At 51.3% G+C, this 1,153,433-nt stretch overlaps 1 protein-coding gene across 1 annotated transcript; it reads right to left on the bottom strand.

The window, feature by feature from the left end:
* Positions 1-5,777: 5,777 nt before the first annotated feature.
* On the bottom strand, positions 5,778-495,923 carry LOC140405389 (activin receptor type-1-like). Its single transcript, XM_072493730.1, has 12 exons — positions 495,778-495,923; positions 327,252-327,416; positions 103,302-103,375; positions 99,274-99,495; positions 94,273-94,506; positions 83,026-83,228; positions 81,203-81,302; positions 77,240-77,386; positions 75,592-75,867; positions 56,412-56,609; positions 16,183-16,313; positions 5,778-6,277 (listed from the first exon to the last, which is right to left on the bottom strand). Exons 2-12 carry the CDS (start codon positions 327,260-327,262, stop codon positions 6,134-6,136), a joined length of 1,740 nt encoding a protein of 579 aa, XP_072349831.1. The 5' UTR covers positions 327,263-327,416; positions 495,778-495,923; the 3' UTR covers positions 5,778-6,133.
* Between the last annotated feature and the right edge of the window lie 657,510 nt (positions 495,924-1,153,433).

The following is a 1,153,433-nucleotide window of genomic DNA, read 5'->3' on the forward strand; positions in this document are numbered from 1 at the left end:
TGAGGCAGAGCAGACAGGGAGAAGTTGCTGAACACAGCGGGTCTGGTGGCCTGAAGTGCATATGTTTTAATGCAAGAAGTATTACGGGTAAGGCAGATGAACTTAGAGCTTGGATTAGTACTTGGAACTATGATGTTGTTGCCATTACAGAGACCTGGTTGAGGGAAGGGCAGGATTGGCAGCTAAACGTTCCAGGATTTAGATGTTTCAGGCGGGATAGCGGGGGATGTAAAAGGGGAGGCGGAGTTGCGCTATTGGTTAGGGAGAATATCACAGCTGTACTGCGGGAGGACACCTCAGAGGGCAGTGAGGCTATATGGGTAGAGATCAGGAATAAGAAGGGTGCAGTCACAATGTTGGGGGTTTACTACAGGCCTCCCAACAGCCAGCGGGAGATAGAGGAGCAGATAGGTAGACAGATTTTGGAAAAGAGTAAAAACAACAGGGTTGTGGTGATGGGAGACTTCAACTTCCCCAATATTGACTGGGACTCACTTAGTGCCAGGGGCTTAGACGGGGCGGTGTTTGTAAGGAGCATCCAGGAGGGCTTGTTAAAACAATATGTGGACAGTCCAACTAGGGAAGGGGCGGTACTGGACCTGGTATTGGGGAATGAGCCCGGCCAGGTGGTAGATGTTTCAATAGGGGAGCATTTCGGGAACAGTGACCACAATTCAGTAAGTTTTAAAGTGCTGGTGGACAAGGATAAGAGTGGTCCTAGGATGAATGTGCTAAATTGGGGGAAGGCTAATTATAACAATATTAGGCGGGAACTGAAGAACATTGATTGGGGGCGGATGTTTGAGGGCAAATCAACATCTGACATGTGGGAGGCTTTCAAGTGTCAATTGAAAGGAATTCAGGACCGGCATGTTCCTGTGAGGAAGAAGGATAAATACGGCAATTTTCGGGAACCTTGGATAACGAGAGATATTGTAGGCCTCGTCAAAAAGAAAAAGGAGGCATTTGTCAGGGCTAAAAGGCTGGGAACAGACGAAGCCTGTGTGGAATATAAGGAAAGTAGGAAGGAACTTAAGCAAGGAGTCAGGAGGGCTAGAAGGGGTCACGAAAAGACATTGGCAAATAGGGTTAAGGAAAATCCCAAGGCTTTTTACACGTACATAAAAAGCAAGAGGGTAGCCAGGGAAAGGGTTGGCCCACTGAAGGATAGGCAAGGGAATCTATGTGTGGAACCAGAGGAAATGGGCGAGGTACTAAATGAATACTTTGCATCAGTATTCACCAAAGAGAAGAAATTGGTAGATGTTGAGTCTGGAGAAGGGGGTGTAGATAGCCTGGGTCACATTGAGATCGAAAAGACGAGGTGTTGGGTGTCTGAAAAAATATTAAGGTAGATAAGTCCCCAGGGCCTGATGGGATCTACCCCAGAATACTGAAGGAGGCTGGAGAGGAAATTGCTGAGGCCTTGACAGAAATCTTTGGATCCTCACTGTCTTCAGGGGATGTCCCGGAGGACTGGAGAATAGCCAATGTTGTTCCTCTGTTTAAGAAGGGTCGCAAGGATAATCCAGGGAACTATAGGTCGGTGAGCCTTACTTCAGTGGTAGGGAAATTACTGGAGAGAATTCTTCGAGACAGGATCTACTCCCATTTGGAAGCAAATGGACGTATTAGTGAGAGGCAGCATGGTTTTGTGAAGGGGAGGTCGTGTCTCACTAACTTGATAGAGTTTTTCGAGGAGGTCACTAAGATGATTGATGCAGGTAGGACAGTGGATGTTGTCTATATGGACTTCAGTAAGGCCTTTGACAAGGTCCCTCATGGTAGACTAGTACAAAAGGTGAAGTCACGCGGGATCAGGGGTGAGCTGGCAAGGTGGATACAGAACTGGCTAGGTCATAGAAGGCAGAGAGTAGCAATGGAAGGGTGCTTTTCTAATTGGAGGGCTGTGATCAGTGGTGTTCCACAGGGATCAGTGCTGGGACCTTTGCTCTTTGTAGTATATATAAATGATTTGGAGGAAAATGTAACTGGTCTGATTAGTAAGTTTGCAGACGACACAAAGGTTGGTGGAATTGCGGATAGCGATGAGGACTGTCAGAGGATACAGCAGGATTTAGATTGTTTGGAGACTTGGGCGGCGAGATGGCAGATGGAGTTTAATCCGGACAAATGTGAGGTAATGCATTTTGGAAGTTCTAATGCAGGTAGGGAATATACAGTGAATGGTAGAACCCTCAAGAGTATTGAAAGTCAAAGAGATCTAGGAGTACAGGTCCACAGGTCACTGAAAGGAGCAACACAGGTGGAGAAGGTAGTCAAGAAGGTATACGGCATGCTTGCCTTCATTGGCCGGGGCATTGAGTATAAGAATTGGCAAGTCATGTTGCAGCTGTATAGAACCTTAGTTAGGCCACACTTGGAGTATCGTGTTCAATTCTGGTCGCCACACTGCCAGAAGGATGTGTGGACTAATGTGTGGGCTTTAGAGAGGGTGAAGAAGAGATTTACCAGAATGTTGCCTGGTATGGAGGGCATTAGCTATGAGGAGCGGTTGAATAAACTCGGTTTGTTCTCACTGGAACGAAGGAGGTTGAGGGGCGACCTGATAGAGGACTACAAAATTATGAGGGGCATAGACAGAGTGGATAGTCAGAGGCTTTTCCCCATGGTAGAGGGGTCAATTACTAGGGGGCATAGGTTTAAGGTGAGAGGGGCAAGGTTTAGAGTAGATGTACGAGGCAAGTTTTGTACGCAGAGGGTAGTGGGTGCCTGGAACTCGCTACCGGAGGAGGTGGTGGAAGCAGGGACGATAATGCCATTTAAGGGGCATCTTGACAAATACATGAATAGGATGGGAATAGAGGGATACGGACCCAGGAAGTGTAGAAGACTGTAGTTTAGTCGGGCAGCATGGTCGGCACTGGCTTGGAGGGCCGAAGGGCCTGTTCCTGTGCTGTACTTTTCTTTGTTCTTTGTTTGTTCTTGTTCACACACTCTATCTCACACACCCACTCTCTCTCTCACACACTATCTCACACACCCACTCTCTCTCTCACACACTATCTCACACACCCACTCTCTCTCTCACACACTATCTCACACACCCACTCTCTCTCTCTCACACACACACTCTCTCATACACACTCGCCCGCTTACACAGCCACTCACACACACACACATACATATACCCTCTCACACACACTCACTCACACTCTCTCTCACAGGCTCTCTTGCACATACATTCTCTCTCTCACACACACCCACTCACATGCACACACTCTCATACACACCCACTCCCACACATTCACACACATATACCCACACACTGACTCATTCACACACTCTCTTTCACGTACACTCTCTCTCACACACAACCTCACAAACACACACTCTCTCACATACACACCGCCTCATAAACACACACACACACCCACTCTCTCACACACTCTCACATACCCACTCTCTCTCTCTCACACACACACACACACACTCTCTCACACACACCCACTCTCACTCTCTCCCACACACACCCACTCTCTCACACTCTCTCACATAACCACTCTCTCTCTCTCACACACACACACTCTCCCACACACACACACTCTCTCACACACTCTCACATACCCACTCTCTCTCACACACACACACACACACACTCTCTCACACACACACTCTCTCCCACACACACCCACTCTCTCACATAACCACTCTCTCTCTCTCACACACACACACTCTCCCACACACACCCACTCTCACTCTCTCCCACACACACCCACTCTCACACTCTCTCTCACACACCCACTCTCTCTCTCTCACACACACACCCACTCGCCCTCTCTCTTACACACACACACCCACTCTCTCTCACATCCACTCTCTCTCTCACACCCACTCTCTCTCTCTCACATACACTCTCTCTCACACACACTCTCTCTCACACACCCACTCTCCCTCACACACCCACTCTCCCTCACACACCCACTCTCTCTCACACACCCACTCTCCCTCACACACCCACTCTCCCTCACACATCCACTCTCCCTCACACACCCACTCTCCCTCACACTCACACACACTTTCACACACACCCACTCTCTCTCTCTCACATACTCTCTCTCACACACCCACTCCCTCGCTCTCTCACACACACACTCTCTCTCACATACTCTCTCTCACACACCCACTCCCTCTCTCTCACACACTCTCTCACACACACACACTCTCTCACACACACACTCTCTCACACACACACTCTCTCACACACACACTCTCTCACACACACACTCTCTCACACACACACTCTCTCACACACACACTCTCTCACACACACACTCTCTCACACACACACTCTCTCACACCCACTCTCACACACCCACTCTCTCTCTCTCACACACACATTCTCTCTCTCTCTCTCACACACACACACCCTCCCTCTCACACACACACACACTCTCTCTCACACACAGACACCGCACACACACACTAACTCGCACACACTCACCCACTTACACAGCCACTCACACACACACATACATATACTCTCTCACACACACTCACACACTCTCTCTCTCTCACCGGCTCTCTTACACAAACACTCTCTCACAGACACACTCTCTTTCACACACACTCTCACACACTCTCTCTCTCACGCACACGCTCTCTTATACATACACTCTCACTCTCTCCCACACACACCCACTCTCACTCTCTCCCACAACACACCAACTCTCTCTCTCTCTCTCTCACACACACACACACACACACACTCTCCCTCTCTCTTACACACACACACCCACTCTCTCTCACATCCACTCTCTCACACACCCACTCTCTCTCTCTCACACACCCACTCTCTCTCTCTCACACACCCACTCTCTCTCACACACACCCACTCTCTCTCTCTCTCTCACACACACCCACTCTCTCTCACACACCCACTCTCCCTCACACACTCTCACACATATACCCCACACAAACCCACACACTGACACATTCACACACTCTCACGTACACTCTCTCACACACCCACTCTCCCTCACACACTCTCACACATATACCCCACACAAACCCACACACTGACACATTCACACACTCTCTTTCACGTACACTCTCTCACACACACAGTCTCACAAACACACAGTCTCACACACACTCTCTCTCTCACGTATACACACTCTCACACTCACACATTCACACCCATGCACACACACTCACACACATGGAAGGGGGTCACTGGATAGCAATCAGGAGGAGTTTCCTTGGCTGCTTTCTTCATCCCTTCACTCCTAAAAAGCCATTTGTAGCACCCCCCAAACTGCTATTCTAGCTCCAACCAGCTAAATCTGCAGTCCACAAATCGAATCTGAGTGACCTTTTGATCTGTATGGCTGAGGGCCATACCAAGTTTTGCCATTCCCTACGCCACTGGGGGAAACCCTGAGTAATCCTGTCCATCTTTCGAAATACGTTTCCGTGACGATGTGAGCATTCTGCTTTTCTTATCTTTTTCCTATTTCTTTGCCTTAATCTTCTCCTGGAGGCAGAGTCCCACAATGAGCTCCAAATGGACTCTCACGAGGGTACGCCTGGTAACCGTGGACCAGACTTGGGCATCAGTGCCCCCAGGTAGAGGAGGAGAGGAACGTTGAGGAAAAACACCTGCCTCCTGAAACAAGAAAGGCGGGGAAACGCTGAGGAAAGCTTGGCCAGTGTCTACCCGTGGGGCTGGCTGTTCACAGGTCCAAGATGGACATTGTCCATGTGGGAGAGAGAGAGGTGGGTGGGGGGGGTGGGGGGGGGGGGGGGGGGGGTGCTACGTTTAACTACCTTTGTTGCACACGGACTGCTCTCATTTCCTAAAGGGCACAAAAGCAGGGCCATCATTTATCTAGTCCTCTCTCACTCAACATCTCTTGTGATAAGATGTGAAGCAAGTTCCAAAGACTTTCCTTTATCCTGACATACTGAGCAGTTCACCGATCCTGTTGAGGTCAATTCGAAGCGGAATCCACAAGGAGATAAAGCCAAGCACTGTAGAGCAGACGCCTCAAGGAGTGTTTGTATTGTAAGTTTAAAAAGGACATGAGACAGAGTGGATTAACTGGCAGCTGCCAGCCGAGAAGATTTAAGAGCTTTTTGTTATTTGTTTGAGAGGTCGAGTTTCGAGGAGCTAGCAGTCTGGTTTGAGTTTGTGGAACAAGTTGTCCGAGTTGGACAGAGCGCCCAGGGTCTTTTTGATGCGAAGAGCAGTCAGCCTGGCAGATGGGTTCTGGTACCAGGATTCCTTCATCAGCTTGACAAGGGGGAACAGAATCTAAAGAAAACCAAACAAACAAAACCATGAGTTCAAGGACAGACAAGGAGACGGAAATTAATAAATTGCCTTTAACGTTGTCCGCAGGTGGTTTCTTTCGATACAGAATCAAAACAATGTTGGGAAAGATAGTCCGGAGGATTACTGCACTCAGCCACATAGTGGCCAGAAACTGCAACTGCACTGTGAGTTGACAGCAGCTCGCAACAAAAGGGCGAGATTTTCCGGCCCCCTTATTTTTCGGTGGCGCAGGCCACCATTGGCCACTGCGGAATATTCCAGATCCGCTGATGTCTACACTCTTACGGGATTTTGCGTTCGCACCCTCTGCCGTTGGGTAACGTGCTCAGGGGTCAGCCATCGGCGGGGCCGTAAGATGTCGCCGGCAGGAAGGACCTGAAAACTCCGGCCAGAGACTTAGAAGAACAAAGAACAAAGAACAAAGAAGAAAATTCCAGCGCAGGAACAGGCCCTACGTCCCTCCAAGCCTGCGCCGATCCAGATCCTTTATCTACATGGCTTGCATTCATGTAGCGCCGTTCACAAGCTAATGGGGCGCTTTTAAAATGGGGTCACTGCTAAAACGTGAGCAAATGGGGCAGCGAATCTGCGCACGGCAAGCTCCCACAATCAAAAAAAAAAGAAATAATTTTTAGGTGTTGGCTGGAACGGTTGACTCAAAAGTATGAGAGAGTGTGAGCGTGGCAAGGGAATATACAATAAACGGCAGGATACCAAATGTGTTGGTTGAAACACATGGAGTGAATGTCCAAATCCCGGAGGGTGGCTGAAGAGATGGATAATGTGGTTAAGAAGGTAAGGACTCCGCTGTCTGTGCGGAGTCTGCACGTTCTCCCCGTGTGTGCGTGGGTTTCCTCCGGGTGCTCCGGTTTCCTCCCACAGTCCAAAGATGTGCGGGTTAGGTGGATTGGCCATGATAAATTGCCCTTAGTGTCCAAAATTGCCCTTAGTGTTGGGTGGGGTTACTGGGTTATGGGGATAGGGTGGGGGTGTGGATCTTGGGTAGGGTGCTCTTTCCAAGAGCCGGTGCAGACTCGATGGGCTGAATGGCCTCCTTCTGCACTGTAAATTCTATGATAATCTCTGAAATAAAGGGAAAAACGTTCTTTTATTGGCCAAATAAGAGTCAAGGAGATTATGCTAGAGCTGTATAAAACATCACTTAGAGTATTACATAAGGTGCCAGACACCAAATAATAATAATCTTTATTGGTGTCATTAACACTGCAATGAAGTTACTGTGAAAAGCCCCTAGTCGCCACATTCCGGCGCCTGTTCAGGTACACAGGGGGAGAATTCAGAATGTCCAATTCACCGAACAGCACGTTTTTGGGACTTGTGGGAGGAAACCGGAGCACCCGGAGGAAACCCACGCACACACGGGGAGAACGTGCAGACTCCGCACAGACAGTGACCCAAGCAGTGGGCAGCACGGTAGCATTGTGGTTAGCACAATTGCTTCGCAGCGCCAGGGTCCCAGGTTCGATTCCCGGCTTGGGTCACTGTCTGTGCGGAGTTTGCACATTCTCCCTGTGTTTCCTCCGGGTGCTCCGGTTTCCTCCCACAGTCCAAAGATGTGCAGGGTAGGTGGATTGGCCGCGCTAAATTGCCCCTGAATTGGAAAAAATTAATTGGGTACTCTAAAATTTTTTTTAAATGTTTGCATTTCTGTCTGGCATTCTCAGTTTAATTTGGTGTCAGTCAGTCGGAACACACTCTCACTTCTGGGTCAGCAGGCTGTGTGTTCAAGTCCCACTCCTGAGCTCAAGCACAAAATCCCGCCTGACACTCCAGTGCTGGGAGCGCTGCACTGTCGGAAGTGTCGGGCGGTATTCACCCCCCCCCGCCCCCCCGGCCGGGTGGGAGAATCGCCGGGGTGCCGCGCGAATCGTGCCACGCCGCCCCGACCCCCGCACGCGATTCTCCCACCTCCGAGACCAGCGTCGCGCGAATCGCGGCGGGCCGCTTGGAGAATCGCCGCAAACGGCGAGCGGCGATTCTCTGGCCCGGATGGGCTGAGCAGCCACGCGTAAACGGCCTGGTCACTGCCGGCGGGTACTCGTCGCGAAGGCTTGGGGGGCGGCCTGTGAGGGGGGCGGCCTGTGGGAGGGGGGCGGCTCCGTTCCCGGGTGGGGGCTCCGGAGTGGTCTGGTACACGATCGGGACGAACCGATCGGCGGGCCGGCCTCTCTGTCGGCGGGCCTCCTTTCTTCCGCCGTCAAGCCTGGATCCATCCGCCATGTCTGTGCGGGGAGGACGGCCACCGCGCATGCGCTAGTTGGCGTCGGTCCAACTGGGCATGCGCAGGACCCAAGGTGCCGCGTCTTTTACGTGGCGCCGGGTCTCTGACGCCGCGCTGAGGCCCCGCCCCCATAAATCGCGCGACGCCCCTGCTAGCCCCACAGAGGGGGGAGAATAGGGGTCTCGGAACGGGCGCTGATGCCGGAGTAAAACTCTCCAGTTTTTACTCCGGGGTCGGCACTTAGACTCCCATTGGGAGAATCCCGCCCGTCATCTTTGGGATGAGATGTTAAGCAGTAACCCCTGACTTCCCTCTCAGGCAGATATGAAAGACCCCATGGCGCTATTCAAGAAGAGCAGGGAATGTTCCCGGAAGGAGCGACCACAATATGGTGGAATTTAAAATACAGATGGAGGGTGAGAAGGTAAAATCAAGCACTAGAGTTTTGTGCTTAAACAAAGGAGATTACAATGGGATGAGAGAAGAACTAGCTAAGGTAGACTGGGAGCAAAGACTTTATGGTGAAACAGTTGAGGAACAGTGGAGAACCTTCCAAGTGATTTTTCACAGTGCTCAGCAAAGGTTTATACCAACAAAAAGGAAGGACGGTAAAAAGAGGGAAAATCGACCGTGGATATCTAAGGAAATAAGGGAGAGTATCAAATTGAAGGAAAAAGCATACAAAGTGGCAAAGGTTAGTGGGAGACGAGAGGACTGGGAAATCTTTAGGGGGCAACAGAAAGCTACTAAAAAAGCTATAAAGAAGAGTAAGATAGATTATAAGAGTAAATTTGCTCAGAATATAAAAACATACAGTAAAAGTTTCTCCAAATATATAAAACAAAAAAGAATGGCTAAGGTAAATATTGGTCCTTTAGAGGATGAGAAGGGAGATTTAATAATGAGAGATGAGGAAATGGCTGAGGAACTGAACAGGTTTTTTGGGTCAGTCTTGACAGTGGAAGACACAAATAACATGCCAGTGACTGATAGAAATGAGGCTATGACAGGTGAGGACCTTGAGAGGATTGTTATCACTAAGGAGGTAGTGATGGGCAAGTTAATGGGGCTAAAGGTAGACAAGTCTCCTGGCCCTAATGGAATGCATCCCAGAGTGCTAAAAGAGATGGCTAGGGAAATAGCAAATGCACTCGTTATAATTTACCAAAATTCACTAGACTCTGGGGTGGTCCCGGCGGATTGGAAATTAGCAAACGTGACACCACTGTTTTAAAAAGGAGGTAGGCAGAAAGCGGGTAATTATAGGCCAGTTAGCTTAATTTCGGTAGCAGGGAAGATGCTGGAATCTATCATCAAGGAAGAAATAGCGAGGCATCTGGATGGAAATTGTCCCATTGGGCAGACGCAGCATGGGTTCATAAAGGGCAGGTCGTGCCTAACTAATTTAGTGGAATTTTATGAGGACATTAACAGTGCGGTAGATAACGGGGAGCCAATGGATGTGGTATATCTGGATTTCCAGAAAGCCTTTGACAAGGTGCCACACAAAAGGTTGCTGCATAAGATAAAGGTGCATGGCATTAAGGGCAAAGTAGTAGCATGGATAGAGGATTGGTTAATTAATAGAAAGCAAAGAGTGGGGATTAATGGGTGTTTCTCTGGTTGGCAATCAGTAGCTAGTGGTGTCCCTCAGGGATCAGTGTTGGGCCCACAACTGTTCACAATTTACATAGATGATTTGGAGTTGGGGACCAAGGGCAATGTGTCCAAGTTTGCAGACGACACTAAGATGAGTGGTAAAGCAAAAAGTGCAGAGGATACCGGAAGTCTGCAGAGGGATTTGGATAGTTTAAGTGAATGGGCTAGGATCTGGCAGATGGAATACAATGTTGACAAATATGAGGTTATCCATTTTGGTAGGAATAACAGCAAAAGGGATTATTATTTAAATGATAGAATATTAAAACATGCTGCTGTGCAGAGAGACCTGGGTGTGCTAGTGCATGAGTCGCAAAAAGTTGGTTTCCAGGTGCAACAGGTGATTAAGAAGGCAAATGGAATTTTGTCCTTCATTGCTAGAGGGATGGAGTTTAAGACTAGGGAGGTTCTGATGCAATTGTATAAGGTGTTAGTGAGGCCACACCTGGAGTATTGTGTTCAGTTTTGGTCTCTTTACCTGAGAAAGGACGTACTGGCACTGGAGGGTGTGCAGAGGAGATTCACTAGGTTAATCCCAGAGTTGAGGGGGTTGGATTACGAGGAGAGGTTGAGTAGACTGGGACTGTACTCGTTGGAATTTAGAAGGATGAGGGGGGATCTTATAGAAACATATAAGATTATGAAGGGAATAGATAGGATAGATGCGGGCAGGTTGTTTCCACTGGCGGGTGAAAGCAGAACTAGGGAGCATCGCCTCAAAATAAGGGGAGGTAGATTTAGGACTGAGTTTAGGAGGAACTTCTTCACCCAAAGGGTTGTGAATCTATGGAATTCCTTGCCCAGTGAAGCAGTAGAGGCTCCTTCATTAAATGTTTTTAAGATAAAGATAGATAGTTTTTTGAAGAATAAAGGGATTAAGGGTTATGGTGTTCGGGCCGGAAAGTGGAGCTGAGTCCACAAAAGATCAGCCATGATCTCATTGAATGGTGGAGCAGGCTCGAGGGGCCAGATGGCGTACTCCTGCTCCTAGTTCTTATGTTCTTATGTTCTTATGTGCAGCGTGCAGGATAGGTGGATTGGCCACACTAAATTGCCCCTTAATTGGGAAAAATGAATTGGGTCCTCTAAATTTATTTAAACAGTAAATAAAAAATATGTGGAAGCTTGCTGTGCATTAATTGGCTGCTGCGTTTCCTACATTACAACAGTGACTACACTTCAAAAGTACTTCATTGGTTGTTAACTATTTTGGGGCATCCAGGGCAGCACTGTGGCGCAGTGGTTAGCACTGCTGCCTCACGGCGCCGAGGTCCCAGGTTCGATCCCGGCTCTGGGTCACTGTCCGTGTGGAGTTTGCACATTCTCCCTTTGTCTGCGTGGGTTTCGCCCCCACAACCCAATGATGTGCAGAGTAGGTGGATTGGCCACGCTAAATTGTCCCCTTAATTGGAAAAAATTAATTGGGTACTCTAAATATATTTTTAAAAAGTATTTTGGGGCTTCCTAAGGCCATGGAAGGTACTATAGAAATGCGCATCTTAATTTTAGTTAGCGGATAGCATTTCAACGGATTCCCCGTTCTCCCAGCCGCACGCCCGCCGGTCACTGGTGGCGGGATTCGACCTGGATTTCCCATTGAAAACAAACAACGTCGCCGGAAACCCGCAAGCGGGGGCGCGCTGTCGGCGGGAAAAGAGAATCCCAATGGGAGAATTCCGGCCAGTATGTCCAGGACAGTTTGGTGACACAAAGACTGTGAGGCCGACTGTTCTCAAGCTCACCATCCTCCTAGATCATGCAACTCCACGTCCTCTCCATCAGCAAGGCCACCTATTTCCAACACCATAACATCAGCCACCTCTGCCCCTTGCAGCTTATCTACTGCTGAAACCCTCATTCATAAAATCACAGAATCCCTACAATGCAGAAGGAGGCCATTCGGCCCACCGAGTCTGCACCAGCCCTCTGAAAGAGTACCCTAACCAGGCTCCCGCCCTATTCCAGCAACCCTGTAACCACACTTAACCTGCACTAAGGGGCTATTTTTTTTAGCATGGCCAATCCACCTCACCTGCACACCTTTGGACTGTGGAAGGAAACCCAAGCATCCGGAGGAATCCCACGCAGACGTGAGGAGAACATAAAAACATAGAAAATAGAAGCAGGAGGAGGCCCTTCGGCCACACTGCAATGATGTTACTGTGAAAATCCTCTCGTTATAGAATCATAGAATTTACAGTGCAGAAGGAGGCCATTCGGCCCATTGAGTCTGCACCGGCTCTTGGAAAGAGCACCCTACCGAAGCCCACACCTCCACCCAACACTAAGGGCAATTTTGGACTCAGGGCAATTTATCATTAGCCAATCCACCTAACCTGCACATCTTTGGACTGTGGGAGGAAACCGGAGCACCCGGAGGAAACCCACGCAGACACGGGGAGGATGTGCAGACTCCACACAGACAGTGACCCAAGCCGGAATCGAACCTGGGACCCTGGAGCTGTGAAGCAATTGTGCTAACCACAATGCTGCCGTGCGGCCCTTAAGAACAAATTAATCTACACTATATCATTTTACCGTAATCCATGTACCTATCCAACAGCTGCTTGAAGGTCCCTAATGTTTCCGACTCAACTACTTCCACAGGCAGTGCCCCCACTACTCTCTGGGTAAAGAACATACCTCTGATATCCCTCCTACATCTTCCACATATCACCTTAAATTTATGTCCCCTTGTAATGGTTTGTTCCACCCGGGGAAAAAGTCTCTGACTGTCTACTCTATCTATTCCCCTGATCATCTTATAAACCTCGATCAAGTCGCCCCTTATCCTTCTCCGTTCTAATGAGAAAAGGCCCAGCACCCTCAACCTTTCCTCGTAAGACCTACTCTCCATTCCAGGCAACATCCTGGTAAATCTCCTTTGCACCTTTTCCAAAGCTTCCACATCCTTCCTAAAATGAGGCGACCAGAACTGTACACAGTACTCCAAATGTGGCCTTACCAAAGTTTTGTGCAGCTGCATCATCACCTCACGGCTCTTAAATTCAATCCCTCTGTTAATGAACGCGAGCACACCATAGGCCTTCTTCACAGCTCTATCCACTTGAGTGGCAACTTTCAAAGATGTATGAACATAGACCCCAAGATCTCTCTGCTCCTCCACATTGCCAAGAACTCTACCGTTAACCCTGTATTCCGCATTCATATTTGTCCTTCCAAAATGGACAACCTCACACTTTTCAGGGTTAAACTCCATCTGCCACTTCTCAGCCCAGCTCTGCATCCTATCTATGTCTCTTTGCAGCCGACAACAGCCCTCCTCACTATCCACAACTCCACCAATCTTCGTATCGTCTGCAAATTTACTGACCCACCCTTCAACTCCCTCATCCAAGTCATTAATGAAAATCACAAACAGCAGAGGACCCAGAACTGATCCCTGCGGTACGCCACTGGTAACTGGGATCCAGGCTGAATATTTGCCATCCACCACCACTCTCTGACTTCTATCGGTTAGCCAGTTCGTTATCCAACTGGCCAAATTTCCCACTATCCCATGCCTCCTTACTTTCTGCATAAGCCTACCATGGGGAACCTTATCAAATGCCTTACTAAAATACATGTATACTACATCCACTGCTTTACCTTCATCCACATGCTTGGTCACCTCCTCAAAGAATTCAATAAGATTTGTAAGGCAAGACCTACCCCTCACAAATCCGTGCTGACTATCCCTAATCAAGCAGTGTCTTTCCAGATGCTCAGAAATCCTATCCTTCAGTACCCTTTCCATTACTTTGCCTACCACCGAAGTAAGACTAACTGGCCTGTAATTCCCAGGGTTATCCCTAGTCCCTTTTTTGAACAGGGGCACGACATTCGCCACTCTCCAATCCCCTGGTACCACCCCTGTTGACAGTGAGGACGAAAAGATCATTGCCAACGGCTCTGCAATTTCATCTCTTGTTTCCCATAGAATCCTTGGATATATCCCGTCACGCCCGGGGGACTTGTCTATCCTCAAGTTTTTCAAAATGCCCAACACATCGTCCTTCCTAACAAGTATTTCCTCGAGCTTACCAGTCTGTTTCACACTGTCCTCTCCAACAATATGGCCCCTCTCATTTGTAAATACAGAAGAAAAGTACTCGTTCAAGACCTCGCCTATCTCTTCAGACTCAATACACAATCTCCCGCTACTGTCCTTGATCGGACCTACCCTCGCTCTAGTCATTCTCATGTGACTGTGGGAGGAAACCGGAGCACCCGGAGGAAACCCACGCAGACACGGGGAGAACATGCAGACTCCGCACAGACAGTGACCCAAGCCAGGAATCGAACCTGGGACCCTGGAGCTGTGAAGCAACAGTGCTAACCACTGTGTTACTGTGCCGCCCATATCCCTGATCCCTTTAGCCCTAAGAACTGTATCTAATTCCTTCTCAAAATTACACAATGTTTTGGCCTCAACTACTTTCTGTGGTAGTGAATTCCACAGATTCACCACTCTCTGGGTGAAGAAATTTCTCCTCACCTCAGTCCTAAAAGGTTACCCCTTATCCTCAAACTATGCCCCCTAGTTCTGGACTCCCCCACCATCGGGAACATTCTTTCTGAATCTCCCCTGTTAGAAATTTGTAAGTTTCTGTGAGATCCCCTCTCACTCTTCTAAACTCCAATGAATATAATCCTAACCCAGTTAGTCTTTCCTCATATGACAGTCCTGCCATCCCAGGAATCAGTCTGGTAAACCTTCGCTGCACTCCCTCCATAGCAAGAACATCCTTCCTCAGACACGGACACCAGAACTGCTCACAATATTCCAGGTGTGGCCTCACCAACGCCCTGTATAATTGTAGAACAAAGAAAAGTACAGCACAGGAACAGGCCCTTCGGCCCTCTAAACTTGTACCGATCATGATGCCCTAACTAAAAACAAACCCTGCTGCCCTAACTCGGTCCGTATCCCTCTATTTCCTCCCTATTCATGGACCCATCCATGTGCCTCTTAAATGTTGCTAATGTGCTGTTTCCACCACATCCTCTGGCAGCGGGTTCCAGGCACCCACCACTCTCTGCGTGAAAAACTTACCCTGCACATCTCTCTTAAACTTTCCCCCTCTCACCTTGAACCTGTGCCCCCTTGTAATTGACACCTCCACCCTTGGAAAAAGCCTCTGACTGTCCATCCTGTCTATGCCTCGCATAATTTTGTAGACCTCTATCAGGTCTCCCCTCAGCCTCCGCTTTTCCAGTGAAAAGAATCCTAGTTTATTCAAACTCTCCTCACAGCCAACACCCTCGAGACCAGGCAACATCCTGGTGAACCTTCTTTGCACTCTCTCCAAAGCTTCCACATCCTTCTGATAACATGGTGACCACAACTGCAATACTCCAAATGCGGCCTAACCAAGGTTTCTCAACTCCTGTACTCAATGCCCCGGCTGATGAAGGCAAGCATGCCATATGCCTTCTTAATCACCTTGGCACCTGTGTTGCCACTTTTCGGGAACTGTGGACCCGCACGCCCAGAACCTTTGATTTATAAAATTCCCCTCATGTGCAAATCTCTCCTTGGCCTCTCACCTCTCCCTACCTCTGTGGTCTCCTCCAGGCCCATAACCCTCCGAAATCTCTGTGCTTCTCTAATTTTGGCCTCTTGAGCATCTCAGATTTGAAGCATTGACGGCTGTGCCTTCAGCTTCCTGGGCCCTATGAACTCTGGAATTCCCTCCCTAAACCTCTTCATCTCTTTTTCTTCCTTTAAAACCTTCCTCTTTGACCAAGCTTTTGGTCACCCGTCCTACTATCTCCTCGGCCCAGGGTCAGATTTGCATTTGGTAATCACTCCTGCGAAGGGCCTCGGCATGTCGTGCCACGTTAAGGGTGCTACATAAATGCAATTGTTGTGTCAGTGCAGCACCAGTTGTGTCATTGCATACTGTCTGCAAGCTGGACTTCATCAAGGTGACGAGGCCCCTTTTCAAAACAGGGAATACAAGAATAACCAGGTACATACCGGGTCGGAGAGCCATCTGTTGGGAATGTTGGGTCTCTGGTGATCAGTGCAGACAACTTTCCTCATGTCCTCGAAGCTGGGGTCAGCGGGAACCACATCATAAAATGGTGGCTTGTACTCTTCTGTGACTCCTGTATTCAACACAAGGAACAATTAGAGTGGCTTTGGTCAACTCCTGGACGCTGGTCACTACTGTCTCTCGTCCTGTGAAGGATATGTTGCATCAGCAATATTCAGCAAACCCGCGAGCCGTGAATTCAGTAGCACGCTACCTCACTAAATGCAGTAACCCTCACAAGAACACCAGCAAGATCCCACAAACAGCCTTGCGATCATGACTGAATGATCTGTTTTCGTGATGTTGATTGAGGGATAAATATCAGCCAGGACAGCGGGGAGAACTCTTCCCCCTGTTCTTCTTCCAAATAGTGCCACAGGATCTTTGACACACAATTGAAAGGGGCAGACTTGGCATCACTGAAGGGTGCACCTTTGACAGTACAGCACCCCCTCAGTACTGCACTGGAGTGTCAATCTGGATTACGAGCTTTTGTTTCTGGAGTAAGGACTTGAACAACAACCTTGTGACTCAGAGCGAGTGGGCACAGGTGAGACGCTTGCTGATGTACTCCAGGCCCCAAAACAATGTCCCCTTCTTATCCCAGCCTCTCTGTGAAACACAACTCTCCCTGATGCACCTCATCCTCTGTGTTGAGTGACCTGTTAGCCTTCCATGAGCTTATCTCAGTTGGTAGTATTCCTTGAACCCCACGCTAGGTCTTGAACCCACATAATCCAGATTGCAGCATTAAGAAAGTTCTGTATGGGCAGAGGTGCCATCGTTCAGCTGATATTTTGAATTGTGGCTCTGTCTGTGTGATTCAAGTTGGTTTTTAAAAATCCCATGGAACTCTGTAGATCAGGGAGTTATCCTGTTGTTCTAGTTGTTGTATATTTTCTATATCTCAGAGCTACGCAGAGATGATCCTAGTTTTAGGGCGGCACGATAGCACAGTGGTTAGCACTGTTACTTCACAGCACCAGGTTCTATTCCCGGCTTGGGTCACTGTCTGTGCGGAGTCTGCACGTTCTCCCCGTGTCTGCGTGGGTTTCCTCCGGATGCTCCGGTTTCCTCCCACAAGTCCCGAAAGATGTGCTGTTGGGTGAATTGGACATTCTGAATTCTCCCTCTGTGACCCGAACAGGTGCCGGAATGTGGCAACTAGGGACTTTTCACAGTAACTTCATTGCAGTGTTAATGTAAGCCTGCTTGTGACAATAATATAAATTATTATTATTCTAAGTGGGCAACAGGCTTAGATCATAGAATTTACAGTGCAGAAGGAGGCCATTTGGCCCATCGAGTCTGCACCGGCTCTTGGAAAGAGCACCCTACCCAAGGTCAACACCTCCACCCTATCCCCATAACCCAGCAACCCCACCCAACACTAAGGGCAATTTATCATGGCCAAACCACCTAACCTGCACATCTTTGGACTGTGGGAGGAAACCGGAGCACCCGGAGGAAACCCACGGGGAGGATGTGCAGACTCCGCACAGACAGTGACCCAAGCAGGAATTGAACCTGGGACCCTGGAGCTGTGAAGCAATTGTGCTATCCACAATGCTACCATGCTGCCCATACAGAGAAAGAAGAGACTTATTAACAAGAGTTTGAAAATATCTTCCGCACTCAATGTTGATCCCAGCTCAGCTTCTTGTAGCTTCTGTAGTGTCTGGTTACTTTGCTCTGAGTCCACACTCAGGCTTAACCAATCAAGCATAGATCAGGCACCACACTCTCAATTAAATGCAGAACAATTAAACACTACATGTTGCGCAGATGGAACAGGAGCAGTGGTGTTAGAAGTGCCCACCATGCTTCGAGGCTAGAGCGAAGGACAATCAGCCTTTTCAGAGCTATGCAGAGATGATACTAGTTGATCCTGCCTTTAGTGTTTGGCTGAGACCTGGATGCCCCTCAGCAGCAATGCCCCCCATGGTTGAATATCCTCCTATCGCTCCCTGAAATGAAACGAAAATCGCTTATTGTCACAAGTAGGCTTCAAATGAAGTTACTGTGAAAAGCCCCTAGTCGCCACATTCTGGCGCCTGTTCGGGGAGGCTGGTACGTCACTGGCTGTCACTTGAGGGCGGGACCTTACCTACCCCAGTATTCAATGAACGCCTTTGGGAGAGAAAGAAGAGATGCACACTGGAGGAATGAGGAAAAAACCCCAACCAAGAACACATTGCAAACACTCCTGGATTCCCAGGAATCTTAACAATCCTTGAATAAGGAATCGCTGTCAGGAAACTCGCAGCTTCCGTACCACTCCCTGTTTGCCTGAATAACTCGGATGTCTGGATTCTTACGTGAAGAATTGTCATTTGAATAAGGTATCAGAGGTCAATGGCAACACATGTTTGGAGACAGCAGTGGTTAGCGCTGCTGCCTCACGCGCCAAGAACCTGGGTTAGATCCCGGCTCTGGGTCACTGTCCGTGTGGAGTTTGCACATGTCTGCGTGGGTCTCACCCCCACAACCCACCAAAGATGTGCAGGTTAGGTGGATTGGCCACATCAAAGTGACCCTTAAGAACTCTAAATTTAAAATAAAATAAAAAAAAATGTCTGGAGAAGACATGAGGGCACTTGCTCATCTACCTCCTCTATGTGGTAGATAATAATAATCCTTCATTGTCACAAGTATGAAGTTACTGTGAAAAGCCCCCAGTCGCCACATTCCAGCGCCTGTTCGGGGAGGCTGGTACGGGAATTGAACCCATGCTGCTGGCCTTGCTCTGCATTACAAACCGGCCATCTAGCCCACTGAGCTAAACGAGCCCTATGTACCCGTGTCTGTCTTGTGACCTAAACCCCGCTATCAGCCAGCAGTGTCTCTTATATCAGCGGTTCCAGGATTCACAGCCCTTTACACACCTCCCCCCCCCCAAAATCTATTGAATTTCAGGCCTTCACATTGGATATAGAGCGGGCGTCAAACATCTACCAAAGCATCTTACTTTACCTTTAACCTTTGCTCCCTTGCCCTGTCATCCATGCAAGGCAGTTCCCTCAACAATTTTGAAATTGCTTACCGATTGAACTGAATGCTTAAAGAACAACAAGGTGTATCAATATAACACCTTCAATGTGCTACGGCACTTCACAGGAACTTTAAAAACAAAGTTTGATACTGAGCCACATGAGGAGATATTAGGACAGGTGAGCGAAGGCCTGATCAAAGAGTTGATTTGAAGCAGTGTGAGGGGGCGGAGAGGTGTAGGGAGGACATTCCAGAGCTAAGGGCCGAGGCAGCTGAAAGCAAATCAACACAAAAGATGGCTCTCAGCCAGAAGCAGTTAAAGAGATTCCTGTAGCAGTTTGGCAACAAGCTGACTTGTGTGACATTTGCCAGTGGCTTCATCTGAAAGCTAGGCAGAGAGCGCCACCCCATGGCTTAGTTGGCAAATGCTTTGTTCCCTGTGGGATTGAGCCACACAGACCCACAGGTTTACTGAAGATCTGGGCCTGGATTTTTATCACCGAGGCGGCCAGGGGTTCCCGACTCAGGAGAAAGTGCCTTCAAAGGCGGGATTTTCATTTTTGGGAGGGGCTGGTGCCAGTTGTGGTTGGGCCATATGATCTGGGCAAGAGTTTGGAGGCAGGCGGTTTATAAGGCTCACCATGGCAATCCAGGGTGATGTAGTACTGGGGTGAGGGGGAGGTGTTGGGGGGGGTGGGGGTGGGGGGTAGGAAGGGAAGCCAAGGCAACCTGGGAGGGTAACGACCTTCGGGAGGGCCCTCCGATTGGCTGGGGGGAACCCTGCTGGGCGTGGCTGCTTGGCATGGACTTGTCTTGCTGCAGGTTAGATGGTAAAATTGAAGTGGGGAGAGGAACATGCAGGGTAGGCAGGCTGCCTGCTGGATTTAATGAAGACCCTGTCCTCTGCCCGAAATCCAGCTCAGAGAAGCTACGGGATTGTCGTCTAAACCCATCTGGTTCACGAATGTCCTTCGGGGAAGGAAATCTGCCATCGTGGCCCAGTCTGACCGAGATGTGAGCAAGCCACTCGGTTCAGGAAAATCAGGAATGGGCAGTAAATGCTGGCTTCACCCACGAGTCAATTAAAAATAATCAAATCTCATCTTCTCACACAGCTGCAGCTCCTTAAATATCGTCCTGGCAGTTTCAAGGACATCCCGAATTTGAATGACCACATTTGAAAATGCACTAAACTGGACGGGCCTTTGTTTGGTTGATAGCTTTGGGAACAGCCAGCAAGATGTCCAATAATTGCGTCAAATTTAACCCAGGCCAAGCATAAAGCTCCTTAAAACTGGCGATGGAATTGTTGGACCCACCTGCTCTCAGCAAGTTCCCAGAAACAGCAATGAGATTGACAACCTGTTTTGAAATTTTTTTCCCCAAAATTTAGAATACCCAATTCATTTTTTCCAATTAAGGGGCAATTTAACGTGGCCAATCCACCTACCCTGCACATCTTTGGGTTGTGGGGGTGAGACCCACGCAGACACAGGGAGAATGTGCAAACTCCACACGGACAGTGACCCAGGGCCGGGATCGAACCTGGGACCTCAGCGCCGTGAGGCAGCAGTGCTAACCACTGCGCCACCGTGCTGCACACCTGAGAGGTTTAACATGTTAACCAAACGATAGCATTTCTGACAGTGTAGCATTGCACTGGAGGGTCAGCCTGATTATGTGTTTAACTGGCAGGGCTTCCTGATGCAGAAGGGCAAATGCCCCGTTCCCAGCGGATTAACAGCTAATTTAGTCCCTGATCACCATCATTGATACTGGCCAGAATTCTACTGCCATTCGCTGGCAATGGGATTCTCTGGTTCCACCAGCAGTGCACCCCCAGCCGTGAGTTTACTGGCGGTGGGGGTGGCTTCAATGAGAATTCCCATTGGCAGCGGTGGGAGCATAAAATCGCACCGCCAGCGAACGGTATGGGCCTCTTGCTGCCGAAAACCACGCCCACTATATTTTTATTTCAAGATTGATCTACTTAACAGCTATGATGGTGGGATTTCCTCTGGATGAGGAAACTATAGACCGGTTAGCTTGACCTCTGTGGTGGGGAAGTTCCTGGAATCAATCTTTCGGGAGGAAATGACTGAACATTTGGAAAGACAAAGCTCAATCCACCATTGTCAGTCTGGTTTTATGAAGGTAAGTCATGCTTCACAAACTTCCTGGAGTTCTTTGAGGATGTAACCAGCAAGGTGGATAATGGGAAACCTGTAGATGTGGTATATCTAGACTTCCAGAAGGCGTTTGACAAGGTGCCACATAAAAGACTGATCCAGAAGGTGAGATCTCAGGGGATTGAGGATTGGCTGACTGACAGAAAGCAGAGGGTTGGGATAAATGGGTCGTTCTCTGGCTGGCGAACCGTAACTAGTGAGGTGCCGCAGGGTCAGTCCTCGGACCTCAACTGTTTACAATTTATATCAATGATCTGCAAGCAGGGTCAGAGTGTAACATAGCAACATTTGCGGATGATTCTAAAATAGATGGGGAAGCAGGCAGTGAAGAGGAGATACAGATTTTACAGACGGAAATAGATAGACTAGGAGATTGGGCCAAAATGTGGCAGATGGAGTTTAATGTAGATAAGTGTGAGGTTGTCCATTTTGGCCAGAACAATAGTCAGGTAAATTATGTAAATGGAAAATACATCTGGACAGAGAGATCTGGGTGTCTTTGTTCATGAATCACAGAAAGTCGGTTTGCCGGAACAGCCGGTAATTAAAAAGGAAAATGGAATGTTAGCATTTATTGCAAAAGGACTGGAGTGTAAAAGTAGAGAAGTGTTGTTGCAGTTGTACAGGGTGTTGGTGAGACCACATCTGGAGCATTGTGTCCCGTTTTAGTCTCCTTATTTGAGGAAGGATGTGGTGGCTTTGGAGGCAGTTCAGAGGAGGGTCACCAGATTGATTCCGGGGGTGAAAGGGTTGCTGCAAGAGGAGCGATTAAACAGTTTGGGTCTATACTCGCTGGAGTTTAGAAGGATGAGAGGGGATCTGATTGAGGTGTACAAGATATTAAAAGGGATTGATGAAGTAAACGTAGACCAAATGTTCCCCCTTGTGAGGTAATCTAGAACCAGAGGTCACAGATATAGGTTGAGAGTCAATAGATTTAGAACTGAGATGAGGAGGAACTACTTCTCGCAGAGGGTGGTGAATTTGTGGAACGGTGGAATCAGAGTCATTAAATAGTTTCAAGGAGATAGATATATTTCTGATAAAAGAAACAGGTTAAAGGGATATGGGGAACAGGCGGGAAGGTGGATTTGAGGAAGAGATCAGCCAGGATCTGATTGAATGGCGGAGCGGGCTCCAAGGGCTGAATTGCCGACTTCTGCTCCTAGTTCTTATGTTTCTATTCGTAGTCCAGGTCTCTACATCACTAGTCCCCTAACAGGCCAGGCTAATCTGAAAATGCCCAATCCTGTCTGGTCTTAGAATCTGAGCTGACTTTGTTGCTACTCAGATGGGAGACAGCCTGGGAATACCGGGTTCAATAGGAAATACTGGGGTACCAGAGGGCAGCACGGTGGCGCAGTGGGTTAGCACTGCAGTCTCACGGCACCGAGGTCCCGGGTTCGATCCCGGCCCCGGGTCACTGTCCGTGTGGAGTTTGCACATTCTCCCCGTGTTTGCGTGGGTTTCACCCCCACAACCCAAAGATGTGCAGGGTAGGTGGATTGGCCACGCTAAATTGCCCCTTAATTGGAAAAATTTAATTGGGTACACTAAATTTAAAAAAAAAAGAAATACCGGGGGACCACGCTCTGCCCACACAGTGATGCAAGAAGACACAGGACCCAGACCTAGGATCAGTGTGTTGAGCAGGGATGTGTTAACACATGGAAATGGAGATAGCTCCGTGCCTGTACCCATCACTGTATACATGTATATAGTTACAGATAGTTAATAAAGACTTGATGTTAACAAAAGAAAACAGAACCTGTGTACTACCATTCCCTGAATTAGAGTAGAGCTTTCAGGAGATCTTATTATTTAAATGATAAAATTTTTGGGATGATTATTTAAATGATAAAATATTAAAACATGCTGCTGTGTCGAGAGACCTGGGTGTGCTAGTGCATGAGTCGCAAAAAGTTGGTTTACAGGTGCAACAGGTGATTAAGAAGGCAAATGGAATTTTGTCCTTCATTGCTAGAGGGATGAAGTTTAAGACTAGGGAGGTTCTGCTGCAATTGTATAAGGTGTTAGTGAGGCCACACCTGGAGTATTGTGTTCAGTTTTGGTCTCCTTACTTGAGAAAGGATGTACTGGCACTGGAGGGTGTGCAGAGGAGATTCACTGGGTTAATCCCAGAGCTGAAGGGGTTGGATTACGAGGAGAGGTTGAGTAGACTGGGACTGTACTCGTTGGAATTTAGAAGGATGAGGGGGGATCTTATTGAAACATATAAAATTATGAAGGGAATAGATCAGATAGATGCGGGCAGGTTGTTTCCACTGGCGGGTGAAAGCAGAACTAGGGGGCATAGCCTCAAAATAAGGGGAAGTAGATTTAGGACTGAGTTTCAGAGGAACTTCTTCACCCAAAGGGTTGTGAATCTATGGAATTCCTTGTCCAGTGAAGCAGTAGAGGCTCCTTCATTAAATGTTTTTAAGATAAAGATAGATAGTTTTTTGAAGAATGAAGGGATTAAGGGTTCTGGTGTTCGGGCCGGAAAGTGGAGCTGAGTCCACAAAAGATCAGCCATGATCTCATTGAATGGTGGAGCAGGCTCGAGGGGCCAGATGGCCTACTCCTGCTCCTAGTTCTTATGTTCTTATATTGTTACAAGCAGCAGAACCCATGCAGTCAAAAGTAACACAAGAAAAAACCGCTTTATATTCCCTGAGCTCCAGAATGCCCTCCCTAAATCTCTCCACCTCAATATTTCTCCATCTTCCTTTAAGACACTCCTGTGAAATAAATATTTCGGGAAGAATAGCTTAGAATTTAGATTGCAACCTTTAAACGTTTCCCTTCAAAGGAGCTAAAAAGAAGCATCTTTGCAGAAGTTGTACTTGAATATTGCTGAATAGAGAGACATATTGCTGAAGTTTTTCATTTTGCATTCATCAGGACAAGCCCCAAAATGCCAAATTTCGAACAATCACAATTTATACACAGGAGAAAAGGCTGCCGATTGGTTGGCAAGTAACGTTTGAAGGTTATTGTGATTGTGCACATCTTTGGGTTGTGGGGGTGAGACCCACGTAGACATGGGGAGAATGTGCAACCTTCACATGGACAGTGACCCGGGGCATGTCCAACAGCAGCATTACCCACACTTGCAACTTGCTACATTAAGAAGGCAGCCCATCGTGAAACCATTTCCTTTTCTATTCCCACAGGGTGAGGATAAAGTGCCAGGGACCAGTGAGATTGCCACCATTCGAGCAGTTCACAGTAGGTTGTGTCACACACTCCCAAGCACCAAGGAGCCCAGAGCATTTTGTGAGTTTGTGGAACGAGGTCGAAGTGAAGTGTCAGTCAAAAGTGACACTTGTCACTATGGGCGGCACAGTGACAGTGGTTAGCACTGTTGCCTCACAGCGCCAGGGACCCGGGTTCAATTTCAGCTTCGGGTGACTGTGCGGAATCTACACGTCCTCCCCGTGTCTGCGTGGGTTTCCTCCGGGTGCCCCGGTTTCCTCCCACAGTACAAAGACGTGCGCAGATTTGGTGGATTGACCATGATAAATTGCCCTTAGTGTCCAAAAGGTTAGGTGGGGTTATGGGGACAGGGTGCAGGCGTGGGCTTAAGTAGGATGCTCTTTCCAAGGGCCGGAGCAGACTCGATGGGCCGAATGGCCTCCTTCTGCACTGTAGGGATTCTGTGACAAGTTGGAAGTGGAAGTAGCAGCTGAAGAACAGGAAACAGCTGCTTGTGGCTCCAGCCAGAGGTCCCACCAACGCTCTCCACTGAACCTGAGGGAGTTGAGCGAAAGACCTTCAGGATATCTTCAAGACATTGCAGTGTCAACTGTGGCTGAGTCGGCAACACTCTTGTCTCTGTGTCAGAAAGCTTCCAGATTCAAGTCCCACTCTAGAGACTTGAGAGAAAATTCTAGACTCTTGCTCCCAGCACTGTCAGGGGTGATGTCTTTCGGATGTGACGTTAAACCTTGTCTGCCCTCTCTGGCGGTTGGAAAACATTCTGTGACACTATGCTTCCCCCCCTTGCATCCTGGCCAATATTTACCCTTCAACCAGTATCACAAAAAAAACCAACAGATTATCTGGTCATAATCACATTGCTCTTTGTGGGATCTTTGTGGGATCTTGCTGTGCAAAACTTTAGGAAAGTGCTTTGGGATGCCCTACTATCGCTAGAGATGCTAACCTGTTTTGAAGCCGTGCTGAACACCCCAGGTAGGTTGTTGGAGCATCTCCAACCTCACCATAGCAATGCAGGAGGGATTTACACATGGAACCTGGAGCACCTGGCCACTTCACGACCATCTGCAAGGTGGTTCTATTGGACCGAGACTACTCGCCTCCCTCCTGGCTGCCGTGGTTGAGACCTCCGGTTATGTCTCAGGATTGGCTTTGACAGGCTGGGGGATGACCTCAGTTGAAGATTGAAGACAGGCTTTCCCACTTGTGCCTGATTCTCACCGCCGATCATCTTGCTAGAAGGGCATGAGACAAGGCAGTAGAAGGGACGGTCATGGCAGCTCCTGTTGTTGAGGGTTTCTTACGGGGTGATCCGATCGAAAGATATAAAATCCTTAGGGGACTTGGCAGGATGGATGCTGAGAGCATGGGTGGGATTCTCCGATTGCTGACGGCTAAATCGCGTTTGGCGATCGGCCGGAGAATCCCTTTTTACGCCGAAATCGGGGGCGGTGCCATTTTTCCGATGCTCCGCCCCCTCAAAAATGGCATACTCCCAGGCAGCATGGTGGCGCAGTGGTTAGCACTGCTGCCTCACAGCGCCGAGGTCCCAGGTTCGATCCCAGCTCTGGGTCACTGTCCGTGCAGAGTTTGCACATTCTCCCCGTGTCCGCGTGGGTTTCACCCCCACACCCCAAAGATGTGCAGGGTAGATTGGCCACGCTAAATTGCCCCGTAACTGGAAACAATGAATTGGATACTGTAAATTTTGTTTTCTTAAAATGGCGTACTCGAGAAGTACGCCGTACGCTGTTGGGACGGCCTCAAGGATGTCACCTGAGTCTGTCCCTGTTGCTCAGAAGGGAAGGGGGGGAGAGGAGTAGAGCATTAGTCATTGGAGACTCCATAGTTAGGGGGATAGATAGGAAATTCTGTGGGAACGAGACAGACTCGTGGTTGGTGTGTTGCCTCCCAGGTGCCAGGGTGCGTGATGTCTCGGATCGTGTTTTCGGGATCCTTAAGGGGGAGGGGGAGCAGCCCCAAGTCGTGGTCCACATAGGCACCAAGACATAGGTAGGAAAAGGGATGGGGATGTAAGGCACGTATTGAGGGAGCTAGGGTGGAAACTTAGATCTCTGGGTTGTTACCCGTGCCACATGATAGCGAGACGAGGAATAGGGAGAGAGAGGAGTTGAACACGTGGCTACAGGGATGGTGCAGGAGGGAGGGATTCAGATTTCTGGATAATTGGGGCTCATTCTGGGGTCGGTGGGACCTCTACAAACGGGATGGTCTACACCTGGACCAGAGGGGTACCAATATCCTGGGGGGGGAAATTTGCTAATGCTCTTCGGGAGGGTTTAAACTAGTTCAGCAGGGGCTTGGGAACCTGAATTGTAGCTCCAGTATACAGGAGGTTGAGAGTAGTGAGGTCATGAGTAAGGTTTCAAAGTTGCAGGAGTGTACCGGCAGGCAGGAAGGTGGTTTGAAGTGTGTCTACTTCAACACCAGGAGCATCCGGAATAAGGTGGGTGAACTTGCAGCGTGGGTTGGTACCTGGGACCTCGATGTTGTGGCCATTTCGGAGACATGGATAGAGCAGGGACAGGAATGGTTGTTGCAGGTGCCGGGGTTTAGATATTTCAGTAAGCTCAGGGAAGGTGGTAAAAGAGGGGGAGGGATGGCATTGTCAGTCAAGGACAGTATTACGGTGGCAGAAAGGACGTTTGATGAGGACTCTTCTACTGAGGGAGTATGGGCTGAGGTTAGAAACAGGAAAGGAGAGGTCACCCTGTTAGGGGTTTTCTATAGGCCTCCGAAAAGTTCCAGAGACGTAGAGGAAAGGATTGCAAAGATGATTCTGGATAGGAGCGAACGTAACAGGGTAGTTGTTATGGGGGACTTTAACTTTCCAAATATTGACTGGAAACGCTATAGTTTGAGTACTTTAGATGGGTTAGTTTTTGTCTAATGTGTGCAGGCGGGTTTCCTGACACAGTATGTAGATAGGCCAACGAGAGGCGAGGCCATATTGGATTTGGTACTGGGTAATGAACCAGGACAGGTGTTAGATTTGGAGGTAGGTGAGCACTTTGATGACAGTGACCACAATTCGATTACGTTTACTTTAGCGATGGAAAGGGATAGGTATATACCGCAGGGCAAGAGTTATAGCTGGGGGAAAGGCAATTATAATGCGATGAGGCAAGACTTAGGATGCATAGAATGGGGAAGGAAACTGCAGGGGATGGACACAATGGAAATGTGGAGTTTGTTCAAGGAACAGCTACTGCGTGTCCTTGATAAGTATGTACCTGTCAGGCAGGGAGGAAGTGGTCGAGCGAGGGAACTGTGGTTTACTAAAGTAGTTGAATCACTTGTCAAGAAGAAGAAGGAGGCTTATGTAAAGATGAGACATGAAGGTTCAGTTAGGGCGCTCGGGAGTTACAAGTTAGCCAGGAAGGACCTAAAGAGAGAGCTGAGAAGAGCCTGGAGGGGACATGAGAAGTCTTTGGCAGGTAGGATCAAGGAAAACTCTAAAGCTTTCTATCGGTATTTCAGGAATAAAAGAATGACTAGGGTAAGAGTAGGGCCAGTCAAGGACAGTAGTGGGACGTTGTGCTTGGAGTCCGAGGAGCTAGGAGAGGTGCTGAATGAATATGTTTCGTCAGTATTCACACAGGAAAAAGACAATGTTGTCGAGCAGAATACTGAGATTCAGGCTACTAGACTAGAAGGGCTTGAGGTTCATAAGGAGGAGGTGTTAACAATTCTGGAAAGTGTGAAAATAGATAAGTCCCCTGGGCCGGATGGGATTTATCCTAGGATTCTCTGGGAAGCTAGGGAGGAGATTGCTGAGCCTTTGGCTTTGATCTTTATGTCGTCATTGTCTACAGGAATAGTGCCAGAAGACTGGAGGATAGCAAATGTGATCCCCTTGTTCAAGAAGGGGAGTAGAGACAACCCCGGTAACTATAGTCCATTGAGCCTTACTTCTGTTGTGGGCAAAGTCTTGGAAAGGATTATAAGAGATAGGATTTATAATCATCTAGAAAGGAATAATTTGATTAGGGATAGTCAACACGGTTTTGTGAAGGGTAGGTCGTGTCTCACAAACCTTATTGAGTTCTTTGAGAAGGTGACCAAACAGGTGGATGAGGGTAAAGCAGTTGATGTGGTGTATATGGATTTCAGTAAAGCTTTTGATAAGGTTCCCCATGGTAGGCTATTGCAGAAAATACGGAGGCATGGGATTGAGGGTGATTTAGCGGTAATGATCAGAAATTGGCTAGCTGTAAGAAGACAGAGGGTGGTGGTTGATGGGAAATGTTCAGCCTGGAGTTCAGTTATTCGTGGTGTACCACAAGGATCTGTTTTGGGGCCACTGCTGTTTGTTAATTTTTATAAATGACCTGGAGGAGGGCGTAGAAGATGGGTGAGTAAATTTGCGGATGACACTAAAGTCGGTGGAGTTGTGGACAGTGCAGAAGGATGTTGCAGGTTACAGAGGGACACAGATAAGCTGCAGAGCTGGGCTGAGAAGTGGCAAATGGAGTTTAATGCAGAAAAGTGTGAGGTGATTCATTTTGGAAGGAATAACAGGAAGACAGAGTACTGGGCTAATGGTAAGATACTTGGTAGTGTGGATGAGCAGAGAGATCTCGGTGTCCATGTACATAGATCCCTGAAAGTTGCCACCCAGGTTGAGAGGGTTGTTAAGAAGGCGTACGGTGTGTTAGCTTTTATTGGTAGAGGGATTGAGTTTCGGAGCCATGAGGTCATGTTGCAGCTGTACAAAACTCTGGTACGGCCGCATTTGGATTATTGCGTGCAGTTCTGGTCGCCGCACTATAGGAAGGACGTGGAAGCATTGGAAAGGGTGCAGAGGAGATTTACCAGAATGTTGCCTGGTTTGGAGGGAAGATCTTATGAGGGAAGGCTGAGGGACTTGAGGCTGTTTTCGTTAGAGAGAAGAAGGTTAAGAGGTGACTTAATAGAGGCATACAAGATGATCAGAGGATTGGATAGGGTGGACAGTGAGAGCCTTTTTCCTCGGATGGTGATGTCTAGCACGAGGGGACATAGCTTTAAATTGAGGGGCGATAGATATAAGACAGGTGTCAGAGGTAGGTTCTTTACTCAGAGAGTAGTAAGGGTGTGGAATGCCCTGCCTGCAACAGTAGTGGACTCGCCAACACTAAGGACATTCAAATGGTCATTGGATAGACATATGGACGATAAGGGAATAGTGTAGATGGGCTTTAGAGTGGTTTCACAGGTCGGCGCAACATCGAGGGCCGAAGGGCCTGTACCGCACTGTAATGTGCTATGTTTTAAGGGGACACCAGGGGTCCCCCATTTAAGACAAAAGATGAGGGGCCATTTTTTTCTCTGAGCATTGGTAGTCTGTGGAATTCTCTGTATCAGAGAGCAGGGGAGTCTGGGTCATTGAATGTGCTCAGGGCTGAGTTAGTTAGATTTTTGATTGACTGCCTCACAACGCCGAGGGCCAAGGATCAATCCTGACCCCAGGTCACTGCATGGGTTCCGCCCCCACAACCCAAATATGTGCAGGGTAGGTGGATTGGCCACGCTAAATTGCCCCTTCATTGGAAAAAAAATAAATTGGGTACTCTTGAGTTTTGATTGACGAGGGAGTTGCGGAGCACAGGAAAATGGAGTTGAGTCCACAATCAGGTCAGCCATGATGTTATTGAATGGTGGAGCAGGCTCGAGGGGCCGAATGGTTCATATATTTACTCAGAAACTCCTAATTCAGGACTGCAGAGGGTGACAGTTTCAACTTGTGGAAGGCAGGTGGCAAAAACAAAAGCAGGTTTCCTCCGACATTGCATCAAATGTACAGAAACAGATCATCTCTAATATTTGTAACATCCAGGAATGAAAAAATACTCTTTTTGACGCCTGGTTGCTTCCAGCAGTGTCCAAGATATTCATCATTAATTCCTGGACAGGACTAAGCATCACATGTACTAAATAGTGAGAAGCAGGAATTCTGGTTGATATTTGGCAGTGTGTTTTTCATTGGCCCTTTTGGTTTCTCCACACCAGTATTGACCCACACTTAGGGCGCGATCTACCTGCCATGTTACGCTCGAAATGCAGCGTGGTGTGAAGCGGCCGGGAGAGGCCGGGAGGTGACGCGGCCGGGAGGTGACGAGGCCGGGAGAGGCCGGGAGGTGACGAGGCCGGGAGAGGCCGAGAGGTGACACGGCCGGGAGAGGCCGAGAGGTGACACGGCCGGGAGAGGCCGGGAGGTGACAAGGCCGGGAGAGGCCGAGAGGTGACACGGCCGGGAGAGGCCGGGAGAGGCCGGGAGGTGACGCGGCCGGGAGAGGCCGGGAGGTGACGAGGCCGGGAGAGGCCGGGAGGTGACGAGGCCGGGAGAGGCCGGGAGGTGACGAGGCCGGGAGAGGCCGGGAGGTGACGCGGCCGGGAGAGGCCGAGAGGTGACGAGGCCGGGAGAGGCCGGGAGGTGACGAGGCCGGGAGAGGCCGGGAGGTGACGAGGCCGGGAGAGGCCGGGAGAGGCCGGGAGAGGCCGGGAGGTGACGAGGCCGGGAGAGGCCGGGAGAGGCCGGGAGGTGACGCGGCCGGGAGAGGCCGGGAGGTGACGAGGCCGGGAGAGGCCGGGAGAGGCCGGGAGGTGACGCGGCCGGGAGAGGCCGGGAGGTGACGAGGCCGGGAGAGGCCGGGAGGTGACGAGGCCGGGAGAGGCCGGGAGGTGACGAGGCCGGGAGAGGCCGGGAGGTGACGCGGCCGGGAGAGGCCGGGAGAGGCCGGGAGGTGACACGGCCGGGAGAGGCCGGGAGAGGCCGGGAGGTGACGCGGCCGGGAGGTGACGAGGCCGGGAGAGGCCGGGAGGTGACGAGGCCGGGAGAGGCCGGGAGATGACGCGGCCGGGAGAGGCCGGGAGGTGACACGGCCGGGAGAGGCCGGGAGAGGCCGGGAGGTGACGAGGCCGGGAGAGGCCGGGAGGTGAAGAGGCCGGGAGAGGCCGGGAGGTGACGAGGCCGGGAGAGGCCGGGAGGTGACGAGGCCGGGAGAGGCCGGGAGGTGACGCGGCCGGGAGAGGCCGGGAGGTGACGAGGCCGGGAGAGGCCGGGAGATGACGCGGCCGGGAGAGGCCGGGAGAGGCCGGGAGGTGACGAGGCCGGGAGAGGCCGGGAGGTGACGAGGCCGGGAGAGGCCGGGAGGTGACACAGCCGGGAGAGGCCGGGAGAGGCCGGGAGGTGACGCGGCCGGGAGAGGCCGGGAGGTGACGCGGCCGGGAGAGGCCGGGAGGTGACGCGGCCGGGAGAGGCCGGGACGTGACGAGGCCGGGAGAGGCCGGGAGAGGCTGGGAGGTGACGCGGCCGGGAGAGGCCGGGAGGTGACGAGGCCGGGAGAGGCCGGGAGGTGACGCGGCCGGGAGAGGCCGGGAGGTGACGCGGCCGGGAGAGGCCGGGAGGTGACGCGGCCGGGAGAGGCCGGGAGGTGACGCGGCCGGGAGAGGCCGGGAGAGGCTGGGAGAGGCCGAGAGGTGACGCGGCCGGGAGAGGCCGGGAGGTGACGAGGCCGGGAGAGGCCGGGAGATGACGCGGCCGGGAGAGGCCGGGAGAGGCCGGGAGAGGCTGGGAGGTGACACGGCCGGGAGAGGCCGGGAGGTGACGCGGCCGGGAGAGGCCGAGAGGTGACGCGGCCGGGAGAGGCCGGGAGAGACCGAGAGGTGACGCGGCCGGGAGAGGCCGGGAGGTGACGAGGCCGGGAGATGACGCGGCCGGGAGAGGCCGGGAGAGGCCGGGAGGTGACGCGGCCGGGAGAGGCCGGGAGGTGACACAGCCGGGAGAGGCCGGGAGAGGCCGGGAGGTGACACGGCCGGGAGAGGCCGGGAGGAGACGCGGCCGGGAGAGGCCGGGAGAGGCCGGGAGAGGCCGGGAGAGGCCGGGAGGTGACACAGCCGGGAGAGGCCGGGAGAGGCCGGGAGGTGACGCGGCCGGGAGAGGCCGGGAGGAGACGCGGCCGGGAGAGGCCGGGAGAGGCCGGGAGAGGCCGAGAGGTGACGCGGCCGGGAGAGGCCGGGAGGTGACGCGGCCGGGAGAGGCCGGGAGGAGACGCGGCCGGGAGAGGCCGGGAGAGGCCGGGAGAGGCCGGGAGAGGCCGAGAGGTGACGCGGCCGGGAGAGGCCGGGAGGTGACGCGGCCGGTAGAGGCCGGGAGAGGTCGGGAGGTGACGAGGCCGGGAGAGGCCGGGAGAGGCCGGGAGAGGCCGAGAGGTGACGCGGCCGGGAGAGGCCGGGAGAGGCCGGGAGGTGACACGGCCGGGAGAGGCCGGGAGAGGCCGGGAGGTGACGCGGCCGGGAGAGGCCGGGAGAGGCCGGGAGAGGCCGGGAGGTGACACGGCCGGGAGAGGCCGGGAGAGGCCGGGAGAGGCCGAGAGGTGACGCGGCCGGGAGAGGCCGGGAGAGGCCGGGAGGTGACGCGGCCGGGAGAGGCCGGGAGAGGCCGGGAGGTGACACGGCCGGGAGAGGCCGGGAGGTGACGCGGCCGGGAGAGGCCGGGAGAGGCCGGGAGGTGACGCGGCCGGGAGAGGCCGAGAGGTGACGCGGCCGGGAGAGGCCGGGAGAGGCCGGGAGGTGACGCGGCCGGGAGAGGCCGGGAGAGGCCGAGAGGTGACGCGGCCGGGAGAGGCCGGGAGAGGCCGGGAGGTGACACGGCCGGGAGAGGCCGGGAGAGGCCGGTAGAGGCCGGTAGATCACTCTACGTGGCTCATCACGGCTCGCAAGATCTAACGTGATCTCATGAGACGTCGCGATGTGAATCCTGCCCATTATGTTTTAGCCGTGGATCTCGTTTTAGCAAATCTGCATATTAGAGTGAGACAGCTAGTCGCACTCTTGTATGCACCTCCGTGATCTAACCCCTTCGCCTTGGAGATCTCGGGCAAATGCCATTGATTGCTGGTCTCCACAAACGGGGACAGACGGAAAGGCACTTGGGGAAGTCTCCTAGTGGATCGGAGGCCTCCAGGCGGTCGGGCCCGTGGATGCCCGGCACGGTGCGGGGAGCCCAAGGACCCCTTTATACGTCCTGATCTCCTTCTGCGCTGAGGAGTGCCGGCGAGCGGAGCTCCTCAGTGCAGAGAACGGGACTAAGTGTGGCTTCGTCGGGGAGTTCCCCCCTGAGGCCCCGAATGGGAACGATAGTGTGGGATTTTGGGGTGGGGGGGGGGGGGGAGCTGAACTCGCTGGCCAGACACACTCCTCGGAGAACAGGCCGCCATTTTGATAGGGTGCCCTGATCTCTAAGTGAGCTTGAAGGTCCCTCACAGTCACCCCCCTGCACACATGAGCATTATCTTACCCCCCTGTCAAGTGAGGACGCCCCGCTATAGGGTCGCTCAGGGCCTCCCCGTGCCTTTTTTGGTGCCCTCCCCGTTTTCAGGACCCCCACCCTTTACCTCCTCAACCTTTAGGAGGCACCTTCATACCCACCCTTCACCCCTCACCCTTCCTAGTCCCCCCTCATCGCCCCATTCATGAGCATGACCCCCCTCAGGCCCAATCCTGGGCACGCTGGCCCTATCACCCTGACACATTGGCAGTGCCAGATGGAGAGCCAGGGTGCCACCCAACCCTGTCCTTATCACCCAGGAGTCTCCAATGGTCTGGGAGACCCCCCCCCCCCAGGTGCCGTTACGCCTGGTCCATGTTTCTGTGGACCAGTGCTAAACGTCGCCATGGCGAGGTCTCCCAGGTGAGGGTGTTCCTTCCCGGGTCTCGGGAGAATCATGGGGGAAACATATTTCAAGGTGCCGAATGGCTCATTTATACATAAGAACATAAGAACATAAGAACATAAGAACTAGGAGCAGGAGTAGGCCATCTGGCCCCTCGAGCCTGCTCCACCATTCAATGAGATCATGGCTGATCTTTTGTGGACTCGGCTCCACTTTCCGGCCCGAACACCATAACCCTTAATCCCTTTATTCTTCAAAAAACTATCTATCTTTATCTTAAAAACATTTAATGAAGGAGCCTCCACTGCTTCACTGGGCAAGGAATTCCATAGATTCACAACCCTTTGGGTGAAGAAGTTCCTCCTAAACTCAGTCCTAAATCTACTTCCCCTTATTTTGAGGCTATGCCCCCTAGTTCTGCTTTCACCCGCCAGTGGAAACAACCTGCCCGCATCTATCCTATCTATTCCCTTCATAATTTTATATGTTTCTATAAGATCCCCCCTCATCCTTCTATATTCCAACGAGTACAGTCCCAGTCTACTCAACCTCTCCTCGTAATCCAACCCCTTCAGCTCTGGGATTAACCTAGTGAATCTCCTCTGCACACCCTCCAGTGCCAGTACGTCCTTTCTCAAGTAAGGAGACCAAAACTGAACACAATACTCCAGGTGTGGCCTCACTAACACCTTATATAATTGCAGCATTACCTCCCTAGTCTTAAACTCCATCCCTCTAGCAATGAAGGACAAAATTCCATTTGCCTTCTTAATCACCTGTTGCACCTGAAAACCAACTTTCTGCGACTCATGCACGAGCACACCCAGGTCTCTCTGCACAGCAGCATGTTTTAATATTTTATCATTTAAATAATAATCCCTTTTGCTGTTATTCTTACCAAAATGGATAACCTCACATTTGTCAACATTGTATTCCATCTGCCAGACCCTAGCCCATTCACTTAGCCTATCCAAATCCCTCTGCAGACTTCCAGTATCCTCTGCACTTTTTGCTTTACCACTTATCTTAGTGTCGTCTGCAAACTTGGACACATTGCCCTTGGTCCCCAACTCCAAATCATCTATGTGAATATTTAAATATGTATATCTGTGTCTTGCCTTCGCTGGGCGAGTTCCATCTTGCGAGATCCCGTTAGATCACGCCCATTTTCTCCCTCACTTCCATCACACAGTGAGGACAAAGTAATTATAGCACAGAAACAGGCCATTCAGCCCGTATGGTGTATGCTAGCCTTTATGCTCCCCACGAGTCTCCGCTTCATCTCACGCCATCAACATAATCTTTTATTCCTTTCTCGCTCGTGTTTATCTAACTTCCCCTTTAATGTTATTCACCTCAACCAATTTCTGGGTAAAGATGTTAAATTCCTTATTGGACTTATTCGTGACTATTTGCTCCGTCCCCGACCGGCCGAGTTCCCGACATGGGTCGCGTGTGGTCTCACCCCTCGGGAACTCAGCGTGGCGGCTGCGGACTCAGTCCAGCGCTGCCACAGTCGGGGGAGGGCCGATCCATGGGCGGGGGGGGGGCATTGTTCGGGGCTGGGGGCACTGTGGGGGTTGGTCCAGGGCATGCGAGCCGGCCAAAGGGGGGGTCAGAATTCCGCGGGCCGGGTCCGCGGTCGGCGGCTGCCATGTAGCACGGCCACTGCAGGCCGTAGCCGTGCACATGCACGGCCACGGACCCGGCAATTCTCCGGGGCGTATCGGCAGCTCGAGCCGGCTGCTCCACGCGGTCTTCCTGCTAGCCCCCAGCAAAACAGGGAATCCGTGGCCCTTTTGCACCAGTTTTCCTGGCGTAAAATGCCATAATTTCACGCCGGCGTGGGGGCATAGTCTCCAAATCAGAGAATCCAGCTCCCTGGCTTTACCTGCCGATACGTATGCAGAATGGCTGAATCCATGCCCGTGCATGTCGGCGAACTGCGTCGGCCCCACCGTACAATATGGCGCCAGCCGAGCGTGGACCCGGCCTCCCAAAAACTGCCAACCTGTAACCCTCAGACCACCCTCCACCAGTCCCCCCAGCCCCCGTCGAAGCCCCCCCTGCCAGCGGAACGGCTCCCCCACGACTGGCGGTGCTGGACACCGAGCCACCACGCGAGATCCCCGAAAAGTGAGGACACGTGACTGACGCCGTCGGGGACTCGGCCCATCGGGGGCGGAGCATCGGTGGAGGGCCTCAGGTGATGTCCTGAGGCCGGCCCGACGGTGTGCGGTGTACTCCTCGAGTACGCCGTTTTTGAGGGGGCGGAGCATCGGAAAAATGGCACCGCCACCGGTGCTAGGAGTGAACTTGAAAAGCCATCCAGTAGTACCTAGAATGGGGCACCATGATAGCTCAGTGGTTCGCCCTGCTGCCTCATGGCGCCGAGGTCCCAGGTTCGATCCCGGCTCTGGGTCACTGTCCATGTGGAGTTTGCACATTCTCCCCGTGTCTGCGTGGGTTTCACCCCCACAACCCAAAGATGTGCAGGGAAGGTGGATTGGCCACGCTAAATTGCCCCTTCATTGGGAAAACTGAATTGGGTACTCTAAATGTTTTTTTAAAAGTACCTAGAATGTTTTTTTTTAACCGCAATCGAGCTTTTCATGACATTCAATGGCACATAGTAAATGTTTTAAAGAGGATCGTGGTTTTACGTGGACCTGAGAGGGGAGGGGCTCAATCTCTCTTGACAGGTCCCACTCCTCAGATTGGGGCGCCCCCCATTGGATCGCTGGAAGTCCTTCCCTTCAGCCCTCTCCCCAGTCTTCCCCCCCGCAGCACCCCACTTCAGCACCTGGCCTTTCCAGGAAGCTCATCAGAACAAAAAAAAAAGCTGTGGTTAGAAAAAAAACTGATCCTCTGAGTTAGTGGACCCCTGTAGAGCTGTATAAATAAACAACAGTTCGCCTTCCTTTGAAACTGCCTGGACCTGTCAATCAAAAGGCAATGGTCTGTGGAATTGAATGTAAACAACGCAGTTCAAATCTTTTAGGCTTCTCAGCTTAATTAATAATCTTTGTTGTCACAAGTAGGCTTACATTAACATTGCAATAAGACCATAAGACCACTCGGCCCATCGAGTCTGCTCTGCCATTCAATTATGGCTGATATTTTCTCATCTCCATTCTCCTGCCTTCTCCCCATAACCCCCGATCCCCTTATTAATCAAGAACCTATCTATCTCTGTCTTAAAGACACTCAGTGATTTGGCCTCCACAGCCTTCTGCGGCAAAGAGTTCCACAGATTCACCACCCTCTGGCTAAAGAAATTCCTCCTCATCTCTGTTTTAAAGGATCGTCCCTTCAGTCTGAGATTGTGTCCTCTGGTTCTAGTTTTTCCTATAAGTGGAAACATTCTCTCCACGTCCACTCTATCCAGGCCTCGCAGTATCCTGTAAGTTTCAATAAGATACCCCCTCATCCTTCTAAACTCCAACGAGTACAGCCCCAGAGTCCTCAACCGTTCCTCATACGACAAGTTCTTCATTCCAGGGATCATTCTTGTGAACCTCCTCTGGACCCTTTCCAAGGCCAGCACATCCTTCCTTAGATACGGGACCCAAAACTGCTCACAATACTCCAAATGGGGTCTGACCAGAGCCTTATACAGCCTCAGAAGTACATCCCTATTGTAGCCCTCTTGACATGAATGCTAACATTGCATTTGCCTTCTTAACTGCCGACTGAAACTACAAGTTAACCTTAAGAGAATCGTGAACAATGACTCCCAAGTCCCTCTGTGCTTCTGATTTCCTGAGCATTTCCCCATTTAGAAAATAGCCTGTGCCTAAATTCCTCCTTCCAACTGCATAACCTCACACTTTTATTCATTTGCCACTTCATTGCCCACACTCCTAGCTTGTCCAAATCCTTCTGCAGCTCCCTTATTTCATCAATACTTCCTGTCCCTCTACAGATCTTTTTATCATCTGCAAAAGTAAGAACAGTGCCTTCAGTACCTTCTTCCAGGTCAATAATGTATATTGTGAATATTGTATATTGTACTGTCAAAATTCCACCAGCACATCTCCTGTCCCACCAGGGGCGACAACACTCTTGACCACTGCTACTCAAAAATCAAGGGCGCCTACCGTTCCATCCCCCGACCGCACTTTGGGAAATCAGACCATAAGACGGTGCTCCTTCTCCTGGAATACAAGCAGAAACTCAAGCGGGAGAATCCAGCTAAGAAGGTTGTGCAGTGCTGGTCCGAGGAGACAGAAGAGCTCTTACGTGACTACTTAGAGACAGTGGACTGGTCCATATTTAGGAACTCAGCAACCAAATTAAATGAGTATGCCACCACCGTCACAGACTTCATCAGCAAATGTGTGGACGACTGCGTGCCAAAGAAAGCAGTACGTGCGTTCCCCAACCGGAAACCATGGCTCAATCGCGAGACTGACTCCCTACTGAAGGACAGATCTGAGGCGTTCAAGACAGACGATCCTGACCTATACAAGAAATCCAGGTACGACCTCCGCAAAGCCATCCGGAATGCCAAGAGAGAATATCAAACCAAGCTAGAGTCACAGACAGACTCTCGGTGGTTGTGGCAAGGCCTAAACAACATAACGGGCTACAAAGCGAAGCCGAACAGTATCTCTGGCAGCAGCGCACCCCTCCCCGATGAACTCAATGCATTCTATGTTCGGTTCGAACAGGTAACCAACAATCCGCTGTCGAGTACCCCAGCAGCCCATAATTCACCCATACCCACCATCACAGCTTCCGAAGTCAGATTGGCCTTCCTGAAAGTGAACCCTCGGAAGGCGACGGGCCCGGACGGGATCCCTGGTCGTGCACTCAGAGCCTGCACGGACCAGCTGGCAGAGGTATTCACGGACATCCCTGAAAACAAGGACTCCTACATTAGACTCCTATTTATTGACTACAGCTCTGCCTTCAACACCATAATCCCAGCCAAGCTCATATCAAAGCTCCAAAACCTAGGACTTGGCTCCTCACTCTGCAACTGGATCCTCGATTTTCTGACCAACAGACCACAATCAGTAAGAATGAACAACAACACCTCCTCCACAATAGTCCTCAATACCGGGGACCCGCAAGGCTGCGTACTTAGCCCCCTACTCTACTCCCTGTACACACACGACTGCGTGGCAAAACTTGGTTCCAACTCCATCTACAAGTTTGCTGACGATACGACCATAGTGGGCCGGATCTCAAATAACGATGAGTCAGAATACAGGCGGGAGATAGAGAACCTAGTGGAGTTTTAGCGACAACAATCTCTCCCTCAATGCCAGCAAAACTAAAGAGTTGGTCATTGACTTCAGGAAGCAAAGTACTGTAGACACCCCTGTCAGCATCAACTGGGCCGAGGTGGAGATGGTTAGCAGTTTCAAATTCCTAGGGGTTCACATCTCCAAAAATCTGTCCTGGTCCACCCACGTCGACGCTACCATCAAGAAAGCACAACAGCGCCTATACTTCCTCAGGAAACTAAGGAAGTTTGGCATGTCCACATTAACCCTTACCAACTTTTACAGATGCACCATAGAAAGCATCCTATCGGGCTGCATCACAGCCTGGTATGGCAACTGCTCGGCCAGGACCGCAAGAAACTTCAGAGAGTCGTGAACACAGCCCAGTCCATCACACGAACCTGCCTCCCATCCATTGACTCCATCTACACCTCCCGCTGCCTGGGGAAAGCGGGCAGTATAATCAAAGATCCCTCCCACCCGGCTTACTCACTCTTCCAACTTCTTCCATTGGGCAGGAGATACAGAAGTCTGAGAACACGCACGAACAGAGTCAAAAACAGCTTCTTCCCCGCTGTCACCAGACTCCTAAATGACCCTCTTATGGACTGACCTCATTAACACTACACCCTGTATGCTTCACCCGATGCCAGTGCTTATGTAGTTACATTGTATATGTTGTGTTGCCCTATTATGTATTTTCTTTTATTCCCTTTTCTTCCCATGTACTTAATGATCTGTTGAGCTGCTCGCAGAAAAATACAATAAACATGTCCAATCCAATCCATGTTGTGGTCCCACCACTAGTCACCGGCTGCCATCCTGAAAAAGACCCCTTTATCCCCACTCTCTGCCTTCTGCCAGTCAGCCAATCCTCTATCCATGCCAGAATGTTACCCTTAACACCATGGGCTCTTAACTTATTTAACAGTCCCCTATGCGGCACCTTGTCAAAGGCCTTCTGGAAATCTAAATAAATCACATCCACTGGTTCTCCTTTGTCTAATTTCCTTGTTACCTCCTCAAAGAACTCTAACAGATTTGTCAGACACGACCTCCCCTTGACAAAGCCGTGCTGACTCAGTCCTATTTTACCATGCGCTTCCAAGTACTCCACGATCTCATCTTTAATAACAGATTCTAAAATCTTACCAATGACCGAAGTCAGGCTAACCGGCCTATAATTTCCTGTCTTCTGCCTCCCTCCCTTCTTAAACAGGGGTGTTACATTAGCCACGTTCCAGTCTTCTGGGACCCTTCCTGCTTCCAGTGATTCCTGAAAGATCATCACCAATGCCTCCACAATTTCGTCAGCTATCTCTTTTAGAACCCTGGGGTGTAGTCCATCCGGTCCAGGTGATTTATCCACCTTCAGACCTTTCAGTTTCCCCAGAACCTTCTCCTTAGTAATGGTCACTGCACTCACCTCTGCCCCCTGGTTCTCCTGGAGCTCTGGCATCCCACTGGTGTCTTCCACCATGAAGACTGATGCAAAGTAACTATTCAGTTCCTCTGCCATTTCTTTGTTCCCTATTATTACTTCTCCAGCCACATTTTCCAGTGGTCCAATGTCTATTTTTGCCTCTCTCTTACCATTTATATATTGAAGGAAACTCTTCCTATCTTTCTTTATATTACTAGCTAGCTTGCACTCATACTCCATCTTCTCCCCCCTTATTGCTTTTTTAGTTGTCCTCTGCTCGCTTTTAAATGATTCCCAATCCTCTGGCTTCCCGCTAACCCTCGCCACTTTGTATGCAATGAAGTTACTGTGAAAATCCCCTCGTCACTACTTTCCAGCGCCTGTTCGGGTCACAGAGGGAGAATTCAGAATGTCCAATTCACCTGACAGCATGTCTTTCGGGACTTGTGGGAGGAAACCGGAGCACCCGGAGGAAACCCACGCAGACACGGGGAGAACGTGCAGACTCCACACAGACAGTGATCCCAGCGGGAATCGAACCCGGGTCCCTGGAGTTGTGAAGCAACAGTGCTAACCACTGTGCAACCGTGCCATCGATTGTGTAATCTTTTTAAGAGGCTTCAGTGAGTTAAAAGGCTATGAAAATGCCTGTGAAATAACAGCTTCAAAGGTTTCCACCACATTACCTTTCTCACAGATCTCTGAACTTGGCAAGCTGACAGACAGTTTAAAGGGTTTAAAAGCTGTAGATGGGAAGACTTTCACTCTTCTCAGATCTTTAATTTTGACATGCTGACAGTTTAAAGGGGCTGTATATGGGAAGAGCAGACAAACAACCTGCATCACAGGAAAGGCCCCTGACCAGAACCCTTCCAGCCCAGCCATTACGGTTTAGCTACAACCTCAATCCAGGGTGGGATGACATCCACAACTCAAATAAAATTCACAAATGTGTCTGGGGATTGAGGTCTGTGACGGTGTGTTGGCTTTTATTGGTAGAGGGATTGAGTTCTGGGGTCATGAGGTCATGTTGCAGCTGTACAAAACTCTGGTACAGCCACATTTGGAGTATTGCGGGCAATTCTGGTCACCGCATTGTAGGAAGGACGTGGAGGCTTTGGAGTGGGTGCAGCGGAGATTTACCAGGATGTTGCCTGGTATGGAGGGAAGATCTTATGAGGGAAGGCTGAGGGACTTGAGGTTGTTTTCGTTAGAGAGAAGAAGGTTAAGAGGTGACTTAATTGAGGCATACAAGATGATCAGAGGATTGGATAGGGTGGACAGTGAGAGCCTTTTTCCTCGGATGGTGATGTCTAGCATGAGGGGACATAGCTTTAAATTGAGGGGAGATAGATATAAGACAGATGTCAGAGGTAGGTTCTTTACTCAGAGAGTAGTAAGGGGCGTGGAATGCCCTGCCTGCAACAGTAGTGAACTCGCCAACACTAAGGGCATTTAAATGGTCATTGGATAGACATATGGATGATAAGGGAATAGTGTAGATGGGCTTTAGAGTGGTTTCACAGGTCTACTGTGTATGATTGTGCTGTCCAAACATTTGTGGCATAGGATTTCCACTGATATTTATTTTTTACAAGTCAGCGGAGACCATTCAGCAAAGCTAAGGAGCTGGTCATTGACTTCAGGAAACAAAGTATCATACATATCCCTGTCTGCATCAACGGGGCCGAGGTGGAGATGGTTGACAGCTTCACACTCCTAGGTGTGCACATCTTCAACAATCTGTCCTGGTCCACTCACGTCGACGCTATGGCGAAGAAAGCACAATAGTGCCCATACATCCTCAGGAAACCAAGGAAATTCGGCATGTCCACATTGACTCATACCAATTTTTACAGATGCATCATAGAAATTATCCTATCTGGCTGCATCACAGCCTGGTATGGCAACTGCTCGTCCCAGGACCCTAAGCAACTTCAGAGAGTCGTGAACACTGCCCAGTCCATCACACGAACCTGCCTCCCATCCATTGACTCTGTCTACACCTCCTGCTGCCTGGGGAAAGCGGGCAGCAGAATCAAAGATCCCTCCCACCCGGCTTACTCACTCTTCCAACTTCTTCCATCGGGCAGGAGATACAGAAGTCTGAGAACACGCACGAACAGACTCAAAAACAGCTTCTTCCCCGCTGTCACCAGACTCCTAAATGACCCTCTTATGGATTGAACTGATCTCATAGAATCATAGAATTTATAGTGCAGAAGGAGGCCATTCGGTCCATCAAGTCTGCACCGGCTCTTGGAAAGAGCATCCTGCTTAAGCCCACACCTCCACCCTATCCCCGGAACCCAGTAACCCCACATAACCTATTTGCCACTAAGGGACAATTTATCATGGCCAATCCACCTAACCTGCACATCTTTGGACTGTGGGAGGAAACTGGAGCACCCGGAGGAAACCTATGCAGATGTGGGGAGAAAATGCAAACTCCACAGACAGTCACCCAAGGCCGGAATTGAACCCGGGACCCTGGAGCTGTGAGGCCGCAGTGCTAACCACTGTGCCACCGAGCAGTACTACACTCTGTATGCTTCACCCGATGTCTGTGTCTATGTATTTACTTTGTGTATTTATGTATGCCCTATGTTTTTCATTTATGGAATGATCTGTCTGGATTGTACGCAGAACAATACTTCTCACTGTACCTTGGTGACAATAAAACAAATCCAATCCAAGTTCCGGAGAGGATGCAGTGGAGATTGGCCAGAATGGCACTGGGATGGGGCCATCACTGGCTGGGCCAGCATTTGTTGTCCATCCCTAATTTCCCTTCCACTGAATGGCTCGCTCTGCCATTTCAGTTATGAGTCAACCACATTGCCGTGGGTCTGGAGTCACATGTAGGCCAGACCGGGTAAGGATGCCCTGAAGGGGCATTACTGAACCAGATGGGTTTTTATAACATATTAATGATAGTTTCATGGCCGCCATTACAGAAACTGGCTTTATATTCCAGATTTAGTAGTGAAATTTAAATCCCAGAGCATTAGCCTAGGCCACTGATGACATGACCGGCCCTTGGAAAGAGCACCCTAACCCAAGCCCACACCCTGGGCAGCACGGTAGCACAAATGGTTAGCACTGTGCCTTCACAGCGCCAGGGTCCCAGGTTCGATTCCCCTCTGGGTCACTGTCTGTGCGGAGTCTGCACGTTCTCCCCGTGTCTGCGTGGGTTTCCTCCGGGTGCTCTGGTTTCCTCCCACAAGTCCCGAAAGACGTGCAGGTTAGGTGAATTGGCCATGATAAATTGCCCTTAATGACCAAAAAAGGTTCGATGGGGTTATTGGGTTACAGGGATACGGTGGAAGTGAGGACTTAAGTGGGTCAGTGCAGACTCAATGGGCTGAATGGCCTCCTTCTGCACTGTATGTTCTATGACCACTGTACCACCATCTCACCTTTTATACATGGAGAGACTAGAGAAGCTTCTCTTTAGAGCAGAGAAGGTCAAGGGGAGATTTAACAGAGGCATTCAAAGTCATCAGAGGTTTTGATAGAGTAGATGTTGCTTCCACTAGCAGGAGTCTTGGTAACCAGAGGAGACAGATTTAACATAATTGGCAAAGAAACCAGAGGGGGAGATGAGATGACTTTTTTGAATGACGCAATTTCTTGGCTAATATCTGCCTTCCGCACCATTTAGGTTAGTATCTGTGTTCTTCGGCAGTTGACTGTTTCAAGATGGTTCACGCCTCATAAAAAATCATTTCTGATCTTTCCCATGTTGAGATGTCCCTAAGCAGAGCATCAAATTCCTGTCGGCACAGGAAGCTCTTTGGCATTTGGGAACCCTGTAACTAAACAGGCGCCGGAATGTGGCGACTAGGGGCTTTTCACAGTAACTTCATTGCAGTGTTAATGTAAGCCTACTTGTGACAATAAAGATTATTATTATTAAAGTGACTCCCCATGTATGATTTCTTTTTGGAAACAAGGGCGGCACGTTAGCACAGTTGCTTCACAGCTCCAGTGTCCCGGGTTCGATTCCCGGCTTGGGTCACTGTCTGTGCGGAGTCTGCACGTCCTCCCCGTGTCTGCGTGGGTTTCCTCCGGGTGCTCCGGTTTCCTCCCACAGTCCAAAGATGTGCAGGTTAGGTGGATGGGCCATGATCAATTGCCCTTAGTGTCCAAAAAGTTTGGGTGGGGTTACTGGGTTACAGAGATTGGGTGGAGGTGTTGACCTTGGGTAGGGTGCTCTTTCAAAGGGCCGGTGCAGACTCGGTGGGCCGAATAGCCTCTTTCTGCACTGTGAATTCTATGTTCTATGGCATGTAAAACTCCATTGGGGTGTCACTCGTTCACTGCGATCAGAGGACATGGAACAACCCCTCCCCGCATCTGATTTTTAAAAATAAAATGGTCCCAAGCAGGACGATTAAACATGAGAAATTTATGACAGCTCGCCAACCCACATAGAATTACTGGTTTTCTTTGGGGGAAGAAAAAACTTGCAAATAACTTTAAGTCATTCCAGACCCACAAACCCGAATAAACACAGATAACTTTAACCTGACCTGTTTGTTTGAATGACTGCTAATGAACCAAATCTTTTCTGTGGTATTCAGAATCATTGGCAGACAAGGGAACCTCATTGAGTCCCTTCTGTGACCTCTTCCCCACACTCTTCTATATATCCTCCATAAGAACGGCTCGATAAGATTAGGACGGTCTGGCAGCCACGTCTGCTTGGCTTGTCGCTGATTTTCTAATCAAGAGGAATACGTTCACAAGGCTCATTACTCTCCCTATGCCCCAAACTGGGTGCTGACATGAAGATTACACTGTTTTCAATCAGTGATAATTTTGCATGAAATAAACACAAGATTGTGGAACTCTGGCCGAATGGAGAGAACTGATGACAGGAGCCCATTTCTTCCAACGATGTGGAAGTAAATGATAAATTTCCTGTGGTCATTATCGTAGCAGTTGTGGAAATTTCTATGAAACCTCATTTTAATGCATCGAACTTACAGCACAGAATCAGGCCAACTAGTCCACGTCAGTGTTTATACTTCCCACAAACCTCCTCCCAACCAACTCTATCTCACCCCATTGGGAGGGACAAAGACCTCACCTTACATAAAATATCGAAAGATATGCTCATTGCTATCTCCAAATTTTTCAAACTGAACAAAAACCTAAAAAGGCTCAGGCTCAGGCGGGATTCTCCGCCGCAAGTCCGCCCTGCTCCCGCTGCGAGCAGGGCGGAGACTCTGGCGCACCATTCGCTAGCGGCAGGATTCTCTAATCCCGCCCCTTGTCTTCCAATGGGCTTCCTATTGAAGCCACCCCACACTGCTGGGTAACCCACGGGGGGTAGGGGGGGGGGGTGCACTGCTGGTGGGACCAGAGAATCCCGCTGCCAGCGAACAGCTAGAGAATCCTGCCCTGAATCTATGTCTGTCTGTGAGCCCCGAACAAAAGAAGTTACCTGGCAGTATCGGAGAAACTCGCACCTCGTGATCTCTGAAGAGACACTAATGACCCACTGTGGGTCAAAGAGAGTTCGACAAGGACAACTTGCATTTCATAACCCAAGCTGGCCAACAGGAGTCTGCCTGTCTGCTAAGGTCCCTTCAACTTTGCTTTCAGTTTTTAAAAATATAAATTTAGAGTACCCAATTAATTGTTTCCAATTAAGGGGCAATTTAGCGTGGCCAATCCACCTACTCTGCACGTCTTTAGGTTTGTCGAGGTGAGATCCACGCAGACACGGGGAGAATGTGCAAACTCCACACGGACAGTGACCCAGAGCCGGGATCGAACCTGGGACCTCGGCGCCGTGAGGCAGCAGTGCTAACCACTGCGCCACCCTGCTGCCCGCTTTCAATTTTTAATGGTTGAGACTTTTTACAATCTTGGGAACCCATACAAGGGATACACAAAGGCCTTGTGGAGAGGTGGGAGTCATATGACATACACTGCTGTCTTGTGGAACCAGTAATATTGCCTTGCTTATTCTGCTTTTTTAGCATTTGACTAGCAGCCTCAAAGACAAAGAGCTCTGGCCCAGGTTCAACACCTAGCCTCCATCTACGCCTGGAAATTCTGTGTAATCGCCTCCAAGACTAATCGATTCCACATACCTATCTAATCGTGTGCAGTTAACACCACCGGAAAGGTGAATTATCCACCGGCCTCCGTGATACCTCATTGAACTTTGATTCTGGACTTTGGAAGCCACGTGGACCAATATTTATTTTCTCTGTGGTCTCTGTACTTCCTTTCTCTTTTAGTGTGTGAATGCAAGGGAGGCAATGTCGGGGCCTCTTCCCGTGTCTTCAGTGTATGAAAATAAACTAACCCAAAAAAGGAAACCCAATGATGAAGGAGACGACGCACAAAATGCAGCAGACCATCGAAAGCCTGGAAAGGGAAATGAAGGCACAGAAAGAAACGATTCTGGAGTTGGAGACGGCCGCCTCGGACCAGAGTGACAAGGTCATAACCCTAGAAGCCGAGGTCAAAAGGTTAGTAATGGCCCAGGGGGAGCCTAAGAGGGAAAGTGGAGGACCAGGAAAATAGGCCCAGACAGCAGAACATTAAAGTAGTGGGTCTGCCAGAGGGGATAGAGGGCAGAGACTACATGAGGCTACATCACCCAAATGATGGGAAAGCTAGTGGGAAAGGAGGTATTCCCAAACCCACCAGAAACAGGTCGCTCCAACCCAAGCCCAAAGCCGGGCCAGCCCAGAGCGATTGTCGAAAGGCTGCACCGGTTCCAAGACAGCGAGAAAATCCTAAAGTGGGCCCGGCAAACGAGACAGAGCACGTAGGAAGGGAAGACCATAACGGCGTAGCAGGACATTGGGGCGGACCTGGCCAAAAAAAAGGGCTGAATTCAACAAGGCGAATCAGCACTGCACAAAAGCAAGGTCTGAGAAGTGGCAGATGGAGTTTAACCCTGAAAAGTGTGAGGTTGTCCATTTTGGAAGGACAAATATGAATGCGGAATACAGGGTTAACGGTAGAGTTCTTGGCAATGTGGAGGAGCAGAGAGATCTTGGGGTCTATGTTCATACATCTTTGAAAGTTGCCACTCAAGTGGATAGACCTGTGAAGAAGGCCTATGGTGTGCTCGCGTTCATTAACAGAGGGATTGAATTTAAGAGCCGTGAGGTGATGATGCAGCTGTACAAAACTTTGGTAAGGCCACATTTGGAGTACTGTGTACAGTTCTGGTCGCCTCATTTTAGGAAGGATGTGGAAGCTTTGGAAAAGGTGCAAAGGAGATTTACCAGGATGTTGCCTGGAATGGAGAGTAGGTCTTACGAGGAAAGGTTGAGGGTGCTAGGCCTTTTCTCATTAGAACGGAGAAGGATGAGGGGTGACTTGATAGAGGTTTATAAGATGATCAGGGGAATAGATAGAGTAGACAGTCAGAGACTTTTTCCCCGGGTGGAACAAACCATTACAAGGGGACATAAATTTAAGGTGAAAGGTGGAAGATATAGGAGGGATATCAGAGGTAGGTTCTTTACCCAGAGAGTAGTGGGGGCATGGAATGCACTGCCTGTGGAAGTAGTTGAGTCGGAAACATTAGGGACCTTCAAGCAGCTATTGGATAGGTACATGGATTACGGTAAAATGATATAGTGTAGATTTATTTGTTCTTAAGGGCAGCACGGTAGCATTGTGGATAGCACAATTGCTTCACAGCTCCAGGGTCCCAGGTTCGATTCCGGCTTGGGTCACTGTCTGTGCGGAGTCTGCATGTCCTCCCCGTGTCTGCGTGGGTTTCCTCCGGGTGCTCCGGTTTCCTCCCACAGTCCAAAGATGTGCGGGTTAGGTGAATTGGCCAATGATAAATTGCCCTTAATGTCCAAATTGCCCTTGGTGTTGGGTGGAGGTGTTGAGTTTGGGTAGGGTGCTCTTTCCAAGAGCCGGTGCAGACTCAAAGGGCCGAATGGCCTCCTTCTGCACTGTAAATTCTGTGATAATCTATGATTAATCTAGGACAAAGGTTCGGCACAACATCGTGGGCCGAAGGGCCTGTTCTGTGCTGTATTTATTATGTTCTAAATTTGGGATGTTATTCCCGGCCAAACTCTGGGTAACGTTTGAGGGGAAAGAGCTGTATTTTAACACCCCAGCGGCGGCTGATGTGTTTGTTGGAGCAAACAAACTGGGGGAGGAGCAGATGCAACCGCAATGAAGGACATGGGGACGGAAAAGGAAAACCAGACCAAAGAGCGGAGGACAGACCGCAAACAAGGACGATGGGATCATGAACTGTGCACGTGTGTTATGCCTTGTGCTGGACTGTGCGGCCTCATTTCAGGGCTTGTCTCCTCTCTCAATGCAATGGGGGGGGGGGGGGGGGGGAGTGGAGCGAGGGAAATGCAGACAGGAGGGCGAGACAAGGGCTAGTAGGAGGAAGATTGAGTAGCGCCAGAACTGGGTGAATACTGTGAGGAGGGCCACGTAACTAGCGAGGAGGGCCAGCACGGGAGGGCAGGAAGGAAGGAGGGCCGCAGCGTGCCTCTCAGGGGAGGGGGGGGGGGGGGGGGGCAGAAGGGGGGGGGGGGGAGAACGCAGGGGGGGGGGAACAAATGTACAGGGGCTGGGGGGGGGGGGGAGTCAGGGGGAGAGCGCAGAACAAAAAATAAGCAAAGAGAAGGGTGAGATAGTGAAGCAGTACAGGCATAGGCCTCGGCAGGCAGGGAGCAGGGCGAGGAACCAAGAGGGCGCCGCAAACAGCCACTTGGGAGGGCATCAGGTTGGAGGGAGACCCCGGAGCGCAGGGGCGTACCCACGTAGCGTACACAGAGCTGGTGGCCATATTGGGTGCCCCCTGGGCAAAGGGAAATCCCGGAATGCTGGTGCCTGACCCCCATGGTGAGAGCAGTGACCCTGGCCATTCTGGATGGCACCCTAGCAAAGGGAAACCCCGGAGTGCAGGGGCACGGCCACCAGGTAAGTATGGGTGATCCCACAGGACCGGGGGGGTCAGAAACCCCCCACCAGGATTGTTACCTGGAAAGTAAGGGGACTCAACGGCCCAGTGAAAAGATCCAGAGTCTTCGCCCACCTAAGAAGCCGAAAAGCCGACATAATCTACCTACAAGAGACCACCTGAGGGAGAAGGACCGACTTACCACTCATGCTACGGGACGAGGGCCAGCAATATTAATTAGCAAGAGGACGAGGTTTACGGAAACCAAGGCAGTTACGGACCCGAGGGAAGGTACGTCATGGTCAGCGGTGTCCTGGAAGGGGCACCGGCCATACTGGTAAATGTGTACGCTCCCAACTGGGACGACACAGAATTCATAAAGAAGACCATGGCAGAAATCCCCAACCTTGACACACACCGACTGATCATGGGGGGGCAACATTAACTGCGTGCTGGACCCACTGACCGACCGATCAAACTCCAGAACGGGGATAACGTCTGGCATGGCTAGGGAGCTAGGGGCCTTCATGGAACAGATGGGGGCGGTGAACCCATGGAGGTTCCTGCACCCGGGAGAAAAGGAGTCCTTGTTCTTTTCGCAGGTGCACGATGTATGTGTTCCTCTGTTTAAGAAGGGTAGCAAGGATAATCCCGGGAACTACAGGCCGGTGAGCCTTACTTCAGTGGCAGGGAAATTACTGGAGAGAATTCTTCGAGACAGGATCTACTCCCATTTGGAAGCAAATGGACGTATTAGTGAGAGGCAGCATGGTTTTGTGAAGGGGAGGTCGTGTCTCACTAACTTGATAGAGTTTTTCGAGGAGGTCACTAAGATGATTGATGCAGGTAGGGCAGTGGATGTTGTCTATATGGACTTCAGTAAGGCCTTTGACAAGGTCCCTCATGGTAGACTAGTACAAAAGGTGAAGTCACACGGGATCAGGGGGGAGCTGGCAAGGTGGATACAGAACTGGCTAGGTCATAGAAGGCAGAGAGTAGCAATGGAAGGATGCTTTTCTAATTGGAGGGCTGTGACCAGTGGTGTTCCACAGGGATCAGTGCTGGGACCTTTGCTCTTTGTAGTATATATAAATGATTTGGAGGAAAATGTAACTGGTCTGATTAGTAAGTTTGCAGACGACACAAAGGTTGGTGGAATTGCGGATAGCGATGAGGACTGTCAGAGGATACAGCAGGATTTAGATTGTTTGGAGACTTGGGCGGAGAGATGGCAGATGGAGTTTAATCCGGACAAATGTGAGGTAATGCATTTTGGAAGGTCTAATGCAGGTAGGGAATATACAGTGAATGGTAGAACCCTCAAGTGTATTGAAAGTCAAAGAGATCTAGGAGTACAGGTCCACAGGTCACTGAAAGGGGCAACACAGGTGGAGAAGGTAGTCAAGAAGGCATACGGCATGCTTGCCTTCATTGGCCAGGGCATTGAGTATAAGAATTGGCAAGTCATGTTGCAGCTGTATAGAACCTTAGTTAGGCCACACTTGGAGTATAGTGTTCAATTCTGGTCGCCACACTACCAGAAGGAAGGATGTGGAGGCTTTAGAGGGTGCAGAAGAGATTTACCAGAATGTTGCCTGGTCTGGAGGGCATTAGCTATGAGGAGCGATTGAATAAACTCGGTTTGTTCTCACTGGAATGAAGGAGGCTGAGGGGCGACCTGATGGAGGTCTACAAAATGATGAGGGGCATAGACAGAGTGGATAGTCAGAGGCTTTTCCCCGGGTAGAGGGGTCAATTACTAGGGGGCATAGGTTTAAGATGCGAGGGGCAAGGTTTAGAGTAGATGTACGAGGCAAGTTTTTTATACACAGAGGGTTGTGGGTGCCTGGAGCTCGCTACCGGAGGAGGTGGTGGAAGCAGGGACGATAGTGACGTTTAAGGGGCATCTTGACAAATACATGAATAGGATGGGAATAGAGGGATACGGACCCAGGAAGTGTAGAAGATTGTAGTTTAGTCGGGCAGCATGGTCGGCACGGGCTTGGAGGGCCGAAGGGCCTGTTCTTGTGCTGTACATTTCTTTGTTCTTGTTCTTTGTATACATCCGTATCGACTTCTTTGCAGTGGGGAAATCGGTGTTTCCAGGGATCACGGGAACGGAGTACTCCGCGATCGTTATCTCCGACCACACTCCACACTATATGGATGTGAGGTTGGAGACAGGCCGTGCCCAGCGCCCCACATGGAGGCTGGACACGGACCTCCTGGCCGACAAGGCCTTCTGTCAGAAAACATTGCGGGCCGTAGGCGACTACGTGAGTAACAACCAAAACGGGGAGGTCTCACCCTCCACGTTCTGGGAGGCACTGAAGGCCGTGATTAGAGGAGAGATCATAGCCTACAAGGCAAGCAGAGATAGGGAAGAGAGGGTGGCCAGGCAACAACTGGTGGACTCCATCCTGGAGGTCAACAGAAAATACTCCGAGGCCCCGACCATAGGGCTGCTGGCGGAGAGGAAAAAGCTGCAAATGGACTTTAACCTGCTATCTACTAGGAAAGCAGTGTACCAGCTCTGTCAGACACAGGGGACCTTCTACGAACACGGAGACAAGGCTGGTCGCCTATTGGCTCACCAGCTGAGAAAGCAGGCAGCCACAAGAGAAATAGCGCAGGTAAAGGATAGCAGGGGCAGGCTGGTAACAGAACCAAAGGAGGTCAATCGGGCATTCGAGACCTTCTACCGGGGACTGTACACCTCTGAGCCCCTCAACGGGGACGCGGGGATGAAACTGTTCCTAGACGGACTGGAACGACCAGTTGTGGGGGAAGACAGACAGGCGGAGCTGGAAGCACCAATAGACCTGGGAGAAATCATGGAGAGCATCAGCTCCATGCAGGCGGGGAAGGCACCGGGACCCGATGGGTTCCCGGCAGACTTCCACAGAAAATTCGCCCAGTCCTGGCCCCACACCTCAGGGACATGTTCGCGGACTCACTGGCAAGGGGCACCCTGCCCCAATGCTAGCTCAGGCCACAATTTCACTGATACCCAAAAAAGATAAAGACCTGACGGAGTGCGGATCATACAGACCCATTTCACTGCTGAACGTGGACCCGAAAATACTCGCAAAGGTCCTGGCCAAAAGGCTGGGGGGCTGTGTACCAGAGGTGGTCGCAGAGGACCAATCCGGCTTTGTCAAGGGTAGGCAGCTCACAGCGAACATCAGGCGGCTGCTGAACGTAATAATAACCCCCTCTGGGGGGAGAACTCCAGAGGTGATCGTCTCCCTGGACGCAGAAAAGGCCTTCGACAGAGTCAAATGGAAATACCTCCTCGAGGTACTGGAACGGTTTGGGCTAGGAGCGGGATTCACCGCCTGGGTGAGGCTCCTGTACAACGCTCCCAAAGCGAGTGTTCGAACTAACACCACCAGCTCTGAATACTTCCAGCTGCAGAGGGGAACAAGACAGGGCTGCCCCCTGCCCCACTCTTGTTCGCTCTAGCCATTGAACCCCAGGCGATAGCCCTGCGGGACGCGAAAAGCTGGAAGGGAATCCGGAGCGGAGACAGAGAGCACAGAGTCTCACTCTATGCAGCCGACCTGCTCCTCTATGTCGCGAAGCCACAGGAGGGACTGAAGGCAATACTACAAATACTGAAAGGGTTTGGAACCTGCTCGGGCTACAAACCTAACCTGGGCAAAAGCGAGACATTCCCAGTGAACCCAAACGGGGGAGGGGCAGAGCTGGAGGGGCTCCCGTTCAAAACGGCCCAGAACAGATTCCGTTACCTGGGGATCCAAATAGCCAGAGACTGGACACAGATCCACAAGTGGAACCCGACCAGCCTGGTGGAGGAAGTTAAAAAGTACCTACAAAGGTGGGGCTCACTCCCACTCTCCCTGGCGGGAAGAGTGCAGAGGGTCAAGATGAACGTACTGCCAAGGTTCCTCTTCCTGTTTAGATCCATCCTGATCTTCATCCCCAAGGCCTTTTTCCAAAACATAGACAGGCTAATCATGATGTTTGTGGGGGGGGGGCAAGAACCCGAGAATTCCCAAACCGACATTGCAAAGAGGGAAAGTCAGAGGGGGCCTGGCTCTACCGAACCTACAATACTACCACTGGGCAGCAACAGCAGAAAGAGTGAGGGGGTGGGTACAAGAACCCGACACAGATTGGGTACAAATGGAGGAGGCATCCTGTAAAAGAACGACCCTCCGGGCCCTGGCTACAGCAGCACTCCCGTCCTCCTCAACAAGGTACACAACGAGCCCAGTGGTAGCGGCTACGCCGAGAACGTGGACCCAGTTGAGACAGCACTTCGGGATAACCAAAATGTCCCCCATGGCCCCCATCTGCGGCAATCACAGATTCCCCCCAGCCATGCTAGATACCACCTTCAAAAGATGGAGGCGGGACAGGGGCACATTGACGGTCGGGGAAATCTATGTAGGTCGCCAGTCTGGACGAACTGATGAGGAAGTGGAAACTAGCAAAAGGACAGGAATTGGGGCAGCACGGTGGCGCAGTGGTTAGCATTGCAGCCTCACGGCGCTGAGGTCCCAGGTTCGATCCCGGCTCTGGGTCACTGTCCATGTGGAGTTTGCACATTCTCCCCGTGTTTGTGTAGGTTTCGCCCCCACAACACAAAGATGTGCAGGTAGGTGGATTGAACAAGCTAAAATTGCCCTAAATTGGGTACTCTAAAATGTATAAAAAAAAGAAGAAAAAAAAAGGACAGGAATTGAGACACCTCCAAATAAAGCACTTCCTGCACAAAGAGACAGTGGGGTACCCCGGGGCCCCAGAAACCACACTACTAGAGGACCTGATAGGCACAAGCAGCGAGAAGGGGGGGCTATGTGGGAAACTATACGGACAGCTACTGGACAGAGCCCGGACTCCACTGGACGAGACCAGACAAAAATGGGAGGACGAACTGGGGACAGAGGTAGGATGGGGACTCTGGAGCGAAGCACTGAGCAGGGTGAGCTCCACCTCCTCCTGCGCAAGGCTAAGCCTAATGCAGCTCAAAGTGGTGCACAGAGCACACCTGACCAGAACCCGAATGAGCAGGTTCTTCCCGGAGGCGGAGGACAAAGGTGAGCGGTGCCAGAGGGGCCCGGCCAACCGCACCCACATGTTTTGGGCTTGCCCCAAGCTTGCTGGGTTCTGGACAGCCTTCTCCGAGGCAATGTCCAAGGTTGTGGGGATGAGGGTGAAGCCATGCCCAATAGTGGCAATCTTCGGGGTATCGGAGCAGCCCGAGCTACACATAGGGAAGGGGTCCAACGCCCTTGCTTTCGCTTCCCTAATTGCACGCCGGAGAATCCTGCTCGGCTGGCGATCGGCAGCACCACCCACAGCTGCAGACTGGCTCGCTGACCTCTCGGAATTTCTCCACCTGGAGAAGATTAAGTACGTCACCCGAGGGTCAGAGGAAGGCTTCCTGGATACTTGGGGGTGGTTCGTCGAGGCCAGCAACGAGGAGTAAGCCAGGAAAAAAAAGATGAAGAACCAAAAGACTGTGCAACCTGGGGGGAGGGGGGGGGTGCGGAGAGGAAAATGGGGAAACCAAAAGAGAAGAGGAAGGGTGCTGAAACCAATGGGAGGTGGGGGGGGTGTGGGGGGAGGAAGGGGGATATCATAGACTGATCCAGAGGGCAGCAAAATGTACGTACAGTTAGTCAAATGAAGGACAAAACAAACCTCTCTGTAAAATAAAGCAAATTAGCGCGGGCAAGAAAAATGTAATGTATATAAGCAACAACTGTTTATAAATATGAGAAAAGCCAATAAAAAGATTTTAGAAAAAAATAAAATAAACTAACCCTGTGAGTTCATTCAACCTCAAGTCTGCTGTGGGATTGAATGGAAAATTGGATTGAATGGCAGAAAGGGTCAAGAGGCTGAATGGCTTCCCCCTGTTGTTAAGCCACTGGATCTCAAAAACTGTTTGTGCAGCACTCTTGCAGCTTCTAGAACAGGCGATGTTCAGGGAGATATTAAACACCTCTCAATTAAAGTATATTCCTGAGAGGAAAAGAAATGTAAAAGGAAGAAAAATGTTCCATGGCTAAACAAGGAAGTCAAGGAAGACCTAAAGGCAGAAACTAGGACATACCATACTGCAAAAGCTAGTGGTAAACTGGAGGATTGGGAGAACTTTAGGGGTCAGCAAAAGGCTACTAAAAGTAAAATCAAAAGAGCTAACATGAACTACAAAAGGAAACCAGCAGAAAACATAAATCTTTCCCCAGGGCGGAAATGGCTGTCACGAGGGGACATAATTTTAAGGTGATTGGAGGAAGGTATAGGGGAGATGTCAGAGGTTCTTTACACAGAGTAGTGAGTGTGTGGAATGCACTGCCAGCAGAGGGGGTGGAGTCAGAGTCATTCGGGACATTTAAGCGACTCTTAGACAGGCACATGGACAGCAGTAAATTGAAGGGGTGTAGGTTAGGTTGATCTTAGATTATGATAAATGGTCGGCACAACATTGTGGGCTGAAGGGCCTGTACTGTGCTGCACTGTTCTATGTTCTGTGTACTTACCATTGATCAATGTTCTCCTTGCAATCTCCCACAATACAAGACCAAATGCCCAGATGTCTGTCGATTTGTATGACTCAAATCTGTTGGTGCAGATTGTCTCATCCAGGACCTCCGGAGCCATGTAACGCTTAGTCCCGACTTTGGGGTTGTTTCCAATGTCCGGGAAGTCGTTATTCTGAGAGTGTATGACAGCCAAACCTGCAGTGTAGTGAAGGAGAAAGGTTGCAATGATTCAGACAGCATCAAGGCACAAAATTATTGAAGAGAGATAAACATACTGGATCAATGTTTATAATTCTAGGATGGTGTACTCCAGGTACAGAACACCAAAAGCGGCAACCTCGAGACCAGGGATTTTGCATCCCGTCTGATCTCGGATCAGGTGATTCGGAACAGGGATGATTCAGGTCAAGGTGGTTCGGTGGAGTCAAGGGTCACTTGGAGGCAAGAATAGACCGGCAAAGGGGATAACTAGTCAGGCGCCATACTGTGCCAATGCACCACCTGGCCTAATTGTCCAGGTAAATTATTTTATTCTATTAAGTTATTATTCATGAGAATTCAAACCAGGTGACAATTTTGAAGAAAATCTTGGCAATTAACCGTTTCCTGCTACATTCCCCATGGCAACACCTCCACCAATCAACATTGTCTTCCAATGCAGTATAAATTGTTATAAAAGACGGAAAATGCTGGATAAACTCAGCAGGTCTGACAGCATCTGTGGAGAGAGAAACAGAGTTAACGTTTTGGATGTAAATGACCCTGTTCCCTTTACTGTTGATAATTTCTTGCAAGCTGTGCTCAGATGAAAAGCTTTGATCGCATGGTTCTTTTTTCAGAAATACTCAAGTTCAGTACTCCCAAACAACTTTGTTTATTTTAATGTTATTGTTCTCCGGCTGTCGGGATTGTCGCTGGCACACGCCCGCGCCTGTGGGTTTCCCAGCTACGTGGGGTGATTATACCTCGCCTGGATTTGGCACCTCTTCACCTGCTCCGATGCAGTTTCAGATTCGGACAGCTCCCTCCTCTGCATTCCTCCCACCCAACCAACACCCCGCCCCCTTCCTCACCACCCCAGCATCCCGCTCCCCTCACATCACATCACCTTCCCCTGTATCCCAATACTGTACCTACAGGCAACCTGCTGCTGCTGATTGGCTATTGTTTACATACAGCCAACTTGCTGCTGATTGGCCACTGATTGTGAACAGGCAACTTACTGCTGATTGGCTACTGATTATGAACAGGCATCTTGCTGCTGATTGGCTACGGATTGTGAACAGGCAACTTGCTGCTGATTGGCTACTGATTGTGAACAGGCAACTTGCCGCTGATTGGCTACTGATTGTGAACAGGCATCTTACTGCTGATTGGCTACTGATTGCGTACAGGCAACTTGCTGCTGATTGGCTACTGATTGTGAACAGGCATCTTGCTGCTGATTGGCTACTGATTGCGTACAGGAAACTTGCTGCTGATTGGCTACTGATTGTGAACAGGCAACTTGCTGCTGATTGGCTACTGATTGCGTACAGGCAACTTGCTGCTGATTGGCTACTGATTGTGAACAGGCAACTTGCTGCTGATTGGCTACTGATTGTGAACAGGCATCTTGCTGCTGATTGGCTACTGATTGTGAACAGACAACTTACTGCTGATTGGCTACTGATTGTGAACAGGCACCTTGCTGCTGATTGGCTACTGATTGCGTACAGGCAACTTGCTGCTGATTGGCCACTGATTGTGAACAGGCATCTTGCTGCTGATTGGCTACTGATTGTGAACAGGCATCTTGCTGCTGATTGGCTACTGATTGTGAACAGGCAACTTGCTGCTGATTGGCTACTGATTGCGTACAGGCAACTTGCTGCTGATTGGCTTCTGATTGTGAACAGGCAACTTGCTGCTGATTGGCTACTGATTGTGAACAGGCAACGTACTGCTGATTGGCTACTGATTGTGAACAGGCAACTTGCTGCTGATTGGCTACTGATTGCGTACAGGCAACTTACTGCTGATTGGCTACTGATTGTGAACAGGCATCTTGCTGCTTATTGGCTACTGATTGTGAACAGGCAACTTGCTGCAGATTGGCTACTGATTGCGTACAGGCAACTTGCTACTGATTGTGAACAGGCATTTTGCTGCTGATCGGCTACTGATTGTGAACAGGCAACTTACTGCTTATTGGCTACTGATTGCGTACAGGCATCTTGCTGCTGATTGGCTACTGATTGTGAACAGGCATCTTGCTGCTGATTGGCTACTGATTGTGAACAGACAACTTACTGATCGGCTACTGATTGTGAACAGGCAACTTACTGCTGATTGGCTACTGATTGCGTACAGGCAACTTGCTGCTGATTGGCTACTGATTGTGAACAGGCATCTTGCTGCAGATTGGCTACTGATTGCGTACAGGCAACTTGCTACTGATTGTGAACAGGCATTTTGCTGCTGATTGGCTACTGTTTGTGAACAGGCATCTTGCTGCTGATTGGCTACTGTTTGTGAACAGGCATCTTGCTGCTGATTGGCTACTGATTGTGAACAGGCATCTTGCTGCAGATTGACTACTGATTGCGTACAGGAAACTTGCTACTGATTGTGAACAGGCATTTTGCTGCTGATCGGCTACTGATTGTGAACAGGCAACTTACTGCTTATTGGCTACTGATTGCGTACAGGCAACTTGCTGCTGATTGGCTACTGATTGTGAACAGGCATCTTGCTGCTGATTGGCTACTGATTGTGAACAGACAACTTACTGCTGATCGGCTACTGATTGTGAACAGGCAACTTACTGCTGATTGGCTACTGATTGCGTACAGGCAACTTGCTGCTGATTGGCTACTGATTGTGAACAGGCATTTTGCTGCAGATTGGCTACTGATTGCGTACAGGCAACTTGCTACTGATTGTGAACAGGCATTTTGCTGCTGATTGGCTACTGTTTGTGAACAGGCATCTTGCTGCTGATTGACTACTGTTTGTGAACAGGCATCTTGCTGCTGATTGGCTACTGATTGTGAACAGGCATTTTGCTGCTGATCGGCTACTGATTGCGTACAGGCAACTTACTGCTGATTGGCTACTGATTGCGTACAGGCATCTTGCTGCTGATTGGCTACTGATTGCGTACAGGCAACTTACTGCTGATTGGCTACTGATTGTGAACAGGCAACTTACTGCTGATTGGCTACTGATTGCGTACAGGCATTTTGCTGCTGATCGGCTACTGATTGTGAACAGGCAACTTACTGCTGATTGGCTACTGATTGCGTACAGGCAACTTACTGCTTATTGGCTACTGATTGCGTACAGGCAACTTGCTGCTGATTGGCTACTGATTGTGAACAGACAACTTACTGCTGATCGGCTACTGATTGTGAACAGGCAACTTACTGCTTATTGGCTACTGATTGCGTACAGGCATCTTGCTGCTGATTGGCTACTGATTGTGAACAGGCAACTTACTGCTGACTGGCAACTGATTGCGTACAGGCAACTTACTGCTGATTTTCTATGATTGCGTACAGGCAACTTACTGCTGATTGTCTATGATTTCGTACAGGCAACTTGCTGCTGATTGGCTGATTGTGAACAGGCATCTTGCTGCTGATCGGCTACTGATTGTGAACAGGCATTTTGCTGCTGATCGGCTACTGATTGTGAACAGGCAACTTATTGCTGATTGGTTACTGATTGTGAACAGGCATCTTGCTGTTGATTGGCTACTGATTGTGAACAGGCATCTTGCTGCTGATTGTCTATGATTGCGTACAGGCATCTTGCTGCTGATCGGCTACTGATTGTGAACAGGCATTTTGCTGCTGATCGGCTACTGATTGTGAACAGGCAACTTACTGCTGATTGGTTACTGATTGTGAACAGGCATCTTGCTGCTGATTGGCTACTGATTGCATACAGGCAACTTACTGCTGATTGTCTATGATTGCGTACAGGCAACTTGCTGCTGATTGGCTACTGATTGCGTACAGGCAACTTACTGCTGATTGTCTATGATTGCGTACAGGCAACTTACTGCTGATTGGCTACTGATTGTGAACAGGCAACTTACTGCTGATCGGCTACTGATTGCGTACAGGCAACTTGCTGCTGATTGGCTACTGATTGCGTACAGGCAACTTGCTGCTGATTGGCTACTGATTGCGTACAGGCAACCTGCTGCTGATTGGCTACTGATTGCGTACAGGCAACTTGCGACTGATTGTGAACAGGCATTTTGCTGCTGATCGGCTACTGATTGTGAACAGGCAACTTACTGCTGATTGGCTCCTGATTGCGGACAGGCAACTTACTGCTGATTGGCGACTGATTGCGTACAGGCAACTTGCTGCTGATTGGCTACTGATTGTGAACAGGCAACTTACTGCTTATTGGCTACAGATTGCGTACAGGCATCTTGCTGCTGATTGGCTACTGATTGTGAACAGGCAACTTACTGCTGATTGTCTATGATTGCGTACAGGCAACTTGCTGCTGATTGGCTACTGATTGTGAACAGCCAACTGACTGCTGATTGGCTACTGATTGTGAACAGGCAACTTACTGCTGATTGGCTACTGATTGTGTACAGGCAACTTGCTGCTGATTGGCTACTGATTGTGAACAGGCATTTTGCTGCAGATTGGCTACTGATTGCGTACAGGCAACTTGCTACTGATTGTGAACAGGCATTTTGCTGCTGATTGGCTACTGTTTGTGAACAGGCATCTTGCTGCTGATTGACTACTGTTTGTGAACAGGCATCTTGCTGCTGATTGGCTACTGATTGTGAACAGGCATTTTGCTGCTGATCGGCTACTGATTGCGTACAGGCAACTTACTGCTGATTGGCTACTGATTGCGTACAGGCATCTTGCTGCTGATTGGCTACTGATTGCGTACAGGCAACTTACTGCTGATTGGCTACTGATTGTGAACAGGCAACTTACTGCTGATTGGCTACTGATTGCGTACAGGCATTTTGCTGCTGATCGGCTACTGATTGTGAACAGGCAACTTACTGCTGATTGGCTACTGATTGCGTACAGGCAACTTACTGCTTATTGGCTACTGATTGCGTACAGGCAACTTGCTGCTGATTGGCTACTGATTGTGAACAGACAACTTACTGCTGATCGGCTACTGATTGTGAACAGGCAACTTACTGCTTATTGGCTACTGATTGCGTACAGGCATCTTGCTGCTGATTGGCTACTGATTGTGAACAGGCAACTTACTGCTGACTGGCAACTGATTGCGTACAGGCAACTTACTGCTGATTTTCTATGATTGCGTACAGGCAACTTACTGCTGATTGTCTATGATTTCGTACAGGCAACTTGCTGCTGATTGGCTGATTGTGAACAGGCATCTTGCTGCTGATCGGCTACTGATTGTGAACAGGCATTTTGCTGCTGATCGGCTACTGATTGTGAACAGGCAACTTATTGCTGATTGGTTACTGATTGTGAACAGGCATCTTGCTGTTGATTGGCTACTGATTGTGAACAGGCATCTTGCTGCTGATTGTCTATGATTGCGTACAGGCATCTTGCTGCTGATCGGCTACTGATTGTGAACAGGCATTTTGCTGCTGATCGGCTACTGATTGTGAACAGGCAACTTACTGCTGATTGGTTACTGATTGTGAACAGGCATCTTGCTGCTGATTGGCTACTGATTGCATACAGGCAACTTACTGCTGATTGTCTATGATTGCGTACAGGCAACTTGCTGCTGATTGGCTACTGATTGCGTACAGGCAACTTACTGCTGATTGTCTATGATTGCGTACAGGCAACTTACTGCTGATTGGCTACTGATTGTGAACAGGCAACTTACTGCTGATCGGCTACTGATTGCGTACAGGCAACTTGCTGCTGATTGGCTACTGATTGCGTACAGGCAACTTGCTGCTGATTGGCTACTGATTGCGTACAGGCAACCTGCTGCTGATTGGCTACTGATTGCGTACAGGCAACTTGCGACTGATTGTGAACAGGCATTTTGCTGCTGATCGGCTACTGATTGTGAACAGGCAACTTACTGCTGATTGGCTCCTGATTGCGGACAGGCAACTTACTGCTGATTGGCGACTGATTGCGTACAGGCAACTTGCTGCTGATTGGCTACTGATTGTGAACAGGCAACTTACTGCTTATTGGCTACAGATTGCGTACAGGCATCTTGCTGCTGATTGGCTACTGATTGTGAACAGGCAACTTACTGCTGATTGTCTATGATTGCGTACAGGCAACTTGCTGCTGATTGGCTACTGATTGTGAACAGGCATCTTGCTGCAGATTGGCTACTGATTGCGTACAGGCAACTTGCTACTGATTGTGAACAGGCATCTTGCTGCTGACTGGCTACTGATTGTGAACAAGCAACTTACTGCTGATTGGCTACTGATTGCGTACAGGCAACTTACTGCTGATTGTCTATGATTGCGTACAGGCAACTTGCTGCTGATTGGGTACTGATTGTGAACAGGCATCTTGCTGCTGATTGGCTACTCATTGCGTACAGGCAACTTGCTACTGATTATGAACAGGCATCTTGCTGCTGATTGGCTACTGATTGTGAACAGGCAACTTACTGCTCATTGACTACTGATTGCGTACAGGCAACTTACTGCCGATTGCGTACAGGCAACTTGCTACTGATTGTGAACAGGCATTTTGCTGCTGATTGGCTACTGTTTGTGAACAGGCATCTTGCTGCTGATTGACTACTGTTTGTGAACAGGCATCTTGCTGCTGATTGGCTACTGATTGTGAACAGGCATTTTGCTGCTGATCGGCTACTGATTGCGTACAGGCAACTTACTGCTGATTGGCTACTGATTGCGTACAGGCATCTTGCTGCTGATTGGCTACTGATTGCGTACAGGCAACTTACTGCTGATTGGCTACTGATTGTGAACAGGCAACTTACTGCTGATTGGCTACTGATTGCGTACAGGCATTTTGCTGCTGATCGGCTACTGATTGTGAACAGGCAACTTACTGCTGATTGGCTACTGATTGCGTACAGGCAACTTACTGCTTATTGGCTACTGATTGCGTACAGGCAACTTGCTGCTGATTGGCTACTGATTGTGAACAGACAACTTACTGCTGATCGGCTACTGATTGTGAACAGGCAACTTACTGCTTATTGGCTACTGATTGCGTACAGGCATCTTGCTGCTGATTGGCTACTGATTGTGAACAGGCAACTTACTGCTGACTGGCAACTGATTGCGTACAGGCAACTTACTGCTGATTTTCTATGATTGCGTACAGGCAACTTACTGCTGATTGTCTATGATTTCGTACAGGCAACTTGCTGCTGATTGGCTGATTGTGAACAGGCATCTTGCTGCTGATCGGCTACTGATTGTGAACAGGCATTTTGCTGCTGATCGGCTACTGATTGTGAACAGGCAACTTATTGCTGATTGGTTACTGATTGTGAACAGGCATCTTGCTGTTGATTGGCTACTGATTGTGAACAGGCATCTTGCTGCTGATTGTCTATGATTGCGTACAGGCATCTTGCTGCTGATCGGCTACTGATTGTGAACAGGCATTTTGCTGCTGATCGGCTACTGATTGTGAACAGGCAACTTACTGCTGATTGGTTACTGATTGTGAACAGGCATCTTGCTGCTGATTGGCTACTGATTGCATACAGGCAACTTACTGCTGATTGTCTATGATTGCGTACAGGCAACTTGCTGCTGATTGGCTACTGATTGCGTACAGGCAACTTACTGCTGATTGTCTATGATTGCGTACAGGCAACTTACTGCTGATTGGCTACTGATTGTGAACAGGCAACTTACTGCTGATCGGCTACTGATTGCGTACAGGCAACTTGCTGCTGATTGGCTACTGATTGCGTACAGGCAACTTGCTGCTGATTGGCTACTGATTGCGTACAGGCAACCTGCTGCTGATTGGCTACTGATTGCGTACAGGCAACTTGCGACTGATTGTGAACAGGCATTTTGCTGCTGATCGGCTACTGATTGTGAACAGGCAACTTACTGCTGATTGGCTCCTGATTGCGGACAGGCAACTTACTGCTGATTGGCGACTGATTGCGTACAGGCAACTTGCTGCTGATTGGCTACTGATTGTGAACAGGCAACTTACTGCTTATTGGCTACAGATTGCGTACAGGCATCTTGCTGCTGATTGGCTACTGATTGTGAACAGGCAACTTACTGCTGATTGTCTATGATTGCGTACAGGCAACTTGCTGCTGATTGGCTACTGATTGTGAACAGGCATCTTGCTGCAGATTGGCTACTGATTGCGTACAGGCAACTTGCTACTGATTGTGAACAGGCATCTTGCTGCTGACTGGCTACTGATTGTGAACAAGCAACTTACTGCTGATTGGCTACTGATTGCGTACAGGCAACTTACTGCTGATTGTCTATGATTGCGTACAGGCAACTTGCTGCTGATTGGGTACTGATTGTGAACAGGCATCTTGCTGCTGATTGGCTACTCATTGCGTACAGGCAACTTGCTACTGATTATGAACAGGCATCTTGCTGCTGATTGGCTACTGATTGTGAACAGGCAACTTACTGCTCATTGACTACTGATTGCGTACAGGCAACTTACTGCCGATTGCGTACAGGCAACTTGCTACTGATTGTGAACAGGCATTTTGCTGCTGATTGGCTACTGTTTGTGAACAGGCATCTTGCTGCTGATTGACTACTGTTTGTGAACAGGCATCTTGCTGCTGATTGGCTACTGATTGTGAACAGGCATTTTGCTGCTGATCGGCTACTGATTGCGTACAGGCAACTTACTGCTGATTGGCTACTGATTGCGTACAGGCATCTTGCTGCTGATTGGCTACTGATTGCGTACAGGCAACTTACTGCTGATTGGCTACTGATTGTGAACAGGCAACTTACTGCTGATTGGCTACTGATTGCGTACAGGCATTTTGCTGCTGATCGGCTACTGATTGTGAACAGGCAACTTACTGCTGATTGGCTACTGATTGCGTACAGGCAACTTACTGCTTATTGGCTACTGATTGCGTACAGGCAACTTGCTGCTGATCGGCTACTGATTGTGAACAGGCAACTTACTGCTTATTGGCTACTGATTGCGTACAGGCATCTTGCTGCTGATTGGCTACTGATTGTGAACAGGCAACTTACTGCTGACTGGCAACTGATTGCGTACAGGCAACTTACTGCTGATTTTCTATGATTGCGTACAGGCAACTTACTGCTGATTGTCTATGATTTCGTACAGGCAACTTGCTGCTGATTGGCTGATTGTGAACAGGCATCTTGCTGCTGATCGGCTACTGATTGTGAACAGGCATTTTGCTGCTGATCGGCTACTGATTGTGAACAGGCAACTTATTGCTGATTGGTTACTGATTGTGAACAGGCATCTTGCTGTTGATTGGCTACTGATTGTGAACAGGCATCTTGCTGCTGATTGTCTATGATTGCGTACAGGCATCTTGCTGCTGATCGGCTACTGATTGTGAACAGGCATTTTGCTGCTGATCGGCTACTGATTGTGAACAGGCAACTTACTGCTGATTGGTTACTGATTGTGAACAGGCATCTTGCTGCTGATTGGCTACTGATTGCATACAGGCAACTTACTGCTGATTGTCTATGATTGCGTACAGGCAACTTGCTGCTGATTGGCTACTGATTGCGTACAGGCAACTTACTGCTGATTGTCTATGATTGCGTACAGGCAACTTACTGCTGATTGGCTACTGATTGTGAACAGGCAACTTACTGCTGATCGGCTACTGATTGCGTACAGGCAACTTGCTGCTGATTGGCTACTGATTGCGTACAGGCAACTTGCTGCTGATTGGCTACTGATTGCGTACAGGCAACCTGCTGCTGATTGGCTACTGATTGCGTACAGGCAACTTGCGACTGATTGTGAACAGGCATTTTGCTGCTGATCGGCTACTGATTGTGAACAGGCAACTTACTGCTGATTGGCTCCTGATTGCGGACAGGCAACTTACTGCTGATTGGCGACTGATTGCGTACAGGCAACTTGCTGCTGATTGGCTACTGATTGTGAACAGGCAACTTACTGCTTATTGGCTACAGATTGCGTACAGGCATCTTGCTGCTGATTGGCTACTGATTGTGAACAGGCAACTTACTGCTGATTGTCTATGATTGCGTACAGGCAACTTGCTGCTGATTGGCTACTGATTGTGAACAGGCATCTTGCTGCAGATTGGCTACTGATTGCGTACAGGCAACTTGCTACTGATTGTGAACAGGCATCTTGCTGCTGACTGGCTACTGATTGTGAACAAGCAACTTACTGCTGATTGGCTACTGATTGCGTACAGGCAACTTACTGCTGATTGTCTATGATTGCGTACAGGCAACTTGCTGCTGATTGGGTACTGATTGTGAACAGGCATCTTGCTGCTGATTGGCTACTCATTGCGTACAGGCAACTTGCTACTGATTATGAACAGGCATCTTGCTGCTGATTGGCTACTGATTGTGAACAGGCAACTTACTGCTCATTGACTACTGATTGCGTACAGGCAACTTACTGCCGATTGCGTACAGGCAACTTGCTACTGATTGTGAACAGGCATTTTGCTGCTGATTGGCTACTGTTTGTGAACAGGCATCTTGCTGCTGATTGACTACTGTTTGTGAACAGGCATCTTGCTGCTGATTGGCTACTGATTGTGAACAGGCATTTTGCTGCTGATCGGCTACTGATTGCGTACAGGCAACTTACTGCTGATTGGCTACTGATTGCGTACAGGCATCTTGCTGCTGATTGGCTACTGATTGCGTACAGGCAACTTACTGCTGATTGGCTACTGATTGTGAACAGGCAACTTACTGCTGATTGGCTACTGATTGCGTACAGGCATTTTGCTGCTGATCGGCTACTGATTGTGAACAGGCAACTTACTGCTGATTGGCTACTGATTGCGTACAGGCAACTTACTGCTTATTGGCTACTGATTGCGTACAGGCAACTTGCTGCTGATTGGCTACTGATTGTGAACAGACAACTTACTGCTGATCGGCTACTGATTGTGAACAGGCAACTTACTGCTTATTGGCTACTGATTGCGTACAGGCATCTTGCTGCTGATTGGCTACTGATTGTGAACAGGCAACTTACTGCTGACTGGCAACTGATTGCGTACAGGCAACTTACTGCTGATTTTCTATGATTGCGTACAGGCAACTTACTGCTGATTGTCTATGATTTCGTACAGGCAACTTGCTGCTGATTGGCTGATTGTGAACAGGCATCTTGCTGCTGATCGGCTACTGATTGTGAACAGGCATTTTGCTGCTGATCGGCTACTGATTGTGAACAGGCAACTTATTGCTGATTGGTTACTGATTGTGAACAGGCATCTTGCTGTTGATTGGCTACTGATTGTGAACAGGCATCTTGCTGCTGATTGTCTATGATTGCGTACAGGCATCTTGCTGCTGATCGGCTACTGATTGTGAACAGGCATTTTGCTGCTGATCGGCTACTGATTGTGAACAGGCAACTTACTGCTGATTGGTTACTGATTGTGAACAGGCATCTTGCTGCTGATTGGCTACTGATTGCATACAGGCAACTTACTGCTGATTGTCTATGATTGCGTACAGGCAACTTGCTGCTGATTGGCTACTGATTGCGTACAGGCAACTTACTGCTGATTGTCTATGATTGCGTACAGGCAACTTACTGCTGATTGGCTACTGATTGTGAACAGGCAACTTACTGCTGATCGGCTACTGATTGCGTACAGGCAACTTGCTGCTGATTGGCTACTGATTGCGTACAGGCAACTTGCTGCTGATTGGCTACTGATTGCGTACAGGCAACCTGCTGCTGATTGGCTACTGATTGCGTACAGGCAACTTGCGACTGATTGTGAACAGGCATTTTGCTGCTGATCGGCTACTGATTGTGAACAGGCAACTTACTGCTGATTGGCTCCTGATTGCGGACAGGCAACTTACTGCTGATTGGCGACTGATTGCGTACAGGCAACTTGCTGCTGATTGGCTACTGATTGTGAACAGGCAACTTACTGCTTATTGGCTACAGATTGCGTACAGGCATCTTGCTGCTGATTGGCTACTGATTGTGAACAGGCAACTTACTGCTGATTGTCTATGATTGCGTACAGGCAACTTGCTGCTGATTGGCTACTGATTGTGAACAGGCATCTTGCTGCAGATTGGCTACTGATTGCGTACAGGCAACTTGCTACTGATTGTGAACAGGCATCTTGCTGCTGACTGGCTACTGATTGTGAACAAGCAACTTACTGCTGATTGGCTACTGATTGCGTACAGGCAACTTACTGCTGATTGTCTATGATTGCGTACAGGCAACTTGCTGCTGATTGGGTACTGATTGTGAACAGGCATCTTGCTGCTGATTGGCTACTCATTGCGTACAGGCAACTTGCTACTGATTATGAACAGGCATCTTGCTGCTGATTGGCTACTGATTGTGAACAGGCAACTTACTGCTCATTGACTACTGATTGCGTACAGGCAACTTACTGCCGATTGCGTACAGGCAACTTGCTACTGATTGTGAACAGGCATTTTGCTGCTGATTGGCTACTGTTTGTGAACAGGCATCTTGCTGCTGATTGACTACTGTTTGTGAACAGGCATCTTGCTGCTGATTGGCTACTGATTGTGAACAGGCATTTTGCTGCTGATCGGCTACTGATTGCGTACAGGCAACTTACTGCTGATTGGCTACTGATTGCGTACAGGCATCTTGCTGCTGATTGGCTACTGATTGCGTACAGGCAACTTACTGCTGATTGGCTACTGATTGTGAACAGGCAACTTACTGCTGATTGGCTACTGATTGCGTACAGGCATTTTGCTGCTGATCGGCTACTGATTGTGAACAGGCAACTTACTGCTGATTGGCTACTGATTGCGTACAGGCAACTTACTGCTTATTGGCTACTGATTGCGTACAGGCAACTTGCTGCTGATTGGCTACTGATTGTGAACAGACAACTTACTGCTGATCGGCTACTGATTGTGAACAGGCAACTTACTGCTTATTGGCTACTGATTGCGTACAGGCATCTTGCTGCTGATTGGCTACTGATTGTGAACAGGCAACTTACTGCTGACTGGCAACTGATTGCGTACAGGCAACTTACTGCTGATTTTCTATGATTGTGAACAGGCATCCTGCTGCTGATTGGCTACTGATTGTGAACAGGCAACTTACTGCTGATTGGCTACTGATTGTGAACAGACATCTTGCTGCTGATTGGCTACTGTTTGCGTACAGGCAACTTGCTGCTGATTGGCTACTGATTGTGAACAGGCAACTTGCTGCTGATTGGCTACTGTTTGCGTACAGGCAACTTGCTGCCGATTGGCTACTGATTGTGAACAGGCAACTTGCTGCTGATTGGCTACTGATTGCGTACAGGCAACTTGCTGCTGATTGGCTACTGATTGTGAACAGGCATCTTGCTGCTGATTGGCTACTGATTGCGAACAGGCAACTTGCTGCTGATTGGCTACTGATTGCATACAGGCAACTTGCTGCTGATTGGCTACTGTTTGTGAACAGGCATCTTGCTGCTGAATGGCTACTGATTGCGTACAGGCATCTTGCTGCTGATTGGCTACTGATTGTGAACAGGCAACTTACTGCTGATTGGCTACTGATTGTGAACAGGCAACTTGCTGCTGATTGGCTACTGATTGTGAACAGGCAACTTGCTGCTGATTGGCTACTGATTGTGCACAGGCAACTTGCTGCTGATTGGCTACTGATTGTGAACAGGCAACTTACTGCTGATTGGCTACTGATTGTGAACAGGCAACTTGCTGCTGATTGGCTACTGATTGTGAACAGGCAACTTGCTGCTGATTGGCTACTGATTGTGAACAGGCAACTTACTGCTGATTGTCTATGATTGCGTACAGGCAACTTGCTGCTGATTGGCTACTGATTGTTAACAGGCATCTTTCTGATGATTGGCTACTGATTGCGTACAGGCAACTTACTGCTGATTGGCTACTGATTGTGAACAGGCAACTTGCTGCTGATTGGCTACTGATTGTGAACAGGCAACTTGCTGCTGATTGGCTACTGTTTGTGAACAGGCAACTTACTGCTGATTGGCTACTGATTGTGAACAGGCAACTTGCTGCTGATTGGCTACTGATTGTGAACAGGCAGCGTACTGCTGATTGGCTACTGATTGCGTACAGGCAACTTGCTGCTGATTGGCTACTGATTGCGAACAGACAACTTGCTGCAGTTTGGCAACTGATTGTGAACAGGCAACTTACTGCTGATTGGCTACTGATTGTGAACAGGCAGCTTGCTGCAGTTTGGCAACTGATTGTGAACAGGCAACTTGCTGCTGATTGGCTACTGATTGTGAACAGGCAGCTTGCTGCTGATTGGCTACTGATTGTGAACAGGCAACTTGCTGCTGATTGGCTACTGATTGTGAACAGGCAACTTACTGCTGATTGGCTACTGATTGTGAACAGGCAGCTTGCTGCTGATTGGCTACTGATTGTGAACAGGCAACCTGCTGCTGATTGGCTACTGATTGTGAACAAGCAACTTACTGCTGATTGGCTACTGATTGTGAACAGACAACTTGCTGCTGATTGGCTACTGATTGCGTACAGGCAACTTGTTGCTGATTGGCTACTGATTGTGAACAGGCAACTTACTGCTGATTGGCTACTGTTTGTGAACAGGCAACTTGCTGCTGATTGGCTACTGATTGCGAACAGGCAACTTACTGCTGATTGTCTACTGATTGTGAACAGGCAACTTGCTGCTGATAGCGTACAGGCAACTTGCTGCTGATTGGCTACTGATTGTGAACAGGCAACTTGCTGCTGATTGGCTACTGATTGTGAACAGGCATCTTGCTGCTGATTGGCTACTGATTGTGCACAGGCAACTTACTGCTGATTGTCTACTGATTGTGAACAGGCATCTTACTGCTGATTGTCTACTGATTGTGAACAGGCAACTTACTGCTGATTGGCTACTGATTGTGAACAGGCAACTTGCTGCTGATTGGCTACTGATTGTGCACAGGCATCTTGCTGCTGATTGGCTACTGATTGTGAACAGGCAACTTACTGCTGATTGCCTGTTCACAAACAGTAGCCAATCAGCAGTAAGTTGCCTGTTCACAATCAGTAGCCAATCAGCAGCAAGATGCCTGTGCACAATCAGTAGCCAATCAGCAGCAAGTTGCCTGTTCACAAACAGTAGCCAACTTGCTGCTGATTGGCTACTGATTGTGAACAGCCAACTGACTGCTGATTGGCTACTGATTGTGAACAGGCAACTTACTGCTGATTGGCTACTGATTGTGAACAGGCAACTTGCTGCTGATTGGCTACTGATTGCGTACAGGCAACTTGCTGCTGATTGGCTACTGATTGTGAACAGGCAACTTGCTGCTGATTGGCTACTGATTGTGCACAGGCATCTTGCTGCTGATTGTCTACTGATTGTGAACAGGCAACTTACTGCTGATTGTCTACTGATTGTGAACAGGCAACTTGCTGCTGATTGGCTACTGATTGTGAACAGGCAACTTGCTGCTGATTGGCTACTGATTGTGAACAGGCAACTTACTGCTGATTGGCTACTGATTGTGAACAGGCAACTTACTGCTGATTGGCTACTGATTGTGAACAGACAACTTGCTGCTGATTGGCTACTGATTGTGAACATGCAACTTGCTGCTGATTGGCTACTGATTGTGCACAGGCATCTTGCTGCTGATTGGCTACTGATTGTGAACAGGCAACTTACTGCTGATTGGCTACTGATTGTGAACAGGCAACTTACTGCTGATTGGCTACTGATTGTGAACAGGCAACCTGCTGCTGATTGGCTACTGTTTGCGTACAGGCAACTTGCTGCTGATTGGCTACTGATTGCGTACAGGCATCTTGCTGCTGATTGGCTACTGATTGTGAACAGGCAACTTGCTGCTGATTGGCTACTGATTGTGAACAGGCAACTTACTGCTGATTGGCTACTGATTGTGAACAGGCATCTTACTGCTGATTGGCTACTGATTGTGAACAGGCAACTTGCTGCTGATTGGCTACTGATTGTGAACAGGCAACTTGCTGCTGATTGGCTACTGATTGTGAACAGACAACTTACTGCTGATTGGCTACTGATTGTGAACAGGCATCTTACTGCTGATTGGCTACTGATTGTGAACAGGCAACTTGCTGCTGATTGGCTACTGATTCTGAACAGGCAACTTACTGCTGATTGGCTACTGATTGTGAACAGGCATCTTACTGCTGATTGGCTACTGATCGTGAACAGGCAACTTGCTGCTGATTGGCTACTGATTGTGAACAGGCAACTTGCTGCTGATTGGCTACTGATTGTGAACAGGCAACTTGCTGCTGATTGGCTACTTTTTCATACAGGCAACCTATTGCTGATTGACTATTGGTTGCGTAGACATCCTGCTGCTGATTGGCAACTAGTTGTGTTCAGGGAGTCGCTGCTGATTGGCTACTGATTATTTACAGGCAACCTGCTGATTGGTTATTGATTGTGCTGCTTATTCTTTTCCTGATGTTTGTACTACACAGCTGGCTACATACTTACCCACAAATACACATCAGGCGAGGGAAGCTGCAGTCAAAGCATTATCCTATCATCTGGGTAATAAGATTACAAAAGACCCTGCATTTCAAAAGCACCTCACCATATTTCTCAGAATAGTCAATAATTTGCCATAAATTACTATGAACTGCAGTAATGATATCTGGACAAACGGGCAGCACGGTAGCACAGTGGTTAGCACTGTTGCTTCACAGTGCCGGGGTCCCGGGTTAGATTCCCGGCTTGGGTCACTGTCTGTGCGGAGTCTGCACGTTCTCCCCGTGTCTGCGTGGGTTTCCTCCGGGTGCTCCGGGTTCCTCCCACAAGTCCCGAAAGACGTGCTGTTAGGTGAATTGGACATTCTGAATTCTCCCTCAGTGTACCCGAACAGGTGCTGGAATGTGGCGACTAGGGGATTTTCACAGTAACTTCATTGCAGTGTTAATGTCAACCTACTTGTGACAATAAAGATTATAAAGAGCGGGTCAGCACCTTGAATTTACAAATCTTTCAAAAGATGGCCACTCTGATAGTCCAGCGCTCGGTACTGAACTGGATTATGTGCCCAAGTGTTGGAGTGGGTTTGAATTCATAACCTTCTGACTTTGAGCTAAACGATTGAACCAAGAAAGCACTGAATGCAAAGCTGAAGGGCATGGGCACACGTGTGATGTGTCTGTGTGGTGTCTATTGCCATCATATAGTTGGCAGTTGTGGCCAGAGTAAGAAGCCTTTAAATAATTTGAAGACTGTGTTTGGGACAGAGAGGAAGTGAATAAGGAAATTTAAAACCACAAAACCAAAATGTATTTGTTTGAAGTGGGATGCTGTCATGCTGGACATTATTAAGAAAACTGTGGTATCATTGGGTTTTCCTTTGTTCACATGTTTGTAAAATTCCACTGCAGTTAACTGTGCAGACCAGTAGGCCCCAGGTTTTTGAGTTTGGCTGAAGAAAAGGCTACAATCAGTCTTTCGCGGTCCTAGAAGGGTGTGGGGGAGGGGAAGAAATTGATTCTGTCCCTGACCATTCTTGCTGGGATAGTGTGCAAACTGGTGCGTACAGAATCCGCTTGCCAACACTCACTTTCTTTCGAGGTAGATGATGGCACCTGTGCAACAATTTTGTCCGACGGAGGGAGGCAATAGGAAGGGAAAGCAGGCAACACAACAGGATGGCAATGCCTTGTTGATCGGAAGATGAAACTAAGATCAGCATGCAGTCCTCTTTCCATGTAACAGTTCTGTGAATAATGATCAGCAATAGGCAGGGGAGTTCCAATCATAAGAAGCAGAAATAAAAATAGAGGGATGAGATTCACCTGAGAAAGGAGGCAGGGCAGGCGGGAAGGAAGGGTTGGAGACTAGAATTGATCCTGTCAGACAGCATTAGTGGGATTCTCCGGACCGCAAGACCTGGGGTGGGATTCTCTGATCGTGGGGCTAAGTGTTGCTGCCGTCGTAAACGCCGGAGTGTTTTACAACAGTGTCAACAGGCCCCTCGGATCAGTGATCCTGCACCGCACAAGGGGCTGGCAGGGCACTGGAGAGCCTCACGCTGCTCCAGCTGCCAGCACGGCCGGCGCGAGTCCGTGCATGCGCGTGGGTTGCCTTCTCCACGCCGGCCCCGACGCAACATGGCGGAGACCTACAGGAGCCCAGCGCGGAGGAACGTAGGCCCCCACCAGGATAAGCCCACTCGCCGATCGGTAGGCCCCGATCGTGGGCCAGGCCACCGTGGAGGCCCTCCCTGGGGTCGGATCCCCCCTCCTCCATCAGGCCGCCCCCCCGCAGCATGAAACCCGAGGTCCCGCCGGGTAGGACCACATGTGAACGGTCCCGGCAGGACTCAGCCTATCGCGGCAGGCACTTGGCCCATCGCACGCGGAGAATCGCCGAGGGAGGGCCGTGTAGAGCGGCCCCCGACCGGTGCCGTGCTGGCGCCAATGGCGCGATTCTCGGGTCACCGTGAATCGCCCCCCCCCCCCGGCGATTCTCCGACCTGGCCTGGGGTCGAAGAATCCCACCCCCGTTTTCCGCCGCGGCGCACCCCCACCGGCAGCGTGATTCTCCGATCCCGCTAGCCGGCCAATGGAGTTACCCATTGTGGCTGCCCCCACGCCATCAGGAAACCCTCGGATGTGGGTGAGCAGCTGGCGAAGCGGAGGTTCCCGCCGACGGAGAATTCCGCAGCATATGTTTTGTCTCCCCATATCCATGTCAAGAAGCGGAAGAGACAGGCTGAAATAATCTCCGAGGTACGGTAAGAGCACTAACATTTCAGGCCTTCTCGAGAGTTGTTAAGGTGAGGGAAAGGTGGCACAAGACACAGACATGAATTCCATGGAGACAGCTTTCGAAGGCAAGTGGGAGTTGAAATGGGAAGATCGAGAGTGAGGTGAAGGAAGTCGAGGAACGGGGAGGTAAACAGACTGTTGCTTGTTTGTCAGTCTTAGCTACAGGATATCAAGGCGGCCTCGAGAAGAGCCAATCTGCTTAGTCGCTGTTACCTAAGTCTGCTATGCAGCATTGCTGGTTTTTCTTGACGAGAATATTTCGGCTTTTCAAATCCCGATGAGCGATGGCTGCTTTTCCTGGTGTGCCGATGATTTCTGCGTGCAAGTGGACAAGGCCGCTGATGATGGACAGGGCGAGTTTCAGACAGCCCTCTGTGTCTACTGTGTTACACTGCAGGTAGTCGTACAGCGAGCCATTCTCGTGGTAGCGCGTTATGAGCCAGAGCTGGGTGCTCGAATTCCGCGATGTCATGTCTGAGGCGATGAAGCCTGGAGAGGGAGTAGGTAAGGACAACAGGTTAGAACATATCAGGGTACAATGCAGACAGGCTAAAGATTCACACTCGATCGATCAAGCCCAGGGAATAAAAGGAAAATCAGGTGGAGAGGATGACAGAAGAGCAAAGGAACCTGCCACAGAATGACATTGGATTTTACAGCATAGAAATAGGTCATTCAGTCCATCTGATCCATGCTCCATGTGAGCCTCTTCCCACTCTTCATCAACCCATCAATCTATCCGTTTCTTTCCCCCTTCTGTTTTTACCTAGCTTCCTTGTAAAAGCACAGACAGCATGGTGGCACAGTGGTTAGCGCTGCTGCCTCACAGCACGAAGGACCCGGGTTCGATTCCGGCCTCAAGTGACTGTCTGTGTGGAGTCTGCACGTTCTCCCCGTGTCTGTGTGGGTTTCCTCCGGGTGCTCCGGTTTCCTCCCACAGTCCAAAGATGTGCAGGTTAGGTGGATTGGCCATGATATATTGCCCCTTAGTATCCAAAGATGTGCAGGTTAGGTGGATTGGCTGTGCTAAATTGTCCCTTTGTGTCCAAAGATGTACAGGTTAGGTGGATTGGTCATGCTAAATTGTCCCTTAGTGTCCAAAGATGTGCTGGTTAGGTGGATTGGCCGTGCTAAATTGTCCCTTAGTGTCCAAAGATGTGCTGGTTAGGTGGATTGGACATGTTAAATTGTCTCTTTGTGTCCAAAGATGTGCAGGTTAGGTGGATTGACCATGCTAAATTGTCCCTTAGTGTCCAAAGATGTGCTGGTTAGGTGGATTGGACATGTTAAATTGTCTCTTTGTGTCCAAAGATGTGCAGGTTAGGTGGATTGGACATGCTAAATTGTCCCTTAGTGTCCAAAGATGTGCTGGTTAGGTGGATTGGACATGTTAAATTGTCTCTTTGTGTCCAAAGATGTGCAGGTTAGGTAGAGTTAGGAGGATAGGGTAGGGGGAGTGGGCAGATATGATGGATGAATGGCCTCCTTAGCACTTTAGGAATTCTATGTTCTACAAGAAAGTTAGGAACATTAATTTCCTTCATCAAAATGGCTAATCTGTATCTTAATTGCATTGACTCTCCTTAGTTCCATACTCTTCAATAATCTTATCCAATACCAAACAGGTGGATGGTATTGAGCATTGAGCAATAACAGTCAACACCTTCAGGAGCAGAGGGGGAAAATAACGGAATAAATTTGACAACTATTATGAGAGGGATTTGCTCTCTTGTCAAGAAAATATCTCAGGGTCTACCTGGAGGGGCTTAGTGCAGCGACTGTAATACAATTACAAAATAAATCAAACTGGATCTCTTCAGCCCTCCATCAGCACGTCTTGCGAGGATTCTGCCACACTTACCTAAGATGTTATCGTGCCTCAGTAAGACTGTGTTGTAGATCTCCGTCTCTCGAAACCAGGACTGCTCGTCTCTGGAGGAAAAGATCTTGATGGCCACGTTTTCCCCCTGCCACACGCCTCGCCACACTTCCCCATACCGTCCTTTTCCTAAGCAAGACACAAAAGAGTTAGAACAAGGGAAGCACGCTCCTCCAATCGTCTAATGGAGGTAAATCCGCTCTTTGATATGGAATGGGGCTCTACGCAGGAGAAGGAATCCAACTTTGATCAGCTGCTCTGAACTTAAACAGAGTTAGTTGATTTGAAGTGAGGCTTCTGGGACATCATAATAATATAATAATAATCTTTATTAGTATCACAAGTAGGCTCACATTGAGACTACAATGAAGTTACTGTGAAAACCCCTGGGCTGGATTCTCTGCACCCCAACGGCCAAATCGCATTCAGCGACAGGGCGGAGAATCCAGTTTCCCGCACAAACTCGAGACCGGCGCCGGTTCCGCGATTCTCCGCCCCCCGAAAAGCGGCGTACTCTGGGAGTAGGGCACGATGAGTATCCACCTCCTGAGGCCATTTCCTGAGGCCCGCCCCGCTATTCTCCGCCCCCAAGCGGCCAAATTCCCGACGGCGTATTTCTTTAAAAAAAATTTTTTTTAAATTAATTTAGTGTGCCCAATTACATTTTTTCCAATTAAGGGGCAATTTAGCGTGGCCAATCCACGTATCCTGTATATCTTTGGGTTGTGGGGGTGAAACCCACGCAAACACGGGGAGAATGTGCAAACTCCACACGGACAGTGACCCAGAGCCGGGATCGAACCTGGGACCTCGGCGCTGTGAGGCAGCAGTGCTAACCACTGCGCCACCGTGCTGCCCTTTGACAGTGTATTTCTAATCTGGTCCTGTCACTCGGGAAACACACTTGTCTGCTGCGGACTCAGTCCGCGGCCGCCACAGTCGGAGGAGGGCTGATTGGAGGGCAGGGGGGCCTCATTCGGGACTGGGGGCTATGTGTGCGGGTGGTCCGGTTCGGGCGAGCAGCCGATGTGGGGCACTATTTCCGCGGTTCAGGTCAGCGGGCTGAGTCCGCCATGGAGCACGGCACGGCCGCTGGAGGCCACCATGTGCAAGCGCGACCTCTGACCCGGAAGTGTGGGGAGCCGTATCGGCAGCTAGAGCTGCGAGCTCTATGACAGCTGCCTGCTAGCCCCCTGCAAGACGGTGAATCTGTGGCCTTTTGACACCAGTTTTCCTGGCGTAAAAGACCACAGTTTTCACGCAGGTGGGAGAACGTAGTCCCAAAAACGGAGAATCCAGCCCCCTCGTCACTACATTCCGGCGCCTGTTCGGGTACACTGAGGGAGAATTCAGAATGTCCAATTCACCCAACAGCACGTCTTTCGGGACTTGTGGGAGGAAACCGGAGCACCCGGAAGAAACCCACGCAGACACGGGGAGAACGTGCAGACTCCGCACAGACAGTGACCCAGCGGGGAATCGAACCTGGGACCCTGCCGCTGTGAAGCAACAGTGCTAAGCACTGTGCTACCACGCCGCCTCATTTGGCCAAAGTGCCTCTGAACCTAAAGGAGGGGGAAGAAAACAGGCCAAGGCTCATCACTGTTCAATAACCCCCTGCCAGAAAAGGATGCACCACGAGGATTGGGGCTTGACTGTGATGCCCTCCATGGGCAAATAGTTTTCCGAAAGTTGTCGTTCACACACATGGAATGGCAACGTGGGAAGGAGGAAAATTGCAAATTAAAATAAAGAGAATAATTAGGAGGGGAGTGGAAGAAGGATTGTCCAGTTGGAAACATTTGTCATCTGGCCTATGGAACGCAGGTTCAAACCCAAGCAATGGAGGAGGGATATTTCCTCTCTACCCAGCACAGGAAAGACTGACTTTTCACACATGTGGAAGAGCAAAGGTACCAAAGGACTGAAACTCCTGGGATCCTTCATTCCATTTGATGCAGAGAATCTCTCCTCTTACTGAAGCTGGTGCCAAGTGAAATCAGTTTGATTATCTCTGTCCAGATTCCAACGGGCATGAGCTCATGATTCAAAAACTCTGGAATTTGGGCTAGAACTGGAGTAACTGAGTCCGGATGCAAGAATAGAGAGGGGGCTGGAAGGGCGGGTATTATTTTTTCGGCACAAACCAAGTGACCAGGAACATAGTGCCACATAAACAATAAGATAATATTGGTGACAAGAATCTAAAAATAGTTTGTGGTCTAATAGATGACTCTTCTTGCCTCTGACCTGGGCAAGGACCACAAAGGAGGAAAGTAGCAGAGGAGAGGGATCGAATGGCCTCGTCGCGCCCGACTCGGTGACGCAACCGGGGCCGTCAAAGCTTGCGCGAGGCCTCTTGTGACATTTACAACACTCGGAACACCTCGCGAGATCTACTGAGATCTCGTGAGATGTCACGATTCGATATCGCCCTCGCTGGGCGATATCCAGATTAACATATTTAAGTCAGCGCAAATTGTTTGTGCTTCAGCTGTTTTTTTGGATGGTTGTGTAATGTTTTTATGTTATGTTTGGATTAAAATCTATTTTTTTTTTTAAGTTGAAGCGAGCCTTGAGTGCATTTAAATATGTTGCCACCCGATTCTCCCGAGCCCTGGAACTACCCACCGCGCCTGGGAGACCTCGCCATGTGCTGTTTAACACTGGTCCACACAAACGTGGGGCAGGCATGTGGGCAGCACAGTAGCACAGTGGTTAGCACAATTGCTTCACAGCTCCAGGGTCCCAGGTTCGATTCCCGGCTTGGGTCACTGTCTGTGCGGAGTCTGCACATCCTCCCCGTGTGTGCGTGGGTTTCCTCCGGGAGCTCCGGTTTCCTCCCACAGTCCAAAGATGTGCCGGTTAGGTGGATTGGCCATGATAAATTGCCCTTAGTGTCCAAAATTGCCCTTAGTGTTGGGTGGGGTTACTGGGTTATGGGGATAGGGTGGAGGTGTTGGTCTTGGGTAGGGTGCTCTTTCCAAGAGCCGGTTCAGACTCGATGGGCCGAATGGCCTCCTTCTGCACTGTAAATTCTATGATCATCTATGATAACAGCACCTGAGGGTGTCTCCCAGAGCATTGGAGTCCCCGGGTGGTCGGGCCTTGGGCAGGGTGGTACCCTGGCATTCCCGCTGCCACTTGAGTGCCTTGGCACTGTCTGCCTGGCACCTTGGCACTGCCACCCAGGCACCCTGGCACTGAGCCTTGCACTGCCAGGATGCTCAGGTGGCACTGCCAGGGTGCCAGGCTGGCAGTGGCAAGGTGCCCGAGGAAGACTCTGCTATATGTGCCCAAAACAGGACTCTTTTTTGAGCATTAAATCGTGCCTATTGTTACAGTTTCCACATCCAAAATGGCAACACACCAGGGGTCCTGCTGATTACACTTCCCAGAGAAATGCATTCCCCCCACAGGCCACAAAAGTTCAGTTTCAAAGAAGAGTCTGCCAGTTCTCCCCGGTGTCCTGGGACCAATATTTATCCCTGAACCAACACCGCCAAAAGGTTTATCTGATCATTGCCGCATCGGTGTTTGTGGGGGCTTGCTGTGCACAATTTGGCTGCTACATTTCTCATATTCAGATACTTGAGTGACTGTGAAGCATTTGGGGGCATTCTGAGGTTGTGAAAGGTGCTATATAAATGCAATTTTTCCCCCCGGCCATTTAACAGCACAAGACAAGGCCGTTTGGCCCATTGAGACTTTGCTAGCTTTTGGCTCGAGCAATCCAAATGGAATCGTGGTCTCTCCAAAGCTCTGGATCTTTCTGTGTTTCAAACATTTATTCAAACCCTCCACTCCTCTCCTTACACAGCAATTCGATTAACAGAGATAACTTGAGGTAGGTTTGCAATTGAAATGTTATACTCGATTCATTCAATCTCTTAAGAGGATGAACATGGGTTCATTACAAAGGTGTACTAAATGGTTTGCACTGACCTACGCACTCCACCAGTGTAATTTGCCGTGCCACTGTCCTCTGGACAAGGAACGGGAGTCCAGATCCACTACCAGAGGTGCAGGAGTGATCAAACAGGTTCTAAAATGAGTCACAAAAAGAAGCCTTTGTTATTTTTATGAAGGATAAGAACAGCTATTAGTAGGAACTCACAAGTACATTACTGCTCTCTACCTGTTAAAGTGGGCTTTTAAATTCTTAACGATTGCTGGAAGCGAGGACAGTACTGCTTGTGAGTAGTGTTATGGGCCAGGGTTTAGAAAACACCAAAGTATATTATGGAGTTCACCTGACCTATAACTGTTTATTGATTTTGGTTACGATGAGCGCGAGAGCCTCCCTTGCAGGTGTTATTCAACAGACTTTGGCGCTTTTAATCAAAAAACAAGCTTTATTCTAAGAATTTAGTTAACATTTGTATAAACACACACAGTAAGAATTTTTATCAAGTACAAACATAAAAGCCCCCACACAGCTGCAGTAATCTATGTAAATGCCTTAATGAATTCCCCCTTAACTGTTCTAATTCAATAACAAAATCCAATCAAAACCAGAAACCCCTTTTCAAAGGTATGGCCCAGCACACGGCATTCTCACTGGTGTAAGACTTGTTAGTGATACTCTGTTCCCCTTTTCAAACAGGTTTGAATTCCTTCCAGGAAGCAATTATCTCTTTTAAGTTATCAAGCAGTCTGGAAACAGCTTTTAAAATGAAGATAGCGAAACCCTTCTTTCAACCTGTGCAGTTCAAAACCAGTCCAAAACTCAAAGCGAAAGTAAAACTCAGAGCCACAGCCCAGCTCCACCCACACAATAACATCACTGAAGCCATGTGATAAGACAAAAACCTTTCTTAAAGGGACACTCACATGACAGTACAGTGTCCACCTCCCCATTGAGACTGCCTGTTCCTGGCCCTGGCTGCAAACTAGGGATTCAGGAAAGCAGGCGGAGCTCAGCTGAGGGTGCAATCGGGCTTGACAATGATGCTCACCAGTCGAGCCACCTGTTGCTGGCGTGGCTATTCGACGGGCTGTGCCAGAGATACCCACACCACTGGTGCTGCCCCCCCTCCCCTCCATTGTGAGGGAACCATTGACTTCGACAAGACCGGAAGATCCGACCAGCTGAAGGGGCCGGAAAATTCTGGCCTTTTGTCATTCAGTGTTTCCCAAACATTTTTCCAGCCCAAACCCATTTTAATGGCCTCGGACATGATATTAATTCTGAGTGAATATCTGGGAGTGACGAGGTTTGTCGAGCAGGGGAGGCTTTGTTGCTTGAAACAGGTGGGGGGTTACAGATCTTGAGTGGGGTTGTTGAGGGGGCGGGAGCTTTAGTTCTTGACTAGGGGTGGGGAAGCAGTCCATTCGGCCACAGGGGGATTTAAAGGGACCTTGCAGCTATCAGGAATAAATTCAAGCTCCATGGCAGCCATTATGACCCCAAAATCTCACAACCCCACTGGGGATTGTGGCCCACAATTTGAGATGCTCTGGTATAATTTCTTCTAACCTTCCTGTTTACATACCAGCATTGGACCTCAGTCCATGCCCTCCTTTGCTGATTCATTGACCAGTGGTAATAACCTTTCCCTATTTACCCTGTTGAAACATTTTCAAATTTTGTTTGCCTCTTTCAAACCTCCCTTTCGCCATCTCTGCTTCAGCGAGTCGAACCTTAGTTCCTCAGAACTCTCACCAGTAACTATATACTCTCATCCCTCCGCTCATCATCATGAAGCTATGCTGTCCTTATGTAATGGCTCTACTCTTCGGCTGGTGAGGAAGAATGGAAAACTTACAGAGAGAGTGTTGTCTCCAAGCTCGATTACTCTCAACACCTGTGCCTTGCTGTGCTCTTCATTCTTATCGAGAAATGGATCCATTTGGTATCTGCAGAACCTCTGGTAAAACAGCAGCAACAAGGCCACCAGGACACCGAGCACCAGAATTAGGATCACCATCACAATCACGATCTTGAGATTATTGGTTCGATTCGGAGAGACTGAGGAAACAAACAATTGCAGGAGGTGATGAGCAGAAAGAGGAGACTGTCACCATCTTCAGACTTCAGGGGTGGTAGACATACTTCAGAGCACTGGAGCAGGAGAGGCCATTCAACCCCTCAAGCCTGTTCTGCCATCCAGTAAGATTACGGGTGATCTGTACCAGAAGCCTTCCTTGGTTTTATAATCTTTAGTACCCTTGCCTGATTTAAATCTATCAACTTCAATTTTTGAAATTTTCAATTGCCCCCAGCCTAATGAAGATTATTTTTTTTGGGGGGGCGGGGAAGAGTCCCAGATTCCCATTCCCCTTCAAGTGAAGAATTGCTTCTGGCCCCGTTGTGGCTGGGGTGGCTGGGTGGGGGGTGGCGGGGGAGGATGCAGTGAACCGTTCAAAAGTCCATTGACTTCAACAGGACTGGAAGATCCGACCAGCTGAAGGGGCCGGAAAATTCTGGCCGTTTGTCATTCAGTGTTTCCCAAACATTTTCCCGGCCTGAACCCATTTTAACGGCCTCGGACGTCATGTTAACTCCGAGTGAATATCTGGGAGTGACGAGGTTTGTTGGGCAGGGGAGGGTTGGGGAGGCTTTGTCGCTTGAAACAGGTGGGGGAGGCTGACGGTTTCTGACAAAACTTTGAAGATGGATTTGAGATGCAGTATGTTAGGAACTATACACTGATGTGGGACTCGAATAATTCTTGGACTCCTGTGGTACTCGATGTTTGTAAAATGTATGCCGTAAACCCATACCTCGGGCATTCAGCATTTTTTGGTGCATGATTTTTGTTATCTTCTTCAGCAGCTTCCATTCTGCCTCCTCTTCAGCCACCTATTTTATGGCAATTTATATTTTCAGTTCCGACATTATCCCTGAACGACCCGGCTCTGATTTTAAGGTTATGTCCCCTTGTTCTGGAACTCCCCCCACCAAAGGAAAATGGTTTATCTTTATCTACCCTATTAAATCTTATAATCAACTTAAAACGGGGCGGCACGGTGGCACAGTGGTTAGCCCTGCTGCCTCACGGTGCCAAGGCCCCAGGTTCAATCCCGGCCCTGGGTCACTGTCCGTGTGGAGTTTGCACATTCTCCCCGTGTCTGTGTGAGTCTCACCCCCACAACCCAAAGATGTGCAGGGTAGGTGGATTGGTCACGCTAAATTGCCCCTTAATTGGAAAAATTTAAAGATCACCCTTTAATCTTGGTTTAACATAATGTACCACCATCATATCAGAGTGAAGGGTAACAATGAGATCCCTCACTTTGATCACGCCTAGTAATCTTCAACCACTGAAGCTATCTAAACAGGGCTGAGAGGTTGTTTGACAGAGTGCAGTGGACAGAGTTATTTGCTTGGGTGATATTCGTTTACTCAAGGACTACAGTGAAAGAAATTCCAAAGGTGATTGTAAACCTGTAAATGATTATAAGGTAACTGAAAAATCGAGCGTCAAGCAAAGATTTCAAAATAAGTCAGCATTCCTCCAGCATTCCCCTCGAACATTCTCAATTGTACCAACTACTCGGACATGACTCCAGCAATCGTACAGGGGACTCCAATATTATTCCAAATCTTGTATTGGGCACACACTTCCTGTCCACACATATTTCCTCCCAATCTCACGATTTTTGCTCATTTTTCCCCTGTCAAGTACCGTTTATCATTGCCAAGATTTTCAATATTCCAATGTCCACACTGACTCTTATCATGTTTTACAGATGCACCATAGAAAGCATCCTATCGGGCTGCATCACAGCCTGGTATGGCAACTGCTCGGCCCAGGACCGCAAGAAATTTCAGAGAGTCTTGAACACAGCCCAGTCCATCACACGAACCTGCCTCCCATCCATTGACTCCATCTACACCTCCCGCTGCCTGGGGAAAGCGGGCAGTATAATCAAAGATCCCTCCCACCCGGCTTACTCACTCTTCCAACTTCGTCCATCGGGCAGGAGATACAGAAGTCTGAGAACACGCACGAACAGACTCAAAAACAGCTTCTTCCCCGCTGTCACCAGACTCCTGAATGACCCTCTTATGGACTGAACTGATCTCTTCACACATCTTCTCTACTGAGCAGTACTGCAATCCGTATGCTCACCCGATGCCTGTGTCTATGTATTTACATTGTGTGTTTATCGTATGTCCTATGTATTTTCATGTATGCAATGATCTTTGGGCAGCACAGTAGCATTGTGGTTAGCACAATTGCTTCACAGCTCCAGCGTCCCAGGTTCGATTCCCGACTTGGGTCACTGTCTGTGCGGAGTCTGCACGTCCTCCCCGTGTGTGCGTGGGTTTCCTCCGGGTGCTCCGGTTTCCTCCCACAGTCCAAAGATGTGCAGGTTAGGTGGATTGGCCATGATAAATTGCCCTGAGTATCCAAAATTGCCCTTAGTGTTGGGTGGAGGTTTTGACCTTGGGTGGGGTGCTCTTTCCAAGAGCCGGTGCAGACTCGATGGGCCGAATGGCCTCCTTCTGCACTGCAAATTCTATGATTCTACGATCTGCCTGGACTTCACGCAGAACAATACTTTTCACTGTACCTTGGTCCACGTGACAATAAACCCAAATCTAAATCTACCTCCTATCCACTGGATGGCTCCACAGAGTGACCTTCTGCAGTCCATCTACATTTAAGGCTGGGATAGAGGGAGTTTTGGGTTCCTTAGGAAATCCAGGAATATAGGGAGTGGCCAGGAACATGGAGTTGAAGCTCAAAATCAGCCACGATCGTATTGAATGGGAGAGCAGGCTCCATAGACCAGTGGATTTACTCCTACCTATTGTGTTCTTGTGTCTCCCAGCTTATTTTCATCAACTGACGATGAGGAATGCCTTGGGAAATGTTCTGGAATCTACTGTTACTTGATTCCTAATAGGAATATAACAACAGGAGTACATAGATACATAGAAGATAGGAGCAGGAGGAGGCCTTTTGGCCCTTCGAGCCTGCCCCGCCATTCATCACCATCATGGCTGATCATCCAACTCAATAGCCTAATCCTGCTTTCTCCCCGTAGCCTTTGATCCCATTCTCCCCAAGTGCTAGATCCAGCCGCCTCTTCAATATATTCAAAGTTTTAGCATCAACTACTTCCTGTGGTAATGAATTCCACAGGCTCACCACTCTTTGTGAGGAAATGTCTCCTTATCTCTGTCCGAAATGTGTTACCCTGAATCCTCAGGCTGTGACCCCTGGTTCTGGACACACCCATCATTGGTAATATCTTCCCTGCATCTACCCTGTCTAGTCCTGTTAGAATTTTATAAGTCTCTGAGATTCCCCCCTCATTCTTCTGAACTCCAGCGAGAACAATCCCAACCCAGTCAATCTCGCCTCATATGACAGTCCCGCCATCCTGGAATCAGTCTGGTGAACCTTCGCTGCACACCCTCGAGAGCAAGAACATCCTTCCTCAGAGAAGGAGACCAAAACTGCACACAATACTCCAGGTGTGGCCTCACCAAGGCCCTGTACAATTGCAGCAACACATCCCTGCTTCTGTACCCGAAACCTCTTGCAATGAAGGCCAACGTACCATTAGCCTTCTTTACCGCCTGCTGCACCTGCATGCTTACCTTCAGTGACTGGTGCACAAGGACACCCAGGTCCCGCTGCACACTCCCCTCTCCCAATTTACAACCATTCAGGTAGTAATCTGCCTTCCTGCTTTTGCTTCCAAAGTGAATAACCTCACACTTATCCAAATTATACTGCATCTGCCATTGGTTTGGCCACTAGCCCAACCTGTCCAGATCTTGCTGAAGGATCCCTACATCCTCGTCACAATTCACCCTCCCACCTAATTTGGTATTGTCTGCAAACTTTGAGATGTTACATTTTGTTCCTTCATCCAAATCATTAATATATATTGTGAATAGCTGGGGTCCCAGCACCGATCCCTGTGGTACCCCACTAGTTACTGCCTGCCAATTTGAAAAGGACCCATTAATCCCTACTCTTTGTTTCCTCTCTGCCAACCAGTTTTCTATCCACCTCAATACATTTCCCCCAATCCCATGCGCTTTAATATTGCACAATAATCTCTTGTGCATGACTTTGTCAAACGCCTTCTGAAAGCCCAAATATACCACATCGACTGGCTCCCCCTTGTCAGCTGTAGTGTTTACATCTTCAAAGAATTCCAACAGATTTGTCAAGCATGATTTTCCCTTCATAAATCCATGCTGACTCTGACTGATCCTGCCACTGCTTTCTAAATGTTCTGCTATAAAGTCCTTGACAATGGATCAAGCATTTTCCCCACTACCGATGTTAGGCTTACTGGACTATAATTCCCTGCTTTCTCTCTACCTCCCTTTTTTAATATCGGAGTGAGGTGAGCTACCCTCCAATCTGCAGGGACAGTTCCAGAGTCTATAGAATCCCGGAAGATGACCACCAATGCATCCACTATTTCCAGAGCCACCTCCTTAAGCACTCTGGGATGCAGATTCTCAGGCCCTGGGGATTTATCCGCCTTCAATCCCATCAGTTTTCCCAGCACCACTTCTCTACTAATGTTGACCTCCCTCAGTTCTTCCCTATCACTAAACCTTTCATTCTCCAACATTTCTGGGATCTGATTTGTGTCCTCATTTGTGAAGACAGAACTAAAGTATGTATTCAATTGCTCAGCCATGTCTATGTCCCTTACTATGCATTCCCCTGTTTCTGTCTGTGGGGGGCCTACATTTCTCTTTACCAATCTCTTTCTCTTCACATATCTATAGAAACTCTTAGTGTCAGTCTTTATGTTCCCTGCAAGCTTCCTTTCGTACTGTACTTTCCCCTTCTTAATCAATCCCTTTGTCCTTCTTTGCTGAATTCTAAACTGCTCCCAATCCTCAGACCTATTATTTTTCTTGGCCAATCTGTATGCTTCTTCCTTGTATCGGATACTATTTCTAATTTCCTTTGAAAGCCATGGATTGGCCCTCTTACCCCCTTTGCCTTTCTGCCAGACAGGAATGAACAGTTGCTGTAGTTCCCCCATGCGTTCCTTGAATGTTTGTCATTGTCTATCCACTGTCATCCCTTTAAGTAACTCTCCCCAATCTATCAAGGCCAACTCGCGCCTCATATCCTCATAGTTCCCTTCATTAAGATTCAGCACCCTAGTCTCCGAATCAACTACTTCACTCTCCATCTTGATAGAAAATTCCATCATGTTATGGTCGCTCATCCCCAAGGGGTCTCGTACAGCCAGATTGGCAATGATTCCCTTCTCATTACACAGTACCCAGTCTAAGATGGCCTGCTCTCTAGTTGGTTCCTCCACATATTGGTCAAGAAAACCATCCCATATACACTCCAGGAATTCCTCCTCTACGGCATTGTGGCTAAATTGATTTGCCCAATCTATGTGAAGATTAAAATCACCCATGATCACCGATATTCCCTTGTTACATGCATCTCTAATTTCTTGTTCAATGCCATTCCCATCCTCACCACGGCAGTTTGGGGGTCTATATTTGACACCCACTAATGTTTTTTGTCCCTTGGTATTTCTCAACTCTACCCATACAGATTCCACATTTTCAGAGCTAATATCCTTTCTCACTATTGTGTTAATTTCCTCTTTAACCAGCAGTGCCACGTCACCACCTTTTCTTTATGCCGGTCCTTCCTAAATACTGAGAACCCTGGGACATTCAGTTCCCATCCCTGGTCACCCTGCAGCCATGTCTCCGAAATCCCAATTATATCAGACCCATTTATATCTATCTGTGCGATTAGTTCATCCACGTTATTGCCAACGCTCCGTGCATTAAGGCACAGAGCCTTTACGTTTGTATTTTTCACAATGTTTGTCTTGCTCCCAATATTTTTCTCTCCTGCCCTGTTTGAATTTTGCCCTTGATTTCTCCACCGATCACTTTTCTTCTTCACTTTTCTACCTTTTGTTTTTGTCCTTGCTCCCTCTTTCTCTGTCTCCTTGCAGAGGTTCCTATTCCCCTGGCATTTTAGTTTAAACCCTCCCCAACTGCTCGAGCAAATAGCCCCCCTAGGACATCAGTTCCAGTCCTGCCCAGGTGTAACCCGTCCAGTTTGTAAAGGTCCCACCTCCCCAGAACCGGTCCCAATGCCCCAGGAATCTGAAACCCTCCCCCTGACACCATCTCTTCAGCCACGTATTCATCCTATATATCCTGTCATTTCTACTCTGACTAGCACGTGGCACCGATAGTAATCCTGAGATCACTACCTTCGAGGTCCGATTTCCTTCCGAGCTCCCTGTATTCTGCCTTTATGACCTCATCCCGTTTTTAAATCCATGTCGTTTGTACCGATGTGACCACGGCCACTGGCTGTTCACCCTCCTCCAGAATAGACTGTTGACCTATTTTATCAATGACATCATAGCTGATCTGTATCGCAACTCCATTTAGCAGCCTTTGCTCCATATTTCTTGATATCCTGACCAAATCTAGGGGGAAGTTTTCCAGTCCCGGCTGCCACAGGAATTGTAGCGGGGGGACAGACAATTTGACAGACAAGTGAAAGGTCTCAGGCGTGAATTTCTGGTCCCGGGGCATGTGGGAGCAGAACGTCTCGCCCTTAGTTTTGAAACTTCAATTCAGTGTGACATTGAAACTACTGGACACGTGCAAGATTCATCCATACTCTGGTACCCTAAAGTCACATCTCGGTTCTGGCTATGCCTATTACCCGACGGTGTCAGCTGACTTCCATGGGTTGTCTCAGAGCACACGTTAATGATGGCTGGAACGAAATGATGGCCCACGCTGCGAATTCTGCCTTGGGTTGGTCACAATCAACAGTGCATTGCTCCCAGATGCAAAAAAATACCCCAAACTACATCGTACAATGTTGCACCATGTCTCTGCATGTCTGCAACCTCAGTTATATCGCAGGGGAATTAGATAAAGGAAGAGGGGCCTTGGGTTTATATGGTATCTTTCGGGCAGCCATGGTAGCACAGTGGTTGGGCTGCACAGTAGCACAGTGGTTAGCACTGTTGCTCCACAGCGCCAGTGTCCCAGGTTCGATTCCCGGCTTGGGTCACTGTCTGTGCGGAGTCTGCACGTTCTCCCAGTGTCTGCGTGGGTTTCCTCCGGGTGCTCCGGTTTCCTCCCCTAAGTCCCGAAAGACGTGCTGTTAGGTGAATTGGACATTCTGAATTCTCCCTCCGTGTACCTGAACAGGCGCCAGAATGTGGCGACTAGGGGATTTTCACAGTAACTTCATTGCAGTGTTAATGTAAGCCTACTTGTGACAATAAAGATTATTATCATACATGGCCTCAGGACGTCCCACAGCAGTTCACAGCCAATGGTGAACGATGTTGGTTGAGGGATAAATGTTGGCCCAGGGCATCAGGCAGAACTCCCTTGCTCTTCCTCAAAATGGAGGCCATGGGATCTTTAATTCCACGTGAGGGTGCAGACAGTGCCTCAGTTTAACATCTCAACCAAAAGACACTCCCTTAGTACGGCACTGGAGGATCAACATAGATTCCATGGTCAAGCCACATGGAGTGGACCTTGGCCCTCCTGACTCAGAAGCTAAAAAACTCCCAATTCAGGTAAAGCTGATCAAAGATCAAAGCTTTCTGACCTGGCAATGCACCTTCGGGAAATACAAATTCATAATAACTCCATTTATTTGGAGTATTGCGTACAGTTCTGGTCACCGCATTATAGGAAGGACGTGGAGGCTTTGGAGCGGGTGCAGAGGAGATTTACCAGGATGTTGCCTGGTATGGAGGGAAAATCTTATGAGGAAAGGCTGATGGACTTGAGGTTGTTTTCGTTAGAGAGAAGAAGGTTAAGAGGAGACTTAATGGAGGCATACAAAATGATCAGGGGGTTGGATAGGGTGGACAGCGAGAGCCCTCTCCCGCGGATGGAAATGGCTAGCACGAGGGGACATAGCCTTAAACTGAGGGGTAATAGATATAGGACAGAGGTCAGAGGTAGGTTCTTTATGCAAAGAGTGGTGAGGCCGTGGAATGCCCTACCTGCTACAGTAGTGAACTCGCCAACATTGAGGGCATTTAAAAGTTTATTGGATAAACATATGGATGATAATAGCATAGTGTAGGTTAGATGGCTTTTGTTTCGGTGCAACATCGTGGGCCGAAGGGCCTGTACTGCGCTGTATTGTTCTATGTTCTATGTTCTAAACAAATGTCCTTGAGCATGAAATGATGATAAATGGCAGGTCCATTGAAATAGAGGGTAACTCTGTAATGCTAAACCCTTTAATAATCTTAATCGTCACAAGTTTGCTTTCGCCGAGTTGGCGATCTTCCAACAACAGTTGATGTTTGTCTCGGTGTGTCCCCCTGGGAACAGCCCATAGGGCACAGAGTCCTGCGTCACGGAGCTGCTCGGGATGAAACTCGACAAAAAACACTGCATTTCTCTCCAGATCTGCTTTTCAAAGGCCTAGGCCTCAAAATTACATCTTGGTACCAATGACATACATGTTAAATAGGCCTACGCCTTGGGAGTCTCATCCTTGGCCCAAACCACTACCGTTAACAATAATCTTTATTGTCACAAGCAGGCTTACATTAACACTGCAATGAAGTTACTGTGAAAATCCCCTAGTCGCCACATTCCGGCGCCTGTCCGGGTCACAGAGGGAGAATTCAGAATGTCCTAATTACCTAACAGCATGTCTTTCGGGACTTGTGGGAGGAAACCGGAGCACCCGGAGGAAACCCACGCAGACACGGGGAGAACGTGCAGACTCCGCACAGACAGTGACCCAAGCCGGGAATAGAACCTGGGACCCTGGAGCTGTGAAGCAACTGTGCTAACCACTGTGCTACCATGCCGCCAATAGTTCTTACTTTCAAAAAAGCTTAAAAAAAACAGTGGCCCTGAAAATCAGCAGGGGTCTGCTAATGTCCTGCTGTACTGGCTGGAGACTTCAGAAACCCAAACAAAACTTGCCAGGGTCCCACTTATGGAGGCCTCTAATCTTTCTGCGATGCTCTGCCATTGGCCGGATGGACTACATCCCAGGGTTCTAAAAGAGATAGCTGAGGAGATTGTGGAGGCATTGGTGATGTTCTTTCAGGAATCACTGGAGGCAGGAGGGGTCCCAGAGGACTGGAAAGTGGCTGATGTAACACCACTGCATAAGAAGGGTGGCCATGATGTGGAGATGCGGGCGTTGGACTGGGGTGAGCACAGTAAGACGTCTTACAACACCAGGTTAGAGTCCAACAGGTTTGCTTCGAATCACTAGCTTTCGGAGCACTGCTGATTCATCTGAGGAAGGAGCAGCGCTCCGAAAGCTAGTGATTCGAAACAAACCTGTTGGACGTTAACCTGGTGTTGTAAGACTTCTTACTAAGAAGGGAGGGAGACAGAAGACGGGAAATTATAGTCCGGTTAGCCTGACTTTGGTCATTGGTAAGATTTTAGAGTCCGTTATTAAAGATGAGATCGCGGAGTACTTGGAAGTGCATGGTAAAATAGGACTGAGTCAGGCCGGCTTTGTCAAGGGGAGGTCGTGTCTGACAAATCTGTTAGAGTTCTTTCAGCAGCTAACAAGGAAGGTAGACAAAGGAGAACCAGTGGACGTGATTTATTTAGATTTCCAGAAGGCCTTTGACAAGGTGCCGCATAGGAGACTGTTAAATAAGTTAAAAGCCCATGGTGTTAAGGGTAAGATCCTGGCATGGATAGAGGATTGGCTGACTGGCAGAAGGCAGAGTGAGTGGGGATAAAGGGGTCTTTTTCAGTCTGGCAGCCGGTGACTAGTGGTGTACCTCAAGGATCGGTGCTGGGACCACAACTTTTCACAATATACATTAATGATCTGGAAGAAGGAACTGAAGGCACTGTTACTAAGTTTGCAGATTATACAAAGATCTGTGGAGGGACAGGTAGTATTGAGGAAGCAAGGGGGCGGCAGAAGGATTTGGACAGGCTAGGAGAGTGGGCAAAGAGGTGGCAGATGAAATACAATGTGGAAAAGTGTGAGGTTTGCACTTTGGAAGGGGGAATTTAGGCACAGACTATTTTCTAAATGGGGAAATGCTTCGGAAATCAGAAGCACAAAGGGACTTGGGAGTCCTTGTTCACGATTCTCTTAAGGTTAACGTGCAGGTTCAGTTGGCAGTTAAGAAGGCAAATGCAATATTAACATTCATGTCAAGAGGGCTAGAATACAAGACCAGGGATGTACTTCTGAGGCTGTATAAGGCTCTGGTCAGACCCCATTTGTAGTATTGTGAGCAGTTTTGGGCCCCGTATCTAAGGAAGGATGTGCTGGCCTTGGAAAGGATCCAGAGGGGGTTCACAAGAATGATTCCTGGAATGAAGAGCTTGTCGTATGAGGAACAGTTGAGGACTCTGGGTCTGTACTCGTTGGAGTTTAAAAGGATGAGGGGGTATCTTATTGAAACTTACAGGATACTGTGAGGCCTGGATAGAGTGGACGTGGAGAGGATGTTTCCACTTGCAGGAAAAACTAGAAGCAGAGGACACCATCTCAGACTAAAGGGACGGTCCTTTAAAACAGAGATGATGAGGAATTTCTTCAGCCAGAGGGTGGTGAATCTGTGGAACTCTTTGCCGCAGAAGGCTGTGGAGGCCAAATCACTGAGTGTCTTTAAGACAGAGATCGCTAGGTTCTTGATTAATAAGGGAATCAGGGGTTATGGGGAGAAGGCAGGAGAATGGGGATGAGAAAATATCAGCCATGATTGAATGGCGGAGCAGACTCGATGGGCCGAGTGGCCGAATTCTGCTCCTATGTCTCATGGTTCAGCAGGTAAAATACTCTGTCTGCTCCATTACAAGGACAATGTTGCAAGGGTAGAACTCCCGATGCCAGGAGTTTCAATTCCTTTGGCTCATTTGGGACCCAGACCAACACTTCCCACCTTCCCACCCCTCCTTCCCTCTGCCTCACCATCCCCAAGCTGGATATCACCATGCTAAGGCGGCGCCTTTGCAAACTCTGGCAAATGGTGAGTGTTGAAGACTATCAACAGGGTTGATCCCCCAACAGAAGGGTTGGCGAGTAAATCTGGAAACGTGCATTTACCTATTTCCGCTGTAATATTGTAGTTACAGAAGTTTCCTTTGCAACACACCATTCGGGAAACGGCACTTGATTGGTTACAGGGAATATCTTTGAGATGGTGACAACCCTTTGAGACTGCATCAGGGTGTTCGCTGTCCATGGAAACAAAACACTGGTAACCAATGCACGTCTTCGTGTCACAATATCCTCCCTCGCAAACACAGTCAAACTTCTCGAGCTTCTTCTCAACTACAACTGGTGGGAATAAGCAAATCATGATGTTACCAATGGCTAGTGTTTATTGCTGGTACATATTTGGTACCTACACAAACCCTCAGTTAACCCATTTGACATGCATCAATCCACCATTTTAGTGCAGGCGTCCTTTGAATTTTATTTGCAAACCACTCACCGCCCCCTTCCCTCACACATGCCCCCGCCCCCCCCCCCCCCCCCCGCCCCCCCCTCCCCCCATCCCATCAATAGGTAAGTAGAGAAGGATTAGACTCCAAAACTTCAAGGTTTTGTCCTGTCCCAGTGATATTTGGGGTGGCACGGTAGCACAATGGTTATACACTGTTGCTTCACAGCACTCGGGTCCCAGGTTCGATTCCCGGCTTGGGTCACTGTCTGTGCGGAGTCTGCACGTTCTCCCCGTTTCTGCGTGGGTTTCCTCCGGGTGCTCCGGTTTCCTCCCACGGTCCAAAGACGTGCTGTGAGGTGAATTGGACATTCTGAATTCTCCCTCTGTGACCCGAACAGGCGCCGGAATGTGGCGACTAGGGGCTTTTCACAGTAACTTCATTGCAGTGTTAATGTAAGCCTACTTGTGACAATAATTGAGATTATTATTAACGGCAGTGGTCTGGGCCTATTTAACATGTATGTCATTGGTACCGAGATATAATTTTAAGGTCTTGGCCTTTGAAAAGCAGATCTGGAGAGAAATGCAGTGTCGGACCATGCCCCACACTGGGTGGATTAACGGGTGAGCAATGAGGGGGGTCAGCGCCTGCAATGGAGATTGGATGTAGGACTGTTAGCGGATGAGGGAGTGTGCGGGTGGGTGAGGGGGGCTATCCAGAATTATTTGGAGATAAATGACACGGGGGAGATTTCGGCAGCAACGGTGTGGGAGGCGCTGAAGGCAGTGGTTAGGGGGAAGAGCTAATTTCAATACGGGTTCATAGGGAGAAGGTGGAGTGGGTAGAGATGGATAGGCTGGTTAGGGAGATTCTTCAGGTGTACAGAAGGTATTCTAAAGCCCCGAAGGCGGGGTTGTTGAAGGAGCGGCAGAAGCTGCAGGTGGAGTTTGGTCTGATATCCCCAGGGAAGGCGGTGGAGCAGTTGATAAAGGCGAGGGAGGCGATATATGAATATGGTGAGAAGGCCAGTAGGATGCTAGCACACCAGCTCAGGAAAAGGGAGGCGGCCAGGGAGATAGGAAGGACAGAGGGGGAACACGGTCTTGGACCCAGCGGGGGTGAATGGGATGTTCAAGGAGTTTTACAGTCGGCTGTCTGAGTCGGAGCCCCCAGCTGGGGTGGAGGGGATGAGGCAGTTTTAGGAAGGGTTGGAGTTTCCGAAGGTGGAGGAAGGGTTGGAGGAGGGGTTGGGAGCACCGATCGGGATTGTAGGAGTAGTAGAGGGATTGAAGGCCATGCAGTCGGGTAAGGCCCTGGGACCAGACGGCTACCCAGTGGAATTTTACAAGAGGTTTTCTGTGATGCTGGGCCCGCTGATGGTGAGGGTATTTAATGAGGAAAGGGGGCGGGGTGTCCTTCCCCCAACAATGTCACAGGCTTCGATATCATTGATCCTGAAGCGGGAGAAGGACCCAGAGCAATGCGGGTCATACAGACCAATCTCCCGACTGAATGTTGATGCCTAATTGCTGGCCAAAATTCTGGCCTCGAGGAGAGAGGACTGTGTTCCAGGGGTGATAGGGGAGGACCAGGCGGGGTTTGTTAAGGGTAGGCAGCTAACGGCCAATGTTAGAGGGCTCTTGAATGTAATCATGATGCCCTCCGAGGGGAGGGAGGCAGAGGTGGTGGTCGCGATGGACGCGGAGAAGGCCTTTGACCGGGTGGAGTGGAATTATCTGTGGGAGGCCCTGGGACGGTTTGGGTTTGGACAGGGTTTTGTTGACTGGGTGCGGTTGCTGTACCAGGCACCGGTGGAGAGTGTGCGAACGAACCGGGTGAGTTTGGACTACTTTAGACTGCACCGGGGGACAATGCAGGATTGTCCCCTCCCCCACTGTTGTTTGCCTTGGCTGTAGAGCTATTGGCGATGGCGCTGAGAGCGTCAAAGGACTGGAAAGGACTAGTCCAGAGGAGGAGGGGGCGCGTGGAACACAGGGTCTCGTTATATGCAGACGACCTACTCCTGTATATTTCTGACCCGTTAGGGGGGGATGGGGGAGATTATACAAATCTTTGGGAAATTTGGCAGGTTCTCGGGGTACAAATTGAATATGGGTAAGAGTGAGGTTTTTGTGATCCAGGTGAGGGGGCAGGAGAGGACAGTTGCTGTTTACAGCGGTGGGGGGGGGGGGGGGGGGGGGTTTCGTCACCTGGATATTCAGGTGGCTCGGGGATGGGAGCAGCTACACAAATTAAATGTGGCCCGGTTAGTTGAGCAGATGAAGGAGGACTTCTGGAGGTGGGACACGCTCCCGCTGTCACTGGCGGGAAGGGTACAGACCGTAAAAATGACGGTTCTCCTGAGATTTTTGTTTGTTTTCCAGTGCCTCCCTATTTTTATACCAAAGGCCTTTTTTAAGCGGGTGAATGCGGTGATCTCTGGGTTTGTGTGGGTGGGTAAAACCGGTAAAACCCCGGAAGTAAACAAAGTGCTGGGGGGGGGGGGAGCTGGCACTGCCGAACTTTAGGAACTGTTACTGGGCGGCATATATAGCCATGATAAGGAAGTGGGTAGTTGGGGGGGAGGGGCGCGCGGTGTGGGAGTGGGAGCAGGTATAGGTGGCCTCATGTATAGGCACAAGTTTAGGGGCACTGGTAATGGCTCCTCTGCCGTTCTCGCCGGCCCAGTACTCCACAAGCCCAGTGGTAGTGGCGGCCCTGAGAGTATGGGGACAGTGGCGGAATGGGAGTGGAGGGAGCGTAGGTGTGGGCTCCGATCTGGGGTAATCACCAGTTTGTGCCTTGCAGGTTAGACGGGGGTTTCGGAGGTGGCAGAGAGCAGGTATTGAGAGGCTGAGAGATCTGTTTACTGATGGGAGCTTTCCTTGTTTGCAGGATCTGGAGGAGGAGTTTGAATTGCCGGGGGAGAATGGGTTCAATATCTGCAGGTGAGGGATTTTGTGCGAAGGCAGGTTTTGACCTTTCCGCTTCACCGCCACAGGGGATACAGGACAGGGTAGTCTCTGGAATGGGGGTGGGGGAGGGGGAGGTATCGGAAATCTATAAAGAACTTATGGAGTGGGAGGAAACCCAGATAGGTGTGCTAAAGTGTAAATGGGAAGGTGAGTTGGGAAAGGAGTTCGAGGCGGGTCTGTGGGAGGATGCCCTCAGAGTCAACGTGATCTCATCATGTGCCAGGCTCAGCCTGATACAATTCAAGGTGTTTCACCGGATGAGCAGGTTTTTTTGGGTTGAGGACAGGTGTGTGAGGTGTGCAGGAGGGCCCGCAAATCATGTCCACATGTTCTGGGCATGTCCGAAGCTCAGGGGACTCTGGCAGGGATTTGCACATGTCATGTTCATGGTACTAAAAACAAGGGTGGCGCCGAGTCTAGAGGTGGCGATTTTTCGAGTGTCGGAAGAACCGGGAGTCCAGGGGGCGAGAGAGACCAACGTTTTGGCCTTTGCCTCCTTGGTAGCCCGGAGACGGATATTGCTAGCATGGAGGGACTCGGAGCCCCCGAAATCAGGGGTATACTCCAAGGTTCTATACAGCTGCAACATGACTTGCCAATTTTTATACTCAATGCCCCGGCCAATGAAGGCAAGCATGCCGTATGCCTTCTTGACTACCTTCTCCACCTGTGTCGCCCCTTTCAGTGACCTGTGGACCTGTACACCTAGATCTCTCTGACTTTCAATACTCTTGAGGGTTCTACCATTCACTGTATATTCCCGACCTGCATTAGTTCCTTCGGAGGTGTCAGCCGTTTATCAACTTCTTTGGTGGAAAACTAAACTGTTAGCAGATTCAATTGGTGGGGGGGGGGGTTAGTGTGTAAGGGGGGGCAGGGGAAGTTAGGTTATTTTTGTTTGGCTTAGGCGGGAACAGTGAGAGATGGAGGGGGGTGTTACGCACTGAATTATGTTTACATTTGTATTTGTATCTTTTGTTATAAAACCATAAATGCCTGAATAAAATGTTTGTTAAAAAAGAAATAACTGTAATTTGAAGGTTTCTGCATGGGTAGTTGTCTGTTGCCCGGCAACATTGAAAAAATGGGAGGAGTCAACTGGTCAGAAGAGGCCTGGGGACGATAGATTGCAAAAGAACGTGAAGTGACATGAGGAAAACATTTTTACACAAGGGTGGTTAGGATCTGGAATGCTCTGCCTGAGAGTAAGGTGGAGGCAGGTTCAATGGTGGCTTTCAAAAGGATCATTATCTGAAGAGAACCATTTGCAGGGTTATGGGGAAAAGGGCAGGAGAGTGGGACTAGTTGAGTAGTTCTCACAGACAGACGTGATGGGCTGAATGGCCTCTTTTTCTGTGCTCCCATGTTATGAAACTTCCCTGCTCCTTGATGTTCTTGTGAGCCAGGTGGAGCTGGAATGAAACCCCTGTGTAGACCCTCAGAGAGACCTTGGGCCTTCCCAATCTGCAGACGTCCAGGGACCTTCCCACTTCTCATCCAGTTGTGCTCAACGACCCACTCCCATCCGCCAGCCAGGTGGTCAATCTGTTCGCCCAATTTAAAACAAAAGTGAGGCTAAACTCTGCCAAGGTACAATGCTTGAGATGTTTTAAACTGTTATTCTGTAATATCTACCTCTGCAAGACCAAATATTCAGCCACATACTCAATAGGTTGGCATACCTTCAGTGGGCATTTGCATGGAATTGGCATTGCAAAGGAAACTGTTGCAGCATTCTGTTACCCCTTTAGTTGATAGTTGGATGCAACTCTCGTTACTTAAGCAGCCTTTTTGATGGACCAATAGTCCATTATTGGCACTGTGTGTCTGAAAGCACAACTTCCCAATGCATCGGTCTCCCATGCAATCAGCTCCTTCACAAACACACTGAATGGTGGCTGTACCTGTGAAGGGAAATGACATTTTCTTGTCAAACCTCTTTGTCAAACCTGTGCAATTATGTGTAGCAGTGAGGAATGAGTCTGTAAAAGAACTATGAAATAGAACAAAGAACAAAGAAAAGTACAGCACAGGAACAGGCCCTTCGGCCCTCCAAGCCCGTGCCGACCATGCTGCCCGACTAAACTACAATCTTCTACACTTCCTGGGTCCGTATCCCTCTATTCCCATCCTATTCATGTATTTGTCAAGATGCCCCTTAAATGTCACTATCGTCCCTGCTTCCACCACCTCCTCCGGCAGCGAGTTCCAGGCACCCACTACCCTTTGCGTAAAAAACTTGCCTCGTACATCTACTCTAAACCTTGCCCCTCTCACCTTAAACCTATGCCCCCTAGTAATTGACCCCTCTACCCCGGGGAAAAGCCTCTGACTATCCACTCTGTCTATGCCCCTCATCATTTTGTAGACCTCTATCAGGTCGCCCCTCAACCTCCTTCGTTCCAGTGAGAACAAACCGAGTTTATTCAACCGCTCCTCATAGCTAATGCCCTCCATACCAGGCAACATTCTGGTAAATCTCTTCTGCACCCTCTCTAAAGCCTCCACATCCTTCTGGTAGTGTGGCGACCAGAATTGAACACTATACTCCAAGTGTGGCCTAACTAAGGTTCTATACAGCTGCAACATGACTTGCCAATTCTTATACTCAATGCCCCGGCCAATGAAGGCAAGCATGCCGTATGCCTTCTTGACTACCTTCTCCACCTGTGTTGCCCCTTTCAGTGACCTGTGGACCTGTACTCCTAGATCTCTTTGACTTTCAATACTCTTGAGGGTTCTACCATTCACTGTATATTCCCTACCTGCATTAGACCTTCCAAAATGCATTACCTCACATTTGTCCGGATTAAACTCCATCTGCCATCTCTCTGCCCAAGTCTTCAAACAATCTAAATCCTGTTGTATCCTCTGACAGTCCTCATCAGTACTAATCTACCTCTTGCTCCCTCGGTCCTTCTTAGCTAAACTGATGACCATCCAAAGTACCCTCTTGGTTCCCATGTTAGCCAATATTGTTCACGGTTCTCTCTCTTCAGAAGTTGTCTTTCGCCCCTTTAAATCTGCTGTTATCATCCCTTTCCTCAAGGAACCACCCCTTATTCCCTCTGTCATTGTAAACTACCGCCTCACCTCCAACCGTCCTTTCCTCTCCCAAGGCCTTGAATATGTTGTCACTTTCCAAATCCGCTCCCATCTTTCCCAAAGCTCCATGCTTTTGAATCCCTCCAATCAGGATTCTTCCCCTGATACCGAAACAGCACTGATCAAAGTCACAGTTGAGATGCTGTGTGACTGGGACAAAGGGAAACTTTCCTCCTTGTCCTTCTCTCCCTGTCCGCAGCCTTTGACACAGGCTGACCACCCCATCCTCCTCCAACAGCCTCTCCACTTTCGTCCAGCTGGGTGGGGACGGCTCCCACCTGCTTCCATTCTGATCTATCGAATCGTAGTCTGAGAATCACCGTGAGGTACCCTCAATAACGAAGCTTAGAGATTAAACTGTAAAGAAGGCTTTATTAGACTAAGAACTATGTTAGAGCTGAGACAAGTGCTGACTGCTACACAGCCCATGAGGCAGCCCTTTATATATGGCTCCCAGATGGGCGGAGCCAGAGGCGGAGTCCCCAGGGTTCCAAGCCCGGTCTTAAAGGGGACATCACCTTACATGATGATAAGGCAGTAACCGTTCATCACACACCGGCAATGGCTTCTCTTCCTGTTCCCGCACTCTTACCTCTGGTGCCCCCCCCCCCCCCCCCGCAAGGATCTATCCCTGACCCCCTCCTATTTCACATCGACGTGCTGTCCTTCAGTGACATCATTGGAAAGCACAGCGTTAGTTTTCACACTGAGGACAGCCAGCTCTACCTCACCCCCACCTCTCTCGCCCCCCCCCCCCCCCCCCCCCTCCCCCCCCCACTGTCTCGAAATGATCAGACTGCTTATCCCACATCCAGTACCGGATGAGCAGAAATTCCCTCCAACTAAATATTGAGAAGTCTGAAGTCATTCATCTTTGGTCTCTGTCACAAGCTTTGTTTCCTAGCTATCAACTGCACCCACAAGAGTTTGAGATTAAACCAGACTGTTCGCAAACTTGTGTCACATTTGACCCCAAGATTAACTTCTGACCACATATCTAGACCATCACTAATACCACCTATTTCCATCTCCTTAGCATCATCTGACTTGGCCCCTGTCTCAGTTGATTTGCTGCTGAAACCCTCATCCATATCTTTGTTACCTCCAGACTTGACTATTCCCTCACTCTCCTGGCTGCCCCCCCATATTCTACCCTCTGTAAACCAGAGATCACCCATAACCCTGCTGCCCTGTGTCCTAACTCACAGCCAGTCCCGTTTCCCTCTCACCCTCCGTGTGCTCGCTGACCTACACCGGCTCCCGATCAATCAACGTCCTGATTTTAAAATTCTCATCCTTGTTTTCAAATCCCATCAAGTCCTCTCCCCCTCCCTATCTCTGGAATCTCCTCCAGCCCCACAACCCCCCCGAGATCTCTGTGCTCCTCTAATTCTGGCCTCTCGAGCAACTCCGATTTTAATTGCTCCGCCATTGTTCCCCGCTCCTTCAGCTGCCAGGGCTCCAAGCTCTGGAATTCCATCCCCAAACCTCTCCATCCCCCCTCTTTACATCACTTTCCACCTTTAAGACACTCCTTAAAATCGACCTCAATGACCAAGATTTGGGTTATCTGATGCGGCTTCACACTTTGTTTTATAATCACTCCTGTGAAGCACCTTGGGATATTTTATGAAATGAAAGGTGTAAATGTAACTTATGCTTGGTGTTTGTGTGGTGGGAAGAAAATCTGCCAATATTACCCGATCTGACCTCAATATGACACACATGGTATCTTAAAGGGGACAACTTATGAGCACCTTGCACATATCGACAGGGTTGCCATACAGCCATGTGTGTCTGCAATTTACAGGGCATATTGCTCTTAACTACCCTTCTTGCCTACATGCAAGAAATGGCTGAAGGCACTGGATACTGCAAAGGCGATAGACCCTGACAATATTCCAGCAATAATACTGAAGACTTGGGCTCCAGAACTTGCCACGCCCATATCCAAAGGTAGTAATCCAGGAGGCGGGAAGATGAAGGCTATACAGGATTGTTTTAACTCGAATGCCATAGCGTACAACACAAATGTTCCAGCCTGGGATTATCGGAACTTCCACTCCGAGTCTGGGAGCATTTAAATGGCTCATGTGTCCCATCTGGATGGACCACCACCCGCTACCATGGGAACCCATACTCCACGAGCCCCATGGGGAGATCGATAAGTAGGGTCATCACACCAAGCTGTTCCAGTACAGCTACAACACTGGCATCTACCCGGCAATGTGGAAAATTGCCCAGGTGTGTCCTGTACACAAGAAACAGGACAAATCCAACCCAGCCCAATCCCGCCCTATCAGTCTGCTCTCCATCATCAGCAAAGTGATGGAAGGAGTCATCAACAGAGCTGTCAAGCGGCACTTACTCAGCAATAACCTGCTCACGGACGCTCAGTTTGGGTTCCGCCAGGGTCACTCAGCTCCTGACCTCATTACAGCCTTGGTTCAAACATGGACAAAAGAGCTGAATGCCAGAGGTGAGGGGAGAGTGGCTGCCCCTGACATCAAAGTAGCATTTGACCGAGTGTGACATCGAGGAGCCCGAGAAAAGAGAGCGCAAGGTGGTGGACTAATAGCTGTGCATGGCCTGTTTTACATCTTACCTTCTGCAAGGGGTCGTGAACAGACCAGACCCGCCAGGATAGTGATAAGAAGTGCTTTCATTGTCACAGGAGACCTGGAACATAAGGGAGAGATGTGTTTCATTCAATACAGTTGCATATAATTTTTAACACTATCGAGTAAAAATGTTCCCCGATATTACCACCACCACCACCCACCCCCACCCACCCCCAAAAACTATCTGAAACCAACCATGATATAAATCCTCAAGGATTCCCAGTAATTCTGAGTAGATCCCGGTTACTCCATAGATCAAAGGTTATCTATTTTCATTCACCTTTCTACAGCTCAAGGTTCACATATGATGAAAAACTGAGTGAATGAAAACAGCCACAACAAGGAGGAAATATTCATTTGAAAGAGAGTGGGGCAAATTTGAGTTTATCAAAATTAAGGGAGTTACTGATAGGAAATGGCACATTGTTTGACTTCTTTTCCTACTCCCAGCATCGAACATTCCCCGGACAGGTACAGCACGGGATTCGATACGGAGTAAATCTCCCTCTACACAGTCCCCATCAAACACTCCCAGGACAGGTACAGCACGGGGTTAGATACAGAGTAAAACTCCCTCGACACTGTCCCCATCAAACACTCCCAGGACAGGTACAGCACGGGGTTAGATACAGAGTAAAGCTCCCTCTACACTGTCCCCATCAAACACTCCCAGGACAGGTACAGCACGGGGTTAGAAACAGAGTAAAGCTCCCTCTACACAGTCCCCATCAAACACTCCCAGGACAGGTACAGCACGGGGTTAGATACAGAGTAAAGCTCCCTCTACACTTTCCCCATCAAACACTCCCAGGACAGGTACAGCACGGGGTTAGATACAGAGTAAAGCTCCCTCGACACTGTCCCCATCAAACACTCCCAGGACAGGTACAGCACGGGGTTAGATACAGAGTAAAGCTCCCTCTACACTGTCCCCATCAAACACTCCCCGGGCAGGTACAGCACGGGGTTAGATACAGAGTAAAGCTCCCTCTACACTGTCCCCATCAAACACTCCCAGGACAGGTACAGCACGGGTTAGATACAGAGTAAAGCTCCCTCCACACTCTTCCCATCAAACACTCCCAGGTCAGTTACAGCACGGGGATAGATACAGAGTAAAGCTCCCTCTACACTGTCGCCATCAAACACTCCCAGGACAGGTACAGCACGTGGTTAGATACAGAGTAAAGCTCCCTCTAAACTGTCCCCATCAAACACTCCCAGGACAGGGACAGCACGGGGTTAGATACAGAGTAAAGCTCCCTCTACACTGTCCCCATCAAATACTCCCAGGACAGGTACAGCACGGGGTTAGATACAGAGTAAAGCTCCCTCTACACTGTCCCCATCAAACACTCCCAGGACAGGTACAGTACGGGGTTAGATACAGAGTAAAGCTCCCTCTACATTGTCCCCATCAAACACTCCCAGGACAGGTACAGCACGGGGTTAGAAACAGAGTAAAGCTCCCTCTACACTGTCCCCATCAAACACTCCCAGGACAGGTACAGCACGGGGTTAGATACAGAGTAAAGCTCCCTCTACACTTTCCCCATCAAACACTCCCAGGACAGGTACAGCACGGGGTTAGATACAGAGTAAAGCTCCCTCGACACTGTCCCCATCAAACACTCCCAGGACAGGTACAGCACGGGGTTAGATACAGAGTAAAGCTCCCTCTACACTGTCCCCATCAAACACTCCCCGGGCAGGTACAGCACGGGGTTAGATACAGAGTAAAGCTCCCTCTACACTGTCCCCATCAAACACTCCCAGGACAGGTACAGCACGGGTTAGATACAGAGAAAAGCTCCCTCTACACTGTCCCCATCAAACACTCCCAGGGCAAGTACAGCACGGGGTTAGATACAGAGTAAAGATCCCTCTACACTGTCCCCATCAAATACTCACACGACAGGTACAGCACTGGGTTAGATACAGAGTAAAGCTCCCTCTACACTGCCCCCATCAAACACTCCCAGGACAGGTACACAACGGGGTTGGATACAGAGTAAAGCTCCCTCTACACTGTCCCCATCAAACACTCCCAGGACAGGTACAGCACGGGGTTAGATACAGAGTAAAGCTCCCTCTACACTGTCCCCATCGAACACTCCGAGGACAGGTACAGCACGGGGTTAGATACAGAGTAAAGCTCCCTCTACACTGTCCCCATCAAATACTCCCACGACAGGTAAAGCACTGGGTTACATACAGACTAAAGCTCCCTCGACACTGTCCCCATCAAACACTCCCAGGACAGGTACAGCACAGGGTTAGATACAGAGTAAAGCTCACTCTACACTGTCCCCATCAAACACTCCCAGGACATGTACAGCACGGGGTTAGATACAGAGTAAAGCTCCCTCTACACTGTCCCCATCAAATACTCCCACGACAGGTACAGCACTGGGTTAGCTACAGACTAAAGCTCCCTCTACACTGTCCCCATTAAACACTCCCAGGACAGGTACAGCACGGGGTTAGATACAGAGTAAAGCTCCCTCTACACTGTCCCCATCAAACACTCCCAGGATAGATAAAGCACGGGGTTAGATACAGAGTAAAGCTCCCTCTGCACTGTCCCCATCAAACACTCCCAGGACTGGTACAGCACGGGATTCGATACAGAGTAAAGCTCCCTCTACACTGTCCCCATCAAACACTCCCAGGACAGGTACAGCACGGGATTCGATACAGAGTAAAGCTCCCTCTACACTGTCCCCATCAAACACTCCCAGGACAGGTACAGCACGGGGTTAGATACAGAGTAAAGCTCCCTGTACACTGTCCCCATCAAACACTCCCAGGACAGGTACAGCACGGGGTTAGATACAGAGTAAAGCTCCCTCCACACTGTCCCCATCAAACACTCCCAGGACAGGTACAGCACGGGGATAGATACAGAATAAAGCTCCTGTACATTGCCATCAAACACTCCCAGGACAGGTACAGCACAGGATTCGATACAGAGTAAAGCTCCCTCTACACTGTCCCCATCAAACACTCCCAATACAGGTACAGCATGGGGTTAGATACAGAGTAAAGCTCCCTCTACACTGTCCCCATCAAAAACTCCCAGGACAGGTAAAGCACGGGGTTGGATACAAAGTAAAGCTCCCTCTACACTGTCCCCATCAAACACTCCCAGGACAGATACAGCACAGGGTTAGATACAGAGTAAAGCTCCCCCTACACTGTCCCCATCAAACACTCCCAGGACAGGTACAGCACGGGGTTAGATACAGAGTAAAGCTCCCCCTGCACTGTCCGCATGAAACACTCCCAGGACAGGTACAGCACGGGGTTAGATACAGAGGAAAGCTCCCCCTACCCTGTCCCCATCAAGCACTCCCAGGACAGGTACAGCACAGGGTTAGATAAAGAGTAAAGCTCCCCTACACTGTCCCCATCAAACACTCCCAGGACAGATACAGCACGGGGATAGATACCGAGTAAAGCTCCCCCTAGACTGTCCCCATCAAGCACTCCCAGGACAGCGACAGCACGGGGTTAGATAGAGAGGAAAGCTCCTCCGACACTGTCCCCATCAAACACTCCCAGGACAGGTACAGTACGGGGTTAGATACAGAGTAAAGCTCCCCCTACACTGTCCCCATCAAACACTCCCAGGACAGGTACAGCACGGGGTTAGATACAGAGTAAAACTCCCTCTACACTGTCCCCATCAAACACTCCCAGGACAGGTACAGCACAGGGTTAGATACAGAGTAAAGCGCCCTCTACACTGTCCCCATCAAACACTCCCAGGACGGGTACAGCACGGGGTTAGATACAGAGTAAAGTTCCCTCTACACTGTCCCCATCAAACACTCCCAGGACAGGTACAGCACGGGGTTAGATACAGAGTAAAGCTCCCTCTACAGTGTCCCCATCAAACACTCCCAGGACAGGTACAGCACGGGGTTAGATACAGAGTAAAGCTTCCTCCACACTCTCCCCATCAAACACTACCAGGTCAGTTACAGCACGGGGATAGATACAGAGTAAAGCTCCCTCTACACTGTCCCCATCAAACACTCCCACGACAGGTACAGCACGTGGTTAGATACAGAGTAAAACTCCCTCTAAACTGTCCCCATCAAACACTCCCAGGACAGGGACAGCACGGGGTTAGATACAGAGTAAAGCTCCCTCTACACTGTCCCCATCAAACACTCCCAGGACAGGCACAGCACGGGGTTAGATACAGAGTAAAGCTGGCTCTACACTGTCCCCCATCAAACACTCCCAGGCCAGGTACAGCACGATGTTCGATGCAGAGTAAAGCTCCCTCTGCACTGTCCCCATCAAACACTCCCAGGGCTGGTACAGCGCGGGATTCGATACAGAGTAAAGCTCCCTCTACACTGTCCCCATCAAACACTCCCAGGAATGGTACAGCACGGGGTTAGATACAGAGTAAAGCTCCCCCTACACTGCCCACATCAAACACTCCCAGGACAGGTACAGCACGGGGTTAGATACAGAGTAAAGCTCCCTCTACACTGTCCCCATCAAACACTTCCAGGACAGGTACAGCACGGGGATAGATACAGAGTAAAGCTCCCTGTACACTGTCCCCATCAAACACTCCCAGGACAGGTACACAACGGGGTTAGATACAGAGTAAAGCTCCCTCTACACTGTCCCCATCAAACACTCCCAGGACAGGTACAGCACGGGGTTAGATACAGAGTAAAGCTCCCTCTACACTATCCCCCAACAAACACTCCCAGGACAGGTACAGCACGGGGATAGATACAGAATAAAGCTCCCTCTACACTGTCCCCATCAAACACTCCCAGGACAGGTACAGCACGGGGTTAGATACAGAGTAAAGCTCCCTCCACACTGTCCCCATCAAACACTCCCAGGACAGGTACAGCACGGGGATAGATACAGAATAAAGCTCCCTCTACACTGTCCCCATCAAACACTCCCAGGACAGGTACAGCACGGGGTTAGATACAGAGTAAAGCTCCCTGTACATTGCCATCAAACACTCCCAGGACAGGTACAGAACAGGATTCGATACAGAGTAAAGCTCCCTCTACACTGTCCCCATCAAACACTCCCAATACAGGTACAGCATGGGGTTAGATACAGAGTAAAGCTCCCTCTACACTGTCCCCATCAAAAACTCCCAGGACAGGTAAAGCACGGGGTTGGATACAGAGTAAAGCTCCCTCTACACTGTCCCCATCAAACACTCCCAGGACAGATACAGCACAGGGTTAGATACAGAGTAAAGCTCCCCTACACTGTCCCCATCAAACACTCCCAGGACAGGTACAGCACGGGGTTAGATACAGAGTAAAGCTCCCCCTGCACTGTCCGCATGAAACACTCCCAGGACAGGTACAGCACGGGGTTAGATACAGAGGAAAGCTCCCCCTACCCTGTCCCCATCAAGCACTCCCAGGACAGGTACAGCACAGGGTTAGATAAAGAGTAAAGCTCCCCTACACTGTCCCCATCAAACACTCCCAGGACAGATACAGCACGGGGATAGATACCGAGTAAAGCTCCCCCTAGACTGTCCCCATCAAGCACTCCCAGGACAGCGACAGCACGGGGTTAGATAGAGAGGAAAGCTCCTCCGACACTGTCCCCATCAAACACTCCCAGGACAGGTACAGTACGGGGCTGGATACAGAGTAAAGCTCCCCCTACACTGTCCCCATCAAACACTCCCAGGACAGGTACAGTACGGGGTTAGATACAGAGTAAAGCTCCCCCTACACTGTCCCCATCAAACACTCCCAGGACAGGTACAGCACGGGGTTAGATACAGAGTAAAACTCCCTCTACACTGTCCCCATCAAACACTCCCAGGACAGGTACAGCACAGGGTTAGATACAGAGTAAAGCGCCCTCTACACTGTCCCCATCAAACACTCCCAGGACGGGTACAGCATGGGGTTAGATACAGAGTAAAGTTCCCTCTACACTGTCCCCATCAAACACTCCCAGGACAGGTACAGCACGGGGTTAGATACAGAGTAAAGCTCCCTCTACAGTGTCCCCATCAAACACTCCCAGGACAGGTACAGCACGGGGTTAGATACAGAGTAAAGCTTCCTCCACACTCTCCCCATCAAACACTACCAGGTCAGTTACAGCACGGGGATAGATACAGAGTAAAGCTCCCTCTACACTGTCCCCATCAAACACTCCCAGGACAGGTACAGCACGTGGTTAGATACAGAGTAAAGCTCCCTCTAAACTGTCCCCATCAAACACTCCCAGGACAGAGACAGCACGGGGTTAGATACAGAGTAAAGCTGGCTCTACACTGTCCCCCATCAAACACTCCCAGGCCAGGTACAGCACGGTGTTCGATGCAGAGTAAAGCTCCCTCTGCACTGTCCCCATCAAACACTCCCAGGGCTGGTACAGCGCGGGATTCGATACAGAGTAAAGCTCCCTCTACACTGTCCCCATCAAACACTCCCAGGACAGGTACAGCACGGGGTTAGATACAGAGTAAAGCTCCCCCTACACTGCCCACATCAAACACTCCCAGGACAGGTACAGCACGGGGTTAGATACAGAGTAAAGCTCCCTCTACACTGTCCCCATCAAACACTTCCAGGACAGGTACAGCACGGGGATAGATACAGAGTAAAGCTCCCTGTACACTGCCCCCATCAAACACTCCCAGGACAGGTACACAACGGGGTTAGATACAGAGTAAAGCTCCCTCTACACTGTCCCCATCATACACTCCCAGGACAGGTACAGCACGGGGTTAGATACAGAGTAAAGCTCCCTCTACACTATCCCCCAACAAACACTCCCAGGACAGGTACAGCACGGGGATAGATACAGAATAAAGCTCCCTCTACACTGTCCCCATCAAACACTCCCAGGACAGGTACAGCACGGGGTTAGATACAGAGTAAAGCTCCCTGTACATTGCCATCAAACACTTGCAGGACAGGTCAAGCACGGGATTCGATACAGAGTAAAGCTCCCTCTACACTGTCCCCAACAAACACTCCCAGGACAGGTACAGCACGGGGTTCGATACAGAGTAAAGCTCCCTCTACACTGTCCCCATCAAACACTCCCAGGACAAGTACAGCACGGGGTTAGATACAGAGTAAAGCTCCCTCTACACTGTCCCCATCAAATACTCCCACGACAGGTACAGCACTGGGTTAGATACAGAGTAAAGCTCCCTCTACACTGCCCCCATCAAACACTCCCAGGACAGGTACACAACGGGGTTGGATACAGAGTAAAGCTCCCTCTACACTGTCCCCATCAAACACTCCCAGGACAGGTACAGCACGGGGTTAGATACAGAGTAAAGCTCCCTCTACACTGTCCCCATCAAACACTCCGAGGACAGGTACAGCACGGGGTTAGATACAGAGTAAAGCTCCCTCTACACTGTCCCCATCAAATACTCCCACGACAGGTACAGCACTGGGTTAGCTACAGACTAAAGCTCCCTCTACACTGTCCCCATCAAACACTCCCAGGACAGGTACAGCACGGGGTTAGATACAGAGGAAAGCTCCCTCTACACTGTCCCCATCAAACACTCCCAGGACAGATAAAGCACGGGGTTAGATACAGAGTAAAGCTCCCTCTGCACTGTCCCCATCAAACACTCCCAGGACTGGTACAGCACGGGATTCGATACAGAGTAAAGCTCCCTCTACACTGTCCCCATCAAACACTCCCAGGACAGGTACAGCACGGGATTCGATACAGAGTAAAGCTCCCCCTACACTGTCCACATCAAACACTCCCTGGACAGGTACAGCACGGGGTTAGATACAGAGTAAAGCTCTCTCTACACTGTCCCCATCAAACACTCCCAGGACAGGTACAGCACGGGGTTAGATACAGAGTAAAGCTCCCTGTACACTGTCCCCATCAAACACTCCCAGGACAGGTACAGCACGGGGTTAGATACAGAGTAAAGCTCCCTCCACACTGTCCCCATCAAATACTCCCAGGACAGGTACAGCACGGGGATAGATACAGAGTAAAGCTCCCTCTACACTGTCCCCATCAAACACTTCCAGGACAGGTACAGCACGGGGATAGATACAGAATAAAGCTCCCTCTACACTGTCCCCATCAAACACTCCCAGGACAGGTACAGCACGGGGTTAGATACAGAGTAAAGCTCCCTGTACATTGCCATCAAACACTCCCAGGACAGGTCCAGCACAGGATTCGATACAGAGTAAAGCACCCTCTACACTGTCCCCAACAAACACTCCCAGGACAGGGACAGCACGGGGTTCGACAGAGAGTAAAGCTCCCTCTACACTGTCCCCATCAAACACTCCCAATACAGGTACAGCATGGGGTTAGATACAGAGTAAAGCTCCCTCTACACTGTCCCCATCAAACACTCCCAGGACAGGTACAGCACGGGGTTAGATACAGAGTAAAGCTCCCTCTACACTGTCCCCATCAAACACTCCCAGGACAGGTAGAGCACGGGGTTGGATACAGAGTAAAGCTCCCTCTACACTGTCCCCATCAAACACTCCCAGGACAGATACAGCACAGGGTTAGATACAGAGTAAAGCTCCCCCTACACTGTCCCCATCAAACACTCCCAGGACAGGTACAGCACGGGGTTAGATACAGAGTAAAGCTCCCCCTGCACTGTCCCCATGAAACACTCCGAGGACAGGTACAGCACTGGGTTACATACAGACTAAAGCTCCCTCGACACTGTCCCCATCAAACACTCCCAGGACAGGTACAGCACAGGGTTAGATACAGAGTAAAGCTCACTCTACACTGTCCCCATCAAACACTCCCTGGACATGTACAGCACGGGGTTAGATACAGAGTAAAGCTCCCTCTACACTGTCCCCATCAAATACTCCCACGACAGGTACAGCACTGGGTTAGCTATAGACTAAAGCTCCCTCTACACTGTCCCCATCAAACACTCCCAGGACAGGTACAGCACGGGGTTAGATACAGAGTAAAGCTCCCTCTGCACTGTCCCCATCAAACACTCCCAGGACTGGTACAGCACGGGATTCGATACAGAGTAAAGCTCCCTCTACACTGTCCCCATCAAACACTCCCAGGACAGGTACAGCACGGGATTCGATACAGAGTAAAGCTCCCTCTACACTGTCCCCATCAAACACTCCCAGGACAGGTACAGCACGGGGTTAGATACAGAGTAAAGCTCCCTGTACACTGTCCCCATCAAACACTCCCAGGACAGGTACAGCACGGGGTTAGATACAGAGTAAAGCTCCCTCCACACTGTCCCCATCAAACACTCCCAGGACAGGTACAGCACGGGGATAGATACAGAATAAAGCTCCCTCTACACTGTCCCCATCAAACACTCCCAGGACAGGTACAGCACGGGGTTAGATACAGAGTAAATCTCCCTGTACATTGCCATCAAACACTCCCAGGACAGGTACAGCACAGGATTCGATACAGAGTAAAGCTCCCTCTACACTGTCCCCATCAAACACTCCCAATACAGGTACAGCATGGGGTTAGATACAGAGTAAAGCTCCCTCTACACTGTCCCCATCAAAAACTCCCAGGACAGGTAAAGCACGGGGTTGGATACAGAGTAAAGCTCCCTCTACACTGTCCCCATCAAACACTCCCAGGACAGATACAGCACAGGGTTAGATACAGAGTAAAGCTCCCTCTACACTGTCCCCATCAAGCACTCCCAGGACAGGTAAAGCACGGGGTTGGATACAGAGTAAAGCTCCCTCTACACTGTCCCCATCAAACACTCCCAGGACAGATACAGCACAGGGTTAGATGCAGAGTAAAGCTCCCCCTACACTGTCCCCATCAAACACTCCCAGGACAGGTACAGCACGGGGTTAGATACAGAGTAAAGCTCCCCCTGCACTGTCCCCATGAAACACTCCCAGGACAGGTACAGCACGGGGTTAGATACAGAGGAAAGCTCCCCCTACCCTGTCCCCATCAAGCACTCCCAGGACAGGTACAGCACTGGGTTAGATAAAGAGTAAAGCTCCCCTACACTGTCCCCATCAAAAACTCCCAGGACAGATACAGCACTGGGATAGATACCGAGTAAAGCTCCCCCTAGACTGTCCCCATCAAGCACTCCCAGGACAGCGACAGCACGGGGTTAGATACAGAGGAAAGCTCCTCCGACACTGTCCCCATCAAACACTCCCAGGACAGGTACAGTACGGGGTTAGATACAGAGTAAAGCTCCCCCTACACTGTCCCCATCAAACACTCCCAGGACAGGTACAGCACGGGGTTAGATACAGAGTAAAGCTCCCTCTACACTGTCCCCATTAAACATTCCCAGGACTGGTACAGCACGGGGTTAGATACAGAGTAAAACTCCCTCTACACTGTCCCCATCAAACACTCCCAGGACAGGTACAGCACAGGGTTAGATACAGAGTAAAGCGCCCTCTACACTGTCCCCATCAAACACTCCCAGGACGGGTACAGCACGGGGTTAGATACAGAGTAAAGTTCCCTCTACACTGTCCCCATCAAACACTCCCAGGACAGGTACAGCACGGGGTTAGATACAGAGTAAAGCTCCCTCTAAACTGTCCCCATCAAACACTCCCAGGACAGGGACAGCACGGGGTTAGATACAGAGTAAAGCTCCCTCTACACTGTCCCCATCAAACACTCCCAGGACAGGTACAGCACGGGGTTAGATACAGAGTAAAGCTCCCTCTACACTGTCCCCATCGAACACTCCGAGGACAGGTACAGCACGGGGTTAGATACAGAGTAAAGCTCCCTCTACACTGTCCCCATCAAATACTCCCACGACAGGTAAAGCACTGGGTTACATACAGACTAAAGCTCCCTCGACACTGTCCCCATCAAACACTCCCAGGACAGGTACAGCACAGGGTTAGATACAGAGTAAAGCTCACTCTACACTGTCCCCATCAAACACTCCCAGGACATGTACAGCACGGGGTTAGATACAGAGTAAAGCTCCCTCTACACTGTCCCCATCAAATACTCCCACGACAGGTACAGCACTGGGTTAGCTACAGACTAAAGCTCCCTCTACACTGTCCCCATTAAACACTCCCAGGACAGGTACAGCACGGGGTTAGATACAGAGTAAAGCTCCCTCTACACTGTCCCCATCAAACACTCCCAGGATAGATAAAGCACGGGGTTAGATACAGAGGAAAGCTCCCTCTGCACTGTCCCCATCAAACACTCCCAGGACTGGTACAGCACGGGATTCGATACAGAGTAAAGCTCCCTCTACACTGTCCCCATCAAACACTCCCAGGACAGGTACAGCACGGGATTCGATACAGAGTAAAGCTCCCTCTACACTGTCCCCATCAAACACTCCCAGGACAGGTACAGCACGGGGTTAGATACAGAGTAAAGCTCCCTGTACACTGTCCCCATCAAACACTCCCAGGACAGGTACAGCACGGGGTTAGATACAGAGTAAAGCTCCCTCCACACTGTCCCCATCAAACACTCCCAGGACAGGTACAGCACGGGGATAGATACAGAATAAAGCTCCCTCTACACTGTCCCCATCAAACACTCCCAGGACAGGTACAGCACGGGGATAGATACAGAGTAAAGCTCCCTGTACATTGCCATCAAACACTCCCAGGACAGGTACAGCACAGGATTCGATACAGAGTAAAGCTCCCTCTACACTGTCCCCATCAAACACTCCCAATACAGGTACAGCATGGGGTTAGATACAGAGTAAAGCTCCCTCTACATTGTCCCCATCAAAAACTCCCAGGACAGGTAAAGCACGGGGTTGGATACAGAGTAAAGCTCCCTCTACACTGTCCCCATCAAACACTCCCAGGACAGATACAGCACAGGGTTAGATACAGAGTAAAGCTCCCTCTACACTGTCCCCATCAAGCACTCCCAGGACAGGTAAAGCACGGGGTTGGATACAGAGTAAAGCTCCCTCTACACTGTCCCCATCAAACACACCCAGGACAGATACAGCACAGGGTTAGATACAGAGTAAAGCTCCCCCTACACTGTCCCCATCAAACACTCCCAGGCCAGGTACAGCACGGTGTTCGATGCAGAGTAAAGCTCCCTCTGCACTGTCCCCATCAAACACTCCCAGGGCTGGTACAGCGCGGGATTCGATACAGAGTAAAGCTCCCTCTACACTGTCCCCATCAAACACTCCCAGGACAGGTACAGCACGGGGTTAGATACAGAGTAAAGCTCCCCCTACACTGACCACATCAAACACTCCCAGGACAGGTACAGCACGGGGTTAGATACAGAGTAAAGCTCCCTCTACACTGTCCCCATCAAACACTTCCAGGACAGGTACAGCACGGGGATAGATACAGAGTAAAGCTCCCTGTACACTGTCCCCATCAAACACTCCCAGGACAGGTACACAACGGGGTTAGATACAGAGTAAAGCTCCCTCTACACTGTCCCCATCAAACACTCCCAGGACAGGTACAGCACGGGGTTAGATACAGAGTAAAGCTCCCTCTACACTATCCCCCAACAAACACTCCCAGGACAGGTACAGCACGGGGATAGATACAGAATAAAGCTCCCTCTACACTGTCCCCATCAAACACTCCCAGGACAGGTACAGCACGGGGTTAGATACAGAGTAAAGCTCCCTGTACATTGCCATCAAACACTCGCAGGACAGGTCAAGCACGGGATTCGATACAGAGTAAAGCTCCCTCTACACTGTCCCCAACAAACACTCCCAGGACAGGTACAGCACGGGGTTCGATACAGAGTAAAGCTCCCTCTACACTGTCCCCATCAAACACTCCCAGGACAAGTACAGCACGGGGTTAGATACAGAGTAAAGCTCCCTCTACACTGTCCCCATCAAATACTCCCACGACAGGTACAGCACTGGGTTAGATACAGAGTAAAGCTCCCTCTACACTGCCCCCATCAAACACTCCCAGGACAGGTACACAACGGGGTTGGATACAGAGTAAAGCTCCCTCTACACTGTCCCCATCAAACACTCCCAGGACAGGTACAGCACGGGGTTAGATACAGAGTAAAGCTCCCTCTACACTGTCCCCATCAAACACTCCGAGGACAGGTACAGCACGGGGTTAGATACAGAGTAAAGCTCCCTCTACACTGTCCCCATCAAATACTCCCACGACAGGTAAAGGACTGGGTTAGATACAGACTAAAGCTCCCTCTACACTGTCCCCATCAAACACTCCCAGGACAGGTACAGCACAGGGTTAGATACAGAGTAAAGCTCACTCTACACTGTCCCCATCAAACACTCCCACGACAGGTACAGCACTGGGTTAGCTGCAGACTAAAGCTCCCTCTACACTGTCCCCATCAAACACTCCCAGGACAGGTACAGCACGGGGTTAGATACAGAGGAAAGCTCCCTCTACACTGTCCCCATCAAACACTCCCAGGACAGATAAAGCACGGGGTTAGATACAGAGTAAAGCTCCCTCTGCACTGTCCCCATCAAACACTCCCAGGACTGGTACAGCACGGGATTCGATACAGAGTAAAGCTCCCTCTACACTGTCCCCATCAAACACTCCCAGGACAGGTACAGCACGGGGTGAGATACAGAGTAAAGCTCCCCCTACACTGTCCACATCAAACACTCCCTGGACAGGTACAGCACGGGGTTAGATACAGAGTAAAGCTCTCTCTACACTGTCCCCATCAAACACTCCCAGGACAGGTACAGCACGGGGTTAGATACAGAGTAAAGCTCCCTGTACACTGTCCCCATCAAACACTCCCAGGACAGGTACAGCACGGGGTTAGATACAGAGTAAAGCTCCCTCCACACTGTCCCCATCAAACGCTCCCAGGACAGGTACAGCACGGGGATAGATACAGAGTAAAGCTCCCTCTACACTGTCCCCATCAAACACTCCCAGGACAGGTACAGCACGGGGTTAGATACAGAGTAAAGCTCCCTGTACATTGCCATCAAACACTCCCAGGACAGGTCCAGCACAGGATTCGATACAGAGTAAAGCACCCTCTACACTGTCCCCAACAAACACTCCCAGGACAGGGACAGCACGGGGTTCGACAGAGAGTAAAGCTCCCTCTACACTGTCCCCATCAAACACTCCCAATACAGGTACAGCATGGGGTTAGATACAGAGTAAAGCTCCCTCTACACTGTCCCCATCAAACACTCCCAGGACAGGTACAGCACGGGGTTAGATACAGAGTAAAGCTCCCTCTACACTGTCCCCATCAAACACTCCCAGGACAGGTAGAGCACGGGGTTGGATACAGAGTAAAGCTCCCTCTACACTGTCCCCATCAAACACTCCCAGGACAGATACAGCACAGGGTTAGATACAGAGTAAAGCTCCCTCTACACTGTCCCCATCAAACACTCCCAGGACAGGTACAGCACGGGGTTAGATACAGAGTAAAGCTCCCCCTGCACTGTCCCCATGAAACACTCCGAGGACAGGTACAGCACGGGGTTAGATACAGAGTAAAGCTCCCTCTACACTGTCCCCATCAAATACTCCCACGACAGGTAAAGCACTGGGTTACATACAGACTAAAGCTCCCTCGACACTGTCCCCATCAAACACTCCCAGGACAGGTACAGCACAGGGTTAGATACAGAGTAAAGCTCACTCTACACTGTCCCCATCAAACACTCCCTGGACATGTACAGCACGGGGTTAGATACAGAGTAAATCTCCCTCTACACTGTCCCCATCAAATACTCCCACGACAGGTACAGCACTGGGTTAGCTATAGACTAAAGCTCCCTCTACACTGTCCCCATCAAACAATCCCAGGACAGGTACAGCACGGGGTTAGATACAGAGTAAAGCTCCCTCTACACTGTCCCCATCAAACACTCCCAGGATAGATAAAGCACGGGGTTAGATACAGAGTAAAGCTCCCTCTGCACTGTCCCCATCAAACACTCCCAGGACTGGTACAGCACGGGATTCGATACAGAGTAAAGCTCCCTCTACACTGTCCCCATCAAACACTCCCAGGACAGGTACAGCACGGGATTCGATACAGAGTAAAGCTCCCTCTACACTGTCCCCATCAAACACTCCCAGGACAGGTACAGCACGGGGTTAGATACAGAGTAAAGCTCCCTGTACACTGTCCCCATCAAACACTCCCAGGACAGGTACAGCACGGGGTTAGATACAGAGTAAAGCTCCCTCTACACTGTCCCCATCAAACACTCCCAGGACAGGTACAGCACAGGGTTAGATACAGAGTAAAGCGCCCTCTACACTGTCCCCATCAAACACTCCCAGGACAGCGACAGCACGGGGTTAGATACAGAGGAAAGCTCCTCCGACACTGTCCCCATCAAACACTCCCAGGACAGGTACAGTACGGGGTTAGATACAGAGTAAAGCTCCCCCTACACTGTCCCCATCAAACACTCCCAGGACAGGTACAGCACGGGGTTAGATACAGAGTAAAGCTCCCTCTACACTGTCCCCATTAAACATTCCCAGGACTGGTACAGCACGGGGTTAGATACAGAGTAAAACTCCCTCTACACTGTCCCCATCAAACACTCCCAGGACAGGTACAGCACAGGGTTAGATACAGAGTAAAGCGCCCTCTACACTGTCCCCATCAAACACTCCCAGGACGGGTACAGCACGGGGTTAGATACAGAGTAAAGTTCCCTCTACACTGTCCCCATCAAACACTCCCAGGACAGGTACAGCACGGGGTTAGATACAGAGTAAAGCTCCCTCTAAACTGTCCCCATCAAACACTCCCAGGACAGGGACAGCACGGGGTTAGATACAGAGTAAAGCTCCCTCTACACTGTCCCCATCAAACACTCCCAGGACAGGTACAGCACGGGGTTAGATACAGAGTAAAGCTCCCTCTACACTGTCCCCATCGAACACTCCGAGGACAGGTACAGCACGGGGTTAGATACAGAGTAAAGCTCCCTCTACACTGTCCCCATCAAATACTCCCACGACAGGTAAAGCACTGGGTTACATACAGACTAAAGCTCCCTCGACACTGTCCCCATCAAACACTCCCAGGACAGGTACAGCACAGGGTTAGATACAGAGTAAAGCTCACTCTACACTGTCCCCATCAAACACTCCCAGGACATGTACAGCACGGGGTTAGATACAGAGTAAAGCTCCCTCTACACTGTCCCCATCAAATACTCCCACGACAGGTACAGCACTGGGTTAGCTACAGACTAAAGCTCCCTCTACACTGTCCCCATTAAACACTCCCAGGACAGGTACAGCACGGGGTTAGATACAGAGTAAAGCTCCCTCTACACTGTCCCCATCAAACACTCCCAGGATAGATAAAGCACGGGGTTAGATACAGAGGAAAGCTCCCTCTGCACTGTCCCCATCAAACACTCCCAGGACTGGTACAGCACGGGATTCGATACAGAGTAAAGCTCCCTCTACACTGTCCCCATCAAACACTCCCAGGACAGGTACAGCACGGGATTCGATACAGAGTAAAGCTCCCTCTACACTGTCCCCATCAAACACTCCCAGGACAGGTACAGCACGGGGTTAGATACAGAGTAAAGCTCCCTGTACACTGTCCCCATCAAACACTCCCAGGACAGGTACAGCACGGGGTTAGATACAGAGTAAAGCTCCCTCCACACTGTCCCCATCAAACACTCCCAGGACAGGTACAGCACGGGGATAGATACAGAATAAAGCTCCCTCTACACTGTCCCCATCAAACACTCCCAGGACAGGTACAGCACGGGGATAGATACAGAGTAAAGCTCCCTGTACATTGCCATCAAACACTCCCAGGACAGGTACAGCACAGGATTCGATACAGAGTAAAGCTCCCTCTACACTGTCCCCATCAAACACTCCCAATACAGGTACAGCATGGGGTTAGATACAGAGTAAAGCTCCCTCTACATTGTCCCCATCAAAAACTCCCAGGACAGGTAAAGCACGGGGTTGGATACAGAGTAAAGCTCCCTCTACACTGTCCCCATCAAACACTCCCAGGACAGATACAGCACAGGGTTAGATACAGAGTAAAGCTCCCTCTACACTGTCCCCATCAAGCACTCCCAGGACAGGTAAAGCACGGGGTTGGATACAGAGTAAAGCTCCCTCTACACTGTCCCCATCAAACACTCCCAGGACAGATACAGCACAGGGTTAGATACAGAGTAAAGCTCCCCCTACACTGTCCCCATCAAACACTCCCAGGCCAGGTACAGCACGGTGTTCGATGCAGAGTAAAGCTCCCTCTGCACTGTCCCCATCAAACACTCCCAGGGCTGGTACAGCGCGGGATTCGATACAGAGTAAAGCTCCCTCTACACTGTCCCCATCAAACACTCCCAGGACAGGTACAGCACGGGGTTAGATACAGAGTAAAGCTCCCCCTACACTGACCACATCAAACACTCCCAGGACAGGTACAGCACGGGGTTAGATACAGAGTAAAGCTCCCTCTACACTGTCCCCATCAAACACTTCCAGGACAGGTACAGCACGGGGATAGATACAGAGTAAAGCTCCCTGTACACTGTCCCCATCAAACACTCCCAGGACAGGTACACAACGGGGTTAGATACAGAGTAAAGCTCCCTCTACACTGTCCCCATCAAACACTCCCAGGACAGGTACAGCACGGGGTTAGATACAGAGTAAAGCTCCCTCTACACTATCCCCCAACAAACACTCCCAGGACAGGTACAGCACGGGGATAGATACAGAATAAAGCTCCCTCTACACTGTCCCCATCAAACACTCCCAGGACAGGTACAGCACGGGGTTAGATACAGAGTAAAGCTCCCTGTACATTGCCATCAAACACTCGCAGGACAGGTCAAGCACGGGATTCGATACAGAGTAAAGCTCCCTCTACACTGTCCCCAACAAACACTCCCAGGACAGGTACAGCACGGGGTTCGATACAGAGTAAAGCTCCCTCTACACTGTCCCCATCAAACACTCCCAGGACAAGTACAGCACGGGGTTAGATACAGAGTAAAGCTCCCTCTACACTGTCCCCATCAAATACTCCCACGACAGGTACAGCACTGGGTTAGATACAGAGTAAAGCTCCATCTACACTGCCCCCATCAAACACTCCCAGGACAGGTACACAACGGGGTTGGATACAGAGTAAAGCTCCCTCTACACTGTCCCCATCAAACACTCCCAGGACAGGTACAGCACGGGGTTAGATACAGAGTAAAGCTCCCTCTACACTGTCCCCATCAAACACTCCGAGGACAGGTACAGCACGGGGTTAGATACAGAGTAAAGCTCCCTCTACACTGTCCCCATCAAATACTCCCACGACAGGTAAAGGACTGGGTTAGATACAGACTAAAGCTCCCTCTACACTGTCCCCATCAAACACTCCCAGGACAGGTACAGCACAGGGTTAGATACAGAGTAAAGCTCACTCTACACTGTCCCCATCAAACACTCCCACGACAGGTACAGCACTGGGTTAGCTGCAGACTAAAGCTCCCTCTACACTGTCCCCATCAAACACTCCCAGGACAGGTACAGCACGGGGTTAGATACAGAGGAAAGCTCCCTCTACACTGTCCCCATCAAACACTCCCAGGACAGATAAAGCACGGGGTTAGATACAGAGTAAAGCTCCCTCTGCACTGTCCCCATCAAACACTCCCAGGACTGGTACAGCACGGGATTCGATACAGAGTAAAGCTCCCTCTACACTGTCCCCATCAAACACTCCCAGGACAGGTACAGCACGGGGTGAGATACAGAGTAAAGCTCCCCCTACACTGTCCACATCAAACACTCCCTGGACAGGTACAGCACGGGGTTAGATACAGAGTAAAGCTCTCTCTACACTGTCCCCATCAAACACTCCCAGGACAGGTACAGCACGGGGTTAGATACAGAGTAAAGCTCCCTGTACACTGTCCCCATCAAACACTCCCAGGACAGGTACAGCACGGGGTTAGATACAGAGTAAAGCTCCCTCCACACTGTCCCCATCAAACGCTCCCAGGACAGGTACAGCACGGGGATAGATACAGAGTAAAGCTCCCTCTACACTGTCCCCATCAAACACTCCCAGGACAGGTACAGCACGGGGTTAGATACAGAGTAAAGCTCCCTGTACATTGCCATCAAACACTCCCAGGACAGGTCCAGCACAGGATTCGATACAGAGTAAAGCACCCTCTACACTGTCCCCAACAAACACTCCCAGGACAGGGACAGCACGGGTTTCGACAGAGAGTAAAGCTCCCTCTACACTGTCCCCATCAAACACTCCCAATACAGGTACAGCATGGGGTTAGATACAGAGTAAAGCTCCCTCTACACTGTCCCCATCAAACACTCCCAGGACAGGTACAGCACGGGGTTAGATACAGAGTAAAGCTCCCTCTACACTGTCCCCATCAAACACTCCCAGGACAGGTAGAGCACGGGGTTGGATACAGAGTAAAGCTCCCTCTACACTGTCCCCATCAAACACTCCCAGGACAGATACAGCACAGGGTTAGATACAGAGTAAAGCTCCCTCTACACTGTCCCCATCAAACACTCCCAGGACAGGTACAGCACGGGGTTAGATACAGAGTAAAGCTCCCCCTGCACTGTCCCCATGAAACACTCCGAGGACAGGTACAGCACGGGGTTAGATACAGAGTAAAGCTCCCTCTACACTGTCCCCATCAAATACTCCCACGACAGGTAAAGCACTGGGTTACATACAGACTAAAGCTCCCTCGACACTGTCCCCATCAAACACTCCCAGGACAGGTACAGCACAGGGTTAGATACAGAGTAAAGCTCACTCTACACTGTCCCCATCATACACTCCCTGGACATGTACAGCACGGGGTTAGATACAGAGTAAATCTCCCTCTACACTGTCCCCATCAAATACTCCCACGACAGGTACAGCACTGGGTTAGCTATAGACTAAAGCTCCCTCTACACTGTCCCCATCAAACAATCCCAGGACAGGTACAGCACGGGGTTAGATACAGAGTAAAGCTCCCTCTACACTGTCCCCATCAAACACTCCCAGGATAGATAAAGCACGGGGTTAGATACAGAGTAAAGCTCCCTCTGCACTGTCCCCATCAAACACTCCCAGGACTGGTACAGCACGGGATTCGATACAGAGTAAAGCTCCCTCTACACTGTCCCCATCAAACACTCCCAGGACAGGTACAGCACGGGATTCGATACAGAGTAAAGCTCCCTCTACACTGTCCCCATCAAACACTCCCAGGACAGGTACAGCACGGGGTTAGATACAGAGTAAAGCTCCCTGTACACTGTCCCCATCAAACACTCCCAGGACAGGTACAGCACGGGGTTAGATACAGAGTAAAGCTCCCTCCACACTGTCCCCATCAAACACTCCCAGGACAGGTACAGCACGGGGATAGATACAGAATAAAGCTCCCTCTACACTGTCCCCATCAAACACTCCCAGGACAGGTACAGCACGGGGTTAGATACAGAGTAAAGCTCCCTGTACATTGCCATCAAACACTCCCAGGACAGGTACAGCACAGGATTCGATACAGAGTAAAGCTCCCTCTACACTGTCCCCATCAAACACTCCCAATACAGGTACAGCATGGGGTTAGATACAGAGTAAAGCTCCCTCTACACTGTCCCCATCAAAAACTCCCAGGACAGGTAAAGCACGGGGTTGGATACAGAGTAAAGCTCCCTCTACACTGTCCCCATCAAACACTCCCAGGACAGATACAGCACAGGTTTAGATACAGAGTAAAGCTTCCTCTACACTGTCCCCATCAAGCACTCCCAGGACAGGTAAAGCACGGGGTTGGATACAGAGTAAAGCTCCCTCTACACTGTCCCCATCAAACACTCCCAGGACACATACAGCACAGGGTTAGATACAGAGTAAAGCTCCCCCTACACTGTCCCCATCAAACACTCCCAGGACAGGTACAGCACGGGGTTAGATACAGAGTAAAGCTCCCCCTGCACTGTCCCCATGAAACACTCCCAGGACAGGTACAGCACGGGGTTAGATACAGAGGAAAGCTCCCCCTACCCTGTCCCCATCAAGCACTCCCAGGACAGGTACAGCACAGGGTTAGATAAAGAGTAAAGCTCCCCTACACTGTCCCCATCAAACACTCCCAATACAGGTACAGCATGGGGTTAGATACAGAGTAAAGCTCCCTCTACACTGTCCCCATCAAAAACTCCCAGGACAGGTAAAGCACGGGGTTGGATACAGAGTAAAGCTCCCTCTACACTGTCCCCATCAAACACTCCCAGGACAGATACAGCACAGGGTTAGATACAGAGTAAAGCTCCCTCTACACTGTCCCCATCAAGCACTCCCAGGACAGGTAAAGCACGGGGTTGGATACAGAGTAAAGCTCCCTCTACACTGTCCCCATCAAACACTCCCAGGACAGATACAGCACAGGGTTAGATACAGAGTAAAGCTCCCCCTACACTGTCCCCATCAAACACTCCCAGGCCAGGTACAGCACGGTGTTCGATGCAGAGTAAAGCTCCCTCTGCACTGTCCCCATCAAACACTCCCAGGGCTGTTACAGCGCGGGATTCGATACAGAGTAAAGCTCCCTCTACACTGTCCCCATCAAACACTCCCAGGACAGGTACAGCACGGGGTTAGATACAGAGTAAAGCTCCCCCTACACTGACCACATCAAACACTCCCAGGACAGGTACAGCACGGGGTTAGATACAGAGTAAAGCTCCCTCTACACTGTCCCCATCAAACACTTCCAGGACAGGTACAGCACGGGGATAGATACAGAGTAAAGCTCCCTGTACACTGTCCCCATCAAACACTCCCAGGACAGGTACACAACGGGGTTAGATACAGAGTAAAGCTCCCTCTACACTGTCCCCATCAAACACTCCCAGGACAGGTACAGCACGGGGTTAGATACAGAGTAAAGCTCCCTCTACACTATCCCCCAACAAACACTCCCAGGACAGGTACAGCACGGGGATAGATACAGAATAAAGCTCCCTCTACACTGTCCCCATCAAACACTCCCAGGACAGGTACAGCACGGGGTTAGATACAGAGTAAAGCTCCCTCTACACTGTCCCCAACAAACACTCCCAGGACAGGTACAGCACGGGGTTCGATACAGAGTAAAGCTCCCTCTACACTGTCCCCATCAAACACTCCCAGGACAAGTACAGCACGGGGTTAGATACAGAGTAAAGCTCCCTCTACACTGTCCCCATCAAATACTCCCACGACAGGTACAGCACTGGGTTAGATACAGAGTAAAGCTCCCTCTACACTGCCCCCATCAAACACTCCCAGGACAGGTACACAACGGGGTTGGATACAGAGTAAAGCTCCCTCTACACTGTCCCCATCAAACACTCCCAGGACAGGTACAGCACGGGGTTAGATACAGAGTAAAGCTCCCTCTACACTGTCCCCATCAAACACTCCGAGGACAGGTACAGCACGGGGTTAGATACAGAGTAAAGCTCCCTCTACACTGTCCCCATCAAATACTCCCACGACAGGTAAAGCACTGGGTTAGATACAGACTAAAGCTCCCTCTACACTGTCCCCATCAAACACTCCCAGGACAGGTACAGCACAGGGTTAGATACAGAGTAAAGCTCACTCTACACTGTCCCCATCAAACACTCCCACGACAGGTACAGCACTGGGTTAGCTGCAGACTAAAGCTCCCTCTACACTGTCCCCATCAAACACTCCCAGGACAGGTACAGCACGGGGTTAGATACAGAGGAAAGCTCCCTCTACACTGTCCCCATCAAACACTCCCAGGACAGATAAAGCACGGGGTTAGATACAGAGTAAAGCTCCCTCTGCACTGTCCCCATCAAACACTCCCAGGACTGGTACAGCACGGGATTCGATACAGAGTAAAGCTCCCTCTACACTGTCCCCATCAAACACTCCCAGGACAGGTACAGCACGGGATTCGATACAGAGTAAAGCTCCCTCTACACTGTCCCCATCAAACACTCCCAGGACAGGTACAGCACGGGGTGAGATACAGAGTAAAGCTCCCCCTACACTGTCCACATCAAACACTCCCTGGACAGGTACAGCACGGGGTTAGATACAGAGTAAAGCTCTCTCTACACTGTCCCCATCAAACACTCCCAGGACAGGTACAGCACGGGGTTAGATACAGAGTAAAGCTCCCTGTACACTGTCCCCATCAAACACTCCCAGGACAGGTACAGCACGGGGTTAGATACAGAGTAAAGCTCCCTCCACACTGTCCCCATCAAACACTCCCAGGACAGGTACAGCACGGGGATAGATACAGAGTAAAGCTCCCTCTACACTGTCCCCATCAAACACTCCCAGGACAGGTACAGCACGGGGTTAGATACAGAGTAAAGCTCCCTGTACATTGCCATCAAACACTCCCAGGACAGGTCCAGCACAGGATTCGATACAGAGTAAAGCACCCTCTACACTGTCCCCAACAAACACTCCCAGGACAGGGACAGCACGGGGTTCGACAGAGAGTAAAGCTCCCTCTACACTGTCCCCATCAAACACTCCCAATACAGGTACAGCATGGGGTTAGATACAGAGTAAAGCTCCCTCTACACTGTCCCCATCAAACACTCCCAGGACAGGTACAGCACGGGGTTAGATACAGAGTAAAGCTCCCTCTACACTGTCCCCATCAAACACTCCCAGGACAGGTAGAGCACGGGGTTGGATACAGAGTAAAGCTCCCTCTACACTGTCCCCATCAAACACTCCCAGGACAGATACAGCACAGGGTTAGATACAGAGTAAAGCTCCCTCTACACTGTCCCCATCAAACACTCCCAGGACAGGTACAGCACGGGGTTAGATACAGAGTAAAGCTCCCCCTGCACTGTCCCCATGAAACACTCCGAGGACAGGTACAGCACGGGGTTAGATACAGAGTAAAGCTCCCTCTACACTGTCCCCATCAAATACTCCCACGACAGGTAAAGCACTGGGTTACATACAGACTAAAGCTCCCTCGACACTGTCCCCATCAAACACTCCCAGGACAGGTACAGCACAGGGTTAGATACAGAGTAAAGCTCACTCTACACTGTCCCCATCAAACACTCCCTGGACATGTACAGCACGGGGTTAGATACAGAGTAAAGCTCCCTCTACACTGTCCCCATCAAATACTCCCACGACAGGTACAGCACTGGGTTAGCTATAGACTAAAGCTCCCTCTACACTGTCCCCATCAAACAATCCCAGGACAGGTACAGCACGGGGTTAGATACAGAGTAAAGCTCCCTCTACACTGTCCCCATCAAACACTCCCAGGATAGATAAAGCACGGGGTTAGATACAGAGTAAAGCTCCCTCTGCACTGTCCCCATCAAACACTCCCAGGACTGGTACAGCACGGGATTCGATACAGAGTAAAGCTCCCTCTACACTGTCCCCATCAAACACTCCCAGGACAGGTACAGCACGGGATTCGATACAGAGTAAAGCTCCCTCTACACTGTCCCCATCAAACACTCCCAGGACAGGTACAGCACGGGGTTAGATACAGAGTAAAGCTCCCTGTACACTGTCCCCATCAAACACTCCCAGGACAGGTACAGCACGGGGTTAGATACAGAGTAAAGCTCCCTCCACACTGTCCCCATCAAACACTCCCAGGACAGGTACAGCACGGGGATAGATACAGAATAAAGCTCCCTCTACACTGTCCCCATCAAACACTCCCAGGACAGGTACAGCACGGGGTTAGATACAGAGTAAATCTCCCTGTACATTGCCATCAAACACTCCCAGGACAGGTACAGCACAGGATTCGATACAGAGTAAAGCTCCCTCTACACTGTCCCCATCAAACACTCCCAATACAGGTACAGCATGGGGTTAGATACAGAGTAAAGCTCCCTCTACACTGTCCCCATCAAAAACTCCCAGGACAGGTAAAGCATGGGGTTGGATACAGAGTAAAGCTCCCTCTACACTGTCCCCATCAAACACTCCCAGGACAGATACAGCACAGGGTTAGATACAGAGTAAAGCTTCCTCTACACTGTCCCCATCAAGCACTCCCAGGACAGGTAAAGCACGGGGTTGGATACAGAGTAAAGCTCCCTCTACACTGTCCCCATCAAACACTCCCAGGACAGATACAGCACAGGGTTAGATACAGAGTAAAGCTCCCCCTACACTGTCCCCATCAAACACTCCCAGGACAGGTACAGCACGGGGTTAGATACAGAGTAAAGCTCCCCCTGCACTGTCCCCATGAAACACTCCCAGGACAGGTACAGCACGGGGTTAGATACAGAGGAAAGCTCCCCCTACCCTGTCCCCATCAAGCACTCCCAGGACAGGTACAGCACAGGGTTAGATAAAGAGTAAAGCTCCCCTACACTGTCCCCATCAAACACTCCCAATACAGGTACAGCATGGGGTTAGATACAGAGTAAAGCTCCCTCTACACTGTCCCCATCAAAAACTCCCAGGACAGGTAAAGCACGGGGTTGGATACAGAGTAAAGCTCCCTCTACACTGTCCCCATCAAACACTCCCAGGACAGATACAGCACAGGGTTAGATACAGAGTAAAGCTCCCTCTACACTGTCCCCATCAAACACTCCCAGGACAGGTACAGCACGGGGTGAGATACAGAGTAAAGCTCCCCCTACACTGTCCACATCAAACACTCCCTGGACAGGTACAGCACGGGGTTAGATACAGAGTAAAGCTCTCTCTACACTGTCCCCATCAAACACTCCCAGGACAGGTACAGCACGGGGTTAGATACAGAGTAAAGCTCCCTGTACACTGTCCCCATCAAACACTCCCAGGACAGGTACAGCACGGGGTTAGATACAGAGTAAAGCTCCCTCCACACTGTCCCCATCAAACACTCCCAGGACAGGTACAGCACGGGGATAGATACAGAGTAAAGCTCCCTCTACACTGTCCCCATCAAACACTCCCAGGACAGGTACAGCACGGGGTTAGATACAGAGTAAAGCTCCCTGTACATTGCCATCAAACACTCCCAGGACAGGTCCAGCACAGGATTCGATACAGAGTAAAGCACCCTCTACACTGTCCCCAACAAACACTCCCAGGACAGGGACAGCACGGGGTTCGACAGAGAGTAAAGCTCCCTCTACACTGTCCCCATCAAACACTCCCAATACAGGTACAGCATGGGGTTAGATACAGAGTAAAGCTCCCTCTACACTGTCCCCATCAAACACTCCCAGGACAGGTACAGCACGGGGTTAGATACAGAGTAAAGCTCCCTCTACACTGTCCCCATCAAACACTCCCAGGACAGGTAGAGCACGGGGTTGGATACAGAGTAAAGCTCCCTCTACACTGTCCCCATCAAACACTCCCAGGACAGATACAGCACAGGGTTAGATACAGAGTAAAGCTCCCTCTACACTGTCCCCATCAAACACTCCCAGGACAGGTACAGCACGGGGTTAGATACAGAGTAAAGCTCCCCCTGCACTGTCCCCATGAAACACTCCGAGGACAGGTACAGCACGGGGTTAGATACAGAGTAAAGCTCCCTCTACACTGTCCCCATCAAATACTCCCACGACAGGTAAAGCACTGGGTTACATACAGACTAAAGCTCCCTCGACACTGTCCCCATCAAACACTCCCAGGACAGGTACAGCACAGGGTTAGATACAGAGTAAAGCTCACTCTACACTGTCCCCATCAAACACTCCCTGGACATGTACAGCACGGGGTTAGATACAGAGTAAAGCTCCCTCTACACTGTCCCCATCAAATACTCCCACGACAGGTACAGCACTGGGTTAGCTATAGACTAAAGCTCCCTCTACACTGTCCCCATCAAACAATCCCAGGACAGGTACAGCACGGGGTTAGATACAGAGTAAAGCTCCCTCTACACTGTCCCCATCAAACACTCCCAGGATAGATAAAGCACGGGGTTAGATACAGAGTAAAGCTCCCTCTGCACTGTCCCCATCAAACACTCCCAGGACTGGTACAGCACGGGATTCGATACAGAGTAAAGCTCCCTCTACACTGTCCCCATCAAACACTCCCAGGACAGATACAGCACGGGATTCGATACAGAGTAAAGCTCCCTCTACACTGTCCCCATCAAACACTCCCAGGACAGGTACAGCACGGGGTTAGATACAGAGTAAAGCTCCCTGTACACTGTCCCCATCAAACACTCCCAGGACAGGTACAGCACGGGGTTAGATACAGAGTAAAGCTCCCTCCACACTGTCCCCATCAAACACTCCCAGGACAGGTACAGCACGGGGATAGATACAGAATAAAGCTCCCTCTACACTGTCCCCATCAAACACTCCCAGGACAGGTACAGCACGGGGTTAGATACAGAGTAAAGCTCCCTGTACATTGCCATCAAACACTCCCAGGACAGGTACAGCACAGGATTCGATACAGAGTAAAGCTCCCTCTACACTGTCCCCATCAAACACTCCCAATACAGGTACAGCATGGGGTTAGATACAGAGTAAAGCTCCCTCTACACTGTCCCCATCAAAAACTCCCAGGACAGGTAAAGCACGGGGTTGGATACAGAGTAAAGCTCCCTCTACACTGTCCCCATCAAACACTCCCAGGACAGATACAGCACAGGGTTAGATACAGAGTAAAGCTTCCTCTACACTGTCCCCATCAAGCACTCCCAGGACAGGTAAAGCACGGGGTTGGATACAGAGTAAAGCTCCCTCTACACTGCCCCATCAAACACTCCCAGGACAGATACAGCACAGGGTTAGATACAGAGTAAAGCTCCCCCTACACTGTCCCCATCAAACACTCCCAGGACAGGTACAGCACGGGGTTAGATACAGAGTAAAGCTCCCCCTGCACTGTCCCCATGAAACACTCCCAGGACAGGTACAGCACGGGGTTAGATACAGAGGAAAGCTCCCCCTACCCTGTCCCCATCAAGCACTCCCAGGACAGGTACAGCACAGGGTTAGATAAAGAGTAAAGCTCCCCTACACTGTCCCCATCAAACACTCCCAGGACAGATACAGCACGGGGATAGATACCGAGTAAAGCTCCCCCTAGACTGTCCCCATCAAGCACTCCCAGGACAGCGACAGCACGGGGTTAGATACAGAGGAAAGCTCCTCCGACACTGTCCCCATCAAACACTCCCAGGACAGGTACAGTACGGGGTTAGATACAGAGTAAAGCTCCCCCTACACTGTCCCCATCAAACACTCCCAGGACAGGTACAGCACGGGGTTAGATACAGAGTAAAGCTCCCTCTACACTGTCCCCATCAAACATTCCCAGGACTGGTACAGCACGGGGTTAGATACAGAGTAAAAGTCCCTCTACACTGTCCCCATCAAACACTCCCAGGACAGGTACAGCACAGGGTTAGATACAGAGTAAAGCGCCCTCTACACTGTCCCCATCAAACACTCCCAGGACGGGTACAGCACGGGGTTAGATACAGAGTAAAGTTCCCTCTACACTGTCCCCATCAAACACTCCCAGGACAGGTACAGCACGGGGTTAGATACAGAGTAAAGCTCCCTCTACAGTGTCCCCATCAAACACTCCCAGGACAGGTACAGCACGGGGTTAGATACAGAGTAAAGCTTCCTCCACACTCTCCCCATCAAACACTACCAGGTCAGTTACAGCACGGGGATAGATACAGAGTAAAGCTCCCTCTACACTGTCGCCATCAAACACTCCCAGGACAGGTACAGCACGTGGTTAGATACAGAGTAAAGCTCCCTCTAAACTGTCCCCATCAAACACTCCCAGGACAGGGACAGCACGGGGTTAGATACAGAGTAAAGCTCCCTCTACACTGTCCCCATCAAACACTCCCAGGACAGGTACAGCACGGGGTAAGATACAGAGTAAAGCTCCCTCTACACTGTCCCCATCAAACACTCCCAGGACAGGCACAGCACGGGGTTAGATACAGAGTAAAGCTGGCTCTACACTGTCCCCCATCAAACACTCCCAGGCCAGGTACAGCACGGTGTTCGATGCAGAGTAAAGCTCCCTCTGCACTGTCCCCATCAAACACTCCCAGGGCTGGTACAGCACGGGATTCGATACAGAGTAAAGCTCCCTCTACACTGTCCCCATCAAACACTCCCAGGACAGATACAGCACGGGGATAGATACCGAGTAAAGCTCCCCCTAGACTGTCCCCATCAAGCACTCCCAGGACAGCGACAGCACGGGGTTAGATACAGAGGAAAGCTCCTCCGACACTGTCCCCATCAAACACTCCCAGGACAGGTACAGTACGGGGTTAGATACAGAGTAAAGCTCCCCCTACACTGTCCCCATCAAACACTCCAAGGACAGGTACAGCACGGGGTTAGATACAGAGTAAAACTCCCTCTACACTGTCCCCATCAAACACTCCCAGGACAGGTACAGCACAGTGTTAGATACAGAGTAAAGCGCCCTCTACACTGTCCCCATCAAACACTCCCAGGACGGGTACAGCACGGGGTTAGATGCAGAGTAAAGTTCCCTCTACACTGTCCCCATCAAACACTCCCAGGACAGGTACAGCACGGGGTTAGATACAGAGTAAAGCTCCCTCTACAGTGTCCCCATCAAACACTCCCAGGACAGGTACAGCACGGGGTTAGATACAGAGTAAAGCTTCCTCCACACTCTCCCCATCAAACACTACCAGGTCAGTTACAGCACGGGGATAGATACAGAGTAAAGCTCCCTCTACACTGTCGCCATCAAACACTCCCAGGACAGGTACAGCACGTGGTTAGATAAAGAGTAAAGCTCCCTCTAAACTGTCCCCATCAAACACTCCCAGGACAGGGACAGCACGGGGTTAGATACAGAGTAAAGCTCCCTCTACACTGTCCCCATCAAACACTCCCAGGACAGGTACAGCACGGGGTTAGATACAGAGTAAAGCTCCCTCTACACTGTCCCCATCAAACACTCCCAGGACAGGCACAGCACGGGGTTAGATACAGAGTAAAGCTGGCTCTACACTGTCCCCCATCAAACACTCCCAGGCCAGGTACAGCACGGTGTTCGATGCAGAGTAAAGCTCCCTCTGCACTGTCCCCATCAAACACTCCCAGGGCTGGTACAGCACGGGATTCGATACAGAGTAAAGCTCCCTCTACACTGTCCCCATCAAACACTCCCAGGACAGGTACAGCACGGGGTTAGATACAGAGTAAAGCTCCCCCTACACTGCCCACATCAAACACTCCCAGGACAGGTACAGCACGGGGTTAGATACAGAGTAAACCTCCCTCTACACTGTCCCCATCAAACACTTCCAGGACAGGTACAGCACGGGGATAGATACAGAGTAAAGCTCCCTGTACACTGTCCCCATCAAACACTCCCAGGACAGGTACATAACGGGGTTAGATACAGAGTAAAGCTCCCTCTACACTGTCCCCATCAAACACTCCCAGGACAGGTAGAGCACGGGGTTGGATACAGAGTAAAGCTCCCTCTACACTGTCCCCATCAAACACTCCCAGGACAGATACAGCACAGGGTTAGATACAGAGTAAAGCTCCCCCTACACTGTCCCCATCAAACACTCCCAGGACAGGTACAGCACGGGGTTAGATACAGAGTAAAGCTCCCCCTGCACTGTCCCCATGAAACACTCCGAGGACAGGTACAGCACGGGGTTAGATACAGAGTAAAGCTCCCTCTACACTGTCCCCATCAAATACTCCCACGACAGGTAAAGCACTGGGTTACATACAGACTAAAGCTCCCTCGACACTGTCCCCATCAAACACTCCCAGGACAGGTACAGCACAGGGTTAGATACAGAGTAAAGCTCACTCTACACTGTCCCCATCAAACACTCCCTGGACATGTACAGCACGGGGTTAGATACAGAGTAAAGCTCCCTCTACACTGTCCCCATCAAATACTCCCACGACAGGTACAGCACTGGGTTAGCTATAGACTAAAGCTCCCTCTACACTGTCCCCATCAAACAATCCCAGGACAGGTACAGCACGGGGTTAGATACAGAGTAAAGCTCCCTCTACACTGTCCCCATCAAACACTCCCAGGATAGATAAAGCACGGGGTTAGATACAGAGTAAAGCTCCCTCTGCACTGTCCCCATCAAACACTCCCAGGACTGGTACAGCACGGGATTCGATACAGAGTAAAGCTCCCTCTACACTGTCCCCATCAAACACTCCCAGGACAGGTACAGCACGGGATTCGATACAGAGTAAAGCTCCCTCTACACTGTCCCCATCAAACACTCCCAGGACAGGTACAGCACGGGGTTAGATACAGAGTAAAGCTCCCTGTACACTGTCCCCATCAAACACTCCCAGGACAGGTACAGCACGGGGTTAGATACAGAGTAAAGCTCCCTCCACACTGTCCCCATCAAACACTCCCAGGACAGGTACAGCACGGGGATAGACACAGAATAAAGCTCCCTCTACACTGTCCCCATCAAACACTCCCAGGACAGGTACAGCACGGGGTTAGATACAGAGTAAAGCTCCCTGTACATTGCCATCAAACACTCCCAGGACAGGTACAGCACAGGATTCGATACAGAGTAAAGCTCCCTCTACACTGTCCCCATCAAACACTCCCAATACAGGTACAGCATGGGGTTAGATACAGAGTAAAGCTCCCTCTACACTGTCCCCATCAAAAACTCCCAGGACAGGTAAAGCACGGGGTTGGATACAGAGTAAAACTCCCTCTACACTGTCCCCATCAAACACTCCCAGGACAGATACAGCACAGGGTTAGATACAGAGTAAAGCTCCCTCTACACTGTCCCCATCAAGCACTCCCAGGACAGGTAAAGCACGGGGTTGGATACAGAGTAAAGCTCCATCGACACTGTCCCCATCAAACACTCCCAGGACAGATACAGCACAGGGTTAGATACAGAGTAAAGCTCCCCCTACACTGTCCCCATCAAACACTCCCAGGACAGGTACAGCACGGGGTTAGATACAGAGTAAAGCTCCCCCTGCACTGTCCCCATGAAACACTCCCAGGACAGGTACAGCACGGGGTTAGATACAGAGGAAAGCTCCCCCTACCCTGTCCCCATCAAGCACTCCCAGGACAGGTACAGCACAGGGTTAGATAAAGAGTAAAGCTCCCCTACACTGTCCCCATCAAACACTCCCAGGACAGATACAGCACGGGGATAGATACCGAGTAAAGCTCCCCCTAGACTGTCCCCATCAAGCACTCCCAGGACAGCGACAGCACGGGGTTAGATACAGAGGAAAGCTCCTCCGACACTGTCCCCATCAAACACTCCCAGGACAGGTACAGTACGGGGTTAGATACAGAGTAAAGCTCCCCCTACACTGTCCCCATCAAACACTCCCAGGACAGGTACAGCACGGGGTTAGATACAGAGTAAAGCTCCCTCTACACTGTCCCCATCAAACATTCCCAGGACTGGTACAGCACGGGGTTAGATACAGAGTAAAACTCCCTCTACACTGTCCCCATCAAACACTCCCAGGACAGGTACAGCACAGGGTTAGATACAGAGTAAAGCGCCCTCTACACTGTCCCCATCAAACACTCCCAGGACGGGTACAGCACGGGGTTAGATACAGAGTAAAGTTCCCTCTACACTGTCCCCATCAAACACTCCCAGGACAGGTACAGCACGGGGTTAGATACAGAGTAAAGCTCCCTCTACAGTGTCCCCATCAAACACTCCCAGGACAGGTACAGCACGGGGTTAGATTCAGAGTAAAGCTTCCTCCACACTCTCCCCATCAAACACTACCAGGTCAGTTACAGCACGGGGATAGATACAGTGTAAAGCTCCCTCTACACTGTCGCCATCAAACACTCCCAGGACAGGTACAGCACGTGGTTAGATACAGAGTAAAGCTCCCTCTAAACTGTCCCCATCAAACACTCCCAGGACAGGGACAGCACGGGGTTAGATACAGAGTAAAGCTCCCTCTACACTGTCCCCATCAAACACTCCCAGGACAGGTACAGCACGGGGTTAGATACAGAGTAAAGCTCCCTCTACACTGTCCCCATCAAACACTCCCAGGACAGGCACAGCACGGGGTTAGATACAGAGTAAAGCTGGCTCTACACTGTCCCCCATCAAACACTCCCAGGCCAGGTACAGCACGGTGTTCGATGCAGAGTAAAGCTCCCTCTGCACTGTCCCCATCAAACACTCCCAGGGCTGGTACAGCACGGGATTCGATACAGAGTAAAGCTCCCTCTACACTGTCCCCATCAAACACTCCCAGGACAGATACAGCACGGGGATAGATACCGAGTAAAGCTCCCCCTAGACTGTCCCCATCAAGCACTCCCAGGACAGCGACAGCACGGGGTTAGATACAGAGGAAAGCTCCTCCGACACTGTCCCCATCAAACACTCCCAGGACAGGTACAGTACGGGGTTAGATACAGAGTAAAGCTCCCCCTACACTGTCCCCATCAAACACTCCCAGGACAGGTACAGCACGGGGTTAGATACAGAGTAAAACTCCCTCTACACTGTCCCCATCAAACACTCCCAGGACAGGTACAGCACAGTGTTAGATACAGAGTAAAGCGCCCTCTACACTGTCCCCATCAAACACTCCCAGGACGGGTACAGCACGGGGTTAGATACAGAGTAAAGTTCCCTCTACACTGTCCCCATCAAACACTCCCAGGACAGGTACAGCACGGGGTTAGATACAGAGTAAAGCTCCCTCTACAGTGTCCCCATCAAACACTCCCAGGACAGGTACAGCACGGGGTTAGATACAGAGTAAAGCTTCCTCCACACTCTCCCCATCAAACACTACCAGGTCAGTTACAGCACGGGGATAGATACAGAGTAAAGCTCCCTCTACACTGTCGCCATCAAACACTCCCAGGACAGGTACAGCACGTGGTTAGATACAGAGTAAAGCTCCCTCTAAACTGTCCCCATCAAACACTCCCAGGACAGGGACAGCACGGGGTTAGATACAGAGTAAAGCTCCCTCTACACTGTCCCCATCAAACACTCCCAGGACAGGTACAGCACGGGGTTAGATACAGAGTAAAGCTCCCTCTACACTGTCCCCATCAAACACTCCCAGGACAGGCACAGCACGGGGTTAGATACAGAGTAAAGCTGGCTCTACACTGTCCCCCATCAAACACTCCCAGGCCAGGTACAGCACGGTGTTCGATGCAGAGTAAAGCTCCCTCTGCACTGTCCCCATCAAACACTCCCAGGGCTGGTACAGCACGGGATTCGATACAGAGTAAAGCTCCCTCTACACTGTCCCCATCAAACACTCCCAGGACAGGTACAGCACGGGGTTAGATACAGAGTAAAGCTCCCCCTACACTGCCCACATCAAACACTCCCAGGACAGGTACAGCACGGGGTTAGATACAGAGTAAACCTCCCTCTACACTGTCCCCATCAAACACTTCCAGGACAGGTACAGCACGGGGATAGATACAGAGTAAAGCTCCCTGTACACTGTCCCCATCAAACACTCCCAGGACAGGTACATAACGGGGTTAGATACAGAGTAAAGCTCCCTCTACACTGTCCCCATCAAACACTCCCAGGACAGGTACAGCACGGGGTTAGATACAGAGTAAAGCTCCCTCTACACTATCCCCCAACAAACACTCCCAGGACAGGTACAGCACGGGGATAGATACAGAATAAAGCTCCCTCTACACTGTCCCCATCAAACACTCCCAGGACAGGTACAGCACGGGGTTAGATACAGAGTAAAGCTCCCTGTACATTGCCATCAAACACTCGCAGGACAGGTCAAGCACGGGATTCGATACAGAGTAAAGCTCCCTCTACACTGTCCCCAACAAACAGTCCCAGGACAGGTACAGCACGGGGTTCGATACAGAGTAAAGCTCCCTCTACACTGTCCCCATCAAACACTCCCAGGACAAGTACAGCACGGGGTTAGATACAGAGTAAAGCTCCCTCTACACTGTCCCCATCAAATACTCCCACGACAGGTACAGCACTGGGTTAGATACAGAGTAAAGCTCCCTCTACACTGCCCCCATCAAACACTCCCAGGACAGGTACACAACGGGGTTGGATACAGAGTAAAGCTCCCTCTACACTGTCCCCATCAAACACTCCCAGGACAGGTACAGCACGGGGTTAGATACAGAGTAAAGCTCCCTCTACACTGTCCCCATCAAACACTCCGAGGACAGGTACAGCACGGGGTTAGATACAGAGTAAAGCTCCCTCTACACTGTCCCCATCAAATACTCCCACGACAGGTAAAGCACTGGGTTAGATACAGACTAAAGCTCCCTCTACACTGTCCCCATCAAACACTCCCAGGACAGGTACAGCACAGGGTTAGATACAGAGTAAAGCTCACTCTACACTGTCCCCATCAAACACTCCCACGACAGGTACAGCACTGGGTTAGCTACAGACTAAAGCTCCCTCTACACTGTCCCCATCAAACACTCCCAGGACAGGTACAGCACGGGGTTAGATACAGAGGAAAGCTCCCTCTACACTGTCCCCATCAAACACTCCCAGGACAGATAAAGCACGGGGTTAGATACAGAGTAAAGCTCCCTCTGCACTGTCCCCATCAAACACTCCCAGGACTGGTACAGCACGGGATTCGATACAGAGTAAAGCTCCCACTACACTGTCCCCATCAAACACTCCCAGGACAGGTACAGCACGGGATTCGATACAGAGTAAAGCTCCCTCTACACTGTCCCCATCAAACACTCCCAGGACAGGTACAGCACGGGGTGAGATACAGAGTAAAGCTCCCCCTACACTGTCCACATCAAACACTCCCTGGACAGGTACAGCACGGGGTTAGATACAGAGTAAAGCTCTCTCTACACTGTCCCCATCAAACACTCCCAGGACAGGTACAGCACGGGGTTAGATACAGAGTAAAGCTCCCTGTACACTGTCCCCATCAAACACTCCCAGGACAGGTACAGCACGGGGTAAGATACAGAGTAAAGCTCCCTCCACACTGTCCCCATCAAACACTCCCAGGACAGGTACAGCACGGGGATAGATACAGAGTAAAGCTCCCTCTACACTGTCCCCATCAAACACTTCCAGGACAGGTACAGCACGGGGATAGATACAGAATAAAGCTCCCTCTACACTGTCCCCATCAAACACTGCCAGGACAGGTACAGCACGGGGTTAGATACAGAGTAAAGCTCCCTGTACATTGCCATCAAACACTCCCAGGACAGGTCCAGCACAGGATTCGATACAGAGTAAAGCACCCTCTACACTGTCCCCATCAAACACTCCCAGGACAGGTACAGCACGGGGTTAGATACAGAGTAAAGCTCCCCCTACACTGCCCACATCAAACACTCCCAGGACAGGTACAGCACGGGGTTAGATACAGAGTAAACCTCCCTCTACACTGTCCCCATCAAACACTTCCAGGACAGGTACAGCACGGGGATAGATACAGAGTAAAGCTCCCTGTACACTGTCCCCATCAAACACTCCCAGGACAGGTACATAACGGGGTTAGATACAGAGTAAAGCTCCCTCTACACTGTCCCCATCAAACACTCCCAGGACAGGTAGAGCACGGGGTTGGATACAGAGTAAAGCTCCCTCTACACTGTCCCCATCAAACACTCCCAGGACAGATACAGCACAGGGTTAGATACAGAGTAAAGCTCCCCCTACACTGTCCCCATCAAACACTCCCAGGACAGGTACAGCACGGGGTTAGATACAGAGTAAAGCTCCCCCTGCACTGTCCCCATGAAACACTCCGAGGACAGGTACAGCACGGGGTTAGATACAGAGTAAAGCTCCCTCTACACTGTCCCCATCAAATACTCCCACGACAGGTAAAGCACTGGGTTACATACAGACTAAAGCTCCCTCGACACTGTCCCCATCAAACACTCCCAGGACAGGTACAGCACAGGGTTAGATACAGAGTAAAGCTCACTCTACACTGTCCCCATCAAACACTCCCTGGACATGTACAGCACGGGGTTAGATACAGAGTAAAGCTCCCTCTACACTGTCCCCATCAAATACTCCCACGACAGGTACAGCACTGGGTTAGCTATAGACTAAAGCTCCCTCTACACTGTCCCCATCAAACAATCCCAGGACAGGTACAGCACGGGGTTAGATACAGAGTAAAGCTCCCTCTACACTGTCCCCATCAAACACTCCCAGGATAGATAAAGCACGGGGTTAGATACAGAGTAAAGCTCCCTCTGCACTGTCCCCATCAAACACTCCCAGGACAGGTACAGCACGGGGTTAGATACAGAGTAAAGCTCCCTCTACACTGTCCCCATCAAACACTCCCAGGACAGGCACAGCACGGGGTTAGATACAGAGTAAAGCTGGCTCTACACTGTCCCCCATCAAACACTCCCAGGCCAGGTACAGCACGGTGTTCGATGCAGAGTAAAGCTCCCTCTGCACTGTCCCCATCAAACACTCCCAGGGCTGGTACAGCACGGGATTCGATACAGAGTAAAGCTCCCTCTACACTGTCCCCATCAAACACTCCCAGGACAGGTACAGCACGGGGTTAGATACAGAGTAAAGCTCCCCCTACACTGCCCACATCAAACACTCCCAGGACAGGTACAGCACGGGGTTAGATACAGAGTAAACCTCCCTCTACACTGTCCCCATCAAACACTTCCAGGACAGGTACAGCACGGGGATAGATACAGAGTAAAGCTCCCTGTACACTGTCCCCATCAAACACTCCCAGGACAGGTACATAACGGGGTTAGATACAGAGTAAAGCTCCCTCTACACTGTCCCCATCAAACACTCCCAGGACAGGTAGAGCACGGGGTTGGATACAGAGTAAAGCTCCCTCTACACTGTCCCCATCAAACACTCCCAGGACAGATACAGCACAGGGTTAGATACAGAGTAAAGCTCCCCCTACACTGTCCCCATCAAACACTCCCAGGACAGGTACAGCACGGGGTTAGATACAGAGTAAAGCTCCCCCTGCACTGTCCCCATGAAACACTCCGAGGACAGGTACAGCACGGGGTTAGATACAGAGTAAAGCTCCCTCTACACTGTCCCCATCAAATACTCCCACGACAGGTAAAGCACTGGGTTACATACAGACTAAAGCTCCCTCGACACTGTCCCCATCAAACACTCCCAGGACAGGTACAGCACAGGGTTAGATACAGAGTAAAGCTCACTCCACACTGTCCCCATCAAACACTCCCTGGACATGTACAGCACGGGGTTAGATACAGAGTAAAGCTCCCTCTACACTGTCCCCATCAAATACTCCCACGACAGGTACAGCACTGGGTTAGCTATAGACTAAAGCTCCCTCTACACTGTCCCCATCAAACAATCCCAGGACAGGTACAGCACGGGGTTAGATACAGAGTAAAGCTCCCTCTACACTGTCCCCATCAAACACTCCCAGGATAGATAAAGCACGGGGTTAGATACAGAGTAAAGCTCCCTCTGCACTGTCCCCATCAAACACTCCCAGGACTGGTACAGCACGGGATTCGATACAGAGTAAAGCTCCCTCTACACTGTCCCCATCAAACACTCCCAGGACAGGTACAGCACGGGATTCGATACAGAGTAAAGCTCCCTCTACACTGTCCCCATCAAACACTCCCAGGACAGGTACAGCACGGGGTTAGATACAGAGTAAAGCTCCCTGTACACTGTCCCCATCAAACACTCCCAGGACAGGTACAGCACGGGGTTAGATACAGAGTAAAGCTCCCTCCACACTGTCCCCATCAAACACTCCCAGGACAGGTACAGCACGGGGATAGACACAGAATAAAGCTCCCTCTACACTGTCCCCATCAAACACTCCCAGGACAGGTACAGCACGGGGTTAGATACAGAGTAAAGCTCCCTGTACATTGCCATCAAACACTCCCAGGACAGGTACAGCACAGGATTCGATACAGAGTAAAGCTCCCTCTACACTGTCCCCATCAAACACTCCCAATACAGGTACAGCATGGGGTTAGATACAGAGTAAAGCTCCCTCTACACTGTCCCCATCAAAAACTCCCAGGACAGGTAAAGCACGGGGTTGGATACAGAGTAAAGCTCCCTCTACACTGTCCCCATCAAACACTCCCAGGACAGATACAGCACAGGGTTAGATACAGAGTAAAGCTCCCTCTACACTGTCCCCATCAAGCACTCCCAGGACAGGTAAAGCACGGGGTTGGATACAGAGTAAAGCTCCATCTACACTGTCCCCATCAAACACTCCCAGGACAGATACAGCACAGGGTTAGATACAGAGTAAAGCTCCCCCTACACTGTCCCCATCAAACACTCCCAGGACAGGTACAGCACGGGGTTAGATACAGAGTAAAGCTCCCCCTGCACTGTCCCCATGAAACACTCCCAGGACAGGTACAGCACGGGGTTAGATACAGAGGAAAGCTCCCCCTACCCTGTCCCCATCAAGCACTCCCAGGACAGGTACAGCACAGGGTTAGATAAAGAGTAAAGCTCCCCTACACTGTCCCCATCAAACACTCCCAGGACAGATACAGCACGGGGATAGATACCGAGTAAAGCTCCCCCTAGACTGTCCCCATCAAGCACTCCCAGGACAGCGACAGCACGGGGTTAGATACAGAGGAAAGCTCCTCCGACACTGTCCCCATCAAACACTCCCAGCACAGGTACAGTACGGGGTTAGATACAGAGTAAAGCTCCCCCTGCACTGTCCCCATCAAACACTCCCAGGACAGGTACAGCACGGGGTTAGATACAGAGTAAAGCTCCCTCTACACTGTCCCCATCAAACATTCCCAGGACTGGTACAGCACGGGGTTAGATACAGAGTAAAACTCCCTCTACACTGTCCCCATCAAACACTCCCAGGACAGGTACAGCACAGGGTTAGATACAGAGTAAAGCGCCCTCTACACTGTCCCCATCAAACACTCCCAGGACGGGTACAGCACGGGGTTAGATACAGAGTAAAGTTCCCTCTACACTGTCCCCATCAAACACTCCCAGGACAGGTACAGCACGGGGTTAGATACAGAGTAAAGCTCCCTCTACAGTGTCCCCATCAAACACTCCCAGGACAGGTACAGCACGGGGTTAGATTCAGAGTAAAGCTTCCTCCACACTCTCCCCATCAAACACTACCAGGTCAGTTCCAGCACGGGGATAGATACAGTGTAAAGCTCCCTCTACACTGTCGCCATCAAACACTGCCAGGACAGGTACAGCACGTGGTTAGATACAGAGTAAAGCTCCCTCTAAACTGTCCCCATCAAACACTCCCAGGACAGGGACAGCACGGGGTTAGATACAGAGTAAAGCTCCCTCTACACTGTCCCCATCAAACACTCCCAGGACAGGTACAGCACGGGGTTAGATACAGAGTAAAGCTCCCTCTACACTGTCCCCATCAAACACTCCCAGGACAGGCACAGCACGGGGTTAGATACAGAGTAAAGCTGGCTCTACACTGTCCCCCATCAAACACTCCCAGGCCAGGTACAGCACGGTGTTCGATGCAGAGTAAAGCTCCCTCTGCACTGTCCCCATCAAACACTCCCAGGGCTGGTACAGCACGGGATTCGATACAGAGTAAAGCTCCCTCTACACTGTCCCCATCAAACACTCCCAGGACAGATACAGCACGGGGATAGATACCGAGTAAAGCTCCCCCTAGACTGTCCCCATCAAGCACTCCCAGGACAGCGACAGCACGGGGTTAGATACAGAGGAAAGCTCCTCCGACACTGTCCCCATCAAACACTCCCAGGACAGGTACAGTACGGGGTTAGATACAGAGTAAAGCTCCCCCTACACTGTCCCCATCAAACACTCCCAGGACAGGTACAGCACGGGGTTAGATACAGAGTAAAACTCCCTCTACACTGTCCCCATCAAACACTCCCAGGACAGGTACAGCACAGTGTTAGATACAGAGTAAAGCGCCCTCTACACTGTCCCCATCAAACACTCCCAGGACGGGTACAGCACGGGGTTAGATACAGAGTAAAGTTCCCTCTACACTGTCCCCATCAAACACTCCCAGGACAGGTACAGCACGGGGTTAGATACAGAGTAAAGCTCCCTCTACAGTGTCCCCATCAAACACTCCCAGGACAGGTACAGCACGGGGTTAGATACAGAGTAAAGCTTCCTCCACACTCTCCCCATCAAACACTACCAGGTCAGTTACAGCACGGGGATAGATACAGAGTAAAGCTCCCTCTACACTGTCGCCATCAAACACTCCCAGGACAGGTACAGCACGTGGTTAGATACAGAGTAAAGCTCCCTCTAAACTGTCCCCATAAAACACTCCCAGGACAGGGACAGCACGGGGTTAGATACAGAGTAAAGCTCCCTCTACACTGTCCCCATCAAACACTCCCAGGACAGGTACAGCACGGGGTTAGATACAGAGTAAAGCTCCCTCTACACTGTCCCCATCAAACACTCCCAGGACAGGCACAGCACGGGGTTAGATACAGAGTAAAGCTGGCTCTACACTGTCCCCCATCAAACACTCCCAGGCCAGGTACAGCACGGTGTTCGATGCAGAGTAAAGCTCCCTCTGCACTGTCCCCATCAAACACTCCCAGGGCTGGTACAGCACGGGATTCGATACAGAGTAAAGCTCCCTCTACACTGTCCCCATCAAACACTCCCAGGACAGGTACAGCACGGGGTTAGATACAGAGTAAAGCTCCCCCTACACTGCCCACATCAAACACTCCCAGGACAGGTACAGCACGGGGTTAGATACAGAGTAAACCTCCCTCTACACTGTCCCCATCAAACACTTCCAGGACAGGTACAGCACGGGGATAGATACAGAGTAAAGCTCCCTGTACACTGTCCCCATCAAACACTCCCAGGACAGGTACATAACGGGGTTAGATACAGAGTAAAGCTCCCTCTACACTGTCCCCATCAAACACTCCCAGGACAGGTACAGCACGGGGTTAGATACAGAGTAAAGCTCCCTCTACACTATCCCCCAACAAACACTCCCAGGACAGGTACAGCACGGGGATAGATACAGAATAAAGCTCCCTCTACACTGTCCCCATCAAACACTCCCAGGACAGGTACAGCACGGGGTTAGATACAGAGTAAAGCTCCCTGTACATTGCCATCAAACACTCGCAGGACAGGTCAAGCACGGGATTCGATACAGAGTAAAGCTCCCTCTACACTGTCCCCAACAAACAGTCCCAGGACAGGTACAGCACGGGGTTCGATACAGAGTAAAGCTCCCTCTACACTGTCCCCATCAAACACTCCCAGGACAAGTACAGCGCGGGGTTAGATACAGAGTAAAGCTCCCTCTACACTGTCCCCATCAAATACTCCCACGACAGGTACAGCACTGGGTTAGATACAGAGTAAAGCTCCCTCTACACTGCCCCCATCAAACACTCCCAGGACAGGTACACAACGGGGTTGGATACAGAGTAAAGCTCCCTCTACACTGTCCCCATCAAACACTCCCAGGACAGGTACAGCACGGGGTTAGATACAGAGTAAAGCTCCCTCTACACTGTCCCCATCAAACACTCCGAGGACAGGTACAGCACGGGGTTAGATACAGAGTAAAGCTCCCTCTACACTGTCCCCATCAAATACTCCCACGACAGGTAAAGCACTGGGTTAGATACAGACTAAAGCTCCCTCTACACTGTCCCCATCAAACACTCCCAGGACAGGTACAGCACAGGGTTAGATACAGAGTAAAGCTCACTCTACACTGTCCCCATCAAACACTCCCACGACAGGTACAGCACTGGGTTAGCTACAGACTAAAGCTCCCTCTACACTGTCCCCATCAAACACTCCCAGGACAGGTACAGCACGGGGTTAGATACAGAGGAAAGCTCCCTCTACACTGTCCCCATCAAACACTCCCAGGACAGATAAAGCACGGGGTTAGATACAGAGTAAAGCTCCCTCTGCACTGTCCCCATCAAACACTCCCAGGACTGGTACAGCACGGGATTCGATACAGAGTAAAGCTCCCACTACACTGTCCCCATCAAACACTCCCAGGACAGGTACAGCACGGGATTCGATACAGAGTAAAGCTCCCTCTACACTGTCCCCATCAAACACTCCCAGGACAGGTACAGCACGGGGTGAGATACAGAGTAAAGCTCCCCCTACACTGTCCACATCAAACACTCCCTGGACAGGTACAGCACGGGGTTAGATACAGAGTAAAGCTCTCTCTACACTGTCCCCATCAAACACTCCCAGGACAGGTACAGCACGGGGTTAGATACAGAGTAAAGCTCCCTGTACACTGTCCCCATCAAACACTCCCAGGACAGGTACAGCACGGGGTTAGATACAGAGTAAAGCTCCCTCCACACTGTCCCCATCAAACACTCCCAGGACAGGTACAGCACGGGGATAGATACAGAGTAAAGCTCCCTCTACACTGTCCCCATCAAACACTTCCAGGACAGGTACAGCACGGGGATAGATACAGAATAAAGCTCCCTCTACACTGTCCCCATCAAACACTGCCAGGACAGGTACAGCACGGGGTTAGATACAGAGTAAAGCTCCCTGTACATTGCCATCAAACACTCCCAGGACAGGTCCAGCACAGGATTCGATACAGAGTAAAGCACCCTCTACACTGTCCCCAACAAACACTCCCAGGACAGGGACAGCACGGGGTTCGACACAGAGTAAAGCTCCCTCTACACTGTCCCCATCAAACACTCCCAATACAGGTACAGCATGGGGTTAGATACAGAGTAAAGCTCCCTCTACACGGTCCCCATCAAACACTCCCAGGACAGGTACAGCACGGGGTTAGATACAGAGTAAAGCTCCCTCTACACTGTCCCCATCAAACACTCCCAGGACAGGTAGAGCACGGGGTTGGATACAGAGTAAAGCTCCCTCTACACTGTCCCCATCAAACACTCCCAGGACAGATACAGCACAGGGTTAGATACAGAGTAAAGCTCCCCCTACACTGTCCCCATCAAACACTCCCAGGACAGGTACAGCACGGGGTTAGATAAAGAGTAAAGCTCCCCCTGCACTGTTCCCATGAAACACTCCCAGGACAGGTACAGCACGGGGTTAGATACAGAGGAAAGCTCCCCCTACCCTGTCCCCATCAAGCACTCCCAGGACAGGTACAGCACAGGGTTAGATAAAGAGTAAAGCTCCCCCTACACTGTCCCCATCAAACACTCCCAGGACAGGTACAGCACGGGGATAGATATCGAGTAAAGCTCCCCCTAGACTGTCCCCATCAAACACTCCCAGGACAGCTACAGCACGGGGTTAGATACAGAGGAAAGCTCCTCCTACACTGTCCCCATCAAACACTCCCAGGACATGTACAGCACGGGCTTAGATACAGAGTAAAGCTCCCTCTACACTGTCCCCATCAAATACTCCCACGACAGGTACAGCACTGGGTTAGCTACAGACTAAAGCTCCCTCTACACTGTCCCCATCAAACACTCCCAGGACAGGTACAGCACGGGGTTAGATACAGAGTAAAGCTCCCTCTGCACTGTCCCCATCAAACACTCCCAGGACAGATAAAGCACGGGGTTAGATACAGAGTAAAGCTCCCTCTGCACTGTCCCCATCAAACACTCCCAGGACTGGTACAGCACGGGATTCGATACAGAGTATAGCTCCCCCTACACTGTCCCCATCAAACACTCCCAGGACAGGTAGAGCACGGGGTTAGATACAGAGGAAAGCTCCCTCTACACTATCCCCCAACAAACTCTCCCAGGACAGGTACAGCACGGGGTTAGATACAGAGTAAAGCTCCCTCGACACTGTCCCCATCAAACATTCCCAGGACTGGTACAGCACGGGGTGAGATACAGAGTAAAACTCCCTCTACACTGTCCCCATCAAATACTCCCAGGACAGGTACAGCACGGGGTTAGATACAGAGTAAAGCTCCCTCTCCACTGTCCCCATCAAACACTCCCAGGACAGGTACAGCACAGGGTTAGATACAGAGTAAAGCTCCCTCTGCCCTGTCCCCATCAAACACTCCCAGGACAGGTACAGCACGGGGTTAGACATAAAGTAAAGCTCCCTCCACACTATCCCCATCAAACACTCCCAGGACAGGTACAGCATGGGGTTAGATACAGAGTAAAGCTCCCTCTACACTGTCCCCATCAAACACTCCCAGGCCAGGTACAGCACGGGGTTAGATACAGATTAAAGCTCCCTCTGCACTGTCCCCATCAAACACTCCCAGGACAGGGACTGCACGGGGTTAGATACAGAGAAAAGCTCCCTCTACTCTGTCCCCATCAAACACTCCCAGCACAGCTACATCATGGGGTTAGACACAGAGTAAAGCTCCCTCTACACTGTCCCCATCAAACACTCCCAGGGCAGGAACAAAACGGGGTGAGATACAGAGTAAAGCTCCCTCTGCACTGTCTCCATCGAACACATCCAGGACATGTACAGCACGGCGTTAGATACAGAGTAACGCTCCCTCTACACTGTCCCCATCAAACACTCCCAGGACAGGTACACACCGGGTTAGATACAGAGTAAAGCTCCCTCTGCCCTGTCCCCATGAAACACTCCCAGGACAGGTACAGCACGGGGTTAGATATAAAGTAAAGCTCCCTCCACACTATCCCCATCAAACACTCCCAGGACAGGTACAGCATGGGGTTAGATACAGAGTAAAGCTCCCTCTACACTGTCCCCATCAAACACTCCCAGGCCAGGTACAGCACGGGGTTAGAGACAGAGTAAAGCTCCCTCTGCACAGTCCCCATCAAACACTCCCAGGACAGGAACAGCACGGGGATACATACAGAGTAAAACTCCCTCTGCACTGTCCCCATCAGACACTCCCAGGACAGGTACAGCACGCGGTTAGATACAGAGTAACGCTCCCTCTACACTGTCCCCATCAAACACTCCCAGGACAGGCACAGCACGGGGTTAGATACAGAGTAAAGCTCCCTCTACACTGTCCCCATCAAACACTCCCAGGACAGGTACACACCGGGTTAGATACAAAGTAAAGCTCCCCCACACTGTCCACATCAAATACTCCCAGGACAGGAACAGAACGGGGTTACATACAGAGTAAAACTCCCTCTGCACTGTCCCCATCAGACACTCCCAGGACAGGTACTGCACGTGGTTAGATACAGAGTAACGCTCCCTCTACACTGTCCCCATCAAACACGCCCAGGACAGGTACAGCACGGGGTTAGATACAGAGTAAAGCTCCCTCTACACTGTCCCCATCAAACACTCCCAGGACAGGTACAGCAGGGGGTTAGATACAGAGTAAAGCTCCCTCTACACTGTCCCCATCAAACACTCCCTGGACAGGTACAGCACGGTGTCAGATACAGAGTAAAGCTCCCTCTACACTGTCCCCATCAAACACTCCCAGGACAGGTACAGCACGGGGTTAGATACAGAGTAACGCTCCCTCTACACTGTCCCCATCAAACACTCCCAGGACAGGTACACACCGGGTTAGATACAGAGTAAAGCTCCCTCTGCCCTGTCCCCATGAAACACTCCCAGGACAGGTACAGCACGGGGTTAGATATAAAGTAAAGCTCCCTCCACACTATCCCCATCAAACACTCCCAGGACAGGTACAGCACGGGGTTAGATACAGAGTAAAGCTCCCTCTACACTGTCCCCATCAAACACTCCCAGGACAGGTACAGTACGGTGTTAGATACAGAGTAAAGCTCCCCCTACACTGTCCTCATCAAACACTCCCAGGACAGGCACAGCACGGGGTTAGATACAGAGTAAAGCTCCCTCTACACTGTCCCCATCAAACACTCCCAGGACAGGTACAGCACGGGGTTAGATACAGAGTAAAGCTCCCTCGAAACTGTCCCCATCAAACACTCCCAGGACAGGTACAGCACAGTGTTAGATACAGAGTAAAGCTCCCTCTACACTGTCCCCATCAAACACTCCCAGGACATGTACAGCACAGCGTTAGATACAGAGTAACGCTCCCTCTACACTGTCCCCATCAAACACTCCCAGGACAGGTACACACCGGGTTAAATACAGAGTAAAGCTCCCTCTGCCCTGTCCCCATCAAACACTCCCAGGACAGGTACAGCACGGGGTTAGATATAAAGTAAAGCTCCCTCCACACTATCCCCATCAAACACTCCCAGGACAGGTACAGCATGGGGTTAGATACAGAGTAAAGCTCCCTCTACACTCTCCCCATCAAACACTCCCAGGCCAGGTACAGCACGGGGTTAGATACAGATTAAAGCTCCCTCTGCACTGTCCCCATCAAACACTCCCATGACAGGTACAGCACGGGGTTAGATACAGAGTAAAGCTCCCTCTACACAGTCCCCATCAAACACCCCCAGGACATGTCCAGCACGGGGTTAGATACAGAGTAAAGCTCCCTCTACACTGTCCCCATCAAACACTCCCAGGACAGGTACAGCACGGGGTTAGATACAGAGTAAAGCTCCCTGTACATTGCCATCAAACACTCGCAGGACAGGTCAAGCACGGGATTCGATACAGAGTAAAGCTCCCTCTACACTGTCCCCAACAAACAGTCCCAGGACAGGTACAGCACGGGGTGAGATACAGAGTAAAGCTCCCTCTGCACTGTCTACATCGAACACATCCAGGACATGTACAACACGGCGTTAGATACAGAGTAACGCTCCCTCTACACTGTCCCCATCAAACACTCCCAGGACAGGTACACACCGGGCTAGATACAAAGTAAAGCTCCCTCTACACTGTCCCCATCAAACACTCCCAGGACAGGTACACACCGGGTTAGATACAGAGTAAAGCTCCCTCTGCCCTGTCCCCATGAAACACTCCCAGGACAGGTACAGCACGGGGTTAGATATAAAGTAAAGCTCCCTCCACACTATCCCCATCAAACACTCCCAGGACAGGTACAGCATGGGGTTAGATACAGAGTAAAGCTCCCTCTACACTGTCCCCATCAAACACTCCCAGGACAGGTACAGCACGGGGTTAGAGACAGAGTAAAGCTCCCTCTACACAGTCTCCATCAAACACTCCCAGGACAGGTACAGCACGGGGTTAGATACAGAGTAAAGCTCCCTCTTCACTGTCCCCATCAAACACTCCCAGGACAGGTACAGCATGGGGTTAGATACAGAGTAAAGCTCCCTCTACACTGTCCCCATCAAACATTCCCAGGACAGTTTCAGCACGGGATTAGATACAGAGTAAAGCTCCCTCTACATAGTCCCCATCAAACACTCCCAGGACAGGTACAGCACGGGGTTAGATACAGAGTAAAGCTCCCTCTTCACTGTCCCCATCAAACACTCCCAGGACAGGTACAGCATGGGGTTAGATACAGAGTAAAGCTCCCTCTACACTGTCCCCATCAAACACTCCCAGGACAGGTACAGTAGGGGGTTAGATACAAAGTAACGCTCCCTCTACAATGTCCCAATCAAACACTCCCAGGACAGATACACACCGGGTTAGATACAGAGTAAAGCTCCCTCACCACTGTCCCCATCAAACACTCCCAGGACAGGTACAGCACGGGGTTAGATACAGAGTAAAGCTCCCTCTACACTGTCCCCATCAAACACTCCCAGGACAGGTACAGCACGGGGTTAGATACAGAGTAAAGCTCCCTCTACACTGTCCCCATCAAACACTCCCAGGACAGGTACAGCACGGGGTTAGATACAGAGTAAAGCTCCCTCGACACTGTCCCCATCAAACACTCCCAGGACAGGTACAGCACGGTGTTAGATACAGAGTAAAGCTCCCTCTACACTGTCCCCATCAAACACTCCCAGGACATGTACAGCACGGCGTTAGATACAGAGTAACGCTCCCTCCAGACTGTCCCCATCAAACACTCCCAGGACAGGTACACACCGGTATAGATACAGAGTAAAGCTCCCTCTGCCCTGTCCCCATCAAACACTCCCAGGACAGGTACAGCACGGGGTTAGACATAAAGTAAAGCTCCCTCCACACTATCCCCATCAAACACTCCCAGGACAGGTACAGCATGGGGTTAGATACAGAGTAAAGCTCCCTCTACACTGTCCCCATCAAACACTCCCAGGCCAGGTACAGCACGGGGTTAGATACAGATTAAAGCTCCCTCTGCACTGTCCCCATCAAACACTCCCAGGACAGGGACTGCACGGGGTTAGATACAGAGAAAAGCTCCCTCTACTCTGTCCCCATCAAACACTCCCAGCACAGCTACAGCATGGGGTTAGACACAGAGTAAAGCTCCCTCTACACTGTCCCCATCAAACACTCCCAGGGCAGGAACAAAACGGGGTGAGATACAGAGTAAAGCTCCCTCTGCACTGTCTCCATCGAACACATCCAGGACATGTACAGCACGGCGTTAGATACAGAGTAACGCTCCCTCTACACTGTCCCCATCAAACACTCCCAGGACAGGTACACACCAGGTTAGATACAGAGTAAAGCTCCCTCTGCCCTGTCCCCATGAAACACTCCCAGGACAGGTACAGCACGGGGTTAGATATAAAGTAAAGCTCCCTCCACACTATCCCCATCAAACACTCCCAGGACAGGTACAGCATGGGGTTAGATACAGAGTAAAGCTCCCTCTACACTGTCCCCATCAAACACTCCCAGGCCAGGTACAGCACGGGGTTAGAGACAGAGTAAAGCTCCCTCTGCACAGTCCCCATCAAACACTCCCAGGACAGGAACAGCACGGGGATATATACAGAGTAAAACTCCCTCTGCACTGTCCCCATCAGACACTCCCAGGACAGGTACAGCACGCGGTTAGATACAGAGTAACGCTCCCTCTACACTGTCCCCATCAAACACTCCCAGGACAGGCACAGCACGGGGTTAGATACAGAGTAAAGCTCCCTCTACACTGTCCCCATCAAACACTCCCAGGACAGGTACACACCGGGTTAGATACAAAGTAAAGCTCCCCCCACACTGTCCACATCAAATACTCCCAGGACAGGAACAGCACGGGGTTACATACAGAGTAAAACTCCCTCTGCACTGTCCCCATCAGACACTCCCAGGACAGGTACAGCACGTGGTTAGATACAGAGTAACGCTCCCTCTACACTGTCCCCATCAAACACGCCCAGGACAGGTACAGCACGGGGTTAGATACAGAGTAAAGCTCCCTCTACACTGTCCCCATCAAACACTCCCAGGACAGGTACAGCAGGGGGTTAGATACAGAGTAAAGCTCCCTCTACACTGTCCCCATCAAACACTCCCTGGACAGGTACAGCACGGTGTCAGATACAGAGTAAAGCTCCCTCTACACTGTCCCCATCAAACACTCCCAGGACAGGTACAGCACGGGGTTAGATACAGAGTAACGCTCCCTCTACACTGTCCCCATCAAACACTCCCAGGACAGGTACACACCGGGTTAGATACAGAGTAAAGCTCCCTCTGCCCTGTCCCCATGAAACACTCCCAGGACAGGTACAGCACGGGGTTAGATATAAAGTAAAGCTCCCTCCACACTATCCCCATCAAACACTCCCAGGACAGGTACAGCATGGGGTTAGATACAGAGTAAAGCTCCCTCTAAACTGTCCCCATCAAACACTCCCAGGCCAGGTACAGCACGGGGTTAGAGACAGAGTAAAGCTCCCTCTGCACAGTCCCCATCAAACACTCCCAGGACAGGTACAGCATGGGGTTAGATACAGAGTAAAGCTCCCTCTACACTGTCCCCATCAAACACTCCCAGGACAGGTACAGTAGGGGGTTAGATACAAAGTAACGCTCCCTCTACAATGTCCCAATCAAACACTCCCAGGACAGATACACACCGGGTTAGATACAGAGTAAAGCTCCCTCACCACTGTCCCCATCAAACACTCCCAGGACAGGTACAGCACGGGGTTAGATACAGAGTAAAGCTCCCTCTACACTGTCCCCATCAAACACTCCCAGGACAGGTACAGCACGGGGTTAGATACAGAGTAAAGCTCCCTCTACACTGTCCCCATCAAACACTCCCAGGACAGGTACAGCACGGGGTTAGATACAGAGTAAAGCTCCCTCGACACTGTCCCCATCAAACACTCCCAGGACAGGTACAGCACGGTGTTAGATACAGAGTAAAGCTCCCTCTACACTGTCCCCATCAAACACTCCCAGGACATGTACAGCACGGCGTTAGATACAGAGTAACGCTCCCTCCAGACTGTCCCCATCAAACACTCCCAGGACAGGTACACACCGGTATAGATACAGAGTAAAGCTCCCTCTGCCCTGTCCCCATCAAACACTCCCAGGACAGGTACAGCACGGGGTTAGACATAAAGTAAAGCTCCCTCCACACTATCCCCATCAAACACTCCCAGGACAGGTACAGCATGGGGTTAGATACAGAGTAAAGCTCCCTCTACACTGTCCCCATCAAACACTCCCAGGCCAGGTACAGCACGGGGTTAGATACAGATTAAAGCTCCCTCTGCACTGTCCCCATCAAACACTCCCAGGACAGGGACTGCACGGGGTTAGATACAGAGAAAAGCTCCCTCTACTCTGTCCCCATCAAACACTCCCAGCACAGCTACAGCATGGGGTTAGACACAGAGTAAAGCTCCCTCTACACTGTCCCCATCAAACACTCCCAGGGCAGGAACAAAACGGGGTGAGATACAGAGTAAAGCTCCCTCTGCACTGTCTCCATCGAACACATCCAGGACATGTACAGCACGGCGTTAGATACAGAGTAACGCTCCCTCTACACTGTCCCCATCAAACACTCCCAGGACAGGTACACACCAGGTTAGATACAGAGTAAAGCTCCCTCTGCCCTGTCCCCATGAAACACTCCCAGGACAGGTACAGCACGGGGTTAGATATAAAGTAAAGCTCCCTCCACACTATCCCCATCAAACACTCCCAGGACAGGTACAGCATGGGGTTAGATACAGAGTAAAGCTCCCTCTACACTGTCCCCATCAAACACTCCCAGGCCAGGTACAGCACGGGGTTAGAGACAGAGTAAAGCTCCCTCTGCACAGTCCCCATCAAACACTCCCAGGACAGGAACAGCACGGGGATATATACAGAGTAAAACTCCCTCTGCACTGTCCCCATCAGACACTCCCAGGACAGGTACAGCACGCGGTTAGATACAGAGTAACGCTCCCTCTACACTGTCCCCATCAAACACTCCCAGGACAGGCACAGCACGGGGTTAGATACAGAGTAAAGCTCCCTCTACACTGTCCCCATCAAACACTCCCAGGACAGGTACACACCGGGTTAGATACAAAGTAAAGCTCCCCCCACACTGTCCACATCAAATACTCCCAGGACAGGAACAGCACGGGGTTACATACAGAGTAAAACTCCCTCTGCACTGTCCCCATCAGACACTCCCAGGACAGGTACAGCACGTGGTTAGATACAGAGTAACGCTCCCTCTACACTGTCCCCATCAAACACGCCCAGGACAGGTACAGCACGGGGTTAGATACAGAGTAAAGCTCCCTCTACACTGTCCCCATCAAACACTCCCAGGACAGGTACAGCAGGGGGTTAGATACAGAGTAAAGCTCCCTCTACACTGTCCCCATCAAACACTCCCTGGACAGGTACAGCACGGTGTCAGATACAGAGTAAAGCTCCCTCTACACTGTCCCCATCAAACACTCCCAGGACAGGTACAGCACGGGGTTAGATACAGAGTAACGCTCCCTCTACACTGTCCCCATCAAACACTCCCAGGACAGGTACACACCGGGTTAGATACAGAGTAAAGCTCCCTCTGCCCTGTCCCCATGAAACACTCCCAGGACAGGTACAGCACGGGGTTAGATATAAAGTAAAGCTCCCTCCACACTATCCCCATCAAACACTCCCAGGACAGGTACAGCATGGGGTTAGATACAGAGTAAAGCTCCCTCTAAACTGTCCCCATCAAACACTCCCAGGCCAGGTACAGCACGGGGTTAGAGACAGAGTAAAGCTCCCTCTGCACAGTCCCCATCAAACACTCCCAGTACAGGAACAGCACGGGGTTAGATATAAAGTAAAGCTCCCTCCACACTATCCCCATCAAACACTCCCAGGACAGGTACAGCATGGGGTTAGATACTGAGTAAAGCTCCCTCTACACTGTCCCCATCAAACACTCCCAGGCCAGGTACAGCACGGGGTTAGAGACAGAGTAAAGCTCCCTCTACACTGTCCCCATCAAACACTCCCAGGACAGGTACAGCATGGGGTTAGATACAGAGTAAAGCTCCCTCTACACTGTCCCCATCAAACACTCCCAGGACAGGTACACACTGGGTTCGATACAAAGTAAAGCTCCCTCTACACTGTCCCCATCAAACACTCCCAGGACAGTTACAGCAGGGGGTTAGATACAAAGTAACGCTCCCTCTACAATGTCCCAATCAAACACTCCCAGGACAGATACACACAGGGTTAGATACAGAGTAAAGCTCCCTCACCACTGTCCCCATCAAACACTCCCAGGACAGGTACAGCACGGGGTTAGATACAGAGTAAAGCTCCCTCTACACTGTCCCCATCAAACACTCCCAGGACAGGTACAGCACGGGGTTAGATACAGAGTAAAGCTCCCTCTACACTGTCCCCATCAAACACTCCCAGGACAGGTACAGTATGGGGTTAGTGACAGAGTAAAGCTCCACCTACACTGTCCTCATCAAACACTCCCAGGACAGGTACAGCACGGGGTTAGATACAGAGTAAAGCTCCCTCTACACTGTCCCCATCAAACACTCCCAGGACAGGTACAGCACGGGGTTAGATACAGAGTAAAGCTCCCTCGACACTGTCCCCATCAAACACTCCCAGGACAGGTACAGCACGGTGTTAGATACAGAGTAAAGCTCCCTCTACACTGTCCCCATCAAACACTCCCAGGACATGTACAGCACGGCGTTAGATACAGAGTAACGCTCCCTCTACACTGTCCCCATCAAACACTCCCAGGACAGGTACACACCGGGTTAGATACAGAGTAAAGCTCCCTCTGCCCTGTCCCCATCAAACACTCCCAGGACAGGTACAGCACGGGGTTAGATATAAAGTAAAGCTCCCTCCACACTATCCCCATCAAACACTCCCAGGACAGGTACAGCATGGGGTTAGATACAGAGTAAAGCTCCCTCTACACTGTCCCCATCAAACACTCCCAGGCCAGGTACAGCACGGGGTTAGATACAGATTAAAGCTCCCTCTGCACTGTCCCCATCAAACACTCCCAGGACAGGTACAGCACGGGGTTAGATACAGAGTAAAGCTCCCTCTACACAGTCCCCATCAAACACCCCCAGGACATGTCCAGCACGGGGTTAGATACAGAGTAAAGCTCCCTCTACACTGTCCCCATCAAACACTCCCAGGACAGGTACAGCACGGGGTTAGATACAGAGTAAAGCTCCCTCTGCACTGTCCCCATCAAACACTCCCAGGACAGGTACAGCACGGGGTTAGATACAGAGTAAAGCTCCCTCTACACAGTCCCCATCAAACACCCCCAGGACATGTCCAGCACGGGGTTAGATACAGAGTAAAGCTCCCTCTACACTGTCCCCATCAAACACTCCCAGGACAGGTACAGCATGGGGTTAGATACAGAGTAAAGCTCCCTCTACTCTGTCCCCATCAAACACTCCCAGGACAGGTACACACTGGGTTCGATACAAAGTAAAGCTCCCTCTACACTGTCCCCATCAAACACTCCCAGGACAGTTACAGTAGGGGGTTAGATACAAAGTAACGCTCCCTCTACAATGTCCCAATCAAACACTCCCAGGACAGATACACACCGGGTTAGATACAGAGTAAAGCTCCCTCACCACTGTCCCCATCAAACACTCCCAGGACAGGTACAGCACGGGGTTAGATACAGAGTAAAGCTCCCTCTACACTGTCCCCATCAAACACTCCCAGGACAGGTACAGCACGGGGTTAGATACAGAGTAAAGCTCCCTCTACACTGTCCCCATCAAACACTCCCAGGACAGGTACAGTATGGGGTTAGTGACAGAGTTAAGCTCCACCTACACTGTCCTCATCAAACACTCCCAGGACAGGTACAGCACGGGGTTAGATACAGAGTAAAGCTCCCTCTACACTGTCCCCATCAAACACTCCCAGGACAGGTACAGCACGGGGTTAGATACAGAGTAAAGCTCCCTCGACACTGTCCCCATCAAACACTCCCAGGACAGGTACAGCACGGTGTTAGATACAGAGTAAAGCTCCCTCTACACTGTCCCCATCAAACACTCCCAGGACATGTACAGCACGGCGTTAGATACAGAGTAACGCTCCCTCTACACTGTCCCCATCAAACACTCCCAGGACAGGTACACACCGGGTTAGATACAGAGTAAAGCTCCCTCTGCCCTGTCCCCATCAAACACTCCCAGGACAGGTACAGCACGGGGTTAGATATAAAGTAAAGCTCCCTCCACACTATCCCCATCAAACACTCCCAGGACAGGTACAGCATGGGGTTAGATACAGAGTAAAGCTCCCTCTACACTGTCCCCATCAAACACTCCCAGGCCAGGTACAGCACGGGGTTAGATACAGATTAAAGCTCCCTCTGCACTGTCCCCATCAAACACTCCCAGGACAGGTACAGCACGGGGTTAGATACAGAGTAAAGCTCCCTCTACACAGTCCCCATCAAACACCCCCAGGACATGTCCAGCACGGGGTTAGATACAGAGTAAAGCTCCCTCTACACTGTCCCCATCAAACACTCCCAGGACAGGTACAGCACGGGGTTAGATACAGAGTAAAGCTCCCTCTGCACTGTCCCCATCAAACACTCCCAGGACAGGTACAGCACGGATTTAGATACAGAGAAAAGCTCCCTCTACTCTGTCCCCATCAAACACTCCCAGCACAGCTACAGCATGGGGTTAGACACAGAGTAAAGCTCCCTCTACACTGTCCCCATCAAACACTCCCAGGGCAGGAACAAAACGGGGTGAGATACAGAGTAAAGCTCCCTCTGCACTGTCTCCATCGAACACATCCAGGACATGTACAGCACGGCGTTAGATACAGAGTAACGCTCCCTCTACACTGTCCCCATCAAACACTCCCAGGACAGGTACACACCGGGCTAGATACAAAGTAAAGCTCCCTCTACACTGTCCCCATCAAACACTCCCAGGACAGGTACACACCGGGTTAGATACAGAGTAAAGCTCCCTCTGCCCTGTCCCCATGATACACTCCCAGGACAGGTACAGCACGGGGTTAGATATAAAGTAAAGCTCCCTCCACACTATCCCCATCAAACACTCCCAGGACAGGTACAGCATGGGGTTAGATACAGAGTAAAGCTCCCTCTACACTGTCCCCATCAAACACTCACAGGCCAGGTACAGCACGGGGTTAGAGACAGAGTAAAGCTCCCTCTGCACAGTCCCCATCAAACACTCCCAGGACAGGAACAGAACGGGGTTACATACAGAGTAAAACTCCCTCTGCACTGTCCCTATCAGACACTCCCAGGACAGGTACAGCACGCGGTTAGATACAGAGTAACGCTCCCTCTGCACTGTCCCCATTAAACACTCCCAGGACAGGCACAGCACGGGGTTAGATACAGAGTAAAGCTCCCTCTACACTGTCCCCATCAAACACTCCCAGGACAGGTACAGACCGGGTTAGATACAAAGTAAAGCTCCCCCCACACTGTCCCCATCAAACACTCCCAGGACAGGAACAGCACGGGGTTACATACAGAGTAAAACTCCCTCTGCACTGTCCCTATCAGACACTCCCAGGACAGGTACAGCACGCGGTTAGATACAGAGTAACGCTCCCTCTGCACTGTCCCCATTAAACACTCCCAGGACAGGCACAGCACGGGGTTAGATACAGAGTAAAGCTCCCTCTACACTGTCACCACCAAACACTCCCAGGACATGTACAGCACGTCGTTAGATACTGAGTAACGCTCCCTCTACACTGTCCCCATGAAACACTCCCAGGACAGATACACACCGTGCTAGATACAAAGGAAAGCTCACTCTACACTGTCCCCATCAAACACTCCCAGGACAGGTACACACCGGGTTAGATACAGAGTAAAGCTCCCTCTGCCCTGTCCCCATCAAACAGTCCCAGGACATGTACAGCACGGGGTTAGATATTAAGTAAAGCTCCCTCCACACTATCCCCATCAAACACTCCCAGGACAGGTACAGCATGGGGTTAGACACAGAGTAAAGCTCCCTCTACACTGTCCCCATCAAACACTCCCAGGACAGGTACAGCACGGGGTTAGACACAGAGTAAAGCTCCCTCTACACTGTCCCCATCAAACACTCCCAGGCCAGGTACAGCACGGGGTTAGATACAGAGTAAAGCTCCCTCTGCACTGTCCCCATCAAACACTCCCAGGACAGGTACAGCACGGGGTTAGATACAGAGTAAAACTCCCTCTACACTGTCCACATCAAACACTCCCAGGACATGTACAGCACGGCGTTAGATACAGAGTAACGCTCCCTCTACACTGTCCCCATCAAACACTCCCAGGACAGGTTAACACCCTGCTAGATACAAAGTAAAGCTCCCTCTACACTGTCCCCAACAAACACTCCCAGGACAGGTACAGCACGGGGTTAGATACAGAGTAAAGCTCCCTCTACACTGTCCCCATCAAACACTCCCAGGACAGGTACAGCACGGCGTTAGATACAGAGTAAAGCTCCCTCTACACTGTCCCCATCAAACACTCCCTGGACAGGTACAGCACGGGGTTAGATACAGAGTAAAGCTCCCTCTACACTGTCCCCATCAAACACTCCCAGGACAGGTACAGTACGGGGTTAGATACAGAGTATAGCTCCCCCTACAGTGTCCCCATCAAACACTCCCAGGACAGGTACAGCACGGGGTTAGATACAGAGTAAAGCTCCCTCTACACTGTCCCCATCAAACACTCCCAGGACATGTACAGCACGGCGTTAGATACAGAGTAACGCTCCCTCTACACTGTCCCCATCAAACACTCCCAGGCCAGGTACAGCACGGGGTTAGATAGAGAGTAAAGCTCCCTCTGCACTGTCCCCATCAAACACTCCCAGGACAGGTACAGCACGGGGTTAGATACAGAGTAAAGCTCCCTCTACACTGTCCCCATCAAACACTACCAGGACATGTACAGCACGGCGTTAGATACAGAGTAACGCTCCCTCTACACTGTCCCCATCAAACACTCCCAGGACAGGTACAGCACGGGGTTAGATACAGAGTAAAGCTCCCTCTACACTGTCCCCATCAAACACTCCCAGGCCAGGTACAGCACGGGGTTAGATACAGATTAAAGCTCCCTCTGCACTGTCCCCATCAAACACTCCCAGGACAGGGACTGCACGGGGTTAGATACAGAGAAAAGCTCCCTCTACTCTGTCCCCATCAAACACTCCCAGCACAGCTACAGCATGGGGTTAGACACAGAGTAAAGCTCCCTCTACACTGTCCCCATCAAACACTCCCAGGGCAGGAACAAAACGGGGTGAGATACAGAGTAAAGCTCCCTCTGCACTGTCTCCATCGAACACATCCAGGACATGTACAGCACGGCGTTAGATACAGAGTAACGCTCCCTCTACACTGTCCCCATCAAACACTCCCAGGACAGGTACACACCGGGTTAGATACAGAGTAAAGCTCCCTCTGCCCTGTCCCCATGAAACACTCCCAGGACAGGTACAGCACGGGGTTAGATATAAAGTAAAGCTCCCTCCACACTATCCCCATCAAACACTCCCAGGACAGGTACAGCATGGGGTTAGATACAGAGTAAAGCTCCCTCTACACTGTCCCCATCAAACACTCCCAGGCCAGGTACAGCACGGGGTTAGAGACAGAGTAAAGCTCCCTCTGCACAGTCCCCATCAAACACTCCCAGGACAGGAACAGCACGGGGATACATACAGAGTAAAACTCCCTCTGCACTGTCCCCATCAGACACTCCCAGGACAGGTACAGCACGCGGTTAGATACAGAGTAACGCTCCCTCTACACTGTCCCCATCAAACACTCCCAGGACAGGCACAGCACGGGGTTAGATACAGAGTAAAGCTCCCTCTACACTGTCCCCATCAAACACTCCCAGGACAGGTACACACCGGGTTAGATACAAAGTAAAGCTCCCCCCACACTGTCCACATCAAATACTCCCAGGACAGGAACAGCACGGGGTTACATACAGAGTAAAACATCCTCTGCACTGTCCCCATCAGACACTCCCAGGACAGGTACAGCACGTGGTTAGATACAGAGTAACGCTCCCTCTACACTGTCCCCATCAAACACGCCCAGGACAGGTACAGCACGGGGTTAGATACAGAGTAAAGCTCCCTCTACACTGTCCCCATCAAACACTCCCAGGACAGGTACAGCAGGGGGTTAGATACAGAGTAAAGCTCCCTCTACACTGTCCCCATCAAACACTCCCTGGACAGGTACAGCACGGTGTCAGATACAGAGTAAAGCTCCCTCTACACTGTCCCCATCAAACACTCCCAGGACAGGTACAGCACGGGGTTAGATACAGAGTAACGCTCCCTCTACACTGTCCCCATCAAACACTCCCAGGACAGGTACACACCGGGTTAGATACAGAGTAAAGCTCCCTCTGCCCTGTCCCCATGAAACACTCCCAGGACAGGTACAGCACGGGGTTAGATATAAAGTAAAGCTCCCTCCACACTATCCCCATCAAACACTCCCAGGACAGGTACAGCATGGGGTTAGATACAGAGTAAAGCTCCCTCTAAACTGTCCCCATCAAACACTCCCAGGCCAGGTACAGCACGGGGTTAGAGACAGAGTAAAGCTCCCTCTGCACAGTCCCCATCAAACACTCCCAGTACAGGAACAGCACGGGGTTAGATATAAAGTAAAGCTCCCTCCACACTATCCCCATCAAACACTCCCAGGACAGGTACAGCATGGGGTTAGATACTGAGTAAAGCTCCCTCTACACTGTCCCCATCAAACACTCCCAGGCCAGGTACAGCACGGGGTTAGAGACAGAGTAAAGCTCCCTCTACACTGTCCCCATCAAACACTCCCAGGACAGGTACAGCATGGGGTTAGATACAGAGTAAAGCTCCCTCTACACTGTCCCCATCAAACACTCCCAGGACAGGTACACACTGGGTTCGATACAAAGTAAAGCTCCCTCTACACTGTCCCCATCAAACACTCCCAGGACAGTTACAGCAGGGGGTTAGATACAAAGTAACGCTCCCTCTACAATGTCCCAATCAAACACTCCCAGGACAGATACACACAGGGTTAGATACAGAGTAAAGCTCCCTCACCACTGTCCGCATCAAACACTCCCAGGACAGGTACAGCACGGGGTTAGATACAGAGTAAAGCTCCCTCTACACTGTCCCCATCAAACACTCCCAGGACAGGTACAGCACGGGGTTAGATACAGAGTAAAGCTCCCTCTACACTGTCCCCATCAAACACTCCCAGGACAGGTACAGTATGGGGTTAGTGACAGAGTAAAGCTCCACCTACACTGTCCTCATCAAACACTCCCAGGACAGGTACAGCACGGGGTTAGATACAGAGTAAAGCTCCCTCTACACTGTCCCCATCAAACACTCCCAGGACAGGTACAGCAAGGGGTTAGATACAGAGTAAAGCTCCCTCGACACTGTCCCCATCAAACACTCCCAGGACAGGTACAGCACGGTGTTAGATACAGAGTAAAGCTCCCTCTACACTGTCCCCATCAAACACTCCCAGGACATGTACAGCACGGCGTTAGATACAGAGTAACGCTCCCTCTACACTGTCCCCATCAAACACTCCCAGGACAGGTACACACCGGGTTAGATACAGAGTAAAGCTCCCTCTGCCCTGTCCCCATCAAACACTCCCAGGACAGGTACAGCACGGGGTTAGATATAAAGTAAAGCTCCCTCCACACTATCCCCATCAAACACTCCCAGGACAGGTACAGCACGCGGTTAGATACAGAGTAACGCTCCCTCTGCACTGTCCCCATTAAACACTCCCAGGACAGGCACAGCACGGGGTTAGATACAGAGTAAAGCTCCCTCTACACTGTCCCCATCAAACACTCCCAGGACAGGTACACACCGGGTTAGATACAAAGTAAAGCTCCCCCCACACTGTCCCCATCAAACACTCCCAGGACAGGAACAGCACGGGGTTACATACAGAGTAAAACTCCCTCTGCACTGTCCCTATCAGACACTCCCAGGACAGGTACAGCACGCGGTTAGATACAGAGTAACGCTCCCTCTGCACTGTCCCCATTAAACACTCCCAGGACAGGCACAGCACGGGGTTAGATACAGAGTAAAGCTCCCTCTACACTGTCACCACCAAACACTCCCAGGACATGTACAGCACGTCGTTAGATACTGAGTAACGCTCCCTCTACACTGTCCCCATCAAACACTCCCAGGACAGATACACACCGTGCTAGATACAAAGGAAAGCTCACTCTACACTGTCCCCATCAAACACTCCCAGGACAGGTACACACCGGGTTAGATACAGAGTAAAGCTCCCTCTGCCCTGTCCCCATCAAACAGTCCCAGGACATGTACAGCACGGGGTTAGATATTAAGTAAAGCTCCCTCCACACTATCCCCATCAAACACTCCCAGGACAGGTACAGCATGGGGTTAGACACAGAGTAAAGCTCCCTCTACACTGTCCCCATCAAACACTCCCAGGACAGGTACAGCACGGGGTTAGACACAGAGTAAAGCTCCCTCTACACTGTCCCCATCAAACACTCCCAGGCCAGGTACAGCACGGGGTTAGATACAGAGTAAAGCTCCCTCTGCACTGTCCCCATCAAACACTCCCAGGACAGGTACAGCACGGGGTTAGATACAGAGTAAAACTCCCTCTACACTGTCCACATCAAACACTCCCAGGACATGTACAGCACGGCGTTAGATACAGAGTAACGCTCCCTCTACACTGTCCCCATCAAACACTCCCAGGACAGGTACACACCCTGCTAGATACAAAGTAAAGCTCCCTCTACACTGTCCCCAACAAACACTCCCAGGACAGGTACAGCACGGGGTTAGATACAGAGTAAAGCTCCCTCTACACTGTCCCCATCAAACACTCCCAGGACAGGTACAGCACGGCGTTAGATACAGAGTAAAGCTCCCTCTACACTGTCCCCATCAAACACTCCCTGGACAGGTACAGCACGGGGTTAGATACAGAGTAAAGCTCCCTCTACACTGTCCCCATCAAACACTCCCAGGACAGGTACAGTACGGGGTTAGATACAGAGTATAGCTCCCCCTACACTGTCCCCATCAAACACTCCCAGGACAGGTACAGCACGGGGTTAGATACAGAGTAAAGCTCCCTCTACACTGTCCCCATCAAACACTCCCAGGACATGTACAGCACGGCGTTAGATACAGAGTAACGCTCCCTCTACACTGTCCCCATCAAACACTCCCAGGCCAGGTACAGCACGGGGTTAGATAGAGAGTAAAGCTCCCTCTGCACTGTCCCCATCAAACACTCCCAGGACAGGTACAGCACGGGGTTAGATACAGAGTAAAGCTCCCTCTACACTGTCCCCATCAAACACTACCAGGACATGTACAGCACGGCGTTAGATACAGAGTAACGCTCCCTCTACACTGTCCCCATCAAACACTCCCAGGACAGGTACAGCACGGGGTTAGATACAGAGTAAAGCTCCCTCTACACTGTCCCCATCAAACACAACCAGGACATGTACAGCACGGCGTTAGATACAGAGTAACGCTCCCTCTACACTGTCCCCATCAAACACTCCCAGGACAGGTACACACCGTGCTAGATACAAAGTAAAGCTCCCTCTTCACTGTCCCCATCAAACACTCCCAGGACAGGTACACACCGAGTTAGATACAGAGTAAAGCTCCCTCTGCCCTGTCCCCATCAAACAGTCCCAGGACAGGTACAGCACAGGGTTACATATAAAGTAAAGCTCCCTCCACACTATCCCCATCAAACACTCCCAGGACAGGTACAGCATGGGGTTAGACACAGAGTAAAGCTCCCTCTACACTGTCCCCATCAAACACTCCCAGGCCAGGTACAGCACGGGGTTAGATACAGAGTAAAGCTCCCTCTGCACTGTCCCCATCAAACACTCCCAGGACAGGTACAGCACGGGGTTAGATACAGAGTAAAGCTCCCTCTACACTGTCCCCATCAAACACTACCAGGACATGTACAGCACGGCGTTAGATACAGAGTAACGCTCCCTCTACACTGTCCCCATCAAACACTCCCAGGACAGGTACACACCGTGCTAGATACAGAGTAAAGCTCCCTCTACACTGTCCCCATCAAACACTCCCAGGCCAGGTACAGCACGGGGTTAGATACAGAGTAAAGCTCCCTCTGCCCTGTCCCCATTAAACACTCCCAGGACAGGTACAGCACGGGGTTATATATAAAGTAAAGCTCCCTCCACACTATCCCCATCAAACTCTCCCAGGACAGGTACAGCATGGGGTTAGATACAGAGTAAAGCTCCCTCTACACTGTCCCCATCAAACACTCCCAGGCCAGGTACAGCACGGGGTTAGAGACAGAGTAAAGCTCCCTCTACACTGTCCCCATCAAACACTCCCAGGACAGGTTCAGCACGGGATTAGATACAGAGTAAAGCTCCCTCTACACAGTCCCCATCAAACACTCCCAGGACAGGTACAGCACGGGGTTAGATACAGAGTAAAGCTCCCTCTTCACTGTCCCTATCAAACACTCCCAGGACAGGTACAGCATGGGGTTAGATACAGAGTAAAGCTCCCTCTACACTGTCCCCATCAAACACTCCCAGGACAGGTACACACTGGGTTAGATAAAAAGTAAAGCTCCCTCTACACTGTCCCCATCAAACACTCCCAGGACAGTTACAGTAGGGGGTTAGATACAGAGTAACGCTCCCTCTACAATGTCCCAATCAAACACTCCCAGGACAGATACACACCGGGTTAGATACAAAGTAAAGCTCCCTCTACACTGTCCCCATCAAACACTCCCAGGACAGGTACAGCATGGGGTTAGACACAGAGTAAAGCTCCCTCTACACTGTCCCCATCAAACACTCCCAGGCCAGGTACAGCACGGGGTTAGATACAGAGTAAAGCTCCCTCTGCACTGTCCCCATCAAACACTCCCAGGACAGGTACAGCACGGGGTTAGATACAGAGTAAAGCTCCCTCTACACTGTCCCCATCAAACACTACCAGGACATGTACAGCACGGCGTTAGACACAGAGTAACGCTCCCTCTACACTGTCCCCATCAAACACTCCCAGGACAGGTACACACCGTGCTAGATACAAAGTAAAGCTCCCTCTACACTGTCCCCATCAAACACTCCCAGGACAGGTACACACCGGGTTAGATACAGAGTAAAGCTCCCTCTGCCCTGTCCCCATCAAACACTCCCAGGACAGGTACAGCACGGGGTTAGATATAAAGTAAAGCTCCCTCCACACTATCCCCATCAAACTCTCCCAGGACAGGTACAGCATGGGGTTAGATACAGAGTAAAGCTCCCTCTACACTGTCCCCATCAAACACTCCCAGGCCAGGTACAGCACGGGGTTAGAGACAGAGTAAAGCTCCCTCTACACTGTCCCCATCAAACACTCCCAGGACATGTTCAGCACGGGATTAGATACAGAGTAAAGCTCCCTCTACACAGTCCCCATCAAACACTCCCAGGACAGGTACAGCACGGGGTTAGATACAGAGTAAAGCTCCCTCTTCACTGTCCCTATCAAACACTCCCAGGACAGGTACAGCATGGTGTTAGATACAGAGTAAAGCTCCCTCTACACTGTCCCCATCAAACACTCCCAGGACAGGTACACACCGGGTTAGATACAGAGTAAAGCTCCCTCTGCCCTGTCCCCATCAAACAGTCCCAGGACAGGTACAGCACGGGGTTACATATAAAGTAAAGCTCCCTCCACACTATCCCCATCAAACACTCCCTGGACAGGTACAGCACGGGGTTAGATACAGAGTAAAGCTCCCTCTACACTGTCCCCATCAAACACTCCCAGGACAGGTACAGCACGGGGTTAGATACAGAGTAAAGCTCCCTCTACACTGTCCCCATCAAACACTCCCTGGACAGGTACAGCACGGGGTTAGATACAGAGTAAAGCTCCCTCTACACTGTCCCCATCAAACACTCCCAGGACAGGTACAGTACGGGGTTAGATACAGAGTATAGCTTCCCCTACACTGTCCCCATCAAACACTCCCAGGACAGGTACAGCACGGGGTTAGATACAGAGTAAAGCTCCCTCTACACTGTCCCCATCAAACACTCCCAGGACAGCCACAGTATGGGGTTAAATACAGAGTAAAGGTCCCTCTACACTGTCCCCATCAAACACTCCCAGGACAGGTACACACCGGGTTAGATACAGAGTAAAGCTCCCTCTGCCCTGTCCCCATCAAACACTCCCAGGACAGGTACAGCACGGGGTTAGATATAAAGTAAAGCTCCCTCCACACTATCCCCATCAAACACTCCCAGGACAGGTACAGCATGGGGTTAGATACAGAGTAAAGCTCCCTCTACACTGTCCCCATCAAACACTCCCAGGCCAGGTACAGCACGGGGTTAGATACAGATTAAAGCTCCCTCTGCACTGTCCCCATCAAACACTCCCAGGACAGGTACAGCACGGGGTTAGATACAGAGTAAAGCTCCCTCTACACAGTCCCCATCAAACACCCCCAGGACATGTCCAGCACGGGGTTAGATACAGAGTAAAGCTCCCTCTACACTGTCCCCATCAAACACTCCCAGAACAGGTACAGCACGGGGTTAGATACAGAGTAAAGCTCCCTCTGCACTGTCCCCATCAAACACTCCCAGGACAGGTACAGCACGGATTTAGATACAGAGAAAAGCTCCCTCTACTCTGTCCCCATCAAACACTCCCAGCACAGCTACAGCATGGGGTTAGACACAGAGCAAAGCTCCCTCTACACTGTCCCCATCAAACACTCCCAGGGCAGGAACAAAACGGGGTGAGATACAGAGTAAAGCTCCCTCTGCACTGTCTCCATCGAACACATCCAGGACATGTACAGCACGGCGTTAGATACAGAGTAACGCTCCCTCTACACTGTCCCCATCAAACACTCCCAGGACAGGTACACACCGGGCTAGATACAAAGTAAAGCTCCCTCTACACTGTCCCCATCAAACACTCCCAGGACAGGTACACACCGGGTTAGATACAGAGTAAAGCTCCCTCTGCCCTGTCCCCATGATACACTCCCAGGACATGTACAGCACGGGGTTAGATATAAAGTAAAGCTCCCTCCACACTATCCCCATCAAACACTCCCAGGACAGGTACAGCATGGGGTTAGATACAGAGTAAAGCTCCCTCTACACTGTCCCCATCAAACACTCACAGGCCAGCTACAGCACGGGGTTAGAGACAGAGTAAAGCTCCCTCTGCACAGTCCCCATCAAACACTCCCAGGACAGGAACAGCACGGGGTTACATACAGAGTAAAACTCCCTCTGCACTGTCCCTATCAGACACTCCCAGGACAGGTACAGCACGCGGTTAGATACAGAGTAACGCTCCCTCTGCACTGTCCCCATTAAACACTCCCAGGACAGGCACAGCACGGGGTTAGATACAGAGTAAAGCTCCCTCTACACTGTCCCCATCAAACACTCCCAGGACAGGTACACACCGGGTTAGATACAAAGTAAAGCTCCCCCCACACTGTCCCCATCAAACACTCCCAGGACAGGAACAGCACGGGGTTACATACAGAGTAAAACTCCCTTTGCACTGTCCCTATCAGACACTCCCAGGACAGGTACAGCACGCGGTTAGATACAGAGTAACGCTCCCTCTGCACTGTCCCCATTAAACACTCCCAGGACAGGCACAGCACGGGGTTAGATACAGAGTAACGCTCCCTCTACACTGTCCCCATCAAACACTCCCAGGACAGATACACACCGTGCTAGATACAAAGGAAAGCTCACTCTACACTGTCCCCATCAAACACTCCCAGGACAGGTACACACCGGGTTAGATACAGAGTAAAGCTCCCTCTGCCCTGTCCCCATCAAACAGTCCCAGGACATGTACAGCACGGGGTTAGATATTAAGTAAAGCTCCCTCCACACTATCCCCATCAAACACTCCCAGGACAGGTACAGCATGGGGTTAGACACAGAGTAAAGCTCCCTCTACACTGTCCCCATCAAACACTCCCAGGACAGGTACAGCACGGGGTTAGACACAGAGTAAAGCTCCCTCTACACTGTCCCCATCAAACACTCCCAGGCCAGGTACAGCACGGGGTTAGATACAGAGTAAAGCTCCCTCTGCACTGTCCCCATCAAACACTCCCAGGACAGGTACAGCACGGGGTTAGATACAGAGTAAAACTCCCTCTACACTGTCCACATCAAACACTCCCAGGACATGTACAGCACGGCGTTAGATACAGAGTAACGCTCCCTCTACACTGTCCCCATCAAAGACTCCCAGGACAGGTACACACCCTGCTAGATACAAAGTAAAGCTCCCTCTACACTGTCCCCAACAAACACTCCCAGGACAGGTACAGCACGGGGTTAGATACAGAGTAAAGCTCCCTCTACACTGTCCCCATCAAACACTCCCAGGACAGGTACAGCACGGCGTTAGATACAGAGTAAAGCTCCCTCTACACTGTCCCCATCAAACACTCCCTGGACAGGTACAGCACGGGGTTAGATACAGAGTAAAGCTCCCTCTACACTGTCCCCATCAAACACTCCCAGGACAGGTACAGTACGGGGTTAGATACAGAGTATAGCTCCCCCTACACTGTCCCCATCAAACACTCCCAGGACAGGTACAGCACGGGGTTAGATACAGAGTAAAGCTCCCTCTACACTGTCCCCATCAAACACTCCCAGGACATGTACAGCACGGCGTTAGATACAGAGTAACGCTCCCTCTACACTGTCCCCATCAAACACTCCCAGGCCAGGTACAGCACGGGGTTAGATAGAGAGTAAAGCTCCCTCTGCACTGTCCCCATCAAACACTCCCAGGACAGGTACAGCACGGGGTTAGATACAGAGTAAAGCTCCCTCTACACTGTCCCCATCAAACACTACCAGGACATGTACAGCACGGCGTTAGATACAGAGTAACACTCCCTCTACACTGTCCCCATCAAACACTCCCAGGACAGGTACAGCACGGGGTTAGATACAGAGTAAAGCTCCCTCTACACTGTCCCCATCAAACACTACCAGGACATGTACAGCACGGCGTTAGATACAGAGTAACGCTCCCTCTACACTGTCCCCATCAAACACTCCCAGGACAGGTACACACCGTGCTAGATACAAAGTAAAGCTCCCTCTTCACTGTCCCCATCAAACACTCCCAGGACAGGTACACACCGAGTTAGATACAGAGTAAAGCTCCCTCTGCCCTGTCCCCATCAAACAGTCCCAGGACAGGTACAGCACAGGGTTACATATAAAGTAAAGCTCCCTCCACACTATCCCCATCAAACACTCCCAGGACAGGTACAGCATGGGGTTAGACACAGAGTAAAGCTCCCTCTACACTGTCCCCATCAAACACTCCCAGGCCAGGTACAGCACGGGGTTAGATACAGAGTAAAGCTCCCTCTGCACTGTCCCCATCAAACACTCCCAGGACAGGTACAGCACGGGGTTAGATACAGAGTAAAGCTCCCTCTACACTGTCCCCATCAAACACTACCAGGACATGTACAGCACGGCGTTAGATACAGAGTAACGCTCCCTCTACACTGTCCCCATCAAACACTCCCAGGACAGGTACACACCGTGCTAGATACAGAGTAAAGCTCCCTCTACACTGTCCCCATCAAACACTCCCAGGCCAGGTACAGCACGGGGTTAGATACAGAGTAAAGCTCCCTCTGCCCTGTCCCCATTAAACACTCCCAGGACAGGTACAGCACGGGGTTAGATATAAAGTAAAGCTCCCTCCACACTATCCCCATCAAACTCTCCCAGGACAGGTACAGCATGGGGTTAGATACAGAGTAAAGCTCCCTCTACACTGTCCCCATCAAACACTCCCAGGCCAGGTACAGCACGGGGTTAGAGACAGAGTAAAGCTCCCTCTACACTGTCCCCATCAAACACTCCCAGGACAGGTTCAGCACGGGATTAGATACAGAGTAAAGCTCCCTCTACACAGTCCCCATCAAACACTCCCAGGACAGGTACAGCACGGGGTTAGATACAGAGTAAAGCTCCCTCTTCACTGTCCCTATCAAACACTCCCAGGACATAAACAGCATGGGGTTAGATACAGAGTAAAGCTCCCTCTACACTGTCCCCATCAAACACTCCCAGGACAGGTACACACTGGGTTAGATAAAAAGTAAAGCTCCCTCTACACTGTCCCCATCAAACACTCCCAGGACAGTTACAGTAGGGGGTTAGATACAGAGTAACGCTCCCTCTACAATGTCCCAATCAAACACTCCCAGGACAGATACACACCGGGTTAGATACAAAGTAAAGCTCCCTCTACACTGTCCCCATCAAACACTCCCAGGACAGGTACAGCATGGGGTTAGACACAGAGTAAAGCTCCCTCTACACTGTCCCCATCAAACACTCCCAGGCCAGGTACAGCACGGGGTTAGATACAGAGTAAAGCTCCCTCTGCACTGTCCCCATCAAACACTCCCAGGACAGGTACAGCACGGGGTTAGATACAGAGTAAAGCTCCCTCTACACTGTCCCCATCAAACACTACCAGGACATGTACAGCACGGCGTTAGACACAGAGTAACGCTCCCTCTACACTGTCCCCATCAAACACTCCCAGGACAGGTACACACCGTGCTAGATACAAAGTAAAGCTCCCTCTACACTGTCCCCATCAAACACTCCCAGGACAGGTACACACCGGGTTAGATACAGAGTAAAGCTCCCTCTGCCCTGTCCCCATCAAACACTCCCAGGACAGGTACAGCACGGGGTTAGATATAAAGTAAAGCTCCCTCCACACTATCCCCATCAAACTCTCCCAGGACAGGTACAGCATGGGGTTAGATACAGAGTAAAGCTCCCTCTACACTGTCCCCATCAAACACTCCCAGGCCAGGTACAGCACGGGGTTAGAGACAGAGTAAAGCTCCCTCTACACTGTCCCCATCAAACACTCCCAGGACATGTTCAGCACGGGATTAGATACAGAGTAAAGCTCCCTCTACACAGTCCCCATCAAACACTCCCAGGACAGGTACAGCACGGGGTTAGATACAGAGTAAAGCTCCCTCTTCACTGTCCCTATCAAACACTCCCAGGACAGGTACAGCATGGGGTTAGATACAGAGTAAAGCTCCCTCTACACTGTCCCCATCAAACACTCCCAGGACAGGTACACACAGGGTTAGATACAGAGTAAAGCTCCCTCTGCCCTGTCCCCATCAAACAGTCCCAGGACAGGTACAGCACGGGGTTACATATAAAGTAAAGCTCCCTCCACACTATCCCCATCAAACACTCCCTGGACAGGTACAGCACGGGGTTAGATACAGAGTAAAGCTCCCTCTACACTGTCCCCATCAAACACTCCCAGGACAGGTACAGCACGGGGTTAGATACAGAGTAAAGCTCCCTCTACACTGTCCCCATCAAACACTCCCTGGACAGGTACAGCACGGGGTTAGATACAGAGTAAAGCTCCCTCTACACTGTCCCCATCAAACACTCCCAGGACAGGTACAGTACGGGGTTAGATACAGAGTATAGCTCCCCCTACACTGTCCCAATCAAACACTCCCAGGACAGGTACAGCACGGGGTTAGATACAGAGTAAAGCTCCCTCTACACTGTCCCCATCAAACACTCCCAGGACAGCCACAGTATGGGGTTAAATACAGAGTAAAGGTCCCTCTACACTGTCACCATCAAACACTCCCAGGACATGTACAGCACGGCGTTAGATACAGAGTAACGCTCCCTCTACACTGTCCCCATCAAACACTCCCAGGACAGGTACACACCGTGCTAGATACAAAGTAAAGCTCCCTCTACACTGTCCCCATCAAACACTCCCAGGACAGGTACACACCGGGTTAGATACAGAGTAAAGCTCCCTCTGCCCTGTCCCCATCAAACAGTCCCAGGACAGGTACAGCACGGGGTTACATATAAAGTAAAGCTCCCTCCACACTATCCCCATCAAACACTCCCAGGACAGGTACAGCATGGGGTTAGACACAGAGTAAAGCTCCCTCTACACTGTCCCCATCAAACACTCCCAGGCCAGGTACAGCACGGGGTTAGATAGAGAGTAAAGCTCCCTCTGCACTGTCCCCATCAAACACTCCCAGGACAGGTACAGCACGGGGTTAGATACAGAGTAAAGCTCCCTCTACACTGTCCCCATCAAACACTACCAGGACATGTACAGCACGGCGTTAGATACAGAGTAACGCTCCCTCTACACTGTCCCCATCAAACACTCCCAGGACAGGTACACACCGTGCTAGATACAAAGTAAAGCTCCCTCTACACTGTCCCCATCAAACACTCCCAGGACAGGTACACACCGGGTTAGATACAGAGTAAAGCTCCCTCTGCCCTGTCCCCATCAAACAGTCCCAGGACAGGTACAGCACGGGGTTACATATAAAGTAAAGCTCCCTCCACACTATCCCCATCAAACACTCCCAGGACAGGTACAGCATGGGGTTAGACACAGAGTAAAGCTCCCTCTACACTGTCCCCATCAATCACTCCCAGGCCAGGTACAGCACGGGGTTAGATACAGAGTAAAGCTCCCTCTGCACGGTCCCCATCAAACACTCCCAGGACAGGTACAGCACGGGGTTAGATACAGAGTAAAGCTCCCTCTACACTGTCCCCATCAAACACTACCAGGACATGTACAGCACGGCGTTAGATACAGAGTAACGCTCCCTCTACACTGTCCCCATCAAACACTCCCAGGACAGGTACACACCGAGCTAGATACAAAGTAAAGCTCCCTCTACACTGTCCCCATCAAACACTCCCAGGACAGGTACAGCACGGGGTTAGAGACAGAGTAAAGCTCCCTCTACACTGTCCCCATCAAACACTCCCAGGACAGGTTCAGCACGGGATTAGATACAGAGTAAAGCTCCCTCTACACAGTCCCCATCAAACACTCCCAGGACAGGTACAGCACGGGGTTAGATACAGAGTAAAGCTCCCTCTTCACTGTCCCTATCAAACACTCCCAGGACAGGTACAGCATGGGGTTAGATACAGAGTAAAGCTCCCTCTACACTGTCCCCATCAAACACTCCCAGGACAGTTACAGTAGGGGGTTAGATACAGAGTAACGCTCCCTCTACAATGTCCCAATCAAACACTCCCAGGACAGATACACACCGGGTTAGATACAAAGTAAAGCTCCCTCTACACTGTCCCCATCAAACACTCCCAGGACAGGTACAGCAGGGGGTTAGATACAGAGTAAAGCTCCCTCTACACTGTCCCCATCAAACACTCCCAGGACAGGTACACACCGGGTTAGATACAGAGTAAAGCTCCCTCTACACTGTCCCCATCAAACACTCCCAGGACAGGTAACCACCGGGTTAGATACAAAGTAAAGCTCCGTCCAAACTTTCCCCATCAAACACTCCCAGGACAGGTACAGCAGGGGGTTAGATACAGATTAAAGCTCCCACTGCACTGTCCCCATCCAATACTCCCAGGACAGGTACAGCACAGGGTTAGATACAGAGTAAACCTCCCACTGCACTGTCCCCATCAAACACTCCCAGGACAGGTACAGCACGGGGTTAGATACAGAGTAAAGCTCCCACTGCATTGTCCCCATCAAACACTCCCAGGACAGGTACAGCACGGGGTTAGATACAGAGTAAACCTCCCTCTACACTTTCCCCATCAAACACTCGCAGGACAGGGACAGCACGGGGTTAGATACAGAGTAAAGCTCCCTCCACACTATCCCCATCAAACACTCCCAGGACAGGTACAGCACGGGGTTACATAGAGTAAAGCTCCCTCTACACTGTCCCCATCAAACACTCCCAGGACAGGTACAGCACGGGGTTAGATACAGAGTAACGCTCCCTCTACAATGTCCCAATCAAACACTCCCAGGACAGATACACACCGGGTTAGATACAAAGTAAAGCTCCCTCTACACTGTCCCCATCAAACACTCCCAGGACAGGTACAGCATGGGGTTAGACACAGAGTAAAGCTCCCTCTACACTGTCCCCATCAAACACTCCCAGGCCAGGTACAGCACGGGGTTAGATACAGAGTAAAGCTCCCTCTGCACTGTCCCCATCAAACACTCCCAGGACAGGTACAGCACGGGGTTAGATACAGAGTAAAGCTCCCTCTACACTGTCCCCATCAAACACTACCAGGACATGTACAGCACGGCGTTAGACACAGAGTAACGCTCCCTCTACACTGTCCCCATCAAACACTCCCAGGACAGGTACACACCGTGCTAGATACAAAGTAAAGCTCCCTCTACACTGTCCCCATCAAACACTCCCAGGACAGGTACACACCGGGTTAGATACAGAGTAAAGCTCCCTCTGCCCTGTCCCCATCAAACACTCCCAGGACAGGTACAGCACGGGGTTAGATATAAAGTAAAGCTCCCTCCACACTATCCCCATCAAACTCTCCCAGGACAGGTACAGCATGGGGTTAGATACAGAGTAAAGCTCCCTCTACACTGTCCCCATCAAACACTCCCAGGCCAGGTACAGCACGGGGTTAGAGACAGAGTAAAGCTCCCTCTACACTGTCCCCATCAAACACTCCCAGGACATGTTCAGCACGGGATTAGATACAGAGTAAAGCTCCCTCTACACAGTCCCCATCAAACACTCCCAGGACAGGTACAGCACGGGGTTAGATACAGAGTAAAGCTCCCTCTTCACTGTCCCTATCAAACACTCCCAGGACAGGTACAGCATGGGGTTAGATACAGAGTAAAGCTCCCTCTACACTGTCCCCATCAAACACTCCCAGGACAGGTACACACCGGGTTAGATACAGAGTAAAGCTCCCTCTGCCCTGTCCCCATCAAACAGTCCCAGGACAGGTACAGCACGGGGTTACATATAAAGTAAAGCTCCCTCCACACTATCCCCATCAAACACTCCCTGGACAGGTACAGCACGGGGTTAGATACAGAGTAAAGCTCCCTCTACACTGTCCCCATCAAACACTCCCTGGACAGGTACAGCACGGGGTTAGATACAGAGTAAAGCTCCCTCTACACTGTCCCCATCAAACACTCCCAGGACAGGTACAGTACGGGGTTAGATACAGAGTATAGCTCCCCCTACACTGTCCCAATCAAACACTCCCAGGACAGGTACAGCACGGGGTTAGATACAGAGTAAAGCTCCCTCTACACTGTCCCCATCAAACACTCCCAGGACAGCCACAGTATGGGGTTAAATACAGAGTAAAGGTCCCTCTACACTGTCACCATCAAACACTCCCAGGACATGTACAGCACGGCGTTAGATACAGAGTAACGCTCCCTCTACACTGTCCCCATCAAACACTCCCAGGACAGGTACACACCGTGCTAGATACAAAGTAAAGCTCCCTCTACACTGTCCCAATCAAACACTCCCAGGACAGGTACACACCGGGTTAGATACAGAGTAAAGCTCCCTCTGCCCTGTCCCCATCAAACTGTCCCAGGACAGGTACAGCACGGGGTTACATATAAAGTAAAGCTCCCTCCACACTATCCCCATCAAACACTCCCAGGACAGGTACAGCATGGGGTTAGACACAGAGTAAAGCTCCCTCTACACTGTCCCCATCAAACACTCCCAGGCCAGGTACAGCACGGGGTTAGATAGAGAGTAAAGCTCCCTCTGCACTGTCCCCATCAAACACTCCCAGGACAGGTACAGCACGGGGTTAGATACAGAGTAAAGCTCCCTCTACACTGTCCCCATCAAACACTACCAGGACATGTACAGCACGGCGTTAGATACAGAGTAACGCTCCCTCTACACTGTCCCCATCAAACACTCCCAGGACAGGTACACACCGTGCTAGATACAAAGTAAAGCTCCCTCTACACTGTCCCCATCAAACACTCCCAGGACAGGTACACACCGCGTTAGATACAGAGTAAAGCTCCCTCTGCCCTGTCCCCATCAAACAGTCCCAGGACAGGTACAGCACGGGGTTACATATAAAGTAAAGCTCCCTCCACACTATCCCCATCAAACACTCCCAGGACAGGTACAGCATGGGGTTAGACACAGAGTAAAGCTCCCTCTCCACTGTCCCCATCAAACACTCCCAGGCCAGGTACAGCACGGGGTTAGATACAGAGTAAAGCTCCCTCTGCACTGTCCCCATCAAACACTCCCAGGACAGGTACAGCACGGGGTTAGATACAGAGTAAAGCTCCCTCTACACTGTCCCCATCAAACACTACCAGGACATGTACAGCACGGCGTTAGATACAGAGTAACGCTCCCTCTACACTGTCCCCATCAAACACTCCCAGGACAGGTACACACCGAGCTAGATACAAAGTAAAGCTCCCTCTACACTGTCCCCATCAAACACTCCCAGGACAGGTACAGCACGGGGTTAGAGACAGAGTAAAGCTCCCTCTACACTGTCCCCATCAAACACTCCCAGGACAGGTTCAGCACGGGATTAGATACAGAGTAAAGCTCCCTCTACACAGTCCCCATCAAACACTCCCAGGACAGGTACAGCACGGGGTTAGATACAGAGTAAAGCTCCCTCTTCACTGTCCCTATCAAACACTCCCAGGACAGGTACAGCATGGGGTTAGATACAGAGTAAAGCTCCCTCTACACTGTCCCCATCAAACACTCCCAGGACAGTTACAGTAGGGGGTTAGATACAGAGTAACGCTCCCTCTACAATGTCCCAATCAAACACTCCCAGGACAGATACACACCGGGTTAGATACAAAGTAAAGCTCCCTCTACACTGTCCCCATCAAACACTCCCAGGACAGGTACAGCAGGGGGTTAGATACAGAGTAAAGCTCCCTCTACACTGTCCCCATCAAACACTCCCAGGACAGGTACACACCGGGTTAGATACAGAGTAAAGCTCCCTCTACACTGTCCCCATCAAACACTCCCAGGACAGGTAACCACCGGGTTAGATACAAAGTAAAGCTCCGTCCAAACTTTCCCCATCAAACACTCCCAGGACAGGTACAGCAGGGGGTTAGATACAGATTAAAGCTCCCACTGCACTGTCCCCATCCAACACTCCCAGGACAGGTACAGCACAGGGTTAGATACAGAGTAAACCTCCCACTGCACTGTCCCCATCAAACACTCCCAGGACAGGTACAGCACGGGGTTAGATACAGAGTAAAGCTCCCACTGCATTGTCCCCATCAAACACTCCCAGGACAGGTACAGCACGGGGTTAGATACAGAGTAAACCTCCCTCTACACTTTCCCCATCAAACACTCGCAGGACAGGGACAGCACGGGGTTAGATACAGAGTAAAGCTCCCTCCACACTATCCCCATCAAACACTCCCAGGACAGGTACAGCACGGGGTTACATAGAGTAAAGCTCCCTCTACACTGTCCCCATCAAACACTCCCAGGACAGGTACAGCACAGGGTTAGATACAGAGTAAAGCTCCCTCTACACTGTCCCCATCAAACACTCCCAGGAAAGGTACAGCACGGGGTTAGATACAGAGTAAAGCTCCCTCTACACTGTCCCCATCAAGCACTCCCAGTACAGGTACAGCACGTGGTTATATACAGAGTAAAGCTCCCTCTACACTGTCCCCATCAAACACTCCCAGGACAGGTACAGCGCGGGGTTAGATACAGAGTAAAGCTCCCTCTACACTGTCCCCATCAAGCACTCCCAGGACAGGATCAGCACGTGGTTATATACAGAGTAAAGCTCCCTCTACACTGTCCCCATCAAACACTCCCAGGACAGGTACAGCGCGGGGTTAGATACAGAGTAAAGCTCCCTCTACACTGTCCCCATCAAACACTCCCAGGACAGGGACAGCACGGGGTTAGATACAGAGTAAAGCTCCCTCTACACTGTCCCCATCAAACACTCCCAGGACAGGTACAGCACGGCGTTAGATACAGAGTAAATCTCCCTCTACACTGTCCCCATCAAACACTCCCTGGACAGGTACAGCACGGGGTTAGATACAGAGTAAAGCTCCCTCTACACTGTCCCCATCAAACACTCCCAGGACAGGTACAGTACGGGGTTAGATACAGAGTATAGCTCCCCCTACACTGTCCCCATCAAACACTCCCAGGACAGGTACAGCACGGGGTTAGACACAGAGTAAAGCTCCCTCTACACTCTCCCCATCAAACACTCCCAGGACATGTACAGCACGGCGTTAGATACAGAGTAACGCTCCCTCTACACTGTCCCCATCAAACACTCCCAGGCCAGGTACAGCACGGGGTTAGATAGAGAGTAAAGCTCCCTCTGCACTGTCCCCATCAAACACTCCCAGGACAGGTACAGCACGGGGTTAGATACAGAGTAAAGCTCCCTCTACACTGTCCCCATCAAACACTACCAGGACATGTACAGCACGGCGTTAGATACAGAGTAACGCTCCCTCTACACTGTCCCCATCAAACACTCCCAGGACAGGTACAGCACGGGATTAGATACAGAGTAAAGCTCCCTCTACACTGTCCCCATCAAACACTACCAGGACATGTACAGCACGGCGTTAGATACAGAGTAACGCTCCCTCTACACTGTCCCCATCAAACACTCCCAGGACAGGTACACACCGTGCTAGGTACAAAGTAAAGCTCCCTCTTCACTGTCCCCATCAAACACTCCCAGGACAGGTACACACCGAGTTAGATACAGAGTAAAGCTCCCTCTGCCCTGTCCCCATTAAACAGTCCCAGGACAGGTACAGCACAGGGTTACATATAAAGTAAAGCTCCCTCCACACTATCCCCATCAAACACTCCCAGGACAGGTACAGCATGGGGTTAGACACAGAGTAAAGCTCCCTCTACACTGTCCCCATCAAACACTCCCAGGCCAGGTACAGCACGGGGTTAGATACAGAGTAAAGCTCCCTCTGCACTGTCCCCATCAAACACTCCCAGGACAGGTACAGCACGGGGTTAGATACAGAGTAAAGCTCCCTCTACACTGTCCCCATCAAACACTACCAGGACATGTACAGCACGGCGTTAGATACAGAGTAACGCTCCCTCTACACTGTCCCCATCAAACACTCCCAGGACAGGTACACACCGTGCTAGATACAGAGTAAAGCTCCCTCTACACTGTCCCCATCAAACACTCCCAGGCCAGGTACAGCACGGGGTTACATAGAGTAAAGCTCCCTCTACACTGTCCCCATCAAGCACTCCCAGGACAGGTACAGCACGTGGTTATATACAGAGTAAAGCTCCCTCTACACTGTCCCCATCAAACACTCCCAGGACAGGTACAGCGCGGGGTTAGATACAGAGTAAAGCTCCCTCTACACTGTCCCCATCAAGCACTCCCAGGACAGGATCAGCACGTGGTTATATACAGAGTAAAGCTCCCTCTACACTGTCCCCATCAAACACTCCCAGGACAGGTACAGCGCGGGGTTAGATACAGAGTAAAGCTCCCTCTACACTGTCCCCATCAAACACTCCCAGGACAGGTACAGCACGGGGTTAGATACAGAGTAAAGCTCCCTCTACACTGTCCCCATCAAACACTCCCAGGACAGGTACAGCACGGCGTTAGATACAGAGTAAAGCTCCCTCTACACTGTCCCCATCAAACACTCCCTGGACAGGTACAGTACGGGGTTAGATACAGAGTAAAGCTCCCTCTACACTGTCCCCATCAAACACTCCCAGGACAGGTACAGTACGGGGTTAGATACAGAGTATAGCTCCCCCTACACTGTCCCCATCAAACACTCCCAGGACAGGTACAGCACGGGGTTAGACACAGAGTAAAGCTCCCTCTACACTCTCCCCATCAAACACTCCCAGGACATGTACAGCACGGCGTTAGATACAGAGTAACGCTCCCTCTACACTGTCCCCATCAAACACTCCCAGGCCAGGTACAGCACGGGGTTAGATAGAGAGTAAAGCTCCCTCTGCACTGTCCCCATCAAACACTCCCAGGACAGGTACAGCACGGGGTTAGATACAGAGTAAAGCTCCCTCTACACTGTCCCCATCAAACACTACCAGGACATGTACAGCACGGCGTTAGATACAGAGTAACGCTCCCTCTACACTGTCCCCATCAAACACTCCCAGGACAGGTACAGCACGGGGTTAGATACAGAGTAAAGCTCCCTCTACACTGTCCCCATCAAACACTACCAGGACATGTACAGCACGGCGTTAGATACAGAGTAACGCTCCCTCTACACTGTCCCCATCAAACACTCCCAGGACAGGTACACACCGTGCTAGATACAAAGTAAAGCTCCCTCTTCACTGTCCCCATCAAACACTCCCAGGACAGGTACACACCGAGTTAGATACAGAGTAAAGCTCCCTCTGCCCTGTCCCCATTAAACAGTCCCAGGACAGGTACAGCACAGGGTTACATATAAAGTAAAGCTCCCTCCACACTATCCCCATCAAACACTCCCAGGACAGGTACAGCATGGGGTTAGACACAGAGTAAAGCTCCCTCTACACTGTCCCCATCAAACACTCCCAGGCCAGGTACAGCACGGGGTTAGATACAGAGTAAAGCTCCCTCTGCACTGTCCCCATCAAACACTCCCAGGACAGGTACAGCACGGGGTTAGATACAGAGTAAAGCTCCCTCTACAGTGTCCCCATCAAACACTACCAGGACATGTACAGCACGGCGTTAGATACAGAGTAACGCTCCCTCTACACTGTCCCCATCAAACACTCCCAGGACAGGTACACACCGTGCTAGATACAGAGTAAAGCTCCCTCTACACTGTCCCCATCAAACACTCCCAGGCCAGGTACAGCACGGGGTTAGATACAGAGTAAAGCTCCCTCTGCCCTGTCCCCATCAAACACTCCCAGGACAGGTACAGCACGGGGTTAGATATAAAGTAAAGCTCCCTCCACACTATCCCCATCAAACTCTCCCAGGACAGGTACAGCATGGGGTTAGATACAGAGTAAAGCTCCCTCTACACTGTCCCCATCAAACACTCCCAGGCCAGGTACAGCACGGGGTTAGAGACAGAGTAAAGCTCCCTCTACACTGTCCCCATCAAACACTCCCAGGACAGGTTCAGCACGGGATTAGATACAGAGTAAAGCTCCCTCTACACAGTCCCCATCAAACACTCCCATGACAGGTACAGCACGGGGTTAGATACAGAGTAAAGCTCCCTCTTCACTGTCCCTATCAAACACTCCCAGGACAGGTACAGCATGGGGTTAGATACAGAGTAAAGCTCCCTCTACACTGTCCCCATCAAACACTCCCAGGACAGGTACACACTGGGTTAGATAAAAAGTAAAGCTCCCTCTACACTGTCCCCATCAAACACTCCCAGGACAGGTACAGCACGGGGTTAGATACAGAGTAAAGCTCCCTCTACACTGTCCCCATCAAACACTACCAGGACATGTACAGCACGGCGTTAGATACAGAGTAACGCTCCCTCTACACTGTCCCCATCAAACACTCCCAGGACAGGTACACACCGTGCTAGATACAGAGTAAAGCTCCCTCTACACTGTCCCCATCAAACACTCCCAGGCCAGGTACAGCACGGGGTTAGATACAGAGTAAAGCTCCCTCTGCCCTGTCCCCATCAAACACTCCCAGGACAGGTACAGCACGGGGTTAGATATAAAGTAAAGCTCCCTCCACACTATCCCCATCAAACTCTCCCAGGACAGGTACAGCATGGGGTTAGATACAGAGTAAAGCTCCCTCTACACTGTCCCCATCAAACACTCCCAGGCCAGGTACAGCACGGGGTTAGAGACAGAGTAAAGCTCCCTCTACACTGTCCCCATCAAACACTCCCAGGACAGGTTCAGCACGGGATTAGATACAGAGTAAAGCTCCCTCTACACAGTCCCCATCAAACACTCCCAGGACAGGTACAGCACGGGGTTAGATACAGAGTAAAGCTCCCTCTTCACTGTCCCTATCAAACACTCCCAGGACAGGTACAGCATGGGGTTAGATACAGAGTAAAGCTCCCTCTACACTGTCCCCATCAAACACTCCCAGGACAGGTACACACTGGGTTAGATAAAAAGTAAAGCTCCCTCTACACTGTCCCCATCAAACACTGCCAGGACAGTTACAGTAGGGGGTTAGATACAGAGTAACGCTCCCTCTACAATGTCCCAATCAAACACTCCCAGGACAGATACACACCGGGTTAGATACAAAGTAAAGCTCCCTCTACACTGTCCCCATCAAACACTCCCAGGACAGGTACAGCATGGGGTTAGACACAGAGTAAAGCTCCCTCTACACTGTCCCCATCAAACACTCCCAGGCCAGGTACAGCACGGGGTTAGATACAGAGTAAAGCTCCCTCTGCACTGTCCCCATCAAACACTCCCAGGACAGGTACAGCACGGGGTTAGATACAGAGTAAAGCTCCCTCTACACTGTCCCCATCAAACACTACCAGGACATGTACAGCACGGCGTTAGACACAGAGTAACGCTCCCTCTACACTGTCCCCATCAAACACTCCCAGGACAGGTACACACCGTGCTAGATACAAAGTAAAGCTCCCTCTACACTGTCCCCATCAAACACTCCCAGGACAGGTACACACCGGGTTAGATACAGAGTAAAGCTCCCTCTGCCCTGTCCCCATCAAACACTCCCAGGACAGGTACAGCACGGGGTTAGATATAAAGTAAAGCTCCCTCCACACTATCCCCATCAAACTCTCCCAGGACAGGTACAGCATGGGGTTAGATACAGAGTAAAGCTCCCTCTACACTGTCCCCATCAAACACTCCCAGGCCAGGTACAGCACGGGGTTAGAGTCAGAGTAAAGCTCCCTCTACACTGTCCCCATCAAACACTCGCAGGACATGTTCAGCACGGGATTAGATATAGAGTAAAGCTCCCTCTACACAGTCCCCATCAAACACTCCCAGGACAGGTACAGCACGGGGTTAGATACAGAGTAAAGCTCCCTCTTCACTGTCCCTATCAAACACTCCCAGGACAGGTACAGCATGGGGTTAGATACAGAGTAAAGCTCCCTCTACACTGTCCCCATCAAACACTCCCAGGACAGGTACACACCGGGTTAGATACAGAGTAAAGCTCCCTCTGCCCAGTCCCCATCAAACAGTCCCAGGACAGGTACAGCACGGGGTTACATATAAAGTAAAGCTCCCTCCACACTATCCCCATCAAACACTCCCTGGACAGGTACAGCACGGGGTTAGATACAGAGTAAAGCTCCCTCTACACTGTCCCCATCAAACACTCCCAGGACAGGTACAGCACGGGGTTAGATACAGAGTAAAGCTCCCTCTACACTGTCCCCATCAAACACTCCCTGGACAGGTACAGCACGGGGTTAGATACAGAGTAAAGCTCCCTCTACACTGTCCCCATCAAACACTCCCAGGACAGGTACAGTACGGGGTTAGATACAGAGTATAGCTCCCCCTACACTGTCCCCATCAAACACTCCCAGGACAGGTACAGCACGGGGTTAGATACAGAGTAAAGCTCCCTCTACACTGTCCCCATCAAACACTCCCAGGACAGCCACAGTATGGGGTTAAATACAGAGTAAAGGTCCCTCTACACTGTCACCATCAAACACTCCCAGGACATGTACAGCACGGCGTTAGATACAGAGTAACGCTCCCTCTACACTGTCCCCATCAAACACTCCCAGGTCAGGTACACACCGTGCTAGATACAAAGTAAAGCTCCCTCTACACTGTCCCCATCAAACACTCCCAGGACAGGTACACACCGGGTTAGATACAGAGTAAAGCTCCCTCTGCCCTGTCCCCATCAAACAGTCCCAGGACAGGTACAGCACGGGGTTACATATAAAGTAAAGCTCCCTCCACACTATCCCCATCAAACACTCCCAGGACAGGTACAGCATGGGGTTAGACACAGAGTAAAGCTCCCTCTACACTGTCCCCATCAAACACTCCCAGGCCAGGTACAGCACGGGGTTAGATAGAGAGTAAAGCTCCCTCTGCACTGTCCCCATCAAACACTCCCAGGACAGGTACAGCACGGGGTTAGATACAGAGTAAAGCTCCCTCTACACTGTCCCCATCAAACACTCCCAGGCCAGGTACAGCACGGGGTTAGATACAGAGTAAAGCTCCCTCAGCACTGTCCCCATCAAACACTCCCAGGACAGGTACAGCACGGGGTTAGATACAGAGTAAAGCTCCCTCTACACTGTCCCCATCAAACACTCCCAGGACAGCCACAGTATGGGGTTAAATACAGAGTAAAGGTCCCTCTACACTGTCACCATCAAACACTCCCAGGACATGTACAGCACGGCGTTAGATACAGAGTAACGCTCCCTCTACACTGTCCCCATCAAACACTCCCAGGACAGGTACACACCGTGCTAGATACAAAGTAAAGCTCCCTCTACACTGTCCCCATCAAACACTCCCAGGCCAGGTACAGCACGGGGTTAGATAGAGAGTAAAGCTCCCTCTGCCCTGTCCCCATCAAACACTCCCAGGACAGGTACAGCACGGGATTAGATATAAAGTAAAGCTCCCTCCACACTATCCCCATCAAACTCTCCCAGGACAGGTACAGCATGGGGTTAGATACAGAGTAAAGCTCCCTCGACACTGTCCCCATCAAACACTCCCAGGCCAGGTACAGCACGGGGTTAGAGACAGAGTAAAGCTCCCTCTACACTGTCCCCATCAAACACTCCCAGGACATGTTCAGCACGGGATTAGATACAGAGTAAAGCTCCCTCTACACAGTCCCCATCAAACACTCCCAGGACAGGTACAGCACGGGGTTAGATACAGAGTAAAGCTCCCTCTTCACTGTCCCTATCAAACACTCCCAGGACAGGTACAGCATGGGGTTAGATACAGAGTAAAGCTCCCTCTACACTGTCCCCATCAAACACTCCCAGGACAGGTACACACCGGGTTAGATACAGAGTAAAGCTCCCTCTGCCCTGTCCCCATCAAACACTCCCAGGACAGGGACAGCACGGTGTTAGATACAGAGTAAAGCTCCCTCTACACTGTCCCCATCAAGCACTCCCAGGACAGGTACAGCACGGGGTTACATATAAAGTAAAGCTCCCTCCACACTATCCCCATCAAACACTCCCTGGACAGGTACAGCACGGGGTTAGATACAGAGTAAAGCTCCCTCTACACTGTCCCCATCAAACACTCCCAGGACAGGTACAGCACGGGGTTAGATACAGAGTAAAGCTCCCTCTACACTGTCCCCATCAAACACTCCCTGGACAGGTACAGCACGGGGTTAGATACAGAGTAAAGCTCCCTCTACACTGTCCCCATCAAACACTCCCAGGACAGGTACAGTACGGGGTTAGATACAGAGTATAGCTCCCCCTACACTGTCCCCATCAAACACTCCCAGGACAGGTACAGCACGGGGTTAGATACAGAGTAAAGCTCCCTCTACACTGTCCCCATCAAACACTCCCAGGACAGCCACAGTATGGGGTTAAATACAGAGTAAAGGTCCCTCTACACTGTCACCATCAAACACTCCCAGGACATGTACAGCACGGCGTTAGATACAGAGTAACGCTCCCTCTACACTGTCCCCATCAAACACTCCCAGGACAGGTACACACCGTGCTAGATACAAAGTAAAGCTCCCTCTACACTGTCCCCATCAAACACTCCCAGGACAGGTACACACCGGGTTAGACACAGAGTAAAGCTCCCTCTACACTGTCCCCATCAAACACTCCCAGGCCAGGTACAGCACGGGGTTAGATAGAGAGTAAAGCTCCCTCTGCACTGTCCCCATCAAACACTCCCAGGACAGGTACAGCACGGGGTTAGATACAGAGTAAAGCTCCCTCTACACTGTCCCCATCAAACACTCCCAGGCCAGGTACAGCACGGGGTTAGATACAGAGTAAAGCTCCCTCAGCACTGTCCCCATCAAACACTCCCAGGACAGGTACAGCACGGGGTTAGATACAGAGTAAAGCTCCCTCTACACTGTCCCCATCAAACACTCCCAGGACAGCCACAGTATGGGGTTAAATACAGAGTAAAGGTCCCTCTACACTGTCACCATCAAACACTCCCAGGACATGTACAGCACGGCGTTAGATACAGAGTAACGCTCCCTCTACACTGTCCCCATCAAACACTCCCAGGACAGGTACACACCGTGCTAGATACAAAGTAAAGCTCCCTCTACACTGTCCCCATCAAACACTCCCAGGCCAGGTACAGCACGGGGTTAGATAGAGAGTAAAGCTCCCTCTGCCCTGTCCCCATCAAACACTCCCAGGACAGGTACAGCACGGGGTTAGATATAAAGTAAAGCTCCCTCCACACTATCCCCATCAAACTCTCCCAGGACAGGTACAGCATGGGGTTAGATACAGAGTAAAGCTCCCTCTACACTGTCCCCATCAAACACTCCCAGGCCAGGTACAGCACGGGGTTAGAGACAGAGTAAAGCTCCCTCTACACTGTCCCCATCAAACACTCCCAGGACATGTTCAGCACGGGATTAGATACAGAGTAAAGCTCCCTCTACACAGTCCCCATCAAACACTCCCAGGACAGGTACAGCACGGGGTTAGATACAGAGTAAAGCTCCCTCTGCCCTGTCCCCATCAAACACTCCCAGGACAGGGACAGCACGGTGTTAGATACAGAGTAAAGCTCCCTCTACACTGTCCCCATCAAGCACTCCCAGGACAGGTACAGCACGGGGTTACATATAAAGTAAAGCTCCCTCCACACTATCCCCATCAAACACTCCCTGGACAGGTACAGCACGGGGTTAGATACAGAGTAAAGCTCCCTCTACACTGTCCCCATCAAACACTCCCAGGACAGGTACAGCACGGGGTTAGATACAGAGTAAAGCTCCCTCTACACTGTCCCCATCAAACACTCCCTGGACAGGTACAGCACGGGGTTAGATACAGAGTAAAGCTCCCTCTACACTGTCCCCATCAAACACTCCCAGGACAGGTACAGTACGGGGTTAGATACAGAGTATAGCTCCCCCTACACTGTCCCCATCAAACACTCCCAGGACAGGTACAGCACGGGGTTAGATACAGAGTAAAGCTCCCTCTACACTGTCCCCATCAAACACTCCCAGGACAGCCACAGTATGGGGTTAAATACAGAGTAAAGGTCCCTCTACACTGTCACCATCAAACACTCCCAGGACATGTACAGCACGGCGTTAGATACAGAGTAACGCTCCCTCTACACTGTCCCCATCAAACACTCCCAGGACAGGTACACACCGTGCTAGATACAAAGTAAAGCTCCCTCTACACTGTCCCCATCAAACACTCCCAGGACAGGTACACACCGGGTTAGATACAGAGTAAAGCTCCCTCTGCCCTGTCCCCATCAAACAGTCCCAGGACAGGTACAGCACGGGGTTACATATAAAGTAAAGCTCCCTCCACACTATCCCCATCAAACACTCCCAGGACAGGTACAGCATGGGGTTAGACACAGAGTAAAGCTCCCTCTACACTGTCCCCATCAAACACTCCCAGGCCAGGTACAGCACGGGGTTAGATACAGAGTAAAGCTCCCTCTGCACTGTCCCCATCAAACACTCCCAGGACAGGTACAGCACGGGGTTAGATACAGAGTAAAGCTCCCTCTACACTGTCCCCATCAAACACTACCAGGACATGTACAGCACGGCGTTAGATACAGAGTAACGCTCCCTCTACACTGTCCCCATCAAACACTCCCAGGACAGGTACACACCGTGCTAGATACAAAGTAAAGCTCCCTCTACACTGTCCCCATCAAACACTCCCAGGACAGGTACACACCGGGTCAGATACAGAGTAAAGCTCCCTCTGCCCTGTCCCCATCAAACACTCCCAGGACAGGTACAGCACGGGGTTAGATATAAAGTAAAGCTCCCTCCACACTATCCCCATCAAACTCTCCCAGGACAGGTACAGCATGGGGTTAGATACAGAGTAAAGCTCCCTCTACACTGTCCCCATCAAACACTCCCAGGCCAGGTACAGCACGGGGTTAGAGACAGAGTAAAGCTCCCTCTACACTGTCCCCATCAAACACTCCCAGGACAGGTTCAGCACGGGATTAGATACAGAGTAAAGCTCCCTCTACACAGTCCCCATCAAACACTCCCAGGACAGGTACAGCACGGGGTTAGATACAGAGTAAAGCTCCCTCTTCACTGTCGCTATCAAACACTCCCAGGACAGGTACAGCATGGGGTTAGATACAGAGTAAAGCTCCCTCTACACTGTCCCCATCAAACACTCCCAGGAAAGTTACAGTAGGGGGTTAGATACAGAGTAACGCTCCCTCTACAATGTCCCAATCAAACACTCCCAGGACAGATACACACCGGGTTAGATATAAAGTAAAGCTCCCTCTACACTGTCCCCATCAAACACTCCCAGGACAGGTACAGCAGGGGGTTAGATACAGAGTAAAGCTCCCTCTACACTGTCCCCATCAAACACTCCCAGGACAGGTACACACCGGGTTAGATACAGAGTAAAGCTCCCTCTACACTGTCCCCATCAAACACTCCCAGGACAGGTAACCACCGGGTTAGATACAAAGTAAAGTTCCGTCCACACTTTCCCCATCAAACACTCCCAGGACAGGTACAGCAGGGGGTTAGATACAGAGTAAAGCTCCCACTGCACTGTCCCCATCCAACACTCCCAGGACAGGTACAGCACAGGGTTAGATACAGAGTAAACCTCCCACTGCACTGTCCCCATCAAACACTCCCAGGACAGGTACAGCACGGGGTTAGATACAGAGTAAAGCTCCCACTGCATTGTCCCCATCAAACACTCCCAGGACAGGTACAGCACGGGGTTAGATACAGAGTAAACCTCCCTCTACACTTTCCCCATCAAACACTCGCAGGACAGGGACAGCACGGGGTTAGATACAGAGTAAAGCTCCCTCCACACTATCCCCATCAAACACTCCCAGGACAGGTACAGCACGGGGTTACATAGAGTAAAGCTCCCTCTACACTGTCCCCATCAAACACTCCCAGGACAGGTACAGCACGGGGTTAGATACAGAGTAAAGCTCCCTCTACACTGTCCCCATCAAACACTCCCAGGACAGGTACAGCACGGGGTTAGATACAGAGTAAAGCTCCCTCTACACTGTCCCCATCAAGCACTCCCAGGACAGGTACAGCACGTGGTTATATACAGAGTAAAGCTCCCTCTACACTGTCCCCATCAAACACTCCCAGGACAGGTACAGTACGGGGTTAGATACAGAGTATAGCTCCGCCTACACTGTCCCCATCAAACACTCCCAGGACAGGTACAGCACGGGGTTAGATACAGAGTAAAGCTCCCTCTACACTGTCCCCATCAAACACTCCCAGGACAGCCACTGTATGGGGTTAAATACAGAGTAAAGGTCCCTCTACACTGTCACCATCAAACACTCCCAGGACATGTACAGCACGGCGTTAGATACAGAGTAACGCTCCCTCTACACTGTCCCCATCAAACACTCCCAGGACAGGTACACACCGTGCTAGATACAAAGTAAAGCTCCCTCTACACTGTCCCCATCAAACACTCCCAGGACAGGTACACACCGGGTTAGATACAGAGTAAAGCTCCCTCTGCCCTGTCCCCATCAAACAGTCCCAGGACAGGTACAGCACGGGGTTACATATAAAGTAAAGCTCCCTCCACACTATCCCCATCAAACACTCCCAGGACAGGTACAGCATGGGGTTAGACACAGAGTAAAGCTCCCTCTACACTGTCCCCATCAAACACTCCCAGGCCAGGTACAGCACGGGGTTAGATAGAGAGTAAAGCTCCCTATGCACTGTCCCCATCAAACACTCCCAGGACAGGTACAGCACGGGGTTAGATACAGAGTAAAGCTCCCTCTACACTGTCCCCATCAAACACTACCAGGACATGTACAGCACGGCGTTAGATACAGAGTAACGCTCCCTCTACACTGTCCCCATCAAACACTCCCAGGACAGGTACACACCGTGCTAGATACAAAGTAAAGCTCCCTCTACACTGTCCCCATCAAACACTCCCAGGACAGGTACACACCGGGTTAGATACAGAGTAAAGCTCCCTCTGCCCTGTCCCCATCAAACAGTCCCAGGACAGGTACAGCACGGGGTTACATATAAAGTAAAGCTCCCTCCACACTATCCCCATCAAACTCTCCCAGGACAGGTACAGCATGGGGTTAGATACAGAGTAAAGCTCCCTCTACACTGTCCCCATCAAACACTCCCAGGCCAGGTACAGCACGGGGTTAGAGACAGAGTAAAGCTCCCTCTACACTGTCCCCATCAAACACTCCCAGGACAGGTTCAGCACGGGATTAGATACAGAGTAAAGCTCCCTCCACACAGTCCCCATCAAACACTCCCAGGACAGGTACAGCACGGGGTTAGATACAGAGTAAAGCTCCCTCTTCACTGTCCCTATCAAACACTCCCAGGACAGGTACAGCATGGGGTTAGATACAGAGTAAAGCTCCCTCTACACTGTCCCCATCAAACACTCCCAGGACAGTTACAGTAGGGGGTTAGATACAGAGTAACGCTCCCTCTACAATGTCCCAATCAAACACTCCCAGGACAGATACACACCGGGTTAGATACAAAGTAAAGCTCCCTCTACACTGTCCCCATCAAACACTCCCAGGACAGGTACAGCAGGGGGTTAGATACAGAGTAAAGCTCCCTCTACACTGTCCCCATCAAACACTCCCAGGACAGGTACACACCGGGTTAGATACAGAGTAAAGCTCCCTCTACACTGTCCCCATCAAACACTCCCAGGACAGGTAACCACCGGGTTAGATACAAAGTAAAGCTCCGTCCACACTTTCCCCATCAAACACTCCCAAGACAGGTACAGCAGGGGGTTAGATACAGAGTAAAGCTCCCACTGCACTGTCCCCATCCAACACTCCCAGGACAGGTACAGCACAGGGTTAGATACAGAGTAAACCTCCCACTGCACTGTCCCCATCAAACACTCCCAGGACAGGTACAGCACGGGGTTAGATACAGAGTAAAGCTCCCACTGCATTGTCCCCATCAAACACTCCCAGGACAGGTACAGCACGGGGTTAGATACAGAGTAAACCTCCCTCTACACTTTCCCCATCAAACACTCGCAGGACAGGGACAGCACGGGGTTAGATACAGAGTAAAGCTCCCTCCACACTATCCCCATCAAACACTCCCAGGACAGGTACAGCACGGGGTTACATAGAGTAAAGCTCCCTCTACACTGTCCCCATCAAACACTCCCAGGACAGGTACAGCACGGGGTTAGATACAGAGTAAAGCTCCCTCTACACTGTCCCCATCAAACACTCCCAGGACAGGTACAGCACGGGGTTAGATACAGAGTAAAGCTCCCTCTACACTGTCCCCATCAAGCACTCCCAGGACAGGTACAGCGCGAGGTTAGATAAAGCGTAAAGCTCCCACCACACTGTCCTCATCAAACACTCCCAGGACAGGTACAGCACGGGGTTACATAGAGTAAAGCTCCCTCTACACTGTCCCCATCAAACACTCCCAGGACAGGTACAGCACGGGGTTAGATACAGAGTAAAGCTCCCTCTACACTGTCCCCATCAAACACTCCCAGGAAAGGTGCAGCACGGGGTTAGATACAGTGTAAAGCTCCCTCTACACTGTCCCCATCAAGCACTCCCAGGACAGGTACAGCACGTGGTTATATACAGAGTAAAGCTCCCTCTACACTGTCCCCATCAAACACTCCCAGGACAGGTACAGCGCGGGGTTAGATACAGAGTAAAGCTCCCTCTACACTGTCCCCATCAAGCACTCCCAGGACAGGGACAGCACGTGGTTATATACAGAGTAAAGCTCCCTCTACACTGTCCCCATCAAACACTCCCAGGACAGGTACAGCGCGGGGTTAGATACAGAGTAAAGCTCCCTCTACACTGTCCCCATCAAACACTCCCAGGACAGGTACAGCACGGGGTTAGATACAGAGTAAAGCTCCCTCTACACTGTCCCCATCAAACACTCCCAGGACAGGTACAGCACGGGGTTAGATACAGAGTAAAGCTCCCTCTACACTGTCCCCATCAAACACTCCTAGGACAGGTACAGCGCGAGGTTAGATAAAGCGTAAAGCTCCCACCACACTGTCCTCATCAAACACTCCCAGGACAGGTACAGCACGGGGTTAGACACAGAGTAAAGCTCAGTCTACACTGTCCCCATCTGACACTCCCAGGACAGGTACAGCACGTGGTTAGATACAGAGTTACCCTCCCACTACACTGTCCCCATCAAACACTCCCAGGACAGGTACAGCACGGGGTTAGATACAGAGTAAAGCTCCCGCTACACTGTCCCCCATCAAACACTCCCAGGACAGGTACAGCATGGGGTTAGATACAGAGTAAAGCTCCCTCTACACTGTCCCCATCAAACACTCCCAGGACAGGTATAGCACGGGGTTAGATACAGAGTAACGCTCCCTCTACACTGTCCCCATCAAACACTCCCAGGACAGCCACAGCGCGGGGTTAGATACAGAGTAAAGCTCCCTCTACTCTGTCCCCATCAAACACTCCCAGGACAGCTACAGCATGGGGTTAGACACAGAGTAAAGCTCCCTCTACACTGTCCCCATCAAACACTCCCAGGGCAGGAACAACACGGGGTTAGATACAGAGTAAAGCTCCCTCTGCACTGTCCCCATCAGACACTCCTAGGACAGGTACAGCACGGCGTTAGATACAGAGTAAAGCTCCCTCTGCCCTGTCCCCATCAAACACTCCCAGGACAGGTACAGCACGGGGTTAGATATAAAGTAAAGCTCCCTCCACACTATCCCCATCAAACACTCCCAGGACAGTTACAGCATGGGGTTAGATACAGAGGAAAGCTCCCTCTACACTGTCCCCATCAAACACTCCCAGGCCAGGTACAGCACGGGGTTCGAGACAGAGTAAAGCTCCCTCTACACTGTCCCCATCAAACACTGCCAGGACAGGTTCAGCACGGGATTAGATACAGAGCAAAGCTCCCTCTGCACTGTCCCCATCAAACACTCCCAGGACAGGTACAGCACGGGGTTAGATACAGAGTAAAGCTCCCTCTTCACTGTCCCCATCAAACACTCCCAGGACAGGTACAGCATGGGGTTAGATACAGAGTAAAGCTCCCTCTACACTGTCCCCATCAAACACTCCCAGGACAGTTACAGACCGGGTTAGATACAAAGTAAAGCTCCCTCTACACTGTCCCCATCAAACACTCCCAGGACAGGTAACCAACGGGTTAGATACAAAGTAAAGCTCCCCCCACACTGTCCCCATCAAACACTCCCAGGACAGGTACAGCAGGGGGTTAGATACAGAGTAAAGATCCCTCAACACTGTCCCCATCAAACACTCGCAGGACAGCTACAGCACGGGGTTAGATACAGAGTAAAGCTCCCTCCACACTATCCCCATCAAACACTCCCAGGACAGGTACAGCACGGGATTACATACAGAGTAAAGCTCCCTCTACACTGTCCCCATCAAACACTCCCAGGACAGGTACAGCATGGGGTTAGATACAGAGTAAAGCTCCCTCTACACTGTCCCCATCAAGCACTCCCAGGACAGGTACAGCACGGGTTTAGATACAGAGTAAAGCTCCCTCTACACTGTCCCCATCAAACACTCCCTGGACAGGTACAGCACGGGGTTAGATACAGAGTAAAGCTCCCTCTACACTGTCCCCATCAAACACTCCCAGGACAGGTACAGTACGGGGTTAGATACAGAGTATAGCTCCCCCTACACTGTCCCCATCAAACACTCCCAGGACAGGTACAGCACGGGGTTAGATACAGAGTAAAGCTCCCTCTACACTGTCCCCATCAAACACTCCCAGGACAGCCACAGTATGGGGTTAAATACAGAGTAAAGGTCCCTCTACACTGTCACCATCAAACACTCCCAGGACATGTACAGCACGGCGTTAGATACAGAGTAACGCTCCCTCTACACTGTCCCCATCAAACACTCCCAGGTCAGGTACAGACCGTGCTAGATACAAAGTAAAGCTCCCTCTACACTGTCCCCATCAAACACTCCCAGGACAGGTACACACCGGGTTAGATACAGAGTAAAGCTCCCTCTGCCCTGTCCCCATCAAACAGTCCCAGGACAGGTACAGCACGGGGTTACATATAAAGTAAAGCTCCCTCCACACTATCCCCATCAAACACTCCCAGGACAGGTACAGCATGGGGTTAGACACAGAGTAAAGCTCCCTCTACACTGTCCCCATCAAACACTCCCAGGCCAGGTACAGCACGGGGTTAGATAGAGAGTAAAGCTCCCTCTGCACTGTCCCCATCAAACACTCCCAGGACAGGTACAGCACGGGGTTAGATACAGAGTAAAGCTCCCTCTACACTGTCCCCATCAAACACTCCCAGGCCAGGTACAGCACGGGGTTAGATACAGAGTAAAGCTCCCTCTGCACTGTCCCCATCAAACACTCCCAGGACAGGTACAGCACGGGGTTAGATACAGAGTAAAGCTCCCTCTACACTGTCCCCATCAAACACTCCCAGGACAGCCACAGTATGGGGTTAAATACAGAGTAAAGGTCCCTCTACACTGTCACCATCAAACACTCCCAGGACATGTACAGCACGGCGTTAGATACAGAGTAACGCTCCCTCTACACTGTCCCCATCAAACACTCCCAGGACAGGTACACACCGTGCTAGATACAAAGTAAAGCTCCCTCTACACTGTCCCCATCAAACACTCCCAGGCCAGGTACAGCACGGGGTTAGATAGAGAGTAAAGCTCCCTCTGCCCTGTCCCCATCAAACACTCCCAGGACAGGTACAGCACGGGGTTAGATATAAAGTAAAGCTCCCTCCACACTATCCCCATCAAACTCTCCCAGGACAGGTACAGCATGGGGTTAGATACAGAGTAAAGCTCCCTCTACACTGTCCCCATCAAACACTCCCAGGCCAGGTACAGCACGGGGTTAGAGACAGAGTAAAGCTCCCTCTACACTGTCCCCATCAAACACTCCCAGGACATGTTCAGCACGGGATTAGATACAGAGTAAAGCTCCCTCTACACAGTCCCCATCAAACACTCCCAGGACAGGTACAGCACGGGGTTAGATACAGAGTAAAGCTCCCTCTTCACTGTCCCTATCAAACACTCCCAGGACAGGTACAGCATGGGGTTAGATACAGAGTAAAGCTCCCTCTACACTGTCCCCATCAAACACTCCCAGGACAGGTACACACCGGGTTAGATACAGAGTAAAGCTCCCTCTGCCCTGTCCCCATCAAACACTCCCAGGACAGGGACAGCACGGTGTTAGATACAGAGTAAAGCTCCCTCTACACTGTCCCCATCAAGCACTCCCAGGACAGGTACAGCACGGGGTTACATATAAAGTAAAGCTCCCTCCACACTATCCCCATCAAACACTCCCTGGACAGGTACAGCACGGGGTTAGATACAGAGTAAAGCTCCCTCTACACTGTCCCCATCAAACACTCCCAGGACAGGTACAGCACGGGGTTAGATACAGAGTAAAGCTCCCTCGACACTGTCCCCATCAAACACTCCCTGGACAGGTACAGTACGGGGTTAGATACAGAGTAAAGCTCCCTCTACACTGTCCCCATCAAACACTCCCAGGACAGGTACAGTACGGGGTTAGATACAGAGTATAGCTCCCCCTACACTGTCCCCATCAAACACTCCCAGGACAGGTACAGCACGGGGTTAGATACAGAGTAAAGCTCCCTCTACACTGTCCCCATCAAACACTCCCAGGACAGCCACAGTATGGGGTTAAATACAGAGTAAAGGTCCCTCTACACTGTCACCATCAAACACTCCCAGGACATGTACAGCACGGCGTTAGATACAGAGTAACGCTCCCTCTACACTGTCCCCATCAAACACTCCCAGGACAGGTACACACCGTGCTAGATACAAAGTAAAGCTCCCTCTACACTGTCCCCATCAAACACTCCCAGGCCAGGTACAGCACGGGGTTAGAGACAGAGTAAAGCTCCCTCTACACTGTCCCCATCAAACACTCCCAGGACATGTTCAGCACGGGATTAGATACAGAGTAAAGCTCCCTCTACACAGTCCCCATCAAACACTCCCAGGACAGGTACAGCACGGGGTTAGATACAGAGTAAAGCTCCCTCTTCACTGTCCCTATCAAACACTCCCAGGACAGGTACAGCATGGGGTTAGATACAGAGTAAAGCTCCCTCTACACTGTCCCCATCAAACACTCCCAGGACAGGTACACACCGGGTTAGATACAGAGTAAAGCTCCCTCTGCCCTGTCCCCATCAAACACTCCCAGGACAGGGACAGCACGGTGTTAGATACAGAGTAAAGCTCCCTCTACACTGTCCCCATCAAGCACTCCCAGGACAGGTACAGCACGGGGTTACATATAAAATAAAGCTCCCTCCACACTATCCCCATCAAACACTCCCTGGACAGGTACAGCACGGGGTTAGATACAGAGTAAAGCTCCCTCTACACTGTCCCCATCAAACACTCCCAGGACAGGTACAGCACGGGGTTAGATACAGAGTAAAGCTCCCTCTACACTGTCCCCATCAAACACTCCCTGGACAGGTACAGCACGGGGTTAGATACAGAGTAAAGCTCCCTCTACACTGTCCCCATCAAACACTCCCAGGACAGGTACAGTACGGGGTTAGATACAGAGTATAGCTCCCCCTACACTGTCCCCATCAAACACTCCCAGGACAGGTACAGCACGGGGTTAGATACAGAGTAAAGCTCCCTCTACACTGTCCCCATCAAACACTCCCAGGACAGCCACAGTATGGGGTTAAATACAGAGTAAAGGTCCCTCTACACTGTCACCATCAAACACTCCCAGGACATGTACAGCACGGCGTTAGATACAGAGTAACGCTCCCTCTACACTGTCCCCATCAAACACTCCCAGGACAGGTACACACCGTGCTAGATACAAAGTAAAGCTCCCTCTACACTGTCCCCATCAAACACTCCCAGGACAGGTACACACCGGGTTAGATACAGAGTAAAGCTCCCTCTGCCCTGTCCCCATCAAACAGTCCCAGGACAGGTACAGCACGGGGCTACATATAAAGTAAAGCTCCCTCCACACTATCCCCATCAAACACTCCCAGGACAGGTACAGCATGGGGTTAGACACAGAGTAAAGCTCCCTCTACACTGTCCCCATCAAACACTCCCAGGCCAGGTACAGCACGGGGTTAGATAGAGAGTAAAGCTCCCTCTGCACTGTCCCCATCAAACACTCCCAGGACAGGTACAGCACGGGGTTAGATACAGAGTAAAGCTCCCTCTACACTGTCCCCATCAAACACTACCAGGACATGTACAGCACGGCGTTAGATACAGAGTAACGCTCCCTCTACACTGTCCCCATCAAACACTCCCAGGACAGGTACACACCGTGCTAGATACAAAGTAAAGCTCCCTCTACACTGTCCCCATCAAACACTCCCAGGACAGGTACACACCGGGTTAGATACAGAGTAAAGCTCCCTCTGCCCTGTCCCCATCAAACCGTCCCAGGACAGGTACAGCACGGGGTTACATATAAAGTAAAGCTCCCTCCACACTATCCCCATCAAACACTCCCAGGACAGGTACAGCATGGGGTTAGACACAGAGTAAAGCTCCCTCTACACTGTCCCCATCAAACACTCCCAGGCCAGGTACAGCACGGGGTTAGATACAGAGTAAAGCTCCCTCTGCACTGTCCCCATCAAACACTCCCAGGACAGGTACAGCACGGGGTTAGATACAGAGTAAAGCTCCCTCTACACTGTCCCCATCAAACACTACCAGGACATGTACAGCACGGCGTTAGATACAGAGTAACGCTCCCTCTACACTGTCCCCATCAAACACTCCCAGGACAGGTACACACCGTGCTAGATACAAAGTAAAGCTCCCTCTACACTGTCCCCATCAAACACTCCCAGGACAGGTACACACCGGGTTAGGTACAGAGTAAAGCTCCCTCTGCCCTGTCCCCATCAAACACTCCCAGGACAGGTACAGCACGGGGTTAGATATAAAGTAAAGCTCCCTCCACACTATCCCCATCAAACTCTCCCAGGACAGGTACAGCATGGGGTTAGATACAGAGTAAAGCTCCCTCTACACTGTCCCCATCAAACACTCGCAGGCCAGGTACAGCACGGGGTTAGAGACAGAGTAAAGCTCCCTCTACACTGTCCCCATCAAACACTCCCAGGACAGGTTCAGCACGGGATTAGATACAGAGTAAAGCTCCCTCTACACAGTCCCCATCAAACACTCCCAGGACAGGTACAGCACGGGGTTAGATACAGAGTAAAGCTCCCTCTTCACTGTCCCTATCAAACACTCCCAGGACAGGTACAGCATGGGGTTAGATACAGAGTAAAGCTCCCTCTACACTGTCCCCATCAAACACTCCCAGGACAGTTACAGTAGGGGGTTAGATACAGAGTAACGCTCCCTCTACAATGTCCCAATCAAACACTCCCAGGACAGATACACACCGGGTTAGATACAAAGTAAAGCTCCCTCTACACTGTCCCCATCAAACACTCCCAGGACAGGTACAGCAGGGGGTTAGATACAGAGTAAAGCTCCCTCTACACTGTCCCCATCAAACACTCCCAGGACAGGTACACACCGGGTTAGATACAGAGTAAAGCTCCCTCTACACTGTCCCCATCAAACACTCCCAGGACAGGTAACCACCGGGTTAGATACAAAGTAAAGTTCCGTCCACACTTTCCCCATCAAACACTCCCAGGACAGGTACAGCAGGGGGTTAGATACAGAGTAAAGCTCCCACTGCACTGTCCCCATCCAACACTCCCAGGACAGGTACAGCACAGGGTTAGATACAGAGTAAACCTCCCACTGCACTGTACCCATCAAACACTCCCAGGACAGGTACAGCACGGGGTTAGATACAGAGTAAATCTCCCACTGCATTGTCCCCATCAAACACTCCCAGGACAGGTACAGCACGGGGTTAGATACAGAGTAAACCTCCCTCTACACTTTCCCCATCAAACACTCGCAGGACAGGGACAGCACGGGGTTAGATACAGAGTAAAGCTCCCTCCACACTATCCCCATCAAACACTCCCAGGACAGGTACAGCACGGGGTTACATAGAGTAAAGCTCCCTCTACACTGTCCCCATCAAACACTCCCAGGACAGGTACAGCACGGGGTTAGATACAGAGTAAAGCTCCCTCTACACTGTCCCCATCAAACACTCCCAGGACAGGTACAGCACGGGGTTAGATACAGAGTAAAGCTCCCTCTACACTGTCCCCATCAAGCACTCCCAGGACAGGTACAGCACGTGGTTATATACAGAGTAAAGCTCCCTCTACACTGTCCCCATCAAACACTCCCAGGACAGGTACAGTACGGGGTTAGATACAGAGTATAGCTCCCCCGACACTGTCCCCATCAAACACTCCCAGGACAGGTACAGCACGGGGTTAGATACAGAGTAAAGCTCCCTCTACACTGTCCCCATCAAACACTCCCAGGACAGCCACAGTATGGGGTTAAATACAGAGTAAAGGTCCCTCTACACTGTCACCATCAAACACTCCCAGGACATGTACAGCACGGCGTTAGATACAGAGTAACGCTCCCTCTACACTGTCCCCATCAAACACTCCCAGGACAGGTACACACCGTGCTAGATACAAAGTAAAGCTCCCTCTACACTGTCCCCATCAAACACTCCCAGGACAGGTACACACCGGGTTAGATACAGAGTAAAGCTCCCTCTGCCCTGTCCCCATCAAACAGTCCCAGGACAGGTACAGCACGGGGTTACATATAAAGTAAAGCTCCCTCCACACTATCCCCATCAGACACTCCTAGGACAGGTACAGCACGGCGTTAGATACAGAGTAAAGCTCCCTCTACACTGTCCCCATCAAACACTCCCAGGACAGGTACAGCACGGGGTTAGATATAAAGTAAAGCTCCCTCCACACTATCCCCATCAAACTCTCCCAGGACAGGTACAGCATGGGGTTAGATACAGAGTAAAGCTCCCTCTACACTGTCCCCATCAAACACTCGCAGGCCAGGTACAGCACGGGGTTAGAGACAGAGTAAAGCTCCCTCTACACTGTCCCCATCAAACACTCCCAGGACAGGTTCAGCACGGGATTAGATACAGAGTAAAGCTCCCTCTACACAGTCCCCATCAAACACTCCCAGGACAGGTACAGCACGGGGTTAGATACAGAGTAAAGCTCCCTCTTCACTGTCCCTATCAAACACTCCCAGGACAGGTACAGCATGGGGTTAGATACAGAGTAAAGCTCCCTCTACACTGTCCCCATCAAACACTCCCAGGACAGTTACAGTAGGGGGTTAGATACAGAGTAACGCTCCCTCTACAATGTCCCAATCAAACACTCCCAGGACAGATACACACCGGGTTAGATACAAAGTAAAGCTCCCTCTACACTGTCCCCATCAAACACTCCCAGGACAGGTACAGCAGGGGGTTAGATACAGAGTAAAGCTCCCTCTACACTGTCCCCATCAAACACTCCCAGGACAGGTACACACCGGGTTAGATACAGAGTAAAGCTCCCTCTACACTGTCCCCATCAAACACTCCCAGGACAGGTAACCACCGGGTTAGATACAAAGTAAAGTTCCGTCCACACTTTCCCCATCAAACACTCCCAGGACAGGTACAGCAGGGGGTTAGATACAGAGTAAAGCTCCCACTGCACTGTCCCCATCCAACACTCCCAGGACAGGTACAGCACAGGGTTAGATACAGAGTAAACCTCCCACTGCACTGTACCCATCAAACACTCCCAGGACAGGTACAGCACGGGGTTAGATACAGAGTAAATCTCCCACTGCATTGTCCCCATCAAACACTCCCAGGACAGGTACAGCACGGGGTTAGATACAGAGTAAACCTCCCTCTACACTTTCCCCATCAAACACTCGCAGGACAGGGACAGCACGGGGTTAGATACAGAGTAAAGCTCCCTCCACACTATCCCCATCAAACACTCCCAGGACAGGTACAGCACGGGGTTACATAGAGTAAAGCTCCCTCTACACTGTCCCCATCAAACACTCCCAGGACAGGTACAGCACGGGGTTAGATACAGAGTAAAGCTCCCTCTACACTGTCCCCATCAAACACTCCCAGGACAGGTACAGCACGGGGTTAGATACAGAGTAAAGCTCCCTCTACACTGTCCCCATCAAGCACTCCCAGGACAGGTACAGCACGTGGTTATATACAGAGTAAAGCTCCCTCTACACTGTCCCCATCAAACACTCCCAGGACAGGTACAGTACGGGGTTAGATACAGAGTATAGCTCCCCCTACACTGTCCCCATCAAACACTCCCAGGACAGGTACAGCACGGGGTTAGATACAGAGTAAAGCTCCCTCTACACTGTCCCCATCAAACACTCCCAGGACAGCCACAGTATGGGGTTAAATACAGAGTAAAGGTCCCTCTACACTGTCACCATCAAACACTCCCAGGACATGTACAGCACGGCGTTAGATACAGAGTAACGCTCCCTCTACACTGTCCCCATCAAACACTCCCAGGACAGGTACACACCGTGCTAGATACAAAGTAAAGCTCCCTCTACACTGTCCCCATCAAACACTCCCAGGACAGGTACACACCGGGTTAGATACAGAGTAAAGCTCCCTCTGCCCTGTCCCCATCAAACAGTCCCAGGACAGGTACAGCACGGGGTTACATATAAAGTAAAGCTCCCTCCACACTATCCCCATCAAACACTCCCAGGACAGGTACAGCATGGGGTTAGACACAGAGTAAAGCTCCCTCTACACTGTCCCCATCAAACACTCCCAGGCCAGGTACAGCACGGGGTTAGATAGAGAGTAAAGCTCCCTCTGCACTGTCCCCATCAAACACTCCCAGGACAGGTACAGCACGGGGTTAGATCCAGAGTAAAGCTCCCTCTACACTGTCCCCATCAAACACTACCAGGACATGTACAGCACGGCGTTAGATACAGAGTAACGCTCCCTCTACACTGTCCCCTTCAAACACTCCCAGGACAGGTACACACCGTGCTAGATACAAAGTAAAGCTCCCTCTACACTGTCCCCATCAAACACTCCCAGGACAGGTACACACCGGGTTAGATACAGAGTAAAGCTCCCTCTGCCCTGTCCCCATCAAACAGTCCCAGGACAGGTACAGCACGGGGTTACATATAAAGTAAAGCTCCCTCCACACTATCCCCATCAAACTCTCCCAGGACAGGTACAGCATGGGGTTAGATACAGAGTAAAGCTCCCTCTACACTGTCCCCATCAAACACTCCCAGGCCAGGTACAGCATGGGGTTAGAGACAGAGTAAAGCTCCCTCTACACTGTCCCCATCAAACACTCCCAGGACAGGTTCAGCACGGGATTAGATACAGAGTAAAGCTCCCTCCACACAGTCCCCATCAAACACTCCCAGGACAGGTACAGCACGGGGTTAGATACAGAGTAAAGCTCCCTCTTCACTGTCCCTATCAAACACTCCCAGGACAGGTACAGCATGGGGTTAGATACAGAGTAAAGCTCCCTCTACACTGTCCCCATCAAACACTCCCAGGACAGTTACAGTAGGGGGTTAGATACAGAGTAACGCTCCCTCTACAATGTCCCAATCAAACACTCCCAGGACAGATACACACCGGGTTAGATACAAAGTAAAGCTCCCTCTACACTGTCCCCATCAAACACTCCCAGGACAGGTACAGCAGGGGGTTAGATACAGAGTAAAGCTCCCTCTACACTGTCCCCATCAAACACTCCCAGGACAGGTACACACCGGGTTAGATACAGAGTAAAGCTCCCTCTACACTGTCCCCATCAAACACTCCCAGGACAGGTAACCACCGGGTTAGATACAAAGTAAAGCTCCGTCCACACTTTCCCCATCAAACACTCCCAAGACAGGTACAGCAGGGGGTTAGATACAGAGTCAAGCTCCCACTGCACTGTCCCCATCCAACACTCCCAGGACAGGTACAGCACAGGGTTAGATACAGAGTAAACCTCCCACTGCACTGTCCCCATCAAACACTCCCACGACAGGTACAGCACGGGGTTAGATACAGAGTAAAGCTCCCACTGCATTGTCCCCATCAAACACTCCCAGGACAGGTACAGCACGGGGTTAGATACAGAGTAAACCTCCCTCTACACTTTCCCCATCAAACACTCGCAGGACAGGGACAGCACGGGGTTAGATACAGAGTAAAGCTCCCTCCACACTATCCCCATCAAACACTCCCAGGACAGGTACAGCACGGGGTTACATAGAGTAAAGCTCCCTCTACACTGTCCCCATCAAACACTCCCAGGACAGGTACAGCACGGGGTTAGATACAGAGTAAAGCTCCCTCTACACTGTCCCCATCAAACACTCCCAGGACAGGTACAGCACGGGGTTAGATACAGAGTAAAGCTCCCTCTACACTGTCCCCATCAAGCACTCCCAGGACAGGTACAGCACGTGGTTATATACAGAGTAAAGCTCCCTCTACACTGTCCCCATCAAACACTCCCAGGACAGGTACAGCGCGGGGTTAGATACAGAGTAAAGCTCCGTCTACACTGTCCCCATCAAGCACTCCCAGGACAGGGACAGCACGTGGTTATATACAGAGTAAAGCTCCCTCTACACTGTCCCCATCAAACACTCCCAGGACAGGTACAGCGCGGGGTTAGATACAGAGTAAAGCTCCCTCTACACTGTCCCCATCAAACACTCCCAGGACAGGTACAGCACGGGGTTAGATACAGAGTAAAGCTCAGTCTACACTGTCCCCATCTGACACTCCCAGGACAGGTACAGCACGTGGTTAGATACAGAGTAAAGCTCCCTCTACACTGTCCCCATCAAACACTCCCAGGACAGGTACAGCACGGGGTTAGATACAGAGTAAAGCTCCCTCTACACTGTCCCCATCAAGCACTCCCAGGACAAGTACAGCACGTGGTTATATACAGAGTAAAGCTCCCTCTACACTGTCCCCATCAAACACTCCCAGGACAGGTACAGTACGGGGTTAGATACAGAGTATAGCTCCCCCTACACTGTCCCCATCAAACACTCCCAGGACAGCTACAGCACGGGGTTAGATACAGAGTAAAGCTCCCTCTACACTGTCCCCATCAAACACTCCCAGGACAGCCACAGTATGGGGTTAAATACAGAGTAAAGGTCCCTCTACACTGTCACCATCAAACACTCCCAGGACATGTACAGCACGGCGTTAGATACAGAGTAACGCTCCCTCTACACTGTCCCCATCAAACACTCCCAGGACAGGTACACACCGTGCTAGATACAAAGTAAAGCTCCCTCTACACTGTCCCCATCAAACACTCCCAGGACAGGTACACACCGGGTTAGATACAGAGTAAAGCTCCCTCTGCCCTGTCCCCATCAAACAGTCCCAGGACAGGTACAGCACGGGGTTACATATAAAGTAAAGCTCCCTCCACACTATCCCCATCAAACACTCCCAGGACAGGTACAGCATGGGGTTAGACACAGAGTAAAGCTCCCTCTACACTGTCCCCATCAAACACTCCCAGGCCAGGTACAGCACGGGGTTAGATAGAGAGTAAAGCTCCCTCTGCACTGTCCCCATCAAACACTCCCAGGACAGGTACAGCACGGGGTTAGATACAGAGTAAAGCTCCCTCTACACTGTCCCCATCAAACACTACCAGGACATGTACAGCACGGCGTTAGATACAGAGTAACGCTCCCTCTACACTGTCCCCTTCAAACACTCCCAGGACAGGTACACACCGTGCTAGATACAAAGTAAAGCTCCCTCTACACTGTCCCCATCAAACACTCCCAGGACAGGTACACACCGGGTTAGATACAGAGTAAAGCTCCCTCTGCCCTGTCCCCATCAAACAGTCCCAGGACAGGTACAGCACGGGGTTACATATAAAGTAAAGCTCCCTCCACACTATCCCCATCAAACTCTCCCAGGACAGGTACAGCATGGGGTTAGATACAGAGTAAAGCTCCCTCTACACTGTCCCCATCAAACACTCCCAGGCCAGGTACAGCACGGGGTTAGAGACAGAGTAAAGCTCCCTCTACACTGTCCCCATCAAACACTCCCAGGACAGGTTCAGCACGGGATTAGATACAGAGTTAAGCTCCCTCCACACAGTCCCCATCAAACACTCCCAGGACAGGTACAGCACGGGGTTAGATACAGAGTAAAGCTCCCTCTTCACTGTCCCTATCAAACACTCCCAGGACAGGTACAGCATGGGGTTAGATACAGAGTAAAGCTCCCTCTACACTGTCCCCATCAAACACTCCCAGGACAGTTACAGTAGGGGGTTAGATACAGAGTAACGCTCCCTCTACAATGTCCCAATCAAACACTCCCAGGACAGATACACACCGGGTTAGATACAAAGTAAAGCTCCCTCTACACTGTCCCCATCAAACACTCCCAGGACAGGTACAGCAGGGGGTTAGATACAGAGTAAAGCTCCCTCTACACTGTCCCCATCAAACACTCCCAGGACAGGTACACACCGGGTTAGATACAGAGTAAAGCTCCCTCTACACTGTCCCCATCAAACACTCCCAGGACAGGTAACCACCGGGTTAGATACAAAGTAAAGCTCCGTCCACACTTTCCCCATCAAACACTCCCAAGACAGGTACAGCACGGGGTTAGATACAGAGTAAAGCTCCCACTGCACTGTCCCCATCCAACACTCCCAGGACAGGTACAGCACAGGGTTAGATACAGAGTAAACCTCCCACTGCACTGTCCCCATCAAACACTCCCAGGACAGGTACAGCACGGGGTTAGATACAGAGTAAAGCTCCCACTGCATTGTCCCCATCAAACACTCCCAGGACAGGTACAGCACGGGGTTAGATACAGAGTAAACCTCCCTCTACACTTTCCCCATCAAACACTCGCAGGACAGGGACAGAACGGGGTTAGATACAGAGTAAAGCTCCCTCCACACTATCCCCATCAAACACTCCCAGGACAGGTACAGCACGGGGTTACATAGAGTAAAGCTCCCTCTACACTGTCCCCATCAAACACTCCCAGGACAGGTACAGCACGGGGTTAGATACAGAGTAAAGCTCCCTCTACACTGTCCCCATCAAACACTCCCAGGACAGGTACAGCACGGGGTTAGATACAGAGTAAAGCTCCCTCTACACTGTCCCCATCAAGCACTCCCAGGACAGGTACAGCACGTGGTTATATACAGAGTAAAGCTCCCTCTACACTGTCCCCATCAAACACTCCCAGGACAGGTACAGCGCGGGGTTAGATACAGAGTAAAGCTCCGTCTACACTGTCCCCATCAAGCACTCCCAGGACAGGGACAGCACGTGGTTATATACAGAGTAAAGCTCCCTCTACACTGTCCCCATCAAACACTCCCAGGACAGGTACAGCGCGGGGTTAGATACAGAGTAAAGCTCCCTCTACACTGTCCCCATCAAACACTCCCAGGACAGGTACAGCACGGGGTTAGATACAGAGTAAAGCTCAGTCTACACTGTCCCCATCTGACACTCCCAGGACAGGTACAGCACGTGGTTAGATACAGAGTTACCCTCCCACTACACTGTCCCCATCAAACACTCCCAGGACAGGTACAGCACGGGGTTAGATACAGAGTAAAGCTCCCGCTACACTGTCCCCCATCAAACACTCCCAGGACAGGTACAGCATGGGGTTAGATACAGAGTAAAGCTCCCTCTACACTGTCCCAATCAAACACTCCCAGGACAGGTATCGCACGGGGTTAGATACAGAGTAACGCTCCCTCTACACTGTCCCCATCAAACACTCCCAGGACAGCCACAGCGCGGGGTTAGATACAGAGTAAAGCTCCCTCTACTCTGTCCCCATCAAACACTCCCAGGACAGCTACAGCATGGGTTTAGACACAGAGTAAAGCTCCCTCTACACTGTCCCCATCAAACACTCCCAGGGCAGGAACAACACGGGGTTAGATACAGAGTAAAGCTCCCTCTGCACTGTCCCCATCAGACACTCCTAGGACAGGTACAGCACGGCGTTAGATACAGAGTAAAGCTCCCTCTACACTGTCCCCATCAAACACTCCCAGGACAGGTACACACCGGGTTAGATACAGAGTAAAGCTCCCTCTGCCCTGTCCCCATCAAACACTCCCAGGACAGGTACAGCACGGGGTTAGATATAAAGTAAAGCTCCCTCCACACTATCCCCATCAAACACTCCCAGGACAGTTACAGCATGGGGTTAGATACAGAGTAAAGCTCCCTCTACACTGTCCCCATCAAACACTCCCAGGCCAGGTACAGCACGGGGTTCGAGACAGAGTAAAGCTCCCTCTACACTGTCCCCATCAAACACTCCCAGGACAGGTTCAGCACGGGATTAGATACAGAGCAAAGCTCCCTCTGCACTGTCCCCATCAAACACTCCCAGGACAGGTACAGCACGGGGTTAGATACAGAGTAAAGCTCCCTCTTCACTGTCCCCATCAAACACTCCCAGGACAGGTACAGCATGGGGTTAGATACAGAGTAAAGCTCCCTCTACACTGTCCCCATCAAACACTCCCAGGACAGTTACAGACCGGGTTAGATACAAAGTAAAGCTCCCTCTACACTGTCCCCATCAAACACTCCCAGGACAGGTAACCAACGGGTTAGATACAAAGTAAAGCTCCCCCCACACTGTCCCCATCAAACACTCCCAGGACAGGTACAGCAGGGGGTTAGATACAGAGTAAAGATCCCTCAACACTGTCCCCATCAAACACTCGCAGGACAGCTACAGCACGGGGTTAGATACAGAGTAAAGCTCCCTCCACACTATCCCCATCAAACACTCCCAGGACAGGTACAGCACGGGATTACATACAGAGTAAAGCTCCCTCTACACTGTCCCCATCAAACACTCCCAGGACAGGTACAGCATGGGGTTAGATACAGAGTAATGCTCCCTCTACACTGTCCCCATCAAACACTCCCTGGACAGGTACAGCACGGGGTTAGATACAGAGTAAAGCTCCCTCTACACTGTCCCCATCAAACACTCCCAGGACAGGTACAGTACGGGGTTAGATACAGAGTATAGCTCCCCCTACACTGTCCCCATCAAACACTCCCAGGACAGGTACAGCACGGGGTTAGATACAGAGTAAAGCTCCCTCTACACTGTCCCCATCAAACACTCCCAGGACAGCCACAGTATGGGGTTAAATACAGAGTAAAGGTCCCTCTACACTGTCACCATCAAACACTCCCAGGACATGTACAGCACGGCGTTAGATACAGAGTAACGCTCCCTCTACACTGTCCCCATCAAACACTCCCAGGACAGGTACACACCGTGCTAGATACAAAGTAAAGCTCCCTCGACACTGTCCCCATCAAACACTCCCAGGACAGGTACACACCGGGTTAGATACAGAGTAAAGCTCCCTCTGCCCTGTCCCCATCAAACAGTCCCAGGACAGGTACAGCACGGGGTTACATATAAAGTAAAGCTCCCTCCACACTATCCCCATCAAACACTCCCAGGACAGGTACAGCATGGGGTTAGACACAGAGTAAAGCTCCCTCTCCACTGTCCCCATCAAACACTCCCAGGCCAGGTACAGCACGGGGTTAGATACAGAGTAAAGCTCCCTCTGCACTGTCCCCATCAAACACTCCCAGGACAGGTACAGCACGGGGTTAGATACAGAGTAAAGCTCCCTCTACACTGTCCCCATCAAACACTACCAGGACATGTACAGCACGGCGTTAGATACAGAGTAACGCTCCCTCTACACTGTCCCCATCAAACACTCCCAGGACAGGTACACACCGTGCTAGATACAAAGTAAAGCTCCCTCTACACTGTCCCCATCAAACACTCCCAGGACAGGTACACACCGGGTTAGATACAGTGTAAAGCTCCCTCTGCCCTGTCCCCATCAAACACTCCCAGGACAGGTACAGCACGGGGTTAGATATAAAGTAAAGCTCCCTCCACACTATCCCCATCAAACTCTCCCAGGACAGGTACAGCATGGGGTTAGATACAGAGTAAAGCTCCCTCTACACTGTCCCCATCAAACACTCCCAGGCCAGGTTCAGCACGGGATTAGATACAGAGTAAAGCTCCCTCTACACAGTCCCCATCAAACACTCCCAGGACAGGTACAGCACGGGGTTAGATACAGAGTAAAACTCCCTCTTCACTGTCCCTATCAAACACTCCCAGGACAGGTACAGCATGGGGTTAGATACAGAGTAAAGCTCCCTCTACACTGTCACCATCAAACACTCCCAGGACAGTTACAGTAGGGGGTTAGATATAGAGTAACGCTCCCTCTACAATGTCCCAATCAAACACTCCCAGGACAGATACACACCGGGTTAGATACAAAGTAAAGCTCCCTCTACACTGTCCCCATCAAACACTCCCAGGACAGGTACAGCAGGGGGTTAGATACAGAGTAAAGCTCCCTCTACACTGTCCCCATCAAACACTCCCAGGACAGGTACACACCGGGTTAGATACAGAGTAAAGCTCCCTCTACACTGTCCCCATCAAACACTCCCAGGACAGGTAACCACCGGGTTAGATACAAAGTAAAGCTCCGTCCACACTTTCCCCATCAAACACTCCCAGGACAGGTACAGCAGGGGGTTAGATACAGAGTAAAGCTCCCACTGCACTGTCCCCATCCAACACTCCCAGGACAGGTACAGCACAGGGTTAGATACAGAGTAAACCTCCCACTGCACTGTCCCCATCAAACACTCCCAGGACAGGTACAGCACGGGGTTAGATACAGAGTAAAGCTCCCACTGCATTGTCCCCATCAAACACTCCCAGGACAGGTACAGCACGGGGTTAGATACAGAGTAAACCTCCCTCTACACTTTCCCCATCAAACACTCGCAGGACAGGGACAGCACTGGGTTAGATACAGAGTAAAGCTCCCTCCACACTATCCCGATCAAACACTCCCAGGACAGGTACAGCACGGGGTTACATAGAGTAAAGCTCCCTCTACACTGTCCCCATCAAACACTCCCAGGACAGGTACAGCACGGGGTTAGATACAGAGTAAAGCTCCCTCTACACTGTCCCCATCAAGCACTCCCAGGACAGGTACAGCACGTGGTTATATACAGAGTAAAGCTCCCTCTACACTGTCCCCATCAAACACTCCCAGGACAGGTACAGCGCGGGGTTAGATACAGAGTAAAGCTCCCTCTACACTGTCCCCATCAAGCACTCCCAGGACAGGGACAGCACGTGGTTATATATAGAGTAAAGCTCCCTCTACACTGTCCCCATCAAACACTCCCAGGACAGGTACAGCGCGGGGTTAGATACAGAGTAAAGCTCCCTCTACACTGTCCCCATCAAACACTCCCAGGACAGGTACAGCACGGGGTTAGATACAGAGTAAAGCTCCCTCTACACTGTCCCCATCAAACACTCCCAGGACAGGTACAGCACGGGGTTAGATACAGAGTAAAGCTCCCTCTACACTGTCCCCATCAAACACTCCTAGGACAGGTACAGCGCGAGGTTAGATAAAGCGTAAAGCTCCCACCACACTGTCCCCATCAAACACTCCCAGGACAGGTACAGCACGGGGTTAGACACAGAGTAAAGCTCAGTCTACACTGTCCCCATCTGACACTCCCAGGACAGGTACAGCACGTGGTTAGATACAGAGTTACCCTCCCACTGCACTGTCCCCATCAAACACTCCCAGGACAGGTACAGCACGGGGTTAGATACAGAGTAAAGCTCCCGCTACACTGTCCCCCATCAAACACTCCCAGGACAGGTACAGCATGGGGTTAGATACAGAGTAAAGCTCCCTCTACACTGTCCCCATCAAACACTCCCAGGACAGGTATAGCACGGGGTTAGATACAGAGTAACGCTCCCTCTACACTGTCCCCATCAAACACTCCCAGGACAGCCACAGCGCGGGGTTAGATACAGAGGAAGGTTCCTCTACTCTGTCCCCATCAAACACTCCCAGGACAGCTACAGCATGGGGTTAGACACAGAGTAAAGCTCCCTCTACACTGTCCCCATCAAACACTCCCAGGGCAGGAACAACACGGGGTTAGATACAGAGTAAAGCTCCCTCTGCACTGTCCCCATCAGACACTCCTAGGACAGGTACAGCACGGCGTTAGATACAGAGTAAAGCTCCCTCTGCACTGTCCCCATCAAACACTCCCAGGACTGGTACAGCACGGCGTTAGATACAGAGTAACGCTCCCTCTACACTGTCCCCATCAAACACTCCCAGGACAGGTACACACCGGGTTAGATACAGAGTAAAGCTCCCTCTGCCCTGTCCCCATCAAACACTCCCAGGACAGTTACAGCATGGGGTTAGATACAGAGTAAAGCTCCCTCTACACTGTCCCCATCAAACACTCCCAGGCCAGGTACAGCACGGGGTTCGAGACAGAGTAAAGCTCCCTCTACACTGTCCCCATCAAACACTCCCAGGACAGGTTCAGCACGGGATTAGATACAGAGCAAAGCTCCCTCTGCACTGTCCCCATCAAACACTCCCAGGACAGGTACAGCACGGGGTTAGATACAGAGTAAAGCTCCCTCTTCACTGTCCCCATCAAACACTCCCAGGACAGGTACAGCATGGGGTTAGATACAGAGTAAAGCTCCCTCTACACTGTCCCCATCAAACACTCCCAGGACAGGTACACACTGGGTTAGATACAAAGTAAAGCTCCCTCTACACTGTCCCCATCAAACACTCCCAGGGCAGGTACAGCATGGGGTTAGATACAGAGTAAAGCTCCCTCTACACTGTCCCCATCAAACACTCCCAGGACAGGTACACACTGGGTTAGATACAAAGTAAAGCTCCCTCTACACTGTCCCCATCAAACACTCCCAGGACAGTTACAGCAGGGGGTTAGATACAGAGTGACGCTCCCTCTACACTGTCCCCATCAAACACTCCCAGGACAGTTACAGCATGGGGTTAGATACAGAGTAAAGCTCCCTCTACACTGTCCCCATCAAACACTCCCAGGCCAGGTACAGCACGGGGTTCGAGACAGAGTAAAGCTCCCTCTACACTGTCCCCATCAAACACTCCCAGGACAGGTTCAGCACGGGATTAGATACAGAGCAAAGCTCCCTCTGCACTGTCCCCATCAAACACTCCCAGGACAGGTACAGCACGGGGTTAGATACAGAGTAAAGCTCCCTCTTCACTGTCCCCATCAAACACTCCCAGGACAGGTACAGCATGGGGTTAGATACAGAGCAAAGCTCCCTCTACACTGTCCCCATCAAACACTCCCAGGACAGGTACACACTGGGTTAGATACAAAGTAAAGCTCCCTCTACACTGTCCCCATCAAACACTCCCAGGGCAGGTACAGCATGGGGTTAGATACAGAGTAAAGCTCCCTCTACACTGTCCCCATCAAACACTCCCAGGACAGGTACACACTGGGTTAGATACAAAGTAAAGCTCCCTCTACACTGTCCCCATCAAACACTCCCAGGACAGTTACAGCAGGGGGTTAGATACAGAGTGACGCTCCCTCTACACTGTCCCCATCAAACACTCCCAGGACAGTTACAGACCGGGTTAGATACAAAGTAAAGCTCCCTCTACACTGTCCCCATCAAACACTCCCAGGACAGGTAACCAACGGGTTAGATACAAAGTAAAGCTCCCCCCACACTGTCCCCATCAAACACTCCCAGGACAGGTACAGCAGGGGGTTAGATACAGAGTAAAGATCCCTCAACACTGTCCCCATCAAACACTCGCAGGACAGCTACAGCACGGGGTTAGATACAGAGTAAAGCTCCCTCCACACTATCCCCATCAAACACTCCCAGGACAGGTACAGCACGGGATTACATACAGAGTAAAGCTCCCTCTACACTGTCCCCATCAAACACTCCCAGGACAGGTACAGCATGGGTTTAGATACAGAGTAAAGCTCCCTCTACACTGTCCCCATCAAGCACTCCCAGGACAGGTACAGCACGGGTTTAGATACAGAGTAAAGCTCCCTCTACACTGTCCCCATCAAACATTCCCAGGACAGGTACAGCGCGGGGTTAGATACAGCGTAAAGCTCCGTCTACACTGTCCCCATCAAACACTCCCAGGACAGCAGCAGCACGGTAGCCTTGTGGATAGCACAATTTCTTCACAGCTCCAGGGTCCCAGGTTCGATTCCGGCTTGGGTCACTGTCTGTGCGGAGTCTGCACATCCTCCCCGTGTGTGCGTGGGTTTCCTCCGGGTGCTCCGGTTTCCTCCCACAGTCCAAAGATGTGCAGGTTAGGTGGATTGGCCATGATAAATTGCCCTTAGGGTCCAAAATTGCCCTTAGTGTTGGGTGGGGTTACTGGGTTATGGGGATAGGGTGGCGGTGTTGACCTTGGGTAGGGTGCTCTTTCCAAGAGCTGGTGCAGACTCGATGGGCCAAATGGCCTCCTTCTGCTCTGTAAATTCTATGATAATCTATGACAGGTACAGCACGGGGTTAGATACAGAGTAAAGCTCCCTCTACACTGTCCCCATCAAACACTCCTAGGACAGGTACAGCGCGAGGTTAGATAAAGCGTAAAGCTCCCACCACACTGTCCCCATCAAACACTCCCAGGACAGGTACAGCACGGGGTTAGACACAGAGTAAAGCTCAGTCTACACTGTCCCCATCTGACACTCCCAGGACAGGTACAGCACGTGGTTAGATACAGAGTTACCCTCCCACTACACTGTCCCCATCAAACACTCCCAGGACAGGTACAGCACGGGGTTAGATACAGAGTAAAGCTCCCTCTACACTGTCCCCATCAAACACTCCCAGGACAGGTACACACCGGGTTAGATACAGAGTAAAGCTCCCTCTGCCCTGTCCCCATCAAACACTCCCAGGACAGGTACAGCACGGGGTTAGATATAAAGTAAAGCTCCCTCCACACTATCCCCATCAAACACTCCCAGGACAGTTACAGCATGGGGTTAGATACAGAGTAAAGCTCCCTCTACACTGTCCCCATCAAACACTCCCAGGCCAGGTACAGCACGGGGTTCGAGACAGAGTAAAGCTCCCTCTACACTGTCCCCATCAAACACTCCCAGGACAGGTTCAGCACGGGATTAGATACAGAGCAAAGCTCCCTCTGCACTGTCCCCATCAAACACTCCCAGGACAGGTACAGCACGGGGTTAGATACAGAGTAAAGCTCCCTCTTCACTGTCCCCATCAAACACTCCCAGGACAGGTACAGCATGGGGTTAGATACAGAGTAAAGCTCCCTCTACACTGTCCCCATCAAACACTCCCAGGACAGTTACAGACCGGGTTAGATACAAAGTAAAGCTCCCTCTACACTGTCCCCATCAAACACTCCCAGGACAGGTAACCAACGGGTTAGATACAAAGTAAAGCTCCCCCCACACTGTCCCCATCAAACACTCCCAGGACAGGTACAGCAAGGGGTTAGATACAGAGTAAAGATCCCTCAACACTGTCCCCATCAAACACTCGCAGGACAGCTACAGCACGGGGTTAGATACAGAGTAAAGCTCCCTCCACACTATCCCCATCAAACACTCCCAGGACAGGTACAGCACGGGATTACATACAGAGTAAAGCTCCCTCTACACTGTCCCCATCAAACACTCCCAGGACAGGTACAGCATGGGGTTTGATACAGAGTAAAGCTCCCTCTACACTGTCCCCATCAAGCACTCCCAGGACAGGTACAGCACGGGTTTAGGTACAGAGTAAAGCTCCCTCTACACTGTCCCCATCAAACACTCCCTGGACAGGTACAGCACGGGGTTAGATACAGAGTAAAGCTCCCTCTACACTGTCCCCATCAAACACTCCCAGGACAGGTACAGTACGGGGTTAGATACAGAGTATAGCTCCCCTACACTGTCCCCATCAAACACTCCCAGGACAGGTACAGCACGGGGTTAGATACAGAGTAAAGCTCCCTCTACACTGTCCCCATCAAACACTCCCAGGACAGCCACAGTATGGGGTTAAATATAGAGTAAAGGTCCCTCTACACTGTCACCATCAAACACTCCCAGGACATGTACAGCACGGCGTTAGATACAGAGTAACGCTCCCTCTACACTGTCCCCATCAAACACTCCCAGGACAGGTACACACCGTGCTAGATACAAAGTAAAGCTCCCTCTACACTGTCCCCATCAAACACTCCCAGGACAGGTACACACCGGGTTAGATACAGAGTAAAGCTCCCTCTGCCCTGTCCCCATCAAACACTCCCAGGACAGGTACAGCATGGGGTTAGACACAGAGTAAAGCTCCCTCTACACTGTCCCCATCAAACACTCCCAGGCCAGGTACAGCACGGGGTTAGATACAGAGTAAAGCTCCCTCTGCACTGTCCCCATCAAACACTACCAGGACATGTACAGCACGGCGTTAGATACAGAGTAACGCTCCCTCTACACTGTCCCCATCAAACACTCCCAGGACAGGTACACACCGTGCTAGATACAAAGTAAAGCTCCCTCTACACTGTCCCCATCAAACACTCCCAGGACAGGTACACACCGGGTTAGATACAGAGTAAAGCTCCCTCTGCCCTGTCCCCATCAAACACTCCCAGGACAGGTACAGCACGGGGTTAGAGACAGAGTAAAGCTCCCTCTACACTGTCCCCATCAAACACTCCCAGGACAGGTACAGCACGGGGTTAGAGACAGAGTAAAGCTCCCTCCACACTATCCCCATCAAACACTCCCAGGACAGGTACAGCATGGGGTTAGATACAGAGTAAAGTTCCCTCTACACTGTCCCCATCAAACACTCCCAGGACAGGTACAGCACGGGGTTAGATACAGAGTAAAGCTCCCTCTACACTGTCCCCATCAAACACTCCCAGGCCAGGTTCAGCACGGGATTAGATACAGAGTAAAGCTCCCTCTACACAGTCCCCATCAAACACTCCCAGGACAGGTACAGCACGGGGTTAGATACAGAGTAAAACTCCCTCTTCACTGTCCCTATCAAACACTCCCAGGACAGGTACAGCATGGGGTTAGATACAGAGTAAAGCTCCCTCTACACTGTCCCCATCAAACACTCCCAGGACAGTTACAGTAGGGGGTTAGATATAGAGTAAAGCTCCGTCTGCACTGTCCCCATCAAACACTCCCAGGACAGGTACACACCGGGTTAGATACAGAGTAAAGCTCCCTCTACACTGTCCCCATCAAACACTCCCAGGACAGGTACAGCATGGGGTTAGATACAGAGTAAAGCTCCCTCTACAATGTCCCAATCAAACACTCCCAGGACAGATACACACCGGGTTAGATACAAAGTAAAGCTCCCTCTACACTGTCCCCATCAAACACTCCCAGGACAGGTACAGCAGGGGGTTAGATACAGAGTAAAGCTCCCTCTACACTGTCCCCATCAAACACTCCCAGGACAGGTACACACCGGGTTAGATACAGAGTAAAGCTCCCTCTACACTGTCCCCATTAAACACTCCCAGGACAGGTAACCACCGGGTTAGATACAAAGTAAAGCTCCGTCCACACTTTCCCCATCAAACACTCCCAGGACAGGTACAGCAGGGGGTTAGATACAGAGTAAAGCTCCCACTGCACTGTCCCCATCCAACACTCCCAGGACAGGTACAGCACAGGGTTAGATACAGAGTAAACCTCCCACTGCACTGTCCCCATCAAACACTCCCAGGACAGGTACAGCACGGGGTTAGATACAGAGTAAAGCTCCCACTGCATTGTCCCCATCAAACACTCCCAGGACAGGTACAGCACGGGGTTAGATACAGAGTAAAGCTCCCTCCACACTATCCCGATCAAACACTCCCAGGACAGGTACAGCACGGGGTTACATAGAGTAAAGCTCCCTCTACACTGTCCCCATCAAACACTCCCAGGACAGGTACAGCACGGGGTTAGATACAGAGTAAAGCTCCCTCTACACTGTCCCCATCAAGCACTCCCAGGACAGGTACAGCACGTGGTTATATACAGAGTAAAGCTCCCTCTACACTGTCCCCATCAAACACTCCCAGGACAGGTACAGCGCGGGGTTAGATACAGAGTAAAGCTCCCTCTACACTGTCCCCATCAAGCACTCCCAGGACAGGGACAGCACGTGGTTATATATAGAGTAAAGCTCCCTCTACACTGTCCCCATCAAACACTCCCAGGACAGGTACAGCGCGGGGTTAGATACAGAGTAAAGCTCCCTCTACACTGTCCCCATCAAACACTCCCAGGACAGGTACAGCATGGGGTTAGATACAGAGTAAAGCTCCCTCTACACTGTCCCCATCAAACACTCCCAGGACAGGTACAGCACGGGGTTAGATACAGAGTAAAGCTCCCTCTACACTGTCCCCATCAAACACTCCTAGGACAGGTACAGCGCGAGGTTAGATAAAGCGTAAAGCTCCCACCACACTGTCCCCATCAAACACTCCCAGGACAGGTACAGCACGGGGTTAGACACAGAGTAAAGCTCAGTCTACACTGTCCCCATCTGACACTCCCAGGACAGGTACAGCACGTGGTTAGATACAGAGTTACCCTCCCACTACACTGTCCCCATCAAACACTCCCAGGACAGGTACAGCACGGGGTTAGATACAGAGTAAAGCTCCCGCTACACTGTCCCCCATCAAACACTCCCAGGACAGGTACAGCATGGGGTTAGATACAGAGTAAAGCTCCCTCTACACTGTCCCCATCAAACACTCCCAGGACAGGTATAGCACGGGGTTAGATACAGAGTAACGCTCCCTCTACACTGTCCCCATCAAACACTCCCAGGACAGCCACAGCGCGGGGTTAGATACAGAGTAAAGCTCCCTCTACTCTGTCCCCATCAAACACTCCCAGGACAGCTACAGCATGGGGTTAGACACAGAGTAAAGCTCCCTCTACACTGTCCCCATCAAACACTCCCAGGGCAGGAACAACACGGGGTTAGATACAGAGTAAAGCTCCCTCTGCACTGTCCCCATCAGACACTCCTAGGACAGGTACAGCACGGCGTTAGATACAGAGTAAAGCTCCCTCTGCACTGTCCCCATCAAACACTCCCAGGACTGGTACAGCACGGCGTTAGATACAGAGTAACGCTCCCTCTACACTGTCCCCATCAAACACTCCCAGGACAGGTACACACCGGGTTAGATACAGAGTAAAGCTCCCGCTACACTGTCCCCCATCAAACACTCCCAGGACAGGTACAGCATGGGGTTAGATACAGAGTAAAGCTCCCTCTACACTGTCCCCATCAAACACTCCCAGGACAGGTATAGCACGGGGTTAGATACAGAGTAACGCTCCCTCTACACTGTCCCCATCAAACACTCCCAGGACAGCCACAGCGCGGGGTTAGATACAGAGTAAAGCTCCCTCTACTCTGTCCCCATCAAACACTCCCAGGACAGCTACAGCATGGGGTTAGACACAGAGTAAAGCTCCCTCTACACTGTCCCCATCAAACACTCCCAGGGCAGGAACAACACGGGGTTAGATACAGAGTAAAGCTCCCTCTGCACTGTCCCCATCAGACACTCCTAGGACAGGTACAGCACGGCGTTAGATACAGAGTAAAGCTCCCTCTGCACTGTCCCCATCAAACACTCCCAGGACTGGTACAGCACGGCGTTAGATACAGAGTAACGCTCCCTCTACACTGTCCCCATCAAACACTCCCAGGACAGGTACACACCGGGTTAGATACAGAGTAAAGCTCCCTCTGCCCTGTCCCCATCAAACACTCCCAGGACAGGTACAGCACGGGGTTAGATATAAAGTAAAGCTCCCTCCACACTATCCCCATCAAACACTCCCAGGACAGTTACAGCATGGGGTTAGATACAGAGTAAAGCTCCCTCTACACTGTCCCGATCAAACACTCCCAGGCCAGGTACAGCACGGGGTTCGAGACAGAGTAAAGCTCCCTCTACACTGTCCCCATCAAACACTCCCAGGACAGGTTCAGCACGGGATTAGATACAGAGCAAAGCTCCCTCTGCACTGTCCCCATCAAACACTCCCAGGACAGGTACAGCACGGGGTTAGATACAGAGTAAAGCTCCCTCTTCACTGTCCCCATCAAACACTCCCAGGACAGGTACAGCATGGGGTTAGATACAGAGTAAAGCTCCCTCTACACTGTCCCCATCAAACACTCCCAGGACAGGTACACACTGGGTTAGATACAAAGTAAAGCTCCCTCTACACTGTCCCCATCAAACACTCCCAGGGCAGGTACAGCATGGGGTTAGATACAGAGTAAAGCTCCCTCTACACTGTCCCCATCAAACACTCCCAGGACAGGTACACACTGGGTTAGATACAAAGTAAAGCTCCCTCTACACTGTCCCCATCAAACACTCCCAGGACAGTTACAGCAGGGGGTTAGATACAGAGTGACGCTCCCTCTACACTGTCCCCATCAAACACTCCCAGGACAGTTACAGACCGGGTTAGATACAAAGTAAAGCTCCCTCTACACTGTCCCCATCAAACACTCCCAGGACAGGTAACCAACGGGTTAGATACAAAGTAAAGCTCCCCCCACACTGTCCCCATCAAACACTCCCAGGACAGGTACAGCAGGGGGTTAGATACAGAGTAAAGATCCCTCAACACTGTCCCCATCAAACACTCGCAGGACAGCTACAGCACGGGGTTAGATACAGAGTAAAGCTCCCTCCACACTATCCCCATCAAACACTCCCAGGACAGGTACAGCACGGGATTACATACAGAGTAAAGCTCCCTCTACACTGTCCCCATCAAACACTCCCAGGACAGGTACAGCATGGGGTTAGATACAGAGTAAAGCTCCCTCTACACTGTCCCCATCAAGCACTCCCAGGACAGGTACAGCACGGGTTTAGATACAGAGTAAAGCTCCCTCTACACTGTCCCCATCAAACATTCCCAGGACAGGTACAGCGCGGGGTTAGATACAGCGTAAAGCTCCGTCTACACTGTCCCCATCAAACACTCCCAGGACAGCAGCAGCACGGTAGCCTTGTGGATAGCACAATTTCTTCACAGCTCCAGGGTCCCAGGTTCGATTCCGGCTTGGGTCACTGTCTGTGCGGAGTCTGCACATCCTCCCCGTGTGTGCGTGGGTTTCCTCCGGGTGCTCCGGTTTCCTCCCACAGTCCAAAGATGTGCAGGTTAGGTGGATTGGCCATGATAAATTGCCCTTAGGGTCCAAAATTGCCCTTAGTGTTGGGTGGGGTTACTGGGTTATGGGGATAGGGTGGCGGTGTTGACCTTGGGTAGGGTGCTCTTTCCAAGAGCTGGTGCAGACTCGATGGGCCAAATGGCCTCCTTCTGCTCTGTAAATTCTATGATAATCTATGACAGGTACAGCACGGGGTTAGATACAGAGTAAAGCTCCCTCTACACTGTCCCCATCAAACACTCCTAGGACAGGTACAGCGCGAGGTTAGATAAAGCGTAAAGCTCCCACCACACTGTCCCCATCAAACACTCCCAGGACAGGTACAGCACGGGGTTAGACACAGAGTAAAGCTCAGTCTACACTGTCCCCATCTGACACTCCCAGGACAGGTACAGCACGTGGTTAGATACAGAGTTACCCTCCCACTACACTGTCCCCATCAAACACTCCCAGGACAGGTACAGCACGGGGTTAGATACAGAGTAAAGCTCCCGCTACACTGTCCCCCATCAAACACTCCCAGGACAGGTACAGCATGGGGTTAGATACAGAGTAAAGCTCCCTCTACACTGTCCCCATCAAACACTCCCAGGACAGGCATAGCACGGGGTTAGATACAGAGTAAAGCTCCCTCCACACTATCCCCATCAAACACTCCCAGGACAGGTACAGCATGGGGTTAGACACAGAGTAAAGCTCCCTCTACACTGTCCCCATCAAACACTCCCAGGCCAGGTACAGCACGGGGTTAGATACAGAGTAAAGCTCCCTCTGCACAGTCCCCATCAAACACTCCCAGGACAGGTACAGCACGGGGTTAGATACAGAGTAAAGCTCCCTCTACACTGTCCCCATCAAACACTACCAGGACATGTACAGCACGGCGTTAGATACAGAGTAACGCTCCCTCTACACTGTCCCCATCAAACACTCCCAGGACAGGTACACACCGTGCTAGATACAAAGTAAAGCTCCCTCTACACTGTCCCCATCAAACACTCCCAGGACAGGTACACACCGGGTTAGATACAGAGTAAAGCTCCTCTGCCCTGTCCCCATCAAACACTCCTAGGACAGGTACAGCACGGGGTTAGATATAAAGTAAAGCTCCCTCCACACTATCCCCATCAAACTCTCCCAGGACAGGTACAGCATGGGGTTAGATACAGAGTAAAGCTCCCTCTACACTGTCCCCATCAAACACTCCCAGGCCAGGTACAGCACGGGGTTAGAGACAGAGTAAAGCTCCCTCTACACTGTCCCCATCAAACACTCCCAGGACAGGTTCAGCACGGGATTAGATACAGAGTAAAGCTCCCTCTACACAGTCCCCATCAAACACTCCCAGGACAGGTACAGCACGGGGTTAGATACAGAGTAAAGCTCCCTCTTCACTGTCCCTATCAAACACTCCCAGGACAGGTACAGCATGGGGTTAGATACAGAGTAAAGCTCCCTCTACACTGTCCCCATCAAACACTCCCAGGACAGTTACAGTAGGGGGTTAGATACAGAGTAACGCTCCCTCTACAATGTCCCAATCAAACACTCCCAGGACAGATACACACCGGGTTAGATACAAAGTAAAGCTCCCTCTACACTGTCCCCATCAAACACTCCCAGGACAGGTAACCACCGGGTTAGATACAAAGTAAAGCTCCGTCCACACTTTCCCCATCAAACACTCCCAGGACAGGTACAGCAGGGGGTTAGATACAGAGTAAAGCTCCCACTGCACTGTCCCCATCCAACACTCCCAGGACAGGTTACAGCACAGGGTTAGATACAGAGTAAACCTCCCACTGCACTGTCCCCATCAAACACTCCCAGGACAGGTACAGCACGGGGTTAGATACAGAGTAAAGCTCCCACTGCATTGTCCCCATCAAACACTCCCAGGACAGGTACAGCACGGGGTTAGATACAGAGTAAACCTCCCTCTACACTTTCCCCATCAAACACTCGCAGGACAGGGACAGCACGGGGTTAGATACAGAGTAAATCTCCCTCCACACTATCCCCATCAAACACTCCCAGGACAGGTACAGCACGGGGTTACATAGAGTAAAGCTCCCTCTACACTGTCCCCATCAAACACTCCCAGGACAGGTACAGCACGGGGTTAGATACAGAGTAAAGCTCCCTCTACACTGTCCCCATCAAACACTCCCAGGACAGGTACAGCACGGGGTTAGATACAGAGTAAAGCTCCCTCTACACTGTCCCCATCAAGCACTCCCAGGACAGGGACAGCACGTGGTTATATACAGAGTAAAGCTCCCTCTACACTGTCCCCATCAAACACTCCCAGGACAGGTACAGCGCGGGGTTAGATACAGAGTAAAGCTCCCTCTACACTGTCCCCATCAAACACTCCCAGGACAGGTACAGCACGGGGTTAGATACAGAGTAAAGCTCCCTCTACACTGTCCCCATCAAACACTCCCAGGACAGGTACAGCACGGGGTTAGATACAGAGTAAAGCTCCCTCTACACTGTCCCCATCAAACACTCCTAGGACAGGTACAGCGCGAGGTTAGATAAAGCGTAAAGCTCCCACCACACTGTCCCCATCAAACACTCCCAGGACAGGTACAGCACGGGGTTAGACACAGAGTAAAGCTCAGTCTACACTGTCCCCATCTGACACTCCCAGGACAGGTACAGCACGTGGTTAGATACAGAGTTACCCTCCCACTACACTGTCCCCATCAAACACTCCCAGGACAGGTACAGCACGGGGTTAGATACAGAGTAAAGCTCCCGCTACACTGTCCCCCATCAAACACTCCCAGGACAGGTACAGCATGGGGTTAGATACAGAGTAAAGCTCCCTCTACACTGTCCCCATCAAACACTCCCAGGACAGGTATAGCACGGGGTTAGATACAGAGTAACGCTCCCTCTACACTGTCCCCATCAAACACTCCCAGGACAGCCACAGCGCGGGGTTAGATACAGAGTAAAGCTCCCTCTACTCTGTCCCCATCAAACACTCCCAGGACAGCTACAGCATGGGGTTAGACACAGAGTAAAGCTCCCTCTACACTGTCCCCATCAAACACTCCCAGGGCAGGAACAACACGGGGTTAGATACAGAGTAAAGCTCCCTCTGCACTGTCCCCATCAGACACTCCTAGGACAGGTACAGCACGGCGTTAGATACAGAGTAAAGCTCCCTCTGCACTGTCCCCATCAAACACTCCCAGGACTGGTACAGCACGGCGTTAGATACAGAGTAACGCTCCCTCTACACTGTCCCCATCAAACACTCCCAGGACAGGTACACACCGGGTTAGATACAGAGTAAAGCTCCCTCTGCCCTGTCCCCATCAAACACTCCCAGGACAGGTACAGCACGGGGTTAGATATAAAGTAAAGCTCCCTCCACACTATCCCCATCAAACACTCCCAGGACAGTTACAGCATGGGGTTAGATACAGAGTAAAGCTCCCTCTACACTGTCCCCATCAAACACTCCCAGGCCAGGTACAGCACGGGGCTCGAGACAGAGTAAAGCTCCCTCTACACTGTCCCCATCAAACACTCCCAGGACAGGTTCAGCACGGGATTAGATACAGAGCAAAGCTCCCTCTGCACTGTCCCCATCAAACACTCCCAGGACAGGTACAGCACGGGGTTAGATACAGAGTAAAGCTCCCTCTTCACTGTCCCCATCAAACACTCCCAGGACAGGTACAGCATGGGGTTAGATACAGAGTAAAGCTCCCTCTACACTGTCCCCATCAAACACACCCAGGACAGGTACACACTGGGTTAGGTACAAAGTAAAGCTCCCTCTACACTGTCCCCATCAAACACTCCCAGGGCAGGTACTGCATGGGGTTAGATACAGAGTAAAGCTCCCTCTACACTGTCCCCATCAAACACTCCCAGGACAGGTACACACTGGGTTAGATACAAAGTAAAGCTCCCTCTACACTGTCCCCATCAAACACTCCCAGGACAGGTAACCAACGGGTTAGATACAAAGTAAAGCTCCCCCCACACTGTCCCCATCAAACACTCCCAGGACAGGTACAGCAGGGGGTTAGATACAGAGTAAAGATCCCTCAACACTGTCCCCATCAAACACTCGCAGGACAGCTACAGCACGGGGTTAGATACAGAGTAAAGCTCCCTCCACACTATCCCCATCAAACACTCCCAGGACAGGTACAGCACGGGATTACATACAGAGTGACGCTCCCTCTACACTGTCCCCATCAAACACTCCCAGGACAGTTACAGACCGGGTTAGATACAAAGTAAAGCTCCCTCTACACTGTCCCCATCAAACACTCCCAGGACAGGTAACCAACGGGTTAGATACAAAGTAAAGCTCCCCCCACACTGTCCCCATCAAACACTCCCAGGACAGGTACAGCAGGGGGTTAGATACAGAGTAAAGATCCCTCAACACTGTCCCCATCAAACACTCGCAGGACAGCTACAGCACGGGGTTAGATACAGAGTAAAGCTCCCTCCACACTATCCCCATCAAACACTCCCAGGACAGGTACAGCACGGGATTACATACAGAGTAAAGCTCCCTCTACACTGTCCCCATCAAACACTCCCAGGACAGGTACAGCATGGGGTTAGATACAGAGTAAAGCTCCCTCTACACTGTCCCCATCAAGCACTCCCAGGACAGGTACAGCACGGGTTTAGATACAGAGTAAAGCTCCCTCTACACTGTCCCCATCAAACACTCCCAGGACAGCAGCAGCACGGTAGCCTTGTGGATAGCACAATTTCTTCACAGCTCCAGGGTCCCAGGTTCGATTCCGGCTTGGGTCACTGTCTGTGCGGAGTCTGCACATCCTCCCCGTGTGTGCGTGGGTTTCCTCCGGTGCTCCGGTTTCCTCCCACAGTCCAAAGATGTGCAGGTTAGGTGGATTGGCCATGATAAATTGCCCTTAGGGTCCAAAATTGCCCTTAGTGTTGGGTGGGGTTACTGGGTTATGGGGATAGGGTGGCGGTGTTGACCTTGGGTAGGGTGCTCTTTCCAAGAGCTGGTGCAGACTCGATGGGCCAAATGGCCTCCTTCTGCTCTGTAAATTCTATGATAATCTATGACAGGCACAGCACGGGGTTAGATACAGAGTAAAGCTCCCTCTACACTGTTCCACCCATGGTCCTTCATCTCAAAGTCAGAATCTGGCAATCTTAATCAATTTTCAGCATACAAATGCTATTTTGTTCAAGGTTGGGAATTGAAGATCCCCCATCTGTGAAGGAACTACCTCATATTGCATCCTCAGTTCCCTGTTTACTTTGAAGTTTTGGGAATAGTAACCTTGATTATCATCTGAGGCGGGAATCCCCAATATGGGTCCAAAGTGGGTGGCTTTTTGTCTCTCTCAGCACTGACACCCAGGGGCGCGATGTCCGCCGACCGGCGCCAAAAACGGCGCAAATCAGTCGGGCATCGCGCCGCCCCAAGTGTGCGGAATCCTCCGCATCTTGGGGGGCCGAGCACGAACGTTGAGGGGCTAGCCCCGCGCCGGACTGATTTCCGCCCCGCCAGCTGGCACGGAAAATGACATTGCCGGGCGGCGCATGTGCGGGAGCGTTAGCGGCCGCTCACGGCACCCCGCGCATTCGCAGTGGATCGGTGGGCCCCAATTGTGGGCTAGGCCACCGTGGGGGCACCCCCTAGCGCCAGATCGCCCCGCGCCCCCCCCAGGACCCCGGAGCCCGCCCGCGCCGCCATGTCCCGCCGTCCCAAAGGTGGTTCAATCCACGCCGGCTGGCGTGGGTTGACAGCGGCGGGACTTCGGCCCATCGCGGGCCGGAGAATCGCCGGGGGGTGGGATCGCCAAACGGCGCGGCGCGATTCCCGCCCCCGCCGAATCACCGGTGCCGGAGAATTCGGCAACCAGCGGGGGCGGGATTCACGCCAGCCCCCGGCGATTCTCCGACCCGGCGGGGGGTCGGAGAATCCCGCCCATGATGCCCGGGAGGACCCGGTGGCACAAATTGGGCAACATACAACAAAGGCTCTACTTGAAAACAGAAACCCAGTGGATGTGAGGAAGCCTTTTCCATGGGAAGGAATTGGACCATTCAGCCCCTCAAGCCTGGTCTGGCAGATGATGGCCAGGTGTTTACAGCATCGCCATGGCATAGTCCCGCCAATGGATGTGGCAACCATTAAAATTCCGGTTTACTTCAGTAACATCCCACCAGGTGGGTGTGGCTGTAAAATCCTGGCCCATTACGGCCCTGGGTAGCACGGTAGCACAGTGGTTAGCACTGTGGCTTCACAGCTCCAGGGTCCCAGGTTCGATTCCGGCTTGGGTCACTGTCTGTGCGGATTCTGCACGTTCTCCCCGTGTGTGCGTGGGTTTCCTCCGGGTGCTCCGGTTTCCTCCCACAATCCAAAGATGTGCAGGGTAGGTGGATTGGCCATGATCAATTGCCCTTAGTGACCAAAAAGGGTAGGAGGGGTTATTGGGTTACGGGGATAGGGAGGAAGTGAGGGCTTAAGTGCAGACCCGAGGGGCCGAATGGCCTCCTTCTGCACTGTATGTTCTATATCTTAACTACATTCCATTTCCATTAATACCCTTCCTCCTTCAGGCACCATGCTACCATAGACTTTGATTGGATTGGTCCATGATTAATATCATCTTTATTATCACAAGTAGGCTTCCATTAGCATCGCCAGTCGATTTCAGCGGGAGCGGTGCGCAAGTGATTTCTGGGAGGTGAATTTATCCTTTTAAAAAACACTTATCTTTTCTGTTTTATTTTTTTTCGACCCACGGACTTCTGGGAAGCCCCCCCCCCAACCAATAAATTCTGGTGGAGAGGAAACCCGAGACACTACACGTGTAGTGTCTCCCACCCGCCCTCCTCCTCTAACCTAATAATAAGACCCATTGGTGTGAGGTAAGTGCCAATTATTATTAGCATTGTGCAGGTCAAGGTTCGGAGGAGGAGGAGCAGTCTCTGTCAGGGAGAGAACCTGAGAACATCTAAGACACTCAGAAGGTAAGAAGGTAAGTAAGTGATTTTTACTCATTTTTACTTTTATACTTTTTCAAATTGTGTGTGTCGGGGGGAAACTGAAGTGACATCACAGAAAAGCTGTGGCCTGAGTGGCTGGTTGGGAATCTACACTAAATTTAAAAAATTAAGCATTGGTAACTAATTAAACATAATTACTTAATTATAATTTAGAGGGGTATCTAAGCCAGAGAGCAGAGAGTACTATATTTCGCTTTCGCATTTCTATTAGAAATCTAGTGCTAGGAAACAGATAGTTAACAGTAACTTTGAAATTCTTTTAAAAATACATTAACATTTTTTTTTTTAAATTTTAATTTTAATTAATTGACGCAATGTCAGTTAGAGGGGTGCAGTGCTCTGACTGTGAGATGTGGCAGGTCCGGGAGGCTTCCAGCGTCCCGGATGGCTTCATCTGCAGAAAGTGCACCCAACTGGAGCTCCTCACAGACCGCATGGTTCGGTTGGAGCAGCAATTGGATGCACTTAGGAGCATGCAGGTGGCAGAAAGCGTCATAGATCGCAGTTATGTAAATGTAGTCACACCCAAGGTGCAGGCAGAGAAATGGGTGACCACCAGAAAGGGCAGGCAGTCAGTGCAGGAATCCCCTGTGGTTGTCCCCCTCTCGAACAGGTATACCCCTTTGGATACTGTCGGGGGGGATAGCCTATCAGGGGAAAACAGCAGCAGCCAGAGCAGTGGCACCACGGCTGGCTCTGATGTTCAGAAGGGAGGGTCAAAGCGCAGAAGAGTAATAGTAATAGGGGACTCTATAGTCAGGGGCACAGATAGGCGTTTCTGTGGACGTGAAAGCGACTCCAGGATGGTATGTTGCCTCCCTGGTGCCAGGGTCCAGGATGTCTCCGAACGGGTAGAGGGCATCCTGAAGGGGGAGGGCAAACAGGCAGAGGTCATTGTACATATTGGTACTAACGACATAGGCAGGAAGGGGCATGAGGTCCTGCAGCAGGAGTTCAGGGAGCTCGGCAGAAAGTTAAAAGACAGGACCTCGAGGGTTGTAATCTCGGGATTACTCCCTGTGCCACATGCCAATGAGGCTAGAAATAGGAAGATAGAGCAGCTAAACACGTGGCTAAACAGCTGGTGTAGGAGGGAGGGTTTCCGTTTTCTGGACCACTGGGAGCTCTTCCGGGGCAGGTGTGACCTATATAAGAAGGACGGGTTGCATCTAAACCGGAGAGGCATAAATATCCTGGCCGCAAGGTTTGCTAGTGTCACACGGGAGGGTTTAAACTAGTATGGCAGGGGGGTGGGCACGGGAGCAATAGGTCAGAAGGTGAGAGCATTGAGGGAGAACTAGGAAATAGGGACAGTGGGGCTCTGAGGCAGAGCAGACAGGGAGAAGTTGCTGAACACAGCGGGTCTGGTGGCCTGAAGTGCATATGTTTTAATGCAAGAAGTATTAGGGTAAGGCAGATGAACTTAGGGCTTGGATTAGTACTTGGAACTATGATGTTGTTGCCATTACAGGGACCTGGTTGAGGGAAGGGCAGGATTGGCAGCTAAACGTTCCAGGATTTAGATGTTTCAGGTGGGATAGAGGGGGATATAAAAGGGGAGGCGGAGTTGCGCTACTGGTTCGGGAGAATATCACAGCTGTACTGCGGGAGGACACCCCAGAGGGCAGTGAGGCTATATGGGTAGAGGTCAGGAATAAGAAGAGTGCAGTCACAATGTTGGGGGTTTACTACAGGCCTCCCAACAGCCAGCGGGAGATAGAGGAGCAGATAGGTAGACAGATTTTGGAAAAGAGTAAAAACAACAGGGTTGTGGTGATGGGAGACTTCAACTTCCCCAATATTGACTGGGACTCACTTAGTGCCAGGGGCTTAGACGGGGCGGAGTTTGTAAGGAGCATCCAGGAGGGCTTCTTAAAACAATATGTAGACAGTCCAACTAGGGAACAAAGAACAAAGAACAAAGAAATGTACAGCACAGGAAAAGGCCCTTCGGCCCTCCAAGCCCGTGCCGACCATACTGCCCGACTAAACTACAATCTTCTACACTTCCTGGGTCCGTATCCTTCTATTCCCATCCTATTCATATATTTGTCAAGATGCCCCTTAAATGACCCTATCGTCCCTGCTTCCACTACCTCCTCCGGTAGTGAGTTCCAGGCACCCACTACCCTCTGCGTAAAAAACTTGCCTCGTACATCTACTCTAAACCTTGCCCCTCTCACCTTAAACCTATGCCCCCTAGTAATTGACCCCTCTACCCTGGGGAAAAGCCTCTGACTATCCACTCTGTCTATGCCCCTCATAATTTTGTATACCTCTATCAGGTCGCCCCTCAACCTCCTTCGTTCCAGTGAGAACAAACCGAGTTTATTCAATCGCTCCTCATAGCTTATGCCCTCCATACCAGGCAACATTCTGGTAAATCTCTTCTGCACCCTCTCTAAAGCCTCCACATCCTTCTGGTAGTGTGGCGACCAGAATTGAACACTATACTCCAAGTGTGGCCTAACTAAGGTTCTGGACCTGGTATTGGGGAATGAGCCCGGCCAGGTGGTAGATGTTTGAGTAGGGGAGCATTTCGGTAACAGTGACCACAATTCAGTAAGTTTTAAAGTACTGGTGGACAAGGATAAGAGTGGTCCTAGGATGAATGTGCTAAATTGGGGGAAGGCTAATTATAACAATATTAGGTGGGAACTGAAGAACATAGATTGGGGGCGGATGTTTGAGGGCAAATCAACATCTGACATGTGGGAGGCTTTCAAGTGGCAGTTGAAAGGAATTCAGGACCGGCATGTTCCTGTGAGGAAGAAGGATAAATACGGCAATTTTCGGGAACCTTGGATAACGAGAGATATTGTCGGCCTCGACAAAAAGAAAAAGAGGCATTTGTCAGGGCTAAAAGGCTGGGAACAGACGAAGCCTGCATGGAATATAAGGAAAGTAGGGCTAGAAGGGGTCACGAAAAGTCATTGGCAAATAGGGTTAAGGAAAATCCCAAGGCTTTTTACACGTACATAAAAAGCAAGAGGGTAGCCAGGGAAAGGGTTGGCCCACTGAAGGATAGGCAAGGGAATCTATGTGTGGAGCCAGAGGAAATGGGCGAGGTACTAAATGAATACTTTGCATCAGTATTCACCAAAGAGAAGAAATTGGTAGATGTTGAGTCTGGAGAAGGGTGTGTAGATAGCCTGGGTCACATTGAGATCCAAAAAGACGAGGTGTTGGGTGTCTTAAAAAATATTAAGGTAGATAAGTCCCCAGGACCTGATGGGATCTACCCCAGAATACTGAAGGAGGCTGGAGAGGAAATTGCTGAGGCCTTGACAGAAATCTTTGGATCCTCACTGTCTTCAGGGGATGTCCCGGAGGACTGGAGAATAGCCAATGTTGTTCCTCTGTTTAAGAAGGGTAGCAAGGATAATCCAGGGAACTACAGGCCGGTGAGCCTTACTTCAGTGGTAGGGAAATTACTGGAGAGAATTCTTCGAGACAGGATCTACTCCCATTTGGAAGCAAATGGACATATTAGTGAGAGGCAGCATGGTTTTGTGAAGGGGAGGTCGTGTCTCACTAACTTGATAGAGTTTTTCGAGGAGGTCACTAAGATGATTGATGCAGGTAGGGCAGTGGATGTTCTCTATATGGACTTCAGTAAGGCCTTTGACAAGGTCCCTCATGGTAGACTAGTACAAAAGGTGAAGTCACACGGGATCAGGGGTGAGCTGGCAAGGTGGATACAGAACTGGCTAGGTCATAGAAGGCAGAGAGTAGCAATGGAAGGATGCTTTTCTAATTGGAGGGCTGTGACCAGTGGTGTTCCACAGGGATCAGTGCTGGGACCTTTGCTCTTTGTAGTATATATAAATGATTTGGAGGAAAATGTAACTGGTCTGATTAGTAACTTTGCAGACGACACAAAGGTTGGTGGAATTGCGGATAGCGATGAGGACTGTCAGAGGATACAGCAGGATTTAGATTGTTTGGAGACTTGGGCGGAGAGATGGCAGATGGAGTTTAATCCGGACAAATGTGAGGTAATGCATTTTGGAAGGTCTAATGCAGGTAGGGAATATACAGTGAATGGTAGAACCCTCAAGAGTATTGAAAGTCAAAGAGATCTAGGAGTACAGGTCCACAGGTCATTGAAAGGGGCAACACAGGTGGAGAAGGTAGTCAAGAAGGCATACGGCATGCTTGCCTTCATTGGCCGGGGCATTGAGTATAAGAATTGGCAAGTCATGTTGCAGCTGTAGAGAACCTTAGTTAGGCCACACTTGGAGTATAGTGTTCAATTCTGGTCGCCACACTACCAGAAGGATGTGGAGGCTTTAGAGAGGGTGCAGAAGGGATTTACCAGAATGTTGCCTGGTATGGAGGGCATTAGCTATGAGGAGCGGTTGAATAAACTCGGTTTGTTCTCACTGGAACGACGGAGGTTGAGGGGCGACCTGATAGAGGTCTACAAAATTATGAGGGGCATAGACAGAGTGGATAGTCAGAGGCTTTTCCCCAGGGTAGAGGGGTCAATTACTAGGGGGCATAGGTTTAAGGTGAGAGGGGCAAGGTTTAGAGTAGATGTACGAGGCAAGTTTTTTACGCAGAGGGTAGTGGGTGCCTGGAACTCGCTGCCGGAGGAGGTGGTGGAAGCAGGGACGATAGTGACATTTAAGGGGCATCTTGACAAATACATGAATAGGCTGGGAATAGAGGGATACGGACCCAGGAAGTGTAGAAGATTGTAGTTTAGTCGGGCAGCATGGTCGGCACGGGCTTGGAGGGCCGAAGGGCCTGTTCCTGTGCTGTACATTTCTTTGTTCTTTGTTCTCTTTGTTCTTTGTATTAACACTGCAATGAAGTTACTGTGAAAATTCCCTAGTCGCCACATTCGGCGCCTGTTCGGGTACACTTTGTAAAGATAAATTTAGAATACCCAATTATTTTTTTTAAATTAGGGGGCAATTCCGTGTGGCCAGTCCACCTACCCTGCACATCTTTGGGTTGTGGGGGTGAAGCAACAGTGCTAACCACTGTGCAACTGTGCAATTAGGCTGACTAGGAAAATTTCCAAGTATTACTGTCTTGGAAGACTTTACAGGCTGGTAATCAATGTGTATGGATGGCACGGTAGTACAGTGGTTAGCACTGTTGCTTCACAGCTCCAGGGTCCCAGGTTCAATTCCCGGCTTGGGTCACTGTCTGCACGTTCTCCCCGTGTCTGCGTGGGTTTCCTCCGGGTGCTCCGGTTTCCTCCCACAGTCCTGAAAGACGTGCTGTTAGGTGAATTGGACATTCTGAATTCTCCCTCTGTGACCTGAACAGGCGCCAGAATGTGGCGACTGGGGGATTCTCACAGTAACTTCATTGTGGTGTTAATGTAACCCTACTCGTGACAATAATAAAGATTATTATTATTTAGCCACGTTTTAACGCGCCTTCTGTCGCCATCAAGTCTGGAAGTGGGGCTAGAAGCAAAGGCAGGCTTGTTACTTGCTGTCTACCTGCTGTGGCACAGGATCGCCTCAATTCCTCCATCTGACAAAAATCTTTCAGTTTTACCATTTCCAATTGACTCCGCAGCCTCAGAGCTTTTTTGGAAGAATTCCAGATTTTCTATCCTCTGTATGAAGATGTGCTTCCTGACATTACCTCTGAAAGGCTTTGCTCTAATTTTAAGGTCTGCCCCCTTGTCTAGTCGAACCACCAGCCCCACACCTACCCCAACGCCAGCAGAAAATAGTTTCTCCCTCTCTACCCTTCAGTCATTTATATTTTCTCGATTCAAAAGGAATTAAAACCATCGGCTGGATTCTCCGTTTTTGGGACTACGTTCTCCCACCTGCGTGAAAACTGTGGTCTTTTACGCCAGGAAAACTGGTGTCAAAAGGCCACAGATTCACCGTCTTGCTGGGGGCTAGCAGGCAGCGGTCATAGAGCTCGCAGCTCTAGCTGCCGATACGGCTCCCCGCACTTCCGGGTCAGAGGTCGCGCTTGCACATGGTGGCCTCCAGCGGCCGTGCCGTGCTCCATGGCGGACTCAGCCCGCTGACCTGAACCGCGGAAATAGTGCCCCACATCGGCTGCTCGCCCGAACCGGACCACCCGCACACATAGCCCCCAGTCCCGAATGAGGCCCCCCTGCCCTCCAATCAGCCCTCCTCCGACTGTGGCGGCCGTGGACTGAGTCCGCAGCAGACAAGTGTGTTTCCCGAGTGACAGGACCAGATTAGAACCACGCTGCCGGGAATTCGACCGGTCAAGGACGGAGAATAGCGGAACCGGCGCCTGTCCCAATGCGGGAAAAGGGGATTTCGGCGTCGGGATGCAGAGAATCCAACCCCTTGTCTATGCAACCTGTCTTCAGAGTTGAACCCTTTTTGCCCCAGTATCATTCCAGTGAATCTGTTGCTGTCCTCCAGAACAGAACACAGTTACTCCAGATGTAGTCACCCCGGAACTCTGCGCACCTTTCACAGGGACAGTCTGAAGACACCACAGGTGCACACCATGTATGAAGCTATAGACTTCATACATGGACTAAAGTCCTTAACACAGGCAGGGCCAACCCCCCTTTCCCTCCCCCAGGATATGCCAAGTGTGAACTGACGGGGACATCGCCTGGCTGGGAATGAGTTAAAATCTCCCCTCCAAATCCATGGGCTACATCTGCAGGTGAAGCCATCGGCAGAGGTGCATGGTTTGAATACGACTTCAAACAGGAAACAGATGCTTTGCGATTAAGAGACAAGAGATAACATAATAACAGGAAGTTCTGGTAGGGCTTTGCGTGCGATCACCAGCTGCTTTCCAGTCCCATTGTTTGATTACTGGGAAGGTCCACACCTCTTGGAAGCAGCAATGCACCGCTGGTCACTCACATATCAGACTGTGGTGCAATATTTCAGTGTTGAAAATAAGCTGATATGATGTATCAGGGTATTGTGTGCTTCCTGATAACACACTACCAAAAGGAACATCAGAAATCAGATCATGCAATGTTTGGAACTGCTGGTCTTACTTAATGCTCGCGCTAAGGGTTCAGTTGCACTGGCAGCTGTAATTGGCGCTGAGTTTGAAGCGATTTTCTTGTCGCAGTGGGTTGGGTATTGATCATTGATTCAGGGAGGCTTCAGGGGAAACCTGTCCGTTGCACTGCTGCACCCACTCCAGCAAACTCAATGGGGGACTTCACCCTGTCCAAGTCACAATGGTAGGTCAGGTAGGGTTGCCAACCCTTCAGGAATTGCCCCAAAGTCTCTGCTGGGAGGGCAGCACGGTGGCGCAGTGGTTAGCACTGCTGCCTCACAGCGCCGAGGTTCCGGGTTCGATCCCAGCCCCAGGTCACTGTCCATGTGGAGTTTGCACATTCTCCCCGTGTCTGTGTGTGTCTCACCCCCACAACCCAAAGATGTGCAGGGTAGGTGGATTGGCCATGCCTTAATTGGAAAATTTAAAAACGTTTGTGTTCCCAGTACAGTGAGGAGTTAGTTTGATGAGCTTTAACCAAAGTGCCAAGATATATTGAGATCTCAGGGCCAGGTGAATTCAAGCTTGTATTTTAAAAGCCCTATTGTCAACTGTTGTGATTGAGTGGGTAAGACAGGTGCCTCTGAGGAAGAAGATTGTTGGTTTAAGCCCCGCTCCAGACACTTGAGCACAAAATCCAGTGCAGTACTGAGGGAGTTCTGTGCTGTCAGAAGTGCTGTCTTTCTGATTGAACCATTAAACAAATCCCTGTTCAGTGTCATAATATACACATCAGTATATGATGGTGCAAAGACACACACTGACTGACACACTGCAAGACCAATCAACACACACAACACAGCAGCCAATCACCAGTTAGGGCACGGTCACTATAAAGACAGAGGGCACTAGTTTTACCGCTCATTCGGGATGCAGCCTCTGAGAGAGACAGAGCTCGCAGTCAGTAGCACAAACATCCACCAATTGCTAGCAGTATAGGCTGGTCAGGTTAGGCATAGGTCTTCAGCCAATCTAACATCGCGTCGACCCACAGTGCAAGTATGTTTAACAGCTCTTAGTTCAATAAAATAGAGTTGTACTATTACAAGTGTAGCCTGTCTATGTTACTGCTAAGGTAAACGCAGTCTCCACAGATCCAGAGTTCCCAACACATCAGTAACAATGAAGCTCCCAAGACACTATTGAAACAAAACGGGAGTTCTCCCTGGAGAACTGGCCAATATTTATCCCATAATCAATTGCAATGGCCAAATATCTCATTGCTGTTTGTGGGAGCTTGTAATAAGAATAATAATCTTTATTATTGTCACAAGTAGGCTTACACTGCGATGAAGTTACTGTGAAAATCCCCTCGTCGCCACATTCCGGCGCCTGTTCAGGTCACAGAGGGAGAATCCAGAATGTCCAATTCACCTCACAGCACGTCTTTCGGGACTTGTGGGAGGAAACCGGAGCGCCCGGAGGAAACCCACGCAGACATGGGGAGAACGTGCAGACTCCGCGCAGACAGTGACCCAAGCTGGGAATCGAACCTGGTACCCTGGCGCAATTCGACCACATTGACCAGAGGATTAACCTTCCTCATAGATTATCATAGAATTTACAGTGCAGAAGGAGGCCACTCGGCCCATCGAGTCTGTACCGGCTCTTGGAAAGAGCACCCTACACAACGCCTCCACCCTATCCCCATAACCCAGTAACCCCATCCAACACGAAGGGCAATTTATCATGGCCAATCCACCTAACCTGCACATCTTTGGACTGTGGGAGGAAACCGGAGCACCCGGAGGAAACCCACGCACACACGGGGAGGATGTGCAGACTCTGCACAGACAGTGACCCAAGTCGGAATCGAACCTGGGACCCTGGAGCTGTAAAGCAATTGTGCTAACCACCATGCTACCGTGCTGCCCTGTGCAAATGATAGCCATGATGTTGGAGAGCATTTTGCAGTGCGTCTCTGAAGCTCTGTTTCCGCTTGAATACCCATTTCATGATTTTCCCAAGCTTATCTCACTTTCTGACAGGGGGTGTTAAATCCCCTTTCTAGGACTGTGAAGGGATTATGTGGGATCAGCGCCTGTGGTGCCTTCCCAGTTGGCTGGCTTTACGGAGGATAACATCAGATATCCTCCAAACTGCCTGAGACTATATCCAAGAGTCAGTTCTCCATGGAGACATCACCCCTCAGTATTCAATACGCTCTTCAGTTGCTTGTGATGACCTGACTCCTCTTCTTGCGAGTTGTCACTGGTGTCCCCTTGACCCTGAGACTACTGATATGAAAGAATCGCCTGAGGAAATAAGAGACAAGATTTTGCTTCTTTCATAGCGGACACTGACTAAACACAGGATGATTTGGAAGAATATTGGTCATTGAAGATGTTGGACATGTGGTTAAAAAACCTAACTGAGACATGCTGTCGAAGCTTTTCACCTTGCACTCATCAGAACAGATTTGAAAGAATACCATAATAAAGGGAACAACAATTTATACTGCACAAGAAGAGACTGCTCATTGGTTTCAAGTGTACTCTGATTAGTCAGGGCGTTGCATGGAGAATGCACCAGGGGTCAGTTAACTGCCGAGCTTTTGTTTAATTCCAAACCAAGCAGGTCGACACTGATTGGGAAAATGCTTAGGAAATCTGAAGTACAAAGGGACTTGGGAGTCCTTGTTCGCGATTCTCTTAAGGTTTTTTAAAATATAAATTTACAGTGCCCAATTCATTTTTCCAATTAAGGGGCAATTTAGCGTGGCCAATCCACCTAGCCTGCACATCTTTGGGTTGTGGGGGCGAAACCCACGCAAACACGGGGAGAATGTGCAAACTCCACACGGACAGTGACCCAGAGCCGGGATCGAACCTGGGACCTCGGCGCCGTGAGGCAGCAGTGCTACTCACTGCGCCACCGTGCTGCCCTACGATTCTCTTAAGGTTAATGTGCAGGTTCAGTCGGCAGTTAAGAAGGCAAATGCAATGTTAGCATTCATGTCAAGAGGGCTAGAATACAAGACTAGGGATGTACTTCTGAGGCTGTATAAGGCTCTGGTCAGACCCCATTTGGAGTATTGTGAGCAGTTTTGGGCCCCGTATCTAAGGAAGGATGTGCTGGCCTTGGAAAGGGTCCAGAGGAGATTCACAAGAATGACCCTGGAATGAAGGGCTTGTCGTATGAGGAACAGTTGAGGACTCTGGGTCTGTACTTGTTGGAGTTTAGAACGATGAGGGGGGGATCTTATTGAAACTTACAGGATACTGTGAGGCCTGGATAGAGTGGACGTGGAGAGGATGTTTCCACTTGCAGGAAAAACTAGAAGCAGAGGACACCATCTCAGACTAAAGGGACGGTCCTTTAAAACAGAGATGAGGAGGAATTTCTTCAGCCAGAGGGTGGTGAATCTGTGGAACTCTTTGCCGCAGAAGGCTGTGGAGGCCAAATCACTGAGTGTCTTTAAGACAGAGATCGCTAGGTTCTTGATTAATAAGGGGATCAGGGGTTATGGGGAGAAGGCAGGAGAATGGGGATGAGAAAATATCAGCCATGATTGAATGGCGGAGCAGACTCAATGGGCCGAGTGGCCGAATTCTGCTCCTATGTCTTATAGAACATAGAACATAGAAAATACAGCACAGAACAGGTCCTTCGGCCCACGATGTTGTGCCGAACCTTTGTCCTAGATTAATCATAGATTATCATAGAATTTACAGTGCAGAAGGAGGCCATTCGGCCCCCTGAGTCTGCACCGGCTCTTGGAAAGAGCACCCTACCCAAACTCAACACCTCCACCCAACACCAAGGGCAATTTTGGACACGAAGGGCAATTTATCACGGCCCATCCACCTAACCTGCACATCCTTTGGACTGTGGGAGGAAACCGGAGCGCCCGGAGGAAACCCACGCAGACACGGGGAGGATGTGCAGACTCCACACAGACAGTGACCCAAGCCGGAATCAAACCTGGGACCCTGCAGCTGTGAAGCCATTGTGCTATCCACAATGCTACCGTGCTGCCCTTAAGAACAAATAAGAACAAATTATGGTCTTATGATTGGTCAAGGCAGTGCCATCGGGAGTAAAAACATTCAATCTGCTTTGAAGGATTTGCTATTTCAATGCATCAGATACAATGGGCGGCATTTTCTGGCCTTACCTGCCAGCGGGTTCTTCCAGTCCTGCCGACGGCGACCCCTCGAAACCCTGTTGACAGCGGCGGGACCGGAAGATCCCGCCACTGGCAGGCCGCCACAAATCACGCCACGGGGAAGGTGGGTGGAAATGTTTAATGATGAAAGCTGAAACAGTTACGTGTGAAAAGAGCAAGGATTCAGTGAAATCAGACAAGATCCATTGAGTCAAATTTGTTCACCTCTCTTTGGCTTTTATTGATGCTTCTCCCTTTGGGGAAGTCAATACCCTGGGGAAGGGCACTTTTTCTCTAATTCTAACTTCAAGTTGTTCAACCACTTTCACGTGGCAACTGTCAATCTTTGCTCTCTTCTCTTCGTAACCCTTTTCAAAATAAGGGTCAAGAATCTTTAATCTCTATGTGGAAGCAACATCGAACGTGCCTCGGTGAGATAATTCATGTATTTTTATGAGCAATTCTTCCCTCCGATATTGTACACTAGGAATTTCAACTAGGGTTGCCAACCCTCCCGAATTAGCCTGGAGTCTCCAGGAATTGAAGGTCAATCTCCAGGACAACCTTGGAGAAAAATCTTTGGGACATTCAAAAAATATTTATTTGTTATCATTTTCTTTGAACATTTTTCTTCACCAGATGTTAAAATATTGAAAGTTGGCGGAATAAAGGCTGTTCTGCTGACAGTCAAGCATCATCCAATTGGGTACCGAGTCTTTTTGTTTTCTAATTGGTGTTGGAAGGTCATTGGGTCACAAGGATGGGTGTGTTGGCTGACTAATAGAACAGAATATAGAAAATACATGGAACATAGAAAATACAGCACGGAACAGGCCCTTCGGCCCACAATGTTGCGCCAAAATTTTGTCCGAGATTAAGAACAAATAAATCTACACTATATCATGTTACCGTAATCCATGTACCTATCCAATAGCTGCTTGAAGGTCCCTAATGTTTCCGACTCAACTACTTCCACAGGCAGTGCATTCCATGCCCCCACTACTCTCTGGGTAAAGAACCTACCTCTGATATCCCTCCTATATCTTCCACCTTTCACCTTAAATTTATGTCCCCTTGTAATGGTTTGTTCCACCCGGGGAAAAAGTCTCTGACTGTCTACTCTATCTATTCCCCTGATCATCTTATAAACCTCGATCAAGTCGCCCCTCATCCTTCTCCGTTCTAATGAGAAAAGGCCTAGCACCCTCAACCTTTCCTCGTAAGACCTACTCTCCATTCCGGGCAACATCCTGGTAAATCTCCTTTGCACCTTTTCCAAAGCTTCCACATCCTTCCTAACATGAGGCGACCAGAACTGCACACAGTACTCCAAATGTGGCCTGACCAAGGTTCTGTACAGCTGCATCATCACCTCACGGCTCTTAAATTCAATCCCTCTGTTAATGAACGCGAGCACACCATAGGCCTTCTTCACAGCTCTATCCACTTGAGTGGCAACTTTCAAAGATCTATGAACATAGACCCCAAGATCTCTCTGCTCCTCCACATTGCCAAGAACTCTACCGTTAACCCTGTATTCCACATTCATATTTGTCCTTCCAAATGGACAACCTCACACTTTTCAGGGTTAAACTCCATCTGCCACTTCTCAGCCCAGCTCTGCATCCTAGCTATGCCTCTTTGCAGCCGACAACAGCCCTCCTCACTATCCACAACTCCACCAATCTTCGTATCGTCTGCAAATTTACTGACCCACCCTTCAACTCCCTCATCCAAGTCATTAATGAAAATCATAAACAGCAGAGGACCCAGAACTGATCCCTGCGGTACGCCACTGGTAACTGGGCTCCAGGCTGAATATTTGCCATCCACCACCATTCTCTGACTTCTATCGGTTAGCCAGTTCGTTATCCAACTGGCCACATTTCCCACTATCCCATGCCTCCTTACTTTCTGCATAAGCCTACCATGGAGAACCTTATCAAATGCCTTACTAAAATCCATGTACACTACATCCACTGCTTTACCTTCATCCACGTGCTTGGTCACCTCCTCAAAGAATTCAATAAGAGTTGTGAGGCAAGACCTACCCCTCACAAATCCGTGCTGACTATCCCTAATCAAGCAGTGTCTTTCCAGATGCTCAGAAATCCTATCCCTCAGTACCCTTTCCATTACTTTGCCTACCACCGAAGTAAGACTAACTGGCCTGTAATTCCCAGGGTTATCCCTAGTCCCTTTTTTGAACAGGGGCACGACATTCCCCACTCTCCAATCCCCTGGTACCACCCCTGTTGACAGAGAGGACGAAAAGATCATTGCCAACGGCTCTGCAATTTCATCTCTTGCTTCCCATAGAATCCTTGGATATATCCCGTCAGGCCCGGGGGACTTGTCTATCCTCAAGTTTTTCAAAATGCCCAACACATCTTCCTTCCTAACAAGTATCTCCTCGAGCTTACCAGTCTGTTTCACACTGTCCTCGCCAACAATATGGCCCCTCTCATTCGTAAATACAGAAGAAAAGTACTCGTTCAAGACCTCTCCTATCTCTTCAGACTCAATACACAATCTCCCGCTACTGTCCTTGATTGGACCTACCCTCGCTCTAGTTTTTCTCATATTTCTCATGTATGTGTGAAAGGCCTTGGGGTTTTCCTTGATCCTACCCGCCAAAGATTTTTCATGCCCTCTCTTAGCTCTCCTAATCCCTTTCTTCAGTTCCCTCCTGGCTATCTTGTATCCCTCCAGCGCCCTGTCTGAACCTTATTTCCTCAGCCTTACATTTAGGAATAACAGCAAAAGGGATTATTATTTAAATGATAAAATATTAAAACATGCTGCAGTGCAGAGAGACCTGGATGTGCTAGTGCATGAGTCATAAAAGGTTGGTTTACAGGTGCAACAGGTGATTAAGAAGGCGAATGGAATTTTGTCCTTCATTGCTAGAGGGATGGAGTTTAAGACTAGGGAGGTTATGCTGCAATTGTATAAGGTGTTAGTGAGGCCACACCTGGAGTATTGTGTTCAGTTTTGGTCTCCTTACTTGAGAAAGGACGTACTGGCACTGGAGGGTGTGCAGAGGAGATTCACTAGGTTAATCCCAGAGCTGAAGGGGTTGGATTACGAGGAGAGGTTGAGTAGACTGGGACTGTACTCGTTGGAATTTAGAAGGATGAGGGGGGATCTTATAGAAACATATAAAATTATGAAGGGAATAGATAGGATAGATGCGGGCAGGTTGTTTCCACTGGCGGGTGAAAGCAGAACTAGGGGGCATAGCCTCAAAATAAGGGGAAGTAGATTTAGGACTGAGTTTAGGAGGAACTTCTTCACCCAAAGGGTTGTGAATCTATGGAATTCCTTGCCCAGAGAAGCAGTAAAGGCTCCTTCATTCAATGTTTTTAAGATAAAGATAGATAGTTTTTTGAAGAATAAAGGGATTAAGGGTTATGGTGTTCGGGCCGGAAAATGGAGCCGAGTCCACAAAAGATCAGCCATGATCTCATTGAATGGTGGAGCAGGCTCGAGGGGTCAGATGGCCTACTCCTGCTCCTAGTTCTTATGTTCTTATGTACCCTTCTTCCTCTTCACAAGACATTCAACCTCTCTTGTCAATCATGGTTTCCTCACTCGACCATCTCTTTCCTGCCTGACAGGGACATACATATCAAGGACACGTAGTACCTGTTCCTTGAACAAGTTCCACATTTCACTTGTGTCCTTCCCTGACAGCCTATGTTCCCAAATTATGCATTTCAATTCTTGTCTGACAACATCGTATTTACCCTTCCCCCAATTGTAAACCTTGCCCTGTTGCACGCACCTATCCCTCTCCATTACTAAAGTGAAAGTCACAGAATTGTGGTCACTATCTCCAAAATGCTCCCCCACTAACAAATCTATCACTTGCCCTGGTTCGTTACCAAGTACTAAATCCAATATTGCCCCTCCTCCGGTCGGACAATCTACATACTGTGTTAGAAAAACTTCCTGGACACACTGCACAAACACCACCCCATCCAAACTATTTGATCTAAAGAGTTTCCACTCAATATTTGGGAAGTTGAAGTCACCCATGACGACTACCCTGTGACTTCTGCACCTTTCCAAAATCTGTTTCCCAATCTGTTCCTCCACATCTCTGCTGCTATTGGGGGGCCTATAGAAAACTCCCAACAAGGTGACTGCTCCTTTCCTATTTCTGACTTCAACCCATACTACCTCAGTAGGCAGATCCTCCTCGAACTGCCTTTCTGCAGCTGTTATACTATCTCTAATTAACAATGCAACCCCCCCACCTCTTTTACCACCCTCCCTAATCTTATTGAAACATCTATAACCAGGAACCTCCAACAACCATTTCTGCCCCTCTTCTATCCAAGTTTCCGTGATGGCCACCACACCGTAGTCCGAAGTACCGATCCATGCCTTAAGTTCACCCACCTTATTCCTGATGCTTCTTGCGTTGAAGTATACACACTTCAACCCATCTCCGTGCCTGCAAGTACTCTCCTTTGTCAGTGTTCCCTTCCCCACTGCCTTACTACACGCTTTGGCGTCCTGAATATCGGCTACCTTAGTTGCTGGACTACAAATCCGGTTCCCATTCCCCTGCCAAATTAGTTTAAACCCTCCCGAAGAGTACTAGAAAACCTCCCTCCCAGGATATTGGTTCCCCTCTGGTTCAGATGCAACCCGGCCTGCTTGTACAGATCCCACCTTCCCCAGAATGCGCTCCAATTATCCAAATACCTGAAGCCCTCCCTCCTACACCATTCCTGCAGCCACGTGTTCAGCTGCACTCTCTCCCTATTCCTAGCATCGCTATCACGTGGCACCGGCAACAAACCAGAGATGACAACTCTGTCTGTCCTGGCTTTTAACTTCCAGCCTAACTCCCTAAACTCGTTTATTACATCCATACCCCTTTTCCTACCTACGTCGTTAGTACCAATGTGCACCAAGACTTCTGGCTGCTCCCCCTCTCCCTTAATGGTGTGTGTGTGAGGTAAAGTCATGTGATGAAATCTCAAGGAATAGATTTAACCACAGTTGGCAACCCTAATTTCAGTTTCGGAGTGAATGCACCTCAGTAAATCACTTGGTAAAGAGAATTTTATAGACATTGTGGGCGACTTGGCTTTCTGCTGTGCTTTGCTTCAATGCTACTTTCTTGCCAAACTCAAACAGTCCGTGAAGTAACCTGTTTAATGCCGTCCGTTAATATACCAAAACAAAAGGATTTCTTTATTCTTTACCATTGGAATTCATTCTCAGCCAATGAAATTTCTCGATTTATTGTGGCAGATAATATGGCAGTCTCTCAAATCCACTCAAGTGTTTTTTTTCGCATCACCACCTGGAAACGACCCCCCCCACAATTTGAAGTTACTTGACCAACAACAACTTTATATTGCTCCGTTCTCCAAGAAAACATCCCACAGCACTTCACAAAAGTGTTGTCAAACAAAACGTCACAGCATTTTTTAAATATAAATTACCTAAAGTACCTAATTAATTTTTTATTCCCAATTAAGGGGCAATTTAGCGTGGCCAATCCACCTAACCTGCACATCTTTGGGTTGTGGGGGTGAGACCCACGCAAACACGGGGAGAATGTGCAAACTCCACACCGACAGTGACCCAGAGCCGGGATCGAACCTGGGACCTCGGCGCCGTGAGGCAGCTGTGCTAACCACTGCACCACCGTGCTGCCCGGCTGCACGTACACTTGACATCAAGCGTCTTGTACGTGCTTTTGGCATTAAATTTTCCAGCTGCTGGAAAGATGACTGCGAAAATGGATCATTTTCTTAAAAGCAAGAGACTGCCAGAGACTCAACTAGGCAGTGTACCTACTGGCCAGGATCTCACAACAGAATTTGCTGGAGAGAGCTGCTTAGGAGAGTCCAGGGCAGGACAGAGCAGTGCTAGTGTTAGCTCTGTACAGAGCTTCTGGGCCTCTGGTTAACAGCCTACAAAGAAGAAACTTAACTCAGGAACAAAGCAGGATAAAGGTGATTTCTTGAGGTATGGTTTTGTCCTCCCACAGTCCAAAGATGTGCAGGTTAGGTGGATTGGCCATGATAAATTGTCCCTTAGTGTCCAAAAGGTTCGGTGGGGTTACTGGGTTACGGGGATAGGGTGAAGGCATGGGCTTAAGTAGGGTACTCTTTCCAAGGGCCGGTGCAGACTCAATGGGCTGAATGGCCTCCTTCCGCACTGTAAATTCTATGATTCTATCTTTGGGTTTGTGGCTTTCACAGTGTTTACAAAATCCTATGCTCAATTGGGACGGTCCAAGGAGCACTGATTCCGGACCTCATGATAACATAAATGGGGCTGCAGCCGGAAATTAATGCTCCAATTTCCGAGTAAGTGATTGGGTTGGATCGCAGGGATCTAAAGGAGGAATGGGTGTGCGGGCCTTGGGGTCTGCGATTGGGCGTTCGTTAGGGGATTGGGCATGAAGATTGCAGGCCATGGGGGAGCTGACTGTTGGCAGGGGTTGCAAATATTCTTGAGTGGAGAGCAAACAGGTTGGATCAGAAAGGGTTGGGGGTTGGAGTTAGGAGTGAGGTCAGAGATCCTCAAACCAGGAATGGCGGTTATAAGTACCGATTCTTTGTTCCCCACTTGTGTGGTGTTTAGTGATGGTTTCTGTGCTGAGTGTCATGGGAAATCAGGGACCAGAAGCAGGGGATAGGCCCCTAATTTGCATGTCCAAATTGATGAACACCTGCTTCAGACCTGAGCAAAGGACACCTCTGGTTTGTCCTTCATCAAGATTGAAGCTAAGTAATTCACAGCAGAAGCTTGCATGTGCGTATCAGGTGCCATTTTGCATCCATTGCACCCACACAAGTAATAACAATAATAATAACCATCTTTATTAGTGTCACAAGTAGGGTTACATTAACACTGCAATGAAGTTACTGTGAAAATCCCCTCGTCGTCACACTCCGGCACCTGTTCGGGTCACAGAGGGAGAATTCAGAATGTCCAATTCACCCAACCTGCACGTCTTTCAGGATAACCCCTCCTAACCTTTTTGGTCACTAAGGGCAATTTATCATGGCCAATCCACCTACCCTGCACATCTTTGGACTGTGGGAGGAAACCGGAGCACCCGGAGGAAACCCACGCAGACATGGGGAGAATGTGCAGACTCCGCACAGACAGTGACCCAGCGGGGTATCAAACCTGGGACCCCGGCACTGTGAAGCCACCAATCCTAAGTTTGTGCCTTAATGCCTGTAGCCTGGCTGCTTGATAGTCGCTAGAAGGTGTCTGAAATGTGAAGGCCTTTCATTTGCCAATGCTGATCAACCATTCTCGCTAAGCACTGAGATTCTACTTTTCCCCGCTGTTGCAAATAATATGGCCTTGTTGCCGTGGAATGCTCCAATCAGTTGGACCGTGCCATATGACCTATCCCTTGTGTAAACGTCTGTCCAGAACAAAACCTTTGACCACAAGCTCATCAGGCAGTGGTTTGCATGGAACCTCCTCGAGGCCCTATGGGGAAAGGAGATGGTGGAACCTGTCAAAAGGCACATCATCCTGACTTGGAAATATATTGCCCATTCTTTCGCTGTTGCTGGGTCAAAATCCTGGAAATCCCACCCTAACAGCACTGTGGGTATACCTACACTACATGGACTGCAGCGGTTCAAGGTGGCTATTGCATTTATGAAGCTGTTCGCTGCCCCCTCGTGTTGTTTTATGAGTTCTTTCGCTGTCTCGATGAGCAGACCTTGCGACCTGAATATTGAACCGTTTATTGTTAACCTCCAACCAGCTCCAGGTCCAAGGTCTGGTCATGCAGTGCTTGCAGAATCCTGCTTCAAGATTGTTCTGCCAGAGTTTCTTTCTCTGTGACTCTATGCATCATACTGTGGGTAGTGCTATTCTCCAGGCCCATGTTAACCCTTGCTCTACTGAGCACAGTTACATTACAATGCATGCAGGCACATAACAGCGATTCACCGCTAGCAAGAGCAATTAGGATGGGCAACAAATGCTGGCCTATCCCCTGATACCCACATCGCGGGAAATATTTTTTGGTTGAAAATTGCCGTGAGTTAAGTGAAATCCATTTTAAGAGCATTAACTTTCCAGCCATCGGTGTGAACAACCCAGATTTCTAAACTGCAATTTATCCCCATTTCCTCCTTTCGTCTTGATACCTCAGTGAACTCAGCAGTGGAAAACGCAGTGAGGTGACTTCAAGAGTCTTGCAGCAAGCAGCAGTGCGCATGGACACAAAAGTGGTCATTCCTCCAGTCAGTCATCAGGTCAGAAAGACTGCAAGCGAGTGACGGAACAGATCGCACTGCCTCTGGCACTCATTGGCTGGCACTGAGTGCTTGCAGATGTCCCCACCACAATATCAGAGTGTGGGCGGGCACAAGAACAGGAGAATGCTATGCAGCCTCAGAAACCCGTTTCGCAATTCAGTTAGATCGTAGAATTATAGAATCCCTAGAGTGCAGAAGTAGGCCGTTCGGCCATCGAATCTGCACCAATCCTCCGAAAGATCACCCTATTGAGGATCATTCCCCAGCCCTATCCCCGTAACCACACCTAACCTTTGGACACTAAGGGACAATTTAGCACGGCCAATCCACCTAACCTGCACATCTTTGGACACGAAGGGACAATTTAACACGGCCAATCCACCTAACCTGCACATCTTTGGACACTAAGGGACAATTTAACAAGGCCAATCCACCTAACCTGTACATCTTTGGACACTAAGGGACAATTTAGCACGGCCAATCCACCTAACCTGTACATCTTTGGACACTAAGGGACAATTTAGCACGGCCAATCCACCTAACCTGTACATCTTTGGACACTAAGGGACAATTTAGCATGGCCAATCCACCTAACCTGTACATCTTTGGACACTAAGGGACAATTTAACACGGCCAATCCACCTAACCTACAGATCTTTGGAAACTAAGGGACAATTTAACATGGCCAATCCACCTAACCTGCACATCTTTGGACACTAAGGGCCAATTTAACATGGCCAATCCACCTAACCTGCACATCTTTGGACACTAAGGGCCAATTTAACATGGCCAATCCACCTAACCTGTACATCTTTGGAAACTAAGGGACAATTTAACATGGCCAATCCACCTAACCTGCACATCTTTGGACACTAAGGGCCAATTTAACATGGCCAATCCACCTAACCTGTACATCTTTGGACACTAAGAGACGATTTAGCACGGCCAATCCACCTAACCTGTACATCTTTGGACACTAAGGGACAATTTAGCATGGCCAATCCACCTAACCTGTACATCTTTGGACACTAAGGGACAATTTAACACGGCCAATCCACCTAACCTGCACATCTTTGGACACTAAGGGACAATTTAGCACGGCCAATCCACCTAACCTGTACATCTTTGGACACTAAGGGACAATTTAGCACGGCCAATCCACCTAACCTGTACATCTTTGGACACTAAGGGACAATTTAGCATGGCCAATCCACCTAACCTGTACATCTTTGGACACTAAGGGACAATTTAACACGGCCAATCCACCTAACCTGCACATCTTTGGACACTAAGGGACAATTTAACACGGCCAATCCACCTAACCTACAGATCTTTGGACACTAAGGGACAATTTAGCATGGCCAATCCACCTAACCTGTACATCTTTGGACACTAAGGGACAATTTAGCATGGCCAATCCACCTAACCTGCAGATCTTTGGACACTAAGGGGCAATTTATCATGGCCAATCCACCTAACCTTTGGACACTAAGGGGCAATTTATCATGGCCAATCCACCTAACCTTTGGACACTAAGGGGCAATTTAGCATGGCCAATCCACCTAACCTGCAGATCTTTGGACACTAAGGGACAATTTATCATGGCCAATCCACCTAACCTGTACATCTTTGGACACTAAGGGGCAATTTAGCATGGCCAATCCACCTAACCTGCACATCTTTGGACACTAAGGGACAATTTAGCACGGCCAATCCACCTAACCTGCACATCTTTGGACACTAAGGGACAATTTAGCACGGCCAATCCATCTAACCTGCACATCTTTGGACACTAAGGGACAATTTAGCACAGCCAATCTACATAACCTGCACATCTTTGGACACTAAGGGGCAATTTAGCACGGCCAATCCACCTGACCTGCACATCTTTGGACACTAAGGGACAATTTAGCATGGCCAATCCATCTAACCTGCACATCTTTGGACACTAAGGGACAATTTAGCACGGCCAATCCATCTAACCTGCACATCTTTGGACACTAAGGGACAATTTAGCACGGCCAATCCACCTAACCTGCACATCTTTGGACACTAAGGGGCAATTTAGCAAGACCAATCCACCTAACCTGTACATCTTTGGACACTAAGGGACAATTTAGCACGGCCAATCCACCTAACCTGCAGATCTTTGGACACTAAGGGACAATTTAGCATGGTCAATCCACCTAACCTGCACATCTTTGGACACTAAGGGACAATTTAACATGGCCAATCCACCTAACCTGCAGATCTTTGGACACTAAGGGACAATTTAGCATGGTCAATCCACCTAACCTGCACATCTTTGGACACTAAGGGACAATTTAACATGGCCAATCCACCTAACCTGCAGATCTTTGGACACTAAGGGGCAATTTAGCACGGCCAATCCACCTAACCCGCACATCTTTGGACACGAAGGGACAATTGATCATGGCCAATCCACCTAACCTGCACATCTTTGAACACTCAGGGACAATTTATCATGGCCAATCCACCTAACCTGCAGATCTTTGGACACTAAGGGACAATTTAGCACGGCCAATCCACCTAACCTGCACATCTTTGGACACTAAGGGACAATTTAGCACGGCCGATCCATCTAACTTGCACATCTTTGGACACTAAGGGGCAATTTAGCAAGACCAATCCACCTAACCTGCACATCTTTGGACACTAAGGGACAATTTAGCATGGCCAATCCACATAACCTGCACATCTCTGGACACTAAGGGGTCAATTTAACATGGCCAATCCACCTAACCTGCACATCTTTGGACACTAAGGGGTCAATTTAACATGGCCAATCCACCTAACCTGCACATCTTTGGACACTAAGGGACAATTTAGCATGGCCAATCCACCTAACCTGCACATCTTTGGACACTAAGGGACAATTTAACATGGCCAATCCACCTAATCTGCACATCTTTGGACACTAAGGGACAATTTAACATGGCCAGTCCACCTAATCTGCACATCTTTGGACTGTGGGAGGAAACCGGAGCACCCGGAGGAAACCCACACAGACATGGGGAGAACGTGCAGACTCCGCACAGACAGTCACCCAAGCCGGAATTGAACCCAGGTCCCTGGCGCTATGAGGCAGAAGTGCTAACCACTGTGCCACCGTGACGCCCCACTGAGCTGATCCATGTGGCTTGGTAGCATTTGTTACATTGAATGCAACACTGTAGGCAGGATTTATCCTGTAGCCTTTGATACCCCGATGTCGGTGTCAAATGGGGGTCACAACCCCACACTGGGGAAAACACTTACCCGGCTGTGACTTTCCCTGAATTGGCCAATTAGTAATCAGAGGGCAGGCTCGGTGTCCAGTTAAGGATAATAATCATAATAATCTTTATTATTGTCACAAGTAGGTTTACATTAACACTGCAATGAAGTTACTGTGAAAAGCCCCTAGTCACCACATTCCGGCGCCTGTTTGGGTCACTGTGGTGATACACCACTGTACCTCCCTACCATTGTACATAGTATATAATAGTTGTGCGTAACGTGGCCCTGTAATACTGTGTATTGTACTGTAACTCTGCAGAGGTTCGGTCACTGGTAGGTAACCCGACCTGGCCACGGAGAGCTCCGCCTTAGCCACTCCCCCGGGAGTCAGTATAAGAACCTCTTCTGGGACAGCCCCCATTCTGTCTGGGGTCGTCTGTGTCGGGTAAGCCTCCCATGTAGTATATTAAAGCCTGAGTTAAAGTCTCACATGTCTTTGTGGTTCTTGACGCTTAGCGCATCAGTCACAAAGGGAGAATTCAGAATGTCCAATTCACCCAACAGCACATCTTTCAGGACAAAGAACAAAGAACAAAGAAATGTACAGCACAGGAACAGGCCCTTCGGCCCTCCAAGCCCGTGCCGACCATGCTGCCCGACTAAACTACAGTCTTCTACACTTCCTGGGTCCGTATCCCTCTATTCCCATCCTATTCATGTATTTGTCAAGATGCCCCTTAAATGTCACTATCGTCCCTGCTTCCACCACCTCCTCCGGTAGCGAGTTCCAGGCACCCACTACCCTCTGCGTACAAAACTTGCCTCGTACATCTCCTCTAAACTTTGCCCCTTGCACTTGTGGGAGGAAACCGGAGCACCCGGAGGAAACCCACGCAGATACGGGGAGAACGTGCAGACTCCGCACAGACAGTGACCCAAGCTGGGAATCGAACCTGGGACCCTGGAGCTGTGAAGCAACAGTGCTAACCACTGTGCTACCTTGCAGGCTATCGGAGCTGCAGGAACTTCCTGCTCTGAGGAAGCAGCAGCCTGCCTTTTCAGGTAAGAGAGAGAGGTTGTCCCTCAAGATGGAGTTGTCCTCTCTCCAACTGTACATTATTTCCTGATGCCTCCGAGAATCTAGAGAGCAACTGGAAAATTCCTGCTCCAACAATAGACTTTTAATATAAGCCTTTATGGAATCTTAGTAGGCTGCCTGTCTTCCGTTACTCTCCCAGCAGAATGGCTTGGGGACGGGAAGGTGCCAGGAAACTGGCAGGCTGGCATGTGGCCTAAAGATTTGCGCCCACCTGCCTCTGAGCCCGAACCGGCTAAAGACCCTCCCCTATTTCTGTACAACTGCAAAAATTGATAGTTTTTTGGTAGGGAAAGGGATAAAAGGTTCAAGAATCAAGGCCGGTTCCAGGTTCGATTCCCAGCTTGGGTCACTGTCTGTGTGGAGTCTGCACATCCTCCCCGTGTGTGCGCGGGTTTCCTCCGGGTGCTCCGGTTTCCTCCCACAGTCCAAAGGATGTGCAGGTTAGGTGGATTAGAATCATAGAATCATAGAAGTTTACAGCATGGAAACAGGCCCTTCGGCCCAACCAGTCCATGCCGCCCAGTTTTTACCATTAAGCTAGTCCCAGTTGCCCGCACTTGGCCCATAACCCTCTATACCCATCTTACCCATGTAACCATCTAAATGCTTTTTGAAAGACACAATTGTACCCGCCTCTACTACTACCTCTGGCAGCCCATTCCAGACACTCACTACCCTCTGAGTGAAGAAATTGCCCCTCTGGGCCCTTCTGAATCTCTCCCCTCTCACCTTAAACCTATGCCCTCTAGTTTTAGACTCCCCTACCTTTGGGAAAAGATGTTGACTATCTACCTTATCTATGCCCCTCATTATTTTATAGACCTCTATAAGATCACCCCTCAGCCTCCTACGCTCCAGGGAAAAAAGTCCCAGTCTATCCAGCCTCTCCTTATAACTCAAACCATCAAGTCCCGGCAACATCCTAGTAAATCTTTTCTGCATTCTTTCTAGTTTAATAATATCCTTTCTATAATAGGGTGACCAGAACTGCACACAGTATTCCAAGTGTGGCCGTACCAATGTCTTGTACAACTTCAACAAGACGTCCCAACTCCTATATTCAATGTTCTGACCAATGAAACCAAGCATGCCGAATGCCTTCTTCACCACCCTGTCCACCTGCGACTCCACCTTCAAGGAGCTATGAACCTGTACTCCTAGATCTCTTTGTTCTATAACTCTCCCCAACGCCATACCATTAACTGAGTAGGTCCTGGCCTGATTCGATCTGCCAAAATGCATCACCTCACATTTATCTAAATTAAATTCCATCTGCCATTCGTCGGCCCACTGGCCTAATTGATCAAGATCCCGTTGCAATCCTAGGTAACCTTCTTCACTATCCACTGTGCCACCAATCTTGGTGTCATCTGCAAACTTACTAACCATGCCTCCTAAATTCTCATCCAAATCATTAATATAAATCACAAATAACAGTGGACCCAGCACCGATCCCTGAGGCACACCACTGGTCACAGGCCTCCAGTTTGAAAAACAACCCTCTACAACCACCCTCTGCCTTCTGTCGTCCAGCCAATTTTGAATCCAATTGGCAACCTCACCCTGGATCCCGTGAGCTTTAACCTTCTGCAACAACCTACCATGCGGTACCTTGTCAAAGGCTTTGCTAAAGTCCATGTAGACAACGTCTACTGCACTGCCCTCATCTACCTTCTTGGTCACTCCCTCAAAAAACTCAATCAAATTTGTGAGACATGATTTTCCACGCACAAAGCCATGCTGACTGCCCCGAATCAGTCCTTGCCTCTCTAAATGCTTGTAGATCCTGTCTCTCAGAATACCTTCTAGCAACTTACCTACTACAGACGTTAGGCTCACCGGTCTGTAGTTCCCAGGCTTTTCCCTGCTGCCCTTCTTAAACAAGGGCACAACATTCGCCACTCTCCAATCTTCAGGCACCTCACCTGTGGCTGCCGATGATTCAAATATCTCGGTTAGGGGACCCGCAATTTCCTCCCTAGCCTCCCACAACATCCTGGGATACATTTCATCAGGTCCCGGGGATTTATCTACCTTGATGCGCTTTAAGACTTCCAGCACCTCCTCCTCTGTAATATGCACACTTCTCAAGACATCACTATTTATTTCCCTTAGTTTCCTAACATCCATGCCTTTCTCCACCGTGAATACCGATGAGAAATATTCATTCAGGATCTCACCCAACTCTTGTGGCTCTGCACATAGATGCCCTTGTTGATCCTTAAGAGGCCCTACTCTGTCCCTAGTTACTCTTTTCCCCTTTATGTATCTGTAGAATCTCTTTGGATTCACCCTTGCATTATTTGCCAAAGCAATTTCATGTCCCCTTTTTGCCCTCCTGATTTCCCTCTTAACTCTATTTCGACAATCTCTATACTCTTCAAGGGATCTACTTGATCCCAGTTGCTTATGTACGTCATATGCCTCCTTCTTCTTTTTGACCAGAGTCTCAATATCTCGAGTCATCCAGGGTTCCCTACTTCTACCAGCCTTGCCCTTCACTCTAAAGGGAATGTGCTTACCCTGCACCCTGGTTAACACATTTTTAAAAGCCTCCCATTTACCAGCCGTCCCTTTGTCTGCCAATAGTCTCCCCCAATCTACCTCTGCAAGTTCCTGTCTGATACCATCAAAATTGGCCTTGCCCCAATTAAGAATTTTAACTCTTGGGCCAGACCTATCATTCTCCATAGCTATCTTAAAACTAATGGAATTATGGTCACTTGTCCCAAAGTGATCCCTCACTAGCACTTCTATCACTTGCCCTTCCTTATTTCCCAAGACGAGGTCAAGTTTTGCCCCCTCTCTAGTCGGTCCATCCACATACTGAATGAGAAATTCCTCCTGAATACACTCAACAAATTTCCCTCCATCCAAACCCCTAATGCTATGGCTGTCCCAGTCAATGTTGGGAAAGTTAAAGTCCCCTACTACTACCACCCTATTATTCTTGCAGCTATCTGTAATCTCCTTACATATTTGCTCCTCAATTTCCCGCTGACTATTTGGGGGCCTGTAGTACAGTCCTACCAAGGTGATCTCTCCCTTCTTATTTTTCAGTTCCACCCATATAGACTCAGTGGGCGAACCCTCGGATATATCCCCTCTAAGTACTGCTGTGATGTTCTCCCTAATCAAAAACGCCACTCCCCCTCCTCTCTTACCTCCTGTTCTATCCTTTCTATAGCATCTGTACCCCGGAACATTGAGCTGCCAGTCCTGCCCCTCCCTTAGCCATGTTTCAGTCATAGCTATAATATCCCAGTCCCATGTGCCCGTCCATGCCCTGAGTTCATCCGCTTTGCCCGTCAGGCCCCTTGCATTGAAATAAATGCAGTTTAATGTAGACATTGTAATGTAGATTGGCCATGATAAATCGCCCTTAGTGTCCAAAATTGCCCTTCGTGTTGGGTGGGGTTACTGGGTTATGGGGATAGGGTGGAGGTGTGGGTTTGGGTAGGATGCGCTTTCCTAGGGCCGGTGCAGACTCGATGGGCCGAATGGCCTCCTTCCGCACTGTAAATTCTATGATTTTATGATTCTATGATACAGATCAGCCATGGTCAAATTGAGTGGTTCAAGGGACTAAGTGCCCTCCTATTCCCATAATTCAAACCCGTGCACTTCCAGAAGGTTGAAAAACAATAAGGAAATGACGGGCATCTCATCTCGTGGCTCCTCAGTTTAATTGAACAGATTGGAGACCCATCTTGTATTGCCAAAAAATAGCTTTTGAAAGGAATAAAGAACATGAAATAAGAGGATAGTGAACGTAATGGTAATGTTCTTTAAAAGATGGCTTGATGGTGAACCTGCTTTTGAACCTTGTTCCAAAAATTAGGAGGAAATTAGAAAACAAAGCCTTCAAAGCCATTTGATGGGTGAGATTCCTAACAGCGCCAAGGCCACGTCACACTGTCGCTGGCCACGTCCTATGGTCTAGACATTGCGTGAGTCTTTCGTTTCTTCAGTAAAGCTCTGGAGCAAACAATCTTCACTTTGAGCCACAAAGTAATAGAGAGGGTTTCCGTGACAAAGCAGAGACTAATTTCAGGACAAAGGACATGATAGTTTATATCCAGGAAGCAGACAGAGTAATATTTACATTCCTTGAGCCTTGTGGCAGGAGAATAACACAATTCAGTCACTGCTTATTTGCTAACGAGACTAGGCCGAGAGACGAGGCTGAGAAAGAATCTGCCTCTCAGCTATACATTTCTTCACAAAAGTGACCCTCCACCCTCCTCACCTTTCTCCACCCTCAACCTCGCCTTTCCAATAGCCTAGTAATGGCCAAGGGAAACAGATGGAATAAGGTAGCCAGAACAGGGGACTGTTAGACTGGGGGCACTTGTATCGCTGGCAACCGTCATGCAGAAGTCCAGCCATGGTCATTTTTCTTTGTACAATTGTTTCAAGCTGTTTCCCTCCTTGTTCTCCAGAGTAACTTTATTCCACATGTCCTTATCAGTGAGTTTTCAAGTGCACATTTTGTTTTTGTTGAAGGAACTCAGCCATCTTGTGTTAAGCCGTCTGGTTTTATTGAAATGTGTCTGCTGCTTTTTGTTGGCCCCATATATTAGTGCATTTTATTCAATTCCTGTGGGTTGTCAAATGTCTTGAAAATAGCCCAGACAGAAATTTGATGGGAGATTTCCAAGGAATGCGTTCAAAATAATGATAATAATCTTTATTGTCACAAGTAGGCTTACATTAACACTGCGATGTGAAAATCCCCTAGTTGCCACATTCCGGCGCCTGTTCGGGTCACAGAGGGAGAATTCAGAATGTCCAATACACCTAACAACGCGTCTTCCGGGACTTGTGGGAGGAAACCGGAGCACCCGGAGGAAACCCACGCAGACACGGGGAGAATGGGCAGACTCCGCACAGACAGTGACCCAAGTCGGGAATCGAACCTGGGTCCCTGACGCTGTGAAGCAACGGTGCTAACCACTATGCTACCGTGCCGCACAATGGGCACAGATGAATTTTGACTGGCTAGCTGGTTAACTGGACTCTGTGGTGCAATGGCGTACACATCTGTCATTGCAAATGTAATAATAATAATAATCGCTTATTGTCACAAGTAGGCTTCAATGAAGTTACTGTGAAAAGCCCCTAGTCGCCACATTCCGGCGCCTGTTCGGGGAGGCCGGTATGGGAATTGAACCAGCGCTGCTGGCATTGTTCTGCATTACTAGGCCAGCTGTTTAGCCCACTGTGCTAAACCAGCCCCTGGACCTGGTTTCAAAGCTGGGGATAGAAACATTGAAAATAGAAACAGGAGGAGGCCATTCGGCCCTTTGGGCCTGCTCCGCCATTCATTATCATGGCTAATCATCAGGTTCAATACCCCGATCCCGCCTTCCCCCCATAGCCCTGATCCCTTTTGCCCTAAGAGCTACATCTAATTCCTTCTTGAAATCACACCACGTTTTGGCCTCAACGACTTTCTGTGGTTGTGAATTCCACAGATTCACCACTCCAATGAATATAATCCTAACCGATTTAATCTTTCCTCATATGACAGTCCTGCCATCCCAGGAATCAGTCTGGTAAACCTTCGCTGCACTCCCTCCATAGCAAGAACATCCTTCCTCAGACACGGACACCAGAACTGCTCACAATACTCCGGGTGTGGCCTCACCAATACCCTACACAATGGTTGGAGATCTCCTTTCTGGGTTAGCCTTAAGAGACTGGTCTGAAAGGGGTGAGGAAAGAGCATTGAAGTCCAGTGCAATAAAGGTCTGGCAGAGGCGGGCAGGCTGTGGAGATTTGGAGTTAGATGGAGCAGTAAGGTTGACAGTGGGGTGTGAGTCAAGTGTCTTCGCACAGGGCTAAATCGCTGGCTTTGAAAGCAGACCAAGGCAGGCCAGCAGCACGGTTCAATTCTCATATCAGCCTCCCCGAACAGGCGCCGGAATGTGGCGACTAGGGGCTTTTCACAGTAACTTCATTTGAAGCCTAATTGTGACAATAAGCGATTTTCATTTCATTTCATTCATTCCTGCCCTGCTCAAAAGATCACCGCTCTCACTGATTTTACCGAGTTTTCCTTCATTGATCAGGAATATGCCATTTATTTCCAATAATTCATTTTGGGGACTGCAGTCTGAAATTTAGATTTAACTTATAGAATTGAGGGGTAGCAATGCAAGGTCAGTTTGTCTTGCCCTATCAATTCCAACTCTGACTTGTCTCACACGTAATGGGGTGGCATGGCAGCACAGTGGTTAGCACTGTTGCTTCACAGCACCAGGGATCCCAGTTCTATTCCCGGCCCCGGGTTACTGTCCGTGCGGAGTCTGCACGTTCTCCCCGTGTCTGCGTGGGTTTCCTCCGGGTGCTCCGGTTTCCTCCCACAAGTCCCGAAAGACGTGCTGTTAGGTGAATTGGACATTCTCAATTCTTCCTGTGTACCCGAACAGGCGCCGGAGTGTGGCGACTAGGGGATCTGAAATGGCCACCCGCAAAGGATAATGGGAATTATGGTCAGGTCGGGACCCAGACGGTACACAGCCCCTGTGTATTGTGCAGAGGGAAACCAGACCTAACAGAAACTCACACCTGCTAAAGGCCAATCACCGATTTCCCCAGGACAATGGGACTCAGATCGGAATGTAGCAACAGTATCAGACTCAGGGGCGCCTATTTACCATATATGGGAGTGCTTACGTGCCTTGGACAATAGCACCCAGCCATCGATGTACCCGCCCCTAATTGGCCAGAATCGATTAGGCTGATCCAAACCCTTTCGATCCATTGGATCCCGAGTTGGGACCGACTTCTGCTCCGACCAACTGCAGAATATCGACCAGCCAAGTTCAAGGACCCGCGATCGCTACCTGAAGGACGAGCCGCAGCCGAGACAAACCTCAAGACTTCCAGCCAACACATGTGAGGATCCAGATAAAGGCCTTATCTAACCTGCACACAGCCGGTCACTTGGAAGTTCAGTAAAGGTCATTTTAGTTGTTAGGTGTAGTTTAATAAGCAGCCGCGTGTAGATTATTACGCATAGAACCAAGCCTGTGTTTAATAATAATTTATAGTTGAACTAACATACTGGTTGTGTGGTCATTTGTCCAATATACGAAACGTACTCGCGTCTGGTGGTTCAGGTAAAAGAGCAACATTTACTGGCGACTCTGGTGGGACTTGACTAGAAGTGACTTTGTTACTCCGAGAATATCCTAGAACTTTGAGTTAGAATTGGAAAATGGAAAACGAACCACCAGCGCAAGTTTTGTATGGGCCAAATAGCCGAATTTCGGAAGTGTGCACTAACCGCATGCGAACTAACAGGGAAGGATAGGGTAAACTCTGCAGACTTGCATGCAAATCCAGAGGGATTGTGAACCGGAATATAGCCATAAGCCATATCCATTGTTCGATCGACTCCCCATTCCCCCTGTTCCAAATTAAATTAGTGAAGAGATGGCAGCGCAATTGTTAGAGAGGTAGATGAATCCGCAACTGCAAACCGAAGTTACAGTAGTTGACAAGTCAGAGCAGTGTCCCGTATGGGAGGATGTGTTGAGAAAGTACTTGAAGGGGAAAGGATGGCCCCTTTGGGCGAACTTTTGTGCGAACACCGAGTCAGGTCCAGGGACGATAGGACAAGCTTGGTGGGAAGAATTGTGCAACATTTACAAGAAAAATGCGACAAAGTTTAAGAAGCCAATGGCCATAGTGAGCTGCTTGGCTCAGTAAAGAGGAACTGAGGAGGCCGTGGAGGTGTTCCGCGGTCAGTTAGAGAGAAGGAGGAGGACAATAGGAAAAATGATGAGAAACTCCGGGAGAGGTTAGCCAACAAGGATAGGGAAATCGCAGATATTAAACAAACCCACCAGCCCAATATAATCCATCTTTGCAGCTTCCAGACCCAGTACAACAAGGCCTACCAGGACACACAACGTGCGGTCTTGGTAAGGGAGGAGACCGAACAAGAGGTCACTCAGCTAACAGATAAATGTGCCAATTGACAGGCAGCTTTAAGAGCGCTCTAACAGTCCACTAAGCAGCAAAGGCAAAGTCCCACTGACCAAGTACCAGCGAGAGATAGAGAGATTACAGGCACTACGTTTGGTTCAAAATGGATTATGTGTACCTTCGGGACAGCAGGGACAGAGGAGGAAGAGATGGCTGATTGGGAACAGTTACGGGAAAGCATGTAGAAAGAACTGAAAGTCGAAAGCAACTGCCACCCATCCCAGCAAGAACTGCCCCAGCCGCAGCAGCAACCGCGGTTATACAGGTCACCCAACCCCAGCGAGGAGTGAAACAGCCCCGGCACCCATGCATCTGGTCACTGCGGAGAGAAGAATAGGGAATACTCCAGGCCCCGCTATTACCTACACCACCCCACTCACAGTAACCCAGTTACGGGACGCACACAGTAAAATCACCACATTCGAGCCCAGTGCAGACCCACACAGCTTCTTTGAGGAAGTGCGCCAACAGAAGGTTACGGAAGGTCTAGATGAAAGGGAAGAGGTCAAATTAATAGTGATGAGCCTTGGCCAATCCGTACGATCAGCTCCACCTGGACCCCAAAATGTAGGAGGGGGGACCCGAGACGAAATGAAGGACGCCATACTAGCCGCTATCGGATACAATAAAGGGGAGCCAGTAGAGGGTTTGAATAAATGTAGACAGAGGAAAGGTTAAAATCCGACTGCCTTTGCTGGTCCCCTCTGGATACATTTTAAAGCAGTATTCGGAGATTTAAACCGCGCTAACCTCGATGCTGAGGACACTACTAAATGGTCCCACACTTTAGTTTCACATGCCACAGAAGCAGGTGGAAAGGCTTGCTCAAACTACGACCCAGCAGAGCAGACGCCTAATGAAGCAGGGACTCAGACATCTATGTAGGGCATGGGAACAGTCGCTGCAGGAACAAATACAACGGAATGGTTTAGCAGGTACCATGCACCCAGTGAGGACTAGTCAGGAACCCGCATGGATAAATGAGGACAGAGGAGAGGTACAACATCCAAGGGAACAATACCCCAGAGAGCAATACACCAGAGCACCAGGTCATCCCCACGCGCCCCGAGGATCATGTTATAATTGTGGGCAATCGGGACACTTTGCCCGTGAATGTAGACAGAGTCCGGCACCATATAACCGATACCAGAGACTACAGGAACACCCTAACCCCCCCCCCCGCCAAGGAACAATAGGCCCGAACACGATCGCCAACCACGCCAGCTAGAAAGCAACGCTCGCTCCATGCATACCGTAAACGCCCGCGCAGATAATCTTGCATATAACTCCATCGACTGACGATGTCTGGCCTCTCCAACGTGGGTCTGTGATACACGCTGGGATAATGTCGGGAGGCCGGTAATCACAGGCAAATTTCGGGGTCAGTCGGTCGATTTTCTCTGGGACACAGGAGGCTCCTGGGCCACGATAACTTTGTCCAGCCTGTTCCTCGAAACCCCCTGGCCAATTACAAACACCATCACACTCAGCGGATTTACTGGGCCTATGTAGGAAGGATACATTACAGCCCCTATACCTGTCCATGTTGGAACCGTAGCCACGATGCACCCTGTCGTTCTAGTCGAGCTACCCCCAACCGCAGAGCACATTGTAGGAATGGATTTCATGAACGCTAATAATCTCTCATTTGACCCCGTAAATAGGTGTGCATAACAGATGTCTACAATAACAAGGGCCCCTGTAACACTATCAGTAGGTGATTATGTAAATAGGATCTGTTCAGTGGTTGCTCAGTATAGGTTCAATCCTTCAGCAATGAGCGCTGACACGATATCTGCTGAAAGGGTTTGCTCCGGGCTGCTACCTCTATGGTATATGGCAAGTCAGGGTCAGGAACTTGTAAAGCAGGGGCTGTTTCTAAGGTGCGCTTTAAATCGTTTATGCCGTCTGTGTGCCGTGAAAGCCAATTCCAGGGGGCGTTCTTTTTTAAGAATTCTGAGAGTGGGGCGGCTTTGGTGGCGAAACCATCAATGTGATTCCTGCAGTATCCCACCAAACCTGGGAATGAACGGAGACCACTTACATTATGGGGCAGGGGCAATTTTACAATGGTGTCAACGTACTTCTGCTCAATCTCCCTTTTGCCGCGGGTGATAATTGTCTCTAAATAGAGTACCTTCTCCCTCATTATTTGGGCTTTCTTAGGATTTAGCTTACATCTGATGGAATGGAGCAGGGCTAGCAGGCTAGCAGAGCCACGTGCTCGTCCTTGGTGCCTGTTTGCAGGAGCAGGTCGTCTACACATTGTACTAGGCATTTAGGAGGGGAGAATTTAGAGAGACCAGCAGCTAATTGTCTGTGGGGGAGTTGTGGAAACCTTTTGGGAGACACGTCCCCATGTACTGCTGACCTTGGAACGTAAAAGCAAATTTATATTGGCAAGCCCGGTCTAGAGGAATGGACCAGAAACCATTGTTAATGTCTAGAACAGTGAAGTATTTTGCTTGCACTCCCTGTTTAAGCATGGCCGCGGGACTCGTGGCAATGGTGGGGGCTGTTAAAGGGGTGACAGACACAGACATCAGGGGATAGACACTACTATTGCCCATTTAGAAACTTTGTGCTGGTGGCCTGAATTGATGAGCAACGTCACCCATTATGTTGAGAACTGCCTCATTTGTGCCCAAACCAACCCCGATCATTATGCAAAGAAGGGACAATTAAGACACACCCGTCCAGTAAAGGGCCACTGGACGAACCCGCAGAATCACTTACATTGGCCCCCCCCCCCCCCCCCCCCTCTGCAGAAATGGTTTCAAATATGTTCTGGTCATTTGTATTTTTAAAAAAACTATTCTTTTCTTTGGTATGTTTGGGTGTGCCCTTCTCTTCTATATATGTGTATATATATATGTTTCTTATCCTGTGTACATAGCAGTAAATATACTTTGTTCAAAAACCCAATAAAAAACATTTATAAAAAAAAATTATTGATACATTTACTAAATGGGTCGAAGCCTTTTCCACTCGTGCCAACTCAGCAAAAGCTACAGCTAAAATCCTGACCCATCAAATATTCACACGCTGGGGTCTTCCATGCAGCACTGAGTTAGACCAAGGCACCCACTTCACCGGCAGTGTAATGCAAAATGTAATGGCTATCTTTGGGATAAAACAGAATTTTCACATAGCATACCACCCGCAGTGCAGTGGCAGCATCGAGCGCATGAACTGCACTTTAAAATCAATAGTAATAATAATAATAATTGGGAAAACGGTGCAGCAGAACAACACCACTTGGGACACAGTACTTCCCTTCACCCTCATGTTCATTAGGAACACGATTTCCAGCTCCACAGGCTTTACTCCCCACACACGTATGACTGGCAGGTCCATGAAAGGAATTGAATATTTACTGGAACTATTTGGCCAATCCCGCATTAACCGCCCTCACCCACGAAAAGCAGTGCAACAGATTACAGAGAACATTAAAGCAGCACAACTGGCTGCTGCTGGCCGACTAGAAAAAGGCAGAGTAAAGCCTACTTTGACAAAAAGGTCCACCCCATAGAATATACAGTCGGCTAGCAAGTTATGATCTCGCTGTACAACCCAAGCTCCTTTCTATCCCCTAAATTCGCAGGACCCTACGTCATTTCAGACAAAGTAAGCCGTTCCGTTTACAAGATAGCGTACCCTAACGGTAAGACTGGTTGGTTCCGACTTCCGGTGGCGGCCATGGAGTAAACGGTCGCACATTCAGCAGCTGTCGCCCTTAGTGTTTTTTTTAATGGTGTTTAAGCTGGAGTTTTCAGAAAGTCTCTCAACATAAGTTGATCGAAGGGAGAGGAAAAGGAGGTGACCTTCAAGTTGTGGAATCGTGTCCAAATAAGAGTCAAAAAAGGAGAAACCAAAAGATGAGTGAAAGCAAGAATCAGAGGTCATCGAGCTCAATGGTAACGAGGCAAAGCTCACGCCCGCTCACTGGTCGATGGAGCAATGGGTTAAACACCTGGATGAGAAGTTCGCCCAGCATCGCACGGAGGGTACAGAAGATGTAACCCAGATGATAGCCTCGATTAAGGAGATGGTTGACCGGGTGGAGGAGAAAATGATGACCCAGGGAGAGGAGATTCTAAAGCTGCAGGAGCTGGCGACTGAACGAGAGGAGGAGCCCACTGCAATGGCTTTGGAAATTAGCATACTACAGGCCAGCCAGAAATGATTGCTAGATAAAGTGGAAGACTTGGAGGCAAAATATCCGAATCGTCGGGCTGCCAGAGGGGAAGGAGGGATCAGATGCGGGAGCGTATATGGGGAAGATGTTGGAGGAGATGGTCGGGGCCGATGTGTTTGACAAGCTGCTGGAGACGGACCGGGTGCACAGGGTGCTCGTACGTAAGCCCCAGGGTCGTGAGCCCCCGAGAGCCATGGTGGTGAGGCTACATCGATTCCTCGACAAGGAGCGTATCATGAAGTGGGCCAGGCAGATGAAACGGTACATGTGGGAAGAATCAGAGATCCAGGTGTACCAAGACTGGGGACCAGAACTCGCAAAGAGGAGAGCAAGTTAAGGCGGCCCTGTTTGAGAAAGACATTAAATTCAGACTGTTATACCCGGCGCGTCTTTGGGTGACCTACGAGAACCGTGAGCTGTACTTTAATTCTCCAGAAGAGGTGGTTACTTTCATGAAAGACAATAACCTGGCCTAAGGACTCTTAAATTCTAACTGTGTGTGGTGAATGTATTATATTAATAATCCACCATTTGTATCTGTGCTATGCTGTTGCCCTTGTGAGCTCCACCTATGGGCCATTATCCATAAGGTAACACATTGGGGCCTGTATGGGCTCTGCCCATGGCTCCTCCCCTTGAAGGGAGGTATAAAGAGCAGGCGACCTGTAGGCGGTTCTCAGTGTTAGATCAGTCGCAGGCAGGCACTGTTCTAGTTGATTAAAGCCACAGTTTATTTCTACTCTTGTCTCGAGTGAATTGATGGTCGCATCAATTTAATCAACTACAACGCAACTATGGAATCGGCCCTCAAACCTGACCGACTGGAACTCGATCCACAGGCCGCGGAGGCGAAGTAAATTTTTTGCACTGGCTCCGCTGTTTCAAGGCCTATCTCGCCGCCTCCTCCACGCCTTCCGTCACCGACGAACAGAAGCTGAGCCTCCTCCACGCACGGGTGAGCCATCGAATCTCTGTTCAACTCCTCCTACGCAGACGCCCTCGCGATGCTCGAACGCCTCTATGTACGGCCCGTGAACGAGGTCTACGCGCGACACATCCTCACCACTCGCTGCCAGGTCCCCCTCTCTGGAAGTAGCGTTCCAGAGACTTAACGTGTTCCCGTCTGACCACGCAACCCCCTCGTGGACTCCCGACCAAAGACTACCCCGCCCACCATGGGGGGGCTCCCTGCTATTTCTGCAGCCAGTCACAACACCCCCGGCAGCACTGCCCGGCCGCAACGCGAACTGCAGCAGCTGCGGGAGAAAAAGACATTTCGCCAAAGTTTGTCTGGCCGGGTCCAGGAACTCTAAACCGCAGGCCCGACCCTCAGACTCACAGGCCCGCAGACCCCGCAGTGTGGCAGCGTGTCTGCCGACTCCGACCCCTGTAGGCGCGTCATCAGCCTCGTGCTATCCGTGGGGGCAGCCGTCTTCCAGCCCACACAGCACGTGCGCCTCACGGGGGCCGCCATCTTGGACGCCATCTTCCTCACCGCCCGCCACGCTTGACCAACAGGGGCCGCCATCTTGGCCACCATCTGCTACGGCGCTCGACACGTGCGACCAACATGGGCAGCCATCGTGAAACCGCCCCAGCGCCTCCGACCACGCCGGCTACCCGCAACTCAGCGCAGTCACCCTGGACCAGTCGCAACCCAAGCACCTCTGGAGCTCCATGATGACCGTCCGGGTTAACGGGCACGAGACGCCTTGCCTCTTCGACTCCAGAAGCACGGAGAGCTTCATTCACCCGGACATGGTAAGACGCTGCTCGCTCCCAATCTTCCCGGCGCACCAAACCATCTCCCTCGCCTCTGGATCGCACTCGGTGGAAATCCAAGGGCGCGCTACCGCAACCCGAGCAATACAGGGCGCCGAGTATGCAAACTTTAAATTATATGTGCTCCAAGACCTCTGCGCTCCTCTCCTATTGGGACTAGATTTCCAATGCAACCTCAGGAGCCTAACCCTGAAGTTCAGGGGGACCCTACCCCCACTCACCCTATGTAGCCTCGCGACCCTAAAGGTCGACCCTCCCTCACTCTTCGCAAACCTCACCGCCGATTGCAAACCAGTCGCCACCAAAAGCAGGCGGCATAGCATACAGGACAGGACTTTTATCAGGTCCGAGGTCCAGCGTCTCTTGCGGGAGGGAGACATCGAGGCCAGCAATAGCCCCCAGAGAGCTCAGGTGGTGGTCGTCAAGACCGGGGAAAAGAACCGGATGGTTGTAGATTACAGCCAAACCATAAACCGGTACACGCAACTCGATGCGTACCCCCTTCCCCGGATTGCAGACATGGTAAACCAGATCGCACGCTACCGCGTGTTCTCCACGGTGGACCTGAAGTCTGCATACCACCAGCTCCCAATCCGCCCGGAGGACCGCCACTACACGGCTTTTGAGGCAGACGGCCGCCTTTTCCACTTCCTCCCTTTGGCGTCACGAACGGGGTCTCGGTGTTCCAAAGAACAATGGACCGAATGGTGGACCAGGACGGGCTGCGGGCCACATTTCCGTACTTGGACAATGTCACCATCTGCGGCCATGATCAGCAGGACCACAACACCAACCTCCACCGATTTCTCCAAACCGCCCAGACCCTCAATCTCACCTACAACAAGGAGAAATGCGTTTTCCGCACAACCAGATTAGCCATCCTCGGCTACGTCGTGGAAAACGGGGTTCTAGGACCTGACCCTGACCGTATGCGCCCCCTCCTGCAACTCCCTCTCCCTCGCTGCCCCAAGGCCCTGAAGAGGTGCCTCGGGTTCTTTTCATATTACGCCCAGCGGGTCCCCAACTATGCGGACAAAGCCCACTAATCAAGGCCACCATCTTCCCACTGACGGCTGAGGCCCGCTCGGCCTTCAGCTGCATCAAGGCGGACATCGCCAAAGCCGCGATGCGCGCGGTGGACGAGTCCGTCCCCTTCCAGGTGGAGAGCGACGCATCAGAGGACGCTCTCGCCGCTACCCTCAATCAAGCAGGCAGGCCGGTAGCGTTCTTTTCACGCACCCTCACCACCTCCGAAATTCGGCACTCCTCAGCCGAAAAGGAGGTCCAAGCCGTACAGCATCATGGAACCCGTACGGCACTGGAGGCACTACCTCGCTGGTAGGAGGTTTACCCTCGTCACCGACCAACGATCGGTAGCCTTCATGTTTGATAATAGGCAGCGGGGCAAGATCAAGAACGATAAGATCTTGAGGTGGAGGATCGAACTCTCCACCTATGATTACGATATAGTATATCGTCCTGGGAAGCTCAACGAGCCCCCAGATACCCTGTCCCGCGGCACATGCGCCAACGGGCAAGATGACCGACTACGTGCTATCGGGCAATTAAACACGTGGCTACAGGGATGGTGCAGGCGGGAGGGATTCAGATTTCTGGATAACTGGGGCTCTTTCTGGGGAAGGTGGGACCTCTACAGACAGGATGGTCTACATCTGAACCTGAGGGGCACAAATATCCTGGGGGGAAGATTTGTTAGTGCTCTTTGGGGGGGTTTAAACTAATGCAGCAGGGGCATGGGAACCTGGATTGTAGTTTTAGGGTAAGGGAGAATGAGAGTATAGAGGTCAGGAGCTCAGATGTGACGTCGCAGGAGGGGGTTCAGTGTTCAGGTAGGTGGTTTGAACTGTGTCTACTTCAATGCCAGGAGTATACGAAATAAGGTAGGGGAACTGGCAGCATGGGTTGGTACCTGGGACTTCGATGTTGTGGCCATTTCGGAGACATGGATAGAGCAGGGACAGGAATGGTTGTTGCAGGTTCCGGGGTTTAGGTGTTTTAGTAAGCTCAGAGAAGGAGGCAAAAGAGGGGGAGGTGTGGCGCTGCTAGTCAGGAGCAGTATTACGGTGGCGGAGAGGATGCTAGATGGGGACTCATCTTCCGAGGTAGTATGGGCTGAGGTTAGAAACAGGAAAGGAGAGGTCACCCTGTTGGGAGTTTTCTATAGGCCTCCAAATAGTTCTAGGGATGTAGAGCAAAGGATGGCGAAGATGATTCTGGATAAGAGCGAAAGTAACAGGGTAGTTATTATGGGAGACTTTAACTTTCCAAATATTGACTGGAAAAGATATAGTTCGAGTACATTAGATGGGTCATTTTTTGTACAATGTGTGCAGGAGGGTTTCCTGACACAATATGTTGACAGGCCAACAAGAGGAGAGGCCACATTGGATTTGGTTTTGGGTAATGAACCAGGCCAGGTGTTAGATTTGGAGGTAGGTGAGCACTTTGGGGACAGTGACCACAATTCGGTGACGTTTACGTTAGTGATGGAAAGGGATAAGTATACACCGCAGGGCAAGAGTTATAGCTGGGGGAAGGGCAATTATGATGCCATTAGACATGACTTGGGGGGGATAGATTGGAGAAGTAGGCTGCAAGTGTTGGGCACACTGGATATGTGGAGCTTGTTCAAGGAACAGCTACTGCGTGTTCCTGATAAGTACGTACCGGTCAGGCAGGGAGGAAGGCGTCGAGCGAGGGAACCGTGGTTTACCAAAGAAGTGGAATCTCTTGTTAAGAGGAAGAAGGAGGCCTATGTGAAGATGAGGTGTGAAGTTTCAGTTGGGGCGATGGATAGTTACAAGGTAGCGAGGAAGGATCTAAAGAGAGAGCTAAGACGAGCAAGGAGGTGACATGAGAAGTATTTGGCAGGTAGGATCAAGGAAAACCCAAAAGCTTTCTATAGGTATGTCAGGAATAAAAGAATGACTAGGGTAAGAGTAGGGCCAGTCAAGGACAGGGATGGGAAGTTGTGTGTGGAGTCTGAAGAGATAGGCGAGATACTGAATGAATATTTTTCGTCAGTATTCACTCAGGAAAAAGATAATGTTGTGGAGGAGAATGCTGAGCCCCAGGCTATTAGAATAGATGGCATTGAGGTACGTAGGGAAGAGGTGTTGGCAATTCTGGACAGGCTGAAAATAGATAAGTCCCCGGGGCCTGATAGGATTTATCCTAGGATTCTCTGGGAGGCCAGGGAAGAGATTGCTGGGCCTTTGGCTTTGATTTTTATGTCATCATTGGCTACAGGAATAGTACCAGAGGACTGGAGGATAGCAAATGTGGTCCCTTTGTTCAAGAAGGGGAGTAGAGACAACCCTGGCAACTATTGACCGGTGAGCCTCACGTCTGTTGTGGGTAAAGTCTTGGAGGGGATTATAAGAGACAAGATTTATAATCATCTAGATAGGAATAATATGATTAGGGGTAGTCAGCATGGCTTTGTGAAGGGTAGGTCATGCCTCACAAACCTTATCGAGTTCTTTGAGAAGGTGACTGAAAAGGTAGACGAGGGTAGAGCAGTTGATGTGGTGTATATGGATTTCAGTAAAGCATTTGATAAGGTTCCCCACGGTAGGCTATTGCAGAAAATACGGAGGCTAGGGATTGAGGGTGATTTAGAGATGTGGATCAGAAATTGGCTAGCTGAAAGAAGACAGAGGGTAGTGGTTGATGGGAAATGTTCAGAATGGAGTTCAGTTACAAGTGGCGTACCACAAGGATCTGTTCTGGGGCCGTTGCTGTTTGTCATTTTTATCAATGACCGAGAGGAAGGCGCAGAAGGGTGGGTGAGTAAATTTGCAGACGATACTAAAGTCGGTGGTGTTGTCGATAGTGTGGAAGGATGTAGCAGGTTACAGAGGGATATAGATAAGCTGCAGAGCTGGGCTGAGAGGTGGCAAATGGAGTTTAATGTAGAGAAGTGTGAGGTGATTCACTTTGGAAGGAATAACAGGAATGCGGAATATTTGGCTAATGGTAAAGTTCTTGGAAGTGTGGATGAGCAGAGGGATCTAGGTGTCCATGTACATAGTTCCCTGAAAGTTGCCACCCAGGTTGATAGGGTTGTGAAGAAGGCCTATGGAGTGTTGGCCTTTATTGGTAGAGGGATTGAGTTCCGGAGTCAGGAGGTCATGTTGCAGCTGTACAGAACTCTGGTACGGCCACATTTGGAGTATTGCGTACAGTTCTGGTCACCGCATTATAGGAAGGACGTGGAAGCTTTGGAGCGGGTGCAGAGGAGATTTACCAGGATGTTGCCTGGTATGGAAGGAAAATCTTATGAGGAAAGGCTGATGGACTTGAGGTTGTTTTCGTTAGAGAGAAGAAGGTTAAGAGGAGACTTAATAGAGGTATACAAAATGATCAGGGGGTTAGATAGGGTGGACAGTGAGAGCCTTCTCCCGCGGATGGAAATGGCTAGCACGAGGGGACATAGCCTTAAACTGAGGGGTAACAGATATAGGACAGAGGTCAGAGGTAGGTTCTTTACGCAAAGAGTAGTGAGGCCGTGGAATGCCCTACCTGCTACAGTAGTGAACTCGCCAACATTGAGGGCATTTAAAAGTTTATTGGACAAGCATATGGATGATAATGGCATAGTGTAGGTTAGATGGCTTTTGTTTCGGTGCAACATCGTGGGCCGAAGGGCCTGTACTGCGCTGTATCGTTCTATGTCTATGTCTAGTAGGTGGGAACTGAAGAACCTGGGGCGAAATTCTCCGTTATCGGCGGAAAGTCCGCCGATCGGCGCAAAAAACGGCGCAAATCCGACTTGCGTCACGTCGGAAAATTGGGTCGAAAGTCTCCGGACCGAAATGGGCTAGCAGCGACGTAACGGGATCCGCGCTTGCGCAGTGGTTCACGCCATGCAGCGTCATACGCGCTGCACGGCGTGACGGCTCATAAGGCCGCGCTGCTCCCCCCCACCCGACCGGAACACCCAACCGGAACACCCGACTGGATGGCTGGCCGCCGCTCAGCCCCGAGGTTCCAGTCACGGGATGTGGAGGCGCTCCTGGACGCGGTGGAGCAGAGGAGGGACGGCCTGTATCCCGGGCACGGCCGCAGAGTTGCCCCACGCCACAGCCGGCGTCTGTGGAGGGAAGTGGCAGAGGCCGTCACCGCTGCGGCCCTGACACCGCGGACAGGCACCCAGTGCCACAAGAAGGTGAACGACCTTGTCAGAGCAGGCAGGGTGAGCCTCCCCATATCCCCCCTCCCCATATCCTCCCCTCCCCCATATCCCCCATATCCCCCCTCCCCCATATCCCCCTCCCCCATATCCCCCCTCCCCCATATCCCCCCTCCCCATGTCCCCCCTCCCCATGTCCCCCCTCCCCATGTCCCCCCTCCCCATGTCCCCCCTCCCCATATCCCCCCCTCCCCCATATCCCCCCTCCCCATATCCCCAATATCCCCCCTCCCCCATATCCACCCCTCCCCCATATCCCCCATATCCCCTCTCCCCCATATCCCCCATATCCCCCCTCCCCCCATATCCCCCCTCCCCCATATCCCCCCCTCCCCAATATCCCCCCTCCCCCATATCCCCCCTCCCCTCATATTCCCCCCTTTCCCCATATCCCCCCTCCCCTATACCCCCCCTCCCCATATCCCCCCTCCCCCATATCCCCCATATCACCCCCTCCCCCATATCCCCCCTCCCCCATATCCCCCTCCCCCATATCCCCCCTCCCCATATCCCCCTCCCCCATATCCCCCCTTCCCCCATATCCCCCCTCCCCTATATCCCCCCTCCCCCATATCCCCCCTCCCCCATATCCCCCTCCCCATATCCCCCCTTCCCCCATATCCCCCCTCCCCATATCCCCCCTCCCCATATCCCCCCTCCCCCATATCCCCCCTCCCCATATCCCCCATATCTCCCCTCCCCCAGATCCCCCATATCCCCCCTCCCCCATATCCACCCCTCCCCATATCCCCTCTCCCCCATATCCCCCCTCCCCCATATCCCCCATATCCCCCCTCCCCCATATCCCCCTCCCCCATATCCCCCCTCCCCCATATCCCCCCTCCCCCATATCCCTCATATCCCCCCTCCCCCATATCCCCCCTCCCCATATCCCCCTCCCCCATATCCCCCCTCCCCCATATCCCCCCTCCCCATATCCCCCCTCCCCCATTTCCCCTCTCCCCCATTTCCCCTCTCCCCCATATCCCCCCCTCCCCCATATCCCCCATATCCCCAAGTGAATCCAGCCCTAACCTTAACCTCTGCAATGCACGCGCAACCGATGGCGTGCATTCATAGACCTGCCTAACACTGTTGCCTTTTACCCCTGCCACCCCACCCCACAGAAGAAGCGCGCACACAACAATAGGGAGCATGTGAGGACTAGAGGAGGCCCCGCTGATGAAAGGCCACTGACCGAACACGAGGAAAGGGCCCTGGAACTGGCTGGCGGACCTGACGACCGGGAGGTTGCTAATGCAGAGGTCGGGGGCGTAGTAGCAAGTGAGCACCGACAGCCCGTCCCCATATCCCCCCTCCCCTATATCCCCCCTCCCCCATATCACCTGATCACTGCCTGATGTCTAACCATGCATGCTTCATTGTGTATCGCAGGACCAAACGTCCAGGCACCCATCCCCGCAGATGCAGACCGCCCGCAGGATGCCCTCGCACACCACGGGAGACGGAGAGACCCGGACCCTCCAGCATGCGACGCCCGCAGGATGCCCTCGCACACCACGGGAGACGGAGAGACCCGGACCCTCCAGCATGCGACGCCCGCAGGATGCCCCTCGCACACCACGGGAGACGGAGAGACCCGGACCCTCCAGCATGCGACGCCCGCAGGATGCCCCTCGCACACCACGGGAGACGGAGAGACCCGGACCCTCCAGCATGCGACGCCCGCAGGATGCCCCTCGCACACCACGGGAGACGGAGAGACCTGGAGCAACAGGGAGACGACACCTCCGTCACGTGCGGGAGCGACCACCCAGCGACGAGGGGGGCAGCCACAGGCCCCCGGTCACATCCGAGCCAGGACACCACTACCCGGGACACCACTACCCAGGACACCACTACCCAGGACACCACTACCCGGGACACCACTACCCGGGACACCACTACCCGGGACACACCACTACCCGGGACAGCACTGCCCAGGACACCCCTACCCGGGACAGCACTACCCAGGAAGACGAAATACCGGACAGTGACTCAGAGTGGATGGGTGGAGACGAACCCCCACCCCAAAGTGCCATGGACTCAGAGTGGGACGAAGAGCACGACACAACGCCACTGCTGTCACCAACACCCTCCACCATCGCAGAAACACTCACCTCGGTTGGGCACTTTAGTGATGAGGTGTCTGGAACACTCACTGGTGCGCACAACACAGCTGTCCCGGTACAGCAGGTGGAGGTAGGAGCAGCAGAGGGGCCGGGCGGTCGGAGGGCAGCCCCAGCCCAAGCGAACATCTGCCGCCCAGATGGATCCCGGGTTCCTGGAGTTTCCACACCCACACATAGATCCGATGCAACCACCGACCCGGAGACGAGCGAAGAGGGTGACGGCCGGCTTGCGGCGGCTGCAGTCGCAGGTGGAGGAGTCCACCCGCGTCCAGGAGCTGGGAGTGGTGCCGGTCATGCGTGCCACCCAAGCTGACACCGCACGGGTGGCTTCCGCGGTGGAGGCAATGGGTGCGACGGTGTCAGACATGGGGAACGGTTTGCGAGGCCTGGGGCTTTCCGTGCAGGCGGCGTCTGTGGCCCAGGAAATGGCTGCCCTCTCACAGGAGGCCATGAGCCAATGCCAGCGCCAGATGGCAGAGGCGCTCAACGCCATAGCCCAGTCTCTGCAGGCCATGGCCCAGTCTCAGCAGGCCATAGCCCAGTCTCTGCAGGCCATGGCCCAGTCTCTGCAGGCCATGGCCCAGTCTCTGCAGGCCATGGCCCAGTCTCAGCAGGCCATGGCCCAGTCTCAGCAGGCCATAGCCCAGTCTCTGCAGGCCATGGCCCAGTCTCAGCAGGCCATGGCCCAGTCTCAGCAGGCCATAGCCCAGTCTCTGCAGGCCATGGCCCAGTCTCAGCAGGCCATGGCCCAGTCTCTGCAGGCCATGGCCCAGTCTCAGCAGGCCATGGCCCAGTCTCAGCAGGCCATGGCCCAGTCTCAGCAGGCCATCGCTGAGGGCATCGGCGCCAGTGGCCATGTGCGAGCCGGCGTCGCACTGTCACAGACAGGGTTTGCCAACCCCCTGGGCTCCATGGCTGCAAACCTGCAGACCCCTGTCGGTACCAGCACGGGCCTCCAGCACTGGCAGCGCCAGATGTCGGGGGGGCGTCGGATGGCCAGTCCGTTCGCATCCCCCACCGATGTAGAGGCCTGGGGCCACCGGGCACCCCGAGGGAAGAGGAGGTGGTGTGGTCCGTCCCGGCTCCCCTTGTAGGGGAGGTCCCGGTACACCGCGACACCTCGGACTCCCCCCCTTCCGTCCCAGGTGCATCGGGTGGGCAACGGGCAGGACAGGCTGGCAGCTCGCCATCCCAGTCGCCCGGGGCCGCAGCCTGGCCCATCTAGGCCAGGACGCCCCAGGAAACGGCCGCCAAAGGGATCCAGTGTCAGAGGGCAGGAATCACAGGAGTCCACCTCCAGTTCTGCTGTACGGAACCACGTAGACGTAGTCAAAGGGCCCGTAAGGCCAAACAATTAGACACTGAGTAAGTTGGCACGGGTGCAGGGCACAGATGAGTTTTAGGGGCTAGGGCACGTGCATGAACTCCTTTGGTTATTAAAGTCAATGTTACACCTACCGAAGCTGCCTTTGTGCTCTGTCCAAAGCGTGCGGGGTGTCATGTACGTTGAGCGCAAGTGTGTGTGTGAGGGGTGGTCTTACCTCAGCCCCAGGTGAGTCTGCCCCGTTCCCCCTGGGCCGCCATCAACATCCCCCCCCCCGGGCAGAGGACGGGACCGTGCGCTGCAGTGTCACAGCCGCATGCAGGGATGGTCCGGGTGGATGGTGGTACTGTGGCCATGGGTCAGACATAGTCCAACGATGTAGAGCCAGGAGCTCACCGCAGGGCGGGTTGTCATCATCCTCCATGGCCTGCAATAGACACGCGTCCACCCACAACTGTGTGAGCCCGGCCCGTTGTGCCGCAGGTGGATCGGCAAGGGGGGGGGGGGTGCATGCGGGTGGGGTGGGTGGGGTTGGGGAGGGGGTGAGGGTGCTGGGTGGGGTGGATGGGTGGGGGGTGTGGGTGGGCGGCTGTTGCCATGGTGTGCGGTCTGTGGCCATACTACCCGATTCCCACGCCCATCTAGTCAGTGAAGCGGGCGGCTATCAGTCTGTCCCGTGCCCGCTGGGCCAGCCGGTAACGGGTGGACAGCCACCCGCCTGTGTCTACCCCGTCTGCCCTGACCATTACCCCCATCCCCCTCATCTGGGGAGGACTGCGCCTCTTCCTGCTGCTCCTCCACTCTGCCCTCCTCTGCCTGCGGCACATCGCCCCTCTGCTGGGCTACGTTGTGCAGGACGCAGCACACCACAATGATGCGGCCGACCCTATCTGACCGATACTGGAGGGCGCCCCAGAGAGGTCCAGGCACCTGAAACGCATCTTCAGCACGCCAAAGCACCTCTCTATCACTCCCCTTGTCGCTACATGGGCATCATTGTAGCGGTTCTCCCGCCTCATTGCGTGGCCTCCGTATAGGCGTCATCAGCCACGATCGCAATGGGTAGCCCCTTTCGCCCAGCAACCAGCCCCTCAGCCGGGATGGCGTCCCTCGTACATGCCGGGGATGGATGACCGCGACAACACGTATGAGTCGTGTACACTGCCTGGGTAACGGGCGCAGACGTGCAGGATCATCATGCGGTGGTCGCTGACCACCTGTATGTTCATCGACGAGGTCCCCTTCCTATTAGTGAACACGGCCCTGTTATCTGCAGGTGGCCACACGGCGACGTGCATCCCATCGATCACGCCCTGGACCATGGGGAACCCGGCCACGGCAGAGAAGCCCACGGCCCGGGCATCTTGGCTGGCCCGGTCCACGGGGAAGCGGATGTAGCGGTGCGCCATGGCATATAGGGCATCTGTCACTGCCCGGATGCACCGATGCACCGATGTCTGCGATATGCCGGACAGGTCCCCACTCGGTGGCCTGGAATGACCCCGTTGCATAAAAGTTCAGGGCCACCGTAACCTTGACGGACACGGGGAGAGGGTGTCCCCCGCCAGTGCCACGCGGTGACAGGTGTGCCAGCAGGTGGCAGATGTGTGCCACGTTTCCCGCCTCACCCGAGTCTCCTCCTGCATTCCCGGTCCGTGAGGTCCTGGTATGACTGCCGGGGCCGGTACACACGGGGCGCCCTCGGGTGCCTCCGTTGCCGTGGGGCCGCGACGTCCTCCTCCCCCTCCTCGTCCTGTCGGTCAGGTGTCCCTCCAGCCTGGGCGGCTGCCGCCTGTCCCTCTGCGGCAGCCTGCGCCACCTCTCTGGCACGCTCCTCCTCCTCCTCCTCCTCCTCATCCAGGGCAACATAGACATGAGCAGCTGCCGCCACGGCGGCCAACATCGCTGGATGATCGGAAAACATGACGGCCTGGTGGGGGGGGGGGGGGGGGGGGGGGGGGGGGGGGGGGGGGGGGGGGGGGAGGGGAACGACGACATGTCATCATTGCCCATATCCCCTCCTTCCCCCCAGCCTGGTGGCATGGACCGCATGGGTCCAACTGTTGGAGGCTGGCACTTGGCCAGGTGGACCAACTCACTTGCCCTCGCACCCCCCCTCCCCGGCACGGACCCCCTCCCCAACCACCAGCCCGGCACGGACCCCCCATCCCCATCCCCGGCACGGACCCCCTCCCCAACCTCCAGCCCGGCACGGACCCCCCATCCCCATCCCCGGCACGGACCCCACCCACCCTCCACCCTGGCACGGACCCCCCATCACCCTCCCCGGCACGGACCCCCCCAACCTCCACCCCGGCACGGACCCCCCCCCCAACCTCCACCCCGGCACGGACCCCCCATCCCCCTCCCCGGCACGGACCCCCCCCAGTAGAGCGTCTGTAGAGCGTAACAGACATCTACAGACGTTGAAAGATGCCCTCGTACGAACGGGATATGGCACTCGACTCATCGATCGACAGTTCCAACGCGCCACAGCGAAAAACCGGACCGACCTCCTCAGAAGACAAACATGGGACACAATCGACAGAATACCCTTCGTCGTCCAGTACTTCCCCGGAGCGGAGAAACTACGTCATCTTCTTCACAGCCTTCAACACGTCATTGATGACGATGAACATCTTGCCAAGGTCATCCCCACACCCCCACTACTTGCCTTCAAACAACCGCGCAACCTCAAACGAACCATTGTTTGCAGCAAACTACCCAGCCTTCAGAACAGTGACCACGACACCACACAACCCTGCCATGGCAATCTCTGCAAGACGTGCCAGATCATTGACACGGATACCACTATTACACGTGAGAACACCACCCACCAGGTACGCGGTACATACTCGTGCGACTCGGCCAACGTTGTCTACCTCATACGCTGCAGGAAAGGATGTCCCGAAGCGTGGTACATTGGCGAGACCACGCAGACGCTGCGACAACGAATGAACGGACATCGCGCAACAATCACCAGGCAGGAATGTTCCCTTCCAGTCGGGGAACACTTCAGCAGTCAAGGGCATTCAGCCTCTGATCTCCGGGTAAGCGTTCTCCAAGGCGGCCTTCAGGACGCGCGACAACGCAGAATCGCCGAGCAGAAACTTATAGCCAAGTTCCGCACACATGAGTGCGGCCTCAACCGGGACCTGGGATTTATGTTGCATTTCATTCACCCCCCACCATCTGGCCTGCGAAATCCTACCAACTGTCCTGGCTTGACACAATTCACACCTCTTTAACCTGGATCTGTAAAGATTTAATCACCTGCTAATGCTCGCATTCCAAGCACTGTTTGGCATCTTTGAATTTGTCTATATATGTGTTTCTGGAACAGACCTCTTCATTCACCTGAGGAAGGAGCAGCGCTCCGAAAGCTAGTGACATCGAAACAAACCTGTTTGACTTTAACCTGGTGTTGTAAGACTTCGTACGTAGGTCATAGAAGGCAGAGAGTAGCAATGGAAGGATGCTTTTCTAATTGGAGGGCTGTGACCAGTGGTGTTCCGCAGGGATCAGAGCTGGGACCTTTGCTGTTTGTAGTATACATAAATGATTTGGAGGAAAATGTAACTGGTCTGATTAGTAAGTTTGCAGACGACACAAATGTTGGTGGAATTGCGGATAGCGATGAGGACTGTCAGAGGATACAGCAGGATTTAGATTGTTTGGAGACTTGGGCGGAGAGATGGCAGATGGAGTTTAATCCGGACAAATGTGAGGTAATGCATTTTGGAAGGTCTAATGCAGGTAGGGAATATACAGTGAATGGTAGAACCCTCAAGAGTATTGAAAGTCAAAGAGATCTAGGAGTACAGGTCCACAGGTCATTGAAAGGGGCAACACAGGTGGAGAAGGAGGTCAAGAAGGCATACGGCATGCTTGCCTTCATTGGCCGGGGCATTGAGTATAAGAATTGGCAAGTCATGTTGCAGCTGTATAGAACCTTAGTTAGGCCACACTTGGAGTATAGTGTTCAATTCTGGTCGCCACACTACCAGAAGGATGTGGAGGCTTTAGAGAGTTTTGTGAGGGCCATGAAGAATCCAGCACGAGTTTCAAGGATACAAAGAAATAACATTTATTTCCAATAACATATATATACAACAGCAGCAACCTCACTTGCTGCTTAGTCCTTCCTGCTGGTTCCAAACTGGCCAGCTTTATTTATACAGGGAGTCTGCTAATGATTTCTCCGCCGCCCTCATTGGGGAAGCTCATTCTCCCACAGGATTGTGGGATTGTTATTAGTCCCCAGCCAATGGTAAGCAGGCAGGTTATAAAACCCTTCCCCCCCAAAGTCCAAGGAATCCACCGAAGACCCTGGCGAAGGAGGGCGTTGGAATCGTTTTGCCGCAGGCCGGACACCATTTGCACGCGGCGCTGGATCAGGCGTCGTGTAACGAGACGGAGACCGGCGCTTCCGTGATGAACGGCGTAACGGTTGTACATCCACGGCCCGTGGTCCCGAGGATTCCCCTCTGATGCGTCCTGTGTCTCCATCTCGGAGTCAGAGTCTGCTGCCTCTGTCATCTCGGCGTCTCTATCTCCATTCGGTTCTGTAACGACCTACGCAGGCTTTGAGTGAGGCACCAGAGGAAGATTGTGAGGACTGATGCGCAATCAATTAATCTCGAGACAAGGTGAGTCTTAACTAATAGGCTTTAATCTGCTAGAACTCTTCCCCAGCAGCTTCGATACAGAAAGTGAAGGCTGCTGGGATGGCATCGGTACTTATACTCCGCCTCTCAGGGCGGAGCTATGTACATCAGCCAATGGTAGACTCCTGGGTCTAGCCAATGGTCATCCACCTCTCAGGTACAGCAATAATTGGTGTTACCACATTCACCCCCTGATAAAAAGAACCCAACGGGGTGATGGCCAGCGTTAATAGTCGCCTTTCGCATGGTATGACCTAACCACTCGCTGTGTGACCCTGCCTCCACCACACTCTCAGACAGTGCGTCCCAGATCCTAACCACTCGCTGTGTGAATCTGTCTCCACCACACTCCCAGACAGTGCATCCCAGACCCTAACCACTCGCTGTGTGACCCTGCCTCCACCACACTCTCAGACAGTGCGTCCCAGATCCTAACCACTCGCTGTGTGAATCTGTCTCCACCACACTCCCAGACAGTGCATTCCAGATCCTAACCACTCGCTGTGTGAATCTGTCTCCACCACACTCACAGACAGAACATCCCGGATCCTAACCACTCGCTGTGTGAATCTGACTCCACCACACGCTCAGACAGTGCACCCCAGATCCTAACCACTCGCTGTGTGAACCTGCCTCCACCACACTCTCAGACAGTGCATCCCACATCCTAACCACTCGCTGTGTGAACCTGCATCCACCACATTCTCCAGCAGTGCGTCCCAAACCCTAACCACTCGCTGTGTGAACCTGCCTCCACCACACGCTCAGACAGTACATTCCAGACCCTAACCACTCGCTGTGTGAATCTGCCTCCACCACACTCTCAGACAGTGCATTCCAGACCAGAGCCACTCCGTGTGAACCTGCCTCCACCACACGCACAGACAGTGCATCCCAGATCCTAACCACTCACTGTGTGAATCTGAGTCCACCACACTCACAGACAGTGCATCCCAGATCCTAACCACTCGCTGTGTGAATCTGAGTCCACCACACTCACAGACAGTGCATTGCAGACGCTAGCCACTCCCTGTGTGAACCTGCCTCCACCAAACGCTCAGACAGTGCATTCCAGACCAGAGCCACTCCCTGTGTGAACCTGCCTCCACCACACGCACAGACAGTGCATTCCAGATCCTAACCACTCGCTGTGTGAACTTGCCTCCACCACACTCTCAGACAGTGCCTCCCAGATCCTAACCACTCACTGTGTGAACCTGCCTCCACCAAACTCTGAGACAGTGCATCCCAGATCCTAACCACTCGCTGTGTGACCCTGCCTCCACCACACTCACAGACAGTGCATCCAACATTCTAACCACTCGCTGTGTGAACCTGCCTCCACTACACTCTCAGACAGTGCGTCCCAGATGCAACCACTCGCTGTGTGAACCTGCCTCCACCACACTCCCAGACAGTACATTCCAGATCCTAACCACTCGCTGTGTGACCCTGCCTCCACCACACACTCAGACAGTACATTCCAGATCCTAACCACTCGCTGTGTGACCCTGCCTCCACCACACTCCCAGACAGTGCATCCCAGATCCTAACCACTCGCTGTGTGAACCTGCCTCCACCACACTCTCAGACAGTGCATCCCAGATCCTAACCACTCGCTGTGTGAACCTGCCTCCACCACACTCTCAGACAGTACATTCCAGATCCTAACCACTCGCTGTGTGAATCTGTCTCCACCACACTCTCAGACAGTACATTCCAGATCCTAACCATTGCTGTGTGATTCTGCCTCCACCACACTCACAGACAGTGCATTCCAGACCCTAGCCACTCGCTGTGTGAATCTGCCACCACCACACTCCCAGACAGTACATCCCAGATACTAACCACTCGCTGTGTGAACCTGCCTCCACCACACTCTCCGGCAGTGCATTCCAGATCCTAACCATTCGCTGTGTGACCCTGTCTCCGCCACACTCTCAGACAGTGCGTCGCAGATACTAACCACTCGCTGTGTGAATCTGCCTCCACCACACCGTCAGACAGTGCATTCCAGTCCCCAGCCACTTGCTGTGTGAACCTGCCTCCACCACACTCTCAGACTGTACATTCCAGATCCTAACCACTTGCTGTGTGAACCTGCCTCCACCTCATTCTCCAGCAGTGCGTCCCAGACCCTAACCACGCTCTGTGTGAATCTGCCTCCACCACACGCTCAGACAGTGCATTCCAGATCCTAACCACTCGCTGTGTGAACCTGCCTCCACCACACTCTTAGACAGTGCATCCCAGATCCTAATCACTCGCTGTGTGAATTTGCCTCCACCACACTCTTAGACAGTGCATCCCAGATCCTAACCACTCACTGTGTGAACCTGCCTCCACCACACTCTTAGACAGTGCATCCCAGATCCTAACCACTCGCTGTGTGAATTTGCCTCCACCACACTCTTAGACAGTGCATTCCAGATCCTAACCTCTCGCTGTGTGAACCTGCCTCCACCACACTCTTAGGCAGTGCATCCAAGATCCTAACCACTCGCTGTGTGAACCTGCCTCCACCACACTTGAAGACAGTGCGTCCCAAATCCTAACCACTCGCTGTGTGACACTGCCTCCACTACACTCTCCGCCAGTGCATCCCAGATTCTAACGATTCACTGCGGGAAGCTGCCTCCACCACACTCACAGACAGTGAACCAGAGCCTAACCACTCGCTGTGTGAACCTACCTCCACCACACTCACAGACAGTGCATCCCAGATCCTAACCACTTGCTGTGTGACCCTGCCTCCACCACACTCACAGACAGTGCATCCCAGATCCTAACCACTCGCTGTGTGAATCTGCCTCCACCACACTCTCAGACAGTGCATCCCAGATACTACCCACTCGCTGTGTGAATCTGCCTCGACCACACTCTCAGACCGTGCATTCCAGTCCCCAGCCACTCGTTGTGTGAACCTGCCTCCACCACATTCTCCAGCAGTGTGTCACAGACCCTAACCACTCCCTGTGTGAACCTGCCTCCACCACACGCACAGACAGTGCATCCCAGATCCTAACCACTCGCTGTGTGAATCTGCCTCCACCACACTCACAGACAGTGCATCACAGATCCTAACCACTCGCTGTGTGAATCTGCCTCCACCACACTCTCAGACAGTGCATCCCACATCCTAACCACTCGCTGTGTGAATCTGCCTCCAACACACTCTCAGACAGTGCATCCCAGATCCTAACCACTCGCTGTGTGAACCTGCCTCCACCACACTCCCAGACAGTGCATCCCAGATCCTAACCACTCGCTGTGTGAACCTGCCTCCACCATACTCCCAGACAGTGCATCCCAGATCCGAACCACTCGCTGTGTGAATCTGCCTCCACCACACTCTCAGACAGTGCATCCCAGATACTAACCACTCGCTGTGTGAACCTTCCTCCACGACCCTCTCAGACATTGCATTCCAGACCCTAGCCACTCGCTGTGTGACCCTGCCTCCACCACACTCTCAGACAGTGCGTCCCAGATCCTAACCACTCGCTGTGTGAATCTGCCTCCACCACACCGTCAGACAGTGCATTCCAGTCCCCAGCCACTTGCTGTGTGAACCTGCCTCCACCACACTCACAGACTGTACATTCCAGATCCTAACCACTCGCTGTGTGAACCTGCCTCCACCACACTCGCAGACAGTGCATCCCAGATACTAACCACTCGCTGTGTGAATTTGCCTCCACCACACCGTCAGACAGTGCATTCCAGTCCCCAGCCACTTGCTGTGTGAACCTGCCTCCACCACACTCACAGACTGTACATTCCAGATCCTAACCACTCGCTGTGTGACCCTGCCTCCACCACACTCACAGACAGTGCATCCAACATTCTAACCACTCGCTGTGTGAACCTGCCTCCACTACACTCTCAGACAGTGCGTCCCAGATGCAACCACTCGCTGTGTGAACCTGCCTCCACCACACTCCCAGACAGTACATTCCAGATCCTAACCACTCGCTGTGTGACCCTGCCTCCACCACACACTCAGACAGTACATTCCAGATCCTAACCACTCGCTGTGTGACCCTGCCTCCACCACACTCCCAGACAGTGCATCCCAGATCCTAACCACTCGCTGTGTGAACCTGCCTCCACCACACTCTCAGACAGTGCATCCCAGATCCTAACCACTCGCTGTGTGAACCTGCCTCCACCACACTCTCAGACAGTACATTCCAGATCCTAACCACTCGCTGTGTGAATCTGTCTCCACCACACTCTCAGACAGTACATTCCAGATCCTAACCATTGCTGTGTGATTCTGCCTCCACCACACTCACAGACAGTGCATTCCAGACCCTAGCCACTCGCTGTGTGAATCTGCCACCACCACACTCCCAGACAGTACATCCCAGATACTAACCACTCGCTGTGTGAACCTGCCTCCACCACACTCTCCGGCAGTGCATTCCAGATCCTAACCATTCGCTGTGTGACCCTGTCTCCGCCACACTCTCAGACAGTGCGTCGCAGATACTAACCACTCGCTGTGTGAATCTGCCTCCACCACACCGTCAGACAGTGCATTCCAGTCCCCAGCCACTTGCTGTGTGAACCTGCCTCCACCACACTCTCAGACTGTACATTCCAGATCCTAACCACTTGCTGTGTGAACCTGCCTCCACCTCATTCTCCAGCAGTGCGTCCCAGACCCTAACCACGCTCTGTGTGAATCTGCCTCCACCACACGCTCAGACAGTGCATTCCAGATCCTAACCACTCGCTGTGTGAACCTGCCTCCACCACACTCTGAGACAGTGCATCCCAGATCCAAATCACTCGCTGTGTGAATTTGCCTCCACCACACTCTTAGACAGTGCATCCCAGATCCTAACCACTCACTGTGTGAACCTGCCTCCACCACACTCTTAGACAGTGCATCCCAGATCCTAACCACTCGCTGTGTGAATTTGCCTCCACCACACTCTTAGACAGTGCATTCCAGATCCTAACCTCTCGCTGTGTGAACCTGCCTCCACCACACTCTTAGGCAGTGCATCCAAGATCCTAACCACTCGCTGTGTGAACCTGCCTCCACCACACTTGAAGACAGTGCGTCCCAAATCCTAACCACTCGCTGTGTGACACTGCCTCCACTACACTCTCCGCCAGTGCATCCCAGATTCTAACGATTCACTGCGGGAAGCTGCCTCCACCACACTCACAGACAGTGAACCAGAGCCTAACCACTCGCTGTGTGAACCTACCTCCACCACACTCACAGACAGTGCATCCCAGATCCTAACCACTTGCTGTGTGACCCTGCCTCCACCACACTCACAGACAGTGCATCCCAGATCCTAACCACTCGCTGTGTGAATCTGCCTCCACCACACTCTCAGACAGTGCATCCCAGATACTACCCACTCGCTGTGTGAATCTGCCTCGACCACACTCTCAGACCGTGCATTCCAGTCCCCAGCCACTCGTTGTGTGAACCTGCCTCCACCACATTCTCCAGCAGTGTGTCACAGACCCTAACCACTCCCTGTGTGAACCTGCCTCCACCACACGCACAGACAGTGCATCCCAGATCCTAACCACTCGCTGTGTGAATCTGCCTCCACCACACTCACAGACAGTGCATCACAGATCCTAACCACTCGCTGTGTGAATCTGCCTCCACCACACTCTCAGACAGTGCATCCCACATCCTAACCACTCGCTGTGTGAATCTGCCTCCAACACACTCTCAGACAGTGCATCCCAGATCCTAACCACTCGCTGTGTGAACCTGCCTCCACCACACTCCCAGACAGTGCATCCCAGATCCTAACCACTCGCTGTGTGAACCTGCCTCCACCATACTCCCAGACAGTGCATCCCAGATCCGAACCACTCGCTGTGTGAATCTGCCTCCACCACACTCTCAGACAGTGCATCCCAGATACTAACCACTCGCTGTGTGAACCTTCCTCCACGACCCTCTCAGACATTGCATTCCAGACCCTAGCCACTCGCTGTGTGACCCTGCCTCCACCACACTCTCAGACAGTGCGTCCCAGATCCTAACCACTCGCTGTGTGAATCTGCCTCCACCACACCGTCAGACAGTGCATTCCAGTCCCCAGCCACTTGCTGTGTGAACCTGCCTCCACCACACTCACAGACTGTACATTCCAGATCCTAACCACTCGCTGTGTGAACCTGCCTCCACCACACTCGCAGACAGTGCATCCCAGATACTAACCACTCGCTGTGTGAACCTGCCTCTACCACACGCTCAGACATTGCATTCCAGACCCTAGCCACTCGCTGTGTGACCCTGCCTCCACCACACTCGCAGACAGTGCATTCCAGTCCCCAGCCACTTGCTGTGTGAACCTGCCTCCACCACACTCTCAGACAGTACATTCCAGATCCTAACCACTCGCTGTGTCAACCTGCCTCCACCACACTCACATACAGTGCATTCCAGTCCCCAGCCACTTGCTGTGTGAACCTGCCTCCACCACACGATCAGACAGTACATTCCAGATCCTAACCACTCCCTGTGTGAATCTGTCTCCACCACACTCTCAGAAAGTGCATCCCAGACCCAAGCCACTCGCTGCGTGAACCTGCCTCCACCACACACTCGGACAGGGCATTCCAGATCCTAACCACTCGCTGTGTGACCCTGCCTCCACCACACACTCCGGCAGTGCAATCCTGATCCTAACCACTCGCTGTGTGAACCTGCCTCCACCACACTCTCCGGCAGTACATCCCAGATTCTAACGACTCACTGCGGGAAGGTGCCTCCACCACACTCACAGACAGTGCCCCAGATCCTAACCACTCGCTCTGTGAACCTACCTACACCACACTCTCGGACAGTGCATCCCAGATCCTAACCACTCGCTGTGTGAACCTGCCTCCACCGCACTCTCAGACAGTGCATTCCAGACCCGAGCCACTCCCTGTGTGAACCTGCCTCCACCACATTCTCAGACAGTGCATCCCAGATACTACCCACTCACTGAGTGAACCTGCCTCCACCACACTCTCCGGCAGTACATCCCAGATTCTAACGACTCACTGCGGGAAGGTGCCTCCACCACACTCACAGACAGTGCCCAGGATCCTAACCACTCGCTCTGTGAACCTACCTACACCACACTCTCAGACAGTGCATCCCAGATCCTAACCACTCGCTGTGTGAACCTGCCTCCACCACACTCTCAGACAGTGCATCCCAGATCCTAACCACTCGCTGTGTGAACCTGCCTGCACCACACTCACAGACAGTGCATCCCAGATACTAACCACTCGCTGTGTGAACCTGCCTCCACCACACCCGCAGACAGTGCGTCCCAGATCCTAACCACTTGCTGTGTGAATCTGCCTCCAACACACTCATAGACAGAACATCCCGGATTCTAACCACTCGCTGTGTGTATCTGCCTCCACCACATGCTCAGACAGTGCATTCCAGATCCTAACCACTCGCTGTGTGAATCTGCCTCCACCACACTCTCAGACAGAACATTCCAGATCCTAACCAATCGCTGTGTCAACCTGCCTCCACCACACTCTCAGACAGTGCATCCCAGATCCTAACCAATTACTGTGTGAATCTGCCTCCACCACACTCTCAGATAGTGCATTCCAGACCCGAGCCACTCCCTGTGTGAACCTGCCTCCACCAAACGGTCAGACAATCCATCCAGATACGAACCACTCGCTGTGTGAACCTGCCTCCACCACATTCTCAGACAGTGCATCCCAGATACTACCCACTCACTGAGTGAACCTGCCTCCACCACACTCTCAGACAGTGCGTCCCAGATGCAACCACTCGCTGTGTGAACCTGCCTCCACCACACTCACAGACAGAACATTACAGACCCCAACCACTCGCTGTGTGAACCTGCCTCCACCACACTCTCAGACAGTGCATTCCAGACCCTAACCATTCGCTGTGTGAATCTGCCTCCACCACACTCTCAGACATTGCATTCCAGATCCTAACCACTCGCTGTGTGAACCTGCCTCCACCACACTCGCAGACAATGCGTCGCAGATCCTAACCACGCTCTGTGTGAATCTGCCTCCACGACACGCTCAGACAGTGCATTCCAGATCCTAACCACTCGCTGTGTGACCCTGCCTCCACCACACTCGCAGAAAATGCGTCCCAGACCCGACAACTCGCTGTATGAATCTGTCTCCACCACATCCTCAGACAGTCCATTCCAGTCCCTAGCCACTCGCTGTGTGAACCTGCCTCCACCACACGCTTAGACAGTGCATTCCAGATTCTAACCACTCGCTGTGTGAACCTGCCTCCACCACACGCTCAGACAGTGCATTCCAGATCCTAACCACTCCCTGTGTGAATCTGTCTCACCGAACTCTCAGAAAGTGCACCCAAATCCTAACCACTCGCTGTGTCAACCTGCCTCCACCACACTCACAGACAGTGCATTCCAGATCCTAACCACTCGCTGTGTGAATCTGCCTCCACCACACTCTCAGACAGTGCATCCCAGATCCTAACCACTCACTGTGTGAACCTGCCTCCACCACACGCTCAGACAGTGCATCTCACATTCTAACCACTTGCTGTGTGAACCTGCCTCCACCACATGCTCCAACAGTGCGTCCCAGACCCTAACCACTCACTGTGTGAACCTCCCTCCACCACACTCTCAGACAGTGCATCCCAGATCCTAACCACTCGCTGTGTGAACCTGCTTCCACCACACTCTCCGGCAGTGCATTCCAGATCCTAACCACTCGCTGTGTGAACCTGCCTCCACCACACTCTCAGACAGTGCATCCCACATTCTAACCACTTGCTGTGTGAACCTGCCTCCACCACATTCTCCAACAGTGCGTCCCAGACCCTAACCACTCACTGTGCGAACCTGCCCCCACCACACTCTCAGACAGTGAGTCCCAGATGCAACCACTCGCTGTGTGAACCTGCCTCCACCACACTCCCTGACAGTGCATTACAGACCCTAACCACTCACTGTGTGAATCTGCCTCCACCACACTCTCAGACAGTGCATTCCAGACCAGAGCCACTCCCTGTGTGAACCTGCCTCCACCACACACTCAGACAGTGCATCCCAGATCCTAACCACGCTCTGTGTGATTCTGCCTCCACCACACTCGCAGACAGTGCGTCCCAGACCCTAACAACTCGCTGTATGAATCTGTCTCCACCACATCCTCAGACAATGCATTCCAGTCCCTAACCACTCGCTGTGTGAACCTGCCTCCACCACACGCTCAGACAGTGCATTCCAGATCCTAACCACTCGCAGTGTGAACCTGCCTCCACCACCCTCTCCGGCAGTGCATTCCAGATCCTAACCACTCGCTGTGTGAACCTGCCTCCACCACACTCTCAGACAGTGCATCCCACATTCTAACCACTTGCTGTGTGAACCTGCCTCCACCACATTCTCCATCAGTGCGTCCCAGACCCTAACCACTCACTGTGCGAACCTGCCTCCACCACACTCTCAGACAGTGCGTCCCAGATGCAACCACTCGCTGTGTGAACCTGCCTCCACCACACTCTCTGACAGTGCATCCCAGATCCTAACCACCCGCTGTGTGAATCTGCCTCCACCACACTCACAGACTTTGCACCCCAGACCGTAACCACTTGCTGTGCGAACCTGTCTCCACCACACTCCCAGACAGTGCATCCCAGATCCTAAACACTCACTGTGTGACCCTGCCTCCACCACACTCTCAGACAGTGCATCCCAGATTCTAACCACTCGCTGTGTGAACCTGCCTCCACCACACTCTCAGACAGTGCATCCCACATTCTAACCACTTGCTGTGTGAACCTGCCTCCACCACATTCTCCAACAGTGCGTCCCAGACCCTAACCACTCACTGTGTGAACCTCCCTCCACCACACTCTCAGACAGTGCATCCCAGATCCTAACCACTCGCTGTGTGAACCTGCTTCCACCACACTCTCCGGCAGTGCATTCCAGATCCTAACCACTCGCTGTGTGAACCTGCCTCCACCACACTCTCAGACAGTGCATCCCACATTCTAACCACTTGCTGTGTGAACCTGCCTCCACCACATTCTCCAACAGTGCGTCCCAGACCCTAACCACTCACTGTGCGAACCTGCCCCCACCACACTCTCAGACAGTGAGTCCCAGATGCAACCACTCGCTGTGTGAACCTGCCTCCACCACACTCTCTGACAGTGCATTACAGACCCTAACCACTCACTGTGTGAATCTGCCTCCACCACACTCTCAGACAGTGCATTCCAGACCAGAGCCACTCCCTGTGTGAACCTGCCTCCACCACGCACTCAGACAGTGCATCCCAGATCCTAACCACGCTCTGTGTGATTCTGCCTCCACCACACACTCAGACAGTGCATCTCAGATCCTAACCACGCTCTGTGTGATTCTGCCTCCACCACACTCGCAGACAGTGCGTCCCAGACCCTAACAACTCGCTGTATGAATCTGTCTCCACCACATCCTCAGACAATGCATTCCAGTCCCTAACCACTCGCTGTGTGAACCTGCCTCCACCACACGCTCAGACAGTGCATTCCAGATCCTAACCACTCGCAGTGTGAATCTGCCTCCACCACCCTCTCCGGCAGTGCATTCCAGATCCTAACCACTCGCTGTGTGAACCTGCCTCCACCACACTCTCAGACAGTGCATCCCACATTCTAACCACTTGCTGTGTGAACCTGCCTCCACCACATTCTCCATCAGTGCGTCCCAGACCCTAACCACTCACTGTGCGAACCTGCCTCCACCACACTCTCAGACAGTGCATCCCAGATGCAACCACTCGCTGTGTGAACCTGCCTCCACCACACTCTCTGACAGTGCATCCCAGATCCTAACCACCCGCTGTGTGAATCTGCCTCCACCACACTCACAGACTTTGCACCCCAGACCGTAACCACTTGCTGTGCGAACCTGTCTCCACCACACTCCCAGACAGTGCATCCCAGATCCTAAACACTCACTGTGTGACCCTGCCTCCACCACACTCTCAGACAGTGCATCCCAGATTCTAACCACTCGCTGTGTGAACCTGCCTCCACCACACTCTCAGACAGTGCATCCCACATTCTAACCACTTGCTGTGTGAACCTGCCTCCACCACATTCTCCAACAGTGCGTCCCAGACCCTAACCACTCACTGTGTGAACCTCCCTCCACCACACTCTCAGACAGTGCATCCCAGATCCTAACCACTCGCTGTGTGAACCTGCTTCCACCACACTCTCCGGCAGTGCATTCCAGATCCTAACCACTCGCTGTGTGAACCTGCCTCCACCACACTCTCAGACAGTGCATCCCACATTCTAACCACTTGCTGTGTGAACCTGCCTCCACCACATTCTCCAACAGTGCGTCCCAGACCCTAACCACTCACTGTGCGAACCTGCCCCCACCACACTCTCAGACAGTGAGTCCCAGATGCAACCACTCGCTGTGTGAACCTGCCTCCACCACACTCTCTGACAGTGCATTACAGACCCTAACCACTCACTGTGTGAATCTGCCTCCACCACACTCTCAGACAGTGCATTCCAGACCAGAGCCACTCCCTGTGTGAACCTACCTCCACCACACACTCAGACAGTGCATCCCAGATCCTAACCACGCTCTGTGTGATTCTGCCTCCACCACACGCTCAGACAGTGCATTCCAGATCCTAACCACACGCTGTGTGGCCCTGCCTCCACCACACTCGCAGACAGTGCGTCCCAGACCCTAACAACTCGCTGTATGAATCTGTCTCCACCACATCCTCAGACAATGCATTCCAGTCCCTAACCACTCGCTGTGTGAACCTGCCTCCACCACACGCTCAGACAGTGCATCCCAGATCCTAACCACTCGCTGTGTGAACCTGCTTCCACCACACTCTCCGGCAGTGCATTCCAGATCCTAACCACTCGCTGTGTGAACCTGCCTCCACCACACTCTCAGACAGTGCATCCCACATTCTAACCACTTGCTGTGTGAACCTGCCTCCACCACATTCTCCAACAGTGCGTCCCAGACCCTAACCACTCACTGTGCGAACCTGCCCCCACCACACTCTCAGACAGTGAGTCCCAGATGCAACCACTCGCTGTGTGAATCTGCCTCCACCACACTCTCTGACAGTGCATTACAGACCCTAACCACTCACTGTGTGAATCTGCCTCCACCACACTCTCAGACAGTGCATTCCAGACCAGAGCCACTCCCTGTGTGAACCTGCCTCCACCACACACTCAGACAGTGCATCCCAGATCCTAACCACGCTCTGTGTGATTCTGCCTCCACCACACACTCAGACAGTGCATCCCAGATCCTAACCACGCTCTGTGTGATTCTGCCTCCACCACACTCGCAGACAGTGCGTCCCAGACCCTAACAACTCGCTGTATGAATCTGTCTCCACCACATCCTCAGACAATGCATTCCAGTCCCTAACCACTCGCTGTGTGAACCTGCCTCCACCACACGCTCAGACAGTGCATTCCAGATCCTAACCACTCGCAGTGTGAACCTGCCTCCACCACCCTCTCCGGCAGTGCATTCCAGATCCTAACCACTCGCTGTGTGAACCTGCCTCCACCACACTCTCAGACAGTGCATCCCACATTCTAACCACTTGCTGTGTGAACCTGCCTCCACCACATTCTCCATCAGTGCGTCCCAGACCCTAACCACTCACTGTGCGAACCTGCCTCCACCACACTCTCAGACAGTGCGTCCCAGATGCAACCACTCGCTGTGTGAACCTGCCTCCACCACACTCTCTGACAGTGCATCCCAGATCCTAACCACCCGCTGTGTGAATCTGCCTCCACCACACTCACAGACTTTGCACCCCAGACCGTAACCACTTGCTGTGCGAACCTGTCTCCACCACACTCCCAGACAGTGCATCCCAGATCCTAAACACTCACTGTGTGACCCTGCCTCCACCACACTCTCAGACAGTGCATCCCAGATTCTAACCACTCGCTGTGTGAACCTGCCTCCACCACATTCTCCAACAGTGCGTCCCAGAACCTAACCACTCACTGTGTGAACCTCCCTCCACCACACTCTCAGACAGTGCATCCCAGATCCTAACCACTCGCTGTGTGAACCTGCTTCCACCACACTCTCCGGCAGTGCATTCCAGATCCTAACCACTCGCTGTGTGAACCTGCCTCCACCACACTCTCAGACAGTGCATCCCACATTCTAACCACTTGCTGTGTGAACCTGCCTCCACCACATTCTCCAACAGTGCGTCCCAGACCCTAACCACTCACTGTGCGAACCTGCCCCCACCACACTCTCAGACAGTGAGTCCCAGATGCAACCACTCGCTGTGTGAACCTGCCTCCACCACACTCTCTGACAGTGCATTACAGACCCTAACCACTCACTGTGTGAATCTGCCTCCACCACACTCTCAGACAGTGCATTCCAGACCAGAGCCACTCCCTGTGTGAACCTGCCTCCACCACACACTCAGACAGTGCATCCCAGATCCTAACCACGCTCTGTGTGATTCTGCCTCCACCACACGCTCAGACAGTGCATTCCAGATCCTAACCACACGCTGTGTGGCCCTGCCTCCACCACACTCGCAGACAGTGCGTCCCAGACCCTAACAACTCGCTGTATGAATCTGTCTCCACCACATCCTCAGACAATGCATTCCAGTCCCTAACCACTCGCTGTGTGAACCTGCCTCCACCACACGCTCAGACAGTGCATTCCAGATCCTAACCACTCGCTGTGTGAACCTGCCTCCACCACACTCTCAGACAGTGCATCCCACATTCTAACCACTTGCTGTGTGAACCTGCCTCCACCACATTCTCCATCAGTGCGTCCCAGACCCTAACCACTCATTGTGCGAACCTGCCTCCACCACACTCTCAGACAGTGCGTCCCAGATGCAACCACTCGCTGTGTGAACCTGCCTCCACCACACTCTCTGACAGTGCATCCCAGATCCTAACCACCCGCTGTGTGAATCTGCCTCCACCACACTCACAGACTTTGCACCCCAGACCGTAACCACTTGCTGTGCGAACCTGTCTCCACCACACTCCCAGACAGTGCATCCCAGATCCTAACCACTCGCTGTGTGAACCTGCTTCCACCACACTCTCCGGCAGTGCATTCCAGATCCTAACCACTCGCTGTGTGAACCTGCCTCCACCACACTCTCAGACAGTGCATCCCACATTCTAACCACTTGCTGTGTGAACCTGCCTCCACCACATTCTCCAACAGTGCGTCCCAGACCCTAACCACTCACTGTGCGAACCTGCCCCCACCACACTCTCAGACAGTGAGACCCAGATGCAACCACTCGCTGTGTGAACCTGCCTCCACCACACTCTCAGACAGTGCATCCCACATTCTAACCACTTGCTGTGTGAACCTGCCTCCACCACATTCTCCAACAGTGCGTCCCAGACCCTAACCACTCACTGTGCTTACCTGCCTCCACCACACTCTCAGACAGTGCGTCCCAGATGCAACCACTCGCTGTGTGAACCTGCCTCCACCACACGCTCAGACAGTGCATCCCAGATCCGAACCACTCGCTGAGTGAATCTACATCCACCACACTCACAGACAGTGCATTCCAGACCCTAGCCACTCCCTGTGTGAACCTGCCTCCACCACACTCTCAGACAGTGCGTCCCTGATCCAAACCACTCGCTGTGTGAACCTGCCTCCACCACATTCTCCATCAGTGCGTCCCAGACCCTAACCACTCACTGTGCGAACCTGCCTCCACCACACTCTCAGACAGTGCGTCCCAGATGCAACCACTCGCTGTGTGAACCTGCCTCCACCACACTCTCTGACAGTGCATCCCAGATCCTAACCACCCGCTGTGTGAATCTGCCTCCACCACACTCACAGACTTTGCACCCCAGACCGTAACCACTTGCTGTGCGAACCTGTCTCCACCACACTCCCAGACAGTGCATCCCAGATCCTAACCACTCGCTGTGTGAACCTGCTTCCACCACACTCTCCGGCAGTGCATTCCAGATCCTAACCACTCGCTGTGTGAACCTGCCTCCACCACACTCTCAGACAGTGCATCCCACATTCTAACCACTTGCTGTGTGAACCTGCCTCCACCACATTCTCCAACAGTGCGTCCCAGACCCTAACCACTCACTGTGCGAACCTGCCCCCACCACACTCTCAGACAGTGAGACCCAGATGCAACCACTCGCTGTGTGAACCTGCCTCCACCACACTCTCAGACAGTGCATCCCACATTCTAACCACTTGCTGTGTGAACCTGCCTCCACCACATTCTCCAACAGTGCGTCCCAGACCCTAACCACTCACTGTGCTTACCTGCCTCCACCACACTCTCAGACAGTGCGTCCCAGATGCAACCACTCGCTGTGTGAACCTGCCTCCACCACACGCTCAGACAGTGCATCCCAGATCCGAACCACTCGCTGAGTGAATCTACATCCACCACACTCACAGACAGTGCATTCCAGACCCTAGCCACTCCCTGTGTGAACCTGCCTCCACCACACTCTCAGACAGTGCGTCCCTGATCCAAACCACTCGCTGTGTGAATCTGCCTCCACCACACTTACAGACAGTGCATTCCAGACCAGAGCCACTCCCTGTGTGAACCTGCCTCCACCAAATGCTCAGACAGTTCATTCCAGATCCTAACCACTCGCAGTGTGAATCTGCCTCCACCACACTCTCAGACAGTGCATCCCAGATCCTAACCACTCGCTGTGTGAACCTGCCTCCACCACACTCACAGACAGTGCATTCCAGACCCTAACCACTTGCTGTGTGAACCTGTCTCCACCACACTCCCAGACAGTGCATCCCAAATCCTACCCACTCGATGTGTGAACCTGCCTCCACCACACTCGCAGACAGTGCATCCCAGATACTAACCACTCGCTGTGTGAACCTGCCTCCACCACACTCACAGTCAGTGCATCCCAGATCCTAACCACTTGCTGTGTGACCCTGCCTCCACCACACTCGCAGACAGTGCGTCCCAGATCCTAACCACTCGCTGTGTGAACCTGCCACCACCACACTCTCAGACAGTGCATCCCAGATACTAACCACTCGCAAGGTGAACCTGCCTCCGCCACACTCCCAGACAGTGCATTCCAGATCCTAACCACTCGCTGTGTGAACCTGCCTCCACCAGACTCACAGACAGTGCATTCCAGACCCCAAACCACTCGCTGTGTGACCCTGCCTCCACCACACTCACAGACAGTGCGTCCCAGATGCAACCACTCACTGTGTGAATCTGCCTCCACCACACTCTCAGACAGTGCGTCCCAGATGCAACCACTCACTGTGTGAACATGCCTCCACCACACTCGCAGACAGTGCATTCCAGACCAGAGCCACTCCCTGTGTGAACCTGCCTCAACCACACGCTCAGACAGTGCATCCCAGATGCAACCACTCCCTGTGTGAACCTGCCTCAACCACACGCTCAGACAGTGCATCCCAGATCCTAACCACTCGCTGAGTGAATCTACCTCCACCACACTCGCAGACAGTGCATTCCAGTCCCCAGCCACTTGCTGTGTGAATCTGCCTCCACCACACGCTCAGACAGTACATTCCAGATCCTAACCACTCCCTGTGCGAATCTGTCACCACCACACTCTCAGAAAGTGCATCCCAGATCCTAACCACTCGCTGTGTGAACCTGCCTCCACGACACACTCGGACAGTGCATTCCAGACACTAACCACTCGCTGTGTGAACCTGCCTCCACCACACTCACAAACAGAACATCCCAGACCCTAACCACTCGCTGTGTGAACCTGCCTCCACCACACTCACAGACAGTGCATTCCTAGATCCTAACCACTTGCTGTGTGAACCTGCCTCCACCACACTCACAGACAGTACATTCCATATCCTAACAACTCGCTGTGTGAACCTGCCTCCACCAAACTCTCAGACAGGGCATTCCAGATCCTAACAACTCGCTGTGTGAACCTGCCTCCACCAAACTCTCAGACAGTGCATCCCAGATACTAACCACTCGCTGTGTGAAACTGCCTCCACCACACGCTCAGACATTGCATTCCAGACCCTAGCCACTCGCTGTGTGAACCTGCCTCCACCACACTCTCAGACAGTGCATCCCACATTCTAGCCACTTGCTGTGTGAACCTGCCTCCACCACATTCTCCAACAGTGCGTCCCAGACCCTAACCACTCACTGTGCTTACCTGCCTCCACCACACTCTCAGACAGTGCGTCCCAGATGCAACCACTCGCTGTGTGAACCTGCCTCCACCACACGCTCAGACAGTGCATCCCAGATCCGAACCACTCGCTGAGTGAATCTACATCCACCACACTCACAGACAGTGCATTCCAGACCCTAGCCACTCCCTGTGTGAACCTGCCTCCACCACACTCTCAGACAGTGCGTCCCTGATCCAAACCACTCGCTGTGTGAATCTGCCTCCACCACACTTACAGACAGTGCATTCCAGACCAGAGCCACTCCCTGTGTGAACCTGCCTCCACCAAATGCTCAGACAGTTCATTCCAGATCCTAACCACTCGCAGTGTGAATCTGCCTCCACCACACTCTCAGACAGTGCATCCCAGATCCTAACCACTCGCTGTGTGAACCTGCCTCCACCACACTCACAGACAGTGCATTCCAGACCCTAACCACTTGCTGTGTGAACCTGTCTCCACAACACTCCCAGATAGTGCATCCCAGATCCTACCCACTCGATGTGTGAACCTGCCTCCACCACACTCACAGACAGTGCATCCCATATCCTAACCACTTGCTGTGTGACCCTTCCTCCACCACACTCGCAGACAGTGCATCCCAGATACTAACCACTCGCTGTGTGAACCTGCCTCCACCACACTAACAGTCAGTGCATCCCAGATCCTAACCCCTTGCTGTGTGACCCTGCCTCCACCACACTCGCAGACAGTGCGTCCCAGATCCTAACCACTCGCTGTGTGAACCTGCCACCACCACACTCTCAGACAGTGCATCCCAGATACTAACCACTCGCTGGGTGAACCTGCCTCCGCCACACTCCCAGACAGTGCATTCCAGATCCTGACCACTCGCTGTGTGAACCTGCCTCCACCAGACTCACAGACAGTGCATTCCAGACCCTAACCACTCGCTGTGTGACCCTGCCTCCACCACACTCACAGACAGTGCGTCCCAGATGCAACCACTCACTGTGTGAATCTGCCTCCACCACACTCTCAGACAGTGCGTCCCAGATGCAACCACTCCCTGTGTGAACCTGCCTCAACCACACGCTCAGACAGTGCATCCCAGATCCTAACCACTCGCTGAGTGAATCTACCTCCACCACACTCGCAGACAGTGCATTCCAGTCCCCAGCCACTTGCTGTGTGAATCTGCCTCCACCACACGCTCAGACAGTACATTCCAGATCCTAACCACTCCCTGTGTGAATCTGTCTCCACCACACTCTCAGAAAGTGCATCCCAGATCCTAACCACTCGCTGTGTGAACCTGCCTCCACGACGCACTCGGACAGTGCATTCCAGACCCTAACCACTCGCTGTGTGAACCTGCCTCCACCACACTCACAAACAGAACATCCCAGACCCTAACCACTCGCTGTGTGAACCTGCCTCCACCACACTCACAGACAGTACATTCCATATCCTAACAACTCGCTGTGTGAAACTGCCTCCACCAAACTCTCAGACAGTGCATCCCAGATACTAACCACTCGCTGTGTGAACCTGCCTCCACCACACTCGCAGACAGTGCATCCCAGATACTAACCACTCGCTGTGTGAACCTGCCTCCACCACACGCTCAGACATTGCATTCCAGACCCTAACCACTCGCTGTGTGACCCTGCCTCCACCACACTCGCAGACAGTGCATTCCAGTCCCCAGCCACTTGCTGTGTGAACCTGCCTCCACCACACGCTCAGACAGTGCATTCCAGATCCTAACCACTCGCTGTGTGAATCTGTCTCCACCACACTCTCAGAAAGTGCATCCCAGACCCAAGCCACTTGCTGCGTGAACCTGCCTCCACCACACACTCGGACAGTGCATTCCAGACCCTAACCACTCGCTGTGTGAACCTGCCTCCACCACACTCACAGACAGTGCATTCCTAGATCCTAACGACTCGCTGTGTGAACCTGCCTCCACAACACTCACAGACAGTACATTCCATATCCTAACCACTCGCTGTGTGAACCTGCCTCCACCGCACTCACAGACAGTGCGTCCCAGACCCTAACCACTCGCTGTGTGAACCTACCTCCACGACACTCACAGACAGGGCATTCCAGATCCTAACCACTCGCTGTGTGAACATGCCTCCACCACACTCTCCGGCAGTGCATTCCTGATCCTAACCACTCGCTGTGTGAACCTGCCTCCACCATACTCTCCGGCAGTACATCCCTGTATCTAACGACTCACTGCGGGAAGCTGGCTCCACCACACTCACAGACAGGCCCCAGATCCTAACCACTCGCTCTGTGAACCTGCCTACACCACACTCGCAGACAGTGCATCCCAGATCCCAGCCACTCGCTGTGTGAACCTGCCTCCACCACACTCTCAGACAGTGCATGCCGGATCCTAAACACTCGCTGTGTGAATCTGCCTCCACCACACTCTCAGACAGTGCATCGCAGATCATAACCACTTGCTGTGTGAATCTGCCTCCAACAAATTCATAGACAGAACATCCCGGATCCTAACCACTCGCTGTGTGTATCTGCCTCCACCACACGCTCAGACAGTGCATTCCAGATCCTTACCACTCGCTGTGTGAATCTGCCTCCACCACACTCTCAGACAGAACATTCCAGATCCTAACCACTCGCTGTGTCAACCTGCCTCCACCACAGTCTCAGACAGTGCATCCCAGATCCTAACCAATTGCTGTGTGAATCTGCCTCCACCACACTCTCAGACAGTGCATTCCAGACCCTAGCCACTCCCTGTGTGAACCTGCCTCCACCAAACGGTCAGACAGTGCATCCCAGATACTAACCACTCGCTGTGTGAACCTGCCTCCACCACATTCTCAGACAGTGCATCCCAGATACTACCCACTCGCTGAGTGAACCTGCCTCCACCACACTCTCAGACAGTGCGTCGCAGATGCAACCACTCGCTGTGTGAACCTGCCTCCACCACACTCTCTGACAGTGCATTACAGACCCTAACCACTCACTGTGTGAATCTGCCTCCACCACACTCTCAGACGGTGCATTCCAGACCAGAGCCACTCCCTGTGTGAACCTGCCTCCACCACACGCTCAGACAGTGCATCCCAGATCCTAACCACGCTCTGTGTGAATCTGCCTCCACCACATGCTCAGACAGTGCATTCCAGATCCTAACCAGTCGCTGTGTGAACCTGCCTCCACCACACGCTCAGACAGTGCATTGCAGATTCTAACCACTTGCTGTGTGAACCTGCCTCCACCACACGCTCAGACAGTGCATTCCAGATCCTAACCAGTCGCTGTGTGAACCTGCCTCCACCACACGCTCAGACAGTGCATTGCAGATTCTAACCACTTGCTGTGTGAACCTGCCTCCACCACACGCTCAGACAGTGCATTCCAGATCCTAACCACTCCCTGTGCGAATCTGTCTCACCACACTCTCAGAAAGTGCATCCCAAATCCTAACCACTCGCTGTGTCAACCTGCCTCCACCACACTCACAGACAGTGCATTCCAGATCCTAACCACTCGCTGTGTGAATCTGCCTCCACCACACTCTCAGACAGTGCATCCCAGATCCTAACCACTCGCTGTGTGAACCTGCCTCCTCCACACTCTCAGACAGTGCATCCCACATTCTAACCACTTGCTGTGTGAACCTGCCTCCACCACACGCTCAGAAAGTGCATTCCAGATTCTAACCACTCGCTGTTTCAACCTGCCTCCACCACACTCTCCGGCAGTGCATTCCAGATCCTAACCACTCGCTGTGTGAACCTGCCTCCACCACACTCACAGACAGTGCATTCCAGACCCCAAACCACTTGCTGTGTGAACCTGCCTCCACCACACTCATAGACAGTGCATCCCACATTCTAACCACTTGCTGTGTGAACCTGCCTCCACCAGATTCTTCAACAGTGCATCCCAGACCCTAACCACTCACTGTGCGAACCTGCCTCCACCACACTCTCAGACAGTGCGTCCCAGATGCAACCATGCGCTGTGTGAACCTGCCTCCACCACACACTCAGACAGTACATTACAGACCCTAACCACTCACTGTCTGAATCTGCCTCCACCACACTCTCAGACAGTGCATTCCAGACCAGAGCCACTCCCTGTGTGAACCTGCCTCAACCACACACTCAGACAGTGCATCCCAGATCCTAAACACTCGCTGAGTGAATCTACCTCCACCACACGCTCAGACAGTGCGTCCCTGATCCAAACCACTCGCTGTGTGAATCTGCCTCCACCACACTCACAGACAGTGCATTCCAGACCAGAGCCACACCCTGTGTGACCTGCCTCCACCAAACGCTCAGACAGTTCATTCCAGATCCTAACCACTCGCTGTGTGAATCTGCCTCCACCACACTCTCAGACAGTGCATCCCAGATCCTAACCACTCGCTGTGTGAACCTGCCTCCACCACACTCACAGACAGTGCATCCCATATCCTAACCACTTGCTGTGTGACCCTGCCTCCACCACACTCGCAGACAGTGCGTCCCAGATCCTAACCACTCGCTGTGTGAACCTGCCACCACCACACTCTCAGACAGTGCATCCCAGATACTAACCACTCGGTGTGTGAATCTGCCTCCACCACACTCACAGTCAGTGCATCCCAGATCCTAACCACTTGCTGTGTGACCCTGCCTCCACCACACTCGCAGACAGTGCGTCCCAGATCCAAACCACTCGCTGTGTGAACCTGCCACCACCACACTCTCAGACAGTGCATCCCAGATACTAACCACTCGGTGTGTGAATCTGCCTCCACCACACTCACAGTCAGTGCATCCCAGATCCTAACCACTTGCTGTGTGACCCTGCCTCCACCACACTCGCAGACAGTGCGTCCCAGATCCAAACCAATCGCTGCGTGAACCTGCCACCACCACACTCTCAGACAGTGCATTCCAGATCCTAACCACTCGCTGTGTGAACCTGCCTCCACCACACTCACAGACAGTTCTTTCCAGATCCTAACCACTCGCTGTGTGAACCTGCCTCCACCAGAATCACAGACAGTGCATCCCAGATCCTAACCACTCACTGTGTGACCCTGCCTCCACCACACTCTCCGCCAGTGCATCCCAGGTTCTAACGACTCACTGCAGGAAGCTGTCTCTACCACACTCACAGACAGTGCCCCAGATCCTAACCACTCGCTGTGTGAACCTACCTCCACCACACTCACAGACAGTGCATCCCAAATACTACCCACTCGCTGTGTGAACCTGCCTCCACCACACTCTCAGACAGTGCATCCCAAATACTACTCACTCGCTGTGTGAATCTGTCTCCACCACACTCTCAGACAGTGCATTCCAGACCCTAACCACTCGCTGTGTGAAGCTGCCTCCACCACACTCTCAGAAAGTGCATCCCAGATCCTAACCACTCGATGTGTGACCCTGCCTCCACCACACTCTCAGACAGTGCGTCGCAGATCCGAACTACTCGCTGTGTGAATCTGCCTCCACCACATTCTCCAGCAGTGCTTCCCAGACCCTAACCACTCCCTGTGTGAACCTGCCTCCACCACACGCACAGACAGTGCATCCCAAATCCTAACCACTCGCTGTGTGAATCTGCCTCCACCACACTCACAGACAGTGCATTCCAGACCAGAGCCACTCCCTGTGTGAACCTGCCTCCACCACACTCCCAGAAAGTGCATCACAGATTCTAACCACTCGCTGTGTGAACCTGCCTCCACCACACTCGCAGACAGTGCATCCCACATTCTAACCACTTGCTGTGTGAACCTGCCTCCACCACATTTACCAACAGTGCGTCCCAGACCCTAACCACTCACTGTGTGAACCTGCCACCACCACACTCTCAGACAGTGCATCCCAGATCCTAACCACTCGCTGTGTGAACCTGCCTCCACCACACTCGCAGACAGTGCATCCCACATTCTAACCACTTGCTGTGTGAACCTGCCTCCACCACATTCTCCAACAGTGCGTCCCAGACCCTAACCACTCACTGTTCGAACCTGCCTCCACCACACTCTCAGACAGTGCCCCAGATCCTAACCACTCGCTGTGTGAATCTGCCTCCACCACACTCTCAGACAGTGCATCCCAGATCCTAACCACTCGCTGTGTGAACCTGCCTCCACCACACTCACAGACAGTGCATCCCATATCCTAACCACTTGCTGTGTGACCCTGCCTCCACCACACTCGCAGACAGTGCGTCCCAGATCCTAACCACTCGCTGTGTGAACCTGCCACCACCACACTCTCAGACAGTGCATCCCAGATACTAACCACTCGCTGTGTGAATCTGCCTCCACCACACTCACAGTCAGTGCATCCCAGATCCTAACCACTTGCTGTGTGACCCTGCCTCCACCACACTCGCAGACAGTGCGTCCCAGATCCAAACCACTCGCTGTGTGAACCTGCCACCACCACACTCTCAGACAGTGCATCCCAGATACTAACCACTCGCCGGGTGAACCTGGCTCCGCCACACTCTCCGGCAGTGCATTCCAGATCCTAACCACTCGCTGTGTGAACCTGCCTCCACCACACTCACAGACAGTGCATCCCAGATCCTAACCACTCACTGTGTGAACCTGCCTCCACCACACTCTCAGACAGTGCATCCCAGATCCTAACCACTCGCTGTGTGAACCTGCCTCCACCACACTCTCCGGCAGTGCATTCCAGATCCTAACCACTCGCTGTGTGAACCTGCCTCCACCACACTCACAAACAGTGCATTCCAGACCCCAAACCACTCGCTGTGTGAACCTGCCTCCACCACACTCTCAGACAGTGCATCCCACATTCTAACCACTTGCTGTGTGAACCTGCCTCCACCAGATTCTCCAACAGTGCGTCCCAGACCCTAACCACTCACTGTGCGAACCTGCCTCCACCACACTCTCAGACAGTGCGTCCCAGATGCAACCACGCGCTGTGTGAACCTGCCTCCACCACACACTCAGACAGTACATTACAGATCCTAACCACTCACTGTGTGAATCTGCCTCCACCACACGCTCAGACAGTGCATCCCAGATCCTAAACACTCGCTGAGTGAATCTACCTCCACCACACGCTCAGACAGTGCGTCCCTGATCCAAACCACTCGCTGTGTGAATCTGCCTCCACCACACTCACAGACAGTGCATTCCAGACCAGAGCCACACCCTGTGTGAACCTGCCTCCACCAAACGCTCAGACAGTTCATTCCAGATCCTAACCACTCGCTGTGTGAATCTGCCTCCACCACACTCTCAGACAGTGCATCCCAGATCCTAACCACTCGCTGTGTGAACCTGCCTCCACCACACTCACAGACAGTGCATCCCATATCCTAACCACTTGCTGTGTGACCCTGCCTCCACCACACTCGCAGACAGTGCGTCCCAGATCCTAACCACTCGCTGTGTGAACCTGCCACCACCACACTCTCAGACAGTGCATTCCAGACCAGAGCCACACCCTGTGTGAACCTGCCTCCACCAAACGCTCAGACAGTTCATTCCAGATCCTAACCACTCGCTGTGTGAATCTGCCTCCACCACACTCTCAGACAGTGCATCCCAGATCCTAACCACTCGCTGTGTGAACCTGCCTCCACCACACTCACAGACAGTGCATCCCATATCCTAACCACTTGCTGTGTGACCCTGCCTCCACCACACTCGCAGACAGTGCGTCCCAGATCCTAACCACTCGCTGTGTGAACCTGCCACCACCACACTCTCAGACAGTGCATCCCAGATACTAACCACTCGCTGTGTGAATCTGCCTCCACCACACTCACAGTCAGTGCATCCCAGATCCTAACCACTTGCTGTGTGACCCTGCCTCCACCACACTCGCAGACAGTGCGTCCCAGATCCAAACCACTCGCTGTGTGAACCTGCCACCACCACACTCTCAGACAGTGCATCCCAGATACTAACCACTCGCCGGGTGAACCTGGCTCCGCCACACTCTCCGGCAGTGCATTCCAGATCCTAACCACTCGCTGTGTGAACCTGCCTCCACCAAACTCACAGACAGTTCATTCCAGATCCTAACCACTCGCTGTGTGAACCTGCCTCCACCAGAATCACAGACAGTGCATTCCAGACCCCAAACCACACCCTGTGTGACCCTGCCTCCACCACACTCTCCGCCAGTGCATCCCAGGTTCTAACGACTCACTGCAGGAAGCTGTCTCCACCACACTCACAGACAGTGCCCCTGATCCTAACCACTCGCTGTGTGAACCTACCTCCACCACACTCACAGACAGTGCATCCCAAATACTACCCACTCGCTGTGTGAACCTGCCTCCACCACACTCTCAGACAGTGCATCCCAAATACTACTCACTCGCTGTGTGAATCTGTCTCCACCACACTCTCAGACAGTGCATTCCAGACCCTAACCATTCGCTGTGTGAAGCTGCCTCCACCACACTCTCAGAAAGTGCATCCCAGATCCTAACCACTCGCTGTGTGACCCTGCCTCCACCACACTCTCAGACAGTGCGTCGCAGATCCGAACTACTCGCTGTGTGAATCTGCCTCCACCACATTCTCCAGCAGTGCTTCACAGACCCTAACCACTCCCTGTGTGAACCTGCCTCCACCACAAGCACAGACAGTGCATCCCAGATCCTAACCACTCGCTGTGTGAATCTGCCTCCACCACACTCACAGACAGTGCATTCCAGACCAGAGCCACTCCCTGTGTGAACCTGCCTCCACCACACTCCCAGACAGTGCATCCCAGATCCTAACCACTCGCTGTGTGAACCTGCCTCCACCACACTCGCAGACAGTGCATCCCACATTCTAACCACTTGCTGTGTGAACCTGCCTCCACCACATTTACCAACAGTGCGTCCCAGACCCTGACCACTCACTGTGTGAACCTGCCACCACCACACTCACAGACAGTGCATCCCATATCCTAACCACTTGCTGTGTGAACCTGCCTCCACCACACTCGCAGACAGTGCGTCCCAGATCCTAACCACTCGCTGTGTGAACCTGCCACCACCACACTCTCAGACAGTGCATCCCAGATACTAACCACTCGCTGTGTGAATCTGCCTCCACCACACTCACAGTCAGTGCATCCCAGATCCTAACCACTTGCTGTGTGACCCTGCCTCCACCACACTCGCAGGCAGTGCGTCCCAGATCCAAACCACTCGCTGTGTGAACCTGCCACCACCACACTCTCAGACAGTGCATCCCAGATACTAACCACTCGCCGGGTGAACCTGCCTCCACCACACTCTCCGGCAGTGCATTCCAGATCCTAACCACTCGCTGTGTGAACCTGCCTCCACCACACTCACAGACAGTTCATTCCAGATCCTAACCACTCCCTGTGTGACCCTGCCTCCACCACACTCTCCGCCAGTGCATCCCAGGTTCTAACGACTCACTGCAGGAAGCTGTCTCCACCACACTCACAGACAGTGCCCCAGATCCTAACCACTCGCTGTGTGAACCTACCTCCACCACACTCACAGACAGTGCATCCCAAATACTACCCACTCGCTGTGTGAACCTGCCTCCACCACACTCTCAGACAGTGCATCCCAAATACTACTCACTCGCTGTGTGAATCTGCCTCCACCACACTCTCAGACAGTGCATTCCAGACCCTAACCACTCGCTGTGTGAAGCTGCCTCCACCACACTCTCAGAAAGTGCATCCCAGATCCTAACCACTCGCTGTGTGACCCTGCCTCCACCACACTCTCAGACAGTGCGTCGCAGATCCGAACTACTCGCTGTGTGAATCTGCCTCCACCACATTCTTCTGCAGTGCTTCCCAGACCCTAACCACTCCCTGTGTGAACCTGCCTCCACCACACGCACAGACAGTGCATCCCAGATCCTAACCACTCGCTGTGTGAATCTGCCTCCACCACACTCACAGACAGTGCATTCCAGACCAGAGCCACTCCCTGTGTGAACCTGCCTCCACCACACTCCCAGACAGTGCATCCCAGATCCTAACCACTCGCTGTGTGAACCTGCCTCCACCACACTCGCAGACAGTGCATCCCACATTCTAACCACTTGCTGTGTGAACCTGCCTCCACCACATTTACCAACAGTGCGTCCCAGACCCTAACCACTCACTGTGTGAACCTGCCACCACCACACTCTCAGACAGTGCATCCCAGATCCTAACCACTCGCTGTGTGAACCTGCCTCCACCAGACTCACAGACAGTGCATTCCAGATCCTAACCACTCGCTGTGTGAACCTGCCTCCACCACACTCTCAGCAGTGCATCCCACATTCTAACCACTTGCTGTGTGAACCTGCCTCCACCACATTCTCCAACAGTGCGTCCCAGACCCTAACCACTCACTGTGCGAACCTGCCTCCACCACACTCTCAGACAGTGCCCCAGATCCTAACCACTCGCTGTGTGAACCTGCCTCCACCACACTCGCAGACAGTGCATCCCAGATCCTAACCACTCGCTGTGCGAACCTGCCTCCTCCACACTCTCAGACAGTGCATCCCACATTCTAACCACTTGCTGTGTGAATCTGCCTCCACCACACTCTCAGACAGTGCATTCCAGACCAGAGCCACTCCCTGTGTGAACCTGCCTCCACCACACTCTCAGACAGTGCATCCCAGATCCTAACCACTCGCTGAGTGAATCTACCTCCACCACACTCACAGACAGTGCATTCCAGAACCTAGCCACTTCCTGTGTGAACCAGCCTCCACCACACTCTCAGACAGTGCGTCCCTGATCCAAACCACTCGCTGTGTGAATCTGCCTCCACCACACTTACAGACAGTGCATTCCAGACCAGAGCCACACCCTGTGTGAACCTGCCTCCACCAAACGCTCAGACAGTTCATTCCAGATCCTAACCACTCGCTGTGTGAATCTGCCTCCACCAGACTCTCAGACAGTGCATCTCAGATCCTAACCACTCGGTCTGTGAACCTGCCTCCACCACACTCTCAGACAGTGCATCCCAGATCCTAACCAATTGCTGTGTGAATCTGCCTCCACCACACTCTCAGACAGTGCATTCCAGACCTTAGCCACTCCCTGTGTGAACCTGCCTCCATCAAACGGTCAGACAGTGCATCCCAGATACTAATCACTCGCTGTGTGAACCTGCCTCCATCACATTCTCAGACAGTGCATCCCAGATACTACCCACTCGCTGAGTGAACCTGCCTCCACCACACTCTCAGACAGTGCGTCCCAGATGCAACCACTCGCTGTGTGAACCTGCCACCACCACACTCTCAGACGGTGCATTCCAGACCAGAGCCACTCCCTGTGTGAACCTGCCTCCACCACACGCTCAGACACTGCATCCCAGATCCTAACCACGCTCTGTGTGAACCTGCCTCCACCACACTCTCAAACAGTGCATCCCAGATCCTAACCACTCACTGTGTAAATCTGCCTCCACCAAACTCTCAGACAGTGCATCCCAGATCATAACCACTTGCTGTGTGAATCTGCCTCCAACACACTCATAGACAGAACATCCCGGATCCTAACCACTCGCTGTGTGAACCTGCCTCCACCAAACGGTCAGACAGTGCATCCCAGATACGAACCACTCGCTGAGTGAACCAGCCTCCACCACACTCTCAGACAGTGCGTCCCAGATGCAACCACTCGCTGTGTGAACCTGCCTCCACCACTCTCTCAGACGGTGCATTCCAAACCAGAGCCACTCCGTGTGAACCTGCCTCCACCACACGCTCAGACAGTGCATCCCAGATCCTAACCACGCTCTGTGTGAATCTGCCTCCACCACACGCTTAGACAGTGCATTCCAGATCCTAACCACTCGCTGTGTGACCCTGCCTCCACCACACTCGCAGACAGTGCGTCCCAGACACTAACAACTCGCTGTATGAATCTGTCTCCACCACATCCTCAGACAATGCATTCCAGTCCCTAACCACTCGCTGTGTGAACCTGCCTCCACCACACGCTCAGACATTGCATTCCAGATTCTAACCACTCGCTGTGTGAACCTGCCTCCACCACACGCTCAGACAGTGCATTCCAGATCCTAACCACTCGCTGTGTGAACCTGCCTCCACCACACTCACAGACAGTGCATTCCAGATCCTAACCACTCGCTGTGTGAATCTGTCTCACCACACTCTCAGAAAGTGCATCCCAAATCCTAACCACTCGCTGTGTCAACCTGCCTCCACCACACTCACAGACAGTGCATTCCAGATCCTAACCACTCGCTGTGTGAACCTACCTCCACCACACTCACAGACAGTGCATCCCAAATACTACCCACTCGCTGTGTGAACCTGCCTCCACCACACTCTCAGACAGTGCATCCCAAATACTACTCACTCGCTGTGTGAATCTGCCTCCACCACACTCTCAGACAGTGCATTCCAGACCCTAACCACTCGCTGTGTGAAGCTGCCTCCACCACACTCTCAGAAAGTGCATCCCAGATCCTAACCACTCGCTGTGTGACCCTGCCTCCACCACACTCTCAGACAGTGCGTCGCAGATCCGAACTACTCGCTGTGTGAATCTGCCTCCACCACATTCTTCTGCAGTGCTTCCCAGACCCTAACCACTCCCTGTGTGAACCTGCCTCCACCACACGCACAGACAGTGCATCCCAGATCCTAACCACTCGCTGTGTGAATCTGCCTCCACCACACTCACAGACAGTGCATTCCAGACCAGAGCCACTCCCTGTGTGAACCTGCCTCCACCACACTCCCAGACAGTGCATCCCAGATCCTAACCACTCGCTGTGTGAACCTGCCTCCACCACACTCGCAGACAGTGCATCCCACATTCTAACCACTTGCTGTGTGAACCTGCCTCCACCACATTTACCAACAGTGCGTCCCAGACCCTAACCACTCACTGTGTGAACCTGCCACCACCACACTCTCAGACAGTGCATCCCAGATCCTAACCACTCGCTGTGTGAACCTGCCTCCACCAGACTCACAGACAGTGCATTCCAGATCCTAACCACTCGCTGTGTGAACCTGCCTCCACCACACTCTCAGCAGTGCATCCCACATTCTAACCACTTGCTGTGTGAACCTGCCTCCACCACATTCTCCAACAGTGCGTCCCAGACCCTAACCACTCACTGTGCGAACCTGCCTCCACCACACTCTCAGACAGTGCCCCAGATCCTAACCACTCGCTGTGTGAACCTGCCTCCACCACACTCGCAGACAGTGCATCCCAGATCCTAACCACTCGCTGTGCGAACCTGCCTCCTCCACACTCTCAGACAGTGCATCCCACATTCTAACCACTTGCTGTGTGAATCTGCCTCCACCACACTCTCAGACAGTGCATTCCAGACCAGAGCCACTCCCTGTGTGAACCTGCCTCCACCACACTCTCAGACAGTGCATCCCAGATCCTAACCACTCGCTGAGTGAATCTACCTCCACCACACTCACAGACAGTGCATTCCAGAACCTAGCCACTTCCTGTGTGAACCAGCCTCCACCACACTCTCAGACAGTGCGTCCCTGATCCAAACCACTCGCTGTGTGAATCTGCCTCCACCACACTCACAGACAGTGCATTCCAGACCAGAGCCACACCCTGTGTGAACCTGCCTCCACCAAACGCTCAGACAGTTCATTCCAGATCCTAACCACTCGCTGTGTGAATCTGCCTCCACCAGACTCTCAGACAGTGCATCTCAGATCCTAACCACTCGGTCTGTGAACCTGCCTCCACCACACTCTCAGACAGTGCATCCCAGATCCTAACCAATTGCTGTGTGAATCTGCCTCCACCACACTCTCAGACAGTGCATTCCAGACCTTAGCCACTCCCTGTGTGAACCTGCCTCCATCAAACGGTCAGACAGTGCATCCCAGATACTAATCACTCGCTGTGTGAACCTGCCTCCATCACATTCTCAGACAGTGCATCCCAGATACTACCCACTCGCTGAGTGAACCTGCCTCCACCACACTCTCAGACAGTGCGTCCCAGATGCAACCACTCGCTGTGTGAACCTGCCACCACCACACTCTCAGACGGTGCATTCCAGACCAGAGCCACTCCCTGTGTGAACCTGCCTCCACCACACGCTCAGACACTGCATCCCAGATCCTAACCACGCTCTGTGTGAACCTGCCTCCACCACACTCTCAAACAGTGCATCCCAGATCCTAACCACTCACTGTGTAAATCTGCCTCCACCAAACTCTCAGACAGTGCATCCCAGATCATAACCACTTGCTGTGTGAATCTGCCTCCAACACACTCATAGACAGAACATCCCGGATCCTAACCACTCGCTGTGTGAACCTGCCTCCACCAAACGGTCAGACAGTGCATCCCAGATACGAACCACTCGCTGAGTGAACCAGCCTCCACCACACTCTCAGACAGTGCGTCCCAGATGCAACCACTCGCTGTGTGAACCTGCCTCCACCACTCTCTCAGACGGTGCATTCCAAACCAGAGCCACTCCGTGTGAACCTGCCTCCACCACACGCTCAGACAGTGCATCCCAGATCCTAACCACGCTCTGTGTGAATCTGCCTCCACCACACGCTTAGACAGTGCATTCCAGATCCTAACCACTCGCTGTGTGACCCTGCCTCCACCACACTCGCAGACAGTGCGTCCCAGACACTAACAACTCGCTGTATGAATCTGTCTCCACCACATCCTCAGACAATGCATTCCAGTCCCTAACCACTCGCTGTGTGAACCTGCCTCCACCACACGCTCAGACATTGCATTCCAGATTCTAACCACTCGCTGTGTGAACCTGCCTCCACCACACGCTCAGACAGTGCATTCCAGATCCTAACCACTCGCTGTGTGAACCTGCCTCCACCACACTCACAGACAGTGCATTCCAGATCCTAACCACTCGCTGTGTGAATCTGTCTCACCACACTCTCAGAAAGTGCATCCCAAATCCTAACCACTCGCTGTGTCAACCTGCCTCCACCACACTCACAGACAGTGCATTCCAGATCCTAACCACTCGCTGTGTGAATCTGCCTCCACCGCACTCTCAGACAGTGTATTCCAGATCCTAACCACTTGCTGTGTGAATCTGCCTCCACCACACTCTCAGACAGTGCATCCCAGATCCTAACCACTCGCTGTGTGAATCTGCCTCCACCACACTCTCAGACAGTGCATTCCAGATCCTAACCACTCGCTGTGTGCACCTGCCTCCTCAACACTCTCAGACAGTGCATTCCAGATCCAAACCACTCGCTGTGTGAACCTGCCTCCTCCACACTCTCAGACAGTGCATCCCAGATCCTAACCACTCGCTCTGTGAACCTGTCTCCACCACACTCTCAGACAGTGCATCCCAGATCCTAACCACTCGCTGTGTGAACCTGCCTCCTCCACACTCTCAGACAGTGCATCCCACATTCTAACCACTTGCTGTGTGAACCTGCCTCCACAACATTTACCAACAGTGCGTCCCAGACCCTAACCACTCACTGTGCGAACCTGCCTCCACCACACTCTACGGCAGTGCATCCCAGTTCCTAACCACTTGCTGTGTGAACCTGCCTCCACCACATTTACCAACAGTGCGTCCCAGACCCTGACCACTCACTGTGTGAACCTGCCACCACCACACTCTCAGACAGTGCATCCCAGATCCTAACCACTCGCTGTGTGAACCTGCCTCCACCACACTCGCAGACAGTGCATCCCACATTCTAACCACTTGCTGTGTGAACCTGCCTCCACCACATTCTCCAACAGTGCGTCCCAGACCCTAACCACTCACTGTGCGAACCTGCCTCCACCACACTCTCAGACAGTGCCCCAGATCCTAACCACTCGCTGTGTGAATCTGCCTCCACCACACTCTCAGACAGTGCATCCCAGATCCTAACCACTCGCTGTGTGAACCTGCCTCCACCACACTCACAGACAGTGCATCCCATATCCTAACCACTTGCTGTGTGACCCTGCCTCCACCACACTCGCAGACAGTGCGTCCCAGATCCTAACCACTCGCTGTGTGAACCTGCCACCACCACACTCTCAGACAGTGCATCCCAGATACTAACCACTCGTTGTGTGACCCTGCCTCCACCACACTCTCCGCCAGTGCATCCCAGGTTCTAACGACTCACTGCAGGAAGCTGTCTCCACCACACTCACAGACAGTGCCCCAGATCCTAACCACTTGCTGTGTGAACCTACCTCCACCACACTCACAGACAGTGCATCCCAAATACTACCCACTCGCTGTGTGAACCTGCCTCCACCACACTCTCAGACAGTGCATCCCAAATACTACTCACTCGCTGTGTGAATCTGCCTCCACCACACTCTCAGACAGTGCATTCCAGACCCTAACCACTCGCTGTGTGAAGCTGCCTCCACCACACTCTCAGAAAGTGCATCCCAGATCCTAACCAATCGCTGTGTGACCCTGCCTCCACCACACTCTCAGACAGTGCGTCGCAGATCCGAACTACTCGCTGTGTGAATCTGCCTCCACCACATTCTTCTGCAGTGCTTCCCAGACCCTAACCACTCCCTGTGTGAACCTGCCTCCACCACACGCACAGACAGTGCATCCCAGATCCTAACCACTCGCTGTGTGAATCTGCCTCCACCACACTCACAGACAGTGCATTCCAGACCAGAGCCACTCCCTGTGTGAACCTGCCTCCACCACACTCCCAGACAGTGCATCCCAGATCCTAACCACTCGCTGTGTGAACCTGCCTCCACCACACTCGCAGACAGTGCATCCCACATTCTAACCACTTGCTGTGTGAACCTGCCTCCACCACATTTACCAACAGTGCGTCCCAGACCCTAACCACTCACTGTGTGAACCTGCCACCACCACACTCTCAGACAGTGCCCCAGATCCTAACCACTCGCTGTGTGAACCTGCCTCCACCACACTCGCAGACAGTGCATCCCAGATCCTAACCACTCGCTGTGCGAACCTGCCTCCTCCACACTCTCAGACAGTGCATCCCACATTCTAACCACTTGCTGTGTGAATCTGCCTCCACCACACTCTCAGACAGTGCATTCCAGACCAGAGCCACTCCCTGTGTGAACCTGCCTCCACCACACTCTCAGACAGTGCATCCCAGATCCTAACCACTCGCTGAGTGAATCTACCTCCACCACACTCACAGACAGTGCATTGCAGAACCTAGCCACTTCCTGTGTGAACCAGCCTCCACCACACTCTCAGACAATGCGTCCCTGATCCAAACCACTCGCTGTGTGAATCTGCCTCCACCACACTCACAGACAGTGCATTCCAGACCAGAGCCACACCCTGTGTGAACCTGCCTCCACCAAACGCTCAGACAGTTCATTCCAGATCCTAACCACTCGCTGTGTGAATCTGCCTCCACCAGACTCTCAGACAGTGCATCTCAGATCCTAACCACTCGGTCTGTGAACCTGCCTCCACCACACTCTCAGACAGTGCATCCCAGATCCTAACCAATTGCTGTGTGAATCTGCCTCCACCACACTCTCAGACAGTGCATTCCAGACCTTAGCCACTCCCTGTGTGAACCTGCCTCCATCAAACGGTCAGACAGTGCATCCCAGATACTAATCACTCGCTGTGTGAACCTGCCTCCATCACATTCTCAGACAGTGCATCCCAGATACTACCCACTCGCTGAGTGAACCTGCCTCCACCACACTCTCAGACAGTGCGTCCCAGATGCAACCACTCGCTGTGTGAACCTGCCACCACCACACTCTCAGACGGTGCATTCCAGACCAGAGCCACTCCCTGTGTGAACCTGCCTCCACCACACGCTCAGACACTGCATCCCAGATCTTAACCACGCTCTGTGTGAACCTGCCTCCACCACACTCTCAAACAGTGCATCCCAGATCCTAACCACTCAATGTGTAAATCTGCCTCCACCACACTCTCAGACAGTGCATCCCAGATCATAACCACTTGCTGTGTGAATCTGCCTCCAACACACTCATAGACAGAACATCCCGGATCCTAACCACTCGCTGTGTGAACCTGCCTCCACCACATTCCCAGACAGTGCATCCCAGATACTACCCACTCGCTGAGTGAACCTGCCTCCACCACACTCTCAGACAGTGCGTCCCAGATGCAACCACTCGCTGTGTGAACCTGCCTCCACCACTCTCTCAGACGGTGCATTCCAAACCAGAGCCACTCCGTGTGAACCTGCCTCCACCACACGCTCAGACAGTGCATCCCAGATCCTAACCACGCTCTGTGTGAATCTGCCTCCACCACACGCTTAGACAGTGCATTCCAGATCCTAACCACTCGCTGTGTGACCCTGCCTCCACCACACTCGCAGACAGTGCGTCCCAGACACTAACAACTCGCTGTATGAATCTGTCTCCACCACATCCTCAGACAATGCATTCCAGTCCCTAACCACTCGCTGTGTGAACCTGCCTCCACCACACGCTCAGACATTGCATTCCAGATTCTAACCACTCGCTGTGTGAACCTGCCTCCACCACACGCTCAGACAGTGCATTCCAGATCCTAACCACTCGCTGTGTGAACCTGCCTCCACCACACTCACAGACAGTGCATTCCAGATCCTAACCACTCGCTGTGTGAATCTGTCTCACCACACTCTCAGAAAGTGCATCCCAAATCCTAACCACTCGCTGTGTCAACCTGCCTCCACCACACTCACACAGTGCATTCCAGATCCTAACCACTCGCTGTGTGAATCTGCCTCCACCGCACTCTCAGACAGTGTATTCCAGATCCTAACCACTTGCTGTGTGAATCTGCCTCCACCACACTCTCAGACAGTGCATCCCAGATCCTAACCACTCGCTGTGTGAATCTGCCTCCACCACACTCTCAGACAGTGCATTCCAGATCCTAACCACTCGCTGTGTGCACCTGCCTCCTCAACACTCTCAGACAGTGCATTCCAGATCCAAACCACTCGCTGTGTGAACCTGCCTCCTCCACACTCTCAGACAGTGCATCCCAGATCCTAACCACTCGCTCTGTGAACCTGTCTCCACCACACTCTCAGACAGTGCATCCTAGATCCTAACCACTCGCTGTGTGAACCTGCCTCCTCCACACTCTCAGACAGTGCATCCCACATTCTAACCACTTGCTGTGTGAACCTGCCTCCACAACATTTACCAACAGTGCGTCCCAGACCCTAACCACTCACTGTGCGAACCTGCCTCCACCACACTCTACGGCAGTGCATCCCAGTTCCTAACCACTCGCTGTGTGAACCTGCCTCCACCACACTCCCAGACAGTGCATTCCAGATCCTAACCACTCGCTGTGTGAACCTGCCTCCACCACATTCTCCAACAGTGCGTCCCAGACCCTAACCACTCACTGTGCGAACCTGCCTCCACCACACTCTCAGACAGTGCATCCCAGATGCAACCACGCGCTGTGTGAACCTGCATCCACCACACACTCAGACAGTACATTACAGACCCTAACCACTCACTGTGTGAATCTGCCTCCACCACACTCTCAGACAGTGCATTCCAGACCAGAGCCACTCCCTGTGTGAACCTGCCTCAACCACACACTCAGACAGTGCATCCCAGATCCTAACCACTCGCTGAGTGAATCTACCTCAACCACACGCTCAGACAGTGCATCCCAGATCCTAACCACTTGCTGAGTGAACCTGCCTCCACCGCACTCACAGACAGTACATTCCAGACCCTAACCACTCGCTGTGTGAACCTGCCTCCACCACACTCTTAGACAGTGCATCCCAGATCCTAACCACGTGCTGTGTGAACCTGCCTCCACCACACTCCCAGACAGTGCATCCCAGATCCTAACCACTCGCTGTGTGAACCTGCCTCCACCACACTCCCAGACAGTGCATCCCAGATCCGAACCACTCGCTGTGTGAACCTGCCTCCACCACACTCCCAGACAGTGCATCCCAGATCCGAACCACTTGCTGTGTGAATCTGCCTCCACCACACTCACAGACAGTGCATCCCAGATCCTAACTACTCGCTGTGTGAATCTGCCTCCACCACGCTCCCAGACAGTGCATCCCAGATCCTAACCACTCGCTGTGTGAACCTGCCTCCACCACACTCACAGACAATACATTCCAGACCCTAACCACTCGCTGTTTGAACCTGCCTCCACCACAATCTTAGACAGTGCATCCCAGATCCTAACCACTCGCTGTGTGAACCTGCCTCCACCACACTCGAAGACAGTGCATTCCAGATCCTAACCACTCGCTGTGTGAACCTGCCTCCACCACACTCACAGACAGTGCGTCCCAAATCCTAACCACTCGCTGTGTGAACCTGCCTCCACCACACTCACAGACAGTGCATTCCAGATCCTAACCACTCGCTGTGTGAACCTGCCTCCACCACACTCAAAGACAGTGCGTCCCAAATCGTAACTACTCGCTGTGTGAACCTGCCTCCACCACACTCTCAGACAGTGCATTCCAGACCCGAACCACTCGCTGTGTGAACCTGCCTCCACCACACTCTCAGACAGTGCGTCCCAGATGCTAAACACTCACTGTGTGAACCTGCCTCCACCACACTCTCAGACAGTGCATCCCAGATCCTAACCACTCGCTGTGTGAACCTGCCTCCACCACAATCTCCGGCAGTGCATCCCAGATCCTAACCACTCGCTTTGTGAACCTACCTCCACCACACTCACAGACAGTGCATTCCAGATCCTAACCACTCGCTGTGTGAACCTGCCTCCACCACACTCGAAGACAGTGCGTCCCAAATCCTAACTACTCGCTGTGTGAACCTGCCTCCACCACACTCTCAGACAGTGCATTCCAGACCCGAACCACTCGCTGTGTGAACCTGCCTCCACCACACTCTCAGACAGTGCGTACCAGATGATAAACACTCACTGTGTGAACCTGCCTCCACCACACTCACAGACAGTGCACTCCAGACCCCAAACCACTTGCTGTGTGAATCTGCCTCCACCACACTCACAGACAGTGCACTCCAGACCCCAAACCACTCGCTGTCTGAATCTGCCTCCACCAGACTCACAGACAGTGCACTCCAGACCCCAAACCACTTGCTGTGTGAACCTGCCTCCACCGCACTCACAGACAGTACATTCCAGATCCTAACCACTCGCTGTGTGAACCTGCCTCCACCACACTCACAGACAGTACATTCCAGATCCTAACCACTCGCTGTGTGAACCTGCCTCCACCACACTCATTAACAGTGCGTCCCAGATGCTAACCACTCGCTGAGTGAACCTGCCTCCACCACACTCTCAGACAGTGCATCACAAATCCTAACCACTCGCTGTGTGAACCTCCCTCCACCACACTCCCAGACAGTGCATCCCAGATTCTAATCACTCGCTGTGTGAACCTGCCTCCACCACACTCACAGACAGTACATTCCAGATCCTAACCACTCGCTGTGTGAATCTGCCTCCACCACACTCACAGACAGAGCGTCCCAGATTCTAACCACTCGCTGTGTGAACCTGCCTCCACCACACTCTCAGAAGTGCATCCCAGACCCTACCCACTCGCTGTGTGAACCTGTCTCCACCACACTCTCAGACAGTGCAACCCAGATTCTAACCACTCGCTGTGTGAACCTGCCTCCACCACACTCTCAGACAGTGCATCCCAGACCCTACCCACTCGCTGTGTGAAGCTGCCTCCACCACACACACAGACAGTGCATCCCAAATCCTAACCACTCGCTGTGTGAACCTGCCTCCACCACACTCTCAGACAGTGCGTCCCAGATCCTACCCACTCGCTGTGTCAATCTGCCTCCACCACACGCTCAGACAGTGCATCCCAGATTCTAGCCACTCGCTGTGTGAACCTGCCTCCACGACACTCACAGACAGTACATCCAGATCCTAAACACTCGCTGTGTGAACCTGCCTCCACCACACTCTCACAGTACATTCCAGACCCTAACCACTGGCTGTGTTAATCTGTTTCCACCACACTCTCAAACAGTGCATCCCAGATCCTAACCACTTGCTGTGTGAATCTGCCTCCACCACACTCTCAGACAGTGCATCCCAGATCCTAACCACTTTCTGTGTGAAACTGCGTCCACCACACGCTCAGACAGTGTATTCCAGACCCTAACCACTCGCTGTGTGACCCTGCCTCCACCACACTCTCAGACAGTGCGTCCCAGATCCTACCCACTCGCTGTGTCAATCTGCCTCCACCACACTCACAGACAGTGCATCCCAGATCCTAACCACTTGCTGTGTGAACCTGCCTCCACCACACTCTCAGACAGTGCATCCCAGATCCTAACCACTTGCTGTGTGAATCTGCCTCCACCACACTCACAGACAGTGCATCCCAGATCCTAACCACTCACTGTGTGAACCTGAATCCACCCCACTCTCAGACAGTGAATCCCAGACCCTAACAAGTCGCTGTGTGAACCTACCTCCACCACACTCACAGACAGAAGATTCCAGATCCAAACCACTCGCTCTGTGAACCTGCCTCCACCACACTCTCAGACAGTGCATCCCAGATCCTAATCACTCCTGTGTGAACCTGCCTCCACCACACTCACAGACAGAAGATTCCAGATCCTAACCACTCGCTGTGTGAATCTGCCTCCACCACACTCTCAGACAGTACATTCCAGATCCTAACCACTCGCTGTGTGAACCTGCCTCCACCACACTCTCAGACAGTGCATTCCAGATCCTAATCACTCGCTGTGTGAACCTGCCTCCACCACACTCTCAGACAGTGCATCCCAGATCCTAACCACTCGCTGTGTGAACCTGCCTCCACCACACTCACAGACAGAAGATTCCAGATCCAAACCACTCGCTGTGTGAACCTGCCTCCACCACACTCACAGACAGTGCATTCCAGATCCTAACCACTCGCTGTGTGAACCTGCCTCCACCACACTCGAAGACAGTGCGTCCCAAATCCTAACTACTCGCTGTGTGAACCTGCCTCCACCACACTCTCAGACAGTGCATTCCAGACCCGAACCACTCGCTGTGTGAACCTGCCTCCACCACACTCTCAGACAGTGCGTACCAGATGATAAACACTCACTGTGTGAACCTGCCTCCACCACACTCACAGACAGTGCACTCCAGACCCCAAACCACTTGCTGTGTGAATCTGCCTCCACCACACTCACAGACAGTGCACTCCAGACCCCAAACCACTCGCTGTCTGAATCTGCCTCCACCAGACTCACAGACAGTGCACTCCAGACCCCAAACCACTTGCTGTGTGAACCTGCCTCCACCGCACTCACAGACAGTACATTCCAGATCCTAACCACTCGCTGTGTGAACCTGCCTCCACCACACTCACAGACAGTACATTCCAGATCCTAACCACTCGCTGTGTGAACCTGCCTCCACCACACTCATTAACAGTGCGTCCCAGATGCTAACCACTCGCTGAGTGAACCTGCCTCCACCACACTCTCAGACAGTGCATCACAAATCCTAACCACTCGCTGTGTGAACCTCCCTCCACCACACTCCCAGACAGTGCATCCCAGATTCTAATCACTCGCTGTGTGAACCTGCCTCCACCACACTCACAGACAGTACATTCCAGATCCTAACCACTCGCTGTGTGAATCTGCCTCCACCACACTCACAGACAGAGCGTCCCAGATTCTAACCACTCGCTGTGTGAACCTGCCTCCACCACACTCTCAGAAGTGCATCCCAGACCCTACCCACTCGCTGTGTGAACCTGTCTCCACCACACTCTCAGACAGTGCAACCCAGATTCTAACCACTCGCTGTGTGAACCTGCCTCCACCACACTCTCAGACAGTGCATCCCAGACCCTACCCACTCGCTGTGTGAAGCTGCCTCCACCACACACACAGACAGTGCATCCCAAATCCTAACCACTCGCTGTGTGAACCTGCCTCCACCACACTCTCAGACAGTGCGTCCCAGATCCTACCCACTCGCTGTGTCAATCTGCCTCCACCACACGCTCAGACAGTGCATCCCAGATTCTAGCCACTCGCTGTGTGAACCTGCCTCCACGACACTCACAGACAGTACATCCAGATCCTAAACACTCGCTGTGTGAACCTGCCTCCACCACACTCTCACAGTACATTCCAGACCCTAACCACTGGCTGTGTTAATCTGTTTCCACCACACTCTCAAACAGTGCATCCCAGATCCTAACCACTTGCTGTGTGAATCTGCCTCCACCACACTCTCAGACAGTGCATCCCAGATCCTAACCACTTTCTGTGTGAAACTGCGTCCACCACACGCTCAGACAGTGTATTCCAGACCCTAACCACTCGCTGTGTGACCCTGCCTCCACCACACTCTCAGACAGTGCGTCCCAGATCCTACCCACTCGCTGTGTCAATCTGCCTCCACCACACTCACAGACAGTGCATCCCAGATCCTAACCACTTGCTGTGTGAACCTGCCTCCACCACACTCTCAGACAGTGCATCCCAGATCCTAACCACTTGCTGTGTGAATCTGCCTCCACCACACTCACAGACAGTGCATCCCAGATCCTAACCACTCACTGTGTGAACCTGAATCCACCCCACTCTCAGACAGTGAATCCCAGACCCTAACAAGTCGCTGTGTGAACCTACCTCCACCACACTCACAGACAGAAGATTCCAGATCCAAACCACTCGCTCTGTGAACCTGCCTCCACCACACTCTCAGACAGTGCATCCCAGATCCTAATCACTCGCTGTGTGAACCTGCCTCCACCACACTCACAGACAGAAGATTCCAGATCCTAACCACTCGCTGTGTGAATCTGCCTCCACCACACTCTCAGACAGTACATTCCAGATCCTAACCACTCGCTGTGTGAACCTGCCTCCACCACACTCTCAGACAGTGCATTCCAGATCCTAATCACTCGCTGTGTGAATCTGTCTCCACCACACTCACAGACAGAACATTCCAGATCCTAACCACTCGCTGTGTGAATCTGCCTCCACCACACTCTCAGACAGTGCATCCCAGATCCTAACCACTCGCTGTGTGAACCTGCCTCCACCACACTCTCAGACAGTGCATCCCAGATCCTAACCACTCGCTGTGTGAACCTGCCTCCACCACACTCACAGACAGAAGATTCCAGATCCAAACCACTCGCTGTGTGAACCTGCCTCCACCACACTCTCAGACAGTGCATCCCAGATCCTAACCACTCGCTGTGTGAACCTGCCTCCACCACACTCACAGACAGATGATTCCAGATCCTAACCACTCGCTGTGTGAATCTGCCTCCACCACACTCCCAGACAGTGCTTCCCAGATCCTAACCACTCGCTGTGTGAATCTGCCTCCACCACACTCTCAGACAGTGCGTCCCTGATCCTAAACACTTGCTGTTTGAACCTGCCTCCACCACATTCTCCAGCAGTGCATTCCAGATCCGAACCACTTGCTGTGTGAACCTGCCTCCAGCACACTCACAGACAGTGCATCCCGGATCCTAACCACTCGCTGTGTGAATCTGCCCCCACCACACTCTCAGACAGTGCGTCCCTGATCCTAAACACTTGCTGTTTGAACCTGCCTCCACCACATTCTCCAGCAGTGCTTTCCAGATCCAAACCATTCGCTGTGTGAACCTGCCTCCACCACACTCACAGACAGTGCATTCCAGACCCCAAACCACTTGCTGTGTGAACCTGCCTCCACCACACTCACAGACAGTGCGCCCCAGATCCTAACCACTCGCTGTGTGAATCTGCCTCCACCACACTCACAGACAGTGCGCCCCAGATCCTAACCACTCACTGTGTGAATCTGCCTCCACCACACTCTCAGACAGTGCATCCCAGATCCTAACCACTCGCTGTGTGAACCTGCCTCCACCACACTCACAGACAGTGCGTCTCAGATCCTACCCACTCGCTGTGTGAATCTGCCTCCACCACTCACAGATCGTGCATTCCAGACCCCAAACCACTTGCTGTGTGATTCTGCCTCCACCACACTCTCAGACAGTGCATTACAGATCCGAACCACTTGCTGTGTGAACCTGCCTCCACCACACTCACATGCAGTGCATCCCAGATCCTAACCACTCGCTGTGTGAATCTGCCTCCACCACACTCTCAGACAGTACATTCCAGATCCTAACCACTCGCTGTGTGAACCTGCTTCCACCACACTCACAGACAGTGCATCCCAGATCCTACCCACTCACTGTGTGACCCTGCCTCCACCACACTCAGAGACAGTGCATCCCAGATGCTACCCACTCACTGTGTGACCCTGCCTCCACCACACTCACAGACAGTGCATCCCAGATCCTAACCACTCGCTGTGTGAACCTGCCTCCACCACACTCACAGACAGTACATCACAGATCCTAATCACTCGCTGTGTGAATCTGCCTCCACCACACTCACAGACAGTGCATCCCAGATCCTAACCTCTCGCTGTGTGAACCTGCCTCCACCATACTCTCAGACAGTACATTCCAGATCCTAATCACTCGCTGTGTGAATCTGTCTCCACCGCACTCTCAGACAGTACATTCCAGATCCTAATCACTCGCTGTGTGAATCTGCCTCCACCACACTCACAGACAGTGCATCCCAGATCCTAACCACTCGCTGTGTGAACCTGCCTCCACCACACTCACAGACAGTACATTCCAGATCCTAACCACTCGCTGTGTGACTCTGCCTCCACCACACTCGCAGACACTGCGTCCCAGATCCTAACCACCCGCTGTGTGAATCTGCCTCCACCACACTCACAGACAGTGCATCCCAGATCCTAACCACTCGCTGTGTTAACCTGCCTCCACCGCACTCACAGACAGTGCATTCCAGATCGTAACCACTCGCTGTGTGAACCTGCCTCCACCACACTCACAGACAGTGCATCCCAGATCCTAACCACTCGCTGTGTGAACCTGCCTCCACCACACTCTCAGACAGTACATTCCAGATCCTAACCACTCGCTGTGTGATCTGCCTCCACCACACTCTCAGACAGTACATTCCAGATCCTAACCACACACTGTGTGAATCTGCCTTCACCACACTCACAGACAGTGCATCCCAGATCCTAACCACTCGCTGTGTAAACCTGCCTCCACCGCACTCACAGACAGTGCATTCCAGATCCTAACCACTCGCTGTGTGAACCTGCCTCCACCGCACTCACAGACAGTGCATCCCAGATCCTAACCACCCGCTGTGTGAACCTGCCTCCACCGCACTCACAGACAGTGCATTCCAGATCCTAACCACTCGCTGTGTGAACCTGCCTCCACCACACTCACAGACAGTGCATCCCAGATCCTAACCACTCGCTGTGTGAACCTGCCACCACCACACTCTCAGACAGTGCATCCCAGATCCTAACCACTCGCTGTGTGAACCTGCCTCCACCACACTCTCAGACAGTGCATCCCAGATCCTAACCACTCGCTGTGTGAACCTGCCACCACCACACTCTCAGACAGTACATTCCAGATCCTAACCACTCGCTGTGTGAACCTGCCACCACCACACTCTCAGACAGTACATTCCAGATCCTAACCACTCGCTGTGTGAACCTGCCACCACCACACTCACAGACAGTACATTCCAGATCCTAACCACTCGCTGTGTGAACCTGCCTCCACCACACTCACAGACAGTACATTCCAGATCCTAACCACTCGCTGTGTGTACCTGCCTCCACCACACTCTCAGACAGTACATTCCAGATCCTAACCACTCGCTGTGTGAACCTGCCTCCACCACACTCACAGACAGTGCATCCCAGATCCTAACCACTCGCTGTGTGAATCTGCCTCCACCACACTCTCAGACAGTGCACCCCAGATCCTAACCACTCGCTGTGTGAACCTGCCTCCACCACACTCACAGACAGTGCATCCCAGATCCTAACCACTCGCTGTGTGAACCTGCCTCCACCACACTCTCAGACAGTACATTCCAGATCCTAACCACTCGCTGTGTGAACCTGCCTCCACCACACTCCCAGACAGTGCATCCCAGATCCTAACCACTCGCTGTGTGACCCTGCCTCCACCACACTCTCAGACAGAACATTCCAGATCCTAACCACTCACTGTGTGAACCTGTCTCCACCACACACCCAGACAGTGCATCCCAGATCCTAACTACTCGCTGTGTGAACCTGCCTCCACCGCACTCTCAGACAGTACATTCCAGATCCTAACCACTCGCTGTGTGAACCTGCCTCCACCACACTCCCAGACAGAACATTCCAGATCCTAACCACTCGCTGTGTGACCCTGTCTCCACCACACTCTCAGACAGTGCATCCCAGACCGTAACCACTCGCTGTGTGAACCTGCCTCCACCACACTCTCAGACAGTACATTCCAGATCCTAACCACTCGCTGTGTGAACCTGCCTCCACCACACTCCCAGACAGAACATTCCAGATCCTAACCACTCGCTGTGTGACCCTGTCTCCACCACACTCTCAGACAGTGCATCCCAGACCGTAACCACTCGCTGTGTGAACCTGCCTCCACCACACTCTCAGACAGTACATTCCAGATCCTAACCACTCGCTGTGTGAACCTGCCTCCACCACACTCACAGACAGTGCATCCCAGATCCTAACCACTCCCTACGTGAAGAGGGTTTCCCTCATGTCTCCATTGCTTCTTCTGCCAATTCCTCAAATTAGTGTTCTGTGATTCTCAATCCTTCCTCCAATGAGAACACAGTTTCTCCCTGTCGATTCTGTCCAGACCCCTCACGATTTTGAACAGCTCGATCAAATTGCTTCTCAGCTTTCTCATCTCTGAGAAAGGCCACTCGGCCCATCGACAACGAGCCTACAATCATCGTCTCATCAACAGCACGGTGAGGAGTTGAGACTGTGCAGGTTTCACTTGCCTGGTTGCCATGGTGAATCGTGTTGGAGACTTTGGCAGGTCTCAGCTGCTCCCTACTGCCAGAGTGTTCCGGTTGGTTGTCCCGTGGCGGGAATGGTGCTGTCCACAGTTCCAGTTTCCAAAGGGCTACATTCCTCTTAAACTGCTCCCTCTTCAGTGCAACAACCTTGTTGGTGTTGGTGGGGAAGTGTGGGATGAGGGGTGGGGTGCGGCAAGAGAAAAACAAAGAAATACTGTAAGATTCAAAATATAATCCAAAGTGCAGTATTCATTTTTTTAACTTATTCCCTCGTTCAAAGACACTCAATGCCTGATGGAGAGACCAAGAACAGGGAGAGCGTCTGCTGAGGGCACTCTCCTGCCTGTGCTACCGACCGTACCTCCCTCCCCCCTGCACTCTGCGCCCACTCTCCCATCAGTCACCCGGGTCCTGGGCCCATCAGAGATCCTCAGCCTTGGGTAGGCGTAGTACCGGCAGCAGCCACTGCCTCCTCAGTGGCACTGCTGAGCAGCAAAGAGCTGTTGGCCTCTGATTGGCAGGAACCTCCGCTCTCCAGTGTCCTGAGCAGCACCCACCGTTGCCCAGTGAAGTGCCTGATTGGCACTTTGTTTGGCAGGCCTTCTCAAAAAAGAGGCTGGATCCCTGGCGCCTCCATTGAACACCAACTGGCCCTTGTGGTAGATTGCCTGGCGTCTTTCTGGGTGTATAGTGGTAGGATTTTGTGGTGTGTGAATCTGCAGTTGAAGTGGTTCATAAGCTAAGGCAAGGCCCACAAGACGGGATATTCGATGGCTCAGCACGTTTACCCAGTGAGGAGCTGAGATGGCATCACAACACAAGAAGGCATCAGGAGGCTTTATATGAATCAGCAGGCCTCAACTGGCAAACCGTGGGAGGCCCTAACAATTCCCTTCAGCCCTCGAGCCAGGGAGGGGAAACATTGATTCAGGGCTTCCTGATCGTTATCCATGAGGATAGGAATGAGGGCACGATTAAACCTCACCCCAGTGAGAGTTGGCACCTTCACGAGTGGGAGAGGGGAGAGATCAGGCCAAGAAGAAATTCATTGAAAACAAGATGTTAATGGAGACATAAAGAAAGCCCCGGGCATGATTCAGCCTGAAGTGAAACCTGCCTTTGTCTGACTAACGCTCGATTGGAATCGCTCTGCATCCTCTCCCTCCACCCTTTCCTCTGCCTCCCTGCCCCCACCACCCCACAGCAATCCACATCCTCCTTCTGTGAAGAAAGGAACTGACCCAGAGAACTTTCGAAAGGAATTTAGAAACCGCAGACAAAAGGCTGGATCCTAATGCATTTAACCTTTCTGATAATCTGAAATCAGATCACAGGAGGTTGGATTTATACTTTGGAAAATCGATAGAAGCTGAAAACCCATCACTGTTAACAATTTGGCTAAATAATTGGTTGACTGCTTTGCCAGGGTGGCACTGATACTTGCAGATTTGAGTTTCATTTTCGCCCCCTTTCCCATCCGCTCCTGAAGGTGCAAAGGCTCCAGTTCCGGGAGCACCGCCACCCAATAGATAGCTTGCCCAAGTGGCCTAACTTCAAGGGTGTGTGGGCTGTTTGGTCACAGAGGGCATCGCAGTTAACCCTGATGCTGTAATCGTCTGGCCGCTGAACGAATTATCTTCCCGGCGGGATCAACAATTAGAGGCGAGATCGGAGAACCAACAAGGTGTTTACCTACTTCGATTTGTCAAGGAGTGCTCGTCTCACTGGAACGTATAAAATCTTAGACATAGTAGATGCTGAGAGGCTGTTTCCCCTGGATAGGGAGCCTGAAGATAAGGGTCATAATTTCAGAATAAAGGTCCAATCACTTGGCATTGAGATGACGAGAAATAGAAACAGAAAATAGGAGAACCAGGCGGCCATTCAGCCCTCGTCCCCCATTTATTATGATCATGGCTGATCATCCAACTTGAGCAACCTGTTCCCGCTTTTCCTTTGATCCCTTTAGCCCCAAGAGCTATATCTAACTCCTGGATTCTCTGTTCCCCTAGCCGCGTGTTTCTCGGAGACGCACCGATCGCTGGCGGTGGGAATCTCTATTCCTGCTCCTTGTCAATGGGATTTCCTATTGAAGCCACCTCACGCTGCCAGGAAACCCACGAGTGGAGGTGCACTGCCAGCGGGAACACAGAATCCCAACGGTCAGAGAATTCCGGCCACAATGTTTTGGCCTCAACTGTTTTCTGTGGTAGTGAATTCCACAGGCTCACCACTCTCTGCGTGAAGGAACCTTCTCCTCACCTCAGTCCTAAATGGTTTGTCCCGTATCCTCAGACTGTGACCCCTGGTTCTGGGCTCCCCCCAACATCAGGAACATCCTTCCTGTATCGACCCTGTCCAGTCCTGGTAGAATTTTCACTTTGTGAATCTGGGTAGCTTCACGACTGAAGCGACAGATTTTTGGTCTCTAAGGGAAGCAAGGGATACGGGGAACAGGCGGGAAAATGTGCTTGAGGCAGAACATCAGCCATGGTCGCGTTGAATGGTGAAGCAGGCTCGAGGGGCCGAATGGCCTACCCATGCTCCTGTTTCTTATGTTCACTGTAGACCTGTTGGATTGTGTTGTGCAACAGGGGTCTCTGATTGAAGACCGGTGCTGATACCTAGGACTAGTTCCTCACCATTCACATGACAAGACCTGAAGGTTGATTTCTCGAGCAAGGTTTTCAGGGGCCCACAGTACGATTGGTACTTTGTGGGCCGGGCCTGTCATAGAATCCCTACAGTGCAGAAGGAGGCCATTCGGCCCATTGAGTCTGCATCGACCCTTCGAAAGACCACCCCACCTAAGCCCAATCCCCCACCCTATCCACGTAACCCCACATAATCTTTGGACGCTAAGAGGCAATTTATCATGGCCAGTCCACCTAACCTGCACATCTTTGGACTGTGGGAGGAAACCGGAGCACCCGGAGGAAACCCACGCAGACACGGGGAGAACGTGCAAACTCTACACAGACAATCACCGAGGGCCGGAACTGAACCCGTGTCCCTGGCGCTGTGAGGCAGCAGTGCTAACCACCGTGCCGCCCCCATGTTCCTGTTTCAGTACTATTAAGAAAGATTTCTTTGTAACTTAGCAAGATTGCTTAATGGTACCCAATCAGTGCACATCACTAGTAGCGACAATGTAACAGATCCTATATTTAAGGGTGCACCTAATTGCAGGGCACTTTCTTGAAGGAGGGAATCTCGCGGTGTCTTGGCCAACACTCGGCCAACATCACCAAAAACGGATTTAACTTATGTCAGTTAGTGGGAGCTTAGTGCGCGCAAATTTCCTGCTGCGTTTCCCTTCAGGGCAGCAGTGGCGACACTTTGATAGTCACTCATGAGTCACAAAACCTCCTGAGGCTGTGAAAGGCGCGATCTGGATGTAGGTTCACATTCTGTCTAGAATATATTAAGTACGTAGCCTTCTGTTAGTTGTAGCACAACCCTGATCCAAGCATCAAATTTGTTGCAATTGGTTAGTATTGCTGATAGTGCTGTGCTTTCTTCCAGGTCCAAGCATAACATAGAATTTACAGTGTAGAAGGAGGCCATTCGGCCCAACGAGTCTACACTGGCCCTCGATTAAGCTCCCAGCTCTCAAGATATCATTAATCTATTGTTTCATCTCAACTCACGACAGCTGATGTTCTAGTCTTAACCTTTCTTTTGAAAGATCATTTTCTCCAATGTTCTCCCCACCCCCACATTTCAGAAGGGAATGACGCTTGCTGGGCAAGCACCAATCACATTCCACTAACTTGCTCATATGGCCACTCATAAATGGGGGGGGGAGGAGGAAATTCCATGAGGCACAGGGTGCCCAAACAGGAGGGCTCCCTTGAGCCCCCTGGCAGGCCCACTTGCCTGCGACCCCTCCCCCGCTGTTTGTACTCAACAGTGGCAGTGGGATGAGGCCTTAAAGTGGCATATTTGACCACCTCAGGGTCTAGGAGCAGGAAGGCCTCACTTGAACTTCCCTGCACCTGACTTAATCGGGGGGAAGTCAGGAAGGTAAGGACCTCTCCACCATGTGTCTTCCTACCGACGAAACAGACTCCTATTTCCCAGGCCGCTCCACTATATCTCTTCATGTAGATAGCGAGTGACGGCAGGCAATTCAACCAGGGGAGTGGGATAAATCACATCTCAGCCTCATTCAGCCCTTGCCTTACATACTTATGCGCGCATTTTCGAATAGTCATTGGACTGTGATGAAGAGAACGAACCCGGGATAAATGTCCCCCAGAAATGCTGTGCTCAACCGTAGTGGATCATCAACTCAGGCAGCACAAATCAGAGACCTTCCCTTATCTACATTTGCAGTTGTTTAACTCTGATTCTCGACAGTATACATAGCACCACTGCAGTATTCTATCAGCAAATATTCACCCCGGACCATTCACACCCTTTCCTCCAGATCGGAATCTTCCCTGATTGTTCTGGCTCAGCAGCTTTCAAAAGATAACTGCATCATTGCCTGAGGAAAAAGGATTTGCAGGGTGAGGGGAGGGTGAGGGCGGAGTGGGCTCTTGCAGACAGCTGGCACAGACAAGAGGGGATGAATGATCACCGCTGTAGTGATTCTATCCTAAGTCATGACACGCAAATTGGTGAAGCATTCCATATTTGTGTGGCACTGTAGCACAGTGGTTAGCACTGTGCTTCACAGCGCCAGGATCGCAGGTTCGATTCCGGCTTGGGTGACTGTGCGGAGTCTGCACGTTCTCCCCGTGTCCGCGTGGGTTTCCTCCGGGTGCTCCGGTTTCCTCCCACAAGTCCCGAAAGACGTGAATTGGACATTCTGAATTCTCCCTCTGTGACCTGAACAGGCGCCGGAATGTGGCGACTAGGGGCTTTTCACAGTAACTTCGTTGCATGTTGTGACAATAATAAAAATTGTTGATTGTTAATTGTTTCCTATTGTGGCTTCTATCCAACTTGTTTGAAGGGACGTTCTTAAAAATTTCACCCAGTGACCAAAGAGTCACCCATAGTGCCTTCCTGTGCCGTCACCTGTATTTTCAACCCTATTTGACTATTTTCTGTTGATCATTCCAAGCACTGACAATTATCAGCCAAAGCTGAACTGTCTCGTTCCCTCCTCTCTCTCATATGTTGGGTTCCCAACCACCTTCTGCTATCGAGCTCAAGCGTAAACTAAGACAATAAATGTCAGCAAAGCAGTCAATCGTGGGAGAGGTCACAGCCAAGTTCAAATGTAGTACTGGACATAACGTTGGTCTGGGATGGAACCGAATTGAAGCTCATTCGACCAGAAGAGGCAGAGCTTTTGTACTCGAGCGAGTTTATTGTCTTGTTCAGTCTCACGCAGTGTCCTAGCCGTCCCCTATTTATACTCTTCTAAAATAGAACACAAATATCAATAAATTAAACTAAAATAACAGGGGGGAGCAGGGCACAGGTGACAGCCCCTCGTTGAGCACTGGAACTAAAATAAAATCTCAAAGATGTGGTGCTATCTCATTTATCATGGCCAATCCACCTAAATTGGATGGTGTTTGACCTCCAACCAGCAGGTGGCGGTACTGACACCATGTGGTCTCTGGACAAAGGTCATGTGACCCGTGACTCCAATATAAGGGGAGGCACATCCGGCCATCTTCAGAAGAAGATTGAGAGGGCAATAAGGCATACATGTGAATGGTCAGTGCTGGGTGCAAGTTCCAGAGGAGTAGTTAGCAGACTCCATGATAACATGCTCTGTATCAGATTGCTATCTTACCACACAAAACTCAATAAAAGATTCTAGTTTGGACAAGTCAAAGTGTTTGGTGGATTCCTTCGTAAGGTACAAAGGACCAAACACAACAAAAGGTAATTTGACTAAGATGATGTACCCCAGCCCTTGTAGCAACCACGGGCCATGGAAGGCCTGAACTGTGCCAGTGTCCCCTATTTATAGGCTTTTTATAAAACAATCAAACAAATAAACTAATGAACAAGTTGAAATTGCCTCGAAAGGGCATTGTAACAGAAAGGCAAAACTTGCAAAGAAAACTTAGCAAATTCAATTAAAATGTTGTTCCCTATTTCTACTCTTTTGAATAAAATGAAAAATCAGTAAAATTAACAAAAATGAGAGGGGTGACCGCCCCTTGTGGAGCACTGTAACTAAAACAAAATGTCAAATGAAGCTTAATTAACTGACCCAAAATATCATTCCCGGGGTTGATGATGCATGCCAGCCCCAACGGAGCTTACGGTCACAGAAGGCCTGAAGTGTGTTGGTGTCCCCTATTTATACGGGCTCAAAGACAATTAATACCCATCACCTGTTTCTCTTCACGTTAACAATGTAATTGACATTAACAAACCACAGAAATGTAATTGACAAAGCATTAACGACCTGAAGTATTTTGGTAAATGAAACCAAGTTGTACAAAAGGCTTTATTAGTGAGTATTTCATGTCCTTTCAAGTATCAACCTGCTTCCAGCCCTCTATCAGGTCCTCAATTGCACCTGAAATGACATTTATCGGAAATTCCTGTCTCTGCTGGAATAAGCTGGTCATTTTAAATGAGTTCTCATTTCCGCTGGGATAATGGAGAGGAATTTCACACACAATGAAAGAAAGGACTTCCCTCCTCTATTGGGGGGGATTCTCCGTCCCGCCAGACCTGTTTTCCGGCGCGGCGCGCCCCCACCGGCAGTGGGAATCTCCTTTCCTGCAGACGGCCAATGGGGTTTTCCATTTTGGGCAGCCCCACGCCGTCGGGAAACGTGGCGCGAGTGCACTGCCGGCAAAGCGGAGGATCCCGCAGATTGTCTTTCAGCCAATGATATCTTGTTGAAGTGTTGGCCAGGATCCTGTGCTCAAGTCTCTGGAGGTAGGAGTTGAACCCACAACCTTTTGATTCAGAGTGCACCCCACTGAACCTAGGTTTAAAAAAAAAAAAATTTAGAATACCCAATTCTTTTTTTTCCCAATTAAGGGCAATTTAGCGTGGCCAATCCACCTAGCCTGCACATCTTTGGGTTGTGGGGGCAAAACCCACGCAGACACGGGGAGAATGTGAAAACTCCACACGGACAGTGACCCAGAGCCGGGATCGAACCTGGGACCTCGGCGCTGTGTGGCAGCAATGCTAACCCACTGTGCCACCGTGCTGCCCTTACTGAGTCAGGGTTGATACCTCTGATGCATGTGTACACTTTTCCAACCTGTGCACCCACTGCCCGCATCAAATTCTCCGAGAGGCCTCTAATCACGTATGCCATGGGAGCTGGTTGGTTGGAACCATATCCATGTCGCTGGTGGAAAGTAACCAACCAGGACTGAAAATACAGATGTTGAAGTATTTTGGTCACATTACAGGTGACTGAGCATCAGGGAACATTTTTTTAAGAACATCCCTTCAGAAGATCAAACAAATTGAATAGAAGCCACAATAAGACACATAAGTCTGAGGAAAGAGTGACTTAAGAATCATTGATTCAGAGAATGGATCCAACACAGAAAGCAACTATTCGGCTTGTCACGTCTGGCCTGCTCTGTGCAAATGCAACTCACCTAATCCCACTCACCCACCTTTTCCCTGTAGCCCTGCAAATCCTTTTTCTTTGGACAATTACCCCTGTCAGAAGCCTCAACTGATCCTGCCAACACCATATTGTCAGGCAGCCCATTCCAGATCCCAACCACTCGCTGTGTGAAAGATGTTTCTCTTCAAGTTGCTGTTGCTTCTTTTGGCAATTGCCTAAAACAGGTATTCCTCTAATTCTCAAGCCCATCGGCAATGGGAATAATTGTTCTCTATCTTCTCGCTGTCCTGTCTGGACTGCTTATGATTTTGAATATCAAACCCCTCTCAACTTGCTCCTGTTGAAAGGGAACATCCCAAGCCTCTCCAATTAATCCACATTAAAGTTAGGAGTCATCAACTGAGCTGTCAAGCAGCAGTTACTCAGCAAAAAATGTGCACGGACGCTCAGTTTGGGTTCCGCCAGGGCCACTCAACTCCTGACCTCATTACAGCCTTGGTTTAAACATGGATAAAAGCACTGAATATCAGAGGTGAGGTGAGAGTGACTGCCCTTGACATCAAGGCAGCATTTGACCGAGTGTGACATCAAGGAGCCCTCGCTAAACTGGAGTCAATGGGAATCGAGGGGGAAACTCCCCGCTGGTTGAAGTCAGACCCGGCACAAAGGAAGATGGTTGTCGTGGTTGGAGGTCAGACATCTCAGCTCCAGGACATCTACAGGAGTTCCTCAGGACAGTGTCCTCGGCCCAGCCATCTTCAGCTGCTTCATCAATGACCTTCCTTCCATCATAAGGTCAGAAGTGGGGATGTTTGCGGGTGACTGCACAATGTTCAGCACCATTCGCGACTCCTCAGATAATGAAGCAGTCCCCGTCCAAATGCAGCAAGACCCGGACAATATCCAGACTTGGGCTGACAAGTGGCAAGTTATATTCGCACCACACAAGCGCCAGGTAATGACCATCTCCTACAACAGAGGATCTAATCACCACTCCTTGACATTCAATGGCATTACCATCGCTGAATCCCCCACAATTAACATCCTGGGGGTTACCATTGATCATGTATACCATCTACAAGATGCACTGCAGTAACTCACCAAGGTTCCTTAGACGGCACCTTCCAGAAACCTCGACCTCTAGAATCCAAAGGACAAGGGCAGCAGATATCTGGGAACCCCACCACCTGGAAGTTCCCCTCCAAGTCACTCACCACCCTGTAGCCACCTAAATTGGCCAACTCCCGATTTAAAATGGCGAACAGCAAAGGCTGATGGGAAAGTCAGCCAACACAGGCAGAAACCAGCAGGTGCAGGTTTACTGTGTATTTAACTCTGCAAAAGCCCAGACAGCATCGATACCAGCGACCATCAGCACAACAATGTAGCAGCCATCTACATACTGATGAGCAATCCCCGGGAACAATGGCAACATTTGGGACACTCAAAACTAAGCCAGACTCCCCGGCGCCAGCAGGAGCCAACACAAAGGAGGTGAACGAACACCTCAAGACCGCCCATCGATCAGGGAACCGCTCCAGTATTGGAGAAATCGAACCAAGCGATTGGAACAAAGTCCAATCACCTAGAACCAGGTACAGGGTCCGCCCCGAAAGGCGGGAAGCCCCTGGGGACTTTAAGAGTTGAGCCCCAAGTTCAACTCGCTCTCTTCGTCCTGCCCGGGTCACCCAGCAACGCGAACCAACCTTGACCGTGACCGGTGCAGTGACCACCGAATGAAGTAATTCTTAATTCAACGCACGCTACGAGATAGGCGCTCCTAGCTACCAATCCGTACCAACTTCGAATCCCGCAGCCTCAGAACCCGAATGAAAGGCCATTTGTTCCCCTGACCTGGTGGGCCAGTCCAAAGTTAAGTATTGGCCTGTTAGTTGTAGAAGTAGCTTAGATGTAGAATTTGTGCATGAGTAGCGATTACTGTGTAGAATAAATGTGCTTTGATTTGAATCTTACCAATCGGTGTATTGAGTTATTGACCATTTCTTGGACTTGAACCTCGTGGCGGTATCATAAACATACCTGGCGACTCGAGAGCAAAGGTAATAAAACAGCCAATTGAACCAACCGGAAAGTTAGCAACAACCCTGACTTAGAAATATATTGGCCGTTCTTTCACTGTTGCTGGGGCAAAATCCTGGATCGCCGTTCCTAACAGCACAGTGGATGTACCTACACCTCAAGGACTGCAGTGCTTCAAGAAGCCAGCTTCTGAAGGGCAACTAGGAATCGGCAATAAATATTGACCTAACAGGGCAGCACGGCGGCGCAGTGGTTAGCGTTGCTGGCTCACGACGACGAGGTCCCAGGTTCAATCCTGGCCCCGGGTCACTGACCGTGTGGAGTTTGCAATTTCTCCCCGTGTTTGCGTGGGTCTCACCCCCACAACCCAAAGATGTGCAGGGTAGGTGGATTGGCCTCGCTAAATTGCCCCTTAATTGGAAAAAATGAATTTGGTACTCTAAATTTAAAATAAATAAATAAATGTTGGCCTAACCAGCGACATACATAGAACATAGAAAATACAGCACAGAACAGGCCCTTCGGCCCACGATGTTGTGCCGAACCTTTGTCCTAGATTAATCATAGATTATCATTGAATTTACAGTGCAGAAGGAGGCCATTCGGCCCCCTGAGTCTGCACCGGCTCTTGGAAAGAGCACCCTACCCAAACTCAACACCTCCACCCAACACCAAGGGCAATTTTGGACACTAAGGGCAATTTATCATGGCCAATCCACCTAACCTGCACATCTTTGGACTGTGGGAGGAAACCGGAGCACCCGGAGGAAACCCACGCAGACACGGGGAGGACGTGCAGACTCCGCACAGACAGTGACCCAAGCCGGAATCAAACCTGGGACCCTGGAGCTGTGAAGCAATTGTGCTATCCACAATGCTACCGTGCTGCCCTTAAGAACAAGTAAATCTACACTATATCATTTTACCGTAATCCATGTACCTATCCAATAGCTGCTTGAAGGTCCCTAATGTTTCCGACTCAACTACTTCCACAGGCAGTGCATTCCATGCCCCCCACTACTCTCTGGGTAAAGAACCTACCTCTGATATCCCTCCTATATCTTCCACCTTTCACCTTAAATTTATGTCCCCTTGTAATGGTTTGTTCCACCCGGGGAAAAAGCCTCTGACTGTCTACTCTATCTATTCCCCTGATCATCTTATAAACCTCTATCAAGTCGCCCCTCATCCTTCTCCGTTCTAATGAGAAAAGGCCTAGCACCCTCAACCTTTCCTCGTAAGACCTACTCTCCATTCCAGGTAACATCCTGGTAAATCTTCTTTGCACCTTTTCCAAAGCTTCCACATCCTTCCTAAAATGAGGTGACCAGAACTGTACACAGTACTCCAAATGTAGCCTTACCAAAGTTTTGTACAGCTGCATCATCACCTCACGGCTCTTAAATTCAATCCCTCTGTTAATGAACGCGAGCACACCATAGGCCTTCTTCACAGCTCTATCCACTTGAGTGGCAACTTTCAAAGATGTATGAACATAGACCCCAAGATCTCTCTGCTCCTCCACATTGCCAAGAACTCTACCGTTAACCCTGTATTCCGCATTCATATTTGTCCTTCCAAAATGGACAACCTCACACTTTTCAGGGTTAAACACCATCTGCCACTTCTCAGCCCAGCTCTGCATCCTATCTATGTCTCTTTGCAGCCGACAACAGCCCTCCTTACTATCCACAACTCCACCAATCTTCGTATCGTCTGCAAATTTACTGACCCACCCTTCAACTCCCTCATCCAAGTCATTAATGAAAATCACAAACAGCAGAGGACCCAGAACTGATCCCTGCGGTACGCCACTGGTAACTGGGATCCAGGCTGAATATTTGCCATCCACCACCACTCTCTGACTTCTATCGGTTAGCCAGTTCGTTATCCAACTGGCCAAATTTCCCACTATCCCAGCCTCCTTACTTTCTGCAGAAGCCTACCATGGGGAACCTTATCAAATGCCTTACTAAAATCCATGTACACTACATCCACTGCTTTACCTTCATCCACATGCTTGGTCACCTCCTCAAAGAATTCAATAAGATTTGTAAGGCAAGACCTACCCCTCACAAATCCGTGCTGACTATCCCTAATCAAGCAGTGTCTTTCCAGATGCTCAGAAATCCTATCCTTCAGTACCCTTTCCATTACTTTGCCTACCACCGAAGTAAGACTAACTGGCCTGTAATTCCCAGGGTTATCCCTAGTCCCTTTTTTGAACAGGGGCACGACATTCGCCACTCTCCAATCCCCTGGTGCCACCCCTGTTGACAGTGAGGACGAAAAGATCATTGCCAACGGCTCTGCAATTTCATCTCTTGCTTCCCATAGAATCCTTGGATATATCCCGTCAGGCCCGGGGGACTTGTCTATCCTCAAGTTTTTCAAAATGCCCAACACATCTTCCTTCCTAACAAGTATTTCCTCGAGCTTACCAATCTGTTTCACACTGTCCTCTCCAACAATATGGCCCCTCTCATTTGTAAATACAGAAGAAAAGTACTCGTTCAAGACCTCTCCTATCTCTTCAGACTCAATACACAATCTCCCGCTACTGTCCTTGATCGGACCTACCCTCGCTCTAGTCATTCTCATATTTCTCACATATGCAGGCGACGCCCACACCCTGTAAATGAATGGGAAAAAAACGAGCATTTATCATTACAGGAGATGTCAGGAGGATTTATTATTATATGGTAGAATTTTGAAATCCAAAATCCCGAATAACTTTTGAATGCATCATTTCATTTTGCTCCCTTTCGAAACAATAATCTTAATGCTGGGGAACTGTTTACCTGGAGCCTGAAACTGTTATTAATGGTGGCTGACAGAAGACTAACAGAAGACTATTATATCAAAAGATAAATTAAATTTAAAATAATAGATTTAAGGTTTCTACATGAAGATTGATTTTAGAGCGAGTGCATTTTTGCAAAGAAGTTTTTAAAAGGGCTTCCCTGCACTCATGTTAAAGTCCATTGCGGTAACTTGCGGACCCCACCGATATTTTTAGCTGTCTATCTAAAATGGTAGCCTGTTACAATAATCTTTGCTCAGTTTTTAAATTAAGCTGTAAGTCAATTAAAATGACAAGTTTTGCCCAGAATTTGCAGATTTCTAAATATTATGGTTTTGTGAATTTTAGATTAGAATTTGAAATGCTTTGGATTCCCCAAATTACATGTTTCTTCTTTTCTTCACACAGCCACACTTCAGGAACGATATATTGATCTTGGAGGAGGACGGTAAACATTTAGCAGAATGATCAGGGTGGCACGGTGGTGCAGTGGTTAGCACTGCTGCCTCACAGTTGTAAATTACGAGGACAGGTTACAAAGACTAAACCTGCATTTCCTCAATTATGGGTGGTACGGTAGCCCTGTGGTTAGCACAGTTGCTTCACAGCGCCAGAGTCCCAGGTTCGATTCCCGGCTTGGGTCACCGTCTGTGCGGAGTCTGCACGTTCTCCGTGTGTGCGTGGGTTTCCTCCGGGTGCTCCGGTTTCCTCCCTCAGTCCAAAGATGTGAAGGTTAAGTGGACTGGCCGTGCTAAATTGCCCCTTAGGGTGGGGTTTCAGGAATAGGACAGGGGTTTGGGCCTAGGTAGGGTGGCCAAAAGTTTGGTGCGGACTCGATGGGCTGAATAGAACATAGAACATAGAACATTACAGCGCAGTACAGGCCCTTCGGCCCTCGCTGTTGCGCCGACCTGTGAAACCACTCTAAAGCCCATCTACACTATTCCCTTATCGTCCATATGTCTATCCAATGACCATTTGAATGCCCTTAGTGTTGGCGAGTCCACTACTGTTGCAGGCAGGGCATTCCACGCCCTTACTATTCTCTGAGTAAAGAACCTACCTCTGACATCTGTCTTATATCTATCTCCCCTCAACTTAAAGCTATGTCCCCTCGTGCTAGACATCACAATCCGAGGAAAAAGGCTCTCACTGTCCACCCTATCCAATCCTCTGATCATCTTGTCTGCCTCAATTAAGTCACCTCTTAACCTTCTACTCTCTAACAAAAACAGCCTCAAGTCCCTCAGCCTTTCCTCATAAGATCTTCCCTCCATACCAGGCAACATTCTGGTAAATCTCCTCTGCACCCTTTCCAATGCTTCCACATCCTTCCTATAATGCGGTGACCAGAATTGCACACAATACTCCAAATGCGGCCGCACCAGAGTTTTGTACAGCTGCAACATGACCTCATGGTTCCTAAACTCAATCCCTCTACCAATAAAAGCTAACACACCGTACGCCTTCTTAACAACCCTCTCAACCTGGGTGGCAACTTTCAGAGATCTATGTACATGGACACCGAGATCTCTCTGCTCACCCACACTGCCAAGAATCTTACCATTAGCCCAGTACACTGTCTTCCTGTTATTCCGTCCAAAATGAATCACCTCACACTTTTCTGCATTAAACTCCATTTGCCACCTCTCAGCCCAGCGCTGCAGCTTATCTATGTCCCTCTGTAACTTGTAACATCCTTCCACACTGTCCACAACTCCACCAACTTTAGTGTCATCTGCAAATTTACTCACCCATCCTTCTATGCCCTCCTCCAGGTCATTTATAAAAATGACAAACAGCAGTGGCCCCAAAACAGATCCTTGTGGTACACCACTAGTAACTGGACTCCAGTCTGAACATTTCCCATCAACCACCACCCTTTGTCTTATTTCAGCTAGCCAATTTCTGATCCAAACTGCTAAATCACCCTGAATCCCATGCCTCCGTATTTTCTGCAGCAGCCTACCATGGGGAACCTTATCAAATGCTTTACTGAAATCCATATACACCACATCAACTGCTTTACCCTCATCCACCTGTTTGGTCACCTTCTCAAAGAACTCTATAAGGTTTGTGTGGCACGACCTACCCTTCACAAAACCGTGTTGACTATCTCTAATCAAATCATTCCTTTCCAGATGATTTCCATCCTATCTCTTATAAACCTTTCCAAGATTTTTCCCACAACAGGAGTAAAGCTCACTGGTCTATAGTTACCGGGGTTATCTCTACTCCCCTTCTTGAACAAGGGGACAACATTTGCTATCCTCCAGTCTTCTGGCACTATTCCTGTAGACAAAGATGACTTAAAGATCAAGGCCAAAGGCTCAGCAATCTCCTCCCTAGCTTCCCAGAGAATCCTAGGCCTCCTTCTGCACTGTAGGGAGACTGTGATTCATTCTCTGATACCAGGGCTAGAAGTGTTAAATTATGAGGACAGGTTACAAGTATCTGAGATTAAGTGGTGATTGAATTGAGCTGTTTAAGATGATCCAAGGAACTGATAGGGTACGTAGAAAAAGTGAGGTGTGAGAGTCCAGAACAAAGAGGCAAAACTGTCGAGCTAGATTGTTCAAGGATGCCAGGAAACATGTCTTCACACAGAGTGGAGTGGAAATCTGGAACTCTCTCCATCCAAAAAACCCTTGAGGCTGGGGCTCAATTGAAAAATTCAAAATTGATAGTAAGGGTGTTAAGGAACATGGAACAAAGGCAAGCAAATGGAGTTAAGTCATGATCTAATTGAATGGTGGAACATATGAATTAGGAGCAGAAGAAGGCCACTCGGCCCCTCGAGTCTGCTCCACCATTCAATAAGATCGTGGCTGACCTGATTGTCACCTTGACCCCATATTCCTGCCGACCCCCCGATAACCTTTCACCCTCTTGTTAATCACAAACCTCCTTCTGCCTTAAAAATATTCAACGATTCTGCTTCCACTGCCTCCTGAAGAAGAAAGTTCCAGAAACTCACCCCCCTCTGAGAGAAAATAATTCTCCTCACCTCCATTTTAAATGGGCAACCCTTATTTTTAAACAGTGACCCCGAGTTCTAGATTCTCCCACAAGAGGAAACATCCTCTCCACATCCACCCTGTCAACATCCCTCAGGATCTTAAAGGTTTCGGTCAAGTTGCCTCTTACTCTTCTAAACTCCAGCGGATACAAACCCAACCTCTCCAACCTTTCCTCAGACAACCCGCCCATTCCTGGTATTTGTCTGGTAAACCGTCTCTGAAATGCTTCCAACACATTTATACCCTTCCTTAAATAAGGAGACCAATACTGGACACAGATTTGAGGGGCTAAATGGCCTCCTCCTGCCCCGATGTTCCAACTTATCAGCTTTCTTTCCTTTACTCAGATTGTTGCATCCTTTGAAAGAGGCAAGGGGGATATTAAAAACATTGGCTCCAAAATCTCTCTCTCAGGCTCAGGATAGAATGGTTAATTGCACAGAGCAACATATGGCCTTGGAAGTTAATAAGACCATAAGACATAGGAGCAGAATTAGGCCATTCGGCCCATCGAGTCTGCTCCACCATTCAATCATGGCTGATATTTTCTCATCCCCATAACCATAGGGGCTGGTTTAGCACAGTGGGTTAAACAGCTGGCTTGCAATGCAGAGCAATGCCAGCAGCGCGGGTTCAATTCCCGTACCGGCCTCCCCGAACAGGCGCCGGAATGTGGCGACTAGGGGCTTTTCACAGTAACTTAATTGACGCCTACTTGTGACAATCAGCGATTATTATTATTATTAACCCCTGATCCCCTTATTAATCAAGAACCTATCTATCTCTGTCTTAAAGACACTCTGTGATTTGGCCTCCACAGCCTCCTGCGGCAAAGAGTTCCACAGATTCACCACCCTCTGGCTGAAGAAATTCCTCCTCATCGCTGTTTTAAAGGACCGTCCCTTTAGTCTGAGATGGTGTCCTCTGGTTCTAGTTTTTCCTACAAGTGGAAACATCCTCTCCACGTCCACTCTATCCAGGCCTCACAGTATCCTGTAAGTTTCAATAAGATCCCCCCCTCATCCTTCTAAACTCCAACGAGTACAGACCCAGAGTCCTCAACCGTTCCTCATACGACAAGCTCTTCATTCCAGGGTAATAGAGATGTAATGATTGAGTACCTAATAGAGTCAGGTAACATTTCAACAACACCTTTCATGAAGTATAGTGTACCAAGAGCTTCACAGGAGTGATTATCGAACAACGTTTGACACGGGGACATGTCAGAAGATGTTAGCACAGGTGACCAAAATCTTTGCAAAGGGGTCACAGAGTCATTGCGGCACAGGAGGTGGCCATTCACCCCGATGCTACCATTAAAGGCATGTCTCCAAAGAGGAGAGAGAGGTTGAGGGAGAGATTTGCTGAGCCTACTAGACAGTTGAAGACACAGCCGCCAATGGAGAGATTCAAATCAGGAATTCACAAGATCGAACTGGAGGAACAAGGAGATTTTGGAGGGTTGTAGGGCTGGAAGAGATTACAGAGATAGGGAGGGGAGAGGCCAGGGAGGGATTTGAAAACAAGGATGAGGATTTTAAAGCTGAGGTGTTGACGGACATGATGGCAGTGTAGATCAGCGAGCGCAGCAGTGCTAAAATGGTTAATCGAATTATCTGTATCCCACTCAGAGAAGGCACAGAGGAATGTCAAACAAGCACTTTGGTATGAACAAGGCTTTGTACGCTGATGTTGCCAAGTGGTTCCTGAGTTATACTTTTCTCAAATTATTCTCTTGATCAATTTGGTGTTAATTGACGCTACATCGGATATTGTCATCTTCCCAGCCCTCCCCCACCTCACATAATGTGACTCATTCAGAGATCTGATGACACATATTCACATGCACCAGTCAATATTTTAGTATCAGGTTTCTGACACACATCTTTCAGTTCCTTCTTCCTGCTGTCCATGTACAGTGCTCATGCACAGGGCATCAGGAGGTACTGAATAAAACCTTCCAAAACAAAATAAAATCCACCCTTTCTCGGATTACGCCGCGCATCATGGGATGTTATAGGTTGACTTATTTTTGGCCAACCCTTACCTTGTCTCGAAACGCTGAGGCTTGTGGGAAAGCCCAAACCCTCCATTCAAAGCTGCTGCGCCTTTCACAAATTGAAAGGAAGAAAGTTGTTCCCTCAAAGCTTTCTCTTTCAGGCGTAAGTCAGCAGAGTTTGCACATGGTGCGGCCTCGCCTTGGCTGGAGTTGAGCTGAGCGGTGTCCCCTCTACCTGCCGTGCCGACAACTTGCTGCGCCCATCCTCTCGACCTCTGCTCCTGGATCTGTCAACGTGGGCGAGAATGCAGCCTCAGCAACTGTGAATGGCCTTTGGCCTCCTCAGGCTGTTCTCCTGCCTGAAGGGCTGCTAAATAATCCCTGCACTTCCTCTTAATAAATTCTGAAGCGCAGGACGCAGCGATGACAATTCCTGCTCGAAAGCTGGCAAGTTATCTGTTGCTTTTTTCACTCTGTGTGTTTTTAAGAGGCAGTTGTTTTTTGTCCCTCTCATATTTCCAGTCAGTGTGAGAGTAAATTGAAAACAGAGGTTCAATTCAAGCAGTTCCATCTCGGCTCTACACACTTTGTATGAGATATAAAAACAAAAGTAAAACAAAATCGAGAGTGAAGTCTTTGGGAGAAACATCAGGAACAGGAGGAGACCATTCAGCATCCTTGGGCGCGATTCTCCGAGCCTCCGCAACAAAATCGCGAGGAGAATGGGCGTTGATGCCGAAAACTGTTGCGCCGCTGCTCCTGCTCGGAGAACCGGCGAGAATCACGCGTGCACGGTGTACGCGGCGTGGGTAGAGGGCCATTGACAGAGGTGATTCTCCAAGTGTAACTGGCTGAGTTCCCGATGCCCGCGGGATCATCGTCACACCGGTTGGGGCCGTTGAAAGCGGCCCCCACGGTGATTCTCCGGGCCTCAACGGGCCAAGTGCCCGGCGAGATCGGTCGAGTCCCACCAGCGTGAGTTACGTATGGTCCCACCCGGCGGGACCTCGGAGTTCTGGCTGTGAGAGCCGTCCTGGTAGGGGGGCGGGGGGATCCGACCCCAGGGGGGCCTCCACGATGGCCTGGCCCGCGATTGGGGCCTACCGATCGGCGGGCGGGCCAGTTGCATGGGGGGCATATGTTCCTCCGCGCCGGGCCCCTGTCGGGCTCCGCCATATTGCCTGGGGACCGGAGACGGGTACTCATGCGCATGCGCGGACTCGCGCCGACCGTGGTGCACCGGCTTTTGGGCGCCGGAGCTGCGGACACCTTTCCGGCGCCATACTAGCTCCCTCGGATGGGGTGCATACCTGCCACTTGAGGCCCATTGATGCCCGAGTGGCTCGCGTCGCTTTTCACGCCGGCGTTAGAACTTGGCCACGGGATTGGAGAATCCCGGCCAGGGTCTCTCCCTATCTACCTTATTGAATAGGTGTTCAAAATCATGAGACGCCTACCAAGAGTAGCTGGGGGAGTGGGGGCGGGGGGGGGCTGTTCCCACTGTTGGAAGGATCGAGAAGGAGAGGGCACTGATTTAAAATAATTGGCAAAAAAAGATGTTCCACGAGGAGAAACTTTTTTTAACGCAGTAATTCGGGTTTGCGATATCACAGAGTGTGGTGGAGGAAAGCACCATTGAGGCTCTCAAGATGGAATTGGATCATTGCGACCTTTATTTAATGTCTCGTTAGAAAGATGAGATTCCCTCAATCCCGTGGCCAAGTTCTAACGCCGGCGTGAAAAGCGACGCGAGCCACTCCGGCATCAATGGGCCTCAAGTGGCAGGTATGCACCCCATCCGAGGGAGCTAGTATGGAGGATCAGCTGAGATTTTGGTGGTTAAACTTGGACTGACGTTGATTGGCGAGAACTGGCTTAAAAATTTGCATTAGAACATATGAAGTAGGAGGAGGCCACCTCAGCCTCTCGGGCCTGTTTTGTCATTCAATAAGATCATGAGTTGTCACCTCAACTCCACATTCTCGCCTACCACCGATAACCTTTCACCCCCTTGTTAGTCAAGAATCTATATAGGCGAGATCGACTGACCATGTTGCATCTGAAAAGCAGCGCGGCTGGTAGATGCCGGGAGATCCCTCTTCTGGGATCTACCCAGCTTGCTACACCTCATGAGATCCAACGTGATCTCGCGAGATGTCGCGATGTGAATCCCAGCTAGTCTCACTCTAATATGCATTTCCACGATGTACCCAAGACGTGGGATCTAACTCCCTTGCTTTGGAGATCTTGGGCAAGTGCTGTTCAGGTGCTTGTCCTCTGGGCAGGGTGGCAGCCGGTCTCGGCTGCATGTTCCCCACTGAGCCCCCGATCTCTGGGGAAGCGAGTTCCTAACACTCACGGCCCTCTGAGAGAAAACATTTCTCCTCATCTCCGACTTAAATGGGAGATCACTTATTTTTAAATGGCGTTCCCTCGTTCTAGACTCCCCCACAAGGGGAAACATCCTCTCAGTGTCCACCCTGTCAAATCCCCTCAGGATCTCACATGTTTCAAAAAGATCACCTCTCAATATTCTAAACCCCAATAGGTACAGGCCCAGCCTGTCCAACTTTGCCTACTCAGATAACACCCCCATACTAGGTATCAATCAAGTGAACCTTCTCTGAACTGCTTCCAATAAATATACTGTGCAATTGTTTATTTCCTTTTATTTTCAGAAAGTGAGATGCCAACAGGGGCAGGGCAACATTGTCCAGGCCCAGATCATTACTTAGTCAACGTGGCTGGCAAGGCTGCATGTGAGGACTTAAATGTTCGCAGTCCGTTCAAGGCCTCAATCTCTGTCTCCCGGCTCCCGGGATTCATCGGACCCACTGGCAAGGCCTCACGCTGGTGTGATTAGTACTGGCCTCCAGAAATGGAAACCAAACCCGATGGCCATGCCAGGTGGTCGAGGACAGGGCATTAGGTTAGTACTGTCAGGGTGCCAGGTTGGCATTGCACAGGTGCCGGGGACACTGCCAATGGGTGCGGCGTGAGGGGGCAGGTGGGAAGGTGATGGGCGCAGGGTATGAAGGGTGGGATATGAAGGGGCATTATGAAGGTTAGGTGGGGTGAACAGGGGTCTGAAATTGGGGGACTGAGGGGGGGCCTTAAAGGTGGGAGGCCCTCAGTGACTCCATAGCAGGATATGCTCACTTGGGGGAGGGTGGATGGCGGTGCCCCGATGCCCACGAGGATGGATAGGCATGGGGCCGGGTCACCCACATGCCTGGGTGGTATCAGAGGGGGATGGCCACATGGACCTTTGGTGATGGGGGGGTGGAGGGGGATGGTTGTCTCGCCAGGATTAAGAGTGATGTGGAGATGCCGGCGTTGGACTGGGGTGAGCACAGTACGAAGTCTTACAACACCAGGTTAAAGTCCAACAGGTTTGTTTCAATGTCACTAGCTTTCGGAGCGCTGCTCCTTCCTCAGGTGAATGAAGAGGTATGTTCCAGAAACATGTATATCGACAGATTCAAAGATGCCAAAAACCAGGATTAAGAGGTGAGGGATTGCCCATCCTTGCAGGGGGTTCAAATCTCTGTGGGGGGGGGGGGGGGGGTCAAACAAAGAACAAAGAACAAAGAAAAGTACAGCACAGGAACAGGCCCTTCGGCCCTCCAAGCCCGTGCCGACCGTGCTGCCCGACTAAACTACAATCTTCCACACTTCCTGGGTCCGTATCCCTCTATTCCCATCCTATTCATGTATTTGTCAAGATGCCCCTTAAACGTCACTATCGTCCCTGCTTCCACCACCTCCTCCGGTAGCGAGTTCCAGGCACCCACTACACTCTGTGTAAAAAACTTGCCTCGTACATCTACTCTAAACCTTGCCCCTCTCACCTTAAACCTATGCCCCCTAGTAATTGACCCCTCTACCCTGGGGAAAAGCCTCTGACTATCCACTCTGTCTATGCCCCTCATTGGCTCCTCATAGCTAATGCCCTCCATACAAGGCAACATTCTGGTAAATCTCTTCTGCACCCTCTCTAAAGCCTCCACATCCTTCTGGTAGTGTGGTGACCAGAATGGAACACAATACTCCCAAGTGCGCCCTAATTAAGGTTCTATACAACTGCAACATGACTTGCCAATTCTTATACTCAATGCCCCAGCCAATGAAGGCAAGCATGACGTATGCCTTCTTGACTACCTTCTCCACCTGTGTTGCCCCTTTCAGTGACCTGTGGACCTGTATACCTAGATCTCTTTGACTTTCAATACTCTTGAGGGTTCTACCATTCACTGTATATTCCCTACCTGCATTAGACCTTCCAAAATGCATTACCTCACATTTGTCCGGATTAAACTCCATCTGCCATCTCTCCGCCCAAGTCTCCAAACAATCTAAATCCTGCTGTATCCTCTGACAGTCCTCATCGCTATCCGCAATTCCACCAAACTTTGTGTCATCTGCAAACTCACTAATCAGACCAGTTACATTTTCCTCCAAATCATTTATGTATACTACGAACAGCAAAGGTCTCAGCACTGATCCCTGTGGAACACCACTGGTCACAGCCCTCCAATTAGAAAAGCATCCTTCCATTGCTACTCTCTGCCTTCTATGACCTAGCCAGTTCTGTATCCACCTTGCCAGCTCACCCCTGATCCCGTGTGACTTCACCTTTTGTACTCGTCTACCATGAGGGACCTTGTCAAAGGCCTAACTGAAGTCCATATAGACAACATCCACTGCCCTACCTGCATCAATCATCTTAGTGACCTCCTCAAAAAACTCTGTCAAGTTAGTGAGACATGACCTCCCCTTCACAAAACCATGCTGCCTCTCACTAATACGTCCATTTGATTCCAAATGGGATTAGATCCTGTCTCGAAGAATTCTCTCCAGTAATTTCCCTACCACTGACGTAAGGCTCACCGGCCTGTAGTTCCCTGGATTATCCTTGCTACCCTTCTTAAACAGAGGAACAACATTGGCTATTCTCCAGTCCTCCGGGACATCACCTGAAGACAGTGAGGATCCCCCCACCTAACTTTGAGATCTGGACAGCTTTAAAAATGGCGCCCTGACCTCTTCCTGACTTTCCTATGGTAAGTGCCATATTATATTATTATTATATTATTAGCATTGTGCAGGTCAAGGTTCGGAGGTGGAGGAGCAGTCTCTGTCAGCGAGAGAACCTGAGAACATCTAAGACACGCAGAAGGTAAGAAGGTAAGTAAGTGATTTTTACTTATTTTTACTTTTATACCTTTTTTCAAATTGTGTGTGTCGGGGGGAAACTGAAGTGACATCACAGAAAAGCTGTGGCCAGAGTGGCTGGTTGGGATTCTAACCTAAATTTTTAAAAAAATTGAGTATTTGGTAACTAATTAAACATAATAACTTAATTATAATTTAGAGGATATCTAAGCCAGAGATCGGAGAGTATTATAGTTAGCTATCGCATTTCTATTAGAAATCTAGTGCTAGGAAACAGATAGTTGACAGTAACTTTGAAATTTAAAAAAAAGTATTGAAAAAAAAGACAAATTTTAATTTTAATTTTAATTAATTGACGCAATGTCAGTTAGAGGGGTGCTGTGCTCTGACTGTGAGATGTGGCAGGTCCGGGAGGCTTCCAGCGTCCCGGATGGCTTCATCTGCAGAAAGTGCACCCAACTGGAGCTCCTCACAGACCGCATGGTTCGGTTGGAGCAGCAATTGGATGCACTTAGGAGCATGCAGGTGGCGGAAAGCGTCATAGATCGCAGTTATGTAAATATGGTCACACCCAAGGTGCAGGCAGAGAAATGGGTGACCACCAGAAAGGGCAGGCAGTCAATGCAGGAATCCCCTGTGGTTGTCCCCCTCTCGAGCAGATATACCCCTTTGGATACTGTCGGGGGGGATAGCCTATCAGGGGAAAACAGCAGCAGCCAGAGCAGTGGCACCACGGCTGGCTCTGATGTTCAGAAGGGAGGGTCAAAGCGCAGAAGAGTAATAGTAATAGGGGACTCTATAGTCAGGGGCACAGATAGGCGCTTCTGTGGACGTGAAAGAGACTCCAGGATGGGATGTTGCCTCCCTGGTGCCAGGGTCCAGGATGTCTCCGAACGGGTAGAGGGAATCCTGAAGGGGGAGGGCAAACAGGCAGAGGTCGTTGTACATATTGGTACTAACGACGTAGGCAGGAAGGGGCATGAGGTCCTGCAGCAGGAGTTCAGGGAGCTAGGCAGAAAATTAAAAGACAGGACCTCGAGGGTTGTAATCTCGGGATTACTCCCTGTGCCACGTGCCAGGGAGGCTAGAAATAGGGAGATAGAGCAGATAAACACGTGGCTAAACAGCTGGTGTAGGAGGGAGGGTTTCCGTTATCTGGACCACTGGGAGCTCTTCCGGGGCAGGTGTGACCTGTATAAGATGGACGGGTTGCATCTAAACCGGAGAGGCATAAATATCCTGGCCGCGAGGTTTGCTAGTGTCACACGGGAGGGTTTAAACTAGTATGGCAGGGGGGTGGGCACGGGAGCAATAGGTCAGAAGGTGAGAGCATTGAGGGAGAACTAGGGAATAGGGACAGTGTGGCTCTGAGGCAGAGCAGACGGGGAGAAGTTGCTGAATACAGCGGGTCTGGTGGCCTGAAGTGCATATGTTTTAATGCAAGGAGCATTACCGGTAAGGCAGATGAACTTAGAGCTTGGATTAGTACTTGGAACTATGGTGTTGTTGCCATTACAGAGACCTGGTTGAGGGAAGGGCAGGATTGGCAGCTAAACGTTCCAGGATTTAGATGTTTCAGGCGGGATAGAGGGGGATGTAAAAGGGGAGGCGGAGTTGCGCTACTTGTTCGGGAGAATTTCACAGCTATACTGCGAGAGGACACCTCAGAGGGCAGTGAGGCTATATGGGTAGAGATCAGGAATAAGAAGGGTGCAGTCACAATGTTGGGGGTATACTACAGGCCTCCCAACAGCCAGCGGGAGATAGAGGAGCAGATAGGTAGACAGATTTTGGAAAAGAGTAAAAACAACAGGGTTGTGGTGATGGGAGACTTCAACTTCCCCAATATTGACTGGGACTCACTTAGTGCCAGGGGCTTAGACGGGGCGGAGTTTGTAAGGAGCATCCAGGAGGGCTTCTTAAAACAATATGTAAACAGTCCAACTAGGGAAGGGGCGGTACTGGACCTGGTATTGGGGAATGAGCCCGGCCAGGTGGTAGATGTTTCAGTAGGGGAGCATTTCGGTAACAGTGACCACAATTCAGTAAGTTTTAAAGTGCTGGTGGACAAGGATAAGAGTGGTCCGAGGATGAATGTGCTAAACTGGGGGAAGGCTAATTATAACAATATTAGGTGGGAACTGAAGAACGTAGATTGGGGGCGGATGTTTGAGGGCAAATCAACATCTGACATATGGGAGGCTTTCAAGTGTCAGTTGAAAGGAATACAGGACCGGCATGTTCCTGTGAGGAAGAAAGATAAATACGGCAATTTTCGGGAACCTTGGATGACGAGTGATATTGTAGGCCTCGTCAAAAAGAAAAAGGAGGCATTTGTCAGGGCTAAAAGGCTGGGAACAGACGAAGCCTGTGTGGCATATAAGGAAAGTAGGAAGGAACTTAAGCAAGGAGTCAGGAGGGCTAGAAGGGGTCACGAAAAGTCATTGGCAAATAGGGTTAAGGAAAATCCCAAGGCTTTTTACACGTACATAAAAAGCAAGAGGGTAGCCAGGGAAAGGGTTGGCCCACTGAAGGATAGGCAAGGGAATCTATGTGTGGAGCCAGAGGAAATGGGCGAGGTACTAAATGAATACTTTGCATCAGTATTCACCAAAGAGAAGGAATTGGTAGATGTTGTGTCTGGAGAAGGGGGTGTAGATAGCCTGGGTCACATTGTGATCCAAAAAGACGAGGTGTTGGGTGTCTTAAAAAATATTAAGTTAGCTAAGTCCCCAGGGCCTGATGGGATCTACCCCAGAATACTGAAGGAGGCTGGAGAGGAAATTGCTGAGGCCTTGACAGAAATCTTTGGATCCTCGCTGTCTTCAGGGGATGTCCCGGAGGACTGGAGAATAGCCAATGTTGTTCCTCTGTTTAAGAAGGGTAGCAAGGATAATCCCGGGAACTACAGGCCGGTGAGCCTTACTTCAGTGGTAGGGAAATTACTGGAGAGAATTCTTTGAGACAGGATCTACTCCCATTTGGAAGCAAATGGACGTATTAGTGAGAGGCAGCACGGTTTTGTGAAGGGGAGGTCGTGTCTCACTAACTTGATAGAGTTTTTCGAGGAGGTCACTAAGATGATTGATGCAGGTAGGGCAGTAGATGTTGTCTATATGGACTTCAGTCAGGCCTTTGACAAGGTCCCTCATGGTAGACTAGTACAAAAGGTGAAGTCACACGGGATCAGGGGTGAACTGGCAAGGTGGATACAGAACTGGCTAGGCCATAGAAGGCAGAGGGTAGCAATGGAGGGATGCTTTTCTAATTGGAGGGCTGTGACCAGTGGTGTTCCACAGGGATCAGTGCTGGGACCTTTGCTCTTTGTAGTATATATACATGATTTGGAGGAAAATGTAACTGGTCTGATTAGTAAGTTTGCAGACGACACAAAGGTTGGTGGAATTGCGGATAGCGATGAGGACTGTCGGAGGATACAGCAGGATTTAGATTGTCTGGAGACTTGGGCGGAGAGATGGCAGATGGAGTTTAATCCGGACAAATGTGAGGTAATGCATTTTGGAAGGTCTAATGCAGGCAGGGAATATACAGTGAATGGTAGAACCCTCAAGAGTATTGAAAGTCAAAGAGATCTAGGAGTACAGGTCCACAGGTCATTGAAAGGGGCAACACAGGTGGAGAAGGTAGTCAAGAAGGCATACGGCATGCTTGCCTTCATTGGCCGGGGCATTGAGTATAAGAATTGGCAAGTCATGTTGCAGCTGTATAGAACCTTAGTTAGGCCACACTTGGAGTATAGTGTTCAATTCTGGTCGCCACACTACCAGAAGGATGTGGAGGCTTTAGAGAGGGTGCAGAAGAGATTTACCAGAATGTTGCCTGGTATGGAGGGCATAAGCTATGAGGAGCGGTTGAATAAACTCGGTTTGTTCTCACTGGAACGAAGGAGGTTGAGGGGCGACCTGATAGAGGTATACAAAATTATGAGGGGCATAGACAGAGTGGATAGTCAGAGGCTTTTCCCCAGGGTAGAGGGGTCAATTACTAGGGGGCATAGGTTTAAGGTGAGAGGGGCAAGGTTTAGAGTAGATGTACGAGGCAAGTTTTTTACACAGAGGGTAGTGGGTGCCTGGAACTCGCTACCGGAGGAGGTAGTGGAAGCAGGGACGATCGGGACATTTAAGGGGCATCTTGACAAATACATGAATAGGATGGGAATAGAGGGATACGGACCCAGGAAGTGTAGAAGATTGTAGTTTAGTCGGGCAGTATGGTCGGCACGGGCTTGGAGGGCCGAAGGGCCTGTTCCTGTGCTGTACATTTCTTTGTTCTTTGTTCTTTGTTCCTGCACCGAGGAGATTCGCCCGTTGGACCTCGCTAGTACAGGAAATGACGCTGTGCGGCCTTGGGGGAGTGGGGCGTTCCCCACCGAGGCCCAAAATAGCAACACAAACCCGGGAACGACCCCGCTAATCCCCCCCCCCCCGCCAGAATGGACTCTGATTGTTCTGATCACATCGCGCCCGAGAACATAGAACATTACAGCGCAGTACAGGCCCTTCAGCCCTCGATGTTGCGCCGACCTTTGAAACCACTCTAAAGCCCATCTACACTATTCCCTTATCGTCCATATGTCTATCCAATGACTATTTAAATACCCTTAGTGTTGGCGAGTCCACTACTGTTGCAGGCAGGGCATTCCACGCCCTTACTACTCTCTGAGTAAAGAACCTACCTCTGACATCTGTCCTATATCTGTCTCCCCTCAATTGAAAGGTATGTCCCCTCGTTCTAGACATCACCATCTGTGGAAAAAGGCTCTCACTGTCCACCCTATCCAATCCTCTGATCATCTTGTATGCCTCAATTAAGTCACTTCTTAACCTTCTTCTCTCTAACGAAAACAGCCTCAAGTCCCTCAACCTTCCCTCATAAGATCTTCCCTCCATACCAGGCAACATTCTGGTAAATCTCCTCTGCACCCTTTCCAATGCTTCCACATTCTTCCTATAATGCGGCGACCAGAATTGCACGCAATACTCCAAATGCGGCCGCACCAGAGTTTTGTACAGCTGCAACATGACCTCATGGCTCCGAAACTCAATCCCTCTACCAATAAAAGCTAACACACCGTACGCCTTCTTAACAACCCCCTCAACCTGGGTGGCAACTTTCAGGGATCTATGTACATAGACACCGAGATCTCTCTGTTCATCCGCACTACCAACAATCTAACCATTAGCCCAGTACTCTGTCTTCCTGTTATTCCTTCCAAAATGAATCACCTCACACTTTTCTGCATTAAACTCCATTTGCTACCTCTCAGCCCAGCACTGCAGCTTATCTATGTCCCTCTGTAACTTGTAACATCCTTCTGCACTGTCCACAACTCCACCGACTTTAGTTTCATCTGCAAATTTACTCACCCATCCTTCTACGCCCTCCTCCAGGTCATTTATAAAAATGACAAACAGCAGTGGCCCCAAAACAGATCCTTGTGGTACACCACTAGTAACTGGACTCCAGTCTGAACATTTCCCATCAACCACCACCCTTTGTCTCCTTCCAGCTAGCCAATTTCTGATCCAAACTGCTAAATCTCCCTGAATCCCATGCCTCCGTATTTTCTCCAGTAGCCGACCATGGGGAACCTTGTCAAACGCTTTACTGAAATCCATATACACCACATCAACTGCTTTGCCCTCATCCACCTGTTTGGTCACCTTCTCAAAGAACTCAATAAGGTTTGTGAGGCACGACCTACCCTTCACAAAACCGTGTTGACTATCTCTAATCAAATTATTCCCTTCCAGATGATTATACATCCTATCTCTTATAAACCTTTCCAAGACTTTGCCCACAACAGAAGTGTGGGATCCTCAGTGAGAAACTCCCCAAGCTTCCCCAAAATATGGCCAAGTGTGCGTGAAAACAGATCTGGATCGAACCCAAACATCAGACGGGAATCACTCCGTGAAACCTGCCCAGAGAAGTTTTTTGGGAGAATTGCGGCAATTGACTCAATTTGTCTCTCAACGGATGCCGAGCACTTCCTGCATTTTGTGTTTTGATTTCAGATTTCCAGTATCTGTCGTAGCTTATCTTTGCATTAATAGACTATTGTTGTGTCAAAGTATCAAGTCAGTGCTGTAGTGGAGAAATAGAGTTGATGTATATGATCTAAGTGAATGGTGGAATCGGCTCGGGGAGTTAAATAGCCTGCCTCTGTTCCAAACGGTGCTATTAATTAGAAAGGTGGATTCACCCAGTCACTGCTATGAGTACAATTGCCATCCATAACTCCTCAGCTACTGAAGCTGTCTCTGTTGACATGTAACAAGAACAGGACACCATTCACACTTGGGCTGATAAGTGACAAGTAACATTTGCACCAAATAAAGGCCAGACTATGACCACCTTCAACAAAGGAGAATTCAACCATCATCACTTAGCATTGCCATAAAACCATAAGACATAGGAGCAGAATGGGATTCAGTCCATTGAATCTGCTCCGCCATTCAATGAGATCCTGGCTGATTTGATATAGAACATACAGTGCAGAAGGAGGCCATTCGGCCCATCGAGTCTGCATCGACCCAATTTAAGCCCTCACTTCCACCCTACCCCTGTAACCCAATAACCCCTCCTAACCTTTTTGGACACTAAGGGCAATTTATCGTGGCCAATCCACCTAACCTGCACGTCTTTGGACTGTGGGAGGAAACCGGAGCACCCGGAGGAAACCCACGCAGACATGGGGAGAACGTGCAGACTCCACACAGACAGTGACCCAAGCCGGGAATCAAACCCGGGACCCTGGCGCTGTGAAGCCACAGTGCTAACCACTGTGCTACCGTGCTGCCCATATGATAATCCCCAACTCCACTTTTCCACCTTATCCCCATAACCCTCGATTCCCTGACTAATTAAAAATCTGTCTCTCTCAGCCTTGAACACACTTAACGATCCAGCCTCTACAGCTCTCTGCGGTAAAGAATTCCACAGATTCACTCCCCTCTGAGAGAAGAAATTCCTCCTCATCTCTGTCTGAAATGGGCGACCCCTCACTCTGAGATGATGCCCTCTGGTCCGAGACTCTCCCACAAGGGGAAACAACTTCTCAGCATCGACCCTGTCAAGCCCCCTGAGAATCCGATATATCTCAATAAGGTCGCCTCTCATTCTTCTAAACCCCAATAAGGACAGGCCCAACCTACTCAACCTCTCCTCATAAGAAAATCCCTCCCTACCCGGGATCAATCTTGTCTGGACTGCCTCCAATGACAGTATATCTTTCCTGAGATAAGGGGACCTAAACTGTTCACCATATTATTATTACCATCACTGAGTTCCAGCTATCAACATCCTGGAGGTTACCAGAAACTGAACTGGACCAAGCATATAAATACTGTCGCTCCAAGAGTAGGTTCACAAGCGTATTCTGCAGCGAGGAACTCACCTCCTGGTTCTCACCATCTACAAGGCACAAGTCAGGAGTGTGATGGAATCCTCTCCACTTGCCTGGATGAGCGCAGCTCCAACAACACTCAAGAAGCTCAACACCATCCAGGACAAAGCAGCCGCGCTTGATTGCTCCCCCTTCCACAAACATTCACTCCCTCCACCACCGACGCACAGTGGCAGACGTGTGTACCATCTACAAGATGCATTGCAGCAACTCACCAAGGTTTCTTCGACACCACCTTCCAAACTCTTGCCCACTACCGTCTAGAAGGACAAAGGTCAGCAGATACCTGGGAACACCATCACCTGGAAGTTCCCCTCCAACTCACTCACCACAATGACTTATAATAATAATCTTTATTATTGTCACAAGTAGGCTTACATTAACACTGCAATGAAGTTACTGTGAAAATCCCCTCGTCGCCACATTCCGGCCTGTTCGGGTCACTGAGGGAGAATTCAGAATGTCCAATTCCCCCAACAGCACGTCTTTCGGGACTTGTGGGAGGAAACCGGAGCACCCAGAGGAAACCCACGCAGACACGGGGAGAATGTGCACACTCCGCACAGACAGTGACCCAGCGGGGAATCGAACCTGGGACCCTGGCGCTGTGAAGCAACAGTGCTAACCATAGAATTATCATAGAATTTACGGTGCAGAAGGCGGCCATTCGGCCTTTTGGAAAGAGCACCCTACCTAAGCCCACGCCTCCACCCTATCCCAGTAGCCCCACCCAACACTTTGGACACAAAGGGGCAATTGATCATGGCCAATCCACCTAACCTGCACATCTTTGGACACTAAGGGGCAATTTAGCACGGCCAATCCACCTAACCCGCACATCTTTGGACACTAAGGGACAATTTAACATGGCCAATCCACCTAACCTGTACATCTTTGGACACTAAGGGACAATTTAACACGGCCAATCCACCTAACCTGTACATCTTTGGACACTAAGGGACAATTTAACATGGCCAATCCACCTAACCTGCACATCTTTGGACACTAAGGGGCAATTTAGCATGGCCAATCCACCTAACCTGCACATATTTGGACACTAAGGGACAATTTAGCATGGCCAATCCACCTAACCTGCACATCTTTGGACACTAAGGGGCAATTTAGCATGGCCAATCCACCTAACCTGCACATATTTGGACACTAAGGGGCAATTTAACAAGGCCAATCCACCTAACCTGCACATCTTTGGACACTAAGGGGCAATTTATCACGGCCAATCCACCTAACTTGCACATCTTTGGACACTCAGGGGCAATTTATCACGGCCAATCCACCTAACCTGCACATCTTTGGACTGTGGGAGGAAACCGGAGCACCCGGAGGAAACCCACGCAGACAAGGGGAGAATGTGCAGACTCCGCACAGTCACCCAAAGCCGAAATTGAACTTGGAGCTGTGAGTCAGCAGTGCTAACCATTATGCCACCGTGCCGCCCTCGGAAATCCTTCACTGTGGCTGGATCAAAATCCTGGAACTTCCTCCCGAACAGCACTGTGGGTATACCTACACCACATGGACTGCAGCGGCTCAAGAAGGCGGCTCACCACCACCTTCTGAAGGGTTATTTAGGGATGGGCAATAAATGCTGACCGAGCCAGCGAGCTTCAATCCCAGTTATTATTCAAACAAGGAAGGAAGGTAGGGTGTGAATGGAAAGGATCTGATGCATTGCAAGTGATTAGAATATGGAAGAATCAACTACATACTGATCCTGTTACAACTCTATAGCCCAGCTATTGGGATGGAGAAGCCTTTGTACTAATTCGAATTGGAAACAAGAAGCGACACCAGCAATTGTGTACACTGGAATTCATCAAGAGTGATTTTTTCTCCTGGAATTCTAGAATGGGAATTAATTAGCGAGAGTAAACATGAGCGGTTTGATCCTTTGGAACTATGTACAGGGAGAGGCAATAAGGTTAATCTCATCCCGAGATCATGGCTGTGATTCTGTCCCGTGGAACTGTGGGGAATGAAGGTCAATAGAAATGAATTAGGTACAAGAGAAGGTTAATGGAATGCGATCCTTTACTATGAGAGGAATGGAACATAAAAATAAGCATGTTTTGCTTCAGTTATACACGGAATAGGTGAAACCATGGGGTGGATTCTCCATTGTCCGACATTGGTATCGGAATTCCCGATTGGGCAGAGAATGGAGAGTTGATGGAAAAACGGTTCCGATACTCTGATTCCCCTGCTGGCGGCCTCGCTGCGCTACCCACCCCGCACCGGCGGGAGGATCCATTTCCATTTGATTAAAGGGCTGGAAGTCCGATTCATCCACGTTATGTACCGACCCCCCACAGCGGGAAATCCTCCGGGTGGGCTTCGGTACAGGTTTTCCCAAGTGTGGCCCTGGTGCGGTGGACCCCGAGGTGGGTCAAGGGAGTGAGTACATAAATGAGGTTCCCCCCAAAATCCATGGGAAGGCCCCCTTCCCTCCCATAATGCATTCCTGCCCCCGCCGACAAGTAGGGGCATCGTCCCCCCCCCCTCCCCCCACCACATGGATAACAGGTCACCCCCCACAGCACACATACATGAGGGTGAACCAACCCCCACCCCACCAAACCCCCCCATTAGAACTTCCATCAGACAGCCCCATTAGGGACCCCCAACAGAGAACGCCAACAGTCACCCCTGCCTGAAAACCGAAGAGCAGTCCAGGCAGAGGAGTGAAAAATCACTGCATTGTCACTCACCCTTCCCTAACATCTGCTGCCTCAGGCAAAAGTGTTTAAAACACTTCAAAGGGCAGACCCAATGGGCCAAATAGCCTCCTGCAATGTAGGGATTCCATCATCCTGGACAGTCTTGTCAAGGTGGATGTGGAAAGGATGTTTCCTCTTGTGGGTGGGTCCAGAACGAGGGGACACTGCTTTAAAATGAGGAGTCACCCTTTTAGGACAGAAATTAGGAGAATGTTTTTCTCCCAGAGGGCGACTCTGGAATTCTCTGTCTCAGAAGGCGGGGCAGACGGGGTCACTGAATACCTTTAGGTGGAGGTAGATAGAGTGTTGTTAGGCGAGGGGGTCAAATGTTACCGGAGTTAGATGGAGATGTGGAGTTTGAAACTTTTGTGAGGGCCACGAAGAATCCAGCACGAGTTTTAAGGATACAACGTAATAACATTTATTTACAATAACATATATACATAACAGCAGCAGCAACTTCCCTTGCTGCACAATCCTTCCTGGCTGGTTCCAAACTGGCCAGCTTTATTTATACTAGGAGTTTACTAATGGTTTCTCCGCCTCCCTCATTGGGGAAGCTCATACTCCCACAGGATTGTGGGATTGTCATTAGTCCCCAGCCAATGGTAAGCAGGCAGATTATAACATCCCTCCCCCCTAAAGTCCAAGGAATCCACCGAAGACCCTGGCGAAGGAAGGCGTCAAACTCGTTTGGCCGCAGGCCAGACACCATTTGCACGCGGCGCTGGATCAGGCGGCATATAACGAGACGGAGACCGCGCTTCCGTGATGAACAACTTAACGGTTGTACATCCACGGCCCGTGGGCCCGAGGATTCCCCCTCTGATGCGTCCTGTGTCTCCATCTCGGAGTCAGAGTCTGCTGCCTCCGTCATGTCAGCGTCTCTATCTCCATTCAGTCGATTTCGGTGGCGTGAGAGCAGCTGGTTAGTCAATTTCAGCGGGAGCATTGCGGAAGGAGGTTGCTGGGAGGTAAGTCAACCTTTAAAAGCACTTCTCTTTGCAGGGGCAGGCCAGTCGATTTCGGCGGGAGAACAGCTGGTGAGTGGTGAGTCAGTTTCAGCGGGAGCATTGCGGAAGGAGGTTGCTGGGAGGTAAGTCAACCTTTAAAAGCACTTCTCTTTGCAGGGGCAGGCCAGTCGATTTCGGTGGCGTGAGAGCAGCTGGTTAGTCAATTTCAGCGGGAGCATTGCGGAAGGAGGTTGCTGGGAGGTAAGTCAACCTTTAAAAGCACTTCTCTTTGCAGGGGCAGGCCAGTCGATTTCGGTGGCGTGAGAGCAGCTGGTTAGTCAATTTCAGCGGGAGCATTGCGGAAGGAGGTTGCTGGGAGGTAAGTCAACCTTTAAAAGCACTTCTCTTTGCAGGGGCAGGCCAGTCGATTTCGGTGGCGTGAGAGCAGCTGGTTAGTCAATTTCAGCGGGAGCATTGCGGAAGGAGGTTGCTGGGAGGTAAGTCAACCTTTAAAAGCACTTGTCTTTGCAGGGGCAGGCCAGTCGATTTCGGCGGGAGTGGAGCTGGCTGGTTAGTCAATTTCAGCAGGAGCTGAGAATTTTTCTTTTTTTTAAAATTAGTTTTTTAGGCGGGATCAGGAAGTCGACCCGCGGACGTCTGGGAAGACCCTCACCAATAAATTCTGGTGGAGAGGAAACCCGAGACACTACACGTGTAGTGTCTCCCACCCGCCCTCCTCCTCTAACCTAATAATAAAACCCATTGGTCTGAGGTAAGTACCATATTTTTATTATATTATTATTATTTATTATAAGAATTTAGTTTAGTTGTTAGCCAGATCTTGGTAGAAAGTTAGAGGAATGGCAGGGAAGGGAGTGCAATGTTCCTCCTGCAGGATGTTTGAGGTGAGGGATGCAGTTAGTGTCCCTGCTGATTTTACCTGCAGGAAGTGCTGCCATCTCCAGCTCCTCCAAGACCGAGTTAGGGAACTGGAGCTGGAGTTGGAAGAACTTCGGATCATTCGGGAGGCAGAAGGGGTCATAGATAGCAGCTTCAGGGAATTAGTTACACCAAAGATTGGAGATAGGTGGGTAACTGTAAGAGGGACTGGGAAAAAACAGTCAGTGCAGGGATCCCCTGCGGTCGTTCCCCTGAGAAACAAGTATACCGCTTTGGATACTTGTGGGGGGGGGGACTTACCAGGGGTAAGCCATGGGGTACGGGCCTCTGGCACGGAGTCTGTCCCTGTTGCTCAGAAGGGAAGGGGGGAGAGGAGCAGAGCATTAGTAATTGGGGACTCTATAGTCAGGGGCACAGATAGGAGATTTTGTGGGAGCGTGAGAGACTCACGTTTGGTATGTTGCCTCCCAGGTGCAAGGGTACGTGATGTCTCGGATCGTGTTTTCCGGGTCCTTAGGGGGGAGGGGGAGCAGCCCCAAGTCGTGGTCCACATTGGCACCAACGACATAGGTAGGAAAGGGGACAAGGATGTCAGGCAGGCTTTCAGGGAGCTAGGATGGAAGCTCAGAACTAGAACAAACAGAGTTGTTATCTCTGGGTTGTTGCCCGTGCCACGTGATAGTGAGATGAGGAATAGGGAGAGAGAGCATTTAAACACGTGGCTACAGGGATGGTGCAGGCGGGAGGGTTTCAGATTTTTGGATAACTGGGGCTCTTTCTGGGGAAGGTGGGACCTCTACAGACAGGATGGTCTACATCTGAACCTGAGGGGCACAAATATCCTGGGGGGGAGATTTGTTAGTGCTCTTTGGGGGGGTTTAAACTAATGCAGCAGGGGCATGGGAACCTGGATTGTAGTTTTAGGGTAAGGGAGAATGAGAGTATAGAGGTCAGGAGCACAGATTTGACGTCGCAGGAGGGGGCCAGCGTTCAGGTAGGTGGTTTGAAGTGTGTCTACTTCAATGCCAGGAGTATACGAAACAAGGTAGGGGAACTGGCAGCGTGGGTTGGTACCTGGGACTTCGATGTTGTGGCCATTTCGGAGACATGGATAGAGCAGGGACAGGAATGGATGTTGCAGGTTCCGGGGTTTAGGTGTTTTAGTAAGCTCAGAGAAGGAGGCAAAAGAGGGGGAGGTGTGGCGCTGCTAGTCAAGAGCAGTATTACGGTGGCGGAGAGGATGCTAGATGGGGACTCTTCTTCCGAGGTAGTATTGGCTGAAGTTAGAAACAGGAAAGGAGAGGTCACCCTGTTGGGAGTTTTTTATAGGCCTCCTAATAGTTCTAGGGATGTAGAGGAAAGGATGGCGAAGATGATTCTGGATATGAGCGAAAGTAACAGGGTAGTTATTATGGGAGACTTTAACTTTCCAAATATTGACTGGAAAATATATAGTTCGAGTACAATAGATGGGTCGTTTTTTGTACAGTGTGTGCAGGAGGGTTTCCTGAAACAATATGTTGACAGGCCAACAAGAGGCGAGGCCACGTTGGATTTGGTTTTGGGTAATGAACCAGGCCAGGTGTTGGATTTGGAGGTAGGAGAGCACTTTGGGGACAGTGACCACAATTCGGTGACGTTTACGTTAATGATGGAAAGGGATAAGTATACACCGCAGGGCAAGAGTTATAGCTGGGGGAAGGGCAATTATGATGCCATTAGACGTGACTTGGGGGGGATAAGGTGGAGAAGTAGGCTGCAAGTGTTGGGCACACTGGATAAGTGGGGCTTGTTCAAGGATCAGCTACTGCGTGTTCTTGATAAGTATGTACCGGTCAGACAGGGAGGAAGGCGTCGAGCGAGGGAACCGTGGTTTACCAAGGAAGTGGAATCTCTTGTTAAGAGGAAGAAGAAGGCCTATGTGAAGATGAAGTGTGAAGTTTCGGTTGGGGCGATGGATAGTTACAAGGTAGCGAGGAAGGATCTAAAGAGAGAGCTAAGACGAGCAAGGAGGGGACATGAGAAGTATTTGGCAGGAAGGATCAAGGAAAACCCAAAAGCTTTCTATAGGTATGTCAGGAATAAGCGAATGACTAGGGAAAGAGTAGGACCAGTCAAGGACAGGGATGGGAAATTGTGTGTGGAGTCTGAAGAGATAGGCGAGATACTAAATGAATATTTTTCGTCAGTATTCACTCAGGAAAAAGATAATGTTGTGGAGGAGAATGCTGAGCCCCAGGCTAATAGAATAGATGGCATTGAGGTACGTAGGGAAGAGGTGTTGGCAATTCTGGACAGGCTGAAAATAGATAAGTCCCCGGGACCTGATGGGATTTATCCTAGGATTCTATGGGAGGCCAGGGAAGAGATTGCTGGACCTTTGGCTTTGATTTTTATGTCATCATTGGCTACAGGAATAGTGCCAGAGGACTGGAGGACAGCAAATGTGGTCCCTTTGTTCAAAAAGGGGAGCAGAGACAACCCCGGCAACTATAGACCGGTGAGCCTCACGTCTGTAGTGGGTAAAGTCTTGGAGGGGATTATAAGGGACAAGATTTATAATCATCTAGATAGGAATAATATGATCAGGGATAGTCAGCATGGCTTTGTGAAGGGTAGGTCATGCCTCACAAACCTTATTGAGTTCTTTGAGAAGGTGACTGAACAGGTAGACGAGGGTAGAGCAGTTGATGTGGTGTATATGGATTTCAGCAAAGCGTTTGATAAGGTTCCCCACGGTAGGCTATTGCAAAAAATACGGAGGCTGGGGATTGAGGGTGATTTAGAGATGTGGATCAGAAATTGGCTAGCTGAAAGAAGACAGAGGGTGGTGGTTGATGGGAAATGTTCAGAATGGAGTACAGTCACAAGTGGAGTACCACAAGGATCTGTTCTGGGGCCGTTGCTGTTTGTCATTTTTATCAATGACCTAGAGGAAGGCGCAGAAGGGTGGGTGAGTAAATTTGCAGACGATACTAAAGTCGGTGGTGTTGTCGATAGTGTGGAAGGATGTAGCAGGTTACAGAGGGATATAGATAAGCTGCAGAGCTGGGCTGAGAGGTGGCAAATGGAGTTTAATGTAGAGAAGTGTGAGGTGATTCACTTTGGAAGGAATAACAGAAATGCGAAATATTTGGCTAATGGAAAAGTTCTTGAAAGTGTGGATGAGCAGAGGGATCTAGGTGTCCATGTACATAGATCCCTGAAAGTTGCCACCCAGGTTGATAGGGTGGTGAAGAAGGCCTATGGAGTGTTGGCCTTTATTGGTAGAGGGATTGAGTTCCGGAGTCGGGAGGTCATGTTGCAGCTGTACAAAACTCTGGTACGGCCGCATTTGGAGTATTGCGTACAGTTCTGGTCACCGCATTATAGGAAGGACGTGGAGGCTTTGGAGCGGGTGCAGAGGAGATTTACCAGGATGTTGCCTGGTATGGAGGGAAAATCTTATGAGGAAAGGCTGACGGACTTGAGGTTGTTTTCGTTGGAGAGAAGAAGGTTAAGAGGAGACTTAATAGAGGCATACAAAATGATCAGGGGGTTGGATAGGGTGGACAGTGAGAGCCTTCTCCCGCGGATGGATATGGCTGGCACGAGGGGACATAACTTTAAACTGAGGGGTAATAGATATAGGACAGAGGTCAGAGGTAGGTTCTTTACGCAAAGAGTAGTGAGGCCGTGGAATGCCCTACCTGCTACAGTAGTGAACTCGCCAACATTGAGGGCATTTAAAAGTTTATTGGATAAACATATGGATGATAATGGCATAGTGTAGGTTAGATGGCTTTTGTTTCGGTGCAACATCGTGGGCCGAAGGGCCTGTACTGCGCTGTATTGTTCTATGTTCTATGTTCTATTCGGTCCCGTAACGACCTGCGCAGGCTTCGAGTGAGGCACCAGTGGAAGATTGTGAGGACTACCTTCCCTTGTCTCTGGTCTCTGCGGCTGTAGAAATGAGCTCCGGGGGCGGGGAATCTTTTGAGGGGATGATCTTCTGGACCGGACGTGGTCTACATGTTTGCGCTGGCGACGACCCTGGGCTTGCACCTGGTAAGATATAGGGCCCGTTTGGCGAAAGATTACGCCAGGGACCCACTGGGTACCACCAGCAAAATTCCGCACGAATACTGGGTCACCGGGCGCAAACTGCCGAATCGGCCGATGCCGAGAAAATCCTTGTCCCTGTCGTTCTTGTGTGCGGCGTACCTTTGCGCCAATGTCCGGGAAAACCATACTAAGGCGGGTGCGAAGTATTTGGCCCATTAGGAGTTCTGCGGGAGCTACCCCAGTCACTGCATGAGGGGGTGGTACTGTACGTAAACAAAAAGCGAGCCAGTCTCGTGTCCATTGATCCGGAAGACTGCTTCTTTAGACCTCTTTTGAATGCCTGCACTGCGCGCTCTGCCAACCCATTTGAAGCCGGGTGGTAAGGGGCAGAGCGGATATGGCGTATGCCGTTCATCTTTATGAACCTCGCAAACTCCTCTCTCGTGAATGGAGTGCCGTTATCCGTGACCAGCACCTTGGGGAGGCCATGCGTACTAAAAGACAAACGCATCTTTTCAATTGTTGCGCAGGACGTTGTCCCCTGCATCTTATGCACCTCCAGCCATTTGGACTGGGCGTCGATTAAGAGAAGGAAAATGGATCCTTGAAAAGGGCCTGCGAAATCTGCATGCAAGCGTGCCCAAGGCCGCCCTGGCCATTCCCAGTGATGTAGGGGCACGGCCGGCGGAAGCTTCTGATGCTCCTGGCAAATGGAGCAGTTTTGGGCCACCTTCTCAATGTCGGTGTCGAGGCCTGGCCACCAGACATAACTCCGGGCCAACATTTTCATTTTGGTCACACCTGGATGCCCATTGTGCAAATCTCTTAGTATCAGCTCCTGGCCTTTTTCCGGGACAATCACACGCGTCCCCCACAAGAGGATGCCGTCTTCCACGCTGAATTCTGACAGCTTGGAGGAAAATGCCCGCAACTCGCCTGGGAGCTGTCTATGCTGCCCACCATACAGGACTATGTGCCGAACCTTTGACAGGACTGGCTCCGTCTGGGTCCACTCACGGATCTGTGATGCCGTGACAGGCAAGGTGTCCATAAAATTTAGGGTTGCAACCAGCTCACCGGTCGTGGGGGTCGACATGGGGCCGGTCGACAAAGGCAATCGGCTCAGTGCGTCGGCATTCGCTATCTGTGTACCTGGTTTGTGCTCCAGAGAATACTCGTATGCAGCAAGCAACAAAGCCCAGCGCTGGATCCGTGCGGAAGATTTTAAAAGATCGCGGCCTAGTTTCGGGAGCCGTTCGGAGGAGGAGGAGCAGTCTCTGTCAGGGAGAGAACCTGAGAACATCTAAGACACTCAGAAGGTAAGAAGGTAAGTAAGTGATTTTTACTCATTTTTACTTTTATACCTTTTTCAAATTGTGTGTTTGTCCCCCTCTCGAACAGGTATACCCCTTTGGATACTGTCGGAGGGGATAGCCTATCAGGGGAAAACAGCAGCAGCCAGAGCAGTGGCACCACGGCTGGCTCTGATGTTCAGAAGGGAGGGTCAAAGCGCAGAAGAGCAATAGTAATAGGGGACTCTATAGTCAGGGGCACAGATAGGCGTTTCTGTGGACGTGAAAGAGACTCCAGGATGGTATGTTGCCTCCCTGGTGCCAGGGTCCAGGATGTCTCCGAACGGGTAGAGGGCATCCTGAAGGGGGAGGGCAAACAGGCAGAGGTCGTTGTACATATTGGTACTAAGGGGCATGAGGTCCTGCAGCAGGAGTTCAGGGAGCTAGGCAGAAAGTTAAAAGACAGGACCTCTAGGGTTGTAATCTCGGGATTACTCCCTGTGCCACGTGCCAGTGAGGCTAGAAATAGGAAGATAGAGCAGCTAAACACGTGGCTAAACAGCTGGTGTAGGAGGGAGGGTTTCCGTTATCTGGACCACTGGGAGCTCTTAGGGGGCAGGTGTGACCTATATAAGAAGGACGGGTTGCATCTAAACTGGAGAGGCATAAATATCCTGGTCACAAGGTTTGCTAGTGTCACACGGGAGGGTTTAAACTAGTATGGCAGGGGGGTGGGCACGGGAGCAATATGTCAGAAGGTGAGAGCATTGAGGGAGAACTAGGGAATAGGGACAGTGGGGCTCTGAGGCAGAGCAGACAGGGAGAAGTTGCTGAACACAGCGGGTCTGGTGGCCTGAAGTGCATATGTTTTAATGCAAGAAGTATTACGGGTAGGGCAGATGAACTTAGAGCTTGGATTAGAACTTGGAACTATGATGTTGTTGCCATTACAGAGACCTGGTTGAGGGAAGGGCAGGATTGGCAGCTAAACGTTCCAGGATTTAGATGTTTCAGGCGGGATAGAGGGGGATGTAAAAGGGGTGGCGGAGTTGCGCTACTGGTTAGGGAGAATATCACAGCTGTACTGCGGGAGGACACCTCAGAGGGCAGTGAGGCTATATGGGTAGAGATCAGGAATAAGAAGGGTGCAGTCACAATGTTGGGGGTTTACTACAGGCCTCCCAACAGCCAGCGGGAGATAGAGGAGCAGATAGGTAGACAGATTTTGGAAAAGAGTAAAAACAACAGGGTTGTGGTGATGGGAGACTTCAACTTCCCCAATATTGCCTGGGACTCACTTAGTGCCAGGGGCTTAGACGGGGCGGAGTTTGTAAGGAGCATCCAGGAGGGCTTCTTAAAACAATATGTGGACAGTCCAACTAGGGAAGGGGCGGTACTGGACCTAGTATTGGGGAATGAGCCCGGCCAGGTGGTAGATGTTTCAGTAGGGGAGCATTTCGGGAACAGTGACCACAATTCAGTAAGTTTTAATGTGCTGGTGGACAAGGATAAGAGTGGTCCTAGGATGAATGTGCTAAATTGGGGGAAGGCTAATTATAATAATATTAGGCGGGAACTGAAGAACATAGATTGGGGGCGGATGTTTGAGGGCAAATCAACATCTGACATGTGGGAGGCTTTCAAGTGTCAGTTGAAAGGAATTCAGGACCGGCATGTTCCTGTCAGGAAGAAGGATAAATACGGCAATTTTCGGGAACCTTGGATAACGAGAGATATTGTAGGCCTCGTCAAAAAGAAAAAGGAGGCATTTGTCAGGGCTAAAAGCCAGGGAAAGGGTTGGCCCACTGACGGATAGGCAAGGGAATCTATGTGTGGAGCCAGAGGAAATGGGCGAGGTACTAAATGAATACTTTGCATCAGTATTCACCAAAGAGAAGAAATTGGTAGATGTTGAGTCTGGAGAAGGGTGTGTAGATAGCCTGGGTCACATTGAGATCCAAAAAGACGAGGTGTTGGGTGTCTTAAAAATATTAAGGTAGATAAGTCCCCAGGGCCTGATGGGATCTACCCCAGAATACTGAAGGAGGCTGGAGAGGAAATTGCTGAGGCCTTGACAGAAATCTTTGGATCCTCACTGTCTTCAGGTGATGTCCCGGAGGACTGGAGACAAGCCAATGTTGTTCCTCTGTTTAAGAAGGGTAGCAAGGATAATCCAGGGAACTACTGGCCGGTGAGCCTTACGTCAGTGGTAGGGAAATTACTGGAGAGAATTCTTTGAGACAGGATCTACTCCCATTTGGAAGCAAATGGACGTATTAGTGAGAGGCAGCATGGTTTTGTGAAGGGGAGGTCGTGTCTCACTAACTTGATAGAGTTTTTCGAGGAGGTCACTAAGATGATTGATGCAGGTAGGGCAGTGGATGTTGTCGATATGGACTTCAGTAAGGCCTTTGACAAGGCCCATCATGGTAGACTAGTACAAAAGGTGAAGTCACACGGGATCAGGGGTGAGCTGGCAAGGTGGATACAGAACTGGCTAGGCCATAGAAGGCAGAGAGTAACAATGGAAGGATGCTTTTCTAATTGGAGGGCTGTGACCAGTGGTGTTCCGCAGGGATCAGTGCTGGGACCTTTGCTCTTTGTAGTATATATAAATGAGACTTCCGGTGATGGCGGGCGGGAGGCGGTCGCACAATGGAGGGCTCCCGGTCGGCAACGGCATTTTCGGGGCTTTAAGCCCGGCCCCAGGGCCCGCGGAGGTGGCAGAAGAAGGGAGAAGGCACGGAGGAGGCACAGTGAAGACACAGGAGGAAAAAAATGTTGAGGGTGAGCAAGAAAACGGCCGAAAAAAAAACAGCTGGATGTCCGTCGGGGAGTGGAAAGGTCACCGCGGGGTCACCAAGGAAAATGGAGGCTGGAGCACCAGGGAAGGCCGCACTGCTTATGGCTGAAGAAATAACTACGGTGATGGCTGCGGAATTTGAAAAGCAGTTGGCGCAGATTGCGAAATGCATGGAGACGGTGAGGAAGGAGATGAGGGAGGTTTTGAGTGTGCTGGTGGAGGAGGCGGTTTCCCCGGTGAGGACGGAGGTGGCGAGCGCAGTGGCGGAGGTGCGAGAGCAAGGGGGGGCGCTGAAGGAAGTGGAGGAGACGTTATTGCAGCACGGTGATCAACTTGCCTCGATGGGAAGGAGATGCGGAAGGTGATGGATACTAACAAGGATCTGCGAGGAAAAATGGAAGACCTGGAAAACAGATCCAGGCGACAGAATTTGAGGATTGTGGGGCTGCCCGAAGGAGTTGAAGGACCGAAGCCGACTGAGTATTTTGCCGCGGTGCTGACAAAACTATTGGGGGAGGGGGAGGATCCCTCCCGATATGAACTGGATCGGGCTCATCGGTCGTGGAGGCCTGTACCAAAGGCGAGTGAACCGCCAAGAGCAGTGACTCTGTGCTTCCGTAGGTACAGTGTGAAGGAGAAGGTCCTGAGCTGGGCCAAGCAGAAGCGGGTGGTGCAGTGGGCTGGAGCTGGTATACGTGTATACCAGGACTTTACGGTGGAGCTGGCGAGGAGGCGGGCTGTCTTCAACCGGGTGAAGAGGGCACTGTAAATTAGCAAGGTGCAGTGCGGCATTGTATATCCAGCGAAGCTGAGGGTGACTTACAAGCTCAGGGACTTTTATTTTGGAACGGCGGAAGCAGCGGAGGAGTTTGCGAAGGCAGAAGGACTGTGGCAGAACTGACAAATTGAGGAATGGCCATGTGCCGATGTAACCTCATGACTGTATTTTCTTCTTTTTTGTATCACTGCGCGCGATGTAGAGACTAAAGGAGCCAATGTGGTATATATTTGGACAAGGGAAGGGACGGGACTTTCACTCGAAATGAGGGTTCTTTGGGGTGTAGGTGGATAGGCGGGGTTTGTGTGCTGAAAGGGGATCTTTGGGCTTTCCTAGGGCCGGGCAAGTGGGAAAGGGACCCGGGCGGGGGCCTCCACGCTGGCTGGTTTAAACCGGCCAGTGAACGGGAGTGAGGTGGGGGGGGGGGGGGGGGGGGAGGGGGGGGGGAAACAGCGGCCATCGGAGCCTGGCAGAACAGGGTCCGAGTGGTCTAGCCGGGGTGGAAAGTTGGGGGGAAGGAACCGAGGTTGGGAGGAGGAGTTTTACAAGAGGCAGTGGACGGGAGGAGCTGGAGACCTGGGGTGGGGTGTGGGGGTGGGTGGGGGGGGGGGGGGGTGTGGGGGTGGGTGGGGGGAGGGGGGCTGTGTAGATTAAGGGTGACTACGGGTAATCCCTGATTCCTTTTTGCCATTTGTTTATGTAAACATGCGGGTTGAGGTTTGGGGGTTGGTGGGCGGATGGGATCGTTGTTATTATGGGGACTGACATATCTTGCTGATTATTGCTTATTGTTGATGGGTGTAAATGTGGGAGAAAATGTGAAAATGGAGGAGAATTTAAAAAATTTTTTTTAAAAAAAGTATACATAAATGATTTGGAGGAAAATGTAACTGGTCTGATTAGTAAGTTTGCAGACGACACAAAGGTTAGTGGAATTGCGGATAGCGATGAGGACTGGCAGAGGATACAGCAGGATTTAGATTGTTTGGAGACTTGGGCGGAGAGATGGCAGATGGAGTTTAATCCGGACAAATGTGAGGTAATGCATTTTGGAAGGTCTAATGCAGGTAGGGAATGTACAGTGAATGGTAGAACCCTCAAGAGTATTGAAAGTCAAAGAGATCTAGGAGTACAGGTCCACAGGTCATTGAAAGGGGCAACACAGGTGGAGAAGGAGGTCAAGAAGGCATACGGCATGCTTGCCTTCATTGGCCGGGGCATTGAGTATAAGAATTGGCAAGTCATGTTGCAGCTGTATGGAACTTTAGTTAGGCCACACTTGGAGTACAGTGTTCAATTCTGGTCGCCACACTACCAGAAGGATGTGGAGGCTTTAGAGAGGGTGCAGAAGAGATTTACCAGAATGTTGCCTGGTATGGAGGGCATTAGCTATGAGGAGCGGTTGAATAAACTCGGTTTGTTCTCACTGGAACGAAGGAGGTTGAGGGGAGACCTGATAGAGGTCTACAAAATTATGAGGGGCATAGACAGAGTGGATAGTCAGAGGCTTTTCCCCGGGGTAGAGGGGTCAATTACTAGGGGGCATAGGTTTAAGGTGAGAGGGGCAAGGTTTAGAGTAGATGTACGAGGCAGGTTTTTTACGCAGAGGGTAGTGGGTGCCTGGAACTCGCTACCGGAGGAGGTGGTGGAAGCAGGGACGATAGTGACATTTAAGGGGCATCTTGACAAATACATGAATAGGATGGGAATAGAGGGATACGGACCCAGGAAGTGTAGAAGATTGTAGTTTAGTCGGGCAGCATGGTCAGCACGGGCATGGAGGGCCGAAGGGCCTGTTCCTGTGCTGTACATTTCTTTGTTCTTTGTTCTTTGTTCAATGGGCGGTATTGGCTTATCCTCTCTGAAAAGTCCCAACAGAGACTTATGATCAGTCACGATAGTGAAATGGCGGCCATACACGTACTGGTGGAAGCGTTTCACCGCAAAAATCACTGCCAGGACCTCCTTCTCGATCTGCGCGTACTTTTTCTCCGCTGCAGTCAATGTGCGGGAGGCGAAAGCTATCGGTCGCTCGGCCCCGTTCTTCATCCTGTGGGACAGGACGGCCCCAATACCATACGGGGATGCATCACATGTGACGAGCAAAGGCTTTCCAGGATCATAGTGGGTTAGTAACCCAGACGACGACAATTGTTGCTTTACCCGCCGGAAAGCGGTTTCTTGCGGCTGACCCCAAACCCAGGTGTGATTTTTCTTTAGCAGAAGGTGCAACGGGGCCAGCGTAGTTGCCAGATTGGGGAGGAACTTCCCGTAACAGTTTACGAGGCCGAGAAAAGCACCTTCTCTGCGACGGGGTGCAAACCTTCGCGGTCCACCCGATAACCCAGGTAGACTACTTCCTTTGCCTGAAATACGCACTTTGTGCGACGTAAACGGACTCCAGCCTCCGAAAAGCGTCGAAGGACAGCCTCCAGATTTTCCAAATGTTCCTGCTCCGACGTCCCTGTAATCAAAACGTCATCTAAGTAGACAGCAACACGTGGTAAACCTCTCAAAATGTCCTCCATAACACGTTGAAAAATACCGCAGGCAGAGGATACTCCAAAGGGCAACCGTGTATATTCATACAGGCCCCGGTGTGTGTTAATTGTTACATATGGTCGGGAGGCAGGGCCCAGCTCCAACTGTAGGTAGGCGTGACTCATATCTAATTTTGTGAAGGAGAGTCCGCCTGCAAGCTTCGCGTAGAGATCCTCTATGCGAGGCATTGGATATCGGTCGAGTCGGGAAGCCGTATTCACTGTAAGTGTATAGTCGCCACACAAGCGAACTGTGGCATCTGGCTTCATTACAGGTACAATTGGTGCTGCCCAGTCAGCGAAACGGACGGGCCTGATAATACCTAAACTCTCCAAACGAGTGAGCTCCCCTTCTACCTTCTTGAGCAAGGCGTAAGGCACCGGGCGCGCCCGGAAATAGCGCGGCGTGGCTCCTGGTTCGACTTGGATACGGGCTACGGCCCCTTTTATTTTCCCAAAACCAGGCTGGAATACATCTGGGTATCGTCCTAGCACCTCAGTCAACCCTTCAGAAACTGTTTGGAGGATGTGCTGCCATTGCAACCGCAAATGGCGCAACCAGTCCCGACCCAACAGGCTGGGCCCATGGCTGCGCACCATGATCAGTGGAAAACGCCCCTCCTGGCATCCATAGACAACAGGGGTCATTGTAGTTCCTGCAATGTCCAGTGGTTCCCCCGTGTAGGTGGGCAACCTGGCCTGTGAGTCGGTTAATGTAAGGCCCTGTATACCCTGCTTGATGCGGTCGAATGTCCTCTGGGCGATCACGGAGACCGCTGCGCCAGTGTCCAACTCCATCTCAAGCGGGTGACCATTGACCCGTACTGTCACCTTAATGGGGGCCACACGGGGAGCTGCCACACAATGCAGCTGCAGGCAGCCGTCCTCCGTCTCCACGTCCTCAGGAGTAGTCGCCGCAGGTTCATCCACATGGAAGGTACGGCCCCTGGGCTGGTCCCAGTTTCGGTCGGAACGACGGTGCCTCTGGCGCCCCCAGGACCGGCGTCCGCGACGGGGTCGGCGCCTACAAGTCTGACACGGACATGGCTCCTCATCCATTGGTTCTGGAGAAGGCTCCCTTCGGGGAGGAATGTCCGACGGCCACTGGCATCGATCCGGACGTCGCCTCGCCCAAGGTACCGCAGGAGTGCGGGGGGACGTTTTCGGACAGAAGGGGTTGCGCCCCAAGGCATGCACTTCCATTCCCTGTAGCTCCTGCACTCCTCGTTCTGCGCTCTCTCGGGACAATACTATTTGAATGGCCTGTTGAAAAGTCAATGTTGGCTCCGCGAACAACTTTCTCTGGGTGGCTGCATTGTTAATACCACAAACCAAACGGTCGCGTAATATATCTGACAAGGTCTCACCATAGTCACAGTACTCCGCAATCCTGCGTAGCCTGGATAGAAAGTCGGCAAGGGATTCTCCAGGGGTCCTCTCAGCGGTATTAAACCGGTAACGCTGGACTATCGTGGATGGGGTTGGGTTAAAGTGTTGCCCCACTATATTCGCAAGTTCATCAAACGTTTTGGTGTCCGGCGCAGCTGGGTACGTAAGGCTCCTAATCACCCCAAACGTATGCGGGCCGCAGGCGGTGAGCAATATGACCACCTGGCGCTCATTTTCGGTGATATTGTTTGCCCGGAAATAGTAACGCATCCGTTGTGTGTACTGGTTCCAGCTTTCCAGCGCAGCATCAAAAACATCCAAACGTCCGTACAGAGGCATGGTATAATAGAAAACAACTTCCAACCTGGATCCAACAAAAATCCAGGGAGGTGGCTTCAACAGTGTAGACAGCTATTCACTTTAACCCTCGTTGCCAGTTTTGTAAAGGCCACGAAGAATCCAGCACGAGTTTTAAGGATACAAAGTAATAACATTTATTTACAATGACATATCTGTATAACAGCAGCAACAACTTCCCTTGCTGCACACTCCTTCCTGCTGGTTCCTAAACTGGCCAGCTTTATTTATACATGGGGTTTACTAATGGTTTCTCCGCCCCCCCCCCCCCCCCCCCCCCCCCTCATTGGGGAAGCTCATACTCCCACAGGATTATGGGATTGTCATTAGTCCCCAGCCAATGGTAAACAGGCAGATTATAACAGGAACACAAACAGTTCAGCCATGATCTTACTGAATGGCGGAGCAGGCTAGAGGGGCCGAATGGTCTACCTTTGCTCCTAATTCGTATGTTCCGATGGTCCATTGGAGTTTAATGTAATGAGAGACAATGGGAATGATTCCGTCTCATGGAAGTAGACACAATGGAAATTAGTTGATCCCTTAGAATTTATTCAATGCAATGTGTGACTAATTTAGTTCATAGGAATTCTCGAGAGTAAGAGTGATTGGCATATTGAATGAAGTGGGAGTTAAAGGGAAGTTATCTGGGAATGGGGTTGCTATATAATGGCCACAGATGGGAAATAATTCATCACGCTGGGACTTATGATCTACAACGGCAGCAGGGATGTTTTCTCAGATATTTCAGAACATAATAAAATAATGGGGAACACATGGACCGTGCAGTTGTTTGTAACAATTTCAAAACTGGGATCTTTTATTATTGTTGGACTGGTTATAGAACGCAGATATCAGTAACCAGATAACGTAATGGTCCCATAAGTCACATGGAATGCTTAACCCTTCAAGGTCATTTCTCGTCCTAACATTAGGGGGTGCAACTTTCCACCCCGGTTTGGCACAGGTACAAATCCCACTGTGGCCGGAAAGCCTGGCGAGAGGGCCAGAACGGGATTTCCAATGGGGATATCTCGGATATCCTGCCACATGCCAGCAGTGTAACCGGAGAGGGCACAAAACTGATTATCATTAAATTAAATACATTTTATTATTCAAAATTGGATTAACGCCGAATCTTCCGAGAACGTCACCCACCAGCGTGACGTCCTGCCAGCAATAATCACTACTGGCCTCCAAAAATGTGATGACCACGCCTGGGGGCTCGTAGGCCAGTGTAGCCCCTGTGTGGGCAGGGACATGGCACGTCGGTGCCCTGGCACTGCCAGGTTGGCGCTGTCAGGTTGGCACTTCCGGGGGTGGGGCCTGAAGGACCCGAGGGAGCTTTTTCGAGTCGCTGTTATAACAAAGAACAGGCTGTCCCCGAATCAAAACCACCAGCCGCTGTCGGTGCACAGGTTTGATCCAGACAACGAGTGGTGTGCCACCCTGACAGTCACCTGGACACTGGTGCTTCCGCTAATCTCCTAGCGTGGTCAGACTTTCAGACCCTTGGGATCAAACCAACCATTCTTCCATCGACCTGCCAACTAGTGGACTACAATGGCAACGTCATTCCTGCTACCGGTTCATGCCAACTCGAAGTGACGCACAACTCGCGAAAAGCCATCCTTCCCTTCGAGATCGTGGGCTCCTCAAAGGGCTCTCTGCTAGGCGCACAGGCATGCAAACTCCTAAACCTCGTTCAACAAGTACACTCTCTCTCTCCATAGGATACGTCTGCCTTCCAGGATGCGGACTTCAGGGCGCAACTCAATGCCATCATCGACCAGCACCGCGACGTTTTCGAAGGCATGGGCACGCTTCCATACACTTACAAAATCCTGCTCAAACAAGACGCCACGCCTGTGGTTCATGCACCTCGCAGAGTCCCAGCACTCCTCAAGGACCGCCTCAAGCAGCAGCTGCAGGACCTCCAGGACCAAGGCGTGCTCTCCAGAGTTACGGAACTAACCGACTGGGTCAGTTCCATGGTGTGCGTAAAGAAGCCTTCCAGCGAGCTCCGGATCTGCATTGACCCAAAGGATCTGAATCGCAACATAATGAGGGAGCATTACCCTATCCCCAAGCGTGAGGAGATCACGTGCGAGATGGCTCGGGCCAACATCGTCACCAAACTTGACGCCTCAAAAGGATTCTGGCAAATTCAACTAGACAGATTTGGCAGATACTGCTACAACAGGATGCTGTTTGGGATTATATCGGCATCAGAAGTATTCCACCGGATCATGGAGCAAATGCACGTCGATGTTGACGACATCATCATTTGATCAGCAGGAGCATATCAGTCGCCTCCAGCGCGTTTTCAAACAAATACGGGACCAAGGCCTTCGCCTCAACAGAGCCAAATGTTCCTTCGGCCAGACGGAACTCAAGTTCCTGGGGGACCACATCTCCCGGTTGGGTGTGCGGCTGGATGCGGACAAGGTGGCAGCCATCACGGCCATGCAGAAGCCAGTGGATAAGAAGGCGGTCCTCCGATTTTTGGGCATGGTCAACTTCCTGGGGAAGTTCATCCCCAACCTCGTCAGGAAGACGACAGACTTCCAATGGCTTCCCGCCCACGAGCACGAATGGGAGGAGCTTAAGACCAAGCTTACCACGGCCCCAGTATTGGCATTTTTTGATCCCACGAAGGAAACAAAAATTTCAACGGATGCCAGCCAATCCGGCATTGGGGCGGTGCTCCTGCAACGCGATGAGGCCTCATCATGGGCCCCCGTTGCATATGTGTCATGTGCCATGACCCCCACGGAACAGCACTATGCGCAGATCGAAAAGGAGTGCCTGGGCCTGTTGACTGGGGTTGACAAATTTCATGATTACGTGTACGGCCTCCCCCAATTCACTGTCGAGATCGACCATTGCCCGCTGGTCAACATTATACAAAAAGACCTGAATGAAAGACCTCCAGCGCATTCTGCTTAAACTCCGGTGGTACGATTTCCAGCTCCTATACACCCCGGGCTAGGACCTGATCATAGCCGACGCTCTGTCCAGGGCTGTCAACACCCCGTGTGACCCAGAGGGGTTCATCTGCCAGGTTGACGCCCATGTGGCCTTCACGGCCTCCAATCTGCCGGCCACGGATGAACGCCTTATCCACATTCGCCGCGAGACTGCGGCTGACCCTCTACTACAGCGTGTCATGCGCCACATGACGGACGGGTGGCCGCAGTTCTACAATATCAGAGACGATCTGGCAGTAGTCGATGGTGTCCTCCTGAAGCTGGACCGCAACGTGATCCCGCACAGCATGCGCCAGCTCGTCTTGGAACAGCTACACGAGGGCCATCTTGGTGTGGAGAAGTGCCGACGGAGGGCCCGAGAGGCTGTGCACTGGCCCGGCATCAATGACGACATCGCCAACACAGTGCTCAACTGCCCCACCAGTCAGCGGTTCCAGCCGGCCCAACCACGTGAGACCCTACAGCCCCATGATTGGTCACGTCCCCTTGGTCTAAGGTAGGCGTTGACCTGTTCCACGCGCTGGGCAGGGACTATGTTCAGATTGTAGACTATTTGTCGAACTACCCGGAGGTTGTACGCCTGCACGACATCACATGGTCTGCAGTCATCCGTGCCTGCAAGGAGACCTTTGCTCGTCACGGCATCCCACTCACTGTGATGTCAGACAATGGCCCCTGCTTCGCGAGCCAGGAATGGTCCAACTTCGCCAGCAGGTACAACTTTGTGCATGTGACATCCAGTCCCCTGCACCCCCAATCCAATGGCAAAGCGGAAAAGGGCGTCCACATCGTCAAACGGCTCCTCTGCAAGGCTGCCGATGCAGGATCCGACTTCTACCTCGCCCTGCTGGCCTATCGTTCGGCCCCACTGTCCACTGGCCTATCGCCAGCCCAGCTGCTCATGGTCGCATCCTCAGGACCACGGTGCCGTCCATTCACGTCCCAGACCTCGACCACGTTCCGGTCCTTCAGCGGATGCAACAGTCTCGTGCACAACACAAGGCGGCGCATGACGCTCGGGCGACTGATCTCCCTGCTCTGGCCCCGGATGACAACGTCCGCATCCATCTTCCGGAGGGTGGCTGGTCTGCGACTGCTGTGGTTCTTCGGCAGGTGTCTCCCCGCTCGTTCCTGGTTCGTCTGCCAGATGGTTCCATTCGCCGCCGCAATCGGCGTTTCCCTTCGTCTCGTTCCACGCTCGCTACGTGATCCTCCACCGGTGCCACGCCCTCCTGTTGTCCCCAACCTGGACTATGTGGAGATTCCAAATACTCTGCATCCTCCTCACTCTGCCGTGGCCCAGCCCGTTCCTCAGCCGGTGGCTCCTGACCCACCCTTGAGGCGGTCAACCAGAATTCGGCGCCCACCTCAGAGACTTGACTTATGAGGTTTACAATGTTGGAGTCTTTGATCTGTTCTGTTATCCTGTTTCATTGTTCCAGTAGTTTGTATATAATGTTCATTTCGTTGTTGGTGTGACACCCTGTTTCTCTGCACCAGGCACCTTCCCGTGTAAATAGATTAGTCTCATGTACATAGTCATGTAAATAACACGCACACACATAGTCAGGTACATTCACTACACAATATTTATTGTCACGCAGGCACATGTTCTTTACATAAAAGGGGGGATGTCATAATATTCACCAGTATATCATGGTGCAGACACACCCACACATACTGATGGACATGCAGTGGGACCAATCAGCATTCACAACACCGCAGCCAATCACCAGTAAGAGCACACGCACTAAAACGACAGGGGACAGGAGAGTTCCCGCTCATTCTAGTAGCAGCCAGCTCGGAGCACAGAGCTCACAGCCTGCAACACAGACATTCACCATGTGCTGAGTGCATCACCTGGCTAGGACTAGGCAAGGGTCAACAGTTAAAGCTGGTATTACATTTACCCACAGTTCAAGTATGTTAATATAATTCACCTTTTAATAAAATAGAGTTGCACCACTTCCAGTGTTGGTGACCTGTTTGTGATCCAGAACGCCCAACACATCAGGGAGGGTTTAAACTAATGTGGCAGGGGGGATGGGAATCGATGCAGGAAGTCGGAGGGAAGTAAAACGGGGCCAGAAATCAAAAAGCAGTAAGGGGGTAAGTGTAAGGCAGAGAAGCCATTGACAAAAATCAAAAAGGGCCACAGTACAGGGTACAGTGACTGAGGAGAGCGTAACAAGGGAGGTGATCAATGCAGGATTGAGGGTGTTGTACCTAAATGCACGTAGTATACGGAACAAGGTAAATGAGCTTGTTGCGCACATTGAAATTGGCCGGTACGATGTTGTGGGCATCACAGAGACGTGGCTGCAAGGGGATCAGGGCTGGGATCTAAATATCCAAGGATATGTGTCCTATCGAAAGGACAGGCAAATGGGCAAAGGGAGCGGGGTTGCATTGTTAGTAAGGAATGAAGTTAAATCGATAGCAAGGAGCAATATAGGATCAGAAGGTATAGAATCTCTGTGGGTAGAGTTGAGGAATCGCAAAGGTAAAAAGACCCTGATGGGAGTTATGTACAGGCCCCCTAGCAGTGGTCAGGATGTGGGGCAGAAAATAAATCAGGAGATAGAGAAAGCATGTAAACAAAGCAATATTACAATAATCATGGGTCGTTCAATATGCAGGTGGACTGGGGAAATCAGGTTGGTAGTGGATCCCAAGAAATGGAATTTGTGCAATGTCTAAGAGATGGTTTTTTGGAGCAGCTTGTGACAGAGCCTACGAGGGAACAGGAAATTCTGGATTTGGTGATGTGTAATGAGGCAGACTTGATTAGGGAACTTAAGGTGAAGGAACCCTTAGGGAGCAGTGACCACAATATGATAGAATTCACCCTGCAGTTTGAGAGGGAGAAGCTGCAATCAGATCATAGATCATAGAATTTACAGTGCAGAAGGAGGCCACTCGGCCCATTGAGTCTGCACCGGCTCTTGGAAAGAGCACCCTACCCAAGGTCAACACCCCCACCCTCTCCCCATAACCCAGTAACCCCACCCAACACTAAGAGCAATTTTGGACACTAAGAGCAATTTATCACGGCCAATCCACCTGACCTGCACATCTATTACTTGGAAGTGCATGGTAAAATAGGACTGAGTCAGCACGGCTTTGTCAAAGGGAGGTCGTGTCTGACAAATCTGTTAGAGTTCTTTGAGGAGGTAACAAGGAAATTAGACAAAGAAGAACCAGTGGATGTGACTTATTTAGATTTCCAGAAGGCCTTTGACAAGGTGCCGCATCGGAGACTGTTGAATAAGTGAAGAGCCCATGGTGTTAAGGGTAAGATCCTGGCATGGATAGAGGATTGGCTGACTGGCAGAAGGCAGAGAGTGGGGATAAAGGGGTCTTTTTCAGGATGGCAGCCGGTGACTAGTGGTGTACCTCAAGGATCGGTGCTGGGACCACAACTTTTCACAATATACATTAATGGTCTGGAAGAAGGAACTGAAGGCACTGTTGCTAAGTTTGCAGATTATACAAAGATCTGTGGAGGGACAGGTAGTATTGAGGAAGCAGGGGGGGCTGCAGAAGGATTTGGACAGGCTAGGAGAGTGGGCAATGAAGTGGCAGATGAAATACAGTGTGGAAAAGTGTGAGGTTATGCACTTTGGAAGGCGAAATGGAGGCACAGACTATTTTCTAAATGGGGAAATGCTTCGGAAAGCAGAACCACAAAGGGACTTGGGAGTCCTTGTTCACGATTCTCTTAAGGTTAACGTGCAGGTTCAGTCGGCAGTTAAGAAGGCAAATGCAATGTTAGCATTCATGTCGTGAGGGCTAGAATACAAGACCGTGGAGGTACTTCTGAGGCTGTATAAGGCTCTGGTCAGACCCCATTTGGAGTATTGTGAGCAGTTTTGGGCCCCGTATCTCAGGAAGGGTGTGCTGGCCTTGGAAAGGGTCCAGAGGAGGTTCACAAGAATGATTCCTGGAATGAAGGGCCTGTCGTATGAGGAACAGTTGAGGACTCTGGGTTTGTACTCGGAGTTTAGAAGGATGAGGGGGGATCTTATTGAAACTTACAGGATACTGCGAGGCCGGGATAGAGTGGACGTGGAGAGGATATTTCCACTTGTAGGAGAAACTAGAAGCAGAGGACACCATCTCAGACTAAAGGGACGATCCTTTAAAACAGAGATGAGGAGCAATTTCTTCAGCCAGAGGGGGGTGAATCTGTGGAACTCTTTGCCGCAGAAGGCTGTGGAGGCCAAATCACTGAGTGTCTTTGAGACAGAGATAGATAGGTTCTTGATCAATAAGGGGATCAGGGGTTATGGGGAGAAGGCAGGAGAATGGGGATGAGAAAAATATCAGCCATGATTGAAATATTAGCCATGATAGAATTAGCACATTGGTCTAAACAGCTGGCTTGTAATGCAGAACAAGGCGGCAGCATGGGTTCAATTCCCGTACCGGCCTCCCCAAACAGGCGCCGGAATGTGGCGACAAGCCTACTTGTGACAATAAGCTATTATTATTATTATTATTATTATTAATATTATTATGAATAGATAAACTGCAGCGCTGGGCTGAGAGGTGGCAAATGGAGTTTAATGCAGAAAAGGTGTGAGGTGATTCATTTTGGAAGGAATAACAGGAAGACAGAGTATCGGGCTAATGGTAAGATTCTTGGCAGTGTGGATGAGCAGAGAGATCTCGGTGTCCATGTACATAGATCCCTGAATGTTGCCACCCAGGTTGAGAGGGTTGTTAATAAGGTGTACGGTGTGTTAGCTTTTATTGGTAGAGGGATTGAGTTTCGGAGCCATGAGGTCATGTTGCAGCTGTACAAAACTCTGGTGCGGCCGCATTTGGAGTATTGCGTGCAATTCTGGTCGCTGCATTATAGGAAGGATGTGGAAGCATTGGAAAGGGTGCAGAGGAGATTCACCAGAATGTTGCCTGGTATGGAGGGAAGATCTTATGAGGAAAGGCTGAGGGACTTGAGGCTGTTTTCGTTAGAGAGAAGAAGGTTAAGAGGTGACTTAATTGAGGCATACAAGATGATCAGAGGATTGGATAGGGTGGACAGTGAGAGCCTTTTTCCTCGGATTGTGATGTCTAGCACGAGGGGACATAGCTTTAAATTGAGGGGAGATAGATATAGGACAGATGTCAGAGGTAGGTTCTTTACTCAGAGTAGTAAGGGCGTGGACTGCCCTGTCTGCAACAGTAGTGGACTCGCCAACACTAAGGGCATTCAAATGGTCATTGGATAGACATATGGACAATAAGGGAATAGTGTAGATGGGCTTTAGAGTGGTTTCACAGGTCGGCGCAACATCGAGGGTCGAAGGGCCTGTACTGCGCTGTAATGTTCTATCATAGAATTCACAGTGCAGAAGGAGGCCATTCAGCCCATCGAGTCTGCACCGGCTCTTGGAAAGAGCACCCTACCCAAGGTCAACACCTCCATCCTATCCCCACAACCCAGTAACCCCATCCAACACTAAGGGCAATTTTGGACACTAAGGGCAATTTATCATGGCCAATCCACCTAACCTGCACATCTTTGGACTGTGGGAGGAAACCGGAGCACCCGGAGGAAACCCACGCACACACGGGGAGGATGTGCAGACTCCGCACAGACAGTGACCCAAGCCGGAATCGAACCTGGGACCCTGGAGCTGTGAACCAATTGTGCTATCCATAATGCTACCGAGCTGCCCTCTATGTTCTATATTCTGTGGTGCAGCAGTCTCGATGGGCCAAGAGGCCTATTTCTGCTCCTACGTCTTATGGCCTTATGATTGGAGATTCTAAAATTAGGGGCATTTGTCGAAACATTAATGCTACACCGTTCACGAGAGATGTTCGGAAGAACTTCGTCACTCAAACGGTGATAGAACGTAAGGAACTCTTGGATTAAATCCCGAAGACCCAATGTCAACAGGTGGGGGGGCTGCAGGGGGGCCGATGCTGGCGATGATGGGGGACGGTGGGTCTTTAACCAGGATTTGAGATCGGGGTATTATTTAGAAAGGGCACCGCAATCTCTGTGGAGCCGGACTTGCCAGTGTCTTTAGACCCCACCACGCACATTGCCGGCACAACACATGAGGAGGGAGTGAGGCCCTGGTGTGTGTCAGTATTTGTGAGGAGGGAGTGAGGCCCTGGTGTGAGTCAGTATTTGTGAGGAGGGAGTGAGGCCCTGGTGTGAGTCAGTATTTGTGAGGAGGGAGGGAGGCCCTGGTGTGAGTCAGTATTTGTGAGGAGGGAGTGAGGGCCTGGTGTGTGTCAGTATTTGTGAGGAGGGAGGGAGGCCCTGGTGTGAGTCAGTATTTGTGAGGAGGGAGTGACGCCCTGGTGTGAGTCAGTATTTGTGAGGAGGGAGTGGGGCCCTGGTGTGAGTCAGTATTTGTGAGGAGGGAGTGAGGCCCTGGTGTGAGTCAGTATTTGTGAGGAGCGAGTCAGGCCCTGGTGTGTGTCAGTATTTGTGAGGGTGGAGTGAGGCCCTGGTGTGAGTCAGTATTTGTGAGGAGGGAGTGAGGCCCTGGTGTGAGTCAGTATTTGTGAGGGTCGAGTCAGGGCCTGGTGTGTGTCAGTATTTGTGAGGAGGGAGTGAGGCCATGGTGTGAGTCAGTATTTGTGAGGAGGGAGTGAGACCCTGGTGTGAGTCAGTATTTGTGAGGAGGGAGTGAGGCCCTGGTGTGAGTCAGTATTTGTGAGGGTGGAGTGAGGCCCTGGTGTGAGTCAGTATTTGTGAGGAGGGAGTGAGGCCCTGGTGTGTGTCAGTATTTGTGAGGAGGGAGTGAGGCCCTGGTGTGTCAGCATTTGTGAGGAGGGATTGAGGCCCTGGTGTGTGTCAGTATTTGTGAGGAGGGAGTGAGGCCCTGGTGTGAGTCAGTATTTGTGAGGAGGTAGTGAGGCCCTGGTGTGAGTCAGTATTTGTGAGGGTGGAGTGAGGCCCTGGTGTGAGTCAGTATTTGTGAGGAGGGAGTGAGGCCCTGGTGTGTGTCAGTATTTGTGAGGAGGGAGTGAGGCCCTGGTGTGAGTCAGTATTTGTGAGGAGGGAGTGAGGCCCTGGTGTGAGTCAGTATTTGTGAGGGTGGAGTGAGGCCCTGGTGTGAGTCAGTATTTGTGAGGAGGGAGTGAGGCCCTGGTGTGTGTCAGTATTTGTGAGGAGGGAGTGAGGCCCTGGTGTGTGTCAGTATTTGTGAGGAGGAAGTGAGGCCCTGGTCTGAGTCAGTATTTGTGAGGAAGGAGTGAGGCCCTGGTGTGTGTCAGTATTTGTGAGGAAGGAGTGAGGCCCTGGTGTGTGTCAGTATTTGTGAGGAGGGAGTGGGGCACTGGTGTGTGTCAGTATTTGCGAGAAGGGAGGGAGGCCATGGTGTGAGTCAGTATTTGTGAGGAGGGAGTGAGGCCCTGGTGTGAGTCAGTATTTGTGAGGAGGGAGTGAGGCCCTGGTGTGTGTCAGTATTTGTGAGGAGGGAGTGGGGCCCTGGTGTGTGTCAGTATTTGTGAGGAGGGAGTGAGGCCCTGGTGTGAGACAGTATTTGTGAGGAGGGAGTGAGGCCCTGGTGTGAGTCAGTATTTGTGAGGAGGGAATGAGGCCCTGGTGTGAGTCAGTGTTTGTGAGGAGAGAGTGAGGCCCTGGTGTGAGTCAGTATTTGTGAGGAGGGAGTGAGGACCTGGTGTGTGTCAGTATTTGTGAGGAGGGAGTGAGGCCCTGGTGTGTGTCAGCATTTGTGAGGGGAGAGTGAGGCCTTGGTGTGAGTCAGTATTTGTGAGGAGGGAGTGAGGCCCTGGTGTGTGTCAGTATTTGTGAGGAGGGAGTGAGGCCCTGGTGTGAGTCAGTATTTGTGAGGAGAGAGTGAGGCCTTGGTGTGAGTCAGTATTTGTGCGGGTGGAGTGAGGCCCTGGTGTGTGTCAGTATTTGTGAGTGTGGAGTGAGGCCCTGGTGTGTGTCAGTATTTGTGAGGAGAGAGTGAGGCCCTGGTGTGAGTCAGTATTTGTGAGGAGGGAGTGAGGCCCTGGTGTGAGTCAGTATTTGTGAGGAGGGAGTGAGGCCCTGGTCTGAGTCAGTATTTGTGAGGAGGGAGTGAGGCCCTGGTGTGAGTCAGTATTTGTGAGGAGGGAGTGAGGCCCTGGTGTGAGTCAGTATTTGTGAGGAGGGAGTGAGGCCCTGGTGTGAGTCAGTATTTGTGAGGAGGGAGTGAGGCCCTGGTGTGAGTCAGTATTTGTGAGGGTGGAGTGAGGCCCTGGTGTGAGTCCGTATTTGTGAGGAGGGAGTGAGGCCCTGGTGTGAGTCAGTATTTGTGAGGGTGGAGTGAGGCCCTGGTGTGAGTCAGTATTTGTGAGGAGGGAGTGAGGCCCTGGTGTGAGTCAGTATTTGTGAGGGTGGAGTGAGGCCCTGGTGTGAGTCAGTATTTGTGAGGAGGGAGTGAGGCCCTGCTGTGAGTCAGTATTTGAGAGGAGGGAGTGAGGCCCTGGTGTGAGTCAGTATTTGTGAGGAGGGAGTGAGGCCCTGGTGTGAGTCAGTATTTGTGAGGAGGGAGTGAGGCCCTGGTGTTAGTCAGTATTTGTGAGGAGGGAGTGAGGCCCTGGTGTGAGTCAGTATTTGCGAGGAGGGAGTGAGGCCCTGGTGTGAGTCAGTGTTTGTGAGGAGGGAGTGAGGCCCTGGTGTGAGTCAGTATTTGTGAGGGTTGAGTGAGGCCTTGGTGTGAGTCAGTATTTGTGAGGAGGGAGGGAGGCCCTGGTGTGAGTCAGTGTTTATGAGGAGGGAGTGAGGCCCTGGTGTGAGTCAGTATTTGTGAGGAGGGAGTGAGGCCCTGGTGTGAGTCAGTATTTGTGAGGAGGGAGGGAGGCCCTGGTGTGAGTCAGTATTTGTGAGGAGGGAGTGAGGCCCTGGAGTGTGTCAGTATTTGTGAGGGTTGAGTGAGACCCTGGTGTGAGTCAGTATTTGTGAGGAGGGAGTGAGGCCCTGGTGTGAGTCAGTATTGGATTGAGACCCTGGTGTGAGTATTTCTAATGGTTGAGTGAGGCCCTGGTGTGAGTCAGTATTTGTGAGGAGGGAGTGAGGCCCTGGTGTGTGTCAGTATTTGTGAGGAGGGAGGGAGGCCCTGGTGTGAGTCAGTATTTGTGAGGAGGGAGTGAGGCCCTGGTGTGAGTCAGTATTTGTGAGGAGGGAGTGAGGCCCTGGTGTGAGTCAGTATTTGTGAGGAGGGAGTGAGGCCCTGGTGTGAGTCAGTATTTGTGAGGAGGGAGTGAGGCCCTGGTGTGTGTCAGTATTTGTGAGGGTTGAGTGAGACCCTGGTGTGAGTCAGTATTTGTGAGGAGGGAGTGAGGCGCTGGTGTGAGTCAGTATTTGTGAGGAGGGAGTGAGGCCCTGGTGTGAGTCAGTATTTGTGAGGAGGGAGTGAGGCCCTGGTGTGTGTCAGTATTTGTGAGGGTGGAGTGAGGCCCTGGTGTGAGTCAGTATTTGTGAGGAGGGAGTGAGGCCCTGGTGTGAGTCAGTATTTGTGAGGGTGGAGTCAGGGCCTGGTGTGTGTCAGTATTTGTGAGGAGGGAGTGAGGCCATGGTGTGAGTCAGTATTTGTGAGGAGGGAGTGAGGCCCTGGTGTGAGTCAGTATTTGTGAGGAGGGAGTGAGGCCCTGGTGTGAGTCAGTATTTGTGAGGGTGGAGTGAGGCCCTGGTGTGAGTCAGTATTTGTGAGGAGGGAGTGAGGCCCTGGTGTGTGTCAGTATTTGTGAGGAGGGAGTGAGGCCCTGGTGTGTCAGCATTTGTGAGGAGGGATTGAGGCCCTGGTGTGTGTCAGTATTTGTGAGGAGGGAGTGAGGCCCTGGTGTGAGTCAGTATTTGTGAGGAGGTAGTGAGGCCCTGGTGTGAGTCAGTATTTGTGAGGGTGGAGTGAGGCCCTGGTGTGAGTCAGTATTTGTGAGGAGGGAGTGAGGCCCTGGTGTGTGTCAGTATTTGTGAGGAGGGAGTGAGGCCCTGGTGTGAGTCAGTATTTGTGAGGAGGGAGTGAGGCCCTGGTGTGAGTCAGTATTTGTGAGGGTGGAGTGAGGCCCTGGTGTGAGTCAGTATTTGTGAGGAGGGAGTGAGGCCCTGGTGTGTGTCAGTATTTGTGAGGAGGGAGTGGGGCCCTGGTGTGTGTCAGTATTTGTGAGGAGGGAGTGAGGCCCTGGTGTGAGACAGTATTTGTGAGGAGGGAGTGAGGCCCTGGTGTGAGTCAGTATTTGTGAGGAGGGAATGATGCCCTGGTGTGAGTCAGTGTTTGTGAGGAGAGAGTGAGGCCCTGGTGTGAGTCAGTATTTGTGAGGAGGGAGTGAGGACCTGGTGTGTGTCAGTATTTGTGAGGAGGGAGTGAGGCCCTGGTGTGTGTCAGCATTTGTGAGGGGAGAGTGAGGCCTTGGTGTGAGTCAGTATTTGTGAGGAGGGAGTGAGGCCCTGGTGTGTGTCAGTATTTGTGAGGAGGGAGTGAGGCCCTGGTGTGAGTCAGTATTTGTGGGGAGAGAGTGAGGCCTTGGTGTGAGTCAGTATTTGTGCGGGTGGAGTGAGGCCCTGGTGTGTGTCAGTATTTGTGAGGAGAGAGTGAGGCCCTGGTGTGAGTCAGTATTTGTGAGGAGGGAGTGAGGCCCTGGTGTGAGTCAGTATTTGTGAGGAGGGAGTGAGGCCCTGGTGTGAGTCAGTATTTGTGAGGAGGGAGTGAGGCCCTGGTGTGAGTCAGTATTTGTGAGGGTGGAGTGAGGCCCTGGTGTGAGTCCGTATTTGTGAGGAGGGAGTGAGGCCCTGGTGTGAGTCAGTATTTGTGAGGGTGGAGTGAGGCCCTGGTGTGAGTCAGTATTTGTGAGGAGGGAGTGAGGCCCTGGTGTGAGTCAGTCTTTGTGAGGGTGGAGTGAGGCCCTGGTGTGAGTCAGTATTTGTGAGGAGGGAGTGAGGCCCTGCTGTGAGTCAGTATTTGAGAGGAGGGAGTGAGGCCCTGGTGTGAGTCAGTATTTGTGAGGAGGGAGTGAGGCCCTGGTGTGAGTCAGTATTTGTGAGGAGGGAGTGAGGCCCTGGTGTTAGTCAGTATTTGTGAGGAGGGAGTGAGGCCCTGGTGTGAGTCAGTATTTGCGAGGAGGGAGTGAGGCCCTGGTGTGAGTCAGTGTTTGTGAGGAGGGAGTGAGGCCCTGGTGTGAGTCAGTATTTGTGAGGGTTGAGTGAGGCCTTGGTGTGAGTCAGTATTTGTGAGGAGGGAGGGAGGCCCTGGTGTGAGTCAGTGTTTGTGAGGAGGGAGTGAGGCCCTGGTGTGAGTCAGTATTTGTGAGGAGGGAGTGAGGCCCTGGTGTGAGTCAGTATTTGTGAGGAGGGAGGGAGGCCCTGGTGTGAGTCAGTATTTGTGAGGAGGGAGTGAGGCCCTGGAGTGTGTCAGTATTTGTGAGGGTTGAGTGAGACCCTGGTGTGAGTCAGTATTTGTGAGGAGGGAGTGAGGCCCTGGTGTGAGTCAGTATTGGATTGAGACCCTGGTGTGAGTATTTCTAATGGTTGAGTGAGGCCCTGGTGTGAGTCAGTATTTGTGAGGAGGGAGTGAGGCCCTGGTGTGTGTCAGTATTTGTGAGGAGGGAGGGAGGCCCTGGTGTGAGTCAGTATTTGTGAGGAGGGAGTGAGGCCCTGGTGTGAGTCAGTATTTGTGAGGAGGGAGTGAGGCCCTGGTGTGAGTCAGTATTTGTGAGGAGGGAGTGAGGCCCTGGTGTGAGTCAGTATTTGTGAGGAGGGAGTGAGGCCCTGGTGTGTGTCAGTATTTGTGAGGGTTGAGTGAGACCCTGGTGTGAGTCAGTATTTGTGAGGAGGGAGTGAGGCGCTGGTGTGAGTCAGTATTTGTGAGGAGGGAGTGAGGCCCTGGTGTGAGTCAGTATTTGTGAGGAGGGAGTGAGGCCCTGGTGTGAGTCAGTATTTGTGAGGGTTGAGTGAGGCCTTGGTGTGAGTCAGTATTTGTGAGGAGGGAGGGAGGCCCTGGTGTGAGTCAGTGTTTGTGAGGAGGGAGTGAGGCCCTGGTGTGAGTCAGTATTTGTGAGGAGGGAGTGAGGCCCTGGTGTGAGTCAGTATTTGTGAGGAGGGAGGGAGGCCCTGGTGTGAGTCAGTATTTGTGAGGAGGGAGTGAGGCCCTGGAGTGTGTCAGTATTTGTGAGGGTTGAGTGAGACCCTGGTGTGAGTCAGTATTTGTGAGGAGGGAGTGAGGCCCTGGTGTGAGTTAGTATTGGATTGAGACCCTGGTGTGAGTATTTCTGATGGTTGAGTGAGGCCCTGGTGTGAGTCAGTATTTGTGAGGAGGGAGTGAGGCCCTGGTGTGTGTCAGTATTTGTGAGGAGGGAGGGAGGCCCTGGTGTGAGTCAGTATTTGTGAGGAGGGAGTGAGGCCCTGGTGTGAGTCAGTATTTGTGAGGAGGGAGTGAGGCCCTGGTGTGAGTCAGTATTTGTGAGGAGGGAGTGAGGCCCTGGTGTGAGTCAGTATTTGTGAGGAGGGAGTGAGGCCCTGGTGTGTGTCAGTATTTGTGAGGGTTGAGTGAGACCCTGGTGTGAGTCAGTATTTGTGAGGAGGGAGTGAGGCGCTGGTGTGAGTCAGTATTTGTGAGGAGGGAGTGAGGCCCTGGTGTGAGTCAGTATTTGTGAGGAGGGAGTGAGGCCCTGGTGTGAGTCAGTATTTGTGAGGAGGGAGTGAGGCCCTGGTGTGAGTCAGTATTTGAGAAGGTTGAGTGAGACCCTGGTGTGTGTCAGTATTTGTGAGGAGGGAGTGAGGCCCTGGTGTGAGTCAGTATTTGTGAGGGTTGAGTGAGACCCTGGTGTGAGTCAGTATTTGTGAGGAGGGAGTGAGGCCCTGGTGTGAGTCAGTATTTGTGAGGAGGGAGTGAGGCCCTGGTGTGAGTCAGTGTTTGTGAGGAGGGAGTGAGGCCCTGGTGTGAGTCAGTATTTGTGAGGAGGGAGTGAGGCCCTGGAGTGAGTCAGTATTTGTGAGGAGGGAGTGAGGCCCTGGTGTGAGTCAGTATTTGTGAGGAGGGAGTGAGGCCCTGGTGTGAGCCAGTGTTTGTGACAGTTGAGTGAGGCCCTAGTGTGAGAAAGTATTTGTGAGGTGGGAGTGAGGCCCTGCTGTGAGTCAGTATTTGTGAGGGTGGAGTGAGGCCCTGGTGTGAGTCAGTATTTGTGAGGAGGGAGTGAGGCCCTGGTGTGAGTCAGTATTTGTGAGGAAGGAGTGAGGCCCTGGTGTGAGTCAGTATTTGTGAGGAGGGAGTGAGACCCTGGTGTGAGTCAGTATTTGTGAGGAGGGAGTGAGGCCCTGGTGTGAGTCAGTATTTGTGAGGAGGGAGTGAGGCCCTGGTGTGAGTCAGTATTTGTGAGGAGGGAGTGAGGCCCTGGTGTGAGTCAGTATTTGTGAGGAGGGAGTGAGGCCCTGATGTGAGCCAGTGTTTGTGACAGTTGAGTGAGGCCCTGGTGTGAGAAAGTATTTGTGAGGAGGGAGTGAGGCCCTGCTGTGAGTCAGTATTTGTGAGGGTGGAGTGAGGCCCTAGTGTGAGTCAGTATTCCTGAGGAGGGAGTGAGGCCCTGGTGTGAGTCAGTATTTGTGAGGAGGGAGTGAGGCCCTGGTGTGAGTCAGTATTTGTGAGGAGGGAGTGAGGCCCTGGTGTGAGTCAGTATTTGTGAGGAGGGAGTGAGGCCCTGGTGTGAGTCAGTATTTGTGAGGATGGAGTGAGGCCCTGGTGTGAGTCAGTATTTGTGAGGAGGGAGTGAGGCCCTGGTGTGAGTCAGTATTTGTGAGGAGGGAGTGAGGCCCTGGTGTGAGTCAGTATTTGTGAGGGTGGAGTGAGGCCCTGGTGTGAGTCAGTATTTGTGAGGAGGGAGTGAGGCCCTGGTGTGTGTCAGTATTTGTGAGGAGGGAGTGAGGCCCTGGTGTGAGTCAGTATTTGTGAGGAGGGAGTGAGGCCCTGGTGTGAGTCAGTATTTGTGAGGAGGGAGTGAGGCCCTGGTGTGAGTCAGTATTTGTGAAGGTGGAGTGAGAGCCTGGTGTGAGTCAGTATTTGTGAGGAGGGAGTTAGGCCCTGGTGTGTGTCAGCATTTGTGAGGAGGGAGTGAGGCCCTGGTGTGAAGTCAGTATTTGTGAGGGTGGAGTGAGGCCCTGGTGTGTGTCAGTATTTGTGAGGAGGGAGTGTGGCCCTGGTGTGAGTCAGTATTTGTGAGGAGGGAGTGAGGCCCTGGTGTGAGTCAGTATTTGTGAGGAGGGAGTGAGGCCCTGGTGTGAGTCAGTATTTGTGAGGAGGGAGGGAGGCCCTGGTGTGAGTCAGTATTTGTGAGGAGGAAGTGAGGCCCTGGAGTGTGTCAGTATTTGTGAGGGTTGAGTGAGACCCTGGTGTGAGTCAGTATATGTGAGGAGGGAGTGAGGCCCTGGTGTGATTCAGTATTGGATTGAGACCCTGGTGTGAGTATTTCTGATGGTTGAGTGAGGCCCTGGTGTGAGTCAGTATTTGTGAGGAGGGAGTGAGGCCCTGGTGTGTGTCAGTATTTGTGAGGAGGGAGGGAGGCCCTGGTGTGAGTCAGTTTTTGTGAGGAGGGAGTGAGGCCCTGGTGTGAGTCAGTATTTGTGAGGAGGGAGTGAGGCCCTGGTGTGAGTCAGTATTTGTGAGGAGGGAGTGAGGCCCTTGTGTGAGTCAGTATTTGTGAGGAGGGAGTGAGGCCCTGGTGTGTGTCAGTATTTGTGCGGGTTGAGTGAGACCCTGGTGTGAGTCAGTATTTGTGAGGAGGGAGTGAGGCGCTGGTGTGAGTCAGTATTTGTGAGGGTTGAGTGAGGCCTTGGTGTGAGTCAGTATTTGTGAGGAGGGAGGGAGGCCCTGGTGTGAGTCAGTATTTGTGAGGGTTGAGTGAGGCCTTGGTGTGAGTCAGTATTTGTGAGGAGGGAGGGAGGCCCTGGTGTGAGTCAGTGTTTGTGAGGAGGGAGTGAGGCCCTGGTGTGAGTCAGTATTTGTGAGGAGGGAGTGAGGCCCTGGTGTGAGTCAGTATTTGTGAGGAGGGAGGGAGGCCCTGGTGTGAGTCAGTATTTGTGAGGAGGGAGTGAGGCCCTGGAGTGTGTCAGTATTTGTGAGGGTTGAGTGAGACCCTGGTGTGAGTCAGTATTTGTGAGGAGGGAGTGAGGCCCTGGTGTGAGTCAGTATTGGATTGAGACACTGGTGTGAGTATTTCTGATGGTTGAGTGAGGCCCTGGTGTGAGTCAGTATTTGTGAGGAGGGAGTGAGGCCCTGGTGTGTGTCAGTATTTGTGAGGAGGGAGGGAGGCCCTGGTGTGAGTCAGTATTTGTGAGGAGGGAGTGAGGCCCTGGTGTGAGTCAGTATTTGTGAGGAGGGAGTGAGGCCCTGGTGTGAGTCAGTATTTGTGAGGAGGGAGTGAGGCCCTGGTGTGAGTCAGTATTTGTGAGGAGGGAGTGAGGCCCTGGTGTGTGTCAGTATTTGTGAGGGTTGAGTGAGACCCTGGTGTGAGTCAGTATTTGTGAGGAGGGAGTGAGGCGCTGGTGTGAGTCAGTATTTGTGAGGAGGGAGTGAGGCCCTGGTGTGAGTCAGTATTTGTGAGGAGGGAGTGAGGCCCTGGTGTGAGTCAGTATTTGTGAGGAGGGAGTGAGGCCCTGGTGTGAGTCAGTATTTGTGAGGGTTGAGTGAGACCCTGGTGTGAGTCAGTATTTGTGAGGAGGGAGTGAGGCCCTGGTGTGAGTCAGTATTTGTGAGGGTTGAGTGAGACCCTGGTGTGAGTCAGTATTTGTGAGGAGGGAGTGAGGCCCTGGTGTGAAGTCAGTATTTGTGAGGGTGGAGTGAGGCCCTGGTGTGTGTCAGTATTTGTGAGGAGGGAGTGTGGCCCTGGTGTGAGTCAGTATTTGTGAGGAGGGAGTGAGGCCCTGGTGTGAGTCAGTATTTGTGAGGAGGGAGTGAGGCCCTGGTGTGAGTCAGTATTTGTGAGGAGGGAGGGAGGCCCTGGTGTGAGTCAGTATTTGTGAGGAGGAAGTGAGGCCCTGGAGTGTGTCAGTATTTGTGAGGGTTGAGTGAGACCCTGGTGTGAGTCAGTATATGTGAGGAGGGAGTGAGGCCCTGGTGTGAGTCAGTATTGGATTGAGACCCTGGTGTGAGTATTTCTGATGGTTGAGTGAGGCCCTGGTGTGAGTCAGTATTTGTGAGGAGGGAGTGAGGCCCTGGTGTGTGTCAGTATTTGTGAGGAGGGAGAGAGGCCCTGGTGTGAGTCAGTTTTTGTGAGGAGGGAGTGAGGCCCTGGTGTGAGTCAGTATTTGTGAGGAGGGAGTGAGGCCCTGGTGTGAGTCAGTATTTGTGAGGAGGGAGTGAGGCCCTTGTGTGAGTCAGTATTTGTGAGGAGGGAGTGAGGCCCTGGTGTGTGTCAGTATTTGTGCGGGTTGAGTGAGACCCTGGTGTGAGTCAGTATTTGTGAGGAGGGAGTGAGGCGCTGGTGTGAGTCAGTATTTGTGAGGGTTGAGTGAGGCCTTGGTGTGAGTCAGTATTTGTGAGGAGGGAGGGAGGCCCTGGTGTGAGTCAGTATTTGTGAGGGTTGAGTGAGGCCTTGGTGTGAGTCAGTATTTGTGAGGAGGGAGGGAGGCCCTGGTGTGAGTCAGTGTTTGTGAGGAGGGAGTGAGGCCCTGGTGTGAGTCAGTATTTGTGAGGAGGGAGTGAGGCCCTGGTGTGAGTCAGTATTTGTGAGGAGGGAGGGAGGCCCTGGTGTGAGTCAGTATTTGTGAGGAGGGAGTGAGGCCCTGGAGTGTGTCAGTATTTGTGAGGGTTGAGTGAGACCCTGGTGTGAGTCAGTATTTGTGAGGAGGGAGTGAGGCCCTGGTGTGAGTCAGTATTGGATTGAGACACTGGTGTGAGTATTTCTGATGGTTGAGTGAGGCCCTGGTGTGAGTCAGTATTTGTGAGGAGGGAGTGAGGCCCTGGTGTGTGTCAGTATTTGTGAGGAGGGAGGGAGGCCCTGGTGTGAGTCAGTATTTGTGAGGAGGGAGTGAGGCCCTGGTGTGAGTCAGTATTTGTGAGGAGGGAGTGAGGCCCTGGTGTGAGTCAGTATTTGTGAGGAGGGAGTGAGGCCCTGGTGTGAGTCAGTATTTGTGAGGAGGGAGTGAGGCCCTGGTGTGTGTCAGTATTTGTGAGGGTTGAGTGAGACCCTGGTGTGAGTCAGTATTTGTGAGGAGGGAGTGAGGCGCTGGTGTGAGTCAGTATTTGTGAGGAGGGAGTGAGGCCCTGGTGTGAGTCAGTATTTGTGAGGAGGGAGTGAGGCCCTGGTGTGAGTCAGTATTTGTGAGGAGGGAGTGAGGCCCTGGTGTGAGTCAGTATTTGTGAGGGTTGAGTGAGACCCTGGTGTGAGTCAGTATTTGTGAGGAGGGAGTGAGGCCCTGGTGTGAGTCAGTATTTGTGAGGGTTGAGTGAGACCCTGGTGTGAGTCAGTATTTGTGAGGAGGGAGTGAGGCCCTGGTGTGAGTCAGTATTTGTGAGGAGGGAGTGAGGCCCTGGTGTGAGTCAGTATTTGTGAGGAGGGAGTGAGGCCCTGGTGTGAGTCAGTGTTTGTGAGGAGGGAGTGAGGCCCTGGTGTGAGTCAGTATTTGTGAGGAGGGAGTGAGGCCCTGGTGTGAGTCAGTATTTGTGAGGAGGGAGTGAGGCCCTGGTGTGAGTCAGTATTTGTGAGGAGGGAGTGAGGCCCTGGTGTGAGCCAGTGTTTGTGACAGTTGAGTGAGGCCCTAGTGTGAGAAAGTATTTGTGAGGAGGGAGTGAGGCCCTGCTGTGAGTCAGTATTTGTGAGGGTGGAGTGAGGCCCTGGTGTGAGTCTGTATTTGTGAGGAGGGAGTGAGGCCCTGGTGTGAGTCAGTATTTGTGAGGAAGGAGTGAGGCCCTGGTGTGAGTCAGTATTTGTGAGGAGGGAGTGAGGCCCTGGTGTGAGTCAGTATTTGTGAGGAGGGAGTGAGGCCCTGGTGTGAGTCAGTATTTGTGAGGAGGGAGTGAGGCCCTGGTGTGAGTCAGTATTTGTGAGAAGGGAGTGAGGCCCTGATGTGAGCCAGTGTTTGTGACAGTTGAGTGAGGCCCTGGTGTGAGAAAGTTTTTGTGAGGAGGGAGTGAGGCCCTGCTGTGAGTCAGTATTTGTGAGGGTGGAGTGAGGCCCTAGTGTGAGTCAGTATTCCTGAGGAGGGAGTGAGGCCCTGGTGTGAGTCAGTATTTGTGAGGAGGGAGTGAGGCCCTGGTGTGAGTCAGTATTTGTGAGGAGGGAGTGAGGCCCTGGTGTGAGTCAGTATTTGTGAGGAGGGAGTGAGGCCCTGGTGTGAGTCAGTATTTGTGAGGAGGGAGTGAGGCCCTGGTGTGAGTCAGTATTTGTGAGGAGGGAGTGAGGCCCTGGTGTGAGTCAGTATTTGTGAGGGTGGAGTGAGGCCCTGGTGTGAGTCAGTATTTGTGAGGAGGGAGTGAGGCCCTGGTGTGAGTCAGTATTTGTGAGGAGGGAGTGAGGCCCTGGTGTGTGTCAGTATTTGTGAGGAGGGAGTGAGGCCCTGGTGTGAGTCAGTATTTGTGAGGAGGGAGTGAGGCCCTGGTGTGAGTCAGTATTTGTGAGGAGGGAGTGAGGCCCTGGTGTGAGTCAGTATTTGTGAAGGTGGAGTGAGAGCCTGGTGTGAGTCAGTATTTGTGAGGAGGGAGTTAGGCCCTGGTGTGTGTCAGCATTTGTGAGGAGGGAGTGAGGCCCTGGTGTGAGTCAGTATTTGTGAGGGTGGAGTGAGGCCCTGGTGTGTGTCAGTATTTGTGAGGAGGGAGTGAGGCCCTGGTGTGAGTCAGTATTTGTGAGGAGGGAGTGAGGCCCTGGTGTGAGTCAGTATTTGTGAGCAGGGAGTGAGGCCCTGGTGTGAGTCAGTATTTGTGAGGAGGGAGTGAGGCCCTGGTGTGAGTCAGTATTTGTGAGGAGGGAGTGAGGCCCTGGTGTGAGTCAGTATTTGTGAGGAGGGAGTGAGGCCCTGGTGTGAGTCAGTATTTGTGAGGGTGGAGTGAGGCCCTGGTGTGAGTCAGTATTTGTGAGGAGGGAGTGAGGCCCTGGTGTGTGTCAGTATTTGTGAGGAGGGAGTGAAGCCCTGGTGTGAGTCATTATTTGTGAGGAGGGAGTGAGGCCCTGGTGTGAGTCAGTATTTGTGAGGAGGGAGTGAGGCCCTGGTGTGAGTCAGTATTTGTGAAGGTGGAGTGAGAGCCTGGTGTGAGTCAGTATTTGTGAGGAGGGAGTTAGGCCTGGTGTGTGTCAGCATTTGTGAGGAGGGAGTGAGGCCCTGGTGTGAGTCAGTATTTGTGAGGGTGGAGTGAGGCCCTGGTGTGTGTCAGTATTTGTGAGGAGGGAGTGAGGCCCTGGTGTGAGTCAGTATTTGTGAGGAGGGAGTGAGGCCCTGGTGTGAGTCAGTCTTTGTGAGGAGGGAGTGAGGCCCTGGTGTGAGTCAGTGTTTGTGAGGAGGGAGAGAGGCCATGGTGTGAGTCAGTATTTGTGAGGGTGGTGTGAGGCCCTGGTGTGTGTCAGCATTTGTGAGGAGGGAGTGAGGCCCTGGTGTGAGTCAGTATTTGTGAGGAAGGAGTGAGGCCCTGGTGTGAGTCAGTATTTGTGAGGAGGGAGTGAGACCCTGGTGTGAGTCAGTATTTGTGAGGAGGGAGTGAGGCCCTGGTGTGAGTCAGTATTTGTGAGGAGGGAGTGAGGCCCTGGTGTGAGTCAGTATTTGTGAGGAGGGAGTGAGGCCCTGGTGTGAGTCAGTATTTGTGAGAAGGGAGTGAGGCCCTGATGTGAGCCAGTGTTTGTGACAGTTGAGTGAGGCCCTGGTGTGAGAAAGTTTTTGTGAGGAGGGAGTGAGGCCCTGCTGTGAGTCAGTATTTGTGAGGGTGGAGTGAGGCCCTAGTGTGAGTCAGTATTCCTGAGGAGGGAGTGAGGCCCTGGTGTGAGTCAGTATTTGTGAGGAGGGAGTGAGGCCCTGGTGTGAGTCAGTATTTGTGAGGGTGGAGTGAGGCCCTGGTGTGAGTCAGTATTTGTGAGGAGGGAGTGAGGCCCTGGTGTGAGTCAGTATTTGTGAGGAGGGAGTGAGGCCCTGGTGTGTGTCAGTATTTGTGAGGAGGGAGTGAGGCCCTGGTGTGAGTCAGTATTTGTGAGGAGGGAGTGAGGCCCTGGTGTGAGTCAGTATTTGTGAGGAGGGAGTGAGGCCCTGGTGTGAGTCAGTATTTGTGAAGGTGGAGTGAGAGCCTGGTGTGAGTCAGTATTTGTGAGGAGGGAGTTAGGCCCTGGTGTGTGTCAGCATTTGTGAGGAGGGAGTGAGGCCCTGGTGTGAGTCAGTATTTGTGAGGGTGGAGTGAGGCCCTGGTGTGTGTCAGTATTTGTGAGGAGGGAGTGAGGCCCTGGTGTGAGTCAGTATTTGTGAGGAGGGAGTGAGGCCCTGGTGTGAGTCAGTATTTGTGAGCAGGGAGTGAGGCCCTGGTGTGAGTCAGTATTTGTGAGGAGGGAGTGAGGCCCTGGTGTGAGTCAGTATTTGTGAGGAGGGAGTGAGGCCCTGGTGTGAGTCAGTATTTGTGAGGAGGGAGTGAGGCCCTGGTGTGAGTCAGTATTTGTGAGGGTGGAGTGAGGCCCTGGTGTGAGTCAGTATTTGTGAGGAGGGAGTGAGGCCCTGGTGTGTGTCAGTATTTGTGAGGAGGGAGTGAAGCCCTGGTGTGAGTCATTATTTGTGAGGAGGGAGTGAGGCCCTGGTGTGAGTCAGTATTTGTGAGGAGGGAGTGAGGCCCTGGTGTGAGTCAGTATTTGTGAAGGTGGAGTGAGAGCCTGGTGTGAGTCAGTATTTGTGAGGAGGGAGTTAGGCCTGGTGTGTGTCAGCATTTGTGAGGAGGGAGTGAGGCCCTGGTGTGAGTCAGTATTTGTGAGGGTGGAGTGAGGCCCTGGTGTGTGTCAGTATTTGTGAGGAGGGAGTGAGGCCCTGGTGTGAGTCAGTATTTGTGAGGAGGGAGTGAGGCCCTGGTGTGAGTCAGTCTTTGTGAGGAGGGAGTGAGGCCCTGGTGTGAGTCAGTGTTTGTGAGGAGGGAGAGAGGCCATGGTGTGAGTCAGTATTTGTGAGGGTGGTGTGAGGCCCTGGTGTGTGTCAGCATTTGTGAGGAGGGAGTGAGGCCCTGGTGTGAGTCAGTATTTGTGAGGAAGGAGTGAGGCCCTGGTGTGAGTCAGTATTTGTGAGGAGGGAGTGAGGCCCTGATGTGAGCCAGTGTTTGTGACAGTTGAGTGAGGCCCTGGTGTGAGAAAGTATTTGTGAGGAGGGAGTGAGGCCCTGCTGTGAGTCAGTATTTGTGAGGGTGGAGTGAGGCCCTAGTGTGAGTCAGTATTTCTGAGGAGGGAGTGAGGCCCTGGTGTGAGTCAGTATTTGTGAGGAGGGAGTGAGGCCCTGGTGTGAGTCACTATTTGTGAGGAGGGAGTGAGGCCCTGGTGTGAGTCAGTATTTGTGAGGAGGGAGTGAGGCCCTGGTGTGAGTCAGTATTTGTGAGGAGGGAGTGAGGCCCTGGTGTGAGTCAGTATTTGTGAGGAGGGAGTGAGGCCCTGGTGTGAGTCAGTATTTGTGAGGAGGGAGTGAGGCCCTGGTGTGAGTCAGTATTTGTGAGGGTGGAGTGAGGCCCTGGTGTGAGTCAGTATTTGTGAGGAGGGAGTGAGGCCCTGGTGTGTGTCAGTATTTGTGAGGAGGGAGTGAGGCCCTGGTGTGAGTCAGTATTTGTGAGGAGGGAGTGAGGCCCTGGTGTGAGTCAGTATTTGTGAGGAGGGAGTGAGGCCATGGTGTGAGTCAGTATTTGTGAAGGTGGAGTGAGAGCCTGGTGTGAGTCAGTATTTGTGAGGAGGGAGTTAGGCCCTGGTGTGTGTCAGCATTTGTGAGGAGGGAGTGAGGCCCTGGTGTGAGTCAGTATTTGTGAGGGTGGAGTGAGGCCCTGGTGTGTGTCAGTATTTGTGAGGAGGGAGTGAGGCCCTGGTGTGAGTCAGTATTTGTGAGGAGGGAGTGAGGCCCTGGTGTGAGTCAGTATTTGTGAGGAGGGAGTGAGGCCCTGGTGTGAGTCAGTGTTTGTGAGGAGGGAGAGAGGCCATGGTGTGAGTCAGTATTTGTGAGGGTGGTGTGAGGCCCTGGTGTGTGTCAGCATTTGTGAGGAGGGAGTGAGGCCCTGGTGTGAGTCAGTATTTGTGAGGAAGGAGTGAGGCCCTGGTGTGTGTCAGCATTTGTGAGGAGGGAGTGAGGCCCTGGTGTGAGTCAGTATTGTGAGGAGGGAGTGAGGCCCTGGTGTGAGTCAGTATTTGTGAGGAGGGAGTGAGGCCCTGATATGAGCCAGTGTTTGTGACAGTTGAGTGAGGCCCTGGTGTGAGAAAGTATTTGTGAGGAGGAAGTGAGGCCCTGCTGTGAGTCAGTATTTGTGAGGGTGGAGTGAGGCCCTAGTGTGAGTCAGTATTCCTGAGGAGGGAGTGAGGCCCTGGTGTGAGTCAGTATTTGTGAGGAGGGAGTGAGGCCCTGGTGTGAGTCAGTATTTGTGAGGAGGGAGTGAGGCCCTGGTGTGAGTCAGTATTTGTGAGGAGGAGTGAGGCCCTGGTGTGAGTCAGTATTTGTGAGGAGGGAGTGAGGCCCTGGTGTGAGTCAGTATTTGTGAGGAGGGAGTGAGGCCCTGGTGTGAGTCAGTATTTGTGAGGAGGGAGTGAGGCCCTGGTGTGAGTAAGTATTTGTGAGGGTGGAGTGAGGCCCTGGTGTGAGTCAGTATTTGTGAGGAGGGAGTGAGGCCCTGGTGTGTGTCAGTATTTGTGAGGAGGGAGTGAGGCCCTGGTGTGAGTCAGTATTTGTGAGGAGGGAGTGAGGCCCTGGTGTGAGTCAGTATTTGTGAGGAGGGAGTGAGGCCCTGGTGTGAGTCAGTATTTGTGAAGGTGGAGTGAGAGCCTGGTGTGAGTCAGTATTTGTGAGGAGGGAGTTAGGCCCTGGTGTGTGTCAGCATTTGTGAGGAGGGAGTGAGGCCCTGGTGTGAGTCAGTATTTGTGAGGGTGGAGTGAGGCCCTGGTGTGTGTCAGTATTTGTGAGGAGGGAGTGAGGCCCTGGTGTGAGTCAGTATTTGTGAGGAGGGAGTGAGGCCCTGGTGTGAGTCAGTATTTGTGAGGAGGGAGTGAGGCCCTGGTGTGCGTCAGTATTTGTGAGGAGGGATTGAGGCCCTGGTGTGAGTCAGTATTTGTGAGGAGGGAGTGAGGCCCTGGTGTGAGTCAGTATTTGTGACAGTTGAGTGAGGCCCTGGTGTGAGTCAGTATTTGTGAGGAGGGAGTGAGGCCCTGGTGCGAGCCAGTGTTTGTGACAGTTGAGTGAGGCCCTGGTGTGAGTCAGTATTTGTGAGGGTGGAGTGAGTCCCTGGTGTGAGTCAGTATTTCTGAGGGTGGAGTGAGGCCCTGATGTGTGTCAGCATTTGTGAGGAGGGAGTGAGGCCCTGGTGTGCGTCAGTATTTGTGAGGAGGGATTGAGGCCCTGGTGTGAGTCAGTATTTGTGAGGGTGGAGTGAGGCCCTGGTGTGAGTCAATATTTGTGAGGTTGGAGTGTGGCCCTGGTGTGAGTCAGTATTTGTGAGGGTGGAGTGAGGCCCTGGTGTGAGTCAGTATTTGTGAGGGTGGAGTGAGGCCCTGGTGTGAGTCAGTATTTGTGAGGGTGGAGTGAGGCCCTGGTGTGAGTCAGTATTTGTGAGGGTGGAGTGAGGCCCTGGTGTGAGTCAGTATTTGTGAGGAGGGAGTGAGGCCCTGGTGTGAGTCAGTATTTGTGAGGAGGGAGTGAGGCCCTGGTGTGTGTCAGTATTTGTGAGCAGGGAGTGAGGCCCTGGTGTGTGTCAGTATTTGTGAGGAGGGAGGGAGGCCCTGGTGTGAGTCAGTATTTGTGAGGGTGGAGTGAGGCCCTGGTGTGAGTCAGTAATTATGAGGAGGGAGTGAGGCCCTGGTGTGTGTCAGTATTTGTGAGGAGGGAGTGAGGCCCTGGTGTGTGTCAGTATTTGTGAGGAGGGAGTGAGGCCCTGGTGTGAGTCAGTATTTGTGAGGGTGGAGTGAGGCCCTGGTGTGAGTCAGTAATTATGAGGAGGGAGTGAGGCCCTGGTGTGTGTCAGTATTTGTGAGGAGGGAGTGAGGCCCTGGTGTGTGTCAGTATTTGTGAGGAGGGAGGGAGGCCATGGTGTGAGTCAGTATTTGTGAGGAGGGAGTGAGGCCCTGGTGTGAGTCAGTATTTGTGAGCAGGGAGTGAGGCCCTGGTGTGAGTCAGTATTTGGGAGGGTGGAGTGGGGCCCTGGTGCGAGCCAGTGTTTGTAACAGTTGAGTGAGGCCCTGGTGTGAGTCAGTATTTGTGAGGGTGGAGTGAGGCCCTGATGTGTGTCAGCATTTGTGAGGAGGGAGTGAGGCCCTGGTGTGCGTCAGTATTTGTGAGGAGGGAGTGAGGTCCTGGTGTGAGTCAGTATTTGTGAGGAGGGAGTGAGGCCCTGGTGTGAGTCAGTATTTGTGAGGAGGGAGTGAGGCCCTGGTGTGAGTCAGTATTTGTGAGGAGGGAGTGGGGCCCTGGTGTGTGTCAGCATTTGTGAGGAGGGAGTGAGGCCCTGGTGTGAGTCAGTATTTGTGAGGAAGGAGTGAGGCCCTGGTGTGAGTCAGTATTTGTGAGGAGGGAGTGAGGCCCTGATGTGAGCCAGTGTTTGTGACAGTTGAGTGAGGCCCTGGTGTGAGAAAGTATTTGTGAGGAGGGAGTGAGGCCCTGCTGTGAGTCAGTATTTGTGAGGGTGGAGTGAGGCCCTAGTGTGAGTCAGTATTTCTGAGGAGGGAGTGAGGCCCTGGTGTGAGTCAGTATTTGTGAGGAGGGAGTGAGGCCCTGGTGTGAGTCACTATTTGTGAGGAGGGAGTGAGGCCCTGGTGTGAGTCAGTATTTGTGAGGAGGGAGTGAGGCCCTGGTGTGAGTCAGTATTTGTGAGGAGGGAGTGAGGCCCTGGTGTGAGTCAGTATTTGTGAGGAGGGAGTGAGGCCCTGGTGTGAGTCAGTATTTGTGAGGAGGGAGTGAGGCCCTGGTGTGAGTCAGTATTTGTGAGGGTGGAGTGAGGCCCTGGTGTGAGTCAGTATTTGTGAGGAGGGAGTGAGGCCCTGGTGTGTGTCAGTATTTGTGAGGAGGGAGTGAGGCCCTGGTGTGAGTCAGTATTTGTGAGGAGGGAGTGAGGCCCGGTGTGAGTCAGTATTTGTGAGGAGGGAGTGAGGCCATGGTGTGAGTCAGTATTTGTGAAGGTGGAGTGAGAGCCTGGTGTGAGTCAGTATTTGTGAGGAGGGAGTTAGGCCCTGGTGTGTGTCAGCATTTGTGAGGAGGGAGTGAGGCCCTGGTGTGAGTCAGTATTTGTGAGGGTGGAGTGAGGCCCTGGTGTGTGTCAGTATTTGTGAGGAGGGAGTGAGGCCCTGGTGTGAGTCAGTATTTGTGAGGAGGGAGTGAGGCCCTGGTGTGAGTCAGTATTTGTGAGGAGGGAGTGAGGCCCTGGTGTGAGTCAGTGTTTGTGAGGAGGGAGAGAGGCCATGGTGTGAGTCAGTATTTGTGAGGGTGGTGTGAGGCCCTGGTGTGTGTCAGCATTTGTGAGGAGGGAGTGAGGCCCTGGTGTGAGTCAGTATTTGTGAGGAAGGAGTGAGGCCCTGGTGTGTGTCAGCATTTGTGAGGAGGGAGTGAGGCCCTGGTGTGAGTCAGTATTGTGAGGAGGGAGTGAGGCCCTGGTGTGAGTCAGTATTTGTGAGGAGGGAGTGAGGCCCTGATGTGAGCCAGTGTTTGTGACAGTTGAGTGAGGCCCTGGTGTGAGAAAGTATTTGTGAGGAGGAAGTGAGGCCCTGCTGTGAGTCAGTATTTGTGAGGGTGGAGTGAGGCCCTAGTGTGAGTCAGTATTCCTGAGGAGGGAGTGAGGCCCTGGTGTGAGTCAGTATTTGTGAGGAGGGAGTGAGGCCCTGGTGTGAGTCAGTATTTGTGAGGAGGGAGTGACGCCCTGGTGTGAGTCAGTATTTGTGAGGAGGAGTGAGGCCCTGGTGTGAGTCAGTATTTGTGAGGAGGGAGTGAGGCCCTGGTGTGAGTCAGTATTTGTGAGGAGGGAGTGAGGCCCTGGTGTGAGTCAGTATTTGTGAGGAGGGAGTGAGGCCCTGGTGTGAGTAAGTATTTGTGAGGGTGGAGTGAGGCCCTGGTGTGAGTCAGTATTTGTGAGGAGGGAGTGAGGCCCTGGTGTGTGTCAGTATTTGTGAGGAGGGAGTGAGGCCCTGGTGTGAGTCAGTATTTGTGAGGAGGGAGTGAGGCCCTGGTGTGAGTCAGTATTTGTGAGGAGGGAGTGAGGCCCTGGTGTGAGTCAGTATTTGTGAAGGTGGAGTGAGAGCCTGGTGTGAGTCAGTATTTGTGAGGAGGGAGTTAGGCCCTGGTGTGTGTCAGCATTTGTGAGGAGGGAGTGAGGCCCTGGTGTGAGTCAGTATTTGTGAGGGTGGAGTGAGGTCCTGGTGTGTGTCAGTATTTGTGAGGAGGGAGTGAGGCCCTGGTGTGAGTCAGTATTTGTGAGGAGGGAGTGAGGCCCTGGTGTGAGTCAGTATTTGTGAGGAGGGAGTGAGGCCCTGGTGTGCGTCAGTATTTGTGAGGAGGGATTGAGGCCCTGGTGTGAGTCAGTATTTGTGAGGAGGGAGTGAGGCCCTGGTGTGAGTCAGTATTTGTGACAGTTGAGTGAGGCCCTGGTGTGAGTCAGTATTTGTGAGGAGGGTGTGAGGCACTGGTGCGAGCCAGTGTTTGTGACAGTTGAGTGAGGCCCTGGTGTGAGTCAGTATTTGTGAGGGTGGAGTGAGTCCCTGGTGTGAGTCAGTATTTCTGAGGGTGGAGTGAGGCCCTGATGTGTGTCAGCATTTGTGAGGAGGGAGTGAGGCCCTGGTGTGCGTCAGTATTTGTGAGGAGGGATTGAGGCCCTGGTGTGAGTCAGTATTTGTGAGGGTGGAGTGAGGCCCTGGTGTGAGTCAATATTTGTGAGGGTGGAGTGTGGCCCTGGTGTGAGTCAGTATTTGTGAGGGTGGAGTGAGGCCCTGGTGTGAGTCAGTATTTGTGAGGGTGGAGTGAGGCCCTGGTGTGAGTCAGTATTTGTGAGGGTGGAGTGAGGCCCTGGTGTGAGTCAGTATTTGTGAGGGTGGAGTGAGGCCCTGGTGTGAGTCAGTAATTATGAGGAGGGAGTGAGGCCCTGGTGTGAGTCAGTATTTGTGAGGAGGGAGTGAGGCCCTGGTGTGTGTCAGTATTTGTGAGCAGGGAGTGAGGCCCTGGTGTGAGTCAGTATTTGTGAGGAGGGAGTGAGGCCATGGTGTGAGTCCGTATTTGTGAGGAGGGAGTGAGGCCCTGGTGTGAGTCAGTAATTATGAGGAGGGAGTGAGGCCCTGGTGTGTGTCAGTATTTGTGAGGAGGGAGTGAGGCCCTGGTGTGTGTCAGTATTTGTGAGGAGGGAGTGAGGCCCTGGTGTGAGTCAGTATTTGTGAGGAGGGAGTGAGGCCCTGGTGTGTGTCAGTATTTGTGAGGAGGGAGTGGGGCCCTGGTGTGTGTCAGTATTTGTGAGGAGGGAGGGAGGCCCTGGTGTGAGTCAGTATTTGTGAGGAGGGAGTGAGGCCCTGGTGTGAGTCAGTATTTGTGAGGAGGGAGTGAGGCCCTGGTGTGTGTCAGTATTTGAGAGGAGGGAGTGAGGCCCAGGTGTGAGTCAGTATTTGTGAGGAGGGAGTGAGGCCCTGGTGTGAGTCAGTATTTGTGAGGAGGGAGTGAGGTCCTGGTGTGAGTCAGTATTTGTGAGGAGGGAGTGAGGCCCTGGTGTGAGTCAGTATTTGTGAGGAGGGAGTGAGGCCCTGGTGTGAGTCAGTATTTGTGAGGAGGGAGTGAGGCCCTGGTGTGAGTCAGTATTCGTGAGGAGAGAGTGAGGCCCTGGTGTGAGTCAGTATTTATGAGGAGGGAGTGAGGCCCTGGTTTGAGTCAGTATTTGTGAGGAGGGAGTGAGGCCCTGGTGTGAGTCAGTATTTGTGAGGAGGTAGTGAGGCCCTGGTGTGAGTCAGTATTTGTGAGGAGGGAGTGAGGCCCTGGTGTGAGTCAGTATTTGTGAGAGTGTAGTGAGGCCCTGGTGTGTGTCAGCATTTGTGAGAGGAGAGTGAGGCCTTGGTGTGAATCAGTATTTGTGAGGAGGGAGTGAGGCCCTGGTGTATGTCAGTATTTGTGAGGAGGGAGTGAGGCCCTGGTGTGAGTCAGTATTTGTGATGAGACAGTGAGGCCTTGGTGTGAGTCAGTATTTGTGCGGGTGGAGTGAGGCCCTGGTGTGTGTCAGTATTTGTGAGGGTGGAGTGAGGCCCTGGTGTGTGTCAGTATTTGTGAGGAGAGAGTGACGCCCTGGTGTGAGTCAGTATTTGTGAGGAGGGAGTGAGGCCCTGGTGTGAGTCAGTATTTGTGAGGAGGGAGTGAGGCCCTGGTCTGAGTCAGTATTTGTGAGGAGGGAGTGAGGCCCTGGTGTGAGACAGTATTTGTGAGGAGGGAGTGAGGCCCTGGTGTGAGTCAGTATTTGTGAGGGTGGAGTGAGGCCCTGGTGTGAGTCAGTATTTGTGAGGAGGGACTGAGGCCCTGGTGTGAGTCAGTATTTGGGAGGGTGGAGTGAGGCCCTGGTGTGAGTCAGTATTTGTGAGGAGGGAGTGAGGCCCTGGTGTGAGTCAGTATTTGTGAGGAGGGAGTGAGGCCCTGTTGTGTCAGTATTTGTGAGGAGGGAGTGAGGCCCTGGTGTGAGTCAGTATTTGTGAGGAGAGAGTGAGGCTCTGGGGTGAGCCAGTGTTTGTGACAGTTGAGTGAGACCCTGGTGTGAGTCATTTTTGTGAGGAGGGAGTGAGGCCCTGGTGTATGTCAGTATTTGTGAGGAGGGAGTGAGGCCCTGGTGTGAGTCAGTATTTGTGATGAGACCGTGAGGCCTTGGTGTGAGTCAGTATTTGTGCGGGTGGAGTGAGGCCCTGGTGTGTGTCAGTATTTGTGAGGGTGGAGTGAGGCCCTGGTGTGTGTCAGTATTTGTGAGGAGAGAGTGACGCCCTGGTGTGAGTCAGTATTTGTGAGGAGGGAGTGAGGCCCTGGTGTGAGTCAGTATTTGTGAGGAGGGAGTGAGGCCCTGGTCTGAGTCAGTATTTGTGAGGAGGGAGTGAGGCCCTGGTGTGAGACAGTATTTGTGAGGAGGGAGTGAGGCCCTGGTGTGAGTCAGTATTTGTGAGGGTGGAGTGAGGCCCTGGTGTGAGTCAGTATTTGTGAGGAGGGACTGAGGCCCTGGTGTGAGTCAGTATTTGGGAGGGTGGAGTGAGGCCCTGGTGTGAGTCAGTATTTGTGAGGAGGGAGTGAGGCCCTGGTGTGAGTCAGTATTTGTGAGGAGGGAGTGAGGCCCTGTTGTGTCAGTATTTGTGAGGAGGGAGTGAGGCCCTGGTGTGAGTCAGTATTTGTGAGGAGAGAGTGAGGCCCTGGGGTGAGCCAGTGTTTGTGACAGTTGAGTGAGACCCTGGTGTGAGTCAGTATTTGTGAGGAGGGAGTGAGGCCCTGGTGTGAGTCAGTATTTGTGAGGGTGGAGTGAGGCCCTGGTGTGAGTCAGTATTTGTGAGGAGGGAGTGAGGCCCTGGTGTGAGTCAGTATTTGTGAGGAGGGAGTGAGGCCCTGGTGTGAGTCAGTATTTGTGAGGAGGGAGTGAGACCCTGGTGTGAGTATTTGTGATGGTTGAGTGAGGCCCTGGTGTGAGTCAATATTTGTGAGGAGGGAGTGAGGCCCTGGTGTGTGTCAGCATTTGTGAGGAGGGAGTGAGGCCCCGGTATGTGTCAGTATTTGTGAGGAGGGAGGGAGGCCATGGTGTGAGTCAGTATTTGTGAGGAGGGAGTGAGGCCCTGGTCTGAGTCAGTATTTGTGAGGAGGGAGTGAGGCCCTGGTGTGAGTCAGTATTTGTGAGGAGGGAGTGAGGCCCTGGTGTGAGTCAGTATTTGTGAGGATGGAGTGAGGCCCTGGTGTGAGTCAGTATTTGTGAGGAGGGAGTGAGGCCCTGGTGTGTGTCAGTATTTGTGAGGAGGGAGTGAGGCCCTGGTGTGAGTCAGTATTTGTGAGGGTGGAGTGAGGCCCTGGTGTGAGTCAGTAATTATGAGGAGGGAGTGAGGCCCTGGTGTGAGTCAGTAATTATGAGGAGGGAGTGAGGCCCTGGTGTGTGTCAGTATTTGTGAGGAGGGAGTGAGGCCCAGGTGTGTGTCAGTATTTGTGAGGAGGGAGTGAGGCCATGGTGTGAGTCCGTATTTGTGAGGAGGGAGTGAGGCCCTGGTGTGTGTCAGTATTTGTGAGGAGGGAGTGGGGCACTGGTGTGTGTCAGTATTTGTGAGGAGGGAGGGAGGCCATGGTGTGAGTCAGTATTTGTGAGGAGGGAGTGAGGCCCTGGTGTGAGTCAGTATTTGTGAGGAGGGAGTGAGGCCCTGGTGTGTGTCAGTATTTGTGAGGAGGGAGTGGGGCCCTGGTGTGTGTCAGTATTTGTGAGGAGGGAGGGAGGCCCTGGTGTGAGTCAGTATTTGTGATGAGACAGTGAGGCCCTGGTGTGAGTCAGTATTTGTGAGGAGGGAGTGAGGCCCTGGTGTGTGTCAGTATTTGTGAGGAGGGAGTGGGGCCCTGGTGTGTGTCAGTATTTGAGAGGAGGGTGTGAGGCCCAGGTGTGAGTCAGTATTTGTGAGGAGGGAGTGAGGCCCTGGTGTGAGTCAGTATTTGTGAGGAGGGAGTGAGGTCCTGGTGTGAGTCAGTATTTGTGAGGAGGGAGTGAGGCCCTGGTGTGAGTCAGTATTTGTGAGGAGGGAGTGAGGCCCTGGTGTGAGTCAGTATTTGTGAGGAGGGAGTGAGGCCCTGGTGTGAGTCAGTATTCGTGAGGAGAGAGTGAGGCCCTGGTGTGAGTCAGTATTTATGAGGAGGGAGTGAGGCCCTGGTTTGAGTCAGTATTTGTGAGGAGGGAGTGAGGCCCTGGTGTGAGTCAGTATTTGTGAGGAGGGAGTGAGGCCCTGGTGTGAGTCAGTATTTGTGAGGAGGGAGTGAGGCCCTGGTGTGAGTCAGTATTTGTGAGGGTGTAGTGAGGCCCTGGTGTGTGTCAGCATTTGTGAGAGGAGAGTGAGGCCTTGGTGTGAATCAGTATTTGTGAGGAGGGAGTGAGGCCCTGGTGTATGTCAGTATTTGTGAGGAGGGAGTGAGGCCCTGGTGTGAGTCAGTATTTGTGCTGAGACAGTGAGGCCTTGGTGTGAGTCAGTATTTGTGCGGGTGGAGTGAGGCCCTGGTGTGTGTCAGTATTTGTGAGGGTGGAGTGAGGCCCTGGTGTGTGTCAGTATTTGTGAGGAGAGAGTGACGCCCTGGTGTGAGTCAGTATTTGTGAGGAGGGAGTGAGGCCCTGGTGTGAGTCAGTATTTGTGAGGAGGGAGTGGGGCACTGGTGTGTGTCAGTATTTGTGAGGAGGGAGGGAGGCCATGGTGTGAGTCAGTATTTGTGAGGAGGGAGTGAGGCCCTGGTGTGAGTCAGTATTTGTGAGGAGGGAGTGAGGCCCTGGTGTGTGTCAGTATTTGTGAGGAGGGAGTGGGGCCCTGGTGTGTGTCAGTATTTATGAGGAGGGAGGGAGGCCCTGGTGTGAGTCAGTATTTGTGAGGAGGGAGTGAGGCCCTGGTGTGAGTCAGTATTTGTGAGGAGGGAGTGAGGCCCTGGTGTGTGTCAGTATTTGTGAGGAGGGAGTGGGGCCCTGGTGTGTGTCAGTATTTGAGAGGAGGGTGTGAGGCCCAGGTGTGAGTCAGTATTTGTGAGGAGGGAGTGAGGCCCTGGTGTGAGTCAGTATTTGTGAGGAGGGAGTGAGGTCCTGGTGTGAGTCAGTATTTGTGAGGAGGGAGTGAGGCCCTGGTGTGAGTCAGTATTTGTGAGGAGGGAGTGAGGCCCTGGTGTGAGTCAGTATTTGTGAGGAGGGAGTGAGGCCCTGGTGTGAGTCAGTATTCGTGAGGAGAGAGTGAGGCCCTGGTGTGAGTCAGTATTTATGAGGAGGGAGTGAGGCCCTGGTTTGAGTCAGTATTTGTGAGGAGGGAGTGAGGCCCTGGTGTGAGTCAGTATTTGTGAGGAGGGAGTGAGGCCCTGGTGTGAGTCAGTATTTGTGAGGAGGGAGTGAGGCCCTGGTGTGAGTCAGTATTTGTGAGGGTGTAGTGAGGCCCTGGTGTGTGTCAGCATTTGTGAGAGGAGAGTGAGGCCTTGGTGTGAATCAGTATTTGTGAGGAGGGAGTGAGGCCCTGGTGTATGTCACTATTTGTGAGGAGGGAGTGAGGCCCTGGTGTGAGTCAGTATTTGTGATGAGACAGTGAGGCCTTGGTGTGAGTCAGTATTTGTGCGGGTGGAGTGAGGCCCTGGTGTGTGTCAGTATTTGTGAGGGTGGAGTGAGGCCCTGGTGTGTGTCAGTATTTGTGAGGAGAGAGTGACGCCCTGGTGTGAGTCAGTATTTGTGAGGAGGGAGTGAGGCCCTGGTGTGAGTCAGTATTTGTGAGGAGGGAGTGAGGCCCTGGTCTGAGTCAGTATTTGTGAGGAGGGAGTGAGGCCCTGGTGTGAGACAGTATTTGTGAGGAGGGAGTGAGGCCCTGGTGTGAGTCAGTATTTGTGAGGGTGGAGCGAGGCCCTGGTGTGAGTCAGTATTTGTGAGGAGGGACTGAGGCCCTGGTGTGAGTCAGTATTTGTGAGGGTGGAGTGAGGCCCTGGTGTGAGTCAGTATTTGTGAGGAGGGAGTGAGGCCCTGGTGTGAGTCAGTATTTGTGAGGAGGGAGTGAGGCCCTGGTGTGAGTCAGTGTTTGTGAGGAGGGGGTGAGGCCCTGGTGTGAGTCAGTATTTGTGAGGAGGGAGTGGGGCCCTGGTGTGTATCAGTATTTGTGAGGAGGGAGTGAGGCCCTGGTGTGAGTCAGTATTCGTGAGGAGAGAGTGAGGCCCTGGTGTGAGTCAGTATTTATGAGGAGGGAGTGAGGCCCTGGTTTGAGTCAGTATTTGTGAGGAGGGAGTGAGGCCCTGGTGTGAGTCAGTATTTGTGAGGAGGGAGTGAGGCCCTGGTGTGAGTCAGTATTTGTGAGGAGGGAGTGAGGCCCTGGTGTGAGTCAGTATTTGTGAGGGTGTAGTGAGGCCCTGGTGTGTGTCAGCATTTGTGAGAGGAGAGTGAGGCCTTGGTGTGAATCAGTATTTGTGAGGAGGGAGTGAGGCCCTGGTGTATGTCAGTATTTGTGAGGAGGGAGTGAGGCCCTGGTGTGAGTCAGTATTTGTGCTGAGACAGTGAGGCCTTGGTGTGAGTCAGTATTTGTGCGGGTGGAGTGAGGCCCTGGTGTGTGTCAGTATTTGTGAGGGTGGAGTGAGGCCCTGGTGTGTGTCAGTATTTGTGAGGAGAGAGTGACGCCCTGGTGTGAGTCAGTATTTGTGAGGAGGGAGTGAGGCCCTGGTGTGAGTCAGTATTTGTGAGGAGGGAGTGGGGCACTGGTGTGTGTCAGTATTTGTGAGGAGGGAGGGAGGCCATGGTGTGAGTCAGTATTTGTGAGGAGGGAGTGAGGCCCTGGTGTGAGTCAGTATTTGTGAGGAGGGAGTGAGGCCCTGGTGTGTGTCAGTATTTGTGAGGAGGGAGTGGGGCCCTGGTGTGTGTCAGTATTTATGAGGAGGGAGGGAGGCCCTGGTGTGAGTCAGTATTTGTGAGGAGGGAGTGAGGCCCTGGTGTGAGTCAGTATTTGTGAGGAGGGAGTGAGGCCCTGGTGTGTGTCAGTATTTGTGAGGAGGGAGTGGGGCCCTGGTGTGTGTCAGTATTTGAGAGGAGGGTGTGAGGCCCAGGTGTGAGTCAGTATTTGTGAGGAGGGAGTGAGGCCCTGGTGTGAGTCAGTATTTGTGAGGAGGGAGTGAGGTCCTGGTGTGAGTCAGTATTTGTGAGGAGGGAGTGAGGCCCTGGTGTGAGTCAGTATTTGTGAGGAGGGAGTGAGGCCCTGGTGTGAGTCAGTATTTGTGAGGAGGGAGTGAGGCCCTGGTGTGAGTCAGTATTCGTGAGGAGAGAGTGAGGCCCTGGTGTGAGTCAGTATTTATGAGGAGGGAGTGAGGCCCTGGTTTGAGTCAGTATTTGTGAGGAGGGAGTGAGGCCCTGGTGTGAGTCAGTATTTGTGAGGAGGGAGTGAGGCCCTGGTGTGAGTCAGTATTTGTGAGGAGGGAGTGAGGCCCTGGTGTGAGTCAGTATTTGTGAGGGTGTAGTGAGGCCCTGGTGTGTGTCAGCATTTGTGAGAGGAGAGTGAGGCCTTGGTGTGAATCAGTATTTGTGAGGAGGGAGTGAGGCCCTGGTGTATGTCACTATTTGTGAGGAGGGAGTGAGGCCCTGGTGTGAGTCAGTATTTGTGATGAGACAGTGAGGCCTTGGTGTGAGTCAGTATTTGTGCGGGTGGAGTGAGGCCCTGGTGTGTGTCAGTATTTGTGAGGGTGGAGTGAGGCCCTGGTGTGTGTCAGTATTTGTGAGGAGAGAGTGACGCCCTGGTGTGAGTCAGTATTTGTGAGGAGGGAGTGAGGCCCTGGTGTGAGTCAGTATTTGTGAGGAGGGAGTGAGGCCCTGGTCTGAGTCAGTATTTGTGAGGAGGGAGTGAGGCCCTGGTGTGAGACAGTATTTGTGAGGAGGGAGTGAGGCCCTGGTGTGAGTCAGTATTTGTGAGGGTGGAGTGAGGCCCTGGTGTGAGTCAGTATTTGTGAGGAGGGACTGAGGCCCTGGTGTGAGTCAGTATTTGTGAGGGTGGAGTGAGGCCCTGGTGTGAGTCAGTATTTGTGAGGAGGGAGTGAGGCCCTGGTGTGAGTCAGTATTTGTGAGGAGGGAGTGAGGCCCTGGTGTGAGTCAGTGTTTGTGAGGAGTGGGTGAGGCCCTGGTGTGAGTCAGTATTTGTGAGGAGGGAGTGGGGCCCTGGTGTGTATCAGTATTTGTGAGGAGGGAGGGAGGCCCTGGTGTGAGTCAGTATTTGTGAGGAGGGAGTGAGGCCCTGGTGTGAGTCAGTATTTGTGAGGAGGGAGTGAGGCCCTGGTGTGTGTCAGTATTTGTGAGGAGGGAGTGGGGCCCTGGTGTGTGTCAGTATTTGAGAGGAGGGAGTGAGGCCCAGGTGTGAGTCAGTATTTGTGAGGAGGGAGTGAGGCCCTGGTGTGAGTCAGTATTTGTGAGGAGGGAGTGAGGTCCTGGTGTGAGTCAGTATTTGTGAGGAGGGAGTGAGGCCCTGGTGTGAGTCAGTATTTGTGAGGAGGGAGTGAGGCCCTGGTGTGAGTCAGTATTTGTGAGGAGGGAGTGAGGCCCTGGTGTGAGTCAGTATTCGTGAGGAGAGAGTGAGGCCCTGGTGTGAGTCAGTATTTATGAGGAGGGAGTGAGGCCCTGGTTTGAGTCAGTATTTGTGAGGAGGGAGTGAGGCCCTGGTGTGAGTCAGTATTTGTGAGGAGGGAGTGAGGCCCTGGTGTGAGTCAGTATTTGTGAGGAGGGAGTGAGGCCCTGGTGTGAGTCAGTATTTGTGAGGGTGTAGTGAGGCCCTGGTGTGTGTCAGCATTTGTGAGAGGAGAGTGAGGCCTTGGTGTGAATCAGTATTTGTGAGGAGGGAGTGAGGCCCTGGTGTATGTCAGTATTTGTGAGGAGGGAGTGAGGCCCTGGTGTGAGTCAGTATTTGTGATGAGACAGTGAGGCCTTGGTGTGAGTCAGTATTTGTGCGGGTGGAGGGAGGCCCTGGTGTGAGTCAGTATTTGTGAGGGTGGAGTGAGGCCCTGGTGTGTGTCAGTATTTGTGAGGAGAGAGTGACGCCCTGGTGTGAGTCAGTATTTGTGAGGAGGGAGTGAGGCCCTGGTGTGAGTCAGTATTTGTGAGGAGGGAGTGAGGCCCTGGTCTGAGTCAGTATTTGTGAGGAGGTAGTGAGGCCCTGGTGTGAGACAGTATTTGTGAGGAGGGAGTGAGGCCCTGGTGTGAGTCAGTATTTGTGAGGGTGGAGTGAGGCCCTGGTGTGAGTCAGTATTTGTGAGGAGGGACTGAGGCCCTGGTGTGAGTCAGTATTTGTGAGGGTGGAGTGAGGCCCTGGTGTGAGTCAGTATTTGTGAGGAGGGAGTGAGGCCCTGGTGTGAGTCAGTATTTGTGAGGAGGGAGTGAGGCCCTGTTGTGTCAGTATTTGTGAGGAGGGAGTGAGGCCCTGGTGTGAGTCAGTATTTGTGAGGAGAGAGTGAGGCCCTGGGGTGAGCCAGTGTTTGTGACAGTTGAGTGAGACCCTGGTGTGAGTCAGTATTTGTGAGGAGGGAGTGAGGCCCTGGTGTGAGTCAGTATTTGTGAGGAGGGAGTGAGGCCCTGGTGTGAGTCAGTGGTTGTGAGGAGGGAGTGAGACCCTGGTGTGAGTATTTGTGATGGTTGAGTGAGGCCCTGGTGTGAGTCAATATTTGTGAGGAGGGAGTGAGGCCCTGGTGTGTGTCAGCATTTGTGAGGAGGGAGTGAGGCCCTGGTGTGAGTCAGTATTTGTGAGGAGGGAGTGAGGCCCTGGTGTGAGTCAGTGTTTCTGAGGAGGGAGAGAGGCCATGGTGTGAGTCAGTATTTGTGAGGGTGGAGTGAGGCCCTGGTGTGTCAGTATTTGTGAGGAGGGAGTGAGGCCCTGGTGTGTGTCAGTATTTGTGAGGAGGGAGTGAGGCCCTGGTGTGAGTCAGTATTTGTGAGGAGGGAGTGAGGCCCTGGTGTGAGTCAGTATTTGTGAGGAGGGAGTGAGGCCCTGGTGTGAGTCAGTATTTGTGAGGAGGGAGTGAGGCCCTGGTGTGAGTCAGTATTTGTGAGGAGGGAGTGAGGCCCTGGTGTCAGTCAGTATTTGTGAGGAGGGAGTGAGGCCCTGGTCTGAGTCAGTATTTGTGAGGAGGGAGTGAGGCCCTGGTGTGTGTCAGCATTTGTGAGGAGGCAGTGAGGCCCTGGTGTGAGTCAGTGTTTGTGAGGAGGGGGTGAGGCCCTGGTGTGAGTCAGTATTTGTGAGGAGGGAGTGAGGCCCTGGTGTGTGTCAGTATTTGTGAGGAGGGAGTGAGACCCTGGTGTGAGTCAGTATTTGTGAGGAGGGAGTGAGGCCCTGGTGTGAGTCAGTATTTGTGAGGAGGGAGTGAGGCCCTGTTGTGTCAGTATTTGTGAGGAGGGAGTGAGGCCCTGGTGTGAGTCAGTATTTGTGAGGAGAGAGTGAGGCCCTGGTGTGCGTCAGTATTTGTGAGGAGGGATTGAGGCCCTGGTGTGAGTCAGTATTTGTGAGGAGGGAGTGAGGCCCTGGTGTGAGTCAGTATTTGTGACAGTTGAGTGAGGCCCTGGTGTGAGTCAGTATTTGTGAGGAGGGAGTGAGGCCCTGGTGCGAGCCAGTGTTTGTGACAGTTGAGTGAGGCCCTGGTGTGAGTCAGTATTTGTGAGGGTGGAGTGAGGCCCTGGTGTGAGTCAGTATTTGTGAGGGTGGAGTGAGGCCCTGATGTGTGTCAGCATTTGTGAGGAGGGAGTGAGGCCCTGGTGTGCGTCAGTATTTGTGAGGAGGGATTGAGGCCCTGGTGTGAGTCAGTATTTGTGAGGGTGGAGTGAGGCCCTGGTGTGAGTCAATATTTGTGAGGGTGGAGTGTGGCCCTGGTGTGAGTCAGTATTTGTGAGGGTGGAGTGAGGCCCTGGTGTGAGTCAGTATTTGTGAGGGTGGAGTGAGGCCCTGGTGTGAGTCAGTATTTGTGAGGGTGGAGTGAGGCCCTGGTGTGAGTCAGTATTTGTGAGGGTGGAGTGAGGCCCTGGTGTGAGTCAGTATTTGTGAGGAGGGAGTGAGGCCCTGGTGTGAGTCAGTATTTGTGAGGAGGGAGTGAGGCCCTGGTGTGTGTCAGTATTTGTGAGCAGGGAGTGAGGCCCTGGTGTGTGTCAGTATTTGTGAGGAGGGAGGGAGGCCCTGGTGTGAGTCAGTATTTGTGAGGGTGGAGTGAGGCCCTGGTGTGAGTCAGTAATTATGAGGAGGGAGTGAGGCCCTGGTGTGTGTCAGTATTTGTGAGGAGGGAGTGAGGCCCTGGTGTGTGTCAGTATTTGTGAGGAGGGAGTGAGGCCCTGGTGTGAGTCAGTATTTGTGAGGGTGGAGTGAGGCCCTGGTGTGAGTCAGTAATTATGAGGAGGGAGTGAGGCCCTGGTGTGTGTCAGTATTTGTGAGGAGGGAGTGAGGCCCTGGTGTGTGTCAGTATTTGTGAGGAGGGAGGGAGGCCATGGTGTGAGTCAGTATTTGTGAGGAGGGAGTGAGGCCCTGGTGTGAGTCAGAATTTGTGAGGAGGGAGTGAGGCCCTGGTGTGAGTCAGTATTTGGGAGGGTGGAGTGGGGCCCTGGTGCGAGCCAGTGTTTGTGACAGTGGAGTGAGGCCCTGGTGTGAGTCAGTATTTGTGAGGGTGGAGTGAGGCCCTGATGTGTGTCAGCATTTGTGAGGAGGGAGTGAGGCCCTGGTGTGCGTCAGTATTTGTGAGGAGGGATTGAGGCCCTGGTGTGAGTCAGTATTTGTGAGGGTGGAGTGAGGCCCTGGTGTGAGTCAATATTTGTGAGGGTGGAGTGAGGCCCTGGTGTGAGTCAGTATTTGTGAGGGTGGAGTGAGGCCCTGGTGTGAGTCAGTATTTGTGAGGGTGGAGTGAGGCCCTGGTGTGAGTCAGTATTTGTGAGGGTGGAGTGAGGCCCTGGTGTGAGTCAGTATTTGTGAGGGTGGAGTGAGGCCCTGGTGTGAGTTAGTATTTGTGAGGAGGGAGTGAGGCCCTGGTGTGAGTCAGTATTTGTGAGGAGGGAGTGAGGCCCTGGTGTGTGTCAGTATTTGTGAGCAGGGAGTGAGGCCCTGGTGTGTGTCAGTATTTGTGAGGAGGGAGGGAGGCCATGGTGTGAGTCCGTATTTGTGAGGAGGGAGTGAGGCCCTGGTGTGAGTCAGTATTTGTGAGGGTGGAGTGAGGCCCTAGTGTGAGTCAGTAATTATGAGGAGGGAGTGAGGCCCTGGTGTGTGTCAGTATTTGTGAGGAGGGAGTGAGACCCTGGTATGTGTCAGTATTTGTGAGGAGGGAGGGAGGCCATGGTGTGAGTCAGTATTTGTGAGGAGGGAGTGAGGCCCTGGTCTGAGTCAGTATTTGTGAGGAGGGAGTGAGGCCCTGGTGTGAGTCAGTATTTGTGAGGAGGGAGTGAGCCCCTGGTGTGAGTCAGTATTTGTGAGGATGGAGTGAGGCCCTGGTGTGAGTCAGTATTTGTGAGGAGGGAGTGAGGCCCTGGTGTGTGTCAGTATTTGTGAGGAGGGAGTGAGGCCCTGGTGTGTGTCAGTATTTGTGAGGAGGGAGTGAGGCCCTGGTGTGAGTCAGTATTTGTGAGGGTGGAGTGAGGCCCTGGTGTGAGTCAGTAATTATGAGGAGGGAGTGAGGCCCTGGTGTGAGTCAGTAATTATGAGGAGGGAGTGAGGCCCTGGTGTGTGTCAGTATTTGTGAGGAGGGAGTGAGGCCCAGGTGTGAGTCAGTATTTGTGAGGAGGGAGTGAGGCCATGGTGTGAGTCCGTATTTTTGAGGAGGGAGTGAGGCCCTGGTGTGTGTCAGTATTTGTGAGGAGGGAGTGGGGCACTGGTGTGTGTCAGTATTTGTGAGGAGGGAGGGAGGCCATGGTGTGAGTCAGTATTTGTGAGGAGGGAGTGAGGCCCTGGTGTGAGTCAGTATTTGTGAGGAGGGAGTGAGGCCCTGGTGTGTGTCAGTATTTGTGAGGAGGGAGTGGGGCCCTGGTGTGTGTCAGTATTTGTGAGGAGGGAGTGAGATCCTGGTGTGAGTCAGTATTTGTGAGGAGGGAGTGAGGCCCTGGTGTGAGTCAGTATTTGTGAGGAGGGAGTGAGGCCCTGGTGTGAGTCAGTATTTGTGAGGAGGGAGTGAGGCCCTGGTGTGAGTCAGTATTCGTGAGGAGAGAGTGAGGCCCTGGTGTGAGTCAGTATTTATGAGGAGGGAGTGAGGCCCTGGTTTGAGTCAGTATTTGTGAGGAGGGAGTGAGGCCCTGGTGTGAGTCAGTATTTGTGAGGAGGGAGTGAGGCCCTGGTGTGAGTCAGTATTTGTGAGGAGGGAGTGAGGCCCTGGTGTGAGTCAGTATTTGTGAGGGTGTAGTGAGGCCCTGGTGTGTGTCAGCATTTGTGAGAGGAGAGTGAGGCCTTGGTGTGAATCAGTATTTGTGAGGAGGGAGTGAGGCCCTGGTGTATGTCAGTATTTGTGAGGAGGGAGTGAGGCCCTGGTGTGAGTCAGTATTTGTGATGAGACAGTGAGGCCTTGGTGTGAGTCAGTATTTGTGCGGGTGGAGTGAGGCCCTGGTGTGTGTCAGTATTTGTGAGGGTGGAGTGAGGCCCTGGTGTGTGTCAGTATTTGTGAGGAGAGAGTGACGCCCTGGTGTGAGTCAGTATTTGTGAGGAGGGAGTGAGGCCCTGGTGTGAGTCACTATTTGTGAGGAGGGAGTAAGGCCCTGGTCTGAGTCAGTATTTGTGAGGAGGCAGTGAGGCCCTGGTGTGAGTCAGTATTTGGGAGGGTGGAGTGGGGCCCTGGTGCGAGCCAGTGTTTGTGACAGTGGAGTGAGGCCCTGGTGTGAGTCAGTATTTGTGAGGGTGGAGTGAGGCCCTGATGTGTGTCAGCATTTGTGAGGAGGGAGTGAGGCCCTGGTGTGCGTCAGTATTTGTGAGGAGGGATTGAGGCCCTGGTGTGAGTCAGTATTTGTGAGGGTGGAGTGAGGCCCTGGTGTGAGTCAATATTTGTGAGGGTGGAGTGAGGCCCTGGTGTGAGTCAGTATTTGTGAGGGTGGAGTGAGGCCCTGGTGTGAGTCAGTATTTGTGAGGAGGGAGTGAGGCCCTGGTGTGAGTCAGTATTTGTGAGGGTGGAGTGAGGCCCTGGTGTGAGTCAGTATTTGTGAGAGGAGAGTGAGGCCTTGGTGTGAATCAGTATTTGTGAGGAGGGAGTGAGGCCCTGGTGTATGTCACTATTTGTGAGGAGGGAGTGAGGCCCTGGTGTGAGTCAGTATTTGTGATGAGACAGTGAGGCCTTGGTGTGAGTCAGTATTTGTGCGGGTGGAGTGAGGCCCTGGTGTGTGTCAGTATTTGTGAGGGTGGAGTGAGGCCCTGGTGTGTGTCAGTATTTGTGAGGAGAGAGTGACGCCCTGGTGTGAGTCAGTATTTGTGAGGAGGGAGTGAGGCCCTGGTGTGAGTCAGTATTTGTGAGGAGGGAGTGAGGCCCTGGTCTGAGTCAGTATTTGTGAGGAGGGAGTGAGGCCCTGGTGTGAGACAGTATTTGTGAGGAGGGAGTGAGGCCCTGGTGTGAGTCAGTATTTGTGAGGGTGGAGTGAGGCCCTGGTGTGAGTCAGTATTTGTGAGGAGGGACTGAGGCCCTGGTGTGAGTCAGTATTTGTGAGGGTGGAGTGAGGCCCTGGTGTGAGTCAGTATTTGTGAGGAGGGAGTGAGGCCCTGGTGTGAGTCAGTATTTGTGAGGAGGGAGTGAGGCCCTGGTGTGAGTCAGTGTTTGTGAGGAGTGGGTGAGGCCCTGGTGTGAGTCAGTATTTGTGAGGAGGGAGTGGGGCCCTGGTGTGTATCAGTATTTGTGAGGAGGGAGGGAGGCCCTGGTGTGAGTCAGTATTTGTGAGGAGGGAGTGAGGCCCTGGTGTGAGTCAGTATTTGTGAGGAGGGAGTGAGGCCCTGGTGTGTGTCAGTATTTGTGAGGAGGGAGTGGGGCCCTGGTGTGTGTCAGTATTTGAGAGGAGGGAGTGAGGCCCAGGTGTGAGTCAGTATTTGTGAGGAGGGAGTGAGGCCCTGGTGTGAGTCAGTATTTGTGAGGAGGGAGTGAGGTCCTGGTGTGAGTCAGTATTTGTGAGGAGGGAGTGAGGCCCTGGTGTGAGTCAGTATTTGTGAGGAGGGAGTGAGGCCCTGGTGTGAGTCAGTATTTGTGAGGAGGGAGTGAGGCCCTGGTGTGAGTCAGTATTCGTGAGGAGAGAGTGAGGCCCTGGTGTGAGTCAGTATTTATGAGGAGGGAGTGAGGCCCTGGTTTGAGTCAGTATTTGTGAGGAGGGAGTGAGGCCCTGGTGTGAGTCAGTATTTGTGAGGAGGGAGTGAGGCCCTGGTGTGAGTCAGTATTTGTGAGGAGGGAGTGAGGCCCTGGTGTGAGTCAGTATTTGTGAGGGTGTAGTGAGGCCCTGGTGTGTGTCAGCATTTGTGAGAGGAGAGTGAGGCCTTGGTGTGAATCAGTATTTGTGAGGAGGGAGTGAGGCCCTGGTGTATGTCAGTATTTGTGAGGAGGGAGTGAGGCCCTGGTGTGAGTCAGTATTTGTGATGAGACAGTGAGGCCTTGGTGTGAGTCAGTATTTGTGCGGGTGGAGGGAGGCCCTGGTGTGAGTCAGTATTTGTGAGGGTGGAGTGAGGCCCTGGTGTGTGTCAGTATTTGTGAGGAGAGAGTGACGCCCTGGTGTGAGTCAGTATTTGTGAGGAGGGAGTGAGGCCCTGGTGTGAGTCAGTATTTGTGAGGAGGGAGTGAGGCCCTGGTCTGAGTCAGTATTTGTGAGGAGGTAGTGAGGCCCTGGTGTGAGACAGTATTTGTGAGGAGGGAGTGAGGCCCTGGTGTGAGTCAGTATTTGTGAGGGTGGAGTGAGGCCCTGGTGTGAGTCAGTATTTGTGAGGAGGGACTGAGGCCCTGGTGTGAGTCAGTATTTGTGAGGGTGGAGTGAGGCCCTGGTGTGAGTCAGTATTTGTGAGGAGGGAGTGAGGCCCTGGTGTGAGTCAGTATTTGTGAGGAGGGAGTGAGGCCCTGTTGTGTCAGTATTTGTGAGGAGGGAGTGAGGCCCTGGTGTGAGTCAGTATTTGTGAGGAGAGAGTGAGGCCCTGGGGTGAGCCAGTGTTTGTGACAGTTGAGTGAGACCCTGGTGTGAGTCAGTATTTGTGAGGAGGGAGTGAGGCCCTGGTGTGAGTCAGTATTTGTGAGGAGGGAGTGAGGCCCTGGTGTGAGTCAGTGGTTGTGAGGAGGGAGTGAGACCCTGGTGTGAGTATTTGTGATGGTTGAGTGAGGCCCTGGTGTGAGTCAATATTTGTGAGGAGGGAGTGAGGCCCTGGTGTGTGTCAGCATTTGTGAGGAGGGAGTGAGGCCCTGGTGTGAGTCAGTATTTGTGAGGAGGGAGTGAGGCCCTGGTGTGAGTCAGTGTTTCTGAGGAGGGAGAGAGGCCATGGTGTGAGTCAGTATTTGTGAGGGTGGAGTGAGGCCCTGGTGTGTCAGTATTTGTGAGGAGGGAGTGAGGCCCTGGTGTGTGTCAGTATTTGTGAGGAGGGAGTGAGGCCCTGGTGTGAGTCAGTATTTGTGAGGAGGGAGTGAGGCCCTGGTGTGAGTCAGTATTTGTGAGGAGGGAGTGAGGCCCTGGTGTGAGTCAGTATTTGTGAGGAGGGAGTGAGGCCCTGGTGTGAGTCAGTATTTGTGAGGAGGGAGTGAGGCCCTGGTGTCAGTCAGTATTTGTGAGGAGGGAGTGAGGCCCTGGTCTGAGTCAGTATTTGTGAGGAGGGAGTGAGGCCCTGGTGTGTGTCAGCATTTGTGAGGAGGCAGTGAGGCCCTGGTGTGAGTCAGTGTTTGTGAGGAGGGGGTGAGGCCCTGGTGTGAGTCAGTATTTGTGAGGAGGGAGTGAGGCCCTGGTGTGTGTCAGTATTTGTGAGGAGGGAGTGAGACCCTGGTGTGAGTCAGTATTTGTGAGGAGGGAGTGAGGCCCTGGTGTGAGTCAGTATTTGTGAGGAGGGAGTGAGGCCCTGTTGTGTCAGTATTTGTGAGGAGGGAGTGAGGCCCTGGTGTGAGTCAGTATTTGTGAGGAGAGAGTGAGGCCCTGGTGTGCGTCAGTATTTGTGAGGAGGGATTGAGGCCCTGGTGTGAGTCAGTATTTGTGAGGAGGGAGTGAGGCCCTGGTGTGAGTCAGTATTTGTGACAGTTGAGTGAGGCCCTGGTGTGAGTCAGTATTTGTGAGGAGGGAGTGAGGCCCTGGTGCGAGCCAGTGTTTGTGACAGTTGAGTGAGGCCCTGGTGTGAGTCAGTATTTGTGAGGGTGGAGTGAGGCCCTGGTGTGAGTCAGTATTTGTGAGGGTGGAGTGAGGCCCTGATGTGTGTCAGCATTTGTGAGGAGGGAGTGAGGCCCTGGTGTGCGTCAGTATTTGTGAGGAGGGATTGAGGCCCTGGTGTGAGTCAGTATTTGTGAGGGTGGAGTGAGGCCCTGGTGTGAGTCAATATTTGTGAGGGTGGAGTGTGGCCCTGGTGTGAGTCAGTATTTGTGAGGGTGGAGTGAGGCCCTGGTGTGAGTCAGTATTTGTGAGGGTGGAGTGAGGCCCTGGTGTGAGTCAGTATTTGTGAGGGTGGAGTGAGGCCCTGGTGTGAGTCAGTATTTGTGAGGGTGGAGTGAGGCCCTGGTGTGAGTCAGTATTTGTGAGGAGGGAGTGAGGCCCTGGTGTGAGTCAGTATTTGTGAGGAGGGAGTGAGGCCCTGGTGTGTGTCAGTATTTGTGAGCAGGGAGTGAGGCCCTGGTGTGTGTCAGTATTTGTGAGGAGGGAGGGAGGCCCTGGTGTGAGTCAGTATTTGTGAGGGTGGAGTGAGGCCCTGGTGTGAGTCAGTAATTATGAGGAGGGAGTGAGGCCCTGGTGTGTGTCAGTATTTGTGAGGAGGGAGTGAGGCCCTGGTGTGTGTCAGTATTTGTGAGGAGGGAGTGAGGCCCTGGTGTGAGTCAGTATTTGTGAGGGTGGAGTGAGGCCCTGGTGTGAGTCAGTAATTATGAGGAGGGAGTGAGGCCCTGGTGTGTGTCAGTATTTGTGAGGAGGGAGTGAGGCCCTGGTGTGTGTCAGTATTTGTGAGGAGGGAGGGAGGCCATGGTGTGAGTCAGTATTTGTGAGGAGGGAGTGAGGCCCTGGTGTGAGTCAGAATTTGTGAGGAGGGAGTGAGGCCCTGGTGTGAGTCAGTATTTGGGAGGGTGGAGTGGGGCCCTGGTGCGAGCCAGTGTTTGTGACAGTGGAGTGAGGCCCTGGTGTGAGTCAGTATTTGTGAGGGTGGAGTGAGGCCCTGATGTGTGTCAGCATTTGTGAGGAGGGAGTGAGGCCCTGGTGTGCGTCAGTATTTGTGAGGAGGGATTGAGGCCCTGGTGTGAGTCAGTATTTGTGAGGGTGGAGTGAGGCCCTGGTGTGAGTCAATATTTGTGAGGGTGGAGTGAGGCCCTGGTGTGAGTCAGTATTTGTGAGGGTGGAGTGAGGCCCTGGTGTGAGTCAGTATTTGTGAGGGTGGAGTGAGGCCCTGGTGTGAGTCAGTATTTGTGAGGGTGGAGTGAGGCCCTGGTGTGAGTCAGTATTTGTGAGGGTGGAGTGAGGCCCTGGTGTGAGTTAGTATTTGTGAGGAGGGAGTGAGGCCCTGGTGTGAGTCAGTATTTGTGAGGAGGGAGTGAGGCCCTGGTGTGTGTCAGTATTTGTGAGCAGGGAGTGAGGCCCTGGTGTGTGTCAGTATTTGTGAGGAGGGAGGGAGGCCATGGTGTGAGTCCGTATTTGTGAGGAGGGAGTGAGGCCCTGGTGTGAGTCAGTATTTGTGAGGGTGGAGTGAGGCCCTAGTGTGAGTCAGTAATTATGAGGAGGGAGTGAGGCCCTGGTGTGTGTCAGTATTTGTGAGGAGGGAGTGAGACCCTGGTATGTGTCAGTATTTGTGAGGAGGGAGGGAGGCCATGGTGTGAGTCAGTATTTGTGAGGAGGGAGTGAGGCCCTGGTCTGAGTCAGTATTTGTGAGGAGGGAGTGAGGCCCTGGTGTGAGTCAGTATTTGTGAGGAGGGAGTGAGCCCCTGGTGTGAGTCAGTATTTGTGAGGATGGAGTGAGGCCCTGGTGTGAGTCAGTATTTGTGAGGAGGGAGTGAGGCCCTGGTGTGTGTCAGTATTTGTGAGGAGGGAGTGAGGCCCTGGTGTGTGTCAGTATTTGTGAGGAGGGAGTGAGGCCCTGGTGTGAGTCAGTATTTGTGAGGGTGGAGTGAGGCCCTGGTGTGAGTCAGTAATTATGAGGAGGGAGTGAGGCCCTGGTGTGAGTCAGTAATTATGAGGAGGGAGTGAGGCCCTGGTGTGTGTCAGTATTTGTGAGGAGGGAGTGAGGCCCAGGTGTGAGTCAGTATTTGTGAGGAGGGAGTGAGGCCATGGTGTGAGTCCGTATTTTTGAGGAGGGAGTGAGGCCCTGGTGTGTGTCAGTATTTGTGAGGAGGGAGTGGGGCACTGGTGTGTGTCAGTATTTGTGAGGAGGGAGGGAGGCCATGGTGTGAGTCAGTATTTGTGAGGAGGGAGTGAGGCCCTGGTGTGAGTCAGTATTTGTGAGGAGGGAGTGAGGCCCTGGTGTGTGTCAGTATTTGTGAGGAGGGAGTGGGGCCCTGGTGTGTGTCAGTATTTGTGAGGAGGGAGTGAGATCCTGGTGTGAGTCAGTATTTGTGAGGAGGGAGTGAGGCCCTGGTGTGAGTCAGTATTTGTGAGGAGGGAGTGAGGCCCTGGTGTGAGTCAGTATTTGTGAGGAGGGAGTGAGGCCCTGGTGTGAGTCAGTATTCGTGAGGAGAGAGTGAGGCCCTGGTGTGAGTCAGTATTTATGAGGAGGGAGTGAGGCCCTGGTTTGAGTCAGTATTTGTGAGGAGGGAGTGAGGCCCTGGTGTGAGTCAGTATTTGTGAGGAGGGAGTGAGGCCCTGGTGTGAGTCAGTATTTGTGAGGAGGGAGTGAGGCCCTGGTGTGAGTCAGTATTTGTGAGGGTGTAGTGAGGCCCTGGTGTGTGTCAGCATTTGTGAGAGGAGAGTGAGGCCTTGGTGTGAATCAGTATTTGTGAGGAGGGAGTGAGGCCCTGGTGTATGTCAGTATTTGTGAGGAGGGAGTGAGGCCCTGGTGTGAGTCAGTATTTGTGATGAGACAGTGAGGCCTTGGTGTGAGTCAGTATTTGTGCGGGTGGAGTGAGGCCCTGGTGTGTGTCAGTATTTGTGAGGGTGGAGTGAGGCCCTGGTGTGTGTCAGTATTTGTGAGGAGAGAGTGACGCCCTGGTGTGAGTCAGTATTTGTGAGGAGGGAGTGAGGCCCTGGTGTGAGTCACTATTTGTGAGGAGGGAGTAAGGCCCTGGTCTGAGTCAGTATTTGTGAGGAGGCAGTGAGGCCCTGGTGTGAGTCAGTATTTGGGAGGGTGGAGTGGGGCCCTGGTGCGAGCCAGTGTTTGTGACAGTGGAGTGAGGCCCTGGTGTGAGTCAGTATTTGTGAGGGTGGAGTGAGGCCCTGATGTGTGTCAGCATTTGTGAGGAGGGAGTGAGGCCCTGGTGTGCGTCAGTATTTGTGAGGAGGGATTGAGGCCCTGGTGTGAGTCAGTATTTGTGAGGGTGGAGTGAGGCCCTGGTGTGAGTCAATATTTGTGAGGGTGGAGTGAGGCCCTGGTGTGAGTCAGTATTTGTGAGGGTGGAGTGAGGCCCTGGTGTGAGTCAGTATTTGTGAGGGTGGAGTGAGGCCCTGGTGTGAGTCAGTATTTGTGAGGGTGGAGTGAGGCCCTGGTGTGAGTCAGTATTTGTGAGGGTGGAGTGAGGCCCTGGTGTGAGTTAGTATTTGTGAGGAGGGAGTGAGGCCCTGGTGTGAGTCAGTATTTGTGAGGAGGGAGTGAGGCCCTGGTGTGTGTCAGTATTTGTGAGCAGGGAGTGAGGCCCTGGTGTGTGTCAGTATTTGTGAGGAGGGAGGGAGGCCATGGTGTGAGTCCGTATTTGTGAGGAGGGAGTGAGGCCCTGGTGTGAGTCAGTATTTGTGAGGGTGGAGTGAGGCCCTAGTGTGAGTCAGTAATTATGAGGAGGGAGTGAGGCCCTGGTGTGTGTCAGTATTTGTGAGGAGGGAGTGAGACCCTGGTATGTGTCAGTATTTGTGAGGAGGGAGGGAGGCCATGGTGTGAGTCAGTATTTGTGAGGAGGGAGTGAGGCCCTGGTCTGAGTCAGTATTTGTGAGGAGGGAGTGAGGCCCTGGTGTGAGTCAGTATTTGTGAGGAGGGAGTGAGCCCCTGGTGTGAGTCAGTATTTGTGAGGATGGAGTGAGGCCCTGGTGTGAGTCAGTATTTGTGAGGAGGGAGTGAGGCCCTGGTGTGTGTCAGTATTTGTGAGGAGGGAGTGAGGCCCTGGTGTGTGTCAGTATTTGTGAGGAGGGAGTGAGGCCCTGGTGTGAGTCAGTATTTGTGAGGGTGGAGTGAGGCCCTGGTGTGAGTCAGTAATTATGAGGAGGGAGTGAGGCCCTGGTGTGAGTCAGTAATTATGAGGAGGGAGTGAGGCCCTGGTGTGTGTCAGTATTTGTGAGGAGGGAGTGAGGCCCAGGTGTGAGTCAGTATTTGTGAGGAGGGAGTGAGGCCATGGTGTGAGTCCGTATTTTTGAGGAGGGAGTGAGGCCCTGGTGTGTGTCAGTATTTGTGAGGAGGGAGTGGGGCACTGGTGTGTGTCAGTATTTGTGAGGAGGGAGGGAGGCCATGGTGTGAGTCAGTATTTGTGAGGAGGGAGTGAGGCCCTGGTGTGAGTCAGTATTTGTGAGGAGGGAGTGAGGCCCTGGTGTGTGTCAGTATTTGTGAGGAGGGAGTGGGGCCCTGGTGTGTGTCAGTATTTGTGAGGAGGGAGTGAGATCCTGGTGTGAGTCAGTATTTGTGAGGAGGGAGTGAGGCCCTGGTGTGAGTCAGTATTTGTGAGGAGGGAGTGAGGCCCTGGTGTGAGTCAGTATTTGTGAGGAGGGAGTGAGGCCCTGGTGTGAGTCAGTATTCGTGAGGAGAGAGTGAGGCCCTGGTGTGAGTCAGTATTTATGAGGAGGGAGTGAGGCCCTGGTTTGAGTCAGTATTTGTGAGGAGGGAGTGAGGCCCTGGTGTGAGTCAGTATTTGTGAGGAGGGAGTGAGGCCCTGGTGTGAGTCAGTATTTGTGAGGAGGGAGTGAGGCCCTGGTGTGAGTCAGTATTTGTGAGGGTGTAGTGAGGCCCTGGTGTGTGTCAGCATTTGTGAGAGGAGAGTGAGGCCTTGGTGTGAATCAGTATTTGTGAGGAGGGAGTGAGGCCCTGGTGTATGTCAGTATTTGTGAGGAGGGAGTGAGGCCCTGGTGTGAGTCAGTATTTGTGATGAGACAGTGAGGCCTTGGTGTGAGTCAGTATTTGTGCGGGTGGAGTGAGGCCCTGGTGTGTGTCAGTATTTGTGAGGGTGGAGTGAGGCCCTGGTGTGTGTCAGTATTTGTGAGGAGAGAGTGACGCCCTGGTGTGAGTCAGTATTTGTGAGGAGGGAGTGAGGCCCTGGTGTGAGTCACTATTTGTGAGGAGGGAGTAAGGCCCTGGTCTGAGTCAGTATTTGTGAGGAGGCAGTGAGGCCTGGTGTGAGACAGTATTTGTGAGGAGGGAGTGAGGCCCTGGTGTGAGTCAGTATTTGTGAGGGTGGAGTGAGGCCCTGGTGTGAGTCAGTATTTGTGAGGAGGGACTGAGGCCCTGGTGTGAGTCAGTATTTGGGAGGGTGGAGTGAGGCCCTGGTGTGAGTCAGTATTTGTGAGGAGGCAGTGAGGCCCTGGTGTGAGTCAGTATTTGTGAGGAGGGAGTGAGGCCCTGTTGTGTCAGTATTTGTGAGGAGGGAGTGAGGCCCTGGTGTGAGTCAGTATTTGTGAGGAGAGAGTGAGGCCCTGGGGTGAGCCAGTGTTTGTGACAGTTGAGTGAGACCCTGGTGTGAGTCAGTATTTGTGAGGAGGGAGTGAGGCCCTGGTGTGAGTCAGTATTTCTGAGGGTGGAGTGAGGCCCTGGTGTGAGTCAGTATTTGTGAGGAGGGAGTGAGGCCCTGGTGTGAGTCAGTATTTGTGAGGAGGGAGTGAGACCCTGGTGTGAGTATTTGTGATGGTTGAGTGAGGCCCTGGTGTGAGTCAATATTTGTGAGGAGGGAGTGAGGCCCTGGTGTGTGTCAGCATTTGTGAGGAGGGAGTGAGGCCCTGGTATGTGTCAGTATTTGTGAGGAGGGAGGGAGGCCATGGTGTGAGTCAGTATTTGTGAGGAGGGAGTGAGGCCCTGGTCTGAGTCAGTATTTGTGAGGAGGGAGTGAGGCCCTGGTGTGAGTCAGTATTTGTGAGGAGGGAGTGAGGCCCTGGTGTGAGTCAGTATTTGTGAGGATGGATTGAGGCCCTGGTGTGAGTCAGTATTTGTGAGGAGGGAGTGAGGCCCTGGTGTGTGTCAGTATTTGTGAGGAGGGAGTGAGGCCCTGGTCTGAGTCAGTATTTGTGAGGGTGGAGTGAGGCCCTGGTGTGAGTCAGTAATTATGAGGAGGGAGTGAGGCCCTGGTGTGAGTCAGTAATTATGAGGAGGGAGTGAGGCCCTGGTGTGTGTCAGTATTTGTGAGGAGGGAGTGAGGCCCAGGTGTGTCAGTATTTGTGAGGAGGGAGTGAGGCCATGGTGTGAGTCCGTATTTGTGAGGAGGGAGTGAGGCCCTGGTGTGTGTCAGTATTTGTGAGGAGGGAGTGGGGCACTGGTGTGTGTCAGTATTTGTGAGGAGGGAGGGAGGCCATGGTGTGAGTCAGTATTTGTGAGGAGGGAGTGAGGCCCTGGTGTGAGTCAGTATTTGTGAGGAGGGAGTGAGGCCCTGGTGTGAGTCAGTATTTGTGAGGAGGGAGTGAGGCCCTGGTGTGTGTCAGTATTTGTGAGCAGGGAGTGAGGCCCTGGTGTGTGTCAGTATTTGTGAGGAGGGAGGGAGGCCCTGGTGTGAGTCAGTATTTGTGAGGGTGGAGTGAGGCCCTGGTGTGAGTCAGTAATTATGAGGAGGGAGTGAGGCCCTGGTGTGTGTCAGTATTTGTGAGGAGGGAGTGAGGCCCTGGTGTGTGTCAGTATTTGTGAGGAGGGAGTGAGGCCCTGGTGTGAGTCAGTATTTGGGAGGGTGGAGTGGGGCCCTGGTGCGAGCCAGTGTTTGTGACAGTTGAGTGAGGCCCTGGTGTGAGTCAGTATTTGTGAGGGTGGAGTGAGGCCCTGATGTGTGTCAGCATTTGTGAGGAGGGAGTGAGGCCCTGGTGTGCGTCAGTATTTGTGAGGAGGGATTGAGGCCCTGGTGTGAGTCAGTATTTGTGAGGGTGGAGTGAGGCCCTGGTGTGAGTCAATATTTGTGAGGGTGGAGTGAGGCCCTGGTGTGAGTCAGTATTTGTGAGGGTGGAGTGAGGCCCTGGTGTGAGTCAGTATTTGTGAGGGTGGAGTGAGGCCCTGGTGTGAGTCAGTATTTGTGAGGGTGGAGTGAGGCACTGGTGTGAGTCAGTATTTGTGAGGGTGGAGTGAGGCCCTGGTGTGAGTTAGTATTTGTGAGGAGGGAGTGAGGCCCTGGTGTGAGTCAGTATTTGTGAGGAGGGAGTGAGGCCCTGGTGTGTGTCAGTATTTGTGAGCAGGGAGTGAGGCCCTGGTGTGTGTCAGTATTTGTGAGGAGGGAGGGAGGCCATGGTGTGAGTCCGTATTTGTGAGGAGGGAGTGAGGCCCTGGTGTGAGTCAGTATTTGTGAGGGTGGAGTGAGGCCCTAGTGTGAGTCAGTAATTATGAGGAGGGAGTGAGGCCCTGGTGTGTGTCAGTATTTGTGAGGAGGGAGTGAGACCCTGGTATGTGTCAGTATTTGTGAGGAGGGAGGGAGGCCATGGTGTGAGTCAGTATTTGTGAGGAGGGAGTGAGGCCCTGGTCTGAGTCAGTATTTGTGAGGAGGGAGTGAGGCCCTGGTGTGAGTCAGTATTTGTGAGGAGGGAGTGAGCCCCTGGTGTGAGTCAGTATTTGTGAGGATGGAGTGAGGCCCTGGTGTGAGTCAGTATTTGTGAGGAGGGAGTGAGGCCCTGGTGTGTGTCAGTATTTGTGAGGAGGGAGTGAGGCCCTGGTGTGTGTCAGTATTTGTGAGGAGGGAGTGAGGCCCTGGTGTGAGTCAGTATTTGTGAGGGTGGAGTGAGGCCCTGGTGTGAGTCAGTAATTATGAGGAGGGAGTGAGGCCCTGGTGTGAGTCAGTAATTATGAGGAGGGAGTGAGGCCCTGGTGTGTGTCAGTATTTGTGAGGAGGGAGTGAGGCCCAGGTGTGAGTCAGTATTTGTGAGGAGGGAGTGAGGCCATGGTGTGAGTCCGTATTTTTGAGGAGGGAGTGAGGCCCTGGTGTGTGTCAGTATTTGTGAGGAGGGAGTGGGGCACTGGTGTGTGTCAGTATTTGTGAGGAGGGAGGGAGGCCATGGTGTGAGTCAGTATTTGTGAGGAGGGAGTGAGGCCCTGGTGTGAGTCAGTATTTGTGAGGAGGGAGTGAGGCCCTGGTGTGTGTCAGTATTTGTGAGGAGGGAGTGGGGCCCTGGTGTGTGTCAGTATTTGTGAGGAGGGAGGGAGGCCCTGGTGTGAGTCAGTATTTGTGAGGAGGGAGTGAGGCCCTGGTGTGAGTCAGTATTTGTGAGGAGGGAGTGAGGCCCTGGTGTGTGTCAGTATTTGTGAGGAGGGAGTGGGGCCCTGGTGTGTGTCAGTATTTGAGAGGAGGGAGTGAGGCCCAGGTGTGAGTCAGTATTTGTGAGGAGGGAGTGAGGCCCTGGTGTGAGTCAGTATTTGTGAGGAGGGAGTGAGATCCTGGTGTGAGTCAGTATTTGTGAGGAGGGAGTGAGGCCCTGGTGTGAGTCAGTATTTGTGAGGAGGGAGTGAGGCCCTGGTGTGAGTCAGTATTTGTGAGGAGGGAGTGAGGCCCTGGTGTGAGTCAGTATTCGTGAGGAGAGAGTGAGGCCCTGGTGTGAGTCAGTATTTATGAGGAGGGAGTGAGGCCCTGGTTTGAGTCAGTATTTGTGAGGAGGGAGTGAGGCCCTGGTGTGAGTCAGTATTTGTGAGGAGGGAGTGAGGCCCTGGTGTGAGTCAGTATTTGTGAGGAGGGAGTGAGGCCCTGGTGTGAGTCAGTATTTGTGAGGGTGTAGTGAGGCCCTGGTGTGTGTCAGCATTTGTGAGAGGAGAGTGAGGCCTTGGTGTGAATCAGTATTTGTGAGGAGGGAGTGAGGCCCTGGTGTATGTCAGTATTTGTGAGGAGGGAGTGAGGCCCTGGTGTGAGTCAGTATTTGTGATGAGACAGTGAGGCCTTGGTGTGAGTCAGTATTTGTGCGGGTGGAGTGAGGCCCTGGTGTGTGTCAGTATTTGTGAGGGTGGAGTGAGGCCCTGGTGTGTGTCAGTATTTGTGAGGAGAGAGTGACGCCCTGGTGTGAGTCAGTATTTGTGAGGAGGGAGTGAGGCCCTGGTGTGAGTCACTATTTGTGAGGAGGGAGTAAGGCCCTGGTCTGAGTCAGTATTTGTGAGGAGGCAGTGAGGCCTGGTGTGAGACAGTATTTGTGAGGAGGGAGTGAGGCCCTGGTGTGAGTCAGTATTTGTGAGGGTGGAGTGAGGCCCTGGTGTGAGTCAGTATTTGTGAGGAGGGACTGAGGCCCTGGTGTGAGTCAGTATTTGGGAGGGTGGAGTGAGGCCCTGGTGTGAGTCAGTATTTGTGAGGAGGCAGTGAGGCCCTGGTGTGAGTCAGTATTTGTGAGGAGGGAGTGAGGCCCTGTTGTGTCAGTATTTGTGAGGAGGGAGTGAGGCCCTGGTGTGAGTCAGTATTTGTGAGGAGAGAGTGAGGCCCTGGGGTGAGCCAGTGTTTGTGACAGTTGAGTGAGACCCTGGTGTGAGTCAGTATTTGTGAGGAGGGAGTGAGGCCCTGGTGTGAGTCAGTATTTGTGAGGGTGGAGTGAGGCCCTGGTGTGAGTCAGTATTTGTGAGGAGGGAGTGAGGCCCTGGTGTGAGTCAGTATTTGTGAGGAGGGAGTGAGACCCTGGTGTGAGTATTTGTGATGGTTGAGTGAGGCCCTGGTGTGAGTCAATATTTGTGAGGAGGGAGTGAGGCCCTGGTGTGTGTCAGCATTTGTGAGGAGGGAGTGAGGCCCTGGTATGTGTCAGTATTTGTGAGGAGGGAGGGAGGCCATGGTGTGAGTCAGTATTTGTGAGGAGGGAGTGAGGCCCTGGTCTGAGTCAGTATTTGTGAGGAGGGAGTGAGGCCCTGGTGTGAGTCAGTATTTGTGAGGAGGGAGTGAGGCCCTGGTGTGAGTCAGTATTTGTGAGGATGGAGTGAGGCCCTGGTGTGAGTCAGTATTTGTGAGGAGGGAGTGAGGCCCTGGTGTGTGTCAGTATTTGTGAGGAGGGAGTGAGGCCCTGGTCTGAGTCAGTATTTGTGAGGGTGGAGTGAGGCCCTGGTGTGAGTCAGTAATTATGAGGAGGGAGTGAGGCCCTGGTGTGAGTCAGTAATTATGAGGAGGGAGTGAGGCCCTGGTGTGTGTCAGTATTTGTGAGGAGGGAGTGAGGCCCAGGTGTGTCAGTATTTGTGAGGAGGGAGTGAGGCCATGGTGTGAGTCCGTATTTGTGAGGAGGGAGTGAGGCCCTGGTGTGTGTCAGTATTTGTGAGGAGGGAGTGGGGCACTGGTGTGTGTCAGTATTTGTGAGGAGGGAGGGAGGCCATGGTGTGAGTCAGTATTTGTGAGGAGGGAGTGAGGCCCTGGTGTGAGTCAGTATTTGTGAGGAGGGAGTGAGGCCCTGGTGTGAGTCAGTATTTGTGAGGAGGGAGTGAGGCCCTGGTGTGTGTCAGTATTTGTGAGCAGGGAGTGAGGCCCTGGTGTGTGTCAGTATTTGTGAGGAGGGAGGGAGGCCCTGGTGTGAGTCAGTATTTGTGAGGGTGGAGTGAGGCCCTGGTGTGAGTCAGTAATTATGAGGAGGGAGTGAGGCCCTGGTGTGTGTCAGTATTTGTGAGGAGGGAGTGAGGCCCTGGTGTGTGTCAGTATTTGTGAGGAGGGAGTGAGGCCCTGGTGTGAGTCAGTATTTGTGAGGGTGGAGTGAGGCCCTGGTGTGAGTCAGTAATTATGAGGAGGGAGTGAGGCCCTGGTGTGTGTCAGTATTTGTGAGGAGGGAGTGAGGCCCTGGTGTGTGTCAGTATTTGTGAGGAGGGAGGGAGGCCATGGTGTGAGTCAGTATTTGTGAGGAGGGAGTGAGGCCCTGGTGTGAGTCAGAATTTGTGAGGAGGGAGTGAGGCCCTGGTGTGAGTCAGTATTTGGGAGGGTGGAGTGGGGCCCTGGTGCGAGCCAGTGTTTGTGACAGTTGAGTGAGGCCCTGGTGTGAGTCAGTATTTGTGAGGGTGGAGTGAGGCCCTGATGTGTGTCAGCATTTGTGAGGAGGGAGTGAGGCCCTGGTGTGCGTCAGTATTTGTGAGGAGGGATTGAGGCCCTGGTGTGAGTCAGTATTTGTGATGGTGGAGTGAGGCCCTGGTGTGAGTCAATATTTGTGAGGGTGGAGTGAGGCCCTGGTGTGAGTCAGTATTTGTGAGGGTGGAGTGAGGCCCTGGTGTGAGTCAGTATTTGTGAGGGTGGAGTGAGGCCCTGGTGTGAGTCAGTATTTGTGAGGGTGGAGTGAGGCCCTGGTGTGAGTCAGTATTTGTGAGGGTGGAGTGAGGCCCTGGTGTGAGTTAGTATTTGTGAGGAGGGAGTGAGGCCCTGGTGTGAGTCAGTATTTGTGAGGAGGGAGTGAGGCCCTGGTGTGTGTCAGTATTTGTGAGCAGGGAGTGAGGCCCTGGTGTGTGTCAGTATTTGTGAGGAGGGAGGGAGGCCATGGTGTGAGTCCGTATTTGTGAGGAGGGAGTGAGGCCCTGGTGTGAGTCAGTATTTGTGAGGGTGGAGTGAGGCCCTAGTGTGAGTCAGTAATTATGAGGAGGGAGTGAGGCCCTGCTGTGTGTCAGTATTTGTGAGGAGGGAGTGAGACCCTGGTATGTGTCAGTATTTGTGAGGAGGGAGGGAGGCCATGGTGTGAGTCAGTATTTGTGAGGAGGGAGTGAGGCCCTGGTCTGAGTCAGTATTTGTGAGGAGGGAGTGAGGCCCTGGTGTGAGTCAGTATTTGTGAGGAGGGAGTGAGCCCCTGGTGTGAGTCAGTATTTGTGAGGATGGAGTGAGGCCCTGGTGTGAGTCAGTATTTGTGAGGAGGGAGTGAGGCCCTGGTGTGTGTCAGTATTTGTGAGGAGGGAGTGAGGCCCTGGTGTGTGTCAGTATTTGTGAGGAGGGAGTGAGGCCCTGGTGTGAGTCAGTATTTGTGAGGGTGGAGTGAGGCCCTGGTGTGAGTCAGTAATTATGAGGAGGGAGTGAGGCCCTGGTGTGAGACAGTAATTATGAGGAGGGAGTGAGGCCCTGGTGTGTGTCAGTATTTGTGAGGAGGGAGTGAGGCCCAGGTGTGAGTCAGTATTTGTGAGGAGGGAGTGAGGCCATGGTGTGAGTCCGTATTTTTGAGGAGGGAGTGAGGCCCTGGTGTGTGTCAGTATTTGTGAGGAGGGAGTGGGGCACTGGTGTGTGTCAGTATTTGTGAGGAGGGAGGGAGGCCATGGTGTGAGTCAGTATTTGTGAGGAGGGAGTGAGGCCCTGGTGTGAGTCAGTATTTGTGAGGAGGGAGTGAGGCCCTGGTGTGTGTCAGTATTTGTGAGGAGGGAGTGGGGCCCTGGTGTGTGTCAGTATTTGTGAGGAGGGAGGGAGGCCCTGGTGTGAGTCAGTATTTGTGAGGAGGGAGTGAGGCCCTGGTGTGAGTCAGTATTTGTGAGGAGGGAGTGAGGCCCTGGTGTGTGTCAGTATTTCTGAGGAGGGAGTGGGGCCCTGGTGTGTGTCAGTATTTGAGAGGAGGGAGTGAGGCCCAGGTGTGAGTCAGTATTTGTGAGGAGGGAGTGAGGCCCTGGTGTGAGTCAGTATTTGTGAGGAGGGAGTGAGATCCTGGTGTGAGTCAGTATTTGTGAGGAGGGAGTGAGGCCCTGGTGTGAGTCAGTATTTGTGAGGAGGGAGTGAGGCCCTGGTGTGAGTCAGTATTTGTGAGGAGGGAGTGAGGCCCTGGTGTGAGTCAGTATTTGTGAGGAGGGAGTGAGGCCCTGGTGTGAGTCAGTATTCGTGAGGAGAGAGTGAGGCCCTGGTGTGAGTCAGTATTTATGAGGAGGGAGTGAGGCCCTGGTTTGAGTCAGTATTTGTGAGGAGGGAGTGAGGCCCTGGTGTGAGTCAGTATTTGTGAGGAGGGAGTGAGGCCCTGGTGTGAGTCAGTATTTGTGAGGAGGGAGTGAGGCCCTGGTGTGAGTCAGTATTTGTGAGGGTGTAGTGAGGCCCTGGTGTGTGTCAGCATTTGTGAGAGGAGAGTGAGGCCTTGGTGTGAATCAGTATTTGTGAGGAGGGAGTGAGGCCCTGGTGTATGTCAGTATTTGTGAGGAGGGAGTGAGGCCCTGGTGTGAGTCAGTATTTGTGATGAGACAGTGAGGCCTTGGTGTGAGTCAGTATTTGTGCGGGTGGAGTGAGGCCCTGGTGTGTGTCAGTATTTGTGAGGGTGGAGTGAGGCCCTGGTGTGTGTCAGTATTTGTGAGGAGAGAGTGACGCCCTGGTGTGAGTCAGTATTTGTGAGGAGGGAGTGAGGCCCTGGTGTGAGTCACTATTTGTGAGGAGGGAGTAAGGCCCTGGTCTGAGTCAGTATTTGTGAGGAGGCAGTGAGGCCTGGTGTGAGACAGTATTTGTGAGGAGGGAGTGAGGCCCTGGTGTGAGTCAGTATTTGTGAGGGTGGAGTGAGGCCCTGGTGTGAGTCAGTATTTGTGAGGAGGGACTGAGGCCCTGGTGTGAGTCAGTATTTGGGAGGGTGGAGTGAGGCCCTGGTGTGAGTCAGTATTTGTGAGGAGGCAGTGAGGCCCTGGTGTGAGTCAGTATTTGTGAGGAGGGAGTGAGGCCCTGTTGTGTCAGTATTTGTGAGGAGGGAGTGAGGCCCTGGTGTGAGTCAGTATTTGTGAGGAGAGAGTGAGGCCCTGGGGTGAGCCAGTGTTTGTGACAGTTGAGTGAGACCCTGGTGTGAGTCAGTATTTGTGAGGAGGGAGTGAGGCCCTGGTGTGAGTCAGTATTTGTGAGGGTGGAGTGAGGCCCTGGTGTGAGTCAGTATTTGTGAGGAGGGAGTGAGGCCCTGGTGTGAGTCAGTATTTGTGAGGAGGGAGTGAGACCCTGGTGTGAGTATTTGTGATGGTTGAGTGAGGCCCTGGTGTGAGTCAATATTTGTGAGGAGGGAGTGAGGCCCTGGTGTGTGTCAGCATTTGTGAGGAGGGAGTGAGGCCCTGGTATGTGTCAGTATTTGTGAGGAGGGAGGGAGGCCATGGTGTGAGTCAGTATTTGTGAGGAGGGAGTGAGGCCCTGGTCTGAGTCAGTATTTGTGAGGAGGGAGTGAGGCCCTGGTGTGAGTCAGTATTTGTGAGGAGGGAGTGAGGCCCTGGTGTGAGTCAGTATTTGTGAGGATGGAGTGAGGCCCTGGTGTGAGTCAGTATTTGTGAGGAGGGAGTGAGGCCCTGGTGTGTGTCAGTATTTGTGAGGAGGGAGTGAGGCCCTGGTCTGAGTCAGTATTTGTGAGGGTGGAGTGAGGCCCTGGTGTGAGTCAGTAATTATGAGGAGGGAGTGAGGCCCTGGTGTGAGTCAGTAATTATGAGGAGGGAGTGAGGCCCTGGTGTGTGTCAGTATTTGTGAGGAGGGAGTGAGGCCCAGGTGTGTCAGTATTTGTGAGGAGGGAGTGAGGCCATGGTGTGAGTCCGTATTTGTGAGGAGGGAGTGAGGCCCTGGTGTGTGTCAGTATTTGTGAGGAGGGAGTGGGGCACTGGTGTGTGTCAGTATTTGTGAGGAGGGAGGGAGGCCATGGTGTGAGTCAGTATTTGTGAGGAGGGAGTGAGGCCCTGGTGTGAGTCAGTATTTGTGAGGAGGGAGTGAGGCCCTGGTGTGTGTCAGTATTTGTGAGGAGGGAGTGGGGCCCTGGTGTGTGTCAGTATTTGTGAGGAGGGAGGGAGGCCCTGGTGTGAGTCAGTATTTGTGAGGAGGGAGTGAGGCCCTGATGTGAGTCAGTATTTGTGAGGAGGGAGTGAGGCCCTGGTGTGTGTCAGTATTTGTGAGGAGGGAGTGGGGCCCTGGTGTGTGTCAGTATTTGAGAGGAGGGAGTGAGGCCCAGGTGTGAGTCAGTATTTGTGAGGAGGGAGTGAGGCCCTGGTGTGAGTCGGTATTTGTGAGGAGGGAGTGAGGTCCTGGTGTGAGTCAGTATTTGTGAGGAGGGAGTGAGGCCCTGGTGTGAGTCAGTATTTGTGAGGAGGGAGTGAGGCCCTGGTGTGAGTCAGTATTTGTGAGGAGGGAGTGAGGCCCTGGTGTGAGTCAGTATTCGTGAGGAGAGAGTGAGGCCCTGGTGTGAGTCAGTATTTATGAGGAGGGAGTGAGGCCCTGGTTTGAGTCAGTATTTGTGAGGAGGGAGTGAGGCCCTGGTGTGAGTCAGTATTTGTGAGGAGGGAGTGAGGCCCTGGTGTGAGTCAGTATTTGTGAGGAGGGAATGAGGCCCTGGTGTGAGTCAGTATTTGTGAGGGTGTAGTGAGGCCCTGGTGTGTGTCAGCATTTGTGAGAGGAGAGTGAGGCCTTGGTGTGAATCAGTATTTGTGAGGAGGGAGTGAGGCCCTGGTGTATGTCAGTATTTGTGAGGAGGGAGTGAGGCCCTGGTGTGAGTCAGTATTTGTGATGAGACAGTGAGGCCTTGGTGTGAGTCAGTATTTGTGCGGGTGGAGTGAGGCCCTGGTGTGTGTCAGTATTTGTGAGGGTGGAGTGAGGCCCTGGTGTGTGTCAGTATTTGTGAGGAGAGAGTGACGCCCTGGTGTGAGTCAGTATTTGTGAGGAGGGAGTGAGGCCCTGGTGTGAGTCAGTATTTGTGAGGAGGGAGTGAGGCCCTGGTCTGAGTCAGTATTTGTGAGGAGGGAGTGAGGCCCTGGTGTGAGACAGTATTTGTGAGGAGGGAGTGAGGCCCTGGTGTGAGTCAGTATTTGTGAGGGTGGAGTGAGGCCCTGGTGTGAGTCAGTATTTGTGAGGAGGGACTGAGGCCCTGGTGTGAGTCAGTATTTGTGAGGGTGGAGTGAGGCCCTGGTGTGAGTCAGTATTTGTGAGGAGGGAGTGAGGCCCTGGTGTGAGTCAGTATTTGTGAGGAGGGAGTGAGGCCCTGTTGTGTCAGTATTTGTGAGGAGGGAGTGAGGCCCTGGTGTGAGTCAGTATTTGTGAGGAGAGAGTGAGGCCCTGGGGTGAGCCAGTGTTTGTGACAGTTGAGTGAGACCCTGGTGTGAGTCAGTATTTGTGAGGAGGGAGTGAGGCCCTGGTGTGAGTCAGTATTTGTGAGGAGGGAGTGAGGCCCTGGTGTGAGTCAGTATTTGTGAGGAGGGAGTGAGACCCTGGTGTGAGTATTTGTGATGGTTGAGTGAGGCCCTGGTGTGAGTCAATATTTGTGAGGAGGGAGTGAGGCCCTGGTGTGTGTCAGCATTTGTGAGGAGGGACTGAGGCCCTGGTGTGAGTCAGTATTTGTGAGGAGGGAGTGAGGCCCTGGTGTGAGTCAGTGTTTCTGAGGAGGGAGAGAGGCCATGGTGTGAGTCAGTATTTGTGAGGGTGGAGTGAGGCCCTGGTGTGTCAGTATTTGTGAGGAGGGAGTGAGGCCCTGGTGTGTGTCAGTATTTGTGAGGAGGAAGTGAGGCCCTGGTGTGAGTCAGTATTTGTGAGGAGGGAGTGAGGCCCTGGTGTGAGTCAGTATTTGTGAGGAGGGACTGAGGCCCTGGTGTGAGTCAGTATTTGTGAGGAGGGAGTGAGGCCCTGGTGTGAGTCAGTATTTGTGAGGAGGGAGTGAGGCCCTGGTGTCAGTCAGTATTTGTGAGGAGGGAGTGAGGCCCTGGTCTGAGTCAGTATTTGTGAGGAGGGAGTGAGGCCCTGGTGTGTGTCAGTATTTGTGAGGAGGGAGTGGGGCACTGGTGTGTGTCAGTATTTGTGAGGAGGGAGGGAGGCCATGGTGTGAGTCAGTATTTGTGAGGAGGGAGTGAGGCCCTGGTGTGAGTCAGTATTTGTGAGGAGGGAGTGAGGCCCTGGTGTGTGTCAGTATTTGTGAGGAGGGAGTGGGGCCCTGGTGTGTGTCAGTATTTGTGAGGAGGGAGGGAGGCCCTGGTGTGAGTCAGTATTTGTGAGGAGGGAGTGAGGCCCTGGTGTGTGTCAGTATTTGTGAGGAGGGAGTGGGGCCCTGGTGTGTGTCAGTATTTGAGAGGAGGGAGTGAGGCCCAGGTGTGAGTCAGTATTTGTGAGGAGGGAGTGAGGCCCTGGTGTGAGTCAGTATTTGTGAGGAGGGAGTGAGGTCCTGGTGTGAGTCAGTATTTGTGAGGAGGGAGTGAGGCCCTGGTGTGAGTCAGTATTTGTGAGGAGGGAGTGAGGCCCTGGTGTGAGTCAGTATTCGTGAGGAGAGAGTGAGGCCCTGGTGTGAGTCAGTATTTATGAGGAGGGAGTGAGGCCCTGGTTTGAGTCAGTATTTGTGAGGAGGGAGTGAGGCCCTGGTGTGAGTCAGTATTTGTGAGGAGGGAGTGAGGCCCTGGTGTGAGTCAGTATTTGTGAGGAGGGAATGAGGCCCTGGTGTGAGTCAGTATTTGTGAGGGTGTAGTGAGGCCCTGGTGTGTGTCAGCATTTGTGAGAGGAGAGTGAGGCCTTGGTGTGAATCAGTATTTGTGAGGAGGGAGTGAGGCCCTGGTGTATGTCAGTATTTGTGAGGAGGGAGTGAGGCCCTGGTGTGAGTCAGTATTTGTGATGAGACAGTGAGGCCTTGGTGTGAGTCAGTATTTGTGCGGGTGGAGTGAGGCCCTGGTGTGTGTCAGTATTTGTGAGGGTGGAGTGAGGCCCTGGTGTGTGTCAGTATTTGTGAGGAGAGAGTGACGCCCTGGTGTGAGTCAGTATTTGTGAGGAGGGAGTGAGGCCCTGGTGTGAGTCAGTATTTGTGAGGAGGGAGTGAGGCCCTGGTCTGAGTCAGTATTTGTGAGGAGGGAGTGAGGCCCTGGTGTGAGACAGTATTTGTGAGGAGGGAGTGAGGCCCTGGTGTGAGTCAGTATTTGTGAGGGTGGAGTGAGGCCCTGGTGTGAGTCAGTATTTGTGAGGAGGGACTGAGGCCCTGGTGTGAGTCAGTATTTGTGAGGGTGGAGTGAGGCCCTGGTGTGAGTCAGTATTTGTGAGGAGGGAGTGAGGCCCTGGTGTGAGTCAGTATTTGTGAGGAGGGAGTGAGGCCCTGTTGTGTCAGTATTTGTGAGGAGGGAGTGAGGCCTTGGTGTGAGTCAGTATTTGTGAGGAGAGAGTGAGGCCCTGGGGTGAGCCAGTGTTTGTGACAGTTGAGTGAGACCCTGGTGTGAGTCAGTATTTGTGAGGAGGGAGTGAGGCCCTGGTGTGAGTCAGTATTTGTGAGGAGGGAGTGAGGCCCTGGTGTGAGTCAGTATTTGTGAGGAGGGAGTGAGACCCTGGTGTGAGTATTTGTGATGGTTGAGTGAGGCCCTGGTGTGAGTCAATATTTGTGAGGAGGGAGTGAGGCCCTGGTGTGTGTCAGCATTTGTGAGGAGGGAGTGAGGCCCTGGTGTGAGTCAGTATTTGTGAGGAGGGAGTGAGGCCCTGGTGTGAGTCAGTGTTTCTGAGGAGGGAGAGAGGCCATGGTGTGAGTCAGTATTTGTGAGGGTGGAGTGAGGCCCTGGTGTGTCAGTTTTTGTGAGGAGGGAGTGAGGCCCTGGTGTGTGTCAGTATTTGTGAGGAGGAAGTGAGGCCCTGGTGTGAGTCAGTATTTGTGAGGAGGGAGTGAGGCCCTGGTGTGAGTCAGTATTTGTGAGGAGGGAGTGAGGCCCTGGTGTGAGTCAGTATTTGTGAGGAGGGAGTGAGGCCCTGGTGTGAGTCAGTATTTGTGAGGAGGGAGTGAGGCCCTGGTGTCAGTCAGTATTTGTGAGGAGGGAGTGAGGCCCTGGTCTGAGTCAGTATTTGTGAGGAGGGAGTGAGGCCCTGGTGTGTGTCAGCATTTGTGAGGAGGGAGTGAGGCCGTGGTGTGAGTCAGTGTTTGTGAGGAGGGGGTGAGGCCCTGGTGTGAGTCAGTATTTGTGAGGAGGGAGTGAGGCCCTGGTGTGTGTCAGTATTTGTGAGGAGGGAGTGAGACCCTGGTGTGAGTCAGTATTTGTGAGGAGGGAGTGAGGCCCTGGTGTGAGTCAGTATTTGTGAGGAGGGAGTGAGGCCCTGTTGTGTCAGTATTTGTGAGGAGGGAGTGAGGCCCTGGTGTGAGTCAGTATTTGTGAGGGTGGAGTGAGGCCCTGGTGTGAGTCAGTATTTGTGAGGAGGGAGTGAGGCCCTGGTGTGAGTCAGTATTTGTGAGGAGGGAGTGAGGCCCTGGTGTGAGTCAGTATTTGTGAGGAGGGAGTGAGACCCTGGTGTGAGTATTTGTGATGGTTGAGTGAGGCCCTGGTGTGAGTCAATATTTGTGAGGAGGGAGTGAGGCCCTGGTGTGTGTCAGCATTTGTGAGGAGGGAGTGAGGCCCTGGTGTGAGTCAGTATTTGTGAGGAGGGAGTGAGGCCCTGGTGTGAGTCAGTGTTTCTGAGGAGGGAGAGAGGCCCTGGTGTGAGTCAGTATTTGTGAGGGTGGAGTGAGGCCCTGGTGTGTCAGTATTTGTGAGGGTGGAGTGAGGCCCTGGTGTGTCAGTATTTGTGTGGAGGGAGTGAGGCCCTGGTGTGAGTCAGTATTTGTGAGGAGGGAGTGAGGCCCTGCTGTGTGTCAGTATTTGTGAGGAGGGAGTGAGGCCCTGGTGTGAGTCAGTATTTGTGAGGAGGGAGTGAGGCCCTGGTGTGAGTCAGTATTCGTGAGGAGGGAGTGAGGCCCAGGTGTGAGTCAGTATTTGTGAGGAGGGAGTGAGGCCCTGGTGTGAGTCAGTATTTGTGAGGAGGGAGTGAGGCCCTGGTGTCAGTCAGTATTTGTGAGGGTGGAGTGAGGCCCTGGTGTGAGTCAGTAATTGTGAGGAGGGAGTGAGGCCCTGGTGTGTGTCAGTATTTGTGAGGAGGGAGTGAGGCCCTGGTGTGTGTCAGTATTTGTGAGGAGGGAGGGAGGCCATGGTGTGAGTCAGTATTTGTGAGGCCCTGGTCTGAGTCAGTATTTGTGAGGAGGGAGTGAGGCCGTGGTGTGAGTCAGTATTTGTGAGGAGGGAGTGAGGCCCTGGTGTGTGTCAGTATTTGTGAGGAGGGAGGGAGGCCATGGTGTGAGTCAGTATTTGTGAGGAGGAAGTGAGGCCCTGGTCTGAGTCAGTATTTGTGAGGAGGGAGTGAGGCCCTGGTGTGTGTCAGTATTTGTGAGGAGGGAGGGAGGCCATGGTGTGAGTCAGTATTTGTGAGGAGGAAGTGAGGCCCTGGTCTGAGTCAGTATTTGTGAGGAGGGAGTGAGGCCCTGGTGTGTGTCAGTATTTGTGAGGAGGGAGTGAGGCCCTAGTGTGAGTCAGTATTTGTGAGGAGGGAGTGAGGCCCTGGTGTGAGTCAGTATTTGTGAGGATGGAGTGAGGCCCTGGTGTGAGTCAGTATTTGTGAGGAGGGAGTGAGGCCCTGGTGTGTGTCAGTATTTGTGAGGAGGGAGTGACGCCCTGGTGTGTGTCAGTATTTGTGAGGAGGGAGTGGGGCCCTGGTGTGTGTCAGTATTTGTGAGGAGGGAGGGAGGCCATGGTGTGAGTCAGTATTTGTGAGGAGGGAGTGAGGCCCTGGTGTGAGTCAGTATTTGTGAGGAGGGAGTGAGGCCCTGGTGTGTGTCAGTATTTGTGAGGAGGGAGTGGGGCCCTGGTGTGTGTCAGTATTTGAGAGGAGGGAGTGAGGCCCAGGTGTGAGTCAGTATTTGTGAGGAGGGAGTGAGGCCCTGGTGTGAGTCAGTATTTGTGAGGAGCGAGTGAGGCCCTGGTGTGAGTCAGTATTTGTGAGGAGGGAGTGAGGCCCTGGTGTGAGTCAGTATTTGTGATGAGGGAGTGAGGCCCTGGTGTGAGTCAGTATTTGTGAGGAGGGAGTGAGGCCCTGGTGTGAGTCAGTATTCGTGAGGAGAGAGTGAGGCCCTGGTGTGAGTCAGTATTTGTGAGGAGGGAGTGAGGCCCTGGTTTGAGTCAGTATTTGTGAGGAGGGAGTGAGGCCCTGGTGTGAGTCAGTATTTGTGAGGAGGGAGTGAGGCCCTGGTGTGAGTCAGTATTTGTGAGGAGGGAGTGAGGCCCTGGTGTGAGTCAGTATTTGTGAGGGTGTAGTGAGGCCCTGGTGTGTGTCAGCATTTGTGAGAGGAGAGTGAGGCCTTGGTGTGAGTCAGTATTTGTGAGGAGGGAGTGAGGCCCTGGTGTATGTCAGTATTTGTGAGGAGGGAGTGAGGACCTGGTGTGAGTCAGTATTTGTGATGAGACAGTGAGGCCTTGGTGTGAGTCAGTATTTGTGCGGGTGGAGTGAGGCCCTGGTGTGTGTCAGTATTTGTGAGGGTGGAGTGAGGCCCTGGTGTGTGTCAGTATTTGTGAGGACAGAGTGAGGCCCTGGTGTGAGTCAGTATTTGTGAGGAGGGAGTGAGGCCCTGGTGTGAGTCAGTATTTGTGAGGAGGGAGTGAGGCCCTGGTCTGAGTCAGTATTTGTGAGGAGGGAGTGAGGCCCTGGTGTGAGACAGTATTTGTGAGGAGGGAGTGAGGCCCTGGTGTGAGTCAGTATTTGTGAGGGTGGTGTGAGGCCCTGGTGTGAGTCAGTATTTGTGAGGAGTGAGTGAGGCCCTGGTGTGAGTCAGTATTTGTGAGGGTGGAGTGAGGCCCTGGTGTGAGTCAGTATTTGTGAGGAGGGAGTGAGGCCCTGGTGTGAGTCAGTATTTGTGAGGAGGGAGTGAGGCCCTGTTGTGTCAGTATTTGTGAGGAGGGAGTGAGGCCCTGGTGTGAGTCAGTATTTGTGAGGAGAGAGTGAGGCCCCGGGGTGAGCCAGTGTTTGTGACAGTTGAGTGAGACCCTGGTGTGAGTCAGTATTTGTGAGGAGGGAGTGAGGCCCTGGTGTGAGTCAGTATTTGTGAGGGTGGAGTGAGGCCCTGGTGTGAGTCAGTATTTGTGAGGAGGGAGTGAGGCCCTGGTGTGAGTCAGTATTTGTGAGGAGGGAGTGAGGCCCTGGTGTGAGTCAGTATTTGTGAGGAGGGAGTGAGACCCTGGTGTGAGTATTTGTGATGGTTGAGTGAGGCCCTGGTGTGAGTCAATATTTGTGAGGAGGGAGTGAGGCCCTGGTGTGTGTCAGCATTTGTGAGGAGGGAGTGAGGCCCTGGTGTGAGTCAGTATTTGTGAGGAGGGAGTGAGGCCCTGGTGTGAGTCAGTGTTTCTGAGGAGGGAGAGAGGCCATGGTGTGAGTCAGTATTTGTGAGGGTGTAGTGAGGCCCTGGTGTGTCAGTATTTGTGAGGAGGGAGTGAGGCCCTGGAGTGTGTCAGTATTTGTGAGGAGGGAGTGAGGCCCTGGTGTGAGTCAGTATTTGTGAGGAGGGAGTGAGGCCCTGGTGTGAGTCAGTATTTGTGAGGAGGGAGTGAGGCCCTGGTGTGAGTCAGTATTTGTGAGGAGGGAGTGAGGCCCTGGTGTGAGTCAGTATTTGTGAGGAGGGAGTGAGGCCCTGGTGTCAGTCAGTATTTGTGAGGAGGGAGTGAGGCCCTGGTCTGAGTCAGTATTTGTGAGGAGGGAGTGAGGCCCTGGTGTGTGTCAGCATTTGTGAGGAGGGAGTGAGGCCCTGGTGTGAGTCAGTGTTTGTGAGGAGGGGGTGAGGCCCTGGTGTGAGTCAGTATTTGTGAGGAGGGAGTGAGGCCCTGGTGTGTGTCAGTATTTATGAGGAGGGAGTGAGACCCTGGTGTGAGTCAGTATTTGTGAGGAGAGAGTGAGGCCCTGGGGTGAGCCAGTGTTTGTGACAGTTGAGTGAGACCCTGGTGTGAGTCAGTATTTGTGAGGAGGGAGTGAGGCCCTGGTGTGAGTCAGTATTTGTGAGGGTGGAGTGAGGCCCTGGTGTGAGTCAGTATTTGTGAGGAGGGAGTGAGGCCCTGGTGTGAGTCAGTATTTGTGAGGAGGGAGTGAGGCCTTGGTGTGAGTCAGTATTTGTGAGGAGGGAGTGAGACCCTGGTGTGAGTATTTGTGATGGTTGAGTGAGGCCCTGGTGTGAGTCAATATTTGTGAGGAGGGAGTGAGGCCCTGGTGTGAGTCAGTATTTGTGAGGAGGGAGTGAGGCCCTGGTGTGAGTCAGTATTTGTGAGGAGGGAGTGAGACCCTGGTGTGAGTATTTGTGATGGTTGAGTGAGGCCCTGGTGTGAGTCAATATTTGTGAGGAGGGAGTGAGGCCCTGGTGTGTGTCAGCATTTGTGAGGAGGGAGTGAGGCCCTGGTGTGAGTCAGTATTTGTGAGGAGGGAGTGAGGCCCTGGTGTGAGTCAGTGTTTCTGAGGAGGGAGAGAGGCCATGGTGTGAGTCAGTATTTGTGAGGGTGTAGTGAGGCCCTGGTGTGTCAGTATTTGTGAGGAGGGAGTGAGGCCCTGGTGTGTGTCAGTATTTGTGAGGAGGGAGTGAGGCCCTGGTGTGAGTCAGTATTTGTGAGGAGGGAGTGAGGCCCTGGTGTGAGTCAGTATTTGTGAGGAGGGAGTGAGGCCCTGGTGTGAGTCAGTATTTGTGAGGAGGGAGTGAGGCCCTGGTGTGAGTCAGTATTTGTGAGGAGGGAGTGAGGCCCTGGTGTCAGTCAGTATTTGTGAGGAGGGAGTGAGGCCCTGGTCTGAGTCAGTATTTGTGAGGAGGGAGTGAGGCCCTGGTGTGTGTCAGCATTTGTGAGGAGGGAGTGAGGCCCTGGTGTGAGTCAGTGTTTGTGAGGAGGGGGTGAGGCCCTGGTGTGAGTCAGTATTTGTGAGGAGGGAGTGAGGCCCTGGTGTGTGTCAGTATTTATGAGGAGGGAGTGAGACCCTGGTGTGAGTCAGTATTTGTGAGGAGAGAGTGAGGCCCTGGGGTGAGCCAGTGTTTGTGACAGTTGAGTGAGACCCTGGTGTGAGTCAGTATTTGTGAGGAGGGAGTGAGGCCCTGGTGTGAGTCAGTATTTGTGAGGGTGGAGTGAGGCCCTGGTGTGAGTCAGTATTTGTGAGGAGGGAGTGAGGCCCTGGTGTGAGTCAGTATTTGTGAGGAGGGAGTGAGGCCCTGGTGTGAGTCAGTATTTGTGAGGAGGGAGTGAGACCCTGGTGTGAGTATTTGTGATGGTTGAGTGAGGCCCTGGTGTGAGTCAATATTTGTGAGGAGGGAGTGAGGCCCTGGTGTGTGTCAGCATTTGTGAGGAGGGAGTGAGGCCCTGGTGTGAGTCAGTATTTGTGAGGAGGGAGTGAGGCCCTGGTGTGAGTCAGTGTTTCTGAGGAGGGAGAGAGGCCATGGTGTGAGTCAGTATTTGTGAGGGTGGAGTGAGGCCCTGGTGTGTCAGTATTTGTGAGGAGGGAGTGAGGCCCTGGTGTGAGTCAGTATTTGTGAGGAGGGAGTGAGGCCCTGGTGTGTGTCAGTATTTGTGAGGAGGGAGTGAGGCCCTGGTGTGAGTCAGTATTTGTGAGGAGGGAGTGAGGCCCTGGTGTGAGTCAGTATTTGTGAGGAGGGAGTGAGGCCCTGGTGTGAGTCAGTATTTGTGAGGAGGGAGTGAGGCCCTGGTGTGAGTCAGTATTTGTGAGGAGGGAGTGAGGCCCTGGTGTCAGTCAGTATTTGTGAGGAGGGAGTGAGGCCCTGGTCTGAGTCAGTATTTGTGAGGAGGGAGTGAGGCCCTGGTGTGTGTCAGCATTTGTGAGGAGGGAGTGAGGCCCTGGTGTGAGTCAGTGTTTGTGAGGAGGGGGTGTGGCCCTGGTGTGAGTCAGTATTTGTGAGGAGGGAGTGAGGCCCTGGTGTGTGTCAGTATTTGTGAGGAGGGAGTGAGGCCCTGGTGTGAGTCAGTATTTGTGAGGAGGGAGTGAGGCCCTGGTGTGAGTCAGTATTTGTGAGGAGGGAGTGAGGCCCTGGGGTGAGTCAGTATTTGTGAGGAGGGAGTGAGGCCCTGGTGTGAGGCAGTATTTGTGAGGAGGGAGTGAGGCCCTGGTGTGAGTCAGTATTTGTGAGGAGGGAGTGAGGCCCTGGTGTGAGTATTTGTGAGGGTGGAGTGAGGCCCTGGTGTGAGTCAGTATTTGTGAGGAGGGAGTGAGGCCCTGGTGTGTGTCAGTATCTGTGAGGAGGGAGTGAGGCCCTGGTGTGAGTCAGTATTTGTGAGGGTGGTGTGAGGCCCTGGTGTGAGTCAGTATTTGTGAGGAGGGAGTGAGGCCCTGGTGTGAGTCAGTATTTGTGAGGAGGGAGTGAGGCCCTGGTGTGAGTCAGTATTTGTGAGGAGGGAGTGAGGCCCTGGTGTTAATCAGCATTTGTGAGGAGGGAGTGAGGCCCTGGTGTGTGTCAGTATTTGTGAGGAGGGAGGGAGGCCATGGTCTGAGTCAGTATTTGTGAGGAGGGAGTGGGGCCCTGGTGTGAGTCAGTATTTGTGAGGAGGGAGTGAGGCCCTGGTGTGTGTCAGTATTTGTGAGGAGGGAGTGGGGCCCTGGTGTGTGTCAGTATTTGTGAGGAGGGAGTGAGGCCCTGGTGTGAGTCAGTATTTGTGAGGAGGGAGTGAGGCCCTGGTGTGAGTCAGTATTTGTGAGGGTGGAGTGAGGCCCTGGTGTGTGTCAGTATTTGTGAGGAGGGAGTGAGGCCCTGGTGTGTGTCCGTATTTGTGAGGAGGGAGTGAGGCCCTGGTGTGTGTCAGTATTTGTGAGGAGGGAGTGAGGCCCTGGTGTGAGTCAGTATTTGTGAGGAGGGAGTGAGGCCCTGGTGTGAGTCAGTATTTGTGAGGAGGGAGTGAGGCCCTGGTATGAGTCAGTATTTGTGAGGAGGGAGTGAGGCCCTGGTGTGAGTCAGTATTTGTGAGGAGGGAGTGAGGCCCTGGTGTGAGTCAGTATTTGTGAGGATGGAGTGAGGCCCTGGTGTGAGTATTTGTGAGGGTGGAGTGAGGCCCTGGTGTGAGTCAGTATTTGTGAGGAGGGAGTGAGGCCCTGGTGTGTGTCAGTATTTGTGAGGAGGGAGTGAGGCCCTGGTGTGAGTCAGTATTTGTGAGGGTGGTGTGAGGCCCTGGTGTGAGTCAGTATTTGTGAGGAGGGAGTGAGGCCCTGGTGTGAGTCAGTATTTTTGAGGAGGGAGTGAGGCCCTGGTGTGAGTCAGTATTTGTGAGGAGGGAGTGAGGCCCTGGTGTGAGTCAGTATTTGTGAGGAGGGAGTGAGGCCCTGGTGTGTGTAAGTATTTGTGAGGAGGGAGTGGGGCCCTGGTGTGTGTCAGTATTTGTGAGGAGGGAGGGAGGCCATGGTCTGAGTCAGTATTTGTGAGGAGGGAGTGGGGCCCTGGTGTGAGTCAGTATTTGTGAGGAGGGAGTGAGGCCCTGGTGTGTGTCAGTATTTGTGAGGAGGGAGTGGGGCCCTGGTGTGTGTCAGTATTTGTGAGGAGGGAGTGAGGCCCTGGTGTGAGTCAGTATTTGTGAGGAGCGAGTGAGGCCCTGGTGTGAGTCAGTATTTGTGAGGAGGGAGTGAGGCCCTGGTGTGAGTCAGTATTTGTGAGGAGGGAGTGAGCCCCTGGTGTGAGTCAGTATTTGTGAGGAGGGAGTGAGGCCCTGGTGTGAGTCAGTATTTGTGAGGAGGGAGTGAGGCCCTGGTGTGAGTCAGTATTCGTGAGGAGAGAGTGAGGCCCTGGTGTGAGTCAGTATTTGTGAGGAGGGAGTGAGGCCCTGGTGTGTGTCAGTATTTCTGAGGAGGGAGTGAGGCCCTGGTGTGAGTCAGTATTTGTGAGGAGGGAGTGAGGCCCTGGTGTGTGTCAGTATTTGTGAGGAGGGAGTGAGGCCCTGGTGTGAGTCAGTATTTGTGAAGGTGTAGTGAGGCCCTGGTGTGTGTCAGCATTTGTGAGGGGAGAGTGAGGCCTTGGTGTGAGTCAGTATTTGTGAGGAGGGAGTGAGGCCCTGGTGTGAGTCAGTATTTGTGAGGAGAGCGTGAGGCCTTGGTGTGAGTCAGTATTTGTGAGGGTGGAGTGAGGCCCTGGTGTGTGTCAGTATTTGTGAGGAGAGAGTGAGGCCCTGGTGTGAGTCAGTATTTGCGAGGAGGGAGTGAGGCCCTGGTCTGAGTCTGTATTTGTGAGGAGGGAGTGAGGTTCTGGTGTGAGTCAGTATTTGTGAGGAGGGAGTGAGGTCCTGGTGTGAGTCAGTATTTGTGAGGGTGGAGTGAGGCCCTGGTGTGAGTCAGTATTTGTGAGGAGGGAGTGAGACCCTGGTGTGAGTATTTGTGATGGTTGAGTGAGGCCCTGGTGTGAGTCAATATTTGTGAGGAGGGAGTGAGGCCCTGGTGTGTGTCAGCATTTGTGAGGAGGGAGTGAGGCCCTGGTGTGAGTCAGTGTTTCTGAGGAGGGAGAGAGGCCATGGTGTGAGTCAGTATTTGTGAGGGTGGAGTGAGGCCCTGGTGTGTCAGTATTTGTGAGGAGGGAGTGAGGCCCTGGTGTGAGTCAGTATTTGTGAGGAGGGAGTGAGGCCCTGGTGTGTGTCAGTATTTGTGAGGAGGTAGTGAGGCCCTGGTGTGAGTCAGTATTTGTGAGGAGGGAGTGAGGCCCTGGTGTGAGTCAGTATTTGTGAGGAGGGAGTGAGGCCCTGGTGTGAGTCAGTATTTGTGAGGAGGGAGTGAGGCCCTGGTGTGAGTCAGTATTTGTGAGGAGGGAGTGAGGCCCTGGTGTCAGTCAGTATTTGTGAGGAGGGAGTGAGGCCCTGGTCTGAGTCAGTATTTGTGAGGAGGGAGTGAGGCCCTGGTGTGTGTCAGCATTTGTGAGGAGGGAGTGAGGCCCTGGTGTGAGTCAGTGTTTGTGAGGAGGGGGTGTGGCCCTGGTGTGAGTCAGTATTTGTGAGGAGGGAGTGAGGCCCTGGTGTGTGTCAGTATTTGTGAGGAGGGAGTGAGGCCCTGGTGTGAGTCAGTATTTGTGAGGAGGGAGTGAGGCCCTGGTGTGAGTCAGTATTTGTGAGGAGGGAGTGAGGCCCTGGGGTGAGTCAGTATTTGTGAGGAGGGAGTGAGGCCCTGGTGTGAGGCAGTATTTGTGAGGAGGGAGTGAGGCCCTGGTGTGAGTCAGTATTTGTGAGGAGGGAGTGAGGCCCTGGTGTGAGTATTTGTGAGGGTGGAGTGAGGCCCTGGTGTGAGTCAGTATTTGTGAGGAGGGAGTGAGGCCCTGGTGTGTGTCAGTATCTGTGAGGAGGGAGTGAGGCCCTGGTGTGAGTCAGTATTTCTGAGGGTGGTGTGAGGCCCTGGTGTGAGTCAGTATTTGTGAGGAGGGAGTGAGGCCCTGGTGTGAGTCAGTATTTGTGAGGAGGGAGTGAGGCCCTGGTGTGAGTCAGTATTTGTGAGGAGGGAGTGAGGCCCTGGTGTGTGTCAGCATTTGTGAGGAGGGAGTGAGGCCCTGGTGTGTGTCAGTATTTGTGAGGAGGGAGGGAGGCCATGGTCTGAGTCAGTATTTGTGAGGAGGGAGTGGGGCCCTGGTGTGAGTCAGTATTTGTGAGGAGGGAGTGAGGCCCTGGTGTGTGTCAGTATTTGTGAGGAGGGAGTGGGGCCCTGGTGTGTGTCAGTATTTGTGAGGAGGGAGTGAGGCCCTGGTGTGAGTCAGTATTTGTGAGGAGGGAGTGAGGCCCTGGTGTGAGTCAGTATTTGTGAGGGTGGAGTGAGGCCCTGGTGTGTGTCAGTATTTGTGAGGAGGGAGTGAGGCCCTGGTGTGTGTCAGTATTTGTGAGGAGGGAGTGAGGCCCTGGTGTGTGTCAGTATTTGTGAGGAGGGAGTGAGGCCCTGGTGTGAGTCAGTATTTGTGAGGAGGGAGTGAGGCCCTGGTGTGAGTCAGTATTTGTGAGGAGGGAGTGAGGCCCTGGTATGAGTCAGTATTTGTGAGGAGGGAGTGAGGCCCTGGTGTGAGTCAGTATTTGTGAGGAGGGAGTGAGGCCCTGGTGTGAGTCAGTATTTGTGAGGATGGAGTGAGGCCCTGGTGTGAGTATTGGTGAGGGTGGAGTGAGGCCCTGGTGTGAGTCAGTATTTGTGAGGAGGGAGTGAGGCCCTGGTGTGTGTCAGTATTTGTGAGGAGGGAGTGAGGCCCTTGTGTGAGTCAGTATTTGTGAGGGTGGTGTGAGGCCCTGGTGTGAGTCAGTATTTGTGAGGAGGGAGTGAGGCCCTGGTGTGAGTCAGTATTTTTGAGGAGGGAGTGAGGCCCTGGTGTGAGTCAGTATTTGTGAGGAGGGAGTGAGGCCCTGGTGTGAGTCAGTATTTGTGAGGAGGGAGTGAGGCCCTGGTGTGAGTCAGTATTTGTGAGGATGGAATGAGGCCCTGGTGTGTGTAAGTATTTGTGAGGAGGGAGTGGGGCCCTGGTGTGTGTCAGTATTTGTGAGGAGGGAGGGAGGCCATGGTCTGAGTCAGTATTTGTGAGGAGGGAGTGGGGCCCTGGTGTGAGTCAGTATTTGTGAGGAGGGAGTGAGGCCCTGGTGTGTGTCAGTATTTGTGAGGAGGGAGTGGGGCCCTGGTGTGTGTCAGTATTTGTGAGGAGGGAGTGAGGCCCTGGTGTGAGTCAGTATTTGTGAGGAGCGAGTGAGGCCCTGGTGTGAGTCAGTATTTGTGAGGAGGGAGTGAGGCCCTGGTGTGAGTCAGTATTTGTGAGGAGGGAGTGAGCCCCTGGTGTGAGTCAGTATTTGTGAGGAGGGAGTGAGGCCCTGGTGTGAGTCAGTATTTGTGAGGAGGGAGTGAGGCCCTGGTGTGAGTCAGTATTCGTGAGGAGAGAGTGAGGCCCTGGTGTGAGTCAGTATTTGTGAGGAGGGAGTGAGGCCCTGGTGTGTGTCAGTATTTCTGAGGAGGGAGTGAGGCCCTGGTGTGAGTCAGTATTTGTGAGGAGGGAGTGAGGCCCTGGTGTGTGTCAGTATTTGTGAGGAGGGAGTGAGGCCCTGGTGTGAGTCAGTATTTGTGAAGGTGTAGTGAGGCCCTGGTGTGTGTCAGCATTTGTGAGGGGAGAGTGAGGCCTTGGTGTGAGTCAGTATTTGTGAGGAGGGAGTGAGGCCCTGGTGTGAGTCAGTATTTGTGAGGAGAGCGTGAGGCCTTGGTGTGAGTCAGTATTTGTGAGGGTGGAGTGAGGCCCTGGTGTGTGTCAGTATTTGTGAGGAGAGAGTGAGGCCCTGGTGTGAGTCAGTATTTGCGAGGAGGGAGTGAGGCCCTGGTCTGAGTCTGTATTTGTGAGGAGGGAGTGAGGTTCTGGTGTGAGTCAGTATTTGTGAGGAGGGAGTGAGGCCCTGGTGTGAGTCAGTATTTGTGAGGGTGGAGTGAGGCCCTGGTGTGAGTCAGTATTTGTGAGGAGGGAGTGAGGCCCTGGTGTGAGTCAGTATTTGTGAGGAGGGAGTGAGGCCCTGGTGTGAGTCAGTATTTGTGAGGGTGGAGTGAGGCCCTGGTGTGAGTCAGTAATTGTGAGGAGGGAGTGAGGCCCTGGTGTGTGTCAGTATTTGTGAGGAGGGAGTGAGGCCCTGGTGTGTGTCAGTATTTGTGAGGAGGGAGGGAGGCCATGGTGTGAGTCAGTATTTGTGAGGAGGAAGTGAGGCCCTGGTCTGAGTCAGTATTTGTGAGGAGGGAGTGAGGCCCTGGTGTGAGTCAGTATTTGTGAGGAGGGAGTGAGGCCCTGGTGTGAGTCAGTATTTGTGAGGATGGAGTGAGGCCCTGGTGTGAGTCAGTATTTGTGAGGAGGGAGTGAGGCCCTGGTGTGTGTCAGTATTTGTGAGGAGCGAGTGAGGCCCTGGTGTGTGTCAGTATTTGTGAGGAGTGAGTGGGGCCCTGGTGTGTGTCAGTATTTGTGAGGAGGGAGGGAGGCCATGGTGTGAGTCAGTATTTGTGAGGAGGGGGTGAGGCCCTGCTGTGAGTCAGTATTTGTGAGGAGGGAGTGAGGCCCTGGTGTGTGTCAGTATTTGTGAGGAGGGAGTGGGGCCCTGGTGTGTGTCAGTATTTGTGAGGAGGGAGTGAGGCCCAGGTGTGAGTCAGTATTTGTGAGGAGGGAGTGAGGCCATGGTGTGAGTCCGTATTTGTGAGGAGGGAGTGAGGCCCTGGTGTGAGTCAGTATTTGTGAGGGTGGAGTGAGGCCCTGGTGTGAGTCAGTAATTGTGAGGAGGGAGTGAGGCCCTGGTGTGTGTCAGTATTTGTGAGGAGGGAGTGAGGCCCTGGTGTGTGTCAGTATTTGTGAGGAGGGAGGGAGGCCATGGTGTGAGTCAGTATTTGTGAGGAGGAAGTGAGGCCCTGGTCTGAGTCAGTATTTGTGAGGAGGGAGTGAGGCCCTGGTGTGAGTCAGTATTTGTGAGGAGGGAGTGAGGCCCTGGTGTGAGTCAGTATTTGTGAGGATGGAGTGCGGCCCAGGTGTGAGTCAGTATTTGTGAGGAGGGAGTGAGGCCCTGGTGTGTGTCAGTATTTGTGAGGAGGGAGTGAGGCCCTGGTGTGTGTCATTATTTGTGAGGAGGGAGTGGGGCCCTGGTGTGTGTCAGTATTTGTGAGGAGGGAGGGAGGCCATGGTGTGAGTCAGTATTTGTGAGGAGGGAGTGAGGACCTGGTGTGAGTCAGTATTTGTGAGGAGGGAGTGAGGCCCTGGTGTGTGTCAGTATTTGTGAGGAGGGAGTGGGGCCCTGGTGTGTGTCAGTATTTGTGAGGAGGGAGTGAGGCCCAGGTGTGAGTCAGTATTTGTGAGGAGGGAGTGAGGCCCTGGTGTGAGTCAGTATTTGTGAGGAGGGAGTGAGGCCCTGGTGTGAGTCAGTATTTGTGAGGAGGGAGTGAGGCTCTGGTGTGAGTCAGTATTTGTGAGGAGGGAGTGAGGCCCTGGTGTGAGTCAGTATTTGTGAGGAGGGAGTGAGGCCCTGGTGTGAGTCAGTATTCGTGAGGAGAGAGTGAGGCCCTGGTGTGAGTCAGTATTTGTGAGGAGGGAGTGAGGCCCTGGTTTGAGTCAGTATTTGTGGGGAGGGAGTGAGGCCCTGGTGTGAGTCAGTATTTGTGAGGAGGGAGTGAGGCCCTGGTGTGAGTCAGTATTTGTGAGGAGGGAGTGAGGCCCTGGTGTGAGTCAGTATTTGTGAGGGTGTAGTGAGGCCCTGGTGTGTGTCAGCATTTGTGAGGGGAGAGTGAGGCCTTGGTGTGAGTCAGTATTTGTGAGGAGGGAGTGAGGCCCTGGTGTGTGTCAGTATTTGTGAGGAGGGAGTGAGGCCCTGGTGTGAGTCAGTATTTGTGATGAGACAGTGAGGCCTTGGTGTGAGTCAGTATTTGTGCGGGTGGAGTGAGGCCCTGGTGTGTGTCAGTATTTGTGAGGGTGGAGTGAGGCCCTGGTGTGTGTCAGTATTTGTGAGGAGAGAGTGAGGCCCTGGTGTGAGTCAGTATTTGTGAGGAGGGAGTGAGGCCCTGGTGTGAGTCAGTATTTGTGAGGAGGGAGTGAGGCCCTGGTCTGAGTCAGTATTTGTGAGGAGGGAGTGAGGCCCTGGTGTGAGACAGTATTTGTGAGGAGGGAGTGAGGCCCTGGTGTGAGTCAGTATTTGTGAGGGTGGAGTGAGGCCCTGGTGTGAGTCAGTATTTGTGAGGAGGGAGTGAGGCCCTGGTGTGAGTCAGTATTTGTGAGGGTGGAGTGAGGCCCTGGTGTGAGTCAGTATTTGTGAGGAGGGAGTGAGGCCCTGGTGTGAGTCAGTATTTGTGAGGAGGGAGTGAGGCCCTGTTGTGTCAGTATTTGTGAGGAGGGAGTGAGGCCCTGGTGTGAGTCAGTATTTGTGAGGAGAGAGTGAGGCCCTGGGGTGAGCCAGTGTTTGTGACAGTTGAGTGAGACCCTGGTGTGAGTCATTATTTGTGAGGAGGGAGTGAGGCCCTGGTGTGAGTCAGTATTTGTGAGGGTGGAGTGAGGCCCTGGTGTGAGTCAGTATTTGTGAGGAGGGAGTGAGGCCCTGGTGTGAGTCAGTATTTGTGAGGAGGGAGTGAGGCCCTGGTGTGAGTCAGTATTTGTGAGGAGGGAGTGAGACCCTGGTGTGAGTATTTGTGATGGTTGAGTGAGGCCCTGGTGTGAGTCAATATTTGTGAGGAGGGAGTGAGGCCCTGGTGTGTGTCAGCATTTGTGAGGAGGGAGTGAGGCCCTGGTGTGAGTCAGTATTTGTGAGGAGGGAGTGAGGCCCTGGTGTGAGTCAGTGTTTCTGAGGAGGGAGAGAGGCCATGGTGTGAGTCAGTATTTGTGAGGGTGGAGTGAGGCCCTGGTGTGCCAGTATTTGTGAGGAGGGAGTGAGGCCCTGGTGTGTGTCAGTATTTGTGAGGAGGGAGTGAGGCCCTGGTGTGAGTCAGTATTTGTGAGGAGGGAGTGAGGCCCTGGTGTGAGTCAGTATTTGTGAGGAGGGAGTGAGGCCCTGGTGTGAGTCAGTATTTGTGAGGAGGGAGTGAGGCCCTGGTGTGAGTCAGTATTTGTGAGGAGGGAGTGAGGCCCTGGTGTCAGTCAGTATTTGTGAGGAGGGAGTGAGGCCCTGGTCTGAGTCAGTATTTGTGAGGAGGGAGTGAGGCCCTGGTGTGTGTCAGCATTTGTGAGGAGGGAGTGAGGCCCTGGTGTGAGTCAGTGTTTGTGAGGAGGGGGTGAGGCCCTGGTGTGAGTCAGTATTTGTGAGGAGGGAGTGAGGCCCTGGTGTGAGTCAGTATTTGTGAGGGTGGAGTGAGGCCCTGGTGTGAGTCAGTATTTGTGAGGAGGGAGTGAGGCCCTGGTGTGTGTCAGTATTTGTGAGGAGGGAGTGAGGCCCTGGTGTGAGTCAGTATTTGTGAGGAGGGAGTGAGGCCCTGGTGTGAGTCAGTATTTGTGAGGAGGGAGTGAGGCCCTGGTGTGAGTCAGTATTTGTGAGGAGGGCGTGAGGCCCTGGTGTGAGGCAGTATTTGTGAGGAGGGAGTGAGGCCCTGGTGTGACTCAGTATTTGTGAGGAGGGAGTGAGGCCCTGGTGTGAGTCAGTATTTGTGAGGAGGGAGTGAGGCCCTGGTGTGAGTCAGTATTTGTGAGGAGGGAGTGAGGCCCTGTTGTGTCAGTATTTGTGAGGAGGGAGTGAGGCCCTGGTGTGAGTCAGTATTTGTGAGGAGAGAGTGAGGCCCTGGGGTGAGCCAGTGTTTGTGACAGTTGAGTGAGACCCTGGTGTGAGTCAGTATTTGTGAGGAGGGAGTGAGGCCCTGGTGTGAGTCAGTATTTGTGAGGGTGGAGTGAGGCCCTGGTGTGAGTCAGTATTTGTGAGGAGGGAGTGAGGCCCTGGTGTGAGTCAGTATTTGTGAGGAGGGAGTGAGGCCCTGGTGTGAGTCAGTATTTGTGAGGAGGGAGTGAGGCCCTGTTGTGTCAGTATTTGTGAGGAGGGAGTGAGGCCCTGGTGTGAGTCAGTATTTGTGAGGAGAGAGTGAGGCCCTGGGGTGAGCCAGTGTTTGTGACAGTTGAGTGAGACCCTGGTGTGAGTCATTATTTGTGAGGAGGGAGTGAGGCCCTGGTGTGAGTCAGTATTTGTGAGGGTGGAGTGAGGCCCTGGTGTGAGTCAGTATTTGTGAGGAGGGAGTGAGGCCCTGGTGTGAGTCAGTATTTGTGAGGAGGGAGTGAGGCCCTGGTGTGAGTCAGTATTTGTGAGGAGGGAGTGAGACCCTGGTGTGAGTATTTGTGATGGTTGAGTGAGGCCCTGGTGTGAGTCAATATTTGTGAGGAGGGAGTGAGGCCCTGGTGTGTGTCAGCATTTGTGAGGAGGGAGTGAGGCCCTGGTGTGAGTCAGTATTTGTGAGGAGGGAGTGAGGCCCTGGTGTGAGTCAGTGTTTCTGAGGAGGGAGAGAGGCCATGGTGTGAGTCAGTATTTGTGAGGGTGGAGTGAGGCCCTGGTGTGTCAGTATTTGTGAGGAGGGAGTGAGGCCCTGGTGTGTGTCAGTATTTGTGAGGAGGGAGTGAGGCCCTGGTGTGAGTCAGTATTTGTGAGGAGGGAGTGAGGCCCTGGTGTGAGTCAGTATTTGTGAGGAGGGAGTGAGGCCCTGGTGTGAGTCAGTATTTGTGAGGAGGGAGTGAGGCCCTGGTGTGAGTCAGTATTTGTGAGGAGGGAGTGAGGCCCTGGTGTCAGTCAGTATTTGTGAGGAGGGAGTGAGGCCCTGGTCTGAGTCAGTATTTGTGAGGAGGGAGTGAGGCCCTGGTGTGTGTCAGCATTTGTGAGGAGGGAGTGAGGCCCTGGTGTGAGTCAGTGTTTGTGAGGAGGGGGTGAGGCCCTGGTGTGAGTCAGTATTTGTGAGGAGGGAGTGAGGCCCTGGTGTGAGTCAGTATTTGTGAGGGTGGAGTGAGGCCCTGGTGTGAGTCAGTATTTGTGAGGAGGGAGTGAGGCCCTGGTGTGTGTCAGTATTTGTGAGGAGGGAGTGAGGCCCTGGTGTGAGTCAGTATTTGTGAGGAGGGAGTGAGGCCCTGGTGTGAGTCAGTATTTGTGAGGAGGGAGTGAGGCCCTGGTGTGAGTCAGTATTTGTGAGGAGGGCGTGAGGCCCTGGTGTGAGGCAGTATTTGTGAGGAGGGAGTGAGGCCCTGGTGTGACTCAGTATTTGTGAGGAGGGAGTGAGGCCCTGGTGTGAGTCAGTATTTGTGAGGAGGGAGTGAGGCCCTGGTGTGAGTCAGTATTTGTGAGGAGGGAGTGAGGCCCTGTTGTGTCAGTATTTGTGAGGAGGGAGTGAGGCCCTGGTGTGAGTCAGTATTTGTGAGGAGAGAGTGAGGCCCTGGGGTGAGCCAGTGTTTGTGACAGTTGAGTGAGACCCTGGTGTGAGTCAGTATTTGTGAGGAGGGAGTGAGGCCCTGGTGTGAGTCAGTATTTGTGAGGGTGGAGTGAGGCCCTGGTGTGAGTCAGTATTTGTGAGGAGGGAGTGAGGCCCTGGTGTGAGTCAGTATTTGTGAGGAGGGAGTGAGGCCCTGGTGTGAGTCAGTATTTGTGAGGAGGGAGTGAGACCCTGGTGTGAGTATTTGTGATGGTTGAGTGAGGCCCTGGTGTGAGTCAATATTTGTGAGGAGGGAGTGAGGCCCTGGTGTGTGTCAGCATTTGTGAGGAGGGAGTGAGGCCCTGGTGTGAGTCAGTATTTGTGAGGAGGGAGTGAGGCCCTGGTGTGAGTCAGTGTTTCTGAGGAGGGAGAGAGGCCATGGTGTGAGTCAGTATTTGTGAGGGTGGAGTGAGGCCCTGGTGTGTCAGTATTTGTGAGGAGGGAGTGAGGCCCTGGTGTGTGTCAGTATTTGTGAGGAGGGAGTGAGGCCCTGGTGTGAGTCAGTATTTGTGAGGAGGGAGTGAGGCCCTGGTGTGAGTCAGTATTTGTGAGGAGGGAGTGAGGCCCTGGTGTGAGTCAGTATTTGTGAGGAGGGAGTGAGGCCCTGGTGTCAGTCAGTATTTGTGAGGAGGGAGTGAGGCCCTGGTCTGAGTCAGTATTTGTGAGGAGGGAGTGAGGCCCTGGTGTGTGTCAGCATTTGTGAGGAGGGAGTGAGGCCCTGGTGTGAGTCAGTGTTTGTGAGGAGGGGGTGAGGCCCTGGTGTGAGTCAGTATTTGTGAGGAGGGAGTGAGGCCCTGGTGTGAGTCAGTATTTGTGAGGGTGGAGTGAGGCCCTGGTGTGAGTCAGTATTTGTGAGGAGGGAGTGAGGCCCTGGTGTGTGTCAGTATTTGTGAGGAGGGAGTGAGGCCCTGGTGTGAGTCAGTATTTGTGAGGAGGGAGTGAGGCCCTGGTATGAGTCAGTATTTGTGAGGAGGGAGTGAGGCCCTGGTGTGAGTCAGTATTTGTGAGGAGGGCGTGAGGCCCTGGTGTGAGGCAGTATTTGTGAGGAGGGAGTGAGGCCCTGGTGTGAGTCAGTATTTGTGAGGAGGGAGTGAGGCCCTGGTGTGAGTATTTGTGAGGGTGGAGTGAGGCCCTGGTGTGAGTCAGTATTTGTGAGGAGGGAGTGAGGCCCTGGTGTGTGTCAGTATTTGTGAGGAGGGAGTGAGGCCCTGGTGTGAGTCAGTATTTGTGAGGGTGGTGTGAGGCCCTGGTGTGAGTCAGTATTTGTGAGGAGGGAGTGAGGACCTGGTGTGAGTCAGTATTTGTGAGGAGGGAGTGAGGCCCTGGTGTGAGTCAGTATTTGTGAGGAGGGAGTGAGGCCCTGGTGTGTGTCAGTATTTGTGAGGAGGGAGTGGGGCCCTGGTGTGTGTCAGTATTTGTGAGGAGGGAGGGAGGCCATGGTCTGAGTCAGTATTTGTGAGGAGGGAGTGGGGCCCTGGTGTGAGTCAGTATTTGTGAGGAGGGAGTGAGGCCCTGGTGTGTGTCAGTATTTGTGAGGAGGGAGTGGGGCCCTGGTGTGTGTCAGTATTTTTGAGGAGGGAGTGAGGCCCAGGTGTGAGTCAGTATTTGTGAGGAGGGAGTAAGGCCCTGGTGTGAGTCAGTATTTGTGAGGGTGGAGTGAGGCCCTGGTGTGTGTCAGTATTTGTGAGGAGGGAGTGAGGCCCTGGTGTGTGTCAGTATTTGTGAGGAGGGAGTGAGGACCTGGTGTGTGTCAGTATTTGTGAGGAGGGAGTGAGGCCCTGGTGTGAGTCAGTATTTGTGAGGAGGGAGTAAGGCCCTGGTGTGAGTCAGTATTTGTGAGGGTGGAGTGAGGCCCTGGTGTGTGTCAGTATTTGTGAGGAGGGAGTGAGGCCCTGGTGTGTGTCAGTATTTGTGAGGAGGGAGTGAGGCCCTGGTGTGTGTCAGTATTTGTGAGGAGGGAGTGAGGCCCTGGTGTGAGTCAGTATTTGTGAGGAGGGAGTGAGGCCCTGGTGTGAGTCAGTATTTGTGAGGAGGGAGTGAGGCCCTGGTGTGAGTCAGTATTTGTGAGGAAGGAGTGAGGCCCTGGTGTGAGGCAGTATTTGTGAGGAGGGAGTGAGGCCCTGGTGTGAGTCAGTATTTGTGAGGATGGAGTGAGGCCCTGGTGTGAGTATTTGTGAGGGTGGAGTGAGGCCCTGGTGTGAGTCAGTATTTGTGAGGAGGGAGTGAGGCCCTGGTGTGAGTCAGTATTTGTGAGGAGGGAGTGAGGCCCTGGTGTGAGTCAGTATTTGTGAGGAGGGAGTGAGGCCCTGGTGTGTGTCAGTATTTGTGAGGGGGGAGTGAGTCCCTGGTGTGAGTCAGTATTTGTGAGGAGGGAGTGAGGCCCTGGTGTGAGTCAGTATTTGTGATGAGGGAGTGAGGCCCTGGTGTGAGTCAGTATTTGTGAGGAGGGAGTGAGGCCCTGGTGTGAGTCAGTATTTGTGAGGATGGAGAGAGACCCTGGTGTGAGTCAGTATTTGTGAGGAGGGAGTGAGGCCCTGGTGTGTCAGCATTTGTGAGGAGGGAGTGAGGCCCTGGTGTGAGCCAGTATTTGTGAGGAGGGAGTGAGGCCCTGGTGTGAGTCAGTATTTGTGAGGGTGGAGTGAGTCCCTGGTGTGAGTCAGTATTTGTGAGGAGGGAGTGAGGCCCTGGTGTGAGTCAGTATTTGTGAGGAGGGAGTGAGGCCCTGGTGTGAGTCAGTATTTGTGAGGAGGGAGTGAGGCCCTGGTGTGAGTCAGTATTTGTGAGGAGGGAGTGAGGCCCTGGTGTGAGTCACTATTTGTGAGGGTTGAGTGAGGCCCTGGTGTGAGTCAGTATTTGTGAGGAGGGAGTGAGGCCCTGGTGTGAGTCAGCATTTGTGAGGAGGGAGTGAGGCCCTGGTGTGAGTCAGTATTTGTGAGGAGGGAGTGAGGCCCTGGTGTGAGTCAGTATTTGTGAGGAGGGAGTGAGGCCCTGGTGTGAGTCAGTATTTGTGAGGAGGGAGTGAGGCCCTGGGGTGAGTCAGTATTTGTGAGGGTGGAGTGAGGCCCTGGTGTGAGTCAGTATTTGTGAGGGTTGAGTGAGGCCCTGGTGTGAGTCAGTATTTGTGAGGAGGGAGTGAGACCCTGGTGTGAGTCAGTATTGGATTGAGACCCTGGTGTGAGTCAGTATTTGTGAGGAGGGAGTGAGACCCTGGTGTGAGTCAGTATTGGATTGAGACCCTGGTGTGAGTCAGTATTTGTGAGGAGGGAGTGAGGCCCTGGTGTGAGTCAGTGTTTGTGAGGAGGGAGTGAGGCCCTGGTGTGTGTCAGTATTTGTGAGGAGGGAGTGAGACCCTGGTTTGAGTCAGTATTTGTGAGGAGGGAGTGAGGCCCTGGTGTGAGTCAGTATTTGTGAGGAGGGAGTGAGGCCCTGGTGTGAGTCAGTATTTGTGAGGAGGGAGTGAGGCCCTCGTGTGAGTCAGTATTTGTGAGGAGGGAGTGAGACCCTGGTGTGAGTATTTGTGAGGAGGGAGTGAGGCCCTGGTGTGAGTCAGTATTTGTGAGGAGTGAGTGAGGCCCTCGTGTGAGTCAGTATTTGTGAGGAGGGAGTGAGACCCTGGTGTGAGTCAGTATTTGTGAGGAGGGAGTGAGGCCCTGGTGTGAGTCAGTATTTGTGAGGAGTGAGTGAGGCCCTGGTGTGAGTCAGTATTTGAGAGGATGGAGTGAGGCTCTGGTGTGTGTCGGTATTTGTGAGTGTGAGGGAGGCAGCCCTCAATGAGTGTCAGTATTTGTGAGGGTGAGTCGAGGCATCCCTCAATGTGTGTCAGCTCCATCCACACAAACCAAGGTTTGGAATTATTGCTCTCAGTACCAAAGCTCATTAATTTTTATCACTTCAATCTGAAGAGCATTAAAAACAGCTAATTTTTTTCCCTTGCTACATAATAATTGTAGGATAATTGTTAACGTCCTTTAGTCATGAGATCATGTAGTCACGCGACTTACTCCTGGCTCAACCTGAGGAAATCCAATTGTTCCGTTATCAGGTCAGCTTTTGTTAATATTATGATGTGGAGATTCCGGTGTTGGACTGGGGTGAGCACAGTAAGAAGTCTCACAACACCAGGTTAAAGTCCAACAGGTTTGTTTCGAATCACTAGTTTTCGGAGCGCTGCTCCTTCCTCAGGTGAATGAAGAGGTAGGTTCCAGAAACACATATATAGACAAAGTCAATGATGCAAGACGATACTTTGAATGCGAGTCTTTGCAGGTAATTAAGTCTTTACAGGTCCAGACGGAGCAACTGGAGAGAGGGATAATCACAGGTTAAAGAGGTGTGAATTGTGTCAAGCCAGGACAGTTGGTAGGATTTTGCAGGCCAGATGGTGGGGGATGAATGTAATGCGACATGAATCCCAGGTCCCGGTTGAGGCCGTACTCATGTGTGCGGAACTTGGCTATAAGCTTCTGCTCGGCGATTCTGCGTTGTCGCGCGCCCTGAAGGCCGCCTTTGAGAACGCTTACCCGGAGATCAGAGGCTGAATGCCCTTGACTGCTGAAGTGTTCCCCGACTGGAAGGGAACATTCCTGCCTGGTGATTGTTGCGCGATGTCCGTTCATTCGTTGTCGCGGTGTCTGCATGGTCTCGCCAATGTACCACGCTTCGGGACATCCTTTCCTGCAGCGTATGAGGTAGACAACGTTGGCCGAGTCGCACGAGTACGTACCGCGTACCCGGTGGGTGGTGTTCTCACGTGTTATAGTGGTATCCATGTCGATGATCTGGCACGTCTTGCAGAGATTGCCATGACAGGGTTGTGTGGTGTCGTGGTCACTGTTCTGAAGGCTGGGTAGTTTGCTGCAAACAATGGTTTGTTTGAGGTTGCGCGGTTGTTTGAAGGCAGGTAGTGGGGGTGTGGGGATGACCTTGGCAAGATGTTCATCTTCATCAATGACGTGTTGAAGGCTGTGAAGAAGATGACGTAGTTTCTCCGCTCCGGGGAAGTACTGGACGACGAAGGGTATTCTGTCAGTTGTGTCCCATGTTTGTCTTCTGTGGAGGTCGGTGCGGTTTTATGCTGTGGCGCGTTGGAACTGTCGATCGATGAGTCGAGTGCCATATCCCGTTCGTACGAGGGCATCTTTCAGCGTCTGTAGATGTCTGTTACGCTCCTCCTCGTCTGAGCAGATCCTGTGTATACGGAGCGCTTGTCCATAGGGGATGGCTTCTTTAATGTGTTTAGGGTGGAAGCTGGAGAAGTGGAGCATCGTGAGGTTATCCGTGGGTTTGCGGTAAAGCGAAGTGCTGAGGTGACCGTCCTTGATGGAGATGTGTGTGTCCAAGAATGCAACTGATTTTGGAGAGTAGTCCATGGTGAGTCTGATGGCTGGATGGAACTTATTGATGTCATCGTGTAGTCGTTTCAGTGATTCTTCGCCGTGGGTCCAAAGGAAAAAATTGTCATTGATGTATCTGGTGTATAATGTCGGTTGGAGGTCCTGTGCCGTGAGGAGGTCTTGTTCAAACTTGTGCATGAAGATGTTGGCATATTGAGGTTCGAATTTTGTCCCCATGGCTGTTCCGTGTGTCTGGATGAAGAACTTGTTGTCGAAGGTGAAGACGTTGTGATCCAGAATGTAGCGGATGAGTTGCAGAATTGCGTCTGGAGATTGGCAGTTGTCGGTGTTGAGTACTGAGGCTGTTGCAGCAATGCCGTCGTCATGGGGGATGCTGGTGTAGAGTGCTGAAACGTCCATCGTGACGAGGAATGTTCCTGGTTCAACTGGTCCACGGGTGCTGAGTTTCTGTAGGAAGTCCGTCGTGTCGCGACAGAAGCAGATCCAACCAAGGAACACATACGCCAACTTAACAGACTGATCAAGACCTTGGATCCAGATCTTCAGAGCACCCTACGTGCTCTCATCCCACGTACTCCCCGCATTGGAGATCTCTACTGCCTACCGAAAATACACAAGGCCAACACACCAGGCCGCCCTATCGTTTCAGGCAATGGGACCCTGTGTTAGAACCTCTCTGGCTACATCGAGAGCATCTTGAAACCCATCGTACAAGGTACGCCCAGCTTCTGTCGCGACATGACGGACTTCCTACAGAAACTCAGCACCCATGGACCAGTAGAACCAGGAACATTCCTCGTCACAATGGACGTCTCGGCACGCTACACCAGCATCCCCCATGACGACGGCATTGCTGCAACAGCCTCAGTACTCAACACCGACAACTGCCAATCTCCAGACGCAATTCTGCAACTCATCCGCTTCATTCTGGACCACAATGTCTTCACCTTCGACAACAAGTTCTTCATCCAGACACACGGAACAGCCATGGGGACCAAATTCGCACCCCAATACGCCAACATCTTCATGCACAAGTTTGAACAGGACCTACTCACCGCACAGGACCGTCAACCGATGTTATACACCAGATACAAAGAACAAAGAACAAAGAACAAAGAAATGTACAGCACAGGAACAGGCACTTCGGCCCTCCAAGCCCGTGCCGACCATGCTGCCCGACTAAACTACAATCTTCTACACTTCCTGGGTCCGTATCCCTCTATTCCCATCCTATTCATGTATTTGTCAAGATGCCCCTTAAATGTCACTATCGTCCCTGCTTCCACCACCTCCTCCGGTAGCGAGTTCCAGGCACCCACTACCCTCTGCGTAAAGAACTTGCCTCGTACATCTACTCTAAACCTTGCCCCTCTCACCTTAAACCTATGCCCCCTAGTAATTGACCCCTCTACCCCGGGGAAAAGCCTCTGACTATCCACTCTGTCTATGCCCCTCATAATTTTGTAGACCTCGATCAGGTCTCCCCTCAACCTCCTTCGTTCCAGTGAGAACAAACCGAGTTTATTCAACCGCTCCTCATAGTTAATGCCCTCCATACCAGGCAACATTCTGATAAATCTCTTCTGCACCCTCTCTAAAGCCTCCACATCCTTCTGGTAGTGTGGCGACCAGAATTGAACACTATACTCCAAGTGTGGCCTAACATCAATGACATTTTTTTCCTTTGGAACCACGGCGAAGAATCACTGAAACGACTACACGATGACATCAATAAGTTCCATCCAGCCATCAGACTCACCATGGACTACTCTCCAAAATCAGTTGCATTCTTGGACACACTCGTCTCCATCAAGGACGGTCACCTCAGCATTTCGCTTTCCCGCAAACCCACGGATAACCTCACGTTGCTCCACTTCTCCAGCTTCCACCCTAAACACATTAAAGAAGCTATCCCCTATGGACAAGCTCTCCATATACACAGGATCTGCTCAGACGAGGAGGAGCGTAACAGACATCTACAGACGTTGAAAGATGCCCTCGTACGAATGGGATATGGCGCTCGACTCATCGATCGACAGTTCCAACACGCCACAGCAAAAAACCGCACCGACCTCCACAGAAGACAAACATGGGACACAACTGGCAGAGTACCCTTCGTCGTCCAGTACTTTCCCGGAGCGGAGAAACTACGACATCTTCTTCACAGCCTTCAACACGTCATCGATGAAGATGAACATCTTGCCAAGGTCATCCCCACACCCCCACTACTTGCCTTCAAACAACCGCGCAACCTCAAACAAACCATTGTTTGCAGCAAACTACCCAGCCTTCAGAACAGTGACCACGACACCACACAACCCTACCATGGCAATCTCTGCAAGACGTGCCAGATCATCGACATGGATACCACCATTAAACGTGAGAACACCACCCACCAGGTACGCGGTACGTACTCGTGCGACTCGGCCAACGTTGTCTACCTCATACGCTGCAGGAAAGGATGTCCCGAAGCGTGGTACATTGGCGAGACCATGCAGACGCTGCGACAACAAATGAACGGACATCGTGCGACAATCACCAGGCAGGAATGTTCCCTTCCAGTCGGGGAACACTTCAGCAGTCAAGGGCATTCAGCCTCTGATCTCCGGGTAAGCGTTCTCCAAGGCGGCCTTCAGGACGCGCGACAACGCAGAATCGCCGAGCAGAAGCTTATAGCCAAGTTCCGCACACATGAGTGCGGCCTCAACCGGGACCTGGGATTCATGTCACATTACATTCATCCCCCACCATCTGGCCTGCGAAATCCTACCAACTGTCCTGGCTTGACACAATTCACACCTCTTTAACCTGGGGTTACCCCATCTCTGGATCTGTAAAGATTTAATCACCTGCTAATGCTCGCATTCCAAGCATTGTCTGGCATCTTTGAATTTGTCTATATATATGTTTCTGGAACAGACCTCTTCATTCACCTGAGGAAGGAGCAGTGCTCCGAAAGCTAGTGACATTGAAACAAACCTGTTGGACTTTAACCTGGTGTTGTAAAACTTCTAACTGTGCTCACCCCAGTCCAACGCCGGCATCTCCACGTCATGTAAATTCAAATGATCGTTGCTGCTGTTGATTTGAGGAACCTGTGAGCTCCCAGCTCGGACAGTAACGATGGGCGACTCTGATCACTGGTGAGCGGCGATGGAATCCCACCATTTTATTCGATCCAGCACGAGCCAGTTCTGGTGTTGTTGGCTCAGTCTCAGGCCAAGTTCAACCCCATAAGTGTGGGAGCTTCGCAGGGGCAAAACTAGATTCTTTGTAGGCAAGCAGCTTCAAGAAGAAACTGACTGGTGTTTTTAGCAGGAAGGTTTGAGCAGCTTTAACAGTCTAGCGGTGGAATTTAATTAAAAGGTTTTGAAGTTCATTTGTGGCAGGAATTTCAGGGAGTTTCCTCGCTGGCGAGTTCCCCACTGCTATCAAACGAGTTTCTCACTGGTTTAGCCCACATTTAGAGGGCGCGATTTAATGGCCACTCTGCACCTGAAAAACAGCACACCGCGGCGGCGCAGCCTGACCGATAGAAGCCAGGACACCCCACTCCCAGGATCGACCCGGCTCGCAACACCTCGCAAAATCTAATGCGATCTCGTGAGATGTTGCAATGTGAATCCTGCCCATTGTCGACGGGATCACTTTTTAGCAAATCTGCATATTAAAACGAGACAGCAGATCTTTAATGTGCAGATTCCTGCGGTACCTGAGGGGTTGGGATCTATCCGCTTCGCCTTGGAGACCTCGGGTGAGCACTGTTGAGTGCTGGTCTCCACAAACAGACTTGTGGGGGTCTCCCAGGGGATTGGAGGTCCCCAGCTGCATGCCCTTTGGGCAGGGCAACACCCTGGCACTGCTGGTGCCACCTGGGTGCCATCCAGGCACTGCCAGGGTGCCCAGATAGTGCTGGCAGAGGCACTGCCAGATTGACACTACCAAGGTGTGAAGCTGTCATTTTCTGTGTGGGTGCGATTGGGCCAGGGGTGCCCTATGTGCATATTGGGGAGGTGCCTCCCATAGTATGTTGGGGCTTGAGGGGGGGTCAGCGGTCGCTTCAGGAGCCTTGAGTATCGAGCACCATTTACAAATGGCGTCCCAATTCCCCGCTACACTGAGGAATTCCGGCGAGCAGAGTTCCTCAGTGTACAAAACGGGACTATCTGCGGCCACGGCATTGTGTTCCCCGTCAAGGCCCCTTATCCAACGCGAGTCAGGTTTTGTAGCCTTGTCTTTCTCGGTGCTGCAGCACCCAGGAAACGCGCAGCGAAACCCGATCGCTGTGACACTTTGTTCCCATTTAGTTAAATCGCGCCCAGAATTTCTTTAAGCACCTGGGAGCTGAACTCAGATCGGCCACCAGTTTGAAAGGGTTCCCTGTTCGAAGTGACCTTGTGGGTCCCCCACACTCCACACCCATGGGCAATGCTACCCCCCCCCACACACACATGGGCAGTACCCCACACCCCGTCCCCCAAATGAGGACCCTATGGGGTCCCTGGGGGTTGCACCTCCAGGTCCCCCAAAGCCCTGTTCCAGGATCCCCACCTGTCATGCCCCAACCTCCCAGAGGCCCCTACTTACCTGTCATGCTCCCCCCCACCCTTCAAACCCCCTTCCACCCTCCTTTTATGGGCATGGCCCCCGTCGTGCCCTGACCCTTGGCAGTGCCACCTGGCACCCGAGCGCCATTGCACTGCCACCCTGACAGTGCTCCTGATGGCTTGGCAGTGCCACACGGACACCTTGGCAGTGTCAGGGTGGCAGTGCCAAGGTGTCAGGCAATGCCAAGGTGCCCGCGTTCCAGGGGGAGGGCCAGGGAGCCACCCTGCACTCTCTCTGGCCAGCCGGGGGCCTCCGATAGCCCGGGCGATGCCCCGGATGCCGTTCCACTGACTCCACATTTGTGTGGACCAGTCCTGAGCGGCGCCTGGCTGTGGCCTCACTGGGGAGGCAGGCAAAGCTCGGATAAGCTTGCCTAAGGGGCGGCACGGTGGCCCAGTGGTTAGCACTGCTGCCTCAGAGCTCCAGGGGCTCAGGTTCAATTCCGGCCTTGGGTCACTAACTGTGCGGAATTTGCACGTTCTCCCTGTGTCGGCTCCGGGTGCTCCGGTTTCCTCCTACAGTCCAACGATGTGCAGGTTAGGTGGATTGGCCATGCTAAATTGTCCCTTAGTGTCCAAAGATGTGCAGGTTAGGTGGATTGGCCATGCTAAATTGTCCCTTAGTGTCCAAAGATGTGCAGGTTAGGTGGATTGGCCGTGCTAAATTGTCCCTTAGTGTCCAAAGATGTGCAGGTTAGGTGGATTGGCCATGCTAAATTGTCCCTTAGTGTCCAAAGATGTGGAGGTTAGGTGGATTGGCCGTGCTAAATTGTCCCTTAGTGTCCAAAGATGTGCAGGTTAGGTGGATTGGCCATGCTAAATTGTCCCTTAGTGTCCAACGATGTGCAGGTTAGGTGGATTGGCCATGCTAAATTGTCCCTTAGTGTCCAAAGATGTGCAGGTTAGGTGGATTGGCCATGCTAAATTGTCCCTTAGTGTCCAAAGATGTGGAGGTTAGGTGGATTGGCCGTGCTAAATTGTCCCTTAGTGTCCAAAGATGTGGAGGTTAGGTGGATTGGCCGTGCTAAATTGTCCCTTAGTGTCCAAAGATGTGCAGGTTAGGTGGATTGGCCATGTTAAATTGTCCCTTAGTGTCCAAAGATGTGCAGGTTAGGTGGATTGGCCATGTTAAATTGTCCCTGAGTGTCCAAAGATGTGCAGGTTAGGTGGATTGGCCATGTTAAATTGTCCCTGAGTGTCCAAAGATGTGCAGGTTAGGTGGATTGGCCATGTTAAATTGTCCCTTAGTGTCCAAAGATGTGCAGGTTAGGTGGATTGGCCATGTTAAATTGTCCCTTAGTGTCCAAAGATGCGCAGGTTAGGTGGATTGGCCATGTTAAATTGTCCCTTAGTGTCCAAAGATGTGGCGGTTAGGTGGATTGGCCATGCTAAATTGTCCCTTAGTGTCCAAAGATGTGGAGGTTAGGTGGATTGGCCATGTTAAATTGCCCCTTAGTGTCCAAAGATGTGCAGGTTAGGTGGATTGGCCATGTTAAATTATCCCTTAGTGTCCAAAGATGTGGAGGTTAGGTGGATTGACCGTGTTAAATTGTCCCTTAGTGTCCAAAGATGTGCAGGTTAGGTGGATTGGCCATGTTAAATTGTCCCTTAGTGTCCAAAGATGTGGCGGTTAGGTGGATTGGCCATGCTAAATTGTCCCTTAGTGTCCAAAGATGTGGAGGTTAGGTGGATTGGCCATGTTAAATTGCCCCTTAGTGTCCAAAGATGTGCAGGTTAGGTGGATTGACCATGTTAAATTGTCCCTTAGTGTCCAAAGATGTGCAGGTTAGGTGGATTGGCCATGTTAAATTATCCCTTAGTGTCCAAAGGTTAGGTGGGGTAACTGGGTTACGGGGATAGGGTGGAGGTGTGGGCTTAAGTAGGGTGCCCTTTCCAAGGGCCGGTGCAGACTCGATCGGCCGAATGGTCCCCTTCTGCATTGCAGGGATTCTATTCTAAGTAGGTTTAAAATCTACTTAGACGCTCGCCGTCTGTTCACGCCCCTTTTGGGTGGCATCCTGATTCTGACACCTTGCGGGACTTGGGTTGATCCCTTGAGGTGTGGATGTCGCTGGGGAGCCCAGGGGAGGCCTTTCCCAGGATCGGCCCGCTGCACTGTGCTGTCGCTCGAGTGCAACGTGGCTACAAAATCACGCCCTAAATCTTTCTTGCGTCTACCCACAATAAGCAAGGTGGCCCTAGAAGCAATATTCGTATGAGCTCTGAAATTCTTCATCTGAAAGGCAGTGGGAATCTGGAACTGCCTCCCCCAATACACTGGTGATCACTGATAATTTCAAAGCTGAGATTGATAGATTTTTGTTGATCAATGATATTAAAGGTGACAGAACCAAGGCAGACAGACAGAGCTAAGGCATGATTTAACGGAATGGTGGAACAGAATAGAGGGATTCGGGAATCGGCCTCCACCTGTTCCGATGTTCCTCTGTAAATTGTATTTTCCCAGGATTTTCCTCGGTCTCTCGCTGAGGGTTGCGTTGGAGCCTCTACCATCATTATCCATGGCTCCTGACGACAACATGCATGCAAAAAGGCATGTAACCATAGTAACTCGAACCGCCTGTGTGATCTGTAACACACCACCACTATTCGTATAATAAAACGAGGTGCAACACTGGAGGGCAATCAGACAAAATATTGTCTCTCAGTGCTTGGGATTTCCCTCTGGATTGGGATTGGAAACACATATTGGAATATTCACACTCCCAGCCCAACCCAAAGACCATGGGCCAGGGGTGCATGTGGAATTCTCCAGTTTATACATTCATAGAATCACGACAGTGCAGAAGGAGGCCATTCAGCCCATCGAGTCTGCACCGACCCTCTCTGAAAGAGCACCTTACATAGGCCGATTCATTCATCCTATCCCTGTTAGTTAACCTGCACATCTTTGGACACTAAAGGACAATTTAACACAGCCAATCCACCTAACCTGCACATCTTTGGACACTGAGGGACAATTTAACATGGCCAATCCACCTAACCTGCACATCTTTGGACGCTAAGGGGCAATTTATCATGGTCAATCCACCTAACCTGCACATCTTTGGACACTAAGGGACAATTTAGCACGGCCAATCCACCTAACCTGCACATTTTTGGACACGAAGGGACAATTTAGCATGGTCAATCCACCTAACCTGTACATCTTTGGACACTAAGGGACAATTTAGCATGGTCAATCCACCTAACCTGCACATTTTTGGACACTAAGGGACAATTTATCATAGAATTTACAGTGCAGAAGGAGGCCACCCGGCCCATCGAGCCTGCACCGGCTCCTGGAAAGAGCACCCCACCCAAGGTCAACACCTCCACCCCATCCCCACAACCAAGCAACCCCACCCAACACCAAGGACAATTTTGGACACTAAGGGCAATTTATCATGGCCAATCCACCTAAGCTGCACATCTTTGGACTGTGGGAGGAAACCGGAGCACCCGGAGGAAACCCACGCACACACGGGGAGGATGTGCAGACTCCGCACAGACAGTGACCCAAGCCGGGAATCGAACCTGGGACCCTGGAGCTGTGAAGCAATTGTGCTAAACACTATGCTACCGTTCTGACAATTTAACATGGCCAATCCACCTAACCTGCACATCTATGGACAGTAAGGGACAATTTAACATGGCCAATCCACCTAACCTGCACATCTTTGGACAGTAAGGGACAATTTAACATGGCCAATCCACCTAACCTGCACATCTTTGGACACTAAGGGACAATTTAACATGGCCAATCCACCTAACCTGCACATCTTTGGACACTAAGGGACAATTTATCATGGCCAATCCACCGAATCTGCACATCTTTGGACACTAGGGGCAATTTAACATGGCCAATCCACCACTCCTGTACATCTTTGGACACTAAGGAACAATTTAACATGGCCAATCCACCTAACCTGCACATCTTTGGACACTAAGGGACAATTTATCATGGCCAATCCACCTAACCTGCACATCTTTGGACACTAGGGGCAATTTAACATGGCCAATCCACCACTCCTGTACATCTTTGGACACTAAGGAACAATTTAACATGGCCAATCCACCTAACCTGCACATCTTTGGACACTAGGGGCAATTTAGCATTGCCAATCCACCTAACCAGCACATCTTTGGACACTAAGGGACAATTTAGCATGGCCATTGCACCTAACCTGCACATCTTTGGGCACTAAGGGACAATTTAGCATGGCCAATCCACCTAACCTGCACATCTTTGGACACTAAGGGACAATTTATCATGGCCAATCCACCTAACCTGCACATCTTTGGACACTAACGGACATTTTAACATGGCCAATCCATCCAACCTGCACATCTTTGGACACTAGGGGCAATTTAACATGGCCAATCCACCTAACCTGCACATCTTTGGACACTAAGGGACAATTTATCATGGCCAATCCACCTAACCTGCACATCTTTGGACACTAAGGGACAATTTAGCATGGCCAATTCATCCAACCTGCACATCTTTGGACACTAAGGGACAATTTCGCATGGCCAATCCACCTAACCTGCACATCTTTGGACAGTAAGGGACAATTTAACATGGCCAATCCACCTACACTGTACATCTTTGGACACTAAGGGACAATTGATCATGGCCAATCCACCTAACCTGTACATCTTTGGACACTGAGGGACAATTTAACATGGCCAATCCACCTAACCTGCACATCTTTGGACACTAAGGGACAATTTAACATGGCCAATCCACCTAACCTACACATCTTTGGACACTAAGGGACAATTTAGCATGGCCAATCCACCTAACCTGCACATCTTTGGACACTAAGGGACAATTTAACATGGCCAATCCACCTAACCTGCACATCTTTGGACACTAAGGGACAATTTAGCATGGCCAATCCACCTAACTTGCACATCTTGGGACACGAAGGGACAATTTATCATGGCCAATCCACCTAACCTGCACATCCATGGACACTGAGGGACAATTTAACATGGCCAATCCACCTAACCTGTACATCTTTGGACACTCAGGGACAATTTATCATGGCCAATCCACCTACCCTGCACATCTTTGGACATTAACGGACAATTTAGCATGGCCAATCCACCTAACCTGCACATCCTTGGACACTAAGGGACAATTTAGCATGGCCAATCCACCTAGCCTGCACATATTTGGACACTAAGGGACAATTTATCATGGCCAATCCACCTAACCTGCACATCTTGGGACACTAAGGGACAATTTATCATGGCCAATCCACCTAACCTGAACATCTTTGGACACTATGGGACAATTTATCATGGCCAATCCACCTAACCTGCACATCTTTGGACACTAAGGGACAATTTAGCATGGCCAATCCACCGAACCTGCACATCTTTGGACACTAAGGGACAATTTAGCATGGCCAATCCACCTAACCTGCACATCTTTGGACACTAAGGGACAATTTAGCATGGCCAATCCACCTAACCTGCACATCTTTGGACACTAAGGGACAATTTATCATGGCCAATCCACCTCACCTGCAAATCTTTGGACACTAAGGGAGAATTTAACATGTCCAATCCACCTAACCTGCACATCTTTGGACACTAGGGGCAATTTAGCATGGCCAATCCACCTAACCTGCACATCTTTGGACACTAAGGGACAATTTAGCATGTCCAATCCACCTAACCTGCACATCTTTGGGCACTAAGGGACAATTTAGCATGTCTAATCCACCTAACCTGCACATCTTTGGACACTAAGGGACAATTTATCATGGCCAATCCACCTAACCAGCACATCTTTGGACACGAAGGGACATTTTAGCTTGGCCAATCCATCCAACCTGCACATCTTTGGACACTAGGGGCAATTTAACATGGCCAATCCACCTAACCTGCACATCTTTGGACACTAAGGGACAATTTATCATGGCCAATCCACCTAACCTGCACATCTTTGGACACTAGTGGCAATTTAACATGGCCAATCCACCACTCCTGTACATCTTTGGACACTAAGGAACAATTTAACATGGCCAATCCACCTAACCTGCACATCTTTGGACACTAGGGGCAATTTAGCATGGCCAATCCACCTAACCAGCGCATCTTTGGACACTAAGGGACAATTTAGCATGGCCATTGCACCTAACCTGCACATCTTTGGGCACTAAGGGACAATTTAGCATGGCCAATCCACCTAACCTGCACATCTTTGGACACTAAGGGACAATTTATCATGGCCAATCCACCTAACCTGCACATCTTTGGACACTAAGGGACATTTTAACATGGCCAATCCATCCAACCTGCACATCTTTGGACACTAGGGGCAATTTAACATGGCCAATCCACCTAACCTGCACATCTTTGGACACTAAGGGACAATTTATCATGGCCAATCCACCTAACCTGCACATCTTTGGACACTAAGGGACAATTTAGCATGGCCAATTCATCCAACCTGCACATCTTTGGACACTAAGGGACAATTTCGCATGGCCAATCCACCTAACCTGCACATCTTTGGACAGTAAGGGACAATTTAACATGGCCAATCCACCTACACTGTACATCTTTGGACACTAAGGGACAATTGATCATGGCCAATCCACCTAACCTGTACATCTTTGGACACTGAGGGACAATTTAACATGGCCAATCCACCTAACCTGCACATCTTTGGACACTAAGGGACAATTTAACATGGCCAATCCACCTAACCTACACATCTTTGGACACTAAGGGACAATTTAGCATGGCCAATCCACCTAACCTGCACATCTTTGGACACTAAGGGACAATTTATCATGGCCAATCCACCTAACCTGCACATCTTTGGACACTAAGGGACAATTTAGCATGGCCAATCCACCTAACTTGCACATCTTTGGACACTAAGGGACAATTTATCATGGCCAATCCACCTAACCTGCACATCTTGGGACACGAAGGGACAATTTATCATGGCCAATCCACCTAACCTGCACATCCATGGACACTGAGGGACAATTTAACATGGCCAATCCACCTAACCTGTACATCTTTGGACACTCAGGGACAATTTATCATGGCCAATCCACCTACCCTGCACATCTTTGGACATTAACGGACAATTTAGCATGGCCAATCCACCTAACCTGCACATCCTTGGACACTAAGGGACAATTTAGCATGGCCAATCCACCTAGCCTGCACATATTTGGACACTAAGGGACAATTTATCATGGCCAATCCACCTAACCTGCACATCTTGGGACACTAAGGGACAATTTATCATGGCCAATCCACCTAACCTGAACATCTTTGGACACTATGGGACAATTTATCATGGCCAATCCACCTAACCTGCACATCTTTGGACACTAAGGGACAATTTAGCATGGCCAATCCACCGAACCTGCACATCTTTGGACACTAAGGGACAATTTAGCATGGCCAATCCACCGAACCTGCACATCTTTGGACACTACGGGACAATTTAGCATGGCCAATCCACCTAACCTGCACATCTTTGGACACTAAGGGACAATTTATCATGGCCAATCCACCTCACCTGCAAATCGTTGGACACTAAGGGAGAATTTAACATGTCCAATCCACCTAACCTGCACATCTTTGGACACTAGGGGCAATTTAGCATGGCCAATCCACCTAACCTGCACATCTTTGGACACTAAGGGACAATTTAGCATGTCCAATCCACCTAACCTGCACATCTTTGGGCACTAAGGGACAATTTAGCATGTCTAATCCACCTAACCTGCACATCTTTGGACACTAAGGGACAATTTATCATGGCCAATCCACCTAACCTGCACATCTTTGGACACGAAGGGACATTTTAGCATGGCCAATCCATCCAACCTGCACATCTTTGGACACTGGGGGCAATTTAACATGGCCAATCCACCTAACCTGCACATCTTTGGACACTAAGGGACAATTTATCATGGCCAATCCACCTAACCTGCACATCTTTGGACACTAGGGGCAATTTAACATGGCCAATCCACCACTCCTGTACATCTTTGGACACTAAGGAACAATTTAACATGGCCAATCCACCTAACCTGCACATATTTGGACACTAGGGGCAATTTAGCATGGCCAATCCACCTAACCAGCACATCTTTGGACACTAAGGGACAATTTAGCATGGCCATTGCACCTAACCTGCACATATTTGGGCACTAAGGGGCAATTTAGCATGGCCAATCCACCTAACCTGCACATCTTTGGACACTAAGGGACAATTTATCATGGCGAATCCACCTAACCTGCACATCTTTGGACACTAAGGGACATTTTAACATGGCCAATCCATCCAACCTGCACATCTTTCGACACTAGCGGCAATTTAACATGGCCAATCCACCTAACCTGCACATCTTTGGACACTAAGGGACAATTTATCATGGCCAATCCACCTAACCTGCACATCTTTGGACACTAAGGGACAATTTAGCATGGCCAATTCATCCAACCTGCACATCTTTGGACACTAAGGGACAATTTTGCATGGCCAATCCACCTAACCTGCACATCTTTGGCCAGTAAGGGACAATTTAACATGGCCAATCCACCTACACTGTACATCTTTGGACACTAAGGGACAATTGATCATGGCCAATCCACCTAACCTGTACATCTTTGGACACTGAGGGACAATTTAACATGGCCAATCCACCTAACCTGCACATCTTTGGACACTAAGGGACAATTTAACATGGCCAATCCACCTAACCTACACATCTTTGGACACTAAGGGACAATTTAACATGGCCAATCCACCGAACCTGCACATCTTTGGACACTAAGGGACAATTTAACATGGCCAATCCACCTAACCTGCACATCTTTGGACACTAAGGGACAATTTAACATGGCCAATCCACCTAACCTGCACATCTTTGGACACTAGCGGCAATTTAACATGGCCAATCCACCTAACCTGCACATCTTTGGACACTAAGGGACAATTTAACATGGCCAATCCACCTAACCTGCACATCTTTGGACACTAAGGGACAATTTATCATGGCCAATCCACCTAACCTGCACATCTTTGGACACTCAGGGACAATTTAACACGGCCAATCCACCTAACCTGCACATCTTTGGACACTAAGGGACAATTTAACACATCCAATCCACCTAACATGCACATCTTTGGACACTAACGGACAATTTAACATGGCCAATCCACCTAACCTGCACATCTTTGGACAATAGGGGCAATTTTGCATGGCCAATCCACCTAACCAGCACATCTTTGGACACTAAGGGACAATTTAGCATGGCCAATCCACCTAACCTGCACATCTTTGGGCACTAAGGGACAATTTAGCATGGCCAATCCACCTAACCTACACATCTTTGGACACTACGGGACAATTTATCATGGCCAATCCACCTAACCTGCACATCTTTGGACACTAAGGGACAATTTATCATGGCCAATCCACCTAACCTGCACATCTTTGGACACTAAGGGACAATTTAGCATGGCCAATCCATCCAACCTGCACATGTTTGGACACTAGAGGCAATTTAACATGGCCAATCCACCTAACCTGTACATCTTTGGACACTAAGGGACAATTTACCATGGCCAATCCACCTAACCTGCACATCTTTGGACACTAAGTGACAATTTTGCATGGCCAATCCACCTAACCTGAATATCTTTGGACACTAAGGGACAATTTCGCATGGCCAATCCACCTAACCTGCACATTTTTGGACACGAAGGGACAATTTAACATGGCCAATCCACCTAACCTGCACATCTTTGGACACTAAGGGACAAATTAACATGGCCAATCCACCTAACCTGCACATCTTTGGACACTAAGGGACAATTTATCATGGCCAATCCACCTAACCTGCACATCTTTGGACACTAACGGACATTTTAACATGGCCAATCCATCCAACCTGCACCTCTTTGGACACTAGGGGCAATTTAACATGGCCAATCCACCTAACCTGCACATCTTTGGACACTAAGGGACAATTTATCATGGCCAATCCACCTAACCTGCACATCTTTGGACACTAAGGGACAATTTATCATGGCCAATCCACCTAACCTGCACATCTTTGGTCACTAAGGGACAATTTAACACGGCCAATCCACCTAACCTGCACATCTTTGGACACTAAGGGACAATTTAACACAGCCAATCCACCTAACCTGCACATCTTTGGACACTAACGGACAATTTAACATGGCCAATCCACCTAACCTGCACATCTTTGGACAATAGGGGCAATTTAGCATGGCCAATCCACCTAACCAGCACATCTTTGGACACTAAGGGACAATTTAGCATGGCCAATCCACCTAACCTGCACATCTTTGAGCACTAAGGGACAATTTAGCATGGCCAATCCACCTAACCTACACCTCTTTGGACACTAAGGGACAATTTATCATGGCCAATCCACCTAACCTGCACATTTTTGGACACGAAGGGACAATTTAACATGGCCAATCCACCTAACCTGCACATCTTTGGACACTAAGGGACAATTTAGCATGGCCAATCCACCTAACCTGCACATCTTTGGACCCTAAGGGACAATTTATCATGGCCAATCCACCTAACCTGTTCATCTTTGGACACTAAGGTAGAATTTACATGACCAATCCACCTAACCTGCACATCTTTGGACACTAGGGGCAATTTAGCATGGCTAATCCACCTAACCTGCGCATCTTTGGACACTAAGGGACAATTTAGCATGGCCAATCCACCTAACCTGCACATCTTTGGACACTAAGGGACAATTTAACATGGCCAATCCACCTAACCTGTACATCTTTGGACACTAAGGGACAATTTAACATGGCCAATCCACCTAACCTGCACATCTTTGGACACTAAGGGACAATTTAGCATGGCCAATCCACCTAACCTGCACATCTTTGGACACTAAGGGACAATTTAACATGGCCAATCCACCTAACCTGCACATCTTTGGACACTAGGGGCAATTTAACATGGCCAATCCACCTAACCTGTACATCTTTGGACACTAAGGGACAATGTAACATGGCAAATCCACCTAACCTGTACATCTTTGGATACTAAGGGACAATTTAACATGGCCAATCCACCTAACCTGCACATCTTTGTACACTAAGGGACAATTTAACATGGCCAATCCACCTAACCTGCACATCTTTGGACACTAGGGGACAATTTAACATGGCCAATCCACTTAACCTGCACATCTTTGGACACTAAGGGACAATTTAGCACGACCAATCCACCTAACCTGCACATCTTTGGACTATGGGAGGAAACTGGAGCACCCGGAGGTAACCCACGCAGACACCGGGAGAACGTGCGAACTCCACACAGTCAGCCACCGAAGACCTGAATTGAACCCGGTCCCTGACGCTGGGAGGCAGCAGTGCTAACCACTGTGCCACCGTGCCAAGTACTGAAACAGAAAATGCCCGCCATTCTATTATTTGTCAATGAACTTTGAGCACCTTTAATGGAAGAGGAGCTATAACGGTTAACTACTTTGTCAATTGAACAAGGAGATAGCGCCTTTACCAAAATGTTTCACTGGCACATCACCACACCAAATTGGAAAATGTCATAAAAGCAATTCTTAAATGTCACGATTGATTCACTAGAAATGGTGGCCTGTCCCGCTATCGTTCTGATGTTGCCAGCACATTGTAACCAGGGGAAACCTTCACCCGCAGTGCATATGTGGGAAGGATTCGGTACTTCAATGAAGATAAGGTTATCAGAAGATCCAAACTATTTCCTAAAGAACGGCAAAACCAACGAGTCACGTCTGAAGTAGAGTCACTGCCGTTAAGGTGGGAAAGGCGGCAGTCAGTTTGTGCAGAGCAAGATCCCACAAACAGCTATGTGAGCAGTGGCCAATTAAAGCTGTTTGGATGATGTTGGCTGAGGGACTGGTCAGGAGGTGGCAGGGGAAACAATTCCTGCTCCTGTCCGAAATAATAGACCAAGGGATTTTTTGCTTCCACCTGAGAGGGCAGGTGAGACCTCATTCTAACGGCTCATGTGAAATATGTCAGCTCATTATGTAGAAAGTAAGGAGGCATGGGATAGTGGGAAACTTGGCCAGTTGGAATAACAAACTGGCTAACCGATAGAAGTCAGATAGTGGTGGTGGATGGCAAATATTCAGCTTGGAGCCCAGTTACCAGTGGCGTACCGCAGGGATCAGTTCTGGGTCCTCTGCTGTTTGTGATTTTCATTAATGACTTGGATGAGGGAGTTGAAGGGTGGGTCAGTAAATTTGCAGACGATACGAAGATTGGTGGAGTTGTGGATAGTGAGGAGGGCTGTTGTCGGCTGCAAAGAGACATAGATAGGATGCAGAGCTGGGCTGAGAAGTGGCAGATGGAGTTTAACCCTGAAAAGTGTGAGGTTGTCCATTTTGGAAGGACAAATATGAATGCAGAATACAGGGTTAATGGTAGAGTTCTTGGCAATGTGGAGGAGCAGAGATATCTTGGGGTCTATGTTCATGCATCTTTCAAAGTTGCCACTCAAGTGGATGGAGCTGTGAAGAAGGCCGATGGTGTGCTCGCGTTCATTAGCAGAGGGATTGAATTTAAGAGCCGTGAGGTGATGATGCAGCTGTACAAAACTTTGGTAAGGCCACATTTGGAGTACTGTGTGCAGTTCTGGTCGCCTCATGTTAGGAAGGATGTGGACGCTTTGGAAAAGGTGCAAAGGAGATTTACCAGGATGTTGCCTGGAATGGAGAGTAGGTCTTACGAGGAAAGGTTGAGGGTGCTAGGCCTTTTCTCATTAGAACGGAGAAGGATGAGGGGCGACTTGATAGAGGTTTATAAGATGATCAGGGAAATAGATAGAGTAGACAGTCAGAGACTTTTTCCCCGGGTGGAACAAACCATTACAAGGGGACATAAATTTAAGGTGAATGGTGGGGGATGTCAGAGGTAGGTTCTTTAACCAGAGAGTAGTGGGGGCATGAAATGCACTGCCTGTGGAAGTAGTTGAGTCGGACACATTAGGGACCTTCAAGCGGCTGTTGGATAGGTACATGGATTACGGTAGAATGATGGGGTGTAGATTAATTTGTTCTTAATCTAGGACAAACGTTTGGCGCAACATTGTGGGCCGAAGGGGCCTGTTCTGTGCTGTATTTTCTATGTTCTATGATCTATGTTACTGAGCATTCTAGGCATCGGCCACTTCAAGTGAGGGTTTCGGATGACAGTAGAATGGGGGTATGCTGGGGGGGATGGGGATAATTCGATCTTAAAAAGAGATGTTTGAAGGGAAAATGTTGCCTTCACTGCAATGGAAAGTGCCAAGATCAATTTGTCACCTTCTGAAGGCTCACTTATGTTGACGAATGAGTTGACGAATAGACAGGACAGGGCTGCCCCAGGCAGCTGTTATATTGCAATTTCTGTGCGCAGAGAAGCCAAATGCGATGATGATGAATGTACATTGTCTAAGATGTTTATCCATTCCGATCAGCTGCTCGAGGTGGGGGTGGGGTTGGCCTGTCTCAAATTTTAAGGCTATCCCCCTTGATCTGGACTGCCCCCCCCCCTCCCCACCTTGTTCTGGACTGCCCCCCCCCAACCCCCCTTGTTCTGGACTACCCCCCCCCCAACCTTGTTCTGGACTCCCCCCTCCCCACCTTGTTCTGGACTCCCCCCCCCATCTTGTTCTAGACCCCCACCCCACCTTGTTCTAGACCCCCCACCCCACCTTGTTCTAGACCCCCCACCACACCTTGTTCTAGACCCCCAGCCCCCCCCACCTTGTTCTGGACCCCCCCCACCTTGTTCTGGACCCCCCACCTTGTTCTGGACTCCACCCGCCCCATCTTGTTCTAGACCCCCACCCCACCTTGTTCTAGACCCCCCCCCCCACCTTGTTCTAGACTCCCCCCTCCCCCCTTGTTCTGGACTCCGCCCTCCCCTCCTGTTCTGGACTCCCCCCTCCCCACCTTGTTCTGGACTCCCCCCGCCCCATCTTGTTCTGGACTGCCCCTCCTCCCCACCTTGTTCTAGACTCCCCCCTCCCCACCTTGTGCTAGACTCCTCCCTCCCCACCTTGTTCTGGACTCCCCCCTCCCCATCTTGGTCTAGACCCCCACCCCACCTTGTTCTAGATCCCCACCCCACCTTGTTCTAGACCCCCCACCCCACCTTGATGTAGACTCCGCCCCCCACCTTGTTCTGGACCCCCCCACCTTGTTCTGGACCCCCCTCCCCATCTTGTTCTGGACTCCTCCCTCCCCATCTTGTTCTAGACCCCACCCCACTTTGTTCTAGACCCCCCCACCTTGTTCTAGACTCCCCCCTCCCCCCTTGTTCTGTCCCCCCCCCACCTTGTTCTAGACTCCCCCCCCCCACCTGGTTCTAGACTCTCCCCCCCACCTTCTTCTGGACCCCCCCTACCTTGTTCTAAACTCTCCCCCCTCCCACCTTGTTCTGGACCCCCCCTCCCCACCTTGTTCTGGACTCCCCCCTTCCCATCTTGTTCTGGACCCCCCCCGCCCCGTTCTGGACTCCGACCTCCCCACCTTGTTCTGGACTCCCCCCTCATCATCTTGTTCTGGACTCCCCCTCCCCATCTTGTTCTAGACTCTTCCCCCCCCCCACCTTGTTCTGGACCACCCTCCCCACCTTGTTCTGGACTCCCCCCACCCCATCTTGTTCTGGACTCCCCCACCCCTCTTCTGGACTCCCCCCTCCCCCCCTGTTCTGGACTCCCCCCTCCCCACCTTGTTCTGGACTCCCCCCACCCCATCTTTTTCTGGACTCCCCCCCTCTTCTGGACTCCACCCTCCCCCCTGTTCTGGACTCCCCCCTCCCCACCTTGTTCTAGACTCCCCCCTCCCCTCTTTGTTCTAGACTCCCCCCTCCCCACCTTGTTCTGGACTCCACCCTCCCCATCTTGTTCTATACCCCCCCCCCCCACCTTTTTCTAGACTCCCCCCTCCCCCTTTGTTCTGGACCACCCCCCCCCCTCCTCCCCACCTTGTTGTAGACTCCGCCCTCCCCACCTTGTTCTGGACCCCCCCTCCCCACCTTGTTCTGGACTCCACCCTCCCCATCTTGTCCTATACCCCCCCACCTTGTTCTAGACTCCCCCCTCCCCCTTTGTTCTGGACCCCCCCCCCTCCTCCCCACCTTGTTGTAGACTCCGCCCTCCCCACCTTGTTGTAGACTACGCCCTCCCCACCTTGTTCTGGACTCTGGAGGCTCACTTATGTTGACGAATGAGTTGACGAATAGACAGGACAGGGCTGCCCCAGGCAGCTGTTATATTGCAATTACTGTGCGCAGAGAAGCCAAAAGCGATGATGATGAATGTACATTGTCTAAGATGTTTATCCATTCCGATCAGCTGCTCGAGGTGGGGGTGGGGTTGGCCTGTCTCAAATTTTAAGGCTATCCCCCTTGATCTGGACTGCCCCCCCTCCCCACCTTGTTCTGGACTGCCCCCCCCCCCAACCCCCCTTGTTCTGGACTACCCCTCCCCCCTTCTTCTGGACCCCCCCTACCTTGTTCTAAACTCTCACCCCCCCCCACCTTGTTCTGGACCCCCCCCCCTCGTTCTGGACTCCGCCCGCCCCACCTTGTTCTGGACTCCCTCCCTTATTCTGGACTCCCCCCCCTGTTCTGGACTCCCCCCTTGTTCTGGACTCCCCCCCCTCTCCCCCTTGTTCTGGACTCTCTCCCCTTTCCCCTTGTTCTGGACTCCCCCCCCCCCCCATTCTGGACTCCCCTCTCTTGTTCTGGACTCCCCCCCCCCCCTCGTTCTGGACTCCTCCCCCTGTTCTTGACTCCCCTCCCCTGTTCTGGACTCCCCCCTCCCCCCTTGTTCTGGACTCCTCCCCCCCTGTTCTGGACTCACCCCCCCTGTTCTGGACTCCCCCCACCCCCCTGTTCTGGACTCCCCCCTCCCCCCTTGTTCTGGACTCCTCCCCCCACCCCCCTTTGTTCTAGACCCCCCCTCCCCTCTGAATTGTAGCTCCAGTATACAGGAGGTTGAGAGTAGTGAGGTCATGAGTAAGGTTTCAAAGTTGCAGGAGTGTACCGGCAGGCAGGAAAGTGGTTTAAAGTGTGTCTTCTTCAATGCCAGGAGCATCCGGAATAAGGTGGGTGAACTTGTGGCATGGGTTGGTACCTGGGACTTCGATGTTGTGGCCATTTTGGAGACATGGATAGAGCAGGGACAGGAATGGTTGTTGCAGGTGCCGGGGTTTAGATATTTCAGAAAGCTCAGGGAAGGTGGTAAAAGAGGGGGACGGGTGGCATTGTCAGTCAAGGACAGTATTACGGTGGCAGAAAGGACGTTTGATGAGGACTCGTCTACTGAGGTAGTATGGGCTGAGGTCAGAAACAGGATGGGAGAGGTCACTCTGTTAGGGGTTTTCTATAGGCCTCTGAAAAATTCCAGAGATGTAGAGGAGAGGATTGCAAAGATGATTCTGGATAGGAGCGAAAGCAACAGGGTAGTTGTTATGGGGGACTTTAACTTTCCAAATATTGACTGGAAACGCTATAGTTCGAGTACTTTAGATGAGTCCGTTTTTGTCCAATGTGTGCAGGAGGGTTTCCTGACACAGTATGTAGATAGGCCAACGAGAGGCAAGGCCATATTGGATTTGGTACTGGGTAATGAACCAGGACAGGTGTTAGATTTGGAGGTAGGTGAGCACTTTGGTGACAGTGACCACAATTTGATTACGTTTACTTTAGTGATGGAAAGGGATAGGTATATACCGCAGGGCAAGAGTTATATCTGGGGGAAAGGCAATTATGATGCGATGAGGCAAGACTTAGGATGCATCGGATGGAGAGGAATACTGCAGGGGATGGGCACAATGGAAATGTGGAGCTTGTTCAAGGAACAGCTACTGCGTGTCCTTGATAAGTATGTACCTGTCAGGCAGGGAGGAAGTGGTCGAGCAAGGGAACCGTGGTTTACTAAAGCAGTCAAATGATTTGTCAAGAGGAAGAAGGAGACTTATGTAAAGATGAGACATGAAGGTTCAGTTAGGGCGCTCGAGAGTTACAAGTTAGCTAGGAAAGACCTAAAGAGAGAGCGAAGAAGAGCCAGGAGGGAACATGAGAAGTCTTTGGCAGGTAGGATCAAGGATAACCCGAAAGCTTTCTGGAGATATGTCAGGAATAAAAGAATGACTAGGGTAAGAGGAGGGCCAGTCAAGGACAGTAGTGGGAAGTTGTGCGTGGAGTCCGAAGAGATAGAAGAGGTGCTAAATGAATATTTTTCGTCAGTATTCACACAGGAAAAAGACAATGTTGTCGAGGAGAATACTGAGATTCAGGCTACTAGACTAGAAGGGCTTGAGGTTCATAAGGGGGAGGTGTTAGCAATTCTGGAAAGTGTGAAAATAGATAGGTCCCCTGGGCCGGATGGGATTTATCCTAGGATTCTCTGGGAAGCTCGGGAGGAGATTGCTGAGCCTTTGGCTTTGATCTTTAAGTCATCTTTGTCTACAGGAATAGTGCCAGAAGACTGGAGGATAGCAAATGTTGTCCCCTTGTTCAAGAAGGGGAGTAGAGACAACCCCGGTAACTATAGACCAGTGAGCCTTACTTCGGTTGTGGGCAAAATCTTGGAAAGGTTTATAAGAGATAGGTTGTATAATCATCTGGAAAGGAATAATTTGATTAGAGATAGTCAACACGGTTTTGTGAAGGGTAGGTCGTGCCTCACAAACCTTACTGAGTTCTTTGAGAAGGTGACCAAACAGGTGGATGAGGGTAAAGCAGTTGATGTGGTGTATATGGATTTCAGTAAAGCATTTGATAAGGTTCCCCACGGTAGGCTACTGCAGAAAATACGGAGGCATGGAATTCAGGGAGATTTAGCAGTTTGGATCAGAAATTGGCTAGCTGGAAGAAGGCAAAGGGTGGTGGTTGATGGGAAGTGTTCAGACTGGAGTCCAGTTACTGGGGTGTACCACAAGGATCTGTTTTGGAGCCACTGCTGTTTGTCATTTTTATAAATGACCTGGAGGAGGGCGTAGAAGGATGGGTGAGTAAATGTGCAGATGACACTGAAGTCGGTGGAGTTGTGGACAGTGCGGAAGGATGTTACAAGTTACAGAGGGACATAGATAAGCTGCAGCGCTGGGCTGAGAGGTGGCAAATGGAGTTTAATGCAGAAAAGTGTGAGGTGATTCATTTTGGAAGGAATAACAGGAAGACAGAGTACTGGGCTAATGGTAAGATTCTTGGCAGTGTGGATGAGCAGAGAGATCTCGGTGTCCATGTACATAGATCCCTGAAAGTTGCCACCCAGGTTGAGAGGGTTGTTAAGAAGGCATACGGTGTGTTAGCTTTTATTGGTAGAGGGATTGAGTTTCAGAGCCATGAGGTCATGTTGCAGCTGTACAAAACTCTGGTGCGGCTGCATTTGGAGTATTGCGTGCAATTCTGGTCGCCGCATTATAGGAAGGATGTGGAAGCATTGGAAAGGGTGCAGAGTAGATTTACCAGAATGTTGCCTGGTATGGAGGGAAGATCTTATGAGGAAAGGCTGAGGAACTTGAGGCTGTTTTCGTTCGAGAGAAGAAGGTTAAGAGGTGACTTAATTGAGGCATACAAGATGATCAGAGGATTGGATAGGGTGGACAGTGAGAGCCTTTTTCCTCGGATTGTGATGTCTAGCACGAGGGGACATAGCTTTAAATTGAGGGGAGACAGATATAGGACAGATGTCAGAGGTAGGTTCTTTACTCAGAGAGTAGTAAGGGCGTGGAATGCCCTGCCTGCAACAGTAGTGGACTCGCCAACACTAAGGGCATTCAAATGGTCATTGGATAGACATATGGACGATCAGGGAATAGTGTAGATGGGCTTTAGAGTGGTTTCACAGGTCGGCGCAAAATTGAGGGCCGAAGGGCCTGTACTCCGCTGTAATGTGCTATGTTCTATGTTCATTGTTCTGGACTCCCCCCCCCCCCCCACCTTGGTCTGGACACTCCCCCCCCCCGACTTTGTTTTGGAATCCCCCCCCCCCTTGCGCCAGCTCCACCGCCCCTCCCCCCCCCCCCTCCACCACCACCACCCAGGGAAAACGTTTTCCTCTATCGACCCTACTGGATCTTTTAATCATCTTTAGTACCCCAATTAGATCAACCCTCATTTTCTAAGCACGAAACTTAGACACCAATATATTCTTCCTGACACGTTCTCCCCGTGACTGCATGGGTTTCATCCGGGTGCTCCGGTTTCCTCCCATAGACCAAAGATGTGCAGGTTAGGTGAATTGGCCATGTAAAATTGTCCCTTTGTGTCCAAAGGTGTGCAGGTTAGGTGGATGGCCATGTTAAATTGTCCCTTAGTGTCCAAAGATGTGCAGGTTAGGTGGATTACAAAGAACAAAGAACAAAGAAATGTACAGCACAGGAACAGGCCCTTCGGCCCTCCAAGCCCGTGCCGACCATGCTGCCCGACTAAACTACAATCTTCCACACTTCCTGGATCCGTATCCCTCTATTCCCATCCTATTCATGTATTTGTCAAGGTGCCCTTTAAATATCACTATCGTCCCTGTTTCCACCACCTCCTCCGGTAGCAAGTTCCAGGCACCCACTACCCTCTGTGTAAAAAACTTGCCTTGTACATCTACTCTAAACCTTGCCCCTCGCACCTTAAACCTATGCCCCCTAGTAATTGACCCCTTTACCCTGGGGAAAAGCCTCTGACTATCCACTCTGTCTATGCCCCTCATAATTTTGTAGACCTCTATCAGGTCGCCCCTCAACCTCCATCGTTCCAGTGAGAACAAACCGAGTTTATTCAACCGCTCCTCATATCTAATGCCCTCCATACCAGGCAACATTCTGGTAAATCTCTTCTGCACCCTCTCTAAAGTCTCCACATCCTTCTGGTAGTGTGGCGACCAGAATTGAACACTATACTCCAAGTGTGGCCTAACTAAGGTTCTATACAGCTGCAACATGACTTGCCAATTCTTATACTCAATGCCCCGGCCAATGAAGGCAAGCATGCCATATGCCTTCTTGACTACCTTCTCCACCTGTGTTGCCCCTTTCAGTGACCTGTGGACTTGTACTCCTAGATCTCTCTGACTTTCAATACTCTTGAGGGTTCTACCATTCACTGTATATTCCCGACCTGCATTAGACCTTCCAAAATGCATTACCTCACATTTGTCCGGATTAAACTCCATCTGCCATCTCTCCGCCTAAGTCTCCAAACAATCTAAATCCTGCTGTATCCTCTGACAGTCCTCATCGCTATCCGCAATTCCACCAACCTTTGTGTCGTCTGCAAACTTACTAATCAGACCAGTTACATTTTCCTCCAAATCATTTATATATACTACAAACAGCAAAGGTCCCAGCACTGATCCCTGCGGAACACCACTAGTCACAGCCCTCCAATTAGAAAAGCATCCTTCCATTGCTACTCTCTGCCTTCTATGACCTAGCCAGTTCTGTATCCACCTTGCCAGCTCACCCCTGATCCCGTGTGACTTCACCTTTTGTCCTAGTCTATCATGAGGGACCTTGTCAAAGGCCTTTCTGAAGTCCAGATAGTCAACATCCACTGCCCTACTTGCATCAATCATCTTTGTGACATCCTCGAAAAACTCTATCAAGTTAGTGAGACACGACCTCCCCTTCACAAAACCATGCTGCCTCTCACTAATACGTCCATTTGCTTCCAAATGGGAGTAGATCCTGTCTCGAAGAATTCTCTCCAGTAATTTCCCTACGACTGACGTAAGGCTCACCGGCCTGTAGTTCCCTGGATTATCCTTGCTACCCTTCTTAAACAGAGGAACAACATTGGCTATTCTCCAGTCCTCCGGGGCATCACCTGAAGACAGTGAGGATCCAAAGATTTCTGTCAAGGCCTCAGCAATTTCCTCTCCAGCCTCCTTCAGTATTCTGGGGTAGATCCCATCAGGCCCTGGCGAGTTATCTACCATAATATTTTTCAAGATGCCCAACACCTCGTCTTTTTGGATCTCAATGTGACCCAGGCTATCTACACACCCTTCTCCAGACTCAACATCTACCAATTCCTTCTCTTTGGTGAATACTGATGCAAAGTATTCATTTAGTACCTCGCCCATTTCCTCTGGCTCCATACATAGATTCCCTTGCCTATCCTTCAGTGGGCCAACCCTTTCCCTGACTACCCTCTTGCTTTTTATGTACATGTAAAAAGCCTAGGAATTTTCCTTAACCCTATTTGCCAATGACTTTTCGTGACCCCTTCTAGCCCTCCTGACTCCTTGCTTAGGTTCCTTCTTACTTCCCTTATATTCCACACAGGCTTCATCTGTTCCCAGCCTTTTAGCCCTGACAAATGCCTCCTTTTTCTTTTTGACGAGGCCTACAATATCTCTCGTTATCCAAGGTTCCCGAAAATTGCCGTATTTATCTTTCTTCCTCACAGGAACATGCCGGTCCTGAATTCCTTTCAACTGACACTTGAAAGCCTCCCACATGTCAGATGTTGATTTACCCTCAAACATCCACCCCCAATCTAGGTTCTTCAGTTCCCGCCTAATATTGTTATATTCCCCCAATTTAGCACATTCACCCTAGGACCACTCTTATCCTTGTCCACCAGCACTTTAAAACTTACTGAATTGTGGTCACTGTTCCCGAAATGCTCCCCTACTGAAACTTCTACCACCTGGCCGGGCTCATTCCCCCATACCAGGTCCAGTACAGCCCCTTCCCTAGTTGGACTGTCTACATATTGTTTTAAGAAGCCCTGCTGGATGCTCCTTACAAACTCCGCCCCGTCTAAGCCCCTGGCACTAAGTGAGTCCCAGTCAATATTGGGGAAGTTGAAGTCTCCCATCACCACAACCCTGTTGTTTTTACTCTTTTCCAAAATCTGTCTACCTATCTGCTCCTCTATCTCCCGCTGGCTGTTGGGAGGCCTGTAGTAAACCCCCAACATTGTGACTGCACCCTTCTTATTCCTGATCTCTACCCATATAGCCTCACTGCCCTCTGAGGTGTCCTCCCGCAGTACAGCTGTGATATTCTCCCAAACCAGTAGCACAACTCCGCCACCCCTTTTACATCCCCCTCTATCCCGCCTGAAACATTTAAATCCTGGAACGTTTAGCTGCCAATCCTGCCTTTCCCTCAACCAGGTCTCTGTAATGACAACAACATCATAGTTCCAAGTACTAATCCAAGCTCTAAGTTCATCTGCCTTACCCGTAATACTTCTTGCATTAAAACATATGCGCTTCAGGCCACCAGACCCGCTGTGTTCAGCAACTTCTCCCTGTCTGCTCTGCCTCAGAGCCCCACTGTCCCTATTCCCTAGTTCTCCCTCAATGCTCTCACCTTCTGACCTATTGCTCCCGTGCCCACCCCCCTGCCATACTAGTTTAAACCCTCCCGTGTGACACTAGCAAACCTCTGCAGCCAGGATTGGCCATGTTAAATTGTCCCTTAGTGTCCAAAGGTTGGCTGGGGGTGCGGGAATGGGGCAGGGGAGTGGGCCTAGGTCGGGTGCTCTTTCGGATGGTCGTGCAGACTTGATGGGCCGAATGGTCTCCTTCTGCACTGTAGGGATTCTTTAATTCTATTCTCTGACCACTGAATATATCCAAAATTTATAGGACAGAGGGGCATTTGATATGTCAGTACTTCTTGTACACCCTGCATTGTCGCACTTGATGAAACACACAAAAGTCAGGAATTCAGGTTAAGGTGCACCCCAACCCCACATTCCTGATCGTTGGTCAGGACAGGTGGAGAGAGGTTGTGGGTGAGTGGGGGGAATTTCTTGTAGTTCTGCTCCTGGGTCTGGCTAAGGGGGCCATCTTGAGATTGTGGATGGGCATGGTCAGTGGGAAGGGACACTTGGGCTGCCTTCCTCTCTCAAGCACTCTTGTCCTTCCCCGGGCGGCCCTGGGCAAGGAGTGCCTGGTGCCTACTGGCATTCTCGGAGCCTTTCACAACTGGTGGATACCTAAGGGGATACAAGATTGCAGCTTGGGCATCTGCACAGAATAGCAGTCCTGTCCCCGTGCCACCTTCTGTGGTAAGCCCCCTTTGAAGAACAAAGGCACGTCAGGCGCAACAATGGTCAGAATTCTACAGCCCCATCGCAGTGGTGGGGGAGGCACAGAAAATGAGACAAGCTGTTCAAATGTCCATTGACTTCAGCCGGACTGGAAAATCCTGCTGGAGAAAAGGGCGGTAAATTCCTCTCCTTAATTCTGGCGACCTTTGGAAGTCTTATAACGATGGCCCTACTTTCCCAATCTCACCTTGATCAGGTCGTACAGCTGGCATGCTAAATGAAGATCATGTACCTCAGTGAGAAATATCTTGCTTTGCTTGTTGCTCTGTGTGTCTGGCACCATTAGCTGTGTTCGCAGTAAAATCCCCAAGCCAAGTCTTCCAACCTTTCTCTTCAAACAATGGGGCTCACTAGATGAACTTAAAGTGACCTGAATTCCCAGCAAACATCAGCATCTATACCACATTGAGAACATCCTGCCTGCTGGACATCAGAGGAGTGAAGTCTCTTTTAAATGCATGGCATGATATTCTGCAAAGGGCACGAATAATGACCTAGGAACAATCAGTTGCACCCTACACGTTTGAAAAGTAAAGTAGAAAATTTGCCCTTCAGATATTATTGGTCCTGTTGTTGAACTGGATGTTTCTCCAAAAGATTAGAACAAGGCCTCTATTGCTATTTTCCTTTCCACAGGTTGTGCTGCAAGGGACCATTCCAGAGTGTCTGTCAGGGTATCTCACACATCTGAAGCTGCTTCAGTCACTGGTGGTGTGGTAAATAACATGGCAGAAAGCCTTAGATTGAAGGATGATGTAGACGGGCTGGTCAGATGGGCAGAACAGTGGGAAATGGAAAGAGCAGTGAGGTCATACTGGAACTGTATAAAACGCTGGTTAGGCCACAGCTGGAGTGCTGTGTGCCGTTCTGGTCGCCACACTGCAGGAAGGATGTGATTGCACTGGAGAGGGTGCGGAGGAGATTCACCAGGATGCTGCCTGGGCTGGAGTGTTTCAGCTATCATAGATTATCATAGATTATCATAGAATTTACAGTGCAGAAGGAGGCCATTCGGCCCACCGAGTCTGCACCGGCCCTTGGAAAGAGCACACTACCAAAGGTCAACACCTCCACCCCATAACCCAGTAACCCCACCCAACACTAAGGGCAATTTTGGACACGAAGTGCAATTTATCATGGCCAATCCACCTAACAGCACATCTTTCGGGACTTGTGGGAGGAAACCGGAGCACCCGGAGGAAACCCACGCAGACACGGGGAGGATGTGCAGACTCCGCACAGACAGTGACCCAAGCCGGAATCGAACCTGGGACCCTGGAGCTGTGAAGCAATTGTGCTATCCACAATGCTACTGTGCTGCCCCAAATGAAGAGAGGCTGGTTAGACTGGGTTGTTCTCCTTGGAGCAGAGGAGGCTGAGGGGGGACCTGATCGAGGTGGACAATATTATAGATAGGGTGGATAGAAGGAACTTTTCCTCTTAGCAGAGGGGTCAATAACCAGGGGGCATAGATTTAAGGTAAGGGGCAGGAGGTTTATAATAATAATAATCTTTATTGTCACAAGTAGGGTTACATTAACACTGCAATGAAGTTTCTGTGAAAAGCCCCTAGTCGCCACACTCCGGGGCCTGTTCAGGTCACAGAGGGAGAATTCAGAATGTCCAATTCACCTAACAGCACGTCTTTCGGGACTTGGGGGAGGAAACCGGAGCACCCGGAGGAAACCCACACAGACACGGGGAGAACGTGCAGACTCCACACAGACAGTGACCCAAGCCGGAATCGAACCTGGGACCCTGGTGCTGTGAAGCAACTGTGCTAACCACTGTGCCACCGTACTGCCCTTTTCGAGGGGATATGAGGAGAAACGTTTTCACCAGAGGGGGTGGGAATCTGGAACTCGCTGCCTGGGAGGGTGGGAGAGGCGGGAACCCTCACAACATTTAAGAAGCATTTCGATGACCACTTGAAACGCCCCAACACACAAGGCTACAGACCAGGTACTGGTAAATGGGATTAGAGTAGATCGGTGCTTGAGGGCCGGCCCAGGCACGATGGGCCGAAGGGCCTTTATTGAACTGTAAACACTGACTCTCTGACTTTCTCTGGGAATTTTAGTGGGCTCTGACTGGGATGACACACCTGCTGAACATGGTATTGGCCTTCTATGATCCTGTATGAAGAGATTTAATAAAGTAGACACTTGCCAGTCCAAAACTAGGGAGCATAAATACAAGCCAGTCACTAATAAATCCAGCGAGTAATTCAGGACAGTCTACTCTACCCAGCGAGTAATGAGGATGCGGAACTCACTCCCACAAGGAATAGTATAGATGGAAGGGAAAGCTGGAGAGGAAGAGAAGGATATACTGATAGGATGAGATGAAATAGGCTGGGGGAGACCCGTGAGGAACAGAAACTCTAGACTTGGGGACAGGATTCCTGCTATGATGCGGAATACCAGCTTCAAACAAGAAGCAACCTTTGAATAGTGGGGAGAAAATTTTCGACATTAACACACAACTTGAGTGTGGAATAACCTGAGGGATGTTTAGCCAGTGGTGAAGAATAAGCATTTGGACAAGGTACCGGAAGGGCCACTGGCAGCCATGGAAGGATCCCGCCTGAGAGTCACTGTCATTGGGAAAGGAGGAAATTAAATATTGGAGTATTCGAGGAAAGAAAGTGGTATTCATGAGATCATTAAAGAGCAGCTGAGGATTAAACAGTTGTTCATGCCTCAACTGCTGAGAGAACAAGAAGTGTATGGGAGGACGTCCCAGTCCCCACCTGGAGCCACTGAGCAGAGAAAAGGAGTTTGCTGAGAAAGAAGCAGGAAAGATCCAAGGGCCCATCACCCATAATTATCCTATTTGGTGATCTAATGGCTGGCGAAGGTGGGAAAAAAGACCCAAGAAGGGGCCAAATAGCACCAGATGTGGGAGGGAGGGGGAGGTATCTTGCCAGAGGGATGAGGTCCACTTACAACAATAGCCTTAAAAATATTAACCACATCTATAAACCCCCTTTTGTCAAACTTATATGACTGATACCCACAAGGGGATTTCTTGATTAATGAGGGGATCAGGGGTTATGGGGAGGAGGCAGGAAAATGGGGATAAGAAACTCATCAGCCATGTTCGAATGGCGGAGCAGACTCGATGGGCCGAATGGCCTAATTCTGCTCCGATGGCTGATGGTCTTATGGGATTCCTGCTTAGGGTTTTAATATAAATTTAGAGTACCCAATTATTTTTTTTTCCAATGAAGGGGCAATGTAGCGCTGCCAATCCACCTCCCCTGCACATCTTTGGGTTGTGGGGGCGAAACCCACTCAGACACAGGGAGAATGTGCAAACTCCACACGGACAGTGACCCAGAGCCGGGATTCAAACCCGGGTCCTCAGCGCCGTGAGGCAGCTGTGCTAACCACTGTGCCACCTACTTCCTGCTTAGTTAAACGTAGGATGTTGGCTCTTTGGGTGGGAGGAGGGGGAAAGAGGGAGAGGAAGGGAGGAGGGGGAAGGGGGAGCAAGGAGGGGAAAAGAGGGAGAGGAAGGGAGGAGGGGAAAGGGGGAAGGAGGGAGAGGGCGAAAGAGGGAGAGGAAGGGAGGAGGAAAGGAGGAGGGGGAAAGAGGGAGAGGAAAGGAGGAGGGGGAAGGGGAAGCAAGGAGAGGGAAAGAGGGAGAGGAAGGGAGGGGGAAGGAGGAGGGGGAGTGAGGAGAGGGAAAGGGGGAGAAGAAGGAGGTGGGAAGGAGGAGGGGAAGGTAGGAGGGGGAAAGGGGCAGAGGGAAGGGAAGAGGGGGAGGAGGCCGGGAGGGAGCAGGGGCAAAGGTGAGGGTGGAGGGTGAGGGAAGGGAGGTGTAGTAATGGGGAAGGGGAGGGAGGTGGGGGAAGGGGGAGGGGTAATGGGGGTAGGGGAGGGAGGTGGGGTAATGGGGAAGGGGGAGGAAGGTGAGGTAATGGGGAAGGGGAGGGAGGTGGGGTAATGGGGAAGGGGAGGGAGGTGGGGGAATGGGGAAGGGGAGGGAGGTGGGGTCATGGGGAGGGATGTGGGGGAATTGGGGAGGGAGGTGGGGTAATGGGGAAGGGGAGGAAGGTGAGGTAATGGGGAATGGGAGGGAGGTGGGGGAATTGGGGAGGGAGGTGGGGGAATGTGGAAGGGGAGGGAGGTAGGGGGAGGTGGAAGGATGACGAGGGAGGAGGGGGAGGAGGAAAGGGTGAGGGGGGTGGGAGAGGGGCGGCAGGTGGGTGTCGAACTCTGCCAGTCTGATGACTACTGTCTGCTGTCGGACAGCACATGCCTGCGTGCCCCTGCAGGATTCGCCCTGTCTTTTTCTTGTCACACTGAGGGATGAGTGGAGCTCCTCTGAGGCGGGGCTCCCTCGCCCTCAGATTCCCTCCTCCGCAACTGGCAGATCTGCAGCTTGTCTGAGGCTCAGCTTCGCCGGGTGTGCCCTGGGATGGCAGGGGGTGGTGGGCACTGTGACAAATGACCACATAAACGCCAACCTGGGAGGGGGGAGAGTGGTGGGTTGGAGGCGAAGCGAAAGGAGAATCTCCCTTCCGCACAATGGAGGCAGAATGCCCGGCAAACCATTTAGCTGTGCCCAGTGTGTGCCAACAATCACCCCCCTCCCCGCGGGCCGTCTGCCCACCACCCGCCCCCAAACCTTTTCCCCAGTCTCTGCGCAGAGTAGAAGCAAAGTTTGCAAACCGGTGTTTAATAAATAAACCCAGCTCCATCAGCAATGTGTTAGTTCCGATGCAGTGAATCACCTTCCCTGCCAGTTCCTGGTAAATACTACTTTTTGCCCAGAGTACACGCTGAGGACTGAAATTAGACACCTGATTGTGAAACATGTCCACATAACGCAACAAAGTACATCCGTTATCTCAAAATCAGACAATGCTATCAACATCATTTCGTAGCAACACACAGCCCTCGAATTCCACACGCCAAGATCGAGTTTAGTGACAGCTTATTCCGTTCACTGGTGTTGAGTGCTATATCACCACAGCCAGACATACCTCGGACAGCTTTGTTGCTTTCCTTTCCCAAGCAGTCGTCTAAATCCAAAACAATTCTATCCCAAGGCTGCAGTGCCAATAATCCAGTTTTGTTCTTCAATCTCACTCAACCTTAACAGGGGGAGAAAAAAAAACAGGCACACACGCTCACACAGCCCAGAGAAGCGAAATAGGAATTCGGTTTCAACAGACCACCCCTCATTGTCATAGCCAGTCCCCTGGACTAAATCCGTTCCTTCAATTTCCTGTCTCTCTCTCTACCCTTGGCAGCAATCACTGGATGGATGTGGGAGAAACTCAAATGTTCTCTTATTGCTGCCTCTTCCTGTCTGGCCAAGATCCATGGCTCATATTTTATTATTTTTGCAGCCCTAATAGTGTATTCCGTATTTAATTCTCCCATTCCTGGCTGGAAAGACCTCGCACGCTATCATCCGTCTGACACAGTAAAACAAGGCAGGTTGCACCAGTAAACTGCTTAGATTGTCCAACTCTGCAATTTTGCTGTGTTTGATGTTATTTCCTTTTGCAGTGCCTGCATCTATTTTTTTCTCTGTTTGTGAGGCTCGGTGCCGGTGCCAACGGAGAATCCGTGTTGCACCACAACGCGTATTCCTCACTGATTCCGGTACCGGTGAGGGGTTAGCACTGGCGCTATGTGGAACACCCACTGATCGTGCGGAGAATGCCCGGGCTGCGCACGCGCAGGGCTGACAAGCTGCAGCCGCGCACGCCTACACACCCACTGGTCGCGCCGGGAAACATGGCGCCGGCCGTGCTGGACCGCGTACCCACCCACCCCGACCCCACAGCCCACCCCCTGGTTACACCCCCACCACTCCCCCCAGCCCTGGCAGAAGCCCCCGGCCAGCGGCACGGATCTTGGCCGAGTGTGGCGGTGCTGGACACTGTCCGCAGCCGACACATCAGGTTCCCGGCCTCTGGGACCAACGCCATCGGGAACTCGGCCCATCGAGGGCGGGACATCGTGGGTGGGCAGGCTGATGACGCGCCAACGGCGTTAGAACACAGAACATACAGTGCAGAAGGAGGCCATTCAGCCCATCGAGTCTGCACTGACCCACTTAAGCCCTCACTTCCACCCTATCCCCGTAACCCAATAATCCCTCCTAACCCTTTTGGACACTAAGGGCAATTTATCATGGCCAACCCACCTAACCTGCACATCTTTGGACTGTGGGAGGAAACCGGAGCACCCGGAGGAAACCCGGAGGACGTGCAAACTCCACACAGACAGTGACCCAAGCCGGAATCGAACCTGGGACCCTGGCGCTGTGAAGTCACAGTGCTAACCACTGTGTTACCGTGCTGCCCTGGTACTACCGTGCTGCCCTGGCGTTGCGGCTGTGTGCGGCCTAATGACGCGATTTGGAGGGGGCGGAGCATCGTGAATCGGTGTCAAACTGGCGCCTGCCCCGGATCCGGTGTTGGTAGCCATTCTCCGCCCGATTGGCACACCCGATTTCGGCGTCAAGCTACGGAGAATCCAACCCCATATATTATGAAATCTGTACAGCAACGAAGCCCACAGTTCTATTATTCAGTCAGTGGGAGTTTGGGATTTAGATTAAATCATTCGATTTCAATCATTAAATGGAGGTTTGCGCCTCCCAGGCGGTGTTCAAAAGAGTGGGTTTGAGTCTGCGGCCCAGGCTAGGGAAGAGGGTGTCCCTCCACTCCCCATGGAGCTGTGGGTGCAGTGAGTGTGTGGTAAGTGGAGCGCTTAAAAACACCTCCAGCTGTCAGGCTCTTTAGTGCTAACTCCGGCCCCAACAGTTATAATGCCCGCTGGGCCAGGAATTGCTCTCAATTTGTGTGGCATAATGCTGGCCCATTACCATGTCCTCACTCGCTTACTGAATAGCGCCCCCAATGGAAATGCGAATCGCACGCTATTCAGTCGTGCCGGGAACACTTTGGGTGCGATCCGATGGCCACGCTGCACTGAAAGTCAGATTGGCGCAGTGTGGCTGATGAAAGCGGGAAGACCCTGTTCCCAGGATCTACCTGGCTCACAGCGCGATCTCGCGAGGCGTTGCGATGTAAATCCTGCCCATTGTGGGTGTGTTCACTTTTTGGCGAATCTGCGTATTTGAGCGAGGCAGTTAGTCTGACTCTAATGTGCAGATTCCCGAGGTACCCGAGGCTCTGGGATTCGATCCCTTTTGCCTCAGAGACCTTGAACGAGTGTTGTTCAGCATTGGTCCCCAGAAATAGGGAGAGATGGAATGGCACTCATGGGGGTCTCTTAAGGGAATTGGAAGCCCCCAGCTGCATGCCCTTTGGACAGCTGCATGCCTTGGCAGTGCTGGTGCCAGCTGGGCACCCTGGCAGTGCCACCTGGGTGCAAGCCTGGTACTGTCAAGGTCCCAGGTGGCATAGGTACTGCCAGGGTGCCAGATTGGTGGTCCCAAGCTGGTACTTTCTGTGCATGTGCAATATGCCTCGGGGTGCCCTGTATGTGTGGTGGGGACCCTCCCATAGTGCATTTGGGCTGGGGGGGTCGGGGGTCGCTTTGGGGGCCTCAGTGATTGGGACAGAATTTTAAAATGGCGTCCTGATCTCTCGCTACACTGGAGAGCTCCGTACAAAACGGGGCTATGTGTGGCCTCGGCTGCGCATTACCCGCTAAAACCCCTTACACAACATGAGTCGCATTGTATAACCATGTGTTTGTCAGTGCTGCAAGCACCAGCAAACACATGGCTAAATGAGCTCGCGATGGGACTTTGATCCCAATTAGTTGAATGGAGCAGCCAGGCTTCCAAATGGAGCGTTCCAGACACTTTATTCGTAAAATATCGGAAAGAACAATGCAAACATTTCGAAATGGCCGTCACACAAAGTGCAATAATATTCAGGTTCGCTACATACATCATGTTTGGATTTGTTTATTGTCACATGTACCAAGGTGCAGTGAAAAGTATTGTTCTGCGAGCAGCTCAGACAGATCATTCCATACATGAAAAGAAAATACATAATAGGGCAAACATAAAATACACAATGTAAATACATAGACACAGGCATCGGGTGAAGCATATAGGGGTGTAGTACTACTCAGTAGAGAAGATGTGTTGAGAGATCAGTTCAGTCCATAAGAGGTCGTTTAGGAGTCTGGTATCAGTGGGGAAGAAGCTGTTTTTGAATCTGTTCGTGCGTGTTCTCAGTGTTGCAAACTTTGCCTTAGTTTAATTGCTCTGTTTTATCACCTTTGCTCTTGAGTCGCCAGGTATCTTTATGATACCGCCTCGTGGTTCAAGTCCGAGTAATGATCAATAATCCAATACACCGATTAGTAAGATTTAAATCAAAGCACATTTATTATACACAGTAATCACTACTCATGCACAAATTCTACGTCTAAGCTACTTCTACAACTAACAGGCCAATACTTAACTCGGAACTGGCCCACCAAGTCAGGGAAACAAATGGCCTTTCATTCGGGTTCTGAGCCTGCAGGATTCGAAGTTGGTACAGATTGGTAGCTAGGAGAGCCTATCTCGTAGCAAGCGTTGAAGTAAGACTTACAGTTTCGACCAGCTGCTGAAGAGTGAAGAGCTGGAGAAGCGGTGGAGAAGAGAGCGACTTGAACTTGGGGCTCAATTCTTATAGTCCCCAGGGGCTTCCCGCCTTTCGGGGCGGACCCTGTACCTGGTCCCAAGTGATTGGACTTTGTCTCAATCACTTGGTTCGATTTTCTCCAATGCTGGAGCGGTTCCCTGATCGATGGGCGGTCTTGAGGTGCTCGTTCACCTCCTTTTGTGTCGGCTCCTGCTGGCGCCGGGGAGTCTGGTTTTGCTTTACGTGTCTAAATGTTGCTCATTGTTCCCGGGGATTGCTCATTAGTATGCAGATGGCTGGTGTTTTGTTATGCTGATGGTTACTGGTATCGATCTTGTCTGGCTTTTCCAGATGTAAATACACGCTCAATCCGCAGCTGCTCATTTTTGTCCTGTTGGCTGACTTTCCCATCAGCCTTTGCCGTTCGCCATTTTGAATCGGGAGTTGGCCATTTTAAGTGGCTACATTCCCTCCTTGTAACCCTAACGCGAAGCGTGAAGGATCACATAACTATGTTGCTTTCCATTCCCTGACCTGGGGGGGGAACACTTCCTTCATGGCCTCTGCACTGACCATAGCTATGCAAAACATTTTTAACTGACAATTTCTAAGGGCGCTATGTCAAACAGGGACATGCATGACAAAACAATAAACTGGGAACCTCTAACTATTCTTAGTACACTACACTCACTTAAACATTTCATTATTCTAACTTCCTCAACCATACAACAAAATCATAGCAGTTTATACATCAGTCTTCCTGGCCTGGCAGTCAAGCTCAGGATCGTACAATTGCTCATGAACAGTTCTTTACATTTCTTTATTTACAATAAAACCGCAAACGAATGCTCTTTATTATAGATCGCGGGGGTCGGGGGTCTGGTCGTATCCGAAAATAGGGGATCTGATCCTATATACCGGGGTGCGAGCGCGGTAGGCTCTCCTTCTCCATTTCTGTAGACGCATAGTCTGCACGATGCAGCAGAGTATCGCCAATACCAGTAATAATAATAATAATAGTATCGCTATGACTAGTAAGGTTTCTATTACATAGGACAGGGAGTAGCAGGTTATAAACCTGGCACACCAAGATGATGTGGTGTCGCTGGTGACTGGGCTCTGGGTACTGTGGGGAAGTGAAACATTAACGGCTGGGGGGGCTTGAGGTCATGGGGTTCGCGTTCACGCGCAACCAAAAGTCCATAATCCTGAGGGTGATCCGTGTAAAGGAAGTCCTCATGGTTCTTCTCGTTCCTTTTCTTTCTTCTCTTCTCCGGTCCTGGAGCTTCTGGAGTTCTGTGGAAACAAGCATAGTGTCTGTAACTATCTTTGTTTACTATCTCGTACGATAGTGTGTCTGCCCTGTAGTGCCAATTACTCCCTTGAGAATTGGTCACTATGTGTGACTCCCTCATTTTTTTTTTCAAAAACTGAATTTTAGGACACGACATACTTTCAAATAGTGAACCAGTGCGAGCCGTCTCGCAGACTGTTCAATTTACCATCCAAATGTTTCAGGATGTAAATAGCATGTGGTTGGCAACCTAAGGGTTACCTACAACAAAACAAAACTTTTTGAACTAAAATTTACAAAATGGTGCATATGGGCCGCGACGGGTAAGAGTTGGATGGAGTCCCCGGGTAGGACGGCTACCAATGCCGTGTCTCCCCTACCCGAGTGTAGTTGACTAGAGGGGGGGTTCCCAGGCAGGGCGGGTCCCAAGCCGTTTCTCCACTGCCTGAGCAACCGACAAGAACGGACAAGAAATGTAGTCATCGTGGTGGGGCTGCCGTAGTGGTTCTTCCCTCGAACCAGAAGGGCAGTTACGAACGGGCATGTGGTACCGTAACAAGTCTCTGCAGACAAGCTAGTTCCGCTGAACTAGTGTCTGGCAATAGTGAGTCTCTGTGGGCAAGTCCTCAGAGGTTTCTGCTGATGAGCGTGCGGACAAGTTCTCAGAGGTTTTAGCCGAATAGGCGTGGGGCAGTGGGAATTTTTTTTTTCCTGTCTGACAAACAACATTTAACAAACGTACAAACAACATAAAACATTCTGCAGGTTCCATCAGAAAGGACAACACTTCTCCCAAGCGGTTCCTTTAAAACATCATCTGGACACCTCAGTTCTCGGTTGCGAACAGGGTCGCAAAGGGGTTCTCGGTTTGGGAGTCAGACCCAAGGTCGTCATCTTCTCCCGGATGCCAAACTCTGGAGTGTATCAGGGCTGAAAGGGCTGCATGGTGTGAGGTGGGGTCGCTCTCGTCGTTGCGGACGAGTCGGAACGAGTTATCTCAGTGCCAGTAATTGGTGTCTAGTTGTGTGGGGACAGAATCGGGGTCGTCCGTGTGGTTCAGTGGTCGATGGTGGGGTTTATTCAGGAAAGTGATCATGAAGGGATCACTTGGATCGTAGTCGGAGTCGCTGGGTGTGGGTCCTGTTGCATGGGGATAGTAGGGGGCGTGCTGTGGCTATCGTCCGAGTCACAGTCGCTGTCTCTGCTGCTGCAGTCTGTGGGCGTTCCGGGGCGGAGTGTATATTTCGGGGGTGGAGTCGAGGTCGAGTCCGTGGCTGGGCTGGATGTGTTGGGGGATGGTAGGGTTACGTTGGCTGTGGGCGGGACGTGGTGTGCTGCGTTGAGCGTGACGTGGTGTGAGTGGTTCAATTGTGTTCCATATGCCTTCAGCTGGTTGATATGGAACCATGCAGTCTTACCGTTGGGGTACTTTATTTTATACACGGAAGGGCGTACTTTATCCGCAATGGAGTACGGACCCGAGTATTTTGGTGACAGGAATGTGCTGGGGTTATATACAGAGAGCATAACTTGCTGTCCGATACTGTACTCAGTCACATGCACTGTCTTGTCGAAACAAGCCTTGCTCTGTTTCTTCCTTGTGCCCAATTTCACTGCGGCTGCTAGCTGAGCCGTTTTAACATTGTCAACTAATTGCTCTACTGCTTTCTCGTGTGTGAGGGCCGTCACTGCGGGGCTGGTCAAGTCCAAACCTAATAAATATTCTGTGCCTTTCATGGGGTGTCCGGTCATGAGAGTGTGTGGGGTGTAACCTGTGGAAGTAGAAATTGTATTACGCAAAAACATCAGCGCAAAAGGGAGGACTGAGTCCCAAGTTGTGTTGTTCTGCTGGACCATTTTTCTGAGGGTGGGTTTTAGGGTCCGATTCATGCGCTCCACGATACCACTCGACTGTGGATGGCATGCTATGTGGAATTTTTGGGTGATGCCAAATATCGTGAGGACGTTCTGCATGACACGTCCCGTAAAATGGGAGCCTTGGTCGGATTCAATGCTGCGGGGGAGTCCCCATCTTGTAAAGATGTGGTGGGTCAGAATCTTGGCTGTGGTTTTTGCCGTGTTTGTGCAGGCTGGGAATGCTTCCACCCATTTCGTAAATGTGTCAATTACCACAAGTACATATTTATAGCCATTCCTGCAAGGGGGCAATGGTCCTATAAAATCAATCTGGAGGTTAGTCCAGGGGCCATTAACGGCTCGGGTGTGGCTGAGTTGAGCCTTTTTGGCATATCTGTCGGGGTTATTCTGCGCACAGATAAGACAATTCTCGATGTAATGGTTTACATCTTCCTTTAAGTTCGGCCACCAACAAAGCTGCTTGAGGTGGGCTGTAGTGGGATCGATTCCCTGATGTCCATGACCGTCATGGAACAAACAAATCAGTTGATTCCTGTCCTGCTCAGGAACCACATAAAGGGTGTCTTTTAACACCACACCGTCATGTGTGGTCAGAGCATTTTTGAACCTCTCATAGGGAGCTGGATAGTTTCCTTTTACAATCTCCCTGAGATTGCTGTCCTGCTTCTGGGCCTCCACTAGATCCTCGATCTTTGTCTGTGAGACCTGAACTGCACTCACTGGTGCGCTTTCGGGGGGTGTCCAAAGGTATCCGTGTCTGGAACCTGCTTTAGCCAGCGCGTTGGCTTTTACATTTCCAGGGGGGGAGGAACGATGGTGACTGCGGACTTTGATTATCCCAAAAGTCCTGTTCTGGGCTCTCTCTAAAATATGACGGAGCAATGGGGCTGAGGGGAGGGGTTTTCCGTCTGCGGAAACAAATCCTCTTGCTTTCCACAGGGGCAGGAATTCCGTGAGGCTGTTGCAGACATAGAGGCTGTCCGAGAATATGTCTGCTGGGCTGGGGAAGGAATCTGGGTGTCCCACTATACACGCGATGGCCGCGAGCTCTGCTGCCTGCGCGCCTAAGTGTCCTGGAAGTTTTAACGATATTTCCTCAAGGGCGCGTCCCTGTGTGTCCTCGACATAGATCCCGCAACCTGTTATGCGCTTCCCATCCAAGACTGTGGAAGATCCATCCACATATATCTTTATGGGCTCACACGTGTCTGTGTGCTGGGGGCTCTGGGTTGAACTACCTATCTTTCTGGGGGGTGTTTTAGCAATAAAGGGGCCTGTGTTGTGGTATGGCGAGATAATCTCACATTCATGGGGGGTTCCGGGGTACTGTAAGGTGTCAGCTAAATAGGTGTGCATCTTTGTCCTTTTCACAGTGATGTCCCGTCCCTGCAAGAGAAGGGTCCATCTAGCTGCTCTAATCTGACTGACTGACTACCATCCTTGAGTCGTCCGTCCAGTAAAAGTTGGGTGGGGGTGTGTTCGGTCAGAATGGTGATGGGGTTCGGTCCGGTAATATAGGAAAAATACTGGACTGCCCAGAATACTGCGAGCAGGTGCCTCTCACAGGCTGAAAATCCCTGCTCCACAGCATCTAAAATTCTGGAGGCATAAGCTACGAGCCTTAACTGGTCGTGCCGTTCCTGGAGGAGCACGGCTGAAAGGGAGCGGTCTGTGGTCGCTACCTCTATGGCGTAAGGGGAAAGCGGGTCTGGAACTTGTAGTGCGGGGGCGGCTATGAGTGCCTGTTTTAATGATTCCACAGCATCCGTATGCTGCGGAAGCCATTCCCAGGGGGCTCCTTTCTTTAGGAGGTCTGAGAGGGGCGCTGCCTTGTTGGCGAAACCGTCAATGTGGTTTCGGCAGTAGCCAACCAGTCCTAAAAACGACCGGAGGGCTGAAACATTCTGGGGAAGGGGCAATTTAGCGATCGAGTCAATTCTTTTATGCTCGATCTCGCGTTTCCCTGTGTGATAATTGTTCCCAAATATATCACTTTTTCTTCCAAAATCTGGGCCTTTATGGGGTTGACTTTACAACCGACTGAGTGTAAGAGTTCCAGGAGTTCGGACAGAAGCTCGATGTGCTCTTCCTTGGTGTCTGTCTGCAGTAGTAGGTCGTCTACATGCTGTACCAGACAGTCGGGGCGAGAGAATTTCGCTCGTCCATTTGCCAGCTGTCGGTGGAAAATGGAGGGGGAGTTGTGGAATTCTTGTGGCAGGCATGTCCACGTGTACTGCTGTGCTTTAAAGGTGAAGGCAAATTTGTACTGGCACGCCTTTGCCAATGGGGGAAAGTGGGACACTTCACAAGAGAGTGCAATGCCCCTAAAAAGCCACAGAGAGCCCAGCAGACGGGCACTCTGAGTAAGAAAAAGACAGAGCACATTCATAGCGTCAGCGCCCGTTCAGATCAGATGGACTTGACCGGAACGGACTGATGGTGTACGGGCTCCCCCAGTTGGGTCTGCGACACCCTTTGGGATAGGTCAGGACGACCCGTAGTTGCAGTGGGAATTCGGGGACAGCCCATCGAATTTCTCTGGGACACAGGAGGGGACACTTGCCAGGGGCTGTTTAGCACACTGGGCTAAATCGCTGGCTTTGAAAGCAGATCAAGGCAGGCCAGCAGCACGGTTCAATTCCCGTAACAGCCTCCCCGAACAGGTGCCGGAATGTGGCGACTAGGGGCTTTTCACAGTAACTTCATTGAAGCCTACTTGTGACAATAAGTGATTTTCATTTTCATTCATGGAATGGACCAGAATCCATTACTGACGTCCAAAACCGTAAAGAATCGGGAATTGAGTCCCTGCTTGAGCATGGTCTCGGGACTTGTTGCTACTGTGGGGGCTGCTGCGGGGGTGACTTTGTTGAGTTCCCGGTAATCAATGGTCAGTCGCCATGGTCCATCGGGCTTTCTCACTGGCCAAATCGGGGCATTATTAGTGGAGGCTACTGATCGAAGTGCGCCCTGCTATAATAAGCTGTTGATTACCTTTGAGATTTCTCCCTCTGCCTCTTGGTGAAATCCATATTGCTTTTGGGGTCTCGGGTCAGGTCCTGTTATTTGTACGGAGCCAGTCATCCATCCACAGTCGTGCTTGTGGGTCGCGAATGCTGCCCTGTTCTTTTGCAGAACTGCCCTAACCTGCTTGTCCGTACTAAGCGTGGTCGGGTTGAACCAAAATTCGCCTACTGCGCTAATTTTGTTCACGTATTCTCCTATGTTGAGCGTTGCGGGGGCTCTTGCGGATTTTGCCATCTTCCAGACACACTGGTTGACTGGATCAAATGAAAGATTATGGGAATTCATGAAATTGATTCCCAGAATGTGTTCTGCTGTGTGGGGCAGGTCAACTAAAACTACGGGGTGCTTGGTGGTGATGTTGCTGATTTGAATGGGTACAGGGGCTGTGATGTGTCCCTGCTGTGAGTGGCCTGTAAAGCCGCTGAGGGTGATGGTGGCTGTAGTGGGCCACGTGTCTTTTTGAAACATGGTGGAGGAATTTATCGTGGTGCGGGACCCTCCTGTGTCCCAGAGAAATTTGATGGGCTGTCCCCGAATTCCCGCTGCAACTACCGGTCGTCCGGACCCAAAGGGTGTCGCAGACCCAACTGGGGGAGCCCGAACACCGTCAGTCCGTTCCGGTCAAGTCCGTCTGATCTGAATGGTCTTTTTCTTAATCAGAGTGCCTGCCTGCTGGGCTCTCTGTGGCTTTTTAGGGGCATTGCACTCCCTTGCGAAGTGTCCCAACTGTCCGCAGTTGTAACACTCCTGTGACTTGGGTGGGGGGCTGTTCTTTCCCTCATTCACCCATACGGGGATCTGGTGTGTTTTTACTGCCTGCATAACTGCTCCGGCTTGCTGTTCCTCGGGTTTCCGAACTGCGGGTTTGTTTTGTACAGACTGCTCCCAGGCGCGGGACAATCTTTTTAAAACCCATTTCTCATTGTGGGCTTCCTCTGAGGGGTCTTAATTCGTACAGGCTTTTTGTCCTGCCTCTGTGGCATGGGAGATAAGGGTGCGGGTCCATTTGGCCATGTTGTCTGGGGACAAATGGGCACGGTCTACGTCTCCAAAGACTGCTGCAAAGTGGATCCACAGGCATCCAGCAAACGCTGTGGGGTGCTCAGATTTCTTTTGCCTACATTTGTTGAGGCCATCTACGGGGTCACCCGGGTTATACCCGATCGCATCCAGGATCTCAGTATGCATTTCTGCAAGGGTGCCTCCTCCTACATTCTGTGGGTCGGGAAGGGCTGCTGCGACTGAAGGGTCTAGACTCAAAACGGTGAGCTTTACATGCTCTCGCTCATCCAGGCTGTACATGGTCGCCTGATGCTTAACTGTGGCAAAGAAATGGTGGGGGTCTGAGGTGGGGAGGCACGGTGTGATCCTATCGCACACGTCCCGTAATTGGGTCACTGTTAAGGGGGTGGAATATAGAAATTCCGCATCGTCCGATGTGGCTGTGCGGTGGGTGGTTACTGGGTTAATTGGAGCGTGAACTATCTGCTGCGTGGGGGGTTGGGGCACTTTTCTCTTTTGGGGCTTTCCCTGCGCACATGTTCCCTGAACATATCTCTGCGCTGTTTCGTTCAATTCTTCCCAATCAGGGCTGTCTTCCTGATCTAATCTTTCTCCAAAGGTTTCCTGGAAACCTTTCTGAACAGCAAGCAGTGATTGCAGCTCTGCAATCTGCTTCCGGCACTTTGCGTGATCTAGCGTGCTTTGTCTTTGTTCTGTGGTGGCAGCATGGAGTGCTCTTAATGCTGCCTTTAGATCGCTATACTGTCTCTGTAACGCTTCTACCTGCTTTTCCGTTTCTTCACGTACCAGGACTGCACGTTGCGTGTCCTGATAGGCCTTTTCGTACTGAGACTGGAAGCTGCTTAAGTGCGCCAGACAAGACTGGTGAGCCCTTTTGGCGTCATCCACCTCTCCATCTTTTGCTGCCAACCTCCTTCTTAATTCCAAATTCTCCTTTTCTATCTCGCTTACATCAACCTTACTCATTCGATGTATGCCCTCTCCTTCTTTCCGGAGCGTCCTAACGACCTCCTCTGTGCCTCGCAATTGTGCCAAGCAGGACACGATTGCCATCGGCTTGCGAGCTTTTCCTAAGCTCTTTTTGTCGATCCCGCTCAGGTTCTCCCACCAAGTATGTCCTATACTCCCGGGGCCTGATTCCTCGTTGTCACAGAATTCATTCCAAAGGGGCCATCCTTTCCCTTTGAGATATTTCCTGATCTCTTCCTCCCAAATGGGACATTGTCCCACTCTACTGCTGCTGGTCGCTGCGACCGCAAATTCCTCTGGGTTCATGAGGCGCTGCATTGCCATCTTTCCTATCCGGATGCTGCTCTTCAAATTTGGGACAGGGGTGTTAATCTGAATGCTGCTCTTCAAATTTGGGACAGGGGTATTAAGGCGGTACTGTAAATACGGGTACGGCTTTCGCTACTTTCCGATATACAAACTTCCAACAGTTTTGCCGCAACAAAAAATCTATCAGTTTTACCTCATCGCATGCATACACACACTTCCGAATTATGAGTATTGATCAGAACTGCTTGAACACTTGTGGTTTTCTGTTACCAATTGGATCTCTAATTCAAATTCGGGGTTCTCCCGGAGTGGTTTTCCACTTCTAGATCGGGTCGCCAAATAATGTTGCTAACTTTGACTTAGTTTAATTGCTCTGTTTTATCACCTTTGCTCTTGAGTCGCCAGGTATCTTTCTGATACCGCCACGTGGTTCAAGTCCGAGTAATGATCAATAATCCAATACACCGCTTAGTAAGAACAAAGAACAAACAAAGAACAAAGAAATGTACAGCACAGGAACAGGCCCTTCGGCCCTCCAAGCCCGTGCCGACCATGCTGCCCGACTAAACTACAATCTTCTACACTTCCTGGGTCCGTATCCTTCTATTCCCATCCTATTCATATATTTGTCAAGATGCCCCTTAGTAAGATTTAAATCAAAGCACATTTATTATACACAGTAATCGCTACTCATGCACAAATTCTACGTCTAAGCTACTTCTACAACTAACAGGCCAATACTTAACTCGGAACTGGCCCACCAGGTCAGGGGAACAAATGGCCTTTTGTTCGGGTTCTGAGCCTGCGGGATTCGAAGTTGGTACAGATTGATAGCTAGGAGCGCCTATCTCGTAGCGAGCGTTGAAGTAAGACTTACAGTTTCGACCAGCTGCTGAAGAGTGAAGAGCTGGAGAAGCGGTGGTGAAGAGCTGAAGAGAAGAGCGCGATTTGAACTTGGGGCTCAATTCTTATAGTCCCCAGGGGCTTCCCGCCTTTCGGGGCGGACCCTGTACCTGGTTCCAAGTGATTGGACGTTGTCCCAATCACTTGGTTCGATTTTCTCCAATGCTGGAGCGGTTCCCTGATCGATGGGCGGCCCTGAGGTGGTCGTTCACCTCCCTTTGTGTAGGCTTCTGCTGGCGCCGAGGTGTCTGGTTTTGCTTTGTGTGTCTAAATGTTGCTTATTGTTCCCGGGGATTGCTCATTAATATGCAGATGGCTGGTGTTTTGTTATGCTGATGGTTGCTGGTATCGATCTTGTCTGGCCTTTCCAGAGGTAAATACACGCTCAACCCGCAGCTGCTCGTTTTTGTCCTGTTGGCTGACTTTCCCATCAGCCTTTGCCGTTCGCCATTTTAAATCGGGAGTTAGCCAATTTAAATGGCTACATCAGACTTTTACATCTCCTGCCCAATGGAAGAAGTTGGAAGAGTGAGTAAGCCGGGTGGGAGGGATCTTTGATTATACTGCCCGCTTTCCCCAGGCAGCGGGAGGTGTAGATGGAGTCAATGGATGGGAGGCAGGTTGGTGTGATGGACTGGGCGGTGTTCACGACTCTCTGAAGTTTCTTGCGGTCCTGGGCCGAGCAGTTGCCATACCAGGCTGTGATGCAGCCAGATAGGATGCTTTCTGTGGTGCATCTGTAAAAGTTGGTAAGAGTTAATGTGGACATGCCGAATTTCCTTAGTTTCCCGAGGAAGTATAGGCGCTGTTGTGTTTTCTTGGTGGTAGCGTCGACGTGGGTGGACCAGGACAGATTTTTGGAGATGTGCACCCCTAGGAATTTGAAACTGCTAACCATCTCCACCTCGGCCCCGTTGATGCTGACAGGGGTGTGCACAGTACTTTGCTTCCTGAAGTCAATTACCAGCTCTTTAGTTTTGCTGGCATTGAGGGAGAGATTGTTGTCACTACACCACTCCACTAGGTTCTCTATCTCCCTCCTGTATTCGGACTCATCGTTATTCGAGATCCGGCCCACTATGGTCGTATCGTCAGCAAACTTGTAGATGGAGTTGGAGCCAAGTTTTGCCACGCAGTCGTGTGTGTACAGGGAGTAGAGTAGGGGGCTAAGTACGCAGCCTTGCGGGGCCCCGGTGTTGAGGATTATTGCGGAGGAGGTGTTGTTGTTCATTCTTACTGATTGCGGTCTGTTGGTCAGAAAATCGAGGATCCAGTTGCAGAGGGAGGAGCCAAGTCCTAGGTTTTGGAGCTTTGTCAATTGTTGTAAAAACCCATCTGGTTCACTGATGTTGTTTGGGGAAGAAAATCTGCCGTCCTTGCCTGGTCTGGCCTACATGTGACTCCAGACCCACAACAACTCTTAACTGCCTCCTCAAGGGCAGTTAGGGATGGACAATAAACGCTGCACAGCCTGCGGCACCCACGGCCATGAACAAATAAAATAAATATGGGCTTGGCTGGGATTATGCTGTTGTAGGCGGAGCTGTAGTCAATAAATAGGAGTCATGATACATACATAGATACATAGAAGACAGGAGCAGGAGGAGGCCTTTTGGCCCTTCGAGCCTGCTCCGCCTTTCATCACGTTCATGGCTGATCATCCAACTCAATAGCCTAATCCTGCTTTCTCCCCATAGCCTTTGATCCCATTCTCCCCAAGTGCGATATCCAGCCGCCTCTTCAATGTTTTAGCATCAACTACATTCTGTGGTAATGAATTCCACAGGCTCACCACTCTTTGTGTGAAGAAATGTCTCCTTATCTCTGTCCGAAATGTTTTACCCTGAATCCTCAGACTGTGACCCCTGGTTCTGGACACATCCATCATTGGTAAAATCTTCCCTGCATCTACCCTGTCTAGTCCTGTTAGAATTTTGTAAGTCTCTATGAGATCGCCCCTCATTCTTCTGAACTCCAGCGAGAACAATCCCAACCTAGTCAATCTCTCCTCATATGACAGTCCCGCCATCCCTGGAATCAGTCTGGTAAACCTTCGCTGCACTCCCTCGAGAGCAAGAACATCCTTCTTCAGAGAAGGAGACCAAAACTGCACACAATACTCCAGGTGTGGCCTCACCAAGGCCCTGTATAATTGCAGCAACACATCCCTGCTTCTGTACCCGAAACCTCTCGCTATGAAGGCCAACATACCATTATCCTTCTTTACCGCCTGCTGCACCTGCATGCTTACCTTCAGTGACTGGTGCACAAGGACACCCAGGTCCCACTGCACACTCCACTCTCCCAATTTACAACCATTCAGGTAGTAATCTGCCTTCCTGTTTTTGCTTCCAAAGTGAATAACCTCATACTTATCCAAATTATACTGCATCTGCCATTGGTTTGCCCACTCGCCCAACCTGTCCAGATCATGCTGTAGGATCCCTGCATCCTCGTCACAATTCACCCTCCCACCTAATTTCGTATCATTTGCAAACTTTGAGATGTTACATTTTGTTCCATCATCTAAAACATTAATATATATTGTGAATAGATGGGGTCCCAGCACCGATCCCTGTGGTACCCCACTGGTTACTGCCTGCCAATTTGAAAAGGACTCATTAATCCCTACTCTTTGTTTCCTCTCTGCCAACCAGTTTTCTATCCACCTCAATACATTTCCCCCAATCCCATGCGCTTTAATATTGCACAATAATCTCTTATGCGGGACTTTGTCAAACGCCTTCTGAAAGCCCAAATATACCACATCGACTGGCTCCCCCTTGTCAACTGTACTGGTTACATCTTCAAAGAATTCCAACAGATTTGTCAAATGCTTCATAAATCCATGCTGACTCTGACTGATCCTGCCACTGCTTTCTAAATGTTCCGCTAGAATTTCTTGATAATGGATTCAAGCATTTTCCCCACTACCGATGTTAGGCTTCCTGGTCTATAATTCCCTGCTTTCTCTCTACCTCCCTTTTTGAATATCGGAGTGACGTGAGCTACCCTCCAATCTGCAAGGACAGTTCCAGAGTCTATAGAATCCCGGAAGATGACCACCAATGCATCCACTATTTCCAGAGCCACCTCCTTAAGCACTCTGGGATGCAGATTCTCAGGCCCTGGGGATTTATCCGCCTTCAATCCCATCAGTTTTCCCAGCACCACTTCTCTACTAATGTTGACCTCCCTCAGTTCTTCCCTCTCTCTAAACCTTTCATTCTCCAACATTTCTGGGACCTGATTTGTGTCCTCATTTGTGAAGACAGAACTAAAGTATGTATTCAATTGCTCAGCCATGTCTATGTCCCTTATTATGCATTCCCCTGTTTCTGTCTGTGGGGGGCCTACATTTCTCTTTACCAATCTCTTTCTCTTCACATATCTGTAGAAACTCTTAGTGTCAGTCTTTATGTTCCCTGCAAGCTTCCTTTTGTGCTGTACTTTCCCCATCTTAATCAATCCCTTTGTCCTTCTTTGCTGAATTCTAAACTGCTCCCAATTCTCAGACCTATTATTTTTCTTGGCCAATCTGTCTGCTTCTTCCTTGGATCGGATACTATTTCTAATTTCCTTTATGAGCCATGGATTGGCCCTCTTACCCCCTTTGCTTTTGTGCCAGACAGGAATGAACAGTTGCTGTAGTTCCTCCAAACGTTCCTTGAATGTTTGCCATTGTCTATCCACCGTCATCCCTTTAATTAACTCTCCCCAATCTATCAAGGCCAACTCATGCCTCATATCCTCATAGTTCCCTTCATTAAGATTCAGCACCCTAGTCTCCGAATCAACTACTTCACTCTCCATCTTGATAAAAAATTCTATCATGTTATGGTCGCTCATCCCCAAGGGGTCTCGTACAGCCAGATTGGCAATGATTCCCTTCTCATTACACAGTACCCAGTCTAAGATGGCCTGCTCTCTAGTTGGTTCCTCCACATATTGGTCAAGAAACCCATCCCGTATACACTCCAGGAATTCCTCCTCTCCGGCATTGTGGCTAATTTGATTTGCCCAATCTATGTGAAGATTAAAATCACCCATGATCACTGATATTCCCTTGTTACATAGAACATACAGTGCAGAAGGAGGCCATTCGGCCCATCGAGTCTGCACCGACCCACTTAAGCCCTCACTTCCACTCTATCCCCGTAACCCAATAACCCCTCCTAACCTTTTTGGTCACTGAGGGCAATTTATCATGACCAATCCACCTAACCTGCACGTCTTTGGACTGTGGGAGGAAGCCGGAGCACCCGGAGGAAACCCACACAGACATGGAGAGAACGTGCAGACTCCGCACAGACAGTGACCCAGCAGGGAATCGATCCTGGGACCCTGGCACTGTGAAGCCACTGTGCTAACCACTTGTGCTACCGTGCTGCCCAGGCATCTCTAATTTCATGTTTATATTCTCAACCTCACCATAGAACATAGACCATAGAACAGTACAGCACAGAACAGGCCCTTCGGCCCTCGATGTTGTGCCGAGCTTTGTCCGAAACCAAGATCAAGCTATCATTCTGGTGTGCTCCATGTGCCTATCCAATAACCGTTCGAAAGTTCCTAAAGTGTCTGACAGCATTGGGCAGGTCAAGGACACACAGCCTGAGTGAGAGAGATACAGACCGAGTGAGAATTTGGTAATTTGGTGCAGTGAGGTAATTCGGTGCAGAGTGGGAGAAGGTGCTTTTTCCCGATTGTTTTGTTCTCTCTCTTTCTTCGGGCCTAATTTCGGCAGCCGTTCGGAGGAGGAGGAGCAGTCTCTGAGTATAAAAACCTAACGGTAACTTCCTGTGTTCCAGTTTTTTCCCCCCAAAAGTGACGTCAGAGGGAAGCTGTGATCTGATTGGTTGATAGCAAATCTGCCCCAAATTTTAAAAAAACCACAGCTAAACTCGTAAACTTAAATTAAACTAATTAATTAATTAGTGATGGCTGGTCAGGTGATGTGCTTGAGCTGCTTGATGTGGGAGCTGGCAGATCCCATTGCGAGCTGCAGCGACCACATCTGCAGTAAGTGTTGGCTGCTCGAAGAGCTCCGGCTCAGAGTTGATGAGCTGGAGTCTGAGCTTCAAACACTGAGGCACATCCGGGAGGGGGAGACTTACCTGGACACTGTGTTTCAGGAGGCAGTCACACCTGTCAGAGTAAGTAGTTTAAATCCTGCCAGTGGCCAGGGACAGCAGGGTGTGACTGCAAGTCAGGCAGGCAAAGGGAACCAGCAGTCAGGAACTCAGAAGCCTCAGCCCTTGACTCTGTCCAACAGGTATGAGGCACTTGCTCCCTGTGTGGATGGCGAACAGGGCTGCAGGAAGGATGAGTCAGCTGACCAAGGCACCATGGTTCAGCAGGCCATTCAAGGGGAGGGAGTAAGTTGTAGTTGTAGGGGATTTTATTATCAGGGTGATAGATAGTATCCTTTGTGAGCAGGATAAAGAGTCCCGCATAGTATGTTGCCTGCCCGGTGCTAGGGTGCGGGACATCTCTGACCGGCTTGAAAGGATACTGGAGAGGGAGGGGGAGGATCCAGTTGTTGTGGTCCATGTCGGTACCAACAACATAGGCAAGTCTAGGAAAGAGGACCTGTTTAGAGATTATAAAGAGCTAGGATTCAAATTAAAAAACAGGTCCTCAAGGGTCATAATCTCCGGATTACTGCCCGAGCCATGTGCAAATTGGCACAGGGAGGCAAGAATAAGGGAAGTTAACACGTGGCTGAAAGAGTGGTGTGGGAAAGAGGGGTTCCTTTTCATGGGACACTGGCATCAGTTTTGGGACAGGGGGGACCTATACCGTTGGGATGGTCGTCACCTGAACCGAGCTGGGACCAGTGTTCTGGCGAAAAGAGTAAATAGGGTGGTCAATAGGACTTTAAACTAGAGATTGGGGGGGGGAAGGGAAAGTCAGGGAACCAAGAGGTGAAGTAATCAGTGGGAAGCGTAGCTGCTTAGGAATACAAAAAAGCACGAAAAGACAAAACTCAGGAGAGGTTACGATAGTCCCCATCCCACAAAATATGACACAGTGTATGGAAAGGCTCAGTAAACCAAGGTCCACCACACTAAGAAAACAAAAAGGGACGGTCAATAGAGAATTAAAGGTGCTATATTTAAATGCGCGCAGTGTATGGAACAAGGTAGATGAGCTTGTGGCCCAGATTGTGACTGGCAGGTATGATGTGGTAGGCATCACAGAGACATGGTTGCAGGGGGTTCAGGACTGGCATTTAAACATCCAGGGATTCACAACCTATCGAAAAGACAGAGAGGTGGGCAGAGGGGGTGGGGTTGCCTTGTTAATTAGGAATGAAATTAAATCAATAGCACTAAACGACAGAGGGTCAGATGATGTGGAGTCTGTGTGGGTAGAGTTGAGGAACCACAAAGTAAAAAAAAACATAATGGGAGTTATGTACAGGCCTCCTAACAGTGGTCGGGACCGGGGGCACAAAATGCACCACAAAAATAGAAAGTGCATGTCAGAAAGGCAAGGTCACAGTGATCATGGGGGACTTCAATATGCAGGTGGACTGGGTAAATAATGCTGCCAGTGGACCCAAGGAAAGGGAATTCATTGAATGTTTACAGGAGGGCTTTTTGGAACAGCTTGTGATGGAGCCCACGATGGAACAGGCCATTCTGGACTTAGTGTTATGTAATGAGCCAGACTTGATTAAAGATCTTAAAGTAAGGGAACACTTAGGAGGCAGTGATCATAATATGGTAGAATTCAATCTCCAATTTGAAAGAAAGAAGGTAGAATCAGATGTAAAGGTGTTACAGTTAAATAAAGGTAACTACAGGGGCATTGAGGGAGGAACTGACGAAAATCAACTGGGAGCAGAGCCTAGTGGGAAAGACAGTAGAACAGCAATGGCAGGAGTTTCTGGGAGTAATTGAGGACACAGTACAGAGGTTCATCCCAAAGAAAAGCAAGGTTATCAGAGGGGGGATTAGGCAGCCATGGCTGACAAAGGAAGTTAGGGAATGCATCAAAGCAAAAGAGAAAGCCTATACTATAATGTGGCAAAGAGTAGTGGGAAGTCAGAAGATTGGGAAGGCTACAAAAACAAACAGAGGATAACAAAGAGAGAAATAAGGAAAGAGAGGATCAATTATGAAGGTAGGCTAGCCAGTAACATTAGGAATGATAGTGAAAGTTTCTTTAAATACATTAAAAACAAACGGGAGGCAAAAGTAGACATTGGGCCGCTCCAAAATGACGCTCGTAATGTAGTGATGGGAGACAAGGAAATAGCTGAGGAACTAAATAAGTACTTTGCGTCAGTCTTCACAGTAGAAGACATGAGTAATATCCCAACAATTCAGGAGAGTCAGGGGGCAGAGTTGAATATGGTAGCCATCACAAAGGAGAAAGTGCTAGAGAAACTAAGAGGTCTAAAAATTGATAAATCTCCGGGCCCAGATGGGCTACATCCTAGAGTTCTAAAGGAGATAGCTGAAGAAATAGTGGAGGCGTTAGTTATGATCTTTCAAAAGTCACTGGAGTCAGGGAAAGTCCCAGAGGATTGGAAAATCGCTGTTGTAACCCCCCTGTTCAAGAAGGGAACAAGGAAAAAGATGGAAAATTATAAGCCAATTAGCCTAACCTCGGTTGTTGGCAAGATTCTAGAATCCATTGTTAAGGATGAGATTTATAAATCCTTGGAAGTGCAGGGTCAGATTAGGACAAGTCAGCATGGATTTAGTAAGGGGAGGTCGTACCTGACAAACCTGTTGGAGTTCTTTGAAGAGACAACAAATAGGTTAGACCAAGGAGAGCCAATGGATGTTATCTATCTTGACTTCCAAAAGGCCTTTGATAAGGTGCCTCACGGGAGACTGCTGAGTAAAATAAGGGCCCATGGTATTCGAGGCAAGGTACTAACATGGATTGACGATTGGCTGTCAGGCAGAAGGCAGAGAGTTGGGATAAAAGGTTCTTTTTCGGAATGGCAACCGGTGACGAGTGGTGTCCCGCAGGGTTCAGTGTTGGGGCCACAGCTGTTCTCTTTATATATTAACGATCTAGATGACGGGACTGGGGGCATTCTGGCTAAGTTTGCCGATGATGCAAAGATAGGTGGAGGGGCAGGTAGTATGGAGGAGGTGGGGAGGCTGCAGAAAGATTTAGACAGTTTAGGAGAGTGGTCCAAGAAATGGCTGATGAAATTCAACGTGGGCAAGTGCGAGGTCTTGCACTTTGGAAAAAAGAATAGAGGCATGGACTATTTTCTAAACGGTGACAAAATTCATAATGCTGAAGTGCAAAGGGACTTGGGAGTCCTAGTCCAGGATTCTCTAAAGGTCAACTTGCAGGTTGAGTCCGTAATGAAGAAAGCAAATGCAATGTTGTCATTCATCTCAAGAGGCTTGGAATATAAAAGCAGGGATGTACTTCTGAAGCTTTATAAAGCATTAGTTAGGCCCCATTTAGAATACTGTGAGCAATTTTGGGCCCCACACCTCAGGAAGGACATACAGGCACTGGAGCGGGTCCGGCAGAGATTCACACGGATGATCCCAGGAATGGTAGGCCTAACATACGATGAACGTCTGAGGATCCTGGGATTATATTCATTGGAGTTTAGGAGGTTGAGGGGAGATCTAATAGAAACTTACAAAATAATAAGTGGCTTAGATAGGGTGGACGGAGGGAAGTTGTTTCCATTAGCAGGGGAGACTAGGACACAGCCTTAGAATAAAAGGGAGTCACTTTAGAACAGAGATGAGGAGAAATTTCTTCAGCCAGAGAGTGGTGGGTCTGTGGAATTCATTGCCACAGAGGGCGGTGGAGGCCGGGACGTTGAGAGTCTTTAAGACAGAAGTTGATAAATTCTTGATTTCTCGAGGAATTAAGGGCTATGGAGAGAGAGCGGGTAAATGGAGTTGAAATCAGCCATGATTGAATGGTGGAGTGGACTCGATGGGCCGAATGGCCTTACTTCCGCTCCTATGTCTTATGGTCTTATGGTCTTATGGACTCCACTGTCACAGCAGGCAGTCCATTCCAAACCCTAACCACTCTCTGAGTAAAGAACCTACCTCGGACATCCCTCCTATATCTCCCACCCTGAACCTTATAGTTATGCCCCCTTGTAACAGCTACATCCACCCGAGGAAATAGTATCTGAACGTCCACTCTATCTATCCCCCTCATCATCTTATAAACCTCTATTAAGTTGCCTCTCATCCTCCTCCGCTCCAACGAGAAAAGCCCTAGCTCCCTCAACCTTTCCTCATAAGACCTATCCTGCAAACCAGGCAACTTCCTGGTAAATCTCCTTTGCACCCTTTCCAATGCTTCCACATCCTTCCTATAATGAGGTGACCAGAACTGCACACAATACTCCAAATGTGGTCTCACCAGGGTCCTGTACAGTTGCAGCATAACCCCGCGGCTCTTAAACTCAAGCCCCCTGTTAATAAACGCTAACACACTATAGGCCTTCTTCACGGCTCTATCCACTTGAGTGGCAACCTTCAGAGATCTGTGGACATGAACCCCAAGATCTCTCTGTTCCTCCACATTCCTCAGAACCCTGCCGTTGACCCTGTAATCCGCATTCAAAATGTTTCTACCAAAATGAATCACCTCGCACTTATCAGGGTTAAACTCCATCTGCCATTTTTCGGCCCAGCTCTGCATCCTATCAATGTCTCTTTGCAGCCTACAACAGCCCTCCTCCTCATCCACTACTCCACCATACTTGGTGTCATCAGCAAATTTACTGACCCACCCTTCAGCCCCCTCCTCCAAGTCATTGATAAAAATCACAAATAGCAGAGGACCCAGCACTGATCCCTGTGGTACACCGCTGGTAACTGGTCTCCAGTCTGAAAATTTTCCATCCACCACCAACCTCTGTCTTCTATGTGATAGCCAGTTACATATCCAATTGGCCAAATTTCCCTCAATCCCACACCTCCTTACTTTCTTCATGAGCCGACCATGGGGTACCTTATCAAACGCCTTACTAAAATCCATGTAGATGACATCAACTGCTCTACCTTCATCTACACACTTAGTTACCTCCTCAAAGAATTCAATCAAATTTGTGAGGCAAGACCTACCCTTCACGAATCCGTGTTGACTATCCCGATTAAGCTGCATCTTTCCAAATGGTCATAAATCCTATCCTTCAGGACCTTTTCCATTATCTTCCCGACCACCGAAGTAAGACTAACTGGCCTATAATTACCAGGGTCATTCCTATTCCCTTTCTTGAACAGAGGAACAACATTCACCACTCTCCAGTCCTCTGGCACTATCCCCGTGGACAGCGAGGACCTAAAGATCAAAGCCAAAGGCTCTGCAATCTCATCCCTTGCCCCCCAAAGAATCCTTGGGTATATCCCATCTGGCCCAGGGGACTTGTCGACCCTCAGGTTTTTCAAAATTGCTAATACATCCTTCCTCAAAACATCTGCTTTCTCCAGTCTACCCGCCTGAATCACACTCTCATCCTCAAAAACATGGCCCCTCTCCTTTGTGAACACTGAAGAAAAGTATTCATTCAACGCCTCTCCTATTTCTTCTGACTCCATGCACAAGTTCCCACCACTGTCCTTGACCGGCCCTACCCTCACCCTGGTCATTCTTTTATTTCTCACATAAGAGTAAAAAGCCTTGGGGTTTTTCTTGATCCGACCCGCGAAGGACTTCTCATGCCCCCTCCTAAGCCCTTTTTTCAGCTCATTCCTTGCTACCTTGTAACCCTCAAGCGACCCTACTGAACCTTGTTTTCTCATCCTTACATACTCTTCCTTTTTCCTCTTGACAAGACATTCAACCTCTTTTGTGAACCATGGTTCCCTCACACAGCCATTTCCTCCCTGCCTGACAGTGACATGCCTACCAAGGACACGCAGAATTTGCTCCTTGAACATGCTCCACTTTTCATTTGTGCCTTTCCCTGACAGTTTCTGTTCCCATCCTATGCTCCTTAATTCTTGCCTAATCCAGAGGCGGATCTACTATGAAACTAATGAAGCTTAAGCTTCAGGGCCCCTAATCCCGGAGGGGCCCCAGAAGCAACTTCAGTCCACATTGCTTAAAAATTTTGTGTCTGCTGTATGAGAAGGGGTTTTTCAAAAATAGTAATATTAATAATATAGTGTAATTCAATGCAAAATAATAGTTAAAATTAAAATTAAAAGGTTATTAAAGTATCATGTAGGTTAGCCGTAAACAAAAATACGTTCAAATTAAGGATGTTTCATTCTAAATATATTAAATATAAAATTATAAATAATTTAAAACATTATTAGCATTTATGACAGAAATACAAACAGTAGATGACGTGTCGTAACAACAAAGGGGATCCGTTGAAAAGGCAATCACGATGCTAACGTGAATTTTCAACGTGATTGCACTCGTGATAGTGATCTAGACAAGAATAAAGTGTTCATAAGGATACAATATTTTAATTACCCCTACTCAAAAATAAATGTTATATGTAGAAAAGTAAGTTTAGTAATAAAGGTGAAATAGTGTTCGATTAGCCTAAGCCTATTGTTTTTATGAAGAGGTGAACGGAAGGTAGGCTCCGACCGCATAGCCCAGGCTAATACTATATTACAAGTATTTATGACAAAGTAATAAAAGGGTGAATTTGTGTTAAATTACAGGTGTTTATTATGAAAAGTGTTCAAATAACGGTAAAATTGTGTTACATTACCTTAGCCTATGAGTTTTGGTGGCCTAGTCTTGCCTAACTTAGTCTAGCCTAGCGTAGGCTAGCTTGAACATAACCTGGTTTAGCCTATTTAGCTTATTTATTATAAATCTTAAAAAATGTTACTTTACTTTCTCAGAAAGTAGACCGAATTCTTTTTCCTTTCAAAGCATGTGACAATAGTCGCACGACTCAAATTGATTAATTTATTGTTGTATATATTTCAACAATCCCAAAGTTTGAGAGTCAGTAGCACAGATGTTGTAAAGGTGGAGTGTCGTGGAAACAAGTAAGAAACTCCAAATCCCTGGTTTTGATGCATTTGAAGGCTATCTTCTGCTATCATCTTTATTTTTGTTTGTTAAAGAACTCCGAGAAAATTCAGCCGATAGGATTGCACACTATGAATCAGAAGCAAAATGTTTGTGTGAAGATATCACCTCAAGTTATTCTGATTCTTCCAAATGCATTGTTACAAGGAAATTTTCAGATGGAACAAGTGGTATTACTTCTTTGAGAGGAGCTGACAAATTTCGGATAGAAGTTCTATATCAACTCTATGACTGCTTGATAATCCAGTTACGCAAGAGGATTGACGCATATGAGCAGATTGCGAAAAGGTTCAATTTCCTCTCAGAATTGGTGAACACTGATAACACTCGTTTACTAATTTGTGGTGAACAATTCTGAAATTGATGAGGACAGTATTAAACTTATAGTATCATATTACAAAGATGATATTGACCACAAATTATTAAACGAGTGTTATCAGTTCAAAGAATATTTGCACCGTAGGAAATCCCAGGACACAGAAGAAAACGCGCCATCTAAAATGCAATGCGCAGAAGTTCTTCAGCTTATTTGTGAGCAACACCTAATTGAAGTGTTCCCCGATATTACTTCTGCGCTAAGCTGTACTTGACAATGCCTATCACGAACTGTGAAGCAGAAAGGAATTTTTCAAAGCTATCCTTTATTAAGAACATATTTTGGTCTACCATGACTGAAGAGCGCTTAAATTCTTTATGCATATTGTCTCTGGAAAATGACATTGCAAGAAAGCTCTCATATGACAAAACTGTACGTGGAGATGTTTCCAGAAAAAACTGAAAAAAGAGTATTTTGTAAAATGTGCTTCATGTAGTATGTATTCTCATCGGTGTCTAAAATAAAAGATTATATTGACTGTGGTCTTTACTATGTTTTATTTCATCACTCTATGATGCATCATGCATGTATATAACATTTCCCTCATTTTCATCCCCCCCATAACTCAAAAACTATAAGGCATAGGAAATTTTTATTCACACCAGTGACTTTGACATGTGAGATAATCCAGTACAGCAATTTTAATCAAAATCTGAGATGTAGTGGTTACATTTTTAAAAATTTGTGGTGATCTGTCGTGGAACAACCCCATTGAAGAAGATAACAGTGGTTACCCAGACCTCGTTGCTGGTTGCGAAGGGGCCTCCATAACAGTTCAAGCTTCAGGGCCCCAAAAATGTAGGTCCGCCACTGGCCTAATCACATCATAATTACCCCTCCCCCAATTATAAACCTTGCCCTGCCGTATGGCCCTATCCCTCTCCATTGCAATAGTGAAAGACACCAAATTGTGGTCACTATCTCCAAAGTGCTCTCCCACAAACAAATCTAACACTTGGCCCGGTTCATTACCCAGTACCAAATCCAATGTGGCCCCCCCTCTTGTCGGCCTATCCACATATTGTGACAGGAAACCCTCCTGCACACACTGTACAAAAACTGCCCCATCCGAACTGTTCGACCTATAGAGGTTCCAATCAATATTTGGATAGTTAAAGTCACCCATGACAACTACCCTGAGACCTTCACACCTATCCATAATCTGCTTTGCAATTTCTTCCTCCACATCTCTATTACTATTTGGGGGCCTATAGAAAACTCCTAACAATGTGACCGCTCCTTTCCTATTTCTAACTTCGGCTCATATTACCTCAGTAGGCAGATCCCCTTAAAACTGCCTTTCTTCAGCCGTTAAACTATCCTTGATTAACAATGCTACTCCTCCACCTCTTTTACCACCTTCCCTACTCTTACTGAAACATCTATACCCTGGAACTTCCAACAACCATTCCTGCCCCTGTTCTAACCATGTCTCCGTAATGGCCACAACATAGTATTCCCAAGTACCAATCCACGCTCCAAGTTCACCTACCTTATTCCGGATGCTCCTTGCATTGAAGTAGACCCACTTCAACCCACCTTTCTGTCTGCCGGTACACTCCTGCGACCTTGATACCCTCCTCAGTACCTCACTACTCTCAACACTGGCTTCTGGAACACAGCTCGTTTTCCCAGCCCCCTGACAAATTAGTTTAACCCCCCCCCCGAAGAGCCGGAGCAAATTTCCCTCCCAGGATATTGGTGCCCCTCTGGTTCAGGTGCAAACTGTCCTGTTTGTACAGGTCCCACCTTCCCCAGAATGTGCTCCAATTATCCACGTACCTGAAACCCTCCCTCCTACACCATCCCTGCAGCCACGTGTTTATCTGCACTCTCTCCCTGTTCCTCACCTCACTAGCACGTGGCACCGGCAACAAACCAGAGATGACAACATGGTTTGTCCTGGCTCTCAGCTTCCACCCTAGCTCCCTAAATTCCTGTTTTAAATCCCCGTCCCTTCTCTTACCTATGTCGTTGGTACCGATGTGTACCACGACTTGTGACTCTTCCCACTCCCCTTTAAGGATTCTGAAAACACGGTCCGAGACGTCACGGACCCTGGCACCCGGGAGGCAACATACCATCCGTGAGTCTCTTTCGCTGCCACAGAACCGTCTGTCTGTCCCTCTAACTATCGATCCCCAATAACTATTGCTCTCCCTCCTTCTCTTCTGAGCCACAGGGACGGACTCAGTGCTGGAGATCCGTTCACCGTGGCTTACCCCTGGTAGGTCGTCACCCTCAACAGTATCCAAAGCAGTATACTTGTTACTGAGGGGAACGACCACAGGGGATCCCTGCACTGACTACTTCCTCCCAGCCCCTCTCACCGTCACCCATCTATCTTGATTCTTCGGAGTAACTACATCCCTGAAGCTTCTATCTATGACCACCTCTGCCTCCCGAATGATCCGAAGTTCATCCAGCTCCAGTTCCCGAACGCGGTTTCTGAGGAGCTGGAGATGGGTGCACTTCCCACAGGTGAAATCAGCAGGGACACTGACCGCGTCCCTCACCTCAAACATTCTGCAGGAGGAACATTGCACTGCCTTCCCTGCCATCCCCTCTAGATAAAACAAGAAGAAAGAAAGAAAGACCCCTTAGGTTAAAGGAGGTGGAAGGGTGAGGGACACTACAAGTATAATGTCTAGGGTTTAGAAACTGCCCAACTTAAATACAGGTAAAAATAAAACACTTAACCAGCAACCACTGCGCCCACACGAGAACAGCAATCAGCTGATATGGGCCTGCACAAACAATTTAAATCTTTACTACTTACCCAGCAGTCACTCTGTCCTCACTCCGACCGGATTCAGCTGGAAATTCCCAACAGTAAGTTTAAAAAAAAATTTACTCCCCTTCTCAGCAAGCACTCACTCAGCAACCACTGCGCCCCGCACTATAACACCTCAGGGAAAAGAAAAACTACTTACCAGTCACCAGCCAATCACTTACCTGCAGGCTGTGACTTCACGGTTCAACGTCTTTCTATTTCTACCTGCCCTCGAGTCTCCCTCTTGATCTTTACTCGGCTGGGATACTTACAGTGATTGTCTTTTTTTTTTTGGTTAGAGGAGGAGGTAGGGAGGGAAACACTGAAGAAGTGTTTGGGGTTTAGCTGTCACTTGACAACAGCTCCTCCAAAAACCACCTTCAAGATACAGTGAGCGCAATGCACTGATGCAAATTTTCCCCGCAACAGCCAACCAGCATCTCCGCTCTACTGCCCTCTGCTGGATGCTTGCCTTCACTTGAATACCTAGGGTGTCTTGCTCAGGTACACTTTCTGGATGCAGTGACCGCAATGCACTGATGCAAATTTTCCCCGCAACAGCCAATCAATCAGCAGCTCCGCTCTACTGCCATTTTGGGGTCTACATATGACACCCACTAATGTTTTTTGTCCCTTGGTAGTTCTCAACTCTACCCATACAGATTCCACATTTTCAGAGCTAATATCCTTTCTCACTATTGTGTTAATTTCCTCTTTAACCAGCAGTGCCACGCCACCACCTTTTCTTTATGCCGGTCCTTCCTAAATACTGAAAACCCTGGGACATTCAGTTCCCATCCTGGTCACCCTGCAGCCATGTCTCCGAAATCCCAATTATATCAGACCCATTTATATCTATCTGTGCGATTAGTTCATCCACGTTATTGCCAACGCTCTGTGCATTAAGGCACAGAGCCTTTACGTTTGTATTTTTCACAATGTTTGTCTTGCTCCCAATATTTTTCTCTCCTGCCCTGTTTGAATTTTGCCCTTGGTTTCTCCACCGATCACTTTTCTTCTTCACTTTTCTACCTTTTGCTTTTGTCCTTGCTCCCTCTCTCTCTGACTCCTTGCGTAGGTTCCTATCTCCCTGGCATTTTAGTTTAAACCCTCCCCAACTGCTCGAGCAAATAGCCCACCTAGGACATCAGTTCCAGTCCTGCCCAGGTATAACCCGTCCAGTTTGTACAGATCCCACCTGATGACTTTTGAGGAGCTTCAATATTGTCGGGAAAACGTTACAGACAGTTCAAAATGGTCATTATAAATGGTGCAAAGGTACAAGGTTGTCTACACAAATCATGTGGCGCTCTTTGGAACTTCAATACAATTGTGTAATATTCACTGTATATATCCAATGTGAGTCATCCAGCCTGAGGGGGCTCTGTACAATCGCAGCTCCTTAGCTCACTATGGCTGAAAGGTCTCAGACAGCGACCTTCCCCCATTGCGCCTCTGTGGCACCTGCCCCAAGCTTTAGTGAATCCCTCAGCGCGTAGCCCTGGTGTTTGGAATGTTCCGGTCTGCAACACTCGGTCAGGGACAACTCTGCGTTGGAAGACCAACAAGTTCCGGGCAGACCAAAGAATGTCTTGCACCGAGCTAATGGGCGTCATTCTCCGACCCCCCAGCGGGTCGGAGAATGGCCGTTGGCCGCCGTGAATCCCGCCCCCGCCGGTTGCCGAAGTCTCCGAAGGGAGAAAAGTCGGCGGGGCGTTAATGGCGCCGCAGACGTCGGAGAATGTCACGGGTGGGCGCAAGGCAGCCGATTTTGGGCCTGCCAATATCCTCCCGTCCGGATGGGTCGAAGTCCCGTCGACGTGATGACCGTTCACGTCGACGTAAATCAAACCTCCTTTTAATCGGCGTCAACCTGTGCTCCAGGTTCACGCCGACCAGCGTGGAGGTGAGTGACAGCCTGGGGGGCTGGCCGCTGGGCAGGCGATGGCGTGGCCGCAGTCTGAATGTGTGGGGGAGAGGTGTGTGTAGGGTTGTGTGTGTGTGTGCGGCGGGGGGGGGGGGGGGGTGGTGAGAGTGGGCTGGGCTACGGGGGAGTGCCGGGAGGGGGATCAGTGCCGGGGAGGAGGATGGGGGGCCCGTGCCGGGGAGGGGGATGGGTGGGGGGGCCCGTGCCGGGGAGGAGGATGGGGTCCAACAGTTGGACCCATGCGGTCCATGCCACCTGAATTGCGGATAGCGATGAGGACTGTCAGAGGATACAGCAGGATTTAGATTGTTTGGAGACTTGGGCGGAGAGATGGCAGATGGAGTTTAATCCGGACAAATGTGAGGTAATGCATTTTGGAAGGTCGAATGCAGGTAGGGAATATACAGTGAATGGTAGAACCCCCAAGAGTATTGAAAGTCAAAGAGATCTAGGTGTACAGGTCCACAGGTCACTGAAAGGGGCAACACAGGTGGAGAAGGTAGTCAAGAAGGCATACGGCATGCTTGCCTTCATTGGCCGGGGCATTGAGTATAAGAATTGGCAAGTCATGTTGCAGCTGTTAGGCCACACTTGGAATATAGTGTTCAATTCTGGTCGCCACACTACCAGAAGGATGTGGAGGCTTTCGAGAGGGTGCAGAAGAGATTTACCAGAATGTTGCCTGGTATGGAGGGCATTAGCTATGAGGAGCGGTTGAATAAACTCGGTTTGTTCTCACTGGAACGACGGAGGTTGAGGGGAGACCTGATAGAGGTCTACAACATTTTGAGGGGCATAGACAGAGTGGATAGTCAGAGGCTTTTCCCCGGGGTAGAGGGGTCAATTACTAGGGGGCATAGGTTTAAGGTGAGAGTGGCAAGGTTTAGAGTAGATGTGCGAGGCAAGTTTTTTACGCAGAGGGTAGTGGGTGCCTGGAACTCGCTACCAGAGGAGGTGGTGGAAGCAGAGACGATAGTGACATTTAAGGGGCATCTTGACAAATACATGAATAGGATGGGAATAGAGGGATACGGACCCAGGAAGTGTAGAAGATTGTAGTTTAGTCGGGCAGCATGGTCGGCACGGGCTTGGAGGGCCGAAGGGCCTGTTCCTGTGCTGCACATTTCTTTGTTCTTTGTTCTTTGTCCGTGCCGGGGAGGAGGATGGGGTCCGTGCCGGGGAGGGGGATGGGGGGGGGGGGGTGCGGTCCGTGCCGGGGAGGGGGATGGAGGGGGGGGTCCGTGCCGTGGAGGAGGATAGGGTCAGTGCCGGGGAGGGGGATGGGGGGGGGGGTCCGTGCCGGGGAGGGGGATGGGGGGGGGTCCGTGCCGGGGACGAGGATGGGGTCCGTGTCGTGGAGGAGGATGGGGTCAGTGCCGGGGAGGGGGATGGGGGGGGGGGGTCCGTGCCGGGGAGGAGGATGGGGGGCCCGTGCCGGGGAGGGGGATGGGGGGGGGGTTCGTGCCGGGGAGGAGGATGGGGTCCGTGCTGGGGAGGGGGATGGGGGGGGTCCGTTCCGGGGAGGGGGATGGGGGGGGGGTCCGTGCCAGGGAGGGGGATGGGGGGGGGGGGCCGTGCCGGGGAGGAGGTGGGGGGGGGGGGTTCCGTGCCGGGGAGGAGGATGGGGTCCTTGCTGGGGAGGAGGATGGGGGGGGTGTCCGTGCCGGGGAGGAGGATGGGGGGCCCGTGCCGGGGAGGGGGATGCGGGGGGGGGTCCGTGCCGGGGAGGCGGATGGGGGGCCCGTGCCAGAGGAGGGGATATGGGCAATGATGACATGTCGTCATTCCCCGTCCCCCCCCCCCACCAGGCCGTCATGTTTTCCGGTCAGCCAGCGATGTTGGCCGCCGTGGCGGCAGCCGCTAATGTCCATGTTGCCCTGGATGAGGAGGAGGAGGAGGAGCGTGCCAGAGAGGCGGCGCAGGCTGCCGCAGAGGGGCAGGCGGCAGCCGCCCAGGCTGGAGGGACACCTGACCAACAGGACGAGGAGGGGGAGGAGGACGTCGCGGCCCCACGGCAACGGAGGCACCCTATGGCGCCCCGTGTGTACCGGCCCCGGCAGTCATACCAGGACCTCACGGACCGGGAATGCAGGAGGAGACTCCGGATGAGGCGGGAAACCGTGGCACACATCTGCCACCTGCTGGCACACGTGTCACCGCGTGGCACTGGCGGGGGACACCCTCTCCCCGTGTCCGTCAAGGTTACGGTGGCCCTGAACTTTTATGCAACGGGGTCATTCCAGGCACCGAGTGGGGACCTGTCCGGCATATCGCAGACATCGGTGCATCGGTGCATCCGGGCAGTGACAGATGCCCTAAATGCCATGGCGCACCGCTACATCCGCTTCCCCGTGGACTGGGCCAGCCAAGATGCCCGGGCCGTGGTCTTCTCTGCCGTGGCCGGGTTCCCCATGGTCCAGGGCGCGATTGATGGGATGCACGTCGCCGTGCGGCCACCTGCAGTTAACAGGGCCGCGTTCACCAATAGGAAGGGGACCTATTCGATGAACATACAGGTGGTCTGTGACCACCGCATGATGATCCTGCACGTCTGCGCCCGTTACCCAGGCAGTGTACACGGCTCATACGTGTTGTCGCGGTCATCCATCCCCGGCATGTACGAGGGACGCCATCCCCGGCTGAGGAGCTGGTTGCTGGGCGACCGTGGCTGATGATGCCTATACGGAGGCCACGCAATGAGGCGGAGAATTGCTACAATGATGCCATGTAGCGACAAGGGGAGTGATAGAGAGGTGCCTTGGCGTGCTGAAGATGCGTTTCAGGTGCCTGGACCTCTCTGGGGGCGCCCTCCAGTATCGGTCAGATAGGGTCGGCCGCATCATTGTGGTGTGCTGCGTCCTGCACAACATAGCCCAGCAGAGGGGCGATGTGCCGCAGGCAGAGGAGGGCGGAGTGGAGGAGCAGCAGGAAGAGGCGCAGTCCTCCCCAGATGAGGGGGATGGGGGCAATGGTCAGGGCAGACGGGCTAGACACAGGCGGGTGGCTGTTCACCGTGACCGGCTGGCCCAGCGGGCACGGGACAGACTGATAGCCGCCCGCTTCACTGACTAGATGGGCATGGGAATCGGGTAGAATGGCCACATACCGCACACCATGGCAACAGCCGACCACCCACACCCCCCACCCATCCACCCACCCAGCACCCTCACCCCCCTCCCCAACCCCACACACCCCACCCGCATGCAGACCACCCCCCCCATTGCCGATCCACCGGCGGCACAACGGGCCGGGCTCACACAGTTGCGGGTGGACGCGTATCTATCGCAGGCCATGGAGGATGATGACAACCCGCCCTGCGATGAGCTCCTGGCTCCACATCGTTGGACTATGTCTGACCCATGGCCACAGTACCCCCATCCACCTGGACCATCCCTGCATGCGGCTGTGACACTGCAGCGCACGGTCCCGTCCTCTGCCCAGGGGGATGTTGATGGCGGCCCAGGGGGAAGGGGGCAGACTCATCTGGGCTGAGGTAAGACCACCCGTCACACACACACTTGCGCTCAACGTACATGACACCCCCGCACGCTTTGGACAGAGCACAAAGGCAGCTTCTGGAGGTGTAACATTGACTTCAATAACCAAACGAGTTCATGCACGTGCCCTAGCCCCTAAAACTCATCTGTGCCCTGCACCCGTGCCAACTTACTCAGTGTCTAATTGTTTGGCCTGACGGGCCCTTTGACTACGTCTACGTGGTTCCCCAGACGGTACAGCAGAACTGGAGGTGGACTCCTGTGATTCCTGCCCTCTGACACGGGATCCCTTTGGCGGCCGTTTCCTGGGGCGTCCTGGCCTAGATGGGCCAGGCTGTGGCCCGGGCGACTGGGATGGCGAGCTGCCAGCCTGTCCTGCCCATTGCCCACCCGATGCACCTGGGACGGAAGGGGGGGAGTCCGAGGTGTCGCGGTGTTCCGGGACCTCCCCTACAGGGGGACCCGGGACGGACCACAGCACCTCCTCCTCCCTCGGGGTGCCCGATGGCCCCCAGGCCTCTACATGGGTGGGGGATGCGAACGGACTGGCCATCCGACGCCCCTCCGACATCTGGCGCTGCCAGTCCTGGAGGTCCGTGCTGGTATCGACAGGGGTCTGCAGGTTTGCAGCCATGGAGCCCAGGTGATTGGCAAACCCTGTCTGTGACTGTGCGACGCCGGCTCGCACATGGGCAATGGCGCCGATGCCCGCAGCGATGGCCTGCAGAGACTGGGCTATGGCCTGCTGAGACTGGGCCATGGCCTGCAGAGACTGGGCTATGGCCTGCTGAGACTGGGCCATGGCCTGCAGAGACTGGGCCATGGCCTGCTGAGACTGGGCCATGGCCTGCAGAGACTGGGCCATGGCGTTGAGCGCCTCTGCCATCTGGCGCTGGCACTGGCTCATGGCCTGCTGTGAGAGGGCAGCCATGTCCTGGGCCACAGACGCCGCCTGCGCGGAAAGCCCCAGGCCTCGCAAACCGTTCCCCATGTCTGACACCGTCGCACCCATTGCCTCCACCGCGGACGCCACCCGTGCGGTGTCGGCCTGGGTGGCACGTATGACCGGCACCACTCCCAGCTCCTGGACGCGGGTGGACTCCTCCACCTGCGACCGCAGCCGCCGCAAGCCGGCCTCCACCCTCTTCGCTCGTCTCCGGGTCGGTGGTTGCATCGGATCTATGGGTGGGTGTGGTAACTCCAGGAACCCGTGCTGGTATCGGGTAGGGGCAGCATGGTAGCATTGTGGATAGCATAATTGCTTCACAGCTCCAGGGTCCCAGGTTCGATTCCGGCTTGGGTCACTGTCTGTGCGGAGTCTGCACATCCTCCCCGTGTGTGCGTGGGTTTCCTCCGGGTGCTCCGGTTTCCTCCCACAGTCCAAAGATGTGCAGGTTAGGTGGATTGGTCATGATAAATTGCCCTTAGTGTCCAAAATTGCCCTTAGTGTTGGGTGGGGTTACTGGGTTATGGGGACAGGGTGGAGGTGTTGACCTTGGGTAGGGTGCTCTTTCCAGGAGCCGGTGCAGACTCGATGGGCCGAATGGCCTCCTTCTGCACTGTAAATTCTATGATAATCTATGAACCCGGGATCCATCTGGGCGGCAGATGTTCGCTTGGGCTGGGCTGCCCTCCGACCGCCCGGCCCCTCTGCTGCTCCTACCTCCACCTGCTGTACCTGGACGGCTGTGTTGTGCGCACCAGTGAGTGTAGCAGACGCCTCATCACTAAAGTGCCCAACCGAGGTGAGTGTTTCTGCGATGGTGGAGGGTGTTGGTGACAGCAGTGGCGTTGTGTCGTGCTCTTCGTCCCACTCTGAGTCCATGGCACTTTGGGGTGATGGTTCGTCTCCACCCATCCAATCTGTGTCACTGTCTGGTATTTTGTCTTCCTGGGTAGGTATCTCCTGGGTAGGGGTATCCTGGGTAGGGGTTTCCCGGGTAGGGGTGTCCCGGGTAGGGGTGTCCGGGGTAGGGGTGTCCTGGGTAGGGGTGTCCCGGGTAGGGGTGTCCTGGGTAGGGGTGTCCTGGGTAGGGGTGTCCTGGCTCGGCTGTGACGGGGGCCTATGGCTGCCCCTCTCGTCGCTGGGTGGCACACGCCTGCGTCGTCACACCCGCACGTGACGGGGCGTCGTCTCCCTGTTGCTCCAGGTCTCTCCGTCTCCCGTGCCCTCCGAGGGGCATCCTGCGGGCGTCGCATGCCGGAGGGTCCGGGTCTCTCCGTCTCCCATGGCCTCCGAAGGGCATCCTGCGGGCGGTCTGCATCTGCGGGGATGGGTGCCTCGACGTTTGCTCCTGCGATACACAATGAAGCATGCATGGTTAGACACGCAGGCAGTGATCAGGTGATATAGGGGAGGGGGGATATAGGGGAGGGGGGATATGGGGACGGGCTGTTGGTGGCTCACTTGCTAGTACGCCCCCGACCTCTGCATCAGCAACCTCCCGGTCCTCAGGTCCGCCAGCCAGTTCCAGGGCCCCTTCCTCGTGTTCGGTCAGTGGCCTCTCATCAGCGGGGCCTCCTCCAGTCCTCACATGCTCCCTGGTGTTGTGTGCGCGCTTCTCCTGTGGCGGGGGGGGGGGGGGGGTGGTGGCGGCAGGGGTAAAAGGCAACAGTGTTAGACAGGAAGATGAATGCACGCCATCGGTTGCGCGTGCATTGCAGAGGTTAAGGTTAGGGCTGGATTCACTTGGGGATATGGGGGAGGGGGGATATGGGGGATATGGGGGAGGGGGGATATGGGGAGGGGGGATATGGGGGATATGGGGGAGGGGGGATATGGGGGAGGGGGGATATGGGGGATATGAGGGAGGGGGGATATGGGGGATATGGGGGAGGGGGGATATGGGGAGGGGGATATGGGGGAGGGGTATATGGGGGATATGGGAGGGGGGATATGGGGGAGGGGGGATATGAGGGAGGGGGGTATGGGGGAGGGGGGATATGGGGGATATGGGGGAGGGGGATATGGGGGATATGGGGGAGGGTGGATATGGGGAGGGGGGATATGGGGGATATGGGGGAGGGGGGATATGGGGGAGGGGGGATATGGGGGATATGAGGGAGGGGGGATATGGGGGATATGGGGGAGGGGGGATATGGGGAGGGGGATATGGGGGAGGGGTATATGGGGGATATGGGAGGGGGGATATGGGGGAGGGGGGATATGAGGGAGGGGGGTATGGGGGAGGGGGGATATGGGGGATATGGGGGAGGGGGGATATGGGGGAGGGGGGATATGGTGGATATGGGGGAGGGGGGATATGGGGAGGGGGATATGGGGAGGGGGGATATGGGGAGGGGGATATGGGGAGGAGGATATATGAGGGAGGGGGGATATGGGGAGGGGGGGTATGGTGGATATGGGGGAGGGGGGATATGGGGGATATGGGGGAGGGGGATATGGGGGATATGGGGGAGGGGGGATATGGGGGAGGGGGGATATGGGGGAGGGGGATATGGGGGAGGGGTGATATGGGGGAGGGGGGATATGGGGGAGGGGGGATATGGGGGATATGGGGAGGGTGGATATGGGGGAGGGGGGATATGGTGGATATGGGGGAGGGGGGATATGGGGGATATGGGGGAGGGGGGATATGGGGGATATGGGGAGGGGGATATGGGGGGGATATGGGGGAGGGGGGATATGGGGGAGGGGGGATATGGGGGGATATGGGGATATGGGGGATATGGGGATATGGGTGAGGGGGGATATGGGGGAGGGGGGATATGGGGGAGGGGGGATATGGGGGATATGGGGGAGGGGGGATATGGGGAGGGGGGATATGCGGGAGGGGGATATGGGGGAGGGGTGATATGGGGGAGGGGTGATATGGGGAGGGGAGATATGGGGGAGGGGGGATATGGGGGAGGGGGGATATGGGGGAGGGGGGATATGGGGGATATGGGGGAAGGGGGATATGGGGAGGGGGATATGGGGGATATGGATATCGGGCAGGGGGGGGGGAGGCTCACCCTGCCTGCTCTGACAAGGTCGTTCACCTTCTTGTGGCACTGGGTGCCTGTCCGTGGTGTCAGGGCCGCAGCGGTGACGGCCTCTGCCACCTCCCTCCACAGACGCCGGCTGTGGCGTCGGGCAACTCTGCGGCCGTGCCCGGGATACAGGGCCTCCCTCCTCTGCTCCACCGCGTCCAGGAGCGCCTCCACATCCCGTGGAGGTGCTGCTCCACGTCATCTCTCTTCAGACCTTCTTTGTAAAGCACAATCCCCAAGAAGGTGGACAGCGGTCTCTTCCTCACCACAGTCACCTCGAGGGCAACGTGGGCAATGCAGTGAGACTCTGGGCATGTAGGAAGGATCTGACAGGGAGGAGCTTTCTCAGTGGTGCAGTTTCAATCAACAGGTGGGAGTCAGAAAGCTTTCCAGTTGAATCTGGAGTCAGACAGGGTAGCATGGTGGTGCAATGGTTAGCACCGCGGCCTCATGGCGCCGAGGTCCCGGGTTCGATCCTGGCTCTGGGTCACTGTCCGTGTGGAGTTTGCACATTCTCCCCGTGTCTGCGTGGGTTCCGCCCCCACAACCCAAAGATGTGCAGGGTAGGTGGATTGGCCGCGCTAAATTGCCCCTTCATGGAAAAAATTAATTGAGTACTCTAAATTTTTTTTAAAATGTTAGCTAAAAAAAATAAATCTGGAGCCAGACAGGGTGTAGTGGTATGTATTAGGGGTCATGTGGGACTGTGAAGCCAAGATGCTATTGGCTGACAGATCCCGGGTCCTGGTTGGCTGCCGACTCCTGACTCCGCCCTGAAGGCGGAGTATAAGAACCCGAGCCTCTCTCCGCAGCTTCATTCTGTTGCTGAGCTGCAGGGGACAAGCATTGCTTAATAAAGCCTGGATCGACTTCATCACTTCTCGTCTCTCGTAAGTCATTGTGCGCTACACAGGGCTGCCCTCTCTCTCGTGTCCTGTTGTGTATTGCAGGGAACCCTTTGCTGAGCCCACCAGGAAGGATTCATGCATAAGAGGGGTGACAATCCCAGGCAGTGGATGCACTCAAGTCAAATCCTCCCAGTACATGAATGACGTCACCACCTACTGCTCAGATCCGCTGTCGGTGCACATACTGATCAACAACTGTGACCAGTTCGAACTGGCCAGAGCACCAAGGTAAATCATGGCAAGAGCAAGGCCATGTTCTTTGGGAACTGGGCTGACCGATCCCTTGTCCCCTTCACCATCGGGTCAGACAGCCTGAATGTGCTGGGAATATGGTTCGGAGGGACCAGAGCATGTGATAAACACCTAAAGGAGTGAGTAGCTATAATGAAAGCGTGGTATGTGGGAATGACGCTCCCTCTCCATTGCGGGTAAGAACCTGGTAATCAGCCGTGAAGCACTCAGTGTTGCTGTACATGGTGCAGGTCTGGTCCATTCCTCACTCCTGCACTGTGGCGATCACCCAAGCCATTGCCCACAGCAAGTGGCCAACACGGTAGCACAGTGGTTAGCACTGCTGCTTCACAGCTCCAGGGTCCCAGGTTCGATTCTGGCTCGGGTCACTGTCTGTGCGGAGTCTGCACATCCTCCCCGTGTGTGCGTGGGTTTCCTCCGGGTGCTCCGGTTTCCTCCCACAGTCCAAAGATGTGCAGGTTAGTTGGATTGGCCATGTTAAATTGCCCTTCGTGACCAAATAAATTAGATAGAGTTACAGGGATAGGGTGGGGGTGTGGGCTTGGGTAGGGGGCTCTTTCAAAGAGTCGGTGCAGACTCGATTGGCCGAATGGCCTCCTTCTGCACTGTAGGGGTTCTATGGGCTGTCCGGCTCTGTACTAACCCTAACGGACCAGAAGTTACTTCATCCAATGAAGCTGGATTGACACTGCAATTGCCCTCCGTCCCTGGTCTCTGGAGGGGGAAAATCACCCCAGCCTCTTTTGTCTGTTTTATCTCCCTTGTATCCTTCTCGAGTGTGTGCATTTCTGATCACCTTAAGTGAGAACAGGATTCAGCTTACTGTGGGGCCATCTGTAGTTGAATAACCAACATTCAGTGAATTGAGACATCACTTTCCTGGATTGCCGAAAAGCGGTTTATAATGACATGATTGGGGGTCCAAAGTATACAGCCAATGTGATTAAGGTAAAAACCCTGTGGGGGAATGATTTTGCACATAGATCTTTCCATCTGCAATTTGTAATGAGTGTATTTTTTGTTCTCCTTGGCCAGGTTTCTCCTGTAGAAGAATCCACCTGTTGTAAGGGCTCCCATACGAGAATCCTAACAAAAATTGCAATTTGTAAGACTGAGGGAAAGCAACTAAACTACAGAAGGAATAATACTGATCAATAAGGTCCCTTTTATGTTAAAACAAACTTTAATTTAAACACAGAATCAATCACATTAACACAATGCTAGCTTTCCAATTAACAATTAAAACAGTTCTTAAATAAATGGCAAAACAACTTGAACTCAATATCTACATCTGCCACTGTATATTCAAATTAAGCAACCCAATGCAGTTTAAATGCCACTGATAAATATTGTTAACAATCAGAGGCTTGTGTCTCTGTGCAGACCTGTTTTGTTTAGAGATAGTCAACACGGTTTTGTGAAGGGTAGGTCGTGCCTCACAAACCTTATTGAGTTCTTTGAGAAGGTGACCAAACAGGTGGATGAGGGTAAAGCAGTTGATGTGGTGTATATGGATTTCAGTAAAGCGTTTGATAAGGTTCCCCACGGTAGGCTACTGCAGAAAATACAGAGGCATGGGATTCAGGGTGATTTAGCAGTTTGGATCAGAAATTGGCTAGCTGGAAGAAGACAAACGGTGGTGGTTGATGGGAAATGTTCAGACTGGAGTCCAGTTACTAGTGGTGTACCACAAGGATCTGTTTTGGGGCCACTGCTGTTTGTCATTTTTATAAATGACCTGGAGGAGGGCGTAGAAGGATGGGTGAGTAAATTTGCAGATGACACTAAAGTCGGTGGAGTTGTGGACAGTGCGGAAGGATGTTACAAGTTACAGAGGGACATAGATAAGCTGCAGCGCTGGGCTGAGAGGTGGCAAATAGAGTTTAATGCAGAAAAGTGTGAGGTAATTCATTTTGGAAGGAATAACAGGAAGACAGAGTACTGGGCTAATGGTAAGATTCTTGGCAGTGTGGATGAGCAGAGAGATCTCGGTGTCCATGTACATAGATCCCTGAAAGTTGCCACTCAGGTTGAGAGGGTTGTTAAGAAGGCGTACGGTGTGTTAGCTTTTATTGGTAGAGGGATTGAGTTTCGGAGCCATGAGGTCATGTTGCAGCTGTACAAAACTCTGGTGTGGCTGCATTTGGAGTATTGCGTGCAATTCTGGTCGCCGCATTATAGGAAGGATGTGGAAGCATTGGAAAGGGTGCAGAGGAGATTTACCAGAATGTTGCCTGGTATGGAGGGAAGATCTTATGAGGAAAGGCTGAGGGACTTGAGGCTGTTTTCGTTAGAGAGAAGAAGGTTAAGAGGTGACTTAATTGAGCAGACAAGATGATCAGAGGATTGGATAGGGTGGACAGTGAGAGCCTTTTTCCTCAGATGGTGATGTCCAGCACGAGGGGACATAGCTTTAAATTGAGGGGAGATAGATATAGGACAGATGTCAGAGGTAGGTTCTTTACTCGGAGAGTAGTAAGGGCGTGGAATGCCCTGCCTGCAACAGTAGTGGACTCGCCAACACTAAGGGCATTCAAATGGTCATTGGCTAGACATATGGACGATAAGGGAATAGTGTAGATGGGCTTTAGAGTGGTTTCACAGGTCGGCGCAACATCGAGGGCCGAAGGGCCTGTACTGCGCTGTAATGTTCTATGTGGAGAGAGAGCCTTTCAGGAACAACCTGAAAATCCTCATGTCTTGTCAGACTAAAATCCTATGGCAAAACTTGGCTCCTCCCAGTAATTACATCATCTTTATCCCAAGCATGTGGTATTCTCCAGTCTCCTCCCATTAAGGTATCCCATGACCTGCTTAGCTAGGATTAAATGCAATACCTCATAAAGTATCTGCATCGCAGGGAACATCCTAATATCCATTAGCCATTCATGTGTAAACAAGTAAATGGTTAAAATCAATGATTACCTCACCTTTATGACTCCCTAACCACAACAGCTTTAGGAGACATACTGCCTATATATATTTGAACCCAGGATTTTTAATAGTATTACTGCAACAACATATAATATATAATACATTCATCACACTGTGCACAATTAACAGGAGATTTTAAGGATGTTGCAGCCTGCATCCTCAGCTGAGCTGATGGAAGTCAAAGACTGCAGAGAGATACAGAGTTCCAGATTTACTAACAAAGGTGAGGGACAGGATTACCTCTACGTTTATCACCCAAGAGCACATGTCTAGGAAAGAGCCAACAAAAACAATTGGCGGTGCGTCAGCTCGGCACAGCATCCCTCCAGGGTGCAAATCAGAAAGGAGGTAGCAGATCTGAGGAATGGTGTTAGCATCGTGTAATCTAGCGTATCTTTTTTATTTGTTCCATGGTATGTGGGCATCGCTGGCTGGCCAGCATTTATTGCACATCCCTAATTGCCCTTGAGGGGGCAGTAAGGAGTCAACCACATTGCTGTGGGTCTGGAGTCACATGTAGGTCAGACCAGGTAAGCATGGCAGATTTCCTTCCCCAAAAGGACATTAGTGAAACAATCTCAATGATTCGTACTACAGGAGAAAGAGATGCCGATTGGCCGATGAGTCGATTGACTGAGACACCATGAAAAAACAATGGGGAACTGTAGGCTCCTGGGTAATTCAACAAGAGGTGCAAAGCATCCGACGGAGTGTGGGTCATATGGGCCCAGATCACCTTTAAACGTGGATGCAAATATATTGGCGAAGGTACTGGCAGGTGGGCTAGAGGAGTGCCTCCCGAAGGTGATCGGTGAAGATCAGACGGGGTTCGTGACAGGGAGGCAGCTGTTTTCAAACATTAGGAGGGTATTAGGAGAGTTCTCCCAGTGAGCCAGAGAGAAGACAGAGCCAGGAGTGAGACACAGCAAAGAGTGAGTTTGGGAATTTGAATCGAGGTGGGAATTGAATTGAATTGAATCAGTAAGGCAGCTCCTTTTAAATTTCAGGAGTTTGAATTAATTTAAATTAAGCTAGTATTGTGCAGTGTAGGTTAACAAGGGCTGCCCCACCCACTCACATAACTGGTTGGCAGTTAAGTGTCAGTCACTTTAATCTACTTTGATCTAAAAGCAGGTGGGGGAGGGGAGTCAATTCAGGACAGTTTAAAAAGAGCAACTTGTAAACTCACTCCCAGTGAGTTCTCCCAGTGAGCCAGAGAGAAGACAGCCAGAGTGAGACAGCTAAGAGTGAGTTTGGGAATTTGAATCGAGGTGGGAATTCAAAGCTGGGTGGGGAGGAAGTGCTTTTTATCCCTGGTAAGTGACTGGTAAGTAGTGTTCCTGTTTCTCTGTTTCTTTTCATTGGTATATTTATTTATTTTTTCTTTGTTGTTTTTTTTGTTGAAATTGTAGTTGTTGAAGTTAACCGAAGGTTTAAGACATGGCAGGAGATCTCAGACCCGTGTCATGCTCCTCGTGTGCGATGTGGGAGCTCAGGGACACGTCCACTGTCCCTGGCTCCTTCACGTGCAAGAAGTGTGTCCAGTTGCAGCTCCTGTTAGACCGCTTGACGGCTCTGGAGCTGCGGATGGACTCACTTTGGAGCGTCCGCGATACTGTGGACGTCGTGGATAGCACGTTTAGCGAGTTGGTCACACCGCAGGTGAAAGTTACTGAGGGAGATAGAAAATGGGTGACCAAAAGACAGAGCAAGAGTAGGAAGGCAGTGCAGGTGTCCTCTGCGGTCATCTCCCTGCAAAACAGATATACCGCTTTGGATACTGTTGGATGGCTCACCAGGGGAAGGCAGCAGCAGCCAGGTTCATGGCACCGTGGCTGGCTCTGCTGCGCAGGAGGGCAGGAAGAAGAATGGCAGGGCTATAGTGATAGGGGACTCGATCGTAAGGGGAATAGACAGGCGGTTCTGCGGACGCAATCGAGACTCCAGGATGGGATGTTGCCTCCCTGGTGCAAGGGTCAAGGATGTCTCGGAGCGGCTGCAGGACATTCTGTGGGGGGGAGGGTGAACAGCCAGCTGTCGTGGTGCACATAGGCACCAACGATATAGGTAAAAAACAGGATGAGGTCCTACAAGCTGAATTTAGGGAGCTAGGAGTTAAACTAAAAAGTAGGACCTCAAAGGTAGTAATCTCTGGATTGCTACCAGTGCCACGAGCTAGTCAGAGTAGGAATGTCAGGATAGAGAGGATGAATACGTGGCTCAGGAGATGGTGCAAGAGGGAGGGATTCAAATTCGTGGGACATTGGAACCAGTTCTGGGGGAGGTGGGACCAGTACAAACCAGACGGTCTGCACCTGGGCAGGACTGGAACCGATGTCCTAGGGGGGCTGTTTGCTAGAGCTGTTGGGGAGAGTTTAAACTAATGTGGCAGGGGGATGGGAACCGATGCAGGAAGTTGGAAGGTAGTAAAACAGGGACAGAAACAAAAGGCAGTAAGGGGGAAAGTGTAAGGCAGAGAAGCCAGAGTCAAAAATCAAAAAGGGCGACAGTACAAGGTACAGTGACTGAGGGGAGCTCAGTGAATAGGACCAGGAATACTAAAAGAAATAAAACGGGAAGTGAAAACATTAATGGTAAGCGACGTGGCAGGTTGTTACAGGAAGATATGGGTTCGACGACAAGGAAAATTAGGAGAAAGGTTAAGAGGAAATATAACTTAGGAGAGGTTACTGATCGAGGTGTTAAGATTCAGAACAGAGGTAAAAAAGCCAACATAAGTGTACTTTACCTGAATGCTCGTAGTATTCGGAATAAGGTAAATGAGTTGGTGGCGCAAATCATCGTGAATGACTAAGATTTAGTGGCCATTACTGAAACATGGTTAAAGGATGGTCACGACTGGGAGTTAAATATCCGAGGGTATCAAACCTTTCGGGAGGACAGAGTGGATGGTAAGGGAGATGGTGTAGCTCTGTTATTTAAGGATGACATCCGGGCAACAGTAAGGGATGATATCGGTGCTATGGAGGATAAGGTTGAATCCATTTGGGTGGAAATCAGGAATAGTAAGGCGAAAAAATCACTGATAGGAGTAATCTATAGGCCACCAAATAGTAACATTATGGTGGGGCAGGCAATAAACAAAGAAATAACAGATGCATGTAGAAATGGTACAGCAGTTATCATGGGGGATTTTAATCTACATGTCGATTGGTTTAACCAGGTCGGTCAAGGCAGCCTTGAGGAGGAGTTTATAGAATATATCCGCGATAGTTTCCTAGAACAGTATGTAATGGAACCTACGAGGGAACAAGCGGTCCTAGATCTGGTCCTGTGTAATGAGACAGGATTGATTCAGGATCTCATAGTTAGGGAACCTCTCGGAAGGAGCGATCACAATATGGTGGAATTTAAAATACAGATGGAGGGTGAGAAGGTAAAATCAAGCACTAGAGTTTTGTGCTTAAACAAAGGAGATTACAATGGGATGAGAGAAGAACTAGCTAAGGTAGACTGGGAGCAAAGACTTTATAGTGAAACAGTTGAGAAACAGTGGAGAACCTTCCAAGTGATTTTTCACAGTGCTCAGCAAAGGTTTATACCAACAAAAAGGAAGGGCGGTAAAAAGAGGGAAAATTGACCGTGGATATCTAAGGAAATAAGGGAGAGTATCAAATTGAAGGAAAAAACATACAAAGTAGCAAAGATCAGTGGGAGACTAGAGGACTGGGAAATCTTTAGGGGGCAACAGAAAGCTACTAAAAAAGCTATAAAGAAGAGTAAGATAGATTATGAGAGTAAACTTGCTCAGAATATAAAAACAGATAGTAAAAGTTTCTACAAATACATAAAACAAAAAAGAGTGGCTAAGGTAAATATTGGTCCTTTAGAGGATGAGAAGGGAGATTTAGTAATGGGAGATGAGGAAATGGCTGAGGAACTGAACAGGTTTTTTGGGTCGGTCTTCACAGTGGAAGACACAAATAACATGCCAGTGACTGATGGAAATGAGGCTATGACAGGTGAGGACCTTGAGAGGATTGTTATCACCAAGGAGGTAGTGATGGGCAAGCTAATGGGGCTAAAGGTAGACAAGTCTCCTGGACCTGATGGAATGCATCCCAGAGTGCTAAAAGAGATGGCTAGGGAAATTGCAAATGCACTAGTGATAATTTACCAAAATTCACTAGACTCTGGGGTGGTCCCGGCGGATTGGAAATTAGCAAACATGACACCACTGTTTAAAAAAGGAGGCAGGCAGAAAGCGGGTAATTATAGGCCAGTGAGCTTAACTTCGGTAGTAGGGAAGATGCTGGAATCTATCATCAAGGAAAAAATAGCGAGGCATCTGGATGGAAATTGTCCCATTGGACAGACGCAGCATGGGTTCATAAAGGGCAGGTCGTGCCTAACTAATTTAGTGGAATTTTTTGAGGACATTAACAGTGCGGTAGATAACGGGGAGCCAATGGATGTGGTATATCTGGATTTCCAGAAAGCCTTTGACAAGGTGCCACACAAAAGGTTGTTGCATAAGATAAAGATGCATGGCATTAAGGGGAAAGTAGTAGCATGGATAGAGGATTGGTTAATTCATAGAAAGCAAAGAGTGGGGATTAATGGGTGCTTCTCTGGTTGGCAATCAGTAGCTAGTGGTGTCCCTCAGGGATCAGTGTTGGGCCCACAACTGTTCACAATTTACATAGATGATTTGGAGTTGGGGACCAAGGGCAATGTGTCCAAGTTTGCAGACGACACTAAGATAAGTGGTAAAGCAAAAAGTGCAGAGGATACTGGAAGTCTGCAGAGGGATTTGGATAGGCTAAGTGAATGGGCTAGGGCCTGGCAGATGGAATACAATGTTGACAAATGTGAGGTTATCCATTTTGGTAGGAATAACAGCAAAAGGGATTATTATTTAAATGATAAAATATTAAAACATGCTGCTGTGCAGAGAGACCTGGGTGTGCTAGTGCATGAGTCGCAAAAAGTTGGTTTTCAGGTGCAACAGGTGATTAAGAAGGCAAATGGAATTTTGTCCTTCATTGCTAGAGGGATGGAGTTTAAGACTAGGGAGGTTCTGCTGCAATTGTATAAGGTGTTAGTGAGGCCACACCTGGAGTTTTGTGTTCAGCTTTGGTCTCCTTACTTGAGAAAGGACGTACTGGCACTGGAGGGTGTGCAGAGGAGATTCACTAGGTTAATCCCAGAGCTGAAGGGGTTGGATTACGAGGAGAGGTTGAGTAGACTGGGACTGTACTCGTTGGAATTTAGAAGGATGAGGGGGGGATCTTATAGAAACATATAAAATTATGAAGGGAATAGATAGGATAGATGCGGGTAGGTTGTTTCCACTGGCGGGTGAAAGCAGAACTAGGGGGCATAGCCTCAAAATAAGGGGAAGTAGATTTAGGACTGGGTTTAGGAGGAACTTCTTCACTTTTGTAAAGGCCCCGAAGAATCCAGCACGAGTTTTAAGGATACAAAATAATAAAGTTTATTTACTATAACAATATATACATAGTAGTAGCAGTAACTTCCCTTGCTACCTTCTCCTTCCTCCTGGTTCCTGGACTGGCCAGCTTATTTATAGTAGGAGTTTCTCCGCCCCCCTCATTGGGGAAGTTCATACTCCCATAGGATTGTGGGATAGTCATTAGTCCCCAGCCAATCGTCAGTAGGCAGGTTATAACATTCACCCAAAGGGTTGTGAATCTATGGAATTCCTTGCCCAGTGAAGCAGTAGAGGCTCCTTAATTAAATGTTTTCAAGATAAAGATAGATAGTTTTTTGAAGAATAATGGGATTAAGGGTTATGGTGTTCGGGCCGGAAAGTGGAGCTGAGTCCACAAAAGATCAGCCATGATCTCATTGAATGGTGGGGCAGGCTCGAGGGGCCAGATGGCCTACTCCTGCTCCTAGTTCTTATGTTCTTATGTATTGAACGTGGTTATGATACTGGCGGACGGGAAGGAAACAGAGGTGGTTGTGGTATTGGACGCTGAGAAGGTGTTTGACCGGGTAGAATGGGGGTACTTGATGGCAGTTCTGGAGCGGTTTGGGATTGGACCAAGATTTGTGGACTGGGTGAAGCTACTATATAAGGAGCCGAGGGCGAGTGTCTGCACAAACAACATCAGCTCGAGATATTTTTCTCTCCACCGTGGGACGAGGCAGGGATGTCCTGCTGTTTGCACTCGCAATTGAGCCGTTGGCCATCGCATTAAGTAGTTTGGGGGGTAGGACAGCACGGTGGCGCAGTGGTTCGCCCTGCTGCCTCACGGCGCCAAGGTCCCAGGTTCGATCCCGGCTCTGGGTCACTGTCCGTGTGAAGTTTGCACATTCTCCCCGTGTTTGCGTGGGTTTCACCCCCTCAACCCAAAGATGTGCAGGCTAGGTGGATTGGTCACGTTAAATTGCCCTTTAAAAAATGAATTGGGTACTCTAAATTTAAAAAAGGTTCAGCAGTATGGAAAGGAATAGTGCGGAGGGGGGATAGATTGTGTGGGTGGTGAGTGTGGTCGGTGGTGGGGGGGTGAGGGTGGTCGGCGGTGGGGAGGTGAGTGTGGTCGGTGGTGGGGGGGGTGAGGGTGGTCGGTGGTGGGGGAGGTGCGGGTGGTCGGTGGTGGGGGAGGTGCGGGTGGTCGGTGGTGGGGGAGGTGCGGGTGGTCGGTGGTAGGGGTGGTGGGGGGGGGTGAGGGTGGTCGGTGGTGGGGGAGGTGCGGGTGGTCGGCGGTGGGGGAGGTGCGGGTGGTCGGTGGTGGGGGAGGTGCGGGTGGTCGGCGGTGGGGGAGGTCGGTGGTGAGGGGGGTGCGGGTGGTCGGTGGTGGGGGGGTGGGGGGTGGGGATGGTCGGTGGTGAGGGTGGTCGGTGGTGGGGGGGTGAGGGTGGTCGGTGGTGGGGGGGTGAGGGTGGTCGGTGGTGGGGGGGGTGAGGGTGGTCGTGGTGGGGGAGGTGAGGGTGGTCGGCGGTGGGGGAGGTGCGGGTGGTCGGTGGTGGGGGAGGTCGGTGGTGGGGGAGGTGAGTGTGTTCGGTGGTGGGGAGGTGAGGGTGGTCGGAGGTGGGGGGGGTGAGGGTGGTCGGAGGTGGGGGAGGTGCGGGTGGTCGGTGGTGGGGGGGGGGTGAGGGAGGTCGGTGGTGGGGAGGTCGGTGGTGAGGGGGGTGCGGGTGGTCGGTGGTGGGGGGGGTGAGGGTGGTCGGTGGTGGGGGGGTGAGGGTGGTCGGTGGTGGGGGGGGTGAGGGAGGTCGGTGGTGGGGAGGTCGGTGGTGAGGGGGGTGCGGGTGGTCGGTGGTGGGGGGGTGAGGGTGGTCGGTGGTGGGGGGGTGAGGGTGGTCGGTGGTGGGGGGGTGAGGGTGGTCGGTGGTGGGGGGGTGAGGGTGGTCGGTGGTGGGGGAGGTGCGGGTGGTCGGTGGTGGGGGAGGTGAGGGTGGTGGGGGAGGTGAGGGTGGTCGGTGGTGGGGGAGGTGAGGGTGGTCGGAGGTGGGGGGGGTGAGGGAGGTCGGTGGTGGGGAGGTGCGGGTGGTTGGCGGTGGGGGAGGTCGGTGGTGGGGGGGTGCGGGTGGTCGGCGGTGGGGGGGGGTGAGGGTGGTCGGTGGTGGGGGGGTGAGGGTGGTCGGTGGTGAGGGTGGTCGGCGGTGGGGGGGGTGAGGGTGGTCGGTGGTGAGGGTGGTCGGTGGTGGGGAAGGTGAGGGTGGTCGGTGTTGGGGGCGGTGAGGGTGGTCGGTGGTGGGGGGGGGTGAGGGTGGTCGGTGGTGGGGGGGTGAGTGTGGTCGGTGGTGGGGGGGGTGCGGGTGGTCGGTGGTGGGGGGGGTGAGGGTGGTCGGTGGTGGGGTGGGGTGAGTGTGGTCGGTGGTGGGGGAGGTGAGGGTGGTCGGTGGTGGGGGGGGTGAGGGTGGTCGGTGGCGGGGGAGGTGAGGGTGGTCGGTGGTGGGGGGGGTGAGGGTGGTCGGTGGTGGGGGAGGTGAGGGTGGTCGGCGGTGGGGGAGGTGAGGGTGGTCGGCGGTGGGGGGGTGAGGGTGGTCGGCGGTGGGGGGGTGAGGGTGGTCGGTGGTGGGGGGGTGAGGCAGGTCGGTGGTGGGGGGGGTGAGGGTGGTCGGTGGTGGGGGGGGTGAGGGTGGTCGGTGGTGGGGGGGTGAGGGTGGTCGGTGGTGGGGGGGGTGAGGGTGGTCGGTGGTGGGGGGGGTGAGGGTGGTCGGTGGTGGGGGGTGACGGTGGTCGGAGGTGGGGGAGGTGAGGGTGGTCGGAGGTGGGGGGGTGAGGGCGGTCGGTGCTGCTGGTGGTGAGGGGGGTGAGGGTGGTCAGTGGTGGGGGTGGTCGGTGGTGGGGGAGGTGAGGGTGGGTCGGTGGTGGGGGGGGTGAGGGTGGTCAGTGGTGGGGGGGTGAGGGTGGTTGGAGGTGGGGGGGTGAGGGTGGTTGGAGGTGGGGGGGTGAGGGTGGTCGGAGGTGGGGGGGTGAGGGTGGTCGGCGGTGGGGGGGTGAGGGTGGTCGGCGGTGGGGGGGTGAGGGTGGTCGGCGGTGGGGGGGTGAGGGTGGTCGGTGGTGGGGGGGGTGAGGGTCGTCGGTGGTGGGGGGGGTGAGGGTGGTCGGTGGTGGGGGAGGTGAGGGTGGTCGGTGGTGGGGGAGGTGAGGGTGGTCGGCGGTGGGGGGGTGAGGGTGGTCGGCGGTGGGGGGGTGAGGGTGGTCGGTGGTGGGGGGGGTGAGGGTCGTCGGTGGTGGGGGGGGTGAGGGTGGTCGGTGGTGGGGGGGGTGAGGGTGGTCGGTGGTGGGGGGGTGAGGGTGGTCGGTGGTGGGGGGGGTGAGGGTGGTTGGTGGTGGGGGGTGACGGTGGTCGGAGGTGGGGGGGTGAGGGTGGTCGGAGGTGGGGGGGGTGAGGGCGGTCGGTGCTGCTGGTGGTGAGGGGGGTGAGGGTGGTCAGTGGTGGGGGTGGTCGGTGGTGGGGGAGGTGAGGGTGGGTCGGTGGTGGGGGGGGTGAGGGTGGTCAGTGGTGGGGGGGGGTGAGGGTGGTCGGAGGTGGGGGGGTGAGGGTGGTTGGAGGTGGGGGGTGAGGGTGGTCGGAGGTGGGGGGTGACGGTGGTCGGAGGTGGGGGAGGTGAGGGTGGTCGGAGGTGGGAGGGTGAGGGTGGTCGGTGGTGGGGGGGTGACGGTGGTCGGAGGTGGGGGAGGTGAGGGTGGTCGGAGGTGGGGGGGTGAGGGTGGTTGGAGGTGGGGGGGTGAGGGCGGTCGGTGCTGGTGGTGGGGAGGGGGGTGAGGGTGGTCAGTGGTGGGGGTGGTCGGTGGTGGGGGAGGTGAGGGTGGGTCGGTGGTGGGGGAGGGGAGGGTGGTCTGAGGTGGGGGAGGGGAGGGTGGTCGGAGGTGGGGGAGGGGAGGGTGGTCGGAGGTGGGGGAGGGGAGGGTGGTCGGAGGTGGGGGAGGGGAGGGTGGTCGGAGGTGGGGGAGGGGAGGGTGGTCGGAGGTGGGGGAGGGGAGGGTGGTCGGAGGTGGGGGAGGGGAGGGTGGTCGGTGGTGGGGGGGGTGAGGGTGGTCGGAGGTGGGGGAGGGGAGGGTGGTCGGTGGTGGGGGAGGGGAGGGTGGTCGGTGGTGGGGGGGTGAGGGTGGTCGGTGGGGGGGGAGGTGAGTGTGTTCGGTGGTGGGGGGGGTGAGGGTGGTCGGAGGTGGGGGAGGGGAGGGTGGTCGGTGGTGGGGGGGTGAGGGTGGTCGGTGGTGGGGGAGGTGAGTGTGTTCGGTGGTGGGGGGGGTGAGGGTGGTCGGAGGTGGGGGAGGTGAGGGTGGTCGGAGGTGGGGGAGGTGAGGGTGGTCGGAGGTGGGGGAGGGGAGGGTGGTCGGTGGTGGGGGAGGGAGGGTGGGTCGGTGGTGAGGGGGGTGAGGGTGGTCGGAGGTGGGGGAGGGGAGGGTGGTCGGTGGTGGGGGAGGTGAGTGTGTTCGGTGGTGGGGGGGGGTGAGGGTGGTCGGAGGTGGGGGAGGGGAGGGTGGTCGGTGGTGGGGGAGGGGAGGGTGGTCGGTGGTGGGGGGGGTGAGGGTGGTCGGTGGTGGGGGAGGGGAGGGTGGTCGGAGGTGGGGGAGGGGAGGGTGGTCGGTGGTGAGGGGCGTGAGGGTGGTCGGTGGTGGGGGTGGTGGGGGTGGTGAGGGTGGTCGGTGGTGGGGGAGGTGAGGGTGGTGAGGGTGGTCGGTGGTGGGGGTGGTGGGGGGGTGAGGGTGGTCGGTGGTGGGGGGGTGAGGGTGGTCGGTGGTGGGGGAGGTTAGTGTGGTCGGTGGTGGGGGAGGTGGGGGTGGTGAGGGTGGTCGGAGGTGGGGGTGGTGAGGGCGGTCGGTGCTGCTGGTGGTGAGGGGGGTGAGGGTGGTCAGTGGTGGGGGTGGTCGGTGGTGGGGGAGGTGAGGGTGGGTCGGTGGTGGGGGGGGGTGAGGGTGGTCAGTGGTGGGGGGGTGAGGGTGGTCGGAGGTGGGGGGGTGAGGGTGGTTGGAGGTGGGGGGGTGAGGGTGGTCGGTGCTGCTGGTGGTGAGGGGGGTGAGGGTGGTCAGTGGTGGGGGAGGTGAGGGTGGTCAGATGTGGGGGGGTGAGGGTGGTCGGTGGTGGGGGGGTGAGGGTGGTCGGTGGTGGGGGAGGTGAGGGTGGTCGGAGGTGGGGGGGTGAGGGTGGTCGGTGGTGGGGGGGTGAGGGTGGTTGGAGGTGGGGGGGTGAGGGTGGTTGGAGGTGGGGGGTGACGGTGGTCGGAGGTGGGGGAGGTGAGGGTGGTCGGAGGTGGGGGGGTGAGGGTGGTCGGTGGTGGGGGGGTGAGGGTGGTCGGTGGTGGGGGAGGTGAGGGTGGTCGGAGGTGGGGGGGTGAGGGTGGTCGGTGGTGGTGGGGTGAGGGTGGTTGGAGGTGGGGGGTGAGGGTGGTCGGAGGTGGGGGAGGTGAGGGTGGTCGGAGGTGGGGGGGGTGAGGGTGGTTGGAGGTGGGGGGGTGAGGGCGGTCGGTGCTGCTGGTGGTGAGGGGGGTGAGGGTGGTCGGTGCTGCTGGTGGTGAGGGGGGTGAGGGTGGTCAGTGGTGGGGGGGTGAGGGCGGTCAGTGGTGGGGGTGGTCGGTGGTGGGGGAGGTGAGGGTGGGTCGGTGGTGGGGGGTGAGGGTGGTCGGTGGTGGGGGAGGTGAGTGTGTTCGGTGGTGGGGGGGGTGAGGGTGGTCGGAGGTGGGGGGGGGGTGAGGGTGGTCGGTGGTGGGGGAGGGGAGGGTGGTCGGTGGTGGGGGGGTGAGGGTGGTCGGTGGTGGGGGAGGTGAGTGTGTTCGGTGGTGGGGGGGGGTGAGGGTGGTCGGAGGTGGGGGGGGTGAGGGTGGTCGGTGGTGGGGGGGTGAGGGTGGTCGGAGGTGGGGGAGGGGAGGGTGGTCGGTGGTGGGGGAGGGGAGGGTGGTCGGTGGTGGGGGGGTGAGGGTGGTCGGAGGTGGGGGAGGTGAGTGTGTTCGGTGGTGGGGGGGGGTGAGTGTGGTCGGAGGTGGGGGAGGGGAGGGTGGTCAGTGGTGGGGGAGGGGAGGGTGGTCGGTGGTGGGGGAGGGGAGGGTGGCCGGTGGTGGGGGAGGTGAGGGTGGTCGGTGGTGGGGGAGGTGAGGGTGGTCGGTGGTGGGGGAGGGGAGGGTGGTCGGTGGTGGGGGGGGTGAGGGTGGTCGGTGGTGGGGGAGGTGAGTGTGTTCGGTGGTGGGGGGGGTGAGGGTGGTCGGTGGTGGGGGAGGGGAGGGTGGTCGGTGGTGGGGGGGTGTGGGTGGTCGGAGGTGGGGGAGGTGAGTGTGTTCGGTGGTGGGGGGGGGTGAGGGTGGTCGGAGGTGGGGGAGGGGAGGGTGGTCAGTGGTGGGGGGGTGAGGGTGGTCGGTGGTGGGGGAGGTGAGTGTGTTCGGTGGTGGGGGGGGTGAGGGTGGTCGGAGGTGGGGAGGGGAGGGTGGTCGGTGGTGGGGAGGGGAGGGTGGTCGGTGGTGGGGAGGGGTGAGGGTGGTCGGTGGTGGGGGAGGGGAGGGTGGTCGGTGGTGGGGGAGGGAGGGTGGGTCGGTGGTGAGGGGGGTGAGGGTGGTCGGAGGTGGGGGAGGGGAGGGTGGTCGGAGGTGGGGGAGGGGAGGGTGGTCGGTGGTGGGGGGGTGAGGGTGGTCGGAGGTGGGGGAGGGGAGGGTGGTCGGTGGTGGGGGAGGTGAGTGTGTTCGGTGGTGGGGGAGGGGAGGGTGGTCGGTGGTGGGGGGGGTGAGGGTGGTCGGAGGTGGGGGAGGGGAGGGTGGTCGGTGGTGGGGGGGTGAGGGTGGTCGGTGGTGGGGGAGGTGACGGTGGTCGGTGGTGGGGGAGGTGAGGGTGGTCGGTGGTGGGGGAGGGGAGGGTGGTCGGAGGTGGGGGAGGGGAGGGTGGTCGGTGGTGGGGGAGGGGAGGGTGGTCGGTGGTGGGGGAGGGGAGGTTGGTCGGTGGTGGGGGAGGTGGGGGTGGTGAGGGTGGTCGGTGGTGGGGGTGGTGAGGGTGGTCGGTGGTGGGGGAGGTGGGGGGGTGAGGGTGGTCGGTGGTGGGGGTGGTGAGGGTGGGTCGGTGGTGGGGGTGGTGGGGGGGTGAGGGTGGTCGGTGGTGGGAGGGGTGAGGGTAGTCGGTGGTGGGGGGGGTGAGGGTGGTCGGTGGTGGGGGGGGTGAGGGTGGTCGGTGGTGGGGGGGGGGTGAGGGTGGTCGGTGGTGGGGGGGGTGAGGGTGGTCGGTGGTGGGGGAGGGGAGGGTGGTCGGTGGTGGGGGGGTGAGGGTGGTCGGTGGTGGGGGGGTGAGGGTAGTCGGTGGTGGGGGAGGTGAGGGTGGTCGGTGGTGGGGGGGGTGAGGGTGGTCGGTGGTGGGGGAGGGGAGGGTGGTCGGTGGTGGGGGGGGTGAGGGTGGTCGGTGGTGGGGGAGGTGGGGGTGGTGAGGGTGGTCGGTGGTGGGGTGGTGAGGGTGGTCGGTGGTGGGGGTGGTGAGGGTGGTGAGGGTGGTCGGTGGTGGGGTGGTGAGGGTGGTCGGTGGTGGGGGTGGTGTGGGTGGGTCGGTGGTGGGGGTGGTGGGGGGGGTGAGGGTGGTCGGTGGTGGGGTGGTGAGGGTGGTCGGTGGTGGGGGTGGTGAGGGTGGTGAGGGTGGTCGGTGGTGGGGTGGTGGGGGGTGGTCGGTGGTGGGGGTGGTGGGGGTGGTGAGGGTGGGTCGGTGGTGGGGGTGGTGGGGGTGGTGAGGGTGGTCGGTGGTGGGGGTGGTGGGGGTGGTGAGGGTGGGTCGGTGGTGGGGGTGGTGGGGGAGGTGAGGGTGGTCGGTGGTGGGGGTGGTGGGGGTGGTGAGGGTGGTCGGTGGTGGGGGTGGTGGGGGTGGTGAGGGTGGTCGGTGGTGGGGGAGGTGGGGGTGGTGAGGGTGGTCGGTGGTGGGGGGGGTGAGGGTGGTCGGTGGTGGGGTGGTGAGGGTGGTCGGTGGTCGGGGGTGGTGGGGGTGGTGAGGGTGGGTCGGTGGTGGGGGTGGTGAGGGTGGGTCGGTGGTGGGGGGTGGTGGGGGTGGTGAGGGTGGTCGGTGGTGGGGGTGGTGGGGGTGGTGAGGGTGGTCGGTGGTGGGGGTGGTGGGGGTGGTGAGGGTGGTGGGTGGTGGGGGTGGTGAGGGTGGGTCGGTGGTGGGGGAGGTGAGTGTGTTCGGTGGTGGGGGGGGTGAGGGTGGTCGGAGGTGGGGGAGGGGAGGGTGGTCGGTGGTGGGGGAGGGGAGGGTGGTCGGTGGTGGGGGGGGTGAGGGTGGTCGGTGGTGGGGGAGGGGAGGGTGGTCGGAGGTGGGGGAGGGGAGGGTGGTCGGTGGTGAGGGGCGTGAGGGTGGTCGGTGGTGGGGGTGGTGGGGGTGGTGAGGGTGGTCGGTGGTGGGGGAGGTGAGGGTGGTGAGGGTGGTCGGTGGTGGGGGTGGTGGGGGGGTGAGGGTGGTCGGTGGTGGGGGGGTGAGGGTGGTCGGTGGTGGGGGAGGTTAGTGTGGTCGGTGGTGGGGGGAGGTGGGGGTGGTGAGGGTGGTCGGAGGTGGGGGTGGTGAGGGCGGTCGGTGCTGCTGGTGGTGAGGGGGGTGAGGGTGGTCAGTGGTGGGGGTGGTCGGTGGTGGGGGAGGTGAGGGTGGGTCGGTGGTGGGGGGGGTGAGGGTGGTCAGTGGTGGGGGGGTGAGGGTGGTCGGAGGTGGGGGGGTGAGGGTGGTTGGAGGTGGGGGGGTGAGGGTGGTCGGTGCTGCTGGTGGTGAGGGGGGTGAGGGTGGTCAGTGGTGGGGGAGGTGAGGGTGGTCAGATGTGGGGGGGTGAGGGTGGTCGGTGGTGGGGGGGTGAGGGTGGTCGGTGGTGGGGGAGGTGAGGGTGGTCGGAGGTGGGGGGGTGAGGGTGGTCGGTGGTGGGGGGGTGAGGGTGGTTGGAGGTGGGGGGGTGAGGGTGGTTGGAGGTGGGGGGTGACGGTGGTCGGAGGTGGGGGAGGTGAGGGTGGTCGGAGGTGGGGGGGTGAGGGTGGTCGGTGGTGGGGGGGTGAGGGTGGTCGGTGGTGGGGGAGGTGAGGGTGGTCGGAGGTGGGGGGGTGAGGGTGGTCGGTGGTGGTGGGGTGAGGGTGGTTGGAGGTGGGGGGTGAGGGTGGTCGGAGGTGGGGGAGGTGAGGGTGGTCGGAGGTGGGGGGGGTGAGGGTGGTTGGAGGTGGGGGGGTGAGGGCGGTCGGTGCTGCTGGTGGTGAGGGGGGTGAGGGTGGTCGGTGCTGCTGGTGGTGAGGGGGGTGAGGGTGGTCAGTGGTGGGGGGGTGAGGGCGGTCAGTGGTGGGGGTGGTCGGTGGTGGGGGAGGTGAGGGTGGGTCGGTGGTGGGGGGTGAGGGTGGTCGGTGGTGGGGGAGGTGAGTGTTCGGTGGTGGGGGGGTGAGGGTGGTCGGAGGTGGGGGGGGGGTGAGGGTGGTCGGTGGTGGGGGAGGGGAGGGTGGTCGGTGGTGGGGGGGTGAGGGTGGTCGGTGGTGGGGGAGGTGAGTGTGTTCGGTGGTGGGGGGGGTGAGGGTGGTCGGAGGTGGGGGGGGGTGAGGGTGGTCGGTGGTGGGGGGGTGAGGGTGGTCGGAGGTGGGGGAGGGGAGGGTGGTCGGTGGTGGGGGAGGGGAGGGTGGTCGGTGGTGGGGGGGTGAGGGTGGTCGGAGGTGGGGGAGGTGAGTGTGTTCGGTGGTGGGGGGGGGTGAGTGTGGTCGGAGGTGGGGGAGGGGAGGGTGGTCAGTGGTGGGGGGGTGAGGGTGGTCGGTGGTGGGGGAGGGGAGGGTGGCCGGTGGTGGGGGAGGTGAGGGTGGTCGGTGGTGGGGGAGGTGAGGGTGGTCGGTGGTGGGGGAGGGGAGGGTGGTCGGTGGTGGGGGGGGTGAGGGTGGTCGGTGGTGGGGGAGGTGAGTGTGTTCGGTGGTGGGGGGGGTGAGGGTGGTCGGTGGTGGGGGAGGGGAGGGTGGTCGGTGGTGGGGGGGTGTGGGGTGGTCGGAGGTGGGGGAGGTGAGTGTGTTCGGTGGTGGGGGGGGGTGAGGGTGGTCGGAGGTGGGGGAGGGGAGGGTGGTCAGTGGTGGGGGGGTGAGGGTGGTCGGTGGTGGGGGAGGTGAGTGTGTTCGGTGGTGGGGGGGGTGAGGGTGGTCGGTGGTGGGGGGGGTGAGGGTGGTCGGAGGTGGGGAGGGGAGGGTGGTCGGTGGTGGGGAGGGGAGGGTGGTCGGTGGTGGGGAGGGGTGAGGGTGGTCGGTGGTGGGGGAGGGGAGGGTGGTCGGTGGTGGGGGAGGGAGGGTGGGTCGGTGGTGAGGGGGGTGAGGGTGGTCGGAGGTGGGGGAGGGGAGGGTGGTCGGAGGTGGGGGAGGGGAGGGTGGTCGGTGGTGGGGGGGTGAGGGTGGTCGGAGGTGGGGGAGGGGAGGGTGGTCGGTGGTGGGGGAGGTGAGTGTGTTCGGTGGTGGGGGAGGGGAGGGTGGTCGGTGGTGGGGGGGGTGAGGGTGGTCGGAGGTGGGGGAGGGGAGGGTGGTCGGTGGTGGGGGGGTGAGGGTGGTCGGTGGTGGGGGAGGTGACGGTGGTCGGTGGTGGGGGAGGTGAGGGTGGTCGGTGGTGGGGGAGGGGAGGGTGGTCGGAGGTGGGGGAGGGGAGGGTGGTCGGTGGTGGGGGAGGGGAGGGTGGTCGGTGGTGGGGGAGGGGAGGTTGGTCGGTGGTGGGGGAGGTGGGGGTGGTGAGGGTGGTCGGTGGTGGGGGTGGTGAGGGTGGTCGGTGGTGGGGGAGGTGGGGGGGTGAGGGTGGTCGGTGGTGGGGGTGGTGAGGGTGGGTCGGTGGTGGGGGTGGTGGGGGGGTGAGGGTGGTCGGTGGTGGGAGGGGTGAGGGTAGTCGGTGGTGGGGGGGGTGAGGGTGGTCGGTGGTGGGGGGGGTGAGGGTGGTCGGTGGTGGGGGGGGGGGTGAGGGTGGTCGGTGGTGGGGGGGGTGAGGGTGGTCGGTGGTGGGGGAGGGGAGGGTGGTCGGTGGTGGGGGGGTGAGGGTGGTCGGTGGTGGGGGGGTGAGGGTAGTCGGTGGTGGGGGAGGTGAGGGTGGTCGGTGGTGGGGGGGGTGAGGGTGGTCGGTGGTGGGGGGGGTGAGGGTGGTCGGTGGTGGGGGAGGGGAGGGTGGTCGGTGGTGGGGGGGGTGAGGGTGGTCGGTGGTGGGGGAGGTGGGGGTGGTGAGGGTGGTCGGTGGTGGGGTGGTGAGGGTGGTCGGTGGTGGGGGTGGTGAGGGTGGTGAGGGTGGTCGGTGGTGGGGTGGTGAGGGTGGTCGGTGGTGGGGGTGGTGTGGGTGGGTCGGTGGTGGGGGTGGTGGGGGGGGTGAGGGTGGTCGGTGGTGGGGTGGTGAGGGTGGTCGGTGGTGGGGGTGGTGAGGGTGGTGAGGGTGGTCGGTGGTGGGGTGGTGGGGGTGGTCGGTGGTGGGGGTGGTGGGGGTGGTGAGGGTGGGTCGGTGGTGGGGGTGGTGGGGGTGGTGAGGGTGGTCGGTGGTGGGGGTGGTGGGGGTGGTGAGGGTGGGTCGGTGGTGGGGGTGGTGGGGGAGGTGAGGGTGGTCGGTGGTGGGGGTGGTGGGGGTGGTGAGGGTGGTCGGTGGTGGGGGTGGTGGGGGTGGTGAGGGTGGTCGGTGGTGGGGGAGGTGGGGGTGGTGAGGGTGGTCGGTGGTGGGGGGGGTGAGGGTGGTCGGTGGTGGGGTGGTGAGGGTGGTCGGTGGTCGGGGGTGGTGGGGGTGGTGAGGGTGGGTCGGTGGTGGGGGTGGTGAGGGTGGGTCGGTGGTGGGGGTGGTGGGGGTGGTGAGGGTGGTCGGTGGTGGGGGTGGTGGGGGTGGTGAGGGTGGTCGGTGGTGGGGGTGGTGGGGGTGGTGAGGGTGGTGGGTGGTGGGGGTGGTGAGGGTGGGTCGGTGGTGGGGGAGGTGAGGGTGGTCGGTGGTGGGGGTGGTGGGGGTGGTGAGGGTGGGTCGGTGGTGGGGGTGGTGGGGGTGGTCGGTGGTGGGGGTGGTGGGGGAGGGGAGGGTGGTCGGTGGTGGGGGTGGTGGGGGTGGTGAGGGTGGGTCGGTGGTGGGGGTGGTGGGGGAGGGGAGGGTGGTCGGTGGTGGGGGAGGGGAGGGTGGTCGGTGGTGGGGGGGTGAGGGTGGGTCGGTGGTGGGGGTGGTGAGGGTGGTCGGTGGTGGGGGGGTGAGGGTGGTCGGTGGTGGGGGTGGTGAGGGTGGTGAGGGTGGTCGGTGGTGGGGGTGGTGGGGGTGGTCGGTGGTGGGGGTGGTGGGGGTGGTGAGGGTGGGTCGGTGGTGGGGGTGGTGGGGGTGGTGAGGGTGGTCGGTGGTGGGGGTGGTGGGGGTGGTGAGGGTGGGTCGGTGGTGGGGGTGGTGGGGGAGGTGAGGGTGGTCGGTGGTGGGGGTGGTGGGGGTGGTGAGGGTGGTCGGTGGTGGGGGTGGTGGGGGTGGTGAGGGTGGTCGGTGGTGGGGGAGGTGGGGGTGGTGAGGGTGGTCGGTGGTGGGGGGGGTGAGGGTGGTCGGTGGTGGGGTGGTGAGGGTGGTCGGTGGTCGGGGGTGGTGGGGGTGGTGAGGGTGGGTCGGTGGTGGGGGTGGTGAGGGTGGGTCGGTGGTGGGGGTGGTGGGGGTGGTGGGGGTGGTGGGGGTGGTGAGGGTGGTCGGTGGTGGGGGTGGTGGGGGTGGTGAGGGTGGTCGGTGGTGGGGGTGGTGGGGGTGGTGAGGGTGGGTCGGTGGTGGGGGAGGTGAGGGTGGTCGGTGGTGGGGGTGGTGGGGGTGGTGAGGGTGGGTCGGTGGTGGGGGTGGTGGGGGTGGTCGGTGGTGGGGGTGGTGGGGGAGGGGAGGATGGTCGGTGGTGGGGGTGGTGGGGGTGGTGAGGGTGGGTCGGTGGTGGGGGAGGGGAGGGTGGTCGGTGGTGGGGGAGGGGAGGGTGGTCGGTGGTGGGGGGGGTGAGGGTGGGTCGGTGGTGGGGGTGGTGAGGGTGGTCGGTGGTGGGGGGGTGAGGGTGGTCGGTGGTGGGGGAGGGGAGGGTGGTCGGTGGTGGGGGGGTGAGGGTGGTCAGTGGTGAGGTGGTGCCGTACTGTGCTGTCTGTGCCCATGCTCAGCAATCCCCTTGGTCGGGGAAACGTGCGGCTATCAACTCCTCCCGTGCTCGGTGGCCCACCCGGTGGCGTTGGGCAGCCTCACGCCCCTGTCCAGCCGCCATGACCTGTACATTGCCCCTCCCCCTCCCCATCCCCCTCATCTGGGGAGGACTGCGCCTCTTCCTGCTGCTCCTCCTCTTCCCCCTCCTCTGCCTGCGTCACATCGCCCCTCTGCTGGGCTATGTTGTGCAGGACGCAGCACACCACAATGATGCGGCCGACCCTATCTGACCGATACAGGAGGGCCCCTCCAGAGCAGTCCAGGCACCTGAAACGCATCTTCAGCAGCCGAAAGCACCTCTCGACCACACCCCTGGTCGCACAATTGGCATCGTTGTAGCAGTGCTTTGCGTCGGTCTGTGGCCTCCGTATAGGCGTCATCAGCCACAACCGCAACAGGTCACCCTCGGTACACACGAGGCCTCATCGGGCTCCTCCGTGGCCGTCTCACTGCCTCCTCCTCCCCCTCTCCTCCTCCTCCTCCTTGGCATCCTCGTCCTATGGCTCCCCCTCGTTGTGGTCCTCCTCCTCCTCCTCCTGTCGGGCGGGTGGCCCTCCAGCCTGAGCGGCTGCCAGCTGCCCCACTGCGGTCCGCTCCTCTGCTGCAGCCTCCGCCTCCCAGTCATGCCCCTGCTCCAGCTCCCACAGGGCTTCATGCAGGGCAGCAGCCCCGCCACGGTGGCCAACATCGCTGGCTGGTGCGCAAACATTATCATCTGCAGGGGGTGGGGTAGACAAAGTTTCATCAGTGGGCATACACAACCAGGTGCCATGGGCTACATGGTCACCCCAGTTGGCAGCTCGCGCCACAGCCACACATGCTCCCCACCCCCGCCCGCCCCCTTGGTGCCCCGACTCCTGTTGCTCGTCCCTCCTGCCAGGGCCACCGTCTGATGGCACTGCCCTCACTGGGCGCTGCCGTGGGTGCAGCCCTAGATCTACCCACCGGTGGGTGCCGCTGACTGCATGGGGGGGGTGGGCCCGTGGGGGGACCGGCACACATACGAACAGCCGAGAGGCCTGCACTGAACCAGCGCCCGGGGTGGGTTCCCATCAGCGTGGCCGCCACATGACGTCTGCCCTGCCCGGCCGCCGCGGCTGTCTTCCCCACCCCGCTGACGCCAACCCCCCCCCCGACCCTGGGGGGCCTCTCACCCCCCCCCCCCCCCGACCCTGGAGGGCCTCTCACCCCTACCCCCCACCCCCTGCAGCCACGGCCGTGCCATCTCGCCATCCTGGGGTCCCCCCATGCTGACCCCTACCTCCTCCAGCCGCAGCCAGCACGACAGGTTGAAATGAAATGAAAATCGCTTATTGTCACAAGTCGGCTTCAAATGCAGTTACTGTGAAAAGCGCCCGCTTTTTCAAAGCATGTTAGAACAACGCCGGCGTGACCTCTGGCACGCTGGGGGCCTGGAGAATCGCAGGTTGGGCCACCTATAGCGATTCTCCGGGCCGTGCGACGCCCGCTCCGTTCGCACGGTTTTAGCCTGCCAACGCTGACGATGGTTCGGAGAATCCCGGCCCTGATGTCAGTGGGATTCCGGAGCACTGGGCACTGATCCCGTTTTCTCCCAAATGCGGGATTCTCCACCACATCAGGAACTGTGCTACCTGCGGCGAATCCAGCCCAATGTCTCTCTTGTGTTGCACCATTTGCACTCTTGAAATTGGAACATCTGAAGATGGCTTCTCTGCTGACAAGATAGGAAAAGGTGACCATAATCAGAGGGAGACCGTACCCAAATGGGCAGGAGGGCCCTGCAATTTCCAATGCTTCACAGGGGCCATGCTGGCTCGACAAAGAGAGAGTGAGGGGGCTGGGTGTGGAAGGAGGGTGAAGCTGGTAGACTTTCCCATGCCCAGGGATGGGATCCTCCTTCGCCTTTTGCTCCCCCCTCGGCCCTTGGTCACAGAGCACAAAACATTCCCACACAGCAGTTTGCAAAGCAACTATTATTTACAGGGGGCTCTTGCAGGCCGTGCTGTAACATGTGTAGCCTTTCTGCTGTTTATTTCCCAGAGGCCTGGAACAGCAGCAAACAAAGCCTCTCGAAGTGATTCCTAACAGCTGTTGGCAGAAAGTTTAAATTGTGGACCAGGCATGACAGCAGAGCAGGCTGGGACTGTGTGTGTCCTTTCCCAGCTTTCAGAATAGAACCTCACTGTCTGGCACAAGTTCCCCATTCCTGTGTCGACACTTGGAGAGAACAACCCCAATTTAATCCCATACCCCAGTTTATTCCCAATCTGCCTGAAATTCCATTTCATTTCCATTTGGGGCTCCCGCTGCTGGCCAATGGGATTTCCCGTTGTGGCCATCCTCCGCCACTGGGAATCCTGCGGGTGGCGATACGCATTTGCTTGCCGATCTGAGGGCACTTTTGTTTTTTGCTGCCCCCCACCCCTTCCTCCTGAGGTTGCCCACCTGCTTCAGCAATGCCTACCTTTCCCACTGGCACTGCTGAGAGACTTCAGAGCTGCAAGACCTTTGATTGGGCATCAAGAGACTGCCCACCAAACTTCATTGGTCAGCAAGCTCTGCTTCAGCAGGGAGGGTCTGAATAATCTAGTTAAATTCGTAAAGTGAGACCAATGTCATGGTGTACAGGGGAATGTCGATGGATGCTGTCTATATGGACTTCCAGAAATATTACATAAGGTTCCACCCAAGAGGATATTAGGAAAAATTAAAACGTATGGAATTGGCCTTCCTAGGTAATTGGTTGGAAGATAGGAAACATGGCACAGGGGTAAAGGCTGATGCACAATCAATTACTCTCGAGACGAGGTGAGTCATAACTAATAGGCTTTAATCAGCTAGAACTGTACCTAGCAGCTTCGATACAGAAAGTGAAGGCTGCTGGGACGGCATTGGTTCTTATACTCCGCCTCTCAGGGCGGAGCTATGTACGTTAGCCAATGGTAGACTCCTAGGTCTAGCCAATGGTCATCCACCTCTCAGGTACTGCAATACCTGGTATTCCCACATTCACCCCCTGTTAAAAAAAGAACCCAGCGGGGTGATGGCCAGCGTTAATAGTCGCCTTTTGCATGGTAGGACAGGTATGGAGGTACCGTGATGTCGAGGGTAACAGAAAAGTGTTTATGGTGCAGCAATCAGTTGATCGGGTGGCCTGGTCGTCCTTCTGGAGCGTCTGAGTTTCGGCGATGATCCTGGTGGGGGCCCTGGCGGTTGTGGCTCCGGCAACGTGGTGTCTTCCTCCCAGGCAGCTTCGTCACCCCTAGGCGGCGCTGTTGGGATGAAAAGCGGGCGAGGGGAGGGGGCGCCTGTAGGGGAGTCGGTGCCTGTTCGGCGCTGGGTAGGGGGCTCCGGCGGGCAGTACTGACCCTCCGGTCAGGTGCTGCGGGGGGTGGGGGGGTGGGGGCAATGGTGCGTGTGTGCGTGGGGGCTCCGGCGGGCGCCAGGTCCCGAAGGGAGACCGTGTCTTGGCGGCCGTCGGGGAACGCTACGTAGGCGTACTGGGGGTTGGCGTGCAGCAGGTGGACCCTCTCGACCAACGGGTCCGACTTGTGCGCCCTCACATGTTTCCACAGCAGGACGGGTCCGGGTGTCGCTAGCCAGGTTGGGAGCGAGGTCCCGGAGGAGGACTTCCTGGGGAAAACAAGGAGACGTTCATGAGGTGTCTGATTTGTGGTAGTACAGAGCAGCGACCGAATGGAGTGAAGGGCCACTGGGAGGACTTCCTGCCAGCGGGAGACTGGGAGATTCCTGGACCGTAGGGCCAGCAGGACGGTCTTCCAGACCGTTCCGTTCTCCCTCTCTACCTGCCAGTTTCCCCGGGGGTTGTAACTGGTCGTCCTGCTCGAGGCGATGCATTTGCTGAGCAGGAATTGACGCAGTTGTCGCTCATAAAGGAGGACCCCGACTTCCGGGTGCGGCGATGACCAGCTAAGTCGCACGTTTCGGCAGCTCCCGGTGGAATGGACTTTTGGGCTCTTAATAAGAGCCCCAACGGCAATTTTAACGGCTAAAAGCACTGTGCGGTAAACCAGAAGGGAATCCCCCCTGGATACGGATGGAAAAAGGAGAGGAAAGTGGCCGGATTGCGGTGGATCCTTTAGAGCAGCGGCAAGGAAGGCAAGCAAAAACCAAGATGGCGTCGGAAGGTGGCAGTTTAATATGGGGCCCTGAACAACACGAGTTTTTGAAACGCTGCGTGGAAGAGCTTAAAAAGGAGATGAAGAAGGAGCTGTTGGCCCCGATATTACAGGTGATTGAAGGGCTAAAAGATGAGCAAAAGACCCAGGAGCGGGAGCTTCGGGTCGTGAAGGCAAAGGCTGCCGAGAACGAGGACGATATACAGGGCCTGGTGGTGAAGACGGAGATGCACGAGGCACAACACAAAAGATGTGCGGAAAGGCTGGAGGTGCTGGAGAATAATGCGAGGAGGAAGAATTTAAGGATTCTTGGTCTTCTTGAAGGTGCAGAAGGGGCGGACGTCGGGGCATAACGATGCTGCACTCGTTAATGGGAGCGGAGGCCCCGACGGGTCCGTTGGAGGTGGAGGGAGCATACCGAGTGATGGCGCGAGGACCGAGAGCAGGAGAAATTCCCAGAGCCATAGTGGTGAGATTCCTCCGTTTTAAGGACAGAGAGATGGTCCTCAGATGGGCAAAGAAAACTCGGAGCAGTAGGTGGGAGAACACGGTGATCCGCGTATATCAAGACTGGAGTGCGGAGGTGGCGAGAAGGAGGGCGAGTTTTAATCGGGCCAAGGCGGTGCTTCATAAAAAGAAGATTAAATTTGGAATGCTGCAGCCGGCAAGACTGTGGGTCACATATCGAGGGAGGCACCACTACTTTGAGACGGCGGATGAGGCGTGGACATTTATTGTTGAAGAGAAATTGGAATAAGCGGGTTATTAAAAAAGAACGTTTGAGACAATGTGGTGGGGCGAATATGGGGGGCGAAGAGGGGGGAAAAAGGGGGGAGAGATGATTTTTATGTTGTTAATCCTGCGACCCGGTAACTTTTCTCTCTTCCACAGCTTTTGGGGGAGGGAGGAAGGGAGGTGGAGGAGCTGGGGGCGTTGGCCATTGGGGGCGGGGCCAAAAGGGAAGCGCGGGCTTTGTTCCCGCTATGATAATTATGGCGGGAATAGGGAAGCAGGAAGGAGGGGGCGTCGCACGGTGCGAGCCGAGGTCACGGGGGGAAGCCGAGGTCGGCCAGAGTTTGCTGACTTCTGGGAGCAACATGGGGGGTGTAACTACGCTAGTGGGGGATCTAGCGGAGGGGGTGGGAGGGGGGATTTACTGGGTTGCTGCTGCTGGGGAGAAGGGGGAGCTGGTATGGGAGGGGATGGGCGGGAGGGCACCGCCTGGGGGGGGGACAGCTGTGTGGGAACCGGGTGAGGAGCTGGATAAAAGGGGATGGCTAATCGACAAGGGGGGGGTAAAGAGCCCCCCAACCCGGCTGATCACGTGGAATGTGAGAGGGCTGAACGGGCCGATAAAGAGGGCATGGGTACTCGCACACCTTAAGAAAGTTAAGGCAGATGTGGTTATGTTACAGGAGACACATTTGAAACTGATAGACCAGGTTAGACTACGCAAAGGATGGGTGGGGCAGGTGTTTCATTCGGGGCTAGATGCGAAAAACAAGGGGATGGCTATACTAGTGGGGAAGCAAACAAAGAACAAAGAACAAAGAAATGTACAGCACAGGAACAGGCCCTTCGGCCCTCCAAGCCCGTGCCGACCATGCTGCCCGACTAAACTACAATCTTCTACACTTCCTGGGTCCATATCCTTCTATTCCCATCCTATTCATATATTTGTCAAGATGCCCCTTAAATGTCCCTATCGTCCCTGCTTCCACTACCTCCTCCGGTAGCGAGTTCCAGGCACCCACTACCCTCTGCGTAAAAAACTTGCCTCGTACATCTACTCTAAACCTTGCCCCTCTCACCTTAAACCTGTGCCCCCTAGTAATTGACCCCTCTACCCTGGGGAAAAGCCTCTGACTATCCACTCTGTCTATGCCCCTCATAATTTTGTATACCTCTATCAGGTCTTCCCTCAACCTCCTTCGTTCCAGTGAGAACAAACCGAGTTTATTCAACCGCTCCTCATAGCTAATGCCCTCCATACCAGGCAACATTCTGGTAAATCTCTTCTGCACCCTCTCTAAAGCCTCCACATCCTTCTGGTAGTGTGGCGACCAGAATTGAACACTATACTCCAAGTGTGGCCTAACTAAGGTTCTATACAGCTGCAACATGACTTGCCAATTCTTATACTCAATGCCCCGGCCAATGAAGGCAAGCATGCCGTATGCCTTCTTGACTACCTTCTCCACCTGTGTTGCCCCTTTCAATGACCTGTGGACCTGTACTCCTAGATCTCTTTGACTTTCAATACTCTTGAGGGTTCTACCAAGCGGGTAATGTTTGAGGCAAAGACCATAGTGGCGGATAGTGGGGGCAGATACGTGATGGTGAGTGGCAAATTACAGGGGGAGGCGGTGGTCTTAGTGAACGTATATGCTCCGAACTGGGATGATGCCAACTTTATGAGGCGCATGTTAGGACGTATCCCGGACCTAGAGGTGGGGAAGTTGGTAATGGGTGGAGATTTTAACACGGTGCTGGAACCAGGGCTGGACAGATCGAGGTCCAGGACTGGAAGGAGGCCGGCAGCAGCCAAGGTGCTTAAAGACTTTATGGAGCAGATGGGAGGAGTAGACCCATGGAGATTTAGCAGACCTAGGAGTAAGGAGTTTTCGTTTTTCTCCTATGTTCACAAAGTTTATTCGCGAATAGACTTTTTTGTTTTGGGAAGGGCGTTGATCCCGAAGGTGAGGGGGACGGAGTATACGGCTATAGCTATTTCGGATCACGCTCCACACTAGGTGGACTTGGAGATAGGGGAGGAAAAAGAACGGCGTCCACCCTGGAGAATGGACATGGGACTAATGGCGGATGAGGGGGTGTGTCTAAGGGTGAGGGGGTGTATTGAAAAGTACTTGGAACTCAATGATAATGGGGAGGCCCAGGTGGGAGTGGTCTGGGAGGCGCTGAAGGCAGTGGTTAGAGGGGAGCTGATATCAATCAGGGCACATAAAGGAAAGCAGGAGAGTAGGGAACTGGAGCGGTTGCTGCAAGAACTTCTGAGGGTGGACAGACAATATGCGGAGGCACCGGAGGAGGGACTATACAGGGAAAGGCAAAGGCTACATGTAGAATTTGATTTGCTGACTACGGGTAATGCAGAGGCACAGTGGAGGAAGGCACAGGGTGTACAGTACGAATATGGGGAGAAGGCGAGCAGGTTGCTGGCCCACCAACTGAGGAAAAGGGGAGCAGCGAGGGAAATAGGGGGAGTGAGGGATGAGGAGGGAGAGATGGAGCGGGGGAGCGGAGAGAGTGAATAGAGTGTTCAAGGCATTCTATGAAAGATTATATGAAGCTCAGCCCCTGGATGGGAAGGAGAGAATGATGTGTTTTCTGGACCAGCTGATTTCCTAAGGTAGAGGAGCAGGAGAGGGTGGGACTGGGAGCACAGATCGAAATAGAGGAAGTAGTGAAAGGAATTAGGAGCATGCAGGCGGGGAAGGCCCCGGGACCGGACGGATTCCCAGTTGAATTTTACAGGAAATATGTGGACTTGCTCGCCCCGCTACTGATGAGAACCTTTTAATGAGGCGAGGGAAAGGGGACAGCTGCCCCCGACTATGTCAGAGGCAACGATATCACTTCTCCTAGGGGGAAGGGGGGGGGGGAGGGGGGGGAAAGGGGGGGGGGAAGGGGGGGGAAGGGGGGGGGGGAAGGGGGGGGGAAGGGGGGGGGAAGGGGGGGGAAGGGGGGGGGGGAAGGGGGGGGGGGAAGGGGGGGGGAAGGGGGGGGGAAGGGGGGGGGAAGGGGGGGGGAAGGGGGGGGGAAGGGGGGGGAAGGGGGGGGGAAGGGGGGGGGAAGGGGGGGGAAGGGGGGGGGAAGGGGGGGGGAAGGGGGGGGGAAGGGGGGGGGAAGGGGGGGGGAAGGGGGGGGGAAGGGGGGGGGAAGGGGGGGGGAAGGGGGGGGGGGAAGGGAGGGGGGGGGAGGGGGGGGGGAGGAGGGGGGGGGGAGGGGGGGGGAGGGGGGGGGAGGGGGGGGGAGGGGGGGGGAGGGGGGGGGAGGGGGGGGGAGGGGGGGGGAGGGGGGGGGAGGGGGGGGAGGGGGGGGGGGGAGGGGGGGGAGGGGGGGGGAGGGGGGGAGGGGGGGGGAGGGAGGGGGGGGAGGGGGGGAGGGGGGGGAGGGGGGGGAGGGGAGGGGGGGGGGGGAGGGAGGGGGGGGGAGGGGGGGGGGGGAGGGAGGGGGGGGAGGGGGGGGGAGGGGGGGGGGGGGGGAGGGGGGGAGGGGGGGGGAGGGGGGGAGAGGGGGGAGAGGGGGGAGGGGGGGGGAGAGGGGGGAGGGGGGGGGGGGAGGGGGGGGGGGGAGAGGGGGGGGAGGGGGGGGAGGGGGGGGGGAGGGGGGGGGGGGGAGGGGGGGGAGAGGGGGGGGAGAGGGGGGGGGGAGAGGGGGGGGAGAGGGGGGGGGAGAGGGGGGGAGAGGGGGGGAGAGGGAGGGAGAGGGAGGGGGGGGAGGGGGGGGGAGGGGGGGAGGAGGGGGAGGAGGGGGGGGAGGGGGGGGGAGGGGAGGGGGGGGGGGAGGGGGGGGGGGGGAGAGGGGGGGGGAGAGGGGGGGGGGAGAGGGGGGGGGAGAGGGGGGGAGGGGGGGGGAGGGGGAGGGGGGGGGGGAGGGGGGGGAGGGGGGGGAGGAGGGGGAGGAGGGGGGGGAGGAGGGGGGAGGGGGGGGGGGGAGGGGGGAGGGGGAGGGGGGAGGGGGGAGAGGGGGGGGGGGAGGGGGAGAGGGGGGGGGGGGAGGGGGGGGGGGAGGGGGGGGGGGAGGGGAGGAGGGGGGAAGAGGAGGGGGGAAGAGGGGGGGGGAGGGGGAGGGGGGGGGAGGGGGGGGGAAGGGGGGGGGGAGGGGGGGGGGGGAGGAGAGGAGGGGGGAAGAGGAGGGGGGAAGAGGGGGGGGGGAGTGGGGGGGGAGGGGGGGGGAGAGGGAGGGGGGGTGGGGTGGGGGAGGGGTGGGGGAGGGGGGGGGAGGTGGGGGGGGAGGGGGGGGTGGGGGGGGAGGGGGGGGAGGGGGAGAGGTGGGGGGGGGGAGGGGGGGGGGAGGGGAGGAGGGGGGAGAGAGGAGGGGGGATGAGGGGGGGGGAGGGGGAGGGGGGGGGGGAGGGGGGGGGAGGGGGGGGGGAGGGGGGGGGGAGGGGGGGGGGGGGGGGGGGGGGGGGGGGGAGGGGGGGGGGGGAGGAGAGGGGGGGGAAGTGGAGGGGGGAAGAGGAGGGGGGAAGAGGGGGGGGGGAAGAGGGGGGGGAGAGGGGGGGAGAGGGGGGGGTGGTGGGGTGGGGGAGGGGTGGGGGAGGAGGGGGGGGAGGGAGGGGGGGAGGGAAGGGGGGAGGGAAGGGGGATGGAGGGGGGTGGAGGGGTGGGTGGGAGGGGGGGGAAGGGGGAGGGGGGGTAGGGAGTGGGGAGGGGTGGGGTGGGGAGGGGGGGCGTGGGGAGGAACCAGAAGGACTCTCAGGGATGTTAGTGTATAAGTATAATATGTATAGGTTGTTGTTATAGGTAATTGTATATTGGACTGCTGAATTGTATTTTTGGAGAGTATTTATTTGGGACAAGGCAGTTGCCATTTAGTTTTGTTTTTTAATTTTGATGTTGTTTATATATTATTTATTTTTTGTTTAAAAAACTGGCCATTGTTATTTATATTGTTATATTACTGTGTAAAAGATACACAATGTACTGTTATGGTTGGCCAAAAATTTTGAATAAAATATATATTTTTTAAAAAACAAAGGAGGACCCCCTTTCACTGTGTATGTACGCGGGGAAACCGAACAGCGTAAAGATACCCTGGAGGGCCTTGATGACGGTGGTTGTGGTCATGTCTGGGCAGGGGATGGCGAATGGGAACCGGGAGTACTCGGCAATCCCGTTCAGGAAGTACGTGTTGCGGTCGGTGGAAGTGAGGGGGCCTTTGAAGTCCATGCTGAGGCGTCAAAGGGACGGGAAGCCTTTATCAGGTGCGCTCTCTCTGGCCGGTTTGCACTCCGCGCAGATTTGGCAGTTCCTGGTGGCTGTCCTGACCTCCTCGATGGAGTAGGGCAGGTTGCGGGTCTTGATGAAATGAAAGAAACCGAGTGACCCCCGGGTGGCAGAGGTCCTCGTGGAGGGATCGGAGGCGGTCCACTTGTGCGGTGGCACAAGTGCCGCGGGACAGGTCATCAGGAGGCTCGTTTAGCTTCCCCGGACGGTACAAAATTACCCTTAGTGTTGGGTGGGGTTACTGGGTTGTGGGGATAGGGTGGAGGTGTTGACCTTGGGTAGGGTGCTCTTTCCAAGAGCCGGTGCAGACTCGATGGGCCGAATGGCCTCCTTCTGCACTGTAAATTCTATGAAATTCTATGAGATCTCGCAGTTGTAGGTGGAGAGTTCGATCCTCCACCGCAAGATCTTGTCGTTCTTAATCTTGCCCCGCTGCGCATTATCGAACATGAAGGCCACCGACCGTTGGTCAGTGAGGAGAGTGAATCTCCTGCCGGCCAGGTAATGCCTCCAGTGCCGCACAGCTTCTACTATGGCCTGGGCCTCCTTTTCGACCGAGGAGTGGCGAATTTCGGAAGCATGGAGAGTGCGGGAGAAAAAGGCCACGGGCCTGCCCGCTTGGTTGAGGGTGGCCGCCAGAGCTATGTCGGACGCATTGCTCTCGACCTGGAAGGGGAGGGACTCGTCGATGACGCGCATCGTGGCTTTTGCGATGTCTGCTTTGATGCGGCAGAAGGCCTGGCGGGCCTCTGTCGACAGGGGGAAGGTTGTGGACTGGATCAGGGGTCGAGCCTTGTCTGCGTAATTAGGGACCCACTGGGCATAATAGCTGAAGAAGCCGAGGCAGCGCTTTAGGGTCTTGGGGCAGTGAGGGAGGGGGAACTCCATGAGGGGGCGCATGCGTTCAGGGTCGGGGCCTATGACTCCATTTCGCACTACGTAGCCTAGGATGGCTAGACGGTCGGTGCTAAACACGCATTTATCCTTATTGTAGGTCAGATTAAGGATATCTGCGGTCTGGAGAAATTTTCGGAGGTTGGTGTCGTGGCCCTGCTGGTCATGGCCGCAGATGGTGACGTTGTCAAGATATGGGAACGTTGCGCGTAAGCCGTACCGGTCAACCATTCGGTCCATCTCACGCTGGAAGACCGAGACCCCGTTTGTGACACCGAAGGGAACCCTTAAAAAGTGATAGAGCCGCCCGTCTGCTTCGAAGGCAGTGTACTGGCGGTCACCATTACGGAGGGGCAGCTGGTGGTAGGCAGACTTGAGATCCACCGTGGCGAAAACCTTGTATTGCGCGATCCTGTTCACCAGGTCGGCTATACGGGGGAGGGGGTACGCGTCCAGTTGCGTAAACCTGTTGACGGTCTGGCTGTAGTCAATGACCATCCTATGTTTCTCCCCGGTCTTTACCACCACCACTTGAGCTCTCCAGGGGCTGTTGCTCGCTTCGATGACCCCTTCCCTCAGCAGCCTTTGGACCTCGGACCTGATGAAGGTCCTGTCCTGGGCACTGTACCGTCTGCTCCTGGTGGCGACGGGTTTGCAATCCGGGGTGAGGTTCGCAAACAGGGAAGGCGGGTCGACCTTAAGGGTCGCGAGGCCGCAGACAGTAAGGGGGGGTATAGGGCCGCCAAATTTAAAGGTCAGGCTTTGTAGGTGGCATTGGAAATCCAGCCCAAGGAGGGTAGCTGCGCAGAGGTGCGGCAGCACGTACAGGCGGAAATTGCGGAATTCCCTGCCTTGGACAGTGAGGTTCGCGAGGCAGAACCCCTTTATCTCCACCGCGTGTGACCCGGAGGCCAGGGAGATCTGTTGGTTTACAGGATGGGTGACCAGAGAACAGCGTGGTGGCCAGCGTGGTGGCCGGGGGGCAAAATGGCCGCGGCCGTGGGTCGCAAGCTGCCTGGGGATAGGAGGGCGGCGGTGGGCCTTGGACAGCCGGGGCCTGAAAGAAAGGCTGCTGATACTCGCTGGAGACCGCGGCCATGGCGCGGGCCAGGCAGACCGCGACAGAGTGGCCTTTCTTGCCGCACCCTTTGCAGGTGGCGGTGCAGGCCGGGCAGCGCGGGCGGGGATGATTCGCCTGGCCGCAGAAGAAGCAGCGTTGGCCGGCGGTGATAGCGGGCCGTCTCGCCGCGCAGGCCTGCGGGGTTAGCGGGAAAGTCTGGGGGCTGCCGCGAGGGGTTCCATGCAGCCCAGGGGGGCGCCGCGCGTCCGGGAGCAAAAGCCAGCGCGTTTTTATACGCAACGTCCATGGAACCCGCCAGGGCCCGTGCCTCAGTGAGGCCCAGTGTGTCCATTTCAAGGAGCCTTCGGCGGATGTCGGGGGAAGTCATACCTGCCACGAAAGCATCCCGAATTAAAAGTTCCGTGTGCTCGTTCCCCGTAACTGCTGGGCAGCCACAGTTTCGGCCCAACACTAGGAGAGCCCGATAGAAGTCTTCCAGTGTTTCTTCTGGGCTCTGCCTTCTAGTTGCCAGCAGGTGACGGGCGTAGACCTGGTTCAGAGGACGGATGTAATGTCCTTCTAGCAGCTCCATAGCTGCAGCATAGTTCGCCGCCCCTTCGATCAGGGGGTAGATCGCCGGGCTGACCCGCGAGCATAGAAGGTGCATTTTCTGCCTCTCCGTGGGGGTGTCGGCGGCCGTGTCGACGAAGCTCTTAAAACACGCCAGCCAGTGCTTGAAGATAGCAGCGGAGTTGTCCGCGTGGGGGCTGAGCTGAAGACACTCCGGTTTGATACGGAGATCCATCCTTCAAAAGTACTAGCTGATTAAATTGATGCACAATCAATACTCTCGAGACAAAGTGAGTCATAACTAATGGGCTTTAATCAGCTAGAACTGTACCTAGCAGCTTCGATACAGAAAGTGAAGGCTGCTGGGACGGCATCGGTTCTTATACTCCGCCTCTCAGGGCGGAGCTATGTACATCAGCCAATGGTAGACTCCTAGGTCTAGCCAATGGGCATCCACCTCTCAGGTACTGCAACACCTGTTATTACCACAGAGGGCATCCCCAAAATTTGGCTGCCTTGATTGGATCCAACATTAGGTTGACTCTCCTTCCTAACTCAGCCGAGACTAGTGAAAGAACTCTCCTGCCCCTTTCAAGTCCCTTTCCCCCTCACCCCCTGTGCTCCCACTGAAGCAGCATCTTGATTTTAAAATTCTCCTCCGTGTTTTCCAATCCCTCCATGGCCCACTAACTATCTCTGGAATCTCCTCCAGCCCCTCTGAGATCTCTGCGCTCCACTAATTCCAACCTCTTAAACATCCCCAATTTTAATCGCTCTACCATTGGCAGCACTGCCTTCAGCTACCCAAGCTCTAATTCCCTCCCTAAACCTCTCCGTCCCCCTCTCTACCTCACTTTCCACATTTAAGACTCTCCTTAAAACTGAACTCATTGACCAAGATTTTGGTCATCTAACCTAATAACACCTGATGCATCCCAGTGTCATATTTTGTTTGGTAATGTTCTTGTGAAGGACCCTGGGATGGTTTATATTGTAGAGGAGCTATGTAAATGTAGGTTGTTGTTGTTGAGATCCGCTAACTCGACACAAACCAGAGATCGAATCTGATCTTGCTGACCCGAATGACTCAATGCCACACCGAACTCACGGACTGAGCAAGGGGCCGAGGAAGCAATTCATCTGTTTACTGAGTCGCTGGTACCTTTGTTTGTTTTTGTAGCATTTTGATTGCAATCTACTTATTATCACAGAATTCCACAATACAAAGATCACTTCCTCCCCGTTTTAACATCGCTGAGCCTGTTTTATGTCATCCAATGGACTATTCGATGGAGGAAATCACGATCATTGTTCTGATTTTTTTTTAAAAATCAAATGAATTAACACGGGTTTCCTTTCCCTATTCCACTTCTGTGCATTTTTGAAGTTCCGATCGCCAACTCTGAATTCTGGAGGTTGTCACATGACCTCCCTCCTCCAATCGCGCCCCCCCCCCCCCCCAAACAGCCTTCCCCACCCTGCCCCATCTCCAATATTTTTATCAGCAGTAAATGAGGAAAACACAAATTTTGTTGCCCCTATACCGTGGAACCTCGCTTTAGGGTTCTCCTGCTAGGAGGGACAAATTCCATGCTTAAGTTGATTAGCGGCAAGTAACATTCGCGCCATACAAATGCCAGGCAATAACCATCACCGACAAGAGAGAATCTAACCATCATCCTTTGATGTTCAAAAGCATCACCATTGCTGGTGGTGGTGTAGTGATTTTGCCACTGGACCTGAGGTTCAGGGAGATATCCCGACGACCTGCGTTTAAATCCCACCAGGACGGTGGTGAAATCTGAATTAAATTAAATATCTAACGATGACACAAAACCATTGCCGATTGTCCTAAAAACTCACCTAGTTCATTAATGCCCCTGAGGGAAGGAAATACTGGTCTGGCCCACAGTAAGGTGGTTGACTCTGTATGTCCTCTCCAATGGCCTAGCAAGCCACTCAATTCAAGGGGAATTGGGGATGGCACAGCCACATCCCATGAATGAATGAAAAGAAAAATTCCACAGCGAGCAACTCACCTCCTGACCCCCCAAATCCTGTCCACCATCTACAAGGCACAAGTCAGGAGTGTGATGGAATACTCTCCACTTGCCTGGATGAGTGCAGCTCGAATAACACTCAAGAAGCTCAACACCATCCAGGACAAAGCTTGATTGGCACCCCAACAACAAACATTCATTCCGTCCACCACTGATGCTCAGTGGCAGCCGTGTGTACCGTCTGCAGGAACTCACTGAGGTTCCTTAGGCAGCACCTTCCTAACCCACAAGCACCGAGAAGGACAAGAACAGCAGACACATGGGAACACCACCACCTGAACGTTCCCCTCCAAGTCACTCACGGTGATCACGACGGCGCGAACACTTGGGCTCCATTTGGGAGAATCGCCCCCGACATTTGCTCCTTTTGGGGGGCGGGCATGGCGGCGCAGTGGTTAGCACTGCTGCCTCACAGCGCTGAGGACCTGGGTTCAATCCCGACCCCAGCCCACTGTTCGTGTGGAGTTTGCATATTCTACCCATGTCTGCGTGGGTCTCACCCCTACAATCCCAAGATTGTGCAGGGTAGGAGGATTGACCACGCTAAATTGCCCCTTAATTGGAAAAAAAACATATGCTTCTTTTGCAAATCTCTTTAAATCTGTGCCCCCCCTCCTTTTACGAGCAGGAATGATTTGTGAGGGCCACGAAGAATCCAGCACGAGTTTCAAGGATACAAAGAAATAACATTTATTTACAATAACATATATATACAACAGCAGCAACCTCGCTTGCTGCCTACTCCTTCCTGCTGGTTCCAAACTGGCCAACTTTATTTATGCAGGGACTCTGCTAAATGATTTCTCCACCCCCTCATTGGGGAAACTCACACTCCCACAGGATTGTGGGATTGTCATTAGACCCCAGCCAATGGTAAGTAGGCAGGTTATAACATCCCTCCCCCCTAAAGTCCAAGGAATCCACCAAAGACCCTGGCGAAGGAGGGCGTCGGACTCGTTTTGCCGCAGGACATCATTTACACGCGGCGCTGGATCGGGCGGCGTGTAACGAGACCGAGACCGGAGCTTCCGTGATGAACGGCGCAACGGTTGTGCATCCACGGCCCGTGGGCCCGAGGATTCCCCCTCTGATGCGTCCTGTGTCTCCATCTCGGAGTCAGAGTCTGCTGCCTCTGTCATGTCAGCGTCTCTATCTCCGCGCGGTTCTGTAATGACCTGCGCAGGCTTTGAGTGAGGCACCAGAGGAAGATTGTGAGGACTACCTTCCCTTGTCTCTGCGGCTGTAGAAATGAGCTCCGGGGGCTCTTTTGAGGGGATAGTCTTCTGGACCGAACGTGGTCTACATGTTTGCGCTGGAGACGACCCTGGGCTTTCATCTGGTAAGATATAGGGCCCGTTTGGCGAAAGATTACGCCAGGGACCCACTGGGCACCACCAGCAAAACTGCGAATGAACACTGGGTCACCGGGTGCAAACTGCCGAATCGGCCGATGCCGAGAAAATCCCTGTCCCTGCCGTTCGTGTGTGCGGTGTACCTTTGCGCCAATGTCCGGGAAAACCATACTAAGGCGGGTGCGAAGTCTCCGGCCCATTAGGAGTTCTGCGGGAGCTACCCCAGTCACCGCATGAGGGGTGGTCCTATATGAAAACAAAAAGTGAGCCAGTCTCGTGTCCATTGACCCGGAAGACTGCTTCTTTAGGCCTCGTTTGAATGTCTGCACTGCGCGCTCCGCCAACCCATTTGAAGCCGGGTGCTATGGGGCAGTGCGGATATGGCGTATGCCGTTCATCTTCATGAACCTCGCAAACTCCTCACTGGCGAATGGAGTGCCGTTATCCGTGACCAGCACCTCGGGGAGGCCATGCGTACTAAAAGACAAACGCATCTTTTCAATTGTTGCGCAGGACGTTGTCCCCTGCATCTTATGCACGTCTAGCCATTTAGACTGGGCGTCGATTAATAAAAGGAACATGGATTCTTGAAAAGGGCCTGCGAAATCCGCATGCAAGCACGCCCAAGGCCGCCCTGGCCATTCCCAGTGATGTAGGGGCGCGGCCGGCGGAAGCTTCTGATGCTCCTGACAAATGGAGCAGTTTTGGGCCACCTTCTCAATGTCGGTGTCGAGGCCTGGCCACCAAACATAACTCCGGGCCAACATTTTCATTTTGGTCACGCCTGGATGCCCATTGTGCAAGTCTGATAGTATCAGCTCCTGTCCTTTTTCCGGGACAATCACACGCGTCCCCCACAAGAGGATGCCGTCTTCCACGCTGAATTCTGACAGCTTGGAGGAAAATGCCCGCAACTCGCCTGGGAGCTGTCTATGCTGCCCACCATACAGGACTATGTGCCGAACCTTTGACAGGACTGGCTCCGTCTGGGTCCACTCACGGATCTGTGATGCCGTGACAGGCAAGGTGTCCATAAAATTTAGGGTTGCAACCACCTCACCGGTCGTGGGGGTCGATAAAGGCAATCGGCTCAGTGCGTCGGCATTCGCTATCTGTGTTCCTGGTTTGTGCTCCAGAGAATACTCGTATGCAGCAAGCAACAAAGCCCAGCGCTGGATCCGTGCGGAAGCAATGGGCGGTATTATTGGCTTATCCTCTCTGAAAAGTCCCAGCAGAGGCTTATGATCAGTCACGATAGTGAAGTGGCGGCCATACACGTACTGGTGGAAGCGTTTCACCGCAAAGACCACTGCCAGGCCCTCCTTCTCGATCTGCGCGTACTTTTTTTCCGCTGCTGTCAATGTGCAGGAGGCGAAAGCTATCGGCCACTCGGCCCCGTTCTCCATCTTGTGGGACAGGACGGCCCCAATACCATACGGGGGTGCATCACATGTGACGAGCAAAGGCTTTCCAGGATCATAGTGGGTTAGTAACCCAGACGACGACAATTGTTGCTTTACCCGCCGGAAAGCGGTTTCTTGCAGCTGACCCCAAACCCAGGTGTGATTTTTCTTTAGCAGAAGGTGCAAGGGGGCCAGCGTAGTTGCCAGATTGGGGAGGAACGTCCCGTAATAGTTTACGAGACCGAGAAAAGAACGAAGATGCGAAGTGTCAGTCGGGGCGGGGGCATGTTGAATCGCGCGCACCTTCTCTGCGACGGGGTGCAAACCTTCGCGGTCCACCCGATAACCCAGGTAGACTACTTCCTTCGCCAGAAAGACGCACTTTGTGTGACGTAAACGGACTCCAGCCTCTGAAAAACGTCTAAGGACAGCCTCCAGATTTTCCAAATGTTCCTGCTCCGACGTCCCTGTGATCAAAACGTCATCTAAGTAGACAGCGACATGCGGTAAACCTCTCAAAATGCCCTCCATAACGCGTTGAAAAATAGCACAGGCAGAGGATACTCCAAAGGGCAAACGTGTATATTCATACAGGCCCCGGTGTGTATTAATCATTACATATGGTCGGGATGCAGGGTCCAGCTCCAACTGCAGGTAGGCGTGACTCATATCTAATTTTGTGAACGAGAGTCCACCTGCAAGTTTCGGGTAGAGACCCTCTATGCGAGGCATTGGATATCGGTCGAGTCGGGAAGCTGTATTCACTAAGTTTATAGTCGCCGCACAAGTGAACTGTGGCATCTGGCTTCATTACAGGTACTATTGGTGCTGCCCAGTCAGCGAAACGGACGGGCCTGATAATACCCAAACTCTCCAAACGAGTGAGCTCCTTCTACGAGCAAGGCGTAAGGCACTGGGCGCGCCCGGAAATAGCGCGGCGTGGCTCCTGGTTCAACTTGGATACGGGCTACGGCCCCTTTTATTTTCCCCAAACCAGGCTGGAATACATCTGGGTATCGTCCTCGCACCTCAGTCAGCCCTCCAGAAACTGTTTGGAGGATGTGCTGCCCTGCAAGCGCAAATGGCGCAACCAGTCCCGACCCAACAGGCTGGGCCCATGGCCGTGCACCACGATAAGTGGGAAACGCCCCTCCTGGCGTCCATAAACAACAGGGGTCATCATAGTTCCTGCAATGTCCAATGGTTCCCCCATGTAGGTGGCCAACCTGGCCTGTGTGTCGGTTAATGTAAGGGTCTGTATACCCGGCTTGATGCGGTCGAATGTCCTCTGGGCGATCACGGAGACCGCTGCACCAGTGTCCAACTCCATCTCAAGCGGGTGACCATTGACCCGTACTGTCACCTTAATGGGGGCCACACGGGGAGCTGCCACACAATGCAGCTGCAGGCAGTCGTCCTCCGTCTCCACGTCCTCAGGAGTAGTCGCCGCAGGTTCATCCACATGGAAGGTACGGCCCCTGGGCTGGTCCCAGTTCCGGTCCCTGGGCTGGTCCCAGTTTCGGTCGGAACGACGGCGCCTCTGGCGCCCCCAGGACTGGCGTCCGCAACGGGGTCAGCACCTACAAGTCTAACACGGACATGGCTCCTCATCCATTGGTTCTGGAGAAGGCTCCCTTCAGGGAGGAATGTCCGATGGCCACTGGCGTCGGTCCGGACGTTGCCTCGCCCAAGGTACCGCAGGAATGCGGGGGGATGTTTTCGGACAGAAGGGGTTGCGCCCCAAGACATGCACTTCCATTCCCTGTATCTCCTGCACTCCTCGTTCTGCGCTCTCTCGGGACAATACTATTTGAATGGCCTGTTGAAAAGTCAATGTTGGCTCCGCTAACAACTTTCTCTGGGTGGCCGCATTGTTAATACCACAAACCAAACGGTCGCGTAACGTTTCTGACAAGGTCCGCAATCCTGCGTAGCCTGGATAGAAAGTCGGCAAGGGATTCCCCTGGGGTCCTCTCAGCGGTATTAAACCAGTAACATTGGACTATTGTGGACGGGGTTGGGTTAAAATGCTGCCCCACTAAATTCACAAGTTCATCAAACGTTTTGGTGTCCGGCGCAGCTGGGCACGTAAGGCTCCTAATCACCCCAAACGTATGCGGGCCGCAGGCGGTGAGCAATATAACCACCTGGCGCTCGTTTTCGGTGATATTGTTTGCCCGGAAATAGTAACGCATCCGTTGTGTGTACTGGTTCCAGCTTTCCAGCGCAGCCTCAAAAACATCCAAACGTCCGTACAGAGGCATGGTATAATAGAAAACAACTTCCAACCTGTATCCAACAAAAATCCAGGGACGAGGCTTCAGCAGTGTAGACAGCTATTCACTTTAACCCTCGTCGCCAGTTTTGTGAGGGCCACGACGAATCCAGCACGAGTTTCAAGGATACAAAGAAATAACATTTATTTACAATAACATATATATACACACAACAGCAGCAACTTCCCTTGCTACACACTCCTTCCTGCTGGTTCCAAACTGGCCAGCTTTATTTATATAGGGAGTCTGCTAATGATTTCTCCACCACCCTCATTGGGGAAGCTCATACTCCCACAGGATTATGGGATTGTCATTAGTCCCCAGCCAATGGTAAGCAGGCAGGTTATAACAGAACAGTTTCTCCCGTTCTACTCTGTCCAATCCCCTTGTGATTTTGGAGTTTAATTTGGATAAATGTGAGGTGGTGCATTTTGGGAGATCAAATCCGGGCAGGACCTACTCAGTTAATAGTAGGGAGTGGGGAGAGTTACAGAACACAGAGAACTCGGGGTACAGGTTCATAGCTCCTTGAAGGTGGAGTCGCAGGTGGACAGGGTGGTGAAGAAGGCATTCAGCATGCTCGATTTTATTGGTCAGAATATTTAATACAGGAGTTGGGACATCTTGTTGAAGTTGTACAAACCTCTTCATTCACCTGAGGAAGGAGCAGTGCTCCAAAAGCTTGTGATTTGAAACAAACCTGTTGGACTTTAACCTGGTGTTGTAAGACTTCTTACAAAGTTGTACAGGACATTGGTAAGACCACACGTGGAACACTGTGTTCAGTTCTGGTCACCCTATTATCGGAAGGATATCGTTAAACTAGAAAGAGTGCAGAAGAGATTTACGAGGATGCTGCCGGGACTTGATGGTTTGAGTTATAAGGAGAGGCTGGATAGGCTGGGACTTTTTTCGCTGGAGCGTAGGAGGCTTAGGGGTGATCTTATAGAGGTCTATAAAATAATGAGGGGCATAGGTAAGGTAGATAGTCAACATCTTTTGTGGGCGGCATGGTAGCACAGTGGTTAGCACAGTTGCTTCACAGCTCCAGGGTCCCAGGTTCGATTCCCGGCTTGGGTCACTGTCTGTGCGGAGTCTGCACATTCTCCCCGTGTCTGCGTGGGTTTCCTCCGGGTGCTCCGGTTTCCTCCCACAGTCCAAAGGTGTGCAGGTTAGGTGGATTGGCCATGCTACATTGCCCTTAGGTTAGGTGGGGTTACCGGGTTACGGTGATGGGGTGGAGGTGTGGGCTTAAGTGGGTGTTCTTTCCAAAAGCTGGTGCAGACTCGATGGGCCGAATGGCCTCCTTCTGCACTGTAAATTCTATGATATTTTCCCAAAGGTAGAGGAGTCTAGAACTAGAGGGCGTAGGTTTAAGGTGAGAGGAGAGACATACAAAAGAGACCAGAGGGGAAATTATTTCGCACAGAGGGTGGTGACATCTGGAACGACTCTTTATGTCCTCTCCAATGGCCTAGCAAGCCACTCAATTCAAGGGGAATTGGGGATGGCACAGCCACATCCCATGAATGAATGAAAAGAAAAATTCCACAGCGAGCAACTCACCTCCTGACCCCCCAAATCCTGTCCACCATCTACAAGGCACAAGTCAGGAGTGTGATGGAATACTCTCCACTTGCCTGGATGAGCGCAGCTCCAACAACACTCAAGAAGCTCGACACCATCCAGGACAAAGCTTGATTGGCACCCCAACAACAAACATTCATTCCGTCCACCACTGATGCTCAGTGGCAGCCGTGTGTACCGTCTGCAGGAACTCACTGAGGTTCCTTAGGCAGCACCTTCCTAACCCACAAGCACCGAGAAGGACAAGAACAGCAGACACATGGGAACACCACCACCTGAACGTTCCCCTCCAAGTCACTCACGGTGATCACGACGGCGCGAACACTTGGGCTCCATTTGGGAGAATCGCCCCCGACATTTGCTCCTTTTGGGGGGCGGGCATGGCGGCGCAGTGGTTAGCACTGCTGCCTCACAGCGCTGAGGACCTGGGTTCAATCCCGACCCCAGCCCACTGTTCGTGTGGAGTTTGCATATTCTACCCATGTCTGCGTGGGTCTCACCCCTACAATCCCAAGATTGTGCAGGGTAGGAGGATTGACCACGCTAAATTGCCCCTTAATTGGAAAAAAAAACATATGCTTCTTTTTCAAATCTCTTTAAATCTGTGCCCCCCTCCTTTTACGAGCAGGTACAGTTTCTCCCATTCTACTCTGCCCAGTCCCCTTGTGATTTTGGAGTTTAATTTGGATAAATTTGGCAGTCGATTTCGGCGTGAGAACAGCTGGTGAGTCAGTTTCAGCGGGAACAGTGCGGAAGTGGTTGCTGGGAGGTAAGTCTGTCCTTTAAAAGCACTTGTCTGACTTCCGGTTGCGGTGATGCCTAGCTAGCCGCACGCTTCGGCGGCTCCAGCTCCGACGGACCTTCGGGCTCTTTTAAGAGCCCCAACGGGGAATTTTTCGACGACGCAACCCGGTGTGGGGTGTGTGAGAAGGGAGCCCCCCCCAAACGAAGGAGGAAAAAACCGGCGGCGGCGGCTGCAGCGCGAGGAATCGTCGACCAAAGGATCAGAAAGAGAGAAGTACAAGATGGCGGCGGAGAAAGCGCAGGCGACATGGGGGCCTGAGCATGAAATTGTGAGACGGTGCGTGGAGCTGCTGAAGAGGGAGGTACTGACCCCGTTGCTACAGGCAATTGAGGGGCTCAAGGAGACATTAAAGACCTAGGAGACTGAGCTCCGCGTGGTGGAGCAGAAGGTGACAGATGTTGAGGACGAGATCCTGGGCCTGGCGGTTAAGACACAGACGCACGAGGCACTTCATAAAAAGTGTACTGAAAGGATCGAAGCCCTAGAAAATGGAGCGCGAAGGAAGAACCTTCGGATACTGGGTCTCCCTGAGGGTGTGGAAGGAGTGGACTGTGGAGCGTACGCAAGTACGATGCTGAGCTCACTGATGGGTGCTGAGGCCCCTACGGGCCCCTTGGAGGTGGAGTGGGCAAATCGGATTCCGGCGAGAAGACCAAAAGCGGGAGAACCACCCAGGGCGATAATCGTGCGATTTTACCGCCTTAAGGATAGAGAAGAGGTCCTGAGATGGGCTAAAAAGGTGCGGAGTAGCAGATGGGAGAATGCAGTGGTACGGGTATACCAGGATTGGAGTGCGGAGGTGGCGAGAAGGAGGGCGAGCTTCAACCGAGCCAAAGAGGTGTTGCATAAAAGGAAGGTGAAGTTCGGGATGCTGCAGCCGGCAAGACTATGGGTCACGTATCAGGAGAGACACCATTATTTCGAGACGGCGGAGGAAGCATGGACCTTCATCAAAGAAGAGAAATTGGATCGGAACTGAGGGACTGATGCTGCAGGAAATGTTATTGTTAATGTTACGGTGGAAGTTAATTGAGAAGTAAACAGGGAAGGGGGGAGACATTGGGGAAATGTGGGCGCCGGTGAGGGGGGAAAGACGGGACATAGTTGGAGAATGGGGAAGGGGAGGGGGAGGGGAAAGGGAGCTGCGCCATAAGAGGCGGGTCAGGTAAAGGGATGTTCCCGCACCAGAAAGAATAAGGCAGGAAGACAGGCGCAAGGCGGATGGGAGTTCCCCACATGGGGGGGGTCGAGGAGTGAGCAGGAGTAGCTGGGGTCAGTTGAAGTCAGCTGACTTACGGAAGTAATATGGGGGGAGCAATCATGCTAGAAAGAGATCTAGCGGGGAGGGGGGGAGGGAGGGGGAGGGGGGGACGGGGGACAACTGGGTTGCTGCTGCGGAAATCCAAAAGGAAATGGCTAAAGAGTGGGTGGGCGGGGATGGTGTGCGACGCTGGGGGAGCGAGCGGGAGCGCGGAGGCGGGATATGGGACTGGCCTAGAGAAGGTAATGGCTAGTCGACACGGGAGGGGGGCAGGTAGCCCCCTAGTGAGGCTGATCACGTGGAACGTGAGAGGCCTGAACGGACCGATAAAAAGGGCCAGAGTGCTCGCGCATTTGAAAGGACTAAGGGCAGACGTGGTTATGCTCCAAGAGACGCACCTAAAGGTGGCGGACCAAGTTAGGCTAAGGAAAGGATGGGTGGGTCAGGTGTTCCACTCAGGACTGGACGCAAAGAATAGAGGGGTGGCCATTTTGGTGGGGAAACAGGTCGCATTTGAAGCAAAGAACATCGTAGCAGATAGCGGAGGTAGATATGTAATGGTGAGTGGCAGGCTGGAGGGAATGGAGGTCGTGTTGGTTAACGTGTATGCCCCAAACTGGGACGATGCGGGATTTATGAGACGGATGCTGGGGCGTATACCGGACCTGGAGGTAGGAAACTTGATTTTAGGAGGGGACTTTAATACGGTGCTGGACCCGGGGCTAGATAGATCCAGCTCAAGGGCCGGAAGAAGGCCGGCAGCGGCCAAGGTACTTAAGGGGTTTATGGACCAAATGGGGGGAGTGGATCCATGGCGATTTCTTAGACCTAGGGCTAGGGAGTTTTCCTTCTTCTCCCATGTCCATAAAGTGTACTCCCGGATAGATTTTTTTGTTTTGGGAAGGTCATTGATCTCTAGGGTGGAAGAAGCTGAGTACTCAGCCATAGCGGTTTCGGATCATGCCCCACATTGGGTGGACCTGGAATTGGAGAGGAAAGGGAGCAGAGAACACTCTGGCGATTAGATGTGGGACTGATGGCGGATGAGGGAGTGTGTGCAAGAGTGCGGGGGTGTATTGAGAGATATCTGGAGGTCAATGACGACGGCGAGGTCCCTGTGGGAGTGGTATGGGAAGCACTAAAAGCGGTGGTCAGAGGAGAGCTGATCTCCATTGGGGCCCACAAAAGGAAAACAGAGACCAAGGAAAGGGAAAGATTACTGGGGGAGATTTTAAGGGTGGATAGGGAATTTGCAGAGACCCCGGAGGAGGAATTGTACAGGGAGAGGAGACGACTCCAGACGGAATTTGACCTTCTGACCACCAGAAAGGCGGAGGTACTGTGGAGGAAGGCACAGGGGAGGAGGTATGAATATGGGGAAAAGGCGAGTCGCCTGTTGGCTCATCAATTGCGAAAGAGGGCAGCAGCGAGGGAGATAGGAGGAATTAGAGACGAAAGGGGAGACACGGTGCGAAGGGCAGGAAAGATAAATGAGGTGTTCAAGACCTTCTATGAGGAACTGTATAGGTCTCAACCCCCAGAGGGAGAGGAGGGGATGCGGCAGTTCCTGGACCAATTGAGGTTCCCGAAAGTGGAGGAGCGGGGGGTGGTAGGCCTGGGGGCACCGATTGGGGTGGACGAGGTTATTAAGGGACTGGGAAGCATGCAAGCAGGGAAGGCCCCAGGACCAGACGGGTTCCCGGTGGAGTATTACAGAAAATATGTGGACTTGTTGGCCCCGTTGATGGTGAGGACGTTCAATGAGGCCAGGAAAGGGGGGACTCTACCCCCGACGATGTCGGAGGCGACGATATCGTTAATTTTGAAGAGGGATAAAGATCCGTTGCAGTGCGGGTCCTATAGACCCATTTCATTGTTGAACGTGGACGCCAAATTGTTGGCAAAGGTACTGGCATCGAGGATAGAGGACTGTGTCCCGGGGGTGGTGCACGAAGACCAGACAGGGTTCGTAAAAGGGAGACAATTGAATGTTAACGTGCGACGACTATTAGGGGTGATAATGATGCCCCCAGTGGAGGGGGAGGCAGAGATAGTGGCGGCAATGGACGCAGAGAAGGCATTTGATAGGGTGGAGTGGGAGTATTTATGGGAAGTGTTAAGGAGGTTTGGGTTTGGGAACGGGTTTATTAGCTGGGTTAGACTTCTTTATGGGGCTCCAACGGCAAGCGTAGTTACAGGTCGACATAGATCGGAGTATTTCCGACTATATAGGGGAACAAGACAGGGATGCCCGCTGTCTCCATTGTTGTTCGCGTTGGCAATTGAACCTCTGGCCATGGCGTTGAGAGACTCCAGGAAATGGAGAGGGGTGATTAGAGGGGGAGAAGAACACCGAGTCTCGTTATATGCGGATGACCTATTGTTATACGTGTCGGACCCAGCGGGGGGAATGATAGAGGTTATGCGAATTTTGAGGGGGTTCGGGGATTTCTCGGGGTATAGGCTAAACATGGGGAAGAGTGAATTATTTGTGATACATCCAGGGGACCAGAGTAGAGAGATAGAAGGCTTGCCTCTAAGGAAAGTGGAAAGAAACTTCCGATACCTGGGGATTCAGATCGCTAGGAGCTGGGGAACCTTGCACAGACTTAATCTGACACGGTTGATAGAACAAATGGAGGAGGACTTCAAGAGGTGGGACATGCAGCCTCTATCGCTGGCGGGCAGGGTGCAAGCAATTAAGATGATGGTCCTCCCGAGGTTCTTATTTGTATTTCAATGTCTCCCTATACTAATCACTAAGACCTTTTTTAATAAAATAGACAGGAGCATCACGAGCTTCGTGTGGGCAGGGAAAGTTCCGAGAGTAAGGAGGGGGTTCCTTCAGCGTAGTAGGGACAGAGGAGGATTGGCACTACCGAACTTGGGCGATTACTATTGGGCCGCCAATGTGGCAATGATACGTAAATGGATGATGGAGGGTGAGGGAGCGGCGTGGGAAAGACTGGAGAGAAAGTCCTGTAAAGGGACGAGTTTAGAGGCGCTGGTGACGGCGCCGCTACCGATCTCACCTAAAAAGTTTACCACGAACACGGTGGTGGCGGCAACATTGAATATCTGGGGACAGTGGAGGCGACAGAGAGGGGTGCGGGGAGCCCTGGTGGGGTCCCCAATCAGGAACAACCATAGGTTCGCCCCAGGAAGAATGGATGGAGGTTTTCAGAGCTGGTTCCAGTTGGGAATTAGGAGGGTGGGAGATTTATTTATAGATGGGACTTTTGCGAGCTTGGGAGCATTGGAGGAAAAGTATAAGTTGCCCCGGGGAAATTTCTTGAGATATATGCAGGTGAGGGCATTCACTAGACAACAGGTGAGGGAATTTCCGTTGCTCCCGACACAGGGGATACAGGACAGGGTGCTTTCAGGGGTGTGGGTCGGAGAGGGCAAGGTGTCAGAGATTTACCGAGAGATGAGGGAAGAGGGGGAGGAGTCGGTGGGCGAACTAAAAGGAAAGTGGGAAGAAGAACTTGGGGAGGAGATAGAGGAGGGTATGTGGGCTGATGCCCTAAGCAGGGTAAATTCCTCTTCCTCATGCGCCAGGCTTAGCCTGATTCAATTTAAGGTGCTACATAGAGCGCACACAACGGGAGCAAGATTGAGCAGGTTCTTTGGAGTGGAGGACAAATGTGGGAGGTGTGGCGGGAGCCCGGCAAACCACGCACATATGTTTTGGGCATGCCCGGCACTGGAAGGGTATTGGAAGGGAGTGACGGGAGTGATTTCGCGGGTGGTGAAGGCCCGGGTCAAACCAGGCTGGGGGTTAGCTCTATTTGGAGTTGCGGAAGAGCCGGGAGTGCAGGAGGCGAAAGAGGCCGACGTTGTGGCCTTTGCGTCACTAGTAGCCCGGCGCAGGATCCTACTCATGTGGAAGGAGGCGAAACCCCCCGGACTGGAGGCCTGGGTAAATGATATGGCGGGGTTCATTAAACTGGAGCAGATAAAGTTTGCCCTGAGAGGATCGGCTCAAGGGTTCACCAGGCGGTGGCAGCCATTTCTCGACTACCTAGGGGAACGTTAGAGGGAAGACAGATGACCAGCAGCAGCAACCCAGGGGGAGGGGGAGGGGGTTTAGTTTAGGTCAAAGATAAAGGGGTTTTGTTACTTGTGTATTGTTTAAAATTTCTGTATTGTTATTGTTGCGTTTGCTTTGTAAGAGGGGAAAAATTGTTGTTTGGAAAAAAATTTTCAATAAAACATTTATAAAAGCACTTGTCTTTGCAGGGGCAGGCCAGTCGATTTCGGCGTGAGAACAGCTGGTGAGTCAGTTTCAGCGGGAGCATTGCGGAAGTGGCTGCTGGGAGGTAAGTCAACCTTTAAAAGCACTTGTCTTTGCAGGGGCAGGCCAGTCGATTTCGGCGGGAGTGGAGCTGGCTGGTTAGTCAATTTCAGCAGGAGCTGAGAATTTTTCTTTTTTTTTTAAAATTAGTTTTTTAGGCAGGAACAGGAAGTCGACCCGCGGACGTCTGGGAAGACCCTCACCAATAAATTCTGGTGGAGAGGAAACCCGAGACACCACACGTGTAGTGTCTCCCACCCGCCCTCCTCCTCTAACCTAATAATAAAACTCATTGGTGTGAGGTAAGTACCATATTTTATTATATTATTATTATTTTTTATAAAAATTTAATTTAGTTGTTAGCCAGATCTTGGTAGAAAGTGAGAGGAATGGCAGGGAAGGGAGTGCAATGTTCCTCCTGCAGGATGTTTGAGGTGAGGGATGCAGTTAGTGTCCCTGCTGATTTTACCTGCAGGAAGTGCTGCCATCTCCAGCTCCTCCAAGACCGAGTTAGGGAACTGGAGCTGGAGTTGGAAGAACTTCGGATCATTCGGGAGGCAGAAGGGGTCATAGATAGCAGCTTCAGGGAATTAGTTACACCAAAGATTGGAGATAGGTGGGTAACTGTAAGAGGGACTGGGAAAAAGCAGTCAGTGCAGGGATCCCCTGCGGTCGTTCCCCTGAGAAACAAGTATACCGCTTTGGATACTTGTGGGGGGGACGACTTACCAGGGGTAAGCCATGGGGTGCGGGCCTCTGGCACGGAGTCTGTCCCTGTTGCTCAGAAGGGAAGTGGGGAGAGGAGCAGAGCATTAGTAATTGGGGACTCTATAGTCAGGGGCACAGATAGGAGATTTTGTGGGAGCGTGAGAGACTCACGTTTGGTATGTTGCCTCCCAGGTGCAAGGGTACGTGATGTCTCGGATCGTGTTTTCCGGGTCCTTGGGGGGAGGGGGAACAGCCCCAAGTCGTGGTCCACATTGGCACTAACGACATAGGTAGGAAAGGGGACAAGGATGTCAGGCAGGCTTTCAGGGAGCTAGGATGGAAGCTCAGAACTAGAACAAACAGAGTTGTTATCTCTGGGTTGTTGCCCGTGCCACGTGATAGTGAGATGAGGAATAGGGAGAGAGAACATTTAAACACGTGGCTACAGTGATGGTGCAGGCGGGAGGGATTCAGATTTCTGGATAACTGGGGCTCTTTCTGGGGAAGGTGGGACCTCTACAGACAGGATGGTCTACATCTGAACCTGAGGGGCACAAATATCCTGGGGGGGAGATTTGTTAGTGCTCTTTGGGGGGGTTTAAACTAATGCAGCAGGGGCATGGGAACCTGGATTGTAGTTTTAGGGTAAGGGAGAATGCGAGTATAGAGGTCAGGAGCACAGATTTGACGTCGCAGGAGGGGGCCAGTGTTCAGGTAGGTGGTTTGAAGTGTGTCTACTTCAATGCCAGGAGTATACGAAACAAGGTAGGGGAACTGGCAGCATGGGTTGGTACCTGGGACTTCGATGTTGTGGCCATTTCGGATACATGGATAGAGCAGGGACAGGAATGGATGTTGCAGGTTCCGGGGTTTAGGTGTTTTAGTAAGCTCAGAGAAGGAGGCAAAAGAGGGGGAGGTGTGTCGCTGCGAGTCAAGAGCAGTATTACGGTGGCGGAGAGGATGCTAGATGGGGACTCTTCTTCCGAGGTAGTATGGGCTGAAGTTAGAAACAGGAAAGGAGAGGTCACCCTGTTGGGAGTTTTTTATAGGCCTCCTAATAGTTCTAGGGATGTAGAGGAAAGGATGGCGAAGATGATTCTGGATAAGAGCGAAAGTAACAGGGTAGTTATTATGGGAGACTTTAACTTTCCAAATATTGACTGGAAAAGATATAGTTCGAGTACAATAGATGGGTCGTTTTTTGTACAGTGTGTGCAGGAGGGTTTCCTGAAACAATATGTTGACAGGCCAACAAGAGGCGAGGCCACGTTGGATTTGGTTTTGGGTAATGAACCAGGCCAGGTGTTGGATTTGGAGGTAGGAGAGCACTTTGGGGACAGTGACCACAATTCGGTGACGTTTACGTTAATGATGGAAAGGGATAAGTATACACCGCAGGGCAAGAGTTATAGCTGGGGGAAGGTCAATTATGATGCCATTAGACGTGACTTGGGGGGATAAGGTGGAGAAGTAGGCTGCAAGTGTTGGGCACACTGGATAAGTGGGGCTTGTTCAAGGATCAGCTACTGCGTGTTCTTGATAAGTATGTACCGGTCAGACAGGGAGGAAGGCGTCGAGCGAGGGAACCGTGGTTTACCAAGGAAGTGGAATCTCTTGTTAAGAGGAAGAAGGAGGCCTATGTGAAGATGAAGTGTGAAGTTTCGGTTGGGGCGATGGATAGTTACAAGGTAGCGAGGAAGGATCTAAAGAGAGAGCTAAGACGAGCAAGGAGGGGACATGAGAAGTATTTGGCAGGAAGGATCAAGGAAAACCCAAAAGCTTTCTATAGGTATGTCAGGAATAAGCGAATGACTAGGGAAAGAGTAGGACCAGTCAAGGACAGGGATGGGAAATTGTGTGTGGAGTCTGAAGAGATAGGCGAGATACTAAATGAATATTTTTCGTCAGTATTCACTCAGGAAAAAGATAATGTTGTGGAGGAGACTGCTGAGCCCCAGGCTAATAGAATAGATGGCATTGAGGTACGTAGGGAAGAGGTGTTGGCAATTCTGGACAGGCTGAAAATAGATAAGTCCCCGGGACCTGATAGGATTTATCCTAGGATTCTCTGGGAGGCCAGGGAAGAGATTGCTGGACCTTTGGCTTTGATTTTTATGTCATCATTGGCTACAGGAATAGTGCCAGAGGACTGGAGGACAGCAAATGTGGTCCCTTTGTTCAAAAAGGGGAGCAGAGACAACCCCGGCAACTATAGACCGGTGAGCCTCACGTCTGTAGTGGGTAAAGTCTTGGAGGGGATTATAAGAGACAAGATTTATAATCATCTAGATAGGAATAATATGATCAGGGATAGTCAGCATGGCTTTGTGAAGGGTAGGTCATGCCTCACAAACCTTATTGAGTTCTTTGAGAAGGTGACTGAACAGGTAGACGAGGGTAGAGCAGTTGATGTGGTGTATATGGATTTCAGCAAAGCGTTTGATAAGGTTCCCCACGGTAGGCTATTGCAAAAAATACGGAGGCTGGGGATTGAGGGTGATTTAGAGATGTGGATCAGAAATTGGCTAGCTGAAAGAAGACAGAGGGTGGTGGTTGATGGGAAATGTTCAGAATGGAGTACAGTCACAAGTGGAGTACCACAAGGATCTGTTCTGGGGCCGTTGCTGTTTGTCATTTTTATCAATGACCTAGAGGAAGGCGCAGAAGGGTGGGTGAGTAAATTTGCAGACGATACTAAAGTCGGTGGTGTTGTCGATAGTGTGGAAGGATGTAGCAGGTTACAGAGGGATATAGATAAGCTGCAGAGCTGGGCTGAGAGGTGGCAAATGGAGTTTAATGTAGAGAAGTGTGAGGCGATTCACTTTGGAAGGAATAACAGGAATGCGGAATATTTGGCTAATGGTAAAGTTCTTGAAAGTGTGGATGAGCAGAGGGATCTAGGTGTCCATGTACATAGACCCCTGAAAGTTGCCACCCAGGTTGATAGGGTTGTGAAGAAGGCCTATGGAGTGTTGGCCTTTATTGGTAGAGGGATTGAGTTCCGGAGTCGGGAGGTCATGTTGCAGCTGTACAGAACTCTGGTACGGCCGCATTTGGAGTATTGCGTACAGTTCTGGTCACCGCATTATAGGAAGGACGTGGAGGCTTTGGAGCGGGTGCAGAGGAGATTTACCAGGATGTTGCCTGGTATGGAGGGAAAATCTTATGAGGAAAGGATGATGGACTTGAGGTTGTTTTCGTTGGAGAGAAGAAGTTTAAGAGGAGACTTAATAGAGGCATACAAAATGATCAGGGGGTTGGATAGGGTGGACAGTGAGAGCCTTCTCCCGTGGATGGATATGGCTGGCACGAGGGGACATAACTTTAAACTGAGGGGTAATAGATATAGGACAGAGGTCAGAGGTAGGTTCTTTACGCAAAGAGTAGTGAGGCCGTGGAATGCCCTACCTGCTACAGTAGTGAACTCGCCAACATTGAGTGCATTTAAAAGTTTATTGGATAAACATATGGATGATAATGGCATAGTGTAGGTTAGATGGCTTTTGTTTCGGTGCAACATCGTGGGCCGAAGGGCCTGTACTGCGCTGTATCGTTCTATGTTCTATGTTCTATGTTCTATGTTCTAAATGTGAGGTGATGCATTTTGGGAGATCAAATCAGGGCAGGACCTACTCAGTTAATAGTAGGGAGTGGGGAGAATTACGAACAAAGAGATCTCGGGGTACATAGAACATAGAACGATACAGCGCAGTACAGGCCCTTCGGCCCACGATGTTGCACCGAAACAAAAGCCATCTAACCTACACTATGCCATTATCATCCACATGTTTATCCAATAAACTTTTAAATGCCCTCAATGTTGGCGAGTTCACTACTGTAGCAGGTAGGGCATTCCACGGCCTCACTACTCTTTGCGTAAAGAACCTACCTCTGACCTCTGTCCTATATCTATTACCCCTCAGTTTAAAGTTATGTCCCCTCGTGCCAGTCATTTCCATCCGCGGGAGAAGGCTCTCACTGTCCACCCTATCCAACCCCCTGATCATTTTGTATGCCTCTATTAAGTCTTCTCTGAACCTTCTTCTCTCCAACGAAAACAACCGCAAGTCCATCAGCCTTTCCTCATAAGATTTTCCCTCCATACCAGGCAACATCCTGGTAAATCTCCTCTGCACCCGCTCCAAAGCCTCCACGTCCTTCCTATAATGCGGTGACCAGAACTGTACGCAATACTCCAAATGCGGCCGTACCAGAGTTCTGTACAGCTGCAACATGACCTCCCGACTCCGGAACTCAATCCCTCTACCAATAAAGGCCAACACTCCATAGGCCTTCTTCACAACCCTATCAACCTGGGTGGCAACTTTCAGGGATCTATGTACATGGACACCTAGATCCCTCTGCTCATCCACACTTTCAAGAACTTTTCCATTAGCCAAATATTCCGCATTTCTGTTATTCCTTCCAAAGTGAATCACCTCACACTTCTCTACATTAAACTCCATTTGCCACCTCTCAGCCCAGCTCTGCAGCTTATCTATATCCCTCTGTAACCTGCTACATCCTTCCACACTATCGACAACACCACCGACTTTAGTATCGTCTGCAAATTTACTCACTCACCCTTCTGCGCCTTCCTCTAGGTCATTGATAAAAATGACAAACAGCAACGGCCCCAGAACAGATCCTTGTGGTACTCCACTTGTGACTGTACTCCATTCTGAACATTTCCCATCAACCACCACCCTCTGTCTTCTTTCAGCTAGCCAATTTCTGATCCACATCTCTAAATCACCCTCAATCCCCAGCCTCCGTATTTTCTGCAATAGCCTACCGTGGGGAACCTTATCAAACACTTTGCTGAAATCCATATACACCACATCAACTGCTCTACCCTCATCTACCTGTTCAGTCACCTTCTCAAAGAACTCAATAAGGTTTGTGAGGCATGACCTACCCTTCACAAAGCCATGCTGACTATCCCTGATCATATTATTCCTATCTAGATGATTATAAATCTTGTCTCTTATAATCCCCTCCAAGACTTTACCCACTACAGACGTGAGGCTCACCGGTCTATAGTTGCCGGGGTTGTCTCTGCTCCCCTTTTTGAACAAAGGGACCACATTTGCTGTCCTCCAGTCCTCTGGCACTATTCCTGTAGCCAATGATGACATAAAAATCAAAGCCAAAGGTCCAGCAATCTCTTCCCTGGCCTCCCAGAGAATCCTAGGATAAATCCCATCAGGTCCCGGGGACTTATCTATTTTCAGCCTGTCCAGAATTGCCAACACCTCTTCCCTACGTACCTCAATGCCATCTATTCTATTAGCCTGGGGCTCAACATTCTCCTCCACAACATTATCTTTTTCCTGAGTGAATACTGACGAAAAATATTCATTTAGTATCTCGCCGATCTCTTCAGACTCTACACACAATTTCCCATCCCTGTCCTTGACTGGTCCAACTCTTTCCCTCGTCATTCGCTTATTCCTGACATACCTATAGAAAGCTTTTTGGTTTTCCTTGATCCTTCCTGCCAAATACTTCTCATGTCCCCTCCTTGCTCGTCTTAGCTCTCTCTTTAGATCCTTCCTCGCTACCTTGTAACTCTCCATCGCCCCAACTGAAACTTCACACCTCATCTTCACATAGGCCACCTTCTTCCTCTTAACAAGAGATTCCACTTCCTTGGTAAACCACGGTTCCCTCGCTCGACGCCTTCCTCCCTGCCTGACCGGTACATACTTATCAAGAACACGCAGTAGCTGATCCTTGAACAAGCCCCACTTATCCAGTGTGCCCAACACTTGCAGCCTACTTCTCCACCTTATCCCCCCCAAGTCACGTCTAATGGCACCATAATTGCCCTTCCCCCAGCTATAAATCTTGCCCTGCGGTGTATACTTATCCCTTTCCATCATTAACGTAAACGTCACCGAATTGTGGTCACTGTCCCCAAAGTGCTCTCCTACCTCCAAATCCAACACCTGGCCTGGTTCATTACCCAAAACCAAATGCAACGTGGCCTCGCCTCTTGTTGGCCTGTCAACATATTGTTTCAGGAAACCCTCCTGCACACACTGTACAAAAAACAACCCATCTATTGTACTCAAACTATATCTTTTACCGTCAATATTTGGAAAGTTAAAGTCTCCCATAATAACTACCCTGTTACTTTCGCTCTTATCCAGAATCATCTTCGCCATCCTTTCCTCTACATCCCTAGAACTATTAGGAGGCCTATAAAAAACTCCCAACAGGGTGACCTCTCCTTTCCTGTTTCTAACTTCAGCCCATACTACCTCGGAAGAAGAGTCCCCATCTAGCATCCTCTCCGCCACCGTAATACTGCTCTTGACTAGCAGCGCCACACCTCCCCCTCTTTTGCCTCCTTCTCTGAGCTTACTAAAACACCTAAACCCCGGAACCTGCAACATCCATTCCTGTCCCTGCTCTATCCATGTCTCCGAAATGGCCACAACATCGAAGTCCCAGGTACCAACCCACGCTGCCAGTTCCCCTACCTTATTTCGTATACTCCTGGCATTGAAGTAGACACACTTCAAACCACCTACCTGAACACTGGCCCCCTCCTGCGACGTCAAATCTGTGCTCCTGACCTCTGTACTCTCATTCTCCCTTACCCTAAAACTACAATCCAGGTTCCCATGCCCCTGCTGCATTAGTTTAAACCCCCCCAAAGAGCACTAACAAATCTCCCCCCCAGGATATTTGTGCCCCTCAGGTTCAGATGTAGACCATCCTGTCTGTAGAGGTCCCACCTTCCCCAGAAAGAGCCCCAGTTATCCAGAAATCTGAATCCCTCCCGCCTGCACCATCCCTGTAGCCACGTGTTTAAATGCTCTCTCTCCCTATTCCTCATCTCACTATCACGTGGCACGGGCAACAACCCAGAGATAACAACTCTGTTTGTTCTAGTTCTGAGCTTCCATCCTAGCTCCCTGAAAGCCTGCCTGACATCCTTGTCCCCTTTCCTACCTATGTCGTTAGTGCCAATGTGGACCTCGACTTGGGGCTGCTCCCCCTCCCCCTAAGGACCCGGAAAACACGATCCGAGACATCACGTACCCTTGCACCTGGGAGGCAACATACCAAACGTGAGTCTCTCACGCTCCCACAAAATCTCCTATCTGTGCCCCTGACTATAGAGTCCCCAATTACTAATGCTCTGCTCCTCTCCCCACTTCCCTTCTGAGCAACAGGGACAGACTCCGTGCCAGAGGCCCGTACCCCATGGCTTACCCCTGGTAAGTCCCCCCCCCCACAAGTATCCAAAGCGGTATACTTGTTTCTCAGGGGAACGACCGCAGGGGATCCCTGCACTGACTGCTTTTTCCCAGTCCCTCTTACAGTTACCCACCTATCTCCAATCTTTGGTGTAACTAATTCCCTGAAGCTGCTATCTATGACTCCTTCTGCCTCCCGAATGATCCGAAGTTCTTCCAACTCCAGCTCCAGTTCCCTAACTCGGTCTTGGAGGAGCTGGAGATGGCAGCACTTCCTGCAGGTAAAATCAGCAGGGACACTAACTGCATCCCTCACCTCAAACATCCTGCAGGAGGAACATTGCACTCCCTTCCCTGCCATTCCTCTCACTTTCTACCAAGATCTGGCTAACAACTAAATTAAATTTTTTGTAAAAAATAATAATAATATAATAAAATATGGTACTTACCTAAGACCAATGGGTTTTATTATTAGGTTAGAGGAGGAGGGCGGGTGGGAGACACTACACGTGTAGTGTCTCGGGTTTCCTCTCCACCAGAATTTATTGGTGAGGGTCTTCCCAGACGTCTGCGGGTCGACTTCCTGTTCCCGCCTAAAACACTAATTAAAAAAAAAAAATTCTCAGCTCCTGCTGAAATTGACTAACCAGCCAGCTCCACTCCCGCCGAAATCGACTGGCCTGCCCCTGCAAAGACAAGTGCTTTTAAAGGACAGACTTACCTCCCAGCAGTCACTTCCGCACTGCTCCCGCTGAAACTGACTCACCAGCTGTTCTCCCGCCGAAATCGACTGGCCTGCCCCTGCAAAGACAAGTGGACAGGACAAGGACAGACTTACCTCCCAATAACCACTTCCGCACTGCTCCCGCTGAAACTGACTCACCAGCTGTTCTCCCGCCGAAATCGACAGGTTCATAGCTCCTTGAAGGTGGAGTCGCAGGTGGACAGGGTGGTGAAGAAGGCATTCAGCATGCTCGATTTTATTGGTCAGAATATTTAATACAGGAGTTGGGACATCTTGTTGAAGTTGTACAAACCTCTTCATTCACCTGAGGAAGGAGCAGTGCTCCAAAAGCTTGTGATTTGAAACAAACCTGTTGGACTTTAACCTGGTGTTGTAAGACTTCTTACAAAGTTGTACAAGACATTGGTAAGACCACACTTGGAATACTGTGTGCAGTTCTGGTCACCCTATTATAGAAAGGATGTTATTAAACTAGAAAGAGTGCAGAAAAGATTTACTAGGATGTTACCGGAACTTGATAGTTTGAGTTATAAGGAGAGGCTGGATAGACTGGGACTTTTTTCCCTGGAGCGTAGGAGGCTTAGGGGTGATCTTATAGAGGTCTACAAAATAATGAGGGGCATAGATAAGGTAGATAGTCAACATCTTTTGTGGGCGGCATGGTAGCACAGTGGTTAACACAGTTGCTTCACAGCTCCAGGGACCCAGGTTCGATTCCCGGCTTGGGTCACTGTCTGTGTGGAGTCTGCACGTTCTACCTGTGTCTGCGTGATATTCCTCCGGGTGCTCCGGTTTCTTCCCACAGTCCAAAGATGTGCAGGTTAGGTGGATTGGCCATGCTACATTGCCCTTAGTGTCCAAATTTGCCCTTAGTGTTGGGTGGGGTTACTGGGTTATGGGGATAGGGTGGAGGTGTTGACCTTGGGTAGGGTGCTCTTTCCAAGAGCCGGTGCAGACTCGATGGGCTGAATGGCCTCCTTCTGCACTCTAAATTCTATGATATTTTCCCAAAGGTAGAGGAGTCTAGAACTAGAGGGCAGAGGTTTAAGGTGAGAGGAGAGACATACAAAAGATACCAGAGGGGAAATTTCTTCACACAGAGGGTGGTGACATCTGGAACGAGCTGCCAGAGGCAGTGGTAGAGGCGGGTACAATTTTGTCCTTTAAAAAGCAGTTAGACAGTTACATGGGCAGGGTGGGTATAGAGGGATATGGGTCAAATGCGGGCAAGTGGGTCTAGCTTAGTGATAGAAACTGGGCGGCATGGACAAGCTGGGCCGAACGGCCTGTCTCCATGCTGTAAACATCTATCACTGTTTGACTCTCTCAACTCTCGTCTCAGCCTTCTTCTCTCCAGGTTAACAGAGGGCCCCTCTCAGTTTTCTCTTTTCTAAAGCAAAGTGCCCCTTCCTGCTCGAGGTACATAACTGAATGAGTTTGTTAGCGATACATCGTTTGAGGCTCTAGTTTATTCCAGTTCTGTAAGGCAGGGTGAGAGAGGCTGGCGTCTTGGCGCCAAACAGGCAATTCCATATTTTATCTGATCATCAATCTCCGCTTCCAACAATGTTAATCACATATTTCTCAACAGATTTGAGATGGAACAGGGTTATTTTTAAACTGTGTTTATTCAGACCCACCCACAATTGTTTACTTCGTAAACTGCTGGATGAATTATGATTTAGACGATCCAATTTTTATTGACTGGTGTTGAGGTTTTTTCTTTGCTTTCAGGAACAGAGGAGGGTTTTTGATTCCCTGTTCTCCTCACGGAGAGGCATACGGAAGAAGATCGTGAATTTAAAGAAAGATTAAACAGCCCAAACGGGGGTAATGGTTCATGATTGAATGGATTTTCCTGCAAAATACCCTGCCCTTTTAAGGTAAAGGAAAATTCAGTCAGGAATTTTTGTGGGTGGGAAACTGATGTTTCGGCCAAGAAGTTCAAAGTTCAGAGCAAGTTGTCAAAAATATAACTGTTGGTCCTTGACGGGCAGAGTTTGCGATGCCAAAAATATCATCACGCATGTGTGGGTTAATTTGTTTGGATCAGGTCATGACTCATTTATTTAGTCTTAATCGTCACAGCACAGGATGCCCGAGGAAGATCCCAATCTGTACCCTGTCTCGCGGACAAATACTTCAAATGTTTTCGCTTTGAAGAGGAATTGCAAAGCCTTTGCTCACACAATAAGGGTGACTTTCTGACCTCAGGCCCCGCCTAGGAGTCTTGGCTGCCCGGAAGCTATTTCAGAAATTGTGCCCGAGGAATTCTCACGTGGCAAAAGGGTGCAGTCAAACATGTGATGGACGAGAGACAGAGAGAGAGCGTGTGAGGTTATTTTGAAAAACAAACCCCTGGCATCCCCTGGGACCCAGTTACCAGTGGATGTGTGTGTCGCAGAAATATTGCAGACTGGATTCGCCATCCCTGAGACTAAGTGTTGACGCCGGGGCAGGATTCGTGGGGTTCCACGACAGCAAATCTGGTGCTGCACCTGGGTCGATTCAGCGACTGTGGAGGGGCTGGCACCGGCGCCACGTGGAACACAATCGATTCCAATGGGATTCACCGGGTTCATGATTAGCACTCGGGAGGCTGACAAGCTGCAGTCGCACATACACATTACACTCTCCACACACACCATCCCAGCACTGGTTATGCTGGAGCGTGCCCATACTGCTGATGGGTTGGCTGGGGCCAGAGGGCACCTGGGGGGACACCCATACGACCTGTGGCACAATGTTCCCAGCGGGTAGTCAGCGGCGTGCGCAGCTGCATGGCTGCCTTGCAGGTCGTGGCAATGGTGTTCCGTGCTCATCCACCCCGACCCCACAGACCACCCTCCGCCCGCTACTCCCCCCGGCCCTGGCAGAAGCCCACCCGGCCAGCAGCACAGCTGTCAGCAAACTCTGGCGATGTTGGGCACTTTCCGCACCCCCTCTCCCTCCCTCTCCGCAGCCATGGTGCTGATTTCCTGATTTTTAAAAGCACAAGTGAACCTCGCCATCGGGAATTCCCCCTGTTGGAGGCGCAGAATCGCGGAGGCCCCGGAGGATACCGGGTCAGGCCCACTAATGATATACCAAGAGTGTTTACTGTATGTGTATTAGAAATCTAGTGCTAGGAAACAGATAGTTAACAGTAACTTTGACATTTTAAAAAAAATATATATAATTTTTTTTAAAAAATACTTTAATTAATTGACGCAATGTCAGTTAGAGGGGTGCAGTGCTCTGACTGTGAGATGTGGCAGGTCCGGGAGGCTTCCAGCGTCCCGGATTGCTTCATCTGCAGAAAGTGCACCCAACTGGGGCTCCTCACAGACCGCATGGTTCGGTTGGAGCAGCAATTGGATGCACTTAGGTGCATGCAGGGGGCGGAAAGCGTCATAGATCGCAGTTATATAAATGTGGTCACACCCAAGGTGCAGGCAGAGAAATGAGTGACCACCAGAAAGGGCAGGCAGTCAGTGCAGGAATCCCATGTGGTTGTCCCCCTCTCGAACAGGTATACCCCTTTGGATACTGTCGGGGGGGATAGCCTATCAGGGGAAAACAGCAGCAGCCAGAGCAGTGGCACCACGGCTGGCTCTGATGTTCAGAAGGGAGGGTCAAAGCGCAGAAGAGCAATAGTCATAGGGGACTCTATAGTCAGGGGCACAGATAGGCGCTTCTGTGGACGTGAAAGAGACTCCAGGATGGTATGTTGCCTCCCTGGTGCCAGGGTCCAGGATGTCTCCGAACAGGTAGAGGGCATCCTGAAGGGGGAGGGCAAACAGGCAGAGGTCGTTGTACATATTGGTACTAACGACATAGGCAGGAAGGGGCATGAGGTCCTGCAGCAGGAGTTCAGGGAGCTAGGCAGAAAGTTAAAAGACAGGACCTCTAGGGTTGTAATCTCGGGATTACTCCCTGTGCCACGTGCCAGTGAGGCTAGAAATAGGAAGATAGAGCAGCTAAACACGTGGCTAAACAGCTGGTGTAGGAGGGAGGGTTTCCGTTATCTGGACCACTGGGAGCTCTTCCGGGGCAGGTGTGACCTGTATAAGAAGGAGGGGTTGCATCTAAACCGGAGAGGCATAAATATCCTGGCCGCGAGGTTTGCTAGTGTCACACGGGAGGGTTTAAACTAGTATGGCAGGGGGGTGGGCACGGGAGCAATAGGTCAGAAGGTGAGAGCATTGAGGGAGAACTAGGGAATAGGGACAGTGGGGCTCTGAGGCAGAGCAGACAGGGTGAAGTTGCTGAACACAACGGGTCTGGTGGCCTGAAGTGCATATGTTTTAATGCAAGGAGCATTACGGGTAAGGCAGATGAACTGAGAGCTTGGATTAGTACTTGGAACTATAGGGCGTCATTCTCCGACCCCCCAGCGGGTCGGAGAATGGCCGTTGGCCCCCGTGAATCCCGCCCCCGCCGGTTGCCGAAGTCTCCGAAGGGAGAAAAGTCGGCGGGGCGTTAATGGCGCCGCTGCCGTCGGAGAATGTCACGGGTCTGCGCAAGGCAGCCGATTTTGGGCCTGCCGATATTCTCCCGTCCGGATGGGCCGAAGTCCCGTCGACGTGATGACCGTTCACGTCGACATAAATCAAACCTCCTTTTAATCGGCGTCAACCTGTGCTCCAGGTTCACGCCGACCAGCGTGGAGGTGAGTGACGGCCTGGGGGGTTGGCCGCTGGGCAGGCGATGGCGTGGCCGCAGTCTGAATGTGTGGGGAGAGGTGTGTCTCGGGTTGTGTGTGTGTGTGTGCGGCGGGGGGGGGGGGGGGGGTGGTTAGAGTGGGCAGGTCTCCGGGGGAGTGCCGGGAGGGGGGTCCATGCCGGGGAGGAGGATGGGGGAGTCCGTGCCGGGGAGGAGGTTGGGGTCCGTGCCGGGGAGGAGGTTGGGGGGGGGGGGGGGGGGGGTCCGTGCCGGGGAGGGGGTTGGGGGGGTCCGTGCCGGGGAGGAGGTTGGGGGGGTCCGTGCTGGGGAGGAGGTTGGGGTCCGTGCCGGGGAGGAGGTTGGGGGGGTCCGTGCCGGGGAGGAGGTTGGGGGGGGTCCGTGCCGGGGAGGGGGATGGGGGGTCCGTGCCGGGGAGGAGGATGGGGGGGACCGTGCCGGGGAGGGGGATGGGGGGGGGGTCCGTGCCGGGGAGGGGGGGTGCGAGGGCAAGTGAGTTGGTCCACCTGGCCAGGTGCCAGCCTCCAACAGTTGGACCCATGCGGTCCATGCCACCTGGCTGGGGGGAAGGAGGGGATATGGGCAATGATGACATGTTGTCGTTCCCCCCCCCCCCCGCCCCCCCCAACCAGGCCGTCATGTTTTCCGATCATCCAGCGATGTTGGCCGCCGTGGCGGCAGCCGCTAATGTCCATGTTGCCCTGGATGAGGAGGAGGAGGAGGAGCGTGCCAGAGAGGCGGCGCAGGCTGCCGCAGAGGGGCAGGCGGCAGCCGCCCAGGCTGGAGGGACACCTGACCGACAGGACGAGGAGGGGGAGGAGGACGTCGCGGCCCCACGGCAACGGAGGCACCCGAGGGCGCCCCGTGTGTACCGGCCCCGGCAGTCATACCAGGACCTCACGGACCGGGAATGCAGGAGGAGACTCCGGATGAGGCGGGAAACCGTGGCACACATCTGCCACCGGCTGGCACACCTGTCACCGCGTGGCACTGGCGGGGGACACCCTCTCCCCGTGTCCGTCAAGGTTACGGTGGCCCTGAACGTTTATGCAACGGGGTCATTCCAGGCACCGAGTGGGGACCTGTCCGGCATATCGCAGACATCGGTGCATCGGTGCATCCGGGCAGTGACAGACGCCCTATATGCCATGGCGCACCGCTACATCCGCTTCCCTGTGGACCGGGCCAGCCAAGATGCCCGGGCCGTGGGCTTCTCTGCTGTGGCCGGGTTCCCCATGGTCCAGGGCGCGATCGATGGGATGCACGTCGCCGTGCGGCCACCTGCAGTTAACAGGGCCGTGTTCACCAATAGGAAGGGGACCTATTCGATGAACATACAGGTGGTCTGCGACCACCGCATGATGATCCTGCACGTCTGCACCCGTTACCCAGGCAGTGTACACGACTCATACGTGTTGTCACGGTCATCCATCCCCAGCATGTACGAGGGACGCCATCCCCGGCTGAGGGGCTGGTTGCTGGGCGACAGGGGCTACCCATTGCGATCGTGGCTGATGACGCCTATACGGAGGCCACGCAATGAGGCGGAGAACCGCTACAATGATGCCCATGTAGCGACAAGGGGAGTGATAGAGAGGTGCTTTGGCGTGCTGAAGATGCGTTTCAGGTGCCTGGACCCTCCAGTGGCGGTCAGATAGGGTCGGCCGCATCATTGTGGTGTGCTGCGTCCTGCACAACATAGCCCAGCAGAGGGGCGATGTGCCGCAGGCAGAGGAGGGCGGAGTGGAGGAGCAGCAGGAAGAGGCGCAGTCCTCCCCAGATGAGGGGGATGGGGGTAATGGTCAGGGCAGACGGGCTAGACACAGGCGGGTGGCTGTCCACCGTTACCGGCTGGCCCAGCGGGCACGGGACAGACTGATAGCCGCCCGCTTCACTGACTAGATGGGCGTGGGAATCGGGTAGTATGGCCACAGACCGCACACCATGGCAACAGCCAACCACCCACACCCCACACCCATCCACCCACCCAGCACCCTCACCCCCCACCCCACCCGCATGCACCTCCCCCCCCCCCCCCATTGCCGATCCACCTGCGGCACAATGGCCGGGCTCACACAGTTGCGGGTGGACGCGTGTCTATCGCAGGCCATGGAGGATGATGACAACCCGCCCTGCGGTGAGCTCCTGGCTCCACATCGTTGGACTATGTCTGACCCATGGCCACAGTACCACCATCCACCCGGACCATCCCTGCATGCGGCTATGACACTGCAGCGCACGGTCCCGTCCTCTGCCCGGGGGGATGTTGATGGCGGCCCAGGGGGAAGGGGGCAGACTCACCTGGGGCTGAGGTAAGACCACCCCTCACACACACACTTGCGCTCAACGTACATGACACGCCCGCACACTTTGGACAGAGCACAAAGGCAGCTTCGGTAGGTGTAACATTGACTTTAATAACGAACGGAGTTCATGCACGTGCCCTAGCCCCTAAAACTCATCTGTGCCCTGCACCCGTGCCAACTTACTCAGTGTCTAATTGTTTGGCCTTACGGGCCCTTTGACTACGTCTACGTGGTTCCCCAGACGGTACAGCAGAACTGGAGGTGGACTCCTGTGATTCCTGCCCTCTGACACGGGATCCCTTCGGCGGCCGTTTCCTGGGGCGTCCTGGCCTAGATGGGCCAGGCTGCGGCCCGGGCAACTGGGATGGCGAGCTGCCAGCCTGTCCTGCCCGTTGCCCACCCGATGCACCTGGGATGGAAGGGGGGGAGTCCGAGGTGTCGCGGTGTTCTGGGACCTCCCCTACAGGGGGAGCCGGGACGGACCACACCACCTCCTTCTCCCTCGGGGTGCCCGATGGCCCCCAGGCCTCTACATGGGTGGGGGATGCGAACGGACTGGCCATCCGACGCCCCCCCGACATCTGGCGCTGCCAGTCCTGGAGGCCCGTGCTGGTATCGACAGGGGTCTGCAGGTTTGCAGCCATGGAGCCCAGGGGGTTGGCAAACCCTGTCTGTGACAGTGCGACGCCGGCTCGCACATGGCCACTGGCACCGATGCCCTCAGCGATGGCCTGCTGAGACTGGGCCATGGCCTGCAGAGACTGGGCCATGGTGTTGAGCGCCTCTGCCATCTGGCGCTGGCACTGGCACATGGCCTCCTATGAGAGGGCAGCCATGTCCTGGGCCACAGACGCCGCCTGCACGGAAAGCCCCAGGCCTCGCAAACCGTTCCCCACGTCTGACACCGTCGCACCCATTGCCTCCACCGCGGACGCCACCCGTGCGGTGTCGGCCTGGGTGGCACGTATGACCGACACCACTTCCAGCTCCTGGATGCGGGTGGACTCCTCCACCTGCGACTGCAGCCGCCGCAAGCCGCCCGTCACCCTCTTCGCTCGTCTCCGGGTCGGTGGTTGCATCGGATCTATGTGTGGGTGTGGTTACTCCAGGAACCCGGGATCCATCTGGGCGGCAGATGTTCGCTTGGGCTGGGCTGCGGCCCGGGCGACTGGGATGGCGAGCTGCCAGCCTGTCCTGCCCGTTGCCCACCCGATGCACCTGGGACGGAAGGGGGGGAGTCCGAGGTGTAGCGGTGTACCGGGACCTCCCCTACAGGGGGACCCGGGACGGACCACAGCACCTCCTCCTCCCTCGGGGTGCCCGATGGCCCCCAGGCCTCTACATGGGTGGGGGATGCGAACGGACTGGCCATCCGACGCCCCCTCGACATCTGGCGCTGCCAGTCCTGGAGGCCCGTGCTGGTATCGACAGGGGTCTGCAGGTTTGCAGCCATGGAGCCCAGGGGATTGGCAAACCCTGTCTGTGACTGTGCGACACCGGCTCGCACATGGGCAATGGCGCCGATGCCCTCAGCGATGGCCTGCAGAGACTGGGCCATGGCCTGCAGAGACTGGGCCATGGCCTGCAGAGACTGGGCTATGGCCTGCTGAGACTGGGCTATGGCCTGTTGAGACTGGGCTATGGACTGCAGAGACTGGGCTATGGACTGCAGAGACTGGGCCATGGCATTGAGCCCCTCTGCCATCTGGCGCTGGCACTGGTTCATGGCCTCCTGTGAGAGGGCAGCCATGTCCTGGGCCACAGACGCCGCCTGCACGGAAAGCCCCAGGCCTCGCAAACCGTTCCCCATGTCTGACACCATCGCACCCATTGCCTCCACCGCGGACGCCACCCGTGCGGTGTCGGCCTGGGTGGCACGTATGACCGGCACCACTCCCAGCTCCTGGACGCGGGTGGACTCCTCCACCTGCGACTGCAGCCGCCGCAAGCCGGCCGATACCCTCTTCGCTCGTCTCCGGTTCGGTGGTTGCATCGGATCCATGGGTGGGTGTGGTAACTCCAGGAACCCGGGATCCATCTGGGCGGCAGATGTTCGCTTGGGCTGGGCTGCCCTCCGACCGCCCAGCCCCTCTGCTGCTCCTACCTCCACCTGCTGTACCGGGACGGCTGTGTTGTGCGCACCAGTGAGTGTAGCAGACGCCTCATCACTAAAGTGCCCAACCGAGGTGAGTGTTTCTGCGATGGTGGAGGGTGTTGGTGACAGCAGTGGCGTTGTGTCGTGCTCTTCGTCCCACTCTGAGTCCATGGCACTTTGGGGTGGGGGTTCGTCTCCACCCATCCACTCTGAGTCACTGTCCGGTATTTCGTCTTCCCGGGTAGTGGTGTCCCGGGTAGTGGTGTCCCGGGTAGTGGTGTCCCGGGTAGTGGTGTCCCGGGTAGTGGTGTCCCGGGTAGTGGTGTCCCGGGTAGTGGTGTCCTTGGTAGTGGTGTCCTGGGTAGTGGTGTCCTGGCTCGGATGTGATGGGGGCCTGTGGCTGCCCCCCTCGTCGCTGGGTGGTCGCTCCCGCACGTGACGGGGGTGTCGTCTCCCTGTTGTTCCAGGTCTCTCCGTCTCCCGTGGTGTGCGAGGGGCATCCTGCGGGCGTCGCATGCTGGAGGGTCCGTGTCTCTCCGTCTCCCGTGGTGTGCAAGGGGCATCCTGCGGGCGTCGCATGCTGGAGGGTTCGGGTCTCTCTGTCTCCCGTGGCCTCCGAGGGGCATCCTGCGGGCGTCGCACGCTGGAGGGTCCGGGTCTCTCTGTCTCCCGTGGCCTCCGAGGGGCATCCTGCGGGCATTGCATGCTGGAGGGTCCGGGTCTCTCTGTCTCCCGTGGCCTCCGAGGGGCATCCTGCGGGCGTCGCATGCCGGAGGGTCCGGGTCTCTCCGTCTCCCGTGGCCTCCGAGGGGCATCCTGCGGGCGGTCTGCATCTGCGGGATGGGTGCCTGGACGTTTGCTCCTGCGATACACAATGAAGCATGCATGGTTAGACATCAGGCAGTGATCAGGTGATATGGGGGAGGGGGATATAGGGGAGGGGGGATATGGGGACGGGCTGTCAGTGGCTCACTTGCTACTACGCCCCCGACCTCTGCATCAGCAACCTCCCGGTCCTCAGGTCCGCCAGCCAGTTCCAGGGCCCCTTCCTCGTGTTCGGTCAGTGGCCTCTCATCAGCGGGGCCTCCTCCAGTCCTCACATGCTCCCTGGTGTTGTGTGCGCGCTTCTCCTGTGGGTGGGGGGTGGGGGGTGGGTGGGGGTGGTGGCAGGGGTAAAAGGCAACAGTGTTAGACAGGTATATGAATGCACGCCATCGGTTGCGCGTGCATTGCAGAGGTTAAGGTTAGGGCTGGATTCACTTGGGGATATGGGGGGTATGGGGGAGGGGGGGAATATGGGAGAGGGGGATATGGGGGAGGGGGGATATGGGGGAGGGGGGATATGGGGGAGGGGGGATATGGGGGTGGGGGGATATGGGGGAGGGGGATATGGGGGAGGGGGGATATGGGGGAGGGGGATATGGGGGAGAGGGGATATGGGGGAGGGGGGATATGGGGGAGGGGGGATATGGGGGAGGGGGAGATATGGGGGAGGGGGGATATGGGGGAGGGGGGATATGGGGGAGGGGGGATATGGGGGAGGGGGGATATGGGGATATGGGGGAGGGGAGGATATGGGGAGGGGGATATGGGGGAGGGGGGATATGGGGGAGGCTCACCCTGCCTGCTCTGACGAGGTCGTTCACCTTCTTGAGGCACTGGGTGCCTGTCCGTGGTGTCAGGGCCGCAGCGGTGACGGCCTCTGCCACCTCCCTCCACAGACGCCGGCTGTGGCGTGGGGCAACTCTGCGGCCGTGTCCGGGATACAGGGCCTCCCTCCTCTGCTCCACCGCGTCCAGGAGCGCCTCCACATCGCGTGACTCGAACCTCGGGGCTGAGCGGCGGCCAGCCATCCAGTCGGGTGTTCCGGTCGGGTGTTCCGGTCGGGTGGGGGGGGAGCAGTGCGGCCTTATGAGCCGTCACGCCGTGCGGCGCGTATGACGCTGCACGGCGTGAACCACTGCGCAAGCGCGGATCCCGTTACGTCGCTGCTAGCCCATTTCGGGCGGGAGACTTTCGACCCATTTTTCCGACGTGACGCAAGTCGGATTTGCGCCGTTTTATGCGCCGATCGACGGACTTTGCGCTGATAACGGAGAATTTCGCCCATGATGTTGTTGCCATTACAGAGACCTGGTTGAGGGAAGGGCAGGATTGGCAGCTAAACTAAGGCTAAAAAGAGCAACACTGTAAATTTAAATTATCCTGTAAGTTGAGCCCAGTGTCTCCGATCATAATGTTGACAAGGAGGATTGTTCCTGGATTCATCCTGTAGTTTTGTCTGTCTTCCGTGTATTCCTCGGGAATCAAGCATAGTATTGTGTTATTACCTTTGTTTAACATCTGTATTTATTTCTTTCTCTCCCTTATTCCAAGTACCCATTATAATTAATTGTCACCATGCGTGACTCGTCCATTTTGTTTTAAATAAGTTTAGGAGAGAGGCAGAAATGCAAAGTAAAGTGCAGGAAATCAAGTCTGGGTGTTTCTCACAGCTTGTCTGGCCGATGCGTGGAGTGATCGGACACTTTCTTCGACCAGTCTCCACCTTACTCCCAACCATGGGTGGTTGAGGCTTACCTTAACCAGCCAAATTTCAGGGCGGCTAGTTTTATAAAGTTTCGTCCCAGGAGCACAGAGGAATTCAGTGTGGCACAGAAGTTCCAACCTTGTAAGGGCTGAGTTCAGGACAGCCCATGTTGCCATAGCAGTAGTGATCAACAACCAGTGTGTCTTAAGTGTAAATAGCATGTGAAAGCAACCCAAAGGGGTCTGGAAAGAAAGGGTTGAAGAGGCTAGAGTTTAGAGTGCAAAGCGTTGTGGAAATACATTTCTCATCCCACAACCAACCAGAGAGTATAAAGTCAGACTTGAAGAGAAGATTAAGACCTGCCCAGGTCAGTGTAGTGTGCTGAAAGCCATTCCAGAGAGTTTTGAGGTGCCATGAGGTGCTTATGGGTCGCGACAAGTGATGAATGTGTGGGATCCCCGGGTAGGACGGGGGAAATGCCGTTTCTCCACTACCCGAGCTTTACGTGACCAGTCATGGAGCCCTCAGGCAGGGCGGGGATCAGTGCCGTGTCTCCCCACCTGAGTGACGGCGATAAACGGGAAGAGTGTGTGTTCATGTGGGTGGGATTCTGTGCAAATTGTTAATTCCGCGGTGTACTATAATGCGGGTGGTAATTTCTCAGTGTATTTCTATGGTGCGGAAAGCAGGCAAAGTGTTTGTGGCCTACTGAACCATTTGCTCTGCTTGCAGAATGAAGAGGGTGTAAAATTGTAAGAATTTGATGCATTGTGTCAAGCCGACATGAGTTAAAACCCTGGGGTGAAAAAGAAAGGTTGCGGAAGAAGAAGAGTGCGGGAAGGCTCCATCAGAAATTGGACACCTCAATTCCTCGTAGGTGTCCGCTTGTCATCATCTGGACACCTCAGATACCTGCTTAGAACAGTGCATGCCTCAGCTGTTTTGTTAAATTCCCCAGAAGAGGCTCATTCCCTGAATCATCCACCTCTCCTGGCCGCCAGACTTGCGTCTGCAGGTTCATAACGTTACTCGGGCCGTTTGCCGTGTGGGCCTGTCAATTGTCTGATCCGTCAGTTCTTACCAATCTGTGAGCCGGGTCACGGTGCCATAGTGGAGGGTTGGGGTTGTGGTGTAGCGGAGGGTAGTCATGGTCTGTGGTCACAGAGGTGGAAGCGATGCTGCTAGGGGAGTGCGGTTAAATCGGTGGTGGGCGCCAGGCAGGCATGGGGCCTAAATGAAGCAAGTCGTTGGTGTGGGGAGAGTCAAGCCAATCATTTGTCTCAAGTGGGTCGGGTGGATCGGTGTCCTGTAGAGGGTCAAGAATGTTGCGGGGATCGGTGTCTTCAGAGAGATCGAACAAGTCGCTAGGGTTACTAACAAGGTCAAGGAGGTCATCATCTGAGTCAAGTTCAAGTGTGAAGCCAGCCTGTTTGGGCGGGGCTAAGGGAAGGGTGTTGTCATGAGGTGGAACTGGTTGGTCAGTGGGTGGGGCGTCCTCCTCTCCCATTGCCAAGGTGATGTGGTGGGCTGAGTACATTGGGCTCCATACATTTTGAGTTGATTGATGTGGAACCAACCAGTCTTACCGTTAGGGTCGCTATCTTGTAAACGGAACGGCTTACTTTGTCTGAAATGACGTAGGGTCCTGCGAATTTAGGGGATAGAAAGGAGCTTGGGTTGTACAGCGAGATCATAACTTGCTAGCCGACTGTATATTCTATGGGGTGGACCTTTTTGTCAAAGTAGGCTTTACTCTGCCTTTTTCTAGTCGGCCAGCAGCAGCCAGTTGTGCTGCTTTAATGTTCTCTGTAATCTGTTGCACTGCTTTTCGTGGTGAGGGCGGTTAATGCGGGATTGGCCAAATAGTTCCAGTAAATATTCAATTCCTTTCATGGACGTGCCAGTCATACGTGTGTGGGGAGTAAAGCCTGTGGAGCTGGAAATCGTGTTCCTAATGAACATGAGGGTGAAGGGAAGTACTGTGTCCCAAGTGGTGTTGTTCTGCTGCACCGTTTTCCCAATTATTATTATTATTATTATTGATTTTAAAGTGCAGTTCATGCGCTCGATGCTGCCACTGCACTGCGGGTGGTATGCTATGTGAAAATTCTGTTTTATCCCAAAGATAGCCATTACATTTTGCATTACACTGCCGGTGAAGTGGGTGCCTTGGTCTAACTCAATGCTGCATGGAAGACCCCAGCGTGTGAATATTTGATGGGTCAGGATTTTAGCTGTAGCTTTTGCTGAGTTGGAACGAGTGGAAAAGGCTTCGACCCATTTAGTAAAGGTATCGATAATGACCAGAACATATTTGAAACCATTTCTGTTGGGGGGGGGGGGACCAATGTAATCGATTTGAAGATTTGTCCAGTGGCCCTCTACTGGACGGGTGTGTCTTAATTGTCCCTTCTTTGCATAATGATCGGGGTTGTTTTGGGCACAAATGAGGCAGTTCTCAACATAATGGGTGACGTTGCTCATCAATTCAGGCCACCAGCACAAAGTTTTTAAATGGGCAATGGTAGTGTCTATTGCCTGATGTCCATGTCCGTCATGGAACTGGTATATTAACTGATTTCTGTCCTGGGAGGGGACCACATAAACTCCTTTCTTTAAAACTCTGCAATCCTGTATGGTGAGTGTGGCCTTCCATTTATTAGAAGGGGCTGGGTAGGTGCCGTTTAAAACTTGTTTGAGGGTCTGCATTCTGGGCTTGGGACAGATCCGCGATGTTTGTTTGGGACACCTGCATTGCATGCATTTGCTCACCTTAGGGCGGCTACCAGAAGTGACCATTGCGGGCTCCAGCCTTGGCTAAGGTGTCTACATTGCAGTTACCGGGTGGGGAGGTGTGGGTGATGACTTTTAACTTTAATTATACCGTATGTGCGGCCGGCAGCTTCTTCAAGGATGTGTTTCAGTAAAGGGGCTGAGGGGAGGGGTTTTCCATCGGCAGACACAAAACCACGAGTTTCCCATGGGGGGAGGAATTTGGTCAAACTGTTACAGACATACCTGCTGTCTGAGTGCATGCCCGCGGGCATTGGGAAAGACTTCGGGTGGGCAATTACATAGGCTGTGGCTGCGAGCTCTGCTGCTTGGGCTCCTCGACGTCCTGGCAATTTTAAAGCTGCTTCTTCCAGTCAACGTCCCTGTGAATTCTCCATCTCTATACCGCATCCAGTTATCCTAACACCATCTTCAATGGTGGAGGAGCCATCTACATCGATTTTAAATGTGTCCCTTGATTGTTGGGAATCTGGGGTGAAATTCTCCGTTATCGGCGCGATGTCCGCCGACCGGCGCCAGAAACGGCGCAAATCCCACCTGCATCACGCCGCCCCAAACGTCGCGAAGTCTCCGGCCCGAAATGGGCTAGCAGCGGCGTGACGGGATCCGCGCTTGCTCACGTGGTTCACGCCGTGCAGCGTCATACGCGCTGCACGGCGTGACGGCTCATAAGGCTCCCCCCCACCCGACCGGAACACCCGACCGGAACACCCAACTGGATGGCTGGCCGTCGCTCAGCCCCGAGGTTCGAGTCACGCAATGTGGAGGCGCTCCTGGACGCGGTGGAGCAGAGGAGGGAGGCCCTGTATCCCGGGCACGGCCGCAGAGTTGCCCCACGCCACAGCCGGCGTCTGTGGAGGGAAGTGGCAGAGGCCGTCACCGCTGTGGCCCTGACACCACGGACAGGCACCCAGTGCCACAAGAAGGTGAACGACCTCGTCAGAGCAGGCAGGGTGAGCCTCCCCCATATCCCCCCTCCCCCATATCCCCCCTCCCCCATATCCACCCCTCCCCCATATCCCCCCTCCCCCATATCCCCTGATCACTGCCTGCGTGTCTAACCATGCATACTTCATTGTGTATCGCAGGAGCAAACGTCGAGGCACCCATCCCCGCAGGATGCCCCTCGGAGGCCACGGGAGACGGAGAGACCCGGACCCTCCGGCATGCGACGCCCGCAGGATGCCCCTCGTACACCACGGGAGACGGAGAGACCCGGACCCTCCGGCATGCGACGCCCGCAGGATGCCCCTCGCACACCACGGGAGACGGAGAGACCCGGACCCTCCGGCATGCGACGCCCGCAGGATGCCCCTCGCACACCACGGGAGACGGAGAGACACGAACCCTCCGGCATGCGATGCCCGCAGGATGCCCCTCGGAGGCCACGGGAGACGGAGAGACCCGGACACTCCGGCACGCCCGCAGGATGCCCCTCGCACACCACGGGAGACGGAGAGACCCGGACCCTCTGAAATGCGACACCCGCACGATGCCCCTCGGAGGCCACGGGAGATGGAGAGACCTGGAGCAACAGGGAGACGACACCCCCGTCACATGCGGGTGCGACGACGCAGGCGTGTGCCACCCAGCGACGAGAGGGGCAGCCACAGGCCCCCGTCACAGCCGAGCTAGGACACCCCTACTCAGGACACCCCTACCCGGGACACCCCTACCCGGGACACCCCTACCAGGGACAGCACTACCCAGGACACCCCTACCCGGGACACCACTACCCAGGACACCCCTACCCAGGACACCCCTACCCGGGACACCCCTACCCGGGACACCCCTACCTGGGACAGCACTACCACAACAGGGACTGGGAAAAAGCAGTCAGTGCAGGGATCCCCTGCAGTCGTTCCCCTGAGAAACAAGTATACCGCTTTGGATACTTGTGGGGGGGGGGACTTACCAGGGGTAAGCCATGGGGTACGGGCCTCTGGCACGGAGTCTGTCCCTGTTGCTCAGAAGGGAAGGGGGGAGAGGAGCAGAGCATTAGTAATTGGGGACTCTATAGTCAGGGGCACAGATAGGAGATTTTGTGGGAGCGTGAGAGACTCACGTTTGGTATGTTGCCTCCCAGGTGCAATGGTCCGTGATGTCTCGGATCGTGTTTTCCGGGTCCTTAGGGGGAGGGGGAGCAGCCCCAAGTCGTGGTCCACATTGGCACTAACGACATAGGTAGGAAAGGGGACAAGGATGTCAGGCAGGCTTTCAGGGAGCTAGGATGGAAGCTCAGAACTAGAACAGAGTTGTTATCTCTGGGTTGTTGCCCGTGCCACGTGATAGTGAGATGAGGAATAGGGAGAGAGAGCATTTAAACACGTGGCTACAGGGATGGTGCAGGCGGGAGGGATTCAGATTTCTGGATAACTGGGGCTCTTTCTGGGGCAGGTGGGACCTCTACAGACAGGATGGTCTACATCTGAACCTGAGGGGCACAAATATCCTGGGGGGGAGATTTGTTAGTGCTCTTTGGGGGGGTTTAAACGAATGCAGCAGGGGCATGGGAACCTGGATTGTAGTTTTAGGGTAAGGGAGAATGAGAGTATAGAGGTCAGGAGCACAGATTTGACATCGCAGGAGGGGGCCAGTGTTCAGGTAGGTGGTTTGAAGTGTGTCTACTTCAATGCCAGGAGTATACGAAACAAGGTAGGGGAACTGGCAGCATGGGTTGGTACCTGGGACTTCGATGTTGTGGCCATTTCGGAGACATGGATAGAGCAGGGACAGGAATGGATGTTGCAGGTTCCGGGGTTTAGGTGTTTTAGTAAGCTCAGAGAAGGAGGCAAAAGAGGGGGAGGTGTGGCGCTGCTAGTCAAGAGCAGTATTACGGTGGCGGAGAGGATGCTAGATGGGGACTCTTCTTCCGAGGTAGTATGGGCTGAAGTTAGAAACAGGAAAGGAGAGGTCACCCTGTTGGGAGTTTTTTATAGGCCTCCTAATAGTTCTAGGGATGTAGAGGAATGGATGGCGAAGATGATTCTGGATAAGAACGAAAGTAACAGGGTAGTTATTATGGGAGACTTTAACTTTCCAAATATTGACTGGAAAAGATATAGTTCGAGTACAATAGATGGGTCGTTTTTTGTACAGTGTGTGCAGGAGGGTTTCCTGAAACAATATGTTGACAGGCCAACAAGAGGCGAGGCCACGTTGGATTTGGTTTTGGGTAATGAACCAGGCCAGGTGTTGGATTTGGAGGTAGGAGAGCACTTTGGGGACAGTGACCACAATTCGGTGACGTTTACGTTAATGATGGAAAGGGATAAGTATACACCGCAGGGCAAGAGTTATAGCTGGGGGAAGGGCAATTATGGTGCCATTAGACGTGACTTGGGGGGGATAAGGTGGAGAAGTAGGCTGCAAGTGTTGGGCACACTGGATAAGTGGGGCTTGTTCAAGGATCAGCTACTGCGTGTTCTTGATAAGTATGTACCGGTCAGGCAGGGAGGAAGGCGTCGAGCGAGGGAACCGTGGTTTACCAAGGAAGTGGAATCTCTTGTTAAGAGGAAGAAGGAGGCCTATGTGAAGATGAGGTGTGAAGTTTCAGTTGGGGCGATGGATAGTTACAAGGTGGCGAGGAAGGATCTAAAGAGAGAGCTAAGACGAGCAAGGAGGGGACATGAGAAGTATTTGGCAGGAAGGATCAAGGAAAACCCAAAAGCTTTCTATAGGTATGTCAGGAATAAGCGAATGACTAGGGAAAGAGTAGGACCAGTCAAGGACAGGGATGGGAAATTGTGTGTGGAGTCTGAAGAGGTAGGCGAGATACTAAATGAATATTTTTCGTCAGTATTCACTCAGGAAAAAGATAATGTTGTGGAGGAGAATGCTGAGCCCCAGGCTAATAGAATAGATGGCATTGAGGTACGTAGGGAAGAGGTGTTGGCAATTCTGGACAGGCTGAAAATAGATAAGTCCCTGGGACCTGATGGGATTTATCCTAGGATTCTCTGGGAGGCCAGGGAAGAGATTGCTGGACCTTTGGCTTTGATTTTTATGTCATCATTGGCTACAGGAATAGTGCCAGAGGACTGGAGGACAGCAAATGTGGTCCCTTTGTTCAAAAAGGGGAGCAGAGACAACCCTGGCAACTATAGGCCGGTGAGCCTCACGTCTGTAGTGGGTAAAGTCTTGGAGGGGATTATAAGAGACAAGATTTATAATCATCTAGATAGGAATAATATGATCAGGGATAGTCAGCATGGCTTTGTGAAGAGTAGGTCATGCCTCACAAACCTTATTGAGTTCTTTGAGAAGGTGACTGAACAGGTAGATGAGGGTAGAGCAGTTGATGTGGTGTATATGGATTTCAGCAAAGCGTTTGATAAGGTTCCCCACGGTAGGCTATTGCAGAAAATACGGAGGCTGGGGATTGAGGGTGATTTAGAGATGTGGATAAGAAATTGGCTAGCTGAAAGAAGACAGAGGGTGGTGGTTGATGGGAAATGTTCAGAATGGAGTACAGTCACAAGTGGAGTACCACAAGGATCTGTTCTGGGGCCGTTGCTGTTTGTCATTTTTATCAATGACCTAGAGGAAGGCGCAGAAGGGTGGGTGAGTAAATTTGCAGACGATACTAAAGTCGGTGGTGTTGTCGATAGTGTGGAAGGATGTAGCAGGTTACAGAGGGATATAGATAAGCTGCAGAGCTGGGCTGAGAGGTGGCAAATGGAGTTTAATGCAGAGAAGTGTGAGGTGATTCACTTTGGAAGGAATAACAGGAATGCAGAATATTTGGCTAATGGTAAAGTTCTTGAAAGTGTGGATGAGCAGAGGGATCTAGGTGTCCATGTACATAGATCCCTGAAAGTTGCCACCCAGGTTGATAGGGTTGTGAAGAAGGCCAATGGAGTGTTGGCCTTTATTGGTAGAGGGATTGAGTTCCGGAGTCGGGAGGCCATGTTGCAGCTGTACAGAACTCTGGTACGGCCGCATTTGGAGTATTGCGTACAGTTCTGGTCACCGCATTATAGGAAGGACGTGGAGGCTTTGGAGCGGGTGCAGAGGAGATTTACCAGGATGTTGCCTGGTATGGAGGGAAAATCTTATGAGGAAAGGCTGATGGACTTGAGGTTGTTTTCGTTGGAGAGAAGAAGGTTAAGAGGAGACTTAATAGAGGCATACAAAATGATCAGGGGGTTGGATAGGGTGGACAGTGAGAGCCTTCTCCCGTGGATGGAAATGGCTGGCACGAGGGGACATAACTTTAAACTGAGGGGTAATAGATATAGGACAGAGGTCAGAGGTAGGTTCTTTACGCAAAGAGTAGTGAGGCCGTGGAATGCCCTACCTGCTACAGTAGTGAACTCGCCAACATTGAGGGCATTTAAAAGTTTATTGGATAAACATATGGATGATAATGGCATAGTGTAGGTTAGATGGCTTTTGTTTCGGTGCAACATCGTGGGCCGAAGGGCCTGTACTGCGCTGTATTGTTCTATGTTCTATGTTCTACCCAGGACACCCCTACCCGGGAAGACGAAATACCGGACAGTGACTCAGAGTGGATGGACGGAGACGAACCCCCACCCCAAAGTGCCATGGACTCAGAGTGGGACGAAGAGCACGACACAACGCCACTGCTGTCACCAACACCCTCCACCATCGCAGAAACACTCACCTCGGTTGGGCACTTTAGTGATGAGGCGTCTGGTACACTCACTGGTGCGCACAACACAGCCGTCCCGGTACAGCAGGTGGAGGTAGGAGCAGCAGAGGGGCCGGGCGGTCGGAGGGCAGCCCAGGCCAAGCGAACATCTGCCGCCCAGATGGATCCCGGGTTCCTGGAGTTTCCACACCCACACATAGATCCGATGCAACCACCGACCCGGAGACGAGCGAAGAGGGTGACGGGCGGCTTGCGGCGGCTGCGGTCGCAGGTGGAGGAGTCCACCCGCGTCCAGGAGCTGGGAGTGGTGCCGGTCATACGTGCCACCCAAGCTGACACCGCACGGTTGGCTTCCGCGGTGGAGGCAATGGGTGCGACGGTGTCAGACATGGGGAGCGGTTTGCGAGGCCTGGGGCTTTCCGTGCAGGCAGCGTCTGTGGCCCAGGACATGGCTGCCCTCTCACAGGAGGCCATGAGCCAGTGCCAGCGCCAGATGGCAGAGGGGCTCAACGCCATAGCCCAGTCTCTGCAGGCCATGGCCCAGTCACTGCAGTCCATAGCCCAGTCTGAGCAGGCCATGGCCCAGTCTCAGCAGGCCATAGCCCAGTCTCAGCAGGCCATAGCCCAGTCTCAGCAGGCCATCGCTGAGGGCATCGGCGCCATTTCCCATGTGCGAGCCGGTGTCGCACAGTCACAGACAGGGTTTGCCAATCCCCTGAGCTCCATGGCTGCAAACCTGCAGACCCCTGTCGATACCAGCACGGGCCTAGAGGACTGGCAGCGCCAGATGTCGGGGGGGCGTCGGATGGCCAGTCCGTTCGCATCCCCCACCCATGTAGAGGCCTGGGGGCCATCGGGCACCCCGAGGGAGGAGGAGGTGCTGTGGTCCGTCCCGGGTCCCCCTATAGGGGAGGTCCCGGAACACCGCGACACCTCGGACTCCCCCCCCCCCCCCCGCCCCCCCCAGCTTCCGTCCCAGGTGCATCGGGTGGGCAACGGGCAGGACAGGCTGGCAGCTCGCCATCCCAGTCGCCCGGGCCGCAGCCTGGCCCATCTAGGCCAGGACGCCCCAGGAAACGGCCGCCAAAGGGATCCCATGTCAGAGGGCAGGAATCACAGGAGTCCACCTCCAGTTCTGCTGTACCGTCTGGGGAACCACGTAGACGTAGTCATAGGGTCCGTAAGGCCAAACAATTAGACACTGAGTAAGTTGGCACGGGTGCAGGGCACAGATGAGTTTTAGGGGCTAGGGCACGTGCATGAACTCCTTTGGTTATTAAAGTCAATGTTACACCTACCGAAGCTGCCTTTGTGCTCTGTCCAAAGCATGCGGGGGTGTCATGTACGTTGAGCGCAAGTGTGTGTGTGAGGTGTGGTCTTACCTCAGCCCCAGGTGAGTCTGCCCCCTTCCCCCTGGGCCGCCATCAACATCCCACCCCGGGCAGAGGACGGGACCGTGCGCTGCAGTGTCACAGCCGCATGCAGGGATGGTCCGGGTGGATGGTGGTACTGTGGCCATGGGTCAGACATAGTCCAACGATGTGGAGCTAGGAGCTCACCGTAGGGCGGGTTGTCATCATCCTCCATGGCCTGCGATAGACACGCGTCCACCCGCAACTGGGTGAGCCCGGCCCGTTGTGCCGCCGGTGGATCGGCAATGGGGGGGTGGTCTGAATGCGGGTGGGGTGGGTGGGGTTGGGGAGGGGGGTGAGGGTGCTGGGTGGGTGGATGGGTGTGGGGTGTGGGTGGTCGGCTGTTGCCATGGTGTGCGGTCTGTGGCCATACTACCCGATTCCCACGCCCATCTAGTCAGTGAAGCGGGCGGCTATCAGTCTGTCCCGTGCCCGCTGGGCCAGCCGGTAACGGTGGACAGCCACCCGCCTGTGTCTAGCCCGTCTGCCCTGACCATTACCCCCATCCCCCTCATCTGGGGAGGACTGCGCCTCTTCCTGCTGCTCCTCCACTCCGCCCTCCTCTGCCTGCGGCACATCGCCCCTCTGCTTGGCTAGATTGTGCAGGACGCAGCACACCACAATGATGCGGCCGACCCTATCTGACCGATACTGGAGGGCGCCCCCAGAGAGGTCCAGGCACCTGAAACGCATCTTCAGCACGCCAAAGCACCTCTCTATCACTCCCCTTGTCGCTACTTGGGCATTATTGTAGCGGTTCTCCGCCTCATTGCGTGGCCTCTGTATAGGCGTCATCAGCCACGATCGCAATGGGTAGCCCCTGTCGCCCAGCAACCAGCTCCTCAGCCGGGGATGGCGTCCCCCGTACATGCCGGAGATGGATGACCGCGACAACACGTATGAGCCGTGTACACTGCCTGGGTAACGGGCGCAGACGTGCAGGATCATCATGCGGTGGTCGCAGACCACTTGTATGTTCATTGAATAGGTCCCCTTCCTATTAGTGAACACGGCCCTGTTATCTGCAGGTGGCCGCACGGCGACGTGCATCCCATCAATCGCGCCCTGGACCATGGGGAACCCGGCCACGGCAGAGAAGCCCACGGCCCGGGCATCTTGGCTGGCCCGGTCCACGGGGAAGCGGATGTAGCGGTGCGCCATGGCATATAGGGCGTCTGTCACTGCCCGGATGCACCGATGCACCGAAGTCTGCGATATGCCGGACAGGTCCCCACTCGGTGCCTGGAATGACCCCGTTGCATAAACGTTCAGGGCCACCGTAACCTTGACGGACACGGGGAGAGGGTGTCCCCTGCCAGTGCCACGCGGTAACAGGTGCGCCAGCAGATGGCAGATGTGTGCCACGGTTTCCCGGCTCATCCGGAGTCTCCTCCTGCATTCCCGGTCCGTGAGGTCCTGGTATGACTGCCGGGGCCGGTACACACGGGGCGCCCTCGGGTGCCTCCGTTGCCGTGGGGCCGCGACGTCCTCCTTCCCCTCCTCGTCCTGTCGGTCAGGTGTCCCTCCAGCCTGGGCGGCTGCCGCCTGCCCCTCTGCGGCAGCCTGCGCCGCCTCTCTGGCACGCTCCTCCTCCTCCTCCTCATCCAGGGCAACATGGACATTAGCAGCTGCCGCCACGGCGGCCAACATCGCTGGCTGACCGGAAAACATGACGGTCGGGGGGGGGGACACACCACATGTCATCATTGCCCATACCCCCTCCTCCCCCCAGCCAGGTGGCATGGACTGCATGGGTCCGACTGTTGGAGGCTGGCACCTGGCCAGGTGGACCAACTCACTTGCCCTCGCACCCCCCTCCCCGGCACCGACCCCCGTCCCCTCCACCCCCCTCCCCGGCACGGACCCCGTCCCCCCATCCCCCCATCCCCCTCCCCGGCACGGAACCCGTCCCCCCATCCCCCTCCCCGGCACGGACCCCCGTCCCCCGGCACGGACCCTGTCCCTCCCGTCCCCCTCCCCGGCACCGACCCCCGTCCCCCTCCACGGCACGGACCCCGTCCCCCATCCCCCTCCCCGGCACGGCCCCCCGTCCCCCCATCCCCCTCCCCGGCACGGACCCCCGTCCCCCGGCACGGACCCTGTCCCCCCCGTCCCCCTCCCCGGCACGGACCCCGTCCCCCCATCCCCCTCCCCGGCACGGACCCCTCTCCCCACCCCGGCACGGACCCCGTCCCCCCATCCCCCTCCCCGGCACGGACCCCCATCCCCCTCCCCGGCACGGACCCCCCTCCCCCTCCTCGGCACGGACCCCATCTCCCACCCCGGCACGAACCCCCGTCCCCCTCCCCGGCACGGACCCCGTCTCTCACCCCGGCACGGACCCCCGTCCCCCGTCCCCCTCCGCGGCACGGACCCCCGTCCCCCTCCCCGGCACGGACCCCGTCTCCCACCCCGGCACGGACCCCGTCCCCCTCCGCGGCACGGAACCCCGTCCCCCTCCCCGGTACGGACCCCCGACCCCCGCCCCCCTCCCCAGCAGTCATCCTCCCGTCCCCGGCACTGACCCCCCCTCCCGGCACTCCCCCGGAGCCCAGCCCACTCTAACCACCTCCCCCCCCCCCCCCCCACCCCCCGCCGCACACACACACACAAAACCCTACACACACCTCTCCCCCACACATTCAGACTGCGGCCACGCCATCGCCTGCCCAGCGGCCAGCCCCCCAGGCCGTCACTCACCTCCACGCTGGTCGGCGTGAACCTGGAGCACAGGTTGACGCCGATTAAAAGGAGGTTTGATTTACGTCGACGTGAACGGTCATCACGTCGACGGGACTTCGACCCATCCGGAAGGGAGAATATCGGCAGGCCCAAAATCGGCTGCCTTGCGCCCACCCGTGCCATTCTCCGAGGTGTGTGGCGCGATTGACGCCCCGCCAACTTTTCTCCCTTCGGAGAATTTGGCGGGCGGCGGGGGCGGGATTCACGACGGCCCACGGCGATTCTCCAACCTGGTGGGGGGTCGGAGAATCACGCCCCTGGTCTCTTGCTGCGGGCTCGTGGCAGTAGTGGCTTGGGAATAAAGGGTCCTGCGTGGTGTTTGGTTGTAATAATCTGGCACTCATGTGGGGTTCCAGCGTATTGGAAGTTGTCTGCTAGAAATGTGGGGACCTTGGTGCGTTTTACAGAGGTTTCCCTGCCTTGCAGCAGTAGTGTCCAGCGCGCTGCTCTAATCTGGCTAACTGAACCATCCTTAAGTCTGCCATCTAACAGGATTTGCATTGGGGTTTGCTCAGTGAGGATTGTGACTGGGCTGAGGCCCGTAATGTACGCAAAGTATTGAACTGCCCAAAAGACTGCAAGCTGCTGCCGTTCACAGCCTGAAAATCCTTGTTCTCCGGGGTCTAAAACTCTAGACGCATATGCTACTGGTCCTAATCTGTCATATTGTTTCTGTAGGAGTACTGCTGAAAGGGTTTGCTCCGGGCTGCTACCTCTATGGTATATGGTAAGTCAGGGTCAGGAACTTGTAAAGCAGGGGCTGTTTCTAAGGTGCGCTTTAAATCGTTTAATAACATAGAACACAGAAAAATACAGCACAGAACAGGCCCTTCGGCCCACGATGTTGTGCTGAACCTTTGTCCTAGATTAATCATAGATGATCATTGAATTTACAGTGCAGAAGGAGGCCATTCGGCCCATTGAGTCTGCACCGGCTCTTGGAAAGAGCACCCTACCCAAAGTCAACACCTCCACCCAACACTAAGGGCAATTTGGACATTAAGGGCAATTTATCATTGGCCAATCCACCAAACCTGCACATCTTTGGACTGTGGGAGGAAACCGGAGCACCCGGAGGAAACCCACGCACACACGGGGAGGATGTGCAGACTCCGCACAGACAGTGACCCAAGCTGGTATCGAACCTGGGACCCTGGAGCTGTGAAGCAATTGTGCTATCCACAATGCTACCGTGCTGCCCTTAAGAACAAATTAATCTACACTATATCATTCTACCGTAATCCATGTACCTATCCAATAGCTGCTTGAAGGTCCCTAATGTTTCCGACTCAACTACTTCCACAGGCAGTGCATTCCATGCCCCCACTACTCTCTGGGTAATGAAACTACCTCTGACATTCCCCTATATCTTCCACCATTCACCTTAAATTTATGTCCCCTTGTTCCACCCGGGGAAAAAGTCTCTGACTGTCTACTCTATCTATTCCCCTGATCATCTTATAAACCTCTATCAAGTCGCCCCTCATCCTTCTCCGTTCTAATGAGAAAAGGCCTAGCACCCTCAACCTTTCCTCGTAAGACCTACTCTCCATTCCAGGCAACATCCTGGTAAATCTCCTTTGCACCTTTTCCAAAGCTTCCACATCCTCCCTAAAATGAGGCGACCAGAACTGTACACAGTACTCCAAATGTGGCCTTACCAAAGTTTTGTACAGCTGCATCATCACCTCACGGCTCTTAAATTCAATCCCTCTGTTAATGAACGCTAGCACACCATAGGCCTTCTTCACAGCTCTATCCACTTGAGTGGCAACTTTGAAAGATGTATGAACCATAGACCCCAAGATCTCTCTGCTCCTCCACATTGCCAAGAACTCTACCGTTAACCCTGTATTCCGCATTCATATTTGTCCTTCCAAAATGGACAACCTCACACTTTTCAGGGTTAAACTCCATCTGCCACTTCTCAGCCCAGCTCTGCATCCTATCTATGTCTCTTTGCAGCCGACAACAGCCCTCCTCACTATGCACAACTCCACCAATCTTCGTATCGTCTGCAAATTTACTAACCCACCCTTCAACTCCCTCATCCAAGTCATTAATGAAAATCACAAACAGCAGAGGACCCAGAACTGATCCCTGCGGTAAGCCATTGGTAACTGGGATCCAGGCTGAATATTTGCCACCCACCACCACTCTCTGACTTCTATCGGTTAGCCAGTTTGTTATCCAACTGGCCAAATTTCCCACTATCCCATGCCTCCTTACTTTCTGCATAAACCTACCATGGGAAACCTTATCAAATGCCTTACTAAAATCCATGTACACTACATCCACTGCTTTACCTTCATCCACGTGCTTGGTCACCTCCTCAAAGAATTCAATAAGACTTGTAAGGCAAGACCTACCCCTCACAAATCCGTGCTGACTATTCCGAATCAAGCAGTGTCTTTCCAGATGCTCAGAAATCCTACCCTTCAGTACCCTTTCCATTACTTTGCCTACCACCGAAGAAAGATTAACTGGCCTGTAATTCCCAGGGTTATCCCTAGTCCCTTTTTTGAACAGGGGCACGACATTCGCCACTCTCCAATCCCCTGGTACCACCCCTGTTGACAGTGAGGACGAAAACATCATTGCCAACGACTATGCAATTTCATCTCTTGCTTCCCATAGAATCCTTGGATATATCCCGTCAGGCCCGGGGGATTTGTCTATCCTCAAGTTTTTCAAAATGCCCAACACATCTTCCTTCCTAACAAGTATTTCCTCGAGCTTACCAGTCTGTTTCACACTGTCCTCTCCAACAATATGGCCCCTCTCATTTGTAAATACAGAAGAAAAGTACTCGTTCAAGACCTCTCCTATCTCTTCAGACTCAATACACAATCTCCCGCTACTGTCCTTGATCGGACCTACCCCCGCTCTAGTCATTCTCATATTTCTCACATATGTGTAAAAGGCCTTGGGGTTTTCCTTGATCCTACCCGCCAAAGATTGTTCATGCCCTCTCTTAGCTCTCCTAATCCCTTTCTTCAGTTCCCTCCTGGCTACCTTGTATCCCTCCAGCGCCCTGTCTGAACCTTGTTTCCTCAGCCTTACATAAGTCTCCTTTTTCCTCTTAACAAGACATTCAACCTCTCTTGTCAACCATGGTTCCCTCACTCGACCATCTCTTCCCTGCCTGACAGGGACATACATATCAAGGACACGTAGTACCTGTTCCTTGAACAAGTTCCACATTTCACTTGTGTCCTTCCCTGACAGCCTATGTTCCCAACTTATGCACTTCAATTCTTGTCTGACAACATCGTATTTACCCTTCCCCCAATTGTAAACCTTGCCCTGTTGCACGCACCTATCCCTCTCCATTACTAAAGTGAAAGTCACAGAATTGTGGTCACTATCTCCAAAATGCTCCCCCACTAACAAATCTATCACTTGCCCTGGTTCATTACCAAGTACCAAATCCAATATTGCCCCTCCTCTGGTCGGACAATCTACATACTGTGTTAGAAAAGCTTCCTGGACACACTGCACAAACACCACCCCATCCAAACTATTTGATCTGAAGAGTTTCCACTCAATGTTTGGGAAGTTAAAGTCACCCATGACTACTACCCTGTGACTTCTGCACCTTTCCAAAATCTGTTTCCCAATCTGTCCCTCCACATCTCTGCGACTATTGGGGGTCCTATATAAAACTCCTAACAAGGTGACTGCTCCTTTCCTATTTCTGACTTCAACCCATACTACCTCAGTAGGCAGATACTCCTCGAACTGCCTTTCTGCAGCTGTTATACTATCTCTAATTAACAATGCCACCCCCCCACCTCTTTTACCACCCTCCCTAATCTTATTGAAACATCTATAACCAGGGACCTCCAACAACCATTTCTGCCCCTCTTCTATCCAAGTTTCCGTGATGGCCACCACACCGTAGTCCCAAGTACCGATCCATGCCTTAAGTTCACCCACCTTGGCTAAATCGCTGGCTTTGAAAGCAGACCAAGGCAGGCCAGCAGCACAGTTCAATTCCCGTAACAGCCTCCCCGAACAGGCGCAGGAATGTGGTGACTAGGGGCTTTTCACAGTAACTTGACACCACAGTCGGTGGTGTTGTCGATAGTGTGGAAGGAAGTAGCAGGTTACAGAGGGATATAGATAAGCTGCAGTGCTGGGCTGAGAGGTGGCAAATGGAGTTTAATGTAGAGAAGGGTGAGGTGATTCACTTTGGAAGGAATAACAGGAATGTGGAATATTTGGCTAATGGAAAAGTTCTTGAAAGTGTGGATGAGCAGAGGGATCTAGGTGTCCATGTACATAGATCCCTGAAAGTTGCCACCCAGGTTGATAGGGTGGTGAAAAAGGCCGATGGAGTGTTGGCCTTTATTGGTAGAGGGATTGAGTTCCGGAGTCAGGAGGTCATGTTGCAGCTGTACAGAACTCTGGTACGGCCGCATTTGGAGTATTGCGTACAGTTCTGGTCACCGCATTATAGGAAGGACGTGGAGGCTTTGGAACGGGTGCAGAGGAGATTTACCAGGATGTTGCCTGGTATGGAGGGAAAATCTTATGAGGAAAGGCTGATGGACTTGAGGTTGTTTTCGTTAGAGAGAAGAAGGTTAAGAGGAGACTTAATAGAGGCATACAAAATCATCAGAGGGTTAGATAGGGTGGACAGTGAGAGCCTTCTCCCGCGGATGGAAATGGCTAGCACGAGGGGACATAGCCTTAAACTGAGGGGTAATAGATATAGGACAGAGGTCAGGGGTAGGTTCTTTACGCAAAGAGTAGTGAGGCCGTGGAATGCCCTACCTGCTACAGTAGTGAACTCGCCAACATTGAGGGCATTTAAAAGTTTATTGGATAAACATATGGATGATAATGGCATAGTGTAGGTTAGATGGCTTTTGTTTTGGTGCAACATCGTGGGCCGAAGGGCCTGTACTGCGCTGTATTGTTCTATGTTCTATGTTCTATGTTCTATAACTTCATTGAAGCCTACTTGTGACAATAAGCAATTTTCATTTCATTTCATTTTATTCCTGATGCTTCTTGCGTTGAAGTATACACACTTCTACCCATCTCCGTGCCTGCAAGTACTCTCCTTTGTCAGTGTTCCCTTCCCTACTGCCTCATTACACGCTTTGGCGTCCTGAATATCGGCTACCTTAGTTGCTGGACTACAAATCTGGTTCCCATTCCCCTGCCAAATTAGTTTAAACCCCCCCGAAGAGTACTAGAAAACCTCCCTCCCAGGATATTGGTGCCCCTCTGGTTCAGATGCAACCCGTCCTGCTTGTACAGGTCCCACCTTCCCCAGAATGCGCTCCAATTATCCAAATACCTGAAGCCCTCCCTCCTACACCATCCCTGCGGCCACGTGTTCAGCTGCACTCTCTCCCTATTCCTAACCTCGCTATCACGTGGCACCGGCAACAAACCAGAGATGACAACTCTGTCTGTCCTGGCTTTTAACTTCCAGCCTAACTCCCTAAACTTGTTTATTACCTCCACACCCCTTTTCCTACCTATGTCGTTGGTACCAATGTGCACCACGACTTCTGGCTGCTCCCCCTCCCCCTTAAGGATCCTGAAGACACGATCCGAGACATCCCTGACCCTGGCACCCAGGAGGCAACATACCTTCCGGGAGTCTCGCTCGCGACCACAGAATCTCCTATCTAGTCCCCTAACCATTGAATCTCCTACAACTATTGCTTTTCTATTCTCCCCCCTTCCCTTCTGAGCCCCAGAGCCAGACTCAGTGCCAGAGACCTGGCCGCTAGGGCCTTCCCTCGGTAGGTCATCCCCCCCAACAGCATCCAAAACGGTATACTTGGTTTGAAGGGGAACGGCCACGAGGGATCCCTGCACTTTCTGCCTGTTTGTTTTTTCCCCCTGACGGTAACCCAGCTATTCTTGTCCTGTACCTTGGGTGTGGTTACCTCCTTGTAACTCTTCTCAATCACCCCCTCTGCCTCCCGGATGATCCGAAGTTCATCCAGCTTCAGCTCCAGTTCCATAACACGGTTTACTGCGTCTGTGTGCCGTGAAAGCCAATTCTTTTTAGACGTTCTTTTTTAGATGTTCTGAGAGTGGGGCGGCTTTAGTGGCGAAACCATTAATGTGATTCCTGCAGTATCCCACCAAACCTGGGAATGAACGGAGACCACTTACATTATGGGGCAGGGGCAATTTTACAATGGTGTCAACGTACTTCTGCTCAATCTCCCTTTTGCCGCGGGTGATAATTGCCCCCAAATAAAGTACTTTGGGCGCGATTCTCCGCTCCCGCGACTAAGTACCCACACCGTCGTGAACGCCGTCGAGTTTCACGACAGCGCGAAACGGCCCTGATCGCGATCGATTCAAGGCCCGAAAATGGGCTAGGAGCGGGGCCGCGAGGAACTCGGGGGGCGTGTCGTGAAAGCAGCGTCGTCAGCGTGCGCCGTTCATTGGCGCCGCGTAATGACGCGGCCGGCGCTGCGTAACTGGCATCACCCGCGCATGCGCGGTTGCCGTCCTCCCCGAGGCTGCCCCGCAAGAAGATGTCGGATGGATCTTGCGGGGCGCGGAGGAAAGGAGGTCCTCCTTCAGAGAGGCCAGCCCGCCGATCGGTGGGCACCGGTCGCGGGCCAGACCCCTTTTGAGTCCTACCCCGGTGAAAGAAACCCCCTTGCCCCCCCCACAGGCCGCCCTCCAGCGTTCCTGCGCTGTTCCCGCTGGCAGCGACCGGTGTGGATGGCGCCGGCGGGAAGCCGTCGTTTTGGGCAGGCCGCTCGGCCCATCCGGGCCAGAGAATAGCGGGTCTAGCGGAGAATCACCATTTTGGATGTCCCAGGCGATTCTCCGGCGTGCGCCGCACAGAACTCGACGGGGCCGTTCCCGCCGCTTGGGCGTCGGACCGGCGTCATGGGGAAAAATGGCGCGCCAGGCGATTCTCCCAAACGGCGCGGGAGCCGAGAATCGCACCCCGTGGGCGTCATTCTCCGACCCCCCGCCGGGTCGGAGAATGGCCGTTGGCCGCCGTGAATCCCGCCCCCGCCCCCAAACAAACAAAGAACAAAGAACAAACAAAGAAATGTACAGCACAGGAACAGGCCCTTCGGCCCTCCAAGCCCGTGCCGACCATGCTGCCCCACTAAACTACAATCTTCTACACTTCCTGAGTCCGTATCCTTCTATTCCCATCCTATTCATATATTTGTCAAGATGCCCCTTAAATGTCCCTATCGTCCCTGCTTCCACTACCTCCTCCGGTAGCGAGTTCCAGGCACCCACTACCCTCTGCGTAAAAAACTTGCCTCGTACATCTACTCTAAACCTTGCCCCTCTCACCTTAAACCTGTGCCCCCTAGTAATTGACCCCTCTACCCTGGGGAAAAGCCTCTGACTATCCACTCTGTCTATGCCCCTCATAATTTTGTATACCTCTATCAGGTCTCCCCTCAACCTCCTTCGTTCCAGTGAGAACAAACCGAGTTTATTCAACCGCTCCTCATAGCTAATGCCCTCCATACCAGGCAACATTCTGGTAAATCTCTTCTGCACCCTCTCAAAAGCCTCCACATCCTTCTGGTAGTGTGGCGACCAGAATTGAACACTATACTCCAAGTGTGGCCTAACTAAGGTTCTATACAGCTGCAACATGACTTGCCAATTCTTATACTCAGTGCCCCGGCCAATGAAGGCAAGCATGCCGTATGTCTTCTTGACTACCTTCTCCACCTGTGTTGCCCCTTTCAATGACCTGTGGACCTGTACTCCTAGATCTCTTTGACTTTCAATACTCTTGAGGGTTCTACCATTCACTGTATATTCCCTACCTGCATTAGACCTTCCAAAATGCATTACTTCACATTTGTCCGGATTAAACTCCATCTGCCATCTCTCCGCCCAAGTCTCCAGACAATCTAAATCCTGCTGTATCCTCCGACAGTCCTCATCACTATCCGCAATTCCACCAACCTTTGTGTCGTCTGCAAACTTACTAATCAGACCGGTTACATTTTCCTCCAAATCATTTATATATACTGCAAAGAGCAAAGGTCCCAGCACTGATCCCTGTGGAACACCACTGGTCACAGCCCTCCAATTAGAAAAGCATCCCTCCATTGCTACCCTCTGCCTTCTATGGCCTAGCCAGTTCTGTATCCACCTTGCCAGCTCACCCCTGATCCCGTGTGACTTCACCTTTTGTAATAGTCTACCATGAGGGACCTTGTCAACGGCCTTACTGAAGTCTATATAGACAACATCTACTGCCCTACCTGCATCAATCATCTTAGTGACCTCCTCGAAAAACTCTATCAAGTTAGTGAGACACGACCTCCCCTTCACAAAACCGTGCTGCCTCTCACTAATACGTCCATTTGCTTCCAAATGGGAGTAGATCCTGTCTCGAAGAATTCTCTCCAGTAATTTCCCTACCACTGAAGTAAGGCTCACCGGCCTGTAGTTCCCGGGATTATCCTTGCTACCCTTCTTAAACAGAGGAACAACATTGGCTATTCTCCAGTCCTCCGGGACATCCCCTGAAGACAGTGAGGATCCAAAGATTTCTGTCAAGGCCTCAGCAATTTCCTCTCCAGCCTCCTTCAGTATTCTGGGGTAGATCCCATCAGGCCCTGGGGACTTATCTACCTTAATATTTTTTAAGACACCCAACACCTCGTCTTTTTGGATCACAATGTGACCCAGGCTATCTACACCCCCTTCTCCAGACTCAACATCTACCAATTCCTTCTCTTTGGTGAATACTGAGGCAAAGTATTCATTTAGTACCTCGCCCATTTCCTCTGGCTCCACACATAGATTCCCTTGCCTATCCTTCAGTGGGCCAACCCTTTCCCTGGCTACCCTCTTGCTTTTTATGTACGTGTAAAAAGCCTTGGGATTTTCCTTAACCCTATTTGCCAATGACTTTTCGTGACCCCTTCTAGCCCTCCTGACTCCTTGCTTAAGTTCCTTCCTACTTTCCTTATATTCCACGCAGGCTTTGTCTGTTCCCAGCCTTTTAGCCCTGACAAATGCCTCCTTTTTCTTTTTGACGAGGCCTACAATATCACTCGTCATCCAAGGTTCCCGAAAATTGCCGTATTTATCTTTCTTCCTCACAGGAACATGCCGGTCCTGTATTCCTTTCAACTGCCACTTGAAAGCCTCCCACATGTCAGATGTTGATTTGCCCTCAAACATCCGCCCCCAATCTATGTTCTTCAGTTCCCGCCTAATATTGTTATAATTAGCCTTCCCCCAATTTAGCACATTCATCCTCGGACCACTCTTATCCTTGTCCACCAGTACTTTAAAACTTACTGAATTGTGGTCACTGTTACCGAAATGCTCCCCTACTGAAACATCTACCACCTGGCCGGGCTCATTCCCCAATACCAGGTCCAGTACCGCCCCTTCCCTAGTTGGACTGTGTACATATTGTTTTAAGAAGCCCTCCTGGATGCTCCTTACAAACTCCGCCCCGTCTAAACGCCTGGCACTCCGCTCCCGGAGATTGGGCGGGGGCGGGAATCGGGCCGCGCCGGTTGGTGGGACCCCCCGCTGGATTCTCCGGCCCGGATGGGCTGAAGTCCCGCCCAGAAATTGCCTGTCCCACCGACGTAAATCAAACCTGGTATTTACCGGCGGGACCAGGCGGCGTGGGCGGGCTCCGGGGTCCTGGGGGGGGGGCGCGGGGCGATTTGACCCCGGGGGGTGCCCCCACGGTGGCCTGGCCCGCGATCGGGGCCCACCGATCCGCGGGCAGGCCTGTGCCGTGGGGGCACTCTTTCCCTTCCGCCTCCGCTACGGCCTCCACCATGGCGGAGGCGGAAGAGACTCTCCCCACTGCGCATGCGCGGGAAACTGACAGCAGCCGCTGACGCTCCCGCGCATGTGCTGGGAAACTGACAGCGGCCGCTGACGCTCCCGCGCATGCGCCGCATTTCCGCGCCAGCTGGCGGGGAAACAAACGCCATTTCCGCCAGCTGGCGGGGCGGAAATCCCTCCGGCGTCGGCCTAGCCCCTCAATGTTGGGGCTAGGCCGCCAAAGATGCGGAGCATTCCGCACCTTTGGGCCGGCGCGATGCCCATCTGATTGGCGCCGGCTTTGGCGCCAGTCGGCGGACATCCCGCCGTTGGGGGAGAATTTCGCCCCATATCTTTCATTACTTGAGGTTTCTTGGGAGTGACCTTCCATCCGATGGAATGGAGCAGGGCTAGCAGCTAGCAGAGCCACGTGCTCGACCTCGGTGTGGGTTTGCAAGAGCAGGTCGTCTACACATTGTACTAGGCATTTAGGAGGGGAGAATTTAGAGAGACCAGCAGCTAATTGTCTGTGGGGGAGTTGTGGAAACCTTTTGGGAGACACGTCCACATGTACTGCTGACCTTGGAACGTAAAAGCAAATTTATATTGGCAAGCCCGGTCTAGAGGAATGGACCAGAAACCATTGTTAATGTCTAGCACGGTGAAGTATTTCGCTTGCACTCCCTGTTTAAGCATGGCCGCGGGACTCGTGGCAATGGTGGGGGCTGTTAAAGGGGTAACTTTATTCAATTCGCGATAATCAATTGTGAGGCGTCATGAGCCATCTGGTTTCTTAACTGGCCAAATCGGAGCATTGTTGGTGGACGCTGTGGGTTGAATTACACATTGCTTTAATAGACTGTCGATTACCTTGGAGTTTTCGTTCTCAGCCTGCTGGGGAAAGCCGTATTATTTCTGCGGTTTAGGGTCTGGGCCTGAGATCATGACGTCCCCTGATATCTGCCCACAATCGTGTTTATGCATAGCAAAGACACTTTTGTGTTTGTTGAGCACCTCCCTGATGGTCACGTCAACGTTAATCATTAAAGGATTAAACCAATATTCTCGGGGCTGGTTTAGCTCACAGGGGCTGGTTTATCTCACAGGGGCTAAACCAGCCCGGTTTAGCTCACTGGGCTAAATCGCTGGCTTTTAAAGCAGACCAAGGCAGGCCAGCAGCACGGTTCAATTCCCATACCAGCCTCCCCGAACAGGTGCCGGAATGTGGCGACTAGGGGCTTTTCACAGTAACTTCATTTGAAGCCTACTTGTGACAATAAAGTGATTTTCATTTTTTCCCACTGAACAGATCCTATTTACATAATCACCTACTGATAGTGTTACAGGGGCCCTTGTTATTGTAGACATCTGTTATACACACCTATTTACGGGGTCAAATGAGAGATTATTAGCGTTCATGAAATCCATTCCTACAATGTGCTCTGCGGTTGGGGGTAGCTCGACTAGAACGACAGGGTGCATCGTGGCTACGGTTCCAACATGGACAGGTATAGGGGCTGTAATGTATCCTTCCTACATAGGCCCAGTAAATCCGCTGAGTGTGATGGTGTTTGTAATTGGCCAGGGGGTTTCGAGGAACAGGCTGGACAAAGTTATCGTGGCCCAGGAGCCTCCTGTGTCCCAGAGAAAATCGACCGACTGACCCCGAAATTTGCCTGTGACTACCGGCCTCCCGACATTATCCCAGCGTGTATCACAGATCCACGTTGGAGAGGCCAGACATCGTCAGTCGACGGAGTTATATGCAAGATTATCTGCGCGGGCGTTTACGGTATGCATGGAGCGAGCGTTGCTTTCTAGCTGGCGTGGTTGGCGATCGTGTTCGGGCCTATTGTTCCTTGGCGGGGGGGGGGGGGTTAGGGTGTTCCTGTAGTCTCTGGTATCGGTTATATGGTGCCGGACTCTGTCTACATTCACGGGCAAAGTGTCCCGATTGCCCACAATTATAACATGATCCTCGGGGCGCGTGGGGATGACCTGGTGCTCTGGTGTATTGCTCTCTGGGGTATTGTTCCCTTGGATGTTGTACCTCTCCTCTGTCCTCATTTATCCATGCGGGTTCCTGACTAGTCCTCACTGGGTGCATGGTACCTGCTAAACCATTCCGTTGTATTTGTTCCTGCAGCGACTGTTCCCATGCCCTACATAGATGTCTGAGTCCCTGCTTCATTAGGCGTCTGCTCTGCTGGGTCGTAGTTTGAGCAAGCCTTTCCACCTGCTTCTGTGGCATGTGAAACTAAAGTGTGGGACCATTTAGTAGTGTCCTCAGCATCGAGGTTAGCGCGGTTTAAATCTCCGAATACTGCTTTAAAATGTATCCAGAGGGGACCAGCAAAGGCAGTCGGATTTTAACCTTTCCTCTGTCTACATTTATTCAAACCCTCTACTGGCTCCCCTTTATTGTATCCGATAGCGGCTAGTATGGCGTCCTTCATTTCGTCTCGGGTCCCCCCTCCTACATTTTGGGGTCCAGGTGGAGCTGATCGTACGGATTGGCCAAGGCTCATCACTATTAATTTGACCTCTTCCCTTTCATCTAGACCTTCCGTAACCTTCTGTTGGCGCACTTCCTCAAAGAAGCTGTGTGGGTCTGCACTGGGCTCGAATGTGGTGATTTTACTGTGTGCGTCCCGTAACTGGGTTACTGTGAGTGGGGTGGTGTAGGTAATAGCGGGGCCTGGAGTATTCCCTATTCTTCTCTCCGCAGTGACCGGATGCATGGGTGCCGGGGCTGTTTCACTCCTCGCTGGGGTTGGGGTGACCGCGGTTGCTGCTGCGGCTGGGGCAGTTCTTGCTGGGATGGGTGCCGGGGCTGTTTCACTCCTCGCTGGGGTTGGGGTGACCTGTATAACCGCGGTTGCTGCTGCGGCTGGGGCAGTTCTTGCTGGGATGGGTGCCGGGGCTGTTTCACTGCTCGCTGGGGTTGGGGTGACCGCGGTTGCTGCTGCGGCTGGGGCAGTTCTTGCTGGGATGGGTGGCGGTTGCTTTCGACTTTCAGTTCTTTCTACATGCTTTCCCGTAACTGTTCCCAATCAGCCATCTCTTCCTCCTCTGTCCCTGCTGTCCCGAAGGTACACATAATCCATTTTGAACCGAAAGTAGTGCCTGTAATCTCTCTATCTCTCGCTGGCACTTGGTCAGTGGGGCTTTGCCTTTGCTGCTTAGTGGACTGTTAGAGCGCTCTTAAAGCTGCCTGTCAATTGGCACATTTATCTGTTAGCTGAGTGACCTCTTGTTCGGTCTCCTCCCTTACCAAGACCGCACGTTGTGTGTCCTGGTAGGCCTTGTTGTACTGGGTCTGGAAGCTGCAAAGATGGATTATATTGGGCTGGTGGGTTTGTTTAATATCTGCGATTTCCCTATCCTTGTTGGCTAACCTCTCCCGGAGTTTCTCATCATTTTTCCTATTGTCCTCCTCCTTCTCTCTAACTGACCGCGGAACACCTCCACGGCCTCCTCAGTTCCTCTTTACTAAGCCAAGCAGCTCACTATGGCCATTGGCTTCTTAAACTTCGTCGCATTTTCCTTATAAATCCTCCCACCAAGTTTGTCCTATCTTCCCTGGACCCAATTCGGTGTTCACACAAAGATTTGCCCACAGGGACCATCCTTTCCCCTTTAAGCATTTCCTTAGTACATCCTCCCATACTGTGACATCCACACTTCTGTGACATGTCCACTACTTTTTCCTCGGTTTGCTGCTGCAGATTCATCTTCCTCTCTATCAATTGCGCTGCCATTTCCTCTCTAGTTTAATTTGGAACAGGGGGAATAGGGAGTTGATCGAACAACGGTTCACAATCCCTCTGGATTTGCGTGCCAGTCTGCAGAGTTTACCCTATCCGTCCCTGTTAGCTACACATGCGGTTAGTGCACACTTCCGAAATTCGGCTATTTGGCCAATATAGAACTTGCTCTTGTGGTTCGTTTTATGCCCTTTTCCAATTAAATCAAAGTTGTGGGATCTCTCGGAGTAACAAAGTCACTCCTAGTCGAGTCTCACCAGAGTCGCCAGTAAATGTTGCTCTTTTATCTTTATTAATAATAACCACAAGACGTGAGTACGTTCTGTGTACTGGACAAATGACCACGCAACCAGTATATTAGTTCAAATATTGTTTATTATTAAACACAGGCTTGGTTCTATGCGTAAAAATCTACACGCAGCTACACACTAAACTATACCCAACAGCTTAAATGAGTTTTACTTAACTTTCAAGTGACCGGCTCTGTACAGGTTAGATGAAGCCTTCATCTGAATCCCCACGTGTGTCGGCTGGAGGTTGTCAGGTACGTCTTGGCTGCGGCTCGTCCTTCAGGGAGCGATCGCGGGTCCCTGAACTTGGCTGGTCGAGGTGCTGCAGTTGGTGTGGCAGAGGCCGGTCCCAAAAGGGACAGAATGTTGGTTGCACAGTTAGAACATAGAACATAGAACATAGAACAATACAGCGCAGTACAGGCCCTTCGGCCCACAATGTTGCACCGAAACAAAAGCCATCTAACCTACACTATGCCATTATCATCCATATGTTTATCCAATAAACTTTTAAATGCCCTCAATGTTGGCGAGTTCACTACTGTAGCAGGTAGGGCATTCCACGGCCTCACTACTCTTTGCGTAAAGAACCTACCCCTGACCTCTGTCCTATATCTATTACCCCTCAGTTTAAGGCTATGTCCCCTCGTGCTAGCCATTTCCATCCGCGGGAGAAGGCTCTCACTGTCCACCCTATCTAACCCTCTGATCATTTTGTATGCCTCTATTAAGTCTCCTCTTAACCTTCTTCTCTCTAACGAAAACAACCTCAAGTCCATCAGCCTTTCCTCATAAGATTTTCCCTCCATACCAGGCAACATCCTGGTAAATCTCCTCTGCACCCGTTCCAAAGCCTCCACGTCCTTCCTATAATGCGGTGACCAGATCTGTACGCAATACTCCAAATGCGGCCGTACCAGAGTTTTGTACAGCTGCAACATGACCTCCTGACTCCGGAACTCAATCCCTCTACCAATAAAGGCCAACACTCCATAGGCCTTCTTCACCACCCTATCAACCTGGGTGGCAACTTTCAGGGATCTATGTACATGGACACCTAGATCCCTCTGCTCATCCACACTTTCAAGAACTTTTCCATTAGCCAAATATTCCACATTCCTGTTTTTCCTTCCAAAGTGAATCACCTCACACTTCTCTACATTAAACTCCATTTGCCACCTCTCAGCCCAGCACTGCAGCTTATCTATATCCCTCTGTAACCTGCTACTTCCTTCCACACTATCGACAACACCACCGACTTTAGTATCGTCTGCAAATTTACTCACCCACCCTTCTGCGCCTTCCTCTAGGTCATTGATAAAAATGACAAACAGCAACGGCCCCAGAACAGATCCTTGTGGTACTCCACTTGTGACAGAACTCCATTCTGAACATTTCCCATCAACCACCACCCTCTGTCTTCTTTCAGCTAGCCAATTTCTGATCCACATCTCTAAATCACCCTCAATCCCCAGCCTCCGTATTTTCTGCAATAGACCACCGTGGGGAACCTTATCAAACGCTTTGCTGAAATCCATATACACCACATCAACTGCTCTACCCTCGTCTACCTGTTCAGTCACCTTCTCAAAGAACTCGATAAGGTTTGTGAGGCATGACCTACCCTTCACAAAGCCATGCTGACTATCCCTGATCATATTATTCCTATCTAGATGATTATAAATCTTGTCTCTTATAATCCCCTCCAAGACTTTACCCACTACAGACCTATAGGCTCACCGGTCTATAGTTGCCGGGGTTGTCTCTGCTCCCTTTTTGAACAAAGGGACCACATTTGCTATCCTCCAGTCCTCTGGCACTATTCCTGTAGCCAATGATGACATAAAAATCAAAGCCAAAGGTCCAGCAATCTCTTCCCTGGCCTCCCAGAGAATCCTAGGATAAATCCCATCAGGTCCCGGGGACTTATCTATTTTCAGCCTGTCCAGAATTGCCAACACCTCTTCCCTACGTACCTCAATGCCATCTAATCTATTTACCTGGAGCTCAGCATTCTCCTCCACAACATTATCTTTTTCCTGAGTGAATACTGACGAAAAATATTCATTTAGTATCTCGCCTATCTCTTCAGACTCTACACACAACTTCCCATCCCTGTCCTTGACTGGTCCTACTCTGTCCCTAGTCATTCGCTTATTCCTGACATACCTATAGAAAGCTTTTGGGTTTTCCTTGATCCTTCCTGCCAAATACTTCTCATGTCCCCTCCTTGCTCGTCTTAGCTCTCTCTTTAGATCCTTCCTCGCTACCTTGTAACTATCCATTGCCCCAACTGAAACTTCACACCTCATCTTCACATAGGCCTCCTTCTTCCTCTTAACAAGAGATTCCACTTCTTTGGTAAACCACGGTTCCCTCGCTCGGCACCTTCCTCCCCGCCTGACCGGTACATACTTATCAAGAACACGCAGTAGCTGATCCTTGAACAAGCTCCACTTATCCAGTGTGTCCAACACTTGCAGCCTACTTCTCCACCTTATCCCCCCCAAGTCACGTCTAATGGCATCATAATTGCCCTTCCCCCAGGTATAACTCTTGCCCTGCGGTGTATACTTATCCCTTTCCAGCATTAACGTAAACGTCACCGAATTGTGGTCACTGTCCCCAAAGTGCTCACCTACCTCCAAATCCAACACCTGGCCTGGTTCATTACCCAAAACCAAATCCAATGTGGCCTCGCCTCTTGTTGGCCTGTCAACAAACTGTGTCAGGAAACCCTCCTGCACACACTGTGCAAAAAACGACCCATCTAATGTACTCGAACTATATCTTTTCCAGTCAATATTTGGAAAGTTAAAGTCTCCCATAATAACTACCCTATTACTTTCGCTCTTATCCAGGATCATCCTCGCCATCCTTTCCTCTACATCCCTAGAACTATTTGGAGGCCTATAGAAAACTCCCAACAGGGTGACCTCTCCTTTCCTGTTTCTAACCTCAGCCCATACTACCTCGGAAGATGAGTCCCCATCTAGCATCCTCTCCGCCACCGTAATACTGCTCTTGACTAGCAGCGCCACACCTCCCCCTCTTTTGCCTCCTTCTCTGAGCTTACTAAAACACCTAAACCCCGGAACCTACAACATCCATTCCTGTCCCTGCTCTATCCATGTCTCCGAAATGGCCACAACATCGAAGTCCCAGGTACCAACCCATGCTGCCAGTTCCCCTACCTTATTTCGTATACTCCTGGCATTGAAGTAGACACAGTTCAAACCACCTACCTGAACACTGGCCCCCTCCTGCGACGTCAAATCTGAGCTCCTGACCTCTATACTCTCATTCTCCCTTACCCTAAAACTACAATCCAGGTTCCCATGCCCCTGCTGCATTAGTTTAAACCCCCCCAAAGAGCACTAACAAATCTCCCCCCCAGGATATTTGTGCCCCGCAGGTTCAGGTGTAGACCATCCTGTCTGTAGAGGTCCCACCTTCCCCAGAAAGAGCCCCAGTTATCCAGAAATCTGAATCCCTCCCGCCTGCACCATCCCTGTAGCCACGTGTTTAATTGCTCTCTCTCCCTATTCCTCATCTCACTATCACGTGGCACGGGCAACAACCCAGAGATAACAACTCTGTTTGTTCTAGTTCTGAGCTTCCATCCTAGCTCCCTGAAAGCCTGCCTGACATCCTTATCCCCTTTCCTACCTATGTCGTTAGTGCCAATGTGGACCACGACTTGGGGCTGCTCCCCCTCCCCCTTAAGGACCCGGAAAACACGATCCGAGACATCACGTACCCTTGCACCTGGGAGGCAACATACCAAACGTGAGTCTCTCACGCTCCCACAAAATCTCCTATCTGTGCCCCTGACGAGAGAGTCCCCAATTACTAATGCTCTGCTCCTCTCCCCCCTTCCCTTCTGAGCAACAGGGACAGACTCTGTGCCAGAGGCCCGTACCCCATGGCTTACCCCTGGTAAGTCCCCCCCCCCCCACAAGTATCCAAAGCGGTATACTTGTTTCTCAGGGGAATGACCGCAGGGGATCCCTGCACTGACTGTTTTTTCCCTGTCCCTCTTACAGTTACCCATCTATCTCCAATCTTTGGTGTAACTAATTCCCTGAAGCTGCTATCTATGACCCCCTCTGCCTCCCGAATGATCCGAAGTTCTTCCAACTCCAGCTCCAGTTCCCTAACTCGGTCTTGGAGGAGCTGGAGATGGCAGCACTTCCTGCAGGTAAAATCAGCAGGGACACTAACGGCATCCCTCACCTCAAACATCCTGCAGGAGGAACATTGCACTCCCTTCCCTGCCATTCCTCTAACTTTCTACCAAGATCTGGCTAACAACTAAATTAAATTTTTTTATATATAAAAAAAAAATTATTAATAACAATAATAAAATATGGTACTTACCTCTCACCAAAGGGTTTTATGATTAGGTTAGAGGGGGAGGGCGGGTGGGAGACACTACACGTGTAGTGTCTCGGGTTTCCTCTCCACCAGAATTTATTGGTGAGGGTCTTCCCAGAAGTCCGCGGGTCGACTTCCTGTTCCCACCTTAAACACTAGAATTTTAAAAAAAATTTAAAGGAGAAACTTACCTCCCAGAAATCACTTCCGCACTGCCCCCGCTGAAATGGACTAGCCTGCTCCGCTCCTGCTGAAATCGACTTGGCCTGCAAGGTAAGTAAGTTGTTAATCTGTACTCACCTCACCACAGACAGCGACCTTTTAAACGGTCCCCTCTGCCTCGCAGCTCCCGCGCTTTTTCAAAATTCCCGCGCTGATTCTAAGGTCCCAGCTCTCACTCCCGAACTCAACAGCTGACCTGCAAGGTAAGTAAGTTAATCTGTACTCACCTCACCACAGACAGCGACCTTTTAAATGGTCCCCTCTGCCTCGCAGCCCCCGCGCTTTTTCAAAATTCCCGCGCTGATTCGAAGGTCCCAGCTCTTAAGTTCCTCTTATCCTCTGATCTTTTGGTACGTCTATGATTCTATGATAAGACTTTGATCACCGTAATCGATTCTTGCCAATTAGGGGCGGGTACCTTGATAGCTGGGCGGGTCCTAGTTGTTATTGTCCAAGGCACCTATGCACTCCCAAATAAGGTGAATAGGCATCCCCGAGTCTGTTATGTTTCAACCTGTGTCCCATTATCCTGGTGAAATCAGTGATTGACCTTCAGCAAGTGCAAGTTTCTGTGTAGGTCTGGTTTCCTCTGCACAATACACAAAGGCTGTGTATCGTCTGTGTCCCAATGTGACCACAATTCCCAGTATCCTTTGCGGGTGGCCATTTTAGATGGCCACAGTGGGTTGTTTGACACATCCCTCGAACCACATCCATTGAGAGGAAGGAAAAGGGACCTAACCTGCTACCCCAAGCAGTAATCAAGGCAAATAGCATAGGTGCATTAAGGCGAAGCTCGATTAACACATGAATGTGAGAGAGGAGAATGGGATGTTGATGAGTTAAGATGCAGAGGGCCAGGGATAGGAGGCTTGTATCCATCGTAGAAAAATCAGTTGTAACTGGTTCAAATTTAAATGGGATTTGGAACTGGTCCCAGTTGAGCTACTCCCAGTTGACCAGCCCCTAGTTGGTCAGTTGAATGACTTCAGTCGGACACTTGACCAATCCCAGTTGACAAGTTCGATGACTCCAGTCATACAGTTGACCAGCTCCCAGTTGACCAGTTCGATGACTCCAGTCGGACAGTTGACCAGTTGAATGACTCCAGTCGGTCAGTTCAGTGACTCCCAGCTCACCAGTTTGATGACCCCAGTCGCACAGTTGAGCGACTCTCAGTTGACGAGTTTGATGATTCCAGTCGGACAGTTGACCAATCCCAGTTGACCAGTTTGATGACTCCAGTCGGACAGTTGAGCAACTCTCAGTTGACCAGTTCGATGTCTCCAGTCGGACAGTTGACCAATCCCAGTTGACCAGTTTGAAGACTCCAGTCGGACAGTTGTGCGACTCCCAGTTGACCAGTTTGATGACTCCAGTCGGACAGTTGACCAGCTCCCAGTTGACCAGTTGAATGACTCCAGTCGGACAGTTGACCAATCCCAGTTGACCAGTTTGATGACTCCAGTCGGACAGTTGACCAATCCCAGTTGACGAGTTTGATGACTCCAGTGGGACAGTTGACCAATTCCAGTTGACCAGTTTGATGACTGCAGTCGGACAGTTGACCAATCCCAGTTGACCAGTTGAATGACACCAGTCGGACAGTTGACCAATCCCAGTTGACCAGTTTAATGATTCCAGTCGGACAGTTGACCAATCCCAGTTGACGCGTTTGATGACTCCAGTCGGACAGTTGACCAATCCCAGTTGACCAGTTGAATGACTCCAGTCGGACAGTTGAGCGACTCCCAGTTGACCAGTTTGATGACTCCAGTCGGACAGTTGACCAATCCCAGTTGACCAGTTTGATGTCTCCAGTCGGACAGTTGAGCGACTCCCAGTTGACCAGTTTGATGTCTCCAGTCGGACAGTTGACCAATCACAGTTGACGAGTTTGATGACTCCAGTCGGACAGTTGACCAATCCCAGTTGACCAGTTGAATGACTCCAGTCGGACAGTTGAACGACTCCCAGTTGACCAGTTTGATGACTCCAGTCGGACAGTTGACCAATCACAGTTGACGAGTTTGCTGACTCCAGTCGGACAGTTGACCAATCCCAGTTGACCAGTTTGATGACTCCAGTCGGACAGTAGACCAATCCCAGTTGATGAGTTTGATGACTCCAGTCGGACAGTTGACCAATCCCAGTTGACCAGTTTGATGACTCCAGTCGGACAGTTGACCAATCCCAGTTGATGAGTTTGATGACTCCAGTCGGACAGTTCACCAGCTCCCAGTTGACCAGTTGACTGACTCCAGTCGGACAGTTGAGCGACTCCCAGTTGACGAGTTTGATGACTCCAGTCGGACAGTTGACCAATCCCAGTTGACGAGATTGATGGCTCCAGTCAGACAGTTGACCAATCCCAGTTGACGAGTTTGATGACTCCAGTCGGACAGTTGACCAATCCCAGTTGACCAGTTTGATGACTCCAGTCGGAGAGTTGACCAGCTCCCAGTTGACCAGTTCGATGACTCCAGTCAGAAAGTTGACCAGCTCCAAGTTGACCAGTTGAATGACTCCAGTGAGACAGTTGACCAATCCCAGTTGACCAGTTCGATGACACCAGTCGGACAGTTGACCAATCCCAGTTGGCCAGTTTGATGACTCCAGTCGGACAGTTGACCAATCCCAGTTGACCAGTATGATGACTCCAGTCGGACAGTTGAGCGACTCCCAGTTGACCAGTTTGATGACTCCAGTGGGACAGTTGACCAATCCCAGTTGACCAGTATGATGACTCCAGTCGGACAGTTGACCAATCCCAGTTGACCAGTATGATGACTCCAGTCGGACAGTTGAGCGACTCCCAGTTGACCAGTTCGATGACTCCAGTCGGACAGTTGACCAATCACAGTTGACCAGTATGATGACTCCAGTCGGACAGTTGAGCGATTCCCAGCTGACCAGTTTGATGACTCCAGTTGGACAGTTGACCAGCTCCCAGTTGACCAGTTCGATGACTCCAGTCGGACAGTTGACCAGCCCCCAGTTGACCAGTTGAATAACTTCAGTCGCACAGTTGAGCGACACCCAGTTGACCAGTTGAATGACTCCAGTCGGACAGTTGAGCGACTCCCAGCTGACCAGTTTGATGACCCCAGTCGCACAGTTGAGAGACTCCCAGTTGACCAGTTCGATGACTCCAGTCGGACAGTTGTCCAGCTCCCAGTTGACCAGTTCGATGACTCCAGTCGGACAGTTGACCAGCCCCCAGTTGACCAGTTGAATAACTTCAGTCGCACAGTTGAGCGACACCCAGTTGACCAGTTGAATGACTCCAGTCGGACAGTTGACCAATCCCAGTTGACCAGTTTGATGACTCCAGTCAGACAGTTGACCAATCACAGTTGACCAGTTGAATAACTCCAGCCGGACAGTTGATCAATCCCAGTTGACCAGTTGAATGACTCCAGTCGGACAGTTGACCAATTCCAGTTGACCAGTTTGATGACTCCAGTCGGACAGTTGACCAATCCCAGTTGACCAGTTTGATGACTCCAGTCGGACAGTTGAGCGACTCCCAGTTGACCAGTTTGATGACTCCAGTCGGACAGTTGACCAATCCCAGTTGACCAGTTTGATGACTCCAGTCGGACAGTTGAGCGACTCCCAGTTGACGAGTTGAATGACTCCAGTCGGACAGTTGACAAATCCCAGTTGACCAGTTGAATGACTCCAGTCGGACAGTTGACCAATCCCAGTTGACCAGTTTGATGACTCCAGTCGGACAGTTGATCAATCCCAGTTGACCAGTTTGATGTCTCCAGACGGACAGTTGACCAATCCCAGTTGACCAGTTTGATGACTCCAGTCGGACAGTTGAGCGACTCCCAGTTGACCAGTTTGATGACTCCAGTCGGACAGTTGACCAGCTCCCAGTTGACCAGTTTGATGACTCCAGTCGGACAGTTGACCAATCCCAGTTGACCAGTTTGATGACTCCAGTTAGACAGTTGACCAATCACAGGTGACCAGTTGAATAACTCCAGTCGGACAGTTGACCAATCCCAGTTGACCAGTTTGATAACTCCAGTCGGACAGGTGAGCGACTCCCAGTTGACCAGTTTGATGACTCCAGTCGGAGAGTTGACCAATCCCAGTTGACGAGTTTGATGACTCCAGTCGGACAGTTGACCAATCCCAGTTGACCAGTTGAATGACTCCAGTCGGACAGTTGACCAATCCCAGTTGACCAGTTTGATGACTCCAGTCGGACAGTTGACCAATCCCAGTTGACCAGTTTGATGACTCCAGTCGGACAGTAGACCAATCCCAGTTGACCAGTTGAATGACTCCAGTCGGACAGTTGACCAATCCCAGTTGACCAGTTTGATGACTCCAGTCGGACAGTTGTTCGACTCCCAGTTGACCAGTTTGATGACTCCAGTCGGACAGTTGACCAACTCCCAGTTGACCAGTTGAATGACTCCAGTCGGACAGTTGACCAATCCCAGTTGACCAGTTTGATGACTCCAGTCGGACAGTTGACCAATCCCAGTTGACGAGTTTGATGACTCCAGTCGGACAGTTGACCAATTCCAGTTGACCAGTTTGATGACTGCAGTCGGACAGTTGACCAATCCCAGTTGACCAGTTGAATGTCACCAGTCGGACAGTTGACCAATCCCAGTTGACGAGTTTGATGACTCCAGTCGGACAGTTGACCAATTCCAGTTGACCAGTTTGATGACTGCAGTCGGTCAGATGACCAATCCCAGTTGACCAGTTTAATGATGCCAGTCGGACAGTTGACCAATCCCAGTTGACGCGTTTGATGACTCCAGTCAGACAGTTGACCAATCCCAGTTGACCAGTTGAATGACTCCAGTCGGACAGTTGAGCGACTCCCAGTTGACCAGTTTGATGTCTCCAGTCGGACAGTTGACCAATCACAGTTGACGAGTTTGATGACTCCAGTCGGACAGTTGACCAATCCCAGTTGACCAGTTGAATGACTCCAGACGGACAGTTGAACGACTCCCAGTTGACCAGTTTGATGACTCCAGTCGGACAGTTGACCAATCACAGTTGACGAGTTTGATGACTCCAGTCGGACAGTTGACCAATCCCAGTTGACAAGTTGAATTACTCCAGTCGGACAGTAGACCAATCCCAGTTGATGAGTTTGATGACTCCAGTCGGACAGTTGACCAATCCCAGTTGACCAGTTTGATGACTCCAGTCGGACAGTTGTCCAATCCCAGTTGATGAGTTTGATGACTCCAATCGGACAGTTCACCTGCTCCCAGTTGACCAGTTGACTGACTCCAGTTGGACAGTTGAGCGACTCCCAGTTGACGAGTTTGATGACTCCAGTCGGACAGTTGACCAATCCCAGTTGACGAGTTTGATGGCTCCAGTCGGACAGTTGACCAATCCCAGTTGACGAGTTTGATGACTCCAGTCGGACAGTTGACCAATCCCAGTTGACCAGTTTGATGACTCCAGTCGGAGAGTTGACCAGCTCCCAGTTGACCAGTTCGATGACTCCAGTCAGAAAGTTGACCAGCTCCAAGTTGACCAGTTGAATGACTCCAGTGAGACAGTTGACCAATCACAGTTGACCAGTTCGATGACTCCAGTCGGACAGTTGACCAATCCCAGTTGACCAGTTTGATGACTCCAGTCGGACAGTTGACCAATCCCAGTTGACCAGTATGATGACTCCAGTCGGACAGTTGAGCGACTCCCAGTTGACCAGTTTGATGACTCCAGTCGGACAGTTGACCAGCTCCCAGTTGACCAGTTCGATGACTCCAGTCGGACAGTTGACCAGCCCCCAGTTGACCAGTTGAATAACTTCAGTCGCACAGTTGAGCGACACCCAGTTGACCAGTTGAATGACTCCAGTCGGACAGTTGACCAATCCCAGTTGACCAGTTTGATGACTCCAGTCAGAGAGTTGACCAATCACAGTTGACCAGTTGAATAACTCCAGCCGGACAGTTGGTCAATCCCAGTTGACCAGTTGAATGACTCCAGTCGGACAGTTGACCAATTCCAGTTGACCAGTTTGATGACTCCAGTCGGACAGTTGACCAATCCCAGTTGACCAGTTTGATGACTCCAGTCGGACAGTTGAGCGACTCCCAGTTGACCAGTTTGATGACTCCAGTCGGACAGTTGACCAATCCCAGTTGACCAGTTCGATGACTCCAGTCGGACAGTTGACCAATCCCAGTTGACCAGTTTGATGACTCCGGTCGGACAGTTGACCAATCCCAGTTGACCAGTATGATGACTCCAGTCGGACAGTTGAGCGACTCCCAGTTGACCAGTTTGATGACTCCAGTCGGACAGTTGACCAGCTCCCAGTTGACCAGTTCGATGACTCCAGTTGGACAGTTGACCAGCTCACAGTTGTCCAGTTCGATGACTCCAGTCGGACAGTTGACCAATCCCAGTTGACCAGTTGAATGACTCCAGTCGGACAGTTGAGCGACTCCCAGCTGACCAGTTTGATGACCCCAGTCGCACAGTTGAGAGACTCCCAGTTGACCAGTTCGATGACTCCAGTCGGACAGTTGACCAGCTCCCAGTTGACCAGTTCGATGACTCCAGTCGGACAGTTGACCAGCCCCCAGTTGACCAGTTTGATGACTCCAGTCGGACAGTTGACCAATCCCAGTTGACCAGTTTCATGACTCCAGTCGGAGAGTTGACCAATTCAAGTTGACGAGTTTGATGACTCCAGTCGGACAGTTGAGCGAGTCCCCGTTGACGAGTTTGATGACTCCAGTCGGACAGTTGACCAATCCCAGTTGACCAGTTTGATGACTCCAGTCGGACAGTTGACCAATCCCAGTTGACCAGTTTGATGACTCCAGTCGGACAGTTGACCAATCCCAGTTGACCAGTTTGATGACTCCAGTCGGACAGCTGACCAATCCCAGTTGACCAGTTTGATGACTCCAGTCGGACAGTTGAGCGACTCCCAGTTGACCAGTTTGATGACTCCAGTCGGACAGTTGACCAGCTCCCAGTTGACCAGTTTGATGACTCCAGTCGGACAGTTGAGCGACTCCCAATTGACCAGTTGAATGACTCCAGTCGGACAGTTGACCAATCCCAGTTGACCAGTTTGATGACTCCAGTCGGTCAGTTGACCAAGCCCAGTTGACCAGTTGAATGACTCCAGTCGGACTGTTGACCAATCCCAGTTGACCAGTTTGATGACTCCAGTCGGGCAGTTGAGCGACTCCCAGTTGACGAGTTTGATGACTCCAGTCGGACAGTTGACCAATCCCAGTTGACCAGTTTGATGACTCCAGTCGGACAGTTGAGCGACTCCCTGTTGACGAGTTTGATTACTCCAGTCGGACAGTTGAGCGACTCCCAGTTGACGAGTTTGATGACTCCAGTCGGACAGTTGAGCGACTCCCAGTTGACCAGTTTGATGACTCCAGTCAGACAGTTGACCAATCCCAGTTGACCAGTTTGATGACTCCAGTCGGACAGTTGAGCGACTCCCTGTTGACGAGTTTGATTACTCCAGTCGGACAGTTGAGCGACTCCCAGTTGACGAGTTTGATGACTCCAGTCGGACAGTTGAGCGACTCCCAGTTGACCAGTTTGATGACTCCAGTCAGACAGTTGACCAATCCCAGTTGACGAGTTTGATGACTCCAGTCGGACAGTTGAGCGACTACCAGTTGACGAGTTTGATGAATCCAGTCGGACAGTTTACCAATCCCAGTTGACGAGTTTGATATCTCCAGTCAGGCAGTTGACCAATCCCAGTTGACCAGTTTGATGACTCCAGTCGGACAGTTGACCAATCCCAGTTGACCAGTTTGATGACTCCAGTCGGACAGTTGACCAATCCCAGTTGACCAGTTTGATGACTCCAGTCGGACAGTTGAGCGACTCCCAGTTGACCAGTTTGATGATTCCAGTCGGACAGTTGACCAATCCCAGTTGACCAGTTTGATGACTCCAGTCGGACAGTTGAGCGACTCGCAGTTGACCAGTTGAATGACTCCAGTCGGACAGTTGACCAATCCCAGTTGACCAGTTGAATGACTCCAGTCGGACAGTTGACCAATCCCAGTTGACGAGTTTGATGACTGCAGTTGGACAGTTGACGAATCCCAGTTGACGAGTTTGATGACTCCAGTCGGACAGTTGAGCGACTCCCAGTTGACGAGGTTGAGATCTTCAGTCGGACAGTTGAGCGACTCCCAGTTCACCAGTTTGATGTCTCCAGTCGGACAGTTGACCAATCCCAGTTGACGAGTGTGATGACTCCAGTCGGACAGTTGACCAATCCCAGTTGACGAGTTTGATGACTCCAGTCGGACAGTTGACCAATCCCAGTTGACCAGTTTGATGACTCCAGTCGGACAGTTGACCAATCCCAGTTGACCAGTTTGATGACTCCAGTCGGACAGTTCACCAGCTTCCAGTTGACCAGTTGACTGACTCCAGTCGGACAGTTGAGCGACTCCCAGTTGCCGAGTTTGATGACTCCAGTCGGACAGTTGACCAATCCCAGTTGACGAGTTTGATGACTCCAGTCGGACAGTTAACCAATCCCAGTTGACGAGTTTGATGACACCAGTCGGACAGTTGACCAATCCCAGTTGACGAGTTTGATGACTCCAGTCGGACAGTTGACCAGCTCCCTGTTGACCAGATTTATGACTCCAGTCGGACAGTTGAGCGACTCCCAGTTGACCAGTTCGATGACTCCAGTCAGACAGTTGACCAGCTCCCAGTTGACCAGTTGACTGACTCCAGTGAGACAGTTGACCAATCCCAGTTGACCAGTTCGATGACTCCAGTCGGACAGTTGACCAATCCCAGTTGACCAGTTTGATGACTCCAGTCGGACATTTGACCAATCCCAGTTGACCAGTTTGACGACTCCAGTCGGACAGTTTTGCGACTCCCAGTTGACCAGTTTGATGACTCCAGTCGGACAGTTGACCAGCTCCCAGTTGACCAGTTCGATGACTCCAGTCGGACAGTTGACCAGCTCCCAGTTGACCAGTTCGATGACTCCAGTCGGACAGTTGACCAATCCCAGTTGACCAGTTGAATGACTCCAGTCGGACAGTTGAGTGACTCCCAGCTGACCAGTTTGATGACCCCAGTCGCACAGGTGAGCGACTCTCAGTTGACCAGTTCGATGACTCCAGTCGGACAGTTGACCAGCTCCCAGTTGACCAGTTGAATGACTCCAGTCGGACAGTTGACCAATTCCAGTTGACGAGTTTGATGACTCCAGTCGGACAGTTGACCAATCCCAGTTGACCAGTTTGATGACTCCAGTCGGACAGTTGAGCGACTCCCAGTTGACCAGTTGAATGACTACAGTCGGACAGTTGACCAATCCCAGTTGACCAGTTGAATGACTCCAGTTGGACAGTTGACCAATCCCAGTTGACGAGTTTGATGACTCCAGTCGGACAGTTGACCAATCCCAGTTGACGAGTTTGATTACTCCAGTCGGACAGTTGACCAATCCCAGTTGACCAGTTTGATGACTCCAGTCGGACAGTTGATCAATCCCAGTTGACCAGTTTGATGACTCCAGTCGGAAAGTTGAGCGACTCCCAGTTGACCAGTTTGATGACTCCAGTCGGACAGTTGACCAATCCCAGTTGACCAGTTTGATGACTCCAGTCAGACAGTTGACCAATCACAGTTGACCAGTTGAATAACTCCAGTCGGACAGGTGACCAATCCCAGTTGACCAGTTTGATGACTCCAGTCGGACAGTTGAGCGACTCCCAGTTGACCAGTTTGATGACTCCAGTCGGACAGTTGACTAATCCCAGTTGACGAGTTTGATGACTCCAGTCGGACAGTTGACCAATTCCAGTTGACCAGTTGAATGACTCCAGTCGGACAGTTGACCAATCCCAGTTGACCAGTTTGATGACTCCAGTCGGACAGTTGACCAATCCCAGTTGACCAGTTTGATGACTCCAGTCGGACAGTTGACCAATCCCAGTTGACCAGTTGAATGACTCCAGTCGGACAGTTGACCAATCCCAGTTGACCAGTTTGATGACTCCAGTCGGACAGTTGAGCGACTCCCAGTTGACCAGTTTGATGACTCCAGTCGGACAGTTGACCAGCTCCCAGTTGACAAGTCTGATGACTCCAGTCGGACAGTTGACCAATCCCAGTTGACGAGTTTGATGACTCCAGTCGGACAGTTGACCAATCCCAGTTGACCAGTTTGATGACTCCACTCGGATAGTTGACCAATCCCAGTTGACCAGTTTGATGACTCCAGTCGGACAGTTGACCAATCCCAGTTGACCAGTTTGATGACTCCAGTCGGACAGTTCACCAGCTCCCAGTTGACCAGTTGACTGACTCCAGTCGGACAGTTGAGCGACTCCCAGTTGCCGAGTTTGATGACTCCAGTCGGACAGTTGACCAATCCCAGTTGACGAGTTTGATGACTCCAGTCGGACAGTTGACCTTTCCCAGTTGACGAGTTTAATGACACCAGTCGGACAGTTGACCAATCCCAGTTGACGAGTTTGATGACTCCAGTCGGACAGTTGACCAGCTCCAGTTGACCAGATTGATGAGTCCAGTCGGACAGTTGAGCGACTCCCAGTTGACCAGTTCGATGACTCCAGTCAGACAGTTGACCAGCTCCCAGTTGACCAGTTGACTGACTCCAGTGAGACAGTTGACCAATCCCAGTTGACCAGTTCGATGACTCCAGTCGGACAGTTGACCAATCCCAGTTGACCAGTTTGATGACTCCAGTCGGACAGTTGACCAATCCCAGTTGACCAGTTTGATGACTCCAGTCGGACAGTTTTGCGACTCCCAGTTGACCAGTTTGATGACTCCAGTCGGACAGTTGACCAATCCCAGTTGACCAGTTTGATGACTCCAGTCAGACAGTTGACCAGCTCCCAGTTGACCAGTTGACTGACTCCAGTGAGACAGTTGACCAATCCCAGTTGACCAGTTCGATGACTCCAGTCGGACAGTTGACCAATCCCAGTTGACCAGTTTGATGACTCCAGTCGGACAGTTGACCAATCCCAGTTGACCAGTTTGATGACTCCAGTCGGACAGTTTTGCGACTCCCAGTTGACCAGTTCGATGACTCCAGTCGGACAGTTGACCAATCCCAGTTGACCAGTTTGATGACTCCAGTCGGACAGTTGACCAATCCCAGTTGACCAGTTTGACGACTCCAGTCGGACAGTTTTGCGACTCCCAGTTGACCAGTTTGATGACTCCAGTCGGACAGTTGACCAGCTCCCAGTTGACCAGTTCGATGACTCCAGTCGGACAGTTGACCAGCTCCCAGTTGACCAGTTCGATGACTCCAGTCGGACAGTTGACCAATCCCAGTTGACCAGTTGAATGACTCCAGTCGGACAGTTGAGTGACTCCCAGCTGACCAGTTTGATGACCCCAGTCGCACAGGTGAGCGACTCTCAGTTGACCAGTTCGATGACTCCAGTCGGACAGTTGACCAGCTCCCAGTTGACCAGTTGAATGACTCCAGTCGGACAGTTGACCAATTCCAGTTGACGAGTTTGATGACTCCAGTCGGACAGTTGAGCGACTCGCAGTTGACCAGTTGAATGACTCCAGTCGGACAGTTGACCAATCCCAGTTGACCAGTTGAATGACTCCAGTCGGAGAGTTGACCAATCCCAGTTGACCAGTTTGATGACTCCAGTCAGACAGTTGACCAATCACAGTTGACCAGTTGAATAACTCCAGTCGGACAGGTGACCAATCCCAGTTGACCAGGTTGATGACTCCAGTCGGACAGTTGAGCGACTCCCAGTTGACCAGTTTGATGACTCCAGTCGGACAGTTGACTAATCCCAGTTGACCAGTTTGATGACTCGAGTCAGACAGTTGACCAATCCCAGTTGACCAGTTGAATAACTCCAGTCGGACAGGTGACCAATCCCAGTTGACCAGTTTGATGACTCCAGTCGGACAGTTGAGCGACTCCCAGTTGACCAGTTTGATGACTCCAGTCGGACAGTTGACTAATCCCGGATGACGAGTTTGATGACTCCAGTCGGACAGTTGACCAATCCCAGTTGACCAGTTGAATGACTCCAGTCGGACAGTTGACCAATCCCAGTTGACCAGTTTGATGACTCCAGTCGGACAGTTGAGCGACTCCCAGTTGACGAGGTTGATATCTTCAGTCGGACAGTTGAGCGACTCCCAGTTGCCGAGTTTGATGACACCAGTCGGACAGTTGACCAATCCCAGTTGACGAGTTTGATGACTCCAGTCGGACAGTTGACCAGCTCCAGTTGACCAGATTGATGAGTCCAGTCGGACAGTTGAGCGACTCCCAGTTGACCAGTTCGATGACTCCAGTCAGACAGTTGACCAGCTCCCAGTTGACCAGTTGACTGACTCCAGTGAGACAGTTGACCAATCCCAGTTGACCAGTTCGATGACTCCAGTCGGACAGTTGACCAATCCCAGTTGACCAGTTTGATGACTCCAGTCGGACAGTTGACCAATCCCAGTTGACCAGTTTGATGACTCCAGTCGGACAGTTTTGCGACTCCCAGTTGACCAGTTCGATGACTCCAGTCGGACAGTTGACCAATCCCAGTTGACCAGTTTGATGACTCCAGTTGGACAGTTGACCAATCCCAGTTGACCAGTTTGACGACTCCAGTCGGACAGTTTTGCGACTCCCAGTTGACCAGTTTGATGACTCCAGTCGGACAGTTGACCAGCTCCCAGTTGACCAGTTCGATGACTCCAGTCGGACAGTTGACCAGCTCCCAGTTGACCAGTTCGATGACTCCAGTCGGACAGTTGACCAATCCCAGTTGACCAGTTGAATGACTCCAGTCGGACAGTTGAGTGACTCCCAGCTGACCAGTTTGATGACCCCAGTCGCACAGGTGAGCGACTCTCAGTTGACCAGTTCGATGACTCCAGTCGGACAGTTGACCAGCTCCCAGTTGACCAGTTGAATGACTCCAGTCGGACAGTTGACCAATTCCAGTTGACGAGTTTGATGACTCCAGTCGGACAGTTGAGCGACTCCCAGTTGACCAGTTGAATGACTCCAGTCGGACAGTTGACCAATCCCAGTTGACCAGTTGAATGACTCCAGTCGGACAGTTGACCAATCCCAGTTGACCAGTTTGATGACTCCAGTCAGACAGTTGACCAATCACAGTTGACCAGTTGAATAACTCCAGTCGGACAGGTGACCAATCCCAGTTGACCAGGTTGATGACTCCAGTCGGACAGTTGAGCGACTCCCAGTTGACCAGTTTGATGACTCCAGTCGGACAGTTGACTAATCCCAGTTGACCAGTTTGATGACTCGAGTCAGACAGTTGACCAATCCCAGTTGACCAGTTGAATAACTCCAGTCGGACAGGTGACCAATCCCAGTTGACCAGTTTGATGACTCCAGTCGGACAGTTGAGCGACTCCCAGTTGACCAGTTTGATGACTCCAGTCGGACAGTTGACTAATCCCAGATGACGAGTTTGATGACTCCAGTCGGACAGTTGACCAATCCCAGTTGACCAGTTGAATGACTCCAGTCGGACAGTTGACCAATCCCAGTTGACCAGTTTGATGACTCCAGTCGGACAGTTGAGCGACTCCCAGTTGACGAGGTTGATATCTTCAGTCGGACAGTTGAGCGACTCCCAGTTGACCAGTTGAATGACTCCAGTCGGACAGTTGACCAATCCCAGTTGACCAGTTTGATGACTCCAGTCGGACAGTTGAGCGACTCCCAGTTGACCAGTTTGATGACTCCAGTCGGACAGTTGACCAATCCCAGTTGACCAGTTTGATGACTCCAGTCGGATAGTTGACCAATCCCAGTTGACCAGTGTGATGACTCCAGTCGGACAGTTGACCAATCCCACTTGACCAGTTTGATGACTCCAGTCGGACAGTTCACCAGCTCCCAGTTGACCAGTTGACTGACTCCAGTCGGACAGTTGAGCGACTCCCAGTTGACGAGTTTGATGACTCCAGTCGGACAGTTGACCAATCCCAGTTGACGAGTTTGATGACTCCAGTCGGACAGTTGACCTTTCCCAGTTGACGAGTTTAATGACACCAGTCGGACAGTTGACCAATCCCAGTTGACGAGTTTGATGACTCCAGTCGGACAGTTGACCAGCTCCCAGTTGACCAGATTGATGAGTCCAGTCGGACAGTTGAGCGACTCCCATTTGACCAGTTCGATGACTCCAGTCAGACAGTTGACCAGCTCCCAGTTGACCAGTTGCATGACTCCAGTGAGACAGTTGACCAATCCCAGTTGACCAGTTCGATGACTCCAGTCGGACAGTTGACCAATCCCAGTTGACCAGTTTGATGACTCCAGTCAGACAGTTGACCAATCCCAGTTGACCAGTTTGATGACTCCAGTCGGACAATTTTCCGACTCCCAGTTGACCAGTTTGATGACTCCAGTCGGACAGTTGACCAGCTCACAGTTGACCAGTTTGATGACTCCGGTCGGACAGTTGACCAGCCCACAGTTGACCAGTTCGATGACTCCAGTCGGACAGTTGACCAATCCCAGTTGACCAGTTGAATGACTCCAGTCGTACAGTTGAGTGACTCCCAGCTGACCAGTTTGATGACCCCAGTCGCACAGGTGAGCGACTCTCAGTTGACCAGTTCGATGACTCCAGTCGGACAGTTGACCAGCTCCCAGTTGACCAGTTGAATGACTCCAGTCGGACAGTTGGCCAATCCCAGTTGACGAGTTTGATGACTCCAGTCGGACAGTTGACCAGCTCCCAGTTGACCAGTTTGATGACTACAGTCGGACAGTTGAGCGACTCCCAGTTGACCAGTTTGATGACACCAGTCGGACAGTTGACCAGCTCCCAGTTGACGAGGTGAATGACTCCAGTCGGACAGTTGACCAATCCCAGTTGACCAGTTTGATGTCTCCAGTCGGACAGTTGACCAACCCCAGTTGACGAGTTTGATGACTCCAGTCGGACAGTTGACCAATTCCAGTTGACCAGTTTGATGACTGCAGTCGGACAGTTGACCGAACCCAGTTGACCAGTTGAATGACACCAGTCGGACAGTTGACCAATCCCAGTTGACGAGTTTGATGACTCCAGTCGGACAGTTGACCAATTCCAGTTAACCAGTTTGATGACTGCAGTCGGACAGTTGACCAATCCCAGTTGACGCTTTTGATGACTCCAGTCGGACAGTTGACCAATCCCAGTTGACCAGTTGAATGACTCCAGTCGGACAGTTGAGCGACTCCCAGTTGACCAGTTTGATGACTCCAGTCGGACTGTTGACCAATCCCAGTTGACCAGTTTGATGTCTCCAGTCGGACAGTTGACCAATCACAGTTGACGAGTTTGATGACTCCAGTCGGACAGTTGACCACTCCCAGTTGACCAGTTTGATGACTCCAGTCGGACAGTTGACCAATCAAAGATGACGTGTTTGATGACTCCAGACGGACAGTTGACCAATCCCAGTTGACAAGTTGAATTACTCCAGTCGGACAGTAGACAAATCCCAGTTGATGAGTTTGATGACTCCAGTCGGACAGTTGACCAATCCCAGTTGACCAGTTTGATGACTCCAGTCGGACAGTTGACCAATCCCAGTTGATGAGTTTGATGACTCCAGTCGGACAGTTCACCAGCTCCCAGTTGACCAGTTGACTGACTCCAGTCGGACAGTTGAGCGACTCCCAGTTGCCGAGTTTGATGACTCCACTCGGACAGTTGACCAATCCCAGTTGACGAGTTTGATGACTCCAGTCGGACAGTTGACCAATCCCAGTTGACGAGTTTAATGACACCAGTCGGACAGTTGACCAATCCCAGTTGACGAGTTTGATGACTCCAGTCGGACAGTTGACGAGCTCCCAGTTGACCAGATTGATGACTCCAGTCGGACAGTTGAGCGACTCCCATTTGACCAGTTCGATGACTCCAGTCAGACAGTTGACCAGCTCCCAGTTGACCAGTTGCATGACTCCAGTGAGACAGTTGACCAATCACAGTTGACCAGTTCGATGACTCCAGTCGGACAGTTGACCAATCCCAGTTGACAAGTTTGATGACTCCAGTCGGACAGTTGACCAATCCCAGTTGACCAGTTTGATGACTCCAGTCGGACAGTTTTGCGACTCCCAGTTGACCAGTTTGATGACTCCAGTCGGACAGTTGACCAGCTCCCAGTTGACCAGTTCGATGACTCCAGTCGGACAGTTGACCAATCCCAGTTGACCAGTTGAATGACTCCAGTCGGACAGTTGAGTGACTCCCAGCTGACCAGTTTAATGACCCCAGTCGCACAGGTGACCGACTCTCAGTTGACCAGTTCGATGACTCCAGTCTGACAGTTGACCAGCTCCCAGTTGACCAGTTGAATGACTCCAGTCGGACAGTTGGCCAATCCCAGTTGACGAGTTTGATGACTCCAGTCGGACAGTTGACCAGCTCCCAGTTGACCAGTTTGATGACTCCAGTCGGAGAGTTGAGCGACTCCCAGTTGAGCAGTTTGATGACTCCAGTCGGACAGTTGACCAGCACCCAGGTGACCAGTTGAATGACTCCAGTCGGACAGTTGACCAATCCCAGTTGACCAGTTTGATGTCTCCAGTCGGACAGTTGACCAATCCCAGTTGACGAGTTTGATGACTCCAGTCGGACAGTTGACCAATTCCAGTTGACCAGTTTGATGACTGCAGTCGGACAGTTGACCAATCCCAGTTGACCAGTTGAATGATTCCAGTCGGACAGTTGACCAATCCCAGTTGATGCTTTTGATGACTCCAGTCGGAGAGTTGACCAATCCCAGTTGACCAGTTGAATGACTCCAGTCGGACAGTTGAGCGACTCCCAGTTGACCAGTTTGATGTCTCCAGTCGGACAGTTGACCAATCACAGTTGACGAGTTTGACGACTCCAGTCGGACAGTTGACCAATCCCAGTTGACCAGTTGAATGACTCCAGTCGGACAGTTGAGCGACTCCCAGTTGACCAGTTTGATGACTCCAGTCGGACAGTTGGCCAATCAAAGATGACGAGTTTGATGACTCCAGTCGGACAGTTGACCAATCCCAGTTGACAAGTTGAATTACTCCAGTCGGACAGGAGACAAATCCCAGTTGATGAGTTTGATGACTCCAGTCGGACAGTTGACCAATCCCAGTTGACCAGTTTGATGACTGCGGGTACAATTGTGTCTTTCAAAAAGCATTTAGATGGTTACATGGGTAAGATGGGTATAGAGGGTTATGGGCCAAGTGCGGGCAACTGGGACTAGCTTAATGGTAAAAAACTGGGCGGCATGGACTGGTTGGGCCGAAGGGCCTGTTTCCATGCTGTAAACTTCTATGATTCTATGATTCTATGACTCCAGTCGGACAGTTGACCAATCCCAGTTGATGAGTTTGATGACTCCAGTCGGACAGTTCACCAGCTTCCAGTTGACCAGTTGACTGACTCCAGTCGGACAGTTGAGCGACTCCCAGGTGACGAGTTTGATGACTCCACTCGGACAGTTGACCAATCCCAGTTGACGAGTTTGATTAATCCAGTCGGACAGTTGACCAATCCCAGTTGACGAGTCTGATGACTCTTGTCAGACAGTTGAGTGACTCCCAGTTGACGAGTTCGATGACTCCAGTCGGACAGTTGACCAGCTCCCAGTTGACCAGTTCGATGACTCCAGTCAGACAGTTGACCAGCTCCCAGTTGACCAGTTGAATGACTCCAGTGAGACAGTTGACCAATCTCAGTTGACCAGTTCGATGACTCCAGTCGGACAGTTGACGAGCTCCCAGTTGACCAGATTGATGACTCCAGTCGGACAGTTGAGCGACTCCCATTTGACCAGTTCGATGACTCCAGTCAGACAGTTGACCAGCTCCCAGTTGACCAGTTGCATGACTCCAGTGAGACAGTTGACCAATCACAGTTGACCAGTTCGATGACTCCAGTCGGACAGTTGACCAATCCCAGTTGACAAGTTTGATGACTCCAGTCGGACAGTTGACCAATCCCAGTTGACCAGTTTGATGACTCCAGTCGGACAGTTTTGCGACTCCCAGTTGACCAGTTTGATGACTCCAGTCGGACAGTTGACCAGCTCCCAGTTGACCAGTTCGATGACTCCAGTCGGACAGTTGACCAATCCCAGTTGACCAGTTGAATGACTCCAGTCGGACAGTTGAGTGACTCCCAGCTGACCAGTTTAATGACCCCAGTCGCACAGGTGACCGACTCTCAGTTGACCAGTTCGATGACTCCAGTCTGACAGTTGACCAGCTCCCAGTTGACCAGTTGAATGACTCCAGTCGGACAGTTGGCCAATCCCAGTTGACGAGTTTGATGACTCCAGTCGGACAGTTGACCAGCTCCCAGTTGACCAGTTTGATGACTCCAGTCGGAGAGTTGAGCGACTCCCAGTTGAGCAGTTTGATGACTCCAGTCGGACAGTTGACCAGCACCCAGGTGACCAGTTGAATGACTCCAGTCGGACAGTTGACCAATCCCAGTTGACCAGTTTGATGTCTCCAGTCGGACAGTTGACCAATCCCAGTTGACGAGTTTGATGACTCCAGTCGGACAGTTGACCAATTCCAGTTGACCAGTTTGATGACTGCAGTCGGACAGTTGACCAATCCCAGTTGACCAGTTGAATGATTCCAGTCGGACAGTTGACCAATCCCAGTTGATGCTTTTGATGACTCCAGTCGGAGAGTTGACCAATCCCAGTTGACCAGTTGAATGACTCCAGTCGGACAGTTGAGCGACTCCCAGTTGACCAGTTTGATGTCTCCAGTCGGACAGTTGACCAATCACAGTTGACGAGTTTGACGACTCCAGTCGGACAGTTGACCAATCCCAGTTGACCAGTTGAATGACTCCAGTCGGACAGTTGAGCGACTCCCAGTTGACCAGTTTGATGACTCCAGTCGGACAGTTGGCCAATCAAAGATGACGAGTTTGATGACTCCAGTCGGACAGTTGACCAATCCCAGTTGACAAGTTGAATTACTCCAGTCGGACAGGAGACAAATCCCAGTTGATGAGTTTGATGACTCCAGTCGGACAGTTGACCAATCCCAGTTGACCAGTTTGATGACTGCGGGTACAATTGTGTCTTTCAAAAAGCATTTAGATGGTTACATGGGTAAGATGAGTATAGAGGGTTATGGGCCAAGTGCGGGCAACTGGGACTAGCTTAATGGTAAAAAACTGGGCGGCATGGACTGGTTGGGCCGAAGGGCCTGTTTCCATGCTGTAAACTTCTATGATTCTATGATTCTATGACTCCAGTCGGACAGTTGACCAATCCCAGTTGATGAGTTTGATGACTCCAGTCGGACAGTTCACCAGCTTCCAGTTGACCAGTTGACTGACTCCAGTCGGACAGTTGAGCGACTCCCAGGTGACGAGTTTGATGACTCCACTCGGACAGTTGACCAATCCCAGTTGACGAGTTTGATTAATCCAGTCGGACAGTTGACCAATCCCAGTTGACGAGTCTGATGACTCTTGTCAGACAGTTGAGTGACTCCCAGTTGACGAGTTCGATGACTCCAGTCGGACAGTTGACCAGCTCCCAGTTGACCAGTTCGATGACTCCAGTCAGACAGTTGACCAGCTCCCAGTTGACCAGTTGAATGACTCCAGTGAGACAGTTGACCAATCTCAGTTGACCAGTTCGATGACTCCAGTCGGACAGTTGACCAATTCCAGTTGACCAGTTTGATGACTCCAGTCGGACAGTTGACCAATCCCAGTTGACCAGTTTGATGACTCCAGTCGGACAGTTTAGCAACTCCCAGTTGACCAGTTTGATGACTCCAGTCGGACAGTTGACCAGCCCCCAGTTGACCACTTTGATGACTCCAGTCGGACAGTTGACCAATCCCAGTTGACCAGTTTGATGACTCCAGTCGGACAGTTTAGCAACTCCCAGTTGACCAGTTTGATGACTCCAGTCGGACAGTTGACCAGCCCCCAGTTGACCAGTTTGATGACTCCAGTCGGACAGTTGACCAATCCCAGTTGACCAGTTCGATGACTCCAGTCGGACAGTTGACCAGCTCCCAGTTGACCAGTTTGATGACTCCAGTCGGACAGTTGACCAGTTGAATGACTCCAGTCGGACAGTTGAGTGACTCCCAGCTGACCAGTTTGATGACCCCAGTCGCACAGTTGAGAGACTCCCAGTTGACCTGTTTGATGACTCCAGTCGGACAGTTGACCAGCTCCCAGTTGACCAGTTGAATGACTCCAGTCGGACAGTTGACCAATCCCAGTTGACCAGTTTGATGATTCCAGTCGGACAGTTGACCAATCCCAGTTGAACAGTTTGATGACTCCAGTCGGGCAGTTGAGCGACTCCCAGTTGACGAGTTTGATGACTCCAGTCGGACAGTTGACCAATCCCAGTTGACGAGTTTGATGACTCCAGTCGGACAGTTGACCAATCCCAGTTGACGAGTTTGATGACACCAGTCGGACAGTTGAACAATCCCAGTTGACGAGTTTGATGACTCCAGTCGGACAGTTGACCAATCCCAGTTGACGAGTTTGATGACTCCAGTCGGACAGTTCAGCGACTCCCAGTTGACCAGTTGAATGACTCCAGTCGGACAGTAGACCAATCCCAGTTGACCAGTTGACCAGATTGATGACTCCAGTCGGACAGTTGAGCGACTCCCATTTGACCAGTTCAATGACTCCAGTCAGACAGTTGACCAGCTCCCAGTTGACCAGTTGCATGACTCTAGTGAGACAGTTGACCAATCCCAGTTGACCAGTTCGATGACTCCAGTCGGACAGTTGAGCGACTCCCATTTGACTAGTTCAATGACTCCAGTCAGACAGTTGACCAGCTCCCAGTTGACCAGTTGCATGACTCTAGTGAGACAGTTGACCAATCCCAGTTGACCAGTTTGATGACTCCAGTCGGACAGTTGAGCGACTCCCAGTTGACCAGTTTGATGACTCCAGTCGGACAGTTGGCCAATCAAAGATGACGAGTTTGATGACTCCAGTCGGACAGTTGACCAATCCCAGTTGACAAGTTGAATTACTCCAGTCGGACAGGAGACAAATCCCAGTTGATGAGTTTGATGACTCCAGTCGGACAGTTGACCAATCCCAGTTGACTAGTTTGATGACTGCGGGTACAATTGTGTCTTTCAAAAAGCATTTAGATGGTTACATGGGTAAGATGGGTATAGAGGGTTATGGGCCAAGTGCGGGCAACTGGGACTAGCTTAATGGTAAAAAACTGGGCGGCATGGACTGATTGGGCCGAAGGGCCTGTTTCCATGCTGTAAACTTCTATGATTCTATGATTCTATGACTCCAGTCGGACAGTTGACCAATCCCAGTTGATGAGTTTGATGACTCCAGTCGGACAGTTCACCAGCTTCCAGTTGACCAGTTGACTAACTCCAGTCGGACAGTTGAGCGACTCCCAGGTGACGAGTTTGATGACTCCACTCGGACAGTTGACCAATCCCAGTTGACGAGTTTGATTAATCCAGTCGGACAGTTGACCAATCCCAGTTGACGAGTCTGATGACTCTTGTCAGACAGTTGAGCGACTCCCAGTTGACGAGTTCGATGACTCCAGTCGGACAGTTGACCAGCTCCCAGTTGACCAGTTCGATGACTCCAGTCAGACAGTTGACCAGCTCCCAGTTGACCAGTTGAATGACTCCAGTGAGACAGTTGACCAATCTCAGTTGACCAGTTCGATGACTCCAGTCGGACAGTTGACCAATTCCAGTTGACCAGTTTGATGACTCCAGTCGGACAGTTGACCAATCCCAGTTGACCAGTTTGATGACTCCAGTCGGACAGTTTAGCAACTCCCAGTTGACCAGTTTGATGACTCCAGTCGGACAGTTGACCAGCCCCCAGTTGACCAGTTTGATGACTCCAGTCGGACAGTTGACCAATCCCAGTTGACCAGTTTGATGACTCCAGTCGGACAGTTTAGCAACTCCCAGTTGACCAGTTTGATGACTCCAGTCGGACAGTTGACCAGCCCCCAGTTGACCAGTTTGATGACTCCAGTCGGACAGTTGACCAATCCCAGTTGACCAGTTCGATGACTCCAGTCGGACAGTTGACCAGCTCCCAGTTGACCAGTTTGATGACTCCAGTCGGACAGTTGACCAGTTGAATGACTCCAGTCGGACAGTTGAGTGACTCCCAGCTGACCAGTTTGATGACCCCAGTCGCACAGTTGAGAGACTCCCAGTTGACCTGTTTGATGACTCCAGTCGGACAGTTGACCAGCTCCCAGTTGACCAGTTGAATGACTCCAGTCGGACAGTTGACCAATCCCAGTTGACCAGTTTGATGATTCCAGTCGGACAGTTGACCAATCCCAGTTGAACAGTTTGATGACTCCAGTCGGGCAGTTGAGCGACTCCCAGTTGACGAGTTTGATGACTCCAGTCGGACAGTTGACCAATCCCAGTTGACGAGTTTGATGACTCCAGTCGGACAGTTGACCAATCCCAGTTGACGAGTTTGATGACACCAGTCGGACAGTTGAACAATCCCAGTTGACGAGTTTGATGACTCCAGTCGGACAGTTGACCAATCCCAGTTGACGAGTTTGATGACTCCAGTCGGACAGTTCAGCGACTCCCAGTTGACCAGTTGAATGACTCCAGTCGGACAGTAGACCAATCCCAGTTGACCAGTTGACCAGATTGATGACTCCAGTCGGACAGTTGAGCGACTCCCATTTGACCAGTTCAATGACTCCAGTCAGACAGTTGACCAGCTCCCAGTTGACCAGTTGCATGACTCTAGTGAGACAGTTGACCAATCCCAGTTGACCAGTTCGATGACTCCAGTCGGACAGTTGAGCGACTCCCATTTGACTAGTTCAATGACTCCAGTCAGACAGTTGACCAGCTCCCAGTTGACCAGTTGCATGACTCTAGTGAGACAGTTGACCAATCCCAGTTGACCAGTTTGATGACTCCAGTCGGACAGTTGAGCGACTCCCAGTTGACCAGTTTGATGACTCCAGTCGGACAGTTGGCCAATCAAAGATGACGAGTTTGATGACTCCAGTCGGACAGTTGACCAATCCCAGTTGACAAGTTGAATTACTCCAGTCGGACAGGAGACAAATCCCAGTTGATGAGTTTGATGACTCCAGTCGGACAGTTGACCAATCCCAGTTGACCAGTTTGATGACTGCGGGTACAATTGTGTCTTTCAAAAAGCATTTAGATGGTTACATGGGTAAGATGGGTATAGAGGGTTATGGGCCAAGTGCGGGCAACTGGGACTAGCTTAATGGTAAAAAACTGGGCGGCATGGACTGATTGGGCCGAAGGGCCTGTTTCCATGCTGTAAACTTCTATGATTCTATGATTCTATGACTCCAGTCGGACAGTTGACCAATCCCAGTTGATGAGTTTGATGACTCCAGTCGGACAGTTCACCAGCTTCCAGTTGACCAGTTGACTAACTCCAGTCGGACAGTTGAGCGACTCCCAGGTGACGAGTTTGATGACTCCACTCGGACAGTTGACCAATCCCAGTTGACGAGTTTGATTAATCCAGTCGGACAGTTGACCAATCCCAGTTGACGAGTCTGATGACTCTTGTCAGACAGTTGAGCGACTCCCAGTTGACGAGTTCGATGACTCCAGTCGGACAGTTGACCAGCTCCCAGTTGACCAGTTCGATGACTCCTGTCGGACAGTTGAGCGACTCCCAGTTGACCAGTTTGATGACTCCAGTCGGACAGTTGAGCGACTCCCAGTTGACCAGTTCGATGACTCCAGTCAGACAGTTGACCAGCTCCCAGTTGACCAGTTGAATGACTCCAGTGAGACAGTTGACCAATCTCAGTTGACCAGTTCGATGACTCCAGTCGGACAGTTGACCAATTCCAGTTGACCAGTTTGATGACTCTAGTCGGACAGTTGACCAATCCCAGTTGACCAGTTTGATGACTCCAGTCGGACAGTTTAGCAACTCCCAGTTGACCAGTTTGATGACTCCAGTCGGACAGTTGACCAGCTCCCAGTTGACCAGTTCGATGACTCCAGTCGGACAGTTGACCAGCTCCCAGTTGACCAGTTTGATGACTCCAGTCGGACAGTTGACCAGTTGAATGACTCCAGTCGGACAGTTGAGTGACTCCCAGCTGACCAGTTTGATGACCCCAGTCGCACAGTTGAGAGACTCCCAGTTGACCTGTTTGATGACTCCAGTCGGACAGTTGACCAGCTCCCAGTTGACCAGTTGAATGACTCCAGTCGGACAGTTGACCAATCCCAGTTGACCAGTTTGATGACTCCAGTCGGACAGTTGACCAATCCCAGTTGACGAGTTTGATGACTCCAGTCGGACAGTTGAGCGACTCCCAGTTGACCAGTTGAATGACTCCAGTCGGACAGTTGACCAATCCCAGTTGACCAGTTTGATGACTCCAGTCGGGCAGTTGAGCGACTCCCAGTTGACGAGTTTGATGACTCCAGTCGGACAGTTGACCAATCCGAGTTGACGAGTTTGATGACTCCAGTCGGACAGTTGACCAATCCCAGTTGACGAGTTTGATGACACCAGTCGGACAGTTGAACAATCCCAGTTGACGAGTTTGATGACTCCAGTCGGACAGTTGACCAATCCCAGTTGACGAGTTTGATGACTCCAGTCGGACAGTTGAGCGACTCCCTGTTGAGCAGTTTGATGACTCCAGTTTGACAGTTCAGCGACTCCCAGTTGACCAGTTGAATGACTCCAGTCGGACAGTAGACCAATCCCAGTTGACCAGTTGACCAGATTGATGACTCCAGTCGGACAGTTGAGCGACTCCCATTTGACCAGTTCAATGACTCCAGTCAGACAGTTGACCAGCTCCCAGTTGACCAGTTGCATGACTCTAGTGAGACAGTTGACCAATCCCAGTTGACCAGTTCGATGACTCCAGTCGGACAGTTGACCAATCCCAGTTGACCAGTTTGATGACTCCAGTCGGACAGTTGACCAATCCCAGTTGACCAGTTGAATGACTCCAGTCGGACAGTTGAGTGACTCCCAGCTGACCAGTTTGATGACCCCAGTCGCACAGGTGAGCGACTCTCAGTTGACCAGTTCGATGACTACAGTCGGACAGTTGACCAGCTCCCAGTTGACCAGTTGAATGACTCCAGTCGGACAGTTGACCAATCCCAGTTGACCAGTTTGATGACACCAGTCGGACAGTTGACCAATCCCAGTTGACGAGTTTGATGACTCCAGTCGGACAGTTGACCTTTCCCAGTTGACGAGTTTAATGACACCAGTCGGACAGTTGACCAATCCCAGTTGACGAGTTTGATGACTCCAGTCGGACAGTTGACCAGCTCCCAGTTGACCAGATTGATGAGTCCAGTCGGACAGTTGAGCGACTCCCATTTGACCAGTTCGATGACTCCAGTCAGACAGTTGACCAGCTCCCAGTTGACCAGTTTGATGACTCCAGTCAGACAGTTGACCAATCCCAGTTGACCAGTTGCATGACTCCAGTGAGACAGTTGACCAATCCCAGTTGACCAGTTCGATGACTCCAGTCGGACAGTTGACCAATCCCAGTTGACCAGTTTGATGACTCCAGTCAGACAGTTGACCAATCCCAGTTGACCAGTTTGATGACTCCAGTCGGACAATTTTCCGACTCCCAGTTGACCAGTTTGATGACTCCAGTCAGACAGTTGACTAGCTCACAGTTGACCAGTTTGATGACTCCGGTCGGACAGTTGACCAGCTCCCAGTTGACCAGTTCGATGACTCCAGTCGGACAGTTGACCAATCCCAGTTGACCAGTTGAATGACTCCAGTCGGACAGTTGAGTGACTCCCAGCTGACCAGTTTGATGACCCCAGTCGCACAGGTGAGCGACTCTCAGTTGACCAGTTCGATGACTCCAGTCGGACAGTTGACCAGCTCCCAGTTGACCAGTTGAATGACTCCAGTCGGACAGTTGGCCAATCCCAGTTGACGAGTTTGATGACTCCAGTCGGACAGTTGACCAGCTCCCAGTTGACCAGTTTGATGACTACAGTCGGACAGTTGAGCGACTCCCAGTTGACCAGTTTGATGACTCCAGTCGGACAGTTGACCAGCTCCCAGTTGACCAGTTTGATGACTCCAGTCGGACAGTTGACCAGCTCCCAGTTGACCAGTTTGATGACTCCAGTCGGACAGTTGACCAGCTCCCAGTTGACCAGTTTGATGACTCCAGTCGGACAGTTGACCAATCCCAGTTGACCAGTTTGATGTCTCCAGTCGGACAGTTGACCAACCCCAGTTGACGAGTTTGATGACTCCAGTCGGACAGTTGACCAATTCCAGTTGACCAGTTTGATGACTGCAGTCGGACAGTTGACCGAACCCAGTTGACCAGTTGAATGACACCAGTCGGACAGTTGACCAATCCCAGTTGACGAGTTTGATGACTCCAGTCGGACAGTTGACCAATTCCAGTTAACCAGTTTGATGACTGCAGTCGGACAGTTGACCAATCCCAGTTGACGCTTTTGATGACTCCAGTCGGACAGTTGACCAATCCCAGTTGACCAGTTGAATGACTCCAGTCGGACAGTTGAGCGACTCCCAGTTGACCAGTTTGATGACTCCAGTCGGACTGTTGACCAATCCCAGTTGACCAGTTTGATGTCTCCAGTCGGACAGTTGACCAATCACAGTTGACGAGTTTGATGACTCCAGTCGGACAGTTGACCACTCCCAGTTGACCAGTTTGATGACTCCAGTCGGACAGTTGACCAATCAAAGATGACGTGTTTGATGACTCCAGACGGACAGTTGACCAATCCCAGTTGACAAGTTGAATTACTCCAGTCGGACAGTAGACAAATCCCAGTTGATGAGTTTGATGACTCCAGTCGGACAGTTGACCAATCCCAGTTGACCAGTTTGATGACTCCAGTCGGACAGTTGACCAATCCCAGTTCATGAGTTTGATGACTCCAGTCGGACAGTTCACCAGCTCCCAGTTGACCAGTTGACTGACTCCAGTCGGACAGTTGAGCGACTCCCAGTTGCCGAGTTTGATGACTCCACTCGGACAGTTGACCAATCCCAGTTGACGAGTTTGATGACTCCAGTCGGACAGTTGACCAATCCCAGTTGACGAGTTTAATGACTCCAGTCGGACAGTTGACCAATTCCAGTTGACCAGTTTGATGACTGCAGTCGGACAGTTGACCAATCCCAGTTGACCAGTTGAATGATTCCAGTCGGACAGTTGACCAATCCCAGTTGATGCTTTTGATGACTCCAGTCGGAGAGTTGACCAATCCCAGTTGACCAGTTGAATGACTCCAGTCGGACATTTGAGCGACTCCCAGTTGACCAGTTTGATGTCTCCAGTCGGACAGTTGACCAATCACAGTTGACGAGTTTGACGACTCCAGTCGGACAGTTGACCAATCCCAGTTGACCAGTTGAATGACTCCAGTCGGACAGTTGAGCGACTCCCAGTTGACCAGTTTGATGACTTCAGTCGGACAGTTGGCCAATCAAAGATGACGAGTTTGATGACTCCAGTCGGACAGTTGACCAATCCCAGTTGACAAGTTGAATTACTCCAGTCGGACAGGAGACAAATCCCAGTTGATGAGTTTGATGACTCCAGTCGGACAGTTGACCAATCCCAGTTGACCAGTTTGATGACTGCGGGTACAATTGTGTCTTTCAAAAAGCATTTAGATGGTTACATGGGTAAGATGGGTATAGAGGGTTATGGGCCAAGTGCGGGCAACTGGGACTAGCTTAATGGTAAAAAACTGGGCGGCATGGACTGGTTGGGCCGAAGGGCCTGTTTCCATGCTGTAAACTTCTATGATTCTATGATTCTATGACTCCAGTCGGACAGTTGACCAATCCCAGTTGACCAGTTGACTGACTCCAGTCGGACAGTTGAGCGACTCCCAGGTGACGAGTTTGATGACTCCACTCGGACAGTTGACCAATCCCAGTTGACGAGTTTGATTAATCCAGTCGGACAGTTGACCAATCCCAGTTGACGAGTCTGATGACTCTTGTCAGACAGTTGAGCGACTCCCAGTTGACGAGTTCGATGACTCCAGTCGGACAGTTGACCAGCTCCCAGTTGACCAGTTCGATGACTCCAGTCAGACAGTTGACCAGCTCCCAGTTGACCAGTTGAATGACTCCAGTGAGACAGTTGACCAATCTCAGTTGACCAGTTCGATGACTCCAGTCGGACAGTTGACCAATTCCAGTTGACCAGTTTGATGACTCTAGTCGGACAGTTGACCAATCCCAGTTGACCAGTTTGATGACTCCAGTCGGACAGTTTAGCAACTCCCAGTTGACCAGTTTGATGACTCCAGTCGGACAGTTGACCAGCTCCCAGTTGACCAGTTCGATGACTCCAGTCGGACAGTTGACCAGCTCCCAGTTGACCAGTTTGATGACTCCAGTCGGACAGTTGACCAGTTGAATGACTCCAGTCGGACAGTTGAGTGACTCCCAGCTGACCAGTTTGATGACCCCAGTCGCACAGTTGAGAGACTCCCAGTTGACCTGTTTGATGACTCCAGTCGGACAGTTGACCAGCTCCCAGTTGACCAGTTGAATGACTCCAGTCGGACAGTTGACCAATCCCAGTTGACCAGTTTGATGACTCCAGTCGGACAGTTGACCAATCCCAGTTGACGAGTTTGATGACTCCAGTCGGACAGTTGAGCGACTCCCAGTTGACCAGTTGAATGACTCCAGTCGGACAGTTGACCAATCCCAGTTGACCAGTTTGATGACTCCAGTCGGGCAGTTGAGCGACTCCCAGTTGACCAGTTTGATGACTCCAGTCGGACAGTTGACCAATCCCAGTTGACGAGTTTGATGACTCCATTCGGACAGTTGACCAATCCCAGTTGACGAGTTTGATGACACCAGTCGGACAGTTGAACAATCCCAGTTGACGAGTTTGATGACTCCAGTCGGACAGTTGACCAATCCCAGTTGACGAGTTTGATGACTCCAGTCGGACAGTTGAGCGACTCCCTGTTGAGCAGTTTGATGACTCCAGTTTGACAGTTCAGCGACTCCCAGTTGACCAGTTGAATGACTCCAGTCGGACAGTAGACCAATCCCAGTTGACCAGTTGACCAGATTGATGACTCCAGTCGGACAGTTGAGCGACTCCCATTTGACCAGTTCAATGACTCCAGTCAGACAGTTGACCAGCTCCCAGTTGACCAGTTGCATGACTCTAGTGAGACAGTTGACCAATCCCAGTTGACCAGTTCGATGACTCCAGTCGGACAGTTGAGCGACTCCCATTTGACCAGTTCAATGACTCCAGTCAGACAGTTGACCAGCTCCCAGTTGACCAGTTGCATGACTCTAGTGAGACAGTTGACCAATCCCAGTTGACCAGTTTGATGACTCCAGTCGGACAGTTGAGCGACTCCCAGTTGACCAGTTTGATGACTCCAGTCGGACAGTTGGCCAATCAAAGATGACGAGTTTGATGACTCCAGTCGGACAGTTGACCAATCCCAGTTGACAAGTTGAATTACTCCAGTCGGACAGGAGACAAATCCCAGTTGATGAGTTTGATGACTCCAGTCGGACAGTTGACCAATCCCAGTTGACCAGTTTGATGACTGCGGGTACAATTGTGTCTTTCAAAAAGCATTTAGATGGTTACATGGGTAAGATGGGTATAGAGGGTTATGGGCCAAGTGCGGGCAACTGGGACTAGCTTAATGGTAAAAAACTGGGCGGCATGGACTGGTTGGGCCAAAGGGCCTGTTTCCATGCTGTAAACTTCTATGATTCTATGATTCTATGACTCCAGTCGGACAGTTGACCAATCCCAGTTGATGAGTTTGATGACTCCAGTCGGACAGTTCACCAGCTTCCAGTTGACCAGTTGACTGACTCCAGTCGGACAGTTGAGCGACTCCCAGGTGACGAGTTTGATGACTCCACTCGGACAGTTGACCAATCCCAGTTGACGAGTTTGATTAATCCAGTCGGACAGTTGACCAATCCCAGTTGACGAGTTCGATGACTCCAGTCGGACAGTTGACCAGCTCCCAGTTGACCAGTTCGATGACTCCAGTCAGACAGTTGACCAGCTCCCAGTTGACCAGTTGAATGACTCCAGTGAGACAGTTGACCAATCTCAGTTGACCAGTTCGATGACTCCAGTCGGACAGTTTAGCAACTCCCAGTTGACCAGTTTGATGACTCCAGTCGGACAGTTGACCAGCTCCCAGTTGACCAGTTCGATGACTCCAGTCGGACAGTTGACCAGCTCCCAGTTGACCAGTTTGATGACTCCAGTCGGACAGTTGACCAGTTGAATGACTCCAGTCGGACAGTTGAGTGACTCCCAGCTGACCAGTTTGATGACCCCAGTCGCACAGTTGAGAGACTCCCAGTTGACCTGTTTGATGACTCCAGTCGGACAGTTGACCAGCTCCCAGTTGACCAGTTGAATGACTCCAGTCGGACAGTTGACCAATCCCAGTTGACCAGTTTGATGACTCCAGTCGGACAGTTGACCAATCCCAGTTGACGAGTTTGATGACTCCAGTCGGACAGTTGAGCGACTCCCAGTTGACCAGTTGAATGACTCCAGTCGGACAGTTGACCAATCCCAGTTGACCAGTTTGATGACTCCAGTCGGGCAGTTGAGCGACTCCCAGTTGACGAGTTTGATGACTCCAGTCGGACAGTTGACCAATCCCAGTTGACGAGTTTGATGACTCCAGTCGGACAGTTGACCAATCCCAGTTGACGAGTTTGATGACACCAGTCGGACAGTTGAACAATCCCAGTTGACGAGTTTGATGACTCCAGTCGGACAGTTGACCAATCCCAGTTGACGAGTTTGATGACTCCAGTCGGACAGTTGAGCGACTCCCTGTTGAGCAGTTTGATGACTCCAGTTTGACAGTTCAGCGACTCCCAGTTGACCAGTTGAATGACTCCAGTCGGACAGTAGACCAATCCCAGTTGACCAGTTGACCAGATTGATGACTCCAGTCGGACAGTTGAGCGACTCCCATTTGACCAGTTCAATGACTCCAGTCAGACAGTTGACCAGCTCCCAGTTGACCAGTTGCATGACTCTAGTGAGACAGTTGACCAATCCCAGTTGACCAGTTCGATGACTCCAGTCGGACAGTTGACCAATCCCAGTTGACCAGTTTGATGACTCCAGTTGGACAGTTCACCAATCCCAGTTGACCAGTTTGATGACTCCAGTCGGACAGTTTTGAGACTCCCAGTTGACCAGTTTGATGACTCCAGTCGGACAGTTGACCAGCTCCCAGTTGACCAGTTCGATGACTCCAGTCGGACAGTTGACCAATCCCAGTTGACCAGTTGAATGACTCCAGTCGGACAGTTGAGTGACTCCCAGCTGACCAGTTTGATGACCCCAGTCGCACAGGTGAGCGACTCTCAGTTGACCAGTTCGATGACTACAGTCGGACAGTTGACCAGCTCCCAGTTGACCAGTTGAATGACTCCAGTCGGACAGTTGACCAATCCCAGTTGACCAGTTTGATGACACCAGTCGGACAGTTGACCAATCCCAGTTGACGAGTTTGATGACTCCAGTCGGACAGTTGACCTTTCCCAGTTGACGAGTTTAATGACACCAGTCGGACAGTTGACCAATCCCAGTTGACGAGTTTGATGACTCCAGTCGGACAGTTGACCAGCTCCCAGTTGACCAGATTGATGAGTCCAGTCGGACAGTTGAGCGACTCCCATTTGACCAGTTCGATGACTCCAGTCAGACAGTTGACCAGCTCCCAGTTGACCAGTTGCATGACTCCAGTGAGACAGTTGACCAATCCCAGTTGACCAGTTCGATGACTCCAGTCGGACAGTTGACCAATTCCAGTTGACCAGTTTGATGACTCCAGTCAGACAGTTGACCAATCCCAGTTGACCAGTTTGATGACTCCAGTCGGACAGTTTTCCGACTCCCAGTTGACCAGTTTGATGACTCCAGTCGGACAGTTGACCAGCTCACAGTTGACCAGTTTGATGACTCCAGTCGGACAGTTGACCAATCCCAGTTGACCAGTTGAATGACTCCAGTCGGACAGTTGAGTGACTCCCAGCTGACCAGTTTGATGACCCCAGTCGCACAGGTGAGCGACTCTCAGTTGAGCAGTTCGATGACTCCAGTCGGACAGTTGACCAGCTCCCAGTTGACCAGTTGAATGACTCCAGTCGGACAGTTGACCAATCCCAGTTGACGAGTTTGATGACTCCAGTCGGACAGTTGACCAGCTCCCAGTTGACCAGTTTGATGACTACAGTCGGACAGTTGAGCGACTCCCAGTTGACCAGTTTGATGACTCCAGTCGGACAGTTGACCAGCTCCCAGTTGACGAGGTGAATGACTCCAGTCGGACAGTTGACCAATCCCAGTTGACGTGTTTGATTACTCCAGTCGGACAGTTGACCAATCCCAGTTGACCAGTTTGATGTCTCCAGTCGGACAGTTGACCAACCCCAGTTGACGAGTTTGATGACTCCAGTCGGACAGTTGACCAATTCCAGTTGACCAGTTTGATGACTGCAGTCGGACAGTTGACCGAACCCAGTTGACCAGTTGAATGACACCAGTCGGACAGTTGACCAATCCCAGTTGACGAGTTTGATGACTCCAGTCGGACAGTTGACCAATTCCAGTTAACCAGTTTGATGACTGCAGTCGGACAGTTGACCAATCCCAGTTGACGCTTTTGATGACTCCAGTCGGACAGTTGACCAATCCCAGTTGACCAGTTGAATGACTCCAGTCGGACAGTTGAGCGACTCCCAGTTGACCAGTTTGATGACTCCAGTCGGACTGTTGACCAATCCCAGTTGACCAGTTTGATGTCTCCAGTCGGACAGTTGACCAATCACAGTTGACGAGTTTGATGACTCCAGTCGGACAGTTGACCACTCCCAGTTGACCAGTTTGATGACTCCAGTCGGACAGTTGACCAATCAAAGATGACGTGTTTGATGACTCCAGACGGACAGTTGACCAATCCCAGTTGACAAGTTGAATTACTCCAGTCGGACAGTAGACAAATCCCAGTTGATGAGTTTGATGACTCCAGTCGGACAGTTGACCAATCCCAGTTGACCAGTTTGATGACTCCAGTCGGACAGTTGACCAATCCCAGTTCATGAGTTTGATGACTCCAGTCGGACAGTTCACCAGCTCCCAGTTGACCAGTTGACTGACTCCAGTCGGACAGTTGAGCGACTCCCAGTTGCCGAGTTTGATGACTCCACTCGGACAGTTGACCAATCCCAGTTGACGAGTTTGATGACTCCAGTCGGACAGTTGACCAATCCCAGTTGACGAGTTTAATGACACCAGTCGGACAGTTGACCAATCCCAGTTGACGAGTTTGATGACTCCAGTCGGACAGTTGACGAGCTCCCAGTTGACCAGATTGATGACTCCAGTCGGACAGTTGAGCGACTCCCATTTGACCAGTTCGATGACTCCAGTCAGACAGTTGACCAGCTCCCAGTTGACCAGTTGCATGACTCCAGTGAGACAGTTGACCAATCACAGTTGACCAGTTCGATGACTCCAGTCGGACAGTTGACCAATCCCAGTTGACAAGTTTGATGACTCCAGTCGGACAGTTGACCAATCCCAGTTGACCAGTTTGATGACTCCAGTCGGACAGTTTTGCGACTCCCAGTTGACCAGTTTGATGACTCCAGTCGGACAGTTGACCAGCTCCCAGTTGACCAGTTCGAAGACTCCAGTCGGACAGTTGACCAGCTCCCAGTTGACCAGTTGGATGACTCCAGTCGGACAGTTGACCAATCCCAGTTGACCAGTTGAATGACTCCAGTCGGACAGTTGAGTGACTCCCAGCTGACCAGTTTAATGACCCCAGTCGCACAGGTGAGCGACTCTCAGTTGACCAGTTCGATGACTCCAGTCTGACAGTTGACCAGCTCCCAGTTGACCAGTTGAATGACTCCAGTCGGACAGTTGGCCAATCCCAGTTGACGAGTTTGATGACTCCAGTCGGACAGTTGACCAGCTCCCAGTTGACCAGTTTGATGACTCCAGTCGGAGAGTTGAGCGACTCCCAGTTGAGCAGTTTGATGACTCCAGTCGGACAGTTGACCAGCACCCAGGTGACCAGTTGAATGACTCCAGTCGGACAGTTGACCAATCCCAGTTCACCAGTTTGATGTCTCCAGTCGGACAGTTGACCAATCCCAGTTGACGAGTTCGATGACTCCAGTCGGACAGTTGAGCGACTCCCAGTTGACGAGTTTGATGACTCCAGTCGGACAGTTGACAAATTCCAGTTGACCAGTTTGATGACTGCAGTCGGACAGTTGACCAATCCCAGTTGACCAGTTGAATGATTCCAGTCGGACAGTTGACCAATCCCAGTTGATGCTTTTGATGACTCCAGTCGGAGAGTTGACCAATCCCAGTTGACCAGTTGAATGACTCCAGTCGGACAGTTGAGCGACTCCCAGTTGACCAGTTTGATGTCTCCAGTCGGACAGTTGACCAATCACAGTTGACGAGTTTGATGACTCCAGTCGGACAGTTGACCAATCCCAGTTGACCAGTTGAATGACTCCAGTCGGACAGTTGAGCGACTCCCAGTTGACCAGTTTGATGACTCCAGTCGGACAGTTGGCCAATCAAAGATGACGAGTTTGATGACTCCAGTCGGACAGTTGACCAATCCCAGTTGACAAGTTGAATTACTCCAGTCGGACAGGAGACAAATCCCAGTTGATGAGTTTGATGACTCCAGTCGGACAGTTGACCAATCCCAGTTGACCAGTTTGATGACTGCGGGTACAATTGTGTCTTTCAAAAAGCATTTAGATGGTTACATGGGTAAGATGGGTATAGAGGGTTATGGGCCAAGTGCGGGCAACTGGGACTAGCTTAATGGTAAAAACTGGGCGGCATGGACTGGTTGGGCCGAAGGGCCTGTTTCCATGCTGTAAACTTCTATGATTCTATGATTCTATGACTCCAGTCGGACAGTTGACCAATCCCAGTTGATGAGTTTGATGACTCCAGTCGGACAGTTCACCAGCTTCCAGTTGACCAGTTGACTGACTCCAGTCGGACAGTTGAGCGACTCCCAGGTGACGAGTTTGATGACTCCACTCGGACAGTTGACCAATCCCAGTTGACGAGTTTGATTAATCCAGTCGGACAGTTGACCAATCCCAGTTGACGAGTCTGATGACTCTTGTCAGACAGTTGAGCGACTCCCAGTTGACGAGTTCGATGACTCCAGTCAGACAGTTGACCAGCTCCCAGTTGACCAGTTGAATGACTCCAGTGAGACAGTTGACCAATCTCAGTTGACCAGTTCGATGACTCCAGTCGGACAGTTGACCAATTCCAGTTGACCAGTTTGATGACTCTAGTCGGACAGTTGACCAATCCCAGTTGACCAGTTTGATGACTCCAGTCGGACAGTTTAGCAACTCCCAGTTGACCAGTTTGATGACTCCAGTCGGACAGTTGACCAGCTCCCAGTTGACCAGTTCGATGACTCCAGTCGGACAGTTGACCAGCTCCCAGTTGACCAGTTTGATGACTCCAGTCGGACAGTTGACCAGTTGAATGACTCCAGTCGGACAGTTGAGTGACTCCCAGCTGACCAGTTTGATGACCCCAGTCGCACAGTTGAGAGACTCCCAGTTGACCTGTTTGATGACTCCAGTCGGACAGTTGACCAGCTCCCAGTTGACCAGTTGAATGACTCCAGTCGGACAGTTGACCAATCCCAGTTGACCAGTTTGATGACTCCAGTCGGACAGTTGACCAATCCCAGTTGACGAGTTTGATGACTCCAGTCGGACAGTTGAGCGACTCCCAGTTGACCAGTTGAATGACTCCAGTCGGACAGTTGACCAATCCCAGTTGACCAGTTTGATGACTCCAGTCGGGCAGTTGAGCGACTCCCAGTTGACGAGTTTGATGACTCCAGTCGGATAGTTGACCAATCCCAGTTGACGAGTTTGATGACTCCAGTCGGACAGTTGACCAATCCCAGTTGACGAGTTTGATGACACCAGTCGGACAGTTGAACAATCCCAGTTGACGAGTTTGATGACTCCAGTCGGACAGTTGACCAATCCTAGTTGACGAGTTTGATGACTCCAGTCGGAGAGTTGAGCGACTCCCAGTTGACCAGTTGAATGACTCCAGTCGGACAGTAGACCAATCCCAGTTGACCAGTTGACCAGATTGATGACTCCAGTCGGACAGTTGAGCGACTCCCATTTGACCAGTTCAATGACTCCAGTCAGACAGTTGACCAGCTCCCAGTTGACCAGTTGCATGACTCTAGTGAGACAGTTGACCAATCCCAGTTGACCAGTTGAATGACTCCAGTCGGACAGTTGAGTGACTCCCAGCTGACCAGTTTGATGACCCCAGTCGCACAGGTGAGCGACTCTCAGTTGACCAGTTCGATGACTACAGTCGGACAGTTGACCAGCTCCCAGTTGACCAGTTGAATGACTCCAGTCGGACAGTTGACCAATCCCAGTTGACCAGTTTGATGACACCAGTCGGACAGTTGACCAATCCCAGTTGACGAGTTTGATGACTCCAGTCGGACAGTTGACCTTTCCCAGTTGACGAGTTTAATGACACCAGTCGGACAGTTGACCAATCCCAGTTGACGAGTTTGATGACTCCAGTCGGACAGTTGACCAGCTCCCAGTTGACCAGATTGATGAGTCCAGTCGGACAGTTGAGCGACTCCCATTTGACCAGTTCGATGACTCCAGTCAGACAGTTGACCAGCTCCCAGTTGACCAGTTGCATGACTCCAGTGAGACAGTTGACCAATCCCAGTTGACCAGTTCGATGACTCCAGTCGGACAGTTGACCAATCCCAGTTGACCAGTTTGATGACTCCAGTCAGACAGTTGACCAATCCCAGTTGACCAGTTTGATGACTCCAGTCGGACAGTTTTCCGACTCCCAGTTGACCAGTTTGATGACTCCAGTCGGACAGTTGACCAGCTCACAGTTGACCAGTTTGATGACTCCGGTCGGACAGTTGACCAGCTCCCAGTTGACCAGTTCGAAGACTCCAGTCGGACAGTTGACCAGCTCCCAGTTGACCAGTTCGATGACTCCAGTCGGACAGTTGACCAATCCCAGTTGACCAGTTGAATGACTCCAGTCGGACAGTTGAGTGACTCCCAGCTGACCAGTTTAATGACCCCAGTCGCACAGGTGACCGACTCTCAGTTGACCAGTTCGATGACTCCAGTCTGACAGTTGACCAGCTCCCAGTTGACCAGTTGAATGACTCCAGTCGGACAGTTGGCCAATCCCAGTTGACGAGTTTGATGACTCCAGTCGGACAGTTGACCAGCTCCCAGTTGACCAGTTTGATGACTCCAGTCGGAGAGTTGAGCGACTCCCAGTTGAGCAGTTTGATGACTCCAGTCGGACAGTTGACCAGCACCCAGGTGACCAGTTGAATGACTCCAGTCGGACAGTTGACCAATCCCAGTTGACCAGTTTGATGTCTCCAGTCGGACAGTTGACCAATCCCAGTTGACGAGTTTGATGACTCCAGTCGGACAGTTGACCAATTCCAGTTGACCAGTTTGATGACTGCAGTCGGACAGTTGACCAATCCCAGTTGACCAGTTGAATGATTCCAGTCGGACAGTTGACCAATCCCAGTTGATGCTTTTGATGACTCCAGTCGGAGAGTTGACCAATCCCAGTTGACCAGTTGAATGACTCCAGTCGGACAGTTGAGCGACTCCCAGTTGACCAGTTTGATGTCTCCAGTCGGACAGTTGACCAATCACAGTTGACGAGTTTGACGACTCCAGTCGGACAGTTGACCAATCCCAGTTGACCAGTTGAATGACTCCAGTCGGACAGTTGAGCGACTCCCAGTTGACCAGTTTGATGACTCCAGTCGGACAGTTGGCCAATCAAAGATGACGAGTTTGATGACTCCAGTCGGACAGTTGACCAATCCCAGTTGACAAGTTGAATTACTCCAGTCGGACAGGAGACAAATCCCAGTTGATGAGTTTGATGACTCCAGTCGGACAGTTGACCAATCCCAGTTGACCAGTTTGATGACTGCGGGTACAATTGTGTCTTTCAAAAAGCATTTAGATGGTTACATGGGTAAGATGGGTATAGAGGGTTATGGGCCAAGTGCGGGCAACTGGGACTAGCTTAATGGTAAAAAACTGGGCGGCATGGACTGGTTGGGCCGAAGGGCCTGTTTCCATGCTGTAAACTTCTATGATTCTATGATTCTATGACTCCAGTCGGACAGTTGACCAATCCCAGTTGATGAGTTTGATGACTCCAGTCGGACAGTTCACCAGCTTCCAGTTGACCAGTTGACTGACTCCAGTCGGACAGTTGAGCGACTCCCAGGTGACGAGTTTGATGACTCCACTCGGACAGTTGACCAATCCCAGTTGATGAGTTTGATGACTCCAGTCGGACAGTTCACCAGCTTCCAGTTGACCAGTTGACTGACTCCAGTCGGACAGTTGAGCGACTCCCAGTTGACGAGTTTGATGACTCCAGTCGGACAGTTGACCAGCTCCCAGTTGACCAGTTCGATGACTCCAGTCAGACAGTTGACCAGCTCCCAGTTGACCAGTTGAATGACTCCAGTCGGACAGTTGACCAATTCCAGTTGACCAGTTTGATGACTCTAGTCGGACAGTTGACCAATCCCAGTTGACCAGTTTGATGACTCCAGTCGGACAGTTTAGCAACTCCCAGTTGACCAGTTTGATGACTCCAGTCGGACAGTTGACCAATCCCAGTTGACCAGTTTGATGACTCCAGTCGGACAGTTGACCAATCCCAGTTGACCAGTTTGATGACTCCAGTCGGACAGTTGACCAGCTCCCAGTTGACGAGTTTGATGACTCCAGTCGGACAGTTGACCAGCTCCCAGTTGACCAGTTTGATGACTCCAGTCGGACAGTTGACCAGTTGAATGACTCCAGTCGGACAGTTGAGTGACTCCCAGCTGACCAGTTTGATGACCCCAGTCGCACAGTTGAGAGACTCCCAGTTGACCTGTTTGATGACTCCAGTCGGACAGTTGACCAGCTCCCAGTTGACCAGTTGAATGAATCCAGTCGGACAGTTGACCAATCCCAGTTGACCAGTTTGATGACTCCAGTCGGACAGTTGACCAATCCCAGTTGACGAGTTTGATGACTCCAGTCGGACAGTTGAGCGACTCCCAGTTGACCAGTTGAATGACTCCAGTCGGACAGTTGACCAATCCCAGTTGACCAGTTTGATGACTCCAGTCGGGCAGTTGAGCGACTCCCAGTTGACGAGTTTGATGACTCCAGTCGGACAGTTGACCAATCCCAGTTGACGAGTTTGATGACTCCAGTCGGACAGTTGACCAATCCCAGTTGACGAGTTTGATGACACCAGTCGGACAGTTGAACAATCCCAGTTGACGAGTTTGATGACTCCAGTCGGACAGTTGACCAATCCTAGTTGACGAGTTTGATGACTCCAGTCGGACAGTTGAGCGACTCCCTGTTGAGCAGTTTGATGACTCCAGTTTGACAGTTCAGCGACTCCCAGTTGACCAGTTGAATGACTCCAGTCGGACAGTAGACCAATCCCAGTTGACCAGTTGACCAGATTGATGACTCCAGTCGGACAGTTGAGCGACTCCCATTTGACCAGTTCAATGACTCCAGTCAGACAGTTGACCAGCTCCCAGTTGACCAGTTGCATGTCTCTAGTGAGACAGTTGACCAATCCCAGTTGACCAGTTCGATGACTCCAGTCGGACAGTTGACCAATCCCAGTTGACCAGTTTGATGACTCCAGTCGGACAGTTCACCAATCCCAGTTGACCAGTTTGATGACTCCAGTCGGACAGTTTTGAGACTCCCAGTTGACCAGTTTGATGACTCCAGTCGGACAGTTGACCAGCTCCCAGTTGACCAGTTCGATGACTCCAGTCGGACAGTTGACCAATCCCAGTTGACCAGTTGAATGACTCCAGTCGGACAGTTGAGTGACTCCCAGCTGACCAGTTTGATGACCCCAGTCGCACAGGTGAGCGACTCTCAGTTGACCAGTTCGATGACTACAGTCGGACAGTTGACCAGCTCCCAGTTGACCAGTTGAATGACTCCAGTCGGACAGTTGACCAATCCCAGTTGACCAGTTGACCAGATTGATGACTCCAGTCGGACAGTTGAGCGACTCCCATTTGACCAGTTCAATGACTCCAGTCAGACAGTTGACCAGCTCCCAGTTGACCAGTTGCATGACTCTAGTGAGACAGTTGACCAATCCCAGTTGACCAGTTGAATGACTCCAGTCGGACAGTTGAGTGACTCCCAGCTGACCAGTTTGATGACCCCAGTCGCACAGGTGAGCGACTCTCAGTTGACCAGTTCGATGACTACAGTCGGACAGTTGACCAGCTCCCAGTTGACCAGTTGAATGACTCCAGTCGGACAGTTGACCAATCCCAGTTGACCAGTTTGATGACACCAGTCGGACAGTTGACCAATCCCAGTTGACGAGTTTGATGACTCCAGTCGGACAGTTGACCTTTCCCAGTTGACGAGTTTAATGACACCAGTCGGACAGTTGACCAATCCCAGTTGACGAGTTTGATGACTCCAGTCGGACAGTTGAGCGACTCCCATTTGACCAGTTCGATGACTCCAGTCAGACAGTTGACCAGCTCCCAGTTGACCAGTTGCATGACTCCAGTGAGACAGTTGACCAATCCCAGTTGACCAGTTCGATGACTCCAGTCGGACAGTTGACCAATCCCAGTTGACCAGTTTGATGACTCCAGTCAGACAGTTGACCAATCCCAGTTGACCAGTTTGATGACTCCAGTCGGACAGTTTTCCGACTCCCAGCTGACCAGTTTGATGACTCCGGTCGGACAGTTGACCAGCTCCCAGTTGACCAGTTCGAAGACTCCAGTCGGACAGTTGACCAGCTCCCAGTTGACCAGTTCGATGACTCCAGTCGGACAGTTGACCAATCCCAGTTGACCAGTTGAATGACTCCAGTCGGACAGTTGAGTGACTCCCAGCTGACCAGTTTAATGACCCCAGTCGCACAGGTGACCGACTCTCAGTTGACCAGTTCGATGACTCCAGTCTGACAGTTGACCAGCTCCCAGTTGACCAGTTGAATGACTCCAGTCGGACAGTTGGCCAATCCCAGCTGACCAGTTTGATGACTCCAGTCGGAGAGTTGAGCGACTCCCAGTTGAGCAGTTTGATGACTCCAGTCGGACAGTTGACCAGCACCCAGGTGACCAGTTGAATGACTCCAGTCGGACAGTTGACCAATCCCAGTTGACCAGTTTGATGTCTCCAGTCGGACAGTTGACCAATCCCAGTTGACGAGTTTGATGACTCCAGTCGGACAGTTGACCAATTCCAGTTGACCAGTTTGATGACTGCAGTCGGACAGTTGACCAATCCCAGTTGACCAGTTGAATGATTCCAGTCGGACAGTTGACCAATCCCAGTTGATGCTTTTGATGACTCCAGTCGGAGAGTTGACCAATCCCAGTTGACCAGTTGAATGACTCCAGTCGGACAGTTGAGCGACTCCCAGTTGACCAGTTTGATGTCTCCAGTCGGACAGTTGACCAATCACAGTTGACGAGTTTGACGACTCCAGTCGGACAGTTGACCAATCCCAGTTGACCAGTTGAATGACTCCAGTCGGACAGTTGAGCGACTCCCAGTTGACCAGTTTGATGACTCCAGTCGGACAGTTGGCCAATCAAAGATGACGAGTTTGATGACTCCAGTCGGACAGTTGACCAATCCCAGTTGACAAGTTGAATTACTCCAGTCGGACAGGAGACAAATCCCAGTTGATGAGTTTGATGACTCCAGTCGGACAGTTGACCAATCCCAGTTGACCAGTTTGATGACTGCGGGTACAATTGTGTCTTTCAAAAAGCATTTAGATGGTTACATGGGTAAGATGGGTATAGAGGGTTATGGGCCAAGTGCGGGCAACTGGGACTAGCTTAATGGTAAAAAACTGGGCGGCATGGACTGGTTGGGCCGAAGGGCCTGTTTCCATGCTGTAAACTTCTATGATTCTATGATTCTATGACTCCAGTCGGACAGTTGACCAATCCCAGTTGATGAGTTTGATGACTCCAGTCGGACAGTTCACCAGCTTCCAGTTGACCAGTTGACTGACTCCAGTCGGACAGTTGAGCGACTCCCAGGTGACGAGTTTGATGACTCCACTCGGACAGTTGACCAATCCCAGTTGACGAGTTTGATTAATCCAGTCGGACAGTTGACCAATCCCAGTTGACGAGTCTGATGACTCTTGTCAGACAGTTGAGCGACTCCCAGTTGACGAGTTTGATGACTCCAGTCGGACAGTTGACCAGCTCCCAGTTGACCAGTTCGATGACTCCAGTCAGACAGTTGACCAGCTCCCAGTTGACCAGTTGAATGACTCCAGTGAGACAGTTGACCAATCTCAGTTGACCAGTTCGATGACTCCAGTCGGACAGTTGACCAATTCCAGTTGACCAGTTTGATGACTCTAGTCGGACAGTTGACCAATCCCAGTTGACCAGTTTGATGACTCCAGTCGGACAGTTTAGCAACTCCCAGTTGACCAGTTTGATGACTCCAGTCGGACAGTTGACCAGCTCCCAGTTGACCAGTTCGATGACTCCAGTCGGACAGTTGACCAGCTCCCAGTTGACCAGTTTGATGACTCCAGTCGGACAGTTGACCAGTTGAATGACTCCAGTCGGACAGTTGAGTGACTCCCAGCTGACCAGTTTGATGACTCCAGTCGGACAGTTGACCAATCCCAGTTGACGAGTTTGATGACTCCAGTCGGACAGTTGAGCGACTCCCAGTTGACCAGTTGAATGACTCCAGTCGGACAGTTGACCAATCCCAGTTGACCAGTTTGATGACTCCAGTCGGGCAGTTGAGCGACTCCCAGTTGACGAGTTTGATGACTCCAGTCGGACAGTTGACCAATCCCAGTTGACGAGTTTGATGACTCCAGTCGGACAGTTGACCAATCCCAGTTGACGAGTTTGATGACACCAGTCGGACAGTTGAACAATCCCAGTTGACGAGTTTGATGACTCCAGTCGGACAGTTGACCAATCCCAGTTGACGAGTTTGATGACTCCAGTCGGACAGTTGACCTTTCCCAGTTGACGAGTTTAATGACACCAGTCGGACAGTTGACCAATCCCAGTTGACGAGTTTGATGACTCCAGTCGGACAGTTGACCAGCTCCCAGTTGACCAGATTGATGAGTCCAGTCGGACAGTTGAGCGACTCCCATTTGACCAGTTCGATGACTCCAGTCAGACAGTTGACCAGCTCCCAGTTGACCAGTTGCATGACTCCAGTGAGACAGTTGACCAATCCCAGTTGACCAGTTTGATGACTCCAGTGAGACAGTTGACCAATCCCAGTTGACCAGTTCGATGACTCCAGTCGGACAGTTGACCAATTCCAGTTGACCAGTTTGATGACTCCAGTCAGACAGTTGACCAATCCCAGTTGACCAGTTTGATGACTCCAGTCGGACAGTTTTCCGACTCCCAGTTGACCAGTTTGATGACTCCAGTCGGACAGTTGACCAGCTCCCAGTTGACCAGTTGAATGACTCCAGTCGGACAGTTGAGTGACTCCCAGCTGACCAGTTTGATGACCCCAGTCGCACAGGTGAGCGACTCTCAGTTGACCAGTTCGATGACTCCAGTCGGACAGTTGACCAGCTCCCAGTTGACCAGTTGAATGACTCCAGTCGGACAGTTGACCAATCCCAGTTGACGAGTTTGATGACTCCAGTCGGACAGTTGACCAGCTCCCAGTTGACCAGTTTGATGACTACAGTCGGACAGTTGAGCGACTCCCAGTTGACCAGTTTGATGACTCCAGTCGGACAGTTGACCAGCTCCCAGTTGACGAGGTGAATGACTCCAGTCGGACAGTTGACCAATCCCAGTTGACCAGTTTGATGTCTCCAGTCGGACAGTTGACCAACCCCAGTTGACGAGTTTGATGACTCCAGTCGGACAGTTGACCAATTCCAGTTGACCAGTTTGATGACTGCAGTCGGACAGTTGACCGAACCCAGTTGACCAGTTGAATGACACCAGTCGGACAGTTGACCAATCCCAGTTGACGAGTTTGATGACTCCAGTCGGACAGTTGACCAATTCCAGTTAACCAGTTTGATGACTGCAGTCGGACAGTTGACCAATCCCAGTTGACGCTTTTGATGACTCCAGTCGGACAGTTGACCAATCCCAGTTGACCAGTTGAATGACTCCAGTCGGACAGTTGAGCGACTCCCAGTTGACCAGTTTGATGACTCCAGTCGGACTGTTGACCAATCCCAGTTGACCAGTTTGATGTCTCCAGTCGGACAGTTGACCAATCACAGTTGACGAGTTTGATGACTCCAGTCGGACAGTTGACCACTCCCAGTTGACCAGTTTGATGACTCCAGTCGGACAGTTGACCAATCAAAGATGACGTGTTTGATGACTCCAGACGGACAGTTGACCAATCCCAGTTGACAAGTTGAATTACTCCAGTCGGACAGTCGACAAATCCCAGTTGATGAGTTTGATGACTCCAGTCGGACAGTTGACCAATCCCAGTTGACCAGTTTGATGACTCCAGTCGGACAGTTGACCAATCCCAGTTCATGAGTTTGATGACTCCAGTCGGACAGTTCACCAGCTCCCAGTTGACCAGTTGACTGACTCCAGTCGGACAGTTGAGCGACTCCCAGTTGCCGAGTTTGATGACTCCACTCGGACAGTTGACCAATCCCAGTTGACGAGTTTGATGACTCCAGTCGGACAGTTGACCAATCCCAGTTGACGAGTTTAATGACACCAGTCGGACAGTTGACCAATCCCAGTTGACGAGTTTGATGACTCCAGTCGGACAGTTGACGAGCTCCCAGTTGACCAGATTGATGACTCCAGTCGGACAGTTGAGCGACTCCCATTTGACCAGTTCGATGACTCCAGTCAGACAGTTGACCAGCTCCCAGTTGACCAGTTGCATGACTCCAGTGAGACAGTTGACCAATCACAGTTGACCAGTTCGATGACTCCAGTCGGACAGTTTTGCGACTCCCAGTTGACCAGTTTGATGACTCCAGTCGGACAGTTGACCAGCTCCCAGTTGACCAGTTCGAAGACTCCAGTCGGACAGTTGACCAGCTCCCAGTTGACCAGTTGGATGACTCCAGTCGGACAGTTGACCAATCCCAGTTGACCAGTTGAATGACTCCAGTCGGACAGTTGAGTGACTCCCAGCTGACCAGTTTAATGACCCCAGTCGCACAGGTGAGCGACTCTCAGTTGACCAGTTCGATGACTCCAGTCTGACAGTTGACCAGCTCCCAGTTGACCAGTTGAATGACTCCAGTCGGACAGTTGGCCAATCCCAGTTGACGAGTTTGATGACTCCAGTCGGACAGTTGACCAGCTCCCAGTTGACCAGTTTGATGACTCCAGTCGGAGAGTTGAGCGACTCCCAGTTGAGCAGTTTGATGACTCCAGTCGGACAGTTGACCAGCACCCAGGTGACCAGTTGAATGACTCCAGTCGGACAGTTGACCAATCCCAGTTCACCAGTTTGATGTCTCCAGTCGGACAGTTGACCAATCCCAGTTGACGAGTTCGATGACTCCAGTCGGACAGTTGAGCGACTCCCAGTTGACGAGTTTGATGACTCCAGTCGGACAGTTGACAAATTCCAGTTGACCAGTTTGATGACTGCAGTCGGACAGTTGACCAATCCCAGTTGACCAGTTGAATGATTCCAGTCGGACAGTTGACCAATCCCAGTTGATGCTTTTGATGACTCCAGTCGGAGAGTTGACCAATCCCAGTTGACCAGTTGAATGACTCCAGTCGGACAGTTGAGCGACTCCCAGTTGACCAGTTTGATGTCTCCAGTCGGACAGTTGACCAATCACAGTTGACGAGTTTGATGACTCCAGTCGGACAGTTGACCAATCCCAGTTGACCAGTTGAATGACTCCAGTCGGACAGTTGAGCGACTCCCAGTTGACCAGTTTGATGACTCCAGTCGGACAGTTGGCCAATCAAAGATGACGAGTTTGATGACTCCAGTCGGACAGTTGACCAATCCCAGTTGACAAGTTGAATTACTCCAGTCGGACAGGAGACAAATCCCAGTTGATGAGTTTGATGACTCCAGTCGGACAGTTGACCAATCCCAGTTGACCAGTTTGATGACTGCGGGTACAATTGTGTCTTTCAAAAAGCATTTAGATGGTTACATGGGTAAGATGGGTATAGAGGGTTATGGGCCAAGTGCGGGCAACTGGGACTAGCTTAATGGTAAAAACTGGGCGGCATGGACTGGTTGGGCCGAAGGGCCTGTTTCCATGCTGTAAACTTCTATGATTCTATGATTCTATGACTCCAGTCGGACAGTTGACCAATCCCAGTTGATGAGTTTGATGACTCCAGTCGGACAGTTCACCAGCTTCCAGTTGACCAGTTGACTGACTCCAGTCGGACAGTTGAGCGACTCCCAGGTGACGAGTTTGATGACTCCACTCGGACAGTTGACCAATCCCAGTTGACGAGTTTGATTAATCCAGTCGGACAGTTGACCAATCCCAGTTGACGAGTCTGATGACTCTTGTCAGACAGTTGAGCGACTCCCAGTTGACGAGTTCGATGACTCCAGTCAGACAGTTGACCAGCTCCCAGTTGACCAGTTGAATGACTCCAGTGAGACAGTTGACCAATCTCAGTTGACCAGTTCGATGACTCCAGTCGGACAGTTGACCAATTCCAGTTGACCAGTTTGATGACTCTAGTCGGACAGTTGACCAATCCCAGTTGACCAGTTTGATGACTCCAGTCGGACAGTTTAGCAACTCCCAGTTGACCAGTTTGATGACTCCAGTCGGACAGTTGACCAGCTCCCAGTTGACCAGTTCGATGACTCCAGTCGGACAGTTGACCAGCTCCCAGTTGACCAGTTTGATGACTCCAGTCGGACAGTTGACCAGTTGAATGACTCCAGTCGGACAGTTGAGTGACTCCCAGCTGACCAGTTTGATGACCCCAGTCGCACAGTTGAGAGACTCCCAGTTGACCTGTTTGATGACTCCAGTCGGACAGTTGACCAGCTCCCAGTTGACCAGTTGAATGACTCCAGTCGGACAGTTGACCAATCCCAGTTGACCAGTTTGATGACTCCAGTCGGACAGTTGACCAATCCCAGTTGACGAGTTTGATGACTCCAGTCGGACAGTTGAGCGACTCCCAGTTGACCAGTTGAATGACTCCAGTCGGACAGTTGACCAATCCCAGTTGACCAGTTTGATGACTCCAGTCGGGCAGTTGAGCGACTCCCAGTTGACGAGTTTGATGACTCCAGTCGGACAGTTGACCAATCCCAGTTGACGAGTTTGATGACTCCAGTCGGACAGTTGACCAATCCCAGTTGACGAGTTTGATGACACCAGTCGGACAGTTGAACAATCCCAGTTGACGAGTTTGATGACTCCAGTCGGACAGTTGACCAATCCTAGTTGACGAGTTTGATGACTCCAGTCGGAGAGTTGAGCGACTCCCAGTTGACCAGTTGAATGACTCCAGTCGGACAGTAGACCAATCCCAGTTGACCAGTTGACCAGATTGATGACTCCAGTCGGACAGTTGAGCGACTCCCATTTGACCAGTTCAATGACTCCAGTCAGACAGTTGACCAGCTCCCAGTTGACCAGTTGCATGACTCTAGTGAGACAGTTGACCAATCCCAGTTGACCAGTTGAATGACTCCAGTCGGACAGTTGAGTGACTCCCAGCTGACCAGTTTGATGACCCCAGTCGCACAGGTGAGCGACTCTCAGTTGACCAGTTCGATGACTACAGTCGGACAGTTGACCAGCTCCCAGTTGACCAGTTGAATGACTCCAGTCGGACAGTTGACCAATCCCAGTTGACCAGTTTGATGACACCAGTCGGACAGTTGACCAATCCCAGTTGACGAGTTTGATGACTCCAGTCGGACAGTTGACCTTTCCCAGTTGACGAGTTTAATGACACCAGTCGGACAGTTGACCAATCCCAGTTGACGAGTTTGATGACTCCAGTCGGACAGTTGACCAGCTCCCAGTTGACCAGATTGATGAGTCCAGTCGGACAGTTGAGCGACTCCCATTTGACCAGTTCGATGACTCCAGTCAGACAGTTGACCAGCTCCCAGTTGACCAGTTGCATGACTCCAGTGAGACAGTTGACCAATCCCAGTTGACCAGTTCGATGACTCCAGTCGGACAGTTGACCAATCCCAGTTGACCAGTTTGATGACTCCAGTCAGACAGTTGACCAATCCCAGTTGACCAGTTTGATGACTCCAGTCGGACAGTTTTCCGACTCCCAGTTGACCAGTTTGATGACTCCAGTCGGACAGTTGACCAGCTCACAGTTGACCAGTTTGATGACTCCAGTCGGACAGTTGAGTGATTCCCAGCTGACCAGTTTGATGACTCCGGTCGGACAGTTGACCAGCTCCCAGTTGACCAGTTCGAAGACTCCAGTCGGACAGTTGACCAGCTCCCAGTTGACCAGTTCGATGACTCCAGTCGGACAGTTGACCAATCCCAGTTGACCAGTTGAATGACTCCAGTCGGACAGTTGAGTGACTCCCAGCTGACCAGTTTAATGACCCCAGTCGCACAGGTGACCGACTCTCAGTTGACCAGTTCGATGACTCCAGTCTGACAGTTGACCAGCTCCCAGTTGACCAGTTGAATGACTCCAGTCGGACAGTTGGCCAATCCCAGTTGACGAGTTTGATGACTCCAGTCGGACAGTTGACCAGCTCCCAGTTGACCAGTTTGATGACTCCAGTCGGAGAGTTGAGCGACTCCCAGTTGAGCAGTTTGATGACTCCAGTCGGACAGTTGACCAGCACCCAGGTGACCAGTTGAATGACTCCAGTCGGACAGTTGACCAATCCCAGTTGACCAGTTTGATGTCTCCAGTCGGACAGTTGACCAATCCCAGTTGACGAGTTTGATGACTCCAGTCGGACAGTTGACCAATTCCAGTTGACCAGTTTGATGACTGCAGTCGGACAGTTGACCAATCCCAGTTGACCAGTTGAATGATTCCAGTCGGACAGTTGACCAATCCCAGTTGATGCTTTTGATGACTCCAGTCGGAGAGTTGACCAATCCCAGTTGACCAGTTGAATGACTCCAGTCGGACAGTTGAGCGACTCCCAGTTGACCAGTTTGATGTCTCCAGTCGGACAGTTGACCAATCACAGTTGACGAGTTTGACGACTCCAGTCGGACAGTTGACCAATCCCAGTTGACCAGTTGAATGACTCCAGTCGGACAGTTGAGCGACTCCCAGTTGACCAGTTTGATGACTCCAGTCGGACAGTTGGCCAATCAAAGATGACGAGTTTGATGACTCCAGTCGGACAGTTGACCAATCCCAGTTGACCAGTTTGATGACTGCGGGTACAATTGTGTCTTTCAAAAAGCATTTAGATGGTTACATGGGTAAGATGGGTATAGAGGGTTATGGGCCAAGTGCGGGCAACTGGGACTAGCTTAATGGTAAAAAACTGGGCGGCATGGACTGGTTGGGCCGAAGGGCCTGTTTCCATGCTGTAAACTTCTATGATTCTATGATTCTATGACTCCAGTCGGACAGTTGACCAATCCCAGTTGATGAGTTTGATGACTCCAGTCGGACAGTTCACCAGCTTCCAGTTGACCAGTTGACTGACTCCAGTCGGACAGTTGAGCGACTCCCAGGTGACGAGTTTGATGACTCCACTCGGACAGTTGACCAATCCCAGTTGACGAGTTTGATTAATCCAGTCGGACAGTTGACCAATCCCAGTTGACGAGTCTGATGACTCTTGTCAGACAGTTGAGCGACTCCCAGTTGACGAGTTTGATGACTCCAGTCGGACAGTTGACCAGCTCCCAGTTGACCAGTTCGATGACTCCAGTCAGACAGTTGACCAGCTCCCAGTTGACCAGTTGAATGACTCCAGTCGGACAGTTGACCAATTCCAGTTGACCAGTTTGATGACTCTAGTCGGACAGTTGACCAATCCCAGTTGACCAGTTTGATGACTCCAGTCGGACAGTTTAGCAACTCCCAGTTGACCAGTTTGATGACTCCAGTCGGACAGTTGACCAATCCCAGTTGACCAGTTTGATGACTCCAGTCGGACAGTTGACCAATCCCAGTTGACCAGTTTGATGACTCCAGTCGGACAGTTGACCAGCTCCCAGTTGACGAGTTTGATGACTCCAGTCGGACAGTTGACCAGCTCCCAGTTGACCAGTTTGATGACTCCAGTCGGACAGTTGACCAGTTGAATGACTCCAGTCGGACAGTTGAGTGACTCCCAGCTGACCAGTTTGATGACCCCAGTCGCACAGTTGAGAGACTCCCAGTTGACCTGTTTGATGACTCCAGTCGGACAGTTGACCAGCTCCCAGTTGACCAGTTGAATGACTCCAGTCGGACAGTTGACCAATCCCAGTTGACCAGTTTGATGACTCCAGTCGGACAGTTGACCAATCCCAGTTGACGAGTTTGATGACTCCAGTCGGACAGTTGAGCGACTCCCAGTTGACCAGTTGAATGACTCCAGTCGGACAGTTGACCAATCCCAGTTGACCAGTTTGATGACTCCAGTCGGACAGTTGACCAATCCCAGTTGACCAGTTTGATGACTCCAGTCGGACAGTTGACCAATCCCAGTTGACGAGTTTGATGACTCCAGTCGGACAGTTGACCAGCTCCCAGTTGACCAGTTTGATGACTCCAGTCGGACAGTTGACCAGTTGAATGACTCCAGTCGGACAGTTGAGTGACTCCCAGCTGACCAGTTTGATGACCCCAGTCGCACAGTTGAGAGACTCCCAGTTGACCTGTTTGATGACTCCAGTCGGACAGTTGACCAGCTCCCAGTTGACCAGTTGAATGACTCCAGTCGGACAGTTGACCAATCCCAGTTGACCAGTTTGATGACTCCAGTCGGACAGTTGACCAATCCCAGTTGACGAGTTTGATGACTCCAGTCGGACAGTTGAGCGACTCCCAGTTGACCAGTTGAATGACTCCAGTCGGACAGTTGACCAATCCCAGTTGACCAGTTTGATGACTCCAGTCGGGCAGTTGAGCGACTCCCAGTTGACGAGTTTGATGACTCCAGTCGGACAGTTGACCAATCCCAGTTGACGAGTTTGATGACTCCAGTCGGACAGTTGACCAATCCCAGTTGACGAGTTTGATGACACCAGTCGGACAGTTGAACAATCCCAGTTGACGAGTTTGATGACTCCAGTCGGACAGTTGACCAATCCTAGTTGACGAGTTTGATGACTCCAGTCGGACAGTTGAGCGACTCCCTGTTGAGCAGTTTGATGACTCCAGTTTGACAGTTCAGCGACTCCCAGTTGACCAGTTGAATGACTCCAGTCGGACAGTAGACCAATCCCAGTTGACCAGTTGACCAGATTGATGACTACAGTCGGACAGTTGAGCGACTCCCATTTGACCAGTTCAATGACTCCAGTCAGACAGTTGACCAGCTCCCAGTTGACCAGTTGCATGTCTCTAGTGAGACAGTTGACCAATCCCAGTTGACCAGTTCGATGACTCCAGTCGGACAGTTGACCAATCCCAGTTGACCAGTTTGATGACTCCAGTCGGACAGTTCACCAATCCCAGTTGACCAGTTTGATGACTCCAGTCGGACAGTTTTGAGACTCCCAGTTGACCAGTTTGATGACTCCAGTCGGACAGTTGACCAGCTCCCAGTTGACCAGTTCGATGACTCCAGTCGGACAGTTGACCAATCCCAGTTGACCAGTTGAATGACTCCAGTCGGACAGTTGAGTGACTCCCAGCTGACCAGTTTGATGACCCCAGTCGCACAGGTGAGCGACTCTCAGTTGACCAGTTCGATGACTACAGTCGGACAGTTGACCAGCTCCCAGTTGACCAGTTGAATGACTCCAGTCGGACAGTTGACCAATCCCAGTTGACCAGTTGACCAGATTGATGACTCCAGTCGGACAGTTGAGCGACTCCCATTTGACCAGTTCAATGACTCCAGTCAGACAGTTGACCAGCTCCCAGTTGACCAGTTGCATGACTCTAGTGAGACAGTTGACCAATCCCAGTTGACCAGTTGAATGACTCCAGTCGGACAGTTGAGTGACTCCCAGCTGACCAGTTTGATGACCCCAGTCGCACAGGTGAGCGACTCTCAGTTGACCAGTTCGATGACTACAGTCGGACAGTTGACCAGCTCCCAGTTGACCAGTTGAATGACTCCAGTCGGACAGTTGACCAATCCCAGTTGACCAGTTTGATGACACCAGTCGGACAGTTGACCAATCCCAGTTGACGAGTTTGATGACTCCAGTCGGACAGTTGACCTTTCCCAGTTGACGAGTTTAATGACACCAGTCGGACAGTTGACCAATCCCAGTTGACGAGTTTGATGACTCCAGTCGGACAGTTGACCAGCTCCCAGTTGACCAGATTGATGAGTCCAGTCGGACAGTTGAGCGACTCCCATTTGACCAGTTCGATGACTCCAGTCAGACAGTTGACCAGCTCCCAGTTGACCAGTTGCATGACTCCAGTGAGACAGTTGACCAATCCCAGTTGACCAGTTCGATGACTCCAGTCGGACAGTTGACCAATCCCAGTTGACCAGTTTGATGACTCCAGTCAGACAGTTGACCAATCCCAGTTGACCAGTTTGATGACTCCAGTCGGACAGTTTTCCGACTCCCAGCTGACCAGTTTGATGACTCCGGTCGGACAGTTGACCAGCTCCCAGCTGACCAGTTTGATGACTCCAGTCGGAGAGTTGACCAGCTCCCAGTTGACCAGTTCGAAGACTCCAGTCGGACAGTTGACCAGCTCCCAGTTGACCAGTTCGATGACTCCAGTCGGACAGTTGACCAATCCCAGTTGACCAGTTGAATGACTCCAGTCGGACAGTTGAGTGACTCCCAGCTGACCAGTTTAATGACCCCAGTCGCACAGGTGACCGACTCTCAGTTGACCAGTTCGATGACTCCAGTCTGACAGTTGACCAGCTCCCAGTTGACCAGTTGAATGACTCCAGTCGGACAGTTGGCCAATCCCAGCTGACCAGTTTGATGACTCCAGTCGGAGAGTTGAGCGACTCCCAGTTGAGCAGTTTGATGACTCCAGTCGGACAGTTGACCAGCACCCAGGTGACCAGTTGAATGACTCCAGTCGGACAGTTGACCAATCCCAGTTGACCAGTTTGATGTCTCCAGTCGGACAGTTGACCAATCCCAGTTGACGAGTTTGATGACTCCAGTCGGACAGTTGACCAATTCCAGTTGACCAGTTTGATGACTGCAGTCGGACAGTTGACCAATCCCAGTTGACCAGTTGAATGATTCCAGTCGGACAGTTGACCAATCCCAGTTGATGCTTTTGATGACTCCAGTCGGAGAGTTGACCAATCCCAGTTGACCAGTTGAATGACTCCAGTCGGACAGTTGAGCGACTCCCAGTTGACCAGTTTGATGTCTCCAGTCGGACAGTTGACCAATCACAGTTGACGAGTTTGACGACTCCAGTCGGACAGTTGACCAATCCCAGTTGACCAGTTGAATGACTCCAGTCGGACAGTTGAGCGACTCCCAGTTGACCAGTTTGATGACTCCAGTCGGACAGTTGACCAATCCCAGTTGACGAGTTTGATGACTCCAGTCGGACAGTTGAGCGACTCCCAGTTGACCAGTTGAATGACTCCAGTCGGACAGTTGACCAATCCCAGTTGACCAGTTTGATGACTCCAGTCGGGCAGTTGAGCGACTCCCAGTTGACGAGTTTGATGACTCCAGTCGGACAGTTGACCAATCCCAGTTGGCGAGTTTGATGACTCCAGTCGGACAGTTGACCAATCCCAGTTGACGAGTTTGATGACACCAGTCGGACAGTTGAACAATCCCAGTTGACGAGTTTGATGACTCCAGTCGGACAGTTGACCAATCCTAGTTGACGAGTTTGATGACTCCAGTCGGACAGTTGAGCGACTCCCTGTTGAGCAGTTTGATGACTCCAGTTTGACAGTTCAGCGACTCCCAGTTGACCAGTTGAATGACTCCAGTCGGACAGTAGACCAATCCCAGTTGACCAGTTGACCAGATTGATGACTCCAGTCGGACAGTTGAGCGACTCCCATTTGACCAGTTCAATGACTCCAGTCAGACAGTTGACCAGCTCCCAGTTGACCAGTTGCATGACTCTAGTGAGACAGTTGACCAATCCCAGTTGACCAGTTCGATGACTCCAGTCGGACAGTTGACCAATCCCAGTTGACCAGTTTGATGACTCCAGTCGGACAGTTCACCAATCCCAGTTGACCAGTTTGATGACTCCAGTCGGACAGTTTTGAGACTCCCAGTTGACCAGTTTGATGACTCCAGTCGGACAGTTGACCAGCTCCCAGTTGACCAGTTCGATGACTCCAGTCGGACAGTTGACCAATCCCAGTTGACCAGTTGAATGACTCCAGTCGGACAGTTGAGTGACTCCCAGCTGACCAGTTTGATGACCCCAGTCGCACAGGTGAGCGACTCTCAGTTGACCAGTTCGATGACTACAGTCGGACAGTTGACCAGCTCCCAGTTGACCAGTTGAATGACTCCAGTCGGACAGTTGACCAATCCCAGTTGACCAGTTTGATGACTCCAGTCGGCCCAGTTGACCAATCCCAGTTGACCAGTTTGATGACTCCAGTCGGGCAGTTGAGCGACTCCCAGTTGACGAGTTTGATGACTCCAGTCGGACAGTTGACCAGCTCCCAGTTGACCAGTTTGATGACTCCAGTCGGACAGTTGACCAATCCCAGTTGATCAGTATGATGACTCCAGTCGGACAGTTGAGCGACTCCCAGTTGACCAGTTCGATGACTCCAGTCGGACAGTTGACCAGCTCCCAGTTGACCAGTTTTATGACTCCAGTCGGACAGTTGACCAATCCCAGTTGACCAGATGAATGACTCCAGTCGGACAGTTGACCAATCCCAGTTGACCAGTTTGATGTCTCCAGTCGGACAGTTGACCAATCCCAGTTGACGAGTTTGATGACTCCAGTCGGACAGTTGACCAATTCCAGTTGACCAGTTTGATGACTGCAGTCGGACAGTTGACCTAACCCAGTTGACCAGTTGAATGACACCAGTCGGACAGTTGACCAATCCCAGTTGACGAGTTTGATGACTCCAGTCGGACAGTTGACCAATTCCAGTTGACCAGTTTTATGACTGCAGTCGGACAGTTGACCAATCCCAGTTGACCAGTTCAATGATTCCAGTCGGACAGTTGACCAATGCCAGTTGACGAGTTTGATGACGCCAGTCGGACAGTTGACCAGTTGAACGACTCCAGTCGGACAGTTGACCAATCCCAGTTGACCAGTTTGATGACTCCAGTCGGACAGTTGACCAATCCCAGTTGACCAGTTTGATGACTCCAGTCGGACAGTTGACCAATCACAGTTGACGAGTTTGATGACTCCAGTCGGACAGTTGACCAATCCCAGTTGACCAGTTGAATGACTCCAGTCGGACAGTTGAGCGACTCCCAGTTGACCAGTTTGATGACTCCAGTCGGACAGTTGGCCAATCAAAGATGACGAGTTTGATGACTCCAGTCGGACAGTTGACCAATCCCAGTTGACAAGTTGAATTACTCCAGTCGGACAGGAGACAAATCCCAGTTGATGAGTTTGATGACTCCAGTCGGACAGTTGACCAATCCCAGTTTACCAGTTTGATGACTGCGGGTACAATTGTGTCTTTCAAAAAGCATTTAGATGGTTACATGGGTAAGATGGGTATAGAGGGTTATGGGCCAAGTGCGGGCAACTGGGACTAGCTTAATGGTAAAAAACTGGGCGGCATGGACTGGTTGGGCCGAAGGGCCTGTTTCCATGCTGTAAACTTCTATGATTCTATGATTCTATGACTCCAGTCGGACAGTTGACCAATCCCAGTTGATGAGTTTGATGACTCCAGTCGGACAGTTCACCAGCTTCCAGTTGACCAGTTGACTGACTCCAGTCGGACAGTTGAGCGACTCCCAGGTGACGAGTTTGATGACTCCACTCGGACAGTTGACCAATCCCAGTTGACGAGTTTGATTAATCCAGTCGGACAGTTGACCAATCCCAGTTGACGAGTCTGATGACTCTTGTCAGACAGTTGAGCGACTCCCAGTTGACGAGTTTGATGACTCCAGTCGGACAGTTGACCAGCTCCCAGTTGACCAGTTCGATGACTCCAGTCAGACAGTTGACCAGCTCCCAGTTGACCAGTTGAATGACTCCAGTGAGACAGTTGACCAATCTCAGTTGACCAGTTCGATGACTCCAGTCGGACAGTTGACCAATTCCAGTTGACCAGTTTGATGACTCTAGTCGGACAGTTGACCAATCCCAGTTGACCAGTTTGATGACTCCAGTCGGACAGTTTAGCAACTCCCAGTTGACCAGTTTGATGACTCCAGTCGGACAGTTGACCAATCCCAGTTGACCAGTTTGATGACTCCAGTCCGACAGTTGACCAGCTCCCAGTTGACCAGTTCGATGACTCCAGTCGGACAGTTGACCAGCTCCCAGTTGACCAGTTTGATGACTCCAGTCGGACAGTTGACCAGTTGAATGACTCCAGTCGGACAGTTGAGTGACTCCCAGCTGACCAGTTTGATGACCCCAGTCGCACAGTTGAGAGACTCCCAGTTGACCTGTTTGATGACTCCAGTCGGACAGTTGACCAGCTCCCAGTTGACCAGTTGAATGACTCCAGTCGGACAGTTGACCAATCCCAGTTGACCAGTTTGATGACTCCAGTCGGACAGTTGACCAATCCCAGTTGACGAGTTTGATGACTCCAGTCGGACAGTTGAGCGACTCCCAGTTGACCAGTTGAATGACTCCAGTCAGACAGTTGACCAATCCCAGTTGACCAGTTTGATGACTCCAGTCGGGCAGTTGAGCGACTCCCAGTTGACGAGTTTGATGACTCCAGTCGGACAGTTGACCAATCCCAATTGACGAGTTTGATGACTCCAGTCGGACAGTTGACCAATCCCAGTTGACGAGTTTGATGACACCAGTCGGACAGTTGAACAATCCCAGTTGACGAGTTTGATGACTCCAGTCGGACAGTTGACCAATCCTAGTTGACGAGTTTGATGACTCCAGTCGGACAGTTGAGCGACTCCCAGTTGACCAGTTGAATGACTCCAGTCGGACAGTAGACCAATCCCAGTTGACCAGTTGACCAGATTGATGACTCCAGTCGGACAGTTGAGCGACTCCCATTTGACCAGTTCAATGACTCCAGTCAGACAGTTGACCAGCTCCCAGTTGACCAGTTGCATGACTCTAGTGAGACAGTTGACCAATCCCAGTTGACCAGTTGAATGACTCCAGTCGGACAGTTGAGTGACTCCCAGCTGACCAGTTTGATGACCCCAGTCGCACAGGTGAGCGACTCTCAGTTGACCAGTTCGATGACTACAGTCGGACAGTTGACCAGCTCCCAGTTGACCAGTTGAATGACTCCAGTCGGACAGTTGACCAATCCCAGTTGACCAGTTTGATGACACCAGTCGGACAGTTGACCAATCCCAGTTGACGAGTTTGATGACTCCAGTCGGACAGTTGACCTTTCCCAGTTGACGAGTTTAATGACACCAGTCGGACAGTTGACCAATCCCAGTTGACGAGTTTGATGACTCCAGTCGGACAGTTGACCAGCTCCCAGTTGACCAGATTGATGAGTCCAGTCGGACAGTTGAGCGACTCCCATTTGACCAGTTCGATGACTCCAGTCAGACAGTTGACCAGCTCCCAGTTGACCAGTTGCATGACTCCAGTGAGACAGTTGACCAATCCCAGTTGACCAGTTCGATGACTCCAGTCGGACAGTTGACCAATCCCAGTTGACCAGTTTGATGACTCCAGTCAGACAGTTGACCAATCCCAGTTGACCAGTTTGATGACTCCAGTCGGACAGTTGAGCGACTCCCAGTTGACCAGTTCGATGACTCCAGTCGGACAGTTGACCAATCCCAGTTGACCAGTTGAATGACTCCAGTCGGACAGTTGAGTGACTCCCAGCTGACCAGTTTGATGACCCCAGTCGCACAGGTGAGCGACTCTCAGTTGACCAGTTTGATGACTCCAGTCGGACAGTTGGCCAGCTCCCAGTTGACCAGTTTGATGACTACAGTCGGACAGTTGAGCGACTCCCAGTTGACCAGTTTGATGACTCCAGTCGGACAGTTGACCAGCTCCCAGTTGACGAGGTGAATGACTCCAGTCGGACAGTTGACCAATCCCAGTTGACCAGTTTGATGTCTCCAGTCGGACAGTTGACCAACCCCAGTTGACGAGTTTGATGACTCCAGTCGGACAGTTGACCAATTCCAGTTGACCAGTTTGATGACTGCAGTCGGACAGTTGACCGAACCCAGTTGACCAGTTGAATGACACCAGTCGGACAGTTGACCAATCCCAGTTGACGAGTTTGATGACTCCAGTCGGACAGTTGACCAATTCCAGTTAACCAGTTTGATGACTGCAGTCGGACAGTTGACCAATCCCAGTTGACGCTTTTGATGACTCCAGTCGGACAGTTGACCAATCCCAGTTGACCAGTTGAATGACTCCAGTCGGACAGTTGAGCGACTCCCAGTTGACCAGTTTGATGACTCCAGTCGGACTGTTGACCAATCCCAGTTGACCAGTTTGATGTCTCCAGTCGGACAGTTGACCAATCACAGTTGACGAGTTTGATGACTCCAGTCGGACAGTTGACCACTCCCAGTTGACCAGTTTGATGACTCCAGTCGGACAGTTGACCAATCCCAGTTGACAAGTTGAATGACTCCAGTCGGACAGTAGACAAATCCCAGTTGATGAGTTTGATGACTCCAGTCGGACAGTTGACCAATCCCAGTTGACCAGTTTGATGACTCCAGTCGGACAGTTGACCAATCCCAGTTCATGAGTTTGATGACTCCAGTCGGACAGTTCACCAGCTCCCAGTTGACCAGTTGACTGACTCCAGTCGGACAGTTGAGCGACTCCCAGTTGCCGAGTTTGATGACTCCACTCGGACAGTTGACCAATCCCAGTTGACGAGTTTGATGACTCCAGTCGGACAGTTGACCAATCCCAGTTGACGAGTTTAATGACACCAGTCGGACAGTTGACCAATCCCAGTTGACGAGTTTGATGACTCCAGTCGGACAGTTGACGAGTTTGATGACTCCAGTCGGACAGTTGACCAATCCCAGTTGACGAGTTTAATGACACCAGTCGGACATTTGACCAATCCCAGTTGACGAGTTTGATGACTCCACTCGGACAGTTGACCAATCCCAGTTGACGAGTTTAATGACACCAGTCGGACAGTTGACCAATCCCAGTTGACGAGTTTGATGACTCCAGTCGGACAGTTGACCAATCCCAGTTGACCAGATTGATGACTCCAGTCGGACAGTTGAGCGACTCCCATTTGACCAGTTCGATGACTCCAGTCAGACAGTTGACCAGCTCCCAGTTGACCAGTTGCATGACTCCAGTGAGACAGTTGACCAATCACAGTTGACCAGTTCGATGACTCCAGTCAGACAGTTGACCAATCCCAGTTGACAAGTTTGATGACTCCAGTCGGACAGTTGACCAATCCCAGTTGACCAGTTTGATGACTCCAGTCGGACAGTTTTGCGACTCCCAGTTGACCAGTTTGATGACTCCAGTCGGACAGTTGACCAGCTCCCAGTTGACCAGTTCGAAGACTCCAGTCGGACAGTTGACCAGCTCCCAGTTGACCAGTTCGATGACTCCAGTCGGACAGTTGACCAATCCCAGTTGACCAGTTGAATGACTCCAGTCGGACAGTTGAGTGACTCCCAGCTGACCAGTTTAATGACCCCAGTCGCACAGGTGAGCGACTCTCAGTTGACCAGTTCGATGACTCCAGTCTGACAGTTGACCAGCTCCCAGTTGACCAGTTGAATGACTCCAGTCGGACAGTTGGCCAATCCCAGTTGACGAGTTTGATGACTCCAGTCGGACAGTTGACCAGCTCCCAGTTGACCAGTTTGATGACTCCAGTCGGAGAGTTGAGCGACTCCCAGTTGAGCAGTTTGATGACTCCAGTCGGACAGTTGACCAGCACCCAGGTGACCAGTTGAATGACTCCGGTCGGACAGTTGACCAATCCCAGTTGACCAGTTTGATGTCTCCAGTCGGACAGTTGACCAATCCCAGTTGACGAGTTTGATGACTCCAGTCGGACAGTTGACCAATTCCAGTTGACCAGTTTGATGACTGCAGTCGGACAGTTGACCTAACCCAGTTGACCAGTTGAATGACACCAGTCGGACAGTTGCCCAATCCCAGTTGACGAGTTTGATGACTCCAGTCGGACAGTTGACAAATTCCAGTTGACCAGTTTGATGACTGCAGTCGGACAGTTGACCAATCCCAGTTGACCAGTTGAATGATTCCAGTCGGACAGTTGACCAATCCCAGTTGATGCTTTTGATGACTCCAGTCGGAGAGTTGACCAATCCCAGTTGACCAGTTGAATGACTCCAGTCGGACAGTTGAGCGACTCCCAGTTGACCAGTTTGATGTCTCCAGTCGGACCGTTGGCCAATCAAAGATGACGAGTTTGATGACTCCAGTCGGACAGTTGACCAATCCCAGTTGACAAGTTGAATTACTCCAGTCGGACAGGAGACAAATCCCAGTTGATGAGTTTGATGACTCCAGTCGGACAGTTGACCAATCCCAGTTTACCAGTTTGATGACTGCGGGTACAATTGTGTCTTTCAAAAAGCATTTAGATGGTTACATGGGTAAGATGGGTATAGAGGGTTATGGGCCAAGTGCGGGCAACTGGGACTAGCTTAATGGTAAAAAACTGGGCGGCATGGACTGGTTGGGCCGAAGGGCCTGTTTCCATGCTGTAAACTTCTATGATTCTATGATTCTATGACTCCAGTCGGACAGTTGACCAATCCCAGTTGATGAGTTTGATGACTCCAGTCGGACAGTTCACCAGCTTCCAGTTGACCAGTTGACTGACTCCAGTCGGACAGTTGAGCGACTCCCAGGTGACGAGTTTGATGACTCCACTCGGACAGTTGACCAATCCCAGTTGACGAGTTTGATTAATCCAGTCGGACAGTTGACCAATCCCAGTTGACGAGTCTGATGACTCTTGTCAGACAGTTGAGCGACTCCCAGTTGACGAGTTCGATGACTCCAGTCGGACAGTTGACCAGCTCCCAGTTGACCAGTTCGATGACTCCAGTCAGACAGTTGACCAGCTCCCAGTTGACCAGTTGAATGACTCCAGTCGGACAGTTGACCAATCCCAGATGACTAGTTTGATGACTCCAGTGAGACAGTTGACCAATCTCAGTTGACCAGTTCGATGACTCCAGTCGGACAGTTGACCAATTCCAGTTGACCAGTTTGATGACTCTAGTCGGACAGTTGACCAATCCCAGTTGACCAGTTTGATGACTCCAGTCGGACAGTTTAGCAACTCCCAGTTGACCAGTTTGATGACTCCAGTCGGACAGTTGACCAGCTCCCAGTTGACCAGTTCGATGACTCCAGTCGGACAGTTGACCAGCTCCCAGTTGACCAGTTTGATGACTCCAGTCGGACAGTTGACCAGTTGAATGACTCCAGTCGGACAGTTGACCAATTCCAGTTGACCAGTTTGATGACTCTAGTCGGACAGTTGACCAATCCCAGTTGACCAGTTTGATGACTCCAGTCGGACAGTTTAGAAACTCCCAGTTGACCAGTTTGATGACTCCAGTCGGACAGTTGACCAGCTCCCAGTTGACCAGTTGAATGACTCCAGTCGGACAGTTGACCAATCCCAGTTGACCAGTTTGATGACTCCAGTCGGACAGTTGACCAATCCCAGTTGACCAGTTTGATGACTCCAGTCGGGCAGTTGAGCGACTCCCAGTTGACGAGTTTGATGACTCCAGTCGGACAGTTGTCCAATCCCAGTTGACGAGTTTGATGACTCCAGTCGGACAGTTGACCAATCCCAGTTGACGAGTTTGATGACACCAGTCGGACAGTTGAACAATCCCAGTTGACGAGTTTGATGACTCCAGTCGGACAGTTGACCAATCCTAGTTGACGAGTTTGATGACTCCAGTCGGACAGTTGAGCAACTCCCTGTTGAGCAGTTTGATGACTCCAGTTTGACAGTTCAGCGACTCCCAGTTGACCAGTTGAATGACTCCAGTCGGACAGTAGACCAATCCCAGTTGACCAGTTGACCAGATTGATGACTCCAGTCGGACAGTTGAGCGACTCCCATTTGACCAGTTCAATGACTCCAGTCAGACAGTTGACCAGCTCCCAGTTGACCAGTTGCATGACTCCAGTCGTACAGTTTTGAGACTCCCAGTTGACCAGTTTGATGACTCCAGTCGGACAGTTGACCAGCTCCCAGTTGACCAGTTCGATGACTCCAGTCGGACAGTTGACCAATCCCAGTTGACCAGTTGAATGACTCCAGTCGGACAGTTGAGTGACTCCCAGCTGACCAGTTTGATGACCCCAGTCGCCCAGGTGAGCGACTCTCAGTTGACCAGTTCGATGACTACAGTCGGACAGTTGACCAGCTCCCAGTTGACCAGTTGAATGACTCCAGTCGGACAGTTGACCAATCCCAGTTGACCAGTTTGATGACTCCAGTCGGCCCAGTTGACCAATCCCAGTTGACCAGTTTGATGACTCCAGTCGGGCAGTTGAGCGACTCCCAGTTGACGAGTTTGATGACTCCAGTCGGACAGTTGACCAGCTCCCAGTTGACCAGTTTGATGACTCCAGTCGGACAGTTGACCAATCCCAGTTGACCAGTTTGATGACTCCAGTCGGACAGTTGAGCAACTCCCAGTTGACGAGTTTGATGGCTCCAGTCGGACAGTTGAGCCACTCCCAGTTGACGAGTTTGATGACTCCAGTCGGACAGTTGAGCGACTCCCAGTTAACCAGTTTGATGACTCCAGTCAGACAGTTGACCAATCCCAGTTGACGAGTTTGATGACTCCAGTCGGACAGTTGAGCGACTCCCAGTTGACGAGTTTGATGAATCCAGTCTGACAGTTCACCAATCCCAGTTGACGAGCTTGATGTCTCCAGTCGGACAGTTGAGCGAATCCCAGTTGACCAGTTTGATGTCTCCAGTCGGACAGTTGACCAATCCCAGTTGACGAGTTTGATGACTCCAGTCGGACAGTTGACCAATCCCAGTTGACCAGTTTGATGACTCCAGTCGGACAGTTGACCAATCCCAGTTGACCAGTTGGATGACTCCAGTCAGACAGTTGAGCGACTCCCAGTTGACCAGTTTGATGACTCCAGTCGGACAGTTGACCAGCTCCCAGTTGACCAGTTGAATGACTCCAGTCGGACAGTTGACCAATCCCAGTTGACCAGTTTGATGTCTCCAGTCGGACAGTTGACCAATCCCAGTTGACGAGTTTGATGACTCCAGTCGGACAGTTGACCAATTCCAGTTGACCAGTTTGATGACTGCAGTCGGACAGTTGACCTAACCCAGTTGACCAGTTGAATGACACCAGTCGGACAGTTGGCCAATCCCAGTTGACGAGTTTGATGACTCCAGTCGGAGAGTTGACCAATTCCAGTTGACCAGTTTTATGACTGCAGTCGGACAGTTGACCATTCCCAGTTGACCAGTTCAATGATTCCAGTCGGACAGTTGACCAATCCCAGTTGACGCTTTTGATGACGCCAGTCGGACAGTTGACCAGTTGAACGACTCCAGTCGGACTGTTGAGCGACTCCCAGTTGACCAGTTTGATGACTCCAGTCGGACTGTTGACCAATCCCAGTTGACCAGTTTGATGTCTCCAGTCGGCAGTGGAGCGACTCCCAGTTGACCAGTTTGATGTCTCCAGTCGGACAGTTGACCAATCACAGTTCACGAGTTTGATGACTCCAGTCGGACAGTTGACCAATCCCAGTTGACCAGTTGAATGACTCTTGTCGGACAGTTGAGCGACTCCCAGTTGACCAGTTTGATGACTCCAGTCGGACAGTTGACCAATCAAAGATGACGAGTTTGATGACTCCAGTCGGACAGTTGACCAATCCCAGTTGACAAGTTGAATTACTCCAGTCGGACAGTAGACAAATCCCAGTTGATGAGTTTGATGACTCCAGTCGGACAGTTGACCAATCCCAGTTGACGAGTTTGGTGACTCCAGTCGGACAGTTTACCAATCCCAGTTGATGAGTTTGATGACTCCAGTCGGACAGTTCACCAGCTCCCAGTTGACCAGTTGACTGACTCCAGTCGGACAGTTGAGCAACTCCCAGTTGACGAGTTTGATGACTCTACTCGGACAGTTGACCAATCCCAGTTGACGAGTTTGATGACTCCAGTCGGACAGTTGACCAATCCCAGTTGACGAGTTTGATGACTCCTGTCAGACAGTTGAGCGACTCCCAGTTGACGTGTTTGATGACTCCATTCGGACAGTTGACCAATCCCAGTTGACCAGTTTGATGACGCCAGTCGGACAGTTGACCAGCTCCCAGTTGACCAGTTCGATGACTCCAGTCAGACAGTTGACATCTCCCAGTTGACCAGTTGAATGACTCCAGTGAGACAGTTGACCAATCCCAGTTGACCATTTCGATGACTCCAGTCGGACAGTTGACCAATTCCAGTTGACCAGTTTGATGACTCCAGTCGGACAGTTGACCAATCCCAGTTGATCAGTATGATGACTCCAGTCGGACAGTTGAGCGACTCCCAGTTGACCAGTTTGATGACTCCAGTCGGACAGTTGACCAGCTCCCAGTTGACCAGTTCGATGACTCCAGTCGGACAGTTGACCAGCTCCCAGTTGACCAGTTTTATGACTCCAGTCGGACAGTTGACCAATCCCAGTTGACCAGATGAATGACTCCAGTCGGACAGTTGAGCGACTCCCAGTTGACGAGTTTGATGTCTCCAGTCGGACAGTTGACCAATCCCAGTTGACGAGTTTGATGACTCCAGTCGGACAGTTGACCAATCCCAGTTGACGAGTTTGATGACACCAGTCGGACAGTTGAACAATCCCAGTTGACGAGTTTGATGACTCCAGTCGGACAGTTGACCAATCCTAGTTGACGAGTTTGATGACTCCAGTCGGACAGTTGAGCGACTCCCTGTTGAGCAGTTTGATGACTCCAGTTTGACAGTTCAGCGACTCCCAGTTGACCAGTTGAATGACTCCAGTCGGACAGTAGACCAATCCCAGTTGACCAGTTGACCAGATTGATGACTCCAGTCGGACAGTTGAGCGACTCCCATTTGACCAGTTCAATGACTCCAGTCAGACAGTTGACCAGCTCCCAGTTGACCAGTTGCATGTCTCTAGTGAGACAGTTGACCAATCCCAGTTGACCAGTTCGATGACTCCAGTCGGACAGTTGACCAATCCCAGTTGACCAGTTTGATGACTCCAGTCGGACAGTTCACCAATCCCAGTTGACCAGTTTGATGACTCCAGTCGGACAGTTTTGAGACTCCCAGTTGACCAGTTTGATGACTCCAGTCGGACAGTTGACCAGCTCCCAGTTGACCAGTTCGATGACTCCAGTCGGACAGTTGACCAATCCCAGTTGACCAGTTGAATGACTCCAGTCGGACAGTTGAGTGACTCCCAGCTGACCAGTTTGATGACCCCAGTCGCACAGGTGAGCGACTCTCAGTTGACCAGTTCGATGACTACAGTCGGACAGTTGACCAGCTCCCAGTTGACCAGTTGAATGACTCCAGTCGGACAGTTGACCAATCCCAGTTGACCAGTTTGATGACTCCAGTCGGACAGTTGACCAATCCAGTTGACCAGTTTGATGACTCCAGTCGGGCAGTTGAGCGACTCCCAGTTGACGAGTTTGATGACTCCAGTCGGACAGTTGACCAGCTCCCAGTTGACCAGTTTGATGACTCCAGCCGGACAGTTGACCAATCCCAGTTGACCAGTTTGATGACTCCAGTCGGACAGTTGACCAATCCCAGTTGATCAGTATGATGACTCCAGTCGGACAGTTGAGCGACTCCCAGTTGACCAGTTTGATGACTCCAGTCGGACAGTTGACCAGCTCCCAGTTGACCAGTTCGATGACTCCAGTCGGACAGTTGACCAGCTCCCAGTTGACCAGTTTTATGACTCCAGTCGGACAGTTGACCAATCCCAGTTGACCAGATGAATGACTCCAGTCGGACAGTTGACCAATCCCAGTTGACCAGTTTGATGTCTCCAGTCGGACAGTTGACCAATCCCAGTTGACGAGTTTGATGACTCCAGTCGGACAGTTGACCAATTCCAGTTGACCAGTTTGATGACTGCAGTCGGACAGTTGACCTAACCCAGTTGACCAGTTGAATGACACCAGTCGGACAGTTGACCAATCCCAGTTGACGAGTTTGATGACTCCAGTCGGACAGTTGACCAATTCCAGTTGACCAGTTTTATGACTGCAGTCGGACAGTTGACCAATCCCAGTTGACCAGTTCAATGATTCCAGTCGGACAGTTGACCAATGCCAGTTGACGAGTTTGATGACGCCAGTCGGACAGTTGACCACTTGAACGACTCCAGTCGGACAGTTGAGCGACTCCCAGTTGACCAGTTTGATGACTCCAGTCGGACAGTTGACCAATCACAGTTGACGAGTTTGATGACTCCAGTCGGACAGTTGACCAATCCCAGTTGACCAGTTGAATGACTCCAGTCGGACAGTTGAGCGACTCCCAGTTGACCAGTTTGATGACTCCAGTCGGACAGTTGGCCAATCAAAGATGACGAGTTTGATGACTCCAGTCGGACAGTTGACCAATCCCAGTTGACAAGTTGAATTACTCCAGTCGGACAGGAGACAAATCCCAGTTGATGAGTTTGATGACTCCAGTCGGACAGTTGACCAATCCCAGTTTACCAGTTTGATGACTGCGGGTACAATTGTGTCTTTCAAAAAGCATTTAGATGGTTACATGGGTAAGATGGGTATAGAGGGTTATGGGCCAAGTGCGGGCAACTGGGACTAGCTTAATGGTAAAAAACTGGGCGGCATGGACTGGTTGGGCCGAAGGGCCTGTTTCCATGCTGTAAACTTCTATGATTCTATGATTCTATGACTCCAGTCGGACAGTTGACCAATCCCAGTTGATGAGTTTGATGACTCCAGTCGGACAGTTCACCAGCTTCCAGTTGACCAGTTGACTGACTCCAGTCGGACAGTTGAGCGACTCCCAGGTGACGAGTTTGATGACTCCACTCGGACAGTTGACCAATCCCAGTTGACGAGTTTGATTAATCCAGTCGGACAGTTGACCAATCCCAGTTGACGAGTCTGATGACTCTTGTCAGACAGTTGAGCGACTCCCAGTTGACGAGTTTGATGACTCCAGTCGGACAGTTGACCAATCCCAGTTGACCAGTTCGATGACTCCAGTCAGACAGTTGACCAGCTCCCAGTTGACCAGTTGAATGACTCCAGTGAGACAGTTGACCAATCTCAGTTGACCAGTTCGATGACTCCAGTCGGACAGTTGACCAATTCCAGTTGACCAGTTTGATGACTCTAGTCGGACAGTTGACCAATCCCAGTTGACCAGTTTGATGACTCCAGTCGGACAGTTTAGCAACTCCCAGTTGACCAGTTTGATGACTCCAGTCGGACAGTTGACCAGCTCCCAGTTGACCAGTTCGATGACTCCAGTCGGACAGTTGACCAGCTCCCAGTTGACCAGTTTGATGACTCCAGTCGGACAGTTGACCAGTTGAATGACTCCAGTCGGACAGTTGAGTGACTCCCAGCTGACCAGTTTGATGACCCCAGTCGCACAGTTGAGAGACTCCCAGTTGACCTGTTTGATGACTCCAGTCGGACAGTTGACCAGCTCCCAGTTGACCAGTTGAATGACTCCAGTCGGACAGTTGACCAATCCCAGTTGACCAGTTTGATGACTCCAGTCGGACAGTTGACCAATCCCAGTTGACGAGTTTGATGACTCCAGTCGGACAGTTGAGCGACTCCCAGTTGACCAGTTGAATGACTCCAGTCGGACAGTTGACCAATCCCAGTTGACCAGTTTGATGACTCCAGTCGGGCAGTTGAGCGACTCCCAGTTGACCAGTTTGATGACTCCAGTCGGACAGTTGACCAATCCCAGTTGACGAGTTTGATGACTCCAGTCGGACAGTTGACCAATCCCAGTTGACGAGTTTGATGACACCAGTCGGACAGTTGAACAATCCCAGTTGACGAGTTTGATGACTCCAGTCGGACAGTTGACCAATCCTAGTTGACGAGTTTGATGACTCCAGTCGGACAGTTGAGCGACTCCCTGTTGAGCAGTTTGATGACTCCAGTTTGACAGTTCAGCGACTCCCAGTTGACCAGTTGAATGACTCCAGTCGGACAGTAGACCAATCCCAGTTGACCAGTTGACCAGATTGATGACTCCAGTCGGACAGTTGAGCGACTCCCATTTGACCAGTTCAATGACTCCAGTCAGACAGTTGACCAGCTCCCAGTTGACCAGTTGCATGACTCTAGTGAGACAGTTGACCAATCCCAGTTGACCAGTTCGATGACTCCAGTCGGACAGTTGACCAATCCCAGTTGACCAGTTTGATGACTCCAGTCGGACAGTTCACCAATCCCAGTTGACCAGTTTGATGACTCCAGTCGGACAGTTTTGAGACTCCCAGTTGACCAGTTTGATGACTCCAGTCGGACAGTTGACCAGCTCCCAGTTGACCAGTTCGATGACTCCAGTCGGACAGTTGACCAATTCCAGTTGACCAGTTTTATGACTGCAGTCGGACAGTTGACCAATCCCAGTTGACCAGTTCAATGATTCCAGTCGGACAGTTGACCAATGCCAGTTGACGAGTTTGATGACGCCAGTCGGACAGTTGACCAGTTGAACGACTCCAGTCGGACAGTTGAGCGACTCCCAGTTGACCAGTTTGATGACTCCAGTCGGACTGTTGACCAATCCCAGTTGACCAGTTTGATGTCTCCAGTCGGCAGTGGAGCGACTCCCAGTTGACCAGTTTGATGTCTCCAGTCGGACAGTTGACCAATCACAGTTCACGAGTTTGATGACTCCAGTCGGACAGTTGACCAATCCCAGTTGACCAGTTGAATGACTCTAGTCGGACAGTTGAGCGACTCCCAGTTGACCAGTTTGATGACTCCAGTCGGACAGTTGACCAATCAAAGATGACGAGTTTGATGACTCCAGTCGGACAGTTGACCAATCCCAGTTGACAAGTTGAATTACTCCAGTCGGACAGTAGGCAAATCCCAGTTGATGAGTTTGATGACTCCAGTCGGACAGTTGACCAATCCCAGTTGACGAGTTTGATGACTCCAGTCGGACAGTTGACCAATCCCAGTTGATGAGTTTGATGACTCCAGTCGGACAGTTCACCAGCTCCCAGTTGACCAGTTGACTGACTCCAGTCGGACAGTTGAGCAACTCCCAGTTGACGAGTTTGATGACTCTACTCGGACAGTTGACTAATCCCAGTTGACGAGTTTGATGACTCCAGTCGGACAGTTGACCAATCCCAGTTGACGAGTTTGATGACTCCTGTCAGACAGTTGAGCGACTCCCAGTTGACGTGTTTGATGACTCCATTCGGACAGTTGACCAATCCCAGTTGACCAGTTTGATGACGCCAGTCGGACAGTTGACCAGCTCCCAGTTGACCAGTTCGATGACTCCAGTCAGACAGTTGACATCTCCCAGTTGACCAGTTGAATGACTCCAGTGAGACAGTTGACCAATCCCAGTTGACCATTTCGATGACTCCAGTCGGACAGTTGACCAATTCCAGTTGACCAGTTTGATGACTCCAGTCGGACAGTTGACCAATCCCAGTTGATCAGTATGATGACTCCAGTCGGACAGTTGAGCGACTCCCAGTTGACCAGTTTGATGACTCCAGTCGGACAGTTGACCAGCTCCCAGTTGACCAGTTCGATGACTCCAGTCGGACAGTTGACCAGCTCCCAGTTGACCAGTTTTATGACTCCAGTCGGACAGTTGACCAATCCCAGTTGACCAGATGAATGACTCCAGTCGGACAGTTGACCAATCCCAGTTGACCAGTTTGATGTCTCCAGTCGGACAGTTGACCAATCCCAGTTGACGAGTTTGATGACTCCAGTCGGACAGTTGACCTAACCCAGTTGACCAGTTGAATGACACCAGTCGGACAGTTGACCAATCCCAGTTGACGAGTTTGATGACTCCAGTCGGACAGTTGACCAATTCCAGTTGACCAGTTTTATGACTGCAGTCGGACAGTTGACCAATCCCAGTTGACCAGTTCAATGATTCCAGTCGGACAGTTGACCAATCCCAGTTGACGCTTTTGATGATGCCAGTCGGACAGTTGACCAGTTGAACGACTCCAGTCGGACAGTTGAGCGACTCCCAGTTGACCAGTTTGATGACTCCAGTCGGACTGTTGACCAATCCCAGTTGACCAGTTTGATGTCTCCAGTCGGCAGTGGAGCGACTCCCAGTTGACCAGTTTGATGTCTCCAGTCGGACAGTTGACCAATCACAGTTCACGAGTTTGATGACTCCAGTCGGACAGTTGACCAATCCCAGTTGACCAGTTGAATGACTCTAGTCGGACAGTTGAGCGACTCCCAGTTGACCAGTTTGATGACTCCAGTCGGACAGTTGACCAATCAAAGATGACGAGTTTGATGACTCCAGTCGGACAGTTGACCAATCCCAGTTGACAAGTTGAATTACTCCAGTCGGACAGTAGACAAATCCCAGTTGATGAGTTTGATGACTCCAGTCGGACAGTTGACCAATCCCAGTTGACGAGTTTGATGACTCCAGTCGGACAGTTGACCAATCCCAGTTGATGAGTTTGATGACTCCAGTCGGACAGTTCACCATCTCCCAGTTGACCAGTTGACTGACTCCAGTCGGACAGTTGACCTAACCCAGTTGACCAGTTGAATGACACCAGTCGGACAGTTGACCAATCCCAGTTGACGAGTTTGAAGACTCCAGTCGGACAGTTGACCAATTCCAGTTGACCAGTTTTATGACTGCAGTCGGACAGTTGACCAATCCCAGTTGACCAGTTCAATGATTCCAGTCGGACAGTTGACCAATCCCAGTTGACGCTTTTGATGACGCCAGTCGGACAGTTGACCAGTTGAACGACTCCAGTCGGACAGTTGAGCGACTCCCAGTTGACCAGTTTGATGACTCCAGTCGGACTGTTGACCAATCCCAGTTGACCAGTTTGATGTCTCCAGTCGGCAGTGGAGCGACTCCCAGTTGACCAGTTTGATGTCTCCAGTCGGACAGTTGACCAATAACAGTTCACGAGTTTGATGACTCCAGTCGGACAGTTGACCAATCCCAGTTGACCAGTTGAATGACTCTAGTCGGACAGTTGAGCGACTCCCAGTTGACCAGTTTGATGACTCCAGTCGGACAGTTGACCAATCAAAGATGACGAGTTTGATGACTCCAGTCGGACAGTTGACCAATCCCAGTTGACAAGTTGAATTACTCCAGTCGGACAGTAGACAAATCCCAGTTGATGAGTTTGATGACTCCAGTCGGACAGTTGACCAATCCCAGTTGACGGGTTTGATGACTCCAGTCGGACAGTTGACCAATCCCAGTTGATGAGTTTGATGACTCCAGTCGGACAGTTCACCAGCTCCCAGTTGACCAGTTGACTGACTCCAGTCGGACAGTTGAGCAACTCCCAGTTGACGAGTTTGATGACTCTACTCGGACAGTTGACCAATCCCAGTTGACGAGTTTGATGACTCCAGTCGGACAGTTGACCAATCCCAGTTGACGAGTTTGATGACTCCTGTCAGACAGTTGAGCGACTCCCAGTTGACGTGTTTGATGACTCCATTCGGACAGTTGACCAATCCCAGTTGACCAGTTTGATGACGCCAGTCGGACAGTTGACCAGCTCCCAGTTGACCAGTTCGATGACTCCAGTCAGACAGTTGACATCTCCCAGTTGACCAGTTGAATGACTCCAGTGAGACAGTTGACCAATCCCAGTTGACCATTTCGATGACTCCAGTCGGACAGTTGACCAATTCCAGTTGACCAGTTTGATGACTCCAGTCGGACAGTTGACCAATCCCAGTTGATCAGTATGATGACTCCAGTCGGACAGTTGAGCGACTCCCAGTTGACCAGTTTGATGACTCCAGTCGGACAGTTGACCAGCTCCCAGTTGACCAGTTCGATGACTCCAGTCGGACAGTTGAGCGACTCCCTGTTGACCAGTTTGATGACTCCAGTCGGACAGTTGACCAGCTCCCAGTTGACCAGTTCGATGACTCCAGTCGGACAGTTGACCAGCTCCCAGTTGACCAGTTTTATGACTCCAGTCGGACAGTTGACCAATCCCAGTTGACCAGATGAATGACTCCAGTCGGACAGTTGACCAATCCCAGTTGACCAGTTTGATGTCTCCAGTCGGACAGTTGACCAATCCCAGTTGACGAGTTTGATGACTCCAGTCGGACAGTTGACCAATTCCAGTTGACCAGTTTGATGACTGCAGTCGGACAGTTGACCTAACCCAGTTGACCAGTTGAATGACACCAGTCGGACAGTTGGCCAATCCCAGTTGACGAGTTTGATGACTCCAGTCGGACAGTTGACCAATTCCAGTTGACCAGTTTTATGACTGCAGTCGGACAGTTGACCAATCCCAGTTGACCAGTTCAATGATTCCAGTCGGACAGTTGACCAATGCCAGTTGACGAGTTTGATGACGCCAGTCGGACAGTTGACCAGTTGAACGACTCCAGTCGGACAGTTGAGCGACTCCCAGTTGACCAGTTTGATGACTCCAGTCGGACTGTTGACCAATCCCAGTTGACCAGTTTGATGTCTCCAGTCGGCAGTGGAGCGACTCCCAGTTGACCAGTTTGATGTCTCCAGTCGGACAGTTGACCAATCACAGTTCACGAGTTTGATGACTCCAGTCGGACAGTTGACCAATCCCAGTTGACCAGTTGAATGACTCTAGTCGGACAGTTGAGCGACTCCCAGTTGACCAGTTTGATGACTCCAGTCGGACAGTTGACCAATCAAAGATGACGAGTTTGATGACTCCAGTCGGACAGTTGACCAATCCCAGTTGACAAGTTGAATTACTCCAGTCGGACAGTAGACAAATCCCAGTTGATGAGTTTGATGACTCCAGTCGGACAGTTGACCAATCCCAGTTGACGAGTTTGATGACTCCAGTCGGACAGTTGACCAATCCCAGTTGATGAGTTTGATGACTCCAATCGGACAGTTCACCAGCTCCCAGTTGACCAGTTGACTGACTCCAGTCGGACAGTTGAGCAACTCCCAGTTGACGAGTTTGATGACTCTACTCGGACAGTTGACCAATCCCAGTTGACGAGTTTGATGACTCCAGTCGGACAGTTGACCAATCCCAGTTGACGAGTTTCATGACTCCTGTCAGACAGTTGAGCGACTCCCAGTTGACGTGTTTGATGACTCCATTCGGACAGTTGACCAATCCCAGTTGACCAGTTTGATGACGCCAGTCGGACAGTTGACCAGCTCCCAGTTGACCAGTTCGATGACTCCAGTCAGACAGTTGACATCTCCCAGTTGACCAGTTGAATGACTCCAGTGAGACAGTTGACCAATCCCAGTTGACCATTTCGATGACTCCAGTCGGACAGTTGACCAATTCCAGTTGACCAGTTTGATGACTCCAGTCGGACAGTTGACCAATCCCAGTTGATCAGTATGATGACTCCAGTCGGACAGTTGAGCGACTCCCAGTTGACCAGTTTGATGACTCCAGTCGGACAGTTGACCAGCTCCCAGTTGACCAGTTCGATGACTCCAGTCGGACAGTTGACCAGCTCCCAGTTGACCAGTTTTATGACTCCAGTCGGACAGTTGACCAATCCCAGTTGACCAGATGAATGACTCCAGTCGGACAGTTGACCAATCCCAGTTGACCAGTTTGATGTCTCCAGTCGGACAGTTGACCAATCCCAGTTGACGAGTTTGATGACTCCAGTCGGACAGTTGACCAATTCCAGTTGACCAGTTTGATGACTGCAGTCGGACAGTTGACCTAACCCAGTTGACCAGTTGAATGACACCAGTCGGACAGTTGACCAATCCCAGTTGACGAGTTTGATGACTCCAGTCGGACAGTTGACCAATTCCAGTTGACCAGTTTTATGACTGCAGTCGGACAGTTGACCAATCCCAGTTGACCAGTTCAATGATTCCAGTCGGACAGTTGACCAATCCCAGTTGACGCTTTTGATGACGCCAGTCGGACAGTTGACCAGTTGAACGACTCCAGTCGGACAGTTGAGCGACTCCCAGTTGACCAGTTTGATGACTCCAGTCGGACTGTTGACCAATCCCAGTTGACCAGTTTGATGTCTCCAGTCGGCAGTGGAGCGACTCCCAGTTGACCAGTTTGATGTCTCCAGTCGGACAGTTGACCAATCACAGTTCACGAGTTTGATGACTCCAGTCGGACAGTTGACCAATCCAAGTTGACCAGTTGAATGACTCTAGTCGGACAGTTGAGCGACTCCCAGTTGACCAGTTTGATGACTCCAGTCGGACAGTTGACCAATCAAAGATGACGAGTTTGATGACTCCAGTCGGACAGTTGACCAATCCCAGTTGACAAGTTGAATTACTCCAGTCGGACAGTAGACAAATCCCAGTTGATGAGTTTGATGACTCCAGTCGGACAGTTGACCAATCCCAGTTGACGAGTTTGATGACTCCAGTCGGACAGTTGACCAATCCCAGTTGATGAGTTTGATGACTCCAGTCGGACAGTTCACCATCTCCCAGTTGACCAGTTGACTGACTCCAGTCGGACAGTTGACCTAACCCAGTTGACCAGTTGAATGACACCAGTCGGACAGTTGACCAATCCCAGTTGACGAGTTTGAAGACTCCAGTCGGACAGTTGACCAATTCCAGTTGACCAGTTTTATGACTGCAGTCGGACAGTTGACCAATCCCAGTTGACCAGTTCAATGATTCCAGTCGGACAGTTGACCAATCCCAGTTGACGCTTTTGATGACGCCAGTCGGACAGTTGACCAGTTGAACGACTCCAGTCGGACAGTTGAGCGACTCCCAGTTGACCAGTTTGATGACTCCAGTCGGACTGTTGACCAATCCCAGTTGACCAGTTTGATGTCTCCAGTCGGCAGTGGAGCGACTCCCAGTTGACCAGTTTGATGTCTCCAGTCGGACAGTTGACCAATCACAGTTCACGAGTTTGATGACTCCAGTCGGACAGTTGACCAATCCCAGTTGACCAGTTGAATGACTCTAGTCGGACAGTTGAGCGACTCCCAGTTGACCAGTTTGATGACTCCAGTCGGACAGTTGACCAATCAAAGATGACGAGTTTGATGACTCCAGTCGGACAGTTGACCAATCCCAGTTGACAAGTTGAATTACTCCAGTCGGACAGTAGACAAATCCCAGTTGATGAGTTTGATGACTCCAGTCGGACAGTTGACCAATCCCAGTTGACGAGTTTGATGACTCCAGTCGGACAGTTGACCAATCCCAGTTGATGAGTTTGATGACTCCAGTCGGACAGTTCACCAGCTCCCAGTTGACCAGTTGACTGACTCCAGTCGGACAGTTGAGCAACTCCCAGTTGACGAGTTTGATGACTCTACTCGGACAGTTGACCAATCCCAGTTGACGAGTTTGATGACTCCAGTCGGACAGTTGACCAATCCCAGTTGACGAGTTTGATGACTGCTGTCAGACAGTTGAGCGACTCCCAGTTGACGTGTTTGATGACTCCATTCGGACAGTTGACCAATCCCAGTTGACCAGTTTGATGACGCCAGTCGGACAGTTGACCAGCTCCCAGTTGACCAGTTCGATAACTCCAGTCAGACAGTTGACATCTCCCAGTTGACCAGTTGAATGACTCCAGTGAGACAGTTGACCAATCCCAGTTGACCATTTCGATGACTCCAGTCGGACAGTTGACCAATTCCAGTTGACCAGTTTGATGACTCCAGTCGGACAGTTGACCAATCCCAGTTGATCAGTATGATGACTCCAGTCGGACAGTTGAGCGACTCCCAGTTGACCAGTTTGATGACTCCAGTCGGACAGTTGACCAGCTCCCAGTTGACCAGTTCGATGACTCCAGTCGGACAGTTGACCAGCTCCCAGTTGACCAGTTTTATGACTCCAGTCGGACAGTTGACCAATCCCAGTTGACCAGTTGAATGACTCCAGTCGGACAGTTGACCAATCCCAGTTGACCAGTTTGATGTCTCCAGTCGGACAGTTGACCAATCCCAGTTGACGAGTTTGATGACTCCAGTCGGACAGTTGACCAATTCCAGTTGACCAGTTTGATGACTGCAGTCGGACAGTTGACCTAACCCAGTTGACCAGTTGAATGACACCAGTCGGACAGTTGACCAATCCCAGTTGACGAGTTTGATGACTCCAGTCGGACAGTTGACCAATTCCAGTTGACCAGTTTTATGACTGCAGTCGGACAGTTGACCAATCCCAGTTGACCAGTTCAATGATTCCAGTCGGACAGTTGACCAATCCCAGTTGACGCTTTTGATGACGCCAGTCGGACAGTTGACCAGTTGAACGACTCCAGTCGGACAGTTGAGCGACTCCCAGTTGACCAGTTTGATGACTCCAGTCGGACTGTTGACCAATCCCAGTTGACCAGTTTGATGTCTCCAGTCGGCAGTGGAGCGACTCCCAGTTGAACAGTTTGATGTCTCCAGTCGGACAGTTGACCAATCACAGTTCACGAGTTTGATGACTCCAGTCGGACAGTTGACCAATCCCAGTTGACCAGTTGAATGACTCTAGTCGGACAGTTGAGCGACTCCCAGTTGACCAGTTTGATGACTCCAGTCGGACAGTTGACCAATCAAAGATGACGAGTTTGATGACTCCAGTCGGACAGTTGACCAATCCCAGTTGACAAGTTGAATTACTCCAGTCGGACAGTAGACAAACCCCAGTTGATGAGTTTGATGACTCCAGTCGGACAGTTGACCAATCCCAGTTGACGAGTTTGATGACTCCAGTCGGACAGTTGACCAATCCCAGTTGATGAGTTTGATGACTCCAGTCGGACAGTTCACCAGCTCCCAGTTGATCAGTTGACTGACTCCAGTCGGACAGTTGAGCAACTCCCAGTTGACGAGTTTGATGACTCTACTCGGACAGTTGACCAATCCCAGTTGACGAGTTTGATGACTCCAGTCGGACAGTCGACCAATCCCAGTTGACGAGTTTGATGACTCCTGTCAGACAGTTGTGCGACTCCCAGTTGACGTGTTTGATGACTCCATTCGGACAGTTGACCAATCCCAGTTGACCAGTTTGATGACGCCAGTCGGACAGTTGACCAGCTCCCAGTTGACCAGTTCGATGACTCCAGTCAGACAGTTGACCAGCTCCCAGTTGACCAGTTGAATGACTCCAGTGAGACAGTTGACCAATCCCAGTTGACCATTTCGATGACTCCAGTCGGACAGTTGACCAATTCCAGTTGACCAGTTTGATGACTCCAGTAGGACAGTTGACCAATCCCAGTTGATCAGTATGATGACTCCAGTCGGACAGTTGAGCGACTCCCAGTTGACCAGTTTGATGACTCCAGTCGGACAGTTGACCAGCTCCCAGTTGACCAGTTCGATGACTCCAGTCGGACAGTTGACCAGCTCCCAGTTGACCAGTTTTATGACTCCAGTCGGACAGTTGACCAATCCCAGTTGACCAGATGAATGACTCCAGTCGGACAGTTGACCAATCCCAGTTGACCAGTTTGATGTCTCCAGTCGGACAGTTGACCAATCCCAGTTGACGAGTTTGATGACTCCAGTCGGACAGTTGACCAATTCCAGTTGACCAGTTTGATGACTGCAGTCGGACAGTTGACCTAACCCAGTTGACCAGTTGAATGACACCAGTCGGACAGTTGACCAATCCCAGTTGACGAGTTTGATGACTCCAGTCGGACAGTTGACCAATTCCAGTTGACCAGTTTTATGACTGCAGTCGGACAGTTGACCAATCCCAGTTGACCAGTTCAATGATTCCAGTCGGACAGTTGACCAATCCCAGTTGACGCTTTTGATGACGCCAGTCGGACAGTTGACCAGTTGAACGACTCCAGTCGGACAGTTGAGCGACTCCCAGTTGACCAGTTTGATGACTCCAGTCGGACTGTTGACCAATCCCAGTTGACCAGTTTGATGTCTCCAGTCGGCAGTGGAGCGACTCCCAGTTGACCAGTTTGATGTCTCCAGTCGGACAGTTGACCAATCACAGTTCACGAGTTTGATGACTCCAGTCGGACAGTTGACCAATCCCAGTTGACCAGTTGAATGACTCTAGTCGGACAGTTGAGCGACTCCCAGTTGACCAGTTTGATGACTCCAGTCGGACAGTTGACCAATCAAAGATGACGAGTTTGATGACTCCAGTCGGACAGTTGACCAATCCCAGTTGACAAGTTGAATTACTCCAGTCGGACAGTAGACAAATCCCAGTTGATGAATTTGATGACTCCAGTCGGACAGTTGACCAATCCCAGTTGACGAGTTTGATGACTCCAGTCGGACAGTTGACCAATCCCAGTTGATGAGTTTGATGACTCCAGTCGGACAGTTCACCAGCTCCCAGTTGACCAGTTGACTGACTCCAGTCGGACAGTTGAGCAACTCCCAGTTGACGAGTTTGATGACTCTACTCGGACAGTTGACCAATCCCAGTTGACGAGTTTGATGACTCCAGTCGGACAGTTGACCAATCCCAGTTGACGAGTTTGATGACTCCTGTCAGACAGTTGTGCGACTCCCAGTTGACGTGTTTGATGACTCCATTAGGACAGTTGACCAATCCCAGTTGACCAGTTGAATGACTCCAGTGAGACAGTTGACCAATCCCAGTTGACCATTTTGATGACTCCAGTCGGACAGTTGACCAATTCCAGTTGACCAGTTTGATGACTCCAGTCGGACAGTTGACCAATCCCAGTTGATCAGTATGATGACTCCAGTCGGACAGTTGAGCGACTCCCAGTTGACCAGTTTGATGACTCCAGTCGGACAGTTGACCAGCTCCCAGTTGACCAGTTCGATGACTCCAGTCGGACAGTTGACCAGCTCCCAGTTGACCAGTTTTATGACTCCAGTCGGACAGTTGACCAATCCCAGTTGACCAGATGAATGACTCCAGTCGGACAGTTGAGTGACTCCCAGCTGGCCAGTTTGATGACCCCAGTCGCACAGTTGAGAGACTCCCAGTTGACCAGTTTGATGACTCCAGTCGGACAGTTGAGCGACTCCCACTTGACCAGTTGAATGACTCCAGTCGGACAGTTGACCAATCCCAGTTGACCAGTTTGATGACTCCAGTCGGCCAGTTGACCAATCCCAGTTGACCAGTTGAATGACTCCAGTCGGACAGTTGACCAAATCCAGTTGACCAGTTTGATGACTCCAGTCGGACAGTTGACCAATTCCAGTTGACGAGTTTGATGACTCCAGTCGGACAGTTGGGCGACTCCCAGTTGACGAGTTTGATGACTCCAGTCGGACAGTTGACCAATCCCAGTTGACCAGTTTGATGACTCCAGTCGGACAGTTGAGCGACTCCCAGTTGACGAGTTTGATGACTCCAGTCGGACAGTTGAGCGACTCCCAGTTGACCAGTTTGATGACTCCAGTCAGACAGTTGACCAATCCCAGTTGACGAGTTTGATGACTCCAGTCGGACAGTTGAGCGACTCCCAGTTGACCAGTTGGATGACTCCAGTCGGACAGTTGACCAGCTCCCAGTTGACCAGTTTGATGACTCCAGTCGGACAGTTGACCAACCCCAGTTGACCAGTTTGATGACTCCAGTCAGACAGTTGACCAATGCCAGTTGACCAGTTTGATGACTCCAGTCGGACAGTTGACCAATCCCAGTTGACCAGTTGAATGACTCCAGTCGGACAGTTGACCAATCCCAGTTGACCAGTTTGATGACTCCAGTCGGACAGTTGAGCTACGCCCAGTTGACCAGTTTGATGACTCCAGTCGGACAGTTGACCAATCCCAGTTGACCAGTTGAATGACTCCAGTCGGACAGTTGACCAATCCCAGTTGACGAGTTTGATGACTCCAGTCGGACAATTGACCAGCTCCCAGTTGACCAGTTTGATGACTCCAGTCGGACAGTTGACCAATCCCAGTTGACTAGTTTGATGACTCCAGTCGGACAGTTGACCAATCCCAGTTGACCAGTTTGATGACTCCAGTCGGACAGTTGAGCGACTCCCAGTTGACCAGGTTGATGACTCCAGTCGGACAAATGACCAGCCCCCAGTTGACCAGTTTGATGACTCCAGTCGGACAGTTGACCAGCTCCCAGTTGACCAGTTCGATGACTCCAATCGGACAGTTGACCAATCCCAGTTGACCAGTTGAATGACTCCAGTCGGACAGTTGAGTGATTCCCAGCTGACCAGTTTGATGACTCCAGTCGGACAGTTGACCAGCTCCCAGTTGACGAGTTTGATGACTCCAGTCGGACAGTTGACCAATCCCAGTTGACGAGTTTGATGACTCCAGTCGGACAGTTGACCAGTCCCCAGTTGACCAGTTGAATAACTTCAGTCGCCCAGTTGAGCGACACCCAGTTTTCCAGTTGAATGACTCCAGTCGGACAGTTTACCAATCCCAGTTGACCAGTTTGATGACTCCAGTCGGACAGTTGACCAATCCCAGTTGACGAGTTTGATGACTCCAGTCGGACAGTTGAGCGACTCCCTGTTGACCAGTTTGATGACTCCAGTCGGACAGTTGAGCGACTTCCAGTTGACCAGTTGAATGACTCCAGTCGGACAGTTGACCAATCCCAGTTGACCAGTTTGATGACTCCAGTCGGCCAGTTGACCAATCCCAGTTGACCAGTTGAATGACTCCAGTCGGACAGTTGACCAAATCCAGTTGACCAGTTTAATGACTCCAGTCGGACAGTTGACCAATCCCAGTTGACGAGTTTGATGACTCCAGTCGGAAAGTTGGGCGACTCCCAGTTGACGAGTTTGATGACTCCAGTCGGACAGTTGAGCGACTCCCAGTTGACGAGTTTGATGACTCCAGTCGGACAGTTGGGCGACTCCCAGTTGACCAGTTTGATGACTCCAGTCGGACAGTTGAGCGACTCCCAGTTGACGAGTTTGATGACTCCAGTCGGACAGTTGAGCGACTCCCAGTTGACCAGTTCGATGACTCCAGTCGGACAGTTGACCAGCTCCCAGTTGACCAGTTTGATGACTCCAGTCGGACAGTTGACCAACCCCAGTTGACCAGTTTGATGACTCCACTCAGACAGTTGACCAATGCCAGTTGACCAGTTTGATGACTCCAGTCGGACAGTTGACCAATCCCAGTTGACCAGTTGAATGACTCCAGTCGGACAGTTGACCAATCCCAGTTGACCAGTTTGATGACTCCAGTAGGACAGTTGAGCTACTCCCAGTTGACCAGTTTGATGACTCCAGTCGGACAGTTGACCAATCCCAGTTGACCAGTTGAATGACTCCAGTCGGACAGTTGACCAATCCCAGTTGACGAGTTTGATGACTCCAGTCGGACAATTGACCAGCTCCCAGTTGACCAGTTTGATGACTCCAGTCGGACAGTTGACCAATCCCAGTTGACTAGTTTGATGACTCCAGTCGGACAGTTGACCAATCCCAGTTGACCAGTTTGATGACTCCAGTCGGACAGTTGAGCGACTCCCAGTTGACCAGGTTGATGACTCCAGTCGGACAAATGACCAGCCCCCAGTTGACCAGTTTGATGACTCCAGTCGGACAGTTGACCAGCTCCCAGTTGACCAGTTCGATGACTCCAATCGGACAGTTGACCAATCCCATTTGACCAGTTGAATGACTCCAGTCGGACAGTTGAGTGATTCCCAGCTGACCAGTTTGATGACTCCAGTCGGACAGTTGACCAGCTCCCAGTTGACGAGTTTGATGACTCCAGTCGGACAGTTGACCAATCCCAGTTGACGAGTTTGATGACTCCAGTCGGACAGTTGACCAGTCCCCAGTTGACCAGTTGAATAACTTCAGTCGCCCAGTTGAGCGACACCCAGTTTTCCAGTTGAATGACTCCAGTCGGACAGTTGACCAATCCCAGTTGACCAGTTTGATGACTCCAGTCGGACAGTTAACCAATCCCAGTTGACGAGTTTGATGACTCCAGTCGGACAGTTGAGCGACTCCCTGTTGACCAGTTTGATGACTCCAGTCGGACAGTTGAGCGACTTCCAGTTGACCAGTTGAATGACTCCAGTCGGACAGTTGACAAATCCCAGTTGACCAGTTTGATGACTCCAGTCGGCCAGTTGACCAATCCCAGTTGACCAGTTGAATGACTCCAGTCGGACAGTTGGCCAAATCCAGTTGACCAGTTTAATGAATCCAGTCGGACAGTTGACCAATCCTAGTTGACGAGTTTGATGACTCCAGTCGGAAAGTTGGGCGACTCCCAGTTGACGAGTTTGATGACTCCAGTCGGACAGTTGAGCGACTCCCAGTTGACGAGTTTGATGACTCCAGTCGGACAGTTGGGCGACTCCCAGTTGACCAGTTTGATGACTCCAGTCGGACAGTTGAGCGACTCCCAGTTGACGAGTTTGATGACTCCAGTCGGACAGTTGCGCGACTCCCAGTTGACCAGTTTGATGACTCCAGTCGGACAGTTGAGCGACTCCCAGTTGACCAGTTTGATGTCTCCAGTCGGACAGTTGACCAATCCCAGTTGACGAGTTTGATGACTCCAGTCGGACAGTTGACCAATCCCAGTTGACGAGTTTGATGACTCCAGTCGGACAGTTGACCAATCCCAGTTGACGAGTGTGATGACTCCAGTTGGACAGTTGACCAATCCCGGTTGACGAGTTTGATGACTCCAGTCGGACAGTTGGCCAATCCCAGTTGACCAGTATGATGACTCCAGTCGGGCAGTTGAGCGACTCCCAATTGACGAGTTTGATGACTCCAGTCGGACAGTTGACCAATCCCAGTTGACCAGTTTGATGACTCCAGTCGGACAGTTGAGCGACTCCCAGTTGACGAGTTTGATGACTCCAGTCGGACAGTTGACCAATCCCAGTTGACCAGTTTGATGACGCCAGTCGGACAGTTGAGCGACTCCCAGTTGACGAGTTTGATGACTCCAGTCGGACAGCTGAGCGACTCCCCGTTGACGAGTTTGATGACTCCAGTCGGACAGTTGAGCGACTCCCAGTTGACAAGTTTGATGACTCCAGTCAGACAGTTGACCAATCCCAGTTGAGGAGTTTGATGTCTCCAGTCGGACAGTTGACCAATCCCAGTTGACCAGTTTGATGTCTCCAGTCGGACAGTTGACCAATCCCGGTTGACGAGTTTGATGACTCCAGTCGGACAGTTGACCAATCCCAGTTGACGAGTGTGATGACTCCAGTCGTACAGTTGACCAATCCCAGTTGACCATTTTGATGACTCCAGTCGGACAGTTGACCAATCCCAGTTCACCAGTTTGATGACTCCAGTCGGACAGTTGAGCGACTCCCTGTTGACCAGTTTGATGACTCCAGTCAGACAGTTGACCAGCTCCCAGTTGACCAGTTGAATGACTCCAGTGAGACAGTTGTCCAATCCCAGTTGACCAGTTCGATGACACCAGCCGGACAGTTGACCAATCCCAGTTGACCAGTTTGATGACTACAGTCGGACAGTTGACCAATCCCAGTTGACCAGTTTGATGACTCCAGTCGGACAGTTTAGCGACTCCCAGTTGACCAGTTTGATGACTCCAGTCGGACAGTTGACCAGCTCCCTGTTGACCAGTTCGATGTCTCCAGTCGGACAGTTGACCAGCTCCCAGTTGACCAGTTCGATGACTCCAGTCGGACAGTTGACCAATCCCAGTTGACCAGTTGAATGACTCCAGTCGGACAGTTGAGTGACTCCCAGCTGACCAGTTTGATGACCCCAGTCGCACAGTTGAGAGACTCCCAGTTGACCAGTTCGATGACTCCAGTCGGACAGTTGACCAGCTCCCAGTTGACCAATTTGATGACTCCAGTCGGACAGTTGACCAACCCCAGTTGACCAGTTTGATGACTCCAGTCAGACAGTTGACCAATCCCAGTTGACCAGTTTGATGACTCCAGTCGGACAGTTGACCAATCCCAGTTGACCAGTTGAATGACTCCAGTCGGACAGTTGACCAATCCCAGTTGACCAGTTGAATGACTCCAGTCGGACAGTTGACCAATCCCAGTTGACGAGTTTGATGACTCCAGTCGGACAATTGACCAGCTCCCAGTTGACCAGTTTGATGACTCCAGTCGGACAGTTGACCAATCCCAGTTGACTAGTTTGATGACTCCAGTCGGACAGTTGACCAATCCCAGTTGACCAGTTTGATGACTCCAGTCGGACAGTTGAGCGACTCCCAGTTGACCAGGTTGATGACTCCAGTCGGACAAATGACCAGCCCCCAGTTGACCAGTTTGATGACTCCAGTCGGACAGTTGACCAGCTCCCAGTTGACCAGTTCGATGACTCCAATCGGACAGTTGACCAATCCCAGTTGACCAGTTGAATGACTCCAGTCGGACAGTTGAGTGATTCCCAGCTGACCAGTTTGATGACTCCAGTCGGACAGTTGACCAGCTCCCAGTTGACGAGTTTGATTACTCCAGTCGGACAGTTGACCAATCCCAGTTGACGAGTTTGATGACTCCAGTTGGACAGTTGACCAATCCCAGTTGACCAGTTCAATGACTCCAGTCGGACAGTTGGCCAATCCCAGTTGACCAGTTTGATGATTCCAGTCGGGCAGTTGAGCGACTCCCAGTTGACGAGTTTGATGACTCCAGTCGGACAGTTGACCAATCCCAGTTGACCAGTTTGATGACTCCAGTCGGACAGTTGAGCGACTCCCAGTTGACGAGTTTGATGACTCCAGTCGGACAGCTGAGCGGCTCCCATATGACGAGTTTGATGACTCCAGTCGGACAGTTGAGCGACTCCCAGTTGACCAGTTTGATGACACCAGTCAGACAGTTGACCAATCCCAGTTGACGAGTTTGATGTCTCCAGTCGGACAGTTGACCAATCCCAGTTGACCAGTTTGATGTCTCCAGTCGGACAGTTGACCAAATCCAGTTGACGAGTTTGATGACTCCAGTCGGACAGTTGGGCGACTCCCAGTTGACGAGTTTGATGACTGCAGTCGGACAGTTGAGCGACTCCCAGTTGACGAGTTTGATGACTCCAGTCGGACAGTTGGGCGACTCCCAGTTGACCAGTTTGATGACTCCAGTCGGACAGTTGAGCGACTCCCAGTCGACGAGTTTGATGACTCCAGTCGGACAGTTGAGCGACTCCCAGTTGACCAGTTTGATGACTCCAGTCGGACAGTTGAGCGACTCCCAGTTGACCAGTTTGATGTCTCCAGTCGGACAGTTGACCAATCCCAGTTGACGAGTTTGATGACTCCAGTCGGACAGTTGACCAATCCCAGTTGACGAGTGTGATGACTCCAGTTGGACAGTTGACCAATCCCAGTTGACCAGTTCAATGACTCCAGTCGGACAGTTGGCCAATCCCAGTTGACCAGTTTGATGACTCCAGTCGGGCAGTTGAGTGACTCCCAGTTGACGAGTTTGATGACTCCAGTCGGACAGTTGACCAATCCCAGTTGACGAGTGTGATGACTCCAGTCGGACAGTTGACCAATCCCAGTTGACCAGTTTGATGACTCCAGTCGGACAGTTGAGCGACTCCCAGTTGACGAGTTTGATGACTCCAGTCGGACAGCTGAGCGGCTCCCATATGACGAGTTTGATGACTCCAGTCGGACAGTTGAGCGACTCCCAGTTGACCAGTTTGATGACACCAGTCAGACAGTTGACCAATCCCAGTTGACGAGTTTGATGTCTCCAGTCGGACAGTTGACCAATCCCAGTTGACCAGTTTGATGTCTCCAGTCGGACAGTTGACCAAATCCAGTTGACGAGTTTGATGACTCCAGTCGGACAGTTGGGCGACTCCCAGTTGACGAGTTTGATGACTGCAGTCGGACAGTTGAGCGACTCCCAGTTGACGAGTTTGATGACTCCAGTCGGACAGTTGGGCGACTCCCAGTTGACCAGTTTGATGACTCCAGTCGGACAGTTGAGCGACTCCCAGTCGACGAGTTTGATGACTCCAGTCGGACAGTTGAGCGACTCCCAGTTGACCAGTTTGATGACTCCAGTCGGACAGTTGAGCGACTCCCAGTTGACCAGTTTGATGTCTCCAGTCGGACAGTTGACCAATCCCAGTTGACGAGTTTGATGACTCCAGTCGGACAGTTGACCAATCCCAGTTGACGAGTGTGATGACTCCAGTTGGACAGTTGACCAATCCCAGTTGACCAGTTCAATGACTCCAGTCGGACAGTTGGCCAATCCCAGTTGACCAGTTTGATGACTCCAGTCGGGCAGTTGAGTGACTCCCAGTTGACGAGTTTGATGACTCCAGTCGGACAGTTGACCAATCCCAGTTGACGAGTGTGATGACTCCAGTCGGACAGTTGACCAATCCCAGTTGACCAGTTTGATGACTCCAGTCGGACAGTATACCAATCCCAGTTCACCAGTTTGCTGACTCCAGTCGGACAGTTGAGCGACTCCCTGTTGACCAGTTTGATGACTCCAGTCAGACAGTTGACCAGCTCCCAGTTGACCAGTTGAATGACTCCAGTTAGACAGTTGTCCAATCCCAGTTGACCAGTTCGATGACTCCAGTCGGACAGTTGAGCGACTCCCAGTTGACCAGTTTGATGTCTCCAGTCGGACAGTTGACCAATCCCAGTTGACGAGTTTGATGACTCCAGTCGGACAGTTGACCAATCCCAGTTGACGAGTTTGATGACTCCAGTCGGACAGTTGACCAATCCCAGTTGACGAGTGTGATGACTCCAGTTGGACAGTTGACCAATCCCAGTTGACCAGTTCAATGACTCCAGTCGGACAGTTGGCCAATCCCAGTTGACCAGTTTGATGACTCCAGTCGGGCAGTTGAGCGACTCCCAGTTGACGAGTTTGATGACTCCAGTCGGACAGTTGACCAATCCCAGTTGACCAGTTTGATGACTCCAGTCGGACAGTTGAGCGACTCCCAGTTGACGAGTTTGATGACTCCAGTCGGACAGCTGAGCGGCTCCCATATGACGAGTTTGATGACTCCAGTCGGACAGTTGAGCGACTCCCAGTTGACCAGTTTGATGACACCAGTCAGACAGTTGACCAATCCCAGTTGACGAGTTTGATGTCTCCAGTCGGACAGTTGACCAATCCCAGTTGACCAGTTTGATGTCTCCAGTCGGACAGTTGACCAAATCCAGTTGACCAGTTTAATGACTCCAGTCGGACAGTTGACCAATCCCAGTTGACGAGTTTGATGACTCCAGTCGGACAGTTGGGCGACTCCCAGTTGACGAGTTTGATGACTCCAGTCGGACAGTTGAGCGACTCCCAGTTGACGAGTTTGATGACTCCAGTCGGACAGTTGGGCGACTCCCAGTTGACCAGTTTGATGACTCCAGTCGGACAGTTGAGCGACTCCCAGTCGACGAGTTTGATGACTCCAGTCGGACAGTTGAGCGACTCCCAGTTGACCAGTTTGATGACTCCAGTCGGACAGTTGAGCGACTCCCAGTTGACCAGTTTGATGTCTCCAGTCGGACAGTTGACCAATCCCAGTTGACGAGTTTGATGACTCCAGTCGGACAGTTGACCAATCCCAGTTGACGAGTTTGATGACTCCAGTCGGACAGTTGACCAATCCCAGTTGACGAGTGTGATGACTCCAGTTGGACAGTTGACCAATCCCAGTTGACCAGTTCAATGACTCCAGTCGGACAGTTGGCCAATCCCAGTTGACCAGTTTGATGACTCCAGTCGGGCAGTTGAGTGACTCCCAGTTGACGAGTTTGATGACTCCAGTCAGACAGTTGACCAATCCCAGTTGACGAGTGTGATGACTCCAGTCGGACAGTTGACCAATCCCAGTTGACCAGTTTGATGACTCCAGTCGGACAGTTGACCAATCCCAGTTCACCAGTTTGGTGACTCCAGTCGGACAGTTGAGCGACTCCCTGTTGACCAGTTTGATGACTCCAGTCAGACAGTTGACCAGCTCCCAGTTGACCAGTTGAATGACTCCAGTGAGACAGTTGTCCAATCCCAGTTGACCAGTTCGATGACACCAGCCGGACAGTTGACCAATCCCAGTTGACCAGTTTGATGACTACAGTCGGAAAGTTGACCAATCCCAATTGACCAGTTTGATGACTCCAGTCGGACAGTTTAGCGACTCCCAGTTGACCAGTTTGATGACTCCAGTCGGACAGTTGACCAGCTCCCAGTTGACCAGTTCGATGACTCCAGTCGGACAGTTGACCAATCCCAGTTGACCAGTTGAATGACTCCAGTCGGACAGTTGAGTGACTCCCAGCTGACCAGTTTGATGACCCCAGTCGCACAGTTGACCAATCCCAGTTGACGAGTTTGATGACTCCAGTCGGACAATTGACCAGCTCCCAGTTGACCAGTTTGATGACTCCAGTCGGACAGTTGACCAATCCCAGTTGACTAGTTTGATGACTCCAGTCAGACAGTTGACCAATCCCAGTTGACCAGTTTGATGACTCCAGTCGGACAGTTGAGCGACTCCCAGTTGACCAGGTTGATGACTCCAGTCGGACAAATGACCAGCCCCCAGTTGACCAGTTTGATGACTCCAGTCGGACAGTTGACCAGCTCCCAGTTGACCAGTTCGATGACTCCAATCGGACAGTTGACCAATCCCAGTTGACCAGTTGAATGACTCCAGTCGGACAGTTGAGTGATTCCCAGCTGACCAGTTTGATGACTCCAGTCGGACAGTTGACCAGCTCCCAGTTGACGAGTTTGATTACTCCAGTCGGACAGTTGACCAGTCCCCAGTTGACCAGTTGAATAACTTCAGTCGCCCAATTGAGCGACACCCAGTTTTCCAGTTGAATGACTCCAGTCGGACAGTTGACCAATCCCAGTTGACCAGTTTGATGACTCCAGTCGGACAGTTGACCAATCCCAGTTGACGAGTTTGATGACTCCAGTCGGACAGTTGAGCGACTCCCTGTTGACCAGTTTGATGACTCCAGTCGGACAGTTGTGCGACTTCCAGTTGACCAGTTGAATGACTCCAGTCGGACAGTTGACCAATCCCAGTTGACCAGTTTGATGACTCCAGTCGGCCAGTTGACCAATCCCAGTTGACCAGTTGAATGACTCCAGTCGGACAGTTGACCAAATCCAGTTGACCAGTTTAATGACTCCAGTCGGACAGTTGACCAATCCCAGTTGACGAGTTTGATGACTCCAGTCGGACAGTTGGGCGACTCCCAGTTGACGAGTTTGATGACTCCAGTCGGACAGTTGAGCGACTCCCAGTTGACGAGTTTGATGACTCCAGTCGGACAGTTGAGCGACTTCCAGTTGACGAGTTTGATGAGTCCAGTCGGACAGTTGGGCGACTCCCAGTTGACCAGTTTGATGACTCCAGTCGGACAGTTGAGCGACTCCCAGTCGACGAGTTTGATGACTCCAGTCGGACAGTTGAGCGACTCCCAGTTGACCAGTTTGATGACTCCAGTCGGACAGTTGAGCGACTCCCAGTTGACCAGTTTGATGTCTCCAGTCGGACAGTTGACCAATCCCAGTTGACGAGTTTGATGACTCCAGTCGGACAGTTGACCAATCCCAGTTGACGAGTTTGATGACTCCAGTCGGACAGTTAACCAATCCCAGTTGACGAGTGTGATGACTCCAGTTGGACAGTTGACCAATCCCAGGTGACCAGTTCAATGACTCCAGTCGGACAGTTGACCAATCCCAGTTGACGAGTTTGATGACTCCAGTCGGACAATTGACCAGCTCCCAGTTGACCAGTTTGATGACTCCAGTCGGACAGTTGACCAATCCCAGTTGACTAGTTTGATGACTCCAGTCGGACAGTTGACCAATCCCAGTTGACCAGTTTGATGACTCCAGTCGGACAGTTGAGCGACTCCCAGTTGACCAGGTTGATGACTCCAGTCGGACAAATGACCAGCCCCCAGTTGACCAGTTTGATGACTCCAGTCGGACAGTTGACCAGCTCCCAGTTGACCAGTTCGATGACTCCAATCGGACAGTTGACCAATCCCAGTTGACCAGTTGAATGACTCCAGTCGGACAGTTGAGTGATTCCCAGCTGACCAGTTTGATGACTCCAGTCGGACAGTTGACCAGCTCCCAGTTGACGTGTTTGATTACTCCAGTCGGACAGTTGACCAATCCCAGTTGACGAGTTTGATGACTCCAGTCGGACAGTTGACCAGTCCCCAGTTGACCAGTTGAATAACTTCAGTCGCCCAATTGAGCGACACCCAGTTTTCCAGTTGAATGACTCCAGTCGGACAGTTGACCAATCCCAGTTGACCAGTTTGATGACTCCAGTCGGACAGTTGACCAATCCCAGTTGACGAGTTTGATGACTCCAGTCGGACAGTTGAGCGACTCCCTGTTGACCAGTTTGATGACTCCAGTCGGACAGTTGAGCGACTTCCAGTTGACCAGTTGAATGACTCCAGTCGGACAGTTGACCAATCCCAGTTGACCAGTTTGATGACTCCAGTCGGCCAGTTGACCAATCCCAGTTGACCAGTTGAATGACTCCAGTCGGACAGTTGACCAAATCCAGTTGACCAGTTTAATGACTCCAGTCGGTCAGTTGACCAATCCCAGTTGACGAGTTTGATGACTCCAGTCGGACAGTTGGGCGACTCCCAGTTGACGAGTTTGATGACTCCAGTCGGAAAGTTGAGCGACTCCCAGTTGACGAGTTTGATGACTCCAGTCGGACAGTTGGGCGACTCCCAGTTGACCAGTTTGATGACTCCAGTCGGACAGTTGAGCGACTCCCAGTCGACGAGTTTGATGACTCCAGTCGGACAGTTGAGCGACTCCCAGTTGACCAGTTTGATGACTCCAGTCGGACAGTTGAGCGACTCCCAGTTGACCAGTTTGATGTCTCCAGTCGGACAGTTGACCAATCCCAGTTGACAAGTTTGATGACTCCAGTCGGACAGTTGACCAATCCCAGTTGACGAGTTTGATGACTCCAGTCGGACAGTTGACCAATCCCAGTTGACGAGTGTGATGACTCCAGTTGGACAGTTGACCAATCCCAGGTGACCAGTTCAATGACTCCAGTCGGACAGTTGGCCAATCCCAGTTGACCAGTTTGATGACTCCAGTCGGGCAGTTGAGCGACTCGCAGTTGACGAGTTTGATGACTCCAGTCGGACAGTTGACCAATCCCAGTTGACCAGTTTGATGACTCCAGTCAGACAGTTGACCAGTCCCAGTTGACGAGTTTGATGACTCCAGTCGGACAGCTGAGCGGCTCCCATATGACGAGTTTGATGACTCCAGTCGGACAGTTGAGCGACTCCCAGTTGACCAGTTTGATGACACCAGTCAGACAGTTGACCAATCGCAGTTGACGAGTTTGATGTCTCCAGTCGGACAGTTGACCCATCCCAGTTGACCAGTTTGATGTCTCCAGTCGGACAGTTGACCAATCCCAGTTGACGAGTTTGATGACTCCAGTCGGACAGTTGACCAATCCCAGTTGACGAGTGTGATGACTCCAGTCGGACAGTTGACCAATCCCAGTTGACCAGTTTGATGACTCCAGTCGGACAGTTGACCAATCCCAGTTCACCAGTTTAATGACTTCAGTCGGACAGTTGAGCGACTCCCTGTTGACCAGTTTGATGACTCCAGTCGGACAGTTGAGCAACTCCCAGTTGACCAGTTGAATGGCTCCAGTCGGACAGTTTACCAATCCCAGTTGAGCAGTTTGATGACTCCTGTCAGACAGTTGACCAATCACAGTTGACCAGTTGAATAACTCCAGTCGCACAGTTGAGCGATTCCCAGTTGACGAGTTTGATTATTCCAGTCGGACAGTTGACCAATCCCAGTTGACCAGTTTGATGACTCCAGTCGGACAGTTGAGCGACTCCCAGTTGACCAGTTTGATGACTCCAGTCGGACAGTTGACCAATCCCAGTTGACCACTTGAATAACTCCAGTCGGACAGTTGAGCGACTCCCAGTTGACGAGTTTGATTACTCCAGTCGGACAGTTGACCAATCCCAGTTGACCAGTTTGATGACTCCAGTCGGACAGTTGACCAATCCCAGTTGACGAGTGTGATGACTCCAGTTGGACAGTTGACCAATCCCAGTTGACCAGTTCAATGACTCCAGTCGGACAGTTGACCAATCCCAGTTGACGAGTTTGATGACTCCAGTCGGACAATTGACCAGCTCCCAGTTGACCAGTTTGATGACTCCAGTCGGACAGTTGACCAATCCCAGTTGACTAGTTTGATGACTCCAGTCGGACAGTTGACCAATCCCAGTTGACCAGTTTGATGACTCCAGTCGGACAGTTGAGCGACTCCCAGTTGACCAGGTTGATGACTCCAGTCGGACAAATGACCAGCCCCCAGTTGACCAGTTTGATGACTCCAGTCGGACAGTTGACCAGCTCCCAGTTGACCAGTTCGATGACTCCAATCGGACAGTTGACCAATCCCAGTTGACCAGTTGAATGACTCCAGTCGGACAGTTGAGTGATTCCCAGCTGACCAGTTTGATGACTCCAGTCGGACAGTTGACCAGCTCCCAGTTGACGAGTTTGATTACTCCAGTCGGACAGTTGACCAATCCCAGTTGACGAGTTTGATGACTCCAGTCGGACAGTTGACCAGTCCCCAGTTGACCAGTTGAATAACTTCAGTCGCCCAATTCAGCGACACCCAGTTTTCCAGTTGAATGACTCCAGTCGGACAGTTGACCAATCCCAGTTGACCAGTTTGATGACTCCAGTCGGACAGTTGAGCGACTCCCAGTTGACCAGGTTGATGACTCCAGTCGGACAAATGACCAGCCCCCAGTTGACCAGTTTGATGACTCCAGTCGGGCAGTTGACCAGCTCCCAGTTGACCAGTTCGATGACTCCAATCGGACAGTTGACCAATCCCAGTTGACCAGTTGAATGACTCCAGTCGGACAGTTGAGTGATTCCCAGCTGACCAGTTTGATGACTCCAGTCGGACAGTTGACCAGCTCCCAGTTGACGAGTTTGATTACTCCAGTCGGACAGTTGACCAATCCCAGTTGACGAGTTTGATGACTCCAGTCGGACAGTTGACCAGTCCCCAGTTGACCAGTTGAATAACTTCAGTCGCCCAATTGAGCGACACCCAGTTTTCCAGTTGAATGACTCCAGTCGGACAGTTGACCAATCCCAGTTGACCAGTTTGATGACTCCAGTCGGACAGTTGACCAATCCCAGTTGACGAGTTTGATGACTCCAGTCGGACAGTTGAGCGACTCCCTGTTGACCAGTTTGATGACTCCAGTCGGACAGTTGTGCGACTTCCAGTAGACCAGTTGAATGACTCCAGTCGGACAGTTGACCAATCCCAGTTGACCAGTTTGATGACTCCAGTCGGCCAGTTGACCAATCCCAGTTGACCAGTTGAATGACTCCAGTCGGACAGTTGTGCGACTTCCAGTTGACCAGTTGAATGACTCCAGTCGGACAGTTGACCAATCCCAGTTGACCAGTTTGATGACTCCAGTCGGCCAGTTGACCAATCCCAGTTGACCAGTTGAATGACTCCAGTCGGACAGTTGACCAAATCCAGTTGACCAGTTTAATGACTCCAGTCGGACAGTTGACCAATCCCAGTTGACGAGTTTGATGACTCCAGTCGGACAGTTGGGCGACTCCCAGTTGACGAGTTTGATGACTCCAGTCGGACAGTTGAGCGACTCCCAGTTGACGAGTTTGATGACTCCAGTCGGACAGTTGAGCGACTCCCAGTTGACGAGTTTGATGACTCCAGTCGGACAGTTGGGCGACTCCCAGTTGACCAGTTTGATGACTCCAGTCGGACAGTTGAGCGACTCCCAGTCGACGAGTTTGATGACTCCAGTCGGACAGTTGAGCGACTCCCAGTTGACCAGTTTGATGACTCCAGTCGGACAGTTGAGCGACTCCCAGTTGACCAGTTTGATGTCTCCAGTCGGACAGTTGACCAATCCCAGTTGACGAGTTTGATGACTCCAGTCGGACAGTTGACCAATCCCAGTTGACGAGTTTGATGACTCCAGTCGGACAGTTAACAAATCCCAGTTGACGAGTGTGATGACTCTAGTTGGACAGTTGACCAATCCCAGGTGACCAGTTCAATGACTCCAGTCGGACAGTTGACCAATCCCAGTTGACGAGTTTGATGACTCCAGTCGGACAATTGACCAGCTCCCAGTTGACCAGTTTGATGACTCCAGTCGGACAGTTGACCAATCCCAGTTGACTAGTTTGATGACTCCAGTCGGACAGTTGACCAATCCCAGTTGACCAGTTTGATGACTCCAGTCGGACAGTTGAGCGACTCCCAGTTGACCAGGTTGATGACTCCAGTCGGACAAATGACCAGCCCCCAGTTGACCAGTTTGATGACTCCAGTCGGACAGTTGACCAGCTCCCAGTTGACCAGTTCGATGACTCCAATCGGACAGTTGACCAATCCCAGTTGACCAGTTGAATGACTCCAGTCGGACAGTTGAGTGATTCCCAGCTGACCAGTTTGATGACTCCAGTCGGACAGTTGACCAGCTCCCAGTTGACGAGTTTGATTACTCCAGTCGGACAGTTGACCAATCCCAGTTGACGAGTTTGATGACTCCAGTCGGACAGTTGACCAGTCCCCAGTTGACCAGTTGAATAACTTCAGTCGCCCAATTGAGCGACACCCAGTTTTCCAGTTGAATGACTCCAGTCGGACAGTTGACCAATCCCAGTTGACCAGTTTGATGACTCCAGTCGGACAGTTGACCAATCCCAGTTGACGAGTTTGATGACTCCAGTCGGACAGTTGAGCGACTCCCTGTTGACCAGTTTGATGACTCCAGTCGGACAGTTGAGCGACTTCCAGTTGACCAGTTGAATGACTCCAGTCGGACAGTTGACCAATCCCAGTTGACCAGTTTGATGACTCCAGTCGGCCAGTTGACCAATCCCAGTTGACCAGTTGAATGACTCCAGTCGGACAGTTGACCAAATCCAGTTGACCAGTTTAATGACTCCAGTCGGTCAGTTGACCAATCCCAGTTGACGAGTTTGATGACTCCAGTCGGACAGTTGGGCGACTCCCAGTTGACGAGTTTGATGACTCCAGTCGGAAAGTTGAGCGACTCCCAGTTGACGAGTTTGATGACTCCAGTCGGACAGTTGGGCGACTCCCAGTTGACCAGTTTGATGACTCCAGTCGGACAGTTGAGCGACTCCCAGTCGACGAGTTTGATGACTCCAGTCGGACAGTTGAGCGACTCCCAGTTGACCAGTTTGATGACTCCAGTCGGACAGTTGAGCGACTCCCAGTTGACCAGTTTGATGTCTCCAGTCGGACAGTTGACCAATCCCAGTTGACAAGTTTGATGACTCCAGTCGGACAGTTGACCAATCCCAGTTGACGAGTTTGATGACTCCAGTCGGACAGTTGACCAATCCCAGTTGACGAGTGTGATGACTCCAGTTGGACAGTTGACCAATCCCAGGTGACCAGTTCAATGACTCCAGTCGGACAGTTGGCCAATCCCAGTTGACCAGTTTGATGACTCCAGTCGGGCAGTTGAGCGACTCGCAGTTGACGAGTTTGATGACTCCAGTCGGACAGTTGACCAATCCCAGTTGACCAGTTTGATGACTCCAGTCAGACAGTTGACCAGTCCCAGTTGACGAGTTTGATGACTCCAGTCGGACAGCTGAGCGGCTCCCATATGACGAGTTTGATGACTCCAGTCGGACAGTTGAGCGACTCCCAGTTGACAAGTTTGATGACACCAGTCAGACAGTTGACCAATCGCAGTTGACGAGTTTGATGTCTCCAGTCGGACAGTTGACCCATCCCAGTTGACCAGTTTGATGTCTCCAGTCGGACAGTTGACCAATCCCAGTTGACGAGTTTGATGACTCCAGTCGGACAGTTGACCAATCCCAGTTGACGAGTGTGATGACTCCAGTCGGACAGTTGACCAATCCCAGTTGACCAGTTTGATGACTCCAGTCGGACAGTTGACCAATCCCAGTTCACCAGTTTAATGACTTCAGTCGGACAGTTGAGCGACTCCCTGTTGACCAGTTTGATGACTCCAGTCGGACAGTTGAGCAACTCCCAGTTGACCAGTTGAATGGCTCCAGTCGGACAGTTTACCAATCCCAGTTGAGCAGTTTGATGACTCCTGTCAGACAGTTGACCAATCACAGTTGACCAGTTGAATAACTCCAGTCGCACAGTTGAGCGATTCCCAGTTGACGAGTTTGATTATTCCAGTCGGACAGTTGACCAATCCCAGTTGACCAGTTTGATGACTCCAGTCGGACAGTTGAGCGACTCCCAGTTGACCAGTTTGATGACTCCAGTCGGACAGTTGACCAATCCCAGTTGACCACTTGAATAACTCCAGTCGGCAGTTGAGCGACTCCCAGTTGACGAGTTTGATTACTCCAGTCGGACAGTTGACCAATCCCAGTTGACCAGTTTGATGACTCCAGTCGGACAGTTGACCAATCCCAGTTGACGAGTGTGATGACTCCAGTTGGACAGTTGACCAATCCCAGTTGACCAGTTCAATGACTCCAGTCGGACAGTTGACCAATCCCAGTTGACGAGTTTGATGACTCCAGTCGGACAATTGACCAGCTCCCAGTTGACCAGTTTGATGACTCCAGTCGGACAGTTGACCAATCCCAGTTGACTAGTTTGATGACTCCAGTCGGACAGTTGACCAATCCCAGTTGACCAGTTTGATGACTCCAGTCGGACAGTTGAGCGACTCCCAGTTGACCAGGTTGATGACTCCAGTCGGACAAATGACCAGCCCCCAGTTGACCAGTTTGATGACTCCAGTCGGACAGTTGACCAGCTCCCAGTTGACCAGTTCGATGACTCCAATCGGACAGTTGACCAATCCCAGTTGACCAGTTGAATGACTCCAGTCGGACAGTTGAGTGATTCCCAGCTGACCAGTTTGATGACTCCAGTCGGACAGTTGACCAGCTCCCAGTTGACGAGTTTGATTACTCCAGTCGGACAGTTGACCAATCCCAGTTGACGAGTTTGATGACTCCAGTCGGACAGTTGACCAGTCCCCAGTTGACGAGTTGAATAACTTCAGTCGCCCAATTCAGCGACACCCAGTTTTCCAGTTGAATGACTCCAGTCGGACAGTTGACCAATCCCAGTTGACCAGTTTGATGACTCCAGTCGGACAGTTGACCAATCCCAGTTGACGAGTTTGATGACTCCAGTCGGACAGTTGAGCGACTCCCTGTTGACCAGTTTGATGACTCCAGTCGGACAGTTGAGCGACTTACAGTTGACCAGTTGAATGACTCCAGTCGGACAGTTGACCAATCCCAGTTGACCAGTTTGATGACTCCAGTCGGCCAGTTGACCAATCCCAGTTGACCAGTTGAATGACTCCAGTCGGACAGTTGACCAAATCCAGTTGACCAGTTTGATGACTCCAGTCGGACAGTTGAGCGACTCCCAGTTGACCAGGTTGATGACTCCAGTCGGACAAATGACCAGCCCCCAGTTGACCAGTTTGATGACTCCAGTCGGACAGTTGACCAGCTCCCAGTTGACCAGTTCGATGACTCCAATCGGACAGTTGACCAATCCCAGTTGACCAGTTGAATGACTCCAGTCGGACAGTTGAGTGATTCCCAGCTGACCAGTTTGATGACTCCAGTCGGACAGTTGACCAGCTCCCAGTTGACGAGTTTGATTACTCCAGTCGGACAGTTGACCAATCCCAGTTGACGAGTTTGATGACTCCAGTCGGACAGTTGACCAGTCCCCAGTTGACGAGTTGAATAACTTCAGTCGCCCAATTCAGCGACACCCAGTTTTCCAGTTGAATGACTCCAGTCGGACAGTTGACCAATCCCAGTTGACCAGTTTGATGACTCCAGTCGGACAGTTGACCAATCCCAGTTGACGAGTTTGATGACTCCAGTCGGACAGTTGAGCGACTCCCTGTTGACCAGTTTGATGACTCCAGTCGGACAGTTGAGCGACTTACAGTTGACCAGTTGAATGACTCCAGTCGGACAGTTGACCAATCCCAGTTGACCAGTTTGATGACTCCAGTCGGCCAGTTGACCAATCCCAGTTGACCAGTTGAATGACTCCAGTCGGACAGTTGACCAAATCCAGTTGACCAGTTTAATGACTCCAGTCGGTCAGTTGACCAATCCCAGTTGACGAGTTTGATGACTCCAGTCGGACAGTTGGGCGACTCCCAGTTGACGAGTTTGATGACTCCAGTCGGACAGTTGAGCGACTCCCAGTTGACCAGTTTGATGTCTCCAGTCGGACAGTTGACCAATCCCAGTTGACGAGTTTGATGACTCCAGTCGGACAGTTGACCAATCCCAGTTGACGAGTTTGATGACTCCAGTCGGACAGTTGACCAATCCCAGTTGACGAGTGTGATGACTCCAGTTGGACAGTTGACCAATCCCAGGTGACCAGTTCAATGACTCCAGTCGGACAGTTGGCCAATCCCAGTTGACCAGTTTGATGACTCCAGTCGGGCAGTTGAGCGACTCCCAGTTGACGAGTTTGATGACTCCAGTCGGACAGTTGACCAATCCCAGTTGACCAGTTTGATGACTCCAGTCAGACAGTTGACCAGTCCCAGTTGACGAGTTTGATGACTCCAGTCGGACAGCTGAGCGGCTCCCATATGACGAGTTTGATGACTCCAGTCGGACAGTTGAGCGACTCCCAGTTGACCAGTTTGATGACACCAGTCAGACAGTTGACCAATCGCAGTTGACGAGTTTGATGTCTCCAGTCGGACAGTTGACCAATCCCAGTTGACCAGTTTGATGTCTCCAGTCGGACAGTTGACCAATCCCAGTTGACGAGTTTGATGACTCCAGTCGGACAGTTGACCAATCCCAGTTGACGAGTGTGATGACTCCAGTCGGACAGTTGACCAATCCCAGTTGACCAGTTTGATGACTCCAGTCGGACAGTTGACCAATCCCAGTTCACCAGTTTAATGACTTCAGTCGGACAGTTGAGCGACTCCCTGTTGACCAGTTTGATGACTCCAGTCGGACAGTTGAGCAACTCCCAGTTGACCAGTTGAATGGCTCCAGTCGGACAGTTTACCAATCCCAGTTGAGCAGTTTGATGACTCCTGTCAGACAGTTGACCAATCACAGTTGACCAGTTGAATAACTCCAGTCGCACAGTTGAGCGATTCCCAGTTGACGAGTTTGATTATTCCAGTCGGACAGTTGACCAATCCCAGTTGACCAGTTTGATGACTCCAGTCGGACAGTTGAGCGACTCCCAGTTGACCAGTTTGATGACTCCAGTCGGACAGTTGACCAATCCCAGTTGACCACTTGAATAACTCCAGTCGGACAGTTGAGCGACTCCCAGTTGACGAGTTTGATTACTCCAGTCGGACAGTTGACCAATCCCAGTTGACCAGTTTGATGACTCCAGTCGGACAGTTGACCAATCCCAGTTGACGAGTTTGATGACTCCAGTCGGACAGTTGACAAGCTCCCAGTTGACCAGTTCGATGACTCCAGTCGGACAGTTGACCAATCCCAGTTGACCAGTTTGATGACTCCAGCCTGACAGTTGACCAGCTCCCAGTTGACCAGTTCGATGACTCCAGTCGGAGAGTTGACCAGCCCCCAGTTGACCAGTTGAATAACTTCAGTCGCACAGTTGAGCGACACCCAGTTGACCAGTTGAATGACTCCAGTCGGATTGTTGACCAATCCCAGTTGACCAGTTTGATGACGCCAGTCGGAGAGTTGACCAATCCCAGTTGACCAGTTTGATGACTCCAGTCGGACAGTTGAGCGACTCGCAGTTGACCAGTTTGATATCTCCAGTCGGACAGTTGACCAATCCCAGTTGACCAGTTTGATGACTCCAGTCGGACATTTGACCAATCCCAGTTGACCAGTTTGATGACTCCAGTCGGACAGTTGAGCGACTCCCAGTTGACCAGTTTGATGACTCCAGTCGGACAGTTGAACAGCTCCCAGTTGACCAGTTTGATGACTCCAGTGAGACAGTTGACCAATCACAGTTGACCAGTTGAATAACTCCAATCGGACAGTTGACCAATCACAGTTGACCAGTTGAATGACTCCAGTCGGACAGTTGACCAATCCCAGTTGACCAGTTTGATGACTCCAGTCGGACAGTTGACCAACCCCAGTTGACCAGATTGATGACTCCAGTCGGACAGTTGAGCGACTGCCAGTTGACCAGTTTGATGACTCCAGTCGGACAGTTGACCAATCCCAGTTGACCAGTTGAATGACTCCTGTCGGACAGTTGACCAATCCCAGTTGACCGATTTGATGACTCCAGTTGGACAGTTGAGCGACACCCAGTTGACCAGTTTGATGACTCCAGTCGGACAGTTGACCAGCTCCCAGTTGACCAGTGTAATGACTCTAGTCGGACAGTTGGCCAATCCCAGTTGACCAGTTTGATGACTCCAGTCGGACAGTTGACCAATCCCAGTTGACTAGTTTGATGACTCCAGTCGGACAGTTGACCAATCCCAGTTGACCAGTTTGATGACTCCAGTCGGACAGTTGAGCGACTCCCAGTTGACCAGGTTGATGACTCCAGTCGGACAATTGACCAGCCCCCAGTTGACCAGTTTGATGTCTCCAGTCGGACAGTTCACCAGCTCCCAGTTGACCAGTTCGATGACTCCAATCGGACAGTTGACCAATCCCAGTTGACCAGTTGAATGACTCCAGTCGGACAGTTGAGTGATTCCCAGCTGACCAGTTTGATGACTCCAGTCGGATAGTTGACCAGCTCCCAGTTGACGAGTTTGATGACTCCAGTCGGACAATTGACCAATCCCAGTTGACCAGTTTGATGACTACAGTCGGAAAGTCGACCAATCCCAGTTGACCAGTTCGATGACTCCAGTCGGACAGTTGACCAGCTCCCTGTTGACCAGTTCGATGTCTCCAGTCGGACAGTTGACCAGCTCCCAGTTGACCAGTTCGATGACTCCAGTCGGACAGTTGACCAATCCCAGTTGACCAGTTGAATGACTCCAGTCGGACAGTTGAGTGACTCCCAGCTGACCAGTTTGATGACCCCAGTCGCACAGTTGAGAGACTCCCAGTTAACCAGTTCGATGACTCCAGTCGGACAGTTGACCAGCTCCCAGTTGACCAGTTTGATGACTCCAGTCGGACAGTTGACCAACCCCAGTTGACCAGTTTGATGACTCCAGTCAGACAGTTGACCAATCCCAGTTGACCAGTTTGATGACTCCAGTCGGACAGTTGACCAATCCCAGTTGACCAGTTGAATGACTCCAGTCGGACAGTTGACCAATCCCAGTTGACCAGTTGAATGACTCCAGTCGGACAGTTGACCAATCCCAGTTGACCAGTTTGATGACTCCAGTCGGACAATTGACCAGCTCCCAGTTGACCAGTTTGATGACTCCAGTCGGACAGTTGACCAATCCCAGTTGACTAGTTTGATGACTCCAGTCGGACAGTTGACCAATCCCAGTTGACCAGTTTGATGACTCCAGTCGGACAGTTGAGCGACTCCCAGTTGACCAGGTTGATGACTCCAGTCGGACAAATGACCAGCCCCCAGTTGACCAGTTTGATGACTCCAGTCGGACAGTTGACCAGCTCCCAGTTGACCAGTTCGATGACTCCAATCGGACAGTTGACCAATCCCAGTTGACCAGTTGAATGACTCCAGTCGGACAGTTGAGTGATTCCCAGCTGACCAGTTTGATGACTCCAGTCGGACAGTTGACCAGCTCCCAGTTGACGAGTTTGATTACTCCAGTCGGACAGTTGACCAATCCCAGTTGACGAGTTTGATGACTCCAGTCGGACAGTTGACCAGTCCCCAGTTGACCAGTTGAATAACTTCAGTCGCCCAATTGAGCGACACCCAGTTTTCCAGTTGAATGACTCCAGTCGGACAGTTGACCAATCCCAGTTGACCAGTTTGATGACTCCAGTCGGACAGTTGACCAATCCCAGTTGACGAGTTTGATGACTCCAGTCGGACAGTTGAGCGACTCCCTGTTGACCAGTTTGATGACTCCAGTCGGACAGTTGTGCGACTTCCAGTTGACCAGTTGAATGACTCCAGTCGGACAGTTGACCAATCCCAGTTGACCAGTTTGATGACTCCAGTCGGCCAGTTGACCAATCCCAGTTGACCAGTTGAATGACTCCAGTCGGACAGTTGACCAAATCCAGTTGACCAGTTTAATGACTCCAGTCGGACAGTTGACCAATCCCAGTTGACGAGTTTGATGACTCCAGTCGGACAGTTGGGCGACTCCCAGTTGACGAGTTTGATGACTCCAGTCGGACAGTTGAGCGACTCCCAGTTGACGAGTTTGATGACTCCAGTCGGACAGTTGAGCGACTCCCAGTTGACGAGTTTGATGACTCCAGTCGGACAGTTGGGCGACTCCCAGTTGACCAGTTTGATGACTCCAGTCGGACAGTTGAGCGACTCCCAGTCGACGAGTTTGATGACTCCAGTCGGACAGTTGAGCGACTCCCAGTTGACCAGTTTGATGACTCCAGTCGGACAGTTGAGCGACTCCCAGTTGACCAGTTTGATGTCTCCAGTCGGACAGTTGACCAATCCCAGTTGACGAGTTTGATGACTCCAGTCGGACAGTTGACCAATCCCAGTTGACGAGTTTGATGACTCCAGTCGGACAGTTGACCAATCCCAGTTGACGAGTGTGATGACTCCAGTTGGACAGTTGACCAATCCCAGGTGACCAGTTCAATGACTCCAGTCGGACAGTTGACCAATCCCAGTTGACGAGTTTGATGACTCCAGTCGGACAATTGACCAGCTCCCAGTTGACCAGTTTGATGACTCCAGTCGGACAGTTGACCAATCCCAGTTGACTAGTTTGATGACTCCAGTCGGACAGTTGACCAATCCCAGTTGACCAGTTTGATGACTCCAGTCGGACAGTTGAGCGACTCCCAGTTGACCAGGTTGATGACTCCAGTCGGACAAATGACCAGCCCCCAGTTGACCAGTTTGATGACTCCAGTCGGACAGTTGACCAGCTCCCAGTTGACCAGTTCGATGACTCCAATCGGACAGTTGACCAATCCCAGTTGACCAGTTGAATGACTCCAGTCGGACATTTGAGTGATTCCCAGCTGACCAGTTTGATGACTCCAGTCGGACAGTTGACCAGCTCCCAGTTGACGAGTTTGATGACTCCAGTCGGACAGTTGACCAATCCCAGTTGACCACTTGAATAACTCCAGTCGGACAGTTGAGCGACTCCCAGTTGACGAGTTTGATGACTCCAGTCGGACAGTTGACCAGCTCCCAGTTGACCAGTTCGATGACTCCAGTCGGACAGTTAACCAATCCCAGTTGACCAGTTTGATGACTCCAGCCTGACAGTTGACCAGCTCCCAGTTGACCAGTTCGATGACTCCAGTCGGAGAGTTGACCAGCCCCCAGTTGACCAGTTGAATAACTTCAGTCGCACAGTTGAGCGACACCCAGTTGACCAGTTGAATGACTCCAGTCGGATAGTTGACCAATCCCAGTTGACCAGTTTGATGACGCCAGTCGGAGAGTTGACCAATCCCAGTTGACCAGTTTGATGACTCCAGTCGGACAGTTGAGCGACTCGCAGTTGACCAGTTTGATATCTCCAGTCGGACAGTTGACCAATCCCAGTTGACCAGTTTGATGACTCCAGTCGGACATTTGACCAATCCCAGTTGACCAGTTTGATGACTCCAGTCGGACAGTTGAGCGACTCCCAGTTGACCAGTTTGATGACTCCAGTCGGACAGTTGAACAGCTCCCAGTTGACCAGTTTGATGACTCCAGTGAGACAGTTGACCAATCACAGTTGACCAGTTGAATAACTCCAATCGGACAGTTGACCAATCACAGTTGACCAGTTGAATGACTCCAGTCGGACAGTTGACCAATCCCAGTTGACCAGTTTGATGACTCCAGTCGGACAGTTGACCAACCCCAGTTGACCAGATTGATGACTCCAGTCGGACAGTTGAGCGACTGCCAGTTGACCAGTTTGATGACTCCAGTCGGACAGTTGACCAATCCCAGTTGACCAGTTGAATGACTCCTGTCGGACAGTTGACCAATCCCAGTTGACCAGTTTGATGACTCCAGTTGGACAGTTGAGCGACACCCAGTTGACCAGTTTGATGACTCCAGTCGGACAGTTGACCAGCTCCCAGTTGACCAGTGTAATGACTCTAGTCGGACAGTTGGCCAATCCCAGTTGACCAGTTTGATGACTCCAGTCGGACAGTTGACCAATCCCAGTTGACTAGTTTGATGACTCCAGTCGGACAGTTGACCAATCCCAGTTGACCAGTTTGATGACTCCAGTCGGACAGTTGAGCGACTCCCAGTTGACCAGGTTGATGACTCCAGTCGGACAATTGACCAGCCCCCAGTTGACCAGTTTGATGTCTCCAGTCGGACAGTTGACCAGCTCCCAGTTGACCAGTTCGATGACTCCAATCGGACAGTTGACCAATCCCAGTTGACCAGTTGAATGACTCCAGTCGGACAGTTGAGTGATTCCCAGCTGACCAGTTTGATGACTCCAGTCGGATAGTTGACCAGCTCCCAGTTGACGAGTTTGATGACTCCAGTCGGACAATTGACCAATCCCAGTTGACCAGTTTGATGACTACAGTCGGAAAGTTGACCAATCCCAGTTGACCAGTTTGATGACTCCAGTCGGACAGTTTAGCGACTCCCAGTTGACCAGTTTGATGACTCCAGTCGGACAGTTGACCAGCTCCCTGTTGACCAGTTCGATGTCTCCAGTCGGACAGTTGACCAGCTCCCAGTTGACCAGTTCGATGACTCCAGTCGGACAGTTGACCAATCCCAGTTGACCAGTTGAATGACTCCAGTCGGACAGTTGAGTGACTCCCAGCTGACCAGTTTGATGACCCCAGTCGGACAGTTGAGTGACTCCCAGCTGACCAGTTTGATGACTCCAGTCGGACAGTTGACCAATCCCAGTTGACCAGTTTGATGACCCCAGTCGCACAGTTGAGAGACTCCCAGTTAACCAGTTCGATGACTCCAGTCGGACAGTTGACCAGCTCCCAGTTGACCAGTTTGATGACTCCAGTCGGACAGTTGACCAACCCCAGTTGACCAGTTTGATGACTCCAGTCGGACAGTTGACCAATCCCAGTTGACCAGTTTGATGACTCCAGTCGGACAGTTGACCAATCCCAGTTGACCAGTTGAATGACTCCAGTCGGACAGTTGACCAATCCCAGTTGACCAGTTGAATGACTCCAGTCGGACAGTTGACCAATCCCAGTTGACGAGTTTGATGACTCCAGTCGGACAATTGACCAGCTCCCAGTTGACCAGTTTGATGACTCCAGTCGGACAGTTGACCAATCCCAGTTGACTAGTTTGATGACTCCAGTCGGACAGTTGACCAATCCCAGTTGACCAGTTTGATGACTCCAGTCGGACAGTTGAGCGACTCCCAGTTGACCAGGTTGATGACTCCAGTCGGACAAATGACCAGCCCCCAGTTGACCAGTTTGATGACTCCAGTCGGACAGTTGACCAGCTCCCAGTTGACCAGTTCGATGACTCCAATCGGACAGTTGACCAATCCCAGTTGACCAGTTGAATGACTCCAGTCGGACAGTTGAGTGATTCCCAGCTGACCAGTTTGATGACTCCAGTCGGACAGTTGACCAGCTCCCAGTTGACGAGTTTGATTACTCCAGTCGGACAGTTGACCAATCCCAGTTGACGAGTTTGATGACTCCAGTCGGACAGTTGACCAGTCCCTAGTTGACCAGTTGAATAACTTCAGTCGCCCAATTGAGCGACACCCAGTTTTCCAGTTGAATGACTCCAGTCGGACAGTTGACCAATCCCAGTTGACCAGTTTGATGACTCCAGTCGGACAGTTGACCAATCCCAGTTGACGAGTTTGATGACTCCAGTCGGACAGTTGAGCGACTCCCAGTTGACCAGTTGAATGACTCCAGTCGGACAGTTGTGCGACTTCCAGTTGACCAGTTGAATGACTCCAGTCGGACAGTTGACCAATCCCAGTTGACCAGTTTGATGACTCCAGTCGGCCAGTTGACCAATCCCAGTTGACCAGTTGAATGACTCCAGTCGGGCAGTTGAGTGATTCCCAGCTGACCAGTTTGATGACTCCAGTCGGACAGTTGACCAGCTCCCAGTTGACGAGTTTGATGACTCCAGTCGGACAGTTGACCAATCCCAGTTGACCACTTGAATAACTCCAGTCGGACAGTTGAGCGACTCCCAGTTGACGAGTTTGATGACTCCAGTCGGACAGTTGACCAGCTCCCAGTTGACCAGTTTGATGACTCCAGTCGGACAGTTGACCAATCCCAGTTGACTAGTTTGATGACTCCAGTCGGACAGTTGACCAATCCCAGTTGACGAGTTTGATGACTCCAGTCGGACAGTTGGGCGACTCCCAGTTGACGAGTTTGATGACACCAGTCGGACAGTTGAGCGACTCCCAGTTGACGAGTTTGATGACTCCAGTCGGACAGTTGAGCGACTCCCAGTTGACGAGTGTGATGACTCCAGTCGGACAGTTGGGCGACTCCCAGTTGACCAGTTTGATGACTCCAGTCGGACAGTTGAGCGACTCCCAGTCGACGAGTTTGATGACTCCAGTCGGACAGTTGAGCGACTCCCAGTTGACCAGTTTGATGACTCCAGTCGGACAGTTGAGCGACTCCCAGTTGACCAGTTTGATGTCTCCAGTCGGACAGTTGACCAATCCCAGTTGACGAGTTTGATGACTCCAGTCGGACAGTTGACCAATCCCAGTTGACGAGTTTGATGACTCCAATCGGACAGTTGACCAATCCCAGTTGACGAGTGTGATGACTCCAGTTGGACAGTTGACCAATCCCAGGTGACCAGTTCAATGACTCCAGTCGGACAGTTGACCAATCCCAGTTGACGAGTTTGATGACTCCAGTCGGACAATTGACCAGCTCCCAGTTGACCAGTTTGATGACTCCAGTCGGACAGTTGACCAATCCCAGTTGACTAGTTTGATGACTCCAGTCGGACAGTTGACCAATCCCAGTTGACCAGTTTGATGACTCCAGTCGGACAGTTGAGCGACTCCCAGTTGACCAGGTTGATGACTCCAGTCGGACAAATGACCAGCCCCCAGTTGACCAGTTTGATGACTCCAGTCGGACAGTTGACCAGCTCCCAGTTGACCAGTTCGATGACTCCAATCGGACAGTTGACCAATCCCAGTTGACCAGTTGAATGACTCCAGTCGGACAGTTGAGTGATTCCCAGCTGACCAGTTTGATGACTCCAGTCGGACAGTTGACCAGCTCCCAGTTGACGAGTTTGATTACTCCAGTCGGACAGTTGACCAATCCCAGTTGACGAGTTTGATGACTCCAGTCGGACAGTTGACCAGTCCCCAGTTGACCAGTTGAATAACTTCAGTCGCCCAATTGAGCGACACCCAGTTTTCCAATGGAATGACTCCAGTCGGACAGTTGACCAATCCCAGTTGACCAGTTTGATGACTCCAGTCGGACAGTTGACCAATCCCAGTTGACGAGTTTGATGACTCCAGTCGGACAGTTGAGCGACTCCCTGTTGACCAGTTTGATGACTCCAGTCGGACAGTTGAGCGACTTCCAGTTGACCAGTTGAATGACTCCAGTCGGACAGTTGACCAATCCCAGTTGACCAGTTTGATGACTCCAGTCGGCCAGTTGACCAATCGCAGTTGACCAGTTGAATGACTCCAGTCGGACAGTTGACCAAATCCAGTTGACCAGTTTAATGACTCCAGTCGGTCAGTTGACCAATCCCAGTTGACGAGTTTGATGACTCCAGTCGGACAGTTGGGCGACTCCCAGTTGACGAGTTTGATGACTCCAGTCGGACAGTTGAGCGACTCCCAGTTGCCGAGTTTGATGACTCCAGTCGGACAGTTGGGCGACTCCCAGTTGACCAGTTTGATGACTCCAGTCGGACAGTTGAGCGACTCCCAGTCGACGAGTTTGATGACTCCAGTCGGACAGTTGAGCGACTCCCAGTTGACCAGTTTGATGACTCCAGTCGGACAGTTGAGCGACTCCCAGTTGACCAGTTTGATGTCTCCAGTCGGACAGTTGACCAATCCCAGTTGACGAGTTTGATGACTCCAGTCGGACAGTTGACCAATCCCAGTTGACGAGTTTGATGACTCCAGTCGGACAGTTGACCAATCCCAGTTGACGAGTGTGATGACTCCAGTTGGACAGTTGACCAATCCCAGGTGACCAGTTCAATGACTCCAGTCGGACAGTTGGCCAATCCCAGTTGACCAGTTTGATGACTCCAGTCGGGCAGTTGAGCGACTCCCAGTTGACGAGTTTGATGACTCCAGTCGGACAGTTGACCAATCCCAGTTGACCAGTTTGATGACTCCAGTCAGACAGTTGACCAGTCCCAGTTGACGAGTTTGATGACTCCAGTCGGACAGCTGAGCGGCTCCCATATGACGAGTTTGATGACTCCAGTCGGACAGTTGAGCGACTCCCAGTTGACCAGTTTGATGACACCAGTCAGACAGTTGACCAATCGCAGTTGACGAGTTTGATGTCTCCAGTCGGACAGTTGACCAATCCCAGTTGACCAGTTTGATGTCTCCAGTCGGACAGTTGACCAATCCCAGTTGACGAGTTTGATGACTCCAGTCGGACAGTTGACCAATCCCAGTTGACGAGTGTGATGACTCCAGTCGGACAGTTGACCAATCCCAGTTGACCAGTTTGATGACTCCAGTCGGACAGTTGACCAATCCCAGTTCACCAGTTTAATGACTTCAGTCGGACAGTTGAGCGACTCCCTGTTGACCATTTTGATGACTCCAGTCGGACAGTTGAGCAACTCCCAGTTGACCAGTTGAATGGCTCCAGTCGGACAGTTTACCAATCCCAGTTGAGCAGTTTGATGACTCCTGTCAGACAGTTGACCAATCACAGTTGACCAGTTGAATAACTCCAGTCGCACAGTTGAGCGATTCCCAGTTGACGAGTTTGATTATTCCAGTCGGACAGTTGACCAATCCCAGTTGACCAGTTTGATGACTCCAGTCGGACAGTTGAGCGACTCCCAGTTGACCAGTTTGATGACTCCAGTCGGACAGTTGACCAATCCCAGTTGACCACTTGAATAACTCCAGTCGGACAGTTGAGCGACTCCCAGTTGACGAGTTTGATTACTCCAGTCGGACAGTTGACCAATCCCAGTTGACCAGTTTGATGACTCCAGTCGGACAGTTGACCAATCCCAGTTGACGAGTTTGATGACTCCAGTCGGACAGTTGACCAGCTCCCAGTTGACCAGTTCGATGACTCCAGTCGGACAGTTGACCAATCCCAGTTGACCAGTTTGATGACTACAGCCTGACAGTTGACCAGCTCCCAGTTGACCAGTTCGATGACTCCAGTCGGAGAGTTGACCAGCCCCCAGTTGACCAGTTGAATAACTTCAGTCGCACAGTTGAGCGACACCCAGTTGACCAGTTGAATGACTCCAGTCGGATAGTTGACCAATCCCAGTTGACCAGTTTGATGACGCCAGTCGGAGAGTTGACCAATCCCAGTTGACCAGTTTGATGACTCCAGTCGGACAGTTGAGCGACTCGCAGTTGACCAGTTTGATATCTCCAGTCGGACAGTTGACCAATCCCAGTTGACCAGTTTGATGACTCCAGTCGGACATTTGACCAATCCCAGTTGACCAGTTTGATGACTCCAGTCGGACAGTTGAGCGACTCCCAGTTGACCAGTTTGATGACTCCAGTCGGACAGTTGAACAGCTCCCAGTTGACCAGTTTGATGACTCCAGTGAGACAGTTGACCAATCACAGTTGACCAGTTGAATAACTCCAATCGGACAGTTGACCAATCACAGTTGACCAGTTGAATGACTCCAGTCGGACAGTTGACCAATCCCAGTTGACCAGTTTGATGACTCCAGTCGGACAGTTGACCAACCCCAGTTGACCAGTTGAATGACTCCTGTCGGACAGTTGACCAATCCCAGTTGACCAGTTTGATGACTCCAGTTGGACAGTTGAGCGACACCCAGTTGACCAGTTTGATGACTCCAGTCGGACAGTTGACCAGCTCCCAGTTGACCAGTGTAATGACTCTAGTCGGACAGTTGGCCAATCCCAGTTGACCAGTTTGATGACTCCAGTCGGACAGTTGACCAATCCCAGTTGACTAGTTTGATGACTCCAGTCGGACAGTTGACCAATCCCAGTTGACCAGTTTGATGACTCCAGTCGGACAGTTGAGCGACTCCCAGTTGGCCAGGTTGATGACTCCAGTCGGACAATTGACCAGCCCCCAGTTGACCAGTTTGATGTCTCCAGTCGGACAGTTGACCAGCTCCCAGTTGACCAGTTCGATGACTCCAATCGGACAGTTGACCAATCCCAGTTGACCAGTTGAATGACTCCAGTCGGACAGTTGAGTGATTCCCAGCTGACCAGTTTGATGACTCCAGTCGGATAGTTGACCAGCTCCCAGTTGACGAGTTTGATGACTCCAGTCGGACAGTTGACCAGTCCCCAGTTGACCAGTTGAATAACTTCAGTCGCCCAGTTGAGCGACACTCAGTTGTCCAGTTGAATGACTCCAGTCGGACAGTTGACCAATCCCAGTTGACCAGTTTGATGACTCCAGTCGGACGGTTGACCAATCCCAGTTGACGAGTTTGATGACTCCAGTCGGACAGTTGAGCGACTCCCTGTTGACCAGTTTGATGACTTCAGTCGGAAAGTTGCGCGACTTCCAGTTGACCAGTTGAATGACTCCAGTCGGACAGTTGACCAATCCCAGTTGACCAGTTTGATGACTCCAGTCGGCCAGTTGACCAATCCCAGTTGACCATTTGAATGACTCCAGTCGGACAGTTGACCAAATCCAGTTGACCAGTTTATGACTCCAGTCGGACAGTTGACCAATCCCAGTTGACGAGTTTGATGACTCCAGTCGGACAGTTGGGCGACTCCCAGTTGACGAGTTTGATGACTCCAGTCGGACAGTTGACCAATCCCAGTTGACCAGTTTGATGACTCCAGTCGGACAATTGAGCGACTCCCAGTTGACGAGTTTGATGACTCCAGTCGGACTGTTGAGCGACTCCCAGTTGACCAGTTTGATGGCTCCAGTTGGACAGTTGAGCGACACCCAGTTGACCAGTTTGATGACTCCAGTCGGACAGTTGACCAGCTCCCAGTTGACAAGTTTTATGACTCCAGTCGGACAGTTGACCAATCCCAGTTGACCAGTTTGATGTCTCCAGTCAGACAGTTGACCAATCCCAGTTGACCAGTTTGATGACTCCAGTCGGACAGTTGAGCGACTAACAGTTGACCAGTTTGATGACTCCAGTCGGACAGTTGACCAATCGCAGTTGACGAGTTTGATGTCTCCAGTCGGACAGTTGACCAATCCCAGTTGACCAGTTTGATGTCTCCAGTCGGACAGTTGACCAATCCCAGTTGACGAGTTTGATGACTCCAGTCGGACAGTTGACCAATCCCAGTTGACGAGTGTGATGACTCCAGTCGGACAGTTGACCAATCCCAGTTGACCAGTTTGATGACTCCAGTCGGACAGTTGACCAATCCCAGTTCACCAGTTTAATGACTTCAGTCGGACAGTTGAGCGACTCCCTGTTGACCAGTTTGATGACTCCAGTCGGACAGTTGAGCAACTCCCAGTTGACCAGTTGAATGGCTCCAGTCGGACAGTTTACCAATTCCAGTTGAGCAGTTTGATGACTCCTGTCAGACAGTTGACCAATCACAGTTGACCAGTTGAATAACTCCAGTCGCACAGTTGAGCGACTCCCAGTTGACGAGTTTGATTATTCCAGTCGGACAGTTGACCAATCCCAGTTGACCAGTTTGATGACTCCAGTCGGACAGTTGAGCGACTCCCAGTTGACCAGTTTGATGACTCCAGTCGGACAGTTGACCAATCCCAGTTGACCACTTGAATAACTCCAGTCGGACAGTTGACCAATCCCAGTTGACGAGTTTGATGACTCCAGTCGGACAGTTGACCAGTCCCCAGTTGACCAGTTGAATAACTTCAGTCGCCCAATTGAGCGACACCCAGTTTTCCAATGGAATGACTCCAGTCGGACAGTTGACCAATCCCAGTTGACCAGTTTGATGACTCCAGTCGGACAGTTGACCAATCCCAGTTGACGAGTTTGATGACTCCAGTCGGACAGTTGAGCGACTCCCTGTTGACCAGTTTGATGACTCCAGTCGGACAGTTGAGCGACTTCCAGTTGACCAGTTGAATGACTCCAGTCGGACAGTTGACCAATCCCAGTTGACCAGTTTGATGACTCCAGTCGGCCAGTTGACCAATCCCAGTTGACCAGTTGAATGACTCCAGTCGGACAGTTGACCAAATCCAGTTGACCAGTTTAATGACTCCAGTCGGTCAGTTGACCAATCCCAGTTGACGAGTTTGATGACTCCAGTCGGACAGTTGGGCGACTCCCAGTTGACGAGTTTGATGACTCCAGTCGGACAGTTGAGCGACTCCCAGTTGCCGAGTTTGATGACTCCAGTCGGACAGTTGGGCGACTCCCAGTTGACCAGTTTGATGACTCCAGTCGGACAGTTGAGCGACTCCCAGTCGACGAGTTTGATGACTCCAGTCGGACAGTTGAGCGACTCCCAGTTGACCAGTTTGATGACTCCAGTCGGACAGTTGAGCGACTCCCAGTTGACAAGTTTGATGTCTCCAGTCGGACAGTTGACCAATCCCAGTTGACGAGATTGATGACTCCAGTCGGACAGTTGACCAATCCCAGTTGACGAGTTTGATGACTCCAGTCGGACAGTTGACCAATCCCAGTTGACGAGTGTGATGACTCCAGTTGGACAGTTGACCAATCCCAGGTGACCAGTTCAATGACTCCAGTCGGACAGTTGGCCAATCCCAGTTGACCAGTTTGATGACTCCAGTCGGGCAGTTGAGCGACTCCCAGTTGACGAGTTTGATGACTCCAGTCGGACAGTTGACCAATCCCAGTTGACCAGTTTGATGACTCCAGTCAGACAGTTGACCAGTCCCAGTTGACGAGTTTGATGACTCCAGTCGGACAGCTGAGCGGCTCCCATATGACGAGTTTGATGACTCCAGTCGGACAGTTGAGCGACTCCCAGTTGACCAGTTTGATGACACCAGTCAGACAGTTGACCAATCGCAGTTGACGAGTTTGATGTCTCCAGTCGGACAGTTGACCAATCCCAGTTGACCAGTTTGATGTCTCCAGTCGGACAGTTGACCAATCCCAGTTGACGAGTTTGATGACTCCAGTCGGACAGTTGACCAATCCCAGTTGACGAGTGTGATGACTCCAGTCGGACAGTTGACCAATCCCAGTTGACCAGTTTGATGACTCCAGTCGGACAGTTGACCAATCCCAGTTCACCAGTTTAATGACTTCAGTCGGACAGTTGAGCGACTCCCTGTTGACCATTTTGATGACTCCAGTCGGACAGTTGAGCAACTCCCAGTTGACCAGTTGAATGGCTCCAGTCGGACAGTTTACCAATCCCAGTTGAGCAGTTTGATGACTCCTGTCAGACAGTTGACCAATCACAGTTGACCAGTTGAATAACTCCAGTCGCACAGTTGAGCGATTCCCAGTTGACGAGTTTGATTATTCCAGTCGGACAGTTGACCAATCCCAGTTGACCAGTTTGATGACTCCAGTCGGACAGTTGAGCGACTCCCAGTTGACCAGTTTGATGACTCCAGTCGGACAGTTGACCAATCCCAGTTGACCACTTGAATAACTCCAGTCGGACAGTTGAGCGACTCCCAGTTGACGAGTTTGATTACTCCAGTCGGACAGTTGACCAATCCCAGTTGACCAGTTTGATGACTCCAGTCGGACAGTTGACCAATCCCAGTTGACGAGTTTGATGACTCCAGTCGGACAGTTGACCAGCTCCCAGTTGACCAGTTCGATGACTCCAGTCGGACAGTTGACCAATCCCAGTTGACCAGTTTGATGACTACAGCCTGACAGTTGACCAGCTCCCAGTTGACCAGTTCGATGACTCCAGTCGGAGAGTTGACCAGCCCCCAGTTGACCAGTTGAATAACTTCAGTCGCACAGTTGAGCGACACCCAGTTGACCAGTTGAATGACTCCAGTCGGATAGTTGACCAATCCCAGTTGACCAGTTTGATGACGCCAGTCGGAGAGTTGACCAATCCCAGTTGACCAGTTTGATGACTCCAGTCGGACAGTTGAGCGACTCGCAGTTGACCAGTTTGATATCTCCAGTCGGACAGTTGACCAATCCCAGTTGACCAGTTTGATGACTCCAGTCGGACATTTGACCAATCCCAGTTGACCAGTTTGATGACTCCAGTCGGACAGTTGAGCGACTCCCAGTTGACCAGTTTGATGACTCCAGTCGGACAGTTGAACAGCTCCCAGTTGACCAGTTTGATGACTCCAGTGAGACAGTTGACCAATCACAGTTGACCAGTTGAATAACTCCAATCGGACAGTTGACCAATCACAGTTGACCAGTTGAATGACTCCAGTCGGACAGTTGACCAATCCCAGTTGACCAGTTTGATGACTCCAGTCGGACAGTTGACCAACCCCAGTTGACCAGATTGATGACTCCAGTCGGACAGTTGAGCGACTGCCAGTTGACCAGTTTGATGACTCCAGTCGGACAGTTGACCAATCCCAGTTGACCAGTTGAATGACTCCTGTCGGACAGTTGACCAATCCCAGTTGACCAGTTTGATGACTCCAGTTGGACAGTTGAGCGACACCCAGTTGACCAGTTTGATGACTCCAGTCGGACAGTTGACCAGCTCCCAGTTGACCAGTGTAATGACTCTAGTCGGACAGTTGGCCAATCCCAGTTGACCAGTTTGATGACTCCAGTCGGACAGTTGACCAATCCCAGTTGACTAGTTTGATGACTCCAGTCGGACAGTTGACCAATCCCAGTTGACCAGTTTGATGACTCCAGTCGGACAGTTGAGCGACTCCCAGTTGGCCAGGTTGATGACTCCAGTCGGACAATTGACCAGCCCCCAGTTGACCAGTTTGATGTCTCCAGTCGGACAGTTGACCAGCTCCCAGTTGACCAGTTCGATGACTCCAATCGGACAGTTGACCAATCCCAGTTGACCAGTTGAATGACTCCAGTCGGACAGTTGAGTGATTCCCAGCTGACCAGTTTGATGACTCCAGTCGGATAGTTGACCAGCTCCCAGTTGACGAGTTTGATGACTCCAGTCGGACAGTTGACCAGTCCCCAGTTGACGAGTTTGATGACTCCAGTCGGACAGTTGAGCGACACTCAGTTGTCCAGTTGAATGACTCCAGTCGGACAGTTGACCAATCCCAGTTGACCAGTTTGATGACTCCAGTCGGACGGTTGACCAATCCCAGTTGACGAGTTTGATGACTCCAGTCGGACAGTTGAGCGACTCCCTGTTGACCAGTTTGATGACTTCAGTCGGAAAGTTGCGCGACTTCCAGTTGACCAGTTGAATGACTCCAGTCGGACAGTTGACCAATCCCAGTTGACCCGTTTGATGACTCCAGTCGGCCAGTTGACCAATCCCAGTTGACCATTTGAATGACTCCAGTCGGACAGTTGACCAAATCCAGTTGACCAGTTTATGACTCCAGTCGGACAGTTGACCAATCCCAGTTGACGAGTTTGATGACTCCAGTCGGACAGTTGGGCGACTCCCAGTTGACGAGTTTGATGACTCCAGTCGGACAGTTGACCAATCCCAGTTGACCAGTTTGATGACTCCAGTCGGACAATTGAGCGACTCCCAGTTGACGAGTTTGATGACTCCAGTCGGACTGTTGAGCGACTCCCAGTTGACCAGTTTGATGGCTCCAGTTGGACAGTTGAGCGACACCCAGTTGACCAGTTTGATGACTCCAGTCGGACAGTTGACCAGCTCCCAGTTGACAAGTTTTATGACTCCAGTCGGACAGTTGACCAATCCCAGTTGACCAGTTTGATGTCTCCAGTCAGACAGTTGACCAATCCCAGTTGACCAGTTTGATGACTCCAGTCGGACAGTTGAGCGACTAACAGTTGACCAGTTTGATGACTCCAGTCGGACAGTTGACCAATCGCAGTTGACGAGTTTGATGTCTCCAGTCGGACAGTTGACCAATCCCAGTTGACCAGTTTGATGTCTCCAGTCGGACAGTTGACCAATCCCAGTTGACGAGTTTGATGACTCCAGTCGGACAGTTGACCAATCCCAGTTGACGAGTGTGATGACTCCAGTCGGACAGTTGACCAATCCCAGTTGACCAGTTTGATGACTCCAGTCGGACAGTTGACCAATCCCAGTTCACCAGTTTAATGACTTCAGTCGGACAGTTGAGCGACTCCCTGTTGACCAGTTTGATGACTCCAGTCGGACAGTTGAGCAACTCCCAGTTGACCAGTTGAATGGCTCCAGTCGGACAGTTTACCAATTCCAGTTGAGCAGTTTGATGACTCCTGTCAGACAGTTGACCAATCACAGTTGACCAGTTGAATAACTCCAGTCGCACAGTTGAGCGACTCCCAGTTGACGAGTTTGATTATTCCAGTCGGACAGTTGACCAATCCCAGTTGACCAGTTTGATGACTCCAGTCGGACAGTTGAGCGACTCCCAGTTGACCAGTTTGATGACTCCAGTCGGACAGTTGACCAATCCCAGTTGACCACTTGAATAACTCCAGTCGGACAGTTGAGCGACTCCCAGTTGACGAGTTTGATTACTCCAGTCGGACAGTTGACCAATCCCAGTTGACCAGTTTGATGACTCCAGTCGGACAGTTGACCAATCCCAGTTGACGAGTTTGATGACTCCAGTCGGACAGTTGACCAGCTCCCAGTTGACCAGTTCGATGACTCCAGTCGGACAGTTGACCAATCCCAGTTGACCAGTTTGATGACTCCAGCCTGACAGTTGACCAGCTCCCAGTTGACCAGTTCGATGACTCCAGTCGGAGAGTTGACCAGCCCCCAGTTGACCAGTTGAATAACTTCAGTCGCACAGTTGAGCGACACCCAGTTGACCAGTTGAATGACTCCAGTCGGATAGTTGACCAATCCCAGTTGACCAGTTTGATGACGCCAGTCGGAGAGTTGACCAATCCCAGTTGACCAGTTTGATGACTCCAGTCGGACAGTTGAGCGACTCGCAGTTGACCAGTTTGATATCTCCAGTCGGACAGTTGACCAATCCCAGTTGACCAGTTTGATGACTCCAGTCGGACATTTGACCAATCCCAGTTGACCAATTTGATGACTCCAGTCGGACAGTTGAGCGACTCCCAGTTGACCAGTTTGATGACTCCAGTCGGACAGTTGAACAGCTCCCAGTTGACCAGTTTGATGACTCCAGTGAGACAGTTGACCAATCACAGTTGACCAGTTGAATAACTCCAGTCGGACAGTTGACCAATCACAGTTGACAAGTTGAATGACTCCAGTCGGACAGTTGACCAATCCCAGTTGACCAGTTTGATGACTCCAGTCGGACAGTTGACCAACCCCAGTTGACCAGATTGATGACTCCAGTCGGACAGTTGAGCGACTGCCAGTTGACCAGTTTGATGACTCCAGTCGGACAGTTGACCAATCCCAGTTGACCAGTTGAATGACTCCTGTCGGACAGTTGACCAATCCCAGTTGACCAGTTTGATGATTCCAGTTGGACAGTTGAGCGACACCCAGTTGACCAGTTTGATGACTCCAGTCGGACAGTTGACCAGCTCCCAGTTGACCAGTTTGATGACTCCAGTCGGACAGTTGGCCAATCCCAGTTGACCAGTTTGATGACTCCAGTCGGACAGTTGACCAATCCCTGTTGACTAGTTTGATGACTCCAGTCGGACAGTTGACCAATCCCAGTTGACCAGTTTGATGACTCCAGTCGGACAGTTGAGCGACTCCCAGTTGACCAGGTTGATGACTCCAGTCGGACAATTGACCAGCCCCCAGTTGACCAGTTTGATGTCTCCAGTCGGACAGTTGACCAGCTCCCAGTTGACCAGTTCGATGACTCCAATCGGACAGTTGACCAATCCCAGTTGACCAGTTGAATGACTCCAGTCGGACAGTTGAGTGATTCCCAGCTGACCAGTTTGATGACTCCAGTCGGACAGTTGACCAGCTCCCAGTTGACGAGTTTGATGACTCCAGTCGGACAATTGACCAATCGCAGTTGACGAGTTTGATGACTCCAGTCGGACAGTTGACCAGTCCCCAGTTGACCAGTTGAATAACTTCAGTCGCCCAGTTGAGCGACACTCAGTTGTCCAGTTGAATGACTCCAGTCGGACAGTTGACCAATCCCAGTTGACCAGTTTGATGACTCCAGTCGGACAGTTGACCAATCCCAGTTGACGAGTTTGATGACTCCAGTCGGACAGTTGAGCGACTCCCTGTTGACCAGTTTGATGACTTCAGTCGGAGAGTTGAGCGACTTCCAGTTGACCAGTTGAATGACTCCAGTCGGACAGTTGACCAATCCCAGTTGACCAGTTTGATGACTCCAGTCGGCCAGTTGACCAATCCCAGTTGACCAGTTGAATGACTCCAGTCGGACAGTTGACCAAATCCAGTTGACCAGTTTATGACTCCAGTCGGACAGTTGACCAATCCCAGTTGACGAGTTTGATGACTCCAGTCGGACAGTTGGGCGACTCCCAGTTGACCAGTTTGATGGCTCCAGTTGGACAGTTGAGCGACACCCAGTTGACCAGTTTGATGACTCCAGTCGGACAGTTGACCAGCTCCCAGTTGACAAGTTTTATGACTCCAGTCGGACAGTTGACCAATCCCAGTTGACCAGTTTGATGTCTCCAGTCAGACAGTTGACCAATCCCAGTTGACCAGTTTGATGACTCCAGTCGGACAGTTGAGCGACTCACAGTTGACCAGTTTGATGACTCCAGTCGGACAGTTGACCAGCCCCCTGTTGACCAGTTGAATGACTCCAGTCGGACAGTTCAGCGACTCCCAGTTGACCAGTTTGATGACTCCAGTCGGACAGTTGAGCGACTCCCAGTTGACCAGTTGAATGACTCCAGTCAGACAGTTGACCAGCTCCCAGTTGACCAGTTTGATGACTCCAGTCGGACAGTTGACCAGCTCCCAGTTGACCAGTTCGATGACGCCAGTCGGACAGTTGACCAATCCAAGTTGACCAGTTTGATGACTCCAATCGGATAGTTGAGCGACTCCCTGTTGACCAGTTTGATGACTTCAGTCGGACAGTTGACCAGCTCCCAGTTGACCAGTTGAATGACTCCAGTCGGACAGTTGACCAATCCAAGTTGACGAGTTTGATGACTCCAGTCGGACAGTTGACCAATCCCAGTTGACGAGTTTGATGACTCCAGTCGGACAGTTGAGCGACTCCCAGTTGACGAGTTTGATGACTCCAGTCAGACAGTTGACCAATCCCAGTTGACGAGTTTGATGACTCCAGTCAGACAGTTGACCAGCTCCCAGTTGACGAGTTTGATGACTCCAGTCGGACAGTTGACCAATCCCAGTTGACCAGTTGAATGACTGCAGTCGGACAGTTGACCAATCCCAGTTGACCAGTTTGATGACTCCAGTCGGACAGTTGATCAATCCCAGTTGACGGGTTTGATGACTCCAGTCGGACAGTTGACCAATCCCAGTTGACCAGTTTGATGACTCCAGTCGGACAGTTGAGCGACTCCCAGTTGACCAGTTTGATGACTCCAGTCGGACAGTTGAACAGCTCCCAGTTGACCAGTTTGATGACTCCAGTCGGACAGTTGACCAATCCCAGTTGACCAGTTTGATGACTCCAGTCAGACAGTTGACCAATCACAGTTGACCAGTTGAATAACTCCAGTCGGACAGTTGACCAATCCCAGTTGACCAGTTTGATGACTCCAGTCAGACAGTTGACCAATCCCAGTTGACCAGTTTGATGACTCCAGTCGGACAGTTGAGCGACTGCCAGTTGACCAGTTTGATGACTCCAGTCGGACAGTTGACCAATCCCAGTTGACCAGTTTGATGACTCCAGTCGGACAGTTGACCAATCCCAGTTGACCAGTTTGATGACTCCAGTCAGAAAGTTGACCAATCACAGTTGACCAGTTTGATGACTCCAGTCGGACAGTTGACCAATCCAAGTTGACCAGTTTGATGTCTCCAGTCGGACAGTTGACCAATCCCAGTTCACCAGTTGAATGACTCCAGTCGGACAGTTGACCAATCCCAGTTGACCAGTTTGATGACTCCAGTAGGACAGTTGAGCGACTCCCAGTTGACCAGTTTGATGACTCCAGTCGGACAGTTGAGCGACTCCCAGTTGACCAGTTGAATGACTCCAGTCAGACAGTTGACCAGCTCCCAGTTGACCAGTTTGATGACTCCAGTCGGACAGTTGACCAGCTCCCAGTTGACCAGTTCGATGACTCCAGTCGGACAGTTGACCAATCCCAGTTTACCAGTTGAATGACTCCAGTCGGACAGTTGAGTGACTCCCAGCTGACCAGTTTGATGACTCCAGTCGGACAGTTGACCAGCTCCCAGTTGACCAGTTCGATGACTCCAGTCGGACAGTTGACCAATCCCAATTGACCAGTTTGATGACTCCAGTCGGACAGTTGACCAGCTCCCAGTTGACCAGTTCGATGACTCCAGTCGGACAGTTGATCAGCCCCCAGTTGACCAGTTGAATAACTTCAGTCGCACAGTTGAGCGACACCCAGTTGACCAGCTGAATGACTCCAGTCGGACAGTTGACCAATCCCAGTTGACCAGTTTGATGACTCCAGTCGGACAGTTGACCAATCCCAGTTGACGAGTTTGATGACTCCAGTCGGACAGTTGAGCGACTCCCTGTTGACCAGTTTGATGACTCCAGTCGGACAGTTGAGCGACTCCCAGTTGACCAGTTGAATGACTCCAGTCGGACAGTTGACCAATCCCAGTTGACCAATTTGATGACTCCAGTCGGGCAGTTGAGCGACTCCCAGTTGACGAGTTTAATGACTCCAGTCGGACAGTTGACCAATCCCAGTTGACCAGTTTGATGACTCCAGTCGGACAGTTGACCAATCCCAGTTGACGAGTTTGATGACTCCAGTCGGACAGTTGACCAATCCAAGTTGACCAGTTTGATGTCTCCAGTCGGACAGTTGACCAATCCCAGTTGACCAGTTGAATGACTCCAGTCGGACAGTTGACCAATCCCAGTTGACCAGTTTGATGACTCCAGTCGGACAGTTGACCAGCTCCCAGTTGACCAGTTCGATGACTCCAGTCGGACAGCTGACCAATCCCAGTTGACCAGTTGAATGACTCCAGTCGGACATTTGAGTGACTCCCAGCTGACCAGTTTGATGACTCCAGTCAGACAGTTGACCAGCTCCCAGTTGACCAGTTCGATGACTCCAGTCGGACAGTTGACCAATCCCAGTTGACCAGTTTGATGCCTCCAGTCGGACAGTTGATTAGCTCCCAGTTGACCAGTTCGATGACTCCAGTCGGACAGTTGACCAGCCCCCAGTTGACCAGTTGAATAACTTCAGTCGCACAGTTCAGCGACACCCAGTTGACCAGTTGAATGACTCCAGTCGGACAGTTGACCAATCCCAGTTGACCAGTTTGATGACTCCAGTCAGACAGTTGACCAATCCCAGTTGACGAGTTTGATGACTCCAGTCGGACAGTTGACCAGCTCCCAGTTGACGAGTTTGATGACTCCAGTCGGACAGTTGACCAATCCCAGTTGACGAGTTTGATGACTCCAGTCGGACAGTTGACCAGTCCCCAGTTGACCAGTTGAATAACTTCAGTCGCCCAGTTGAGCGACACCCAGTTGTCCAGTTGAATGACTCCAGTCGGACAGTTGACCAATCCCAGTTGACCAGTTTGATGACTCCAGTCGGACAGTTGACCAATCCCAGTTGACGAGTTTGATGACTCCAGTCGGACAGTTGAGCGACTCCCTGTTGACCAGTTTGATGACTTCAGTCGGAGAGTTGAGCGACTTCCAGTTGACCATTTGAATGACTCCGGTCGGACAGTTGACCAATCCCAGTTGACCAGTTTGATGACTCCAGTCGGCCAGTTGACCAATCCCAGTTGACCAGTTGAATGACTCCAGTCGGACAGTTGACCAAATCCAGTTGACCAGTTGAATGACTCCAGTCGGACAGTTGACCAATCCAAGTTGACGAGTTTGATGACTCCAGTCGGACAGTTGGGCGACTCCCAGTTGACGAGTTTGATGACTCCAGTCGGACAGTTGACCAATCCCAGTTGACCAGTTTGATGACTCCAGTCGGAGAGTTGAGCGACTCCCAGTTGACGAGTTTGATGACTCCAGTCGGACAGTTGAGCGACTCCCAGTTGACCAGTTTGATGGCTCCAGTTGGACAGTTGAGCGACACCCAGTTGACCAGTTTGATGACTCCAGTCGGACAGTTGACCAGCTCCCAGTTGACAAGTTTTATGACTCCAGTCGGACAGTTGACCAATCCCAGTTGACCAGTTTGATGTCTCCAGTCAGACAGTTGACCAATCCCAGATGACCAGTTTGATGACTCCAGTCGGACAGTTGAGCGACTCCCAGTTGACCAGTTTGATGACTCCAGTCGGACAGTTGACCAGCCCCCTGTTGACCAGTTGAATGACTCCAGTCGGACAGTTGAGCGACTCCCAGTTGACCAGTTTGATGACTCCAGTCGGACAGTTGAGCGACTCCCAGTTGACCAGTTGAATGACTCCAGTCAGACAGTTGACCAGCTCCCAGTTGACCAGTTTGATGACTCCAGTCGGACAGTTGGCCAGCTCCCAGTTGACCAGTTCGATGACTCCAGTCGGACAGTTGACCAATCCAAGTTGACCAGTTTGATTACTCCAATCGGATAGTTGAGCGACTCCCTGTTGACCAGTTTGATGACTTCAGTCGGACAGTTGAGCGACTCCCAGTTGACGAGTTTGATGACTCCAGTCAGACAGTTGACCAATCCCAGTTGACGAGTTTGATGACTCCAGTCAGACAGTTGACCAGCTCCCAGTTGACGAGTTTGATGACTCCAGTCGGACAGTTGACCAATTCCAGTTGACCAGTTGAATGACTGCAGTCGGACAGTTGACCAATCCCAGTTGACCAGTTTAATGACTCCAGTCGGACAGTTGACCAGCCCCCAGTTGACCAGTTTGATGACTCCAGCCGGACAGTTCACCAATCCCAGTTGACCAGTTTGATGACTCCAGTCGGACAGTTGAGCGACTCCCAGTTGACCAGTTTGATGACTCCAGTCGGACAGTTGAACAGCTCCCAGTTGACCAGTTTGATGACTCCATTCGGACAGTTGACCAATCCCAGTTGACCAGTTTGATGACTCCAGTCAGACAGTTGACCAATCACAGTTGACCAGTTGAATAACTCCAGTCGGACAGTTGACCAATCCCAGTTGACCAGTTTGATGACTCCAGTCGGACAGTTGACCAATCCCAGTTGACCAGTTTGATGACTCCAGTCGGACAGTTGAGCGACTGCCAGTTGACCAGTTTGATGACTCCATTCGGACAGTTGACCAATCCCAGTTGACCAGTTTGATGACTCCAGTCGGACAGTTGACCAATCCCAGTTGACCAGTTTGATGACTCCAGTCAGAAAGTTGACCAATCACAGTTGACCAGTTTGATGACTCCAGTCTGACAGTTGACCACCTCCCAGTTGACCAGTTTGATGACTCCAGTCGGACAGTTGACCAATCCAAGTTGACCAGTTTGATGTCTCCAGTCGGACAGTTGACCAATCCCAGTTGACCAGTTGAATGACTCCAGTCTGACAGTTGACCAATCCCAGTTGACCAGTTTGATGACTCCAGTAGGACAGTTGAGCGACTCCCAGTTGACCAGTTTGATGACTCCAGTCGGACAGTTGAGCGACTCCCAGTTGACCAGTTGAATGACTCCAGTCAGACAGTTGACCAGCTCCCAGTTGACCAGTTTGATGACTCCAGTCGGACAGTTGACCAGCTCCCAGTTGACCAGTTCGATGACTCCAGTCGGACAGTTGACCAATCCCAGTTTACCAGTTGAATTACTCCAGTCGGACAGTTGAGTGACTCCCAGCTGACCAGTTTGATGACTCCAGTCGGACAGTTGACCAGCTCCCAGTTGACCAGTTCGATGACTCCAGTCGGACAGTTGACCAATCCCAGTTGACGAGTTTGATGACTCCAGTCGGGCAGTTGAGCGACTCCCAGTTGACGAGTTTAATGACTCCAGTCGGACAGTTGACCAATCCCAGTTCACCAGTTTGATGACGCCAGTCGGACAGTTGACCAATCCCAGTTGACGAGTTTGATGACTCCAGTCGGACAGTTGACCAATCCCAGTTGACGTGTTTGATGACTCCAGTCGAACAGTTGACCAATCCCAGTTGACCAGTTTGATGCCTCCAGTCAGACAGTTGAGCGACTCCCAGTTGACGAGTTTGATGACTCCAGTCGGACAGTTGACCGATCCCAGTTGACGAGTTTGATGACTGCAGTCGGACAGTTGAGCGACTCCCAGTTGACCAGTTTGATGACTCCAGTCGGACAGTTGAGCGACTCCCAGTTGACCAGTTTGATGACTCCAGTCGGACAGTTGAACAGCTCCCAGTTGACCAGTTTGATGACTCCAGTCGGACAGTTGACCAATCCCAGTTGACCAGTTTGATGACTCCAGTCAGACAGTTGACCAATCACAGTTGACCAGTTGAATAACTCCAGTCGGACAGTTGACCAATCACAGTTGACCAGTTGAATGACTCCAGTCGGACAGTTGACCAATCCCAGTTGACCAGTTTGATGACTCCAGTCGGACAGTTGACCAATCCCAGTTGACCAGTTTGATGACTCCAGTCGGACAGTTGAGCGACTGCCAGTTGACCAGTTTGATAACTCCAGTCAGACAGTTGACCAATCACAGTTGACCAGTTTGATGACTCCAGTCTGACAGTTGACCAATCCCAGTTGACCAGTTTGATGACTCCAGTCGGACAGTTGACCAATCCCAGTTGACCAGTTTGATGACTCCAGTCGGACAGTTGAGCGACTCCCAGTTGACCAGTTTGATGACTCCAGTCGGACAGTTGAACGACTCCCAGTTGACCAGTTGAATGACTCCAGTCACACAGTTGACCAGCTCCCAGTTGACCAGTTCGATGACTCCAGTCGGACAGTTGACCAATCCCAGTTGACCAGTTGAATGACTCCAGTCGGACAGTTGAGTGACTCCCAGCTGACCAGTTTGATGACTCCAGTCGGACAGTTGACCAGCTCCCAGTTGACAAGTTCGATGACTCCAGTCGGACAGTTGACCAATCCCAGTTGACCAGTTTGATGACTCCAGTCGGACAGTTGACCAGCTCCCAGTTGAGCAGTTCGATGACTCCAGTCGGACAGTTTACCAGCCCCCAGTTGACCAGTTGAATAACTTCAGCCGCACAGTTGAGCGACAGCCAGTTGACCAGTTGAATGACTCCAGTCGGACAGTTGACCAAATCATGTTGACCAGTTTAATGACTCCAGTCGGACAGTTGACCAATCCCAGTTGACGAGTTTGATGACTCCAGTCGGACAGTTGAGCGACTCCCAGTTGACGAGTTTGATGACTCCAGTCGGACAGTTGGGCGACTCCCAGTTGACCAGTTCGATGACTCCAGTCGGACAGTTGAGCGACTCCCAGTTGACGAGTTTGATGACTCCAGTCGGACAGTTGAGCGACTTCCAGTTGACCAGTTGAATGACTCCAGTCGGACAGTTGACCAATCCCAGTTGACCAGTTTGATGACTCCAGTCGGCCAGTTGACCAATCCCAGTTGACCAGTTGAATGACTCCAGTCGGACAGTTGACCAAATCCAGTTGACCAGTTTAATGACTCCAGTCGGACAGTTGACCAATCCCAGTTGATGAGTTTGATGACTCCAGTCGGACAGTTGGGCGACTCCCAGTTGACGAGTTTGATGACTCCAGTCGGACAGTTGGGCGACTCCCAGTTGACGAGTTTGATGACTCCAGTCGGACAGTTGGGCGACTCCCAGTTGACAAGTTTGATGACTCCAGTCGGACAGTTGAGCGACTCCCAGTTGACGAGTTTGATGACTCCAGTCGGACAGTTGAGCGACTCCCAGTTGACCAGTTTGATGACTCCAGTCGGACAATTGAGCGACTCCCAGTTGACCAGTTTGATGTCTCCAGTCGGACAGTTGACCAATCCCAGGTGACGAGTTTGATGACTCCAGTCGGACATTTGACCAATCCCAGTTGACGAGTTTGATGACTCCAGTCGGACAGTTGGCCAATCCCAGTTGACGAGAGTGATGACTCCAGTTGGACAGTTGACCAATCCCAGTTGACCAGTTCAATGACTCCAGTCGGACAGTTGGCCAATCCCAGTTGACCAGTTTGATGACTCCAGTCGGGCAGTTGAGCGACTCCCAGTTGACGAGTTTGATGACTCCAGTCGGACAGTTGACCAATCCCAGTTGACCAGTTTGATGACTCCAGTCGGACAGTTGAGCGACTCCCAGTTGACGAGTTTTATGACTCCAGTCGGACAGCTGAGCGGCTCCCATATGACGAGTTTGATGACTCCAGTCGGACAGTTGAGCGACTCCCAGTTGACCAGTTTGATGACACCAGTCAGACAGTTGACCAATCCCAGTTGACGAGTTTGATGTCTCCAGTCGGACAGTTGACCAATCCCAGTTGACCAGTTTGATGTCTCCAGTCGGACAGTTGACCAATCCCAGTTGACGAGTTTGATGACTCCAGTCGGACAGTTGACCAATCCCAGTTGACGAGTGTGATGACTCCAGTCGGACAGTTGACCAATCCCAGTTGACCAGTTTGATGACTCCAGTCGGACAGTTGACCAATCCCAGTTCACCAGTTTAATGACTCCAGTCGGACAGTTGAGCGACTCCCTGTTGACCAGTTTGATGACTCCAGTTGGACAGTTGAGCAACTCGCAGTTGACAAGTTGAATGGCTCCAGTCGGACAGTTTACCAATCCCAGTTGAGCAGTTTGATGACTCCTGTCAGACAGTTGACCAATCACAGTTGACCAGTTGAATAACTCCAGTCGCACAGTTGAGCGACTCCCAGTTGACGAGTTTGATTATTCCAGTCGGACAGTTGACCAATCCCAGTTGACCAGTTTGATGACTCCAGTCGGACAGTTGAGCGACTCCCAGTTGACCAGTTTGATGAATCCAGTCGGACAGTTGACCAATCCCAGTTGACCAGTTTGATGACTCCAGTCGGACAGTTGACCAATCCCAGTTGACGAGTTTGATGACTCCAGTCGGACAGTTGACCAGCTCCCAGTTGACCAGTTCGATGACTCCAGTCGGACAGTTGACCAATCCCAGTTGACCAGTTTGATGACTCCAGCCTGACAGTTGACCAGCTCCCAGTTGACCAGTTCGATGACTCCAGTCGGAGAGTTGACCAGCCCCCAGTTGACCAATTGAATAACTTCAGTCGCACAGTTGAGCGACACCCAGTTGACCAGTTGAATGACTCCAGTCGGATAGTTGACCAATCCCAGTTGACCAGTTTGATGACGCCAGTCGGACAGTTGACCAATCCCAGTTGACCAGTTTGATGACTCCAGTCGGACAGTTGAGCGACTCGCAGTTGACCAGTTTGATATCTCCAGTCGGACAGTTGACCAATCCCAGTTGACCAGTTTGATGACTCCAGTCGGACATTTGACCAATCCCAGTGGACCAGTTTGATGACTCCAGTCTGACAGTTGAGCGACTCCCAGTTGACCAGTTTGATGACTCCAGTCGGACAGTTGAACAGCTCCCAGTTGACCAGTTTGATGACTCCAGTGAGACAGTTGACCAATCACAGTTGACCAGTTGAATAACTCCAGTCGGACAGTTGACCAATCACAGTTGACCAGTTGAATGACTCCAGTCGGACAGTTGGCCAATCCCAGTTGACCAGGTTGATGACTCCAGTCGGACAGTTGACCAACCCCAGTTGACCAGTTTGATGACTCCAGTCGGACAGTTGAGCGACTGCCAGTTGACCAGTTTGATGACTCCAGTCGGACAGTTGACCAATCCCAGTTGACCAGTTGAATGACTCCTGTCGGACAGTTGACCAATCCCAGTTGACCAGTTTGATGACTCCAGTTGGACAGTTGAGCGACACCGAGTTGACCAGTTTGATGACTCCAGTCGGACAGTTGACCAGCTCCCAGTTGACCAGTTTGATGACTCCAGTCGGACAGTTGGCCAATCCCAGTTGACTAGTTTGATGACTCCAGTCGGACAGTTGACCAATCCCAGTTGACCAGTTGAATGACTCCAGTCGGACAGTTGAGCGACTCCCTGTTGACCAGTTTGATGACTTCAGTCGGAGAGTTGAGCGACTTCCAGTTGACCAGTTGAATGACTCCAGTCGGACAGTTGACCAATCCCAGTTGACCAGTTTGATGACTCCAGTCGGCCAGTTGACCAATCCCAGTTGACCAGTTGAATGACTCCAGTCGGACAGTTGGCCAATCCCAGTTGACCAGTTTGATGACTCCAGTCGGACAGTTGACCAATCCCAGTTGACTAGTTTGATGACTCCAGTCGGACAGTTGACCAATCCCAGTTGACCAGTTTGATGACTCCAGTCGGACAGTTGAGCGACTCCCAGTTGACCAGGTTGATGACTCCAGTCGGACAATTGACCAGCCCCCAGTTGACCAGTTTGATATCTCCAGTCGGACAGTTGACCAGCTCCCTGTTGACCAGTTCGATGACTCCAATCGGACAGTTGACCAATCCCAGTTGACCAGTTGAATGACTCCAGTCGGACAGTTGAGTGATTCCCAGCTGACCAGTTTGATGACTCCAGTCGGACAGTTGACCAGCTCCCAGTTGACGAGTTTGATGACTCCAGTCGGACAGTTGACCAGTCCCCTGTTGACCAGTTGAATAACTTCAGTCGCCCAGTTGAGCGACACCCAGTTGTCCAGTTGAATGACTCCAGTCGGACTGTTGACCAATCCCAGTTGACCAGTTTGATGACTCCAGTCGGACAGTTGACCAATCCCAGTTGACGAGTTTGATGACTCCAGTCGGACAGTTGAGCGACTCCCTGTTGACCAGTTTGATGACTTCAGTCGGAGAGTTGAGCGACTTCCAGTTGACCAGTTGAATGACTCCAGTCGGACAGTTGACCAATCCCAGTTGACCAGTTTGATGACTCCAGTCGGCCAGTTGACCAATCCCAGTTGACCAGTTGAATGACTCCAGTCGGACAGTTGACCAAATACAGTTGACCAGTTTATGACTCCAGTCAGACAGTTGACCAATCCCAGTTGACGAGTTTGATGACTCCAGTCGGACAGTTGGGCGACTCCCAGTTGACGAGTTTGATGACTCCAGTCGGACAGTTGACCAATCCCAGTTGACCAGTTTGATGACTCCAGTCGGACAGTTGAGCGACTCCCAGTTGACGAGTTTGATGACTCCAGTCGGACAGTTGAGCGACTCCCAGTTGACCAGTTTGATGACTCCAGTTGGACAGTTGAGCGACACCCAGTTGACCAGTTTGATGACTCCAGTCGGACAGTTGACCAGCTCCCAGTTGACCAGGTTGATGACTCCAGTCGGACAGTTGACCAACCCCAGTTGACCAGTTTGATGACTCCAGTCGGACAGTTGAGCGACTGCCAGTTGACCAGTTTGATGACTCCAGTCGGACAGTTGACCAATCCCAGTTGACCAGTTGAATGACTCCTGTCGGACAGTTGACCAATCCCAGTTGACCAGTTTGATGACTCCAGTTGGACAGTTGAGCGACACCCAGTTGACCAGTTTGATGACTCCAGTCGGACAGTTGACCAGCTCCCAGTTGACCAGTTTGATGACTCCAGTCGGACAGTTGACCAATCCCAGTTGACTAGTTTGATGACTCCAGTCGGACAGTTGACCAATCCCAGTTGACCAGTTTGATGACTCCAGTCGGACAGTTGAGCGACTCCCAGTTGACCAGGTTGATGACTCCAGTCGGACAATTGACCAGCCCCCAGTTGACCAGTTTGATATCTCCAGTCGGACAGTTGACCAGCTCCCAGTTGACCAGTTCGATGACTCCAATCGGACAGTTGACCAATCCCAGTTGACCAGTTGAATGACTCCAGTCGGACAGTTGAGTGATTCCCAGCTGACCAGTTTGATGACTCCAGTCGGACAGTTGACCAGCTCCCAGTTGACGAGTTTGATGACTCCAGTCGGACAGTTGACCAGTCCCCTGTTGACCAGTTGAATAACTTCAGTCGCCCAGTTGAGCGACACCCAGTTGTCCAGTTGAATGACTCCAGTCGGACTGTTGACCAATACCAGTTGACCAGTTTGATGACTCCAGTCGGACAGTTGACCAATCCCAGTTGACGAGTTTAATGACTCCAGTCGGACAGTTGAGCGACTCCCTGTTGACCAGTTTGATGACTTCAGTCGGAGAGTTGAGCGACTTCCAGTTGACCAGTTGAATGACTCCAGTCGGACAGTTGACCAATCCCAGTTGACCAGTTTGATGACTCCAGTCGGCCAGTTGACCAATCCCAGTTGACCAGTTGAATGACTCCAGTCGGATAGTTGGCCAATCCCAGTTGACCAGTTGAATGACTCCAGTCGGACAGTTGACCAATCCCAGTTGACCAGTTTGATGACTCCAGTCGGCCAGTTGACCAATCCCAGTTGACCAGTTGAATGACTCCAGTCGGACAGTTGGCCAATCCCAGTTGACCAGTTTGATGACTCCAGTCGGACAGTTGACCAATCCCAGTTGACTAGTTTGATGACTCCAGTCGGACAGTTGACCAATCCCAGTTGACCAGTTTGATGACTCCAGTCGGACAGTTGAGCGACTCCCAGTTGACCAGGTTGATGACTCCAGTCGGACAATTGACCAGCCCCCAGTTGACCAGTTTGATATCTCCAGTCGGACAGTTGACCAGCTCCCTGTTGACCAGTTCGATGACTCCAATCGGACAGTTGACCAATCCCAGTTGACCAGTTGAATGACTCCAGTCGGACAGTTGAGTGATTCCCAGCTGACCAGTTTGATGACTCCAGTCGGACAGTTGACCAGCCCCCAGTTGACGAGTTTGATGACTCCAGTCGGACAGTTGACCAGTCCCCTGTTGACCAGTTGAATAACTTCAGTCGCCCAGTTGAGCGACACCCAGTTGTCCAGTTGAATGACTCCAGTCGGACTGTTGACCAATCCCAGTTGACCAGTTTGATGACTCCAGTCGGACAGTTGACCAATCCCAGTTGACGAGTTTGATGACTCCAGTCGGACAGTTGAGCGACTCCCTGTTGACCAGTTTGATGACTTCAGTCGGAGAGTTGAGCGACTTCCAGTTGACCAGTTGAATGACTCCAGTCGGACAGTTGACCAATCCCAGTTGACCAGTTTGATGACTCCAGTCGGCCAGTTGACCAATCCCAGTTGACCAGTTGAATGACTCCAGTCGGACAGTTGACCAAATACAGTTGACCAGTTTATGACTCCAGTCAGACAGTTGACCAATCCCAGTTGACGAGTTTGATGACTCCAGTCGGACAGTTGGGCGACTCCCAGTTGACGAGTTTGATGACTCCAGTCGGACAGTTGACCAATCCCAGTTGACCAGTTTGATGACTCCAGTCGGACGGTTGAGCGACTCCCAGTTGACGAGTTTGATGACTCCAGTCGGACAGTTGAGCGACTCCCAGTTGACCAGTTTGATGACTCCAGTTGGACAGTTGAGCGACACCCAGTTGACCAGTTTGATGACTCCAGTCGGACAGTTGACCAGCTCCCAGTTGACCAGGTTGATGACTCCAGTCGGACAGTTGACCAACCCCAGTTGACCAGTTTGATGACTCCAGTCGGACAGTTGAGCGACACCCAGTTGTCCAGTTGAATGACTCCAGTCGGACTGTTGACCAATCCCAGTTGACCAGTTTGATGACTCCAGTCGGACAGTTGAGCGACTCCCTGTTGACCAGTTTGATGACTTCAGTCGGAGAGTTGAGCGACTTCCAGTTGACCAGTTGAATGACTCCAGTCGGACAGTTGACCAATCCCAGTTGACCAGTTTGATGACTCCAGTCGGCCAGTTGACCAATCCCAGTTGACCAGTTGAATGACTCCAGTCGGACAGTTGACCAAATACAGTTGACCAGTTTATGACTCCAGTCAGACAGTTGACCAATCCCAGTTGACGAGTTTGATGACTCCAGTCGGACAGTTGGGCGACTCCCAGTTGACGAGTTTGATGACTCCAGTCGGACAGTTGACCAATCCCAGTTGACCAGTTTGATGACTCCAGTCGGACAGTTGAGCGACTCCCAGTTGACGAGTTTGATGACTCCAGTCGGACAGTTGAGCGACTCCCAGTTGACCAGTTTGATGACTCCAGTTGGACAGTTGAGCGACACCCAGTTGACCAGTTTGATGACTCCAGTCGGACAGTTGACCAGCTCCCAGTTGACCAGGTTGATGACTCCAGTCGGACAGTTGACCAACCCCAGTTGACCAGTTTGATGACTCCAGTCGGACAGTTGAGCGACTGCCAGTTGACCAGTTTGATGACTCCAGTCGGACAGTTGACCAATCCCAGTTGACCAGTTGAATGACTCCTGTCGGACAGTTGACCAATCCCAGTTGACCAGTTTGATGACTCCAGTTGGACAGTTGAGCGACACCCAGTTGACCAGTTTGATGACTCCAGTCGGACAGTTGACCAGCTCCCAGTTGACCAGTTTGATGACTCCAGTCGGACAGTTGGCCAATCCCAGTTGAGCAGTTTGATGACTCCAGTCGGACAGTTGACCAATCCCAGTTGACTAGTTTGATGACTCCAGTCGGACAGTTGACCAATCCCAGTTGACCAGTTTGATGACTCCAGTCGGACAGTTGAGCGACTCCCAGTTGACCAGGTTGATGACTCCAGTCGGACAATTGACCAGCCCCCAGTTGACCAGTTTGATATCTCCAGTCGGACAGTTGACCAGCTCCCAGTTGACCAGTTCGATGACTCCAATCGGACAGTTGACCAATCCCAGTTGACCAGTTGAATGACTCCAGTCGGACAGTTGAGTGATTCCCAGCTGACCAGTTTGATGACTCCAGTCGGACAGTTGACCAGCTCCCAGTTGACGAGTTTGATGACTCCAGTCGGACAGTTGACCAGTCCCCTGTTGACCAGTTGAATAACTTCAGTCGCCCAGTTGAGCGACACCCAGTTGTCCAGTTGAATGACTCCAGTCCGACTGTTGACCAATCCCAGTTGACCAGTTTGATGACTCCAGTCGGACAGTTTACCAATCCCAGTTGACGAGTTTAATGACTCCAGTCGGACAGTTGAGCGACTCCCTGTTGACCAGTTTGATGACTTCAGTCGGAGAGTTGAGCGACTTCCAGTTGACCAGTTGAATGACTCCAGTCGGACAGTTGACCAATCCCAGTTGACCAGTTTGATGACTCCAGTCGGCCAGTTGACCAATCCCAGTTGACCAGTTGAATGACTCCAGTCGGACAGTTGGCCAATCCCAGTTGACCAGTTTGATGACTCCAGTCGGACAGTTGACCAATCCCAGTTGACTAGTTTGATGACTCCAGTCGGACAGTTGACCAATCCCAGTTGACCAGTTTGATGACTCCAGTCGGACAGTTGAGCGACTCCCAGTTGACCAGGTTGATGACTCCAGTCGGACAATTGACCAGCCCCCAGTTGACCAGTTTGATATCTCCAGTCGGACAGTTGACCAGCTCCCAGTTGACCAGTTCGATGACTCCAATCGGACAGTTGACCAATCCCAGTTGACCAGTTCGATGACTCCAGTCGGACAGTTGACCAGCTCCCAGTTGACGAGTTTGATGACTCCAGTCGGACAGTTGACCAGTCCCCTGTTGACCAGTTGAATAACTTCAGTCGCCCAGTTGAGCGACACCCAGTTGTCCAGTTGAATGACTCCAGTCGGACTGTTGACCAATCCCAGTTGACCAGTTTGATGACTCCAGTCGGACAGTTGACCAATCCCAGTTGACGAGTTTGATGACTCCAGTCGGACAGTTGAGCGACTCCCTGTTGACCAGTTTGATGACTTCAGTCGGAGAGTTGAGCGACTTCCAGTTGACCAGTTGAATGACTCCAGTCGGACAGTTGACCAATCCCAGTTGACCAGTTTGATGACTCCAGTCGGCCAGTTGACCAATCCCAGTTGACCAGTTGAATGACTCCAGTCGGACAGTTGACCAAATACAGTTGACCAGTTTATGACTCCAGTCAGACAGTTGACCAATCCCAGTTGACGAGTTTGATGACTCCAGTCGGACAGTTGGGCGACTCCCAGTTGACGAGTTTGATGACTCCAGTCGGACAGTTGACCAATCCCAGTTGACCAGTTTGATGACTCCAGTCGGACAGTTGAGCGACTCCCAGTTGACGAGTTTGATGACTCCAGTCGGACAGTTGGGCGACTCCCAGTTGACCAGTTTGATGACTCCAGTTGGACAGTTGAGCGACACCCAGTTGACCAGTTTGATGACTCCAGTCGGACAGTTGACCAGCTCCCAGTTGACCAGGTTGATGACTCCAGTCGGACAGTTGACCAACCCCAGTTGACCAGTTTGATGACTCCAGTCGGACAGTTGAGCGACTGCCAGTTGACCAGTTTGATGACTCCAGTCGGACAGTTGACCAATCCCAGTTGACCAGTTGAATGACTCCTGTCGGACAGTTGACCAATCCCAGTTGACCAGTTTGATGACTCCAGTTGGACAGTTGAGCGACACCCAGTTGACCAGTTTGATGACTCCAGTCGGACAGTTGACCAGCTCCCAGTTGACCAGTTTGATGACTCCAGTCGGACAGTTGGCCAATCCCAGTTGACCAGTTTGATGACTCCAGTCGGACAGTTGACCAATCCCAGTTGACTAGTTTGATGACTCCAGTCGGACAGTTGACCAATCCCAGTTGACCAGTTTGATGACACCAGTCGGACAGTTGAGCGACTCCCAGTTGACCAGGTTGATGACTCCAGTCGGACAATTGACCAGCCCGCAGTTGACCAGTTTGATATCTCCAGTCGGACAGTTGACCAGCTCCCAGTTGACCAGTTCGATGACTCCAATCGGACAGTTGACCAATCCCAGTTGACCAGTTGAATGACTTCAGTCGGAAAGTTGAGTGATTCCCAGCTGACCAGTTTGATGACTCCAGTCGGACAGTTGACCAATCCCAGTTGACGAGTTTGATGACTCCAGTCGGACAGTTGACCAGTCCCCTGTTGACCAGTTGAATAACTTCAGTCGCCCAGTTGAGCGACACCCAGTTGTCCAGTTGAATGACTCCAGTCGGACTGTTGACCAATCCCAGTTGACCAGTTTGATGACTCCAGTCGGACAGTTTACCAATCCCAGTTGACGAGTTTAATGACTCCAGTCGGACAGTTGAGCGACTCCCTGTTGACCAGTTTGATGACTTCAGTCGGAGAGTTGAGCGACTTCCAGTTGACCAGTTGAATGACTCCAGTCGGACAGTTGACCAATCCCAGTTGACCAGTTTGATGACTCCAGTCGGCCAGTTGACCAATCCCAGTTGACCAGTTGAATGACTCCAGTCGGACAGTTGGCCAATCCCAGTTGACCAGTTTGATGACTCCAGTCGGACAGTTGACCAATCCCAGTTGACTAGTTTGATGACTCCAGTCGGACAGTTGACCAATCCCAGTTGACCAGTTTGATGACTCCAGTCGGACAGTTGAGCGACTCCCAGTTGACCAGGTTGATAACTCCAGTCGGACAGTTGACCAGCTCCCAGTTGACCAGTTCGATGACTCCAATCGGACAGTTGACCAATCCCAGTTGACCAGTTGAATGACTCCAGTCGGACAGTTGAGTGATTCCCAGCTGACCAGTTTGATGACTCCAGTCGGACAGTTGACCAGCTCCCAGTTGACGAGTTTGATGACTCCAGTCGGACAGTTGACCAGTCCCCTGTTGACCAGTTGAATAACTTCAGTCGCCCAGTTGAGCGACACCCAGTTGTCCAGTTGAATGACTCCAGTCGGACTGTTGACCAATCCCAGTTGACCAGTTTGATGACTCCAGTCGGACAGTTGACCAATCCCAGTTGACGAGTTTGATGACTCCAGTCGGACAGTTGAGCGACTCCCTGTTGACCAGTTTGATGACTTCAGTCGGAGAGTTGAGCGACTTCCAGTTGACCAGTTGAATGACTCCAGTCGGACAGTTGACCAATCCCAGTTGACCAGTTTGATGACTCCAGTCGGCCAGTTGACCAATCCCAGTTGACCAGTTGAATGACTCCAGTCGGACAGTTGACCAAATACAGTTGACCAGTTTATGACTCCAGTCAGACAGTTGACCAATCCCAGTTGACGAGTTTGATGACTCCAGTCGGACAGTTGGGCGACTCCCAGTTGACGAGTTTGATGACTCCAGTCGGACAGTTGACCAATCCCAGTTGACCAGTTTGATGACTCCAGTCGGACAGTTGAGCGACTCCCAGTTGACGAGTTTGATGACTCCAGTCGGACAGTTGAGCGACTCCCAGTTGACCAGTTTGATGACTCCAGTTGGACAGTTGAGCGACACCCAGTTGACCAGTTTGATGACTCCAGTCGGACAGTTGACCAGCTCCCAGTTGACAAGTTTTATGACTCCAGTCGGACAGTTGACCAATCCCAGTTGACCAGTTTGATGTCTCCAGTCAGACAGTTGACCAATCCCAGTTGACCAGTTTGATGACTCCAGTCGGACAGTTGAGCGACTCCCAGTCGACCAGTTTGATGACTCCAGTCGGACAGTTGACCAGCCCCCTGTTGACCAGTTGAATGACTCCAGTCGGACAGTTGAGCGACTCCCAGTTGACCAGTTTGATGACTCCAGTCGGACAGTTGAGCGACTCCCAGTTGACCAGTTGAATGACTCCAGTCAGACAGTTGACCAGCTCCCAGTTGACCAGTTTGATGACTCCAGTCGGACAGTTGACCAGCTCCCAGTTGACCAGTTTGATGACTCCAGTCGGACAGTTGACCAGCTCCCAGTTGACCAGTTCGATGACTCCAGTCGGACAGTTGACCAATCCAAGTTGACCAGTTTGATGACTCCAATCGGATAGTTGAGCGACTCCCTGTTGACCAGTTTGATGACTTCAGTCGGACAGTTGACCAGCTCCCAGTTGACCAGTTGAATGATTCCAGTCGGACAGTTGACCAATCCAAGTTGACGAGTTTGATGACTCCAGTCGGACAGTTGAGCGACTCCCAGTTGACGAGTTTGATGACTCCAGTCAGACAGTTGACCAATCCCAGTTGACGAGTTTGATGACTCCAGTCAGACAGTTGACCAGCTCCCAGTTGACGAGTTTGATGACTCCAGTCGGACAGTTGACCAATCCCAGTTGACCAGTTGAATGACTGCAGTCGGACAGTTGACCAATCCCAGTTGACCAGTTTGATGACTCCAGTCGGACAGTTGATCAATCCCAGTTGACGGGTTTGATGACTCCTGTCGGACAGTTGACCAATCCCAGTTGACCAGTTTGATGACTCCAGTCGGACAGTTGAGCGACTCCCAGTTGACCAGTTTGATGACTCCAGTCGGACAGTTGAACAGCTCCCAGTTGACCAGTTTGATGACTCCAGTCGGACAGTTGACCAATCCCAGTTGACCAGTTTGATGACTCCAGTCAGACAGTTGACCAATCACAGTTGACCAGTTGAATAACTCCAGTCGGACAGTTGACCAATCCCAGTTGACCAGTTTGATGACTCCAGTCGGACTGTTGACCAATCCCAGTTGACCAGTTTGATGACTCCAGTCGGACAGTTGAGCGACTGCCAGTTGACCAGTTTGATGACTCCAGTCGGACAGTTGACCAATCCCAGTTGACCAGTTTGATGACTCCAGTCGGACAGTTGACCAATCCCAGTTGACCAGTTTGATGACTCCAGTCAGAAAGTTGACCAATCACAATTGACCAGTTTGATGACTCCAGTCGGACAGTTGACCAATCCAAGTTGACCAGTTTGATGTCTCCAGTCGGACAGTTGACCAATCCCAGTTGGCCAGTTGAATGACTCCAGTCGGACAGTTGACCAATCCCAGTTGACCAGTTTGATGACTCCAGTAGGACAGTTGAGCGACTCCCAGTTGACCAGTTTGATGACTCCAGTCGGACAGTTGAGCGACTCCCAGTTGACCAGTTGAATGACTCCAGTCAGACAGTTGACCAGCTCCCAGTTGACCAGTTTGATGACTCCAGTCGGACAGTTGACCAGCTCCCAGTTGACCAGTTCGATGACTCCAGTCGGACAGTTGACGAATCCCAGTTTACCAGTTGAATGACTCCAGTCGGACAGTTGAGTGACTCCCAGCTGACCAGTTTGATGACTCCAGTCGGACAGTTGACCAGCTCCCAGTTGACCAGTTCGATGACTCCAGTCGGACAGTTGACCGATCCCAGTTGACCAGTTTGATGACTCCAGTCGGACAGTTGACCAGCTCCCAGTTGACCAGTTCGATGACTCCAGTCGGACAGTTGATCAGCCCCCAGTTGACCAGTTGAATAACTTCAGTCGCACAGTTGAGCGACACCCAGTTGACCAGCTGAATGACTCCAGTCGGACAGTTGACCAATCCCAGTTGACCAGTTTGATGACTCCAGTCGGACAGTTGACCAATCCCAGTTGACGAGTTTGATGACTCCAGTCGGACAGTTGAGCGACTCCCTGTTGACCAGTTTGATGACTCCAGTCGGACAGTTGAGCGACTCCCAGTTGACCAGTTGAATGACTCCAGTCGGACAGTTGACCAATCCCAGTTGACCAGTTTGATGACTCCAGTCGGACAGTTGACCAATCCCAGTTCACCAGTTTAATGACTCCAGTCGGACAGTTGAGCGACTCCCTGTTGACCAGTTTGATGACTCCAGTTGGACAGTTGAGCAACTCGCAGTTGACAAGTTGAATGGCTCCAGTCGGACAGTTTACCAATCCCAGTTGAGCAGTTTGATGACTCCTGTCAGACAGTTGACCAATCACAGTTGACCAGTTGAATAACTCCAGTCGCACAGTTGAGCGACTCCCAGTTGACGAGTTTGATTATTCCAGTCGGACAGTTGACCAATCCCAGTTGACCAGTTTGATGACTCCAGTCGGACAGTTGAGCGACTCCCAGTTGACCAGTTTGATGACTCCAGTCGGACAGTTGACCAATCCCAGTTGACCAGTTTGATGACTCCAGTCGGACAGTTGACCAATCCCAGTTGACGAGTTTGATGACTCCAGTCGGACAGTTGACCAGCTCCCAGTTGACCAGTTCGATGACTCCAGTCGGACAGTTGACCAATCCCAGTTGACCAGTTTGATGACTCCAGCCTGACAGTTGACCAGCTCCCAGTTGACCAGTTCGATGACTCCAGTCGGAGAGTTGACCAGCCCCCAGTTGACCAGTTGAATAACTTCAGTCGCACAGTTGAGCGACACCCAGTTGACCAGTTGAATGACTCCAGTCGGATAGTTGACCAATCCCAGTTGACCAGTTTGATGACGCCAGTCGGACAGTTGACCAATCCCAGTTGACCAGTTTGATGACTCCAGTCGGACAGTTGAGCGACTCGCAGTTGACCAGTTTGATATCTCCAGTCGGACAGTTGACCAATCCCAGTTGACCAGTTTGATGACTCCAGTCGGACATTTGACCAATCCCAGTGGACCAGTTTGATGACTCCAGTCTGACAGTTGAGCGACTCCCAGTTGACCAGTTTGATGACTCCAGTCGGACAGTTGAACAGCTCCCAGTTGACCAGTTTGATGACTCCAGTGAGACAGTTGACCAATCACAGTTGACCAGTTGAATAACTCCAGTCGGACAGTTGACCAATCACAGTTGACCAGTTGAATGACTCCAGTCGGACAGTTGACCAATCCCAGTTGACCAGGTTGATGACTCCAGTCGGACAGTTGACCAACCCCAGTTGACCAGTTTGATGACTCCAGTCGGACAGTTGAGCGACTGCCAGTTGACCAGTTTGATGACTCCAGTCGGACAGTTGACCAATCCCAGTTGACCAGTTGAATGACTCCTGTCGGACAGTTGACCAATCCCAGTTGACCAGTTTGATGACTCCAGTTGGACAGTTGAGCGACACCGAGTTGACCAGTTTGATGACTCCAGTCGGACAGTTGACCAGCTCCCAGTTGACGAGTTTGATGACTCCAGTCGGACAGTTGACCAGTCCCCTGTTGACCAGTTGAATAACTTCAGTCGCCCAGTTGAGCGACACCCAGTTGTCCAGTTGAATGACTCCAGTCGGACTGTTGACCAATCCCAGTTGACCAGTTTGATGACTCCAGTCGGACAGTTGACAAATCCCAGTTGACGAGTTTGATGACTCCAGTCGGACAGTTGAGCGACTCCCTGTTGACCAGTTTGATGACTTCAGTCGGAGAGTTGAGCGACTTCCAGTTGACCAGTTGAATGACTCCAGTCGGACAGTTGACCAATCCCAGTTGACCAGTTTGATGACTCCAGTCGGCCAGTTGACCAATCCCAGTTGACCAGTTGAATGACTCCAGTCGGACAGTTGGCCAATCCCAGTTGACCAGTTTGATGACTCCAGTCGGACAGTTGACCAATCCCAGTTGACTAGTTTGATGACTCCAGTCGGACAGTTGACCAATCCCAGTTGACCAGTTTGATGACTCCAGTCGGACAGTTGAGCGACTCCCAGTTGACCAGGTTGATGACTCCAGTCGGACAATTGACCAGCCCCCAGTTGACCAGTTGAATGACTCCAGTCGGACAGTTGAGTGATTCCCAGCTGACCAGTTTGATGACTCCAGTCGGACAGTTGACCAGCTCCCAGTTGACGAGTTTGATGACTCCAGTCGGACAGTTGACCAGTCCCCTGTTGACCAGTTGAATAACTTCAGTCGTCCAGTTGAGCGACACCCAGTTGTCCAGTTGAATGACTCCAGTCGGACTGTTGACCAATCCCAGTTGACCAGTTTGATGACTCCAGTCGGACAGTTGACCAATCCCAGTTGACGAGTTTGATGACTCCAGTCGGACAGTTGAGCGACTCCCTGTTGACCAGTTTGATGACTTCAGTCGGAGAGTTGAGCGACTTCCAGTTGACCAGTTGAATGACTCCAGTCGGACAGTTGACCAATCCCAGTTGACCAGTTTGATGACTCCAGTCGGCCAGTTGACCAATCCCAGTTGACCAGTTGAATGACTCCAGTCGGACAGTTGACCAAATACAGTTGACCAGTTTATGACTCCAGTCAGACAGTTGACCAATCCCAGTTGACGAGTTTGATGACTCCAGTCGGACAGTTGGGCGACTCCCAGTTGACGAGTTTGATGACTCCAGTCGGACAGTTGACCAATCCCAGTTGACCAGTTTGATGACTCCAGTCGGACAGTTGAGCGACTCCCAGTTGACGAGTTTGATGACTCCAGTCGGACAGTTGAGCGACTCCCAGTTGACCAGTTTGATGACTCCAGTTGGACAGTTGAGCGACACCCAGTTGACCAGTTTGATGACTCCAGTCGGCCAGTTGACCAATCCCAGTTGACCAGTTGAATGACTCCAGTCGGACAGTTGGCCAATCCCAGTTGACCAGTTGAATGACTCCAGTCGGACAGTTGACCAATCCCAGTTGACCAGTTTGATGACTCCAGTCGGCCAGTTGACCAATCCCAGTTGACCAGTTGAATGACTCCAGTCGGACAGTTGGCCAATCCCAGTTGACCAGTTTGATGACTCCAGTCGGACAGTTGACCAATCCCAGTTGACTAGTTTGATGACTCCAGTCGGACAGTTGACCAATCCCAGTTGACCAGTTTGATGACTCCAGTCGGACAGTTGAGCGACTCCCAGTTGACCAGGTTGATGACTCCAGTCGGACAATTGACCAGCCCCCAGTTGACCAGTTTGATATCTCCAGTCGGACAGTTGACCAGCTCCCTGTTGACCAGTTCGATGACTCCAATCGGACAGTTGACCAATCCCAGTTGACCAGTTGAATGACTCCAGTCGGACAGTTGAGTGATTCCCAGCTGACCAGTTTGATGACTCCAGTCGGACAGTTGACCAGCTCCCAGTTGACGAGTTTGATGACTCCAGTCGGACAGTTGACCAGTCCCCTGTTGACCAGTTGAATAACTTCAGTCGCCCAGTTGAGCGACACCCAGTTGTCCAGTTGAATGACTCCAGTCGGACTGTTGACCAATCCCAGTTGACCAGTTTGATGACTCCAGTCGGACAGTTGACCAATCCCAGTTGACGAGTTTGATGACTCCAGTCGGACAGTTGAGCGACTCCCTGTTGACCAGTTTGATGACTTCAGTCGGAGAGTTGAGCGACTTCCAGTTGACCAGTTGAATGACTCCAGTCGGACAGTTGACCAATCCCAGTTGACCAGTTTGATGACTCCAGTCGGCCAGTTGACCAATCCCAGTTGACCAGTTGAATGACTCCAGTCGGACAGTTGACCAAATACAGTTGACCAGTTTATGACTCCAGTCAGACAGTTGACCAATCCCAGTTGACGAGTTTGATGACTCCAGTCGGACAGTTGGGCGACTCCCAGTTGACGAGTTTGATGACTCCAGTCGGACAGTTGACCAATCCCAGTTGACCAGTTTGATGACTCCAGTCGGACAGTTGAGCGACTCCCAGTTGACGAGTTTGATGACTCCAGTCGGACAGTTGAGCGACTCCCAGTTGACCAGTTTGATGACTCCAGTTGGACAGTTGAGCGACACCCAGTTGACCAGTTTGATGACTCCAGTCGGACAGTTGACCAGCTCCCAATTGACCAGGTTGATGACTCCAGTCGGACAGTTGACCAACCCCAGTTGACCAGTTTGATGACTCCAGTCGGACAGTTGAGCGACTGCCAGTTGACCAGTTTGATGACTCCAGTCGGACAGTTGACCAATCCCAGTTGACCAGTTGAATGACTCCTGTCGGACAGTTGACCAATCCCAGTTGACCAGTTTGATGACTCCAGTTGGACAGTTGAGCGACTCCCAGTTGACCAGTTTGATGACTCCAGTCGGACAGTTGGCCAATCCCAGTTGACCAGTTTGATGACTCCAGTCGGACAGTTGACCAATCCCAGTTGACTAGTTTGATGACTCCAGTCGGACAGTTGACCAATCCCAGTTGACCAGTTTGATGACTCCAGTCGGACAGTTGAGCGACTCCCAGTTGACCAGTTTGATATCTCCAGTCGGACAGTTGACCAGCTCCCAGTTGACCAGTTCGATGACTCCAATCGGACAGTAGACCAATCCCAGTTGACCAGTTGAATGACTCCAGTCGGACAGTTGAGTGATTCCCAGCTGACCAGTTTGATGACTCCAGTCGGACAGTTGACCAGCTCCCAGTTGACGAGTTTGATGACTCCAGTCGGACAGTTGACCAGTCCCCTGTTGACCAGTTGAATAACTTCAGTCGCCCAGTTGAGCGACACCCAGTTGTCCAGTTGAATGACTCCAGTCGGACTGTTGACCAATCCCAGTTGACCAGTTTGATGACTCCAGTCGGACAGTTGACCAATCCCAGTTGACGAGTTTAATGACTCCAGTCGGACAGTTGAGCGACTCCCTGTTGACCAGTTTGATGACTTCAGTCGGAGAGTTGAGCGACTTCCAGTTGACCAGTTGAATGACTCCAGTCGGACAGTTGACCAATCCCAGTTGACCAGTTTGATGACTCCAGTCGGCCAGTTGACCAATCCCAGTTGACCAGTTGAATGACTCCAGTCGGACAGTTGGCCAATCCCAGTTGACCAGTTTGATGACTCCAGTCGGACAGTTGACCAATCCCAGTTGACTAGTTTGATGACTCCAGTCGGACAGTTGACCAATCCCAGTTGACCAGTTTGATGACTCCAGTCGGACAGTTGAGCGACTCCCAGTTGACCAGGTTGATGACTCCAGTCGGACAATTGACCAGCCCCCAGTTGACCAGTTTGATATCTCCAGTCGGACAGTTGACCAGCTCCCAGTTGACCAGTTCGATGACTCCAATCGGACAGTTGACCAATCCCAGTTGACCAGTTGAATGACTCCAGTCGGACAGTTGAGTGATTCCCAGCTGACCAGTTTGATGACTCCAGGCGGACAGTTGACCAGCTCCCAGTTGACGAGTTTGATGACTCCAGTCGGACAGTTGACCAGTCCCCTGTTGACCAGTTGAATAACTTCAGTCGCCCAGTTGAGCGACACCCAGTTGTCCAGTTGAATGACTCCAGTCGGACTGTTGACCAATCCCAGTTGACCAGTTTGATGACTCCAGTCGGACAGTTGACCAATCCCATTTGACGAGTTTGATGACTCCAGTCGGACAGTTGAGCGACTCCCTGTTGACCAGTTTGATGACTTCAGTCGGAGAGTTGAGCGACTTCCAGTTGACCAGTTGAATGACTCCAGTCGGACAGTTGACCAATCCCAGTTGACCAGTTTGATGACTCCAGTCGGCCAGTTGACCAATCCCAGTTGACCAGTTGAATGACTCCAGTCGGACAGTTGACCAAATACAGTTGACCAGTTTATGACTCCAGTCAGACAGTTGACCAATCCCAGTTGACGAGTTTGATGACTCCAGTCGGACAGTTGGGCGACTCCCAGTTGACGAGTTTGATGACTCCAGTCGGACAGTTGACCAATCCCAGTTGACCAGTTTGATGACTCCAGTCGGACAGTTGAGCGACTCCCAGTTGACGAGTTTGATGACTCCAGTCGGACAGTTGAGCGACTCCCAGTTGACCAGTTTGATGACTCCAGTTGGACAGTTGAGCGACACCCAGTTGACCAGTTTGATGACTCCAGTCGGACAGTTGACCAGCTCCCAGTTGACAAGTTTTATGACTCCAGTCGGACAGTTGACCAATCCCAGTTGACCAGTTTGATGTCTCCAGTCAGACAGTTGACCAATCCCAGTTGACCAGTTTGATGACTCCAGTCGGACAGTTGAGCGACTCCCAGTCGACCAGTTTGATGACTCCAGTCGGACAGTTGACCAGCCCCCTGTTGACCAGTTGAATGACTCCAGTCGGACAGTTGAGCGACTCCCAGTTGACCAGTTTGATGACTCCAGTCGGACAGTTGAGCGACTCCCAGTTGACCAGTTGAATGACTCCAGTCAGACAGTTGACTAGCTCCCAGTTGACCAGTTTGATGACTCCAGTCGGACAGTTGACCAGCTCCCAGTTGACCAGTTCGATGACTCCAGTCGGACAGTTGACCAATCCAAGTTGACCAGTTTGATGACTCCAATCGGATAGTTGAGCGACTCCCTGTTGACCAGTTTGATGACTTCAGTCGGACAGTTGAACAGCTCCCAGTTGACCAGTTGAATGACTCCAGTCGGACAGTTGACCAATCCCAGTTGACGAGTTTGATGACTCCAGTCGGACAGTTGAGCGACTCCCAGTTGACGAGTTTGATGACTCCAGTCAGACAGTTGACCAATCCCAGTTGACGAGTTTGATGACTCCAGTCAGACAGTTGACCAGCTCCCAGTTGACGAGTTTGATGACTCCAGTCGGACAGTTGACCAATCCCAGTTGACCAGTTGAATGACTGCAGTCGGACAGTTGACCAATCCCAGTTGACCAGTTTGATGACTCCAGTCGGACAGTTGATCAATCCCAGTTGACGGGTTTGATGACTCCTGTCGGACAGTTGACCAATCCCAGTTGACCAGTTTGATGACTCCAGTCGGACAGTTGAGCGACTCCCAGTTGACCAGTTTGATGACTCCAGTCGGACAGTTGAACAGCTCCCAGTTGACCAGTTTGATGACTCCAGTCGGACAGTTGACCAATCCCAGTTGACCAGTTTGATGACTCCAGTCAGACAGTTGACCAATCACAGTTGACCAGTTGAATAACTCCAGTCGGACAGTTGACCAATCCCAGTTGACCAGTTTGATGATTCCAGTCGGACTGTTGACCAATCCCAGTTGACCAGTTTGATGACTCCAGTCGGACAGTTGAGCGACTGCCAGTTGACCAGTTTGATGACTCCAGTCGGACAGTTGACCAATCCCAGTTGACCAGTTTGATGACTCCAGTCGGACAGTTGACCAATCCCAGTTGACCAGTTTGATGACTCCAGTCAGAAAGTTGACCAATCACAATTGACCAGTTTGATGACTCCAGTCGGTCAGTTGACCAATCCAAGTTGACCAGTTTGATGTCTCCAGTCGGACAGTTGACCAATCCCAGTTGGCCAGTTGAATGACTCCAGTCGGACAGTTGACCAATCCCAGTTGACCAGTTTGATGACTCCAGTAGGACAGTTGAGCGACTCCCAGTTGACCAGTTTGATGACTCCAGTCGGACAGTTGAGCGACTCCCAGTTGACCAGTTGAATGACTCCAGTCAGACAGTTGACCAGCTCCCAGTTGACCAGTTTGATGACTCCAGTCGGACAGTTGACCAGCTCCCAGTTGACCAGTTCGATGACTCCAGTCGGACAGTTGACCAATCCCAGTTTACCAGTTGAATGACTCCAGTCGGACAGTTGAGTGACTCCCAGCTGACCAGTTTGATGACTCCAGTCGGACAGTTGACCAGCTCCCAGTTGACCAGTTCGATGACTCCAGTCGGACAGTTGACCGATCCCAGTTGACCAGTTTGATGACTCCAGTCGGACAGTTGACCAGCTCCCAGTTGACCAGTTCGATGACTCCAGTCGGACAGTTGATCAGCCCCCAGTTGACCAGTTGAATAACTTCAGTCGCACAGTTGAGCGACACCCAGTTGACCAGCTGAATGACTCCAGTCGGACAGTTGACCAATCCCAGTTGACCAGTTTGATGACTCCAGTCGGACAGTTGACCAATCCCAGTTGACGAGTTTGATGACTCCAGTCGGACAGTTGAGCGACTCCCTGTTGACCAGTTTGATGACTCCAGTCGGACAGTTGAGCGACTCCCAGTTGACCAGTTGAATGACTCCAGTCGGACAGTTGACCAATCCCAGTTGACCAGTTTGATGACTCCAGTCGGCCAGTTGTCCAATCCCAGTTGACCAGTTGAATGACTCCAGTCGGACAGTTGAACAATCCCAGTTGACCAATTTGATGACTCCAGTCGGGCAGTTGAGCGACTCCCAGTTGACGAGTTTAATGACTCCAGTCGGACAGTTGACCAATCCCAGTTGACCAGTTTGATGTCTCCAGTCGGACAGTTGACCAATCCCAGTTGACGAGTTTGATGACTCCAGTCGGACAGTTGACCAATCCAAGTTGACCAGTTTGATGTCTCCAGTCGGACAGTTGACCAATCCCAGTTGACCAGTTGAATGACTCCAGTCGGACAGTTGACCAATCCCAGTTGACCAGTTTGATGACTCCAGTAGGACAGTTGAGCGACTCCCAGTTGACAAGTTGAATGGCTCCAGTCGGACAGTTTACCAATCCCAGTTGAGCAGTTTGATGACTCCTGTCAGACAGTTGACCAATCACAGTTGACCAGTTGAATAACTCCAGTCGCACAGTTGAGCGACTCCCAGTTGACGAGTTTGATTATTCCAGTCGGACAGTTGACCAATCCCAGTTGACCAGTTTGATGACTCCAGTCGGACAGTTGAGCGACTCCCAGTTGACCAGTTTGATGACTCCAGTCGGACAGTTGACCAATCCCAGTTGACCAGTTTGATGACTCCAGTCGGACAGTTGACCAATCCCAGTTGACGAGTTTGATGACTCCAGTCGGACAGTTGACCAGCTCCCAGTTGACCAGTTCGATGACTCCAGTCGGACAGTTGACCAATCCCAGTTGACCAGTTTGATGACTCCAGCCTGACAGTTGACCAGCTCCCAGTTGACCAGTTCGATGACTCCAGTCGGAGAGTTGACCAGCCCCCAGTTGACCAGTTGAATAACTTCAGTCGCACAGTTGAGCGACACCCAGTTGACCAGTTGAATGACTCCAGTCGGATAGTTGACCAATCCCAGTTGACCAGTTTGATGACGCCAGTCGGACAGTTGACCAATCCCAGTTGACCAGTTTGATGACTCCAGTCGGACAGTTGAGCGACTCGCAGTTGACCAGTTTGATATCTCCAGTCGGACAGTTGACCAATCCCAGTTGACCAGTTTGATGACTCCAGTCGGACATTTGACCAATCCCAGTGGACCAGTTTGATGACTCCAGTCTGACAGTTGAGCGACTCCCAGTTGACCAGTTTGATGACTCCAGTCGGACAGTTGAACAGCTCCCAGTTGACCAGTTTGATGACTCCAGTGAGACAGTTGACCAATCACAGTTGACCAGTTGAATAACTCCAGTCGGACAGTTGACCAATCACAGTTGACCAGTTGAATGACTCCAGTCGGACAGTTGACCAATCCCAGTTGACCAGGTTGATGACTCCAGTCGGACAGTTGACCAACCCCAGTTGACCAGTTTGATGACTCCAGTCGGACAGTTGAGCGACTGCCAGTTGACCAGTTTGATGACTCCAGTCGGACAGTTGACCAATCCCAGTTGACCAGTTGAATGACTCCTGTCGGACAGTTGACCAATCCCAGTTGACCAGTTTGATGACTCCAGTTGGACAGTTGAGCGACACCCAGTTGACCAGTTTGATGACTCCAGTCGGACAGTTGACCAGCTCCCAGTTGACCAGTTTGATGACTCCAGTCGGACAGTTGGCCAATCCCAGTTGACCAGTTTGATGACTCCAGTCGGACAGTTGACCAATCCCAGTTGACTAGTTTGATGACTCCAGTCGGACAGTTGACCAATCCCAGTTGACCAGTTTGATGACTCCAGTCGGACAGTTGAGCGACTCCCAGTTGACCAGGTTGATGACTCCAGTCGGACAATTGACCAGCTCCCAGTTGACCAGGTTGATGACTCCAGTCGGACAATTGACCAGCCCCCAGTTGACCAGTTTGATATCTCCAGTCGGACAGTTGACCAGCTCCCAGTTGACCAGTTCGATGACTCCAATCGGACAGTTGACCAATCCCAGTTGACCAGTTGAATGACTCCAGTCGGACAGTTGAGTGATTCCCAGCTGACCAGTTTGATGACTCCAGTCGGACAGTTGACCAGCTCCCAGTTGACGAGTTTGATGACTCCAGTCGGACAGTTGACCAGTCCCCTGTTAACCAGTTGAATAACTTCAGTCGCCCAGTTGAGCGACACCCAGTTGTCCAGTTGAATGACTCCAGTCGGACTGTTGACCAATACCAGTTGACCAGTTTGATGACTCCAGTCGGACAGTTGACCAATCCCAGTTGACGAGTTTAATGACTCCAGTCGGACAGTTGAGCGACTCCCTGTTGACCAGTTTGATGACTTCAGTCGGAGAGTTGAGCGACTTCCAGTTGACCAGTTGAATGACTCCAGTCGGACAGTTGACCAATCCCAGTTGACCAGTTTGATGACTCCAGTCGGCCAGTTGACCAATCCCAGTTGACCAGTTGAATGACTCCAGTCGGACAGTTGGCCAATCCCAGTTGACCAGTTGAATGACTCCAGTCGGACAGTTGACCAATCCCAGTTGACCAGTTTGATGACTCCAGTCGGCCAGTTGACCAATCCCAGTTGACCAGTTGAATGACTCCAGTCGGACAGTTGGCCAATCCCAGTTGACCAGTTTGATGACTCCAGTCGGACAGTTGACCAATCCCAGTTGACTAGTTTGATGACTCCAGTCGGACAGTTGACCAATCCCAGTTGACCAGTTTGATGACTCCAGTCGGACAGTTGAGCGACTCCCAGTTGACCAGGTTGATGACTCCAGTCGGACAATTGACCAGCCCCCAGTTGACCAGTTTGATATCTCCAGTCGGACAGTTGACCAGCTCCCTGTTGACCAGTTCGATGACTCCAATCGGACAGTTGACCAATCCCAGTTGACCAGTTGAATGACTCCAGTCGGACAGTTGAGTGATTCCCAGCTGACCAGTTTGATGACTCCAGTCGGACAGTTGACCAGCTCCCAGTTGACGAGTTTGATGACTCCAGTCGGACAGTTGACCAGTCCCCTGTTGACCAGTTGAATAACTTCAGTCGCCCAGTTGAGCGACACCCAGTTGTCCAGTTGAATGACTCCAGTCGGACTGTTGACCAATCCCAGTTGACCAGTTTGATGACTCCAGTCGGACAGTTGACCAATCCCAGTTGACGAGTTTGATGACTCCAGTCGGACAGTTGAGCGACTCCCTGTTGACCAGTTTGATGACTTCAGTCGGAGAGTTGAGCGACTTCCAGTTGACCAGTTGAATGACTCCAGTCGGACAGTTGACCAATCCCAGTTGACCAGTTTGATGACTCCAGTCGGCCAGTTGACCAATCCCAGTTGACCAGTTGAATGACTCCAGTCGGACAGTTGACCAAATACAGTTGACCAGTTTATGACTCCAGTCAGACAGTTGACCAATCCCAGTTGACGAGTTTGATGACTCCAGTCGGACAGTTGGGCGACTCCCAGTTGACGAGTTTGATGACTCCAGTCGGACAGTTGACCAATCCCAGTTGACCAGTTTGATGACTCCAGTCGGACAGTTGAGCGACTCCCAGTTGACGAGTTTGATGACTCCAGTCGGACAGTTGAGCGACTCCCAGTTGACCAGTTTGATGACTCCAGTTGGACAGTTGAGCGACACTCAGTTGACCAGTTTGATGACTCCAGTCGGACAGTTGACCAGCTCCCAATTGACCAGGTTGATGACTCCAGTCGGACAGTTGACCAACCCCAGTTGACCAGTTTGATGACTCCAGTCGGACAGTTGAGCGACTGCCAGTTGACCAGTTTGATGACTCCAGTCGGACAGTTGACCAATCCCAGTTGACCAGTTGAATGACTCCTGTCGGACAGTTGACCAATCCCAGTTGACCAGTTTGATGACTCCAGTTGGACAGTTGAGCGACTCCCAGTTGACCAGTTTGATGACTCCAGTCGGACAGTTGGCCAATCCCAGTTGACCAGTTTGATGACTCCAGTCGGACAGTTGACCAATCCCAGTTGACTAGTTTGATGACTCCAGTCGGACAGTTGACCAATCCCAGTTGACCAGTTTGATGACTCCAGTCGGACAGTTGAGCGACTCCCAGTTGACCAGGTTGATGACTCCAGTCGGACAATTGACCAGCCCCCAGTTGACCAGTTTGATATCTCCAGTCGGACAGTTGACCAGCTCCCAGTTGACCAGTTCGATGACTCCAATCGGACAGTTGACCAATCCCAGTTGACCAGTTGAATGACTCCAGTCGGACAGTTGAGTGATTCCCAGCTGACCAGTTTGATGACTCCAGTCGGACAGTTGACCAGCTCCCAGTTGACGAGTTTGATGACTCCAGTCGGACAGTTGACCAGTCCCCTGTTGACCAGTTGAATAACTTCAGTCGCCCAGTTGAGCGACACCCAGTTGTCCAGTTGAATGACTCCAGTCGGACTGTTGACCAATCCCAGTTGACCAGTTTGATGACTCCAGTCGGACAGTTGACCAATCCCAGTTGACGAGTTTAATGACTCCAGTCGGACAGTTGAGCGACTCCCTGTTGACCAGTTTGATGACTTCAGTCGGAGAGTTGAGCGACTTCCAGTTGACCAGTTGAATGACTCCAGTCGGACAGTTGACCAATCCCAGTTGACCAGTTTGATGACTCCAGTCGGCCAGTTGACCAATCCCAGTTGACCAGTTGAATGACTCCAGTCGGACAGTTGGCCAATCCCAGTTGACCAGTTTGATGACTCCAGTCGGACAGTTGACCAATCCCAGTTGACTAGTTTGATGACTCCAGTCGGACAGTTGACCAATCCCAGTTGACCAGTTTGATGACTCCAGTCGGACAGTTGAGCGACTCCCAGTTGACCAGGTTGATGACTCCAGTCGGACAATTGACCAGCCCCCAGTTGACCAGTTTGATATCTCCAGTCGGACAGTTGACCAGCTCCCAGTTGACCAGTTCGATGACTCCAATCGGACAGTTGACCAATCCCAGTTGACCAGTTGAATGACTCCAGTCGGACAGTTGAGTGATTCCCAGCTGACCAGTTTGATGACTCCAGGCGGACAGTTGACCAGCTCCCAGTTGACGAGTTTGATGACTCCAGTCGGACAGTTGACCAGTCCCCTGTTGACCAGTTGAATAACTTCAGTCGCCCAGTTGAGCGACACCCAGTTGTCCAGTTGAATGACTCCAGTCGGACTGTTGACCAATCCCAGTTGACCAGTTTGATGACTCCAGTCGGACAGTTGACCAATCCCAGTTGACGAGTTTGATGACTCCAGTCGGACAGTTGAGCGACTCCCTGTTGACCAGTTTGATGACTTCAGTCGGAGAGTTGAGCGACTTCCAGTTGACCAGTTGAATGACTCCAGTCGGACAGTTGACCAATCCCAGTTGACCAGTTTGATGACTCCAGTCGGCCAGTTGACCAATCCCAGTTGACCAGTTGAATGACTCCAGTCGGACAGTTGACCAAATACAGTTGACCAGTTTATGACTCCAGTCAGACAGTTGACCAATCCCAGTTGACGAGTTTGATGACTCCAGTCGGACAGTTGGGCGACTCCCAGTTGACGAGTTTGATGACTCCAGTCGGACAGTTGACCAATCCCAGTTGACCAGTTTGATGACTCCAGTCGGACAGTTGAGCGACTCCCAGTTGACGAGTTTGATGACTCCAGTCGGACAGTTGAGCGACTCCCAGTTGACCAGTTTGATGACTCCAGTTGGACAGTTGAGCGACACCCAGTTGACCAGTTTGATGACTCCAGTCGGACAGTTGACCAGCTCCCAGTTGACAAGTTTTATGACTCCAGTCGGACAGTTGACCAATCCCAGTTGACCAGTTTGATGTCTCCAGTCAGACAGTTGACCAATCCCAGTTGACCAGTTTGATGACTCCAGTCGGACAGTTGAGCGACTCCCAGTCGACCAGTTTGATGACTCCAGTCGGACAGTTGACCAGCCCCCTGTTGACCAGTTGAATGACTCCAGTCGGACAGTTGAGCGACTCCCAGTTGACCAGTTTGATGACTCCAGTCGGACAGTTGAGCGACTCCCAGTTGACCAGTTGAATGACTCCAGTCAGACAGTTGACTAGCTCCCAGTTGACCAGTTTGATGACTCCAGTCGGACAGTTGACCAGCTCCCAGTTGACCAGTTCGATGACTCCAGTCGGACAGTTGACCAATCCAAGTTGACCAGTTTGATGACTCCAATCGGATAGTTGAGCGACTCCCTGTTGACCAGTTTGATGACTTCAGTCGGACAGTTGACCAGCTCCCAGTTGACCAGTTGAATGACTCCAGTCGGACAGTTGACCAATCCCAGTTGACGAGTTTGATGACTCCAGTCGGACAGTTGAGCGACTCCCAGTTGACGAGTTTGATGACTCCAGTCAGACAGTTGACCAATCCCAGTTGACGAGTTTGATGACTCCAGTCAGACAGTTGACCAGCTCCCAGTTGACGAGTTTGATGACTCCAGTCGGACAGTTGACCAATCCCAGTTGACCAGTTGAATGACTGCAGTCGGACAGTTGACCAATCCCAGTTGACCAGTTTGATGACTCCAGTCGGACAGTTGATCAATCCCAGTTGACGGGTTTGATGACTCCTGTCGGACAGTTGACCAATCCCAGTTGACCAGTTTGATGACTCCAGTCGGACAGTTGAGCGACTCCCAGTTGACCAGTTTGATGACTCCAGTCGGACAGTTGAACAGCTCCCAGTTGACCAGTTTGATGACTCCAGTCGGACAGTTGACCAATCCCAGTTGACCAGTTTGATGACTCCAGTCAGACAGTTGACCAATCACAGTTGACCAGTTGAATAACTCCAGTCGGACAGTTGACCAATCCCAGTTGACCAGTTTGATGACTCCAGTCGGACTGTTGACCAATCCCAGTTGACCAGTTTGATGACTCCAGTCGGACAGTTGAGCGACTGCCAGTTGACCAGTTTGATGACTCCAGTCGGACAGTTGACCAATCCCAGTTGACCAGTTTGATGACTCCAGTCGGACAGTTGACCAATCCCAGTTGACCAGTTTGATGACTCCAGTCAGAAAGTTGACCAATCACAATTGACCAGTTTGATGACTCCAGTCGGACAGTTGACCAATCCAAGTTGACCAGTTTGATGTCTCCAGTCGGACAGTTGACCAATCCCAGTTGGCCAGTTGAATGACTCCAGTCGGACAGTTGACCAATCCCAGTTGACCAGTTTGATGACTCCAGTAGGACAGTTGAGCGACTCCCAGTTGACCAGTTTGATGACTCCAGTCGGACAGTTGAGCGACTCCCAGTTGACCAGTTGAATGACTCCAGTCAGACAGTTGACCAGCTCCCAGTTGACCAGTTTGATGACTCCAGTCGGACAGTTGACCAGCTCCCAGTTGACCAGTTCGATGACTCCAGTCGGACAGTTGACCAATCCCAGTTTACCAGTTGAATGACTCCAGTCGGACAGTTGAGTGACTCCCAGCTGACCAGTTTGATGACTCCAGTCGGACAGTTGACCAGCTCCCAGTTGACCAGTTCGATGACTCCAGTCGGACAGTTGACCGATCCCAGTTGACCAGTTTGATGACTCCAGTCGGACAGTTGACCAGCTCCCAGTTGACCAGTTCGATGACTCCAGTCGGACAGTTGATCAGCCCCCAGTTGACCAGTTGAATAACTTCAGTCGCACAGTTGAGCGACACCCAGTTGACCAGCTGAATGACTCCAGTCGGACAGTTGACCAATCCCAGTTGACCAGTTTGATGACTCCAGTCGGACAGTTGACCAATCCCAGTTGACGAGTTTGATGACTCCAGTCGGACAGTTGAGCGACTCCCTGTTGACCAGTTTGATGACTCCAGTCGGACAGTTGAGCGACTCCCAGTTGACCAGTTGAATGACTCCAGTCGGACAGTTGACCAATCCCAGTTGACCAGTTTGATGACTCCAGTCGGCCAGTTGTCCAATCCCAGTTGACCAGTTGAATGACTCCAGTCGGACAGTTGAACAATCCCAGTTGACCAATTTGATGACTCCAGTCGGGCAGTTGAGCGACTCCCAGTTGACGAGTTTAATGACTCCAGTCGGACAGTTGACCAATCCCAGTTGACCAGTTTGATGTCTCCAGTCGGACAGTTGACCAATCCCAGTTGACGAGTTTGATGACTCCAGTCGGACAGTTGACCAATCCAAGTTGACCAGTTTGATGTCTCCAGTCGGACAGTTGACCAATCCCAGTTGACCAGTTGAATGACTCCAGTCGGACAGTTGACCAATCCCAGTTGACCAGTTTGATGACTCCAGTAGGACAGTTGAGCGACTCCCAGTTGACCAGTTTGATGACTCCAGTCGGACAGTTGAGCGACTCCCAGTTGACCAGTTGAATGACTCCAGTCAGACAGTTGACCAGCTCCCAGTTGACCAGTTTGATGACTCCAGTCGGACAGTTGACCAGCTCCCAGTTGACCAGTTCGATGACTCCAGTCGGACAGCTGACCAATCCCAGTTGACCAGTTGAATGACTCCAGTCGGACAGTTGAGTGACTCCCAGCTGACCAGTTTGATGACTCCAGTCGGACAGTTGACCAGCTCCCAGTTGACCAGTTCGATGACTCCAGTCGGACAGTTGACCAATCCCAGTTGACTAGTTTGATGACTCCAGTCGGACAGTTGACCAGCTCCCAGTTGACCAGTTCGATGACTCCAGTCGGACAGTTGACCAGTCCCCAGTTGACCAGTTGAATAACTTCAGTCGCACAGTTGAGCGACACCCAGTTGACCAGTTGAATGACTCCAGTCGGACAGTTGACCAATCCCAGTTGACCAGTTTGATGACTCCAGTCGGACAGTTGACCAATCCCAGTTGACGAGTTTGATGACTCCAGTCGGACAGTTGAGCGACTCCCTGTTGACCAGTTTGATGACTCCAGTCGGACAGTTGAGCGACTCCCAGTTGACCAGTTGAATGACTCCAGTCGGACAGTTGACCAATCCCAGTTGACCAGTTTGATGACTCCAGTCGGCCAGTTGTCCAATCCCAGTTGACCAGTTGAATGACTCCAGTCGGACAGTTGACCAATCCCAGTTGACCAGTTTGATGACTCCAGTCGGGCAGTTGAGCGACTCCCAGTTGACGAGTTTAATGACTCCAGTCGGACAGTTGACAATCCCAGTTGACCAGTTTGATGACTCCAGTCGGACAGTTGACCAATCCCAGTTGACGAGTTTGATGACTCCAGTCGGACAGTTGACCAATCCCCGTTGACGTGTTTGATGACTCCAGTCGAACAGTTGACCAATCCCAGTTGACCAGTTTGATGTCTCCAGTCGGACAGTTGAGCGACTCTCAGTTGACGAGTTTGATGACTCCAGTCGGACAGTTGACCGATCCAAGTTGACGAGTTTGATGACTGCAGTCGGACAGTTGAGCGACTCCCAGTTGACCAGTTTGATGACTCCAGTCGGACAGTTGAGCGACTCCCAGTTGACCAGTTTGATGACTCCAGTCGGACAGTTGAACAGCTCCCAGTTGACCAGTTTGATGACTCCAGTCGGACAGTTGACCAATCCCAGTTGACCAGTTTGATGACTCCAGTCAGACAGTTGACCAATCACAGTTGACCAGTTGAATAACTCCAGTCGGACAGTTGACCAATCACAGTTGACCAGTTGAATGACTCCAGTCGGACAGTTGACCAATCCCAGTTGACCAGTTTGATGACTCCAGTCGGACAGTTGACCAATCCCAGTTGACCAGTTTGATGACTCCAGTCGGACAGTTGAGCGACTGCCAGTTGACCAGTTTGATGACTCCAGTCAGACAGTTGACCAATCACAGTTGACCAGTTTGATGACTCCAGTCTGACAGTTGACCAATCCCAGTTGACCAGTTGAATGACTCCAGTCGGACAGTTGACCAATCCCAGTTGACCAGTTTGATGACTCCAGTAGGACAGTTGAGCGACTCCCAGTTGACCAGTTTGATGACTCCAGTCGGACAGTTGAGCGACTCCCAGTTGACCAGTTGAATGACTCCAGTCACACAGTTGACCAGCTCCCAGTTGACCAGTTCGATGACTCCAGTCGGACAGTTGACCAATCCCAGTTGACCAGTTGAATGACTCCAGTCGGACAGTTGAGTGACTCCCAGCTGACCAGTTTGATGACTCCAGTCGGACAGTTGACCAGCTCCCAGTTGACCAGTTCGATGACTCCAGTCGGACAGTTGACCAATCCCAGTTGACCAGTTTGATGACTCCAGTCGGACAGTTGACCAGCTCCCAGTTGACCAGTTCGATGACTCCAGTCGGACAGTTGACCAGCCCCCAGTTGACCAGTTGAATAACTTCAGTCGCACAGTTGAGCGACAGCCAGTTGACCAGTTGAATGACTCCAGTCGGACAGTTGACCAATCCCAGTTGACCAGTTTGATGACTCCAGTCGGACAGTTGACCAATCCCAGTTGACCAGTTTGATGACTCCAGTCGGACAGTTGAGCGACTCCCTGTTGACCAGTTTGATGACTCCAGTCGGACAGTTGAGCGACTCCCAGTTGACCAGTTGAATGACTCCAGTCGGACAGTTGACCAATCCCAGTTGACCAGTTTGATGTCTCCAGTCGGCCAGTTGTCCAATCCCAGTTGATCAGTTGAATGACTCCAGTCGGACAGTTGACCAATCCCAGTTGACCAGCTTGATGACTCCAGTCGGGCAGTTGAGCGACTCCCAGTTGACGAGTTTAATAACTCCAGTCGGACAGTTGTCCAATCCCAGTTGACCAGTTTGATGACTCCAGTCGGACAGTTGGCCAATCCCAGTTGACGAGTTTGATGACTCCAGTCGGACAGTTGACCAATCCAAGTTGACCAGATTGATGTCTCCAGTCGGACAGTTGACCAGCTCCCAGTTGACCAGTTGAATGACTCCAGTGAGACAGTTGACCAATCCCAGTTGACCAGTTTGATGACTCCAGTCGGACAGTTGACCAATCCCAGTTGACCAGTTTGATGACTCCAGTAGGACAGTTGAGCGACTCCCAGTTGACCAGTTTGATGACTCCAGTCGGACAGTTGAGCGACTCCCAGTTGACCAGTTTAATGACTCCAGTCAGACAGTTGACCAGCTCCCAGTTGACCAGTTTGATGACTCCAGTCGGACAGTTGACCAGCTCCCAGTTGACCAGTTCGATGACTCCAGTCGGACAGTTGACCAATCAAAGTTGACGTGTTTGATGACTCCAGTCGAACAGTTGACCAATCCCAGTTGACGAGTTTGATGACTCCAGTCGGACAGTTGACCGATCCCAGTTGACGAGTTTGATGACTGCAGTCGGACAGCTGAGCGACTCCCAGTTGACCAGTATGATGACTCCAGTCGGACAGTAGAGCGACTCCCAATTGATCAATTTGATGACTCCAGTCGGACAGTTGACCAATCCCAGTTGACCAGTTGAATGACTCCTGTCGGACAGTTGAGCGACTCCCAGTTGACCAGTTTGATGACTCCAGTCGGACAGTTGAGCGACACCCAGTTGAACAGTTTGATGACTCCAGTCGGACAGTTGACCAGCTCCCAGTTGACCAGTTTGATGACTCCAGTCGGACAGTTGACCAATCCCAGTTGACCAGTTTGATGTCTCCAGTCAGACAGTTGACCAATCCCAGTTGACCAGTTGAATGACTCCAGTCGGACAGTTGACCAATCCCAGTTGACCAGTTTGATGACTCCAGTCGGACAGTTGAGCGACTCCCAGTTGACCAGTTTGATGACTCCAGTCGGACAGTTGACCAGCCCCCAGTTGACCAGTTGAATGACTCCAGTCGGGCAGTTGAGCGACTCCCAGTTGACCAGTTTGATGACTCCAGTCGGACAGTTGAGCGACTCCCAGTTGACCAGTTGAATGACTCCAGTCAGACAGTTGACCAGCTCCCAGTTGACCAGTTTGATGACACCAGTCGGACAGTTGTCCAGCTCCCAGTTGACCAGTTCGATGACTCCAGTCGGACAGTTGACCAATCCAAGTTGACCAGTTTGATGACTCCAGTCGGACAGATGACCAATCCCAGTTGACGAGTTTCATGACTCCAGTCGGACAGTTGAGCAACTCCCAGTTGACGAGTTTGATGACTCCAGTCGGACAGTTGACCAATCCCAGTTGACGAGTTTGATGACTCCAGTCAGACACTTGACCAGCTCCCAGTTGACGAGTTTGATGACTCCAATCGGACAGTTGACCAGCTCCCAGTTGACCAGTTGAATGACTCCAGTCGGACAGTTGACCAATCCCAGTTGACCAGTTTGATGTCTCCAGTCGGACAGTTGAGCGACTCTCAGTTGACCAGTTTGATGTCTCCAGTCAGACAGTTGACCAATCCCAGTTGACCAGTTGAATGACTCCAGTCGGACAGTTGAGTGACTCCCAGCTGACCAGTTTGATGACCCCACTCGCACAGTTGAGAGACTCCCAGTTGACCAGTTCGATGACTCCAGTCGGACAGTTGACCAGCTCCCAGTTGACCAGTTCGATGACTCCAATCGGACAGTTGACCAGCACCCAGTTGACCAGTTGAATAACTTCAGTCGCACAGTTGAGCGACACCCAGTTGACCAGTTGAATGACTCCAGTCGGACAGTTGACCAATCCCAGTTGACCAGTTTGATGACTCCAGTCAGACAGTTGACAAATCACAGTTGACCAGTTGAATAACTCCAGTCGGACAGTTCACCAATCCCAGTTGACCAGTTGAATGACTCCAGTCGGACAGTTGACCAATCTCAGTTGACCAGTTTGATGACTCCAGTCGGACAGTTGACCAATCCTAGTTGACCAGTTTGATGACTCCAGTCGGAGAGTTGACCAATCCCAGTAGACGAGTTTGATGACTCCAGTCGGACAGTTGACCAATCCCAGTTGACCAGTTGAATGACTCCAGTCGGACAGTTGACCAATCCCAGTTGACCATTTTGATGACTGCAGTCGGACAGTTGATCAATTCCAGTTGACGAGTTTCATGACTCCAGTCGGACAGTTGAGCGACTCCCAGTTGACCAGTTTGATGACTCCAGTCGGACAGTTGAACAGCTCCCAGTTGACCAGTTTGATGACTCCAGTCGGACAGTTGACCAATCCCAGTTGACCAGTTTGATGACTCCAGTCATACAGTTGACCAATCACAATTGACCAGTTGAATAACTCCAGTCGGACAGTTGACCAATCACAGTTGACCAGTTGAATGACTCCAGTCGGACAGTTGACCAATCCCAGTTGACCAGTTTGATGACTCCAGTCGGACAGTTGACCAATCCCAGTTGACCAGTTTGATGACTCCAGTCGGACAGTTGACCAATCCCAGTTGACCAGTTTGATGACGCCAGTTGGACAGTTGAGCGACACCCAGTTGACCACTTTGATGACTCCAGTCGGACAGTTGACCAGCTCCCAGTTGACCAGTTTGATGACTCCAGTCGGACAGTTGACCAATCCCAGTTGACCAGTTGAAGGACTCCTGTCGGACAGTTGACCAATCCCAGTTGACCAGTTTGATGACTCCAGTTGGACAGTTGAGCGACACCCAGTTGACCACTTTGATGACTCCAGTCGGACAGTTGACCAGCTCCCAGTTGACCAGTTTGATGACTCCAGTCGGACAGTTGACCAATCCCAGTTGACCAGTTGAATGACTCCAGTCGGACAGTTGACCAATCCCAGTTGACCAGTTTGATGACTCCAGTCGGACAGTTGAGCGACTCCCAGTTGACCAGTTTGATGACTCCAGTCGGACAGTTGACCAGCCCCCTGTTGACCAGTTGAATGACTCCAGTCGGACAGTTGAGCGACTCCCAGTTGACCAGTTTGATGACTCCAGTCGGACAGTTGAGCGACTCCCAGTTGACCAGTTGAATGACTCCAGTCAGACAGTTGACCAGCTCCCAGTTGACCAGTTTGATGACTCCAGTCGGACAGTTGACCAGCTCGCAGTTGACCAGTTCGATGACTCCTGTCGGACAGTTGACCAATCCAAGTTGACCAGTTTGATGACTCCAATCGGATAGTTGAGCGACTCCCTGTTGACCAGTTTGATGACTTCAGTCGGACAGATGACCAGCTCCCAGTTGACCAGTTGAATGACTCCAGTCGGACAGTTGACCAATCCAAGTTGACGAGTTTGATGACTCCAGTCGGACAGTTGACCAATCCCAGTTGACCATTTTGATGACTGCAGTCGGACAGTTGATCAATTCCAGTTGACGGGTTTGATGACTCCAGTCGGACAGTTGAGCGACTCCCAGTTGACCAGTTTGATGACTCCAGTCGGACAGTTGAACAGCTCCCAGTTGACCAGTTTGATGACTCCAGTCGGACAGTTGACCAATCCCAGTTGACCAGTTTGATGACTCCAGTCAGACAGTTGACCAATCACAGTTGACCAGTTGAATAACTCCAGTCGGACAGTTGACCAGCACCCAGTTGACCAGTTGAATGACTCCAGTCGGACAGTTGACCAATCCAAGTTGACGAGTTTGATGACTCCAGTCGGACAGTTGACCAATCCCAGTTGACGAGTTTGATGACTCCAGTCGGACAGTTGAGCGACTCCCAGTTGACGATTTTGATGACTCCAGTCGGACAGTTGACCAATCCCAGTTGACGAGTTTGATGACTCCAGTCAGACAGTTGACCAGCTCCCAGTTGACGAGTTTGATGACTCCAGTCGGACAGTTGACCAATCCCAGTTGACCAGTTGAATGACTCCAGTCGGACAGTTGACCAATCCCAGTTGACCAGTTTGATGACTCCAGTCGGACAGTTGATCAATCCCAGTTGACGGGTTTGATGACTCCAGTCGGACAGTTGACCAATCCCAGTTGACCAGTTTGATGACTCCAGTCGGACAGTTGAGCGACTCCCAGTTGACCAGTTTGATGACTCCAGTCGGACAGTTGAACAGCTCCCAGTTGACCAGTTTGATGACTCCAGTCGGACAGTTGACCAATCCCAGTTGACCAGTTTGATGACTCCAGTAGGACAGTTGAGCGACTCCCAGTTGACCAGTTTGATGACTCCAGTCGGACAGTTGAGCGACTCCCAGTTGACCAGTTTAATGACTCCAGTCAGACAGTTGACCAGCTCCCAGTTGACCAGTTTGGTGACTCCAGTCGGACAGTTGACCAGCTCCCAGGTGACCAGTTCGATGACTCCAGTCGGACAGTTGACCAATCAAAGTTGACGTGTTTGATGACTCCAGTCGAACAGTTGACCAATCCCAGTTGACCAGTTGAATGACTCCAGTCGGACAGTTGACCAATCCCAGTTGACCAGTTTGATGACTCCAGTCGGACAGTTGAGCGACTCCCAGTTGACCAGTTTGATGACTCCAGTCGGACAGTTGACCAGCCCCCAGTTGACCAGTTGAATGACTCCAGTCGGGCAGTTGAGCGACTCCCAGTTGACCAGTTTGATGACTCCAGTCGGACAGTTGAGCGACTCCCAGTTGACCAGTTGAATGACTCCAGTCGGACAGTTGTCCAGCTCCCAGTTGACCAGTTCGATGACTCCAGTCGGACAGTTGACCAATCCAAGTTGACCAGTTTGATGACTCAAATCGGACAGTTGACCAATCCCAGTTGACGAGTTTGATGACTCCAGTCGGACAGTTGAGCAACTCCCAGTTGACGAGTTTGATGACTCCAGTCGGACAGTTGACCAATCCCAGTTGACGAGTTTGATGACTCAAGTCAGACACTTGACCAGCTCCCAGTTGACGAGTTTGATGACTCCAATCGGACAGTTGACCAGCTCCCCGTTGACCAGTTGAATGACTCCAGTCGGACAGTTGACCAATCCCAGTTGACCAGTTTGATGTCTCCAGTCGGACAGTTGAGCGACTCTCAGTTGACCAGTTTGATGTCTCCAGTCAGACAGTTGACCAATCCCAGTTGACCAGTTGAATGACTCCAGTCGGACAGTTGAGTGACTCCCAGCTGACCAGTCTGATGACCCCACTCGCACAGTTGAGAGACTCCCAGTTGACCAGTTCGATGACTCCAGTTGGACAGTTGACCAGCACCCAGTTGACCAGTTGAATAACTTCAGTCGCACAGTTGAGCGACACCCAGTTGACCAGTTGAATGACTCCAGTCGGACAGTTGACCAATCCCAGTTGACCAGTTTGATGACTCCAGTCAGACAGTTGACAAATCACAGTTGACCAGTTGAATAACTCCAGTCGGACAGTTCACCAATCCCAGTTGACCAGTTGAATGACTCCAGTCGGACAGTTGACCAATCTCAGTTGACCAGTTTGATGACTCCAGTCGGACAGTTGACCAATCCTAGTTGACCAGTTTGATGACTCCAGTCGGAGAGTTGACCAATCCCAGTTGACGAGTTTGATGACTCCAGTCGGACAGTTGACCAATCCCAGTTGACCAGTTGAATGACTCCAGTCGGACAGTTGACCAATCCCAGTTGACCATTTTGATGACTGCAGTCGGACAGTTGATCAATTCCAGTTGACGAGTTTGATGACTCCAGTCGGACAGTTGAGCGACTCCCAGTTGACCAGTTTGATGACTCCAGTCGGACAGTTGAACAGCTCCCAGTTGACCAGTTTGATGACTCCAGTCGGACAGTTGACCAATCCCAGTTGACCAGTTTGATGACTCCAGTCAGACAGTTGACCAATCACAATTGACCAGTTGAATAACTCCAGTCGGACAGTTGACCAATCACAGTTGACCAGTTGAATGACTCCAGTCGGACAGTTGACCAATCCCAGTTGACCAGTTTGATGACTCCAGTCGGACAGTTGACCAATCCCAGTTGACCAGTTTGATGACTCCAGTCGGAGAGTTGAGCGACTGCCAGTTGACCAGTTTGATGACTCCAGTCGGACAGTTGACCAGCTCCCAGTTGACCAGTTTGATGACTCCAGTCGGACAGTTGACCAATCCCAGTTGACCAGTTGAATGACTCCAGTCGGACAGTTGACCAATCCCAGTTGACCAGATTGATGACTCCAGTCGGACAGTTGAGCGACTCCCAGTTGACCAGTTTGATGACTCCAGTCGGACAGTTGACCAGCCCCCTGTTGACCAGTTGAATGACTCCAGTCGGACAGTTGAGCGACTCCCAGTTGACCAGTTTGATGACTCCAGTCGGACAGTTGAGCGACTCCCAGTTGACCAGTTGAATGACTCCAGTCAGACAGTTGACCAGCTCCCAGTTGACCAGTTTGATGACTCCAGTCGGACAGTTGACCAGCTCGCAGTTGACCAGTTCGATGACTCCTGTCGGACAGTTGACCAATCCAAGTTGACCAGTTTGATGACTCCAATCGGATAGTTGAGCGACTCCCTGTTGACCAGTTTGATGACTTCAGTCGGACAGTTGACCAGCTCCCAGTTGACCAGTTGAATGACTCCAGTCGGACAGTTGACCAATCCAAGTTGACGAGTTTGATGACTCCAGTCGGACAGTTGACCAATCCCAGTTGACCATTTTGATGACTGCAGTCGGACAGTTGATCAATTCCAGTTGACGAGTTTGATGACTCCAGTCGGACAGTTGAGCGACTCCCAGTTGACCAGTTTGATGACTCCAGTCGGACAGTTGAACAGCTCCCAGTTGACCAGTTGAATAACTCCAGTCGGACAGTTCACCAATCCCAGTTGACCAGTTGAATGACTCCAGTCGGACAGTTGACCAATCTCAGTTGACCAGTTTGATGACTCCAGTCAGACAGTTGACCAATCACAATTGACCAGTTGAATAACTCCAGTCGGACAGTTGACCAATCACAGTTGACCAGTTGAATGACTCCAGTCGGACAGTTGACCAATCCCAGTTGACCAGTTTGATGACTCCAGTCGGACAGTTGACCAATCCCAGTTGACCAGTTTGATGACTCCAGTCGGAGAGTTGAGCGACTGCCAGTTGACCAGTTTGTTGACTCCAGTCGGACAGTTGACCAATCCCAGTTGACCAGTTGAAGGACTCCTGTCGGACAGTTGACCAATCCCAGTTGACCAGTTTGATGACTCCAGTTGGACAGTTGAGCGACACCCAGTTGACCACTTTGATGACTCCAGTCGGACAGTTGACCAGCTCCCAGTTGACCAGTTTGATGACTCCAGTCGGACAGTTGACCAATCCCAGTTGACCAGTTGAATGACTCCAGTCGGACAGTTGACCAATCCCAGTTGACCAGTTTGACGACTCCAGTCGGACAGTTGAGCGACTCCCAGTTGACCAGTTTGATGACTCCAGTCGGACAGTTGACCAGCCCCCTGTTGACCAGTTGAATGACTCCAGTCGGACAGTTGAGCGACTCCCAGTTGACCAGTTTGATGACTCCAGTCGGACAGTTGAGCGACTCCCAGTTGACCAGTTGAATGACTCCAGTCAGACAGTTGACCAGCTCCCAGTTGACCAGTTTGATGACTCCAGTCGGACAGTTGACCAGCTCGCAGTTGACCAGTTCGATGACTCCTGTCGGACAGTTGACCAATCCAAGTTGACCAGTTTGATGACTCCAATCGGATAGTTGAGCGACTCCCTGTTGACCAGTTTGATGACTTCAGTCGGACAGTTGACCAGCTCCCAGTTGACCAGTTGAATGACTCCAGTCGGACAGTTGACCAATCCAAGTTGACGAGTTTGATGACTCCAGTCGGACAGTTGACCAATCCCAGTTGACCATTTTGATGACTGCAGTCGGACAGTTGATCAATTCCAGTTGACGAGTTTGATGACTCCAGTCGGACAGTTGAGCGACTCCCAGTTGACCAGTTTGATGACTCCAGTCGGACAGTTGAACAGCTCCCAGTTGACCAGTTTGATGACTCCAGTCGGACAGTTGACCAATCCCAGTTGACCAGTTTGATGACTCCAGTCAGACAGTTGACCACTCCCAGTTGACGAGTTTGATGACTCCAGTCGGACAGTTGAGCGACTCCCAGTTGACGATTTTGATGACTCCTGTCGGACAGTTGACCAATCCCAGTTGACGAGTTTGATGACTCCAGTCAGACAGTTGACCAGCTCCCAGTTGACGAGTTTGATGACTCCAGTCGGACAGTTGACCAATCCCAGTTGACCAGTTGATGACTCCAGTCGGACAGTTGATCAATCCCAGTTGACGGGTTTGATGACTCCAGTCGGACAGTTGACCAATCCCAGTTGACCAGTTTGATGACTCCAGTCGGACAGTTGAGCGACTCCCGGTTGACCAGTTTGATGACTCCAGTCGGACAGTTGAACAGCTCCCAGTTGACCAGTTTGATGACTCCAGTCGGACAGTTGACCAATCCCTGTTGACCAGTTTGATGACTCCAGTAGGACAGTTGAGCGACTCCCAGTTGACCAGTTTGATGACTCCAGTCGGACAGTTGAGCGACTCCCAGTTGACCAGTTTAATGACTCCAGTCAGACAGTTGACCAGCTCCCAGTTGACCAGTTTGATGACTCCAGTCGGACAGTTGACCAGCTCCCAGTTGACCAGTTCGATGACTCCAGTCGGACAGTTGACCAATCAAAGTTGACGTGTTTGATGACTCCAGTCGAACAGTTGACCAATCCCAGTTGACCAGTTTGATGTCTCCAGTCGGACAGTTGAGCGACTCCCAGTTGACGAGTTTGATGACTCCAGTCGGACAGTTGACCGATCCCAGTTGACGAGTTTGATGACTGCAGTCGGACAGCTGAGCGACTCCCAGTTGACCAGTATGATGACTCCAGTCGGACAGTAGAGCGACTCCCAATTGATCAATTTGATGACTCCAGTCAGACAGTTGACCAATCCCAGTTGACCAGTTGAATGACTCCTGTCGGACAGTTGACCAATCCCAGTTGACCAGTTTGATGACTCCAGTCGGACAGTTGACCAGCTCCCAGTTGACCAGTTTGATGACTCCAGTCGGACAGTTGACCAATCCCAGTTGACCAGTTTGATGTCTCCAGTCAGACAGTTGACCAATCCCAGTTGACCAGTTGAATGACTCCAGTCGGACAGTTGACCAATCCCAGTTGACCAGTTTGATGACTCCAGTTGGACAGTTGACCAATCCCAGTTGACCAGTTCGATGACTCCAGTTGGACAGTTGACCAGCTCCCAGTTGACCAGTTCGATGACTCCAATCGGACAGTTGACCAGCACCCAGTTGAATAACTTCAGTCGCACAGTTGAGCGACACCCAGTTGACCAGTTGAATGACTCCAGCAGGACAGTTGACCAATCCCAGTTGACCAGTTTGATGACTCCAGTCAGACAGTTGACAAATCACAGTTGACCAGTTGAATAACTCCAGTCGGACAGTTCACCAATCCCAGTTGACCAGTTCGATGACTCCAGTCGGACAGTTGACCAATCCCAGTTGACCAGTTGAATAACTCCAGTCGGACAGTTCACCAATCCCAGTTGACCAGTTTGATGACTCCAGTCGGACAGTTGAGCGACACCCAGTTGACCAGTTTGATGACTCCAGTCGGACAGTTGACCAATCCCAGTTGACCAGTTTGATGTCTCCAGTCAGACAGTTGACCAATCCCAGTTGACCAGTTGAATGACTCCAGTCGGACAGTTGACCAATCCCAGTTGACCAGTTTGATTACTCCAGTCGGACAGTTGAGCGACTCCCAGTTGACCAGTTTGATGACTCCAGTCGGACAGTTGAGCGACTCCCAGTTGACCAGTTGAATGACTCCAGTCAGACAGTTGACCAGCTCCCAGTTGACCAGTTTGATGACACCAGTCGGACAGTTGTCCAGCTCCCAGTTGACCAGTTCGATGACTCCAGTCGGACAGTTGACCAATCCAAGTTGACCAGTTTGATGACTCCAGTCGGACAGTTGACCAATCCCAGTTGACGAGTTTGATGACTCCAGTCGGACAGTTGAGCAACTCCCAGTTGACGAGTTTGATGACTCCAGTCGGACAGTTGACCAATCCCAGTTGACGAGTTTGATGACTCCAGTCAGACACTTGACCAGCTCCCAGTTGACGAGTTTGATGACTCCAATCGGACAGTTGACCAGCTCCCAGTTGACCAGTTGAATGACTCCAGTCGGACAGTTGACCAATCCCAGTTGACCAGTTTGATGTCTCCAGTCGGACAGTTGAGCGACTCTCAGTTGACCAGTTCGATGACTCCAGTCGGACAGTTGAGAGACTCCCAGTTGACCAGTTGAATGACTCCAGTCGGACAGTTGACCAGCTCCCAGTTGACCAGTTCGATGACTCCAGTCGGACAGTTGAGAGACTCCCAGTTGACCAGTTTGATGTCTCCAGTAAGAGAGTTGACCAATCCCAGTTGACCAGTTGAATGACTCCAGTCGGACAGTTGAGTGACTCCCAGCTGACCAGTTTGATGACCCCAGTCGCACAGTTGAGAGACTCCCAGTTGACCAGTTCGATGACTCCTGTCGGACAGTTGAGCAATCCCAGTTGACCAGTTTGATGACTCCAGTCAGACAGTTGACAAATCACAGTTGACCAGTTGAATAACTCCAGTCGGACAGTTCACCAATCCCAGTTCACCAGTTGAATGACTCCAGTCGGACAGTTGACCAATCCCAGTTGACCAGTTGAATGACTCCAGTCGGACAGTTGATCAATTCCAGTTGACGAGTTTGATGACTCCAGTCGGACAGTTGAGCGACTCCCAGTTGACCAGTTTGATGACTCCAGTCGGACAGTTGACCAGCCCCCAGTTGACCAGTTGAATGACTCCAGTCAGACAGTTGACGAGCTCCCAGTTGACCAGTTTGATGACACCAGTCGGACAGTTGACCAATCCAAGTTGACCAGTTTGATGACTCCAGTCGGACAGTTGACCAATCCCAGTTGACGAGTTTGATGACTCCAGTCGGACAGTTGAGCAACTCCCAGTTGACGAGTTTGATGACTCCAGGCGGACAGTTGACCAATCCCAGTTGACGAGTTTGATGACTCCAATCGGACAGTTGACCAGCTCCCAGTTGACCAGTTGAATGACTCCAGTCGGACAGTTGACCAATCCCAGTTGACCAGTTTGATGTCTCCAGTCGGACAGTTGAGCGACTCTCAGTTGACCAGTTCGATGACTCCAGTCGGACAGTTGACCAGCTCCCAGTTGACCAGTTCGATGACTCCAGTCGGACAGTTGAGAGACTACCAGTTGACCAGTTTGATGTCTCCAGTCAGAGAGTTGACCAATCCCAGTTGACCAGTTGAATGACTCCAGTCGGACAGTTGAGTGACTCCCAGCTGACCAGTTTGATGACCCCAGTCGCACAGTTGAGAGACTCCCAGTTGACCAGTTCGATGACTCCAGTTGGACAGTTGACCAGCTCCCAGTTGACCAGTTCGATGACTCCAGTCAGACAGTTGACAAATCACAGTTGACCAGTTCGATGACTCCAATCGGACAGTTGACCAGCACCCAGTTGACCAGTTGAATAACTTCAGTCGCACAGTTGAGCGACACCCAGTTGACCAGTTGAATGACTCCAGTCGGACAGTTGACCAATCCCAGTTGACCAGTTTGATGACTCCAGTCAGACAGTTGACAAATCACAGTTGACCAGTTGAATAACTCCAGTCGGACAGTTCACCAATCCCAGTTGACCAGTTGAATGACTCCAGTCGGACAGTTGACCAATCTCAGTTGACCAGTTTGATGACTCCAGTCGGACAGTTGACCAATCCTAGTTGACCAGTTTGATGACTCCAGTCGGAGAGTTGACCAATCCCAGTTGACGAGTTTGATGACTCCAGTCGGACAGTTGACCAATCCCAGTTGACCAGTTGAATGACTCCAGTCGGACAGTTGATCAATTCCAGTTGACGAGTTTGATGACTCCAGTCGGACAGTTGAGCGACTCCCAGTTGACCAGTTTGATGACTCCAGTCGGACAGTTGAACAGCTCCCAGTTGACCAGTTTGATGACTCCAGTCGGACAGTTGACCAATCCCAGTTGACCAGTTTGATGACTCCAGTCAGACAGTTGACCAATCACAGTTGACCAGTTGAATAACTCCAGTCGGACAGTTGACCAATCACAGTTGACCAGTTGAATGACTCCAGTCGGACAGTTGACCAATCCCAGTTGACCAGTTTGATGACTCCAGTCGGACAGTTGACCAATCCCAGTTGACCAGTTTGATGACTCCAGTCGGACAGTTGAGCGACTGCCAGTTGACCAGTTTGATGACTCCAGTCGGACAGTTGACCAATCCCAGTTGACCAGTTTGATGACTCCAGTCGGACAGTTGACCAATCCCAGTTGACCAGTGGAAGGACTCCTGTCGGACAGTTGACCAATCCCAGTTGACCAGTTTGATGACTCCAGTTGGACAGTTGAGCGACACCCAGTTGACCACTTTGATGACTCCAGTCGGAGAGTTGACCAGCTCCCAGTTGACCAGTTTGATGACTCCAGTCGGACAGTTGACCAATCCCAGTTGACCAGTTGAATGACTCCAGTCGGACAGTCGACCAATCCCAGTTGACCAGTTTGATGACTCCAGTCGGACAGTTGAGCGACTCCCAGTTGACCAGTTTGATGACTCCAGTCGGACAGTTGACCAGCCCCCTGTTGACCAGTTGAATGACTCCAGTCGGACAGTTGAGCGACTCCCAGTTGACCAGTTTGATGACTCCAGTCGGACAGTTGAGCGACTCCCAGTTGACCAGTTGAATGACTCCAGTCAGACAGTTGACCAGCTCCCAGTTGACCAGTTTGATGACTCCAGTCGGACAGTTGACCAGCTCGCAGTTGACCAGTTCGATGACTCCAGTCGGACAGTTGACCAATCCAAGTTGACCAGTTTGATGACTCCAATCGGATAGTTGAGCGACTCCCTGTTGACCAGTTTGATGACTTCAGTCGGACAGTTGACCAGCTCCCAGTTGACCAGTTGAATGACTCCAGTCGGACAGTTGACCAATCCAAGTTGACGAGTTTGATGACTCCAGTCGGACAGTTGACCAATCCCAGTTGACGAGTTTGATGACTCCAGTCGGACAGTTGAGCGACTCCCAGTTGACGATTTTGATGACTCCAGTCGGACAGTTGACCAATCCCAGTTGACGAGTTTGATGACTCCAGTCGGACAGTTGACCAATCCCAGTTGACGAGTTTGATGACTCCAGTCGGACAGTTGAGCGACTCCCAGTTGACGATTTTGATGACTCCAGTCGGACAGTTGACCAATCCCAGTTGACGAGTTTGATGACTCCAGTCAGACAGTTGACCAGCTCTCAGTTGACGAGTTTGATGACTCCAGTCGGACAGTTGACCAATCCCAGTTGACCAGTTGAATGACTCCAGTCGGACAGTTGACAAATCCCAGTTGACCAGTTTGATGACTCCAGTCGGACAGTTGATCAATCCCAGTTGACGGGTTTGATGACTCCAGTCGGACAGTTGACCAATCCCAGTTGACCTGTTTGATGACTCCAGTCGGACAGTTGAGCGACTCCCAGTTGACCAGTTTGATGACTCCAGTCGGACAGTTGAGAGACTCCCAGTTGACCAGTTTGATGTCTCCAGTCAGAGAGTTGACCAATCCCAGTTGACCAGTTGAATGACTCCAGTCGGACAGTTGAGTGACTCCCAGCTGACCAGTTTGATGACCCCAGTCGCACAGTTGAGAGACTCCCTGTTGACCAGTTCGATGACTCCAGTTGGACAGTTGACCAGCTCCCAGTTGACCAGTTCGATGACTCCAATCGGACAGTTGACCTGCACCCAGTTGACCAGTTGAATAACTTCAGTCGCACAGTTGAGCGACACCCAGTTGACCAGTTGAATGACTCCAGTCGGACAGTTGACCAATCCCAGTTGACCAGTTTGATGACTCCAGTCAGACAGTTGACAAATCACAGTTGACCAGTTGAATAACTCCAGTCGGACAGTTCACCAATCACAGTTGACCAGTTGAATGACTCCAGTCGGACAGTTGACCAATCTCAGTTGACCAGTTTGATGACTCCAGTCGGACAGTTGACCAATCCTAGTTGACCAGTTTGATGACTCCAGTCGGAGAGTTGACCAATCCCAGTTGACGAGTTTGATGACTCCAGTCGGACAGTTGACCAATCCCAGTTGACCAGTTGAATGACTCCAGTCGGACAGTTGATCAATTCCAGTTGACGAGTTTGATGACTCCAGTCGGACAGTTGAGCGACTCCCAGTTGACCAGTTTGATGACTCCAGTCGGACAGTTGAACAGCTCCCAGTTGACCAGTTTGATGACTCCAGTCGGACAGTTGACCAATCCCAGTTGACCAGTTTGATGACTCCAGTCAGACAGTTGACCAATCACAGTTGACCAGTTGAATAACTCCAGTCGGACAGTTGACCAATCACAGTTGACCAGTTGAATGACTCCAGTCGGACAGTTGACCAATCCCAGTTGACCAGTTTGATGACTCCAGTCGGACAGTTGACCAATCCCAGTTGACCAGTTTGATGACTCCAGTCGGACAGTTGAGCGACTGCCAGTTGACCAGTTTGATGACTCCAGTCGGACAGTTGACCAATCCCAGTTGACCAGTTTGATGACTCCAGTCGGACAGTTGACCAATCCCAGTTGACCAGTTGAAGGACTCCTGTCGGACAGTTGACCAATCCCAGTTGACCAGTTTGATGACTCCAGTTGGACAGTTGAGCGACACCCAGTTGACCACTTTGATGACTCCAGTCGGACAGTTGACCAGCTCCCAGTTGACCAGTTTGATGACTCCAGTCGGACAGTTGACCAATCCCAGTTGACCAGTTGAATGACTCCAGTCGGACAGTCGACCAATCCCAGTTGACCAGTTTGATGACTCCAGTCGGACAGTTGAGCGACTCCCAGTTGACCAGTTTGATGACTCCAGTCGGACAGTTGACCAGCCTCCTGTTGACCAGTTGAATGACTCCAGTCGGACAGTTGAGCGACTCCCAGTTGACCAGTTTGATGACTCCAGTCGGACAGTTGAGCGACTCCCAGTTGACCAGTTGAATGACTCCAGTCAGACAGTTGACCAGCTCCCAGTTGACCAGTTTGATGACTCCAGTCGGACAGTTGACCAGCTCGCAGTTGACCAGTTCGATGACTCCAGTCGGACAGTTGACCAATCCAAGTTGACCAGTTTGATGACTCCAATCGGATAGTTGAGCGACTCCCTGTTGACCAGTTTGATGACTTCAGTCGGACAGTTGACCAGCTCCCAGTTGACCAGTTGAATGACTCCAGTCGGACAGTTGACCAATCCAAGTTGACGAGTTTGATGACTCCAGTCGGACAGTTGACCAATCCCAGTTGACGAGTTTGATGACTCCAGTCGGACAGTTGAGCGACTCCCAGTTGACGATTTTGATGACTCCAGTCGGACAGTTGACCAATCCCAGTTGACGAGTTTGATGACTCCAGTCGGACAGTTGACCAATCCCAGTTGACGAGTTTGATGACTCCAGTCGGACAGTTGAGCGACTCCCAGTTGACGATTTTGATGACTCCAGTCGGACAGTTGACCAATCCCAGTTGACGAGTTTGATGACTCCAGTCAGACAGTTGACCAGCTCACAGTTGACGAGTTTGATGACTCCAGTCGGACAGTTGACCAATCCCAGTTGACCAGTTGAATGACTCCAGTCGGACAGTTGACAAATCCCAGTTGACCAGTTTGATGACTCCAGTCGGACAGTTGATCAATCCCAGTTGACGGGTTTGATGACTCCAGTCGGACAGTTGACCAATCCCAGTTGACCTGTTTGATGACTCCAGTCGGACAGTTGAGCGACTCCCAGTTGACCAGTTTGATGACTCCAGTCGGACAGTTGAACAGCTCCCAGTTGACCAGTTTGATGACTCCAGTCGGACAGTTGACCAATCCCAGTTGACCAGTTTGATGACTCCAGTCAGACAGTTGACCAATCACAGTTGACCAGTTGAATAACTCCAGTCGGACAGTTGACCAATCACAGTTGACCAGTTGAATGACTCCAGTCGGACAGTTGACCAATCCCAGTTGACCAGTTTGATGACTCCAGTCGGACAGTTGACCAATCCCAGTTGACCAGTTTGATGACTCCAGTCGGACAGTTGAGCGACTGCCAGTTGACCAGTTTGATGACTCCAGTCGGACAGTTGACCAATCCCAGTTGACCAGTTTGATGACTCCAGTCGGACAGTTGACCAATCCCAGTTGACCAGTTTGATGACTCCAGTCAGACAGTTGACCAATCACAGTTGACCAGTTTGATGACTCCAGTCTGACAGTTGACCACCTCCCAGTTGACGAGTTTAATGACTCCAGTCGGACAGTTGACCAATCCCAGTTGACCAGTTTGATGACTCCAGTCGGACAGTTGACCGATCCCAGTTGACGAGTTTGATGACTCCAGTCGGACAGTTGACCAATCCAAGTTGACCAGTTTGATGTCTCCAGTCGGACAGTTGACCAATCCCAGTTGACCAGTTTGATGACTCCAGTAGGACAGTTGAGCGACTCCCAGTTGACCAGTTTGATGACTCCAGTCGGACAGTTGAGCCACTCCCAGTTGACCAGTTGAATGACTCCAGTCAGACAGTTGACCAGCTCCCATGTGACCAGTTTGATGACTCCAGTCGGACAGTTGCCCAGCTCCCAGTTGACCAGTTCGATGACTCCAGTCGGACAATTGACCAATCCCAGTTGACCAGTTCGATGACTCCAGTCGGACAGTTGACCAATCCCAGTTGACCAGTTTGATGACTCCAGTCGGACAGTTGACCAGCTCCCAGTTGACCAGTTCGATGACTCCAGTCGGACAGTTGACCAGCCCCCAGTTGACCAGTTGAATAACTTCAGTTGCACAGTTGAGCGACACCCAGTTGACCAGTTGAATGACTCCAGTCGGACAGTTGACCAATCCCAGTTGACCAGTTTGATGACTCCAGTCGGACAGTTGAGCGACTCCCAGTTGACCAGTTGAATGACTCCAGTCGGACAGATGACCAATCCCAGTTGACCAGTTTGATGACACCAGTCGGCCAGTTGTCCAATCCCAGTTGACCAGTTGAATGACTCCAGTCGGACAGTTGACCAATCCCAGTTGACCAGTTTGATGACTCCAGTCGGGCAGTTGAGCGACTCCCAGTTGACGAGTTTAATGACTCCAGTCGGACAGTTGATCAATCCCAGTTGACCAGTTTGATGACTCCAGTCGGACAGTTGACCAATCCCAGTTGACGAGTTTGATGACTCCAGTTGGACAGTTGACCAATCCCAGTTGACGTGTTTGATGACTCCAGTCGAACAGTTGACCAATCCCAGTTGACCAGTTTGATGTCTCCAGTCGTACAGTTGAGCGACTCCCAGTTGACGAGTTTGATGACTCCAGTCGGACAGTTGACCGATCCCAGTTGACGAGTTTGATGACTGCAGTCGGACAGCTGAGCGACTCCCAGTTGACCAGTATGATGACTCCAGTTGGACAGTAGAGCGACTCCCAGTTGATCAATTTGATGACTCCAGTCAGACAGTTGACCAATCCCAGTTGACCAGTTGAATGACTCCTGTCGGACAGTTGACCTATCCCAGTTGACCAGTTTGATGACTCCAGTCGGACAGTTGAGCGACACCCTGTTGAACAGTTTGATGACTCCAGTTGGACAGTTGACCAGCTCCCAGTTGACCAGTTTGATGACTCCAGTCGGACAGTTGACCAATCCCAGTTGACCAGTTTGATGTCTCCAGTCGGACAGTTGACCAATCCCAGTTGACCAGTTTGATGACTCCAGTCGGACAGTTGAGCGACTCCCAGTTGACCAGTTGAATGACTCCAGTCAGACAGTTGACCAGCTCCCAGTTGACCAGTTTGATGACTCCAGTCGGACAGTTGACCAGCTCCCAGTTGACCAGTTCGATGACTCCAGTCGGACAGTTGACCAATCCCAGTTGCCCAGTTGAATGACTCCAGTCAGACAGTTGAGTGACTCCCAGCTGACCAGTTTGATGACTCCAGTCGGACAGTTGACCAGCTCCCAGTTGACCAGTTCGATGACTCCAGTCGGACAGTTGACCAATCCCAGTTGACCAGTTTGATGACTCCAGTCGGACAGTTGACCAGCTCACAGTTCACCAGTTCGATGACTCCAGTCGGACAGTTGACCAGCCCCCAGTTGACCAGTTGAATAACTTCAGTCGCACATTTGAGCGACACCCAGTTGACCAGTTGAATGACTCCAGTCGGACAGTTGACCAATCCCAGTTGACCAGTTTGATGACTCCAGTCGGACAGTTGACCAATCCCAGTTGACGAGTTTGATGACTCCAGTCGGACAGTTGAGCGACTCCCTGTTGACCAGTTTGATGACTCCAGTCGGACAGTTGAGCGACTCCCAGTTGACCAGTTGAATGACTCCAGTCGGACAGTTGACCAATCCCAGTTGACCAGTTTGATGACTCCAGTCGGCCAGTTGTCCAATCCCAGTTGACCAGTTGAATGACTCCAGTCGGACAGTTGACCAATCCCAGTTGACCAATTTGATGACTCCAGTCGGGCAGTTGAGCGACTCCCAGTTGACGAGTTTAATGACTCCAGTCGGACAGTTGACCAATCCCAGTTGACCAGTTTGATGACTCCAGTCGGACAGTTGACCAATCCCAGTTGACGAGTTTGATGACTCCAGTCGGACAGTCGACCAATGCAAGTTGACCAGTTTGATGTCTCCAGTCGGACAGTTGACCAATCCCAGTTGACCAGTTTGATGACTCCAGTAGGACAGTTGAGCGACTCCCAGTTGACCAGTTTGATGACTCCAGTCGGACAGTTGAGCGACACCCTGTTGACCAGTTGAATGACTCCAGTCCGACAGTTGACCAGCTCCCAGTTGACCAGTTTGATGACTACAGTCGGACAGTTGACCAGCTCCCAGTTGACCAGTTTGATGACTACAGTCGGACAGTTGACCAGCTCCCAGTTGACCAGTTCGATGACTCCAGTCGGACAGTTGACCAATCCCAGTTGACCAGTTGAATGACTCCAGTCGGACAGTTGAGTGACTCCCAGCTGACCAGTTTGATGACTCCTGTCGGACAGTTGACCAGCTCCCAGTTGACCAGTTCGATGACTCCAGTCGGACAGTTGACCAATCCCAGTTGACCAGTTTGATGACTCCAGTCGGACAGTTGACCAGCTCCCAGTTGACCAGTTCGATGACTCCATTCGGACAGTTGACCAGCCCCCAGTTGACCAGTTGAATAACTTCAGTCGCACAGTTGAGCGACACCCAGTTGACCAGTTGAATGACTCCAGTTGGACAGTTGACCAATCCCAGTTGACCAGTTTGATGACTCCAGTCGGACAGTTGACCAATCCCAGTTGACGAGTTTGATGACTCCAGTCGGACAGTTGAGCGACTCCCTGTTGACCAGTTTGATGACTCCAGTCGGACAGTTGAGCGACTGCCAGTTGACCAGTTGAATGACTCCAGTCGGACAGTTGACCAATCCCAGTTGACCAGTTTGATGACTCCAGTCGGCCAGTTGTCCAATCCCAGTTGACCAGTTTGATGACTCCAGTCGGGCAGTTGAGCGACTCCCAGTTGACGAGTTTCATGACTCCAGTCGGACAGTTGACCAATCCCAGTTGACCAGTTTGATGACTCCAGTCGGACAGTTGACCAATCCCAGTTGACGACTTTGATGACTCCAGTCGGACAGTTGACCAATCCCAGTTGACGTGTTTGATGACTCCAGTCGAACAGTTGACCAATCCCAGTTGACCAGTTTGATGTCTCCAGTCGGACAGTTGAGCGACTCCCAGTTGACGAGTTTGATGACTCCAGTCGGACAGTTGACCGATCCCAGTTGACGAGTTTGATGACTGCAGTCGGACAGCTGAGCGACACCCAGTTGACCAGTATGATGACTCCAGTCGGACAGTAGAGCGACTCCCAGTTGATCAATTTGATGACTCCAGTCAGACAGTTGACCAATCCCAGTTGACCAGTTGAATGACTCCTGTCGGACAGTTGACCAATCCCAGTTGACCAGTTTGATGACTCCAGTCGGACGGTTGAGTGACTCCCAGCTGACCAGTTTGATGACCCCAGTCGCACAGTTGAGAGACTCCCAGTTGACCAGTTTGATGACTCCAGTTGGACAGTTGACCAGCCCCCAGTTGACCAGTTGAATGACTCCAGTCGGACAGTTGAGCGACTCCCAGTTGACCAGTTTGATGACTCCAGTCGGACAGTTGAGCGACTCCCAGTTGACCAGTTGAATGACTCCAGTCAGACAGTTGACCAGCTCCCAGTTGACCAGTTTCATGACTCCAGTCGTACAGTTGACCAGCTCCCAGTTGACCAGTTCGATGACTCCAGTCGGACAGTTGACCAATCCAAGTTGACCAGTTTGATGACTCTAGTCGGACAGTTGACCAATCACAGTTGACGAGTTTGATGACTCCAGTCGGACAGTTGAGCGACTCCCAGGTGACGAGTTTGATGACTCCAGTCGGACAGTTGACCAATCCCAGTTGACGAGTTTGATGACTCCAGTCGGACAGTTGAGCGACTCCCAGTTGACCAGAATGATGACTCCAGTCGGACAGTTGACCAGCTCCCAGTTGACCAGTTGAATGACTCCAGTCGGACAGTTGACCAATCCCAGTTGACCAGTTTGATGACTCCAGTCGGACGGTTGACCAATCCCAGTTGACCAGTTTGATGACTCCAGTCGGCACAGTTGAGCGACTCCCAGTTGACGAGTTTAATGACTCCAGTCGGACAGTTGATCAATCCCAGTTGACCAGTTTGATGACTCCAGTCGGACAGTTGACCAATCCCAGTTGACGAGTTTGATGACTCCAGTCGGACAGTTGACCAATCCCAGTTGACGTGTTTGATGACTCCAGTCGAACAGTTGACCAATCCCAGTTGACCAGTTTGATGTCTCCAGTCGTACAGTTGAGCGACTCCCAGTTGACGAGTTTGATGACTCCAGTCGGACAGTTGACCGATCCCAGTTGACGAGTTTGATGACTCCAGTCGAACAGTTGACCAATCCCAGTTGACCAGTATGATGACTCCAGTCGGACAGTAGAGCGACTCCCAGTTGATCAATTTGATGACTCCAGTCAGACAGTTGACCAATCCCAGTTGACCAGTTTGATGACTCCAGTCGGACAGTTGAGCGACACCCAGTTGAACAGTTTGATGACTCCAGTTGGACAGTTGACCAGCTCCCAGTTGACCAGTTTGATGACTCCAGTCGGACAGTTGAGCGACTCCCAGTTGACCAGTTGAATGACTCCAGTCGGACAGTTGACCAGCTCCCAGTTGACCAGTTCGATGACTCCAGTCGGACAGTTGACCAATCCCAGTTGCCCAGTTGAATGACTCCAGTCGGACAGTTGAGTGACTCCCAGCTGACCAGTTTGATGACTCCAGTCTGACAGTTGACCAGCTCCCAGTTGACCAGTTCGATGACTCCAGTCGGACAGTTGACCAATCCCAGTTGACCAGTTTGATGACTCCAGTCGGACAGTTGACCAGCTCCCAGTTGACCAGTTCGATGACTCCAGTCGGACAGTTGACCAATCCCAGTTGACCAGTTGAATGACTCCAGTCGGACAGTTGAGTGACTCCCAGCTGACCAGTTTGATGACTCCAGTCGGACAGTTGACCAGCTCCCAGTTGACCAGTTCGATGACTCCAGTCGGACAGTTGACCAATCCCAGTTGACCAGTTGAATGACTCCAGTCGGACAGTTGAGTGACTCCCAGCTGACCAGTTTGATGACTCCAGTCGGACAGTTGACCAGCTCCCAGTTGACCAGTTCGATGACTCCAGTCGGACAGTTGACCAGCTCCAAGTTGACCAGTTCGATGACTCCATTCGGACAGTTGACCAGCCCCCAGTTGACCAGTTGAATAACTTCAGTCGCACAGTTGAGCGACACCCAGTTGACCAGTTTCATGACTCCAGTCGGACAGTTGACCAATCCCAGTTGACCAGTTTGATGACTCCAGTCGGACAGTTGACCAATCCCAGTTGACGAGTTTGATGACTCCAGTCGGACAGTTGACCAATCCCAGTTGACGTGTTTGATGACTCCAGTCGAACAGTTGACCAATCCCAGTTGACCAGTTTGATGTCTCCAGTCGAACAGTTGAGCGACTCCCAGTTGACGAGTTTGATGACTCCAGTCGGACAGTTGACCGATCCCAGTTGACGAGTTTGATGACTGCAGTCGGACAGCTGAGCGACTCCCAGTTGACTAGTATGATGACTCCAGTCGGACAGTAGAGCGACTCCCAGTTGATCAATTTGATGACTCCAGTCAGACAGTTGACCAATCCCAGTTGACCAGTTGAATGACTCCTGTCGGACAGTTGACCAATCCCAGTTGACCAGTTTGATGACTCCAGTTGGACAGTTGACCAGCCCCCAGTTGACCAGTTGAATGACTCCAGTCGGACAGTTGAGCGACTCCCAGTTGACCAGTTTGATGACTCCAGTCGGACAGTTGTGCGACTCCCAGTTGACCAGTTGAATGACTCCAGTCAGACAGTTGACCAGCTCCCAGTAGACCAGTTTGATGACTCCAGTCGGACAGTTGACCAATCCCAGTTGACCAGTTTGATGACTCCAGTCGGACAGTTGACCAGCTCCCAGTTGACCAGTTCGATGACTCCATTCGGACAGTTGACCAGCCCCCAGTTGACCAGTTGAATAACTTCAGTCGCACAGTTGAGCGACACCCAGTTGACCAGTTGAATGACTCCAGTTGGACAGTTGACCAAACCCAGTTGACCAGTTTGATGACTCCAGTCGGACAGTTGACCAATCCCAGTTGACGAGTTTGATGACTCCAGTCGGACAGTTGAGCGACTCCCTGTTGACCAGTTTGATGACTCCAGTTGGACAGTTGAGCGACTGCCAGTTGACCAGTTGAATGACTCCAGTCGGACAGTTGACCAATCCCAGTTGACCAGTTTGATGACTCCAGTCGGCCAGTTGTCCAATCCCAGTTGACCAGTTGAATGACTCCAGTCGGACAGTTGACCAATCCCAGTTGACCAGTTTGATGACTCCAGTCGGGCAGTTGAGCGACTCCCAGTTGACGAGTTTCATGACTCCAGTCGGACAGTTGACCAATCCCAGTTGACCAGTTTGATGACTCCAGTCGGACAGTTGACCAATCCCAGTTGACGACTTTGATGACTCCAGTCGGACAGTTGACCAATCCCAGTTGACGTGTTTGATGACTCCAGTCGAACAGTTGACCAATCCCAGTTGACCAGTTTGATGTCTCCAGTCGGACAGTTGAGCGACTCCCAGTTGACGAGTTTGATGACTCCAGTCGGACAGTTGACCGATCCCAGTTGACGAGTTTGATGACTGCAGTCGGACAGCTGAGCGACACCCAGTTGACCAGTATGATGACTCCAGTCGGACAGTGGAGCGACTCCCAGTTGATCAATTTGATGACTCCAGTCAGACAGTTGACCAATCCCAGTTGACCAGTTGAATGACTCCTGTCGGACAGTTGACCAATCCCAGTTGACCAGTTTGATGACTCCAGTCGGACGGTTGAGCGACACCCAGTTGAACAGTTTGATGACTCCAGTTGGACAGTTGACCAGCCCCCAGTTGACCAGTTGAATGACTCCAGTCGGACAGTTGAGCGACTCCCAGTTGACCAGTTTGATGACTCCAGTCGGACAGTTGAGCGACTCCCAGTTGACCAGTTGAATGACTCCAGTCAGACAGTTGACCAGCTCCCAGTTGACCAGTTTCATGACTCCAGTCGTACAGTTGACCAGCTCCCAGTTGACCAGTTCGATGACTCCAGTCGGACAGTTGACCAATCCAAGTTGACCAGTTTGATGACTCTAGTCGGACAGTTGACCAATCCCAGTTGACGAGTTTGATGACTCCAGTCGGACAGTTGAGCGACTCCCAGGTGACGAGTTTGATGACTCCAGTCGGACAGTTGACCAGCTCCCAGTTGACGAGTTTGATGACTCCAGTCAGACAGTTGACCAATCCCAGTTGACGAGTTTGATGACTCCAGTCAGACAGTTGACCAATCCCAGTTGACGAGTTTGATGACTCCAGTCAGACAGTTGACCAGCTCCCAGTTGACGAGTTTGATGACTCCAATCGGACAGTTGACCAGCTCCCAGTTGACCAGTTGAATGACTCCAGTCGGACAGTTGACCAATCCCAGTTGACCAGTTTGATGTCTCCAGTCAGACAGTTGAGCGACTCTCAGTTAACCAGTTCGATGACTCCAGTCGGACAATTAACCAGCTCCCAGTAGACCAGTTTGATGACTCCAGTCGGACAGTTGAGCGACTCCCAGTTGACCAGAATGATGACTCCAGTCGGACAGTTGACCAGCTCCCAGTTGACCAGTTGAATGACTCCAGTCGGACAGTTGACCAATCCCAGTTGACGAGTTTGATGACTCCAGTCGGACAGTTGACCAATCCCAGTTGACGTGTTTGATGACTCCAGTCGAACAGTTGACCAATCCCAGTTGACCAGTTTGATGTCTCCAGTCGTACAGTTGACCGATCCCAGTTGACGAGTTTGATGACTGCAGTCGGACAGCTGAGCGACTCCCAGTTGACCAGTATGATGACTCCAGTCGGACAGTAGAGCGACTCCCAGTTGATCAATTTGATGACTCCAGTCAGACAGTTGACCAATCCCAGTTGACCAGTTGAATGACTCCTGTCGGACAGTTGACCAATCCCAGTTGACCAGTTTGATGACTCCAGTCGGACAGTTGAGCGACACCCAGTTGAACAGTTTGATGACTCCAGTCGGACAGTTGACCAGCTCCCAGTTGACCAGTTTGATGACTCCAGTCGGACAGTTGAGCGACTCCCAGTTGACCAGTTGAATGACTCCAGTCAGACAGTTGACCAGCTCCCAGTTGACCAGTTTGATGACTCCAGTCGGACAGTTGACCAGCTCCCAGTTGACCAGTTCGATGACTCCAGTCGGACAGTTGACCAATCCCAGTTGCCCAGTTGAATGACTCCAGTCGGACAGTTGAGTGACTCCCAGCTGACCAGTTTGATGACTCCAGTCGGACAGTTGACCAGCTCCCAGTTGACCAGTTCGATGACTCCAGTCAGACAGTTGACCAATCCCAGTTGACCAGTTTGATGACTCCAGTCGGACAGTTGACCAGCTCCCAGTTGACCAGTTCGATGACTCCAGTCGGACAGTTGACCAATCCCAGTTGACCAGTTGAATGACTCCAGTCGGACAGTTGTGCGACTCCCAGTTGACCAGTTGAATGACTCCAGTCAGACAGTTGACCAGCTCCCAGTAGACCAGTTTGATGACTCCAGTCGGACAGTTGACCAATCCCAGTTGACCAGTTTGATGTCTCCAGTCGGACAGTTGAGCGACTCTCAGTTAACCAGTTTGATGACTCCAGTCGGACAGTTGAGCGACTCCCAGTTGACCAGTTTGATGACTCCAGTCGGACAGTTGACCAGCTCCCAGTTGACCAGTTGAATGACTCCAGTCAGACAGTTGACCAATCCCAGTTGACCAGTTTGATTACTCCAGTTGGACAGTTGACCAATCCCAGTTGACGAGTTTGATGACTCCAGTCGGACAGTTGACCAATTCCAGTTGACCAGGTGAATGACTCCAGTCGGACAGTTGACCAATCCCAGTTGACCAGTTTGATGACTCCAGTCGGACAGTTGACCAATCCCAGTTGACCAGTTTGATGACTCCAGTCGGACAGTTGAGCGACTCCCAGTTGACCAGTTTGATGACTCCAGTCGGACAGTTGAACAGCTCTCAGTTGACAGTTTGATGACTCCAGTCGGACAGTTGACCAATCCCAGTTGACCAGTTTGATAACTCCAGTCAGACAGTTGACCAATCACAGTTGACCAGTTGAATAAGTCCTGTCGGACAGTTGACCAATCGCAGTTGACCAGTTTGATGACTCCAGTCGGACAGTTGACCAATCCCAGTTGACCAGTTTGATGACTCCAGTCGGACAGTTGAGCCACTCCCAGTTGACCAGTTTGATGACTCCAGTCGGACAGTTGACCAATCACAGTTGACCAGTTGAATAACTCCTGTCGGACAGTTGACCAATCACAGTTCACCAGTTGAATAACTCCAGTCGGACAGTTGACCAATCACAGTTGACCAGTTGAATGACTCCAGTCGGACAGTTGACCAATCCCAGTTGACCAGTTTGATGACTCCAGTCGGACAGTTGACCAATCCCAGTTGACCAGTTTGATGACTCCAGTCGGACAGTTGAGCAACTGCCAGTTGACCAGTTGAATGACTCCAGTCTGCCAGTTGACAAATCCCAGTTGACCAGTTTGATGACTCCAGTCGGCCAGTTGTCCAATCCCAGTTGACCAGTTGAATGACTCCAGTCGGACAGTTGACCAATCCCAGTTGACCAGTTTGATGACTCCAGTCGGGCAGTTGAGCGACTCCCAGTTGACGGGTTTAATGACTCCAGTCGGACAGTTGACCAATCCCAGTTGAACAGTTTGATGACTCCAGTCGGACAGTTGACCAATCCCAGTTGACCAGTTGAATGACTCCAGTCGGACAGTTGACCGATCCCAGTTGATGTGTTTGATGACTCCAGTCGAACAGTTGACCAATCCCAGTTGACCACTTTGATGTCTCCAGTCGGACAGTTGAGCGACTCCCAGTTGACGAGTTTGATGACTCCAGTCGGACAGTTGACCGATCCCAGTTGACGAGTATGATGACTGCAGTCGGACAGCTGAGCGACTCCCAGTTGACCAGTATGATGACTCCAGTCGGACAGTAGAGCGACTCCCAGTTGATCAATTTGATGACTCCAGTCAGACAGTTGACCAATCCCAGTTGACCAGTTGAATGACTCTGTCGGACAGTTGACCAATCCCAGTTGACATGTTTGATGACTCGAGTCGGACAGTTGAGCGACACCCAGTTGAACAGTTCGATGACTCCAGTTGGACAGTTGACCAGCTCCCAGTTGACCAGTTTGATGACTCCAGTCGGACAGTTGACCAATCCCTGTTGACCAGTTGAATGACTCGAGTCGGACAGTTAACCAATCCCAGTTGACCAGTTTGATGACTCCAGTCGGACAGTTGAGCGAATCCCAGTTGACCAGTTTGATGACTCCAGTCGGACAGTTGACCAGCCCCCAGTTGACCAGTTGAATGACTCCAGTCGGACAGTTGAGCGACTCCCAGTTGACCAGTTTGATGACTCCAGTCGGACAGTTGAGCGACTCCCAGTTGACCAGTTGAATGACTCCAGTCAGACAGTTGACCAGCTCCCAGTTAACCAGTTTGATGACTCCAGTCGCACAGTTGACCAGCTCCCAGTTGACCAGTTCGATGACTCCAGTCGGACAGTTGACCAATCCAAGTTGACCAGTTTGATGACTCCTGTCGGACAGTTGACCAATCCCAGTTGACGAGTTTGATGACTCCAGTCGGACAGTTGACCAGCTCCCAGTTGACGAGTTTGATGACTCCAATCGGACAGTTGACCAGCTCCCAGTTGACCAGTTGAATGACTCCAGTCGGACAGTTGACCAATCCCAGTTGACCAGTTTGATGTCTTCAGTCGGACAGTTGAGCGACTCTCTGTAGACCAGTTTGATGACTCCAGTCGGACAGTTGAGCGACTCCCAGTTGACCAGTTCGATGACTCCAGTCGGACAGTTGACCAATCCCAGTTTACCAGTTTGATTACTCCAGTTGGACAGTTGACCAATCCCAGTTGACGAGTTTGATGACTCCAGTCGGACAGTTGAACAATTCCAGTTGACCAGGTGAATGACTCCAGTCGGACAGTTGACCAATCCCAGTTGACCAGTTTGATGACTCCAGTCGGACAGTTGACCAATCCCAGTTGACCAGTTTGATGACTCCAGTCGGACAGTTGAGCGACTCCCAGTTGACCAGTTTGATGACTCCAGTCGGACAGTTGAACAGCTCTCAGTTGACAGTTTGATGACTCCAGTCGGACAGTTGACCAATCCCAGTTGACCAGTTTGATGACTCCAGTCAGACAGTTGACCAATCACAGTTGACCAGTTGAATAACTCCTGTCGGACAGTTGACCAATCACAGTTGACCAGTTGGATGACTCCAGTCGGACAGTTGACCAATTCCAGTTGACCAGTTTGATGACTCCAGTCGGACAGTTGAGCCACTCCCAGTTCACCAGTTTGATGACTCCAGTCGGACAGTTGACCAATCCCAGTTGACGAATTTGATGACTCCAGTTGGACAGTTGACCAATCCCAGTTGACGAATTTGATGACTCCAGTCGGACAGTTGACCAATCCCAGTTGACCAGTTTGATGACTCCAGTCGGACAGTTGAGCGACTCCCAGTTGACCAGTTTGATGACTCCAGTCGGACAGTTGAACAGCTCCCAGTTGACCAGTTTGATGACTCCAGTCGGACAGTTGACCAATCCCAGTTGACCAGTTTGATGACTCCAGTCAGACAGTTGACCAATCACAGTTGACCAGTTGAATAACTCCAGTCGGACAGTTGACCAATCACAGTTGACCAGTTGAATGACTCCAGTCGGACAGTTGACCAATCCCAGTTGACCAGTTTGATGACTCCAGTCGGACAGTTGACAAATCCCAGTTGACCAGTTTGATGACTCATATCGGACAGTTGACCAATCCCAGTTGACCAGTTTGATGACTCCAGTCAGACAGTTGACCAATCACAGTTGACCAGTTTGATGACTCCAGTCTGACAGTTGACCACCTCCCAGTTGACCAGTTTGATGACTCCAGTCGGACAGTTGACCAATTCAAGTTGACCAGTTTGATGTCTCCAGTCGGACAGTAGACCAATCCCAGTTGACCAGTTTGATGACTCCAGTAGGACAGTTGAGCGACTCCCAGTTGACCAGTATGATGACTCCAGTCGGACAGTTGAGCGACTCCCAGTTGACCAGTTGAATGACTCCAGTCAGACAGTTGACCAGCTCCCAGATGACCAGTTCGATGACTCCAGTCGGACAGTTGACCAATCCCAGTTGACCAGTTGAATGACTCCAGTCGGACAGTTGAGTGACTCCCAGCTGACCAGTTTGATGACTCCAGTCGGACAGTTGACCAGCTCCCAGTTGACCAGTTCGATGACTCCAGTCGGACAGTTGACCAATCCCAGTTGACCAGTTTGATGACTCCAGTCGGACAGTTGACCAGCTCCCAGTTGACCAGTTTGATGACTCCAGTCGGACAGTTGAGCGACTCCCAGTTGACCAGTTTGATGACTCCAGTCGGACAGTTGAACAGCTCCCAGTTGACCAGTTTGATGACTCCAGTCGGACAGTTGACCAATCCCAGTTGACCAGTTTGATGACTCCAGTCAGACAGTTGACCAATCACAGTTTACCAGTTGAATAACTCCAGTCGGACAGTTGACCAATCACAGTTGACCAGTTGAATGACTCCAGTCGGACTTTTGACCAATCCCAGTTGACCAGTTTGATGACTCCAGTCGGACAGTTGACCAATCCCAGTTGACCAGTTTGATGACTCCAGTCGGACAGTTGAGCGACTGCCAGTTGACCAGTTTGATGACTCCAGTCGGACAGTTGACCAATCCCAGTTGACCAGTTTGATGACTCATGTCGGACAGTTCACCAATCCCAGTTGACCAGTTTGATGACTCCAGTCAGACAGTTGACCAATCACAGTTGACCAGTTTGATGACTCCAGTCTGACAGTTGACCACCTCCCAGTTGACCAGTTGAATGACTCCAGTCGGACAGTTGACCAGCTCCCAGTTGACCAGTTCGATGACTCCAGTCGGACAGTTGACCAATCCCAGTTGACCAGTTGAATGACTCCAGTCGGACAGTTGAGTGACTCCCAGCTGACCAGTTTGATGACTCCAGTCGGACAGTTGACCAGCTCCCAGTTGACCAGTTCGATGACTCCAGTCGGACAGTTGACCAATCCCAGTTGACCAGTTTGATGACTCCAGTCGGACAGTTGACCAGCTCCCAGTTGACCAGTTCGATGACTCCAGTCGGACAGTTGACCAGCCCCCAGTTGACCAGTTGAAAAACTTCAGTCGCACAGTTGAGCGACACCCATTTGACCAGTTGAATGACTCCAGTCGGACAGTTGACCAATCCCAGTTGACCAGTTTGATGACTCCAGTCGGACAGTTGACCAATCCCAGTTGACGAGTTTGATGACTCCAGTCGGACAGTTGACCGACTCCCTGTTGACCAGTTTGATGACTCCAGTCGGACAGTTGAGCGACTCCCAGTTGACCAGTTGAATGACTCCAGTCGGACAGTTGACCAATCCCAGTTGACGAATTTGATGACTCCAGTCGGACAGTTGACCAATCACAGTTGACCAGTTGAATAACTCCTGTCGGACAGTTGACCAATCACAGTTCACCAGTTGAATAACTCCAGTCGGACAGTTGACCAATCACAGTTGACCAGTTGAATGACTCCAGTCGGACAGTTGACCAATCCCAGTTGACCAGTTTGATGACTCCAGTCGGACAGTTGACCAATCCCAGTTGACCAGTTTGATGACTCCAGTCGGACAGTTGAGCAACTGCCAGTTGACCAGTTGAATGACTCCAGTCTGCCAGTTGACAAATCCCAGTTGACCAGTTTGATGACTCCAGTCGGCCAGTTGTCCAATCCCAGTTGACCAGTTGAATGACTCCAGTCGGACAGTTGACCAATCCCAGTTGACCAGTTTGATGACTCCAGTCGGGCAGTTGAGCGACTCCCAGTTGACGGGTTTAATGACTCCAGTCGGACAGTTGACCAATCCCAGTTGAGCAGTTTGATGACTCCAGTCGGACAGTTGACCAATCCCAGTTGACGAGTTTGATGACTCCAGTCGGACAGTTGACCGATCCCAGTTGACGTGTTTGATGACTCCAGTCGAACAGTTGACCAATCCCAGTTGACCACTTTGATGTCTCCAGTCGGACAGTTGAGCGACTCCCAGTTGACGAGTTTGATGACTCCAGTCGGACAGTTGACCGATCCCAGTTGACGAGTATGATGACTGCAGTCGGACAGCTGAGCGACTCCCAGTTGACCAGTATGATGACTCCAGTCGGACAGTAGAGCGACTCCCAGTTGATCAATTTGATGACTCCAGTCAGACAGTTGACCAATCCCAGTTGACCAGTTGAATGACTCTGTCGGACAGTTGACCAATCCCAGTTGACAAGTTTGATGACTCCAGTCGGACAGTTGAGCGACTCCCAGTTGAACAGTTCGATGACTCCAGTTGGACAGTTGACCAGCTCCCAGTTGACCAGTTTGATGACTCCAGTCGGACAGTTGACCAATCCCAGTTGACCAGTTTGATGTCTCCAGTCGGACAGTTGACCAATCCCAGTTGACCAGTTGAATGACTCGAGTCGGACAGTTAACCAATCCCAGTTGACCAGTTTGATGACTCCAGTCGGACAGTTGAGCGAATCCCAGTTGACCAGTTTGATGACTCCAGTCGGACAGTTGACCAGCCCCCAGTTGACCAGTTGAATGACTCCAGTCGGACAGTTGAGCGACTCCCAGTTGACCAGTTTGATGACTCCAGTCGGACAGTTGAGCGACTCCCAGTTGACCAGTTGAATGACTCCAGTCAGACAGTTGACCAGCTCCCAGTTAACCAGTTTGATGACTCCAGTCGCACAGTTGACCAGCTCCCAGTTGACCAGTTCGATGACTCCAGTCGGACAGTTGACCAATCCCAGTTGACGAGTTTGATGACTCCAGTCAGACAGTTGACCAGCTCCCAGTTGACGAGTTTGATGACTCCAATCGGACAGTTGACCAGCTCCCAGTTGACCAGTTGAATGACTCCAGTCGGACAGTTGACCAATCCCAGTTGACCAGTTTGATGTCTTCAGTCGGACAGTTGAGCGACTCTCAGTAGACCAGTTTGATGACTCCAGTCGGACAGTTGAGCGACTCCCAGTTGACCAGTTTGATGACTCCAGTCGGACAGTTGACCAGCTCCCAGTTGACAAGTTGAATGACTCCAGTCGGACAGTTGACCAATCCCAGTTTACCAGTTTGATTACTCCAGTTGGACAGTTGACCAATCCCAGTTGACGAGTTTGATGACTCCAGTCGGACAGTTGACCAATCCCAGTTGACCAGTTTGATGACTCCAGTCGGACAGTTGAGCGACTCCCAGTTGACCAGTTTGATGACTCCAGTCGGACAGTTGAACAGCTCTCAGTTGACAGTTTGATGACTCCAGTCGGACAGTTGACCAATCCCAGTTGACCAGTTTGATGACTCCAGTCAGACAGTTGACCAATCACAGTTGACCAGTTGAATAACTCCTGTCGGACAGTTGACCAATCACAGTTGACCAGTTGGATGACTCCAGTCGGACAGTTGACCAATTCCAGTTGACCAGTTTGATGACTCCAGTCGGACAGTTGAGCCACTCCCAGTTGACCAGTTGAATGACTCCAGTCGGACAGTTGAGCGACTCCCAGTTGACCAGTTGAATGACTCCAGTCGGACAGTTGACCAATCCCAGTTGACCAGTTTGATGACTCCAGTCGGCCAGTTGTCCAATCCCAGTTGACCAGTTGAATGACTCCAGTCGGACAGTTGACCAATCCCAGTTGACCAGTTTGATGACTCCAGTCGGGCAGTTGAGCGACTCCCAGTTGACGAGTTTAATGACTCCAGTCGGACAGTTGACCAATCCCAGTTGACCAGTTTGATGACTCCAGTCGGACAGTTGACCAATCCCAGTTGACGAGTTTGATGACTCCAGTCGGACAGTTGACCAATCCAAGTTGACCAGTTTGATGTCTCCAGTCGGACAGTTGACCAATCCCAGTTGACCAGTTTGATGACTCCAGTAGGACAGTTGAGCGACTCCCAGTTGACCAGTTTGATGACTCCAGTCGGACAGTTGAGCGACTCCCAGTTGACCAGTTGAATGACTCCAGTCAGACAGTTGACCAGCTCCCAGTTGACCAGTTTGATGACTCCAGTCGGACAGTTGACCAATCCCAGTTGACAAGTTTGATGTCTCCAGTCGGACAGTTGAGCGACTCCCAGTTGACGAGTTTGATGACTCCAGTCGGACAGTTGACCGATCAAAGTTGACGAGTTTGATGACTGCAGTCGGACAGCTGAGCGACTCCCAGTTGATCAGTATGATGACTCCAGTCGGACAGTAGAGCGACTCCCAGTTGATCATTTTGATGACTCCAGTCAGACAGTTGACCAATCCCAGTTGACCAGTTTGATGACTCCAGTCGGACAGTTGAGCGACACCCAGTTGAACAGTTTGATGACTCCAGTCGGACAGTTGACCAGCTCCCAGTTGACCAGTTTGATGACTCCAGTCGGACAGTTGACCAATCCCAGTTGACCAGTTGAATGACTCCAGTCGGATAGTTGACCAATCCCAGTTGACCAGTTTGATGACTCCAGTCGGACAGCTGAGCGACTCCCAGTTGACCAGTTTGATGACTCCAGTCGGACAGTTGACCAGCCCCCAGTTGACCAGTTGAATGACTCCAGTCGGACAGTTGAGCGACTCCCAGTTGACCAGTTTGATGACTCCAGTCGGACAGTTGAGCGACTCCCAGTTGACCAGTTGAATGACTCCAGTCAGACAGTTGACCAGCTCCCAGTTGACCAGTTTGATGACTCCAGTCGGACAGTTGACCAATCCCAGTTGACCAGTTCGATGACTCCAGTCGGACAGTTGACCAATCCAAGTTGACCAGTTTGATGACTCCAGTCGGACAGTTGATCAATCCCAGTTGACGAGTTTGATGACTCCAGTCGGACAGTTGAGCGACTCCCAGTTGACGAGTTTGATGACTCCAGTCGGACAGTTGACCAGCTCCCAGTTGACCAGTTGAATGACTCCAGTCGGACAGTTGACCAATCCCAGTTGACCAGTTTGATGTCTCCAGTCGGACAGTTGAGCGACTCTCAGTTAACCAGTTCGATGACTCAAGTCGGACAGTTGACCAGCTCCCAGTAGACCAGTTTGATGACTCCAGTCGGACAGTTGAGCGACTCCCAGTTGACCAGTTTGATGACTCCAGTCGGACAGTTGACCAGCTCCCAGTTGACCAGTTGAATGACTCCAGTCGGACAGTTGACCAATCCCAGTTGACCAGTTTGATTACTCCAGTTGGACAGTTGACCAATCCCAGTTGACGAGTTTGATGACTCCAGTCGGACAGTTGACCAATTCCAGTTGACCAGGTGAATGACTCCAGTCGGACAGTTGACCAATCCAGGTTGACCAGTTTGATGACTCCAGTCGGACAGTTGAGCGACTCCCAGTTGACCAGTTTGATGACTCCAGTCGGACAGTTGAACAGCTCTCAGTTGACAGTTTGATGACTCCAGTCGGAAAGTAGACCAATCCCAGTTGACCAGTTTGATGACTCCAGTCAGACAGTTGACCAATCACAGTTGACCAGTTGAATAACTCCTGTCGGACAGTTGACCAATCACAGTTGACCAGTTGAATGACTCCAGTCGGACAGTTGACCAATCCCAGTTGACCAGTATGATGACTCCAGTCGGACAGTTGACCAATCCCAGTTGAACAGTTTGATGACTCCAGTCGGACAGTTGAGCCACTCCCAGTTGACCAGTTTGATGACTCCAGTCGGACAGTTGACCAATCCCAGTTGACGAATTTGATGACTCCAGTCGGACAGTTGACCAATCCCAGTTGACCAGTTTGTAGATTCCAGTCGGACAGTTGAGCGACTCCCAGTTGACCAGTTTGATGACTCCAGTCGGACAGTTGACCAATCCCAGTTGACGAGTTTGATGACTCCAGTCGGACAGTTGGCCAATCCAAGTTGACCAGTTTGATGTCTCCAGTCGGACAGTTGACCAATCCCAGTTGACCAGTTGAATGACTCCTGTCGGACAGTTGACCAATCCCAGTTGACCAGTTTGATGACTCCAGTAGGACAGTTGAGCGACGCCCAGTTGACCAGTTTGATGACTCCAGTCGGACAGTTGAGCGACTCCCAGTTGACCAGTTGAATGACTCCAGTCAGACAGTTGACCAGCTCCCAGTTGACCAGTTTGATGACTCCAGTCGGACAGTTGACCAGCTCCCAGTTGACCAGTTCGATGACTCCAGTCGGACAGTTGACCAATCCCAGTTGACCAGTTGAATGACTCCAGTTGGACAGTTGAGTGACTCCCAGCTGACCAGTTTGATGACTCCAGTCGGAGAGTTGACCAGCTCCCAGTTGACCAGTTCGATGACTCCAGTCGGACAGTTGACCAATCCCAGTTGACCAGTTTGATGACTCCAGTCGGACAGTTGACCAGCTCCCAGTTGACCAGTTCGATGACTCCAGTCGGACAGTTGACCAGCCCCCAGTTGACCAGTTGATTAACTTCAGTCGCACAGTTGAGCGACACCCAGTTGACCAGTTGAATGACTCCAGTCGGACAGTTGACCAATCCCAGTTGACCAGTTTGATGACTCCAGTCGGACAGTTGACCAATCCCAGTTGACGGGTTTGATGACTCCAGTCGGACAGTTGAGCGACTCCCTGTTGACCAGTTTGATGACTCCAGTCGGACAGTTGAGCGACTCGCAGTTGACCAGTTGAATGACTCCAGTCGGACAGTTGACCAATCCCAGTTGACCAGTTTGATGACTCCAGTCGGCCAGTTGTCCAATCCCAGTTGACCAGTTGAATGACTCCAGTCGGACAGTTGAGCAATCCCAGTTGACCAGTTTAATGACTCCAGTCGGGCAGTTGAGCGACTCCCAGTTGACGAGTTTGATGACTCCAGTCGGACAGTTGACCAATCCAGTTGACCAGTTTGATGACTCCAGTCGGACAGTTGACCAATCCCAGTTGACGTGTTTGATGACTCCAGTCGAACAGTTGACCAATCCCAGTTGACAAGTTTGATGTCTCCAGTCGGACAGTTCAGCGACTCCCAGTTGACGAGTTTGATGACTCCAGTCGGACAGTTGACCGATCAAAGTTGACGAGTTTGATGACTGCAGTGGGACAGCTGAGCGACTCCCAGTTGATCAGTATGATGACTCCAGTCGGACAGTTGAGCGACTTCCAGTTGATCAATTTGATGACTCCAGTCAGACAGTTGACCAATCCCAGTTGACCAGCTGAATGACTTCTGTCGGACAGTTGACCAATCCCAGTTGACCAGTTTGATGACTCCAGTTGGACAGTTGAGCGACACCCAGTTGAACAGTTTGATGACTCCAGTCGGACAGTTGACCAGCTCCCAGTTGACCAGTTTGATGACTCCAGTCGGACAGTTGACCAATCCCAGTTGACCAGTTTGATGTCTCCAGTCGGACAGTTGACCATTCCCAGTTGACCAGTTGAATGACTCCAGTCGGACAGTTGACCAATCCCAGTTGACCAGTTTGATGACTCCAGTCGGACAGCTGAGCGACTCCCAGTTGACCAGTTTGATGACTCCAGTCGGACAGTTGACCAGCCCCCAGTTGACCAGTTGAATGACTCCAGTCGGACAGTTGAGCGACTCCCAGTTGACCAGTTTGATGACTCCAGTCGGACAGTTGAGCGACTCCCAGTTGACCAGTTGAATGACTCCAGTCAGACAGTTGACCAGCTCCCAGTTGACCAGTTTGATGACTCCAGTCGGACAGTTGACCAATCCCAGTTGACCAGTTCGATGACTCCAGTCGGACAGTTGACCAATCAAAGTTGACCAGTTTGATGACTCCAGTCGGACAGTTGATCAATCCCAGTTGACGAGTTTGATGACTCCAGTCGGACAGTTGAGCGACTCCCAGTTGACGAGTTTGATGACTCCAGTCGGACAGTTGACCAGCTCCCAGTTGACCAGTTGAATGACTCCAGTCGGACAGTTGACCAATCCCAGTTGACCAGTTTGATGTCTCCAGTCGGACAGTTGAGCGACTCTCAGTTAACCAGTTCGATGACTCAAGTCGGACAGTTGACCAATCCCAGTTCACCAGTTTGATGACTCCAGCCGGACAGTTGAGCGACTCCCAGTTGACGAGTTTGATGACTCCAGTCGGACAGTTGACCAGCTCCCAGTTGACCAGTTTGATGACTCCAGTAGGACAAATGACCAGCTCCCAGTTGACGAGTTTGATGACTCCAGTCGGATAGTTGATCAATCCCAGTTGACGGGTTTGATGACTCCAGTCGGACAGTTGACCAATCCCAGTTGACCAGTTTGATGACTCCAGTCGGAAAGTTGACCAATCCCATTTGACCAGTTTGATGTCTCCAGTCGGACAGTTGACCAGCTCCCAGTTGACCAGTTGAATGACTCCAGTCAGACAGTTGACCAATCCCAGTTGACCAGTTTGATGACTCCAGTCGGACAATTGACCAGCTCCCAGTTGACCAGTTTGATGACTCCAGTCGGAAAGTTGACCAATCCCAGTTGACCAGTTTGATGACTCCAGTCGGACAGTTGAGCGACTCCCAGTTGACCAGTTTGATGACTCCAGTCGGACAGTTGAACAGCTCTCAGTTGACAGTTTGATGACTCCAGTCGGAAAGTAGACCAATCCCAGTTGACCAGTTTGATGACTCCAGTCAGACAGTTGACCAATCACAGTTGACCAGTTGAATAACTCCTGTCGGACAGTTGACCAATCACAGTTGACCAGTTGAATGACTCCAGTCGGACAGTTGACCAATCCCAGTTGACCAGTATGATGACTCCAGTCGGACAGTTGACCAATCCCAGTTGAACAGTTTGATGACTCCAGTCGGACAGTTGAGCCATTCCCAATTGACCAGTTTGATGACTCCAGTCGGACAGTTGACCAATCCCAGTTGACGAATTTGATGACTCCAGTCGGACAGTTGACCAATCCCAGTTGACCAGTTTGAAGACTCCAGTCGGACAGTTGAGCGACTCCCAGTTGACCAGTTTGATGACTCCAGTCGGTCAGTTGACCAATCCCAGTTGACGAGTTTGATGACTCCAGTCGGACAGTTGAGCGACTCCCAGTTGACCAGATTCATGACTCCAGTCGGACAATTGACCAGCTCCCAGTTGACCAGTTGAATGACTCCAGTCGGACAGTTGACCAATCCCAGTTGACCAGTTTGATAACTCCAGTCGGCCAGTTGACCAATCCCAGTTGACCAGTTTGATGACTCCAGTCGGACAGTTATCCAATTCCAGTTGACCAGTAAAATGACTGCAGTCGGACTGTTGACCAATCCCAGTTGACCAGTTGAATGACTCCAGTCGGACAGTTGACCAATCCCAGTTGACGAGGTTGATGACTCCAGTCGGAAAGTTGACCAATCCCAGTTGACGAGTTTGATGACTCCAGTCGGACAGTTGACCAATCCCAGTTGACCAGTTTGATGACTCCAGTCGGAGAGTTGACCAGTTTGATGTCTCCAGTCGGACAGTTGACCATTCCCAGTTGACCAGTTGAATGACTCCAGTCGGACAGTTGACCAATCCCAGTTGATGCGTTTGATGACTCCAGTCGGACAGTTGAGCGACTCCCAGTTGACCAGTTTGATGACTCCAGTCGGACAGTTGACCAATTCCAGTTGACCAGTTTGATGACTGCAGTCGGACAGATAACCAATCCCAGTTGACGAGTTTAATGACTTCAATCGGACAGTTGACCAATTCCAGTTGACCAGTTGAATGACTCCAGTCGGACAGTTGACCAATCCCAGTTGATGCGTTTGATGACTCCAGTCGGACAGTTGAGCGACTCCCAGTTGACGAGTTTGATGACTCCAGTCGGACAGTTGACCATCTCCCAGTTGACCAGTTTGATGACTCCAGTAGGACAAATGACCAGCTCCCAGTTGACGAGTTTGATGACTCCAGTCGGATAGTTGATCAATCCCAGTTGACCAGTTTGATGACTCCAGTCGGAAAGTTGACCAATCCCAGTTGACCAGTTTGATGACTCCAGTCGGAAAGTTGACCAATCCCAGTTGACCAGTTTGATGTCTCCAGTCGGACAGTTGACCAGCTCCCAGTTGACCAGTTGAATGACTCCAGTCAGACAGTTGACCAATCCCAGTTGACCAGTTTGATGACTCCAGTCGGACAATTGACCAGCTCCCAGTTGACCAGTTTGATGACTCCTGTCGGAAAGTTGACCAATCCCAGTTGACCAGTTTGATGACTCCAGTCGGACAGTTGACCAGTTGAATGACTCCTGTCGGACAGTTGACCAATCCCAGTTGACCAGTTTGATGACTCCAGTCGGACAGTTGAGCGACTCCCAGTTGACCAGATTCATGACTCCAGTCGGACAATTGACCAGATCCCAGTTGACCAGTTGAATGACTCCAGTCGGACAGTTGACCAATCCCAGTTGACCAGTTAGATGACTCCAGTCGGAAAGTTGACCAATCCCAGTTGACCAGTTTGATGACTCCAGTCGGACAGTAATCCAATTCCAGTTGACCAGTATAATGACTGCAGTCGGACAGTTGACCAATCCCAGTTGACCAGTTGAATGACTCCAGTCGGACAGTTGACCAATCCCAGTTGACGAGGTTGATGACTCCAGTCGGAAAGTTGACCAATCCCAGTTGACGAGTTTGATGACTCCAGTCGGACAGTTGACCAATCCCAGTTGACCAGTTTGATGACTCCAGTCGGAGAGTTGACCAGTTTGATGTCTCCAGTCGGACAGTTGACCATTCCCAGTTGACCAGTTGAATGACTCCAGTCGGACAGTTGACCAATCCCAGTTGATGCGTTTGATGACTCCAGTCGGACAGTTGAGCGACTCCCAGTTGAGCAGTTTGATGACTCCAGTCGGACAGTTGAGCGACTCCCAGTTGACCAGTTTGATGACTCCAGTCGCACAGTTGACCAATCACAGTTGACCAGTTTGATGACTCCAGTCGGACAGTTGGCCAATCCCAGTTGACCAGTTTGATGACTCCAGTCGCACAGTTGACCAATCCCAGTTGACCAGTTGAATTACTCCAGTCGGACAGTTGACCAATCCCAGTTGATGCGTTTGATGACTCCAGTCGGACAGTTGACCAATTCGAATTGACCAGTTTGATGACTCCAGTCGGACAGTTATCCAATTCCAGTTGACCAGTATAATGACTGCAGTCGGACAGTTGACCAATCCCAGTTGATGCGTTTGATGACTCCAGTCGGACAGTTGACCAATTCGAGTTGACGCGTTTGATGACTCCAGTCGGACAGTTGACCAATCCCAGTTGACCAGTTTGATGTCTCCAGTCGGACAGTTGACCATTCCCAGTTGACCAGTTGAATGACTCCAGTCGGACAGTTGACCAATCCCAGTTGATGCGTTTGATGACGCCAGTCGGACAGTTCAGCGAGTCCCAGTTGACCAGTTTGATGACTTCAGTCGGATAGTTGACCAATCCCAGTTGACCAGTTTGATGACTCCAGTCGGACAGTTGAGCGACTCCCAGTTGACCAGTTTGATGACTCCAGTAGGACAATTGACCAGCTCCCAGTTGACGAGTTTGATGACTCCAGTCGGACAGTTGATCAATCCCAGTTGACGAGTTTGATGACTCCAGTCAGACAGTTGACCAATCCCAGTTGACGAGTTTGATGACTCCAGTCGGACAGTTGACCAATCCCAGTTGACCAGTTTGATGACTCCAGTCGGACAGTTGACCAATCCCAGTTGACCAGTTTGATGACTCCAGTCGGACAATTGACCAGCTCCCAGTTGACCAGTTTGATGACTCCAGTCGGAAAGTTGACCAATCCCAGTTGACCAGTTTGATGTCTCCAGTCGGGCAGTTGACTGACTCCAGTCGGACAGTTGACCAATCCCAGTTGACCAGTTTGATGACTCCAGTCGGACAGTTGACCAGTTGAATGACTCCTGTCGGACAGTTGACCAATCCCAGTTGACCAGTTTGATGACTCCAGTCGGACAGCTGACCAATCCCAGTTGACCAGTTGAATGACTCCAGTCGGACAGTTGAGTGACTCCCAGCTGACCAGTTTGATGACCTCAGTCGCACACTTGAGAGACTCCCAGTTGACCAGTTCGATGACTCCAGTCGGACAGTTGACCAGCCCCCAGTTGACCAGTTGAATGAATACAGTCGGACAGTTGACCAATCACAGTTGAGCAGTTTGATGATTCCAGTCGGACAGTTGACCAATCCCAGTTGACCAGTTTGATGACTCCAGTCGGACAATTGATCGACTCCCAGTTGAACAGTTTGATGACTCCAGTCGGACAGTTGACCAGCTCCCAGTTGACCAGTTTGATGACTCCAGTCGGACAGTTGACCAATCCCAGTTGACCATTTTGATGTCTCCAGTCGGACAGTTGACCATTCCCAGTTGACAAGTTGAATGACTCCAGTCGGACAGTTGACCAATCCCAGTTGACCAATTTGATGACTCCAGTCGGACAGCTGAGCGACTCCCAGTTGACCAGTTTGATGACTCCAGTCGGACAGTTGACCAGCCCCCAGTTGACCAGTTGAATGACTCCAGTCGGACAGTTGAGCGACTCCCAGTTGACCAGTTTGATGACTCCAGTCGGACAGTTGAGCGACTCCCAGTTGACCAGTTGAATGACTCCAGTCAGACAGTTGACCAGCTCCCAGTTGACCAGTTTGATGACTCCAGTCGGACAGTTGACCAATCCCAGTTGACCAGTTCGATGACTCCAGTCGGACAGTTGACCAATCAAAGTTGACCAGTTTGATGACTCCAGTCGGACAGTTGATCAATCCCAGTTGACGAGTTTGATGACTCCAGTCGGACAGTTGAGCGACTCCCAGTTGACGAGTTTGATGACTCCAGTCGGACAGTTGACCAGCTCCCAGTTGACCAGTTGAATGACTCCAGTCGGACAGTTGACCAATTCCAGTTGACCAGGTGAATGACTCCAGTCGGACAGTTGACCAATCCCAGTTGACCAGTTTGATGACTCCAGTCGGACAGTTGACCAATCCCAGTTGACCAGTTTGATGACTCCAGTCGGACAGTTGAGCGACTCCCAGTTGACCAGTTTGATGACTCCAGTCGGACAGTTGAACAGCTCTCAGTTGACAGTTTGATGACTCCAGTCGGAAAGTAGACCAATCCCAGTTGACCAGTTTGATGACTCCAGTCAGACAGTTGACCAATCACAGTTGACCAGTTGAATAACTCCTGTCGGACAGTTGACCAATCACAGTTGACCAGTTGAATGACTCCAGTCGGACAGTTGACCAATCCCAGTTGACCAGTATGATGACTCCAGTCGGACAGTTGACCAATCCCAGTTGAACAGTTTGATGACTCCAGTCGGACAGTTGAGCCATTCCCAATTGACCAGTTTGATGACTCCAGTCGGACAGTTGACCAATCCCAGTTGACGAATTTGATGACTCCAGTCGGACAGTTGACCAATCCCAGTTGACCAGTTTGAAGACTCCAGTCGGACAGTTGAGCGACTCCCAGTTGACCAGTTTGATGACTCCAGTCGGTCAGTTGACCAATCCCAGTTGACGAGTTTGATGACTCCAGTCGGACAGTTGAGCGACTCCCAGTTGACCAGATTCATGACTCCAGTCGGACAATTGACCAGCTCCCAGTTGACCAGTTGAATGATTCCAGTCGGACAGTTGACCAATCCCAGTTGACCAGTTTGATAACTCCAGTCGGCCAGTTGACCAATCCCAGTTGACCAGTTTGATGACTCCAGTCGGACAGTTATCCAATTCCAGTTGACCAGTAAAATGACTGCAGTCGGACTGTTGACCAATCCCAGTTGACCAGTTGAATGACTCCAGTCGGACAGTTGACCAATCCCAGTTGACGAGGTTGACGACTCCAGTCGGAAAGATGACCAATCCCAGTTGACGAGTTTGATGACTCCAGTCGGACAGTTGACCAATCCCAGTTGACCAGTTTGATGACTCCAGTCGGAGAGTTGACCAGTTTGATGTCTCCAGTCGGACAGTTGACCATTCCCAGTTGACCAGTTGAATGACTCCAGTCGGACAGTTGACCATTCCCAGTTGACCAGTTTGAAGACTCCAGTCGGACAGTTGACCAATCCCAGTTGACCAGTTTGATGACACCAGTCGCACAGTTTACCAATCCCAGTTGACCAGTTGAATTACTCCAGTCGGACAGTTGACCAATCCCAGTTGATGCGTTTGATGACTCCAGTCGGACAGTTGACCAATTCCAGTTGACCAGTTTGATGACTGCAGTCGGACAGTTAACCAATCCCAGTTGACGAGTTTAATGACTTCAATCGGACAGTTGACCAATTCCAGTTGACCAGTTTGATGATTGCAGTCAGACAGTTGACCAATCCCATTTGACCAGTTGAATGATCCCAGTCGGACAGTTGACCAATCCCAGTCGACGCGTTTGATGACTCCAGTCGGACAGTTGACCAATCCCAGTTGACCAGTTTGATGACTCCAGTCGGACAGTTGACCATACCCAGTTGACCAGTTGAATGACTCCAGTCGGATTGTTGACCAATCCCAGTTGATGCGTTTGATGACTCAAGTTGGACAGTTGAGCGACTCCCAGTTGACCAGGTTCATGACTCCAGTCGGACAATTGACCAGCTCCCAGTTGACCAGTTGAATGATTCCAGTCGGACAGTTGACCAATCCCAGTTGACCAGTTTGATAACTCCAGTCGGCCAGTTGACCAATCCCAGTTGACCAGTTTGATGACTCCAGTCGGACAGTTATCCAATTCCAGTTGACCAGTAAAATGACTGCAGTCGGACTGTTGACCAATCCCAGTTGACCAGTTGAATGACTCCAGTCGGACAGTTGACCAATCCCAGTTGACGAGGTTGACGACTCCAGTCGGAAAGATGACCAATCCCAGTTGACGAGTTTGATGACTCCAGTCGGACAGTTGACCAATCCCAGTTGACCAGTTTGATGACTCCAGTCGGAGAGTTGACCAGTTTGATGTCTCCAGTCGGACAGTTGACCATTCCCAGTTGACCAGTTGAATGACTCCAGTCGGACAGTTGACCATTCCCAGTTGACCAGTTTGATGACTCCAGTCGGACAGTTGACCAATCCCAGTTGACCAGTTTGATGACACCAGTCGCACAGTTTACCAATCCCAGTTGACCAGTTGAATTACTCCAGTCGGACAGTTGACCAATCCCAGTTGATGCGTTTGATGACTCCAGTCGGACAGTTGACCAATTCCAGTTGACCAGTTTGATGACTGCAGTCGGACAGTTAACCAATCCCAGTTGACGAGTTTAATGACTTCAATCGGACAGTTGACCAATTCCAGTTGACCAGTTTGATGATTGCAGTCAGACAGTTGACCAATCCCATTTGACCAGTTGAATGATCCCAGTCGGACAGTTGACCAATCCCAGTTGACGCGTTTGATGACTCCAGTCGGACAGTTGACCAATCCCAGTTGACCAGTTTGATGACTCCAGTCGGACAGTTGACCATACCCAGTTGACCAGTTGAATGACTCCAGTCGGATTGTTGACCAATCCCAGTTGATGCGTTTGATGACTCCAGTCGGACAGTTGAGCGACTCCCAGTTGACGAGTTTGATGACTCCAGTCGGACAGTTGACCAGCTCCCAGTTGACCAGTTTGATGACTCCAGTAGGACAAATGACCAGCTCCCAGTTGACGAGTTTGATGACTCCAGTCGTATAGTTGATCAATCCCAGTTGACGGGTTTGATGACTCCAGTCGGACAGTTGACCAATCCCAGTTGACCAGTTTGATGACTCCAGTCGGAAAGTTGACCAATCCCAGTTGACCAGTTTGATGTCTCCAGTCGGACAGTTGACCAGCTCCCAGTTGACCAGTTGAATGACTCCAGTCAGACAGTTGACCAATCCCAGTTGACCAGTTTGATGACTCCAGTCGGACAATTGACCAGCTGCCAGTTGACCAGTTTGATGACTCCAGTCGGAAAGTTGACCAATCCCAGTTGACCAGTTTGATGACTCCAGTCGGACAGTTGACCAGTTGAATGACTCCTGTCGGACAGTTGACCAATCCCAGTTGACCAGTTTGATGACTCCAGTCGGACAGTTGAGCGACTCCCAGTTGACCAGATTCATGACTCCAGTCGGACAATTGACCAGATCCCAGTTGACCAGTTGAATGACTCCAGTCGGACAGTTGACCAATCCCAGTTGACCAGTTAGATGACTCCAGTCGGAAAGTTGACCAATCCCAGTTGACCAGTTTGATGACTCCAGTCGGACAGTAATCCAATTCCAGTTGACCAGTATAATGACTGCAGTCGGACAGTTGACCAATCCCAGTTGACCAGTTGAATGACTCCAGTCGGACAGTTGACCAATCCCAGTTGACGAGGTTGATGACTCCAGTCGGAAAGTTGACCAATCCCAGTTGACGAGTTTGATGACTCCAGTCGGACAGTTGACCAATCCCAGTTGACCAGTTTGATGACTCCAGTCGGACAGTTGACCAATCCCAGTTGATGCGTTTGATGACTCCAGTCGGACAGTTGACCAATTCCAGTTGACCAGTTTGATGACTGCAGTCGGACAGTTAACCAATCCCAGTTGACGAGTTTAATGACTTCAATCGGACAGTTGACCAATTCCAGTTGACCAGTTTGATGATTGCAGTCTGACAGTTGACCAATCCCATTTGACCAGTTGAATGATCCCAGTCGGACAGTTGACCAATCCCAGTCGACGCGTTTGATGACTCCAGTCGGACAGTTGACCAATCCCAGTTGACCAGTTTGATGACTCCAGTCGGACAGTTGACCATACCCAGTTGACCAGTTGAATGACTCCAGTCGGATTGTTGACCAATCCCAGTTGATGCGTTTGATGACTCCAGTTGGACAGTTGAGCGACTCCCAGTTGACCAGATTCATGACTCCAGTCGGACAATTGACCAGCTCCCAGTTGACCAGTTGAATGATTCCAGTCGGACAGTTGACCAATCCCAGTTGACCAGTTTGATAACTCCAGTCGGCCAGTTGACCAATCCCAGTTGACCAGTTTGATGACTCCAGTCGGACAGTTATCCAATTCCAGTTGACCAGTAAAATGACTGCAGTCGGACTGTTGACCAATCCCAGTTGACCAGTTGAATGACTCCAGTCGGACAGTTGACCAATCCCAGTTGACGAGGTTGACGACTCCAGTCGGAAAGATGACCAATCCCAGTTGACGAGTTTGATGACTCCAGTCGGACAGTTGACCAATCCCAGTTGACCAGTTTGATGACTCCAGTCGGAGAGTTGACCAGTTTGATGTCTCCAGTCGGACAGTTGACCATTCCCAGTTGACCAGTTGAATGACTCCAGTCGGACAGTTGACCATTCCCAGTTGACCAGTTTGATGACTCCAGTCGGACAGTTGACCAATCCCAGTTGACCAGTTTGATGACACCAGTCGCACAGTTTACCAATCCCAGTTGACCAGTTGAATTACTCCAGTCGGACAGTTGACCAATCCCAGTTGATGCGTTTGATGACTCCAGTCGGACAGTTGACCAATTCCAGTTGACCAGTTTGATGACTGCAGTCGGACAGTTAACCAATCCCAGTTGACGAGTTTAATGACTTCAATCGGACAGTTGACCAATTCCAGTTGACCAGTTTGATGATTGCAGTCAGACAGTTGACCAATCCCATTTGACCAGTTGAATGATCCCAGTCGGACAGTTGACCAATCCCAGTTGACGCGTTTGATGACTCCAGTCGGACAGTTGACCAATCCCAGTTGACCAGTTTGATGACTCCAATCGGACAGTTGACCATACCCAGTTGACCAGTTGAATGACTCCAGTCGGATTGTTGACCAATCCCAGTTGATGCGTTTGATGACTCCAGTCGGACAGTTGAGCGACTCCCAGTTGACGAGTTTGATGACTCCAGTCGGACAGTTGACCAGCTCCCAGTTGACCAGTTTGATGACTCCAGTAGGACAAATGACCAGCTCCCAGTTGACGAGTTTGATGACTCCAGTCGGATAGTTGATCAATCCCAGTTGACGGGTTTGATGACTCCAGTCGGACAGTTGACCAATCCCAGTTGACCAGTTTGATGACTCCAGTCGGAAAGTTGACCAATCCCAGTTGACCAGTTTGATGTCTCCAGTCGGACAGTTGACCAGCTCCCAGTTGACCAGTTGAATGACTCCAGTCAGACAGTTGACCAATCCCAGTTGACCAGTTTGATGACTCCAGTCGGACAATTGACCAGCTGCCAGTTGACCAGTTTGATGACTCCAGTCGGAAAGTTGACCAATCCCAGTTGACCAGTTTGATGACTCCAGTCGGACAGTTGACCAGTTGAATGACTCCTGTCGGACAGTTGACCAATCCCAGTTGACCAGTTTGATGACTCCAGTCGGACAGTTGAGCGACTCCCAGTTGACCAGATTCATGACTCCAGTCGGACAATTGACCAGATCCCAGTTGACCAGTTGAATGACTCCAGTCGGACAGTTGACCAATCCCAGTTGACCAGTTAGATGACTCCAGTCGGAAAGTTGACCAATCCCAGTTGACCAGTTTGATGACTCCAGTCGGACAGTAATCAAATTCCAGTTGACCAGTATAATGACTGCAGTCGGACAGTTGACCAATCCCAGTTGACCAGTTGAATGACTCCAGTCGGACAGTTGACCAATCCCAGTTGACGAGGTTGATGACTCCAGTCGGAAAGTTGACCAATCCCAGTTGACGAGTTTGATGACTCCAGTCGGACAGTTGACCAATCCCAGTTGACCAGTTTGATGACTCCAGTCGGAGAGTTGACCAGTTTGATGTCTCCAGTCGGACAGTTGACCATTCCCAGTTGACCAGTTGAATGACTCCAGTCGGACAGTTGACCAATCCCAGTTGATGCGTTTGATGACTCCAGTCGGACAGTTGAGCGACTCCCAGTTGACCAGTTTGATGACTCCAGTCGGACAGTTGGCCAATCCCAGTTGACCAGTTTGATGACTCCAGTCGCACAGTTGACCAATCCCAGTTGACCAGTTGAATTACTCCAGTCGGACAGTTAACCAATCCCAGTTGATGCGTTTGATGACTCCAGTCGGACAGTTGACCAATTCGAATTGACCAGTTTGATGACTCCAGTCGGACAGTTATCCAATTCCAGTTGACCAGTATAATGACTGCAGTCGGACAGTTGACCAATCCCAGTTGATGCGTTTGATGACTCCAGTCGGACAGTTGACCAATTCGAGTTGACGCGTTTGATGACTCCAGTCGGACAGTTGACCAATCCCAGTTGACCAGTTTGATGTCTCCAGTAGGACAGTTGACGATTCCCAGTTGACCAGTTGAATGACTCCAGTCGGACAGTTGACCAACCCCAGTTGATGCGTTTGATGACTCCAGTCGGACAGTTCAGCGAGTCCCAGTTGACCAGTTTGATGACTTCAGTCGGACAGTTGACCAATCCCAGTTGACCAGTTTGATGACTCCAGTCGGACAGTTGAGCGACTCCCAGTTGACCAGTTTGATGACTCCAGTAGGACAATTGACCAGCTCCCAGTTGACCAGTTTGATGACTCCAGTCGGAAAGTTGACCAATCCCAGTTGACCAGTTTGATGTCTCCAGTCGGGCAGTTGACTGACTCCAGTCGGACAGTTGACCAATCCCAGTTGACCAGTTTGATGACTCCAGTCGGACAGTTGACCATTCCCAGTTGACCAGTTGAATGACTCCAGTCGGACAGTTGACCAATCCCAGTTGATGCGTTTGATGACTCCAGTCGGACAGTTCAGCGAGTCCCAGTTGACCAGTTTGATGACTTCAGTCGGACAGTTGACCAATCCCAGTTGACCAGTTTGATGACTCCAGTCGGACAGTTGAGCGACTCCCAGTTGACCAGTTTGATGACTCCAGTAGGACAATTGACCAGCTCCCAGTTGACCAGTTTGATGACTCCAGTCGGAAAGTTGACCAATCCCAGTTGACCAGTTTGATGTCTCCAGTCGGGCAGTTGACTGACTCCAGTCGGACAGTTGACCAATCCCAGTTGACCAGTTTGATGACTCCAGTCGGACAGTTGACCAGTTGAATGACTCCTGTCGGACAGTTGACCAATCCCAGTTGACCAGTTTGATGACTCCAGTCGGACAGCTGACCAATCCCAGTTGACCAGTTGAATGACTCCAGTCGGACAGTTGAGTGACTCCCAGCTGACCAGTTTGATGACCTCAGTCGCACACTTGAGAGACTCCCAGTTGACCAGTTCGATGACTCCAGTCGGACAGTTGACCAGCCCCCAGTTGACCAGTTGAATGAATACAGTCGGACAGTTGACCAATCACAGTTGACCAGTTTGATGATTCCAGTCGGACAGTTGACCAATCCCAGTTGACCAGTTTGATGACTCCAGTCGGACAATTGATCGACTCCCAGTTGACCAGATTGATGACTCCAGTCGGACATTTGACCAGCTCCCAGTTGACCAGTTGAATGACTCCAGTCGGACAGTTGACCAATCCCAGTTGACCAGTTTGATGACTCCAGTCGGACAGTTGAGCGACTCCCAGTTGACGAGTTTGATGACTCCAGTCGGACAGTTGACCAATCCCAGTTGACGAGTTTGATGTCTCCAGTAGGACAGTTGACCAATCCCAGTTGACGAGATTGATGACTCCAGTCGGACAGTTGACCAATCGCAGTTGACGAGTTTGATGACTCCAGTTGGACAGTTGACCAATCCTAGTTGACGAGTTTGATGACTCCAGTCAGACAGTTGACCAATCCCAGTTGACGAGTTTGATGAATCCAGTCGGACAGTTGACCAATCCCAGTTGACGAGTTTGATGTCTCCAGTCGGACAGTTGACCAGCTCCCTGTTGACCAGTTCGATGACTCCAGTCGGACAGTTGACCAATCCCAGTTGACCAGTTGAATGACTCCAGTTGGACAGTTGAGTGACTCCCAGCTGACCAGTTTGATGACTCCAGTCGGAGAGTTGACCAGCTCCCAGTTGACCAGTTCGATGACTCCAGTCGGACAGTTGACCAATCCCAGTTGACCAGTTTGATGACTCCAGTCGGACAGTTGACCAGCTCCCAGTTGACCAGTTCGATGACTCCAGTCGGACAGTTGACCAGCCCCCAGTTGACCAGTTGATTAACTTCAGTCGCACAGTTGAGCGACACCCAGTTGACCAGTTGAATGACTCCAGTCGGACAGTTGACCAATCCCAGTTGACCAGTTTGATGACTCCAGTCGGACAGTTGACCAATCCCAGTTGACGAGTTTGATGACTCCAGTCGGACAGTTGAGCGACTCCCTGTTGACCAGTTTGATGACTCCAGTCGGACAGTTGAGCGACTCCCAGTTGACCAGTTGAATGACTCCAGTCGGACAGTTGACCAATCCCAGTTGACCAGTTTGATGACTCCAGTCGGCCAGTTGTCCAATCCCAGTTGACCAGTTGAATGACTCCAGTCGGACAGTTGAGCAATCCCAGTTGACCAGTTTAATGACTCCAGTCGGGCAGTTGAGCGACTCCCAGTTGACGAGTTTGATGACTCCAGTCGGACAGTTGACCAATCCCAGTTGACCAGTTTGATGACTCCAGTCGGACAGTTGACCAATCCCAGTTGACGTGTTTGATGACTCCAGTCGAACAGTTGACCAATCCCAGTTGACAAGTTTGATGTCTCCAGTCGGACAGTTGAGCGACTCCCAGTTGACGAGTTTGATGACTCCAGTCGGACAGTTGACCGATCAAAGTTGACGAGTTTGATGACTGCAGTCGGACAGCTGAGCGACTCCCAGTTGATCAGTATGATGACTCCAGTCGGACAGTAGAGCGACTCCCAGTTGATCAATTTGATGACTCCAGTCAGACAGTTGACCAATCCCAGTTGACCAGTTGAATGACTTCTGTCGGACAGTTGACCAATCCCAGTTGACCAGCTTGATGACTCCAGTCGGACAGTTGAGCGACACCCAGTTGAACAGTTTGATGACTCCAGTCGGACAGTTGACCAGCTCCCAGTTGACCAGTTTGATGACTCCAGTCGGACAGTTGACCAATCCCAGTTGACCAGTTTGATGTCTCCAGTCGGACAGTTGACCATTCCCAGTTGACCAGTTGAATGACTCCAGTCGGACAGTTGACCAATCCCACTTGACCAGTTTGATGACTCCAGTCGGACAGCTGAGCGACTCCCAGTTGACCAGTTTGATGACTCCAGTCGGACAGTTGACCAGCCCCCAGTTGACCAGTTGAATGACTCCAGTCGGACAGTTGAGCGACTCCCAGTTGACCAGTTTGATGACTCCAGTCGGACAGTTGAGCGACTCCCAGTTGACCAGTTGAATGACTCCAGTCAGACAGTTGACCAGCTCCCAGTTGACCAGTTTGATGACTCCAGTCGGACAGTTGACCAATCCCAGTTGACCAGTTCGATGACTCCAGTCGGACAGTTGACCAATCAAAGTTGACCAGTTTGATGACTCCAGTCGGACAGTTGACCAATCCCAGTTGACGAGTTTGATGACTCCAGTCGGACAGTTGAGCGACTCCCAGTTGACGAGTTTGATGACTCCAGTCGGACAGTTGACCAGCTCCCAGTTGACCAGTTGAATGACTTCAGACGGACAGTTGACCAATCCCAGTTCACCAGTTTGATGACTCCAGCCGGACAGTTGATCAATCCCAGTTGACGAGTTTGATGACTCCAGTCGGACAGTTGAGCGACTCCCAGTTGACGAGTTTGATGACTCCAGTCGGACAGTTGACCAGCTCCCAGTTGACCAGTTTGATGACTCCAGTAGGACAAATGACCAGCTCCCAGTTGACGAGTTTGATGACTCCAGTCGGATAGTTGATCAATCCCAGTTGACGGGTTTGATGACTCCAGTCGGACAGTTGACCAATCCAAGTTGACCAGTTTGATGACTCCAGTCGGACAGTTGACCAATCCCAGTTGACCAGTTTGATGACTCCAGTCGGAAAGTTGACCAATCCCAGTTGACCAGTTTGATGTCTCCAGTCGGACAGTTGACCAGCTCCCAGTTGACCAGTTGAATGACTCCAGTCAGACAGTTGACCAATCCCAGTTGACCAGTTTGATGACTCCAGTCGGACAATTGACCAGCTCCCAGTTGACCAGTTTGATGACTCCAGTCGGAAAGTTGACCAATCCCAGTTGACCAGTTTGATGACTCCAGTCGGACAGTTGACCAGTTGAATGACTCCTGTCGGACAGTTGACCAATCCCAGTTGACCAGTTTGATGACTCCAGTCGGACAGTTGACCAATCCCAGTTGACGAGTTTGATGACTCCAGTCGGACAGTTGAGCGACTCCCTGTTGACCAGTTTGATGACTCCAGTCGGACAGTTGAGCGACTCCCAGTTGACCAGTTGAATGACTCCAGTCGGACAGTTGACCAATCCCAGTTGACCAGATTGATGACTCCAGTCGGCCAGTTGTCCAATCCCAGTTGACCAGTTGAATGACTCCAGTCGGACAGTTGAGCAATCCCAGTTGACCAGTTTGATGACTCCAGTCTGGCAGTTGAGCGACTCCCAGTTGACGAGTTTGATGACTCCAGTCGGACAGTTGACCAATCCCAGTTGACCAGTTTGATGACTCCAGTCGGACAGTTGACCAATCCCAGTTGACGTGTTTGATGACTCCAGTCGAACAGTTGACCAATGCCAGTTGACAAGTTTGATGTCTCCAGTCGGACATTTGAGCGACTCCCAGTTGACGAGTTTGATGACTCCAGTCGGACAGTTGACCGATCAAAGTTGACGAGTTTGATGACTGCAGTCGGACAGTTGAGCGACTCCCAGTTGATCAGTATGATGACTCCAGTCGGACAGTAGAGCGACTCCCAGTTGATCAATTTGATGACTCCAGTCAGACAGTTGACCAATCCCAGTTGACCAGTTGAATGACTTCTGTCGGACAGTTGACCAATCCCAGTTGACCAGTTTGATGACTCCAGTCGGACAGTTGAGCGACTCCCAGTTGACGAGTTTGATGACTCCAGTCGGACAGTTGACCAGCTCCCAGTTGACCAGTTGAATGACTCCAGTCGGACAGTTGACCAATCCCAGTTGACCAGTTTGATGTCTCCAGTCGGACAGTTGAGCGACTCTCAGTTAACCAGTTCGATGACTCAAGTCGGACAGTTGACCAGCTCCCAGTTGACCAGTTTGATGACTCCAGTCGGACAGTTGAGCGACTCCCAGTTGACCAGTTTGATGACTTCAGACGGACAGTTGACCAATCCCAGTTCACCAGTTTGATGACTCCAGCCGGACAGTTGAGCGACTCCCAGTTGACGAGTTTGATGACTCCAGTCGGACAGTTGACCAGCTCCCAGTTGACCAGTTTGATGACTCCAGTAGGACAAATGACCAGCTCCCAGTTGACGAGTTTGATGACTCCAGTCGGATAGTTGATCAATCCCAGTTGACCAGTTTGATGACTCCAGTCGGAAAGTTGACCAATCCCAGTTGACCAGTTTGATGTCTCCAGTCGGACAGTTGACCAGCTCCCAGTTGACCAGTTGAATGACTCCAGTCAGACAGTTGACCAATCCCAGTTGACCAGTTTGATGACTCCAGTCGGACAATTGACCAGCTCCCAGTTGACCAGTTTGATGACTCCAGTCGGAAAGTTGACCAATCCCAGTTGACCAGTTTGATGACTCCAGTCGGACAGTTGACCAGTTGAATGACTCCTGTCGGACAGTTGACCAATCCCAGTTGACCAGTTTGATGACTCCAGTCGGACAGTTGACCAATCCCAGTTGACGAGTTTGATGACTCCAGTCGGACAGTTGAGCGACTCCCTGTTGACCAGTTTGATGACTCCAGTCGGACAGTTGAGCGACTCCCAGTTGACCAGTTGAATGACTCCAGTCTGACAGTTGACCAATCCCAGTTGACCAGTTTGATGACTCCAGTCGGCCAGTTGTCCAATCCCAGTTGACCAGTTGAATGACTCCAGTCGGACAGTTGAGCAATCCCAGTTGACCAGTTTGATGACTCCAGTCGGGCAGTTGAGCGACTCCCAGTTGACGAGTTTGATGACTCCAGTCGGACAGTTGACCAATCCCAGTTGACCAGTTTGATGACTCCAGTCGGACAGTTGACCAATCCCAGTTGACGTGTTTGATGACTCCAGTCGAACAGTTGACCAATCCCAGTTGACAAGTTTGATGTCTCCAGTCGGACAGTTGAGCGACTCCCAGTTGACGAGTTTGATGACTCCAGTCGGACAGTTGACCGATCAAAGTTGACGAGTTTGATGACTGCAGTCGGACAGCTGAGCGACTCCCAGTTGATCAGTATGATGACTCCAGTCGGACAGTAGAGCGACTCCCAGTTGATTAATTTGATGACTCCAGTCAGACAGTTGACCAATCCCAGTTGACCAGTTGAATGACTTCTGTCGGACAGTTGACCAATCCCAGTTGACCAGTTTGATGACTCCAGTCGGACAGTTGAGCGACACCCAGTTGAACAGTTTGATGACTCCAGTCGGACAGTTGACCAGCTTCCAGTTGACCAGTTTGATGACTCCAGTCGGACAGTTGACCAATCCCAGTTGACCAGTTTGATGTCTCCAGTCGGACAGTTGACCATTCCCAGTTGACCAGTTGAATGACTCCAGTCGGACAGTTGACCAATCCCAGTTGACCAGTTTGATGACTCCAGTCGGACAGCTGAGCGACTCCCAGTTGACCAGTTTGATGACTCCAGTCGGACAGTTGACCAGCCCCCAGTTGACCAGTTGAATGACTCCAGTCGGACAGTTGAGCGACTCCCAGTTGACCAGTTTGATGACTCCAGTCGGACAGTTGAGCGACTCCCAGTTGACCAGTTGAATGACTCCAGTCAGACAGTTGACCAGCTCCCAGTTGACCAGTTTGATGACTCCAGTCGGACAGTTGACCAATCCCAGTTGACCAGTTCGATGACTCCAGTCGGACAGTTGACCAATCAAAGTTGACCAGTTTGATGACTCCAGTCGGACAGTTGATCAATCCCAGTTGACGAGTTTGATGACTCCAGTCGGACAGTTGAGCGACTCCCAGTTGACCAGTTTGATGTCTCCAGTCGGACAGTTGATCAATCCCAGTTGACGAGTGTGATGACTCCAGTTGGACAGTTGAGCGACTCCCAGTTGACCAGTTGAATGACTCCAGTCGGACAGTTGACCAATCCCAGTTGACCAGTTTGATGTCTCCAGTCGGACAGTTGAGCGACTCTCAGTTAACCAGTTCGATGACTCAAGTCGGACAGTTGACCAGCTCCCAGTTGACCAGTTTGATGACTCCAGTCGGACAGTTGACCAGCTCCCAGCTGACCAGTTTGATGACTCCAGTCGGACAGTTGAGCGACTCCCAGTTGACCAGTTTGATGACTCCAGTCGGACAGTTGACCAGCTCCCAGTTGACCAGTTGAATGACTCCAGTCGGACAGTTGACCAATCCCAGTTGACCAGTTTGATTACTCCAGTTGGACAGTTGACCAATCCCAGTTGACGAGTTTGATGACTCCAGTCGGACAGTTGACCAATTCCAGTTGACTAGGTGAATGACTCCAGTCGGACAGTTGACCAATCACAGTTGACCAGTTGAATGACTCCAGTCGGACAGTTGACCAATCCCAGTTGACCAGTATGATGACTCCAGTCGGACAGTTGACCAATCCCAGTTGAACAGTTTGATGACTCCAGTCGGACAGTTGAGCCATTCCCAATTGACCAGTTTGATGACTCCAGTCGGACAGTTGACCAATCCCAGTTGACGAATTTGATGACTCCAGTCGGACAGTTGACCAATCCCAGTTGACCAGTTTGAAGACTCCAGTCGGACAGTTGAGCGACTCCCAGTTGACCAGTTTGATGACTCCAGTCGGTCAGTTGACCAATCCCAGTTGACGAGTTTGATGACTCCAGTCGGACAGTTGAGCGACTCCCAGTTGACCAGATTCATGACTCCAGTCGGACAATTGACCAGCTCCCAGTTGACCAGTTGAATGACTCCAGTCGGACAGTTGACCAATCCCAGTTGACCAGTTTGATAACTCCAGTCGGCCAGTTGACCAATCCCAGTTGACCAGTTTGATGACTCCAGTCGGACAGTTATCCAATTCCAGTTGACCAGTAAAATGACTGCAGTCGGACTGTTGACCAATCCCAGTTGACCAGTTGAATGACTCCAGTCGGACAGTTGACCAATCCCAGTTGACGAGGTTGATGACTCCAGTCGGAAAGTTGACCAATCCCAGTTGACGAGTTTGATGACTCCAGTCGGACAGTTGACCAATCCCAGTTGACCAGTTTGATGACTCCAGTCGGAGAGTTGACCAGTTTGATGTCTCCAGTCGGACAGTTGACCATTCCCAGTTGACCAGTTGAATGACTCCAGTCGGACAGTTGACCAATCCCAGTTGATGCGTTTGATGACTCCAGTCGGACAGTTGAGCGACTCCCAGTTGACCAGTTTGATGACTCCAGTCGGACAGTTGACCAATCCCAGTTGACCAGTTTGATGACACCAGTCGCACAGTTGACCAATCCCAGTTGACCAGTTGAATTACTCCAGTCGGACAGTTGACCAATCCCAGTTGATGCGTTTGATGACTCCAGTCGGACAGTTGACCAATTCCAGTTGACCAGTTTGATGACTGCAGTCGGACAGTTAACCAATCCCAGTTGACGAGTTTAATGACTTCAATCGGACAGTTGACCAATTCCAGTTGACCAGTTTGATGATTGCAGTCAGACAGTTGACCAATCCCATTTGACCAGTTGAATGATCCCAGTCGGACAGTTGACCAATCCCAGTTGACGCGTTTGATGACTCCAGTCGGACAGTTGACCAATCCCAGTTGACCAGTTTGATGTCTCCAGTCGGACAGTTGACCATACCCAGTTGACCAGTTGAATGACTCCAGTCGGACAGTTGACCAATCCCAGTTGATGCGTTTGATGACTCCAGTCGGACAGTTGATCGAGTCCCAGTTGATCAGTTTGATGACTTCAGACGGACAGTTGACCAATCCCAGTTCACCAGTTTGATGACTCCAGCCGGACAGTTGAGCGACTCCCAGTTGACGAGTTTGATGACTCCAGTCGGACAGTTGACCAGCTCCCAGTTGACGAGTTTGATGACTCCAGTCGGATAGTTGATCAATCCCAGTTGACGGGTTTGATGACTCCAGTCGGACAGTTGACCAATCCCAGTTGACCAGTTTGATGACTCCAGTCGGAAAGTTGACCAATCCCAGTTGACCAGTTTGATGTCTCCAGTCGGACAGTTGACCAGCTCCCAGTTGACCAGTTGAATGACTCCAGTCAGACAGTTGACCAATCCCAGTTGACCAGTTTGATGACTCCAGTCGGACAATTGACCAGCTCCCAGTTGACCAGTTTGATGACTCCAGTCGGAAAGTTGACCAATCCCAGTTGACCAGTTTGATGACTCCAGTCGGACAGTTGACCAGTTGAATGACTCCTGTCGGACAGTTGACCAATCCCAGTTGACCAGTTTGATGACTCCAGTCGGACAGTTGAGCGACTCCCAGTTGACCAGATTCATGACTCCAGTCGGACAATTGACCAGATCCCAGTTGACCAGTTGAATGACTCCAGTCGGACAGTTGACCAATCCCAGTTGACCAGTTAGATGACTCCAGTCGGAAAGTTGACCAATCCCAGTTGACCAGTTTGATGACTCCAGTCGGACAGTAATCCAATTCCAGTTGACCAGTATAATGACTGCAGTCGGACAGTTGACCAATCCCAGTTGACCAGTTGAATGACTCCAGTCGGACAGTTGACCAATCCCAGTTGACGAGGTTGATGACTCCAGTCGGAAAGTTGACCAATCCCAGTTGACGAGTTTGATGACTCCAGTCGGACAGTTGACCAATCCCAGTTGACCAGTTTGATGACTCCAGTCGGAGAGTTGACGAGTTTGATGTCTCCAGTCGGACAGTTGACCATTCCCAGTTGACCAGTTGAATGACTCCAGTCGGACAGTTGACCAATCCCAGTTGATGCGTTTGATGACTCCAGTCGGACAGTTGAGCGACTCCCAGTTGAGCAGTTTGATGACTCCAGTCGGACAGTTGAGCGACTCCCAGTTGACCAGTTTGATGACTCCAGTCGCACAGTTGACCAATCACAGTTGACCAGTTTGATGACTCCAGTCGGACAGTTGGCCAATCCCAGTTGACCAGTTTGATGACTCCAGTCGCACAGTTGACCAATCCCAGTTGACCAGTTGAATTACTCCAGTCGGACAGTTGACCAATCCCAGTTGATGCGTTTGATGACTCCAGTCGGACAGTTGACCAATTCGAATTGACCAGTTTGATGACTCCAGTCGGACAGTTATCCAATTGCAGTTGACCAGTATAATGACTGCAGTCGGACAGTTGACCAATCCCAGTTGATGCGTTTGATGACTCCAGTCGGACAGTTGACCAATTCGAGTTGACCAGTTTGATGACTCCAGTCGGACAGTTGACCAATCCCAGTTGATGCGTTTGATGACTCCAGTCGGACAGTTCAGCGAGTCCCAGTTGACCAGTTTGATGACTTCAGTCGGACAGTTGACCAATCCCAGTTGACCAGTTGAATTACTCCAGTCGGACAGTTGACCAATCCCAGTTGATGCGTTTGATGACTCCAGTCGGACAGTTGACCAATTCGAATTGACCAGTTTGATGACTCCAGTCGGACAGTTATCCAATTCCAGTTGACCAGTATAATGACTGCAGTCGGACAGCTGACCAATCCCAGTTGATGCGTTTGATGACTCCAGTCGGACAGTTGACCAATTCGAGTTGACCAGTTTGATGACTCCAGTCGGACAGTTGACCAATTCCAGTTGACCAGTTTGATGATTGCAGTCGGACAGTTGACGAATCCCAGTTGACCAGTTGAATGATTCCAGTCGGACAGTTGACGAATCCCAGTTGACGCGTTTGATGACTCCAGTCGGACAGTTGACCAATCCCAGTTGACCAGTTTGATGTCTCCAGTCGGACAGTTGACCATTCCCAGTTGACCAGTTGAATGACTCCAGTCGGACAGTTGACCAATCCCAGTTGATGCGTTTGATGACTCCAGTCGGACAGTTCAGCGAGTCCCAGTTGACCAGTTTGATGACTTCAGTCGGACAGTTGACCAATCCCAGTTGACCAGTTTGATGACTCCAGTCGGACAGTTGAGCGACTCCCAGTTGACCAGTTTTATGACTCCAGTAGGACAATTGACCAGCTCCCAGTTGACGAGTTTGATGACTCCAGTCGGACAGTTGATCAATCCCAGTTGACGAGTTTGATGACTCCAGTCAGACAGTTGACCAATCCCAGTTGACGAGTTTGATGACTCCAGTCGGACAGTTGACCAATCCCAGTTGACCAGTTTGATGACTCCAGTCGGACAGTTGACCAATCCCAGTTGACCAGTTTGATGACTCCAGTCGGACAATTGACCAGCTCCCAGTTGACCAGTTTGATGACTCCAGTCGGAAAGTTGACCAATCCCAGTTGACCAGTTTGATGTCTCCAGTCGGGCAGTTGACTGACTCCAGTCGGACAGTTGACCAATCCCAGTTGACCAGTTTGATGACTCCAGTCGGACAGTTGACCAGTTGAATGACTCCTGTCGGACAGTTGACCAATCCCAGTTGACCAGTTTGATGACTCCAGTCGGACAGCTGACCAATCCCGGTTGACCAGTTGAATGACTCCAGTCGGACAGTTGAGTGACTCCCAGCTGACCAGTTTGATGACCTCAGTCGCACACTTGAGAGACTCCCAGTTGACCAGTTCGATGACTCCAGTCGGACAGTTGACCAGCCCCCAGTTGACCAGTTGAATGAATACAGTCGGACAGTTGACCAATCACAGTTGACCAGTTTGATGATTCCAGTCGGACAGTTGACCAATCCCAGTTGACCAGTTTGATGACTCCAGTCGGACAATTGATCGACTCCCAGTTGACCAGATTGATGACTCCAGTCGGACATTTGACCAGCTCCCAGTTGACCAGTTGAATGACTCCAGTCGGACAGTTGACCAATCCCAGTTGACCAGTTTGATGACTCCAGTCGGACAGTTGAGCGACTCCCAGTTGACGAGTTTGATGACTCCAGTCGGACAGTTGACCAATCCCAGTTGACGAGTTTGATGTCTCCAGTAGGACAGTTGACCAATCCCAGTTGACGAGATTGATGACTCCAGTCGGACAGTTGACCAATCGCAGTTGACGAGTTTGATGACTCCAGTCGGACAGTTGACCAATCCTAGTTGACGAGTTTGATGACTCCAGTCAGACAGTTGACCAATCCGTGTTGACGAGTTTGATGACTCCAGTCGGACAGTTGACCAATCCCAGTTGACGAGTTTGATGTCTCCAGTCGGACAGTTGACCAATCCCAGGTGACGAGTTTGATGACTCCAGTCGGACTGTTGAGCGACTCCCAGTTGACCAGATTGATGACTCCAGTCGGACAGTTGTACAATCCCAGTTGACCAGTTTGATGACTCCAGTCGGACAGTTGACCAATCCCAGTTGACCAGTTTGATGAGTCCATTCGGACAGTTGACCAATCCAAGTTGACGAGTTTGATGACTTCAGTCGGACAGTTGAGCGACTCCCAGTTGACCAGTTTGATGACTCCAGTCGGACAGTTGACCAATCCCAGTTGACCAGTTGAATGACTCCAGTCGGACAGTTGACCAATCCCAGTTGACGAGTTTGATGACTCCAGTCGGACAGTTGACCAATCCCAGTTGACCAGATTGATGACTCCAGTCGGACAGTTGACCAATCCCAGTTGACCAGTTGAATGATCCCAGTCGGACAGTTGACCAATCCCAGTTGAGGCGTTTGATGACTCCAGTCGGACAGTTGACCAATCCCAGTTGACCAGTTTGATGTCTCCAGTCGGACAGTTGACCATTCCCAGTTGACCAGTTGAATGACTCCAGTCGGACAGTTGACCAATCCCAGTTGATGCGTTTGATGACTCCAGTCGGACAGTTAATCGAGTCCCAGTTGATCAGTTTGATGACTTCAGTCGGACAGTTGACCAATCCCAGTTCACCAGTTTGATGACTCCAGTGGGACAGTTGACCAGCTCCCAGTTGACCAGTTTGATGACTCCAGTCGGACAGTTGACCAATTCGAGTTGACGAGTTTGATGACTCCAGTCGGACAGTTGACCAGCTCCCAGTTGACGAGTTTGATGACTCCAGTCGGAAAGTTGACCAATCCCAGTTGACCAGTTTGATGTCTCCAGTCGGACAGTTGACCAGCTCCCAGTTGACCAGTTGAATGACTCCAGTCAGACAGTTGACCAATACCAGTTGACCAGTTTGATGACTCCAGTCGGACAATTGACCAGCTCCCAGTTGACCAGTTTGTTGACTCCAGTCGGAAAGTTGACCAATCCCAGTTGACCAGTTTGATGACTCCAGTCGGACAGTTGACCAGTTGAATGACTCCTGTCGGACAGTTGACCAATCCCAGTTGACCAGTTTGATGACTCCAGTCGGACAGTTGAGCGACTTCCAGTTGACCAGATTCATGACTCCAGTCGGACAATTGACCAGATCCCAGTTGACCAGTTGAATGACTCCAGTCGGACAGTTGACCAATCCCAGTTGACCAGTTAGATGACTCCAGTCGGAAAGTTGACCAATCCCAGTTGACCAGTTTGATGACTCCAGTCGGACAGTTATCCAATTCCAGTTGACCAGTATAATGACTGCAGTCGGACAGTTGACCAATCCCAGGTGACCAGTTGAATGACTCCAGTCGGACAGTTGACCAATCCCAGTTGACGAGGTTGATGACTCCAGTCGGAAAGTTGACCAATCCCAGTTGACGAGTTTGATGACTCCAGTCGGACAGTTGACCAATCCCAGTTGACCAGTTTGATGACTCCAGTCGGAGAGTTGACCAGTTTGATGTCTCCAGTCGGACAGTTGACCATTCCCAGTTGACCAGTTGAATGACTCCAGTCGGACAGTTGACCAATCCCAGTTGATGCGTTTGATGACTCCAGTCGGACAGTTGACCAATTCGAGTTGACCAGTTTGATGACTCCAGTCGGACAGTTGACCAATTCCAGTTGACCAGTTTGATGATTGCAGTCGGACAGTTGATGAATCCCAGTTGACGAGTTTGATGACTCCAGTCGGACAGTTGACCAATCCCAGTTGACCAGTTTGATGACTCCAGTCGGAGAGTTGACCAGTTTGATGTCTCCAGTCGGACAGTTGACCATTCCCAGTTGACCAGTTGAATGACTCCAGTCGGACAGTTGACCAATCCCAGTTGATGCGTTTGATGACTCCAGTCGGACAGTTGAGCGACTCCCAGTTGAGCAGTTTGATGACTCCAGTCGGACAGTTGAGCGACTCCCAGTTGACCAGTTTGATGACTCCAGTCGCACAGTTGACCAATCACAGTTGACCAGTTTGATGACTCCAGTCGGACAGTTGACCAATCCCAGTTGACCAGTTTGATGACTCCAGTCGCACAGTTGACCAATCCCAGTTGACCAGTTGAATTACTCCAGTCGGACAGTTGACCAATCCCAGTTGATGCGTTTGATGACTCCAGTCGGACAGTTGACCAATTCGAGTTGACCAGTTTGATGACTCCAGTCGGACAGTTATCCAAATCCAGTTGACCAGTATAATGACTGCAGTCGGACAGTTGACCAATCCCAGTTTATGCGTTTGATGACTCCAGTCGGACAGTTGACCAATTCGAGTTGACCAGTTTGATGACTCCAGTCGGACAGTTTACCAATTCCAGTTGCCCAGTTTGATGATTGCAGTCGGACAGTTGACGAATCCCAATTGACCAGTTGAATGATTCCAGTCGGACAGTTGACGAATCCCAGTTGACGCGTTTGATGACTCCAGTCGGACAGTTGACCAATCCCAGTTGACCAGTTTGATGTCTCCAGTCGGACAGTTGACCATTCCCAGTTGACCAGTTGAATGACTCCAGTCGGACAGTTGACCAATCCCAGTTGATGCGTTTGATGACTCCAGTCGGACAGTTCAGCGAGTCCCAGTTGACCAGTTTGATGACTTCAGTCGGACAGTTGACCAATCCCAGTTGACCAGTTTGATGACTCCAGTCGGACAGTTGAGCGACTCCCAGTTGACCAGTTTGATGACTCCAGTAGGACAATTGACCAGCTCCCAGTTGACGAGTTTGATGACTCCAGTCGGACAGTTGATCAATCCCAGTTGACGAGTTTGATGACTCCAGTCAGACAGTTGACCAATCCCAGTTGACGAGTTTGATGACTCCAGTCGGACAGTTGACCAATCCCAGTTGACCAGTTTGATGACTCCAGTCGGACAGTTGACCAATCCCAGTTGACCAGTTTGATGACTCCAGTCGGACAATTGACCAGCTCCCAGTTGACCAGTTTGATGACTCCAGTCGGAAAGTTGACCAATCCCAGTTGACCAGTTTGATGTCTCCAGTCGGACAGTCGACTGACTCCAGTCGGACAGTTGACCAATCCCAGTTGACCAGTTTGATGACTCCAGTCGGACAGTTGACCAGTTGAATGACTCCTGTCGGACAGTTGACCAATCCCAGTTGACCAGTTTGATGTCTCCAGTCGGACAGTTGACTGACTCCAGTCGGACAGTTGACCAATCCCAGTTGACCAGTTTGATGACTCCAGTCGGACAGTTGACCAGTTGAATGACTCCTGTCGGACAGTTGACCAATTCCTGTTGACCAGTTTGATGACTCCAGTCGGACAGCTGACCAATCCCAGTTGACCAGTTGAATGACTCCAGTCGGACAGTTGAGTGACTCCCAGCTGACCAGTTTGATGACCTCAGTCGCACACTTGAGAGACTCCCAGTTGACCAGTTCGATGACTCCAGTCGGACAGTTGACCAGCCCCCAGTTGACCAGTTGAATGACTACAGTCGGACAGTTGACCAATCCCAGTTGACCAGTTCGATGACTCCAGTCGGACAGTTGACCAGCCCTCAGTTGACCAGTTGAATGACTACAGTCGGACAGTTGACCAATCCCAGTTGACCAGTTTGATGATTCCAGTCGGACAGTTGACCAATCCCAGTTGACCAGTTTGATGACTCCAGTCGGACAATTGAGCGACTCCCAGTTGACCAGATTGATGACTCCAGTCGGACATTTGACCAGCTCCCAGTTGACCAGTTGAATGACACCAGTCGGACAGTTGACCAATCCCAGTTGATGAGTTTGATGTCTCCAGTAGGACAGTTGACCAATCCCAGTTGACGAGATTGATGACTCCAGTCGGACAGTTGACCAATCGCAGTTGACGAGTTTGATGACTCCAGTCGGACAGTTGACCAATCCTAGTTGACGAGTTTGATGACTCCAGTCAGACAGTTGACCAATCCCAGTTGACGAGTTTGATGACTCCAGTCGGACAGTTGACCAATCCCAGTTGACGAGTTTGATGTCTCCAGTCGGACAGTGGACCAATCCCAGGTGACGAGTTTGATGACTTCAATCGGACAGTTGACCAATCCCAGTTGACGAGTTTGATGACTCCAGTCGGACTGTTCAGCGACTCCCAGTTGACCAGATTGATGACCCCAGTCGGACAGTTGTCCAATCCCAGTTGACCAGTTTGATGACTCCAGTCGGACAGTTGACCAATCCCAGTTGACCAGTTTGATGAGTCCATTCGGACAGTTGACCAATCCCAGTTGACGAGTTTGATGACTTCAGTCGGACAGTTGAGCGACTCCCAGTTGACCAGTTTGATGACTCCAGTCGGACAGTTGACCAATCCCAGTTGACCAGTTGAATGACTCCAGTCGGACAGTTGACCAATCCCAGTTGACGAGTTTGATGACTCCAGTCGGACAGTTGACCAAACCCAGTTGACCAGATTGATGACTCCAGTCGGACAGTTGACCAATTCCAGTTGACCAGTTTGATGATTGCAGTCGGACAGTTGACCAATCCCAGTTGACCAGTTGAATGATCCCAGTCGGACAGTTGACCAATCCCAGTTGACGCGTTTGATGACTCCAGTCGGACAGTTGACCAATCCCAGTTGACCAGTTTGATGTCTCCAGTCGGACAGTTGACCATTCCCAGTTGACCAGTTGAATGACTCCAGTCGGACAGTTGACCAATCCCAGTTGATGCGTTTGATGACTCCAGTCGGACAGTTGATCGAGTCCCAGTTGACCAGTTTGATGACTTCAGTCGGACAGTTGACCAATCCTAGTTCACCAGTTTGATGACTCCAGCCGGACAGTTGAGCGACTCCCAGTTGACGAGTTTGATGACTCCAGTCGGACAGTTGACCAGCTCCCAGTTGACCAGTTTGATGACTCCAGTAGGACAAATGACCAGCTCCCAGTTGACGAGTTTGATGACTCCAGTCGGACAGTTGATCAACCCCAGTGGACGAGTTTGATGACTCCAGTCGGACAGTTGACCAATCCCTGTTGATAAGTTTGATGACTCCAGTCGGAAAGTTGACCAATCCCAGTTGACCAGTTGGATGTCTCCAGTCGGACAGTTGACCAGCTCCCAGTTGACCAGTTGAATGACTCCAGTCAGACAGTTGACCAATCCCAGTTGACCAGTTTGATGACTCCAGTCGGACAATTGACCAGCTCCCAGTTGACCAGTTTGATGACTCCAGTCGGTTAGTTGACCAATCCCAGTTGACCAGTTTGATGTCTCCAGTCATTCAGTTGACCAGTTGAATGACTCCAGTCGGACAGTTGACCAATCCCAGTTGACCAGTTTGATGACTCCAGTCGGACAGTTGACCAGTTGAATGACTCCTGTCGGACAGTTGACCAATCCCAGTTGACCAGTTTGATGACTCCAGTCGGACAGTTGAGCGACTCCCAGTTGACCAGGTTCATGACTCCAGTCGGACAATTGACCAGATCCCAGTTGACCAGTTGAATGACTCCAGTCGGACAGTTGACCAATCCCAGTTGACCAGTTAGATGACTCCAGTCGGAAAGTTGACCAATCCCAGTTGACCAGTTTGATGACTCCAGTCGGACAGTTATCCAATTCCAGTTGACCAGTATAATGACTGCAGTCGGACAGTTGACCAATCCCAGTTGACCAGTTGAATGACTCCAGTCGGACAGTTGACCAATCCCAGTTGATGAGGTTGATGACTCCAGTCGGACAGTTGACCAATCCCAGTTGACCAGATTGATGACTCCAGTCGGACAGTTGACCAATTCCAGTTGACCAGTTTGATGATTGCAGTCGGACAGTTGACCAATCCCAGTTGACCAGTTGAATGATCCCAGTCGGACAGTTGACCAATCCCAGTTGACGCGTTTGATGACTCCAGTCGGACAGTTGACCAATCCCAGTTGACCAGTTTGATGTCTCCAGTCGGACAGTTGACCATTCCCAGTTGACCAGTTGAATGACTCCAGTCGGACTGTTGACCAATCCCAGTTGATGCGTTTGATGACTCCAGTCGGACAGTTGATCGAGTCCCAGTTGACCAGTTTGATGACTTCAGTCGGACAGTTGACCAATCCCAGTTCAGCAGTTTGATGACTCCAGTCGCACAGTTGACCAGCTCCCAGTTGACCAGTTTGATGACTCCAGTAGGACAAATGACCAGCTCCCAGTTGACGTGTTTGATGACTCCAGTCGGACAGTTGATCAACCCCAGTGGACGAGTTTGATGACTCCAGTCGGACAGTTGACCAATCCCTGTTGATCAGTTTGATGACTCCAGTCGGAAAGTTGACCAATCCCAATTGACCAGTTTGATGTCTCCAGTCGGACAGTTGACCAGCTCCCAGTTGACCAGTTGAATGACTCCAGTCAGACAGTTGACCAATCCCAGTTGACCAGTTTGATGACTCCAGTCGGACAATTGACCAGCTCCCAGTTGACCAGTTTGATGACTCCAGTCGGAAAGTTGACCAATCCCAGTTGACCAGTTTGATGTCTCCAGTCATTCAGTTGACCAGTTGAATGACTCCAGTCGGACAGTTGACCAATCCCATTTGACCAGTTTGATGACTCCAGTCGGACAGTTGACCAGTTGAATGACTCCTGTCGGACAGTTGACCAATCCCAGTTGACCAGTTTGATGACTCCAGTCGGACAGTTGAGCGACTCCCAGTTGACCAGGTTCATGACTCCAGTCGGACAATTGACCAGATCCCAGTTGACCAGTTGAATGACTCCAGTCGGACAGTTGACCAATCCCAGTTGACCAGTTAGATGACTCCAGTCGGAAAGTTGACCAATCCCAGTTGACCAGTTTGATGACTCCAGTCGGACAGTTATCCAATTCCAGTTGACCAGTATAATGAATGCAGTCGGACAGTTGACCAATCCCAGTTGACCAGTTGAATGACTCCAGTCGGACAGTTGACCAATCCCAGTTGACGAGGTTGATGACTCCAGTCGGAAAGTTGACCAATCCCAGTTGACGAGTTTGATGACTCCAGTCGAACAGTTGACCAATCCCAGTTGACCAGTTTGATGACTCCAGTCGGAGAGTTGACCAGTTTGATGTCTCCAGTCGGACAGTTGACCATTCCCAGTTGACCAGTTGAATGACTCTAGTCGGACAGTTGACCAATCCCAGTTGATGCGTTTGATGACTCCAGTCGGACAGTTGAGCGACTCCCAGTTGAGCAGTTTGATGACTCCAGTCGGACAGTTGAGCGACTCCCAGTTGACCAGTTTGATGACTCCAGTCGCACAGTTGACCAATCACAGTTGACCTTTTTGATGACTCCAGTCGGACAGTTGACCAATCCCAGTTGACCAGTTTGATGACTCCAGTCGCACAGTTGACCAATCCCAGTTGACCAGTTGAATTACTCCAGTCGGACAGTTGACCAATCCCAGTTGATGCATTTGATGACTCCAGTCGGACAGTTGACCAATTCGAGTTGACCAGTTTGATGTCTCCAGTCGGACAGTTGACCATTCCCAGTTGACCAGTTGAATGACTCCAGTCGGACAGTTGACCAATCCCAGTTGATGCGTTTGATGACTCCAGTCGGACAGTTGATCGAGTCCCAGTTGACCAGTTTGATGACTTCAGTCGGACAGTTGACCAATCCCAGTTCACCAGTTTGATGACTCCAGTCGGACAGTTGATCGAGTCCCAGTTGACGGGTTTGATGACTCCAGTCGGACAGTTGACCAATCCCAGTTCACCAGTTTGATGACTCCAGCCGGACAGTTGAGCGACTCCCAGTTGACGAGTTTGATGACTCCAGTCGGACAGTTGACCAGCTCCCAGTTGACCAGTTTGATGACTCCAGTAGGACAAATGACCAGCTCCCAGTTGACGAGTTTGATGACTCCAGTCGGACAGTTGATCAACCCCAGTGGACGAGTTTGATGACTCCAGTCGGACAGTTGACCAATCCCAGTTGATCAGTTTGATGACTCCAGTCGGACAGTAGACCAATCCCTGTTGATCAGTTTGATGACTCCAGTCGGAAAGTTGACCAATCCCAGTTGACCAGTTTGATGTCTCCAGTCGGACAGTTGACCAGCTCCCAGTTGACCAGTTGAATGACTCCAGTCAGACAGTTGACCAATCCCAGTTGACCAGTTTGATGACTCCAGTCGGACAATTGACCAGCTCCCAGTTGACCAGTTTGATGACTCCAGTCGGAAAGTTGACCAATCCCAGTTGACCAGTTTGATGTCTCCAGTCATTCAGTTGACCAGTTGAATGACTCCAGTCGGACAGTTGACCAATCCCAGTTGACGCGTTTGATGACTCCAGTCGGACAGTTGACCAGTTGAATGACTCCTGTCGGACAGTTGACCAATCCCAGTTGACCAGTTTGATGACTCCAGTCGGACAGTTGAGCGACTCCCAGTTGACCAGGTTCATGACTCCAGTCGGACAATTGACCAGATCCCAGTTGACCAGTTGAAAGACTCCAGTCGGACAGTTGACCAATCCCAGTTGACCAGTTAGATGACTCCAGTCGGAAAGTTGACCAATCCCAGTTGACCAGTTTGATGACTCCAGTCGGACAGTTATCCAATTCCAGTTGACCAGTATAATGACTGCAGTCGGACAGTTGACCAATCCCAGTTGACCAGTTGAATGACTCCAGTCGGACAGTTGACCAATCCCAGTTGACGAGGTTGATGACTCCAGTCGGACAGTTGACCAATCCCAGTTGACCAGATTGATGACTCCAGTCGGACAGTTGACCAATTCCAGTTGACCAGTTTGATGATTGCAGTCGGACAGTTGACCAATCCCAGTTGACCAGTTGAATGATCCCAGTCGGACAGTTGACCAATCCCAGTTGACGCGTTTGATGACTCCAGTCGGACAGTTGACCAATCCCAGTTGACCAGTTTGATGTCTCCAGTCGGACAGTTGACCATTCCCGGTTGACCAGTTGAATGACTCCAGTCGGACAGTTGACCAATCCCAGTTGATGCGTTTGATGACTCCAGTCGGACAGTTGATCGAGTCCCAGTTGACCAGTTTGATGACTTCAGTCGGACAGTTGACCAATCCCAGTTCACCAGTTTGATGACTCCAGCCGGACAGTTGAGCGACTCCCAGTTGACGAGTTTGATGACTCCAGTCGGACAGTTGACCAGCTCCCAGTTGACCAGTTTGATGACTCCAGTAGGACAAATGACCAGCTCCCAGTTGACGAGTTTGATGACTCCAGTCGGACAGTTGATCAACCCCAGTGGACGAGTTTGATGACTCCAGTCGGACAGTTGATCAATCCCAGTTGACGAGTTTGATGACTTCAGTCGGACAGTTGACCAATCCCAAGTGACCAGTTTGATGACTCCAGTCGGACAGTTGAGCGACTCCCAGTTGACCAGTTTGATGACTCCAGTAGGACAATTGACCAGCTCCCAGTTGACGAGTTTGATGACTCCAGTCGGACAGTTGACCAATCCCAGTTGACGAGTTTGATGACTCCAGTCGGACAGTTGATCAATCCCAGTTGACGAGTTTGATGACTCCAGTCAGACAGTTGACCAATCCCAGTTGACGAGTTTGATGACTCCAGTCGGACAGTTGACCAATCCCAGTTGACCAGTTTGATGACTCCAGTCGGACAGTTCACCAATCCCAGTTGACCAGTTTGATGACTCCAGTCGGACAATTGACCAGCTCCCAGTTGACCAGTTTGATGACTCCAGTCGGAAAGTTGACCAATCCCAGTTGACCAGTTTGATGTCTCCAGTTGGACAGTTGACCAGTTGAATGACTCCAGTCGGACAGTTGACCAATCCCAGTTGACCAGTTTGATGACTCCAGTCGGACAGTTGACCAGTTGAATGACTCCTGTCGGACAGTTGACCAATCCCAGTTGACCAGTTTGATGACTCCAGTCGGACAGTTGACCAATCCCAGTTGACCAGTTGAATGACTCCAGTCGGACAGTTGAGTGACTCCCAGCTGACCAGTTTGATGACCTCAGTCGCACACTTGAGAGACTCCCAGTTGACTAGTTCGATGACTCCAGTCGGACAGTTGACCAAACCCAGTTGACCAGTTTGATGACTCCAGTCGGACAATTGAGCGACTCCCCGTTGACCAGTTTGATGACTCCAGTAGGACAAATGACCAGCTCCCAGTTGACGAGTTTGATGACTCCAGTCGGACAGTTGATCAACCCCAGTGGACGAGTTTGATGACTCCAGTCGGACAGTTGACCAATCCCAGTTGATCAGTTTGATGACTCCAGTCGGACAGTAGACCAATCCCTGTTGATCAGTTTGATGACTCCAGTCGGAAAGTTGACCAATCCCAGTTGACCAGTTTGATGTCTCCAGTCGGACAGTTGACCAGCTCCCAGTTGACCAGTTGAATGACTCCAGTCAGACAGTTGACCAATCCCAGTTGACCTGTTTGATGACTCCAGTCGGACAATTGACCAGCTCCCAGTTGACCAGTTTGATGACTCCAGTCGGAAAGTTGACCAATCCCAGTTGACCAGTTTGATGTCTCCAGTCATTCAGTTGACCAGTTGAATGACTCCAGTCGGACAGTTGACCAATCGCAGTTGACGCGTTTGATGACTCCAGTCGGACAGTTGACCAGTTGAATGACTCCTGTCGGACAGTTGACCAATCCCAGTTGACCAGTTTGATGACTCCAGTCGGACAGTTGAGCGACTCCCAGTTGACCAGGTTCATGACTCCAGTCGGACAATTGACCAGATCCCAGTTGACCAGTTGAAAGACTCCAGTCGGACAGTTGACCAATCCCAGTTGACCAGTTAGATGACTCCAGTCGGAAAGTTGACCAATCCCAGTTGACCAGTTTGATGACTCCAGTCGGACAGTTATCCAATTCCAGTTGACCAGTATAATGACTGCAGTCGGACAGTTGACCAATCCCAGTTGACCAGTTGAATGACTCCAGTCGGACAGTTGACCAATCCCAGTTGACGAGGTTGATGACTCCAGTCGGACAGTTGACCAATCCCAGTTGACCAGATTGATGACTCCAGTCGGACAGTTGACCAATTCCAGTTGACCAGTTTGATGATTGCAGTCGGACAGTTGACCAATCCCAGTTGACCAGTTGAATGATCCCAGTCGGACAGTTGACCAATCCCAGTTGACGCGTTTGATGACTCCAGTCGGACAGTTGACCAATCCCAGTTGACCAGTTTGATGTCTCCAGTCGGACAGTTGACCATTCCCGGTTGACCAGTTGAATGACTCCAGTCGGACAGTTGACCAATCCCAGTTGATGCGTTTGATGACTCCAGTCGGACAGTTGATCGAGTCCCAGTTGACCAGTTTGATGACTTCAGTCGGACAGTTGACCAATCCCAGTTCACCAGTTTGATGACTCCAGCCGGACAGTTGAGCGACTCCCAGTTGACGAGTTTGATGACTCCAGTCGGACAGTTGACCAGCTCCCAGTTGACCAGTTTGATGACTCCAGTAGGACAAATGACCAGCTCCCAGTTGACGAGTTTGATGACTCCAGTCGGACAGTTGATCAACCCCAGTGGACGAGTTTGATGACTCCAGTCGGACAGTTGATCAATCCCAGTTGACGAGTTTGATGACTTCAGTCGGACAGTTGACCAATCCCAAGTGACCAGTTTGATGACTCCAGTCGGACAGTTGAGCGACTCCCAGTTGACCAGTTTGATGACTCCAGTAGGACAATTGACCAGCTCCCAGTTGACGAGTTTGATGACTCCAGTCGGACAGTTGACCAATCCCAGTTGACGAGTTTGATGACTCCAGTCGGACAGTTGATCAATCCCAGTTGACGAGTTTGATGACTCCAGTCAGACAGTTGACCAATCCCAGTTGACGAGTTTGATGACTCCAGTCGGACAGTTGACCAATCCCAGTTGACCAGTTTGATGACTCCAGTCGGACAGTTCACCAATCCCAGTTGACCAGTTTGATGACTCCAGTCGGACAATTGACCAGCTCCCAGTTGACCAGTTTGATGACTCCAGTCGGAAAGTTGACCAATCCCAGTTGACCAGTTTGATGTCTCCAGTTGGACAGTTGACCAGTTGAATGACTCCAGTCGGACAGTTGACCAATCCCAGTTGACCAGTTTGATGACTCCAGTCGGACAGTTGACCAGTTGAATGACTCCTGTCGGACAGTTGACCAATCCCAGTTGACCAGTTTGATGACTCCAGTCGGACAGTTGACCAATCCCAGTTGACCAGTTGAATGACTCCAGTCGGACAGTTGAGTGACTCCCAGCTGACCAGTTTGATGACCTCAGTCGCACACTTGAGAGACTCCCAGTTGACCAGTTCGATGACTCCAGTCGGACAGTTGACCAAACCCAGTTGACCAGTTTGATGACTCCAGTCGGACAATTGAGCGACTCCCCGTTGACCAGTTTGATGACTCCAGTAGGACAAATGACCAGCTCCCAGTTGACGAGTTTGATGACTCCAGTCGGACAGTTGATCAATCCCAGTTGACGAGTTTGATGACTCCAGTCGGACAGTTGATCAATCCCAGTTGACGAGTTTGATGACTTCAGTCGGACAGTTGACCAATCCCAAGTGACCAGTTTGATGACTCCAGTCGGACAGTTGAGCGACTCCCAGTTGACCAGTTTGATGACTCCAGTAGGACAATTGACCAGCTCCCAGTTGACGAGTTTGATGACTCCAGTCGGACAGTTGACCAATCCCAGTTGACGAGTTTGATGACTCCAGTCGGACAGTTGATCAATCCCAGTTGACGAGTTTGATGACTCCAGTCAGACAGTTGACCAATCCCAGTTGACGAGTTTGATGACTCCAGTCGGACAGTTGACCAATCCCAGTTGACCAGTTTGATGACTCCAGTCGGACAGTTCACCAATCCCAGTTGAACAGTTTGATGACTCCAGTCGGACAATTGACCAATCCCAGTTGACCAGTTTGATGTCTCCAGTTGGACAGTTGACCAGTTGAATGACTCCAGTCGGACAGTTGACCAATCCCAGTTGACCAGTTTGATGACTCCAGTCGGACAGTTGACCAGTTGAATGACTCCTGTCGGACAGTTGACCAATCCCAGTTGACCAGTTTGATGACTCCAGTCGGACAGTTGACCAATCCCAGTTGACCAGTTGAATGACTCCAGTCGGACAGTTGAGTGACTCCCAGCTGACCAGTTTGATGACCTCAGTCGCACACTTGAGAGACTCCCAGTTGACCAGTTCGATGACTCCAGTCGGACAGTTGACCAAACCCAGTTGACCAGTTTGATGACTCCAGTCGGACAATTGAGCGACTCCCCGTTGACCAGATTGATGACTCCAGTCGGACATTTGACCAGCTCCCAGTTGACCAGTTGAATGACTCCAGTCGGACAGTTGACCAGCCCCCAGTTGACCAGTTGAATGACTACAGTCGGACAGTTGACCAATCCCAGTTGACCAGTTTGATGATTCCAGCCGGAGAGTTGACCAATCCCAGTTGACCAGTTTGATGACTCCAGTCGGACAATTGAGCGACTCCCCGTTGACCAGATTGATGACTCCAGTCGGACATTTGACCAGCTCCCAGTTGACCAGTTGAATAACTCCAGTCGGACAGTTGACCAAACCCAGTTGACCAGTTTGATGACTCCAGTCGGACAGTTGACCAGTTGAATGACTCCTGTCGGACAGTTGACCAATCCCAGTTGACCAGTTTGATGACTCCAGTCGGACAGTTGAGCGACTCCCAGTTGACCAGGTTCATGACTCCAGTCGGACAATTGACCAGATCCCAGTTGACCAGTTGAATGACTCCAGTCGGACAGTTGACCAATCCCAGTTGACCAGTTAGATGACTCCAGTCGGAAAGTTGACCAATCCCAGTTGACCAGTTTAATGACTCCAGTCGGACAGTTATCCAATTCCAGTTGACCAGTATAATGACTGCAGTCGGACAGTTGACCAATCCCAGTTGACCAGTTGAATGACTCCAGTCGGACAGTTGACCAATCCCAGTTGACGAGGTTGATGACTCCAGTCGGAAAGTTGACCAATCCCAGTTGACGAGTTTGATGACTCCAGTCGGACAGATGACCAATCCCAGTTGACCAGTTTGATGACTCCAGTCGGAAAGTTGACCAATCCCATTTGACCAGTTTGATGTCTCCAGTCGGACAGTTGACCAGCTCTCAGTTGACCAGTTGAATGACTCCAGTCAGACAGTTGACCAATCCCAGTTGACCAGTATGATGACTCCAGTCGGACAATTGACCAGCTCCCAGTTGACCAGTTTGATGACTCCAGTCGGAAAGTTCACCAATCCCAGTTGACCAGTTTGATGACTCCAGTCGGACAGTTGACCAGTTGAATGACTCCTGTCGGACAGTTGACCAATCCCAGTTGACCAGTTTGATGACTCCAGTCGGACAGTTGAGCGACTCCCAGTTGACCAGATTCATGACTCCAGTCGGACAATTGACCAGATCCCAGTTGACCAGTTGAATGACTCCAGTCGGACAGTTGACCAATCCCAGTTGACCAGTTAGATGACTCCAGTCGGAAAGTTGACCAATCCCAGTTGACCAGTTTGATTACTCCAGTCGGACAGTTATCCAATTCCAGTTGACCAGTATAATGACTGCAGTCGGACAGTTGACCAATCCCAGTTGACCAGTTGAATGACTCCAGTCGGACAGTTGACCAATCCCAGTTGACGAGGTTGATGACTCCAGTCGGAAAGTTGACCAATCCCAGTTGACGAGTTTGATGACTCCAGTCGGACAGTTGACCAATCCCAGTTGACCAGTTTGATGACTCCAGTCGGAGAGTTGACCAGTTTGATGTCTCCAGTCGGACAGTTGACCATTCCCAGTTGACCAGTTGAATGACTCCAGTCGGACAGTTGACCAATCCCAGTTGATGCGTTTGATGACTCCAGTCGGACAGTTGAGCGACTCCCAGTTGAGCAGTTTGATGACTCCAGTCGGACAGTTGAGCGACTCCCAGTTGACCAGTTTGATGACTCCAGTCGCACAGTTGACCAATCATAGTTGACCAGTTTGATGACTCCAGTCGGACAGTTGACCAATCCCAGTTGACCAGTTTGATGACTCCAGTCGCACAGTTGACCAATCCCAGTTGACCAGTTGAATTACTCCAGTCGGACAGTTGACCAATCCCAGTTGATGCGTTTGATGACTCCAGTCGGACAGTTATCCAATTCCAGTTGACCAGTATAATGACTGCAGTCGGACAGTTGACCAACCCCAGTTGATGCGTTTGATGACTCCAGTCGGACAGTTGACCAATTCGAGTTGACCAGTTTGATGACTCCAGTCGGACAGTTGACCAATTCCAGTTGACCAGTTTGATGATTGCAGTCGGACAGTTGACGAATCCCAGTTGACCAGTTGAATGATTCCAGTCGGACAGTTGACGAATCCCAGTTGACGCGTTTGATGACTCCAGTCGGACAGTTGACCAATCCCAGTTGACCAGTTTGATGTCTCCAGTCGGACAGTTGACCATTCCCAGTTGACCAGTTGAATGACTCCAGTCGGACAGTTGACCAATCCCAGTTGATGCGTTTGATGACTCCAGTCGGACAGTTCAGCGAGTCCCAGTTGACCAGTTTGATGACTTCAGTCGAACAGTTGACCAATCCCAGTTGACCAGTTTGATGACTCCAGTCGGACAGTTGAGCGACTCCCAGTTGACCAGTTTGATGACTCCAGTAGGACAATTGACCAGCTCCCAGTTGACGAGTTTGATGACTCCAGTCGGACAGTTGATCAATCCCAGTTGACGAGTTTGATGACTCCAGTCAGACAGTTGACCAATCCCAGTTGACGAGTTTGATGACTCCAGTCGGACAGTTGACCAATCCCAGTTGACCAGTTTGATGACTCCAGTCGGACAGTTGACCAATCCCAGTTGACCAGTTTGATGACTCCAGTCGGACAATTGACCAGCTCCCAGTTGACCAGTTTGATGACTCCAGTCGGAAAGTTGACCAATCCCAGTTGACCAGTTTGATGTCTCCAGTCGGACAGTTGACTGACTCCAGTCGGACAGTTGACCAATCCCAGTTGACCAGTTTGATGACTCCAGTCGGACAGTTGAGCAGTTGAATGACTCCTGTCGGACAGTTGACCAATCCCAGTTGACCAGTTTGATGACTCCAGTCGGACAGCTGACCAATCCCAGTTGACCAGTTGAATGACTCCAGTCGGACAGTTGAGTGACTCCCAGCTGACCAGTTTGATGACCTCAGTCGCACACTTGAGAGACTCCCAGTTGACCAGTTCGATGACTCCAGTCGGACAGTTGACCAGCCCCCAGTTGACCAGTTGAATGACTACAGTCGGACAGTTGACCAATCCCAGTTGACCAGTTTGATGATTCCAGTCGGACAGTTGACCAATCCCAGTTGACCAGTTTGATGACTCCAGTCTGACAATTGAGCGACTCCCAGTTGACCAGATTGATGATTCCAGTCGGACATTTGACCAGCTCCGAGTTGACCAGTTGAATGACTCCAGTCGGACAGTTGAGCGACTCCCAGTTGACGAGTTTGATGACTCCAGTCGGACAGTTGACCAATCCCAGTTGACGAGTTTGATGTCTCCAGTAGGACAGTTGACCAATCCCAGTTGACGAGTTTGATGACTCCAGTCGGACAGTTGACCAATCCCTGTTGACCAGTTTGATGACTCCAGTCGGAAAGTTGACCAATCCCAGTTGACCAGTTTGATGTCTCCAGTCGGACAGTTGACCAGCTCCCAGTTGACCAGTTGAATGACTCCAGTCAGACAGTTGACCAATCCCAGTTGACCAGTTTGATGACTCCAGTCGGACAATTGACCAGCTCCCAGTTGACCAGTTTGATGACTCCAGTCGGAAAGTTGACCAATCCCAGTTGACCAGTTTGATGTCTCCAGTCATTCAGTTGACCAGTTGAATGACTACAGTCGGACAGTTGACCAATCCCAGTTGACCAGTTTGATGATTCCAGTCGGACAGTTGACCAATCCCAGTTGACCAGTTTGATGACTCCAGTCGGACAATTGAGCGACTCCCAGTTGACCAGATTGATGACTCCAGTCGGACATTTGACCAGCTCCCAGTTGACCAGTTGAATGACTCCAGTCGGACAGTTGAGCGACTCCCAGTTGACGAGTTTGATGACTCCAGTCGGACAGTTGACCAATCCCAGTTGACGAGTTTGATGTCTCCAGTAGGACAGTTGACCAATCCCAGTTGACGAGATTGATGACTCCAGTCGGACAGTTGACCAATCGCAGTTGACGAGTTTGATGACTCCAGTCGGACAGTTGACCAATCCTAGTTGACGAGTTTGATGACTCCAGTCAGACAGTTGACCAATCCCAGTTGACGAGTTTGATGACTCCAGTCGGACAGTTGACCAATCCCAGTTGACGAGTTTGATGTCTCCAGTCGGACAGTTGACCAATCCCAGGTGACGAGTTTGATGACTTCAATCGGACAGTTGACCAATCCCAGTTGACGAGTTTGATGACTCCAGTCGGACAGTTGACCAGTTGAATGACTCCTGTCGGAAAGTTGACCAATCCCAGTTGACCAGTTTGATGTCTCCAGTTGGACAGTTGACCAGTTGAATGACTCCAGTCGGACAGTTGACCAATCCCAGTTGACCAGTTTGATGACTCCAGTCGGACAGTTGACCAGTTGAATGACTCCTGTCGGACAGTTGACCAATCCCAGTTGACCAGTTTGATGACTCCAGTCGGACAGTTGACCAATCCCAGTTGACCAGTTGAATGACTCCAGTCGGACAGTTGAGTGACTCCCAGCTGATCAGTTTGATGACCTCAGTCGCACACTTGAGAGACTCCCAGTTGACCAGTTGAATGACTCCAGTCGGACAGTTGACCAAACCTGTTGACCAGTTTGATGACTCCAGTCGGACAGTTGAGCGACTCCCAGTTGACGAGTTTGATGACTCCAGTCGGACAGTTGACCAATCCCAGTTCACCAGTTTGATGACTCCAGCCGGACAGTTGAGCGACTCCCAGTTGACCAGTTTGATGATTGCAGTCGGACAGTTGACCAGCTCCCAGTTGACGAGTTTGATGACTCCAGTCGGACAGTTGACCAATCCCTGTTGACCAGTTTGATGACTCCAGTCGGAAAGTTGACCAATCCCAGTTGACCAGTTTGATGTCTCCAGTCGGACAGTTGACCAGCTCCCAGTTGACCAGTTGAATGACTCCAGTCAGACAGTTGACCAATCCCAGTTGACCAGTTTGATGACTCCAGTCGGACAATTGACCAGCTCCCAGTTGACCAGTTTGATGACTCCAGTCGGAAAGTTGACCAATCCCAGTTGACCAGTTTGATGTCTCCAGTCATTCAGTTGACCAGTTGAATGACTCCAGTCGGACAGTTGACCAATCCCAGTTGACCAGTTTGATGACTCCAGTCGGACAGTTGACCAGTTGAATGACTCCTGTCGGACAGTTGACCAATCCCAGTTGACCAGTTTGATGACTCCAGTCGGACAGTTGAGCGACTCCCAGTTGACCAGGTTCATGACTCCAGTCGGACAATTGACCAGATCCCAGTTGACCAGTTGAATGACTCCAGTCGGACAGTTGACCAATCCCAGTTGACCAGTTAGATGACTCCAGTCGGAAAGTTGACCAATCCCAGTTGACCAGTTTGATGACTCCAGTCGGACAGTTATCCAATTCCAGTTGACCAGTATAATGACTGCAGTCGGACAGTTGACCAATCCCAGTTGACCAGTTGAATGACTCCAGTCGGACAGTTGACCAATCCCAGTTGACGAGGTTGATGACTCCAGTCGGAAAGTTGACCAATCCCAGTTGACGAGTTTGATGACTCCAGTCGGACAGATGACCAATCCCAGTTGACCAGTTTGATGACTCCAGTCGGAAAGTTGACCAATCCCAGTTGACCAGTTTGATGTCTCCAGTCGGACAGTTGACCAGCTCCCAGTTGACCAGTTGAATGACTCCAGTCAGACAGTTGACCAATCCCAGTTGACCAGTTTGATGACTCCAGTCGGACAATTGACCAGCTCCCAGTTGACCAGTTTGATGACTCCAGTCGGAAAGTTCACCAATCCCAGTTGACCAGTTTGATGACTCCAGTCGGACAGTTGACCAGTTGAATGACTCCTGTCGGACAGTTGACCAATCCCAGTTGACCAGTTTGATGACTCCAGTCGGACAGTTGAGCGACTCCCAGTTGACCAGATTCATGACTCCAGTCGGACAATTGACCAGATCCCAGTTGACCAGTTGAATGACTCCAGTCGGACAGTTGACCAATCCCAGTTGACCAGTTAGATGACTCCAGTCGGAAAGTTGACCAATCCCAGTTGACCAGTTTGATGACTCCAGTCGGACAGTTATCCAATTCCAGTTGACCAGTATAATGACTGCAGTCGGACAGTTGACCAATCCCAGTTGACCAGTTGAATGACTCCAGTCGGACAGTTGACCAATCCCAGTTGACGAGGTTGATGACTCCAGTCGGAAAGTTGACGAATCGCAGTTGACGAGTTTGATGACTCCAGTCGGACAGTTGACCAATCCCAGTTGACCAGTTTGATGACTCCAGTCGGAGAGTTGACCAGTTTGATGACTCCAGTCGCACAGTTGACCAATCACAGTTGACCAGTTTGATGACTCCAGTCGGACAGTTGACCAATCCCAGTTGACCAGTTTGATGACTCCAGTCGCACAGTTGACCAATCCCACTTGACCAGTTGAATTACTCCAGTCGGACAGTTGACCAATCCCAGTTGGTGCATTTGATGACTCCAGTCGGACAGTTGACCAATTCGAGTTGACCAGTTTGATGACTCCAGTCGGACAGTTGACCAATCCCAGTTGATGCGTTTGATGACTCCAGTCGGACAGTTGACCAATTCGAGTTGACCAGTTTGATGACTCCAGTCGGACAGTTGACCAATTCCAGTTGACCAGTTTGATGATTGCAGTCGGACAGGTGACCAATCCCAGTTGACCAGTTGAATGATTCCAGTCGGACAGTTGACGAATCCCAGTTGACGCGTTTGATGACTCCAGTCGGACAGTTGACCAATCCCAGTTGACCAGTTTGATGTCTCCAGTCGGACAGTTGACCATTCCCAGTTGACCAGTTGAATGACTCCAGTCGGACAGTTGACCAATCCAAGTTGATGCGTTTGATGACTCCAGTCGGACAGTACAGCGAGTCCCAGTTGACCAGTTTGATGACTTCAGTCGGACAGTTGACCAATCCCAGTTGACCAGTTTGATGACTCCAGTCGGACAGTTGAGCGACTCCCAGCTGACCAGTTTGATGACTCCAGTAGGACAATTGACCAGCTCCCAGTTGACGAGTTTCATGACTCCAGTCGGACAGTTGATCAATCCCAGTTGACGAGTTTGATGACTCCAGTCAGACAGTTGACAATCCCAGTTGACGAGTTTGATGACTCCAGTCGGACAGTTGACCAATCCCAGTTGACCAGTTTGATGACTCAAGTCGGACAGTTCACCAATCCCAGTTGACCAGTTTGATGACTCCAGTCGGACAATTGACCAGCTCCCAGTTGACCAGTTTGATGACTCCAGTCGGAAAGTTGACCAATCCCAGTTGACCAGTTTGATGTCTCCAGTCGGACAGTTGACCAGTTGAATGACTCCAGTCGGACAGTTGACCAATCCCAGTTGACCAGTTTGATGACTCCAGTCGGACAGTTGACCAGTTGAATGACTCCTGTCGGACAGTTGACCAATCCCAGTTGACCAGTTTGATGACTCCAGTCGGACAGTTGACCAATCCCAGTTGACCAGTTGAATGACTCCAGTCGGACAGTTGAGTGACTCCCAGCTGACCAGTTTGATGACCTCAGTCGCACACTTGAGAGACTCCCAGTTGACCAGTTCGATGACTCCAGTCGGACAGTTGACCAGCCCCCAGTTGACCAGTTGAATGACTACAGTCGGACAGTTGACCAATCCCAGTTGACCAGTTTGATGATTCCAGTCGGAGAGTTGACCAATCCCAGTTGACCAGTTTGATGACTCCAGTCGGACAATTGAGCGACTCCCAGTTGACCAGATTGATGACTCCAGTCGGACATTTGACCAGCTCCCAGTTGACCAGTTGAATGACTCCAGTCGGACAGTTGACCAATCCCAGTTGACCAGTTTGATGACTCCAGTCGGACAGTTGAGCGACTCCCAGTTGACGAGTTTGATGACTCCAGTCGGACAGTTGACCAATCCCAGTTCACCAGTTTGATGACTCCAGCCGGACAATTGAGCGACTCCCAGTTGACGAGCTTGATGACTCCAGTCGGACAGTTGACCAGCTCCCAGTTGACCAGTTTGATGACTCCAGTAGGACAAATGACCAGCTCCCAGTTGACGAGTTTGATGACTCCAGTCGGACAGTTGATCAACCCCAGTTGACGAGTTTGATGACTCCAGTCGGACAGTTGACCAATCCCTGTTGACCAGTTTGATGACTCCAGTCGGAAAGTTGACCAATCCCAGTTGACCAGTTTGATGTCTCCAGTCGGACAGTTGACCAGCTCCCAGTTGACCAGTTGAATGACTCCGTCAGACAGTTGACCAATCCCAGTTGACCAGTTTGATGACTCCAGTCGGACAATTGACCAGCTCCCAGTTGACCAGTTTGATGACTCCAGTCGGAAAGTTGACCAATCCCAGTTGACCAGTTTGATGTCTCCAGTCATTCAGTTGACCAGTTGTATGACTCCAGTCGGACAGTTGACCAATCCCAGTTGACCAGTTTGATGACTCCAGTCGGACAGTTGACCAGTTGAATGACTCCTGTCGGACAGTTGACCAATCCCAGTTGACCAGTTTGGTGACTCCAGTCGGACAGTTGAGCGACTCCCAGTTGACCAGGTTCATGACTCCAGTCGGACAATTGACCAGATCCCAGTTGACCAGTTGAATGACTCCAGTCGGACAGTTGACCAATCCCAGTTGACCAGTTAGATGACTCCAGTCGGAAAGTTGACCAATCCCAGTTGACCAGTTTGATGACTCCAGTCGGACAGTTATCCAATTCCAGTTGACCAGTATAATGACTGCAGTCGGACAGTTGACCAATCCCAGTTGACCAGTTGAATGACTCCAGTCGGACAGTTGACCAATCCCAGTTGACGAGGTTGATGACTCCAGTCGGAAAGTTGACCAATCCCAGTTGACGAGTTTGATGACTCCAGTCGGACAGTTGACCAATCCCAGTTGACCAGTTTGATGACTCCAGTCGGAGAGTTGACCAGTTTGATGTCTCCAGTCGGACAGTTGACCATTCCCAGTTGACCAGTTGAATGACTCCAGTCGGACAGTTGACCAATCCCAGTTGATGCGTTTGATGACTCCAGTCGGACAGTTGAGCGACTCCCAGTTGAGCAGTTTGATGACTCCAGTCGGACAGTTGAGCGACTCCCAGTTGACCAGTTTGATGACTCCAGTCGCACAGTTGACCAATCACAGTTGACCAGTTTGATGACTCCAGTCGGACAGTTGACCAATCCCAGTTGACCAGTTTGATGACTCCAGTCGCACAGTTGACCACTCCCAGTTGACCAGTTGAATTACTCCAGTCGGACAGTTGACCAATCCCAGTTGATGCATTTGATGACTCCAGTCGGACAGTTGACCAATTCGAGTTGACCAGTTTGATGACTCCAGTCGGACAGTTATCCAATTCCAGTTGACCTGTATAATGACTGCAGTCGGACAGTTGACCAATCCCAGTTGATGCGTTTGATGACTCCAGTCGGACAGTTGACCAATTCGAGTTGACCAGTTTGATGACTCCAGTCGGACAGTTGACCAATTCCAGTTGACCAGTTTGATGATTGCAGTCGGACAGGTGACCAATCCCAGTTGACCAGTTGAATGATTCCAGTCGGACAGATGACCAATCCCAGTTGACCAGTTTGATGTCTCCAGTCGGACAGTTGACCAATCCAAGTTGATGCGTTTGATGACTCCAGTCGGACAGTTCAGCGAGTCCCAGTTGACCAGTTTGATGACTTCAGTCGGACAGTTGACCAATCCCAGTTGACCAGTTTGATGACTCCAGTCGGACAGTTGAGCGACTCCCAGTTGACCAGTTTGATGACTCCAGTCAGACAGTTGACCAATCCCAGTTGACGAGTTTGATGACTCCAGTCGGACAGTTGACCAATCCCCGATGACCAGTTTGATGACTCCAGTCGGACAGTTCACCAATCCCAGTTGACCAGTTTGATGACTCCAGTCGGACAATTGACCAGCTCCCAGTTGACCAGTTTGATGACTCCAGTCGGAAAGTTGACCAATCCCAGTTGACCAGTTTGATGTCTCCAGTCGGACAGTTGACCAGTTGAATGACTCCAGTCGGACAGTTGACCAATCCCAGTTGACCAGTTTGATGACTCCAGTCGGACAGTTGACCAGTTGAATGACTCCTGTCGGACAGTTGACCAATCCCAGTTGACCAGTTTGATGACTCCAGTCGGACAGTTGACCAATCCCAGTTGACAAGTTGAATGACTCCAGTCGGACAGTTGAGTGACTCCCAGCTGACCAGTTTGATGACCTCAGTCGCACACTTGAGAGACTCCCAGTTGACCAGTTCGATGACTCCAGTCGGACAGTTGACCAGCCCCCAGTTGACCAGTTGAATGACTACAGTCGGACAGTTGACCAATCCCAGTTGACCAGTTTGATGATTCCAGTCGGAGAGTTGACCAATCCCAGTTGACCAGTTTGATGACTCCAGTCGGACAGTTGAGCGACTCCCAGTTGACGCGTTTGATGACTCCAGTCGGACAGTTGACCAATCCCAGTTGACGAGTTTGATGTCTCCAGTAGGACAGTTGACCAATCCCAGTTGACGAGATTGATGACTCCAGTCGGACAGTTGACCAATCGCAGTTGACGAGTTTGATGACTCCAGTCGGACAGTTGACCAATTCCAGTTGACCAGTTTGATGATTGCAGTCGGACAGGTGACCAATCCCAGTTGACCAGTTGAATGATTCCAGTCGGACAGTTGACCATTCCCAGTTGACCAGTTGAATGACTCCAGTCGGACAGTTGACCAATCCAAGTTGATGCGTTTGATGACTCCAGTCGGACAGTTCAGCGTGTCCCAGTTGACCAGTTTGATGACTTCAATCGGACAGTTGACCAATCCCAGTTGACCAGTTTGATGACTCCAGTCGGACAGTTGAGCGACTCCCAGTTGACCAGTTTGATGACTCCAGTCAGACAGTTGACCAATCCCAGTTGACGAGTTTGATGACTCCAGTCGGACAGTTGACCAATCCCCGATGACCAGTTTGATGACTCCAGTCGGACAGTTCACCAATCCCAGTTGACCAGTTTGATGACTCCAGTCGGACAATTGACCAGCTCCCAGTTGACCAGTTTGATGACTCCAGTCGGAAAGTTGACCAATCCCAGTTGACCAGTTTGATGTCTCCAGTCGGACAGTTGACCAGTTGAATGACTCCAGTCGGACAGTTGACCAATCCCAGTTGACCAGTTTGATGACTCCAGTCGGACAGTTGACCAGTTGAATGACTCCTGTCGGACAGTTGACCAATCCCAGTTGACCAGTTTGATGACTCCAGTCGGACAGTTGACCAATCCCAGTTGACCAGTTGAATGACTCCAGTCGGACAGTTGAGTGACTCCCAGCTGACCAGTTTGATGACCTCAGTCGCACATTTGAGAGACTCCCAGTTGACCAGTTCGATGACTCCAGTCGGACAGTTGACCAGCCCCCAGTTGACCAGTTGAATGACTACAGTCGGACAGTTGACCAATCCCAGTTGACCAGTTTGATGATTCCAGTCGGAGAGTTGACCAATCCCAGTTGACCAGTTTGATGACTCCAGTCGGACAGTTGAGCGACTCCCAGTTGACGCGTTTGATGACTCCAGTCGGACAGTTGACCAATCCCAGTTGACGAGTTTGATGTCTCCAGTAGGACAGTTGACCAATCCCAGTTGACGAGATTGATGACTCCAGTCGGACAGTTGACCAATCGCAGTTGACGTGTTTGATGACTCCAGTCGGACAGTTGACCAATCCTAGTTGACGAGTTTGATGACTCCAGTCAAACAGTTGACCAATCCCAGTTGACGAGTTTGATGACTCCAGTCGGACAGTTGACCAATCCCAGTTGGCGAGTTTGATGTCTCCAGTCGGACAGTTGACCAATCCCAGGTGACGAGTTTGATGACTTCAGTCGGACAGTTGACCAATCCCAGTTGACGAGTTTGATGACTCCAGTTGGACTTTTGAGCGACTCCCAGTTGACCATATTGATGACTCCAGTCGGACAGATGTCCAATCCCAGTTGACCAGTTTGATGACTCCAGTCGGACAGTTGACCAATCCCAGTTGACCAGTTTGATGAGTCCATTCGGACAGTTGACCAATCCCAGTTGACGAGTTTGATGACTTCAGTCGGACTGTTGAGCGACTCCCAGTTGACCAGATTGATGACTCCAGTCGGACAGTTGTCCAATCCCAGTTGAGCAGTTTGATGACTCCAGTCGGACAGTTGAGCGACTCCCAGTTGACCAGTTTGATGACTCCAGTCGCACAGTTGACCAATCACAGTTGACCAGTTTGATGACTCCAGTCGGACAGTTGACCAATCCCAGTTGACCAGTTTGATGACTCCAGTCGCACAGTTGACCACTCCCAGTTGACCAGTTGAATTACTCCAGTCGGACAGTTGACCAATCCCAGTTGATGCATTTGATGACTCCAGTCGGACAGTTGACCAATTCGAGTTGACCAGTTTGATGACTCCAGTCGGACAGTTATCCAATTCCAGTTGACCTGTATAATGACTGCAGTCGGACAGTTGACCAATCCCAGTTGATGCGTTTGATGACTCCAGTCGGACAGTTGACCAATTCGAGTTGACCAGTTTGATGACTCCAGTCGGACAGTTGACCAATTCCAGTTGACCAGTTTGATGATTGCAGTCGGACAGGTGACCAATCCCAGTTGACCAGTTGAATGATTCCAGTCGGACAGATGACCAATCCCAGTTGACCAGTTTGATGTCTCCAGTCGGACAGTTGACCAATCCAAGTTGATGCGTTTGATGACTCCAGTCGGACAGTTCAGCGAGTCCCAGTTGACCAGTTTGATGACTTCAGTCGGACAGTTGACCAATCCCAGTTGACCAGTTTGATGACTCCAGTCGGACAGTTGAGCGACTCCCAGTTGACCAGTTTGATGACTCCAGTCAGACAGTTGACCAATCCCAGTTGACGAGTTTGATGACTCCAGTCGGACAGTTGACCAATCCCCGATGACCAGTTTGATGACTCCAGTCGGACAGTTCACCAATCCCAGTTGACCAGTTTGATGACTCCAGTCGGACAATTGACCAGCTCCCAGTTGACCAGTTTGATGACTCCAGTCGGAAAGTTGACCAATCCCAGTTGACCAGTTTGATGTCTCCAGTCGGACAGTTGACCAGTTGAATGACTCCAGTCGGACAGTTGACCAATCCCAGTTGACCAGTTTGATGACTCCAGTCGGACAGTTGACCAGTTGAATGACTCCTGTCGGACAGTTGACCAATCCCAGTTGACCAGTTTGATGACTCCAGTCGGACAGTTGACCAATCCCAGTTGACAAGTTGAATGACTCCAGTCGGACAGTTGAGTGACTCCCAGCTGACCAGTTTGATGACCTCAGTCGCACACTTGAGAGACTCCCAGTTGACCAGTTCGATGACTCCAGTCGGACAGTTGACCAGCCCCCAGTTGACCAGTTGAATGACTACAGTCGGACAGTTGACCAATCCCAGTTGACCAGTTTGATGATTCCAGTCGGAGAGTTGACCAATCCCAGTTGACCAGTTTGATGACTCCAGTCGGACAGTTGAGCGACTCCCAGTTGACGCGTTTGATGACTCCAGTCGGACAGTTGACCAATCCCAGTTGACGAGTTTGATGTCTCCAGTAGGACAGTTGACCAATCCCAGTTGACGAGATTGATGACTCCAGTCGGACAGTTGACCAATCGCAGTTGACGAGTTTGATGACTCCAGTCGGACAGTTGACCAATTCCAGTTGACCAGTTTGATGATTGCAGTCGGACAGGTGACCAATCCCAGTTGACCAGTTGAATGATTCCAGTCGGACAGTTGACCATTCCCAGTTGACCAGTTGAATGACTCCAGTCGGACAGTTGACCAATCCAAGTTGATGCGTTTGATGACTCCAGTCGGACAGTTCAGCGTGTCCCAGTTGACCAGTTTGATGACTTCAGTCGGACAGTTGACCAATCCCAGTTGACCAGTTTGATGACTCCAGTCGGACAGTTGAGCGACTCCCAGTTGACCAGTTTGATGACTCCAGTCAGACAGTTGACCAATCCCAGTTGACCAGTTTGATGACTCCAGTCGGACAGTTGACCAGTTGAATGACTCCTGTCGGACAGTTGACCAATCCCAGTTGACCAGTTTGATGACTCCAGTCGGACAGTTGACCAATCCCAGTTGACCAGTTGAATGACTCCAGTCGGACAGTTGAGTGACTCCCAGCTGACCAGTTTGATGACCTCAGTCGCACATTTGAGAGACTCCCAGTTGACCAGTTCGATGACTCCAGTCGGACAGTTGACCAGCCCCCAGTTGACCAGTTGAATGACTACAGTCGGACAGTTGACCAATCCCAGTTGACCAGTTTGATGATTCCAGTCGGAGAGTTGACCAATCCCAGTTGACCAGTTTGATGACTCCAGTCGGACAGTTGAGCGACTCCCAGTTGACGCGTTTGATGACTCCAGTCGGACAGTTGACCAATCCCAGTTGACGAGTTTGATGTCTCCAGTAGGACAGTTGACCAATCCCAGTTGACGAGATTGATGACTCCAGTCGGACAGTTGACCAATCGCAGTTGACGTGTTTGATGACTCCAGTCGGACAGTTGACCAATCCTAGTTGACGAGTTTGATGACTCCAGTCAAACAGTTGACCAATCCCAGTTGACGAGTTTGATGACTCCAGTCGGACAGTTGACCAATCCCAGTTGGCGAGTTTGATGTCTCCAGTCGGACAGTTGACCAATCCCAGGTGACGAGTTTGATGACTTCAGTCGGACAGTTGACCAATCCCAGTTGACGAGTTTGATGACTCCAGTTGGACTTTTGAGCGACTCCCAGTTGACCATATTGATGACTCCAGTCGGACAGATGTCCAATCCCAGTTGACCAGTTTGATGACTCCAGTCGGACAGTTGACCAATCCCAGTTGACCAGTTTGATGAGTCCATTCGGACAGTTGACCAATCCCAGTTGACGAGTTTGATGACTTCAGTCGGACTGTTGAGCGACTCCCAGTTGACCAGATTGATGACTCCAGTCGGACAGTTGTCCAATCCCAGTTGAGCAGTTTGATGACTCCAGTCGGACAGTTGAGCGACTCCCAGTTGACCAGTTTGATGACTCCAGTCGCACAGTTGACCAATCACAGTTGACCAGTTTGATGACTCCAGTCGGACAGTTGACCAATCCCAGTTGACCAGTTTGATGACTCCAGTCGCACAGTTGACCACTCCCAGTTGACCAGTTGAATTACTCCAGTCGGACAGTTGACCAATCCCAGTTGATGCATTTGATGACTCCAGTCGGACAGTTGACCAATTCGAGTTGACCAGTTTGATGACTCCAGTCGGACAGTTATCCAATTCCAGTTGACCTGTATAATGACTGCAGTCGGACAGTTGACCAATCCCAGTTGATGCGTTTGATGACTCCAGTCGGACAGTTGACCAATTCGAGTTGACCAGTTTGATGACTCCAGTCGGACAGTTGACCAATTCCAGTTGACCAGTTTGATGATTGCAGTCGGACAGGTGACCAATCCCAGTTGACCAGTTGAATGATTCCAGTCGGACAGATGACCAATCCCAGTTGACCAGTTTGATGTCTCCAGTCGGACAGTTGACCAATCCAAGTTGATGCGTTTGATGACTCCAGTCGGACAGTTCAGCGAGTCCCAGTTGACCAGTTTGATGACTTCAGTCGGACAGTTGACCAATCCCAGTTGACCAGTTTGATGACTCCAGTCGGACAGTTGAGCGACTCCCAGTTGACCAGTTTGATGACTCCAGTCAGACAGTTGACCAATCCCAGTTGACGAGTTTGATGACTCCAGTCGGACAGTTGACCAATCCCCGATGACCAGTTTGATGACTCCAGTCGGACAGTTCACCAATCCCAGTTGACCAGTTTGATGACTCCAGTCGGACAATTGACCAGCTCCCAGTTGACCAGTTTGATGACTCCAGTCGGAAAGTTGACCAATCCCAGTTGACCAGTTTGATGTCTCCAGTCGGACAGTTGACCAGTTGAATGACTCCAGTCGGACAGTTGACCAATCCCAGTTGACCAGTTTGATGACTCCAGTCGGACAGTTGACCAGTTGAATGACTCCTGTCGGACAGTTGACCAATCCCAGTTGACCAGTTTGATGACTCCAGTCGGACAGTTGACCAATCCCAGTTGACAAGTTGAATGACTCCAGTCGGACAGTTGAGTGACTCCCAGCTGACCAGTTTGATGACCTCAGTCGCACACTTGAGAGACTCCCAGTTGACCAGTTCGATGACTCCAGTCGGACAGTTGACCAGCCCCCAGTTGACCAGTTGAATGACTACAGTCGGACAGTTGACCAATCCCAGTTGACCAGTTTGATGATTCCAGTCGGAGAGTTGACCAATCCCAGTTGACCAGTTTGATGACTCCAGTCGGACAGTTGAGCGACTCCCAGTTGACGCGTTTGATGACTCCAGTCGGACAGTTGACCAATCCCAGTTGACGAGTTTGATGTCTCCAGTAGGACAGTTGACCAATCCCAGTTGACGAGATTGATGACTCCAGTCGGACAGTTGACCAATCGCAGTTGACGAGTTTGATGACTCCAGTCGGACAGTTGACCAATTCCAGTTGACCAGTTTGATGATTGCAGTCGGACAGGTGACCAATCCCAGTTGACCAGTTGAATGATTCCAGTCGGACAGTTGACCATTCCCAGTTGACCAGTTGAATGACTCCAGTCGGACAGTTGACCAATCCAAGTTGATGCGTTTGATGACTCCAGTCGGACAGTTCAGCGTGTCCCAGTTGACCAGTTTGATGACTTCAGTCGGACAGTTGACCAATCCCAGTTGACCAGTTTGATGACTCCAGTCGGACAGTTGAGCGACTCCCAGTTGACCAGTTTGATGACTCCAGTCAGACAGTTGACCAATCCCAGTTGACGAGTTTGATGACTCCAGTCGGACAGTTGACCAATCCCCGATGACCAGTTTGATGACTCCAGTCGGACAGTTCACCAATCCCAGTTGACCAGTTTGATGACTCCAGTCGGACAATTGACCAGCTCCCAGTTGACCAGTTTGATGACTCCAGTCGGAAAGTTGACCAATCCCAGTTGACCAGTTTGATGTCTCCAGTCGGACAGTTGACCAGTTGAATGACTCCAGTCGGACAGTTGACCAATCCCAGTTGACCAGTTTGATGACTCCAGTCGGACAGTTGACCAGTTGAATGACTCCTGTCGGACAGTTGACCAATCCCAGTTGACCAGTTTGATGACTCCAGTCGGACAGTTGACCAATCCCAGTTGACCAGTTGAATGACTCCAGTCGGACAGTTGAGTGACTCCCAGCTGACCAGTTTGATGACCTCAGTCGCACACTTGAGAGACTCCCAGTTGACCAGTTCGATGACTCCAGTCGGACAGTTGACCAGCCCCCAGTTGACCAGTTGAATGACTACAGTCGGACAGTTGACCAATCCCAGTTGACCAGTTTGATGATTCCAGTCGGAGAGTTGACCAATCCCAGTTGACCAGTTTGATGACTCCAGTCGGACAGTTGAGCGACTCCCAGTTGACGCGTTTGATGACTCCAGTCGGACAGTTGACCAATCCCAGTTGACGAGTTTGATGTCTCCAGTAGGACAGTTGACCAATCCCAGTTGACGAGATTGATGACTCCAGTCGGACAGTTGACCAATCGCAGTTGACGTGTTTGATGACTCCAGTCGGACAGTTGACCAATCCTAGTTGACGAGTTTGATGACTCCAGTCAAACAGTTGACCAATCCCAGTTGACGAGTTTGATGACTCCAGTCGGACAGTTGACCAATCCCAGTTGGCGAGTTTGATGTCTCCAGTCGGACAGTTGACCAATCCCAGGTGACGAGTTTGATGACTTCAGTCGGACAGTTGACCAATCCCAGTTGACGAGTTTGATGACTCCAGTTGGACTTTTGAGCGACTCCCAGTTGACCAGATTGATGACTCCAGTCGGACAGTTGTCCAATCCCAGTTGACCAGTTTGATGACTCCAGTCGGACAGTTGACCAATCCCAGTTGACCAGTTTGATGAGTCCATTCGGACAGTTGACCAATCCCAGTTGACGAGTTTGATGACTCCAGTCGGACAGTTGAGCGACTCCCAGTTCACCAGTTTGATGATTCCAGTCGGACAGTTGACCAATCCCAGTTGACGAGTTTGTTGTCTCCATTCGGACAGTTGAGCGACTACCAGTTGACGAGTTTGATGTCTGCTGTCGGAGAGTTGACCAATCCCAGTTGAGGAGTTTGATGACTCCAGTCGGACAGTTGACCAATCCCAGTTGACGAGTTTGATGACTCCAGTCGGACAGTTGACCAATCCCAGTTGACGAGTTTGATGACTCCAGTCGGTCACTTGAGCGACTCCCAGTTGACGAGTTTGATGACTCCAGTCGGACAGTTGACCAATCCCAGTTGACGAGTTTGATGTCTCCTGTCGGACAGTTGAGCGCATCCCAGTTGACGAGTTTGATGACACCAGTCGGACAGTTGAGCGACTCCCAGTTGACCAGTTTGATGACTCCAGTCGGACAGTTGACCAATCCCAGTTGACCAGTTTGATGACTCCAGTCGGACAATTGACCTGCTCCCAGTTGACCAGTTTGATGACTCCAATCGGAAAGTTGACCAATCCCAGTTGACCAGTTTGATGTATCCAGTCGGACAGTTGACCAGTTGAATGACTCCAGTCGGACAGTTGACCAATCCCAGTTAACCAGTTTGATGACTCCAGTCGGACAGTTGACCAGTTGAATGACTCCTGTCGGACAGTTGACCAATCCCAGTTGACCAGTTTGATGACTCCAGTCGGCCAGTTGACCAATCCAAGTTGACCAGTTTAATGACTCCAGTCGGCAGTTGAGTGACTCCCAGCTGACCAGTTTGATGACCCCAGTCGCACACTTGAGAGACTCCCAGTTGACCAGTTCGATGACTCCAGTCGGACAGTTGACCAGCTCCCAGTTTACCAGTTCGATGACTCCAGTCGGACTGTTGACCAGCCCCCAGTTGACCAGTTGAATGACTACAGTCGGACAGTTGACCAATCCCAGTTGACGAGTTTGATGACTCCAGTCGGACAGTTGACCAATCCCAGTTGACGAGTTTGATGTCTCCAGTAGGACAGTTGACCAATCCCAGTTGACGAGTTTGATTACTCCAGTCGGACAGTTGACCAATCCTAGTTGACGAGTTTGATGACTCCAGTCAGACAGTTGACCAATCCCAGTTGACGAGTTTGATGACTCCAGTCGGACAGTTGACCAATCCCAGTTGGCAGTTTGATGAGTTCAGTCGGAAAGTTGAGCGACTCCCAGTTCACCAGTTTGATGATTCCAGTCGGACAGTTGACCAATCCCAGTTGATTAGTTTGATGACTCCAGTCGGACAGTTGACCAATCCCAGTTGACGAGTTTGTTGTCTCCAGTCGGACAGTTGAGCGACTCCCAGTTGACGAGTTTGATGACTCCAGTCGGACAGTTGACCAATCCCAGTTGACGAGTTTGACGTCTCCTGTCGGACAGTTGAGCGCATCCCAGTTGACGAGTTTGATGACTCCAGTCGGACAGCTGAGCGACTCCCAGTTGACCAGTTGAATGACTCCAGTCGGACAGTTGACCAATCCCAGTTGACCAGTTTGATGACTACAGTCGGACAGTTGACCAATCCCAGTTGACCAGTTTGATGACTCCAGTCGGAGATTTGAGCGACTCCCAGTTGACGAGTTTGATGACTCCAGTCAGACAGTTGACCAATCCCAGTTGACCAGTTTGATGACTCCAGTCGGACAGTTGAGCGACTCCCAGTTGACCAGTTTGATGACTCCAGTCGGACAGTTGACCAATCCCAGTTGACCAGATTGATGACTCCAGTCGGACAATTGACCAGCTCCCAGTTGACCAGTTGAATGACTCCAGTCGGACAGTTTTGCGACTCCCAGTTGACGAGTTTGATGACTCCAGTCGGACAGTTGTCCAGTTTGATGTCTCCAGTCGGAAAGCTGAGCGACTCCCACTTGACCAGTTTGATGTCTCCAGTCGGACAGTTGACCAATCCCAGTTGACGAGTTGGTTGACTCCAGTCGGACAGTTTACCAATCCCAGTTGACGAGTTTGATGACTCCAGTCGGACAGTTGACCAATCCCAGTTGACGAGTTTGATGACTCCAGACGGACAGTTGACCAATCCCAGTTGACCAGTTTGATGACTCCAGTCGGACAGTTGACCAATCCCAGTTGACCAGTTGACCAGTTGAATAACTCCAGTCGCACAGTTGAGCGATTCCCAGTTGACGAGTTTGATTACTCCAGTCGGACAGTTGACCAATCCCAGTTGACCAGTTTGATGACTCCAGTCGGACAGTTGAGCGACTCCCAGTTGACCAGTTGAATGACTCCAGTCGGACAGTTGACCAATCCCAGTTGACCAGTTTGATGACTCCAGTCGGACAGTTGACCAGCTCCCAGTTGACCAGTTGAATGACTCCAGTCGGACAGTTGACCAATCCCAGTTGACCAGTTTGATGACTCCAGTCGGACAGTTGAGCGACTCCCAGTTGACGAGTTTGATGACTCCTGTCGGACAGTTGACCAATCCCAGTTGACGAGTTTGATGTTTCCAGTCGGAGAGTTGACCAATCCCAGTTGACGAGTTTGATGACTCCAGACGGACAGTTGACCAATCACAGTTGACCAGTTGAATAACTCCAGTCGGACAGTTGAGCGACTCCCAGTTGACGAGTTTGATTACTACAGTCGGACAGTGGACCAATCCCAGTTGACCAGTTTCATGACTCCAGTCGGACAGTTGACCAATCCCAGTTGACCAGTTTGATGTCTCCAGTCGGATAGTTGACCAATCCAAGTTGACCAGTTTGATGACTCCAGTCGGACAGTTGACCAGCTCCCTGTTGACCAGTTGAATGACTCCAATCGGACATTGACCAATCCCAGTTGACCAGTTTGATGACTCAGGTCAGACAGTTGACCAATCACAGTTGACCAGTTGAATGACTCCAGTCGGACAGTTGAGCGACTCCCAGTTGAGCAGTTTGATGACTCCAGTCGCACAGTTGACCAATCACAGTTGACCAGTTTGATGACTCCAGTCGGACAGTTGACCAATCCCAGTTGACCAGTTGACCAGCAAATGTGGTCCCTTTGTTCAAAAAGGGGAGCAGAGACAACCCCGGCAACTATAGACCGGTGAGCCTCACGTCTGTAGTGGGTAAAGTCTTGGAGGGGATTATAACGGACAAGATTTATAATCATCTAGATAGGAATGATATGATCAGGGATAGTCAGCATGGCTTTGTGAAGGGCAGGTCATGCCTCACAAACCTTATTGAGTTCTTTGAGAAGGTAGACGAGGGTAGAGCAGTTGATGTGGTGTATATGGATTTCAGCAAAGCGTTTGATAAGGTTCCCCACGGTAGGCTATTGCAAAAAATACGGAGGCTGGGGATTAAGGGTGATTTAGAGATGTGGATCAGAAATTGGCTAGCTGAAAGAAGACAGAGGGTGGTGGTTGATGGGAAATGTTCAGAATGGAGTACAGTCACAAGTGGAGTACCACAAGGATCTGTTCTGGGGCCGTTGCTGTTTGTCATTTTTATCAATGACCTAGAGGAAGGCACAGAAGGGTGGGTGAGTAAATTTGCAGATGATACTAAAGTCGGTGGTGTTGTCGATAGTGTGGAAGGATGTAGCAGGTTACAGAGGGATATAGATAAGCTGCAGAGCTGGGCTGAGAGGTGGCAAATGGAGTTTAATGTAGAGAAGTGTGAGGTGATTCACTTTGGAAGGAATAACAGGAATGCGGAATATTTGGCTAATGGTAAAGTTCTTGAAAGTGTGGCTGAGCAGAGGGATCTAGGTGTCCATGTACATAGATCCCTGAAAGTTGCCATCCAGGTTGATAGGGTTGTGAAGAAGGCCTATGGAGTGTTGGCCTTTATTGGTAGAGGGATTGAGTTCCGGAGTCGGGAGGTCATGTTGCAGCTGTACAGAACTCTGGTCCGGCCGCATTTGGAGTATTGCGTACAGTTCTGGTCACCGCATTATAGGAAGGACGTGGAGGCTTTGGAGCGGGTGCAGAGGAGATTTACCAGGATGTTGCCTGGTATGGAGGGAAAATCTTATGAGGAAAGGCTGACGGACTTGAGGTTGTTTTCGTTGGAGAGAAGAAGGTTAAGAGGAGACTTAATAGAGGCATACAAAATGATCAGGGGGTTGGATAGGGTGGACAGTGAGAGCCTTCTCCCGCGGATGGATATGGCTGGCACGAGGGGACATAACTTTAAACTGAGGGGTAATAGATATAGGACAGAGGTCAGAGGTAGGTTCTTTACGCAAAGAGTAGTGAGGCCGTGGAATGCCCTACCTGCTACAGTAGTGAACTCGCCAACATTGAGGGCATTTAAAAGTTTATTGGATAAACATATGGATGATAATGGCATAGTGTAGGTTAGATGGCTTTTGTTTCGGTGCAACATCGTGGGCCGAAGGGCCTGTACTGCGCTGTATTGTTCTATGTTCTATGTTCTATGTTCTATGATGACTCCAGCCGCACAGTTGACCAATCCCAGTTGACCAGTTGAATTACTCCAGTCGGACAGTTGACCAATCCCAGTTGATGCGTTTGATGACTCCAGTCGGACAGTTGACCAATTCGAGTTGACCAGTTTGATGACTCCAGTCGGACAGTTATCCAATTCCAGTTGACCAGTATAATGACTGCAGTCGGACAGTTGACCAATCCCAGTTGACGAGTTTCATGACTCCAATCGGACAGTTGACCAATTCCAGTTGACCAGTTTGATGATTGCAGTCGGACAGTTGACCAATCCCAGTTGACCAGTTGAATGATTCCAGTCGGACAGTTGACGAATCCCAGTTGACGCGTTTGATGACTCCAGTCGGACAGTTGACGAATCCCAGTTGACGCGTTTGATGACTCCAGTCGGACAGTTGACCAATCCCAGTTGACCAGTTTGATGTCTCCAGTAGGACAGTTGACCAATCCCAGTTGACGAGATTGATGACTCCAGTCGGACAGTTGACCAATCGCAGTTGACGAGTTTGATGACTCCAGTCGGACAGTTGACCAATCCTAGTTGACGAGTTTGATGACTCCAGTCAGACAGTTGACCAATCCCAGTTGACGAGTTTGATGACTCCAGTCGGACAGTTGACCAATCCCAGTTGACGAGTTTGATGTCTCCAGTCGGACAGTTGACCAATCCCAGGTGACGAGTTTGATGACTTCAATCGGACAGTTGACCAATCCCAGTTGACGAGTTTGATGACTCCAGTCGGACAGTTGACCAGTTGAATGACTCCTGTCGGAAAGTTGACCAATCCCAGTTGACCAGTTTGATGTCTCCAGTTGGACAGTTGACCAGTTGAATGACTCCAGTCGGACAGTTGACCAATCCCAGTTGACCAGTTTGATGACTCCAGTCGGACAGTTGACCAGTTGAATGACTCCTGTCGGACAGTTGACCAATCCCAGTTGACCAGTTTGATGACTCCAGTCGGACAGTTGACCAATCCCAGTTGACCAGTTGAATGACTCCAGTCGGACAGTTGAGCGACTCCCAGTTGACCAGTTCGATGACTCCAGTCGGACAGTCGACCAGCCCCCAGTTGACCAGTTGAATGACTACAGTCGGACAGTTGACCAATCCCAGTTGACCAGTTTGATGATTCCAGCCGGAGAGTTGACCAATCCCAGTTGACCAGTTTGATGACTCCAGTCGGACAATTGAGCGACTCCCCGTTGACCAGATTGATGACTCCAGTCGGACATTTGACCAGCTCCCAGTTGACCAGTTGAATGACTCCAGTCGGACAGTTGACCAAACCCAGTTGACCAGTTTGATGACTCCAGTCGGACAGTTGAGCGACTCCCAGTTGACGAGTTTGATGACTCCAGTCGGACAGTTGACCAATCCCAGTTCACCAGTTTGATGACTCCAGCCGGACAGTTGAGCGACTCCCAGTTGACCAGTTTGATGATTGCAGTCGGACAGTTGACCAGCTCCCAGTTGACCAGTTTGATGACTCCAGTAGGACAAATGACCAGCTCCCAGTTGACCAGTTGAATGACTCCAGTCGGACAGTTGATCAACCCCAGTTGACGAGTTTGATGACTCCAGTCGGAAAGTTGACCAATCCCAGTTGACCAGTTTGATGTCTCCAGTCGGACAGTTGACCAGCTCCCAGTTGACCAGTTGAATGACTCCAGTCAGACAGTTGACCAATCCCAGTTGACCAGTTTGATGACTCCAGTCGGACAATTGACCAGCTCCCAGTTGACCAGTTTGATGACTCCAGTCGGAAAGTTGACCAATCCCAGTTGACCAGTTTGATGTCTCCAGTCATTCAGTTGACCAGTTGAATGACTCCAGTCGGACAGTTGACCAATCCCAGTTGACCAGTTTGATGACTCCAGTCGGACAGTTGACCAGTTGAATGACTCCTGTCGGACAGTTGACCAATCCCAGTTGACCAGTTTGATGACTCCAGTCGGACAGTTGAGCGACTCCCAGTTGACCAGGTTCATGACTCCAGTCGGACAATTGACCAGATCCCAGTTGACCAGTTGAATGACTCCAGTCGGACAGTTGACCAATCCCAGTTGACCAGTTAGATGACTCCAGTCGGAAAGTTGACCAATCCCAGTTGACCAGTTTGATGACTCCAGTCGGACAGTTATCCAATTCCAGTTGACCAGTATAATGACTGCAGTCGGACAGTTGACCAATCCCAGTTGACCAGTTGAATGACTCCAGTCGGACAGTTGACCAATCCCAGTTGACGAGGTTGATGACTCCAGTCGGAAAGTTGACCAATCCCAGTTGACGAGTTTGATGACTCCAGTCGGACAGATGACCAATCCCAGTTGACCAGTTTGATGACTCCAGTCGGAAAGTTGACCAATCCCAGTTGACCAGTTTGATGTCTCCAGTCGGACAGTTGACCAGCTCCCAGTTGACCAGTTGAATGACTCCAGTCAGACAGTTGACCAATCCCAGTTGACCAGTTTGATGACTCCAGTCGGACAATTGACCAGCTCCCAGTTGACCAGTTTGATGACTCCAGTCGGAAAGTTCACCAATCCCAGTTGACCAGTTTGATGACTCCAGTCGGACAGTTGACCAGTTGAATGACTCCTGTCGGACAGTTGACCAATCCCAGTTGACCAGTTTGATGACTCCAGTCGGACAGTTGAGCGACTCCCAGTTGACCAGATTCATGACTCCAGTCGGACAATTGACCAGATCCCAGTTGACGAGGTTGATGACTCCAGTCGGAAAGTTGACGAATCGCAGTTGACGAGTTTGATGACTCCAGTCGGACAGTTGACCAATCCCAGTTGACCAGTTTGATGACTCCAGTCGGAGAGTTGACCAGTTTGATGACTCCAGTCGCACAGTTGACCAATCACAGTTGACCAGTTTGATGACTCCAGTCGGACAGTTGACCAATCCCAGTTGACCAGTTTGATGACTCCAGTCGCACAGTTGACCAATCCCACTTGACCAGTTGAATTACTCCAGTCGGACAGTTGACCAATCCCAGTTGGTGCATTTGATGACTCCAGTCGGACAGTTGACCAATTCGAGTTGACCAGTTTGATGACTCCAGTCGGACAGTTGACCAATCCCAGTTGATGCGTTTGATGACTCCAGTCGGACAGTTGACCAATTCGAGTTGACCAGTTTGATGACTCCAGTCGGACAGTTGACCAATTCCAGTTGACCAGTTTGATGATTGCAGTCGGACAGGTGACCAATCCCAGTTGACCAGTTGAATGATTCCAGTCGGACAGTTGACGAATCCCAGTTGACGCGTTTGATGACTCCAGTCGGACAGTTGACCAATCCCAGTTGACCAGTTTGATGTCTCCAGTCGGACAGTTGACCATTCCCAGTTGACCAGTTGAATGACTCCAGTCGGACAGTTGACCAATCCAAGTTGATGCGTTTGATGACTCCAGTCGGACAGTACAGCGAGTCCCAGTTGACCAGTTTGATGACTTCAGTCGGACAGTTGACCAATCCCAGTTGACCAGTTTGATGACTCCAGTCGGACAGTTGAGCGACTCCCAGTTGACCAGTTTGATGACTCCAGTAGGACAATTGACCAGCTCCCAGTTGACGAGTTTCATGACTCCAGTCGGACAGTTGATCAATCCCAGTTGACGAGTTTGATGACTCCAGTCAGACAGTTGACAATCCCAGTTGACGAGTTTGATGACTCCAGTCGGACAGTTGACCAATCCCAGTTGACCAGTTTGATGACTCAAGTCGGACAGTTCACCAATCCCAGTTGACCAGTTTGATGACTCCAGTCGGACAATTGACCAGCTCCCAGTTGACCAGTTTGATGACTCCAGATGGAAAGTTGACCAATCCCAGTTGACCAGTTTGATGTCTCCAGTCGGACAGTTGACCAGTTGAATGACTCCAGTCGGACAGTTGACCAATCCCAGTTGACCAGTTTGATGACTCCAGTCGGACAGTTGACCAGTTGAATGACTCCTGTCGGACAGTTGACCAATCCCAGTTGACCAGTTTGATGACTCCAGTCGGACAGTTGACCAATCCCAGTTGACCAGTTGAATGACTCCAGTCGGACAGTTGAGTGACTCCCAGCTGACCAGTTTGATGACCTCAGTCGCACACTTGAGAGACTCCCAGTTGACCAGTTCGATGACTCCAGTCGGACAGTTGACCAGCCCCCAGTTGACCAGTTGAATGACTACAGTCGGACAGTTGACCAATCCCAGTTGACCAGTTTGATGATTCCAGTCGGAGAGTTGACCAATCCCAGTTGACCAGTTTGATGACTCCAGTCGGACAATTGAGCGACTCCCAGTTGACCAGATTGATGACTCCAGTCGGACATTTGACCAGCTCCCAGTTGACCAGTTGAATGACTCCAGTCGGACAGTTGACCAATCCCAGTTGACCAGTTTGATGACTCCAGTCGGACAGTTGAGCGACTCCCAGTTGACGAGTTTGATGACTCCAGTCGGACAGTTGACCAATCCCAGTTCACCAGTTTGATGACTCCAGTAGGACAAATGACCAGCTCCCAGTTGACGAGTTTGATGACTCCAGTCGGACAGTTGATCAACCCCAGTTGACGAGTTTGATGACTCCAGTCGGACAGTTGACCAATCCCTGTTGACCAGTTTGATGACTCCAGTCGGAAAGTTGACCAATCCCAGTTGACCAGTTTGATGTCTCCAGTCGGACAGTTGACCAGCTCCCAGTTGACCAGTTGAATGACTCCGTCAGACAGTTGACCAATCCCAGTTGACCAGTTTGATGACTCCAGTCGGACAATTGACCAGCTCCCAGTTGACCAGTTTGATGACTCCAGTCGGAAAGTTGACCAATCCCAGTTGACCAGTTTGATGTCTCCAGTCATTCAGTTGACCAGTTGTATGACTCCAGTCGGACAGTTGACCAATCCCAGTTGACCAGTTTGATGACTCCAGTCGGACAGTTGACCAGTTGAATGACTCCTGTCGGACAGTTGACCAATCCCAGTTGACCAGTTTGGTGACTCCAGTCGGACAGTTGAGCGACTCCCAGTTGACCAGGTTCATGACTCCAGTCGGACAATTGACCAGATCCCAGTTGACCAGTTGAATGACTCCAGTCGGACAGTTGACCAATCCCAGTTGACCAGTTAGATGACTCCAGTCGGAAAGTTGACCAATCCCAGTTGACCAGTTTGATGACTCCAGTCGGACAGTTATCCAATTCCAGTTGACCAGTATAATGACTGCAGTCGGACAGTTGACCAATCCCAGTTGACCAGTTGAATGACTCCAGTCGGACAGTTGACCAATCCCAGTTGACGAGGTTGATGACTCCAGTCGGAAAGTTGACCAATCCCAGTTGACGAGTTTGATGACTCCAGTCGGACAGTTGACCAATCCCAGTTGACCAGTTTGATGACTCCAGTCGGAGAGTTGACCAGTTTGATGTCTCCAGTCGGACAGTTGACCATTCCCAGTTGACCAGTTGAATGACTCCAGTCGGACAGTTGACCAATCCCAGTTGATGCGTTTGATGACTCCAGTCGGACAGTTGAGCGACTCCCAGTTGAGCAGTTTGATGACTCCAGTCGGACAGTTGAGCGACTCCCAGTTGACCAGTTTGATGACTCCAGTCGCACAGTTGACCAATCACAGTTGACCAGTTTGATGACTCCAGTCGGACAGTTGACCAATCCCAGTTGACCAGTTTGATGACTCCAGTCGCACAGTTGACCACTCCCAGTTGACCAGTTGAATTACTCCAGTCGGACAGTTGACCAATCCCAGTTGATGCATTTGATGACTCCAGTCGGACAGTTGACCAATTCGAGTTGACCAGTTTGATGACTCCAGTCGGACAGTTATCCAATTCCAGTTGACCTGTATAATGACTGCAGTCGGACAGTTGACCAATCCCAGTTGATGCGTTTGATGACTCCAGTCGGACAGTTGACCAATTCGAGTTGACCAGTTTGATGACTCCAGTCGGACAGTTGACCAATTCCAGTTGACCAGTTTGATGATTGCAGTCGGACAGGTGACCAATCCCAGTTGACCAGTTGAATGATTCCAGTCGGACAGATGACCAATTCCAGTTGACCAGTTTGATGTCTCCAGTCGGACAGTTGACCAATCCAAGTTGATGCGTTTGATGACTCCAGTCGGACAGTTCAGCGAGTCCCAGTTGACCAGTTTGATGACTTCAGTCGGACAGTTGACCAATCCCAGTTGACCAGTTTGATGACTCCAGTCGGACAGTTGAGCGACTCCCAGTTGACCAGTTTGATGACTCCAGTCAGACAGTTGACCAATCCCAGTTGACGAGTTTGATGACTCCAGTCGGACAGTTGACCAATCCCCGATGACCAGTTTGATGACTCCAGTCGGACAGTTCACCAATCCCAGTTGACCAGTTTGATGACTCCAGTCGGACAATTGACCAGCTCCCAGTTGACCAGTTTGATGACTCCAGTCGGAAAGTTGACCAATCCCAGTTGACCAGTTTGATGTCTCCAGTCGGACAGTTGACCAGTTGAATGACTCCAGTCGGACAGTTGACCAATCCCAGTTGACCAGTTTGATGACTCCAGTCGGACAGTTGACCAGTTGAATGACTCCTGTCGGACAGTTGACCAATCCCAGTTGACCAGTTTGATGACTCCAGTCGGACAGTTGACCAATCCCAGTTGACAAGTTGAATGACTCCAGTCGGACAGTTGAGTGACTCCCAGCTGACCAGTTTGATGACCTCAGTCGCACACTTGAGAGACTCCCAGTTGACCAGTTCGATGACTCCAGTCGGACAGTTGACCAGCCCCCAGTTGACCAGTTGAATGACTACAGTCGGACAGTTGACCAATCCCAGTTGACCAGTTTGATGATTCCAGTCGGAGAGTTGACCAATCCCAGTTGACCAGTTTGATGACTCCAGTCGGACAGTTGAGCGACTCCCAGTTGACGCGTTTGATGACTCCAGTCGGACAGTTGACCAATCCCAGTTGACGAGTTTGATGTCTCCAGTAGGACAGTTGACCAATCCCAGTTGACGAGATTGATGACTCCAGTCGGACAGTTGACCAATCGCAGTTGACGAGTTTGATGACTCCAGTCGGACAGTTGACCAATTCCAGTTGACCAGTTTGATGATTGCAGTCGGACAGGTGACCAATCCCAGTTGACCAGTTGAATGATTCCAGTCGGACAGTTGACCATTCCCAGTTGACCAGTTGAATGACTCCAGTCGGACAGTTGACCAATCCAAGTTGATGCGTTTGATGACTCCAGTCGGACAGTTCAGCGTGTCCCAGTTGACCAGTTTGATGACTTCAATCGGACAGTTGACCAATCCCAGTTGACCAGTTTGATGACTCCAGTCGGACAGTTGAGCGACTCCCAGTTGACCAGTTTGATGACTCCAGTCAGACAGTTGACCAATCCCAGTTGACGAGTTTGATGACTCCAGTCGGACAGTTGACCAATCCCCGATGACCAGTTTGATGACTCCAGTCGGACAGTTCACCAATCCCAGTTGACCAGTTTGATGACTCCAGTCGGACAATTGACCAGCTCCCAGTTGACCAGTTTGATGACTCCAGTCGGAAAGTTGACCAATCCCAGTTGACCAGTTTGATGTCTCCAGTCGGACAGTTGACCAGTTCAATGACTCCAGTCGGACAGTTGACCAATCCCAGTTGACCAGTTTGATGACTCCAGTCGGACAGTTGACCAGTTGAATGACTCCTGTCGGACAGTTGACCAATCCCAGTTGACCAGTTTGATGACCCCAGTCGGACAGTTGACCAATCCCAGTTGACCAGTTGAATGACTCCAGTCGGACAGTTGAGTGACTCCCAGCTGACCAGTTTGATGACCTCAGTCGCACATTTGAGAGACTCCCAGTTGACCAGTTCGATGACTCCAGTCGGACAGTTGACCAGCCCCCAGTTGACCAGTTGAATGACTACAGTCGGACAGTTGACCAATCCCAGTTGACCAGTTTGATGATTCCAGTCGGAGAGTTGACCAATCCCAGTTGACCAGTTTGATGACTCCAGTCGGACAGTTGAGCGACTCCCAGTTGACGCGTTTGATGACTCCAGTCGGACAGTTGACCAATCCCAGGTGACGAGTTTGATGTCTCCAGTAGGACAGTTGACCAATCCCAGTTGACGAGATTGATGACTCCAGTCGGACAGTTGACCAATCGCAGTTGACGTGTTTGATGACTCCAGTCGGACAGTTGACCAATCCTAGTTGACGAGTTTGATGACTCCAGTCAAACAGTTGACCAATCCCAGTTGACGAGTTTGATGACTCCAGTCGGACAGTTGACCAATCCCAGTTGGCGAGTTTGATGTCTCCAGTCGGACAGTTGACCAATCCCAGGTGACGAGTTTGATGACTTCAGTCGGACAGTTGACCAATCCCAGTTGACGAGTTTGATGACTCCAGTTGGACTTTTGAGCGACTCCCAGTTGACCATATTGATGACTCCAGTCGGACAGATGTCCAATCCCAGTTGACCAGTTTGATGACTCCAGTCGGACAGTTGACCAATCCCAGTTGACCAGTTTGATGAGTCCATTCGGACAGTTGACCAATCCCAGTTGACGAGTTTGATGACTTCAGTCGGACTGTTGAGCGACTCCCAGTTGACCAGATTGATGACTCCAGTCGGACAGTTGTCCAATCCCAGTTGAGCAGTTTGATGACTCCAGTCGGACAGTTGAGCGACTCCCAGTTGACCAGTTTGATGACTCCAGTCGCACAGTTGACCAATCACAGTTGACCAGTTTGATGACTCCAGTCGGACAGTTGACCAATCCCAGTTGACCAGTTTGATGACTCCAGTCGCACAGTTGACCACTCCCAGTTGACCAGTTGAATTACTCCAGTCGGACAGTTGACCAATCCCAGTTGATGCATTTGATGACTCCAGTCGGACAGTTGACCAATTCGAGTTGACCAGTTTGATGACTCCAGTCGGACAGTTATCCAATTCCAGTTGACCTGTATAATGACTGCAGTCGGACAGTTGACCAATCCCAGTTGATGCGTTTGATGACTCCAGTCGGACAGTTGACCAATTCGAGTTGACCAGTTTGATGACTCCAGTCGGACAGTTGACCAATTCCAGTTGACCAGTTTGATGATTGCAGTCGGACAGGTGACCAATCCCAGTTGACCAGTTGAATGATTCCAGTCGGACAGATGACCAATCCCAGTTGACCAGTTTGATGTCTCCAGTCGGACAGTTGACCAATCCAAGTTGATGCGTTTGATGACTCCAGTCGGACAGTTCAGCGAGTCCCAGTTGACCAGTTTGATGACTTCAGTCGGACAGTTGACCAATCCCAGTTGACCAGTTTGATGACTCCAGTCGGACAGTTGAGCGACTCCCAGTTGACCAGTTTGATGACTCCAGTCAGACAGTTGACCAATCCCAGTTGACGAGTTTGATGACTCCAGTCGGACAGTTGACCAATCCCCGATGACCAGTTTGATGACTCCAGTCGGACAGTTCACCAATCCCAGTTGACCAGCTTGATGACTCCAGTCGGACAATTGACCAGCTCCCAGTTGACCAGTTTGATGACTCCAGTCGGAAAGTTGACCAATCCCAGTTGACCAGTTTGATGTGTCCAGTCGGACAGTTGACCAGTTGAATGACTCCAGTCGGACAGTTGACCAATCCCAGTTGACCAGTTTGATGACTCCAGTCGGACAGTTGACCAGTTGAATGACTCCTGTCGGACAGTTGACCAATCCCAGTTGACCAGTTTGATGACTCCAGTCGGACAGTTGACCAATCCCAGTTGACAAGTTGAATGACTCCAGTCGGACAGTTGAGTGACTCCCAGCTGACCAGTTTGATGACCTCAGTCGCACACTTGAGAGACTCCCAGTTGACCAGTTCGATGACTCCAGTCGGACAGTTGACCAGCCCCCAGTTGACCAGTTGAATGACTACAGTCGGACAGTTGACCAATCCCAGTTGACCAGTTTGATGATTCCAGTCGGAGAGTTGACCAATCCCAGTTGACCAGTTTGATGACTCCAGTCGGACAGTTGAGCGACTCCCAGTTGACGCGTTTGATGACTCCAGTCGGACAGTTGACCAATCCCAGTTGACGAGTTTGATGTCTCCAGTAGGACAGTTGACCAATCCCAGTTGACGAGATTGATGACTCCAGTCGGACAGTTGACCAATCGCAGTTGACGAGTTTGATGACTCCAGTCGGACAGTTGACCAATTCCAGTTGACCAGTTTGATGATTGCAGTCGGACAGGTGACCAATCCCAGTTGACCAGTTGAATGATTCCAGTCGGACAGTTGACCATTCCCAGTTGACCAGTTGAATGACTCCAGTCGGACAGTTGACCAATCCAAGTTGATGCGTTTGATGACTCCAGTCGGACAGTTCAGCGTGTCCCAGTTGACCAGTTTGATGACTTCAGTCGGACAGTTGACCAATCCCAGTTGACCAGTTTGATGACTCCAGTCGGACAGTTGAGCGACTCCCAGTTGACCAGTTTGATGACTCCAGTCAGACAGTTGACCAATCCCAGTTGACGAGTTTGATGACTCCAGTCGGACAGTTGACCAATCCCCGATGACCAGTTTGATGACTCCAGTCGGACAGTTCACCAATCCCAGTTGACCAGTTTGATGACTCCAGTCGGACAATTGACCAGCTCCCAGTTGACCAGTTTGATGACTCCAGTCGGAAAGTTGACCAATCCCAGTTGACCAGTTTGATGTCTCCAGTCGGACAGTTGACCAGTTGAATGACTCCAGTCGGACAGTTGACCAATCCCAGTTGACCAGTTTGATGACTCCAGTCGGACAGTTGACCAGTTGAATGACTCCTGTCGGACAGTTGACCAATCCCAGTTGACCAGTTTGATGACTCCAGTCGGACAGTTGACCAATCCCAGTTGACCAGTTGAATGACTCCAGTCGGACAGTTGAGTGACTCCCAGCTGACCAGTTTGATGACCTCAGTCGCACACTTGAGAGACTCCCAGTTGACCAGTTCGATGACTCCAGTCGGACAGTTGACCAGCCCCCAGTTGACCAGTTGAATGACTACAGTCGGACAGTTGACCAATCCCAGTTGACCAGTTTGATGATTCCAGTCGGAGAGTTGACCAATCCCAGTTGACCAGTTTGATGACTCCAGTCGGACAGTTGAGCGACTCCCAGTTGACGCGTTTGATGACTCCAGTCGGACAGTTGACCAATCCCAGTTGACGAGTTTGATGTCTCCAGTAGGACAGTTGACCAATCCCAGTTGACGAGATTGATGACTCCAGTCGGACAGTTGACCAATCGCAGTTGACGTGTTTGATGACTCCAGTCGGACAGTTGACCAATCCTAGTTGACGAGTTTGATGACTCCAGTCAAACAGTTGACCAATCCCAGTTGACGAGTTTGATGACTCCAGTCGGACAGTTGACCAATCCCAGTTGGCGAGTTTGATGTCTCCAGTCGGACAGTTGACCAATCCCAGGTGACGAGTTTGATGACTTCAGTCGGACAGTTGACCAATCCCAGTTGACGAGTTTGATGACTCCAGTTGGACTTTTGAGCGACTCCCAGTTGACCATATTGATGACTCCAGTCGGACAGATGTCCAATCCCAGTTGACCAGTTTGATGACTCCAGTCGGACAGTTGACCAATCCCAGTTGACCAGTTTGATGAGTCCATTCGGACAGTTGACCAATCCCAGTTGACGAGTTTGATGACTTCAGTCGGACTGTTGAGCGACTCCCAGTTGACCAGATTGATGACTCCAGTCGGACAGTTGTCCAATCCCAGTTGACCAGTTTGATGACTCCAGTCGGACAGTTGACCAATCCCAGTTGACCAGTTTGATGAGTCCATTCGGACAGTTGACCAATCCCAGTTGACGAGTTTGATGACTCCAGTCGGACAGTTGAGCGACTCCCAGTTCACCAGTTTGATGATTCCAGTCGGACAGTTGACCAATCCCAGTTGACGAGTTTGTTGTCTCCATTCGGACAGTTGAGCGACTACCAGTTGACGAGTTTGATGTCTGCTGTCGGAGAGTTGACCAATCCCAGTTGAGGAGTTTGATGACTCCAGTCGGACAGTTGACCAATCCCAGTTGACGAGTTTGATGACTCCAGTCGGACAGTTGACCAATCCCAGTTGACGAGTTTGATGACTCCAGTCGGTCACTTGAGCGACTCCCAGTTGACGAGTTTGATGACTCCAGTCGGACAGTTGACCAATCCCAGTTGACGAGTTTGATGTCTCCTGTCGGACAGTTGAGCGCATCCCAGTTGACGAGTTTGATGACACCAGTCGGACAGTTGAGCGACTCCCAGTTGACCAGTTTGATGACTCCAGTCGGACAGTTGACCAATCCCAGTTGACCAGTTTGATGACTCCAGTCGGACAATTGACCTGCTCCCAGTTGACCAGTTTGATGACTCCAATCGGAAAGTTGACCAATCCCAGTTGACCAGTTTGATGTATCCAGTCGGACAGTTGACCAGTTGAATGACTCCAGTCGGACAGTTGACCAATCCCAGTTAACCAGTTTGATGACTCCAGTCGGACAGTTGACCAGTTGAATGACTCCTGTCGGACAGTTGACCAATCCCAGTTGACCAGTTTGATGACTCCAGTCGGCCAGTTGACCAATCCAAGTTGACCAGTTTAATGACTCCAGTCGGCAGTTGAGTGACTCCCAGCTGACCAGTTTGATGACCCCAGTCGCACACTTGAGAGACTCCCAGTTGACCAGTTCGATGACTCCAGTCGGACAGTTGACCAGCTCCCAGTTTACCAGTTCGATGACTCCAGTCGGACTGTTGACCAGCCCCCAGTTGACCAGTTGAATGACTACAGTCGGACAGTTGACCAATCCCAGTTGACGAGTTTGATGACTCCAGTCGGACAGTTGACCAATCCCAGTTGACGAGTTTGATGTCTCCAGTAGGACAGTTGACCAATCCCAGTTGACGAGTTTGATTACTCCAGTCGGACAGTTGACCAATCCTAGTTGACGAGTTTGATGACTCCAGTCAGACAGTTGACCAATCCCAGTTGACGAGTTTGATGACTCCAGTCGGACAGTTGACCAATCCCAGTTGGCAGTTTGATGAGTTCAGTCGGAAAGTTGAGCGACTCCCAGTTCACCAGTTTGATGATTCCAGTCGGACAGTTGACCAATCCCAGTTGATTAGTTTGATGACTCCAGTCGGACAGTTGACCAATCCCAGTTGACGAGTTTGTTGTCTCCAGTCGGACAGTTGAGCGACTCCCAGTTGACGAGTTTGATGACTCCAGTCGGACAGTTGACCAATCCCAGTTGACGAGTTTGACGTCTCCTGTCGGACAGTTGAGCGCATCCCAGTTGACGAGTTTGATGACTCCAGTCGGACAGCTGAGCGACTCCCAGTTGACCAGTTGAATGACTCCAGTCGGACAGTTGACCAATCCCAGTTGACCAGTTTGATGACTACAGTCGGACAGTTGACCAATCCCAGTTGACCAGTTTGATGACTCCAGTCGGAGATTTGAGCGACTCCCAGTTGACGAGTTTGATGACTCCAGTCAGACAGTTGACCAATCCCAGTTGACCAGTTTGATGACTCCAGTCGGACAGTTGAGCGACTCCCAGTTGACCAGTTTGATGACTCCAGTCGGACAGTTGACCAATCCCAGTTGACCAGATTGATGACTCCAGTCGGACAATTGACCAGCTCCCAGTTGACCAGTTGAATGACTCCAGTCGGACAGTTTTGCGACTCCCAGTTGACGAGTTTGATGACTCCAGTCGGACAGTTGTCCAGTTTGATGTCTCCAGTCGGAAAGCTGAGCGACTCCCACTTGACCAGTTTGATGTCTCCAGTCGGACAGTTGACCAATCCCAGTTGACGAGTTGGTTGACTCCAGTCGGACAGTTTACCAATCCCAGTTGACGAGTTTGATGACTCCAGTCGGACAGTTGACCAATCCCAGTTGACGAGTTTGATGACTCCAGACGGACAGTTGACCAATCCCAGTTGACCAGTTTGATGACTCCAGTCGGACAGTTGACCAATCCCAGTTGACCAGTTGACCAGTTGAATAACTCCAGTCGCACAGTTGAGCGATTCCCAGTTGACGAGTTTGATTACTCCAGTCGGACAGTTGACCAATCCCAGTTGACCAGTTTGATGACTCCAGTCGGACAGTTGAGCGACTCCCAGTTGACCAGTTGAATGACTCCAGTCGGACAGTTGACCAATCCCAGTTGACCAGTTTGATGACTCCAGTCGGACAGTTGACCAGCTCCCAGTTGACCAGTTGAATGTCTCCAGTCGGACAGTTGACCAATCCCAGTTGACCAGTTTGATGACTCCAGTCGGACAGTTGAGCGACTCCCAGTTGACGAGTTTGATGACTCCTGTCGGACAGTTGACCAATCCCAGTTGACGAGTTTGATGTTTCCAGTCGGAGAGTTGACCAATCCCAGTTGACGAGTTTGATGACTCCAGACGGACAGTTGACCAATCACAGTTGACCAGTTGAATAACTCCAGTCGGACAGTTGAGCGACTCCCAGTTGACGAGTTTGATTACTACAGTCGGACAGTGGACCAATCCCAGTTGACCAGTTTCATGACTCCAGTCGGACAGTTGACCAATCCCAGTTGACCAGTTTGATGTCTCCAGTCGGATAGTTGACCAATCCAAGTTGACCAGTTTGATGACTCCAGTCGGACAGTTGACCAGCTCCCTGTTGACCAGTTGAATGACTCCAATCGGACATTGACCAATCCCAGTTGACCAGTTTGATGACTCAGGTCAGACAGTTGACCAATCACAGTTGACCAGTTGAATGACTCCAGTCGGACAGTTGAGCGACTCCCAGTTGAGCAGTTTGATGACTCCAGTCGCACAGTTGACCAATCACAGTTGACCAGTTTGATGACTCCAGTCGGACAGTTGACCAATCCCAGTTGACCAGTTGACCAGCAAATGTGGTCCCTTTGTTCAAAAAGGGGAGCAGAGACAACCCCGGCAACTATAGACCGGTGAGCCTCACGTCTGTAGTGGGTAAAGTCTTGGAGGGGATTATAACGGACAAGATTTATAATCATCTAGATAGGAATGATATGATCAGGGATAGTCAGCATGGCTTTGTGAAGGGCAGGTCATGCCTCACAAACCTTATTGAGTTCTTTGAGAAGGTAGACGAGGGTAGAGCAGTTGATGTGGTGTATATGGATTTCAGCAAAGCGTTTGATAAGGTTCCCCACGGTAGGCTATTGCAAAAAATACGGAGGCTGGGGATTAAGGGTGATTTAGAGATGTGGATCAGAAATTGGCTAGCTGAAAGAAGACAGAGGGTGGTGGTTGATGGGAAATGTTCAGAATGGAGTACAGTCACAAGTGGAGTACCACAAGGATCTGTTCTGGGGCCGTTGCTGTTTGTCATTTTTATCAATGACCTAGAGGAAGGCACAGAAGGGTGGGTGAGTAAATTTGCAGATGATACTAAAGTCGGTGGTGTTGTCGATAGTGTGGAAGGATGTAGCAGGTTACAGAGGGATATAGATAAGCTGCAGAGCTGGGCTGAGAGGTGGCAAATGGAGTTTAATGTAGAGAAGTGTGAGGTGATTCACTTTGGAAGGAATAACAGGAATGCGGAATATTTGGCTAATGGTAAAGTTCTTGAAAGTGTGGCTGAGCAGAGGGATCTAGGTGTCCATGTACATAGATCCCTGAAAGTTGCCATCCAGGTTGATAGGGTTGTGAAGAAGGCCTATGGAGTGTTGGCCTTTATTGGTAGAGGGATTGAGTTCCGGAGTCGGGAGGTCATGTTGCAGCTGTACAGAACTCTGGTCCGGCCGCATTTGGAGTATTGCGTACAGTTCTGGTCACCGCATTATAGGAAGGACGTGGAGGCTTTGGAGCGGGTGCAGAGGAGATTTACCAGGATGTTGCCTGGTATGGAGGGAAAATCTTATGAGGAAAGGCTGACGGACTTGAGGTTGTTTTCGTTGGAGAGAAGAAGGTTAAGAGGAGACTTAATAGAGGCATACAAAATGATCAGGGGGTTGGATAGGGTGGACAGTGAGAGCCTTCTCCCGCGGATGGATATGGCTGGCACGAGGGGACATAACTTTAAACTGAGGGGTAATAGATATAGGACAGAGGTCAGAGGTAGGTTCTTTACGCAAAGAGTAGTGAGGCCGTGGAATGCCCTACCTGCTACAGTAGTGAACTCGCCAACATTGAGGGCATTTAAAAGTTTATTGGATAAACATATGGATGATAATGGCATAGTGTAGGTTAGATGGCTTTTGTTTCGGTGCAACATCGTGGGCCGAAGGGCCTGTACTGCGCTGTATTGTTCTATGTTCTATGTTCTATGTTCTATGATGACTCCAGCCGCACAGTTGACCAATCCCAGTTGACCAGTTGAATTACTCCAGTCGGACAGTTGACCAATCCCAGTTGATGCGTTTGATGACTCCAGTCGGACAGTTGACCAATTCGAGTTGACCAGTTTGATGACTCCAGTCGGACAGTTATCCAATTCCAGTTGACCAGTATAATGACTGCAGTCGGACAGTTGACCAATCCCAGTTGACGAGTTTCATGACTCCAATCGGACAGTTGACCAATTCCAGTTGACCAGTTTGATGATTGCAGTCGGACAGTTGACCAATCCCAGTTGACCAGTTGAATGATTCCAGTCGGACAGTTGACGAATCCCAGTTGACGCGTTTGATGACTCCAGTCGGACAGTTGACCAATCCCAGTTGACCAGTTTGATGTCTCCAGTCGGACAGTTATCCAATTCCAGTTGTCCAGTATAATGACTGCAGTCGGACAGTTGACGAATCCCAGTTGACGCGTTTGATGACTCCAGTCGGACAGTTGACCAATCCCAGTTGACCAGTTTGATGTCTCCAGTCGACAGTTGACCATTCCCAGTTGACCAGTTGAATGACTCCAGTCGGACAGTTGACCAATGCCAGTTGATGCGTTTGATGACTCCAATCGGACAGTTCAGCGAGTCCCAGTTGACAAGTTTGATGACTTCAGTCGGACAGTTGACCAATCCCAGTTGACCAGTTTGATGACTCCATTCGGACAGTTGAGCGACTCCCGGTTGACGGGTTTGATGACTCCAGTCGGACAGTTGACCAGCTCCCGGTTGACCAGTTTGATGACTCCAGTAGGACAATTGACCAGCTCCCAGTTGACGAGTTTGATGACTCCAGTCAGACAGTTGACCAATCCCAGTTGACGAGTTTGATGACTCCAGTCGGACAGTTGACAATCCCAGTTGACCAGTTTGATGACTCCAGTCGGAAAGTTGACCAATCCCAGTTGACCAGTTTGATGTCTCCAGTCGGACAGTTGACCAGTTGAATGACTCCAGTCGGACAGTTGACCAATCCCAGTTGACCAGTTTGATGACTCCAGTCGGACAGTTGACCAGTTGAATGACTCCTGTCGGACAGTTGACCAATCCCAGTTGACCAGTTTGATGACTCCAGTCGGACAGTTGACCAATCCCAGTTGACCAGTTGAATGACTCCAGTCGGACAGTTGAGTGAATCCCAGCTGACCAGTTTGATGACCTCAGTCGCACACTTGAGAGACCCCCAGTTGACCAGTTCGATGACTCCAGTCGGACAGTTGACCAGCCCCCAGTTGACCAGTTGAATGACTACAGTCGGACAGTTGACCAATCCCAGTTGACCAGTTTGATGATTCCAGTCGGACAGTTGACCAATCCCAGTTGACCAGTTTGATGACTCCAGTCGGACAATTGAGCGACTCCCAGTTGACCAGATTGATGACTCCAGTCGGACATTTGACCAGCTCCCAGTTGACCAGTTGAATGACTCTAGTCGGACAGTTGACCAATCCCAGTTGACGAGTTTGATGTCTCCAGTAGGACAGTTGACCAATCCCAGTTGACGAGTTTGATGACTCCAGTCTTACAGTTGACCAATCCCAGTTGACGAGTTTGATGACTCCTGTCGGACAGTTGATCAATCCCAGTTGACCAGATTGCTGACTCCTGTCGGACAGTTGATCAATCCCAGTTGACCAGTTTGATGATTCCAGTCGGACAGTTGACCAATCCCAGTTGACGAGTTTGTTGTCTCCAGTCGGACAGTTGAGCGACTCCCAGTTGACGAGTTTGATGTCTGCTGTCGGACAGTTGACCAATCCCAGTTGAGGAGTTTGATGACTCCAGTCGGACAGTTGACCAATCCCAGTTGACGAGTTTGATGACTCCAGTCAGACAGTTGACCAATCCCAGTTGACGAGTTTGATGACTCCGATCGGACAGTTGAGCGACTCCCAGTTGACGAGTTTGATGACTCCAGTCGGACAGTTGAGCGACTCCCAGTTGACGAGTTTGATGACTCCTGTCGGACAGTTGACCAATCCCAGTTGACGAGTTTGATGTCTCCTGTCGGACAGTTGAGCGCATCCCAGTTGACGAGTTTGATGACTCCAGTCGGACAGTTGAGCGACTCCCAGTTGACCAGTTCGATGACTCCAGTCGGACAGTTGACCAATCCCAGTTGACCAGTTGAATGACTACAGTCGGACAGTTGACCAATCCCAGTTGACCAGTTTGAAGATTCCAGTCGGACAGTTGACCAATCCCAGTTGACCAGTTTGATGACTCCAGTCGGACAATTGAGCGACTCCCAGTTGACCAGATTGATGACTCCAGTCGGACATTTGACCAGCTCCCAGTTGACCAGTTGAATGACTCCAGTCGGACAGTTGACCAATCCCAGTTGACCAGTTTGATGACTCCAGTCGGACAGTTGAGCGACTCCCAGTTGACCAGTTTGATGACTCCAGTCGGACAGTTATCCAATTCCAGTTGACCAGTATAATGACTGCAGTCGGACAGTTGACCAATCCCAGTTGACGAGTTTCATGACTCCAATCGGACAGTTGACCAATTCCAGTTGACCAGTTTGATGATTGCAGTCGGACAGTTGACCAATCCCAGTTGACCAGTTGAATGATTCCAGTCGGACAGTTGACGAATCCCAGTTGACGCGTTTGATGACTCCAGTCGGACAGTTGACCAATCCCAGTTGACCAGTTTGATGTCTCCAGTCGGACAGTTGACCATTCCCAGTTGACCAGTTGAATGACTCCAGTCGGACAGTTGACCAATCCCAGTTGATGCGTTTGATGACTCCAGTCGGACAGTTGACCAATTCGAGTTGACCAGTTTGATGACTCCAGTCGGACAGTTATCCAATTCCAGTTGTCCAGTATAATGACTGCAGTCGGACAGTTGACGAATCCCAGTTGACGCGTTTGATGACTCCAGTCGGACAGTTGACCAATCCCAGTTGACCAGTTTGATGTCTCCAGTCGACAGTTGACCATTCCCAGTTGACCAGTTGAATGACTCCAGTCGGACAGTTGACCAATGCCAGTTGATGCGTTTGATGACTCCAGTCGGACAGTTCAGCGAGTCCCAGTTGACAAGTTTGATGACTTCAGTCGGACAGTTGACCAATCCCAGTTGACCAGTTTGATGACTCCATTCGGACAGTTGAGCGACTCCCGGTTGACGGGTTTGATGACTCCAGTCGGACAGTTGACCAGCTCCCGGTTGACCAGTTTGATGACTCCAGTAGGACAATTGACCAGCTCCCAGTTGACGAGTTTGATGACTCCAGTCAGACAGTTGACCAATCCCAGTTGACGAGTTTGATGACTCCAGTCGGACAGTTGACAATCCCAGTTGACCAGTTTGATGACTCCAGTCGGAAAGTTGACCAATCCCAGTTGACCAGTTTGATGTCTCCAGTCGGACAGTTGACCAGTTGAATGACTCCAGTCGGACAGTTGACCAATCCCAGTTGACCAGTTTGATGACTCCAGTCGGACAGTTGACCAGTTGAATGACTCCTGTCGGACAGTTGACCAATCCCAGTTGACCAGTTTGATGACTCCAGTCGGACAGTTGACCAATCCCAGTTGACCAGTTTGATGACTCCAGTCGGACAGTTGAGTGAATCCCAGCTGACCAGTTTGATGACCTCAGTCGCACACTTGAGAGACCCCCAGTTGACCAGTTCGATGACTCCAGTCGGACAGTTGACCAGCCCCCAGTTGACCAGTTGAATGACTACAGTCGGACAGTTGACCAATCCCAGTTGACCAGTTTGATGATTCCAGTCGGACAGTTGACCAATCCCAGTTGACCAGTTTGATGACTCCAGTCGGACAATTGAGCGACTCCCAGTTGACCAGATTGATGACTCCAGTCGGACATTTGACCAGCTCCCAGTTGACCAGTTGAATGACTCTAGTCGGACAGTTGACCAATCCCAGTTGACGAGTTTGATGTCTCCAGTAGGACAGTTGACCAATCCCAGTTGACGAGTTTGATGACTCCAGTCTTACAGTTGACCAATCCCAGTTGACGAGTTTGATGACTCCTGTCGGACAGTTGATCAATCCCAGTTGACCAGATTGATGACTCCTGTCGGACAGTTGATCAATCCCAGTTGACCAGTTTGATGATTCCAGTCGGACAGTTGACCAATCCCAGTTGACGAGTTTGTTGTCTCCAGTCGGACAGTTGAGCGACTCCCAGTTGACGAGTTTGATGTCTGCTGTCGGACAGTTGACCAATCCCAGTTGAGGAGTTTGATGACTCGAGTCGGACAGTTGACCAATCCCAGTTGACGAGTTTGATGACTCCAGTCAGACAGTTGACCAATCCCAGTTGACGAGTTTGATGACTCCGATCGGACAGTTGAGCGACTCCCAGTTGACGAGTATGATGACTCCAGTCGGACAGTTGAGCGACTCCCAGTTGACGATTTGATGACTCCTGTCGGACAGTTGACCAATCCCAGTTGACGAGTTTGATGTCTCCTGTCGGACAGTTGAGCGCATCCCAGTTGACGAGTTTGATGACTCCAGTCGGACAGTTGAGCGACTCCCAGTTGACCAGTTCGATGACTCCAGTCGGACAGTTGACCAATCCCAGTTGACCAGTTGAATGACTACAGTCGGACAGTTGACCAATCCCAGTTGACCAGTTTGAAGATTCCAGTCGGACAGTTGACCAATCCCAGTTGACCAGTTTGATGACTCCAGTCGGACAATTGAGCGACTCCCAGTTGACCAGATTGATGACTCCAGTCGGACATTTGACCAGCTCCCAGTTGACCAGTTGAATGACTCCAGTCGGACAGTTGACCAATCCCAGTTGACCAGTTTGATGACTCCAGTCGGACAGTTGAGCGACTCCCAGTTGACGAGTTTGATGACCCCAGTCGGACAGTTGACCAATCCCAGTTGACAAGTTTGATGTCTCCAGTAGGACAGTTGACCAATCCTAGTTGACGAGTTTGATGACTCCAGTCGCACAGTTGACCAATCCCACTTGACGAGTTTGATGTCTCCAGTCGGACAGTTGACCAATCCCAGGTGACGAGTTTGATGACTTCAGTTGGACAGTTGACCAATCCCAGTTGACGAGTTTGATGACTTCAGTCGGACTGTTGAGCGACTCCCAGTTGACCAGATTGATGACTCCAGTCGGACAGTTGTCCAATCCCAGTTGACCAGTTTGATGACTCCAGTCGGACAGTTGACCAATCCCAGTTGACCAGTTTGATGAGTCCATTCGGACAGTTGACCAATCCCAGTTGACGAGTTTGATGACTTCAGTCGGACAGTTGACAATCCCAGTTGACCAGTTTGATGACTCCAGTCGGAAAGTTGACCAATCCCAGTTGACCAGTTTGATGTCTCCAGTCGGACAGTTGACCAGTTGAATGACTCCAGTCGGACAGTTGACCAATCCCAGTTGACCAGTTTGATGACTCCAGTCGGACAGTTGACCAGTTGAATGACTCATGTCGGACAGTTGACCAATCCCAGTTGACCAGTTTGATGACTCCAGTCGGACAGTTGACCAATCCCAGTTGACCAGTTGAATGACTCCAGTCGGACAGTTGAGTGAATCCCAGCTGACCAGTTTGATGACCTCAGTCGCACACTTGAGAGACCCCCAGTTGACCAGTTCGATGACTCCAGTCGGACAGTTGACCAGCCCCCAGTTGACCAGTTGAATGACTACAGTCGGACAGTTGACCAATCCCAGTTGACCAGTTTGATGATTCCAGTCGGACAGTTGAACAATCCCAGTTGACCAGTTTGATGACTCCAGTCGGACAATTGAGCGACTCCCAGTTGACCAGATTGATGACTCCAGTCGGACATTTGACCAGCTCCCAGTTGACCAGTTGAATGACTCTAGTCGGACAGTTGACCAATCCCAGTTGACGAGTTTGATGGCCCCAGTCGGACAGTTGACCAATCCCAGTTGACGAGTTTGATGTCTCCAGTAGGACAGTTGACCAATCCCAGTTGACGAGTTTGATGACTCCAGTCTTACAGTTGACCAATCCCAGTTGACGAGTTTGATGTCCCCAGTCGGACAGTTGACCAATCCCAGGTGACGAGTTTGATGACTCCAGTCGGACAGTTGACCAATCCCAGTTGACCAGTTGAATGACTCCAGTCGGACAGTTGACCAATCCCAGTTGACGAGTTTGATGACTCCAGTCGGACAGTTGACCAATCCCAGTTGACCAGATTGATGACTCCAGTCGGACAGTTGTCCAATCCCAGTTGACCAGTTTGATAACTCCAGTCGGACAGTTGACCAATCCCAGTTGACCAGTTTGATGACTCCAGTCGGACAGTTGAGCGCCTCCAAGTTGACCAGTTTGATGAGTTCAGTCGGACAGTTGAGCGACTCCCAGTTCACCAGTTTGATGATTCCAGTCGGACAGTTGACCAATCCCAGTTGACGAGTTTGTTGTCTCCAGTCGGACAGTTGAGCGACTCCCAGTTGACGAGTTTGATGTCTGCTGTCGGACAGTTGACCAATCCCAGTTGAGGAGTTTGATGACTCCAGTCGGACAGTTGACCAATCCCAGTTGACGAGTTTGATGACTCCAGTCAGACAGTTGACCAATCTCAGTTGACGAGTTTGATGACTCCGATCGGACAGTTGAGCGACTCCCAGTTGACGAGTTTGATGACTCCAGTCGGACAGTTGAGCGACTCCCAGTTGACGAGTTTGATGACTCCTGTCGGACAGTTGACCAATCCCAGTTGACGAGTTTGATGTCTCCTGTCGGACAGTTGAGCGCATCCCAGTTGACGAGTTTGATGACTCCAGTCGGACAGTTGAGCGACTCCCAGTTGACCAGTTCGATGACTCCAGTCGGACAGTTGACCAATCCCAGTTGACCAGTTGAATGACTACAGTCGGACAGTTGACCAATCCCAGTTGACCAGTTTGATGATTCCAGTCGGACAGTTGACCAATCCCAGTTGACCAGTTTGATGACTCCAGTCGGACAATTGAGCGACTCCCAGTTGACCAGATTGATGACTCCAGTCGGACATTTGACCAGCTCCCAGTTGACCAGTTGAATGACTCCAGTCGGACAGTTGACCAATCCCAGTTGACCAGTTTGATGACTCCAGTCGGAGAGTTGAGCGACTCCCAGTTGACGAGTTTGATGACCCCAGTCGGACAGTTGACCAATCCCAGTTGACGAGTTTGATGTCTCCAGTAGGACAGTTGACCAATCCCAGTTGACCAGTTTGATGACTCCAGTCGGACAATTGACCAGCTCCCAGTTGACCAGTTTGATGACTCCAATCGGAAAGTTGACCAATCCCAGTTGACCAGTTTGATGTATCCAGTCGGACAGTTGACCAGTTGAATGACTCCAGTCGGACAGTTGACCAATCCCAGTTAACCAGTTTGATGACTCCAGTCGGACAGTTGACCAGTTGAATGACTCCTGTCGGACAGTTGACCAATCCCAGTTGACCAGTTTGATGACTCCAGTCGGCCAGTTGACCAATCCAAGTTGACCAGTTTAATGACTCCAGTCGGCAGTTGAGTGACTCCCAGCTGACCAGTTTGATGACCCCAGTCGCACACTTGAGAGACTCCCAGTTGACCAGTTTGATGACTCCAGTCGGACAGTTGACCAGCTCCCAGTTTACCAGTTCGATGACTCCAGTCGGACTGTTGACCAGCCCCCAGTTGACCAGTTGAATGACTACAGTCGGACAGTTGACCAATCCCAGTTGACGAGTTTGATGACTCCAGTCGGACAGTTGACCAATCCCAGTTGACGAGTTTGATGTCTCCAGTAGGACAGTTGACCAATCCCAGTTGACGAGTTTGATTACTCCAGTCGGACAGTTGACCAATCCTAGTTGACGAGTTTGATGACTCCAGTCAGACAGTTGACCAATCCCAGTTGACGAGTTTGATGACTCCAGTCGGACAGTTGACCAATCCCAGTTGGCAGTTTGATGAGTTCAGTCGGAAAGTTGAGCGACTCCCAGTTCACCAGTTTGATGATTCCAGTCGGACAGTTGACCAATCCCAGTTGATTAGTTTGATGACTCCAGTCGGACAGTTGACCAATCCCAGTTGACGAGTTTGTTGTCTCCAGTCGGACAGTTGAGCGACTCCCAGTTGACGAGTTTGATGACTCCAGTCGGACAGTTGACCAATCCCAGTTGACGAGTTTGACGTCTCCTGTCGGACAGTTGAACGCATCCCAGTTGACGAGTTTGATGACTCCAGTCGGACAGCTGAGCGACTCCCAGTTGACCAGTTGAATGACTCCAGTCGGACAGTTGACCAATCCCAGTTGACCAGTTTGATGACTACAGTCGGACAGTTGACCAATCCCAGTTGACCAGTTTGATGACTCCAGTCGGAGATTTGAGCGACTCCCAGTTGACGAGTTTGATGACTCCAGTCAGACAGTTGACCAATCCCAGTTGACCAGTTTGATGACTCCAGTCGGACAGTTGAGCGACTCCCAGTTGACCAGTTTGATGACTCCAGTCGGACAGTTGACCAATCCCAGTTGACCAGATTGATGACTCCAGTCGGACAATTGACCAGCTCCCAGTTGACCAGTTGAATGACTCCAGTCGGACAGTTTTGCGACTCCCAGTTGACGAGTTTGATGACTCCAGTCGGACAGTTGTCCAGTTTGATGTCTCCAGTCGGAAAGCTGAGCGACTCCCACTTGACCAGTTTGATGTCTCCAGTCGGACAGTTGACCAATCCCAGTTGACGAGTTGGTTGACTCCAGTCGGACAGTTGACCAATCCCAGTTGACGAGTTTGATGACTCCAGTCGGACAGTTGACCAATCCCAGTTGACGAGTTTGATGACTCCAGACGGACAGTTGACCAATCCCAGTTGACCAGTTTGATGACTCCAGTCGGACAGTTGACCAATCCCAGTTGACCAGTTGAATAACTCCAGTCGCACAGTTGAGCGATTCCCAGTTGACGAGTTTGATTACTCCAGTCGGACAGTTGACCAATCCCAGTTGACCAGTTTGATGACTCCAGTCGGACAGTTGAGCGACTCCCAGTTGACCAGTTGAATGACTCCAGTCGGACAGTTGACCAATCCCAGTTGACCAGTTTGATGACTCCAGTCGGACAGTTGACCAGCTCCCAGTTGACCAGTTGAATGACTCCAGTCGGACAGTTGACCAATCCCAGTTGACCAGTTTGATGACTCCAGTCGGACAGTTGAGCGACTCCCAGTTGACGAGTTTGATGACTCCTGTCGGACAGTTGACCAATCCCAGTTGACGAGTTTGATGTTTCCAGTCGGAGAGTTGACCAATCCCAGTTGACGAGTTTGATGACTCCAGACGGACAGTTGACCAATCACAGTTGACCAGTTGAATAACTCCAGTCGGACAGTTGAGCGACTCCCAGTTGACGAGTTTGATTACTCCAGTCGGACAGTGGACCAATCCCAGTTGACCAGTTTCATGACTCCAGTCGGACAGTTGACCAATCCCAGTTGACCAGTTTGATGTCTCCAGTAGGACAGTTGACCAATCCCAGGTGACGAGTTTGATGACTTCAGTTGGACAGTTGACCAATCCCAGTTGACGAGTTTGATGACTTCAGTCGGACTGTTGAGCGACTCCCAGTTGACCAGATTGATGACTCCAGTCGGACAGTTGTCCAATCCCAGTTGACCAGTTTGATGACTCCAGTCGGACAGTTGACCAATCCCAGTTGACCAGTTTGATGAGTCCATTCGGACAGTTGACCAATCCCAGTTGACGAGTTTGATGACTTCAGTCGGACAGTTGACAATCCCAGTTGACCAGTTTGATGACTCCAGTCGGAAAGTTGACCAATCCCAGTTGACCAGTTTGATGTCTCCAGTCGGACAGTTGACCAGTTGAATGACTCCAGTCGGACAGTTGACCAATCCCAGTTGACCAGTTTGATGACTCCAGTCGGACAGTTGACCAGTTGAATGACTCCTGTCGGACAGTTGACCAATCCCAGTTGACCAGTTTGATGACTCCAGTCGGACAGTTGACCAATCCCAGTTGACCAGTTGAATGACTCCAGTCGGACAGTTGAGTGAATCCCAGCTGACCAGTTTGATGACCTCAGTCGCACACTTGAGAGACCCCCAGTTGACCAGTTCGATGACTCCAGTCGGACAGTTGACCAGCCCCCAGTTGACCAGTTGAATGACTACAGTCGGACAGTTGACCAATCCCAGTTGACCAGTTTGATGATTCCAGTCGGACAGTTGACCAATCCCAGTTGACCAGTTTGATGACTCCAGTCGGACAATTGAGCGACTCCCAGTTGACCAGATTGATGACTCCAGTCGGACATTTGACCAGCTCCCAGTTGACCAGTTGAATGACTCTAGTCGGACAGTTGACCAATCCCAGTTGACGAGTTTGATGACCCCAGTCGGACAGTTGACCAATCCCAGTTGACGAGTTTGATGTCTCCAGTAGGACAGTTGACCAATCCCAGTTGACGAGTTTGATGACTCCAGTCTTACAGTTGACCAATCCCAGTTGACGAGTTTGATGTCCCCAGTCGGACAGTTGACCAATCCCAGGTGACGAGTTTGATGACTCCAGTCGGACAGTTGACCAATCCCAGTTGACCAGTTGAATGACTCCAGTCGGACAGTTGACCAATCCCAGTTGACGAGTTTGATGACTCCAGTCGGACAGTTGACCAATCCCAGTTGACCAGATTGATGACTCCAGTCGGACAGTTGTCCAATCCCAGTTGACCAGTTTGATAACTCCAGTCGGACAGTTGACCAATCCCAGTTGACCAGTTTGATGACTCCAGTCGGACAGTTGAGCGCCTCCAAGTTGACCAGTTTGATGAGTTCAGTCGGACAGTTGAGCGACTCCCAGTTCACCAGTTTGATGATTCCAGTCGGACAGTTGACCAATCCCAGTTGACGAGTTTGTTGTCTCCAGTCGGACAGTTGAGCGACTCCCAGTTGACGAGTTTGATGTCTGCTGTCGGACAGTTGACCAATCCCAGTTGAGGAGTTTGATGACTCCAGTCGGACAGTTGACCAATCCCAGTTGACGAGTTTGATGACTCCAGTCAGACAGTTGACCAATCTCAGTTGACGAGTTTGATGACTCCGATCGGACAGTTGAGCGACTCCCAGTTGACGAGTTTGATGACTCCAGTCGGACAGTTGAGCGACTCCCAGTTGACGAGTTTGATGACTCCTGTCGGACAGTTGACCAATCCCAGTTGACGAGTTTGATGTCTCCTGTCGGACAGTTGAGCGCATCCCAGTTGACGAGTTTGATGACTCCAGTCGGACAGTTGAGCGACTCCCAGTTGACCAGTTCGATGACTCCAGTCGGACAGTTGACCAATCCCAGTTGACCAGTTGAATGACTACAGTCGGACAGTTGACCAATCCCAGTTGACCAGTTTGATGATTCCAGTCGGACAGTTGACCAATCCCAGTTGACCAGTTTGATGACTCCAGTCGGACAATTGAGCGACTCCCAGTTGACCAGATTGATGACTCCAGTCGGACATTTGACCAGCTCCCAGTTGACCAGTTGAATGACTCCAGTCGGACAGTTGACCAATCCCAGTTGACCAGTTTGATGACTCCAGTCGGACAGTTGAGCGACTCCCAGTTGACGAGTTTGATGACCCCAGTCGGACAGTTGACCAATTCCAGTTGACGAGTTTGATGTCTCCAGTAGGACAGTTGACCAATCCCAGTTGACGAGTTTGATGACTCCAGTCGCACAGTTGACCAATCCCACTTGACGAGTTTGATGTCTCCAGTCGGACAGTTGACCAATCCCAGGTGACGAGTTTGATGACTTCAGTTGGACAGTTGACCAATCCCAGTTGACGAGTTTGATGACTTCAGTCGGACTGTTGAGCGACTCCCAGTTGACCAGATTGATGACTCCAGTCGGACAGTTGTCCAATCCCAGTTGACCAGTTTGATGACTCCAGTCGGACAGTTGACCAATCCCAGTTGACCAGTTGAATGACTCCAGTCGGACAGTTGACCAATCCCAGTTGACGAGTTTGATGACTCCAGTCGGACAGTTGACCAATCCCAGTTGACCAGATTGATGACTCCAGTCGGACAGTTGTCCAATCCCAGTTGACCAGTTTGATAACTCCAGTCGGACAGTTGACCAATCCCAGTTGACGAGTTTGATGACTCCAGTCGGACAGTTGAGCGCCTCCAAGTTGACCAGTTTGATGAGTTCAGTCGGACAGTTGAGCGACTCCCAGTTCACCAGTTTGATGATTCCAGTCGGACAGTTGACCAATCACAGTTGACGAGTTTGTTGTCTCCAGTCGGACAGTTGAGCGACTCCCAGTTGACGAGTTTGATGTCTGCTGTCGGACAGTTGACCAATCCCAGTTGAGGAGTTGGATGACTCCAGTCGGACAGTTGACCAATCCCAGTTGACGAGTTTGATGACTCCAGTCAGACAGTTGACCAATCCCAGTTGACGAGTTTGATGACTCCGATCGGACAGTTGAGCGACTCCCAGTTGACGAGTTTGATGACTCCAGTCGGACAGTTGAGCGACTCCCAGTTGACGAGTTTGATGACTCCTGTCGGACAGTTGACCAATCCCAGTTGACGAGTTTGATGTCTCCTGTCGGACAGTTGAGCGCATCCCAGTTGACGAGTTTGATGACTCCAGTCGGACAGTTGAGCGACTCCCAGTTGACCAGTTTGATGACTCCAGTCGGACAGTTGACCAATCCCAGTTGACCAGTTTGATGACTCCAGTCGGACAATTGACCAGCTCCCATTTGACCAGTTTGATGACTCCAGTCGGAAAGTTGACCAATCCCAGTTGACCAGTTTGATGATTGCAGTCGGACAGTTGACCAGTTGAATGACTCCAGTCGGACAGTTGACCAATCCCAGTTGACCAGCTTGATGACTCCAGTCGGACAGTTGACCAGTTGAATGACTCCTGTCGGACAGTTGACCAATCCAGGTTGACCATTTTGATGACTCCAGTCGGACAGTTGACCAATCCCAGTTGACCAGTTGAATGACTCCAGTCGGACAGTTGAGTGACTCCCAGCTGACCAGTTTGATGACCCCAGTCGCACACTTGAGAGACTCCCAGTTGACCAGCTCGATTACTCCAGTCGGACAGTTGACCAGCTCCCAGTTTACCAGTTCGATGACTCCAGTCGGACAGTTGACCAGCCCCCAGTTGACCAGTTGAATGACTCCAGTCGGACAGTTGACCAATCCCAGTTGACCAGTTTGATGAATCCAGTCGGACATTTGACCAATCCCAGTTGACCAGTTTGATGACTCCAGTCGGACAATTGAGCGACTCCCAGTTGACCAGATTGATGACTCCAGTCGGACAGTTGACCAGCTCCCAGTTGACCAGTTGAATGACTCCAGTCGGACAGTTGACCAATCCCAGTTGACCAGTTTGATGACTCCAGTCGGACAGTTCAGCGACTCCCAGTTGACGAGTTTGATGACTCAAGTCGGACAGTTGACCAATCCCAGTTAACGAGTTTGATGTCTCCGGTAGGACAGTTGAGCGACTCCCAGTTGACGAGTTTGATGTCTGCTGTCGGACAGTTGACCAATCCCAGTTGAGGAGTTTGATGACTCCAGTCGGACAGTTGACCAATCCCAGTTGACGAGTTTGATGACTCCAGTCGGACAGTTGAGCGCCTCCAAGTTGACCAGTTTGATGAGTTCAGTCGGACAGTTGAGCGACTCCCAGTTCACCAGTTTGATGATTCCAGTCGGACAGTTGACCAATCCCAGTTGACGAGTTTGTTGTCTCCAGTCGGACAGTTGAGCGACTCCCAGTTGACGAGTTTGATGTCTGCTGTCGGACAGTTGACCAATCCCAGTTGAGGAGTTTGATGACTCCAGTCGGACAGTTGACCAATCCCAGTTGACGAGTTTGATGACTCCAGTCAGACAGTTGACCAATCTCAGTTGACGAGTTTGATGACTCCGATCGGACAGTTGAGCGACTCCCAGTTGACGAGTTTGATGACTCCAGTCGGACAGTTGAGCGACTCCCAGTTGACGAGTTTGATGACTCCTGTCGGACAGTTGACCAATCCCAGTTGACGAGTTTGATGTCTCCTGTCGGACAGTTGAGCGCATCCCAGTTGACGAGTTTGATGACTCCAGTCGGACAGTTGAGCGACTCCCAGTTGACCAGTTCGATGACTCCAGTCGGACAGTTGACCAATCCCAGTTGACCAGTTGAATGACTACAGTCGGACAGTTGACCAATCCCAGTTGACCAGTTTGATGATTCCAGTCGGACAGTTGACCAATCCCAGTTGACCAGTTTGATGACTCCAGTCGGACAATTGAGCGACTCCCAGTTGACCAGATTGATGACTCCAGTCGGACATTTGACCAGCTCCCAGTTGACCAGTTGAATGACTCCAGTCGGACAGTTGACCAATCCCAGTTGACCAGTTTGATGACTCCAGTCGGACAGTTGAGCGACTCCCAGTTGACGAGTTTGATGACCCCAGTCGGACAGTTGACCAATCCCAGTTGACGAGTTTGATGTCTCCAGTAGGACAGTTGACCAATCCCAGTTGACGAGTTTGATGACTCCAGTCGCACAGTTGACCAATCCCACTTGACGAGTTTGATGTCTCCAGTCGGACAGTTGACCAATCCCAGGTGACGAGTTTGATGACTTCAGTTGGACAGTTGACCAATCCCAGTTGACGAGTTTGATGACTTCAGTCGGACTGTTGAGCGACTCCCAGTTGACCAGATTGATGACTCCAGTCGGACAGTTGTCCAATCCCAGTTGACCAGTTTGATGACTCCAGTCGGACAGTTGACCAATCCCAGTTGACCAGTTGAATGACTCCAGTCGGACAGTTGACCAATCCCAGTTGACGAGTTTGATGACTCCAGTCGGACAGTTGACCAATCCCAGTTGACCAGATTGATGACTCCAGTCGGACAGTTGTCCAATCCCAGTTGACCAGTTTGATAACTCCAGTCGGACAGTTGACCAATCCCAGTTGACGAGTTTGATGACTCCAGTCGGACAGTTGAGCGCCTCCAAGTTGACCAGTTTGATGAGTTCAGTCGGACAGTTGAGCGACTCCCAGTTCACCAGTTTGATGATTCCAGTCGGACAGTTGACCAATCCCAGTTGACGAGTTTGTTGTCTCCAGTCGGACAGTTGAGCGACTCCCAGTTGACGAGTTTGATGTCTGCTGTCGGACAGTTGACCAATCCCAGTTGAGGAGTTGGATGACTCCAGTCGGACAGTTGACCAATCCCAGTTGACGAGTTTGATGACTCCAGTCAGACAGTTGACCAATCCCAGTTGACGAGTTTGATGACTCCGATCGGACAGTTGAGCGACTCCCAGTTGACGAGTTTGATGACTCCAGTCGGACAGTTGAGCGACTCCCAGTTGACGAGTTTGATGACTCCTGTCGGACAGTTGACCAATCCCAGTTGACGAGTTTGATGTCTCCTGTCGGACAGTTGAGCGCATCCCAGTTGACGAGTTTGATGACTCCAGTCGGACAGTTGAGCGACTCCCAGTTGACCAGTTTGATGACTCCAGTGGGACAGTTGACCAATCCCAGTTGACCAGTTTGATGACTCCAGTCGGACAATTGACCAGCTCCCATTTGACCAGTTTGATGACTCCAGTCGGAAAGTTGACCAATCCCAGTTGACCAGTTTGATGATTGCAGTCGGACAGTTGACCAGTTGAATGACTCCAGTCGGACAGTTGACCAATCCCAGTTGACCAGTTGAATGACTCCAGTCGGACAGTTGACCAATCCCAGTTGACCAGTTTGATGACTCCAGTCGGACAGTTCAGCGACTCCCAGTTGACGAGTTTGATGACTCCAGTCGGACAGTTGACCAATCCCAGTTAACGAGTTTGATGTCTCCGGTAGGACAGTTGAGCGACTCCCAGTTGACGAGTTTGATGTCTGCTGTCGGACAGTTGACCAATCCCAGTTGAGGAGTTTGATGACTCCAGTCGGACAGTTGACCAATCCCAGTTGACGAGTTTGATGACTCCAGTCAGACAGTTGACCAATCTCAGTTGACGAGTTTGATGACTCCGATCGGACAGTTGAGCGACTCCCAGTTGACGAGTTTGATGACTCCAGTCGGACAGTTGAGCGACTCCCAGTTGACGGGTTTGATGACTCCTGTCGGACAGTTGACCAATCCCAGTTGACGAGTTTGATGTCTCCTGTCGGACAGTTGAGCGCATCCCAGTTGACGAGTTTGATGACTCCAGTCGGACAGTTGAGCGACTCCCAGTTGACCAGTTCGATGACTCCAGTCGGACAGTTGACCAATCCCAGTTGACCAGTTGAATGACTACAGTCGGACAGTTGACCAATCCCAGTTGCCCAGTTTGATGATTCCAGTCGGACAGTTGACCAATCCCAGTTGACCAGTTTGATGACTCCAGTCGGACAATTGAGCGACTCCCAGTTGACCAGATTGATGACTCCAGTCGGACATTTGACCAGCTCCCAGTTGACCAGTTGAATGACTCCAGTCGGACAGTTGACCAATCCCAGTTGACCAGTTTGATGACTCCAGTCGGACAGTTGAGCGACTCCCAGTTGACGAGTTTGATGACCCCAGTCGGACAGTTGACCAATCCCAGTTGACGAGTTTGATGTCTCCAGTAGGACAGTTGACCAATCCCAGTTGACGAGTTTGATGACTCCAGTCGCACAGTTGACCAATCCCACTTGACGAGTTTGATGTCTCCAGTCGGACAGTTGACCAATCCCAGGTGACGAGTTTGATGACTTCAGTTGGACAGTTGACCAATCCCAGTTGACGAGTTTGATGACTTCAGTCGGACTGTTGCGCGACTCCCAGTTGACCAGATTGATGACTCCAGTCGGACAGTTGTCCAATCCCAGTTGACCAGTTTGATGACTCCAGTCGGACAGTTGACCAATCCCAGTTGACCAGTTGAATGACTCCAGTCGGACAGTTGACCAATCCCAGTTGACGAGTTTGATGACTCCAGTCGGACAGTTGACCAATCCCAGTTGACCAGATTGATGACTCCAGTCGGACAGTTGTCCAATCCCAGTTGACCAGTTTGATAACTCCAGTCGGACAGTTGACCAATCCCAGTTGACGAGTTTGATGACTCCAGTCGGACAGTTGAGCGCCTCCAAGTTGACCAGTTTGATGAGTTCAGTCGGACAGTTGAGCGACTCCCAGTTCACCAGTTTGATGATTCCAGTCGGACAGTTGACCAATCCCAGTTGACGAGTTTGTTGTCTCCAGTCGGACAGTTGAGCGACTCCCAGTTGACGAGTTTGATGTCTGCTGTCGGACAGTTGACCAATCCCAGTTGAGGAGTTGGATGACTCCAGTCGGACAGTTGACCAATCCCAGTTGACGAGTTTGATGACTCCAGTCAGACAGTTGAGCGACTCCCAGTTGACGAGTTTGATGACTCCAGTCGGACAGTTGAGCGACTCCCAGTTGACGAGTTTGATGACTCCTGTCGGACAGTTGACCAATCCCAGTTGACGAGTTTGATGTCTCCTGTCGGACAGTTGAGCGCATCCCAGTTGACGAGTTTGATGACTCCAGTCGGACAGTTGAGCGACTCCCAGTTGACCAGTTTGATGACTCCAGTCGGACAGTTGACCAATCCCAGTTGACCAGTTTGATGACTCCAGTCGGACAATTGACCAGCTCCCAGTTGACCAGTTTGATGACTCCAGTCGGAAAGTTGACCAATCCCAGTTGACCAGTTTGATGATTGCAGTCGGACAGTTGACCAGTTGAATGACTCCAGTCGGACAGTTGACCAATCCCAGTTGACCAGCTTGATGACTCCAGTCGGACAGTTGACCAGTTGAATGACTCCTGTCGGACAGTTGACCAATCCAGGTTGACCATTTTGATGACTCCAGTCGGACAGTTGACCAATCCCAGTTGACCAGTTGAATGACTCCAGTCGGACAGTTGAGTGACTCCCAGCTGACCAGTTTGATGACCCCAGTCGCACACTTGAGAGACTCCCAGTTGACCAGTTCGATTACTCCAGTCGGACAGTTGACCAGCTCCCAGTTTACCAGTTCGATGACTCCAGTCGGACAGTTGACCAGCCCCCAGTTGACCAGTTGAATGACTACAGTCGGACAGTTGACCAATCCCAGTTGACCAGTTTGATGAATCCAGTCGGACATTTGACCAATCCCAGTGGACCAGTTTGATGACTCCAGTCGGACAATTGAGCGACTCCCAGTTGACCAGATTGATGACTCCAGTCGGACAGTTGACCAGCTCCCAGTTGACCAGTTGAATGACTCCAGTCGGACAGTTGACCAATCCCAGTTGACCAGTTTGATGACTCCAGTCGGACAGTTCAGCGACTCCCAGTTGACGAGTTTGATGACTCCAGTCGGACAGTTGACCAATCCCAGTTAACGAGTTTGATGTCTCCGGTAGGACAGTTGACCAATCCCAGTTGACGAGTTTGATGACTCCAGTCGGACAGTTGACCAATCCTAGTTGACGAGTTTGATGACTCCAGTCAGACAGTTGACCAATCCCAGTTGACGAGTTTGATGACTCCAGTCGGACAGCTGACCAATCACAGTTGACCAGTTTGATGAGTTCAGTCGGACAGTTGACCAATCCCAGTTGATTAGTTTTATGACTCCAGTCGGACAGTTGACCAATCCCAGTTGACGAGTTTGTTGTCTCCAGTCGGTCAGTTGAGCGACTCCCAGTTGACGAGTTTGATGACTCCAGTCGGACAGTTGACCAATCCCAGTTGACGAGTTTGATGTCTCCTGTCGGACAGTTGAGCGCATTCCCGTTGACGAGTTTGATGATTCCAGTCGGACAGTTGAGCGACTCCCAGTTGACCAGTTGAATGACTCCAGTCGGACAGTTGACCAATCCCAGTTGACCAGTTTGATGACTACAGTCGGACAGTTGACCAATCCCACTTGACCAGTTTGATGACTCCAGTCGGACATTTGAGCGACTCCCAGTTGACGAGTTTGGTGACTCCAGTCGGACAGTTGACCAATCCTAGTTGACCAGTTTGATGACTCCAGTCGGACAGTTGAGCGACTCCCAGTTGACCAGTTGAATGACTCCAGTCGGACAGTTGACCAATCCCTGTTGACGAGTTTGATGACTCCAGTCGGACAGTTGACCAATCCCAGTTGACGAGTTTGATGACTCCAGTCGGACAGTTGACCAGCTCCCTGTTGACGAGTTTGATGACTCCAGTCGGACAGTTGACCTATCCCAGTTGACCAGTTCGATGACTCCAGTCGGACAGTTGACAAATCCCAGTTGACCAGTTTGATGACTCCAGTCGGACAGTTGACCAATCCCAGTTGACGAGTTTGATGACTCCAGTCGGACAGCTGACCAATCCCAGTTGACTAGTTTGATGACTCCAGTCGGACATTTGACCAATCCCAGTTGACCAGTTTGATGACTCCAGTCGGACATTAGACCAATACCAGACGACGAGTTTGGTGCCTCCAGTCGGACATTTGACCAATCCCAGTTGACCCGTTTGATGACTCCAGTCGGACATTTGACCAATCCCAGTTGACGAGTTTGATGACTCCAGTCGGACAGTTGACGAGTTTAATGACTCCAGTCGGACAGTTGACCAATCCCAGTTGACGAGTTTGATGACTGCAGTCGGACAGTTGACCAATCCAAGTTGACGAGTTTGATGACTCCAGTCGGACAGTTGACCAATCCCACTTGACGAGTTTGATGACTCCAGTCGGACAGTTGACCAATCCCAGTTGACGAGTTTGATGACTCCAGTCGGACAGTTGACCAATCCCAATTGACCAGTTTGATGACTCCAGTCGGACAGTTGACCAATCCCAGTTGACGAGTTTGATGAATCCAGTCGGACAGTTGAGCGACTCCCAGTTGACGATTTTGATGACTCCAGTCGGACAGTTGACCAATCCCAGTTGACGAGTTTGATTACTCCAGTCGGACAGTTGACCAATCCCAGTTGACGAGTTTGATGACTCCTGTCGGACAGTTGAGCGACTCCCAGTTGACGAGTTTGATGACTTCAGTCGGACAGTTGACCAATCCCAGTTGACCAGTTTGATGACTCCAGTCGGACAGTTGAGCGACTCCCAGTTGACCAGTTTGATGACTCCAGTCGGACAGTTAACCAATTCCAGTTGACCAGTTTAATGACTGCAGTCGGACAGTTGACCAATCCCAGTTGACCAGTTGAATGACTCCAGTCGGACATTTGACCAACCCCAGTTGAGCAGTTGAATGACTCCAGTCGGACAGTTGACCAATCCCAGTTGATGCATTTGATGACTCCAGTCGGACAGTTGAGCGACTCCCAGTTGAGCAATGTGATGACTCCAGTCGGACAGTTGAGCGACTCCTAGTTGACCAGTTTGATGACTCCAGTCGGACAGTTGACCAATCCCAGTTGACCTGTTTGATGACTCCAGTCGCACAGTTGACCAATCCCAGTTGACCAGTTGAATTACTCCAGTCGGACAGTTGACCAATCCCAGTTCATGCGTTTGATGACTCCAGTCGGACAGTTGACCAATTCCAGTTGACCAGTTTGATGACTGCAGTCGGACAGTTGACCAATCCCAGTTGACGGGTTTGATGACTCCAGTCGGACAGTTGACCAATTCCAGTTGACCAGTTTGATGACTGCAGTCGGACAGTTGACCAATCCCAGTTGACCAGTTGAATGATCCCAGTCGGACAGTTGACCAATCCCAGTTGACGCGTTTGATGACTCCAGTCGGACAGTTGACCAATCCCAGTTGACCAGTTTGATGTCTCCAGTCGGACAGTTGACCATTCCCAGTTGACCAGTTGAATGACTCCAGTCGGACAGTTGACCAATCCCAATTGATGCGTTTGATGACTCCAGTCGGACAGTTGAGCGACTCCTAGTTGCCAGTTTGATGACTTCATCGGACAGTTGACCAATCCCAGTTGACCAGTTTGATGACTCCAGACGGACAGTTGAGCGACTCCCAGATGACGAGTTTGATGACTCCAGTCGGACAGTTGACCAGCTCCCAGTTGACCAGTTTGATGACTCCAGTCGGACAATTGACCAGCTCTCAGTTGACGAGTTTGATGACTCCAGTCGGACAGTTGACCAATCCCAGTTGACGAGTTTGATGACTCCAGTCGGACAGTTGACCAATCCCAGTTGACCAGTTTGATGACTCCAGTCGGACAGTTGACCAATCCCAGTTGACCCGTTTGATCTCTCCAGTCGGACAGTTGACCAGCTCCCAGTTGACCAGTTGAATGACTCCAGTCAGACAGTTGACCAATCCCAGTTGACCAGTTTGATGACTCCAGTCGGAAAGTTGACCAATCCCAGTTGACCAGTTTGATGTCTCCAGTCGGACAGTTGACCAGTTGAATGACTCCAGTCGGACAGTTGACCAATCCCAGTTGATGCGTTTGATGACTCCAGTCGGACAGTTGAGCGACTCCCAGTTGCCAGTTTGATGACTTCAGTCGGACAGTTGACCAATCCCAGTTGCCAGTTTGATGACTTCAGTCGGACAGTTGACCAATCCCAGTTGACGAGTTTGATGACTCCAGTCGGACAGTTGACCAGCTCCCAGTTGACCAGTTTGATGACTCCAGTCGGACAATTGACCAGCTCCCAGTTGACGATTTTGATGACTCCAGTCGGACAGTTGACCAATCCCAGTTGAGGAGTTTGATGACTCCAGTCGGACAGTTGACCAATCCCAGTTGACGAGTTTGATGACTCGAGTCGGACAGTTGACCAATCCCAGTTGACCAGTTTGCTGACTCCAGTCGGAAAGTTGACCAATCCCAGTTGACCAGTTTGATCTCTCCAGTCGGACAGTTGACCAGCTCCTAGTTGACTAGTTGAATGACTCCAGTCAGACAGTTGACCAATCCCAGTTGACCTGTTTGATGACTCCAGTCGGACAATTGACCAGCTCCCAGTTGACCAGTTTGATGTCTCCAGTCGGACAGTTGACCAGTTGAATGACTCCAGTCGGACAGTTGACGAATCCCAGTTGACCAGTTTGATGACTCCAGTCGGACAGTTGACCAGTTGAATGACTCCAGTCGGACAGTTAACCAATCCCAGTTGACCAGTTCGATGACTCCAGTGAGACAGTTGTCCAATCCCAGGTGACCAGTTCGATGACTCCTGTCGGACAGTTGACCAATCCCAGTTGACCAGTTTGATGACTCCAGTCGGACAGTTGACCAATCCCAGTAGACCAGTTTGATGACTCCAGTCGGACAGTTGACCAATCCCAGTTGACGAGTTTGATTACTCCAGTCGGACAGTTGACCAATCCCAGTTGACGAGTTTGATGACTCCTGTCGGACAGTTGAGCGACTCCCAGTTGACGAGTTTGATGACTTCAGTCGGACAGTTGACCAATCCCAGTTGACGAGTTTGATGACTCCAGTCGGACAGTTGAGCGACTCCCAGTTGACCAGTTTGATGACTCCAGTCGGACAGTTGAGCGACTCCCAGTTGACCAGTTTGATGACTCCAGTCGGACAGTTAACCAATTCCAGTTGACCAGTTTAATGACTGCAGTCGGACAGTTGACCAATCCCAGTTGACCAGTTGAATGACTCCAGTCGGACATTTGACCAACCCCAGTTGAGCAGTTGAATGACTCCAGTCGGACAGTTGACCAATCCCAGTTGATGCATTTGATGACTCCAGTCGGACAGTTGAGCGACTCCCAGTTGAGCAATTTGATGACTCCAGTCGGACAGTTGAGCGACTCCTAGTTGACCAGTTTGATGACTCCAGTCGGACAGTTGACCAATCCCAGTTGACCTGTTTGATGACTCCAGTCGCACAGTTGACCAATCCCAGTTGACCAGTTGAATTACTCCAGTCGGACAGTTGACCAATCCAAGTTCATGCGTTTGATGACTCCAGTCGGACAGTTGACCAATTCCAGTTGACCAGTTTGATGACTGCAGTCGGACAGTTGACCAATCCCAGTTGACGGGTTTGATGACTCCAGTCGGACAGTTGACCAATTCCAGTTGACCAGTTTGATGACTGCAGTCGGACAGTTGACCAATCCCAGTTGACCAGTTGAATGATCCCAGTCGGACAGTTGACCAATCCCAGTTGACGCGTTTGATGACTCCAGTCGGACAGTTGACCAATCCCAGTTGACCAGTTTGATGTCTCCAGTCGGACAGTTGACCATTCCCAGTTGACCAGTTGAATGACTCCAGTCGGACAGTTGACCAATCCCAGTTGATGCGTTTGATGACTCCAGTCGGACAGTTGAGCGACTCCTAGTTGCCAGTTTGATGACTTCATCGGACAGTTGACCAATCCCAGTTGACCAGTTTGATGACTCCAGACGGACAGTTGAGCGACTCCCAGTTGACGAGTTTGATGACACCAGTCGGACAGTTGACCAGCTCCCAGTTGACCAGTTTGATGACTCCAGTCGGACAATTGACCAGCTCTCAGTTGACGAGTTTGATGACTCCAGTCGGACAGTTGACCAATCCCAGTTGACGAGTTTGATGACTCCAGTCGGACAGTTGACCAATCCCAGTTGACCAGTTTGATGACTCCAGTCGGACAGTTGACCAATCCCAGTTGACCAGTTTGATCTCTCCAGTCGGACAGTTGACCAGCTCCCAGTTGACCAGTTGAATGACTCCAGTCAGACAGTTGACCAATCCCAGTTGACCAGTTTGATGACTCCAGTCGGAAAGTTGACCAATCCCAGTTGACCAGTTTGATGTCTCCAGTCGGACAGTTGACCAGTTGAATGACTCCAGTCGGACAGTTGACCAATCCCAGTTGATGCGTTTGATGACTCCAGTCGGACAGTTGAGCAACTCCCAGTTGCCAGTTTGATGACTTCAGTCGGACAGTTGACCAATCCCAGTTGCCAGTTTGATGACTTCAGTCGGACAGTTGACCAATCCCAGTTGACGAGTTTGATGACTCCAGTCGGACAGTTGACCAGCTCCCAGTTGACCAGTTTGATGACTCCAGTCGGACAATTGACCAGCTCCCAGTTGACGATTTTGATGACTCCAGTCGGACAGTTGACCAATCCCAGTTGACGAGTTTGATGACTCCAGTCGGACAGTTGACCAATCCCAATTGACGAGTTTGATGACTCGAGTCGGACAGTTGACCAATCCCAGTTGACCAGTTTGCTGACTCCAGTCGGAAAGTTGACCAATCCCAGTTGACCAGTTTGATCTCTCCAGTCGGACAGTTGACCAGCTCCTAGTTGACTAGTTGAATGACTCCAGTCAGACAGTTGACCAATCCCAGTTGACCTGTTTGATGTCTCCAGTCGGACAGTTGACCAGTTGAATGACTCCAGTCGGACAGTTGACGAATCCCAGTTGACCAGTTTGATGACTCCAGTCGGACAGTTGACCAGTTGAATGACTCCAGTCGGACAGTTAACCAATCCCAGTTGACCAGTTCGATGACTCCAGTGAGACAGTTGACCAATCCCAGGTGACCAGTTCGATGACTCCTGTCGGACAGTTGACCAATCCCAGTTGACCAGTTTGATGACTTCAGTCGGACAGTTGACCAATCCCAGTTGACCAGTTGAATGACTCCAGTCGGACAGTTGAATGACTCCCAGCTGACCAGTTTGATGACCCCAGTCGCACAGTTGAGAGACTCCCAGTTGAACAGTTCGATGACTCCAGTCGGACAGTTGACCAGCTCCCAGTTGACCAGTTCGATGACTCCAGTTGGACAGTTGACCAGCCCCCAGTTGACCAATTGAATGACTCCAGTTGGACAGTTGACCAATCCCAGTTGACCAGTTTGATGACTCCAGTCGGACAGTTGACCAATCCCAGTTGACCAGTTTGATGACTCCAGTCGGACAGTTGAGCGCCTACCAGTTGACCAGATTGATGACTCCAGTCGGACATTTGACCAGCTCCCAGTTGACCAGTTGAATGACTCCAGTCGGACAGTTGACCAATCCCAGTTGACCACTTTGATGACTCCAGTCGGACAGTTGAGCGACACCCAATTGACGAGTTTGATGACTCCTGTCGGACAGTTGACCAGTCCCAGTTGACGAGTTTGATGACTCCAGTCGGACAGTTGACCAATTCCAGTTGACGAGTTTGATGACTCCAGTCGGACAGTTGACCAATCCCAGTTGACCAGTTTGATGACTCCAGTCAGACAGTTGACCAATCACAGTTGACCAGTTGAATAACTCCAGTCGGACAGATGAGCGACTCCCAGTTGACGAGTTTGATTACTCCAGTCGGACAGTTGACCAATCCCAGTTGACCAGTTTGATGACTCCAGTCGGACAGTTGACAAATCCCAGTTGACCAGTTTGATGTCTCCAGTCGGATAGTTGACCAATCCAAGTTGACCAGTTTGATGACTCCAGTCGGACAGTTGAGCGACTCCCAGTTGACCAGTTTGATGACTTCACTCGGACAGTTGACCAGCTCCCAGTTGACCAGTTGAATGACTCCAGTCGGACATTGACCAATCCCAGTTGACGAGTTTGATGAATCCAGTCGGACAGTTGACCAATCCCTGTTGACCAGTTTGATGACTCCAGTCGGACAGTTGAGCGACTCCCAGTTGACCAGTTGAATGACTCCAGTCGGACAGTTGACCAATCCCAGTTGACGAATTTGATTACTCGAGTCGGACAGTTGACCAATCCCAGTTGACCAGTTTGATGACTCCAGTCCGACAGTTGACCAATCCCAGTTGACGAGTTTGATGAATCCAGTCGGACAGTTGACAAATCACAGTTGACGATTTTGATGACTCCAGTCGGACAGTTGAGCGACTCCCAGTTGATGAGTTTGATGACTTCAGTTGGACAGTTGACCAATCCCAGTTGACGAGTTTGATGACTCCAGTCGGACAGTTGAGCGACTCCCAGTTGACGAGTTTGATGACTCCAGTCGGACAGTTGAGCGACTCCCAGTTGACCGGTTCGATGACTCCAGTCGGACAGTTGACCTATCCCAGTTGACGAGTTTGATGACTCCAGTCGGACAGTTGACCAAACCCAGTTGACCAGTTTGATGACTCCAGTCGGACAGTTGACCAATCCCAGTTGACCAGTTTGATGACTCCAGTCGGACAGTTAACCAATTCCAGTTGACCAGTTTAATGACTGCAGTCGGACAGTTGACCAATCCCAGTTGACCAGTTGAATGACTCCAGTCGGACATTTGACCAATCCCAGTTGACGAGTTTGATGACTCCAGTCGGACAGTTGACCAATCCCAGTTGACGAGTTTGATGACTCCAGTCGGACAGTTGACCAATCCCAGTTGACCAGTTTGATGACTCCAGTCGGACAGTTGACCAGTTTGATGTCTCCAGTTGGACAGTTGAGCGACTCACAGTTGACCACTTGAATGACTCCAGTCGGATAGTTGACCATTCCCTGTTGAGCAGTTGAATGACTCCAGTCGGATAGTTGACCATTCCCTGTTGAGCAGTTTAATGACTCCAGTCGGACAGTTGACCAATCGAGTTGATGCATTTGATGACTCCAATCGGACAGTTGAGCGACTCCTAGTTGACCAGTTTGATGACTCCAGTCGGACAGTTGACCAATCCCAGTTGACCAGTTTGATGACTCCAGTCGCACAGTTGACCAATCCCAGTTGACCAGTTGAATTACTCCAGTCGGACAGTTGACCAATCCCAGTTCATGTGTTTGATGACTCCAGTCGGACAGTTGACCAATCCCAGTTCATGTGTTTGATGACTCCAGTCGGACAGTTGACCAATCCCAGTTGACCAGTTTGATGACTGCAGTCGGACAGTTGACCAATCGCAGTTGACGGGTTTGATGACTCCAGTCGGACAGTTGACCAATTCCAGTTGACCAGTTTGATGACTGCAGTCGGACAGTTGACCAATCCCAGTTGACCAGTTGAATGATTCCAGTCGGACAGTTGACCAATCCCAGTTGACGCGTTTGATGACTCCAGTCGGACAGTTGACCAATCCCAGTTGACCAGTTGAATGACTCCAGTCGGACAGTTGACCATTCCCAGTTGACCAGTTTGATGTCTCCAGTCGGACAGTTGACCATTCCCAGTTGACCAGTTGAATGACTCCAGTCGGACAGTTGACCAATCCCAGTTGATGCGTTTGATGACTCCAGTCGGACAGTTGAGCGACTCCCAGTTGACGAGTTTGATGACTTCAGTCGGACAGTTGACCAATCCCAGTTGATGCGTTTGATGACTCCAGTCGGACAGTTGAGCGACTCCTAGTTGCCAGTTTGATGACTTCATCCGACAGTTGACCAATCCCAGTTGACCAGTTTGATGACTCCAGATGGACAGTTGAGCGACTCCCAGTTGACGAGTTTGATGACTCCAGTCGGACAGTTGACCAGCTCCCAGTTGAACAGTTTGATGACTCCAGTCGGACAATTGACCAGCTCCCAGTTGACGAGTTTGATGACTCCAGTCGGACAGTTAACCAATCACAGTTGACGAGTTTGATGGCTCCAGTCGGACAGTTGACCAATCCCAGTTGACCAGTTTGATGACTCCAGTCGGAAAGTTGACCAATCCCAGTTGACCAGTTTGATGACTCCAGTCGGACAGTTGACCAGCTCCCAGTTGACCAGTTGAATTACTCCAGTCAGACTGTTGACCAGCTCCCAGTTGACCAGTTTGATGACTCCAGTCAGAAAGTTGACCAATCCCAGTTGACCAGTTTGATGTCTCCAGTCGGACAGTTGACCAGTTGAATGACTCCAGTCGGACAGTTGGCCAATCCCAGTTGATGCGTTTGATGACTCCAGTCGGACAGTTGAGCAACTCCCAGTTGCCAGTTTGATGACTTCAGTCGGACAGTTGACCAATCCCAGTTGACCAGTTTGATGACTCCAGTCGGACAATTGACCAGATCCCAGTTGACGAGTTTCATGACTCCAGTCGGACAGTTGACCAATCCCAGTTGACTAGTTTGATGACTCCAGTCGGACAGTTGACCAATCCCAGTTGACGAGTTTGATGACTCGAGTCGGACAGTTGACCAATCCCAGTTGACCAGTTTGATGACTCCAGTCGGAAAGTTGACCAATCCCAGTTGACCAGTTTGATCACTCCAGTCGGACAGTCGACCAATCCCAGTTGACCAGTTTGATGACTCCAGTCGGACAATTGACCAGCTCCCTGTTGACCAGTTTGATGACACCAGTCGGAAAGTTGACCAATCCCAGTTCACCAGTTTGATGTCTCCAGTCGGACAGTTGACCAGTTGAATGACTCCAGTCGGACAGTTGACCAATCCCAGTTGACCAGTTTGATGACTCCAGTCGGACAGTTGACCAGTTGAATGGCTCCAGTCGGACAGTTAACCAATCCCAGTTGACCAGTTCGATGACTCCAGTGAGACAGTTGACCAAACCCAGGTGACGAGTTCGATGACTCCAGTCGGAAAGTTGACCAATCCCAGTTGACCAGTTTGATGACTCCAGTCGGACAGTTGACCAGTTGAATGGCTCCAGTCGGACAGTTGACCAATCCCAATTGACCAGTTGAATGACTCCAGTCGGACACTTGTGTGACTCCCAGCTGACCAGTTTGATGACCCCAGTCGCACAGTTGAGAGACTCCCAGTTGACCAGTTCGATGACTCCAGTCGGACAGTTGACCAGCTCTCAGTTGACCAGTTCGATGACTCCAGTCGGACAGTTGACCAGCCCCCAGTTGACCAGTTGAATGACTCCAGTCGGACAGTTGACGAATCCCAGTTGACCAGTTTGATGACTCCAGTCGGACAGTTGACCAATCCCAGTTGACCAGTGTGATGACTCCAGTCGGACAGTTGAGCGCCTCCCAGTTGACAAGATTGATGACTACAGTCGGACAGTTGACCAGCTCCCAGTTGACCAGTTGAATGACTCCAGTCGGACAGTTGACCAATCCCAGTTGACCAGTTTGATGACTCCAGTCGGACAGTTGACCAGTTGAATGACTCCAGTCGGACAGTTAACCAATCCCAGTTGACCAGTTCGATGACTCCAGTGAGACAGTTGACCATACCCAGGTGACCAGTTCGATGACTCCTGTCGGACAGTTGACCAATCCCAGTTGAACAGTTTGATGACTCCAGTCGGACAGTTGACCAATCCTAGTTGACCAGTTGAATGACTCCAGTCGGACAGTTGAGTGACTCCCAGCTAACCAGTTTGATGACCCCAGTCAAACAGTTGAGAGACTCCCAGTTGAGCAGTTCGATGGCTCCAGTCGGACAGTTGACCAGCTCCCAGTTGACCAGTTGAATGACTCCAGTCGGACAGTTGACCAGCCCCCAGTTGACCAGTTGAATGACTCCAGTCGGACAGTTGACCAATCCCAGTTGACGAGTTTGATAACTCCAGTCGGACAGTTGAGCGACTCCCAGTTGACCAGATTGATGACTCCAGTCGGACAGTTGACCAGCTCCCAGTTGACCAGTTTGATGACTCCAGTCGGACAATTGACCAGCTCCCAGTTGACGAGTTTGATGACTCCAGTCGGAAAGCTGACCAATCCCAGTTGACTAGTTTGATGACTCCAGTCGGACTGTTGACCAATCCCAGTTGACGAGTTTGATGACTCCAGTCGGACAGTTGACCAATCCCAGTTGACCAGTTTGATGACTCCAGTCGGACAGTTGAGCGACTCCCAGTTGACCAGTTTGATTACTCCAGTCAGACAGTTGTCCAATCCCAGTTGACGAGTTTGATGACTCCAGTCGGACAGTTGACCAATTCCAGTTGACGAGTTTGATGACTCCAGTCGGACAGTTGACCAATCCTAGTTGACGAGTTTGATGTCTCCAGTCGGACAGTTGACCAGTTGAATGACTCCAGTCGGACAGATGACCAATCCCAGTTGACCAGTTTGAAGACTCCAGTGAGACAGTTGACCAATCCCAGGTGACCAGTTCGATGACTCCTGTCGGACAATTGACCAATCCCAGTTGACCAGTTTGATGACTCCAGTCGGACAGTTGACCAATCCCAGTTGACCAGTTGAATGACTCCAGTCGGACAGTTGAGTGACTCTCAGCTGACCAGTTTGATGACGCCAGTCGCACAGTTGAGAAACTCCCAGTTGACCAGTTCGATGACTCGAGTCGGACAGTTGACCAGCTCCCAGTTGACCAGTTCAATGACTCCAGTCGGACAGTTGACCAGACCCCAGTTGACCAGTTGAATGACTCCAGTCAGACAGTTGACCAATCCCAGTTGAACAGTTTGATGACTCCAGTCGGACAGTTGACCAATCCCGGTTGACCAGTTGAATGATTCCAGTCGGACAGTTGACCAATCCTAGTTGACGCGTTTGATGACTCCTGTCGGACAGTTGACCAATCCCAGTTGACCAGTTTGATGTCTCCAGTCGGACAGTTGACCAATCCCAGCTGACCAGTTTGATGACGCCAGTCGCACAGTTTAGAAACTCCCAGTTGACCAGTTCGATGACTCGAGTCGGACAGTTGACCAGCTCCCAGTTGACCAGTTCAATGACTCCAGTCGGACAGTTGACCAATCCTAGTTGACCAGTTGAATGACTCCAGTCGGACAGTTGAGTGACTCCCAGCTAACCAGTTTGATGACCCCAGTCAAACAGTTGAGAGACTCCCAGTTGAGCAGTTCGATGGCTCCAGTCGGACAGTTGACCAGCTCCCAGTTGACCAGTTCGATGACTCCAGTCGGACAGTTGACCAGCCCCCAGTTGACCAGTTGAATGACTCCAGTCGGACAGTTGACCAATCCCAGTTGACGAGTTTGATGACTCCAGTCGGACAGTTGAGCGACTCCCAGTTGACCAGATTGATGACTCCAGTCGGACAGTTGACCAGCTCCCAGTTGACCAGTTTGATGACTCCAGTCGGACAATTGACCAGCTCCCAGTTGACGAGTTTGATGACTCCAGTCGGAAAGCTGACCAATCCCAGTTGACTAGTTTGATGGCTCCAGTCGGACTGTTGACCAATCCCAGTTGACGAGTTTGATGACTCCAGTCGGACAGTTGACCAATCCCAGTTGACCAGTTTGATGACTCCAGTCGGACAGTTGAGCGACTCCCAGTTGACCAGTTTGATTACTCCAGTCAGACAGTTGTCCAATCCCAGTTGATGAGTTTGATGACTCCAGTCGGACAGTTGACCAATTCCAGTTGACGAGTTTGATGACTCCAGTCGGACAGTTGACCAATCCTAGTTGACGAGTTTGATGTCTCCAGTCGGACAGTTGACCAGTTGAATGACTCCAGTCGGACAGATGACCAATCCCAGTTGACCAGTTAGATGACTCCAGTCGGACAGTTGACCAGTTGAATCACTCGAGTCGGACAGTTAAGCAATCCCAGTTGACCAGTTTGAAGACTCCAGTGAGACAGTTGACCAATCCCAGGTGACCAGTTCGATGACTCCTGTCGGACAATTGACCAATCCCAGTTGACCAGTTTGATGACTCCAGTCGGACAGTTGACCAATCCCAGTTGACCAGTTGAATGACTCCAGTCGGACAGTTGAGTGACTCTCAGCTGACCAGTTTGATGACGCCAGTCGCACAGTTGAGAAACTCCCAGTTGACCAGTTCGATGACTCGAGTCGGACAGTTGACCAGCTCCCAGTTGACCAGTTCAATGACTCCAGTCGGACAGTTGACCAGCCCCCAGTTGACCAGTTGAATGACTCCAGTCAGACAGTTGACCAATCCCAGTTGACCAGTTTGATGACTCCAGTCGGACAGTTGACCAATCCCGGTTGACCAGTTGAATGATTCCAGTCGGACAGTTGACCAATCCTAGTTGACGCGTTTGATGACTCCTGTCGGACAGTTGACCAATCCCAGTTGACCAGTTTGATGTCTCCAGTCGGACAGTTGACCAATCCCAGCTGACCAGTTTGATGACGCCAGTCGCACAGTTGAGAAACTCCCAGTTGACCAGTTCGATGACTCGAGTCGGACAGTTGACCAGCTCCCAGTTGACCAGTTCAATGACTCCAGTCGGACAGTTGAGCGACTCCCAGTTGACCAGTTTGATGACTCCAGTCAGACAGTTGACCAATCCCAGTTGACCAGTTTGATGACTCCAGTCGGAAAGTTGACCAATCCCAGTTGACCAGTTTGATGTCTCCAGTCGGACAGTTGACCAGTTGAATGACTCCAGTCGGACAGTTGACCAATCCCAGTTGAACAGTTTGATGACTCCAGTCGGACAGTTGACCAATCCTAGTTGACCAGTTGAATGACTCCAGTCGGACAGTTGAGTGACTCCCAGCTGACCAGTTTGATGACCCCAGTCAAACAGTTGAGAGACTCCCAGTTGAGCAGTTCGATGGCTCCAGTCGGACAGTTGACCAGCTCCCAGTTGACCAGTTCGATGACTCCAGTCGGACAGTTGACCAGCCCCCAGTTGACCAGTTGAATGACTCCAGTCGGACAGTTGACCAATCCCAGTTGACGAGTTTGATGACTCCAGTCGGACAGTTGACCAATCCCAGTTGACCAGTTTGAGGACTCCAGTCGGACAGTTGAGCGACTCCCAGTTGACCAGATTGATGACTCCAGTCGGACAGTTGACCAGCTCCCAGTTGACCAGTTTGATGACTCCAGTCGGACAATTGACCAGCTCCCAGTTGACGAGGTTGATGACTCCAGTCGGACAGCTGACCAATCCCAGTTGACTAGTTTGATGACTCCAGTCGGACAGTTGACCAATCCCAGTTGACGAGTTTGATGACTCCAGTCGGACAGTTGACCAATCCCAGTTGACAAGTTTGATGACTCCAGTCGGACAGTTGAGCGACTCCCAGTTGACCAGTTTGATTACTCCAGTCGGACAGTTGTCCAATCCCAGTTGACGAGTTTGATGACTCCAGTCGGACAGTTGACCAATTCCAGTTGACGAGTTTGATGACTCCAGTCGGACAGTTGACCAATCCTAGTTGACGAGTTTGATGTCTCCAGTCGGACAGTTGACCAGTTGAATGACTCCAGTCGGACAGATGACCAATCCCAGTTGACCAGTAATATGACTCCAGTCGGACAGTTGACCAGTTGAATCACTCGAGTCGGACAGTTAAGCAATCCCAGTTGACCAGTTTGAAGACTCCAGTGAGACAGTTGACCAATCCCAGGTGACCAGTTCGATGACTCCTGTCGGACAATTGACCAATCCCAGTTGACCAGTTTGATGACTCCAGTCGGACAGTTGACCAATCCCAGTTGACCAGTTGAATGACTCCAGTTGGACAGTTGAGTGACTCTCAGCTGACCAGTTTGATGACCCCAGTCGCACAGTTGAGAAACTCCCAGTTGACCAGTTCGATGACTCCAGTCGGACAGTTGACCAGCTCCCAGTTGACCAGTTCAATGACTCCAGTCGGACAGTTGACCAGCCCCCAGTTGACCAGTTGAATGACTCCAGTCAGACAGTTGACCAATCCCAGTTGACCAGTTTGATGACTCCAGTCGGACAGTTACATAGAATATAGAACATAGAACAATACAGCGCAGTACAGGCCCTTCGGCCCACGATGTTGCACCGAAACAAAAGCCATCTAACCTACACTATGCCATTATCATCCATATGTTTATCCAATAAACTTTTAAATGCCCTCAATGTTGGCGAGTTCACTACTGTAGCAGGTAGGGCATTCCACGGCCTCACTACTCTTTGCGTAAAGAACCTACCTCTGACCTCTGTCCTATATCTATTACCCCTCAGTTTAAAGTTATGTCCCCTCGTGCCAGCCATATCCATCCGCGGGAGAAGGCTCTCACTGTCCACCCTATCCAACCCCCTGATCATTTTGTATGCCTCTATTAAGTCTCCTCTTAACCTTCTTCTCTCCAACGAAAACAACCTCAAGTCCGTCAGCCTTTCCTCATAAGATTTTCCCTCCATACCAGGCAACATCCTGGTAAATCTCCTCTGCACCCGCTCCAAAGCCTCCACGTCCTTCCTATAATGCGGTGACCAGAACTGTACGCAATACTCCAAATGCGGCCGGACCAGAGTTCTGTACAGCTGCAACATGACCTCCCGACTCCGGAACTCAATCCCTCTACCAATAAAGGCCAACACTCCATAGGCCTTCTTCACAACCCTATCAACCTGGGTGGCAACTTTCAGGGATCTATGTACATGGACACCTAGATCCCTCTGCTCAGCCACACTTTCAAGAACTTTACCATTAGCCAAATATTCCGCATTCCTGTTATTCCTTCCAAAGTGAATCACCTCACACTTCTCTACATTAAACTCCATTTGCCACCTCTCAGCCCAGCTCTGCAGCTTATCTATATCCCTCTGTAACCTGCTACATCCTTCCACACTATCGACAACACCACCGACTTTAGTATCATCTGCAAATTTACTCACCCACCCTTCTGTGCCTTCCTCTAGGTCATTGATAAAAATGACAAACAGCAACGGCCCCAGAACAGATCCTTGTGGTACTCCACTTGTGACTGTACTCCATTCTGAACATTTCCCATCAACCACCACCCTCTGTCTTCTTTCAGCTAGCCAATTTCTGATCCACATCTCTAAATCACCCTTAATCCCCAGCCTCCGTATTTTTTGCAATAGCCTACCGTGGGAACCTTATCAAACGCTTTGCTGAAATCCATATACACCACATCAACTGCTCTACCCTCGTCTACCTGTTCAGTCACCTTCTCAAAGAACTCAATAAGGTTTGTGAGGCATGACCTACCCTTCACAAAGCCATGCTGACTATCCCTGATCATATCATTCCTATCTAGATGATTATAAATCTTGTCCCTTATAATCCCCTCCAAGACTTTACCCACTACAGACGTGAGGCTCACCGGTCTATAGTTGCCGGGGTTGTCTCTGCTCCCCTTTTTGAACAAAGGGACCACATTTGCTGTCCTCCAGTCCTCTGGCACTATTCCTGTAGCCAATGATGACATAAAAATCAAAGCCAAAGGTCCAGCAATCTCTTCCCTGGCCTCCCATAGAATCCTCGGATAAATCCCATCAGGTCCCGGGGACTTATCTATTTTCAGCCTGTCCAGAATTGCCAACACCTCTTCCCTACGTACCTCAATGCCATCTATTCTATTAGCCTGGGGCTCAGCATTCTCCTCCACAACATTATCTTTTTCCTGAGTGAATACTGACGAAAAATATTCATTTAGTATCTCGCCTATCTCTTCAGACTCCACACACAATTTCCCATCCCTGTCCTTGACTGGTCCTACTCTTTCCCTAGTCATTCGCTTATTCCTGACATACCTATAGAAAGCTTTTGGGTTTTCCTTGATCCTTCCTGCCAAATACTTCTCATGTCCCCTCCTTGCTCGTCTTAGCTCTCTCTTTAGATCCTTCCTCGCTACCTTGTAACTATCCATCGCCCCAACCGAAACTTCACACTTCATCTTCACATAGGCCTCCTTCTTCCTCTTAACAAGAGATTCCACTTCCCTGGTAAACCACGGTTCCCTCACTCGACGCCTTCCTCCCTGTCTGACCGGTACATACTTATCAAGAACACGCAGTAGCTGATCCTTGAACAAGCCCCACTTATCCAGTGTGCCCAACACTTGCAGCCTACTTCTCCACCTTATCCCCCCCAAGTCACGTCTAATGGCATCATAATTGCCCTTCCCCCAGCTATAACTCTTGCCCTGCGGTGTATACTTATCCCTTTCCATCATTAACGTAAACGTCACCGAATTGTGGTCACTGTCCCCAAAGTGCTCTCCTACCTCCAAATCCAACACCTGGCCTGGTTCATTACCCAAAACCAAATCCAACGTGGCCTCGCCTCTTGTTGGCCTGTCAACATATTGTTTCAGGAAACCCTCCTGCACACACTGTACAAAAAACGACCCATCTATTGTACTCGAACTATATCTTTTCCAGTCAATATTTGGAAAGTTAAAGTCTCCCATAATAACTACCCTGTTACTTTCGCTCATATCCAGAATCATCTTCGCCATCCTTTCCTCTACATCCCTAGAACTATTAGGAGGCCTATAAAAAACTCCCAACAGGGTGACCTCTCCTTTCCTGTTTCTAACTTCAGCCAATACTACCTCGGAAGAAGAGTCCCCATCTAGCATCCTCTCCGCCACCGTAATACTGCTCTTGACTAGCAGCACCACACCTCCCCCTCTTTTGCCTCCTTCTCTGAGCTTACTAAAACACCTAAACCCCGGAACCTGCAACATCCATTCCTGTCCCTGCTCTATCCATGTCTCCGAAATGGCCACAACATCGAAGTCCCAGGTACCAACCCACGCTGCCAGTTCCCCTACCTTGTTTCGTATACTCCTGGCATTGAAGTAGACACACTTCAAACCACCTACCTGAACGCTGGCCCCCTCCTGCGACGTCAAATCTGTGCTCCTGACCTCTATACTCTCATTCTCCCTTACCCTAAAACTACAATCCAGGTTCCCATGCCCCTGCTGCATTAGTTTAAACCCCCCCAAAGAGCACTAACAAATCTCCCCCCCAGGATATTTGTGCCCCTCAGGTTCAGATGTAGACCATCCTGTCTGTAGAGGTCCCACCTTCCCCAGAAAGAGCCCCAGTTATCCAAAAATCTGAAACCCTCCCGCCTGCACCATCCCTGTAGTTGACCAATCCCGGTTGACCAGTTGAATGATTCCAGTCGGACAGTTGACCAATCCCAGTTGATGCGTTTGATGACTCCTGTCGGACAGTTGACCAATCCCAGTTGACCAGTTTGATGTCTCCAGTCGGACAGTTGACTATTCCCAGTTGACCAGTTGAATGACTCCAGTCGGACAGTTGAGCGACTCTCAGTTGACGAGTTTGATGACTCCAGTCAGACAGTTGACCAATCCCAGTTGACGAGTTTGATGACTCCAGTCGGACAGTTGACAAATCATAGTTGACGAGTTCGATGACTCCAGTCAGACAGTTGACCAATCCCAGTTGACGAGTTTGATGACTCCAGTCGGACAGTTGACCAATCCCAGTTGACCAGTTTGATGACTCCAGTCGGACAGTTGAGCGACACCCAGTTGACCAGTTTGATTACTCCAGTCGGACAGTTGACCAATTCCAGTTGACGAGTTTGATGTCTCCAGTCGGACAGTTGATCAATCCCAGTTGACGAGTTTGATGACTGCAGTCGGACAGTTGACCAATCCCAGTTGACGGGTTTGATGACTCCAGTCGGACAGTTGACCAATTCCAGTTGACCAGTTTGATGACTGCAGTCGGACAGTTGACCAATCCCAGTTGACCAGTTGAATGATTCCAGTCGGACAGTTGACCAATCCCAGTTGACGCGTTTGCTGACTCCAGTCGGACAGTTGACCAATCCCAGTTGACCAGTTTGATGTCTCCAGTCGGACAGTTGACCATTCCCAGTTGACCAGTTGAATGACTCCAGTAGGACAGTTGACCAATCCCAGTTGATGCGTTTGATGACTCCAGTCGGACAGTTGAGCGACTCCTAGTTGCCAGTTTGATGACTTCATCGGACAGTTAACCAATCCCAGTTGACCAGTTTGATGACTCCAGACGGACAGTTGAGCGACTCCCAGTTGACGAGTTTGATGACTCCAGTCGGACAGTTGACCAGCTCCCAGTTGACCAGTTTGATGACTCCAGTCGGACAATTGACCAGCTCTCAGTTGACGAGTTTGATGACTCCAGTCGGACAGTTGACCAATCCCAGTTGACGAGTTTGATGACTCCAGTCGGACAGTTGACCAATCACAGTTGACCAGTTTGATGACTCCAGTCGGACAGTTGACCAATCCCAGTTGACCAGTTTGAAGACTCCAGTCGGAAAGTTGACCAATCCCAGTTGACCAGTTTGATCTCTCCAGTCGGACAGTTGACCAGCTCCCAGTTGACCAGTTGAATGACTCCAGTCAGACAGTTGACCAATCCCAGTTGACCAGTTTGATGACTCCAGTCGGAAAGTTGACCAATCCCAGTTGACCAGTTTGATGTCTCCAGTCGGACAGTTGACCAGTTGAATGACTCCAGTCGGACAGTTGACCAATCCCAGTTGATGCGTTTGATGACTCCAGTCGGACAGTTGAGCGACTCCCAGTTGCCAGTTTGATGACTTCAGTCGGACAGTTGACCAATCCCAGTTGCCAGTTTGATGACTTCAGTCGGACAGTTGACCAATCCCAGTTGACGAGTTTGATGACTCCAGTCGGACAGTTGACCAGCTCCCAGTTGACCAGTTTGATGACTCCAGTCGGACAATTGACCAGCTCCCAGTTGACGATTTTGATGACTCCAGTCGGACAGTTGACCAATCCCAGTTGACGAGTTTGATGACTCCAGTCGGACAGTTGACCAATCCCAGTTGACGAGTTTGATGACTCGAGTCGGACAGTTGACCAATCCCAGTTGACCAGTTTGCTGACTCCAGTCGGAAAGTTGACCAATCCCAGTTGACCAGTTTGATCTCTCCAGTCGGACAGTTGACCAGCTCCTAGTTGACTGGTTGAATGACTCCAGTCAGACAGTTGACCAATCCCAGTTGACCTGTTTGATGACTCCAGTCGGACAATTGACCAGCTCCCAGTTGACCAGTTTGATGTCTCCAGTCGGACAGTTGACCAGTTGAATGACTCCAGTCGGACAGTTGACGAATCACAGTTGACCAGTTTGATGACTCCAGTCGGACAGTTGACCAGTTGAATGACTCCAGTCGGACAGTTAACCAATCCCAGTTGACCAGTTCGATGACTCCAGTGAGACAGTTGACCAATCCCAGGTGACCAGTTCGATGACTCCTGTCGGACAGTTGACCAATCCCAGTTGACCAGTTTGATGACTTCAGTCGGACAGTTGACCAATCCCAGTTGACCAGTTGAATGACTCCAGTCGGACAGTTGAATGACTCCCAGCTGACCAGTTTGATGACCCCAGTCGCACAGTTGAGAGACTCGCAGTTGAGCAGTTTGATGTCTCCAGTCGGACAGTTGACCAGCTCCCAGTTGACCAGTTCGATGACTCCAGTTGGACAGTTGACCAGCCCCCAGTTGACCAATTGAATGACTCCAGTTGGACAGTTGACCAATCCCAGTTGACCAGTTTGATGACTCCAGTCGGACAGTTGACCAATCCCAGTTGACCAGTTTGATGACTCCAGTCGGACAGTTGAGCGCCTCCCAGTTGACCAGATTGATGACTCCAGTCGGACAGTTGACCAGCTCCCAGTTGACCAGTTGAATGACTCCAGTCGGACAGTTGACCAATCCCAGTTGACCACTTTGATGACTCCAGTCGGACAGTTGAGCGACACCCAATTGACGAGTTTGATGACTGCTGTCGGACAGTTGACCAGTCCCAGTTGACGAGTTTGATGACTCCAGTCGGACAGTTGACCAATTCCAGTTGACGAGTTTGATGAATCCAGTCGGACAGTTGACCAATCCCAGTTGACCAGTTTGATGACTCCAGTCAGACAGTTGACCAATCACAGTTGACCAGTTGAATAACTCCAGTCGGACAGTTGAGCGACTCCAGTTGACGAATTTGATTACTCGAGTCGGACAGTTGACTAATCCCAGTTGACCAGTTTGATGACTCCAGTCTGACAGTTGACCAATCCCAGTTGACGAGTTTGATGAATCCAGTCGGACAGTTGACAAATCCCAGTTGACGATTTTGATGACTCCAGTCGGACAGTTGAGCGACTCCCAGTTGATGAGTTTGATGACTTCAGTCGGACAGTTGACCAATCCCAGTTGACGAGTTTGATGACTCCAGTCGGACAGTTGAGCGACTCCCAGTTGACGAGTTTGATGACTCCAGTCGGACAGTTGAGCGACTCCCAGTTGACCGGTTCGATGACTCCAGTCGGACAGTTGACCTATCCCAGTTGACGAGTTTGATGACTCCAGTCGGACAGTTGACCAAACCCAGTTGACCAGTTTGATGACTCCAGTCGGACAGTTGACCAATCCCAGTTGACCAGTTTGATGACTCCAGTTGGACAGTTAACCAATTCCAGTTGACCAGTTTAATGACTGCAGTCGGACAGTTGACCAATCCCAGTTGACCAGTTGAATGACTCCAGTCGGACATTTGACCTATACCAGTTGACGAGTTTGATGACTCCAGTCGGACAGTTGACCAATCCCAGTTGACGAGTTTGATGACTCCAGTCGGACAGTTGACCAATCCCAGTTGACCAGTTTGATGACTCCAGTCGGAGAGTTGACCAGTTTGATGTCTCCAGTTGGACAGTTGAGCGACTCACAGTTGACCACTTGAATGACTCCAGTCGGACAGTTGACCATTCCCTGTTGAGAGGTTGAATGACTCCAGTCGGACAGTTGAGCGACTCCCAGTTGAGCAGTTTGATGACTCCAGTCGGACAGTTGAGCGACTCCTAGTTGACCAGTTTGATGACTCCAGTCGGACAGTTGACCAATCCCAGTTGACCAGTTTGATGACTCCAGTCGCACAGTTGACCAATCCCAGTTGACCAGTTGAATTACTCCAGTCGGACAGTTGACCAATCCCAGTTCATGTGTTTGATGACTCCAGTCGGACAGTTGACCAATCCCAGTTCATGTGTTTGATGACTCCAGTCGGACAGTTGACCAATCCCAGTTGACCAGTTTGATGACTGCAGTCGGACAGTTGACCAATCCCAGTTGACGGGTTTGATGACTCCAGTCGGACAGTTGACCAATTCCAGTTGACCAGTTTGATGACTGCAGTCGGACAGTTGACCAATCCCAGTTCACCAGTTTGATGACTCCAGTCGGACAGTTGACCAATTCCAGTTGACCAGTTTGATGACTCCAGTCGGACAGTTGACCATTCCCAGTTGACCAGTTGAATGACTCCAGTCGGACAGTTGACCAATCCCAGTTGATGCGTTTGATGACTCCAGTCGGACAGTTGAGCGACTCCTAGTTGCCAGTTTGATGACTTCATCCGACAGTTGACCAATCCCAGTTGACCAGTTTGATGACTCCAGACGGACAGTTGAGCGACTCCCAGTTGACGAGTTTGATGACTCCAGTCGGACAGTTGACCAGCTCCCAGTTGAACAGTTTGATGACTCCAGTCGGACAATTGACCAGCTCCCAGTTGACGAGTTTGATGACTCCAGTCGGACAGTTAACCAATCCCAGTTGACGAGTTTGATGGCTCCAGTCGGACAGTTGACCAATCCCAGTTGACCAGTTTGATTACTCCAGTAGGAAAGTTGACCAATCCCAGTTGACCAGTTTGATGACTCCAGTCGGACAGTTGACCAGCTCCCAGTTGACCATTTGAATTACTCCAGTCAGACTGTTGACCAGCTCCCAGTTGACCAGTTTGATGACTCCAGTCAGAAAGTTGACCAATCCCAGTTGACCAGTTTGATGTCTCCAGTCGGACAGTTGACCAGTTGAATGACTCCAGTCGGACAGTTGAGCGCCTCCCAGTTGACCAGATTGATGACTCCAGTCGGACAGTTGACCAGCTCCCAGTTGACCAGTTGAATGACTCCAGTCGGACAGTTGACCAATCCCAGTTGACCACTTTGATGACTCCAGTCGGACAGTTGAGCGACACCCAATTGACGAGTTTGATGACTGCTGTCGGACAGTTGACCAGTCCCAGTTGACGAGTTTGATGACTCCAGTCGGACAGTTGACCAATTCCAGTTGACGAGTTTGATGAATCCAGTCGGACAGTTGACCAATCCCAGTTGACCAGTTTGATGACTCCAGTCAGACAGTTGACCAATCACAGTTGACCAGTTGAATAACTCCAGTCGGACAGTTGAGCGACTCCAGTTGACGAATTTGATTACTCGAGTCGGACAGTTGACTAATCCCAGTTGACCAGTTTGATGACTCCAGTCTGACAGTTGACCAATCCCAGTTGACGAGTTTGATGAATCCAGTCGGACAGTTGACAAATCCCAGTTGACGATTTTGATGACTCCAGTCGGACAGTTGAGCGACTCCCAGTTGACGAGTTTGATGACTCCAGTCGGACAGTTGACCAATCCCAGTTGACGAGTTTGATGACTCCAGTCGGACAGTTGAGCGACTCCCAGTTGACGAGTTTGATGACTCCAGTCGGACAGTTGAGCGACTCCCAGTTGACCGGTTCGATGACTCCAGTCGGACAGTTGACCTATCCCAGTTGACGAGTTTGATGACTCCAGTCGGACAGTTGACCAAACCCAGTTGACCAGTTTGATGACTCCAGTCGGACAGTTGACCAATCCCAGTTGACCAGTTTGATGACTCCAGTCGGACAGTTAACCAATTCCAGTTGACCAGTTTAATGACTGCAGTCGGACAGTTGACCAATCCCAGTTGACCAGTTGAATGACTCCAGTCGGACATTTGACCTATACCAGTTGACGAGTTTGATGACTCCAGTCGGACAGTTGACCAATCCCAGTTGACGAGTTTGATGACTCCAGTCGGACAGTTGACCAATCCCAGTTGACCAGTTTGATGACTCCAGTCGGACAGTTGACCAGTTTGATGTCTCCAGTTGGACAGTTGAGCGACTCACAGTTGACCACTTGAATGACTCCAGTCGGACAGTTGACCATTCCCTGTTGAGAGGTTGAATGACTCCAGTCGGACAGTTGAGCGACTCCCAGTTGAGCAGTTTGATGACTCCAGTCGGACAGTTGAGCGACTCCTAGTTGACCAGTTTGATGACTCCAGTCGGACAGTTGACCAATCCCAGTTGACCAGTTTGATGACTCCAGTCGCACAGTTGACCAATCCCAGTTGACCAGTTGAATTACTCCAGTCGGACAGTTGACCAATCCCAGTTCATGTGTTTGATGACTCCAGTCGGACAGTTGACCAATCCCAGTTCATGTGTTTGATGACTCCAGTCGGACAGTTGACCAATCCCAGTTGACCAGTTTGATGACTGCAGTCGGACAGTTGACCAATCCCAGTTGACGGGTTTGATGACTCCAGTCGGACAGTTGACCAATTCCAGTTGACCAGTTTGATGACTGCAGTCGGACAGTTGACCAATCCCAGTTCACCAGTTTGATGACTCCAGTCGGACAGTTGACCAATTCCAGTTGACCAGTTTGATGACTCCAGTCGGACAGTTGACCATTCCCAGTTGACCAGTTGAATGACTCCAGTCGGACAGTTGACCAATCCCAGTTGATGCGTTTGATGACTCCAGTCGGACAGTTGAGCGACTCCTAGTTGCCAGTTTGATGACTTCATCCGACAGTTGACCAATCCCAGTTGACCAGTTTGATGACTCCAGACGGACAGTTGAGCGACTCCCAGTTGACGAGTTTGATGACTCCAGTCGGACAGTTGACCAGCTCCCAGTTGAACAGTTTGATGACTCCAGTCGGACAATTGACCAGCTCCCAGTTGACGAGTTTGATGACTCCAGTCGGACAGTTAACCAATCCCAGTTGACGAGTTTGATGGCTCCAGTCGGACAGTTGACCAATCCCAGTTGACCAGTTTGATTACTCCAGTGGGAAAGTTGACCAATCCCAGTTGACCAGTTTGATGACTCCAGTCGGACAGTTGACCAGCTCCCAGTTGACCATTTGAATTACTCCAGTCAGACTGTTGACCAGCTCCCAGTTGACCAGTTTGATGACTCCAGTCAGAAAGTTGACCAATCCCAGTTGACCAGTTTGATGTCTCCAGTCGGACAGTTGACCAGTTGAATGACTCCAGTCGGACAGTTGGCCAATCCCAGTTGATGCGTTTGATGACTCCAGTCGGACAGTTGAGCAACTCCCAGTTGCCAGTTTGATGACTTCAGTCGGACAGTTGACCAATCCCAGTTGACCAGTTTGATGACTCCAGTCGGACAATTGACCAGATCCCAGTTGACGAGTTTGATGACTCCAGTCGGACAGTTGACCAATCCCAGTTGACTAGTTTGATGACTCCAGTCGGACAGTTGACCAATCCCAGTTGACGAGTTTGGTGACTCGAGTCGGACAGTTGACCAATCCCAGTTGACAAGTTTGATGACTCCAGTCGGAAAGTTGACCAATCCCAGTTGACCAGTTTGATCTCTCCAGTCGGACAGTTGACCAGCTCCTAGTTGACCAGTTTGATGACACCAGTCGGAAAGTTGACCAATCCCAGTTCACCAGTTTGATGTCTACAGTCGGACAGTTGACCAGTTGAATGACTCCAGTCGGACAGTTGACCAATCCCAGTTGACCAGTTTGATGACTCCAGTCGGACAGTTGACCAGTTGAATGGCTCCAGTCGGACAGTTAACCAATCCCAGTTGACCAGTTCGATGACTCCAGTGAGACAGTTGACCAATCCCATGTGACCAGTTCGATGACTCCTGTCGGACAGTTGACCAATCCCAATTGACCAGTTGAATGACTCCAGTCGGACACTTGTGTGACTCCCAGCTGACCAGTTTGATGACCCCAGTCACACAGTTGAGAGACTCCCAGTTGACCAGTTCGATGACTCCAGTCGGACAGTTGACCAGCTCTCAGTTGACCAGTTCGATGACTCCAGTCGGACAGTTGACCAGCCCCCAGTTGACCAGTTGAATGACTCCAGTCGGACAGTTGACCAATCCCAGTTGACCAGTTTGATGACTCCAGTCGGACAGTTGACCAATCCCAGTTGACCAGTTTGATGACTCCAGTCGGACAGTTGAGCGCCTCCCAGTTGACAAGATTGATGACTCCAGTCGGACAGTTGACCAGCTCCCAGTTGACCAGTTGAAAGACTCCAGTCGGACAGTTGACCAATCCCAGTTGACCAGTTTGATGACTCCAGTCGGACAGTTGACCAGTTGAATGACTCCAGTCGGACAGTTAACCAATCCCAGTTGACCAGTTCGATGACTCCAGTGAGACAGTTGACCATACCCAGGTGACCAGTTCGATGACTCCTGTCGGACAGTTGACCAATCCCAGTTGAACAGTTTGATGACTCCAGTCGGACAGTTGACCAATCCTAGTTGACCAGTTGAATGACTCCAGTCGAACAGTTGAGTGACTCCCAGCTGACCAGTTTGATGACCCCAGTCAAACAGTTGAGAGACTCCCAGTTGAGCAGTTCGATGGCTCCAGTCGGACAGTTGACCAGCTCCCAGTTGACCAGTTCGATGACTCCATTCGGACAGTTGACCAGCCCCCAGTTGACCAGTTGAATGACTCCAGTCGGACAGTTGACCAATCCCAGTTGACGAGTTTGATGACTCCAGTCGGACAGTTGAGCGACTCCCAGTTGACCAGATTGATGACTCCAGTCGGATAGTTGACCAGCTCCCAGTTGACCAGTTTGATGACTCCAGTCGGACAGTTGACCAATCCCAGTTGACCAGTTTGATGACTCCAGTCGGACAATTGACCAGCTCCCAGTTGACGAGTTTGATGACTCCAGTCGGACAGCTGACCAATCCCAGTTGACTACTTTGATGACTCCAGTCGGACAGTTGACCAATCCCAGTTGACGAGTTTGATGACTCCAGTCGGACAGTTGACCAATCCCAGTTGACCAGTTTGATGACTCCAGTCGGACAGTTGAGCGACTCCCAGTTGACCAGTTTGATTACTCCAGTCGGACAGTTGTCCAATCCCAGTTGACGAGTTTGATGACTCCAGTCGGACAGTTGACCAATTCCAGTTGACGAGTTTGATGACTCCAGTCGGACAGTTGACCAATCCTAGTTGACGAGTTTGATGTCTCCAGTCGGACAGTTGACCAGTTGAATGACTCCAGTCGGACAGATGACCAATCCCAGTTGACCAGTTAGATGACTCCAGTCGGACAGTTGACCAGTTGAATCACTCGAGTCGGACAGTTAAGCAATCCCAGTTGACCAGTTTGAAGACTCCAGTGAGACAGTTGACCAATCCCAGGTGACCAGTTCGATGACTCCTGTCGGACAATTGACCAATCCCAGTTGACCAGTTTGATGACTCCAGTCGGACAGTTGACCAATCCCAGTTGACCAGTTGAATGACTCCAGTCGGACATTTGACCAATCCCAGTTGACCAGTTTTATGACTCCAGTCGGACAGTTGACCAATCCCAGTTGACGAGTTTGATGACTCCAGTCGGACAGTTGACCAATCCCAGTTGACCAGTTTGATGACTCCAGTCGGACAGTTGACCAGTTTGATGTCTCCAGTTGGACAGTTGACCAATCCCAGTTGACTAGTTTGATGACTCCAGTCGGACAGTTGACCAATCCCAGTTGACGAGTTTGGTGACTCCAGTCGGACAATTGACCAGATCCCAGTTGACGAGTTTGATGACTCCAGTCGGACAGTTGACCAATCCCAGTTGACTAGTTTGATGACTCCAGTCGGACAGTTGACCAATCCCAGTTGACGAGTTTGGTGACTCGAGTCGGACAGTTGACCAATCCCAGTTGACAAGTTTGATGACTCCAGTCGGAAAGTTGACCAATCCCAGTTGACCAGTTTGATCTCTCCAGTCGGACAGTTGACCAGCTCCTAGTTGACCAGTTTGATGACACCAGTCGGAAAGTTGACCAATCCCAGTTCACCAGTTTGATGTCTCCAGTCGGACAGTTGACCAGTTGAATGACTCCAGTCGGACAGTTGACCAATCCCAGTTGACCAGTTTGATGACTCCAGTCGGACAGTTGACCAGTTGAATGGCTCCAGTCGGACAGTTAACCAATCCCAGTTGACCAGTTCGATGACTCCAGTGAGACAGTTGACCAATCCCATGTGACCAGTTCGATGACTCCTGTCGGACAGTTGACCAATCCCAATTGACCAGTTGAATGACTCCAGTCGGACACTTGTGTGACTCCCAGCTGACCAGTTTGATGACCCCAGTCACACAGTTGAGAGACTCCCAGTTGACCAGTTCGATGACTCCAGTCGGACAGTTGACCAGCTCTCAGTTGACCAGTTCGATGACTCCAGTCGGACAGTTGACTAGCCCCCAGTTGACCAGTTGAATGACTCCAGTCGGACAGTTGACCAATCCCAGTTGACCAGTTTGATGACTCCAGTCGGACAGTTGACCAATCCCAGTTGACCAGTTTGATGACTCCAGTCGGACAGTTGAGCGCCTCCCAGTTGACAAGATTGATGACTCCAGTCGGACAGTTGACCAGCTCCCAGTTGACCAGTTGAAAGACTCCAGTCGGACAGTTGACCAATCCCAGTTGACCAGTTTGATGACTCCAGTCGGACAGTTGACCAGCTCCCAGTTGACCAGTTTGATGACTCCAGTCGGACAGTTGACCAGTTGAATGACTCCAGTCGGACAGTTAACCAATCCCAGTTGACCAGTTCGATGACTCCAGTGAGACAGTTGACCATACCCAGGTGACCAGTTCGATGACTCCTGTCGGACAGTTGACCAATCCCAGTTGAACAGTTTGATGACTCCAGTCGGACAGTTGACCAATCCTAGTTGACCAGTTGAATGACTCCAGTCGAACAGTTGAGTGACTCCCAGCTGACCAGTTTGATGACCCCAGTCAAACAGTTGAGAGACTCCCAGTTGAGCAGTTCGATGGCTCCAGTCGGACAGTTGACCAGCTCCCAGTTGACCAGTTCGATGACTCCAGTCGGACAGTTGACCAGCCCCCAGTTGACCAGTTGAATGACTCCAGTCGGACAGTTGACCAATCCCAGTTGACGAGTTTGATGACTCCAGTCGGACAGTTGAGCGACTCCCAGTTGACCAGATTGATGACTCCAGTCGGATAGTTGACCAGCTCCCAGTTGACCAGTTTGATGACTCCAGTCGGACAGTTGACCAATCCCAGTTGACCAGTTTGATGACTCCAGTCGGACAATTGACCAGCTCCCAGTTGACGAGTTTGATGACTCCAGTCGGACAGCTGACCAATCCCAGTTGACTAGTTTGATGACTCCAGTCGGACAGTTGACCAATCCCAGTTGACGAGTTTGATGACTCCAGTCGGACAGTTGACCAATCCCAGTTGACCAGTTTGATGACTCCAGTCGGACAGTTGAGCGACTCCCAGTTGACCAGTTTGATTACTCCAGTCGGACAGTTGTCCAATCCCAGTTGACGAGTTTGATGACTCCAGTCGGACAGTTGACCAATTCCAGTTGACGAGTTTGATGACTCCAGTCGGACAGTTGACCAATCCTAGTTGACGAGTTTGATGTCTCCAGTCGGACAGTTGACCAGTTGAATGACTCCAGTCGGACAGATGACCAATCCCAGTTGACCAGTTAGATGACTCCAGTCGGACAGTTGACCAGTTGAATCACTCGAGTCGGACAGTTAAGCAATCCCAGTTGACCAGTTTGAAGACTCCAGTGAGACAGTTGACCAATCCCAGGTGACCAGTTCGATGACTCCTGTCGGACAATTGACCAATCCCAGTTGACCAGTTTGATGACTCCAGTCGGACAGTTGACCAATCCCAGTTGACCAGTTGAATGACTCCAGTCGGACATTTGACCAATCCCAGTTGACGAGTTTTATGACTCCAGTCGGACAGTTGACCAATCCCAGTTGACGAGTTTGATGACTCCAGTCGGACAGTTGACCAATCCCAGTTGACCAGTTTGATGACTCCAGTCGGACAGTTGACCAGTTTGATGTCTCCAGTTGGACAGTTGAGCGACTCACAGTTGACCACTTGAATGACTCCAGTCGGATAGTTGACCATTCCCTGTTGAGCAGTTGAATGACTCCAGTCGGACAGTTGATCAATCCCAGTTGAGCAGTTTGATGACTCCAGTCGGACAGTTGAGCGACTCCTAGTTGACCAGTTTGATGACTCCAGTTGGACAGTTGACCAATCCCAGTTGACCAGTTTGATGACTCCAGTCGCACAGTTGACCAATCCCAGTTGACCAGTTGAATTACTCCAGTCGGACAGTTGACCAATCCCAGTTCATGTGTTTGATGACTCCAGTCGGACAGTTGACCAATCCCAGTTCATGTGTTTGATGACTCCAGTCGGACAGTTGACCAATCCCAGTTGACCAGTTTGATGACTGCAGTCGGACAGTTGACCAATCCCAGTTGACGGGTTTGATGACTCCAGTCGGACAGTTGACCAATTCCAGTTGACCAGTTTGATGACTGCAGTCGGACAGTTGACCAATCCCAGTTGACCAGTTGAATGATTCCAGTCGGACAGTTGACCAATCCCAGTTGACGCGTTTGATGACTCCAGTCGGACAGTTGACCAATCCCAGTTGACCAGTTTGATGTCTCCAGTCGGACAGTTGACCATTCCCAGTTGACCAGTTGAATGACTCCAGTCGGACAGTTGACCAATCCCAGTTGATGCGTTTGATGACTCCAGTAGGACAGTTGAGCGACTCCTAGTTGCCAGTTTGATGACTTCATCCGACAGTTGACCAATCCCAGTTGACCAGTTTGATGACTCCAGACGGACAGTTGAGCGACTCCCAGTTGACGAGTTTGATGACTCCAGTCGGACAGTTGACCAGCTCCCAGTTGAACAGTTTGATGACTCCAGTCGGACAATTGACCAGCTCCCAGTTGACGAGTTTGATGACTCCAGTCGGACAGTTAACCAATCCCAGTTGACGAGTTTGATGGCTCCAGTCGGACAGTTGACCAATCCCAGTTGACCAGTTTGATGACTCCAGTCGGAAAGTTGACCAATCCCAGTTGACCAGTTTGATGACTCCAGTCGGACAGTTGACCAGCTCCCAGTTGACAAGTTGAATTACTCCAGTCAGACTGTTGACCAGCTCCCAGTTGACCAGTTTGATGACTCCAGTCAGAAAGTTGACCAATCCCAGTTGACCAGTTTGATGTCTCCAGTCGGACAGTTGACCAGTTGAATGACTCCAGTCGGACAGTTGGCCAATCCCAGTTGATGCGTTTGATGACTCCAGTCGGACAGTTGAGCAACTCCCAGTTGCCAGTTTGATGACTTCAGTCGGACAGTTGACCAATCCCAGTTGACCAGTTTGATGACTCCAGTCGGACAATTGACCAGATCCCAGTTGACGAGTTTGATGACTCCAGTCGGACAGTTGACCAATCCCAGTTGACTAGTTTGATGACTCCAGTCGGACAGTTGACCAATCCCAGTTGACGAGTTTGATGACTCGAGTCGGACAGTTGACCAATCCCAGTTGACCAGTTTGATGACTCCAGTCGGAAAGTTGACCAATCCCAGTTGACCAGTTTGATCTCTCCAGTCGGACAGTCGACCAGCTCCTAGTTGACCAGTTGAATGACTCCAGTCAGACAGTTGACCAATCCCAGTTGACCAGTTTGATGACTCCAGTCGGACAATTGACCAGCTCCCTTTTGACCAGTTTGATGACACCAGTCGGAAAGTTGACCAATCCCAGTTCACCAGTTTGATGTCTCCAGTCGGACAGTTGACCAGTTGAATGACTCCAGTCGGACAGTTGACCAATCCCAGTTGACCAGTTTGATGACTCCAGTCGGACAGTTGACCAGTTGAATGGCTCCAGTCAGACAGTTAACCAATCCCAGTTGACCAGTTCGATGACTCCAGTGAGACAGTTGACCAAACCCAGGTGACCAGTTCGATGACTCCTGTCGGACAGTTGACCAATCCCAATTGACCAGTTGAATGACTCCAGTCGGACACTTGTGTGACTCCCAGCTGACCAGTTTGATGACCCCAGTCGCACAGTTGAGAGACTCCCAGTTGACCAGTTCGATGACTCCAGTCGGACAGTTGACCAGCTCTCAGTTGACCAGTTCGATGACTTCAGTCGGACAGTTGACCAGCCCCCAGTTGACCAGTTGAATGACTCCAGTCGGACAGTTGACCAATCCCTGTTGACCAGTGTGATGACTCCAGTCGGACAGTTGACCAATCCCAGTTGACCAGTTTGATGACTCCAGTCGGACAGTTGAGCGCCTCCCAGTTGACAAGATTGATGACTCCAGTCGGACAGTTGACCAGCTCCCAGTTGACCAGTTGAATGACTCCAGTCGGACAGTTGACCAATCCCAGTTGACCAGTTTGATGACTCCAGTCGGACAGTTGGCCAGTTGAATGACTCCAGTCGGACAGTTAACCAATCCCAGTTGACGAGTTTGATGACTCCAGTCGGACAGTTGACCAATCCCAGTTGACCAGTGTGATGACTCCAGTCGGACAGTTGAGCGCCTCCCAGTTGACAAGATTGATGACTCCAGTCGGACAGTTGACCAGCTCCCAGTTGACCAGTTGAATGACTCCAGTCGGACAGTTGACCAATCCCAGTTGACCAGTTTGATGACTCCAGTCGGACAGTTGGCCAGTTGAATGACTCCAGTCGGACAGTTAACCAATCCCAGTTGACGAGTTTGATGACTCCAGTCGGACTGTTGACCAATCCCAGTTGACCAGTTGAATGACTCCAGTCGGACAGTTGACCAATCCCAGTTGACCAGTTTGATGACTCCAGTCGGAAAGTTGACCAATCCCAGTTGACCAGTTTGATCTCTCCAGTCGGACAGTTGACCAGCTCCTAGTTGACCAGTTGAATGACTCCAGTCAGACAGTTGACCAATCCCAGTTGACCAGTTTGATGACTCCAGTCGGACAATTGACCAGCTCCCTTTTGACCAGTTTGATGACACCAGTCGGAAAGTTGACCAATCCCAGTTCACCAGTTTGATGTCTCCAGTCGGACAGTTGACCAATCCCAGTTGACCAGTTTGATGACTCCAGTCGGACAGTTGACCAGTTGAATGGCTCCAGTCGGACAGTTAACCAATCCCAGTTGACCAGTTCGATGACTCCAGTGAGACAGTTGACCAAACCCAGGTGACCAGTTCGATGACTCCTGTCGGACAGTTGACCAATCCCAATTGACCAGTTGAATGACTCCAGTCGGACACTTGTGTGACTCCCAGCTGACCAGTTTGATGACCCCAGTCGCACAGTTGAGAGACTCCCAGTTGACCAGTTCGATGACTCCAGTCGGACAGTTGACCAGCCCCCAGTTGACCAGTTGAATGACTCCAGTCGGACAGTTGACCAATCCCAGTTGACCAGTTTGATGACTCCAGTCGGACAGTTGACCAATCCCAGTTGACCAGTGTGATGACTCCAGTCGGACAGTTGAGCGCCTCCCAGTTGACAAGATTGATGACTCCAGTCGGACAGTTGACCAGCTCCCAGTTGACCAGTTGAATGACTCCAGTCGGACAGTTGACCAATCCCAGTTGACCAGTTTGATGACTCCAGTCGGACAGTTGGCCAGTTGAATGACTCCAGTCGGACAGTTAACCAATCCCAGTTGACCAGTTCGATGACTCCAGTGAGACAGTTGACCATACCCAGGTGACCAGTTCGATGACTCCTGTCGGACAGTTGACCAATCCCAGTTGAACAGTTTGATGACTCCAGTCGGACAGTTGACCAATCCTAGTTGACCAGTTGAATGACTCCAGTCGGACAGTTGACCAATCCCAGGTGACGAGTTTGATGACTCCAGTCGGACAGTTTACCAATCCCAGTTGACCAGTTTGATGACTCCAGTCAAACAGTTGAGAGACTCCCAGTTGAGCAGTTCGATGGCTCCAGTCGGACAGTTGACCAGCTCCCAGTTGACCAGTTGAATGACTCCAGTCGGACAGTTGAGTGACTCCCAGCTGACCAGTTTGATGACCCCAGTCAAACAGTTGAGAGACTCCCAGTTGAGCAGTTCGATGGCTCCAGTCGGACAGTTGACCAGCTCCCAGTTGACCAGTTGAATGACTCCAGTCGGACAGTTGACCAATCCCAGTTGACCAGTTGAATGACTCCAGTCGGACAGTTGACCAATCCCAGGTGACGAGTTTGATGACTCCAGTCGGACAGTTTACCAATCCCAGTTGACCAGTTTGATGACTCCAGTCGGACAGTTGAGCGACTCCCAGTTGACCAGTTTGATTACTCCAGTCAGACAGTTGTCCAATCCCAGTTGACGAGTTTGATGACTCCAGTCGGACAGTTGACCAATTCCAGTTGACGAGTTTGATGACTCCAGTCGGACAGTTGACCAATCCTAGTTGACGAGTTTGATGTCTCCAGTCGGACAGTTGACCAGTTGAATGACTCCAGTCGGACAGATGACCAATCCCAGTTGACCAGTTAGATGACTCCAGTCGGACAGTTGACCAGTTGAATCACTCGAGTCGGACAGTTAAGCAATCCCAGTTGACCAGTTTGAAGACACCAGTGAGACAGTTGACCAATCCCAGGTGACCAGTTCGATGACTCCTGTCGGACAATTGACCAATCCCAGTTGACCAGTTTGATGACTCCAGTCGGACAGTTGACCAATCCCAGTTGACCAGTTGAATGACTCCAGTCGGACAGTTGAGTGACTCTCAGCTGACCAGTTTGATGACGCCAGTCGCACAGTTGAGAAACTCCCAGTTGACCAGTTCGATGACTCGAGTCGGACAGTTGACCAGCTCCCAGTTGACCAGTTCAATGACTCCAGTCGGACAGTTGACCAGCCCCCAGTTGACCAGTTGAATGACTCCAGTCAGACAGTTGACCAATCCCAGTTGACCAGTTTGATGACTCCAGTCGGACAGTTGACCAATCCCGGTTGACCAGTTGAATGATTCCAGTCGGACAGTTGACCAATCCTAGTTGACGCGTTTGATGACTCCTGTCGGACAGTTGACCAATCCCAGTTGACCAGTTTGATGTCTCCAGTCGGACAGTTGACCAATCCCAGCTGACCAGTTTGATGACGCCAGTCGCACAGTTGAGAAACTCCCAGTTGACCAGTTTGATGTCTCCAGTCGGACAGTTGACCAGCTCCCAGTTGACCAGTTCAATGACTCCAGTCGGACAGTTGACCAGCCCCCAGTTGACCAGTTGAATGACTCCAGTCAGACAGTTGACCAATCCCAGTTGACCAGTTTGATGACTGCAGTCGGACAGTTGACCAATCCCAGTTGACGGGTTTGATGACTCCAGTCGGACAGTTGACCAATTCCAGTTGACCAGTTTGATGACTGCAGTCGGACAGTTGACCAATCCCAGTTGACCAGTTGAATGATTCCAGTCGGACAGTTGACCAATCCCAGTTGACGCGTTTGATGACTCCAGTCGGACAGTTGACCAATCCCAGTTGACCAGTTTGATGTCTCCAGTCGGACAGTTGACCATTCCCAGTTGACCAGTTGAATGACTCCAGTCGGACAGTTGACCAATCCCAGTTGATGCGTTTGATGACTCCAGTCGGACAGTTGAGCGACTCCTAGTTGCCAGTTTGATGACTTCATCGGACAGTTGACCAATCCCAGTTGACCAGTTTGATGACTCCAGTCGGACAGTTGACCATTCCCAGTTGACCAGTTGAATGACTCCAGTCGGACAGTTGACCAATCCCAGTTGATGCGTTTGATGACTCCAGTCGGACAGTTGAGCGACTCCTAGTTGCCAGTTTGATGACTTCATCCGACAGTTGACCAATCCCAGTTGACCAGTTTGATGACTCCAGACGGACAGTTGAGCGACTCCCAGTTGACCAGTTTGATGACTCCAGTCAGAAAGTTGACCAATCCCAGTTGACCAGTTTGATGTCTCCAGTCGGACAGTTGACCAGTTGAATGACTCCAGTCGGACAGTTGGCCAATCCCAGTTGATGCGTTTGATGACTCCAGTCGGACAGTTGAGCAACTCCCAGTTGCCAGTTTGATGACTTCAGTCGGACAGTTGACCAATCCCAGTTGACCAGTTTGATGACTCCAGTCGGACAATTGACCAGATCCCAGTTGACGAGTTTGGTGACTCGAGTCGGACAGTTGACCAATCCCAGTTGACCAGTTTGATGACTCCAGTCGGAAAGTTGACCAATCCCAGTTGACCAGTTTGATCTCTCCAGTCGGACAGTTGACCAGCTCCTAGTTGACCAGTTTGATGACACCAGTCGGAAAGTTGACCAATCCCAGTTCACCAGTTTGATGTCTCCAGTCGGACAGTTGACCATTTGAATGACTCCAGTCGGACAGTTGACCAATCCCAGTTGACCAGTTTGATGACTCCAGTCGGACAGTTGACCAGTTGAATGGCTCCAGTCGGACAGTTAACCAATCCCAGTTGACCAGTTCGATGACTCCAGTGAGACAGTTGACCAATCCCATGTGACCAGTTCGATGACTCCTGTCGGACAGTTGACCAATCCCAATTGACCAGTTGAATGACTCCAGTCGGACACTTGTGTGACTCCCAGCTGACCAGTTTGATGACCCCAGTCGCACAGTTGAGAGACTCCCAGTTGACCAGTTCGATGACTCCAGTCGGACAGTTGACCAGCTCTCAGTTGACCAGTTCGATGACTCCAGTCGGACAGTTGACTAGCCCCCAGTTGACCAGTTGAATGACTCCAGTCGGACAGTTGACCAATCCCAGTTGACCAGTTTGATGACTCCAGTCGGACAGTTGACCAATCCCAGTTGACCAGTTTGATGACTCCAGTCGGACAGTTGAGCGCCTCCCAGTTGACAAGATTGATGACTACAGTCGGACAGTTGACCAGCTCCCAGTTGACCAGTTGAATGACTCCAGTCGGACAGTTGACCAGTTGAATGACTCCAGTCGGACAGTTGACCAATCCCAGTTGACCAGTTTGATGACTCCAGTCGGACAGTTGACCAGTTGAATGACTCCAGTCGGACAGTTAACCAATCCCAGTTGACCAGTTCGATGACTCCAGTGAGACAGTTGACCATACCCAGGTGACCAGTTCGATGACTCCTGTCGGACAGTTGACCAATCCCAGTTGAACAGTTTGATGACTCCAGTCGGACAGTTGACCAATCCTAGTTGACCAGTTGAATGACTCCAGTCGAACAGTTGAGTGACTCCCAGCTGACCAGTTTGATGACCCCAGTCAAACAGTTGAGAGACTCCCAGTTGAGCAGTTCGATGGCTCCAGTCGGACAGTTGACCAGCTCCCAGTTGACCAGTTCGATGACTCCAGTCGGACAGTTGACCAGCCCCCAGTTGACCAGTTGAATGACTCCAGTCGGACAGTTGACCAATCCCAGTTGACGAGTTTGATGACTCCAGTCGGACAGTTGAGCGACTCCCAGTTGACCAGATTGATGACTCCAGTCGGATAGTTGACCAGCTCCCAGTTGACCAGTTTGATGACTCCAGTCGGACAGTTGACCAATCCCAGTTGACCAGTTTGATGACTCCAGTCGGACAATTGACCAGCTCCCAGTTGACGAGTTTGATGACTCCAGTCGGACAGCTGACCAATCCCAGTTGACTAGTTTGATGACTCCAGTCGGACAGTTGACCAATCCCAGTTGACGAGTTTGATGACTCCAGTCGGACAGTTGACCAATCCCAGTTGACCAGTTTGATGACTCCAGTCGGACAGTTGAACGACTCCCAGTTGACCAGTTTGATTACTCCAGTCGGACAGTTGTCCAATCCCAGTTGACGAGTTTGATGACTCCAGTCGGACAGTTGACCAATTCCAGTTGACGAGTTTGATGACTCCAGTCGGACAGTTGACCAATCCTAGTTGACGAGTTTGATGTCTCCAGTCGGACAGTTGACCAGTTGAATGACTCCAGTCGGACAGATGACCAATCCCAGTTGACCAGTTAGATGACTCCAGTCGGACAGTTGACCAGTTGAATCACTCGAGTCGGACAGTTAAGCAATCCCAGTTGACCAGTTTGAAGACTCCAGTGAGACAGTTGACCAATCCCAGGTGACCAGTTCGATGACTCCTGTCGGACAATTGACCAATCCCAGTTGACCAGTTTGATGACTCCAGTCGGACAGTTGACCAATCCCAGTTGACCAGTTGAATGACTCCAGTCGGACATTTGACCAATCCCAGTTGACGAGTTTTATGACTCCAGTCGGACAGTTGACCAATCCCAGTTGACGAGTTTGATGACTCCAGTCGGACAGTTGACCAATCCCAGTTGACCAGTTTGATGACTCCAGTCGGACAGTTGACCAGTTTGATGTCTCCAGTTGGACAGTTGAGCGACTCACAGTTGACCACTTGAATGACTCCAGTCGGATAGTTGACCATTCCCTGTTGAGCAGTTGAATGACTCCAGTCGGACAGTTGATCAATCCCAGTTGATGCATTTGATGACTCCAATCGGACAGTTGAGCGACTCCCAGTTGAGCAGTTTGATGACTCCAGTCGGACAGTTGAGCGACTCCTAGTTGACCAGTTTGATGACTCCAGTCGGACAGTTGACCAATCCCAGTTGACCAGTGTGATGACTCCAGTCGGACAGTTGAGCGCCTCCCAGTTGACAAGATTGATGACTCCAGTCGGACAGTTGACCAGCTCCCAGTTGACCAGTTGAATGACTCCAGTCGGACAGTTGACCAATCCCAGTTGACCAGTTTGATGACTCCAGTCGGACAGTTGACCAGTTGAATGACTCCAGTCGGACAGTTAACCAATCCCAGTTGACCAGTTCGATGACTCCAGTGAGACAGTTGACCATACCCAGGTGACCAGTTCGATGACTCCTGTCGGACAGTTGACCAATCCCAGTTGAACAGTTTGATGACTCCAGTCGGACAGTTGACCAATCCTAGTTGACCAGTTGAATGACTCCAGTCGAACAGTTGAGTGACTCCCAGCTGACCAGTTTGATGACCCCAGTCAAACAGTTGAGAGACTCCCAGTTGAGCAGTTCGATGGCTCCAGTCGGACAGTTGACCAGCTCCCAGTTGACCAGTTCGATGACTCCAGTCGGACAGTTGACCAGCCCCCAGTTGACCAGTTGAATGACTCCAGTCGGACAGTTGACCAATCCCAGTTGACGAGTTTGATGACTCCAGTCGGACAGTTGAGCGACTCCCAGTTGACCAGATTGATGACTCCAGTCGGATAGTTGACCAGCTCCCAGTTGACCAGTTTGATGACTCCAGTCGGACAGTTGACCAATCCCAGTTGACCAGTTTGATGACTCCAGTCGGACAATTGACCAGCTCCCAGTTGACGAGTTTGATGACTCCAGTCGGACAGCTGACCAATCCCAGTTGACTAGTTTGATGACTCCAGTCGGACAGTTGACCAATCCCAGTTGACCAGTTTGATGACTCCAGTCGGACAGTTGAGCGACTCCCAGTTGACCAGTTTGATTACTCCAGTCGGACAGTTGTCCAATCCCAGTTGACGAGTTTGATGACTCCAGTCGGACAGTTGACCAATTCCAGTTGACGAGTTTGATGACTCCAGTCGGACAGTTGACCAATCCTAGTTGACGAGTTTGATGTCTCCAGTCGGACAGTTGACCAGTTGAATGACTCCAGTCGGACAGATGACCAATCCCAGTTGACCAGTTAGATGACTCCAGTCGGACAGTTGACCAGTTGAATCACTCGAGTCGGACAGTTAAGCAATCCCAGTTGACCAGTTTGAAGACTCCTGTCGGACAGTTGACCAATCCCAGTTGACCAGTTTGATGTCTCCAGTCGGACAGTTGACCAATCCCAGCTGACCAGTTTGATGACGCCAGTCGCACAGTTGAGAAACTCCCAGTTGACCAGTTCGATGACTCGAGTCGGACAGTTGACCAGCTCCCAGTTGACCAGTTCAATGACTCGAGTCGGACAGTTGACCAGCCCCCAGTTGACCAGTTGAATGACTCCAGTCAGACAGTTGACCAATCCCAGTTGACCAGTTTGATGACTGCAGTCGGACAGTTGACCAATCCCAGTTGACGGGTTTGATGACTCCAGTCGGACAGTTGACCAATTCCAGTTGACCAGTTTGATGACTGCAGTCGGACAGTTGACCAATCCCAGTTGACCAGTTGAATGATTCCAGTCGGACAGTTGACCAATCCCAGTTGACGCGTTTGATGACTCCAGTCGGACAGTTGACCAATCCCAGTTGACCAGTTTGATGTCTCCAGTCGGACAGTTGACCATTCCCAGTTGACCAGTTGAATGACTCCAGTCGGACAGTTGACCAATCCCAGTTGATGCGTTTGATGACTCCAGTCGGACAGTTGAGCGACTCCTAGTTGCCAGTTTGATGACTTCATCGGACAGTTGACCAATCCCAGTTGACCAGTTTGATGACTCCAGACGGACAGTTGAGCGACTCCCAGTTGACGAGTTTGATGACTCCAGTCGGACAGTTGACCAGCTCCCAGTTGACCAGTTTGATGACTCCAGTCGGACAATTGACCAGCTCTCAGTTGACGAGTTTGATGACTCCAGTCGGACAGTTGACCAATCCCAGTTGACGAGTTTGATGACTCCAGTCGGACAGTTGACCAATCACAGTTGACCAGTTTGATGACTCCAGTCGGACAGTTGACCAATCCCAGTTGACCAGTTTGAAGACTCCAGTCAGAAAGTTGACCAATCCCAGTTGACCAGTTTGATCTCTCCAGTCAGACAGTTGACCAGCTCCCAGTTGACCAGTTGAATGACTCCAGTCAGACAGTTGACCAATCCCAGTTGACCAGTTTGATGTCTCCAGTCGGACAGTTGACCATTCCCAGTTGACCAGTTGAATGACTCCAGTAGGACAGTTGACCAATCCCAGTTGATGCGTTTGATGACTCCAGTCGGACAGTTGAGCGACTCCTAGTTGCCAGTTTGATGACTTCATCCGACAGTTGACCAATCCCAGTTGACCAGTTTGATGACTCCAGACGGACAGTTGAGCGACTCCCAGTTGACGAGTTTGATGACTCCAGTCGGACAGTTGACCAGCTCCCAGTTGAACAGTTTGATGACTCCAGTCGGACAATTGACCAGCTCTCAGTTGACGAGTTTGATGACTCCAGTCGGACAGTTGACCAATCCCAGTTGACGAGTTTGATGACTCCAGTCGGACAGTTGACCAATCACAGTTGACCAGTTTGATGACTCCAGTCGGACAGTTGACCAATCCCAGTTGACCAGTTTGAAGACTCCAGTCGGAAAGTTGACCAATCCCAGTTGACCAGTTTGATCTCTCCAGTCAGACAGTTGACCAGCACCCAGTTGACCAGTTGAATGACTCCAGTCAGACAGTTGACCAATCCCAGTTGACCAGTTTGATGACTCCAGTCGGAAAGTTGACCAATCCCAGTTGACCAGTTTGATGTCTCCAGTCGGACAGTTGACCAGTTGAATGACTCCAGTCGGACAGTTGACCAATCCCAGTTGAACAGTTTGATGACTCCAGTCGGACAGTTGACCAATCCTAGTTGACCAGTTGAATGACTCCAGTCGGACAGTTGAGTGACTCCCAGCTGACCAGTTTGATGACCCCAGTCAAACAGTTGAGAGACTCCCAGTTGAGCAGTTCGATGGCTCCAGTCGGACAGTTGACCAGCTCCCAGTTGACCAGTTCGATGACTCCAGTCGGACAGTTGACCAGCCCCCAGTTGACCAGTTGAATGACTCCAGTCGGACAGTTGACCAATCCCAGTTGACGAGTTTGATGACTCCAGTCGGACAGTTGAGCGACTCCCAGTTGACCAGATTGATGACTCCAGTCGGACAGTTGACCAGCTCCCAGTTGACGAGGTTGATGACTCCAGTCGGACAGCTGACCAATCCCAGTTGACTAGTTTGATGACTCCAGTCGGACAGTTGACCAATCCCAGTTGACGAGTTTGATGACTCCAGTCGGACAGTTGACCAATCCCAGTTGACAGGTTTGATGACTCCAGTCGGACAGTTGAGCGACTCCCAGTTGACCAGTTTGATTAGTCCAGTCGGACAGTTGTCCAATCCCAGTTGACGAGTTTGATGACTCCAGTCGGACAGTTGACCAATCCTAGTTGACGAGTTTGATGTCTCCAGTCGGACAGTTGACCAGTTGAATGACTCCAGTCGGACAGATGACCAATCCCAGTTGACCAGTTAGATGACTCCAGTCGGACAGTTGACCAGTTGAATCACTCGAGTCGGACAGTTAAGCAATCCCAGTTGACCAGTTTGAAGACTCCAGTGAGACAGTTGACCAATCCCAGGTGACCAGTTCGATGACTCCTGTCGGACAATTGACCAATCCCAGTTGACCAGTTTGATGACTCCAGTCAGACAGTTGACCAATCCCAGTTGACCAGTTGAATGACTCCAGTCGGACAGTTGAGTGACTCTCAGCTGACCAGTTTGATGACCCCAGTCGCACAGTTGAGAAACTCCCAGTTGACCAGTTCGATGACTCCAGTCGGACAGTTGACCAGCTCCCAGTTGACCAGTTCAATGACTCCAGTCGGACAGTTGACCAGCCCCCAGTTGACCAGTTGAATGACTCCAGTCAGACAGTTGACCAATCCCAGTTGACCAGTTTGATGACTCCAGTCGGACAGTTGACCAATCCCGGTTGACCAGTTGAATGATTCCAGTCGGACAGTTGACCAATCCCAGTTGACGCGTTTGATGACTCCTGTCGGACAGTTGACCAATCCCAGTTGACCAGTTTGATGTCTCCAGTCGGACAGTTGACTATTCCCAGTTGACCAGTTGAATGACTCCAGTCGGACAATTGAGCGACTCCCAGTTGCCAGATTGATGACTTCAGTCGGACAGTTGACCAATCCCAGTTGACCAGTTTGATGACTCCAGTCGGACAGTTGAGCGACTCTCAGTTGACGAGTTTGATGACTCCAGTCAGACAGTTGACCAATCCCAGTTGACGAGTTTGATGACTCCAGTCGGACAGTTGACAAATCATAGTTGACGAGTTTGATGACTCCAGTCAGACAGTTGACCAATCCCAGTTGACGAGTTTGATGACTCCAGTCGGACAGTTGACCAATCCCAGTTGACCAGTTTGATGACTCCAGTCGGACAGTTGAGCGACTCCCAGTTGACCAGTTTGATTACTCCAGTCGGACAGTTGACCAATTCCAGTTGACGAGTTTGATGACTCCAGTCGGACAGTTGACCAATTCCAGTTGACCAGTTTGATGACTGCAGTCGGACAGTTGACCAATCCCAGTTGACCAGTTGAATGATTCCAGTCGGACAGTTGACCAATCCCAGTTGACGCGTTTGATGACTCCAGTCGGACAGTTGACCAATACCAGTTGACCAGTTTGATGTCTCCAGTCGGACAGTTGACCATTCCCAGTTGACCAGTTGAATGACTCCAGTCGGACAATTGAGCGACTCCCAGTTGATGCGTTTGATGACTCCAGTCGGACAGTTGAGCGACTCCTAGTTGCCAGTTTGATGACTTCATCGGACAGTTAACCAATCCCAGTTGACCAGTTTGATGACTCCAGAAGGACAGTTGAGCGACTCCCAGTTGACGAGTTTGATGACTCCAGTCGGACAGTTGACCAGCTCTCAGTTGACGAGTTTGATGACTCCAGACGGACAGTTGAGCGACTCCCAGTTGACCAGTTTGATGACTCCAGTCGGACAATTGACCAGCTCTCAGTTGACGAGTTTGATGACTCCAGTCGGACAGTTGACCAATCCCAGTTGACGAGTTTGATGACTCCAGTCGGACAGTTGACCAATCACAGTTGACCAGTTTGATGACTCCAGTCGGACAGTTGACCAATCCCAGTTGACCAGTTTGAAGACTCCAGTCAGAAAGTTGACCAATCCCAGTTGACCAGTTTGATCTCTCCAGTCGGACAGTTGACCAGCTCCCAGTTGACCAGTTGAATGACTCCAGTCAGACAGTTGACCAATCCCAGTTGACCAGTTTGATGACTCCAGTCGGAAAGTTGACCAATCCCAGTTGACCAGTTTGATGTCTCCAGTCGGACAGTTGACCAGTTGAATGACTCCAGTCGGACAGTTGACCAATCCCAGTTGATGCGTTTGATGACTCCAGTCGGACAGTTGAGCGACTCCCAGTTGCCAGTTTGATGACTTCAGTCGGACAGTTGACCAATCCCAGTTGCCAGTTTGATGACTTCAGTCGGACAGTTGACCAATCCCAGTTGACGAGTTTGATGACTCCAGTCGTACAGTTGACCAGCTCCCAGTTGACCAGTTTGATGACTCCAGTCGGACAATTGACCAGCTCCCAGTTGACGATTTTGATGACTCCAGTCGGACAGTTGACCAATCCCAGTTGACGAGTTTGATGACTCCAGTCGGACAGTTGACCAATCCCAGTTGACGAGTTTGATGACTCGAGTCGGACAGTTGACCAATCCCAGTTGACCAGTTTGCTGACTCCAGTCGGAAAGTTGACCAATCCCAGTTGACCAGTTTGATCTCTCCAGTCGGACAGTTGACCAGCTCCTAGTTGACTAGTTGAATGACTCCAGTCAGACAGTTGACCAATCCCAGTTGACCTGTTTGATGACTCCAGTCGGACAATTGACCAGCTCCCAGTTGACCAGTTTGATGTCTCCAGTCGGACAGTTGACCAGTTGAATGACTCCAGTCGGACAGTTGACGAATCCCAGTTGACCAGTTTGATGACTCCAGTCGGACAGTTGACCAGTTGAATGACTCCAGTCGGACAGTTAACCAATCCCAGTTGACCAGTTCGATGACTCCAGTGAGACAGTTGACCAATCCCAGGTGACCAGTTCGATGACTCCTGTCGGACAGTTGACCAATCCCAGTTGACCAGTTTGATGACTTCAGTCGGACAGTTGACCAATCCCAGTTGACCAGTTGAATGACTCCAGTCGGACAGTTGAATGACTCCCAGCTGACCAGTTTGATGACCCCAGTCGCACAGTTGAGAGACTCCCAGTTGAGCAGTTCGATGACTCCAGTCGGACAGTTGACCAGCTCCCAGTTGACCAGTTCGATGACTCCAGTTGGACACTTGACCAGCCCCCAGTTGACCAATTGAATGACTCCAGTCGGACAGTTGACCAATCCCAGTTGACCAGTTTGATGAATCCAGTCGGACAGTTGACCAATCCCAGTTGACCAGTTTGATGACTCCAGTCGGACAGTTGAGCGCCTCCCAGTTGACCAGATTGATGACTCCAGTCGGACAGTTGACCAGCTCCCAGTTGACCAGTTGAATGACTCCAGTCGGACAGTTGACCAATCCCAGTTGACCACTTTGATGACTCCAGTCGGACAGTTGAGCGACACCCAATTGACGAGTTTGATGACTCCTGTCGGACAGTTGACCAGTCCCAGTTGACGAGTTTGATGACTCCAGTCGGACAGTTGACCAATTCCAGTTGACGAGTTTGATGACTCCAGTCGGACAGTTGACCAATCCCAGTTGACCAGTTTGATGACTCCAGTCAGACAGTTGACCAATCACAGTTGACCAGTTGAATAACTCCAGTCGGACAGTTGAGCGACTCCCAGTTGACGAATTTGATTACTCGAGTCGGACAGTTGACTAATCCCAGTTGACCAGTTTGATGACTCCAGTCTGACAGTTGACCAATCCCAGTTGACGAGTTTGATGAATCCAGTCGGACAGTTGACAAATCCCAGTTGACGATTTTGATGACTCCAGTCGGACAGTTGAGCGACTCCCAGTTGATGAGTTTGATGACTCCAGTCGGACAGTTGACCAATCCCAGTTGACCAGTTTGATGACTCCAGTCGCACAGTTGACCAATCCCAGTTGACCAGTTGAATTGCTCCAGTCGGACAGTTGACCAATCCCAGTTCATGTGTTTGATGACTCCAGTCGGACAGTTGACCAATCCCAGTTCATGTGTTTGATGACTCCAGTCGGACAGTTGACCAATCCCAGTTGACCAGTTTGATGACTGCAGTCGGACAGTTGACCAATCCCAGTTGACGGGTTTGATGACTCCAGTCGGACAGTTGACCAATTCCAGTTGACCAGTTGAATGATTCCAGTCGGACAGTTGACCAATCCCAGTTGACGCGTTTGATGACTCCAGTCGGACAGTTGACCAATCCCAGTTGACCAGTTTGATGTCTCCAGTCGGACAGTTGACCATTCCCAGTTGACCAGTTGAATGGCTCCAGTCGGACAGTTGACCAATCCCAGTTGATGCGTTTGATGACTCCAGTCGGACAGTTGAGCGACTCCTAGTTGCCAGTTTGATGACTTCATCCGACAGTTGACCAATCCCAGTTGACCAGTTTGATGACTCCAGACGGACAGTTGAGCGACTCCCAGTTGACGAGTTTGATGACTCCAGTCGGACAGTTGACCAGCTCCCAGTTGAACAGTTTGATGACTCCAGTCGGACAATTGACCAGCTCCCAGTTGACGAGTTTGATGACTCCAGTCGGACAGTTAACCAATCCCAGTTGACGAGTTTGATGGCTCCAGTCGGACAGTTGACCAATCCCAGTTGACCAGTTTGATGACTCCAGTCGGAAAGTTGACCAATCCCAGTTGACCAGTTTGATGTCTCCAGTCGGACAGTTGACCAGTTGAATGACTCCAGTCGGACAGTTGGCCAATCCCAGTTGATGCGTTTGATGACTCCAGTCGGACAGTTGAGCAACTCCCAGTTGCCAGTTTGATGACTTCAGTCGGACAGTTGACCATTCCCAGTTGACCAGTTTGATGACTCCAGTCGGACAATTGACCAGATCCCAGTTGACGAGTTTGATGACTCCAGTCGGACAGTTGACCAATCCCAGTTGACTAGTTTGATGACTCCAGTCGGACAGTTGACCAATCCCAGTTGACGAGTTTGATGACTCGAGTCGGACAGTTGACCAATCCCAGTTGACCAGTTTGATGACTCCAGTCGGACAGTTGAGCGACTCCCAGTTGACCAGTTTGATTACTCCAGTCAGACAGTTGTCCAATCCCAGTTGACGAGTTTGATGACTCCAGTCGGACAGTTGACCAATTCCAGTTGACGAGTTTGATGACTCCAGTCGGACAGTTGCCCAATCCTAGTTGACGAGTTTGATGTCTCCAGTCGGACAGTTGACCAGTTGAATGTCTCCAGTCGGACAGATGACCAATCCCAGTTGACCAGTTAGATGACTCCAGTCGGACAGTTGACCAGTTGAATCACTCGAGTCGGACAGTTAAGCAATCCCAGTTGACCAGTTTGAAGACTCCAGTGAGACAGTTGACCAATCCCAGTTGACCAGTTTGATGACGCCAGTCGCACAGTTGAGAAACTCCCAGTTGACCAGTTCGATGACTCGAGTCGGACAGTTGACCAGCTCCCAGTTGACCAGTTCAATGACTCCAGTCGGACAGTTGACCAGCCCCCAGTTGACCAGTTGAATGACTCCAGTCAGACAGTTGACCAATCCCAGTTGACCAGTTTGATGACTCCAGTCGGACAGTTGACCAATCCCGGTTGACCAGTTGAATGATTCCAGTCGGACAGTTGACCAATCCTAGTTGATGCGTTTGATGACTCCTGTCGGACAGTTGACCAATCCCAGTTGACCAGTTTGATGTCTCCAGTCGGACAGTTGACCAATCCCAGCTGACCAGTTTGATGACGCCAGTCGCACAGTTGAGAAACTCCCAGTTGACCAGTTCGATGACTCGAGTCGGACAGTTGACCAGCTCCCAGTTGACCAGTTCAATGACTCCAGTCGGACAGTTGACCAGCCCCCAGTTGACCAGTTGAATGACTCCAGTCAGACAGTTGACCAATCCCAGTTGACCAGTTTGATGACTGCAGTCGGACAGTTGACCAATCCCAGTTGACGGGTTTGATGACTCCAGTCGGACAGTTGACCAATTCCAGTTGACCAGTTTGATGACTGCAGTCGGACAGTTGACCAATCCCAGTTGACTAGTTGAATGATTCCAGTCGGACAGTTGACCAATCCCAGTTGACGCGTTTGATGACTCCAGTCGGACAGTTGACCAATCCCAGTTGACCAGTTTGATGTCTCCAGTCGGACAGTTGACCATTCCCAGTTGACCAGTTGAATGACTCCAGTCGGACAGTTGACCAATCCCAGTTGATGCGTTTGATGACTCCAGTCGGACAGTTGAGCGACTCCTAGTTGCCAGTTTGATGACTTCATCGGACAGTTGACCAATCCCAGTTGACCAGTTTGATGACTCCAGACGGACAGTTGAGCGACTCCCAGTTGACGAGTTTGATGATTCCAGTCGGACAGTTGACCAGCTCCCAGTTGACCAGTTTGATGACTCCAGTCGGACAATTGACCAGCTCTCAGTTGACGAGTTTGATGACTCCAGTCGGACAGTTGACCAATCCCAGTTGACGAGTTTGATGACTCCAGTCGGACAGTTGACCAATCACAGTTGACCAGTTTGATGACTCCAGTCGGACAGTTGACCAATCCCAGTTGACCAGTTTGAAGACTCCAGTCGGAAAGTTGACCAATCCCAGTTGACCAGTTTGATCTCTCCAGTCAGACAGTTGACCAGCTCCCAGTTGACCAGTTGAATGACTCCAGTCAGACAGTTGACCAATCCCAGTTGACCAGTTTGATGACTCCAGTCGGAAAGTTGACCAATCCCAGTTGACCAGTTTGATGTCTCCAGTCGGACAGTTGACCAGTTGAATGACTCCAGTCGGACAGTTGACCAATCCCAGTTGAACAGTTTGATGACTCCAGTCGGACAGTTGACCAATCCTAGTTGACCAGTTGAATGACTCCTGTCGGACAATTGACCAATCCCAGTTGACCAGTTTGATGACGCCAGTCGCACAGTTGAGAAACTCCCAGTTGACCAGTTCGATGACTCGAGTCGGACAGTTGACCAGCTCCCAGTTGACCAGTTCAATGACTCCAGTCGGACAGTTGACCAGCCCCCAGTTGACCAGTTGAATGACTCCAGTCAGACAGTTGACCAATCCCAGTTGACCAGTTTGATGACTCCAGTCGGACAGTTGACCAATCCCGGTTGACCAGTTGAATGATTCCAGTCGGACAGTTGACCAATCCTAGTTGATGCGTTTGATGACTCCTGTCGGACAGTTGACCAATCCCAGTTGACCAGTTTGATGTCTCCAGTCGGACAGTTGACCAATCCCAGCTGACCAGTTTGATGACGCCAGTCGCACAGTTGAGAAACTCCCAGTTGACCAGTTCGATGACTCGAGTCGGACAGTTGACCAGCTCCCAGTTGACCAGTTGAATGACTCCAGTCAGACAGTTGACCAATCCCAGTTGACCAGTTTGATGACTGCAGTCGGACAGTTGACCAATCCCAGTTGACGGGTTTGATGACTCCAGTCGGACAGTTGACCAATTCCAGTTGACCAGTTTGATGACTGCAGTCGGACAGTTGACCAATCACAGTTGACCAGTTGAATGATTCCAGTCGGACAGTTGACCAATCCCAGTTGACGCGTTTGATGACTCCAGTCGGACAGTTGACCAATCCCAGTTGACCAGTTTGATGTCTCCAGTCGGACAGTTGACCATTCCCAGTTGACCAGTTGAATGACTCCAGTCGGACAGTTGACCAATCCCAGTTGATGCGTTTGATGACTCCAGTCAGACAGTTGAGCGACTCCTAGTTGCCAGTTTGATGACTTCATCGGACAGTTGACCAATCCCAGTTGACCAGTTTGATGACTCCAGACGGACAGTTGAGCGACTCCCAGTTGACGAGTTTGATGATTCCAGTCGGACAGTTGACCAGCTCCCAGTTGACCAGTTTGATGACTCCAGTCGGACAATTGACCAGCTCTCAGTTGACGAGTTTGATGACTCCAGTCGGACAGTTGACCAATCCCAGTTGACGAGTTTGATGACTCCAGTCGGACAGTTGACCAATCACAGTTGACCAGTTTGATGACTCCAGTCGGACAGTTGACCAATCCCAGTTGACCAGTTTGAAGACTCCAGTCGGAAAGTTGACCAATCCCAGTTGACCAGTTTGATCTCTCCAGTCAGACAGTTGACCAGCTCCCAGTTGACCAGTTGAATGACTCCAGTCAGACAGTTGACCAATCCCAGTTGACCAGTTTGATGACTCCAGTCGGAAAGTTGACCAATCCCAGTTGACCAGTTTGATGTCTCCAGTCGGACAGTTGACCAGTTGAATGACTCCAGTCGGACAGTTGACCAATCCCAGTTGAACAGTTTGATGACTCCAGTCGGACAGTTGACCAATCCTAGTTGACCAGTTGAATGACTCCAGTCGGACAGTTGAGTGACTCCCAGCTGACCAGTTTGATGACCCCAGTCAAACAGTTGAGAGACTCCCAGTTGAGCAGTTCGATGGCTCCAGTCGGACAGTTGACCAGCTCCCAGTTGACCAGTTCGATGACTCCAGTCGGACAGTTGACCAGCCCCCAGTTGACCAGTTGAATGACTCCAGTCGGACAGTTGACCAATCCCAGTTGACGAGTTTGATGACTCCAGTCGGACAGTTGAGCGACTCCCAGTTGACCAGATTGATGACTCCAGTCGGACAGTTGACCAGCTCCCAGTTGACCAGTTTGATGACTCCAGTCGGACAATTGACCAGCTCCCAGTTGACGAGGTTGATGACTCCAGTCGGACAGCTGACCAATCCCAGTTGACTAGTTTGATGACTCCAGTCGGACAGTTGACCAATCCCAGTTGACGAGTTTGATGACTCCAGTCGGACAGTTGACCAATCCCAGTTGACAAGTTTGATGACTCCAGTCGGACAGTTGAGCGACTCCCAGTTGACCAGTTTGATTACTCCAGTCGGACAGTTGTCCAATCCCAGTTGACGAGTTTGATGACTCCAGTCGGACAGTTGACCAATTCCAGTTGACGAGTTTGATGACTCCAGTCGGACAGTTGACCAATCCTAGTTGACGAGTTTGATGTCTCCAGTCGGACAGTTGACCAGTTGAATGACTCCAGTCGGACAGATGACCAATCCCAGTTGACCAGTTAGATGACTCCAGTCGGACAGTTGACCAGTTGAATCACTCGAGTCGGACAGTTAAGCAATCCCAGTTGACCAGTTTGAAGACTCCAGTGAGACAGTTGACCAATCCCAGGTGACCAGTTCGATGACTCCTGTCGGACAATTGACCAATCCCAGTTGACCAGTTTGATGACTCCAGTCGGACAGTTGACCAATCCCAGTTGACCAGTTGAATGACTCCAGTCGGACAGTTGAGTGACTCTCAGCTGACCAGTTTGATGACCCCAGTCGCACAGTTGAGAAACTCCCAGTTGACCAGTTCGATGACTCCAGTCGGACAGTTGACCAGCTCCCAGTTGACCAGTTCAATGACTCCAGTCGGACAGTTGACCAGCCCCCAGTTGACCAGTTGAATGACTCCAGTCAGACAGTTGACCAATCCCAGTTGACCAGTTTGATGACTCCAGTCGGACAGTTGACCAATCCCGGTTGACCAGTTGAATGATTCCAGTCGGACAGTTGACCAATCCCAGTTGACGCGTTTGATGACTCCTGTCGGACAGTTGACCAATCCCAGTTGACCAGTTTGATGTCTCCAGTCGGACAGTTGACTATTCCCAGTTGACCAGTTGAATGACTCCAGTCGAACAATTGAGCGACTCCCAGTTGCCAGATTGATGACTTCAGTCGGACAGTTGACCAATCCCAGTTGACCAGTTTGATGACTCCAGTCGGACTGTTGAGCGACTGTCAGTTGACGAGTTTGATGACTCCAGTCAGACAGTTGACCAATCCCAGTTGACGAGTTTGATGACTCCAGTCGGACAGTTGACAAATCATAGTTGACGAGTTTGATGACTCCAGTCAGACAGTTGACCAATCCCAGTTGACGAGTTTGATGACTCCAGTCGGACAGTTGACCAATCCCAGTTGACCAGTTTGATGACTCCAGTCGGACAGTTGAGCGACTCCCAGTTGACCAGTTTGATTACTCCAGTCGGACAGTTGACCAATTCCAGTTGACGAGTTTGATGTCTCCAGTCGGACAGTTGATCAATCCCAGTTGACGAGTTTGATGACTGCAGTCGGACAGTTGACCAATCCCAGTTGACCAGTTGAATGATTCCAGTCGGACAGTTGACCAATCCCAGTTGACGCGTTTGATGACTCCAGTCGGACAGTTGACCAATCCCAGTTGACCAGTTTGATGTCTCCAGTCGGACAGTTGACCATTCCCAGTTGACCAGTTGAATGACTCCAGTCGGACAGTTGACCAATCCCAGTTGATGCGTTTGATGACTCCAGTCGGACAGTTGAGCGACTCCTAGTTGCCAGTTTGATGACTTCATCGGACAGTTCACCAATCCCAGTTGACCAGTTTGATGACTCCAGACGGACAGTTGAGCGACTCCCAGTTGACGAGTTTGATGACTCCAGTCGGACAGTTGACCAGCTCCCAGTTGACCAGTTTGATGACTCCAGTCGGACAATTGACCAGCTCTCAGTTGACGAGTTTGATGACTCCAGTCGGACAGTTGACCAATCACAGTTGACCAGTTTGATGACTCCAGTCGGACAGTTGACCAATCACAGTTGACCAGTTTGATGACTCCAGTCGGACAGTTGACCTATCCCAGTTGACCAGTTTGAAGACTCCAGTCGGAAAGTTGACCAATCCCAGTTGACCAGTTTGATCTCTCCAGTCGGACAGTTGACCAGCTCCCAGTTGACCAGTTGAATGACTCCAGTCAGACAGTTGACCAATCCCAGTTGACCAGTTTGATGACTCCAGTCGGAAAGTTGACCAATCCCAGTTGACCAGTTTGATGTCTCCAGTCGGACAGTTGACCAGTTGAATGACTCCAGTCGGACAGTTGACCAATCCCAGTTGATGCGTTTGATGACTCCAGTCGGACAGTTGAGCGACTCCCAGTTGCCAGTTTGATGACTTCAGTCGGACAGTTGACCAATCCCAGTTGCCAGTTTGATGACTTCAGTCGGACAGTTGACCAATCCCAGTTGCCAGTTTGATTACTCCAGTCGGACTGTTGACCAGCTCCCAGTTGACGAGTTTGATGACTCCAATCGGACAGTTGACCAGCTCCCAGTTGACGAGTTTGATGACTCCAGTCGGACAGTTGACCAATCCCAGTTGACGAGTTTGATGACTCCAGTCGGACAGTTGACCAATCCCAGTTGACCAGTTTGCTGACTCCAGTCGGAAAGTTGACCAATCCCAGTTGACCAGTTTGATCTCTCCAGTCGGACAGTTGACCAGCTCCTAGTTGACTAGTTGAATGACTCCAGTCAGACAGTTGACCAATCCCAGTTGACCTGTTTGATGACTCCAGTCGGACAATTGACCAGCTCCCAGTTGACCAGTTTGATGTCTCCAGTCGGACAGTTGACCAGTTGAATGACTCCAGTCGGACAGTTGACCAGTTGAATGACTCCAGTCGGACAGTTAACCAATCCCAGTTGACCAGTTTGATGACTCCAGTGAGACAGTTGACCAATCCCAGGTGACCAGTTCGATGACTCCTGTCGGACAGTTGACCAATCCCAGTTGACCAGTTTGATGACTTCAGTCGGACAGTTGACCAGTTGAATGACTCCAGTCGGACAGTTAACCAATCCCAGTTGACCAGTTTGATGACTCCAGTGAGACAGTTGACCAATCCCAGGTGACCAGTTCGATGACTCCTGTCGGACAGTTGACCAATCCCAGTTGACCAGTTTGATGACTTCAGTCGGACAGTTGACCAATCCCAGCTGACCAGTTTGATGACCCCAGTCGCACAGTTGAGAGACTCCCAGTTGAGCAGTTCGATGACTCCAGTCGGACAGTTGACCAGCTCCCAGTTGACCAGTTCGATGACTCCAGTTGGACAGTTGACCAGCCCCCAGTTGACCAATTGAATGACTCCAGTCGGACAGTTGACCAATCCCAGTTGACCAGTTTGATGACTCCAGTCGGACAGTTGACCAATCCCAGTTGACCAGTTTGATGACTCCAGTCGGACAGTTGAGCGCCTCCCAGTTGACCAGATTGATGACTCCAGTCGGACAGTTGACCAGCTCCCAGTTGACCAGTTGAATGACTCCAGTCGGACAGTTGACCAATCCCAGTTGACCACTTTGATGACTCCAGTCGGACAGTTGAGCGACACCCAATTGACGAGTTTGATGACTCCTGTCGGACAGTTGACCAGTCCCAGTTGACGAGTTTGATGACTCCAGTCGGACAGTTGACCAATTCCAGTTGACGAGTTTGATGACTCCAGTCGGACAGTTGACCAATCCCAGTTGACCAGTTTGATGACTCCAGTCAGACAGTTGACCAATCACAGTTGACCAGTTGAATAACTCCAGTCGGACAGTTGAGCGACTCCCAGTTGACGAATTTGATTACTCGAGTCGGACAGTTGACTAATCCCAGTTGACCAGTTTGATGACTCCAGTCTGACAGTTGACCAATCCCAGTTGACGAGTTTGATGAATCCAGTCGGACAGTTGACAAATCCCAGTTGACGATTTTGATGACTCCAGTCGGACAGTTGAGCGACTCCCAGTTGATGAGTTTGATGACTTCAGTCGGACAGTTGACCAATCCCAGTTGACGAGTTTGATGACTCCAGTCGGACAGTTGAGTGACTCCCAGTTGACGAGTTTGATGACTCCAGTCGGACAGTTGAGCGACTCCCAGTTGACCGGTTCGATGACTCCAGTCGGACAGTTGACCTATCCCAGTTGACGAGTTTGATGACTCCAGTCGGACAGTTGACCAAACCCAGTTGACCAGTTTGATGACTCCAGTCGGACAGTTGACGAATCCCAGTTGACCAGTTTGATGACTCTAGTCGGACAGTTAACCAATTCCAGTTGACCAGTTTAATGACTGCAGTCGGACAGTTGACCAATCCCAGTTGACCAGTTTAATGACTCCAGTCGGACATTTGACCAATCCCAGTTGACGAGTTTGATGACTCCAGTCGGACAGTTGACCAATCCCAGTTGACGAGTTTGATGACTCCAGTCGGACAGTTGACCAATCCCAGTTGACCAGTTAGATGACTCCGTCGGACAGTTGACCAGTTGAATCACTCCAGTCGGACAGTTAAGCAATCCCAGTTGACCAGTTCGAAGACTCCAGTGAGACAGTTGACCAATCCCAGGTGACCAGTTCGATGACTCCTGTCGGACAGTTGACCAATCCCAGTTGACCAGCTTGATGACTCCAGTCGGACAGTTGACCAATCCCAGTTGACCAGTTGAATGACTCCAGTCGGACAGTTGAGTGACTCTCAGCTGACCAGTTTGATGACCCCAGTCGAACAGTTGAGAGACTCCCAGTTGACCAGTTCAATGACTCCAGTCGGACAGTTGACCAGCTCCCAGCTGACCAGTTCAATGACTCCAGTCGGACAGTTGACCAGCCCCCAGTTGACCAGTTGAATGACTCCAGTCGGACAGTTGACCAATCCCAGTTGACCAGTTTGATGACTCCAGTCGGACAGTTGACCAATCCCAGTTGACCAGTTTGATGACTCCAGTCGGACAGTTGAGCGCCTCCCAGTTGACCAGATTGATGACTCCAGTCGGACAGTTGACCAGCTCCCAGTTGACCAGTTGAATGACTCCAGTCGGACAGTTGACCAATCCCAGTTGACCAGTTTGATGACTCCAGTCGGACAGTTGACCAGTTGAATGACTCCAGTCGGACAGTTAACCAATCGCAGTTGACCAGTTCGATGACTCCAGTGAGACAGTTGACCAATCCCAGGTGACCAGTTCGATGACTCCTGTCGGACAGTTGACCAATCCCAGTTGAGCAGTTTGATGACTCCAGTCGGACAGTTCACCAATCCCAGTTGACCAGTTGAATGACACCAGTCGGACAGTTGAGTGACTCCCAGCTGACCAGTTTGATGACCCCAGTTGCACAGATGAGAGACTCCCAGTTGACCAGTTCGATGACTCCAGTCGGACAGTGGACCAGCTCCCAGCTGACCAGTTCGATGACTCCAGTCGGACAGTTGACCAGCCCCCAGTTGACCAGTTGAATGACTCCAGTCGGACAGTTGACCAATCCCAGTTGATGCGTTTGATGACTCCAGTCGGACAGTTGAGCGTCTCCCAGTTGAGCAGTTTGATGACTCCAGTCGGACAGTTGAGCGACTCCCAGTTGACCAGTTTGACGACTCCAGTCGGACAGTTGAACAATCCCAATTGACCAGTTTGATGACTCCAGTCGCACAGTTGACCAATCCCAGTTGACCTGTTGAATTACTCCAGTCGGACAGTTGACCAATCCCAGTTGATGCGTTTGATGACTCCAGTCGGACAGTTGACCAATTCCAGTTGACCAGTTTGATGACTGCAGTCGGACAGTTGACCAATCCCAGTTGACGGGTTTGATGACTCCAGTCGGACAGGTGACCAATTCCAGTTGACCAGTTTGATGACTGCAGTCGGACAGTTGACCAATCCCAGTTGACCAGTTGAATGATTCCAGTCGGACAGTTGACCAATCCCAGTTGATGCGTTTGATGACTCCAGTCGGACAGTTGAGCGACTCCCAGTTGCCAGTTTGATGACTTCAGTCGGACAGTTGACCAATCCCAGTTGACCAGTTTGATGACTCCAGTCGGACAGTTGAGCGACTCCCAGTTGACGAGTTTGATGACTCCTGTCGGACAGTTGACCAGCTCCCAGTTGACCAGTTTGATGACTCCAGTCGGACAATTGACCAGCTCCCATTTGACGAGTTTGATGACTCCAGTCGGACAGTTGACCAATCCCAGTTGATGAGTTTGATGACTCCAGTCGGACAGTTGACCAATCCCAGTTGACGAGATTGATGACTCGAGTCGGACAGTTGACCAATCCCAGTTGACCAGTTTGATGACTCCAGTCGGAAAGTTGACCAATCCCAGTTGACCAGTTTGACCTCTCCAGTCGGACAGTTGACCAGCTCCCAGTTGACCAGTTGAATGACTACAGTCAGACAGTTGACCAATCCCAGTTGACCAGTTTGATGACTCCAGTCGGACAATTGACCAGCTCCCAGTTGACCAGTTGGATGACTCCAGTCGGAAAGTTGACCAATCCCAGTTGACCGGTTTGATGTCTCCAGTCGGACAGTTGACCAGTTGAATGACTCCAGTCGGACAGTTGACCAATCCCAGTTGACCAGTTTGATGACTCCAGTCGGACAGTTGCCCAGTTGAAAAACTCCAGTCGGACAGTTAACCAATTCCAGTTGACCAGTTCGATGACTCCAGTGAGACAGTTGACCAATCCCAGGTGACCAGTTCGATGACTCCTGTCGGACAGTTGACCAATCCCAGTTGACCAGTTTGATGACTCCAGTCGGATAGTTGACCAATCCCAGTTGACCAGTTGAATGACTCCATTCGGACAGTTGAGTGACTCCCAGCTGACCAGTTTGATGACCCCAGTCGCACAGTTGAGAGACTCCCAGTTGACCAGTTCGATGACTCCAGTCGGACAGTTGACCAGCTCCCAGTTGACCAGTTCGATGACTCCAGTCGGACAGTTGACAAGCCCCCAGTTGACCAGTTGAATGACTCCAGTCGGACAGTTGAGCGCCTCCCAGTTGACCAGTTTGATGACTCCAGTCGGACAGTTGACCAGTTGAATGATTCCAGTCGGAAAGTTAACCAATCCCAGTTGACCAGTTCGATGACTCCAGTGAGACAGTTGACCAATCCCAGGTGACCAGTTCGATGACTCCTGTCGGACAGTTGACCAATCCCAGTTGACCAGTTTGACGACTCCAGCCGGACAGTTGACCAATCCTAGTTGACCAGTTGAATGACTCCAGTCGGACAGTTGAGTGACTCCTAGCTGACCAGTTTGATGACCCCAGTCGCACAGTTGAGAGACTCCCAGTTGAGCAGTTTGATGACTCCAGTCGGACAGTTGACCAATCCTAGTTGACGAGTTTGATGACTCCAGTCAGACAGTTGAACAATCCCAGTTGATGCGTTTGATGAGTCCAGTCGGACAGTTGAGCGACTCCCAGTTGCCAGTTTGATGACTTCAGTCGGACAGTTGACCAATCCCAGTTGACCAGTTTGATGACACAAGTCGGACAGCTGAGCGACTCCCAGTTGACGAGTTTTATGACTCCAGTCGGACAGTTGACCAATCCCAGATGACGAGTTTGATGTCTCCAGTAGGAGAGTTGACCAATCCTAGTTGACGAGTTTGACGACTCCAGTCAGACAGTTGACCAATCCCAGTTGACGAGTTTGATGACTCCAGTCGGACAGTTGACCAATCCTAGTTGACGAGTTTGATGACTCCAGTCAGACAGTTGACAAATCCCAGTTGACGAGTTTGAGGACTCCAGTCGGACAGTTGACCAATCCCAGTTGACGAGTTTGATGAATCCAGTCGGACAGTTGACCAATCCCAGTTGACCAGTTTGATGACTCCAGTCGGACAGTTGAGCGACTCCCAGTTGACCAGATTGATGACTCCAGTCGGACAGTTGACCAATCCCTGCAGTTTGATGACTCCAGTCGGACAGTTGACCAATCCTAGTTGACGTGTTTGATGTCTCCAGTCGGACAGTTGACCAGTTGAATGACTCCAGTTGGACAGTTAAACAATCCCAGTTGACCAGTTTGATGACTCCAGTGAGACAGTTGACCAATCACCGGTGACCAGTTCGATGACTCCTGTCGGACAGTTGACCAATCCCAGGTGACCAGTTCGATGACTCCTGTCGGACAGTTGACCAATCCCAGTTGACCAGCTTGATGACTCCAGTCGGACAGTTGACCAATCCCAGTTGACCAGTTGAATGACTCCAGTCGGACAGTTGAGTGACCCTCAGCTGACCAGTTTGATGACCCCAGTCGCACAGTTGAGAGACCCCCAGTTGACCAGTTCAATGACTCCAGTCGGACAGTTGACTAGCTCCCAGCTGACCAGTTCGATGACTCCAGTCGGTCAGTTGACCAGCCCCCAGTTGACCAGTTGAATGACTCCAGTCGGACAGTTGACCAATCCCAGTTGACCAGTTTGATGACTCCAGTCGGACAGTTGACCAATCCCAGTTGACCAGTTTGATGACTCCAGTCGGACAGTTGAGCGCCTCCCAGTTGACCAGATTGATGACTCCAGTCGGACAGTTGACCAGCTCCCAGTTGACCAGTTGAATGACTCCAGTCGGACAGTTGACCAGTTGAATGACTCCAGTCGTACAGTTGACCAACCCAGGTGACCAGTTCGATGACTCCTGTCGGACAGTTGACCAATCCCAGTTGAGCAGTTTGATGACTCCAGTCGGACAGTTCACCAATCCCAGTTGACCAGTTGAATGACACCAGTCGGACAGTTGAGTGACTCCCAGCTGACCAGTTTGATGACCCCAGTCGCACAGTTGAGAGACTCCCAGTTGACCAGTTCGATGACTCCAGTCGGACAGTTGACCAGCTCCCAGCTGACCAGTTCTATGACTCCAGTCGGACAGTTGACCAGCCTCCAGTTGACCAGTTGAATGACTCCAGTCGGACAGTTGACCAATCCCAGTTGATGTGTTTGATGACTCCAGTCGGACAGTTGAGCGTCTCCCAGTTGAGCAGTTTGATGACTCCAGTCGGACAGTTGAGCGACTCCCAGTTGACCAGTTTGACGACTCCAGTCGGACAGTTGACCAATCCCAGTTGACCAGTTTGATGACTCCAGTCGCACAGTTGACCAATCCCAGTTGACCTGTTGAATTACTCCAGTCGGACAGTTGACCAATCCCAGTTGATGCGTTTGATGACTCCAGTCGGACAGTTGACCAATTCCAGTTGACCAGTTTGATGACTGCAGTCGGACAGTTGACCAATCCCAGTTGACGGGTTTGATGACTCCAGTCGGACAGTTGACCAATTCCAGTTGACCAGTTTGATGACTGCAGTCGGACAGTTGACCAATCCCAGTTGACCAGTTGAATGATTCCAGTCGGACAGTTGACCAATCCCAGTTGATGCGTTTGATGACTCCAGTCGGACAGTTGAGCGACTCCCAGTTGCCAGTTTGATGACTTCAGTCGGACAGTTGACCAATCCCAGTTGACGAGTTTGATGACTCCAGTCGGACAGTTGACCAATCCCAGTTGATGAGTTTGGTGACTCCAGTCGGACAGTTGACCAATCCCAGTTGACGAGATTGATGACTCGAGTCGGACAGTTGACCAATCCCAGTTGACCAGTTTGATGACTCCAGTCGGAAAGTTGACCAATCCCAGTTGACCAGTTTGACCTCTCCAGTCGGACAGTTGACCAGCTCCCAGTTGACCAGTTGAATGACTACAGTCAGACAGTTGACCAATCCCAGTTGACCAGTTTGATGACTCCAGTCGGACAATTGACCAGCTCCCAGTTGACCAGTTTGATGACTCCAGTCGGAAAGTTGACCAATCCCAGTTGACCGGTTTGATGTCTCCAGTCGGACAGTTGACCAGTTGAATGACTCCAGTCGGACAGTTGACCAATCCCAGTTGACCAGTTCGATGACTCCAGTGAGACAGTTGACCAATCCCAGGTGACCAGTTCGATGACTCCTGTCGGACAGTTGACCAATCCCAGTTGACCAGTTTGACGACTCCAGCCGGACAGTTGACCAATCCTAGTTGACCAGTTGAATGACTCCAGTCGGACAGTTGAGTGACTCCTAGCTGACCAGTTTGATGACCCCAGTCGCACAGTTGAGAGACTCCCAGTTGAGCAGTTTGATGACTCCAGTCGGACAGTTGACCAATCCTAGTTGACGAGTTTGATGACTCCAGTCAGACAGTTGAACAATCCCAGTTGATGCGTTTGATGAGTCCAGTCGGACAGTTGAGCGACTCCCAGTTGCCAGTTTGATGACTTCAGTCGGACAGTTGACCAATCCCAGTTGACCAGTTTGATGACACAAGTCGGACAGCTGAGCGACTCCCAGTTGACGAGTTTCATGACTCCAGTCGGACAGTTGACCAATCCCAGATGACGAGTTTGATGTCTCCAGTAGGAGAGTTGACCAATCCTAGTTGACGAGTTTGACGACTCCAGTCAGACAGTTGACCAATCCCAGTTGACGGGTTTGATGACTCCAGTCGGACAGTTGACCAATCCTAGTTGACGAGTTTGATGACTCCAGTCAGACAGTTGACAAATCCCAGTTGACGAGTTTGAGGACTCCAGTCGGACAGTTGACCAATCCCAGTTGACGAGTTTGATGAATCCAGTCGGACAGTTGACCAATCCCAGTTGACCAGTTTGATGACTCCAGTCGGACAGTTGAGCGACTCCCAGTTGACCAGATTGATGACTCCAGTCGGACAGTTGACCAATCCCTGCAGTTTGATGACTCCAGTCGGACAGTTGACCAATCCTAGTTGACGTGTTTGATGTCTCCAGTCGGACAGTTGACCAGTTGAATGACTCCAGTTGGACAGTTAAACAATCCCAGTTGACCAGTTTGATGACTCCAGTGAGACAGTTGACCAATCACCGGTGACCAGTTCGATGACTCCTGTCGGACAGTTGACCAATCCCAGGTGACCAGTTCGATGACTCCTGTCGGACAGTTGACCAATCCCAGTTGACCAGCTTGATGACTCCAGTCGGACAGTTGACCAATCCCAGTTGACCAGTTGAATGACTCCAGTCGGACAGTTGAGTGACCCTCAGCTGACCAGTTTGATGACCCCAGTCGCACAGTTGAGAGACCCCCAGTTGACCAGTTCAATGACTCCAGTCGGACAGTTGACTAGCTCCCAGCTGACCAGTTCGATGACTCCAGTCGGTCAGTTGACCAGCCCCCAGTTGACCAGTTGAATGACTCCAGTCGGACAGTTGACCAATCCCAGTTGACCAGTTTGATGACTCCAGTCGGACAGTTGACCAATCCCAGTTGACCAGTTTGATGACTCCAGTCGGACAGTTGAGCGCCTCCCAGTTGACCAGATTGATGACTCCAGTCGGACAGTTGACCAGCTCCCAGTTGACCAGTTGAATGACTCCAGTCGGACAGTTGACCAGTTGAATGACTCCAGTCGGACAGTTAACCAATCGCAGTTGACCAGTTCGATGACTCCAGTGAGACAGTTGACCAACCCAGGTGACCAGTTCGATGACTCCTGTCGGACAGTTGACCAATCCCAGTTGAGCAGTTTGATGACTCCAGTCGGACAGTTCACCAATCCCAGTTGACCAGTTGAATGACACCAGTCGGACAGTTGAGTGACTCCCAGCTGACCAGTTTGATGACCCCAGTCGCACAGTTGAGAGACTCCCAGTTGACCAGTTCGATGACTCCAGTCGGACAGTTGACCAGCTCCCAGCTGACCAGTTCGATGACTCCAGTCGGACAGTTGACCAGCCTCCAGTTGACCAGTTGAATGACTCCAGTCGGACAGTTGACCAATCCCAGTTGATGTGTTTGATGACTCCAGTCGGACAGTTGAGCGTCTCCCAGTTGAGCAGTTTGATGACTCCAGTCGGACAGTTGAGCGACTCCCAGTTGACCAGTTTGACGACTCCAGTCGGACAGTTGACCAATCCCAGTTGACCAGTTTGATGACTCCAGTCGCACAGTTGACCAATCCCAGTTGACCTGTTGAATTACTCCAGTCGGACAGTTGACCAATCCCAGTTGATGCGTTTGATGACTCCAGTCGGACAGTTGACCAATTCCAATTGACCAGTTTGATGACTGCAGTCGGACAGTTGACCAATCCCAGTTGACGGGTTTGATGACTCCAGTCGGACAGTTGACCAATTCCAGTTGACCAGTTTGATGACTGCAGTCGGACAGTTGACCAATCCCAGTTGACCAGTTGAATGATTCCAGTCGGACAGTTGACCAATCCCAGTTGATGCGTTTGATGACTCCAGTCGGACAGTTGAGCGACTCCCAGTTGCCAGTTTGATGACTTCAGTCGGACAGTTGACCAATCCCAGTTGACGAGTTTGATGACTCCAGTCGGACAGTTGACCAATCCCAGTTGATGAGTTTGGTGACTCCAGTCGGACAGTTGACCAATCCCAGTTGACGAGATTGATGACTCGAGTCGGACAGTTGACCAATCCCAGTTGACCAGTTTGATGACTCCAGTCGGAAAGTTGACCAATCCCAGTTGACCAGTTTGACCTCTCCAGTCGGACAGTTGACCAGCTCCCAGTTGACCAGTTGAATGACTACAGTCAGACAGTTGACCAATCCCAGTTGACCAGTTTGATGACTCCAGTCGGACAATTGACCAGCTCCCAGTTGACCAGTTTGATGACTCCAGTCGGAAAGTTGACCAATCCCAGTTGACCGGTTTGATGTCTCCAGTCGGACAGTTGACCAGTTGAATGACTCCAGTCGGACAGTTGACCAATCCCAGTTGACCAGTTTGATGACTCCAGTTGGACAGTTGCCCAGTTGAAAGACTCCAGTCGGACAGTTAACCAATTCCAGTTGACCAGTTCGATGTCTCCAGTGAGACAGTTGACCAATCCCAGGTGACCAGTTCGATGACTCCTGTCGGACAGTTGACCAATCCCAGTTGACCAGTTTGATGACTCCAGTCGGATAGTTGACCAATCCCAGTTGACCAGTTGAATGACTCCATTCGGACAGTTGAGTGACTCCCAGCTGACCAGTTTGATGACCCCAGTCGCACAGTTGAGAGACTCCCAGTTGACCAGTTCGATGACTCCAGTCGGACAGTTGACCAGCTCCCAGTTGACCAGTTCGATGACTCCAGTCGGACAGTTGACAAGCCCCCAGTTGACCAGTTGAATGACTCCAGTCGGAAAGTTGAGCGCCTCCCAGTTGACCAGTTTGATGACTCCAGTCGGACAGTTGACCAGTTGAATGATTCCAGTCGGAAAGTTAACCAATCCCAGTTGACCAGTTCGATGACTCCAGTGAGACAGTTGACCAATCCCAGGTGACAAGTTCGATGACTCCTGTCGGACAGTTGACCAATCCCAGTTGACCAGTTTGACGACTCCAGCCGGACAGTTGACCAATCCGAGTTGACCAGTTGAATGACTCCAGTCGGACAGTTGAGTGACTCCTAGCTGACCAGTTTGATGACCCCAGTCGCACAGTTGAGAGACTCCCAGTTGAGCAGTTTGATGACTCCAGTCGGACAGTTGACCAATCCTAGTTGACGAGTTTGATGACTGCAGTCAGACAGTTGACCAATCCCAGTTGACGAGTTTGATGACTCCAGTCGGACAGTTGACCAATCCTAGTTGACGAGTTTGATGACTCCAGTCAGACAGTTGACCAATCCCAGTTGATGCGTTTGATGAGTCCAGTCGGACAGTTGAGCGACTCCCAGTTGCCAGTTTGATGACTTCAGTCGGACAGTTGACCAATCCCAGTTGACCAGTTTGATGACACCAGTCGGACAGCTGAGCGACTCCCAGTTGACAAGTTTCATGACTCCAGTCGGACAGTTGACCAATCCCAGATGACGAGTTTGATGTCTCCAGTAGGAGAGTTGACCAATCCTAGTTGACGAGTTTGACGACTCCAGTCAGACAGTTGACCAATCCCAGTTGACGAGTTTGATGACTCCAGTCGGACAGTTGACCAATCCCAGTTGACCAGTTGAATGATTCCAGTCGGACAGTTGACCAATCCCAGTTGATGCGTTTGATGACTCCAGTCGGACAGTTGAGCGACTCCCAGTTGCCAGTTTGATGACTTCAGTCGGACAGTTGACCAATCCCAGTTGACGAGTTTGATGACTCCAGTCGGACAGTTGACCAATCCCAGTTGATGAGTTTGATGACTCCAGTCGGACAGTTGACCAATCCCAGTTGACGAGATTGATGACTCGAGTCGGACAGTTGACCAATCCCAGTTGACCAGTTTGATGACTCCAGTCGGAAAGTTGACCAATCCCAGTTGACCAGTTTGACCTCTCCAGTCGGACAGTTGACCAGCTCCCAGTTGACCAGTTGAATGACTACAGTCAGACAGTTGACCAATCCCAGTTGACCAGTTTGATGACTCCAGTCGGACAATTGACCAGCTCCCAGTTGACCAGTTTGATGACTCCAGTCGGAAAGTTGACCAATCCCAGTTGACCGGTTTGATGTCTCCAGTCGGACAGTTGACCAGTTGAATGACTCCAGTCGGACAGTTGACCAATCCCAGTTGACCAGTTTGATGACTCCAGTTGGACAGTTGCCCAGTTGAAAGACTCCAGTCGGACAGTTAACCAATTCCAGTTGACCAGTTCGATGTCTCCAGTGAGACAGTTGACCAATCCCAGGTGACCAGTTCGATGACTCCTGTCGGACAGTTGACCAATCCCAGTTGACCAGTTTGATGACTCCAGTCGGATAGTTGACCAATCCCAGTTGACCAGTTGAATGACTCCATTCGGACAGTTGAGTGACTCCCAGCTGACCAGTTTGATGACCCCAGTCGCACAGTTGAGAGACTCCCAGTTGACCAGTTCAATGACTCCAGTCGGACAGTTGACCAGCTCCCAGCTGACCAGTTCGATGACTCCAGTCGGACAGTTGACCAGCCCCCAGTTGGCCAGTTGAATGACTCCAGTCGGACAGTTGACCAATCCCAGTTGACCAGTTTGATGACTCCAGTCGGACAGTTGACCAATCCCAGTTGACCAGTTTGATGACTCCAGTCGGACAGTTGAGCGCCTCCCAGTTGACCAGATTGATGACTCCAGTCGGACAGTTGACCAGCTCGCAGTTGACCAGTTGAATGACTCCAGTCGGACAGTTGACCAATCCCAGTTGACCAGTTTGATGACTCCAGTCGGACAGTTGACCAGTTGAATGTCTCCAGTCGGACAGTTAACCAATCGCAGTTGACCAGTTCGATGACTCCAGTGAGACAGTTGACCAATCCCAGGTGACCAGTTCGATGACTCCAGTCGGACAGTTGAGCGACTCCCAGTTGACCAGATTGATGACTCCAGTCGGACAGTTGACCAATCCCTGCAGTTTGATGACTCCAGTCGGACAGTTGACCAATCCTAGTTGACGAGTTTGATGTCTCCAGTCGGACAGTTGACCAGTTGAATGACTCCAGTCGGACAGATGACCAATCCCAGTTGACCAGTTTGATGACTCCAGTCGGACAGTTGACCAGTTGAATGACTCCAGTCGGACAGTTAAGCAACCCCAGTTGACCAGTTCGATGTCTCCAGTGAGACAGTTGACCAATCCCAGGTGACCAGTTCGATGACTCCTGTCGGACAGTTGACCAATCCCAGTTGACCAGTTTGATGACTCCAGCCGGACAGTTGACCAATCCTAGTTGACCAGTTGAATGACTCTAGTTGGACAGTTGAGTGACTCCTAGCTGACCAGTTTGATGACCCCAGTCGCACAGTTGAGAGACTCCCAGTTGAGCAGTTTGATGACTCCAGTCGGACAGTTGACCAATCCTAGTTGACGAGTTTGATGACTGCAGTCAGACAGTTGACCAATCCCAGTTGACGAGTTTGATGACTCCAGTCGGACAGTTGACCAATCCTAGTTGACGAGTTTGATGACTCCAGTCAGACAGTTGACCAATCCCAGTTGATGCGTTTGATGAGTCCAGTCGGACAGTTGAGCGACTCCCAGTTGCCAGTTTGATGACTTCAGTCGGACAGTTGACCAATCCCAGTTGACCAGTTTGATGACACCAGTCGGACAGCAGAGCGACTCCCAGTTGACGAGTTTCATGACTCCAGTCGGACAGTTGACCAATCCCAGATGACGAGTTTGATGTCTCCAGTAGGAGAGTTGACCAATCCTAGTTGACGAGTTTGACGACTCCAGTCAGACAGTTGACCAATCCCAGTTGACGAGTTTGATGACTCCAGTCGGACAGTTGACCAATCCTAGTTGACGAGTTTGATGACTCCAGTCAGACAGTTGACAAATCCCAGTTGACGAGTTTGAGGACTCCAGTCAGACAGTTGACAAATCCCAGTTGACGAGTTTGAGGACTCCAGTCGGACAGTTGACCAATCCCAGTTGACCTGTTTGATGACTCCAGTCGGACAGCTGAGCGACTCCCAGTTGACCAGTTTGATGACTCCAGTCGGACAGTTGAGCGACTCCCAGTTGACCAGATTGATGACTCCAGTCGGACAGTTGACCAATCCCTGCAGTTTGATGACTCCAGTCGGACAGTTGACCAATCCTAGTTGACGAGTTTGATGTCTCCAGTCGGACAGTTGACCAGTTGAATGACTCCAGTCGGACAGATGACCAATCCCAGTTGACCAGTTTGATGACTCCAGTCGGACAGTTGACCAGTTGAATGACTCCAGTCGGACAGTTAAGCAATCCCAGTTGACCAGTTCGATGACTCCAGTGAGACAGTTGACCAATCACCGGTGACCAGTTCGATGACTCCTGTCGGACAGTTGACCAATCCCAGTTGACCAGTTTGATGACTCCAGTCGGACAGTTGAGCGACTCCCAGTTGACCAGTTTGATGACTCCAGTCGGACAGTTGTCCAATCCCAGTTGACGAGTTTGATGACTCCAGTCGGACAGTTGACCAATCCCAGTTGACCAGATGATGACTCCAGTCGGACAGTTGACCAATCCCTGCAGTTTGATGACTCCAGTCGGACAGTTGACCAATCCTAGTTGACGAGTTTGATGTCTCCAGTCGGACAGTTGACCAGTTGAATGACTCCAGTCGGACAGATGACCAATCTCAGTTGACCAGTTTGATGACTCCAGTCGGACAGTTGACCAGTTGAGTGACTCCAGTCGGACAGTTAAGCAATCCCAGTTGACCAGTTCGATGACTCCAGTGAGACAGTTGACCAATCCCAGGTGACCAGTTCGATGACTCCTGTCGGACAGTTGACCAATCCCAGTTGACCAGTTTGATGACTCCAGTCGGACAATTGACCAATCCCAGTTGACCAGTTGAATGACTCCAGTCGGACACTTGACCAATCCCAGTTGACCAGTTTGGTGACCCCAGTCGCACATAGAACATAGAAAATACAGCACAGAACAGGCCCTTCGGCCCACGATGTTGTGCCGAACCTTTGTCCTAGATTAATCATAGATTATCATTGAATCTACAGTGCAGAAGGAGGCCATTCGGCCCCCTGAGTCTGCACCAGCTCTTGGAAAGAGCACCCTACCCAAACTCAACACCTCCACCCAACACCAAGGGCAATTTGGACATTAAGGGCAATTTATCATTGGCCAATTCACCTAACCCGCACATCTTTGGACTGTGGGAGGAAACCGGAGCACCCGGAGGAAACCCACGCAGACACGGGGAGGACGTGCAGACTCATCACAGACAATGACCCAAGCCGGAATCGAACCTGGGACCATGGATCTGTGAAGCAATTGTGCTGTCCACAATGCTACCGTGCTGCCCTTCAGAACAAATAAATCTACACTATATCATTTTCCCGTAATCCATGTACCTATCCAACAGCTGCTTGAAGGTCACTAATGTTTCCGACTCAACTACTTCCACAGGCAGTGCATTCCATGCCCCCACTACTCTCTGGGTAAAGAACCTACCTCTGATATCCCTCCTATATCTTCCACCTTTCACCTTAAATTTATGTCCCCTTGTAATGGTGTGTTCCACCTGGGGAAAAAGTCTCTGACTGTCTACTCTATCTATTCCCCTGATCATCTTATAAACCTCTATCAAGTCGCCCCTCATCCTTCTCCGCTCAAATGAGAAAAGGCCTAGCACCCTCAACCTTTCCTCGTAAGACCTACTCTCCATTCCAGGCAACATCCTGGTAAATCTTCTTTGCACCTTTTCCAGAGCTTCCACATCCTTCCTAAAATGAGGCGACCAGAACTGTACACAGTACTCCAAATGTGGCCTTACCAAAGTTTTGTACAGCTGCATCATCACCTCACGGCTCTTAAATTCAATCCCTCTGTTAATGAACGCGAGCACACCATAGGCCTTCTTCACAGCTCTATCCACTTGAGTGGCAACTTTCAAAGATGTATGAACATAGACCCCAAGGTCTCTCTGCTCCTCCACAATGCCAAGAACTCTACCGTTAACCCTGTATTCCGCATTCATATTTGTCCTTCCAAAATGGACAACCTCACACTTTTCAGGGTTAAACTCCATCTGCCACTTCTCAGCCCAGCTCTGCATCCTATCTATGTCTCTTTGCAGCCGACAACAGCCCTCCTTACTATCCACAACTCCACCAATCTTCGTATCGTCTGCAAATTTACTGACCCACCCTTCAACTCCCTCATCCAAGTCATTAATGAAAATCACAAACAGCAGAGGACCCAGAACTGATCCCTGCGGTACACCACTGGTAACTGGGATCAAGGCTGAATATTTGCCATCCACCACCACTCTCTGACTTCTATCGGTTAGCCAGTTCGTTATCCAACTGGCCAAATTTCCCACTATCCCATGCCTCCTTACTTTGTGCAGAAGCCTACCATGGGGAACTTTATCAAATGCCTTACTAAAATCCATGTACACTACATCCACTGCTTTACCTTCATCCACATGCTTGGTCACCTCCTCAAAGAATTCAATAAGATTTGTAAGGCAAGACCTACCCCTCACAAATCCGTGCTGACTATCCCTAATCAAGCAGTGTCTTTCCAGATGCTCAGAAATCCTATCCTTCAGTACCCTTTCCATTACTTTGCCTACCACCGAAGTAAGACTAACTGGCCTGTAATTCCCAGGGTTATCCCTAGTTCCTTTTTGGAACAGGGGCACGACATTCGCCACTCTCCAATTCCCTGGTACCACCCCTGTTGACAGTGAGGACGAAAAGATAATTGCCAACGGCTCTGCAATTTCATCTCTTGCTTCCCATAGAATCCTTGGATATATCCCGTCAGGCCCGGGGGACTTGTGTATCCTCAAGTTTTTCAAAATGCCCAACACATCTTCCTTCCTAACAAGTATTTCCTCGAGCTTACCAATCTGTTTCACACTGTCCTCTCCAACAATATCGCCCCTCTCATTTGTAAATACAGAAGAAAAGTACTCATTCAAGACCTCGCCTATCTCTTCAGACTCAATACACAATCTCCCGCTATTGTCCTTGATCGGACCTACCCTCGCTCTAGTCATTCTCATATTTCTCACATTTGTGTAAAAGGCCTTGGGGTTTTCCTTGATCCTACCCACCAAAGATTGTTCATGCCCTCTCTTAGCTCTCCTAATCCCTTTCTTCAGTTCCCTCCTGGCTATCTTGTAGCCCTCCAACGCCCTGTCTGAACCTTGTTTCCTCAGCCTTACATAAGTCACCTTTTTCCTCTTAACAAGACATTCAACCTCTCTTGTCAACCATGGTTCCCTCACTCGACCATCTCTTCCCTGCCTGACAGGGACATACATATCAAGGACACGTAGCACCTGTTCCTTGAACAAGTTCCACATTTCACTTGTGTCCTTCCCTGCCAGCCTATGTTCCCAACTTATGCACTTCAATTCTTGTCTGAGAACATCGTATTTACCCTTCCCCCAATTGTAAACCTTGCCCTGTTGCACGTACCTATCCCTCTCCATTACTAAAGTGAAAGTCACAGAATTGTGGTCACTATCTCCAAAATGCTCCCCCACTAACAAATCTATTACTTGCCCTGGTTCATTACCCAGTACTAAATCCAATATTGCCCCTCCTCTGGTTGGACAATCTACATACTGTGTTAGAAAAGCTTCCTGGACACACTGCACAACACCACCCCATCCAAACTATTTGATCTAAAGAGTTTCCACTCAATATTTGGGAAGTTAAAGTCGCCCATGACTACTACCCTATGACTTCTGCACCTTTCCAAAATCTGTTTCCCAATCTGTTCCTCCACATCTCTGCTACTATTGGGGGGCCTATAGAAAACTCCTAACAAGGTGACTGCTCCTTTCCTATTTCTGACTTCAACCCATACTACCTCAATAGGGTGATACTCCTCGAACTGCCTTTCTGCAGCTGTTATACTATCTCTAATTAATAATGCCACCCCCCCACCTCTTTTACCACCCTCCCTAATCTTATTGAAACATCTATAACCAGGGACCTCCAACAACCATTTCTGCCCCTCTTCTATCCAAGTTTCCGTGATGGCCACCACATCGTAGTCCCAAGTACCGATCCATGCCTTAAGTTCACCCACCTTATTCCTGATGCTTCTTGCGTTGAAGTATACACACTTCAACCCATCTCCGTGCCTGCAAATACTCTCCTTTGTCAGTGTTCCCTTCCCCACTGCCTCATTACATGCTTTGGCGTCCTGAATATCGGGACAGTTGAGAGACTCCCAGTTGACTAGTTCGATGACTCCAGTCGGACAGTTGACCAGCTCCCAGTTGACCAGTTCGATGACTCCAGTCGGACAGTTGACCAGCCCCCAGTTGACCAGTTGAATGACTCCAGTCGGACAGTTGACCAATCCCAGTTGACCAGTTTGATGACTCCAGTCGGACAGTTGACGAATCCCAGTTGACCAGTTTGATGACTCCAGTCGGACAGTTGAGCGCCTCCCAGTTGACTAGATTGATGACTCCAGTCGGACAGTTGACCAGCTCCCAGTTGACCAGTTGAATGACTCCAGTCGGACAGTTGACCAATCCCAGTTGACCAGTTTGATGACTCCAGTCGGACAGTTGACCAGTTGAATGACTCCAGTCGGACAGTTAACCAATCCCAGTTGACCAGTTCGATGACTCCAGTGAGACAGTTGACCAATCCCAGGTGACCAGTTCGATGACTCCTGTCGGACAGTTGACCAATCCCAGTTGACCAGTTTGATGACTCCAGTCGGACAGTTCACCAATCCCAGGTGACCAGTTGAATGACTCCAGTCGGACAGTTGAGTGACTCCCAGCTGACCAGTTTGATGACCCCAGTCGCACAGTTGAGAGACTCCCAGTTTACCAGTTCGATGACTCCAGTCGGACAGTTGACCAATCCCAGTTGACCAGTTGAATGACTCCAGTCGGGCAGTTGAGTGACTCCCAGCTGACCAGTTTGATGACCCCAGTCGCACGTTTGAGAGACTCCCAGTTGACCAGTTCGATGACTCCAGTCGGACAGTTGACCAGCTCCCAGTTGACCAGTTCGATGACTCCAGTCGGACAGTTGACAAGCCCCCAGTTGACCAGTTGAATGACTCCTGTCGGACAGTTGACCAATCCCAGTTGACCAGTTTGATGACTCCAGTCGGACAGTTGAGCGACTCCCAGTTGAGCAGTTTGATGACGCCAGTCGGACAGTTGACCAATCCCAGTTGACCAGTTTGATGACTCCAGTCGGACAGTTGAGCGCCTCCCAGTTGACCAGATTGATGACTCCAGTCGGACAGTTGACCAGCTCCCAGTTGACCAGTTGAATGACTCCAGTCGGACAGTTGACCATCCCAGTTGACCAGTTTGATGACTCCAGTCGGACAGTTGACCAGTTGAATGACTCCAGTCGGACAGTTAACCAATCCCAGTTGACCAGTTCGATGACTCCAGTGAGACAGTTGACCAATCCCAGGTGACCAGTTCGATGACTCCTGTCGGACAGTTGACCAATCCCAGTTGGCCAGTTGAATGACTCCAGTCGGACAGTTCACCAATCCCAGTTGACCAGTTGAATGACTCCAGTCGGACACTTGAGTGACTCTCAGCTGACCAGTTTGATGACCCCAGTCGCACAGTTGAGAGACTCCCAGTTGAGCAGTTCGATGACTCCAGTCGGACAGTTGACCAGCCCCCAGTTGACCATTTGAATGACTCCAGTCGGACAGTTGACCAATCGAGTTGATGCATTTGATGACTCCAATCGGACAGTTGAGCGACTCCCAGTTGAGCAGTTTGATGACTCCAGTCGGACAGTTGAGCGACTCCCAGTTGACCAGTTTGATGACTCCAGTCGGACAGTTGACCAATCCCAGTTGACCAGTTTGATGACTCCAGTCGCACAGTTGACCAATCCCAGTTGACCAGTTGATTTACTCCAGTCGGACAGTTGACCAATCCCAGTTGACGAGTTTGATGACTCCAGTCGGATAGTTGACCAATTCCAGTTGACCAGTTTGATGACTGCAGTCGGACAGTTGACCAATCCCAGTTGACGGGTTTGATGACTCCAGTCGGACAGTTGAACAATTCCAGTTGACCAGTTTGATGACTGCAGTCGGACAGTTGACCAATCCCAGTTGACGCGTTTGATGACTCCAGTCGGACAGTTGACCAATCCCAGTTGACCAGTTTGATGTCTCCAGTCGGACAGTTGACCATTCCCAGTTGACCAGTTGAATGACTCCAGTCGGACAGTTGACCAATCCCAGTTGATGCGTTTGATGACTCCAGTCGGACAGTTGAGCGACTCCCAGTTGCCAGTTTGATGACTTCAGTCGGACAGTTGACCAATCCCAGTTGACCAGTTTGATGACTCCAGTCGGATAGTTGACCAGCTCCCAGTTGACCAGTTGAATGACTCCAGTCGGACAGTTGACCAATCCCAGTTGACCAGTTTGATGACTACAGACGGACAGTTGACCAGTTGAATGACTCCAGTCGGACAGTTAACCAATCCCAGTTGACCAGTTCGATGACTCCAGTGAGACAGTTGACCAATCCCAGGTGACCAGTTCGATGACTCCTGTCGGACAGTTCACCAATCCCAGTTGACCAGTTTGATGACTCCAGTCGGACAGTTCACCAATCCCAGTTGACCAGTTGAATGACTCCAGTCGGACAGTTGAGTGACTCCCAGCTGACCAGTTTGATGACCCCAGTCGCACAGTTGAGAGACTCCCAGTTGAGCAGTTCGATGACTCCAGTCGGACAGTTGACCAGCTCCCAGTTGACCAGTTCGATGACTCCAGTCGGACAGTTGACCAGCCCCCAGTTGACCAGTTGAATGACTCCAGTCGGACAGTTGACCAATCCCAGTTGATGCGTTTGATGACTCCAGTCGGACAGTTGAGCGACTCCCAGTTGAGCAGTTTGATGACTCCAGTCGGACAGTTGACCAATCCCAGTTGACCAGTTTGATGACTCCAGTCGCACAGTTGACCAATCCCAGTTGACCAGTTGAATTAGTCCAGTCGGACAGTTGAGCGACTCCCAGTTGACCAGTTTGATTTCTCCAGTCGGACAGTTGTCCAATCCCAGTTGACCAGTTTGATGACTCCAGTCGGACAGTTGACCAATCCCTGCAGTTTGATGACTCCAGTCGGACAGTTGATCAATCCTAGTTGACGAGTTTGATGTCTCCAGTCGGACAGTTGACCAGTTGAATGACTCCAGTCGGACAGATGACCAATCCCAGTTGACCAGTTTGATGACTCCAGTCGGACAGTTGACCAGTTGAATGACTCCAGTCGGACAGTTAAGCAATCCCAGTTGACCAGTTCGATGACTCCAGTGAGACAGTTGACCAATCCCAGGTGACCAGTTCGATGCCTCCTGTCGGACAGTTGACCAATCCCAGTTGACCAGTTTGATGACTCCAGTCGGACAGTTGACCAATCCCAGTTGACCAGTTGAATGACTCCAGTCGGACAGTTGAGTGACTCCCAGCTGACCAGTTTGATGACCCCAGTCGCACAGTTGAGAGACTCCCAGTTGACCAGTTCGATGACTCCAGTCGGACAGTTGACCAATCCCAGTTGACCAGTTTGATGACTCCAGTCGGACAGTTGACCAGTTGAATGACTCCAGTCGGACAGTTAACCAATCCCAGTTGACCAGTTCGATGACTCCAGTGAGACAGTTGACCAATCCCAGGTGACCAGTTCGATGACTCCAGTCGGACAGTTGACCAGCCCCCAGTTGACCAGTTGAATGACTCCAGTCGGACAGTTGACCAATCCCAGTTGACCAGTTTGATGACTCCATTCGGACAGTTGACGAATCCCAGTTGACCAGTTTGATGACTCCAGTCGGACAGTTGAGCGCCTCCCAGTTGACCAGATTGATGACTCCAGTCGGACAGTTGACCAGCTCCCAGTTGACCAGTTTGATGACTCCAGTCGGACAGTTGACCAGTTGAATGACTCCAGTCGGACAGTTAACCAATCCCAGTTGACCAGTTCGATGACTCCAGTGAGACAGTTGACCAATCCCAGGTGACCAGTTCGATGACTCCTGTCGGACAGTTGACCAATCCCAGTTGACCAGTTTGATGACTCCAGTCGGACAGTTCACCAATCCCAGTTGACCAGTTGAATGACTCCAGTCGGACAGTTGAGTGACTCCCAGCTGACCAGTTTGATGACCGCAGTCGCACAGTTGAGAGACTCCCAGTTGACCAGTGCGATGACTCCAGTCGGACAGGTGACCAGCTCCCAGTTGACCAGTTGAATGACTACAGTCAGACAGTTGACCAATCCCAGTTGACCAGTTTGATGACTTCAGTCGGACAATTGACCAGCTCCCAGTTGACCAGTTTGATGACTCCAGTCGGAAAGTTGACCAATCCCAGTTGACCAGTTTGATGTCTCCAGTCGGACAGTTGACCAATCCCAGTTGACCAGTTTGATGACTCCAGTCGGACAGTTGACCAGTTGAATGACTCCAGTCGGACAGTTAACCAATTCCAGTTGACCAGTTCGATGATTCCAGTGAGACAGTTGATCAATCCCAGGTGACCAGTTCGATGACTCCTGTCGGACAGTTGACCAATCCCAGTTGACCAGTTTGATGACTCCAGTCGGACAGTTGACCAATCCCAGTTGACCAGTTGAATGACTCGAGTCGGACAGTTGAGTGACTCCCAGCTGACCAGTTTGATGACCCCAGTCGCACAGTTGAGAGACTCCCAGTTGACCAGTTCGATGACTCCAGTCAGACAGTTGACAAGCCCCCAGTTGACCAGTTGAATGACTCCAGTCGGACAGTTGACCAATCACAGTTGACCAGTTTGATGACTCCAGTCGGACAGTTGACCAATCCCATTGACCAGTTTGAAGACTCCAGTCGGACAGTTGACCAGCTCCCAGTTGACCAGTTGAATGACTCCAGTCGGACAGTTGACCAATCCCAGTTGACCAGTTTGATGACTACAGTCGGACAGTTGACCAGTTGAATGACTCCAGTCGGACAGTTAACCAATCCCAGTTGACCAGTCCGATGACTCCTGTGAGACAGTTGACCAATCCCAGGTGACCAGTTCGATGACTCCTGTCGGACAGTTGACCAATCCCAGGTGACCAGTTCGATGACTCCAGTCAGACAGTTGACCAATCCCAGTTGACCAGTTGATTGACTCCAGTCGGACAGTTGAGTGACTCCTAGCTGACCAGTTTGATGACCGAAGCCGCACAGTTGAGAGACTCCCAGTTGACCTGTTCAATGACTCCAGTCGGACAGTTGACCAGCTCCCAGTTGACCAGTTCGATGACTCCAGTCGGACAGTTGACCAGCCCCCAGGTGACCAGTTGAATGACTCCAGTCGGACAGTTGACCAATCCCAGTTGACCAGTTTGATGACTCCAGTCGGACAGTTGACCAATCCCAGTTGACCAGTTTGATGACTCCAGTCGGATAGTTGACCAGCTCCCAGTTGACCAGTTTAATGACTCCAGTCGGACAGTTGACCAATCCCAGTTTACCAGTTCGATGACTCCAGTCGGACAGTTGACCAGCTCCCAGTTGACCAGTTGAATGACTACAGTCAGACAGTTGACCAATCCCAGTTGACCAGTTTGATGACTCCAGTCGGACAATTGACCAGCTCCCAGTTGACCAGTTTGATGACTCCAGTCGGAAAGTTGACCAATCCCAGTTGACCAGTTTGATGTCTCCAGTCGGACAGTTGACCAGTTGAATGACTCCAGTCGGACAGTTGACCAATCCCAGTTGACCAGTTTGATGACTCCAGTCGGACAGTTGACCAGTTGAATGACTCCAGTCGGACAGTTAACCAATTCCAGTTGACCAGTTCGATGACTCCAGTTAGACAGTTGACCAATCACAGGTGACCAGTTCGATGACTCCTGTCGGACAGTTGACCAATCCCAGTTGACCAGTTTGATGACTCCAGTCGGACAGTTGACCAATCCCAGTTGACCAGTTGAATGACTCCAGTCGGACAGTTGAGTGACTCCCAGCTGACCAGTTTGATGACCCCAGTCGCACATTTGAGAGACTCCCAGTTGACCAGTTCGATGACTCCAGTCGGACAGTTGACCAGCTCCCAGTTGACCAGTTCGATGACTCCAGTCGGACAGTTGACAAGCCCCCAGTTGACCAGTTGAATGACTCCTGTCGGACAGTTGACCAATCCCAGTTGAGCAGTTTGATGACTCCAGTCGGACAGTTGACCAATCCCAGTTGACCAGTTTGATGACTCCAGTCGGACAGTTGAGCGCCTCCCAGTTGACCAGATTGATGACTCCAGTCGGACAGTTGACCAGCTCCCAGTTGACCAGTTGAATGACTCCAGTCGGACAGTTGACCATCCCAGTTGACCAGTTTGATGACTCCAGTCGGACAGTTGACCAGTTGAATGACTCCAGTCGGACAGTTAACCAATCCCAGTTGACCAGTTCGATGACTCCAGTGAGACAGTTGACCAATCCCAGGTGACCAGTTCGATGACTCCTGTCGGACAGTTGACCAATCCCAGTTGGCCAGTTTGATGACTCCAGTCGGACAGTTCACCAATCCCAGTTGACCAGTTGAATGACTCCAGTCGGACACTTGAGTGACTCTCAGCTGACCAGTTTGATGACCCCAGTCGCACATTTGAGAGACTCCCAGTTGAGCAGTTCGATGACTCCAGTCGGACAGTTGACCAGCTCCCAGTTGACCAGATCGATGACTCCAGTCGGACAGTTGACCAGCCCCCAGTTGACCATTTGAATGACTCCAGTCGGACAGTTGACCAATCGAGTTGATGCATTTGATGACTCCAATCGGACAGTTGAGCGACTCCCAGTTGAGCAGTTTGATGACTCCAGTCGGACAGTTGAGCGACTCCCAGTTGACCAGTTTGATGACTACAGACGGACAGTTGACCAGTTGAATGACTCCAGTCGGACAGTTGACCATTCCCAGTTGATGCGTTTGATGACTCCAGTCGGACAGTTGACCAATTCCAGTTGACCAGTTTGATGACTGCAGTCGGACAGTTGACCAATCCCAGTTGACGGGTTTGATGACTCCAGTCGGACAGTTGAACAATTCCAGTTGACCAGTTTGATGACTGCAGTCGGACAGTTGACCAATCCCAGTTGACGAGTTTGATGACTCCAGTCGGACAGTTGACCAATCCCAGTTGACCAGTTTGATGTCTCCAGTCGGACAGTTGACCATTCCCAGTTGACCAGTTGAATGACTCCAGTCGGACAGTTGACCAATCCCAGTTGATGCGTTTGATGACTCCAGTCGGACAGTTGAGCGACTCCCAGTTGCCAGTTTGATGACTTCAGTCGGACAGTTGACCAATCCCAGTTGACCAGTTTGATGACTACAGACGGACAGTTGACCTGTTGAATGACTCCAGTCGGACAGTTAACCAATCCCAGTTGACCAGTTCGATGACTCCAGTGAGACAGTTGACCAATCCCAGGTGACCAGTTCGATGACTCCTGTCGGACAGTTCACCAATCCCAGTTGACCAGTTTGATGACTCCAGTCGGACAGTTCACCAATCCCAGTTGACCAGTTGAATGACTCCAGTCGGACAGTTGAGTGACTCCCAGCTGACCAGTTTGATGACCCCAGTCGCACAGTTGAGAGACTCCCAGTTGAGCAGTTCGATGACTCCAGTCGGACAGTTGACCAGCTCCCAGTTGACCAGTTCGATGACTCCAGTCGGACAGTTGACCAGCCCCCAGTTGACCAGTTGAATGACTCCAGTCGGACAGTTGACCAATCCCAGTTGATGCGTTTGATGACTCCAGTCGGACAGTTGAGCGACTCCCAGTTGAGCAGTTTGATGACTACAGTCGGACAGTTGACCAATCCCAGTTGACCAGTTTGATGACTCCAGTCGCACAGTTGACCAATCCCAGTTGACCAGTTGAATTAGTCCAGTCGGACAGTTGAGCGACTCCCAGTTGACCAGTTTGATTTATCCAGTCGGACAGTTGTCCAATCCCAGTTGACCAGTTTGATGACTCCAGTCGGACAGTTGACCAATCCCTGCAGTTTGATGACTCCAGTCGGACAGTTGATCAATCCTAGTTGACGAGTTTGATGTCTCCAGTCGGACAGTTGACCAGTTCGATGACTCCAGTGAGACAGTTGACCAATCCCAGGTGACCAGTTCGATGACTCCTGTCGGACAGTTGACCAATCCCAGTTGGCCAGTTTGATGACTCCAGTCGGACAGTTCACCAATCCCAGTTGACCAGTTGAATGACTCCAGTCGGACACTTGAGTGACTCCCAGCTGACCAGTTTGATGACCCCAGTCGCACAGTTGAGAGACTCCCAGTTGAGCAGTTCGATGACTCCAGTCGGACAGTTGACCAGCTCCCAGTTGACCAGTTCGATGACTCCAGTCGGACAGTTGACCAGCCCCCAGTTGACCATTTGAATGACTCCAGTCGGACAGTTGACCAATCGAGTTGATGCATTTGATGACTCCAATCGGACAGTTGAGCGACTCCCAGTTGAGCAGTTTGATGACTCCAGTCGGACAGTTGAGCGACTCCCAGTTGTCAGTTTGATGACTCCAGTCGGACAGTTGACCAATCCCAGTTGACCAGTTTGATGACTCCAGTCGCACAGTTGACCAATCCCAGTTGACCAGTTGATTTACTCCAGTCGGACAGTTGACCAATCCCAGTAGATGCGTTTGATGACTCCAGTCGGACAGTTGACCAATTCCAGTTGACCAGTTTGATGACTGCAGTCGGACAGTTGACCATTCCCAGTTGACCAGTTGAATGACTCCAGTCGGACAGTTGACCAATCCCAGTTGATGCGTTTGATGACTCCAGTCGGACAGTTGAGCGACTCCCAGTTGCCAGTTTGATGACTTCAGTCGGACAGTTGACCAATCCCAGTTGACCAGTTTGATGACTCCAGTCGGATAGTTGACCAGCTCCCAGTTGACCAGTTGAATGACTCCAGTCGGACAGTTGACCAATCCCAGTTGACCAGTTTGATGACTACAGACGGACAGTTGACCAGTTGAATGACTCCAGTCGGACAGTTGACCAATCCCAGTTGACGGGTTTGATGACTCCAGTCGGACAGTTGAACAATTCCAGTTGACCAGTTTGATGACTCCAGTCGGACAGTTGACCAATCCCAGTTGACGCGTTTGATGACTCCAGTCGGACAGTTGACCAATCCCAGTTGACCAGTTTGATGTCTCCAGTCGGACAGTTGACCATTCCCAGTTGACCAGTTGAATGACTCCAGTCGGACAGTTGACCAATCCCAGTTGATGCGTTTGATGACTCCAGTCGGACAGTTGAGCGACTCCCAGTTGCCAGTTTGATGACTTCAGTCGGACAGTTGACCAATCCCAGTTGACCAGTTTGATGACTCCAGTCGGATAGTTGACCAGCTCCCAGTTGACCAGTTGAATGACTCCAGTCGGACAGTTGACCAATCCCAGTTGACCAGTTTGATGACTACAGACGGACAGTTGACCAGTTGAATGACTCCAGTCGGACAGTTAACCAACCCAGTTGACCAGTTTGATGACTCCAGTGAGACAGTTGACCAATCCCAGGTGACCAGTTCGATGACTCCTGTCGGACAGTTCACCAATCCCAGTTGACCAGTTTGATGACTCCAGTCGGACAGTTCACCAATCCCAGTTGACCAGTTGAATGACTCCAGTCGGACAGTTGAGTGACTCCCAGCTGACCAGTTTGATGACCCCAGTCGCACAGTTGAGAGACTCCCAGTTGAGCAGTTCGATGACTCCAGTCGGACAGTTGACCAGCTCCCAGTTGACCAGTTCGATGACTCCAGTCGGACAGTTGACCAGCCCCCAGTTGACCAGTTGAATGACTCCAGTCGGACAGTTGACCAATCCCAGTTGATGCGTTTGATGACTCCAGTCGGACAGTTGAGCGACTCCCAGTTGAGCAGTTTGATGTCTCCAGTCGGACAGTTGACCAATCCCAGTTGACCAGTTTGATGACTCCAGTCGCACAGTTGACCAATCCCAGTTGACCAGTTGAATTAGTCCAGTCGGACAGTTGAGCGACTCCCAGTTGACCAGTTTGATTTCTCCAGTCGGACAGTTGTCCAATCCCAGTTGACCAGTTTGATGACTCCAGTCGGACAGTTGACAAATCCCTGCAGTTTGATGACTCCAGTCGGACAGTTGATCAATCCTAGTTGACGAGTTTGATGTCTCCAGTCGGACAGTTGACCAGTTGAATGACTCCAGTCGGACAGATGACCAATCCCAGTTGACCAGTTTGATGACTCCAGTCGGACAGTTGACCAGTTGAATGACTCCTGTCGGACAGTTAAGCAATCCCAGTTGACCAGTTCGATGACTCCAGTGAGACAGTTGACCAATCCCAGGTGACCAGTTCGATGACTCCTGTCGGACAGTTGACCAATCCCAGTTGACCAGTTTGATGACTCCAGTCGGACAGTTGACCAATCCCAGTTGACCAGTTGAATGACTCCAGTCGGACAGTTGAGTGACTCCCAGCTGACCAGTTTGATGACCCCAGTCGCACAGTTGAGAGACTCCCCGTTGACCAGTTCGATGACTCCAGTCGGACAGTTGACCAATCCCAGTTGATCAGTTTGATGACTCCAGTCGGACAGTTGACCAGTTGAATGACTCCAGTCGGACAGTTAAGCAATCCCAGTTGACCAGTTCGATGACTCCAGTGAGACAGTTGACCAATCCCAGGTGACCAGTTCGATGACTCCTGTTGGACAGTTGACCAATCCCAGTTGACCAGTTTGATGACTCCAGTCGGACAGTTGACCAATCCCAGTTGACCAGTTGAATGACTCCAGTCGGACAGTTGAGTGACTCCCAGCTGACCAGTTTGATGACCCCAGCCGCACAGTTGAGAGACTCCCAGTTGACCAGTTCGATGACTCCAGTCGGACAGTTGACGAGCTCCCAGTTGACCAGTTCGATGACTCCAGTCGGACAGTTGACCAGCCCCCAGTTGACCAGTTGAATGACTCCAGTCGGACAGTTGACCAATCCCAGTTGACCAGTTTGATGACTCCATTCGGACAGTTGACGAATCCCAGTTGACCAGTTTGATGACTCCAGTCGGACAGTTGAGCGCCTCCCAGTTGACCAGATTGATGACTCCAGTCGGACAGTTGACCAGTTGAATGACTCCAGTCGGACAGTTAACCAATCCCAGTTGACCAGTTCGATGACTCCAGTGAGACAGTTGACCAATCCCAGGTGACCAGTTCGATGACTCCTGTCGGACAGTTGACCAATCCCAGTTGACCAGTTTGATGACTCCAGTCGGACAGTTCACCAATCCCAGTTGACCAGTTGAATGACTCCAGTCGGACAGTTGAGTGACTCCCAGCTGACCAGTTTGATGACCCCAGTCGCACAGTTGAGAGACTCCCAGTTGACCAGTTCGATGACTCCAGTCGGACAGGTGACCAGCTCCCAGTTGACCAGTTGAATGACTACAGTCAGACAGTTGACCAATCCCAGTTGACCAGTTTGATGACTTCAGTCGGACAATTGACCAGCTCCCAGTTGACCAGTTTGATGACTCCAGTCGGAAAGTTGACCAATCCCAGTTGACCAGTTTGATGTCTCCAGTCGGACAGTTGACCAATCCCAGTTAACCAGTTTGATGACTCCAGTCGGACAGTTGACCAGTTGAATGACTCCAGTCGGACAGTTAACCAATTCCAGTTGACCAGTTCGATGATTCCAGTGAGACAGTTGATCAATCCCAGGTGACCAGTTCGATGACTCCTGTCGGACAGTTGACCAATCCCAGTTCACCAGTTTGATGACTCCAGTCGGACAGTTGACCAATCCCAGTTGACCAGTTGAATGACTCCAGTCGGACAGTTGAGTGACTCCCAGCTGACCAGTTTGATGACCCCAGTCGCACAGTTGAGAGACTCCCAGTTGACCAGTTCGATGACTCCAGTCGGACAGTTGACCAGCTCCCAGTTGACCAGTTCGATGACACCAGTCAGACAGTTGACAAGCCCCCAGTTGACCAGTTGAATGACTCCAGTCGGACAGTTGACCAATCCCAGTTGACCAGTTTGATGACTCCAGTCGGACAGTTGACCAATCCCAGTTGACCAGTTTGAAGACTCCAGTCGGACAGTTGACCAGCTCCCAGTTGACCAGTTGAATGACTCCAGTCGGACAGTTGACCAATCCCAGTTGACCAGTTTGATGACTACAGTCGGAGAGTTGACCAGTTGAATGACTCCAGTCGGACAGTTAACCAATCCCAGTTGACCAGTCCGATGACTCCTGTGAGACAGTTGACCAATCCCAGGTGACCAGTTCGATGACTCCTGTCGGACAGTTGACCAATCCCAGTTGACCAGTTGAATGACTCCAGTCGGACAGTTGATTGACTCCCAGCTGACCAGTTTGATGACCCCAGTGGCACAGTTGAGAGACTCCCAGTTGACCAGTTCGATGACTCCAGTCGGACAGTTGACCAGCTCCCAGTTGACCAGTTCGATGACTCCAGTCGGACAGTTGACCAGCCCCCAGTTGACCAGTTGAATGACTCCAGTCGGACAGTTGACCAATCCCAGTTGATGCGTTTGATGACTCCAGTCGGACAGTTGAGCGATTCCCAGTTGAGCAGTTTGATGGCTCCAGTCGGACAGTTGAGCGACTCCCAGTTGACCAGTTTGATGACTCCAGTCGGACAGTTGACCAATCCCAGTTGACCAGTTGAATGATTCCAGTCGGACAGCTGACCAATCCCAGTTGACGCGTTTGATGACTCCAGTCGGACAGTTGACCAATCCCAGTTGACCAGTTGAATGATTCCAGTCGGACAGTTGACCAATCCCAGTTGAAGCGTTCGATGACTCCAGTCGGACAGTTGAGAGACTCCCAGTTGCCAGTTTGATGACTTCAGTCGGACAGTTGACCAATCCCAGTTGACCAGTTTGATGACTCCAGTCGGATAGTTGACCAGCTCCCAGTTGACCAGTTGAATTACTCCAGTCGGACAGTTGACCAATCCCAGTTGACCAGTTTGATGACTCCAGTCGGACAGTTGACCATTTGAATGACTCCAGTCGGACAGTTAACCAATCCCAGTTGACCAGTTCGATGACTCCAGAGAGAAAGTTGACCAATTTCAGGTGACCAGTTCGATGACTCCTGTCGGACAGTTGACCAATCCCAGTTGACCAGTTTGATGACTCCAGTCGGACAGTTGACCAATCCCAGTTGACCAGTTGAATGACTCCAGTCGGACAGTTGAGTGACTCCCAGCTGACCAGTTTGATGACCCCAGTTGCACAGTTGAGAGACTCCCAGTTGAGCAGTTCGATGACTCCAGTCGGACAGTTGACCAGCTCCCAGTTGACCAGTTCGATGACTCCAGTCGGACAGTTGACCAGCCCCCAGTTGACCAGTTGAATGACTCCAGTCGGACAGTTGACCAATCCCAGTTGATGCGTTTGATGACTCCAGTCGGACAGTTGAGCGACTCCCAGTTGAGCAGTTTGATGACTCCAATCGGACAGTTGAGCGACTCCCAGTTGACCAGTTTGATGACTCCAGTCGGACAGTTGACCAATCCCAGTTGACCAGTTTGATGACTCCAGTCGGACAGTTGAGCGACTCCCAGTTGACCAGATTGATGACTCCAGTAGGACAGTTGACCAATCCCTGCAGTTTGATGACTCCAGTCGGACAGTTGACCAATCCTAGTTGACGAGTTTGATGTCTCCAGTCGGACAGTTGACCAGTTGAATGACTCCAGTCGGACAGATGACCAATCCCAGTTGACCAATTTGATGACACCAGTCGGACAGTTGACCAGTTGAATGACTCCAGTCGGACAGTTAAGCAATCCCAGTTGACCAGTTCGATTACTCCAGTGAGACAGTTGACCAATCTCAGGTGACCAGTTCGATGACTCCTGTCGGACAGTTGACCAATCCCAGTTGACCAGTTTGATGACTCCAGTCGGACAGTTGACCAATCCCAGTTGACCAGTTGAATGACTCCAGTCGGGCAGTTGAGTGACTCCCAGCTGACCAGTTTGATGACCCCAGTCGCACAGTTGAGAGATTCCCAGTTGACCAGTTCGATGACTCCAGTCGGACAGTTGACCAATCCTAGTTGACAAGTTTGATGACTCCAGTCGGACAGTTGACCAGTTGAATGACTCCAGTCGGACAGATGACCAATCCCTGTTGACCAGTTTGATGACTCCAATCGGACAGTTGACCAGTTGAATGACTCCAGTCGGACAGTTAATCAATCCCAGTTGACCAGTTCGATGACTCCAGTCGGACAATTGACCAGCTCCCAGTTGACCAGTTGAATGACTCCAGTCGGACAGTTGACGAATCCCAGTTGACCAGTTTGATGGCTCCAGTCGGACAGTTGAGCGACTCCCAGTTGACCAGTTTGATGACTCCAGTCGGACAGTTGACCAATCCCAGTTGACCAGTTGAATGATTCCAGTCGGACAGCTGACCAATCCCAGTTGACGCGTTTGATGACTCCAGTCGGACAGTTGACCAATCCCAGTTGACCAGTTGAATGATTCCAGTCGGACAGTTGACCAATCCCAGTTGAAGCGTTCGATGACTCCAGTCGGACAGTTGAGAGACTCCCAGTTGCCAGTTTGATGACTTCAGTCGGACAGTTGACCAATCCCAGTTGACCAGTTTGATGACCCCAGTCGGATAGTTGACCAGCTCCCAGTTGACCAGTTGAATTACTCCAGTCGGACAGTTGACCAATCCCAGTTGACCAGTTTGATGACTCCAGTCGGACAGTTGACCATTTGAATGACTCCAGTCGGACAGTTAACCAATCCCAGTTGACCAGTTCGATGATTCCAGAGAGAAAGTTGACCAATTTCAGGTGACCAGTTCGATGACTCCTGTCGGACAGTTGACCAATCCCAGTTGACCAGTTTGATGACTCCAGTCGGAGAGTTGACCAATCCCAGTTGACCAGTTGAATGACTCCAGTCGGACAGTTGAGTGACTCCCAGCTGACCAGTTTGATGACCCCAGTTGCACAGTTGAGAGACTCCCAGTTGAGCAGTTCGATGACTCCAGTCGGACAGTTGACCAGCTCCCAGTTGACCAGTTCGATGACTCCAGTTGGACAGTTGACCAGCCCCCAGTTGACCAGTTGAATGACTCCAGTCGGACAGTTGACCAATCCCAGTTGATGCGTTTGATGACTCCAGTCGGACAGTTGAGCGACTCCCAGTTGAGCAGTTTGATGACTCCAATCGGACAGTTGAGCGACTCCCAGTTGACCAGTTTGATGACTCCAGTCGGACAGTTGACCAATCCCAGTTGACCAGTTTGATGACTCCAGTCGGACAGTTGAGCGACTCCCAGTTGACCAGATTGATGACTCCAGTAGGACAGTTGACCAATCCCTGCAGTTTGATGACTCCAGTCGGACAGTTGACCAATCCTAGTTGACGAGTTTGATGTCTCCAGTCGGACAGTTGACCAGTTGAATGACTCCAGTCGGACAGATGACCAATCCCAGTTGACCAATTTGATGACTCCAGTCGGACAGTTGACCAGTTGAATGACTCCAGTCGGACAGTTAAGCAATCCCAGTTGACCAGTTCGATTACTCCAGTGAGACAGTTGACCAATCTCAGGTGACCAGTTCGATGACTCCTGTCGGACAGTTGACCAATCCCAGTTGACCAGTTTGATGACTCCAGTCGGACAGTTGACCAATCCCAGTTGACCAGTTGAATGACTCCAGTCGGGCAGTTGAGTGACTCCCAGCTGACCAGTTTGATGACCCCAGTCGCACAGTTGAGAGATTCCCAGTTGACCAGTTCGATGACTCCAGTCGGACAGTTGACCAATCCTAGTTGACCAGTTTGATGACTCCAATCGGACAGTTGACCAGTTGAATGACTCCAGTCGGACAGTTAATCAATCCCAGTTGACCAGTTCGATGACTCCAGTCGGACAATTGACCAGCTCCCAGTTGACCAGTTGAATGACTCCAGTCGGACAGTTGACGAATCCCAGTTGACCAGTTTGATGACTCCAGTCGGAGAGTTGAGCGCCTCCCAGTTGACCAGATTGATGACTCCAGTCGGACAGTTGACCAGCTCCCAGTTGGCCAGTTGAATGACTCCAGTCGGACAGTTGACCAATTCCAGTTGACCAGTTTGATGACTCCAGTCGGACAGTTGACCAGTTGAATGACTCCAGTCGGACGGTTAACTAATCCCAGTTGACCAGTTCGATGACTCCAGTGAAACAGTTGACCAATCCCAGGTGACCAGTTCGATGACTCCTGTCGGACAGTTGACCAATCCCAGTTGACCAGTTTGATGACTCGAGTCGGACAGTTCACCAATCCCAGTTGACCAGTTGAATGACTCCATTCGGACAGTCGAGTGACTCCCAGCTGAGCAGTTTGATGACCCCAGTCGCACAGTTGAGAGACTCCCAGTTGACCAGTTCGATGACTCCAGTCGTACAGTTGACCAGCTCCCAGTTGACCAGTTGAATGACTACAGTCAGACAGTTGACCAATCCCAGTTGACCAGTTTGATGACTCCAGTCGGACAATTGACCAGCTCCCAGTTGACCAGTTTGATGACTCCAGTCGGAAAGTTGACCAATCCCAGTTGACCAGTTTGATGTCTCCAGTCGGACAGTTGACCAGTTGAATGATTCCAGTCGGACAGTTGACCAATCCCAGTTGACCAGTTTGATGACTCCAGTCGGACAGTTGACCAGTTGAATGACTCCAGTCGGACAGTTAACCAATTCCAGTTGACCAGTTCGATGATTCCAGTGAGACAGTTGACCAATCCCAGGTGACCAGTTCGATGACTCCTGTCGGACAGTTGACCAATCCCAGTTGACCAGTTTGATGACTCCAGTCGGACAGTTGACCAATTCCAGTTGACCAGTTGAATGACTCCAGTCGGACAGTTGAGTGACTCCCAGCTGACCAGTTTGATGACTCCAATCGGACAGTTGACCAGTTGAATGACTCCAGTCGGACAGTTAATCAATCCCAGTTGACCAGTTCGATGACTCCAGTCGGACAGTTGACCAGCTCCCAGTTGACCAGTTGAATGACTCCAGTCGGACAGTTGACGAATCCCAGTTGACCAGTTTGATGACTCCAGTCGGACAGTTGAGCGCCTCCCAGTTGACCAGATTGATGACTCCAGTCGGACAGTTGACCAGCTCCCAGTTGACCAGTTGAATGACTCCAGTCGGACAGTTGACCAATTCCAGTTGACCAGTTTGATGACTCCAGTCGGACAGTTGACCAGTTGAATGACTCCAGTCGGACGGTTAACTAATCCCAGTTGACCAGTTCGATGACTCCAGTGAAACAGTTGACCAATCCCAGGTGACCAGTTCGATGACTCCTGTCGGACAGTTGACCAATCCCAGTTGACCAGTTTGATGACTCGAGTCGGACAGTTCACCAATCCCAGTTGACCAGTTGAATGACTCCAGTCAGACAGTCGAGTGACTCCCAGCTGAGCAGTTTAATGACCCCAGTCGCACAGTTGAGAGACTCCCAGTTGACCAGTTCGATGACTCCAGTCGTACAGTTGACCAGCTACCAGTTGACCAGTTGAATGACTACAGTCAGACAGTTGACCAATCCCAGTTGACCAGTTTGATGACTCCAGTCGGACAATTGACCAGCTCCCAGTTGACCAGTTTGATGACTCCAGTCGGAAAGTTGACCAATCCCAGTTGACCAGTTTGATGTCTCCAGGCGGACAGTTGACCAGTTGAATGACTCCAGTCGGACAGTTGACCAATCCCAGTTGACCAGTTTGATGACTCCAGTCGGACAGTTGACCAGTTGAATGACTCCAGTCGGACAGTTAACCAATCCCAGGTGACCAGTTCGATGACTCCTGTCGGACAGTTGACCAATCCCAGTTGACCAGTTTGATGACTCCAGTCGGACAGTTGACCAATCCCAGTTGACCAGTTGAATGACTCCAGTCGGACAGTTGAGTGACTCCCAGCTGACCAGTTTGATGACCCCAGTCGCACAGTTGAGAGACTCCCAGTTGACCAGTTCGATGACACCAGTCGGACAGTTGACCAGCTCCCAGTTGACCAGTTCGATGACTCCAGTCAGACAGTTGACAAGCCCCCAGTTGACCAGTTGAATGACTCGAGTCGGACAGTTGACCAATCCCAGTTGACCAGTTTGATGACTCCATTCGGACAGTTGACCAATCCCAGTTGACCAGTTTGATGACTCCAGTCGGACAGTTGAGCGCCTCCCAGTTAACCAGATTGATGACTCCAGTCGGACAGTTGACCAGCTCCCAGTTGACCAGTTGAATGACTCCAGTCGGACAGTTGACCAATCCCAGTTGACCAGTTTGATGACTCCAGTCGGACAGTTGACCAGTTGAATGACTCCAGTCGGACAGTTAACCAATCCCAGTTGACCAGTTCGATGACTCCAGTGAGACAGATGACCAATCCCAGGTGACCAGTTCGATGACTTCAGTCGGACAGTTGACCAATCCCAGTTGACCAGTTTGATGACTTCAGTCGGACAGTTGACCAATCCCAGTTGACCAGTTTGATGACTTCAGTCGGACAGTTGAGCGCCTCCCAGTTTACCAGATTGATGACTCCAGTCGGACAGTTGACCAGCTCCCAGTTGACCAGTTGAATGACTCCAGTCGGACAGTTGACCAATCCCAGTTTACCAGTTTGATGACTCCAGTCGGACAGTTGACTAGTGGAATGACTCCAGTCGGACAGTTAACCAATCCCAGTTGACCAGTTCGATGACTCCAGTGAGACAGTTGACCAATCCCAGGTGACCAGTTCGATGACTCCTGTCGGACAGTTGACCAATCCCAGTTGACCAGTTTGATGACTCCAGTCGGACAGTTGACCAATCCCAGTTGACCAGTTGAATGACTCCAGTCGGACAGTTGAGTGACTCCTAGCTGACCAGTTTGATGACCCCAGTCGCACAGTTGAGAGACTCCCAGTTGAGCAGTTCGATAACTCCAGTCGGACAGTTGACCAGCTCCCAGTTGACCAGTTCGATGACTCCAGTCGGACAGTTGACCAGCCCCCAGTTGACCATTTGAATGACTCCAGTCGGACAGTTGACCAATCCCAGTTGACCAGTTTGATGACTCCAGTCGGATAGTTGACCAGCTCCCAGTTGACCAGTTGAATGACTCCAGTCGGACAGTTGACCAATCCCAGTTGACCAGTTTGATGACTCCAGTCGGACAGTTGACCAGTTGAATGACTCCAGTCGGACAGTTAACCAATCCCAGTTGACCAGTTCGATGACTCCAGTGAGACAGTTGACCAATCCCAGGTGACCAGTTTTATGACTCCAGTCGGACAGTTGACCAATCCCAGTTGACCAGTTGAATGACTCCAGTCGGACAGTTGAGTGACTCCCAGCTGACCAGTTTGATGACCCCAGTCGCACAGTTGAGAGACTCCCAGTTGACCAGTTCGATGACTCCAGTCGGACAGTTGACCAGCTCCCCGTTGACCAGTTCGATGACTCCAGTCGGACAGTTGACCAGCCCCCAGTTGACCAGTTGAATGACTCCAGTCGGACAGTTGACCAATCCCAGTTGATGCGTTTGATGACTCCAGTAGGACAGTTGAGCGACACCCAGTTGAGCAGTTTGATGACTCCAGTCGGACAGTTGAGCGACTCCCAGTTGACCAGTTTGATGTCTCCAGTCGGACAGTTAACCAATCCCAGTTGAACAGTTTGATGACTCCAGTCGCACAGTTGACCAATCCCAGTTGACCAGTTGAATTACTCCAGTCGGACAGTTGACCAATCCCAGTTGACCAGTTTGATGACTCCAGTCGGACAGTTGACCAGTTGAATGACTCCAGTCGGACAGTTAACCAATCCCAGTTGAGCAGTTCGATGACTCCAGTGAGACAGTTGACGAATCCCAGGTGACCAGTTCGATGACCCCTGTCGGACAGTTGACCAATCCCAGTTGACCAGTTTGATGACTCCAGTCGGACAGTTGACCAATCCCAGTTGACCAGATGAATGACTCCAGTCGGACAGTTGAGTGACTCCTAGCTGACCAGTTTGATGACCCCAGTCGCACAGTTGACAGACTCCCAGTTGAGCAGTTCGATAACTCCAGTCGGACAGTTGACCAGCTCCCAGTTGACCAGTTCGATGACTCCAGTCGGACAGTTGACCAGCCCCCAGTTGACCAGTTGAATGACTCCAGTCGGACAGTTGACCAATCCCAGTTGACCAGTTTGATGACTCCAGTCGGACAGTTGACCAATCCCAGTTGACCATTTTGATGACTCCAGTCGGATAGTTGACCAGCTCCCAGTTGACCAGTTGAATGACTCCAGTCGGACAGTTGACCAATCCCAGTTGACCAGTTTGATGACTCCAGTCGGACAGTTGACCAGTTGAATGACTCCAGTCGGACAGTTAACCAATCCCAGTTGACCAGTTCGATGACTCCAGTGAGACAGTTGACCAATCCCAGGTGACCAGTTCGATGACTCCTGTCGGACAGTTGACCAATCCCAGTTGACCAGTTTGATGACTCCAGTCGGACAATTCACCAATCCCAGTTGACCAGTTGAATTACTCCAGTCGGACAGTTGAGTGACTCCCAGCTGACCAGATTGATGACCCCAGTCGCACAGTTGAGAGACTCCCAGTTGACCAGTTCGATGACTCCAGTCGGACAGTTGACCAGCTCCCAGTTGACCAGTTCGATGACTCCAGTCGGACAGTTGACCAGCCCCCAGTTGACCAGTTGAATGACTCCAGTCGGACAGTTGACCAATCCCAGTTGATGCGTTTGATGACTCCAGTAGGACAGTTGAGCGACACCCAGTTGAGCAGTTTGATGACTCCAGTCGGACAGTTGAGCGACTCCCAGTTGACCAGTTTGATGTCTCCAGTCGGACAGTTGACCAATCCCAGTTGACCAGTTTGATGACTCCAGTCGCACAGTTGACCAATCCTAGTTGACCAGTTGAATTACTCCAGTCGGACAGTTGACCAATCCCAGTTGATGCGTTTGATGACTCCAGTCGGACAGTTGACCAATTCCAGTTGACCTGTTTGATGACTGCAGTCGGACAGTTGACCAATCCCAGTTGACGGGTTTGATGACTCCAGTCGGACAGTTGAACAATTCCAGTTGACCAGTTTGATGACTGCAGTCGGACAGTTGACCAATCCCAGTTGACCAGTTGAATGATTCCAGTCGGACAGTTGACCAATCCCAGTTGACGCGTTTGATGACTCCAGTCAGACAGTTGACCAATCCCAGTTGACCAGTTTGATGTCTCCAGTCGGACAGTTGACCATTCCCAGTTGACCAGTTGAATGACTCCAGTCGGACAGTTGACCAATCCCAGTTGATGCGGTTGATGACTCCAGTCGGACAGTTGACCAGCTCCCAGTTGAACAGTTCGATGACTCCAGTCGGACATTTGACAAGCCCCCAGTTGACCAGTTGAATGACTCCAGTCGGACAGTTGACCAATCCCAGTTGACCAGTTTGATGACTCCAGTCGGACAGTTGACCAATCCCAGTTGACCGGTTTGATGACTCCAGTCGGACAGTTGAGCACATCCCAGTTGACCAGTTGAATGACTCCAGTCGGACAGTTGACCAATCCCAGTTGACCAGTTTGATGACTCCAGTCGGACAGTTGACCAGTTGAATGACTCCAGTCGGACTGTTGACCAGATTGATGACTCCAGTCGGACAGTTGACCAGCTCCCAGTTGACCAGTTGAATGACTCCAGTCGGACAGTTGACCAATCCCAGTTGACCAGTTTGATGACTCCAGTCGGACAGTTGACCAGTTGAATGACTCCAGTCGGACAGTTAACCAATCCCAGTTGACCAGTTCGATGACTCCAGTGAGACAGTTGACCAATCCCAAGTGACCAGTTCGATGACTCCTGTCGCACAGTTGACCAATCCCAGTTGACCAGTTTGATGACTCCAGTCGGACAGTTGACCAGCTCCCAGTTGACCAGTTCGATGACTCCAGTCAGACAGTTGACAAGCCCCCAGTTGACCAGTTGAATGACTCGAGTCGGACAGTTGACCCATCCCAGTTGACCAGTTTGATAACTCCATTCGGACAGTTGACCAATCCCAGTTGACCAGATTGATGACTCCAGTCGGACAGTTGACCAGCTCCCAGTTGACCAGTTGAATGACTCCAGTCGGACAGTTGACCAATCCCAGTTGACCAGTTTGATGACTCCAGTCGGACAGTTGACCAGTTGAATGACTCCAGTCGGACAGTTAACCAATCCCAGTTGACCAGTTCGATGACTCCAGTGAGACAGTTGACCAATCCCAGGTGACCAGTTTGATGACTTCAGTCGGACAGTTGAGCGCCTCCCAGTTTACCAGATTGATGACTCCAGTCGGACAGTTGACCAGCTCCCAGTTGACCAGTTGAATGACTCCAGTCGGACAGTTGACCAATCCCAGTTTACCAGTTTGATGACTCCAGTCGGACAGTTGACCAATCCCAGTTGACCAGTTGAATGACTCCAGTCGGACAGTTAACCAATCCCAGTTGACCAGTTCGATGACTCCAGTGAGACAGTTGACCAATCCCAGGTGACCAGTTCGATGACTCCTGTCGGACAGTTGACCAATCCCAGTTGACCAGTTTGATGACTCCAGTCGGACAGTTGACCAATCCCAGTTGACCAGTTGAATGACTCCAGTCGGACAGTTGAGTGACTCCTAGCTGACCAGTTTGATGACCCCAGTCGCACAGTTGAGAGACTCCCAGTTGAGCAGTTCGATAACTCCAGTCGGACAGTTGACCAGCTCCCAGTTGACCAGTTCGATGACTCCAGTCGGACAGTTGACCAGCCCCCAGTTGACCAGTTGAATGACTCCAGTCGGACAGTTGACCAATCCCAGTTGACCAGTTTGATGACTCCAGTCGGACAGTTGACCATTCCCAGTTGACCAGTTGAATGACTCCAGTCGGACAGTTGACCAATCCCAGTTGATGCGGTTGATGACTCCAGTCGGACAGTTGACCAGCTCCCAGTTGAACAGTTCGATGACTCCAGTCGGACATTTGACAAGCCCCCAGTTGACCAGTTGAATGACTCCAGTCGGACAGTTGACCAATCCCAGTTGACCAGTTTGATGACTCCAGTCGGACAGTTGGCCAATCCCAGTTGACCAGTTTGATGACTCCAGTCGGACAGCTGAGCGCATCCCAGTTGACCAGTTGAATGACTCCAGTCGGACAGTTGACCAATCCCAGTTGACCAGTTTGATGACTCCAGTTGGACAGTTGACCAGCTCCCAGTTGACCAGTTGAATGACTCCAGTCGGACAGTTGACCAATCCCAGTTGACCAGTTTGATGACTCCAGTCGGACAGTTGAGCGTCTCCCAGTTGACCAGTTGAATGACTCCAGTCGGACTGTTGACCAGATTGATGACTCCAGTCGGACAGTTGACCAGCTCCCAGTTGACCAGTTGAATGACTCCAGTCGGACAGTTGACCAATCCCAGTTGACCAGTTTGATGACTCCAGTCGGACAGTTGACCAGTTGAATGACTCCAGTCGGACAGTTAACCAATCCCAGTTGACCAGTTCGATGACTCCAGTGAGACAGTTGACCAATCCCAAGTGACCAGTTCGATGACTCCTGTCGGACAGTTGACCAATCCCAGTTGACCAGTTTGATGACTCCAGTCGGACAGTTGACCAATCCCAGTTGACCAGTTGAATGACTCCAGTCGGACAGTTGAGTGACTCCCAGCTGACCAGTTTGATGACCCCAGTCGCACAGTTGAGAGACTCCCAGTTGACCAGTTCGATGACTCCAGTCGGACAGTTGACCAGCCCCCAGTTGACCAGTTGAATGACTCCAGTCGGACAGTTGACCAATCCCAGTTGACCAGTTTGATGACTCCAGTCGGACAGTTGACCAATCCCAGTTGACCATTTTGATGACTCCAGTCGGATAGTTGACCAGCTCCCAGTTCACCAGTTGAATGACTCCAGTCGGACAGTTGACCAATCCCAGTTGACCAGTTTGATGACTCCAGTCGGACAGTTGACCAGTTTGATGACTCCAGTCGGACAGTTGACCAATCCCAGTTGACCAGTTGAATGACTCCAGTCGGACAGTTGAGTGACTCCCAGCTGACCAGTTTGATGACCCCAGTCGCACAGTTGAGAGACTCCCAGTTGACCAGTTCGATGACTCCAGTCGGACAGTTGACCAGCTCCCAGTTGACCAGTTCGATGACTCCAGTCGGACAGTTGACCAGCCCCCAGTTGACCAGTTGAATGACTCCAGTCGGACAGTTGATCAATCCCAGTTGATGCGTTTAATGACTCCAGTAGGACAGTTGAGCGACACCCAGTTGAGCAGTTTGATGACTCCAGTCGGACAGTTGAGCGACTCCCAGTTGACCAGTTTGATGTCTCCAGTCGGACAGTTGACCAATCCCAGTTGACCAGTTTGATGACTCCAGTCGCACAGTTGACCAATCACAGTTGACCAGTTGAATGACTCCAGTCGGTCAGTTAACCAATCCCAGTTGACCAGTTCGATGACTCCAGTGAGACAGTTGACCAATCCCAGGTGACCAGTTCGATGACTCCTGTCGGACAGTTGACCAATCCCAGTTGACCAGTTCGATGACTCCAGTCGGACAGTTGACCAATCCCAGTTGACCAGTTGAATGACTCCAGTCGGACAGTTGAGTGACTCCTAGCTGACCAGTTTGATGACCCCAGTCGCACAGTTGAGAGACTCCCAGTTGAGCAGTTCGATAACTCCAGTCGGACAGTTGACCAGCTCCCAGTTGACCAGTTCGATGACTCCAGTCGGACAGTTGACCAGCCCCCAGTTGACCAGTTGAATGACTCCAGTCGGACAGTTGACCAATCCCAGTTGACCAGTTTGATGACTCCAGTCGGACAGTTGACCAATCCCAGTTGACCATTTTGATGACTCCAGTCGGATAGTTGACCAGCTCCCAGTTCACCAGTTGAATGACTCCAGTCGGACAGTTGACCAATCCCAGTTGACCAGTTTGATGACTCCAGTCGGACAGTTGACCAGTTGAATGACTCCAGTCGGACAGTTAACCAATCCCAGTTGACCAGTTCGATGACTTCAGTGAGACAGTTGACCAATCCCAGGTGACCAGTTCGATGACTCCTGTCGGACAGTTGACCAATCCCAGTTGACCAGTTTGATGACTCCAGTCGGACAGTTCACCAATCCCAGTTGACCAGTTGAATTACTCCAGTCGGACAGTTGAGTGACTCCCAGCTGACCAGTTTGATGACCCCAGTCGCACAGTTGAGAGACTCCCAGTTGACCAGTTCGATGACTCCAGTCGGACAGTTGACCAGCTCCCAGTTGACCAGTTCGATGACTCCAGTCGGACAGTTGACCAGCCCCCAGTTGACCAGTTGAATGACTCCAGTCGGACAGTTGATCAATCCCAGTTGATGCGTTTAATGACTCCAGTAGGACAGTTGAGCGACACCCAGTTGAGCAGTTTGATGACTCCAGTCGGACAGTTGAGCGACTCCCAGTTGACCAATTTGATGTCTCCAGTCGGACAGTTGACCAATCCCAGTTGACCAGTTTGATGACTCCAGTCGCACAGTTGACCAATCCCAGTTGACCAGTTGAATGACTCCAGTCGGTCAGTTAACCAATCCCAGTTGACCAGTTCGATGACTCCAGTGAGACAGTTGACCAATCCCAGGTGACCAGTTCGATGACTCCTGTCGGACAGTTGACCAATCCCAGTTGACCAGTTTGATGACTCCAGTCGGACAGTTGACCAATCCCAGTTGACCAGTTTGATGACTGCAGTCGGACAGTTGACCAATCCCAGTTGACGGGTTTGATGACTCCAGTCGGACAGTTGAACAATTCCAGTTGACCAGTTTGATGACTGCAGTCGGACAGTTGACCAATCCCAGTTGACCAGTTGAATGATTCCAGTCGGACAGTTGACCAATCCCAGTTGACGCGTTTGATGACTCCAGTCGGAGAGTTGACCAATCCCAGTTGACCAGTTTGATGTCTCCAGTCGGACAGTTGACCATTCCCAGTTGACCAGTTGAATGACTCCAGTCGGACAGTTGACCAATCCCAGTTGATGCGTTTGATGACTCCTGTCGGACAGTTGAGTGACTCCCAGTTGACCAGTTTGATGACTCCAGTCGGACAGTTGAGAGACTCCCAGTTGACGAGTTCGATGACTCCAGTCAGACAGTTGACAAGCCCCCAGTTGACCAGTTGAATGACTCGAGTCGGACAGTTGACCAATTCCAGTTGACCAGTTCGATGACTCCAGTCAGACAGTTGACCAATCCCAGTTGACCAGTTTGATGACTCCATTCGGACAGTTGACCAATCCCAGTTGACCAGTTTGAGGACTCCAGTCGGACAGTTGAGCGCCTCCCAGTTAACCAGATTGATGACTCCAGTCGGACAGTTGACCAGCTCCCAGTTGACCAGTTGAATGACTCCAGTCGGACAGTTGACCAATCCCAGTTTACCAGTTTGATGACTCCAGTCGGACAGTTGACCAGTTTGATGACTCCAGTCGGACAGTTGAGTGACTCCTAGCTGACCAGTTTGATGACCCCAGTCGCACAGTTGAGAGACTCCCAGTTGAGCAGTTCGATGACTCCAGTCGGACAGTTGACCAGCTCCCAGTTGACCAGTTCGATGACTCCAGTCGGACAGTTGACCAGCCCCCAGTTGACCAGTTGAATGACTCCAGTCGGACAGTTGACCAATCCCAGTTGACCAGTTTGATGACTCCAGTCGGACAGTTGACCAATCCCAGTTGACCATTTTGATGACTCCAGTCGGATAGTTGACCAGCTCCCAGTTCACCAGTTGAATGACTCCAGTCGGACAGTTGACCAATCCCAGTTGACCAGTTTGATGACTCCAGTCGCACAGTTGACCAGTTGAATGACTCCAGTCGGACAGTTAACCAATCCCAGTTGACCAGTTCGATGACTTCAGTGAGACAGTTGACCAATCCCAGGTGACCAGTTCGATGACTCCTGTCGGACAGTTGACCAATCCCAGTTGACCAGTTTGATGACTCCAGTCGGACAGTTCACCAATCCCAGTTGACCAGTTGAATTACTCCAGTCGGACAGTTGAGTGACTCCCAGCTGACCAGTTTGATGACCCCAGTCGCACAGTTGAGAGACTCCCAGTTGACCAGTTCGATGACTCCAGTCGGACAGTTGACCAGCTCCCAGTTGACCAGTTCGATGACTCCAGTCGGACAGTTGACCAGCCCCCAGTTGACCAGTTGAATGACTCCAGTCGGACAGTTGATCAATCCCAGTTGATGCGTTTAATGACTCCAGTAGGACAGTTGAGCGACACCCAGTTGACCAGTTTGATGTCTCCAGTCGGACAGTTGACCAATCCCAGTTGACCAGTTTGATGACTCCAGTCGCACAGTTGACCAATCCCAGTTGACCAGTTGAATGACTCCAGTCGGTCAGTTAACCAATCCCAGTTGACCAGTTCGATGACTCCAGTGAGACAGTTGACCAATCCCAGGTGACCAGTTCGATGACTCCTGTCGGACAGTTGACCAATCCCAGTTGACCAGTTTGATGACTCCAGTCGGACAGTTGACCAATCCCAGTTGACCAGTTGAATGACTCCAGTCGGACAGTTGAGTGACTCCTAGCTGACCAGTTTGATGACCCCAGTCGCACAGTTGAGAGACTCCCAGTTGAGCAGTTCGATAACTCCAGTCGGACAGTTGACCAGCTCCCAGTTGACCAGTTCGATGACTCCAGTCAGACAGTTGACCAGCCCCCAGTTGACCAGTTGAATGACTCCAGTCGGACAGTTGACCAATCCCAGTTGACCAGTTTGATGACTCCAGTCGGACAGTTGACCAATCCCAGTTGACCATTTTGATGACTCCAGTCGGATAGTTGACCAGCTCCCAGTTCACCAGTTGAATGACTCCAGTCGGACAGTTGACCAATCCCAGTTGACCAGTTTGATGACTCCAGTCGGACAGTTGACCAGTTGAATGACTCCAGTCGGACAGTTAACCAATCCCAGTTGACCAGTTCGATGACTTCAGTGAGACAGTTGACCAATCCCAGGTGACCAGTTCGATGACTCCTGTCGGACAGTTGACCAATCCTAGTTGACCAGTTTGATGACTCCAGTCGGACAGTTCACCAATCCCAGTTGACCAGTTGAATTACTCCAGTCGGACAGTTGAGTGACTCCCAGCTGACCAGTTTGATGACCCCAGTCGCACAGTTGAGAGACTCCCAGTTGACCAGTTCGATGACTCCAGTCGGACAGTTGACCAGCTCCCAGTTGACCAGTTCGATGACTCCAGTCGGACAGTTGACCAGCCCCCAGTTGACCAGTTGAATGACTCCAGTCGGACAGTTGATCAATCCCAGTTGATGCGTTTAATGACTCCAGTAGGACAGTTGAGCGACACCCAGTTGAGCAGTTTGATGACTCCAGTCGGACAGTTGAGCGACTCCCAGTTGACCAGTTTGATGACTCCAGTCGGACAGTTGACCAATCCCAGTTGACCAGTTGAATGATTCCAGTCGGACAGCTGACCAATCCCAGTTGACGCGTTTGATGACTCCAGTCGGACAGTTGACCAATCCCAGTTGACCAGTTGAATGATTCCAGTCGGACAGTTGACCAATCCCAGTTGAAGCGTTCGATGACTCCAGTCGGACAGTTGAGAGACTCCCAGTTGCCAGTTTGATGACTTCAGTCGGACAGTTGACCAATCCCAGTTGACCAGTTTGATGACTCCAGTCGGATAGTTGACCAGCTCCCAGTTGACCAGTTGAATTACTCCAGTCGGACAGTTGACCAATCCCAGTTGACCAGTTTGATGACTCCAGTCGGACAGTTGACCATTTGAATGACTCCAGTCGGACAGTTAACCAATCCCAGTTGACCAGTTCGATGACTCCAGAGAGAAAGTTGACCAATTTCAGGTGACCAGTTTGATGACTCCAGTCGGATAGTTGACCAGCTCCCAGTTGACCAGTTGAATTACTCCAGTCGGACAGTTGACCAATCCCAGTTGACCAGTTTGATGACTCCAGTCGGACAGTTGACCATTTGAATGACTCCAGTCGGACAGTTAACCAATCCCAGTTGACCAGTTCGATGACTCCAGAGAGAAAGTTGACCAATTTCAGGTGACCAGTTCGATGACTCCTGTCGGACAGTTGACCAATCCCAGTTGACCAGTTTGATGACTCCAGTCGGACAGTTCACCAATCCCAGTTGACCAGTTGAATGACTCCAGTCGGACAGTTGAGTGACTCCCAGCTGACCAGTTTGATGACCCCAGTTGCACAGTTGAGAGACTCCCAGTTGAGCAGTTCGATGACTCCAGTCGGACAGTTGACCAGCTCCCAGTTGACCAGTTCGATGACTCCAGTCGGACAGTTGACCAGCCCCCAGTTGACCAGTTGAATGACTCCAGTCGGACAGTTGATCAATCCCAGTTGATGCGTTTGATGACTCCAGTCGGACAGTTGAGCGACTCCCAGTTGAGCAGTTTGATGACTCCAATCGGACAGTTGAGCGACTCCCAGTTGACCAGTTTGATGACTCCAGTCGGACAGTTGACCAATCCCAGTTGACCAGTTTGATGACTCCAGTCGGACAGTTGAGCGACTCCCAGTTGACCAGATTGATGACTCCAGTAGGACAGTTGACCAATCCCTGCAGTTTGATGACTCCAGTCGGACAGTTGACCAATCCTAGTTGACGAGTTTGATGTCTCCAGTCGGACAGTTGACCAGTTTAATGACTCCAGTCGGACAGATGACCAATCCCAGTTGACCAATTTGATGACTCCAGTCGGACAGTTGACCAGTTGAATGACTCCAGTCGGACAGTTAAGCAATCCCAGTTGACCAGTTCGATTACTCCAGTGAGACAGTTGACCAATCTCAGGTGACCAGTTCGATGACTCCTGTCGGACAGTTGACCAATCCCAGTTGACCAGTTTGATGACTCCAGTCGGACAGTTGACCAATCCCAGTTGACCAGTTGAATGACTCCAGTCGGGCAGTTGAGTGACTCCCAGCTGACCAGTTTGATGACCCCAGTCGCACAGTTGAGAGATTCCCAGTTGACCAGTTCGATGACTCCAGTCGGACAGTTGACCAATCCTAGTTGACAAGTTTGATGACTCCAGTCGGACAGTTGACCAGTTGAATGACTCCAGTCGGACAGATGACCAATCCCTGTTGACCAGTTTGATGACTCCAATCGGACAGTTGACCAGTTGAATGACTCCAGTCGGACAGTTAATCAATCCCAGTTGACCAGTTCGATGACTCCAGTCGGACAGTTGAGCGCCTCCCAGTTGACCAGATTGATGACTCCAGTCGGACAGTTGACCAGCTCCCAGTTGACCAGTTGAATGACTCCAGTCGGACAGTTGACCAATTCCAGTTGACCAGTTTGATGTCTCCAGTCGGACAGTTGACCAGTTGAATGACTCCAGTCGTACGATTAACTAATCCCAGTTGACCAGTTCGATGACTCCAGTGAAACAGTTGACCAATCCCAGGTGACCAGTTCGATGACTCCTGTCGGACAGTTGACCAATCCCAGTTGACCAGTTTGATGACTCGAGTCGGACAGTTCACCAATCCCAGTTGACCAGTTGAATGACTCCAGTCGGACAGTCGAGTGACTCCCAGCTGAGCAGTTTGATGACCCCAGTCGCACAGTTGAGAGACTCCCAGTTGACCAGTTCGATGACTCCAGTCGTACAGTTGACCAGCTCCCAGTTGACCAGTTGAATGACTCCAGTCAGACAGTTGACCAATCCCAGTTGACCAGTTTGATGACTCCAGTCGGACAATTGACCAGCTCCCAGTTGACCAGTTTGATGACTCCAGTCGGAAAGTTGACCAATCCCAGTTGACCAGTTTGATGTCTCCAGTCGGACAGTTGACCAGTTGAATGACTCCAGTCGGACAGTTGACCAGTTGAATGACTCCAGTCGGACAGTTAACCAATTCCAGTTGACCAGTTCGATGATTCCAGTGAGACAGTTGACCAATCCCAGGTGACCAGTTCGATGACTCCTGTCGGACAGTTGACCAATCCCAGTTGACCAGTTTGATGACTCCAGTCGGACAGTTGACCAATCCCAGTTGACCAGTTGAATGACTCCAGTCGGACAGTTGAGTGACTCCCAGCTGACCAGTTTGATGACTCCAATCGGACAGTTGACCAGTTGAATGACTTGAGTCGGACAGTTAATCAATCCCAGTTGACCAGTTCGATGACTCCAGTCGGACAGTTGACCAGCTCCCAGTTGACTAGTTGAATGACTCCAGTCGGACAGTTGACGAATCCCAGTTGACCAGTTTGATGACTCCAGTCGGACAGTTGAGCGCCTCCCTGTTGACCAGATTGATGACTCCAGTCGGACAGTTGACCAGCTCCCAGTTGACCAGTTGAATGACTCCAGTCGGACAGTTGACCAATTCTAGTTGACCAGTTTGATGACTCCAGTCGGACAGTTGACCAGTTGAATGACTCCAGTCGGACGGTTAACTAATCCCAGTTGACCAGTTCGATGACTCCTGTCGGACAGTTGACCAATCCCAGTTGACCAGTTTGATGACTCGAGTCGGACAGTTCACCAATCCCAGTTGACCAGTTGAATGACTCCAGTCGGACAGTCGAGTGACTCCCAGCTGAGCAGTTTGATGACCCCAGTCGCACAGTTGAGAGACTCCCAGTTGACCAGTTCGATGACTCCAGTCGTACAGTTGACCAGCTCCCAGTTGACCAGTTGAATGACTACAGTCAGACAGTTGACCAATCCCAGTTGACCAGTTTGATGACTCCAGTCGGACAATTGACCAGCTCCCAGTTGACCAGTTTGATGACTCCAGTCGGAAAGTTGACCAATCCCAGTTGACCAGTTTGATGTCTCCAGTCGGACAGTTGACCAGTTGAATGACTCCAGTCGGACAGTTGACCAATCCCAGTTGACCAGTTTGATGACTCCAGTCGGACAGTTGACCAGTTGAATGACTCCAGTCGGACAGTTAACCAATTCCAGTTGACCAGTTCGATGATTCCAGTGAGACAGTTGACCAATCCCAGGTGACCAGTTCGATGACTCCTGTCGGACAGTTGACCAATCCCAGTTGACCAGTTTGATGACTCCAGTCGGACAGTTGACCAATCCCAGTTGACCAGTTGAATGACTCCAGTCGGACAGTTGAGTGACTCCCAGCTGACCAGTTTGATGACCCCAGTCGCACAGTTGAGAGACTCCCAGTTGACCAGTTCGATGACACCAGTCGGACAGTTGACCAGCTCCCAGTTGACCAGTTCGATGACTCCAGTCAGACAGTTGACAAGCCCCCAGTTGACCAGTTGAATGACTCCAGTCGGACAGTTGACCAATCCCAGTTGACCAGTTTGATGACTCCAGTCGGACAGTTGACCAGTTGAATGACTCCAGTCGGACAGTTAACCAATCCCAGTTGACCAGTTCGATGACTCCAGTGAGACAGTTGACCAATCCCAGGTGACCAGTTCGATGACTCCTGTCGGACAGTTGACCAATCCCAGTTGACCAGTTTGATGACTCCAGTCGGACAGTTAACCAATCCCAGTTGACCAGTTGAATTACTCCAGTCGGACAGTTGGGTGATTCCCAGCTGACCAGTTTGATGACCCCAGTCGCACAGTTGAGAGACTCCCAGTTGACCAGTTCGATGACTCCAGTCGGACAGTTGACCAGCTCCCCGTTGACCAGTTCGATGACTCCAGTCGGACAGTTGACCAGCCCCCAGTTGACCAGTTGAATGACTCCAGTCGGACAGTTGACCAATCCCAGTTGATGCGTTTGATGACTCCAGTAGGACAGTTGAGCGACACCCAGTTGAGCAGTTTGATGACTCCAGTCGGACAGTTGAGCGACTCCCAGTTGACCAGTTTGATGTCTCCAGTCGGACAGTTGACCAATCCCAGTTGACCAGTTTGATGACTCCAGTCGCACAGTTGACCAATCCCAGTTGACCAGTTGAATGACTCCAGTCGGTCAGTTAACCAATCCCAGTTGACCAGTTCGATGACTCCAGTGAGACAGTTGACCAATCCCAGGTGACCAGTTCGATGACTCCTGTCGGACAGTTGACCAATCCCAGTTGACCAGTTTGATGACTCCAGTCGGACAGTTGACCAATCCCAGTTGACCAGTTGAATGACTCCAGTCGGACAGTTGAGTGACTCCTAGCTGACCAGTTTGATGACCCCAGTCGCACAGTTGAGAGACTCCCAGTTGAGCAGTTCGATAACTCCAGTCGGACAGTTGACCAGCTCCCAGTTGACCAGTTCGATGACTCCAGTCGGACAGTTGACCAGCCCCCAGTTGACCAGTTGAATGACTCCAGTCGGACAGTTGACCAATCCCAGTTGACCAGTTTGATGACTCCAGTCGGACAGTTGACCAGTTGAATGACTCCAGTCGGACAGTTAACCAATCCCAGTTGACCAGTTCGATGACTCCAGTGAGACAGTTGACCAATCCCAGGTGACCAGTTCGATGACTCCTGTCGGAAAGTTGACCAATCCCAGTTGACCAGTTTGATGACTCCAGTCGGACAGTTAACCAATCCCAGTTGACCAGTTGAATTACTCCAGTCGGACAGTTGAGTGATTCCCAGCTGACCAGTTTGATGACCCCAGTCGCACAGTTGAGAGACTCCCAGTTGACCAGTTCGATGACTCCAGTCGGACAGTTGACGAGCTCCCCGTTGACCAGTTCGATGACTCCAGTCGGACAGTTGACCAGCCCCCAGTTGACCAGTTGAATGACTCCAGTCGGACAGTTGACCAATCCCAGTTGATGCGTTTGATGACTCCAGTAGGACAGTTGAGCGACACCCAGTTGAGCAGTTTGATGACTCCAGTCGGACAGTTGAGCGACTCCCAGTTGACCAGTTTGATGTCTCCAGTCGGACAGTTAACCAATCCCAGTTGACCAGTTTGATGACTCCAGTCGCACAGTTGACCAATCCCAGTTGACCAGTTGAATTACTCCAGTCGGACAGTTGACCAATCCCAGTTGACCAGTTTGACGACTCCAGTCGGACAGTTGACCAGTTGAATGACTCCAGTCGGACAGTTAACCAATCCCAGTTGACCAGTTCGATGACTCCAGTGAGACAGTTGACCAATCCCAAGTGACCAGTTGAATTACTCCAGTCGGACAGTTGATTGACTCCCAGCTGACCAGTTTGATGACCCCAGTCGCACAGTTGAGAGACTCCCAGTTGACCAGTTCGATGACACCAGTCGGACAGTTGACCAGCTCCCAGTTGACCAGTTCGATGACTCCAGTCAGACAGTTGACAAGCCCCCAGTTGACCAGTTGAATGACTCGAGTCGGACAGTTGACCAATCCCAGTTGACCAGTTTGATAACTCCATTCGGACAGTTGACCAATCCCAGTTGACCAGTTTGAGGACTCCAGTCGGACAGTTGAGGGCCTCCCAGTTAACCAGATTGATGACTCCAGTCGGACAGTTGACCAGCTCCCAGTTGACCAGTTGAATGACTCCAGTCGGACAGTTGACCAATCCCAGTTGACAAGTTTGATGACTCCAGTCGGACAGTTGACCAGTTGAATGACTCCAGCCGGACAGTTGACCAGTTGAATGACTCCAGTCGGACAGTTAACCAATCCCAGTTGACCAGTTCGATGACTCCAGTGAGACAGTTGACCAATCCCAGTTGACCAGTTTGATGACTTCAGTCGGACAGTTGAGCGCCTCCCAGTTGACCAGATTGATGACTCCAGTCGGACAGTTGACCAGCTCGCAGTTGACCAGTTGAATGACTCCAGTCGGACAGTTGACCAATCCCAGTTTACCAGTTTGATGACTCCAGTCGGACAGTTGACTAGTTGAATGACTCCAGTCGGACAGTTAACCAATCCCAGTTGACCAGTTCGATGACTCCAGTGAGACAGTTGACCAATCCCAGGTGACCACTTCGATGACTCCTGTCGGACAGTTGACCAATCCCAGTTGACCAGTTTGATGACTCCAGTCGGACAGTTGACCAATCCCAGTTGACCAGTTGAATGACTCCAGTCGGACAGTTGAGAGACTCCCAGTTGAGCAGTTCGATAACTCCAGTCGGACAGTTGACCAGCTCCCAGTTGACCAGTTCGATGACTCCAGTCGGACAGTTGACCAGCCCCCAGTTGACCAGTTGAATGACTCCAGTCGGACAGTTGACCAATCCCAGTTGACCAGTTTGATGACTCCAGTCGGACAGTTGACCAATCCCAGTTGAGCAGTTTGATGACTCCAGTCGGACAGTTGAGCGACTCCCAGTTGACCAGTTTGATGTCTCCAGTCGGACAGTTGACCAATCCCAGTTGACCAGTTTGATGACTCCAGTCGCACAGTTGACCAATCCCAGTTGACCAGTTGAATTACTCCAGTCGGACAGTTGACTAATCCCAGTTGATGCGTTTGATGACTCCAGTCGGACAGTTGACCAATTCCAGTTGACCAGTTTGATGACTGCAGTCGGACAGTTGACCAATCCCAGTTGACCAGTTGAATGATTCCAGTCGGACAGTTGACCAATCCCAGTTGACGCGTTTGATGACTCCAGTCGGAGAGTTGACCAATCCCAGTTGACCAGTTGAATGACTCCAGTCGGACAGTTGACCAATCCCAGTTGACCAGTTGAATGACTCGAGTCGGACAGTTGACCAATCCCAGTTGACCAGTTTGATGACTCCATTCAGACAGTTGACCAATCCCAGTTGACCAGTTTGAGGACTCCAGTCGGACAGTTGACCAGCTCGCAGTTGAACAGTTCGATGACTCCAGTCAGACAGTTGACAAGCCCCCAGTTGACCAGTTGAATGACTCGAGTCGGACAGTTGACCAATCCCAGTTGACCAGTTTGATGACTCCATTCGGACAGTTGACCAATCCCAGTTGACCAGTTGAATGACTCCAGTCGGGCAGTTGACCAGTTGAATGACTCCAGTCAGACAGTTAACCAATTCCAGTTGACCAGTTCGATGATTCCAGTGAGACAGTTGACCAATCCCAGTTGACCAGTTCGATGACTCCAGTCGGACAGTTGACCAGCTCCCAGTTGACCAGTTGAATGACTCCAGTCGGACAGTTGACGAATCCCAGTTGACCAGTTTGATGACTCCAGTCGGACAGTTGAGCGCCTCCCAGTTGACCAGATTGATGACTCCAGTCGGACAGTTGACCAGCTCCCAGTTGACCAGTTGAATGACTCCAGTCGGACAGTTGACCAATTCTAGTTGACCAGTTTGATGACTCCAGTCGGACAGTTGACCAGTTGAATGACTCCAGTCGGACGGTTAACTAATCCCAGTTGACCAGTTCGATGACTCCAGTGAAACAGTTGACCAATCCCAGGTGACCAGTTCGATGACTCCGTCGGACAGTTGACCAATCCCAGTTGACCAGTTTGATGACTCGAGTCGGACAGTTCACCAATCCCAGTTGACCAGTTGAATGACTCCAGTCGGACAGTCGAGTGACTCCCAGTTGAGCAGTTTGATGACCCCAGTCGCACAGTTGAGAGACTCCCAGTTGACCAGTTCGATGACTCCAGTCGTACAGTTGACCAGCTCCCAGTTGACCAGTTGAATGACTACAGTCAGACAGTTGACCAATCCCAGTTGACCAGTTTGATGACTCCAGTCGGACAATTGACCAGCTCCCAGTTGACCAGTTTGATGACTCCAGTCGGAAAGTTGACCAATCCCAGTTGACCAGTTTGATGTCTCCAGTCGGACAGTTGACCAGTTCGATGACTCCAGTCAGACAGTTGACAAGCCCCCAGTTGACCAGTTGAATGACTCCAGTCGGACAGTTGACCAATCCCAGTTGACCAGTTTGATGACTTCAGTCGGATAGTTGACCAGCTCCCAGTTGACCAGTTGAATGACTCCAGTCGGACAGTTGACCAATCCCAGTTGACCAGTTTGATGACTCCAGTCGGACAGTTGACCAGTTGAATGACTCCAGTCGGACAGTTAACCAATCCCAGTTGACCAGTTCGATGACTCCAGTGAGACAGTTGACCAATCCCAGGTGACCAGTTCGATGACTCCTGTCGGACAGTTGACCAATCCCAGTTGACCAGTTTGATGACTCCAGTCGGACAGTTAACCAATCCCAGTTGACCAGTTGAATTACTCCAGTCGGACAGTTGAGTGATTCCCAGCTGACCAGTTTGATGACCCCAGTCGCACAGTTGAGAGACTCCCAGTTGACCAGTTCGATTACTCCAGTCGGACAGTTGACCAGCTCCCAGTTGACCAGTTCGATGACTCCAGTCGGACAGTTGACCAGCCCCCAGTTGACCAGTTGAATGACTCCAGTCGGACAGTTGACCAATCCCAGTTGATGCGTTTGATGACTCCAGTAGGACAGTTGAGCGACACCCAGTTGAGCAGTTTGATGACTCCAGTCGGACAGTTGAGCGACTCCCAGTTGACCAGTTTGATGTCTCCAGTCGGACAGTTAACCAATCCCAGTTGACCAGTTTGATGACTCCAGTCGCACAGTTGACCAATCCCAGTTGACCAGTTGAATTACTCCAGTCGGACAGTTGACCAATCCCAGTTGACCAGTTTGATGACTCCAGTCGGACAGTTGACCAGTTGAATGACTCCAGTCGGACAGTTAACCAATCCCAGTTGACCAGTTCGATGACTCCAGTGAGACAGTTGACCAATCCCAAGTGACCAGTTGAATTACTCCAGTCGGACAGTTGAGTGACTCCCAGCTGACCAGTTTGATGACCCCAGTCGCACAGTTGAGAGACTCCCAGTTGACCAGTTCGATGACACCAGTCGGACAGTTGACCAGCTCCCAGTTGACCAGTTCGATGACTCCAGTCAGACAGTTGACAAGCCCCCAGTTGACCAGTTGAATGACTCGAGTTCGACAGTTGACCAATCCCAGTTGACCAGTTTGATAACTCCATTCGGACAGTTGACCAATCCCAGTTGACCAGTTTGAGGACTCCAGTCGGACAGTTGAGGGCCTCCCAGTTAACCAGATTGATGACTCCAGTCGGACAGTTGACCAGCTCCCAGTTGACCAGTTGAATGACTCCAGTCGGACAGTTGACCAATCCCAGTTGACCAGTTTGATGACTCCAGTCGGACAGTTGACCAGTTGAATGACTCCAGTCGGACAGTTGACCAGTTGAATAACTCCAGTCGGACAGTTAACCAATCCCAGTTGACCAGTTCGATGACTCCAGTGAGACAGTTGACCAATCCCAAGTGACCAGTACGATGACTCCTGTCGGACAGTTGACCAATCCCAGTTGACCAGTTTGATGACTCCAGTCGGACAGTTGACCAATCCCAGTTGACCAGTTGAATGACTCCAGTCGGACAGTTGACCAGCTCCCAGTTGACCAGTTCGATGACTCCAGTCGGACAGTTGACCAGCTCCCAGTTGACCAGTTCGATGACTCCAGTCAGACAGTTGACAAGCCCCCAGTTGACCAGTTGAATGACTCGAGTCGGAGAGTTGACCAATCCCAGTTGACCAGTTTGATAACTCCATTCGGACAGTTGACCAATCCCAGTTGACCAGTTTGATGACTCCAGTCGGACAGTTGACCAGTTGAATGACTCCAGTCGGACAGTTAACCAATCCCAGTTGACCAGTTTGATGACTCCAGTCGGACAGTTGACCAGTTGAATGACTCCAGTCGGACAGTTAACCAATCCCAGGTGACCAGTTTGATGACTTCAGTCGGACAGTTGAGCGCCTCCCAGTTTACCAGATTGATGACTCCAGTCGGACAGTTGACCAGCTCCCAGTTGACCAGTTGAATGACTCCAGTCGGACAGTTGACCAATCCCCGTTTACCAGTTTGATGACTCCAGTCGGACAGTTGACTAGTTGAATGACTCCAGTCGGACAGTTAACCAATCCCAGTTGACCAGTTCGATGACTCCAGTGAGACAGTTGACCAATCCCAGGTGACCAGTTCGATGACTCCTGTCGGACAGTTGACCAATCCCAGTTGACCAGTTTGATGACTCCAGTCGGACAGTTGACCAATCCCAGTTGACCAGTTGAATGACTCCAGTCGGACAGTTGAGAGACTCCCAGTTGAGCAGTTCGATAACTCCAGTCGGACAGTTGACCAGACCCCAGTTGACCAGTTCGATAACTCCAGTCGGACAGTTGACCAGACCCCAGTTGACCAGTTGAATGACTCCAGTCGGACAGTTGACCAGCTCCCAGTTGACCAGTTCGATGACTCCAGTCGGACAGTTGACCAGACCCCAGTTGACCAGTTGAATGACTCCAGTCGGACAGTTGACCAATCCCAGTTGACCAGTTTGATGACTCCAGTCGGACAGTTGACCAATCCCAGTTGAGCAGTTTGATGACTCCAGTCGGACAGTTGAGCGACTCCCAGTTGACCAGTTTGATGTCTCCAGTCGGACAGTTGACCAATCCCAGTTGACCAGTTTGATGACTCCAGTCGCACAGTTGACCAATCCCAGTTGACCAGTTGAATTACTCCAGTCGGACAGTTGACTAATCCCAGTTGATGCGTTTGATGACTCCAGTCGGACAGTTGACCAATTCCAGTTGACCAGTTTGATGACTGCAGTCGGACAGTTGACCAATCCCAGTTGACCAGTTGAATGATTCCAGTCGGACAGTTGACCAATCCCAGTTGACGCGTTTGATGACTCCAGTCGGAGAGTTGACCAATCCCAGTTGACCAGTTGAATGACTCCAGTCGGACAGTTGACCAATCCCAGTTGATGCGTTTGATGACTCCAGTCGGACAGTTGACCAGCTCCCAGTTGAACAGTTCGATGACTCCAGTCAGACAGTTGACAAGCCCCCAGTTGACCAGTTGAATGACTCGAGTCGGACAGTTGACCAATCCCAGCTGACCAGTTTGATGACCCCAGTCGCACAGTTGAGAGACTCCCAGTTGACCAGTTCGATGACTCCAGTCGGACAGTTGACCAGCTCCCAGTTGACCAGTTCGATGACTCCAGTCGGACAGTTGACCAGCCCACAGTTGACCAGTTGAATGACTCCAGTCGGACAGTTGATCAATCCCAGTTGATGCGTTTGATGACTCCAGTAGGACAGTTGAGCGACACCCAGTTGAGCAGTTTGATGACTCCAGTCGGACAGTTGAGCGACTCCCAGTTGACCAGTTTGATGTCTCCAGTCGGACAGTTGACCAATCCCAGTTGACCAGTTTGATGACTCCAGTCGCACAGTTGACCAATCCCAGTTGACCCGATGAATGACTCCAGTCGGACAGTTGACCAATCCCAGTTGATGCGTTTGATGACTCCAGTCGGACAGTTGACCAATTCCAGTTGACCAGTTTGATGACTGCAGTCGGACAGTTGACCAATCCCAGTTGACGGGTTTGATAACTCCAGTCGGACAGTTGAACAATTCCAGTTGAACAGTTTGATGACTGCAGTCGGACAGTTGACCAATCCCAGTTGACCAGTTGAATGATTCCAGTCGGACAGTTGACCAATCCCCGTTGACGCGTTTGGTGACTCCAGTCGGACAGTTGACCAATCCCAGTTGACCAGTTGAATGACTCCAGTCGGACAGTTGACCAATCCCAGTTGATGCGTTTGATGACTCCAGTCGGACAGTTGACCAGGTCCCAGTTGAACAGTTTGATGACTCCAGTCGGACATTTGACAAGCCCCCAGTTGACCAGTTGAATGACTCCAGTCGGACAGTTGACCAATCCCAGTTGACCAGTTTGATGACTCCAGTCGGACAGTTGACCAATCCCAGTTGACCAGTTTGATGACTCCAGTCGGACAGTTGAGCGCATCCCAGTTGACCAGTTGAATGACTCCAGTCGGACAGTTGACCAATCCCAGTTGACCAGTTTGATGACTCCAGTCAGACAGTTGACCAGTTGAATGACTCCAGTCGGACTGTTGACCAGATTGATGACTCCAGTCGAACAGTTGACCAGCTCCCAGTTGACCAGTTGAATGACTCCAGTCGGACAGTTGACCAATCCCAGTTGACCAGTTTGATGACTCCAGTCGGACAGTTGACCAGTTGAATGACTCCAGTCGGACAGTTGACCAATCCCAGTTGACGCGTTTGATGACTCCAGTCGGAGAGTTGACCAATCCCAGTTGACCAGTTTGATGTCTCCAGTCGGACAGTTGACCATTCCCAGTTGACCAGTTGAATGACTCCAGTCGGACAGTTGACCAATCCCAGTTGATGCGTTTGATGACTCCAGTCGGACAGTTGACCAATCCCAGTTGACCAGTTTGATGACTCCATTCGGACAGTTGACCAATCCCAGTTGACCAGTTTGATGACTCCAGTCGGACAGTTGACCAGTTGAATGACTCCAGTCGGACAGTTGACCAGTTGAATGACTCCAGTCGGACAGTTAACCAATCCCAGTTGACCAGTTCGATGACTCCAGTGAGGCAGTTGACCAATCCCAAGTGACCAGTTCGATGACTCCTGTCGGACAGTTGACCAATCCCAGTTGACCAGTTTGATGACTCCAGTCGGACAGTTGACCAATCCCAGTTGACCAGTTGAATGACTCTAGTCGTACAGTTGAGTGACTCCCAGCTGACCAGTTTGATGACCCCAGTCGCACAGTTGAGAGACTCCCAGTTGACCAGTTCGATGACTCCAGTCAGACAGTTGACAAGCCCCCAGTTGACCAGTTGAATGACTCGAATCGAACAGTTGACCAATCCCAGTTGACCAGTTTGATAACTCCATTCGGACAGTTGACCAATCCCAGTTGACCAGTTTGAGGACTCCAGTCGGACAGTTGAGCGCCTCCCAGTTTACCAGATTGATGACTCCAGTCGGACAGTTGACCAGCTCCCAGTTGACCAGTTGAATGACTCCAGTCGGACAGTTGACCAATCCCCGTTTACCAGTTTGATGACTCCAGTCGGACAGTTGACTAGTTGAATGACTCCAGTCGGACAGTTAACCAATCCCAGTTGACCAGTTCGATGACTCCAGTGAGACAGTTGACCAATCCCAGGTGACCAGTTCGATGACTCCTGTCGGACAGTTGACCAATCCCAGTTGACCAGTTTGATGACTCCAGTCGGACAGTTGACCAATCCCAGTTGACCAGTTGAATGACTCCAGTCGGACAGTTGAGAGACTCCCAGTTGAGCAGTTTGATAACTCCAGTCGGACAGTTGACCAGCTCCCAGTTGACCAGTTCGATGACTCCAGTCGGACAGTTGACCAGACCCCAGTTGACCAGTTGAATGACTCCAGTCGGACAGTTGACCAATCCCAGTTGACCAGTTTGATGACTCCAGTCGGACAGTTGACCAATCCCAGTTGAGCAGTTTGATGACTCCAGTCGGACAGTTGAGCGACTCCCAGTTGACCAGTTTGATGTCTCCAGTCGGACAGTTGACCAATCCCAGTTGACCAGTTTGATGACTCCAGTCGCACAGTTGACCAATCCCAGTTGACCAGTTGAATTACTCCAGTCGGACAGTTGACTAATCCCAGTTGATGCGTTTGATGACTCCAGTCGGACAGTTGACCAATTCCAGTTGACCAGTTTGATGACTCCAGTCGGACAGTTGACCAATCCCAGTTGACCAGTTGAATGATTCCAGTCGGACAGTTGACCAATCCCAGTTGACGCGTTTGATGACTCCAGTCGGAGAGTTGACCAATCCCAGTTGACCAGTTGAATGACTCCAGTCGGACAGTTGACCAATCCCAGTTGACCAGTTTGATGACTCCATTCGGACAGTTGACAAGCCCCCAGTTGACCAGTTGAATGACTCGAGTCGGACAGTTGACCAATCCCAGTTGACCAGTTTGATGACTCCATTCGGACAGTTGACCAATCCCAGTTGACCAGTTTGAGGACTCCAGTCGGACAGTTGAGCGCCTCCCAGTTAAACAGATTGATGACTCCAGTCGGACAGTTGACCAGCTCCCAGTTGACCAGTTGAATGACTCCAGTCGGACAGTTGACCAGCTCCCAGTTGACCAGTTGAATGACTCCAGTCGGACAGTTGACCAGCTCCCAGCTGACCAGTTTGATGACTCCAGTCGGACAGTTGACCAGCTCCCAGTTGACCAGTTGAATGACTCCAGTCGGACAGTTGACCAATCCCAGTTGACCAGTTTGATGACTCCAGTCGGACAGTTGACCAGTTGAATGACTCCAGTCGGACAGTTAACCAATCCCAGTTGACCAGTTCGATGACTCCAGTGAGACAGTTGACCAATCCCAGGTGACCAGTTTGATGACTTCAGTTGGACAGTTGAGCGCCTCCCAGTTTACCAGATTGATGACTCCAGTCGGACAGTTGACCAATCCCAGTTGACCAGTTTGATGACTGCAGTCGGACAGTTGACCAATCCCAGTTGACGGGTTTGATGACTCCAGTCGGACAGTTGAACAATTCCAGTTGACCAGTTTGATGACTGCAGTCGGACAGTTGACCAATCCCAGTTGACCAGTTGAATGACTCCAGTCGGACAGTTGACCAATCCCAGTTGACGCGTTTGATGACTCCAGTCGGAGAGTTGACCAATCCCAGTTGACCAGTTTGATGTCTCCAGTCGGACAGTTAACCAATCCCAGTTGACCAGTTCGATGACTCCAGTGAGACAGTTGACCAATCCCAGGTGACCAGTTCGATGACTCCTGTCGGACAGTTGACCAATCCCAGTTGACCAGTTTGATGACTCCAGTCGGACAGTTGACCAATCCCAGTTGACCAGTTGAATGACTCCAGTCGGACAGTTGAGTGACTCCTAGCTGACCAGTTTGATGACCCCAGTCGCACAGTTGAGAGACTCCCAGTTGAGCAGTTCGATAACTCCAGTCGGACAGTTGATCAGCTCCCAGTTGACCAGTTCGATGACTCCAGTCGGACAGTTGACCAGCCCCCAGTTGACCAGTTGAATGACTCCAGTCGGACAGTTGACCAATCCCAGTTGACCAGTTTGATGACTCCAGTCGGACAGTTGACCAAACCCAGTTGACCATTTTGATGACTCCAGTCGGATAGTTGACCAGCTCCCAGTTGACCAGTTGAATGACTCCAATCGGACAGTTGACCAATCCCAGTTGACCAGTTTGATGACTCCAGTTGTACAGTTGACCAGTTGAATGACTCCAGTCGGACAGTTAACCAATCCCAGTTGACCAGTTCGATGACTCCAGTGAGACAGTTGACCAATCCCAGGTGACCAGTTCGATGACTCCTGTCGGACAGTTGACCAATCCCAGTTGACCAGTTTGATGACTCCAGTCGGACAGTACACCAATCCCAGTTGACCAGTTGAATTGCTCCAGTCGGACAGTTGAGTGACTCCCAGCTGACCAGTTTGATGACCCCAGTCGCACAGTTGAGAGACTCCCAGTTGACCAGTTCGATGACTCCAGTCGGACAGTTGACCAGCTCCCAGTTGACCAGTTCGATGACTCCAGTCGGACAGTTGACCAGCCCACAGTTGACCAGTTGAATGACTCCAGTCGGACAGTTGATCAATCCCAGTTGATGCGTTTGATGACTCCAGTAGGACAGTTGAGCGACACCCAGTTGAGCAGTTTGATGACTCCAGTCGGACAGTTGAGCGACTCCCAGTTGACCAGTTTGATGTCTCCAGTCGGACAGTTGACCAATCCCAGTTGACCAGTTTGATGACTCCAGTCGCACAGTTGACCAATCCCAGTTGACCCGATGAATTACTCCAGTCGGACAGTTGACCAATCCCAGTTGATGCGTTTGATGACTCCAGTCGGACAGTTGACCAATTCCAGTTGACCAGTTTGATGACTGCAGTCGGACAGTTGACCAATCCCAGTTGACGGGTTTGATGACTCCAGTCGGACAGTTGAACAATTCCAGTTGAACAGTTTGATGACTGCAGTCGGACAGTTGACCAATCCCAGTTGACCAGTTGAATGATTCCAGTCGGACAGTTGACCAATCCCCGTTGACGCGTTTGATGACTCCAGTCGGACAGTTGACCAATCCCAGTTGACCAGTTGAATGACTCCAGTCGGACAGTTGACCAATCCCAGTTGATGCGTTTGATGACTCCAGTCGGACAGTTGACCAGGTCCCAGTTGAACAGTTTGATGACTCCAGTCGGACATTTGACAAGCCCCCAGTTGACCAGTTGAATGACTCCAGTCGGACAGTTGACCAATCCCAGTTGACCAGTTTGATGACTCCAGTCGGACAGTTGACCAATCCCAGTTGACCAGTTTGATGACTCCAGTCAGACAGTTGACCAGTTGAATGACTCCAGTCGGACTGTTGACCAGATTGATGACTCCAGTCGAACAGTTGACCAGCTCCCAGTTGACCAGTTGAATGACTCCAGTCGGACAGTTGACCAATCCCAGTTGACCAGTTTGATGACTCCAGTCGGACAGTTGACCAGTTGAATGACTCCAGTCGGACAGTTGACCAATCCCAGTTGACGCGTTTGATGACTCCAGTCGGAGAGTTGACCAATCCCAGTTGACCAGTTTGATGTCTCCAGTCGGACAGTTGACCAATCCCAGTTGACCAGTTTGATGTCTCCAGTCGGACAGTTGACCATTCCCAGTTGACCAGTTGAATGACTCCAGTCGGACAGTTGACCAATCCCAGTTGATGCGTTTGATGACACCAGTCGGACAGTTGACCAGCTCCCAGTTGACCAGTTCGATGACTCCAGTCAGACAGTTGACAAGCCCGCAGTTGACCAGTTGAATGACTCGAGTCGGACAGTTGACCAATCCCAGTTGACCAGTTTGATGACTCCATTCGGACAGTTGACCAATCCCAGTTGACCAGTTTGAGGACTCCAGTGGGACAGTTGAGCGCCTCCCAGTTAACCAGATTGATGACTCCAGTCGGACAGTTGACCAGCTCCCAGTTGACCAGTTGAATGACTCCAGTCGGACAGTTGACCAATCCCAGTTGACGAGTTTGATGACTCCAGTCGGACAGTTGACCAATCCCAGTTGACGAGTTTGATGACTCCAGTCGGACAGTTGAGCGACTCCCAGTTGACGAATTTGATGACTCCAGTTTGACAGTTTACCAATCCCAGTTGACGAGTTTCATGACTCCAGTCGGACAGTTGACAAATCCCAGTTGACAAGTTTGATGACTCCATTCGGACAGTTGACCAATCCGAGTTGACGAGTTTGTTGAATCCAGTCGGACAGTTGAGCGACTCCCAGTTGACGAGTTTGATGACTCCAGTCGGACAGTTGATCAATCCCAGTTGACGAGTTTGATGACTCCAGTCGGAGAGTTGACAAATCCCAGTTGACGAGTTTGATGACTCCAGTCGGACAGTTGACCAATCCCAATTGACGAGTTTGATGACTCCAGTCGGACAGTTGAGCGACACCCAGTTGACCAGTTTGATGACTCCAATCGGACAGTTGAGCAATCCCAGTTGACAAGTTTGATGTCTGCAGTCGGACAGTTGAGCGACTCCCAGTTGACCAGTTTGATGTCTCCAGTCGGACAGTTGACCAATCCCAGTTGACGAGTTTGATGACTCCAGTCAGACAGTTGACCAATCCCAGTTGACGAGTTTGATATCTCCAGTCGGACAGTTGAGCGACTCCCAGTTGACCAGTTTGATGACTCCAATCGGACAGTTGACCAATCCCAGTTGACCAGTTTGATGACTCCAGTCGGACAGTTGAGTGACTCCCAGTTGACGAGTTTGATGTCTCCAGTCGCACAGTTGACCAATCCCAGTTGACGAGTTTGATGACTCCAGTCGGACAGTTGACCAATCCCAGTTGACGAGTTTGATGACTCCAGTCGGACAGTTGACCAATCGCAGTTGACCGGTTTGATGACTCCAGTCGGACAGTTGACCAATCCCAGTTGACGAGTTTGATGTCTCCAGTCGGACAGTTGAGCGACTGCCAGTTGACCAGTTTGATGACTCCAGTCAGACAGTTGGCCAGCTCCCAGTTGACCAATTGAATGACTCCAGTCGGACAGTTGACAAATCCCAGTTGACGAGTTTGATGACTCCAGTCGGACAGTTGACCAATCCCAGTTGACGAGTTTGATGACTCCAGTCGGACAGTTGAGCGACTCCCAGTTGACCAGTTTGATGACTCCAGTTGGACAGTTGAGCAATCCCAGTTGACCAGTTCGATGACTCCAGTCGGACAGTTGAGCGACTCCCAGTTGACCAGTTCGATGTCTCCAGTCGGACAGTTGACCAGCTCCCAGTTGACGAGTTTGATGACTCCAGTCGGACATTTGAGCGACTCCCAGTTGACCAGCCTTCTGACTCCAGTCAGACAGTTGACCAATCCCAGTTGGAGAGTTTGATGACTCCAGTCGGACAGTTGACCAATCCCAGTTGACGAGTTTGATGACTGCAGTCGGACAGTTGAGCGACTCCCAGTTGACCAGTTCGATGTCTCCAGTCGGACAGTTGACCAGCTCCCAGTTGACGAGTTTGATGACTCCAGTCGGACATTTGAGCGACTCCCAGTTGACTAGCCTTATGACTCCAGTCAGACAGTTGACCAATCCCAGTTGGAGAGTTTGATGACGCCAGTCGGACAGTTGACCAATCCCAGTTGACCAGTTTGATGTCTCCAGTCGGGCAGTTGACCAATCCCAGTTGACCAGTTTGATGTCTCCAGTCGGACAGTTGACCAATCCCAGTTGACCAGTTTGATGACTCCAGTCGGACAGTTGACCAATCCCAATTGACGAATTTGATGTCTCCAGTCGGACAGTTGATCGACTCCCAGTTGACCAGTTTGATGACTCCAGTCGGACAGTTGACCAATCCCAGTTGACGAGTTTGATGACTCCAGTCGGACTGTTGACCAATCCCAGTTGACGAGTTTGATGACTCCAGTCGGACAGTTGACCAATCCCAGTTGACAAGTTTGATGACTCCAGTCGGACAGTTGACCAATCCCAGTTGACGAGTTTGATGACTCCAGTCGGACAGTTGACCAATCCCAGTTGACGAGTTTGATGACTCCTGTCGGAAAGTTGACCAATCCCAGTTGACGAGTTTGATGACTCCAGTCGGACAGTTGAGCGGCTCCCAGTTGACCAGTTTGATGACTCCAATCGGACAGTTGAGCAATCCCAGTTGACGAGTTTGATGACTCCAGTCGGACAGTTGAGCGACTCCCAGTTGACGAGTTTGATGACTCCAGTCGGACAATTGACCAATCCCAGTTGACGAGTTTGATTACTCCAGTCGGACAGTTGACCAATCCCAGTTGACGAATTTGATGACTCCTGTCGGACAGTTGACCAATCCCAGTTGACGAGTTTGATGACTCCAGTCGGACAGTTGACAAATCCCAGTTGACGAGTTTGATGACTCCAGTCGGACAGTTGACCAATCCCAGTTGACGAGTTTGATGACTCCAGTCGGACAGTTGAGCGACTCCCAGTTGACCAGTTTGATGACTCCAGTCGGACAGTTGAGCAATCCCAGTTGACCAGTTCGATGACTCCAGTCGGACAGTTGAGCGACTCCCAGTTCACCAGTTCGATGTCTCCAGTCGGACAGTTGACCAGCTCCCAGTTGACGAGTTTGATGACTCCATTCGGACATTTGAGCGACTCCCAGTTGACCAGCCCTATGACTCCAGTCAGACAGTTGACCAATCCCAGTTGACGAGTTTGATGACTCCAGTCGGACAGTTGACCAATCCCAGTTGACGAGTTTTATGACTGCAGTCGGACAGTTGACCAATCCCAGTTGACCAGTTTGATGTCTGCAGTCGGACAGTTGAGCGACTCCCAGTTGACCAGTTTGATGTCTCCAGTCGGGCAGTTGACCAATCCCAGTTGACCAGTTTGATGTCTCCAGTCGGACAGTTGAGCGACTCCCAGTTGACCAGTTTGATGACTCCAGTCGGACAGTTGACCAATCCCAGTTGACGAATTTGATGTCTCCAGTCGGACAGTTGATCGACTCCCAGTTGACCAGTTTGATGACTCCAGTCGGACAGTTGACCAATCCCAGTTGACGAGTTTGATGACTCCAGTCGGACAGTTGACCAATCCCAGTTGACGAGTTTGATGACTCCAGTCGGACAGTTGACCAATCCCAGTTGACGAGTTTGATGACTCCAGTCGGACAGTTGACCAATCCCAGTTGACAAGTTTGATGACTCCAGTCGGACAGTTGACCAATCCCAGTTGACGAGTTTGATAACTCCAGTGGGACAGCAGACCAATCCCAGTTGACGAGTTTGATGCCTCCACTCGGACAGTTCACCAGTTTGATGACTCCAGTCGGACAGTTGACCAATCCCAGTTGACGAGTTTGATGACACCAGTCGGACAGTTGACCAATCCCAGTTGACGAGTTTGATAACTCCAGTCGGACAGTAGACCAATCCCAGTTGACGAGTTTGATGCCTCCAGTCGGACAGTTGACCAATCCCAGTTGACGAGTTTGATGACTCCAGTCGGACATTTGACCAATCCCATTTGACGAGGTTGATTACTCCAGTCGGACAGTTGACCAGCTCCCAGTTGACGAGTTTGATGACTCCAGTCGGACATTTGAGCGACTCCCAGTTGACCAGCCTTCTGACTCCAGTCAGACAGTTGACCAATCCCAGTTGGAGAGTTTGATGACTCCAGTCGGACAGTTGACCAATCCCAGTTGACGAGTTTGATGTCTCCAGTCGGACAGTTGACCAATCCCAGTTGACGAGTTTGATGTCTCCAGTCGGACAGTTGAGCGCCTCCCAGTTGACCAGTTTGATGACTCCAGTCAGACAGTTGACCAGCTCCCAGTTGACCAATTGAATGACTCCAGTCGGACAGTTGACCAATCCCAGTTGACGAGGTTGATGTCTCCAGTCGGACAGTTGAGCGTCTCCCAGTTGACGAGTTTGATGACTCCAGTCGGACAGTTGACCAATCCCAGTTGACGAGTTTGATGACTCCAGTCAGACAGTTTACCAATCCCAGTTGGCGAGTTTGATGTCTCCAGTCGGACAGTTGAGCGATTCCCAGTTGACGAGTTGGATGACTCCAGTTTGACAGTTGACCAATCCCAGTTGACGAGGTTGATGACTCCAATCGGACAGTCGACCAATCCCAGTTGACAAGTTTGATGACTCCAGTCGGACAGTTGACCAATCCGAGTTGACGTGTTTGTTGAATCCAGTCGGACAGTTGAGCGACTCCCAGTTGACGAGTTTGATGACTCCAGTCGGACAGTTGACCAATCCCAGTTGACGAGTTTGATGACTCCAGTCGGACAGTTGACCAATCCCAGTTGACGAGTTTGATTACTCCAGTCGGACAATTGACCAATCCCAGTTGACGAGTTTGATGACTCCAGTCGGACAGTTGACCGATCCCAGTTGACGAGTTTGATTACTCCAGTCGGACAATTGACCAATCCCAGTTGACGAGTTTGATGACTCCAGTCGGACAGTTGAGCGACTCCCAGTTGACGAGTTTGATGACTCCAGTCGGACAGTTGACCAATCCCAGTTGACCAGTTTGATGTCTCCAGTCGGACAGTTGACCAATCCCAGTTGACGAGTTTGATGTCTCCAGTCGGACAGTTGAGCGCCTCCCAGTTGACCAGTTTGATGACTCCAGTCAGACAGTTGACCAGCTCCCAGTTGACGAGTTTGATGACTCCAGTCGGACATTTGACCAATCCCAGTTGACGAATTTGATGACTCCAGTAGGACAGTTGACCAATCCCAGTTGACGAGTTTGATGACTCCTGTCGGAAAGTTGACCAATCCCAGTTGACGAGTTTGATGACTCCAGTCGGACAGTTGAGCGGCTCCCAGTTGACCAGTTTGATGACTCCAATCGGACAGTTGAGCAATCCCAGTTGACGAGTTTGATGACTCCAGTCGGACAGCTGAGCGACTCCCAGTTGACGAGTTTGATGACTCCAGTCGGACAATTGACCAATCCCAGTTGACGAGTTTGATTACTCCAGTCGGACAGTTGACCAATCCCAGTTGACGAGTTTGATGACTCCTGTCGGACAGTTGACCAATCCCAGTTGACGAGTTTGATGACTCCAGTCGGACATTTGACCAATCACAGTTGACGAGTTTGATGACTCCAGTCGGACAGTTGAGCGACTCCCAGTTGACCAGTTTGATGACTCCAGTCGGACAGTTGAGCAATCCCAGTTGACCAGTTCGATGACTCCAGTCGGACATTTGAGCGACTCCCAGTTGACCAGTTCGATGTCTCCAGTCGGACAGTTGACCAGCTCCCAGTTGACGAGTTTGATGACTCCAGTCGGACATTTGAGCGACTCCCAGTTGACCAGCCTTATGACTCCAGTCAGACAGTTGACCAATCCCAGTTGACGAGTTTGATGACTGCAGTCGGACAGTTGACCAATCCCAGTTGACGGGTTTGATGTCTGCAGTCGGACAGTTGAGCGACTCCCAGTTGACCAGTTTGATGTCTCCAGTCGGGCAGTTGACCAATCCCAGTTGACCAGTTTGATGTCTCCAGTCGGACAGTTGATCGACTCCCAGTTGACCAGTTTGATGACTCCAGTCGGACAGTTGACCAATCCCAGTTGACCAGTTTGATGACTCCAGTCGGACAGTTGACCAATCCCAGTTGACCAGTTTGATGACTCCAGTCGGACAGTTGACCAATCCCAGTTGACGAGTTTGATGACTCCAGTCGGACAGTTGACCAATCCCAGTTGACAAGTTTGATGACTCCAGTCGGACAGTTGACCAATCCCAGTTGACGAGTTTGATGACTCCAGTCGGACAGTTGACCAATCCCAGTTGACGAGTTTGATGACTCCAGTCGGACAGTTGACCAATCCCAGTTCACCAGTTTGATGACTCCAGTCGGACAGTTGATCGACTCCCAGTTGACCAGTTTGATGACTCCAGTCGGACAGTTGACCAATCCCAGTTGACCAGTTTGATGACTCCAGTCGGACAGTTGACCAATCCCAGTTGACGAGTTTGATTACTCCAGTCGGACAATTGACCAATCCCAGTTGACGAGTTTGATGACTCCAGTCGGACAGTTGCGCGACTCCCTGTTGACCAGTTTGATGACTCCAGTCGGACAGTTGACCAATCCCAGTTGACGAGTTTGATGACTCCAGTGGGAAAGTTGACCAATCCCAGTTGATCAGTTTGATGACTCCAGTCGGACAGTTGACCAATCCCAGTTGACGAGTTTGATATCTCCAGTCGGGCTGTTGAGCGACTCCCAGTTGACGAGTTTGATGACTCCAGTCGGACAGTTGCGCGACTCCCTGTTGACCAGTTTGATGACTCCAGTCGGACAGTTGACCAATCCCAGTTGACCAGTTTGATGTCTCCAGTCGGACAGTTGACCAATCCCAGTTGACGAGTTTGATGTCTCCAGTCGGACAGTTGAGCGCCTCCCAGTTGACCAATTGAATGACTCCAGTCGGACAGTTGACCAATCCCAGTTGACGAGGTTGATGTCGCCAGTCGGACAGTTGAGCGTCTCCCAGTTGACGAGTTTGATGACTCCAGTCGGACAGTTGACCAATCCCAGTTGACGAGTTTGATGACTCCAGTGGGAAAGTTGACCAATCCCAGTTGATCAGTTTGATGACTCCAGTCGGACAGTTGACCAATCCCAGTTGACGAGTTTGATATCTCCAGTCGGGCTGTTGAGCGACTCCCAGTTGACGAGGTTGATGTCTCCAGTCGGACAGTTGAGCGTCTCCCAGTTGACGAGTTTGATGACTCCAGTCGGACAGTTGACCAATCCCAGTTGACGAGTTTGATGACTCCAGTGGGACAGTTGACCAATCCCAGTTGATCAGTTTGATGACTCCAGTCGGACAGTTGACCAATCCCAGTTGACGAGTTTGATATCTCCTGTCGGGCTGTTGAGCGACTCCCAGTTGACGAGTTTGATGACTCCAGTCGGACAGTTGACCAATCCCAGTTGACCAGTTTGATTACTCCAGTCGGACAGTTGTCCAATCCCAGTTGACGAGTTTGATGACTCCAGTCGTACAGTTGACAAATCCCAGTTGACGAGTTTGATGACTCCAGTCGGACAGTTGAGCGACTCCCAGTTGACGAGATTGATGACTCCAGTCGGACAGTTGACCAATCCCAGTTGGCGAGTTTGATGTCTCCAGTCGGACAGTTGAGCGATTCCCAGTTGACGAGTTGGATGACTCCAGTTTGACAGTTGACCAATCCCAGTTGACGAGGTTGATGACTCCAATCGGACAGTCGACCAATCCCAGTTGACAAGTTTGATGACTCCAGTCGGACAGTTGACCAATCCGAGTTGACGTGTTTGTTGAATCCAGTCGGACAGTTGAGCGACTCCCAGTTGACGAGTTTGATGACTCCAGTCGGACAGTTGACCAATCCCAGTTGACGAGTTTGATGACTCCAGTCGGACAGTTGACCAATCCCAGTGGACGAGTTTGATTACTCCAGTCGGACAATTGACCAATCCCAGTTCACGAGTTTGATGACTCCAGTCGGACAGTTGACCAATCCCAGTTGACGAGTTTGATTACTCCAGTCGGACAATTGACCAATCCCAGTTGACGAGTTTGATGACTCCAGTCGGACAGTTGAGCGACTCCCAGTTGACGAGTTTGATGACTCCAGTCGGACAGTTGACCAATCCCAGTTGACCAGTTTGATGTCTCCAGTCGGACAGTTGACCAATCCCAGTTGACGAGTTTGATGTCTCCAGTCGGACAGTTGAGCGCCTCCCAGTTGACCAGTTTGATGACTCCAGTCAGACAGTTGACCAGCTCCCAGTTGACGAGTTTGATGACTCCAGTCGGACATTTGACCAATCCCAGTTGACGAATTTGATGACTCCAGTAGGACAGTTGATCAATCCCAGTTGACGAGTTTGATGACTCCTGTCGGAAAGTTGACCAATACAAGTTGACGAGTTTGATGACTCCAGTCGGACAGTTGAGCGGCTCCCAGTTGACCAGTTTGATGACTCCAATCGGACAGTTGAGCAATCCCAGTTGACGAGTTTGATGACTCCAGTCGGACATTTGACCAATCCCAGTTGACGAGTTTGATGACTCCAGTCGGACAGTTGAGCGACTCCCAGTTGACCAGTTTGATGACTCCAGTCGGACAGTTGAGCAATCCCAGTTGACCAGTTCGATGACTCCAGTCGGACATTTGAGCGACTCCCAGTTGACCAGTTCGATGTCTCCAGTCGGACAGTTGACCAGCTCCCAGTTGACGAGTTGATGACTCCAGTCGGACATTTGAGCGACTCCCAGTTGACCAGCCTTATGACTCCAGTCAGACAGTTGACCAATCCAATTTGACGAGTTTGATGACTCCAGTCGGACAGTTGACCATTCCCAGTTGACGAGTTTGATGACTGCAGTCGGACAGTTGACCAATCCCAGTTGACGGGTTTGATGTCTGCAGTCGGACAGTTGAGCGACTCCCAGTTGACCAGTTTGATGTCTCCAGTCGGGCAGTTGACCAATCCCAGTTGACCAGTTTGATGTCTCCAGTCGGACAGTTGAGCGACTCCCAGTTGACCAGTTTGATGACTCCAGTCGGACAGTTGACCAATCCCAGTTGACAAATTTGATGTCTCCAGTCGGACAGTTGATCGACTCCCAGTTGACCAGTTTGATGACTCCAGTCGGACAGTTGACCAATCCCAGTTGACCAGTTTGATGACTCCAGTCGGACAGTTGACCAATCCCAGTTGACCAGTTTGATGACTCCAGTCGGACAGTTGACCAATCCCAGTTGACGAGTTTGATGACTCCAGTCGGACAGTTGACCAATCCCAATTGACAAGTTTGATGACTCCAGTCGGACAGTTGACCAATCCCAGTTGACGAGTTTGATGACTCCAGTCGGACAGTTGACCAATCCCAGTTGACGAGTTTGATGACTCCACTCGGACAGTTGACGAGTTTGATGACTCCAGTCGGACAGTTGACCAATCCCAGTTGACGAGTTTGATGACTCCAGTCGGACAGTTGACCAATCCCAGTTCACCAGTTTGATGACTCCAGTCGGACAGTTGATCGACTCCCAGTTGACCAGTTTGATGACTCCAGTCGGACAGTTGACCAATCCCAGTTGACCAGTTTGATGACTCCAGTCGGACAGTTGACCAATCCCAGTTGACGAGTTTGATTACTCCAGTCGGACAATTGACCAATCCCAGTTGACGAGTTTGATGACTCCAGTCGGACAGTTGCGCGACTCCCTGTTGACCAGTTTGATGACTCCAGTCGGACAGTTGACCAATCCCAGTTGACCAGTTTGATGTCTCCAGTCGGAGAGTTGACCAATCCCAGTTGACGAGTTTGATGTCTCCAGTCGGACAGTTGAGCGCCTCCCAGTTGACCAGTTTGAAGACTCCAGTCAGACAGTTGACCAGCTCCCAGTTGACCAATTGAATGACTCCAGTCGGACAGTTGACCAATCCCAGTTGACGAGGTTGATGTCGCCAGTCGGACAGTTGAGCGTCTCCCAGTTGACGAGTTTGATGACTCCAGTCGGACAGTTGACCAATCCCAGTTGACGAGTTTGATGACTCCAGTGGGAAAGTTGACCAATCCCAGTTGATCAGTTTGATGACTCCAGTCGGACAGTTGACCAATCCCAGTTGACGAGTTTGATATCTCCAGTCGGGCTGTTGAGCGACTCCCAGTTGACGAGTTTGATGACTCCAGTCGGACAGTTGCGCGACTCCCTGTTGACCAGTTTGATGACTCCAGTCGGACAGTTGACCAATCCCAGTTGACCAGTTTGATGTCTCCAGTCGGACAGTTGACCAATCCCAGTTGACCAGTTTGATGACTCCAGTCAGACAGTTGACCAGCTCCCAGTTGACCAATTGAATGACTCCAGTCGGACAGTTGACCAATCCCAGTTGACGAGGTTGATGTCGCCAGTCGGACAGTTGAGCGTCTCCCAGTTGACGACTTTGATGACTCCAGTCGGACAGTTGACCAATCCCAGTTGACGAGTTTGATGACTCCAGTGGGAAAGTTGACCAATCCCAGTTGATCAGTTTGATGACTCCAGTCGGACAGTTGACCAATCCCAGTTGACGAGTTTGATATCTCCAGTCGGGCTGTTGAGCGACTCCCAGTTGACGAGTTTGATGACTCCAGTCGGACAGTTGACCAATCCCAGTTGACCAGTTTGATTACTCCAGTCGGACAGTTGTCCAATCCCAGTTGACGAGTTTGATGACTCCAGTCGTACAGTTGACAAATCCCAGTTGACGAGTTTGATGACTCCAGTCGGACAGTTGAGCGACTCCCAGTTGACGAGTTTGATGACTCCAGTCGGACAGTTCACCAGTTTGATGACTCCAGTCGGACCGTTGACCAATCCCAGTTGACGAGTTTGATGTCTCCAGTCGGACAGTTGACCAATCCCAGTTGACGAGTTTGATGTCTCCAGTCCGACAGTTGAGCGCCTCCCAGTTGACCAGTTTGATGACTCCAGTCAGACAGTTGACCAGCTCCCAGTTGACGAGTTTGATGACTCCAGTCGGACATTTGACCAATCCCAGTTGACGAATTTGATGACTCCAGTAGGACAGTTGACCAATCCCAGTTGACGAGTTTGATGACTCCTGTCGGAAAGTTGACCAATCCCAGTTGACGAGTTTGATGACTCCAGTCGGACAGTTGAGCGGCTCCCAGTTGACCAGTTTGATGACTCCAATCGGACAGTTGAGCAATCCCAGTTGACGAGTTTGATGACTCCAGTCGGACAGTTGAGCGACTCCCAGTTGACGAGTTTGATGACTCCAGTCGGACAATTGACCAATCCCAGTTGACGAGTTTGATTACTCCAGTCGGACCGTTGACCAATCCCAGTTGACGAGTTTGATGACTCCTGTCGGACAGTTGACCAATCCCAGTTGACGAGTTTGATGACTCCAGTCGGACAGTTGAGCGACTCCCAGTTGACCAGTTTGATGACTCCAGTCGGACAGTTGAGCAATCCCAGTTGACCAATTCGATGACTCCAGTCGGACATTTGAGCGACTCCCAGTTGACCAGTTCGATGTCTCCAGTCGGACAGTTGACCAGCTCCCAGTTGACGAGTTTGATGACTCCAGTCGGACATTTGAGCGACTCCCAGTTGACCAGCCTTATGACTCCAGTCAGACAGTTGACCAATCCAATTTGACGAGTTTGATGACTCCAGTCGGACAGTTGACCAATCACAGTTGACGAGTTTGATGACTGCAGTCGGACAGTTGACCAATCCCAGTTGACGGGTTTGATGACACCAGTCGGACAGTTGACCAATCCCAGTTGACGAGTTTTATGACTCCAGTCGGACAGTTGACCAATCCCAGTTGACGAGTTTGATGACTGCAGTCGGACAGTTGACCAATCCCAGTTGACGGGTTTGATGTCTGCAGTCGGACAGTTGAGCGACTCCCAGTTGACCAGTTTGATGTCTCCAGTCGGGCAGTTGACCAATCCCAGTTGACCAGTTTGATGTCTCCAGTCGGACAGTTGAGCGACTCCCAGTTGACCAGTTTGATGACTCCAGTCGGACAGTTGACCAATCCCAGTTGACCAGTTTGATGACTCCAGTCGGACAGTTGACCAATCCCAGTTGACCAGTTTGATGACTCCAGTCGGACAGTTGACCAATCCCAGTTGACGAGTTTGATGACTCCAGTCGGACAGTTGACCAATCCCAGTTGACAAGTTTGATGACTCCAGTCGGACAGTTGACCAATCCCAGTTGACGAGTTTGATGACTCCAGTCGGACAGTTGACCAATCCCAGTTGACGAGTTTGATGACTCCACTCGGACAGTTGACGAGTTTGATGACTCCAGTCGGACAGTTGACCAATCCCAGTTGACGAGTTTGATGACTCCAGTCGGACAGTTGACCAATCCCAGTTCACCAGTTTGATGACTCCAGTCGGACAGTTGATCGACTCCCAGTTGACCAGTTTGATGACTCCAGTCGGACAGTTGACCAATCCCAGTTGACCAGTTTGATGACTCCAGTCGGACAGTTGACCAATCCCAGTTGACGAGTTTGATTACTCCAGTCGGACAATTGACCAATCCCAGTTGACGAGTTTGATGACTCCAGTCGGACAGTTGCGCGACTCCCTGGTGACCAGTTTGATGACTCCAGTCGGACAGTTGACCAATCCCAGTTGACCAGTTTGATGTCTCCAGTCGGACAGTTAACCAATCCCAGTTGACGAGTTTGATGTCTCCAGTCGGACAGTTGAGCGCCTCCCAGTTGACCAGTTTGATGACTCCAGTCAGACAGTTGACCAGCTCCCAGTTGACCAATTGAATGACTCCAGTCGGACAGTTGACCAATCCCAGTTGACGAGGTTGATGTCGCCAGTCGGACAGTTGAGCGTCTCCCAGTTGACGAGTTTGATGACTCCAGTCGGACAGTTGACCAATCGCAGTTGACGAGTTTGATGACTCCAGTGGGAAAGTTGACCAATCCCAGTTGATCAGTTTGATGACTCGAGTCGGACAGTTGACCAATCCCAGTTGACGAGTTTGATATCTCCAGTCGGGCTGTTGAGCGACTCCCAGTTGACGAGTTTGATGACTCCAGTCGGACAGTTGCGCGACTCCCTGTTGACCAGTTTGATGACTCCAGTCGGACAGTTGACCAATCCCAGTTGACCAGTTTGATGTCTCCAGTCGGACAGTTGACCAATCCCAGTTGACGAGTTTGATGTCTCCAGTCGGACAGTTGAGCGCCTCCCAGTTGACCAGTTTGATGACTCCAGTCAGACAGTTGACCAGCTCCCAGTTGACCAATTGAATGACTCCAGTCGGACAGTTGACCAATCCCAGTTGACGAGGTTGATGTCGCCAGTCGGACAGTTGAGCGTCTCCCAGTTGACGAGTTTGATGACTCCAGTCGGACAGTTGACCAATCCCAGTTGACGAGTTTGATGACTCCAGTGGGAAAGTTGACCAATTCCAGTTGATCAGTTTGATGACTCCAGTCGGACAGTTGACCAATCCCAGTTGACGAGTTTGATATCTCCAGTCGGGCTGTTGAGCGACTCCCAGTTGACGAGTTTGATGACTCCAGTCGGACAGTTGACCAATCCCAGTTGACCAGTTTGATTACTCCAGTCGGACAGTTGTCCAATCCCAGTTGACGAGTTTGATGACTCCAGTCGTACAGTTGACAAATCCCAGTTGACGAGTTTGATGACTCCAGTCGGACAGTTGAACGACTCCCAGTTGACGAGTTTGATGACTCCAGTCGGACAGTTCACCAGTTTGATGACTCCAGTCGGACCGTTGACCAATCCCAGTTGACGAGGTTGATGACTCCAGTCGGACAGTCGACCAATCCCAGTTGACAAGTTTGATGACTCCAGTCGGACAGTTGACCAATCCGAGTTGACGTGTTTGTTGAATCCAGTCGGACAGTTGCGCGACTCCCAGTTGACGAGTTTGATGACTCCAGTCGGACAGTTGACCAATCCCAGTTGACGAGTTTGATGACTCCAGTCGGACAGTTGACCAATCCCAGTTGACGAGTTTGATTCCTCCAGTCGGACAATTGACCAATCCCAGTTGACGAGTTTGGTGACTCCAGTCGGTCAGTTGAGCGACTCCCTGTTGACCAGTTTGATGACTCCAGTCGGACAGTTGACCAATCCCAGTTGACCAGTTTGATGTCTCCAGTCGGACAGTTGACCAATCCCAGTTGACGAGTTTGATGACTCCAGTCAGACAGTTGACCAGCTCCCAGTTGACGAGTTTGATGACTCCAGTCGGACATTTGAACAATCCCAGTTGACGAATTTGATGACTCCAGTAGGACAGTTGACCAATCCCAGTTGACGAGTTTGATGTCTGCAGTCGGACAGTTGAGCGACTCCCAGTTGACGAGTTTGATGACTCCACTCGGACAGTTGACCAATTCCAGTTGACGAGTTTGAATACTCCAGTCGGACAGTTGACCAATCCCAGTTGACGAGTTTGATGACTCCAGTCGGACATTTGACCAATCCCAGTTGATGAGTTTGATGACTCCAGTCGGACAGTTGAGCGACTCCCTGTTGACCAGTTTGATGACTCCAGTCGGACAGTTGACCAATCCCAGTTGACCAGTTTGAGGTCTCCAGTCGGACAGTTGACCAATCCCAGTTGACGAGTTTGATGACTCCAGTCGGACAGTTGACCAATCCCAGTTGACGAGTTTGAAGATTCCAGTCGGACAGTTGACCAATCCCAGTTGACGAGTTTGATGTCTCCAGTCGGACAGTTGAGAGACTCCCTGTTGACCAGTTTGATGACTCCAGTCGGACAGTTGACCAATCCCAGATGACCAGTTTGATGTCTCCAGTCGGACAGTTGACCAATCCTAGTTGACGAGTTTGATGACTCCAGTCAGACAGTTGAGCGACTGCCAGTTGACCAGTTTGATGACTCCAGTCGGACAGTTGACCAATCCCAGTTGACGAGTTTGATGACTCCAGTCGGGCAGTTGACCAATCCCAGTTGACGAGTTTGATATCTCCAGTCAGACAGTTGAGCGACTCCCAGTTGACGAGTTTGATATCTCCAGTCAGACAGTTGAGCGACTGCCAGTTGACCAGTTTGATGACTCCAGTCAGACAGTTGACCAGCTCCCAGTTGACCAATTGAATGACTCCAGTCGGACATTTGACCAATCCCAGTTGACGAGTTTGATGTCTCCAGTCGGACATTTGAGCGTCTCCCAGTTGATCAGTTTGATGACTCCAGTCGGACAGTTGATCGACTCCCAGTTGACGAGTTTGATGACTCCAGTCGGACAGTTGACCAATCCCACTTGACGAGTTTGATGACTCCAGTCGGACAGTTGACCAATCCCAGTTGATCAGTTCGATGACTCCAGTCGGACAGTTGATCGACTCCCAGTTGACGAGTTTGATGACTCCAGTCGGACAGTAAACCAATCCCACTTGACGAGTTTGATGACTCCAGTGGGACAGTTGACCAATCCCAGTTGATCAGTTTGATGACTCCAGTCGGACAGTTGACCAATCCCAGTTGACGAGTTTGATATCTCCAGTCGGGCTGTTGAGCGACTCCCAGTTGACGAGTTTGATGTCTCCAGTCGTACAGTTGACCAATCCCAGTTGACGAGTTTGATTACTCCAGTCGGACAGTTGTCCAATCCCAGTTGACGAGTTTGATGACTCCAGTCGGACAGTTGACCAATCCCAGTTGACGGGTTTGATGACTCCAGTCGGACAGTGGAGCGACTCCCAGTTGACGAGTTTGATGACTCCAGTCGGACAGTTGACCAATCCCAGTTGACCAGTTTGATGACTCCAGTAGGACAGTTGACCAATCCCAGTTGACGAGTTTGATGTCTCAAGTCGGACAGTTGAACGATTCCCAGTTGACGAGTTGGATGACTCCAGTTTGACAGTTGACCAATCCCAGTTGACAAGTTTGATGAATCCAGTCGGACAGTTGACCAATCCGAGTAGACGTGTTTGTTGAATCCAGTCGGACAGTTGAGGAATCACAGTTGACGAGTTTGATTACTCCAGTCGGACAGTTGACCAATCCCAGTTGACGAGTTTGATGACTCCAGTCGGACAGTTGACAAATCCCAGTTGACGAGTTTGATGACTCCAGTCAGACAGTTGACCAATCCCAGTTGACGATTTGATCACTCCAGTCGGACAGTTGAGCGACTCCCAGTTGACGAGTTTGATGACTCCAGTCGCACAGTTGACCAATCCCAGTTGACGAGTTTGATTACTCCAGTCGGACAGTTGACCAATCCCAGTTGACGTGTTTGATGATTCCAGTCGGACAGTTGACAAATCCCAGTTGACGAGTTTGATGACTCAAGTCGGACAGTTGACCAATCCCAGTTGACGAGTTTGATGACTCCAGTCGGACAGTTGAGCGACTCCCAGTTGACCAGTTTGATGACTCCAGTCGGACAGATGAGCAATCCCAGTTGACCAGTTCGATGACTCCAGTCGGACAGTTGAGCGACTCCCAGTTGACCAGTTCGATGTCTCCAGTCAGACATTTGAGCGACTCCCAGTTGACCAGTTTGATGACTCCAGTCAGACAGTTGACCAGCTCCCAGTTGACGAGTTTGATGACTCCAGTCGGACATTTGAGCGACTCCCAGTTGACCAGCCTTATGACACCAGTCAGAAAGTTGACCAATCCCAGTTGACGAGTTTGATGACTCCAGTCGGACAGTTGACCAACCCCAGTTGACGAGTTTGATGACTGCAGTCGGACAGTTGAGCGACTCCCAGTTGACCAGTTTGATGTCTCCAGTCGGACAGTTGACCAATCCCAGTTGACCAGTTTGATGTCTCCAGTCGGACTGTTGAGCGACTCCCAGTTGACCAGTTTGATGACTCCAGTCGGACAGTTGACCAATCCCAGTTGACCAGTTTGATGACTCCAGTCGGACAGTTGAGTGACTCCCAGTTGACGAGTTTGATGTCTCCAGTCGCACAGTTGACCAATCCCAGTTGACGAGCTTGATGACTCCAGTCGGAGAGTTGATCAATCCCAGTTGACCAGTTTGATGACTCCAGTCGGACAGTTGACCAATCCCAGTTAACGAGTTTGATGACTCCAGTCGGACAGTTGACCAATCGCAGTTGACCGGTTAGATGACTCCAGTCAGACAGTTGACCAATCCCAGTTGATGAGTTTGATGACTCCAGTCGGACAGTTGAGCGACTCCCTGTTGACCAGTTTGATGACTCCAGTCGGACAGTTGACCAATCCCAGTTGACGAGTTTGATGTCTCCAGTCGGACAGTTGAGCGACTGCCAGTTGACCATTTTGATGACTCCAGTCAGACAGTTGACCAATCCCAGTTGACGAGTTTGATGACTCCAGTCGGACAGTTGAGCGACTCCCAGTTGACGAGTTTGATGACTCCAGTCAGACAGTTGACCAATCCCAGTTGACGAGTTTGATTACTCCACTCGGACAGTGGACGAGTTTGATGACTCCAGTCGGACAGTTGACCAATCCCAGTTGACGAGTTTGATGACTCCAGTCGGACAGTTGACCAATCCCAATTCACCAGTTTGATGACTCCAGTCGGACAGTTGACCAATCCCAGTTGACCAGTTTGATGACTCCAGTCGGACAGTTGACCAATCCCAGTTGACGAGTTTGATGACTCTAGTCGGACAGTTGACCAATCCCAGTTGACGAGTTTGATGACTCCAGTCGGACAGTTGACCAATCCCATTTGACGAGTTTGATTACTCCAGTCGGACAGTTGACCAATCCCAGTTGACGAGTTTGATGACTCCAGTCGGACAGTTGACCAATCCCAGTTGACGAGTTTGATGACTCCAGTCGGACAGTTGACCAATCCCAGTTGACGAATTTGATGTCTCCAGTCGCACAGTTGAGCGACTCCCAGTTGACCAGTTTAATGACTCCAGTCGGACAGTTGACCAATCCCAGTTGACGAGTTTGATGACTCCAGTCGGACAGTTGACCAATCCCAGTTGACCAGTTTGATGACTCCAGTTTGACAGTTGACCAATCCCAGTTGACGAGTTTGATGACTCCAGTCAGACAGTCGACCAATCCCAGTTGACAAGTTTGATGACTCCAGTCGGACAGTTGACCAATCCGAGTTGACGTGTTTGTTGAATCCAGTCGAACAGTTGAGCGACTCCCAGTTGACGTGTTTGATGACTCCAGTCGGACAGTTGACCAATCCCAGTTGACGAGTTTGATGACTCCAGTCGGACAGTTGACACATCCCAGTTGACGAGTTTGATGACTCCAGTCGGACAGTTGACAAATCCCAGTTGACGAGTTTGATGACTCCAGTCGGACAGTTGAGCGACTCCCAGTTGACCAGTTTGATGACTCCAGTCGGACAGTTGAGCAATCCCAGTTGACCAGTTCCATGACTCCAGTCGGACAGTTGAGCGACTCCCAGTTGACCAGTTCGATGTCTCCAGTCGGACAGTTGACCAGCTCCCAGTTGACGAGTTTGATGACTCCAGTCGGACATTTGAGCGACTCCCAGTTGACCAGCCTTATGACTCCAGTCAGACAGTTGACCAATCCCAGTTGACGAGTTTGATGACTCCAGTCGGACAGTTGACCAATCCCAGTTGACGAGTTTGATGACTGCAGTCGGACAGTTGACCAATCCCAGTTGACGAGTTTGATGTCTGCAGTCGGACAGTTGAGCGACTCCCAGTTGACCAGTTTGAAGTCTCCAGTCGGACAGTTGACCAATCCCAGTTGACGAGTTTGATGTCTCCAGTCGGACAGTTGAGCGACTCCCAGTTGACCAGATTGATGACTCCAGTCGGACAGTTGACCAATCCCAGTTGACGAGTTTGATGACTCCAGTCGGACAGTTGACCAATCCCAGTTGACCAGTTTGATGACTCCAGTCGGACAGTTGACCAATCCCAGTTGACGAGTTTGATGACTCCAGTCGGACAGTTGACCAATCCCAGTTGACAAGTTTGATGACTCCAGTCGGACAGTTGACTAATCCCAGTTGACGAGTTTGATGACTCCAGTCGGACAGTTGACGAGTTTGATGACTCCAGTCGGACAGTTGACCAATCCCAGTTGACGAGTTGGATGACTCCAGTCGGACAGTTGACCAATCCCAGTTGACGAGTTTGATGACTCCAGTCGGACAGTTGACCAATCCCAGTTGACGAGTTTGATGACACCAGTCGGACGGTTGACCAATCCCAGTTGACGAGTTTGATGACTCCAGTCGGACAGTAGACCAATCCCAGTTGACGAGTTTGATGACTCCAGTCGGACAGTTGACCAATCCCAGTTGATGAGTTTGATGACTCCAGTCGGACAGTTGAGCGACTCCCTGTTGACCAGTTTGATGTCTCCAGTCGGACAGTTGAGCAATCCCAGTTGACGAGTTTGATGTCTCCAATCGGACAGTTGAGCGACTCCCAGTTGACCAGTTTGATGACTCCAGTCGGACAGTTGACCAATCCCAGTTGACGAGTTTGATGACTCCAGTCGGACTGTTGACCAATCCCAGTTGACGAGTTTGATGACTCCAGTCGGAGAGTTGACCAATCCGAGTTGATGAGTTTGATGACTCCAGTCGGACAGTTGACCAATCCCAGTTGACGGGTTTAATGACTCCAGTCGGACAGTTGACCAATCCCAGTTGACGAGTTTGATGACTGCAGTCGGACAGTTGAGCGACTCCCAGTTGACCAGTTTGTTGACTCCAGTCGGACAGTTGAACAATCCCAGTTGACGAGTTTGATGTCTCCAGTCGGACAGTTGAGCGACTCCCTGTTGACCAGTTTGTTGACTCCAGTCGGACAGTTGAACAATCCCAGTTGACCAGTTTGATGACTCCAGTCAGACAGTTGACCAGCTCCCAGTTGACCAATTGAATGACTCCAGTCGGACAGTTGACCAATCCCAGTTGACGAGTTTGATGACTCCAGTCGGACTGTTGACCAATCCCAGTTGACGAGTTTGATGACTCCAGTAGGACAGTTGACCAATCCGAGTTGATGAGTTTGATGACTCCAGTCGGACAGTTGGCCAATCCCAGTTGACGAGTTTGATGACTCCAGTGGGACAGTTGACCAATCCCAGTTGATCAGTTTGATGACTCCAGTCGGACAGTTGACCAATCCCAGTTGACGAGTTTGATATCTCCAGTCGGGCTGTTGAGCGACTCCCAGTTGACGAGTTTGATGACTCCAGTCGGACAGTTCACCAATCCCAGTTGACCAGTTTGATGACTCCAGTCGTACAGTTGAGCGACTCCCAGTTGACGAGTTTGATGACTCCAGTCGGACAGTTCACCAGTTTGATGACTCCAGTCGGACAGTTGACCAATCCCAGTTGACGAGTTTGATGTCTCCAGTCGGACAGTTGAGCGACTCCCAGTTGACGAGTTTGATGACTCCAGTCGGACAGTTGACCAATCCCAGTTGACGAGTTTGATGACTCCAGTCGGACAGTTGACCAATCCCAGTTGACGAGTTTGATTACTCCAGTCGGACAATTGACCAATCCCTGTTGACCAGTTTGATGACTCCAGTCGGACAGTTGACCAATCCCAGTTGACCAGTTTGATGTCTCCAGTCGGACAGTTGACCAATCCCAGTTGACGAGTTTGTTGAATCCAGTCGAACAGTTGAGCGACTCCCAGTTGACGTGTTTGATGACTCCAGTCGGACAGTTGACCAATCCCAGTTGACAAGTTTGATTACTCCAGTCGGACAGTTGACCAATCCCAGTTGACGAGTTTGATGACTCCTGTCGGACAGCTGACCAATCCCAGTTGACGAGTTTGATGACTCCAGTCGGACAGTTGACAAATCCCAGTTGACCAGTTTGATGACTCCAGTCGGACAGTTGAGCAATCCCAGTTGACCAGTTCGATGACTCCAGTCGGACAGTTGAGCGACTCCCAGTTGACCAGTTCGATGTCTCCAGTCGGACAGTTGACCAGCTCCCAGTTGACGAGTTTGATGACTCCAGTCGGACATTTGAGCGACTCCCAGTTGACCAGCCTTATGACTCCAGTCAGACAGTTGACCAATTCCAGTTGACGAGTTTGATGACTCCAGTCGGACAGTTGACCAATCCCAGTTGACGAGTTTGATGACTGCAGTCGGACAGTTGACCAATCCCAGTTGACGAGTTTGATGTCTGCAGTCGGACAGTTGAGCGACTCCCAGTTGACCAGTTTGAAGTCTCCAGTCGGACAGTTGACCAATCCCAGTTGACGAGTTTGATGTCTCCAGTCGGACAGTTGAGCGACTCCCAGTTGACCAGTTTGATGACTCCAGTCGGACTGTTGACCAATCCCAGTTGACGAGTTTGATGACTCCAGTCGGACAGTTGACCAATCCCAGTTGACGAGTTTGATGACTCCAGTCGGACTGTTGACCAATCCCAGTTGTCGAGTTTGATGACTCCAGTCGGACAGTTGACCAATCCGAGTTGATGAGTTTGATGACTCCAGTCGGACAGTTGACCAATCCCAGTTGACGGGTTTAATGACTCCAGTCGGACAGTTGACCAATCCCAGTTGACGAGTTTGATGACTGCAGTCGGACAGTTGAGCGACTCCCAGTTGACCAGTTTGTTGACTCCAGTCGGACAGTTGAACAATCCCAGTTGACGAGTTTGATGTCTCCAGTCGGACAGTTGAGCGACTGCCAGTTGACCAGTTTGATGACTCCAGTCAGACAGTTGACCAGCTCCCAGTTGACCAATTGAATGACTCCAGTCGGACAGTTGACCAATCCCAGTTGACGAGGTTGATGTCTCCAGTCGGACAGTTGAGCGTCTCCCAGTTGACGAGTTTGATGACTCCAGTCGGACAGTTGGCCAATCCCAGTTGACGAGTTTGATGACTCCAGTGGGACAGTTGACCAATCCCAGTTGATCAGTTTGATGACTCCAGTCGGACAGTTGACCAATCCCAGTTGACGAGTTTGATATCTCCAGTCGGGCTGTTGAGCGACTCCCAGTTGACGAGTTTGATGACTCCAGTCGGACAGTTGACCAATCCCAGTTGACCAGTTTGATTACTCCAGTCGGACAGTTGTCTGATCCCAGTTGACGAGTTTGATGACTCCAGTCGTACAGTTGACAAATCCCAGTTGACGAGCTTGATGACTCCAGTCGGACAGTTGAGCGACTCCCAGTTGACGAGTTTGATGACTCCAGTCGGACAGTTCACCAGTTTGATGACTCCAGTCGGACAGTTGACCAAACCCAGTTGACGAGTTTGATGTCTCCAGTCGGACAGTTGAGCGATTCCCAGTTGACGAGTTGGATGACTCCAGTTTGACAGTTGACCAATCCCAGTTGACGAGGTTGATGACTCCAGTCGGACAGTCGACCAATCCCAGTTGTCAAGTTTGATGACTCCAGTCGGACAGTTGACCAATCCGAGTTGACGTGTTTGTTGAATCCAGTCGGACAGTTGAGCGACTCCCAGTTGACGAGTTTGATGACTCCAGTCGGACAGTTGACCAATCCCAGTTGACGTGTTTGATGACTCCAGTCGGACAGTTGACCAATCCCAGTTGACGAGTTTGATGACTCCAGTCGGACAGTTGACCAATCCGAGTTGATGAGTTTGATGACTCCAGTCGGACAGTTGACCAATCCCAGTTGACGGGTTTAATGACTCCAGTCGGACAGTTGACCAATCCCAGTTGACGAGTTTGATGACTGCAGTCGGACAGTTGAGCGACTCCCAGTTGACCAGTTTGTTGACTCCAGTCGGACAGTTGAACAATCCCAGTTGACGAGTTTGATGTCTCCAGTCGGACAGTTGAGCGACTGCCAGTTGACCAGTTTGATGACTCCAGTCAGACAGTTGACCAGCTCCCAGTTGACCAATTGAATGACTCCAGTCGGACAGTTGACCACTCCCAGTTGACGAGGTTGATGTCTCCAGTCGGACAGTTGAGCGTCTCCCAGATGACGAGTTTGATGACTCCAGTCGGACAGTTGGCCAATCCCAGTTGACGAGTTTGATGACTCCAGTGGGGCAGTTGACCAATCCCAGTTGATCAGTTTGATGACTCCAGTCGGACAGTTGACCAATCCCAGTTGACGAGTTTGATATCTCCAGTCGGGCTGTTGAGCGACTCCCAGTTGACGAGTTTGATGACTCCAGTCGGACAGTTGACCAATCCCAGTTGACCAGTTTGATTACTCCAGTCGGACAGTTGTCCAATCCCAGTTGACGAGTTTGATGACTCCAGTCGTACAGTTGACAAATCCCAGTTGACGAGTTTGGTGACTCCAGTCGGACAGTTGAGCGACTCCCAGTTGACGAGTTTGATGACTCCAGTCGGACAGTTCACCAGTTTGATGACTCCAGTCGGACAGTTGACCAAACCCAGTTGACGAGTTTGATGTCTCCAGTCGGACAGTTGAGCGATTCCCAGTTGACGAGTTGGATGACTCCAGTTTGACAGTTGACCAATCCCAGTTGACGAGGTTGCTGACTCCAGTCGGACAGTCGACCAATCCCAGTTGACAAGTTTGATGACTCCAGTCGGACAGTTGACCAATCCGAGTTGACGTGTTTGTTGAATCCAGTCGGACAGTTGAGCGACTCCCACTTGACTAGTTTGATGACTCCAGTCGGACAGTTGACCAATCCCAGTTGACGAGTTTGATGACTCCAGTCGGACAGTTGACCAATCCCAGTTGACGAGTTTGATTACTCCAGTCGGACAATTGACCAATCCCAGTTGACGAGTTTGATGACTCCAGTCGGACAGTTGAGCGACTCCCTGTTGACCAGTTTGATGACTCCAGTCGGACAGTTGACCAATCCCAGTTGACCAGTTTGATGTCTCCAGTCGGACAGTTGACCAATCCCAGTTGACGAGTTTGTTGAATCCAGTCGAACAGTTGAGCGACTCGCAGTTGACGTGTTTGATGACTCCAGTCGGACAGTTGACCAACCCCAGTTGACGAGTTTGATGACTCCTGTCGGACAGTTGACCAATCCCAGTTGACGAGTTTGATGACTCCTGTCGGACAGTTGACCAATCCCAGTTGACGAGTTTGATGACTCCTGTCGGACAGTTGACCAATCCCAGTTGACGAGTTTGATGACTCCAGTCGGACAGTTGACCAATCCCAGTTGACGAGTTTGATGACTCCAGTCGGACAGTTGACAAATCCCAGTTGACGAGTTTGATGACTCCAGTCGGACAGTTGAGCGACTCCCAGTTGACCAGTTTGATGACTCCAGTCGGACAGTTGAGCAATCCCAGTTGACCAGTTCGATGACTCCAGTCGGACAGTTGAGCGACTCCCAGTTGACCAGTTCGATGTCTCCAGTCGGACAGTTGACCAGCTCCCAGTTGACGAGTTTGATGACTCCAGTAGGACATTTGAGCGACTCCCAGTTGACCAGCCTTATGACTCCAGTCAGACAGTTGACCAATCCCAGTTGACGAGTTTGATGACTCCAGTCGGACAGCTGACCAATCCCAGTTGACGAGTTTGATGACTGCAGTCGGACAGTTGACCAATCCCAGTTGACGAGTTTGATGTCTGCAGTCAGACAGTTGAGCGACTCCCAGTTGACCAGTTTGAAGTCTCCAGTCGGACAGTTGACCAATCCCAGTTGATGAGTTTGATGTCTCCAGTCGGACAGTTGAGCGACTCCCAGTTGACCAGTTTGATGACTCCAGTCGGACAGTTGACCAATCCCAGTTGACGAGTTTGATGACTCCAGTCGGACAGTTGACCAATCCCAGTTGACGAGTTTGATGACTCCAGTCGGACAGTTGACCAATCCCAGTTGACGAGTTTGATGACACCAGTCGGACAGTTGACCAATCCCAGTTGACGAGTTTGATGACTCCAGTCGGACAGTCGACCAATCCCAGTTGACGAGTTTGATGACTCCAGTCGGACAGTTGACCAATCCCAGTTGATGAGTTTGATGACTCCAGTCGGACAGTTGAGCGACTCCCTGTTGACCAGTTTGATAATTCCAGTGGGACAGTTGACCAATCCCAGATGACCAGTTTGATGTCTCCAGTCGGACAGTTGACCATTCCCAGTTGACGAGTATGATGTCTCCAGTCGGACAGTTGAGCGACTCCCAGTTGACGAGTTTGATGACTCCAGTTCGGACAGTTGACCAATCCCAGTTGACGAGTTTGATGACTCCAGTCGGACAGTTGAGCGACTCCCAGTTGACGAGTTTGATGACTCCAGTCGGACAGTTGACCAATCCCAGTTGACGAGTTTGATGACTCCAGTCGGACTGTTGACCAATCCCAGTTGACGAGTTTGATGACTCCAGTCGGACAGTTGACCAATCCGAGTTGATGAGTTTGATGACTCCAGTCGGACAGTTGACCAATCCCAGTTGACCAGTTTGATGACTGCAGTCGGACAGTTGAGCGACTCCCAGTTGACCAGTTTGTTGACTCCAGTCGGACAGTTGAACAATCCCAGTTGACGAGTTTGATGTCTCCAGTCGGACAGTTGAGCGACTGCCAGTTGACCAGTTTGATGACTCCAGTCAGACAGTTGACCAGCTCCCAGTTGACCAATTGAATGACTCCAGTCGGACAGTTGACCAATCCCAGTTGACGAGGTTGATGTCTCCAGTCGGACAGTTGAGCGTCTCCCAGTTGACGAGTTTGATGACTCCAGTCGGACAGTTGACCAATCCCAGTTGACGAGTTTGATGACTCCAGTGGGACAGTTGACCAATCCCAGTTGATCAGTTTGATGACTCCAGTCGGACAGTTGACCAATCCCAGTTGACGAGTTTGATGTCTCCAGTCGGGCTTTGAGCGACTCCCAGTTGACGAGTTTGATGACTCCAGTCGGACAGTTGACCAATCCCAGTTGACCAGTTTGATTACTCCAGTCGGACAGTTGTCCAATCCCAGTTGACGAGTTTGATGACTCCAGTCGTACAGTTGACAAATCCCAGTTGACGAGTTTGATGACTCCAGTCGGACAGTTGAGCGACTCCCAGTTGACGAGTTTGATGACTCCAGTCGGACAGTTCACCAGTTTGATGACTCCAGTCGGACAGTTGACCAATCCCAGTTGACGTGTTTGATGTCTCCAGTCGGACAGTTGAGCGATTCCCAGTTGACGAGTTGGATGACTCCAGTTTGACAGTTGACCAATCCCAGTTGACGAGGTTGATGACTCCAGTCGGACAGTCGACCAATCCCAGTTGACAAGTTTGATGACTCCAGTCGGACAGTTGACCAATCCGAGTTGACGTGTATGTTGAATCCAGTGTGACAGTTGAGCGACTCCCAGTTGACGAGTTTGATGACTCCAGTCGGACAGTTGACCAATCCCTGTTGACGAGTTTGATGACTCCAGTCGGACAGTTGACCAATCCCAGTTGACGAGTTTGATTACTCCAGTCGGACAATTGACCAATCCCAGTTGACGAGTTTGATGACTCCAGTCGGACAGTTGAGCGACTCCCTGTTGACCAGTTTGATGACTCCAGTCGGACAGTTGACCAATCCCAGTTGACCAGTTTGATGTCTCCAGTCGGACAGTTGACCAATCCCAGTTGACGAGTTTGATGTCTCCAGTCGGACAGTTGAGCGCCTCCCAGTTGACCAGTTTGATGACTCCAGTCAGACAGTTGACCAGCTCCCAGTTGACGGGTTTGATGACTCCAGTCGGACAGTTGAGCCACTCCCAGTTGACCAGTGTGATGACTCCAGTCGGACAGTTGACCAATCCCAGTTGACGAGTTTGAATACTCCAGTCGGACAGTTGACCAATCCCAGTTGACGAGTTTGATGACTCCAGTCGGACATTTGACCAATCCCAGTTGATGAGTTTGATGACTCCAGTCGGACAGTTGTGCGACTCCCTGTTGACCAGTTTGATGACTCCAGTCGGACAGTTGACCAATCCCAGTTGACCAGTTTGATGACTCCAGTCGGACAGTTGACCAATCCCAGTTGACCAGTTTGAAGTCTCCAGTCGGACAGTTGACCAATCCTAGTTGACGAGTTTGATGTCTCCAGTCGGACAGTTGAGAGACTCCCAGTTGACCAGTTTGATGACTCCAGTCGGACAGTTGACTAATCCCAGTTGACGAGTTTGATGTCTCCAGTCGGACAGTTGAGCGACTGCCAGTTGACCAGTTTGATGACTCCAGTCAGACAGTTGACCAGCTCCCAGTTGACCAATTGAATGACTCCAGTCGGACAGTTGACCTATCCCAGTTGACGAGTTTGATGTCTCCAGTCGGACATTTGAGCGTCTCCCAGTTGACGAGTTTGATGACTCCAGTCGGACAGTAAACCAATCCCAGTTGACGAGTTTGATGACTCCAGTGGGACAGTTGACCAATCCCAGTTGATCAGTTTGATGACTCCAGTCGGACAGTTGACCAATCCCAGTTGACGAGTTTGATATCTCCAGTCGGGCTGTTGAGCGACTCCCAGTTGACGAGTTTGATGACTCCAGTCGGACAGTTGACCAATCCCAGTTGACGAGTTTGATTACTCCAGTCGGACAGTTGTCCAATCCCAGTTGTCGAGTTTGATGACTCCAGTCGGACAGTTGACCAATCCCAGTTGACGAGTTTGATGACTCCAGTCGGACAGTTGAGCGACTCCCAGTTGACGAGTTTGATGACTCCAGTCGGACAGTTGACCAATCCCAGTTGACCAGTTTGATGACTCCAGTAGGACAGTTGACCAATCCCAGTTGACGAGTTTGATGTCTCAAGTCGGACAGTTGAACGATTCCCAGTTGACGAGTTTGATTACTCCAGTCGGACAGTTGACCAATCCTAGTTGACGAGTTTGATGACTCCAGTCGGACAGTTGACCAATCCCAGTTGACGAGTTTGATGACTCCAGTCGGACAGTTGACAAATCCCAGTTGACGAGTTTGATGACTCCAGTCGGACAGTTGTCCAATCCCAGTTGACGATTTGATGACTCCAGTCGGACAGTTGAGCGACTCCCAGTTGACGAGTTTGATGACTCCAGTCGGACAGTTGACCAATCCCAGTTGACGAGTTTGATTACTCCAGTCGGACAGTTGACCAATCCCAGTTGACGAGTTTGATGACTCCAGTCGGACAGTTGACAAATCCCAGTTGACGAGTTTGATGACTCCAGTCGGACAGTTGACCAATCCCAGTTGACGAGTTTGATGACTCCAGTCGGACAGTTGAGCGACTCCCAGTTGACCAGTGTGATGACTCCAGTCGGACAGATGAGCAATCCCAGTTGACCAGTTCGATGACTCCAGTCGGACAGTTGAGCGACTCCCAGTTGACCAGTTCGATGTCTCCAGTCGGACATTTGAGCGACTCCCAGTTGACCAGTGTGATGACTCCAGTCAGACAGTTGACCAGCTCCCAGTTGACGAGTTTGATGACTCCAGTCGGACATTTGAGCGACTCCCAGTTGACCAGCCTTATGACTCCAGTCAGAAAGTTGACCAATCCCAGTTGACGAGATTGATGACTGCAGTCGGACAGTTGAGCGACTCCCAGTTGACCAGTTTGATGTCTCCAGTCGGACAGTTGACCAATCCCAGTTGACCAGTTTGATGTCTCCAGTCGGACAGTTGAGCGACTCCCAGTTGACCAGTTTGATGACTCCAGTCGGACAGTTGACCAATCCCAGTTGACCAGTTTGATGACTCCAGTCGGACAGTTGAGTGACTCCCAGATGACGAGTTTGATGTCTCCAGTCGCACAGTTGACCAATCCCAGTTGACGAGTTTGATGACTCCAGTCGGAGAGTTGACCAATCCCAGTTGACCAGTTTGATGACTCCAGTCGGACAGTTGACCAATCCCAGTTAACGAGTTTGATGACTCCAGTCGGACAGTTGACCAATCGCAGTTGACCGGTTAGATGACTCCAGTCAAACAGTTGACCAATCCCAGTTGATGAGTTTGATGACTCCAGTCGGACAGTTGAGCGACTCCCTGTTGACCAGTTTGATGACTCCAGTCGGACAGTTGACCAATCCCAGTTGACGAGTTTGATGTCTCCAGTCGGACAGTTGAGCGACTGCCAGTTGACCAGTTTGATGACTCCAGTCAGACAGTTGACCAATCCCAGTTGACGAGTTTGATGACTCCAGTCGGACAGTTGAGCAACTCCCAGTTGACGAGTTTGATGACTCCAGTCAGACAGTTGACCAATCCCAGTTGACGAGTTTGATTACTCCACTCGGACAGTTGACGAGTTTGATGACTCCAGTCGGACAGTTGACCAATCCCAGTTGACGAGTTTGATGACTCCAGTCGGACAGTTGACCAATCCCAATTCACCAGTTTGATGACTCCAGTCGGACAGTTGACCAATCCCAGTTGACCAGTTTGATGACTCCAGTCGGACAGTTGACCAATCCCAGTTGACGAGTTTGATGACTCCAGTCGGACAGTTGACCAATCCCAGTTGACGAGTTTGATGACTCCAGTCGGACAGTTGACCAATCCCAGTTGACGAGTTTGATGACTCCAGTCGGACAGTTGACCAATCCCAGTTGACGAGTTTGATGACTCCAGTCGGACAGTTGACCAATCCCAGTTGACGAATTTGATGTCTCCAGTCGGACAGTTGAGCGACTCCAAGTTGACCAGTTTGATGACTCCAGTCGGACAGTTGACCAATCCCAGTTGACGAGTTTGATGACTCCAGTCGGACAGTTGACCAATCCCAGTTGACCAGTTTGATGACTCCAGTTTGACAGTTGACCAATCCCAGTTGACGAGTTTGATGACTCCAGTCAGACAGTCGACCAATCCCAGTTGACAAGTTTGATGACTCCAGTCGGACAGTTGACCAATCCGAGTTGACGTGTTTGTTGAATCCAGTCGAACAGTTGAGCGACTCCCAGATGACGTGTTTGATGACTCCAGTCGGACAGTTGACCAATCCCAGTTGACAAGTTTGATAACTCCAGTCGGACAGTTGACACATCCCAGTTGACGAGTTTGATGACTCCAGTCGGACAGTTGACAAATCCCAGTTGACGAGTTTGATGACTCCAGTCGGACAGTTGAGCGACTCCCAGTTGACCAGTTTGATGACTCCAGTCGGACAGTTGAGCAATCCCAGTTGACCAGTTCGATGACTCCAGTCGGACAGTTGAGCGACTCCCAGTTGACCAGTTCGATGTCTCCAGTCGGACAGTTGACCAGCTCCCAGTTGACGAGTTTGATGACTCCAGTCGGACATTTGAGCGACTCCCAGTTGACCAGCCTTATGACTCCAGTCAGACAGTTGACCAATCCCAGTTGACGAGTTTGATGACTCCAGTCGGACAGTTGACCAATCCCAGTTGACGAGTTTGATGACTGCAGTCGGACAGTTGACCAATCCCAGTTGACGAGTTTGATGTCTGCAGTCGGACAGTTGAGCGACTCCCAGTTGACCAGTTTGAAGTCTCCAGTCGGTCAGTTGACCAATCCCAGTTGACGAGTTTGATGTCTCCAGTCGGACAGTTGAGCGACTCCCAGTTGACCAGTTTGATGACTCCAGTCGGACAGTTGACCAATCCCAGTTGACGAGTTTGATGACTCCAGTCGGACAGTTGACCAATCCTAGTCGACCAGTTTGATGACTCCAGTCGCACAGTTGACCAATCCCAGTTGACGAGTTTGATGACTCCAGTCGGACAGTTGACCAATCCCAGTTGACAAGTTTGATGACTCCAGTCGGACAGTTGACTAATCCCAGTTGACGAGTTTGATGACTCCAGTCGGACAGTTGACGAGTTTGATGACTCCAGTCGGACAGTTGACCAATCCCAGTTGACCAGTTTGATGACTCCAGTCGGACAGTTGACCAATCCCAGTTGATGAGTTTGATGACTCCAGTCGGACAGTTGAGCGACTCCCTGTTGACCAGTTTGATAATTCCAGTCGGACAGTTGACCAATCCCAGATGACCAGTTTGATGTCTCCAATCGGACAGTTGACCAATCCCAGTTGACGAGTTTGATGTCTCCATTCGGACAGTTGAGCGACTCCCAGTTGACCAGTTTGATAATTCCAGTCGGACAGTTGACCAATCCCAGATGACCAGTTTGATGTCTCCAATCGGACAGTTGACCAATCCCAGTTGACGAGTTTGATGACTCCAGTCGGACTGTTGACCAATCCCAGTTGACGAGTCAGATGACTCCAGTCGGACAGTTGACCAATCCGAGTTGATGAGTTTGATGACTCCAGTCGGACAGTTGACCAATCCCAGTTGACGGGTTTAATGACTCCAGTCGGACAGTTGACCAATCCCAGTTGACCAGTTTGATGACTCCAGTCGGACAGTTGACCAATCCCAGTTGACCAGTTTGATGTCTCCAGTCGGACAGTTGAGCGATTCCCAGTTGACGAGTTGGATGACTCCAGTTTGACAGTTTACTAATCCCAGTTGACGAGTTGGATGACTCCAGTTTGACAGTTTACCAATCCCAGTTGACGAGTTTGATGACTCCAGTCGGACAGTTGACCAATCCCAGTTGACGAGTTTGATTACTCCAGTCGGACAGTTGACCAATCCCAGTTGACGAGTTTGATGACTCCTGTCGGACAGTTGACCAATCCCAGTTGACGAGTTTGATAACTCCAGTCGGAGAGTTGACAAATCCCAGTTGACGAGTTTGATGACTCCAGTCGGACAGTTGACCAATCCCAATTGACGAGTTTGATGACTCCAGTCGGACAGTTGAGCGACACCCAGTTGACCAGTTTGATGACTCCAGTCGGACAGTTGAGCAATCCCAGTTGACGAGTTTGATGTCTGCAGTCGGACTGTTGAGCGACTCCCAGTTGACCAGTTTGATGTCTCCAGTCGGACAGTTGACCAATCCCAGTTGACGAGTTTGATGACTCCAGTCAGACAGTTGACCAATCCCAGTTGACGAGTTTGATGTCTCCAGTCGGACAGTTGATCGACTCCCAGTTGACCAGTTTGATGACTCCAGTCGGACAGTTGACCAATCCCAGTTGACCAGTTTGATGACTCCAGTCGGACTGTTGAGTGACTCCCAGTTGACGAGTTTGATGTCTCCAGTCGCACAGTTGACCAATCCCAGTTGACCAGTTTGATGACTCCAGTCGGACAGTTGACCAATCCCAGTTGATGAGTTTGATGACTCCAGTCGGACAGTTGACCAATCCCAGTTGACCGGTTTGATGACTCCAGTCAGACAGTTGACCAATCCCAGTTTATGAGTTTGATGACTCCAGTCGGACAGTTGAGCGACTCCCTGTTGACCACTTTGATGACTCTAGTCAGACAGTTGGCCAGCTCCCAGTTGACCAATTGAATGACTCCAGTCGGACAGTTGACCAATCGCAGTTGACGAGTTTGATGACTCCAGTCGAACAGTTGACCAATCCCAGTTGACGAGTTTGATGACTCCAGTCGGACAGTTGACCAATCCCAGTTCACCAGTTTGATGACTCCAGTCGGACAGTTGACCAATCCCAGTTGACGAGTTTGATGACACCAGTCGGACAGTTGACCAATCCCAGTTGACGAGTTTGATAACTCCAGTCGGACAGTAGACCAATCCCAGTTGACGAGTTTGATGCCTCCAGTCGGACAGTTGACCAATCCCAGTTGACGAGTTTGATGACTCCAGTCGGACATTTTACCAATCCCATTTGACGAGGTTGATTACTCCAGTGGGACAGTTGACCAATCCCAGTTGACGAGTTTGATGTCTCCAGTCGGACAGTTGACCAATCCCAGTTGACGAGTTTGATGCCTCCAGTCGGACAGTTGACCAATCCCAGTTGACCAATTGAATGACTCCAGTCGGACAGTTGACCAATCACAGTTGACCAGTTTGATGACTCCAGTTTGACATTTGACCAATCCCAGTTGACGAGTTTGATGACTCCAGTCGGACATTCGACCAATCCCAGTTGACAAGTTTGATGACTCCAGTCGGACAGTTGACCAATCCCAGTTGACGAGTTTGATGTCTCCAGTCGGACAGTTGAGCGTCACCCAGGTGACGAGTTTGATGACTCCAGTCGGACAGTTGACCAATCCCAGTTGACGAGTTTGATGTCTCCAGTCGGACAGTTGAGCGACTCCCAGTTGACCAGTTTGATGACTCCAGTCGGACAGTTGACCAATCCCAGTTGACGAGTTTGATGTCTCCAGTCGGACAGTTGAGCGACTGCCAGTTGACCAGTTTGATGACTCCAGTCAGACAGTTGACCAGCTCCCAGTTGACCAATTGAATGTCTCCAGTCGGACAGTTGACCAATCCCAGTTGACCAGTTTGATGACTCCAGTCGGACAGTTGACCAATCCCAGTTGACGTGTTTGTTGAATCCAGTCGGACAGATGAGCGACTCCCAATTGACGAGTTTGATGACTCCAGTCTGACAGTTGACCAATCCCAGTTGACGATTTTGATTACTCCAGTCGGACAGTTGACCAATCCCAGTTGACGAGTTTGATGACTCCTGTCGGACAGTTGACCAATCCCAGTTGACGAGTTTGATGACTCCAGTCGGACAGTTGACAAATCCCAGTTGACGAGTTTGATGACTCCAGTCGGACAGTTGACCAATCCCAGTTGACGAGTTTGATGACTCCAGTCGGACAGTTGAGCGACTCCCAGTTGACCAGTTTGATGACTCCAGTCGGACAGTTGAGCAAACCCAGTTGACCAGTTCGATGACTCCAGTCGGACAGTTGAGCGACTCCCAGTTGACCAGTTCGATGTCTCCAGTCGGACAGTTGACCAGCTCCCAGTTGACGAGTTTGATGACTCCAGTCGGACATTTGAGCGACTCCCTGTTGACCAGTTTGAAGACTCCAGTCGGACAGTTGACCAATCCCAGTTGACGAGTTTGATGTCTCCAGTCGGACAGTTGAGCGTCTCCCAGTTGACGAGATTGATGACTCCAGTCGGACAGTTGACCAATCCCAGTTGACGAGTTTGATGACTCCAGTGGGACAGTTGACCAATCCCAGTTGATCAGTTTGATGACTCCAATCGGACAGTTGACCAATCCCAGTTGACGAGTTTGATATCTCCAGTCGGGCTGTTGAGCGACTCCCAGTTGACGAGTTTGATGACTCCAGTCGGACAGTTGACCAATCCAAGTTGACGAGTTTGATTACTCCAGTCGGACAGTTGTCCAATCGCAGTTGACGAGTTTGATGACTCCAGTCGGATAGTTGACCAATCCAGTTGACGAGTTTGATGACTCCAGTCGGACAGTTGAGCGACTCCCAGTTGACGAGTTTGATGTCTCCAGTCGGACAGTTGACCAATCCCAGTTGACGAGTTTGATGTCTCCAGTCGGACATTTGAGCGATTCCCAGTTGACGAGTTGGATGACACCAGTTTAACAGTTGACCAATCCCAGTTGACGAGTTTGATGACTCCAGTCGGACAGTCGACCAATCCCAGTTGACAAGTTTGATGACTCCAGTCGGACAATTGACCAATCCGAGTTGACGTGTTTGTTGAATCCAGTCGGACAGTTGAGCGACTCCCAGTTGACGAGTTTGATGACTCCAGTCGGACAGTTGACCAATCCCAGTTGACGAGTTTGATGACTCCTGTCGGACAGTTGACCAATCCCAGTTGACGAGTTTGATGACTCCAGTCGGACAGTTGACCAATCCCAGTTGACGAGTTTGATGTCTCCAGTCGGACAGTTGAGCGACTGCCAGTTGACCAGTTTGATGACTCCAGTCAGACAGTTGACCAGCTCACAGTTGACCAATTGAATGACTCCAGTCGGACAGTTGACCAATCCCAGTTGACGAGTTTGATGTCTCCAGTCGGACTGTTGAGCGTCTCCCAGTTGACGAGTTTGATGACTCCAGTCGGACAGTTGACCAATCCCAGTTGACGAGTTTGATGACTCCAGTGGGACAGTTGACCAATCCCAGTTGATCAGTTTAATGACTCCAATCGGACAGTTGACCAATCCCAGTTGACGAGTTTGATGTCTCCAGTCGGACAGTTGAGCGACTGCCAGTTGACCAGTTTGATGACTCCAGTCAGACAGTTGACCAGCTCACAGTTGACCAATTGAATGACTCCAGTCGGACAGTTGACCAATCCCAGTTGACGAGTTTGATGTCTCCAGTCGGACAGTTGACCAATCCCTGTTGACCAGTTTGAAGACTCCAGTCGGACAGTTGACCAATCCCAGTTGACGAGTTTGATGTCTCCAGTCGGTCAGTTGAGCGACTGCCAGTTGACCAGTTTGATGACTCCAGTCGGACAGTTTTGCGACTCCCAGTTGACGAGTTTGATGTCTCCAGTCGGACAGTTGACCAGCTCCCAGTTGACCAGTTCGATGTCTCCAGTCGGACAGTTGACCAGCTCCCAGTTGACGAGTTTGATGACTCCAGTCGGACATTTGAGCGACTCCCTGTTGACCAGTTTGAAGACTCCAGTCGGACAGTTGACCAATCCCAGTTGACGAGTTTGTTGTCTCCAGTCGGACAGTTGAGCGTCTCCCAGTTGACGAGTTTGATGACTCCAGTCGGACAGTTGACCAATCCCAGTTGACGAGTTTGATGACTCCAGTGGGACAGTTGACCAATCCCAGTTGATCAGTTTGATGACTCCAATCGGACAGTTGACCAATCCCAGTTGACGAGTTTGATATCTCCAGTCGGGCTGTTGAGCGACTCCCAGTTGACGAGTTTGATGACTCCAGTCGGACAGTTGACCAATCCAAGTTGACGAGTTTGATTACTCCAGTCGGACAGTTGACCAATCCAAGTTGACGAGTTTGATTACTCCAGTCGGACAGTTGTCCAATCGCAGTTGACGAGTTTGATGACTCCAGTCGGACAGTTGACCAATCCAGTTGACGAGTTTGATGACTCCAGTCGGACAGTTGTGCGACTCCCAGTTGACGAGTTTGATGTCTCCAGTCGGACAGTTGACCAATCCCAGTTGACGAGTTTGATGTCTCCAGTCGGACATTTGAGCGATTCCCAGTTGACGAGTTGGATGACACCAGTTTAACAGTTGACCAATCCCAGTTGACGAGTTTGATGACTCCAGTCGGACAGTCGACCAATCCCAGTTGACAAGTTTGATGACTCCAGTCGGACAATTGACCAATCCGAGTTGACGTGTTTGTTGAATCCAGTCGGACAGTTGAGCGACTCCCAGTTGACGAGTTTGATGACTCCAGTCGGACAGTTGACCAATCCCAGTTGACGTGTTTGATGACTCCAGTCGGACAGTTGACCAATCCCAGTTGACGAGTTTGATGACTCCAGTCGGACAGTTGACCAATCCGAGTTGATGAGTTTGATGACTCCAGTCGGACAGTTGACCAATCCCAGTTGACGGGTTTAATGACTCCAGTCGGACAGTTGACCAATCCCAGTTGACGAGTTTGATGACTGCAGTCGGACAGTTGACCAATCCCAGTTGACGAGTTTGATGACTCCAGTCGGACATTTTACCAATCCCATTTGACGAGGTTGATTACTCCAGTGGGACAGTTGACCAATCCCAGTTGACGAGTTTGATGTCTCCAGTCGGACAGTTGACCAATCCCAGTTGACGAGTTTGATGCCTCCAGTCGGACAGTTGACCAATCCCAGTTGACCAATTGAATGACTCCAGTCGGACAGTTGACCAATCACAGTTGACCAGTTTGATGACTCCAGTTTGACATTTGACCAATCCCAGTTGACGAGTTTGATGACTCCAGTCGGACATTCGACCAATCCCAGTTGACAAGTTTGATGACTCCAGTCGGACAGTTGACCAATCCCAGTTGACGAGTTTGATGTCTCCAGTCGGACAGTTGAGCGTCACCCAGGTGACGAGTTTGATGATTCCAGTCGGACAGTTGACCAATCCCAGTTGACGAGTTTGATGTCTCCAGTCGGACAGTTGAGCGACTCCCAGTTGACCAGTTTGATGACTCCAGTCGGACAGTTGACCAATCCCAGTTGACGAGTTTGATGTCTCCAGTCGGACAGTTGAGCGACTGCCAGTTGACCAGTTTGATGACTCCAGTCAGACAGTTGACCAGCTCCCAGTTGACCAATTGAATGTCTCCAGTCGGACAGTTGACCAATCCCAGTTGACCAGTTTGATGACTCCAGTCGGACAGTTGACCAATCCCAGTTGACGTGTTTGTTGAATCCAGTCGGACAGATGAGCGACTCCCAATTGACGAGTTTGATGACTCCAGTCTGACAGTTGACCAATCCCAGTTGACGATTTTGATTACTCCAGTCGGACAGTTGACCAATCCCAGTTGACGAGTTTGATGACTCCTGTCGGACAGTTGACCAATCCCAGTTGACGAGTTTGATGACTCCAGTCGGACAGTTGACAAATCCCAGTTGACGAGTTTGATGACTCCAGTCGGACAGTTGACCAATCCCAGTTGACGAGTTTGATGACTCCAGTCGGACAGTTGAGCGACTCCCAGTTGACCAGTTTGATGACTCCAGTCGGACAGTTGAGCAAACCCAGTTGACCAGTTCGATGACTCCAGTCGGACAGTTGAGCGACTCCCAGTTGACCAGTTCGATGTCTCCAGTCGGACAGTTGACCAGCTCCCAGTTGACGAGTTTGATGACTCCAGTCGGACATTTGAGCGACTCCCTGTTGACCAGTTTGAAGACTCCAGTCGGACAGTTGACCAATCCCAGTTGACGAGTTTGATGTCTCCAGTCGGACAGTTGAGCGTCTCCCAGTTGACGAGTTTGATGACTCCAGTCGGACAGTTGACCAATCCCAGTTGACGAGTTTGATGACTCCAGTGGGACAGTTGACCAATCCCAGTTGATCAGTTTGATGACTCCAATCGGACAGTTGACCAATCCCAGTTGACGAGTTTGATATCTCCAGTCGGGCTGTTGAGCGACTCCCAGTTGACGAGTTTGATGACTCCAGTCGGACAGTTGACCAATCCAAGTTGACGAGTTTGATTACTCCAGTCGGACAGTTGTCCAATCGCAGTTGACGAGTTTGATGACTCCAGTCGGATAGTTGACCAATCCAGTTGACGAGTTTGATGACTCCAGTCGGACAGTTGAGCGACTCCCAGTTGACGAGTTTGATGTCTCCAGTCGGACAGTTGACCAATCCCAGTTGACGAGTTTGATGTCTCCAGTCGGACATTTGAGCGATTCCCAGTTGACGAGTTGGATGACACCAGTTTAACAGTTGACCAATCCCAGTTGACGAGTTTGATGACTCCAGTCGGACAGTCGACCAATCCCAGTTGACAAGTTTGATGACTCCAGTCGGACAATTGACCAATCCGAGTTGACGTGTTTGTTGAATCCAGTCGGACAGTTGAGCGACTCCCAGTTGACGAGTTTGATGACTCCAGTCGGACAGTTGACCAATCCCAGTTGACGAGTTTGATGACTCCTGTCGGACAGTTGACCAATCCCAGTTGACGAGTTTGATGACTCCAGTCGGACAGTTGACCAATCCCAGTTGACGAGTTTGATGTCTCCAGTCGGACAGTTGAGCGACTGCCAGTTGACCAGTTTGATGACTCCAGTCAGACAGTTGACCAGCTCACAGTTGACCAATTGAATGACTCCAGTCGGACAGTTGACCAATCCCAGTTGACGAGTTTGATGTCTCCAGTCGGACTGTTGAGCGTCTCCCAGTTGACGAGTTTGATGACTCCAGTCGGACAGTTGACCAATCCCAGTTGACGAGTTTGATGACTCCAGTGGGACAGTTGACCAATCCCAGTTGATCAGTTTAATGACTCCAATCGGACAGTTGACCAATCCCAGTTGACGAGTTTGATGTCTCCAGTCGGACAGTTGAGCGACTGCCAGTTGACCAGTTTGATGACTCCAGTCAGACAGTTGACCAGCTCACAGTTGACCAATTGAATGACTCCAGTCGGACAGTTGACCAATCCCAGTTGACGAGTTTGATGTCTCCAGTCGGACAGTTGACCAATCCCTGTTGACCAGTTTGAAGACTCCAGTCGGACAGTTGACCAATCCCAGTTGACGAGTTTGATGTCTCCAGTCGGACAGTTGAGCGACTGCCAGTTGACCAGTTTGATGACTCCAGTCGGACAGTTGAGCGACTCCCAGTTGACCAGTTCGATGTCTCCAGTCGGACAGTTGACCAGCTCCCAGTTGACGAGTTTGATGACTCCAGTCGGACATTTGAGCGACTCCCTGTTGACCAGTTTGAAGACTCCAGTCGGACAGTTGAGCGTCTCCCAGTTGACGAGTTTGATGACTCCAGTCGGACAGTTGACCAATCCCAGTTGACGAGTTTGATGACTCCAGTGGGACAGTTGACCAATCCCAGTTGATCAGTTTGATGACTCCAATCGGACAGTTGACCAATCCCAGTTGACGAGTTTGATATCTCCAGTCGGGCTGTTGAGCGACTCCCAGTTGACGAGTTTGATGACTCCAGTCGGACAGTTGACCAATCCAAGTTGACGAGTTTGATTACTCCAGTCGGACAGTTGTCCAATCGCAGTTGACGAGTTTGATGACTCCAGTCGGACAGTTGACCAATCCAGTTGACGAGTTTGATGACTCCAGTCGGACAGTTGTGCGACTCCCAGTTGACGAGTTTGATGTCTCCAGTCGGACAGTTGACCAATCCCAGTTGACGAGTTTGATGTCTCCAGTCGGACATTTGAGCGATTCCCAGTTGACGAGTTGGATGACACCAGTTTAACAGTTGACCAATCCCAGTTGACGAGTTTGATGACTCCAGTCGGACAGTCGACCAATCCCAGTTGACAAGTTTGATGACTCCAGTCGGACAATTGACCAATCCGAGTTGACGTGTTTGTTGAATCCAGTCGGACAGTTGAGCGACTCCCAGTTGACGAGTTTGATGACTCCAGTCGGACAGTTGACCAATCCCAGTTGACGAGTTTGATGACTCCAGTCGGACAGTTGAGCGACTCCCTGTTGACCAGTTTGAAGACTCCAGTCGGACAGTTGACCAATCCCAGTTGACGAGTTTGATGTCTCCAGTCGGACAGTTGAGCGACTGCCAGTTGACCAGTTTGATGACTCCAGTCAGACAGTTGACCAGCTCACAGTTGACCAATTGAATGACTCCAGTCGGACAGTTGACCAATCCCAGTTGACGAGTTTGATGTCTCCAGTCGGACAGTTGAGCGTCTCCCAGTTGACGAGTTTGATGACTCCAGTCGGACAGTTGACCAATCCCAGTTGACGAGTTTGATGACTCCAGTGGGACAGTTGACCAATCCCAGTTGATCAGTTTAATGACTCCAATCGGACAGTTGACCAATCCCAGTTGACGAGTTTGATATCTCCAGTCGGGCTGTTGAGCGACTCCCAGTTGACGAGTTTGATGACTCCAGTCGGACAGTTGACCAATCCCAGTTGACGAGTTTGATTACTCCAGTCGGACAGTTGTCCAATCGCAGTTGACGAGTTTGATGACTCCAGTCGGAAAGTTGACCAATCCCAGTTGACGAGTTTGATGACTCCTGTCGGACAGTTGACCAATCCCAGTTGACGAGTTTGTTGAATCCAGTCGGACAGTTGAGCGACTCCCAGTTGACGAGTTTGATGACTCCAGTCGGACAGTTGACCAATCCCAGTTGACGAGTTTGATGACTCCTGTCGGACAGTTGACCAATCCCAGTTGACGAGTTTGATGACTCCAGTCGGACAGTTGACAAATCCCAGTTGACGAGTTTGATGACTCCAGTCGGACAGTTGAGCGACTCCCAGTTGACCAGTTTGATGACTCCAGTCGGACAGTTGAGCAAGCCCAGTTGACCAGTTCGATGACTCCAGTCGGACAGTTGAGCGACTCCCAGTTGACCAGTTCGATGTCTCCAGTCGGACAGTTGAGCAACTCCCAGTTGACCAGTTTGATGACTCCAGTCAGACAGTTGACCAGCTCCCAGTTGACAAGTTTAATGACTCCAGTCGGACATTTGAGCGACTCCCAGTTGACCAGCCTTATGACTCCAGTCAGACAGTTGATCAATCCCAGTTGACGAGTTTGATGACTCCAGTCGGACAGTTGACCAATCCCAGTTGACGAGTTTGATGACTCCAGTCGGACAGTTGACCAATCCCAGTTGACGGGTATGATGCCTCCAGTCGGACAGTTGACCAATCCCAGTTGACGAGTTTGATGACTCCAGTCGGACAGTTGGGCGACTCCCAGTTGACCAGTTTGATGCCTCCAGTCGGACAGATGACCAATCCCAGTTGACCAGTTTTATGTCTCCAGTCGGACAGTTGAGCGACTCCCAGTTGACCAGTTTGATGACTCCAGTCGGAGAGTTGACCAATCCCAGTTGACGAGCTTTATGTCTCCAGTCGGACAGTTGATCGACTCCCAGCTGACCAGTTTGATGACTCCAGTCGGACAGTTGACCAATCCCAGTTGACCAGTTTGATAACTCCAGTCGGACAGTTGACCAATCCCAGTTGACCAATTGAATGACTCCAGTCGGACAGTTGACCAATCCCAGTTGACGAGTTTGATGTCTCCAGTCGGACAGTTGAGCGTCTCCCAGTTGACGAGTTTGATGACTCCAGTCGGACAGTTGACCAATCCCAGTTGACCAGTTTGATGACTCCAGTGGGACAGTTGACCAATCCCAGTTGATCAGTTTAATGACTCCAATCGGACAGTTGACCAATCCCAGTTGACGAGTTTGATATCTCCAGTCGGACAGTTGACCAATCCCAGTTGACGAGTTTGATTACTCCAGTCGGACAGTTGTCCAATCGCAGTTGACGAGTTTGATGACTCCAGTCGGACAGTTGACCAATCCAGTTGACGAGTTTGATGACTCCAGTCGGACAGTTGAGCGACTCCCAGTTGACGAGTTTGATGTCTCCAGTCGGACATTTGAGCGATTCCCAGTTGACGAGTTGGATGACACCAGTTTGACAGTTGACCAATCCAAGTTGACGAGTTTGATGACTCCTGTCGGACAGTTGACCAATCCCAGTTGACGAGTTTGTTGAATCCAGTCGGACAGTTGAGCGACTCCCAGTTGACGAGTTTGATGACTCCAGTCGGACAGTTGACCAATCCCAGTTGACGAGTTTGATTACTCCAGTCGGACAGTTGTCCAATCGCAGTTGACGAGTTTGATGACTCCAGTCGGACAGTTGACCAATCCAGTTGACGAGTTTGATGACTCCAGTCGGACAGTTGAGCGACTCCCAGTTGACGAGTTTGATGTCTCCAGTCGGACATTTGAGCGATTCCCAGTTGACGAGTTGGATGACACCAGTTTGACAGTTGACCAATCCAAGTTGACGAGTTTGATGACTCCTGTCGGACAGTTGACCAATCCCAGTTGACGAGTTTGTTGAATCCAGTCGGACAGTTGAGCGACTCCCAGTTGACGAGTTTGATGACTCCAGTCGGACAGTTGACCAATCCCAGTTGACGAGTTTGATGACTCCTGTCGGACAGTTGACCAATCCCAGTTGACGAGTTTGATGACTCCAGTCGGACAGTTGACAAATCCCAGTTGACGAGTTTGATGACTCCAGTCGGACAGTTGAGCGACTCCCAGTTGACCAGTTTGATGACTCCAGTCGGACAGTTGACCAATCCCAGTTGACGAGTTTGATGACTCCAGTCGGACAGTTGACCAATCCAAGTTGACGAGTTTGATTACTCCAGTCGGACAGTTGTCCAATCGCAGTTGACGAGTTTGATGACTCCAGTCGGACAGTTGACCAATCCAGTTGACGAGTTTGATGACTCCAGTCGGACAGTTGTGCGACTCCCAGTTGACGAGTTTGATGTCTCCAGTCGGACAGTTGACCAATCCCAGTTGACGAGTTTGATGTCTCCAGTCGGACATTTGAGCGATTCCCAGTTGACAAGTTGGATGACACCAGTTTAACAGTTGACCAATCCCAGTTGACGAGTTTGATGACTCCAGTCGGACAGTCGACCAATCCCAGTTGACAAGATGGATGACTCCAGTCGGACAATTGACCAATCCGAGTTGACGTGTTTGTTGAATCCAGTCGGACAGTTGAGCGACTCCCAGTTGACGAGTTTGATGACTCCAGTCGGACAGTTGACCAATCCCAGTTGACGAGTTTGATGACTCCAGTCGGACAGTTGAGCGACTCCCTGTTGACCAGTTTGAAGACTCCAGTCGGACAGTTGACCAATCCCAGTTGACGAGTTTGATGTCTCCAGTCGGACAGTTGAGCGACTGCCAGTTGACCAGTTTGATGACTCCAGTCAGACAGTTGACCAGCTCACAGTTGACCAATTGAATGACTCCAGTCGGACAGTTGACCAATCCCAGTTGACGAGTTTGATGTCTCCAGTCGGACAGTTGAGCGTCTCCCAGTTGACGAGTTTGATGACTCCAGTCGGACAGTTGACCAATCCCAGTTGACGAGTTTGATGACTCCAGTGGGACAGTTGACCAATCCCAGTTGATCAGTTTAATGACTCCAATCGGACAGTTGACCAATCCCAGTTGACGAGTTTGATATCTCCAGTCGGGCTGTTGAGCGACTCCCAGTTGACGAGTTTGATGACTCCAGTCGGACAGTTGACCAATCCCAGTTGACGAGTTTGATTACTCCAGTCGGACAGTTGTCCAATCGCAGTTGACGAGTTTGATGACTCCAGTCGGAAAGTTGACCAATCCCAGTTGACGAGTTTGATGACTCCTGTCGGACAGTTGACCAATCCCAGTTGACGAGTTTGTTGAATCCAGTCGGACAGTTGAGCGACTCCCAGTTGACGAGTTTGATGACTCCAGTCGGACAGTTGACCAATCCCAGTTGACGAGTTTGATGACTCCTGTCGGACAGTTGACCAATCCCAGTTGACGAGTTTGATGACTCCAGTCGGACAGTTGACAAATCCCAGTTGACGAGTTTGATGACTCCAGTCGGACAGTTGAGCGACTCCCAGTTGACCAGTTTGATGACTCCAGTCGGACAGTTGAGCAAGCCCAGTTGACCAGTTCGATGACTCCAGTCGGACAGTTGAGCGACTCCCAGTTGACCAGTTCGATGTCTCCAGTCGGACAGTTGAGCAACTCCCAGTTGACCAGTTTGATGACTCCAGTCAGACAGTTGACCAGCTCCCAGTTGACAAGTTTAATGACTCCAGTCGGACATTTGAGCGACTCCCAGTTGACCAGCCTTATGACTCCAGTCAGACAGTTGATCAATCCCAGTTGACGAGTTTGATGACTCCAGTCGGACAGTTGACCAATCCCAGTTGACGAGTTTGATGACTCCAGTCGGACAGTTGACCAATCCCAGTTGACGGGTATGATGCCTCCAGTCGGACAGTTGACCAATCCCAGTTGACGAGTTTGATGACTCCAGTCGGACAGTTGGGCGACTCCCAGTTGACCAGTTTGATGCCTCCAGTCGGACAGATGACCAATCCCAGTTGACCAGTTTTATGTCTCCAGTCGGACAGTTGAGCGACTCCCAGTTGACCAGTTTGATGACTCCAGTCGGAGAGTTGACCAATCCCAGTTGACGAGTTTTATGTCTCCAGTCGGACAGTTGATCGACTCCCAGCTGACCAGTTTGATGACTCCAGTCGGACAGTTGACCAATCCCAGTTGACCAGTTTGATAACTCCAGTCGGACAGTTGACCAATCCCAGTTGACCAATTGAATGACTCCAGTCGGACAGTTGACCAATCCCAGTTGACGAGTTTGATGTCTCCAGTCGGACAGTTGAGCGTCTCCCAGTTGACGAGTTTGATGACCCCAGTCGGACAGTTGACCAATCCCAGTTGACCAGTTTGATGACTCCAGTGGGACAGTTGACCAATCCCAGTTGATCAGTTTAATGACTCCAATCGGACAGTTGACCAATCCCAGTTGACGAGTTTGATATCTCCAGTCGGACAGTTGACCAATCCCAGTTGACGAGTTTGATTACTCCAGTCGGACAGTTGTCCAATCGCAGTTGACGAGTTTGATGACTCCAGTCGGACAGTTGACCAATCCAGTTGACGAGTTTGATGACTATAGTCGGACAGTTGAGCGACTCCCAGTTGACGAGTTTGATGTCTCCAGTCGGACATTTGAGCGATTCCCAGTTGACGAGTTGGATGACACCAGTTTGACAGTTGACCAATCCAAGTTGACGAGTTTGATGACTCCTGTCGGACAGTTGACCAATCCCAGTTGACGAGTTTGTTGAATCCAGTCGGACAGTTGAGCGACTCCCAGTTAACGAGTTTGATGACTCCAGTCGGACAGTTGACCAATCCCAGTTGACGAGTTTGATTACTCCAGTCGGACAGTTGTCCAATCGCAGTTGACGAGTTTGATGACTCCAGTCGGACAGTTGACCAATCCAGTTGACGAGTTTGATGACTCCAGTCGGACAGTTGAGCGACTCCCAGTTGACGAGTTTGATGTCTCCAGTCGGACATTTGAGCGATTCCCAGTTGACGAGTTGGATGACACCAGTTTGACAGTTGACCAATCCAAGTTGACGAGTTTGATGACTCCTGTCGGACAGTTGACCAATCCCAGTTGACGAGTTTGTTGAATCCAGTCGGACAGTTGAGCGACTCCCAGTTGACGAGTTTGATGACTCCAGTCTGTCAGTTGACCAATCGCAGTTGACGAGTTTGATGACTCCAGTCGGATAGTTGACCAATCCCAGTTGATGAGTTTGATCACTCCAGTCGGACAGTTGACCAAACCCAGTTGACGAGTTTGATGACTGCACTCGGACAGTTGACCAATCCCAGTTAACGAATTTGATGACTCCAGTCGGACAGTTGACCAATCCCAGTTAACGAGTTTGATGACTCCAGTCGGACAGTTGACCAATCCCAGTTGGCGAGTTTGATAACTCCAGTCGGTCAGTTGACCAATCCCAGTTGACGAGTTTGATGACTCCCGTCGGACAGTTGACCAATCCCAGTTGACGAGTTTGATCACTCCAGTCGGACAGTTGACCAATCGCAGTTGACCAGTGTGATGACTCCAGTCGGACAGTTGACGAGTTTGATGACTCCAGTCGGACAGTGGACCAATCCCAGTTGACCAGTTTGATGACTCCAGTCGGACAGTTGACCAATCCCAGTTGACGAGTTTGATGACTCCAGTCGGACAGTTGACCAATCCCAGTTGACCAGTGTGATGACTCCAGTCGGACAGTTGAGCGACTCCCAGTTGACCAGTTTGATGACTCCAGTCAGACAGTTGACCAGCTCCCAGTTGACCAGTTGAATGACTCCAGTTGGACATTTGAACAATCCCAGTTGACCAGTTTGATGACTCCAGTCGGACAGTTGACCAATCCCAGTTGACGAGTTTGATGACTCCAGTCGGACAGTTGACCAATCGGAGTTGACCAGCTTGATGACTCCACTCAGACAGTTGACCAATCCCAGTTGACGAGTTTGATGACACCAGTCGGACAGTTGACCAATCCCAGTTGACCAGTTTGATGACTCCAGTCGGACAGTTGAACAATCCCAGTTGACAAGTTTGATGTCTCCAGTCGGACAGTTGAGCGACTCCCAGTTGACGAGTTTGATGACTCCAGTCGGACAGTTGACCAATCCCAGTTGACCAGTTTGAAGACTCCAGTCGGACAGTTGACCAATCCCAGTTGACGAGTTTGATGACTCCAGTCGGACAGTTGACCAATCCCAGTTGACGAGTTTGATGACTCCAGTCGGACAGTTGACCAATCCCAGTTGACGAGTTTCATGACTCCAGTCGGACAGTTGACCAATCCCAGTTGACGAGTTTGATGACTCCAGTCGGACAGATGACCAATTCCAGTTGACCAGTTTGATGACTCCAGTCGGACAGTTGACGAGTTTGATGACTCCAGTCAGACAGTTGACCATTCCCAGTTGACGAGTTTGATGACTCCAGTGGGATAGTTGACCAATCCCAGTTGACCAGTTTGATGACTCCAGTCGGACAGTTGACCAATCCCAGTTGACGAGTTTGATGACTCCAGTCTGTCAGTTGACCAATCCCAGTTGACGAGTTTGATGACTCCAGTCGGACAGTTGACCAATCCCAGTTGACCAGTTTGAAGACTCCAGTCGGACAGTTGACCAATCCCAGTTGACGAGTTTGATGACTCCAGTCGGACAGTTGACCAATCCCAGTTGACGAGTTTGATGACTCCAGTCGGACAGTTGACCAATCCCACTTGACGAGTTTGATGACTCCAGTCGGACAGTTGACCAATCCCAGTTGACGAGTTTGATGACTCCAGTCGGACAGATGACCAATTCCAGTTGACCAGTTTGATGACTCCAGTCGGACAGTTGACGAGTTTGATGACTCCAGTCAGACAGTTGACCATTCCCAGTTGACGAGTTTGATGACTCCAGTGGGATAGTTGACCAATCCCAGTTGACCAGTTTGATGACTCCAGTCGGACAGTTGACCAATCCCAGTTGACGAGTTTGATGACTCCAGTCTGTCAGTTGACCAATCCCAGTTGACGAGTTTGATGACTGCAGTCGGACAGTTGAACAATCCCAGTTGACGAATTTGATGACTCCAGTCGGACAGTTGACCAATCCCAGTTGACGAGTTTGATGACTCCAGTCGGACAGTTGACCAATCCCAGGTGGCGAGTTTGATAACTCCAGTCGGTCAGTTGACCAATCCAAGTTGACGAGTTTGATGACTCCCGTCGGACAGTTGACCAATCCCAGTTGACAAGTTTGATCACTCCAGTCGGACAGTTGACCAATCCCAGTTGACGAGTGTGATGACTCCAATCGGACAGTTGACGAATCCCAGTTGACGAGTTTGATGACTCCAGTCGGACAGTTGACCAATCCCAGATGACGAGTTTGATGACTCCACTCGGACAGTTGACCAATCCCAGTTGACCAGTGTGATGACTCCAGTCGGACAGTTGAGCGACTCCCAGTTGACCAGTTTGATGACTCCAGTCAGACAGTTGACCAGCTCCCAGTTGACCAGTTGAATGACTCCAGTTGGACCATTGAACAATCCTAGTTGACGAGTTTGATGACTCCAGTCGGACAGTTGACCAACCCCAGTTGACGGGTTTGATGTCTCCAGTCGGGCAGTTGACCAGCTCCCAGTCGACCTGTTGAATGACTCCAGTTGGACAGTTGACCAATCCCAGTTGACGAGTTTGATGACTCTAGTCGGACAGTTGACCAATCCGAGTTGACCAGTTTGATGACTCCAGTCAGACAGTTGACCAATCCCAGTTGACGAGTTTGATGACACCAGTCGGACAGTTGACCAATCCTTGTTGACCAGTATGATGACTCCAGTCGGACAGTTGAACAATCCCAGTTGACATGTTTGATGTCTCCAGTCGGACAGTTGAGCGACTCCCAGTTGACGAGTTTGATGACTCCAGTCGGACAGTTGACCAATCCCAGTTGACCAGTTTGAAGACTCCAGTCGGACAGTTGACCAATCCCAGTTGACGAGTTTGATGACTCCAGTCGGACAGTTGACCAATCCCAGTTGACCAGTTTGAAGACTCCAGTCGGACAGTTGACCAATCCCAGTTGACGAGTTTGATGACTCCAGTCGGACAGTTGACCAATCCTAGTTGACGAGTTTGATGACTCCAGTCGGACAGTTCACCAACCCCAGTTGACGAGTTTGATGTCTCCAGTTGGACAGTTGAGCGACTCCCAGTTGACCAGTTTGATGACTCCAGTCAGACAGTTGACCAGCTCCCAGTTGACCAGTTGAATGACTCTAGTTGGACAGTTGACCAATCCCAGTTGACGAGTTTGATGACTCCAGTCGGACTGTTGACCAATCCCAGTTGACGAGTTTGATGACTCCAGTCTGTCAGTTGACCAATCGCAGTTGACGAGTTTGATGACTCCAGTCGGATAGTTGACCAATCCCAGTTGATGAGTTGGATCACTCCAGTCGGACAGTTGACCAAACCCAGTTGACGAGTTTGATGACTGCACTCGGACAGTTGACCAATCCCAGTTAACGAATTTGATGACTCCAGTCGGACAGTTGACCAATCCCAGTTAACGAGTTTGATGACTCCAGTCGGACAGTTGACCAATCCCAGTTGGCGAGTTTGATAACTCCAGTCGGTCAGTTGACCAATCCCAGTTGACGAGTTTGATGACTCCCGTCGGACAGTTGACCAATCCCAGTTGACGAGTTTGATCACTCCAGTCGGACAGTTGACCAATCGCAGTTGACGAGTTTGATGACTCCAATCGGACAGTTGACGAGTTTGATGACTCCAGTCGGACAGTGGACCAATCCCAGTTGACCAGTTTGATGACTCCAGTCGGACAGTTGACCAATCCCAGTTGACGAGTTTGATGACTCCAGTCGGACAGTTGACCAATCCCAGTTGACCAGTGTGATGACTCCAGTCGGACAGTTGAGCGACTCCCAGTTGACCAGTTTGATGACTCCAGTCAGACAGTTGACCAGCTCCCAGTTGACCAGTTGAATGACTCCAGTTGGACATTTGAACAATCCCAGTTGACCAGTTTGATGACTCCAGTCGGACAGTTGACCAATCCCAGTTGACGAGTTTGATGACTCCAGTCGGACAGTTGACCAATCCGAGTTGACCAGCTTGATGACTCCACTCAGACATTTGACCAATCCCAGTTGACGAGTTTGATGACACCAGTCGGACAGTTGACCAATCCCAGTTGACCAGTTTGATGACTCCAGTCGGACAGTTGAACAATCCCAGTTGACAAGTTTGATGTCTCCAGTCGGACAGTTGAGCGACTCCCAGTTGACGAGTTTGATGACTCCAGTCGGACAGTTGACCAATCCCAGTTGACCAGTTTGAAGACTCCAGTCGGACAGTTGACCAATCCCAGTTGACGAGTTTGATGACTCCAGTCGGACAGTTGACCAATCCCAGTTGACGAGTTTGATGACTCCAGTCGGACAGTTGACCAATCCCAGTTGACGAGTTTCATGACTCCAGTCGGACAGTTGACCAATCCCAGTTGACGAGTTTGATGACTCCAGTCGGACAGATGACCAATTCCAGTTGACCAGTTTGATGACTCCAGTCGGACAGTTGACGAGTTTGATGACTCCAGTCAGACAGTTGACCATTCCCAGTTGACGAGTTTGATGACTCCAGTGGGATAGTTGACCAATCCCAGTTGACCAGTTTGATGACTCCAGTCGGACAGTTGACCAATCCCAGTTGACGAGTTTGATGACTCCAGTCTGTCAGTTGACCAATCCCAGTTGACGAGTTTGATGACTCCAGTCGGATAGTTGACCAATCCCAGTTGACGAGTTTGATCACTCCAGTCGGACAGTTGACCAAACCCAGTTGACGAGTTTGATGACTGCAGTCGGACAGTTGACCAATCCCAGTTGACGAATTTGATGACTCCAGTCGGACAGTTGACCAATCCCAGTTGACGAGTTTGATGACTCCAGTCGGACAGTTGACCAATCCCAGTTGGCGAGTTTGATAACTCAAGTCGGTCAGTTGACCAATCCCAGTTGACGAGTTTGATGACTCCCGTCGGACAGTTGACCAATCCCAGTTGACAAGTTTGATCACTCCAGTCGGACAGTTGACCAATCCCAGTTGACGAGTGTGATGACTCCAATCGGACAGTTGACGAATCCCAGTTCACGAGTTTGATGACTCCAGTCGGACAGTTGACCAATCCCAGATGACGAGTTTGATGACTCCAGTCGGACAGTTGACCAATCCCAGTTGACCAGTGTGATGACTCCAGTCGGACAGTTGAGCGACTCCCAGTTGACAAGTTTGATGACTCCAGTCAGACAGTTGACCAGCTCCCAGTTGACCAGTTGAATGACTCCAGTTGGACAGTTGAACAATCCCAGTTGACGAGTTTGATGACTCTAGTCGGACAGTTGACCAACCCCAGTTGACGGGTTTGATGTCTCCAGTCGGGCAGTTGACCAGCTCCCAGTCGACCTGTTGAATGACTCCAGTTGGACAGTTGACCAATCCCAGTTGACGAGTTTGATGACTCTAGTCGGACAGTTGACCAATCCGAGTTGACCAGTTTGATGACTCCAGTCAGACAGTTGACCAATCCCAGTTGACGAGTTTGATGACACCAGTCGGACAGTTGACCAATCCTTGTTGACCAGTATGATGACTCCAGTCGGACAGTTGAACAATCCCAGTTGACATGTTTGATGTCTCCAGTCGGACAGTTGAGCGGCTCCCAGTTGACGAGTTTGATGACTCCAGTCGGACAGTTGACGAATCCCAGTTGACCAGTTTGAAGACTCCAGTCGGACAGTTGACCAATCCCAGTTGACGAGTTTGATGACTCCAGTCGGACAGTTGACCAATCCCAGTTGACCAGTTTGAAGACTCCAGTCGGACAGTTGACCAATCCCAGTTGACGAGTTTGATGACTCCAGTCGGACAGTTGACCAATCCCAGTTGACGTGTTTGATGACTCCAGTCGGACAGTTGACCAATCCCAGTTGACGAGTTTGATGACTCCAGTCGGACAGTTGACCTATCCCAGTTGAACAGTTTGATGACTCCAGTCGGACAGATGACCAATCCCAGTTGACCAGTTTGATGACTCCAGTCGGACAGTTGAAGAGTTTGATGACTCCAGTCAGACAGTTGACCATTCCCAGTTGACGAGTTTGATGACTCCAGTGGGATAGTTGACCAATCCCAGTTGACCAGTTTGATGACTCCAGTCGGACAGTTGACCAATCCCAGTTGACGAGTTTGATGACTCCAGTCTGTCAGTTGACCAATCCCAGTTGACGAGTTTGATGACTCCAGTCGGATAGTTGACCAATCCCAGTTGACGAGTTTGATCACTCCAGTCGGACAGTTGACCAAACCCAGTTGACGAGTTTGATGACTGCAGTCGGACAGTTGACCAATCCCAGTTGACGAATTTGATGACTCCAGTCGGACAGTTGACCAATCCCAATTGACGAGTTTGATGACTCCAGTCGGACAGTTGACCAATCCCAGTTGACCAGTGTGATGACTCCAGTCGGACGGTTGAGCTACTCCCAGTTGACCAGTTTGATGACTCCAGTCAGACAGTTGACCAGCTCCCAGTTGACCAGTTGAATGACTCCAGTTGAACAGTTGAACAATCCCAGTTGACGAGTTTGATGACTCCAGTCGGACAGTTGACCAACCCCAGTTGACGGGTTTGATGTCTCCAGTCGGACAGTTGACCAGCTCCCAGTCGACCAGTTGAATGACTCCAGTTGGACAGTTGACCAATCCCAGTTGACCAGTTTGATGACTCCAGTCAGACAGTTGACCAATCCCAGTTGACGAGATTGATGACACCAGTCGGACAGTTGACCAGTCCCAGTTGACCAGTTTGATGACTCCAGTCGGACAGTTGACCAATCCCAGTTGACCAGTTTGATGACTCCAGTCGGACAGTTGACGAGTTTGATGACTCCAGTCGGACAGTTGACCAATCCCAGTTGACCAGTTTGATGACTCCAGTCAGACAGTTGACCATTCCCAGTTGACGAGTTTGATGACTCCAGTGGGATAGTTGACCAATCCAAGTTGACGAGTTTGATGACTCCAGTGGGATAGTTGACCAATCCGAGTTGACGAGTTTGATTACTCCAGTCGGACAGTTGACCAATCCCAGTTGACGAGTTTGATGACTCCAGTCGGACAGTTGAGCGACTCCCAGTTGACGAGTTTGATGACTCCAGTCGGACAGTTGACCATTCCCAGTTGACGAGTTTGATGACTCCAGTGGGATAGTTGACCAATCCCAGTTGACCAGTTTGATGACTCCAGTCGGACAGTTGACCAATCCCAGTTGACGAGTTTGATGACTCCAGTCTGTCAGTTGACCAATCCCAGTTGACGAGTTTGATGACTCCAGTCGGATAGTTGACCAATCCCAGTTGACGAGTTTGATCACTCCAGTCGGACAGTTGACCAAACCCAGTTGACGAGTTTGATGACTGCAGTCGGACAGTTGACCAATCCCAGTTGACGAATTTGATGACTCCAGTCGGACAGTTGACCAATCCCAGTTGACGAGTTTGATGACTCCAGTCGGACAGTTGACCAATCCCAGTTGGCGAGTTTGATAACTCCAGTCGGTCAGTTGACCAATCCCAGTTGACGAGTTTGATGACTCCTGTCGGACAGTTGACCAATCCCAGTTGACGAGTTTGATCACTCCAGTCGGACAGTTGACCAATCCCAGTTGACGAGTTTGATGACTCCAATCGGACAGTTGACGAGTTTGATGACTCCAGTCGGACAGTGGACCAATCCCAGTTGACCAGTTTGATGCCTCCAGTCGGACAGTTGACCAATCCCAGTTGACGAGTTTGATGACTCCAGTCGGACAGTTGACCAATCCCAGATGACGAGTTTGATGACTCCAGTCGGACAGTTGACCAATCCCAGTTGACCAGTGTGATGACTCCAGTCGGACGGTTGAGCTACTCCCAGTTGACCAGTTTGATGACTCCAGTCAGACAGTTGACCAGCTCCCAGTTGACCAGTTGAATGACTCCAGTTGGACAGTTGAACAATCCCAGTTGACGAGTTTGATGACTCCAGTCGGACAGTTATGCGACTCCCAGTTGACCAGTTTGATGACTCCAGTCAGACAGTTGACCAGCTCCCAGTTGACCAGTTGAATGACAACAGTTGGACAGTTGAACAATCCCAGTTGACGAGTTTGAAGACTCTAGTCGGACAGTTGACCAACCCCAGTTGACGGGTTTGATGTCTCCAGTCGGGCAGTTGACCAGCTCCCAGTCGATCTGTTGAATGACTCCAGTTGGACAGTTGACCAATCCCAGTTGACGAGTTTGATGACTCTAGTCGGACAGTTGACCAATCCGAGTTGACCAGTTTGATGACTCCAGTCAGACAGTTGACCAATCCCAGTTGACGAGTTTGATGACACCAGTCGGACAGTTGACCAATCCTTGTTGACCAGTATGATGACTCCAGTCGGACAGTTGAACAATCCCAGTTGACATGTTTGATGTCTCCAGTCGGACAGTTGAGCGACTCCCAGTTGACGAGTTTGATGACTCCAGTCGGACAGTTAACCAATCCCAGTTGACCAGTTTGAAGACTCCAGTCGGACAGTTGACCAATCCCAGTTGACGGGTTTGATGACCCAAGTCGGACAGTTGACCAATCCCAGTTGACCAGTTTGAAGACTCCAGTCGGACAGTTGACCAATCCCAGTTGACGAGTTTGATGACTCCAGTCGGACAGTTGACCAATCCCAGTTGACGTGTTTGATGACTCCAGTCGGACAGTTGACCAATCCCAGTTGACGAGTTTGATGACTCCAGTCGGACAGTTGACCTATCCCAGTTGACCAGTTTGATGACTCCAGTCGGACAGATGACCAATCCCAGTTGACCAGTTTGATGACTCCAGTCGGACAGTTGACGAGTTTGATGACTCCAGTCAGACAGTTGACCATTCCCAGTTGACGAGTTTGATGACTCCAGTGGGATAGTTGACCAATCCCAGTTGACCAGTTTGATGACTCCAGTCGGACAGTTGACCAATCCCAGTTGACGAGTTTGATGACTCCAGTCTGTCAGTTGATCAATCCCAGTTGACGAGTTTGATGACTCCAGTCGGATAGTTGACCAATCCCAGTTGACGAGTTTGATCACTCCAGTCGGACAGTTGACCAAACCCAGTTGACGAGTTTGATGACTGCAGTCGGACAGTTGACCAATCCCAGTTGACGAATTTGATGACTCCAGTCGGACAGTTGACCAATCCCAGTTGACGAGTTTGATGACTCCAGTCGGACAGTTGACCAATCCCAGTTGGCGAGTTTGATAACTCCAGTCGGTCAGTTGACCAATCCCAGTTGACGAGTTTGATGACTCCTGTCGGACAGTTGACCAATCCCAGTTGACGAGTTTGATCACTCCAGTCGGACAGTTGACCAATCCCAGTTGACGAGTTTGATGACTCCAATCGGACAGTTGACGAGTTTGATGACTCCAGTCGGACAGTGGACCAATCCCAGTTGACCAGTTTGATGCCTCCAGTCGGACAGTTGACCAATCCCAGTTGACGAGTTTGATGACTCCAGTCGGACAGTTGACCAATCCCAGATGACTAGTTTGATGACTCCAGTCGGACAGTTGACCAATCCCAGTTGACCAGTGTGATGACTCCAGTCGGACGGTTGAGCTACTCCCAGTTGACCAGTTTGATGACTCCAGTCAGACAGTTGACCAGCTCCCAGTTGACCAGTTGAATGACTCCAGTTGGACAGTTGAACAATCCCAGTTGACGAGTTTGATGACTCCAGTCGGACAGTTGACCAACCCCAGTTGACGGCTTTGAGGTCTCCAGTCGGACAGTTGACCAATCCCAGTTGACCAGTTTGATGACTCCAGTTGGACAGTTGACCAATCCCAGTTGACCAGTTTGATGACTCCAGTCAGACAGTTGACCAATCACAGTTGACCAGTTTGATGACACCAGTCGGACAGTTGACCAGTCCCAGTTGACCAGTTTGATGACTCCAGTCGGACAGTTGACCAATCCCAGTTGACGAGTTTGATGACTCCTGTCGGACAGTTGACCAATCCCAGTTGACCAGTTTGATGACTCCAGTCGGACAGTTGACGAGTTTGATGACTCCAGTCAGACAGTTGACCATTCCCAGTTGACGAGTTTGATGACTCCAGTGGGATAGTTGACCAATCCGAGTTGACGAGTTTGATTACTCCTGTCGGACAGTTGACCAATCCCAGTTGACGAGTTTGATGACTCCAGTCGGACAGTTGAGCGACTCCCAGTTGACGAGTTTGATGACTCCAGTCGGACAGATAACCAATCCCAGTTGAGGAGTTTCATGACTCCAGTCGGACAGTTGACCGATCCCAGTTGACGAATTTGATGACTCCAGTCGGATAGTTGACCAATCCAAGTTGACGAGTTTGATTACTCCAGTCGGACAGTTGACCAATCCCAGTTGACGTGTTTGATGACTCCAGTCGGACAGTTGACCAATCACAGTTGACGAGTTTGATGACTCCAGTCGGACAGTTGACTAGCTCCCAGTCGACCAGTTGAATGACTCCAGTTGGACAGTTGACCAACCCCAGTTGACGAGTTTGATGTCTCCAGTTGGACACTTGACCAATCCCCGTTGACGATTTCAATGACTCCAGTTGGACAGTTGACCAATCCCAGTTGACCAGTTTGATGACTCCAGACGGACAGTTGACCAATCCCAGTTGACGAGTTTGATGACACCAGTCGGACAGTAGACCAATCCCAGTTGACGAGTTTGATGACTCCAGTCAGACAGTTGACCAATCCCAGTTGACAAGTTTGATGTCTCCAGTCGGACAGTTGACCAATCCCAGTTGACGAGTTTGATGACTCCAGTCGGATAGTTGACCAATCCCAGTTGACGAGTTTGATTACTCCAGTCGGACAGTTGACCAATCCCAGTTGACGAGTTTGATGACTCCAGTCGGACAGTTGAGCGACTCCCAGTTGACGAGTTTGATGACTCCAGTCGGATAGTTGACCAATCCCAGTTGACGAGTTTGATCACTCCAGTCGGACAGTTGACCAATCCCAGTTGGCGAGTTTGATAACTCCAGTCGGTCAGTTGACCAATCCCAGTTGACGAGTTTGATGACTCCCGTCGGACAGTTGACCAATCCCAGTTGACGAGTTTGATCACTCCAGTCGTACAGTTGACCAATCCCAGTTGACGAGTTTGATGACTGCAGTCGGACAGTTGACCAATCCCAGTTGACGAGTTTGATCACTCCAGTCGGACAGTTGACCAATCCCAGTTGACGAGTTTGATGAATCCAGTCGGACAGTTTACCAATCCCAGTTGACGAGTTTGATCACTCCAGTCGGACAGTTGACCAATCCCAGTTGAGGAGTTTGATGACTCCAGTCGGACAGTGGACCAATCCCAGTTGACCAGTTTGATGACTCCAGTCGCACAGTTGACCAATCCCAGTTGACGAGATTGATGACTCCAGTCGGACAGTTGACCAATCTTAGATGACGAGTTTGATGACTCCAGTCGGACAGTTGACCAATCCCAGTTGACGAGTTTGATGACACCAGTCGGACAGTTGACCAATCCCAGTTGACCAGTGTGATGACTCCAGTCGGACAGTTGAGCGACTCCCAGTTGACCAGTTTGATGACTCCAGTCAGACAGATGAGCGGCTCCCAGTTGACCAGTTTGATGACTCCAGTCGGACAGTTGACCAATCCCAGTTGACGAGTTTGATGACTCCAGTCGGACAGTTGACCAACCCCAGTTGACGAGTTTGATGTCTCCAGTTGGACAGTTGAGTGACTCCCAGTTGACCAGTTTTATGACTCCAGTCAGACAGTTGACTAGCTCCCAGTTGACCAGTTGACTGACTCCAGTTGGACAGTTGACCAATCCCAGTTGACGAGTTTGATGCCCTCCAGTCGGACAGTTGACCAATCCGAGTTGACCAGTTTGATGACTCCAGTCGGACAGTTGACCAATCCCAGTTGACGAGTTTGATGACTCCAGTCTGTCAGTTGACCAATCCCAGTTGACGAGTTTGATGACTCCAGTCGGATAGTTGACCAGCTCCCAGTTCACCAGTTTGATGACTCCAGTCGGACAGTTGACCAATCCCAGTTGACGAGTTTGATGACTCCAGTCGGACAGTTGACCAATCGCAGTTGACGAGTTTGATGACTCCAGTCGGACAGTTGACCAATCCCAGTTGACGAGTTTGATGACTCCAGTCTGTCAGTTGACCAATCCCAGTTGACGAGTTTGATGACTGCAGTCGGACAATTGACCAATCCCAGTTGACGAGTTTGATCACTCCAGTCGGACAGTTGACCAATCCCAGTTGACGAGTTTGATGACTCCAGTCGGACAGTTGACGAGATTGATGACTCCAGTCGGACAGTTTACCAATCCCAGTTGACGAGTTTGATGACTCCAGTCGGACAGTTGACCAATCGCAGTTGACGAGTTTGATGACTCCAGTCGGACAGTTGACCAATCCCAGTTGACGAGTTTGATGACTCCAGTCTGTCAGTTGACCAATCCCAGTTGACGAGTTTGATGACTCCAGTCGGACAGTTGACCAATACCAGTTGACGAGTTTGATGACTCCAGTCGGACTGCTAACCAATCCCAGTTGACCAGTCTTATGACTCCAGTCGGACAGTTGAGCGAATCCCAGTTGACCAGTTTGATGACTCCAGTCGGATAGTTGACCAATCCCAGTTGACGAGTTTGATCACTCCAGTCGGACAGTTGACCAAACCCAGTTGACGAGTTTGATGACTGCAGTCGGACAGTTGACCAATCCCAGTTGACGAGTTTGATGACTCCAGTCGGACAGTTGACCAACCCCAGTTGACGAGTTTGATGACTCCAGTCGGACAGTTGACCAATCCCAGTTGGCGAGTTTGATGCCCTCCAGTCGGACAGTTGACCAATCCGAGTTGACCAGTAAGATGACTCCAGTCGGATAGTTGACCAATCCCAGTTGACGAGTTTGATGACTCTAGTCTGTCAGTTGACCAATCCCAGTTGACGAGTTTGATGACTCCAGTCGGATAGTTGACCAGCTCCCAGTTCACCAGTTTGATGACTCCAGTCGGACAGTTGACCAATCCCAGTTGACGAGTTTGATGACTCCAGTCGGACAGTTGACCAATCCCAGTTGACGAGTTTGATGACTCCAGTCGGACAGTTGACGAATCCCAGTTGACGAGTTTGATGACTCCAGTCTGTCAGTTGACCAATCCCAGTTGACGAGTTTGATGACTGCAGTCGGACAGTTTGCCAATCCCAGTTGACGAGTTTGATCACTCCAGTCGGACAGTTGACCAATCCCAGTTGACGAGTTTGATGACTCCAGTCGGACGGTTGACGAGTTTGATGACTCCAGTCGGACAGTTTACCAATCCCAGTTGACGAGTTTGATGACTCCAGTCGGACAGTTGAGCGACTCCCAGTTGACCAGTTTGATGACTCCAGTCGGACAGTTGACCAATCCCAGTTGACGAGATTGATGACTCCAGTCGGACAGGTGACCAATCCCAGATGACGAGTTTGATGACTCCAGTCGGACAGTTGACCAACCCCAGTTGACGAGTTTGATGTCTCCAGTTGGACAGTTGAGCGACTCCCAGTTGACCAGTTTGATGACTCCAGTCAGACAGTTGACCAGCTCCCAGTTGACCAGTTGAATGACTCCAGTTGGACAGTTGACCAATCCCAGTTGACGAGTTTGATGACTCCAGTCAGACAGTTGACCAATCCGAGTTGACCAGTTTGATGACTCCAGTCGGACAGTTGACCAATCCCAGTTGACGAGTTTGATGACTCCAGTCTGTCAGTTGACCAATCCCAGTTGACGAGTTTGATGACTCCAGTCGGACAGTTGACCAATCCCAGTTGACGTGTTTGATGACTCCAGTCGGACAGTTGACCAATCACAGTTGACGAGTTTGATGACTCCAGTCGGACAGTTGACTAGCTCCCAGTCGACCAGTTGAATGACTCCAGTTGGACAGTTGACCAACCCCAGTTGACGAGTTAGATGTCTCCAGTTGGACACCTGACCAATCCCCGTTGACGATTTCAATGACTCCAGTTGGACAGTTGACCAATCCCAGTTGACGAGTTTGATGACTCCAGTCGGACAGTTGACCAATCCGAGTTGACCAGTTTGATGACTCCAGACGGACAGTTGACCAATCCCAGTTGACGAGTTTGATGACACCAGTCGGACAGTTGACCAATCCCAGTTGACCAGTTTGATGACTCCAGTCAGACAGTTGACCAATCCCAGTTGACAAGTTGATGTCTCCAGTCGGACAGTTGACCAATCCCAGTTGACGAGTTTGATGACTCCAGTCGGATAGTTGACCAATCCCAGTTGACGAGTTTGATTACTCCAGTCGGACAGTTGACCAATCCCAGTTGACGAGTTTGATGACTCCAGTCGGACAGTTGAGCGACTCCCAGTTGACGAGTTTGATGACTCCAGTCGGATAGTTGACCAATCCCAGTTGACGAGTTTGATCACTCCAGTCGGACAGTTGACCAATCCCAGTTGGCGAGTTTGATAACTCCAGTCGGTCAGTTGACCAATCCCAGTTGACGAGTTTGATGACTCCCGTCGGACAGTTGACCAATCCCAGTTGACGAGTTTGATCACTCCAGTCGTACAGTTGACCAATCCCAGTTGACGAGTTTGATGACTGCAGTCGGACAGTTGACCAATCCCAGTTGACGAGTTTGATCACTCCAGTCGGACAGTTGACCAATCCCAGTTGACGAGTTTGATGACTCCAGTCGGACAGTTGACGAGTTTGATGAATCCAGTCGGACAGTTTACCAATCCCAGTTGACGAGTTTGATCACTCCAGTCGGACAGTTGACCAATCCCAGTTGAGGAGTTTGATGACTCCAGTCGGACAGTGGACCAATCCCAGTTGACCAGTTTGATGACTCCAGTCGGACAGTTGACCAATCCCAGTTGACGAGATTGATGACTCCAGTCGGACAGTTGACCAATCTTAGATGACGAGTTTGATGACACCAGTCGGACAGTTGACCAATCCCAGTTGACCAGTGTGATGACTCCAGTCGGACAGTTGAGCGACTCCCAGTTGACCAGTTTGATGACTCCAGTCAGACAGATGAGCGGCTCCCAGTTGACCAGTTGAATGACTCCAGTTGGACAGTTGACCAATCCCAGTTGACGAGTTTGATGACTCCAGTCGGACAGTTGACCAACCCCAGTTGACGAGTTTGATGTCTCCAGTTGGACAGTTGAGTGACTCCCAGTTGACCAGTTTTATGACTCCAGTCAGACAGTTGACCAGCTCCCAGTTGACCAGTTGACTGACTCCAGTTGGACAGTTGACCAATCCCAGTTGACGAGTTTGATGCCCTCCAGTCGGACAGTTGACCAATCCGAGTTGACCAGTTTGATGACTCCAGTCGGACAGTTGACCAATCCCAGTTGACGAGTTTGATGACTCCAGTCTGTCAGTTGACCAATCCCAGTTGACGAGTTTGATGACTCCAGTCGGATAGTTGACCAGCTCCCAGTTCACCAGTTTGATGACTCCAGTCGGACAGTTGACCAATCCCAGTTGACGAGTTTGATGACTCCAGTCGGACAGTTGACCAATCGCAGTTGACGAGTTTGATGACTCCAGTCGGACAGTTGACGAGTTTGATGACTCCAGTCGGACAGTTTACCAATCCCAGTTGACGAGTTTGATGACTCCAGTCGGACAGTTGAGCGACTCCCAGTTAACCAGCTTGATGACTCCAGTCGGACAGTTGACCAATCCCAGTTGACGAGATTGATGACTCCAGTCGGACAGTTGACCAATCCCAGATGACGAGTTTGATGACTCCAGTCGGACAGTTGACCAATACCAGTTGACGAGTTTGATGACTCCAGTCGGACTGCTAACCAATCCCAGTTGACCAGTCTTATGACTCCAGTCGGACAGTTGAGCGAATCCCAGTTGACCAGTTTGATGACTCCAGTCGGACAGTTGACCAATCCCAGTTGACGAGTTTGATCACTCCAGTCGGACAGTTGACCAAACCCAGTTGACGAGTTTGATGACTGCAGTCGGACAGTTGACCAATCCCAGTTGACGAGTTTGATGACTCCAGTCGGACAGTTGACCAACCCCAGTTGGCGAGTTTGATGCCCTCCAGTCGGACAGTTGACCAATCCGAGTTGACCAGTAAGATGACTCCAGTCGGATAGTTGACCAATCCCAGTTGACGAGTTTGATGACTCCAGTCTGTCAGTTGACCAATCCCAGTTGACGAGTTTGATGACTCCAGTCGGATAGTTGACCAGCTCCTAGTTCACCAGTTTGATGACTCCAGTCGGACAGTTGACCAATCCCAGTTGACGAGTTTGATGACTCCAGTCGGACAGTTGACCAATCCCAGTTGACGAGTTTGATGACTCCAGTCGGACAGTTGACCAATCCCAGTTGACGAGTTTGATGACTCCAGTCTGTCAGTTGACCAATCCCACTTGACGAGTTTGATGACTGCAGTCGGACAGTTTGCCAATCCCAGTTGACGAGTTTGATCACTCCAGTCGGACAGTTGACCAATCCCAGTTGACGAGTTTGATGACTCCAGTCGGACGGTTGACGAGTTTGATGACTCCAGTCGGACAGTTTACCAATCCCAGTTGACGAGTTTGATGACTCCAGTCGGACAGTTGAGCGACTCCCAGTTGACCAGTTTGATGACTCCAGTCGGACAGTTGACCAATCCCAGTTGACGAGATTGATGACTCCAGTCGGACAGTTGACCAATCCCAGATGACGAGTTTGATGACTCCAGTCGGACAGTTGACCAACCCCAGTTGACGAGTTTGATGTCTCCAGTTGGACAGTTGAGCGACTCCCAGTTGACCAGTTTGATGACTCCAGTCAGACAGTTGACCAGCTCCCAGTTGACCAGTTGAATGACTCCAGTTGGACAGTTGACCAATCCCAGTTGACGAGTTTGATGACTCCAGTCAGACAGTTGACCAATCCGAGTTGACCAGTTTGATGACTCCAGTCGGACAGTTGACCAATCCCAGTTGACGAGTTTGATGACTCCAGTCTGTCAGTTGACCAATCCCAGTTGACGAGTTTGATGACTCCAGTCGGACAGTTGACCAGTCCCAGTTGACGAGTTTGATGACTCCAGTCGGATAGTTGACCAATCCCAGTTGACCAGTGTGATGACTCCAGTCGGACAGTTGAGCGACTCCCAGTTGACGAGTTTGATGACTCCAGTTGGATAGTTGACCAATCCCAGTTGACGAGTTTGATCACTCCAGTCGGACAGTTGACCAAACCCAGTTGACGAGTTTGATGACTGCAGTCGGACAGTTGACCAATCCCAGTTGACGAGTTTGATGACTCCAGTCGGACCGTTGACCAATCCAAGTTGACGAGTTTCAAGTCTCCAGTCGGACAGTTGACCAGCTCCCAGTTGGCGAGTTTGATAACTCCAGTCGGACAGTTGACCAAACCCAGTTGACGAGTTTGATGACTGCAGTCGGACAGTTGACCAATCCCAGTTGACGGATTTGATGACTCCAGTCGGACAGTTGACCAACCCCAGTTGACGAGTTTCAAGTCTCCAGTCGGACAGTTGACCAGCTCCCAGTTGGCGAGTTTGATAACTCCAGTCGGTCAGTGGACCAATCCCAGTTGACAAGTTTGATGACTCCAGTCGGACAGTTGGCGAGTTTGATGACTCCAGTCGGACAGTTTACCAATCCCAGTTGACGAGTTTGTTCACTCCAGTCGGACAGTTGACCAATCCCAGTTGACGAGTTTGATGTCTCCAGTTGGACAGTTGAGCGACTCCCAGTTGACCAGTTGAATGACTCCAGCTGGACAGTTGACCAATCCCAATTGACGAGTTTGATGACTACCGTCGGACAGTTGACCAACCCCAGTTGACGAGTTTGATGTCTCCAGTTGGACAGTTGAGCGACTCCCAGTTGACCAGTTTGATGACTCCAGTCAGACAGTTGACCAGCTCCCAGTTGACCAGTAGAATGACTCCAGTTGGACAGTTGACCAATCCCAGTTGACGAGTTTGATGACTCCAGTCGGACAGTGGACCAATCCGAGTTGACCAGTTTGATGACTCCAGTCGGACAGTTGACCAATCCCAGTTGACGAGTTTGATGACTCCAGTCGGAGAGTTGACCAATCCCAGTTGATGAGTTTGATGACTCCAGTCGGACAGTTGAGCGACTCGCAGTTGACGAGTTTGATGACTCCAGTCGGACAGTTGACCAATCACAGTTGACAAGTTTGATGACTCCAGTCTGTCAGTTGACCAATCCCAGTTGACAAGTTTGATGACTCCAGTCGGATAGTTGACCAATCCCAGTTGACGAGTTTGATCACTCCAGTCGGACAGTTGACCAAACCCAGTTGACGAGTTTGATGACTGCAGTCGGACAGTTGACCAACCACAGTTGACCAGTTTGATGACTCCAGTCGGACAGTTGACCAATCCTAGTTGAGGAGTTTGTCGACTCCAGTCGGACAGTTGACCAGTCCCACTTTACGAGTTTGATGACTCCAGTCGGACAGTTGACCAATCCCAGTTGACGAGTTTGATGACTCCAGTCGGTCAGTTGACCAAACCCAGTTGACGAGTTTGATGACTCCAGTCGGATAGTTGACCAATCCCAGTTGACGATTTTGATCACTCCAGTCGGACAGTTGACCAATCCCAGTTGACCAGTTTGATGACTCCAGTCGGACAGTTGAGCGACTCCCAGTTGACGAGTTTGATGACTCCAGTCGGGCAGATGACCAATCCCAGTTGACGAGTTTGATGACTCCAGTCGGACAGTTGACCAATCCCAGTTGACCAGTTTGATGACTCCAGTCGGACAGTTGAGCGACTCCCAGGTGACGAGTTTGATGACTCCAGTCGGACAGTTGACCATTCCCAGTTGATGAGTTTGATGACTCCAGTCGGACAGTTGACCAATCCCAGTTGACGAGTTTGATTACTCCAGTCGGACAGTTGACCAATCCCAGTTGACGAATTTGATGTCTCCAGTTGGACAGTTGAGCGACTCCCAGTTGACCAGTTTGATGACTCCAGTCAGACAGTTGACCAGCTCCCAGTTGACCAGTAGAATGACTCCAGTTGGACAGTTGACCAATCCCAGTTGACGAGTTTGATGACTCCAGTCGGACAGTGGACCAATCCGAGTTGACCAGTTTGATGACTCCAGTCGGACAGTTGACCAATCCCAGTTGACGAGTTTGATGACTCCAGTCTGTCAATTGACCAATCCCAGTTGACGAGTTTGATGACTCCAGTCGGACAGTTGACCAATCCCAGTTGACCAGTTTGATGACTCCAGTCAGACAGATGAGCGGCTCCCAGTTGACCAGTTGAATGACTCCAGTTGGACAGTTGACCAATCCCAGTTGACGAGTTTGATGACTCCAGTCGGACAGTTGACCAACCCCAGTTGACGAGTTTGATGTCTCCAGTTGGACAGTTGAGCGACTCCCAGTTGACCAGTTTGATGACTCCAGTCAGACAGTTGACCAGCTCCCAGTTGACCAGTTGAATGACTCCAGTTGGACAGTTGATCAATCCCAGTTGACGAGTTTGATGACTCCAGTCTGTCAGTTGACCAATCCCAGTTGACGAGTTTGATGACTCCAGTCGGACAGTTGACCAATCCCAGTTGACGAGTTTGATCACTCCAGTCGGACAGTTGACCAATCCCAGTTGACGGGTTTGATGTCTCCAGTTGGACAGTTGACCAATCCCAGTTGACGAGTTTAATGACTCCAGTTGGACAGTTGACCAATCCCAGTTGACGAGTTTGATGACTCCAGTCGGACAGTTGACCAACCCGAGTTGACCAGTTTGATGACTCCAGTCGGACAGTTGACCAATCCCAGTTGATGAGTTTGCTGACCCCAGTCGGACAGTTGACCAATCCCAGTTGACAAGTTTGATGCCTCCAGTCGGACAGTTGACCAATCCCAGTTGACGAGTTTGATGACTCCAGTCGGAGAGTTGACCAATCCCAGTTGATGAGTTTGATGACTCCAGTCGGACAGTTGAGCGACTCCCAGTTGACGAGTTTGATGACTCCAGTCGGACAGTTGACCAATCACAGTTGACAAGTTTGATGACTCCAGTCTGTCAGTTGACCAATCCCAGTTGACGAGTTTGATGACTCCAGTCGGACCGTTGACCAATCCAAGTTGACGAGTTTCAAGTCTCCAGTCGGACAGTTGACCAGCTCCCAGTTGGCGAGTTTGATAACTCCAGTCGGACAGTTGACCAAACCCAGTTGACGAGTTTGATGACTGCAGTCGGACAGTTGACTAATCCCAGTTGACGGATTTGATGACTCCAGTCGGACAGTTGACCAACCCCAGTTGACGAGTTTCAAGTCTCCAGTCGGACAGTTGACCAGCTCCCAGTTGGCGAGTTTGATAACTCCAGTCGGTCAGTTGACCAATCCCAGTTGACAAGTTTGATGACTCCAGTCGGACAGTTGGCGAGTTTGATGACTCCAGTCGGACAGTTTACCAATCCCAGTTGACGAGTTTGTTCACTCCAGTCGGACAGTTGACCAATCCCAGTTGACGAGTTTGATGTCTCCAGTTGGACAGTTGAGCGACTCCCAGTTGACCAGTTGAATGACTCCAGCTGGACAGTTGACCAATCCCAATTGACGAGTTTGATGACTACCGTCGGACAGTTGACCAACCCCAGTTGACGAGTTTGATGTCTCCAGTTGGACAGTTGAGCGACTCCCAGTTGACCAGTTTGATGACTCCAGTCAGACAGTTGACCAGCTCCCAGTTGACCAGTAGAATTACTCCAGTTGGACAGTTGACCAATCCCAGTTGACGAGTTTGATGACTCCAGTCGGACAGTGGACCAATCCGAGTTGACCAGTTTGATGACTCCAGTCGGACAGTTGACCAATCCCAGTTGACGAGTTTGATGACTCCAGTCGGAGAGTTGACCAATCCCAGTTGATGAGTTTGATGACTCCAGTCGGACAGTTGAGCGACTCCCAGTTGACGAGTTTGATGACTCCAGTCGGACAGTTGACCAATCACAGTTGACAAGTTTGATGACTCCAGTCTGCCAGTTGACCAATCCCAGTTGACAAGTTTGATGACTCCAGTCGGATAGTTGACCAATCCCAGTTGACGAGTTTGATCACTCCAGTCGGACAGTTGACCAAACCCAGTTGACGAGTTTGATGACTGCAGTCGGACAGTTGACGAACCACAGTTGACCAGTTTGATGACTCCAGTCGGACAGTTGACCAATCCTAGTTGAGGAGTTTGTCGACTCCAGTCGGACAGTTGACCAGTCCCACTTGACGAGTTTGATGACTCCAGTCGGACAGTTGACCAATCCCAGTTGACGAGTTTGATGACTCCAGTCGGTCAGTTGACCAAACCCAGTTGACGAGTTTGATGACTCCAGTCGGATAGTTGACCAATCCCAGTTGACGAGTTTGATCACTCCAGTCGGACAGTTGACCAATCCCAGTTGACCAGTTTGATGACTCCAGTCGGACAGTTGAGCGACTCCCAGTTGACGAGTTTGATGACTCCAGTCGGACAGATGACCAATCCCAGTTGACGAGTTTGATGACTCCAGTCGGACAGTTGACCAATCCCAGTTGACCAGTTTGATGACTCCAGTCGGACAGTTGACCATTCCCAGTTGATGAGTTTGTTGACTCCAGTCGGACAGTTGACCAATCCCAGTTGACGAGTTTGATTACTCCAGTCGGACAGTTGACCAATCCCAGTTGACGAATTTGATGTCTCCAGTTGGACAGTTGAGCGACTCCCAGTTGACCAGTTTGATGACTCCAGTCAGACAGTTGACCAGCTCCCAGTTGACCAGTAGAATGACTCCAGTCGGACAGTTGACCAATCCCAGTTGACGAGTTTGATGACTCCAGTCGGAGAGTTGACCAATCCCAGTTGATGAGTTTGATGACTCCAGTCGGACAGTTGAGCGACTCCCAGTTGACGAGTTTGATGACTCCAGTCGGACAGTTGACCAATCACAGTTGACAAGTTTGATGACTCCAGTCTGTCAGTTGACCAATCCCAGTTGACAAGTTTGATGACTCCAGTCGGATAGTTGACCAATCCCAGTTGACGAGTTTGATCACTCCAGTCGGACAGTTGACCAAACCCAGTTGACGAGTTTGATGACTGCAGTCGGACAGTTGACCAACCACAGTTGACCAGTTTGATGACTCCAGTCGGACAGTTGACCAATCCTAGTTGAGGAGTTTGTCGACTCCAGTCGGACAGTTGACCAGTCCCACTTGACGAGTTTGATGACTCCAGTCGGACAGTTGACCAATCCCAGTTGACGAGTTTGATGACTCCAGTCGGTCAGTTGACCAAACCCAGTTGACGAGTTTGATGACTCCAGTCGGATAGTTGACCAATCCCAGTTGACGAGTTTGATCACTCCAGTCGGACAGTTGACCAATCCCAGTTGACCAGTTTGATGACTCCAGTCGGACAGTTGAGCGACTCCCAGTTGACGAGTTTGATGACTCCAGTCGGACAGATGACCAATCCCAGTTGACGAGTTTGATGACTCCAGTCGGACAGTTGACCAATCCCAGTTGACCAGTTTGATGACTCCAGTCGGACAGTTGAGCGACTCCCAGGTGACGAGTTTGATGACTCCAGTCGGACAGTTGACCATTCCCAGTTGATGAGTTTGATGACTCCAGTCGGACAGTTGACCAATCCCAGTTGACGAGTTTGATTACTCCAGTCGGACAGTTGACCAATCCCAGTTGACGAATTTGATGTCTCCAGTTGGACAGTTGAGCGACTCCCAGTTGACCAGTTTGATGACTCCAGTCAGACAGTTGACCAGCTCCCAGTTGACCAGTAGAATGACTCCAGTTGGACAGTTGACCAATCCCAGTTGACGAGTTTGATGACTCCAGTCGGACAGTGGACCAATCCGAGTTGACCAGTTTGATGACTCCAGTCGGACAGTTGACCAATCCCAGTTGACGAGTTTGATGACTCCAGTCTGTCAATTGACCAATCCCAGTTGACGAGTTTGATGACCCAAGTCGGACAGTTGACCAATCCCAGTTGACCAGTTTGATGACTCCAGTCAGACAGATGAGCGGCTCCCAGTTGACCAGTTGAATGACTCCAGTTGGACAGTTGACCAATCCCAGTTGACGAGTTTGATGACTCCAGTCGGACAGTTGACCAACCCCAGTTGACGAGTTTGATGTCTCCAGTTGGACAGTTGAGCGACTCCCAGTTGACCAGTTTGATGACTCCAGTCAGACAGTTGACCAGCTCCCAGTTGACCAGTTGAATGACTCCAGTTGGACAGTTGATCAATCCCAGTTGACGAGTTTGATGACTCCAGTCTGTCAGTTGACCAATCCCAGTTGACGAGTTTGATGACTCCAGTCGGACAGTTGACCAATCCCAGTTGACGAGTTTGATCACTCCAGTCGGACAGTTGACCAATCCCAGTTGACGGGTTTGATGTCTCCAGTTGGACAGTTGACCAATCCCAGTTGACGAGTTGAATGACTCCAGTTGGACAGTTGACCAATCCCAGTTGACGAGTTTGATGACTCCAGTCGGACAGTTGACCAACCCGAGTTGACCAGTTTGATGACTCCAGTCGGACAGTTGACCAATCCCAGTTGATGAGTTTGCTGACCCCAGTCGGACAGTTGACCAATCCCAGTTGACAAGTTTGATGCCTCCAGTCGGACAGTTGACCAATCCCAGTTGACGAGTTTGATGACTCCAGTCGGAGAGTTGACCAATCCCAGTTGATGAGTTTGATGACTCCAGTCGGACAGTTGAGCGACTCCCAGTTGACGAGTTTGATGACTCCAGTCGGACAGTTGACCAATCACAGTTGACAAGTTTGATGACTCCAGTCTGTCAGTTGACCAATCCCAGTTGACAAGTTTGATGACTCCAGTCGGATAGTTGACCAATCCCAGTTGACGAGTTTGATCACTCCAGTCGGACAGTTGACCAAACCCAGTTGACGAGTTTGATGACTGCAGTCGGACAGTTGACCAACCACAGTTGACCAGTTTGATGACTCCAGTCGGACAGTTGACCAATCCTAGTTGAGGAGTTTGTCGACTCCAGTCGGACAGTTGACCAGTCCCACTTGACGAGTTTGATGACTCCAGTCGGACAGTTGACCAATCCCAGTTGACGAGTTTGATGACTCCAGTCGGTCAGTTGACCAAACCCAGTTGACGAGTTTGATGACTCCAGTCGGACAGTTGACCAAACCCAGTTGACGAGTTTGATGACTGCAGTCGGACAGTTGACCAACCACAGTTGACCAGTTTGATGACTCCAGTCGGACAGTTGACCAATCCTAGTTGACGAGTTTGATGACACCAGTTGGTCAGTTGACCAATCCCAGTTGACCAGTTTGATGACTCCAGTCGGACAGTTGACCAATCCCAGTTGAGGAGTTTGTCGACTCCAGTCGGACAGTTGACCAGTCCCACTTGACGAGTTTGATGACTCCAGTCGGACAGTTGACCAATCCCAGTTGACGAGTTTGATGACTCCAGTCGGTCAGTTGACCAATCCCAGTTGACGAGTTTGATGACTCCAGTCGGATAGTTGACCAATCCCAGTTGACGAGTTTGATCACTCCAGTCGGACAGTTGACCAATCCGAGTTGACGACTTTGATTCCTCCAGTCGGACAGTTGACCAATCTCAGTTGACGAGTTTGATGACTCCAGTCGGACAGTTGAGCGACTCCCAGTTGACGAGTTTGATGACTCCAGTCGGACAGATGACCAATCCCAGTTGACGAGTTTGATGACTCCAGTCGGACAGTTGACCATTCCCAGTTGATGAGTTTGATGACTCCAGTCGGACAGTTGACCAAACCAGTTGACGAGTTCGATGACTCCCGTCGGACAGTTGACCAATCCCAGTTGACCAGTTTGATGACTCCAGTCGGACAGTTGACCAATCCTAGTTGACGAGTTTGATGACTCCAGTTGTTCAGTTGACCAATTCCAGTTGACGAGTTTGATGACTCCAGTCGAACAGTTGACCAATCCCAGTTGACGAGTTTGATGACTCCAGTCGGACAGTTGACCAATCCCAGTTGACGGGTTTGATGACTCCAGTCGGACAGTTGACGAATCCAAGTTGACAAGTTTGATGACTCCAGTCGGTCAGTTGACCAATCCAAGTTGACGAGTTTGATTACTCCTGTCGGACAGTTCACCAATCCCAGTTGACGAGTTTGATGACTCCAGTCAGTCAGTTGACCAATCGCAGTTGACGAGTTTGATGACTCCAGTTCGACCGTTCAGCGACTCCCAGTTGACCAGTTTGATGACTCCAGTCGGACAGTTGACCAATCTCAGTTGACCAGTGTGATGACTCCAGTCGGACAGTTGAGCGACTCCCAGTTGACCAGTTTGCTGTCTCCAGTCGGACAGTTGAGCGACTCCCAGTTGACCAGTTTGATGACACCAGTCAGACAGTTGACCAGCTCCCAGTTGACCAGTTGAATGACTCCAGTCGGACAGTTGACCAATCCCAGTTGACGTGTTTGATGACTCCAGTCGGACAGTTGACCAATCCCAGTTGACCAGTTTGATGACTCCAGTCGGACAGTGGATAAATCCCAGTTGACGAGTTTGATGACTCCAGTCGGACAGTTGACCAATCCCAGTTGACCAGTTTGATGACTCCAGTCGGACAGTTGACCAATCCTAGTTGATGAGTTTGATGACTCCAGTTGGTCAGTTGACCAATCCCAGTTGACGGGTTTGAAGACTCCAGTCGGATAGTTGACCAATCCCCGTTGACAAGTATGATGACTCCAGTCGGACAGTTGACCAATCCCAGTTGACCAGTTTGATGACTCCAGTCGGACAGTTGACCAATCCCAGTTGACGAGTTTGTGACACCAGTCGGACAGTTGACCAATCCCAGTTGACCAGTTTGGTGACTCCAGTCGGACAGTTGATCAATCCCAGTTGACAAGTTTGATGTCTCCAGTCGGACAGTTGAGCGACTACCAGTTGATGAGTTTGATGACTCCAGTCCGACAGTTGACCAATCCCAGTTGACGAGTTTGAAGTCTCCAGTCGGATAGTTGACCAATCCGAGTTGACGAGTTTGATTACTCCAGTCGGACAGTTGACCAATCCCAGTTGACGAATTTGATGACTCCAGTCGGACAGTTGGGCGACTCCCAGTTGACGAGTTTTATGACTCCAGTCGGACAGTTGACCAATCCCAGTTGAGGAGTTTGATGACTCCAGTCGGACAGTTGACCAATCCCAGTTGACGAGTTTGATGACTCCAGTCGGACAGTTGACCAATCCCAGTTGACGAGTTTGATGACTCCAGTCGGACAGTTGACCAATCCCAGTTGACCAGTTTGATGACTCCAGTCGGACAGTTGACCAATCCCAGTTGAAGAGTTTGATTACTCCAGTCGGAAAGTTGACCAATCCCAGTTGACGAGTTTGATGACTCCAGTCGGACAGTTGACCAATCGCAGTTGACGAGTTAGATGACTCCAGTTGGACAGTTGACCAATCCCAGTTGACGAGTTTGATGACTCCAGTCGGACAGTTCAGCGACTCCCAGTTGACCAGTTTGATGACTCCAGTCGGACAGTTGACCAATCCCAGTTGACCAGTGTGATGACTCCAGTCGGACAGTTGAGCGACTCCCAGTTTAGCAGTTTGATGTCTCCAGTCGGACAGTTGAGCGACTCCCAGTTGACCAGTTTGATGACTCCAGTCAGACAGTTGACCAGCTCCCAGTTGACCAGTTAAATGACTCCAGTCGGACAGTTGACCAATCCCAGTTGACCGGTTTGATGACTCCAGTCGGACAGTTGACCAATCCCAGTTGACGAGTTCGATGACTCCCTTCGGACAGTTGACCAATCCCAGTTGACCAGTTTGATGACTCCAGTCGGACAGTTGACCAATCCTAGTTGACGAGTTTGATGACTCCAGTTGTTCAGTTGACCAATCCCAGTTGACCAGTTTGATGACTCCAGTCGGACAATTGACCAATCCCAGTTGAGGAGTTTGATGACTCCAGTCGGACAGTTGAGCGACTCCCAGTTTACCAGTTTGATGTCTCCAGTCGGACAGTTGAGCGACTCCCAGTTGACCAGTTTGATGACTCCAGTCGGACAGATGACCAATTCCAGTTGAGGAGTTTGATGACTCCAGTCGGACAGTTGACCAATCCCAGTTGACGAGTTTGATGACTCCAGTCAGACAGTTGACCAATCGCAGTTGACGAGTTTGATGACTCCAGTTCGACCGTTCAGCGACTCCCAGTTGACCAGTTTGATGACTCCAGTCGGACAGTTGACCAATCTCAGTTGACCAGTGTGATGACTCCAGTCGGACAGTTGAGCGACTCCCAGTTGACCAGTTTGCTGTCTCCAGTCGGACAGTTGAGCGACTCCCAGTTGACCAGTTTGATGACACCAGTCAGACAGTTGACCAGCTCCCAGTTGACCAGTTGAATGACTCCAGTCGGACAGTTGACCAATCCCAGTTGACGTGTTTGATGACTCCAGTCGGACAGTTGACCAATCCCAGTTGACCAGTTTGATGACTCCAGTCGGACAGTGGATAAATCCCAGTTGACGAGTTTGATGACTCCAGTCGGACAGTTGACCAATCCCAGTTGACCAGTTTGATGACTCCAGTCGGACAGTTGACCAATCCTAGTTGATGAGTTTGATGACTCCAGTTGGTCAGTTGACCAATCCCAGTTGACGGGTTTGAAGACTCCAGTCGGATAGTTGACCAATCCCCGTTGACAAGTATGATGACTCCAGTCGGACAGTTGACCAATCCCAGTTGACCAGTTTGATGACTCCAGTCGGACAGTTGACCAATCCCAGTTGACGAGTTTGTGACACCAGTCGGACAGTTGACCAATCCCAGTTGACCAGTTTGGTGACTCCAGTCGGACAGTTGATCAATCCCAGTTGACAAGTTTGATGTCTCCAGTCGGACAGTTGAGCGACTACCAGTTGATGAGTTTGATGACTCCAGTCCGACAGTTGACCAATCCCAGTTGACGAGTTTGAAGACTCCAGTCGGATAGTTGACCAATCCGAGTTGACGAGTTTGATTACTCCAGTCGGACAGTTGACCAATCCCAGTTGACGAATTTGATGACTCCAGTCGGACAGTTGGGCGACTCCCAGTTGACGAGTTTTATGACTCCAGTCGGACAGTTGACCAATCCCAGTTGAGGAGTTTGATGACTCCAGTCGGACAGTTGACCAATCCCAGTTGACGAGTTTGATGACTCCAGTCGGACAGTTGACCAATCCCAGTTGACGAGTTTGATGACTCCAGTCGGACAGTTGACCAATCCCAGTTGACCAGTTTGATGACTCCAGTCGGACAGTTGACCAATCCCAGTTGAAGAGTTTGATTACTCCAGTCGGAAAGTTGACCAATCCCAGTTGACGAGTTTGATGACTCCAGTCGGACAGTTGACCAATCGCAGTTGACGAGTTAGATGACTCCAGTTGGACAGTTGACCAATCCCAGTTGACGAGTTTGATGACTCCAGTCGGACAGTTCAGCGACTCCCAGTTGACCAGTTTGATGACTCCAGTCGGACAGTTGACCAATCCCAGTTGACCAGTGTGATGACTCCAGTCGGACAGTTGAGCGACTCCCAGTTTAGCAGTTTGATGTCTCCAGTCTGACAGTTGAGCGACTCCCAGTTGACCAGTTTGATGACTCCAGTCAGACAGTTGACCAGCTCCCAGTTGACCAGTTAAATGACTCCAGTCGGACAGTTGACCAATCCCAGTTGACCGGTTTGATGACTCCAGTCGGACAGTTGACCAATCCCAGTTGACGAGTTCGATGACTCCCGTCGGACAGTTGACCAATCCCAGTTGACCAGTTTGATGACTCCAGTCGGACAGTTGACCAATCCTAGTTGACGAGTTTGATGACTCCAGTTGTTCAGTTGACCAATCCCAGTTGACCAGTTTGATGACTCCAGTCGGACAATTGACCAATCCCAGTTGAGGAGTTTGATGACTCCAGTCGGACAGTTGAGCGACTCCCAGTTTACCAGTTTGATGTCTCCAGTCGGACAGTTGAGCGACTCCCAGTTGACCAGTTTGATGACTCCAGTCGGACAGATGACCAATTCCAGTTGAGGAGTTTGATGACTCCAGTCGGACAGTTGACCAATCCCAGTTGACGAGTTTGATGACTCCAGTCGGACAGTTGACCAATCGCAGTTGACGAGTTTGATCACTCCAGTCGGACAGTTGAGCGACTCCCAGGTGACGAGTTTGATGACTCCAGTCGGACAGTTGACCAATCACGGTTGAGGAGTTTGATGACTCCAGTCGGACAGTTGACCAATCCCAGTTGAGGAGTTTGTCGACTCCAGTCGGACAGTTGACCAGTCCCACTTGACGAGTTTGATGACTCCAGTCGGACAGTTGACCAATCCCAGTTGACGAGTTTGATGACTCCAGTCGGTCAGTTGACCAATCCCAGTTGACGAGTTTGATGACTCCAGTCGGATAGTTGACCAATCCCAGTTTACGAGTTTGATCACTCCAGTCGGATAGTTGACCAATCCGAGTTGACGAGTTTGATTACTCCAGTCGGACAGTTGACCAATCCCAGTTGACGAGTTTGATGACTCCAGTCGGACAGTTGAGCGACTCCCAGTTGACGAGTTTGATGACTCCAGTCGGACAGATGACCAATCCCAGTTGACGAGTTTGATGACTCCAGTCGGACAGTTGAGCGACTCCCAGGTGACGAGTTTGATGACTCCAGTCGGACAGTTGACCAATCCCAGTTGACGAGTTTGATGACTCCAGTCGGACAGTTGAGCGACTCCTAGTTGACCAGTTTGATGACTCCAGTCGGACAGTTGACAAATCCCAGTTGACGAGTTTGATGACTCCAGTCGGACAGTTGACCAAACCAGTTGACGAGTTCGATGACTCCCGTCGGACAGTTGACCAATCCCAGTTGACCAGTTTGATGACTCCAGTCGGACAGTTGACCAATCCTAGTTGACGAGTTTGATGACTCCAGTTGTTCAGTTGACCAATTCCAGTTGACGAGTTTGATGACTCCAGTCGAACAGTTGACCAATCCCAGTTGACGAGTTTGATGACTCCAGTCGGACAGTTGACCCATCCCAGTTGACGGGTTTGATGACTCCAGTCGGTCAGTTGACCAATCCAAGTTGACGAGTTTGATTACTCCAGTCGGACAGTTCACCAATCCCAGTTGACGAGTTTGATGACTCCAGTCAGACAGTTGACCAATCGCAGTTGACGAGTTTGATGACTCCAGTTCGACCGTTCAGCGACTCCCAGTTGACCAGTTTGATGACTCCAGTCGGACAGTTGACCAATCTCAGTTAACCAGTGTGATGACTCCAGTCGGACAGTTGAGCGACTCCCAGTTGACCAGTTTGCTGTCTCCAGTCGGACAGTTGAGCGACTCCCAGTTGACCAGTTTGATGACACCAGTCAGACAGTTGACCAGCTCCCAGTTGACCAGTTGAATGACTCCAGTCGGACAGTTGACCAATCCCAGTTGACGTGTTTGATGACTCCAGTCGGACAGTTGACCAATCCCAGTTGACCAGTTTGATGACTCCAGTCGGACAGTGGATCAATCCCAGTTGACGAGTTTGATGACTCCAGTCGGACAGTTGACCAATCCCAGTTGACCAGTTTGATGACTCCAGTCGGACAGTTGACCAATCCTAGTTGACGAGTTTGATGACTCCAGTTGGTCAGTTGACCAATCCCAGTTGACGGGTTTGAAGACTCCAGTCGGATAGTTGACCAATCCCCGTTGACGAGTATGATGACTCCAGTCGGACAGTTGACCAATCCCAGTTGACCAGTTTGATGACTCCAGTCGGACAGTTGACCAATCCCAGTTGACGAGTTTGTGACACCAGTCGGACAGTTGACCAATCCCAGTTGACCAGTTTGGTGACTCCAGTCGGACAGTTGATCAATCCCAGTTGACAAGTTTGATGTCTCCAGTCGGACAGTTGAGCGACTACCAGTTGATGAGTTTGATGACTCCAGTCCGACAGTTGACCAATCCCAGTTGACGAGTTTGAAGACTCCAGTCGGATAGTTGACCAATCCGAGTTGACGAGTTTGATTACTCCAGTCGGACAGTTGACCAATCCCAGTTGACGAATTTGATGACTCCAGTCGGACAGTTGGGCGACTCCCAGTTGACGAGTTTTATGACTCCAGTCGGACAGTTGACCAATCCCAGTTGAGGAGTTTGATGACTCCAGTCGGACAGTTGACCAATCCCAGTTGACGAGTTTGATGACTCCAGTCGGACAGTTGACCAATCCCAGTTGACCAGTTTGATGACTCCAGTCGGACAGTTGACCAATCCCAGTTGAAGAGTTTGATTACTCCAGTCGGAAAGTTGACCAATCCCAGTTGACGAGTTTGATGACTCGAGTCGGACAGTTGACCAATCGCAGTTGACGAGTTAGATGACTCCAGTTGGACAGTTGACCAATCCCAGTTGACGAGTTTGATGACTCCAGTCGGACAGTTCAGCGACTCCCAGTTGACCAGTTTGATGACTCCAGTCGGACAGTTGACCAATCCCAGTTGACCAGTGTGATGACTCCAGTCGGACAGTTGACCAGCTCCCAGTTGACCAGTTAAATGACTCCAGTCGGACAGTTGACCAATCCCAGTTGACCGGTTTGATGACTCCAGTCGGACAGTTGACCAATCCCAGTTGACGAGTTCGATGACTCCCGTCGGACAGTTGACCAATCCCAGTTGACCAGTTTGATAACTCCAGTCGGACAGTTGACCAATCCTAGTTGACGAGTTTGATGACTCCAGTTGTTCAGTTGACCAATCCCAGTTGACCAGTTTGATGACTCCAGTCGGACAATTGACCAATCCCAGTTGAGGAGTTTGATGACTCCAGTCGGACAGTTGAGCGACTCCCAGTTTACCAGTTTGATGTCTCCAGTCGGACAGTTGAGCGACTCCCAGTTGACCAGTTTGATGACTCCAGTCGGACAGATGACCAATTCCAGTTGAGGTGTTTGATGACTCCAGTCGGACAGTTGACCAATCCCAGTTGACGAGTTTGATGACTCCAGTCGGACAGTTGACCAATCCCAGTTGACGAGTTTGATGACTCCAGTCGGACAGTTGAGCGACTCCCAGGTGACGAGTTTGATGACTCCAGTCGGACAGTTGACCAATCCCGGTTGAGGAGTTTGATGACTCCAGTCGGACAGTTGACCAATCCCAGTTGACGAGTTTGATGACTCCAGTCGGACAGTTGACCAATCCCAGTTGACAAGTTTGATGACTCCAGTCGGTCAGTTGACCAATCCCAGTTGACGAGTTTGATGACTCCAGTCGGATAGTTGACCAATCCCAGTTGACCAGTTTGATCACTCCAGTCGGACAGTTGACCAATTCCAGTTGACGAGTTTGATGACTCCAGTCGGACAGTTGACCAATCCTAGTTGACGAGTTTGATGACTCCAGTTGTTCAGTTGACCAATTCCAGTTGACGAGTTTGATGACTCCAGTCGAACAGTTGACCAATCCCAGTTGACGAGTTTGATGACTCCAGTCGGACAGTTGACCAATCCCAGTTGACGGGTTTGATGACTCCAGTCGGACAGTTGACGAATCCAAGTTGACAAGTTTGATGACTCCAGTCGGTCAGTTGACCAATCCCAGTTGACGAGTTTGCTGACTCCAATCGGATAGTTGACGAATCCAAGTTGACGAGTTTGATTACTCCAGTCGGACAGTTCACCAATCCCAGTTGACGAGTTTGATGACTCCAGTCGGACAGTTAACCAATCGCAGTTGACGAGTTTGATGACTCCAGTCAGACAGTTGACCAATCGCAGTTGACGAGTTTGATGACTCCAGTTCGACCGTTCAGCGACTCCCAGTTGACCAGTTTGATGACTCCAGTCGGACAGTTGACCAATCTCAGTTGACCAGTGTGATGACTCCAGTCGGACAGTTGAGCGACTCCCAGTTGACCAGTTTGCTGTCTCCAGTCGGACAGTTGAGCGACTCCCAGTTCACCAGTTTGATGACACCAGTCAGACAGTTGACCAGCTCCCAGTTGACCAGTTGAATGACTCCAGTCGGACAGTTGACCAATCCCAGTTGACGTGTTTGATGACTCCAGTCGGACAGTTGACCAATCCCAGTTGACCAGTTTGATGACTCCAGTCGGACAGTGGATCAATCCCAGTTGACGAGTTTGATGACTCCAGTCGGACAGTTGACCAATCCCAGTTGACCAGTTTGATGACTCCAGTCGGACAGTTGACCAATCCTAGTTGACGAGTTTGATGACTCCAGTTGGTCAGTTGACCAATCCCAGTTGACGGGTTTGAAGACTCCAGTCGGATAGTTGACCAATCCCCGTTGACGAGTATGATGACTCCAGTCGGACAGTTGACCAATCCCAGTTGACCAGTTTGATGACTCCAGTCGGACAGTTGACCAATCCCAGTTGACGAGTTTGTGACACCAGTCGGACAGTTGACAAATCCCAGTTGACCAGTTTGGTGACTCCAGTCGGACAGTTGATCAATCCCAGTTGACAAGTTTGATGTCTCCAGTCGGACAGTTGACCAATCCCAGTTGATGAGTTTGATGACCCCAGTCCGACAGTTGACCAATCCCAGTTGACGAGTTTGAAGACTCCAGTCGGATAGTTGACCAATCCGAGTTGACGAGTTTGATTACTCCAGTCGGACAGTTGACCAATCCCAGTTGACGAGTTTGATGACTCCAGTCGGTCAGTTGACCAATCCCAGTTGACGAGTTTGATGACTCCAGTCGGATAGTTGACCAATCCCAGTTTACGAGTTTGATCACTCCAGTCGGATAGTTGACCAATCCGAGTTGACGAGTTTGATTACTCCAGTCGGACAGTTGACCAATCCCAGTTGACGAGTTTGATGACTCCAGTCGGACAGTTGAGCGACTCCCAGTTGACGAGTTTGATGACTCCAGTCGGACAGATGACCAATCCCAGTTGACGAGTTTGATGACTCCAGTCGGACAGTTGAGCGACTCCCAGGTGACGAGTTTGATGACTCCAGTCGGACAGTTGACAAATCCCAGTTGACGAGTTTGATGACTCCAGTCGGACAGTTGACCAAACCAGTTGACGAGTTCGATGACTCCCGTCGGACAGTTGACCAATCCCAGTTGACCAGTTTGATGACTCCAGTCGGACAGTTGACCAATCCTAGTTGACGAGTTTGATGACTCCAGTTGTTCAGTTGACCAATTCCAGTTGACGAGTTTGATGACTCCAGTCGAACAGTTGACCAATCCCAGTTGACGAGTTTGATGACTCCAGTCGGACAGTTGACCCATCCCAGTTGACGGGTTTGATGACTCCAGTCGGTCAGTTGACCAATCCAAGTTGACGAGTTTGATTACTCCAGTCGGACAGTTCACCAATCCCAGTTGACGAGTTTGATGACTCCAGTCAGACAGTTGACCAATCGCAGTTGACGAGTTTGATGACTCCAGTTCGACCGTTCAGCGACTCCCAGTTGACCAGTTTGATGACTCCAGTCGGACAGTTGACCAATCTCAGTTAACCAGTGTGATGACTCCAGTCGGACAGTTGAGCGACTCCCAGTTGACCAGTTTGCTGTCTCCAGTCGGACAGTTGAGCGACTCCCAGTTGACCAGTTTGATGACACCAGTCAGACAGTTGACCAGCTCCCAGTTGACCAGTTGAATGACTCCAGTCGGACAGTTGACCAATCCCAGTTGACGTGTTTGATGACTCCAGTCGGACAGTTGACCAATCCCAGTTGACCAGTTTGATGACTCCAGTCGGACAGTGGATCAATCCCAGTTGACGAGTTTGATGACTCCAGTCGGACAGTTGACCAATCCCAGTTGACCAGTTTGATGACTCCAGTCGGACAGTTGACCAATCCTAGTTGACGAGTTTGATGACTCCAGTTGGTCAGTTGACCAATCCCAGTTGACGGGTTTGAAGACTCCAGTCGGATAGTTGACCAATCCCCGTTGACGAGTATGATGACTCCAGTCGGACAGTTGACCAATCCCAGTTGACCAGTTTGATGACTTCAGTCGGACAGTTGACCAATCCCAGTTGACGAGTTTGTGACACCAGTCGGACAGTTGACCAATCCCAGTTGACCAGTTTGGTGACTCCAGTCGGACAGTTGATCAATCCCAGTTGACAAGTTTGATGTCTCCAGTCGGACAGTTGAGCGACTACCAGTTGATGAGTTTGATGACTCCAGTCCGACAGTTGACCAATCCCAGTTGACGAGTTTGAAGACTCCAGTCGGATAGTTGACCAATCCGAGTTGACGAGTTTGATTACTCCAGTCGGACAGTTGACCAATCCCAGTTGACGAATTTGATGACTCCAGTCGGACAGTTGGGCGACTCCCAGTTGACGAGTTTTATGACTCCAGTCGGACAGTTGACCAATCCCAGTTGAGGAGTTTGATGACTCCAGTCGGACAGTTGACCAATCCCAGTTGACGAGTTTGATGACTCCAGTCGGACAGTTGACCAATCCCAGTTGACCAGTTTGATGACTCCAGTCGGACAGTTGACCAATCCCAGTTGAAGAGTTTGATTACTCCAGTCGGAAAGTTGACCAATCCCAGTTGACGAGTTTGATGACTCGAGTCGGACAGTTGACCAATCGCAGTTGACGAGTTAGATGACTCCAGTTGGACAGTTGACCAATCCCAGTTGACGAGTTTGATGACTCCAGTCGGACAGTTCAGCGACTCCCAGTTGACCAGTTTGATGACTCCAGTCGGACAGTTGACCAATCCCAGTTGACCAGTGTGATGACTCCAGTCGGACAGTTGACCAGCTCCCAGTTGACCAGTTAAATGACTCCAGTCGGACAGTTGACCAATCCCAGTTGACCGGTTTGATGACTCCAGTCGGACAGTTGACCAATCCCAGTTGACGAGTTCGATGACTCCCGTCGGACAGTTGACCAATCCCAGTTGACCAGTTTGATAACTCCAGTCGGACAGTTGACCAATCCTAGTTGACGAGTTTGATGACTCCAGTTGTTCAGTTGACCAATCCCAGTTGACCAGTTTGATGACTCCAGTCGGACAATTGACCAATCCCAGTTGAGGAGTTTGATGACTCCAGTCGGACAGTTGAGCGACTCCCAGTTTACCAGTTTGATGTCTCCAGTCGGACAGTTGAGCGACTCCCAGTTGACCAGTTTGATGACTCCAGTCGGACAGATGACCAATTCCAGTTGAGGTGTTTGATGACTCCAGTCGGACAGTTGACCAATCCCAGTTGACGAGTTTGATGACTCCAGTCGGACAGTTGACCAATCCCAGTTGACGAGTTTGATGACTCCAGTCGGACAGTTGAGCGACTCCCAGGTGACGAGTTTGATGACTCCAGTCGGACAGTTGACCAATCCCGGTTGAGGAGTTTGATGACTCCAGTCGGACAGTTGACCAATCCCAGTTGACGAGTTTGATGACTCCAGTCGGACAGTTGACCAATCCCAGTTGACAAGTTTGATGACTCCAGTCGGTCAGTTGACCAATCCCAGTTGACGAGTTTGATGACTCCAGTCGGATAGTTGACCAATCCCAGTTGACCAGTTTGATCACTCCAGTCGGACAGTTGACCAATTCCAGTTGACGAGTTTGATGACTCCAGTCGGACAGTTGACCAATCCTAGTTGACGAGTTTGATGACTCCAGTTGTTCAGTTGACCAATTCCAGTTGACGAGTTTGATGACTCCAGTCGAACAGTTGACCAATCCCAGTTGACGAGTTTGATGACTCCAGTCGGACAGTTGACCAATCCCAGTTGACGGGTTTGATGACTCCAGTCGGACAGTTGACGAATCCAAGTTGACAAGTTTGATGACTCCAGTCGGTCAGTTGACCAATCCCAGTTGACGAGTTTGCTGACTCCAATCGGATAGTTGACGAATCCAAGTTGACGAGTTTGATTACTCCAGTCGGACAGTTCACCAATCCCAGTTGACGAGTTTGATGACTCCAGTCGGACAGTTAACCAATCGCAGTTGACGAGTTTGATGACTCCAGTCAGACAGTTGACCAATCGCAGTTGACGAGTTTGATGACTCCAGTTCGACCGTTCAGCGACTCCCAGTTGACCAGTTTGATGACTCCAGTCGGACAGTTGACCAATCTCAGTTGACCAGTGTGATGACTCCAGTCGGACAGTTGAGCGAATCCCAGTTGACCAGTTTGCTGTCTCCAGTCGGACAGTTGAGCGACTCCCAGTTCACCAGTTTGATGACACCAGTCAGACAGTTGACCAGCTCCCAGTTGACCAGTTGAATGACTCCAGTCGGACAGTTGACCAATCCCAGTTGACGTGTTTGATGACTCCAGTCGGACAGTTGACCAATCCCAGTTGACCAGTTTGATGACTCCAGTCGGACAGTGGATCAATCCCAGTTGACGAGTTTGATGACTCCAGTCGGACAGTTGACCAATCCCAGTTGACCAGTTTGATGACTCCAGTCGGACAGTTGACCAATCCTAGTTGACGAGTTTGATGACTCCAGTTGGTCAGTTGACCAATCCCAGTTGACGGGTTTGAAGACTCCAGTCGGATAGTTGACCAATCCCCGTTGACGAGTATGATGACTCCAGTCGGACAGTTGACCAATCCCAGTTGACCAGTTTGATGACTCCAGTCGGACAGTTGACCAATCCCAGTTGACGAGTTTGTGACACCAGTCGGACAGTTGACAAATCCCAGTTGACCAGTTTGGTGACTCCAGTCGGACAGTTGATCAATCCCAGTTGACAAGTTTGATGTCTCCAGTCGGACAGTTGACCAATCCCAGTTGATGAGTTTGATGACTCCAGTCCGACAGTTGACCAATCCCAGTTGACGAGTTTGAAGACTCCAGTCGGATAGTTGACCAATCCGAGTTGACGAGTTTGATTACTCCAGTCGGACAGTTGACCAATCCCAGTTGACGAATTTGATGACTCCAGTCGGACAGTTGGGCGACTCCCAGTTGACGAGTTTTATGACTCCAGTCGGACAGTTGACCAATCCCAGTTGAGGAGTTTGATGAATCCAGTCGGACAGTTGACCAATCCCAGTTGACGAGTTTGATGACTCCAGTCGGACAGTTGACCAATCCCAGTTGACCAGTTTGATGACTCCAGTCGGACAGTTGACCAATCCCAGTTGCAGAGTTTGATTACTCCAGTCGGAAAGTTGACCAATCCCAGTTGACGAGTTTGATGACTCCAGTCGGACAGTTGACCAATCGCAGTTGACGAGTTAGATGACTCCAGTTGGACAGTTGACCAATCCCAGTTGACGAGTTTGATGACTCCAGTCGGACAGTTCAGCGACTCCCAGTTGACCAGTTTGATGACTCCAGTCGGACAGTTGACCAATCCCAGTTGACCAGTGTGATGACTCCAGTCGGACAGTTGAGCGACTCCCAGTTGACCAGTTTGATGACTCCAGTCAGACAGTTGACCAGCTCCCAGTTGACCAGTTGAATGACTCCAGTCGGACAGTTGACCAATCCCAGTTGACCAGTTTGATGACTCCAGTCGGACAGTTGACCAATCCCAGTTGACGAGTTCGATGACTCCCGCCGGACAGTTGACCAATCCCAGTTGACCAGTTTGATGACTCCAGTCGGACAGTTGACCAATCCTAGTTGACGAGTTTGATGACTCCAGTTGTTCAGTTGACCAATCCCAGTTGACCAGTTTGATGACTCCAGTCGGACAATTGACCAATCCCAGTTGAGGAGTTTGATGACTCCAGTCGGACAGTTGACCAATCCCAGTTGACGAGTTTGATGACTCCAGTCGGACAGTTGACCAATCCCTGTTGACGAGTTTGATGACTCCAGTCGGACAGTTCAGCGACTCCCAGTTGACCAGTTTGATGACTCCAGTCGGACAGTTGAGCGACTCCCAGTTTACCAGTTTGATGTCTCCAGTCGGACAGTTGAGCGACTCCCAGTTGACCAGTTTGATGACTCCAGTCGGACAGATGACCGATTCCAGTTGAGGAGTTTGATGACTCCAGTCGGACAGTTGACCAATCCCAGTTGACGAGTTTGATGACTCCAGTCGGACAGTTGACCAATCCCAGTTGACGAGTTTGATCACTCCAGTCGGACAGTTGAGCGACTCCCAGGTGACGAGTTTGATGACTCCAGTCGGTCAGTTGACCAATCCCAGTTGACGAGTTTGATGACTCCATTCGGATAGTTGACCAATCCCAGTTGACCAGTTTGATCACTCCAGTCGGACAGTTGACCAATTCCAGTTGACGAGTTTGATGACTCCAGTCGGACAGTTGACCAATTCCAGTTGACGAGTTTGATGACTCCAGTCGGACAGTTGACCAATCCCAGTTGAGGAGTTTGATGACTCCAGTCGGACAGTGGACCAATCCCAGTTGACCAGTTTGATGACTCCTGTCGGACAGTTGACCAATCCCAGTTGAAGAGTTTGATTACTCCAGTCGGACAGTTGACGAATCCCAGTTGACGAGTTTGATGACTCCAGTCGGACAGTTGAGTGACTCCCAGGTGACGAGTTTGATGACTCCAGTCGGACAGGTGACCAATCCCAGTTGAGGAGTTTGATGACTCCAGTCGGACAGTTGACCAATCCCAGTTGACGAGTTTGATGACTCCAGTCGGACAGTTGACCAATCCCAGTTGACAAGTTTGATGACTCCAGTCGGTCAGTTGACCAATCCCAGTTGACGAGTTTGATGACTCCAGTCGGATAGTTGACCAATCCCAGTTGACGAGTTTGATCACTCCAGTCGGACAGTTGACCAATTCCAGTTGACGAGTTTGATGACTCCAGTCGGAAAGTTGACCAATCCCAGTTGACGAGTTTGATGACTCCAGTCGGACAGTTCACCAATCCCAGTTGAGGAGTTTGATGACTCCAGTCGGACAGTGGACCAATACCAGTTGACCAGTTTGATGACTCCAGTCCGACAGTTGACCAATCCAAGTTGACGAGTTTGATTACTCCAGTCGGACAGTTGACCAATCCCAGTTGACGAGTTTGATGACTCCAGTCGGACAGTTAACCAATCGCAGTTGACGAGTTTGATGACTCCAGTCGGACAGTTGACCAACCCCAGTTGACCAGTTTGATGACTCCAGTCGGACAGTTGACCAATCCTAGTTGACGAGTTTGATGATAACAGTTGGTCAGTTGACCAATCCCAGTTGACCAGTTTGATGACTCCAGTCGGACAGTTGACCAATCCCAGTTGAGGAGTTTGATGACTCCAGTCGGACAGTTGACCAATCCCACTTGACGAGTTTGATGACTCCAGTCGGACAGTTGAGCGACTCCCAGTTGACCAGTTTGATGACTCCAGTCAAACATTTGACCAGCTCCCAGTTGACCAGTTGAATGACTCCAGTCGGACAGTTGACCAATCCCAGTTGACGAGTTTGATGACTCCAGTCGGACAGTTGACCAGCTCCCAGTTGACCAGTTGAATGACTCCAGTCGGACAGTTGACCAATCCCAGTTGACGAGTTTGATGACTCCAGTCGGACAGTTGACCAGCTCCCAGTTGACCAGTTGAATGACTCCAGTCGGACAGTTGACCAATCCCAGTTGACGAGTTTGATGACTCCAGTCGGACAGTTGACCAATCCCAGTTGACGAGTTTGATGACTCCAGTCGGACAGTTGACCAATCCCAGTTGACGAGTTTCATGACTCCAGTCGGACAGTGGACCAATCCCAGTTGACCAGTTTGATGACTCCAGTCGGACAGTTGACCAATCCCAGTTGACGAGTTTGATGTCTCCTGTCGGACAGGTGAGCGACTCCCAGTTGAAGAGTTTTATGACTCCAGTCGGACATTTGAGCGACTCCCAGGTGACGAGTTTGATGACTCCAGTCGGACAGTTGACCAATCCCAGTTGACGAGTTTGATGACTCCAGTCGGACAGTTGACCAATCCCAGTTGACGAGTTTGATGACTCCAGTTCGACCGTTCAGCGACTCCCAGTTGACCAGTTTGATGACTCCAGTCGGACAGTTGACCAATCTCAGTTGACCAGTGTGATGACTCCAGTCGGACAGTTGAGCGACTCCCAGTTGACCAGTTTGCTGTCTCCAGTCGGACAGTTGAGCGACTCCCAGTTGACCAGTTTGATGACACCAGTCAGACAGTTGACCAGCTCCCAGTTGACCAGTTGAATGACTCCAGTCGGACAGTTGACCAATCCCAGTTGACGTGTTTGATGACTCCAGTCGGACAGTTGACCAATCCCAGTTGACCAGTTTGATGACTACAGTCGGACAGTGGATCAATCCCAGTTGACGAGTTTGATGACTCCAGTCGGACAGTTGACCAATCCCAGTTGACCAGTTTGATGACTCCAGTCGGACAGTTGACCAATCCTAGTTGACGAGTTTGATGACTCCAGTTGGTCAGTTGACCAATCCCAGTTGACGGGTTTGAAGACTCCAGTCGGATAGTTGACCAATCCCCGTTGACGAGTATGATGACTCCAGTCGGACAGTTGACCAATCCCAGTTGACCAGTTTGATGACTCCAGTCGGACAGTTGACCAATCCCAGTTGACGAGTTTGTGACACCAGTCGGACAGTTGACCAATCCCAGTTGACCAGTTTGGTGACTCCAGTCGGACAGTTGATCAATCCCAGTTGACAAGTTTGATGTCTCCAGTCGGACAGTTGACCAATCCCAGTTGCTGAGTTTGATGACTCCAGTCCGACAGTTGACCAATCCCAGTTGACGAGTTTGAAGACTCCAGTCGGATAGTTGACCAATCCGAGTTGACGAGTTTGATTACTCCAGTCGGACAGTTGACCAATCCCAGTTGACGAATTTGATGACTCCAGTCGGACAGTTGGGCGACTCCCAGTTGACGAGTTTTATGACTCCAGTCGGACAGTTGACCAATCCCAGTTGAGGAGTTTGATGACTCCAGTCGGACAGTTGACCAATCCCAGTTGACGAGTTTGATGACTCCAGTCGGACAGTTGACCAATCCCAGTTGACCAGTTTGATGACTCCAGTCGGACAGTTGACCAATCCCAGTTGCAGAGTTTGATTACTCCAGTCGGAAAGTGGACCAATCCCAGTTGACGAGTTTGATGACTCCAGTCGGACAGTTGACCAATCGCAGTTGACGAGTTAGATGACTCCAGTTGGACAGTTGACCAATCCCAGTTGACGAGTTTGATGACTCCAGTCGGACAGTTCAGCGACTCCCAGTTGACCAGTTTGATGACTCCAGTCGGACAGTTGACCGATCCCAGTTGACCAGTGTGATGACTCCAGTCGGACAGTTGAGCGACTCCCAGTTTAGCAGTTTGATGTCTCCAGTCGGACAGTTGAGCGACTCCCAGTTGACCAGTTTGATGACTCCAGTCAGACAGTTGACCAGCTCCCAGTTGACCAGTTGAATGACTCCAGTCGGACAGTTGACCAATCCCAGTTGACCAGTTTGATGACTCCAGTCGGACAGTTGACCAATCCCAGTTGACGAGTTCGATGACTCCCGTCGGACAGTTGACCAATCCCAGTTGACCAGTTTGATGACTCCAGTCGGACAGTTGACCAATCCTAGTTGACGAGTTTGATGACTCCAGTTGTTCAGTTGACCAATCCCAGTTGACCAGTTTGATGACTCCAGTCGGACAATTGACCAATCCCAGTTGAGGAGTTTGATGACTCCAGTCGGACAGTTGACCAATCCCAGTTGACGAGTTTGATGACTCCAGTCGGACAGTTGACCAATCCCTGTTGACGAGTTTGATGACTCCAGTCGGACAGTTCAGCGACTCCCAGTTGACCAGTTTGATGACTCCAGTCGGACAGTTGAGCGACTCCCAGTTTACCAGTTTGACGTCTCCAGTCGGACAGTTGAGCGACTCCCAGTTGACCAGTTTGATGACTCCAGTCGGACAGATGACCAATTCCAGTTGAGGAGTTTGATGACTCCAGTCGGACAGTTGACCAATCCCAGTTGACGAGTTTGATGACTCCAGTCGGACAGTTGACCAATCCCAGTTGACGAGTTTGATCACTCCAGTCGGACAGTTGAGCGACTCCCAGGTGACGAGTTTGATGACTCCAGTCGGACAGTTGACCAATCCCGGTTGAGGAGTTTGATGACTCCAGTCGGACAGTTGACCAATCCCAGTTGACGAGTTTGATGACTCCAGTCGGACAGTTGACCAATCCCAGTTGACAAGTTTGATGACTCCAGTCGGTCAGTTGACCAATCCCAGTTGACGAGTTTGATGACTCCATTCGGATAGTTGACCAATCCCAGTTGACCAGTTTGATCACTCCAGTCGGACAGTTGACCAATTCCAGTTGACGAGTTTGATGACTCCAGTCGGACAGTTGACCAATCCCAGTTGACGTGTTTGATGACTCCAGTCGGACAGTTGACCAATCCCAGTTGAGGAGTTTGATGACTCCAGTCGGACAGTGGACCAATCCCAGTTGACCAGTTTGATGACTCCTGTCGGACAGTTGACCAATCCCAGTTGAAGAGTTTGATTACTCCAGTCGGACAGTTGACGAATCCCAGTTGACGAGTTTGATGACTCCAGTCGGACAGTTGAGTGACTCCCAGGTGACGAGTTTGATGACTCCAGTCGGACAGTTGACCAATCCCAGTTGAGGAGTTTGATGACTCCAGTCGGACAGTTGACCAATCCCAGTTGACGAGTTTGATGACTCCAGTCGGACAGTTGACCAATCCCAGTTGACCAGTTTGATGACTCCAGTCAGACAGTTGACCAGCTCCCAGTTGACCAGTTGAATGACTCCAGTCGGACAGTTGACCAATCCCAGTTGACCAGTTTGATGACTCCAGTCGGACAGTTAACCAATCGCAGTTGACGAGTTTGATGACTCCAGTCGGACAGTTGACCAACCCCAGTTGACCAGTTTGATGACTCCAGTCGGACAGTTGACCAATCCTAGTTGACGAGTTTGATGATAACAGTTGGTCAGTTGACCAATCCCAGTTGACCAGTTTGATGACTCCAGTCGGACAGTTGACCAATCCCAGTTGAGGAGTTTGATGACTCCAGTCGGACAGTTGACCAATCCCACTTGACGAGTTTGATGACTCCAGTCGGACAGTTGAGCGACTCCCAGTTGACCAGTTTGATGACTCCAGTCAAACATTTGACCAGCTCCCAGTTGACCAGTTGAATGATCCAGTCGGACAGTTGACCAATCCCAGTTGACGAGTTTGATGACTCCAGTCGGACAGTTGACCAGCTCCCAGTTGACCAGTTGAATGACTCCAGTCGGACAGTTGACCAATCCCAGTTGACGAGTTTGATGACTCCAGTCGGACAGTTGACCAGCTCCCAGTTGACCAGTTGAATGACTCCAGTCGGACAGTTGACCAATCCCAGTTGACGAGTTTGATGACTCCAGTCGGACAGTTGACCAATCCCAGTTGACGAGTTTGATGACTCCAGTCGGACAGTTGACCAGCTCCCAGTTGACCAGTTGAATGACTCCAGTCGGACAGTTGACCAATCCCAGTTGACCAGTTTGATGACTCCAGTCGGACAGTTGACCAATCCCAGTTGACGAGTTCGATGACTCCCGTCGGACAGTTGACCAATCCCAGTTGACCAGTTTGATGACTCCAGTCGGACAGTTGACCAATCCTAGTTGACGAGTTTGATGACTCCAGTTGTTCAGTTGACCAATCCCAGTTGACCAGTTTGATGACTCCAGTCGGACAATTGACCAATCCCAGTTGAGGAGTTTGATGACTCCAGTCGGACAGTTGACCAATCCCAGTTGACGAGTTTGATGACTCCAGTCGGACAGTTGACCAATCCCTGTTGACGAGTTTGATGACTCCAGTCGGACAGTTCAGCGACTCCCAGTTGACCAGTTTGATGACTCCAGTCGGACAGTTGAGCGACTCCCAGTTTACCAGTTTGACGTCTCCAGTCGGACAGTTGAGCGACTCCCAGTTGACCAGTTTGATGACTCCAGTCGGACAGATGACCAATTCCAGTTGAGGAGTTTGATGACTCCAGTCGGACAGTTGACCAATCCCAGTTGACGAGTTTGATGACTCCAGTCGGACAGTTGACCAATCCCAGTTGACGAGTTTGATCACTCCAGTCGGACAGTTGAGCGACTCCCAGGTGACGAGTTTGATGACTCCAGTCGGACAGTTGACCAATCCCGGTTGAGGAGTTTGATGACTCCAGTCGGACAGTTGACCAATCCCAGTTGACGAGTTTGATGACTCCAGTCGGACAGTTGACCAATCCCAGTTGACAAGTTTGATGACTCCAGTCGGTCAGTTGACCAATCCCAGTTGACGAGTTTGATGACTCCATTCGGATAGTTGACCAATCCCAGTTGACCAGTTTGATCACTCCAGTCGGACAGTTGACCAATTCCAGTTGACGAGTTTGATGACTCCAGTCGGACAGTTGACCAATCCCAGTTGACGTGTTTGATGACTCCAGTCGGACAGTTGACCAATCCCAGTTGAGGAGTTTGATGACTCCAGTCGGACAGTGGACCAATCCCAGTTGACCAGTTTGATGACTCCTGTCGGACAGTTGACCAATCCCAGTTGAAGAGTTTGATTACTCCAGTCGGACAGTTGACGAATCCCAGTTGACGAGTTTGATGACTCCAGTCGGACAGTTGAGTGACTCCCAGGTGACGAGTTTGATGACTCCAGTCGGACAGTTGACCAATCCCAGTTGAGGAGTTTGATGACTCCAGTCGGACAGTTGACCAATCCCAGTTGACGAGTTTGATGACTCCAGTCGGACAGTTGACCAATCCCAGTTGACCAGTTTGATGACTCCAGTCAGACAGTTGACCAGCTCCCAGTTGACCAGTTGAATGACTCCAGTCGGACAGTTGACCAATCCCAGTTGACCAGTTTGATGACTCCAGTCGGACAGTTAACCAATCGCAGTTGACGAGTTTGATGACTCCAGTCGGACAGTTGACCAACCCCAGTTGACCAGTTTGATGACTCCAGTCGGACAGTTGACCAATCCTAGTTGACGAGTTTGATGATAACAGTTGGTCAGTTGACCAATCCCAGTTGACCAGTTTGATGACTCCAGTCGGACAGTTGACCAATCCCAGTTGAGGATTTTGATGACTCCAGTCGGACAGTTGACCAATCCCACTTGACGAGTTTGATGACTCCAGTCGGACAGTTGAGCGACTCCCAGTTGACCAGTTTGATGACTCCAGTCAAACATTTGACCAGCTCCCAGTTGACCAGTTGAATGACTCCAGTCGGACAGTTGACCAATCCCAGTTGACGAGTTTGATGACTCCAGTCGGACAGTTGACCAGCTCCCAGTTGACCAGTTGAATGACTCCAGTCGGACAGTTGACCAATCCCAGTTGACGAGTTTGATGACTCCAGTCGGACAGTTGACCAGCTCCCAGTTGACCAGTTGAATGACTCCAGTCGGACAGTTGACCAATCCCAGTTGACGAGTTTGATGACTCCAGTCGGACAGTTGACCAATCCCAGTTGACGAGTTTGATGACTCCAGTCGGACAGTTGACCAATCCCAGTTGACGAGTTTCATGACTCCAGTCGGACAGTGGACCAATCCCAGTTGACCAGTTTGATGACTCCAGTCGGACAGTTGACCAATCCCAGTTGACGAGTTTGATGTCTCCTGTCGGACAGGTGAGCGACTCCCAGTTGACGAGTTTTATGACTCCAGTCGGACATTTGAGCGACTCCCAGGTGACGAGTTTGATGACTCCAGTCGGACAGTTGACCAATCCCAGTTGACGAGTTTGATGACTCCAGTCGGACAGTTGACCAATCCCAGTTGACGAGTTTGATGACTCCAGTTCGACCGTTCAGCGACTCCCAGTTGACCAGTTTGATGACTCCAGTCGGACAGTTGACCAATCTCAGTTGACCAGTGTGATGACTCCAGTCGGACAGTTGAGCGACTCCCAGTTGACCAGTTTGCTGTCTCCAGTCGGACAGTTGACCAGCTCCCAGTTGACCAGTTGAATGACTCCAGTCGGACAGTTGACCAATCCCAGTTGACGTGTTTGATGACTCCAGTCGGACAGTTGACCAATCCCAGTTGACCAGTTTGATGACTCCAGTCGGACAGTGGATCAATCCCAGTTGACGAGTTTGATGACTCCAGTCGGACAGTTGACCAATCCCAGTTGACCAGTTTGATGACTCCAGTCGGACAGTTGACCAATCCTAGTTGACGAGTTTGATGACTCCAGTTGGTCAGTTGACCAATCCCAGTTGACGGGTTTGAAGACTCCAGTCGGATAGTTGACCAATCCCCGTTGACGAGTATGATGACTCCAGTCGGACAGTTGACCAATCCCAGTTGACCAGTTTGATGACTCCAGTCGGACAGTTGACCAATCCCAGTTGACGAGTTTGTGACACCAGTCGGACAGTTGACCAATCCCAGTTGACCAGTTTGGTGACTCCAGTCGGACAGTTGATCAATCCCAGTTGACAAGTTTGATGTCTCCAGTCGGACAGTTGACCAATCCCAGTTGATGAGTTTGATGACTCCAGTCCGACAGTTGACCAATCCCAGTTGACGAGTTTGAAGACTCCAGTCGGATAGTTGACCAATCCAAGTTGACGAGTTTGATTACTCCAGTCGGACAGTTGACCAATCCCAGTTGACGAATTTGATGACTCCAGTCGGACAGTTGGGCGACTCCCAGTTGACGAGTTTTATGACTCCAGTCGGACAGTTGACCAATCCCAGTTGAGGAGTTTGATGACTCCAGTCGGACAGTTGACCAATCCCAGTTGACGAGTTTGATGACTCCAGTCGGACAGTTGACCAATCCCAGTTGACCAGTTTGATGACTCCAGTCGGACAGTTGACCAATCCCAGTTGCAGAGTTTGATTACTCCAGTCGGAAAGTGGACCAATCCCAGTTGACGAGTTTGATGACTCCAGTCGGACAGTTGACCAATCGCAGTTGACGAGTTAGATGACTCCAGTTGGACAGTTGACCAATCCCAGTTGACGAGTTTGATGACTCCAGTCGGACAGTTCAGCGACTCCCAGTTGACCAGTTTGATGACTCCAGTCGGACAGTTGACCGATCCCAGTTGACCAGTGTGATGACTCCAGTCGGACAGTTGAGCGACTCCCAGTTTAGCAGTTTGATGTCTCCAGTCGGACAGTTGAGCGACTCCCAGTTGACCAGTTTGATGACTCCAGTCAGACAGTTGACCAGCTCCCAGTTGACCAGTTGAATGACTCCAGTCGGACAGTTGACCAATCCCAGTTGACCAGTTTGATGACTCCAGTCGGACAGTTGACCAATCCCAGTTGACGAGTTCGATGACTCCCGTCGGACAGTTGACCAATCCCAGTTGACCAGTTTGATGACTCCAGTCGGACAGTTGACCAATCCTAGTTGACGAGTTTGATGACTCCAGTTGTTCAGTTGACCAATCCCAGTTGACCAGTTTGATGACTCCAGTCGGACAATTGACCAATCCCAGTTGAGGAGTTTGATGACTCCAGTCGGACAGTTGACCAATCCCAGTTGACGAGTTTGATGACTCCAGTCGGACAGTTGACCAATCCCTGTTGACGAGTTTGATGACTCCAGTCGGACAGTTCAGCGACTCCCAGTTGACCAGTTTGATGACTCCAGTCGGACAGTTGAGCGACTCCCAGTTTACCAGTTTGACGTCTCCAGTCGGACAGTTGAGCGACTCCCAGTTGACCAGTTTGATGACTCCAGTCGGACAGATGACCAATTCCAGTTGAGGAGTTTGATGACTCCAGTCGGACAGTTGACCAATCCCAGTTGACGAGTTTGATGACTCCAGTCGGACAGTTGACCAATCCCAGTTGGCGAGTTTGTTCACTCCAGTCGGACAGTTGAGCGACTCCCAGGTGACGAGTTTGATGACTCCAGTCGGACAGTTGACCAATCCCAGTTGAGGAGTTTGATGACTCCAGTCGGACAGTTGACCAATCCCAGTTGACGAGTTTGATGACTCCAGTCGGACAGTTGACCAATCCCAGTTGACAAGTTTGATGACTCCAGTCGGTCAGTTGACCAATCCCAGTTGACGAGTTTGATGACTCCATTCGGATAGTTGACCAATCCCAGTTGACCAGTTTGATCACTCCAGTCGGACAGTTGACCAATTCCAGTTGACGAGTTTGATGACTCCAGTCGGACAGTTGACCAATCCCAGTTGACGTGTTGATGACTCCAGTCGGACAGTTGACCAATCCCAGTTGAGGAGTTTGATGACTCCAGTCGGACAGTGGACCAATCCCAGTTGACCAGTTTGATGACTCCTGTCGGACAGTTGACCAATCCCAGTTGAAGAGTTTGATTACTCCAGTCGGACAGTTGACGAATCCCAGTTGACGAGTTTGATGACTCCAGTCGGACAGTTGAGTGACTCCCAGGTGACGAGTTTGATGACTCCAGTCGGACAGTTGACCAATCCCAGTTGAGGAGTTTGATGACTCCAGTCGGACAGTTGACCAATCCCAGTTGACGAGTTTGATGACTCCAGTCGGACAGTTGACCAATCCCAGTTGACCAGTTTGATGACTCCAGTCAGACAGTTGACCAGCTCCCAGTTGACCAGTTGAATGACTCCAGTCGGACAGTTGACCAATCCCAGTTGACCAGTTTGATGACTCCAGTCGGACAGTTGACCAATCCCAGTTGACGAGTTCGATGACTCCCGTCGGACAGTTGACCAATCCCAGTTGACCAGTTTGATGACTCCAGTCGGACAGTTGACCAATCCTAGTTGACGAGTTTGATGACTCCAGTTGTTCAGTTGACCAATCCCAGTTGACCAGTTTGATGACTCCAGTCGGACAATTGACCAATCCCAGTTGAGGAGTTTGATGACTCCAGTCGGACAGTTGACCAATCCCAGTTGACGAGTTTGATGACTCCAGTCGGACAGTTGACCAATCCCTGTTGACGAGTTTGATGACTCCAGTCGGACAGTTCAGCGACTCCCAGTTGACCAGTTTGATGACTCCAGTCGGACAGTTGAGCGACTCCCAGTTTACCAGTTTGACGTCTCCAGTCGGACAGTTGAGCGACTCCCAGTTGACCAGTTTGATGACTCCAGTCGGACAGATGACCAATTCCAGTTGAGGAGTTTGATGACTCCAGTCGGACAGTTGACCAATCCCAGTTGACGAGTTTGATGACTCCAGTCGGACAGTTGACCAATCCCAGTTGACGAGTTTGATCACTCCAGTCGGACAGTTGAGCGACTCCCAGGTGACGAGTTTGATGACTCCAGTCGGACAGTTGACCAATCCCGGTTGAGGAGATTGATGACTCCAGTCGGACAGTTGACCAATCCCAGTTGACGAGTTTGATGACTCCAGTCGGACAGTCGACCAATCCCAGTTGACAAGTTTGATGACTCCAGTCGGTCAGTTGAACAATCCCAGTTGACGAGTTTGATGACTCCATTCGGATAGTTGACCAATTCCAGTTGACCAGTTTGATCACTCCAGTCGGACAGTTGACCAATTCCAGTTGACGAGTTTGATGACTCCAGTCGGACAGTTGACCAATCCCAGTTGACGTGTTTGATGACTCCAGTCGGACAGTTGACCAATCCCAGTTGAGGAGTTTGATGACTCCAGTCGGACAGTGGACCAATCCCAGTTGACCAGTTTGATGACTCCTGTCGGACAGTTGACCAATCCCAGTTGAAGAGTTTGATTACTCCAGTCGGACAGTTGACGAATCCCAGTTGACGAGTTTGATGACTCCAGTCGGACAGTTGAGTGACTCCCAGGTGACGAGTTTGATGACTCCAGTCGGACAGTTGACCAATCCCAGTTGAGGAGTTTGATGACTCCAGTCGGACAGTTGACCAATCCCAGTTGACGAGTTTGATGACTCCAGTCGGACAGTTGACCAATCCCAGTTGACAAGTTTTATGACTCCAGTCGGTCAGTTGACCAATCCCAGTTGACGAGTTTGATGACTCCAGTCGGATAGTTGACCAATCCCAGTTGACGAGTTTGATTACTCCAGTCGGACAGTTGACCAATTCCAGTTGACGAGTTTGATGACTCCAGTCGGACAGTTGACCAATCCCAGTTGACGAGTTTGATGACTCCAGTCGGACAGTTGACCAATCCCAGTTGAGGAGTTTCATGACTCCAGTCGGACAGTGGACCAATCCCAGTTGACGAGTTTGATGACTCCAGTCGGACAGTTGACCAATCCCAGTTGACGAGTTTGATGACTCCAGTTCGACCGTTCAGCGACTCCCAGTTGACCAGTTTGATGACTCCAGTCGGACAGTTGACCAATCTCAGTTGACCAGTGTGATGACTCCAGTCGGACAGTTGAGCGACTCCCAGTTGACCAGTTTGCTGTCTCCAGTCGGACAGTTGACCAGCTCCCAGTTGACCAGTTGAATGACTCCAGTCGGACAGTTGACCAATCCCAGTTGACGTGTTTGATGACTCCAGTCGGACAGTTGACCAATCCCAGTTGACCAGTTTGATGACTCCAGTCGGACAGTGGATCAATCCCAGTTGACGAGTTTGATGACTCCAGTCGGACAGTTGACCAATCCCAGTTGACCAGTTTGATGACTCCAGTCGGACAGTTGACCAATCCTAGTTGACGAGTTTGATGACTCCAGTTGGTCAGTTGACCAATCCCAGTTGACGGGTTTGAAGACTCCAGTCGGATAGTTGACCAATCCCCGTTGACGAGTATGATGACTCCAGTCGGACAGTTGACCAATCCCAGTTGACCAGTTTGATGACTCCAGTCGGACAGTTGACCAATCCCAGTTGACGAGTTTGTGACACCAGTCGGACAGTTGACCAATCCCAGTTGACCAGTTTGGTGACTCCAGTCGGACAGTTGATCAATCCCAGTTGACAAGTTTGATGTCTCCAGTCGGACAGTTGACCAATCCCAGTTGATGAGTTTGATGACTCCAGTCCGACAGTTGACCAATCCCAGTTGACGAGTTTGAAGACTCCAGTCGGATAGTTGACCAATCCAAGTTGACGAGTTTGATTACTCCAGTCGGACAGTTGACCAATCCCAGTTGACGAATTTGATGACTCCAGTCGGACAGTTGGGCGACTCCCAGTTGACGAGTTTTATGACTCCAGTCGGACAGTTGACCAATCCCAGTTGAGGAGTTTGATGACTCCAGTCGGACAGTTGACCAATCCCAGTTGACGAGTTTGATGACTCCAGTCGGACAGTTGACCAATCCCAGTTGACCAGTTTGATGACTCCAGTCGGACAGTTGACCAATCCCAGTTGCAGAGTTTGATTACTCCAGTCGGAAAGTGGACCAATCCCAGTTGACGAGTTTGATGACTCCAGTCGGACAGTTGACCAATCGCAGTTGACGAGTTAGATGACTCCAGTTGGACAGTTGACCAATCCCAGTTGACGAGTTTGATGACTCCAGTCGGACAGTTCAGCGACTCCCAGTTGACCAGTTTGATGACTCCAGTCGGACAGTTGACCGATCCCAGTTGACCAGTGTGATGACTCCAGTCGGACAGTTGAGCGACTCCCAGTTTAGCAGTTTGATGTCTCCAGTCGGACAGTTGAGCGACTCCCAGTTGACCAGTTTGATGACTCCAGTCAGACAGTTGACCAGCTCCCAGTTGACCAGTTGAATGACTCCAGTCGGACAGTTGACCAATCCCAGTTGACCAGTTTGATGACTCCAGTCGGACAGTTGACCAATCCCAGTTGACGAGTTCGATGACTCCCGTCGGACAGTTGACCAATCCCAGTTGACCAGTTTGATGACTCCAGTCGGACAGTTGACCAATCCTAGTTGACGAGTTTGATGACTCCAGTTGTTCAGTTGACCAATCCCAGTTGACCAGTTTGATGACTCCAGTCGGACAATTGACCAATCCCAGTTGAGGAGTTTGATGACTCCAGTCGGACAGTTGACCAATCCCAGTTGACGAGTTTGATGACTCCAGTCGGACAGTTGACCAATCCCTGTTGACGAGTTTGATGACTCCAGTCGGACAGTTCAGCGACTCCCAGTTGACCAGTTTGATGACTCCAGTCGGACAGTTGAGCGACTCCCAGTTTACCAGTTTGACGTCTCCAGTCGGACAGTTGAGCGACTCCCAGTTGACCAGTTTGATGACTCCAGTCGGACAGATGACCAATTCCAGTTGAGGAGTTTGATGACTCCAGTCGGACAGTTGACCAATCCCAGTTGACGAGTTTGATGACTCCAGTCGGACAGTTGACCAATCCCAGTTGGCGAGTTTGTTCACTCCAGTCGGACAGTTGAGCGACTCCCAGGTGACGAGTTTGATGACTCCAGTCGGACAGTTGACCAATCCCAGTTGAGGAGTTTGATGACTCCAGTCGGACAGTTGACCAATCCCAGTTGACGAGTTTGATGACTCCAGTCGGACAGTTGACCAATCCCAGTTGACAAGTTTGATGACTCCAGTCGGTCAGTTGACCAATCCCAGTTGACGAGTTTGATGACTCCATTCGGATAGTTGACCAATCCCAGTTGACCAGTTTGATCACTCCAGTCGGACAGTTGACCAATTCCAGTTGACGAGTTTGATGACTCCAGTCGGACAGTTGACCAATCCCAGTTGACGTGTTGATGACTCCAGTCGGACAGTTGACCAATCCCAGTTGAGGAGTTTGATGACTCCAGTCGGACAGTGGACCAATCCCAGTTGACCAGTTTGATGACTCCTGTCGGACAGTTGACCAATCCCAGTTGAAGAGTTTGATTACTCCAGTCGGACAGTTGACGAATCCCAGTTGACGAGTTTGATGACTCCAGTCGGACAGTTGAGTGACTCCCAGGTGACGAGTTTGATGACTCCAGTCGGACAGTTGACCAATCCCAGTTGAGGAGTTTGATGACTCCAGTCGGACAGTTGACCAATCCCAGTTGACGAGTTTGATGACTCCAGTCGGACAGTTGACCAATCCCAGTTGACCAGTTTGATGACTCCAGTCAGACAGTTGACCAGCTCCCAGTTGACCAGTTGAATGACTCCAGTCGGACAGTTGACCAATCCCAGTTGACCAGTTTGATGACTCCAGTCGGACAGTTGACCAATCCCAGTTGACGAGTTCGATGACTCCCGTCGGACAGTTGACCAATCCCAGTTGACCAGTTTGATGACTCCAGTCGGACAGTTGACCAATCCTAGTTGACGAGTTTGATGACTCCAGTTGTTCAGTTGACCAATCCCAGTTGACCAGTTTGATGACTCCAGTCGGACAATTGACCAATCCCAGTTGAGGAGTTTGATGACTCCAGTCGGACAGTTGACCAATCCCAGTTGACGAGTTTGATGACTCCAGTCGGACAGTTGACCAATCCCTGTTGACGAGTTTGATGACTCCAGTCGGACAGTTCAGCGACTCCCAGTTGACCAGTTTGATGACTCCAGTCGGACAGTTGAGCGACTCCCAGTTTACCAGTTTGACGTCTCCAGTCGGACAGTTGAGCGACTCCCAGTTGACCAGTTTGATGACTCCAGTCGGACAGATGACCAATTCCAGTTGAGGAGTTTGATGACTCCAGTCGGACAGTTGACCAATCCCAGTTGACGAGTTTGATGACTCCAGTCGGACAGTTGACCAATCCCAGTTGACGAGTTTGATCACTCCAGTCGGACAGTTGAGCGACTCCCAGGTGACGAGTTTGATGACTCCAGTCGGACAGTTGACCAATCCCGGTTGAGGAGATTGATGACTCCAGTCGGACAGTTGACCAATCCCAGTTGACGAGTTTGATGACTCCAGTCGGACAGTCGACCAATCCCAGTTGACAAGTTTGATGACTCCAGTCGGTCAGTTGAACAATCCCAGTTGACGAGTTTGATGACTCCATTCGGATAGTTGACCAATTCCAGTTGACCAGTTTGATCACTCCAGTCGGACAGTTGACCAATTCCAGTTGACGAGTTTGATGACTCCAGTCGGACAGTTGACCAATCCCAGTTGACGTGTTTGATGACTCCAGTCGGACAGTTGACCAATCCCAGTTGAGGAGTTTGATGACTCCAGTCGGACAGTGGACCAATCCCAGTTGACCAGTTTGATGACTCCTGTCGGACAGTTGACCAATCCCAGTTGAAGAGTTTGATTACTCCAGTCGGACAGTTGACGAATCCCAGTTGACGAGTTTGATGACTCCAGTCGGACAGTTGAGTGACTCCCAGGTGACGAGTTTGATGACTCCAGTCGGACAGTTGACCAATCCCAGTTGAGGAGTTTGATGACTCCAGTCGGACAGTTGACCAATCCCAGTTGACGAGTTTGATGACTCCAGTCGGACAGTTGACCAATCCCAGTTGACAAGTTTTATGACTCCAGTCGGTCAGTTGACCAATCCCAGTTGACGAGTTTGATGACTCCAGTCGGATAGTTGACCAATCCCAGTTGACGAGTTTGATTACTCCAGTCGGACAGTTGACCAATTCCAGTTGACGAGTTTGATGACTCCAGTCGGACAGTTGACCAATCCCAGTTGACGAGTTTGATGACTCCAGTCGGACAGTTGACCAATCCCAGTTGAGGAGTTTCATGACTCCAGTCGGACAGTGGACCAATCCCAGTTGACCAGTTTGATGACTCCAGTCGGACAGTTGACCAATCCCAGTTGTCGAGTTTGATGTCTCCTGTCGGACAGTTGAGCGACTCCCAGTTGACGAGCTTGATGACTCCAGTCGGACAGTTGACCAATCCCAGTTGACGAGTTTGATTACTCCAGTCGGACAGTTGACCAATTCCAGTTGACGAGTTTGATGACTCCAGTCGGACAGTTGACCAATCCCAGTTGACGAGTTTGATGACTCCAGTCGGACAGTTGACCAATCCCAGTTGAGGAGTTTCATGACTCCAGTCGGACAGTGGACCAATCCCAGTTGACCAGTTTGATGACTCCAGTCGGACAGTTGACCAATCCCAGTTGACGAGTTTGATGTCTCCTGTCGGACAGGTGAGCGACTCCCAGTTGACGAGTTTTATGACTCCAGTCGGACATTTGAGCGACTCCCAGGTGACGAGTTTGATGACTCCAGTCGGACAGTTGACCAATCCCAGTTGACGAGTTTGATGACTCCAGTCGGACAGTTGACCAATCCCAGTTGACGAGTTTGATGACTCCAGTCGGACAGTTGACCAATCCCAGTTGACGAGTTTGCTGACTCCAGTCGGATAGTTGACCAATCCCAGTTGACGAGTTTGATTACTCCAGTCGGACAGTTGACCAATCCCAGTTGACGAGTTTGATGACTCCAGTCGGACAGTTAACCAATCGCAGTTGACGAGTTTGATGACTCCAGTCGGACAGTTGACCAACCCCAGTTGACCAGTTTGATGACTCCAGTCGGACAGTTCAGCGACTCCCAGTTGATGAGTTTGATCACTCCAGTCGGACAGTTGACCAATTCCAGTTGACGAGTTTGATGACTCGAGTCGGACAGTTGACCAATACCAGTTGACGAGTTTGATGACTCCAGTCGGACAGTTCACCAATCCCAGTTGAGGAGTTTGATGACTCCAGTCGGACAGTTGACCAATCCAAGTTGACGTGTTTGATTACTCCAGTCGGACAGTTGACCAATCCCAGTTGACGAGTTTGATGACTCCAGTCGGACAGTTGACCAATCCCAGTTGACCAGTGTGATGACTCCAGTCGGACAGTTGAGCGACTCCCAGTTTAGCAGTTTGATGTCTCCAGTCGGACAGTTGAGCGACTCCCAGTTGACCAGTTTGATGACTCCAGTCAGACAGTTGACCAGCTCCCAGTTGACCAGTTGAATGACTCCAGTCGGACAGTTGACCAATCCCAGTTGACCAGTTTGATGACTCCAGTCGGACAGTTGACCAATCCCAGTTGACGAGTTCGATGACTCCCGTCGGACAGTTGACCAATCCCAGTTGACCAGTTTGATGACTCCAGTCGGACAGTTGACCAATCCTAGTTGACGAGTTTGATGACTCCAGTTGTTCAGTTGACCAATCACAGTTGACCAGTTTGATGACTCCAGTCGGACAATTGACCAATCCCAGTTGAGGAGTTTGATGACTCCAGTCGGACAGTTGACCAATCCCTGTTGACGAGTTTGATGACTCCAGTCGGACAGTTCAGCGACTCCCAGTTGACCAGTTTGATGACTCCAGTCGGACAGTTGAGCGACTCCCAGTTTACCAGTTTGATGTCTCCAGTCGGACAGTTGAGCGACTCCCAGTTGACCAGTTTGATGACTCCAGTCGGACAGATGACCAATTCCAGTTGAGGAGTTTGATGACTCCAGTCGGACAGTTGACCAATCCCAGTTGACGAGTTTGATGACTCCAGTCGGACAGTTGACCAATCCCAGTTGACGAGTTTGATCACTCCAGTTGGACAGTTGAGCGACTCCCAGGTGACGAGTTTGATGACTCCAGTCGGACAGTTGACCAATCCCGGTTGAGGAGTTTGATGACTCCAGTCGGACAGTTGACCAATCCCAGTTGACGAGTTTGATGACTCCAGTCGGACAGTTGACCAATCCCAGTTGACAAGTTTGATGACTCCAGTCGGTCAGTTGACCAATCCCAGTTGACGAGTTTGATGACTCCATTCGGATAGTTGACCAATCCCAGTTGACCAGTTTGATCACTCCAGTCGGACAGTTGACCAATTCCAGTTGACGAGTTTGATGACTCCAGTCGGACAGTTGACCAATCCCAGTTGACGTGTTTGATGACTCCAGTCGGACAGTTGACCAATCCCAGTTGAGGAGTTTGATGACTCCAGTCGGACAGTGGACCAATCCCAGTTGACCAGTTTGATGACTCCTGTCGGACAGTTGACCAATCCCAGTTGAAGAGTTTGATGACTCCAGTCGGACAGTTGACCAATCCCAGTTGAGGAGTTTGATGACTCCAGTCGGACAGTGGACCAATCCCAGTTGACCAGTTTGATGACTCCAGTCAAACATTTGACCAGCTCCCAGTTGACCAGTTGAATGACTCCAGTCGGACAGTTGACCAATCCCAGTTGACGAGTTTGATGACTCCAGTCGGACAGTTGACCAGCTCCCAGTTGACCAGTTGAATGACTCCAGTCGGACAGTTGACCAATCCCAGTTGACGAGTTTGATGACTCCAGTCGGACAGTTGACCAGCTCCCAGTTGACCAGTTGAATGACTCCAGTCGGACAGTTGACCAATCCCAGTTGACGAGTTTGATGACTCCAGTCGGACAGTTGACCAATCCCAGTTGACGAGTTTGATGACTCCAGTCGGACAGTTGACCAGCTCCCAGTTGACCAGTTGAATGACTCCAGTCGGACAGTTGACCAATCCCAGTTGACCAGTTTGATGACTCCAGTCGGACAGTTGACCAATCCCAGTTGACGAGTTCGATGACTCCCGTCGGACAGTTGACCAATCCCAGTTGACCAGTTTGATGACTCCAGTCGGACAGTTGACCAATCCTAGTTGACGAGTTTGATGACTCCAGTTGTTCAGTTGACCAATCCCAGTTGACCAGTTTGATGACTCCAGTCGGACAATTGACCAATCCCAGTTGAGGAGTTTGATGACTCCAGTCGGACAGTTGACCAATCCCAGTTGACGAGTTTGATGACTCCAGTCGGACAGTTGACCAATCCCTGTTGACGAGTTTGATGACTCCAGTCGGACAGTTCAGCGACTCCCAGTTGACCAGTTTGATGACTCCAGTCGGACAGTTGAGCGACTCCCAGTTTACCAGTTTGACGTCTCCAGTCGGACAGTTGAGCGACTCCCAGTTGACCAGTTTGATGACTCCAGTCGGACAGATGACCAATTCCAGTTGAGGAGTTTGATGACTCCAGTCGGACAGTTGACCAGCTCCCAGTTGACCAGTTGAATGACTCCAGTCGGACAGTTGACCAATCCCAGTTGACGAGTTTGATGACTCCAGTCGGACAGTTGACCAATCCCAGTTGACGAGTTTGATGACTCCAGTCGGACAGTTGACCAGCTCCCAGTTGACCAGTTGAATGACTCCAGTCGGACAGTTGACCAATCCCAGTTGACCAGTTTGATGACTCCAGTCGGACAGTTGACCAATCCCAGTTGACGAGTTCGATGACTCCCGTCGGACAGTTGACCAATCCCAGTTGACCAGTTTGATGACTCCAGTCGGACAGTTGACCAATCCTAGTTGACGAGTTTGATGACTCCAGTTGTTCAGTTGACCAATCCCAGTTGACCAGTTTGATGACTCCAGTCGGACAATTGACCAATCCCAGTTGAGGAGTTTGATGACTCCAGTCGGACAGTTGACCAATCCCAGTTGACGAGTTTGATGACTCCAGTCGGACAGTTGACCAATCCCTGTTGACGAGTTTGATGACTCCAGTCGGACAGTTCAGCGACTCCCAGTTGACCAGTTTGATGACTCCAGTCGGACAGTTGAGCGACTCCCAGTTTACCAGTTTGACGTCTCCAGTCGGACAGTTGAGCGACTCCCAGTTGACCAGTTTGATGACTCCAGTCGGACAGATGACCAATTCCAGTTGAGGAGTTTGATGACTCCAGTCGGACAGTTGACCAATCCCAGTTGACGAGTTTGATGACTCCAGTCGGACAGTTGACCAATCCCAGTTGACGAGTTTGATCACTCCAGTCGGACAGTTGAGCGACTCCCAGGTGACGAGTTTGATGACTCCAGTCGGACAGTTGACCAATCCCGGTTGAGGAGTTTGATGACTCCAGTCGGACAGTTGACCAATCCCAGTTGACGAGTTTGATGACTCCAGTCGGACAGTTGACCAATCCCAGTTGACAAGTTTGATGACTCCAGTCGGTCAGTTGACCAATCCCAGTTGACGAGTTTGATGACTCCATTCGGATAGTTGACCAATCCCAGTTGACCAGATTGATCACTCCAGTCGGACAGTTGACCAATTCCAGTTGACGAGTTTGATGACTCCAGTCGGACAGTTGACCAATCCCAGTTGACGTGTTTGATGACTCCAGTCGGACAGTTGACCAATCCCAGTTGAGGAGTTTGATGACTCCAGTCGGACAGTGGACCAATCCCAGTTGACCAGTTTGATGACTCCTGTCGGACAGTTGACCAATCCCAGTTGAAGAGTTTGATTACTCCAGTCGGACAGTTGACGAATCCCAGTTGACGAGTTTGATGACTCCAGTCGGACAGTTGAGTGACTCCCAGGTGACGAGTTTGATGACTCCAGTCGGACAGTTGACCAATCCCAGTTGAGGAGTTTGATGACTCCAGTCGGACAGTTGACCAATCCCAGTTGACGAGTTTGATGACTCCAGTCGGACAGTTGACCAATCCCAGTTGACCAGTTTGATGACTCCAGTCAGACAGTTGACCAGCTCCCAGTTGACCAGTTGAATGACTCCAGTCGGACAGTTGACCAATCCCAGTTGACCAGTTTGATGACTCCAGTCGGACAGTTAACCAATCGCAGTTGACGAGTTTGATGACTCCAGTCGGACAGTTGACCAACCCCAGTTGACCAGTTTGATGACTCCAGTCGGACAGTTGACCAATCCTAGTTGACGAGTTTGATGATAACAGTTGGTCAGTTGACCAATCCCAGTTGACCAGTTTGATGACTCCAGTCGGACAGTTGACCAATCCCAGTTGAGGAGTTTGATGACTCCAGTCGGACAGTTGACCAATCCCACTTGACGAGTTTGATGACTCCAGTCGGACAGTTGAGCGACTCCCAGTTGACCAGTTTGATGACTCCAGTCAAACATTTGACCAGCTCCCAGTTGACCAGTTGAATGACTCCAGTCGGACAGTTGACCAATCCCAGTTGACGAGTTTGATGACTCCAGTCGGACAGTTGACCAGCTCCCAGTTGACCAGTTGAATGACTCCAGTCGGACAGTTGACCAATCCCAGTTGACGAGTTTGATGACTCCAGTCGGACAGTTGACCAGCTCCCAGTTGACCAGTTGAATGACTCCAGTCGGACAGTTGACCAATCCCAGTTGACGAGTTTGATGACTCCAGTCGGACAGTTGACCAATCCCAGTTGACGAGTTTGATGACTCCAGTCGGACAGTTGACCAATCCCAGTTGACGAGTTTCATGACTCCAGTCGGACAGTGGACCAATCCCAGTTGACCAGTTTGATGACTCCAGTCGGACAGTTGACCAATCCCAGTTGACGAGTTTGATGTCTCCTGTCGGACAGGTGAGCGACTCCCAGTTGACGAGTTTTATGACTCCAGTCGGACATTTGAGCGACTCCCAGGTGACGAGTTTGATGACTCCAGTCGGACAGTTGACCAATCCCAGTTGACGAGTTTGATGACTCCAGTCGGACAGTTGACCAATCCCAGTTGACGAGTTTGATGACTCCAGTTCGACCGTTCAACGACTCCCAGTTGACCAGTTTGATGACTCCAGTCGGACAGTTGACCAATCTCAGTTGACCAGTGTGATGACTCCAGTCGGACAGTTGAGCGACTCCCAGTTGACCAGTTTGCTGTCTCCAGTCGGACAGTTGACCAGCTCCCAGTTGACCAGTTGAATGACTCCAGTCGGACAGTTGACCAATCCCAGTTGACGTGTTTGATGACTCCAGTCGGACAGTTGACCAATCCCAGTTGACCAGTTTGATGACTCCAGTCGGACAGTGGATCAATCCCAGTTGACGAGTTTGATGACTCCAGTCGGACAGTTGACCAATCCCAGTTGACCAGTTTGATGACTCCAGTCGGACAGTTGACCAATCCTAGTTGACGAGTTTGATGACTCCAGTTGGTCAGTTGACCAATCCCAGTTGACGGGTTTGAAGACTCCAGTCGGATAGTTGACCAATCCCCGTTGACGAGTATGATGACTCCAGTCGGACAGTTGACCAATCCCAGTTGACCAGTTTGATGACTCCAGTCGGACAGTTGACCAATCCCAGTTGACGAGTTTGTGACACCAGTCGGACAGTTGACCAATCCCAGTTGACCAGTTTGGTGACTCCAGTCGGACAGTTGATCAATCCCAGTTGACAAGTTTGATGTCTCCAGTCGGACAGTTGACCAATCCCAGTTGATGAGTTTGATGACTCCAGTCCGACAGTTGACCAATCCCAGTTGACGAGTTTGAAGACTCCAGTCGGATAGTTGACCAATCCGAGTTGACGAGTTTGATTACTCCAGTCGGACAGTTGACCAATCCCAGTTGACGAATTTGATGACTCCAGTCGGACAGTTGGGCGACTCCCAGTTGACGAGTTTTATGACTCCAGTCGGACAGTTGACCAATCCCAGTTGAGGAGTTTGATGACTCCAGTCGGACAGTTGACCAATCCCAGTTGACGAGTTTGATGACTCCAGTCGGACAGTTGACCAATCCCAGTTGACCAGTTTGATGACTCCAGTCGGACAGTTGACCAATCCCAGTTGCAGAGTTTGATTACTCCAGTCGGAAAGTGGACCAATCCCAGTTGACGAGTTTGATGACTCCAGTCGGACAGTTGACCAATCGCAGTTGACGAGTTAGATGACTCCAGTTGGACAGTTGACCAATCCCAGTTGACGAGTTTGATGACTCCAGTCGGACAGTTCAGCGACTCCCAGTTGACCAGTTTGATGACTCCAGTCGGACAGTTGACCGATCCCAGTTGACCAGTGTGATGACTCCAGTCGGACAGTTGAGCGACTCCCAGTTTAGCAGTTTGATGTCTCCAGTCGGACAGTTGAGCGACTCCCAGTTGACCAGTTTGATGACTCCAGTCAGACAGTTGACCAGCTCCCAGTTGACCAGTTGAATGACTCCAGTCGGACAGTTGACCAATCCCAGTTGACCAGTTTGATGACTCCAGTCGGACAGTTGACCAATCCCAGTTGACGAGTTCGATGACTCCCGTCGGACAGTTGACCAATCCCAGTTGACCAGTTTGATGACTCCAGTCGGACAGTTGACCAATCCTAGTTGACGAGTTTGATGACTCCAGTTGTTCAGTTGACCAATCCCAGTTGACCAGTTTGATGACTCCAGTCGGACAATTGACCAATCCCAGTTGAGGAGTTTGATGACTCCAGTCGGACAGTTGACCAATCCCAGTTGACGAGTTTGATGACTCCAGTCGGACAGTTGACCAATCCCTGTTGACGAGTTTGATGACTCCAGTCGGACAGTTCAGCGACTCCCAGTTGACCAGTTTGATGACTCCAGTCGGACAGTTGAGCGACTCCCAGTTTACCAGTTTGACGTCTCCAGTCGGACAGTTGAGCGACTCCCAGTTGACCAGTTTGATGACTCCAGTCGGACAGATGACCAATTCCAGTTGAGGAGTTTGATGACTCCAGTCGGACAGTTGACCAATCCCAGTTGACGAGTTTGATGACTCCAGTCGGACAGTTGACCAATCCCAGTTGACGAGTTTGATCACTCCAGTCGGACAGTTGAGCGACTCCCAGGTGACGAGTTTGATGACTCCAGTCGGACAGTTGACCAATCCCAGTTGAGGAGTTTGATGACTCCAGTCGGACAGTTGACCAATCCCAGTTGACGAGTTTGATGACTCCAGTCGGACAGTTGACCAATCCCAGTTGACAAGTTTGATGACTCCAGTCGGTCAGTTGACCAATCCCAGTTGACGAGTTTGATGACTCCATTCGGATAGTTGACCAATCCCAGTTGACCAGTTTGATCACTCCAGTCGGACAGTTGACCAATTCCAGTTGACGAGTTTGATGACTCCAGTCGGACAGTTGACCAATCCCAGTTGACGTGTTTGATGACTCCAGTCGGACAGTTGACCAATCCCAGTTGAGGAGTTTGATGACTCCAGTCGGACAGTGGACCAATCCCAGTTGACCAGTTTGATGACTCCTGTCGGACAGTTGACCAATCCCAGTTGAAGAGTTTGATTACTCCAGTCGGACAGTTGACGAATCCCAGTTGACGAGTTTGATGACTCCAGTCGGACAGTTGAGTGACTCCCAGGTGACGAGTTTGATGACTCCAGTCGGACAGTTGACCAATCCCAGTTGAGGAGTTTGATGACTCCAGTCGGACAGTTGACCAATCCCAGTTGACGAGTTTGATGACTCCAGTCGGACAGTTGACCAATCCCAGTTGACCAGTTTGATGACTCCAGTCAGACAGTTGACCAGCTCCCAGTTGACCAGTTGAATGACTCCAGTCGGACAGTTGACCAATCCCAGTTGACCAGTTTGATGACTCCAGTCGGACAGTTGACCAATCCCAGTTGACGAGTTCGATGACTCCCGTCGGACAGTTGACCAATCCCAGTTGACCAGTTTGATGACTCCAGTCGGACAGTTGACCAATCCTAGTTGACGAGTTTGATGACTCCAGTTGTTCAGTTGACCAATCCCAGTTGACCAGTTTGATGACTCCAGTCGGACAATTGACCAATCCCAGTTGAGGAGTTTGATGACTCCAGTCGGACAGTTGACCAATCCCAGTTGACGAGTTTGATGACTCCAGTCGGACAGTTGACCAATCCCTGTTGACGAGTTTGATGACTCCAGTCGGACAGTTCAGCGACTCCCAGTTGACCAGTTTGATGACTCCAGTCGGACAGTTGAGCGACTCCCAGTTTACCAGTTTGACGTCTCCAGTCGGACAGTTGAGCGACTCCCAGTTGACCAGTTTGATGACTCCAGTCGGACAGATGACCAATTCCAGTTGAGGAGTTTGATGACTCCAGTCGGACAGTTGACCAATCCCAGTTGACGAGTTTGATGACTCCAGTCGGACAGTTGACCAATCCCAGTTGACGAGTTTGATCACTCCAGTCGGACAGTTGAGCGACTCCCAGGTGACGAGTTTGATGACTCCAGTCGGACAGTTGACCAATCCCGGTTGAGGAGTTTGATGACTCCAGTCGGACAGTTGACCAATCCCAGTTGACGAGTTTGATGACTCCAGTCGGACAGTTGACCAATCCCAGTTGACAAGTTTGATGACTCCAGTCGGTCAGTTGACCAATCCCAGTTGACGAGTTTGATGACTCCATTCGGATAGTTGACCAATCCCAGTTGACCAGTTTGATCACTCCAGTCGGACAGTTGACCAATTCCAGTTGACGAGTTTGATGACTCCAGTCGGACAGTTGACCAATCCCAGTTGACGTGTTTGATGACTCCAGTCGGACAGTTGACCAATCCCAGTTGAGGAGTTTGATGACTCCAGTCGGACAGTGGACCAATCCCAGTTGACCAGTTTGATGACTCCTGTCGGACAGTTGACCAATCCCAGTTGAAGAGTTTGATTACTCCAGTCGGACAGTTGACGAATCCCAGTTGACGAGTTTGATGACTCCAGTCGGACAGTTGAGTGACTCCCAGGTGACGAGTTTGATGACTCCAGTCGGACAGTTGACCAATCCCAGTTGAGGAGTTTGATGACTCCAGTCGGACAGTTGACCAATCCCAGTTGACGAGTTTGATGACTCCAGTCGGACAGTTGACCAATCCCAGTTGACAAGTTTTATGACTCCAGTCGGTCAGTTGACCAATCCCAGTTGACGAGTTTGATGACTCCAGTCGGATAGTTGACCAATCCCAGTTGACGAGTTTGATTACTCCAGTCGGACAGTTGACCAATTCCAGTTGACGAGTTTGATGACTCCAGTCGGACAGTTGACCAATCCCAGTTGACGAGTTTGATGACTCCAGTCGGACAGTTGACCAATCCCAGTTGAGGAGTTTCATGACTCCAGTCGGACAGTGGACCAATCCCAGTTGACCAGTTTGATGACTCCAGTCGGACAGTTGACCAATCCCAGTTGTCGAGTTTGATGTCTCCTGTCGGACAGTTGAGCGACTCCCAGTTGACGAGCTTGATGACTCCAGTCG

Source organism: Scyliorhinus torazame, chromosome X, assembly GCF_047496885.1.
Source record: "Scyliorhinus torazame isolate Kashiwa2021f chromosome X, sScyTor2.1, whole genome shotgun sequence".
In the NCBI taxonomy this organism is placed as follows: Eukaryota; Metazoa; Chordata; class Chondrichthyes; order Carcharhiniformes; family Scyliorhinidae; genus Scyliorhinus; species Scyliorhinus torazame.

Bases quoted from the DNA above. Each gene is read 5' to 3' on its own strand.
- LOC140405389 (XM_072493730.1), bottom strand. The intron at 99,496-103,301 runs GTAAGATGTAAA...TTCCCTTCACAG, and splicing joins TTCACGACCCCTTGCAGAAG to GTACAGCCACCATTCAGTGT. The intron at 83,229-94,272 runs GTAAATGCACGT...TTGTTTCCTCAG, and splicing joins CAATATTACAGCGGAAATAG to TCTCTCCGAATCGAACCAAT.